Genomic DNA, 1,102,883 nt, shown 5'->3' on the forward strand with positions numbered 1-1,102,883 from the left:
AAGGCACCCGGCCTGCAAGGGAGGGCAGTTGTGAGGGACCAGGCTTGCAAGGGAGGGCAGTTGGAGGTGATCAACCCTGCAGGAGAGGGCAATTAGGGGTGACCAGGCTGGCAGAGGAGGGAAGTTGGGGGCAAACAGGCTGGCAGGGGAGCAGTTAAGCATCAACCAGGCTGGCAGGCAGAAGAGGTTAGGGGCAATCAGGAAGGCAGGCAGGCAAGCAGTTGGGAGCCAGCAGTCCTGGATTGTGAGAGGGATGTCCGACTGCCCGAGAGGGCAGTCGGACATCCCTCCAGGAATCCCAGATTGGAGAGGGTACAGGCTGGGCTGAGGGACAACCCCCCCGCCGTGCACGAATTTCGTGCACCGGGTTTCTAGTTTCTTATAAATTGCATATGTTTTAGACTCAAACTTAGAAATTCTGTCTTTAAACGGGTAAGTTTGATCAATGTCTATTATTGTGATTGCTGGTGTGTTTTGATTCATTTCTATCATCTTGCTTTGTGTTTGACAATTGTTTGGAGACAAACTGCTCGATGGCTTGTTTGTGCTTCTCCATGTCTTTCTGGGCATGCTGAGAATGCTAGGCTCTGACTGCTCATCGCCCGGGTCATTTCTCAGGGTTGTGTTTGCATGAAGAAATCCCTTGGAACACAGAACCTTCTCGCTGCCTGCTAAAAGGTGGATTTCCGCAAGGCAGTGTTCCTCAGCTGAGACCAACTCACTGCACAGGCAAGCTTCATCTAAGCTCCTCTGAGTCACCCTCCGTGGAACTCAGGGGCACAGAGGGAACGAAGCACACGTGGTGCTCACAGGGATCTGTGCATATTGAAGTCCTTTGTTTCTGACCTAGGAGTCTCATGTCTTCTGGCAGCATCCATGAAATAGTAACAAGTGAACTTATTAGCTTGTAAATAGGACTAGAGGCCCGGTGCACAAAATTCGTGCACGGGGGGTGGGGAGCGGTGTCCCTCAGCCCAACCTGCACCCTCTCCAATCTGGAACCCCACGAGGGATGTCCGACTGCCCGTTTAGGCCCTACTGGATCGGGCCTAAAAGGGCAAGGCAGTCGGACATCCCTCTCACAATCCAGGACTGCCAGCTCCCAACTGCTCGCCTGCCTGCCTTCCTGATTGCCCCTAATTGCTTCTGCCTGCCAGCCTGATCACCCCCTAACCACTCCCCTGCAAGCCTGATCGCCCCCAACTGCCCTCCCTTGCAGACCTGGTCCCTCCCAACTGCCCGCCCCTGATGACGATCTTGTGGCGGCCATCTTGTATCCATATGGGGGCATCCATCTTTGACCACATGGGGGCAGCCATCTTGTGTGTTGGAGTGACAGTCAATTTGCATATTACTCTTTTATTAGATAGGATAATTCAAATCTCAAACACTTCACAGGCCTGGAAATCATCACTGTGGTTATGTTCTCCTTATTTCCTCATGCCATGCCTCTTAGTGGAGTGATCCTGCTTTCTTTATTTCCTTTTTAGCCTCTATTGCTTTTTAGCCTCTATTGCTTTCTTTATTTCCTTTTTAGCCTCTATTGCTTTGTGTATTGTATTTCTCCCCTTTTAATGGTTATCCCTAAATAACTACTTTAAAAACAAACATAAGTGTAACAATGTTGAAAATCAATCAATATCTCATCCCCCTTTAGAACAATAAGTTACTTCCCCACCTCCACACCCATTCCCATCTTCCATACTACTTATTGCTATCCAACATTTTAATTTTGCCTTATTTTCAATCTACCTTTTTTTATTGTTGTTACAGTCACTACTTGTTGTTATTTTTCTCACCATTACTTCTGGCTTTCTGCTCCTTCCATATGGTTTAGTTTTCATCTCAGAGTTACATACTTTAGTTATTCTTTCAACTAGGGTCTGTGAGTAATAAATTCTCTTAGGCTTTGTTTGTATTAAAAATTCCTTTACCGTCATTTTTGAATGATGGCTTACTCAGAATTTGAATTTTAGGGTGCTAGTTATTGTCCTATAGCAAGTTAAAGACATATTTCCTTGTGTTATCTATTTTTGCTGGTAATAAGTCTGCTTTTAGGTGAATTATCATACCAATGTATAATCCGACTTTTATCTCTGGGAGCTTTTTAAGATTTTTCTCTTGATTTTTTATTGTCTGTGATGTAGCTACAAAGTGTCTACATGTGCATTTGTTTTTATTTATTGTTCATAGACCTGAAATTCTTCAATTTAGGAATTTAAATGTTTCTTAAATTTTCAGCCAATGTCTTTTCAAATATTATCTCCCTCGCATATTCTCTGTTCTCTCCTTCTGGTACTTGATGAGATGTATTTTATTACATTTCTGTGAACTCTCTTTCATATTTTCCATTTCAAATTCTAGATAATAGTCTCAAAGTATCTTCCAGGTCATTGATTTTCTCTTTGGCCATGTCTAATATACTACATTACACATCTAATCATTTTTATTGTAATGATATAGTTTATATATCTAGAAGCACTATTTGTCTACTTTTCAAATCTGCTTTTGTATTGCTCTTTCCTGTTATTATAATTTTTATTCCTCCTTTTATGTTTTTATTATTTTAAATACATTTAAACTATAGTCTAAGATTGTTCCATTACTTCTAGATTCTGAAATGTTAATTACCCTGCTTGCTGTTTTTGCTAGGTATCCTTCATCATAGCTGGTAGCTTTTTGCAGTTTCTAATTTTTCTTGCCATCTTCAGTGGGTTTTTTCCTTAGGGAATCACATGTCCTCTGTATATAAATGGTGGTGGCATTTCCCTATATAAGACTCTGTGCTTGCTTCTGCTAGCACGCCATTTGTTTTACCAGCTTTAGGCCAGTATTTATGTTAGTTTCTAGGCATTACTTCTGTGGTGCACATTTGTGTAAGTCGTGCAGACTTAAGTTTTCAGTTTCTGGTACGTGGCTCCCTTTTACCCAAGGCTTAAGTGGACCACAAACTTTCTTGAAACTTCCCCAAACAGCTCTGCTGAGTTTTTCTAATTCTCTCGGAAGCTCCTAACTTTATGCCAGAAGCCTCTATCCATGCCTCTCAACTTACCTAGATTTGAGGCCTTAACTTTTGTTTTTGATGGATGTTAGCTCCATTCTGAGGCTATTATCAATAAGCCAAGAAATAACAACTATTGGAAAGGATGTGGAGAAAAAAATAATCCTCATACACTGCTAGTGGGAATGTAAATTGGTACAACCACTGAGGAAAACAGTATGAACATTCCTCAAAAAGTTAAGAATAGAGCTACCACCTGATCCAGCAATCTCTCTTCTGGGTATCTACTTGAAAAGTTTGAAAGCATTTATTCGTAAGGATATACATGCTCATGTGTATTGAAGCGTAATACAAGGCAACTAAGCCATGAAAATAACCCAAGTGTCCTTGGATGAATGATTAGATAAAGAAGATGTGGTTCATATATGCAACAGAATACTAATCAGCCATTTAAAAAGATGAAATACTGCTGTTTGCCACAACATGGATGGATCTCAAGAGTATCATATTAAGCAAAATAAGTCAGAAGAAAAAGGACAAGAACCATATGATTTCACGCATATGTGAGATATAAAATGAAAAACAACAAACAAGCGAACTCGTAGACTAGGATAACAGAAGGGTGGTTACCACAGGGGAAGGAGGTTGGGGGAAGGATGAAGCGGGTAAAGGGGGTCAAATTTATGGTGACAGAGGGAGTCTAGACTTTGGGTAGTAAGCACACATGCAATATACTGATGATGTAGTACGAAATCATACACTTGAAACTTATTAACCAACGTCACCCCAATATATTTAATTAAAAAGAAAACATTCTGAATCCCTAAGGCCTATGTCTGGATCTTAATCCCCCTTGGACTACCATGGTCTCGGCTCCCACCAAGATTCTGGCTTTGAGTTCCTGCCTCATTGTGGACACTGGGAGGATCTCTCTCTTTCTTTGCAGCCCTGTGTGTATTTATATTTATTTGTGCTATCGTGTATGCAGATTTATGTATGTACTAGAGGCCTGGTGCATGAAATTCGTGCACTTGGTGGGGGTGGTCCTGCAGCCCAGCCTGCACCCTCTCACAGTCCAGGAGCCCTCAGGGGATGTCCAACTGCTGGCTGTGGAGGTGGGAGAGGCTCCCGCCACCACCACTGCGCTCTCCAGCCATGAGCCTGGCTTCTGGCTGAGCGATGCTCCCCTTGGATGACTACCAGGGGGCAACTCCTGTGTTGAGCATCTGCCCCCTGGTGGTCAGTGCATGTCATAGAAACTGGTTGTTCCGCTGTCAGGCCAAAACTGGCTCTCTGACATCCCCCGAGGGGTCCTGGATTATGAGAAGGCACAGGCCAGGTTGAGGGGCCCAATGGTGCACGATCGGTATTGGAGAGGGACACGGGAGGTTGGCCAGCCAGGGAGGGATCGCGGGAGGGCTCCAGAGTATGTCCGGCCCGTCTCGCTCAGTCCTGATCGGCCAGACCCCAGCAGCAAGCTAACCTTCTGGTTGGAGCGTCTGTCCCCTGGTGGTCAGTGCACATCATAGCAAGCAGTTGAGAGGCCTTAGCATACATTAACATATTACGCTTTAATTGGTTGCATGGCCAACCGGATGACTGGACACTTAGCATATTAAGCTTTTCTTATATGGAAGGAACACCTTTCCATATCCACTCTGTCTGCCACACTGACTGGAAGTCTTCAGTGAAACTGTAACTAACTAAGCAGGTACCATGTCTCATCCTGCTGTGTATGACTACCGGCCTCGAGTGTAGAGCCTGCCCTAGAATCATACACAAATCAGAGCGCAAAAAGGGTTTGTAACAATCTCAGGATCTAACAATAGGGGCTTTATTAACTGGGCCATGGTACAACAATGCAATGGAGTGTAGTGCAGCCACTTTAAAAGATACGGGAAATTTATAAGGGATAAAAAAAAATGTTGTCAACAACATTTTAAGTGAAAAAAAAACAGGTTAGAAAATAGTGTGCACTGTCCTGTTGTATAGAAAACAAACTGGAAGAAAACATACCAAAATGTTAGCACCATTCAATCCCTAGACAATTTTCATTTTCTCCTTTTGGTTTGTATTTCCCATAGTGAACATTAATTTCTTGTATAATAAGTATGACAAATATGAATTTAAGGTAAACCCCAAATGCCAACTAAGTAGGAAATCTGAGATGCTCTCTCCAGTTTCTCAAAGGAGAGTCCACTTGACATCCACACCCAGGTGGGGAGGTGGCTGCTTTCTGAGCAGTTCACCATGGCTCCACGTCTCCCTGCCACTGGAGGGTGCGCATGAGCTTTGGGCCTCCACAGTCTGGCAGCTACCTACTGGTCCTTAGTCATGATGCCTCTTGGGCCCATGTTCCCAAGGTTGTGGCCCCCAAGGGAGGAGGAGCCCGGGGTACTCCATGCCTAAAGTCCCTGGTCAGCCTGCTCCCTGGGGGCACAAGTGCTGTGCCAGGCTGCTGGGTCTGGCAGGGCTTCTGATAGCAGCCCATGCTATGCACATACCTGCTCTCCTCCAACACCCTGGGCTCAAGTTCTTTTCTGGACCCTCATTGCTTTTCCCTTCCACCAAGCCTTCATGGGAAGCTCTCTATTCTATCCTCAACAGGATTCCCTGACTCTGAGTTACAGAAGCAAGGATTGAGGGTCTGTCCTCCCTACCCAGAAGGCCCCTGTGCTCCTTTGGAAAACTAAGTCAACGCCTCCAGTGACAGCCTTTCCAATTCCAGTAGAAGCATCTTTGCTTGGGTCAAAGGAGGTATTTTCATACCCTGGCTGTGGAAAGATGGCTTCCTACCACCCATCCACACAATTGCTCATTAGAAGATAACTCAGGTACCCCTATTTAGATAAAGAAGGACAGCATGGTTCACACATATAATAAGTCCTTAAAATAAGAAAAGACTGTAACGTGGCTAACCAACATAAGGATTGCACAGTGGTCCTGGGGTTCTGCCACCTCGTATCTCACCCCACCCAGCCTTCAGCATCACCCTCCTGCTCAGTGGAGGCTAATGAGCTACGTGGAAATTGGTAGTTTAGATTTTCCCTGTGGCAACCAACTTTCTTTCTTAGCTCCAGTTTTGCCTGTTTTTGCTCCCCAAAGCATCCTCCAAGCAGAGATCAATTAGAAGCAGGGATGAGGACCAGGAAGGACTGGGGAAAGAGGTGCATGGGAGGCCCTGGAGGCCCTTTGTGGGAGGAATTATTTTTTACCTTATTTCACTACACTCTCCTCCCACTCCTAATTTCTGCCTCTGGAAGTCAGGGAGACACTGAGCAGGTGGCCCTGGCTGGTGCCTGGGCTGGTGGCAGGTTGGGCGGGAAGATGCTTGTCAGCATATGGGCCAAGGGAACACATGGCCCCGAGTTCCTGGGGACAGGAGGGGAACAGGCAGGAGCAGATGAACTGCTAAGCAACAGGGTTGGTAATTTCAGCCGGGGAACTTTCCAGCGATAAGAAATCAGGGAAGGCAGCCAGCGGGGGAGGATGGGAAGGGAGGCTGAGGGACTCAGTTGCCCATCTCTGCACAGTGACATCTCTTTATTTTCTTTTAAAGGTAAAACGCTACTCTCTGTAGGGAGCATTTGCTTTTCCCAACTTGGAGAGCTGGAAACCATGGAAATCTATCGACACACGTTTCCACCCTCCCTAGATGTTTTCAGAGTTCCTCACACTCACATTTAAATGATTTCTGAGCTACGGGAAGCACAATGGCTGAACTTAAACAGGGATCCACATACAGGGTATGCGAGCAGTTGAGAGTCTTAAAAATAGCACAGAAGGAAGTGCACCAGAGTGCTAACAGTGGCTGCCTCCGGGTGATGGGTGATTTATTTTTTCCTGTTTCAATGATTTATATGTGCTGTTTTACAATTTTAAAAAGCTATTTAAAAACATAGACAAAGGCAACAACAATGAATAAAGGAGAAATGCCTGTGGCCTAGTGTTTCCAGAATCTACCTTGTGGAAGAATCTAGGGCCAATCTTGATGTCTGTTATTGGATTTGACCATCACAAGCATTCTGCCATATTGATTGTATCCTTTGTACAGATGGAAAAACTGAGACTCGGGGAAGTTAATTAGCTTGTCCAAATGTCGGTGTTGGCGAGAATGGCACCACATCTTAGACCAGTGTGGGGTCAGATGGGACCTGGGTTCAGCAACTTCGTTACTTGAGCTCTGGCTAGGAAAGAATTCAGAGCCAAGACTCAAACTGTAAGAGAAAGTTTATTTAGAAAGTCACAGAGGTAGAAGAAACGAGCTTAGAAAACAAGTTACAGAGGCAAAAGACGGGCCCTTGGAGCTTGGGAGAAAGAAGGGTAAATAAGGCAATGTGCCTGGAGGAAGAGGTAGGGGACAGGGGACCTGAAAGGCGCGGGTGTGCTCTCTGGAGGGAGCGTGCACTGGGTCCTCAGTCCTATGGGCTTTTCAGGGTGGAGGTTTTAGGAGAGGTCCCAGGGGAGGGTCTCAAGAGAATATTCATCAGCTTTCCAGGTGTGTCCTTTCAGGGTTGTTGTCTCTACTGATTGGTCAGTGCCTGGCAGGGCGTCATTAGCTGCTCCTAAGGTCAGCTTTGAGGTTGCTTGTCTGGTTTTGCTGTCTTTTCTGAGCCTGGAGCTGAAACACAACTGAGGCCTAGATGTATTTGATGCAGGTCAGAACCTCATTGTCCTGGGTGCTTAATGCTTAAGGGCTACTCTCCTGTTCCCTTGTTTGTACCCCCTCTAAGGGGGTCTAACCCACATGACTAGCAACAAGCCTGGGGAGGAAAGGTCAGGGGAGGTTCTGAAACTCGTGATCAACGGTAGGAAAGGTCAGGGAGGAGCGGAGGAGGGGTCTAAACCACATGATTAGTGATAAGCTAGGGGAGGAAAGGTCATCCTGGGGGCGAGGTCCTTGTTTTTCCAGTTTTGATGGTCGCTAGGCACCCAGGACTCTCTGTCCTGGTAACCTTCTGTACCAGGCCCATCGTCCTTCCTCTGCTCCTGTCTAATTGCCTACCACACAAAGTCACACAAATTGTACCTGGCAAAGTGACCTTTCACCCCAGGCCAGTCTGTCTGACTGTGTGTGGGAGTGATGAGTAGTGTCCACATAGTTCTTATTGCTGGTGCTTCCTCATGGACAGCTAACTTCCCGCTGAAAAGGCCCTGGGGAGGGGAACGTGCCTGGTGCGTCTGAGGAAGAGCCAGCTGGACAGAGGGAGCAGCAGTGGACAGTGGAGAGAGAAAGCAGAGGCAGTGGGCTGGATCCTACGGAGACTTACGGACCTTGGGAAGAGTTTTGGAAAAACACGTAGTTTATGCTCCTACTGATATGCTTCTCTTAATAGTTCACGTTCTCAAGAGAGGGAGCCCAGGTGGCTGAGCCCAGTCCGTCCCAACAGGCTTCCTTAGGTCAGGTCCTTTTTCCCTCAGTCAGGGTTGGAGTGGGGCTCTGGCTGGTCAGGCAGCGAGGGGCATCCCTTGAGGGGAAACTTTGAATGGGACCTGGATCATTAATGGGATCCAGGTAGTCAATCGGAGACAGAATCAAGTCAGCAGGAGAAAGTATGCCCTTCTATTCTCCATGCCATTGTTTCTTGACATGACTTGGTAGGAGGGCTATTGGAAAGGGGCAGTAAGTCCTCTGGACATTATTTGTGGGCAGTTTGATCCTAGGGAGGGATGAGAATGGGCAGGGAGAAAATACCTGCATTTGTTATCTGCTTGAAATTTCGATAAGGATGAAAACACATCTGGATGGATGTAAAAGATTCAGAGTCTAGACTGGCTAAACCTCTCCCGCCAAAAAAAAAAAAAAAAAAATTTCTACTTCTTACTACCTGGTCTCTAGAAAACCTTTTCTCTGAGTTTCCTCATGTAGCACACAGTTATTTTCTAAGCATCATGAAAAAGCTTTTGGGAACCCTGGGACTGAGTTCTCACCCTAATTTTCTCAGCTGGGAGATGGCAGAGATTTCTGAGGCTCATACCATGCCATCTGACCCTCAGAGGCCTCTGCTTTCTGAAATCAAGAGATAATCTCCCAGCACAGAACAGGCACTTGTGAAGGTCATGTACCAGGGCAAGCCATCCCTGGGTGCAGGCCTAGATGGGGCATCCCTAGCCTGGGGCCCCACAGAGATGAGAGATAGAGACAGAGACAGAGATAGAGATAGAGATGATAGATAGATAGATAGATAGATAGATAGATAGATAGATGATAGATAGATAGAGGAGTGAGTTGGCAGAATGGCTATTACCTTGTCTGTAATAGCCCCCACGCCAACTCAGCCAGGCTGTCCTTGACTCCCTCCAGCAGTCTGTAAATGCATCACTTGCCATTCTGGTCTTTACCAGAGCTTAATTTCCTACTTTGAGGAAGTTTCTCTTTCTCTGTGATAAGTTCACATCTCCTTTTGTGGAGGGAGAAGAATTCAATTCTCAGAAACAGTATTTCTCATTCCTCTTTTTTTTTTATTTTATTTTTTTGTTGTTGTTAATCCTTACCCAATGATATTTTTTATTGATTTTTTTTTTTTTTTGAGGGAGAGAGTGGAAAAGAGGGAGGGAGAAGAGAAAGAGAGAGAAACATCTGAGATACCCATATCTGTTTTAGCCATATTTTACATATGGAAGGTCATTTGACTGGACTCACACTCCAAATTCTGTTTCTTCTGTTGTGGGCAGCATCTAAAGTCTGCTCAGCTCTTTAACCTTTCAGCTCTACTTTTTGCTGGGCTCCTTGGAGTTGCCCCATACATGCCCAATTCAGAGGTCCTCTGAGGATTCAATCAAAGTTTCTCTATAGATTTGGGGCCTCATCTTCTCTAGCCTCCTCCTTTCTGAGATTTCCACCCTCACTTTCTAGTAGCTCTGGCTACACTAAACTATGTCTCCTGACTCTGCCAGCCAGTAGCTCCCCAGCTCTCTGTTGAGTTCCAACTGACCCAGGTGGAGTGCTTGGGAGAGCCCCCAGGGCAAAAATATGAATGGGAATCTCACCCAAGTGCAGTTCCTTGCTTTCAAGGGTGAACTTCCCTCTAGACGTGCCTGCCTTTGGTCACTCTCAAGTGTCATCAAATTGCTGTGTTTTATACTTTGTACAGAATTTATAATAATCTATGGGAAGGTCTGTCTACTATAAGCTGCTTTATCCTTACAGGGAAATGGAAACATTACATAAATTGTTTTATAATTTGCTTATTCTACACTGTGCTTTTTAAAGTCTATATGATTCTATTATATTGACCACTCTATTAAACAAAACTTATGTAACAGCCATTGGTAGACATTTAAGATGTTTCCAACTTTTCATATCATAAAAGCAGTATCCTGCAGAGTCAGGCGTTCCCACCACAAAAGTTACACAAGATAATTCATTTCATTTGCAGGAAGAAATACATATTAGTATTTCCTTTTGTTTCAACTTAACTGACCTTTCACTGTATCTATTCCATATGTTTTATAATGTATAGAATATATTATTATGATACTACAAGTAAATAATTTTTAAAAGATGTATAGATATATTGGGGTGTGTGCTCAATTTTACTTAATTCTTTTTTTATAGAGCATATGATTTTAAAAGTTTAGAAGGTACTGTTATGAATAATGCTTTAAAGAATGCATATATATATACATAAATACATAATACATTCATATATATATACATAAATCAATATATAAATGTAAACATTTTATGTAAAATGAGACCTCTTACCCTTTGAGACAGCATTACCCTTTAATACCTAGAAAATATTATGTTAAGTGAAATAAGCCAGTCAGAGAATGACAAGTATCACATGATCTCACTCATATGTGGAATCTTATGAACAAAATAGATCCAGAGACACAGAAGCATGGAACACCCTGACAAATCTCAGAGGGAAGGTGGGGGTGGGTAGGGAAAGATTAACCAAAGAACTTATATGCATATATGCATAACCCATGACACAGACAGTAGTGAGGTGAAGGCCTTGGGAGCGGGGGCGGGTTGGTGCAGGGTGGAGGGGGTCAATGGGGGAAAAGAGGAACATCTGTAATACTTTAAACAATAAAGATACATTTTTTTAAAAAGAAAGAAATGATTAGGCATAATACTGATCATTTACATGAGATGATTACCCAGAAGTAGAATTGCTGGATCAAAGATATGCCCATAATTTTTAAGTTTTGTGACTCATTTTCTCAACACTATACAAAGGTCCTCCGGAGGATTGTATGAGTTCACCCTAAAGCAGCAGAATCCGAGGACACAGTGCTTTCCCCTGTAGCCTGCTGACACTGGTGATAGTTAGTGGAATGTTTTTCCCCGTCTTTAAAATGTTTTAGCGATGAATAACAACCCTTTGGCTTAATGAGAATATCTTCCTTTACTCATAGAGTTGAGCATTTTTTATAAATTTACTATAGTGAATCTCTTTTTAAATTGCCTGTTTATTTCTTTTGCTTTTTTCATTAAGGTGATTCATCTTTTATTTAAATATTAATTTTAAGATATCTTTTTATAGTATGTTTATCCTTGGTTTGATATGAATGTTATGAAAATGTTTTTCAGTTTATTATTTTCCTCTTTATTTGCTGATGGTATTTTCTCACACACAATACATTTATGTCATCACATTCATTAGTCATTTTCTTTATGGTTTCTGCCTTTGGAATTAGCCTTAGAAAGTCATTCCACACCCTAAGATTATATAATCATACCATTATTGCCTATTAGGACATTTACTTTACATTGAAATCTTTAATCCATCTGGAATTTATTGTGATAAATTATACAAGATAGAAATCTTATCATACACTAAAGTTTTATACATATATTTAGGACTGTTTCTGGGTTTTCATCGAAATCCACCGATCTGTTGAACTATGTCATAATTACAATCCCCTAATTTTTATGGTTGAATAATGCATTGGACATGGGCATTACATTTCAAGAACATTGACAACCCAGAAAGCACTTAAAAGTGCTATCATATAATAAATATTTCAAAAACTAAGAATGTTTAACTTTAACATCTGGCCTGCAGGCCGTATAAAGCCTGCGAAATCATTTGGTCGGGGCCTGCCAAGGCATCAGGGGTAAGTTAATTAAATATTTGACCAAATATAGCAGGCTAACGTTTAAGTTGATTATTTTGTATGGCCCACGAATGATGTTATAAATATCCAAATGGCCCTGGGCAGAAAGAAGGTTCTCCACCCCTGCTCTAGAGGATAGAGCTAGGACTAATGGGTAGAAATTACTAGAGAAAATTTTGGCTCAACGGTGGACTTTTCCTAACAACCATGTTGTTCAGCAAAACAGGCTGTCTCAACGGAGGGTGGGGTCAGAGGAGGTGGCTGCTCTTCACTGAACAAGTTAAAAACTAACATGTGAAGGATGAAATGGAAGGGACATTTACAACAAATAAGGGCTGGGCTAAGGAAGGGCATTCAAACTCTACAATTCTGGCATCTACGATCTTATTATCCTGAAAAACCAATGTCATAACTCTACAGCTCTCAAGCCTCAACCACTGAGGAATTGGCATTGAGTGATCCCTAAGGCAATACACCTGAGCCATCGGCTTTTGAAACCTTTTTCTTTATCTGTGAGGTGGTGGGAGCAGGGCTGGGGCTGGATGGCAGGATATAAAGCAAAGAGAAATATGACAGATCCCGTACAGCCCTATGTTTTGTTTAGGCAGACTCCAGGTGCCCTGGGGTCCAAAGGGGTATTTCCCCAGACAACAAGAACAAAGGTGGTCCCAGAGTCCCAGGGTCGTGTGTTCATCCTGCTCCTGCAGACACCAGAGCTCTGCACACAGGTGTGCTCTGGCCCCTCTCCACCTCCATTGGGGTGTGGAGAAGAGAACTTTCTTTTAATACTTCAGTAAAATATTCTGAGGTCCCAGAACTGTCCTATTCAAATGCAGGGATTTTATCTATTATTTATCCCCCGTTCTGGGAGAGGAGTGACTCAGCCTCTAAGCAGAGAGGCAGAGCTTTGAAGCAGCCCTCTGGGGACTGGCTTCCTCCGAAAGTCAGCAGCAGCCCAGACAGGAGAGCAGAGGCCGCGTCCCTCTGGGCCCCACAGGTCCCTGTGCAGCAGATCTGTCTCATGGCTGAAGACACCAGCTCAGCAAGTGGCCGGGCCCTAAGCACTCTGTCCGTGGTGGCTTTATTACAGACAGAGGTACGTCCAGTCACAGAGTCCATCAGCTCTCTAGCCTTCCAGGGTAAAAGTAAATACTCTGGGAGCTCAAGACATGAGGCAGAAGTGGGCCGGACAAGATGCCACAGACTACTAAAATGAATATAATTAAGCACTAAACTATAAAGAGAAAAGTCTATGGGCCTTGTAAACATAATGTCCAGTAAAAAAAAAAAAAAAAAAAAAAAAAGCCAGACACAGAAGAATTTTGTGTTAATCCATTTTTATAACATTTTAAAACAAGCCCAATTATGGTGTTGAAGTCAAGATAATGATTATCCTTCAGGGAGGGGAGACGGTAAGCATCCGAAGGTGGCACACAGGGCTTCTGGGGTGATGGTGAGGGTCTGTGTCTAAACCTAAATGCTGGTTACTTAGCTGCATTCAATTTGTGAAAATTCAGAGTTGTGCATTTATGCAAATAGTGCAAATACTCTTCTGTACTTGCTATACTTCAATAAACATTTCAAAAGGAAAGGAAGGCGGCAACTGGCCCTTCTTAGCCCTGCTCCCAGGTTCCCCACAGGTTTCTGCCATGTGCCTGGGAAGTAAGCTGCACTCACCGTGTTTCCAGTGAAAGAGGCGGAAGCACTGAGAGATGGTCTCAGGACCTGACTCCTTGGGCAACACTGGAAATCCATCTGGGGTCTCTGTCCTCTGCCCTCCAGCTAGAGCCACCATGATGCTGCACAGACTCCTCCCAAGGCCAGCGCAGGGGCGGGCGGGAGGGAGGAACGCAGGAGATGCAGGTGGCCTGTCCCAATTCAGACACTTAATCGGATCAGTTAAGCAGAAGCATGGCCTCAGACAAAATTAAATTAGGGTTTCTTCATGCCCTGGTGGAAAGTTCCTTGCCCCAGGCATCAAGAAACTGTTCCAGTTACTGGCTCTGCCATTAAGTATCGGGTCTAACCTCTCTGGGCTTCCTTCGTCATCTGTAAAATGAGAAATTTGAAAGAGATTTTCTCTCCAGCCCTTTCAGCCCAGATGTATGACCTAAAATCCTGGGGTTCAAATTTCTGCCTGGAAAAGGACACCACCCCAGATCTGAGCACAGGACAGAGTAGGGAGTTTGTCTTCACTCAAAATGTGGTTGCTTTGCCATTTCTTTGAGCCTCGGTTTCCTATTCTGCAATTTGGGAAGAAGATAACTTTCAGATCCTTGTCACCAAGATTCCGTGAACTAATGAGTCATTCTCAAATGTGACCTTCCTCAGAACCACATGGAGGGTTTATTAAAACGCAGGTTGCAGGGCCCTGCTGTGAGTCTATTGTACTTAGGAGGCCTGGACTGGAGGCCAAGAGTTTGCATTTCCATCCCATTCCCAGGTGGGGTGCTGATGCTGCTGGTCCCAGGACCACATTGGCGGAGCCCTGAGCTAATGCATGTGAAAGCTCGTAGTAGAATATGAATCTAAGGTGTTCTGACTCAACCGAAATGGGAATGATTCCTCGGTGCTGAAACAGCCATAACGATGATTCATGCCCTTATGTGACAAGCAGTTGGGATGTAAACCGAATGTCCCCAGGCTCCCCCAGCCTGTGGGTTCTGTTGCGGTAGTATTAACACTGATAACCAAATTGACCGTCTCATAGCTCCCAGCCTACAGATCTGGACCAGATACTCGGGGACTCTCCACAGGGCGCTGCTGGGCCTCATACTACAAGGTTTTCTCCTTGTTGATTTCCTCCTCCTCGCACCTCAGACAACTCGGTAACTACGAGCTATCCCTTATCACAGCTTTTGCTGATGGTACATTCTGGAAGACTTGCCCTCCTGGCCAGGGACCAGCTCCCTATGGTGTCCCCTGAGGGTACCGAACACGCTGCATCATTCCCCGCTGCCCTCACAGAAAAGCAAGTGTGACCCTCCCTTCAAGTCTGCTGCCCTTTGTCCCCTGAGCCCTGACGGGCCCTGCATGACTGGTGAGGACAAACACTGTGCGTTTGGCAGGTGCTTGATACATGCTAGCTAGTATCAGTATTCCTAGGAACGCAGGATCCTGCGGACAGCTCTGAGTCCACCATTTCTAAGGCTAATGTCTGCACCAGAGCTGCAGGACAGAGCCACCCAGCACGGTTGTATTCCAGAGTCAATAAAAACGGAGCTTCAGTTCACGGAAGTCCCACCAGGTCAGTGAGGCGGAGGAGAAAGCTACCATCTGTTTCCTCTGAGAGACCCGTCAGGGGAGAATCAAGCAATGCTGCCGTCCAGCCAGCCAGCCGTCACTCATTGCTGGAAGGGATGGGAACACGCACGCACAGATGCCAGGAATTCCTGGACGTGAAAACCATGCTCATCTCAAAGGACACGGACAGGAGATCAACAGGAAGAAACGCAGATGGCCTATTAAATTTAAAATTAATTTGGCCGTATTAGCAATTCGTTTGTAAATAAAAAGAATGCCATTTTCCCCACCTCGCAATGTGGCAGTGGATTGTAAAATGAGAATTCTCAGTGTTTTTCTAAGAGTGCTGGGAACGGTCACTCTCAAGCTCGGTGCTGGGAATCCAATGCCATGTAACCTTTTGGGGCGAGCAGGAAGAGAGGGTGGGAGGGGTGGAAGGAGGGTGCGGAACAGGTGTCACCTCCCCCACAAGCTTCTGGATCAGCTCCGCCTGGCTGCTGCCTGCTCCTGCCCCCAGACAAGTCTCCTAACTTCATATAAATGTGTGTTCGCTTTAACCTCGCTGCCTAGAAATTTATCCTTGAAAATAACGATGGCATGTGCAAAACATATAGTTCTAAAGATGTTCTTCACAGCTCTGTTAGTAATATTTAAAAGCCGGAAATCATCTAACTGCCAGCAATGGGCGCTTAGCTCCGGGGGCAGCGCGGCACGGGGGCTGGCGGTTGCAGGACCCAGAAAGACTGGAGTGGGGGTTCAAACTCCAGCTCCTTTGCTCACTGCCTGCGGCTTGGCAAAATGCTGCCTCCAAACCTGTCTTATTTATGAAAGGTGGGTAGGAATAGTATTTACCTTATAGATCTGTGGCGAGGAATAAATTAGATGATGTGTGCAAAGCATAGCCCATAGGAAGCATTTTATAAATATTTGCTGTTATTAAATAAATTGTGCTATAACCATATGATGAAATTCCTTGCAAACATAAAAAAAAGACACCGTAGGAAACTATCTACTGGTGCTGGGGAATGTTTATGGATATGGTTAAGTGCAGGAAGAGGTTATATTACTGTCTGATAATCTGTTTTTGCTAAAAATGTTTTGTTTCAAAGGGAAAAAGAGTGAAATAATTTACATCAAAATGCTAACTGCAGTTATTCCTAAGTGATGCAATGGCAAAAGAGGTTTGTTTTCTTATTTGGGCTTTTCTATACTTGCCAACTCTTCCTCAAAAGGAAGGTAAAGGGAGGTGTCATTGGTCATGTGAGCTCGCTTGCTACTCACTTTCCTAGGGTACAGATGGAATAACTCCTGTTCTCTGGAAAGACACTAAAAAACGGAGGTGGAGAATGTTGTCCTACAAAATTCCCAGCCAAGTGCCCCTGCCAATGCCCTTCAGGGGAGGAGAGAGCCTAAGAAACCCTTAACCCAGAGGACGGCAGGGTCCTCGCCTGTGGGCCTGTCCTGAGAGGCCTCCCCTGGGTCTGTGGGTACCACTGACTACCCCACCCAGGTTCACATTCAGCACAAATGTGAATGCAATTAGAGAGGAGCGGGGGGGGGGGGGGAGGAGGAGAGGGACAGTGGGGGTTGGAGGAGCTTCCTTCAGTTTCCACCATCCCACCCCGTTCGCCTGGACCCTCCACCCTGGCTGCTGCTGCTGTGTCTTACCCAACTTTCTCAGAAGCCACCGTTTCCCTCTGTGTGAAGCTCTCATGTGTTTTCTGGACCTTTGGGCCTCCCGGGCCAGCAAAGACCCCAGAATGTGCCCAAAGCCCACGTGGCCGTGTACACAGGTCCGGGCAGGAATGGCCGTTTCCTGGCCATGCCCCCTCCAGGTCAGGGTTAGGGAGAGGGGAGAAAAAAGGTCCAGAGAGAAATGGTGGGCACATCCTTTCTGTTGGACAAAGGAAGGAGAAGGTGTGTCTGAGCCCCTTGAAATTAAGTCAACTGGCCTCCACTCCTCCCCCCCAAATTCACATCCTACCTCCCAAGTAAACAATGTTTTCCAAGAGCGCACAGAGGTGAGCCCACGTGGATAAGGAAGCACAGAGAAGTGGGCTTAGGGTTTTGTTTTTAGGCCGGAAGCTGTGGGTAGGTGGAGAGGCCTGCCATTCCCATGGGCTCCATCATCATCCTTAGCATTTCTGTTGCATGGCTCCCCCACAAAGCGCCCCCCCTCCAATCACTCTCAGACGGTATCTGTGGAGCTAGCTGCAGTGGCGCTCCAGCTGCCTGTCAGCTCCAGCTCCCTCCTGGGTATTTGCACACTTGGGCTGGCTTCTGAGGAGGTTTCTCTGGTGGCTAACCCTTGACGGCATGTACTTCAGTGACTCTGATTTCAGAAGGTGCTGAGAGGCTGAGAGAAGCTTTTCTCCCCTATCTACATGACAAAGATGACTCAGCGATATTTGCTGACCTTGCAACACCACAGGCCTGCTGGGGGTGGGCGAGTGGAGGGACCCAGAGTGGCTTGAAACCTCTGGAAAAGAGATATCTTGGCAGAGAGAGGTTTGAGTCCAATTCTGAAGGGCTGCAGAGCTCTGCTCTTAACTACTAGGTTTTACCATTTTGGAAATAAATGCAGCTTGCAAATGGAGCCGGCTGGCACATCCCTGGGGACCCCAATTGGAATGGCTGCATTAGAGCCGAAGCCTTGACTTTCTCAGCTTTAAATACCGTGAAAGGCCAAGGGCCCCTTTCTGTAGCATCGCCACTCAGGACCTTCCACTCCACCTGCCCGCTCCTGGGTATTTCTGGGTTTCAGGGGGGAAGTGGTAAGGGATGCTGTTGGGGATAAAGGTGGAAAGAGGAAAGACATTCTGGGCAGGGTTATATGGGGGCTGGTAACAGCCTCCCGCCAACCTCTGCCCCCAGCCCTGCCCCCATTTGCCTTCAGCCCTGGCTGGAACTCAGCCGACCTTAGCACATCCCACCCTTGACTTACAGACTCTGGCTCTGGGTGGGAGCTGTGTCTTTTGTTCCTGAGGGCTTCAGGCATTTGGGAATGCCAAACGGTAATGACAGGACCCTGAATGGCCCTACCTGCACCTCAGGAGTGAGTCATAGCTGCGGTTGACTAATTGAGTTAGGGCCTGTCACTCACCAGTTACGCTATAAATACACTGAGAGCTGGAAGAAACTTTTCTGATGGGGGGGAAAGGTTGTGCAAAGGGGACCTGGGGTTTGAGGCAAAAGAGGAAAAGGGGGGTTGCAGGCAGAGTGGCAGGGGCCTGTGTGACCCCTAGAGAGGGCCATCCTCAGCACCAGGGTCTCTGTCCTTGCACCGGGATTTGCAGAAATCGGGCTACTATGAGGTAACAGTGTGCCTAACAGAGTCCCTGTTGCAGGAGAGGAATTTCCCATCATCCTCCCTTCCTCTTGTCAACTGCTGGCACTTCCGAGCTGGAAGGCAGGCTGACAAGGTTAAGGGGTAGAAGATCTGATATGCTATCATGCTTCTCAGGACCACGACAGGCTGGCTTGCATGGAGTGGGCCCATAGCTTCCCTCTGCTCCCCTCCCCAAACAACCCACCGACATGCCAATCAGAGACAAAGATAAGAAGCCCACGCTGAGTCCTCCTCCCAGAGCCTAAACCCCAAGTCAATTATTTATGAGAGCTTCCCAGTGACTATCAGCCTCAGGTCTGGCTCCTCCTTTCCACGTGGTGCTGACATGGCAGCGTGGGCTGCATTCTGCAGGGGACAGACGTAGCTCTCACACGTACCCTTCGCATCACGCTGGTCAGCATCACTTACGATGACAGCCGCTGAAAGGGCCATGCCCACCGCTGAAACTGCTGGCTGTGGGACAGACCTGCCATCTGTGAAGGGGACCCTGACACCCTCACACTGCGGGGTCCACACTCCCACCCCCGGTCACCTAGCCAGGGCTACTCAGAGTGTATATCGGGAATGAGTTGCAAATCCTCTATTACGGGTCCACAGTGAGCGAGTAGAAATTGAGAGCAGCATTATGAAACTTTGACATCGATCTGGCAAAGTAACTTAATGTGTTTATTCTAATAATTTAAAAGGTGACTGTGTTATATATTTTTTATTTCATTTTCCCAAAAATGCATTATAAGTAATAGATCATATATATAAAGAAAATATCATTCTGCAAGAAATTGTCCAAAAAAAACTATTTATTATTATCCCAGATAGTTGGATAAACACGGTTCTAATTGCGGTCCACGGCTCCACGAACATGGCATCGAAGCTTCCAGGCTACTGACCATTTGTCCTTCTCGTGGGAATTTTGAGAGAGAGTAAGAGTGAGAGCCGAGAGAGAAAAGATGACAGAGAAAGCGATCCTCCCAGCCTGCTCCACCTGAAACGGGACAGCCCGGATTTCCATCAAGTGACACAGGAAACCCAATCCTTTCTGGCACTCTCTCCTGAGATTACAGCTATGGCGCAAGTCTAACCAAGGACACACACCGTAGCTGTGGCCCCTCTGGGCAGCTTACCCACGAAGCCCAGAGTAAGACACCGCCCCAGCATTGCCTGGAGACACAGGTCCCCGCAGCCTCTGTCCCGGCGTGGCCTGGATGCCCAGCCCCCTCTCAGCTCCACCCTTCTCACCTCTCAAAGGACAAGGTGAGACCAGAACCCAGGCCCTTCCTATTGTTCAAATTAAACAAAACATCCTGAGGAAATTTTCAGTTTGGGCAGGGCACCCAGTGATTAACAACAAAAGCATAGTAGTCGAACATACTTGAGCTTGAGTTCTGTCCTCTCTGCTTCCTACCCATGTGACTTTGGCCACACCACTCAGTCAATCAAGGCCTCAGTGTCTGCATCTACAAAATGGACACCACAATACCTAATACTTACTAAATGTTACACTAGAGGTTAGATGTTGTAGATGTTGGCTGTTTGCTTTATCTGGAAAATCTCAAAGGAATCGCCTTATGAGATAGGTGCTTTTAATCCGAATTTTCCAGGTGAGGAAACTGAGGCTTAGCAAGGCTAGGAACTTGCCAAGTTCAAGCAGTGAGTAAAAGTCAATCTTCTGCATTCTTCTTCTCAGAGTCACTGTGCTTAGTCATTATGCGATGCCACCCTAACGTCATTACCTCACTCACAGGATGGCTGCGAAGATAAAACACGATAATGCACTTATCTTGGTGTCGTTCTAAGTGTCAATTGCTATTGCTTTCGGCACTATTTTCCCAGGGCTGTGTGGGGGCTCCGAATGTTCCCTGGCTTCAAGGCTACAACCTCGGGCAGCACAATCTTGGCGAGCTCCAGAAGGAAGCAAGCCAGGGCTTCCTTGGCAGGTGGCCCAGCCTGCACATCCTTTAATAGTCCAGGGTCTCCTATAAATATGCCAGCAGCAAATCAAAGGCTCTGAAGCAAATCTCAACAGTTACTCAATTTCAAGCTCTACAGCATTTTCAGTCTTGCACCTTTCACATCAGCTAAAATGTGCTTCCAAGCTCCCGGCTCCTGGACCCTCTATCTCATCTTTTCAAATGCCGAGCCCCTCTCTGCAGAATCCTGCAGGTATCAGCTATTAAGAGCAGGGAACAGGGCCAAGGGGTAGGGAAGAAATTTGGTGAGGCTGCCTGACTCTCCATAAATATTTGTACCCACTTGGCGACTCGGTGTTGGAGCCAGGACTCTCCCCGGGGCTTCCCATGGAGGAGTGAGTTTTAGTGCAGGATTAGGGCGAAGCTGAATGCCATCTTCTTTCCCGGCCATGCCCTCACAAACCTCAGACCTGAGCTAATGGCACCTGCTGTCGAGGGTCAGCTCTGTGCCAGACAAGGTGTCCTTGTTATCTCTAACCCATACAACAGTTACAGTGCAGTGCAGGTATTAGTTCTCTCACTTTATAGATAAGAAAACTGAGGCTAGGGAAGGTGCGTAGCTGGCCTAAGGCTGACACAGGCCGTAAGTGGATGAGCCAGGATGCGGCCAGCTGTGTTTAGCATTAGTGTCTGAGTGCTTCCCTCCGGAGGCACTGTGTCCTCTCTCTGGGACGGGACCCTGGATCTCCACCAAGACTTGGTTGACTCTCCTCCTCTCTCTCTCTGAGTTCCAGGAAGGGCTTCACTCTACTCCCTGCATCCTGAATGGTCCTCATGAATTCTAGCCTCCCTTCCACCCTGCCAGGAGGTGGCTGTGTGCTCTCTTTACCTGTCCCCCTCTGCCGTCTCATTTATTTGATTTCCAAGGTGGTGATGTGACAGGAAAAGGTCCTATCATTTACTGGGCTGATGCAGGGTGACCGGAGCCCTTGTCTAACAGGTGCTTAACCACCTCCCAAAGTATAGGAGGGACTCATGTCAAAGCCCCTATGGAGGTGCCCTCAACATATTGTTATATGTTCCAGGCTTATATGTTTCTAGAAACACAGAGCAGGAAAATGTTATACCATTTGTTCCCCAAAGGGCAGTGACATGTATGAGACACAGTCAGTCTAAGTCTATGAGTAACTGTGTCCTATGTCGATGAGGGCACAGTGCCCACAGTGCCACCTGCATCAGAATGCCATTGGGTGCTGACTTGTTAAAACATAGACTCTTGGGCCCCAGCCTGCCCTCTCCATCACAACACAGCCTGCAGTGGAGGCAGGAATAGTCCCAGGCTCCCACGTGATTCTGGTGTTTACAGAAATCATACAGTCTTTGACTTAGAGCCTGGGTTTTTAAATCAAAACCAACTGGATTCAAATCCTAACTTTGGGCAAGTTGCCTAATTTCCTTGAGCTGCAGTTCTCTCCTTTTGTAAGATAAGAGTAGTAATCATTCCTGCCCCCTGAGTCATAAGGAAGAGACAGAAAGTGCTTATTCTGTCTGTGATGGCGGAAGAGCACTATGCTCACCTGCTCCCGAGTCCTTCCATCCAAAATTTGAATGCAGTGCCTAGACCTGGTAAGAATTCAAGAAATTGCTTGGATTTGCTCTTGCAAACCAGGAAACTTGGAGAAAACTCACTACAAGCAAATGTCATTACAGGCAAAGGATCATGATTAGAGGGCCAAACTCTTCCTAATTCTAGGCAATCAAACAACAAATACTTGAGTGATCACCTGCTGTGAGTCCAGCATCTCAGAGCGACTGAAGTTGTCACTTATAGCAACTCAAACTTTAGTTGAGGAGATGAGGCAAAAACATACTAGTTTAAATAAAGTAAGAATTAACTAGAATAACAATACAACTATCAAAAGATGCTGCATATTCATTTATTCATTCTTACACCTTTCATATGAAATCATTAATTGCTTGTGGTGTGGGAGGAACTATGCTAGAAACCAAAAATAAAAGGTTAAATCATACAGTCTCTCCCTCAAGATATTTAAAGTCTAGAGGAGACAGATGAGCAGATCAATGTTCATGATTGATTCACTTTCTTTCGGCTATGAGTATTGGAAAAGGCTAAGATTCACAGTATTTGAAATACTTCATCTAGGACTCAGGAGATCAGCTCTCCTGGAAGGTATTCAAGGTCTGGTTTCCTAACTCAGAGCATTCAGAGCTTCCGTCTAGAGACAATATACTAAGACCATTATCAAAGTAGAAATGGCAGGCAGTTTTGAAACTCTTGTCAACAGGTAGTTGTGAAGTGTGAAAACATGAGTTAATCTGTTCTAAACGGGTTAACCACAATGCAAGGGAAGGGAAATATAGAGGACCCCTAACCCACCTTTAATAACCCCAATAGTGTGAGGGGGCGGAGGCAAATGAGAGATGAGGGAACCCAGTCACATCCACACTTTCTATAAAACTCACAGCTTGTTTCTTTGAGGGGAGAATAGCATCTGTCTGTTTACCACCACGTAGTTGGCACATAGCAGAGTACCTGCACAGTTACTGGTGTCTAAGAAACATTGTTGAATGAATGAATGAATGATGCAATTGCCCAGACCTAAGAATGCAAAGTGCCCAGTATACTGCCAACCATCAGACCAATGGATTGGTAACAGACAGCTCTTTTTAGAGAGTCCAAACTTCTCTGAGCTCTAGACCTGTGTATCCAAATGCCCATTTGTCAACTCCTCTGAGGTGTCTCAAAGTCCCTCCCAAATTCAGAAGGGAGGAACTTGTGACCGACCTTTCCTTGTACTTGCTTTCATGTGGCTTATCTCAGTGAATGCCACCACTCCCTGTTTAGTTAGCAACCCAGAATCTAAGGATATATCACTTCACAGTGCTCTCCTCACTCCTCATCACCAACCCCTCTCTCTGTGCTCTCCACTTCCTAAAATCGCCAATATGCATCCCCTACCATTATTCTGCTCCAAGAGAGCATCTCCCCCCTGGGCTAATACACTTGCTTCCTGGACCATCTATCCATGTCTTCCCTCCTTAGCATCTCTCCATGTAGTCCTCCTCCCTCTGCCCACAACATCCTTTCTTCCCATCTCCAGTGGTTAACTCCTTCTCATTCATCAGATCTCAGACACCTGCCCTTTCCTTCTTAACTAGGGCAAGCCTCTACTATGAGCTCTAATATACTTCACTCTCCTGATCTTTGTCTCCACTTGCAAATTACAATCTGCTGTGCAGAGGCTAGTGGGTGGCTTCCTAACCCAGAGCAGCCAACTATCTTCTTGGTCCTGGCATCAAGCAGGATGGTAGAAAGGACACAGTTCCCATAGCATGAATTCAGTTAAGCAAAAGTCTTTTGTGAAGAGAGCAAGACAGAAAACAGTCATTTTGTTCTTTGGAGTCAAGAAAGAAATGAGCCCCTGAACCCTTGTTCCTGGCTTATGGGAGGTGCCCTCTGGGACTCCGAAGTTGCAAGTTTAAATGCTCACAGCCCCAGGTCAGTCCCATCAGTGAGCAAAGAGGCTGGGAGAGACTAGCTGGGCTGGGCTGGGCTGGGCTGGTGCTCCTGGGTATCACACCCTGCCTGCAAGGCAGTTCCGCCCTATGCTCAGGCCTTGTCTTCTTTTTCAAGAGAAGTCTGAAATCCAGTCTCCTGGTTTTGAAATGCTGGCAACCTATTCAGAAATTGTAAAAACAATGAGAGAGCAAACAGAACGTATCTGTGTTTCAATTTCTGAGGCAGACTTGCTGACCAGCTCCCCTTTAGAGCATCCTCAGCCTCCACAGCCTCTGAATTTCTCTCCCACCCCACCTACCCGGACTCCACCTACACCTTCCTGCTCTGGCTGCTGGTTAGCACTGTGGTAAGCTCCTCAGCTTGGTCCTGGGGGGCGAGGGGGGGGATTGTTTGTCCCCCGTCCCCCTCCCCCCCCCCCCCACCGCCATCCTCAATAGGTGCACATACACATTTCAACCTAGCCTCCTTAGCAGGATACAAAGATCTCTTGGATCTAGGGCATCCATTTACCTACAATTATCTTTTCCTTCAAAACTTTTTAAAAGAGGTGCTCAGAGAGCCCGGAGCCCAGGGTGGATCTCCACTTGGCTTCCCCCTCTCTCCTCCATTCCCCACCCTCCATCTTCCACTTAGTGTCCTGCAGCCAAAAACCTAGGGTCTGACACCGTTTAAAACTACTGCTCCATTCATCCCCCAAGGATTAGCATCCTCTAATCCCACTAGAAGGGTGCTACCTCTTGGAAGAAGGGTGAGTAGAGCCCCAGAAGGAAGTCACTGGCAGGAACCAGATAGTGCCCGCCTCAGGAGGTGGGCGTTAACAGCAAAAGAGAGAGGGTTTAGGCTCCACACTGCCAATATCTGGATATCCTGCCTCAAACCTTGCAGGTCTCCATGGTCCCTCTGTGCATCCCAAGTCCTCTCCTCCCTTCTCGGGGGATGGCACCACCCAGTTCCCAGGTCTGGCTCTTTGACATGCTGCAATGAAAGTCATCCAGTCACCAAATCTACAGGTTCCAGCCCTTGACAACTCCCAAATCCATCTCCTTTTCTCCATCCTCACGTCCACAGTCCCATTATCTAGATGACCACCTGCTCTCATCTTCTCCAGTCTCACCCACAATTCACCCCCCTGACGCTGTCTGAGCAGTCTTCCAGAAACACACATCTGATCCTGTCATTCTCCTGCTTTCAGCCCTCCAGGGGCTCCCATCACCTCTCAAGATATAACCCAAATTCCTCAGCATAGCCCGGCCCATCCTGGCCCAGAGGGCTCACCCTGGGCACATCCCCAGGGGCACCCCATGCTGAGGCTTAGAGGACTGCTGGCATTTCCTCAGAGCAAGGCCAAGCTCCCTCTCGCCTCCAGATCATCACACCTGCTGTTCCATCTGCCTGGGAGTCCCTTCCTCCTCTCTTTGTCAGCCTGATAATGCCTGTTTGTCCTTCCAGGCTCAGTGAAGGTGACTGATTCTGCAGACAGTCTTTCCTAACTCCTGACCCCCATCCACCTTTCCCTGCTTCCTTCATTACAGGATGACACTGGATACAGTCATCAGGTGACTGATCCTGCAACACTCTTCTCTCTGCACAATAGACTGTGGGGGACTCGAAGGCAGGCCCAACCGTGGCAGCTCAGTGCCTCCCCTAGAGTAGGCTCTCGCAGTAGGTGTGTTGAATGAATGATGGAAACGTTCTAACCTCTGCCTTGTGCCTAGGGAGTGCCTCGGGCGGCTGGTTCAAACAGCCCCTATCTCAGCACACAGGCTTATTTTTAGCATCGGTAGTCTCTCTCCCAGTGGAACTTGGTGCCAGTGGTGGTCACCTGTTTGATTGCTCTCTGAGCTCTGCCTTTAACGAGAAATTAATTTGGATTATTTAAGCTTTCCCTGCCCAGTGCAGAGACTCTGACTGGGTAAATCCAAAGCTGCTGGTGATTTTCCTTTTCCTCTTTAATCTCTTCTCTCATGCGCCAACTCTCATTTTGTGCTTTCTGGCTTTCTCACCCCTCAGTGCCCATTTTTAATCTGCCATCTCTGACCCTTCACAGATGTTGACTCACCTGGGATCTTCACCCTCCCACCTGCTCATCTTGGGGACTCAGACCCATCCATCACTTGGGAATTCTGGAGCAGTTCTGACAACGGAAACTAGGAGTGAGACATCCTAAACCCCTAACCCTAACCCAGACCATGGTGCCATGGAAGGTCAGAGATGTAAAGGCTCACCATCAGCAATGAGAGCACAAAGCATGGTATGGAAGGGGCCCTGGGCCCTCACCAAGTCCTATTTTTGGTAAGACCATGTCTACCCCCACCTGGGGTCTTCCCATGGTCCATGCCCAAGGACGTGTCTCATCATTAACACCTCCTTCTCCCCAGCTCCCCCACTCCCATTAGCCTCCTGTCCCGCCCTCTTGGCCAGAATCCATTCACACCCACACCAGCTCCAACAGCAAAATGGGCAGGTCTCTGTTGAGTGAGCAAAACCCTGAAGGAGAGTTGGGAGTGCACCTACTGCTGCCAGTGGGACTGAGAACCTACCAGGATCTCTTGGGAAACCAGGGACAAAACGCATGGTGAGTTGTTCAGGTCACTGGGAAGTTGAGGAGTTGCCCAAAGGCACATGGGGACTAAGCAGAGGGGCCACCAACCCCAGGTTTTGTACAAACAGCCAATGGTTTTATAGGTCTGCCCCGTTACCCTGCGGCAAGGTCCTGTAAAATGTATGTTCTTATTTGGGAAGAGGGTTCTATGATGTCTGATCAGATCAGAACTCTTTGCTTTGAGCAACCACCAGCTGTAAGACTTCCAGAAGAAATCACGGGTGGCTTCACGTGGTGAGGACAAAGGTCTCCTCCGCACCCATCCGCGCAGGGCACCATGGGAGTCACACGGCAAGCCTGCTCTGAAGGAGCTCACGGTCCTGTTGAGAAGGTGGCAGAGGCATAAACAGAAATTTGAAATTAATGTAAAAGCTTGATCAGTTAAAACAAGTTTCTAGGTGTGAGGTTATATAATCCCACGGAGTTCATAAAAAGAAACCATCAGCCAAATCAGCCTCCTTGTCCTTTTAACTAAAGTGCCTAACCCAGTTTTAGGTCTGAAAATGAAATTCTAGCTTCATGCTCTTCTATAAGTATGCAAGGCAGTGTGCAATTACCTTCGGGAGAATTAGCAACAGTCAGGATTTGTAAATTCGCCTTCATTTATATTTAGAAGGGAGAAATCCAGTTTATTCCAAATTCATTATCCACAAGTACATAGTCTTCGACCCTTGCTCTAATCTAGTTGTAAAGGTTATAGGAAATTGCAGAGGAGATATGTAAACTATACTGACCATGAGCTCATAGGTAGCAGGAAACTGGAGAGAAAAGGGTCCCTCCTTGACTGACACAAAAGTCATCATCATTGTGCACAAACCCAACTATAAGGCAAGGTCCTAATTAGTGTACACCCCCACACCCAGGGCTTCAGGAGCATCAGATAAAGCCTTCCGGCAAACTGTGCCAGAAGGCGGAAACGCTAAGTGATAAAAATGCAAGCTTGAATTTGCACCTGGGATGTAGTCCCTTACAATGTTTTCCTAAGATGCTCCTCTATCCTGGGTCCCTCTGTTCCTGCTCCTCATCCATTTCCTCTCCAACATCTAACTCTGCCGGGAGAAAAGAGGTATTTCTTCTGATGTGCTAAGATCAGCAGATGCTAAGAGGGTGAAAACCCATGTCCTTGATTTGGCAATACCTATTAAATGATTAAAATGTTCACACCTCTTGACTTTAGAATAGCACTTCCAGCAATTTACCCAATGAAATAGTCAACAATTAGTATAAATATGTATCTGCAAGTATTGTTTAAAATAATAAAAAAATTGAAAACAACAAATCCCCATAAATGTTGGTTTTATATAAACTATGACACACTTATACATTGAACTGAAAGTAACGTAGAAGCTATATAAGAAAAGGTAAATAGATTTAACTATATAAAAATATGGATATTTTTATGGTAAAATAAACAATATCTATGTAAAAAAACAAATAGATAAATTATTTGCAACATATATAGCAGGTATGCTAATTTACCTTATACTGACAGTCCCCTATGGTTGCCATGATGCTCCTGCTTTGCATGTGCATACTACCCCCTTTATTGTTCTATCCCTTACCCCAGCGATCTTGGGGAACAGACAGGTGGTTCCCTGGGGAGTGTGAAGCTATAACTTCCTAGGGAAGCAAGCAAGCCCATGTTCTCTAGTTGATTGTGTTTAATAAGTGTCTGACTTCCTTTGCTCTCTTCTTTTATGAATATTTAGCTACCTATGTTAACAATGTACACTGTACTAGTGACTAGATTCAATTTTTCATCTATAACATTGGCAAAGTTCAATAATAACCAAGATTTTTTAAAAAATGTTCTTATTCATTTTTATTGAAAGTATAAATTTGAAGGACAATTTGATAATCTCTCAAAAATTTAAATTCTTAAATATTTCAACTACTGTATAGGAAATTATCCTTGTATATGTACTTGTACAGGTACATAAAAATATATACATAAGGGTGTATATAGCAGTATTACTTGTAATATCAAGAACCTGGGACAAAATAAATAAACTATGGTACATCTATAATGGAATACTATGCTGCTATTAGGCAGAATGAAGTAATTCTATACACACCGATATGGAAAACAACACTCAAAAGATATTGTGTATTGTTTAATAAGTGAGTGCAGAAAGTTGAGAAATATGAAATATAAATAATCTCATTTGTGATATATACATATTTTTTCACATAAACATAGATAATTTCTTGAAAAATATAAATTTAAAGTGACAACTTCTAAAGAACTTGAGATGAGAGATTTTATACTTCATTTCATCTCCTTCAGAACTGTTTGATTTTTTTCTTTCAATGACAATGTGTTACTTTTATACTTAAAAAAAACTAGATTAAACCATAATTGTAGCGTTATTAATCACCTCCTCTGCTACACAATTGTTTAGACACTGGGGACACAGTGGTGAGTTTAGAGAAAGGAAGACTATAGTCATGGGAAGAATGCTCTGACTTTAACATCTGTAAGATCTTAAGAGCTATACATCAAGCAGAAAAGGACTTTGCTTCTACAGGGAGATGGAAGCAAGAATTGGGTAGGCGGATGGGACGAGCAGGGGCATGATCAGACAGTGGATGGGGGACTGCTTTTTGTTGTAGTCAGCCTGCTTTCAGGAGGGGCTGGGAAAGAGGGGCTTTTCCACATTCCAAGGTTAGCTCAGGATGAGCACGGGTCCAAGTTCAGGGGTGGGGGTAGCCTAACTAAATTTAACCAAGACAAGTTAATAGGTATTTTATCTAGATTCATCAATGAAAACAAAGAGTTTAACTAATCATTTATGGGACAAAGAATGGGAATTTGGAGGGGCTGTGTCTGGCCATAAATCAAGGGAATTACCCTGAGTCTTATCTGAGTCATATTGGGTTGGGTGGTTCTTCGCAGTCAACTACTTTCAGAAACAGAGGCTGCTGGATTTCTGACCATTGCTGTTCCCACGAGAATTAGGGCTCAGGGAAGTTAACATTGTCACCAACAATCACAGTCCTCAAAGAGCTTTACTTCTTAGGGACTCAAAAAATAAACAAATAAGTAAATGAATCAAAGTTATATAATTGCTGTCAGATAGTTACAGAGAGAACGGGGCTCCTGGCCCCTGAGGAGGGCCTATCAAATCCACAGTCAGCTCTCCAGCTCTCAGTTTCAAACATTCATCTGGGTCTGCCCAGGCCCGGACTGAGAGATCACTGTAACAGAACAGATGGCACTGAAATGGACCTGATTATGTTCAAGGATGTAAGATTCATTACAGCTCAATGAGGGAAAGAAAGGATTACCCAATAAATGGTGTTGAGACAATTAACTAGCAATTTGGAGAAACAGTAATTTTAGAATCTCACTTTATGTTATCCACTAATATGAATTCAAATTGAGTGAAAGAGTTAATTGTGGGGGTTTTTTTCAACATCAAAATCTCACAAAAATATAATTATATATTTTTCAAACCTCTGGAAAAAAAGATAATTTTATAGGCTTAGAAACATACAAGATATTTTCTTTAAAAAAGAATAAAAGCTATACGTTTGACTACAAAAAAATGTAAAGTATTAAAGCAAATGACTATCAAAAACTATTGCAGAAAATGTAATAAAGAGGCACTATATTTTGTATTTAACACCTTATATACATATTGGTCAGAAAAAAAAATAAGACTCTAAAAGATGAAAGGTCAAAAGATACAAAAGAAATTATATAACTAGCAAACTCAGATCTGAAATATTCAGTTCCTAGAGAATAAAAAATGCAAATTAAAATACCAAGTAACCATTTTTTCTCTGTTACATTAGCATAAATTTAAAAATCATACCTCTTGGGCTTCTGTATTTGGTTATAACTTAGGAAGCTACAGTGACTGTTGAACCTACCCTAGTAATGAGAACTAGCTGAGTAAGCCCTGATTTTTTATCACAGTTTCTAAAATCATCAGCATGCTCAAGATGCAAAGCAGGCTGCAAAACTCAATTCCCTGGGTGGCAAGCTCTTCCTAGGATGGAAGAGATCCTGAGCTGCTTCTCTGTCTATGAAGAAGTGGCGGGGAGGGCAGGCAGGGAGGAATCAGCCATCAACTCAGGTAAAGAGATACCTGCCAAACTTGTAACAACATTTCATGGTTGTATGTGAGCCCATGTGACATATTAGAATCCCCAAAAGCTGCAGCCACCAAGTAAGTCTACACCCACCCACATGCCAGTGCTCTCCTGTAGGTCTTCATCAAGTGCCCAGAATGAGAACTGAGAGAATGCCCTTGAGGCATTCAGGATCTTCCCTAAGTGAAGACAGGGAACAGGACAGAGAGCTTTATGTTTCTATAAAGATACTAGTAGCCCGTTTGCACGAAGATTCGTGCAATAGACCTTCATTCACCTGGCTGCCTGCACCAGTTTTCTGCCGGCACCGGGAACCCAGGCCTTGGCTGTAGCCACCGCCTTCTGCCTTCTTTCAGGGTCGGGGCTTGGCCCCGGGCAGTGGCCTTGGGCTCGGCCGCACCCAACATCCCTGCTAGGGATCGCTGGAGCCGACCCCCAGTGGTTTCCTGCAATCTGTGCAGGCTCCCCGCTGGTGGAGGCTTTCCTGGCCTTGGGCTCCGCCATACCCCAATGTCCCTGCAACGGTTTCCTGGTGGGCGTGGTTGGTGGGCGTGGCGTGGTTGGTGGGCGTGGCTTGGGCGTAGCGAAGGTACGGTCAATTTGCATATTTGTCTATTATAAGGTAAGATGGGAACCACTAGAAGAAAATAAACCATAATCATAAATTATTCTCCCGTTGAACTTGAGGGAGTTCTTTTTTCTTTTTACCTTAGTTATCTGAATTTTTATATTTTTCCTTTTACTTAAAAATATCTTCATTTAAAATGTTTCTTTTGTCTTGATATTTTTTGCAATATTTTATTTTTCTATTCCAGACAAAGATTTCTTCTCCAGTTATTTATGTATCAATTATGCACTTCTGTCTTTTTCTTTATTTAAATTTTCTATTGCACAAGAAATCCATGGTTGCATTTTGTTATTTTTCCTATACCCAATAGTTTTTAATTCATGGAAAATAAATTTTTAAACTAGATTTTAATTCATGGATATAACAAATGGGTTAAGCCTTTCCCAAATACTCCTGCCTACCAGATAGAATCATAACAGACAGCTAAATATTGTTATTAATGTAAATATTAAATATGTTTCCTTTGAAAGCATATGAAAATATTCACAGTGGTTAGTCTCTGAGTAGTGAGGTAAGATTAAACTTCTTTTTCCTTGTCTGATTTTCCTATAGTCAACATGCATCATTTTGTGATAATAAGAAATGGTAAAATTAAATCCCAATTTCAGGCTCAAGCCCTCCTCTGAAAGCCCTGAGCCCAATCTGGATCCAAGTCAGGGTTGGGGAAATACAGGTTCCCCAGGCTAAAAACTCCCCATCATGCATTTCATCTTGCTGTTCATATTCCACAGCTGGTCACTTGACCTTGAACTTCCTCTTCCTGTACTATTCTCTTGACCTTAATAATTTGATGCTCTGGAGCTTCCTTTTCTGTCCCTCAACCTGCTCCTACCAGTCCCACTATTCACACACACACACCCCATGGGATCAGTAAACCTGTTGAGTAAGTGCAGGAAACAGGAACACTTGGTCCCGCTTGGTACCTGGGCTCCTTGGTGTCACAGACAGCTGGAGCAAGAGCTACACTTGTCTTCCCTCCCCAGTTCCCAACACCAGAGCCTGCTAAGCCATCCTTGCTCCTGTTCCTGCCAGACCTTTATTAACCATGACAAGGGTTTGGAACGTGGGCGAAACATCATAATCTCCCCGTCTCCCTGTAGAAGCAAATAGAGTTAAAGGAGGTTGTGGAGGGTGAAATGGTGGCAGGCGCATCCCAGGAGAGCCCAGCACCAGCCTTCCTGGCCTGTGTGTGTCTCCCCCTCTCGGCTCAGATCTCCTCTCGGGAGCCTGGCCAAGCCTGCCGAAGACCAGGTAAAGAGGGGGCTACAAATTGAAATGAACATCCTGCTGAAAAGAATTCAGAGTCGTGATAAATAGCTTTACGAGGCCCTGGCGTATTGCAGACAGCAGAGGACTCTCTTCCCCATCCACCCTGAATATAAATTAGAGAGAGATGTGAGTTCCTCGTCCCTCCTGCCTGCTAACCCTGACGGTTCTCAGAAAAAGGAAGGACAGCCACACCCAACCAGGAGCACCAAGGAACAGCTCAAATTAGAGGGACCCTCATTAAAATGTGTCTCCTTATAACTATTCAATCACTAATTAACTTTTCCTCCTCACTTTCATTTTGACACTGGTGTTTCAATTCATTAACTCTGTCATCAAAGCCCCAGGGTGTCTCAGAAGGACTCACCCAAAGTTTATTTCTCTATGTTCCAGTCAACTTGACAGGTAGGCTCTCCCTGGCCGGCTCCCTGGGTAATGGGGCCTGGCTTAGTCCCTTGAGGAAACAGACACGTCATCATTCTCTAAACACTGGTCACAGGGCCAGCCAGGAAGAGCAGCAGAAGGCCTAGATTGTTGCTGTCCTTCCCTGAGCATCATAAACTCACTGCCCTCTCCCTCTGCACCCTCACAGGTACAAGAAGTTCATCCCAGACACAGCGGCCATGGGAGAGATGGAGCTGAAGCGGTGCTTCTGAAGAAGCCTCCTGGGAAATCATTTATTCCTCGGCCGTTCACTCACAGAGGCATTTTACTTGTTTTTGACTGGCCTTTGCTAGACTAGGGTGGGGGTGGGGGTGTCAAAAGAAGCATAAATGTGGGCCCTGGCCATAAAGGTGTTTATAATTTTAGTTGAAGAGATGTGACTTTCTCTTATAAAAACAGAAGCCACGATTTGGTGTTCAAAGAAAGTCTTCAGGTGGGCTAAGGTGGTTGCCCTGAATATTTTGGCCATGTGTCCCCTCTTCACTTCTGGGACCCTCTGGAATATTTCAGACATGCAATGAAATCACAATAGAGCCACTACCAGGTGGGGCTTTGGTGGGAAAAGTTTAAAAGTTCTCTTCTTCTGTCTCCCTTTCTCTCCCGGAATGGAGGGATGAGGTAGAAGAAGAGGCACATAAGCAAAAGCAGGGTCCCTTTCCATCTCCTCCTCAACCCTCCCCTTGGAGAGGAAGATTGATCCGGACTCATCACTTTGATGCTTTGGACTGAGCTTCCTGTGAGTAGAGCCACTCTGTCCGGAAGGTGGCCTGGGGGTCTGCTCTCTGGTCTACACTGCACTAGGGACTGTCGGTCATCTTGCTTTTCTTTCTCTTTTCTCTACAGTTTAGTGGCCCATGTGCCACACCGCCTCAGGGACCCACTCTCCTTGATCATGCCAACCATCTTCTCTCTCTCTCTCTCTCTCTCTCTCTCTCTCTCTCTCTCTCTCTCTCTCCCTTCTATGGAGGAAAAAAGAGATCCATGACCAGGGATTGATTTTTTTCTTATGATAGTTGGTGTGAGGAGGAAGAGAAAATATAAGGCACAGTTGTTTCTGGTTCCTTCAGTCTGCTTTGGGGCTTGGGGTTCACCCTCACTAGCAATGAGGTGTGTTTTATTTTTAATCTACAATTTTCATTTTATACATATTTCTCTAGAAGACTCATAGAGAGGAATGATGTGATCTTGGTCAGGATCCTGGTATCTGTCTAAAAACCATCAAAGAGCACCTGATCGCTTTATAAAGGGAGAGCCCAGGAGGCCAGGCTAAGTGAAATCACACACACACACACACACACACACACACACACACACACACGCACATACACTCAGAGTGCCTCCTGCAAAGGGTGCTGTCCTGATAGCGCTTTCAGGGCTCCACCGTAAAGGAGCTCCCTTACCATGAGCTCAGCATCTGAGACTGATCTCTAGTTTACCCTATTTTTTGTATCTCCTATTGTCATTCTCGATCTATTCTTTAACCTGTCTTGGTAGGTTAAATACATCCTGCTGGCTTCCTATAGCCCTTAGTATAAAATGAAATATCCTCACCATAGCCTATGGAGCAGGTGCTATTGTTGGTCTCAACATCTGCTGCTCATCTCTCTGGGGGGATTTTACAGCCCACCCTCAATGATGACATCATATTTGGCCATATCATTTGCTTTGGCCAATGGAAGTGGCACATCCACTTTCACACAGAAGCTTGAAGGCTATTATGTGGTCTTTCACCTTCTCTTTTCCCTCTTCCCAGAGACCAGAAATGTCTCAGATAAGAGCTGCCCCATCTACCTGGAACCCAGAGTGGAGAAGATGTACAGTCAACCCACAATGGGAATGTAGTATGAGTGATAAGTAAAGACTGTATGCTACTGAGATTTGAGGATCATTTGTTACCATGCACTTTGGCCTAATCTGACTGATACATCCTATAATGTGACCTGACCCCTGACCACTTCTCCAATCTCATGCCATCCCTTCGGTCCACTATTCTGCTAACACCCTGAAATGTGCCAAGCTTATTCTTACCTCAAAGCCTTTGCCTATGCTGTTCCTTCTGCCAGAATTGCTTTTCCCTGAGGTTTTCACATGGCTGGCTCTTCTTCATTATTCAGATATCAGTTCAAATGCTTCCTTCTTAAGAAATACCTTCTCCAAAGCTCTGTCTAATGTAGCCACCCCCCAGTCACTCTCTCTCTCTTGTTATCCTGTCTTAGTCTGCACCTGGTCACTAGTTTATTTGTTTTTCCCCTTGGAATGAATGCTCCATGAGAGTAGATACCGTGTCCATCATAGTCACTGCTGTTTCTCCAGACACTAGAAGGTCATCTGACACATAGCAGACACTCAGTATTTGTGTCATGAATAAATGAATTTATCTCCTAAACTTTAAAACCATTTTCTTTTAAAAAAAAATTTATCTTTATTGTTGAAAGTATTACAGATACCTCCTTTCATTCCCCCACCTCCTCCCACTCTTGCTACCCCCCACCCCAGGTCTTCACCACACTATTGTCTGTGTTTATGGGTTATGCACATAACCAAGTTCTTTGGTTAATCTCTTCTCATTTTCTACTGCCAGCTGGACACCTCTTCCTAATCCTAATCTCAACAGATCCAAAGCAGAACTCGTAACTCTGTCCTCTCTTCACTCTCCCCAACCTCCTCCTCATCCTCTATTCCCTGGTCAATGACACGGTCATCAGCCCTGTCACCCAAACTGGACACCTCAGGTCACTTTCCACTCCTTCCTCTTGCTCACTCCCCACTCCCAATCAGCCACCAAGCTGATTCTCTTTCCTAAATCTCTCTCTAATCCACCTTGTCCCCATTCCCACACTGCTGCCCTCACTCAGGCCCTCATCATCCGTTGTCTGGATTATCACAATCCTTGCAGAACAGGGTCTCCTGTTTCTAATTTTCTCCTGCCCATCTGTGCTGCATACTGCCACCAGAATTATCTTTCTAAAATCTGATAATGTCACTCCCCTCTTTCGGAGGATTTCAAAGGAACTTCAGGATAAAGCTTAACTCCTTAGAGACCAGGAGATAGCTTTGCGTTCTGGTACCTGCCAAGTGCCCGGTGTCTCTCCTGCCTCTCACCCACTCCATCCGGCCACGCTGACCCAGGGCAACTGCTCCACCATGGGTATGTCTTACTGCTCTCTCTCCCTGCAGTATCCTCCCCAGTTCAACCCCTTGCCCTCCCCCAAACACACACACACACACACACACACACACACACACACAGACACACACACACAGAGACACACACAGACACACACACAGACACACACACAGACACACACATAGACACACACACACAGAGACACACACAGACACACACAGACACACACACACACACACACACACACACACTGCCCTCAGCATCCACCTACTGAGAGCTTTCTCTGCTGTTCTCCCTTCGTTATCTCCATTATCATCGCTCCCTCTCAGCAGCCTCTCCCAACTCCTCGCTTGCCTCCTCCTGAAACAGTGAAAATAGCTCTAATTATGAGCTCCATCCTTTTTCCTCCTTCAACACTCTGTACAAAACTCTATTATAAAACATCACGTGGCATGGTATGCTTTTGGGGTATAGGTTTGTCTTTATGTTCTTTAGGGGCTCCACAAGCAACCTTTCTTGTTTGAGTCCCCAGGAATTCACACAGCACCAAATAGACCCAGAGCATGTGCTCAAGAAATCTTGTTCCAGTGCATAGATGGCTGGAATAGATGGCATTAAATGTAAGGAGAGAGAATAATAGATGGGCTAAGTATGTTACAGGCTAGAGCACTGGCTTGCATGCTCTGACCAGGAAAAAAAAAATGCAAAGGAGAGTGGAATCAACCCTGTTTCACTTCTGTCCTCAAGAAAGCTACCCTACAAAGTGGAGACTTATAATAGGGGAGGATCCCAGGATATAAGTCCCTGTGCGTTCATTTTAGCTCCAGACCTTACCAGAACATTAGCCTCAGGCATGACTCTCCAATAACAGGGCCCAGGGGATCTCATTCACTACCTAGAGAGCTTTCGCCCATGTAGATAGCACAAGAAGGCTTTACTAATGTCGCTCCCATTTTACAGATTCTAAAAGAGAAATCAAATGATGTCCCAAAGTCATGCAATAGTCAGCAGCACAGTTAGACCTTGAACTCAAGCCCTCCTCGCCCAGCTGGGCTGTCTTCCCTCCAAGGAGAGCATTACTCAGTGGGTGGTCTCAGGTTCCCACCATCTCCAAGACTCTGCTCTTCCCACCTAACCTCTCACAGTCCCAAGTCCCTGCTAGGACTGTGGGCCAGGGGAGTGGGCCAGGACCCCGGGCTCCTCGCCCAGGAATAGAAGGCTCCCCTCCAAGAGGGAGCAGCAGGAGCCTCAGCACAGCCGGCCAGAAGCCGTCATCACTGTCATTTTAGGAGATTCAGGTTCCAACTTAATACTATTTGAGGCTCAAAATAACCCCTCCAGTCTTCCTGCTTATTTCTTAAATGTGATTCTTCACAGTAATGATGGCACCTGTGGGGGAGGCAACAGAAGGGATTTGGGCTAAGAGCTGGTTTCATGTCACCTAAAAGGATTATTTTATACCATCAGAAAGATAATTCCCCTCCTACCGGGGAGGATGGATTAGGTCTTTACTTCCCTTGGTACTTTATGAAAAGATTACTTAAAGATTATGGGACAAAATGGATACATTTGACAACATCTGCTAGGGCTGGGTGTTTTGGCTGCCTGGGAAATAACTGTTACTCGGGTAATTAGTAGATTGCTTGCCTTGGTGCTAATCTAGAGTCTCTCTGCATACAAATGTCCACACACTCCTGTTGTGGAGTGTTCTTTTCCTTCGCTCCCCTGATTTTGACTAGGAGTGACACAAAATGCCACCGTCTCCACGAAGTCTTCCCTGCTCTCTCTCCACCCAGACGTGATCACTCTTGCCTCCAGACTCCCTCCCCTCTTCAAAGGTCTTATCACACACCTGTGCCTTCTCGCCCTGGACCTGAGCATCTTGCACACATTAGTATTCAAGCCCCACCAGGCTGTGTACACAACAAGCAATGAAAAATGTAAAGTCCTCTATGTGCTCAAGAGGGTCTTGGAGAACTCAAGGGGTCAGGAGGAAACTGGTGTTGATCCGAGTGAGGTCTGCAGATCTGAATTTCACCATATTGTTATCCACTCAGGGGCTTTGGGGCTGAGGTGTGATTTGCCATCCTGTGGGACTTCTAAGAAGTGCTGGTGCCCAGAGCATCTTGGCCGGACACCCAGACCTCCCCCGCTCACTTACTTTATGGTGAGGCAGTTTTGAGAAAAGATCCTGGATTCGTTTCCTGACAGAAGCAAGTCTGGCTTTTCTCAGTTGAAGAAGCCTTTCTCCTGAATTCCCAGAAATCTGTGAACAGCCCCTATTATCCGTCAGAGCATCCCGCATGGCTGCAGACTCTTCCAGCCTCTCCCTGTCACTGCCCCAGGCCTGCACTAGCCAGCCCTCAGGCCTCAGACTGTTCCCTGCATCCAAGAAACACACAGTTTTCCACCAGAAATGCCCTCCCCTCAGGCCCTCTTCACTGCATGAATTCCTCCTCCAGCCCTTTAGACTCATCTTAGGGCCAGCACTTGGAAAAGCAATGCACTTGGAAAAGCAAGTTCTAGCAAGTAACAGAACAACGTGTCCATCCTTGTGGGACCCAGGTTCTAGCAAGGAACAGGGGGCAGGACATCAATACACAGCACACACAACAGTAAATAAGCGATATAGCATATTCGAGGTCGATAGGGAGTGTGCAAAAATAAAAAGGGAGGGAAAAGTGAAGAAGATAGAGAATGTTAAGGGCCACCCGAGAGAGGGTGGATTTAAGCGGAGAAGTCTGGACAGGCCTCATCCCGCAGGTGACATTCAACCAGAGACGGAAGAAGAAAGGGATGGTCAAGCAGATTTCTGTAGAAGAAACATTCCTGCAAACTGGTCCCCGGGTCAATCCTCCTGCCACTGGTTTTCAGAGGCCCGCCAGCTAACCATGTTTCTCGCAGTTTTCAGTGGTTAGAAAAAGTCAAAAGAAGAGTAATGTTACACAACATGAAAACTAGATGAAATTCTAATTTCAATGTTCCTAAAGAAAGTGGTGTGAGAACACAGCCACCCCATTCATTTTGTCTGTGACTGCTCGCACGCTGCAGCGGCAGAGTTTGGTAGCCTGACAGAGACCTTCAAAGTCTAAAATATTTACTCTCTCGCCCTTTGTAGAAACAGCATGAGGACCCCTGAGTTAGAGCAAAGGCCCGGGGGCAGGAGCAGGAATAGGAAGGAGACAGGCCTGGCTACAGGGAGAGGGGGTGGGCATGCACATCCTGTAAGCTCTGTGAGGCCACTTGGTTTTAACTTGAGCAATGGGGAGCCATGGCAGGATTCTGACTAGAGACGCCACACAGCCTGGTTTATGCTTTAAGAGGACGGCTTTGGAAGCTCTATTGGGAATAGACTGTTATTTTAGCAGATGACTGCCCTTATTAAGTGAGAAAGGACAATGGCTCAGCCCAGGGTGTGAGCACAGCCTGTAGGTGACAAAAGGTCATCCGATGCTGGTTAAGCTTTGGACATTGAGCCAACAGGACTTCCTGATGGATTGCATGGAGGATATGATAAAAGGAGAGATCACTGAGGACTCAAAGGTTTGGGCGTGAGCAATTGCAAGGAGGGACAGGTCTGCGGGGAAATATCAGATTCGCTCCAGCCGCCTGGGTTTGAAGTGTCTGCTAGACAAACCGCGGTGATGCCCAGTGTCAGTGGGTGTGAGTCTGGAGTTCAGAAGAGAACTCTGGAAGGAGATTCAACTTGGGGGTTGTTAGCAGAGACAAGTGGAATTTAAAATCATGGAACTAGATAAGATCTTCAAGGAAGTGCACAAGGAAAGAGGAAGAGAAGACTCAGACTGAGCCTTGGACAGGCCAGCTTCAAGAACTCAGAGAAGAAAGGCAGGACATAGCAGAGGGGACAAAGCAGGTGGACATGAGTCCAGAGGGAAGCCAGCCGGAGAGGTTGTGTCCAGGAGTAAGGACATCCCTGTCTAATGCAGCCAGGATGTGAGCTAGGTGTGGACTAAGAGTGGTCACTGATTTAGCAACGTGGAGGCCATAGGTGGGCTTTACAAGAACAGGTTTGGTGGAGAGGCTGGGGTGAGAGCTGATTGAAGTGAATTTGAGAGAGAGAGAGAGGCGGGGGAGAAACTGGAGGCAATGGGTACAGACAATACTTTTGAGGGGGGTTGTTGGAAAGGAAATTGGCTGGAGGGAAGGGCCTGTTGATAACAAGCAAATACAAAGCAAAACTCTGGTGGTGTAGGAGTGGGTGGGGGGTTTGGGCTAGAACAGGTGGACAGGATGGGACTATGTACATGTGGACAGACCACGGAAAGGCCTCATCCCCCCACCCCTGGAACTCTAGCACCACCCATACTCACCATGTTAGAGACTTTGTATTCTCTTCAAATTCATTCAGTCAGTCAGTTACTCAACATGTTTTCAGTGAATGCCTCTATCTGCCTGGTTTGGTTCCAGACACTGGGGATACCACACGGACAAGCCCAGTGATCTCTGCTCTCTTGTAGGTGACATGCTAGTGGTGGTGGGGTGCTTGTGGGAGTAACTGAAAATCCTGAGTTCAACTGACTCAGAAGACAAGGACATTTAATATCTCCTGTAATGAAAGTCTAGATAAGTGTCCACAGTCAGCCATTAGTACAGTCTTACTCAAATGTGTCCCCATGGTCTACTTATCTATCCCCACACTGACAGCAATTACCTCTAAAGGGATAATATTTCTAACCCCACCCAATGCAGCTAGGACACAGGGAAGGAACTTTGAAAATGTTTGCTAAGTGAATACATAAAGCCTGAGAGATGGGGAAAATCTTCTTTTGAAATTCCTTCATAATATTCACCCCTGTGAGTTAGTAAGCTACACTTTTTTAAAGGAAAACATTGCTATGACATCTAACACCTTTGAAGTGTTAACATGAAAAAAAAACATTCAAACCTGTAAAGAATTTTTGTGAGTTTATTTGAGCCAAACTGTCGACAATTGCCTGGAAGCAGAACCTCAACGAATTGAGATAATGCTCTGGAGAATGGCGGGTTTTCCTCTATTTTTATATATTGCAATCAAAGGAAAGAATGGGTTACATAAAATCCATTGGTGATAGACTAGAGAGGTGGGAGAAAGCAAAGCAGGGAGGGGGAAACCTCTGGGATTGGATAAAAAAATGATAGACACATTCTTAAGTGGGTGTAGGAACAATTAACCTGATAACAATGAAGGAATTTGTGGTCTCTGTCCTGGTGCCCAGGCACATTAGGTTGTGCCCCAAGGGGTCTAGAAAAGGGGAAGTTACAAGTTACCCAGACATTTCAAGGGTATGTTATCATAGATGCAAAAAGACAGATAGGCTCAGTTAAGGTAAAGATTGACCTTGTCAGTGAAGATACCGACCTAGGACGTAACTACCCACCATAACTGCTTTTAGTTCAAGTTTAATTTCAGACCATCCTTTGTAGGTCTCTGAGTTTGCAAGACCGCCATGCAGGCCTCCCCTGAGCGTGTCAGGTCAGCATGTGGCCCCTTCCGTCCACAGAAGTATGAATTAGTTTCCTTGGATACTTTTCTTTCAACCACCAGCTACGATTGACTCTTATCAATCTGGATTTTTCCGGAGTGGGATGAAGTGGAGACCTGGAGGGGTAATTCGGAAACTGAGGCACTACCAGGTCACATGAGATTAGATGTCCTGCACCCTGGCTTGCCTGGCTCCCACTCTCCACCCCATCCAAGGATGTGGGAGGTTACTGATGCCTCTACTCTTTTCTGGGAGTCACATTCTAGATAATTCTTACTACTTACTATGTGGTTACTGTGTCGGGGCACTATATGAGGTACCACGTGTATTACAACTTTTATAGTTAAAACACTGCCAAGGAGTGTGCTCATGCCATTTTTACCCAGGAGGAAACTGACACATGGAAAGGTTATAACTTGTCAAGGTCACAGCAAGTAACGGGCAGGACTGAGAAACCCAAGTCTGAATCCAAAGTTCTTGCTTTTACTGCTGTTATGTCGTCTCTTAGTTTCATGCTGAAGAGCAGAACAGGAAGACTTCAGTTTAAAAACTCCCTTTAATTACCATCTCCTCCCCTCACTGAAATTACCAGAGACAGTTTTCTCTAAAGTGATGTCTCAATCCAGCCTCACAGGAGAAAAATCTGCATGTGAATGGCAGGTCCAGGCTGGAGATAAGGGATTGAAATGCTAATGCCTGCCACTCTGGAGGAAGCCAGGGAAGAGAGGAGATGGAGGAGGGATGTTAGGGCCGCCACTGTGGTCCAGGTCCCTGTGGTCCAGATGCTGTGGCCTGGACCCAGGTGAAGGAGGTGGGAAACAGGAACTAGGATTTCTAAAAGGGAAGGGGTGCTCCCACCCTGTTCTTCCAATGAGCTCCCCATCACTGTATTTCCCCAAACAGCTACTGTTTGCTACACACCATAGTAATGTGTCTATTGCTTGCAATCCCAACTGGGATCTTGGTCAGGACCATTTGGATGAAGCATTCCACTTTCTCCGGCTGGTTTTGTCATGGCATGATGGCCACTCAGCCATAAGAAAATATGGAATTTGATCATTCTTCTCAGAACAGGCTATTATTCAAAACTGAACTGTCAAAGTCAAGGCCCTGATAAAAAGGATGAAGGAGACTAAGCCTAGAGGCATGACTGTGGGGAACCTGATGGGGGAGCCTAAAGGCAAGTCTTGGCTCTCCCAAGGGCCAAGACAGGGAGGAAAATTGCTATTGAAATCAAATATTGTTACTTTCTCCCAATACATTTCCATGAAAAAAATATATATCACACCATCTTTTAAGTAAACACATTTCATTCCTTTTCATGTTAAACTTGGGCCACATGACCTCAAATTACATTTTATTTTTCCACAATTTTCTATATTTCTGAAAAAATTTGCAATAAGAATATATGACATTTACAAGAGAGGTGGGGATGAACCAATCTTTCTTCCTTCCTACCTTCTTACCTTCCTTTTTTCTTCCTTCCTTCCTTCCTTTCTTCCTTCCTTCCTTCCTTCCTCCCCCCCCCCTCTCTCTCTCTCTCTCTTCCTTTCTTTCATTCATTCTTTCTTTTTCAGCGAGTGGCTGGAAGTCAGGTGCCTGCAACGGAGATGGAATGGCTGGTGTGCAGTAAGGACACTGGCTCCGGCGGGAAGGCCTCTCCCAGGTTGGAATCCCTCTGGCTGGTGAGTCTGAAAGTCCTAAGAACATTAACCAATGTCACCCCAATAAATTAATAAATACACTTTTTTTTTTTTAAGAGGAAGGAAGGTGGGACTATAAAGATTATGAAGGGGCAACAGAGAGGGTTCCTTTGTGGTGGTGGGACAGTTTGGCTCTAGATTGTGGTTTTGGTGGTTACACAAATCTGTATGTGATAAAATGCCACATAATCATATGCAAAGACATAAAAGCAGGTAAATGCAAAAACTGGTAAGGTCCAGGTCTGTGTACAGATTAATTGCATTCCATGTCTTGGTTTTGGCAATGAGCAGATGTCACTATTGGTGGAACCTGGGTGAAGGCTACGGGGGTATTGCTTTTGCAACTCTTTCTAAGTCCATAATTATTTAAAAATAAAAAAAAGTGTTTTTTTTAAAAAAGCCAACAAAAGTAATTAATACTCCAAACTCATTACTCCCTAATGATTTGCATTTTACTGTCACCTCTGCGCCTGAGGTCCCAGCCCTGCCCTTGTGCCCCCAGCCCTAGGGATGGCAGCTGTTTCCTACCCGTGTCCCTGTGCTACTTCAGTGTTCCCTTTTGGCTTTTTAGTTATCTAACACCGACTTAAGGAAAGTTTTATATTAAATTCCCGCTGTGAATTATGCTTCTGTTTCTTGACTGATGTAACCAGTCAACACAAATGTTTTCCAATGATTCAAATGCCTTGCACGATGATAGAAGAGAAAGCATTTTCATGTCCCAGACCTACATGCCTCTTCTGATTATCCCAGAATTTTATTTTGGAAAATTGGCATTCCCAAAGGATGCTGGGAAGCTGAGCTTGCTTTGGCTTTGTAGGCAGCCCAGGCAATAGCTGTCTAAGGAGCCCAGATCTGTGATGATAGAGCAATCTCAGGCAATTCACTTTGTTTTTAAATATCAATAACTAGAGGCCTAGTGCACAAAATTCATGCACTTGGGGGGGGTGGCGGGGGGGTCCCTCAGCCCAGCCTGCACCCGGGAGCCCTCAGGGGATGTCCAATTGATGGCAGTCAGGCATCCTTACCACTGCCGGGAGGTGGGAGAGGCTCTCACCACTGTGGGCACTGAGTTTGCAAGCTGTGAGCCCTGCTCAGGGCTTCTAGCTGAGTGGCACTCCCCCTGTGGGAGTGCACTGACCACCAGGGGGCAGCTCCTGCATTGAGTGTCTGCCCCCTGGTGGTCAGTGTTCATCATAGCGACTGGTTGTTCCACTGTTCGGTTGATTTGCATATTAGCATTTTATTATATAGGACTAGAGGCCCAATGCACAAAATTCATGCAAGAGTAGGCCTTCCTTCCCCCAGCTGCCGGCACCGGCTTCCCTCTGGCACCCAGGACCCAGGCTTCCCTCACAGCCCCAGCTTCATCTGGAAGGTCATCTGGAAGGACACCTAGACTAATTAGGATATTACACTTTTATTATTATAGATTATATTATATTTTTTATGTTATGTTATATTATTTTCAGGTGAACAACATAGTGATTAGACATTTATATAACTTACTAAAGGCCTGGTGCACAAAATTCGTGCACGGGGTGAGAGGGTGTCCCTCATCCCAGCCTGCACCCTCTCCAATCTGGGACATCCCTCTCACAATCCAGGACTACTGGCTTCCAACCACTCGCCTGCCTGCCTGATTGCCCCTAACCACTTCTGCCTGCCAGCCTGATCACTCCCTAACCACTCCTCTGTCAGCCTGATCGACGCCTAACTGCTCTCCTGCTGGACCAATTGTTCCTAACTGCCCTCCCTTGCCAGCCTTGTCGCCCCTAACTGTCCTTCCCTGCAGGCCTGGTCAACCCCAACTGCTCTTCCCTGCTGGCCCGGTAACCCCTAACTGCCTTCCCTTGCCAGCCTGGTCGCCCCTAACTGCCCTCCCCTGCTGTCCTGGTCCCCTCAGCTGCCCTCCTCTGCCGGCCTGGTCACCCCTAACTACTCTCCCCTGCAGGCCTGATCACCCACAACTTCCCTCCCCTGCTGGCCATCTTGTGTCCACATGGGGGCAGCCATCTTTGACCACATGGGGGCAGCCATCTTGTGTGTCAGAGTAACTGTCAATTTGCATATTACTCTTTTATTATATAGGATGATTTCCTTTCTGAATATAAAGGTAACTCATGCTTCTGTAATACAGTACAAAGAGTTTAAATACATGGATACATAATCCCAGAGAGAGAGAGAGAGAGAGAGAGAGAGAGATATCACTATTAATATTTTGATGTATTTTTTCCATAGTGTGTGATACATAAAATAAATAGTTCATATCTGTCTATATATGTGTGCTTTTAAATATGTAAAGTAAAACTGGGTTCATTTATAGATACTGCTACATTGTCAATCACTCTTCTTCCCTTTGATGAGGAAACATAGACTTTAGTAAAGCATCCTGTAGAGGGCCGCCTGGGAAGACACATGGGCATTTTCCTTAATTATCGTCAGCTGAACTCAGGGCGTAGGCCGAGTCACGCCCTGGGAACATGCTTCCCCAATAAGGCTGGACATGTTAATCAGTTCTGACTTCATAGCAGCCCAGGTGTCAGCAGGGGCGGGTCTAGATATGTAAATCCAGTAATGCTAGGGCCTAGTTAAGAATGCAAATAAGCTCCTTTGATCCTAAGTTTTGGTGATACTTCCTGAGTTTTTGGGATATAAAATAAACCTGTTGTGTGGCTCAGGGTCGTCATCGTCATGCAGCCTCTCCATCAGAGAGGAAAGATGGCATCCCACCCAGCCCCAGCTTTGTGAATCTATTTCTGCGTCTTGTTTTCTTTATTTCTAATATTTCTCAATCCCTGGCCGCCTCTATTTAGGACCGGTTCATTCATCTCTCTTTCCGCGCGGGATGTGGAAAAGGGAGATCCCCACCATGTTTGGCCCCCGCCGCATCAGGCCCCCGCACATCCTGGCAGAAAAAGCTCAGAGAACTCGGCTGGGGCTTGTGGCCAATTAGGCTTTCTAGTTTTCATTCCCATCCTACCCCAACTCCAGAATGGGATTCTCAAGGCAGACCCTTCACCAGTTAGCTGCAAGTGCAATGATTTGCTACTTCTTACACTTTGATGCCCAGATCAGAGGCAGAACAGTCCGCAGAAGGCAGGCCTGGCACCCCTGCTGGCAGGAGCTCAGCATGTCCCACCTGTGGGACGGGCCTCTCCCCAGCAGCCGGGTGTGTCCACTGGGGAGCAGCCACTGGGCACGTTACTCCACCCAAGGAGGGGAGGGGAGCTGTGGGAGTCCAAGCCCATTGTCTCATCAGCTGAAAAAATCATTCCCTCACTTTCATGCAAAAGCAAATGAGAAAAAACAATGAAAAGCTGAATGTGTTTTCTTGCCAAAGTTTTCTCTTGTAAACACAAGGTCCGAGGATAGGGCAACCTTCACAGACAGTTTGTATCACATCCTTTCCAGGAAATGCAGATCTGTGAGCATCTCTCTGTCATCAAAATGTCTTCAAAAGCATGGCTTTATCCTTTTTCGTTTTTTCTTATTATAAAACAACTAGAGGCCCAGTGCACAATATTTGTGCATGGCGGGGGGGCAGTGTCCCTCAGCTCAGCCTGCACCCTCTCCAATCTAGGACCCCTTGAGGGATGTCCAACTGCCCGTTTAGGCCCAATCCCAGTAGGATCGGGCCTAAACGGGCAGTCGGACATCCCTCTCACAATCCAGGACTGCTGGCTCCCAACTGCTCGCTGCCTGCCTTCCTTCCTGATTGCCCCTAACTGCTTCTGCCTGCCAGCCTGATCACCCCCTAACCACTCCCCTGCCAGCCTGATTGATGCCTAACTGCTCCCCTGCCAGCTAGTTTGCCCCTAACTGCCCGCCCCTGCAGGCCTGGTCACCCCTAACTGCCCTCTCCTGCAGGCCTGGTCCCCCCAACTGCTCTCCCCTGCTGGCCTGGGTTCCCCCAACTGCCCTTCCCTGCAGGCCTGGTCACCTCCAACTTCCCTCCTCTGCCGGCCTGGTCACCCCTAACTGCCCTCCCCTGCAGGCTTGATCACCCCCAACTGCCCTCCCTTGTAGGCCTGGTCCCTCCCAACTGCCCTCCCCTGCTGGCCATCTTGTGGTGGCCATCTTGTGTCCACATGGGGGCAGCCATCTTTGACCACATGGAGCAGCCATCTTGTGTGTTGGAGTGACAGTCAATTTGCACATTACTCTTTTATTAGATAGGATAGAGGCCTGCTGCACAGGTGGGGGCCAGCTGGTTTGCCCTGAAGGGTGTCCCAGATCAGGGTGGGGGTTCCCTTGGGGAATGGGGTGGCCACGCCCCCCGGCGACCCAAGCAGAGGCCCTGATATCTGGGATTTATTTATCTTCTATAATTGAAAATTTGTACCCTTGAGCAGAGCCAAGCCTCCTGCTCATTCTGTGGCCACAGCCATTTTTGTTGGGATTTATTTATCTTCTATAATTGAAACTTAGAAGCCTTGAGCGGAGGCCTGGGCCTGCCTGGGTGTGCAGAAAGCTTGGCTTCTTCCATTGCTGGGGAACATGGCTGCAGCCATCTTGGTTGGGTTGATTTGCATACTCGCTCCTGATTGGCTGGTGGGCATGGCTTGTGGTGTAGCGGAGTGATAGTTAATTTGCATATTAGTCTTTTATTAGATAGGATAGATAGTCATTGTGGAAATTTTAGAAATAAGACAAGCTAGGGGAAGAAAATTAGAAGCATAATAATCTCACCATCTAAAACAACATTTTGGCATAAAACCTTCTAAACTTGTTCCATGTGTACGTATACATTATTTTTAACTGAATTACATGGTACCTACTGTTTTGTCACGTTTTTCATTTAATGTATCTAAAACATCTTCAGATATTTCCCCACCTGTCTGTTGCTGTGTAACAAACTACATCAAAACTTAGTGGTTTAGCCCTGGCCAGGTGGTTCCTTTAATAATTAAAAGCAAATGATCCACAAATGGAGCATGGTTAGATGTCAGTTCTTTTTTTTTTTTTTAAATTATTAATCTAATCAGATCATCTATTTTTTCTTGAGTTAGTTTTATTCATTTCAGGTATATTTTTAAATAGATTAGCATAAAGGTGTTTTTTTTTGCTTAATTATCATTTGAAATTATTGTATTGGTTAACATATTTCTTTCTCATGTGTATTTTTAGCTCTACATTTTCTCTTGCTATGATAATATGAGCCCTAAATTATTTATTTTATTATTTACTTATAAAAATTCATTCTTATATTTATTTTTCTATACTCTTTTTGTTTTAAAATGAGTTAATTTTAAATAATTCCCTAAATACAGATTTTCTTATATTTGATTTATTATAATTTTTCTAGCCTCTTGAGATTATTTTTTTAAAATATATTTTATTGATTTTTTACAGAGAGGAAGGGAGAGGGAGAGAGAGTTAGAATCATCGATGAGAGAGAAACATTAATCAGCTGCCTCTTGCACACCTCCTACTGGGGATGTGCCTGCAACCAAGGTACATGCCCTTGACCGGAATCGAACCTGGGACCTTTCAGTCCACAGGCCGATGCTCTATCCACTAAGCCAAACCGGTTAGGGCGCCTCTTGAGATTATTAATTCATTTATTTTATTTTTCTTGTTTAATTTTTAAAAGCATTTTAAAGCTATTCATTTGCCTTCAATTAGCAGCTTTAACTATATCTCACAAATTAAGACAGTGTTTTTACTTTTGAGCTTTTGAATATTGGGAAATATCCTCTTTTACTTAGTGTTTTAACATTTCCAAGTGCTTGGAGGTTTTGTGTGACCTCTGAGATTATTTCATTATGGTTAGCAAATAGGGCTGACAATGTCTGCTTTATCCATTTATTGATGTTCATTTATGATCTAGTGCTATCTACATTTTTAAATGTTCTCAGCACACTCCCAGAGATCAGGATAAGGCTAGGCAGGCTCCCTTCCAACAAAGTGGGGTGATTTATGTTCCTATCCCTCCACTCCCATCCCCTCCTCAGTGCCCATTTTTGAAAGGAAAACAGAAGTACAGGAATAAATGTGACAGAGCAAGCATCCAGACATCTTGGGTTAAGTTATTAAGGCAGAATCACATTATTATTATGGAAAAAAAAAAAGCCTTATACTGTTATCTCCCTGTCCTACTTCCACACTTCTGGATGGCCGCAACTCTCTGAGAAAGTGGTAAGACTAGAGAGAGCAGTGGACTGCCTAGATCAATATGAGCCCTTCGACAGAGCCCCAGGGGAGTGAGCAGACGACTCTTTCTTGCCCTGGGTTCCTGGGTATCTGTGGTTTCCTTCCAAGCAGCACAACTCTGAGATACAACAGGGTTGTATACCTTATATGTGTTGAGAACAATAACTTCTACCAAATTTCAGAAGAAACTGGTTAGCACTATTCAAAACACTATCTGGACTATATGGAGTCTATGCAACATTTCCATACCTGAGACATATTGTTCCCCTTTAGGACAATTTGTTGTCGTTGTGTTGTTGTTGCTGTTGTCTCACACAGACGCTTCACTAGACTATTCTGCAAGATGGAGCTTAGGAGACCACACAGAATTCACTCCTCCTTAGTGTTTAGTTTATTTACCTGTGGTTTTCCTCATCATCACGTCCTTTCTTAAAGGCCAGGGCAACCATGCAAAGACATTGGGAGTATAGTCTGAAGGTGGCCCACAGACTTCTTTCTTGTAAGACAGCACATGTTCCCTCAGGATTTGCACCCAGTATCGCTTCTGGTCACCAGACCACTGTCTATAGGCCAGGCACACCTCACTGGGTTTCCCTCTTCTCTCAGAAGTTGGCCCAATAATTCTCCATTGACTTGTGATTTCCCTGATACTCTCAAACAGATTTGGGAAGATATATTTTATCTAGCTTTTCTAGTCATTCTCAGCAGGAGAATGGGTCCCAGTAAAGTGTTGGGTGGACTAAGGGAAGAAAGAAATTAGCTGTGGGACCTGAACGAAAGAGTCTGTTTAATGTTCAACCGAGGCCCAGCTTGGAGACTTGGCCCTGCAAGGATGGGGTGCCACCCCTTAGGACAGGGCCCTCAGTAGACCACCTAGTGGTCATTGATTTAAGGCCCTCGTTGATTTAATACTACAATCAAGGCCATTTATTGCGAGGTAGGCACTCACTAGGTGAAATACATGGCGGTTTTGCCAGCATGCTTACAGATTTTGTGGAGGAACAGATGGTTGGAGATTTTCACTCTGCCATTTGGAAGGCAACATTTTCTCCATCTTTCTTTGGTTCAGATAATTCAAGGCTCCTGATAATACATCTTCTTCAGAGAGAATTTACCTTTGCTTCTGGCAGGAGACCTGGGCACTACCTATCCCAGATCATAATAATTCAATCAGGGAATGAGGTGCTTAAAGCTGGCTTCAGTCCCTTCCAAGGACAGACTATTTCTGGCTCACCTTATTCCTGCAATGTGATCATTCATGGTCCTAACCCAAATCATGGGGCTTTATCATAGCCTTCCATCCTTGACAGCTCCTCTCTCCCTATGTCTGTTAAAGTTCTGCCCAGGTCTTAGCTCCCAAGCCACATCTTCTGGAGGAAATTGGTCAGAAAATCCAGGCCCACGTCACTGGGTTTCCCTCTTCTCTCAGAAGTTGGCCCAATAATTCTCCATTGACTTGTGATTTCCCTGATACTCTCAAACAGATTCGGGAAGATATATTTTGTCTAGCTTTTCTAGTCATTCTCAGCAGGAGAATGGGTCTCACCTGCCAATTCAGCTATAACTGGAAACAGCCTTGTGTCAGCTGTCACACCTACAGGAAGCAGGAAGCAGGAAGCAGGCTATACGACAAGAAGGGGTTCACCTCCCAGCAGAGTCAGATCCTTTTGGTGAATTTGTTCAGAGGGGGCCACAGTCCTGCTTCTGTCTCATTGGCCAGAAGTTAGTCACATGGCCACTCTGGCTTCAGGTGGGTGAAAAATGTAGGCCATTAGCACGACATATTGTCACCCTAAATAAAACTTGAGTCTTATTACTATGAAAAGAAAAGAATAGAAATTGGATAAGCAACAGTCTCCACCACATTCCTCTATAAAATAAGTTAATACCTAACTTATAAAATTGATGTAAGGATTAAAAGATATAAAGCAGGTAAACCTGTTAGTACAGTGCCTAGTATATGCTGAACAATCGATAAATGTTAACAGTACAATTCATCACATGGCATGGCAAAAGTAGGCTTAGAGTTGTGAGCACATGAAACAGTTTATTCTTATATGATTATTTATTAATTATTATATTATTTTCCATAGGAGCAACTTAAACCTATTTTTTCCCTCTCCCTGTAGTATAGTAATCCTAATATATAAAAACCCTGGGTCATAACGACCACTAACCACCGGAAGCTGACCAAACTGGAAGTCAGTGCTGGCCGCGCCCCAAGCAAGTGGTAAGGGGCAATCAGGCAGGCAGGCAGAGGGGTTAGGGGTGATCAGGTAGGCAGACCAGCAGTTAGGGGTGATCAGGTATGCAGACAGCCCCTTGCTGGGCTGGCCCTGCCCCCAAGCAAGCAGATAGGGGCAATCAGGCAGGCAGGCAGAGTGATCAGGGGTGATCAGGTAGACAGACCAGTGGTTAGGGGTGATCAGGTAGGCAGGCAAGCAGTTAGGGGAGATCATGTAGGCAGACAGCCCCTCACAGGGCTGGCCGCACCCCCTAGCAAAGAAAGAGGGAGGCCCAGGCCAGCCAATCCATTGCACCCCAGCCTGTCGCCTGCAGAGGGAGGCCACCAGTGGCAGGGGAGTGGGGGTGGTGCTGCACAGATGGCAAGCAGTGGCAGCGGTGGGGTGGGGCCAGCTGCCTGCAGCCTGGGGAAGGAAAGCCCCTATAGGCCCTGATCTCAGGCCAGGCCTAGGGACCCTACCCGAGGGGTCCTGGATTGTGAGAAGGTGCAGGCCAGGCTGAGGGAGCCCCACCCCCACCCCCCTAGGTGCACGAATTTTCGTGCACCAGGCCTCTAGTTTGAATATAATAGGTTATTATGTGATAAACAGAAAGCAACCCTTTGAACTTCCTTTCTCTGGTTTCCGAGGGTCACCTGAAACCTCTTCTAAATTCAGTCAGATAAACTTGGGGATCAATTTTCCACTATCATTCCTTTGTTTTCAATGGTGTTTGCTTGATTTATAATGGCTGATTATAAACCTAGCCCAAGGTAGGTATGAAAACATGTAAGTTTCCCTTATAATTACACTCAGGATTTTCTTGGACATATAGTTTTATTTTCTTCATTCTACCAAATGTATAAATAAATGTGATTTACGTTTTGTGCCTTTGTGAGACCCATCATATTAAACAATACAACCCAGAGAACAAATCCCTTTGTCAGGTAAAGGTCCTGATTTTTAGTTGTGCATGTATAGTGCTCACTGTGCTCAAAATAGCTTCTGTAAGGTATTTGGGGATATTTTGACAGTTCTCCGCCCTTTCTACTTCTTAAGACAACCACACCCAGACTGCCTTACACTTACAGTAATGGATAAATGATAGGGGGCACAGAACTTTTCATACCAACAGCCACAACAAAACAACAGACATGCTCACATCCGCCTCCCTGCAGGCTCGGATGTGAGTGAGAGTGTGTCTGTGTGTGCGCGGTGTGTTGGCACCCCAGCATGGCAACAGTGTCGCTGCTACTGATTATGAGAAGGAGAAAAATTACCGGAGTGACACAAATTACTAATTACTTTATTATGCTGCAAGAAGAATAAGAAGCTGGAAGTTGTTTCAGCAAATTCTATTTTTAAGCAAATAATTGTTGGGTTTCCAATGCTCTAAATTAAGTAATTCTCCTCGAGACCTTCCTTCAGTCTCCCTCTTTGAACTCCAGTAGCTGGCAAAGAATTGCAGCTGGCTCTGGGCTGGGCTGCAGGCTTCGTTTGTAATTATTTTTTTTTTTATGTGCTATCCTCAAAATGAGATATCGTCAGAGGTGTTTTTTCCCCTCCCTCCCCAGCACCCCAGTAATTAGGAGTGGTTTTACTGAGTCATGCACAGCTTTTCCTCCCGTTCTATAGGAGTTGGCATTGGGTAGTAAAAAGATATTTTAGAAACGAAAGAAAAGAAGAAGAAGGCCTTAGAACCAAGTTTCAGACTAGGTGCTACCCCCTCCCTGACTTTGTGACCTTGGGTATGACCTGCAGCCTTCACCTGTGTTGGAGGAGTACATGAAACAGTGTCTTAGTGATTTTTAAACTGAGAAGCACTGTGCATTCTTATGTGTTATTATTAAGATGGCCAAGAATGGCAATAGCAAGGAAACTGTATTAAAATAATTATAATAATAGGTCACCTTTTTTAGGAGGCTTTGAGGATATATCATGGGCCTGGCACTGGTCCAAGTCCTTGATATGCATTGACTCATTCAACATTCATAACAACCCTTCGAAGCAGGTGCTAGCATGGTAAACACAACTGGAGGCCCAGGGAATGCTCCACCCAGCAGGTACAGAGAGGGTGAATAAGTTGCCCAAGATCACAGAGCTGGAAAGTGGCAGAGCCAGGATTAAAGCCCAGACATTCTAATCCAGAGTCCACACTTGGACTGCTGCAAACCACCCATTGCCTAGAGCTGGAGGTGACAACTGGCCCACAGGCCTAAGCAATCGACTCCATTCTCTGCCTCTGCTTTTCCACTACAGGGGCAGGCATCCCTCTAGGGCAGTGGTCGGCAAACGGTGGCTCGCAAGCCACATGCGGCTCTCGAGCCACCGTTTGCCCCTCTGTTGACTAATGAGTTTGCTGACCACTGTTCTAGGGCATCACAAGGATATTATTATGTGGGACAGTTACAAAAATGGTCAATTTTTTGCCCAGCCGGCGTGGCTCAGTGGTTGAGTGTCAGCCCACGAATCAGGAGGTTCAAGGTGAGGGCACATGCCCGGGTTTCAGGCTTCATTCTCAGTAGGGGGTGTGCAAGAGGCAGCCAATCGATGTTTCTCTTTCATTGATGTTTCTATCTCTCTAACCCTCTCCCTTCCTCTCTCTAAAACAATAAAAAAATATATCTTTTAAAAATGGCCAATTTTAACTAGAAGTAACTGAGATGGAGAGAAGGTGGGGGGAGTTGTGTGAATAGATAGGTTGTTGAGGTATCAGGTAGAAATAGTCAGTCACTGGGCTGGCAAATGCAGCAGCCCAATCTGCCATCATCTCTTTCCCCCGCCTCCCACACCTCCCATCTCACCCTCCGCCCCAAGAGGGACTGTCATTCAGGATAATTTACCTCTGATTCCTACATCTGTTTATCTGGTCACCCGCAGGATCTAAGAGGATGGAGAAATAGGGTCGGTCAGATTTGTTAAGGGCGAGCAGGGAAGCATGGGCACCCGGCGGTCCGGTCAGGGCCCCGTGAGGCTCGGCTTGTCTGTCGGTGGGCAGCCCTGTGGTCTGGAGAAGGCCTGTGTGAAACGCGATGGGGTCAGGGGTGGCAGCGGGCAGAGCAAGAGCGCTGAGAACGCCTGTGTCCTCTCCAGAGTATTCTATCAGATCTTAGCAACACCATCTGTGGATTGTGCAGGGGCTACGTCCTGTGTGGACAGGGACTGTGGGACGCTCTATGGGAAGTACCAAGGAGAAAGTCCCTCTCTCTTCAAGCTAGGGGTAACAACTCCCCATCTGTCTCTCTGCACACGGGCATCACCAGCAACAACGGAGACAGACGTTGTAAAAAGCATCTGGAAGATCAGGGAAGCCCAGCTCTGGCCAGCGAATGCTCTGGACTGGGGGCATGGCGTTGCTGCCTCGCCAGGCCACACCTTGCCGGCTACTTTTAAGCCTGAAGGACGGGATAGAGGAGCAACCACACCAGCAATGCATGGCCCGCGTGGCAGATCACCTTGCTTGGATCCCAAAGTGAAGGGAGCAGAAACCAGGGTCTGGAGCCTCTGCAACTTCCAGCAACTTGATCTCACCCAAGAGCAGTGTTACCTAGAAGACATGATTCTGGGCCCCAGGCAGCTCACAGCCTGGGCCAGATTGGCAACTATTTCAGCAGGAGGTCAGCAAAGCGGATGCCAACATAAAGGAACCTCCGTTGTGGCTCTGTGGGACCCACGTTTGCTCTGCGGTAATTTCTGACGCTGTGTAGCAAGCACCTGACAGAGGGGGGGCATGTGGAAAGGGTGTGGAGGCCGTGATGAGGCAGGTGAGGCAGGCACATGCAGGGAGAGCCGGGAAACACTCCCAGGCCTTCAGGGCACCGTGAGGTTGCATGTCTGCAGCAGTTCGAGGACAGCAGCAGAGCAGCGACACTGCTAAGAATTCAAGCAGGGCTCACATCCCAGTGGCCAGGACCTGTGTGAAGGGGGGAAAGCAGCTCACCCTCAGAGCCGCCTGTGACTCATGCCTGAAATCAGCACAATAACCTAACCTGGACCCTAACCCGGACCCAGCCTTCCTTCAGACTGTGTGATGAACCGGTATCTGGATCATGTGGTGACTGAGCGGGGGATGTGTGTGCTACAGGCTAGTGTATAGTGAACGCTCAGTCATTCCCGGGACCTGAGCCTGTCCCTGCCCAGACCACCGAGCTCTGTGTGTTCTGTTAGAGATGATCTCTGGCCAGTAACCAACAGTCTGACTTTACCAGGGGAGAGACGCCACAGAGGGAGAGGGTGAACTTCAGCACCAGCTTCTTGGGAGAGCCTCAACCTGAGGGGAGGAAGCCTGGTGGACGGCGTGCAGGGAACTAAGCCCAGGAAGTTCTGAGCATCTTTCTCTGTGCCTTCGACTCTTCCTTAATCTCAGGAATGAACCTGAAGGAGAAACAGAGGACAAGGAAGGTAAGGTGGGCTCCGGGGGCCACCAGAGATTGGCATCAAGCATCTGGGGGCTGAGATCTGCAGAGGCTCAGTGGCCCTAGAGAGTCTCCGCCCTGAGTGTGCCCTGAGCGGACGCGTGAGCCGGGCCGGGGGAGGGGAGTCCTGGGCAAATGTAGGAAGGCCAGGGAGGGAGACCAAGGGAAGGAATGCCAGTGTCAGCATCTTAAGGACCCGCCCTCCTTGTCTCATAACACCTTCTCCTCCCACACAGCACAGCACAAAATGTTATAAATGTGCCCCTTCAAGGAAATTGGCAAATCGATGGGAATGGGGAGACGAGAGGGTGAAGACGGGGGCAGGACTAGAGCTTATGTACATAACAACATAATTCCTGTAAATGACAGAGCAAGATGAAAGAGGCTGCCAGGCAGCTGTGTGCATTGGTGTGGCCTCCATCCTCGGGGACTGAGGTCTTTGGGGTGGGGCTCTGGCCTTACTTCTCTCTGCAGCCCCAGCGCCCAGCCGAGGCCCTGGAACACACTAGGCATCAATGGTAAGCTGAGGTAGGTCTGCTTATGAACTATAATGCCTATGACTCCACCTAAAAATATATCTCCTGAAAGGAGAGAAAATGTATAGCACACCTGCAAAAGTTAAGGATTTCATGTAAATATGTTGTCTAATCCTTCTAAGAATCATGAAAGCGGTGATGACCCCCATTTTAACAGATGAGGAAACTGTTAAGTCACTACATCCAACCAGGTTCATTTAGGGGACAGGGGGAGAGTATACACTCTATGTCTATACTAGTGGCATTTTAGTTGCCCTCAGGTCGCATGCGAGAAGTCACCATCACTTCTGTCATTTCACTAACTGGTTGTAAGTTGTTAGACAAATGATCTCCCCTCTCTGTGGACCTCAGGGTTGTTTTTGTTGTTTGTTTGTTTGTGTGTGTGTGTGTGTGTGTGTGTGTGTGTAATCTGTAAAATGGTGGAGGCGAGGTACATCAGGATGAAGCTGGAGGCAATATCAGATAAATGGTCTCCCAATCAACACCCACCTCATACGATTCTCTACAAGATTTCACCTAATTTTTATACAAATCACATTTCTCATTTCCAGAATCAGGTTTTCGGAAGCCGTCATCCAAATCAAGCCCCCAGCTATATTCCCTGGCTTTGCATCCATGCCTTCATTTATAACCAAGGCTGCCCAACTCCAGCTGATAGTTAGCTGGTCAGGGCTCACTGCCTTCCCACCCTGAGGACAGTCATAAACATCAGGAAAGGAATGGAAAAAGGGAGCAGCGGGGCACATTAGAGCTGGGAGGCACCTCAGGGACCATCTACAATCCCCTCATTTTACAGGTGAGGAGTCAGGGTTCTGGGGTTGTTGAGAGACTTTCCACAGCTCCACCAGCAAGGACGCCATTCTAATACTTGCTTCGAGGCATTTACAGACTAACCGCGGATCCTGATTTCACGGAAATTAGATGGATCAACAGGCAGCGGGAGTTGAATGTAGAGGGCTACAGACTGGGGCTGTCGGGAAGAGAAATGCTCAGAGTGATTGAAGAATGCTTCCTGATATAAATGTGTTGTGAAACAGGCATTCAAGTGTGTGACGAACGTGGAGAACTTTGCTTCAAGACTTTGAAGCAGAAACATGTCTCAGAGTTTGTGGCTAGTTGTCTCTGCCAATATCTGAGCTCTCCTTCTTCCTGAGAAATAGATTTCCTGATTTTTCACTGGGTGCATGAACACCCACAATGGGAACTACATTTCCCAGCCTCCCTTGCAGATAAGTATGGCCAAGTGACTAAGTTTGGCCAATGAAATGTAAGGTAGGAGTGTTGTGTGCAGCTTCTTGGAAGTGTCAGTGAAGGAATGACCATGCCCTTCTCTCTTCCTTCCAACTCTAGTGCAGATATGATGGTTGGATCCTGAGCAGACATCCTGGACCAGGAGGTGGCACACTAGTGTTGCCAGAGCAGCCAGTTTTAGGTGGCCCACCCCCAACTTCCTTACATTAGAACTTCTATCTTGTTTAAGTCACTTAAATTTGTCCTTTTTTTTTTCCCTCCAAGTGAATCTAATACTAGTTAATGCAGAAGTGAAAGAGGAATAACTACAGAAGCCCCTAATGAAATCCAGAGACAGGGAAGCTGACTTGCAGAGTTCAAGTGAACCGAGAAGAGTTCTGACAATGACATTCTGGTGGACCTCGTAGATGTTCTGGATGGACCAGTGATTCTCATACTTTGTGCATCAGAATCATCGGGAGAGCTTCTCAAACCACATTGCTGGGCCCATCCCAGAGTTTCTGACTCAGTTAGCGTGGAAGCTGGGGCCTGACAACTTTCATGTCTAATGAGTTACCAGGATATGGAGGCTGCTGGTTCAGGGAACCACACATTGAGAATCGTTGTTCTAGACTTTTCAAAGATACTCACCCGAACTCAGTTGTCTTGGGTGAGTCTCAGCTTTGCTCCTCTAACAAGGAGATGCGATGATTTCAGCTGCTATCAAAGACCCCGGAATGTGGAGAGGCAGGAGAGGGTCTGAACAGCTTGGGCAAGCTGAGCATCCAGCAAAAAAAGATTTGTGATGCAAATGACTTACTGGTGTTCAGCTGGGAGCAGAAGGGATTTCAATATGGTGAGCCAAATCGAATTCATTACCTGACAATTAGCTCTGAATTAATGCAAGACTGTGCCTCCGAATGTGCTCTAAGGAAGAGGGTCCCTGACAGCTTGAGATGGGCCGGATTGGAAACCTCAATCTTAGCTGGATGCAGGGAGGGCTTTCCCCCAGTTTGCCAGTGTCCTGGTACTCTGAGCTCTGAGAATGGTCAGCGCCCCACTGAGGCCCTTTGCAATCTCCTTCTCTCCAGATTTAGCCTGGATTAACCCAATTCAACCCCACCCAGAATGGACTTGGTCTCCCAATGCCCTTGCACCTCCAGGCCTGCACACTCAGCTGCTGTTTCTACAGCAATGAGATGCTGCAGAGTGCAGCTCATTATGTTTTACAGGATCAAACTGTTAGCACTGTGTGAGTGTATTTTGACTATATTTGACCTCCTCGATAGAAGTCATAAATCTCTAGAGAAGAGAAATAATTTTCCCTTTTTTTTCTTTTAGTAAATCCTCTCCCTATCTTTTTTCTTCATTCCCTTCCCCTCCTCTTCTGCCTCTTCCTCTGCTACTTTCCCACGGACCCCCTGATACAGTGCACACAGGACTATGACCATAATAAATGATGACCAGTGAATTCAGCATCCTTGGGGCTTCATTTATTTATTCATTAAACATGTGCCAGGATACAGGTCATGATGGCCTCTGACCACATAAGACTCATAGCCTAAGTCTAAGAGACATGCAAGCAAGGAGTTAAAAAAGCAGAAAGGTATGCCCTGTGGTCCAAATGGCCCCCTCCATACATGGAGTGGAGCTCAGGGCACTTTGCGGACCAGTGTCTGCCAGTTGAGAAGTCCTGTTAGCATTCCAGCTCATAGTGACACCCTTCCCCTTCCCAGTGAGATCCTCCGCCAGGCCATCTGCCCACAGCTCCCACCCTCTGCTGAGGGCACAAACAGGCCACTGTCCAAGGGCATTGTCCTGAGCCCTGTGTGCCTCCAAATCCTCAGGATTATTGACTCTGAAGTTGAGGCAAGCAAGGGAAGGAGAGCAACAGGGGACAGGAGTGCCAGGGAGCTGGTTGGGCCCCTCCTCCCTTTCGCCGCCCCAGCCCAAATGCCTGTGCAAAGCCCCGTCCAGTGGGGGTTTACTCCCCAATGTGGCACGTTTCGGAGCCGCATGTTTGCAGCCCTGATAGACCTCACTTAAAATATTGATTTGGTTTTGACAAATGAGCCCTATTTTCTCTCCTCTTGTTTGAAAGATGCTAAGCTGTCAGACAAAGGAAGGAGAACCAAGCCTATTTCCACCCACAGGTCATGCTCTTTCCAAAAAAAAAATAATTGTCTTAGACAGTTTGTGATATGAATCTGGATTTAAAAACACTAAGATACCAAATTACACATGTATATTGCTTCACAAAATGCTTTAACTTCCATGCCATTTGTTCTTATTTTAAATTTTGTCTAATTCTTAACTTTATTGAGGAGTAACTGACACGTATAATTGTATATATTTAGTGTACAATGTAATCATTTGATATGCATACGCATTATGCAATGATTACCAAAAACAAATAATTAACGCATCCATAGACTCACATGGTTAACTATTTATTGTGTGTTTGTGGTGAGAATACTTCAGATCTGCTCTCAGCAACTTTCAATTAGACAATATGGGTCATCAGCTCTGGTCGCCATGCCCAACATTGGACCTCAGGGCTCCTTCTTCCAACGGAAAGTTTGTACCTTTGACCTACAGCACCCCACTTCCCCCACCCCTGCCCCTGGCTGCCACCATTTCATTCTCTGTGCCTATGAAACCAACTTTATTTATTTATTTTTTTAGAATCCACATATAAGTGACACCATGCAGGATCTGTCTTTCTCTGTGCATGACCTTACTAGACACCCTGATCATTCTCGGAGCTCTCCCCAGGTGACAGAAGGGCAGCAGAACCCAGGCTTCCTTACCGCCTGCAGCAGAGTACACGTGACATGGGCTTAGAAAACGTGTGTGCTGTCAAGGAGAATGAAGATATCAGGACAACATGACATACTCAGGATAGCACCCGTGCCAGGCAGTGTTCTCCCGAGGCACAGAACCAATACAGGCGGTGTGTGTGTGTGTGTGTGTGTGTGTGTGTGTGTGTGTGTGTAAAGAAATACATATTTTTTCTGAATGTATATATTTTATAAACAGATAAAGATTGTTAAGGAATTGGCTAATGTGTATGGGACCAGGAGGTATAAAAACTGTGACGAAGCCTGGAAACCCAGGCAGGATCTGGTGCTGCAGTCTTGAGAAGGAATTTCTTCTTCTCCCGGAAACCTGTTTTTACCCATAAGGTCTTCAACGGATTGGGCGAGGCCCACCCACATTACTGAGGGCAATCTCTTTCACTTAAATTCCTATTATTACCACATTTACAAGATACCTTCACAACAACACCCTAGGTCGTGTTTTTCTAATAACTGGGCATGTAGCCTTGCTGTCAAGACGAGACATAAACTATCACATTGTCTAAAATTCTCTGTCATCTTAGAGGTGTGAGTTCGAAGGGCTTTTGGGAGACAAAAGCACCTCTTCTTATCAGAAACACAGAGATGGAATAAAAAGAGGGGAAACCCCTTTCTGTCATTCAGAGGGAGGGTGACTGGTACTTACATTTATTGTGCCAGAAATTTGGCAAGCGGGTTCCTGCCAGGCAGGGTGGTCAGGGTAAAACTACCTCCCCTCCCCATAGCAGTGGTCCCTGCAGCCGCCCATGGGTGCCCTCATAGAGACATAGAGAAGATGGGGAAAAACACCTGCCACCAAATAGGCTCAAAGACCCCAAAATCTTCTCACCGTCCAGTCACCTTCACATCCTGGTGCACCAATGAGCAACGTACCCACACTTACACTTGCCCTCCCGTAAAGCAGTCACCCCAGGATTGATTTTCTTGATTAACTTCTCACATTTGATAAATAACACCTGCCTTGGTCTAGTGCTTTCCTCTGACTCTGTTTATTAACAACGTTCGAGATTTTTCTTCTCCCATGATGGGTACTAAAGGCACAAAATTCAAACTAATCATGCTGAGAGGAGGTCTCCAGCCATCCGTGGCTTTGAGCCAGGCAGTGACATTTTATTTGTCAAGAGCTGACCAGGGCAGCGCAGCTTTAATGGAAAGAGTTCTGGTTCTGGAGTCAGACCCAGGGGTCATCCTGGTGCTGCCCTGGCCTCTGAGTGGCCTTGAGCAGGTACAGAGCCCCATGAGCCTCAGCATGAGGATCACCTGAAAAGAGGGGTTTCCTACCTATAAAATGATGGCTGAGAAGTCAACAGTATGGAAAAGCACCTTTAAAGTGTCAAGTGCTACATGAATCCTTATTGAGCCACCTCTCATGCTCCCTGTCCTAAATCCCTTCTGAGCCTTGTCACCCACACTGCCTGCTGTGGGGCCTGCTGCTGGGCACAAACCACCCCAAATGGCAGTGCCATTACAAACAACCATTTCATTATGCTCAGGGAGTCTGTTGGTCAGGAATACAAAAGGGGCACAGCCAAAGTGGCTTTCTGTGCTACATGATGTCTGAAGCCTCCGCTGGAAAGAGGCAAAGACTGGAGTCATGGGGACTCAATGCCTGGCACTGGAGTCATCTGAGGGCCTGTTCACTCACACCTGGCTGTTGGCCAGAGCACCTACACATGGTCTCTCCTCAGGACTGCTTGGGCTTCCTCACAGCATGGTGGCTGGGTTCCAACAGCAAATGTCCCAAGGGAGCCAGGTGAAAACTGTGTTGCCTTTTATGACCTAGCCTCAGGGGACACATAGCATCACTCAGCTGTAATCACATGTCCACTCAGATTCATGGGGAAGGAACACATTAAATTATTTAATTTAATAATTTATTAATATTAAATAAGAAAGGATTAAAATATTTCAGACTATTTCAACTGAATGTGCAGGCACTGAGCAAATGCTAATTTCCAGATGGAAAGACCTGTTGTAAGAATAGTATGTGGGTGAGGGACACTGTTGTGGCCATTTTTTGAAAAGTCGATCTGCCAGAGGGTCTGAGTCACTAGGTGGATGCACGAGCTGGCCAGGTAGAATTCTGGGCCAGGATGGAACTTGGCAGGTGTCGTCCCCCTCTATTACTGGCTCCAGGGGTCCACTAAGTCCAGCACAAACTGTACCCATTTCAGGAAACCTGGCCAGCACAAGGCTCACCAAGAGTGTCCCGAGGAGAGGGAGAGGCAGACTGCACATCTGCCCTGTCCTCCCTCCCCTGACTCCTCCGCCTCCCCTGAGGCCTGAGCTAGTTTGGCATTTACACCTCCCCATTTTCCAGAGTGACCCTAGCCCCCAGTCCACGAGCAGTACACCCCGGGACCACCCCTTCGAGGTATTTGTGGTACACCTGCACTACTCAGAGGCCAGCATAGGCATTACCTGGGAACTTTCTAGAGATACAGACTCTCTGGCCCCACCCTAGACCTTAGTGATCAGAACCTGCATTCTAACGAGATCCCCAAGTGATTCTAAGGCTGATGACAGCAGGACCAGCACCAGAGAAGGGGAAAGAGGACTTGATCGGAAAACACAAGCAGTTGAGTTTCAATCCTGACTTTGTTCATTTGTCAGCTGGGCAAACTTGGACAAGTTATTTAACCTCTCTGAGCCCCAGTTTCCCTAATATGTAAAAGCTACCCCAGAAGGTGCGTGTGTGTATTGGCAGCCAGTAAAGTTTTTTTTTAACCTTTATTGTTGAAAGTACTATATATGTCCCCCTTTTATCCCCATTGACCCCTTCTAGCACCACCTCCGACCCTGCCACCATCCCCAGGCCTTTACTACCCTATCGTCTGTGTCCATAGGTTAAGCATATATGCATACAAGTTTTTTGGTTGATTTCTTCCCTCCCATCCATCCACCCCTGCCTTCCCTCTAAGATTTGACAGTCTATTCCTTGCTTCCATGTCTCTAGGTCTATTTTGTTCAACAGCTTATTTTGTTCAATAGATCTCACATGGGAATGAGATCATGTGATACTTGTCTTTCTCTGACTGGCTTATTTCACTTAGCACAATACTCTCCAGGTCTCTCCATGCTGTTTCAAAGGGTAAGAGACCCTTCGTTTTTACTGCTGCATAGTATTCCATGGTGAAAATGTACCACAGCTTTTTTACCCATTCCTCCACTGATGGGCACTTGGGCTGTTTCCAGATCTTAGCTATTGTAAATTGCGGGCAGTCAGTGAAGTTTAACTCCAGGGGCCCAGCACAGCCATGAATCCTGTGCCCACCTCAGACATCGCCTCTCCTGAAGGCTCCCCTTGCCTTGGGGTCCGTGAGGAGACAGTGGGCAGAGTGTCCTGGCCCCAAGGTGAGCGCTGCAAGAAAAGGGCAAGACCAACACGTAAGGGGGAGGGATTCGGGAAGCCTGCTCTCCATCAGAGATGGTATTAATTTTTCTAATGACACTATTAATCACCCACTTACAGGAGTGCTGACAGAGGCCTTTGTTGCCCTTTAGACTCTGGAAATTAGATCAGTTCCCTCCACAATTTACTTGTTTTAGGAAACCTGACTCCGCGGGCAGCGAGGGGCCCTGCCAGGCCATGGGGCTGAGTGAGGGCTCACAGACCACAGAATGGGGCGTAGTCCCTACACCAGGCAGGAGGCCGAGGGTTCTGGAAATGGGCGTGGGCCCAGCCTGCTGGCTCCAGGTGTGCGTGTCGGGGTGCAGGGACCCTTAACGTAAAAACCATGCATCAGTATGATCCTAGAAAGCAGGGGAGCTGGTAGAAAATGCTACCAGGATATTAAAATATTCAGAACCTCTAAGCCTCTATTTAAAATGTACACCAGAATGATCTCATCTTTCCCCCACGCTACATGCTTTCAAGGGAAGTAAAAAAATCTTAAGTAAAGATTAAGAGGAGAAAGCTCAGTTCTTACTGGATCAGCACCGAGGCTCCAAGTCCTTTCTTAGATCTAACTCCAAGCCTCACTGCTGTAAGCTCCCTGCCACTGACTGCCCAGCACCAGCAGCACAGAGCTAGCCCATGAGCACACGTTGGGCGGGGGGACCTCTGAAAGACTAGCCTCCCCCCCCCCCCAGGAGGCAGGAAAGCATCTCTCCACATCCTCCCCTTCCCAGGGAGGTCTGGGTCTGTAGGGTGAGATGGTCCAGGTGCTTGAAAGGTCTTGCTAAGCACCACCGGCCTCCTCCCCAGCTGAGAGTCCAGACAATCACCAGGCTCAAACTGCCCTCAGAGATGGACACAGCGCTGTGGGGACATTTGACTTCTTTCCCAAAGGAAATTGGCATTGAGGTTACTTGGTGAGGTAGAAATAAAACCCAGAGAAATACTGAACCATGGCGATCAGGGACGTTCTAGAAGGAATCTGTTATGGAAAACGCTGCTGCTGCTGCTGCTGCTGCTGACCACCGGGTGGACCAAGCTTCAGTCCCTCTCTGGACCTTGGCCTTGCTGTCAGCATCTCATCGGCCTGTCCGTCAGCTGCCTGCACAGTTTGGAGAATGAAATCTATGCCATTCTACAGACACAGTCTTGGATTAAAATATTTCAGAACGTTTCAACTGAAAGTGCAGGCACTGCACAAACGCTAATAGTAGTGATTCTCTCACAGCAGAGCCACCAGAACTGGGTGTCCGGGAAGCGGGGACACAGAGGTCCACGCGGGGTCTTCTGTGGCTCACCGTGGGGCTGAGGCCAAGTCCCTTCCCCGGAGCAGGCCCTGAGAGGAATCCATCATCCCCGCCTCTCACCTGATGGAGACATGCCAGAGACAAACTGATAAAGAGTGCTTGGAAGTGAGAAGATGCTGACAGCTGATCACACCTCGGTGGCAGATGCCCCACCGGGGAGCCAGGCCTCCTCCACTCCATCTGCCCAACCACAGCCTGGCCCGTGTAATCTGGTTGATACAGATGAGCTGTGCAAGCGCCAGATCTCCTGGCCAGCCTTAGGGAAGCCCATCCAGGGGAAAGGCTTTGCTCTTGGCCCTCATAGCGCTGGGCGTGGCTTTGAACTTAAAAGCCAAGGTCAAGGGATCTCTGGTAGTGGGACGGGGTCTCTGGGGTCCCAGCTACCTCTAGGAAGGATTTGGAAGGCCTGCTAAACTTTCACCCCAGACTGTGGGCTGATCATGGACTAAAATGTGAATGGGCCAAATGGACTGGCCAAGGGGTCAGTATCCGTGACCAGGTATGTCAGTAGGGCTGCCCGGGTCCCCCTACTGCCTCACCCAGAACTGCCTCCACCTTCCCACAATTGCTTCCTCACTTGCTGATTATAGCTTCCCTGCTCAGCATCTCAGTTCCTCTGGGGACTGCCATCCAACGTCCCAGCACCAGCAGTCATCAAACCCATCTATCCACACGGAAGTGCCCAGAGGAGAGCCTCCTCCTCCTTCTAGGAGCTTCCGTCAGGGGCAGAGCAGAGGAAGAGAGGACGGGGTGGGGAGCTTGCACCATAGGGACCCAGTGTTGAGGTGGTTGGGAGAAAAGAGGGAGGTGTTCACGTCCGAGCCGAGGAGGTGGTGCTGTGGACAGATGGGGCCTTGCAAGATGACGCCTGGTCCCCACAGATGCAGCTGGGTCCGGCCTGAGGCCCCAGCTCTTGGGGACCACATGAGAGGTGCCATTTCACATGATGCATGTCATTCACGATTGTACACACAGGGCTGTGCGTGGGGTGATGCGAGAGGAAGTTCACACTGCCCAGGACAAGAGTGCCCATCCTGGATGCGCCCACGGCCGTTCCCAGAGCCCTCGGCCTCCTGCCTGGCTGCCCACACTCCCGGGTCGGCACCAGCTCTGAGTTCTCCCCACCTCCCGATGAAACGCCCGTACCTTGTCCAGCTCGATGTTGGCGCCTCGGTTTTCCTCTGTAGCTGTCCTCGGGGACTTCCTTTCGGGGCCTGTTAGAGCAAGCGCGTGTGCAATAAACGGAATCACTTAGCAGCAGCTGGCGAGTGTTTCCAATGAGTTGGAAAATCAGGAGGAATGTATCATGAAATATGGTGCTCACACCGCAGCTCGGACGTGCGGGCTAAGTGCTTTGTGATTAGGTCTGCTTCTCCACATTCCCCCTCCGTCCCCTTCTCCGCCCTCCCTCTCTCCTTCCCCAGAGTTTTTAAAGTTGAAATCTGCCTAAGTATTTTATTAATATGTTGTAAGAGACGCTTCTTCAAATAAATGGTTGTTTGCCTTAGGGCTCAATGTGATCTTTTGCGGAGAGCAGGGTGTGTTGGCTTATACATGTGCATGAGTTTCTGAGTGCGTCCCTGTGTGTGTAGGTGTCGAATAAATATTTACTGATGATGCCTATCCATACAGGTGTCATTGCACTTGTGTGTGTGTATTTGTACTTATCTCACACACACACACACACACACACACACACACACACACACAACAGGCCTCCAGAGTTATATGGACGCTACTTTTAGTTTCTGAATGTCTTGAGCAGCTATACTGTCTAGATGCATGGACAGAGAAGGCACTCAAATTGCTGCCAAGATGTATTTTTCTAATTGACCACAACCCCCCTACACACACACACACACACACACACACACACACACACACACACTGAGTCTCGGGACTTGCAGCACAGGGGGACCAAGTCTCCAGAGTCAGCTGCCCCTCTCTGAGCAGGTGCAAAATAATCCAGTGCCTCCTTCCTTCGCTCCTTTCACTCCTTCCTCTCCTGTGCTCCTCCTAAACTATGTCTCTTGCTTCCCAGCCTCGCCTTCATTTCCCCTTCTCCAAAGAGCCAGATGTCAGACGTGCTTGACACGGATGCACAGAGCACAGACATCAGAGCCCAGACTCTCAATCATGGCTGAGCAAACTGAGGCTCAGATGCCAAGAGATTTCTCCCGCATGCCCAAGTTGGCCACGGGAGAGCCCAGCCCGGAGCCCAGACTTTCCCAGCCTGTTCCACACCCCTGCCCTCAGTGGAGGAAAAACAGTTCTTGAGTCTTTTCCTCCACCTCAAGCCCCACCCATGTCAGAGAGTCAGGATAACGTGAGTGCAGCCAGTTAATATCACCAGTGAGTGAAATTATTCTAACATCCCACCTTGGCTAACAGTCAACCAACCAACTGCTCTCTAGGATGTAAGGACTTCGCAAGGATGCTTTCTTCAAAGAGCAGAAGGCAGGGAGCTGAGACCCAGGAGCAATGATCCTCTGCTCTTGGACCTCCTGTGTGACTCAACAGGGGCAACCTTGGTCCCCACATGCCCTCAGCTCTGTCATGTGGCCATCAGCGTGCTGGTGCCAACCTGCATAACCCCCGGGGAGAAATGACAGGAAGGTGCTGGCAGAGAATCCCAGGTTTTAGTCCAGGAAGGGGTCAGAGAGATGATCCTCTAATTCAGTCCCTCGGGTTACGCAGGATCTCCGCACACACAGAGGCTCAATGGCCCGCCCTGGGTCACACAGCAGGTCCAGTGCTCTGCATTCCTGGGGCACCCTTCTGTTTCCAATCCTTCCATCCATTCTCCCACTTATAGTTGGTCCAGCGACACTTCTATGAGAACAGTGCTGGGGAGGTCATGGGTTTGACCTACTCTCAGATGAGGACACTAATCTTAGATGACTCACTCACCTGGCGAGTGGCATCCCCATCAGCCCAGCTCAGCCATCTCTCTTCTATCTGCCACACCCCATCATTCCTCTGCTTCCCTGGAGACAGAGCCACATGGCGGGATGCAGGAAGGAAGTGGGATCTTGGACACGAAGGTGTGCCCCAGCTCTTCAGTCTGCCTGAAACCCCCTCCAAAACACTGCTCGCCCTGCCTCCCTAGCCAGCATCCAGACAGGGATGACTAGGGAAGAGGCTGCTGCGGATAGTTCTTCTCCAAAGGCAGGCACGCCCTCTGCTGTTACAACGGCGAATTGCAGGGCCCCAGCCCAAGTTCAGAGATTGTCCTTTGACTCAGTCAGGCAGCTGACCTCTGTCCTATCAAGAGGAAGGATTTACAGAAAAGGGCCGATGGGAGTGGAACCAGAACCCTTCCTTTTACCGGGTGTCAGAGCTGAGTGTACCCTCTGGGGACTCCGGTGGGGAGGGTGTGGGACCCAGGAGGAGAAAGAGTAGGGGCTGACTTAATTCTTTGCTAGGGAAATCCTTTCTTTTTGGACTTAGGGTGAACGTCAAGTTCCCACCCTTTCTCCCCTTCATCCTCCCACCTCAAAGACCAGGCTGTGCTGATGGAGCGAATGGTCCAGAAGGAGCCTGGAGAGCCAGGGCATCTGTGGAGATCGTAGTCGCCCCTCCAGCCTAAACATTAAAAGTGTTCCTTTTGGCGACATTGAGCCTGTGTCAAAGCATAGAGTGGCAACAGGAAGAGCTCAGGATCCGTGGGATCTGGTTCCGTCTCCACCGCTTACTACTAACATTTGACTAAGCCCCGTCTCTCTGTGCCTCAGTGTCCTCACTGCAAAATGGGCCTTACCATGCGCTGCCTTACAACTCAGAGGGATGTCTGGCAAGTTCATTTAGGGGACAGATATGCTGCCGCACTAGCGAATGGTGGTGATGCTACCCTGCTCGGGTTTCTCTCCCACAACACGGGCCGTCATGGCAGGAAGGTGTGGACAGAGCCAAGGCCAACTTCCCTTGGCCTCTTCCCTGCCTGGATGCTGTCGCTGGACAATTCCGTCTTGGCTCTTGACAATGTCACCGGACTCCCCCGTTAAGGCAAGGCATTCCTAAGGTTGTAGAAATACAAACGCTTTGTGGGGCAGCACTGTCTGTGAAAACCAGGCGATCCCCTCTGCTGTCAGCCTCCTGGCAGGCAGGGCTGAGAGCCAGGGACATAGCCCAGAGCAGGCTGGAAAGGGTCTGGAAGGACTGGGGGAGGGCAGTGCTGCTCCAAGAAGGAGGGAAAGAGCAGTGTCACAGTCCCTGGGACAGTAGGAGGTCCCTAGGATAGGGGCATGGAGGGAGGTGGGGTGTGGGGGAGACAGCTTTCTCAGAGTTTAGAATTTTCTGGGGCCAGCTCTGAGCTGACTTTACCTGGCAGAGAGCTCAAGAGCACTGGCCTGGGGAGAACTGGTGGTGAGGCGGCATGTCCTCTGTCCCTGGTGTGGGGGACGTCTACTGAACCTCGCTGACCTGTCTGTACGTTGGAGTGGTTGCCCTAGCCCGGGGCAGGTAAACTGCTTCCCCAGGAAACGCACCAGAATTACTACTGTTATGATTATTGTTGTGATCATCATTGTCATATCGGTCCCAGCCCCCTTGTTTTCTTCATGATGTTCCCTTACTTGAATTTCAATTTCCTCATAAAAAAAAAAAAAAAATTGAGGAGGATCTCTGTCCCTCCTTAGAATAGGGTTGCAGCGGGAAGAGGGAGAGCGGTACCCCAGGTGCATCTGCGGGGGAAGGCTCCAGAGGGACCCCGAATGTTATTATTGAAGGCTAAATGTTCCGTGGCGAACAGCCGCTGTAGCCATCTTTGCATCCACTTGATGTGAGTGGGCACATTGCTGTCATGTCCCAATGCTGCCGTCAGCGCAGGGAAGGTTGAGCTATTTGTAACCACGAGACGCATGAGCAGCATCAAGATCAAATGGTGGAGGGAAGTGCTCAGGCTTACCTGAGAAAACAGGGCTATTTGCTTTGAACATGACTGGAATTGATCCAGGGCCGGCTGCCTCAGACACGCTGCCCAGGGCTGCCTCGGGGGACGAGGGGAGACAGGGCTGGGGGTGAGGACAGAGACAAAGGGAAGAGAGCACGCATTCCTGGTCGGACTCCACAGAGAGAGAGTGGAGTAGTGACTCCCAGGCCAGTGCCATTGTGGATGCTGAAAGTCCTGACTCCCGCCTGCTGCTCTGAGAATGCCACCTGCCCGCCGAGAAGCCCCTAGACACCCTCAGATCTGAACTGAGCGCTTTCTGCTTGGTCTCAAGCTGTTCTGGTGAGCATCCCAGGCTACTTCTCTCCCTGCTCTCACCCAGAGAGGCAGAGGACCCCAAGGCAGCAGGTCTTCAAGGTTCAACTTGGGGTGATGCCCTAGCCTGGACTTGGCAGGACAGAAACAGGTCGAGACCCTGGTCTGCACCGAGCACTCTCCTACTGAATGGTCCTCTCAACTTGCTCCTTCAACGCCTCCTTGATGTCCATTTGCAATGGTTCCCAACACTGGGAGAGGGGCTGAGAAGAATACCATCTGGCCCAAACCTCATTCCCCAAGGGATGACCAGAGACACCTATCCTCCTTGACATGTTGCTTCCAGGCCCTGGGAAAATCTCAGGCCCTCAATTGCGTCACCGGTAGAGTAAGAGTAGTTATGGATTGATGCTCTCAGAGGACCCAACTCCTAATGTTCTAACCTTCTCGATGACGCTCCCCCTCCCAACACCATTCACAGTACACCCCCACTCACACGCAGTGCGGTCAGCTTCATTCTTCAGCCTCTTTCTCAACTTAGCGTCCCTTTGCCCTCCTGGCTAGCAAGGCCTGTACCTTTTGGCAGAGATTCTGACGGTCACCTCCTTCTCCCCTCCCCCGACCCTACCACACTACAAACTTCCTCCCAACTCATCCTCACCATAGTTATAGCTTCACTTCACTCTTTTTTTTTTCATTGTGGCAAAATATACATAATATTTATAATTTTAACCATTGGTAAGTGTACAAGTCAGTGGCATTAAGGACATTCACCATGTTTATGTCATTTTCACTAGCTATATCCAAAAGTTGGTCATCATCCCCAAGGTAAACTCTATACCCATTAAACAGTAACACTCCATACCACCTGCCCAGTAACCACTATTCAACTTTATATTCAATGAAGTTGTCTATTTTAGGTGTCTCATACACAGAGAATCATATAGTATCTTTCCTCTGTGTCAGGCTTATTTCACTCAGCGTAATATTTTCAAGGTCCGTCTATGTTGCAGCATGAGTCGGAATTTCCTTTCTCTTATGGCAGAATGATATTTCATTGTATGTATAGACCACATTTTTTTATCCATTCATCTTACCATGAACACTGGCTTGTTTCTGCCTCTTGGCTATTGGGAATAATGCTCCTGGGAACATGGACACATACATGCCTATTCTCAATTCTCTTTGGTATATGGTGGGTCATAGGGTAATTCTCTGTGTAACTTTTTGAGGGGCCGACACACTGTTTTCCCCAGTAGCTTACGTATTTTACATTCTCACCAGCAATGCATGAGGGTTCCAATTTCTCTACATCCTCACCAACACTAATTCTCCGCTTGTTATTTTAGCTATCTTGGTAGATGTTAAGTGGTTTCATTTCACTCTTAACTTCCCTCAACACCCATGACACGTACTTTTGTCTGATAATAGCCCTGACCTCCTAGCACAGTAGGTGCAAGGAATGCAGTTGGAGACTGAAAGCAGGAACTGTGTCTGCTTCCCTCAAGGTCACCATTCTCATCTGCACACACCACTAGGTGGTGACCAAGAGTGACTTGCGGGAGGGGGGGGGGGGGGGGGGGGCGGGGACATGCTGTTTTGGTCACACCTATCCACCTTAGACTAAAGTCCCAGACTAAAGTCCCACCTTAGACTATGTCCCTCCTTCTGGTTGACAGAGCCTGGAATGCCAGAGGACTCGGGGACAGTTTTTAATGAACAGGAAGCAAAAGAAATAAAAAGGGATTAAACAAAGAGGAAGTTGGATGACCCTGAGACTAAAGGGCAGGACCCGAGTGCGAATGGGGAGCGGGAAGAGATTGGAGGAGGGAACTAGTCACACAACCAGTCCCCAGAGAGGCAGGGTCTGCAGGCCCCTCTCAGCACCTGATTCTACGCCTCACGGACCTGAACTGGACAATTACGGGTTCTGTCGCCCCTGCCACTTAGCCCCACGTGGGCTCCGGTGGGCTGAGGGGCTGCCGCTTTTCTGGGGCTCCTGCTGGGCCAGAGGTAGCCTGGGGCAGCTCCAAGAACTCAGCAGGACCCTGGCAAATGGGAGAATACATTTTTTCAGTACAGATGTTGCTCTGGGCATCGCCTAGGGAGCAAGTCATTGGGGCTCTTCGAGGGGTGCAGCTACTCCCCCAGAGAGAGGGCGTGGGAACAGGGCCACCGTGGAACCTGTGTGGTCCTGCTCTCTCCTCACTGGCTCCCTCTCTGCTTCTTCTTATCCAAACAGCCTGGGAAAGGCAGGAGAGGTGCTCAAAGCTCACGTACCCAAAGGGGGAGCGAGGGAAGAGCTGGACAAGAGAGTACAGTGGGTGGGGCGGGGGGAACAAGGGGTGGAACACGTGATCAAATATAGAATGGACAGTGCGGGTCTAAACCGAAATGCTCTCCCCTCTCCAGCTGCAGCTCTGCCTGTCTCCCCGTCTCTCTCCCACTTACTATCAAAGCAGAATTTATGAAGGGCTCGAGGCATTGGATATTCCTTTATTTCAATCTAACTTTCTGCAATCTCAAGTGAACAGCTTGGCTGCTTCTGCCTGTCAGGGAATTTAAATTGCAGATGGGCTGGGGAGCCAGTCGCCCAGCGCAGCCCCTCTGTGCGCACCTCATTGCCTAGCAACTCGTCTGCGAGAACTTTCAGAAACAGCCGAGAAAGTTCCACTCTGGAAAGTGCCCTTGACCCAGGGCATCTCATGAGGAAAGAGAGGAGTTTCCCAGGGAGGGGAGAGCGCCAGGTGAGAGTTCTGCTCCTGTCACGTGGGGCCAGCAACGCAGCCGGCCTGAGGTCAGCACTGCTCCCACCATCACCATTCGTGTGTCCTTCTTTGGCACACAGAATTCTCACGGGTTTTTGACATTTCGTTGTTTAGGAGGCTGTTTTCAAACCAAAAATGCCTCCTGTCTTTTCTGTGTGCCCCTCCCATCTCACACACCAACAGGGAGTGAAGAAAGACAGGAAGGAATAATGCCAACACACACACACACACACACACACACACACACACACACACACACACTCACTCATGCTAGCGGAAGCAAGTGTTTATGCTGCTAAAAAACAAACCACCCACAAACCCCTGCAGCAGTGACAAGGATAGCAGACCCACCCAGGCCACTCCCATTGGGACCACAGTTCTCCACGATGCCCTCCGCCTGGGTCAGAGTTGGTGTTAACTCAATAAAGCATTTGCTGCACTTCGCATCCTAGTCTGAAAGCAAAGAACGCCCCCACGTGCTTCAGGCTGTAATCCAGGCATACGCATTCATGTCCATGACTGGCTTTGAGAATAAAATGTACATAGTAGCCCAATGTGTCTGTTTGGCTAAGTCTGCACAAATGGGTGTTCCATCAACTCTGAGGCATTGCATGCCCTCGTGGGAAGATGTTTCCACATCAGACACACCCATCTCCACCTGTGTCTCTACGAAAATGCATAGCTAAGGTATTTTCTGGGATCATTATGGATTGAATCATGCCCCCCCACACACTCTGAAAAAGAAAAGGTATGTTCTGAGCCCCCCAGGACCTCCTAGGTGACCTTGCTTGGAAATAGGGTCATTGCAGATATAATTAGTTAAGATGAGGGTATATTAAAGTAGGGTGGCCAATATGGCTGATGTCCTCCAGAAGCTGGGACAGCCCTGCGAAGCCCAGGCCAGACCATGGGAAGATGGAGGCAGAGACTGGCGGCAGCGGGGAGCCACGGTCCCCAAAGATTGCTGGCTGAGCAGCAGAGGCCAGAAGAGGCGAGGACGCTCCCCCCTGCAGGCGTCCAGGGAACCCAGTCCTTGATTTTGGATTTCTAGCCTCCACAACTGCGAGAACACACTTTGTTGTTTTAATTCACCCAATTTGCAGCCCTAGATAATAATACAGTTCACCTTCGTTATTCTGTTGAAGGGGACGGAAAGGCCCACTTGCTGGCAGTGACAGCTGGGTGTGACATAGAAATGCGTCTGCACGGGACAGAGCGGGGCCGTCTGGAGGCAGATGCTGGCGTGGGATTTGGGGGGTTGAAAACCTTTTGACCTGCAGCACAGACATGGGTGTTGACTTCTTGGCTAAATTGTTATTTTTCATTAAAGTATACAGAATCTTAAAAAAAAATAACAATAAATGAGCAAGCAAAATAGAAACCGACTCATAGACACAGAGAACAGACTGACAGTTGCCAGAGGGGAGGGGGTTGAGGGGCCGAGTGAAAAGGTAAAGGGATTAAGGAGTACAAATTGGCAGTTACAAAACAGTCACGGGGATGTAAAGTACAGCATAGGGAATATAGTCAATAATACTGTAATAACTATGTGTGGGGCCTGGTGGGGACTGGAAATATCAGGGGGAGCACTTTGTAAAGTATATGATTATCTAAGCACTATGCTGTACACCTGAAACTAATACAAAATAAGATTGAATGTAAACTGTAATTGAAAAATAAAATTAAAAAGCAAACAAAAAAGAACAAAAGTTTGCTCAGTAGCTGATCTTGGCCCTAGAGTGTTCTGTGGGGATCAGTGTTTTTTAGAGGGTCAAGGCCGTGGAGGCTCCGGCACCCTTATTCTCGTCGTTCTCAACCCATCTGTCCCACCGCTGGCCACTTCTCAGAGGCTGCCTCCCAGGAGAGGAACATCTTCCAGGGTTGGCACCATGCCGTATCCTTCCCTGGATCCCAAAGAATGTTGTGAACTTAGTAGGTGCTCAATAAATGTGTGTTAAATCGATGCATGAGGCATCAAAATATAAAAACCATGATTTGCACAAAGACTCAGAGGAGTCACCAGTGGAGTTAGCCCTCAAACCCATTCATTTCTGAATTACTGCTGTATTATCAGTACCCCATTCATTGTGGGATTAATCAGTGTTTCTCTATAACTATGTTTGCGTCACAACGAGCACCTGACTTCACCTTCATGGAAATTCCACCAGGTAGGTCTAGAGCAGGGGTCCTCAAACTTTTTAAACAGGGGGCCAGTTCACTGTCCCTCAGACCGTTGGGGGGCTGGACTATAGTTTTAAAAAAAAACTATGAACAAATACCTATGCACACTGCACATATCTTATTTTGAAGTAAAAAAACAAAACGGCAAAAACACCTGCATGTGGCCCGCGGGCCGTAGTTTGAGGATGCCTGGTCTAGAGGGTGTGGTCACCTTTTAGGTAAGAGATGGAGACAGCGGAGATCAGAGCATGAGACCAGTGAGAAAGCTGGAAGGGAGTGGGCCAAGGTGGGCGAAGGTGGTTCAGACCCACTCCCTGGTTACTTCACCTCACCTGACAGGTTCAGGGCAGGTTACTTCACCTCACCTGACGACTATCAGTGTCACCAGCCTGTTCGATGAAGGTACTTTCTCCTGAAACATTCCACACAGGGACTCTTTGACCTCCAATTTCCCAACTGTGCTAGACACAGAGAGGAGTCACCCAGCCGCCTTTCTGTGGTCAGAGAGAAAGCCCCACCTGACAGCTCCTTCCAGATCAGCTTCATCTGAGGGGACTTGAGGAGGCACCGGTATGAAAGGGCAGGCCATTTTCTCCTGATGAGCAATTCTCACTCCAGAGCCACAGGGTTCTGGGGCCCATGTCACAGATTCAGTTCAACTTCTTCCTCTTCCCAGTCCTATTTCTCCCCCTTCCTTCAGAAGTGTTGATCCCTAAAATTCATCTTAGTCCAAACTGCACCTCAGCATCTCTGTCCAGAAGTCAAAGCCTGCAGCACCAACTCATTCCTCCGCAGACTCTCTTTAAAGCAGGAAAATACACATGACATAACACTTACCATTTTGACCATTTTTAAGTGTACCATTCAGTAGCATTAAGTACATTCACATGATTATGCAACCATCACCACCATCCATCCCTAGAACTTTTTCATCTTCCCTAACTGAAACTCTGTACTCATTAAACACTAACTTCCCATTTCCTCATCCACCAGGAACCACCATCTACTTTCTGTCTCTATGAGTTTGACAACTCTAGGGACCTCATATAAGTGGAATCGTACAGTATTTAACCTTGTGTATCTGGCTTATGTCACTTGGCATAATGTCTCCAAGGTTCGCCCACGTTGGAGCATGTGTCCGAATTTCCTTCCTTATGAGGCTGAATGATTTTGCATTGTATGTATCGACCACATTTCATCCATCCAGCTGTAGATGGGCACTTGGGCTGCTCCCACCTTTGGCTTTTATAAATAATGCTGTGCAGACATATTTTTATCTCACACCAACTTACCCCCATATACAAATGGGCCTTCCTAGCTCCCTTCAGGATGACCAAGAGCTGAGAGGAAAGGCAGGTGTAGTCAGCATCTCCCAATCCTGGGGGTAAAAGGGGCAATTGCTCCAGCCCCCACTGCCTCCAGGATGGTCGCCTTCCATACCTGGTGTCCTGGGCAGAGGCACGGATGTAGACAAACAGATGAGGCAATATTTGTTTTCCAAGGTGCCACAGGTACACAAGCTGTAGAGGTGAGGAATGACCGAAAAATACTAGGGCAGCCCAGAAAGGGTTTGGTTCCTCTGTCCTTTCTGGGCCATCTTCCCCTATAACACTACAATAGGGGAATGTGTGACATTCCTTGTGGAGGTGACAGGAGGTGAGCAAAGGATTCCCTCCTCTGCAGCTTGCCTTGCCCAACACCCCCTACCCACACAGCCAGGGGGAGCCCCCAGAAGACTGAGATATTAGAAATAATAATCCCAATAGAAATAATAATAACCCCTAAAGAAAAAATGATTGAATGCATTACAACAACCTTTGGAATATTTTGTGTGCCAGGCACAGTGCTAGGCATCGGCCACCTCGTCATTGAGACCACCTTTCCGAGACCTGGAGAACCCCCTAACGAGGTCTCTAAATATAATGGGGCAGAATAACCCAACCAAGCATAGCAAAGTACCCTACTGTCCTCTCCAGGGGGTAGATTCCGTCCCTACTATGTGCTGTGACCTTCAGGGCAGTCCCCAACCCCCCTGCCCCATCCATTCATCTATGCAGTCAGTCATCCCACAGCAGTCTTTTCCTCTGCCAGGCACCCCGCTGGGAAAGCAAAGGTGAAGAATGCCTGACCAAGTGGGCAAGAAGAACCCCTCACATACATTGTGAGAAATATTGCTCAATGATGAAGACATGCCCACATCTCAAAACCAAAATAGAGCCTCTGACCCAGGTCGAATAGGAGCAGGAGCACATGCTGTCCCCGCCACACAGGCCAGCAGTCAGAGGGTGGGATCGCTATCTCTGTCCAGGACTTTGGGCTGATAGCTTTATGTAACCACCAGCAGAGCCATGGGCCAGCCCCTAACTACAGAGAGCCCCCTACCGCGTCCTTAATACCCACCTCAGCACCAAGTGGCCCTGAGGAAGCCTGGGAACCCACATGCAAGTAGGGACTTGGCTGCCAGTTGTCACCTCAGGAAGGAAGGAGAAATCAAACTGAAGGCCTAGGAGCTTCCTTCTGTGCCAGAAATCTCGCTGCCTGTCATAAGCCAGATATGATGCATAGCAATAATAAGGCCTCTTGAACTTCCCATTAAGTGCTGTCAGCAAATCACGTGATTTCGTTTTTAATAATGCACATATCTGGCCCCTGCAAAATAATGATGATGCTATCTTCTCCACCGGCTGGCGATAAACAGAGCTCCCTCCCAAGCCAGGGAGACACAGCCTCTTCCAATCTCCACGAGGAGCCAGGAGAGGAGGAGGGAGGGACTCAGCCCACGGTGTGGTCTTGGACTTCACATCAGTCTCTCTTCATTGCAAATAAGGGAGGGTTCCCAAACTTCCCGACCTTGTACCCAACAGTCAACTTTCCGTGGCTTCCTTGAGAGGATGGCTGCTGCATAAACATCACCTGCTCACAGTAGCCTCCCCGGCTTCCCTAGCTAAACCAGGAGCCCTCCCTGGTTCCTGCTCCAAGACCTGTGCTGTGTTGTTATTTGTAGCTTTCTAACTGCTTGCTTTTTCAGCTCATCTCTCATGTCATACCATGCCCTGGGAGGGTAGGAAACATGGCTGTCTTTTTCATAATTCAACCCTCGGGGCCTAGCACATTGCCTGGCACACAGTAGGACCTCAGGAAGCATTTGCTGAGTAACTTAGTAGTAAATGCTCAGTAAACCCTGCTCAAATGAATTAAGCCATGTCTCCTATTAGCATGTCTTGAACTTGAGCGTGCACCGGAATCATCTGAAAGGCTTGTTAAACCACAAAACTCTGGGCACTACCCCCAGTTTCTGATGCAGTAGGTGAGGGGGGCCTGTGAATTTGCATTTCGAACCAGCTCCCAGGTGATGGCAATGCTACTGATCCAGGGACCCCACTTTGAGAATCACATCTGAGAATTGCAAACACCCATTTCCTGCCCTTCTTCTGCCTTCTAGTTAAATTCATCGGAGCTGGCCACATAAGTATGTGACAAAAGCAGAAAATGGTGCTCTTCAGATCCACTTTATCCCATCTGAATAAAACACTTCTTATTCCTAATAGGGGAGAGGTAAATTGAGGCCATTAGATGCAAAGGGAGGTGTGTTGTTCAGCAAGCCCTGGCAGAAACGCATAGAACCCTGTGTACCAGATACAGCTTCCTGTTCCGATCGCTGAGCTGCACTTTTCTGACACCCACTGTAGAAATGAGTTGGCTTCCAAGTGGCTTATTAGAGAACAAATTATTCCCTGTTTTGCTACTCCTTCCATTTGCGTTAATCTGCAAGTCTAAAGTCCAAGCAGGTGCCAGAGTTATTCCTGCAACTGGCACCAAATTGCATTGAGAAAGCACAATTAGCACTCAGTTAATGTGCCTCTGAATGGGATAATCTACATATTACCCAAAGGCGCCTCGGTCCCCACTGCACTTTACCTTAATTTGCCAACATACAGATTGCCCTCCTAACAGGCCTTTGCAAATCTCAGCACTTTCCAGGCAGCAGTCCTGGCCTCTTGGTTTGGACAGATAAGGAAGGACACCTTGGTGATATAGGTTAAGAATCCCAAAAGTATCCTGTCTTCTTCCTCCTTCCTATGCCTTCTCTTCCTGAACTATTGTGGGGCGGGAGAGAAAAGTAGACACCTGTGCCAGGGCAGGGGAGATACAACTGCTCTGAATAGAGCATTAGAGCCCAAGTGGGGAGGGGAGGGTCTCACCCCCCACCCAGGGAGAGCACCTGGGGCCTAGAGCCTGAGCACTGGGCGAGGTTTCTGTATGAGAAGGTGGCTGCAGGGGAACCTGGCATGGGGTGTTGGAGCTCCAGTGAGGTACAGAGGGGTCCCTGCAGAAGGCAGCATAGAGATGGGTGTGGGTACCCGAGAAGATACAGGTTGAGAGGACAAACTGGCACAGGCCAGAAGGTCAAGTTGGATAAGGAGGGTACCCATGCTAGAAAGAGGTACTGGTAGCAATGGAAGATTGATTACATGTTGGGGGACTGATCAAATGGGAAAATATGTTAGAGATAATAACAGCCAGATTTCCCAATCTTAGAGAAGGAAGCTACAAATATACAAAGAAAGAAAACTAAAGTGAATACTAAGATGTTAGATTGGAGTTTGGCATATCTATGTGAACTCGTGGTTTTTAATACATAGATGAATATATGAATACAAGTGCAATTGTGTGTACGCATACCTATATGTAAACATTCATGTAGACATTTCTCGACTCTGTCCACCAAGAGGGCCTGGGAGCCGCCCCAATACCAATGAGCACACTAGACATCCAGATCTTGGTTTCTAAATATCATTCTCCACTGAGAGGAGCCTGGCTCCTTGGAAGATGAGCTGGTTCCAGATAGGGGCAGGGAAAGTCCAAGATGAACCTGGGATAGCTTACTCTTCCAGAGAACGGTGGGGACATGTGAACAGGACCCAGAAATCAATTTGAAGGCAACTCTGAAATAATCTGAGCATTAAAATAAATAACAATAATAAGTTACAATCTATTGACTAAAATATGAAACCACAAGTTCAAACTGATATAGATAAATGAACAAATTGATCAAAAATGGGATATTGAGCCTGGCCGGTGTGCTCAGTGGTTGACTGTTGACCCAGGAACCAGGAGGTCCCCAGTTCAATTCCTAGTCAGGGCATATGCTGGAGTTGTGAGCTCTATCCCAAGTGGAGGACATGAGGGAGGCAGCAGATCAATGTCTCTCTCTCATTGATGTTTCTGTCTCTCTATCCCTCTCCCTTCCTTCCTCTCTCTCTAAAATCAATAAAAACTTTTTGTTAAAGTGGGATATTGAGCCCTGGCCAGTGTGGCTGTTGGTTGGGTGCCATCCCATGTACCAAAAGGTTGCCAGTTCGATTCCCAGTCAGGACACATACCCGGTTGCGGGCTCAATCCCCAGTGGGGGGCATGTAGGAGGCAGCCAGTCCATGTTTTGCTCACATCGATGTTTCTCTCTCTCCCTCTCCCTTCCTTTCTCTCTAAAAATCAATTTTAAAAAATCGTTTTTAAAAAATGGGACATTGACCTAATCTCAAAGTATCTCTACACACAGTTATTTACAAAGGGGAAGAGAGTAACTTTGTGGTGGAGAAGCTGGTAGACACCACCTTAAGCAAGTGATGAATGTTGATATCACTAGGACTGGGGTAAATCATAATCAGGTGCCTCATAATAAGATACAGTGAGAAGAACACAGCATCACTTCAGTGAAACTCTTGCCAAAGATCCATAGTCTAAATCTAATCATGAGAAAACGTTAGGCAAGCTCGATGGGAGAACATGGATCAAAATAGGTGGCCTTCAAAAGTGTCAAGGTCTTGAGAGTTTAGATTGGATTCTATGGAGACACAAGAGCAAAATGCAATGTGATCCTTTAGCTATAAAGATGATTACTGGGGTAGCCGGCCAAACTTGAACGGAGTCTGCAGATTAGATAGATATTAGTACTGGATTCGTTCATTTCCTGCCTTTCAAGATTATCCATGGTCCTGGAAGAGCATGTCCTTGTTTGTAGGATATACAAACAAAAGTATTTACAGGTGATGGACATCATGACAGCACGTACTCTGAAATGGTTCAGGAAAGAGAAAGGTGTGCAATTGATACCTACAGCTTTTCTCTGATTGAGATTGTTTCCAATAAACCATTCAAGAAGCTATAGCAATGATGACAGCAGAAGACTTGAGTGTCCTTCAGCCAGGTTTTTCTGGTCATGCTCTCAATGAGCTCAGCCTGCCTGGGGACACTGAGTGAGTCAGCCTCACACCACTGCGGTGAGGTCATCGGAGTCGTGCCCACCATTTCAAATATCCTGAGTGGAAGAGCAGAGCGAGGGGAGACAGATGGACTCTGTGCCCTCCTGGAGCCCTGCATTGATTTTGGAAAGGATTCAAGCCACTCAAATAGGGAAGACAGAAGTCTCTATTGCTATTGTGACCGCAGGGTCCTTGGGCAGAAGAGCAGTGTCCTGGCCTCCAGTCCCTGCTGTGGTCCTCATGGTGCACTACTCTCTAGGGCTCTACCTAAAGGCCTTACCCCCTCTTCCTCTTCATGAGGAAGGCTGGCAGGGCGGGAATGTACATATATGCTGAAGCATAACCTGGAAAGCCAAGATGCTCCTCTTAGGAGTCTAACCTCCTGCACGCCAGGGGTGAGAAGTCTCTTACAGGGTGGCCTGAGTTCACACCTGTGCGTCACAGAGTAAACACAGAAAAGACTAACTGATAAATACCCAAGACAGGGGTCCAGATGGCAAAAGGTCTGAAAAGCATGTCATGAGGAAAGAAGACTCTGGAGAGATGCAACATCTGCCTTTAAGTATTTGAGGGGCTGGCCCAAGGGAGAGACGGGATTCATCTCATACAACCCCAGATCAGGAACTAGAACCAATGGTGGAAGATGTAAGGAGGTGAAGTTCAGCTCCACATAGGAAGGAACTACCTAATACTGGATCTACCCAACACGGCCAGGTCCCCCCTGTACTCTGAGACCCTGTGAGTGTTAAGCACACACAAGACCATCCGTGAGGGAGCTGCAGATGGTCTTCATTACTCTTCAGTGCTATGATTCCGGGGAAGACCAGGTTACCTGGACGTGGCTCAGATCAGGGAAAGGAGCAGAGGCTCCATGAGCAGGGCCAAGGTGGACGTTCCTGGGCTTTGCTTAGGCCAGGAGCACAGTCCTACCAAGCCAGGGCACCTCTCTCCCCACCAGCACACCCTCTGAGCACCTCTCTCCCCAACAGCACACCCTCTACCACCCGCCCCAACTCTTCTGGACTTCACAGCACCTGGAGGAATTATGTGTGGGACTCGGTGGCCTCACAGAGATGTGTGGCTTCCCCCACCACCAACCTGAGGTGCCCCTAAATCCAGCTTGGACCATAGTCCCTCCTGTTCCCAAAGCCCTCTGGGCTCTCCAAAGGCAGGGTGGGTCACCTGCCTGATGAAGCCTTGGCCTCATCCTTCCCTCACCGGTGTCTCTTACTTTAGCCCTGGTCCACTGTCCCGTCCACACCACACAAATGAACAAGGCTCGGGCTTCAGGTTACAACTCCAAGTGGAACAGGAGAGCTGTGCTCTTCCTCCCTCCTCACCAAGAATCAGTGAAGAAGACAAGAGGACATCCGGGCACTGCAAGGTTTGTCATCGCCACCGTGCACTTGAAGACAAAGGCCAGGCCAGATGGAAAGTTTTTCATGTGAAAAGTTGTCATCCATTGACGAGACCAGCATACACGTGTATACTGTATGGTTTCACATTTGCATCCATTGCTTCAGTTGAATTGATTGAAAGAAGGAGACGCGGTGACTTTAAGGCGGAGGAAGGGCCTTTCACTAGCACAGGAAGACGATGGTAGGGCCTATTGGGTTGTCACACTGGAGGCATTATTCCCCAGGGGCCTGAAGAAGGAATTAGAGCAGTGAGATCTTATTTGACATTTGATGTTTCAATTTCCCAAGAAACACTGAGCCTGTTAAAAATTTGAGCTTGGATGCAGTACCAAGCAGAACCAGTGGCCAGCCCCTCCCTTCTCAACACCCCCACTGCAAGTTTTAAGGGAGACCAGGTCATTTTTATGACTCAACTTACACCCCACCCAGGCCCATTGGCACAACTCACTTTTACATAACCCATGTATTCATTCACATCACATACAGTTAGCAACTTTGTTAGTGTCTCAGCATTTACCTAGCAGCAAAGCCTGAAGTTGAGAACAACTGACAGCCAGACATTGTTTTATGTCTGGAAACTATGCTTAATTTACTTATGCGCTATTTCTGCCACACAGCATGCTCACTGATAAGCCCTCTCTGTGGCATTATCTGCCCAAGGTGGCAATGCCAATGAACGTGCCATAGGCCAGAGTGGACAGTGGGCTGGACTGGTGGACCTGAACCTTAGCCTCCGTATTGGCTCTGCTGCTAACTTACTGTAACCTTTGGGAAATCCCCTTGAATTCCCTGCCTCTGTGATTATATCTGTTCTATTCACTTCACAGAGTAACGAGGAAGAGATAATGAGATTGTGGGTTCGAAAGTGCTCAGAAAAATAGGAAGTGCCCTACATCTATAAAGTTAAGTGTCAGGTTTAGAGAATGGGGTCTAAACATGGGGCTGTAAAGCAGACAGAGGTCTGAGCCATGCTCTGGCACCCTGTTTTATTTCAGAGGTCAGAAAGTGGGCACTTTGGAGGGGATGTGGCTACTCACAGGACAGTGGAGGGGCCAGTCAGGTTTGGATGAGACAATAAAGACCCATTTCATACTTGAATGTCCACCCAATGGCCATCTAGCCTCGGCTTGATTACCTGCATTGCCGGGCAGCTCACTTCCTCAGAGACAGTGCCTTCTACCTTTGAAAGGCTTAGGGGACTTTTTAGAAGCATGAGGAAAGGGAAGAAGTTTCTGTGGCCTTTTCTCTCCCCACCATTGGTCCAAGTGTACTGCAGATGCCCATGGACACCGTCTGCTCCCTTTCTGTGCAGTATTGGTCCGTGAGGTTGTTCTTGACGCTTCCTTCTCCTGTCTGTATGTCCCCCGTTTCTTCACTCACCTCTCACATGAGGCTCTTTGTCATCCTCGTCACCCTGCAGTTCACATGCTCTAATTTGTCCAGAACTGGTTCTCAGCTCATCTCTGTGATGTGGCCACCTTGTCCTTGGATGACAGCCTGGACATTCAGGCCTATGCAGTCACTTTCAGTCTGAGCAGCTACTGTCAGCAGCTCTAGACTCAGCCGTGACCCAGGGGTCAGCCCGGAAAGGTAGAACTCCACGTGCTCCTGGTGCATTCTGGATTCCTGGCGAAACGGTAAGGCCTTGAAACAACCCAGAGAGGCAGACGAAGAACCTGAGGCCTGGCTGGGTGCTGGTCAGGGCCGCACTCAGGCAAGGAAGCGCCCTGCACTTGTACAAAATGGAAAGAGAGACCCGTTGCCATGGTGATTGTCAGGAAGCCTGGACTGTCTGCATCCTGTAAGGAAAAGGCACTGGGAAGGCTCATAGTGAGACACAGGAATCCACCCACAACCACTACCCAGCCTGCCAGGGGCGTTACCGAGTCAAGCAGCACCTGGGTGTTTCCACTGTGGTCCAGGAGGAAGAGGGGGCAGGGCTGACATTGTCCATCTTTCAGGAGGGTGAGAGGAGGTCTTCAGGTGTGTGCATGTGCATGTGTGCATGTGTGTGATATATGTGATATCTGTATGATGTATGTGTTTGTATCTATCTGCATGAGATGTTTGATGTGTGTGTGCTGTATGTCTATGTATGATGTGTGTATGTTGTGTATGTCTGTATGTAATGTGTGTCTGTCTATGTATGATGTGTGTCTGTGTGTGACTGTGAGTATGATGACATGTTGAACTGACACAGCATCAATGTCCCCTTGGGCCTCTTTCTTTTTTTTTTTTTTTAGGTTTATCTTATTTTTTATTTCATTTAATCAGAAGAGGTTTCTCTGTGTATGTCTCCCTTTGCCTTAAGTATATAGTTTAAAATCACATTTATTGTATGAATACTTGTCATTTCTGTTATTAATACATAACATAGTTTTAAATTTCCATTTGTTGTAAAGCATTATGTTTATGTAGAAACTGATTTGATGACAGATAACTTGGGGGCCTCTTTCTTTGTAGGCACAAGTGACTAACTCTCTCAGAACAGCTGGAAGGTGAGACCTGAGGCTGAGCAGTCCCTCCTCCTCGCCCCGCAGCACTTTGCAGCGCCACTACCAGCACTAATTACATCTGCTCTGATCATCTGCTTATGCGACTGACCCCCCACTGGGGCAGCTCGAGCCCAGGGGCTGCATCTTGCTTTCATAACCTGATTCCCAGCACCATCCCTAGCACATAGTAGGTGTCCAGGAAGAGCTGCCTGACTGAATAAATCTCTGCCAAGGACAAGATCAGGGGGGTTGGACTTAAAATAGCAGCGTGCGAGATCAAGGCTCAATTCAAGCAGCATCCATTTTGCTCTTGTTCCACTGGGGCTGGGCGCGTAATGCAGCCCTATCACCACGAAACTCCCACCTACTGAGGGGCACACGCAGGCTGTGGCCTCCTTCCCGTGACAGGGACATGGCTGCAGCGGCAGGCGTGACGTGCGCAGTCAGTGGCAGCGCTGGGCGAGGAGCCCAGGAGACCTCACCACCAGGCCATCCACTTGGCAGGTTACCCGGAAGGAGTGGTCTTATTTCACATTTTTTCCTTGTTTTTAAGTTGCAGACAGTTCAATCACTCTTTTTGGTAGGTGGATTTATGTTTTTGACAAACGCATAGACTTGTGTAATTACAAGAAAGAAACAGGCTGTTGCATCACTAGTCTGTTTCGTTCTGTTTTGTTTTGCTAAGTAACTGCCCATATTTTACCCGGCCCATTTTTATTTCATGTCCACTTTTAGTGGAGACGTGTACCTGAGACGTGTTCCTTCCAGCAGCTTAATCAGATATGTCCCTCCTTTAGGTCCTATTTGACATTTCAAAGCAGGAGAATACAACACAGGAAAAATAAAAAATGGGGGATTTGCACCCACTCCCCCTTAGAAAGAAGAGGTGCTTTTCTCTAGAATTCCCCCTTTCATGGAAGGACGCACTGGTCAGAGAAGGCGTCCTGTGAGGACTTTGCCGTACAGCGCAGGTGCACCCCTGAAGTTATACCTGATTCCAGCGTTATCAAGCAATCTCTCCATCTCTGTTTCCGCTGGTCACCAATCCTTGCCCCATTTCCCTCCTCTTCCCTCCTTGGGGTTTTGGGTGAACAGCAAATTGTTAAAATTTATTTGCAAATAAACTTAAATATAATAGAGAAATGGCCATTATTTAGAAAGAAGCTCTTAAAATATTTTATAGGAATAAATATTTTCTAGGAGAATGAGCTTATGGGAGCATTTTTTGAAATCATAAAAGGCTGGAGTTTGTACATTCCCATTACTCTGCTCTTCGAAGGAGTTCTGTGGGGTGTTGCTGACGTCTCCCAAGTGTCCTGCTACGCCCTGAACACCGTCGACTCGGCCTCTCAAACTGCCTTCAGAGCCAATGCATGAGCCATCCAAGAAAACCAGCCCCAGTTTTCAAGTCATAGAGGATTTTATCGAACAGATTTCCCCTCCACCCGCCTTTGAGGGCTGGCCTCTCTTGATTTTCGTTAACCTAATGTCCAACCTCAAGGTCAGGAATAGAGCAATCAGGCATCATTATTGGAATCTAGTGTCTGGGAATAAGAAATAATTCAGACAAGGAAACTTTAGACATACAATTGCTCTTGTGGAAGGGTTGGGTAAGCAAACTGATCACATGTGTAAGTCAGAAGGAAACGACTCTAAAGCTACATAAAAGAGCAAGCATCTCAAGCATTCATAGGTACACCTTAGATTAAAGCACCCTTTACATAACATGCTTGTCACTCCCTTATGTATTGTCTTTATCAACCCGAGACCTCCCTCCATGGACTCGCAGGAGACCTTCCTTTGTTGACCCATCTCCCTGGCAGCACCAGAATGTAATCAAGTTGCATCTCTTTAAAATGATCTCATACTTCAGACCTTTTTGCCACAGACCAGGAAATTCAGAGCAAGCTTCCTCAAATTAGTCTGAATTGATGAGGTTCCATGCACTAGATTGAACCGTATGAAATCAGTGATATTGAACCATTTTTGCCTTTTAAAATGGTGATTTTATGTGGTTCAATCTAATACATTTCTCCTCTAGTAGCACTCCTTCCCAAAGAACCAAAAGCATTCCAGTTTCCGTGTTTTCCTCACATTTCCAAGAAACAAGTGGGAGCAGGGATTGAACGCCCCTCAGTCCACAAGTACAGAAACTGGGTGATATAAAAGAAGAAAGTCATTCAAAACACCACTGTTGCGAGCCAGTGAAGAGAGTACAGTAACACACATGAACAGAACTTAAAAAGCATCTCTGCAGCTTTCCCAGCATCCAGACCCCTGCCCTCTCCTTCAGAGCAGTGCGCCTGAGCCGGTGGTTGGGCAATGGAGAAATCCCTCAGGGACGAAATCCATCCTGCCTGCCCGCGAGAGCCATGCCATGGAGCCCGAGAGACTCTGACTGTGCAGACGAACTCCACGGTAACGCTTCTCCAAGGCCCGGAACGAGCAAATTCACGCTTCATAGAACGGAACCTCAGGAAATGGACAAATGCAAATTAGGACCAAGACGGAAATGATTCTCATCTTTACAAGGCTCCGCATAAGCTGGCTTGATGGCCTTCTGCGGCTGGGTTTCGGGCATGCAGGGATGGAGGACTCCGGAGTGTGGGATGATGATGACGGGTCTCTGCTTCCAGACAAGGAAGTGGATTTGCGCTCTCGTGAGAAGGGTTTCTGATGAGAATGAAGAACTTCCTGGACTGGGAAGCTTAGGAGACACCCGGGAAGGGATGGCAGCAGACCGTGCAATGTCTCTGTCTGGAGGTGTTAGAGGAAAGGAGCCCTAGTTTGAGAAACCAAGGCTGATTTCCTCTCTTCTGCCAGAGTCCTTTCCGCCAAGGGCACCTGTTACAGAAGCTGTGACCACTGGGCGGCAGGCAGATGAGCCCCAGACTGGGCTTCCACGGCAGGCCTGGGGGTATGCTGCCAGCCCTCAGGAGGGCTCCCCCCAGCCCAGCCTCCCAGAAGACCTGAGTGCAGGAGCCCAGCGGCATCTGCCACCACCCACCCCCTCAGCGCTGTACATCCTGGAGCAGAGAGGGGGAAAGAGCTACCTGCGGGGTGTCTCCCCTGCACGCTGAGGTGGGGGCAGTCGGGAGAGTGATTTATGTGCAGTTTATTTTTAACCAAATGACACACAGACAATGAAAATGTGAGATGGGTTTGGAGCTGCTACCAGAGGCGCTCTCCGCAGGCCAGCGAGGTGTCATACGCCCCGTGTTACAGAAAAGGAGCGTGTCCCAGGCCTGTAAAGCCAGGCACACCTGCCACCGGCGTCCCACGTCCCAGTGACTTGGGCACAGAATGCTAGTTTATGGCAACAGAATTAATGTGGCTCTAAAGGTAATTTGAAAGCGACAAGAGTAGGGAATTATCACATGAAAATGCAAATTGTTCCTTATCTGGGCTGCTCCACAGATGCTGTGATTCATCACTGAGTGTTCAGCTGTATTTCCAAGTAAGATCTCAGCGAGAAGGGCGGGAAGGCAGGGCCCAGCCACATTCTGTCTGGAGAGATTTATGGCTCCTTTTATCCAGATGTAAAGCACACGCCGTTGGGAGGGAACATTAAACCTATGAAACTGCAATGTATCATGCAGTTCTTATTTGAGGAGGCCAAAGGACACGCCAGCATACACTTCCATCCTCCAAAATCTCCTCTCCCCAGACATGTACACACCTCTCATGCAATTCACCCTTTACTTCACCTTCTTACCTGAATCAAGGCAAACTCTTTTATCGGTCCGTCCATCCATCCATCCATCCATACTTCCAGAGTTTCCTTTATTTATTTATTCATTTTTGATGGGTGTACTGAGGAATCCATCAGTCTTTACTACCGGCCACATACACCGTTTCTGATGGAGAAAAAGGATCTGAATGGGTCTCCCCCTTTCTCTTTTGCTAGTGTTCATAGAGGGTGCTTGTTAAAGAGAAGACACCAAACTTGAGACCTGGACCAGGGCCCAGTGTGATCAGCAAATAATCGTCTAAAAGCTGGACTCAAGGGAAGCCATCCCGTAGACGGGTCAGGAGGCAACACTTAAAAAGTACTCTTGATGTGCCAGCCGCTTCTAAGTGCTTTATGAATATTAATCCATTTACCGAGCCCAGTAGATAAGCGTCACCCTGAGAGTCACTGATATGTCACACTCTGCTTCTGAAAACCATCATGGAGCAAAGTCACTTAGCTCAGAGTGCTCCCTGTGGTGGCCACACTGGGGGTCCTCCGTGGAGCTCCTGTCCATCCTAGGGTGAGACATACTGGGATCCAGGTGAGCGGGCTGCTGAGTGGGTGGCTTTCCTGGCCTCCCACATTCCCAGACAGACTTGTGATTCTCTGTGTGTCTCCCCCTTGCAACTGGAGAAGTTTGTCCCATAAGCAATCATGCAAAAGGCTACTCCACAAGGAGCTTCTTGAGCACCAACGTTGTGGGGCAAAAAAAGTCCCTTCAGGGGAGGGTGTGTGATAAGACAGGAAAGGGAAGCTGGGGCCAGAGCCACGCTGAGTTCTGGTATGACAGACTGGAACAGCAAGAATACGTTGTCTCCGGGTTCTGGGGCTAGAATCTGAAATCAAGGTGTGGGCAGGGCTGTGTTCCTTCTGCAGGTTCTAGGGAGGATTTGACCCAGGCCTCTCCTAGCTTCCAGTAGCGTCTTGCTTTGTGGCAGCATAACTCCAAGCATCATGCACACATCCCAGCGCACATCTGTGTCCAAATTTCTCCTTTGTGTAAGGGCACCAGTCATATTGGGTGAGGGGCTCGTTCCACTCCAGTATTAACTCACCTTAACTAATTACATCTGCAATGGCCCTGTTTCCAAATAAGGCCACGTTGTGCAGTCCAGGGGTTAGGACCTCAACATGAGATGGGAAGGCTCACAGTGCAACACACACCACAAGCTAAGGGGTGTGAACTTTACAAGAGACTGTCGTGGGACTGCAGGCTCCAGTTATGGTCCCTTGCATCTGAAATTTGGACACTGGCTCTCTAGCAGTCTAGAGACAGTGATGAGGGGCTGTTAGAGGCCACCTACTGGGCTCCCTGTGGCCATTCAACAGCAAGGACACCAGGAGTGGTGCTGCCAGGGCTCAGATGCAGCTGGCTGACCTGCTTCATGCGTCCACGTGCAGCTGGGGTAACAATACCCTTTCAGGTTTTGTGTCTAATCGTTCTTTACATTTCTGAAGAAAAAAACGATTGAAGTCTCCAACTGTAATTGTGGGTTTTCCAGTCCTTCTTTCATTTCTGTCAGTTTTGCTTCACGTATGTTGAAGCTGTATTTTCAGGTGCATTGAGGATTTTTATGTCTTCTTGGTGAATTGCTCTTCTTTTTTTTTTTTGAGTCTCATTATGTATTTTTGGATCCGTTTTATTCTTCAAGTTCACTAATTTTTGCTTCTGTAGCATCTGACTCAATATAATTCCATCTAGTATCTCTCTCACGTCAGACACTATGTTTTCATCTCTAGAGGCGTCCTATCATTTACTAGCTTCTTCTTTCCCATCAACAATTGGCCGCCATGTTCCACATCCCCACTAAGTCCAAACCTGACAAATCCGGTCTTCACTCCCCTCCCCAGTGCCACAGGGTGAAGGATCTTTCTTCCCCACTCCATCTCTTTCTACCATGATCACACCCACTGGTTGCTCCAAACATCACTGACTAACAGCTCAGGTCCCAGCACAGGGAGGAGAGGAACAGGGTAGACACCCACAGGGGGTTGCTAAGATCACTAGAAAATAACCACCCAAATATCAGATGCTCCCCAGGTCTGCAATCAAACCCTGAGAATACATTCCATTCCCAGTGGACATCAGGGGTAGGAACCCTTAGAAAGCAGTTGTCTCTTGGCTTTGACGACTCCATCCCTAAACGACCTTGGGCAAGCACCTTCCTCCCCTGACTGTGGCTCCCCCCTATCTAAATTGGGTGCACCATTTCTGGACCCTCCATGAACTCAGGGTTACTGATAAGACAAATAAGATCATAATTGAAAGGACAGAGTTTGCTGAATGCAAGGTGGTGGCAACAGTGCTGAGATAATTAGCTTTCCTGTGCTGACGAGCTACAAATACACACACAGAAACTTTCTTTTCAGGCTTCCAGGCTGTTAAAAGATACTGTGATTTCCCCGTTCACCCCTAGAGTTCCTTTGTGTTGTCCTCAAGAAAAAAAGAGAGGGGCCGATTTATTCCACAGTTGCTATTTTAGAATCCAGAGGAGCCAGGCTTGTTGATTGCAGAGAGATTGTTATCTCTCTGAGGGCTCAATGAAGGTCACCTTTTAATCTTTTGCTAAAGCAGATGCTCCTTTTCCCCTAGTGCTCAGTCCAGGCAGAACCTGGGACCGTGACCATCAGAGGTCAAGAAGGGGTGGGCTGGGGGCTGCTGTGCAGAAGATGCCCTGAGAACTGAGAGAAGAACCCAGTTCTCAGTGGGAGTGCGGGGGGGGGGGGGAGGAAAGAGAGGGATTTTGATATAACAGATGTCTGGGAGGAATCTAACTAAGAAGTCATTTTTAATAATACTCTCAGGTGCACTGGCTCTCCCCAGGGAGATAGAGGGAAGGTTTATAGATGGAGCCATAGGCCTTGCCCTGGACACAGCGGTTTCCTCAGAGGTGGGCGCTAAGGAAAGGAAAGGAAGAGAATTGTCAGAAGAATCCCCAGAAATGTGATGTTAGTTTCAGGAAGAGAGGAGAAGGAAGCAATTCCAAAACTGACCCCCCACAGCTTTAGGGGTGGTGGAGCCATGGATGCAGCCCCTGAGGGAATGGTGGACCACAGAAATGGGATTCTTCATCCCTGCTAGAGTCCAGACCCACACCGGTACTTCTGTGAAGGGCAGGACCAGGGCGGTATCATCCCTGAGGCACAAGCCAAGCCAGGATACTCCTCAATATCCAGCCTTGCCCCTGTCATTCTCCCCCTCCCCATATGCTCTGTCCTCTCAATGTCCCCTGGTGACCCCCACCCTCCACCAAAGTAAATCACAGAGGGTCCCACTGTGGGCCGCCTGGGTGCTCACATTTCCGCAGAGAGCCTTCCAGCAAGGAGGGAGTCCCTGAAGGGATGGCTTTGAAAGGGGCTCATTTTCTTACTAGAAGCAATGGGTGTTTTCTCATGAGCATATTGCTACCTTTAAGTATGAGGAATTTCATCTCTAAAGCTCCCAGTGGGCCCGGGATTGTGTGATCGGGTTGGAGTGGGGAGTGGGTATTAATAAGAGTCACATCTAGCACACTGGGCTTTCACTCACTCCACCCACCCAGTGTCTCTGGGCTTGGCCTCTGGGAGCTTAGGGAGACGTTTAGGTTTTATTTGTGGTGATGTGTGCATGCATATTTGTGTGCACGTCTTGGCAAGCAGCCATGTATGAGCTCAAATTTATGTCCTCACCTTACCCGTTGGGGTATCACTGGCCTTCAAGTGTGATGCCTTTGATGGCTGAGATGTCCCCAGCCTCTCAATCAAACTTGACCCTCGGTGCAGCAATCTGTCTAACAACTCTCACTGCAACTCAATAAAATGTGAACTTAGTTCTCCTTGCGCTAAACTTAAATCTGCATGATACCTCTCCTTTCCTTGACTTGTTGGATCAAACTCATTTTTACTTCCCTCTTCCTTTTCCTTTTCCCCACCTGAGTAGGGCCACCTGCCCTTGAGCGAAGGCACAGGTCCTTGGGGATTAGGAGACTAGAGCAGTGGGACCTCCAGGCACCTCCAATTTTCTCTACTCTTGGCAACCCTGAGCAAACCAGCTTTCTTTTGTCTCACTAACTTTCTTGATTTTTCCAAACTTGATTTTCAGCTGAGCACTAGTCAAGTGGACAGTGCTATAGAGCACTGGTGGTCCGTGAGGTCTGAAAGGTTGGCAACCGCTGCTCTATAGGCATTAAGAACTGGACTCTGATGCAAACCCCAGCTGCACCACTTACTAGACACTCTCAATTTCTACATAGGGTAGACAGACTGTAAGTCCCCCTTGAACATAGCAGATACCTCAGATATCTTAGAGCAAGCGTGGGAATGTAAAGCATAACCTAATTCTCTTTCCTATAGAGATTCTATTTTATTTAAAATCTATTTTTACACTAGTTGGAATCCTGCTTTTTTGGCCAAGTACTTGTCTTGCATGTCTGACCTTGCAGAAGCTGGGGTGGGTCATAGCATCTTAATGAAGAGAATTACAGGTAGTTTACAAAGCTTACATGCTCCTCATTTCCCTGTGATCACCTCCATCAAGCAGCTCTACTACTGGCTGATATAATTTCACTTCTCTGGGTCTCAGTTTCCTTATCTATCCAATGAGCATAATAACAATACCCTCATTACCTCTAAAGGAGGATTAAAGGAGTTAGTATATGTAATGCACTTAGGCCAGTGGCTAGCACATTCTAAACACCATGTCTATTTGCCATGATTTGTATTTTCTGCCTTCCTACTACTATCTGTTTTGTTTTCAGCTCAATTCCTAAGTTGGAATTAGCCCTTCTCCATTGGGTACAGCCTGGGGGCTAGGGAATTAGAAGCATCACCCTTTCCAGACAATAAAAGGGCACATGATGCAAACTATGCCTTGGGATGCCCCTCTCTGGGATCTGGACCTTGAGGATCAAAACAAAGAGACTGAAAACAACTGGTTGCACTTGCATCTTGACCATGTGGTGGCTGCTTCTGGGCCCCTGGGCACTGTCTTATTCTCACCCATCCCCAAGCCCAGCTCTTGGGCCTCCCTTCCAGGCTGACAGCTCCCTTTAGACTAATTAATTGGTTTGTTTCCTTTGCTTGCCATCAATGAATTTTGACCCAATACAGAGGAATTCAGGTTCCAAAGCCTCTTGACCACAAGGCTCTATTCTTCCACCTCCTGACTCCATCTACCACCTGACCCTTTCTCTTTTGCTCTGCAGCAAAGAGAGGTTAGAGGAGAAGAGATCATTCCAAGGGGTCTGGAGAGAGACTCCAGGTATATCAAACAGTATTTCTTTCCAGGGGGCTTGATCTTCCCTTCGGCAAACCCTTCCTCTCAGTCAGGCACCTCCTCGTGGTGATGGTGACAATAGTGGCTGAGACAGAAGCAGAAAAAGGAGTAGATGGCTCTCACATCAGCCACAAGCTGCAGGGTCAGCCTCCAACATAGAACACTGACAGCAAACTGCTTCCTCCTTCAGAGCCGAGGATTCACTAAACTTGCATTCAGATCAGCCCAGCTCACCTAGAGAGGTCCCCTGGGAGGCAGGCTCACTTGCCAAAAGTTATTTTCTGGAGACTCAATTGATGGGAGGCCAAATCACCATTTGGCAAAATGGAAGTGATGAACTGATTCTCCATGAATTGATTTTTTATGAATTATCTCAGGACCCCTGTGCCCAGAAACACACTCAGAGAACTACCCCCCTCCTCACCCCCAAAATTCAGGGAGTCCCAAGAGTCTATTCCAAGGGGAAGGCTGATGCGGTGGATAGGGAGTCACCTCACATTTAGAGACCACCTACTGTGTTCCAGGAGCCTTATGTACACTTTTGTGTCACCCTTCACAACCAGCCCATGGGTTAGAATCCTTCATTCTGTGTGTGGGAAAACTGAGACTTGAGAGGTAAGTAACTCACCCATGGTAAGTTACTGGCCCCAGAGCCCAGACCGCTCCTGTATGCCATGAACCTCTTTGTTTGCACACCTCTTGCCTGGCTCTGGCCAGGACAAGGAAGAGCTGGAGGGAAATGATCTAACGGGTCCCACCAGCATGCAGAGCCACATAGAACTCTAATCCTGCAGACTTTCTGTACTACTGGCAGGAGACCATGGCTCCCAGAAGTTCATAAGTTCCCCGGCGTCACACAACTCCCAAGTGGTGGTGACAGGCTGCCCAGCTGTGATGTTACTTGCTTTCTCCACAGCAGCATTTTTGCCCACGGCTTAAGACTCCTTTAGTTCTAAATTTCCATGTCACATTTTAGTAAAAGAAGACTCAGGAAAGGGCAGCAGGTGGTAGACTTGGTGGCCCAAACTAAGGCAAACCTGTGTTTTCCCTGAAGGAGCTTGTGACCTTCTAGCCCAAAATACTTCATGCCTTTGGCCTCCGGGCCCTCACCGATGGCCTTTGCCCCAGAATTCTAAGGATTGAGGACTTTTCCCTTACCACATTATCCTCTAGGACCATGGTCCCTCTAAGCCCACTCCATAATCCATCTGAAGCTCTTAATTAAAAGTCAGCCTGGAAAAGCATCCAAAGCAATTGATTGATGAGCTGCTGTCAGAGGAGGCAGAACAGACAGAGCTCGGGAGTCTGCGTGGCAGCTGTATCATGCGTCCCTAAAATGCAAGCCCCACCTCCAAGCCACATCAGCCTCCAGGATTCAGCAGCTGCCGTATCCATCAAGGATCCTCCCTCCAACATCTGAAGGCTGTCAGCAAGGAGGGTGCCACCAATTCGTCCATCAGTGAGTGAGAACCAGATATAATGTTGCAATTGCACTGGGACCCATATAAAAGTGTCAGCATTGTATGGGAGGGTCACAGCCCCAAGATTTTGGAGCAAATAAATATTTTTGTTCTGAGAGACATGGCGGTCGCTAGCAGAAAATACATAGTTCTTTACCTCCGAGGTGTTCTGCTGTTAAGGAAACTATGTCCTATAAATTCCTTTCCTTAAATACATCTTAAATTCCTTGCTTCCTTCCCTTTCCCAAAGCCACCCTAGCCCCTCTTTTCCACTCTGACTGGGAGTAAGTACATCAACAGCCTCCTAAGTGCTCTAGAGACCATTTGACTTCCACACGCCAACTGGTGGTTCATCTAAAATGAAAGGGGGTTTAAAATTCCATCTGCTTAGGGCAGAGGCATGTGTATACCCTGGGGAATACACAAGACTCATTGAGGGGTAGGAAGAAAAAAATTAAACTCCTATTTGTAATTATTTTTCTGAAAGCCAATTTAAAAGAAATTAAGCTTTACTAATATATAATATTCATCTTGTCACTGGTACCCCTGTTTTGCCCAACAAAGAGGTTGATGGTGGTGTTCTCAGTCAAGCCTTCATTTTTGTATAACCCATCAAAGCTGCACTAAATTGAATTAATTGTAATCCTTGATCAATATAACATTTCATCATTAGTCAGTAATTCATTTATGTATTAATATATTTTAACAGCACAATAAGCACCCATAAATCCACCACCCAAGAGGAAAGCTAGGACTTTGATAATAACTTCCACCCAGCTATGTGGCTGCTCCCATCCCATCCTCCTGCTGTTCTCCCTAAGGTGGCCACCATCCTGAATCAGAGGTCCATTGTTCCTTATTTCTGTTTATGATAGCAATAACGCATCCATATGTATTCCTTAAAAGCAAAGATTTTTATTTTTGCTTTACCATTATAAAAAGGGCCTTTTGCTGTATATAATCTTCTGAGTCTTTGCTTCCCCCTCCTAATATTACTTTGCAAAGATTAATCTAATTGTTTCACACCACAAAGGTTCATTCATTTTTACTGCTGTGGAATATGCCATTGTGTGACTTTTACCAGTTTATTCATCTACTCTCCTGTTCATGGGCATTTGGGTTGTTTTCATTAATAAATAAAATTAAATTTTATTGTAAAATTTAACCCTGGCTGGTATTGCTAAGTGGTTAGAGAATCAGTTTGTGCACCAAAGGGTCATGAGTTCGATTCCTGGTCAAGGGCGTGTGCACCAGGGCACATGCAGGAAGCAACCAATCTATGTGTCTCCTTCCATCTCTCTGCCCCTCCCTCCCACCTATCTACTCTCTCCAAAAAAATCAATGGAAAAAGTATCCTCAGGTGAGTATTAACCAAATAAAAAAGTTTAATCTAAAATTTAAATGGAAATTCAAAGATCCAATAACGGCCAGGACAAGTTTATATTTTTTCTCCAAAATTACTCATATAAAGACTATATAAAAAAACATAAAAATTTAATAACATAACATATTACCAAGTTAAAAAAATGGGCAAAAGACTCAAACACTTCATGAATAAAAATATCCAAGTAACCAATAAATATATGAAAAGATGCTCAACCTCATTAATATTTTCAAATAAATACAAAATAAAACCATAGTGAGATACAACCCCACACACAACACAATGATGAAAAATTGAATGACTGGCAGCACTAAATATTGGTGAGGATGTAGAGAAACCAGAATCTCCAGCCTGCTGGTGAGAGCACAGATTGGTGCAACCACTTTAGAACACTGGCTTTGTCCATCAAAGTGGAATATTCATCTATTCTATGATCCAGCAATCTCACTACTAGATACAGAGCTAAAGGAAATGTATACATATGTCCACCAAAAGACATGTACAAGAATGTTTCTATTCATCATAGTCCAGTGCTGGTTAGATTTGTAAATTCTGCCCCAATGGCATACATACTTTATACCTCCTTTAGCGCACCTGAAACAGGATGTAGGAGAGACTGGAACTCACCACTCCCCAAAAGTGTGTATGACAAGGATACTTTTGGGCAATATGGGTTATAGAGAGGAACCTCCCACCCCCTTAGAAAAAAAGTTATTGTCTTTATAGAATATCAACTTGGGAATCCAGTGCTAAATATAAATGCAATATCGGACTTCTCTTTAAATGAAAAAAAAAATGATTTTTGGACTCTGGATTCTCAACCTGGACTAATCACAGTCTTTGCTTATGACTCAATGCCAACATTGTTCCATGTATGCCTGCTTGTTTATTCAAGCATGCATGCATGCATGCATGCATTTTTCTTCACCAGACTACTCCTAGTCTAAATCAATGTGTATTACATATCCATGTGCTCCTCACCTACATCTGCCAGAAGTAACCATTATACTAAAGCATGTGTTTATCATTCCTTTCTTTATTTTCTAGTTGTATCACACACACACACACACACACACACACACACACACACACACACACACGCCTTATATATTTGTAGTTGTTATTCTGAAGTTCAGATAACAGGTATTGTATAGAGTCTTCAAGGACTTCCTTTTTTCTATTCATTGTGTTACTAAGATTCACCTGTGTTGTTAGGTGTGGTTCATTCATTTTCACTGCTATAAAGTAATTGCATTTTGTAAAGATATCACAATGTATTTATCCATTCTTCATTCTGTGGGCTTTTGCTTTGTTTCAAAACAGTGCTGCTATGAACACTCATTCCTGTGCTAACACTGGTAATTTCTCACAGCTATTGTGAAGACTCTGTTATGTTTCTGGACAGGTATTTCTGGAAAGGCAATAATGATAATACCAATAATGTGATGGTGATAGCTGACATTTGTTTAATGCATTGCCTCTTACAAACCACTTTTATCAACATGATCTAGTTCAACAACTCTAGGAACATGCTGGCCATCTCAGGGTTGGGAAGTGGCCAAATCCATGGCCTCTGGATCTTGTTCAGTGTATTATTCTGATCCTTCTGATCCATGTTAGGGCCTCAGGATTTAATGACTATTTCTGCTACTGTAAAGATTAGTTTCATGGCAATACACCATTAAAAATGGGTAGGAGATTTTATGTCGCTGGGCATTTGAGTAAACTGAAGCCTATACTGAGGCCATTGGAGAACTAGGCCCGGTACCACCCGAAGTTTCTTTTCTCTTCTGCAGCCAAAGTTGAGAGGCTCCAGGGCCTGTGGGAGGCCCCAGGCTGCCAGGAAGGTAGGATTTCTCCTAGTACCATCCATCAGGCACCCTTTCTCCCAGAATGAGAGTGAGTTGCCCTTGACCCTTTCCCGATATCTGCCTCTCTGTCTCCCCCATCACCGCCTCTCCTGGGAGGCCAGGCTTGGTGGCTAAATGCCCTTCTCTGTTCTCCATCCTCATCACTGAGTAATGAATACCAGCTAAGTGATGGGCTGGTGCCAGCGACCTCCTAGCAAATCTTCCCCCTGGAGCTGGGATCAATAACACTTAGCTACTCCTTTTCAGCATGGAAGCCAGGCAGCAGGAAGCCCAGCCTGAGCCTCTCCCCTCAGGGGATGCTGCCCACCCACGCAGGCTCTTGCTGATACGCAACCTTCCACAGTGTGTCCTCAAAGGACTGATCAGAGCCCCAGTCTCCCAATCTCCTGTTAGAGCGGGATTGTTCGGCTCCATCTCCAGGAAAAGACTTGTATTGGGAGCTCCGGCTTGGGCAGCCCACAGCAGCTAAGGGGGGACTGTGTTCTGGATCTTCTCGGAGTCATTGGCCACCTCATAACTTTGAGCTGCTTGATTTGGGATTAAAGAGGAAGAGAAGGAAAGAGGAGGCATTACACATAAACGTCAATTCACCTTTGCTGTACGTCCTGTCTAGTCTAAGCACTCAGGTCCAGCCTGGATCTGAGAATCACATCCTTTTGACCTTAAAAGGTCATGTTGCAGCCCAGCCTGTGTTGCTCAGTGGTTGAGCGTCGACCTATGAACCAGGAGGTCATGGCTCAATTCCCGGTCAGAGCACATGCCCAGGTTGCAGGCTCAACCCACAATTCTCTTTCATCATTGATGTTGCTATTTATCTCTCCCTCTCCCTTCCTCTCTGAAATCAATAAAAATATATTTGAAAAGAAAAGGTCATGTTGCAGAGTTGAAGGAATAAAAATGGCCAACAGTCCCAAAGCCCTTGGCTTATAGCTCAGTCCTCACAGTAACCCATGAGGAATGTACTAACATCTCCACTTCAGAGATGAAGAAATTGAAGCACAGACAGGTTAAGTGACTTGCCCAGGGTAACAAGGTGGTCTGCAGTGGAGCCAGGGATTAAGCCCAGGTGGTCCAATTCTAGAGTGTGCGGTCTGGACCACTACGTCAGGCCATCTTCCACTACACTCCACCCCTGGGCAAGAAGGGGGGCTCTGGTGGCAGCTGTTCCTGACTGAATCCAGCAGCTGTTTACCAATGTTGTGATGGGTTAGTTCCTCAGTATCCCTATTTCTCTGAGTCTCCCTTTCCTTATGTGGAAAATAGAGGTAATTCTTATCTCAGAGGGCTGCTGTAAAAATGAAAATGAAATTAAGTAAAGAATAGGCGGTCAATAGGTATTAGTTTCCTGATTGAGGGGCTGGAGTCCCTCAACTCTCTCTGCAGAGAATGCCTTCTGATCTAGGGCGGAAAATCCCTAGTCCCCATTTGGGGTCTTGATATTACCTCCCTGGCCTGGTATCACAGTCTCTCTTTCTCTAGTCACTGTTTCCAAATTCTTCTTTCTGATACCTTCCCAATACCCCAGCCCTCTTCCAGAGTAGGGAGCTTTAACCATTCCCCTCCTCTGGCCTTTCTGGCCCCTGCTATCTCCCCCTGCCCCCACCTGCAATCTCCCTGGCTACAGCCCACACCTGCCTGTGCAGACTTCTGAGACCACTCTCCGTAGCTTATGTCCTCTCAGTGAAAACTTGCCACATCATCTGCTCCATAAGATATGGAGCCTCAGTTGGAGAACTTGAAGGCTGGGAAGCTGAAATCATCTGAAGGCTTGACTGGGGCAGGAATATCAGCTCTCAAAGTGGTTCACTCACATGACTGACAAGTCGGTTTCTCTCCACATGGGCCTCTGCATAGGGCTGCTTGAATGTTATAGTTTGTTTGGGCTGCCATGACTAAGTAGCACAACTGGGAGCTTAAACCAAAAATAATTTTCTCACAATTTTGGAGGCTAGAAGTCTGAGATCAAGGTGTCAAGCAGAATTCATTTCTTCTAAGACCTCGCCCCTTGGCTGTGTAAGGTGTCGTCTCTCTGTGTCTTCACAGAGGATCTTCCCTCTGTGAGTATGTGTCCTATCTCCACTTTGTAAGCACATCAGCCATATCGGATTAGGGCCTACCCTAATAACCTAATTTTGCCTTAACTACATTTGTAAAGACCCTCCTTCCAAATACAGTCACATTGTGAGGTGCTGGGGGTTAAAACTTCAAAATATGTTCAACAAGTGAGCTTATAACAAGTGTCCTTGTGAAATGGCAGCTGGATCCCCCAGAATGAGTGACACCAGACAGAAGCTTCAATGTCTTCTATGACCAAGGCTTAGGAGGAACACATCGCTCCTACTGGTCACACAGGTCAGTCCTGATAGGTGTGGGAGGATGCTACATAGAGACAAATTCCAAAGGTGAGGCTCTAAGGGGGTTAGCTTGTAGGGTAGCCCCCACAATTGTGAAAATAGGGGTCCCGGCCCACAGCACAAAGAAGGGGAGAAGATTGCATGTATGAGAACAACTCCCTCTAAAGGAGAAAACCCAGAAGGCACAAAAACTCATTGCCTAAGGGCTCCTCACCTCAGCAGTCAGGAAAGTGTCTCCACAAAGGAGTATGGAAAAGGGGCTGGGAGCCTTCCTTTCAAACTATTACCTTTTGGGGAGTAAAAGTTTTGTTCCTTCTGGGGAATCCTGAAGCTAACATCCCAGTTGTGGCACCTTGATTATCCTTCCCACTATGATTTGTGTGTGGCCTGAGCAGCATCAGCCAAGTCTCAGGACAGAGTAGACCTGCCATGCGGACACAGATGAAGAAGATCCACACTGTTTGCAGAGCTTGTAATGTAGCATATGGCATAGAACAAGTGACAAAATCATAACGCACAAGTTAGACCATGAGTGTGCATTCCAGGGCACACTGGACTACATCATGGCCCAGGAGTGGGAGGTTCCACCCCTTTTCCTGGGTAGATGTGACTTAAAAGCAGAATCATTTTATTGCTTCCCCCTTATTGGCTTCACCTGCAGATAAACAGAATCACTACCATCTAACATCTGCTTCTGTTGATCATAGGGTCAAAGATCTTTGTCTGGGACCCTGGGTGCTTGGAAGTTCATTTACTGAGTTCTCATTGGGTGTGTGCCCATGGAGATATGGAATAAGCTTGAGATCTAGTGCCAACACAACCTTGACTTAGAAGGACCCACTCAGTGCTGATGTCTGTTGGCCTTCTCCAAGGGGACACAGATATGTTACTGACCTGAGGCTGGAGTCATAAAACATCCTTCTCAAGCCTGCCTTGGAGTCAGTGCTCCACGGGGCAACCAGTCTTCCCTGCTTCCCCAATCATGTATCCCGGGGCTTCACACCAACAGAGCCAGTCCTGACCATCTGGTTCCCCATCACCTTCCTTCAAAGCTACAACTCACCGGCCCAAGTTTCAGGGAAGAAGAGTTCACCCTGCAATGGTGGTTTCCCTTCTTCAGAATCTTTAGACCTAAATTAAAGTTCCCATACACACTCCCCACTCCTACTAGAGAAGGGGAGGATTCCTCCAGTCCCAGCTGGTGGCATCTCTCATTCACCTCATCCATCATCCTGACAGGTGGGCCCTAGAGAGAAGCCACAAGCAGGACAGGGGTAATTAGGATCCATTAAGGAGATGAGACTGAGCTGCAATGGGGGGGGGGGATCATTCACTCCCCAGCCCCCTTTTCTAAATGGGGCCATCAGCCATGCTGAGTTTGCTTCCTAACCTCCTCCCTCTGCTTCCCGCCTCTGAGTTCCTGGGAGGCTGAGGCAGGGGTGGGATAAATGAGCATATTGAGAACAGAGAGGCCTGGATTTGAGGCAAGGGACCACAGGCTACAGGGGAGGCAGGGAAGAGAGAAGGGAAAACAGGACCCCAAACAGGATCTAATGTAGGGGCTAGTTCTTGAGAACCTCAGCTTAAGAACCTAAACTTTGCAATGCAGACTGCCTTTGAGGGCCTCTGCATGTGGCCCACCCCAGGGCCAACCTTTGCAGCAGCAGGAACAGTGGCCCTCTGGGTGCCTGGGTAGTTTTTGTGGTGCTGCCTCCAGAAGGCTCCTGCCAAAAAGCAATGTGCTCCTTGGGAGAGGGTTACAAATTAACCTCACAGCAGTCTCATCAAGCACCTTCCTCCTGATTAATTTGTCAAACTGGCTAGCTCCCTGGGAGAACAGGAATGCTCAAAGCCAGACTTCAATTTCTTTTTCTATTTTGCTCAGATCAGAAAAATTAGGGGGACAATGGCAGATAGTGATGGGGTGGAGTATAGACAAAGGGATAAAGTGTGAGAAGCACCAACTTAAAGGAAACCAAAGTTCATGCTCCCCTTTCTCCTAAACCCGGGCCTAACTCAGCTAGAGAAAGAGCAGGTGCACTTAGTTTTCCCAGGATATTGGGCCAACCCTGGAGAGAACCTGTGGCCGCACATGCTCAGTCACACCCTCTGTGCACAAGGTCATAACTGAAGAGGGGTCTCCTGATCTTCAAATAGTGCCAGAGCCCTCAGGACCCCCAGTAGTAGCCTGATTGTCCTGTCCTGGCAGCCCCTCCTCCTGGCGCAGTGAAGCTGAACAGGGCATCACCCACAGTCTAGATGGAGATACATGGAGGAGTTGAGAGTAATGATTCCAGGGCCATCCTTGACTGGCTCTCACCTTGAGGGATGGTAGCTACACTTAGCTCTGTCTTTCCACCAGGGGACAGGTTCAGAGATGTTGAGTGATGTGCCCAAGGTCACACAGCTATCAAGTAGCAGAATCTGGACTAAACCAGCCCCCATTTTCAGCAGGAAGACCAGTACTTTAATACATGAGACCTGTTCATACCATCTGAACACCAGCAAGTCATCCATACCTCATAATCCTGTCCCTCCTTGTAAGTCTGAACTCTTCATTCATCTATTCAGAAAATATTTCAGAGCTGATAAGAAATTAATTGTATGATCTTGACACCTACATGCCATGCCCTTGGTGATGGTGCTCACCCAGGGGTGTGACAGCTCACTGGCTGGGCCCTGATTTAAGCTCACATGGAGAGATGTGAGCATGGAGTTGCTGAGGTGATGTCTGGTTGAGCAGGGCCTTGGGGAATTCAAGTCACAACATTTTGTGACTTGAATTCCCCAAGAAAAGGCCAGAGACAAAGCTTTCCCCTTTGGTCATTTAGTTGAACCCTGTATCCCTTATGCAACAACAAAACAAACAAAAAAACAGAAAGGCGTATTTTAAGTTCAATTGATTGTTTTTCATGTAGGCACAAATATTGTCTGAAATGTGTTTGTTGTGTGTTTAGCAGTTTGTTTATTTTTGATGGCAGGTTTCATAATGTCTGGCTAGGTCGAGTCTGAAAGGAGCAAGCAAACATTGTAGTTCAGGACCACAGACAGCAGCTCAGGCTGCCTCCACCTTCTATTACCTGAAGCCTGCTGCCCAGGACCCTCTGAAAAGCACTTATTAACTTTTTCCCACAGGCTCTTACAGAGCAAAACTGCCTTGAATCTTGGATGCTTTTGTTTGGCTGAGCCTCCCGCAGGATCCAAGCTACCTTTGCCTTTCTTTGTTGGTTTTAGTCAAGGTAGCTCTTAAGCCACAAGAGACCAGGAGATGGGAGAGGCCAATTACTTATGTGCTGAGAGAGAAAAATAAATTAAGATTAAATAATTGCACTGAGGCTTGATATTAAGTATAAGGGGTTCTAATAATTCAGACAGGCAGAGACTTCTGAATCTACCACAAGGCTCCCCAAGGCAGAACAGCAATGAATGGCCGTGCATTTGCATAATAGCTTTCTTGTTGTTCCTTTTGTGTTTTTGTTGCTTCCAGCACCCTGTTATTTCCCCCACTCCTCTGAAAGGACCAGCCCCAGCGATCTGTAAAACGGTAACTTTCACCAGCACAATGCTGTCATATATTAATAAATTTGGGAATTTGAAAGGAAACAAAGCTCTTGATTAAGATACACCAGGAACCTCTCCTTCTGCCCCTTTAGAAAATGGGTTGTGGGAACTTTTCTCCAGAGCTGGCTTCACACATGTGCCACTTGGGTAGGTGCCCACGTTTAAAAGGACCTTGCAGTTAGAAAGGCCCTATGCTTGGTTTAAAGCCATGTGGTCACTATCCAGCATTTCTCAATCGTCTTTTTTATTCATTTATTTTGATACTCTTCACCCAAGAATATATTTTCCATTGATTTTTAAAGAAAGTGGAAGGGAGGGAAAGAGGGAGGGATGGAGAGAGAGAGAGAGAGAGAGAGAGAGAGAGAGAGAGAGAGAGAAACATCAATGTGAGAGAGACACATCAATTGGTTGCTTCCCACACATGCCCAGACCGGCCGGGAATCAAACCTGCAACCCAAGTATGTGCCCTTGACTAGAAATTGAACCCACAACTCTTCAGCACACAGGCCAACGTTCTAATCACTTAGAAACATGGGCCTGCACTCTAACCATTTAACCACAGTGGCAAGGGCTCTCAATCATTTGTTTAACAAGGAGAGCTACATTTCCATTTAACCCATGGCCCTGTATGCTTCTCTCTCTGAGTCGGGCTTGACCAGGATATGGCCTGACTCCAGTGGCAAAGTGGACACCATGTGACAAAGCCTCCCAATCTATCGCAAGGGCAAATCCATCACACCATCTCTGCCTCCTCCTCCCCGCAGCACCCTCAATGGCCATGACTCATAGAATAGGGGACAAATCCTATTAGCCAGGACACAATCTGATGCCAAAATTCCTGAGCTCAGCTACAACCTAGTCTGGCTCATTCAAGAAGAGATGCAACAAAGACAAGCACAACGATTTTTGTCTGGATGAAGCTCTTAATAATTGAAGTCATTTCCTTTGTGCAGAAGCCCTGGGTAATTTTCCTGGCCTTTGGTTCTCTAACAGTCCTGTTAAAGAAGCATGGGACTGCCCTCCTATACTACTCATTTCTCCTCTTTCCCTCCTTCTCCATTGCTCCAGATAAACATAATTAATCTATTCCAACATGAAGCATGACTAGACCACTCAAGGCTGTCAAAGGCATTAAGGACCCAAGTGTAAATAGAAAGAATCAGTCTGTATCTTCATGGGTCTTATGGTCTTATCACAAATGAGACCCAAATGCCACACGTCCACATGCATACTCATACGGAAAGGACTCATTCCCACATTCCCGCTTTGGAGCCTGTTGTTATCCCACCCAGAATGCCTACTCCATTTTTCTGCCAACCGATGCCTAGCTGTGGATAAAAGGTTTAAACAAAGACTTGGGGTCCGTTGTCCCCTGTACCCTCATTACTGTGCCCAATGTAGCAAGTGTTGTTTGCCGCCCATGCAAATCCATTGCCCTCTTCTTCATGGCCAGCAGTTTACAATTTAGTTTCCATATTTACTCTTTTCTCTGGGGCCATCTGCTCAGGAAAGGTGGCCTTATCTCTATCCTCCTTCCTCAGGAGGGTGAGGCATGTATCTTGATTGGTCTATAGTGATCCCATTCTTCTTTCTCCATTGGGTTAAAAGAAGGGTCATGTGACTTAGTCTGGGTCAATGAGATGTGAGAATGATGGGGTGGCTCCCACAAAAAAGGTTTTTAGTTGATAAAAATGGACTCCGAGGAGTAAATACTCCCTTTTCTTGAGTTGGATCATGTCATGTCTGCATGGGATGCCTGGAACTACGACAGCTATCTTGTCATCATAGGGGACCAACAGTTGAGGATGACAGTGAGCAATGATGTAGAGAACCTAAGTCCTTGATGACATGGTTGAGTTATTAACTAACCTAGAACCACCCTGCCTACTTTCAGGATTCTTGCCATGTTATTTAAATTTTTTCTTTATCACTTAGTACATATTTATTTAGTTTTGTGTTCTTTGTAGCTGGAAGCATCCTGATTAATAAGCAGGGTTTCCCTATCCACAGGTGTGCCTTATGGATTTTCTCTGACTAAATGTTGGACATAGAGCAGGCATGCAGGCAGATGCCCTTGGAAGTGAGCTAATCAGACTGTTTGTAAGGAATGTGAGTAGCCTAAGAGGGGAAAAATGTGTAGGCACCTTGGTGTTTCAGAGGTCCAGTTACCTTGTCCCTGATTGTGACTTTGACAGGATGGAATCCAGGGAACCAAGGCATGAAGGAGGAAAGTCTTGACCTTGTTCGTATCACAAACGAAAGAAACTCAATATAGACCCCTCCTTGGAACCAACCCCAAATAAAATTGGCACAGAAGAAAAGTCTGTCTTTGGTGCACCAAGATCCTTCTGTATAAATCTGTTCAACTCTTTGATGACAAGTTGTTCTCATATCATTGTTCTCTGCCCCATTTTCTATACCCGAGTTTATGCAGAACGAAAGAATTTACTCATAAATAAGGATGTTTTCATTTTAATTATTTTTAAAGACCATATACCCAAGAGAATAAATGTCGAATGGTGGAGTTTCAGAACTTATCAACTCTAGGTGGTATACTTTTAGATAGTGATGTTCCTAAAACTCCACTGTATCAGTAGCCACAGATTCCTCTTGTTTGAAGGCAAGCCTCACTCCTGCCTTTCTCTGCTGTGTCAGCTAAGCTTCTCTTAGCTGTCTTTTCTTTGCCCACTCTCTGCCCTAAGGCAGATTTTAGCTGACACCAATCGTGTATGTTTTTTCGTTTGCCCCAGTTACAAAAGTCTGAGTTGGTAACGGGAAAGACAGGGATAAGAAGACCTGAAAGCATGGGTCGGGCAGTGACCCACCCCTTTTTACTTCCCAGAAGCAAGACAAAACTAAAACAAAAAATCACTTTGGCTAATGCAGTGGAGTGGCCAAAACACTCTGGGCTGCCCACAGGGTAGAGATGCTCCTGAATATGGCAGCCTTCTTTAGAATTCCCCTGACTTGGGAAGAGAGACCTTCTTCATTTCCATGGCTCATTCATGGTCCTGCTGAGAAAGTCCAGCCTCAAAAAGACCTGGAAAAGGGGTCCACTGAAGGGGTATGACTGTTGCCAAGGAGACAGAGGGGTGAGGGAGAGGCACAGGCTCCTCTGAGCACTGTTAAGCTTTCTTAATAGAAGGCAGGGAGGGAGGAAGAGAGGGAGGAAGGGAGAAAGGGAGGGAAGGAGGGAGGGAGGGTGAGAAATCCCAGGCAATAGGTATATCCTTTCACCCAGCACCTGACAGGCTGCATCCACCACTCAGACTGGCTGCAGACTTTTCTCCTGCCTTCTGCTGGGCCCAAGTCCCTATGTGTAGGCTTTTCCTGGAGAAATGTCTACCCAGTACATCTCAGTGGCCTTTCCCCAAAGTGGCGTTCTGCTCTTCAGCCTCTAGACTCAGTTCAGCTTGTGGAGCCCATTTGAAAGATGGGGAAACTGAAGCCTCAGGTAGTGATTCGCCTGGAGTGAGTCAGACCTTCAGGAGGACCTGGGCTGTCCACCAGGCTGGTAGGACCACCGGGACTGCTGTGCAGCTTGGCAGGCAGCAGCTTTGAGAGACTGTAGAGCAGACAGAGGGAGAGGGCAAGCAGGCGCCCATGCTAAGAGACCAGCACCATCAGCGGCCACGTTGTCAACACACAGCTGAGAGGAGGACAGTGTAAAATGGACCCTGCTTCATGAGCCCTGCAGGGCCCTCTCTGCAGTCGAAGGACTTCCCTCTGGAGAAAGTGCAGGGAGGTGAGGACAGGTGGATTGCTTTTTTCTGCGTAAGCTGGGCCTCACCATGACTAACCCACCATGGCTCTCCAACCCCTAAGGGCCTCTTGCCCTGGAGCTAACGATGCTGGGAGACTTCAAGGAGCCACGGTCCCTATTTTGGCTCCACTGAACTGAGTCCCTGTGGCTCCCTGCATGGTCCCTATAGTATCCATGAGTCCTCTGAGGGCAGTGGGCTTCCTGCCCTCCCTAACTTAAGGTGCCTGGCCATTCCCAGTCTCTGAGATCATCACTTAAGAGTGGGGAGATCCTGGCTCACATAATCTGGTCCTATGGCTTTCAAGAAACGTCTGTATGTTGGAATAAAACCTCACTGTCCCATAGAATTTCTGTGTAATGGAAATGTTCCACATCTGAACTGTTCAGTATGTAGCCACCAGCCACACGTGGCTATAGGTGGCTAGTGTGACTAAAGAACTGAATTTTTAACCTTGTTGAATTTTAAGGAATTAAATTTTCAATTCCAAGTGCCACATGTGGCCTGTGGCTACCCTCTGGGACAGAGCAGGAAAAGCGAAGGCTTCCCATAGCCAGTACCAGCGGATACCAAATAACAGGGGAATCATGTGCTCTCCTCTCCCAATGACCCCTCCCCAAGAGGCAAACACCCAGGGAAGACAGCTTCTCAGGGGAAATATCAGAAGTCCCTCTCCACAAAGCGCCCTTTTCCTGCTGAAAGTTGCAAGCATCCGTGGGCTACACAAACCCAGAAATGTGGAGAGAAAGAAATGCCTGTACATATATGTCAGCTCAACAAGCAGGAAGCATGGGCCCAGGGCTGGGGAGGCACACTCAGCAGGCTGGCAGAAGAGAGAACCCGAATTCTATCATTTTCCACATAAGTCCTGCAGGGTTTGGATGCTGTGGAAGGGATGAAGGTAATGTTTAAACACCAGTGTGTACAGACTTTAGGGTGTATGTGAATTGAAACCTTGTTTGCCCTCTGTTTTGTTTTGTTTGGGGGTGGGGTCTCTACTCTGGGCCATCTCACCAGTTGAAACTTCACTGTAATAAGATCCTTCTAGTTTTTCAAAGGCCTGGGCTGGGATCCTAGTCAGACGATTCTTCTATCACACCGGGTCAAGGTAGAGTGAGGTTCCAGCAGAGTCGTGTGTGGGCAGGCCTATGGTCATGTGAGTGCAAATACAGCGATCAGTTTCTCATTTGTACTTAGCTCAGGTCATCTAAATGATTTTGGGAGATTGTTCCAGGAAGAAAGGCTGGGTTTAGCATGAGGCACGTATTCCAGGCAAACTGAGCTGAAAGAAGATGCAATGGGTGCCACCATGGGGAAGGGTTGGTGGAGCCAGACAGCGTGACAGGACTCACATCTCCCCTCCCGACACCCGTTTGCCTGTGTCCCAACCTTAAGATGAGAACCTACCATCTACACCCACTCCCAGAGAGAAGTCTGGCAGGTATCATCTCAGACATCTCCTGACACTTCCTCTTCCCTAACTCCCGCATCAAATCTGTCACCATCCCTGTTGGTTCTGCCTCATCTGGGACTTTTCTCCCTCCATGGGGACCCTGACCACTTCTCACCCTGGACCCCACCTGTGTCTGATCACCATCTCCCCTGTCTTCCCATCCTCCATCACTTGCCAGAGGAACCAGCTTAATCAAACCATGTGGTGCCTATCACTCACTTGCTAAGCTGAGGTTCCATTTAGCCCGAAGGGCAATGCCAGTAGTCCTCTCCTATGGCAAGTAAGGCCTCTAAGGAGCTGGCCAGTGTTTCTCTCCAACCTCACTTCAAACAGGTCTGCTCTCACAGACTCACACGTACTCCAATCCACCACACTTCTCACTGTGCCCGTGCTGGCACATGCCATCTCCTCTGCATAGACGCTCTTCTCTTCCCAACAAACTCTTATTCATCCTATCCTCCAATAACCAGCTCTACCTTCCCCTCCTTTGTACCCCCACACACCTCTAGTGAAAATTGTGTTTATTTGTTCTAAAGTCTGTCTTCCTTAAAACAGGGATCTCTGAGCTCCTCAATGCCCAAGACTATGATTTCTTGGTCATTTCTACTTCCCTCTTGCCCTGATGTGCCTGGGATATAATGGGCACTTGGTGGGTGAATGAATGAATGAATGAATGAATGAGTGAAAAGTAGGTTTATCAGACTAAAACTACAGAACTGGACCTGCACTTCTCAAGCCTTCAGGTGCACATGAATGACCTGGGGATTGTATTTAAATGAACATCCTGACTCAGTGGGTCTGGAGGACCTGAGAGTCTATAATTTCTATCAAGCTCCCAGGTGATGCTGATGCTGCTGGGTGGTGGACTACACTTTCATCAGTGAGACATAGAGCTCCTATAGGTGGGAAGTGCCCATTTTTCAGCCATAAAACAGAACACATTTCAGCTATCTATATCTATAAAGGCCTAAGCGACCATTCCACCATGCAACCAGTAGCTATGATGCGCACTGACCACCAGGGAGCAGACGTTCAATGCACAGGCATGGAAACATGGAACAGACTGATGAATCTCAGAGGGAAGGGGGAAGGGGGGAGGGTGGGAAGAGATTAACCAAAGGTCTTATATGCATACTAGAGGCCCGGTGCACAGATTCATGCACCGGTGGGGTCCCTCAGGCTGGCCTGTGGGGATCGGGGCAAAACTGGCAGTCCAACATCCCCTGAGGGGTCCCAGATTGTGAGAGGGTGCAGGCCAGGCTAAGGGGCCCCACCAGAGCATGAATCCGTGCACTGAGCCTCTAGTTTAAAATGATATGCTCTTTAATGACATGGGAGTATGCTAAGCAAAAAGATGTAAAATAGAATCCCATATTGTTTAAACATAACTAGATTATAGAAAGATAGAATCTATCAGATAGATGAAAGAAAAAGAGGAAGAGAGGTAGAAGGGAGGGAGGAAGGGTTACATGGAGGGAGGGAGGGAGGGAGGGAGGGAGGGAGGGAGGGAGGGAGGGAGGGAAGGAAAGAAAGATGAAGGGAGGAAGGGAGTGAGGAAGAAAGGGAGGGAGGGAAGGAGGGAGGAAGGAAGGAAGGAAGGAAGGAAGGAAGGAAGGAAGGAAGGAAGGAAGGAAGGAAGGAAAAGAGAGAAAGAAGAAAAGAAAGTGGTTATCTCTGGTGGACACAATTGCAGGAATTGTTTTTCCTTTATAAGTATTTGAATTTTCACATTTTCTACAACAATCATGCATTATTTTATAATATAAGAGAGTTATTTTCATCTTTAAATTAACTCTCCCATTTGTCTAAGAGGAGAGTTCATTTACTGCACTCCCTAAAAGCAAGGTGGCACTCTAACCACCATCAGGTGCTGTGTCCCCCATCAGGTGCTGATCCTTAGCTCTTTGAGAAGGGACATGACAAGGTCAGGCAATGGCTGTGAGCAGCCCAGCCCAGGTGGCAGCTACTTCCCCCAAAAAGATACCCTGAGCATCCCAGACCGTGTGAATCATCCATCCTAGCCCCTGACTGTACAGCTTGTGGATACCAATAACCACACAAGAGGTGACCCTGGGCCCTGGGACAAGGCCAAACACAGCAGCTAAAGTAACTGTGGGTTTACAGCAGGCCTGTAGGTAGGTTTGCATTCCTGTCATGTCCTCCAGCTTCTCCTCGGGCTCTTTCTGCACCACAGTGCTTCACTCTCTCCCAATTAAATATTTTCTTTTAAGTCCCTAAGATGCTATCCTTAATAAGCCCTTCCTTCTTAAACCACAGGGACATAGATCACCCTGATTATTTTAGCTTTTCAACTGGTGTAACAGGCAGAGAGAGAGCCACTAGTGTCATGTTCTAACCCTAAACCTGGGAGATCTTTGTTCTGGACGAAAATGCTCTGACCTTATTTCTCTCTATGCCTTTCTCCTATTCCTTTGGGAACCAGGACCCAGCACTTGCTGTAAGGGTCTTGTACATAGAGGTCTAAAGGAGGGGAATGTGCATCCGAGAGAAGATGGGCTCTCCTGCCAACTCTAACTGTGAGCTCCATGGATACACAGCCCTCCTTTGTGAGCCTGGACCCAGGGTCATGGCAAGCCTCTGTATCCGGGGGAGAAGGAAGGCAAACCAAAGACAGGGTGGCTCTTTCCAAACCAGGCGCAGGGCCAAGGGAAGACCAGCCCCACCCAAGACCAGTGTGTGCACACGCGGAAGCTGTGTAAGGCTGTTCCCAGACTTCCCTGACGATAAAATCACTGGAGACACATATTCAAACAGTAAATTCTTTAAAATATATGTTGTTGTTTTTTGTGTTTGTTTGTTGTTGTGTTGTGTGTTTCTTTTTAAAAAAAAAAAAAAAAAGCAAAAAGTCAGCCAGAATCTGCAGGAGAGAGGCTGGAGAGGTGATAGCCTTCACGGGGGCCCTGGTGATCTCACCGTCACCGGAGTTGGGAGAGACTTGCCCCAGGGCAGTGTTTCTGGGACAGGACAGGGCGGTTGGTTACTCAGGCCTGACAGGACTCCAGCTCAGCACTTTTCCCTGCACAGTTGTCCTTGGGTGAGCAGAAGTTCCATCGTGACAGGGTTTCTCAACCTTGGTATTACTGACATTAGGGTGCAGGTCAGTCTTTGTTGGGGGGGCTGTCCTGTACATTGTTAAGATATTTAGCTCACTAGATGCTGGAGCACCCGCCACCCAGTTGTAACAACCAAATGTCTCCAGACATTGCCCAATGGCCTGGAGAACCACTGGTCCACTGGGAAGGGTGGAGGCCTGGGTGTGAGAGCCCAGTGGCCACAGGCAGTTCTGCTACTGACCTAATGAGCACTGAGGCCATACTTCACCTCCTGGAAGCCTCGATTCTTCCATCTATGAAATAGGGATGCTGTAAAGGTGGGTTATGATCCAAAATATAGGGTTCTGATTTATTAGTAAAGGGCATCCAAAGATGGAGGGAATTAGCTATGAGTCCCCCAAAACATCTAGGATTAGTCCAACAATAAATCCCATAAAGGCCTTATTATGGAATGAATTATGTCCCCCTCAGATTCACATGTTAAGTCCTAATCCCCAGTACCTAAGAATATGACCATATTTGGAGATAGGGCCTTTAAAGAGGTGATTAAGCTAAAATGAAGCCATTAGTGTTGGCCCTAATCCAATCTGATGGGTGTCCTTATAAGAAGAGGGCATGTGGATGCACAAAGAGACCGAGGGATGTGTGTGCACAGAGGAAAGACCATTTGAGGACACAGCAAGAAGCTAGCCATCTGCAAGCCAAGGAGAGAAGCCTCAGGAAAAACTAACCCTGCTGACACCTTGACCATGGACCCTCAGCCTCCAGATCTGTGAGATAATTAAAGCCACCTGGGCTGCGGCCTGTGGTTATGGCAGCCGGAGGAAACGAATACGGGCATCCTCCTTGATTCTGCACCAAAGCAGGCACTTTCTGAGTGACGGCTCTAGGTCCTGCTCTTACACTGACCATGTCCAATCCTTTGTGGCATCTCCACTGGACCTCTGTTTCCTCTGCTCTTCCCTGGAAGGGGTGGGGGTCGGCAGGGAGCCAGGCAGCCCCTCACAAGCAAATCCCTGGGGCTCTAGGTAATCTGCCGTGTCCAATGTGTTCACTCATCCCCTCTCCAAAGCCCTTCCAGGGGAGCTTAAGCACAGCACACAGGGCTTACTTCCCTCCTCACAAACTCTTTGCTAAACATGGGTTTTCAGCTCACGGTAATAATACCCTACCTGCCTGTACAACAGTGATAAACAATCATCTAGATGCAAGTGTGCTTTCCCAGTGTTTAATAATCGGCATTTCAGTAGAACCTGGTTATAAATTTGATTTTATGTAGAGGGTCCCTGGCGACCAGGCTTTTTTAAACAGGTTAAGAGCCATATTCCACACAGATGATCCTCAAATGACACAGACATGTAAAGATACAGAACATGTCCTAATAATAGCTTTAACCCACACCTATTGTGCTGTGGGCCGGGCACAGCTATAAGGGCTGCACCCAGTTGCAACCCTATGAAATTGGTACTATTGTCATCTTCATTGCAGATGAGGAAACTGAGGCACGGAGTGGTTATGCAAATTGCCCAAGGTCCATAGCTAGTGAATGAGGAGACCAGGAGTCAAAGCCATGGAGTGGACCTGAGGGGAGAAACTGAGTCCAGCCCCTTCCACCCCTGCAAGACCCAGCCCACAGATGACCTCACCCAGGCTACCTGGGCAACCCTGCGATGAGAAGAACCGGGGTGCAAAGAGCGTGAGCTTTGAAGTCAGATGGACTCATGGGAACTGTGCCCATCCACCAACCAGTTGTGTGATCTGGGAAGTTACTTACCTCTCCAAGCTTCAGTTCCTCCAGCTGGAACAGAAACTCACCTCCACGATTACTTAAGGAAAAATGGGAGAGGGGATCTGTCATGAAAGGCCTAGCACGGCGGTTCTCTCCCCTCTTCCTCGCTTCTTGTGGCAGGCCTTTGTCACCAGCTCCTGGGCAGGGGAAATCTTCACATGTCATGGCCAGCTGCTTAGTAAGACATGATTGGTGTGTCCAATTGCTCAAACGCAGGCTGACTGGCCTGCCTAACAAAGGGTTTATTGTTCTCTGCATTGAATTTGTCCCCACAACCTTCCATCAACCCATATTTGAGTGCCTACCACGTGTCAGATTATTCTAAGCAGTTGGTTGGACACATCAGTGAGCAAGACGAAGATGAGTTGCCACCCTGGCAGACAATACACTGTAACATACAACAACTATTGCACTGCTAGAAAGAGAATTTGAGTCCTGGCCGGTTACTCAGTGGTTAGAGCGTCAGCCCATGCACTGAAGGGTCAGGGGTTTGATGCCCATCAAGGGTACCTCTCTCTCTGTCTCTCTCCCTCCTCCCTCCTCTCCACTCTTTCTAAAACAATCAATGGGAAAATATCCTTGGGTGAAGATTCAAGAAGAAGAAGAAGAAGAAGAAGAAGAAGAAGAAGAAGAAGAAGAAGAAGAAGAAGAAGAAGGAGGAGGAGGAGGAGGAGGAGGAGGAGGAGGAGGAGGAGGAGGAGGAGGAGGAGAAGAAGAAGAAGAAGAAGAAGAAGAAGAAGAAGAAGAAGAAGAAGAAGAAGAAGAAGAAGAAGAAGAATCTGAAGGGACTGCTAACCACTCTCCAAATGTTTCACCTTTGAAGTCATTCTCTCGGTTTAGGGAATACATTCTACTGCATGGCCTGGAGCTTTGCCCTTAATCAGTCATTAACACCTGGGAGTGAAAGAATCTATCCACGAAACACAGCACCATCCCCCTCTCCCATCCCCCAGCCAAGTGCTACCATGTGGCTTCCAAGCATTTTTGCCATTTGTCACATGGGGGAAGAGGACAGGAGAGGGGGCAAAACCAGAGCCTTCTGGATCTCTTCTCTCCCCTCCCAGATGTGTGAGAGGCTGGGGAGCTAGCCCTCGTATTGCCGGGAAGCAGACATGTAAGTTTTAGAAACCAGCCTACATGTAAGTTTTAGAAACCCGCCTTCTTTGGAAAGCACAGCGCCTCGCCCTGCTGTCTCCGGATGTCATGGAGACAGAGGAGTCGTTCCTTGCCTTAGGGAGAGAGAGAAATTGAATCTAGAGACATCACATGGATCATCTTAGCAGCATCTCCTATATTAAAAAAGGAAAGAAAAAAAAAAAAACCACCAAAGAGGCAGCAGGCAAATTAATTGTTTTCCTGATTAACAAAACACAATTAAGCCCAAATGCTGCTGCTCGAGGGAAGGTTATTCATGTTTTTTCTGGGGACCATTCCGGCCACGAAGCAATGACAGCTTCATTCTGATCAAGAGGGGCCCAGAGAGAAATAACGCGGCAGACTCATCACAGCCACACTGTCGCACCCCTCTCCAGGGAAGCCAGGTCCAGTCTCAGCCAGAGGGACACAAAGGCAGGGGATGTTGACCCGGGGCAGCAGTGAGAACAGTCAGGGGGCAGCCAGCGATCTGCCAGGGGTGAGGGCACAGGAGGTGGGGGCGGGGTGGCTGGTGGCTTTTGGAGGACAAAAATCCTAAAAGTCAAATGGCCTAGAACTGCTTCTTTGGAAACTAGCCTCTCAATGAATATTTATTTAATTGGGAAGGTGGGAAGAGTAGAAAGAAGGAAGAGATTGATGTGCCTTTGTGAAACTGAAGCAAAATTCCCACTGTTGAAGGTAGTAGTAGTAATAATGACAATAGTAATACTTCTCATTTATTGAGCACCTACCATGTGCCAGGCCCTCGCTAAAAGCATCCACTGGCCCTGGCCGGTTTGGCTTAGTGGATAGAGCATCGGCCTGCAGACTAAAGGGTCCCGGGTTCGATTCCGGTCAAGGGCACATGCCCGGGTTGCAGGCTCAATCCCCGGTAGGAGGTGTGCAGGAGGCAGCCAATCAATGATTCTCTCTCATCATTGATGTTTCTATCTCTCTCTCATTCTCCTTTCCTCTCTGAAATCAATAAAAATATATATATATTTTTTAAAAAGCATCCACTGTCTCATTTCACCTTCCCACCAATCTTGCTCGTGTTAAATGTAAGCAAACCTAAGCTCACAGAAGTTGAGTAACTTGTCCAAGGTCACATCCAGTAAGTAGATTTGCACCCAATTTGCTTAGACACAAACTCCCATGTTGTTGGCCAAAGTCTCAGAGGCCATTTTCCCTTAAAGGCCACCAGCCTTGGGTAGCACTAACCCTCACCGAGTGTCATTAAGACACTCCCACCTTCATATTGGTCTCTAATGCTAAAATGCCTTTCTAGCCATCGCTATGGAGCTGGGGGGGGGGGGGGGGGGGGGGGCGGGGCGGGGAGGGTGAGAGACAGATTGAAAGACAGAGGGGCAGCCAAGCACAGCCAGAGGCAAAGAAACAGGTGAGCCAGGCAAACAGACAGAGGCTGGGTTTCTTAACCAGCGGGGACCCAGAACATGCCACCATCCTGTCACACCGCATCCTCTCCAGCCTGGGCTCGGATCCCTTTGGTGGGAGGACCCAGTGGACATTGCTGTCCCCCTGTGCTCTCCACCAACCCAGGGCTCACTTATCCAAAGTCCACAGCCACACAGAGAACCTCTAAGAGCCAGGGTTGATGCTGGCACAGCCTCTGAGGGAGGAAACTGTGGAGGTTTAAATAAATAGGCGACGACACAGAGCTAAGAACTCCAGACTCAGCTGGAGCTGCATCTCAACACTCCCAAAGCATCTTAAGCCACTTGACTTCATTGTAGCTCTTTAGATATTTTATGCATCAGATAACTGCTAGATCTTAATGAAAGCCAGTTACATAAATTCGTGGAAAACAGCAACAAAAGCACTTCTTAGAACACAAGACATCAGCTCCTTTATTGTTTCACTGCTCTTGGCATGAAAGCAAGTTACGGAGAGCAAGTACTTCAGAGGGCTACATAATTCTGGTATTTTTCACCTTAGCATCAGGGGTGCTGGCTCCAAAGATCATTTACCATCAACAAAGGGCAATCCATTTCTGATATCTTTTTCTCCCCCAGTCTCCTTTTTTAGAGATTCGACACCCATCAATGGGTGAGGAGCATTGTTCGCCTTTCCCCACAGCTCTGGAAAACACACGTGCTACAAAAATTACCTGGACCACTGGACTGTGGATTCATGAAAATACCACCTAGAAAGTCATACAAGGCTCTTACCAGTTCCATCATAATGCAGTCCAAGGAGATGCACTAGCACGTGGGGTTGTGGGGGCAGCAGTACAGAGTTGGGACTAAGACTCATGCTCCAGAGTTGGACTGCTTGGGCTCACACCCTGGCTCTACACTTACTGTTTGCATCAGAACAGCCAGACCTCAGTGCAACCTGTGAACCTGGGGCGAACATTTTAACCCAAGCCTCAGTCTACTCATCCACAAAATGGAGAGAGTGGTGGGATCTACCTCAATGAAGTGTCAGGGTGTTAAATGAGCCAACTAGTACAAAGCACTTGGCACCCAAACCACTCAATGAAAGTAAGTTATCATTATGAGATTTTTGTTATGATAAAAAATACTGAAAATAATTGGGCTCATCAGTCAGAATTGCACATGTTAATTGTTATAATGAAATCCATGGCCATGGTCAGTGAATGTTATAAAACTTGCTTCTGCACCTAAGCCTCTGTGACATCACTTGACAAGAGTTGCATTAGTCACTGCCCCACTCTGGGCCCTCTCTAAAGTGAGTTAGACTCAGGCTCTCTGAGGTCCCTTCCAGCTCTGACACTGTGTTGGGGGAAGAGGAGGATGCAGGAAGGATCTGCATGGTCTGCACTTTCTTGGGAGATAGGAAATCTCTGCTTGTCATTGATCACCTGACCTGGGCTGCCAATTTTTCTCTATTCACATTCTTCCCTCCTCCAAGAGGCTGTCCCAACTTTCCTTGGTGGGATGGGAGGGCTGGGATAAGGACCCCATTGCCCCCTCACTCACTCATGCACACATGTGCATGTATGCACACACCTCCTCTTGTGCCTCCCGCCTTGGTTGCAGAGGGCAGGATGATTGAAGTCTCCTCTGGGGGCAGAGTCTGTACCAGCTGGTGCCTCCAGTGGAAGAGGCTGTTAACCCTCCCACAAATAGTCTGCAAATGGAGAACAGCTGGATTCCTGGCAGGAAGAGGAGGAAGCAGGCCTGCTCCCCCCCACCCCCACCCCACTTGGACCAGTTCTCTTGCTCAGCTTTCTCTAACGCAGGCACTTTGGCCAAGTTCAGGCTGATGTCCGGGCCCAGTGGAATGGGGACAGGAAGTATGAGACACAAGGACCCCTGACCTGGGAAGCCCCTCTTTGGCATTGTCTCTCTGACACAGAAGAAAATGCAAGGATGCTCTCTCAGCCACAAGAAGACACAAAAGAAGGTGGCTGTCTGCAACTCAGGAAAAGAGCTCTTACCAAGAATCAGCTGGCGCCTGGACCTTGGACTTCCCACGGTCCAAGAACTATCCAAACTATGAGAAATAAATGTTTATTGTTTAAGACACACACACACACACACACACACACACACACACACACACACACACTCACACACACACACACACACACACACACACACACACACACACACAAATGAGCTGCTGGCTCAGGACAAAGGACAGTGTGTGCTGGTTGAGTCATGACCACAGGGTCACTGTCATGTCACCAGCCTCTCTGAGCCTCAGTTTCCCTAGTTGGACTTCACACCCACTACTCCCCCCGCCCCACCACTCTGCTGGGTGACCAGGATTGAGATAACATTAGTGAAGGGTAAAGGTGGTTTAGAGAACAATCCCAAGCATCAAGATGAAGTGATCAGAACCTGCCATTTCAAAGCAGTAATACTTTGGGCTCATCTGCCACATCAGGTTACCAGATTTGAAGAGAGATTCCTGCTCCCTTTCCCCAAGGGACCTCACATGTCCCATCACTCCTTGGGGCTCCCTCAGATGGGACCTCAGACCTGTTCCACGTGCATGCCAAGGAGCTCATTAGCCTCTCCTTCCATTACAAACCTCCCAGGCCTGTGTTTGCTGAATCTTATCTCCTCAGGGGCTCCACAGAGATGAGGCAGAGGACTCCCCTACACAAGGTGGTGGATCACCTGGCTCTGTTCCTTTGCTTGATGAACAAACATCATTTGTTTCCCTGTGTCCACTGCAGTCTCTGGGAACCAGGGCCCTCACAACCTCCCAACCAGCAAATAAGAAGAGTTGGCCCCTGGCGCCTGACTCTGGGGTCACCAGGTGATCGGGGCTAAATCAACTTATTCCTATCTGCTTCAGTAAAATATAGACAATAATCTCTGCCCGTCTGATTCCAAGGGATATTTTAAGAAGCAAAATGAAGGCACTTGGGGTGGAAATCTTTATTTATATGTGAGCTATTTATAAAAATTTTGCAACTCTTTTCTCTTGTATTACTTTGTGTGTAGTGATTTTGGAGTGAGGAGAAGACCTCTTTAGGGGGTCCACTATTCTAATGGAGTAAGTTAATGAACCAGAAAAAAAGTAATAGGAAGACCAAGGGGATATAAACAACACAAAACCTGCCTCTGGAATCTAGAGTCCTAGACTGGTTTCTAGGGTCTTCTGCCTCCTGTGGACAAAGTTCTTCCTGTCTTCAATGTTACCTTTAGAGGAGAGCTGCTGGTCCATAGGGGTCAGCATGATGCCCAAATAGTCCCTATGGTGTTTGACCTTCCTCCCTGTCATGGAACTCTGCCCCCAGGTCTGGAAGTTGATAAAAAGTAAGAAAATACAAATGTATAAAGTCAAGTCTATCTCCCTAGATGTGAGTGCCCACTAGGAAAGCATGGTCAGGTGATCACTAAACCTACACTTCTGCGTTGTGAATTGTCTGTCTCTCAAGCTAAAAGGAACTTTCAGAGAAGACGCGATGATGAGCCTCGGTCACGTCATCGCTCACTGAAGAGCTCACGTGAGCTACAAACTTCTCCTGTGTTCTGATGAGCTTCACGACACTCTCATAGGGCTGGTGGTATTAGAGCAATGCTTCCCAGACTTAAACATGTGCCAGAGACACTTGGGGGGGGGGCGGCACTTTTGAAACCCAGATTGCTGGGCTCCACCTCCAGAGTTTGTACTTCAGTCGGTCTGGGGTAGGGCCCAAGAATTAGTATTCCGAACCAATTGCCAGATGGTGTTGATGTTGTTGCTTGAGAAACCACTCTCAGAGAGCTACTGAGTTGGGTGTTCAGAAGAGATCCCATTCAAATTATACCCAGAGTCACCTATCCACAGTCATGCACTTTAAAAATAGCTGCGCTCAGATTCAAACCAAAGTTGGCTGATGCCAAATCTTGCCAGTTCTTTGCTGGCTTATTGTCTCTTGGGGCTGAACTTTGTGTGGGTGAGGTTATCTAGTGTCTAAAGCTTTCTGCAGAAGGTCAGATCAATGAAGGGAAGGGCCAGATGTGTGAAACTTAGAAGAGGCCTTGTGGCCACTTGGGCCAAATTCTGCAGGCAGGAAAGGCTTACAGAAGTATCCTGGATGCTTTATTTCCATGCCCAATTCCACCACTAGCCTTCTGTGGTCCTCATGGAGACCCTGTCTAAGATCCCAAGTCAAGTGGTCAATCATAAACTTGCTGTGAAGTCGACCTCTAAAACCCACACCAATATCATGGGACAGAATCCAAGCTCTAATGCAGGCCGTCCAAATGGTGGCTGTGACTCAGTTTCCTGTCTATAAAGTGGAGAATGATTCCTGTCATCTCAAGGTCCCAGAGCAACTGGGTAAACAGGAAACATTTCAAAATAAATACCCAACCCTCACAGCGCGTTCACGCTGGGTGCTGGGTGAAGACCAGCCACCATCGCCATGCTGTGCAAGTAGAGCGCTCTGTGCATGGGAAGGTTTGCAAAGCGCTTTCCAATGTGCTCCTCGTTGTTGCCATTGGCAGGAGCTTTAAAAGGCTCCTAGATGGAACCATTTCCTGTAGATTTTAACTCCATTCTCTCCCTTCAACACTTGATTAAAAGGAAATAAAACAATAATTTCGGTTAGTGATTCTCCCACTTCAATAGCTCCTGGTCCCAGCACTCCTCGGCCTGCCAGCACAAAATGTCACGTCAAGCATTCATTAAAAGCAACTTGGATTTTTAAAAATAGTGAGACATCTGCATATAATGTCGCTTTATCATGGTAATTAGGCGAATTGGCTCCTAAACAAAATGCAAAATCATTTCAGGAGGATTTATAGTCACCATAAGATGAACCATGCAGAGCAGGCCCTGGCCAGTTCAGCTGCACCTTGTGCATCATCCAGCAGGGCTACTGGGCAGGCACCAGGAGGGACAGTGTGACAGCAGCACCCTTGGTCTGTCCCCACTGCATTCACAGTCCCTGTGACTCTGTGTCAGGTGGTTCCCAGCTCTTAGAATCCAGCCCACGGACTTAGGACCCTGTCATCTTTGCCTTCTTGGAACCCTTCCAGTCTCGCCTAACAGCAGGGCATCTATTTGCTCTACCTGTGGGAGGTACCAGCCTGCTAGTACATCCTGGGGCACAGAGCTCTCTTCATCCTGCCCCAGATAAGCCTTCAAAACTCCAGAGACAGTTTTCAGAGCTAATCACATAGAGAGAAGGGGAAGGACCCTTATGCCCTCAGTGATGCTTATCTATAAGCACCTGGTAAATAAATGTCTTTTATCATATTATTCCCTTAAAGAGTTAATATTCCCTTACAATGAGGTGTGCCTTCTTAAATCAGACAATGAGATTTCTGTCATCCATCCTATTCCCCTTTTTTGCCATGGCTGCCAGACATCTCAAAACTAAATTTAATATTTCATTGCAGTCACATAAGTAGCCTAGATTTTTAGTATAATCATCTCTGCTCCTTCTTCTATATGGTTTTGGGCTTTTATTTTATGTCTTATTAAATGCATGCCAGGTTGGAACTAACATCAACCTCCATTTCAGCAGGATAGAAGGGATCTTACAATGTTTTAGGGAGTTGGAAGTGGCCCAAATCCATTAATGAGCTGAATCATAGACCAATATTCCTAATCAGAATTCTTGTGGTGTTAGAACAATCCCAAAAGGGAAGTGAGGAGAGAATTCTGATACTATTTATTGAGTGCCTTCTCTGCCCCAGTCACCTTAAATATCTTATTTCATTTAATCCTCACTACAACCCTATGAGATCAGTCCTTATAACCCTCAATTGCCACATCTATAATCTGGAAACAGGTTTCTTATTCAAGTTCTTACGCTTAATTAGTGGAGCTGAGAATAGATACAAGATATATCTGACTTCAGAGCACATATCAGACCACTGCTAGTCTATACCGTGCTTTTGTATACAAAGCAAGGCACCCCTCTGGGAGGACACAGTTTTACAGTGACAGGGACACTGACATCATGGGAATATGCATAAGCTACAGAAAGGGCAATTCTAGGAGCCCTGCCTCTTCATTCTCAGAAACAGCCCTGAGATAGGCAGGCACTGCCAGTTCTCACCAAGATCCTTGTTCTCCTCGTTCTGGGGGACACCAATGAACCATGTTCCCTAGTACTATACATATAGATGGGGGTATGTAACCACTCCTGCTGAATGAAATGAAGGCTGGGATTATATATGTCACTCCCCTCTTGGCCTGTAAACTCCTAAGGCTGGCTGAAGGGAGCCCTGGCTGAAGGGAACACTTTGAGGACCAGAGAAGGATGGAATCATGAATTAGGAGGGGTCTTGAGTCCCTGAATGACTTTGTGGAGCTGAGCCCGTTTCATCTTCTTCAAACCATGTTGAACTGCGATATGAATTAAAAATATATACTTTCATTGTGTTTAGGCTCCTGGAATTTGGGGTTTATTTGTTGTGGTGCTTGACTTACCCTAATGTAAGCCCAAACTATCTTGCTTCCTTTTAACGGGCTTGCCTGAAAAGATCCAGATGACCTATGGTTAAAAGCAGGAAGGTTCTGATTCAAGACGATGGAGTTGTGGGGAGATGATTCCCTTTCCTTGTTCCTCTAAGTAACATTCTCCCCAAGTCACCCCTACTTGATGTCCAACCTTCAAGAACATGTCAAGTGAATCTCACTTTCCATCCAGAGCTTCAGTCATAATTATGAATCATAGAACTGCAAGGTGTTTGAGCTTAAAGTTACCTGTGAGATCAAATTTTAAAAACTAAGGCCAAGATGTATAGCTTGCTTGAGGCCTCAGAGCCAAGGCTAACACCCAAGGCTAGTGACGGGTCCAGGGCCCTTTCCCTCCCTGATTGGATGGAAGCCATGTTCAAACAGCTGAGCAGATGAGGGCAGATGGACCTGCCTATAAACCCTTGCTAGGAAAACAACCAGTGTTCACATGGAGGCTGCTCTGCAGATGGAGGCCTCTGGCGCCCTCGACTGGTCAAACTTGCTATGTCCTCCTCTGCCAGTCATGTGCAAATTGAAGGACTCCGAATAATGATAGAGCTATGGCAACACTCTCTAGGTATTTGTGGCCACAATCAGTGCCTATGTTAAAACCCCTTTGAAACTATGAGCTATTTCCTGGCACATCCCAACATTTTCCAGTCAATGGATCCTGCCTCCCGTACAAATGTAATGTCACTTCAGGCAGGGACACTTGAGTTGACTTCTCTTTCACCAAGCTCAGCTCCCCAAATCGCACCCTCCCTCCTTCTTCTGGCTCACCCACGCTATGAAAAGACACAACATCTTCTCTATAAGGCCTCTACCTCCTTTTTAAAAATACTTAGTCTCCAGTTCACAGTGAAATTAGCATTTGTTCTCTCTAATTGTGTTTGCAGCAACATCAGAAGAGGAAAGAAAGAACTCCATGAGAAGAAGAGATAATAAAAGCTTCCATGTAAAAGACACCAGAGTGGAAAATGAAGAACGGACTGAGAAGCCAGGGAGCTTATTCCAGCCTCTCTCTGTACGCTGCTCTGAAGAAAAACTTGCTGGGAACAGAGTCTGGTCTGGCGGTGGCCAGTGCACTGAATGGGGAACCAGAGAGTAATTGTAAATCTGTTCTCCGTTCCAAAGGCAAATTTCTCTAAGATGGGGAGGACCCTCTGCCTGACACTAAGCCTCAATTTCCCCAGCTCTGTAAAGCTAATCCTATCTAATAAAAGAGTAATATGCAAATTAACCACCACTCCGATACACTCACAAGCCATGCCCACTAGCCAATCAGGAGCGAGTATGCAAATTAACCCAACCAAGATGGCTGCAAACAGGAGGCTTGGCTTGCCCTTGGCGATGGAGGAAGCCAAGCTTTCCGCACACCCTGGCCAGCCCAGGCCTCCACTCAAGGCTACAAAGTTTCAATTATAGGAGATAAATAAATCCCAGATACCAGGGCCTCCACTTGGGTCGCCGGGGGGCATGGCCCGCCTGCAAACTACCACAGGCCCCTCGCCCAGGCCGCCCCATGCCCCAAGGGAACCCTCACCCTGATCCGGGACACCTTTCAGGGCAAACCAGCCGGCCCCCACCCGTGCACCAGGCCTCTATCCTATCTAATAAAAAAGAGTAATATGCAAATTGGCCATCACTCTAACACACAAGATGGCTGCCCCCATGTGGTCAAAGATGGCTGCTCCCATATGGACACAAGATGGTCACCACAAGATGGCCAGCAGGGGAGGGCAGTTGGAAGGGACAAGGCCTGCAAGGGAGGGCAGTTGGGGGTGACCAGGTCTGCAGAGGAGGGAAGTTGGGGGTGACTGAGCCTGCAGGGAAGGGCAGTTGCGGGGGACCCAGGCCTGCAGGGGAGGGCAGTTAGGGGCAAACAGGCTGGCAGGGGAGCAGTTAGGCATCAATCAGGCTGGCAGGGGAGTGGTTAGGGGGTGATCAGGCTGGCAGACAGAAGCAGTTAGGAGCAATCAAGAAGGCAGGCAGGCGAGCAGTTGGGAGCCAGCAGTCCTGGATTGTGAGAGAGATGTCCCAGATTGGAGAGTGTGCAGGCTGGGCTGAGGGACACACACCCCCGTGCACGAATTTCGTGCACTGGGCCGCTAGTGACTAAATAATAATGAAAGTCAGAAATGACATTTCATCTCCAGTTCACTTTGCAGAGGAGCAAACCCAGATCCAGAGAGAGAGGACCCACCTAACTACTATCTTGAAGCTCAAAGCAGGTTCCCAGTCCTCAGGCCAGACCAGCCCTGCTTTCTTTTGTTTGCACAAGGAAGGTAGTTCTCCATCTACTTGGGTGCAGGCCTAGCCATCAGCAGAGTGACTGATCAAGCAACATTTTGGAGTACTTTAGCCACAAGATTCAGTACTCAGGAATTTCAGTGTGCACTGAACATAGAGTACGGATGATCCGGGATGTCTTGAATGAGCCTGGAGCTGTGGAGCAGGGGACCCCGGATCCCAGACAACTCTACTAATAATGTCCTGTGTGGGCGATAGGCCTGGCCTACCTGCTTTATAAGATTATCAGCAAGATAATAAATATAATCCACATTTTCATTTTAGTTTATTTCTAGAGAGGAGACTCTTAGAGCGACTCTCATCCAATTCCTTTATTTTTTTTTACAACCATTTTACAAAAGCAAAACTCAGAGAAGGTAAATGAAATGAACTTCAGAACTGCTCCCAGCCTGGCCCTTGTGTTCTTGCCCAGGTCTGGGGGTCTCTAAGAAAGGGGAGGACCTGCAGACTCCCCAGGACTTTCTGGGAGTGTGAAAGGAGCCTCGGTGCCGAGCCAAGACAGAGTTGGGGTCTCGGCTGCTGCAGGGCCACAATTCTTGCCTGCAGTTCCCCGAAAGCCTCCTCACATGTGGATTCCTCCTCTAAATGGCAGGCATTTGGGCTAAAGTCTTAAGCCTTGGTGGTGTCTCTGAGCTCAGCCACCAAGAACTGCTTCAGAACCACCTGGGGAGTGTTCTGCAGGTTCCTAGGCTTTACACAGACTCACCAAGCAGGTCTTCAGGAGGGAGCCCAAGAAGGTAGGCCCATTTATTCATCCTAAACTAATACCTTCCCATGCACATAAAACAAAATGAAATGAAATCCCAATGCCTGAGCACACCTGCAGGGCCCTGCAGGAGCCCCACCTCCCCTCTCACCACTGCCTCCAACCTCCTCAGCACATACACTGGCCTGCCTGTGTCCCTGCCTCAGAGCCTTTGTACTTATTTTTCCCTCTGTGTTGAGTAATTCTCTTCCCAGTCTTTTCATGGCTGCATCCTCATCATTATTTATAAAGTAATTGTTTATTGAAGCATCATTGTCTTTGTTATCCAGGTCCCAGGCTGCTCCTTCATGGAAGCCTGACTTGACATCCTACCTAATACTGCACCCTGCCCACCGAGTCCTTGAAGGCAGCATCTTTGCGTTGCTCCCTCTGTATCCCCAGCAATGAGAACAATGTCTAACATGTCATAGGTCTTTATAAATATTTGTGGAATGACTGAGTGAATGACATTACTCTGTTTTATTCTGAGATTCTCTTATTTGTTTATTACCTATCTCCCCGACTCGAATGAGAGTTCCCTGGGAACAGACACCTGTCGGTCTTGTTCCCACTGTATCCTCAGTGCCTGGAGGAGTATCTGACCCATAGTAGTTACTCAATAAAGAGTTATTGAATGAATGGATGCACAAACTAATGTTTGAGAATCCTTGAGCTGGAACGTTGAGCAGGGCATAAGGTAACTGTTTCCATCAACAAACATATTCCCTGTCATGTGCAAGTGGCTGGGAAAATTTTTTAAAGGCATGAAACATGTACCTTTCCCCCACAACTTGCCCACAGATTCACGGAGGTGTCATTCATTCAGTCTTTGACAAATATTTATGAAAACCTATGACATGCTAGGCATGAACAAATTAGTGCAAGTGCCTCAATAAGGGGTGAACAAGATGTTAAGTTACCCCTTATTGAAATACAAAGCAAGAAGCCACCTCTATTCCAGGCAACCAGGCAGTCTTCAGAGAGGATGTCATGTTTGACACTGGCCTTTAAGTAAAGATTGAAGTACTGCAGCCCGGCTGGTGTGGTTCAGTGGTTGAGCATCAACCTATGAACCAGGAGATCATGGTTCGATTCCTGGTCAGGGCACATGCTCGGGTTGCAAGCTAGATCCCCAGCAGGGAGCATGCGGGAGGCAGCCAATCAATTATTCTCTCATTTCCCTCTTCCTTTCTCTCTGAAAGCAATAAAAATAAAAAAATTAAAAAGATTGAAGTACTACAAAGACAAAGTAAAGCAGGAAGGTGGAGACACTGAAAAACACATTCAAAGAAAGAATGGTTTGAAAAGAGGGAGTAGGTGGAGGTGATGGGGTTAGATGAGGTGGTTGAGGCCAGGCCATAGTGAGTTTAATTTTGACCCATATGTCAAAAGTTCCCAAACTATTCAAGTGGGAACAGTCTCCCTATTTTAAAGGCTCTTTAAAAACATGCTGTATTAAGATCAAATATTCATTCATACAGAATAAATAAAACTTCAAAGTTCAAAAAAACCTAAAATCCATGTTTTCACTCCAGAAACATGAGACAAAGATCAGCAATCATAATTTGAAGGGCAAATAATGTCTTTCTGTTTCACTGGCCATCATTTGATAAGTATATTTTTAAGTTGACTGATTATAAAAAACATAAGAAACATGTAACTATATTACATACACAAAGCTTTTACACAAATCTGTTCGGTATTGCATTGATGGCGACAGCATTTACCTGTATTTTGAAATGACACTTGTGTCTACTGGATGTGTTCACAGTGCACGGAACACAGGTTGGGCACCGAGCCCCAGCTCTCCGGGGCCCTCTGCCAGCAGGGAATCACTGCTGAAGGTGAGAGCAGGCCATGGAAGAAAGGGGAGCAGAAGCTGATTTTGATGGGATTTGGGGGTTAGGAAGTTACCACGCACATTGGAGAAGGTAGAGTTTGGAGTAGAGGGATCAGTGAGGAAGAGACCATAGACCTCAGGCCCCTTCTCTCTCCACACCCTGCCCCAGCTCTGAATCTGCAGGCAAGTGATGCCCCAAAGACAAGGTGAACCAAACTGTTTTCCTGCTGATTTTCAACCCCGAGTGGTGGCCATCAGAATGGGAGAAATTCTTCAATGACTCGCACCCAGTCCTGCAGGCTGGGCCCCACGCTCTTCAACAACTAACATTTTGGTGACTTTCCTCCTAGACTTACTGCCACATATCCTTTTCCCCACTCTCTGTATGATGAACACTGCTGTGTCATAAAACACTTTTGTAACGGCATGATTTTTAGTTGTCACATAATATTCCCCGCCAAAAACGCCCCATAATTCACCATTCTCCTTTGTTGAACGCTCAGCGAGTCTCCAATATCTCACTGTTATAAATAGCGCTATGACACATATCCTCGCTCATTAATCTCTGTGCACACTCTGATTACTTCCTTGGGGCCGATCCCTAGCCCTGTGATTGCTGGAATGTTTGCCATTGTGATGGATTTTGCGTCGCACGGCTAGCCCCCTGCCTGGTGTCCTAGTGGCAAAAGATAAATACCCAGGAAGGGATACACGTCGGGGGAAAGGAGCTGTAAGTGAGCACTGGCTGGCACATCCCTATGGAGAGGAGACACCTCCCAAGGGCTCATCTGGGTGACAGGCAAGGCTACGTATTTATTCATGGATTTACCTGACCCCTGCTGCCCAAAGGGGCCTGACCTAGAACAAGAAGAACTAATATGTCATGTGAAAACGTCAGAGGGAGTGGGGAACAGTGCAGGGCCTCAGCTACAAGACCCCGGGAGAATGAAACAGGGAGGGCAAGGGGCGCCTCCTTGTCGGGCCCCTGCCGCCAGGACTGCCAGATAAAATACAAGACGCCTGCTTACATCTGAATTTCCAATACACAACAAATAGGTTTTTTTAGTGTAAATGTGCCACATGCAATATTTGCATGTGGCACATTTACACTATATTGGAGAGTGTGCAGGCTGGGCTGAGGGACACACACCCCCGTGCACGAATTTCGTGCACTGGGCCGCTAGTGACTAAATAATAATGAAAGTCAGAAATGACATTTCATCTTATACAAAATATCTTATACATTTTTTAAAAATCACGGTTGATCTTAAATTCTAACTTAACAGGCGTGCTGGGTTTTCTTCGCTAATTTGACAACTCTGCCTGCTGCCCCGTTATTGCAGACCAGCTGCAGTTTGGGGGTGAATGTGAATTGAGGCGGCATAAACTTGGTGCCCAGGAAATTGAGAGCACTCGGTGCAGGAAGAGAGGGCTGCAGCTTCTTCCCAACGAGGGGATTAATATTGGGGAGCTCAGCTCAAGGATTCCTGCCCGCAAAGAAGCCACAGGCCAGAAGAGGTGGGCCATGAAGTGGTTCTGATGGCAGCCTCTTTGGGGCACAGGGCTCAGGGGTGCTAGGATCACCAGGAGAAGAGACGGAGACAGCACATGGCCGTGGTGAGGGAGGCTGGTCCCCTTGCCGTTGGTGCAGGTGGACCGTGAGGGAGGCAGCTGAAAACACGCTGATGCCACAGCCCCTGAAACACAGTTCTCTCCCTGACCTCACTTCTGCCCTCCAACTGCTCTATTTAAAGCAAGCGAAGCGCCTCTCCCTCCACGCACAGCGCACCTTCCTCCGCCGTGCCTCCGCAGTCCCTCGCACAATATACTCTAAATTAATAGCTTTGGGAGATAATGGCTTATGAAGCAGAAGTTTGCATGCTGCCAGGGGAAATGCGCTGCTCCTTATTATGCAGCTATATGTTGTTTGCAGTCGGATTAACAGCAAACAAGGTTCAATGCACACACAGGCAAATAGTCTCAAATTACTGCTCAGCGACCTGCTGCCTCAATCTCCCTTCTCTGGCTCTGTTTTCGCTGTTTCTTTACTCCCATTTTTCTCCTTGTCCTATGTGCCTCCTTCCTTCCTTTCTCCCTCACTGAGCTTCTCCCTTGTTTGTTTTCTCTTCCCTTCTCTATTCCTGTGCTTTACTGGTTTTCTCATCATTCATTCTTTGTCTTTTCTTTGAGGCAGGAGAACAGCCCAACCAAAAACATATTTACAATTGTTAGAATAGGAAATTGCCTCCAAAATCATTTGCAAACAAGAAAACTGAGGCACTTAAAGGTGAAGCGACTTTGTGAAGATAGCACAGTTTCTAGCACTTAGGATTGGGGTCCAATCTCCCCTCTCCAAATTCAGTTTCCCTTCCACTGTACGCAACCGCTTCTCATAAAGTATGGCACCACGTGACACAGTGAATGGCTTTCTGTTGTGCATTGATTATGTCTCCCGAAAATGATTTGTCTACATCCTAACCACCAAACCTATAAATGTGACCTTATTAGTAGATGTAATCAAGTGAAGATGAGGTTATACTGAAGTAGGGGGGCCCTAAAGCCAATGACTGGTGTCCTTATAAAAAAGCCATGAAAACACGGCATCATAGAGACACAGAAGAAGAAAGCCATGTGACAATGGAGGCAGAGACTGGAGTGACGCAGCTATAATCCAAGGAATGTGGAGGGTTGCCCGTCACCCCAGAAGCTGGAAGCCAGGCAGCGACCAGATTCGCCCTCAAAGCCCCCAGAGGAACCAACCCTTGATTTTAAATGGCCTCCAGAACTATGAGAGAATGCATTTCTGTTGTCTTATTTCACCAGTTTGTGGTGCTTTGTTACAGCAGCTGCAGGAAACTAATACATCTTCTCGTGCTCACCCTGCTGCAGAGCCTGGAGCAGACCGGAGACCACAGTCTGCAGCTCGTCGGCCTGGCTCTGTCCCTGCCACCATGCTGCCTTGATCTTGTGGAGAAAAAGTGCCAAATGAATGTCTAGCGTGGGGAATAACCTGGGCTTGGGTTTTTTGAGATATTAAGCAGTGCAAGGCATGGTCCCTGCCTTCCAGATGCTTCTGTAAGAATAGGATAAAGAAGGCCCTACTAAGAGAGGGGTGTAGGGTTTCAGAAAGAGGCCAGCGGCTTCTGCCCCAATCAAAGGACTTCTCAATGGAAGCTCCATCCAGAGGAAAAGGAAAGCAGCCCCATGTCTCCAGAGCAGAAGTCCCTCAGACGCTGCCTCTGAGAAGAAGCCGACTCCAGGGGGGCAGTAGAGATCATGCCCAGGAGCCCACCCTTGGGACATTTCTATGAGCCAGCAGCCACCTGTGGCCCAGAAAGGCTGCCTCGGGCTGTGTCTAAAGGCCCACGGCTTGCCTTACCACCTGCCCCATATGCCCCTGAGGTACCCAACCACTCCCCAGAGCTGGTCTTTGCTTGACCCTGAGCAAGTGAGGAAGGGTGGGAGGGTCTGACAGACCCCTCCTTGAACTCTGACACACTCAGCCCTGCACTTTGGCCCAGCGTCTGCGCCCTTAGGAGGTTGCTATCAGCTCCCAGAACTACCACATGGGGGTCTGCACCAAAGTCGAGGCCAGTCTGTGATGCCCATGTTCCCCTCATTCAGTCCATTGCACTCTAATGTACACATAACATTTTCCAGATTTCTGGCCATCATGGTCAACTATAGCTTGTTTGTGTCGCTTTTAAAATATGGTCTTCATAACTTAACAAAAAATTGGTCTTTCTCTCTCCTTCCTTCCTCCCTCCAATCCGTCCACCACACTGCCATGTGAGCAATTGTTACAAAAGGCCCACCTTGTCAAGTAATTCTCCTACTGGTCAAAAGCCTTCAAAGGCTTCCCACCACCTACAAGAAAAATACTCCTTAGCATACCCCATAACCCCTGCCATATCTCTAATTACTCCAGTAGCCTCTAACTGGGTTCCTGGTCCCATTCTTGCCCCTCCCACTCCATGATCCATTCTCCATAGCTGGGACAATAATTACATATCCTCCATCAAATAATATCCCCTGTTTAGAACTCGTTAATCCCCATTGTACTTGAAATAAAATTCACATTCCTCCCCAGATCCTATGAGTCCTGCATGATAGGCCCCTGCTGCTTCTCAATCTCCTGCAGCCCTCCTCCCCCTCGACACTCCAGCCTCAGCCCCTCTTTAGGTCCTCACACAGGTCCATCTTTTCCTGCCACAAATTCCTCACACATACTGTTCCCCTGCCTGGAATGCTCCTCCCTCATGCACACATGGCCGGCTCCTTCTCATTGTCTTCTCATTGCTTAAGGGCAGTGTGGATGCCACCTCCTCAAAGAGGCCTTTCCTGACCACTGGATGGAAAGCAGTGCCTTCTCCCCAACACACACACGCACACACACACACACACACACACACACACACACACACTGTCCTCTTTCAACCCACTTCCATTTTTCACTGTAGCACTGTATCAACTTTGTAATTGGGGAGTTGTCTTACTCATTTATCTACTTATTGATTATTAGACCCTCCTACTAGAAGAATGTAACATCCACAAGAACAGAAACCATGATGGCTTTCTTATCACTGCATACTCAATATCTCGTTAGTACTTGTTCATAGAGGAAGCACAATAAACATTTATTGGATCAATGAAGGTCTCTAGTGCCCTTATCTCCTATCCTCCTCCTGCTCCTACTCATTCTCTAAGATTCAGTCAAGAACCCAATAGAAAGTCATCCCTCTCTTCAATGAGCAGAGGTTATCATCCCGTATGTATGGAGAAAGTAGTGATTGGATGCCCACTCTGTGCCAAGCATGATGACAGGCACTGGGAACACAAGGATAAATCCACAGACATCCCTTGACTTCCGGGGGTCCACAGCCGATTGGAAGAAATGTGGACATAAAGAGATTGTTAAAGTGAAATGTAGAATACGTAAATATGGAAGACAAAAATGTACGGGATACCCGTTAAAGCAAGACAAGGTGGGCACTAGCAAAGTTTGCATTAATGATAGCACAGGACAAGTGGCAGGCACTTTCCTGCCCCAGCTACACCTAGCAGTCATCACCCAGCATTACCATTGTCCATTTGCCTCTTGGTGTTCCTGGCGAGAAAGTGAGCCCCTGAGGATAGGGATGCTGTCAGATATAGCCTTGGGCCCCCCAGGGCCTTCCATCCATCCATTCCAAAGGGGGAATGCCATGGGAACAAACTCCCAGGACCTACACTTTGCCTTGGGCTGCTCTGGGCCCAGATGCTCTCTGATCTTTGTATCCACACAAAAGAATCCCCCTCACTCAAAACAAAGTCCTCCCCGGAGAGAGGCCGGCTATTTATTGAGCGCCACCTGCCACCTGGGTTAATCCGGCCCTAGATGTTTCTTTTATGGCCAACCCCATTTCAGCCGCAGCTGATGTCCCATCTGACCCTTCAGAACTGTTGAGAAATGAGGGACAATAAATTGCCATCCACTCACCCAGGCCTGGCTCACTGCCACCACCACCGCTTCTGCCTCCACACCTCAGAAGAAAGACTTAGACCCCAGATGAGGCTGAACCTCAATTAGGCCCTGCTGGCAAATTAGTCACACAGGGTGACATTTTCCAATCATGGAACATTAGCATCCTCCCTAATTATGAAATTGTGGCGCTAACATGTGTGGGAGCAAACAAGATCAGAGCTCTCAGCATCTCGAGTGTGTGTGTGTGTGTGTGTGTGTGTGTGTGTGTGTGTGTGTGTTTGCACTGGTGCAAACACACACTGGTGCAAACACACATGGGGCCATGAGACAATGGGATGTACCTCTCCTCTGACATTAAAAGTTGACTTTGCACTTTACTTAGAACGAGAGAGAAAAAACCCATGAAGGAAATCCATAAAAATCAGGAAGCATTTCTAAGAATTTCACAGATGAAGAGAACTCCAGAAAACATTGGCTGTAAAGCTGAGAGCATTAAACCATGCTGAGATAAAACCGTCTGCTCTTTGATTCAGGCCTGGTAGCCGTGGGCACTCCCTTGGGGATGAGCTACAACAGGTTCACTCTGGAACACATCGATCCTGAATGCCCCTCCCTCACCTGTAATATGGAAACACCTATTTCTCACTCATTCATTCAATAAAGATTTGTTGAGTGTCTTCTCTATGCCAGGCTCTGCTGGAAGCCATGAAGACAGAGGTGAATGAGGAAGTGTAAATGCACCTGTACTCATGGAACCAAGTCTGATGCTCTTACACCTTTAACACCAGGGATGTCAGGTGTTGCGTTATCCAATGACCAGCAGGTGGGGGCTGCCTGATGAGGCTGGCTTAGGGTTTTCCCTGGTTGAACAAGGGGCTCTTCCCAGGTCAAGGGTCTGTTCTTAGCAGCCCTCCCTGCTGGAACTTTCTAATAATTGAGTATTAGAAACATTTTGTGTCACCGGAAAGGGATGATGTTTTAGAAAGTGTAAAAAAATTATGTATACAAATGAATTGATATAGGCATTTCTGTATTAAAGGTAAGGGAACTAAAGAGAGGATAAATGATTTGCACATTATATTACATATAGTACAATGTGTATTCATTATGTATGTATGTTTGTATGTATATATGTGTGTCTCTCTGTGTTTATACTTATACATATGTGTGTGCCATGTATTCATATATCTACTTCCATATTCTGTTTATCTCAGGGTTCCTTGGAGGATGAATAAGTATGTCAATTCCCTAGCATAGGGTCTAGCCCACAGTGGGCATGCAATAAGTACTCTCTACCATTACTCTTGCTGCCTTTGCTTTATGGCAATGGGAGTTGAGGACAAGCCTGGCGCTCCATAGGGTTCCATCCAGTATTGCATTTCTGAAGAACACATCTGCACTCTCAGGTCTGCTGAAATAAAACCCCCCACCCCTTCATAACATCACTACCTGATCCAGCCTGGTGATGCCCCTGCCTCTTTTACAGCAGATTCACTGTGTCCTGTGCTGGGGGTGCCATGGCCACTGGCAGGGAAGAGACAGTGGATGACCTTGGGCTGACCATTTATTTAAATGGTCAGCAGTGCCTTGCATTGAGCATGTGAAATACAGGTACTCATTTGGATTTACCCTTCGTCTTATCCTCCTTCCTCCCATCTTATGCCACCTGTTAATGCACACTCCATCAGGGCAGGAGCTCTGCGTGCTATGGAGCTGGCCCAGGCTCTGGAGCTACGTGGCATTAATCTCTCCTCTACCCATTCTCCCGCTGCTCTGAGCACGCTGGCTCTGCTCATCAGCCAGGGGCAGGACTTTTAGGCCAGTGTTTGACTGATTGCTCTCTCCCCTTCTGAGCTGTATCAGAACAAACACCCGAGACAGAGCCCAGCCCCCTCCCCCTCCCCGGGGCGCACTGCCAGTCATGAAGACGTCATTGGAATGTCTACTTTTTTTCTAAAATGCTGCTCCTTGTCGCCATAGATTGATCTGCCAGTTAAATATTTAGACATCATCATCCGCCTTTGTCATAAAACACCGTTTGACTTTAAACGATGAGCAAGGAGGCACTGAGGGTGTAGCTAGTCCCTGCCTGGCGTATGGGGAGAGATGGAGGCAGTAACAATAGGAGAATGCCACCCCCTGGGTCAGCACATCTCTGCCAAAATGCAACCAACCCAACCAGCTTCAGCAAGTTCAGCATACCCAACCCCCAGAGCTTGGTAAGGGCTGGGAAGGGAGTACCAGTTTCTATCCTTAGATGGCCAAGTTCATGAGTTCAGCTCAATCAGACCCACTGGCCTCTCTCAGTCAGTCCTGTCCTGCCCCAGCCTTCCCAATTATCAATGGCTTTCATTTCAGTTAACTCATTTAATTTTCATAGTATCTCTATGAAAGCTAAAAGTGCCAGCAACATGGCACTGACACCCATTATCTCATTTGTCACAAAAACCTCCATAAGATGGAATTACTGTCCTAATTTACAAGCAAGAAAACCAAGGCTCACAGAGGTTAAATAAATGGTCAGCCCAAGGTCATCCATTGTCATAAAGCAAAGGAGGAAAAGAGGGGTCTGTGACCAGAACTCAGCTATCCCAACTCCCAAGGATGTGTTCTTTTCACCAGGTTTATATAAAAGGTCACACCAACATGGACCCCCTAAACTCATATTTGATCACCTCAGCCCACAGTCACCTTTATTCCCCTGTAACTTCTGCAAAGGCTTAAGATCTTTCCTGGGAATTGTGACTTGCTTCGTGATCACAAATGGAGGTCAAAGGCCAAAGAGACCAAACCACTCAGCTCCTGCTTGAACATTTAGACTATAAGGTACTTTTAGAGCAATGGCCATCAAAGCCCTGGGACCCTGCTCTGCATTGGCCATAATAAAGTGAACTTCAGAAGATGGGGGTCATTAGTAACTCTTCGAGGGCAACCTGGAAGGGCCTTGCGCAAGGTGAGGACAAGACAGACATGAGCCCCAAGGACAACGTGGTATGTGGACTACAGAAAGTGTTCGAGACCACAGCACCTCCAGTCCACTGTTTGCTCTGATGGCAAAAATAGTTTGCAAAGAAACCCTTGCCTTCATTCCCCTGTTGAGTCTTAGGAGAAGAAGGCTGAGACAGTACTGCATGGGACCAAAGACTCCAAGAAGAGAATCAACTACCGCTGAGAGCGTTCACAGGCTCTGCAGTGAACACCCAGAGGGCAGGGAATGGTTGCTTATTCCTACTCTCTCACACCCCAGATGGGAAAACTGAGGCTTCGAGAGAATTATAAATACCTTACAAAGGGTCACACACTTGTCAGTAGCAAGGACTCAGATTTTCTAGCTCTTAGTCCAGTCCTCACATTTTCTTCTGGAAAAGCCAGCCCAGTAGCCACCATCTTGGAGATACCCTTTAGAAGACCCCCAAAATACCACTTTGAAGACAAGAGTGCAGGTCATACAGAGTTCCCCCAAAATGCCACTATGAGGACATGAATGAATTCACACTCCTCAGTTATGAAAACATTTTATCAGGGGAAGAACTAGAGAACAGGAAAAAGGGAAGGTGAAGGATAATGGATGGATCCTAAAAGGACCTATTCTGTGGCCTTTCCAATGTGTATGCAGACATCCTCATCTCTACCTGGAAGAGAAACAGCAATATTTGTCTTTAAGGGCCTCCCAGGTAAAATGTTTGGCCAAAGTCATACATCCTTAAGCTGGGTTTTTATTAAAATGATGGAGCAATAAAGCCATAATATTTTATGATACGATCAGAATGACACACCTAAAAAAGCATAATTCAGTCATCCTAACACTAATATCAGTTCCACCAACCTCTTCCTAAACCAATCTAAGAGAAGCCGGATTGCTTTTCCCAGAATTGCCCCTTGTTCATGGGTAAAGGCTCTCTGACTCTCACCTACTTATCTATTCTTTTTTAAAAAATATATTTTTATTGATTTCAGAGAGGAAAGGAGAAGGAGAGAGAAATAGAAACATCAATGATGAGAGGGAATCATTGATTGGCTGCCTCCTGCACACCCCACACTGGGGATCAAGCCCACAACCTGAGCATGTACCCTGACTGGGAATTAAACTGTGACCTCCTGGTTCACAGGTCAATGCTCAACCACTGAGCCACACCAATCGGGCTGTTCTTATCTATCTATATTGCCTCTCAGAAGGATTATCCAGATTGTACCAATTTCAAAAATGGACTCAGAACAACACTTAAATGATCCAACCAGAATGGGCCCAATCTGGTTGGATCAAGCACCCCCCTTCTAGAACAGCTAAGTCCTAGGGACCCCTCAAGGAATGTAACAAATCCGTTTCCCATTGCATCCAATGATTCCCAAGAGCCAAAAAGGAGGTTCACCTACCATACTCTTGGAACAAAACAAGCTCCTTCTCCAGCTTCAATTCAGCTCATGGAGGAGTCATCCCTTCTGCCTACTGAGCTGCATCTCCACCCCATGACAGTTCCTCTCTGATTAGTCAAAGCCCAATATTCATTGAGCCATATTACACAATGGAGCAGGATATAAAGTGACATACATCAGACTGCTTTTTTATGCTGCTATTGGATGGATGAGTGTATTAGGTCAGAACAAAGAGGAATTATTGGCTTAAGTAACTACAAAGTTCAAGAATGGAACTTACCTCAGGCTTAGCTAGATCCAGAGTTCAAGATTATTATCAGGTGCGTGTTTGTGTGTGCATGTGTGTCTTCTCCTCCCATGTGTGTGCATGTGTGTCTCCTCCCCCCAATCCTGCCATCTCTCAGCTCTGCTGCTCTCCATGTGTTGACTTCAACTTCTCTCCTACTCAGATGATCTTCTTCCATGGGGCAGATAGGAGCCTCTGATGGCTCCACACTTACACAGCGTCCACTGGTGACAGGCAAGAAGGAGGAACGTTCCCCTCTCCCAGTCCATACATCACCACATTCCTTGGCCCAATTGATGCATCCATGGTGGGGATGCAGATACTGTAATTAGCAGCCTCCACCACAATCACAAAAAATAAAAGAGGCAGTTTCCCAAAAGAAATGGCAGTGCCATGCCAGAGAAAAAAAGAGATAAATGTGAATACAATAGATCTCCATATACAAAGACAGCCTAGCCATTATAACTTCATGAGATTGGTTTGGGGGCGGGGGGGGGGGAATAGGAGACTCAGAATTTTCTACACAATGTTTTACTTTTTAGGTTCAAGAAACAGGGAATAGGAAGCCAAATTTCAGCTTCTTGTCCTAACTCATATTTTCCAACAGATAATTTCAGAGAAGGCCTGCCTTTGGATTAATCAGAACTTGCCAAGCCACTGATAAAATGGTATGGTCTCCCATTTGACTATTGTCCCTTGTGATATCCTTCCTTGGTCAGGAACCCTGAAGGAGAGGGATGGTGAAGAATAGGATTCAGAGACTACATTCCATTCAAATCCCTGACATTCCTCAACCCACAGTAGTGCCCTGCCACCTAGGGGCAGCCCACTCACTTCCTCCTGAACCTGAACTGTAAAGGTCAAAGGGAAGAGATCAAGGAGGAATACTGGAGAACAGATAGAAACACAATATGCCATCAGAGTGCTTGGCACCTGCTCCCACCTGGGAGGCTGACTTCAAAAGGTGCTGAACAGAGCGGTAGAGCACTTGCCACCACACCCACCTCTACAGCTCCGTGGAAAGCTCTGTGTTGGGAGAGTCTCACAGGCCATAGCTGGTGAGGTTGGTGATCATGGACAACAGTGTTGGACTACTCAGGAACAAGTATCTGTTCTTTCACTTACCAGGTGAGTGACCTTGGGCAAGTTACTCAGTACCTGTGATCCTGTTTCCTCATCTATAAAATAGGAATGTTGGTGTTACCTATTTCACAAAGTTGTCCTGGGGAGAAAATGAGATAATGTCTTCAAATTCTTAGAATGAAATAGAACCAGAGGCATGGAAGTATGGAACAGATTGACAAATCTCAGAGGGAGGGGGCACTGGAGGCGGGAAGAGATTAACCAACGAATTTATATGCATCTATGCATTACCCATGGACACAGACAATAGGGTGGTGAAGCCCTGGAGCGGGGCGGGAACAACCGGGTAGAGGAGGGCCATAGGTGATAAAAGGGGGAAACATCTGTAATACTCTCAACAATAAAGATAAAAAGTGCAATATCCCTGAAGTACAATAAAGTAAAAGACAAGAAATAATGCTTAGAATGGTGCCTGAGATACAATAAGCACTTATAAAGTATTTAGTGTCATTAGCACCTGGGTATATGTTGAATCTATAAACTAAAGAAAAGGTGTCTCAATCGCATATGCACTGCTTTTCAAGTATGCTGTGCTATTTCAACTATAAACTTATTGAAAACTGTTACTGAAGACAGTGTACCTTCTAGTATAGCTACTCCCATGTTGAGTTCCCATGTTTTATCAAAGACTGCACTCTCAGGAAAGGTTGAGAGGCACTGGTACACATCACAGCGTTGTCTTTACAGTGACCTAGATCCCACAGAAGTTATAACTCAGACGCAAAGTTCAGTACTTGATCTCTGGCACTTTCAAAGAATGATATTCTTTCTCTATTGCCCTTTGCTGCTGTTGCTTACAAAGAAATTAAGTGGGATTCATGGCATCAGCAAGCATTAAATATCCCCATCTGTCCTGCTTACCCTAGGAGTTTTGCTCACCTGGACTTTTCTCTCCTGCCCATGATGGATGGCCAAGAGCCACACTGGCAGATTGACTTCCAATCCAGAAATAGCTCTGCCATTTAGATGCCATGGGGATAACATTAATACCAGACACAAAGGCTAAATAAAAAGCCTTTAGCAACTGAATGGCCCTTAGATTTCAGAGTTATTGATCCAGTGGAGCCTGCTAAGTTATTATGGCTACAGTTCTGCTCAGAGAAATCTGTGATGCTGAGAAAAGTTAGCAGAAGTCACAGTCACCTTTAACTACCAAGTACAGCCAAAGGGCTGTGGGGCAGCTAGTGCCCCCACCCCTACTGCTGTGTTCCAAGGCTGCATTTGCTCCTCCACATTCAGAGCTAGACTGGTAACCACTTAGTTTCCCCAGACCAATAAGAGCTCAAAATGTACAGCACGTCTAACCTTCCTTACTAATCTCACAAAAACGCTCCAAGATTGGGTAGATATCATTACACAGCTGCATAATAATAAAGAAATTCAGGTCAAATGATTCGCTCAAGATCAAGCACTAAGTGACTGACAGAGCTGGGACAAGAACAGCAGTCTCCTCCCAGATACGGAAGCCTCCCCCCCAGGTTGGCTCCTGGACCCTGCATCCATCCTTTTGTATCATCTCCAAAGCCCCTCACCTGACACGAAGAGTGGCCTTCACCTAGAATTGTTCATGCTTCTTTTCCTGAATAATCTCCCCACACTCCAGGTATGAGCTAAGTTCATCATGCCATCTCAGACAGGGCGGAGTAAAAGGCTTGGGGTGAACACCAGCAAGCTCTGCCTGGGGCAGAAGGGCTGAATCTGCATGGTCCTCCATTCCCTCTGCCTTTTGCACAGAGGCATGCTGGGACTGGTTGCCATTAACACAGGAGAGATTGGATATCAGCAGAGGGACCCCACATCCTGAGGCTCTCCTTTTAGGGGGCAAGCATGACAGTGATCTTCAAAGTAAGACAACTCTTTGCATTTGGGTGCCCAGTGCTCTCAGCTATTCACAGGAGTCACTGGGAGAGCTGGCTGCCCAGCCCCTGGAGGATATGGAGGCCGAGGAAGCTGAGTGGCCACCGCTCCTTCTGCCAGACGGGGGAAGAGAGAGCCTGGCCCTGCTAGCTTGTCACCAAGCTCCCTGGAGACACCTTGGGGACATTCAGTAGGCAGTACTGCTTGCTCTCCACACTTGGACTTTTGGGTGCTGCCTATTGTGGGCATAGCACAAGGGAGAAAGAGGATAGAAAGGGCTTACTCAGGCTCCAGAGATCACGTCTCTTCTCTCCAGGAGCTGTTCTCCAATCAGTTGTGTGTCCTAGACCAAGCAATTCACCATCAAGGCAATGTAAAGAAACGACAATGGGCAAACACAAAGGAGTGGTGACTCACAACAATTCTCCTTTCTCTGGGAGACGTCCTAAGACTTGGTGACTTGACCCTGCACCCTGGTCATGGCTAATGGACTCATAGGTAGATCCCTGTGTAAACCCAGGCCAATCACATTTCCTTCCAACTGGGAAATTATCTTATGGGGCAGTCAGGTCCTGAGCTGGGAAATGGGCACTAAATTGGGCAATGGCCATGACTGGGGAAGAGGTCCAGGCCCTCCTACTGTGGGGGTCTCCAGACAATCCCCAGTTTTTCCACTTTCTCAGTCTTGGTTTTTAACATGTTTCTTTGAGCCATGAGATTCCTGAAAAATTCCCCAAAAACAAATTCCCCTTTTGCTTAATTGGTTTCTGGTACTTGAAAACAAACAAATCTCTTAATTAGTGGCATGAAATAGCTCTTTTCAAACTCCTTTGTATTGTTCTCATATGTAAACTAGTCTCAAAAAAGAAAAATTGGTTCCTTTCATACATTTCTAGAACAAACATTTTAAAAGAAATGATCAAAGACCTTTTTACAATTAGCAAAGAGCCATGATTTTTCATCATTTCCATTAATGTGAAATATGTTGGAAAGAAAGAAAAGAGTCGTCTGGGAACGGTTTGTCATCAGCTCAAAAACTCCTCCTTTAAGGCATGGTTCCCTCTGTTTGCAGTAAGAGTGCTCTGGGTCTCAGGGACGGAGCACAGGACTGTCGCTGGGAGAGTCCTGATTCAAGTCCAAGCATCTCCCACCTCCCTTGACCTTTGGGAGGCCGTGTGGGGCATGCGCTCGGTTGCCACCTCTCAGCTCTAAGGTTCTGGGCTCCCCACTGGCTGGCTACAACACACTCTGTATTTGTGTCTGCATGCGTGCAAAGTGCCTGACATTGCCCCTGGTGGTTAGAAATTGGAGCTATCTGTTCACATTTGAATCCTGGCTCAGCAAGAACCTTGAATGAGCCACTTAAGCTCTCAGAGACTCAGTATCCTCATCTTTAAAAGGAGGAGGAGCCCGGCCAATGTGGCTCAGTGGTTGAGTGTCAACCTATGAACCAGAAGGTCACGGTTTAATTCCCAGTCAGGGCCCAGGCCCAGGTTTTGGGCTCGATCCCCAGTAGGAGGTGTGCAGGAGGCAATGATGATCTTTCTCATCATTGATGTTTCTATCTCTCTCTCTCCCTCTCCCTTCCTCTCTGAAATCAATAAAAATAGTTTTTAAAAATAAATAATAAATAAAAGGAGGGGTAATAGCTACCTACTTCCGGGGTTGTTGTGATAATTAAGTAAGATTAAAAATGTGAAGCACTTAGAAAGGAACCTGCCAATAAGTGAGTGCTCAAAAAGTTTGGCTGCTATTGCTATTCTTCAACTCTATTCTAGCACCACTCTAAATGAGATAGCTAGCTAGAGAGAAAGAGAGATAGGAAAGGCATTCTAGAAGCCAAACTTAGAGAAATTTTTTGGAAAGTGGTTTATTTTTGTGAAGGAGCTGCTATTACCCTCTAGAACTAATTAGAGAAGTGATGAAACACTTAACACTTTGCCTCCTCTGATACCTCCTAAGCAGAGTTATTAGATGGATCAGTAGGAGAAGAGTTGAAAGTGAAAAACTATCCACCAGGCTGAGGGCATTTTTGACACTTGAACCACCCGAAGAAAGTTAAGTGTTCTCCTCGTGGCTGAGTAGGGAGACCACGAGGAGGTGAAAGTGGTAATTAATGGCCTAAGAGGATGGGATGAAAAGGTACTTAATTTGAAGGCAGACATTTTTATTTCTCTTAAGACTTCTCTATATTGTTTCCCCCTTGTTTTAGCTCATAATTAAGAACTGGTAGTTATATTGACACAAACTATGTTTTCCTAGGAAAATGCACATTGCTGTTTCATTCTGTTCATTCACATGCTGGGTAATGCCAACTCTTTGGGGCAAGCCGCACCACCCACCTGGTGAAGGCTGATGCTTCGGATATTCTATTATTTATTTCATTTCATGCCCATTTCACTTCATTAGTTATTTAATGCAAACACCGCTTCACTTTGTACTAGTAGGACAGTAACTAGAAGAGCTAAGCTTTTATTGAGAGCATTCCATGTGCTAAGCATGGTGGAAAGCATTTTTTTCAAGCATAAATACTTTGATCTTTATAACAACCTATTGTTATTACTGTCATGTTTTTATAGGTGAGGAAACGAAGGCTTGGAGTGTGTCTGTAATGTATCAGCAGCGAGGTGGGGGCTGGCTTTGAACTGGACTCTTGCGTGACCTGATGCCCGTGCTGACACAGAACGAGACCCAAGCCCGGATCTGTGGGGACCCTATCCCCAGCACCTCTGTGCCTTTTCGGTCCCAGCGAGGACACTCTGCCTGCATACTCTGGGTATTCAAAATGCTATTCTCCAAGATGGCAAATAAAGCCGTTTCAAAACCGGAACATTTCCAGAGTGTTTTGTGCATTGCTCATTCTGTTGCTCAGAGGACCTTGCAGGACCCCGCGTGGAGTCTGGGCAGTGACTGTGCACAGTCAGGGGACTTAGCAAGAAGCCCAGCGCTTCCACAGCCATCGGCCCTGTGAACAGGCCCCAGGGGGTGTGCACACCATTTACTTCACCCATCCGGCGGCTGCAGCCGGAGCCCATCAGAGACCAGGAGCGACGTGGGCCCCAAGGAAAAGAGCCGAGACCTGTCTTCTCAGTTACCAGAAACCTTCCAAGGAGGACCGTGGAAGCGTGAGGTTTATTACGCTTTAAAGCTAAGACCATAACAATAACAATGCTAATAATGCCAATCTAACACTCAGGCCAAGCATTTAGCAGCATCTCCCACTTGCGACCTGCCCCTTCATTTGTATTTTCTCTTAAACTTGCCCGTTATTATGTCCCCTATTGCCTCTATGCCTGAACTAGTTTTATGTGGCCTTCAACCAAGGAAGCATGCTTTATTATCTTAACAGCAGACACATTTAAGTAGAAAATTGGGAAAGCAGGGGGAAGCATGCCTGTTGTACCCTGACAGCTGGCATGGGCGCTGTTGGTGGGCATCGGTGTGGACTCTGAGCCTCAGAGAGCCTCGGCAGAAGCTAACCTGTCAGTCTGGCTGCCTCATACTGAGCACAGACACGTCTGAGAGCTGGCTGCATGGAGGCAGAGGGAGCGACCGGGCACTGAGAGGCTCTAAGGAAAGGCTTCGTGTCAGAGACCTCAGTCCTTCACGGTGCTGAATGCTGAGTCCCTGACCAGAATTGTACCTCATGGGTGGGATCGAGAGGCAGCTTTTTAAAACTTCTCACCTGTCTGGCAAAAATTCTTTAGTCTAAAGGCCAAGGGCCAAATGTCAAGTGCAGCTGAGGCCATTAGCTCTGTGACCCACTAGAACTCTCAGAGCAAGGAATTGAAGCTGAACAAAACTTTCCAGCTCTTTCTCCATCCTTTATGCAAAGAGAAACAAGCTAAGTGGTGTACCTGACAATGTAACTGAGCCAGGAAGCAGGACTTCCTGGACCTGCACTCGCGTAGGTTCACAGGACACTGGGGTTCAGAGTTGGGATTTCTCCAGGGTCCTGAAAACACGGCCTGCCGCGAAGCAGAAGCAAAGCATCACACTGGTGGGGCGTGATGGCAGGTTAAAGGCAGAGGTCTCCCCAGCACCCCAACACATATGCCCTCTCACTCCCGTCCCCTCACCCCAGGCCTCTTGCTAATGAGAACAGACTTCTAAGGCTACTCCTGGGAGAGAGCTACTCAACTGTCAACCCAGCTTCCCCCCAGGTTCTCACGGGGGCCTCCAGTTACCAGGGCCACGAGGATTTGACTTACTTAATGTACAAGAAGTCCAATGATGGCCCAATTCTGTGCACGATTCCCGGGTACAAAGAAAGGCAAGTCTGACCCCTGAGAAGCTCACAGCCAGTGCTGCCAGCCAGTGGGGACTCACACACCTGCATGGATAACCTCCATACGGGCCACAGGTGACTTGCCCACCCCAAGCAGCTCGCACCTTCCCAGGAAGCTAAAGCTGTAGGTCCCGGTCCACAAAGAAGTAGACCTGGTGCCCTGTTCATTGTGGCTTAGATGGTTGGGTGCCCTTTGGTACACCAAAGGGTTGCTGGTTCAATTCCCAGTCAGGGCATATGCCTGAGTTGAGGCTCAATCTCCAGGGGCATGCAGGATGCAACTGGTGGATGTTTCTCACATCTATGTTCCTCTCTCTTCCTCTCCCTTCCTCCCCTTCCCTCTCCTTTCCTCTCTCTCTCTCTCTATAAATCAATAAATATATTTTTAAAACGTAGCTAGCTTGAGAGAAAGAGAGAGAGAGAGACCTGGTGCAAACATTTCAATCACTTTGAACTAATCCAGATGGATGGACCTCTATCAGCACTGAAAAATGACTGCATGAAATGATGCCTGGTCCCCACATGATTATCCTCGTTTCTCAGAAAGGAAACAAAGGGTCAGACCTGGACCATCTCCGTTTCCTTCCACCCCCATCACACAAACTACATCCCGAAAGGACCCTCCCTCTGCCAGCTCCTGAGTCATCCCCAGACGTTGAGCACATGAGATTGCCCTGAAGATGGAAGCTGTGGCTTTGCAAGAATGGAAAGAAAGGGATGGTGGATGTGCTCTGTGTATATTTCCCTGGCAGGGGCGGGTGCCTGGAGCCTCCCCAGAGCAGAGGTGGCAGGTAGAGCAGGGTGTCATGAAGGGCAGGGGATCCACAGATTGACAGATAGGGGGAGGGGCCTGGAGCAGGGCAGGTGGGGGAGGAGGGGGGGCGGGTCTGGAGCAGAACAGGCAGGTAGGAGGCAATCAGTCAGGGGTCCAAGGCAGGCCTTCTGGGCCTCCCCTTCTCTGGGGTGATTTCTGGAAATATTTGGCTTAGAGCCTCCTCTTTGGTTTTATCTTATTCTCCCAAAATCCTTAACTGGTCGAGCTTACCAAGTGAGTGGCTCCAGGAGAGAAGGGATGGATGTCATTGTGTGGGGACAGAGACAGTCACTTCCAGGGGCAAGGACAGGAGAGGGGGGTGGGAGACAGACCTCGTGGTGGCAATTGGCTGAGAGTTCATCCTGGAGCTGAGCTGGACCAGGGTGGACAGTCGTTTTACCTGACCCTTGGGGTCAGGGCCTGGGACAGGGTGTCTGTCTCCTCCCAGGAAGGAGGAGCCGGAGTCCAGGCAGGACCCCCAGCCTGGAGAACCAGGACATCCATCCAGAGACCAGGTGGAAACTCAGCCCCAGCAGAATGAGCCTAGTCAATGGTGGCGCAGGAGCTGGGTCACAGAGAACAGGAAAGTTCCTCCCAGGCCAGCAGGACAGGAAGTCCCATCAGGCTGCCAGGTTTAAATCGCTAACCCTCTGGCCCAGGCTCCTTTGGTTTTGGTGAGCAGCCCCAGCCAACGCCTTCCTGGCCCAAGTCCCTTTGACCTTCCCAGGGTCCCAGGAGCCGGTTCTCCTGGACAGCACGGCCTCCTGCCTCCCTCTGAGGTCCCCCTGGCTGCAGGAGCCTGCGCTGCTCCTTCTGAGGCAGGTGCAAGTGTCTCATTTTCTGAGTGACCATCTTCAGAGGGACAAACACCCCACTTCTGCCCTCAGGGATACAATCCCAAGGCATGTTCCCATGCCTCTCAAAAGGTTCCAGGTAATCACTGTGAACCCCGGTTGCCCAAGGTGGTTACCCACTTATGAACCCACTCTTTCCCCTCCCCTCCCCTCACTGTGCATCCTGGGACCTAAACAAATTACTTACATCGAAATACTTGTCTTGGAGTTGATTTGCGGGGCCGGGGGGGGGGGGGGGGCGGGGGAGGGGGCGGGATCCAAACTGACACCTGTTATGGACTGAATTGTGTTCACCCCAAAAGAAACATTGAAGCCCAACCATCAGAGCCCCCAAATGTGCCCGTGTAGATGTAATTAGTTAAGATTAGGCCATACAGGGTTGGGTGGCACTCGGTCCAATATGCCTGGTGTCCTTGTAAGAAGAGCAGAGAGACACAAGGGGCGGAAACAGTCACGTGAGGATGGAAGGGAGATTGGAGTGGTGCATCTACAAGCCAGCCAGTGCCAAGGATGCCAAAGAGTGCCAAGAAATGCCCACAGACACCAGAAGCTGGGAGAGGCCAGGAAAGATCGTCCCCCCAGGGTTTAGAGGGACATGGCCCTGCCCATACCTTGATTGTGGATGGCTGGTCTCCTGACTGTGAGATAACGAATACATTTCTGTTGTTGAAGCCACCCAGGTTGTGGTCCTTTGTTACAGCAGCTAATACAGCACCTGATGACAGTTTGTGGGGAGGCTAAACCTCAGTGGCTCTTCCTGCGAAGCTCAGTGGAGAACTCCAGAGAGGAGTCTGTGGTCCCCTGAGAGCCACCTCCAGGCCAGCAGCCTCCTCACTCAGCATGAGGACAGAGCTGCTGGGCCTGCACCGGCTCTGAGAAGCAGACCTGTGGGCGCGGGGGACTCTGAGCTCGGTCTGCACTCCTCCCTGCTCCCACCTCCATCCCCTTAAACCTAATACCGCAATCCCTTACTGATATTAAAAACTGACAAGGAATTGTGCCACCGGCACTAGCATTTTAATATTGAAAGGTTGTGAAATCTAATAAGAGCTACAAGGAGGTTGATGGGGGTGGCGTTATTTTTTTCCCCCCTTTTGAGCTTCAATAGAACTGGGATTCAATAAGCAAATGTGACAGAATGTGTAATTTCCCTTTGATCCTCGGCGGGCAGGCATTTCCTATTTAATAACCTTAAACCAGCGCCGCCCTCCCCGGAGCGCCCCATCCTCGGCATCTCTCCTCTCCATCTTATCAGAACAATCCTTCATTTGAGCACAGCTCAGACTGGCACTTTGGTGGCACCTTATCACCGCTTGAAGACACAAAGGGAACATGCTGAAATATTATTTTTCCCCTTTGTGGAAAGGTGTTAATGAGATCTTCCTGCCATCACCCTGCTGTGACTACAGGAGATCCCTGATCCCAGCCCTCTCTGGTCAAATCTCAGCTTTGAAACCTGTCCGTAAAAGAGGGTGTTTCTGGCCCACGCCCTGCCCAGATGAAGGAAGGCCGAGATAGAAAATTCCTAGCTAGACCGTGACAAGCCGTGGGAGGAGCCCACACCTGACCGGGGAGGCTGGGGTCCGAGTGTCCGTGTCAGATACGCATGTGACAATGCCAGCAAGTACTCGCACTCAAGCAGGAGAGGACAGTGGAGAACTCCGGAGAGGATTCTGGGCTGGCTGACAAGCACAGAGCGAGTGACACCCCAGGGAAGTAGCCTACAGCCGGCTGCAGCCACCACCCCAGCCTCTTGAGTGGGGTACCAACTCAGGAGAGCTGAGAAGGGAGCTTTCCAATGAGATCCTGAGTCCCTGTTTCAGTTTCTGGAGTACACCAGTGAGCGCTGTGCTAGTCCTCAAAACAGAAATTCCAGGTCATTAACCCTCTGTTATGGGCTGAACTGTGTCCCTCCAAATCCGTGTGCTGAAACCCACACCCCCAAGGTGACTGCATTTGGAGACAGGGCCTGTCAGGAGGTAACTAAGATGAAACTGTGGCTAATAACCCAATGTAACTGGTGTTCTTATAAGAAGAGGAAGGGACACCAGGGAGGCCCTCACAGAGCAAAGGTCATGTGAGGACACAGTGAGAAGGCAGCCACTTGCAAGCCAAGAAACGAGGCCTCAGGAAAAATCGAACTTTAACCTTGGACTTCTAGCTTCCAGAACTGCGAGAAAATAAAATTCTGTTGTTTAAGCCAACCAGTGTGTGGTACTTCATTACAGCAGCCCCAGCAAACTAAAACACCATCCTTCATTCTTACTCAGATCCTCTCACTGAAGCCCAGAGAGGGTAAGCTACTTGTCCAAGGTCACACAGCTTACTCGTGGTAGAACCAGAATTAAAATCCAGGCCCCGCCCTTAATTCCATGCTAATTCTGCTACACCAGCTTCCCCACAAAAGAACAAAGGACTTGCATCCAAACGTCAGCACTGCCCATTAAATATGAACACACTCACTCAAAAGCATCTTAATTTTTAGTAAAGGAGTAAGAATTCCCTGACCCCGCTGCTCTTAGGCAGGAATGACAGCGCTGCTTCATCTCCTGTTGTACAAACCACAGGCGTGAGGCCTTGGTATTTACTCACATAAACGATAATCTCCCCTGGAATGGCAGCCAGCCTCGGAGGGTCAGCTGACTGATAACAGTTGCTGTTGCTATGTTACTTCAGCTCCTCATGTGATGTCATTTGTGACTTGGGTTCCTACCCTCCCTGCAGAGCTAAAAGAGGCAGACAGGGAACCACACTGGCTTGGGGTGGGCACTACCGGATTCCCAGCCAATTACACCTTGGCCTCATGAGTGTCTGAGCAGGGTCCCCGGGTCTGATGGGCAGCATGCTGCCCCCTTCCTGCTCCCCCCTGCCCCACTTTCCTACTGGATTCTCTCTCCTGGGCCACAAGGAAAAGGGTGCCAACAGGATGGGGAGGCTGCCCCAGGTGGGTGTTACTGGGAGAGACAGACCAGAGGCACTCCTGAAGGACCATCTAATGTTTCACATCAGTAACCAGAACGCAGAGAACATGTGGTCATAGATAACAGCGCTAGATTTGGAGCCCAAAGACCTGGATTTGAATGCAGCCTCTACTAAGAATAGCTATTTGCCATGGGGAGCTGTTTAGACCTCTCGGATCTCAGGTTCTCTCACCTAGAATGAGGATACGGAATGAGATAATGCACAACTGAACTTTTAGCAGGGCCGGGTGCATGACGAGTTCAGTATAAATAGTATTTGGTCCTTATTAGTCCTGCCTTCCGGTGTGCCTTGGATACGGGGTCTGCCTTCAGCTCTCGGTGGCTAGGAATGGAAAGCTAGGAAGACCTATGACAGGCGAAGGCAAGGGAGAGAACCACAGGACAGAAGTCAAGCAGAGAGACAACACCAGGCCACATCCTGGAAGGCCCAGGGTAAGGGGCAGGCCCTGGGCACTCTGCTTTCCTCTTCCATCAAGTCACAGAGGGAGTTTTCAAGTAAGAGAACAATTGTTGGCAGATACAGTGATAAAGCCAAGTGTGGGAATTTATAAAAAGGGGCAAGGTCAGGGCTGGGAGGGGCAGGGGCATGCTGAGTGCTCTCTTGGCCTCTCTGACTCCACACCAGCTACAATCTCAGTAGAGCCCTCCTCTGGCCATGTTTCCTCCTCCACCTCTTCTGCAAGCAGACCTGAGAAGCAGGCGGGTGGGAGGATTGAGGACAGGGCTGGGGTTGGCATGGCAAACCTCCCAGATCCCCCATGCCACCTCTGATGAAACCAAATTTGTACCAATAACATGGACTTGCCCATGGACAGCAAACGGGCTCTGTGAAACCATGATAACATGGATTACACGGAGCTTTCCTGTGGGAATCTCATTTATCCGCATTCTCTGCAGAGCCTGCGGGGCGTCTGCCTGTACATGTGCCTGTCACAATATTTGGGAACAATTTCCAGGGAAAGACCCCCCCGTTTCAAGAAAAATGATTTGTTGTTTATGAAGTAATTTAAAATACTTCAGTATAAACAAGGTGGGATGTGTGCAAAACTGTCTCTGAGAACACCTCGGAGGTAGTTAGCATTAAAGGTGCTCTGAAGTTAACACTCCAGGGCAGTGGTCGCTAACCTTTCGGACCGCTGCTCCAGGGTATTCTACTAACCAGGACCCAGCCCCTCCAGAGCTGATCATTAGCATTTAAAATATCAGTATCAAAAACCTAGGTCAGCCGAAACCGGTTTGGCTCGGTGTCGGCCTGCAGACTCAAGGGTCCCAGGTTCGATACCGGTCAAGGGCATGTGCCTTGGTTGTGGGCACATCCCCGGTGGGGGGTATGCAGGGGCCAGCTGGTCGATGTTTCTCTCTCATCGATGTTTCTAGGTCTCTATCCCTCTCCCTTCCTCTCTGTAAAAAATCAATAAAATATATTTTTTTTAAAAACAAACCTAGGTCAGTTTGCCTCATGAAGACTGGCAGAAAGTGGACGAGCCTAACCATCAGCATCAGTGCCCATGCCTTGAACAATGTTTTGGGGACGAGGAAACAGCTGGTCTGGTCCAGGTGACCAGAGCAGGCCTCAGGATGGTCATGCAGCCATGAAGGCTGCCATCTAACCCATGGCCGGGCAGAATGCTGCATAACAAAGCCATGCTCCTTTGTCTAGATTTTCCATCAGGATCATATTTCTGTGCACACCTCCCTCCTTTAAGGCTTCTGCTAGCACTGACCACGGGAGAGGGGCTCTGACCACACCCAGATTTCCGGTCCACGTGGTGCGGAGACCTGGGGAGCTGGAGATGCTGTAGGGTCTGGTCATCAGGGACAAGCACAGGAATCAGACTGGCTGCTTTAAATCCCACCCCCACTGTTCCTGGGCCCTGAGCTTATTGCTTCACCTTGCTATGCCTCGGTTAATATAGGTAAAGGGCTTGGAATTGTGCTCAGCAAATAGTAGATGCATTATTATTATCACCCCACAGAGGAGAGCTGAGCACCAGCCCATCCAAACGCCAAGACATCAGGTTTTATGATGATAACAATAACTACCTTTTAATGAGAACCTTAATCACCACAAGCACTCTCTACTAGCTGCTTTGTCGCGCTCTAGCTCCTTGAATCCTCACAACAACGTTTTGGGGTAGCTATTCTCATCCCCACTTTACATTCCCACGGATGATGACGGTGAAGCTGGGAAAGGTTAAGTAACTCGCTCCCTGCCGCGTAGCCTAAAGCAGGTGACCCACAGCCCACCTTTCCCCAGGAATGCCACGCTGCTTTCTGGAAGCTGTCTGGGTCTCCATGCTGGCTTTTCTACCAGGGAGGGAACTCATACCACCTCAGCAATTCTGTATCTCGCTTTGCATTCATAAAGGAGCATTTGGATTTATGCATCGGTCTCTTAGGACTTGGGTAGGGATAGTGGTTCACAGCCTTGGCTGCAAATTAGATTCACCTTTAAAAATCTCAATGCCAAAACCACACTCTGGACCAATTAAATCCAAATCTTCGACCCAAGCATCTGTGTTTTCTACAGCTCCCCAGGCAATGACAAGGCTCCTCTAGGTCATGAACCACCGGATTAGGGTGAAGCAGCGAGTCTGCATCTAACAGGCCCCATAAAGTTAATCACCTGCTCCTCCAACATGCAGGCTCTGAGTCCAGTTGCCATGGACAGGCGCACAGGGTTGACAACTGTGTCACCCTCCTGATTCTCAGAGTGGAAAACTGGGGGTGAACACTAGGCTCAAAACCAAGCCTTTGCCTCCCGCCTTGCGGAGAATAGAATGATCCCTGGGAGCCCAGACTCCCCCTTCCCGGCCTCAGAGCCTCCACACCAAGTGCTACCCCTCTAGGCAGCTCAAATCAGACCCCTCCCTCAGTCTCCTCAACTCAGCCTCAGACAACACATTTGAATCTGGACATTTGCTTATTATTCTCAAAATGAAGGATCAGGCTTTGCCTGGGACATAATGAGTTGAATAAAATTTTATGGGTCTCTCTGGGAAGACTGGGTGGAAGGGCTGGGGGCAGAAGGGGAAGGGGAGGGGGAGGGCAGATGGGTAACAGCTCCTGGGTCTCTCTCCAGGGGCAGATAGAAAGGCTAAGGCAGAATCCTCGGGAGATGCAGGCAATCAGCAGCATTAGCATATAAACTGCCTCCTCCAGACATCAGTGCCTGGCAGCCAAGGGCCCATCAGGGGCAGCAGGCTCTTATCCCTGCAATAAATACTTATGAAAGCGTGCTGATGCCAAACCTCTTGGGAGGCCTGCTGGGAGAAGGGAGCTGCCTGGAGGGGGCAGCCCAAGATTCAAAAAAGGTAAGAGAGAGAGCAATGGGCTGAAGCCAGAGGGTGGATGGACGGCCATGGGGAAGCCAAGGCAGGTACAGGACCCGTGTTACACCCGTGGGGGACCTGGGCCAGGAGTGAAGCCACCAGGAGTGGAGGACTTGGGACGGAGCCTGGCACTGTCTCACTGCCCAAAAGAAGAGTCTTAGTAGTGCTCCATACAGGCCTCACCTCCAGCACAAGGCCCAGACGGCTGGCCTTCATGTTCCCTGGCTAGACTAAACTTGAACAAGTTTCTTCCTGCATGTAGCCCCCACTTCCCTTCTCTTAGGGCGTTTACTCTAAAAAACTTGCCATTGTAAATTCTTTCTCTACCTCTCTGAGATCTAAGTCTTCTCCCTTGTCCCACTTACAACCCAGGAATGTCTTTCTCAGGGCCTGGGAGGCATCCCTTTGAAATGTAATCATCTAAGGAGAGAGCAGCCCCTGTCTCCCTGTCTCTGTGGGAGCATAGGAGCCTACCTTCTGTAAGATAAGTGACAATGAGCAAGCACAGATGTCCTGATCACATTAGCCAACCTCCCCCCTAACATCCTCCAGTAATTTTCCACTAGTTCATCCCAGTGCTTAAAAACTCTCCTGCCTTTTGGTTCAGCAGAGTTGCATTCAATCTCTCTTCCCTATTGCAATAGTCATTTAAAAAAAAAAAAAGACTTCCTTGCCTGTTTAACTCTTCAATTTATTTATTTATTTATTTATTTATTTATTTATTTAGACACAAAGAAAGAACTTCAAAATATAGACGAGAGACCTGTGAGCCCTAGGAATCATGGACTGGTCAGTTAGTCTCTACAGACCACCTTTGGGAAAATGTGATTGGCTGTGGATGTTCCTCGGGTAAAGTGGGTGAATCCTGGAACAGGAGCCCTGGGGGATCATGCCATTCAAAGCCTACCTTCTTACAAAGGACAAAGCTGGGGTTCAGAGCCCCAGACCAGCTACCTAATTTGCAGGGCCTACTGCAAATTGAAAAATAGGGCCCCTTGTTCAAAAAGCAGGAATAATACCATTTTCCTTTCTTTTGCAGTCTTTTTCTCAGCCTCTCTTGATGTTTCATGTGCTATTTAATGTCATGCTCCCTAGGGCCGGAGGAACTCACCCGATAAACACAGATGCTCCCAGTGTGTCACTGCTCCTCGGGCCCCTACCAGGAGCAGAGGCCAGCAGCGGTCACTGGTCACCGGGCTGGAGCAGGCAGCTGAGAACCTGTCCAGGGAGGAAGGGAAGTGAGGATGCAGCCAGACATAAGACTTTGCATGAGCCACGGCTCCCTGCCCCCAGTATACTCTCCATGTCCCAGGGACTTCACTTACAAAACACAAATTCAAAGAAAAAAATTAAAGAATTTCAAGAGTGGCCACAGAGCATTAAACTCCCAGCACAGGGCCCTGTGCACTAGTCACACACCCATGAAATCGGCCGGCAGAGACCTTCAGTCACTTGTTCCTGCTCACAGAGCTGCTTGTCCGCAGAGCAGAGGTTAGAAGCAGGTTTCTGACGCCCAGGACCTCTCTGCCTCCTTCCCACTGCAGCAGGCAGTGCCTCACCCAGTCCCGGGCAAGCACCGGCCTTGCCCCGGTGCCAGGCCTGAGGAGCCCCCACTTTGACTTCCTCAAAAGTTTCCCAGTCACCACCTGGTACCAAGGACGAGCTGGGCCAGCCAGAACCAGGACCCACCCCCTCCACACTGGAGTTCTGGGACTCACACCTACGGTTGTCATGTGACTGGACCCGTTCCAAGAGCCCACTCAGAGGGAGGCCTGGCGAGCGGGCCCCTCCTGCTGACAGGTATGGCAATTCTTTTACACGATTAGGTGAGATCAGGAAGCAGAATGGCACTGACTCAGGGTGGACTCTCCCTCAAGATGAGGTCAGGACTCTGGGCTACTTGTAATCTGCCTGCACGCCTTGGGTGTGAGCTGCATGTGGGGCCTGTGCATCTCCATTCTGCCCCAGTGGGACAGGGTGGCAGCAGGTGACCTTTACACCATTTGCCCCCAGGATGAGGTCAATAGGGGACCCACAACGGTTCCTTCGCCTGTGCAGGCTCCACACCATGTGTCTGGAAGGTCTCTCCCGGCCATGTTTTTCCCCTCCCGGCTTTTTGAGAATCCTGCTTCACAACACCGACAGTCCGTATCTCATGTGCTGATGTCTTGCTCTACGGGGCAGTCTTAAGCCATGCCAAAGCCAGGATGGGCATTGCAAGAATGGGAATGTGGCTAGAGGCAAAATCGGGATGTCACCAGCAATAGGGTTGTCACCACATCAGAGCCTCAGCTTCAACCCCATTAAGTCCACCATGTAGATCTGTCAATGTGAGAACCATTCAACCTATAGAGAATTTTTGTGAGTTTATTTGAGCCAAACTATCGACAATTGCTGGGAAGCAGAATCTCAACGGATTGGGATAATGCTCCGGAGAATGGCAGTTTTGCACTTATTTTATACATTACAATCAAAAGAGCAGATGCCAGTGGGTTACATGAACTCCACTGGTGATAGATTAGGGAGGTGGGAGAAAGCAAATCCAGGAAACCTCTGGGATTGAATGAAAAGTAAAATGATAGACACATACTTCTTTTACATAGGTGGGTGCAGAATAGTTAACAGTCAACAATTAACTTAATAATAATGAGGGGATTTGTGGTCTCCGCAGAGCGGGTGCCTGTGCTTTGAGGGGTCTGGAAAAAGGAAAATGACTTTGACATTCCAACGATATGTTATAGTAGATGCAAAAAGAGGCAAACAGGGAACAATGTGGCTTGGGGTGGGCACTACCGGATTCCCAGCCAATTACACCTTGGCCTCGTGAGTGTCTGAGCAGGGTCCCCGGGTCTGATGGGCAGCATGCTGCCCCCTTCCTGCTCCCCCCTGCCCCACTTTCCTACTGGATTCTCTCAGACAGGCTCAGTTACGGTAAAGACTGACCTTTATCAGGGAAGATGCTGGCCTAGGACATGACTACCCACCATAAACTGCTTTTAGTTAAAAAGCTTTCATTTCAGACCATCCTTTGTGGTTACTTTAGGTCTCTGCGTTTGCAAGGCCGCCACGCAGCCTTCCCTGAACTTGTCAGGTTCCTCTGCTCTTTTTAACACTAATTTCATGAAGTTGATTTAAGGTGCAGCTCACAGATTTGCTCATCTGACTTCATTACCATCTACTTCTTGGTCACTTGTTATAGACCGTCTTTGTCCTTGTTGAGGTTGGAGTTTTATGCAGCCAAGAGTCCAGCTGGATAAAAAACAAATACCTGCTTTGTTAAGATATTTAATGAGAGGATGAGACACTAACAATGATTAAAACAGCACATTTTATATTACACATTCCATGTTCCAGCCACTGTGGAATACTTCTTATATGGATTATCTCATTTAATGTTTTCAACAACCCCATGAGGAAGGTGCTAATAAAATCTCTGCTATAGAAAAGAAAACTAAGAGAAGTTGAGTGATTCACCCAAGATCACACGATTAAGTGCTGAAGTCTAGATATGAACCCAGACAGCCTGAGCCAATAATCACTACACTCTAGCACTTCCTCATTACAATGCTGTATGCTCCTGGCCCCTACATTCAATTCATCTCTCCCACCATACTCAAAACCTACCTTCCTGGCATATGTTCTTAGGCTGCTTCTGCTAAGAGACTCAGCAACATCAAAAAGATCCATTGTTTAATTAAACTCACCAAACAGCAGACCATTGGACTTTGGCTGGCATTTTATTGAGATGTTATTACCACTCTATTCCAAAGCATCTTATAGCAACTGTTTTATAACACTGTAATACCCACATGGCCTGGATTTTCTACAGTAATCTTGATTTCAATATTGTGACCTAGTTTTCACACAAACCGCACAAAAGCGTTAGTGAAATTATAATATGTTTACATCCAAATAGATTCCCCACTCTGTTTCTTACATCCAAAAGGGTTCCAAATTCCTTTGTTGGATTTCCTTTGTCAAGGGAAAGATATTAACCAAAGGACATATATGCATATATGCACAGCCAATAAACACAGAAAATAGTGCGGGGGGTGGGGGTGGGGGGGAGGTAGGATGAGGCCTAGGATGGGGCAGGAGCTGGGTAGAGGGCAGCAAAGGGGAGGGAAATGAGAGGCCTCTGTAATACTGTCAGCAATAAATAAAATTTGTAAAAAAAATTCCCTGGGCTCTGAAAACATGGTGTAGAGGGAGGAGTTTTAGCTCACTTCCTACTCCAGGCTGAGCTCATTTACATCTCAGCAAAGCCACTGGGCCACGTGGTGCAGGCACCACAGCAGAGTCACTCCCAGTCACAGGCTCTGGCGTTTAATTAGCCTCCATATACCTACTGACCGCCACCATCATCACCCAGCTAATTCTTATTCATGTGAACTTCTGGGGGTGAGACTTCTATTTTCCAGTAGCTTGATTTCCTCCCCCAGAGAATGGACAGCAGATTGTCATCAAGCACCAAAGCAGGTCCTTGCCTCTCCCCGTGACATGCTGCTGTGCGTGGCACTGAGCCCTGCACACACCCGGTCAGGTCACACAATCTGGAGGTCTGATTGGTGCCAGGAACACATGTGTCCAGGCATTCTGTTGGTCCTGGAATGTATGGACTGCACATACTGTCACCCACCCAACTATCCCAAACACATGCGTTTACACAACCCTCTTCTGTGTCATGTCCGAAAAAACACAAAAAATATCCTTGGCCAAGGGCCAGAGAGACCAGTGGTTCCAAATGATTGATTCTCATTTGAAGGCAGATGGAAGGCAGAGATTGGTATTTTTTTTTTCTATCAATATCTGCCCTCCAGGTAACCCCTTGGGCATGGAGCCTTTAGTTGGACTTTGTCACCAGCTTCCTGAATGCTTAGACACAAGGGCCATTGGATGTGTGGCCTGGAGTACCAGGCTCCCTCACCCACTCTCCAATAACTCATTTGTATTTTGACATACAGTATATGAAATTACTTCGCTCTTTGCTTTTGAAGTAGCAGGGGGTTAAAATTAAAATATATCAGCATACGTCAAGATACTAAATAACAATGAAATGCTCTCTGTGCTGGAGTTAGAGGGAAAAGAGAAGACAGACAGGGTGCATGTCCACCAGACAAGAGCTCCAGGCTTGGGGAAGAGAGGGTGGAGGCAGACAAATGGTCTGGGAAGACAGCAGATTGAGGTGAGCGGGCTTTATTTGGCCACCACTGATCCATCGCACAAGTTCAAGCAGGTCCATCTTTACACCCCAGTTGACCTGTATGGTCGTGCAGTGGAGCAAAACCACGACAAGCTGTCAGCAGTGAGCCGGGAGTAATGAAGGCAAGACCAGAAGGTGAGCAGTGTGGTCAGAGACTCGGAGAGCATAGCAAGATGTCAAAGCCAAGTCTGTGTGGCAGAGAGGAGTTCAAGGCATGACTGCAGTTAGATCCCAAGAGAACCAAACAAGAGATGCCAAGTCCAGTAAGGATGTTAGAGTCAACGCTGGCACATCTAAGATCAGATTGGCAGGAGGAATGCAAGGTATTGAGGATGAATGGAAAGGCAGGCCAGGAAACTCCCCAGAGGAACTATTTTGGGGGGTACTCTCTCTCACCCTCTCCTAAGCAACCATTTTAACGTGTTAACATGCCGCCTTTAATTTGTATTTGTTCCCGGAAAATGTGTATCGTGGTTTTGTGTACTGCGCTTTTCACTTAGGTAAATGTTTTTGTACTGTAGATTTCACTCCCCTTTCCTTAACTCTTTTCAGTCAGCACTGTCTTTTAAGGATCTCCCGTGTGTCTATGTGTATATCCAGTCCTCTGTTTCTAACCAATGCATAGCAGCCCACAGGAGCACCCACCACACTGTGCTACCCACCCCCCACCCCCCGATGACGGTGACCCAGCTTGCCTCCAGCTCCCCATGGAACAATGGAGCTATGGGCATCATCACATGTGCCACTGTGGACCTGTGAACGAATGTCTTTGGGATGTGTACCCAGAAGTGAAATTGCTGAGTCATTTGGGGGGGGGTGTATTCTTAATTGAATTAGAGAGTGTGAGATGGCTATCCAGAATGGTTGCACAATCTATGCACCCACCAGCAGGGCAAGGCAGTTCCTGTACCTGAGGGTTCTCTTTTGAAGGCCTGGGGCTCTGCCTCTTTCAACTCATCTCTTTCAGGCACTTCATACCAGCCAGACAGAAGCCCCAAAAGAGAGTACTTCTCAACTTCTTCCCCATGAGTGTTCCAGGGGACAATGCATGCTTGCCCGCAGCCGTGAGATTCTTCTAGCTCCTACCTAAATGTTCCCTCTTTATTGTCAGGATTTCAAAGCACAAAATAACCAAGGCGTATTTGTAAGCACTGTATTTCGAGCCTGTCCCAAGCCCCTTAACCTACTGGCTCCAATTGCCAGCATCAACTGATGCCCATCATAAAGTGACTATACAAAAATCTATACTATAGCTTTGTTAGTCAAGTACAATTCTGTGCTAACACACTGTGCTTTATAAAGACATCTCACTTAGCATATTTTGTTGTCTGTCTTATAGTGAGTTATCTTCTCATGTCCCTCCTATTTTACCTTTGATATTTTCCTTTTATTATTCTACTCTCTTCTAGTTAAATATATGTATTTATAGGTGCTATATATATTTGACTGAACACCTTAAGACACAAAACTATGTCTTATGTCTCTAGTCCTGGGCCACATAGCTCTTTTCCTTACCTCTTTTTATTGTGCGTTTCTCTGATTGAAAGTGACCATCCTGCCCAACCCAGTCAGTGTTCTTCATTCCTTTTCGTGTCTCTATTACAAAGGAGCTTGCTGCAGGCGCTTCCCCAGCAGCCACTCTTCCCATCTTCACGGGCGGGCGTGGTTTAGCTCGCGCAGGATAGCTCACGTGAAGTCTGTTTCCCAGCTTTCTTGCAGGTGGATGTGGCCCGGTGAAAAAATTCTTACCAATGGAATGAGTATAATGTCTAGATTCCATGTTTGAAATGAAGATGGCTGTGTAACCCTCCCTTTCTGCCCCCTCATGCTGGCTGGAAGGGGGATCCTGAGATGGACGTGGCACATTAAGGATGACGGACAACCCGCAGGGAGGACCTGCGGTCTGTGATTACTGTTGAGCTACCCCAGAAGCCTTTCAAATGGGAAAAATGAACTTTTCTCATATGCAAGCCACTAATGTTTTACATTAGCCTCACCAGTACACATATGTACCAGGGGCCAGAAAACTTTTTATATTTTTCCTAATTTTATTTTTCAATTACAGTTTACTAGTACATTCAATATTATTTTGTATTAGTTTCAGGATTATAGCATAGTAGTTAAACAATCATATGCTTTACAAAGTGGCTCCCCCAATATTTTCAGTATTCACCAGGCCCCATACAGAGTTATTACAATATTATTGACTATACTAGAGGCACGTTGCATGAAGATTCATGCAATAGGGCTTCCTTCCCCTGGCTGCTGGCACTGGTTTTCCTCCAGCACCCAGGACCCAGCACTCTGGCCACTGCTTTCCATCTTCGCTCCAGCTGGAGCCTTCAGTCTTCGCTCCAGCCGGAGTGCTGCTCCTGTAGCTCCCTCTGTCCCCCACCCTCCTCCTCATAGCAGGCGTCCTGCCCCGCCCAGCCGCTCCATGCCTGCATGCGTGCTGCCCAGAGGCCCTGAGTGGCTGGGGGGCAGAGCCGCCACCATCTTTGTTGGGTTCATTTGCATACTCACTCCTGATTAGCTGGTGGGCGTCGTGAAGTGATGGTCAATTTGCATGTTTCTCTTTTATTAGTGTAGATTCCCTATGCCATACTTTACATACCAGTGACTATTCTGTGACTACCAATTTGTACTTCTTAATCCCTTCACCTTTCTGCTCAGTCCTCCAAGTCTGCTCCTCTCTGGTAACCATCAGTCTGATCTCTGTATCTATGAGTCTGTTTCTATTTTGTTTGTTCATTTATTTCAGCAAACTTTTTCTGTACAGGCCAGATAGCAAATATTTTGGACTTTGTAAGCTATGCACTTCTGCTTTGAAGTCCAAAAGCACCCAGAGATAAGAAATGATTGTGACATTCCAATAAAACTTTACAAAAATAGGCATTCTTTACATGGGATTTGGCTCCCAGGCTACAGTGTGCCACCCCTGGTATAAAGTACCATTGGCCTGTTTTTGGACTTTATGTAAATGGAATCACACTGTATGTATCCTTCTGCTACTTGCTTTCTTTGCTCAACATGTTTTTGAGATTTCTACATGTTATACAGTAGAATTAATTCAGTCTTTCTATCACTAGAAACTATAGCATTGAGTGAATGTTTTACAGTTTTTTTTCATTTATTTTTCTGTTGATGGTTATTCAGGTTGCTTCTAATTATGTCATTCTCACCAACAATGTTAGAGCGCACATTCATGTAAATGCCTCCTGCTTCATATGTGAGTTTCTCTAAAATTCACACCTAGGGATGAAATTACTATATCCACAGGGTATGTGCAATGTCAGCTTTATTACTTGTTTCCAAACTCTCTCTCCCTGATTGTTCCAACGAAACCCTCCATCAATAATGTAGGATGGTTCCCCTTGCTCCATATTCTTGTGGATACTTGCTATTATCAAACTTCCTACATTCTGTCAATTTGATGTGTTGGAAATGTATCTCACTGTAACATTAATTTGCATTTACCTGTTTACTAATAAGGTTGAGCATTATCTTATGTATTCAGTGGTGATTTAGATTTCCTTTCTGGAAAACTCCTAGTCATATCCTTTGCCTCTTTTTCTGTTATATTATTTGTATTTTTTGTATTAATTTGCAAGAAGTTTTCTCATATTCTGGCTACTATCCATTTAAATTAGCTTTTATAAGCTTTACAAACATCTTTCCTAAGTCTGTATCTTGAATCTTAACTTGTATTTTGATATATGATTTTTTGAAATTTTAATGTAGTCAAATCTATCGAAGTTCTCATTCTCATTTTGGATATGCTTTTGGCGTCTTGCCTTAAAAAATCTTACTTCCAAGGTCATGGAGATATTTCTTTACATTTTCCCCAATATTTTGAAGATTTCCTTTTCACATTTAGGTCTTGAGACATCTTGAAATTTATGTTAGTACAGGTTTGAAATAGAGATAGAATTTTCTTCCATTATGGATTACCAAGAATCTCAGTGCCATTTTTAAAATAACCTATGCATTTCTAACAGGCTTGCAATGCACCTTGTCACATATCAAATTCTCACGTATTTGTAATTGTATTTCTGGGATCTCTTTTCTGTTCCTGTTATCTCTTTTTCTGTGCCAATACAAGCTAGCTGCCCTAATCATTGTAGCTTTATAATAAGCCTTGACTTTTGATCAATCAATCTCGCTAATTCTTGTTCTTTTTTCAAAGTCATCTTGCATATTTCTGTCCCTTCCTTTGCTCTCCCAAATAAATTTTAGAATCAGCTTACTAGTTGCTATGAAAAAAGTTGGGATTTTGCCTTGAACTGCATTCAATTTCTGGATTCACCAGGAGATAACTTACATCTTTTCAATATTAAGGCTCCCTCACCACTCTATCTTTTGCATTCCCACAGTTATCAGATGATAAGAACTTGGGGCAGATTTATGGCCATTTGAAATGCCATAACCAAAGACTTCTTTTTTTTTTTAAATATATTTTATTGATTTTTCACAGAGAGGAAGGGAGAGGGACAGAGAGCTAGAAACATCGATGAGAGAGAGACATCGACCAGCTGCCTCCTCCACACCCCCCACCGGGGGATGTGCCTGCAACCAATGTACATGCCCTTGACCGGAATCGAACCTGGGACCCTCCAGTCCGCAGACCGACGCTCTATCCACTGAGCCAAACCGGTTTCGGCAACCAAAGACTTCTGATGTGCTTCTGTGTCAATCCAGAGAAAAGTGTTCGCCGTCCTGCTGCAGGATTCTGTCCTTGGCCCTGTCCTTTTGAAAATCTGTCAATCAGTTATTCAGATGACACTAACCTAGTGGGGAGAGCAGGTGCCATAGATAACCAAAACTCAGAATGATCTCAATTCTGGAATGTATGGTGGAAGCCAAGCAGATAAAATTTAACAAGTATAAATGCATAGCCCAGCAGCAATCTCTGAAATTCACTTGTGCAAATGCAGAATGGTTGCAAAAAATAGCGATTGACGGCAATTTACGTGGAAAGGCTTTGGAAGCACAAGAGAGGCAGTTAGGTAGTCATTGATCACAGACCTAATAGGAAACCATAATATGATGTGGCTATTTAAAGAGCTAATGCAAGCGTACTAAGGTAACATTTCCAGTTCATGTGAATTGCTGGTTCCCTGTGCTCTGATGTTATCTGATCAAGTTGGTGGCACTGTTTCATCTTTGGGTGCTGTGCCTCCTTATCTCAGAGCATCTGAAGAAGGATAAACAAGATAATTGAAAGATGTGAAAGCTTCTCGCCCAAGATCTGGACAAAGAGGCAAGCATGCTATTATTGCTCTCATGGTGAAGCGACAAAGTAAAAAGCCAGCCTGTGTAGGGAAAAGCTCTCTAACTGACCTTGAGGGTGTCCCCAACAATGGAGTGTCTGATGTGCAAAAGGCAGTGAATTTTCTGCTGCTAGCATCATATTAGCAGGTACTTAGTGGCCATCTCCCAGGCAGGCTGTAGCCAGGACGCCTGCACTGGTGACTTTTCACATCCCCTTCGTGGTCCGTGACCGTGGCTTTAAGATCACACTCTCGTTCCTGCCTAGTCCCACACAAGCCTCCTCCATCACAGATCTGGAGAAGAAACAATGCAAAGGGAAGCAGTGCAGGAACATAGAGTCGGTACAAAATGCAGTTGTACCCATAATAGGAATGGTTTCGTTATCTTTTTAATGAAAAGAATGCATTTATGAGCTATTTCAAATATACAAAAAAAATCCCTGAGAATAATAAAACAAATGCCCATGCGTCTACCATGGAAAATTAATAATTGTTAAGCTTCCCCATATTGCTTAAAATTTTTTAAGAGCAAGAAAGCATTCCAGGTATAAAGTCCTCCCTCCTGCCCTATCACACTTCCTGTGGACAATTCTCCTGAAGTCAGTGTGTTTCCTGACTGTATGTGAGTCTTCCTACATGTTTCCATAAAAATATATTGTACTGTTTATGTTTTTATAGAAATGCTTCATTCTATTTATAAAATTCTGCAATTTGCTTGCTTAGGAAATCTATAAACAAAGCTGCAACAATCATCTTTGTACACATCCTGCTGTCTACATGTCAGTCTTTAGCAGATACACACCTAGAAGTGGAATGCTGAACCACAGAGGCTGTATGTCTTAAATTTAACAAGATGCTTTCCAATAGGCTCCACCCACCTGCATTTTAAGAGACTTCCTATCATTCCACATTCTTGCTGATACTTGGTATTAGCAAACGTTTAAAATTTTTGCTAAACTGATAAATATAAAATGGCATCACATTGTGTCATTTTTTTTGGTTTGGGGATACTAATAAGATTGGCCATTTTTATATATATTCAGGATTCCTCATCTGTGAATTGTTCAACTTTATCCTCTGATGATTGTCTCCAGCTTGTTTATCTTTTTCCTATTGATTTCTGGAATTCTCCATATATTCTGGATGTTTCTCCTTGCTGGGTTATATATGGTGAGAAATAGAGTGAAGAAATAAAATGGAGTCACTATAGTCAAGCTGCTAGGTTACTAATACCAACTAGGTTGAGATATGAGGAAACGATTCTATTCTTGTTTTAACTAGCCTGGGAATTTAAACCTTTGAACTTTCCAGCCCTGTGTCAATGCTTGGATATGCACCAGACCTCCAGATAACCCTCTGATTACCCCGCAAACAACTCATAATCCAGACTACCTGATATCCTTTATCCAGGCCACTGGATGTGGCCATTTCCTGGCACCCATTCTCCAGACCACCTAACATCTGGCTGATAGCTGCCCTGGACCAATCCTAGGGTGAAGAACAAGCAGACTGATTATTCTCAAGAATGCACTTTTCACCACAAGGACCCTTAACTGTTCCTTCTTCTTTGGAACACTTCCGGAGTTGTGCCCAGTTGTGTTTCCAGCATGAAAACCCTAAGACCCTTAAATAAGTCCCTATCGTTTATTTCCAGCTAAAGTCTCCAGATTCTTTCTAAGTTCATTTGACAACAGGCAAATGACTCATTTCCTTTCTAGCTCAGCTCTGATTCTGTTCTCACTCCACACCAAGACACTCTTCCCAAGTCACCTATAATATTTGTGTCACTTACAAGGCATGGTTTGCCAAGCAAGTCCTGTGGTGGGTTGCTTATTTTTTATCTTTGGCATGAAGCTCATAGTTCTGGTAACTTCCATAGGGGGTACTTTGGTTTATGGTGTGAGAGTTTGAAAAACCGAGAGGGTTTTTCCCCCATACCAACCACTTCTAATTCTTTGACACCAAGTGGGTGTCCTACAATTCAATTCAATTCTGGCACTAACTACCTGGATTTAGCTTCAGACTCCAGAGATTTAAGGGCTCAATGCTATAAGACTGCCCTAACTCCAGACATCAGGCACAAATAAGGTGCCCACCAACTATAAATTTGGGGCTCCAATGACACCCACTTTGATAATTCACTACAATGACTCACCGAACTCAGGAAAACAATTTTACTTACTGTTACTGGCTTATAGAAGGATACAAACCAGAAAGAGACAAATGCCTAGGGCATGGTCTTGTGGGGAGGAGCACAGAGCTTCCATGCCTGCTCCGGGCTCCTCAGCCTCTCAGCACCTCAAAGTGTTCATCAACCTCGAAGCTCCCGAAACCCGTCCTGGAGGGGATTTTATGAAGGTTCCATTTTATAGGCATGTGCTGGAAACAAATCAGTTTCACTAAAAGAGAGATGTTGACAGGGAGCCAGGAAGGCTGGCCAACAACCTTAATTGCTCTAACCACTCACCCTTGAGTTGTTTACATTGTTAGCTGAAGCAGCCTCCACCTTTGTTTGTCCCATGTAAGTTTCTGTTATTTCCTGCCCAAGGGCTACATGTAAATTTCTGTTTATCTTGCCTAAGATGTTTTCCCCAAAGCCTCAAGAAAAGGGATGGCAGGGCCAGAGCAGGGAGTAGTTCTCCCGCTAGAGTTGGACTACCACCTGGCCCCCCATTTCGCCAAATTGAATTTCTTCAAGTCTCTTTTCATTTGTGTGTGGCCCTTCTCCAGAACTCGAACCCTGAACCGGAACCCTGGACCACGCGGGACGTGGAAAGGGATTCCTACAGGCATGGTGATTAAATCATGGGCAATTGGTGATTACAAACCTCCAGCTTTTCTCCCCTCCTGAAAATTCCAGCTCTCTCGTCACACGGTTGGTTCTCTAGTGACTAGTCCCCATCCTGAAGCTCTGTCTAGGGGCCACCAACAGTCACTTCATTATCATAAACTCAGATAGAGTGACATTCTGAACAACGAAAGACACCCCTATCACTCAGGAAAGGGTTTGGGGAGCTCTGTAATTCTCATTATACCACAGTCATTAATGGAGAAAGATGGATTCAAGTTTATAATCAGGTCAATTTTCACGTATTTAATTTTTATTAAAATATTACATCCTTTGTTTTATAGTTAATGAGTAGTTATCTAATAAACTAAGAGCAAAGTTTAAAGAAATATGGCACCAAGGTACAAGTCATAGATAATATTGAGGAGCTCAAGAAAAGCAATTTTTGTTTACTCAGTATCTCTAGTTCTCTTTCTTGTGTGTATTAACCTCGACAGCCTTCCCCATCTTCAGCTCCACAGACAGCACCTACCTGAGGCTGCTGTCAGCACTCACTACACTGAGACTTCAGGTCACAGAGGCTTGGGGGAGAAAGGGAGGGAAAGAGGCAAAGCGGAGAATTATTAGCTTGCCTCAGTTATCTAAGTTATGGCTCCTTTCCTCTATCACCTGGAGAGAACCGTCCCTTACCAAAATTCAGATAAAGCTGGGCAGGACTATGCTGGCTCGTGAGTTCCCTTCTTTGTCCATCAGAGAGGTTATTATTGGCAACCAGGTTGCAAGTTCATTCATTCAACCTAGTTCTACCAGCAGCCATCACTACTACAACCTGGCTCAGATTCAGACAGACCTCACTCTTGTCACACATTTTTCTTAAAGTGAATGTTTCTTAAGCCTTCACTCTCTGAATGTTTAAATTTATAATTTGAACGCAACAAAATATTAGTTTAATGCCCAAAAAGTATGATTTCCCTTCTGCAACCTGCCCTACTCCCAGACCAGACAGAGATGTCCACTAAGCAACCCAGCCTCCTGCAAAAGTCATCTAGTCTCAGTTCCCCATGGACCAATCCTCCCAAGTTCCTCTTCTATAACCCCCATCACTTAGCTTATTTAGCTTATTCCTGGAGACCCAGAGCAGGGAGGAATCAAAGCAATACTTCTTTTGTACATACGAATGAATAACAATGAGTTAGAGGCATTGCATGATAAATACCTAATAGATATCATAAACTGGGACCTTGCAATGACTCCCCTGATTTTGACTAAAACAAATATATAACCAAAACATTTAGATGCACCCCAGTTATGGGTGGATTCTAAATGCCACTCTCAAAGGTGTGCTGTTAACTTAAGGAAGAATGAGCAAAACCATGGGAGCAAATTTCTATCACTCACAGCACAACTCAGAGAATGAGCCTGTTGTTGCTGGTAGGAAATACGGTAGGCATTTACTAAATACTCAGAAGTAGGGTATGAGAGGCATTGTGCCCCTCTCTTCAGATTTTTGCACTGGCCCATAGGAGGGAGGCCTTCCACCTCTCCCCCACCGAAAGAGGGGTGCTATCGGCTGGGTCAGAGCCTGAAACCACCACAGAGCCCTGTTCCCTGGAAGCCGGTCACTGAGCTGAAAGGTGATGAGGATGTATGCCTGTGCTCTCTATTCCACCAGGAGGGGGTGAGAATGGGCAGGCCAATCCCCATGCATGCAGCGGGTTGGCTAAGCCCAAGTCTCTGAGTTTAGTGTTTGACAAGCATCACCTTGATCTGCAAAATGGAAATAAGCCATGTTTCTCAAATGCCAGACTGCGACAGGAATTATTTCTACCACCCTCTGCTCTCCAGCTCCTCAGCCAAGGCACCTGCTGCTCCCTTCTCTGTCCCCAACTCCACTGTCCCTCATTCCTGGAGACCCAGGAGCAAATTTAAATTGTTCACCACTCTTTGGCCCCATTTGTTTGGGGACCACTATCCTGAGCCACTGAGTTCTGATGAATATAACTATTTAGCCTGACCCAGATGCTGTCACTCAGGAATGTTCGGTCCTAAGACACAGAACATTCTAAGAACCAGGCCCAGGGAGGGCAGGGGCCTCTTGGAAACGGCAGGCTTGTCCCCTCCCGGCTGCTCTGTTGTGCACCAGGGACCATTTTTCATGGCTCTGCATATGTGCTGTTCTGTATGTTATCCAGACATCTTTAAAAGGTCCATGTCCTCGAAATATTCTTCACTCTTAAAAAAGGAAGGGAATTCTGACCTGCTTCAACATGGATGAACCTTGAAGACATACTGCTAAATAAAATAAGCCAGTCACAAAAAGACAGATACTGTAAGATTCCGCTTCTATGAGGAAAGTAGAGTAGTTGGATTCATAGAAACAGAAGGTAGAATGGTGATTGCAAGGGCTGGGGTGGGAGATGTGAGGAGTTACGGTTTAACAGGTAGAGAATTTCAGTTTTACAAGATGAAAAGTTCTGAAGATTGGTCGTAAAACAATGGGAATATACTTAACACTGCTGAACTGCACTATTAAAAATGGTTAAGATGGTAAATTTTATGTTTGTGTATTTTACTACAAAATTTTTAAAGGAATCTGTGTCTTTTTTTTTTCAGATTCCCCAATAATGCATCACACAAATGATAACCCAAGTCTTCAACAAAACATTTTCTATTCGTCATTGTAGACATTTGCACAACCATTATCTTATTTAATCCTTGTAGTAACCTTGCAAGGTAAGTATTTTAGCCAAATAAGTAGATAAGGTAAGGGAGGCTCATCAACATTACGTGACTGCACACAGCTGGAAACAAAACTAGGGGGAACCCAGGTCTGCAACTGGAAGTGAAAATTGTTTCCACAGTTGTTCCCCAGTTTCTTTATTAACCTGGAAATCCAGAATAGAAGTGCTCAGGCTCAGACCCCCAGAAAGTGTTCCAGAATCTTCTCCAACATCAACAGCTGAGGATACACATTCATATGTCAGCCAGGGCTTGGGAAATGACTTCGTGCACATGAGCGAGTTTGTGTGTGTGTGTGTGTGTGTGTGTGTGTGTGTGTGTGTGTGTGTAAATATTGCCAGAAAAGAAAATTGCCACTTCATGTGCAGACTCTCAGACCCCAAGAAAGTGCAATACTTTGCAAACATAGGCACCACCAAACCAGAGGAGAACCAACCTCAGAACTGGTTGCCATGGGCAACATAATACAGTTCAATCTCCGTGTCCTTGGCATATATGTGGATTGCTGTCCACGGGCCTCACAGGTGAAGTGAGCAAGGACCATGGATGGACAGTGAGAGAGGACATTTCTTCCTCAAGGAGCCCACTCATCCTCTCCCTTTTAGCTCCAGGGTGGGGTAACTCTCCAGGTAAACCCTAAGAAAGTAAGGCCGACTGCCTATGAAGAGCCTGTTTCTAGGTCTGCATTCTACTCATGTAAACATAACTCTTCCTCAGATTGAACTGGAAGCCAGCTTTTGGGGTTTCCATTGTTCTGTGCTCCTGGAGCTAAAGCAGCTGGCTGCTGTCTGTGGCAGAGCAGTGCATTGGACATCCAAGGAGGGTCATGCCAGCTCCTCACCTGCGGGCCTATGGGCTGACCAAAGGTTGCTGGGTCAGTGCGTGGTTGGTCAAGCCGGGCAGTCAACACAATCCAAAGGGGGAAGGGGAGTTGTATTTCTAGTGCCAGGGCCCAAGGACAGTGTCAGGGACCAGGGGATTGATAAGGCCCTGCTCCCTGCAGCCTGCGGACATATTAAGATGTGGTTCTCAGCTGGAGGTGTGTTGACAGCAGCCCAAGGGCTCCTGTTGCTGGTGTCTTTTGTTTTGTTGTTTTAAGTATAAGCACCAAAGGCCTGCTGTCCAGACCCTGCCTGGCTGGCCGGCCAGCCAGCCCTGTGGATTAAAAGGAACCAATGCCATCATGATCAGGCCCCTTGGGAATACAGACTCTCAAACTTACCAAGACGGGTTTTTTTTAATCACCCTGCTGTTTGTTTAAATGTGTACTGCCTGATCCCTCCGTGATTAGCATTCAGTAGGTCTGAAGCAGGGCCAAGGAATTTGCATGTTAATAAACACCCCAGGTAAATGTGTAGCACAGAGCCTGGGATGCTGGAGGCAGCTCCGTGGCTCCTCAAACATGATCAGTGCACCAGCAGCTTCGCATCACCAATTCAAAAGCTCTGGCCCCAGTCCAGACCAAATGAGTCTGTATCTACATCATGGCCTGATCGCTGGGTGATTCGCAGGCACACTGCCGTGTAAGAAGCCCAGCTCTGGAGCAGTGGTTCTCCAGCTAGCAGGAAGCAGTATCCGCTGGGAGGCCTGTGAAAATACAGAGTGCTGAGCCCATCCCCTTTTTCCCCTTCTGATTCAGAAGGTCTGGGGTAGAGCGTGATACTGTGCATTTTCCCCAATTTCCCAGGGGTTGCTGATGGTTTAGGGATTTCACTCTGAAAACCACTACGCTGATCTAGAGCAGTTTTTCTCAGCCTTGCTGCACACTGTCATCATTTGGGGGACTTTATAACCTACTGCTGCCTGGGTTCCACCCCAGAAGCTCTGGTTAATCAGCTGGGGCTCACTCAGCCTGGGCATCTAGATGTTAAGAAGCACCCAGGTGACTTTAGTGTACAGACAAGGTGGAGAGGAATCCTTGTTCCTGAGTCAGACGGCCCGGATGCAAATTCCAGCTTTACCATTCACCAGCTGGTGACCAAAAAGCTTACATAACCTCTTCTGCTGCCCACAGCCCCTGCCCCCACTCACTGGTTTACCTAGAGAAGAGCCTCATTACACTTCCATGAGGCTAGTGGATGGAGATGGCGTGGAGATTTAACTTGTATGCTTCAATGGGTATCAAACAAGTTGTCAGCTGGTGAGTCTTTCTCCATATCCATGGTTCACAATATCGGCTGCCCTGCCTTCTGCCTGTCTATCCATCTGTTTCTCTCACCGTATTTTAACTCTGCATCTCAAGATAAGAAACGTGACCTTTGATTGAGTGCCTGCCACGTGCCGATTGCCTAAGTATATCACCTCATTTCATCTCATCTTTACAGCAACACTATAGGATGGATGTTATTATGCCCATTTTTTCTGGTGAGGAAACTGAGGCTCAAGGTCAAGTGATTTGCCCAACTTCACACATCTAGATAGTGGGGAGTCAGAATTCAAATGTTGGAGAGTTGGATTCTAGAGGTGCCTCTGCTGAACATCTAACACATTGCCTCTCCTCCCAGTGGGTCTGGCCCTTCTCCACCTAGAAGCTTCTGCAAGGCGGTGTGTGAGAGGTAGAAGTCACCCCAAGAGCACATCCTCCCCTTTCAGGTGAACTTGATGTTTTGAGCACCACCAGCCTGCTTGAAACTTGAGTTGATTTATCATCATTACAGGCCCAAGGACACCACCCCAAAGGCAAATAAGGTTCTATTTCCCAACCGATACAAATGGGTTTTTTAAAGACATCAAAACAAAACTGCTCTCTTAAGCTCTCCATGAAGGTGCAATTGCTAATCCGATCTGAATGTGTCACTTGTTTGCTTGGGCTTCATTAAAGCTTTTGATACAAGAGTCAAATAATAATAAATAAAATTTTCTGATATGAGTTCTACTCATATGTGAGCTTGAAATGAATTCTTAGTTGTCTGATGTAAGAACCAATTTCTGTTTTAAAATGGGGTTGGCAAGCAAGACAAGGACAAGACAGAACTGAACCAATAAAATCAAGAGCAGGGATTAATTAAGGTCCTGGAGTTTGCTACAGAACAGGGACAAAAGAAAGATGGTTATAGTGCTTCTTCCAAGAAAAATGAGTTGGATTTTATATATATATAAGTTTCTGGAGAAATAATTTAATTTTGACACCACCACCACAAATCAACTGAGCTTATCTTTCTTCTACCAAGAGTAAAGATTGCCCTTTTCTGGCCAGAGGGGAACCTCATTTCCCCTCGCCTTATCAGTTATAAGAAATCAAAATATTGTTTCAAATGGATGTGTTTAATATTTCAGACTGCATAATGTGTCCAGCACAAAAGGGCAACATTGGCAGGCAGGGGACAGAGAGTAGAGAGAAGATGAATAGGGATCCTAAATCACATGACCAAAGATTTCTCTCCAATCTTCCCTTCTTGTTCTATGAGGCTGGGCTCTTTGTCCATCTCCTCATTCTTGAACTTCCTCAACTCTGAAAATGGATAAAATACCCTAATCTACAGCATATTGTGGTCCAACCACATTGATTTTTAACATCCTTTGTATACAGCAAATTAAAACAAATGATTTTGGTCATAGAGAACTAAGATGTTTCCCACGGAAACACCATCCCATTAAAATACGTTGAAAATTCTAACAATAAAAACGTATGCATGACCTTGGTCATATCTATTAGCAATATGATCCAAATTAGTGGCCTTTTTTTGTATCTCAAAGGTCTCCTTTACCATTGGGGCCACCTTCTTTCCCATCACCTAGAACTCAGCTCCCCCATCCCTTCGTTCTGGGCATATAAAACACCTGGTGGGAATGGCTCTGCTCTCTGGGAGAAATGACAAGTGCATGAAAGGACTAGAGTGCAGCTGAGAAACAAGAGCAGCCCAAGGGGATATGGTCTGCTGTTTACATCATTGACCAAGATAATTTAAAACATGACACTTAGGAATAAAACAGGTGCCCGGTGGAGATGACCTGCAGTATTGTGCTTCACAGGTCTCTCCACTGAACCCCAGCCCCCCAGTACCTGACATTCTAGACTCCGAGATAAGTAAATGTAATTCCTCCAGGTTAACAATTTGGCAAGTTTAAAACCCAGTGTGTCAGGTTTACCTATAATGAGGGACACCTCTACCAACCTGTATGACAGGAGCAGCATGAGGAACAGTGACAATGCAGCTAACTCAATTACCGAGTGTGCTTAGCGTGTGAAGTGCTATGTGAATGCTAAGTAATAATGCTATGGTTTCGTGTGAAAGATGTGCGTGTCACCCAGGAGCATCAGTAAGTTGGTAACATAATTTGCAATAAGCCATCATTAATTAACACTAAATTACTAGGCCCTTCCTGGGGAAGCAGCATATTAAACTGACATCAGTATGCAAAGAGTTCATTATGGCTAATGTTAGGAGAACACAAACTGAAGGACTTAATAGTGGATTAGAAGGTGTTTATGTCCAAACACCTCAATGTGGGTTCCACAGCTGCCACACACCAGCAAAGACACTAGCTTGTTGCTAAGGAGGATCATGGAAACTTGGAAACTTAAGAAGAGGCTCTCCCTGCATGGAATAATGAGGTACCTGGAAGCTCTGAAAAAAATAGGAGAGGGGAGCACTCACCCATCCCTTCCCCTTATTCCTCTCCTCCTTCACACCATTTCCACAGAGCCTGGGAGAATGAAATGGAAGCAATGAGCAGAGGTGAAGGTGAAAATTGTCACCTAGGGGAGAGAGAAGAATCAGATTCACCTGGGGAGCAACCTGGAATGGGTGTCAGGTGAAGGTGGGAGTGGGTTATTTGGAAACTCTTCAGGTGAGTCAGTTTTGCCACCTACATTCCCACGGCCCTCCTCTGCCCCCACCTACTGTCATACAGTGATTTTGCCATATCTCACTCTTATTGAAAATTTAAAAGCAAAATGACCCTAACTAACATGAATTTGTGAGGCATGTGATCATAAATCCACAGTGCCATTCCTAATAGAATCACTAATCTACACATACATTATCATAACATAAATTGGAAGGCTATACAAGGCACAAAATACTGATTTCCTGACATCTGCACTTCCTGATTGAGTGCAGGAAAGGGGCAAGAACTCCTGAGCCACAGACAGGGGACATTGCACCCTGTGGCTGCAGCCTCTGTGTGCCATCTTTAATCCCCCCAAGTGGAAGGACCAATAGGCAAGCTCACTTTATTCCCAAGTCTCTTTAGTTGGTCATGATAAGTGCTTGTTAAACAAGAGAATCATTTCTTCTGCTACTTACAAAACAACTTTAAAGACAAAAGAGTTCAGAGCCTTTGTTTCATGAGATCTATTGGTTTTCCCACATTCATTCACTCAACAGACACTTGCTAAGGATTATGCTAGCTTTCAAGATACAAAAGGAGACAAAAACCTTGCCCTCAAGTCACTCCCATTCTAGTAGGACACAGAGTCAAGGACACAAATAAACAAGTAGTGATAAGACAATAGAGAAGACGAGGGATTGACAGATTGTGCAGGACTGGTAGGGTTGGAGAGGCAGTAAGGTGGTTGGGGATGGCCTCTCAAAGAAAAATTGATGATTGAGTTGAGGATCCTCTGGGGAGTGAAGGTTAAGGCCATTCCTAGCAAAGGGAACAACCTAAGAAAAGATACAAAGCCAAAAATCCTTCTACACCCTGAAGGAGGAAGCCCTTCCCACTACTGGAAATGGCTGGACCAGATGGACACCAGTCTAAGCTAAGCCAATCTTGTTCCTCTTATAGGATAAGCCGACTAAATGAGTTGTCCCGCCTGAACCTGAAAATCCAAGTGTCAAGCTGCTGTTTGGGGGCATGGATCCAGTGAGGCAAGCAGAGAAAAGGGTCTAGAGAGAGAGGGAGGAGAAGGAAATAAGTACACAGAGAGGGCCAGCCCCGGGATACTGTGATCTCAAAACAAGGAGAGAGTGGGCCTAGCCGGTTTGGCTCAGTAGATAGAGCATCAGCCTATGGACTGAGGGCTCATGGGTTCAGTTCTAGCCAAGGCCACATACCTTGGTTGTAGGCTCGATCTCTGGCCCTGGTTGGGACACATGAGGGAGGCAACCAATCAATATGTTTCTCTCTCTTTGTCATTCCCCCTCCCTTCCACTCTCTCTGAAAATCAATGGAAAAATATCCTCAGGTGAGGACTAACAAAACAAAAAAGGAAAGAAAGAATGGTGGCTTGCCAGGACTTGTTCTGGACCTTCATGAGGTTCAGCCATTCTTATGGGTCTTAATTTCTTTGGAACACTCTCAATTCCTTTGAATAAAGTTCCCTTAATTTAAGGCTGCAGGAGTGGGATTCTGGACAGGGCACTGGTGAACAAGAGACACTGAAGGGTCCTGGGTGAAAGTGGGCCATCCTGCACCCTGTGTTATAGGGCCTGCCCACTCAGGTCAGTCCTCACCACCAGAAAGAAGTCCAGGACTGTAGGCAAGGTGTTTGGATGAGGGATAGAGGGGCTGAGTTCACTAGAAGGTCTTCACACCTACTCATCAGCTTTTTATAAAGATAAAATCTATAAAGTACTTGCAGTTTCTCTGGAGAAAGACGTGAGATAAATACAAGGTATTGTTAACAAAAGGGTCTTTCTTCTTTATTATAAAGCTATCGGAAAGGAATTGCTTTTCCAGGCCACAAGGGATCTACAGTCTTATCTCAACAGGTAACCTTGAGAATCAGACACAATAGCTGTCTCTTTTCTCAGTTCTCTTTCTTACTTTAACCACCATCCTTCCACAAGCACACTTCTCCATTACCCACCTTTTTCATGTAATGAGACAAATAACATACCCTCCTCTGCATACAGAGCAATCCCAGCTGCTGCCTGGGCTGGACCCTGCCCCACAGTCAGCTCTCGACCCATCCCTGCTTATCCCAGGCTGCTACTGAATTCTGGGTGGGAGCATGCCTAGCAGAGAAAGGGTGATTTCTCACCAGCTCTTTCACAGAGACCAGCCTCCCAAGCTAAAGGTTACATGTGGCAGCTTAAGGAATTCTGTTCTCAAGAGAATAGAGGAAAAGTCACTCCTGTGTTGTATAGTTTCTTGACAATTCTTTCTGAGGGGAGAGGGTGTGTATGTCAATAAAACTGTACTTAAATATTTCAATTATTGTCATTGGACTGCAAACTGAAGACCTACAGAAGGTCACAGATGAGGAACAGGGAGATGTCTAACATGAGGCAGAGAAGGGTGCCTAAGAGGAAGGAGTTAGATACATCGGGTCCATGGAAGCTGAGGTCAAGAAACCTAGGGGGTGGGAGTTGGAGACAAGAATTAAAGAACCCAGCAGGCATTTTCTTGGCACTGAAGGACACTTAGGGAAAACTGCCTTGGGGGCATCAGCAGTAAGGAACTATTCCTTCGGAACATAATCTCTAACTATGGGCTTACTGCCCAATAAAGAACATCATAGTAGATCTCTGGGATCTACTGGGGAACATAGCAGTCTAGCTCATGAAAACCTGCTGAAATGCCTTCCCTGTGAGATAGTTTAGGGGAGTGGCTGAACACTCTCCAGACCTCTTTACCTAATCATGGCTGCAGTGAGATTGAGATGTAACAGTTTCTCATGTCTCATCTTTCATCCCAGAGATGTTCCAGAAAACCAATGCTTCTCCGATGGTCCATACCAGCCATACAGGACCCCAGCTATAGGGGCCTGGCATCCACGGCCACATATTCAGATTCATTGTCATCTGAAGTTGAAAGGAACGCCAGAATTCACCACATGCAACCATCTACACATCTCAAATATTAGAGCACAGGCTGAAATGTTTGGCTATCATCTGGGATTCTCTAAAATGAAGTCCTTCATGTTTGTATTTTTTACATCTATGCTGTTGCTGTTAGAACCAACTTCTCCTGTCCAACTGGCCCCCTGGCAGGCGTGGAACTGCTGCGCTGGAACTTGCCCACCATGCTGGAGGAAACTGGTGCTTGGGCCTAACCTGTTCTCCAGAATAGCTCCTTGGGTCAAATCACCTTTTAAAATTTATTTTGAGGGGAACCTGGGTCTTATGCTTCACAACAGCATTATTTAGGGGACCATGTATTCCTTATCAATTGCTGTGTAACAAGTCACCCCAAAACTGAGTGGCTTAAAACAGTATGCCACCATTTCAGAGGCTCAGGAATCCAGGTGTGGCTTAGCTGGGTGTTCCTTCCTCAAGGTGTCACCAGGGCTGAAGTCATCTCAGGGGTCAGATGGGGGATATCCCCCACTTCCCAAGTTGACTAACATGGTTGTTGGTTCATTTCCTCAAGTCTGTTGGACCAGAGTACTCCCCCAGTTTCTTGCTACATGGGCCACCCCACAGGACAGCTCACAACAAGGCATATTTTCCATCAGAGGGAGCAAGTGAGAGGGTGAGAGCACTGAAGACAGGAGCCACAGATGGTAACGTAACTAGAAGTAGCATCTCAGTAAATCCTAACTCCAGTCCACACTTAAGGGGGTGAATTACCCAAGGACATGAATTCCAGAAGATGGGGATCGTTATGGGCCCACCTTAGAGGCTGCTTACCAGCAGACTCTATGTTTCTTCTTTTACTTGTCTCTATTATGACTATTGGCCAAAAAAACACAAAACTTCCAACTACAGCAAAAACCATATGTAGAAGGAAGACTTGAAAGAGATTATGTATAGAGAGATACAAGAACAAAAGAACATCAAGTGCAAGACAGAGAGACAGAGACAGAAATTGCCTCGAGCCTTGCCTCTTTTTATTTTTTCTGTTTATTCAGTCCTTAACAATGTGCCTTCCCACCTTCCATTTCAGCTAACTTAAGTGGGTATGATTTCTTTGCAATCAATCTCTAACTCAGCCAAGTCCTCCCCACTCTATTTCTTCTTGGGAAAGTGGTTAATATCAGTTCAATTTCCCCCCAGAAAGTGACCTTTGAGATGTGAAATAATGTGTGGATTCCAAGCAAAGCACATTTTTGTTCAAAGCACAGATATGATTCAATTCATTTCCATAGGCCTGCATTCAGATGGGGTTAGTGTCGTCTCCATGAATCAAGGGGAAATGTAATTAAAGGAATGGAAATTTGACTTCTCCTAAATCAAACTACACATTGGTCATTAAAATAGAACTAGAGGGTCAATCCACTTCGTCCTCTAAACCCACAGTGGCTTGAAATGTAAAAATATATGTTATCTACTCACACAAATGTGCATTCCACACTCACATGCATACACGGCCGCCAATACTTCACAATCTGGGAGAATGAGGTCCCAAGCAAACAGCTACCTCTCCTCACTTCTCTTGATGTGTCACAAAACAATGTGTGCCTCTTGCGTCAACTCCCACACAGATCTGCTTCCCAGAGCACATTTTCTCAACATTCAACAGCATATCAATATAGAAGCCAGCTCCTAAAGTAGTTTAGAGGACTCCCCCAGGCAGTTCACGTAAATATTGCAAACAGCAAGTTTACACTGCCAGCTCATTGCAGAGACCCAGAAGAACACGATTTCACAAGTTCTCTTCCCAAAGGAAATCAGACTGAAAACACAGAGTGACAGTCTCTGGGATGGTGCTGCCCCCCTCAATAGAGTGGTATAAAAATGCCCTTTCTTATACACAAATATTTTTTTTTAATTACAAAGTATGGAGACACTACTTTGGAGAATTTTGAAATTCCAAAAAGTACAAAAGAGAATATAAAGCTACCACTAAAGCTACAACAAAAAGTGTATATATATATATATATATATATATATATATATATATATATATATGATATTATTCCAAATATATATGCAGTGATATATATATATATACTTTTTGTTTTGCTTTCTTTTTTAACCTAACATTATATTTATATTGTACGGGAGTCATGGGGAGAGATGGCTAATGAATAAAAGATTTCTTTGGGTGTGAAATAAATATTCTAAAATTAGATTATGTTGATGGTTGCACAAATCTCTAAATATACTAAAAATCATCAAACTATATACTTTAAACAGGTGAACTTTATGGCATGTAAATTACATGTCAATAAAGCTGTTTTTAAAATATGTAATGAGATATCACCACATACTACTAGAATGACTAAAATTAAAAACAAACACAAAATATATGATTTTTAAAAATAATTTTAAAAACATAACAATTCTAGCTCAGCCTGTGTGTCTCAGTGGTTGAGCATCAACCCATGCAATAAGAGGTTACCAGTTCAATTCCCAGTCAGGGCACATGCCTGGGTTGCAGGCTCAATCCCCAGTAGAGGGCATGCAGGAGGCAACCAATCAATGTTGATGTTTCCCTCACTGCCTCTCCCTTCCTCTTTCTCTAAATCAACAAAAACATATTAAAAAAGAAAAACCTTAAAATTCTAAATACTAATAAGGATGTGAAAAAAAACAACTGGAATGCTGGTGGGAATATAAAATGGTGCAGCCACTTTGGAAAAAGAGTCCAGCAGTTTCCTACAAAGTTAAACAAACATCCAGCACACAGACCGACACGCCTGCTCCTAGGTATTGGCCCAGGAGAATTGAAAGCACATGTCCGCATAAACACCTGGAAATGAGCGTTCTTAGCAGCTGCATTTGTGTTAACTCAAAACAAGTAACAACACAAATGTCCATCAATGGGAGAAGGAATAAACAAATTGGGAATATTTATTCAGTGGCATGCTATGCAGCGATATAAAAGAGCTACCAATACGGGCAACAACATAGATGAATCTCAAAACCATTCTGCTGAGTAAAAGAAGCTATACAGAAGATACAAAATGCTGTATTGCTCCATTGATAAGAAATTCTAGAAAAAAGAATCTAATCTATTGGAGGTTGCCCAGCCTGACAGTGGGGAAAAGCCATGGAAAGCAAAGGAGCGGGCGGGCATCTGGGGAGTAACCGAAATCTTCTGTGTCATGGCTGTGGTGGTGGTTACGTGATTGTGCGTATTTTTCTAAACTCGTCAAATAGTATACTTAAAATTGGTCTTTTTTATTGTATATAAATTATGCTTCAATGAAATTTATTAAAATAAAATTCATCAGACTGTACACTAAAGTAGGTGCATTTCTGCATATAAATTGTACCTTCAAAAAGTAGAGTTTTTTAAATGGAAAAAATATAAAGTATCCTAGAGGCCCAGTGCACAAAATTCATGCATGGGGGGAGGGTGTCCCTCAGCCCAGCCTGCACCCTCTCCAATCTGGGACCCCTTGAGGGATGTCCGACCGCCTGGGTGGTCGGACAGCCCTCTCACAATCCAAGACTGCTAGCTCCCAACTGCCCACCCCTGCAGGCCTGGTCCCCCCCAACTGCCCTCCCCTGCTGGCCTGGTCCCCCCCAACTGTCCTCCCCTGCAGGCCTGGGTCCCCCCAAACTGTCCTCCCTTGCAGTCCTTGTCCCCTCCCCCAACTGCCCTCCCCTGCAGGCCTGGTCCTCCCCAAATGCCCTCCCCTGCAGGCCTGGGTCCTCCCCCAACTGCCCTCCCTTGCTGGCCTGGTCTCCCCCAACTGCCCTCCTCTGCTGACCTGGTCACCCCTAACTGCCCTCCTCTGCTTGCCTGGTCACCCCTAACTTCCCACAACTGCCCTCCCCTGCAGGTCATCTTGTGGCAGCCATCTTGTATCCACATGGGGACAGCCATCTTTGACCACATGGGGCAGCCATCTTGTGTCTTGGTGTGATGGTCAATTTGCATATTACTCTTTTATTAGATAGGATGATTGTCTAACCACTGTGTGTACACCTGAAACTAATACAAAATAATACTGACTCAACTAAGGTGCTTACTATGGTGCTGTTGATAGATGTATTCAGTCTTGTACCAATTGGCTGTAATTTAAAAATTCTTAAAATAAAATGGAAAAAATATATATCATATTGTGCTCATTTTCACATTTTAAATAATTGTCAGAAGTACCTTAATTTGAATATCATGCAGCTTTATTAGTCAATGTTATAGATGTGGCACAACTTAGCCAGTCTACAATAGCTGAGTATTTATGTTGTTTTTTCTTTTGCCATTGAAATAATATTGCAGTGAACATCTGTGTGCATAAAACTGTGTCTATGCTTTAGATTCCTAGAGAAGAACAATTGGGGAGGAAAATTTTTAAGGTGCTTAGTAACACCTTACAGTTAGTCAATTCCCTGTACCTGGTGTAGGAGGTCACAGGTGTGGAAAGAACATGGTGGCTTCTACAGCCCCTCTCTTAGTGGGCAGAGCGCTGCCTGGATTCCCAGTGAGAGGAGCCTGGGCTAAGGAGGTCACGGGTCCCTGTCCTGGTCCCAGCACTTGCTGTGTAACCTTCAGTCGTTTTCTTTCTTTGGAAACTATTTTTTTTAACCTCCAAAATGAGAGTAGTAACTTATGGTAGGCAAATATTTCCTAAACTGGTCAGGAAAAGCACCAACTATAAAGTAAACAATTGATCCTTGAAAATAAAAACTTGTGTTCATCAAAAGACATTATTAAAAGAAAAGACAAACCACACAAAGAAGAAGCTATTCACAAAACATATGTTCAACTAAGGACTTGTATCCAGAATTCCTAAAAACAATGAGAAAAAAGTAAAAACAAAAAAAGTGGGCAATAGCCTCAGTTTGGCTTAGTGGATTTACTCCTTAAACGCTATCCAAAAAGTGTCTTGGTGTCAAGCAATGCAAATTAGATAGATTGACTCTTAGCCGTTTGCCTTGTTATCAGTTAATCAATTTTATGGGTTGTTTTAGTTGTATTTTAGAGCTTTTAAAAATGTTCTTGTTTTGAATTCATGGTGTTGCTAATAGAATATTATATGTATTCAGTCTTGTACCAAAGATCTTTTATGGTGTGGTTTGTCCAGTTTATTGGATGTAGAAGGAACAAAAATTTGTATAAGAGTGTCTCGTTCTTGAGGAAAAATGTCTACATTTAGATACACACACACACACACACACACACACACACACACACAAGGTACCTTTTGATAGCTAGCAGAAGTCTGAACGTGGAACAAGAGTCATATATCACTATCTCACTAACCCAATTGCCTCCCCTCCATCATTGTTTTTGCATGGTAGGAGCAAGCAAAAATGGGATAGATTCCAAAGGAAATGACACTTAATTTTATAGTTTCCTATTTCTCATTCTTTTATCATTTCAGTTAATTCATTTTTAAATCTTTTGCCTTCTCTGTACATTTGCATTGAATTGAAAAACAAAGTCCTTCATATTTTACAGAGGACAATAAATGCTCTCTAGCACATTAAATTGCCATTGAACCAGAAACCAAAGGAGACGAAGCCACAGAGTGGCACCGCTGTTTTCATATTGAAATGAAGATAGAGCTTTATTTCCGTCTCCTCCATGCAGATACTTCTGTAAGTTAATAAATTAAATGGATGTGTCCTATTAAAAAGTGCTTTATTCATACTTTGTTATAATTATGCAACTCTTGACCTTGAGTGACAGGGATTTGCCTCTGTGTATGCCTGTCTCTTCTAGCAGCCTTGCCTCTTGTGAGCAGAGACCAGACCCTGCTTCCTGCTGCATCGCTCCTGCCCACCTCGGACTCTAAGATGGAGTTCGTGCTCAATAACTGGGTGTGGAGTTGAACTTTCTGAACCTGCCATGAGAAAAAAAACAATGAAAATGGCAGAGAAGGAATGTGGGCAGGGACGTAGGCAGACATGGCGACCTGAGTGAGGGAAAGAATAAGAGCAGAGCAAGAAAATCCGTGGGAAATGGCTCTCTCCTCTAGGACAACTGTCTTGCCCTAAAGGACAAGTGCTGCCCAACTTACCTGGCTCCACCCCGGCACTGGTACTCCTGGGAGACGAGACAGTGCAGGTGCCGCCGCTGAAAACAAGAACCCAGAAAGACAAAGGGGCCCTGCTTCCCTATGCCCAGCGCAGGAGCACCAGGGCCTGTGGCTGGAGGCTTCGCTGCAGCGGCTGCCCGTCCTGGGGGATTGGTTGGCTCTCCTAACCCAGGGCTATACCAACCAGCTCTTTTAAAAATGGGTAGAATAAAGTAGAAAGACAAATCCTTCCATGGTGTTGCCACCCCTGACAGAAATGATGGGGATTAAAGAAGAATGGGATGGTAAAGTCAATCTGAATCTTGATAAAATGCCCATGAGGCCTAAGACTTCCAGGTGATGGAGAGTCAGCAAACCCACACTAATCTCCCAGGGAAAGGGGGTTACAAAGTGAGAGTAAGGAGGGGAGGGCATTGAATGGCTTTTTATAGGCCCTAATATCTCTTCTGACAGCAGCCTGCACGGCCTCCATGGGCCAGGACAAGGGGAAGATGAATGGATTTGTCTTTCCATTAAATACCATTACCCGGAGCGCTGGGGAGAATAAACGATGGGTTGCTAACTCCCCTCCCAGCTTCCATCTCTTTTCTCCTAATTAAGAAAAAAGCTACAAAAACAACTCCCACTGGTCCTCCCCAACCCAGCCCTACCACCTATAACATATAGAACCTCAGGGGAAATAGGTGGCCCAGTCAGCTACAAAGTTCACCTCCTGGCAGCAATGCCAGCACACAGCCGGTCCTAAGGAGAAGTTCAAATCCAGTCCATCAGCATGGTCAGGTGCTCCCTGGTCAGTAACATACTTCAAGACCCATTAGCACCTTGTAGAGCTTGTCATCTGTAAAGCCCAGTGGCCTGAAGGGTCTCCTTACCACAGGTACAAATAAATGATTCTGCTTCTTTATGGGATCAGTTGCTTGAGTGATCTGAGACTTCACATGCATCACAACAAAGAGAGAAAACAAATACAATTAGTGTGCGACCTCCAGCAGGGTTCAAGATCAGAGTCTTCAGGCCAGTGGGTCCCAGGCTGGGCTACATCGTTGAATCAACTAAGGTGCTTAAAAAATACGGGTGCCCGAGCCAAAAATAATCCAAAGAGAAACTTACAGTAGTGTTCTCAAACAAAATATGCTTAAGGATATGTTTAAAATGTGTGCAAGATCTGTACATTGAAAACTAAAAACACTTCTATAGATATCTCATGTCAAGTAATAAAACCTATATGTAAATTTTGCAAGGTATTAAATGTAAGTTTAGAACACAAAAATCAATTACATTCTTTTGCATTGGCAGCAATCAATGGGAAAATAAAATTTTAAAATAATTCCGTGTACAGTAGCACCAAAAACAGAAAATGCTAGAAATCTAGTAAAAGTTAGCTAAGACTCCCCCACCCCCACCCCACACTGAAAATTATAAAGCATTGCTGAAATAAGACCCAAATAAGTGGAGATAACCCGTGTTTGGTTTGGAACACTCAATGCTGTTAAGATACCAGTTCTCCCCAATGTAATCTGTAACATCAATACAATCTGAATCACAATCCCAGCAGATTTATTTTGTGGAAATTAACAAGCCAATTCTAAAATTCATATAGAAATACAAAGGATCTAAAATAGCCAAAATGATTTTGGAGAAGAATAAAGAAGTTTCATGCTGACTGATTTCAAGATTCCCCATAAGACTACAATAATCAAGACAAGGTTTATTAATGGAAGAATAGATACATAGATCAATGAATAGCAAGTCCAGAAATAGACCCACATGTATATGCTCAACCGACTTTTTAAAAGGTAACAACATAATCCAATAGAGAAAAGATAGTCTTTCATTAATGGTTTAGGTCTCTCCTAGCCATCATTTTCCCCCTGTCTGCTGCCAGGTCAGGGAGGAGGGAGCCCCAATGTACATTTCTTAGCAGGCTCTCCTGATGTCTCCTGGTCGGTCTGTGTATTTGGGCCCCAGGGTTAATGTCTACATATACACCCTCAGCCAGGCACTGGAGTGACTCTTGCTTGGGTGCCTTGCTAGACAGATAAGGAATATTGAAGGAAATATCTGGCCTGGATCCATGCCATAGCATGCCCCAGTTCTGCAGAGTGTTGTGTTCACTAGCAATTAACCAAAGGGAGCCACAGGTACTCTGGTGGTGGCCAGTGACTGTGACAGGTAGTCTGTGACTTGCAGTAATGGCTTGTGTTCACATCAAGAGAGCCAGTAGCCCTCGGGTGGTGTCCCAGGACACTCGGTCATTCATTTTTAGTCCCTAGATTTGTGGTTCTCAACTTTGGTTGTGCATTAAAATCATTGGGGAGAGTTGCAGAAATCTTGATGTCAAGGACACTTCTCAGACCAATGAAATAATATCAGTATTTTTAAATCTAAGTCATTAGGGTATAATTTACATGTAACACACCCTTTTAAGTATATGATTTGATGAGTATTGATAAATATATACACCTGTGAAACCATCGCCACTACACTCAAGTTTGAACATTTCCATCACCTCAAAAGAGCTTCCATATTTCCTTGGCTAAGAGAGATTGTGGGCCCCAGCATCCCCCTCCCTGACTCCCCAGAACCACAGGAGATGAGGCACTGACGCTGTTGCTGGGATTGGTGCCCACCTGCCGCCACCAAGACCAGCCTTGCTTGTGACCATGCGCAGAATTCCTACCCTCACCCATGTCCCCAAGGATGAGCTGATACAAAGGCTTTGGTAAGCATTTGTTGATTTTAGTCACTTGAATTAATTACCCAATAAATAAAAGGACAAAAATAAGACTGAAATCCAGGTAATGAACAAAGTGGTTCTTTTACCCATGTATCAGTGAAAGGACCAAGAAGAGGAGTCACCTGACCACAGGCTCCCAGAGTGGGCAGGAGTTAGCCAGAGGAGCATGCAGGGCTTTCAGCTCCCAGGTCCCTACAGCCAAACAAGGGCAGCCCAGGTGAGGGTTGCAATGGACAGTGCAGAGAATGGGCAAAGCCCAGGACCAGGTGCAGCTTAAGGTCAGGTCCTCACACTGGTGACAGCAAAACTGAACAAGCCACTTGCTCTTTCCCAGTCTCTGTTCAAAGTCAGAATGAAGTTGAAGTTAAGGAACAGCATCAGCAATCACATTATCTGGGTACAACTCCACCTTTGCATCTGCAAGCTGTGTGATCCTAGGAAAGTCACTCACCGTCTCTGTTGCCCAGCTGTCCCATCTGTGAAAGGGGATAAAACGTTAGCTCATAGGATCACCATGAGGAATAAATAAGTCCATACATGCAAAGCACATAAGCCAGTGCTGGCATAAAGGAAGCGCTCAGTAAACCATTGGCCCCTCTTATCTGTGAGATGCTAATAAAATCTCTCCCCACATACCCAGCAGAGTCATTTCAAAAATACTTTTTAAATAATAATGATGCCATCGTGTATTTTGTTAACTGAAAATATTGCCATAGTAATATCTCATTTGAACTTCTCAGTAAACATATGAACTTGAGATAGCAGGTATCCCCAGGGAACACGGTGAAACATTATACACGGTGGGGCCAAAGTTGGTTGACAGCTGTGAGTGAGTACTCCAGTTTACTCTTGTATTATTAATCATTAATTATTGTGTTTTTTCCATACAAACAACTGAAAGTCTACATTCGCCTCACACTGTATGTGAAAGTGCTTTGGAATTGTAGGATACTTGTCTCTTCTAAGGAAAACTGGCTCAGACTTGCCTGGGGGCGCCCCTGAGTGAATTTTGTACCACCTGACCCCACTTCAATGTGCTTGAGTACAGTTGCCTAATTAAGTGACCTTGAGCTTCAATTTTCAGAGCTTCCCAGGGCAGGAGAGAATACAAGCCTGGGATATACTTCATTAAAAAAAAAAATTGCTCAAATACAAGACAGATTCTGAGTTCTCTATTTGATTCCATTGAACTGTATGTCTATATTTTCACTAAGTCTCAAAATCGGGCACTTAATTCATTCAGTTTTATTTTTTTTCAAAGTTTTTTGGCAAAGGTCTTTGCCTTTCCACATAAATTTTAGAGTCGGAAACAGGATAAAGTCAGATTATCAATGACCCAGGAAGATGGGAGCTGGGAATAAAAGGCTGAGTGGAAAAGGGGAGGGAAGTGAATGCTGGGGCTATCAACCTCGTTGGTCTTGGTGTCTGTGGCATGATGCACTGGCTCTCTGGCTCTGTCTATATGGCAGAAGATGGAGTGGAGAGCTGGCCTAGGACAGTGGTCGGCAAACCGCGGCTCTCGAGCCACACGCGGCTCTTTGGCCCCTTGAGTGTTCTAACGCCACTTCTTCAAAATAGACTCACCCAGGCCGAAAACCGACTTCTGCACATGGGCCATGAAGTTTCAATCGCACTGTACGTGCACGCCCGCACGTGGTATTTTGTGGAAGAGCCACACTCAAGGGCCAAAGAGCCGCATGTGGCTCGCGAGCTGCGGTTTGCCGAACACTGGCCTAGGAAATCTAAGTTATCTCTTGTATGGGAAGATGGCCCAGCCAGTGGCATGTGCTCAGGGCCATTCTCCCAGAGAGTTCCCACTGCCCTCCACCTGGATCTCCCTGAAGCTGTGATTCACATTCCAAATCCCAGAGCTCCAGAGGGGGCCTACCCTGAGAGACCACCCAGCCCAATTCCTCCATCGTGAAGACGGGAATCCGGAGGCTCAGAGCTGGCTGAAAGCAAAGCCTGGACTTGAAAACTAGGGCCCCAACTGCCTACTTTGAGTACAAGACCCTGGAGACTTCTTAAACACAGAAATGTTTCTCCTTCAATTCAGGATCAATAGTCACTTTTCTCCCCTGGGCCAAATGTGTGTGTTTTTATTAAAGAGGAAGAAAATTCTGAGAGTTATAATTCACCTAAGCACGAGCTCCAAGGCTTCAGAACCACGACCTGGAAATTACCACCTCACACAGCTCTAGACCTGATCGTGGGGCCTCCACGAGCCACTTCCTGAGATAACTGATGGCACCTGGTGGCCTCTGAAGTGTTATATGAATCAAAGTGCACTCCACCATCTGTGATTGTTGTCTCCTGAATCAGGGAGCAACCTGGTTAGAGTTTTTAGGAAGGGACACGCAGGCCACTTTTCAAATGAATGACACAGCTTCTCTCCTGAACAACTCAGTTAAGAAGGTCGGGAAAAGAAAATGGGAAGGACAGTGAGCATGAAACCCTCATTGGTCCTGACCCAGGTCCTGGAAGGTATTGAGAACCCCCCCTCCCTCACCCATGCACACATCACCAATGACTGGTCTGCCAGAAACACCAGAAGCTGACATGAGGCAAAAAGATGAGCTTCCAAAAAGAAAAAATAATCATCCTCACCTCACATTTTATGGATGTGGAGTTATGCTTTCAAGGAATAATGTATGGAGATGATTATTTTATTTTTAAAAATGCACATGGCAACTAGCTAGTCAGACCGGCATTGACATGCATATGATACACGCTTACATATAGTTGCAAAGCACAATGTAATGGAAATGGGCATCGTACTTTGCATTTATATAGCAACTATTTCTCTAAGGACCTCAAAGGATTCTTACAGCCATTACTGGATTCACCCTTGTTACATGCTTGTAAAATGAAGGAGAGGCAGGGATTACTCAGCCCATTTTATTAAAGAGAAAGCAGACACCCCAAGAGAATATATGGATTGGCCAAGGGCATATTGTGAGTCATTTATTTGCTCAAAACCATGTTGGACTGAAATTAGTCCAACATTGTCCTTATATTTGCTGGTTTTTACATACAGATTTCTGAAAAGAAAATGATTCTGTTTTGCAGCCTTGTGTCTGTGATTCAGACCAGATGGTCAGTGTCCAGGGCGGGATATGAACTGGTGATGTTGCCCATGTTCTCATGTACAGACACGGGGTTCTTGACAGCTAAAGGGGGGGAACCCTCCTGCCATTGGCACCAGAACCAAAAGACAGGCTCCTGCTAGTAACTGACATCTAATGACTGACTACAATGCACATTTTCAATGTGCACGTCAATACCCTTTGTCATTGATCTTACAACTGCTTCATGAGCTAGGCATTATTGTCTCATAAAGGTAAGAAACAGGCCCAAAGAGATTGGATCCTTGTCCCTGGTCATGTAACTAACAAGTTTCTGCTCGGGATTTGAATGCATTTTGCCGATTTGAATAGCTGTGCATTTCTACCATATTTTACCAACATGACTTCACTCCCTGTCTAGTTGGGGTTCCTAGAGTCATAGTCCAGCAAACTTTAGGAAAACTAGAGCCAATCTTCGGCTCCACGCATCCCCCATCCCCAAATATTCCAAATGACAGCTCAGGATAAGTGCTCATCCACTCCATTCACCCTGGACAGATCCATTGGCTATGACCCTGCCTCAGGCCATTCTGAGCCGCAGGCTAGTTTGAGCCTTCCAGGTCCCAGATGCACACCTTGTGTCTGAACCTGGCCCGCGCTCCTGGCAGAGCCGGCTGAGAACCATGAGCAGGGGAAGGGCGGGAAGACGATCCCTGGAAGCTGCCCCAGCGCACTCTTCAACCACCTACACTGCGCAGCTCTGGTTGGCATGATTTCTGACCACCACTGGGAAGCACGTGCAGAGTCTGTCTGATGGGCCTCACATTCCTCACAGAGAGAACGCAAGGCGCAGACATGGCCCAACTTAGAAGGAATCCGAAAGTGAAAGGGCAGCAGGGACTATTTTCCCTGCCATTTCCTCTACTTTAGATTTCGGTCACTGGAACGTGATCGTGCAAGAGGTAGGAAAGCCATCCTCTGAAAACCAGGCTGGAGCGGGGGACCAATGGCTTCAGTGGGACCTTCCTCTGCTTGAAGAGCTTTCTACGCGACATCTCCTTTATCCCTACAGCATAGCTATGTGGGCGTTATTATTCCCATTCTCCAGAGGAGGAAAGTGAAGCTGCGAGTTGAAATAGCAGAGCTGATATGTAATAAAGCCAGGACTGAAGCGTAGATCTGTGGGGTCACCCCCCGTCCATGAAGCCTCACTAGCCTCCAAAGAGTCTGTTGGTGTGCCCTTCTCCTGAGGACACCACCCCAGCGGTGGCAGGGAAGGTTGCTGGCTTGTCACCGGAGCAGGGATGTGTCGCAGACAAGGCCGAGTGCAGGTGCAGTGCCCTGCCTGTGAGGCACTGCAGTCCCTGGGCTGTGACTGACATGCCGCACTGGCACTCCCACGCTTCGCTTTCCAGCTGGCCACCAGTGGTAGGGAGCAGGGCTGTCCACAGATGCAAGTCACATGCATAATGTGAACTATAATGTCAATCGCATAGGTAATCTTAAAGTGCCAGGCAGTGGCACGAAATAAGTAAAAATAAGCAGGTCAAATTAATTATAATAATGTATTTTATTTAAACCAATACATCCGATGGATTATCGTTTCAACATGTAATTGATATAAAAAGATTAATGAGCCCTCTTGCATTCTTTTTTGCACTAGGTCTTTGAAACCCAAAGTGCTTTTTATACTTACAACACATCTCCTTTTAAACAGGCCCCATTTCAAGTGCTCAACATGGCTGGTGGCTACCATGTTCGATGGAGAGGTCTAGAAGAAGAATACATGAATGGGCTTGGAAAGCTGGGATTGTGGGCCTGACTCTGACCAACTCCCAAGGTGACAGCATAGTGGTTGAGAGGTGGGACCCTGGAGCCAGACTTGCCTGCCTCTGAATTGCAGTTCCACTGCATGCCTGCTTGGTTGCCTCAGTTTTCTCATCTTTAAAATGGGGATAATAACAACACCTGCCTTATAGGATGCTGCAAGAATGAAATGAGGCACTGCTTAGAACAGTAATGGGCACATAGTAAGCAGTAGAAAAACATTTGCTATTATTATTATTCCCACCGGGACTCAGTTTCCTTAATTGCACACTAAGGATGTTGACAATAGATAATTATCGAGATTCCTTCTTGCCCTGTTATTTACTGGAATCCAATGCTAATGCTAATTCCGCTCACTGAGCATTGGTTCCAAAGTGTGCCTGGGGCAGGGCCTCAGATCCAGCTGTGTCCAGAGGAGGCTGGCGAGGGGCTCCATGGCTGGGGTAGGTGGAGAGTGAGAAACCTGTCCCCTCCATCCTGGGCTCATGTTGACTTGCTCCCTGGACAGCCCCCACATTCTCACAGGTGTCCTCCACAGACACTCACAAAGTCCTCAGAGATTTGAAGCTCTGAGCTAGAAGAAATCCAAACTGGGCATTTCTACCATATTTTACCAACCCATCCTATTCAAGTGCCTCCAGCACCAGCGAACAGAAAGGAATCCCCACAGAGGAGACTGGCCCTGCAGCTTGTCCACCAGCTATCCTTGGGGCTGAGAAATGAATGGGAAGCTGGTGATCAAAAGGCCAAACTCCAAAAGCTATGAATGAAGGTGCCAGAATTGTAGCCGTAGCAATCCCAGGGGCAGCAGCTCAGGAATCCTAGCTGGCTGGCTTCTTTCCTGTAGAGACCAAACTGGCGAGTTACAGAAATTCAAGGTGGAAACAATGCATTGGGTCAGGCTCCTCATCTCCAAGGAGGCTGGGGAGGAGCGTGTGTCTCCAGCCTCATGCCTAGGGACTGCTCCCGTCTCTCTAGGAATGACTAAAGGCTGGAGCCCCTGCTGCCTCTCTCGCAGGACAGGAATCTAACATGCTAGCACCAGAGTCCTCCCCACGAAACCAAACAGAAGGACGACCAGGCTGCTCATCTCAGAAAAAGAAGCACAACAAAGCCATGGGACTTCCTACCAAGCAGCCGTTTCCTCCCACCTGCTCAAGTTCATTTGCCGAGAGCTCCATTTGCCCTCATCAGCAAGCCTTTACCCAGAGCCCACCCTGGAAAGAAACGTGCCAAAGAATTGGAAATAAGAGGCCCAACCATGAGAAGAGGGACTCAACCAATCACTAGGCAATGTGATCAGAGTGGAGCACCATCCTCTCCCCAGAGGTGACAGGAATAAACTCAGAGATCCTCCCACTCAGACCCTTTGGTATTGGGAGCAGATCCTGAGTCCTCTTCTCTCTCCAGGTTGAACTGATATTTCTGCTCCTCCCAGACACAGTGACGGAATCTGAAATATTTCAAGATTCTGGCCTGGTTGAGTGCCCTTAACGCCCATCGCTAAGGGGCCACATTCTCCCTTTATGACCTGCTGAGAGCATCTTAGCAGCTAGGCTGCACCCACAAAGAACTTCAGAATCCCACCATCAAAATCCAAGAGGCTGGCTCTGAGCTAGTGGAGTACAGTTGTCACCATGCCTGTATCAGTAATATCCCCATCCTACACCATCAACTTCACCCTGTTGCTGGTGGAAGTGGGCTCTCTCTTTTCCCACTGAGTGCTGGGGGTGGTATCCTTAAGATATCTTGAGAAAAATAATTTTCTTTTTTAAAAAAATATATTTTATTGATTTTTTACAGAGAGGAAGGGAGAGAGATAGAGAGTTAGAAACATCGATGAGAGAGAAACATCGATCAGCTGCCTCCTGCACACCCCCTACTGGGGATGTGCCCACAACCAAGGTACATGCCCTTGACCGGAATCGAACCTGAGACCTTTCAGTCCGCAGGCTGACGCTCTATCCACTGAGCCAAACGGTTTCGGCAAGAGAAAAATAATTTTCTGAGACCCACCCAGGAGGATGAGTGATTTTGATTTGTGTGGAATTATATCCCTGGGTTTCCAAAGTCCCATTTCCCTTAATCCAGTCCTGGAAAAAGTGTAGTTGGAGCTTCAGTAGAGTTAGAAACAAAACCAGTGTCCAAAGTTTGTGTTCCATATTGCAGCTCGGTCCAGTTCAGCATCAGGCTAGTTGCAGTCCATTGCTCCACTGTGTATGCCTTCCACATAGCCCTGGGTCATGTGGGCGAATGCAAGGGAGCCGAGAGATGGCACCACCTGCACCAAGAGTCCCAAGAACACAAGAGGGCCAAGAGCAACCAAGAGAGGGAACTTCCTTGATCAGGAGTTTAAATATCTCAAGTCTTCCTGTGCTTGCAGTGGTCACCCCATTCTGGCCAATGACCTGTTCCCAGGTGTGACTGACAGAAAGCATCTTCACTAGTCCCCCCAACTTTACTGGGCATGTGTCTATTCTCCTCCCTGTCTAGACCCTTCCCCCCCCCCCCCCCCGGGGTCTATGGGGAATGGACTGGTGGCTCCCTGGGGAGTGTACTAGTAAATAAAGCTTTAGCTTCCTGGTGAAGCTATTCAAATAACATGCCTATAGTATTTGGCCTTCCCTTTGCTTCTTTATATTATTAATAAATAGGTTAATTATAACAGTATCAACCCCACCCACATACTCCATAGCATCATGAGCTAGAGACACGGGTCTTCTTAACTATAGTAGCCAAACCATGTTCCCCAACCCAGACAAGTCCCAAGGGGGGGTTCCCTGTTTGCCCCATGAAGGGAAATGCAGGTCCTATGGGACCTGGACCAAGGAGAACTGGAACGGGGAGATAGAGAATGGAATTTTTCCATGATGCAAGAACACAGAGAGTTTTCCACTCCGAGGCCACCTGCGGTCCCCAGTTTCAGTGCCTCTCCAGGCCTGTTCCTTCTGCTCATTAGGTAAATGTGCCAACGCAAGGAAAGAAATCAAGGTCTGCTTAGCTGTCCCCACTGGCCCTGTCAGTCATTCTGAGGAAGACATTTCCTGCCACACAGCTCAGGAAATGGCCCCAGCGGGCCAAGGAACAGCTCCATCCCGTAAATGTATTTACACAGCACAGTGCTTGTTCTCCACGTTTCGCCAGCGGCCCACCCCTCCAGAGCACCCTGGGGAGGTTTTATCACCTGGGAGGGCTCCTGGCTGCTGCTCTCACCAAGTCCCTCCTTGATCATCAGAACAGACAGATTGTGTGGCTGTGCAGAGACGCAGCCGCCCCCAGTGAGCCGTCTTGGTGGCTGACAGAAGGTTCTCCAGCCGGCAGGAGCGGGCTGGGGCCGGCAGCCCTGCAGAACATCCTCTGGACACTGGCTGCACTCCCTGGCTGGGGCTGCTTCCTGGGACTGTAATGAGATGCTCTTCTCAAGACAAAGGGAGCTGGCAGATGCTCAGATTGCAGCTTCTTTGACAAAGGCACCACTTGGAAATATGGGGACAGGGTAGAGGTACAAGATCAAGCTCAGACAGGCAAGACTGAACAAAAAGGATGAGATATATTCCAAAGAGGTCCTGGGCTGAAAAGGGAGTGAACATCCTGTCCTACCACCCATTGAACAGATTAGAAAACTGAGGTCCAGAGAAAATAAGTAAGACTATTACATAGTACTTAAGAACAAGGGCTTTGGTTGTGACCCCAGCTCTGCCACGTGCTTGTTCTATAACCTTGCACTTAATCTCCATGAGTCTCTCATTTCTCATCTTGAAAATGCATATAATAAAACCTACCTCAAAAAATGGCTTGTGAATGGCTCACATGGGATAATGAAATAAATAAAGCACAGTAATTATATAATTAATGATAACTATGACCACTAGTATTAAAATCATCCAGCGAATCCATCTCAGACAAAGGACTCAAATCCAGTTATTTCAATTTCTACATCAGTGTTCATCTTCAGGTGACCCAACCAGCCTTCATAACTAAGTCACTTTCTGTGTCTGTTAAGAATTTCATTCACCTATTAATAACAGTGGCTTAAAGAAACTAGGGGTGTGTTCTCTCAGATAAGACCAAATGTAAGAAGCAGAGCACTGGTAAGGGGGTTCCATGAGCCAAACTCCCATTTTTCTGCCATCCTGAGATCTTAGTTTTCATCCACAAGGTCACAAGATAGCTGCTGCAGCTCCAGCCATCAGAGGAAACCGAGTGGGAAAGGACACTCCTGCCAGTAGAGGCAGCTCCCTTTCAAAAGATTTCCTGGAAGCTTCATTCTGTGGCTTTTGCAACACCCCTGGCTGCAAGGGAAGTTGCACAACACCTGATAAAGCCAGGGTTTTGTGCACAAGAAGGGAGAGTGGATATTGCCAGGGTAATGAGTAATCTCAGCCTTTTGGCCACAGTCTTTGAGATAAAAGATGAAGTCATCTCTCCCATCTGCTCTGCATCCAGGACGTCTGAGAGTGTCCCCAGGTGTTTCCCATCTATGCCTGCAGCTGCCCCCAGGGCTCAGCATGATCTAGGATGGGAATCTTGCCACCCCTCGGTGCCTGGCCTATGCCTTGATGCTAAGAGCTGACAAAGATTTTGTAGATGGAAAGAGTAAATACAGGAGGGACTGCTCTGAGTGGGCCCTGCATTGCCCACAGCTCCCCTCAGTACCTGTAGTTTTAGCGATTGCATTCCTTTTCCTCTCTCTGAAGAGAACAGATCTGAGCAAAACTGAGATGACACCTTAGTAAGTCAATACGAAGTCAAATTATGTCTCTTCTGCTCCAAAGCAGCCCAAGGTGCCCCATTTCTTTCATAGTAAAAGCCAAAGTCCTTCACACTGAACTGCCAGGCCCTAGACAACACACCCTACCCCCCCCCCCCCCCGCCGGGCACCGCTTTGCTTCATTTCCCCTCACCCTTCCCCCCTTACTCAACTCTACTCCCACCACCACAGCCACCTTGCTGTTCCTCCTGCATGTCAAGACCATTTCTACTCAGAGCCTTTGCACTTGTTGTTCTCGAGTATCCAAATGGCTCCTCCCTCACTCCTACAAGGCTTTGTTTAAATATCACCTTCTCTTCTTTTCCTCCCTGGCTTCTTGAAGACTGGCCACCACCATGAATGACACAGTGACTGTCCAGACCAGGAAGTTCATGACCAACAGACTACTTCATCAGAAACAAATGGTCATTGACGTCCTTCACCCTGGGAAGGCAACGGTACCTAAGACAGAAATTAGGGGAAAAGTCTTCAAAATGTATAAGATAAGGTGACCAGACGTCCCGCTTTTGGCGGGACAGTCCCGATTTTTAACAATTTGTCCCGCGTCCCACGGCGTTTTAAAAAAGTCCCGATTTTTGGAAAGAATGCATGACAAGTTAGGGAATGGCAGGAGAACGGGAAGGGAATATACGGTTTTCGGCGGCCATGTGGCTATTTAGCCAGGATATGAGTTTTATATTATTTTTGTTAATTTTATAATGTTAAACTTTAATAATAACAAATAATTGTTGAGAACTGATTATCGAGAACTGCTTATCAAAGTTCGCATTGTTGATCAGTTGTTAGAATTTGACCACCATTGTTTGGACTTAATGAACAATGGCATTTTTTGGGATTGGCAACGACAAAAACATTTTGTAACTATCTCTCAGACGATACACATCGTACTGCGTGCTAGTGAGCTAGTTAAACAAGTGATGTCATTACAAATCAGCTATTCAGATAATTTAGGTAAGTAATTTATTTATTTATTTCATAAATACATAAATTTTCTTGAATTTAGCAGACAGTACTCGTATTATTTATATTTTATAGTGGCAGCAAAAAGTCTAGCGCCGGCCTTGAAAGTGACACTTACGACTTACGTTACAGCAAATTCAGAGGAAAAATAATACAAGTTAGTATTGTTATTATTTAGAAAGAAATATAGGATTAAAATTAAAATAATGTTTAAAATATAGTTACTTTATAACAATCAAATTAATTTAATTTATAAACTAACAATAAAATATGTTCATGTAATTATGTACCTACTTACTGTGTTTTTAAAGCAATATGTATATAATAATTTATAATATAATTTTAAATTATTTTTTTAGATTTTTAACATAATGAGTAAGAAAAGAGGATGCAAATTCAACGATGATCTAAGAAGTGAATTTCCTTTTATTAAAAAACCAAAAGCGATTACAGTATAGACCAAATTTTCTTTTAATCAAGAAAACTCCCCGCCCCCGCCCCCCCCCCCCCCGGGCCGAAACCAGTTTGGCTCAGTGGATAGAGCGTCGGCCTGCAGACTCAAGGGTCCCAGGTTCGATTCCAGTCAAGGGCATCTACCTTGGTTGCGGGCACATCCCCAGAAGGGGGTGTGCAAGAGGCAGCTGATCGATGTTTCTCTCTCATCGATGTTTCTAACTCTCTATCCCTCTCTCCTCCTCTCTGTAAAAAATCAATAAAACATATATTTTTAAAAAAAGACCACCACCACCACCACCACCACCCCCCAGTCAATGGTGTCCCTCTTTACCAATGTTAAAATCTGGTCACCTTAGTATAAGACCACACCAGATGTCATCTGTGTTTGGATTCAGAACTCATTTTGGTGATGGCAAGACAGCTGGTTTTGGCATGAATTATGATTCCTGGGGTTATGCAAAGAAAAATGAACCCAAACATAGACTCACAAGACATCCTGGCCTGTATGAGAGGGAGACCTCAAGAGCTCAGAGAAAGGAAGCCAAGAGCAGGATGAAGAAAGTCAGGGGTCTGCAGAGGCCATCATTGGTGCTGCGGAAAGTGAGCTGGAGACTGGACAACAGAAGGAGTAAAGATTCTTCTGACTTTGTCTGTGGTGACTGTGCAGATTTTTCATGAGAGGGTTAATAAACTAAGAACTTATCTGTGGTGACTGTGCAGATTTTTCATGAGAGGGTTAATAGACTAAGAACTTCCCAGTGAGGTTCACACTGGTCACTCTATTTGAAATTGTAACCACCTTGGCATCCCCAATCCTGCCATCCTCCTCCACCTTCAGGTAGCACTCATCACCTAACTTACCGCTCACTTTATTTATTTATGATCATTCTGCCACGCTATTGAGTCACTTCTTTTGTTTACCTACATATTGTGAGGGCAGGGATTGGGGCCCATTTTGTTCCCAGTTGCACCCTTAGCCCCTAGGACAGAACCTGACACACACAGCAAAGACGCCATAAATATTTGTTGATTAAACATATTAATGTAGCTCTGTCTTGGAGTAAAGGAGAATTGCCAATTAGGAAAGGCAGTTGACAGGAGAGGAACAGGTAAGAGCCTGGAGGAACCACCAATTAAGACAGAGCATCCATTCAAAGTCAGATCCAGAAAACGGGCATTCTGAGAGAAGACAGGAAAGTAAAGATCTAGATTGGTGCTGTACCTTTCCCAGCCAGATGAGGAAGCCCCCTCTCTGTCTGTTCTGTAGACGAGTGTTGCCATACCCATTCACTGGGTGACAAAAATGATTCCAGCAACGGTGAGTCCAGTCTCTCACATAGTCCAACTAAATGACTCAAACCTTAATGATTCAAAACCTGAGCCCTGGCGCAAGTTCCCACCACCTAAAGCAGTGGTTCTCAACCTTTCTAATGCCGCGACCCTTTAATACAGTTCCTCATGTTGTGGTGACCCCCAACCATAAAATTATTTTCGTTGCTACTTCATAACTGTAATTTTGCTACTGTTAATGAATCGTAATGTAAATATCTGTGTTTTCCGATGGTCTTAGGCTCTACAGCAGCGGTTCTCAACCTGTGGGAACCGCTAGCAGGGTTGCCTAAGACCATCGGGAAACACAGATATTTACATTACGATTCATTAACAGTAGCAAAATTACAGTTATGAAGTAGCAACGAAAATAATTTTATGGTTGGGGGTCACCACAACATGAGGAACTGTATTAAAGGGTCGCGGCATTAGAAAGGTTGAGAACCACTGGCCTAAAGGAAAGGAAGCGTGTTCTCCAAACCAGCCGCCACTGGGGTCATTGCCCATTTTCTCCCACCTACAGCTTCCTGTTGACTATGTCTCTCCTGCCGAGGTGCTCTCAGCTCTGGCTTTCAAAGCCCCCTTTCACCTCAGGGTGGGTACTTTTCAAAGTCAGACCGCTGTGCTGGTGAAAGCAGGAGAAAGGACTTCCTAGGAAAGTGACCAGCCAGGTCCACACAATGTTGCCTTCCGTTTCTACGCCTCAACACCCACACTCAGGGGATGCCTCGGTGACAAGACGATCAATACTGTCCCTAAATTAGCTGGAGATTTTTTTTTCTTCTCCTACTAAATAATTTGGAAATGATTTTGAAAATGCAATGCAAAGAAACAGCCTTTTTTTCTGCCTTCTAGCCATGAAAACACACACGGCTTCCTAGAGCCTGATTAATGTTAAATGTGACCTTTTGCAAAGTTTCTTGGCAGGTTAATTTATGATGCTTCCAGAGTCTAATGTATCAGGCAGTGGCTGTTTATGTGCTTGATGAAGTATTCTTTGTCCGGACTTGATATGTCGTCCCAGATCTTCTGTAGTTCACTCCCCTTTTCAATCTCTCTTTTACTCTAACTTTGTGCTTGGGTATTTCATCAATCTTCCTGGGAAGAAAACATGAATATATTTATGAATTCTCAGTCCCTAAGTTGCCATGCACACTGTATTAGCTTATTACTGTATCTCCAAGATAATCCTCCCCTCTCATCTCATTACATCTGTGCTTTTGAGTTCAGGGAGATCTCAGCTCAACCAAAATGACTTTTAATGTTTGCTTTGCCATGAGAGCTGCTTTGAGGGCCTCTGTCTTGAACAGGTGTATCTTCTCCTTGCATCCTTATTGCCTTTGCCTTTGTTCTTCCCTTCCCCAGAAAGAGAAACCTAGTGAACTAGACTTGAGCCCCAAGAGGTTGTTTCAGCCTCAGAATATAACTAAGCTTAATGAGCATGCAGATATATTCATAGAGCAGAGGCCAACTAATGTGTATCAGGGATGTGGGGGACTTTGGAGGCCCTCTACCCTGAGAAAGTGCTATGCAGAAGTCAACTATTACTTACATGGAAGTTTCAGGCTATCAGAGATTTTAGCCTTGCTTCTCAGAGCCTAGCACAGTTTTTGGCCCACAGTAGGCGCCTGATTCTCATTGACAGAAAGAAGAAAGGTGAGCTAGCAAGGGAGGCAAGACTGTACTCTCTAAAACAATGGCCCTCAAATTCTTTATCAGAGGCATATGGACGAGAATCTGAGCCCATAGGGTGATTTTTAGATTTTATAGTAGAGGCCCAGGCAGCCGCCAGCACTCCCTTGACCACCACTACTTGAGAAGCTGTTACAGGTGCTAAGAACACCTTCCCCCAGACCTGCAGCTCCCTCCCTGCTGTCACATAGGTGTGTGCATTTGTACCTTGCTGACTGCGTCAAGGAAGGCTTCACAGCAACAGTGAGGACGGGAAGGAGCTGATGACCAGAGCAGAGCAAACTGGGTCACTGAGCTGCATTAAAGGCCCGGCAGAGGCAAGAGAACACAGGTTGTGTGGAGGCCGCTCAGGAGAGCTCTGTGGTTTCTCCAGAAATATTCTGTTGCCCAGAGAAAAGGCCAGAGAAAGGGGATAGTTGAGTTTGTCCAAGGTCAGCAATAAAGAAAGTGCAGCACGGGCTCGAGAGGACAAGGAGTGGGTGGGGCCCAATGTCATGGTGTCCAGGCAAGGAACAGAGACTCACAGTCTTGGTTTCCCCTTGGTCCATGAGTTTTATATTTGGGAATATGCAAATGATTGGTGGGCTTTTTAAACGCCATTTTGGCACCAGTTACATACATCTCAACTGTCTTTGTCCTCCCAAGGAGAAAATGGAATAAGCCAGGCAGAGCTCCCATTCATAGTACTCACCTCTGGAGGCTGCTTACGCTGTGAAACATTACATTCCAAGATGCTTGAGTGGGCGAGCCTCACTAGTGAGAAAAAGAGACAGATGTCATCTGTACAGTGTGATCTGAAGGACAAAGGGGAAGCTGCGTGGCCTCCCTACCCCATGCCTTCTGTCAGACTGCCAGAGAGCCTGAAATTTCCCTATTATTCACTGCTTGGGTTTACTGTACAGAAATACTAACACAGCACCAATTTTACCTGAAGTGAGTCATGCAGCTCAGGTGGTACAAAAAAAAAAAAAAAAAACACGTGAGAATTACACCAAGCTGGGTTCAGATCCCAGCTCTCATAAGCAATGTGACACCTGGCAAATTACTAGAATCCCGGAGACTCTGATTCTTTATTTATAAACATGTGAATTCTACCAGCCTTGTAGGGTTGTTATAAGGATGGACTGACTGACACGTAGCACAGAGTTTGACACACAGTAAAGACTCAAAAAATGTTCCTTCTTTTTATGTTTATTGCTATGAAGGTATAGTAGGAAAAGCACTGGACAAGTCAGGAGCCATGGGTTCTAGTCCCTGCCTTCCATTAATGAGCTATGTGACCTTTAAGGTCACTTTAACTCTCTGGCCTTCAGTTTCCAGAGAGACATGAACTGGATTCATTCATTCAACAGGTGCCATTGAGTTCTGATATGTGCCAGGTGCTATTCAGCCACTTGCATGATCAATAAATTAATAAGCATGTATGTGACATAGTGGCAAGTAATAAGCAGATAATTAAAATGCAGTCTTATGATGGAGAGATAGTGGATGGCCACTGTAGATTGAGTAGTCAGGGAAGACCTATGTGAGGAGGTGATCTTTGTGCCAAAGCCTCCAACAACAGGAGGTGCCAGCCATAGGACGAGCAAGGAGAGATGCCGTACAGGCAGAAGAAAAACTGAAAATGCAAAGGCTCAAAAAAATAAAAAATAAAATGCAAAAGCTCCCCCAAGGAAGCAAATGCAGATGGCTTCTAAAGTTCTTTCTCAGCTCAACAGTCTTTATCTTAGTTCTCCAGGACTTCTGTGTATGACACTGGGGAAAGTCAAATAACAGTTCTTGGATGGGACGGTTACTGTTATTAACTGGTGGAGAATGCTATAGTTGAACTAGTTCTGGTAGGGCCCAATTGAACAATGGGGAAAATAAGAATGAAAACTTGGAAGAGAAAGTATGGCTAAAAAGCTAAGAAATAATTGTGTGGTGGCCTTGTGAAGACTGGGACCAGCTTCCTTCCAAAGCAGCCAGCATGTCCTTACCATAAGACCTGAAAAAAAAATGACAGAAGCTGGTTGCTGGGACAGTTGGGTGTTTTTCTGAAGCCCCTTCACTAAAGCTGAAGAAAGGTAAAACTCAGTCAGGGAGAAACTCTTGAATGAACATAGAAGAAGGGTCTATACAAAAGGCCAACTGATATATGAAAATATGCTCAACATCACTAGCTATTAGGGAAAAGTAAACCAAAACTACAATGAGATACCACCTCACACCTGTTAGAATGGCTATTATGAGGAAGACAAGTAATAACAAGTGTTGGAAAGGTTGTGGAGAAAAAGGAACCCTCCATTCACTGCTGGTGGGAATGTAAACTGGTACAGCCACTATGGAGAACAGTATGGAGATTCCTCAGAAATATTCTTTTACACAAACCCTTGCATCTTCCATTGAGACAGTGCTTTTCAAAGTAGGGCTCCCACATTCTGGAACTTGATTAAAGTAAGACTATCCTTTTACTCTAGTTTCTCAGTAGCATATTGAAGATGAACCTTTTCAGTTTGGACTGGAAATTACTGAGAATTCATGCAGAGAGTATAGTTGCTTCTGTGTAAGTGCCATGGAAGTGTTTTTACAGTTGCATCTAACTGTAAATTTCCAAGTTGCATCTAACTCATTTTAACGCCAGCCACTCTCAATCTGCCTGGAGGAAACTGCCTCCGAGGGAGAAGAAGCTGCAACATGCAGACACCCTTGGGGCCCTGCATGGGCTGCCCTTCAAGTTCCCTCTGGCTTGGGGTTTATGCTGTTCCATCCAGGGCCTGGGGAAGCCACTTGCAGGTTTGTGGTCTTCAGACTGCCTCCTAGCCACCTGGCCGGGGGCAATAACCATGCAAGGTAAGGATGGAATGAATGCCTTGCCCCTTTCAGAGCTGAGCTGGTGGCTGGCATATCCCATTCCAGACATGTCAAGGGGGTGTTGCCATGGCAGACATTGCCAGTCAAGTACCATGTTCTTTGTAATGGAACTCAGACAATACCTGCCTCACTACACTCACCTCTGGGCTCCAGGAAACCCCTGATGTTTATTCAGAGTTGGCACATACATAGAACCTGTTTGGCATCCCTGGCCTAAGGACACCTCAGGGCGATGGGGCCAGGGCATAGCCCCAGCACAGATAGACATGGGTGCAGTCCAAGGGGAGGACCCAGGTTCCAGTGCCAGAGAGCCAGGGTCTTTGAGAGCCTACATGCCCCTAGTGCATGAGGATCAGACTACATATGGGACTGGGAGAAATGGTCCCTGTCAACATAAATCTGGAAAAAACAACAAATTCAGAAGAGAAAAATCTAAGTGTTGGGTTTGGGGCTGTCATATGTGAACTGCAGAATAAAGCAAATCCAGTAATTTTTTTTAAAAAAGCATTACAAGCCAGGAAAATGACAGGCAAATATTACTCATGAGCATAGATGTAAAAATATATAACAAGTATTAGAAAAGCAAATCTAACAATGTATAAAAAAAATAATACACCATGATCAAATAGGATTTATCCCAGATATGCAAGGCTGACTCAACATTCAAAAGTCAATTAATGTAATCAACTAATGTAAACATCAACAGACTAAAGAAGAAAAAGTATATGATCATATCAATAGATGCAAAATAAAGCATTTGACAAAATCCAACACTGATTCTGAATAGAGACCCTCAGCAAACTAAGAATAGAGGACAAACTTCCTTAGCTTCATAAAGATCATCTACAAACCCTACAGCTAATATTATACTTTATAGTGAGAACTAGATGCATTTCTCCTAAGATCCAGAACAAGGAAAGGATGTCTCCTTCCACCACTCTATTCAGAATCATAATGGACGGCCTAGCTAACTAAATGAGACAAGAAAGGGACATCAAATTTATATACTAGTATAAAAAAGGAAGAAATAAAACTGTTTTTGCTTGCAAATGACATGATTGTTTATGCAGAAAATCCCAAAGAATTTACAAAATAAAAAAAAATCTCTGAAACTAATAAGCAACTACAGTAAGGTTTCAGGGTAACAGGTTGATATATAAAACTTAATTGTTTTCTTATATATCAGTGAGGCACAATTGGAATTTGACATTTAAAACACAATATCATATACCAAAAGTTTTAAATACTTAGATATAAATCTAACAAAGTAAGTACAGAACATATATGGAGAAAACTATAAAATTCTGGTGAAATAAGTAAAAGATCTAAGTAGATGGAAAAGGTTCCATGTTTGTGGATAGAAAGATCCATTGTAGTTAAGATGTCAAATGTTCCTAATTTCCTAGACAGTTATTTGTGGATATCAACAAAATGATTCTAAAGTTTATATAGAAAGGCAAAGACACAATAACTAACACAATACTGAAGAAGAAGAACAAAGTCAAAAGACTGATGTTACCTGACTTCAAGACTACTCTAAAGGTACAGTACTCAAGGCAGCATGGTACTGGAAGAAAAACAGACAAATAGACCAATGGAATATAACAGACTCCAGATATAGACCCACACAAATATAGGCCTCTGATCGTTGACAAAGGAGCAAAGGAAATTCAATAAAGAAATGATAGTATTTTCAACAAATGGTACTGGAACAACCGGACATCCTTATGCAAAAATTTAATCTAAAAATTAAATCAAAATGGATCATAGGCCAAAATGTAACAGGAAAAGCTATAAAACTTCTAGAAAATAACATAGAAGAAAATCTAGGTGGCCTTGGGTTTGGAGATGAGTTTTCAGATACAACACTAAAAGTGCAATACATGAAAGAAAAAAAATTAAAATTAAGAAATCTGATCTGCAAAAGACACTGTTAGAAAAAAAAAGACAAGCCATAGTCAGGGATATTATATTTACAAAACACCATCTGATAAAGGCCTTGTACTAGTATACCAAATGGAAAGAAAGCTCTTAAAATTCAACAATTAGAAAACCGGCAAAAGATCTAAACAGACATCTCACCAAAGAAGATACACAGACGACAAACAAGCATCTGAATAGGTGCTCAACATCATATGCCATTAGGGAATTTCAAGTTAAAACAACAATGAGATTCCACTCCCTGCCTATTAGAATGGCTAGAATCTGAGGGAAGCTGACAACACCAAATGCTGGAGAGGATGCAGACGACAGGAGCTCTCATTCACTGCTGGTGGGATGTAAAATGGTACAGCCACTTTGACAGTTTGGCAGTTTCTTACAAAGCTAAACATAGTTTTATTATACCATCCAGCAATTGCACTCCCAGGTATTTACTAAATTGAATTGAAAACATATGCCCACACAAAACCTGCATAAGAATGTATATGGCAGCTTTATTTACAATTGCCAAGAACTGGAAGCAACCAAAATGTCCTTCCATTGGTGAATGAATAAGCAGACTGCACTCCATATAATGGAATATTATCCAGTGATAAAAATATGTGAGCTATAAAGTCATTAAGAGGCATGGAGGACACTTAGACGCATATTGTAAAGTGAAAAAAGCTAGTTTGAAAAGGCTGCATACTGTATCATTCCAACTATATGACATTCTGTAAAAGGAACAACCACAGAGACATTAAAAATACCATTGATTGCCATTGGTTTGGGCTAGGGGGCTAGGGATAAATACTTGAAGCACATGATTTATAGGGCAATAAAACTATTCCGTATCATGGGAGTAATGATGGATGCATAACATGCATTTGTCAAAACCCATAAAATGTACAAGGAAAAAAGTGAATCTTAATGTGAAATTTGGACTTCAGTTAATAATAAGATATCAATATTGGTTCATTAATTGTAACAAATATACTACACTAACACATGATGTTAATGATAGAGGAAACTGAGGGTGGGGGAAGGTATATGGAACTTTCTCAACTATCTTCTCAATTCTCTAAATCTAAAACTGTGCTAAAAAATTAAGTTGATTGATTTTTTAATATACCTTACTGGCTTAAAACAATGATGGTTTCTTTGTCACTCAGACTCATGTCCATGTCAGAATGGCTGCCTTTTTCTCATTGAGGACAGCCTGCTTGATGGAGCTTCCCCATCTGAAATATCACCAGGCTCCATGGCAGATATAATGTAGAAAATCATCCAATGTCTCCGAATGCATCGCTTCTGCTCACATTTCACTGTAAGCAAGTCATTTACCCACATCCACCTTCAAGGGGCGGGTAATGAACTGTTACATGTGCCGAGAAAAGAAAAAGCAAAATACCAGTCATTAGTCCTAATGACTACTGCTTCCTAGTTCATTCCCTGGCCCACCACCATCACAAGGACTCAGGGCAAAGCAGTTGTGCACAGGGAACTGCGGGGCCAGTGCATCAGGAAGCACTGCTGCTCAGAGACAGAGTCCCTATGAGCCCCCATGTCCCTCATGGCATTGCTCTACCTCAAGCAAGCTCCACCTGCTCGATTGCTTCATTCTAAAAATCTCTCCGGGAAAACCTAGCTCTTTTATTAAGATCTGCCTTGGCTTCCTACCCTCAGTATCAATTTACAAAGAGGAAAGAAGTCCGAAGAAAGACAAAAGAAAGGCTGAGAAAAGTATGTCTCCAAAAGCCTTTATAGGTGAGAAGATCAAGGTGCTTGGCACCAGATTTCACTCCACTGAGCATTGCTCAGCAAGCTGCTTGACCCGTCTCTTCACCTGCCGCCACCAAAGCAGATGGCAGGGTACAAAAGGACACATGAGTTGGAAAGAATTAAAAACTTTTGTTCTGCTCATGGCGGCCAAGAATGCCTTAAGCAGTCTAATGCTGAGATAAGTGGAAGGAAAGGCATCACTAAGGACTACTTGAAGTGTGTGTGACAAAAATTTGACTCCAATCAGTTTAAACAAAAACCAGAATGGGTTGGTCTGTATACCAGAAAGTCCAAAGGGCTGGTCTCATTTCAGAAATGTCTGGATTCAGAGATTTATTTAAACAATATCATCTTCTCTCTCTCTCTCTCTCTCTCTCTCTCTCTCTCTCTCTCTCTCTCTCTCCTCTCTCTTCTTTGCTTTTCTGTGTTGATCTCTTCTCAGGTGATTTTCCCTCATGTGCTACAAAATTGGCCACCTGTACCTCTAAAGTTAGTAGAAGTTCAATTTCTCTCAGACCATTGTTTCCTGCAAGAAGAGAGACAGAGACAGAGAATACTCTGCCACTGGTTCCAACAAAAGTACCAGAAGGAGGCAGCTTGATCCAGCCTCACTCCCATGGCCGTCCTTGAACCAATGGCCATGATCACTGTATTCTGATCTCACTGGTTCCACATGGGATAGGCTTCTTGTTGGAAAGCTTATTTGTTTCTGTAGGAGAAGAAAAAGGGAAGAGACTAACGCTTCAGCCTACCAGAGCCTATCACAATTGGGAGACAGGCTCAAGCAAATACACACACACACACACACACACACACACACACACACACACACCAGCCCTTCTATTCTCAAACTGCCCATCTTGAATATGGGCTACAACTCCAGAACTGTCTAAGGCTGAAGAAGATAGAATCCCTCCTCCAGAGCTACAATCCTCCTCCAGAGCTACAATCCTCCTCCCATCCTCCGTGAGGGCAGGACAGGCTGTGGACACTTGTTCAGCCTTTTCTGGGTTGAACACCTTTACCTTTGTAATAATATTATTATTATTATTAAGTGTGTATTTTTCTTTGCCTTCCATTATGAGATCCAGAAATAGTCATTCAGCCAGTGTTGGAGGGATGCCTGGATCTATGGATCCATGAATAGACAGATAGGAGTTTCCAAGAAAGTAAACATGATCCCTGAGTCCAGGATCTTTTTATTTTGTCAAGAATAAATAGAATGCCTTTTAACAGAACAGATTTACAAATAAAAGCAGCAACAAATATAAATTAATGCCATCTGATTGGAATCCAATAGTGATCAGAGGATGCCAAGTACCGAGTAAACAAAGTCAGGTTTCCACAGTTATGGAGTTCACTTAGCGACAGCTTTTGCTTCTTGTCATTTGTGCTCAGATCTTAATCACCCTCAGTAGCGTGATCCTCAAATGGGAGGGACACATGGTAGATGCAGAGAGCAGCTTGGATTGGAAGGGCCCATGGCACTTTGATTAGTGCAGAGAAACAAGCCCTAGGGCTCTAATTCCTGCCCGGGTCTAGAACAGTCTAAGGTTGCGTCCCTTCCAGGCCACCATGCTTCACTCATCTCAACCATCTTCCATCTGTGGGTAGGGGTTTTCTCCATTTGCATAGAGTAGAACTCCCTCCAATCCTTCCTCTCTGACATATGCAGACTGCACATTAGCATGGTAATGTCTCATGCCATTAGTGAGTAACGTGCTGAATAATTAGGCTATGAAAATCTAACGGCAGGGATTTTTGTTTTATTAGCAATTTTCCATCCTATTGTGTTAATTTCATCTTGTGTCAGCCGGCTTTCTAAGTAAACAATGATCACAGGCAGACATTATTTCCCAGCATATTGTGCTGCCGTGGGTGACTTAGCAGACCAGAAAATGGCTTAAGTTGCCTTTTGTCTTGCAGTCTCTGCCTTCTGTTGATGTCACAATATCTGTAGTCCTCAGTTTGCCTATGTCCCTGGAATATTCATTTCCTGACTGTTCTCAGTCTATCTCCACGTCCATCCTGCTTTTCTTCTTCCTCCTTCTGCCATCTCCTCTCCCATACCTCTGTATAACTGCCTGTGATGATAGTGTTGTTGTCCAGAACCTTAGTCTATTCAAAGAATTTTCACATCCATCTGAATTCTCTCCCCAACACCTTCATTTTCCCCACACACTTTCTTTCATTTCTTTCACGTTCCTCCCCAACTTATCTGCTTTTCTTTCCACTTGACTATCTTCTCATCATTCCTTCCTCCTCCCCCTCCTTACACTCCTCATTCCACCTAGCTCCTGAAATGCTATCTCACATCTCACCCCCCACAACTCATTTCTCCTTCCTGTTCACTGAGATTTCTGGCTGACAGATGATTAATATTTGGTCCAACCATGTTGGAAAGTTTAATGCTTTTTCTGTGATATCCCCACAGTCATCAAACATCTGCAAGTTTCTCCCAGAGCTGAGAAAAAGTTCTGTTACTTAGGATGTTGCTGCTGTCCAAGTTACAAAAGCAGCTGCCAAGTCCCTAAGATGGTGGGGACCGATATTGGCAGCATTTTCCTGGGTCATCATGTGGGACAGATCTGGTAGGGGAGGGGTCATGCTGACCACTGGCCCTTCTTCCATTCTGCTCCTTTCTTTCTGACTCCAGGAGTCTATAAATCTGTATTCCTTCACGACTGGGTAGGGCTTACTCAAATATTCAGGCCAAAGAACTGAAACAATGAGGTAATAGCTACTTTTTAAAAGATATGGCCAAATGCCAATAACTCAAGTGTCTTATCTAAGCATCCATAGAAGACCAATAGCCTGGCAGGCTGCCAGCTTGGGCAGCAGGTTGAGACAAGCCAAAGCAAGCCATCGTTTTCATAATTAACCCACAAAGCTACTCTTCCTGCTATTGAGCATAAATACTACCCCTTTTATTTTACCCACCCTTGACTTCTCATTATTCAGCCACATTTCTCCATTGCTCCTCTATAATGTCCAATAGGTACATGGCTATTTGACTTCTTGAAAAATCAACAGCCTTAACAGATGAGATTTTAGTCCTACAAAGCCTGGCATGACTCTTGTGCAAAAGAGATTCAGAAAAGGTACAAGGAATTTTGAAAAGCACCAAGACACAAAAGGGTTTGATATTTTTGTGAATCTATTATGTACCTAGAACTGCACAGTGGAAAGTGCAAAAGCATGAAGAATAACTTCTGTAGGGGAGAAACCAAGATGGTGGCATAGGTAAACACATAAACTGCTGCCTCGCACAACAATTTCAAAACTACAACTAAAAGACAAAATGTCTATCACCCAGAACCACGGGAAAGCTGGCTGAGTGGAAGTTCTACAACTAGAAGGAAAGAGAAAAGAGCATTGAGACATGCACAAGCACTGAAAAGCTGAGGTATGGAGGCGCACGCACGGGGCTGGTGGCGGGCATTGCTTTTTTCAACCCGAAGGGAGACAAGCTCCCAATTACTCTGAAATCCAGTTTCTGCGGAGACACTGGGGACCCAAACTCCTACGGGGAGAAACTGAACTGTCTGCCCTCAGGTCGGAAAGTGAGGGTGGATTGCTTGCAGAGCTGCGCGCAGGAATCATTGTTTACTGCTCTGGGGCACTAGACGCAGGGACGCGGAAACTCAGAGATGCAGAGATGGCTGACTGGCAGCCATCGCTGTTGGCCACGCCCTAGACTAGTGACTCCCTGAGACCCCGCCCCACACAATCTACAAACCCACCCAAGCTCCATGCAGCGGCTTTTGCATATGAATGGCCTCCCCTATCACAGCTTAACCTAACAAACTGCAGCTCTGGTAAGACAGCTCCAAAACCTCCAAACCCCAAGCAAAGAGGAGAAAACTGTAGTTCTCGCTATAGCTCCTGTTGGGTGGCCTCAGACAGTAGCTGACCTGCACCTCATTGGAGATCCAGAAGCCAGTGTACCTAGTGGTCAGTGTGAGATGACACCAGATTTCAACTCCTCACATCCATAAAGTGACACATTCAAGAGGCAGACTCAGTGAGCACCAAAGCCCCACTGAAGCAAGTCCTGCCCCATAAGCATGTCTCCAGCGCAGCAGTTCTTCCATTATAGACACAGCGGGTCCTCACAGCCAATTGGCCTGAGGTCAATTCCTCCCAGTATATGAACAGCAATCAAGGCTTAACTACACCAAGAATTTGCACTCAGCCCACAAAGGGGAGCACCAAGAGTGTCCACCTAAGGTGATTGGGGAGGCTGAGCCACTTGCCCCTATAGGTCACCTACCACACAAAGCCACTCCATCAACACAGGGAAGCAGCCAAAATGCGGAGACAAAGAAACATGTCACAAATGAAAGAAATGGAGGAAAGCAAACTACTGGACATAGAGTTCAAAACCACATTTATAAGGTTACTCAAGAATCTTCTAAAAACCGCCGAGAAACTTGATGAGACCTACGAGGAGCTTAATGAGACCTTCAAAGACCTTAATGAGAATGCCAAAAAATGGAAAAGGACCAGTCAGAAATTAAGCATACACTGTCTGAAATAAAGAATATACAGAAATTTAACTCTAGATCAAAGGACCACAAGAATCAAACCAAAGATCTGAAATATGAGGAAACAAAAAACACCCAACCAGAAAAACAAAAAGAAAAAAGAATCCAAAAATATGAAGATAGTGTAAGGAGCCTCTGGGACAACTTTAAGCATACCAACATCAGAATTTTTGGGGTGCCAGAAGAAGAGAGAGAGCAAAATATTGAAAACCTATTAGAAGAAATAATGACAGAAAACTTTCCCTACCTGGTGAAAGAAATAGACTTACAAGTCCAGGAAGCACACAGAACCCCAAACAAGAGGAATCCAAAGAGGACCACACCAAGACACATCATAATTAAAATGCCAAGGGCAAAAGACAAAGAGAGAATCTTGAAAGCAGCAAGAGAAAAACAGTTAGTTACCTACAAGAGAGCACCCATACGACTGTCAGCTGATTTCTCAACAGAAACTATGCAGGCCAGAAGGGAGTGGCAAGAAATATTCAAAATGATGAACAGCAAGAACCTACAACCAAGATTACTCTACCCAGCAAAGCTATCATTCAGAATTGAAGGTCAGATAAAGAGCTTCACAGATAAGAAAAAGCTAAAGGAGTTCATCAGCACCAAACCAGGATTGTATGAAATGCTGAAGGGTATTCTTTAAGAAGAGGAAGAAGAAGAAAAAGGTAAAGATAAAAATTATGAACAACAAAATGACAACAAATACATACCTTCCAACAAGTGAATATAAAAATCAAGTGAATAAATAATCTGATGAACAGAATGGACTGATGAATATAATAGAATCAGGGACATAGAAAGGGAGTGGACTGACAATTCTCAGGGGGAAGAGGGTGTGAGGGGTGCGGGAAGAGATTGGACAAAAATCTTACACCTATGGATGAAGACAGTGGCAGGAGGTAAGGGCATGGGGTGGGGTGGGGTGGGGAATCAGGTGGAGGGGAGCTATGGGGGGGGGAGAGGAACACCTGTAATAATCTGAACAATAAAGATTTATTTTTTTTAAAAAGAATAACTTCTGTAACCTCAAGAAAATGTTGATTAAACAATGGTATAAGAGTAGGTGACTGTTAGATTGCAGGAAATGAGCTACACAGATAATTGTATTTTAAAAGAGAAATAGTCAATGTAGTGTCAGGGAGTCAATGGTGATTTAAGTCAGATTTTTAAACATTCCTGAATGGAGAAACAAACCAATCAGCACAAAGGTGGTTTGTGATCACATGGTCTGGGTCATGGAAAAGGCAGCTTTTGTGATATGAACAGCAATCACTACTGGACAGTAGGAGGCTGCTGGGTGCTCACAACTGTCATGTGGCACAGCCACCTAGCAAGCATCATCCCAGGATTGGACCACTTGGGCCATTATGTTTAGTTCACCATGGACCAGTCTTAGATTCAGAAACGGGCTAGCCAACCCTCGCTCCTGCCACACCTTCTTTATTTCAGCTCTCACTACCTGTCCACATCAATATCCTGCATCAGACACACAAACACCCCCATCGCTGACTGCTGCACTAGCTAAAATCGCCAGCCACAGCCAACTTCTCCCAGCATTCCCCGCATCAGCATTCAGCACCACGGCCAGCGCCTGAGGCAGCGGAACAGAGAGAAACCTGGAAAGAACAGCCAGGAAAATATTCTCTCCGTATTCAGCCATGGGGTCCCTGGTTCTTTCTCTTGTTTCTGATGATTCTTTCCTAGGGTCCATTCAAGGCTACTGTGTCTGAGTGTCCATAAAGATAAACTGTGTTAAACTAACATATTCACCGATTAACCAGTAGCTGAAGAGAAAGGAAAGCACCCGATCCCTCTACTGCATATATGTGTAGCTCCCTCCCCTCTCTAAGAAGCTGATTGCATTGGACAACAACTGCAAACTCCTTCCCACCCTCTGCTATTTGGTGACTAAGAGAGCTTGGGTCTGAAAGACTTGATTTAGTCATTAATACGTGGTGATCTCCTGGCCTCTGTATCCAAATCTGAAAAATATAAGCGTTGTCAGTGAGGATAAGTAAAAATATGCCTTCTCTACCATCAGAACTCCCTAAAGAAAATATGATATGCATGCAAGGTTGTGTTAATTAATCACACACCCAGGTGCTTTCTATAGTTCGTACATAGTATTAAATGGTAATTGTTAACAGTTTCATCTCCTCAAGTCTACATCAAGCCTGGCATTAAAGGAGTGATCTGCTCTCGTTTCCATTTGGATTTTCACCATTTTCATTGGCTTCCTGATGGCAGGAGATATGTTAAGTCAGTTCGACCCAAGAATATAAATTTACTTCCCTGTTTAGTTATACTCACTTGCTCACTTCTCTCTTCTCCTCCTCCTCCTCCTTCTCCTCCTCCTCCTCCTCCTCCTCCTCCTCCCCTCCAACTCTTTGTTGAGTTGATACAGGCAGCACCTCAACAGCTGTTGCCCCAACAGCCTCAGCAGCAGAATCGAGCAGAGCATCAGAAGCTTTCCCTTCTCTTCATTTCAGGATGTGAGAGAAGCTATGCTGAGGGACGGGGAGGGGCTGGCTGCTCCAGAATCTCAGCTCTCCTCCAAGAGCCTGGCACTGGGCACAAAAGTTGCCATGAGCACACATACCGACATGGCAGCTTCCTGCTGGCATGAGGAGCTACACTCTCTGCACTGTTGGGAAGAGCTGGGAAGGAAGGGGCCAGAGCCAGGTCTAGATAGAGCTGAGATACAGCCTCTACCTAAGTGGGGGATCTCAAAGCCATAAGGTGGCACCATGGAGTTGGACACAGTCTCTAGCAAGAAAACCCATCTGTCCTTGAGACTCAGGGAGGGAGAATCCTTTCCTGAAGGTCACATGGTGATGGAAAGAAAAGGCTGAACTTTTCCAAAGGACTCAGGCTCCGCTTCAGAAAGCTAGAAACAGAGACAGTCAGTAAATAAACACAAGACCCCAAAGTAAACAGATTCTCTCAGCCCTCTGGCCACTGCAACCTTGAGCCATACTTCCAGACAAAGCACCCAAATAATAGTACATGTCCTCACAGTACATAATATTTGGATAATTATCAGATTTGGAAAAGCCTTCTAGAAAAGGCTTTGAGTGAGTGTTGGTACCTTTGCCTGAGATTGCAGACCCTGCTCCTCACTTAAGCACTTCCTATGGATGCAACTCCCACCACTCTTTGCATCAGGCTGCTCCTCCATACCTTTTCCCAGCATCACACCCCTGGACTTTGAGCTCTAGAAGAGGGATCCCAGCCCCTCCCCTAACCTAAATCTGGCCAAGATGTCCCCTTCACTCTCCCAGCAGACACCAGAGCAAGGTGCAGGAAGGTGAACATGAAAGCATCTCTGATAAACAAACAGGGGGCCAAGGAAGGCAGGGGTTAACAGTGAGCTCAGGACTGGGGTCCAAGAGCTGGCTCCATTCCTACCAGCTATGGGTTCTTGCACACATTATTTGACTTCTGTGCCTCAACTGCCCCATCCACAAAACAGAGATGTAACAGCAGCACCAATGCCCCAGTAATGTTGAAGGGCTCATGCGAGAGCAGTGCCCAGCAGATGCCCCAGCGATGATGCAGAAGCAAATCTTCTTACCTAATAATAGACAAACATGTAAAATGACCATACCTCCGCTACACCCACAGCCAATCAGGAGTGCTTATGCAAATTAACATGACAAAGATGGAAGGTTAATTTGCATATGCAGGAGTGGAGCAACTGGGTGGGGCAGGACACCTGCTATGAGAGGGAAGGAGGGGGGCGGAGGGAGCTACAGGAGCGTTGCTCTGGCCAGGAACGAGGACTTGGCGGCTCCCAGGAGGCCGGGAGTGAAGCCAGGGGATGGAAGGCCTATTCTTGCACAAATATCATGCAATGGGCCTCTAGTAGTACTATAATGGGGGGAGTGCATTTTCACGGGGCCTTTGGAGGCCTGCAGTCAAGGCTCTGGTTTTGAACTGTAGAAGTATAGAGGACAAGCCTTTTTATATCTCTGGGGAAATTTCCTAAAAGGAAACATGCCTGTGGACACACAACCCCATCTGATTCGGGACTCCCACTTTCTTACTCTGAATGCCCCTCTTCCTCTGGTCACCTTTTCAAAAGTCCTGGGCCTGAGGGGCCCATGGTGTTTCCATAAACTTTGCACTCATTGGTGAAATCGGACTCTAAGAAAGCAGGCTCTAGAGGCAGGTGTGTCTCTCCTTGCCTTTACTCGCCCACCCTGTGACTCTGTGCAGAGCTGGCATCTTCCTCCCCCAGGTCCACAACACCTGTTGGGTTGAGTGCCAAGTCTTCTCCCATGCCCAGCCCTCCCTCCAACCTGGGATCCCCCTCCCGAGCACATCCCTGCACCTGTATTTGTTAATCAAGCTGAGGAGGATGCAGTAATTGCCCAGCAGAAAACACCGGTGCAGATGTTAGGGAGCGCTGGGGCAAAAGCGCTAAATGAGATTCTTGTTTTCCAAACAGAGCCCGAGACTTAATTACAGCCTCTCCAAGTGCTTATTAAAAACCCTTATTTTTTCCTTATTGTTTTCCTGCATGGCGCATATTGAATCAGCCACTGCTGTTGTCTTGTTTTTGGAGCGTTCATAAAAAGAACCGATGTGGAAAATTGCAAACACCAATTGTACCCAAACAATATCTTCTCCCTTTGCTTTTCTTCCTGGTCCTTTTTCCTGCTGATAATAACATTGGAGATTGTATTCAGCGCACATCCGGGCTCTTTCCCAATAGCCAAAGGGGATCTTTTGCACAGGGAGGGACCTCCCCTGCACCTGCCCAAGAAAACAGTGTGGAGGTGATTGAGCTTCCCTCTGAGGCCAGGAGGAGCGGAAAAACACATCCAAAGGGAAGGGGAGTGGACAGGTGATCAGCAGACCTGGAATCACAGACCATTGGGCCAAGATGTCCCTCAGCAGACATGGCCATGACTTTCCCTGACAGGTGTGGAAACTGCTGGTCCAGGGAAGTGACGTGATGGAGCCCAGAAAAAGCCAGTTCTCCTGTCCAACCAGACTGGAGAACATTCCACTAAATACACAGCCCCCTTTTGATGCTGGGGAACTTATATCCAGAAAGAACCGTGGCTCTTCTTTTAGCCCATCAATTTCCTCATCAAAAAAGGGGACTCCCTGGCCAATGTGGCTCAGTTGGTTGGAGTGTTATCCCGCACATCAAATGGTGGTGGGTTTGATTCCCAGTCAAGGCAAATACCCAGGTTTCAGGTTCAGTCTCCAGTCAGTCGGGGTGGGTGCAGGAGGCAACTGATGGCTGTTTCTCTCTCACATCAATGTTTCCCTCTCTCTCTCTCTCTCTATTCCTCCATCCTCTATTTAAAACCAATTCTTTAAAGTGAGGGTGGTCTCTGGATGCCTTCTCAAGTGGAATGTCCCATTTTGATAACCAGCTTCACTCCCTGGGAGTCACATCCCTGCTCCAAGGGGACCAAGGGCCAGGGTCATGGCCAGATATGGTACCACCCAGGTGCTCAATATTTGAATTGTCCACTTACCTCTGAATGGTGCTACCTTTGGAAAAACTGGCCTGTTTTCCAGGCCTTTCTCAGACAGTTTCTATGGGACAAGGTCCTAAGGATAGACCACGGGAAAGAGATTAGACCCCTCCATGATTCCCCAGGTCTCCATCAGAGCCACCCCTGCCACCCTCTCCTGCTCTCCCCACTCACTGCCTGCACAGCTGCTGCTTGGTCTGGACCCAGCTTTTGAAGGAGACGCAGCTCCTCACTCCAGGGCTCCTTCCTCCCTTCTCTCGCCGCTGCTCTACTGCCAGGAGTGGGGAGGGGTCACAACTAGTGCCAGTTTAGAGGAGCGGTGCACACCTGGAGGAAGTTTCTCATTGACCAGTGTGTAAGATTCTATTCCTTCTTTCTGTCCCCTGCCCCTCATAATCACCCCCCATAGCCAGCCTCCAGCCTCCATTCCGCTCATGATCCCACGCTGCCTTGTCAGACAAGCAGGGGAGAGTAGGGAACAGAGCTGGTCTCCTCTGTCCTGCTCTAGATCAGAACCCCGCTGAACTCAGTCTCTGTCCCCCGGGTCCCTTCCAGCTGAGGAGGGACCCTCTGGGCTTAATTAATGGGGCCCAGGCCTTGGCCATGTGACTCCAGAGAATTCTTGATTCCCTCCTAAGTTTCCTCCTGAATTTCTCTGTATCCAAATCCTAGTTTTCAACCCCGCATGAGGATGGAGGGACCATGAGAGAAAAGGCAATGGCAGATTCCCAAGACCCTTCACCCGCACAGAGTGGGCGGCAGAAGTAGAAATCGAGGCGCAACCCAGCCCACTGCGCCGGCACTCAGGGCACCGCACCCCTTCGGGGCTCTGGCCACACAGGAGCCTGGTGAAGTGAGGCAAGACCAACAACTTTGAAAATGTGGTGTTGTCCCTGAAACTCCCCAGGGCTGATCTTCCAGGCAGAATCCTGGAACTTTGGAGAGAAAGACTGTGCCAGATCCTCAGATTGATTCTCCATTTCCATGTCACCCTCCATCTCCAGCGCTGCAGAGCTAAAAACCACACTTCCCAGACCACCTTGTGGCTCAGCTTGGGCTCTGCCAATCGGATGCGTTTCTGCCAGATGTGGAGAGTGGCACCCGGGGACACCAAGTCTCTGCAGAGGAACAGGGCCAGGCAGGTGCAAGTAGAGCTGGTGGCTGGGCTCTGGGGTCCATGGTCACATCACCAGCTTGAAGGGTGTGGGGCAGCCATGATGGTGACAGTAGAGGAAGCTGACAGTAGAGGATGGTGACATGGGGTTTCCTGACCCCGTGGCCTTGGCTTAGTTCTTTGGGCTCTGCCAATGATTTTGTAAAGTCCTAATTCTCTGTATAAAATCCCTTTCTGCTTGAAATGCCTGGCGTGGTTGCTGTTTCCTGCCTCAAATGCTGACTGATACAGGGACTCTAGAGGTCTTTATACCTATTTTGCAGATGAAGCTCAGAAAAGTTAAATGACTTCCTCAAGGTCCCACAGCCACTTAGAGCTGGGACCAGACTCAACCTCCCTCACTGCCAGAGCTCATGTCAGTGGCAGGTGACAAGGAAAGTCACTATCCCTTCAAATGCCCTTTCCTTTCTCCCCCAAGCCTGCCTTCCCAGTCCTGCCCAGTGGGGGAGGGGGTGCATGTGAGTGAGTGTGCAAATACATGGACATAGCCATGTGTGTGCCCTGGCACACATAAACACAGTATATGCCAACATTGAGGTCTCTTGTCCCTGGTGCCACCAAAAGTCCACGTGGCCCAGCTGCCACCTTTGTGCTGTGCCTGTTGAAGTTCTTTCAGGGAACAAGCTTTCATTTCATGGACAATTCAGCATCTCCATTCAGAGGAAATTGATGTTTTGCCAAGCATTTTCCCACTTGAGCGATGGTCAGAACTCACAGTAAGAGCAGATAAAGACAATGTAAGTCAGCAGCTTAGAACAGCAAGAAAAACAGCCGAACCAATGAGGAAAATCTCTGAAGGCTACACAGCTAAAAACGTGTCTTTCTAAGGAGGCTGTTAGCAGGCTGTCACCGGGGGCCCAGAGGAGAGAGACCCGCCAGCCAAAGACAAACCTAGAGACGAGGGGTCCAGAGACTGGCTCCCAGGAGCTCTGGACGTGGGTCTCTCAGCTGGCCTTGGCTTGCACAGAGCTTCCTTCCAAGAATGGAAAGCTTGGTCCACCTCAGGGGCGATGACAATGGCCATTGGGACAGCAGACAGTGGAAGGGAACATGGAGGAAGAGGGGGAAGGCAAATAGGTCCAACCTGGGAGCAGTGCATTTGAACTTCAGAGGGTGCATGATTGCTCTCCTCCTCCTCCAGTTCTCCTTTTCTGGGTCTATGTGTATTAAAGTCAACCTGGCCGCTTCAAGAAGATCTCCCAGTGCCACCAGCCTCTGAGGCTAGGTCAGCCCATCTCGCAGCCCAAGGGGTGCCTCCCAAGTCATCTGTCCCCAAAGCCAGTCTACAGTCCAGGCCTACCCCTGGGAACACTGTCATCAGAATGCATCAAAATGAAAAAAAAAAGGGTATAAAAGGATAATGCAGGACATGTGTAGGGGTGTGTGTGTGTGTGTGTGTGTGTGGTTGCCAACTGTCCTTTCTTGGAAAGAACTATCCTTTATGCTAAGCTTATTCCCTTCCTGGGAATAGTCCCTTTTTCATGTTAAAATATTGCTTCTTCTATGACTTGGTAATAATAGGAATGCTGACTTTACTCTTGTTGTCTTAAGGGGGTGTTTCTTTTCCTTTTCTTTTTTAACTTTCCTACTTGACTGAAGAAGTCCACTCCCTGTGTCAGTCCCAGTGGTTGGCTTATTTGGTTTTTCACTGGTCTGTGCAGTGTAGAGGCCAACAATTCACCTCCCTCCCTGCCCCTCACTTCTGCAAGGCTGATGCAGAGACCCAGGGTAGGTTCCACCCTCCTTCCCTCTCAGTGGCCCCTTCCAATCCCTTTTCCACAACGTAGCAGAGGTGCCAGAGCTCGGAGGCTACTGACCCTGCCACCTTCCTGAGAAAATGATGGGAACCTGAGACCCCTATCACACTTGGGGGGGCGGGAGGAGGATCCCACCTTTTTGCCTCCCTACACCATCTCCTTCCAGACATAAACCAACAGCTTTGGTACAGCCCAGTGAAAGTCAAGTTAGTCATTGCCCCAAGGAAGCTTCAGATTGCTACAGAGGGCTGCTGGGGAGTATGTGAGATCTGAGTTCATCTCAAAACCAAGCTTGTCCTCTCTCTTTCTCTCTCTCTCTCTCTGTCTCTCTCTCTCTCTCTCTCTCTCTCTCTCTCTTATTTATTTATTTATTTATTTATTTGGTTGCTGTAGTTTTTTTAATCCTCACCAGAGGATATTTTTTTTCTATTGAGAGAGGGTAGAAAAGAGGGAGGGAGAGAGAGAAAGGGAAACATCAATGTGAGAGAGATACATTGATTGGTTTACCTCCTGCATGCGCCCCGCCCCCAACTGGGCCAGGGAGCGAACCGCAACCCAGATACGTGTCCTTGACTGGGAATCAAACCCAAGACCTTTTGGTCCCCAGGCTGATGCTCTAACCACTGAGAAACACTGGCCAGAGCAAGCTTGTCCTCTCTTAAGAAGGTTCTGGTGCCGGACTCCCTAGATCAGCAGATCAGCAGATACAGAACACGTATGACAGGCCTCATCTTTGCCTCTGCCCAAGCTCCCCACCGCCTGCAGGGTTCCCCTGCTGCTCCCATCTGCCTCCAGCTTCCTCCCTGTTTGTAACTCAAATACCGAATCAGCCTAAGAGTGAGCCACGCTGTGAGCTGCTCCCTCCTGAAATCCCCGATGCCCAAGACAGGCCCAGTGAGGCGTGAGCTGCAGGCCCAGGCTCCTCCCAGACTGGGCTCCTCCATCACCGGGCAACTCAAGGCTACAGGAATAGGCTCTCATGATTCGTCCCTGCTAACTGAGTGAGTTTCCCCCCGCCCCCCTCACCTTCACTCAGCAACCAACCACACCAGCAGACTGCAGGGTCACCCAAGACATTCTTTTGTGCTTCCTCAGGGGGTAAATTAGGTCTTCTGGCCCCAAAGTTTTATGTCAGACACATATAAATTTATTTACTATCTATTATTATTCCTCCCATTTTATAGCTAGGACATAGGCACAGAGAGATTAGGTAACTTGTCCAACGTCACACAGCTGGTACATAGATAAGCCAGGATTTGAACCCTGTAGTCTGGCTTACAGTGCCACCTCTGTCCTTGGCACACAATGGGCCTTCTGGGGCTCAGAGGCTTGGACAAAGGTAGGACTTGCAAAGACAGAGATCAAGGACGTATTTCATGCCATACCCCATGCAGGTCCTGCCCGGCGACTTCTTAGACTCTCAGGTCTGTGGAAGTGACTATGAAACTCTAAGAAAGCTGTTAACCTGCTCCGGGAAGCAAGTGGGAGGCTCCTATTCATTTAGCAGAGACTAAATGAGGTCACCAAGGGATGAGCACAGGGAGAAGAGAACGCGCATTGGCTGGGTGTCGGGAAGATGAAGGAGAATCAACGAGAGTCTGAAAAGCAGCTTCCAGCAAAGAGGTCCCAAAGGAAAGTCAAGTGTTTCAATGAGGAGGGAGTGGTCTGCGGTGCCACAGGCTGCTGATCAATCAAAACGAATTAGTCCAGGCCCCGGGGCTCAGGCGATACTCTGCCACTGTCTCCTGGCTGCTCCTGGATGAGTTCACTTAACGCTCTAGGCGCCATTCTCTCCGTTTGTCCAATGGGGATAACAATACCTCTCGCATCAGGTGGCGTGATGAGCTACTGCACTGAGAACAGAAAATAATTTCAAGTGCCTGGTACTGTGCCTGGCAATAGCAAGCACAATGATGTGATGAATAAGCAGCGTTAGATATTCAGCTAGTTCCTCTCCTCTTTCATTCTTCACACATCCATAGGAGGGGAAGGAGGAAGGAGGCGGTTCCCTGAGGGTAGGGAGTGCGTAGAGATTTGGAGGCCTTTGGGGGGTTCTAGCCAGCCTCTGCTTCTTTTTCCCAGGCTGTGCAACATTAAAAGCCTTCTCAGCAGGATGCTACCAACCCCCTGGCGGGGCCTGATGGCCAGCAGGGGGCGAGGGGAGAATACCCCTGGGTAGGTGCCAGCAATGCCCTGGGCCGCATGAGCACTGGCTGTACTGGAGCAGATTGTGAGTGAGAGTAAAGGAGACCTGGCAGGTGTGCAAGGAGGGCCGGGGAGGAGAGGTGCTCCTGGACTCTGTCCCGGAAGGAAGTTCACCACTGAGGCAGCAGATGGCGTGAGGAGACCTCACAGAGCCCAGCTCAGGGTGGTACAATGACACTCTCAGTGGGCAGCACTGGGGTGTCCCTCTTAAACTCTCCTGCTCCTCCCAGAAAACTCTTTCCTGGTCTCTGGTGACAATGGTCATCTGTCTGTCACCTGCCTGCTGCCCGTCCCTCGGCACCTTCAGCACCCTCCTGGTCCTTCAGATCCCAGATCACAGGCCGCCATATATACCCCACAGGCCTCGCAGGACCCAGGCCCATTCCATGGTGTCACACACTTCCGGTTTCCACGGTTACCACAACCCCTACCCACGGCTCCCACCCTCTGGACTCAGACCTGCCTTCTCCGGGGCTGCCTGGCCTCACGGCCCTGCCTGGCGATGTTGCTAGGCTCACAGGAACAGCGCCCTCAGCTCAGGTTAGGGCAGGCTCAGAGCCAAAACACCTTTGCTCATCACGGCATTTCCCCCCATCACCTCAAATCTGCCAGGCCAACCCCAACTTGCTCTGGGTTGCCATGGCAACTCATTCCACAATCACATACTAGTATGCCTTGACCCTCAAGCTGAGAGACTAAGGTGTGCGCTTTTAAATCCTTAGTGCGGCCTCCAATGAGGCCGTAGATGTGCTGCACACGAAGGCAAGGGCATTTTTCACTATTTCTGCAATTTAAAAAATCAGTGTAATCAAACAAGAAACAAGAATTCTCTAGAATCTGCCCACTGTTCTCTGGTCCTGCTGGCACAAGCCCCATCCAGGCCACCAACCTCTCTCCCCTGGACTAGGCTAATGGCAGATAGGACCAGATTTGTCTACTAACCTCCATGACTGCAGGACCGGCTCCTACAATCCATTCTCCACCCACAGCCAGAGGTTGTGCTGTAACTGGAAACCGGGTTATATTAGCCCCTGCTGGACACTCTCTAGGAACTGCCTGTTGCCCTCAGGATAGAGTCCCCTCCTGAGGCCAGACCCTCATGATCGTGCTCTGGCCACTGCTCTAGCCTCAGCTATCCCTTCATCCCTGACCCCTCACACCCTGCCCTGCGCTCTACGATCCAGTCCCCCTGAACTTGCTGTAATTCCCAAATGTACCTTTCTCTGCTCTCTGGACCTTTGCACATGCTGTTCGCTTTGCCTAGACTGCTCATCCTTTCTGTCTAGCTCATCTCTATGCAGCCTCAGGGCTCAGCTTGGGTACCATTTATTCCAGAAAGCCTTCCTTGATAACCCCCACCAACTAAGTTGGGTGTCCTGCATGCTCTCCCACACTTTATCCTGCCCCTCTTTGAGGATGTATATTAGCTGGCCTTCCTCCCATCCGACTCTAAGCTCCTGGGAGGCAGGGATGACTGTCTTTATTCACATCTGTAATCCTAACACTAAGCCCCTTGCAGGACACAAGAGCCGGGGGATTCAGTGAATGAATGAATGCAAAGAAGATGGGAGGGAAAACTCCGCATGTGTGAAGGTGAGCATGTCACTTCAATTACAGAAAGTAATTGAGATTGCCGAATGATACTTCTCCACTTGCCTGGCTGGCAGAATCGCAGCTAAGGCCCCCAACCTAGAAACACTAGGCATGAAGCCCTCCCTTCATTCTTACATTCCAGGAACTCGTGAGAAGACCCTGCTATCACAGCCCCCTCCCCAAACCCAGCTATGTAAGCAGGAGACAGGAGAGAAGTCAAGATAATTTTCGGAAATGCAGAGTTGTAGGCCTGGGGGAGAGTACTGTGGATTTTCCCTCCTTTTCCCACGGAAAATGCATTCCCAAAGCAGAGTCAAGTGGAGGCAGCTCCAACAGAATCCACTGTAGAGACTGGAAGTGCCTGTGCGAAGGAGATGCTGGGCTCACTCAGCCGCAGCAGCAAGAGGAGGGCCCAGTCTGGCCCTGATCTGTTTGGAAATATCTTCCCTCCTATCTCCCCCCATCTCCCCTCCCCCCCTTCCCCCCTCCCCCCCCCCCCCCCCCCCCCAGGGTGCAGACAGCCTAGCGCACGCTCCCACTGCCCTGCTACTAAGTAAAAAGCCTCCAACAGTTACAAAACAGTGCTTGGCTCTGGGTGCAGAATGAATTGTAGGGCCCAGTGTTGGAATGGGGGAGACCAATTAGGAGACTGCTCCCATGTTTTTCTGGTCCTGCCTGCCATGACCTAGTCCAGGGAGAGAAGTTCGTGGCCTGACTGGGCTCGTGCTGGACAGGACCAGAGGAAAGTAGGCAGATTCCAGAGAAGTCTCGTTTCTTATCTGCTTACGTTGCTCCAGGCCCAGCACCACTGCAGCCACGCTGGGAAAGGAAGGCCCAGAGGAGTGCTGACGCGGATGGATGATGAGATATGAATTCCGAATCGGACTAGACCAGGCTGCCTTTAATTCCTTAAAGGGGCGGAAAGCCAGGGCTGCCGGAGGTGTAATGAGGGATGGGAGGGACACACCCTGGTTTCTTTGTATCCCTCTCAGTGCAGACTATTCAATAAACCAGACCCATCAGGAGGGAGGATACCTGAGCATCATTCGGGTCTGGAGAAACAAGGGCATTTGGGAGGATGACCAAGAAAAGTTCTTCCCGAGGTCTCCACCTCTTCCTCTCTCTGCCTCGTGTCTCCCCCTCCCCATGCTATTTCGATTATAACATATTCAGCATCTGGATGAAGGTTCAGTATGAAGGTCAGCCATGCAAATGCTGAATGCACACCACATGCTACCTGCAGATAAGCAGAGGAGAAGATAGAAAGGGTGCAACATCTGGCCAGGAGGTTTCCCTCCGTCATTTACTAAAATGGCATCCTGAACGCGCAGCACGCACGCAAACGCAAAACAAGCCTGGCTTAGCCAGCGCTCGGCACCCACAGCTCTCCCCGGCTTTGGACAACAACGCACGCAGCTCACAGCTCTGAATTCTGAAATCGTATTCCTGCCCAAGCAGCCTCCACCACCAGCCCTAATCCAAGAGGAAAATTCCATTCCCTTTTGCTTCCTAAAATGACCTGTTTTTCTCTCCCCTCTTTCCCTCTTCTCTGCTTCCAGCTCCTTGGGTCTATTTATGATGTCATGACTCATTAACATTCCTCCTAGGACATCTTTAATAAATATGCTGAGGGGGAAAGCCTCTGTTTGAATATTAAATATTAAATTTATAAGACATATAATCCTCCTAATTAAGTTGAATTTAGCCTTGTGTATTCGATTACCGTAAGAGAGAAAGAGTGGAAAAGGAAGCAGTGGCCACTTAAACAGCCCAAGGACCTGGCTGCAGAGCTCAGCCATTTTAAATTCTAGCAGTTTTATCCTCTGCTCCTTGGGATATCAGCCCCCCAGCTTCTCTGGGGCCAAAGCCAGGTAGGCAGGCAGGACTCAGAAAGGATTCCTTCTTCCTCTATCCCATTCTCTGCACACAGGCCAGACTCCAGTGACTGATGTCCAGCCTGAGAAATGGGACCTCAAGCATTTGGAGTATCTGGGGGCCTGGCCTTGGAACCCCCAGCCCAAAAGTGAGGGCCCCAGGACAAGCCATCCTATCCCGGAGCCACCCTCCAGGACATTCGTTCTCCAGGCTCCCTTCCCACAGGTACCAGGTGCCCTTGAGTTTCTGTAGTTCTGGGTTGCAGCATTCCACAATGGAATTTGCCCCAAGCATTTTCACTGTGGTTAAGGCCTGCTCCCCCTGGCCTGTTTAATACCTTCTAAAGAAATGTCCCTCCCCTGGTCCCTGGCCTTCCCATACCTCACACACATCTCCTGGAACAGTCTGTGCCACCTACCCTTCTTCCCAGGAGTCATATCCTGTGTCATCACTGTCTTATTTATCCAACTCGTATTTCCTGAGGCCCCACTACATGCCCAGTCACCCTTCAAATTCTACAAGTAACAACAGAATAAAATAGGTCCTGCCCGCTGAGAGCCAGCTATCCACAGGCTGCCTCCAGAGTGGAGAAGGGTGACCAGTAGACCAGGACTAAGGGCTACTGTGCCCTGTAGGAGCAGGAGGGTTGAGAGACTTCCGAAGCACAGGCCCAGAGCAGGGGCCCCGGATGTCTGGATGCAAGGGTGGTGCTGATGGAATTCAGAGCCCAGGGTCAGGAGGAGTTAGGAGAAGGCCCCAGGTGCAGGGAGAAGTTGAGCAGAGTGTATATGGGTGGGTGGGACCAGGAGAGACAAAGGGGACATTCCAGACTGGTCAGCCGGTGCGAAGGGAGAAACCTGAAGCAGCTCACTCAGGGGGAAGGTTCTGTTCCATGCTGGGACACGCATGGGGCCAAGGGGCAGGGTGGAGAGGACAGGAGCAGTCCTCCTTCCCCCATCTTCTCTGCTGGAGAAAGGATACCCTTCTTTGTAAAACAAAAATAAAATAAAAAAGTCCTTCCCACCCCAGCTAGTTTTGCTCAATGGATAGAGCATCAGCCTGCGGACTGAAGGGTCCTGGGTTTGATTCAGGTCAAGGGCACATAATTTCAGTTGCAGGCTCAATCCCCGGCCTTAGTCGGGGCAAGTGTGGGAGGCAGCCAATCAATGTGTCTCTCTCTCACGTAGATGTTTTTCTCTGTCTCTCCCCCGCCCTTCCACTCTCTCTGAAAATCAGTGGAAGAATATCCTCAGGTGAGAACTAACAAAACAAACAAACATGTCCTTGCCCACATGTGCCCCTGTGACATTGCTGGTCTGGCAGCTGCTTTCCTGGGAATCGATGGGAAGTGGCTGCTGCACACACAAGCTTCTACTGAGAACGGGAGAGTAAACAACCTCTGGCCCTTTCTGCAAAGGAGAAAAGCAGAAAAGTGCTCTGAATCCCAAATGCAAAAACAGATCAAGAGGAGGGTGGGGCATTCCTGAGACAGAGGAGGGGGTGGTCAGCCGCCTCTGCTCCCTGGGATCCAGGAGGGTCCTTGCTGCTAAAGGCAGGGGGGCGGGGGCAGGCAACGCCACTGCACCCAGAATCAACCAGGGGAACAGAGGAGCTCCTGCCGTCTCGGGGCAGGTGGGTGCAGGACAGCTCAGCTTGGATAAAGGCTCAAAGCTGATGAAACCCAAATAAAATACAGATTTCTCAGGGCAGCAGAGTAAGCAGGTCTGGACTGGGATCACCGGCCCCGGGGAGCTGGACCCAGGCTCCAGGAGTCGAAGCTCCTGTGCACAAGACTTGCAGAATGATGCTTCTTTCTCCTGCATCGGACGCAGGCTGGGTGTAAAGCGGGATCAACAGCAGTGCTTCATAAATATGCACATGGAAAACCTGGAGGAAAAGGCACCGAAGTGTTTACAGTGGCTATCTCTAGCCCATGGACATGTGGGTGATTTTGAGGTATCTTCCCCATCAACCCTCCCCCCTTAATTATTACTCGTAAGAGTCTGTATACTATAAATCCTTGAGCCTGCAGGCTCTTGCTGCATTTTAAATGACCATCTGAAAGCATGTTGTCAATATCGTCTGCGAGAGAGTCAGGAGCAGGCAGACACGGCCGCGACCACAGGAAGCAGCCCCAGACAGACCCAGGAGAGACAGAGGCTGCTGGCTGGACACAGGGTTGGCTGGTCAATACCCTTGGATCTGGGCCCAGAGCTCTCTGTCTGGAAGATTGAGGGGATGGGGGAAGAGGGAAATCAGGCCAAGAAAGGAAGACTTTGCAGCGAATGGGGAGGAACCGAGAAAGCAAAACACTGATCTCAAGAAATTCCACTCAGGCCCGGCTGGTGTAGCTCAATGGATGAATGTTGACCTATGAACCAGGAGGTCACAGTTTGATTCCTGGTCAGGGCACATGCCCGGGTTGAGGGTTCGATGCCCAGTAGGGGGTGTGCAGGAGGCAACCTTTCAATGATTCTCTTTCATCGTTGATGTTTTTATCTCTCTCTCCTTCTCCCTTCCCCTCTGAAATCAATAAAAATATTTTTTAAAGAAATTCCACTCTGTCTAGGAAGGGAATCTGACCTATGGGGGGACAAGCATAGGGTCCAGAATTAAAGGGGGACATTCAGAAGAATGGGGTACACCTGGACTTCAGGGGGTGGGGGACACAGCAATTAGCCCTGGGGAAGGAGAGCAGAATAGGGGGTAGGACAGCCTGAGGCAGAGCTGAGCAAGCCATTCTCGGGTTCATCTGCCAGGGACATGCTCATCTGAGCGGGGCTCCACGAGGAGCCGGCGAAGACACCCAGTCCTTCTGGCATTTCCCCCGACGTCTGCATCCATTATGTCTGCTGATGTTCTCTGGGAATTAGATTTTAGACTCCTGGGTAGGAAGGGACAGGATAACAGGATTACAGCACTTCCTGTGCCACACACACACACACACACACACACACACACACACACACAGAGTGACAGCAGGAAAGGAGAGCCTGAAGGAGCAGTCTCTGAGCTTCCCCCAGTGACACTCCACAGGATACACATTCCAAAGCTGTGGCCTCTGCAGTCACCCCACAGGGCTCCGGGCTCCTCTCAGCAGCCCTCCCTCATTTACAGCCCCCAAGAAGCAGCAGTGGCAGAGGGGAAATGGGGAGATGATGCCCGAGTTCTCCCTCACCACCCACACCCACCTATGAGCACAGGGCTAGGACTTGGCTGGATGAGTGGCACCCAAGTACACGAGCTTGCCAACTACCCCTTCGTCATCAGAGATGGCACGGGTGGTATAAAGCTTCGCATTCATTCATACTGCAGCTTTTTATTGAGTAGCTAGTGCTGGGCATGGACAAAAAGGTCACTGCTTTCACTGAGCTTACCTTCTAGAATCTAGTGGGAGACAGGAAAAAAAACACAAGGTAAGCACAGAGGTGAACAAAGCTTACCTCCCCACCTTCTTAAGGGTAGAGTGTCCCAGGGCTCAGTCCTCGGACCTCTTCTCTGTTCTCCTTTCCTCCCCGCTCCTGTCCTGTCCTCTCTTCTCCTCCATCTACACACTGACGACTCCCATACGTGCATCTCTAGCCTGGGTGTCCCCCTGAACTCAGACTTACAACCAATGTCTACCTACTATCTCAACCTGTGTGCATATGTCTGTGTATATATATACATATATATATGTAACACCTTAAACTTAACATATGCAAAACTGAACTCTAATCTTCCACTCCCCAACCTCAAATTTGCTCCCACATAAATCCCCCACCCAGTTCAGTACAACACAATCCTTCCAGTTGCCCAGGCTTATAACCCTGAAGTCATCCTTGACTACTCTCTTTTTCCAATCAGATTTGCCAAGAAGTCAAATTTGTCACAAAATCCCTACAGGACTTCTGTAGGCGCTACCTACAGAATACAATCAGAATCCAGCCTCTTCTCCCCACTTCACCAGGTGAGTCACCACCTTCTCTCACCTGGAACATTGCAATGACTCCCAAAAGGTCTTTCTGTTTCCAATCACTCTCCTACAGTCAGTTCTGAGCCCAGCAACCAGAGGGACCTAGATAGTGGGTGCCACCTCTCAGGAAATGCCCAGAATAAACAGTCACTTGTAAATGGCCAGGCAAACTGGGAGGGCCCAGGGTCTACCACTAAATTCATCTGATGGGGTAGAATCGGCCCTAGAACAAGTGCTCCTGCTTTAGGGATCAGCAGGAAGAGTTCTGTCCCCCCAACCCCTTTTCCCACACCCCACTCCCTAAGCAAATTAAACAGGAATCCGGGTTGGAGCCAAGAGAAAGGAGGCATGCAGGAAAAGGAAGCCTAGACCCACCTGTGGTCTGCCTTGAATCCTAGGACCTAGAGTTCTACACAGAGATTTAGGGCCAAACCCCATCATAGTAACCAACAGTGCGTATCTGTGGGTTATATAATCATCACATATCTCCCCACAGAACCAGCAGGGCAGGAGCACATCATTTGGCATCCGGCTGGCTCCTCTCGGAGTGATGACTAATGCCTGCAATATAAGGCATGCTGGATGTTTGGCCGGCCTGCCTATCTAATTAGGAAAGTAGACGATGGGGAACAATCTGTGGTCTCTTATGATCTGACAGTCGTGCCACATCCATTTGCATTGGTTTAAACTCCCCTCTGAAGCCCCAAATGCAAATATACAGACACTGTACACCACAGCTCCCAGGAGTCTGTCTATCTCGGAGTTAGAAGGATCCCCGCCCCCATGTCCACTCCCAACACCACCACAGAGAGGACTCTCTGTTGCTTTGCTCGTAGTCTCAGCTCTAAGGTCACCCCCACCTCCCCACCTCACACCCCCAATCTCTCCATCCTCCAGTTGTTGCCCAGAGCAACAGTGTGTGGTCACTACCATATCATCCAGAAGCAGCCTTAAAATCATCTCCTGAGCATCCTGAAGATGCATGTGGGTAGGGGATTGTGTCTGCTGGCTGCTCGCTCTGTTTTCTCTCACATATCCACTCTGGCTGCCTTGGAAGTCTCCCGCTCCCACATGGTTGGCAATTAGTCAGTGAGGCCTGGCAGAGCCTCAGTGCTAGAAGCGAGGCAGCCTCACTCTGTTTGGTGGGGGTGGGAACCCCTAGGAGGGGGCTGCAGGAGGGAAGGCACTTGAGTGCCACTCCCCAAGGCCTTTGGTGCCCAGCAATGCCTTCCTTTGGAGCAAACTCCTAAAGAAGCCCTCATGAGTTACCCGGAGTGCAGTGCACTGCTAACGTGGCCTGTGTATGTGTGTGTTTCTGCATGTTTGCACAGGTAGGAGATGGAGTGTTGTTTTCAATATTGTTTGATGTAATCATGCTGCATTGGGAGGTAATTAGTCCACAGATAATTGTGGAATAAAAATGTTCCCATGTAGCCCTAGCCGGTTTGGATCAGTGGATAAAGCATCGGCCTGCAGACCAAAGGGTCCCAGTTTGATTCCGGTCAAGGGCATGTACTTTGGTTGCAGGTTCCTTCCCGGCCTGGGCCCTGGTGGGGGCTTCTGCAGGAGGCAACTAATCGATGTGCTTCTCTCACATTGATATTTCTCTGTCTTTCCCTCTCTCTTCCACTTTCTCTAAAAATCAATGGGAAAATATCCTTGGATGAAGATTTAAAAAAACAAAAATGTTCCCATGTAGCCTGGCCAGTGTGGCTCAGTGATTGAGTGTCACCCTATGAACCAAGAGGTCACCGGTTTGATTCCCGGTCAAGGCACATGCCCCGGTTGCAGGCTTGATCTCTGGTGCGGGGGGGGGGGGAGGGAGGGTGCATGCAGGAGGCAGCCAATCGATGTTTCTCTCTTATTGATGTTTCTATCTCTCTATCCCTCTCCCTTCCTCTCTCTCTAAAATCAATAAAAATATTTTTTATAAATGTTCCCATGTAGACTTGGCCCAGACAGAAGTCAGACTTGCTAGCCACCAGGTTTTATCCTATAGGCCAACATCAGTTTGAATGCAGAGAGAGCCTTAATACTCACAAAGTCAGAAGAAACTTCTTCTGGACAAACAAAAGCACTCTAATCAGATGTCGGCTTGAGAACAGCTTTTAGATTGGCTGAGACATTTACTTATCATTGTTTAGAATTGAGTGAAGACTTGAGAATAGAAATGATGTGTTCTAGATAAACTCCCTATTTCCTCATTTTTTAAAAACAATTATTGGTGCTTTATATCTAGGTATGAGAAATATAAAGATAAATATGGTAAGGTCCTTGCCTTCACTACTTTCAGTCTTTAAAAACATCACTCAAAACTTTTTAAAAATACATCTTCAAATCAGATATTGCAGACATGTAGATGTCTCCCTTAAAAATGAATGAATTACCATCAATTTCCAGCAATGCAGTAGGGGAGATAGCTGAAAAACCACCTATTAGCCAAATGCTTAGAAATGCTAGATGAAATAAAGCAAACATCCTTTAAATAAATGCTTGGCTGTTCTCATAAGAAAGCAAGGGAAATATCTAGAGCAGTGATGGGCAACCTTTTGAGCTTGGTGTGTCAAACTTCGCCAAAAAACTGAGCATAACTCGGGTAGTGTGTCACTTTGAGGAAAAAACATTATTTCGCAAATGTTTCATCCTCGGCATGCGGCCGCCTCAGCGACTGCGTGTGATCAGAAATGGCTACACGTGTCAGTGCTGACACGCGTGTCATAGGTTCACCATCACTGATCTAGAGACTAAAAAGTAGAGGAAGTTGAAAACCAGCTGAAGCTGTGGCTTAACTTGGAGCACTTGCTGGCCTTGATTAAAAGAGAACTAAAGAAGCTTGGGGCCCGGCCGTTGTTGTTCAGTGGCTAAGTGTCCAACCATGAACCAAGAGGTCACAGGTTCGATTCTCAGTCAGGGCACATGCCCAGGTTTTGGGCTCAATCCCCAATATAGGGTGTGCAGGAGGCAGCCCATCAGTGATGTTTCTCTCTCATTGTAGCCAAAAAATGTCTTAGGAATTTATAACCACAGGTCTGCCCTACACTGTCTGCATAGTCTCATAGCCTCCTGACTGAGAAAGTAACATACAAGTGGCCCCTCTGTTAGTGTCCAGAACACATGACAGCAACCAGTGTAAACCATCTCTGAAAGAATACACTCTTAAGCACATTGAACAGAATACCACTGAGAAAGCTCCATTAAATAAAAGACAATCAGCTCAATTTACAACACACAAGACAAAGCAAGCAGGAGTAAACAGAAACAACAGTCAGCAGACTCTGACCCACAGGAGTTTTAGAACATAGAGGTATTTGATACAGACTATAAAAACAAAAATTCAAATTCATTTTGTAATATAAAGGAAAGAGTCAAAACAAGAAAGCAACAAGACACTGAAAATAATGGTGTGGAATTTCTATAAATAAATAACAGTAATTAGATTTTAAATTCTATGAAGTCTACTGTTTCTAGTAGAAGAACTTGAAAGATAATTAGATTTTTTTTCTTCTAAAAAAGAAAAAAAGTAAATGCTAAATAATTTTTTTCTTTTTTTTCTTTTTTTTATTTCAGAGAGGAAGGAAGAGGGAGAGAGAGATAGAAATATCAATGATGAGAGAAAATCGTTGATTGGCTGCCTCCTGCATGCCCCACACTGGGAATTGAGCCCATAATCTGGACATGTGCTCTTGACCGGAATCAAACCTGAGACCCTTTAGTCTGCAGGCCAACACTCTATGCACTGAGCCAAACCACCTAGGACTTTTTTATTTTCTTTAAAAATCTTGAAGAGCTGAACACTAAGGAATTATCAGGTCAAAATCTACTTGATGGAGAAAATTAAGAATCCTGAAGTTACATTTGCCCTGAAGGCATTTGCCAAAACAAGAGAACTTGAACCTTAAGTTTACTGAGCCTCATGAGGCTCAGGAGATAAAAGCCAAAGCCCAAGACCTGCCCAACTTGGGGAGTCCAATAGTGAAGCTCTTCCAATAAGGTTTAGAACCCAAAAGGCTGTACCCTCAAGATAAGTATTCACATAATACACTAAGCCCAGCCCATGCTCACACTCCCAGGGACCATGAAAAACGTTGCCTTGCCACAGAGGAGAACAGGAGGAGGAAAAACAACTCTACTACTGAAATATTGTAACCACAAGTCAGATATGCAGCTCATTTGGATGGTTCAAATAACCTCAAACAATCGATTCAGCTTAAAGAGGTTAGTACCTGTAGTGCCCTAAACATATGAAAGAAGAAAATAAAACCTGCTCCATTAAAAAAAAAAAAAATGTGGCTTGTAGTAAAAAATAACCAAGCACACAAGGGAGCAAAGCACCATGAATAAAAAGAAGCATAAACAACAAGTAGCAGGAACAGACCTGCAAACGTATAATATATCAAAATTATAGCCTTAGATTATACAAGAAATATGTATTATTTAAATAAATAAATAAATAAATAAATAAATAAATAAAAAATAATAAGTAAATAGCAAGCTTGCAAAAATCTGCAGGCTAACAGATAACTATTTTCCAAATGACTAAGCAGATCTAAAAAAGACCCTAATTAGAATTCTAGAATTAATGGCAAATTAATTTTAGAGCCTAACCGGTTTGGCTCAGTGGATAGAGCATTGGCCTGTGGACTGAAGATCCCCGGTTCGATTCCAGTCAAGGGCATGTACCTTGGTTGCGGGCACATCCCCAGTGGGGGGCATGCAGGAGGCAACTGAATCGATGTTTCTCTCTCATCGATGTTTCTAACTCTCTATCCCTCTCCCTTCCTCTCTGTAAAAAAAAAAATCAATAAAAATATATTTTTAAAAAAAAAAACCTCAGTGGATGGATATAATAGCAGTTTGGAGAATCTGAAGAGAGAATTAATAAAGTAGAAGATATATCAGAAGAAAGCAACTCCATGGAAAAATGGGAGAGAGATGGGAACAATTTACAGAAAAAGAAATGGAGAGACTTCAGGCTTCTGCTTAGTATATAGGAAGTTGGAAAGAGCATCGTTCTGCACTTACAATCGAAAGTCACCAAGGAACCTGAAAATTGACTATATTTGTTGAGCCCATCAGAGAGTTGACATCACAGCATCCTAGAGACTGGGGTTATGATGAGAGCCTGATAAAGGTACACACTTTCAGTTACAAGATGAATAAAGTCTAAAGATCTAATGCATAACAGGATGACTAAATTGATAATACTGTGTTGTATAACCAATATTTGCTAAGAGAATAGAGCTTAAGTGTTCTCACACAAAAAAGGTAATTATGTTAGGCGATGAATATTAATTAACTCAAATGTAGAAATCCTTTCATAATGTACATGTATATCAAATCGCCACATTATGCACTTTACATATATTATAATTTCATTTGTCAATTATATTTCAATAAAGATAAGAAGAAAATAGTTTTAAATAAAATAATCTTAAAGAAAAACATTTTGACAATGAGTATTCTACAAATCAAGTTTGTAGAAACTATGCCAGAAAAACATTTCTAGTCTTAAATGCATATATTATATAAGAAGAGGAAGTAGAAACTTTATAACCACAAAATTAAAATGAAGAACTTTTTTTTAATATGATTTTATTGATTTCAGAGTGAGGAAGGGAAATGGAGAGAGAGATAGGAATATCTATAGTAATAAAAGCATAATATGCTAATTAGACCAGACATCCTTCCAGACGTCCTTCCGGATGATCTTCCAGACAAAGCCAGGGCTGTGAGGGAAGCCCGGATCCTGGGTGCCAGAGGGAAGCTGGTGCCTGCAGCTGGGGGAAGGAAGGCCTACTCTTGCACGAATTTTGTGCATCTGGCCTCTAGTCAATGATAAGAGAGAATCATCAATCAACTGCCTCCTACACACCCTCTACTGGGGATCAAGCCCAAAACCTGGGCATGTGCCCTGACCAGGAATTGAACCATGACCTCCTGATTATAGGTCAACACTCAACTACTGAGTCACACAAGCCAGGCAAAAAAACATGAACAATCCTATATAATAAAAGCCTAATATGCTAAGTGTCCAGTCATCCGGTAGGCCATTCTCTCAGTCAAAGCATAATATGCTAATGATATGCTAAGGCCGCTCAACTGCTCGCTATGATGTGCACTGACCACCAGGAGGCAGACACTCCAATTGATAGGTTAGCTTGCTGCTGGGGTCTGGCTGATTGGGACTGAGTGAGATGGGCCAGACATGCCCTGGAGCTCTCCCACGGTCCCTCTCTGTCTGGCCAACCTCCCACTTCCCTCCCTGGCCCTGATAGTGCACCGTTGGGGTCCCTCGGCCTGGCCTGTGCAATCCGGGAATCCTCGGGGGATGTCAGAAAGCCAGTTTCGGCCCGATCCTGCAGTCCAAGGGACCCCACTGGTACATGAATTCATGCACCAGGCCTCTAGTCCTACCTAATAAAAGAGTAATATGCAAATTGACCCTAACCCCACTACACCCACAAGCCACGCCCACCAGCCATGCCCACCAGCCAATCAGGAGCAAATATGCAAATAAACCCAAGCAAGATGGCTACAGCCACAGTGAGTGGGAGGGAGGCTTGGGTTTCCCCGGCAACAGAAGAAGCCAAGCTTTCTGCCTGCCCTTCTAGGCCTAAGCCTCCACTCAAGGCTACAAAGTTTCAATTATAGAAGGTAAACAAATCCAAACAGAAATGGCGGCAGCTACGGAGCTGGAAAGGGCAGGAGGCAAGGATTTCCCCCGGCAATGGAAGAAGCAAAGCTTTCCATACACCCTGGCCAGCCCAGGCCTCCGCTTAAGGCTACAAAGTTTCAATTATAGAAGGTACACAAACCCCAAAAGAAATGGCTGCCGGCCATGGAGCAGAGCGAGCAGGAGGCTTGGCTCTGCTCCAGGCTACAAAGTTTCAATTGTAGAAGGTAAATAAATTCCAGATAGTAGGGCCTCCTCTTGGGTCACCAGGGGGCGTGACTGGCCTGCAAACCACCACAGGCCCCTCGCTCAGGCCGCCCCACGCCCCAAAGGAACCCCCACCCTGATCTAGGACATCCTTCAGGGCAAACCAGCTGGCCCCCACCCATGCACCAGGCCTCTATCCTATCTAATAAAAGAGTAATATGCAGATTGACCATCACTCCAACACACAATATGGCTTCCCCCATGTGGTCAAAGATTCTGCCCCCATGTGGACACAAGATGGCCACCACAAGATGGCCAGCAGGGAGGGCAGTTGGGAGGCACCAGGCCTGCAAGGGAGGGCAGTTGGAGGTGATCAACCCTGCAGGGGAGGGCAGTTAGGGGTGACCAGGCCGGCAGAGGAGCAAAGTTGGGGGCAAACAGGCTGGCAGGGGAGCAGTTAGGCATCAATCAGGCTGGCAGCGGAGTGGTTAGGGGGTGATCAGGCTGGCAGGCAGAAGAGGTTAGGGGCAATCAGGAAGGCAGGCAGGCAAGCAGTTGGGAGCCAGCAGTCCTGGATTGTGAGAGGGATGTCCCAGATTGGAGAGGGTGCAGGCTGGGCTGAGGGACACCCCTCCCCCCACCTCCGTGCACGAATTTCGTGCACCGGGCCTCTAGTCTATATAATAAAAGCCTAAGCGACCATTACAGTGGAATGACCAGAACAACTGGTCACTATGATGTGCAGTGACCACCAGGGGGCAGACGCTCAACACAGGAGCTGCCCCCTGGTTCTCAGTACGCTCCCACAGCGGAAGTGCCGCTCAGCTGACAAAAGGACACCAGATGCCGGGCCACTCCCAGATACTGCCCCTGCACGCCCCAGCGGCAGCAGGGGATGAGTGGGAGCAGCGCGGCACCCAGCTCAGGCTCCAGCTCCTCCCTGGCTGCCGGCCGCTTTGCAAACTACTTCATGCTGTGCAGGATCAACGCGGACAGCGGGCTGGAGCCCAATGAGCAGGCTGGAGCCTGATGAGCTGGTGGGAAAGGCCGGTCTGTGGTGTTGGGGAGGTCCACTGATCCCCGCAGGCCAGGCCGAGGGACCCCACCAGTGCGCGAATCCGTGCATCAGGCCTCTAGTTTTCTAATAAAACTTATAAAAACTGACCCAATAAAAATAGAATATACACTAATTGTTAAAGTAATTAAATCAGTGGTTATAACTCATTAGAGGGGGTGAGTGAATCCCTGGGTCAGATTTTTTTATAAGCATATTCTACCAAACCCTCAAGAAAGAAATAATTTCAATCTTATTCAAAGGAATAAAAGTCATCAACTTATGAGGCTTCCAAAACTTTGATTCTAAAATCAAATGGGAACAATGTAAGGAGACTTTTTAGGCTAAACTCATTCATGAACAACAGATATAAAAATGTTAAATAAAATTTTAACAAACTAAATCAAATACTGTTTAAAACCATGTAAGATTTACATCACAACCATGTAAGATTCATCTCACAAAGGCGAGGAAAGTTCAAACTAGAATATCTACCCTAACATCATAAAGTGTATTAAGAGGAAAAGATAGAAAACTACATAATCAACTCAATAGAGACAGAAAAATCTTTTGATTAAAAAAGCCTTAAGGACTTTAAAATCTTATCAAACTAGAACTAGAAGGGATCTCCTTAACAGCCCTCAAAAACTTTATCAAACATTATACTTACAGTGAAATAGAAGTATTTCTTTTTAAAACCAGGAACAAGGTAAGAATACCACTTTCATTATTTCTATTGAGCATTTTACTAGAAGTATAAATCTGTTACTATTCACAAATAATATGACTTCCATATAGAAGTCCCAAGACTATTTTAAAATAATAAAAATTAATAAGAGAACTCAGCAAAGTTGTGGGATATAAAGTATTATACAAAAATTAATCATAATCCTATATAGCAACATCAAAAAATTAGAATATTTAATTTTAAAAATACAATTTGAAATAGAAAATAAAACTATAAGGTATTTAAAAATAAATCTAACAATAGCTGTGTAAGATTTTTATAGATAATTTATAAAATACTACTTAATGCCATTAAAGATGACCTAAAAATTCAAAAACAATTCAGTGTTAAAGGATAGAAAGACTAAATATCATAAAGATATTGATTTCCACCTTGGCCAGTATGCTAAGTGGTTAGAGCATCAGCCCATGCACCAAAGGGTCTCGGGTTTGATTCCTAGTCAAGGGCATGAACCTGGGTTGCAGCTTTGATCCCAGCCCTGGTCATAGTGCCTGCATATGTCTTTCTAACATTGATGTTCCTCTCTCTCCCTCATCATCCCCTTTCCAATTTCTCTAAAAAGCAATGGGAAAAATATTTTTGGGTGAGGATTAGCAAAAAAAATAAAAAATAAAAAAGATATTGATTTTCTCCAAACAAAAGTATAATTTAGTGAAATTCCAATCAAAAGTCCATAAGGATATTTTTCATAGACATTAATAACTTCTATGGAACAGTTAATGGCCAGGAATAACCAAGACAATCTGAAAACAAGAAATCAGGTGGGTAGACTTGCCCTCCCTGGAATCAAGACTACTTACTAAGGTTATAGTAATCAAGACGATGTGGTAATAGCATAGGTATCGACATTAGATTAATTAGGCAGAATCAAGAGTCCAAAAGGGGATTTACACATATAAAAATAACTTGATGTGACAGATCAGGTGAAGTAAGGATGGAAGATTCAACAAATGGTGCTGGCACAATTATCCACACAAAAATATAATTGATCTAGCTGCTACCTCACACCATATACAAAAAATAATAATAATAATTGCAAGTGAATTAAGACCTATATGTGAAAAGCGAAACGTTGAAACTTTAGAATATATTTAAACTATAAGAAAACATCTTGTAACCCTTAGGGAGAAAAAAATTTCTTAGCAAGACACTAAAAACACAGACTGTAAAAGAAAAGACTGGTAAATTCAATCAGATTAAAATTGAAACTTTGGGGCCATCAAAAGTCACAATAAACATGGTGAACATACAAGTCATAGACTTAGAGAAATTACTTGAAATGCATAGCAACAATACAGAAGTTGTATCTATAATATGTAAAGAACTCCTACAAATAATAAGAAAAGACAAACTACTCAACATACAAATAGACAAAGAATATGAATAGAGATTCGTTGAAGAATATACCAAAATGCTCTGAAAGCATATTTTTTAAATGCTCAACACCAAAAGATAAAGAACACAAATTTAAACCACAATATAATTCCATTTTATACCCATTAAATTGGCAAAAATTATGAGACTACTGGATGCTGGCAATGATGGGGCACCAGGGGAATTCTCTTTGGTGTTCAGAAAAACATTTTGAAATACAATTGGACCATACCCAGTAGTCCTGGTGATGTATCTAACCCATGGCCCAGCAATTCCACTCTGACACAAATCCCATAAAACTCTTCTGCGAATGGTCAAAGAGTTTATGAAAATAACATTGCAGCATTGTTTAAAATAAGGAAAAATTGAGAATGCCCTAGATGTCCATCAAAGAAATTAATTGTTGTGGCACATCAATTCAAAGGAATACTACACTATTTAAGATGATTAAACTAAAGCCATTTGTATCATTTGACAAATCTTCAAATATAATTTTGAGTGAAAAAAAGCAAGTTTTAGAAGGGTAAGCACAATTTGTTAGCATGATACGGTTTATATAGCTTTAAAATATGCAATACATGATATAAGGATACATATGTTTATATTGGAGGTATAAATATAAGGGTGATAAACACCAAAATTAGGATAATGGTTACTTGAAAAAAGTGAATGAAGGAAGGGGAATGTGACCTGGGAGGTGGAGGTTATACACAGCAATCTTTGTAATGTTTCTTTTTCTTTTTTTCTCTCTTTTTTTAAGAGGTTTTTAAAAAATGATTTGTTAGAGGGAGAGAGAGAAACACTAATGCAAGAGCAAAACATCTATCAACTGCCTCCTAGACAGCCCCCACCAGGGATTGAGCCTGCAACCTGGGTATGTGCCCTGATTGGGAATAGCAACCTTTAGGTGCATGGGACTATGCCCAACCAACTAAGCCACACTAGGCAGGGTTGTAATATTTGTTTGTTTTTCTTATGCTGAGTGATGTTTTCTTGTACAGTATGTTTGTATTATTCTCTATATCTTTTGGTATGGCTAAAATATTTTTTAGTTTTGTTATTCTTCAACTTTTAATTTTGAAATAATTACAGATTCACAGGGAGTTGCAAACATGGTACAGAGTAGTCCTCTCTATTGGACACTCAATGCCCCAATGGCTACACATTACATAACTATAGTACAATATCAAGTTAAGGGTATTGACATTGGTACACATGTTACTGTTTTGTCAATTCTACATGTGTAAATTCACGTAACCACCACTGCAATAAAGATACAGACCTATTTCATAATCACAAAGATCACTCTCACACTATCCCTTTATAATCACACCATCCCTCCCCCACTAACCTCCACCATCCCTAACCCCTGGCAACCATTAATTTGTCCTCCAACTCTATCCTTTGTCACATTTAAATGTTATCCGATATAATAAAAAGGTAATATGCAAATTAACCCTCACACCCTCACAAGATGGCTGCCTACAACCAGGCTGGCAGGGGGGTTAGTGAGGAATGACCAAACAACTGAACAGCAGGATGCGTGGGGTGACCAGGCTGGCGGGGGGGAGGAGGGGGGGGGAGGGGCAACCAGGCTGGCAGGGGGGGCAGTAAGAGGCAACCAGGCCAGCAGGGGGGCAGTTGGGGGTGATTAGGCCGGCAGGGGGTGGGCAGTGAGGGGCAACTAGGCCAGTGTGGGGGGCAGTTGAGGGTGACCCAGCCAGTGCGGGGGGGGCAGTTAGGGGCGACTAGGCCAGCAGAGGGGGGCAGTTGGGGGCAACCAGGCTGGCAGAGGGGGGCAGTTGGGGGTGACCAGGCTTGCAGGGGGGGAGTTAGGAGCGACCAGGCCAGCAAGGAGGGGGCAGTTGGGGTCAACCTGGCTGGCAGCGGGGGCAGTTAGGGGCTACTAGGCTGGCAGGGGGCCAGTTAGGGGCAACCAGGCAGGCAGGCAGGTGAGCAATTAAGAGCCAGCCAGCAGTCCAGGATTGTGAGAGGGATGCCCCCCCCAAGGGGTCCCGGATTGGAGAGGGTGCAGGTTGGGATGAGGGGACCCTTCCCCCCATGCAGGAATTTTGTGCACCGGGCCTCTAGTATAAATATATGTGACCTTTTGAGATTGGCTTTTTTCAGTCAGAATAATACCCTTGAGATCCACCCAAGTTGTGTGCATGATGGTTCCTTTTCGTTTCTGAGTACTATTCTGTGGTATATCTTTACCACAGTCCATGTAACCACTAGGCTATTGTACTATATTTTGGTTGTTTCTAGTGGGAGACTGTCACAAAGCTTCTATGAGCAATCAAGTAGAGAGTTTATGTGAACAGAAGTTTTTAATTCCTTCGAGATAAATGTCTAGCAGTATAATTGCTGGGTTATGTGGTAAATGTATACTGTATATATATATTTTTAAGAAATTGCCAAGTTATATTCCAGAGCAGTTGTATTGTTTTTCCTTTTCCATCACCAATGTGTAAGAGACCCAGCTTCTCCACGTCCTCACCAGCATTTGGTATTGTCATTATTTTTTATTTTAGCTGTTCTGATGGGTGTGTAGTGATCTCTCATCATAATATTAATTGCATTTCCCTGACAACTAGGGATGTTGAACATTTTTTCATGTGCTCACTTGCCATCTCTATATCCTCATTGGTGACATGTCATTCCGTGTCTTGTGTCCATTTTCTAGTTAGATTGTTTGGTTTTCTTAGTGTTGAGTTTTGAGAGTTCTTTATACAGTCTAGATGTAATTTCTTTGTCAGATATGTGATTTACAAATATTTCCTACCAGTCTGTCACTTGTCCTTTCATTTCTCTTAACAGGGTCTCACACAGAGAATGATTTTAATTTTTTAAATATATATATATATTTTTTTTTATTGATTTTTTCCAGAGAGGAAGGGAGAGGGATAGAGAGTTAGAAACATCGATGAGAGAGAAACATCAATCAGCTGCCTCCTGCACACCCCCTCCTGGGGATGTGCCCACAACCAAGGTACATGCCCTTGACTAGAATTGAACCTGGGACCCTTCAGTTTGCAGGTTGACGCTCTATCCAATGAGCCAAACCAGTTAGGGCAAGATTTTAATTTTGATGAAGTCCAATTGATCAACTTTTTTCTCATGTATAATGCTTTTGATGTCATGTCTAAGAAGTCTTCGCAAAGTCCTATATTTTCTTATAAACATTTAAAGTTTTATCTTTTACAACTAAACCTATAATTTTAGTTCATTTGTATATAAGTTATAAGGTTAAGTCAAGGTTCTTTTTTGCCTATGGATATCCAATTACCATTTGTTGCAAAGACTATACTTTCTCCATTTAATTATTTTTACAACCTTGTCAAAAATCAGTTTGGCATACTTGTGTGGGGCTAGTTCTGGGTTCTCTATTCTATTCCATTGATCTATGAGTCTATCCCTCTACCAATACCACATTGTCTTGCTATATAGTAAATATATATTTAATTAAGTCTCTATATATGCAAGACTGCTTCAATATTTAAAAATCAATCAATGTAATCCATATATCAACAGACTAAAGAAGAATCACATTATCATAAAAGTTGACTCAGTAAAGACATTTGACAAATTCAACACTTTTTATGATTTAAAACTTTCAGAAAACTAGGAATAGAGGGGAATTTCCTCGAATTGATAAAAGACATTGACAAACATATATATATATATATATATATATATATATATATATATATATATACTGAGTGGCCAGATTATTATGACCACCTGACGTTGGTAGGCAAATTAGCCGTACACTGCATCGTATGGGATATGGAAACCGAAGGCCTGTTCGAACACTTTTGCTGTCTGCAGTTACCAAGATAAAACGTCTCCAATTCGCACAGGAACATAAGGATTGGACAGTCGAGCATTGGAAAAAAGTCATGTGGTCCGATAAATCACGTTTCCAGTTGCATCATGCAGATGGCAGAGTGAGAATTTCGCAGAAACAGCATGAAAGCATGCACCCCATATGCATGAGTACAACCCTTCAAGCTGGTGGGGGCAGTGTTATGGTTTGGGGCATGTTTTCCTGGCATGATATGGGCCCTTTAATTCGTGTGGAACAACGTCTGAATAGCACAACATACCTAAGTATCGTTGCTGATCAAGTTCATCCTATCATGTTGATGTCGTATCCCAATGGAGATGGCTTCTTCCAACAAGACAATGTGCCATGCCACGGTGCTCATATTGTGCAGGAGTGGTTTCAAGAACATGAGGGAGACTTTACCTTGCTTAGGTGGCCCCACAATCACCAGATCTCAATCCAGTTGAGCATTTGTGGGACGAAGTTAAAAGAGCCATCAGGTAGCTGGTTCCACAACCATAAAATCTCACAGAACTGGACGGTGCTATTCATCAGGCATGGTGTCAGATTCCTCACATCACCTTTCAATATCTCATGGAGTCAATGCCAAGAAGAATTGCTGCAATATTGAAGGCAAAAGGTGGCCTAACGAAGTACCGATGGGGTGGTCATAATAATCTGACCATCATACTTAATAGTGAAAGATTAAATGTTCCCTTCCAGATCAGGAACAAAGCAATTCTGTCCACTCTCACCACTGCCACGGCACTAAGGCAAGAAAAGGAAATTAAAGGCATACAGACCAGAAAGAAAGACATTAAACTGTGCCTATTTGTGATGACATGATTATCTGGGCAGAAAATTACAGAATTTATTTTTAAAAAAAATACAACTCCTAAAACTAATAGGTGAGTTCAGCAAGGTCAGAGAGAACAAGATCAACCTATGAAAATCAATAGTGTTTCTATACACTAGCAATGAACACATGGAAACCTAAATTACAAGGCCATTTCCAATCACTCAAACAGAAATGAGATACTTAGGTATAAATCTTTTTTTAATGCACAGAACTTAGAGCGGAAAACTACAAAGCACCAGTGAAAGAAACCAAAGAGATCTAATTAAGTGGAAAGACATATTGTGTTCACAGATTGAGAGACTCAACATAGCAAAGGTGTCATTTCTCCGCAACTGAGAGGCAGGTTGAATAGAATTCCTAGCAAAATCCCAGCAAGGCTTTTTGTCAATGCTTTAGAATTTTACAAAATTTCTTAGATCAACTAATTTTCATTGATTTCAACGGAAAGAATGACTGTCTGTGTGCATGTCATGTATGTGTATGTGTGTGTAAGATTAGGCCTTCATTTAATTACATGAAATACAACCCATTGTTGTGCTTGGCTAGTCGTGAGGGAGGGTGTGAAAATCTTCTCCCCAATTAAGTTCAGTTTATATGAAATACAAAATACATTCACATGTGAAACAAAGAAGGATGTAGATAGCGGTGTTGCATCTTGTGTTCAAAAATGCTTTTACTTGGCCTTTTCTCCCTTCACCCTCATCGGAGGGCAGCATGGGAGATATTTCTTCCCCTCCCAGCTGCTTCTCAGCACAAAACTGAGCACAGAGGAGGTTCACCATAAATTCCAGAATTAACTCTTCATCTAGTGACTTGCATCATTTTCCTCTTGGCCTCTGCCAAACTAAGAGAGATCCAATATCTACTCGGGTCATTGTAGAGCCACATAGCACTCTTCCTTGCATCCTGCCCAGCCAGGAAGGCCATTTATTCTTTTATCTTCTTCGAACAGTTGTTCGCTGCCTCTGCACTCCCACTGGCACACAGGTGTCCTGGTCTCATTATGGAACACTCATTAACATTCACCCTGGGCACCCTCGTGGGTGTCCTCTCTACCCGCAGAGGTGTCTAGACTTCCATGAATATCAGCACGAGGGAAGTAGATTAAAAATCTGTGCTGAGTCAACAGGGAGGGCACAGAGCTCTGAGGTGGGACCCAGAGCGAAGGGGCTGAGGAGGACATCTGGAATGCTTTGACTAATGCCACTCACAAGTCAGTTTGACAGAAGATCCTATGAGAAAGCCAATTAAACAACTTCTCCAGGTGGTGCTTGGGAATTTGGTTGGTTGATAACCCAAATACAACTCAGCTAACTTCACACTTCAATCCAAAGGTCTTGATACTGTGTATATAGAACCCTGGTTGGGTCCCACTGAGTTCAACTCTGCTAAGTTCAGGGCAACTCGAAATGCTCTGCAATTGTTCACATGGTACTCAGGACCAAACACGGGCTTCTGGCTTCCCTGCCAGCAGTGGGTAGGATGAACTGTAATTAGTGAATCAACGAGTCTTTACCACCTGAGTGCTCTCTGGGTGCCAGGTGTCACACTAAGCACACTGGTAGGTTAAAATGTCAACCAAGTTATGGGGTCTGCTCTCCAAGACCTTACAATCTAATGCAGAGGAGAAGTGCCCTCACATGAGAAACAATGGGGAACTCTTCAATCATGTACCGGTGTCTACATTTGCAGGTAAGGTAAAAGGAGGATGCTCAGAATAAATGTAAAAGTCAAGAAAAACTTCATGGTCAGGGCAAGATGGTTGCTGGGTCTTGCAGGATGGCTAGTGATCGGGTGGGTGAAGAGGAGGATAGACGTTGTTGGAAGCAGAAGGAATTCACAAGCTCCACAGTGGGGAACAGTCCAACCAGCTGCTGTTCCCACACCCACGATGGGTTAGCCTTCCACCGTGAAGGGAGAGCACAGGCAAATGACAGCCACCGCTGCTGATCCAGAGGGATCCCCATCTCACCAGTTCTTCCTGGAACTCAAGGGGACAAGCCACTGACACTTCAGAAAAGCACAACTTAGTGAGCGAAGCAGAATTGGCAGTAAGACTCACTCAAGTTCAATGTGTAGGTGACCTCGGGGAAGCTACTCTTACTCTCTAAGTCTCAGTTTCCTTGTGTTCCAAATGGAACTAATAATGGCACCAGATTCATAGGATTGTTGTGGAGAATAAACATATGAAGATTCAATTAAGATACACAGGAAAAGCCCTGAAAACAGCCTGACACAGTCTGCACACGGCCTGGAACATCATACACACTTCATGGAAAGTAACTCTTGTCCCTGTTTCATGCAGTCAGTGTTCATGGAGACTTGCTTATCCACGGTCACCATCAGGTGGCGCTCCTCCCGCATGCTTCTGCTTCCATCTGTGACCCTTGTGCTTCTCCCTAAAGAATTGGATGGATCTGCTAGTGAAGAATCGTGTCTCCATTTGTCTAAAAATGCTTAGGTTCACCTTCACCATTGAAGCGGGTAGTATTTTAGATCAGCAACTCCTTTCTTAGCACTTCGAAGATACTGTGTTCTGGCCGCCATCATTTCTGGTGAGAAGCCAGTAGTTGATCTTATTGCTGTTTGTTTGAAAATAGTGCATGTTTTCCCCTCTTTGGCTGCCTTCCAGGTTGTTTTCTTTGTATTTATCCTGCTTGAGGTTCATGGTTCTTCTTGAACCCATAGCTTGATGACGTTCATCACTTTTGTAAAATTCTTGGTTATTATTTCTCTTTTTAAATTTTCTTTATTGATTAAGGTATTACATATGTGTCCTTATCCCCCCCCCCTAGTACTTCCCCAACCGCCCCATTCATGCCCTCACCCCCCTGTTGTCTGTGTCCATTGGTTAGGCTTATATGCATGCATACAAGTCCTTTGGTTGATCTCTCCCCCTTATCCCCACCCTCCCCTACCTTCCCTCTGAGGTTTGACGGTCTGATCAATGCTTCTCTGTCTCTGGATCTGTTCTTGTTCATCAGTCGATGTTGTTCATTATAATCCACAAATGTGTGAGATCATGTGGTTATTATTTCTTCAAAGGTTGTTTCTCCCTATCTTCTCTCTCCTCTCTTTCCGGAATCCCTAATGCCTATATGTTAGACCTCTCACCACGTCCTCTCTGCCTCTGACACTCTTTTCTGAAATTTACATATTTAGTCTGGATGTTTTAGTCTCACGGTTTTCCAGATCACTATGCTCTTCAGTGTGTCAGATCTACTGTTGAACCCATATCATGTTGTATTTTTTCAGTCCTAGAAATTTCCTTTTTGTTTCTAGTCCAGTTCTCTGAAATCCCTGGTTTCTAGAAGCACCAACCTGCCTGGCTCCCTTCACTGGGGAACTTGGAAGATGCTGACCCTCAGGTGGGGTAAGGGTTCTGGGAAAGCCCCCGCTGTGTGTGGGGCGGGGCTGCTCTAGCCCCAGCGCACGTCTGCTCTCCTGGGAGGGGCCACCCCTATGCTGCAGCCACTGTGCCCCCTCCTCACTTGCAGAGGAATTCTATTAATCAGGCAGAGAAATCAAGTCAGGGAAACAGGGACTTCAGCTAGACCTCGGGAAACTGCTAAATAGAAAACGCTACGTAAAATGAATCTGGAAATGTAGTAAAATAAACCTAGGTCCCGAGTAAATCAGAGGCTCAGTGTGGGTCAAATGGCCTCCTGGTGCCAAAATGTAAATGTTAACCAAAAATGTCATGCTTTTGCACTCCGCGGACCCTTTCATGTCTGCTATTTCACATTATCTTCTAAGGAACGCTAAGAAACAAATCTCTCCCGTCTTAGAAGGTGAGGACTGGTGCTCCGGGGAAGAAAAGATGGGCACCTTCCAAGCCAGGCAGGTCTGTGAGGCTGGAAGACAGAGCCCATGACTCAGAGAGCAGCAGTTTGCTCACTGGGGTGTCGGAAGCCCGGGCGGGGAGGGGGGGGGGGGGGCTGTCCGTGTGTCCAAAGGATCTGAGGTCACAGCTGTGCATGGCATGTTTCCCCAGAGCATCGATTCTATCCCAAGGTTCACAGAAATTAAAGGCATTATTCTTATATTAAACAAATGTGGGTTTTATATTAAGCACAATGCAAATGTTTGCATGAATTATTAAAAAAAAATTTTAAATTAGACTTAAAAACAAGTTTCCATATTTACAGAAGTTAGCTTAGAGCTCTGTAGCATCCTCCCCTGACCTCTACCAGGCTCTTCCATGACTAGCTGTGTGACTTTGGACAAATTGCCTAACTTCTCTGAGCCTAATTTTTCTCACCTGAAAAAATAGGATAATTATGCCTTCCTCACAGGGTTATTGTCATGAAGATTAAATTAAGATACACAGGAAAAATCCTGAAAACAGCCTGACACAGAAAAAAAAAATGAAAACATTTATTTCTTATAATTATTATGTTGGAATTTTTCAAAACTTAACAGCAACCAAGAAACAATCACCCATTAAAATCCACAAATTCCTAATCTGTCCAACTTAAGGTTTCACTTGAAAAGCAAGCGCTGGAAAAGATTTAGAGTAGAAATTACAAACATGATTAGGGATTAAAGAGCAGATGCTTGCAGAAAGGTCAAAGGAGCCAGATTTTCCTGGAATTGAGAAAGTAAGAGACGGAAGACAGACTTAGAAACAACATTCACAAAATTTAAAAAAGGGCTCGGCTGGCCCAGCTGGTGTGGCTCAGTTGGTTGAGCATCATCCCAGGCACCAGGAAGTCGCAGGTTTGATTCCTTGTCAGGGCACATGTCTGGGTTGTGGACTTGATCCCCAGTAGGGAGCGTGCAGGAGGCAGCCAATTGATGTTTCCCTCTCACATCAATGTTTCTCTCTCTCTCTCCCTCTCCCTGGAGTCAATAAAAACAAATACTATTTTAAAAAGTGCTTGACTGGCCTGACCTGCATGGCTCAGTGGTTGAATGTTGACTGGGAGGTCATGGTTCTATTCCCCGGCCAGGGCACATGCCTGGTTTGTGGGCATGATCCCCAGTGTGGAGCATGCAAGAGGCAGCCAATCAATGATTCTCCCTCATTATTGATGTTTTTCTCTCTCTCCCCTCTCCCTTCCTCTCTGAAATCAACAAAAATATTTTTAAATAAATAAAATAAAATAAAATAAAAAGTGCTCGGCTGTTATCCACCTCCTTGGGGCTGGAAGGGAACACCACCCCTCAGCTGGGGAAGGGAGGGTTCAGGAGGCCTGGGGGCATGTGCAGGGCCATTGGGACTCAGACCTGAGAGAAGAGTAGACCCCATTGCCCAGGAGATTTCCTGAAAAGCAGGAGATAGGGGCACAGCTCGGGAGGAGCTGGCCTTCGAGGCAGAGAGCTTGGCCATCGACTTGGCGAGGTTGGATGCACCACAAGTCCAGATTTCCACGGTATCTTCCCCGGCCCTGCCTGGCTGTCCCCGCCTCTCACCAAGTGGTGCTAAGCTACTTACGCTTTCAGAGAACACCGCTACCTGGAAGGCCTTATCCCTGGAGTCATTAATAGTCTTTAACACTGTAACTCATTAAAGGAGTCCCTGTCAACCAGGGGCTACACAGAGAAGGGACACAGACAAGTATGTTTTCAAGCTTAGACAAGAGGAAGGTGCGGGACACTGCCCAGCTGAGGCCCACTAGGGAGGGGGCTGCTGGGAGCAGGAGTCTCCTTTGGGCGGCCTCTGTCCACTCAGGGGAGCTCTGGTGGCCTCTGTCCACTCAGGGGAGCTCTGGTGGCCTCTGTCCACTCAGGGAGCCCGGGCGGCCTCTGTCCACTCAGGGGAGCTCCAGGAAGACAGGGACTTTGCCCAAAAGAGCCCTTTATCACCGCCCCCCTCCCCCGGCACACACACCCACCCCTACACGGTCACACCCTAACACTTGCTGCCAGCCACTCTGACATTACCTGCCATAAGTCCCCTGTCCCCTCAAAACCTCCCTCTGGGCAAAACACAACAGAAACACGGGATTCGTGTTATTCCCTATTTCCTCAGGGGCTGTCAGCTTCATCCTGCAGCCTCACCCTGCATCTGCCCAGATGTTGGGCGAGCGGGATACCCGCTGGACAGGGAGCCTGGGTCTGCCTTCAGTCCCAGGAATCCAGAGAAGGGGAGATGACTGAGCGCAAGCAGCGGGGCTTCCAAGTGCCGGGCCAGGAGGGGGCCGGGTCCACATCAGGAGTGAAGGTTGAGGGCAGGGGTCTGTGCAAGGGTCAGGGGTCCAGGTTAGGGGACCTGACTTGAGGCGTGCTGAGGTGGGTGCATCCTTGCTGTTGTCACCACCTGGGCTCAGCAGGGTGCCCTGGAGGGCCTGGCCAGGTGAGACCCACCTGCCAGCTCCCCATTCCCATGGCAGTGCTCATTTGAGCTGAATGGTGGCCCCTCCCTTTGGGCAGGAGGCTCAATGGACATGAGCTACCCTGAGGGCGGCATTGGGGGCCTCACCATTAGTCAGCATCATCCAGGACATGGACCCCTCATCTTCTGCTCCCCAAAGTAAACCAGCCCTTGTTGCCAGGCCTGGCTGTCAAGGTGGCCCTGCCACATGGCCTGTGGCTAACCCACTGCACCCAGCACGGGCCATTAAAACCTTCTCCACCTACCTGGGACTGGTGTGGTGCAGAAGCACAGAGCAGGGGTCCAGGTGTGAGGTGCTACTGCCCCCTGCTGGCAACGTCCCGAATATTCCAGGCTGATGTCAAGGAGAAAGCAGAGCAGGCCAAAAGGGTTACCTCCCTCACCACTCACCCTCACAGCAGGGAGCATACCGGGCTGGTGGCTCCCACTGGGCCCAGCTTGCAAGGAGGGGACGGGCAGCACAGAAGGCGAGAGGGGGAAGGGGAGCAGAGGGAAGGGGCTCACCAGCCGTCCCCAGAAATAACCAGAACAGCCCTTCCATTTACCTGGTCGTCCCAGGACCAGAGAGTTCTCACATGCACTGAACGACCCCAAAAGACAGGGCAGGGCAGGGACAGGCTCCTTCTGTTTTGCAGATGAGAAAGCGGGAGGCCCAAGGGGTCTGTGTGCCTCACCCGCAGTCACACAGCACAAGGTCTGCCCTGCTCTGCCCTGCCCTGGCCAGGGCTCTGACCTTCAAGTAGTGTCTGTGGGCCCCTGGGATGGGTCACCCACAATCACAAGGTCTTGTCCTGACCAGAACACACACCTCCTCACCACAAGACCTGGCTTGTCATCTGACGACAGCCAGGCGTGGTCTGGGAGGGGTTGGATCTGTCTCTGTAAGAGGCTGAAATCCACACTAAACAGAGAGGAGCAAAGGCCTGAGAAAACAGAGCATCTCAGAGCAGGGAGACGCCGCTCCAGCGGGGCATGGAGACGCTCCTCGGTGCCTCCACACTGGGGTAGTGGCTGCAAGGCTGGAGTTCGGTGGCCTGCTTGCTTGACGACCTTGCATCTCCCACCTCTACCCACCTCCTTCCCCATCCTCCTGACTTTTGTCTGGTCTCCTACAGCCCCTCCCCAAGCCACTGCCCGTGCTGTCCTCCTCCTCCTCTTCCTGCCCTCCTTGGAGCAATGGCCAGGCCTGGGTCAAAGGCAGGGCTGGCCCTTCCAAGCAAGATTAAACTAATCGGAGAGAAGCAAGCCCATCCCTCATCCTTCTTCTTCAAGTCGGCACCAGCAATAGCAAAATGCATCCCCTGCCCTGGACCAGGGAGCAGGTGACAAATGGGCACCTTGTTCTTCCTCTGGTTTTCCTTTACCACTTAGAGAGGAGAGGAGGAATATTTATTAGTACGGAAATGGGACTTGTCAGAGCCTATGAACGCCCCCACACATGCCTGCTCTCAAGGAAGAAGAAAGACAAGTTAAGGAATTTAAGACCCTTGTGAGCTGTGGAACAGTCTCTCCGGAAATAAAATGTGCATCCAAGCAGGGGTTCCAATCAGACACTTCCGCCAGCTAGAGAGGGGAGCTGCTGGAGGAGAGATGAGCCCAGCTCCCACCACACCCTCAGCCCGGCCTCACTGGGGCTCCTTTCAAGCCCTGGCCTTGCACACCTGACCAAGTTCCACCAGCCCTGCCCTCCCCTGCCACCCAGGGCCAAGTGGGGTCACGTCAGCTGCAAATGAGCCAAATCAGCTCCTGGAAAGCGTCCTGCAGGAGGCGCTACCTCAATGGGGACACTGGGATCTTTACACCCCACCCCCACCCCCGCCCTCAGAGCACCTGCGGTCTCAGGACAGGTCAGGCCTGGGCAGCTGCAGCCCTGGTGGCCTCATCCACCGCCCTGCCCTGCTCTGTCCTTTGCAGGAGCTGGTGCCCATCTGGTCGGCACTCACAACCCTCTGACAGGGATCACCTCCCATCTGCCAGGACAGTCCTCGGCCCCATGGAGACAGAAGAAGATGAATAAGACCCTGCCCTGTCCTCACAGGACCTTTCATGCCTGAAGGGGAAGATCAATGACAAAAACTCACATTTCTGAATCAGTTAACTGGTCGGAAGCGTGCTTATGCAATAATCTCATTTCAGATTCCTAACAGCCGTGGGCAAGTTTTCAAATCTCCACTTCACGAAAGACGAGACTGAGTCTCAGAGAGATACAGGGGCCCCAGCCGGAGCCTGACCCCAAGGCCCCAAGAGCTCAAAGTTCTTGCACTCTACCCCCCACACTGGATGGCAAGACGGCGTCCCCCTGCCGTTTCCAGGATGGGGAAGGGCTTGGTGATCCCTGAGAGCCAGCCGTGACCACGGGGTGGGGTACTCGGATATGAGGAGGTGGGACTTCCTCAGAAGACCAGGGAGAGGAAGCAGCACTCTCTTGCCTCTGAAAGCTGGGCTAGAAGCAGCGTGGACAGGTGAGGAGGCCTGAACCAGAGTCCAGGGCCAACCAGGTCCTCACCAGTGCTGCCTGGAGTCGTCTGAATGCCCTCTGCAAGGGCAAACCCAGGCCACAGCCTCTGGCATGCTCTGTGTGCCCTCCCCCACCCGCCCCCGGGCTGGGAAATGCCCGTCTAGAGAGCCTTTCTTGGGAAGAAGAAGAGTACTCAGGCCTAGCTTTTCCTTCTCACCCTCTCTGCTCCTTCCTGACCACCCAGCCCCCCAGCCAAGCAGTGACCTTCCCCAAGCTCTGCAGCCAGTGCCCTGGGAGCCTCTTGTGTGGGTCTCTCCTGCCCTCTGGTGGACAGGATGCACCAGTGCAACCACATCCTGGTGCCACCCAAATGCAGAAATCACCCTTCCTCCCACCGCCTCTCCAACCTTTGTTCTCTTTCCCACGGGATGCTGCACCTGGGCCCCACCCCAGGGCCAGCCTGAAGGAGTAGGGGGCTTTTCACTCCCATTCCCCTTACCTCCTCCTATACAGGTGCAGACCCCCCCCTTTCCGACCCCAGCACCCAGAGGCTGCCTGGCTTAGTGTCCTCCTACTTCTGGGCATGGCTGGCACCCTGCCCCTGACACTGGTAGGCCTTCCCTGCACCACGACCCCTTCTCCCCATGTCTCCTTGCCTGGACCGCATCTCTGCCATCTGCCCGCCAATCTGGTCTCCTTGTCCACTGAAGACTCTTACCTCTCCCCCTTCCACAGCAGCGCTACCAAGTGGCCGCGGCAGGAGCAGCGGGGCCAGGAACAGTGCCCAGCCCCGAGCTCGGGCTCCTCCCCGGCCGCCTGCCGCTTCGTGCACTACTATATCCCTCGGGGGATGTCGGACTGCTGGTTTCAGCCTGATCCCCGCTGCGGGTCCCGGATTGTGAGAGGGTGCAGGCCAGGCTGAGGGACCCCACCAGTGCACGAATCTGTGCACCGGGCCTCTAATTTTTCATAGACGAATGCAAACAGCCCCTCCCCAGGAAGTTTCCCTGCTGCCCTGCTTTCACTGAACCCGGCCCTCCTTTCTGGGTCCCAGGATCTCCCGGGCTGCAAGCATTTGCTTCCTCATCCATTTCCCTCACTTAGCCAGGAGCTCTGTGGGGACAGAGACCATATTCATCTTTGCATTCTCACTGCCTGATATAGTGCCTGGCATGAGATGGGTCTCCAAGAAACGCCATTGTACAAGGTTTTCCTTTATCCTTGTTCCCCCAAACCACCCTCTGGCTCCCCACTACCATTCGCCCTCAGCAGGGACCACCATCGAGTTGCATCCCTTGGACGAAACCAAAGCAAACCAAGCCGGCCCAGGGGGCAGCTCCCTGCAACCCCCCTCACAGGCTCTGACTCAGAACTGCCATTATCAGAAGGTGTCTGCTTTCTCTCGCCTTCCTCCCCATCTGGGCAGAAAGCACCTGACGCCGGCTTTCTCAAAGATGTTTAACTTGAAATCTTCCAGACCTTAAATTTTAGGTCTCCATTTCAGAAATGACTCAGCCTTAGATGAAAGAAGACAAATGTTGCTATTTTATGGAGAGGACGTTATGAAACCCCATGGACGTCAAATCTCCATATACCTTTCCTCCTAATGCAGCAAAATGATACCTTTATCGCCGTTCAATCACAGGCTCACCAAGGGCTGCGGGGAGATGGGGCCGGTCGCGGGATGTTTCTGGCGGCCCCTCACGCCAATCCAGGCTCAGCATCGCTGTTGTAAACACGTAAAAGGTCCCTCAGTGTCACTCCCCACCATCATCAGCCACAAAAGGTATTTCCTGACTGCCTGTTGTATGCAGGATGCTTTGCGAGATCAGGAAAGAAAAACTTGAAATTCCCCAACGATTTTGAAAAGGGGCACAGCTATACTTTAGACGTAAGCTACCTACCTCTGAAATGAGTCTCAGAGTCATTTGTAAAAGGAGACAAATGCAGGAGCTTTTATGAAGAAAAATGGCTCAGACCAACCCGCACTGTCAGGTTGCTCTGCGTGCAATTTTTGCCGAATGCAGGAAAATGATGCCATCATAATTATTCAACTGCACGGCCACGGAGTCGGAAGAGAAAGCCTAAACCTCCGGCGGTGTGCCTCCCTCCCGCTCCTGCAGCCCTCCGCCCCTGCTTTCCCCCACGCCCGCCAACGCGATGGGCAAAACGTGTCCACAAGCCCGTCTGCGTTTGGGAATGAAACGTGAGACCGGATCTAGAAATGTTTGGAGTCAAGGTCTGCACTTCTGAAAAGGACTCCCTCGCTCCAAAATTAGTCACATGGAGAATTTAAACAAATGCAGCGGTTTTAGGGAGGAAAAAAGCAGAGCTTTAAGAACACAAAATCACCACATGCTTTTTTCAATGAGTTCCGGGAAATGATAGCAACGTCATTGTCCTACAAATGCTCACTGAGTGGCCGGGTGATGGGAAGCCTTTATCAGGCATTTCTGAGCATTTCTTAACATCTCTTTCCACATTCAAATCATTGAGCATCATTGTCAGCAAAATATTAACATTTACATGATGTTGCTCATTTGTGCAAAAGAGAACTTAAAGGCACGTTTCTCAACGTTCTGAATCTTGGAGTTTTGTATATTTGACATACACCATTTCTATAGCAAATGCCTACGTACTGTGTTGTTGTTTTTTAATGCAGAGAAAGGAGGCCTCTATTTCTGTCTAGAATGCAGGGCCTGAGACGGACCGATGGGAGCCACGCTGTGCAGCAAATGGCCCTGGCACACTTCGGGGGACAATGGGAGCAAGGGGGTCTGTACATTTTCTCTCTGCTGACTCGGCCTGGTAAGTTCCCTTTACTCTCCCCACCCCCAAGAGAAGTCTATTGCTTAATTAATACCATGTGACATTGTGGAACGGGTACTTCCCCTGTTGCATAACAGGTGGGCACCCAGATGGGACCTCCCTGTGGTGACTCTTATAGGACCACCGTGTGCCATGCAGAGCCAGTAGGCAGCAACCATTGGGAAGAAAACCCAGGTGCCCATCTCCCGATCTGCTACATTCTTATAACTTCACAATACTTGCACATAGAGGATAGTACACATGTAACCGTATTAGGGTTCTCCAGAGAAACAGAACCAACAGAGATATATACGTGCATATAGATACAGATACAGGTAGATGATATAGATAGAGATGATATAGAGATAGAGACAGAGACAGAGATAGAGATAGAGATAAGAGAAAGAGAGATAGGTAGAGATAGAGATAGAGATAGAGATAGAGATAGAGATAGAGATAGAGATAGAGATAGAGATAGAGATAGAGATAGAGGTAGAGGTAGAGAGAGAGAGAGAGAGAGAGAGAGAGAGAGAGGTATAGGTATAGGTATAGGTATAGGTATAGGTATAGGTATAGGTATAGGTTGAAAGATGAAACAGAGGGCCGGAGACCATGGGATACCAGGACACAGGCTTTATTGGCGATCACCCTGCCGGCCGCCTTCCAGAGGGGAAAAGGGAGGAGAGAGAGAGCAAGAGAGCTTGCCGGGGTGAGAGTGCCTTTTAAGGGGAGGAAGAGGGGACGGGGCTTAGGGCACTCAGCACACGCTGATTGGTGATTTCATGTAAGGCACATGACTAGGCACCTAGGGACTTAGGAATCAGGGGGCTTAGGGTATTTGGCAGGTGCTGATTGGTGGTTCAATGTACAGTCCATATAAGGTGTTCAAGAATGTCCGGCTGCAGGTGGAGTTTACGTCATACTCCATCCATCAGTTGGGGGAAGGGAGGATCTATCATAGGTATAGGTTAGTGATGGGCAACCTTTTGAGCTTGGTGTGTCAAACTTCGCCAAAAAACTGAGCATAACTCGGGTAGTGTGTCACTTTGAGGAAAAAACATTATTTCGCAAATGTTTCATCCTCAGGAGCAGCAAATGTTTCATCTTCGGCATGCGGCCGCTGAGGCGGCCACATGTCATCAGAAATGGCTATGCGTGTCAGTGCTGACACACGTGTCATAGGTTCGCCATCACTGGTATAGGTATAGGTGTGAGTGTGGGTGTGGGTGTGGGTGTGGGTGTGGGTGTAGGCATAGGCGTAGGCGTAGGCGTAGGTGTAGGTGTAGGTGTAGGTGTAGGTGTGGGTGTAGGTGTAGGTATAGAGATTTATTACAAAGATTGATCCATACGATCACGGACACTAAGAAGACCAAGATCTGCAGTCAGCACAGTGCAGACCCAGGAGCTCCAGTGGTGCATGTTCCAGTCCAAAAGCCAGCAGCTCTAGACCCAGTTCCAGTCTGAAGGCAGAAAAAGACCAATGTCCCAGCTCACAGGGCCGGGCAGAAGACGTTCCCTCTTACTCAGCCTTTCTGTTCCACTCAGATCTTCAACATATTGGGTGAGGCCCACCCACCCGAGGGAGGGCAGTCTGCTTTGCTCAGCCTACCCATTCAAATGTAATCTCACCCAGGAACACCTTCCAGTCAGACCCAGAGATAATGTTTAAGCAAATATCTGGGCACTCCACGGCCTAGTCGAGTTAACACCTAAAATTAACCATCATGATTACAAACATGGCGGCTATCCGTGGATAGCCTAGGGCTGGCTATTTCACACTGCAAGTTCCCTAAGGGGGCATACACACGCCAGGGGCTCGAAGTTAGCATTTAGAATACTCTCTTGAAAACCCCCCATTCAAGGGACAGCTACTTACAAGCATTCCAACCAACTTAAGTTCTGATCAACACTACCACTTTTGTTAATTAGTATAATGGATGTTAGAAAATATTTTTATTGCTGAGGTAAATGCTGTTCAAGATGTATGAATTGGCTGAACACAGACCACAGGCATTCTACCCATGTGTGAATGGAGTACAAGGTTCCATCTGGTCTACTGGCCTGTGCCCTGGGGAATACACCCCCGGCTTTATGATTCCTTCCTGCTTATAGAGGTTTGTCACCTGGTCCCAACTAGGAAGTTAGCTGAATCCTCTGCTCAAGCAGCCTCATCTACCCCAGTCAGTGTGCAAAGGGCTTAGAATGCCCACGGGACAGGGAGCAGGGTTATGGAGCTGCAGTAGTGAGTTTGATCATCCTTTTGTGCCTGTTTGCTAATAAACACATGTGCATGTAACGAAATTTGGTCTGAGACTTACTCTCTGATATATATGAACAGGTACGAGGTTTAGCAGGGAGGTGGGAGAAACATATCTCTAAGCAATAGAAGTGACTGATATCAACCAAAAAGAACCTAAAATAGTGATGACCTAAACTGTCTTGGGTATGTTTGCAACACCATTAATTCAGTGCTGTTTCTCTGAAGCCATCCTATCCACTTTATCCATCCTGTTGCACTCTCCTCCTAAAATGAAGAAAATCAGGATTCAAAATCACTTGGACTGCGGTCATCAAGATGAAATCTCACAGAGGTAGGTGTGATATCTCATATTCAAGTTTACAAACTGTCCACTGCAAAATTATTGGATGGGCTGGGTGATTAGGATTACTTCATAATCTGAGGATGGTGATTTAATAGAAGTTTACAGAGTCAACAGTGAGGATGCTGGGAAAACTACTACGTGCTTGTAGATGACATCAAGGGAAAGAGCAATTTCACCGTCTTCTGCCCTGGCCAAATCACATCTGGAATACAGGGATAAAATCTGCGTACCATATTTTAAAAGTCACTTTGACAAATGAGAATATATCCAGAGGGGAGTGACCAGGAGGATAAGGAGTATTAAAATTATAAATCCTGTTTTAAAAAGAACATATGAGATTTATCCTGGAGAAGAAACAACAAATAGCTGAAGGCTTGTTATGAAGAGTGTTTTGTAGACAAGAGGGTAGAAGACAGATTTTGCCTAGATAGAAGAGAGAGCTGAAAGGAGCTGGGAGTGTGCAGCAGTAGTACCGACTGTGAGATAGGCAGGAGGTATAGTCGCCATCATCATCATCACTATCACTGTCCCCTTCCCTATCCTACAGTTGAAGCTACTAGGACTGAGAAACAATAACTAACTCCACAGCATGTTGCTCATTTAGAAAGCCATTTCCAACACTACCATTCTGTTCTTTTTAATTATGCAAGAAGCAATCTCCTTTTTCCCTGACTGGAGTGGAGGGAAGGGGAGTCAGGGGTCTACCCTGAGGTCTCTCTTTGCTGCTTGTTTCTTTTAGCACTTTATACTATCACTAGAGGCCCAGTGCATGAAATTCGTGCATGGGTAGGGTTTCTAGGCCTAGCCAGCGATCAGGGCTGATCAGTTTCACTGCCTCCATGCCTCCTCCTTCCCTCGCTCCCTCAACACCCTGCCACTGCCACTGGTCGCCCGCCATGTTCCATGCTGCCCCCTGGTGGTCAGCGCACATCATAGTGAGTGATCTAACTCCTGTTCTCCTGGTTGAACTCCCAAGGGGACACTTTGCATATTAGCCTTTTATATATATACACTGAGTGGCCCAATTATTATGATCTCTGAACGCATAATAATCTGGCCACTCAGTGTATATATATATATATGTATTAGAGGCCTGGTGGATGAATTCGTGCATGGGTGGGGTCCAGCCAGCCTGGCCAGGGGGTGGGGACATGGGCGGTTGGCCGGCCTGCCTGCTGGTCGAACTCCTGGTCGAGGGGGCAATTTGCATATTAGCCTTTTATTATATAGGATATACACTGAGTGGCCAGATTATTATGCGTTCAGAGATCATAATAACCTGGCCACTCAGTGTAGATGAGCTTTGATATTAGACAGACACTTTGGGCCCAAGCCCCAGATCTACCACTCATACAACCTAGGGCCAGGTCTTTGGCCCCTCTAGTCCTTAGTGACCCGAATGTGAGACAGAGTTAATGAGCATAAACTTCTCGTGAAGTTTATTTATGGACTGACTGGGCTAAGGCACACACAGCACCACTAAGGTAAACACAACAAATGTTCGTTGATGTTTCCACCTTGAACTTGCTGAGCACCCCCCCCCTCTGGCCCTCACCAATGTAAGGACAGTGTAAGATATGGTCCTTACCCACAGAGCTCATGGCCTAGCTGCCAAGGCTTTTTCTTCCAGGAAGCCCACCTCAAACAAGTGACTGAAGGTCCAGAAAGGTTTCCGGGAAGTGCTGAGGACCGGCCGTCTCAAAGGAAATCCATTTCCATTCCAAATACTCAACGTCCAAATATACCCCACCCCTGAAACTGATCTCCCTGAAAACACCTGCCCTAGAGACTTCCCCCAAGCGATCTCCCTCCTCCCACTCTGCAGAAGGAAGGCACACTCCCACCCACCCAGAATCACACCGCGATGCTGTATTCCCAGGTGTGTAAACCTCTGGGGCACCAAACAAAAAGAGCAATTTTGAAACATTGGATTATGTGGTGAGAAAACAAGTGAATCCATTTACTTTTTGCAAGTCATGTAATTTTCCAATTCTTCACTTTCTACAAAATAGGACGAGAACCTCATCAAGTTGTTAATTGATATAGATTGCTAACAATATTTTTTGATGATAGCTCACGATGCAGTTTTTTGGCTTAAAAATCAGAAGAAAGTTGAAGAATTGAATAATAGGTGGGACAAAACTTCATTTCCATCCTCTCATTTATGTGACCAAAGTTGTTCAGTACTTTCCTCTATAAAATTAAAAAATAAGTCCAGCCGGTGTTGCTCAGTGGTTGAGCATCAACCTATGAGCCAAGAAGTCATGGTTCAATTTCCGGTCAGGTCACATGCCCGGGTTGCAGGCTCAATTCCCAGTGTGGGTTGTGCAGGAGGCAGTCAATCAATGATTCTATCTCACCATTGACTTTTTCTCTCTCCCTCTCCCTTCCTCTCTGAAATCAATATAAATATATTTAAAAAGAAAATAATAAGAGTGAAACATATTGAGTCCTGGCTCATTCAAGCAATAATGATACTGGCCCATGGATGCTTGACCTAATGCGTCAGTCCCATCCACCTCATAAAATATTTCCATTTTTAAGTACTTAATTATTTATTTATCAATTTTTATAATGTATGAATATATGTCATTTTGGTCAACAGCATACTAATAATAACTGCAAAATAACTCGATCCAGAAGAAAAGTGTTCAACATTAAGGAACTTAGGATCGTGAGAAATAAAATTTAACTTTATAAACATACTTGTGTTACTGAGAAATAGGAGAGGATGTCAACAAAATACTTTCAAAGGGAAAATATTACATCAGAATAAAATTGTTTAGGAGAATGTGGTACAGAAAAATGAGTTCAAAGAGAAAAATGATGTGAAGCTTTAAACTTGTAAAGGAGAAGTTGTATGTGCATTTTTTAAATGAATGATGGTAGATATCAAATCACTAACATTTTAAAAAGCAATCTAAGTTTTATTTTTAAATGAACATATTTCAAATAGGCTGAAAATTATTTCACCTCATTTGGAAGATGTTCCTAAGTGAACTTAAAAATGTGCTACAGGCCCTGGCCAGGTGGCTCCGTTGGTTGGAGCGTCCTCCTGTGCACCAAAAAGTTGCAGGTTCAATTCCCGGTCAGGGCACGTGCCTAGGTTGCATGTTTGATCCCAGGCGGAGGCACATGCAGGAAGCAACTTATAGATGTTTCTCTTTCACATCAATATCTCTCTCTCTCTCTCTCTCTCTCTCTCTCTCTCTCTCTCTCTCTCTCTCTCTCTCTCTTCATTCCTTGCTCTAATTCATTCAATAAACATATCCTCGGGTGAGGATTTTTTAAAATGTGCTACAAGGCACAACACTTTTCACAATTCTTTTAAGTAATAGAAGGTGAAGACCAGAGAGGTAAATGAAATGCACCTGTTCCAAAGAGACTATCACCAGTTAACACAACCCATTCTGGTCCTGGTCCCTTCTCCCTTCTTAAGCAGAGGCATCATCCCTAATCAGTTGAAAGGAGGGGCTGAGAGATTCAGATTCTAGCAAGATGGGAACTAAAAGAACCTAAAAGTTCATATACATTTTTGGAAAGTACAAAAAACTACACATTTTAGTGTAGCTGAGCTCACAAGAGAGTGAGGAGAAATTCCTCGGTGCAGGAAACCTGTGGGACTGAAGCCTGTGAGCCTGCCCAGGTAAGTGTGAACTGCTCAGCTCCGTAACCAGGGGCTGCCTACGTCCACGAACAGGAAAGGAGACTTCGTATAGGACAAAGTGACGAGTTGAAACCAAGATCCCAGCATAGAGCCAGACCTCAAAAAGGGATGAAATCTCAATAATGGGTGGATCAGAACAATGCCTTCCGGAGCAGGGAGACGGCAAGGAAACTATCTTGCCTTCCTCCTTTGTTTGAGAAGTCTCCCCTGAGAACCCCAGGCATCAGGGTATGACTCACAGGGTCTGGGAGTTGAAATTACATCACCTGGGGACCTGGGAAGCCCCAAGTAGAAAAATAAACAGGCAGTGGTTCTATGGCAAGCAATAACCCAGGAAGTCCAGAAAAAAGCAATTGCAAAACTGCTCTGAAGAAACAGGCACCTAACCCACAGATGAAGCTCCCGAAGATGAGCGCTCACAACGAAAATGACAATTCCCAATTAAATTCTCAGGAACGTCCCTCCTGAGCAGGAGCCAGCAGGCAAAACAAACACAAGTACTAGAAAACCAAATTTTCAGATCGAGGGGGAAATGCTAGAAACAATGAAACCAGAATATTTAAAATCATGAGACAGCCAAGAATTCATTAAAAGTATAAAGGCAACACGCACCATGAGAGAACAATGAGCTATTTTTGAAAAGACTTTTAAGGAAAGTCAGGCCCGAGTGGTGCCCGCTGCCTGGCCTCCACAGGATCCCCAGTCAGAGAGGACCCCAGAGGGTCTAGGCAATGTCTAGCCAGGTCAGGCCAGTCACTGCGAGCCACTCTGTGCCACGTGGGTGTCGAGGTGCATGGAGGCTGCCCCAGGAGCTCATCCCTCACCCTGCACCTTGGAGCGAAGCCCAGTTTCCTCAGATGACCTGCGAGCGTTTCCTCCCGGGTTACCTCTGCTGCTTGCAGTTAATAAGAAGAGCCCTGATTGTTGTTTCGTCTTGTTTTTAAGATCAATTGTTGGAGCACAAATTAGTTTTCAGCAGAGAGGGCCACAGTGCTGAGCCAGCAAAACACCGAGACTCGGAAACTTCTGCAGTGCAGAGTCTGGGAAGAAAAAGGGTGGACTCACCACACAGCCACACAGCAAGGGCTGTGGGGCTCATCGTCAACCTTTGCTTCCCACAAAAGGACACAGAGGCCCAGGGAAACGCACAGTTGGCCTTGAAGAATGCAGGTTTAAACAGCGCGGGTTCTCTTGTACAGAGATTTTTTTTTTTTTTCAGTAAACAGTCCGCCCTTCCCATCCCTGGGTTTCCTCCTGCACCTCACACAGCTCCTCAGCCAGTACCACAGCCAGGTGTTCTCTTATGGAACGCCCCACGCGGGTCCTCATGTATATATCAGTCAGGATGGAAAGGTTATGCTGACTTAACAGAATAACCTAAATCATCTCAAGGTTTAGTTCTTCCTCGTGCTGCATATCCATCCACCGTAGGGTCGCTGAGGGCTCAGTTCTTACCCCGAGAAGCTGGCCGGCAGAGGCCCGCCATCCAGAGCAATGCTGCTCCCTGAGGCAGCAGGAGAACGGGGCAAGTCACAGGCCAGCTCTCAAAAGCGCCGCCTGTAAACGACGCGCACCACTTCCATTTGTGTCTTGTTGGCCTAAGAAGTCCTAAGTCTGACTTCAAGGGACAGGGCGTGCAATTCCGTCCTGTGCCCGCCGGAGAAAATGGGAGCCCTGCTGAGGGAAACAGCACCGATGGTCACCACTCCATCCAGCCCAGGCCCGTGAGAGACGCCATCTGTGTGCGCAGGAGGGCTCAGCGACAAGCCTGCTGCTTCATGTATACTTTGTAAAAACCTCCCCCAGAAAAGAGATGGGGGCACAACCTAAGTGTCCATTATTGGGAGAATGGATACAAAAATTGTGGTATCCCATATAATAAAAGCTAATATGCTAAGTGCCTGGTCATCCGGTTGTCTGTTCAACCAATCAAAGCGCAATATGTTAATGATATGCTAAGGCTGCTCAATCGCTTGCTATGATGTGCACTGACCACCAGGGGGCAGATGCTCTGACCAGTAGATTTGCTTGCTGCTGGGGTCTTGCTGTTCAGGACTGAGCAAGACAGGCCGGACATGCCCTGGAGCTCTCCCGCAGTCCCTCCCAGGCTGGCCAACCTCCCGTGTCCCTCCCCGGCCCCAATCGTGCACCAGTGCGGTCCTTTGGCCTGGCCTGCAACCTCTCGCAATCGGGCTGAGGGACATCTCCCCCTCCCCCAGTGCAGGAATTTCATGCACTGGGCCTCTAGTACTCATATAATGAAATAGTTTTCAACAATTTGAATAAAAAACTCAAACTATAAGCATCAACCTAGATAAAGCTCAAAAACATAACATTGCCTTAGCTGGTTTGGCTCAGTGGAGAGCACTGAAGGGTCCTGGGTTCAATTCCAGTCAAGGGCACATGCCCGGGTTGCGGGCTTGATCCCCAATAGGGGTCGTGCAGGAGGTGGCCAATTGATGATTCTCTCTCATCATTGATGTCTCTATCTCTCTCTCCCTCTCCCTTCCTTTCTGAAATAAATAAAAATATATTTTTTTAAAAAACATAACATTGATTGAAAAGGGTAAATTGCAGAGTACGAAGTGATGCGATTTGTATAAATGTTTAATCATATACAGCATTATTATACACTGTTAGTGGGAGTATATGTAACTGGAGTCAAACAAGCAGGGCCCATGGGTGTAATCAGAAAGCAACTGCATTGTTGCCTATTAATGTTCCTTTGTTTTTATTTGTGTGACATGTTTTCCCCCCACCCCAGAATGAAATGTAGGCAGTTCTGATCACTAACTAATGTCCTCTACTCAATAAATAATGTCTATCTTAATGTAATCATCACAACTTTCCACTCTATTTGGTCACTCCTTTTATCACTCAGCGATTGCCATTGTTCTCATGACTAATGCCACATATAACACACCCAGAGCGCAGTGGCACATGGAAATACATAAGCACCTATTTCTAGCTCACGAGTCTGGCGGCTCTGCTGACCTCAGCCGGGCGTGCTGGTGAGCTCTGTTCAGGGCTGTTCCTTCTTTAGGAATCACACCCTCTGCCCGGGTCACGTTCTCCTGGTGATGATAAAAGTGGGAGAGGAAAGTCCTCAATGCGAGCATTTGGATGCTTTATTCACGTGACATCTGCTAACATCCCACTGGCAAGTCACATGGCCACACCCAACACCAGTGGGGTGGGGAGATAGACTCTACCACCATGGGAGGAGGCAGAGGGAATCTTTACAGAATCAAAAACCTCTCTCCTGCTATGTATCTCAGGCCAGCTGCAGTGCAGCCATCCAGTGGGGAATGAGGCCAGCCTCTTCCCTCTCTCCTTCCCTTCCTCCCTCCCTCCCCGTGCCCTCTCTGCTACCTTGTCAACCCTGGTCTCTGACCTCTCCAGCCTGAGGAGAGGGAGGAAGAGAAGAAGGGCAGGAGACGAATGCTGGCATCACAGCCTCTGAGCCAGGAGGTGCTTCAAGGCCACTCTCATGAGCACGCCACGGGTTCTCTTTGGGGACCTTCAGAGTTCCAGGTGGCGGCTTCAGGTTTGGGGGCGGGGGTGGTGCACGAGGCTCAGGCTCACTAACAGCGGCTGCTGCCCTCCATCCTCCTGGAAGCTCGAATCTCTGCCTCATGTAGACGCTCATGAGGATGAGGGTTAAAGGGTCTGCAGCTGGTTTTCCTTTGCAACTCCTCCCACATGGCTTCACACCTGGTCGTTGTCTGGGCACCTCGGCTGAAACTGCCACTTTACCTGCCATAGTGTTGCACAAACCTGTGTCGCCACCGGGTGAAAACATGGGTGAGAAGGAAACGCACCAACTTCAGGATGGTTGCTACACCCCTGGGGAGGGGAGGGGAAAGCAGGGGGCAGGGAGACAGAGGGGGGGGGGGGGGCTGGGATGGTGACATTTATATGTCGTCTTGGCTAGGCCATGATACCCAGACACTCTGTCAAACATTATTCTAGATGTTTCTGTAAAGCTCGTTTTAGATGAGATTCATGTTAAATCAATAGACGTCAAGGAAAAGCAGATTGCCCTCTGTACTGGGGTGGGCCTCAACCAACCAGTTGAGGACTTAATAGAAAAAGACTGACCCCGTCCCCCCCCCCCCCCCCCAAGGAAGAGGGAATCCTGCCAGCAAACTGCCTTTGGGTTGGAACGGCAGCCTTGGCCCCTCCTGGGTCCCCAGCCCGCTGGCTAAAGAGCTGGGGCTTGCTAAACCTCCACAATGGCCGAAGCCACTGTCTTAAAAGAAATAAATCAACACACACATGCCTCCTGTTGTCCCTGTCTCGCTGGAGAAGCCCGACTGCTGCGAGGCCTTCTCTGCGACGGGCAAGGTGGGACCGATGAACATCGGAGCCGAGGGCAAGTCTTCGCTTCTGCTTTCTTTCTCTTTGAGAACCTGCCTGGGCAGTTCCCGCCTTTGGCTACAGTGTATTTTACCTCTGGGTCAGGTTATGTTGCTTTTGGCCACAGGCTTCAAGACAAATGCATTCCTGGAAACGACAGTGCAAATCCAATTGTCACAGAGCACGCTGTGCTTTCCCAGGGAAAGAATGTCACGCGGAGTAGTAACAGGGGAGCGAGGCCCTGCACTCGTCTGGAGCCCTGAGAGAGGCTTTCAGGGGCACCGCTGCACTTGGTCCCGGCAGGTGGGCCATTTGTTCTCTTGATTGCACAGATGGAGAAACTGAGGCTCAGAGGACCACTCTGCTCAGGGTCACAGTGATAAACAGTGACTGAGCCGGGATTCGATCCCAGTTCAGTGGCCTTTCCAACGTCTCCTTAACCAAGTTAGGTCTCAGCTTCAACCGAGTCATACACACAATGAAAAGCTCATCTGATGCAGAGACGCCAGAGCTCAAGCCTCCACAATTGCTTAAAACTGTAAAATTTTGCTCTTAAGTCACATAAAACAGGCAAATGAGCACACTGATCACTCGAGAAACCCCTGAACTATAAATATAAAGGCAGACATACAGTATAAGTTATAACACATAAACAATCATCACTACCCACCCTCAAAGCTACTTACCTAAAACGACTGTGCTTCCGTCCACGGAGGTCCTTCATGAGCAATCATTCCCGCCACTGAAGGAGACGTGAATCTGCACAGGGGACCTCCTGCCTCTGTGTGTTTTCCAGTCCCCTTTTCATGCTTTGATCTTCCTGAAAACAAATTAAACTTCATTAATGGTTTGGCTTGTCTGTCCAGCTTGGCAGTGGGGACCAGCAAGGGCTGACTTGGTTAGATCAGGGCTGAGCTAGAAGCACCACATAGGAGAGGAAGAAAAGACTGGGGTGGGTGGAGCTGGGTACCGGGGAAGGTCAGACAGACGCCTCCCAGCTGGGCTGGGGGTGCCGAAGGAGCACCCCCCTCAGAGCCCTGTGCCTCCACCTCTGAGACTGCTTTCAGCGCTGCGAGGCCATCTCCCAGGCCTCAGTCTGCTCTGCCTTCCGTCTCAGCAGGGCTGCTCTGCCGACTGTGGGACCTGCCTGGCTTCCTTACTGGCACCTCCGGCGCCTCTGCTGCGGCCCTTTGCCATCTCTGCAGACTCAGCCAGGCCTCAAGCTCCAGGGTGACCTGTCCCTAAAGGGCTAGAGAGAAAGGAACCCTCGGGGCCACAGCATTGCTCAGCCTTGCCAGCGTCTTGCTGTTCCTTCTCCCGCTGCCCACACCCCATTGCTGGTTCCTGCTCTGTCTCCATGTGAAAGAAGCGGCTGTGGTAACCAGCTGGGCCCTCTGATCCCCCCACACTTGGGGTTTGGGACTCTCCCTGCCTACTCCAACTCATTCGTGTTCCTGCTCTTGGGGCTGACCAGGTTCTCTGCCCCCAGCTCTGGTGGCCCTCTTGAAGCTGACTGCCCGAGGGTGACAACCCATCAGCACCCACTCAGGCCACAGGGCTCACCTCCGTGTGCTCCCTCCAATCCCCACTGCTCTGTGACAGCAGAGGGTGGCAGAGTCCCAGGGTAAGGCCTGGAGCCTCTGCCCGCACATTGGACTCTCAGGGCACCTCCGACCCCAAATGCCTGAGAGTGACTCAGGAAAGCAGCAAGAAAAGAGGAAGAAGGGCCTCAGTGGCAGGAGCCACAAAAGACTAAAAAGCAAACTCCTAGAAATTAGATTTAAACCACAGCCCCCGACCCCAGGCCAATGGCAAAGGGAACAGAACAGCCTGGTCCCTCAAGCAGCCTCGGGTTTTAGTCCCGGAGGTCCATGTGACTCTCACACATGTGGCCACATGGAAGTGGGAACTCCGTTCCCGTGAAGAGGGCCACCTGTGTGACTTCCTCAGCCCCCGGGCTGGCAGGGTTAATTCCCGCGGGCCTGGGGTGTGCTGACCTGGGCCTGGGAAATCAGGACGGCACACAGGACTGGCTCCGTCAAGGCACGAAGCACACTGAGTGATAGAGCTGCTGTGTAACAATGCCCCGAGGAGTTTGGAGTGGTTCATGCCAACTTGTGCTCTGGTAGCAATGACGCTGATGGTTTGCATCTGGCCTCAGTGAGCCCCGGGGGATGCCCTGGGGATGGTTGTGCAGCGAGAGCCCTTTGGGGGCTCTGAAGGGCTCTGTGCAGGTATGGGTGGCTCCTGATTGGAGAGAGTGCATTCTGCCTCGGCCCCAAGCTGGGGAGTAAATAGCAGCTCAGACTTGGCCTTCCAGACCCTTTGTGCTGAGCGTCCTTGGGCTGTGATAAGGCCTCTACGCTAATGTTGTTGCTGTGCTGTAATAAATGGTAGATTTGCAAGCATCATCATTTCAGACCTCTGACCCTCCTTTAGTAACTAAACCTGATTAGCTGCATCCCCACTGTTATGGGTAAAAGTGTGTTCATTCAAAGTTCACGAGATGAAGTCCTAACCCCCAGCATCTCAGATGTGACTTTATTATATATAAGATCCATCAGTGCGGGTGTAATTAGTTAAGATGAGGTCATATCAGAGTAGCCTGGACCCTAATCCAGGACTGATCTATATATATAAAAGCCTAAGTGACCGAACAACCGAACAACGTGCACTGACCACCAGGGGGCAGATGCTCAATGCAGGGAGCTGCCCCCTGGTGGTCAATGCACTCCCACAGGGGGAGCGCCGCTCAGCCAAAAGCCGGCCTCACTGCTGGCGAGCGCAGCCGCAGTGACAGGAGCCTCTCCCGCCTCTGCTGCAGGTGGGCGGTAAGGAGCTTGGGGTCCCGGACTGCGAGAGCCCTAGACTGCAAGGGGGATGTCTGCCCTCTGGGAATCAGGCCTAAGCCGGCAGGCAGACATCCCCAGAGGCGTCCCGGACTGCAAGAGGGTGCAGGCCAGCCTGAGGGACCCCCTTCCCAGTGCACGAATCTCGTGCACCGGGCCTCTAGTATCATTATAAAAGAGGAAATGTGAAGACAGGCAGAACACCGTGTGGAGACTGAAGCTATGTTGCTCCCCAACCATGGAGCTACCAGAAGCTGGGAGAACAGCCAGGAACAGGTCCTTCCCGGAGCCTTCAGAGGGAGGCAGCCCCTCATCTTGACCTCGGACTTCTGGCCTCCAAATAACTGTCCCCTGTTTAAGCCACCAATGTGTGATATTGGTTATGGCAGCCACTGCAAACAGGTGCACCCACAGAAAGCTTTACTCTCTCCCTCTCCCATCTGATCTGCGACAAATGCTGGCGTCTACATGGGTACCCCTCCATCTTTGGTCTCCATATGGGACCCTATGACTTTACCTGTCTTCTCCCCAGGCAACTGTGATCTCTTTGGCCTAAGTGTCGCTACCTACTCTCAGGGCACAGGGAGTTTGCCTATAGCGTGGGGGAGTGTTTGCATGCAGCCACGCATACTCCACTCTCCCCACAAGACCTGCGGGCCAGGCTCAGAATCCGTCTCAGACGAGGCAGGGGCCTTAGCAGTCAGGAGTCCACGCCTTGCAATTTACGGGTAAGTAAGATGAGGACAAGAAAACGGGATAATTTTTCGAGGGCCGCACACCTAGCTCATTAGTATGCTGCTTATGATAACAGCCCAGGAATTCTGCTGCCCCACCCAGTGCTGCTCAACCTCAGCTTTCTCCTCCAGGGATGACTTTTGTCACCAGCTGCCCTAAAGTGTGTCTGCCTTGCTCATTAGAAGTTAATTGTGTTTAGAAGAGGGACTTTGATTGAGTCATCTCTGTAAACCCTGCAAGTCCTTCAGTGTGTGGGTGTTGAACAAATGTTTTGATTGGATCTACCGAAATGTCTCTTTCTGTTCAAAGCTAGCAGGTCCCTAAGGGAATAAGATGCCAGGCCAGTGTTTCTCAAAGTGTGCCCAGGGGACCCCTCACACAGGCGGCACTGCTGACTTGCTTTTAAGTGAAGCATCGCCAGCCTCCACTGCAGACCGTGCACAAGGATTTCTGGGGCTGAGGCCCAGAAAGCAGCCCCCAAATGACCTTACTCCATGTGAAAGCCGCAGTTCTCAGCTTTGGCTGCACCGAGGAGTCACCCACCTGGAGAGCTTGAAAAAATACAGAAGCCTGGGTCCCACCCAAGAGTCTTATTTTTTATCCTCACCTGGGGATATTTTTTTCATTGATTTTCAGAGAGAGTGGAATAGAGGGGGGAGGGAGAGAAAGAGAGGAGGAGAGAGCGAAACATCGATGTGGGAGAGGCACATTGATTGGTTGCCTCCCACACACACCCGGACCAGGGCCAGGATCGAACCTGCAGCCCAGGTACATGCCCTTGACGTAATCAAGCCTGCCACCCGTTGGTGAGCAGGCCAGCACTCTTAACACTCAGCCACGCCACCAGGCCCAGAGAGTCTAATTTAATCGGTCTGAGTGCAGCCCAGGCCTGGAGCTTTTCAATAATTCACAGCTGATGCTCTGTGCAGGCAGGATCGTACCCACGGCACTAAGCTTTGAGGGATTTGAGCATCCTGTTCAGAATCAGGTAACCACTTGTCCGTTTGCCTAGGATTTCCGCAGCTTTAAAACTCAAGTTCCTGCCTGGCTAGTGTGGCTCCGTTGGTTGAGCATCATCCCTTGCACCGAGAGGTCACCAGTTGGATTACCAGTCAGGGCACGTGCCCTGGTTGTGGGCTCAGTCCCCAGTAGGGGGCATGCAGGAGGCAGCCGATTGATGTCTCTCTCTGGATCTCACCCTGGCCCTCTCTCTCTCTGAAAAATCAATAAAAACATATTTTTTTAAAAAAAACACCTCAAATCTCATATCCACAGAATACTGGGAATACCGGGACTGTTGGTCACCCCAGTAAAGACCTGCATCTCTCTCTGTGCAGTTAAAGATCAAGGGGCACAAATATGCTGTGTTAGGAATGAAGCAAAGGACTGAGCCCAAGGCTTTCCCAGTGAGGACCCCCCAACCCTCTCCAGCTCCGGCTTCCTCCAGTTCCTCCGTGGAGAAGGCTCATGAGAATTGCCTTGTCCCTGTGGGGGGGTGGCCGCCCCCACAGCTCCAGCCCTGATTTCCTGCTAATTCAGAAAGCGTTTCCACAGCGGCCCCAAAGTTTCTGTTTCCTGTCCCCTCCCAGGCTATTTTTAGGTGCAGGGAACATTTCCTGCTCCGCCTGCCCCACCCACCTGGTGCCTATCGCAGCCTCTGACATTCGCAGGGTGGGCCGGCCCCATGAAGCATCTGATCCCTGGGGTTCGGCCCTGCTGTCCTGGGGAGCAGTGTCTGGCCCAGCAGCCCTCATGGCCAGCTCTGGCTTGGTGGGGTCCCTCTAGGCCAGTGATGGCGAACCTATGACACGCGTGTCAGCACTGACACGCGTAGCCATTTCTGATGACACGCGGCCGCCGAGGATGAAACATTTGCTGCTCCTGAGGATGAAACATTCGCGAAATAATGTTTTTTCCTCAAAGTGACACACTACCCGAGTTATGCTCAGTTTTTTGGCGAAGTTTGACACACCAAGCTCAAAAGGTTGCCCATCGCTGCCCTAGGCTAAAGTGCCTCTTTTTGTTTACCTTACAAGCTTGAGAATAGTATTTTCCCATTTCTATTGTGTTAGGCCTGGCTGTACCAAGACCCATATATCCTAAGTTAGAAAAGTCCCACGTGATGGTGTGCTGGCCAGCTCAGCTGCAGACACCTGGGTGGACAGCACAGTTCCAGGTCTAAAGGCCTGTCTTTTGCCTGTTTTACAAGCACCTCCTGTGTGTTAGGCACTGTGCTTGTCTCATCAGGACTCACAGCAATCTCATGAGGCGGTGAAAATCTATTTCCAAGGTGAGGCACCTGCAGCTCAGACAGGGACATCCTCTACCCCAAGGCCACACCGTGGCAGAGCTGTCGCCCAAACCCCACTGACTGGCTGGAAGTCTCTGTCAGCATTTCTCCACCTTTTGTTGTTGTTGTTATTATTATTATTGCCCTTCTAAGGAGCTGTATGGGACATTTTCCCCCTAATCGCTCCCTCCCCTGTGAAGTTTTAATACCACAGATATACTGGAAAGCTGTCTGTTACCATAGGGATATCTGTACATTGTACATAAAAAGAGTGAGATCTTTTTCACTCTTCAAGAGCAACTTCATCCCCTTGGGGTGAGACCACTCCTGTTAAGAATGTCAGCAGGGCCCTGGGCAGATGATTCAGTGGGTTGGGGCATTGTCCTGTGCACCAAAAGGTCACCAGTTCAATTCCTGGTCAGGACACATACCTAGGTTTTGGGTTCGATCCCCAGTTGGGGCATATATGGGTAGTAACCAATTGATATTTCTCCCTCACATCTCTCTCTCACTCTCTCGCTCTCTCCCCTCTCCCCACACTTAAATCAATAAAAACATATTTTAAAAATAAATAAAATAAAATGCCAACAGTGGCCCTGGCTCAGTTGGTTGGAGCATCGTCCCATGCACTGGAAGGTCTCAGGTTTGATTCCCAGTCAGGGTGTATATGGGATGCAACTGATGGATGTTTCTCTCTCGCCCTCTCTTTCTAAAAAATAAAATGAAATAAATGGTTTAGAAAGAATGCCAACAGGGTGTGAGGTGTGACTGATTTGTTCTTTGCTTTGCGTGCAGGTGGAGAGGAAGACTGGCTAAAGCCACACAGAAGTTTCTTCCAAACTAATGTTCCCAGGACTCGCGTGCAGAGGGGGCGGCTCACCAGGAGAGCTCTGTGGCCACACGCTTGGGAAATGGTGAGTGCCACACCGCTCCACCTCCTGGGACGTCATCTCAGCAAAACCTGAGTAGCTAGTTAAAACAAAAAACTTTATTTTTTCACCAATATATCTTCGTTTAAGTTGACCACGAATGAATGTCTCTTCTTCTCTCTTACACTGTCTTTCTCTCCCTGCATTTGAAACTCGCGTTTATGCATTCATGTTTGTACATCACTTTGAATTCCTGGTTACAGAACATACTTTTGGAAACGCGGCCACAGGTACGGAGTCGCTTTCTCTCAAGAAGTGAGTCTTTCTGGTGATGTTTGGCCAAGAAGGGGAGTGCACAGCTCTGCGGTTCAGTCAAGCCGGCCAGCCGGACTGCAGGGTCCTGACCAGCGGAGCCCACAGCGCAGACTCAGCCTCTGTGCTGTACCCCAGCTGGGCGCAGGCAGCAGAAAGACTGTAAGATCGTTCATTAGATCGTGTTTATTTAACACAAAGGTATGGCCCGCTTACCCATGTCAGAGAACAACCACCAGCACGTGACATGTGCAGACCGAGCCTCCTCGTCCGGGCCACGAGCAGAGGTTTCCTCTGAGAGGCAGGTGCCGGCTGCCCCCAGAGCCACCGTCCCCCGAGGCCACCAGCACACCCTGAAATCCCCTGCCTCCACACTGTCCAATCCCAGCCACACCCCAGATAAGGGGTTCCGAGCCTGGCTTTGCAGTAGCTTTATGGAAGTCTGACTCCTGGGTCCAACCCGACCCACTGAATTAAAATCTCAGAGCATCAGCATGTGAGTTGTTACGCAGATGAGTCTGATAAGACCATGTTTGTGTATCATTGAACTGGTAAATCTTGAATGTCCCCTCACCCCATGCCAGAACCCTTCCAGGACCACAGCTTTGGGACACACACACACACACACACACACACACACACACCACATGCACACACACCTGCTACAGTGGGAGCATTTATCCCGAAGTAGCCACTCGAGGGCAGGTGAGTGTTTTATGCAGCTTTCTGTGCCCCGTGTCTAGCTCAATGCCGGGCCTGTGCTGAGCAGTCGGTAAATGCTTGTGGCGTCAGTAACCAAACGCACAAGTGAGCGAAGGTCCCACCGTATGAGCAGGGCAGAAGCACCCACCCGCCCGCCGTGTGGCAAGGGCGAGGGGTCAGTGGTAAAGCCAGACAGCACCCACAGCACGCTGCCATAAGTCCCGTGCTGCCTCTAATTGCTCAGGAATCTGCACTATGTGGTTTGTTCGCCTCCTTGTTTGTTTTTAAAGCTTTATTAGGAACAATAAAGCAGTTGTGAATTGCATGGAGCAGAAATATCTAAACTCAGTGACACCCCCGCCCCCACCCGTCCCCCCACCGAAGTCCTGGCAGGGATGGGAATGTTCCACAGTCAGCCACCTGATTGGGGGCGGGCTGCGCACCGTGTCACACTGCCACTGCATTCATGAAGGCCCGCAATCTACCAAGTCCTTGTACAGCCCCTCTTAGCATCCAGTTCACCCTCACACTCCCTGGGTGGGCAGCTGTGGCGGTATCACCCATTTGTGCTTCAAAAGCTGGGGACCCCCAGGAGAAGCAGCCGGCCTTGGGTACAAGGTGGGAGAAGAGGGTGGCAGGAGGTGCAGCAATGAGGCTGAGGGCAATAGAGACAAGAAAAGAAGAGAGGGAGACAGGAACACACTCTCGAAGAGAATGTGCCCAAACCCAGCCTTGGTGAGGCGCCCGGTCACCTGCCACCCTCGGCCACCAGGTGGCAGGCCCTCACCACGGTGCCCAGGAGCAGCACCCAGAGGCGGCCTTGGGCAGAGATGGAGGGAAAAAGATGGGAAGAGAACACACACCCCATACATCACACACATACACAACACACATCGCACCACACACGTCATACACACACATCACAAACAGCACACCATCACAACATGCACCATACACAACACACACATCACACACAAAACACCACCTTCCACACACACAACACATACACACATATCACACACCACACACACATCATACACACATTACACAACCACACACATCACACCACAAACACATAACCATATACACACCACACACATGACATACACACATGACATACACACACCATGCCTCACACCATTGTGGTAGCTGCTAGCATTTCCTTTTTCAGCTTTTCTACCCTCTTCTCCTCCCATTGTCTCTTCAGTATCAACAAATTCCAAACTTCTCTTCACCATCCCTTCCCAAACACTCCCTTGCCATGCCTTTCTCTCCCACCATCCTCTCCACAAATATCAGCATTTTTCTTCTTTCCGCCATCCATTCCTCAGAAATGAAAATAGAGCCTCCCACCAGCATGCCGAAAACCAATTCCAGCATGTAATAATAACAAGAGTTTTACCAAAAGGTTGGTGAAGCTTGGGCGGCTCAACAAGGGTGAGCCACATATGTAGTTTACTGTTGGAAACGGCTAAATGGCACTCCCCCCCAAACCTGAATAGGATTGTCTGCTGCCAGACAGCTCGGGGTATTTTATTGCCTCCTATTGGCCAAACACCTGAACAGCTATAGGCTATTCCCTAAACTGACAATGCTTCTGTACCCTACCCTTTGATACCGTACCCTTTGAAGTGTATATCTCCACCTTGCCTTAGGACAAATTGTATGAATAAAAGCAGGGTCCTGAGACAAGGAGGGAGTCTTCAGCTGAGCCTGAGAGAGGTCTCCCCAAGGAGCAGCCCCCTACATCCGCGGGCCTGAGAGCCACCCTGCAAGGGGCTCTGGTTGGGTTAGAATTCGTGAGGTCCCTGGGGGCTGGGCTCCTAGTACCCCCAATGCCTTTCAAAATTATCTTTTGTCCTTGGACTCCTTCTTAATCATCTACGCACAGCCCCTTTCTCCAGAATGCTGAATGCTTTGTAAGGCTGGGAAAAGAACCCCAGCACCAGCAGGACATTTCTGCTGCGGGCGGGCCTCCTCGCCTGCTTTCTCTCTGAGGGCTCTGCAGCCCTGAGGGCAGAGGCCAGTGCTGCCCCTTCACAAAGGAAGCGAGACTCCAGAGGTTGCGTTCTTGCCCACTCACAGCACTGGAGGCCAGCTTTCACACACTTGGGGTGACTTGCCCTGGGCCCCGAGTCCCTCAGCACCTGTCTCTCCCACAGCTCACACCCACCTTAGTCTCAGCCATTACCCCCTCTCTATCCCCACATGTGATGTCTGCCACTCTGGTCTCATCCTTGGTGGAGGCAGCTCCCCTGAGAAGGGCAGAGAGGGGTCAGGCTGCTTCTCCAGAAGTTTCCGCCTTTGGGGAAAGGGGCTTGTGGCCAGAGCTAAATTCCCTAGGGGTGTCAGGGGCAGAGAAGGCTGAGAACACCACTTGAAACTTAGCAAATGGCTTCCTGTCTAGGTGTGTCCTGTGTGCTGTGACTCCGAACAGAGGCCGCGGAAGCAGGTTCCAGAGCACCTTGGCCACACAGCGGGGCAGCGGGAGGCCCTGGGCCGAGGCCTCTGCCAGCGGCAACCCCGGGGGTCCACTCCTCCGGCCCAGGCACCCACAGCACCTGCAGGGGCTCCTCTAGGGGACACTGAGGAGCAGTCACCCAAACTGAACATGCCCAGCCGGTGTTGCTCAGTGGTTGAGCGTCAACCTACGAACCAGGAGGTCATGGTTTGATTCCCGGTCAGGGCACATACCTGGGTTTCGGACTCGGTCCCCAGTAGGGGGTGTGCAAGAGGCAGCCAATCAATGATGAGAGTGAATCATTGATGTTTCTTTCTCTCCCTCTCCCTTTCTCTCTGAAATCAATAAAAATATATATATATTTTTTTTAACGATTGAGCAGTGGAGACAGGAACAGGCATAAAATGGGGATAACAGGTACCTCAGACAGTGCAGGTCTCGGGGCTCTGCCCCTCTTAAGCCAAACCCTGCTTTCCAGGAGCCCAGACCCCAGGGACCTCACGAATTCCAACCCCGAGCCCCTTGCAGGGTGAGCCCACTTCAGGGTGGCTCTCAGGCCCACGGATGTAAAAGGCTGCTCCTTGGGGAGACCTCTCTCAGGCTCAGCCCCCAGCCCAAGATGTCAGGATGCCCTTCTGGGTGGGCACTCACCCTGGGCACCGCTCATTTCACCCTGATCCCCTGAGCCCCAGCCCCTCAGCCCCCTTCACCTTCCCAACCTTTCTCCTCCCTTCACCCTCCTACTTCCCCAGAATCTTAGCGTGTTTATTTGCCCACCTGAAAAACAGGATCGCAAATCCCACACAGTTGCTGCAATGACCAAATGAGGTGAAGCCGATGTTTCCAAACAGTTTTTTAGCTACAAGAATCCATTGTTTGTTCTTTTCTAGTCTTTTTCATTTTTGAAATGCTTATCAAAGCAGCACAGGTTTGCAGCTGAATCCTTTGTGAGACAGCAGGGTTCCCGGGGTCAAGAAGGTGGGCGAGATCTACGACCCTACTGTGTCACCTGCAGTGGGCACTCCTGAGAGTGTGAGAACCTCCGTGGAACGAGCGTCTAAGACGCTCCAATGGTCCTCCACACCCACTGGGCAAGGGCCAGTTAGGTCGGAATCAGAATCCACCTGAGCTGAACACGACCCACAGATGATGGATAAGCAGGATGTGGTGTATGTGGCATAGCCATGCGATATGATTCAGCCTAGAAAAGATATCCTGTCATGTGCAACCACAAGGGTGAGCCTCGAGGACATTCCGCTTTGTGAAAGGAGCCAGCCACACAAAGGCAAATGCTGCATGCTTCCACGCAGAGGAGCGTTAGGTCTGATCACATAATTGAGTCAACACCCCTCCCCTGGGAACTGACCTTTAGATCACTTCACAACGGACATCCCCTTTCCTTTAGACCACATTCCACTTGCTACAACCACATTCCACTTGCTAAGACCATTATCCTTCCCCTTCCAGCCCCGCCCAGAGAATGCTCTGCCCAGCAAACGCCCGCCTAGAGCCCTTTAAAACCTCTGACTCCCCATCCCTGAGTGCTGGTGCCATTTGGGGGCTCAGCCCATCTGGTCTCCAGATGACCTAATACATATATCATCCCTCACCACTTTTGACCTTGAGTGCTCCTAACAAAGAGGTGCCTAGAGTAGTCAGGTTCATAGAGACAGAGGAGAATGGTGGTTGCCAGGGGCTGGGGGAGGCAGAAGAGGGAGTAACTGTTTAATGGGGACAGGGTTCTGCAAGATGAAAAAGTGCTGGCGATCTTTGCATGACAATGTGGATATACTTAAGTTAACACCACTAACTGGACCCTTCAAGATGGCTACGACGGTAAATTTGAGGTTGTGTGTTTCTTAAAAATTAAAGAATCTGGCCCAGCCAGTGTGGCTCAGCAGTTGAGTGTGGACCCAGGAACCAAGAAGTCATGGGTTCGATTCCCGGTTAGGGCTCAGTAGGGGCCGTGCTGGAGGCAGCTGATCGATGATGTTTCTCTCTCATCGATGTTTCTCTCTATCTCTCTCCCTTCCTCTCTCTCTAAAAAATCAATAAAAAACATTATTTTTAAAGTAAAGACTCTCTTGGGGGACCGCGAGAGGGATGGGTTTGTAATCTGAGATGCTGCAGCCAGGAGCATCCCTTCCCCTTCCCCAGTTTCACCCAGCTGGTTCCAGAAACTAGCTTTAAAAGGGAAAGGAAGTTGGGAAGAGCACCAGGGAGGAGGTGGGAAGGAGTTTGCTCAGTGAAGCTTGGGGAGGTTTATAGTTAATGGTGTATTATGTAAGTTGAAGGCCACTTTAAGCCTGAGCTGAGCTCCTTAGGCACCTCAAACAGCAGGCACCAGCTCAGTGCCAGATACACCCTCATCCCAACTCCCCATCCTGTGCAGGCCGGGGACACACAGCCAGGGCTCCCCAAAACGCAGTTCCAGAGTTCCCCCAGCAGCAGCATCTACTCCGGGAGATCCGGACTGTTGGCAGCCAGAGGCGACCTCCGGCCTGGCTCCTGCCTCTGCCCACCGGAAGCTGGTCTCCTGAGGATGAGCATCCTCACCTGTGCTTTGGGCTAGCAAGTGCCCTGGCAAGGTGGGAGCAGGGTGGACCTATGGCTAAGGCACGTGGCAAGGGCATCTCTGAGCCCTTGGGTGAAGGGCCTGTGCATGAACTTGAAGGGCAAGCCCGCGAAGGCAGCCAGGGCATTGCCAACGGCCCTGACTCCACCTCTTCCGAAGAAAATGCCTCTGAGCACGTGCTCTATGGCAGACATGTACACCCTTAGCGTCCGTATTCCTCATAACACCTCCCAGAGGGAGGTCCCAATGCTCCCTCTCGCAGAAACGGAGATCACGTCTCTAAGACGTTGACAGGCAGTCAAAGGAAGATGGAGAAGGGACCAAAGTCAAGTCTGCCTCTGAGGTCCCGAGCTGCCCCCCCTCCCTACTTCACACTTGGGCAACCAGCCATGGAGGCCCAAGGTCAACACAGTGACCTCGCCAACCTGGCTTTCCTGGCCAGTGCAGGCTCAGCCCATGAGGGCATCCTCCCACAAGAGGCCAATGTGCTCCTGTGAGAGGGCCACGCCCACACTCCCCAACACCTGCCCCAAGCACCTGCTCCCAACTCCCCAGCTGTTGTCCAGAGGCCTGCAAGTACAAACCTTTCCTCTGCCTCTTTAGCCTCAGCTCCCCCTGCACCCCCCCCCCCCCGCCCGCCGCCCAGGGAAAATGACCCCACGCCTGCGCCCCTGTTGGCCTGTCTCTTCTCTCCAGCTGATTCCCTGAACCTTCCCTCTTTCCTTCCTTCCCCAGCTTCTCCTTAGCAATCCAGAGATCCATCCTGTCGTCCTGCTCAGAATTTTACTGCTCGGAACACATTTATCCTCCTCCATCTCTCATTTTCACAGAAGAAAAATGCAAAACAAAACAGCACAACCGTGCCACCAACAGAAACAGATCGTTTCTGGACCTGGGAGCAACCCCCCAGGGGTGGGCAGGGGCAGGCGGACACATTCCTGGGCCGGGGCCGGGAGTCTCGGGTTATCTCTGAGCTGATTACATTTAGAAGAGGTTGCTTCACTTCAAAGGGGCTTTTAGGGCTCGCTGGGGGTTCTGGCTAGCAGAGCCTGTCTGTCCCCTGGGCTGACGTAAACCTGTGAGAAGGAACAGAGCCAGAGGCCCCGCACGCACACACGCACGCAGACCCCAGGCTTCCAGGACAGGTTTCGGAGCTGTTTACACTCACTCCTGTCCTCTCCCCTCTCCCCAGGGTGGCCTCTTGGGTGACAAAGGCAGAACCGCTGCAGAGGACAGGTGGTGGCTGGTGCTCAGGGAGCAGTGAGAACTCTGGGGCACCCGGCCTATGTCTGCTCTCCCCTCCACCCCACCAAGTGTCTTGCCTCATTTAGGGGCTCCCACACCTCCCCGAATGCAGGGCACAGAGCTGAGTATCCAACAGGGACACCCAGCATCCGCAGTCCTTCTCACAGCGCCCTCGGGACCTGGGCTGGGCCAATTATCTAGAATAAATTAGGCAATACAGTCATCGATGCCTCTACTGAGCACTTCCACAAGGATGTGACACACATTTTCCTCCTTGGAGCCTCCTAACCACTCTGAGATGGGTGACATGGGCGTGCTACACCCATTTAAAAATGAGGAAAGTGTCTCCACATCACTCATAAGAGAGAAATGCCAATCAAAGCCGTGAGGAGATACCACCTCACACCCATTAGCACGGCTACTATTAAAAACAAACAAACAAAACAAGTATTGGCAAGGATGTGGATGGAGACATTGGAACCCTTAGGCATCATTTGTGGGAATGTGAAAGGGTGCAACTGTTATGGGGGCTCCTCAAAAAACTAAAAGCAGAATTATCATATAGTCCAGCAATCCCACTTGCGTGTACACACCCGGAAGAATTGAAAGCAGGGTCCGGAAGAGATATCTGTACACCATGTTCGTAGCAGCATTGTTTGCAATAGCCAAAATGTAGAAGCACCCCAAGGGGCCACCAACTGATGAGTGGATAAACAAAATGTGGCCCATACAGATAATCTAATATTGTTCCGCCATAAAAGGAACCTCTGACACATGTTACAGCATGGATCAACTTAGGACATTAGGCCAGGTGACACAAGCCAGTCACAAAAAGGAATACTGATGATGCTGTGTGAGCCCATGTATACGAAGTACCTAGCTACAGTAGTCAAACTCACAGAAACAGAAAGTAGTTGTGGTTGCCAGAGGCGGGGAGTGGGGAGGAGGAAATGGGGAGTGATTGTTTAATAGGTGCAGAGTTTCAGTTTTGCAAGATGAAAAAGTTCTGGAAGTTGGCTGCACCACAACGTGCTCTGTACTTAGAAACGTGGATTTATTTAGCACAACTGAACTGTACACGTCGAACGGTTCAAGTGGTGAATGTTATGCTATGTGTATTGTATGGCAACATTTTTTAAATGAGGAAAGGGAAGAATTTAGAATTATGAAACTCTCCCAAAGTTCAGAACTGAGATCTGAGCTCACATCTACCTGGGGCCAAAGCTTGTGCTTTGAAGCATCCAACCTGTCTCCCTCCCTCCCTCTGCCCAAGGCTCTCTGTGGAGTTGGCCACACTCCCTTGGTAACCACAGCACCCTTGTCCCAGGTGACACCCCGGCTCATGGTACGGTCAGGGTCAGGGCCTGTGCACCACGTCTGGGCTGAGCACCCCTGCTCCAGGCCCCGTGCTAGGCACTAGGGCACAGTGATGAAAAGGACAGTTCCTGTCCCCATGCACTTACATTCTAGTGAGGTGAGCTAGATAATCTATAATAATACAAGGGTAATATGCTAATTAGACTGGATGTCTTCCAGATGTCCTTCCTGATGAAGCTGGGGCCCAAGGGAAGCCAGCCCAGGTCCCGGGTGCCGGCAGCGGGGGTCGGGGGGAGGGGGGGGAGGCCTACTGTTGCACGAATTTTCATGCATTGGGCCTCTAGTAGGTCCATAAATAAATATCTGGGAAAATTACAGATAGGGAGAAGAACTGGGAAGAAAATAAACCCTGAATGTGAAGGAAAATAATGAAGGGCAGGCGGAAAGTACAGGTGCTTTAGCTAGACTTGTCAGGGAAGGACCCTCAGAGGAGGGGACATCATAGTTGGGTCCCCCAGATTGACCTTGGGGGGTGTGGGGGGGTACTCCAACCAGAAGGTACAGTTCATACTTGAGTCAGGAATAAGCTTCTAAGTTGGATGGTCAGAGTGGCTGGCACAAGGTCAGAGAGGTCGAGAAAAGAGAAATGGGGTGGTGGAAGTGGGGGGACTGGGGCGGCTGCACAGCTTGGATTATCTAAGGGCAGAGGGAAGCCATGGAGGGCTGCAAGCAGGAGGTGGCATGATTCGATTTTTGCTTTAGGGTGTGCGGGGTTTTCTATGTGAACTTGACCTTTCCCTGATGTGTCATCAAACTGCTCTGGTCAGTGGCGTTCAGGGCTCCGACCAGGACCTTTCAGAGGGAGGCCTGTGACCCACACTCTGCACAGGGTCTTCTGCACATCGGCCCACAGGGACGGACGCCCTGACTTTCCACAGGGCCACCCTGGGGAAGAAGAAGGGTTGGGACACAGCACCACCACCAGAGTCGCTGAGACATGCTCGGAGCCAGCTTTTGGGGCTGGGGTCCTGGTCTGTCTGCTCTGAGCCCCGTCTTCCTCCAACCCTAACGTGGAGTCAGTGCTATGAGCTCCCCAGATGGCTCATCCCTCCTGGCTATGATTTAGGGAAGCACGCGGGCATTCATTTCCCTGAGTTACAAGCTGTTCTTTCTCTGTACTGGGCAGTATTTTTAGCACCGTCAGCTCAGCCTCAGGAGAGGCAAGAGCTGTTTACACACGAGACAGCGGAGGTGCAGAGATGAAGTCGCTCATGACTGACAGAACCACAACAAGAGCCCAGGTGTCACACTCCCCGGGGGTGTCAGCCTGGCCCCCTGTGCACCCAGGTGAAGACACGTGGTTATTACACCTGCTGTCACCCAAAGCCCACTGGGACCTCTGAACTCTATCCGCTTAGCCCTGACACAACACCTCTCTCCATCGGCCCCAAGTATCAGATCTCAATGGTAAGAATCGATGTTTTCCTTGACCACCATGATGGTTTATATAAAACTGACCTGATTTCAGTTTGGGAAAGGGCGTGGACCAAGCTCCCTTTGTTCTTAAACTCTGGGCTAATCAGTTGCTCTTCTCTGAGCTCAGTGACCCCATCTGGGCTTGTCTCTCTCTGAGCCCGAGTTGGGGTATTGAAGGCTCATTTTGCAGCCATTGGTCTTCTCACCTTATTGGGTTGTAACCCTCACTCCTCTGCTGATAGAGCCCAGAACCACACCCCTAGCCTTCGTCTCCTGCTCAGGGAAGGTCCCACCGACACCCCAAGCATAGTTTGACTGACATGAAGGAATTATTTCCTTCCCCAAACTGGCTCTTCCTCCTGTGTTCCCTATCTTTCTTGGAAGCCACACCAGATAGCAGCCAGGCATCCATCATCTTTGACTTCTCCCATGCTCACTTCCCATGAGAGGTCATAAGATGTTATCTGTTCAACTTTCAACATCTCTCACCTATATCCGCTCCTCACCATCCCTCACCCCCACCCCCACCCCCGCCCACAACCCTCACTCAGGTTTTCCTCATCTGGTGCCTAAATGCTCACAGCATTTCTCAAGTGGCAACCTGAACTTCCAAGCCCCCTCTCAATACATACCACCAGACGTATTTTTCCAGAACATAGATCTGATCATGTTCAAATCTCTCATGGTTGCCCATAGCCCTCAAGGCCTTCCTAACCTGACTTCTACCACCTTGCAGTGTCTGCTCTTATGACTCCAAAAGCACCCTGGTCTTCAAGCAAGTCCACAGTAGTCGTTCCCGAAACATGCCATGTGCTTTTCTGTAGGCTGTACCTCTGCCTAGAACATTCTTCCATCCTTTTCCCAAAAGGTAGAATCTAGGCTCGATTCAAGGGCCTCCTCCTCGGAGGTGCTTTCCCTGACCCTCCCATGCCCATTCCCAGGTGGTTCCTCTTTCCTCTGGACTCATCGCATTGTCGCTGCCTTTAAGCAGACTCAGTGTCGTCACTCTGTGGTGGCCTGCTCCACCTGCCTGGAGCTTCTTCTTTTTAAAAAATATATTTTTATTGATTTCAGAGAGGAAGGGAGAGTGAGAGAGAGATAGAAACATCAATGATGAGAGAGAATCTTTGATTGGCTGCCTCCTGCACGCCCCCAACCAAGGATCGAGCCCACAACCTGGGCATGTGCCCTTGACTGAATCCGGGACCCTTCAGTCCACAGGCCAATGCTCTATCCACTGAGCCAAACTGACCAAGGCCTTCTTAATAAGCAGGTCCCACCTCTGTCCCCTGCAGCTCTCACAGTGTTGAACATCCGATGTTCAAACATTGACAGAATTAGATTCATTCATTCATGAATGCAGTCAATAAATATTCCTTTAAACCTTGCTATATGAAAAGCATAGTTTCAGTTATTTGGTGTGGGGGGCGGGGCGGGCGCAAGGATGCTTGACGGGAATCTACTAGGGAGCTAAAATGTGTGCATTCATACCTGTGCTACCCAACCACATGTGAGAAGGGCCACGTGAATGTGTCACAGAACACAGGGGCTCCCTGGGGGGAAATGTCCCAGCACAGTTGCTGCCTTTACCCTAACAATCCAAGTGGCCCACCGGGACCCTGGCCGGGAAGGGGATGACTGCTATGGCTGAATTCCAAGCCTCATCTTCTGTTCAGTTCTTTGGGCACCGCGCTAGGATCCTCAGAGTCATCTCAGTTCCCACCATCCTTCAAGGTCCCAGATGCCATGACCTTCGTGGAGTCCTCCCTGCCTGCCCCAGGCCACAGGGACCTTCAGTCCCTCCCCCAAACTCCTACGCACTCACTCCTCTGCCTGTGGACAGTTCTGCTCCATTGGTTATTTTCTATCTACAGGTCCTGCTATTTGTATCCGTCAGTGTCCCAGCAGGAAACAAAGAGCACACTCTAACCAGGATCCCTGTAGGAGCGTTTTTTAGTGTAAAGAGTCTATTTACAAACGTGTGGCTAGGGTAGAGAGGAACCAGAAGAGGAAGGGCTATAGCTCAGGGCTGGTAACAGGACACCTGTCACACCCCTGGGACTGAGGGGTGAGAGGAAACACATCTCTGGACAGGTAGTGACTTTGCATCAACAGGCCCCCCAGGGAGGGACCTGCAGGGATAAATCCCCCATGAGTCACCTACTGATCTCCTACCCGAGCTTCCCCATAGCCAAACCCACTGGTAACCAGAGAGCAAGGGAGGCCTTGATGTTTCTCTCTGGAGGGCAGAGAGACTGAGTGGGTGGGTCTACAAGGCAAACAGCTGATACCAGCACACTCTCCAAACAGAACGCGTCTCCCTGGGCCTGGCACTCTGCCTGGCTCATGGTGTACCCATGGATCATGGCGTTCTCCTTTAATTGACTAAAGTAACGATGCTGCTTCTCACGTTTGCTCTAAGCCCCCATCGGGGACAGATCCATTCAAATCAAAGGAGACCTGCAGACAGGGGAGAAAGCCTGGGACTCCGGAGAGAGACAGCCTGAGCCAGGAGCCAGTTTGTGATGTTCGGCAAGTTACACAACATCTCTGCGCTCCAATTACTTCGCCAGAAAAAAAAAAAAAAGTATTTCAGAAGATTGTGCTGAGGACAAAGAGGCAATTTATACAAAGCATTTAAGACAGTGCCAGCCACGTGATGCTCAGTAAACATAGTAAATCGTTGGTGGTGCTTAATCAACCTCTCCTGAACCCTCTGGAGGAGTGGGGTGAGTAGGCCTGGCCCTCATGGGATCCCACAGGCAGAGCTGGCTTTCCCAGCCAGCACCCCGAGCTCTTTTCCCACCTTCCCCTCATCGTCCCACCTCCATAGCTCCTGCCGGTCCCTATCCTGCACCTTTAGGGCCTGAGAGCTGACCAGGAACTGGAGCTGCTTCCTGCAAATGCCAAGGCTGACTCAGACCCAGAGCTGATCTACAGGGGCCGTGCGCCCGATGCCAAGACCCAGTGCCGGCCGTGCTCATGCACAAGAATTGAGAGCCTTCGTCCCCCAACTCACACACACTCTGGGCCTTCCCCAGGCTGCCCATCGCCTGCTGGGGACCACGGGGCCTGGTGTTCCCTTCTAGGGGTGCGGTGCTACCCTTTCCAGGAGAAAGCACATCGCCTGCCCTGCATGCGTCTAGAGAGGAGGCTGGGGAAAGGGGCCCCCGGAATTCCAGGGCTCCCTCCCAACACCCTTTGACATCACTCCCCGAGTTGTACCAGGAACGGGGGAGCCCATCAGTCTGCTTGAATTTTCTTTAAACAGCCGAGTCTGGACAGGAGGCAGCTCCGGCACAGCCCCCACTTGAGAGCTCGAAAGGGGTGTGGGGCTTTGCCCTTCATCATCATGTCAGCCAGGCGAGAGCCCAACCTCATCAGCACCATAATTAGGGCCCTGCGAAGGAGGGGTGATGGACTGCTTTCTCTGCAGCAAGTCAATTAATAAGGAAGCTAAAAGGGCCATTGTGTTATTCCACTTATGAGAGGAATGTGACCTGGGGCCTTGGTTCCAGGTACCTGCTCTCAGCGCTCTGGTGTTGCTGCTGTGATAAGGGAGGCTCTGAGGGAGTAGGATCTGTCTGGTCTCCTGCAAGTGCTTATACAGAGTGGCCTGCAGGGCCCACCGCAAGGGAGCTGTGGTCAGCAGGTTCATCTGAGGCTCTTCCCAAACCCTCTGCTATTTGCCCACAACCCCAGGCTGCCCTACAGGGGTCAGGCCTCTGTGGCCCATCCCCCCCTTCTGTTCTGCATCCTATTCTCTGCCTCTAAGATGTGGCCAAGCTGATCTGATTCCCAGCCTGTGCAGATGTGGCCATGTCACGCATGAGGTTGGTATGGACAAGCTACCTTAAATTGGCATCAGGTCTGGTGCCAACATCGTTACAAAAGCCCAGGATTGGGCAGATGCTTGAGGGCACCTAAGAAAGAACGTTTTCACAACTGGCTGATGCCCAAAATGTCACCCTTAGACATTCACTCCTTTAACTTTATCTTCAGGAGTTCCCTGCACTAGGAGAGAGGAGTGACCTTCAGTTGGCCACATGTTCATCCCAATGACATGTTTCCAGAGACTATGGCCTTGGCCTTGCCTAGAGCTCTGGCACAGAGTAGCTCATGGCCCACTTGAGATGCCGCTGTAGGCTGGCCCCTTGGTTCAGACCAAATGGTTCAGTGGAAAGAGCATAGCCCGAGGATCAGCAGCTGTGGGTCATAGGCAGTGTGAGCTGGAAAAGGTCACTTTCTCTCTCTGAGTCTCCATTTCCCAACTCTAAGATGCGGCGGGTGAGTGGTCTCCAGGCTTCCTCCCAGCTCCAGTGCTCGGCTGTGCAGCGGCCTGATCCTCCAGGATAAGGAAGAGGCCTGACCTGCAAGGCCCTGTGGCTGGCAGGCTGAGGCAGCTCCTTTGAACATTCCCAGTTTAAAGAATCCCACACTTGCTTCCAGGCTTCTCCCCTACTTCTTCCCTCCAGTCCCTAGGCCCCCGCCGCCAGCCCAGCCCCCCGGGTTCCATTTCTCCTCTGCACCACGTGGGTTTAGCCCTCATCCACACCAAATGGTCTTCCAGCCTCTGGGTTCATAGAGAAGCAAGGTCTGTCCTTTGACTTGAGGTTGGAGCTGTCCTTTCCAGGAGCCACCTCTAACCCCCATGCAGAGCCGACCCTGAGCCTCGTCCCAGATCTGGACATCCGGAGCCACGGCTGGCCCTCCCCTCAGCTCTGCTCTCCTGCCTTTTCTCCAGCGTCTGCTCCTGGGCCCCCTGAAACCCTCCGCATGCTCTGTGTACCTCATCTCCAGCGCCTCAGAACCCCATTCCTGGGGGTGTAAGACCGTCGCCTATGCTGGGCGGGAGCCCCACACCCCGCATGCTCCTTGGTGATCACCAGCTTCCCTTCTGGTAGTTTAAGACCACATTAGTCAGGACAGGGGCCAAGTCCAAATGATATGAAGTTTATTTTTCGTTCCGTTCAACAACTGTGAGAGCATTGGGTCCCCATCCCAGACTCACATCAGCTCCTGCCTGACTCACAGGAGAGACCGATGCCAACTCAAAGCCATTCTAAACTCCCTACAGGAAATGTCTCCTCGAGAGTACTGGGCAGAAGATCATCAAAGCACCCCTCCAGAGGCCGCTGCCATCAACCTCACACCCCGGATACCCCGAGAGTAGCCACGACAGAGAAAACAAGTGAAAGCCAACACTGACCATTTCTCAAGCACATGTGGCCCTGGCCCTCAGCACGCTTTCATCTGTAATCACTTTGGCAAAGGAGAGGCCAGAGGGTGCTTTTTCTTAAATTACTAGAGGCCCTGTGCACAAATTCGTGCATGGGTGGGGTCCGGCTGGCCCACCCTGATCGGGGCGATTGGGCCGGGCCAGCTGGGGGGAGGGGATGGGGCAGTTGGCCAGCTGGCCCTGCCCCCTGGTCAAACTCCTGGTCGAGGGGACAATTAGCATATTAGCCTTTTATTATATAGGATGCTGAGTTATGAATCACTGGCAAAAACACAAAATCATAACCGTTTTCTGTTGGTGACATACCTGCACACACCTGCACACACCAGGTTGGGGGAAGCACACCTGCAAAACATGTCTGGGTTGATGTCCTATCCCTTTACCAAGTACTGAGTGGTCGGAGGAGGCCTGAGCAAGGCGGCTGATGTCTGAGTTCCTCTTCCAAGTTCAAGGGCTGGGGGCAGACAGTCAGATGACTGTGCAAGGGTGGTTGCTGGTGGGGGGAGGGAAAGGAGGAAGGGAATGAAAATTCCCATCCTATCCTCCACTCCCTCTTCCATGCAGTGGCTCACCCGAGTTATCAATACTCTGACGGGACAGTTCCAGAAAGCTACATAAACCGGTACCGAAAGTTTTAGATAAAATCATAGAGTCTGTCCACTGTCGGATATTAAGAGCAAAATGGAATTTGGAGGCAAAATCCCTGATTGTAAGAGTGATATCAGGGAGAGTGATCACCCACAAATCAGAGCGCACCTTGTCAGGGACACAGCCCTAGGCCACTGTGGCATTTCCTGTGTCCCCTTGGACACCAGAGACCTCCCACCCATGCAGCCAGAAATTCCCTCTTCCATCCATCTGCCAACAGCCCCTGCTCAGGCCCCATAGTCAGACACGGGAGGAGACATTTTTTAATTTTGCTGCTTTTCTGTCTCTTTGTTCTTCCCTGTGCCTCATTATCTTGAGATGTCTTTAATATCTGAGCAAGCTGGAACATTCCTCCTCCCCTTCTCCCACGCAGCTTCTGCCATCCCAGCGAGCAGGAGGCGGCCGGAGGAGGAGTGAGCTGGCCTGAGTGTCTCCTGCCAGGGCAGCTGGCGCGCAGCCCCGAGCAGGCACTAGGAAGAGGGTCCTGCAGCCTCCACAAAACCCATCAAACAGGAAATGGGACTTTTTAAAAATATGTTTCTATTGATTTTAGAGAGAGAGGAAGAGAGGGAGAGAGAGACAAACACCAATACAAGAGAGAGAATCATCGATCAGCTGTCTCCCACATGCACCCCGACCAGGGATCAAGCCTGCAACCTGGGCAAGAATCGAACCAGCAACTTCTCAGCGCACAGGACACCACCCAACCAACTGAGCCACTTTGGCCAGGGCAGGAAATGGGATTTTAGCAGAAATGAAAGTCATCTGTCCCACCCTGTGCGCGCGCTGTGTGTACACACGCACGCGCACACACACACACACACACACACACACACACACACTTGGACACCCCTGAGTTCAGCAGCCAGCAATGCCGGAGTCATCATGTCCCACAAGTTGTTAGGTGAGGGGAGGTTTGAGGGGGAGGGTGGCATTCTAGGTTGGAACATGCCAAATCAGGTGTTTTCCTACAACTCAGTATGATGCTAGGAACGCACCCCCACGGACAGGATATTACTTATACGAACAGTGAGTCCCCAGCTGGTCAACATTCAAGTGACAATTATAGAACATTCCAGATGTCCCAAATGATTCCCAAACCATTAGGTTTCCTGTCAGTCCAGGTGGGAGGAAGGGAAGTTGGCATCGTCAGATCCAGATGGAGCCCTGGGCTGGGATGGGGGCACCAGGCAGACGCCGGTCCCCAGCCCCAGGGGCTCCCACACTTTCAGCAGAGCCACCACCATGCACAGCAGCTGCCAGGGGGGCTTTGACAAACCAAACTCTGTGAGGGGATCAACTAGGGGCCGGGGGCATCCCAGAAGTGGTGGCACTGAGCCAAGCCCTAAGCTCTGAATGGTGTCTGGGCTACCTTCCACAGCCAGGCGCCTGGTGCAAGCCAGGGTATGGCAGATCTGTTTGGGAGCAGCTAGAGCATGGCTGCTTGGAAGCGGGTGGGGCTAGAGAAGCAAGCAGGACCAGGGCACGGAGCACGTGAATGCTGTGATGAGAGCTTGGATCTCATTTGCTGTAGGGAAAGAGTTTCCAGAAAAGGTTTCCTAGGAAGTCCCACACCCCAGAGGCTGGCTGCCTGGGTTCAAGTCCCAGCTCTGCCACTTTCTAGCTGCGTGGCCTTGAGACAGATGCCTTACCTCTCTGTGCCTCAGTTTTCTCATCTGTTGAATGGGACGATGTATTTCATTACTGATAAGAAGCACAATTTTCCCCACACATTTTAACATCTACAGTCATCTTAGAATCATCAGCGAGGTGGCAATACCAATGCAGTTGTCATCAGCTGTGCATGCGTCGGTCATTCAGAAGAAAACTCAAGCTTCTACGAAACACTACACCGCTTTTAATGGCACCGAAAATATAGTGTGGGGGGAAAAACATAGATAAGGCTGATAACTCTGAGCTTCCAAACAATTCAGAAGGGCGGCACTCTGAAAGGGAGGACACTGTAAGACTACCTAGACTGATTTACTTCATGTATAAAGTCCTTCAGTGTGCACCAGATAAATATACGATTTTGAAAATCCATGTCTAAACAAGTCTAAAAGAGCTCTTTCATTAAATATAAAATAAAACCTCTGTGTGATAAGGAAGCATTGGGTCATAATTTTTCTTCTTAGTGCTACAGAAATAAGGTGCAACTTACAATTGGTGACATCTTCAAGTCAATGAGATATGGCTATAATCCTACATAGCGCATGAGATTGTGAGGAGGATAAAATGAGTTAATATTTATAAAGCACTTACAGTGCCTGACACATAATGATTGCAATACACATGCTGTCCGATAATCTGCTTTGTGCTTTAGAAACGTTCCTAGCGGGGCTGTGCATTAAAAGAGGACACTGTGCCATGGTCTGGGATAGAGAAGGTGAGAGAGAGCCCATGTTAATCACGGCCACGTGACAGACAGGAGTAGCGGGCAGATGGGACAGAGTTTTGGAGGTGGGTCCTCACACGGCCGTCACTGGATATGTTTATACTAGTGGCCTGGTGCACGAAATTCGTGCACATTAAAAGGGGATTAATTATAGGAAATAATTTAATATTGCTATTTGCCCTTTCTATATAATAGAAGTGTCAGAGATGAAAGAAAATTAATAAAATGTATATGAAAACCTTCCTCCTGTCAGAGTCTGTGGTGCACCACGGGACCCAGAGTCAAGTCCCCGCCCACCCACATGTGCCTCAAAATCATGTGAGACCCAGACCCAGCTGCCCCCTCCCCCCGCATTTGGCTAGATCCAGACCCAGCCAGTCCCAACCTTGTCAAGCCCTGCCAGGCAGGGGGCACAGCCTCAGGTCCCCTGGCCTGGTGCTGGGGCGGGAGGCACAGCCTGAAGTCCCCTGTCAAGCCCCACCTGGTGGGGGGCATGGCCTCAGGTCCCCCGGCCTGGCGCCGGGGCGGGGGGCAAGGCTTGAGGTCCCCATCAAGCCCCTCCAGGTGGGGGGTGCAGTCTGAGATCCCCCGGCCTGATGCTGGGGTGGGGGTGTGGCCTGAAGTCCCTGTCAAGCCCCACCTGGTGGGAGCGTGGCCTGAGGTCCCCCGGCCTGGCACTGGGGCAGGGGGAGCAGCCTGAGGTCCCCTAGCCCAGCACTAGGATGGGAAGAGCACCTTGAGGTCCCCCATCAAGCTCCACCAGGTGGGGGGGCATAGTCTGAGGTTCCCTGTCAAGCCCTGCCCGGTGGGAGGCATGGCCTGAGGTCTCCTGGCCTGGCGCTGGGGCGGGGGGAGCAGCCTAAGGTGCCCTAGCCCAGCACCAGGACAGGAAGCGCACCTTGAGGTTCCCTGTCAAGCCCTGCCAGGTGTGGGGCACAGCCTGAGGTCCCCTGTCAAGCCCCACAGGGGTGGGGGAGGGCATAGCCTCAGGTCCCTGCTGATTGCTTGTTAAGGCTTATGGGAACTTGGCCTCAGCTGTGGGTGCAGCCATCTTTGTGATGGAGTGATGGTCAATTAGCATATTCCCTCTTTATTAGATAAGATGGGGAAAAGGGAGGAGCTGAAATCAACACCAACGTTTCTGGTGGGGCCACAGAGCAAAGCTTTCACCTGAGGTGGGGAATCCAGAGAACCAGGTGTGGGGAGGGAAAGAATGAGTTTAGCGTGGGACGTTCGTGGGATATCCAGGTGGAAGTATCTGGCAAGAAGCTTCCCGGAAATTAAGGTCCAGTGCTCAACAGACACATCCAAACCTGTGGGAAGAGTGAAGGCAGGAAGAGAGAGGAGAGGGAGGGAGAGAGGAAGGACAGAAGGAAGGAAGGTGGGAAGAAGGAAGGGAGATGGACCAGTTCCTGCCCACCACACATTGCTCACGTCGCTATTGGAACCCCCACCCCATTCTCTTTAACGCGTCAGCTGTTTGTGTGGTTGTTAGTCTCTCCCACTAAACAGCGGGCTGAGGGCGGGGACCAGGTTCCCTCATATGTGTAACTGGGTGCCGAGGCCAGAACCCAGCACATACTGAGCTACTCCATGAACGTTTGGGGGTCCCGAACTCTTCAAGGGTAGAAGCTTTGAAGCCCTGTCTTCCGGTTCATTTGCTCTTCACTCTGCTCCCTCAAGCTGTGGTTGGTGACTACAAAACAAAACGATTGGAACCAAATGGGTTAGGAGGAAAAATACAGGCCTCTGGCCAGCATCGATTCTCAACTGGATTGGAGGGTGGGGAAGGCCATAAGAGAGAGGACAACACAAGATGAGATCAATGAGCACAGAAGAGGAGAGGAGAGAGAAATGAGAGCATCCCAGGGTTCCATCAGGTCTGCCCCGAGGCCAATACCTGCCTGCTGTGACCTAGTGTTCCCCCACCAGGAAACCCCACCCCATCAGCTTTCCCAGTTCAAGTTCATCACAGCCCCAAGCGGTGTCTGAAGGGACGAGGGGGGAGGCACGACCTTGATCCCAGCAGCTTAGTTGCAGGGCCCTTGACCCTTCTATGGCTGGGCGATGGAGAGCCCAGCCCCTCACCTCAATGGGTGGGCCCGTTTCCTGATCTGCTCTCTGAGGAGTGGCTGGGGGTGAAGGCCGGCTCCTTCCTGACTGGCCTCTGACTCCCTCTGCCCTCTCCTCTGCCTCCCGCAGCCCAGGGAGAGCTGGCTGCCTAACAGGAATGTGCCTTCATGGTGCTCGGCCCCTGTTGTTAGGGACTTGCCGTCTCCCCCACCCACTGTGTCTCTATTTCCTTTGTAGCCACCACCCTCCTCCACGCTCTGCTCTGCTCTGTACCACACAGCAGCTCTCCATCATCCGGGTCACACCTCTGACCTTTCCTGATGCTCCTGTGGTCACGTCGTTGTTCTGGGTGAGTCACTGTCCAGCTGGAGGAGAAAGTCCGAAAGGGAAGTTTGGAATCACCCCCTGGGACACACCCTCTGCCAAAACGGCCTTTCTGAGGAGCCCTGTTCTCAGGGGCCAATCCAGTCCTGCCCTGCCTGCCCCCAGGCTCAGGTTGAGAAAATGGACAGAGAAGGGGCAGCCTCCAGCCAGCCAGGGGGGCGGGAGGGAGGAGGGTACGCAGCCCTGCACCCCGAGAGGCAAAGGAGCACACGCTGGATGAGATGGGGAAACGCCGACCCGCCCTGCTCCACGCCCCCACACTGCCCATGGCTACCCGGGAACCGGGCTCTGGCTTTGGTCATTACCACCCTCTCCTGCCCCAGGCCCATCACAGGAATGCTGGGTCTCCAGCCGGTGCCCTCGCCTGCCTGGCCTGGGTTTCAGGGGTGCTCCACCCAGCACAGAACTGGGAGACTTCCCCAGACCCCGTGGTGTGTTCCCCTGCCTTCCTCTGCTCTTGCTCTGGCGGCTGCTGGGAGGGCACAAAGTCACCTTTCGTCATTTCAAGCTGGAGCCGGGGAGCCCGGACGCTGAAAGCGGGGTGGATTCCGGCAGCCACTGGGAGTCCACAGAAAGTCGGTCTGAGAAGCACGGGGTGCTCCTGGAAGATGCTGGCCACCGGGGCCACGACCGTCCCCATAGCCTGAGGGGCTTTACAAGGAGACCCTGGAGCAGAATTTGAGCTGAGCCAGGCAGCGGGAGGGGTGTTCACAGGAGGAGGAGTAGAGAATCCCACAGTGTAACATGAGGGGATCTGAGGAATGGGAACCCCCAAACGCCCTGAGATGTGAGCAAGAAGGGGTCCTCAGGGGGCAAAGGCTGGCTGGCCGGCCCAGCGCCAGGTATTCAGAGTGAAAACCTGGGGAAGACCCAGCAGCAGCGAGAGAAACCCAGTACAGACTTTGGGGGTGGCTTTGCCTGGGTGAGAGGGGCAGAGGGTAGGCCGTGTGGTTTTAGCTCAGGGAGACAAATAGTGGGGAAAGTTGTTGTTTTATCTACTTTCTGCCTTGTGCTTGGTTTACCCACTTGTCAAAGCTCCCGCTTCGCCCAGCGCTCTGGACAGTCAACTGGGTGGGGTGTCAAGTGCACGCTCCTTGCAGGCAGAGAAGGCCTTCGTCCGCCCTTGTTCCAGCATGTGATGCCTTGAGAGGTGTAAAGCCCCATCGGAACAGCGGTGAGCCAGCAGCCACCCCCACAACTCCCAGCTGGGTTTGCACCCACACAGTTGCCCAGTCCCAGCAAATGCTCGTTGCTCTGAAATGACTTGAGTGAGCACCAAGTTACTGAAGGAAAAATATCAGTCACTTTTGTCAAACAATGAGTTTGACTTGGGGACTGAGGTGACCTCTTCTCCCCATATCGGGGTCCTAACGAGGGCTCCTGGCTGGGTGAAGGGCACTGCCTGGCTGCCTGCTGTGTTCTGGGCCCTGGCCAGCTGGCCCTAAACCAGGGCTGGCCCGAGGGGAGCAGCTGGGCCCTGCTGTGTTGTCAGAACTCCAGATTGCCTCTGGCATCAGCAAATAGCACCAGAGTGTCATCACAAGCCAGGGACAAAATAAATAAATAAGAGGAAACCAGTGACAGCTGCCAGCCATCACCCTCATTTAAAAAAACACACACAGTCCACCATGGTCAGCTTTCTGCTGCCCTGATGCCTCGTCTACACACACACGCACACACACGCACGCACGCACGCACGCACGCACTAACAGGCCACAGCCGGGAGAGAGCTCCTCCATCCCAGGGTGGCCCCTGCTCTGAGCTCCCATCACCTTCTCTCCCTTCACCCACCTGCGTGCCCTTCATGTCCCTTCTGGAACCTGCCAAGCTGGGTCTCTCTACCTCGAGGCTTCCAACAGGCTATTGTAATGGCTGGACAACTCTCCTGTCAAATCCTCAGCCCACCCTCAGTCACTCCATCAAGTACAGCTCAAAGATCTCCCCCTTCGAGCCCAGCTGGTGTGGCTCAGTGGTTGAATGTTGACCCAGGAACCAAGAGGTTTTTGGTTCGGTTCCCAGGTCAGGGCCTATGCTGGGGTTGCAAGCTCAATCCCCAGTGGGCATGCAGGAGGCAGCTGATCAATGATGTTTCTCTCTCATTGATATTGCTATCTCTCTATACCTCTTCCTTCCTCTCTCTCTCCCTCAAAATCAATAAAAACATATTTTTAAAAAAAGATCACCCCCTTCCAAAGGCCTTCCCCACACACCCTGACACATCTAACCCTTCAACCATTTCCAGTTCCTTCAAAGTGCTCGTCTCTTTGTGAAGTTAAGTTATATTCTTATGTTTTGCTGGTGTGTGATGGGTGCTTCCTCCATCCCTTTCCCACCCCCATCCCCACGCCCCACCTCCCCGCCCCAGCCATGCACATTCACACACCCCGAGCACAGGGACTGTCCTGCTCCCTGTGGTCTCCCAGGCGGCTTGAACAGTGCCTGGTACCTAGAAAGGCTTCAATATAGATGTTCACTGAATGAATGAGTGTTACTGCTTTCATGCCAAGATGACCCACCTAACTTCCCATCAGGACTTGAGTTGCTGTGTCCAGTAAAGGGCGAGGTGGGGACAGTTCCTATTCCCTCTTGTCACAAGGCCGCCTCCAGTTGGCAGCACAGGAATGGCCATTCCCCTTGATTCCTTGCGCCAGGCCCTCTGCTAGGCTCTCTGCATGAACTACATCACTTATCCCTCTGGGTAACATCCTTTCAGCTCTCTTATCCCCACTTAACAGGTAAGAAAGCCAGGGCTCGGAGAAGGAACTTTGTTCACCAACTCACTGAGTTCACCCATAACAGAGCCTGGACTTAGACCTGTTTGAGCTTTTCCCTGGGACTACACCAGAGTGACTGCCATATAATCCAGCAGCTCCACTCTGGGTGTTTATCCACATAAAACAAAAAGCCACCTGACCGGTTTGGCTCAGTGGATAGCGGTTGGCTCAGTGGATAGAGCGTTGGTCCCGGGTTCGATTCCGGTCAAGGGCATGTAGCTGGTTTTCGGGCACATCCCCAGTAGGGGGTGTGCAGGAGGCAGCTGATCGATGTTTCTAACTCTCTCTCCCTCTCCCTTCCTCTCTGAAATTTAAAAAAAATATATACTATATTAAAAAAGAAAAACAAGCTCACAGATACAACGACTAGATTAGGGGCTGCTGGGAGTGGAGGAAGGTCAGGGCTATGGAAATGCGTGAGGAAGATCAAAAGGTGCAATCTTCCCGTTATAAAATATCAGTCATGGGGCTGTAATAACATGCTGCATGGCAACTCTCGTTAGTAATACTGTACTGCATATTTGAAAGTTGCTAAGAGGGTAAGTCTTAAAAGTTCTCATCACAAGAAAATAGATTGGTAACTATGTATGGTGACAGATGTTAACTAGACTTATTGAGGTGATCATTTTGCAATATATACAAACTAGAAGCCCGGTGCATGAAATTCATGCACCAGTAGGGTCCCTAGGCCTGGCGGGCAATCAGGGCCGATCAGGGCCTTCTAGCTGCTGGCCAGGGCCTTCCTACGTTCTGCGCCACCCCCTGGTGGTAAGCGAACGACATAGCGAGCAGTTGAACTCCCGAGGGGACACTTTGCATATCAACCTTTTATATATATAGATATCAAATCGTTATGTTATGCACCTGAAACAAATATAATGCCCTACGTCTATTATACCCCAATTTAAAAGAAACAAAATCCTAGAGCAATTGCCTCATCCCTCCTAAAACCCCCCTTCCCCTCGTTCTGCATCAGGGGCCAGCCTGCCCGGGAAGGGCCCTTTCCACCTCCCCTACACACAGCACCGGGAGAGCTGAAGGCGTTAATGAGGCTGCCCAGCCTCACACCCAAGCTTCCCAGCTAATCATCCCAGCCTTTGAAGGGGATGGGAGGAGGACGGCAGAGCATCATAGGGCAGGCAGTGAGGTTAAGGGACCTCCTCTCTCAGTCCTGTGTGCCAGATATGGAGGGGCGGCCAGGGGCTCCCTCAGACCCTCCACCCTTCCCCGGCACCGATAGGCATCTGCCGCAGCTGGAGGCAGCTGGGCCCAGGCCGCCTGGGACAATGGGGCGGGGTTTCCTGCAGGGACTGCCGCAAGGTGGGAGGCAGGGCCAGGCTGGCCAGCGGAAGGCAGGAACCCCGCTCACCAGGCACCAGCGGAGACGACGGCAGGGACATGCAGGCCCAGGACCCCAGCTGCTGACTCACTGCCTGTCTCAGGGACAAGTCACTTCCGCGGGCACCTTTGTCTCGCAGGGACAGAGCCATGCCACACCCACACTCAAGGGCTCGGAGGTGATGCCCAGGGAAAGGGAGAAGGAAGGGCGGCTCAGAGCGAGGGATCCTTTCAGGAAAAACGTGGTTTCTCAGCCTTACGAAGCTTCCTGTGCACAGGGCTCTCGGGCCTTCGGAACATCTCAGCTCGACCTTCCCACACCCTGTGAAGTCGGTACTTTTCACATCCCCACTTCACAGATGAGGAAGCTAAAGCTGAAGGGGTCAAATAATTCGCCCAGTCACCTCTAGGCAGCATTTCTCATTGTAAAGCAGAATGAGTTCAGCCCTGCCATCTTCAGTCCTTCCCCTTCACCATCAGCACAACCAGGGGCCCAAAGCTCTCCGGGCCTCCCCAGGGGGAGTGAGGGTGTTTGTACTGCAGACCACGCTGGCCCAGCCAGGAACATGCAGCCTGACACAGCCAAACACACGACAACATGGGAGCTGGGCTGTCCAGCTTACACACGTCCTGCTTTCCCAATTCAGATCTCCGGGCACCGCCTCGGCACTGCCCACACCCACTGAGTGGGGAGGACGGGCGGGGCACCCAGAGATCTGGACTTCAGGCTCAGCGCTGCTGCGCACCAGCACGTGGCCTCCTTCCCCGCTGAGGGGGGCTCGGGTTCAAGAGACCCACAGTGAGCTGGAGACCCCCCTCCCGGCCGGTGCTGAGGAGGTCAGCGGCAGGTCATCCGGGATGTGAGGAAGGACACGGGCGATGTCAGCACTGGTTCAGTGCAGGCCTGCTGGGGACATCGAGGCAGGACAAGTTCAGCAGGATGAGCTCACACAGGACGCGGGCCCTGAGACAGGACCCAGGGGTGAATCGGGCCAGAGTCCATTCTGCCCAGCCATGACGAGTGCCATCCGGTTCCCTTCCCCTCGATACAATATCCTTGACCATGCGGGTCGTGTATCTGAATCTCATGAACCCCAAAGAGGCTCAGAAAGCACCCAGAACCTCCAGGACCGTTAACAGCAGAAGGAACAGGACCACCCCTCCAGACGACATCACCCGCAGGGCACCGCCTCTGCAGCGCCTGGGCACCGATGCCAGGGCAAGCGTTGGTGCTGAAACTTCAAGCTCGAACGGGGCACTTGGCATCCAGAGCAGAAATCCCGCTGACTTTGCCAGGTACAACCCGGTACCCCCGCGGCCCCTCTGAGGTTCCTGTCCGCTCTATTTTTGTCCCTGTGTCTGGGAAAACTGACTAAATTTCCTTTGATTTGGAACCAGGCCCGACTCTGAAGTTGGGTGGATGTAGCCACACTTCCGCACCCAAGTTTCCGTCGGTTTGAAAACAACGCTGGGTGTTGCAGAAACAGCTGTGCTAACAAGCACAGCCCTTATCTGTCCAGGCCGAGTCCTGCCGGGGTGTCCTGGAGGGAGGGCAGTGACTGAAGAGTGGCCAGCCACACCCAGCGGGGCCAGCGTCACCAAGAGGCTGATTCGTCAGATAAGGAGCCTCACGGGAAACCCTGAGAAAGGGGTGCGAGGGACTCTCCCCCCAAAACTGCCTCCAGAACATCTTCCAGAAAGACTGGCCTGATGAGCCTCAGGCCACCTGCATCACCACCTTCCCCGGCCCTTCCAACGCCCGTGTCTGAATTGGCACAGGTTGGACGTGGTGGGCACCACCTTGAGGGGTCCCGCCTCGTTGAGCACAGGTGCTCGCTTTCCCATCGACTTTGTGATCAAGCACAAGCCCGGACGGCGGCCCCCGTGTGCTGTCACCTGCGTGTCCTCTCCCACCGTGCAGGCCCCTCTGCCAATGCGGGGCCTCGGCCTCTATCCGCTGCCTCCTGGCCCTCCACCCGCGGCGCAGCAGCGGCACCAGGGGGCCTGGGAAACGACCCTGCTCACCCCGGAGGTCCTGACTCACCTGGTCTGGGATGTGACTCAGGCCCTGGCCTTTTTGCAATGTGCAGCCAGGACTGAGGATCTCCTCTCGAGTTTGGACATTAACTTGGAGCTAGAGAGATTGCTAACTCAAGGGCTGGGAGGCGGAAAGAGGGAACCCAGGAGAGAGGTGGTGAAACCACTCGTGCAGCAACATAGCACATCATCGGACTGGTGCTGCTGGCGGGGAAGGGGCTTGGCCCAGGCCCCCACCTTCCTCCCTTTCGAAGGAGAGAGTGTGAGTTCTGGGCAGGGGAGATATAAAATGTTTATCAGTGAGTGAGGCACGGACACCGGTCAGTCGAGATGGGTCGCTGACCCTCAGGACGGGTGCCTGCTGAATGCTGGCTCTGAGGCTTCTGTATTCATCCTTCAGAACTTACCTCCACACAATGCTCAATAAACATATGATTTTTAAAAGATTTTAAAACGTTTTGATTTTTAAATCTCTAGTGCAGGCGTCCTCAAACTACGGCCCGCGGGCCACATGCGGGTGTTTTTGCCGGTTTTTTTTTTTTTTTTACTTCAAAATAAGATATGTGCAGTGTGCATAGGAATTTGTTCGTAGTTTTTTTAAAACTATAGTCTGGCCCTCCAACGGTCTGAGGGACAGTGAACAGGCCCCCTGTTTAAAAAGTTTGAGGACCCCTGCTAGTTCCTCATTGTGTCCCCTTTTGAGAACACAATGCTTGCTGGTGGCAGGAAATGCAGAGAAGGAAATAAAGAAAGCCGAAGTCGTCATCCGTAATCCACCATCCCGAGACAACCACCACGCGCCCACCCACAGGGGCCTCTCGCCCCGCTGCTCAGAACGCCCACCTGCATCTTTCTCTGCTCGGCTGGCAGGCGCCGCCCTGATGAGCAGTCAGAGGAAAGGCCCCGGGGGTTCCGAAGCCTCCCCAGGTGACTGCCATCACTCCTTCATCCTGAGGGAAGCGGGAGGGGCAGGAAGTCGTAGCCCCATTTGAAGAGAAAGGGAAAGTGAGCAACCAGTTTGGGATGGGACTTTCCTCGGGCACACTGAGTCAATCAGCAAACATTCCTGGAATGCAAGGAATTTGGGGGGTACATACACCTGACACCCCAGGCTCTGCCCTTGAGGACCTCACTGTACAGTTAAAGAAACCAGACAGACACTCCACACACGTGCATGCACACGCACGCGCGCACGCACACACACACACACACATACACAAATACTGAGATTAAATGAGTTAATATCTATAAAGTGCTTACAATAGTACCTCGAACATACTAACTGTTCTCTAAATGTTTGCTGATAGTCTTATTTTTATTACCCAAGACATTTGGCATGTATGTTCCAAGACAGTGATAAAGCTCAAAGGGCTCTTTGTTTGGAGGGAGGAAAGATTGTAGGGACTTGCGGGAGGGGATGAATTCCCAGATTCTGAGAGGGGACAAAGACCCCAGTCCTGAGCTTTGCAAACACCCGGGGGCAAAGTCCAGGGTGCACACACACACACACACACACACACACAACTCACACACACAAACATGGACAGCAGTTGCAACCAGATCTCTCTGCTTCAAAGTCTTCTTCCCTGCGAGTGGTGGGATGAAGCAGGTGGATGCAGCCTGGGCAGGATTCAGGGGCCATGGACAGGCACAGCACAGCTGTTTCAGGGCCGCTGGTGGCTGGGCAGCCTCCGCCCTGTTTGCTGGGTGAGCCCTGCAGCTGAAGGGAAATCCTGAGGAGCCTGAGGGGCGGCCCTGGGAAAGGCCCCATTACCTTGGAGAGCAGAGGGGTTTTTAGTCTGAGTAAGGAACCGCCCGGGGTTGGCAGCCAGGCCAAGGAACAGGGATGCAGAGGGGGCCAGGATGTCTCCAGGGCAGGGAAGTCTGCTCCTGAGTGCTGCAGGGCAATTGGTGAGTGAAGTGCCCCCTTCCTGACCTCTACAAAACCTCCAGGAAAACCCACACTTCTCCCAGGGCTGGGGGCTGGTTAAGGGGCGGGAACAAAGTGCTGGCTGACCCCGAGCCCGGCCTGGGCTTGCAGCAGGGACCTTCCAGGGGCCTCACTGTTCACACCCAAGATGTTTATGCAAAGGACCTCACAAGGAAACACAACCCACCCCCCACCCCCACCCCTCCACCCCCGCATGTATGTACATTATCTTTCTTGTTGCTCCAGCCACTGGGTGGTGGATCCTGGAAATAGTGGGGTAGGAGGGGTGGGCCCACAAGCAATCCCCTGTGATCGGTCCTTATCTGCCCATGACGGGTGTGAGGCCCAGAGCTCCTGGCTCAGCGCCCGCCCCCCCCCCCCCCGCCCCCTACACACACACACCCAGCGGGGCCAGGCCTATAATTCATAGGCTTCAGAGGGGCTTTGGTGGTGAAACCACCGTACTAGCTGGTACCAGCCGCACCCTCCCCCAAGCCCCAGGGATTAGGATGTGGGGGGCTATTGCATTCCTCCTGACCACCTCTCCTCCACCCTCTGGGGGGGCCTGTCGGGCATCTGTGGGCCAGGCCTCAAGGAAGGTCCTGCAGCACTTCAGGCGGAGAAATGAGGAAGTGAGATTGTTTCTCCCCAGGAACCCCAGGCCTTCCTCTGAGACAAGCCCTTTCCCATGGCATCCGCCTCACTGCCCATGAGTCAACCCCGGAGCCTGGAGCCAGGAAGCACCCCCCTAGCCTGGCAGGCCTGGCTCCGCAGCTCCAGGAGAGAAACAGCCAGACAGCAGCCCTGGGCAGGGCCCCCACCCACTGCCCCGTCCCCCGCAAGCCCGGCCTTCTCTGCTCCCTGACGAGGCAGCGTCCTCGGCCCCGATAAGGGCATCTGCTCTACTCGCCCACCCCCCCCCCCCCCCCCCCGCTTCATTCAACCATCAGCTCTTGGAGGGCAGAGCTGTCTGTGCCTTTAGCCCCTACATCCCAGGGCTTGGCACAGGTCACAGCTGGGAAGGGACAGGGGCACTTCCTGAGGCTGCTCTGTGCTCAGGGCCTATCTCTTTCATTCGTCCTCGGCAGGACAAGAAGCTGTCCTGTCTGCTGTCTGCATCGGCAGCCCCGTGTGGGAACCCCTCGGGTGGAGGAAGAGGGGCTGGGCCCTCAGTTGGCCAGCGCTCCCCACACCTCCTGGAGGCTCCCTCCACCACTGCCAGGTCAGAAGCCCACGGAGACCCGGCCAACTCCACAGTCCAAGGGCTGTCTCCCTTGAAGTGCTTCCAGTTAACGTTTCCTCTCCGGACGAGATAAACAAGGCTAGTGACATCAGTGTGGCCACCCGGGGCTTCCAGCCAGGACGATGGATCACAGAATCCTCTGAATCTGGGTTCGTGTTTTGATGCTTTTGTCTCAGTATCATCAACTCCCCTCCACACCAACCTCAAGAGGCGGGGAGGACAGTTATGCCCGTCTCTATCAGACCCAAGAGAAGACGGAGACAGGAAAGTTACGTGACGTGCCCGAGGGTTCACAGCGACCTCGTGGCCGCCGAATTAACCCCAGCTCCTGGCTCTTCTCTGTGAACTGTGCACAGGGGAGGGGGCGTGCCCAGCAGGGTCCTCTTCCCCGGCTCCCTGGGATGCTGGAGGCAGGAGGGCGAGGACGCTGCTCAGTGGGAATCTCGAGGATGGGGATGCACCCCAACACTCCACATCTCCCTACAACAGCCAGCCATTCGCTCCCTCATCAACTCACCTCCGGACCAAGCATCTGCTTGGTACCCAGTACTGTGCTGGCAACAGAGATCCAGGACATGTGAAAGGATTTCAACCTAAAATGGAACCGGGAGTAGGAAACGGAAGCTCTCACACATGCGCCTGCCCAAGAACAGAACTTGAGAACAAACTGAGCCTGGCTGGTGTGTCTCCGCAGGAACCAAGAGGTCACTGGTTGAATCCCTGGTCAGGGGTCAGGGCACATGCCCAGGTTGCAGGAGGCAGCCGATGTGTGATGTTCCTCTCTCGTTGATGTTTCTATCTCTCTATCCCTCTCCCTTCCGCACTCTCTCTCTCTAAAAATCAATAAAAACATATTTTAAATAAATAAATAAAGAATGTGCTTTTAAAAAAAAAAAAAAAGAACAAGCTGAGAGGCTGATTTCCTGTAAATGCCTGATTTACAATAGACCAAGACTTACTTCCTGACCAAGGAACCTGCGCCAAGAATCTCTCCCCACCCACAAGCCAAGGAGCTTGCTGCCTGGACACTATTTCCAGGATCCACCAGCCATGGATGTGCCCTGCTTGGCGCTCCTTGCCCATACATACAGCCCGCCCCGAACCTCAACAGACTCACCGGTAGCCTGCTGCAGCATGCTCTGTCCAAGTTACAACTCCTCTGCTATTCTTGAACAAACTCAATTTCTGGTAATGAGAGCTTCCTCAGTTTACCCCTTTGTTTAGGTTGACAGCTGATGACACTGAAGCCTGGACTACGGGAGTCTAGTTGAGGAACCAGGGAAGGGTTCTGGGAAGAAGTCCGTCTCAGGTGAGATCTGAGGGTGAGAGCTGCCTGGCCATGAGGAAGAATATAGTCCCCCATCATCCAGGAGAGATCATTAGCAGGATGTGAGAGAGGTCTAGGGTGCATGTGGAGACTTAAAATTATCAGTCTAGAGATAGATGTCCCAAATCCAACCATATCCCCTAAGAAACAGACCAGACCCTAAGTAAGAGTAGCATGCAATTCCTAAACAACTTTCCTATTTTCAGTTACAATCAGCTGACCCTACTTAGCCCTTTTCATATAGAAACTAGAGGCTCAGTGCATAAAATTCGTGCACTGGGGGGGGGGGGTCCCTCAGCCTGGCCTGTGTCCTGTCACAGTGCAAGAGCCCCGCAATTGATCGCCCCAAAGAGGTAGGCTCCACCCACCCATCCAGGGCTCCTCTATGTATTGCCCCAAAGAGGTAGGCTGAAGCCAGGGGTCCCGCCTCCACGCTGGAGGAGGCGGGACTCCCAGGCAGGCTCCATACCACACACGCAGCATCAAGCCCAGCCCCGCCCACCTACGCACACCCGCTGTGCACACAGTCATCTTGTGATAGTGTGAGGGCATCACAGCATGATGATCACTTAGGCTTTTATTAGTAAGGATTATAGGCCCAGCGGCCCCTATCTAGAACATTCTGCCCGGAATCCACTTTCTCCCCAGTCGGCCCTTTTTCCCACCCAGACTGGGTTTGCCTCTGTCTCCTCCACGCTGCCTGCCTCCTTCACACCAGTGCAAGGTCCTCCCATCAATGAGCATCATTTCCTCCTCCCTGTGGCTCCTTTGAGCAGACATCTGGTTCTCTCCTTCCTTTTCTAAGCCAGGCACCTGCTGGTTGCTCTCACTTCCCTTCCCTGCTCTCCTCTGTATTGCAGGGGGACTGACTCCTGCAAGCCCTATCCCCCAGGGTCTGTGGAGACAGTGTTATCCTGTGAAATTGGAGAACAGGAGAAAAACAACAAAACCAGGGCATTTCTCCCCACTTCTCTATTCTGGGCAAGGTCTGCAGCAGGAGCTGTATCATTGAACTTTTTATCCTCCGTTACAATGAAACACATTAGTCTCTCTTGCATTTTGAATGAAGCTTTTATCTATGCCTGATTTTGCCATCTCATGCACTGGTCTTTTGAAAAATATTGGTTCATTAAATCATAGAAATCTTCCAAGTGTGGGCCCCTTTCATACAATATCAAAAGCGGCATTCATTACTATCAACACCAATCTCATCAGAAAAGTCTTTAAATATTGGGCAGCTGTCAAGCTCACAGAGGCAGATACAAGTTTTCCCAAATTCTGATTTCTGCCTTAAAGCTGAAATTTTGTAATTGGCAACAAATCAGTTGTTTTCATTGAGGTGACAGTCTCACTTTGTTCATTTTCAAGAATATCTGCAAAATATCCAAGTCTAATTAACACAGTTTGTCATTCTTTCTAGTAAAATAATAAAATAAGGTTCCACAAAGAGAGCCTCTAGTTCAGCTCACAGTGCAGAAAAAAAACCAAACACATCACATGCTTCTTCCTTAAGACAACCCTCATTTCAGTGCGTTCTGCATGCTTCCTATGTCGTCACACAGAAAAAATAAAAAGACTCATAGGTGAAGATTTAATAAAATTAATACTTATTACAGCTTCATCAAAAACATTATGTGAAACTGTCTTTTTTTTTTTTTTTTTGCCTTAATTGATGTTAAAGCACCAGCCTAACAGGCATATCCTCATTTTTTTATTTTTTAAGATTTTTTTTTATTGAAAATGTTTTTATTTTTTGAGAGAGAGGAAAGGGAGAGGGAGAGAAACATCAATGTGAGAACAAGACATCAATCAATCGGCTCCTCCCACATGTCCCTACTAGGCCTACTAGGGATTGGGCCTGCAACCCAGGCATGTGCCCTGACCCAGAACTTGCAACCTTTGGGTGCACTGAACAATGACCAACCCACTGAGCCACACCAGCCAGAGTGAATACCCACATTTGATTATTGCACTTTGCATATAATGTGGGTTATTTTTTTTCTCACAAATTAAAGGTTTATAGCAACTTTGTGTCGAGAAAATCTGTTGGCACCATTTTTCCAACAGTCTCAGATGATGGTTGGCATTTTTTAGCAATATGGTAGTTTTTAATTAAGGTATGTACATTGTTTTTTAGACATAATGTAATTATACACTTAATAGACTACACTATAGAGTGAACATAATTTTTATATGTACGTGCTGGAAAACCAAAAAAAATTGTGAGACTGTCTTTATTTCCATATTTGCTTTATTGCAGTAGTCTTGAATCAAACCCACCCTATTTCCCTATTTCTCCAAGCCATGATTGTATAGCATTCTGACATTGTTTAAAATGCATGTATTTATTTTTCTCCTTTTATTGAATTTATTGGGGTGACACTTATTAACAAAATTATACAGGTTTCCAGTGCCCAATTCTATAAGACATCATCTGCTCACCTTATTGTGTGTTCACCACCCCAAGTCAAGTCTCTATCCATCACCATTTATCCCCCCAAACCCTCCTCCACGCCCCTCCACCCTGCCCTCCCCTGGCAATCCCCACATTGTTGTCTATGCCCATTGTTTAAAATTTATTTATTAATTTTTTTTTAAAGAGAGAGAAACATCAATTTGTTGTTTCACTTATTTATGCATTCATTTGTTGATTCATACATGTGCCCTGATCAGGGATTGACCCCGAAACCTTGGCATTTCTGGACAATGCTCTAACCAACTGAGCTACCCGGCCAGGGAAGCATTATGACATTTTGTAAAATTATTTACAAAACTTTCTTCTTCACTGATGGACTAGGTATTTCCCATTTGTTCCTCCAGATCCACTCTCCACCCTAAACCCCGCCCAGGAGGCTGATATGTAGGGACTACATGAATATTTTCCCCCTGGCACCTGGGTGGGTTCAGCCACCGGGAAACACCAAGGGATGGGAACGTGGGAAGAGAGTGAGACTAGGATATTTGTTCCTTGGCCTCCCCTCCCTCAGGTCACCATGGTTTGCCTGTGTGCCTGCCAGGCAGCCCTCTCCATACACCGGTCGCCCAGGTTCTCTCTATGGCTCCCAGCTCTTACTAACTGGGTGGGGGGTACTGTACCATCTCTTGGTTTCTCTTGGGGGGTACTATACCATCTCTTGGTTTCTTTTAACCCTGCACATCTGTTTTAAACAGTCTTTTTATTAACCTCTCTGCAGTGATCTTTGTGCATGACATCATTTTCCTGCAGAGACCCTGACTGCCCATCAGCTCCCCAGCTTCGTGGTCCAGGCTGCACTGCCTCTGGCCAGTCCTTCCTCCATCAATGGCTGTTCTTTTCTCACCTACCTGCAGGGACCCTGGATTTATTTATGGTCCATTCCTCTTTTCTTCACACACTCCTTTCCTCAGACACTCCTCCTCCTTCACCATTTCATTGGGTCATATGTATATGAGGAAAGGAATAGATAGATAGATTAGATAGATAGATAGATAGATAGATAGATCAAATTATAGCATATAAAACACCATCCTGGTTTTTAACTTTTATTACATACTAGAGGCCTGGTGCACAAAATTCATGCATGGGGGGGGTGCTCAGTCCAGCCTGCACCCTCTCCAATCTGGGATTCCTCTCACAATCCAGGACTGCTGGCTCCCAACTGCTCGCCTGCCTGCCTGCCTGATTGCCCCTAACCGCTTCTGCCTGCCAGCCTGATCACCCCCTAACCACTCCCCTGCCAGGCTGATAGATGCCTAACTGCTCCCCTGCCGGCCCAATTGCCCCTAACTGTCCTCCCCTGCCAGCCGGGTCACCCCCAACTGCCCTCCCTTGCTGGCCTGGTCACCCCTAACTGCCCTCCCCTGCAGGCCTGGTTCCCCCCAACTGCCCTCCCCTGCAAGCCTGATCACCCACAACTGCCCTCCCCTGCCAACCATCTTGTGGTGGCCATCTTGTGTCCACATGGGGGCAGCCATCTTGCGTGTTGGAGTGATGGTCAATTTGCATATTGCCTTTTTATAATATAGGATTAGTTCTAGACCAATAACATAAAAATAACATCATAACTAACTACCACATGCGAATGACCCAGCTTAATAAAGAGAATGTTACCATGGCATTTGAAGCACCTTTGTGCCCTCTTAGTCACACCCTTTTGCACCCTCCACCTGCGGCAGAGTAGTCTTCTGAATTATTTTATTTATTTTAGTCTTGCTTTTCAGTGTACTTTCAATACTTATGTACACATCCCTCAAAAACTCTTTTTAGAGAGTATGTTTTTTAAGTTGGATACTTTTTTCTGTTTGCTAGTTTTTTTGTCCACATATGGAGGCTATTCCAAACCATTAATACCAATCACAGCCAGTGAGCATCAGGGGGTTCTACTTGGCACATCCAGGCGATCTCCAACTTGCAGGATGTCATCTTAAATATGTAATTGGAGGGAAAGGAGCATGGACAATACCACGTCACTTCTGCTCACATCGCAGTCTTCAGGACTCCTATCACCCAAAACTAGCTGCAAGGGTATCTGGGAAATGTAGTCTTGCTATGTGCTTAGGAAGAGAAAAATGAAGCTGGATTTGGTGAACACATTGCATTGTCTCTGCCTCTCCAACATAGAAGTGTCCCCTGTGACATAGGCTGTTTGCTCCTTAGAGGAATGGGTCCTGTTTAGTGTGACACTATTTCTCTCCTAGAAAGCTCTAATGGACTTTTGTAATGTTCTCTTCTGGACCCACACAAGAAATGACGATTCCCTGTTTCTTCATGCTCCTGGGTGACTAGAGTTTAGGGATCTTCTTTCTTTCCCTGGAGCCTACAGAACTAAAAGAAGTGATTTTAGAACTGCAGGGGGCTTTTCCCAGCCCCAGGTTCAAGGCTCTGTCCCAGAAAACTTCCAAACACAGAGCCTGCCCAGCAGTAAACTGCTATAGGCTAAGAGTGTATGGGACTGAATATTTGTCCTCATTCATCTACTCACTAATTACCATGTACCAGGCACTGTTCTAAGAGCTGGGGCGTAGTTAGGTGAATAAACGCGTCTCGGCCCTTATTCTAGCCAAGTCCAGGAGAGAAGCACAAAAGCAGGTGATGGAGTTCAGGGTGGCTGAGGAAGATTATTCTCCCACGTGACCCTCTCCTGGGCTAAGATGCAGACTGCAGCTGGGGAGGGGAGCGGTGGGGCTAGACAGGGGAGAGTGGGAGGCAAAAGGGGGAAGGGAGAAAATGGTTCAAAGAGTGTGTAGGGGAGGGAGGCCATTGGGGCCAGCCCTTGCCTGGGGCTCACTGGGGTTCATCTCCTCCACCTCTAGGCTTTTCTCCAGGGGGCCTCCTGCCCCAAGCTTATGAGTCTGCCGGCTGCCACGGAGGCCTGGGCTGGGCCCAAGGAGGCCTCTGAGGAAGACAGATGGCAGAACGTGAACCCACCAGTGGCCTAAGATGACCTGGGTGGGATCACTTGTTTCTTTCTGATAGAAAAGTGAAAACAGAACAGCATCTTCCCCGTATATCAAGTGGCCCCCTGAGGCAGCCGTCATTTTGACAGGGCTGGCCATGCAAGGCCTCAGGACTGCTCCCCAGGGCCTGCCTGTCAATGAGCTCAGGAGAAAAACAAGTCCCAGGGAGCAGTGAGTCACCACTGCCTGACAACGGCAGCCGCCCAGCCTGGGACTGAGAGCAGGCACCAGGAGGGCTGACAGAGGGCTGCTCCGCGGCAAGGGGCCCGGACAGCTGGGCAGGAGACACTCCGCCTTGACTCTTCCTGGTGTCACACAGCTCATCCCGGAGGCCACCACTCCATCTCTACCTTGCCACACCCAGCTCAACCTCTCAGGCCCCCTTGTCCATGATGTCTTCATTAATTCTCCTGCCTGAATGGGAAAAATTTGCTCATTCATTCACTTATCAGCAAACATAGATTGAACCTTCCATGTAGTAATGGATACAGAAAAATAAAACAATTCTTCCTTTATGGGGATCACATCCCACTGGAGCAGATAAGGAACTAAGTGTGAAGAGTGTTGGATGTATGTGTCCAAATGCAATTATGTACACATGTGTGTACGCGTGTGGGTACATGTCAATACACCTCACACATGAGGTGTGAGCACCTGGGAGGCCACTCACCGAGCCTGGGCTGTGTGGAGGGGTGGGAGGGACCTGCCAGGCAGAGTGAAAGAGCTCTCAAGAGTCCACAAGAGTGAAAATGAAGAAAGTAAGGCCACCATCTCATCTAATTATACTAAATAAAACATCAGCCATAACCTGCTTCTCCATTATATTGTAACCAAGGGCATATCCACATCCAATATCCCATTAACATGCTGACCAGGGGCAAACAGAGGCCTACTACCCATCTGTTTTGTTTTCACTATACATCTGATGATCAATTGTTCAGTGGGGAAGGCCTGGGAAATAAGTATAAGGAATTTCAAATGTAGTAAAAGGTATAAAAGTAGGGTCACCCATGGTCCCAGTTTTAGCTCCAAAAGTTCTGCATCCGGGTAAATCCTTTGTTCCCCAGTAAACCAGGATGACTGATCACCCTAGAAAATAAGACAGAGGGAGAAGAGAGAGGAAGGCAGGGATCTGGCTAAGTGATCAGTTAACCACCTTGGGAAGGTGAGGGTTGGCTGCAGGTGGGCAGAGAGAGGGGTCTATCTAGGCCCTAGATTCTAGGGGAAGGAGGCTCTTCCTTTGGAAGCATTAAACCCACCCTCCATTGTCACCCGCTCACCCCCCAACCCCTCCTGATTGCCCCCAGCCATTGTCATCTATCCCTGATTTGAAGCCCCGCCCAGCCCCCAGCAAGGCTGCTGCTCATCCTCACCGCTCAGTGACCTTGGGAAGGGCATGCTGGGATTCTATCCCCTTCACACAGAGAGAGCACCTGGCATCCTCCCTTGTCTCACAGCATAGGCCCCACTGGAGCTGGGCTTTGGCGATGTTCGATGTTGCCAAGCAGCTGTCTTTAACCCGTTCCTGCCCAGCCCTCCAGCTTACTCCCTGCACACATCAACCCCTTCATCCACTTTCTGTCCCCCAGCTCCGGCCTTGAACACTGACTAAGGGGGTCGGGGCAGCTTAAGCTATGGACAATATGACTCTGCAAGTCTCCCCCTCTGAGCGGGGCATCCAAGCCTCTCCCCCCTCTCCATCCAGCCCTGCTGGCCAACACAGGGTCAGGAGGAGTAGCAATGTTGTTCCACCAGGACCATGCGTCCGCCGGACCCCACGTCGGCCCGTGAGCCACCAGTCACACTCAATGCCGCCTCTGTGGCGAGGTGGCTTGTGAAAAGCCCCTGTGTTGTGGCTCCCGGCTCCAGTGAGGTCTTCGATACAAGGTCTCCATTCATGTCGGGCTGGCCCTCCTTGGCCGCACAGGCGCCCCTGCTCCCTGAGAAAGCTGCCTGGGGTTCGGGTGGATCTTCCCCTCAGCCTCCACCAAGTGCCTGCTGCCGAGTTCCCTCCTCCACCAGCAGGGCCTTCTGTCTGCCTCCTGGGAGGTGCTGACCAGGGCTCAGAGCGGCAGGCCCTGGCATGCACACTGGCCCGCGGGTCTTTGGGGAGCCTGTACCTCTCTGTCAACCGCCACCCAAGCTCCTGGCTGCCACGAAATGCCAATGAGAAGACAGGGACAATGAAGCATGCAGTAGATCAAAGATGAGACAGAGGGCCGAAAAACCAGGACTACAGGCTTTATTAGAGGAGAAGGACCCTGCCGGGCTGTCTCGCAAGGGGAGAACAGGCACACGTGCAGAGGTGAACACGCCTTTTGAGGGGAGGAATGGGAAGGGATGGGGCTTAGGGTACTCGGCACATGCTGATTGGTGGTTTCATATAAGGCACATGATTAGGTACTTAGGAATCAAGAGCTTAGGGTATTTGGCTGATTGGTGGCTCAATGTATAGTCCATATAAGTTGCCTGGTTAGGTGTTCAGGAATGTCCAGGCCGCAGGTGCAGGTTACGTCATACTCCGTCCATCATTTGGGGGAAGGGAGGATCTATCAGTAGACACTTTTTCCTCCTCCGATGAGCTGAGGGGAAGAAAAAGAGCTGTCTGAAAGGCACCCGCCTCGAGGGACCAAATGGACAGTCAGTTCTGAGGAATGGGCTGCCGGCAGGGACCATATTGGCTCAGAGTCAATTCGTTGGGTTGTGAAGCGCATGCATCTTGGCGAGTCCTAAACTATTCTGCAGAGTATGCATGCTCCCAGCAGCGGACAGAGCTGTGGGTCTCCAACTTGACCGTGTACTGGAATCATCTGTGGAGCACAGACTGCTGGGCCCAGCGCCAGAGTGAGTGGTTCATTGGGAGGGGGGTGGGACCCCAGGAGTTTGCATTCCTACTCAGTTCCCAGGTGATGCTGGTGCTGTGGTCAGAAGACCTCACTTTGAGAATCATCAAAATAGGGTCCCCCTGCCCTCAAGGGAGATTCCAAGTCACTTAACGCTACCAATACCCACTTGAGTTCCCTGAGACACTTTCAGAGCAAAAACTGCCCACAAATGCAATGAATGCAGACTGAATACATCAGAATTCAGGGGATTCGAGGAAACACATCAGAATTGAGGGAAGACCTTGGTTGAGTGCTTACTTTCGATGCTCTCATCACCTCACATGACTGTCATCAAGGCCTGTAAGGTGACTAATCACTTCCCTGCTTCACAGATGAGAAAAAAAGTGGCTCCACGGTCCGTCACTTCCCCAAGGGGAAGCGAACACAAGGCCTGCCTGACATCAAAGAGGAGGTGGGGTTTGTCAGAGAAGCTTCCTAGAGGAAAAGTAGCTTAAGCTAGATGGTGAACAAGATGAGCAGTGAAGAGGAGTAGGGAGCTTGCAAAATGAGATATTGAAATGGGGGAAGAGAAGGAGGGAAGGAAGGGAGGTGTCCTCTGATAGATCCTCCCTTCCCCCAACTGATGGACGGAGTATGACGTAAACTCCACCTGCAGCCGGACATTCCTGAACACCTTATATGGACTGTACATTGAACCACCATTCAGCACCAGCCATATACCCTAAACCCCCAATTCCTAAATCCCTAGGTGCCTAATCATGTACCTTACATGAAACCACCAATCAGCGTGGGCTGAGTACCCTAAACCCCGTCCCCTCCTTTCCTCCCCTTAAAAGGCACTCTCACCCTGGCGCTCTCTCTCTCTCTCTCTCTCTCTCTCTCTCTCTCTCTCTCTCTTCCCTTTTCCCCTCTGGAAGGCGGCCGGCAGGGTGATCTCCAATAAAGCCTGTATCCTGGTATCCCATGGTCTCCAGCCCTCTGTTTCATCTTTCATCCTCCATGGTGGGTGGGATAAGAGTCACGAAGGTGAGAACAGGGGAGGGGTGAGATAAGTGAGAAGTTGGCAGGTGAAGGGCAGTGGGGGGTGAGTCCTATGTAGAGGCTGGAAAGAGCAGATCCTGGACTGCTGCCCACACCAAGAGCCCAGGGGCTGATCCGGTGGCCAGAAGGTGCTGCCACAGGGTCTACAGTTGGCAATGGCCTGACTCTTCTGGCAGCCAGATGGGAACCAGGAGAGCCTGAGGCAGGACTACCGAGTGGTAGGTCAAGGCGGTCCATGAGCAATTTCCCTGATACTGTCCTGTGGTAACTGAATACTTCCACACAGATTGCGTAACCCAGCTGTTATCACTGCCAACCACTCCTCCAAAGATTACTATGGGTGGTCACCTTTTCTGTTTTTCCTCCCTTTCTGAGGAGTCACAGTGACCCCCAAAAACCCAGATGCTTCAAAGGAGGGGGCGAATGTCAAATAAACGTGACAGTGAGGGCTGGCAGGGGTGTGTCCAGACGGCCAAGGGCTCCTTAAAGGCGTCTTAAAATGAGCTCTCTCCCGGTCTCTACACTCCTATGCTGTCCTGGAAGCTTCGGCCCTTTTGTTCAGCCTCCAAAGCAGGAAAACTTAAGAATCCTGAGCCCAATGAGGGCTCTTCTTACAGGCCTCTGTCGGAAAGTGAAGATGGCCCCACTGCCCTGGAGAAGGTGGGTGCATCCCTGCTCCACCGCCACCAGGGCAGCTGCACTTGGAGAAGGTGGGGGGAGGGTGGGGAGGGCGAGGGAGGGCGAGCGTGGACTGCCCGGTGCAAACCGTCCCACCAAGTCCTGGGGCCCCCTCACCAGGCCCATCCGGGTTCACAGAAGTATCTTCTTACATGAGCACAAGAGCATGAGGCTGAGCAGGGAGATTCCTAATGTCATTGCTCCTTAGATACAAGCTTTTATCAAGTGGGCAGCAGGCCAGACCCGACCCAGAGAAGAAAGCGCCCTGCACATCCGCAGTGCCCTCGGAGTTGAGCCAGAGGGTGGGGGAGATGCCCTTTGAAGGAGTCTCCTTGGAAATTCCTCACATTTTTTGGCCTTTGTCTCTGGGCATTGAGATGCAGATCCAAGTTACACTCTGCAGAGACCTCCCAGTCTCTCCTTTGCATTCAAAAGGAAGACCCCAGCAGAGAGCTGAAAGAATTTGGTGCCTGCTTTCTCATCTCCATGACCTACGGAGTCACCTGGGGTGCAGGGTATAGGGGAAAGATTGGGTTTCTTTGGCTTCTTTACCGCATCTTCTTCTCTCACCTCTTGCCCCAGCCCCAGGCCTGTCACCAGTGATGTAACTGCCATGCCCATCTCTAAGACGAGCTAGGGGTTCCCAGGGACCATCCAAGGCACCTGTGTGCTGGTAGACATGACTGGGAGCCCTCAAGCAAACCTCAGTGGGCTTGGATGTCTCACTCCTACCACTTCCCAACATAGAGAAGAGTTTGGCCTTGTTCTCCTACTTCCCATCCCGGGGAAGGTGAGGGCACCACAGGTGAGAGTCAGAGCATGTTCAGTGTAAGAGCATTCATAAGGGACAGGGACACCGTGGCCGGGCTCCGTCAGTAGATTAGCCGGAGCCCCCTTTGGCCAGTAATTTCAGATTTCCACACACCTCTGTCCAGTAAGGCTTTGCAGTTGTTGTGACCGAGGGTCCCTCTGTCACCAATTTGAGATCCATGTCGTTTTGTTCCCCCTGAACTGGCACCCCTCCCACCAGATACCACTTTGCATCCAAATCAACATTCACTGGTAGCTGGGGGAGGAGAGGAAGCGGGCAGCCCCCCTGCTGAGACTCGTATCACAGCCTGCCCTGACCACCACCAGTTGAGTTTCTCTGCCCACTCCCTTCCTGATTCCTGATTCTGTCCAGATCAGCTATGCTCAGAAGGACTTGTGTCAGCGTATCCTTTTTGTGACCAAAATGAAGTCTTCATCAAGGTACAACTGGCCCAAAGGAGGGAAGACACTACAGACAAAACGAAGCAGAAACTTCTTTGACAGTTAGTCCCACAGTACTTTCCCAACCATCCCTCTCAGCAACCCTTGTACCTGTTGCCAGGTTTTGGCCCCACCAGCCCTGCCCCACAGGCCTGATCTCCCTCCAAGAGGTAAAAAAAAAAAAAAAAGAAAGAAAGAAAGAAAAGAAAAAAAAAACACACAAAAAAAACCCTGACCTAAGTTAAGGCAGCAGCCATTGATAATGCCAGAAGAACCATTAACTCCCTGCATGATCTCAGGTGAATTGCTTAACCTCTGAGCTTCCGTTTTCTCCTCTGAAAAATTAACGGGTTGTACGAGAAGGCCTCTAAGCCCCTCCTTCCAGACAGGACAGTTTAAGGCTGGGTGTGAGCTCTGCCTCTGACCACAGGAGTAACTCATCCCCTCCTCCCTTCAGCTGTTCAGGTGCAGGACCTGGCCCGTAGGACTGGCTGTGGCTGGAATCCAGTAGCCATTCCTTTGTGGTCCCAATCCCCATGTGGGTGGCTGGAGGTCAGAACCACAGGCAGACAGCCACCCTTCTGTGCCACGTGGGCTCCCAAACCCGACTGGCCACTTCTGCAGGCACTGAGGGGTGTCACTGTGTTCCCGGAGGTGGGGACCCATCTGAGTGCTGAAACCACTGACTAAAGAGACACTTAGAACTCATCTGGGTTCTAGCAACTTCTCCAAAAGCAAGTCTACTCCTGTTCTCCTTTCTTTTGCTTTTTAACCTCAAGGAGCACATTTCCCTATAAAAAGGGATTGTATTGAATGGGCTAGCCAGAGTATTTCCCCCTCTCCTCTCCTGCAGATGAGCACAGCAGCGACTTTACCAGGACAACCCAAACATCCAGAAAGATCCCCCTTTTCTTCTTCTCATGCCAAGCCCATCTCACCCTCCTGTAAGAAGGGGTGATGCAGTGTTCGTCCTCTTAAGCCGCCTGGTCTCTTCAGATCTATGCTCCTTTCCGTGCCTGTGTGTGCTGTGTCTTGCTCTGTATGCATTCGTCTGTGTCCCTCTGTGTCACTTGGAGCTCTCTCTTCTCTGTCTCTCACTGTGTCTGTCCAGGGGTGTGTGTGTGTGTGTGTGTGTGTGTGTTGTGTGTGTGTGTCAGTCTGTCTCCCTGATACCTCTGCAAGGGCTTCTTTGGGTTAATGTATAGATGATGTTGTTACTCCAGTAGAATTTTCTTATTTTTCTCCTTCCATTCAAGAACTTCTCAAGGTTTTTCTGCAGATGACTGGTTGTAGCTGGGCCTCAGCGGCAGCCTTGGTTCTACACCTGTGTCCTCCGGGAGTCAGCACAAGCCCATCTTCCAAAAACACAAGTCTAAGGCCAGAAGTGTTGTGAGCGATGCATATTTTATCACTGTCTCCAGGGGATAATGGGGGAGCCATTATATCACACACCACCTCACACCACAAAATTCAATCAATCTTCCTCGTTTTGCTCTCTCCTCAGAATTCTTCTGAAAGCGTCACATTTTCATGTACTCTGCACTGGACGGATGAACGGGCATCGGAAGACCTGCCATATCTGCAGCCCCCTTTAAAGACTCGGTGCTACAGCAGGTAATCTGCGGCTCACAGGCCATAGCCGATTGGGCCACAAGTGAGCACCTGACCTGGGGGCTGCCCCTCTATTGGTCAGCCAGCATCCTATGAAGTAGCCCAGCCTAGGAGCTAGTGAATCCGAACCAATAAAATTAATCTGCTTAGGGAGTCTGGACGCGGCATTGGATGACAACCACCCGGTTGTCAGTGAGAGAATCAGAACGATGTGGAAAGAAACGCCAGGGCAGCCCTGGCCTGGTAGCTCAGTGGTTAGAGCATCCTCCCCATACGCCAAGGTTGCGGGTTGGATCCCAGTCAGGGCACATGCAAGAATCAACCAATGAATGCATCAATAAGTGGAACAACACAGTGCTGTTTCTCTCTCCCCCTTAAGTCAATAAATTTTTTTAAAAAGCAAGGACAGGTGAAGTATGGTAGCAGTCATCTCAGGTAGAAACTACTGTTTGGGTTCTGTACTTATTTGTTTGCTAAAGCAATAGGAAGTTATTTTGGTTTTCTGAACTTACGTATGCTATCCCAATCCATTGATGGTGGTTTGAATATCCCATTGATTGTGATCTCACTGGTTACTGAAGCACATTCTTTTGGGAACCAGGACAGCTCAATTATCCCAAATTGTCTCAGTAGCTACAGATAACTGAGTTTCGGCTGACTCAGTGGTCCCGGAATCAGAACAGACCCTAAATTGCCTCAGTAGCTACAGATAGTGCATTCCTGTTGACTCAGTGGTCCCAGAATCTGGACAGCACAATTATTCTAAATTGCCCAGGTGGTCCCAGATAATGTGTTTCTGTTGATTCAGTGATCTGTAGACCCAAAAACTGTACTTTAGATAACTAACTTGCTCAATCTCGCTTCTGTAAAATGTAAAATGCTTTTCGCGAAACGGGTTCTTCATTCCAGACCCAAAGATGTAATCAATACCTTTGTGATATTCTGCCAATATAAGCCAGATGTGGCAAGCTGTTTGGGGCTGCGAGGTTTGGAGCGCTGAATGGCTCCCTCGTATGCCGCCGGCTTTTAATAAATGACTCCATAATTCGACTTCTTGAGGCATCCTTTGTAAGATGGGGGTACCATACAACACAGGGAAATATTGTCCCGTGACAACAGAGCAAAGGAGGGTGAGAAGCTGCAGATCCAGGGCAGTGTAAGCCCCAGAGGCCCCTATTAGCCTGCTTCCCAGACCATCCCCTCACGGCCTCAGTGGGTTCTTGTTAAAACTTGTTAAATGGGCCCGTCTGCATCCCTGAAACACCTCCTTGCTCTGAGCTATATCCCCCCGTGTTTTCATGGAGGTTAGGTATGCTGCTCCCTGGGGTCTCTGGTACCCTTCCTAGAGGTACTCTGACTCTGAGGCCCTGGGTAAAGTGTGGACCAATTCATCATTTCCTGACCTGAGGCTGGGGGAAGTGTCCCTGAGGGCTTTCCTCTCCAATCACGTCCTCAGAGCCGCAGTGAGGACAGTTATTGTCCAGTGCTCTGCAGAGAGAAACCCCAAATCTCTGTCTGTGGATGGTGAGGCCCATTCGCAAGCGCCCACTGTTTTGTTGGGTCCCATGAGCCCCCTCCACCCAACGTACTCCACTCTGGCTGGGCCACACAATGCCAGGGGAGTGAAACTGGAGAATGTGTGGAAGTTGGTGGCTTTCATCTCCTAAACAAATAGCAAATTCCTCAGGGCTGCCGCTGCTGGAATTAAACAATGATGTGTTCAGGGAGGCTCTAAGGCGTTACCTTAGCAACGCCCAGGCTGTTTTCAGGCAAGACCTAGTTAAAGAGGAAAAGAGAACAAAAATAATAAAGGGACGCGTCTGGAAGGGGTCCAGGGACGGGGGTCTTTTGGCTGAATGTGTGTGTTGTGTGTTCTGATGTGTTTGCAATCCGCCTTTCAGCTAAGCTTCCTCCCGCTCCCCTCGTGTGTTCCACTGCTGGCGAGTTCACCCCCTAGAATACTAATGGGCGGCTGAGAAAAGACAGCATGATGCATGGGGGACAGGTTAGACTGGGAGAGACGTCACAGCTGGGACCTCCTGAGTGGGAAGTGACAAACATGAAGCCTGCCAGGTGGCTCTTGAAGTCACAAAGGTCATGGGAGGAAGCAGGAGAGACTTTTAAATGTGGCCAGGGCTGGGGCCATAGGCCGGGCAGGGGCCGTAGGCCGGGCAGGGGCCGGTGTGGTGGACTCTGTCAGACCTTGCGTGGGGACAGAAAAGATAAGTTTCCTCCCACCTTTCTGAATTCTTCTGGCTGGACTAATAAACAAGTTGGCATGAGACATTCACAGGAGGAAACAACGTTTAATAACATGGGTACCTCCCGAATACAGTGAGGACGAACACTGGACAAGCCCAGCGGAGACCTGCGTGGCGGCCTTGCAAACTCAGAGACCTAAAGTAACCCCAAAGGAGGGTCTGAAATGAAAATGTTTTCACTAAAGGCAGTGTGTGGCAGGTAGTCACGTCCTAGGCTCGATTGACAAAAGTCAATCTTTACCTTAACTGAGCCCCTCCATTGTCTTTTGCATCTACGATAACATACCTTTGGAATGTCAGGCAGCTCCCCTTTGTTCCGGACCCCTCAGGGCCCAGCCAGTGCACCCGAGCTGAGACTACAATCCTCTCAGTACTTTTATCATGTTCATTGTTGACTGTTTAACTGTCCTGTACCCACCTATGTAAAAGATGTATCATTTTACTTTTTATCCAACCCCAGAGGTTCCTCCACTTTGCTCTCTCCCGCCTCCCTAACCTATCACCAACAAATTTCATGTAACCCACTTACACCTTCTCTTTTGATTGAAATGTATCAAACAAAGTGCAAAACTGCCATTCTCTGGAGTATTACCTCAATGCATTGAGATTTTGCTTGCTGGCAATTGTCAACAGCTCAGCTCATATAAACGCACAAAAATTCTTCAATGTTTCTTACATTGACATCAGGGAGAGGCCCAAGAAAGCAAAAGCCATTACCTTACATACCCCCTTCAGGTAAAGACCAGAGCTGTTTGGGGGTGGAGAATGGGTGGACGGAGGTCATCTGGAAAAGTAGAGTAAACGAGAGTAAGATTGTTATGGAGATTTAAGTCCTGCCTTCTCCACTGCTGAAAGTTTCTAGAGATTTACATATCCTCTTTGGGGTATGGTGAGACACCTCACAAGTTAAATGTCCTTTGACACAGGGTAACTTCTACTTGGTTTTCAAAGCTTCTTCCTTGTCTGCAATTTCTTAAAATTAACTAAAATAATCAATATCCCACCCTAGCCGGTTTGCTCAGTGGGTAGAGGGTTGGCCCACGGACTGAAGGGTCCCAGTTTGATTCCGGTCAAAGGCATATACCTTGGTTGCAGACTAGATCCCCGGCCCTGGTTGGGGTACATGTGGGAGGCAACCAATCGATGTGTCTCTCTTAGATGGATGTTTCTCTCTCTCTGTCTCTCCCCATCCCTTCCACTCTCCTTAAAAATCAATGGAAAAATATCCTCGGGTGAGGATTAACAAATAAATAAATAAGTAAGTAAATAAATAAATAAAATAATCAATATCCCAAAGAGGCATATTTGGGGGTGGCATACTCTGCTCTCCTTCACTTGGTACTTGGTGTGGCCACCTTTTTTTGTGTCAAAGTGGACTTAATGTAAGGTGGCGATCCCACACAAAAACAGACATGGCCAGTTTGCTGATGAAGCATTTTGGTGTGTTTGTTTATTTACTTAATTATTTTCCTATTTCCTGTCTCTTTTAGTTGAATGTAAATTTTGGTCCCCAGAACAGAGCCTTGCCCATGCCAGTTCTGTGGTAAATAATGGGCAGGGAGCCTGTTAAATGCACTATGGCGTGTGCAGAACTGAAATGTTCAGCAGCCAGTGGGAAGAATGAGTCGGGTCCCTATGCAGTCCCTGGAAAGATGGCCCTGGGAGCAATTTGCACAGTGATGCACATTTGCTCCTGGGCGTGAATATATTTCACAAATTCTTACAGCTAATTATTGGCGGTGCTACCTCTTGGAGGTGGGATTGGTGAGGAGTGTGGTGTGAGCCAGGACCAGGACCAGGCAAAAAGAAGCAGGACCAGAAGCTGCAGAGAGAGAATTTACCAAGGTCAGGGGAGGGACCCACAGGAGGAAGACCCCAGGACACATCCTAACAGATCCTACCTCTGTCCCCAAGGGCCAAGGGCTGACCGGGCCACAGGCCCAGGGACTCTTTTGTCCCTGCTCCCATTCCTGCCTCCACTGAATTGAGAGAGCCTGGGGGGCTGGGGACTGGAGGGCGTCCACAGGGAGAGCAGCCCTTTGCCTACTACGTGACCTCATGGACTCTTAGGCTCCTGCAGGAAACCAGTCACAGACATGATGCCAGTGGGTGGAGCAGCCCCCTAGGCTGGGGTGGAGGGCAGTCTGGTGGGTTGACATGGGAGGGAGACTGTAACCAGGGGGACGTGCTGGGCGCTGACCTTCAAGGTCAGAGATGCTTTCTGCTTGGAAGGATGGGCAGGGCCTTCCAAGGAGAGGAAACCGCGTCATCGGGCCCAGCCACAGGAAGACACCGGCCAGTCAGAAGAGACAGGAGGTGCCTGGGCGGGCAAGGTGGGCAAGGGGGCCACAAAGGCCTCCGCGATGACCTGGCATCTGGGCCATATTCTGAAGTACATGGGAGCCACAGCCACCGGGGACCACAGAGCAGTGACAGCTCAGCTGTTTTCAGGACAGTGGGGGTGGGAGCTGGGCCAGGAGACTGTCCTCCTGGTCATTCTGCTCCTTTCCTACTGTGACCACACACCCCACGCACACGCACTGCACACACACACCACACATGTACGCACAGCCCTCACATGCACACATACATACATACATGCACCACAAAAAAACACCCCCACACACCTCATATGCACACATACTGTGCCCACATACCACACACACATCCAAAACTACACTTCCACACACTGTACCCACACATTCACACAGACACGCATTTACACATGCTATACCCACACACTAACCCCACACAGCACCCATAGTGCACCCACACATCACACACATACACTCAACATCCACAATCTCCAGCCCCCACTGCACTGCACCCACACATACGCATGTCCAGCACCCCGAACACTGTACCACACGGGGGTTGTGCCTCCTGTAAATGTAGGCAGGTAACTGAGCATGAAACACCTGAGAGAATAAAAGGTAAAAATCCTTCAATCTCTGGGGCTGTTGTTGGGCATTCAGACCCCAACTAAGGTTTGGAGCTCCTGGATTTAGGGTGACTCCAGGGAACTCCCACCTCCATTTCCCATCAGAATCAGAGTGACTGGGTCAGGGCCACGAGATGTCCCCTCCTCAGCTGGAGCCATGGTGCCCTGGTCCTGCCCCCGTCCCTCCTTCTCTCCCTCTGACGCACTTTGGCACCTTCTTGTCTCCTAGGACCCTGTCCCCAGGCCCTCGCTGTGTCTGTGGCGTTCCTGGGATGAGGGCTAAGCACAGGTTATCTGTCCATCTGCTGGCCACTGGCCTGTTTATCTTCTTAGGGCTCTTTTCCCGAAATAGCTCGGGGTTATCTAAGCGGCTGGAGCCGCCTGACAGCTCCCCCTCCCAAGAAGAGCGGCGCTCATCACTGGCAGCTGTAAACTCCTTTAATCCAGGCCTGAATTCCACACATTATTAGGCCAACTGGAGACCTTCCTGGGGATGTGAGCACCTCCACCCCATCAGACCCCCAGCTGCCGCCCACGCCCACGAGAGCACCAGGTAGCTTCTGCCCCCTCCTCCCTCGGCAAGGTGGTCTGGTTAGTGAGCCGGTCATGCTGCTGCCTGGTTGTCTCACCCCAGCACCCGGCAGCCGGACACGTCTCCTCTAAGTCCAGTCATGCCCTCAAAATCAGCGAACCCAAAGCCAACCTCTTCTTCTGCCTTATTCAAACCTCCTACCTCCCCCACATTTCCACCGTTCAGCCATGCCAAACCTTTCCTAGGCTCCTGGACTGAAATCTCAGTCACATTCCCGTGCCTTCCCATCCCCCAGTGCCCCTCACCAGGACCACGGCCTGAGCCCAGCCCCTTTCCTTAGGCCAGAGCCCTCAGACAGCTGCCCGGGACTCTGGCATTCAAGCCTCGAGCCCAGTCTTCAACCAGCATCTCGCCTGGCACTCCCTGGTCAAGAACCTTCCGTGACTCCCTGTCAAGGGCTGTATCAAATCTAAGCAGGTCTGGCCCTCAAGGTACACCTGCACTTTAGGTGACAGCATACTCCACTGTTCCAACAAGCATTGCCTCTGCCCCGGCCCCTCCAAGCCCCCCGCGAGCAGGCTCTTTCGGGCCTCCATGCCTTTGTGCGAGCTGGCCTGCCCACCAGAAACGCCCTGCAGTATCTCCTCCCCCCCACCAAGACCTCCTCTCCCTGCAGGTCCCACTTTTGTTAAGTCCTCATCCATGCTCCTCGGTCATTCATTCATTCAGCGCATGTTAATTGAGCACTTGCTATGGGCCAGGCTCTCACTGGCCAGCCACCCCTCTGAGCTCTAATGCCCGAGTAACTTCTGCCCCACGCTATTGCACAGGATCCCTGAGGTCTTGTAATGTGTCACCATCACAGGTGTGTGGGCCTCCAGCCTGTCATAAGCTCCTGGAGGAGGACAGCCAGCCAGCCTCTGGGTGTCCCATGGGGTTCCTACACCTTCCAACGTCACCTTGGGTGGTAGCGGGTTAGTTTTTGTTTGGATTGCCAACTTTTCGTTCCATCAAATAAAGACATTTCTCCATGACCGCGAGGTCATAAGCCACAGCACGTTTTGATACTGTGAAAGTGACACCAGGAAAGCAGGAAGGATAGAATCTCAGGATGAAGGACAATCCTTGGAGAAAAGTTCACATTTTTCTGTTTCTTCATTTCAGAACATAACCTCAGGATCAAAGGACAGTCCTTTTCATGGAATACATTTAGCAGGTTGGAAAGTTCTTCGTTCCTTTTCTTTTTTTTTTCTTCGGTTCACAGAGGACCATCCACATCCTCCCCCCCACCCCCCCTGGTGTTTGGAGCCACTGCCTGTGAGTCCCTTGGCTCAGCTCTCAAGTGCCTGGACCACTGCTTGGCTATCTTTGGTTGTCACCTGAAGGAGCCACCGTGAGCCTCTTCCCACAAGATCCAGCCTGGGCGTGAGGGACGTGGCTGGCCGGGCAATGGTGACCCCACGCCCAGACTGTCATCCCTTCAGACCCTGGGACACATGGCCGAGTGCTGGCCCCTTTGCAGACACACAGATATTCTTGACACTGATTGCGCCCTACTTTGGGGGTGGTGAAGTCCTGGAGCCTCCGGGGAGGCAGGTGGGATGGGGGCAGAAGCAGAAAATGAATGGGTCCCAGAAGCTGATCCCAACCCCATGGCCTCACGGCTCTGAGCCAGGAAGGAGCCGAGCTGGGTGAGACCCCAGAACCTCTGTCTCCACCCCGGATTTTGCCGTCTCCCATCCTTGTCTGAGCTGGCGTCTTTGGGAGAGAAATACACACAAAACTTTCCAGTGCTCAGCCCAGGCCCCCTCCAGCCGCTGCCATAAAAAGCTATGCCATTGGACAGGAGAGAGAGCGAGAATTTTTCCAAAGGATGTATGTGTGTATTGTTGGGAGCAGCAAGCATCTCCGTGAACTCCGGGTCACGGCACAGCCTGACAAATGGCAGGAAGTTCAGGACTTGGGCCTGACATTTTTACACAAAGGCTGCACAGCCCAGCCAGGTGAGCTGGGCCTGGGGACTGACACGGCCACCGCCCGGCACTTCCTGCCCTTTGTTGGCCCGTGTGCGGCCTTCCCAGCGCTCCAGCCTTTCCTTCGTGCCTGACTCCCGCTCGTTATTTATGGAGAGGAGCTCCTCAATATAGAAATGGGTGGATCCGGAGTCCGCAGCAGGATGTGGGAAGGCAGACTGGCAGGGTGCCCACCACCCGGGGCAGGATTGACGAATTAAAATAATGTGGCCGTAGACTCCCAATAATAAGCCTGTCTGGTATTTATATACCTGAAGAGATGTTTCCCGTGCTTCCCTGGCACGGTTCAGGGGCTCACGGCCGCCCATCCATCAACCCTCGGCTCGTACCGCCCTCTAGTCCTCCTGGCCTGCTCTGCCCTCGCCTGACTGTGAGTGGCTGAGTGGACCAGCCTGGCTCGACCCTCAGTCAGGGTGGGCTCCTAGAAGAAAGGGGCCCTTTCTTTCCACCGTAGGAAAATCTTTGTTGTCATCTTCTTCAGGGTTCTTCTTAGCTTTCCAGAGAGCTGGCATTCGGGTTTGTGGTGCATGTAGAACCTCTTTAAGTCCCTAGTCTTTCTTCAGTGTATCGGTTACACTGGCATAATTCTGTCTAAAAGGTTCACGCCCATTCCTGATGTCTCCGATAGAAGATGTAGACAACATTTGAGGTGTTCCTGGTCACTCAGGGTCTTGGTTAGGAGTCCTGTGTGAGCAGTAGAAAGCCCTGAAGCCAGGTAGGACCAGGGGATCTGGGTGCCATTCCTCACTCTGCCTGGCTAGCTGTGCAACTTTGAGCAAGTTCCTTCACCTCTCTGCTTCTCAGAAGTCGGCTCAACTTAGTTCTCATGATCGGTGGTTCCATGATTTGTCTTGTACCGAGTGGTCATACAGCGATGGCAATACAGAAGTTATTGTGGGGCAGAAGGCCATTTGCCTCACACACGTAACCACAGCTGGCTCCGTTCTCATTTTTGTTTTTGTCATTTTCCTTCTCTCCTACCTTGTCTTTAGGCTGATTTTAGAAGGTAGTTAATGACTCATTCACAGTAGCAACTCTCTCTTTCAAGCATGTGACTTCTTAATCTGCGGGAACTATATGTGAATTAAGAGTTAATAGGCCCAGAGTAAATATATGAGTGCATGTCTTTATGCGTGTACTGGGTGCATATTTCTGACTAATCAATGACTTTTCTTTCCTTCCTACTGCTTGACTGTGTTCTAGCCAGAAGAGTTGTCAGAAAGATGAGATCTGGAACAGTGAGATACAACTGGACCTTTTCCATATATTCCTATGGTGCCTTTCAGAAGAATAGAAGAAATTTAATAAATTATTGTTGAACCAGATAGTCTTCCCTTCTACTTAAAATTCACCTTGACTGAAAGTCAGCCTCGTCCGAGTTTATTTCTGAGCTAAGGTGCAGAGTGCAAATCCCTGCTCTTCCTCCTGCTCCCTACAAACAGTGTCCCCTCCCTTCCTCCTGGCTTCCTTCCCCCTCACCTGGAGCTGCCCCATCACTTCCCCCAGCCAGAGGGACAGGAATGAGCATGATTAGATTGCCCCTCCTCAGAGATGTGGGAGCCCCAGACATTCTAGAGGCCATACCGAGGCACTCCAGGGAGGTGGAGCCCAAAAGAATAATTAACATTTGCGTAGACTTTAAGATATCCAGAGCACTTCCACATACTATCTCACTTAGTCAGCCCTCCAGTCCCGAGATAGCGCTGCCTGCACATGACAGATTAACTAAGACCAGGTCCCGCTGAGTTATTTGCCAGGGTTAATTTGGGAGCCCAGGACTTTGCCCCGTGTATCCAACCATCTCAGCCAGAGGGGCTGCAGGGATGGTGAGAGTTGGCCTTGGGGTCACCTTCTTCCATGGAGGTAAGACAGTTACCTTTGATAGGGAATGTGAGGAGGAGGTAAAGGGAGCAAGCACAGGGGCTGAAGTAAAACCAGAGCTTCCTGATGAGAACAAAGTCCTTTCCTGTAGATTCTGCTCACTTCAAGACTGCTGCGAGGAAGCTGGGATTTGGGGTTAGAAAACTTGGGCTGATGCCCTGGCCGGGTAGCTCAGTTGATTAGAGCATCGTCCCGATATGCTAAGGTTGTGGGTTCGATTCCCGGTCAGGGCACATACAAGAATCCACCAATGAATGCATGAATAAATGGAACAACAAATCAATGATCTCTCTTTCTCCCTCCTTTCCTCTCTCTCTCTCAAATCAATTTAAAAAAAAAAAAAGAAGAGATGGGCTGAACCTTGAGTTCTTCTGGTTCTGGGGAGAATTACACTCTGAGCTCCCTGTCGAATCTCTCGTCTGCAAAAGGAGAATGATAACACTAGTAACAGCAGTAATGATAACCCCACAATGGCAGCAACACGCCTGCTCTGGTCCCTCCTCAACAGGCAAAAGTGAGGACCAGTGAGTTGAGCAGATGCAGCTGCTCTTGTGACATAAACCAGAATACGCTGGTGGGTTGTCTTTGTTTTTATTCATTGCGAAGATATTTATTGAACACCTGTCCCTCCACCGTCCTCTGCTTTGGTTCTGCTGGGCTGTGGAGCAATGTGGGCCAATTCTTTTATGTGTTTATTTATTTTCCTTCTTGATATGAGAGAGGAGAGGATAGAGAGAGAAACATCAACTTTGTGGTTCCACCCAGTCATGCACTCATTGGTGGATTCTTGTATGTGCCCTGACCAGGGATCCAACCCACAACCTTGGTGTATCGGGACGATGCTCTAACCAACTGAGTACCAGGGCAGGCCAGACGAGCGGGGCCAGTTCTCCAGGCATCCGTGTCCTTATTTGGATAATTGTTTTTGCAGGAATAAGTGACGTCACTTGTATGGAGCATTTGCATCTAACATGACGCCTGTCACAGAGGGAGGAGGGCTTCCGCAATCCTTAGCTCTCTCTCCAAAAGCACCCTTTGATGTCACACCCTCTCTGAACAGGAAGATTTGGGTCTTTGTGCCCTGAGCTTAGTCACTGGCTGAAAGACTCCCTGCACCCCACCCCCAAGCCTGTCAATGCAGATGAATGCAGACCTTTGAACCTGATGCATTCCTTCAGTCTCGGAGGGTGTTGTGTGTGTGTGTGTTCTGGGTGCCTTATCTCTCCATTCACCACAGGCTCCTGGAAGGTAGGGGCCTACTCAGCTGGCCCAGTTCCTCTCCGAGGGAGGCCACCAGGAGGGACAGGCAAGCTGTCTGGTCTCCCCAGGCCCGGGGAGAAATCCCCGGCTCTAGTCCTATCGATTTCCTCTCTGGCTCAGCACTGAAGTGTGAAGTGTTCTGACCTCCCAGCAAGGAGGTGTCAGGAAGTGCCTTTGACACTTAAGGTGAAGGAAGAATAATTTAGTAATCTGAGGAACATTGCTACTCTGTTTTCCCAGACACAACCGGCCAGGGAATGAAAAGGGGCTACAAAGACTGTAGCCCGGCCAGTATTTCCCTGGCTCCGAGCTCCCCAGCTCCACCCTCCTGGAGCCCAGCCTTTCACTGGGGAGTGTGCCATGTAACACTGCTCTCCAGTCTGGCCACCAACATCCTGCCCTCCTGCTTGGTTCTGGCCCAGATGGTACCCATGTGCTGATTAGGACAGGGGCCCCGGATCTGGGCAGGCCACGCCCACCGCAGGGCTTCCCTCTCCATGGGCACAGCAGCCCTCCAGGTTCCTGCAGAGATGGCTGCTGCTGCCGCACTACCCACATCGCTGCTGCACCCTGGACAGAGCTCCTGCCCTGCCGCCTGGCCCGTTGCTCTACAACCTACGGATGGTGATGCTCTAGCTCTCTGACAGTGGGCTGCTGGACTCACCCACGCCCTACTGGAGACGCAGTCCAGCTTCATGTCGAGCCCTCAGAGTCCTAGGGGTTTCAGTCTAATTCCCTCCCAAGCCTGAGGGCCCCCCCTGTAGTGCCTCTCTTGAACCCCTTCAGTGATAGGCCACCCATTTTATTTTTTAAATTGCTTTCACTGCTAGAAAATTCTTGCTATGGTTATTCAACAAATATTTGTTGTTGTTGTTGTTGACTTCAGAGAAGAAGGGAGAGAGAAATAGACACATCAAGGATGAGAGAGAATCATCCATTGGCTGCCTCCTGCACGCCCCCCACTGGGGATCGAGCCCACAACCTGGGCATATGCCCTTGGCTGGAATTGAACCCAGGACCCTTCAGTCCGCAGGCCAATGCTCTATCTACTAAGCCAACCCAGCTAGGGCTCAACAAATCTTTATGGAAACCATTTCTAAGTCCCTGTCCCAGACCTCAATCCTGGGGACAAGACAGACCGAGTTGCCCTGCTCACATGAAGCTCAAGTTTAGGTGCGGGGACAGATAACAAAGAGTATCCCGTGGTAATGAGATGATTTCAAGTAATAAAAAGCACCAGGAAGAAAACAGTGTGGCAATAAGGAGGCCTCCCTGAGGACCAGAGGGGTCAGCCGTGGGATGGTGAGGCTCCAAGGGCAGAAGTGGGCCTAGGAAGGCTGGCAGGGCGGGGCAGCTGCTGGGGATGAATCTTTGCCTCAGCTATACCACGGAGGTAGGCGAGGAGGAAAGAAAGAAATGGGGACTCAATCCTCACCTTATAAGGAAACCTTTTTAAGGCAAAAACTGCCACCACCTCCCCCAGCAACACAACCTTTCTGTATCACCCCATCTCCCACATGTGCAGCCACTTCTCGCCTCCCACCTTCGGCCCAGCATGTTCCCCCACCCTCTCTGGCCTTGGCAAACTCCTACTGAGTCATTGAAATCCAGCTCAAAAGTTCCCTCCTCTGAGCAGCCTTCCCAGATTCCTACCAGTGGGCAGAGGTAGCCGCTCCACCTTGCCTCCCCTGCCACGGGGCTGCTCCCACTCCTCAAGGTGGCATGAAGAGCTTGGGTTTGGGAGGCAGACCCTCCTGGCTCCGCCCCACCAGCTGTGTGACGGGCTGCTCTAAGTATCACAAACTGGGTGGCTTAAAGGAACAGAAATGTATTGCCTCATGGATCTGGAGGCCAGAAGTCCGGGTGTTGACAATGTTGGGGTTCTAGAGAGAACTTGTTTCAGCCTCTCAATGGCTTCTGGTGACAGCTGCAGCCCTTGGCTACAGACACTACCCCCATCTCTGCCTCTGTCTTCACAGGGCTGTCTTCTCCCTGCCTGTCTGTCTGCACGTGGCATCCTCCTCCCTGTGCCTCTCTCCTCTTCTTGTGAGGACACAGTCATGAGGGATTAAGGGCCCACTTTACTCCAGTATGAACTCATCTTAATTTATCTAATTACATCTGCAACAACACTAGTTCTGAATAAGTTTGCATTGTCAGATCCTGGGGGTTAGGGCTGCAACATATCTTTTTGGGAATCAGAATTCGACCCATAACACCGGGGTAAGTTTAATGTGCTTACTCCTCTCTAAAACAACTACAAAAATATATCTTTCTTCCAACATGAAGATTAAATGAGCTAACGGGCATCCAATGCTTACTTATAGCACATAATAAACCTTCACAAAGGTAGCTGCTAATGTGAATAATAACTGGCCCATCCACAGTGAGTTCTGCCAGGTAGAGACCACATCTTACTCCTTTTTCTTTTTAACCCCTGGTGTCTAGCACAAAGTCTGTGCTCAAAAAGTTTTGCCTTCTGGCCCTGGCCAGTGTGGCTCAGTTGGAGTGTCGTCTTCAATTCCTCATCAGGGTACATACCCGGGTTGGGGCACATACCGGAGGCAACTGATCGATGTTTCCCTCTCTCTCTCCCTTCCTCTCTCTCTAAAAACATTTTTTAAAAATTTGCCATCTGAATGAGCAGCTGCCATTTTGAAGGCAATGTTAAGATCAAAAGAATCGATTTTGAACATCTCTGTTCCCATTAAAGAAAATTCATTGGGAGAAAAATCGGGCAATGGTTCAAACTTTCTTGGATAAGTTCTTTTTTTTAAATATATTTTTTATTGATTTCAGAGAGGAAGGGAGAGAGATAGAATCAATGATGAGAAAGAATCACTGCCTCCTGCACGTCCCACACTGGGGATCGAGCCTGCAACCTGGGCATGTGCCCTGACCAGGAATCAAACCAGGACCTCCTGGTTCATAGGTCAACACTCAACCACTGAGCCATGCCGGCCGGGCTTGGATAAGTTCTTAATATACTCTGGGTGCCTGAGAAGTATCTCAAAATTTATTAAATTATTAAATTAAAAAATGCCTCAAATTTTTTCTCAAAATATCTTCAAATTATTCTCAAAGATCCTTTCTAAATTCTGTGAACAGCAGGGAACTATTGTTAATTGATCTTTTAATTAATGCTTATCATAAGCAATATATCAGTCCTAGGGAAAATCTATGAGGTAGCAATACTGTATTTTTTATGTTCATTGGAGCCTTTCATGTAATCAATATGATTGGTCCCTTTATGTACATCTGAAAAATGCTTTGGAGCACAATTTCATTATTTTAAGTGTTTATAAAGGTTTATAGTTCTTTGTTTTTATGACATCTCCTGTAATATCTGTGTTTCTAGATGCCAAGACTTTACATCAAAATGTAACCACCAACTGCATTTTTTATAGAGAAAATATAATTTAGAATCACTTTATGCTTAGTTACCAGAGATGCAAAGTAGCAAAAGCCATTAATTCTCCTTTAAAACGTAATTCCACTTACCTCCTCTTTCTTACCTCCCTATTCTCCACTCCCTGTCCCAGCCCAGCCCTAATTATTTGAAATAGGATGCATATCAATCCATCCTAAGTGGGAACTCTTTTCGGACAGGTTCCCAGTTTTCTGTTATTTATTTTGTAACTGATTTTTAGAGAGAGAGGAATGGAGAAGAAGAGAAACATTGATGTGAGAGTGAAACACCCATTGGCTGCCTCCTGCACGCTCCTACAGGGGATTGAGCCTGAAAACCCAGCATATGCCCTGACTGGGAATCAAACTAGCAATCTTTCGGTGCACGGGATGATGCCCAACCAAGAGAGCCATACCAGCCAGGGCCCAGTTTCATGTTATATTCATACTAGAGGCCTGATGCACAAATTCGTGCACCAGTGGGGTCCCTCAGCCTGGCCTGTAGGATTGGGCCAAAACTGGCTCTCTGACATCCCCTGAAGGGTGCCAAATTGTGAGAGGGCGTAGGCCAGGCCGAGGGACCCCACCAGTGCACAATTGGGGCTGGGAGAGAGGCGGGAGGTTGGCCAGCTGGGAAGGGACCACAGGAGGGCTCCAGGGTGTGTCCAGCCTCTCTGGCTCAGTTCTGATCAGCTGGATCCCAGCAGCAAGCTAACCTACTGGTCAGAGCACATCGTAGTGAGTAGTTGAGCGGCCATAGCATATCATTAGCATTTTACGCTTTGATTGGTTGAACAGATGACCAGACACTTAGCATATTGGACTTTTATTATATAGGATTGGGATCCAGTTTCTAACAAATGTTGAAATTTTAATTGATGACTTGTTATATTATTGCATATTCTTGACAATGAATATGTAACATACATATATAAACTATACCATATATAGCTAATATATGTACTACATTTTAGCTAAAACATGTTAGTTTTTCTGGCACATGCATGAAGTATCTCTGGAAGAATAGCATTGGTTGTCTGAGTGAGGGGAATAAGTGCCTGGGGGACTGGGTGAGGAGAGCAGTCGTTGTATTCCATTTAGACTTTTGGAATCATGTGAATTTCTACCTATCCCAAAATTAAGTTGATCTATGTCCATAACCAATACCTAAGTGTGCATTTTTTTGCCCTTGTGATGTGCTGCTTCATAAAGCCGTAGGCTCTGGATTGCAAATGTTCACATAAAACATCCCAGTTAGATTGTAAACTTCAAAAAGGCCAAACCATCCCTTTCATGTAGTTTCTATCCTCCAGGATTCCAACTAAGCTTGATGCTTAGTCCCCAGAAATTCTTCGACAGAATCCACTACCTTCATATTCATCTTTTTTTTTTTTTTTTAACCCTCACCCGAAGATATTTTTCCACTGGTTTTTAAGAGAGAGTGGAAGGGAGAGGGAGAGACAGAGAAACACCAATGTGAGAGAGGCACATCGATTGGTTGCCTTTTGCACGTGGCCCTGGTGCAGGGAACCTGCAACTGAGGCACATGCCCTTGACTGGAATCGAACCTGGGACCCTTCAGTCTGCAGGCCGACGCTCTGTCCACTGAGCCAAACCAGCTAGGGTGCATTCATCATTTTTTAGATCAGCAAACATTGGTGGGGCTTCTTCTAGGAGCTGGAGAGCCTGCAATGGATGTAAGGTGAGACCCTGCCTCTAAAGCAAGGGCAGAGGTGGGGTGGAGGTGGGGGTGGGGGTGGGACAGACTCAGGTGCCACCATTTACCATAGAATGGCAAGAGCTCCAATGGCAATACAAATAAAATGTCACAGGGGAGAAAAACTCAGGATACAGGCCTCACAAAGGGGTGCTTTTGAGCTGATCTTTGAATAACGGAGGATTCACGTGGAAAATAGCTTTCACTTGAAGGGTGCATGTCTTCCAAACAGCTATGGCAGGCCGGTGAAGAGCATGCGCAGTTGACCGCCTGGGTTTTGAAGCCCAGGTCACCGCTTACTAGCTGTATGCCTGTAGGCAAGTTATTTAGGTTGTTGCCTTGTCTGTGAAATCGGAAGACAAATAGTTCCTTCCTCACAGGGTGGTGGTGAAAATGAAATAAGATGAAGCTTGCAAAGAACTTCAAAGGGCCTGGCACAAAGTAAGAGCTCAGCAAACCTCAGCAATGGTTATTAGAGGCACCTGATTCAGGAAGAAGACAACATCTTCAAGGACTGAGTCCCGGTTAGAAATCCGGACAGTTCCAGGCTCACTGACTGACTTTCCGTGGCCCAAGGAGTCCCCATGTGTCTACCACACTGCAGTCCCCAAGTAAAAACCCTCTGCCTCGGGTGGATTTTGGGTTTCTAATGTGGAGAGAAAAATGCTGAGTCACTGGAGGACAAGGAGGAGGCTGAGTTTGCAGGTGGTCCTCAGTGTTGAGACCGGGGTTTGAGGATGTGGGGGCATCAGTCAGAAGGAGGGACGCCTAGGAGTCCGTGTCAGTGTAAATGCAACACCCGGCAGCTGCAGAGATGTGTGGTCTCTGGATCCTGTAGGAGGTGGTTGCTGCTAGAAAGTTCCTTTCAGCCGTCAGAAGGTGAAGGGCAGATGCTCTTTGTGGGGGCTGGTCCCCAGGGAGATGTTCTGACCAACCTTGGGTCCAGGCTTCCTCTAAAGAGTCTGACCTGTTTTACCCAGTGAGCTCACAGTCTGGGTAGAACACCTGTTCACAGCAACCGTCAGATCCACCCGGAGAGGTGAAGGGAGCTATGGAATTCTCTCTCCTGGGTCTCCCTCTGCAAGGAGGGGTGAGAGCTGCCTGCTGAGGACAGAGGAACCAACCTCTGGGCCTGGGCCCTCATCCCTCCCATACCTGTCACTCTCTCGGGGTCTTGTGGGTGGTTACAGGGCTCCCCTAAAAACAGCACGAAGGGCCCTATCCAGTTTGGTTCAGTGGATAGAGCATCGGCCTGAGGACAAAAGGGTCCCAGGTTCGATTCCGGTCAAGGGCATGTGCCTTGGTTGCAGGCTCCTCCCCTGGTCAGAGCTCATGCAGGAGGCAATTAATCGATCTGTTTCTCTTACATCGATGTTTCTGTCTTTCCCTCTCTCTCTCACTCTCCCTAAAAATCAATGGAAAAATATCCTCGGCTGAGGATTCACAAAAAGAAACAAAAACAAAAATAAAAAAACAGCACAGAGGAAGCATCCATAAATTGTCCCCCAATTGTTTGAAGGTTTAAAAAAGCAATAACCTTGAGGTGCTCCAGGATATAATGTGGAGTGTTCATTCCTAGAGCTGAAATGATTTGCCATGACCAGTATTAGACACCAACCTGTGTGAAGTCCAGGAAAGTCTGATCAAATAATAAATAATAGTTACTGTAATGGCTACAAAGAGCAGGGTAGTTTTCAAAGCTCTTCAAAAAGTTTTGCTTCTAGATGTTCAAATCATCTTTGAAAAGGGCAGATATTGCCCTAGCCAGTTTGGCTCAGTAGGTAGAGTGTTGGCCTGCAGACTGAAGGGTCCCGGGTTTGATTCTGGTCAAGGTCACATGTGTGAGTTGCGGGCTCCTTCCCCAATGCAGGGCATGTGGGAGGCAGCCAATCAATGATTCTCTTCATTGATGTTTCTATCTCTCTATCTCTCTCCCTTCCTCTCTGAAATAAAAAATATATATATTTTAAAAAAGAAAAGAAAAGGGCAGATGTTTTCTTCCATTTGGAACTTAAAGAAACTAACACTTTGAGAGCGTCCTGATACCACGTGATGGTTGGTGGTAGAACAAAGAATAGAAATACAATGTTTTGCTTTTCAGATTTTCTCTGGAGATGGATTCATTTACTCAACCAGTATTTACTGAGCATCTACTATGGCCTTCCCTGCAAAGTGCTAGGCCCCAGGGATGTAAGAGTGAACACAGAGACATGGCCTGCGGCCTCATGGAGCTGTGAGTGAGGTGGGGAGGCCAGAACTGCGTGCACAGAGAGATAAGCCCAGGGACCAGCCCTGCTATGAAGGCAGAGGAGTCAGGGGAGAAGCCCTTACCCTCTCAGAGTCTCTGAACCTGGAATTTTATCTAAGCCCCTGAGCTACATGGTTGTCAGGATTCTTTCCAATTAGAGAATTCATGAATTCCCACGTGGCCTCTTGGAAAACCGCTCTGGTTGTGGGAGGTGAGAGGCTGGGTTTAGTCTCCAGCCCCGGCAGCCACCCTTGCACAGGCAGCCCTCCCGAGCTGTGGGCTCCGCTCTGTCTCTGCTGCACGGAGGCGGATCGCACACCCCGGCTGTGCACTGCGTGTAAATGTTATCGAAAGGCCCTGGTGACGGGGAAGAACAATGCTTCAGAGGTTAATGAAGTCATGGGAACCTCAGTGCCAGATCCCAGCCCCGTCCCGTGGCTGCTGTTTGTGCATATCTGGGCCAGCTTGTTTATCTTTGCAGGTCTGCAGCTCTGCCCCCGTGGTGGCTGCAGTAGTTTTACTCTCAGTAGCAAGGAAGAAGGACACCTGGGCTAGATACCTTTTCTGTAGACCTAAGCTCCCCGCTCCCCCCGAATGGAGTGTGTCCAACCCATAGAGTGAATAAAAACCCTTAAAAATGCCAACCAATCAAGGCAGTTGGTTAGACCCTTGGGAATGTGAACTGGAGAGTTGGGGGCAGTGGTGTAGAAGCACGGGGTTGATTCTCATTTCTGATTTTGCAGATGGAGCAAGTAGCCTTGAGATTTGAAGGATTCAGTGATGAAATGAATAGTTCTGTGTCTTTAACTTGAATGCAGGCCATAGTCTACAGCTCCTGTGTATTATTACGAAGTTTTAGCAACTGAAACAGTAAGGCTAAGCCCATGTCCATTTTTATTTTAATTGAGTGGGCTTTTGGGGGATACAGGGAAGTGTGGGTTTTGACAAGTGTAGGAGGTGTTGTGTGGGTGACGTAATCATTTCTTGAATTGAGAAAAACACTCGTAGTCTGCTTCATCCAGAATGTATGTTCTGGATTGCTCCGAGGGGCAGACATTTCATCTTAACCATGTTTATGAGACACTGCAGACAAAATTATCGTACAATGAATATCACTAGACATTCACGCACCTATTCGCCCTCTGAAGAGTGTGATTTTAGGAGTCAGGCTGCTGGGTTCGAATCCTTAATAGCTATGTGAACTTAGGCCAGTGGCCTAATTTCCATTAATGACTCAGTTTCCTTATTAATAAAATGGGATTAATGAACAGATCTCATGGAGTTGTTGAAAAGACTAAATATGGCTTTGCGTTGAAACACCTAACTCAGTGCTAGCCCATAGGGTACGGCAAGGATCAAGAAACGCAGACATTGCTCACCTTATTTTTATTATCAGGTGCCAACTCTTCAACCATGCTAAGGACGGGATGGACACACAGAAAGAACTCGAGGTCTGTTTGTGTATATAACTAACAACACACATTCAAAGTCAGACAATGAATTAAGGCACTACCCTAGGCAAGGGGACCCCAGCAGAGGATGTGGGGGCCAGGTCAGAATAGGCTGCATGATACCTGAGCCTTCAAACACTATGACAGGCGGAAAGTAGGTTAACTCCAGGCACGGGGAGAAGCTAAGGCAAAGACTCAGGGGGAACACGTGTCATAGTTGAATCTGAAGCGCTGTCTCTCTCTCTCAGTGGGACAAGAGATTTTCCATCTTCCTATTGGGTCAGAATTTGGAGACCTTGCCGTGTTTGAGCAAGTGAGGGATAGGATCACATCTGATTCCGAGGACAACACTCTGGTGGCAGGTGGAGGGAAGGCGGGAGAGGAGAGAGGTGAGGGTACAAGATGCAGAGTGGGGGTGGCTGTCAACGGTCCAAACCAGACACAGCCCTTTCCTCAAGGAGCTCGGAGCTCACTGGGGAAACTGGACACAGGCATGTCAGCATCCACGTAACAAAGCCACGTCTTCTACCCTCAGGTGGATGCCAGGGAAATTAAGTTTTCGTTTTCTCATCTGCAAAATGAGTTAATGGGAATATATAGTATATAGTATTTACCTCTCCGGATCGTATGAGGATCAAACCACGTTAGGAAAGGAAAGTGTTTAGCACGTGCCCACAATATAGGCACAGCTCCATGCACTACCACTCAAGCACACAGTCTGGCCCTGGGCAGCCTCCAGGGTGGAAGAAGCTAATTGCAAGCTGTGTTTATTGTCCCAGGCAGAGGAATGCGGGGGATGGTCAGGGGCTAAGTGGGAGATGAGATGGAAAGCAGGTTGGGGCGTAGGTATCAGGAAGACTGAGCCGAAGCTGATGCCTCAGGCTTGTTTTACTTCCACTTAATTAGGAATTGACTCATATCTCCTTCCCTCAGTTCCACCTCCCTGATCTCTTCCTTTGCTCCTGCCCTGGGACCTGTAGCTTTTGAGTTGGGAGATGGACAGCTGCATGAATGTAGATAATCCTGATGGGGAGGCAATGGGCTACGTTAGAACAGAGGCTGGAGTTCTAGATTAGTTCTGGAACCACCACTGCTTACAAGCTGGGTGAGCGAGGACAAGTCAGCTCAACTCTCCCGGCCTCCTATCCTTATCATGTGATGAGGCAGTGGGCCAACATTTCTAATATCCACTGAGCCCCAGGCTCTCTCTGAATCGGAGGTGTCTGGAAATTCCAAGAGTAAAGGTTAGGTGCTAGGTGGTGCCTTGAGGGCCCTGGTGTAAGCCGTTCCATTGCATCTGATAGTGAGGGACAAGCTGATGTTCCAGGATGGCTGCACACACCTCTTTACCTGCTGCCCTGGCACAGCTGCTCTTCTGACCCTCTGACCCAGGATGCAAGGCGATCAGAGAAGGAAAATGCCTGGTGAAGAGCAGCAATGGTTAAGAGCACAGAGTACCATCCCTGTTGCTTATGGCTCATCACAGGAGTGGAAGCACTAGGAGGATGTGGGCAGTTGCATTCTGCTGACACAAGAATATTACCTTCAGTTATTCAGCTGGTCAACTAGGTATCATGCACTCCCTCACATTCTCACAGTGATTCTGCAAACTTGATGTTGTGATTTAATTTCTAGGAGGCTGCAGCTCAGAGAGGTTAAGTAAGAACCTGAGGTCACACAGCTACTAAATCGAAGAGCAAGGATTCAAATGCTGACTGACTCACTCCAAGGCCATTATCTCATCTGCCATAACAGATAGTGTCAACCTCATATCTTTAGCGACGAAGTTGCTTTTGCCTGAGATCGGTCCTTCTCTCCTCTCTACTTCACATCCTATTTCCTGTAACGTCCTTCTTCCCCTTGGCCCGCAATCATGGATGCTTCTCCCACTTTGAAACAAACCAACACACGCAAACCCTTTCCTCGACCGGATGTTTTCTCTCCTTCCTTTCACACCCACGCCTGATGCTTCCACTGCCTCATCTTCATTCACTCCCCCAAGTTACTGCACATCGCTGAAGTCATGGTCAGGCTGTCATTAGAGTTCAGTCCTTGCAGCAGGTGACACTCTTGACCACCTCCTTCTGATGAAAACTTTCTTCTCCCTCCATTTCCAAGGCACCCTTCTCTCTTGGTTACCTCCTATGCCGCCCCCCGCCCCTTCCTCAGCTCATTCTGTGAAGTCGGAAGGGCTCTGCCTCCAGGCTCTTGTCCACTGCAGGGTGTTCCAGGCTGATCACCTCCGCTCATGGCTGCAACCCCGCCTGCACATTGATGGCTCTCCTGTTTCTATTTCCAGTCCTGACCTCAGGTCTGAGCTTCAGGGTCACAGATACAACTTCTAGACGTGGCTCCTGGGTGCCCCAGGGGTCTTTAGAGTCAACATGTTCACAACTGGGCTCATCATTTTCTTCTCCCCAACTTGCTTCTCTTCTTAGGTCCTCTATCTCAGTGACATTGAGCCACGGCACTCGGGGTAGTCCACCCAGGAACCCAGGTGGGAAACCTGGACTCCTAGACACTCTGCCATGCCTCCTGCCTGCAACACACCATACACCAAGTCCACACTGAATGGCCACTAAGTCCTATCAGCTCAGCCCTACAGTACCTCTTCTTTCCAGAGTGACTGCTGCTCAGGCCCCTCAGTGCTGTGCTCACCTCCACATCCTTCCATTCACTACGGCTAGAATGACCTTGCTCATATGGAAAGCCCATCTGAAGGGTCACAGAGATTCTCCATTGTCTAAGGGTCTCACCCCTATTGGTCTCTCCAGCCTCTTCTTTCACTCCTTACAAACCTTACACTCCTGTAGTTCCCAGGGCCCCATTCACTTCCACGTGTGGTTCCGCCTGCATGAATGCCTTTCCTTTTGCTCTTCCCCTGGTGGAGTCTTACTCCTCCTCCAAACTCTGTTCCCCCCTCAGGAGCCTCCCCAGCCCAGCTGAGCCTGTGTTGCTCTGCTTCCCACATGCCTGCTCACGGCACTTGTCCCAGCCCCTACGGCACTTCAGCTATGCTTGTGTTCAGGCGGTGCTTCTCCCGAGAGGGCAGGGGCTGTGCCGTCCCTGTCTGCGTTCTCAGCACGGTGCACAGATCCTGGCATACGACGCTAGAGTAGATGTTGTTGGATAATAATACGTAAGTGCATGACTTTGGGGAGAGGTTCCCAACCCGAACCCCAGCTGATATTCATAGAATCACACAACTTGGCAGTCAGAGATAAAGCCCAGCCATGGAGATAAAACCCAAATGCGTCTTTATCTATTCAGCCCATGTGCATTGACAACCTTTTTGGGGTTAGGCACCAATGTACTGGGCACTGAGATTCCAAGATGAAGGAAATGCCGCTCCAAGCTCCCAAGGAACTCCGAGGTCAGGGGTTAAAAAACCAAAGTGAAAGCATCCCTGGCACCTTACGAGCAGGTGCTGTGGCTTCAGGATGACTGCTCTGTGGCTTCAGGATGAATCGCTGTGTGCTTTTGTCCTCTGTCAGGGGTGTGGCGGCTGGAGGCTCTGTCCCAGCTCTCAGTGTAGATCCTGTGACTGGGGATTAAAGTTATTTAGGGTGAGGATAAAGAGGACTTTACCAAACCTGCATACATTTAAGGATGCGGGCAGCAATGTCACGTGGGGCCGAGAATCATGACCCTGACTTTGATAGGGACCAGGGGGAAAACCATTTTTAACCTCGTGCCGTAGGTTCCTGTGTATTATCTCCCAGTTGGAATTCATGTTTGCATTCAGTATCTCCATCTATAACTATGATGTGGCTTGCTGTTCTGGGTGGTCTGAGGAAGACCCCACATTAAGAAGGTTAAAATCCTCAAGGGCAGTGGTCGGCAAACTCATTAGTCAACAGAGCCAAATATCAACAGTACAACGATTGAAATTTCTTTTGAGAGCCAAATTTTTAAAACTTAAACTTCTTCTAACGCCACTTCTTCAAAATAGACTCGCCCAGGCCGTGGTATTTTGTGGAAGAGCCACACTCAAGGGGCCCAAGAGCCGCATGTGGCTCGCGAGCCGCAGCTTGCCGATCACGGCTCTAGGGGATCTAACTCATGCATTCATATAAACAAAATATAATAAATCTCTAAAGGATTGTGGGATAGCATCTATAAAATGCTTTGAGTTTTGACTAGAAGCTCAGGTGATCTGGGATATTGAGTTTGCTAGTGTGGGCAAGATGTTAAGTAGGGCCAAGGACATAGGCTGATTACCTGAGGACAGATCACAGGTGAGCCCTAAGCCCTGCCAGCCTCAGCATCCTTCCTGAAAGCCCATTGTGCATGAAGGGGGATGGGCTGTGGGATACTGGGCAGGGTCCAGAGCTAATTTTGAGTCTTTAGCTACAAAGACTAGCCTGGTTTCCTAAGCCTGGATGTCTACTCTCATTTTATTTGGCACAATCAGGACCAATTCCAAATCCTGTGAATTTAAAATGCTCTAAGTTTTTATTTTTTTATTTTTACTGGTTTCAGACAGGAAGGGCAAGGAAGAGAGAGGAAAAAACATCAATGATGAGAGACAATCATTGATCCGATGCTTCCTGCACACCCCACAATGGGGATCCAGCCTGCAACCTGGGCATGTGCTCTGATGGGGAGTGGAACCCTGACCTCGGGGTTCATAGGTCGACGATCGACCACTGAGCCATGTCAGTAGGGCAAAAATGCTCCAAGTTTTGAAATATATAGTCTCCCTTAATGAAGTTAACATGTTTTTCCAGAAATCGATTCGTTGAGTGCAAAAACTGTTTAAATCAGACAGCACACAATACAAAATTTTTAATGCTCAGTTTTTTAAGAGTACACTTGGTTTCTGAAAAACAAATCTTTTGTTGACATGGATATTAGGGGAACAGTACTAAAAAAATATCAAAGATAGTCACACATCCCACAGTTTTATAGGGAACACCCTCTGTCTTTCCCATATGCAGCGTGGAAAACAGGGCCAGCACGATCCTGCAGAAACTTCCTGACAAAAACAGCCAGGTCAGCCGTTCCCAAGCTGCAGCCCGGCTGTGGCGCAACCACAGCCAGGGCTGAGCGCTTCCTTGGCGACTCCGGAGATGCTGTGCCTCGGGGCAGCGCCTGCGTGCAGCCGCCCTGAGGGGCTCAAGGAGTATGGGGTCCTTGGCGCGGGGCGGGGTCCTGGGGCCATCCCAGACCTTGCTGGCTGAAAGACCCGATTATCTACCCAATAGTCACGTGGCCAAACCCGGGTTAATCACCCTCCCGCTCTAGGAACGCTTTCCGCCCCTGCGCGTCCCCCCTTTTTACCCCGCCCCCTCCCCCGCCCCCCGCACCTGCGCTGCCGCTGCGCTTGCTCTGCAGGGAGCCACAGAATCTGCAGACACCGCCGCCTGGGCCCCCCTCCCCCCCTCCCCAACGCATCGTCAGCTTTTGAAAAGAAAACAAGGAGGGGTGCTCTTTTGTTCTTTCACTGGGTTAACTCGGTTAATGGAATTCAACTCCCATCCCCATCCCAAATTTGCAAATTTCTCGTCAGGATGTCGAGCGCTGGCCACTTCATGGATGGGGATTTTCTGTGTTCCTGGCCCTGTGCTAAGTGCTCTTCCATATCATCTTAGTTACGCCTCAGAGCCACGCACCCTCTGAGGGCAGGTGTTGTTATCCCTGTAACGCAGATGGGAAGGAAGAACCCAGGCAGAATCGCTTGCCCCGGGCCTTTGATGGCGCGGCTGGGTTTGAAGCCCAAGCCCATCTTGACCTCAGAGCCCTAAATCTTTATTGCTGTTCTTTATTTAGCAAGATTAAGAATAATAGCTTTAAAAGAGAATAAAAGCTAATACTTATTGAGAAATGACTACTTGCCAAATGCTGTGCAAAGTATTTTTCCAAGCTACTACTCTCAGAGGCAGGTCTGCCACTCACCAGTTACGTAATCCCGAGCAAGTTTCTTAACCTCTTTTTGATTCGATTCCCTGTCCGCAAAATGAGGCTAAAAATACGGATGTTGTGAAGAGTAAACGAGTTAATATATGCAAAGCTCTTTGGCTGGCACATATTAATCCCTCAAAAAAACGTGCTTATTTACTTATTTTGACCATCACCTCCATTTCACAAGTGAGGAAGGTAGGCTTGGAGAAATTAAGCAACTACTTAGTCCAGATTGCCCAGGGCACGCACTCTGCAGCACAGACCTGCTCATTAGTCCTGCGAGGTGCGGGCCTGCCCGCAGGTGCGTTGCACCTGGCAGGTGGGAGACACGCTTCCTGGGCGTTGCAGAACGCGCTGCAGCCCGGAGGCCTCGAATGATCCTCAGTGGACACAGCTGGGGGCTCGCCTTGCCCCGGATATGGGCGTGCGAAGGCCGGGGCTGTGCGGAGGTCCCGTCGGAACCCCCCAAAGCTAGTCGGGCGACACCCTGAGCCGCCAGCCGGGAGCGGTCAGCGCGGAGTCCCTCCCTCCCCCCTCCCCCCACCGTACGCCGGTGGCCCACCCCCCACCAACCCGCTCCCGCCGCGCTCCCCCTCCCGCCGCTCTCCAGGGCGGAGTTTCCTCCTCTGCTCATTGTTCGCGGCCCAGCGCCCGCCCAGCCCTGCCCCGCCCGGCACTGCCGCCGCCGGCGCGCTCCGGGGGGAGGGGGGCGGCGCGGACTGGACGGAGTCGCAGCAGCCGCTACCCGGGCCGCAGCCGCGCAGACACCGCCCGCGACGCAGCCGCCCGCCGCTCCTCTGCCGCTTGGCTCCGAGCCCCAGCCCAGCTCTGCCGCAGCGGCCGCGAGGAGGGGCCGCCGGAGCGCCACTCGGGAGCACGGGTCACCGCCCGGCCGCCGCAGCCACCGCCAGGCCTCCGCGAGCGGCGCCCAAGCGCTCACGACCCGGGCGCTCGGACCCTCCGCCAACCGCGCAGCCACCTGCTCCGGGCCCGGGGCCAGGACACGATGCGTTCCGCGCTGGCCCTCTCGGCGCTGCTGCTGCTGCTGCCTCCGCTGCCGTCGCTCTCCCAGGATGGTAAGTGGTGGCCCCGGCCCGCCGGGACCCCGCCGTGCCCGTGCGCTCCGGCTGGGCGGGCCTGCGGTGGAGCCCGCCGCGCCTCCAGGCCGGTCCGTAGCAGCCTGCCCCTCCGCCGACCTCCCGCTCGGGCCCCACACCGAGTCCTGACCTTGCACCATCCACGCCCCTTCCAACCCGAGAACGCGGCAGGTGCCGGCCGGAGCGTGGACCGTCTCTGGTCCCGGGTCGGGGGGAGTGGGCGAGGAATTGTGCCGGAGCGGACGGGGGCGCGCGGGCTCTGGACGGGATTTCGGGCAAAGAGAGCTGGGACTTAGGGCTCCACGCGGCCCCAGGCTTTCGCGCGACCCTCAGGGTCTGATCACTCCTTTTCTCCGTGTTGGAAGGGACGAGGGGCGGTATTGTGTGGTCGTTGATTCCAGGCAGAGCGGCACTCCGGACGCTCAGAGAAAGTCCCCGAAGCAGGTGACAAGCCTCCACGCATGGCCCACGCGGGCGATGTGTGGCTGGTTCGCAAAGAGGTTTTGCCAAGCAGTGTGTGCAGGCTCAGCCCACCGAGCCGTGCTGGGGCAGGTGGAGGGGGAATAAATAGACCTTCCCCAGCCCCAGAATCACCTGAAGTCCCTGCCTCCTTGTCACCAAAGGATCCCTTCTTAGCGCGTGGCCAGGACCCCTGCTCCACGCCCTTTGCATGCACAAGAGGAACTTTGTTCATGCAACTTGGGCTGCACCGTAGGAACACACCCATTTTCCTTCTGAAGGTAAAATGTTACCCTTTTGGGGGGACAGGCGGTGGCTGCAAACCCTATCAGAACAGGTGTCCCACAGCCGCTGGGAACGGCTGGGATCTCAGCCCCAGACAGAGGTGCGTATCTTTCCTGCCCACCTGAGCACGAGTCTGTGGTGAGGAAGAATGATGTTCCCACCCAGGGCCAGGGGGCCAGGGGGAGAGCCCAGCCAGGGGAGGACGCTGCTGCTCGCAGGTGCTGGCATTTGGGACTCAACTCAGCGGGAGGGTGGGCTGGGACGGCGGTACTGTGTAGTCTCTCTGCATGGGCACCGCTGGGAAGCTTCGGTGGTGCGGAGGGCTGGCGCTCGGCACACAGGCTCCACCAGCCTGGCCGGAGAGGGAAGGGCACCACTCCCCGTGAACAAAGGGTGTGCCCTGGAGGAGGGGGCGCAGTGTGAGGAATGGTGGGAGCAACTCTGAGGATGGCAGTCCCTGAAGATTAGTACAACCGCCAGGGCTGAGAAGATGCTAGAGAAAGCGCTCTCAGTCCTGCTCGCAGGGCAGCCGATTTCACTGTGGGCCTGGCCAAGCACCCTCTCTCTGTGAGGCGCTCTCTCCGCGCCACCAGAGGGAAACGGTTTAGTTAGTTCCCAGGGCTTCTAGCTTACCGAGGCTGAGCTTTGAGGACAGGGTGAGGGTTTGGGGACGAGACATCCATCCTCCTGCCCTAAGAAGAGGTGCCCTAGAGCCTCCTATGGGAAAAGCAGCAAGCCCAGCTCTGCTGGCTTCAAGGCTGGACTGCCTTCCCTGGCGTCTGGGCACTGCCCTGAAGCCCCATCTCTCCTAGGATGCCATCCTCAAGCCTCGCACGGGGCATGGCACATGGCAGGAGCTTGATAAGTGGTAAACAAATGTAAACAAAAACCGACCAGAAGCTCCCTCCGGCCCCCATCAGCAAGTCACTTGGCTTCTCCGAGCTCCCCGGAATGCAGTTATTAGAATATGCAGTGATAAAGGGAAATGCTTTACAAAGTGTAAATCAGCGAGGGGTTATTATTACTTGCATACACAGAGGCCTGAAAAGGCTGAGGGGTACAGGCTGGGTGTTTCGTGGCTGTGGAGGGAGTCGGTAAGGACTGCTCCATCTCTGTCCTTCTGAAGGTGTGGCCACCTGGGGTTATCAGGGATGGTGTGACCCCCAAACTGCCGGAATCCTGTGATTCAGTGCTAAAAAAAACACCACACAGGCTTATAGTGAGTGAGTCTCCTTAGCAAAGGAATTATCCCTGGCCAAGGCCCCCTGGGAGCTTACCTCCTTAGACAGAGACAGGCGGATCACGCAGCTTATAGCGTAAGCACATTCAACCCAGCGTCCTGACAGTGCAGTAGACTCCTCCCCAGTGCGTTTTGGTTTGATAGCCAGGTCGTATCTCTGAGCCTCAGTTTCCTTATCTATGAAATGATAACAAATCTCTAACGTGCCAGTCGCTGTAAAGATAACTTAGGCGACGAGCTTGACATTGTGCCCAACTACTCCTGGTCAGAGCTCAATAAACTTCAGCTGTTAACGATTAATACAGCATATGGACTGAGCACGTGGCTGGCTTAAGGTGCCCCAGCATCAGGATTCTGCTCGTGTTTGTGGGTGTCCGTCCGTCTGTAGTGATGAAAGCTGAAACTTAAAGTGCTACATGGTGTGGGAAAGGTGGTGACTTGGGCAAAGCTTCCTGAAGGAGGTGGGGGTTTGTCTGGGGATTTTAACATAAAAAGACCAATGTGGGATGGGAGACCTTTTTCTAGAGTGGCTGATGCTAAATGAATTGCAGGGTGCAGGAGATGCAGACTAGAGGCTGGGGGTCATGATGGGGGTCCTTGATATGGACCCTCATCAATATGGACCCCCATCATGACAGGGCTCAGAGGTGGGGAGAGGGGGCAGCATGGAGATTGCACCCCAACTGCCTTTTCCTCGAGGATCCACATTTGAAGGCAGAGGAGGGCTCCTGCTGGGGTGGGGGTGTTGATATCTGCTCTTTGGAAGCTAAAAGAGGAAGGGGACGCCTCCTGGCTTGAATTCCCCTGAGCAGGCAGGGAGGGCTGGAGGGTTAACTCCTATCCGTCCTCAGGTATCATCCTGCTGAGAAGCCTTCCCTGCCTTCCTAGGTGGAACCAGTTATGTTCCATGGCCTGTTGGGAGCCTCCCCCACCACACGGTGACCCCTCAAGGGCGGGCATCTGCAGATCCTCTTCTCCCCCTCCAGGGCCCAGCGCAGCATCAGGCCCTGAGCAGCTGCTGGAGGTTTTATCTGGAGTGTGGAACTGAGGGGATGGCCCTAGCCCCCGGTTCTGGCTCTCTGGGAGGGAGCCACGCCAGCTCGCATCCTGGGCAGTGACGACGGCCAGTGGGCTCCTTCTGCAGCAGCCGGGGCTGGCGGGAGCAACTGCTGAGGGTCCAGGCTCTGGGCTTGGGATCCCGCCCAGACCCGTGGCTGCTGTGAGGACAGCTTAGTGGCTGCTGTGAGGACAGCTTAGCGCTGAACTGGAGGCCCTCCACTCCCGAGGCAAGTGGGCAGAGCCCTCGGGGAAGCTCACTGCACCTCGTGGGAAGGAGGCTGGGATTCGATGGCCCCTACCCTGGGAGAGGCCTGCTTGTTCACACCCCTCCCACACCGGGGGCCCTCTGCAGGGCTGCCGGTGCAAGCTCTGCCACGTAACTGGGAAGAGGAGAACCAGCTTCCTCTGCCCCCCCTGCTCCCCTGCCCGAGCCTGGGCACCCCTAGACCTCCTAACCCAGAGGCCTGGGAGCTCTGGGCTCCCTGCCTGTTTGTGCCCGTCGGGTGTGAAGCGGGGCCGGGAGCTCCGTGGGCGGGGGTGGAGGGTTCCTGTCACGTCCCATTCCCAGGAACGTGGGTGAAGTCACACGGGCCTCCCCTTGTCACGTGTCCTGTCCACTGTGTGGGGCTGTTGGAAGATCAGGTGAGGTGGCAGATCTGAAACTGTGACTCTGGGGTCACACAAGCCTCATAACTGGAGGTATTCTCTCAAGGAAATCCTTCCAGAGAACCTACACACAAGATCTTCATATTGGCAGTGGTGCTTACTGTAAGATTCCTTCAAGCAGGCTGCGCAAAGCAGAATTCAGTTGGCAATGGTAATTTCTACACCACTAAGTAAACTAGAGAATCGTAGAACACAGAATTCCAGAGCTGGGAGCCTTCTGGAAAACATTTACACCTGCTCTCTCTTTAATACATTTTTATTGATTTTAGAGAGGAAGGGAGAGGGACAGAGATAGAAACATCAATGATGAGAGATAATCATTGACCGGCTGCCTCCTGCACGCCCCACCCTGGGGATCGAGCCCACAACTCCTGGAAATCGAACCTGGGACCCTTCTGTCTGCAGGCCAATGCTCTATCCACTGAGCAAAACCAGCTAGGGCTCTTTTAAAAAAATGTTTTTATTGATTTCAGGGAGGGGGGGGGAGAGAGAACAGGGGAGGGGAGGGGAAGGGAAGGAAGGGGAGGGAGAGAAACATTAATGATGAGAGAGAATCATTGGTTGGCTGCCGCCTACATGCCCTCCACTGGGGATCGAGCCTACACCTGGGGCATGTGCCCTGACCAGGAATCGAACTGTGACCTCCCGGTTCATAGGTTGACACTCAACCACTGAGCCAAACTGCCTGGGCGTCACCTGCTCATCTTTCTGGTGAGGGCATGCAGACCAGGCTGTGAGGTCACTGTCCAGGTTCCCGGCGGCTCCCAGTGGCGGCTTCCGGGAGGTGTGTGGACGTGTGAGCAGCCACAGAAACTGGTCACTGGACCTTCCTCCTGGGCTTTGGAGAAGCTCATTGGAACGCTTTTCAGAAAGGAATGCATGATGTTGACAACTCCGTACTGTGCCCAGACTCTGCCCCACCCCTTCGCCACTAGGGCAAGCTGAGGCTTGGAGCCACTTTGTTACTCAAGAGTTAGGCTCTCGGAGGGCTCCCTGAGCACCATGCCCAGGGCTGGCCACCGTGTGTTATGACTGCATGTGCCTGTCTCCCACTGCTGGGAGCCGCTGCCGTGCCCACAACACCCTGCCAGGACCTGGAACAAATAGGTGGTTAGACGTGCTGGTTAGATGACCAGTGCGTGAATGCCAAAATCGACTGCAGATTCAGGAGCATCCCCTCCCCACATTCTCCCTCCTCAAGCTTTTGTATTAGCTCTGAGCCCTGCCACCTGCACCCCCTCACCCCCACCACTGTAGCAGTGGCCAACACAGACCCTCAGCTTAGCTTGGCCTCCTGGCCCATCCTCCGTCCCCACCCCTTTCCACCACCCTTTCTTCCTTTGTAGCCTTATTCCCCTCAGGTCAGCCACCTCCAACTTCCCTAGGGCCAGGGCGCAGGGTGGCACCCCGTCCGCCAATTGTCGTGGCCGGAAGGCTGTGTGCCTCAGCCCAAGGGGAAGAGAATTCTGAGGAGTGGTTGAGTCTGGCTTGCCATGCAGCTCCAGGTTGGGGGTGCAGGGGGCCCTCCTAGAGCCAGGTCCCTGAAGACCAGGGAGAGGGAGAGAGAGAGAGCAGGGGCGGGGAGAGGAGGGGAAGGAGAGAAACAAACATGGTCCCTGGTTATGGGAGGACCAGCCCATAGCTGTCTGATCTCCTAACCTTGCAACTCCCAGGTCAACATACAAGGGAGAGTGGGGAGGCAATTCTTAAACATATCAGCTAAGTTCAGGGAGAGGCCAGCGCCACTTCCCCTGAAATTCATGAATCTCTGTCCTAGGGTCCCTCCGCCCCCATCCAATCGGACTCCTTTGGGAACCTGCTCTGAACACACCGACTGGAGCTGGAGTCTCCAGCTGGGGTAGCACGAGGTTGGCTTTGGACAGCCGCTACCTCCCAGACCATTCCAGAGGTGGGCTACTGAGGCCCAGACACCAAGGACTCACAGGAGTTCACACAACCAGCTCTTTCCCAAATACCCACATGCCTCATGGCCTCCTTTCCGTCAGCACTCTGCTTGAATGCCACCTTCTCAGGGGCCTTCCGGGACACCTTGTATTACACACCCTCGTCCCCCTCCTCTGTTTATCTTCTCCATAGCACTTGTCACCTGAGTGCACTCACTTCTTTGTCTCTCCCCTGAGTAGACTGTAAGTTCCACGAGAGCAGCACCTAGACCAGTACCTGGCATGTAGTAGATGCTCAATAAATATTTGCTGAATGAGTGAGTAGCAAGCTGGTTTAGAACCCAGAGGCTTGCCTGCCAGATCTGAGCTTTCTAACTGCAGGACTTCTAACCTGTTTCCAGAAGAAAGAGGCAGGTGGCAGGTGGGCTGGCCATAGGCGTTGGGGGAACAGACAGATGGGGATGAGAGGGAGCAGGGACTCCTGGGAGGAGGAGAGCTGTGGGAGGTGCAGCAGCTAGGGCTTCTGTTTGTTAGAACTTGATTTGGCTGCTCAGAGCAACTAAAAAGAAATAGTGCATTATGCAAGGCAGAAGTTCTGTCTCTGTATATAATAGTTTCAGAGGGCTGGTGTGGTAGTTCTGCCACCATTAACACTGCTTCACGGTCCAAGGTGGCGACTTGGGCTCCAGATATCAGGAAAAAGGAACAAGAAGCCTGCAGCTCCTCTTTTGGGGATACCTGCCAGAAACCACACACAACACTTGCAATTACATTGCATGGAACTTAGTTCTGCAGCCACACCTAGCTGCAAGGGAAGCAGGAAAGAGTACTTTCCTTAGGGAAAGTAATTTTTATTCCAGGCACCTATATGCCTAACCGAAAATCAGTGGTTCAGTTACAAAGACGAAGCTCAGAATGGATATTGAAATAGATCTCCGGCAAATGCTACCATAGACCTGGTCCCCGAAAACCACGGGTTTATCACCAGCTGCCCTCAGTTAGTCCTCACCTTGCCAATTAGATCAACTTGGCACCTGCGTGAATAAAATGTAAGCAGTTGTCCTCGATGGCCTGAGGCTTTGCTACCTTCTGGCTGAGTCAGTTCTAGCTTAGCCCTTGTTTTTTGTGGCTCCAGCCTTTGGTACTGATGGAGCAGTTCTTTGTAATGCACCACAAAACCCAGCTTCCTCCCACTCAGGTCCCTCAGCCTTGAGCTACTCCAGTGAGCAACTGAGGACACATTGACAAGGGCCTCCACCAGGGCAGGCAGAGGGGGGAACCTGCTTTCCACCACTGGCCTCTGGATGGCAACGAAGTATTTCTGCACCCCCCTCAGTGGGGTGAGTACAGGGCGGAGGGGGATACTTTACTGTCTTAGGAGTTAGGTCTGGGAATGCAGTAGCTGGAGGCCAGTGGCTTTCACACCTGGTGGAGGTGTTCTGTGAGATGCCTTGGGGGCCACCCAGAGCTTAGGGTGCACACCTGGGGGGGGGGGAGGGACTAAGAGTAGGCCAATCTGGGGGGAGGAACTTCAATCCCACCCATTCTGTGCAGCTTTGCTTTATCTGTTCTATGTGGGGGTCTCCACATAAGAGTTTCTTGGAGAAAAAGTTCCGTCAAAGAGAAGAAAATGGAAATCTCTTATGATGAGATTTGCCCCAGGTTTTGAAGTTAGAGCTTGGATTTTAGTCTGAGCTTTGGAGCTTTGGCACTTACTAGCCTTGTTCCTTGGACTCTGTTTCCCCAGCCATAAAATGGGAATGATGCCTTCCTCCACAGTGAGGTCCCGTGCAATCTCAGGTGGTGTGCCTGGCACATTTTGGTTTTATTTCTTTTACGGGTCGCAGCTCTAGCCCAGTGTGAGGTGGATGAAAAAGACCCTGCTCCTGGACCCTGCTGGGCCAGGCTTTCCCTCTGTGACTCTTGCCCAGGAACCAGCCCTTCCCCATTTAGTCACAGCCCCACAGCCAGGCCAGTCAGGGTGTGTTGTAGACCACAATCCCGGGTGAGGTGGCCAGGGTGTGCTTAGCTAAGGAGTTCTGATGGCCAGCCCCTTCACCTTCCTGGTTCCCATGAGGTGCTTCTTACCCCAGCTCTAGGGGGCGCTGTCCGTCACTTTGGGCTTCAAGTGAAAACAGGCTTTCCTGAAGCCACCTGGACTCTTATCCTTGCAGGTTCTGCCCATCATACTGAAATGGAGTCTCACACCCACAGCTGTTTTCCACCTGGACAGATGTGCCACAGCCACCCCTGCTCCACTGCCCTGGTCCAGCCGCCAGATTGAGTCTCTCCCCCTCTCCTTCTACACAGCGTTGTTTCTCCTCAACCAACTCCACCCTCTCGCACCAAATTCCCAGTGACACCATCCAGCCCCAGCTGGCCATCTCTGTATTTCCCTTCTCCTAGAGGGAAGGGGGAGGGGCATGGGGACCAGGGAGCCGACTGTTTCCTCACAAAGATAAGAAGTGGGAGGAAGGCAGGAACTTTCTGCACAATAAACCCCGGTGGGGCAGTGTTCTGTGACTCAGTTTACCCAGATGGTAAGTCAGGGCTAGCATCATATACACTGAGTGGCCAGATTATTGTGATCTCTGAACGCATAATAATCTGGCCACTCAGTGTATTTGTATCTCAAATGGGTACCAAAAGTATTCTAGACTTCTGCTGGAGATCAACCACCTATTTGCCCTGAGCTTTCTATCAGCCAGTGCAAAGGGGAAAACTGATCAGGTGCATGATTTATAGTATCTTTGATATCAAATAAATGAGGTACTCAAGAGAAGTACACTGAGTGGCCAGATTATTATGCGTTCAGAGATCACAATAATCTGGCCACTCAGTGTAGTCTTTTAAGAAAAAGTCTACAACTGTGTTAGAACAAGCTGTGTCCCAGCCTGTGTCCACAGAGAACCCTAGTAGCCCTCAAGATATTGATAGTTATGCTCTCTATGAATGATAAATGAACAAAAATTGTCTTATGGGGAAAAGAGAACTATGGCCCACAATGTTTGGGAAATCTTCCCCTCCTCAGAAAATCGGGATTATGATCTTACCTGCACTGAGCTGTCCCTTATTACCTCCATTTCATCTCCTTTAATCCAGTGTTCCCCAAACATACGGTAACTGTGGAGCCTTCCCTTTACTGCATCCTCTTTACTGGATCATCTGTTAACATCGTGTGGGAAAATACTGATGTGAAGGTGGAGTTTGTTTGCCCGGGACAGTGTGTGTGTCGGGGGCTTTGCTAAGCAAAACCTTTGATGCAGTCAAAGGCTAGTCACAAGGCTAGTAAGTGCCAAAGCTCCAAACCTCTCTGCAGATGTGGCCTCAGCCGGCCCTCTTCCGTAGGGCATTCATAGGAAGCGCACAGACGGCTGGATGGGGCCAGCTGCTTGCACCAGAGCCTGTGTGGGAACGAGGTACATTCTAGGCCCCTCCTGGGTGTTGAAGGATGGTGCTGCCTCTCAGAAGTTGGAGGCGTTACTAAGAATGGTGGACGTGTTGATGTTTGTCCAGCCCAGATGGAGCAAACATCGTTGCTCCTGGCTTCTTCCTGTTGGGCCTCTGCCCCTGCTGCTCTGAGTCCCTGATCCCGACAGCATCGGTGCAAGTGCAGTGCGAGCCCCTCATCCTGTCATCCTATCATCCTGCCCCCGGGCTTGGAGAAGGGGGCTCCAGAGGACGCGCTGTCAGCCAGCACTGCCTCAGTGGCTCACCTAGTGCAGTGGTGAAGCAGGGCTTGCTGAGGTGCGCGGCTCTCACCCATCTTCAGGCTCTCGTTTTTCCTGGGAGCCGGGAGCCAAATGGCTGAAAGGGTGGGGAGAGCATCTTGTTTGCTGAGTCGCTTGCTTGCATGTGTTTTCCAAGATGCTGCCGACACCTAAGACATAAGGCACCCCTCACAGGAAGGTCACTGAGCTCAGCTCAGTTCCACAAGCACAGGGAACCCCAGCTCAGGCAGATGCAGCTCTGCACGCCAGCCCTAGGGGGCGCTGCCGAGTAGTGTTGGCTGGGTCTCAGCCTGCTGCTCCCTTCCCCAAGCCCTATGCTATCAGCCCACTCCCCAACATATCCCCGCCTCCAGCCAGGCTGCCTTCATCAGGACACCCCAGAGCACCACCCAGAGTTGCTTCTCAGCCTGAGGTCACCCTGCTTTCCACTCCTCGACAGCCACCGTTGGCCCAGTCACTAGGGAGCTTGTGCTATGGACACCTGGCTCTCCTCCCCTTGGTATCCTGGGAGCTTGCACTTGGGTGGAGACACTCTGGCTTTTACTCCCAGGCCCAGGGAGATCCTGGAAGTCCGGTCCTGACCACGCAGAATCACATCTCTGAATTCCACGGGCTTTTCCGGGCAATCCTGTCACCCCCAAATGTAACTGCCCCGGGGCCTCCTGTTAATTAGCTTTGTGTATTATGTGTGTATGGGCTGGTGGCAGACACTCAGGAGGGTTGGGTGTCGACTAGAGAGCAGAGGGGAAGGAAAACAGGTTTGCAAGAGGAAGATGCTGCACCCCTCGGGGCGAAGCACTCCCTGCGGACCTGTTTCCTCATCGGAGAGGGGCTGGTCCAGATCTCGGGGACCCTCCTGTTCCCTATTTCTTGGTGGTCTGGATGACTTCACCTGCCTGATGATTTTGGCCCCAGAACTGCTGGCATAATGGGACTGGGTTCAAGTGTGTGGATGCACCCCGGGGCGGGGGTTGGGGGAGGGGGGCTGGGGGAGCCTTGATGGGACAGCACTGAGGCTCTGAGTCTGTGGAGATGACTGGAGGCGAGGGAAGCTGTTCTCACTGCCTCTGGCTGCTGGGGACAGCCAGTGAGCGACACCTTGAATTCCTGGATAATGTGAGGGAGGGCGTGTGTGTATGTCCCCTGTTGTCCTGAGATGCCCTGTCTCCACTCAGCACCAGCCTCCCCATCCAGTGGCCAGGAGGGGGAGCCGGAGCTGGAGCAGGAGCATAAGGGCCTATGCGTCCTACTGCAGCGATGGATGTCACGGCTGTGCTGCAGGAATCTGTGTATATATATATAGATGTATATTTATTTATTTAGAATAAACACCTTTATTACATGAGCTAAGATAGGAGGGAAGAGGATGTAGAGGATGTAATTGCCTTTCCGGGCCTTGATTTCCTGCAATTAGAACTCCAGCCCCTGGCCCTCCAGCACACAGCCACCTGCTGGGCACGCTGGCCGGGTCTGGAGCGATGTAGGCAAGGAGCTCGCCTGCTGGAGCTGCCCCTCGAGAAGACTGCTGATTGTGGTGTTCCTTTTCTTTTCATCCCATTTCTTCTGAATTTCCTTTCATCGTTTTCTGTCACATCCTCTTCCTCATCAGGAGTAGCGTGGCCGAGGGGTGGTGCCTAGTGGGACTCGACCACTGTGGGTAGCGGGTGCCATCAGTGAGCAGGATGCAGGTCTTCTCTGGGCGCTTGCTGTGGACCAGTTCCTGAGGGATGCATACACACATCAGTCCCCGTGTACAACACTCGGAGCCCCAGGAGAAGTTGCCCACCTCCTGCACCTGGGTCGTGTGTACGCGGCGGCAGCCAGGCTCCGTGCTGGCAGCAGGACATCCCCGCTCATATTTTCACTTCTTGTGGGTAGGGCTTTCTCTTGCCCCCTGTCTTGCAAGCGCTTGTACCGCTTGTTCTGAGAGATGCCCATGGCTCGGTGCCGGCTGGAAAGAGCCCGCAAGAACTTTTAAAACATGCAGTGCCTGACTCTTTGGTCAGGGGCACTGACCTCTTTTTCCTTAGGTTGTCAAGTTTTAAAAAAGGACAATAGCCAACACAACAGTAGCCATCTGGTGTGGATGAATCAAAATTATACTTTTTTTTTTTTTGGTCAGATTGGCAAAATATATCTCTTGGTGTCCTGCAGAATTTAGTAATTCTGTGTGCTATGAGATGGGAAGGGTTGAAAATCGCTGCCCACGAGTTCTGGAAGCCAAGGAGGGTGTGACTAGGTGCCCTGTACTCTGACCCTCTGCCCATCTGCCCCTGGTCAGGGTGGGATTAAGTGATGCCCAGGGTCCCTTTAGTCCTGGTGTTAGGACCCTGATGCAGAGGGGGGTGATGTCTGCATGGCTCCCTGCCTCTCTGCCCTGCTTCCCCAGCCTGAGGGGTGAGCACCCGCCCCTCTCTGGCTGCATCTGCAGGTGGGATGCCATCGCTGTAAAAGCAAAGACCAGTCTGTGAGGGGAGATGAGAAGGGCAGTGCCCCGGGGCTCAGCATCGCTGAAATCGCGGGCCCTGGGTTGTGCCTCACTCCAGAGCACCCACTTTCCAGGTGGGGAATGTGAGGCAGGGGGACGGTGGTGATTGGCCCCGAGTCATGTCTTGAGGCTCCGTAGCCCCTTCCACGTTAGGTACGCCTTAGTGCTCTGTGCACAGAGGGGGCCAAAGGAACTTGGCCTGGACGCCTGGGCTCTGCACCCGCCCGGCGGGGGAGCAAGACCGGAAACGCAGTGAGGAGAGTGGAGAAAGGAGTTGGGGTGGGAGGCGCGGGGCAAGAGGCGGTGCCTCCCCTGCCACACCGCAGCCTAACTTCGGTAGCAGGCACGCGGGATCCAACACAGCCTGGCCCCTTGCCTGGCCCAGAACCTTCCCAGGGAAGCCTTTCACTCTGCTCCCAGTTTCTTCCGAAAAGAGCTGTGAGGTCGCCATGCGTGAGCGCGTGTGCATGTGTGTGTGTTCACCTTGCAGTCTCCCTCTCGGGTGTCGCTGAGCCTCGGTGACTTTTGGGGGAGACGTTTTCAGCTGTTTGCACACCCGGCTCCAAGCAGGGCTGGCTCTGGGACCCTCGGCTCCCTTCCTGAGGCGGAGCCATAGGAAACCGAGCTTCCTTGACTGGCTCCAGGGACGACTTGGCTTTGTTTAAAAGGAACGATGGTGGCTTTTAACTAATCTCCCCCACACACACACACCCGCCCCGCCCTTAGTGGGGGTCGGGGGAGGACTGCTCCTTTACGAAGTGTGTTCTTTTTAGGCAGTACCCCTACCAGACTCCCACTCACTCCCCCGAGGGAAGCCAAGCGCTCTCCCACCTTCAGGCACCGGAGAGAGCCGGAATCTGTGCCCCGTGGGGAGATGCTGTGCCTTTCCCTGCCTCCCGGGCCAAAAGCAGAGTCTTGCCTCTATTGAACCTGCTGTGCCCAGTCAGGGGGCGTCCGAGGAGCCTGCTCACTGAGCCTGAGCCCAGCACCCGCAGACCTACCCTGGCGCCCAGTACTAACGTGGATGATTGTGCAGAAAGGAGGATGCAGGTGTTATTCCTGGAAGGGGTGCACTCTCTCCGGGACAGAAAAGCGCTTGGGAATTTGGAAAGCTCGCCGCTGCCTTAACCTTCGGCTTCCACTGGGCGGAACCCCGTGGCTGCCTGGGAACTTCACAGGCCCCATTTCACAGAGCCTTCTCCCTGGCCCCAGAGGCCCCTGTCCCGGCTATGCTGGACTTCCCTCTGGCTCCCGGCCCTTGTTTGTTTTCAGCGGGGCTGGAGCCTGGTCCCTGGCGGAGGTTTCCAGGGGTGGCTCAGAAACCCCTCTACACATCTGCTTATTTTCATGGCTTCAGGAGGTGGCGTGGGAATGACAACGTGCTCTGCTCCCTCAGAAAAATAATTACCAAGGTTGTTTTTGAACTGACCGCTGAGGGAAGAGTCAGGTGCCAAGTGTGCGTGCACTTTGGCTGTGGAAGTACGTGTGCGCCCCAGGACACGCGCAGCAGGTGCGCCTGGGGCCGGACGGGGCCAGATGAGAAGTTGTGTTAGCCCTGCGCCGTGGGGGCCCAGCCCTGCGCCTCCCCACTCTTACAGCATCCCCCTGTCGCCCCAGTGTCCGCGTCCTCCCTCCCTCACAGGGCGTGGGAGATGCAGACGGCATCACATGTAAAGCTCTCGGCTCGGTGTCTGGCTGATAGGACAAGGCCTTCAGAAGTGCTAGTTGTAGAAGTTTAAAAGTAATGATGATTCACTGCTTTTGATGGGTTTGTAGAAAATTCCATCACGTGAAGAGAGGAGGCATAGGTGCACACCGGTGCCCCGCGGCGGCATCAGACCCAACAGGGGCTCTGCAGGACAGGCCGCGCCCTGCCCTCCGGCCCCAGCACGCCAGGCACCCACAGGAAAATGCTTCCATCCAGCCAGACCTGCTGCTCTGTGGATTTGGAGTATTTTGACATCTCCCCCCCCAAAGCTTATTCATGTTTTTAAAAGTTCATTTTGTTCCAAGACAGCTGTTTCTCTCTCTCTTGACCGGCAAGGACCAAGGCCCCCGCGGGCCCCGCTCACACAGGCCCGTCGCCCGCCCTCTGTGGAGGCTGCGCGTGCGGCACGTCTGTGATCCTTGGAATACCTTAAAGGCGAGCTGAGGGGCACTCTCCCTCCTCTGGGGTCCGGCCTGTGGTGCTGACCTTTGTGCTGGGGCCCTTCCTGGCAGGGAGGTCAGCTCAGTCAGCCGGACGGCACAGGCCGGTGGGTTGGCAGCTCCTGGGCACGCCGCCCGGTCAGACAAATCAGGGTTCACATGGCCTGCAGCCGGCCGAGGGATTAGGAGGCCTTGAAAGAGTATTGTTTGGAGGAGTTAGTCCTCTTTCCAGCTCCGAAGCAGCCTGGCCCCTCCCTGGGCGGGTGGCCGGCTCTACATGAAGCCCGACACCTGTCCCCAGCCTCCCGGGGTCAGCACCTGCACACCCTCCTGTGAGGACAGCGGTCCCTGTGGCAGAGGCAGGCCCAGGAGGGAGCTCCCCGTGGGTGGGAGAGGGACCAGAGGGTGGGGGGGGGGGGGGCTCCGCCACAGGCAGGGCAGGGCCGCGACCTTGGGGGTCACAGTTGATTGGATTCCAAGCTCTTTTCTTCCCTCTCTGCCTTCAACCACAGACTTAAAATAACGAGTAATCCCAAGAATGTGTTTCGAAGCTTCCTGCTCAGGAGCTCTTTCCTGTTCCGGCTTGGAGGTGGGGCTCTGCCCTCTGACCCTCACCTGGAGAGCTTCTGATGGGGTGCGGTGGGGGCGTGCAGCCAGCCCTGGCCTTTGATGGTCAATAGGTCATGGCAGCCACCCCTGTGAATCATGTGGAAAGAAGGCCTCTGAGCTGGCCTGCCAGGGAGGGAGTTGAGAGCAAAACCAGACCTCCCAGCTCCCTCGCTGCGCCCACCAACCAGCTCTCCAGGCCCCCGCACTAAAGCCCACATGTGATGATAACTAGCTGGCTGGGGGGAGGGAGGATGCGGGGGGGCGGGTGTCTGCAATGACAGAGCTGAGTGGAGTGGCCCTCACAGAGAGGGCCTGAGATTCTACGAGGGGGTGGCATCTGGGAGCGAGGGAGGAGCTCAGGCCTGGAGCCAGCCTACCCCCCTGGCTCAGCTCCTCCCCATGCCCTGGGGGACCAGCAGCTCAGCCTCTTGAAGTGCAGACATCTGTCCCCTTCCCGAGCCTCCCTGCGCCCCCCCCCCCCCCCCCCCCCCCGCCCCATGGGCGTGAGCTGCAGCGTTCGTGGCAGCCCTGCCCACATGGCCACGCATGGGAAGCCACGCAGTGGGATGAATAGTGCACAGCTCGGGAAGGATGCAGCGGCACTGCTGGAGGATGCGTCGCACAAATAAGATGCCCGACCCAAGAGTCAGTACTGGGTGATACCACTGATGTAAACTCAAAAGCAGGCAACGCTAACCTGAGGTGTTTCAGTCAGAAGAGAGGTCACCCTGGGGGTGGAGCGTGGCTTCAGGGGGCACAGGAAGGGCTTCTGAGATTCCGTGCCCCATTTTGGGATCTGGGTGCTGGTGACGTGTGTGTTCCATCCGCACCTGCGGCGTGTAATTCTCTGAATGGAATTCTTGGGTAGAAACACTGTGGCGCGAATGAGGAAGGGGCTGTTCTCTGAACACAGCGGCGCCCCTGGGAACCCGGCGCAGAGCCGCTGAGCAGGGGGGCGGCCCAGGCCTGGGTTTCCTTCTTGGTGAAACCGAGGAGGAGAGAGGCCCTGGGCCAGGGCTGCCAGCCCCAGAGGAGAACAGACAGGGAGCCCAGTTAGGTGCCCCAGCTGTCTGCCCCGGCCCTGCCCCGGCCAGGCCGTGTGTCTGGCCATTCCAGTGTCCCCTGGGGTGGGTGCTGGGCAGGCGCCGGGGGCCTTGGGCAGTGGCCGCAGATCCTTCTCCAGGAGTGCCATTGCTGTACGTGGTCACAGCCACACACGGAGAGAAGGCCATCAGTTCCGCTCACCTCTCTGAGGGGTGAGTGTGGGAATGTGGTGCTCTGAGGCTTTAAAATTCTTACTTTCGTGTGTGTGAAGAGTTGACAATGTAGGTGTTTCCCTTGGTCTGTGATAGGATTTGCAAATACTTCTTTCAGTTTCTAACAGGGGGCTAGTGCAGGTGGCTTTGGGTTCGTCAGGGACCCCAGAATTGGGTCCCAGCGGGGTAAAAACCTAGGCTCCCAGCCCCCGACAGGAGGGATCGTGTGCCTCAGGGGTGGGCACACTCCGGCTCAGCCACCTGTCGTTTGTAAATAAAACTCATGGGGACACAGCCGTGCTCATTTATGTACATGCTGCCTGAGGCTGCTTTGGGGATGCAGTGAAGTTGAGTAGTTGCAACAGAGACTGGATGGCCCACAAGGTCTGAAATATTTGCTCTCTGGCCCTTTAGAAGTTTGGTAAGCCCTGTTAGACGTTACTGTGTCCCAATGCCATTACTCTACAGACGGAGGCAAGGCCCAAGAAACGAAAGTGGCTTGCCTGAGTAGTCACCCCAGGCCGAAAACCAGCCCCCCACTCCCAGCTGGTCCTCCTCAGGTGCGCGGAGAGAAAGCTGCCCCTCAGGCCCACCGCACCCCGAGTTCCCACGTGCTGAGGGATCGACCCGGTCAGTTCACCTTTCTGCACTTCCGTGTTTTTGTTTTAGCTTTTATGTATTGATGGATTTGAGAGAGCGAGAAACATGGATTTGTTGCCCCACCCATCCATGTCTTTACCAGTTGATTCCCCTACGTGCCCTGACGGGGGGGTCAAACCAGCAACCCCGGCGTATCGGCCGGCACGGTGCTCCAACCAACTGAGCTGCCCGGCCAGGGCATGCACTCCGGTTTCTGAATAACTGAAGCTTTCGGAGGTTTTCACCATTGAGATGCCACAGAAAAGCCGGCCCTCAGTGGACGGCCAGTACGTTTTAACCCAGGAGTTCCCCGCCTTCTTCCGAGCCAGACTTACCAGACTTTCCTCTGCTTCCCCACCGCCCAGGGTGGGCTGGGAAGGAGGCCCAGGTGCTGCAGCTCAGCTTCTCGGGGGAGGAAACCCAGCCCTGAGCAGGCGATGGGCACGCCCAGCACACCCCTCCCCGCGTGGCCCCTAACACCAGGCGCAGGTCCTCAGATAGCACTCAGAAAGGAGGCCAGAGCGAGAGCCTTTCCCTGAGACTGAGGTCTGGGGTCCGTGTCAGGGCAAAACTCAGGCGGCTGGCAGGAAAGCCCGCCCTCCTCGCCCTGCTCGGACTCCCCAGGCCTCTCTGAGGAGGTGAGGAAGCTCTTCCTGGAGCCAGGCCCCTCCCTGCTTGCCCCCTTATCCGGGAATTCGCTTGGCCATAGCCACCTGGTGCTTCATCGCCCCTCACCTCTCCCCTAAGTGGCTGTGCCTCACTGTGGAGTCCGGGAAGAGCCCCGATGGGTGAGGAAGCCTGTGTCCACCCCGCGGGGGTCACGGCCTGGCAGGCGTGAGCACCCCGGGAGGAGGAGCAGGCAGGCCTGTAACAGGAGGTGCGGAGGGCCATGACTGGGTCTGGGGCAGCACCACCGCACTGTGTGCAGGCACTGCTGTCAGCACGTGAAGGTCTGTTCTTACCCTCCCCCCTTGTGACAGGGAAACAGGAACAGAGTTAACACACTGGCCTGGCACACAGCCTGTGTGTGGTAGAACAGGGACCTGAGCCCAGATGGTCTGGCTCGAAGTGTGCTCTTAGCCACTGTTTCTCGGGGGGCGGGGGGGGGGGTGCAGGTGGGGAGAGAGGAGGGGTCACACAGTGGGACTGGGCAGGGGTGTGTGCAGATTGGAGTGGATGCCCTCAGGCTCTGGGCCACACTGCCAGGTGTAGGGGACAGGAAAGCAGTATGACTTGCTGGCTTGGGGCAGAAGAGGTGGGGTGAGGTCCCCTGGCCTGGGGTCCCCAGGTGAAGGCTGCCTTTCCCCATTGCTGGGAGACCGCGTGCTGGACGGTGGCTGCCCTCTCCTGCCCAGGGAAACTGCCAGACGAGGACCCACCCTGGGAGTGAGTGTCGGGCGGTCCAGCTGAAACAAGCTGATAAGGGCTGAACAATTCCAGATTTGAAGAATGCCCGGAATTATCTCCCCTGATGGGGCAGCTCTGGGCCCGGCGGGGAGAGGCAGTGCTGAGGAGCCAGGCCTGCTACCCCCTAGGGTGCTGTCCTGCTGTCCAGAGGCCCCAAGAGAACAGGGGGAGGGACAGGGCTCTGGGGAGGGGACAGAACCTGTAGCCACACCTGTCTGCCTGACCACTCGGCCTGCCTGGCAGTGGTGAAGGCGGGTTGGGACCCTGCCCTTCCCAGACATTGGAGCCGTCCTTCCTGCTATTTTTATCCTCATCATTAACCTCCACCCCAGCCCCTGTCCGTAGTCGGCTTGGGCTGCTGCAAAACCCACAGCCTGGGGCGGGGGGGGGGGGCGCTAAACGATACAGTTCCAGGCGCTGGCAGTTCCAGCTCAGAGTGGCAGCGTGGCGGGCCCCGGAGACACCCCCCCCCCACCCCCCCCCGCGCTGGCTTGTCGACCGCCGCCCTCCCGCGTGTTCTGACACGGCAGAGAGAGGAAGCTCTGGGGGCCCTTCTCTAGTCTGAGACACTAACCTGGGCATGGGGGGGTCTGCTCCCATGATCCCATGTGACCCTCCCAAAGGCCCCACGTCCTAGTAGCATCACATTGCCGGGTAGGGCTTCAACCAAACATTCAGACCATAGCACCTCCTATGCCAGGAAGTGGACCAGGTGCATCTTCGGGGTCCTTGGCCCAAGCAAGGGGCTGTTTGGAGGGGTATAGAGAGGAGCCGCAGAGGTCATTACCCCTGTTTTTCAGATGGGGACCTGTGCCAGGATGAAAAATGTCCCCCTCTCCCAAAATATACATGTCAGCCCCGAAGCCTGTGGTTACCACCTGATGTGGACAAAGGGTCTTTGCAGATGCACTTACTAGTAAGCTAAGGGCCTTGGGATGAGGCCACCCTGGGTTAGCTGGGGGCTTGCTGACAAGCTGGCTTGGCAGGCCTACTTTTCTCTTGTTGACACGTTTCCTTATAAGAGGCAGGGAGGAAGGGGGCGGCAGTGTGATCACGGCGACAGAGGTTGGAATGATGCTGCTGCAAGCCAGGGCACGCCAACAGCTACCAGAGGCGGCAAGGAAGGTCCCCCCTGGAGGCTCCGAGGGAGGCAGACCTGTCACTCACTGATTTCAGACTTCTGGCCTCCAGAACTCTGAGAATGGATTTCTGTTGCTTTAAGCCACCCCGTTTGTGGGAATTCGAATGGCAGCCACAGGAAACTGATACGGGACCCCATCTGTACAGAGAGGGTCTGGGCAGAGCTGGGAGATCACCACAGCTGACTGACCACCACAGCTGGCTGACCACCACAGCCGGCTGACCACCACAGCTGGCTAAGAGAGGTGAGGCGAGGCCGCCTCCCTGCTCCCCTCCCCGGGCTCCTGGTCCAGAGCTCTGGCCTTTGCCCATAAGCTCCTTCCTGGTGCTGTCCACCCAGGCCAGGCTCCCTCCGCCCCCCCCCCCCCCCCCCCATATACACAAAGGTCCTAACCAGGTTGGTGGGATTAGCTTTCTTAATGCCACAGAGGAGGAGTATTTATAAAGGGCAGGTTCAGGCTAATGAGATACCCAGGGCAGAACCCCTGAGCAGACACCAAGGACAGGACCCGCCCAGGGCAGAGAAGGGATGGAGAAGGCGTCTTGGTGGGAGGCAGTGAGTGCTCAGCTCAGCTAGAGGGAGGTGGCGGGAAAGGATGACTGACTCTGCTGAGGCAGGGACTTGAAAGGCCTGGCTGGAATCGGGGGCGTTGACTTATTTCATAAAATCCGGAAGCACAGAGGTGGGGACATCACCTGGGAGGGGGGTTGGAGCACCTCTTTCAAAACAAGGGAAGGAGAGTGAAGGGGCCTGAATGCAGTGTACAGAGAGGACATCTGACATATGGCGCTGGTGGGGCGGGGGAGGGGGGGCTCCTGGCCAGGCCACCAGTGGGCTCCTGGGGCAGCCCAGGTTCCTTACTGACCCAGGAGTTTGGGGCCTGCATCCTTTCAAAGCCCCTGTCCCACCAACCCCACTGTAGTTTCCAGCTGCTACCTAGAAACCTGGCAATAAAGGAGTTGGGATCTGACCGGCGGGGGGGGGGGGGGGGGGGTGTCCTAGAGAGCTGGGAGGGGCTCAGGCTTCAAGCAGATTGAACTGAGGCAGCATCGCCACCCCTTCCCCTTCGCTGGCAGTGCCTGCGGGGGGGGAGGGGGAGAGGTTCACAAAGCAGATGTCACCTGTTGGAGAAGCAGGTCAGGCAGTTCTCGGAAAGGGACAGCAAGGCCTCGGAAGTGGCTGGTTAGGATGGCTCTTGGTCACAGCGAGAGTGCACCGCGTCCTGCTTGGGGAAGCGCCCTCGCGTCCCAGGGCCTGCGGAAAGCATCTGGCCCATTTCACAGATGTGCTTCTTTCTCAGAGGCCAAGACCTCGCCAAGGCCTCGGGCATCAGAGGCAGAACGGGGAGGAGAAGGTGCAGGTCTCTGATTTCCCAGCCTGAGCGCTTTCCGTTGTCACACGAGACATCAGCTTATCCTGCCTGGTCTCTGCCCTTTCACGGTGCCCCCTGGGTGCTTTCTGGTTTTATTTCCCTGGAGATAGCAGCAGCTGGGGGAGGTGAGCTGGGGTAACAAAGGAAGGAGAGGTGGACGCCGGTGTCCAGGCCAGAGCCTCCCAGCTCTGCCTTCCTGCCCTCCTTCCACACACCCTCTTCCTGGGGCATTCTTTTGAGTTTCCTTTCCCGCTATTAATAGTGGAGAGTCAGTCCCAGGTCTGTCAGTAGCCAGGAGCAGGAGGAAACGGCCCTCGCTGAAGGTTCAGGGCAGCATTCTCCTCACCCCAGGGGAGAAGACTAGGTCTGCGTCTCCTCCCACTCGCATCCACTCCCGACAGGAGATAGGCATGTGGACCAACAGTCACGTCCCTGGTGCTGCCCCCTGCACCACCCTCATTTCAACACAGCCTTCCAGACAGCTTCAGTGTCATCTCCTCCCTGCAGAAACCTCACCCACTGCCCGGCACCCCACCCTCTCTGAGGACTCCCTCCCCCCTCTCCATCTCAGTTTGTGAACAGGGACCTCAGCACTTGCATAAACAATGAAATACCCCGGCCTCCCGTTTTCTTGCGCTTTCCCCATCTCCACTTCATTCAGCCCTTCCGTTTCACACCCAAATGTTATCACCAACACAAGCTGCCCCCCTCTGAAATGTGAGCATTTCATTCTCATTGCCCATACACCCATCTATCTTTTTAATATATATATATATTTTTATTGATTTCAGAGAGGAAGGGAAAGGGAGAAAGATATACCAATGATGAGAGAGAATCATTGATTGGCTGCCTCCTGCAAGCCTTCTGCACCACCCCCCGAACACCCCCCCTTACTGGGGACCGAGCCCGCAACCTGGGCATGTGCCCTAACTGGGAATCAAACCCGGGACCCTTCAGTCCTCAGGCCAATGCTCTATCCACTGAGTCAAACCGGCTAAGGCCCATCTGTCTTTGTCATCCTGTATTTCACAATCCATCGTAATCCACCCCTACCTTACAAATACCCTCAAGTCCCTTGCACCCTCTTCCGCCATCATACCCACCTAGCAAACCCATTCCCACAGGAACCCTTCTTCCATTTTTCTGTGCCTGTGCCAAAGTAGCGGAACACTGCTAAGGTAAAGTCACACTCTAGCTAATTGGATTTATTTTATTTTAAATATATTTTTTATTTATTTCAGAGAGAGAAACATCAATGATGAGAAAAAATCACTGATTGGCTGCCCCCTGCACGCCCACCACTGGGGATTGAGCCAACAACCCAGGCACATGCCCTTGACTGGAATCGAACCCAGGACCCTTCAGTCCACAGGCCGACGCTCTATCCACTGAGCCAAACCAGCTAGGGCTGGATTCATTTTAAATTCATAATTTTGTGCCTCAATTTGGCACCAAATACTACGAGGCAGTCATACTTTTTTTCTCTAGCACAGTGATCCTCAAAGCGTGGTCCTCTGCCCATTAGCATCAGAACCACTTGGGAACTTGCTAGAAATGCAAGTTCTCATGCTCTATCCCAGACCTGCCGAATCGGGAACTCTGGGGTTGGGGTCCTTGGGGTTGGGGTCTCTGGGGCTGAGGTTGGCAGCTGGTGCTTTAACAAGGCCTGAGCTGACCGTTGCTACCAGTGGAGAACCACTCTCCTCATAGGCTTACTTTCCCATTTCCAACATGAGTGTTTCATACTTTTTCCTTCCACATAACTCCTCCTCCTCTCTGATTTCATTTATATTAGTATAGCAGATTTCATCTAGACTTGCTTGAGAAAACTGAAGCTGTCAAATGGAAATTCAGGTCTCACTACCCCAATTACAAATGTACTTCTATGTCTCAATGCATCCTCTTCCCTCGGGTTTCAAAGGCGGAAGTGTCCGACCCTGTGATGAAGTCCATTACTCCCTCCACCGTGGGCTCTGGATCAAACCCATGCATCCTCTTCTATATCTTAAAGGCCTGATGAGACAGTAGAGCAGGGACAAACCAAAAGGAGCATTTTTATCAGCTCTAGGGTCTCCTACCTTCAAAAAAAGCAAAACTTGCTTTAGACCAGCTCCCTCCAGTGACTGCCACATTTCTCTGCTGCTCTTCATGCCTAACATCTGATAAGTTATCTACACACACGAGCCCACTGGCCTACCATCCACTCACTGCCAGTCAGCTCCAGTCAGGCTCACCCTGCACTGATCCCATTGAAAATGGAAGTGATCCGATCACCAGGGACTTCTGTGTTGCTGATTTCATCAGTCAGCACAGACGTCTCCCTCTTTGCAAAAACAATCAAACCAATAAATCAGATACTTGTTGTATCTTCCTATTTTCCCCAGAAATAGCTGTTATCCTAAACTTAGTATTAAATTCTATAAACTTTTGGTAATATTTTCTGTTCCTATCTCAAAAATTGTAAGTAGTTTTGCCAATTTTTGAACCCTATAAATGTAACCATGTAAGTATTCTTGTTCTTGCTTTTACTGGTCAGTATTATTTTTAGACTTACTCTAAATAATATGTATTATATAATAAAAATACAATACACATTCACTGATTTTGTTCAGTGTTGTTTAGTATATTCCATTATATGAATATATCATAACCTTTTTATCCATGTTACTGTTAATAAACATTTGCTTGTTACCTATATGGAGCCAATACAAAACTCCTGTTAGGGGCATTCTTATGAACACATCTAATAAAGAGGGACTATGCTAATTGACCCTCACGCCATCGCAAAGATGGCGGTGCCCACAGCCAATAAGGAGGGAATATGCTAATTGACTGCCCCGCCCTCAAAGATGATGGCGCCCACAGCCACAAGATGGCGGCGCCCAGTCCCCTCAGCCCTGCTGGGGCGGCAGGCGTGTGCGGCAAGGCCGGGCCCACCCCGCACGCCTGCCTCTGGAGTCCCCCAGTCCCCTCAGCCCCCCAGCCGCCCAGGGCTGCCCGAGGCTCAGGTAACCAGGGACGGCGAGGCTTGCGCTGCGGGCAGTGGCAGCAGCAGAGGTGTGATGGGGCGTCGCCTTCCCCTGATCGCCAGGTCTCCTCCCACCCCTGAGGGCTCCCGGACTGTGAGAAGGGGCAGGCCGGGCTGAGGAACCCCCCTCCAGTGCATGAATTTTCATGCACTGGGCCTCTAGTCCTGATATATACATGTAGGCATCTTCCCAGGGTATGTGCCTAGTGGTACAAATGAAAACTGTAGATTGAAAGCTATGGGCGTGTTACACTTTACTGGGTGATGTCATACTATTTTCAGCATGCTTGTACCAATTTACACCACTCTGTATTTTTGCTGTCACTTGCCAATCTGGTGTGTATGAAGTGATAATTCTTATTTGATTTAGCATTTCCCGAATTACTAACACTTCCACATGTTTACAGGCTATTGGTGCTGCTTTTTTCTGTGAAATACCTGTTTGATTCTTTTGTCTATTATTCTATTGGGTTGTTTTCTTACATATAGAAGTTTTTTAAAAATATTTTTTAGATACTAATCTTTTATGACTACATATGTTGCAACTGTTTTCTCCCGATTTCTTTTTATTTCTCTTTTGGTCTCTCTCTCTCTTTTTTTTCCTGCCCTGTGTTTTTAAATAATTGTAGATTTACAGAAAAATTGAAGTGTTGATCCAGAGTTCATATACCTTTCCTTCAGCTTCCCCTGATGTTAACATCTTACATAACCACTGTACATTTATCAAAACTAAAAAGTTAACACTGGTACAATACTTTTAACTAAATAAACTATAGAGCATTCATGTTTTGCCAGTATTTTCACTAATGGTCTCTTTTGTTCCAGGATATGACATTGCATTTAATCATGTCTTTCTTTTAATCTGTGGCAGTTTCTTAGTCTTTCCTTAATTGTTCAAAACCGTAATAGTTTTTAAGAGTACTGACTGGATATTTTGTGGAATAACTTTTAATTTGGGTGTGTCTGATGTTCTTTTATGGTTAGATTGGGGTTATGTCTTTTCAGAAATAAGACCTTACCAGGGGACCTGATGACTTATGGCTAGTCATGACTTATCGTTGGTGATGTTAACCTTGATCATTTGGTTAAGATGATGTGTCTTCCAGGTTTCTTCACTAAAATGTTACTAGTTTTCCCTTTCTGTCCTTCTTTAGAAGAGCCTAAGACTTGCCACATTCAGATGGAGGTGGGGAAGAGCGTTTCTCTTGCAGGAGGGAAGGGCATCGAAGGTTTTTGGAATTTTTCTGTAATGATGATTTGTTTCTTCTGTCCCATTTCTTTTTTTCAATAATTTATCAGCATGGACCCATAGCTAATTATTTTATTCTTTTGGTTCCAATGCAATATATATATTTTTATTTTGTTACTTAAATTGTTCTGGGTTAGGCCATTGGGAGCTCTTTGTCTTTTGGACTTGCCCACTCCCTCCTCACCGCACCCCCTCCCCCAGCACTTCCTTACTTTTTGGCATTACAAGATGTTCCAGGCTCATCTGACATTTTCTCTCCATCAGCACTAGGATCAGGTCATTTCTCCAGGGAGCCCTGGTTCATTTTGTGGGAGAATGACTGGGTTACCCTTGATGCTACTGGATGCCACTACTTTGAGACCCTCTCAGTGGACAGAGCTAGGAAATATATGTTTGTGTACTGACCCCTGTATGCACACAAACCTTTATACATTTATCTACTTGTATGTATGTGTACTTACATAGGAACATGAGTTTGTACTGACTTCTCCATCTCTAACATCCTTTCTCCTCAGGGTTCATTCAGCTTCCTCCCCACCCGCCGGTTTATTTGTAACTTCTTCTCTGACAGTGAGGAATCTGGCTCATGTTATGTATCATTTATTGACCGATTTGACCAAGCCTGGTATGCACATAAACTAGATTTAAAGTTGATAATCCACACCCTCGTAAGAAACAAATTTACCGCTTAGAGTGCACTGTTTTTTATACAGTCCTTTTTGCCTTAGCTTTACAGCATCCATTCAAAATACCCTTTCCGGTTGCTTTGTTCAACTTTCCCATCTCTCCAGTGAGGTTATGTCACATGCATTTGTAACCTAACTAAAATTTATTTTCATAGCCTCCATTACACCCTTGATCATTTGGTTAAGATGATGTGTCTTTCAGGGATTACATCCTGGGATTTCCTGAACATCTCAGGGTTTCCCCCCTCTAAATTGGCACTAACTAAAGTTAATTCTTTAAGGTGTACTATTTTATGGGTTTCTGCAAATGCAGACTCTTGTGTCCCTCACCCCAAAACCATATGTAACAGTTCCATTGTTCTAAAATTAATTCCCCTCCCTCCCTCAACCCCTGGTAACCACTGATCTGTTTTCTATCCCTACAGTTTTGCCTTTTCCATAATATCATAAAAATGGAATAAAACATGTAGCCTGGACTTCTTTCATTTAAAATGTCTTTAAGATTCACCCATGTTACATTCATTCCTTTTTATTGCTAAGTAGGCATTGTATGGATGTATGACGATTTGTTTATTCATTCACTTGACGGACATCTTGGTTGTTTCCAGTTTTTGGTGTAAATAAGTAAGAAAGGAATTGCTGGGTCATGTGATAATTATATGCTTAACTTGAAAATAGGCTGCTATACTGTTTTCACAGAGTGGCAATACTGTTTTGCATTCCCACTGGCAGTGTCTGCGAGTTCCTGTTGAATATTTGGTATGGCCAGTTGGTTTTTAGCCATTCTAATAGGTGTGTAATGGTATCGCATCATAGCTTTAATTTGTATTTACCTAATGACTAATGATGTTGAACGGTCTTTTCATGTTTTTCATCTATATCTTTTTTCTTTTTTTTAACTGATTTTTAGAGAGAGAGAGAGAGAGGAAGGGAAAGGGAGAGAAACATCAGTGAAATAGATCCGCTGCCTCCCGCACACCCCCTACAGGACACAGGACAGAGCCCACAACCTGGCCATGTGCCCTGACTGGCAATCAAGCCAGTGACCTCTTGGTACATGGGACCATGTTCAACCAACTGAGCCACACCTGCCAGGGCTGTATATCTTTGGTGATTGTTTTTCCTTGTAGATTTTTTGCCCTCTTAAAAAAATTGGGTTATTGCCCTGGCTGGTGTGGCTCAGTGGTAGAGCATCGGCCCACCCACTGAAGGGTCCAGTGTTGATTCTGGTCAAGGGCACGTACCTGTATTGCAGGTTCATTCCCTGGCCCCTGCAATGGAAAACATCAATGGGAGAAATATCCTCAGGTGAGGATTAACAACAACAAACATTGGGTTATCTTTTTATTGTTGAGTGTTGTTGTTTTTTAACGTGTGGGTTTTTTTTGTTTTGTTTTGTTTTGTTTTAGAGGGAGAAAGGAAGGGACAGAGATAGATAGAAACATCAATGAGAGAGAAACACATTGATCAGCTGCCTCCTGCAGGCCCCCTACTGGGGGTTGAGCCTGCAACCCAGCATGTGCCCTGACTGGTAATCTAACCATGACCTCTTGGTTCCTAGTTGGATGTTCAACCACGGAGCCACACCGGCCAGGCTATTGTTGAGTTTTAAGAGGCGAGTTTTCTCTTATTGAGCTGGGTAGGACTTCTCTTACAATGCCCAAACGGAGTGATGAGAGAGTACAGACTTGCCTTGTTCCCAAATTTAAGGGCAAAGCATTCAGTCTCTCCCCATTAATTATGTTGGCTAAAGGGTTGCTTGGAGATATATTTATCAGGTTAGGAAAGTTTCCTTCTATTCCTGGTTTGCTGAGGGTTTTTTTTTTTATTATCATGAATGAATGATGAATTTTGTCAGGAATTTTGTGAATATAATGAGATGATATGATTTTTCTTATTTTATTGTCAATATGATGAATTGCACTGATTGGTTTTTAAATACTGAACTAGCCATGAGATGAGCCTCATTTGAGCATGATGTATTATCCTTTTTATATATTGCTGGATTTTAGTGAGTCATTAGGGAAGATCAAATTAAAACCACAATGGGCTATACATTATAGTCCATTAAAATGGCTATAACAAAAAGGACAGATGACAACAATTGTTGGTGAGGATGTGGAGAAATTGGACCCCTCATACATTGCCGGTGGGTATGAAATAAATATGGTGCGGCCACTTTGGAAAACAGCTTGGCAATTCCTCAAAATGCTAAATGTAGACTTACCTTAAGACCCAGAGATTCCACTGCTCGGTATATACCCAAGAGAAATGAAAACATATGTCCACACACAGACTTGTGCACAAATGGGTAGCAGCATTATTCATAATAGCCAAAAAGTTGAAACAACCCAGATGTTCATCAGCTGATGAATGGATGAACAAATGTGGTATATCCACACAATGGAATAACATTCAGCAATAAAAAGGAATACAGCACTGACATGCTCATGGATAAACCAAAAACAAACGTTATACCGAGGGAAAGAAGCTAGTCATTGAATGAGTCATACTCATTGTGTGATTCCATCTATGGGAAATGTCCAGAATAGGCAAATGCATCGAGACAGAGAGATTATTGGTTGCCTCGCACGTGGCTCTTCTTCGGCTAGGTCTTCAGTGTGCGAGTTTGCGTTCCTCTAGCTAAGAGGTTGGGCTGGCTTTAAGACTTGTTGCAGCAGAGGCTGCAAGTTCTGTGAATAGTACCAGTTTGTTTCCCTGCTTGGCTGTAGGTCTTCCCTTTCTCTTGCTCCCCAGAGTCTCTCTCCCAGCTCCCTCCAGGTGTGTTCCACTTTGCACTGCACACTTGCTAGCATTTGTGTTAATGGCGGGCAAGAAGGGCATTTTCTGATGCTCTGATTAACGTCAGTCTTACACAGGCCCTGGGACCCGGGGCTCGAGGGTGTGGCCTTCTTGCCTCTTTTCTAGAAGTGAAGCTGGGCTTAGCATGGATTCCTGCCCTCTCCAGGGGTAGAGAGCGCTGTTATTTTCCTGTTCCCTTTCCCAGCTGCAACGGGTTTCCACCCCTGCCTTCAGGCTATACTTCTCCGCAGTTCTCCTGCAGTTTAATTCTTTGATTTCCTAGCTGTCCACCAGTGCTCTCAGGCTGTAAATTTTGTTGACTCCCACTGAAAAGTAAGGCATTTCCCTCTCCGAGGGGTATCGGCCGATATGGAGTTCCAGCAGTGGCTACTGTTGACCTTCTCTAGCCAGCCCCGCAGGGGAACTTTCTCAAGGTTCTTCCCAGTCTTCCTGATGAGCCTGCGGGGTTCCTGGGTGGGGGGGGGGGGGGGGGACCTAAAAAGGGTTTGAACCTTTCAATGTCTGCAGGTCCCAGGGCTTCCCACTTTCACACTAGCTCACATGCAGCCTTGACCAAGTCATTAAAAAGGCTTAGTCTTCTTGCCTAACTTTGTCCTGGGTAGCGAATGCTCAGGTCCAGTTTCTCCCTGCAGTTGCCTGTCCCCAACTGTCAGCTTTCAGGGTAGCTGTTTGCTCATGACCTCAATTCTCCAACAGGTTCAAGAAGAGTTGTTAGTTGTCTGTTTCTTCAGCTTTTTTCTTGTCGTAAGGGTAAGAGTGATGTGTGGTTTTTTTGTTTGTTTTTTTCAACTATCATTATTAGCTGAAACTGGAAGTCCTGTGGTTTCTTTTGATGAACATAGGCCCTTAATTCTGGTGAAGCCAATTGTGTCTTTTTTCTTGGTTTGTACTTTTCATGTTTTGTTGATTGACAATTGCATATGAATGAGTTATTTTTACAGACACACATATTAAGGCAAAACAAAGTATGCTATAGAAATTTCATGTAAGGTTAGAATATTTGACCCTTGCATTGTGGCTTGGAGTTTCTTTGTGAGAGAATTTTAACTACCAATTTAATTTCTTTGTGAATATAGGACAAGTTATTATTTCTATTTCTTCTTGAGTCATTCTGGTAAGTTGTATTTTTCTTAGGAATTTGTCCATCTCATCTGCTTCAAATTTATCAGCATTTGCTCATAATGGCCAATACTATAAATAACTGTTATTATAGTTCATATTTTGTATTTATGCCTTCTGGGTTATTTTTCCTTTTGATCAATCCCACCAAAGTCTTTACTATTTTATTAGTTATTTAAAATACCAATTTTTGGCTTTGTTGATATTTGCTATTGTCTTTTGGTTTCTATTTCATTGTTTTCTGCTTTTCTCTTTATTATTTCATTCCTACTATTTTTCTTTGGGTTTATGTTGCAGCTTTCATGATCAAGTTGAAGAGTATATAAAGGACCAGACCTGAGCCAGTCCTAAAACAGATATGTGTAAATTACAAGGTGGCCACCCCCTCAGCCTGTCTGTTCCTGCCACATTGCCACCTTCCCTCAACTCATACCTCAAAGTCTCAAAGAAAGGTAGTTCCCGTGATCAGTTGTCTGAGAAGGGAAAAGTTTTGTTGATGTATATAAAAGGCTGGGACCTGGCAAGAGTGGACAGCTGTGGGATAAAGGCCCATTTTAGGAGAGACCCTGAAGGATAGTGTAAAAAGTTCTTCCAATGGGCAGGACTTTGAATAGTACATTTCATGATTTTTTTTTTTTAATTGGAGGTAAGCTACACTGAGGTGAGGATCTGACCAAATTCGTAAGTAATAACTAATGATTTTTGGATAGGTTTTAGGAACTTAGGATAGTGAATGGAGGATCAGTGCAAAGAGGTTTATGGAAGAGTCAGATGGGGGGACTTCTTGGGATAGAACTGGAGTGCGAGGATTTTTTTCTCACTCTCGATAATCAGGTGGACAAGATGACCCATTGTGCCCATCGGTTAGTGTCTTTCTGCATCCACCTAATAATGATTGCTCTGTGGGCTCATGAACAAGTGGCCGTGGTGTAGGGAGGCAGCTAAAACATACACGTCTCGATCTGAGTATGTCTTCCCAGCTGCCATGTTCTGTCAGCAACACTATGCATGGACATATAGAATGCCTTAGTCACCATCATGGTATTCCACAGAGCACACGGCATCACCCGGGAATTCATTCAGGGGAAAATAAGAGCATTAACCTTACATCTCACTATGAATCCTACATGTGGTGACAATAATGTAGCAGTGGGGAATGTGGATGAAACCCAGGGATCCCTGTGGTGCCTCCAGTGTCTCAACATACAGACATAACGGAAAATGGGGAAGCTCGTACTGATGGCATCCCTGAAGACTGAGCTCTCTCATCAGTATCTAGCACTAACGGTGTCAGGGGTACAAACTGAAGCCACCCATGCTCAGTGCTGGTGGAAGTGGTGTCCTCACCAGCCAGATTCAGGAGAAGAGTTCTGGGTGCTGTTTCTGTCTTAAGCCTCATTCTTTAGCCATCTCAAGTGATTTCATTAACTAACTCATTATCTTTTTAATAAATTTATTTTCTGTTTAAAGCAGAGTTGATTTCTAAGAACCCTGGTTTTTATAGTGGAATAAGTGGGGTTGGGGGAGCAGATTAGAAGGTTCAATTGTGTTCCCCCCAAAAGATGTGAGTCCTAACCTCCAATACCTGGTACCTGTGAATGTGACCTTATTTGGAAATAGTCTTTGCAGATGTAATCAAGTTAAGATGGGGTCATACCGGACCTTAAATCCAATGACTGGTATCCTTGTAAGAGCAGAGACCCAGACACACCGGGAAGAAGGCCATGTGATATGAAATCAGAGATTGGAGTGATATAAGCCAAGGAATACCCAAGATGACTTACCAGGAAGAAGCAAAGACTCTCTGCTTGCGCCTTCAGGGGGAGCATGGCCCTGCCGACTACAGATTTTTGGCCTCCAGAACCATGAGAGAACACATTTATGTTGTTTTAAGCCACCTAGTTTGTGGTTTGTGTTACCACAGCCTTGGGAAACTAATGCTTCATTCAAGGTACCCTAAGTCTGTGACAAAGATTCCGTTCTGGGAATCGGATGCATGGCTAGCTGTGTTCTCCATTGTGGTGACTAAACACAGGTCTCAGTTTGCTAGGTCGAGAGGTCGGACACACTGGGCTGCTCTTCCATTTTGGTCCTAAAGGATCCATGATTATTAGCCACTGCCCCTAATTCCCTTCATTAGACTATTCTGATTACCATGATGCTCCTGCTGCCGGTGGGTCTGATACCCACCTTTTTTGTCCTAGAGATGAAGTTCTGCTCTTGTCTCTACTCCCCAGGGAACCCGGTGTCCATTTCCCTGAAATCAACAGCACCTCCCAGTATAACAGCCACAACACTCCCTTAGAACATGCTGCTCTGGTCCCCACAACAATACCCCAAATTTAATAAAATCCAAGACACCATCCTACCTAATAAAATAGTAATATGCAAATTGACCGCACCTTCGCTATGCCCAAGCCACGCCCACCAGCCAATCAGGGCAAGTATGCAAATTACCCAACAAAGATGGCGGTTAGTTTGCATATGCTGAGGGAGGGAGGAGTGAAGACTGAAGACAACTTAGAAGGAAGAGGGAAGAAAAGCGGAAAGCAAGGTGGCTGCCAGAGGGAAAGCCCGGGCGGGGTGGAGCGGGGTGGAGCAGGGCTGAGTGGGGCAGGCGGCAGTGGTCGCAATGGTGGCGGCAGTGGCCGCAGCGGCTGCTTGCAGGATTCTTCCTGCAAATGGGCTACTAGTCTATAATAATAAAAGTATAATATGCTAATTAGACTGGAAGTCTTTCTGGACGTCCTTCTGGACGAAGCCATGGCAGCAGGGGCTGAAGCAGCAGCGGCGGGGGCAGGGGCCAAGCCCCTTGCACGAATTTCGTGCATTGGGCCTCTAGTCAATTATAAAATACACTATTGTTTCATGAGCCACTGGGGGAGGGGCACCGGCAAAGTGTAGTGACCTACAATAATTTATAACACACTCTTATCAGAGACATGAAAAAAATGTGCATCTTAGGACTCATGAAATACAATATTTCTCAAAGCCTTGAGAGGTAGAGGGAGTCATTTGAGCTCTTTCAAGGACCAAAGTTAGAATGAGAGTGACCAGATCATACATGATAATCCACTCTAACACTTCTATTAAGACCTTGGGTTCTTCCTATTCATTTTTTAAAAATTTATTGGGGTGACATTGATTAATAAATGTATACAGGTTTCAGGTACACAGTTCCACAGTACATCATCTGTATGTTGTGCTGTGTGCTTTCCACTCCAAGTCAAGTCTCCATCCGTCACCACCAGTTCCCCATGGTCCACTGCCTCCTCACTCACTGCTGGCTCAGAAGCAGCTGATCCGGGGCAGCACAGCCCACACTGTGCTCCGGCCACAAGGGAGCCGGACTAGCCAATATTGGGCCTGCTCAGCATCTACAATAGGAGACAAAGCCTGCTGCCGTCTGTCCGTCGCACTGTGTGGGGAATTCCCAGATATAGGAAAATGGTAGATTCTGGCTGGCTACAAAGAATGGTGAAGGTCCACTGTACCCTTCCCACCCTTCCTCCCGTCTGCTCAGGACATATTCCCCTTTTCACTTAGCACATCGGCAGGTAGTTGATCTGTCTCCAAAATATAGTCTTGTTCATCTCTTGTGTTAATAACCTAATGCTATTATCCGTTTCCTCTGGATCGCTGTCGTAGCCTGTCTTCCCACTTCCACACTTTCTCCCAATCCATGCAGATTCTCCAAAGCAGCAAGTATGTTTCTTTATAAATCATCCGATAAAACTCCTTTGCTTTAAAGCCTTCGGTGGCTTCTTTTTTAACTTAGAATAAATCTAAAATCCTTATTTGGTCTCTAAGGAGGGTGATCTTATGTCTCATTTTGCTTAGGATATGATTTCTAAGGGAGAGAGCCTCCTTGTATTCTCAGAGATACGCAGCTTGGACAGTAAGTTAGTGTCACTTCACCTAGAAGGCCCTGTGTTTTCTGAGCCCTGTCTCCGGCACCCCCCTCCCCACTAAATGCCACTCGCACTTGTCTTCTCTTCGCTCTTCTCTCTTCTTTTGGAGCCTTTGCAGGTTCTGTTCCTTCCACTGGGCATACTTTTCCTCCCATTTCCCCACACAGCCTTCTCCTTGTTATCCTTCGAGTCTTAGCTTAACACTCACCTCTGAGCTCCTTTCCTTAGAGCTCTAAACAGCTCTGCCGTGTTCTCTGTATCATTTCCTTGTTCATGTCACAAGAACCTGAGGTTCCGAAGTTCTGTCTACTTGTTTCATCGCTGCCTTACTCACTGGAAGGTAAGCTTCCTGAGGCCTGTGTTTTATTCATCGTTGTATCCCAGGGCCGAACAGAGAACCCCTCATTGAAGGGTTCAATAAATAATTTGTTAAACAAGTAGAGGACCTTCATTCCCTGACCCCCTGACAGGGTTAATCTGTGCTAACCAGTCCGAGCACGCTGCACTGTCCCCCGCTTCGCGGTCTCACTGTTACTCTTAAGTAGTAATTCGTTATGTGAGCTCGATTGTCAGCTTCTCCTTCCAGATTGCACCGCCCTGAGAACAGGCCTGTCTCTCTCCTGCTTAGAACAGGGCCGTTCAACAAGCAGGAGTCCTTACAGATGTAAAGGGGTCTCCTCAGGGTCATGTGCCTGGGAGCTGGGGAAGGAGGCCCAGTGACCCCGCAGCCTGGGTCTGTGGGATCGGATTGAAAACTTCGAGGGCCCGTGCATGGGGCCAATGGAGAGGGCAGGGAGTCCACGTCGGGCTCCACGCGCAGCAGGACTAGTAGCTGGCCTCGCCTTTCATTCGGCAGAGTTTCCTTGACTTGGCTTCATTTTCAGTCTCCCCGTGAGAGGCTTCTTGAACCCCAGAAAAATCTGGGCACGTCAAGGGCCAGGCCTTAAGGGAGGCAGATGGCAGAGACACAGCAAGGCCCCTGGATCCTGGGGAAGCTGGGGCAGGGGGCAGAGAACACTGCCAGCTAACACCCTAACTCGTTCTGTGTTGTCCTTGTGAACAGGCACCTCAGCCGCAACCGTACCTGCCGCAACCACAGGCAAGCCAAGCCCGGTTCCAACCACAGCCAGCCAAAGCACAGTTGTAGCACCCAGTGTCCCAGGGGTGACTTCAGCCCCAGCCCCGCAAAGCACAGCGACAGCACCCAGTGGCGGAGATAAAGCAGACTCAGGCGACACTACCACCATTGCGGGTGGCCCAAAGCAGGTGCAAGATTCAGGCCAGACTTCACCTACACCAACGGCTGCCTCGACGACAAAGCCCAAGCCGGAAACCACAAGCGTCCAGAACGAAATGAAAACTACAGCTCAAGCTGGGGCCCCAAGTGGTGTTACTACAAACATCGTGACCACTCAGCAAGGACATCAGGCGACTACTCAACCTCCACATGTGGTTAACACCCCAGACACCACTTCTGCTGCTCCTGCCTTGACCACCTCAAGCACTCAACAACCGACCCCGGGCCCTGGGACGCCGAGTCCCCCAGGGACCTCTCCTGAGGGGCCAACCAAAATGACCACGGCTTCCAAGAGCCCAGGGACCACGCCGACGGGGGATGCAGGCACATCTCAGGGGACACCTACCCCACCAGGTAAGTAATGCCTTTTATTTTCAAGCGAGAAGAAACTTTTATTTATTTTAATTCTCAGACAAGGATATTTTAATTGATTCTTAGAGAGAGAGGAAGGGGAGGGAGGGAGGCAGAGAAAGAGAGAGAGAGAGAGAGAGAGAGAGAGAGAGAGAAGGCCATTGACATGAGAGAGGAACATCAATCAGTTGTCTCCTGTATGCACCCCAATCGGGGATCGAACCTGCCGCCTTTTGGTGTATGCGATGATGCTCTAACCTGCTGAGCCATCTGGCCAGGGCAAGAAGAGACTTAAATACTTAGAATCTATACAGTTGCTCAGCTGGAAGACGGAGATCCATGCTCAGAGTTAAACATTGTTAAAGACACGCCACCTTCACTCAGCCTGGTGCGTCCTGAGCGGCAATGTTGTGCCCCGCCCGGCTGAGACAGACACAAGCCAACTGTCTGCTCGTGGGCGGGACTCGTGAGTGGCAGTGGCGAGGTATTACTAGAAATTCTCCAGAACAGTCTTTCTCCAATGTGTTCAATGGCAGTGTATAAGGAATACATTTTGGTTTTACACCATGATGCAGGACACATACATGTAAAATGCATGTAACACACACATAACTGATGCAAATTTCCACTAATCGGGGCTTATCCTTACCAGACGTGACACACCCTGATATTTCCTATTTCATTCCATTTCCTCTTTCTTTTTAAGTGCTGGTCTTAACCCAGTAAATTAATTTCGGAACTCACTGATGGGTCATGAGCCTCACGGTCATGACCTATGTCAGAGGTATTGCATCAGAACTTCTGAGTGCAGGCCTCAGGCTCTGCCTTTTCAAGCTTCCCCCCGGGGAGTCCAGGTGCATACCGAGGTTACGGACTGCCACGCCGGGAGAGGGTGGTCGAATCCCGCTGTAAGAGCAAGGGCTCTGAGTCGGATGCGCCTGGATTCAAATCCTGGCTCAGCCACTTGTTAGCATACGACATTAGGCAAACCTCCGAGCTGGTTTCCGTGTTTATACAGCAGGGATAATCATGATACCTGCCTCCCAGGGTTGTTGTGAGGGTTAAATAAGTCAGCACCTTTGAAGCCCTTAGGACAGTCCCTCCAGGAAGTCAGCGCCTCTAGTGCATGTGAGCCTTTGCTGCTAATGTCACTGTCATTGTTGTTACTTCTTTCATCTGTTCTCACGCTGGCTCCCCCAGTCCAACCCACCCTGCACCAGGTTGCAGGACGTGCCCTCTGCCTTTTCTTCCTCATGGTTTGCTTACTCCTGCTTGCAGTCCAGGTGGGCTAGAGGGTGGGGGGAGGGGGGATAAGACCAAAGGACCCGAGGAAACGAAGAACAAGAAAGGCTGGCCTTTTCTCTTAAAGGTACCACTCATCTTTCCTCACAAGCTTTGTTTTCCCAATGACAGCCCCACTGGTTACCTCACAAGGAAAACAACCCATCTCCAGCAATGTGCCAGCCATCACGGGGACCCTTTCCTCCGTCGCTGGGACCTCGCCTGGGGCCTCTACGTCTGAGCCCCCGCAGCCGGCAGCACCTTCATCGGGACCCGCGGCCACGTCTCCTGTGGGACCCCCAGGCTCCAGCCCTCCCCTGGCTCCAACTGCCCCCCAAGACTCCAACATCCCTTCTTCCCCCTCAGCTCCTGGGCATGGCAGGGTACGTCCAGCAGGGATGGGCCGCCGAGAGCCCAGACCCGGGTGGGGAGAAGGGGCTCTCTCCGAGAAGAGCATTTCTCTCCTTCCCTTCAGCCCCGGGCCCCGGGCGAGGGCAGCAGGAGCAGCCGTCCAGTGGCCCTGCTCCCGCCTGGCTTGGCTAGGCGCAGGCTTGGACGGGCGGGACACATCTGGCTCTGACTCTCTGGCCCATCCACACTCCTGGTGCCAGGAACCCCTTTGTCTCACCCACCCAGGGGGAGGAGGGGAGGAGTCAAATAAGGGTTTGAGAGAGGTCCTGTCCGTCTCAGCCTGAACCTTAATCCAGTGGCTTTTTACAGGTAACATGTGAGCCTCCGGAAAAGCTGAATGAGAAGATGCTCATCCTGAACCTCACGAAAACCAGCCTCTGTGTGAGTGCCTCGCTAACCCGAGCCCCGCCCCGATCCTCACCCCAAATGCAGCAGCAGCAGCAGGGTTAAGGAAGGTGGGAATGAGGAAGCATTCCTTCAGAAAGGGGGCTGAGATGTGTTCACTTTCCTGGCCTGGTTTTGTCCTATTAGGAAGTAGCCCCGTCCCGTCTTATAGAGGGAGGAAGTGGGGTTCAGGTGCCGCTATGTGAAGCCCCACCCCCAGGGCAGCGGCAGGGCCAGGAGCACCCGGCGTCCTGGGCTTTCACTGCGCAACTATTCACATGCTGTGAGCATCATCGGGAGAGCCCAGTCCTAGTTCTTGTTTGCCTCTAGCTCAGGGCGACGTTTAGCCCATCTCTGTGGGCCTCGGAGGCCTTGAGTCAAAATGAGAAGCTTAGTCTGCTAACCCGCCCTGTTCTTACCGTCTCGTTTTCTGTTTCCTGGGCCCTGGCCTCACAAAAACCAGAGAGAATCTTCCTTTAACCTGAGGAGTCAGAGCTCCTGAGCATCAGAGAGCCGTTGCCAAGTTGTTCTCCCAGGCGGAGGGGTGCGAGTGTGTGCACTGGGTGGGGTGGCCTGAAAGCCAGAGTGTAGCCTCGTGTGGGTGTTAGTTACTCAGTACATAAGTGGCTGAGCCCTGCGAGTGCTGGTGATGGGTGGCTCCCTGCTGCCCTCTCCTGGTCAGTGCTTGTTTTTGCAAACACCCCTAGGAACAAGACTAGAACAGGTTTCTCAAGAATGGAGAACTTGGGTTCGTAGCACTTCAGTGCCGCCTGTATTTTCTGCAGTTGTTTCCTTTTGGGTGCCCATTTTGCTGGCATTTTCCAAGCGAATTTTATTTACAAAACCACACGTTTAGACGAGAGTTTTGAAAGGGGAGCAGTGTTCCCCTGAGGTTGGGCTTCCTGGACCAGGCAGGAATCTCAGTGTTGTCAGGCTGTCACTGGGTGTGGGAAGCATTTCCCCCCGTTGCTATGAAAGGCAGGAGGGAAGCCCTGGATCCTCACCTGGTGTCAGGCCGGGAATTAGTAAGCCTAAGAAATGCCAGGTCAAAACCCAGCAGTTGGTTTGGGGGGGTCCTGAGGTAAGACAAACCAATAGTCCTTTCTTCATCTTGGTTCCTATTCCAAAATCAGGTCAGAGAAACACCAGCTCGGTGCCTCTGGATGGCATGGCAGGACTGGGCAAAAGCTGCCACACTTCGCTTTTTCACCCTCTGCCCTAAGGCCACGCCAGTCAGGCTCTGTCTGCCTAGAAATATAGAAAACCCCCTTCCAAGATGTCCCCTTCTGCATCTTCAAGATACTCCCCAGTCTCCTGTTCAGTGACGGCCCCGCCTTTCATGCTGTCAGCCTGCTTATGGTTTCAGAGGGTCTAGGGCAGTGATGGCGAACCTATGACACGTGTGTCAGCACTGACACGAGTAGCCATTTCTGATGACACGCAGCCGCTGAGGTTTATTAAATACAATTATATATAACAATTATACATTTATGTTATTTAAACTATAAATATCGCAAAATAATGTTTTTTCCTCAAAGTGACACACTACCCGAGTTATGCTCAGTTTTTTGGCGAAGTTTGACACACCAAGCTCAAAAGGTTGCCCATCACTGGTCTAGGGAATAGGCACATGTTTCAATTCTGGGATAGATAACCTTGAACCTCATGAGAGCTATGGCTTCCTCTGCTGAGGTCTCTGAACTGGGCTGCAAGGCTGGAGAGAGGCTCAGAGAGAACTGGTCTTTCCCACTGGGGGTGGAGTGGCTGTACCTCCTCCTGCCCCTTCTAAGGAGAGAGATGATGAAGGGCATTAGGGTGAAAGGCCTTGTTCCACATGGACAAGATAAACAGGGGGGCGGGGGGGCGGGGACTGGCGGCAGAGAGGTGCACGGGGCGTGGAGGGCAGGGTCAGTCCTGCAGAGCAGCACAGATCTCTTAGCTCCTGGCCGGCCTGGGAACGGCCCCAGTCGAGGCTGGAGAGGGAAACAGGTTGGTTTCCAGCAGCACTCTCTCAGCCGTGCTTCCGAAGGGCAGCCCCACAGCCTAGGCTGCGTAGACTCCCTGAGGAATCACCTGTGGTCTCCCACTCCAGGCGGGGGACCCCAAGAACCCTCTGGATGACAAGCTGGTCACCCTTCTGTGCCGAGCAGCAAAGGCCAACTTCAACCCAAGTCAAGACCAGTGCCATATACGCTTGGTGCCTGATCCAGAAACCCAGGCCGTGGCCATCAAAGAAATCTCTATCCTGAGTGAGTTGGGGGCAAAGAGGGGCTGAGCCCTTTGTGGGCTGGGGCTGGGGCGGGAGGGGTGACAGCTCAGGAGACCTAGAGTTGGGTCAGGGCCGGTGCTCCCTCAGTTCCCTAAGAATCGTCAAGCCGTCCCCCTCCCAGGCCGCGCCAGAGGCCCCCTCCCAGGCTGCTCAGGAGGTGGGGATACAGCATGTCCTCCTGTTGGGGCCCCGCCTGTCCCTCACCAGATCACTGAGCCAGACCCCTGAGGCAGTGTCTCTCCCTCCCCGCAGCTAACCTCCTGCCCGAGGACCTCTATGAGCCGCTGAAAGACAAATGGGATGACCTGAAGGAGGTAAGGGGCATCTCCCACGTGCTGGGACCCAGGGGTCAGGAGCCTATCCCTCGGAAGTCCCCAGGTACTTTGCTCCACAGCATCTCTCATTGTAGAGGCACCTCTAACTTGCAAGCATCTAGCAGACAGGAGGGTGAGAGAGGGGACAGCAGGGGGTGTCCTAGGCCCCACCACACCCTCAGCAGACCTCCTGCATGAGTGGGAATTCAGAGCGAGGGGGCCTGGCACGTGTTTTCTGCCATACATGCCTTCCCCTCTCCTGGCCAGGTGGGCGTCAGTAACATGCAGCTGGGGGGCCAAGGACCGCCGGAGGAGACCGAGGACCGGTTCAGCATGCCCCTCATCATCACCATCGTCTGCATGGCATCCTTCCTGCTCCTCGTGGCAGCCCTGTATGGCTGCTGCCACCAGCGCCTCTCTCAGAGGAAGGACCAGGTGAGCACTCGCCACCCTTAGCCAGGGACTCTCTCCCCACTGTTCCCGTGGAGGGGTCAGTGAGTGGGCCGGGGACCCTGGCAGACACCCCCCTTCTAGGAGATGGACTCGTTCACGGACAGTTAAAGCGGCAGCGTGGTGGGAGGGAAGAACGTGGGCTTTGGCGTCGGAAAGATTTGGTTTAAGCGCTCGCTCTGTCTCTTGTCTGTGTGACCTTGAGCAAGTCATACAGTCTGAGCACCAGGTTTCTCATCTGCATGATGGGGAGAAGATCCACCTTGCCGAGCTGCTCTGAGGAGTCCCTGAAGTCGGTGGGTGTAGGCACGCCTTTTGAGCCAGTTCTTCCACTCACCTCACTGGGGTTCCCATCATTCCGCTTCCACCCAGACCCTGGTTCGCAGCCCTGGCTGCGCACTGGGCGAGCTTTAAAACGATTCCCATGCCTACGCGGCATTTGAAACAGAATCTCTGGATCAGTGTATTTGCTAAAAGCTCCCCAGGTGACTCCACTGTGCACCCAGGGTGTGTCTCAGGTGAAACGGAGAAAGCTCTGGCTCCAGACGGCCACGGTCTACAGCAGAGGTGGCTGTACGCTCTGCTGGGCCCGTCTGGCTCCGCCTAGAGAGGCCCTCCGCACCCGTCTGAATAAGGTGTCCCCTTCCCAGTTCAGTACAGTGGGGTGAGGCAGGCGCCTGGAGAGTACGGTTCGTGGGGAGGGAACGGAGGAGAGAGCTTGGAGGACTTTGGAGAAGGAAGTCCATTTCCACTCACACAAGTCACCAGGGCGAAGGCGAGGTGAGCTGGGAACTTGAGGACGCCCTTGTCTCCAGCTAGCCCGGAGGCAGGCCAGTCGTCAGGGTGGACTCCAAGAGCACTTACTGCTCACACTGGCCAAATGGCGGTTCCTGGATTATAGGGGTACCTGTGTTACATTAAAGGTAGTAGCCCCCACAGATTACCTTTCTTCTCCACTCCTCTTCCCCACTCCAGCAACGACTCACAGAGGAGCTGCAGACAGTGGAGAATGGTTACCATGACAACCCAACACTGGAAGTGATGGAGACCTCATCAGAGATGCAGGAGAAAAAGGTGGTCAACCTTAATGGGGAGCTGGGGGACAGCTGGATCGTCCCCCTGGACAACCTGATCAAGGATGACCTGGACGAGGAGGAGGACACACACCTCTAATCAGGTCTGCCGGCGCCGCCGACAGGGCACAGAGCTCCAGACTGAACCACCTCAAGTGCCAACTGGACAGGGGAGGAAAGTCCTCCCCACGTGAGGGAAAGACGGGGGTGGGGGGGATGCGCAGACTCAGAGGGACCCGCCCTCCAGTCCCCACAGGGCCTTAATATTTCCCTTTTCAAGCTGAACAAATCACATTCTGTCTAGATTCCTCTTGTAAAATAACCCACTAGTGCCTGAGCTCAGTGCTGCTGGAAGACGAGGAAGAGAAATAAAAAGCAAGAGCCATATGAGGGACCTTAGGGATCATCTGGTAGAATCCCTTCGCTTCGCAGACGAGATGACGGAGGCCTACGGAGGGTAAGGTCAAGATCACACAGCCGCTTGGTGACAGAGTCAGGATGAAAACAGACTCCTTCAGATCAGTGCTCATCCCCACCTTGCCACCTGCTCGGATCACCGGCGCCCTCCCTCCGGAGCTGCCCTGGGCAGGGGTGAGGCGGCAGTCTATGGATGGATGGGGCAGAAGGGAGAGCGGGGCCAGGTCCCGTCTCAGTGGGATCTGATTACTTGAAAGTCTGGGCCCCAAGGTCAGCGTCCTACCCCAGCCTCGTCGGTCAGTGTTCCCATCCCCTTTGCTCTTCCCCTCCCTTCACTCAATTTTTATTCCCACTCCGCCTTGGTGCCCTGGGACTCACAGGTCACTCGTGACCTTGAACCCCTTTTCTGAATTCTGGTTTCTTGGCCTTTGCTTAGGAGGTTGGGACGTAACCCACGCAGGACTCCCAGTGTGAACGAGGTCAGCTAAGGGTCTGTCTGCAGTGAGCAGCAGGGGGCGCCCTTCCTCCCGGGTGGGTCCTGCCCATCACCACAGGCTCCTCTGTTCCTTTGGCCTCCCATTTCCACCGGGGACTTCAATCCACAGCAGCTACTGAAGGCAAAGTGTTCCTAGTTTGTTGTTTACTGCTCATCAGATGGGGTGAGACCCAAGCTAGGGACCCCCTTCCCCCGAGATCCAGTGTGAATGAGCAGCTTCAGGAAGGACCTCCCCGGTCCCCAGCCAGCAGAGAGGTGTCCTAAAGAGACAATCGGGTGAAACAGCCACGAAGGGTGGGCTTTCTCTCTCTGTCATAGGAAACTCAGGGACTTTTCAAGTTGCTGAGCGTTTTGTTGTTTTGATGTATCTGTTTGTTTGATTTTCAATCCAGCCCTCTACTGCCCAAGGCCAAAGCTCAATTTATAGGGAGACTCTCAGGCAGGTAATCTCACCGACTGCGAGTCTCCTGAGCCCCAGGGGATGAGCGGTGAGCGTTTTAAGGTGCGCACGGGGCAGCCTGGGAGACCGGGCGTCTGTCTCTTCCCAGCAGCCTTGCTGTTCTGCCTAGGAACCGTGTCCTCTTCTCGGGTCCTGGGGGGCTGCCCAGGTGTCCTGCAGTTGTTGGTGGCATCTCAGGGAAACCAAATATTTCTCACTGGAGGGATGTTGGGGGAGCTCAGCAGTTAGTGCCGTGGAGACGGCACCTGAGGACTGGGCAGAGTGAGGCTTAATCTGACTTTCCGAGAAGAGAACCCTGTGTGGAGTTTTGCACTTTGCCCAAGGTCTCTTGTTCCTGGGCCTCAATTCCCTGGAAGCAACCAGGAAGGTGGGCAGAACTGCTCAGGAGAACGAGAAAAAGCCAGAACTCCAGAACCTAGAGGCAGGCCCTGCCATGGCTCTGATGAAGTCGGCTCTCTGCGTTGGGATAGGTTCTTTGTTTTAAAGGGTAAGAGCTGAGGGGGAAGCTCTATGTCCTTCCCTGGCTGCCCGATTCCTTCTTCATAGCCTTTAGCCCTTTGGCCTTGGGGTTCAAGTTGGGGCCCCAATGGCTTTCCCAAGAGCTAGAGAGATGCGAGGCCAACAAGGATCCAAAACCATCTGCCCTGATCTCCTCTAGTGTGTGGAGTCGGCAGGAGGGAGAACGATGCCAGTTTGGGGAAATGAGGAAATCTTGTCACGCTGGGAAAAGACGTTTGCTTCCTTTCTGCCCCAGTGGGTTTGTCGTGGCCACTGGGGGAGGGGCCAGGGCTCTCCTCCTTTGCCATTCTGGGTCATGTTTCCCAGACAGAGCGAGCAAATATGTCTGAAAATTGGCCAAAGCCACTCCCCCCAGGCCTGGGCGGGGGTGGTGGGGGTTAAGGGGGGGAGCGATGAAGCTTAGCAAAGCTTGGTCAAGAGGAATGACTGGCTCTGCCCAAGGAGATACCTAAGAAGCTTTGGGCTGGGCTGGAGGCTCCTTCGTTTGGTGCATCCAAAGTGTGTTTCTCTAGCCTTTGGGGCAACTTCCGAGTCCAATCCCTTGCCTTGGCTTGCTCTTGCCACTAGACATCTATGTCAAGGCCACACGGCCGCGCACCTGTAAAGGCCTTCCCGCCTCTTCCTGGGTTCTAACTGCTGTCGGGGAGCCAGGTCCCGGGCTGAGGAGAGGGGCACGCCAGGAACACAGCCGACTGTAAACAGGTTGTGCCCACAGAGAGGTTACAGATGCTCTCCTGCAGTGACACACTGGGTCCCCTAAGCCAGTGGTCAGCAAACTGCGGCTCGTGAGCCGCAGTTTGCCGCTCTGTTGACTAATGAGTTTGCCGACCACTGCCCTAAGCCACGTAAAAGGCCAGAAGCTGTGAATCTGACGACTGAACAAATCCCGTGGGAAGTGTGCTTGCCACGAGAAAGAGAAGCCGCAAAGCTTTGGAAGGACGAACAGAATATTCTGGAATCGTGAGAGAGAATACGGGTTTAATCTAGACAGATTCCTTTCCCCCCTCTTGACAAGGAAAGCTAGCAGAAAGTTTATTTAAACTATTTCTGAGCTTTATCCTTTTGGACAATATGCTGGAGAAACTTTGAGAAACGAGTTCAAGCTGATACATCTATAGATATTTTGGTAATGTATATAAAATAGCCACGTTAATATTCACCCAGCACTGTTTTAAGTGAGTATTCTTTGGAAAAACATTTGTAAGAGAGATGGCTTTTTTCTCTGCACAGGAATGTAAACGTCTATTTTACTAGAAATGATGTTTCTTGAATGAAAAGTGTAAGACAGGCTGATGACACAGTGTTTGTCTGGCATTGGGCATTTTAATTTGGAAATCGATCCTCACTCTCCCCACAGTCCACCCTGTACGGCGAGGGCTGCCGTCAGCATGTACTGTCTGGAAAGTGACAGTCACAGGAAGGGGGTTGTAGAGACCTAGTCTAATCTTTTTTTAATCTTAAACAGAAAACCTGGAGCCCAGAAAGATAAAGTGACCTGGCCCAAGTCACATAGTTAGTGACAGAAACAGGATTAAAACCTGTGTTGGAAGCCTGCCCAGTGCTCTGTGCCCCAGAGAGAACCCCTAAATTCAGGACTGCTAATCGAGCACAGGCCACCCCCGTGACAAAGGGCAGAATTCCCTTCTCCATCCTGCCCTGCAGCAAGGCAGCAGCAATAGGAACTTACTGTTCTTCTACACTTTCTCCTAGTTATTCAGGTCTAAGACTTAAATGAACAATTCTTTTGTCAAGAAAACAGCTTTGAGTGAGCTGTTACGTATGCATCTGCTACTAGCGGACCACGGATCAAAGGGAACAAGATGAGGAAAGGCCGATTCACTCAGGCCTGGTGCAAACCCAACACTGAGGGAGAAGAGGGGGTCGCTATTGGATGTGGGTCTCTCTGTTGTTAGTGGATGTTAAACCGTTTGCCCAGGGGGCTGTCTTGGTGGACAGGGGTCTGAAGTACACTGGAATTTACTGAGAAACTTCTTTGTAAAGGCTATACTTAATTATTGCCATTTTCTTACAAAAATATATTTTTGAAAACTGTATACTGTCCATTAAAGTGCTTTTGTGTAAGCTGGTCTGGTCCCAGTGTTGTGCTCTGATTGGCTTGCGTTCTTCACTAGCGCACCTGCTGCGAGCCCAGAGAGAGGAGGGAGCTGACAGGAAGGAAGAGGGAAGCGGCGGGGTCCTGGAGGTGACGGGGCCTCCGGGTTACCTCAGGCTGCTCCAGTCTCAGAACGAAAGGCCACTGCCCCTCACAACACTGCTTTATCCCTTTCACCTCTTCCCCCTGCTTCTGCGTCACACAATTGTCAACCACCAGGCACCACACCCTGATCAGGTATGAAAACGCCGATGGAGGCAAATATTTTAAAAAAATAAATGCAGGTTCTGTCCTGGCCCCGTTCCTCCCACAAAAGGATCTGTTTACTCGTCACAAGAAGCCTCTGCCTGTCCTTCATCACTCGAAGATGCCTCGATTCTCTTCCTCTAGGTGGTGTGACCTACCTGTGTGTCCGCACGGAAGGGAAGAACCATCAGTGCCAGTGTCCAGAGGGGAACGTGGATCTGGTCCACGTTCATACTTGCTACACAATCTCTTCTATTTGCCTGACATCTTACAGTTTACAAACATTTTTACATATCTTACTTAGGAACTATCAGCGCTACCAAAAGGGATGTTAGGTACAGAGATGATGGATTCTCTCTGACATTTCACAGGCAGCTATTTAAATGGCAGGGCTAGGCCTTGGATCTACAACTTTTCTCTCAGTCCTACATTCTTTTTTCTTAATATCACATTAATGCTTGAGCTCCAACATCAGAGTGTATTTCTAGAATGCAGCCACTGTTACAATATGATTTTATGTGGGAGTTCTGAGAGGCAGTCATCACCCTTACCGGTGGACCAGAGTTGGGCCAGGGGTCTTCTGAGGTTAACTTCAAGAGTGTGCCAAGGATACAGAAAGGAATACAAGTACCAGGAACTCGGCAGGCCCCTGGGCCATGCTGGAGGCACACTGTTCTGAGAAGAGAATGACTCATAGTTTATTGTTGGCTACAAATTAGACCTCAGACTCCATTCTCTTCCTCTCTGCCCTGCCAACCCAGAGCCACTCTCAGTTATCATTTTTTATTTGTTATGCCTCTTGGTCACTCAGTCTCCCCCATCCTTTCTTCTGGACCACAAGGGAAAGAGCGAAGAATAGGACTGGCTATTATAGTTAACACTAGTGATGAATACTGAGATAGCTTGAATTTTTCAAGGACCTTGGCATGTTGTAGAGTAAGAAGTCAATGGGATCCTGGCAAACAAGATCTGCTGCCAACATTTACTTAAGAGATGAGAAAGTGAGGCAGAGACGTTGAGACTATGCCCGATCTGGAAATAAACCTCGTTGCTGACTCCTGCCCTGGGCTACCCCATTCCCATAGCCCATGTTCAGAGGGCAGCTGTACATTCTATGCAACAGACCTTGCCAGTGTCCCAATCTCCCCTCTTCGGGTCTGCCAACCATCAGAATTTAGCAGCACAGCAGTAGACAGGCCACCTCTACCTACAGCTTGTCTCTCTTCCCTGGAAAAATATTTCTAGATGGAACTGATGGCTTTGCTTTTTCCAAGTGGAAGCCGAGGAAGTCCCTGTGAACATGAGAAGCTTCAGAGTAACAACGACGGGCTAGTCCAAGCACCATGCTCCTGCCCACCTTCCCTATGCCACAGAAAGCCTGTCTCCCCTCTTCCTTCTCTCCTTCCAAGATGTGTAAGAGGAAAGGAGAATGTGTGGTGCTGAAGAAAAGCAGGAATGTAACCAACTAGTATTTAAGGCTATGCCAAGACTCACCTGGGCTTCAGGATAGCTATCAGTTAGCCTTTCACACTACACCCTCCAAATCAGAAGGGTTAGTGGTAAAAAAAAAATACTGCCTTCATCTACAGAAAAAAAAAATTCAAATTCCTATGAACTCTGGCTGTACGGGCACACACTGGCATTTCCCTAGTAGATGCTTGATCGGCTCCTCAGGTAACCAGAAGCTCCTGAGGTAGCCCAGGTAGGTCTCCACACTCAAGGTGGGAACAGCTGGTATCGCATGGAATTCAACACTAAGCCCTCTTTGCTTATTGCTGACTTCCCACCAAAAGACAAATGTATTGAGGGAGAGGAGACTGTATCCCACATTTCCATCCTTTTGAGTTAGTTCTCTGGATTAACCAAGGAAAGACCAATTCCTTGCCTGATCACTTCAGGTTTTCCTGTTTTGAAAACAAATATCACCTACAACCCATGCTCAAAGCACACTCAAGAAATGGAAGTGATAAAGCAAGATGGATTTGATTTGTAAATTGAGGAAATATAATTATTTTGAGTAAAATCAGTTGACCAACTAATTCATTGCAAAATGTAGGACGACTAAGCCAAGAAAATGTCAAACAGATCAGATGTAAAGGGCCAAGTGCAGGTCTTTGTTCTTGAGATCCATTTCTTTGGCATAACTCTGAGTTTATTTTTTTCAAGGCTCAAACGCTTTCACTGTGGACAGGGATCCAGAAGTTTTCCAAACTTTGCAACACTTTCAGCTCTGGGGTTCTCTTTTGTTACTACTATCTTTTCTACCATAAGTTTTCTATTTCAAATCAGTTTTTTCTTCCAGTTCCTAACCTATACTTGTGTTTCCCTTAAAGAAATATATAAAACAGATAAAACTGAACGGGTCATTAACAGATAAAAAAAACCTCACTTCATGAATTTACAGTTCTTTAAAAATGAAAACCTCCCCAGAAACTTCGTGCCAAAGGCCCTTCTACACTGTGTATCATTTTCCTCTTGGGAAGCCTGAATAAAACCTTTTTGAGGAAAAAAATGTAACAACTGCAAAGTACATAAACATTTTACAAGTTGACTTCAAAAGTAGTCTTAGCAAACAAGAGACAACTTGTAGTGTCCATATATAACTTTTTATTAAGAAAATGAACAAAATACATTCTTTTTCCATATGTACATTACATACAACAATTCTACAATTGCCATTGTTCAGCAGATCACTATGCACAAAGCAGTGTTGAGAACATTCATCAAACCTGGGTCAGAAGATTACTGAACCAAAGAACGAAGCCTACAATGTCCACACAGATGGAGCGACAGGATCACGACGGGAACGGGAGACTGCAGAACACTCACACGGCGCAACAGTGACAGAACAAGGCCGACGCTGGAAGAGCTCTGATGCCCCAAAGCACTTCTGGGTAACAGCCACAACTAGCTCGCCCTGCTGTTCCTCAGCTCCCTCGTGATTCCCATTTCTGGTTTAGGGACCTCAGGATACAGCCCTAAGCCCCCACGTGCCACCAAAGAGGGTGAACAAGAGTGGAGCCCTGACAGGCGGCAGTTATCGCCTTCACCCGCTAAGAAAAGGAGTCTCAAATGAAATACAAAACTTCCGAATCTTAGCTGTGAGCAAAGAAATACACTTTTTGAAGAGACACCTGCTTATGCATGATTAAGGGCACGCTTGTTTCAAGGACTCCTCATTTACACTTATGTTCCTTTTGCCTGTTTTCCTTTTGCTTTGCTTTTCCTTTGGCTTTTGAGAAGTACATCCTTTTTGGGTGCGAGTTTAACTATGGTCCTATTAAAAAATACATGGAAACAGAAAGCTCTTCGTGGGTGTGAAGATGCCCCAATGTCCATAATGGTGCACAAAGAGCTGAAGAATCGGAATGAATCTTAGAAGTTCCCAATGACCTGAACAAGGCAGCTCTCTACAGCTTCTGGGTAACACTTACACCCATAATTTAGGTTTAAAAGATACATATCAACAGAATTGTTTCCAGACTGTCTAGAAAAGGACAATGTTTAAAGGAATAGAAGAGTAGGCACAAATGCTTGCATCCCAGTCCTCCACACATGTGGTAAAAGACAATGAGAATGACTGTCAATTTAAAAAAAAAACTTTCTAACATGTTGGGTTATGGAAGTCAGGAAAAAGAAAATGAGTTAAGTCCCATCAGCTAATATATAGTGGTTTTCCTTCTTTACAATTATTTCCTAAATTTCTATAGTAAACACTTATATAATCACAAACATCAATAAATGCTATCATTTAAAAGTCTCATAAGGGATATTTAACTTTCCAACTTTCAGAGGAGAGGTTGCTGTGAGCCCGTGTTTCCGGAGCGGGAGACGCTGCGCCAGAGAAGGAGCTATCTACCACAGCATTACCGAGCAGGCCTGGAAAGAGCAGTTCTGCTGGCTGAGGAAGGAGCTGTACCTTCCTCCTCATTCTAACTTCCAGTCCAACTTTGGTTGTGCGCATCCATAAATGGAGGGATCTTAATTTCTGGCCATTGAGTACTTCTAATTTATAAAAGCAGTAAAAGAGTTGACTTAAAAACAACTTTAACACATGCTATTTTGAAAGATGGGATAATGTTTGTTACCAAGACGAAGACCAAGACAGGAAAAGGAGGGCCTCATCTTAGCTTTCCTGTACTCTTCTTCTGAGGCTGCAGACGCAACAGCACATAGATTTTGAAGTGGTAGCAGAGAAGAGATCTCTTTAAAGGAAAAATATATACAGCTGACCCTTGAACAAAATGGGGGAGGAGTGTAGGGACCCTCAACTCCTGCACTGTTGATATCCATTTTGAAAATCCACATATAACTTTCAACTCCCCCAAAATTTAATTACTTAATTACTAACAGCCTACTGTTGACCAGAAGCCTTACCAATAAACACGCAGCCAATTAACTAACACATATTTTGTATGTTATATGTATCAGACACTGTATTCTTACAATAAAGTAAGCTAAAGAAAATGTTATTAAGAAAATCATAAGAGAAAATATATATACAGTATTTATAGAAAATAATCCACATATAGGTAGACCCGCGCAGTTCAAACCTGTGTTGTTCAAGGGCCAACTATTTAATATCCATATATATATATATATATATATATATATATATATATATATATATATATGTATATGTATATATTCATATATATATATATCCATAACAGAATCTGCTCATAGAAAAACACCATATTATATTGTAATTTCTAAATTGAAGACTGTAATAAAGGAAATTAATACTATACCATCTAATTTATACATTTCAAAAGACATTTTACACAAGTCAAAAAAGCAAGCTGGCTTACAGAATAACACAATCACAGCACCTCTTGGCCAGACTAAATGTAATGTTTAAGAAAGAAAGTCCACTTTTATTTCTCTTATAAAAAAAAAATGGGTGGTATACAACTGAGGGAGAACACAGTTTACAACTGGTTAGTCACCAAAATAGTATTTCTGGGAAAGGAGAAAAAAAAAAGGAGACCAATACATGACTTTTAAATATATATATATATTCCCCATAGACTATTCATACTTAAACTTTTAAACTTTCATATCCTACTATCAAATTTAGGGTTGGATAGACAACTACTTTAGTATATCTTATAATGTTGTATTCAGTGCTTTTACACGTATAGCTAATGTGTATGTGTAAACTACGCCTTTAAAAGATGAAAGTAGCCTAGGACTTGTAAAGTAGGCAATTAAAAAAACGTCAAGCCCCCTTCTCTGCCTCATCCCAAGAAAGAAAAGACAGTAACTCCCAGGCAACATACCAGAACAGGCATCCGCAAACATCTGACAGCATGGCCCTGATGGCATAAGATCCTCTCGTTTTGTCGCAAAATAATCATAAGACTCTGCCAGCCGCAATAGCATTAGCCTTATTCTAGATACCTTCTCTAATTTAATTAATACTTTACAGACGTGGAGGCAACCTAAAGAATAATCAAAGTTATTTAATACTTCTAATGCCAAGCCCAGAATTCATGTATGTATTTCTTGGCCAAGTAGAATAAACAGACCTTTGGGATTATGTAGAATTAATTTATTTTAAAACATGGAAACTAAATTGATGTCAGTTCAATTTTGTATGGGTTATAAGTTAAGCATGAAATGACAATATTTTTCCTATTTTGAAGGGCTTGAAAAAAATACTAACCGAATGCCCTAAACTGAATAAAGGCTTCTTGAGGTTGGTTAACAAAGGAGAGAAATAAAGCTCAAAATTGTCTACTTGAGCAACTCTTTAATCATGCATACAGGCCTGTTTAGTATATCAACAGTGTTTTCCCTTCCTGCCAATTAATTTGGCATTCATTAAGCCCTGAAGGAAACTGAAGAGTGGTGATCTCCTTAGGCTGGTATTCATGTGCAGACAGTGCAGAGATCCAGCTAACTCCTGAATGCTAGCATCCCAGATGGTACAGAGCTGTCAGCAGCAAGAGCTTCACCTCCATGCAAAGCAAGTCCTGTGGGAGCCCCAAACTGCATGTTACAATGTTGTAGTGCTGGCTTTCCCTCTGGATCCTTATCAAGGAACAAGCTGTACATAATAAACTGCTCACCTAGTTTAAGATCTAGAGCCCATTACATTGTGTTTTTAAAAATATATTTTTATTGATTTCGGAGAGGAAGGGAGAGGGAGAGATAGATAGAAATATCAGTGATGAGAGAATCACTGATTGGCTGCCTCTTGTACCCTCCCCCCCCTCTCGCCACCGGGGATCGACCCTACAACCTTGGGCATGTGCCCTGACTGGGAATTGAACTATGACCTCCTGGTTCATGGCCAACGCTCAACTGCTGAGCCACGCTGGCCAGGTTACACTGTTGTTGTTTTTTTCTTGTTTGTTTCAAGATCACTAACAGCTATTTTGGAGAAGATGAGAAAAGAAACTAACCAAGAAATGCTGCTTTCCAACAACTATTCAGAATAACTGAGCTTTGATCCCTTTTGATAAGTCTTCTTTCCAGCACTGCATTAATAAAATTAATCTAGGGCTAGAAAGGAAGAGCTTTCTTTTTCATTTAGATTTGTGCACCTTCAAATCCATAAGGAAAAAAAGAAGTTCCACCTGACTGGTGTAGCTCAGTGGCTGAGCGGTATCCCATGAACCAGGAGGTCATGGTTGGATTCCTAGCTAGGGCACATGCCCGGATTGTGGGCTCAATCCCTAGTAGGAGGCATGCAGGAGGCAGCCTATTGATGATTTTGATGTTTCTCTCTCTCTCTCTCTTCCTTCCTCTATGAAATGAATAATTTTTTTGAAAAGTTCCTTTTTTCTTTTCTAACATATCCTCATTCTCCTCTCTAGCTCTGTTCCTGAGGCTCAAGTGAAAATGCCACAGACAGGCAAAATAGAACACTGCACACATAAGTTGTTCATTAAGATGGTGTGAACAACAGACAAAAAGAAAGACAAATTGTTTCACAATTATAAGTGATATCTTACAAATGGTCTACTTCCCTACTAAACATTTCTCCCATTTTTGTTGTTAACCCTATAGCTCTTGGATAACATCCTGTTTTAAATCAAGCCAGGCAGTGTTTGAGGACTTGAAAGCATATTTGCAAACTTTATTTCCAAACAATGACTCTGATGTGAAAGAGAAACTAGAACCACCCTTTGGTTCTGGTGTTTTCAAGCTCTGAACTGGGATTCCTAGTTCAGGTCTAGAACTTCAGGGCTCTACCCAACAGACAGACAGTGATGTGATTTCCCACAGGACACCGCTCTCTGCACCACTAGGAAATCTGTATTACTATAATCTCTCATGACTCCTTAAAGGCTATAGAATCTATTGTCAGAGGACTTTATCATTGGCTATGACTAGGAATAAGATTTAGTCATTTGGAATTTGAACTAAATTCACATTGTTGAGGGGAAGAGACATGTCTAAGCCCGCATTATTTTTATTTAAGAAAAAATGAATACCAATCATTTCATGGCAATCAAAGCTATTACCAATGCTCAATTATATTGAAATTAAAAGTCAATTCTTAACACAAATTCCAACTTCAGAAGAAAATCAGTGCTACTCAGAGGAGTTGGGAGTAGGGGAAAAAGGCTATAAAGTATAAAGAAAGGAAAAACAATAGGCAAATGGAAATGTTGGTGATGTGAATTCTATAAGCTCTGCTATGAAACTTGTACCTTATCAATAACTTTATGAATAAACTTCCTAGTGACAGGAAAAGAAGCCAACACTGGCACCTCCATTAAAGCTGCCATAACCATATTACTATCCCCCATATGAAAATGATGAGCATTTTTATAGCAATATCTGAACATTAATTCTTTAATAATGTGCAAGTTTTAATTTCACTATTCTCTTGTCATAAACAAAGATAATGATGTCTCAGAATGATTAGGACTTTTTTCTCTAAAGCAGCACAACACCCGTAAGCAATGCTATAGAAAACCTAGAAAGTCTAGGGCTAAAAGCGCCAAGAATAAAGTCAGAAAAATAATCACAACACAACTCACAGTATTTAGTGGGTAGAAGGAAATCAAGGTTAAAATTATGTATAAATAAAATCCCTAAGATAGTACTTTTTGAGAAGAATGAAAAGCATTTGATGAAGAAACCCATAAATTGCAATGAGTCCTTCCCGCCAAAACAAACAATGACAACATCATTCAGCTGATCTAGTAGGCTAATTACTTCAACAAACTTGGAAACTTCCACCTTCAACTGACATACCTGCAGACTAGAAGTTTAAGATAGCCAAGTCATTTCAGCATGAATACAAATCACAGGGAGATACAGCCCACAGTAAAACAAACAAACAAACAAACAAACAAAACACACACACACACACACACACAAAAAATTACAAAAGAATGATGCTATTTAACTAATTAGGACTATAAGAATTTTTGAGCCCTGGCCGGTTTGGCTCAGTGGATAGAGTGTCAGCCTGCGAACCGAATTGTCTCAGGTTCGATTCTAGTCAGGGGCATGTACCTTGGTTGCAGCGAGGGCTCGTGCAGGAGGCAACCAGTCAATGTGTTTCTCTCACATCAATATTTCTCTCTCTCTTCCACTCTCTCTAAAAATCAATGGAAAAATATCCTTGGGTGAGGATTAAAAAAAAAGAATCTTTGAGTGAAAGAGCCCCAAAAATCTAATCCTCAAGCATTGCTATGTGCAGACACTTTATGATATTTCTTCTATAAACCTCTTCTGAGGAAGCCTGCACATCCCAGATCAAGGCTATTTTAAGAATTTAAAACTTGGTGAAAATTCAGGTCAGAATCTACAAAAGGATGACATTGCAGATGAACATCGATTTCTAAGAAAAGAAGGGCTATGAAGGGTGTATTTTTTATGGCTAGATGACTCTGTTTAGAGTACACATTGGAAGGACACCCCAGCCCCCAGAGAAGTCACTTGAATCCATAATTCTCAACTGCTTTGCAACATCCAACCAACTAAAGAGTTAACACATTTACTCAGGAAATAATCAATGACCCACAATTAATCAATTTCATATGGTGATAGGAATAATTACAGGGTAACTTCTCATGTAATTCCCATGAGACAGTATAATTCAGAGAATAAAATCAGGAACATACTCCTGTCTAAGTGCCTTTTCATCCATTAAGCATCATTCTCCATTCCTCACTAAATGATTAAGTGCCTCAAACCAGCTTTTGTTTGCAGGTTAGATTTTAAAACTGTTTTATTACATAAAACTGATCATGTTTCCGTAAATAGCATTTATAAGGCAGATGTGAAAAGACCCACTGGAGGATAAGCTGGCAACCACTTATATTCAACATACATATTCCACCCAAGAATAGTTTTATAATCTTTTTTTAAAAAAATATATTTTATTGATTTTTTACAGCTGCCTCCTGCACACCTCCTACTGGGGATGTGCCCACAACCAAGGTACGTGCCCCCGACCTGAATTGAACCTGGGACCCTTCAGTCCGCAGGCTGACGCTCTATCCACTGAGCCAAACCGGTTTCGGCCGTTTTACAATCTTAAAATCACTGAGCTCTGAATCCAACAAGCCTGTCTATGATAAACCTAAGAGTTAACTTTCTAATGTTCTCTATCAGTTTTTACTTATTAGACATGCATAGGCCAACTTTAATGCAAATGAAAACCAGGTTTAAAAAAATGATCTTGCTGCCTGGCTGGTGTGGCTCAGTGGTTGAGTTGTCGACCTATGAACCAGGAGGTCACGGTTCGATTCCCGGTCAGGGCACATGCCCGGGTTGCGGGCTCGATCCCCAGTGGGGGGCGTACAGAAGGCAGACGACTGATGACTCTCTCATCATTGATGTTTCTCTCTCTCTCTCCCTTCCTCTCTGAAATCAATAAAAATATATTAAAAAATGATCTTGCTAAAGGTTAATACTGTCAGCTTTATCACAGAGTTAGGCATCCAAGTCTAAATTTTTTTGCTTGAATAAGAGATTGATACATTTGAATTAATCAAGCTGGCCACATGAGGTCTCTGTCATTCCACAAAATGCAGATGAATTTTAGAAGTGCCTTACAAGTCAGAGAATTTCTCATGAAGTATAAGCACTGAAAATGGTAAAGATCTAGTTTACTTCTAGTTTAAATAAACTATTTCTAGTTTATTATTCTGGAATAATATATTTGGCTGGAAGAAAAGAGAAATAGGAATGAAGTTGAAGCTAGGGATAATAAAATTGAACAAACTGTAGTCCACTAACTAGCATAAACCAGGTGTTTCAATCTGAGATTTACTAAACTAGAAAGATTTAAAAAATAGTAAAACAGCTACTTGGCTATCTAAACAATGCATCTAAATACCAAATTAGATTATTTAAATTACATACACTGCTGGAATTCTTGGAAATAAATGTAGTTACTCATTACATCTATAAATAAGTTTTAAAACAGTGATGTGAAATGTGACCAATGTGTCACTCTTGGGCATGGGTATAATGAAGCCCTACATTCTCCTACAATCATTACCAGCAGTGTAAAGCTCCATGATACAAATTCTGATTTACCTAATCAATAATCTCAACAGTTTCTCACTTAAGCAACATTAAAGTGTTTGCTATTATTCAACCCCATTTAAACATGTTCGAAAAAAAAAAAATCAGAAATAAAGAGGAAAAGTCCCACACCTAAATAAAGTAAAAGATAAAATGAAAATAAGTATATGTAACAAAACAAAACTACTAGTACTTTCAGGGAAAAACAAGAACAAAAAAGCCACTGAGTTTCCTCCAAATATGGAATCTAAATGAATGAAAAAAAAGGACAAAGCATTATAAAAATAAATCGTGGAGGGCAGAACTTCATTTGGTTAATGTTTTTAAAGTGCCAGAATTCACAGAGAGCAAAATTTGAGGTTTTAAATTTAGAAACTCTTATCAAGTTCTTCCCTAGCAACTCTTTGATTTGTACTTGTTTTCACAAAATGAGATTCAATTGGCTACCATATTAGTGATATTAATATTTTATATTCTAGACTGTCACTCAGAAAAATCATTTTATGAAACTGTACAAGTATATAAGTAAATTCTATTTGCTCATCTGTAAAGTCAATTGGTTATTCTGCAGCTACACAAATTTTGGTACTTACTAAATTATATATCTTTCACAAGGTAAGGTACAGATATAATTGTTTAATAAGTCACTATATTGATTGCTTTGGGAAGCTTGGAAAGCTAAGGAGGCCAAGATTCAAGCCTAGAACTAGGAAAAATAGATTTCTGTCCATCCCCAAAAGAAGTAAAACCATGCAATACAGAGTGAAGATGGCTCTCTAAGTCTTATTTCTATATATGAGACTTTTCAAAAGTGCAACTCAATTTCTTCTCTTTCTTTGGTGAGACCTAATCTTGCTACTCAAGTACATACTGAATTCCATAAAGTCATTCACTTTTAAGAGCCACTGGACTGATGAATATTCATTATACTTAGTCTGCTTTAAGCATGGTGGGTATCAGTTGCACACAGCACACTTTTTTTAAAAAAAATACAACTTGTTTTTAACACAGCATACTTTTGAGCAAATGTAATAAGTACTGGTCAGGTGTAGGTTTCCTATATTGCATTCCATAGCACCTCATGGAATAATAAATATCTCCACCCCCCACAAAAAATGGACAAACCTATCATCTGCCTTTTTCTTTTTTTAGTTTAATGAAAAAGTATTTGCACCATTGTTCTTTTTCTTCATTTAAAAAAGCCTAGTCTATGTGCTTTGCGAAATGCCTGTCAGTTGTATTCCATTGGACAACTACACGCCATCACTCTTTAAAATATCAGTATGCAAAAGCAGATGTGCAGAGCCAATGTGTCTGGATCAACAAAGCAGAGCTCTGGACACCCAGCCTCCCAAACGAAAATGCTACGGACTGATAGCACAGGAAGTAATGGAAGCCCTGGATCTGTGCAGCTCTATCAGAGGGAAAAACCATTTTCTTCCAAAACTGCCACACAGGTATCAATGAACATATTAATCACTTCTAGAATCCTCCTGCTGGTAACTTTTATAATGGCTCTTAAAGGTTCTGAACGATACTCTTCTGTTTAAGTTTCTGTGACTCAAAGCTTATAATATCCACCATAGAAACACTATAGGCCAATCTCAGATAAGTGCCTGGATCAATCTTGGGTTTCATTTTTCAGTTCTATGAAGAGGAACATAAATTTGAGCCCTCTGTTTCTCCTATTGCTTAATGTAATACAAGACTCTAGTCAACAGAGACACATATACATCACTTTAACATACATCAATTGCCCTACAGAACTATATACTGTTAAGAATGAAGAGGTAAACAAGTGACACCACCTACAAGCAGTTGTGTGAAGCAAGGTAAAGTGAAATGGGAAGGGAGGAGAAAGAAGAAAGGTCACACAACCCAACAACACAATCCCAATTCGTGTAGCACTGGGTCTGTTAATAGTGCTTACTTGCCCTAATTTTATAAAAATGAAATAAAAATCAGGAAAGGGTAAACTACCTGATTATTATTTTTTATACTCATTAATTTTTAAAAGTTAAAGTAAAAAATATATATATATTTAAATGGAAAGTATACCAATTTCACTTTATTATTAACTTAACTGAGGAATGGGATGAGGAGAATGGGGTTGAGGTCAGGTATGAAGAAAGAGGGTTAGAACTTGTGATGATAAAGATCCCTTCGGAATTCTGGTGCAGTCCTCAGTCACTGCGGCCTAATAGTCGGTCAGTAGAGTTGAAACCCAGAATACTGGAAGCAGACTCCTGGTCTCCATTTCTGTCCAGTGACTCTTTAGTTACAGTGTGATGAGGTCCACCAGGTTGCCTTTAGGAGGAGTCATGCTGTCAGGAAAGAAATTTACTAAGGTGTCAAAGAGCTGAGTTCTTTGAGCATAGGTATGATCCACATCCGAAAAGCCTGTGAAGGAGAGATACAAAGAAATTCATCCATTGTGTTTAAAACTCAACACGTAACAGAAAAGCCAATTGAGAAAAGCAGCAATGTATAATGGAAAAACCAAAACCAAAACAGGCTTTAAAACTAGAGCTATGGGTCCTGACCCCAGTTCTGACTAGCTGGTAGCATTTTCAAGGACTGATGTGAAAAGAACCTAGCCAAATAACCAGCACTTTAGTAACTAATAGTGATTTCTCTTCCTTTTCCTGCAAGCCTTTTCCTCCTCTAGTCCACTGAGGATTATTTCACTCCTTTTCTGACTTTTATTCATTTGTATTAATATGTTTTCATGGATCCTTTCCTTGTTCAATGTTATATTCATTGGTATCATTTTAATACTCATGTGGTCCCAGATTTGGCCAGTGAGAACTCTTTCAAGCTCCTGTCTTTTTGAAATATCCCTGTTAATTTCTGAGCACTTCCTTACTTTCTGGTAGATATCCAAGCTTATCTTTATACAGCTCTGGAGTCAGCTATTTTTTCCATGGAGCCTAAATCCTTTTAGTGGTGAAGGATATCTAGAAACCAGATCAGTTGTACTAATTACCAAGGGTGTTATTGTTTCCAGGCCTGTATATATATATATGTACACACATTACAGTATATACATAGTGTATTTTTTCTTTAACAGAATCATGAGTTCCTGTTTTTATTGCTAATTCCAATTTTTTAAGAACCTCCACAGGATTCTTCCTTTCTTTATCCCATTCTATATTTATACCTCCTTTCTCCCACTAAGAAAACCAACTCCAAGCAACATCATCATATTTACCCATTTGCTCAACCTAATACACGAAAAATGTTCCAGAATTCCTATACCCATACCACTACCAGCAAAAACTCAAGATTCTTTGCTTTTGTCTTTAGAGTATATCTGTGAGTGTATAGTCTAAACACTGTACTAAAAAGATTTAATGTCCTCCCCCTCGCCCCTACTGCATGGTAATGTTACTAATTTGAAAGACAGGTTTGTTTGTTTCTCTTTGTATTCAATGTTAGGGTTTTCCCCTTGTTTTCTTTATTTGTGAAAATGTTGTGGTCTTGATTCTGTGACAGTACTCTAATGAAGTAATATCATTTTCATGAGATCAAATGATTTAGGAGGTAAGAAACACTAAGTTCCTGCTGTGTGCTAGGTGCTTTCTGTATGACTGCATTGCACTGTCAGAAAAACAATGAAGCAGTTATCATAAACTCCACTTTCAGATGGGAAAACGTAGAGAAATTCAGTAATTTAGTAAGGTTCCACAGCTGGTAAGGGAAGAGAATGGAATGTGAATCCATGTCTATCTGACTCCAAAGCCCATTTATTTTTATTAACCAACTAGAGGCCCAATGCATGAAAATTCATGCAAGAGTAGGCATTTCTTCCCCCAGCTGCCTGCACCAGCTTCCCTCTGGCACCCAGGACCCAGGCTGCTTCCCTCCTCCAGCCGCCGGCAGGCACCCGGGAGCTGGGCTGGCTTCCCTTGGGCCCCGGCTTCGTCAGGAAGGACGTCAGGAAGACGTCCTAATTAGCATATTACCATTTTATTATTATAGAAGATTGAGTGCTTATTAAGTTGTAGGCAATGTGCTAAGTTCATTTAATCCTCCAGAGAACATTTTTTACTTTTTCACACTTTATCAAGAGGAAATTGAAATTATACTTCATTAGATCAATGGTTAAATTATGGTAGACCTCTATTATGGAATACTATGTGTCACTAATAAGAATATAATAGAGCTAGTGTAGTTTCATGCAAATATCTCCAAGTTACATCATTAAATTTTAAATTTACAATGCAAAATACATGTTTTTATATTATACAATAAATTAAACCAGAACACCAAAACTATACACCTATGTGTGTGTACATGAATATATACAGTCAATTGTCATTGCTCAGATTCATATTTGTGTGCCTGCCTACAACCCCACAATCAATACTGGTGGCACTTCGCAGAGATGCTCAGAGCAGCGAAAATTTGAGTCACCACATGCCCACATTCTCAGCTGAGGTCAAACTGGGTGATGCTCTGTCTTCTTGTTTCAGCTCTTTAATACATTTAAATAGTCTACTAGTGCCATGTTTTTTGCATTTTGTGCTTTGTTTTGGGTGACATCACTGCTTACAATGGCCCCCAAGTGTAGTGCTGAAGTGGTGTATTGTGTTACTAAATGCAAGTAGGCCATGATGTGCCCTTATGGGAAAAATTAGTTTGCTAAATAAATAAGCTTTGTTTAAAAATGAGTGATTAAAGCTGCTGGCTATGAGTTCAATGTTAATGAACAATATAAATATATAAATAAGGTATCTTTCAACAAAAACACACATAAAGCAAGGTTATGTACTGCTAGGTTGACAAAAATGTTGTGAACAGAGGCTTGCAGGAACCTGTGTATGTCCCATAGGAGGAATGGTTCAATATTCATTAACTCAGTGTTCCCGGGGACTTTACAGAATGTAACTTCTGCAAATAATGAGAATCAACTCTATCTTGATGTCTGTGTATATGGTTGTGTGTGTTTGTGTAAAGAGCTGTCCAGTATGAGTGGTTACACTTGAGAAGTGGGGACAAAGATTGAAGAAAGTTGTTCAAGGAGAATATTAAGCTTTTATCTGTATTCATTTTTTTAAATACATTTAAAAAGGATGGGACATTAAGAAACTCATCAACAGTGACATGACTACTTAAATGTCAGAGACAGGACAAAAAAAGGTTGTATTGATTCTAAATCTCATCTCTCATCCTAATCACTTTTTCTCACCACAGAATGAAATGAGAAACTGATCACTCAGAAGAGTGAAAACTAGTAAAGCTCAATGAAAGGTGGTATAGTTAGTGGTTTAGGGAATGAGCTATGAACCCATACTACTAAGGTTTGAATCCTGGTTTTTCCACTCTTAGCACTATTCCTGGACAAGTTACCTTTGCCTCTCTGTATCCTAGTTTCTTTGAATATTAAAAGGGATCATAAGAGTAGCTACTTCATAACGTTACAATGGAAATTAAATGAATTTTGTCAGATAAAGTGCTTAGAATAGTATGTGGCCCCATAGAAAGTGCTCAGTAATACTAGCTATCACTTTATCACTATTACCATGACTGAAGACAATGACTGCTCTAAAAAGAAAGTGACCTATTAAGAATACAGGCAGTCCTCGGGTTACATCGGACTCGACTTACTTTGTTTCGAGGTTATGTCACCATCTCCCATTTACAGTATTTATTTTAAAAAAAAGTTCTGTCATTTCGACATATGTACATATGTGCTTTATGTTTTTTATTATTTATTTACCACAAGTAAAGGTCAGGAATTATCTTTCCTTTAATTTTTTTTTTACTGTTCCACTTCATTACTGCTGTGTATGTGCTCCATGTGAGTGACATAGGTGGGTTCCGACTTAAAAATCGAGTTACGTCAAGCCGTAGGAACGGATCTCTGACGTAACCCAAGGACTGCCTGTATATTTTTAAGTTAACATCCTACACAGACTAGGTAGTTTTTCCTATTTATGGTGAAGAAGTAGTAATAGCAAAAATTCTCATTTTTTCCTGGATACAAGTTTCTTTATTTATACTTCCTAGTTCTAATAATAAATGTATCCTAATATATAAAAAGCCAGGGGCTGTCACAACCTAAATGACCGGATAGCAGGCTAGGGTCCTGGCTGGCACGGCATGAGTCAGTCCTGGGTCCCGGCCGGCACGGCGGGAGTGAGTCTGGGTCCCGGCCGGCATGGCGGGAGTGAGTCTGGGTCCCGGCCGGCATGGCGGGAGTGAGTCTGGGTCCTGGCCGGCGTGGCGGGAGTCAGTCTGGGTCCCGGCTGGCATGGTGGGAGTCAGTCTGGGCCCCAGCCACCTGCAGCTCGGCGGCGGAAGGGGACTGTGGGAATGGAGGCATGCTGCCATCTGACTGGCCTCTGGGTCCCTCCTCCCTGCCCGCAGGCTCTGGGGAACCAGAGCCATGCTGCGATTGGACTGGCCTCTGGGTCCCCCCCTCCTCCCCCGCCTGCAGGCTCTGGGGAACCGGAGCCATGCTGCAATCGGACTGGCCTCTGGGTCCCTCCCCCCGGCCCGCAGGCTCTGGAGAACTAATGAATGCATAAATAACTGGTACAGGAAATCGATATTTCACTTTCTTTCTTCTTTCCACTCTCTTTCTAAAAATCAATTTTAAAAAAGCTTTGCATATATTGAATGGTAATTATAGTTTTTTTAATGAATAAAGAATTAAAGTCATATTATAAAGAGCTGAGAAGGAGTGGATGGGCACTAAATATTAAGACTTAAATCCCTGGATATATATTTGATATAACATTGAATCATCATGAAAATTTTATGTGATTGGCATTTTACAAGTAGTGCAGAGGAAAAGGCACTGGGAAAAGAACAAAGTGGCAGCAGCCCCATGCCGGAACAAGAAGAAGGAGCGGAAGGAGTTTCCACAGCAGGAATCTGAGTGGCTGGAGCTCATGAATGTGGAGCTGAAAGCCCAGATGGAGGAGCTGAAGCAGGAGCGGCAGCAGCTCATCCTGATGCTCAGCCGGCATTGCCCCACCTGCATCATTAGGACCAACAGTGGTAAGACCCCCGACTCAGAAGGCAACCCACTGCTGGAGCAGCTGGAGAAGAAGTGACCATGGGCTGGGAGGAGGAGGAGAAGGAGATGAGGAGTTGGGGGAGGAGGAGGGTCCCATAGGACTCTTCCTTGCTGCATGAAAAACTCTTCAATAAGGCTCAACACAGTCAGCATCAGCCAGACTTTTTTGTGAAACTCAGATCAGCCACACCAGGGGAAGAAACCCAGGCTGATGAAACCTAGGACCAAGTGCTGAGACCAAAGTAGTCTTGAGGGTGGGCTGTTCTGCCTGGGGCCAGGCTTGCAGGAGGCAGAACAGAGGTTCTGGGCTGGAGAGATGCCCAATCAGGCAGCTGTGGGCACTTCTCCGGCTTTTCCACCAGGGCACCCACCCAAAGGACCTCCGAGCAGCGAGGAAAAGCCATGAGTTGCAACCAAAATTAGGCTGAGTATGGAACTCAGAGTGAAACTGCAATCTGCCTACCCCCACCCCTGACCCTGATCCTGATGCAAGGCTGGAGAAGGGCACAGTGCCAGGCCCTGCTGTACCCACCCACCATGGTCCAGCTCAGTCCTTCCCAGAGTGGCAGCCAGGGCGCACCCTCGCCGGCCCTGCTGGAGTTGCTGTGGGCATGAGGCATGGGCGCCATTCCAAAGCACATACTCACTGAACGTTTACAGACTGGCTGTCCTGGCAGGGCTTTCAACTGTATGTGTTTTTTATACTTTCTTTTTAAAAAAATATTTTTTACAAAAATAAGATTTTATACAAGTAATATATAAATGGATTTCTATAATCACTCAATGTGATACAGTATAAATATGCTATGGTTTGTTTGTTACAAACAGATATTCAACAGTTATGGCCATTGTGTGTAACTTCTAAGTACTGTAGTCTCTGGGTGTTGAGGGTGGCAGGGGCGGGGTGCAGTGCATTTCCATCCTGGTAAACTCTTCATAGTACTCAGTTCTGTATCGCTCAGTAAACATTACTCTTACTTAAAAAAAAAAAAAAAGAAAGAAAAGAAAAGAAAGAGGGAGGCCCAGGCTACCAGCCTGTGACGCTGTGGCAGGTGTGCGGCTGGCCAGCAATCACCCAACAGAGGGAGGCCCAGGCCAGCCAAGCCATCACACACCACACCTGTCATGGAGGGAGGTGACCGGTGGCAGGGGAGGGGGGGCAGCACTGCACAGATGGCAAGCAGTGGCAGCGGCAGGGGTGGGGCCAGCTGTCTGCAGCCGGGGGAAGGAAAGCCCCGATAGGCCCTGATCTCAGGCCAGGCCTAGGGACCCTACCCAAGGGGTCCTGGATTGTGAGAGGGTGCAGGCTGGGCTGAGAGACAACCCCACCGCCCCCGACTGCATGAATTTTCGTTCACTGGGCCTCTAGTCTATATAAGCCTAAGCAACCATTACGGCAGAACAAATGGTCACTATGATGCGCACTGACCACCAGGGAGCAGACGCTCAATGTAGGAGCTGTCCCCTGGTGGTCAGTGCGCTCCCACAGGGGGAGCGCCGCTCAGCCAGAAGCCAGGCTCATAGCTGGAGAGTACAGCGGTGGTGGCAGGAGGCTCTCCTGCTTCCGCGGCAGTGCGCTGAGTGATAAGGAACAAGCAGGCAGGCGGTAAGGAGAGAGGGGTCCCGGACTGTGAGAGAGATGTCCAACCCCCAAGGGGTTCCAGACTGTGAGAGGGCGCAGGCTGGGCTGAGGGACACACACACACACACACACACACACACACACACACACACACACCAGTGCACTAATTTAGTGCACAGGGCCTCTAGTTATTATATAAAAAGCACATGTAAACATGTGAGCTACAGACAAGAAGTTGAAGAAAGTATCTTGCTGAAATCTAAATTTTGTGGGCTAAAAGGACATAGCAAATTCTGTGAAACTGGTAAGGCACCTTACTGACAAATGTCAGTGCCAAAAAGCACTAACTACTTACTGTATAAAATGTTTTTAAATATTTATCTGAATTCATACTTGCACATCATATTTGGACTGTAAAAGTTATAAAAAGAGGTATGAAGACCAAAAAGGCAATACGTTCTATAGACTTCCCCTACATGCCACATACACTGTTGAAAATACACTTAACTGATCCAAAGCATACTTTCTGGAAAGAAGATATTGCTCTTATAATTAGCAAAATGTCTGAGTTAAAGCTTAAAAGTGCCCACAGCCACCAGAACCTCTAAACTAAAGATCCCTAGAGGTTATTCTTCCCTGAAGTAATTTTTTAAAACTAAGATAATGGCAGCTACTTACTTATAAATCTTTATCTTTCTAATTCTTTAAATTATATATAACATTAACAAATACTTTTATTTAATTCTAAGAAATTAAGATAAACTAGATTAATTCTAAAGGGAATCAGAAAGTTAGGCTGAGGCAAATTTTTTCTTAGAAGATTTAGAAAATGAAATATTTGGTTTATTTATCATTAAAGATATATATACATCTATACACGAAATAGCCCATTTGATTTCAATTCTATGTGGAGTAAAGGTAAAACAATCAGACCGAAAATGAATGAGGACAAGAACCAGGAACTCTAAGTCGGCATGAAACCTATAAAAGGTACTTCTGTTCATAAATTTTTATGCAAAGTATTTTTTGTTTTCAATATATCAGATTTCTCCTTATTAAAATTAGCATGCCATGTGAATTTGCTCCTCATCCAAATTCACAATGATACAAAGATTATATATATATTTTAAAAAATTTTTTAAATATATTTTTATTGATATCAGAGAGAAAGGGAGAGTGGGAGAGAGATAAAATCATCAATGATGAGAATCATTCATCAGCTGTCTCCTGTATGTCCCCTACTGGGGATCAAGCCCACAACCTGGGCATGTGCCCTTACCGGGAATCAAACTGTTAGACCTTCAACCACTGAGCCACACCGCCAGGGCCAAAGATTATATTTTTAAGGGAGTTAATAACAGTACCCTAAATTGAGCACTTACTAAGTGTTTTATTTTGCTGTATATAATTATTTCACTTAGTTCTCTCAACAACATAAGGTAAGTACTCTCATTACCTCCATTTTATAGATGAATAAATTAATTATTAAGAAGATGACTTGCTCAAGGTCACTTTTAAAATTAGCAAGTGACAGAGGTGATATCTAAACCTAGATTCTATCTCTGAACCACTATACTATGTTCTCATTTCTTAACTACTAAATATACTGCCTCCCTTTAGACAAAGTAGGAAACAAAACTCCACAGGAATTTTCTTTTTGTATTTTTTCCATTGTGTTTGTATTGTTCTCAGAGCATTTGAGGTTTGTTTGAAATCCAAGTAAAACAAACAGTTTCTGACAAAATATATTAGCTGGCAGTGAACAGGGCAGAGACAGAAGAAAGGAGTTAAGCTAAAGGTAAAATATTTGCTGACAGCAGCCTAACATCCTAATATATAAAAACCCTGGGTCCGTCACATCAACAACGACCGGGAGGCTTGACCATTCGCCAGGCTGCGCGCGCAGCAGGCGAGAGGGCTGAACTGCTGAGCTCTTGGAGAGAGAGAGAGGAGGGGCTGATCAGCAGTGGCAGCGGCTGCTGGCAAGGCGCAGATAGAGAAGTAGGGTGAACAGACCCTGCTTCTCTCTCCCTTGCCAGCAGCCAAGCCTTTCTCTCTCTCCCAGAGGTCAGCAGTTCAGCCGCTTGCCAGCAGCCTGGGGCAGCTGCTGATCAGCCCTGCCTCTATGATCAGGCCCAGAGATAGGCCCAGAGATGCTGACTGGCATAGAAACTGACCAATCAGAACCAAATCTGGGTGAATTGCAAGGAGCCAATGGCTGCCTAGGAGGCGGAGCTTTTGATACTGACTGGCATAGAAACCGACCAATCAGAACCAAATTGGCCAGCAGAGGAGGGCAGCTGGGGGTGAGATCAGGCCTGCAGGGGAGGGCAGTTGGGGGTGAGATCAGGCCGGCAGGGGAGGGCAGTTGGGGGCGATCGGGCAGGCAGGGGAGCAGTTAGGTGTTAATCAGGCCGGCTGGGGAGCGGTTAGGGGGTGATCAGGCTGGCAGGCAGAAGCAGTTAGGGGCAATCAGGCAGGCAGGCGAGCGGTTAGGAGCCAGCAGTCCTGGATTGGAAAGGGTGCAGGCTGGGCTCAAGGACACCTCCCCTTCCCCCAGTGCATGAATTTCGTGCACCGGGCAGTATTTAAATAACTGCCAAGAAATTCTTGTTCTATAAGTCAGCAAGAAACATTTTAGTGCTACCCACTAATAAAGTAAAAATAACAGCTCCGGACTGTGCTATCCACATATAACAAGGCAAATATCCATTCAAACTGAATATCGATGTGCAGGCTCCCAATTCACTTAGCTCTAAATCTGTTTCAAATGGTAAAATTCATAAGGGCATGGATTTCTAAAATAATGCTTATACCTAAATTTTCCATCACAAGGTTGAGATTTCTTAACATCCTGAAAACATCTTTTTTAAAAGCCCTTATGTATCCCACCCACTGTATGGAATAGTCGCAAACAACTATCAACATTTTTAGAACCTACTGGAGTCATATTTTACAGCAGCAGTCTCCCCAGTCTTGCCCTGTGGAACTTGACATATTTGGGAACCAGACCTCCATACTGCAGTTGCCTTGATCAGTAGAAAAGCCTTAATTAGCCATTGTGGAAAAAGAAAGGGCAACACCCCAAGGAACACTGCTATTTTTTCCCATCCCAGTGAAGAATACCAGAATTACATATGGTCTTTATTTTTTTCCTTTGAGGTATGGTTCACCTTTAAGAGACAAAAGGACAAACACTAAAGAAGTTAAACTGATATCCCAAAGTGTTATTTTATTCCAGAGATAAAGAGTAGAATTTATATTACATATACTAGAAAACTTCAATACTGTTGCTCAACTCTAAGGCACACAATAACAGCAGTGGCACCAATGAGATTAATATGCACTTACTGTGTGACTACATCTTATAATAACAAGAGTAAAGCTGGACATTTCCATATTTCAAAAGGCTACTACCTTGCTGAAAGTGAAGCTATAAAAATGACTTTCAAAAAGATCTTTGAAAATTCACCTGACTTAAAGCTCTGGGTTCTGGAACTGTTACAAATTTCCCACTTTACTACAGTCTACTTTACTTTAATAATTCATTAATATTAAGTGAGAGTACTCTTAAATGAAGATGGATGTTTAAGATTCATAGTCTTGGTTTCTTTAAGAAATACTGAGTTTTGCCCTGGCTGGGTAGCTAAGTTGGTTAGAGCATAGTCCCGATACACTAAGGTTGCAGGTTCGATCCCTAGTCAGGGCAAATACAAGAATCAACCAATGAATGTATAAATAAGTGGAACCACAAATCGCTGTTTCTCTCTCTTCTTTCCTCTCACTCTAAAATCAATTTTTAAAAAAGAAACACTTGAATTTCAAGTAGAATTTGTCTTGAACAATCAAGATGCCAGGCATACAAAAATTTCAATTTTCAGGAAAAAGATAATTTATTTTCTCTGCTCCCAAAAGATTTATTTCATTGCCTGCCCTATCACCATACCCCATCACCATTCTGTTGACACCACACAACACCACAAAGAACAAACTGAGAGGAAAAATCATTCAACTAACAAGTGTTATCTCATAGTAAGTACATCAATAATACAATCTGTATTCCAAAACAATGCTATACAAATTAATTTATTTTGATCATGCTTCAATTGTCATCTGTTTGCATAATAAGAAGCAATTGGTGGAACAGGAAAAGCAAACTGTTTTATGAACTGGTGACTGATAATAACTTTGTAGTAAGTTATCAGAAATTTTGCATTCTACCTTGAAACTTGTTCCATTGCTTAGATGAACATCTCCTCTGATATTTCATTTAAAAAAAAAAAAAAAACCAACTCCAACCTCCCAAATGCTAGGGCACCTGGGTGAATAAACTACATGGGAATACTTACCTAGAGCTGTAAAATCTGAACCAGATTTGAATAGAGCTGAAGCAAGGAGCTGAAACTATAAAAGAAAAATAGAAGCAAATTAGCTAAGCACATCAGAGAAAAATAACTTCTCTAATTATGACTATTCATTAGCCACTCTATGCCTCTGCATTTAAGTCTATTTACCAAAGAGTGGCAAGAAGAACACCACATTTAGATAAAAGAATATGCTGACTCTTCTACTGGATTGCTCATTATTTTCCAAAATACTGAACCAAGTTCTGGAATTATTTTATTTGAAAATTTTATTAAGATATGTATTTATTAACAAATAACTGGTCAACTGAAATAAAATAGAAAATTACTTTCTCCAGTGTGAGATAGTCTATTACATATGGATAGACTGGTGTCCTGGACACCAATTCTTAGTACATATACATTCTCATTTCAAAAATAAGTACATGCTAATTAAAACACTGCTGTGTAAATCAAACTCTGAGGAAAAAAAGCTTGCTTATTATGCTCAGGCCATTCCTAAAATTAGCCCATGTACAATTATATTGTTATGAATTACAGCTGCAATACAAATAAATAATATAAAATAAATAAGAATAAACTCTATGATTCACATACTCACAACTATAAAACTACTTTTGCTCACCCTATATATAGTTCTTTATATATGCTGGGTATCAATCCTCTGTCAGAGATATCTACTGTAAATATTTAATCTGTGGATTGCCCAGTTTTTAATAATGTCTTTGAGATTTTAATTTTGTTGAAGTCCAATTTATCCAATTTTCTCTTTTATGATTAGTGGCTTTATGTCATGTCCAAGAAATCTTTGATCTATCCCAAGGTTGTGAAGATAATCTATTTTCTTCTTGAAGTTTTATTTATATATATATATATATATATATATATATATATATATATATATATATATATATATATGTATTAATTTCAGAGAGGAAGAGAGAAAGAGAGAGGGAGAGAGATAGAAACATCAATCACCGACTGGCTGCCTCCTGCACGCCCCTCACTGGGCATCTAGCTCACAACCCAGGCATGTGCTCTTGATGGGAATCGAACCAAGGACCCTTCAGTCCACAGGCCGACTCTCTATCCACTGAGCCAAACCGGCGAGGGCTCTTGAAGTTTTTATTGTTTGGGGTTTTATATTTCATCTTAATTTAAATTTTTATATAAAATATGAGATAGGGGTTGAGATATCAGCACATCTGTTAAAAAGACTTTCCTTTCCCCAATGGATTTGGCACCCTGGTCAAAAATAAATAAAAATCGATTCCATTGATGTGGGTCTATTTCTGTACTCTAGTCTGTTCTACTGATCTGTCTACCAAAATATAGAGTTCTGAAATCAAGTAGTATGAGATCTCCAACTTCTTTTTTTTCCAACATTGTTTTGGCTAGTGCAGGACCTTTTTGAATTTCCAAATAAATTTTAGAATTAGTTTGTTGATTTTAACAACAATGACAAAACCCAAACTTGCTGGCTGCTGGCTTGTTTATAGGGTCCACATTAAATTAAAAACCAATATGGGGAGAATGAGCATCTTAACAATTTTTAGTCTTTCAATCCATAAATGCCTCTCCATTTTAGGTCTTATTTAACTTCTTACAACAGACTTATAACTACATATTTAATTATTTTTGATATTAATATAAACAGGTTTTAAAATTTCCTCTTCTAATTGTTCATTCCTAAGAAATATATAAATAATTGCTTTTCCCCCTATAGGCCTTGCATTCTGTAACCTTGCTAAATTCACTTAGTATATTGTTTTGCAGACTGCATGGGCTTTTCTATGTACACAAAATGTCATCTACAAGTGCAAACAATTTCACTTCTTCCTTTCCAATCTACATGCTGTTTATTTCTTTTTCTTACATGGTAAATAGAGGATGTCTATTGACATGTTTTTCATAGATGCCCTTTATGAGACTTAGAAAGCTTCTTTTTATTTCTAGTGTACTAAGAATTTTTGTCATGAATTGGTTTTTAATTTTGTCAAGTGCCCCTTTCTTGATTTATCGAGATGATCTATGGTTTTCTTCCTTTATTCTGTCAATGTGGTGAATGACTGATTTTCAAATGTGAAACCAATCTGTGTCCTAGGATAAGCCCTTACTTGGTCACTGTGCATTAAACTTTTTATATATACTGCTGGATTCAAATAGCTAAAATTTTATTAAGAATTTTGCATCTGTATTCACGAGAGGTATTGGTCTGTGATTTTCTTTGCTTGTAATATCTTCGTTTGTTTTTTAATCCTCACTCAATGGATACTTTTTCCATTGATTTTTTAGAGAGTGGAAGGGAGGGAAGGAAAGAGAGAGAATGTGAAAGAGGGAAACATCAATGTGAGAGAGATGCTCTAGCCATTGAACAACACTGGTCAGGGCTCTTTGTTGTGTTTTTATATGAGAGTTAAGCTGCTTCATAAAAGAATTTAGAAAGTATACTGTCTTCCTCTGGTTTCTGAGAGTCTATGTGTAGAAATGGTGTTTGTTTTTTTTTGTAATTTAAATTGTTGATAGAATTGAACAATACAGCCAATGAAGTGCAGAATTTTCATTATTAGTCAGTTTTCAATTACAAATTCAATCTATCTGCTTTGATAAGTTGTGTCCTTTAAGGAATCTGTCCATTTCATCAATTAGCAACTTGTTGACAAAGTTATTAATAATGTTCCCTTATTAACTTTTAATGTATGTAGGGTCTGTAATGAATTCCTCTTTTCATTTGTGATGTTGATAATTTGTTTTCACTTTTTTTTTTCCTGTCTTCCCAGGGGTTTACCTATTTTATTCACCTTTTCAAAGAGCCAACCTTTCACTTTTTAAATCTTTTCTATTATTTGTTCCTATTTCACTAATTTCCTATCTTCTACTTATTTTGAGGGTTAATTCCCTTTTCTAACATCTAAGGTTTATTGGCTCTACATACAGAAGGATGGGGGGGAAAAACCCCTGTCGTTTAAATAATGTTATTAAATTACGGGTCTAGGATTTTAACAGGTACCAAGTGATATACAATCTGAGTAAATCCAGACCTCTTCTCCAAATTCAGAATTGAATATCTAACTACCACTTCAACATCTCAAGTTGGCTGTTTCATAGACATTTCTTTTTTTAAAAAAATATATTTTATTGATTTATTACAGTGAGGAAGAGAGAGGGATAGAGAGTTAGAAATATCGATGAGAGAGAAACATCGACCAGCTGCCTCTTGCACACCCCCTACTGGGGATGTGCCCACAACCAAGGTACATGCCCTTGACCGGAATCGAACCTGGGACCTTTCAGTCCGCAGGCCGACGCTCTATCCACTGAGCCAAACCGGCTTCGGCTTCATAGACATTTCAAACTGAATATACCCAACATTAAATTCCCGATCCCAGTCAGAAGTCCCCACCCACCACCACAAACCAGATCTACCCAGTGCATTTTCATTTGGTTGATAATAACTCCATTCACTCAGATAAAAAACTTTGGAGTCATTTATTTCAAACCCTATGTCCAATCCATCATAAAATTCTGTTAGTTCTATCTTTAAATATATTGAGAATCTGATCTACTTCACTTCTATTTCTATGACTACTACTTGGGTCTGAGCTACAATAATCACTTGCTTAGATTTCTACAACCTCCCCCATGAGTCTCTCTGTCTGAATCCTCATTCTCCTTCCTTCATCTATCCTCAATACAATAAAGAGATCTAAAATATAGAGCAGATTATATCACTCCTCTGCACAATACTCTGAACTAGCTCTTTATTCATTCAGAGTAAAAGCCAAAGTTCCAGCAACGGCTTACTAAATCATTCACAATCTCCAATCCCTGCTCTTACCTCTCTGACCTCATCTCTAACCACTCTTACCCATCTCACCTCTACTCCAGCCACAATGGCCTCCTTGCTGTTCTCCTAAACAAAGCAAGAATGCACTCAGCCTTGGGTCTTTGTTCTAGCCCTCCCTTCACCAAATTATTGTCTTAGATCACTTCCTCATATCCTTCAAGTCTTTGTGAAAATCTCGTTTCTAAATGAGGTCCATTATAATCATCCTATTTAATACAGCAACTGCCCATTTCTCACCCCTTTGCATTCCGATCTCCCTTTACCTTTTTATTCCTCTTGTGCCTAGAAGAATGCCTGGCATACTGAAGGGACTCAACACACACCTGTTAAATTAATGACACCAGTACTCTGGAAGCTCAGCAGACATTTTTTAAATAAATAATGTGCAATACTAGTTAAAATTTGCTTTTCTTGTATTGTTTTGTTCTGTTTTTTCTTTCTCTATTATAGAATCCTCTGAATGATGGAATTGATTTACACATCCTCTTCTAGGTCTTTCCTTGGGGGCGGGGATGTCATTTTCATAATGTTTACTAGAAGCTCATCACTAATTTAGAACCCATATTCTGGAGACTGGACAAAAGCAAAGAACCATTATTTGGATATAATGGTAGTCCACCACTATTTCCCCAATAACATGATGATCACCCCCGCAAAAGAAAATTCTAAAAACCACTTTTAGTTGCTGTGTAACAACTTAATATATAAAAATTTTATAAAGTGTACATAGAGAACAAAAATAAACTCCTACATACAGAAAGTACTGGATAGCATTAAGGCCTTTCTTTTTTTAAAAAAAATATATTTTTATTGATTTTAGAGAGGAAGGGAGAGGGATAGAAAGATAGAAACATCAAAGATGAGAGAGAATCATTGATCAGCTGCCTCCTGCTTGCCCCCCACTGGGGATCGAGCCCGCAACCCGGGCATGTGCCCTTGACTGGAATCGAACCTGAGTCCCCTCAGTCCACAGGCCGATGCTCTATCCACTGAGCCAAACCAGCTAGGGCTTAAGGCCTTTCTTGATAAGTGGAATGATTTCTTAAAAGGAAAATGAAGATCTATATAGCTTACTAAAAATACTGTAAGTGTATATACTGGAACCATCATCAAGAGATTTCTTTCTCCAAAATAAAATCCATTCACACATTAAAAAAAAAATAATCGCCCTAGCCGGTTTGGCTCAGTGGATAGAACGTCAGCCTGTGGACTGAAGGGTCCCGGGTTCGATTCTGGTCAAGGGCACATGCCTGTGTTGGGGCTCTATCCCCAGTCGGGGCGGGGAGGGGCGTGCAGGAAGCAGCCGATCAATGGTTCTCTCTCATCATTTATGTTTCCTTCCATCTCTCCCTCTTCTTTCCTCTCTGAAATCAATAAAAAAAAAAAAATAATCTTACAAAAATCAATGTCAGGATGTTTTCAGTTTTCTGTTACATAGGATCAGACTGAGGAGTATCTTAGGGTGAGGGTATTGTTTTGAAAAAGTTTCTGAAATGATTCGGATGCTGAATAACACATGCACAACATCATTTTAACTAACTTCTACTAGGGCTAAACAACTCTTGATAGATAAAACTTTTTTTTTTTTTAATATATTTTATTGATTTTTCACAGAGAGGAAGAGAGAGGGATAGAGAGTTAGAAACATCGATGATAGAGAAACATCGATCAGCTGCCTCTTGCACAACCCCCACTGGGGATGTGCCCGCAACCAAGGTACATGCCCTTGACCGGAATCGAACCTGGGACCTTTCAGTCTGCAGGCCGACGCTCTATCCACTGAGCCAAACCGGTTTCGGCTAGATAAAACTTTTAAGAAATAGAATGGAAGTCTGTGGCATACAAAATCATAATTTGAGACTATTAAAGAAAGGAGACAAAGTGAAATCCACTACCAAAATTTTAAAAATTGCTCTATTTGAATCTGAGATAACTCCCTGTTCTGGTTTTCCCAAGAGCTTAGCATTAAGAACAAACTGTCTGTTTTCTTTGGCCTACTTGCAGCTGAAATTATTTGCTTGGCAATATTTTGTTTTGGTTTGCTTTTTAAAAAATTAGAGAAAAATTAATGTTTCCATGTTCTAGCCATTTTAGACTATGGAGAAAACATAGTATCATGAATTGACTGAAGACTCAAGGAAAGACAATTAACTGTCTTCCTTTGAGAAGAACCCCCTAAAGTATGTACTGATAATTCTCCATCTAGTGAAGAGTTGTAACCAATACTGAGTAAGGGAAATGGGAATTATTTTCACAGTAGGCAACTATGAAAGAGTATTTCTTTGTTTTGTTGCCAAGGACAGACAGGCTCTACTGCTTGAAAGTACAATGAACCTGGTGCCTGAAAGTGATTCGATATTAAATCTGAAACCTATGCTGAATAGAGAAAAGCACTGCTTGATGTTGCTATTACAAAGCCAAAGCAAAGCAACAGCTAACAGGGAAATAGTTGTAAGGGATAGAACTACATATAATTAGCACCGATTCTGTGAGTGGAAGATGAAATGGATTATGGTTCAGATGTTTCTAGATGAACTATGAATAAGGACAGTCATCAAAAGGAAAATATGACAAAAAGAATCTCAGAAGTTAGTAGAAAAACAGGCTATAAAACGATGAAACTTGTTGCAGGTATATTCATAAAAATAATATTAGATCTTTTGCTTCCATCCATGTTGGATTACAAAAAAACAACCCCCAAAAAACAAAAAACCCTGAAGAGCAATGATCTGCTACTCATTTTTCAAACTTAGGGACCACTGACAAGTGAAGTTAGTAGTTATAGTCAAACGATCCTGATACAACATTTGCATAACTAACTATCAAGGCAGGAAGGATTCTACTCCCATCAACCTCTTTTCACCTTCTCCCTACAGAAAAGGGGAGTTTTCTTTCTTCTTTAAGCGGGTTTCAGAGTATCAACAGAAAAATTTATAATGAACCATTATGTAATCCCTGAGTAAAAGAAGCATGGGGCAATGGGAGTAAAATTTCTACTTTCTTCCCAATGCATAAAATTAGTATCTAAATGAAAACTTTATACCTGATAATCCCGTTCTAAATGGATCAAGTTTTTTGTGTGTGACTTGAATGTTTTATCACATGAAAATAAGCCTATTTAATTTTTATTTCATCTGCTCAGTCATTTTTAATATTAGAACCATCATAGTTTCCTTTAAACATCTAAGAGCAAAATCAGCAAATATAAGTTGGAAAAACTTTTTTTTTAAAGCTCAATTTCTAAAGTTTATCACCACCTTTACCTCTTTTGTCTCTTCTGGGTCTGAATGATCCACAGTTATATAAAGATCGTTTTGTAAATATTTCAGAGCACTAAGAGGATCCATTTGGGCCTTTTCTTCAAACCTAGAAAACGTAAAAAAAGAATAGTAACTGTCTGGAGTTATAAGAAAACATCAGAAATGTCTTTCAGAGCTGGGACACTGTATATGAGGAGTTATGTGGATATCTAAAAACCCTGCATTTGAGAATCCAGAAATGAGAAGACTTTCACATAGATAGTGCAGATGTGGAGTCCCTGAGATGTAATGGTAATGCCAGGTGGGCACAGGCAGCTGTGCTCCTAGAGACTGTGTGAGAGCACTTCCACCCTCCTCTTAAAACTATAAGCTAAGATAAAATCAACTCTAAAACATAGTAAATATGTCAAATAGTTTACATAAACTGGGGGGGGGGGAAGCCAAGTAGGTTTCATAAAAAACAAGTAGAGATAAAATAAAAATACTTTATTAGATTTGTGTAATATCCTTCCAAACCCCACCCCCCGCCGCCCCAAATGGAGGTGCTTAACAGGTACTTTAGAAATAGAAATGCGTAGTTTCTTTTAATGAAATATCATTCACACTGATTAGATCATTTTAATGAAATTATTTCCATGCCTTAGTCAGTAATAACAATACCAACAAACTGCAGCAACTTATCAAGCCTTTGTCATGTGCTAAACACTGTATCAAGCATATATCACCTTGTTTATCCTCACAATAATCTATATATATAAAAGCCTAAGTGACCGGCCAACCAGCCAGTAGCTATGATGCGCACTGACCACCAGGGGGCAGACACTCAATGCAGGAGCTGCAAAGTTGCCGAGCAACTTTGCAGAGTGCCCTCTTGCACTCTGGGACCTAACTGGGGCTGCTGGACTGCTGGTTTCATCCCAATCCCCGCAGGCCAGGCTGGGGGACCCCACCCACCGGAGGGACTCCGCTCACTCTGCAGATGCCCTTCGAGCCCTGGCACTACCCTAGGTGTGGCCGGCAGGGGAGGGACGGCGGGAGGTTGACTCCAGGGCGTGTCTGGCCTGTCTCACCTAATCCCGCCCCGCCAACCACCTTCTAATTAATTTCCTTTCAATATGCACGAATCCATGCACCAGGCCTCTAGTAACTCTATGATGACAATAAGTATTATCATCATTAAAAAAACAAAAAAACAAAACACAAATAGATGAGAAACTGAGACCTGAGAATGAGTTTGGCCAAGATAAGAGGTAGTAAGTGGCAGAAGCAGAATCTAACACAGGACTATCTGATTCCAAGGCTGAAAAGGAGAGAATGAGATCTCTTAAAAAAAAGTCTGTTTGGGACTATCTATTTAAATAAGATAATGTCCTTTTGTTATAGCATAACTATATATGGATTTATTTATAATAAATTTGTATGCTTTTCAAATGTTCAGAGAAAAAGAAAAGAAGACATTTAATTTCATTTGGAAAGTGAAAATAATAAGCTATTCACAATGGTGTTCAGGCTGATGGCCTCAATAATTTCCTGTCTTTAGAGCTAACCTTAGTGATAGGGTTATCTGTATTTCAGGCAGGGGCAAAGACTATCAATATATTACAGTTCTCGTATACCAGACAATACCATGACTGTCAGCCAGCCTTACAAACCTCAGAGGAGAGTTCCTTAGGCAAAGATCATGTTATTCTACCATCTTGCCCACAAGTTAGACCAGAATTTTGGCACCTGAGCCAAAAGCAATCATCTCAAGCTTAATGAGCAGTTTAAAAAGTGGCCTGGCAGAATTATTCCCAATAGGGATACTCTCTCTAGGGAACCCTCTCTCTAAGAAGATACTCTCTCTCAGAGAATCAGAATGTGAGATACACAGGATACTTTATAAAAGGCAGGCAAAACACAGAAGGTAGTTAACAGAAGACATAATAGATTCCTTCCCTCCCTCTCTCCTTCCTTCCCTCCCTCCCTACCTATCTACCTACTTATCAACTGAAGCCAAAGAGGTGAATAGTTATCTATCTATCTATCTATCTATCTATCTATCTATCTATCTATCTATCTATCTATCTATCTATCTATCTATCCATCCATCCACCCATTGAAGCCAGGAGGTTGAGGGGAAGCAGAGTCAGCAGTAATCAGTAGAACAGGAGAAGCAGGGAGAAAGAAGCAGAAAGAGAGAGGCTCAGTTACAAGAAGCACTACTTTACTTAGCTCCTAGCTACTAGAATTGGTCCAGTATCCTAAACAATTCTCCATATGCCTCAGTGTTCAAATGCTGAGAAACTGCCTTAATTCTCATAATAAATTCTCTTTCAGTGAATTTATTTTAAGCATGTCTTTCTCCTTTGCAACCTGAAATAACCTAACCAAAACACACCTACCATCCTATTAAATCCAGTAAAGAGATCAATTTTCCTGGAAGTTATGTTTTCTCTCTTCCTTTTCTAAGCTTTTATTTGGCTTGCAAAAATTTATCACTGGATTTGTGTTTGCAGTCTAGAATTATATTTCAGCCAACAATTCTGCTCTGTAAAAGGAACAGGAATTAACCCTATTAAATTTCTTTTATTTTGCCCCTTTCTATGCCCCAATTCATAAACAATTTTGGAAACTTGAACATTATATATATATAAAGTGGCACTTTATTTGCTATATTACATGGTACCATTAAGAACCAGGAGACACTTTCTTGGCATACAATATACTTCTCTCCCTCCAAATTTATATTTTATTGAAAAAGAAGAAATAGTTATTTCCCAAAAGAACAACAAAAATAAATATGCCAGCACAGCAGTACAGGGTAAGCTTTTATATAATGAAAGACCTGGCATCTAATTTGAGATTGGAATTAGAAAGGTAATTTTCATGTTCAACTCAGAAATCAACTTCTATCTATTCTGTCCCCAATGTAATAAGCCCCTCAAAACTCTAAGTCATTTTAAAAGGTGGTAGAAAAAAAAAGAGTCTGTTTTTCTCAAATGTCTAAGTTGGGCCTTTTTATTGTCAGTTCAATTTAGTAGACAAGATTCTTAAGATGCCCTAGCAGTCATCCTTATTCTTTTACTCATACCCATATCAAATCCATCAAGAAATTCAGTTGTTGCAACCTTCAAAGTTTATCCGGAATCTTACTGTACTTTCTGGATCTCTTTTATGGAGTATCCCTTCCTCTGCCTTCCCTCAAACAGTGGAGATCCTCAGATAATGCCCTACATCCCTCTACTTTTCTCACTCTTCCAGAGCAAGCTCCTTTTCCTTACTCATGACTCACTAATGTAATACAGCCAACACCTTTCCCTCAAATGTGAACAGATGATCTCCAGAACTTGAAGTGCACCAAACTGAAATACATTAACTTGCTGTTTCTGAAGAATTCACCCCCGCCCCCTGCCGAGTGAAAATAGCCACGACCTTTTACCCAGTTCTTCTGGAAGAAAATCCAGAATTGTTTTAAATAAAAGCTAAATCTGAATGTGTCATTCCTCAGTGTAAAAATCTTTCAATGCTACTCAGAGTAAAAGCCAAAGGACCTTCACAATCTGACCCCCTTTTTGTTTTTTCTCTCTCTTACCTTGTCTCCTATCATAATCACTTCACTTATTCCACTTCTACCACACTGTCCTCCTCAATTTATTTCTCAAATAATCCAGGAATATTTTTAACCTCAGAGCCTTGTCAATTACCTATCTGGAACACTTTCCCTCTCAAATTATATGATCCATTCTCTCATGTTCTTTAGGTCTCTACTCAAACGCCTTCTTCGCAGTGAGGTCTATCCTAATATTCTTATTTAAAAATCACATCCCCAGCTCCCTCACCTGTACAAAAATAGTTCTTAACCTGATTGAGTTTTTTTCATTAAGACTTACTATCTAACATATAAATTCCTTATTAAGCTTATTGTTAGCCTCCCTTCATTAAGAAGGAAACTTGAGGATAGAAATTTTTGTATTCTTCACTGACATATCCATAGAACCTAAGACAATATCTAGCACAGTGAAGTTGCTCAATAAATATTTCTTATATGAATAGTTTTGTTGATGTTTATAAAAACCCTTAGGTGGTTGCTTTGGCCATTTTACACATGAGCAAAGTAATCTCCAGAAAGATTAAATTAGAAGGCTTGAATATCAATCCAAGGTTCAGGTATAATATTTTTCCAATATAGCTATTAGTTACAGAACTAGAGGCAAAGAGTAATCAAGATCAGAAAAGAAGAGTACTATGGTCCATATTTTTATGCTATTATTACTCTACTGAAAATAATATATATATATAAATGGATAATCTATATAAAACATTCTTATATTCCCCTTCAAGAACTTTTTTGAAGTTCTGAAATAAGCTGGCACACTTTCTTTCCCATAGTAGAAATTTCCAATGTTGATTATTTGCCCAACCACCCAAACTTACTGCCTTTCAATTTCAGTCATTTTATTTAATGACTTAGTCTCATACAACATTTGTAAGACGCTTTCATCATCTATTTAAGAGTCTAAGTGATTTGTTACTGATTATTCTTTTATTGTTCATCCACTTTCACTCCTCACTCTACACCTTTACTAGAATTGTTACTAGCAATGATGATTGTACTTAAAACTTAAAGCATGCCCTAATACATAATATTTCAGATTCCCAAACTGTCATTTCACCTGCCCACTGATATATTTCTAAAGGAGAAAACAACCTCCAAAGATAAAAAAAAAATAACACTTCTGAGGATGGCTGGGCTGTGGGAAGCAGGGCAAACGGTAATTTCCCAATTCTACCACTATCCTACAGAATTTTTAGATAGAGGTGCATATAGAAATATATAATATTAACAATATTATATATATATACACAGTAATATTAACTATAGCAAATAAATTGAGAATAAATATTCTATAAAAGGAGGTTAAGTGAATTACATAAAGTAGAATGCTATGCAGCCATTACAATTATGATTTGTACTTGTATTTAATAACATGGTAATGTTTATAATACATCATTCACTGAAAGAAATCAGATTCAAAACAATAGTGTGTACATATAGTTAGAAGGATATACACCAAAATATTACTCCTGAATGGAGGGATGATAAGTGATTCAATTTTTTGGTAGGGAGAGAAGACTCATTTTCTTCTTTATTATTACCCATGCAATACTTTTACAATTAAAAGCCAGAGGGAAGTATTTGTGAGTTCCAATTCTTTACATGCAGCATTAAACAATTTCCTTTAATCTCTAATGGACTTTTGGTCAGGAAATTTTTTTAAAAAGCTCACTCTAACATTCCAATGACCAGTTGTTATATTTAAGGTAGAAAAAGAGCTCTATAATTTCCCCATATCCTTATAAAAACAAAGTTTAATATTAAGTATCTAGGTACATTAAGTAAAGTACTAAAGAATAAAATTTAGCAATGTAAACATTAGCAAAGGTACCTCAAGCTTAAATCTTGTTAATAAAACAGAATTTATTCTTGCCATGCAGACAATGTGAAGATTCAGACCCTTTCTCCTGTAGATTCTATAGAAAATATACTAATTATTTACAGTAATGCCAAAGAAACAAAACTAGCTTCTGTTATTAATTTATCTCTCAAGTATAACTTGTGAAAAGCAACAATAAACATATGATAAAGGAATAGTCTAATTTGTATCTACACAGACTTTCATGTATTTATATTCTATATAAAACATATTATATAATAAACATATAAACATACGTGTGTATACACACTAGTATGTGCCTCTGTGTGTGGGTGGTGGTGGTGGTGGTGGTGGTGGTGGTAGTGGTGGTGGTGGTGGTAGTGGTGGTGATGAAATGGAATCAGAATACTCAGGATCAAATTCTATCTGTCACTTATGGTTGAGTGACCTTAGATCTGAGTTATATAACCCATTTAAAAGTTTCCCCATCATTTCTTCTTTTATAAAAAAGTGATAGTAACAGTTCTTCCTCCACTGGCTTATTGTGAGAATAACATACAAGATCTAGCACACAAAAATTGTTCAATAAATGGTAGCTATTATCGTCATTAAAGGTTAACTTCTTCTTCCAAACTATAAATATTTATCATCTAACACTATCAGTAACCAAAAGGACAGATATACTTTTCTACATTTTTTTAGTAGCTTAACACCTGCTAGGTCTTTTTAAAAAGCAAACATGACTCAAGAGACATACATGAAAATGTTTAATTACATGATTTTACAATTAATTAGCAAAGGTAATAACATAAAACTAATTCTATTTAAAGTTGTATTCTGAAACATCAAATTATAAACATATTATTAATAAACTATATCATCACATTCACAGTTAAAGTTATCAACAAGTCAGGCATATGTCAATAATCTAAAATTGATGTAATTTGTAGTGGTTAGGCCTTAAGTTACTTGATGTTAAGTTAATCACCTTCACAGAAACTTTTTCCATTATTTTAACAGTTGCAAAATTTCCTTGTTCTATATTTTAAAAATTTAGCATCAATATCTATTTTCACTTTGTGTCTTCCTTTGAAAGAAGAAACCAAAATTAGGAGAATAACAGGGCACCTACAAAAGTCATGACCTTCAGTGTTTACACTTTTATGTTACTAACTTTAACAAAGGCACGTCTCCAAAGCTTAGGTAATACTAACAATAGCTGACAAAGTTAAATAAAAGTTTTCCATGAATTATTTTTATACCTGTGTTTTCTTATGAGGTACTTGCAATGCCTCAGTAAGTAATCTTTTGAAGGCCTACACAACTTCAGTGACCAGAAGTCATCTAATCTCATTTTGGGGGAGCAAGATTTTCCTGGATTCCCACCAAATAAATAATGAACCTGTAATAAAAAAAACAAACCAGACTTTTAAAAAGACGTGCATACTTAAGAAACTATGTTAAGTGACAGTAAAATTTCTTCATTTTGCTAGTACTGTGTAACAGGTACCTTTCTTAGCCTTACTTATATTAAAAAAAAAATCAAAATATTATTGCTTCTCTTGATTTTTCTCAAGTTTCCACTTTACTTTTTAAATTACTGTGACTACTTCCTAAATTACATTTTATATTAAAATAAGTTCTATTACCACAATTACATTGACAATGGAAACATGAAACAAAAGCAATGATAGTGTAAAAATGAATAAAGAAAACCTCAACTAAAACTGAAGTTGGGATAGACTATAGAAGTCAATTACCTATCACTGGAAGTCAAATACCTCCATATTGGAAGACATCAACTACAGACCCCAACAGGAAGAGAGGCCCTTTCATTCCCAAATAGAAAGCGCAACTGCTTTACCACCTCAGCAGGAAGAAGGAAGATTTTTTTTGTCCAGCAAGAAGCCCAGCCAACTGAAACTCCACAGCTCACCTAGTGAGAAGCCCAGCCAACTGAAACTCCACAGCTCACCTAGTGAGAAGCCAGCGTCACCTGAACTCTTTACTTTCCTCCATGAACTTTCATTTCTCTCTTATTGATGACTTACTTGCCTCAGCCTCTTTTCTATAAAAGACTTCCAGCTTAAAAAGTTTTTTTTAGCCCTAACCGGTTTGGCTCAATGAATAGAGCATTGGCCTGCGGACTCAAGGGTCCCAGGTTCGATTCCGGTCAAGGGCATGTACCTTGTTTGCAGGCACATCCCCAGTAGACTCTCTCTCCCTCTCCCTTCCTCTCTGTAAAAAAATCAATAAAATATATATATTTTTTAAAAAGTTTTTTTTTAATTGATTTTAAAGACAGGAAGGGTGGGGGGAAGAGAGAGAGAGAGAGAGAAAGAGAGACACAGAGAGAGAGAAATATTGATGTGAGAAACATCAATCAGTTGCCTTCCTAACATGCCCTATGTCCTGACCAGGGATTGAACCCGCCACCTTTTGGTGAGCTAGACGATGCTCCAACCAACTGTGCCACACTGACCAGGGCAAGACTTAATCCCTCAGAGAATTTCTCTGCTTGCTAGATAAGATGCTGCTGAATTCATAAATGGCTTAATACCCAATGTGACCTTCAAATTTGCTCAGTTATATTTTGTTTATTAAAAATAGCAAGAAGCTAATCCAATTATAGTTTGAGGGCAATGAATAATGGGGGTTATCAAGTTAATCAAGTGTTGATTATAATAAATTATATCTTTAAAAAGGACAGATGACAACCTGGCCGGTGTGCTTTAGTTGGTTGAACATCATCCCAAGCATCAAGAGATCGCTGGTTGGATTCGAGGTTAGGGCACATGCCCTGGTTTCGGGCTCGATCCTCAGTAGGGGGTGTACAGGAGACAGTCAATCAATGTTACTCTCTCCCTCTCCCTCTTCTCTCTCTAAAATTAATAAAAAGACATATTTTAAAAAAACTATTAAAAAAAGATGTCAAATCACTGAAAGTCAACAGCAATTAGAAACTTTTATAAAATTTTAGCATCTTAATTTAGCTTTAGCCTTAAGGTCAAATATTAAATGGCACATATAATTTGTGAAATAACTTTTAAAATATTCCATTACTCAATTAAATGTAAAAGGAATGCAATAATGATTTCACTATTATATTATTTAGTTTTAGTGATATTCTGTACTTACACAAAGTGTTAAAGGCATTTTCTGAAATTTTAAAAACATTTATATTCAAGCCCTGGCCAGTGGTTCAGTGGTTAGTGTTGAACTTTGCACTGCAGGGTCTTGGGTTCAATTTCTGCTCAAGGGCACATACCTGGGTTGCAGGTTTGATCCCCAGCCCATTGGGGTGCATGCGGGAAGCAACCAATTGATGTGTCTCTCTCACAGTGATGTTTCTCTCTCTGTCTCCCTCCCTCCCTCCTTCCTCCCCTACACTCCCCTCCCTTCTCTTTCTAAAAATCCATGTAAAAAATATCCTCAGGTGAGGATTCATCAAAAAATAAATAAATTTATATTGAATAGTGTAATAGAATCACAATATTATTTCTATCCTAAGGATGGAAATTCATTTACCCTTTAATTTGGGAGACACTAAGAGAAAGGGCTTTTATCCACTCCCATGGTATCTTTAACATGAAGGTCTCAAATGATATAAAATTTAAATATTCATCTGTGACCTAAATGGAAAGAATATAGGTTATGTCAGTAGCTTACTATATAATCTGAGCCCAGTCACTAAACTACATGTAAAGCTTAAGGGAGAAATAGTTAAAGAAACCATTCTGAACACTAACTGACACTTAAACTTCAGAATGCCATACTATTTCACAAAGCAGATGGAAAAGATATGTCACTCATAGATAGGAAAAATAAAGATAAAAAGATTTCTTACACAATGAAATCTAAAATCAGGAAGTTATATATACCTTTTCATATCATGAGACATGGAACCCAAATGCTGAAAACTATACAATAGGCCATGCTATGTATCTGATCTATGAGTTAAGAAGTAGCCACTGACCATTTTCAAAAGAGGAAAGTTCAAGGAGTTACCATCTATGCAAAAATGTTTATTCTCTTAAGGAATTTTAGGGGAAAATAATATTGAATGCCTGCTACATACTCTATTAAATGTCTGGTATGTATTATAATTTTTTATTCAAATCCACTTAAAAATAATAAAAAACATATGTTTGGATTCTTTCAGATTGTAGGTCATGGAAAATTTACAGGTCAATGTAGTTAGGATACCTTGTGTAACTCATCATATACAAGCTGATGGGCAAATCTTGGACAGGGTTCTTCTTCTTGAAGACTTTTACTTGGATTATCCTTTGCAGCTTGATCATTTTTATAGACACAAGACCTGCAAGACATTGCTTTTAAGGCATGCTATCCTATAAAATTAGCAGTACACATAATCCTATATAATAAAGAGGTAATATGCAACCTCAAAATGGCTGCCTATGATCAGGCTGGCAGGGGGGTTAGTGAGGGACAAGCAAACGACTGAGCAAGCAGGCTGCCTGAGGCAACCAGGCTGGGAGGGAGGTTAGTAAGGGACGACCAAATGACTGAACAAGCAGGCTGCATTGGGCAACCAGGCCAGCAGGGGGGTTAGTGAGGGATGACCAAACAACTGAATAGCAGGCTGCGTGGGGGGAACAGGCCAGCAGAGAGGGGCAGTTGGGGGCGACCAGACCAGCAGGGAGGCCAGTAAGGGGTGACCAGGCTGGCGAGGGGGCAGTTAGGAACAACCAGGCCAGCAGGGGAGCAGGCAGTTGGGGGCGACCTGGCCGGCAGGGGGGGGGGGCAGTTAGGGGCAATCAGGCTGGCGGGGGGGCAGTTAGGGGCGACCAGGCAGGCAGGCAGGTGAGCGATTAGAAGCCAGCAATTCAGGATTGTGAGAGTGATGTCCCCAGGATCAGGCCTAAACTGGCAGTCGGACATCCCCCAAGGGGGTCCCGGATTGGAGAGGGTGCAGGCTGGGTTGAGGGGGACACCCCCCCCCATGCACGAATTTCATGCACCGGGCCTCTAGCCTTATATAATAAAAGGCTAATATGCAAATTGACCAAACTGCGGAACTGGTCGTTATGATGCACACTGACCACCAGGGGGCAGACGCTCAACACAGGAACTGCCCCCTGGTGGTCAGTGCGCTCCCACAGCGGGAGTGCCACTCAGCCAGAAGCCCTGAGCTGGGCTCACGGCTGGAGAGCGCAGCAGCGGTGGCGGAAGCCTCTCCCACCTCTGTGCAGTGCTAAGGATGTCTGACTGCCAGCTTAGCCCCACTCCCCGGCTTAGGGCTTAAGCCCTCAGTCGGACATCCCCCGAGGGCTCCCAGAGTGCGAGAGGGCACAGGCCGGGCTGAGGGACCCCTCCCACCGAGTGCACAAATTTCATGCACCAGGCCTCTAGTGTTAATACAATTGTAGACAGCAAATTAATTGCATGTCTAATTACCAACAAAACAATTATAAATTTGTTTACATCAAATCTTAAAGTTCTGGTCATTCCCATAAAATAATCTGATTTGTTAGAACGGAGTTCTTAAGTTCTTTTAATGTCCATCAAAACCTCACTTAAGAACAACCTACCTCATGTTATGAAACACAAACAGCACTTATGAAGGTTCAAAACAAAGGCTGAAAGAGCTAAAAACCTGTTTACCAATTCACAATAAAACTACAGTACATTTTCATTTTTACCGTAAATAAATGTCATATTTAGAAAATAATAAATTCTTTAGTTGTTGAGCACTACCCTCCATTACTGAATGGAAGAAGTTCTCTTAAGTGCCCTGTTTTGACATCACAAGTTAACACAAGTCCTCCAGTTCCCTCTTCTTTTGAATATACAACCTCAAGAAATGTTAAATTGGAATTGCAGTACAGACAAGAGCTCCTTACCAACTATTCCTCACTATGTCATAAATCCAGAATGAATTTCTGACATTCTCTTCCCTCTTTTCCTTGTCCTTGCTGAGTCCAGATAAGACATGTATTTCATTCAGTTCTGGATCAATGGTTGCTCTCTGTGTGAATCCTGTCATTGGAACTATAAAATGAAAGAAAACAGTAAGATGACAATGTTCACATAGACAGTGTTTCATTAGATAACAGATTAGTGCTATTATGTTAAAGATTAATACATCCTTACCATACTCTGTAGGGTAAGGCCACAACTTATTTTTTAACACACTACATAACTTTTATATTAAACAATAAACAGCCCTGGCCAGTGGCTCACTTGTTTGTAGCATAGTTTGGACCAAAAGGTTACATTTTGATTCCAGGTCAGGGCACATATCTAGGATGTGGGTTCTATCCCATGGGGCATGGTTAGAGTAGGTAAAAGAGGCAACCAATCGATATTTCTCTCTCACACTGATGTTTCTCTCTCTCTACCTTCCTCTCTCTTTAAAATAAAAAACACACATATTCTCAGGTAAAGAAAAAAAGGTAAAATAAATAAATATAAACAAACAAACAATGGTTTATTGTTTTCTCTCCACTCTAGAATATAGGCTGTACAAGGGCCAAGGTTATTTGGTTCATGATTTTTTCCTAATGGCTGGCATACAATAGTTATCAACTATTTGTTGACAGAATAAATAAATAATAACTACCAGAATGGAGCTAAGAGATAGAAGGAGGTATGCAATGTAATCATTTTGATTGAGAAAAAGGGCAATACTTGAACTGATTTATTATCTGGGTCAGCTCTAATCCCACCTAATAATAGACAAATATGCAAATTGACCGCACCTTCGCTACACATAAGCCACGCCCACCAGCCAAACCACGCCCACCAACCAATCAGGACGAATATGCAAATAACCCCAACAAATATGGCGGCTAATTTGCATATCAAGACAGCTTAGAAAGAAGCCAAGAGCTGCAGAAGGGAGCAAAGCTGTGGAGAAGCAAGCAAGCCGGGGGGGGGGGGGGGGAGAAGAAGGGAGGAGCGGAGGCGGGACCGGGGAAGAAGGGAGAAAAGCAGGCGGGCTGGCGGAGAAGGCGGGGCGGGGGAGAAGGGAGGAGCGCAGGCGGGGCCGGGGGAGAAGGGAAGAGCGGAGGCGGGGCCAGGAGAGAAGGGAAAAGCAGGAGGGCTGGAAGAGAAGGTGGGGCGGGGAAGAAGGGAGGAGCGGAGGCGGGGCTGGGGGAGAAGGGAAAAGCAGGCGGGCTGGCGGAGAAGGCGGGGCGGGGGACAAGGGAGGAGAGCAGGCAGGGCGGGGTAGAGTGCAGCAGGAAACCCTATTGCAGGATTTTTCCTGTAACGGGAACGCTAGTTTAATAATAGAGATTAAAATATTCAAATCTTGATCTGGAAAAACAAAATTTGACAAAACTGAAACAGATTTGTTTAATATGGTCAGAAGCATTTAAAATATTTGTCATGATGTAATATGAAATGACATAATTTCCAAGAAAAAAAATGTTGGTGTATAATATGCCCCAAATATATTTTCCAGAGAGATCTAACTCCCCAGAGTTAACGTTTGTTTTTTATTAAGAAATCCATTAAATGAATGATGGTCATTCTGCATTACCCAGAAATTTGTAAAACGTTGATATGGCAAATGTAAATTGTTCTCATCAATGTTATTTGGAAACTAGTAGCCCTGCGCACGAATCCATACACCAGTAGCTCACCAGTAGCTTGCTGCCACCCTCCAGTAGCTCTCTGCCCACTGCCCCGCCCTCCTGTAGCTCCCCCTCCCCCCTCATAGCTTGCTGCCCTGCCCCCTCCTATAGTTCTCCACTGCCCGCTTGTAGCCAGTAGCTCGCTGCTGCCCTCCTGTAGCTCTCCGCCTGCTGCCCTGTCCTCCTGTAGCTCCCTCTGCTCCCCCAGCGCCCCCTCATACTTTGCTGCCCTGCCCCCTCCTGTAGCTCTCTGCCGCCCGCTTGTACCTCGCTGCCCCACCCTCCTGCTAACCTGTGATCCGGTCGTTACGCATTCGGTTATTACACGGTCGGTCGTTATGCTTCACGGAGTAACGACCATTTGCATATTACATCTTTATTATAGAGGATATTAGTTGAAATATAATTTTATATTAAACATAACTGCCATGTATCTAAAACAATGTATTGTTTCAACACTACATTTCTTTCTTTTTTTGTTTTGTTAATCCTCACCAAAGGACATTTTCCCATTGATTTTCAGAGAGTGAAAGGAGAGGGCAGGGAGAGAGAGAGAGAAAGAGAGGAAGAGAGAGAGAAACATCAATGTGAGAGAGACACATATATTGGTTGGCTCCCTCACACGCCCCAAGAGGGACCCAGGATTGAACCTGCAACCCAGGTATATGCCCTTGACTGGAATAAAACCCATGACCCTCTGGTGCCCAGGTTGATGGTCTAACTACTGAGCCACGCCAGCCAGGGCAACACTACATTTCTTATAGATAAACAATTATCATATGCTCAGAAAGCTAAACAAACATCAAACTAAAGAAAAATATCTCAATCAATTCAGAATAGGAGATGCTAGCCATACTGTATTTATTTTTTCCTAGTTTACCTTAAATTCATGTGTCCTCTTACATTGCTATTCAATAAATTTGAGATATTTTAGACCATCCAAATGTATTCCACAGTAAGTGTATTTAAAGATTATACACACAAAACACAGTAATTTGTATACATCCATACACAAGTACATTTATGTATATTTATATTCATTCAAACACAGACCTAATCTTAACAAAAACCTAGACCCTCGTGCCATACTCCTTAGTGTTTATGTAAACTCTGATATTTTCTTAATAAGGCTTGGTAAACTTTCAAAAGTGCCAAAATTTTGACCTCTATTCCTAAAATAACCTTGGAAAAAAAGATAAAACTGTAAAAAAATGAAATCACTTTACAAAAATATACATATTTTTATTGATTTCAGAGAGGGAGAAGGAGAGAGAGAGACATCAAAGATGAGAGAGAATCACTGACTGTCTGCCTCCTGCACCCCCCTCCTACTGGGGATGAGCCTGCAACCGGTCATGTGCCCTCACCAAGAATAGTACTGCGACCTCCTGATTCAACCACTGAGACACACTGGCCAGGTGAAAATGAAATAACTTTTTATTAGTGGTGGAAGTGGAGGACATAACTGCCTAAATTTATTGCACTTAAATTTCTTTGTCCCATTTTGTCTTAATACTGAGCCTTAAAATTAAGAAATCTAGAATATGGATTGGCAATCTATGGCTTGATCTGATCAGGGTCAAATGAGGCCTCATCAATTCATTTACATTGTGTCTCTGGCTATTTTCACCCTATAGTAGCAAGGCTGAGTAGCTGCAACAGAACACTTACGGCTGGTAAAACTCAAAATATAGGTAGGGTGTCCCCAAAAATGTATACACACTTTAACAGCTGATAACTCACTTAATTTTCACTCCTTTTCAGGTTTAACTGATTTGAAATAATGGCTAAAGCCAGACTAAGCTCTGAACAAAGAAAATTTATCCTAAAAATCCACTAGACTTTTCTTTTATGGGGATACATAAAAGATAAAGTTTATAGTACAAAACTGAAAGAGTCAACGAACTGGGGGCACACAAATACCGAAGGAAATGATTCTTGATGTTTGTGATTCCATTGCTTTGTGTTATCAGCAGCGCCTGGACCAGGACGGTCATCAGTTCTAAAACAGGTATTGACAAAAAAAATTGACTCATTTCTATAGATTCTTTTAAAATTTGAAAATGAACTGTATGTTAGTAAGTACTGACTGTATAATCATTCAAAGTGTGTACACATTTTTGGGGGGACACGCCGTACTTACATCTGGTTTATTATAGAAATAGTTTGTTGACCCTTGTTCTATAATCTTTTAAAATGCAAATATCAGAGATTATGAGTTAGAAACTAATGCAACAAACTGCTTAATTAAATAAGGACCCACTGAGGAAATGGGAATTTTTGAGCAGAATGGAAATCAGTGGAGAAATATATTTTGAATTCCCTAAGTGGGGGTGGAGTCATCAAAGAGAGGGGGTTAAAATAGTATTGAGCTGGGGAAGAAATGTAAGAACGTAGAAGAATGTAAGACCAAGTTGTACATGCTTCCGTTTTTTTCCATATGGTCACATTTTGCCTAAAAGCACCTTAGTATCAGAAGAGAAAAACGACAAGGGTCGTTTAAGCAGTAGGCAGGTTTACAATACTCAGGGAGGTTAAGACTACCATGTTTATAGAGATATATTTCACATACCATAAAATTCACCCATTTAAAGTGTACAGCTTGGTATTTTTTAGTATACCCACTGGAAAACCATCATCACAATCTAATTTTAGAATATTTTAATTACTCCAAAAAGAAACCCTATACCCATTAACAGTCACTCCCCATTCCCCCTCCCCAACTCCTCATGGAGTAGGCTGCATCATTTGACATGTCCGACAATTTAAAAAGGTTCTAATTTCTCCACATCGTCAACATTTGCTATTGTCCACCTTTTTCACTACATCTTAGTGGATATATTTGAATGATTAATGATGTTAGATATCTCTTCATGTGATGACATGGCACCAGTGCATGTCATAGCGTGGTTATCAGCCATTTGTATATCTTCTTTGGAGAAATGTCTATTTAAATCCTTTGCCTATTTTAAAAGCGTGTTATTTGTTTCTTTATTATTGAACTAGGAGCCCGGTGCACGGATTCCTGCACCAGTGGGGTCCCTGCGGGGATTGGGCCCAAGCTGGCGGTCCAACACCGCCTGCCACTCTCGCTCATCCCAGCCCCAGCCTGGCTGTGCCTGCTACAGGGTCATCAGTACTGGTCGATCAGGAGAGGATCGTGCCACCGCAGCGGAGTTTGCCAGCCACTCGCCTTCCATGAGCCCTAGTCTGGTGCCTGTTGGTCAGCTGAGCGGCAGGGGGCCGCTCCTGCATTGAGTGTCTGCCCCCATGGTGGTCAGTGCACGTCATAGTGACCAGTCGACCAGTTGCTTAGGCTTTTATATATATACTAGAAGCCTGGTGCACGAAATTCGTGCACGGCAGGGGGTTGTCCCTCAGCCCAGCCTGTACCCTCTCTAATCTAGGACTCCTGGAGGGATGTCCGACTGCCTGTTTAGGCCCGAAGTTGGGGGCAAACAGGCTGGCAGGGGAGCAGTTAAGCATCAACCAGGCTGGCAGCGGAGTGGTTAGGGGGTGATCAGGCTGGCAGGCAGAAGCGGTTAGGGGCAATCAGGAAGGCAGGCAGGCAAGCAGTTGGGAGCCAGCAGTCCTGGATTGTGAGAGGGATGTCCGACTGCCCGTTTAGGCCCAGACCACCAGGACTGCTGGCTCCCAACTGCTTGCCTGCCTGCCTTCCTGATTGCCCCTAACCGCTTCTGCCTGCCAGCCTGATCACCTCCTAACCAATCCGCTGCCAGCATGGTTGATGCTTAACTGCTCCCCTGCCAGCCTGTTTGCCCCCAACTTCCCTCCTCTGCCAGCCTGGTCACCCCTAACTGCCCTCTCCTGCAGGGTTGATCACCTCCAACTGCCCTCCCTTGCAAGCCTGGTCCCTCTCAACTGCCCTCACAACTGCCCTCCCTTGCAGGCCGGGTGCCTCACAACTGCCCTCCCTTGCAGGCCGGGTGCCTCCCAACTGCCTTCTCCTGCTGGCCATCTTGTAGTGGCCATCTTGTGTCCACATGGGGGCAGGATCTTTGACCACATAGGGGCAGCTATATTGTGTGTTGCAGTGATGATCAATCTGTATATTACTCTTTTATTAGATAGGATAGAGGCCTGGTGCACGGGTGGGGGCCAGCTGGTTTGCCCTGAAGGGCGTCCCGGATCAGGTGAGGGTTCTCTTGGGGTGTGGGGCGGCCTGAGCGAGGAGCCTGTGGTGGTTTGCAGGCCGGCCACGGCCCCTGGCAACCCAAGCAGAGGCCCTGGTATCTGGAATTTATTTTCCTTCTACAATTGAAACTTTGTAGCCTGGGGCGGCAGCCATTTCTGTGGCAGTTAATTCACCTTCTACAATTGAAACTTTGTAGCCTTAAGCAGGTGAGCCTGGCCAGGGTGTGCTGAAAGCTTTGCTTCCCCTGTTGCCACCGGCAACCCTGACCTGCTCTCTCAAGCTCCGTTCTGCTGCCATTTGTTTGAATTTGTTTACCTTCTATAATTGAAACTTTGTAGCTTGAGTGGAGGCTTAGGCCTGCAACGGCTATGGAAAGCTTGGCTTGCTCTGTTACCTGGGAAACCTTGCTCTCTGTGGCTGTAGCCATCTTGGATTGGGGTTAATTTGCATACTCGCCCTGATTGGCTGGTGGGCGTGGCTTGGCTTGTGGGCATGGCTTATGTAGTGGAGTGATGGTTAATTTGCATATTACCATTTTATTAGAGAGGACTAGAGGCCCAGTGTACGAAATTCATGCGGGGGGGGGAGGGGTCTCCTCAGCCCAGCCTGCACTCTCTCCAATCCGGGACATCCCTCTCACAATCCTGGACCACTGGCTCCTAATCGCTCACCTGCCTGCCTACCTGGTCACCCCTAACTGCACCCCCTGCCAGCCTGATCGCCCCTCACTGCCCACCCCTACTGGCCAGGTCGCCCCCAACTGCCCCCTCCCTGCTGGCCTGGTCGCTCCTAACTGTCCCCCTGCCAGCCTGGTCACTCCTTACTGCCTCCCATGCCTGCCTGGTTGCCCCAAACTGCCCCCCCCTGCCAGCCTAATTGCCCCCAACTGCCCCTCTGCTGGCCTGGTCGTCCCCAACTGCACCCCTCTCACCGGCCTGGTCACCCATAACTGCCCCCCCGCCAGCTTGGTCGCCCCACGCAGCCTGCTTGTTCAGTCGTTCAGTCGTCCCTCACTAACCACCCTGGCGGCCTGGGTGTAGGCAGCCATCTTGTGAGGGTGTGATGGTCAATTTGCATATTACCTCTTTATTATATAGGAGGATAGATTTTAAGAGTTCTTTATATACTCTGGATGTAAGTCCCTTATCAGATTTATAATTAGCAGAATCACCCCTCCCCCATTCTAGGGATTGTCTTTACACTTTCTTGATGGTATCCTTTGAAGCACAAAAGTTTCTCATTTTTATAAAGTCCAATTTATCTCTTCTACTTTTGTCATTGTGCTGTAGTACTGATTTTGTGCTAGCCAGTGAGATGACATAATAACTCATCATAATATGTATGCTAAGCACCTAAATCAAGACACTGCTTTTCAAAGCAAAAAATGAAAAATTGCATTCAAATGAGGATATTAAACCACTGGGTTCAATACTGGTTTCATATTATCAAGTTACTTTACCTCAATAAATCTTTAATCTTTACAAATTCTTTGAGGAGCTATTTCAATAAAACAAACCAAAAAATGGAATCCAAGAAAAAGAATGACATGGGATATAAGAAACAGTGGTAGTGATATATGACACAGGAAAAGAAAGCATGAAAGAAAATAAAGATCCATTAGATCTTGAGCTTTGTATAATACATTTTGGAATGAAAAAGGTTTTAATAATAGAGAATATTTTCTTCCCTGTAAGTCCAATCACAATACCAGAATTTATATGGTGCCCAATTTCCCCTCCCTCACTGTTTTTATTGCTTAGAATTTTGGTTGTAGTGTTATTCTTCAGGCAACAAATTTTCTCAAGATAATTTCATCACCATTTATCACTTATTTCTAACTATAGGCCTGGTGCACAAAATTCTGCACGGGGGTGGAGTGGGGAGGGGTGTCCCTCAGCCCAACCTGTACCCTCTCACAATCTGGGACCCCTTGGGTAGAGTCCCTAGGCCCGGCTGGCGATCAGGGCCGATTGGAGCTTTCCTTCCCCTGGCTGCCGGCAGCCACGGCCCCCCGCCCCCCCCACCCCCCACCGATTGCCATCTGTGTGGCGCTGCCCCCCTTCCCCTGCCACCAGTCGTCTCCCTTTGCAGGCGACAGGCATGGGGTGCGATCACTTGGCTGGCCTGGGCCTCCCTCTGCAGGGCAATTGCTGGTTGGCCCCGCACACCCTCCACAGCGTTGCGGGCCGGTGGCCTGGGCCTCCCTCAGTGGGGAAATCAATCGCTGGGCTCCACGATCGATTGCCCAGCAGAGGAAGGTCCTGCCCACCTGGCCAGGGCTCCGCGATCAATAGCCGCACAGAGAGTGGCCTGGGCCTCCTTCTTTGTGGCAATTGATCGCGGAGCCCCCACATTGATCACCCCGCAGAGGGTGGCCTGGGCCTTCCTCTGCGGGGTGATTGTGGGGTGATGGCGGGGCCCCCCAACCAATCACATCGCACCTGCCTTGGCTGGCCTGGCACCAGTGCATGTCATAGCGTGGTTTTCCGGAAGGTCGTCTGGACAGTCATTCTGCTGTTCAGTCGTTTGGTCGATTTGCATATTATGCTTTTATTATTATAGATATCTCCTAGCTTTCTCAGAGTCTTGCTTCCATATGGGTTTCCAATGTGGCAAATTTCCCGAGACAAATGCTCCTTAAAGTATTTTATTTTACCCTTACATTTGAAAGTTAGGAGGATATTAATTTCTTGGTTCGGAGTCATTTCCCTTGAGTACCTTTTAACTTAACTGTTTTCTGCCATTCACTACTGCTGTTGAGATGATATCTTTCTTGTTCCCTTGAAAGTCATCTGCTCTTTCTGAACTCTTTAAAAATTTTCCCTTTGTTTTTGATATTCTAAATTTTCTTTTAATATGTCTAGAATGCATTTCCCCTTATTTTTCCTGTTTGGCACATTACAATTCCTTTCACCAATCTGAGGAGTTTCACCTTTCCTGAATTCTAGAAAATTTATCTCCATTATTTCTTCAATGATTCCACCTTCTTAAATTTCTATTTTTCTCTCCTTTTGGAACTGCTAAGATGTTGGTACTTGTGCAATTCTTCATACCCTTTGGCTTTTCTTTTATATTTCTATCTCTTTACATTTTCTGTTTCCTCCTAGAACAGTATTCATTCTAATCTTTCAACTAATTAATTATTAATTCATATCCATCATATTTATATTTGTCGCATTCATTTCAAATATATATATTTCCTATTTAGTATTTCCATTTGGTTCTGTTTTTATGATATTATATGTTACTGATATTACTAATGGGATCCCTTAAATCTTTAAATACATTGATCATGCTTGTTTTAAAATTCTTGGTTCATCTATCATAATAGATCATATATATTTTCTTACTGATTTCACAAATGTCTAGTTACATTGGCCTGTGAAGTAATGTTTTTCAGGGTACCAGCTATTTTTCTGTTAAAGAAAAATGTATTAGGAGGGACCAAAGGCCAGGCCTTAGGTAGTATCAGCTGCAGTGAGTTTAAGAAAAATGAAGGAAGAGCCATAGGGTAGCAAAGCCTAGGCACCAAGAACAAATTTATCACTTCCATTTGCTATGATCTCCTCCCCTCTCCCCCACCTACTCCATACAAGGGTTTCACACCATTTCATACCTTTAAACGCTTGGGGGAAGTAAAAGGCAGTCTCCCTTGACTAAAAGGGCATGGGAAGGGAGAAATGAATTACTGAGAATGGATGGTTATGAGGAAGGATAGTAAGAAGCTAGAAAAATTCCTCATCAAATGGAATGAGGAAACTCAGACAGATACTTAAAAGACTGAGCGATTTACAGCCTGTTAATAAATCACAAGGTCTTACCTTCCCTAACTAAGGACACTTAGGATCAAATGCCTTCTACATTCCAGATCAGTGCAGGGGCAGACCTGCCTTGGTCTGGTCCCACTTCAGTGACATTTTTTAAAGGGGAAACGGACCAGATAATGACCCTGTAACCTCTATAGGCTCATTTTGATGAATCAGCATTTTAAAGGACACACCTAGAGCTGATGAATATTCTATTGAGATCCTCTCCTGAGAACTCCCCTAAGATTCCCACCTCTAGAAAACAGATAAAAATACTTAAGACAAAGGACCCAGTACACACTCTTCCTGGAGCATGCCCACATCTTCACCCTTTTTTTCCTCAGGCATGTATCTTTGCTTTCTTTTTCCAAAGCTCTAATGGTTCTCAGGAAACTTGCAACCAGGGGAGCAGTGGGCAGCAGCAGCTAGGCCAGAGCTAACCCCCTGAACCTGTTTCGTCTTGGTAATTTATTTCCTGCGTCTACGCAACCCAACTGGCTCACTTCTTCTGCCTCTGTGACTTTCTTTCTTTTCTTTTTTTAAAATATATTTTATTGATTTTTTTTACAGAGAGGAAGGGAGAGGAGTTAGAAACATCGATGAGAGAGAAACATCAATCAGCTGCCTCCTGCACACCCCCTACTGGGGATGGGCCTGCAACCAAGGTACATGCCCTTGACGGGAATCAAACCTGGGACCCTTGAGTCCGCAGGCCGACACTCTATCCACTGAGCCAAAACGGTTAGGGCGTGTGACTTTCCTTCTAAAGGGTCAAAGCAGCCTTGCCTAGGCTCAACTCTTACGTTTCCAAAGGGCCAAGGCAGCTCCACGTAGGCTCACTCCTGTTGCTATGATCTTGCCTCTTCCATCTTAATTCCTTCCTTTGTTTCACTGTCCCCAGCTTTTGCTTTTTATTTTTGTTAACCTCACCAGATATTTTTTCCATTGATTTTTAGAGAGAATAGAAGGAAGAGAAGGAAGGAGGTGGGGGTGAGAGAGAGAAGGAGGGAGAGGGTGAGAAAGACATCAAAATGAGAGAGACACATTGGTTGCCTCCTGCACATGCCCCAACTGGGGCCAGGAATCCAACCTACAATCCAGGTACTTGCCCTTGACCAGGAATCGAACCCTCGACACTTCTGTGCACAGACCAGTGCCCTAACCACTGACGCATACCGGTCAGGGAGTACTGTCCCATTTTAATAAACATACTCTCAAAATCCCCTGGACTTACATTGTGAAATCTTTCCTGCACAAAGTCAAGAACCCACACATTCACCCAGGGCTAGGTGGCTCAGATGGAGCTTGTGCTATACACCAAAAAGGTTTTGGGTTCAATTCCCAGTCGGAGCACATTGCTAGGTCATGGGTTTGATCGCCATTGGGGGTGTGTATGGGAGGCAACCTATTGATGTTTCCACATTGATGTTCGCTTTTCGCCCTCTCTCTCTCTCTCAAAAAAAAAAAAAAAAAAAAATCAATAAAAATGTCCTTATGTAAGGATTAAAAAAAAAAAAAAAAAGAAGCCACACATTCCAGACCCGTGACAGGGCACACCCACCTCAGTCCCAGTCCCTTTCCGGTAACAGTCCGTCCACATCTATTTTCATCACTTCTTAGCTCCCATAGGGATTGTGCACTGTCATAATGTTCTCTGGATTCTGGGACTAGTGGGATGGGTTACTCCTGCTAGTTTCTACAGTGAAGGAACAAGAACTGATGCAAGTTAATTTAGGGGTGAGAAAGTCTTCTATCTCATTTAAAGAATTTCTGAAGGCCAGTTGCCTTTCCTTATTTTTCCAGAGCTGGTTTTAGGGAAGAGAATCAAGAGCCTGTGTTAGTTTGCTATTTTGGCAGAAATACTTTTTATTTTGTAGCTCTTTATGTTGTTTGAATTCTACTAAAAATAAATGTTTTATTGATTTTTAGAGAAAGAGAAAGGGAGAGGGATAGAGAGATAGAAACATGGATGAGAGAGAAACATCATCTATTGACTGCCTCCTGCACACTCCTAAGTGCCATCAGTAGATGAGTGAATAAAAAAGCTGTGGTACATTTACACAATAGAATACTACACAGCTGTAAAAAAGAAGGAACTGTTATCCTTTTCAACAAACAGCATGGATGGAACTGAAGAGCATTATGCTAAGTGAAATAATCCAGTCAGAGAGAGATACATACCATATGATCTCACTTGTATGTGGAATCTAATGAACAAAATAAACTGATGACCAAAATAGAACCAGAGGCATGGAAGCATGCAATAGACTGACAGAGGGGAGGGAGGAGGGGGGTGGCCTGGATAAAAGAAGGTGAGGAGAGTAGCCAAACAACATACACTAGTATACAGGAAAGATAAAAAACACAGAAAAAAAAAAAGGAAAAACACAGGAAAAAATCCTGTATAATAAAAGCTTAATATGCAAATCGACTGAATGGCAGAACAACCAGTGGAATGACTGCTCGCTATGATACGCACTGACCACCAGGGAGCAGACACTCAACACAGGAGTGCCCCCAGCCTGCAGGCCCCAGGACAGCCAAGGCGGGTGCCAGTAGGGCCCCCCACTCCCGATCGCCCCACAGAGGGAGGCAACCAATGGCAGTGGCAGGGGGTGGGACTGGCGAGTGGGCAGCACCAGGCCGGCCAAGGCGGGTGCCAGTGGGAGCCCCCCCATTGCCCCACAGATCGGCCCTGATTGCTGACCAGGCCTCAGGACCCTACCCGTGCATGAATTTCGTGCACTGTGCCTCTAGTAAATATCCTATATAATAAAAGGCTAATATGCAAATCGACTGGACGACGGAATGAACAGTCACTATGATGCGCACTGACCACAAGGGGGCAGATGCTCAAGGGCAGAAGCTGCGCCCTGGTGGTCAGTGCGCTCCCTCAGGGGGGAGAGCCACTCAGTCAGAAGCCGCTAAGGAAGTGGGCCTAAGCCGTCAGTCAGACATCCCTGGAGGGCTCCCGTACTGCGAAGAGGGCACAGGCCGGGCTGAGGGAACCCCCTGAGTGCATGAATCTCATGCACTGGGCCTCTAGTATAAAACTAAAATTAGTTGAAAATGGTATTATCAAAAACTAAAAAGACCTAAAGATTAAAAAAAGCTTTCATTCTAACATGTTATAAGTACTAATACATCTTCTGTATTAATTTTCTTCCCAACATGAAAATAAGGCTATCTTTTCAATTTAACAGTTTCTAATGGGTAGTAGCAGGGGGAGGGGGAATGGATAGGAGATTTGCAACAGATAATATTTTAATAGCTTTTAGATTCAAGAGCCAAAAAGCTTGACTAAATGCCAAGAAACTTAACTAGTCTTTTTAAAATAACTCACAAGGAAAGTTATTATAGAAGTAATGCAATGTGCATAATTTAAAAAGTAGAATTCAGCCCAGTCGTTGTGACTCAGCAATTCAACTAAATCATGACATTAGGTTAACATCCCTATAATTGTCTGGTCCTTCCTCTCATTTTTGGAAAGTTGCAAGTACCAGTTCTAAGCATCACTTCCTTGGGGAGGATATTTTTCCCTATTGTCTTCCAGGAGACTTTCCTTGTGTATCATTGGCCAGAAGAACCCTGTAACATGCGAAGCATGGAAAGGGAATCTGGCAAAGGAACAATGACTGCTTGAGACTAATCATGATTCATCCCCTGGGGCTGGGCAACTTGCCATTAAAGGAATCATGGTTTGGTTAAGAAAGGCCAATGGCAACAAACAGTATCTGCCACCTTCTTATCTTCTATATTAGGGATATTTTAAATACTAAATGAGACCTTATTAAGCTCTATCAGTAACTCTAATTTAAAACTTCCTGTTATTTTACTTGAACCTGGGTTTCTACCACTCATCATTTACTTATTGTAAAATCCCAACTAACTTTTGACACTGGGCAATATAGTATTTATTGATCTATCTCAGTTATATTAAGCTACAAAGAATTCAACTCACTAAATACATCAACCATAATTTATTAACTGATTACTGACTGATGGACAATTAGAGTTGTTTCCAGATATTTTACTCTCACAAACAATCATATATAATAAAGAGGTAATATGAAAATTGACCGTCACACCCTTGCACAAGATGGCTGCCCCCATGTGGTCACAAGATGGCCACCACAAGATGGCCAGCAGGGGAGGGCAGTTGGGGGTGACTGGGCCTGCAGGGGAGGGCAGTTGGGGGCGAGCAGGAGAGGGCAGTTGGGGGCGATCAGGCCTGCAGGGGAGGGCAGTTGGGGGCGACCAGGCCTGCAGGAGAGGGCAGTTGGGGGCGACCAGGAGAGCAGGAGAGGGCAGTTGGGGGCGATCAGGCCGGCAGGGGAGGGCAGTTGGGGGCAACCAGGCTGGCAGGGGAGGGCGGTTGGGGGCGATCGGGCAGGCAGGGGAGGGCAGTTGGGGGCGATTGGGCCGGCAGTTGGGAGCGACCGGGCCGGCAGGGGAGGGCAGTTGGGGGCGACCGGGCTGGCAAGGGAGGGAAGTTGGGGCTGATCGGGCCGGCAGGGGAGGGCAGTTGGGGGCGACCAGGCCTGCAGGGGAGGCAGTTGGGGGTGACCAGGCCGGCAGGGGAGGGCAGTTGTGGGCGATCGGGCCGGCAGGGGAGGGCAGTTGGGGGTGATCGGGCTGGCAGGGGAGCAGTTAGGCGTCGATCAGGCTGGTAGGGGAGTGGTTAGGGGGTGATCACACAGGCAGGCAGAAGCGGTTAGGGGCAATCACGCAGGCAGGCAGGCGAGCAGTTGAGAGCCAGCAGTCCTAGATTGTGAGAGGGATGTCCGACTGCCGGTATAGCCCTGATCCCTGTCGGGCCTAAACCGGCAGTCGGACATCCCCTGAGGGGTCCCAGATTGGACAGGGTGCAGGCTGGGCTGAGGGAAAACTGCCCCCCCCCACCCCAAGTGCATGAATTTCATGCACCAGGCCTCTAGTACTAATAAATATCTCTGTATAAGTTATTTTTATGCATCTGTACAAGTATATGTCTAAGAAAAATTCCTAGGGGAAATTTGCTTACCCAAAGAGTATACATATTTTATATTTTAATAAATACCAATATTCAGTGAGCAATCTTTTAATTAAATGTATTGGCTATTTGAATTATTTTTTATTCTTTGAACTATATATTCATGTCATTTGCCATGTTCTACTAGAAAATTATTCCTTTTTATTGGTTTGTAAGAGCTTTTTGTTTATAGTAGGACATAAACCTTTGTCTTAGTTGTTAGTTTATCATTCATTATTTGATATAAATATTTTCCATATACTTTTTAATATGTAAAAAAATAAATCTTTTTTTAATAATGTCTGGGTTTTGTATCATATTTAGAAAGGTCTTCTCCCAATCCTAAATTATTAAAAACAACCAGACTTATAATTTTATTTCTTAAGCATAAAACTTACAATAGCTAAGATTTGGAATTAGTCCAAGTGCCCATCAGTAGATGAGTGGATAAAAACGCTATGGTACATTTACACAATGGAATACTACGTAGGCCTAAAAAAAAAAAATAAAAAAACTCTTACCCTTTGAGACAACATGGAGGGACCTGAAGAGTATTATGCTAAGTGAAATAAGTCAGTCAGAGGAAGACAAATATCACATGATCTCACTTATATGTAAAATCTAATGAACAAAATAAACTGACAAACAAAATAGATCCAGAAACATGGAAGCACACAGCAGACTGGTAATTCTCAGGGTGGGTGGGGGGCGGGGCGGGAAGAGATTAACCAAAGAATGTATATGCATATATGCATAACCCATGCACACAGATAATAGTGCAGTGAAGGCTTGAGGAGGGGGTGGGGGTGTTGTGAAGAGGGTCAACAGGGGGGAAAAAGGGGAACATCTGTAATACTTTCAACAATAAAGATTCAAAAAATTTTTTTAAATCTCTCTAGCATTTTTGTGATACACAGACATCAGAGATGCAGATTTTATTTTATTTTTAACCAATTCTAAGTGGCATCTTAATGTCATTTATTGCATAATTCATTTTCCTTCTCTGAGTGGAAATATCACTTTATCATACACTAAATTCTCATATGTATCTGGAGATATTTTTATACGATCTGTTCTATTCCATTTAATTAATCTGTATAAAGTTGTAGCTTTATAAATATAAATTGTTGTGTTAATACTACTTTATTACCTTTCATTTTCAAAATTGTCTTCAGTGTTCTTGCATGTTTTATCTTTGTTTTAAGGTAAACTTTAATTAACATTATCAAATGACAAATTTTATATTAAAAATATGAATACTGTACTTTCATGATGAGCCTGTAACTAGGAAAAACACTCCTGGGGAGAATTAAAGGGGGGAAATTATGGAAAGTTATTATTTACAATAATGTTGAGAGGAAAATGTACATAATCCAGTTTTAGCAGAATGGCATACCAAATATAAAAGATGCTAAATCGAAAGCAATGAAACCAAGTTATGTTGAATATAAGCACTATCATTTTCTAGCTTGGTTAACTAATCTATATTAATGACAGCAAATCATTAGCCTCATAATCTCTGTACTGATGAAATTGGCCTTATTTAGTTAATTGATACAAGTCTAAAAGGGTCAAAAACATTAAAACTTTATATGTTTAAAAACACAATGTCAATTAGCACAATAAAAGCATATTCCTAGGGCTGAGATGACAGTCAGTAGATTTTGCTTTTAAGGTTCATGAAAATTTGTTTATAGATAAATAGGATCTTGCAGACATAACTAACATAGCACTTGTGTTAGTTTCACAGCCTGATAACAGAAGGGTAAGAAATTTAACTGTCAAAATTTTGGAGTTAGATGAGGCCTTAAGATCAACTGTCTCATCCTCTCATTTTCAGATGAATAATCAGGTCCAGAGAAGTTATATAATTTTGCCAAAGTTGCAGAGGGATGAGTGGCAGACGCAGATGAAGAGACCAAGTTTTCTGATTCTCAGTTCACTATTCTTTCTATTATAACAATCTGCCACTATGGTTAGAAAAAAGAGTGGCAGATGTGGGAAAATAAAGTCAACCAAATTTAAAGAACAAAACAAGTAAACACAAAGCTATTTTAGAATAGAAATTAGGTTGTAAGAGCTCTGTATCACCAATGCTTGACTTAGCATCTGGCAAATGATGAAGACTCAATATGTTTGTTACCTTGCATTTAATACAGCTATGAGAAAGTAATCTATATATATAAAAGCCAAGCGACCGGAACACGGGAATGCCTGGAACGACCAGAACGACCAGTCCCTATGACATGCAATGCTGCTGGCCAACTGGCCTGATCGGGGGCGGCCCCTCTCCCCGGCTGGCCCCCCACCCCAATTGGATCTATTTTGTTTGTCAGTTTATTTTGTTCATTAGATTTTACATATAAGTGAGATCATGTGATATTTGTCTTCCTCTGACTGACTTATTTCACTTAGCATAATACTCTTCAGGTCCCTCCATGTTGTCTCAAAGGGTAAGAGTTTTTTTATTTTTTTTTTAGGCCTACGTAGTGGCCAACCTACCATGTCCCCTCCCACCGCCGGCCCCGCCTGATGGGCCCGCATCAGGGCGGGCCAGCCGGACCCCACCATGCACGAATTCATGCACCAGGCCTCTAGTTCTATTATAACTAGTAGCCCATTTGCAGGAAGAATCCTGCAAGCGGCCGCTTCGGCCGCGTGCGCAGCCAGCTGCCACCGCCTTTGCGGCCGCCGCGCCTGCACCCGCGCACCGCTGCGGCCCGCCCCGCTCCGTCCCGCCCCACCCTGCCCGGGCTTTCCGCTTTTCCTCCCTCTTCCTTCTAAGTTGTCTTCAGTCTTCACTCCTCCCTCCCTCAGTGTATGCAAATTAACCGCCATCTTTGTTGGGTAATTTGCATACTTGCCCTGATTGGCTGGTGGGCGTGGCTTTTGCTGGTGGGTGTGGCTTGGGTGTAGCGAAGGTGTGGTCAATTTGCATATTACTGTTTTATTAGGTAGGATAGCATACCATAGAGCTCTGTTGGTATGACAGACTATCTTCTAAACATAATTTTCAATTAGTGTTAAATAGAGAGCTTACATATGGAAAGTCTGTTAAACCCATTGTGTCCATGGATTTATTGCCAAAAGTTATTCAGAAATAAACCTAAATTTTATATGTGCTGAATTTTGATGTTAATTATGTATGTGTTAGACACAATGCTAATAAATCCCTTCTTTCTAAGCAGCTGCCAATCCACTCATTTAAATTATAATTTTCTCCTGAGGGGAGCATACAATTATTATACTCTGGTGAAAAAAGAAGAGTTGAGGTTTCTTCAATCTTGAGATAATTCATTTAAGTAATTATAAAGAACAACAATGTAAGATTTTATAGTATCTGCAAAATAAAAAATTATAACAAGAAGTAACCATTTTAGAATTAGATATATCATCTCTAATTGGTGACCTCAAAAGTTCAAACAAATTTCTATGATTTCAAACAATCCAATTGGAACTCACATCATAAATGCAGTTTTAATCAAATAACTCACATTACTGAATCATATATAAACATAGTAATTATATGTAAAGTCCATCTCAAATTACAGTAATTAACTTTAGTAAAAAAAAAAAAGCTTCAGAACAGTTAATAAATAGAATATTTAAATAAGCTACAGAGCATCCATGTAATGGAATGAAATTAGTGTTTCTAAGAATATTAAATAATGTGGACATTTAAATAGTACCCTGCCTTGTCTTTAAAAGGACTTTTCATGGCTTACAAAATAAGTAAGATAAAATTAAATTTAAATGAACTTTAAATAAGGTAAAAGTAATTCTATGGGAGTTCAATACATTATACCAGTGATTTTTAACCAGTGTGGTGAAAGAATTTTTAAAACATGCAATACCTGACTATTTGGTCAGGGATACTAACCTCTTCTCCCTTAGATTGTCAAATAAAAAAAGTGACAACAGCCAACACAATAATAGCTTTCTGGTGTGAATGAATCAAAAGTATAATATATTTGTAGGTGTTCTGCAGAATTTTAGTAATTAGTTTATGTGTGCCATGAGATGAAAAAGATTGAAAATCGCTGCATTATGCCATAATTCTCTAAGTGAGGTTTTCCAAATGGTCTAACTAAATCCAGTGAAAGATTTTTTTGATCTAGAGTTCTAAAAAGACTAAATGCTCCTTAAGAAATCTTAAGTAAAGTCTATATATTTTAGCTGAGCTTTTCACAGGTTTTAAAAAGCACAGTCTACTAGTACAGTGGTCGGCAAACTCATTAGTCCACAGAGCTAAATATCAACAGTACAACAATTGAAACTTCTTTTGAGAGCCAAATTTTTTAAACTTAAACTTCTTCTAACGCCACTTTTTCAAAATAGACTCGCCCAGGCTGTGGTATTTTGTGGAAGAGCCACACTCAAGGGGCCAAAGAACCGAATGTGGCTCACGAGCCGCAGTTTGCCGATCACGGTACTAGTAGATTATGCTGCAAGGTGAATACCTAGAACTGTGTTAACAACTAAGGTTAGAACTATATACTTCAATTTCTAACCTGGGCTTGAGGAGTTAGAGAATTTCAGGAGATGATGGTCAATAGGCTAAAATCTGAAAGAGGAGCAGAAGTTAACTTTTGGAGGTAGGAGGGAAGGGTGATCAGGTAGGAAGAACAGCATGAGCAAAAAACCGAAGGCAAGAAAAAGTATTCTATCTATAAAGAATTAATATTCAGTGGTCATGAAACAAAGAACTGGTGGCAAGGTGTGGGTGGATAGCAAGAATGGGTCTGGAACTAAGTAAGCTGGAGCATATCATTAAGGAAGCTGTGAGTCAGGCTTAGTTTATACTTAATCCTGAGGACAAAAAGAACAAAGATTTTAAGCAGGGAAGGAAAACTATCAGGTTTATATTTTTAAAAGAGATTTTTTTACCTTATTAGCAGTAACCAAAACGTAAGGTTGTCAGTCTACTTTTTTCTCCCTATGAGCAACTATAAGCTCCATAAAAATAGAGTCCTTATTTACAGTTGTATCTCTAGTGCTTATCTAGCACCTAGTAGGTGACCAAAAAATATCCGCTGTATAAATGTTAAAGTGCATCTGGCCGGCATGGCTCAGTGGTTGAGTATTGACCTATGAACTAAGAGATCAGGGTTTAATTCCCGGTCAGGGCACATGCCCAGGTTGTGGGCTTGATCCCCAGTACGGGGAGTGCACGAGGCGGCTGATCAATGATTCTCTCTCATCATTGATGTTTCTAACTCTCTCCCTCTTATTCCTCTCTGAAATCAATAAAAAAATATTTTTAAACGTTAAAATGCATGGTTATGTACTTAACTGGTAACAAAGAACAGCTATGTTCTGCTTACAGTGTGAAGAATAGGTTGGGGAGAAGGATAGGGGTCACAGGAAGAGGAAGGCTAGAAACAGAGGCCAAATAGGTGATGATAGCCTAAACCAGTGAGTAGCAATGGGAATATAGAGAAGATGGAGGTAAAACCGACATGACTCGATTACTGGATAGTACTGACCTTAGGTAGTACTGACATACGCTTGTGAAAATGGAAGTACCCAAATTAACACCAGTTTAAACTAGAGGGTCAACCCATCTCTACCCTGCCATGAGCAGGGACACTATTTTCCTTGAAATGCAATTTTGGTCACTTACAGACATGCAAGCTAAGGCTGAGACATTAATTTACTCAAAGTTACTTTGACTAAGGACTGAGATAGGCTTGAAGACAGTGGTTTTCAATCCTGGCCACATATCAAAAGCTCCTCGGGTGGGAGACAAGGTAAACAGAGAGAGAAAGGGGGAATGGGGGCGGGGGGAAACTAAAAGAGAAGGGAAAAATGAGAAGGAAGAGAGGCAGAGGAGGAGAGAGAGGGACAGGAAGATGGAAAGGAGGAAGAAAGGGAAGTAAGGAAGGAGGAAAAGGAGAGAAGGGAGAAAGGAGGGATGGAGGAAAAGAGATGGAAAAAAATTGAAAAAAGAGAATTTCAGTTTCCTAATATGCCAACAGAACCACTAAGGTTCCACAATTCCAAGTATAACCGAAAAGTTTTAGTTGGGAAAATGTCCCAAGTACAGAAGTTCTAACTGATCAACCATGCCACCACAACTTCAGTTAAGGCATCCATCATACATACAACCTTTGGACAACGCAATTTATTAGCATACTGACAAAATTAAACATTCTGTATGTAGACAAAAGAGTGATATTTTCAAAACTTAAATTTGATCAAGACCCTGTAATTAAGCCTTTCAATAACCTATTTAAAAAAAAAAATCGAAAGTTCTTGCATTTGTAAAAGGCACTGAATAATCAGACAACTATTTCTTCAACGTCATTTCATACCAACTTTTCCCACTCTCAATTTGCACCAGCCCCAACTGTTCCTAGAACATGCTAAGTTCTTTCCGGCTTTGGGACCTTTGTACTTGCTTTTCTCTCAGTTCTTAACATAGTTCTTCCTAATTCTCTACTTTTTGTCTTAAATCTTAAAGATTACTTCCTCAGAGATGATTTTCCAACCCACTCTACCTAAATGGGACTTCCCATGTTACTCATTATCATAACATGCAATTTTTTTACTTCACAGTACGTAGAAGGCAACTGCATGTTTCTCTCCACTACAATGTGAGTTCTTTTTGAGAAGGGATCTTATAGCATACAAACCATAAAACACACCTGGCATATAAAGGCACTGAAATATGTTGGGAAGGAGGAATGGAGAGGGTCAAACTCAGATGCTAACAAAGGTTATTAAATTAATGAATTAATTTGCATGGTGGGATAATGCACCATAAATTAAAAATGCATAGCAAAATTGGTGATTCTGATTTCACAAAAGTTGATTATAGCAGTAACTTAGAAAATGAATCTTCTTGTCTTTTCTACTAATACCTCTAGTCCATAATAATAAAATTATATTGATGGGAAAAAATGTCAATTCAATGAAAATGTAAAAACAGAATAAAATTGTACTAAATTTTATACAATAAATAAGTTTAAAAAGAGAAGAAGGAACTACATAAAAATGTTAACAGATTACATCTGGATGGTTTGATACATTTTCTTTTTTGCATCTTTCTATATTTTCCAAATTATCTAAAATGAGAATGTTACTTTTATAATCAAAACAAAATTGAACTAAAAACAAAACAATTATACTTTGATGGCTCTAAGTCTAGTCATAACAATGAATGAAGCATTATATTAATTATTTTTTTAAACCTTCAAATAACAGTCATTAAAGCCTACTTATGACAGTGAAATTTTCTATTTATTCTTTTACTAATTCACTATCACTATTACTCTTTGCCACTTTTTTCTTTTAATCTTGGGAAGCAGCTTACTTAGAATTGGGGGGCGGGAGGGAGGGCACGGGGACGACTTTATTTGTACTCAAACTTCAAATCCCTGCTCTTTATAATTTTTAAAAAAATTTTTAATGGATTTTAGAGAGAGGAAGAGAGCAGAAGAGACAGAGAAACATCAACCAGTTGCCACCTGTATATACCCCAACCTGGGATCAAACCTCTAACCTAGGTATGTGCCCTGACCAGGTATCAAACTGGTGACCTTTCAGTGCACTGGATGATGCTCAACCAACTGAGCCACACCAGCCAGAGCAGATCTATCATATTTTATTCTTGTGTGGCAGACACTTTTGATTGCCTGATCTAATAGCCACTTCCAAACCCTTTCCCCAGTGTACTACATAAATATAGGCTGGAAAAGCTAAATACTTGCTTTCCCAGACTCTCTTGAAGCCAGGTTTCACAGGGAGCTTTCTGGGCAAGTTTTGCTTTCTTTCCTTTTCTCCTATTTAAAATGAGGACATCGTTTGAGGTGCATCAGCCAACTTACTACCATGAGACTATCACCATGTTAAGGATGGAAAACAGAACAATTTAAAAGAACTTGGGGGCCTTTAAGATATTGCTTGAGTCACTGCATCAGTCCAGATTATCTATCTTTGGATTTCTTATTCTGTGCGAGAAAAAAATTCCTTATATGTTTAAGCCATGGTTCCCTAGGCTTTCTATTACTTGAGGCAAACAGATTCTATTGATAAACCATACATATTTGAAAACAGTATTTCTTCCCTCTTGATTCATTGGTGTTTTGGCTCTAAGTAGAAATCTAGATCATGATAATTATCCCTCAGAATTTTAAGACCTTGTTTCCCCTTATCTTACAGTTTCCAATACGGTTGAGAATTTGTATATCCACTCTAAGTCCTATTCCTTTGAATGTGACCTCATTTTACCCTAGAAATTTTTAAGATATTCTCCTTACCCTGATATGTGAAATTCCACAGTGAACAATGATGGTTTTTATTTTGCTAAATTTGACGTACTGACTTCTGTAGGTGTCCATTTATAATCTGGAGCCAATGTTTAGAGCAATTTTCTGCTATTTCTTTATTTTATAACTAGAGACCTGGTGCATGAAAATTTATGCACTGGAGGGGGGTCCCTCAGCCCGGCCTGCACTTCTCACAGTCTGGGAGCCCTCAGGGGCAGGAGGCGACCTGGCAATCAGGGGAAGGCAACGCCCCATCACACCTCTGCTGCTGCCACTGCCGGCAGTGCAAGCCTCGGCTGGCCCTGGTTACCTGAGCCTCAGGCGATCCTGGGTGGCTGGGCAGCCACCATCTGAGGCTTGCCTGAGCCTCGGGCTGGCCCTGGGCAGCTGGGGGACTGAGGGGACTGGGGGACTCTGGAGGCAGGCGCGCAGAGCGGCCAGGCCTGCCTGGGGGCGGGCCTGGCCTTGCCGCCCTGGCAAGGCTGAGGGGACTGGGCGCTGACATCTTGTGGCTGTGGGTGCCACCATCTTTTGAGGGCATGGCAGTCAATTAGCACATTCCCTCCTTATTGGCTGTGGGCGCCGCCATCTTTGAGGGTGTGACAGTCAATTAGCATATTCCCTCCTTATTGACTGTGGGTGCCACCATATTTGAGGGCGGGACAGTCAATTAGCATATTCCCTTATTGGTGGTGGGTGCCACCATCTTTGTGGGCGGGGAAGTCAATTAGCATATTCCCTCCTTATTGGCTGTAGGCGCCGCCATATTTGCAATGACGTGAGGGTCAATAAGCCTATTCCTTCTTTATTAGATAGGCTCTAGTCTCCTCCATTTTCCCTGTTCTCTATAGCTTGAGAAACTCTTATTAGTTCAATATTGGAACTCCTGGATTGATTTTTTTTAATTTAATTTCTTTATTGATTAAGGTATCACATATTTGCTGGATTGATTTTCTAAGGTCCTTATTTTCAACTCTGTCTTTTTGTCTATTTTTCAGATTTCTTACAACTCTTCTACTTTTTTATTCTAACAAAATTTATTTTCCGAAAGCTCTTTCTTAGTCTCTGATTTTTCATTGCATCCTATTATAGTTTTATGGATGCAGATCCTTTCCTCTAAGAAAACTGGCCTTGATCATTATTATTTTCATTTACTTGTGTTCAGTGCATTACTCCAGATTTCTGTTTTCAAGTTTGTTTTGTTTTTGTCTCTCTCTTCCATGGTGAAGGTCCTAATACAGAAGATACTTAACTGACAGTTCAATAAGAGTGACGAAATAAAAAGTTAATTGAAAATGTTATGTATATTGTGGGCAACACTATAGGGGGACTGGGCTGTGAAAGTGGACCAGGCAGCGAGATTAGCCATTTTATGGGCGTGGAGGGTCCCCAAACAACAGTACCTGGAAATATTTTCTCTGAGGCTATACATTTCCTCCAGGAAAGGTGATTCCAGTCTTTTGTAAGAGACATATGTCTAGCATTCTGGGAACAGGGATGTGGTTAGAAGTTCTACTATTCAGTTTATAGGTTTAACTGTTCTATTTTCTGCCCTGTCCCCTTTGCCTCCACAGAGCTTTTATCATTTCATTTCTCCCCAGAAAAAAAAGTGCTAGTAGAAAGTATGGGAGAAGGGTCCTGAGGGCAAACTACTTCATGTGTGTGGTTGTTGTTTTTTTTACAATGGTGCAATCTTTTGTTAAAAGAAAACTTTCCCTCTTAAATATGAACAACTATTATAATTTTAAAAATCTGTTTTTATAAATAATAGCTAAAAGGAAAAGCAAGCTATTCTAATTTCTCACCCTATTGCTCAAATTAGGCATTTTAAACCCCTGGGCCTTAAACAAACATACCATTCTCCTGTGCATACTAATCACAGGCAAAGTGACTACTATGTAGGGTAACTGTGTATCATCTAAAATAGGATACTTTTGAGAGTGAATGGGGCAATTTTAATAACTATGTCAGGGCAATATACATAAAACTGGGATTATCTGAAGCAAACCATTTACCCTATTACGAGGAGAATACCTTCTTGGATGCTGAATTTGTAAACTTAAAAGGCATTACCGTTACATGTCCTCCTTCAGAACAAAGACAGACTCTACTATGCTAGTGCATAATATAAGTTACTATACTGAAAGCAGAAAGTGGAACTGATTAGCAAATATAGAATAATATAGTTTTTAGGATATCAATTCTTGCAAAGCCCCTCCTTCCCAATAAGCACACAAAAAATTCCCATAGAGATTCATATACTATCTTTCTGCTCTAAGGAAATAATAATTAATATATTTTAAACAGATAGAATTGAATAATTTAGCTGGAAGAAAGAGACAAAAACAAGTTTTCTGACCTCTTAGAATTACTTCAATTAAAGAAATGGGGCAAGGGTGAAGAATGGATAGAAAGAAAAGAAAATGGGCTATAGTCGTCCACCTTCTAAAGTATTTAAGACATGAGAGAAGAATCACTAAATGCCTTTACCCATTCCAGAGTCTTTCTTGGTGCCATCTGATATTATGTCTACATGATCAGAATCCACATCATAACTAAAGAAATCATTCAAATAGGTCTTCGATCGCTGGCCACCAAATACATATAAGCAACGATTTTTCTGGAAAATAAGAAAAAAATGGCAAAGAACAGAGAAAGTAGTCACTTCCATGAAAAATTCAGAATGATCTTTAAAATATTTAAACCTCTATAAAAGTAATTTTATGACAGATCCCATGCAGTGGAGTACTATGATGGTACAAAGAGAAATGAAGATGCTTTCTATATACTGCTAAGAGGTGATCTCCAGGATATCCTATTAAAGTAAAAAAGCGAAGTGCAGCCCAGCCGGTGTGATTTAGTTGTTTGAGCAGAGTTCCATGCACCAAGAGATCACTGGTTTGATTCCCAGTCAGGGCACATGCCCGAGTTGAGGAAGCCACAATTGATCTCATGGATGTATCTATCTCTCCTTTTCCCTTCCTTTCTTTCTAAAAAAAAAAAAAAAAAAAAAAATCAATAAAAACATTAAAAAAAAAAAAAGCAAGGTGCAGAATAATGTACACAAGGTGCTCTCTTGTGCAAGAAAGGGAAAAAAGAAATGTGTATGTGTTTGTTTCTTTCTCCAAAAAGAAACAAAGAAAGGAAACTAATAAAAGACAGTTACTTCTTGGAGAAGGGACAGAACAGGAAGACAACAGGGATAACACTAGATCTCTCTTAAAGTACCCAGACTTTTGGGTTTGCCTTTAGAACCAGGTGTATGTTTTTATTTAATTAGAAAACAAATTAACTCAAAAGAAAAAAAATCTCTGAAATTAGAAAATAAATAAACCTATCGGTACATAAAGATATGACCACATAGAGAATATTTCTAGTGATTTTAATTCATGTTTTTGAATACCCTTTCTTAGTGGGCTATATCCTAAGCAGAAAAATAATAAGAAAGCAATTTTAAACAGCATTTAGTGATTTTGCTGTTAGTTTTGCTATTCTGTAAACTATAAGACAGAATAATATAATACTAACATTAGGAAGGAGGATTTTAAACTTAAAAGATATATAAAATCAAAGATATTAAAAATTATAATCTTTCATTTGTATTAGATATAGCAGTATAAACTCATGATTTAATTTTTCTCTTACTTAAAAGGATATATATATATATATATATATATATATATATATATATTATACACACACACAAACATACATATATACACATATACATGCACATACAGAGAAAATTTTGGGGCATCAAAAAAATTAATGGCCCTGGCCAGTGTGGCACCAATGCGTCACCGTTTGATTCCAATTCCTGGCCCAAGTTGGGACACATGCAGGAGGCAGACAATGGATGTGTCTCTCTCACATTGATGTCCCTCCGCCCCCCTTTTCCACTCTCTCTGAAAATAAATGGGAAAACTATCCTTGGGTGAGGACTTAAAAAAAGAAAAAAAAAAAAAGAGTAATGACATCATTGGATTAAACACATCAAATATATAAAAATCGATGAGTTCATAATAACACTTAAAAAAATCTATCGGGCCGAAACCGGTTTGGCTCAGTGGATAGAGCGTCGACCTGCGGACTCAAGGGTCCCGGGTTCGATTCCGGTCAAGGGCATGTACCTTGGTTGTGGGCACATCCCCAGTGGGGGGTGTGCAGGAGGCAGCTGATCGATGTTTCTCTCTCATCGATGTTTCTAACTCTCTATCCCTCTCTCTTCCTCTCTGTAAAAAATCAATAAAATAAAAAATAAAAAATCTATCGGTTAACTTTGGAGCCTCAACTCATTAATATAAAAAAAGTGATAAAGGAAGAAAATCAATTTATATTACCTATCCTATGCAGTTTACATATCAGAGTAGCTACACAGTTAATGAGAATAAGTTTTTAATAATACAATCAGTTAATAAATGCAGAAGAAATGACACAATTAGAAAAATCACCATTTGACAATCTTATTGAAATCTAGGCAATGATTATCAATGGCTGCTAGAGCCATGAGGTAAAATATTGACAGGAAACTTTATAATTAATAATCAGGTTGATAGCACCTGAATTCACTGAACAATTTTAACACTACCAAAAGTATGACAACTACACATAAAATGCCTCTCGATATTTTGCAATCAGACCACCTATGAAGTATTCCTGCACCTTTCCTTTTGTGCTCCCCAAAAGGGGGAGTGAATCTAAAATCAAGTACTATATTTATGGAAGTGATCACTTTGTAAGTTATATACATGTCTAATCACTGGGTTGTACATATGAAACTAATATTATATGTCAACTGTAATTGAAAAATTATTTTTTTAAAGTGACTCTGGATTTAGACCAGGAAATATAGATAAAAGATCACAATAAATGACATTATGAGAAAATAAAATCAGCTAAATCAAGAATACAAGAAATTCTAAAGCTCACATAATTAAGTTTCTTTAACAAATAAGTGGTATGTGGGAGAATAAAATAAGAGGGGTCAGCACTATTATGGATTAAATAAAATTAAGAGATCTGACAACCAAATGTAATACTTAGACTTTTCTGAACCCTGACTTGAATAAACCAATTATGAAAAGGTACTTTTCAGTATTTCAGAAAAATTCTATGTATAAATGTTAAGAAATTGTTTTTACTTTGGTTAATATTATAATAGTATTGCAATTATTATTTTTTAATCCTTAACTGTTAGTGACACACTATAATATTTATAGGTGTCATGATCAGAGTGTCTGGGATTTGCTTTAAAATACCACAGCACTTAAAAAAATCAAAGAAACATTTAAAAAAAAAGAAATATAAGTGGGGTAGATATATGAAAAACAGTGAAATATTGATAACTGTTGAAACTAACGAGTACACAGGAATTTATCATACTCTTCTCCCCACTTTGGCATATGATTAAAATATTCCATAATATATTTTTAAAGTTATATTCACAGAAAGAGGCCCAAGTTTCCACTGTAGCATCAGAAAAGTTTAATGCAATGTCTGTGTGTTGATTTTGCTGATAAATTTTAATTTTAATTCTATAATGTCAATTCTTAATTATTTGCACTTAATGAAGAATAGCAAAGGGAAAAATAAGAACAGATAAGAAAATTGACCTTGCAGTTAAAAAATAAAGAGAAATAGATCTATATAAGCAATGAAGTTAGTAAAAAAAAAACCTACATTATTATTCAGGTGATAACTATTTAGGAATTACTAAGTTGATGGGAAAGAGCCTCAATTATAACAGTTCACTGTTAAAAAGTTTTATTTTTTGTCTATCATTGCTAACACTAATCATTTATATCTAATGAAAAGTTTTGATCACTTACTGAGGAATTAGATTTCACCACTTTTCTTACTGAGATACACATGACAAAATAACATAACACAAAGTACAGAATATTCTTACTGAGTGAAATAGCATGCAGTGTCCTATCCGAGACTGGATATCCTCAGGCCCAGCATTGCAGGAGTCCTCTCGAAGAAGTTTCCAGGTTTGACATTGACAGTTGAAAGCAAACAGCCCACTGAATTGAGGTTCACTGGCTCTGCTGTCGTCTACACTGCCATTACAAGTCAAAATTCTACCCCCAAAGGTGTAGATCATATGTTTTTCTGAGTCCATACACATCTATCAGAATAAAAAATAGATTGAATAGTTTTAGTTTGTTCCTGTCATATGTGTTAAAATGAAACCAATGTGTGTTGTTTTAGACTCTCAAAAAAACCTGAACTATGTCTTAATAAATCTAAGTACCGCCCCTGATTACCATACACATTTATTGCAATACTGCCAACCACCTGGCAGATGGATTTCTAAATACCTTTTCCAGTTTCAATTTTTCCCTCTGAGAATAAAATATGTTTGGGTTAAAGAGCTTTATGCATTCTTGAAACTGCATAATTTTTATACCACATCAACCAACAAATAATACATGAGGTGCTGATCTGTAAACCTAAGAGTGAATACAGGTCTATGGATAAAAAGTGATCACACACTCCTTGCAAGCATCCTATTAATTTTGCTACCATTAAATAAGAGAGCAGATATGTGAATGAGTGATGCAACTAAATTCACCTCTCTGCATTTATTTTACAAAACTCTTCAAATTATGTTAAAAAACAATAAAACAAACAGACATTTGCAACAGTCTTTAGACTGATTTCTACCGTGTGATGAATCTTGCCTTTTTTTAACACAATACTATAAATTTAATTTTCTTGGAGGTATGTTATGCAACTCAAGTTCAAAAGCCAAACTTAATTCTTTCAACTCAGATGACAGTTTTTCATAAAAATATCTGAGAAAAGTCATTTGTCGAAGACAAGAAATAAGAATTAAATTCTATTTCAAAGAATACGTAAGTATAAGTTGGAAATTAGATACTGAACACAAGTGGCATTTATAATTAAAGAAAAAAATTGTGTACACACATCATTTTGCTAAAGCACAAACACTAGCCATTGTATGTTCAATTCTCTCCTCCAATTACTTCTGCTATTCATTTTTTGCATTTTAATAAAAAGTTTAATAATTGTAAAATTTGGTTTTAAAATTAATGTTAAAAAGAAGATCCTAACCAATGTTACCCCAATAAATTTTAAAAAATTAAAATAAAAAAAACACTCTAGCTCTTCTAATCTTTACCTACCACTAAAAAGATCCACTCACTTGCCATTTCCTAGGTTTCTGGCTGATTTTCATAAATTAAGGTGAATATCTATACCTCAAAGGTGAAATCTTAATGAATATGGTTGCAAAACTGAGATAAAGTTTTCATGTCCCTGGCCTCCCAAAGAAAGTGTTCTCACTCTTTAATCTTTAATAATCCTATCATTAAAAGCAATACATACATTCCTGAAGACAACTCAGTGTGGCCCCATTCACCTACTATATATATGACTGTCTAGGGCTGCACTGAAGCTGGGTCACAGTACCCGGTCCTAAATACTTAAAGCTTAAGTCTCTCCAAACACCTGGGGATCATGCTGAAAATCCCGAGGGACACACATTACATAAGCCAATTATATTTTCATAAATTCAGAGTTATACTAATTTTGGCCAATCTCTGTTATCAGGTTTCCTATGGTTATCTAGCCCCTAAATTCTTCATATGGCTACAAAGGGATTTTCTCTTTCCTTTGGGGGATATTTAATTTTGATGTGCTTGTTCTCAGTTGTCTGCCTACAAAGGTAACCAGTTTTCTCTCTGAGGTTTTTAGGATTTTCTCTTAATCCTTGGTTATGAAATTTCATTAAGGAAGTATCTAGGCAGGGATATTCTTTTTCATTCATCCTGAACTGCACTTGGTGTTCCCTTCATTCTGAAAACTGTCTTTCTTCATCTTTAGGAGTTTTCTTCATTTTTACCTTGAGTTTGTTTTGGCTAGCATTCTCTTCTTCTAGAACTCCTATTAGATGGCATTGGAACTTCAGGACCTTCTCTCTGTTTCTTAACTTTTCTCTCATAATTTCAGCCATTAATTTAGTAACCATTTAGAGGTGTGTCCATTCTCCTTTTCAAATAACTTGCTGAGATTTAAAAAAACCTTTAATTTGTAAGTTTTCTAGATATGTCTTTTATGAATGCAATAGCTGTCTGAATTGCTCTAAAAATATCACTTAAACTTATCCTAAAGGCTTCTTCAGTTTATACAACTGTTTTTCTTTGTTAATTCTTTTTTTTTTTTTTAAATATATTTCTTTATTGATTTCAGAGGGGAAGGGAGAGGGAGAGAGAGATAGAAACATCCGTGATGAGAGAGAATCACTGATCAGCGGCCTCCTGCACGCCCCCCACTGGGAATTGAGCCCGCAACCCGGGCATGTGCCCTTGGCCAGAATCGAACCCGGGACCCTTCAGTCCGCAGGCCGACGCTCCATCCACTGAGCCAAGCCGGCCAGGGCTCTTTGTTAATTCTTAATTTGTTGACTTCAGCACCCATCTCATGGTATTAATTACATTAAAATATATGGATTTTTTGGTTGTTCTAGTCCTCTTTATATCTGAGAATCACTAGTCATTTGCCTGCTACATATACAATAGCCGGCCCAAAGGGACTGGGTGGGGAGAAATGATATGTGATGCTGTGAAGGGTTCCACTGCTGCTCTTCAGCTGCCCTTGGGAGTATTGCTCTAACTTTCCAGCTCCGATGCCCACACTCAACACCTGACCTATGGACAATATCACACTTAAGTGCTACTCAAACTGAAGAATGCTTTGCTGTTCAGTCTCCCACTGATCATCTAATGTTTGCCTCAGCTATATAAACTTTGTGGCTTCAATCTTACAGGCTCTAGTTTCTTCCGGTTGGATCTCGTCCTATCTGCTTTCTACCTTAAAGGAATTCTCCCCCCCTCCCATCCCCAATTAGTTTTAAGTTCCCAAAGGGCATTCTTTTTTGTTTTTAACACTATTACTAATGTGTTATTGTCATTTCATAGGATACGGGCAGGAGAGCAGTAAAAGTATGTGTTCAGCCTGCCAATGATCCACACTGACCCAAGGTGAATGAATGTCAACGAGCTGAGATCTCCAATCCTTGACTGAAGTTTCTCCTGCCAATTCTTGGCTAGCTTATATTCCTTTTTCTAGTAATTTCTTCAAAAGGTGGTCATACTTGATGGAGTTTCTCTAGATAAAAAATCCTTGAATCACATTGTCTTTTCCTACCTTCTAGATGTTTCTCTAATGTTTCCTGGTACTGAATGTAGCTGTAGAGAAATCTGATACCAGTCACATTTTATTCCTCTTATAGGTGACTTGATCATTTTGCCTAGTTTCCCCCTAAAATGGCTTCTTTATATTTGAAATCCACTGTTACTAACATTCATATGTCTTAGAATTGAATGCATAGGTCAACTTTTTTCCTTTCTGATTATAACACACCCTTTTGAAATGTGAAATAGTCTTCTTTCTTCAGAAAAGTCATCTTGAATTTTATTATAAATATTTGTTGTTCCATTATTTTGGTTTCTGTATTTAATGTCTCCAATTATATGTATGTTGGCTTATTTTTGCCTGTCTTCTCTATCTATAATTTTCTGACTAATCCTTTTATTAATCTTTATTTCTACAGTACCTGCTCTTCTTATATCTATGTATACGACCCTTACCTATTCTTCATTTTGTTCTATGTAGATTAGTTTTCATTTCTGAAAATGCTACTATGTTTTCTTCAATTTCTTTCCTGAATTTTACCAGGTCCCGTTTTACCTGCTCCTCTTATTTGGTCATCTCATCTGCACTATTGAATTTATGATTTGTAGTTTTCTTCAAAGTATCAAGCTTCATTAAATCATTTAATTCATGTTCGGATACTAATATATAATTTTCATCTGCTATTGTGTGAAGGAAAGTTTTGCTGGTCTTCTTCTTTTTATTAATTTTCCTTAGAGTACCTCTCTGAAAATTTCATGTTTTAAGCTTTTTAAATGTTCATATTTAAATTTGTTGAATTTCCCTGGACCAGATAACAGAAGGTTCCTATGAAAGGGTAATGTTCTTGCTCAAGGACTCCCTCCTCTGTTGCTACTGAATTAAATGGCTTCTTCAAAATGTAGTCCATCTGTGAAGCCCTGTCTTTTTTAAACTCTATCTACCCTCATCTGTATGTGTGTGTGTGTGTGGGGGAGGGGGGGGGGGCGGGGGTGTGTGTTTCTATCTCAAGACTTGATTTCCTCCAGTTCCTTCACTAGATATTGCAAAAGGAGCACTGTTCATACTTGTCACGGTGTTTCCCATATTTTAGAAGATGGTGCTTTCTGATATCTACCACTTCTGAGCCATTCTGGGTGCTTTGCACATTTTATCTCACTAACTCCCCCAGAGTCTGCCCTGCTAAGATGTAACTCTGCTAGGCTCCCTCTACATTCCCAGTTCTCCCCTGTTACATTACTGTCAGCTTTAATACAGGTTCTGAATATTTCAGTTATTTTTGGCTAAACTTACAAGAAATTGGGAGTTGTGAGTTTTCTTTGGCTCCTGGTTTTGCTGAATATGTGACTTGTGTTTTGTTTTGTTTTTTAATCTTTTTTTTTTTTTTGGTTTGGTTCTCATTGTTCCTGAAAATCACACAAAGCAACAACATCGAAAGCTTCAGAACTAAGCTGCCACTATGTTCTTAATAAATCCAAAGCTTTAAATTTATTAACTGTTAAATTCAAAATTGCAAAGTAACTTTTTAAAGCGTTTTTATGCCTCTAGCTTTCTCACGTTCTTGAGCGTTGTGTCAAATCTTAAAGTGTCATGAACAGCCCTAAGTAATTTTGAAGTTCCAACTTATAGCTTTATTTACATGAAACAAAACAGAAACTAGAGGCTTATACAGATTACACAAGGTCACAGAGCTAGTTATTAGCTGAATTAGCACTGAAATCCTGGTTTCTTCACATCTAATCATTTGAAAACCAAACATTTAACAGAACCTAGCTTCCAAGGAACATTCTATTTTATCAAAGTCAAGAGAAACAAAGACCATACATATACTTGTACTTAGACTACCCCTAAGCTATTCTTTTTTCAACTTGTAAAAATAAAGACATAAGCATCTTTTGTAAAAGAAATTTGTAACCAGTTGAAAGCAAGAAAATAAATTGTTTCCCTCAAAATGTTATGTTGACATTTTGTTTTTAAAAGATCAGAACCAGCCAAACTTTTTTTGGAGCTCTTATTTTCCACATGAAAACACTGAGGATGTCGTAGGGAAGTGCAAAGCTTTGCAGAGCTCAGTTACGTAGAGCCAGCAGAAGTTCCAAATTCGATCTGGGGAAGAATACTTGAGGACTAATGTTTTTGATTTTCCACCCACCACTTACTTGATAGGCATATAACCCACTCCTCTTTTCCTTACCATTCTACTATAACAACTAATTGTTAATATAAATATAGCGCAAGAATACTTTTAAAGTAAGTAATTAACAAAAATATGTAATAAACAATAAAGACTTGGTTTTAACTCATATATAAGATAGGAGATAAGCTAGGCCTAAACTAGATTCGATCATAATTAGCACCATCTACTATTTCTCAAGTACTAGACAATGCTATGTTCATCATTACAGTGTTAAAGATTTTTTGAAAGTTTCCTCTCCCCCACACTCCAAAAAAAACTTTGGACATGGTTTGAATCAAATAAAACTGACTACAGAATTCAAAGTGGTTACTGTTTTGTTTGAGGTATTGAACTATACTGAACTGATTGACATGGAGTACATATTCAAATATAGATAAAAATGATAATGACACTCATGAAGATGATGATGATACTTACATGCATATTAATATTAAAATGGCTTACAATATCGCTATGTGTAGTCTTGTCTACAACATCATTATATGATTTTTATTGGTGATTTTAAACTTCATCTAGTTTATGTCAAATTTCTATATGTTTTATAATGTTTGTGATTATATACAAAGGTAAATATATTTCACACAAATTGGAAGAAAAGCTCTAAATTTCAAATTCCTGAATTCATTATAAAGTAATTTAAAATTTCTTCCAGGAATGTAGAATAAGAAGTTTTAAAAGGGAAAATTGTTATTGTTATGATTCCTAGATTTTTTTATACAACTAAATTTGTTTTTCCTGATATGTACTGCTCCATTTACTATCTAAAGTTTTTATAAATTAACATTTGTGTTCTGAGATCTTAGTATTTTATCCTGCAATATATAAAAGAAAAAAATTTTAAAGGATAACTACTGTACAAGTTACTTTTATTATCTGTCACAGGTATTTGTAATAGAAATCTAAGAGATAACTTAGATTATTAAGCATAACATGTGACATAAACACTAAGAGAAAGTTACTAAGCACTAATTAATTCTACCATATATTTATCTGTGCACCAAACCTGATGATCAAACACCAATTTCGGCCCTCCATCAGCAGCAGTATCCTCACTGAGTAACATCCATGTGTTAGTGTCAATGTCATAACGATAAAAGTCACTTTTCAGAGATTTGCTGTTCCTCACAGAGGAATCCAAATAACGGCCCAATGTGTAGATTTGCCTTCGTTGAATGTCAATGCACATTTTATGACATGATCTGGCACTGGGACCATTCTATGGAGAGAAAAAAAAGAACAAGAAATTAAAAGAATAACAAAATAAAATTAAATGCCTCTTTTTGTTTACTTTCATTACAAGCTTTGTTCAGAAACTCATAGCAAGTCAACTAATACAAGTCCAACAAAAGAAGTAGTAGGAGATAAAAATCTTTCCATAGAAATGCTTAAAATCTACCAGGAAAGATGAGATGAACTATTTTGTACCCTATGGCATTCTGTTCATAACACTTATATGGCTTCTATTACATACTCCATTGCATTTTAGTCATTTGTGCACAGAGTTTAATTCTCTATTATATGTTGATCTACTTAAAGACACATTTAGTCCTTTAAAATATTTCTCATCAGAATTTCTTACCAGAATCTAGCACAGATAGGCATTCCAAGAATATCTAGAATCACTGAATTTCATAATAGGACCCTTTATAAAATCTCTAGTTCAATTAACCCCTTTTAAAGACAGGAACTAAAAGTCAAAAGATAAGAGGCATCCTCCTGAAAGCTAGTACACTAGTGAGAGAAGCAGAATGAGAATCCAAGTCTTTGGCTTTTTCATCTACCCTTTATATTATATAAAAGTGACTTTCCTGACTGAATCAATAACACAACTAGGGGAATATGGGAAGAACAGTATATTACCAAAAAAATCAATTAGTTGAGATCATTTGTATCACAGGACTGAATAAAAGGTAAAAATTATTATAGTATAAACTAAAAGTAGAGTTCATGAAGCGAAAAAAAAAAAAAAAACACCTTCAAATGGGCAAGACTGAATTAGTTGAAAGATGGAAACCAGGACTAATATTTATTAAATATCTCCTAAATTCTGTCTATATTATTACTATGTATGTGTGTATATATTTCATTTAATCTGTATAACAACTCTATAAGGAAATATCACCATTTCATAGAGTCTAAGTAATTTGTCCACAGTCACAAAACTAGAAAGTAAGATAGAGAATCTAAGGCAAAAACTATGTTCTTCCCACTACTCCAGATTGTTGTTTTTTTTCCAGAAGAGAAACAAAAGCAAAAATACATTTACTACAATGTGTATGGTTATGACCGAGATGAAGAATTGCTGCTGCAGAAACAAAAGAGTTGAAGTATAAGGCAGAAATAGGAAGCTTAGTGAATGTGACAGAGGAGACTAGATAAAATCTTATAAGCAATAAATAACTATTCCAAGTTTCTAGAGCAGGAAATAAAATAAAAAAGTGGTACTATATGAAGAGTAATCTAGCATTATTTAGATTACTTGAAGCAATAAAGGTATTCAGCATAAAGAACAGTTTGACATTGATGTTATTAACCCAGATATTAAGTTGATTTAAATCTGCGTGTTAGCCTGGCCGATGTTGCTCAGTGGTTGAATGTCGACCTATGAACCAGGAGGTCACGGTTCAATTCCAGGTCAGGGCACATGCCCGGGTTATGGGTTCGATCCCCAGTGTGGGGCATGTATCAATGATTCTCTCTCATCTACCTTTCTCTCCCTCTCCTTTCCTCTCTGAAATCAATAAAAATATACTTAAATAAATAAATCTGCATTTTAGTATTCATACTAATTATTATCCTAAAACTTATTTTTAAAGATTTTTATCAAGAAAAATCTTCAATAGATAAGGTGAAAAGTTTTGAGAATTTCTTGTATAATTAAATAATCTCAAAACCAAAGATGGGGTAATATATAATAAATAAATAAATGCCATACTTCCTAGAATGTGAAATTTGAAATTGTATTAGGAGAGTAACAACTTCTTGCTTCATTTTAATTAGCAAGAGTGCTATTAAAGCCCTAGCTGGTTTGGCTCAGTGGATAGAGCATCAGCCTGTAGAATGAAGGGTCCCAGGGTCAATTCCAGTCAAGGGCACATGCCAGGGATGCAGACTCAATTCCCAGTAGGGGGCATGCAGGAGGCAGTCAGTCAGTGATTCTCTCTCATCATTGATGTTTCTATCTCTCTCTCCCTTTCTCTCTGAAATAAATAAAAATATATATATTTTTTAAAAAGAGTGCTATTAAAATGTTGAGCAATTATAACCTAAGTTAAAAAAATAAAATAATAGGAATAAATAGAATAGGAAACAGACAAAACCAACAAACTTGGTTCTTTGAAAGATTAATAGAATTATAAACCATTCTAAGACAAATTTTTTAAAAAGGAAGAGAAAACACAAATTGCCAATATTATAAATGAAAGCAGAAATATCACTACAAGTTCACTACAAATTAAAAGGAAATAAGGGCCTAGTATAAAAAAACAAGTAAAGTCTGGCAATGTAGATAAAACAGACATAGTCCTTGAAAATTACTTACCAAAATTGACCCAAGATAAAAGAGAAAATCTGAAATCATTATATCTATTGAAAAATTGCATTTATAATTTAAAATCTTCCTACAAAGAGCACTAGTCCTATGTATCTACACTGGTAAATTTTACCAAACACTTAAAGAAAAAAATAATATCAAATTTATACAAAATTTTTCAGAAAAGGAAAAATAACTTCCATTTTAAATCTGCACTGTATTCCATTCCTAATTTACTTTATGAGGACAATATAACACTGAAACCAAGTAACAATATTACAAAGGAGGAGGAGGAGGAGAAATAATATACAGGCAGTTAGTACACAGAGACACAAAACTAATTTTTAACAAAATACTATCAAACAGAATGCAGCAAGATATAAAAAGGATATTTTATAACTAAAGGGTTTATCTCAGGAATGCAAAGTTGATTTTATATTTGAAAATCAATCAAATTAATTCATCACATTAACAGAATTAAAGGGAAAAACATGATTGTATCAGTACATATAGAAAAAGCATTTTTCCTCAGCATATATTCATGAGAAAAACTCATAGCAAACTAGGAATAGAAACTTCCTTAATCTAATAAGGAATGTATAAAAATCCAGAATCTAATTTTCACTTTAGTGAAATAGAGATCCTGCTAGGATCTGAAACAAGATAAGGATATCTAGTCTCACCTCTTCTATTTAACATTATACTGGAAGTCCAAGTCAGTGCAATAAGACATTAATTTAAAAAAATAAAATAGAAAGTTATGATAGAAAAAAAAGAATGGAAAAAAAAAGTAAAACGGTTCCTATTCATAGATGACATGACTATTTGATTAAAACAGCCAAAGAAATCAACAAAGAAACTAAGTGGATTTACAAAAGTAACATATACAAAGGCAATAGTTAAAACAAAAAAATTTACTTCTCTATATTAGCAGCTTGTTTGCTAATAAAAAAATTTTAAGTACCATTTAAAATAGCATGAAAAATCAAAATATACTGGGATCAATTGAATAAAAAATATCCAGGACCTCTAACATGAAAATTCTAAGAATGCTGAGAGATATTAAAGAAGATTGAAATAAATGGAGATTTAACTATGTTCATGGATTACAAGACTATTAATAAGACAGCAATTCTCTCCAAATTGCTTTATAGATTCATTACATTCCCAATAATCCCAACAGTTTTAAAAATGGACAATATTCTAAAATTTATATGAAATGTAAAGGACCTAGAAGAATCTGAATAATTAAAAAAAAAAGAATAAAGAGGTTCTACATTACCTGACCTTAAGGAGTACCATATTGATATATGAACAGACCAAAAGATAATGGAGCAAAAAAGAGTGTCCAAAAAGAGACATATTACTTATATGACCAACTGATTTTGACAAAGATCAATGGGGAAGAAGATAGGGAGCAACAACAACTCTCAAACATTTTTGGCAAGAATATAAAATGGTACAACCACTTTGGGAAAGCTTCAACAGTTTCATCCATGGATGCTAAAAGGATAAAAGTTTGATGAATAATAGGATATTTTCATAATCTCAAAATTTATTTATTAATTATAGAATGGGAAAATCTGAAGGGCACCTTCCTTGACCAACTGATCAAAGCTAATATCAGACAAACCTCTTGATAAAATACAATAAGGAAGACCCAATGTCATGTCAACTACATGGTATTCCTGCTAAAGATGCCTAACCTAAATGCAATCTTAAGGAAATAGACAAACCCAATTGAGGGACAGTCTACAAAATAACTTCTTTGTATTCCAAAAATGTCAAGGTCAAGAAAAGGTTAAGGAACTATTCCAGACTGAAGGTGACTAAAGAAATATGACGTTAAAATGCAATGCATGATCATGAACAGAGTCCTAGGTCAGGGATAGGGGTGAGGCTGACAGTGGGACACCTAAGAGGACATTACTAAGAAATTATTGGGATGATTACCTACCTCTGACTAGGGATTGTGGGTTACATTAAAGCAGCTGTTCTCAGTGCAGTCTGAAGTCTTCAAAACACTTCAGGGAATCCACAAAATCAATGTTATTTTCATAACTAGAGGCCCGGTGCACGAAATTCGTGCATGGAGGGGGGGTCCACTCAGCCCAGCCTGCACCCTCTCTAATCCGGGACCCCTCGGGGGATGTCCGACTACTGGTTTAGGACATCCCTCCCACAATCCTGGACCGCTGGCTCCTAATTGCTCACCTGCCTGCCTGCCTGGTCACCCCAAACTGCCCCGCCCCCACCGGCCTGATTGTCCTTCACTGCCTCTGCGTGCCGGCCTGATCGCCCCCAAGTATTAACTTTTCATTTAATTACTATCACCTAATTACTCACTAGAGAGTAAGTATATGATTTATGCCTTGAGGAATTCAGAGTCTGGGTAGGAACACAGGAATGCAAACCAATCATTACAATAACCCATTCAAAGAATATAAGGCATTAAATGGGCACATAAAAAAGAAAAAAAAAGCTACTAATTCTGCATGGAGAAGACACGGACACTACACAGAGGAAGGTAAAAGCAGGGTGCGTGGGAGGACAACCCTCTGTTAATTCCAAACAGGGAAAAAAACTATTGCCAAAGGACACAGATGAGAAAGTCGAATAATTCCAGCAACTATAGATATGGCTAGCACACAAAGTCAGGAGATGAGGCTAGAAATGGTGACCAAATCCTAAAGAGAAATGTGAAGTTTTTACTCTAAGCAAAAAAAAAAAAAACAAAAAAAAAACCCATAAACAAAAGCTAGGTAGATAAATTGCTTTATCATTCTGATTACTGTTGTTGTTATTCCAACTTCCTTGTATCTATACCCTTTGATAGTACCCCTCACCACACAGTGACACCAGACTTGGTCACATGACTTTCTTTGGCCAATGGGACAATAGTAAATTTGGTGGCATACTCATGTCCACCTCATTCCTCTTGCAGCCCTACCCCAGACATGAGAACAAGTCCCCAACTAGCCAACAGGAAGGTAAGCAACTACTTAGAACAAAGCCAAATTGTCCCAGCTGAAGCTATCCCGCACTAGCTGACAGCCAGCTGAGTCCCGACACATTAGTGAGCCCAGCCAAAATCAAAAGAATGACCCAGCCAATCTGTAAACTTTTGAGTAAAATAATACTTATTATTATTTGCCACTGAAGTTTTGTTAAGTTCAAAATGAAATAGAATACAATAGATAACTGAAATGGATTGAAGCTAACTAACCATGGGGTTTGAGCAGGTGTCACATGGCCCAATATGCTTTCTAAAAGCTGTGCTAATAAATGGAAAATAGATCTGGAGTCAACAACAGAGGTAAAAATTTTAAGAAAGAAACTATCAAGTTGGAATTAATGCCAAGAAGACAGGAAAAGACATGTGAAATGTCATACTGGGTGTTAGAACTGCTGGAACTTAGGCATTAATTAGATGCACTCTATGAATAAGAAGGATATTTTCTGGATAAATTCTAGATTTATTGCAAGAGTAATTATAAATGCAATCAACCTACATTTAAAATAGTTGAAGATAAAAATCTTAGAAGAAACCATAGGAAGGAAAATCCCAGACATCTCTCGTAGCAATATGCTTACCGATACATCTCCTAGGGCCATGGTCGGCAAACTGTGGCTCAAGAGCCACATGTGGCTCTTTGGTGCCTTAAGTGTGGCTCTTCCATAAAATACCACGGCCTGGGCGAGTCTATTTTGAAGAGGTGTTAGAAGAAGTTTAAGTTTAAAAATTTTGGTACTGTTAATATTTGGCTCTGTTGACTAATGAGTTTGCCGACCACTGTCCTAGGGCAAGGGAAACTAAGGAGAAAATAAACAAATGGGACTCTATCAAAAAAAAAAAAAAAAAAAAAAAGCTTCTGCAAAGCAAAAGAAGCTATCAACAAAATGAAAAGGGAGTCCACTGCATGGGAGAACATATTTGCCAATGATACATCTGATATGGGGTTTATTTCAAAAATATATAAGGAACTCATACAACTTAAGAAAAGGAAGACAAACAACCCAATTAAAAAATGGGTAAAGGACCTAAATAGACACTTCTCCAAAGTGGACATACAGCAGGCCAAGAGACATATGGAAAAATGCTCAAAGTCACTAATCATCTGAGAGATATAAATTAAAACAGCAATGAGGTATCCACCTAACAATTTTCAGAATGGCTATCATCAACAAACCAACAAATGACAAGCTGGCGAGGATGTGGAGAAAAGGGAACCCTAATATACTGCTTGTGGGAATGCAGATTGGTGCAACCACTGTGTAAGAGTATGGAGTTTCCTCAAAAAGTTAAAAATGGAACTCCCATTTGACCCAGTGATCTCACTTCTGGGAATATATCCTAAGAAACGCAAAACACCAATCAGAAAGAATATATGCACTCGTATGTTCATAGCAGCGCAATTTATAATACCTAAGATCTAGAAATAGCCCAAGTGCCCATCAGTAGACGAGTGGATAATAAAGCTGTGGTACATTTCACAATGGAATACTATGCAGCTGTAAAAAAGAAAGCTCTCTTACCCTTTAAGGCAGCATGGAGTGACCTGCAGAATATTATGCTAAGTGAAATAAGCCAGTCAGAGAAAGATAAGTATCACATGATCTCACTCATATGTGGAATCTAATGAACAAAATAAAGTGATGAACAAAATAGATCCAGAGACTTAGAAGCATAGAACAGACTGATGAATCTCAGAAGGAAGTGGGGCGGGAGGGGAGAGATTAACCAGAGAATTTATATGCATATACTAGAGGCCCGGTGCATGAAATTCATTCACGGGTAGGATCCCTAGGCCTGACTGGTGATCAGGGCCGATCTGCGGGGCGATGGGGGTGGGGGGGAGCCCCCGCTGGCACCTGCTTTGGTCGGCATGGCACTGCCTACTCACTGGCCCCGCCACCCACCGCTGCAGGTCACCTCCCTCTGCGGGGCAACCGGCGGGGCAATTGGGGGGCCCCCACTTGCACCTGCCTTGGCTGGCCTGGGGCCTGCAGGCTGGAGGCAACTCCTGGGTTGACCACCCTGGTGGTCAGTGCGTGTCATAGTGACCAGTTGTTCCGATGTTCGGTCAATTGGCATATTAGGTTTTATTATATAGGATATCATAGCCCATGGTCACAGACAATAGTGTGGTAAAGGCCTGGGAGGGGCAGTTGTGGAGTGGAGAGGGTTAGTGGGGGGGGGGGGGGGGATGGGGACATCTGTAATACTTTCAACAATAAAGATAAATTTAAAATAATAAAATAGTTGAAGAGAAGAAAGTTAGGTATTTTTTTAGGTGTCTTTATTTTTGTTGAGGATAGAAATCATTTCAGAAAATGGTACTTTAATATTAAAAAACAAAGGCCATTTTTACATACTTTTACAGCAATAATAAATAGAAATCAGAATTTTAAAATACCTTTGGAAAGATAAGAATGATTAATTAAGTTATTAACCCAGGGAACACATGAGTACGCAAGAATCCAGTGTCCTGGGATTAAAGACACAGCATCAGATCTTTTTTTGAAATGGCCTTCCTAGATGAAAATCAGTGGGTTTTAAATTAGGTCTTTTTCTCCCACTTTTCACTTGCAGCTCTTACAGTTTTGTTACAGTTTATTTTTAACCTTGTAATCTGAAACATTTTAGACATAGGGTACGATAAAACGTTCTATAAAGATTTGGGCCCAGCAAGGCTGGCTCAGTGGCTGAGTGTTGATCCATGATCCAAGTGGTCACCAGATAAGATTCCTGGTCAGGGCACATGCCTGGGTTGTGGGATCAATCCCCAGTAGGGGGCATGCAGAAGGTAGCAAATGCTTCTATCTCTCTATCCCTCTCTCTAAAATAAATAAAAACATTTAAAAAAAAAAGATTTGGGGGAAAAAACCTGAATTTTTACTTTATGCCAGTGTATAATTATGTACTTACTTAATTCAAAGCCATAAATCAAGCCATCTTATTCACTACTGAAATGCTTGATGGATACATGTATCAAGAGGCACAAATACATACATACAATTTTAGGTAAAAATAAAATGTTTCATTCGTAAAACTGATATGTTGTTAAATAGTAAGGGGCCAAAATAGTGAGATAGTGAAGACATCCAAAGCACAATTTTCCAGAAGAACTCAAAATAAGATGAATGCTTGAAATAAGAGTAGAGGTGACAGGAGCATAAAAGAACAAGATAGTTACATAGTTACATTCCCAGGAAAGTAGTAAAAACTAAATGATCTATATATATAAAAGCCTAATTGACCGAACGACTGGTCACTATGACGCGCAATGACCACCAGGGGGTAGATGCCCAACATAGGAGCTGCCCCCTGGTGGTCAGTGCACTCCCACTGCCAACCTCCAGTGGCTGGCCAACCTCCCATGGTCCCTCCCCCTGGCTGGCCAACCTCTTCCAGACTCTCCCCCCAGCCGGCCAACTCTGATCGGGGCCAGCCGGGCACTGTCCCGTGGTCCCTCCCCTCAGGCTGGGCGAGACGGCCCTGACTGTCCGCCAGGCCAAGGGACCCCACCCGTGCATGAACTCATGCACCGTGCCTCTAGTATCAGATAACCATTGCTATTTAATTTTGTAAAATAGATTTGTTCATGTACAAGTAATTGAAGAACCATGTATAGAAGCTGTAATGTGAAAGTACTTAAGCCAAACTTGTTCACCACCAATTCTTCTGCTATCACTGCTGATAGATATTAGAATAGAAATTATCCAGAAAAAAAGAAGTGTACACCCACACCCCTACTGCAATACCGATGGATGAAAAGTGTGAGAACTTGCCTCTTTCTCAGTGTCTCTAGAGATACATGTCCACTGGTTCTCCTTCACACTGTACGCCCAGAAGTCAGCAAGATCTTGTGTTCCATCCCAGCCACCAAACAAATAAACGGTCTCTATGAAAATTAGAAAAATATGTGTAAAAAGATAAACTTAAGGACAAAATGTAAGTCTAGGCATCCAGACCTAGCCAGTTGTCTCTAAAACCATTTCAAAAGGTACATCTAAATAAACTTAAAAATTTTAAACTGGTAGCATTCCAAAAATATTTCTAGACTAGTATTTCCTAAACATGAGTGGAAAGGCTGCTGCAGAACCACTATTTTGAGAGATTTATAAAAATACAATGAGGAGGAATTCCCGAAGATTCTGCTTCCATAGGTATTTAGTAGGTAAAAAAGAGTCTGTATTTTTAAAATATCCAGGGTGAATCTGATATTCAGCCAGTATAGGAGTTTCTGTGTTAGGCCACGAAAAATTTACATTTACCATCTTCTTAATAATGCAGCTTCAGACTGCAAAGAGAAAAAAAGAGAAAGAAAAAAAAATACCAAAGAAATATATAATGTAAAATATAACATAAAGACATCTAGCTATTTCTGGAAAAAAATCACATTATAACTGTTTTCTCTCTAATGCAACACCAAAAACAATAATTAGCTGCAAGTTAGAGTTAGATATCTTAAGAATAAAGTGATGCATATGGCCTCAGTATTCCCATGGGAAATTTTTCCATATATACTGTGGTAGCTTTAACTCCTTATAAGTCAACCTTTCAGTCATTTGTAGGTATCTTGAGAATTTGGTATCTTCTAATTCTGAAATATCTATTATATCCATAGACTTTATCCCTGTGAGAAAACTGATTTTTTGCTCAGTAAAAAGTGAAAATAAAGATTTACATAACAATGTGTATCATCCCATTCTTCTTTGTATAATAAAAGTGCCTTTTCTTCAAATACTTCCCCCCTTTGTAAATAAATGTCTTATGTCTACCGGTTATACAATTCCAACAATTATTTTTTTATAAATTTAATTAGACATCACAGGAAAACTATAAAGCCATCTACTCTAACTAACATGCCCTAGTCCTATATATGAAGAGACTGTCATCTAAGTTATGCCCCACCATAAAGGTTTATAATTCAAAGTACACTTGGAAATACTGTAATACCCTTTAAGAAGTGTCTTGCCATTCATAGAGTTGGGCTGTCTTCTAAGAGGTTTTTGCAATTTTGTCATATAATTTCAAACTCTAAGTGAACTTTCTAAGTGAAACATCCCATTCTATGCCCCAAGAATCTTGGGAAATCAAAACAATACTTCTGGATAAGAATAGACCACTGGAACAGGACTGAATTCTAGTGCTAACTCAGTGACAGGTCACTTAACCTCACTGGTTGTTAGTTTTCTTATTTACAAAACTCCCAGTTTTGTGAAATTCTTCAGATACAAGTTCATGAAAACATTCTGAAGACTGTCAAGTATGAACAGCATTTTTAGCTTTAAAACGCACAGAAATATAAAATACTTGTGTCTAATTCCATGTCTAACTCAGTACCTAGAACACTTTGGCTCTGTACAAATGTGAACTACTGTATCAGAACTACAAAACAATCCATTCTCATTAGTTAAGTAACATTCTGTTTCCAAAATGGCACACAGTACTGCCCAGATACATAGAATTTTACAGGAAAAAAAATTAAAGAATTTTCATCTGGCTTAAATATTATTTGCCAAGGCCTCACTGTAAAGGCAGTTAACCCTGTTAAACTTGGAAGCCTAGAGAGGGCGGGGGGATATAACTAAAATAGCAATAGCAATTGACCTTTTGTTTTATAGTGTTTCTGGGCACCCTCTGGATAAGGTTATCCTGGTTCATTAACTTTAATAACCCTTCCTCTTGGACTCTGGGTTCTCAATGTTCTTTCCGAAAGCAGGTCTCTTTGTACGCATAAATTCTCACAGCAAAGAAAACCCACATTTCCACAACAGCCTCATTGATAGCTGAGCAAAATAAAATCTGGCACAGAGCAAGCATCCCAATGGAATTAATCCAAGATGTCATTCTTGTCCATGAATACTTTGTGGTCTCAGTTGAAGTTTAATAGTAAAATTGAATAAATCAGAGAGAAACAGGACCTTTTGACATACCTGAATGAAATGCATAACAAAATTTTAATTAAATCATCTAATTATTTAATTCAAATCATTCAGAGATGAGATATTATCTAGAAACAAATGGCAGCAAAAGTATTACTTAATGGATAAATAATGTAAGGAACTTTTAAAGAGTATAGAAATAATTGGAGAGAACTGTAGTGAGAAATTAAGAAATAGAAAAAAACATTACTTGCAACAGGATAGTAGTTTGGTTTACTGAATGTCCATTCTCAAGCTTAAAGATTATATAACAATTCATGTACATCCCTGGGACAGTATAATCCTCCTCAAACAGCAGCCCTCTCTTTTTATTTTTTCTTAAAGGAGAACAGGCTATAGAAGTTATCCATTTCTCCCAGCACTCAGAGGCATGTATGGTCAATATTTTTTGAATACTAATCTGAATTGGCAAGGCACATTAGAGAATTAAAAAAAAAAAAAAAAGACAAGGGAAGGAACTAAGATGGCGGTTTAGGTAAACACCTGTACTCACCGCCTCCCACAACCACATCAAAATTATAACTAAAATACAGAACAACTATCATTCAGAACCACCTGAAATCTAGCTGAATTGAAGTCCTACAACTAGAGAAGCAAAGAAGAAAGCACACTGAGACTGGTAGGAGGAGCGGAGGCATGGACTGAGCTGGTCCAACACTCACATACTGCATTTTTTTAATCGGGAGGGATATCTCCAAGGAAGCGGGGGTCCCAGCCGCACACCAGGGTTCCAGAGCTGGGAAGCGAAGTCCCTATAACTTCAGGCTGTAAAAACCAGCAGGGATTGTGGCTGAGTGACATGGAGGCTGCTGGAGACCCAGGTTTTCCTCTTAAAGGGCCCATGCAAGAACTTACATGGTCTCACTTCCTCTGAGCTCCAGTACAGGGCAGCAGCTTTGGGGGAATCCAGGGACATATGGGGAGGAATTGGCATAGGAACAGGAACTCGGGTGCAGCTTTCTCCCACGGGGGTGCTCCTAGGGGTCATGTTCCTGTGGGACCTCCCTCCATTGCAGAACTGACTGGCAGTCATATCTGAGTTTCCATCAGCTTGGACCACACTGTTCTCTCCACTCTGGTGATTCCCTGAGACCCCACCCAATCCAATTTGCAGCCCCATCCAAGTTGTTTGCAATTGCTTTTCCATATATGGTCTGTCCTGGCTCAGGCTTAAGATATTGTTAAAAACTCTTAATCAAGGCATCACCATGCCCCAAACCAATTAATAAAAAGTCCAAGACCCAGCACTAACACCAGAATGCCTTGCTTCATAGCTGGGCCTCACCCAGGCACTTTTAAGCCCATACAAGTCATAGACATCTGCAGATGTCACTGTAGCTCCTGCCAGTGGCCCTAGGCAGTGTCTGACTTTGCACCTCCTGGGAGGTCTCAGAGCCAGTGCACCTGAAGGACAGCTTCAGACCATACCATACTACAACTCTATGCATCCACAAGCAACACACTCCAGGGGCAGACTCAGTGAGCACCAAAAACCCAATGAAGCAAGTCCTGCTCCATAGGCATGTCTCCTGCACAGCAGCTCTTTCACTGTAGACACAGCTGGTCCTCACAGCCAATTCCTCCCAGTGATGCCAATGGCAATCAAGGCTCAACTACAACAAGACTGTACACACAGCACACACAGGGGCACACCTAGAGTGCCCAGATCAGGTTACTGGGGAGACTGAGCCACTGGGCCCTACAGGACCCCTAATACAAAGGCCACTCTACCAATTCCAGGAGACATAAAAGCTCTACCTAATACACAGAAATAAGCACAGGGAAACAGCCAAAATGCAAAGACAAAGAAACATGTTAGAAATGAAAGAAATGAAAGCAAGCAAAATACTGGATATAGAGTTCAAAACAATTGTTATACGGTTACTCAAGGATCTTAATGAGAGCTTCAAGGATCTTAATGAGAGCTTCAAGGGACTTAATGAGAGCATCAAGGGACTTAGTGAGACTTTCGAGGATATTAGTGAGAATGTTAAAAACATGAAAAAGGACTAGTCAGAAATTAAGCATACACTCACTGAAATAAATAATAATTTACAAGGAATCAACAGTAGAATAGAGGATTCCAAGAATTAAATCAACGATTTGGAATATGAGGAAGAACAAAATGAAATAAAAAAATAACTCAAAAATAACCCAATCAGAAGAACAAAATGAAATAAAAAATAACTCAAAAATATGAAGATAGTAAGGAGCCTCTGGGACAACTTCAAGCATACCAACATTCACATTATGGGGATGCCAGAAGGAGAAGAGAGAAAACAAGATATTGAAAAGCTATTTAAAGAAATAATGACAGAAAACTTCCCCTACCTGGTGAAAGAAATAAACCAGGAAGCCCAGAGAGTCCCAAACAAGAGGAACCCAAAGAGGCCCACGCATCATAATTAAAATGCCAAGGAAAAGACAAAGAGAGAACCTTAAAAGCAGCAAGAGAAAAGCAGTTAGTTACCTACAAGGGAGCGCCCATACGACTGTCAGCTGATTTCTCAACAGAAACGTTGCAGGCCAGAAGGGAGTGGCAAGAAATATTCAAAAATAATGAAAAGCAAGGACCTACAACCAAGATTACTCTACCCAGCAGAGCTATCATTTAGAATTGAAGAATACAGGGAATAGGCAGTAGAATAGAGGATTCCAAGAATGAAATCAATGATAAAGTGCTTCCCAAACAAGAAAAAATAAAGAAGTTTATCACCACCAAATCAGTATTATATGAGATGTTAAAGGGTCTTCATTAAGAAGAAAAAAATAAATAAAATGTATTAATAAAATAGTAATAAATGCATATCTATCAACAGTTGAATCTAAAAAACAAAATAAACAAGCACTATAATAGACAAAACAAACTAATGAATAAAATAGAATCAGAGGCATGAAAACATGGAACAGACTAATGAATCTCAGAGGGAAGGAGGCAGGAGTGGGGGAGAGAGGCGAGAAGAGATTAGCCAAAGATCTTATATGCATATAAGCATTACCTATGGACGCAGACAATAGGGTGATGAAGGCCTGAGATGGGGTGAGAACCAGGTAGAGGGGAGCAATGGGGGAAAAAAGAGGGACATCTGTAATACTATCAACAATAAAGATTTTTTTTAAAAAGAGTCCCTATCCTCAAGGAGCTTACACTCAAATCAACAATATTAAACAAGTATATAGCCCTGCCTGGTGTGGTTCAATTGACTGAGCGTCATCCAATGCACTGAAAGGTTGCCAGTTCAATTCCTGGTCAGGGTGCATACCCAGGTTGCTCGTTCAATCCTCAGTTGGGGCAAGTACGGGAGGCAACCAATCAATGTTTCCCTCTCATATCAATGTTTATCTTGTTCCCTCTCCCTCTCCCTTTCTCTCACTCTAAAAAAATTAATAAAAACATATTTTAAAACAAGTACATAAATCAGCATGATTGCAGGGTAGATAAGTGTCATCAGAAAGGTTTCATGGTAACAGTGGTATTTGCATCACAAGGTGGCTTTGTTGACAGAATGAGGGACAAAAATGAGGACATTTCAGCAGAGTAAAAAATAAAGGTACAAAGACAGAAAAACACAAAAAGTGTTTTACAAGACAGGTCTTAAGTCAGACAGGTCTCGAACAGAATTGTAGCTCTACCACCACAGCTGTGTGATCCCCACCAAGTTCCTTAACCACTAGTTTCCTCATCTCTAAAATGGCACCCAGTCCCTATCTCATAAAGCAACTGTGAGATTTAATTAATGCATGCAAAGTGGTAAAAACTGTGTAATGAATAAATGCACTGTTCAATTTAAAAGAAGAACACAGAAGGTAATGAGGGTAAAAAGACAGGCAGTGGCCAGAACATGGAATGGAAGGGTTTAAATGAAAATATAGAAACTAAGAACTTGACGCCACAGACTTTGGAGTAGATACAGAAGATTTTAGGCAGACTTAGCATGGTCAGATCGCAATTTGCAGCATATGGGACTGACTGAAAATGAGGAGCCAATAAAAGAAAGGAATTGGAATTAAATTGACCAATAATAGCGTATGTTCAAAATTTTAAACCAATTTCATTCTAAGAGACTATAAATGAATCAATCATTAACCAATCAATAAATCTCTCATTACTTAGGCCATAAAACTAAAATTCAACCATTTTCTTTGGTACAGGTCTTTTTGGTAGCAGTACTGAATAAACCCTACAGCTACTTAGTGCCAGTAGTACCAATCTACATATCTTATGTACACTAAAAATAAGGTAGATATGTTAACACATCAGTGTCTTCCCAACATTTTTCACAAAGAAGCAGGCTTTTTATTTTAAGAGCCTGAATGCAACTATCTATCCTATTCTGATTTTTAAAGGTAAAACTGACTGTGCTGATTGCATTGTCCTCCACAAGATGGCACACTATTTTTGTAATTAAATTCATTTTTCCAGTTTGAAACAGTATAGAATACAAATGCTATCGCACTAACACAGCATAAGCCCAATCTTAGATAAAATTCTTGTGTCAAACAGAAGAAGTAGGAGAAGTGTTAACAGGCTAGTGAAGGAGGTTATCTTAATTCTTAGTTTAATATAGACACTGAGAGGGGAAAAAATGAAGTGGAAAATGCAATTTTAAGAAATACAAATTTATATTCAAGATAAAAATGAAACACTGTCAGAATATTTAGTTTAAAAGTTTAATCCTTCTAAAAATGCAATTAGGGAGACCTTAAATGGACATGAGAAAATTTGAAGAGAGCAATAAAAAAGAAGGGGAAAGATGTTTTATAAGCTTCAGCCATTTCCTTGAACTCACAGGATCCAGCAGATTATCAACTGGATTCATCCACCACCCTTTTTAAAACAGAAAGTTATGATTTAAAAACTATCTAGATGACACTGATCCTTTTAGTGAATTCAACAGTTATTTTCCCAGCTAAAAGGTTGTATTTTCTGCCTATGACAATATACATTGTATTCTTAATTAAGGCTATATTTCAGAACTCCTTTGTGATAACAGTATACACTGAGTGGCCAGATTATTATGATCTCTGAACGCATAATAATCTGGCCACTCAGTGTATTTGTATCTCAAATGGGTACCAAAAGTATTCTAGACTTTTGCTGGAGATCAACCACCTATTTGCCCAGAGTTTTCTATCAGCCAGTGCAAAGAGGAAAACTGATCAGGTGCACGATTGATTTCTAGTATCTTTGATATCAAATAAATGAGGTACTCAAGAGAAGTACACCGAGTGACCAGATTATTATGCATTCAGAGATCATAATAATCTGGCCACTCAGTGTACATATAGCTACAGATCTATAGCCATATGAATATATTTGTAATTCACAACAAAAACCCATGTTCACCTACTTCCTTCAAAGGTTTCTTTAAGGAACATTAGGAAAATCAATTATGTGGCACTATGTGTAAAAAAAAAAGGCACTTGCATAGAATTAATATAGAATAGTCAAAGGTACAGCTTTCCATAGAAAGGCTCTTCCAAGTGACAAGCATCACCCCCTCAAACTTCTTCTGTAGATATCAAATACTGGGGTTTTGCCTGGGTCTTACTATCTACTCTGATTTAGAGAGGGAAAAAGGCAGGCATTATAGGTTCTCAAAATTTAGTGCAAGTTATATAACCAAGAACTTCCTGGTCGAATGAACAGTTAAATTTTCATCTGAACAGACTTGAACCCTGAAACAAAATAGACATGCCTTTTCTCTCTTTTTATTCACCTAATTTCCTCAGAGTGGAAACCCAATTCAGAGTGGAAGCATCTAATAAGTAGAGAGGTACCAGGTACAGAGATTATAATAAATGAAACTGACATATACATCCAGTAGTACAAAATACTAGATTCCTTCTCTACCATGGTATAAATGATAGAATTCACTTAGGAAGGAAGGAAAGTTTGAAAATTAAATAGTAACATTTATGTCATCATGTACTTGTTTATTTTTTAATTTTTTTTCTTCATCATCATGTACCTTTAAAAATGGTAACTCTATTCTTAGAGCTGCAGCAAAATGGAAAAAAAACTATAGACTAAAAAAGAAATAAAATTTAGGTATTATTAAGTATTTAATATTTAAGAAAACAACATATATGAAACACTATGAAGCCACTTTAAAAAGATGTAGTGAACTTTACGAAGTTTTACTCTAGTGAAGGTGTCAAAAGTCCCTTTGATGATCAGAATTCATGGATTCTCTCCCCAGAAAAATGTATATACAAACAAAATTTTGTATATAACTTCAACAGATTAAGAGCCTTCATTCTGGAAATCTTCAGAATGCATACTTAAAATAACAACTGGGCTTCTCTACACTCTATTTTACTCCTTAGGTACCAACTTCATAAAGATGAAACTTCCAGGTTCTTCAAACTCTACTTGGGAAAATCATTCTTCATTACTAACCCTACCTACACATTATCAACAAAATTACTAAATGGGGTTTAATATTTTTTTCTAAAAATCTTAAAAGTATATGCCTTCCCTTACTTTCTAAAATTAGGACAACATATATAATAGAGGCCCGCTGCATGAAATTCGTGCACTGGAGGGGAGGGGGGAGTCCCCCAGCCTGGCCTGTGCCCTCTCCCGCGATCTATTGCCCCAAAGAGGTAGGCCCCGCCCACCCATCCAGGGCTCCTCGATGGATTGCCCCAAAGAGGTAGGCCAGAGCCGCGGGACCCCCCTACGTGCCGCGTGGAGCCACGACACCCGCCTCCGTGCCGTGCACGCAGTGTCAAGCCCCCGCCCACCCGCATGTGCCCACTGCACATGCAGCCTCCTGGTGATTGCTCATTATGGCGTGAGAGTGTCACGACCACATAGGCTTTTATTAATAGGACTAGAAGCCCGTTGCACGAAGTTTCGTGCAATAGACCTTCCTTCACCTGGCTGCCAGCACCAGTTTTCCGCCAGCAGCAGTTTTCCTCTGGCCACCTGCCGATCGAAGCGCCTCCTGCCAGCGCGATCGGCCACCCCGAGAGGAACTCCGATTGGGACGCGCTCCGATCGGCGGGTGGCCAGAGGAAACTGCTGCTGGCGGAAAACTGGTGCTGGCAGCCACGCAATCGGCCACCCCGAGTTCCGCCACCGGCGCCTTCCGCCGGCTCCATCAGTCCTCCCACAGTGCCGGCCTTTGGGGCCTGCGGGAGGAACGGGGGGTGGGGACTCAAGAGTCCCCGCTCCCTGCTCATCCTGTCAGCCCAATTGGCCACCCCAGTCCCGCCCCCAGCCTGCCACCAGCCCAATCGTGGGCGTAGCAGAGTGATGGTTATTTGCATACTTCCCTTTTATTAGGTAGGATGAGGCAAATATACCAAAATAATACTAGGTAAGTTATTCTCCCTCCCCCCAAACACTGCTTTTCAAGTTATTTTAAATTGTTTTTCAAATTTTTTAATTATTTAAAAATATTTCCACTGTGAGATTCTGTCAAAAACCACAGTATAAACTGCATATTAATATGCTGCATATAAATTACATAAACAATATATACTTTACATATAAAGTACATTATTTCTTATAATTCTCAGTATAGCTTAATTTATTATTCCTATTTTTATCAAAATTATTATAACTCATTCAAGATCAAACGAAAAGTCAGTGGTAAAGTCCTATGTCTCACACACACACACACACACACACACACACACACACACACACACACGCCTTTCCTACAAACTCAATCCCCAAACACTATATTTGGTTGTTATATAAGTAAGACTGGAATAGAAAAGGTTCTTTTAAATATTTACAAAAAAAATACAATCATTTTGAAGATGATTAAGATCAACCTGATTAAGCCTTGGCCAGTTTGGCTCAGTGGACAGAGAGTCAGCCTGTGGACCGAAGGGTGCCTGGTTCGAGTCAAGAACATGTACCTCGGTTGCAGGCTCGGTCCCTGGCCCTGGTGCGGGAGACAACCAATTGATGTCTCTCTTTCACATTGATATTTCTCTCTGTGTGTCATTCCCCCTCCCTTTCTCTCCCTAAAAATCAATGGAAAATATCCTCAGGTGAGGATTAACAAAAAAACAAAAAAGAAAACACTGAAATACTAATAGGATACAGAATGGTGACAGAAAGAAATATAAACAGTATGGTTAGTTGAAGGAATGCCAAGATATAAAAGTTACTAGATTTTTCAATAGTATTATTATTATTATTTTTTAGTTTTGTTTTTTCTTGATCATAACAGACTCCTGGATTATCCAGACTCAGAACCAGACACCTGTTTAAACTTAACCTAAACCATAATTGCAGTCTTGTGAAAGTTCAAAAATTTTGCTCTGACTTGTCCTAGGGCATCTTTCCTTACATTTCTCTCTGCTTCCAGACAAATGAATTCTCAGAAACTGCACTCCTGCCCCACCTCACGCTAGACCCCAAACCTAACTGCACCACCAGTTCTTCCACCCTAATCCACCAAACCCCCAACACACACACACACACACACACACACACACACACACACACACACACACTGCCAACTCAATTTTATTAGAGAAAACTTATAAGATTTTGGTGACAGAAGACTCATGTCACAAAGTGTGCATTCTTCCACTTGCTGACTCCACTACCATTTATCTCTCTGTTTTTCCTTGTCCCCTTTCTCTGGTCTTAAAAGTTATCATTGTACTGCAAAGAATAGTTCCTTCTATAATCAGTTCTCCTAGGCATTTTAGGTTGTACCCCACGTACCGTCCCAAATAATAATTCCTTTCTAAAAGGAATGCTGGTGAATAAAATTTTCTGCAACTGCATTTTAAAGTAGAAAATTTTAAACCACTAGGTAACTACCACCCAGACATAACAAAGGCATTATAAATTCCACTATATTTTCAAAAGAGTTTGAAAAAATATATACTGGAGACAATCTAAACACAAATTTTCATCAAGTATTTAATTGTTCTAGATTTAAAAACATTTGCACATAAATCTGACTCTTTAAGAAATAAGCATACATACATTTCCTAGACACTTGGGTAGAAAAAAAGATGCCTAGATGCCTAAGATTCTAAAACTGAGTCAAACCTATTTCTGTGGGAGGAAGAAGAGGTACCAAGATCAGGAAAACAAATCGCTAGGCCTTGAAATGAACCTTTTCCAAAGAGACCTAATAATACTGCTAAACAAGTTCACAGGTTACTATATGAATTTAGCAGTTAATTTTAAATAAAATATATTTCCTCTTGTTATTTACAAAATATTTGTGAATATACATTAATGCCTAGATTATTTGCATTGAAATAATTTTTACTCTTAATTATTTTATGTCAAAAAAATAACTTATTTATTCCTAAAGTACTATGAGTGAATGAATATTAGCACTCTATGTAGTAAAGAGTTTTAAAATCAGATAATAAAGTCAAATTAAACTAAAATTTTGGCATTATTTGCTTTTCAAGATGGTTATTTGAAACCTATTATAATTTTAGCATTAACCTCTAAATATAATGGTATTTAAGCTGTCCTCGCCTATAGTAACCTAAGAAAAATTTTCCATACCAAATTATAGAAAATTTAAAAGGCAGCAAAAAAGAATAAAGTAAATGATTCAGAGGCTTGTGAACAGTGTTTAGCAATTAATGGATCCAACAACACTTAATTAGTCCAACAAGACTAATTTGATAGTCTCTCCCTCTAAAATATATCTTGTGTCCCCTTCATTACTATAATTCCCATAGTATGACATTAAAATATAAATGCACTGAAAATCCAGAAATATATCAAAGTTTACTATGAAAATCAAATACAAATACACCCCTCCCCCCCCCCCCCCCACACACACACACACACACACAGAGCGATAAAGAGCTACACATTACAATTCTTTTAGGTTATTTAATTTCATTTGTTCAGCAGCCTCTCCTCTCATGGGTCACTACCTAGTTTAGATTATGCCTGTGGCTAATGCCTATTTTCTTTGCTACTTGGTTATGCGCATTAACATTTAACCTTTGGAATGAATGGAAAGTAAATTCATGTTTACTTGATACTTAAAAATGCATAAATTTATTTTAAAATTTGCTTTCCGTTGCAAGTATCCCTCACCTGTTTGAACATCAATAACCATCTGATGGCCCCCTCTCATTCCTGGTCGGTTATCTTCTCCATCACCTGAAGTAGAAATAATATTTTCTTTTAAAGGAAAAGCACAGAACAACTGCAAACCCAAAGTAACTTTATTCATAAGCTTGTAATGACTATGCAGTGGTCTGCAAACTCATTAGTCAACAGAGCCAAATATCAACAGTACAACGATTGAAATTTCCTTTGAGAGCCAAATTTTTTAAACTTAAACTTCTTCTAACGCCACTTCTTCAAAATAGACTTGCCCAGGCCGTGGTATTTTGTGGAAGAGCCACACTCAAGGGGCCAAAGAGCCGCATGTGGCTTGCGAGCCGCAGTTTGCCGACCATGGGACTAGTGAAAATAACACACACTTATTCTTTTAATAGTAAGTAAAAAGACTCAAAAGAAATAATATGACACATAGCTATCCTATATAATCCTATATAATAAAAGGCTAATTTGCAAATTGTCCCCTCTGCTGGGGGTTCGATCGGGAGTTTGACCAGGGGGCAGGACCGGCCAGCCAAACACCTGAGGCCCCTTCCTCTAGCCAGTTGCGACCCCTTTCCCTGGCCAGCCCTGCCCCCGATTGCCCCCTCACCCTTACCCCGATTGGGGGAAAGCCGACAAGCCAACTCTGATCGGGGGTGGGGCTGGCCAGCCAACCTCCCATGTCCCCTGCCCCCAGCTGGCCCGGCCTGATAGGGGCGGGCTGGCCGGACCCCACCCGTGCATGAATTCGTGCACCGGGCCTCTAGCATCCTATATAATAAAAGGCTAATATGCAAATAGACCGAATGGTGGAACAACCGAACAACCGGTCACTATGACGTGCGATGACCACTAGGGGGCACGTAGGGAACATGGTGGGTGTCGGCACGGCGGGATGGTGGAGCAGGTAAGTGGGAGCGCCAGACTAAGGCGGGGTGCTGATTGCTGTCATCAGGGCAAGCCTCTGGTGGTTACTGAAAATTCTTTGCACCTGCTGCTGGTGCCAGCCCTGCTTGCACCCATTTCCAGCACCAGAGCAGCCGCTCGCACCCATTGCCGGTGCCCGGCGCTGGTCCTGATTGCTCGGTGCCATCAGCGGGTGCAAGCAGCAGCTGCTGGCCTGATCGCCCCTGAGGGCTTCTCCACCTCCCCCTGCTCCTGAGGGGAGATTGGGGCACCAGCCGCCACTCACACCCACTGCTGGTGCCGGCCCCAATAGCTCCATGCTGTCAATGGGTGCGAGTGGGGCTGGTGCAGGGAGCGTGGCTGCTGGCAGACCGGGGTCCGGAGGCCATGGCAGGAGGGGCCGGGTGGGGGTGCGGAGGATGGGCCGAGACACACCCCTGTGCCCACTGCAGCCTTGTGGCCCACAGTTCCTTTCAAGATGCACAAATTTGTGCACTGGGCCCCTAGTGTTTATAATAATTATCTTGCTCTTTTTTCCAATTGCTTTCTGACTATTATTGCAATTAGAAGCTATTTTCAATGTATTTATGACCAATGTCATAAATCACCAATAATATATAGGATATTCCACAAAAACCTCAGACAAGAAAACTCTAAACTACTGACAAAGTGAAGTGGGAAACAATTACAGAATTAGATATCAGGTCTATAATCCAGGCACAGCTTATAAGTAGAATGTGCAGTTTTAAAGTTCCTATGTAAAATAGGAAACATGCAACTTTTTACTAATTTCACAGGGATACTATGAAAAAGACTAAAATGTCATTTGCAACAGCATGGATGGACCTGGAGAGCATTATATTAAGCGAAATAAGTCAGTCAGAGAAAGATATATATCACATGATCTCACTCTTTTGTGGAATATAATGAACAACATAAACTGACGAACAAAAACAGATCCAGAGACAGAGAAGCATCGATCAGACCGTCAAACCTCAGAGGGAAGGTAGGGGAGGGTCGGGGTAAGGGGAGAGATCAACCAAAGGACTTGTATGTATGCATATAAGCATAACCAATGGACACAGACACCAGGGGGGGTGAGGGCATGAGTGGGGGGATGGGAGGGCAAAGGGGGGGGGGCTAAAGATGTAATACCTTAATCAATAAAGAAAATTTTAAAAAAGAATGTTGCCAAACAAGGAGACATATGTAATACTTTAAACAATTTAAAAAAATAATAATAAAATTAAAGAATTAAGTAAATTTAAAAAATGCATTTACTACCTTTTGGGCATTTTTTTTTACATGAGACAGAACTAAAATTCTACCTTGTTTAATCTTTTATTTCTGTGTATGGAAAGACAAAATAAATTCTAACTTACACTGACCAAAAAAAAAAGTCAGTTCTTAAATAAAAAATAAAATGCAAAACTGAAGTTTTTCATTACTATGGTACTCAAGAGCTAATCATTCAAAAGGTCTCTGCAAATTCTTTCTCCTTTCTAATAGTTAGGTTTAGATTTTGCAGTTCATTATTATTGAAGCTTTGTCCTTTTCTTCTTTTTTTCACCCAGTCAGTAATGCCACTTGCAAGAAGAGATTAAGAAAACATTGAAATAAATTTATTGTATGTTTGTACTTTATATATTTAATCCATTAGTTTTCAAATACGCAATTATGTTTACTGTAAATCTGCTTTTTTGAATAAAATTACCTCATATATGACTGATAAAAATAGAATTGATATTCCTATAATGCAGAAATTATGGGTGCTCATAGCAATTTTCTCCAGTATATTAATGTTTAACACTTTCAGAAGAAAGTTTTCTCACAATTAAAGAGAAGACCTTAGCAATCAATATACGATGATCATAGGAAAAAGCTGAATATCTATAGAACTGCCTTCCTTCTTTTAAAAAAAAATATTTTTATTGATTTCAGAGAAGGGAGGAGAGATAGAAACATGAAAGATGAGAGAGAACCACTGATTGGCTGCCTCCTGCACACCCCCTAATGGGGATCGAGCCTCCAACCCAAGCATGTGCCCTGACCAGGAATCAAATAATGACCTCCTGGTTCATAGGTTGACACTCAGCCATTGAGCAACATCAACCGGACAGAACTGCCTTCCTTTAATGCAAGTAGTTGCATTAGAGAATTGCTGCACTTTCTACTATACTAGAGGCCCAGTGCATGATTGAATCATGCACGTGTAGGGTCCCCTACACGCTTTCGCTTTTCGCGGTGGAGCTGGGTGCTTGTCCGCTGGTGCACCAGGCCTTTCAGAAGCCTCCGGCGCGGCGGAGGCTTCTGAAAGGCCTGGTGCCGGAGCAGACAGGCACCCAGCTCCCCCACTTTTGATGGTCCGCGGCCGCTGAGGGGGGCTGCCGCGGACACCTGGCTACCCTGCCGTTGAGAGGCGCAGCTGGGTGTCCCCGGCAGGCCCCCTCAGCGGCCGCGGATCTGGCCGTTGAGAGGCACAGGGGGCGGGAGTCCCACCCCCTGCGCCTCTCAACAGCAGGGTAGCCCCCCTCAGTGGCAGCAGATCCCTGCCTCTCAATGGCCGGATAGGCCACCCAGAGTCCCGCCCCCCAGCCTCCTGCTGCCCAATTGTGGACGTAGCGGAGTGATGGTAATTTACATGTTACTCTATTATTAGATAGGAGGATTAACCATCTGGCAGAGTAATGAGTGCAGATGGGGTGACAAAAATTTCCTCCACCTGAAAAAATAGGTTAATGAAGAAGACTACACCCTGAATGAGATTTCAAGTTTGATTAAAAGTCTTTATTAGAAACAAATACTCTCTAGGTTCTACAGTTATAAGGAGAAAGCATGAGCACAGGATTTAAGGCTCCAAACTCATTTTGCTGCTCAATATAAGTGCCTGCAAAGATTTAACTATATTAATATTATTTATTTTTATTAGGATTACTACTCTCATTTTTATTAGTATCTGGTCATAAAGTTCCATAGATCTAGAATGGTATGCCCCATTTCTATTTTTCTCATAAGCCCTATTAGCTTTAGTGAGCAGTTTTGCAGAACTTAAGGTTTTTCAGAAACATGTTTGGCATTACAACACAATGGCCTATAATTTTAGTGTCTCTATAAAAGTAATTTATGATGGTATTCCATGTAAAAACTGCCTAATCTTCTGTTATAGCAGTAAAACAAAAAGGTTTAAAAGAAAAATTTAATATAATAAACTAAGTCTGCCACCTACTTAAGGAACCTATGTCTTGTTTTATGTTTTTTATTTATTATTTTTTTAAATTAATTTCTTTTTTTATTGTTTAAAGTATTACATATGTTTCCTTTTCCCCCCATCGACACCTCCCTGGCCACTCCCACCCCCCAGGACAAGCCCCCACTGTCTTGTTTTAAAACCTGCTTTTCATTAACAGAGCACTTTGAAATTTGAGCTACCTGGGGAAAAAATAAAATCAAGACATTACAGCAAAAGCACCCACACCTAGAAGATAGGGCTAACCTTTGGTGCTTTTGGGAATGATCTGACTCCATCGTGGCTTATATTCCTGTTGACTGATGTACTGATTGAACAATCCATCTGCAAATAGCAAAGAATGAGAATTACAACTTAACCAGCTTAAACTTTTTATTACAGCAAAAAAGACAAAAATGTAGAAGAAGCCTACATTAAGGGAAATTATTAATATATCATTAATACAATAGCACATGTTCATAAAATATATCACTGCAGTTTTCATGCTACCTCAAATATAAAAAGTATTGGTTGACAAAACCATGTAAAGCAATTGTCTTGATGGCAGTTCATATTAAACTCACTATGCCTTCCCATTTTGTCACTACTATACAAGAAAACTAGAGAAGAAAATGGAAGCTCCAACTACTTTGGTTTAGGCTCTTATATCTTCAGGAAAAAAACCAAAACAAAACACTAATCCACTAAAGTGAAAATTCCATTTTTATAGCTTTCTTTGAATATAAAACCACATAGAGATCAAAGTATCAGTAATAGTTATTAATATGTTTATTGAATACTTACTAAAATTAGAATCCATGCTAACTTAAATATGTGATTTAATTCTAAAAACAACCTTATGAACAAGGCATTATCATCTCCATTTTACAGATGGGGAAATGGAGAAATTAAGAAATTGAACCGAAAACACATCTTTTAACCTAGATCACACATCAATAAATTCTTAATTTACTTCTTAAGAGGAATTGTTACACTAGTTACTATAATGGTCATGGAGATTGAACTCCCCACATACATTTATCCTACCCCCAAATAATTATCCCTAATCCCATGCCTCTCAACAAAGATTAAGAAAGATATGGAACACAATACTGGCTACTGAACCATGAGGATTTTTTGAGGGGACTGCTAGGAAATGTTCCCTACTTCTAAACAGACATACAGAGAAGAAAAATCTTTTATTCTTTAAAAAAATTTCATATCTGTATGCAATGTACACAATTACTACAGCAATCTGTAAAGGTATGAAAATGAAGTCAGTTCTATGATGATAACAGAGCAGACAGATATAAAGAAACTGGATCACTGAATTGACCAACCATGAAACTACCTATGGACTTCTTGTTATGTGATACTAGAAGCATGGTGCACGAAATTCATCAACTCGGGTGGGGGAGGAAGAGGGGGGGGTTTTCCCCAGCCTGGCCTGTGCCCTCTCACAGTGCGGGAACCCCACGATCGATCTCCCCAAGGAGGTAGGCCACGCCCACCCATTTGGGGCTCCTCGATAGATTGCCCCAAAGAGGTAGTCTGGAGCCAGGGGTCCCGCCTCTGCACGGAGCCACCAGGACCCACCTCTAGGCTGTGCACTCAACGTCAAGTCCCCACCCACTTGCGCACACCTTGCCACACACGCAGCCTGCCACGCCCACCCACGTGCGCCTGCTGCACACGAAGCCTCCTGGTGATGGATTGTTACAGTGTGGGGGCATCACGGTGTGAGGGCGTGACAACCACATAGGCTTTTATTAGTATAGACTAGAGCAGTGATGGGCAACCTTTTGAGCTTGGTGTGTCAAACTTTGCCAAAAAACTGAGCATAACTCGGGTAGTGTGTCACTTTGAGGAAAAAACATTATTTCGCGATATTTATAGTTTAAATAACATAAATGTATAATTGTTATATATAATTGTATTTAATAAACATCAGCGGCCGCGTGTCATCAGAAATGGCTACGCGTGTCAGTGCTGACATGCGTGTCATAGGTTCGCCATCACTGGACTAGAGGTTAGTATAGATAATAACAGTTCCTTACTTTTTAAACTACGGTTTTCTTTTACAGGAGCCCAAATAGATTATAATTTATAAAGTTACCTATACGATAAATTCTTTCATTTGACTCTGATTTCAATCTGAATAAAGATTTTCCCTTTTGCTTAGTCACTGAAAGCAAATACTTTTCCAAAGAACTTACAAGTAAAACTGTTTGTTCTCCATGATTTGTATACTCGCCAGGGACTGTGTAATATACAGAAATCTCCCTAATCTCTTTTTCTGGCTAATCATGAAGCTGAATTGTAACCACACCACAACACTTCAAGTCTTTTCAGATGGCTTTAATAAAAACTTCCATATATACACTCAATTTTTTCTTTTTCTTTGCCTTCTGGGCTTTTCAAAATTCCTTAAAAAAGAAAGTTCTACTATTCTTTCCTCCTTTTAAAATTAGTACTAATAAATTAGCATTTATATTTTGGCAAAGTAAGAGGAACAAGTAGATTCACAACTTATTTCAGTGAGAAAGTTTCTATAATGTAATTTACTCCCCATGGGCTTTTCTGATAATTCTTGTCCAATTGAGCCTATTTTAACCAATACTCTTCCCTCATTACAAGAGCTGGTAATCCTTTTTTCAGATAAAATGTTGTGGAGCTCTTAATAATAGTAAAGGTAAGATTATAGTAAAAATGTAAATTATAAATTTACAACTATATGGAAAGAAAACATAATCAAATTTTTTTCAGTTTTGAGAAAAGCACATATGAGTTAAATACTATTTCATCCAGGAAGGGGGACTGGATGAAAGAAGGTGAAGGAATTAGCCAAAGAACATATATGCATAGCCCATGGACATAGACAATAGTACACAGACAATAGTGTGATGATGGCCAGAGGGAAGGGGGGAGTGAGGGGGGTTGAAGGGGGACAAAGTAGGGAAAAATGGGGACATCTGTAATAGTGTCAATAATAAAAAAAAATTAAATACTCCTTTTAAACAGAGAAGATGATAAAATTATTCAATAAAGACAATGATTTTAAAATATATACTAAGTCTACATAATAGCTACTGAAGAGGAGAGAGAAAAAGTAAAAGATGGGAATATATAGAAATGAGTAGAAAAACTGAAGGAGATAAGCAAATTGCACACATGAAAAATACAAAGCAAAATGTATAAAAGTAATAAATTTCACATTATTTAAAAGTAACCAATTACGCCCTAGCTGGTTTGGCTCAGTGGATAGAGAGTCTACCTGCGGACTGAAGGGTCCCAGGTTTGATTCCAGTCAAGGGCACATGCCTGGGTTGCAGACTTTATCCTCAGTGGGGGATGTGCAGGAGGCAGCCAATCAATGATTCTCTCTCATCATTAATGTTTCTATCTCTTTCCCTCTCCCTTCCTCTGTGAAATCAATAAAAATGTATTAAAAAAAAGTAACCAATTACCATTATTAATTGTCTCCCATATAGTTACACAACTTAAGTTCTTTGTCTGAAAAAAAAATGGTGTTTAAGAGTTGGATAGAGGAGGATTTAGATCCTTCCAAATGCAGGCATGTTAGAACTTTACCATTGTTAAAACCAATATATTTATTGAAACTATGTGTGTCTGACTGGTTCTACCTTATGTTCATCTTAGGAATGTCTCTATCTCCTTTTTTCCCCTTATGCGTTCTATGACCACTCTGAGAGAGAAATCACAATCCCACTGGGGAAAATTCTGCTAATACTCCAAAAGGAGTGATCACAGAAACAGCTCTCATCAGATGAAGGACCCCATCCCTGATCTTAAGTCATTCTGGACACTGCAGGTAAAATTCAATTCTCTAATTGCTTTTTCAACCAATCTTAGCCTCACTCTTTTTTTAAAAAAAAATATATTTTATTGATTTTTTACAGAGAGGAAGGTAGAGGAATAGAGAGCTAGAAACATCGATGAGAGAGAAACATCGATCAGCTGCCTCCTGCACATCCCCCACTGGGGACGTGCCCGCAACCAAGGTACATGCCCTTGACCAGAATCAAACCTGGGACCTTTCAGTCCGCAGGCCGACGCTCTATCCACTGAGCCAAACCAGCTTCAGCAGCCTCACTCTTAATAACCCGAAAAGCTTACAAATACTCTACCCATCAAGATCTTCATTCTATTTGTCTCCTATCAAAGACAAGTGTCCTAAGAAAATACTGTCAGTAATTTTCAAAGTAAAAAAAGCAAACTCTCAAACATTATATAATTTTTGTAAAGTAATTTCTTAAATATACACACAAACTCACAGATGGCAAAAATTCAACATTGACATACATCAAAAATTTAAAAGTGATTTCGTTTGACAAGATTAAGGTGATTTTTGATTTGGGGATTTCTTCTTTGTACTTTTATGTTACCCCAATTTTTTGTATCAAACACTATAATTACCAGAAGAAAAGCCACAAAACAACCAGATATATGGAACTATTTTCTGAACCTTAGGAAAACTTTGTAACATAGTTATTACCAATATAAGTCATTTCACATCTTTTGTTATCCCTGAAATGCCTATTCCTGCCAGCTCACTAGACACAGCTATGTTTCTACAAGCATTGCTTTGTATATTGACATTAGCTTTTCTGATTGTTTTAATCCTCACCAAAAGATATGTTTTTATTGCGTTTTTAGAGAGGAAGGGAGAGGGAGAGGGAGGGAAAGGGAGGGAGGGAGGGAGGGAGAGGGAGAGGGAGGGAAAAGGAGGAAGAGGGAGGGAGAGGAAGAGAGAGGGAAAGGGAGAAATATTAATTGGTTGCTTCTGGTATAGAGCCTGACAGGGGATTAAACTCACAACCTAGTTATGTGCCCTGACCAGAATGGAACCCCAAACCTTTTGGTACATGGGACGACACTCCAACCAAGCCACCCTGCCAGGGGACATTACCTTGTTTTAACAAGGATAAAGTATACACCCAAATATGCCCGAAGGATTTACAATCAGGAATGCAGAAGATATTACTTCTAAAATTTATAATATTAAGTATCCCAAACAGAAAATATTAGAAATTATGATCTTACTCTAGGTCAATAAAGTTATTCTTCTTCTAAATAATGACAGTTAATAGTGTATAATCAGAAATGCTCAGTATATTAAATGCTTAGAACAGAAAAAAAAAGGCAGGGGTTGGGAAACTTTCCTAGCCACTTGGTTGTCATTTCCTCTAAGTCATCTTAATGTTACTAAGTTCCTTACATTTAAGCAATCTACTCATAAAAATCCTCCTTTCAATAAAGCACATTCCTAGTACCTAATGGCACCCTGACAAGTCATACCAGTCCACACAAAACAGTCATGCAAACATTTTAAAAAATTGTTTTGAGAACTTTTTAATTTGCCTCCGTTTCCCTAACAAATCCCTTTTGTCTTCACTAGTCTAAAGTCACACAATTTTCTTTGCTACCTCTTACTCTTCTGTGCAGACGATTAGAAAACTTGAAGAAAATTATTTAGATACTAGAGGCCCGGTGCACGAAAATTCATGCACTCGGGGGAGGGAGGTCCCCTCAGCCAGGCCTGCACCCTCTCGCAGTCCGGGAGCCCTCAGGGGATGTCCGACTAATGGTTTAGGCCTGGTCCCGTGTTGGCCAGCCATGAGCCAACTTCTGGCTGAGCGGCGCTCCCCCTGTGGAAGCGCACTGACCACCAGGTGTCAGCTCCTACATTGAGCACCTGCCCCCTGGTGGTCAGTGCACATCACAGTGACCAGTCATTCCCGGTTGTTCCGCAGTTAGGGTCAATTTGCATATTACCCTTTTATTATATAGGATGGCACTATCAAATCTGGAAATAACTTTTAAAAAGACCTTAAAAGAAGAAATTACTTTTATTGAGTATCTACTGTGTCGAAGACACCACAAAGGTTTACTCATTTTCTACTTAAAATAAACCTATGCAATGGTCATTAATTACTGCAAAGATTAGAAAATCAAGGTTTAAAGAAGTTAAATAACATGCCCAACAACTCGAAAAAAAAAACAGTATAAAGCCCCATTCCAAAGTCCAAAACCTTTTCAACTCTTCATAGACAACATGTGAATATAGATACACACATATATAACAGACTAACACACATATAATAGACTAGTTTTTAAATTGAAATCTAACATGAAATGCTATTAATAATAGACATGGTAAAATGAAAAAAAAAAAAACACATACAAGACTTAGGGGGAAAAAACTCACCATATCAGACCATTCTACTATGAGATTAAACAAATTCAATATTATAAAAGAATAATAAAACTAAAGTTGAAATATATCACTTACGATTTAAAGGAAAAAATGCAATCTCTCTCTTAAGACACTGGCTACTGTGGCTAAAGTTTACTTTTTATGTTTTGATTCTTCTCTGGAACATTGGTTTGCCATTACTCCAGACTACTTACTAACTTAACAGAAGCATTCTTGTTAGTTGGAAGTGGTTCCATATCAATGGCCAGTTTGTGAAGCTAGCTGTTCTACCAAAACAACAACAACAACAACAAAACACAACAAAATGAAACAACTCTTCTTTTGGAGAAATCATGGCTTCACATAGGTCACAAAAGCAAGAAACAGCCCTGGCTTTGTGTGGCTCAGTTGATTGGAGCATTGTCCTGTGAACTGAGTGGTCGCAGGTTTGGTTCCCAGTCAGGGCACATAGCCAGGTTGCGGTTCAATCCCTGGCCAATCGGGAGGGGTGTGGGAGGCACAGATCAATGTTTCTCTCTCTCTCTTACCCTTCCCTTCCCCTTCCTCTCTCTCTAAAATCAATTGGGGAAAAAATAAACATAAATTACAGCCCTCTCACATCTCTTTACATTACAAATATCCCACTCATTATTACCTTTCTGACATTTTCATTTTATAATATTAAATCATCCAATCACTGCAAATAAAAAATAATATAGATAAAAAAAGAATGCTGCACTTTTCAGAGAAACATGATAAAGATGATTCTCATTTAAAGACATATTGTTGCCTTTTGCCAGGGAAACTGGGTTACCAATAAATAGCCCAAATCTGGAGCAGCTTACATTTAGTTGCTATTTCAATATAATAACATACTTAAGAATCTTCTTTTACATTTCAGAAATGACTAATACAAATGTTTATTAAGGCTTTGGTAAATAGTAAATTCTGTTTCAGTTTTAGAAATCAAAGTCATAAAGTTGAAATTCTTTGAGGCAATCAAAAATGCTTCAAACATTAAAGCAGGGTAAAGATTTTTTTCAAAATACATTGCTTTCAGTATCTTGTTTTAATGTTCAAAAACTTCCTTTCAGTATCTAAAAACAAATGAGAAGTTCACATGTCTATCCCAAATAATATTACCATGTTCTCTATATTTCTAATTCTTGAAAGCCCTTTGGTTTTGATATTCTATATAATTCAGCAAAGAATTTTAGGCTTTCTACTGAAACAATGAAATTCTCATCTATAAAAATATGGCAACACCCATTATACTGTTTTGAAAATCTCAAAAACAAATGAAACAGTGAGGTATTTAAACGTGCCTGTGAACAATCTACATTTTAAAAATGCTATTTTTAAAGAGGAAGCCAGGCAGTTGCTAATATTTCTATATATCTATTTTTGATAAAATCCAAAGTAGGAAATCAGAAAAATAAAATTATAAAAAAGAAATGGAAATATAACTTTGCAGAAAGCACACTAAGACCTAGTTGCTATTTTCAAACTATTTAACCCTTTGCACTCGCGTGCTTTTTTCTCGATTCCTTTATTCTAATGCTAACCGTGTCGAGTCACACTCGACATCCGAGTGCAAAAGGTTAAAGGCTCCAGTCCAAAACTATCTCAATTTCCCCTTATGGTTATTATAAACTAGAGGCCCTGTGAACAAATTCGTGCATCAGTGGGGTCCCTCGGCCTGGCCTGTGGGATCGGGTGGAAACCGGTTCTCTGACATCCCCCGAGGGGTCCCAGATTGCAAGAGGGCACGGGCCAGGCCGAGGGACCCCACTGGTGCACAATCAGGGCCGGGGAGGGACGCCAGAGGTTGACCAGCTGGGGAAGGACTGCAGGAGGGCTCCAGGGCATGTTCAGCCCCGATAGGTCAGACCCCGGCAGCAAGCTAACCTACTGGTCAGAGCATCTGCCCCCTGGTGGTCAGTGCACGTCATAGTGAGCGGTTGAGCGGTTTTAGCATATGATTAGCATATTATGCTTTGATTGGTTGAACAGATGACTGGACATTTAACATATTAGGCTTTTATTATATAGGATAAACACATTTCATATAGACCAAACTAAGCACAAGCTGTTCTTGTCTCCAATAGTGTATACTATCTTAAAAAGTACATGACAAAAAATGTAACTTAGGATGAAAGCTTTTACCAAAAGAAAAAAATAACCTCACCTAAGATCCCCCCCCAAAAAGAGCAGAGATTATAGTACTGCTGCCTGATTTCTCATCAAAACACAGATTACATTTTTAAAAATAATGTGCAGAGCATAAAAACCTTTTTGATAATTCAAGAGTAATAATGGCTAGGTAAAAGATTAAAAAAATAATGTATTTCAGCAGTTTGTTCAAATTCTGAAGAAAAATATGAATTAAGGCATTTATAGTACAATAATAATGGGGAAACTGAATCTGTAAATATTTATTAGGATAGTAAAGCATAGTAGTAAAAAGTATGGATTCAAATCTTAGCTCTGCCACTTGCTAGCTTACACTGTCTTAGGAAAATTACTTAATCATTCTCATTTATTAAATGGGGATAACAACAATACTTACCCTAGGAAGTAGGTATAAGAATTAAACAAATTTATTCTTATATAGGGTTTCATACATTTAAAAAAAAATTGTATTGACTGATTTTGAGAGAGGGAGGAAGAGGAAATAAGGTGAGAGAATGAGAGAAACACTGAGATGTTGTTCCATTTGTTTATGCATTCATTGGTTGTTTCTTGTATGTGCCCTGACCGGGACTCGAACCCTCAACCTTGGTGTATAGGGACGATGCTCTAACCAACTAAGCTACCCAGCCAGGACTTTATATAGAATTCAGAAGAGTAAATGGCACATTGTAACACCCTCAAATTCATGTTAGTTATTATAATTTTAATTATGTAATATTTGGAACTATACTGGGCAGAAAACTAACAATCTTTTATGCACAAAATGAGAACTTCAACACAAAGGCTAAAAGGAGTTAAGAGAAGGGGAAGTGCCTGGGGTACAGGAATAATAAAAGAAGCTATCCTGAAAGAGCTGGCCTTGAAGAGTGAGTTAAGAGTGAATAGTGACAGAAAGAGAAGCAATCAGGTAAGGGAGTACAGCCTAAACAAAGGACAAAGACAGAACGGGCAGGAACATGGAAAGAAGCCATGTTTCCAAAGGCAGTCTGGCAGTCAGGTGGGGGAAAGAGATTCTGCATTTTGAGTGCTGAGAAGAAACAGTATCCTAAGGTGAAAAGCAAAAATCTTGCTATCCTAGAACACAACCCTAGCTACTGATCAATAAGAAACTCATCTCATTTAAAGATTAATAATACTAAAATAAATAAATAAATAAATAAATAAATAAATAAATAAGCTCAAGAGCTATACAAAGATATAAAAAGGAAGAGGAAGAAAGAATTATTTTAAGTGGCAAATTAACCTGATTTAACAAAAAAATGAAGGCATGTAATAGATGAAAATGGTTAAATTTTTTACCATGAATATAAAAACGTTAAGCAACCCTCTCTATAAAATACAAGCACAAATTAAAGATATAAACAGTTGAAAAGTAGAAATATAAATACTTAGAAAAGATATGGTAAAGCAATAAGAGGAAATAAAATATGGATAGTTAGAGTTGAACGAAAAGAGAAAGAAAAAAATTAAAACATCACAGAAATGAAGGCCAAGATATAAGACCATACTAATAACATAGTAATGGAAATGAGATAAAGGATTTAGAGAAGCTTGAAGAATTCAGCATAAATGTGCTATTAAAAAGAACAAATGAGAAAATGAAAGAATAGACAAAGGCAACATAAATTTAATTAAAAGGAAACAAAATACACAAAGCTAGCAGTGCTGCAACATTGAAGTTGCCCTGTTAATATAACTTTAAAATAATCTAAAAATAAAATACTTAAACAGCCATAGAAAAAAAATTTAAATTCAAAGGAGCAAGAGTTGACAATTACAGTATACTCTTGATAGCAACAATAACTGGTTAATAGCAGAATAATATCCAAAAAGGTATTTGAAGAAGATAACTGTCAACATAAAATTCCATATTCAGCAAATATATTCTTCAAGAAAAGAGATAAAATTGTTGAGCAAACAAAAACTGAGAGAGTTAATCTGCATCAGGAGAAATTGTAAAGGAAGTGTTTAAGGCAGAAGGAAGATGATCCTACTTTTAAGATCAGCAATGCAAATAGTAATGAAGAAAAAAAAATTAGTAAATATCTGGTAAAATTAATGAACATTGGCTGTATAAAACAAGAACAGTACTATTTTATAGGGTCTTTGAATCAAATTTCAAAATAAAGGACAATAGCATGAGTTGGAAGGTGAGTAGATGAGAGTTGAAAGTCTATACTAATAATATAGTAATGGTTGAAAGGAAAGAGGGAAAAGGAACTGATGAATTTTGTTAAGTATGTATACTTGTCATAATTTCTAGACTAATCATAAATAAAATACACAGAGTGCATTACTTCCAAATGAATAAAAATGAAAAGATTAACAAGTAAAAACAAGAGACAACAACCAAAAAGAAGAACAGATATGACAAAGAATATAAAGAGGTAGGTTTAAATGTATATATTTATCTGTAATTCAAACATGTTAACAAATGGTTAAATCAAAAAAGGGCAGATTTGCCCTAGCCAGTTTGACTCTGTGGACAGAGCATCAACCTGTGGACCAAAGGGTCCCAGATTCAATTCCAGTCAAGGGCACAAACCTTGGTTGCAGGCTCCTCCCTGGCCCAGGCCCTGGTCAGAGATTGTGCAGGAGGCAACCAATCGATGTGTTTCTCTCACATTGATGTTTCTCTCTGTCTTTCCCTCTCTCTTCAACTCTCCCTAAAAAAAAATCAATGGAAAAATATCCTCGGGTGAGGATTAACAAACAAACAAACAAACAAAAAAGAAGGCAGATTATAAGAAATCCAACTAAATTTCCAGGACATACTTCTTTTAAAAAAGGATACAGAAGGGTTGAAAAGAAAAGATGGAAAAAGATAGGCTATGCAAACACTTAGCAAATGAAAGCAGATCTTAATGTAAGACAAGTTATACCTCAAGACAAAATATTACTAAAGATAAAAACACACTTCATAACAATAAAAGATTTAATTCAAAATAAAAGAATGTAAAATTTATGTGTATAGAAAAATGGCTTCAAAATATATAAAGCAAAAAAATTGACAGAACTATAAGAGGATAGACAATTCCATAATCATAGGGGGAAGTATTAAAATATTTTTCTTAGTAATTGTGAAAATAAAAAAAATCAATATTGGTAAAGATTTATGCAATGTGATTAGCAAACTGAACCAAACAGATATATAGAACTGTGCCCCAACAACTAAAGAACTCACATTCTGTCCAAGTATAAATATGTTTATAAAAATTGAACAATGTGGGCCATATAGTAAGTCTCATAAAATTTCAAAGGACTAAAATTGTACAGAACATGTACTCTGACCACTATTCACTCATGCTATAAGTCAGTAACAAATAAAATCTTTATGTATTTGAAAACTGAAAACTATTATTTCTATATAACTATGGCACACAAAACAACCATATTATTTCATAATGAAATTACTGAACTGGATAAAAATAAACTTCATAGCACAACTGAAAAATAAATAGAGGTGTTGGCAGCAAAACGGCACCAGGTGTTAGACCTGTGCTTGCGCTCTGGCTAAGAAAGAATTCAAAACCAAGACCCAAACTATAAGAGAAAGTTTATTTACAAAGTCACAGAAGTAAAAGAAGTGAGCCATAGGAAAAAAAAACGGGCACAGAAAACAAGTTACAGAGGCAAAAGAAGGGTCCTTGGAGCTTAGGAGAAAGCGAGAGGCAAGGGTAACCTGCCTGGAGGAAGGGACTGAAGGAAGGTAGAGGCACATTCCACAGAGAGCTGCACTGGGTCCTCCATCTTGAGGGAATTTATCTGGAGGTCTCAAGGGAGGATTCCAACAGAATCTTAATCAGCTTTCTAAGTGTGTCCTTTTAGGGTAATGGTTTCTACTGACTGATTGGGGCCAGGGCAGGGGTCAATGTAGCTGGTCCTGATGTCAGCCATGACATCCCTTATTTGGTTTGCTACTTTTCAGGGCCTGGAACTGAAACACAACTGAGGCCTAGATGTATCTGATGCAGGTCTGAACCTCATTGTCCCGGGGGCTTAATGCTTAAGGGCTATTCTACAGCCTCCTTGTTCATTCTCCTTCTAAGGGGGTCTAATGCAGATGCCTAGCAATACTTTAGGGAAGTAAGGTCAGAAAAGGTTGAACCACATGACCAGCAATATGCTAGGGGAGGAAAGGTCACTCTAGGGGTGAGGTCCCAGCCCAGTTTTGCTCATTGCTAGGTACTTGGTGACCTTCTGTACCTGGCCCATTGTCCTTGATTTGCTCATGTCTGTCTAACTGCCTACCTCAAAGGGAAATTAATATCCTAAAATGGGATAATAATGTTTGGAAATTAATATGCTAAGCATCCATCTCAATAAGACAACAAATTAATCCCAAAGAGAGAAAGAAGACATTTAACATATCTAGTAGAGCATAAGTCAAGGACATTAAAAATAACAGAAAGGATCAACAATACAGAAATTGGTTCCTTCAAAAAACAACAACCAAAAAAACCCAGTTTGATAAAATTCTGGTGAGAGTGAGTGATGGAAAGAAAAAAAAAAAGAACTATAAGGAATAAAAAAAGAAATCCCAAGAAATCCTGCAAACATTAAAGAAATAAAAAGTGGATATTAGGCATATTTTCATGTCTATAAGTTTGAAATTTTAAATGGCACTGACAAATTCCTAGAAAAATATAACTTTTTAAACCAACCAAACAACAATCCTGAATAGTCCTAAAACATTTAAAGAAATGAAATTCATACAAAAATTTCCAACAGAGCAAAATACAGCAAAAATTACATGACAAAGTTAAGAATATCTGGGGTTTAACATTAGAAAATCAATCACTATGATTTCCCATATTAATAGAATAAAGCTGGAAAAAAATCATATCACAAAGGATAAAGAAAAAAGTGATAAAATTCACTATCTATTTATAACATAAACTCTTAGCAATCTAGGAATCTGATACAGGATCTCCAATAATCACAGATCAAAAATCATTTTAATTATGGAATATTGAAAGCATTTATTTTGAGATGATGAACTAACCACACAAGTATCTCCACTATCATTATGTCACCTCACCCTTGCACTAAGTATCCTGTCCAAAAGACTAAACACAAGGGGGAAAAAGCATAAGGGTTGGAAAGAAAAAGGAGTCATTATACATAAGTATCTTAAACTGAACAAAAATAAAACATAGCATAATAAAATTTGTGACTTAGAACTAAGACAATGAATGCTTAAAGGGAAACTCTTGACATCAAATGCCTACATTAGAAAAGAAGGATCTCAAGTTAATGGCCTCTGCTTTCATTTTATGAAAACAGAAAAGAGCAAATGGAAAAAAAAGCATGTAGAAGAAAGGAAATAAATAAAGACAAAATAAATCAATGAAATAGAAAAATATATACAGAGAGGGAAAAAGACAAAGGAAAACCAAGAAATGTTTTCTTAATATAAAGTTAAGAGCTCTCTAGCCAGATTGCTAAGGAAAAAAAGACAAAAATTACCAATATCAAAAATAAGAGATGACATAAAGGTATGAAGAGGTTAACAAAATATTATGAACAACCTTATACCAATAAATTCACCAACTTAGATGAAATGAGCATATTCCTCAAATACACAAACTACCAATGCTCACTCAAGAAGAAATACAGAATATAAATAGTCCTAGAGCTATTGATAATACTAAATTTGCCGTTAAGAACCTGGCCACAAAGGTAACTCTAACAAGATTTGAGATCTCACTTAAAAAAAAATTTAAGGAGGGAAATGGGCCTACCATATAATTAATAACCAATGCATAAACCAAGGGGTGAGAAGGGACAGATTACAGAGAGAGAAAAAAGAAGAGGAGGGAAAGAGGGGAGTAAGAAGGGAGAAATAAAGGAGGTAAAAGGGGAGGGAGGAAAGGAGACCAAGACCTCAAGTTGAAACTTAAGGAAATTCAGACTAGTGAGCCTGTTGGAGTGCTATTTATACAACTTTAATCCACCCTTTTCTCACAAAGTAAACTTTCATTTCAAAATGAAATAAGATAAATACTGCAAAAAGAGGTTTTCTTTGATAATTTCCTGTTCCTAGGTGATTACTTTTGCCCATCATCACTGGATTATTCCTTTTGCCCCTGGCATTGTCAGAGAGGAAGTGGCAATGATTGGTTCAGGAATCACCTTTAATGTAAATATATTTCTAGGCAAATAAAAAGCTAATTAGAGACACTTTCCTAAAATATAGATCATACTTGAAGAGTGTAATAATATACTATATATATATAGTATTTTTCCCCCCATTATAAGATGCTTGATAAAAGATGCTTTTGATTCTCTAGACTTTCCTCTTTAGCAAGGAGGAACTTCTTGTCCTTTTCTGCTATGTTTTTAGTGGAACAGAAGCCAAAAACCTCTGCAATGTTTAGTTCCTTATTTGTCCAACAAATTATCATCAGTGAAGTCAGCAGCAAACTGAACAACCCTGGAAAGAATGTTTATTAACTAAACACTGTTGCAAGCCAGTTGAGGAGTACAAAAAATATGACTTGGCTCTAAGTCTCAAGAATAGTTACTACCAATTTAACTTGGTTCCTTCCTAGAGCAGGAAAGATAAGTCTACATAGTATCAGAGTTGGACATGATTTCAAGAAATTCTCTTAAATGTGTATATAACTAAACAGACAGTTTTAAAATGTAACTGCTTTTAGCTTAAGAATTACAGAAAGTTGTCAGAAATTTTTGTTGCTATTATTGTTGTTTACTTTACCTTAACAAAATATTACATGACAAAGATTTGAAATAAAACAAAAACCTCATAAAATTACTTGTATCTTTCTTATTATGTAAGTTTAAAAAATATATAGAATTCATTCTCTGAAATGGCATACATGCATACACATATACTTTCACTAGTGGCAGTTTAATGGTTTGGGAATGATTATCATATATATTCTATTTGTTTATATTCCAAAGTATATTCTATTTAATATATAATAATCATTTATTTATTTTTTAAAAATATATTTTATTGATATTTTACAGAGAGGAAGGGAGAGGGAGAGAGAGTTAGAAACATCGATGAGAGAGAAACATCAATGGCTCTATCCACTGAGCCAAACCGGTTAGGGCCATAATAATCATTTATTTGCAGGCATCATTACCAATTAAATAAGCAGTAACAATGTACAAGGCTGAGAGGCAGGTTTATTGTTGTAACTCAATGGAGCTAGAAGCACCTCATTTTAAGTTAACTTTAAATTTATAAAGAAGGCAGTACTGGTTCTGTATTCTTCTGTTGTAAAATGCTACCAATATCAGATAAGTGAGTACCTAATAATACTAGATAATAACAGTGATAAGATTAAAACATATAAAAACATTGAGAAAGTCTATGATTTTTTATTTCTTTCTATAAAAGATTCACCAAATTTTATTCCACAAGTTTTATATTGAGCATTAAGCAGCTTTTACTCACAATGGTTTTGACACCAAATGGATGGGGGTTTTTCTTACAGCAACCATTCCTCTGACACCAACCAGGTATCCAACAATTCAATTTAATGCTGACATTATCTATCTGGAGTTAAGCATCAGATTCCACAAGTTAAACGGCTCAGTCCCACAAGATGATCCCCACTTCAGATGCCAAGCACAAGTCCTAGAGGTCACAAATCAAGGCTTTCCACAACTCTCCTCAAAGTTCAGTAACTCAGTGTGATCACATAATTCAGGAAAGTGATTTACTTATTCTATATAATAAAAGCCTAATATGCTAAATGTCTGGTCATCTGGTCGGCCATTCAACCAATCAAAGCATAATATGCTAATGATATGCTAAGGCCGCTCAACTGCTCGCTATGACGTGCACTGACCACCAGGGGGCAGACGCTCTGACCGGTAGGTTAGCTTGCTCCTGGGGTCTGGCCAATCAGGACTGAGGGAGAGGGCCGGACATGCCCTGGAGCCCTCCTGTGATCCCTTCTCGGCTGGCCAACCTCCTGCATCCCTCCCTGGCCCCAACTGTGCACGGGGGGGGGGGGGGGGGGGGGGTGGGGGGGTGGGGGGGGGAGGGGACCTCGGCCTGGCCTGCGCTCTCTCGCAATCCGGGACCTCTCAGGAAATGTTGGAGAGCTGGTTTCGACCCAATCCCGCAGGCCAGGCTGAGGGACCCCACTGGTGCACGAATTCGTGCACCAGGCCTCTAGTTATTATTATAAAGGACTAGAGACCCAGTGCATGAAATTCATGCACTGGGGGGGGGGGGGGGGAGGGGGGTCCCTCAGTCCAGCCTGCACCCTCTCACAGTCTGGGAGGCCTCGTGGATATCTGAGTGATGGCTTAGGCCTGCTCCCCGTGGGACATCCTTAGTGCTGCTGCGGAGGTGGTAGAGGCTCCCGCCACCACCGCTGTGCTCGCCAGCCATGAGCCCGGCTTCTGGCCGAGCAGCACTCCCCCTGTGGAAGCGCACTGACCACCAGGGGGCATCTCCTGCATTGAGCATCTTCCCCCGGTGGTCAGTGCGTATCATCATGACTGGTCGTTCTGCCGTTCAGTCGATTTGCATATTAGCCTTTTATTATATAGGATACAACTCAGGATAGCCAAATGGAAGAAAGGCATAGGGCAAGTGTGTGTGTATAGCTTCGATGCTCTCCCTAGGCATACCTTTCTCCCAGCACTTTGATGTGTTCACCAAATTGAAAGCTCTTTGAACCAAGTTGTTTAGGGCCTTTTTTTGTTGAGGTTCCACTGGCTGTTGGTGACTAAACTCAATCTCTGACCCCTCTCCCCTCATCAGAGGTGGTGAGGTAGGTGCTACTGAAATTTCCAGCCTCTAATCACATGTTTTGGTCTTTCTGGAGATCTGAAGCTATCTAGGAACCCAGCCACTAGTCATCTCAGCAAGCAAGACACTCTTATCCCTCCACATATTCCAAGGGTTATAGAAGCTTGGGCCAGGAACTGTACAAAGACCAAATAAATATATAAATATATATAAATATATATGAATATATATACACACACACATACACACACATATATTTTATTATACCAGAAGCACCTATTCTGTTCTTTGTCACCATGGAAGTCACTGTGGGAAACTGTTTTAAAGGAGGCCATTGTATAAAGCAGAGATTTTCAACTGGTGTGCAATTTTTAAAACATACAATACCTGACTATTTTTTTAATTGGTTTCAGAGAGAAGGAAGAGGAAGAAATTAAAACATCTACGATGAGAGAGAATCACTGACTAGCTGCCTCCTGCATGCCCCATACTGGGGATCAAGCTCACAACCCTGGCATGTGCCCTGACCGGGAACTGAACTGTGACATAGTTCATAGGTCGACGCTTAACCACTGAGCAATGCCAGCCAGGCACAATACCTCACTATTTAGTCTAGGGCACTAACCTCTTTTCTCTTAGATTGTCAAATAAAAAAATGACAGCTATCAACACAGCAATGGCTATTCAATGTGAATAAATCAAAATTACATCTTTTCTTTTGTCAGACCTGCAAAACATATATTTTGGTGTGCTGCAGAATTTTAATAAATAGTTTATGTGTGCCATGAGATGAAAAAGATTGAAAACCGCTGCTATAAAACAACAACAGATCCTTTGTAAAATAACAAAACATATCAGACCTTAAATATTCAAATGGGTGTCATCCTACAACATAGTTACCTTGTGAGATTACATTATGTTCTAACATTCACATTCCTTTCAAAACCCAAGAATATCATCAATTATGTAGCATTCACACCACACAGAAGATGTTTCCATTATAAATTTCCTCATTCATTATAACCTTCTATTAATAACATTTTTGGCTTATCCAACCATGTCCTTCCTCAAATTACACTTTTAAAACAATGACAATTTGCTATCAACAAAAATGACATAAATAAATAAGCTACTAATACTGAGGATAACATTAGAAGTCTTTTCCACATGGTTTAGTGCTAGTCAATGTTATCATTCATTCATAAGTGCATGATTTCCCAAGAAGACAACTTAGATTTAGCTATGTGATTCAATGTGCTTCTTTTTTGTTTTTCAAGTCTCATTACATTGTATACCTATCTTAATAAAAGAGGTCCCTAAACAAGGACTTAACAATCTTTACAGAGTAAAAACCAAACAACAACAAAAACACAAGAAAAAATGGAAATAACTCACATAAGCGTACATTCTTTTTTAAAGTTTCTTGAATATATTTGAAATCACACTAATAACCAACTAAGTTTAATGTCTATAACATACCATTTACAGCTTTTTCAATCAGCTCTTCACAAGCATCAAAATCACCCTTCAACACCAGTTTATCATGCAGATCTGTTAACATAGGATGTTCCAGGGCAATCTTGGTTTTCTTTTGTAGTGATTCAAAGGCTTCTGTATAATTGTGTTGTCTAAAGTGTTTTAAGCAAAGACGAATGGCTTCCTGTTCACGGTACTACTGGAACACAAGAGAAAATATGAAAAGAAGAGATTTGCTTAGTTATTACTATAGGAATAGTAAGTGACAACTAACCAACCTAAAGTGAGCATTTATTATGTGCTAAACCTATTCCTTATATCGTTATTTTCACTTTTAAATGGCAAAACTGATGTATAGTCAATTATAATAACCTGTCAAAGGTCACAAAATATGTAACAGAAAGATATGAATGAGATAAAGATATATAGATATAGCTTTCATGAAGATGAAATATATAAAGAGATGAAACCAGACCTAATTCTAGAGCCTGAACTTTCAAGAAAAGCAGGAAAACTATTTATGAAAACCCACTTAAGATTGTAAAAATTATAACTTCATGGCTTTTACTAATCAGATTATAATGTTGGTTCTACCCCACTAGAAACCATTAAATAATATACATATGTTATATTATGCTTTTTATTCTTGGTTCTTGGTATTAAATTATTACTTGAATGACAAATATTTATGTATTTTAAATTCACAAACAGGTTTTATGACTCAAAATCATGAGAAAGAGACTAATTAAATTGTATAATTTTTTCTAACCCTCGACTACTTCATCTATTTAAACAGCAATAAGTAAAAATCTTAATAAACTAGAATCCCAAAACAGGAATGTTTAATTTACTAAATCTAATTTAATTTACTAAATAGGATGAATGCCAAAAATACAAGCTCATATAAAGAATTTTTAAAGATAAAAAGTAAGTTCAAGAATACGTTTTGAGATTTCCAAATTTTCTAAAATAAGAATGAACAAAACTAATGATACAGAAGCAATACATGATAATTAAATAAAAATATGATTTACTTGTAAGCAATATCCTTTAATAAAGTAGGAAAATAAGATGCTACCTTTTAGGAAGCTTCACAAGAAAAAAAAATCAGTTGCCTGATTTTTTTTATTAATAAAAGGTTATCGAAAATACTTCCTTAAGCACTATAGTTAACCAAGATTCTCCCTCATCAAATAATAAAAGAATGATTCTATACCCAAACTAATTTTACATTATTAGTTTCTTACCCTTGGCCTGTAAATAAAGATTTATCATAACTATCCAGAACCATATTAAACAGTAATACCTTCTTATTGTGTTGACCTTAGGAGTCTGAATCATCCCCATAAAATTTTCTATCAGGTGGCATATAGATACATAGTAGAAGATTTATGAAATAATAGAATTTTAATGCTTCAAAACAGAATTGAATCTCAGAGAGTAAAGACTTTAATTTTAATTTCTAGAGGTTCAGAGTAAATATAGAGAACTTGAAAAGTGAATGTGGTTGAACAATTTTAAGTTCTCAAATATAATCTTTCCATAGTGTTGGGGAAGAGGTGAAATTTGCAACTTCCTGAAATATCAAGAGTTCATGTGAATTTATTAAAGAAAACACATATTCATATCATAGGCTAAAGGGAAAATTCAACTATCAGAGAATCTAAATCTTTTTTACTTAAAGAAGCACCTTTCAAAGACTTACGATCTATTATGTGAATTACACTGTAAAGGTGTTTTTTAACATTTAAAAATATCGTCTTCACCTTGAAAGAATTTACAATATTGAGATCCAAAAATATACACAAAATACAGAAAAGTCAGCATCTATTTTAAATTGAATGTAATCAACTGCCCAAAATAAATTAGTTAAAAGTTTCTCAATTAAACTGACCAAAAAAAGCTGAAATTCCATACAAAAATATTATATTGTTTCCCAATCTCCTATGAGTAAATCAGTTTACTCACAAATAAGAATATTAGGAACTAGTGAGTAGATTGACAAGAAAGAGGCCTCCCCTCAAATTAGCCAAGAGTCAAATAAATATACATTAAAAACAAAAATGAAGCATGAAAGATATTTAAAACAAAAACAGAACGTCTAGTTCTCAATAATTTAAACTCACATTCCTCAGTCTGTATCCATATAAAATGACCTATGAATAAAATCGTTAAATATGCCCAGCCAGCGTGGCTCAGTGGTTGAGCATCGACCTATGAACCAAGATGTCACAACTCAATTCCCAGTGGGGGTATGCAAGAGGCAGTTGATCAATGATTCCCTCTCATCATTGGAGTTTCTAGCTCTCTCCCGTTCCCTTCCTCTCTAAAATCAATAAAAAAATATTTTTAAAAAAACTGTAAATTTAATTTTTCTTTTTCCTATAAATACAAGATCATAATATTTATAGAAACTGTCTCAACTTCTTTAAAAGGAAAAGCAAAAATTCTTATAAAGGAATTTTTCATAGGAATGAAGGCATATATGATAAAAGCAATTCAGAACCAAAACTACCCCACTAAAAACTGTGTTTAATAATTACAATCAACATAGGTTAAAAACAAAATTAATGGTCAGATTATAATAATAAAATGGCAGATTCTGGAGCCAGAATGCCCAAGTCTATATACTGGCTTAACCACTTTATAACTATGTGATCTTGGGCAAAATAAATGAACCTCTCAGTGTTCCATTTCATCATCTGTAAAATATAGATAATAACTATACTTATCTCATAGAGTGGTAATGATTTAATAAGTAATAAAGGCTGCTTAGAAGCTAAGAGACTATAAATGAGCAATACAGTTAGTTGATTAATCATAATAATTATCACTATTCTCAATATTTTAAATTATTCTCAATGAAGACAAGAGAGTAACATAATTCTCCTTTACAGGCATTAGAAACATGATATAAGGATTTTAAAATACAGTCCTACCTTGCTATACCAGTTGAGACAAGGTTGTACTACATCGGGATCATCAATGCCACTAAGTTCAACATACCAGATGCTAAAGTTAAAGCTGGGTCCCCAGGATAAGAGTGGAACTTTGAGGAGAAGAAAAAAAAAAAAAGGAATAAAGAAAAATAAAAAAATTAACATAGTTCAAATAAAACTTTAGCAAAGTAAAATCACTATTCAAGCCTATTAGGAGTCATGCAACAAATTTTCTCTCAACACTTTCTATGTACCTAGCACTGTACTATTAAGTGCTGTGGCTACAAGAGCAAAATGAAACATGATTGCCATCATGAGGTTTCTTTAATTATAAAAATACTAGAGGCCCTCTAGTATGCATATAAGATCTTTGGTTAATCTCTTCCCATCTCCCCCCGCACACTCTGAGATTCATCAGTCTGTTCCATGTTTCCATGCCTGTGGTTTCCGCTCCTGTGTTGAGCGTCTGCCCCTGGTGGTCAGTGCGTGTCATAGCTTCTGGTCAGCCAGTCGGCTGGCCGGTCACTTAGGCTTTTATATATATAGACTAAAGGCCCAGGTCCCTTGGCCTTGCCTGCGGGGATAGAGCCCAAACTGGCTCTCTGACATCGCCTGAGGGGCCCGGGGTTGCAAGAGGGTGGTTCTCAGGTGATGCACCCCAGAATCGGGCTCCCTCCTCTCTGGTTCCGGGTGCATCACTCAAGAACTGCAGCTCCTGCATTGAGCATCTGCCCCCTAGTGGTCAGTGTGCGTCATAGCTACTAGTCGGACGGTCAAACTGTCAGCTGGTCAGCCAGTCGATTAGGCTTTTATATATATATAGATAGTAAGATAAAGTCGAAGTGGCCATTTACACATCCCAAAAAAAACAGGGTCAGGGCTAGATGATTTAGGCAAATTCTACCAAACCCACAAGAAACAAATAATTATGATGTAATTTAAACTATATCAGAAAGAGACTGAAAGTTCAATTACTTATCAAAGTGGCACAATCCTGAAAACAAATCCAGAAGAAATAAAATTTAAGGCCAATCTCAACTATGAAGACACATTAAAAAAATTTTTTTAAGTTGCAAAAAATACTACCAGGTTTTAACTGTAACCATCGTAGTGTTCATTCTATGAATAAAAGGATGGTTAAATAATAGGAGCTATCTATATATATAAAAGCCTAAGCGACTGTTACAACCAAATGACCGGTCGACCAGTCGCTATGACGCACACTGACCACCAGGGGGCAGATGCTCAACACAGGAGCTGCCCCTGGTGGTCAGTGCACTCCCACAGCCAACCTCCCCCAGCCAGCAGGCCCCCATCAGCCCCTGGTGCTAAACCATTTGTAGAGACCTGCTTCTGGGTTGGGTTTTGTACATAGCAGAGCAGCTCCTTCACTGCGATATATTGAAAGTCAGCCTTCGATACAAGGGTTTGTCAGCGGTGAGGGAAGAAGGGGGGGTAAGGCAGGGAACCACACAGTGGTGGGGCGCCGTCGGACTGCCGCCTTCTCTCCCAACCCCATTGGGGCCTTCAGGCCCTGGGGTGGGATGGGGAACCAGGGTTGGGTGGTGGCGGATGCGGCCCCTTTCCCAGGGGGGCTGTGGGCTAGCTCCCTCCTCGGGGCCAGTGGCCAACCTCCTGCGGTCCCATCTCGCCCTGCTCCCTCAGAGGGAGCCCCAGGCTTGGCTCCGCTCCAGGCTACAAAGTTTCAATTGTAGAAGGTAAATAAATTCCAGATACCAGGGCCTCCACTTGCATTGCCAGGGGGCGTGGCCGGCCTGCAAACCACCACAGGCCCCTCGCTCAGGCCGCCCCATGCCCCAAGGGAACCCCACCCTGATCCGGGACACCCTTCAGGGCAAACCAGCTGGCCCCCACCCATGCATCAGGCCTCTATCCTATCTAATAAAAGAGTAATATGCAGATTGATCATCACTGCAACACACAATATAGCTGCCCCCATGTGGTCAAAGATCCTGCCCCCATGTGGACACAAGATGGCCACCACAAGATGGCCAGCAGGAGAGGGCAGTTGGGAGGCACCCGGCCTGCAAGGGAGGGCAGTTGAGAGGGACCAAGCCTGCAAGGGAGGGCAGTTGGAGGTGATCAACCCTGCAGGAGAGGGCAGTTAGGGGTAACCAGGCCGGCAGAGGAGGGAAGTTGGGGGCAAACAGGCTGGCAGCGGAGTGGTTAGGGGGTGATCAGGCTGGCAGGCAGAAGCAGTTAGGGGCAATCAGGAAGGCAGGCAGGCAAGCAGTTGGGAGCCAGCAGTCCTGGATTGTGAGAGGGATGTCAGACTGCCCGTTTAGGCCCGATCCCTCAAGGGGTTCCATATTAGAGAGGGTAGAGGCTGGGCTGAGGGACAACCCCCCTCCGTGCACAAATTTCGTGCACCAGGCCTCTAGTATATATATAATGTAGTAATAATATATATATAATCTGAGTGGCCAGATTATTATGCATTCAGAGATCATAATAATCTGGCCACTGAGTGTATATGCTTGCCCTGTCCAGGTGGCTCAGCTGGTTGGAGTATCATCCTGTTCACCAAAAGGTGGTGGGTTGGATTCCCACTTGGTCAGGGCACATGCCCAGGTTGTGGATTTGCTCCTGGTTAGGGCACATTTGTGGGGCAACCGATCAATATTTCTCTCTCACATCAATGTTTCTCTCTCTCTCTTTCCCTCTCCCTCTCTCCACTCTAAATTCAACTAAAAAAAAATTGTAAAGATATATATATGCTTTTTTACTGATACATTAGATAACAAGATCTAGAGGCCAGTCCAATAATTACAATTTCAAAGTTATTATATTTGCCATGCTATAAAGTGATGGGGAAAATCTGTAACTTCTATCTGTGACAAGTCACAATATTACTATGAATTATTGCTAATATTACTATGAATTATTGCCTATATTCATAATTGGAAGAAATGTTAAATATATTTAAGGTTAGAGAAGACAGAGATGCAACTTTTCTTCCATCAAATTCATAAAACCATTGATTAATCCTTCTAAACTCCTGTACAATAAACTCAAAAAGTGTATATACAATGTCTCTAATGAGGCAAGCAGTTTGCTTGGTGCTTTTGAAATTTGAGGAAACAGAATACAGGGTCACTATCCCCAAAGATTTCACAATCTACCTGAGGAAACAAAACTTACATATATCACACAGTAAGAGAATTCAACCTTTGGCTGTAGACTTAAGTTTGAATCCCACCTCTACTTTTTACTACCTGTATGGTTTTGGTCCAGCCATTTAACCTCTAAACTTCACTTTTCTCATCTGTAAAGTGAGTGTAATAATACCTATCTCACACAGTGTTAAGTGGATGCTTCATAAACAATACCTACTATTATTATTACTTTAAAACAATATAAGCACATATGTAAGCATATACTAGATGCTATGTCTTTGGTCCATTGTTAATATCCTCAATCAAAAAAGGAAAAATTTTATCTATCAGTATAATGTTCAAATGAGATACCACATTGAAAGCACTTACATACTATAAAAAAACATAAAACATACAAAGCTCTAAATAATAAATGCTGAAATGACATGATTCAAATTATATCTGTGCATATTCATTTTCTTTAGTACCCGAAATATTACATTTAAGAAATCATGTAAACCAGAACTATTTGAATATAAGTATAAAAATGCACAAAAAGATACATTCAAAATGAAACAATCTTTCATAAATATGAGCTTAAATTACTTTTTAAGACTTACTTAAATTTGGTTTAAGCCAAATGTAATGATGCTATATTCATTATCAAATCTGGAAATTATCTGCCATTGAGTTAGTCTTACTGTGACTAACTGAATGCTGATTATATTTAAAAAACTGTATTTGTTTAAGGATAAACTTTTTAAAAATAAAGAAAGATCTTTCAAACATATTATTGTAGACCATAAATATGAAGTACTCAAACGCATTTTTTCTTTTAAGGAAAAATTTAACAATTTATACCAACTAGGTAAAATAATTATCTGTGCTAAATCACCACCAAAAGAGAGCTAACCATTACTCAAGTGCTTTATTGACATAATTTTTAAAGGAATCATAGCAATAAACTAGAAATACTAACCTAACATACAGGCTTTTAGTTTCACATTTTCCTTTTTTTTTTTAAACTTAGCAAGAAAATGTTGGAAAAAGGTTGGAAAGCAAAGGTACTGCAGATCACCATTAACAGGTTTTTTTTAACAGAAAAGTGAGAAATATGAAGTTATCTAAATATTAATATCCTAAATATCAACTGAGCTAGTAAGTGTCTACAATTTTGGGGGAAGCTCCATTTAACATTTTGCCTGAATACCATAAAACTAACCCACCAGGGTAAAGAAAAAAAAAATCATTATATCCTATAATTAAAAGTTTGATAGAAAGAGCTGGAAATAAGGTCCAAATTCTTGTCTTTAGGCAGATGAATATCTAATTGGTCCCTAAGAAACCTCAGTTGTCTTCTTATAACATTTTAAGAAAAGAAACTATGCAACTATGAAAAACAGACTTTTACTGATACTTCTTCTAATGAATAATGATACTAGAGGATTAAGAACTATAGAAGCATCAGTATATATTTTCTAGAAACTAATGACCAAAAGAAAGGTACAAAAAGCACCAAGAAAAGAACTTAAAAAACAACACAAAAAAAACCACTTCATTTTGCCTGAATAAGCAAAAGAGAAGCTAAATAAGTACTTTAAAACTATAAATTCTAGTTTCATATTATGTGAAAATATGATATTTTCACTGCTTGTACATTTGAAATATATGATTATAGAAGTGTTAAATCTACGCAAGAGTCTGTAAAAACTAGGTGGTCTGCATGCTGAGAAAAGAATTATTCATTGACAAAAGAAGAGACAACCAAGAGTTAAACATACTTTTAAAAAAAACTTTGCTTGTTCATAAATTCTCACAGGAAAACAGGATACAGGTTCTTATTTATAATTATTTATTATAATTGAAACTATAATTACAAAAAACAACAACCCACAATACACTGGATAGCCCAACTATTTAAAAAAGTTTTCCCTCTATAGGCAATCTTTATTAAGACCTCAGATATTCTTTTTGCACAACAGTACTATTTGACTTAATGAAATAAACAGGCTAACTCCTGATAGAATAGTAAAGAATGAGTATGAAGTAAACTGCTTGTTCCAAAAGAGGTAATTATCTTCCAAATCAAAACATGGGATTCTGGCTTTCATTATTATTCTCTGAGGGGTCTGATTCACTTTAATCTCAATTTTACCATATTTCCAAAGGTATGCAATATAGATAGAAATTAAAATATTCCAGTCCTTAACTTTTCTACCTTCTAAATAATAAATCTTAAAGAAAAATAAAATAACCCTAAAAATATTAATTTTGAAGAGGCATTATAGTATTTTCTCAAGCTAAAACACTTGGTAAATAAATACATGCCTTTGGTAGTACTTTTCAAACAATACTCTGCAATTTATTACTTAAGGTCATGAAATTAGTTTTATGTGTTTGAGCAACATTTCACTAAGACAATAAAATACAAAAGAACAGAATAGAGAATATAATAAACTGCCTTAAGAAATTCATCAGTATTTGATTGTAAAATGTTACAGCTTTAGAACTGATAAATCTTCAATAAAACAATCAAATCACTGTATCTCATAAAATCTTCTAATAAACTTTCAAATGAGAAAATATTTGGGAACAGTTCCACTTCAAATAACTGTCAGTTATAGAGTTACAAAGGAGGAGTCAGAAAACTTTTCTTACAAAGTTTGAAACATTTGGGCTTTGTGGGCTATGTGGTCTCTTGCAACTACTGAACTTTACCTTGGTAGTGCAAAAGCAGACATAGACATTATGTGAACAACCTGTGTGGCAATGTTTAATTAAAAAAGAGGGGGCCCACAGGATTCAGCCAGGAGTAGTTTGCTGACCGATGCTATTATGAATTTATTTATACTTCAGAATGCTAAAACCCTTACCTATTTTGATGAATCGACAAGGAAACATCTGCTCATCAATTTTATGCTTCAAGGTGAATGTTTCTTTGTTATAATCATTCTTTAAGCCACTGTGGGGGGAAAAATTAGATTGTCAAATCTGATTTCATAATTTAGTAACTGCACTAAAACTCAGATTAGTACCACCCTCTGATTTTAAGGTTAAAATAATGCTAAAAATATATGACCAAAGTAGTTGAACATGAAAATATAGGTCAAAGCTTGTACATTCATACCATCTGCATTATTACTGTATTCTCTTAATTATGAGAGCTAGTGAAAAATGTTCAATATTAATTAAAAAAATGGAAATCTGTGATGACCTACCATCCTTAATGTATAACTGAATACAACAAAATATTCAAGCAGCAAGAAGAAAATAAAATAAAAAAACAATTCACCCTCATATCTTATAATTTAAACTGGGCCAAAATTTGTCAAAGAATTAAGTTATTTAATTAATGTAAAAGTAATTAGTATAAATGTAATCAGTACTAATGTAATATTTACTTATATACTCTATTGTGCTAATGGGACACACTATGTCACAAATATATTCTAAAACCTCATGGCTTTATTTGTCCATTCCACTGGCTATTTGATTTTTCATTATCTATGAGGTAAATTAACCCTTTCATTCCTAGTGGTCTATGTTGTTAAAACTCAATTTTTCTGAGCTCTTTCTAACTGGTAGGCACTGTGCTAGTCAGATACTTTTTCTCTTTTTAGTCTCCAATTTAGAGTAAATTCACAGAATATTACTTCTGGATAGGGCAACCAATTTTAATGTTTTGTATAAAACCTATATATTTTTATTTTTTACAGTATTACAGATGTCTCCCATTTTCTCCCCTTTTGCCCCCCTCCACCCAACCCCACCCCACCCCAGGTCTTCCCCATGCTATTGTCTATGTCCATGAGCTATGCATATATGCATGTATGTTCTTTGGTTAATCTCTTCCTGTCCCCTCCCACTCCCCTTTACACCATTGAGATCTGTTATTCTGTTCCATGCATCCATACATAGAATCTATATTTTTATAGCAAAGATTATAGCAAAGATTTGGTTAAAGTTGAAAGTATTTCTAAAGTCATTACAGTCCAAAAAAGAAGACTAAAAAATAAGTAGAAAAAGACAAAATTGTATTCTTTCTTGTTTGGTAACAATATTAACTGATACCATTATAATTAACCATTATAATTAATATTAACTTATACCATTATAATATAAGTTATTAGTTAATTAACAGAAAAGGAGCAAAGGGAAGGCTAAATTACACAGGCATGCCATTTGTACAGCTTTACCAGGAAACGGCAGTTGAACACTCTCCAGGTCTGTTCCCCACAGATCACTGGGGAAGGGACTGGACAACAGACACATGCCCAGTAAAATCTGGGTGACGTGGGAAGGTGCTTACCTGTCAGCCATATCTGGAAACAGACTATGGGCTAGAATAGGCATAGCCACTGCAAGCACTGGAATATTTACTATTTAAAATCCTGAACAAAGGGAGTTCCCAATTGCACTTTTGATTCTCTTGTTGCCAGGAGCGAGCTCCCCTGCATTAGCCCACACGACCCACAGTCATGTGGACCTCACACACAATGGACTGATGGACTAAAATTAGCCTGGTGCTGTGCCCGACTCACCTTTGCCATGGAACAGAAATTTTGGACACTGGCTTTGATTCTAGCTCTGCTGAAGCCCCAGCTGCAACTTTTCCAGGACTGGTTTAAGAGAAATGGGACTTTGGAAAATGAGGGAAGTAATTTCATGCAAATAAGCCTTTCTACCAAATCTCATTCTCCCTTAGGAGTCTTAAAAAACTCCTTTTCTCAAGATATCATAAGAATCCCACTCCCACTAACATTGGAGAAATCCACCCATGCAATTCTCCAATAACATTAACTAGAATCTGATGGGGGTTTTTTTGTTTGTTGTTTTTTTTTTTTTAAAAAAAAAAAGCTAACTCAAGCCATAACACTAAAATAAGTCACTAGAAATAGAATAGTGGAAATATTCTTTCTTCCCTTGAAAGAAAAATCAAACCATGCAGATTTAGATACAAAAAGACTAAACTAAGACTGCACCTTGTTTAGAAAACAACTCTTTCCACCCCATAATTATAACTCACCTGGACAATAGCTCTGTCATATTTTCTTCATTCATTCCACCAAAGACTTTAAATTTCTTCAAATTACAGACATGCGTTTTCTCATATTTTCCAAATGTGATATTCTGGACTATAGCAGGCCTTTCAAGCTTCAGAACCAAGTACTAAAAAAAGGAATGACCAAATTATATACTCCTCTTTTTAAAACAAAGAGACAACTTTAAAAGTTAAAATTTGGGACAGATAAGAGAAGTACATATAAGGTCTATTCTGTCCATCCTGCACAGGTAGATTTTTATTTTAATGCTAAAGAATTATATGCAACAGTCTTATATAGGCTACCATAACATACCACTTTTCCCCCAGAAAATACATCTGTAGATGAAGGAGGAAAAAAGAACTAGTAGACAACTTATAATCAAGAAATACCACTCAAGAAAAGACAACAGACTATGAATAACCAAATAAAACAATATTATAATGCAAAAATAACAATTATATTCTGATTGACTATAATAGCAAATTCAATGTTCAAAATCAGTGATAAAATTTAAACCTAGAAACAGATTTACTAATCACTGCTGCATATTTTATAAATTAAAACACCCAGACCTATTATAAATATGTCTAATGTACTCACATTTTCCTACTATACACAGGATAAGATGGGATTATTTTATCATTTAATTAGGAAACACATTTTACATTAGGAAGAATATTTTCAATTATCTATATACACTTAGTGGCCAGATTATTATGATCTCTGAACGCATAATAATCTGGCCACTCATTGTATATCCTATATAATAAAAGGCTTATATGCAAATTGTCCCCTCGACTAGGAGTTCAACCAGCAGGCAGGCCAGCCAACACCCATGTCCCCATATACATACTGAGTGGCCAGATTATTATGCGTTCAGAGATCATAATAATCTGGCCATTCAGTGTATATAAAAGCCTAAGCGACCATCCGACCGGTAGCTATGATGTGCAATGACCACCAGGGGGCAGATGCTCAACGCAGGAGCTGCCGAGCTACAGTGACTTGGCAGTTGCGGTTCTTGGGTGACGCACCCAGAACCAGAGATGAGAGAGCCCGATTCTGGGGTGCATCACCCAAGAACCGCCCTCTCGCAATCCAAGACCCCTCGGGGGATGTCGGAGAGACGTTTTTAGCCCGATCCCTGCAGGCCAGGCTGAGGGACCCCACCGGTACACGAATCTGTGCACCAGGCCTCTAGTAAAAATTAAAAAGGAAACTACCACTGACTGAATACAAGGGGAAAAAGCTATACAGAAAAACAACTCATCATGCTGTAGTGGCTTCATGATTCATATCAATGGGTAATACAGGTGATAAAGGTGATCAGAATGAAGTTGGTGGTCCTACTTCATTCCATATAGAAAAATTAACTCAAAATGAATCAAATTAATCCAAATGGATCCTCTAAGATCAAAGATCTAAATGTAAGAGCTAAAACCATAAAATCTTAGATGAAAATATGAGTAAATCTTTATGATTTGAAATTTGACAATGAATTATTAGATATTGACACCAAAAGTACAAGCAACAAAATATAAAATAAAGAAACTTCATCAGAATTAAAGTTTTCTGTATCAAAGGACACTATCAAATCAGAAAGACAACCTACAGAATAGAAATAATTGCAAATAATATATCTGATAAGGGTTTAATATCTAGAATATATAAAGAATTCTTATAGCCCAACAACAAAAAGATAGAAAACCGAATTTAAAAATGGGCAAAGGACCTCAATAGCCCTTTGACCCAAGAAAATAAACAAATGGCCAATGGACAAGTTAAAAAATGTTCATTAGTCCTCAGGAAAATGCAAATCAAAACCACAATGCAATAAAACTTCACACCCACTAGGATGGCTATACTAATAATCCTATATAATAAAAGCCTAATATGCTAAGTGTCCAGTCAGCAGTTCAACCAAAGAGTAATATGCTAATGATATGCTAAGGCCGCTCAACCACTTGCTATGATGTGCACTGACCACCAGGAGGCAGATTCTCTGACTGGTAGGTTAGCTTGCTGCTGGGATCCGCCCGATCGGGACTAAGTGAGACAGGCTGGGCATGCCCTGGAGCCCTCCCACAGTCCCTCCCCAGCTGGCCAACTTCCCGCGTCCCTCCCCAGCCCCGATCATGCACCGGTGGAGTCTCTCAGCCTGGCCTGTACCCTCTAACAATCCAGGCTTAGGGACCTCCCCCCTCCCCCCAAGTGTACAAATTTCGTGCACCCAGCCTCTATTATAAAAATAAAACAGTAAGTATCAGTGAAGTTGAAAAAAACTGTAACTCATACATTGCTGGTGGGAATGTAAAACAGTGCAGACAATGTAGAATATAGTATGGCAGCTCCTCAAAAAGTTAAATATATAATTACTATATGGCCCAGGAGTTCTAGTATATATAAAGTGAAAAAGGTATCCAAACAAACACTTGTACATAAATGCTAAGAGCAGCACTATTCACAATGGCCAAAAATTGTAAACAACCCAAATGTCCAACAACTGATAAGTGGATGAACAAAAGGGAATATTTATATTATTCAGCCATAAAAAGGAATAGAGTACTGATATGTGCTACAATGTGGCTGCACCTCAAAAACATGCTAAGTGAAACAAGTAAAACACAAAGGTCATATATTGAATGGTACCATTTCCATAAAATATTCAGGACAGTTAAATCCATTGAGGTAGTAAGCAGATTAATGGTTGCCAGGAGCTGGGTTAAGGGGAAAAGGAGAGTGCTTAATTGATACTAGATTTCCTTTGGGATGATGAAAATATTTTGGAACTAGATAGAAGTGATAGTTATACAACACTGTGAATATACTAAATACTACTGAATTGTACCCTTTAAAATTATTAATTTTAGGTTGTGTGAATTTCATCTCAACAAAATAAAAGAATGAAGGTGGTGATGACATGAAAGATAAGATCAGAGCTAATATTTTGTGAGCAGTAAGTCTCTTGTCTGTCACACTGTTCAGATTTTAACATGCATTATCTCATTTTACTAGGAGGAGGAACAGGAGTAGTATTTTAAGGACAACAATTATCCTCTTCATCCTCATTTCACAGATGAAGACATTGTGGCTTGAAAAGGCTAAATAACTTGACTATAGTTACACAGCTAATAAATGACAGTGCTGAGATTACAAATCAGTCAATCAGACTTTGGTTGACACTGTTGGTTGGCTGACCCAACCTCCATTCTCAAGCCAGTTCTTCCTAGCCACCCTGCAGCCAAGAATAAATGTATAACAAATTCTTGCTCATTTATTTTGACTTTTAGATTCAATTCTTGATGGATATGTATTTATTGCCTTTTTATTGTTCATGTTTTTTATCTTATTTTTCCTTCTTTTTAAAGAAGACACTTCAACAATATCATGTAATATTGGTTTGGTGGTGATGAACTCTCTAGCTTTTTCCTTGTATGGTAAATTCTTTATCTGACCTTCAATTCTAAATGATAGCTTTGCTGGGTAGAGTAATCTTGGTTGTAGGTCCTTACTTTTTATCACTTTGAATATTTCTTGCCACTCCCTTCTGGCATGCAAAGTTTCTGTTGTGAAATCAGCTGACAGTTGTATGGGTGTTTCTTTGAAGGTAACTAACTGCTTTTCTCTTGCTGCTTTTAAGATTCTTTGTCTTTAATCTTTGCCATTTTAATTATGATGTGTCTTGGTGTGCACCTCTTCCTCTTGTTTGGAACTCTCTGCACTTAAGTGTATTTCTTTCACCAGGTAGGGGAAGTTTTCTGTCATTATTTTTTCAAATAGGTTTTTAATATCTTGCTCCCTCTCCTCTCCTTCTGGCACTCCCATGATGGGAGTGTTGGTACACCTGAAGTTGTCCCAGAGGCTCCTTATACTCTCTTCATATTTTTGGATTCTTTTTTCTTTTTGCTCTTCTGATTAGGTTTTTTGGGTTTTGTTTGTTTTGCTTTTTGTTTTTGCTTCCTCATCTTCCAAATTGCTTGATTTGATTCTTGGCATCCTCTACTCTATAGTTGGTTCTCAGTAAATTATTCTTAATTTCAGGTAGTGTATCCTTCATTTCTGACTGGTCCTTTTTTACATTATTGATGTTCTCACTAAGTTCCTTGAAGTCCTCACTAAGGTTCTTGAAGTTCTCACTAAGATCCGTGAAAGTCTTGTGAAGATCCTTGAGTAACCTTATAATAATGGTTTTGAACTCTGTATCCAGTAGTTGGCTTGCTTCCATTTCTTTTTGCTCTTCTGATTGAGTGTTTTTTGCTTTCCTCATATTTCAAATTATTGATTTGATTCTCGGAATCCCTGTAAATTATTCTTTACTTCAGTTAGTGTATACTTAATTTCCGACTGGTCCTTTTTCATTGAAATTCTCACCAAGATTCTTGAAAGTCTCATTAAGTCCCTTGAAGCTCTCATTATGATCCTTGAGTAACCTTATAACCATTGTTTTTAACTCTATATCTAGTAGTGTGCTCGCTTCCATTTCATTTAGTTCCTTTTCTGGAGACTTCTTCTGTTCTTTGTGTATTAAGTAGAGCTGCTATGGCTCCTGCAATTGGTAGAGTGGCCTTATGTAGTAGGTGTCCTGTAGGGTCCAGGGGCTCAGCCTCCCCAGTCACCTGAGCTGGGCACTCTAGGTGCACCCCTTTGTGGGCTGTATACACAGTCTTGTTGTAGTCAAACCTTGATAGTTGTTGGCATCACTGGGAGGAATGGACCATCTGTGTCTACATTGGAAGAGCTGCTGTGCAGGAGACACTCCTATGGAGCAGGACTTGCTTCAGTGGGGCTTTGGTGCTCACTGAGTCTGTCCCTTGAGTGTGTTGCTTGTGGATGTGTAAAGGTGTAATACAGCATGGTCTGAAGCTGCCCACTGGGATACCTAGCTCTGGGGCCTCCAGGGAGGTGCAAAGTCAGCCATTGCCTGGGGCCATTCAGCATGAGCTACAGAGCCATCTACAGATGGCTGCTACTTGAGTTGGATTTGGAAGTACCCAGGCAAGGCCAAGTTGTCCTGAGCCTCTTATTGATAGGCCTGGGGCATGCTCAAACCAGCTGCTGCTTGTTTGAGAGATATTAGGAAAGCCTGAAGCCTGAGCCAAGATAGGCCATGCCTATGGAAAAGCCACTGCAAACAGTTTGGGTGGGTCTGCAAATTGGATGGGGTGGGGTCTCAGAGAATCACCAGGGTGGAGAGAACAGTGTGGGCCAAGGTGATAGAAACTCAGATATAGCTGCCAGTCAGTTCTGCAACGGGAGAGGTCTTAGCATAGGAACAATGACTCTTGAAAGCCACCTGCGAGTTGTTGCTTTGATGCCAGACAATCCAGTTGCTTCCTGTATGTCCCTGGGTCCACCCGCCCCCAGCCATTGACCCAGGGCTGGAGCTCAGAGGAAGCAAGTCCGTGTAATTTCATGTGCTGGCCCTTTAAGAGAAACTACCTGAGTTTCCAGCAGCCTCTGGGTTACTTGGCCACAATCCTTGCTGGTTTTTACAGGCCAAAGTTATGGGGACTTCTCTTCCCAGTTCTGGAACCCTGGGCTGGGGGGTCTGGTATGGGGCTGGGATCCCTTGCTCCTCATGGCAGGCCTCTGCAGCCACGGTATGTCTCCTGATTAAACAAATGCCACACATGGATATTGGACCAGCCTGTTCCAAGCCTCCGTCCCTCCTAGCAGTCTCTTAGGGCTTTCTTTCATACTTCTCTGGTTGTAGGACTTCCATTCAGCCAGCCTTCAGAAAGTTCTGAATTATGGTTGTTCTGTATTTTAATTGTAATTTTTTAAAAATATGTTTTACTGATTTTAGAGAGAGAGGAAGGGAGAAGGATAGAGAGACAGAAACATCATTGACCGGCTGCTTTCTGCACACCCCCTACTGGGGATCAAGCCTGCAATCTGGGCATGTGCCCTGACTGGGAATTGAACCAGCTGAGCTTAGTTGTCATTTTTAAAAAATCTATCTTTTATTGATTTTTTTTTACAGAGAGGAAGGGAGAGGGATAGAGTTAGAAAAATCAATGAGAGAGAAACATCAATCAGCTGCCTCCTGCACACCCTCTATTGGGGATGTGCCCACAACCAAGGTACATGCCCTTGACCAGAATCGAACCTGAGACCCTTCAGTCCATAGGCCGACACTTTATCCACTGTGCCAAACCGGTTAGGGCAGTGGTTCTCAACTTTCTAATGCCGCGACCCTTTAATACAGTTCCTCATGTTGTGGTGACCCCCAACCATAAAATTATTTTCGTTGCTACTTCATAACTGTAATTTTGCTACTGTTAATGAATCGTAATGTAAATATCTGTGTTTTCCGATGGTCTTAGGCGACCCACAGGTTGAGAACCGCTGCTGTAGAGCCTAAGACCATCGGAAAACACAGATATTTACATTACGATTCATTAACATATAATATATTAACATAAATTATATTAATTAAAGTGTATTATACAATACATACAATGATCTTTTCACAAACTTAGACAAAATACCATAAAAACAGGTAGAAATTATTTAAAGTGCATATATTTTCTATTTATTCCCTCATTTAGCAAGTAACTCTTATTCTTATTAATATTCTTCTTATGGTTCATCAAACAGAGAAAGAATAACATCAGTATCAGTGTATTACAAAAGCGAAAGCACCCCCCCATACACACACACCCTAAGTGTATTAAATAATCACTATAGCTTCTTTGACCTGTTTAGATTATACAAAAGCAGAATGTTTGATGTTTGTTAAACAACTTTAAATGCTCCCTCTAACCCCAGAAAGCAAAGTATATTACCTAATTTTCCTTAAACTACCTTGGAAGGAGCTTATAATTATAAAAGAGTTGTGATCTAATCTTTTTAAAGCAAATATCAAGACATCTGTAACTGCCCATGCAAACATTTTAACCAATTCTAAAGTATGCACCAGTCACCTTGAAATGCATGTTTTCTGTGGCAGTATCAGTCTCTCCTATGGAACGTATTTGATAATGGAGAATGATACAATTACTATCCTATCTTAAAGTATTTATGGGATTTTCATTCATGCTACATTTACTCCCTACTAGTAAAGATGATCCAGAATCAATAACAATGTTTCCTCATTAGATCTCAAGATATATGCTTCCTACTACAATGAACATGGCCGTAATTTTTTTTCTGTTGATAAAAATTACAAATAATTGAAAATGAAAATAAAAGATAAAAGTATGACTGAAATTTAAAATAAATTAAAAATCACCTAAATTCCATCATCCTGATATAACCACTACCACCATTTTGATAATTATTCAAATTCACTCTCTATGCACACACACATACTTTACAGATAGAATATCATAAATGTTTATTAATTGAAATAACTTTTTAGAATAATTTTTTCTCATTTTCCTCCCTCATCTCCTCCTCTCTTAAATAACCAATGCCAACAACCAGATGTGCATCCTTACATTTCTTTTTTCTTGGCTCTTTACATCAAATGCAAATATACATACATACATAGCTTTGCTTCCCCTGTTGCCGGCGGCAACCCTGGCCTGCTCTCTCAAGCTCCATTCTGCAGCCATTTGTTTGAATTTGTTTACCTTCCATAACTGAAACTTTGTAGCTTGAGTGGAGGCTTAGGCCTGGCCAGGGCAGGCGGAAAGCTTGGCTTCCTCTGTTACTCAGGAAACCTTGCTCTCTGTGGCTGTAGCCATCTTGGTTTGGGTTAATTTGCATGCTCGCTCTGATTGGATGGTGGACGTGGCTTGTGGGTGTGTCGGAGTTGTGGTCAATTTGCATATTTGTCTATTATTAGATAGGAATACGTATAACAGTACTGTAAGAAAGTGCTTAACAAAATATGAAATAATAGTTATTGGAATGGAATTAGAGGACGGACAATAGATGGGGCTCACAAGAGGCTTCAAAAGGTTGTGGTCAATTTTCATTTTAAAAAATGGTTGATGAGTAAATTGGTATGTGTTTTATTATTTTTTTATATTGTATACTAGAGGCCCAGTGCACGAAATCATGTGAGACCCAGACCCTCCGCGCTGGCAGTACCCCAGACCCGCCCTGCAAGAGCCGCGGGCCCCGCCTCAGCCGCACCAGCCCTGCCAGCCCCGTGAGTCCCGCAGCGCTGCGTGAGCGGCAAGCCCCGTCCCAATGCCACGAGCTGTGGGGGGGGGGGGGGGGGGGGGAGACCGAGAGGTGCTCCAGCACCTCCTGGTAACCAGTTGTTTGGTCGTTCTACGTTAGGGTGTGACAGCCACAGGTCTTTTATAGATAAAAGCTGTGTCTATTCTTTGGACACCAAGGAATGGTGTTTAATTGTGTCTTTGTAATGAAACATTTAAACACCAGGTGATTCAAAAGATATGCAAATAGTAAAAAAATAAAAGAAAAGAAAAAATAAGTATAGAGACTAGTTTCCAAGAATTACAGTAGAATAAAAAATTAAAGTAAGTTTTATTTATTCATCTGTTTTTCCTATGAGAACATTAATTCTTCCTCAAAGATAAGGACATAATGTGTTAATACTGAAAGTATATAACAGAAAGAATACTTACCTTGAAATCCAGATGTCTACAGACACCACTTTGTTGGGAGCTGCCCATTGCCTTCACTAGCAGAAAGAGGTGGACAAGGAACCCGGAAGGCTGGTCAACCTTGAAGGCTCTGGCAGGGGTCAGAGCCAAGCACCCACTGTCTAGTTGAGACAAAGGGAGCTGAAGCAACTTCCACCTTTTAGTCTAATGTAAATCCTTGCTGATGGGCTGTCATCGAGCTGTTATTGGAATTGCCTGCCTAAGGGCTATGGGTGTATCCCAAAACCTGAATAAAAGGGATAGCAAGGCCAGAGCAAAGAGGAGTCCTTCCTCTTGAGCTGGGCTCCCGCCTGGCCCAAAATATTTCCAAATTAATATTTTCTTGTCTAGTCTCTTTCATTTGCGTGCGGCCTCCTCCAGAGCCCAAACCCTGAACCTGAACCCTGAACCCTGAACCACGCAGGACATGGGGGGAATACTTGCAACTGGCAGCCCAACGTGGGGTACTCACAACTGACGTTCAACATGGGGCACCCACATCACTTGTCAAGGAAAAAATTTAGCTCATGTTCCTGCTGTCATCTAAATATGCTACTTCAGAAAAATAACAAACTATATTAAGTTTATTTTCCCCTAAAGGTAGTCATTGAGTCACTGAGTCAAAGTTCATCTTACTAACATTTCCCTAAACATACAGAGAATGACTTGAGTTTCATTGCAGACATCACAACTTCTGCTCAGATCAGTACTCCAATCAGTTTTACTGCTCAGAACAGTAACAGCACCTTAACCAGTTCTTTTTATTTATTTCATATATATACTAGAGGCCCAGTGCATGAAATTCGTGCACGGAGGGGGGTTGTCCCTCAGCCCAGCCTGTACCCTCTCCAATCTGGGACATCCCTCTCACAATCCAGGACTGCTGGCTCCCAACTGCTTGCCTGCCTGCCTTCCTGATTGCCCCTAACCGCTTCTGCCTGCCAGCCTGTTTGCCCCCAACTTCCCTCCTCTGCCGGCCTGGTTACCCCTAACTGCCCTCTCCTGCAGGGTTGATCACCTCCAACTGCCCTCCCTTGCAGGCTTGGTCCCTCTCAACTGCCCTCCCTTGCAGGCCGGGTGCCTCCCAACTGCCCTCTCCTGCTGGCCATCTTGTGGTGGCCATCTTGTGTCCACATGGGGGCAGGATCTTTGACCACATGGGGGCAGCTATATTGTGTGTTGCAGTGATGATCAATCTGCATATTACTCTTTTATTAGATAGGACTAGAGGCCCAGTGCACGAAAATCGTGCACTGGGGGGGGGGGGTGTCCCTCAGCCTGGCCTGTGCTCTCTTGCAGTCTGGGAGCCCTCGGGGGATGTCTGGCTGATGGCTTAACCCTTTGCACTTGCTTGCTTTTTTCTCGATTCCTTTATTCTACTCGGGATTTAATTTTTTAAATACCCCAGATTTTACAAAGCGCGGCAGTAGAATAAAATATTGGTTTCTTTTCATACAAACTTATTTGGATTTTTTTATATTTCAAATTATTGATACATTCAAAGAGTATAAAAATAGCTGCTACTGATGCTAACCATGTCGAGTCACACTCGACATCTGAGTGCAAAAGGTTAAGCCAGCAGTCAGACATCCTTAGCACTGCCGCAGAGGCGGGAGAGGCTCCCGCCACCACCACTGCACTCGCCAGCCATGAGCCACCATAAAATAGTCCACCAGGGGGAAGCTCCTGCATTGAGCGTCTGCCCCCTAGTGGTCAGTGCGTGTCATAGTGACTGGTCGTTCTGCTGTTCAGTCGATTTGCATATTAGCCTTTTATTATATAGGATAGAGGCTTGGTACAGGGGTGGGGGCCAGCTGGTTTGCCCTGAAGGGCGTCCCGGATCAGGTGGGGGTTCCCTTGGGGTGTGGGGCGGCCTGAGCGAGGGGCCTGTGGTGGTTTGCAGGCCGGCCACGCCCCCTGGCAACGCAAGCGGAGGCCCTGGTATCTGGAATTTATTTACCTTCTACAATTGAAACTTTGTAGCCTGGAGTGGAGCCAAGCCTGGGGCTCCCTCCGAGGCTGGTAGCCATTTGTCTTGGGGTTATAATTGAAACTTTGTTGCCATAAGCGGGTGGGCCCGGCCAGGGTGTGCGGAAAGCTTTGCTTCCCCTGTTGCCGGCGGCAACCCTGGCCTGCTCTCTCAAGCTCCATTCTGCCACCATTTGTTTGAATTTGTTTACCTTCTATAATTGAAACTTTGTCGCTTGAGTGGAGGCTTAGGCCTGGCAAAGGCAGGCGGAAAGCTTGGCTTCCTCTGTTACCTAGGAAACCTTGCTCTCTGTGGCTGTAGCCATCTTGGTTTGGGTTAATTTGCATACTCGCTCTGATTGGATGGTGGGCGTGGCTCGTGGGTGTCTCGGAGGTGTGGTCAATTTGCATATTTGTATATTATTAGATTGGATGAAATGAAGGGAAAGGGAGAGAGAGATAAAAACATCAATGATGAGAGAGAATCATTGATCAGCTGCCTCCTGCCTACTGGGGATCGAGCCTACAACCCGGGCATGTGCCCTGACAGGGAATGGAACTGTGACCTCCTGGTTCACAGGTCAATGCTCAACAACTGAGCCACATGGGCTGGGCTTAACCACTTCTTTTTAGTTAATATTTCTCTCAAAAGGATCAAGAAACTTGGTTTTGTATCATTAGTAATCCAGAAAAAATAGAAATTAGATTTTAAATGTTTCAGTAGACAGCAGTATAAAGTTTATGTTTCATCAAATCCCACACTGCATTTACCTATGAAATAAAAATCCTTCCAAAATTTAAACAAGCAAAAAAAGAGGAAATAAAAATTTACCTCATAATTACAAATACTGAATAAACTATTAATGAAATCCATATAAATGCCAATCAATTACCTATTTAAATTTTGATTTCTAAACAGTATCTGAAGCTACACATAATCTTACCTGGGGAGGATAATTGCTCTCTGAAGACCACCTTGAAGATTGGTCATTTGGTTTATCCACTAAAATATTCCTGAAATAAAGAAAAAAAATTATAGAAATTAATTAAAAGAATAAGTGAACATAAATATGCAAAGAGATGAATAATCTATCAGATGCTAAAATTATTATCAAGGTATATAATGTCTGGAACTTGAAAAAGAGGAGAAAATAAAACTTAAACAGAAAACATCTAGTATATATAATATTCTAAAATATGATAAAGATAGCATTTCAAAATATTGAGAAAACCAAGAAAAACATAGTTCTACTTCATATCAAGTGGCAAAATGACCTGAAGATGTATTTAGGAATTTTAGGTAAAAACAAAGAAGTAAAATACCTAATAATAAATAAAATAACACATATATATTATATTAGATACAATCATATTGTATTATTACATATTATATAATTGTTACATATTACATTTCATGTAATATTTATATAATCAATCTATGGACCAAGAAATTCTTTTAGCCCATCATCAAAAGAACTGTGGGTGAAAAAAGAAATTGATATAACTAACTTTGGAAAATGGTGCCTTCACTGGAAACTGTAAACTAAAGATAAATGGAACCATACATAAAAACTGTACTATATTTGGTAAACTTGTCTTTCACAGAAACATGGGTTAATTCTGAAACACTTTATATGTATATTCAGGTTGAACAAATAAATAAACGGATCGTAGCTGGTGGGAGCTAAGCTTCTCACATTGGAGTGGGGACAGAAAAGCAAGTGGTGGGAGGTTAGAAAGAACCACTGGTATTGGATTAGAATCAAAGATATCAGTGTGAACTCATGTTTAGTTTAATATAAATAGGTTCACAAGTAATAATAGATATGTGTGTGTACACACACTAATCCTACTTCTGTTCCTAAGAGAGACTAGAAGGAGTGACACTTCAGTGGCAATGAACACACTGAGATCTTGGTTTCTACATATCACAGTCCAATAAAATAAATAGGGATTGTTGGGGAAGTGGCTGACTCTAGGGTCAGGGCAGGGAATTGAGAAGATTAAAGCCCAGAACATCATGTAATATTACCAAAAACAAACAAACAAAAAACAAGAAAATAATTGGGGCATGCCAAAGGCACTGAGAAATCAACATGAAAGAAGAATAAATGGTCAAAGCTGAAATAAATAACAAAATAAATAATGTAGTATTAGATTATAACCCAAAGTATAAAATAAATATCCACGGGTCCATACGGATATTCCCCAGTCTAATGATCAGAAAAACAACCTCAAATTAACATCCTCATTCCACAAAATACATGACCAGTAGTCCTAAAAACTCTAAATAAAATGTAAAGCAAGGAAGACTGAAAAACTGTCACAGACCAGAGAAGAATAAGGAAACATGACAACTAAAAGTAGTTGACCCTTGATTGGGTCTACTTAGATGAGGATGTTTTTCAATAAATAAGGGCAGTACTGTGACAGTATTTTTCTCTTTCTTATGATTTTCTTAACATATTCTTTTCTCTAACTTACTTTATTGAAAGAACACATTACATAAAACAAAGAATATATAAAATATGTATTAATTGACTGTTTACGTTATTGGTAAGTTGGGGCAGGGTGTCAAAAGTTATATGCAGATTTTTTACAACGAGGGGTCAGCACCCTTAACCAGCATGTTGTTCAAGGGTCAATAATATCTTCAATGGGATCCTGAATCAGAAAGTGAACATTAGTGGGAAACTAGTGAAATGCAAATAAAATGTGGATTTTAGGTAATAGTAATGCATCAATCAATGTTGGTACCTTAGTTGTGACAAATGTACCATTCTATCTAATAAAAGAGTATTATGAAAATTGACCATCACTCCAACACACAAGATGGCTGCCCCCATGTGAACACAAAATGGCCACCACAAGATGGCCAGCAGGGGAGGGCAGTTGGGAGGGACCAGATCTTCAAGGGAGGGCAGTTGTGGGCGATCAACCCTGCAGGGGAGGGCAGTTAGGGGTGAATAGGCTGGCAGAGGAGGGAAGTTGGGGGTGACCGGGCCTGCAGGGAAGGGCAGTTGGGGGGGACCCATACCTGCAGGGGAGGGCAGTTAGGGATGACCAGGCCTGCAGGGGAGGACAGTTAGGGGCAATCAGGCTGGCAGGGGAGTGGTTAGGGGGTGATCAGGCTGTCAGGCAGAAGCAGTTAGGGGCAATCAGGAAGGCAGGCAGGCAAGAGGTTGGGAGCCAGCAGTCCTGGATTGTGATAGGGATGTCCGAGATTGGAGAGGGTGCAGGCTGGGCTGAGGGACAGCGGACCCCCCCATGCACGAATTTCGTGCACCAGGCCTCTAGTCTATATATATAAAAGCCTAAGCAACTGGCCAACCGTTCAACCACCCAACCGGTAGCTATGACATGCACTGACCACCAGGGGGCAGACGCTCAACAAAGGAGTGGAAACAACAGGCATGAAAACATGGAACAGACTGATGAATCTCAGAGGGAAGGGAGGAAGGGCAGGAAGAGATTAACCAAAGATCTTATATGCATACTAGAGGCCTGGTGCATGGATTCATGCACCCGTGGGGCCCCTCGGCCTGGCCTGCGCCCTCTCACAATCCAGGACCCCTCGAGGATGTCGGAGAGCCGGTTTCAGCCTGATATCCGCAGGCCAGGCCAAGGGACCACACTAGTGCACGAATCCATGCACTCGGCCTCTAGTCTTTCCTATATAATAAAAGGCTAATGTGCAAATTGACCAAAAGGCGGAACGACCAGTTGCTATGACATGCACTGACCACCAGGGGGAAGATGCTCAACGCAGGAGCTGTCCCCTGATCATCAGTGCGGAGCGCCGCTCAGCCAGAAGCCCTGAGCTGGGCTCACGGCTGGCGAGCACAGCGGCGGTGGCAGGAGCCTCTCCCACCTCCGTGGCAGCGCTAAGGATGTCTGACTGATGGCTCTGCAGAGAGCGGGCCTAAGCTGTCAGTCAAACATCCCCGAGGGCTCCCAGACTGCAAGAGGGCACAGGACGGGCTGAGAGAAACCCCTCCAAGTGCACAAATTTCGTGCACCAGGACTCTATTAGTAATATAAGATGTTAGCAAAGGGACAAACTAGGTGAGTGGCATATGGGAACTCTGTACTGCCTTTGTTACTCTTCTGTATAGTAAGTCCTCCCTTAACACTGTCAATAGGTTCTGTGACTTCAAGTGAAACAACATATAATGAACACAATTTTACCATAAGTTTAACTGATAAAACAAGTTTCCTCAGCATTTCATCAATCTAATAAGGAAACAAGGTTATTTGAGGACCTGCTATAAATGTAAAATCATTCTCAAATAAAAAGTATACTTTTAGAAAGTTAGATCTATACCTGGTATACAGAAGGCACTTAATAAATATCAAATAGATGAGTGAATAAAAATCTTTAAAGGCAGAACTATACAGAAAATTATTTTTACATACACATCTCACAAAGGTAAAAATAAATACATAAAATGATCTCAAACAAAATTAAAAGGCAAACAACCAACTACAAAAATATAAGCAATGTAAAAAATACAAAAAACTAACTTAAACATTCAGAATCAATAATAACCAAAAACTGGAGATTAAAACAAAGATAGATTATCCCTATAATATTGTGCTCACACCCTAAAAAAAAAAAAAAAAAAGCTTTAATTATAATCTCAGTTGTTGGCTAGAGCCAGTAAATAGTATTTCATATTTTGCTAGTAGGAATGCAAATTGATACAACTTTTTAGAAGAGAACTTTAATATAATACATATCTAAAACATTTTAAGTGTGCATATACTTTAAATAAAAATAATGATGCCAACCATCATGATGCTAGCATCTAACATTTGTGAGCTTTTACTATATCCCAGACACTGTTCTAAGTATTTTCCATAGATAAGCTATTAAGAAACTGAGACAGATAAATTAATTTGCCTAAATATACACACCTAAGAAGTAAGGATCGGAACCCAAGGCAATCTGATTCCAAAGTCAATGCTCTTACTCACCACACTATACAACCTCAGTATTATTCCACTTCTTGGAACTTAACCTAAACAATAATCTACGACATGTAAATCACCCACATTCATCACAGCACAATTTATAACAGCCAAACTGTAAACAACCTAGTTGTCTAACAATAAGGAATTCATTAAACAAATTATGACATACCTATGTTACAGAATACCATGTAATCATGATGTATTCTACAGCCTGACTTTAGTATAGTTGCAAATGTTCATTACATACTAAGTGAAGGGAAAAAGTAGTTTACAGTACATACATGATTAATCAAGTGCTGTATCTACACTAATAAAAAGAGTAAGATGCAAATTGACTGTACCTTCATGACGCCCACCAGCCAATTAGGAGTATGCAAATTAACCCAACAAAGATGGCCGCCCCGCCCCGCCCCAGCCGCTCAGGGCCTCTGGGCAGCATGGGAAGGCAGAAAGGCAGCTCCGGGCCGGAGCAAAGGCGGTGCCGGCAGCCATGGGAAGGAAGGCCCATTCTTGCACGAATCCTTGTGCATCGGGCCTCTAGTGTAATAATAACATTGATGGAGAAAAGACAGAGAACATATATTACAATAGTTCTCAATGTTGAGATGAGAAGAACCTTTTTGCCTTCTTTGTGCTTTTGTTGGGTGCCCTCTGCATCCCCACCTGTCACTGGTGGAAAAGGAGCTCTTGGGGTAACACAGGGAAAAGAATTTCCTGAGGCCCTCACAAAAGGAAGAGGTATGGTGGAACGCTTTATTGATTATGTAAAATTAAGGGGGTTCCCTTCCAAGGTTCCATCTCCCTCTGTCTTGCTATGGAAAAAGTCCAATCTTGTCTTCAGAAGGGCTAAGATTAAAGCCACTGACCAGTCTCTACTCTATAATAAAGCACAGTTAGCTTAGTTTGTGTTTCCATCTGCATTCCATTTGTGTATAGGGTCTGCATGCCCTTGGGTTACCGTCTGCAGTCCATTTGTGTATAAGGTCTGCTTAAAGCCACACGGTGATGCCCAGCCAGTGTGGCTCAATGGTTGAGTGTCACCCTATGAACCAAGAGGTCATGGTTCAATTCCCAGTCTGGGCACATGCCCAGGTTTCAGGCTGGATCCTGAGTGGGGGGTGGGCAAGAGGCAGAGATAAATGATTCTCTCTCATCATTGATGTTTCTATCTCTCCATCTCCTTTCCTCTCTGAAATAAATAAAATAAAAAGATACTCAGGAATAAACTGAACCAAGGAGGTAAAATACTTGCACTCAGAAAACTACAGGACATTGAAAAAAGAGACAGAGGAAGATATAAACAAGTGGAAGAATATACCATGTTCATGGACTGGTAGAATTAACATGGTTAAAATGTCCATACTACCCAAAGCAATCTATAGATTCAATGCAATCCCCATTAAAATACCAACGGCATATTTCACAATATGAACAAACACTTCAAAAACTTATATGGAACCAAAAAGACCCTGAATAACCACAGCAATCTTGAGAAAGAAGAACAAAGTTGGAGGGATCACAATACCAGATATCAAGTTATATTACAAAGCCACTGTAATCAAAACAGCCTGGTACTGGCACAAGACATATAGATCAATGGAACAGAACAGAGACTCCAGAAGTATACCCAAGCCATTATGCTCAATTAATATTTGACAAAGGAGGTAAGAGCATACCATGGAGTCAAGACAGTCTCTTCAATAAATGGTGTTGGGAAAATTGGAAATGAACTAAGGGCAGCATCTAGGCAACAACTTTCAAGAAACAATCCTGCCAACAATCACATGAGCTTAAATACAGATTCTTCCCCACTCAAGACTCAAGATAAAACCCCATCCCTTGCCAACACCTTGACTATAGCCCTTTAACAGATCTGAAGCAGAGGATACACCTACATAGTAAACTATGCCCAAAATCTTGACCCTCATAAACTGTACAATAATAAATGCGTATTGTTCGAGGCTGCTAAATTTGTGATAATTTGTTATAGAGCAATCAAAAACTAACACAATGTCCTCTTCTTGATGCATATGGAAATATTTAAGAATGAAATAATCTTATATTTATTTTATATTCATCTTAAAACATACCAGAAGAAAGAAAAAGAGGTGGGTGCAAATAGATTGTTTTATAAAAAGTCAGGCAAACTGCTGATAGTTGTTGAAGATGGAATTATTGGTATTCATTTTTCTCTATTGCTGAGTATGCTTGGAAAATGTTCATTAAAAGTTTTTGAATGAATGAATTAGTGAAGTAATGATGACAGCAAACACACAAGCTCTTGGGAGTTTAGCTGTGTAGGGAAGCAGATAAATGGGACATGTGAGATTAAGGCAAAGTTTTTTAAAGACTAATGAAAGTTGGTCCAATGGGCATTGAATGGGGGCAGAAGTAGAAACTGAGTGGTGGATAACATAGGAAAAAAAAGAGATAATTGAATGAACAAAATCGGAATAAGATCCAAAGTATAAGTGAAAGAACTAACCTAAAATGATCTCTCCCTTTTTAACAGACAAAAAAAGATGGAGAAAATTAAGCACAGGTACATTTCATAATGCTTAAGTGTACCCTGGACACACAATGATATCATTTTCATTGACAAAAAAGTTTATATAAATAAAATTTAAAATTTTTTCACACTGATAATAAATATATTCTAGTCATGTAGAAAATATGACTGAATTTACAGTATTAAGATGTGGACTCTAAACTCTGCTTCAATGCTCCCTTAATAAATGACCTTGGTTACACTCTTATTGGCCTAAGTTTCTCCATTTCAAAATTAATACCTACATTACACTCTGAAGAGTCACTGTTGAAAATTGCAGGATGTCAATGGCCTAACAAATAGTAGGCATCTGCTTATCAACACCCAGAGCAAAACTCAAGTCACCTTATTACCAAGCACTTGAAAATGTTTGAGCCTGTAGCAATTATCTCTAAGGATTCAAAGCACTTTGGGATCACATACTTATGTGTACACACTCCACATAAGTAAAATGCAGCAATCAATGGGGAAAAAAGAGTGAGTGGCAACAAAATAAACAAACATTCCCATACAGAATGATAAAATTGGAAACCCTCCCTAGCACAAAATCAGAAAACTAGCTAATGTGGTTTGGGGGTCTCCAAACAACAGAGAAATTTGCTGAGACAGCCATATAAAAATACTCAAAAGGCTTGAATCACAATCTTTTCTAAAATTAAACAACTGGCCCTTCAGAATATATTTCAAAAGTAAAAATTGCCCTTTTCTATCTAAAGCAAAGACCATTAAAGTTGGACATGATATGGAAAAGGTTTACTGCTTAATATGCACATCTCCAAACCTCAGACAAAATAACAATATATCTACAAAGAAATTAGAGATTTAAGATATCAAACTCTTTTCAAGCACCCTCAAAAGCTGCATTTACATGTAATTAATTACATGAAAATAATCATAATCACCTTCTTACTAAATCAAGTTCCCAAAATACCTTTGTTGGGCAAATAATTTAGCTTAATTTGAGTTACTACATGTGTAATGGGGGAGGTACATTTATTTAAAAAACTATTCTGTAATATCAACATCTTGCTATTATCCTGTGCCAAAAAGGCCTTAATCTAATCCTCTCACTTCATATGAAAATAAATAAAAGGCCAGAGAAATTAATGATTGATCCAAAATTACCAAATAATTGGTGGCAGAACTGGGATTAGAGCCCAAGTCTCCTGTCCTTGTTCAGTGTTCTCTCTATGCTACACTGTTTAGATTTTTTCATGTTTTCCTTTGTACCAGATCTAACTCCTACCCTCAGATTAATGCAATAATTCAAATTGTACTAATGAAAAGAGATCAAACCAATATTAACTAATCCAAATGCATTCATTTTGTGAGACTTCTCCCCCTACCCTCTTAAGCATGTCAAATTAGCAGCCCATGGGCCACATGTGGCCCACAATGAATATTTTTGCGGCCCAGCCTATATAACAGTATGTAAGAAACGTTCTAATAAAAATTTAGTAACTTAATTTTTACAATATCCTATTATACATAATTATTAATAATGAACTACAACATTCGCTAATGAATGATTACTATAATCATGTTGCATTCATTTCCCTTACAGGCGCACCATATCTCTCCACTAAAACTAGCAGAGAGTATTTTAGCAGCCGATTACCACATCATTAGTCTTGTACTGACTTGTTTGGTGTGCGCAACAGGAAATATTTCGCTTTCAGAGAACAAGAAAAATAGATTTGTGTTACACTTATTAATTTGTGCAGTTATCGGTGTCTGGTAATTTAATGTTCAAGAAAAAAAAATTAGATTAAGAAAGGGAGGATCCAAGATGGCGGCATAGATAAACATCTGGGCTGCTGCCGCCCACAACAATTTCCAAAACTACAACTAAAAGACAAAACATCTATCACCCAGAACCACGGGAAAGCTGGCTAAGCAGAACCTCTACAACTAGACTGAAAGAGACGGGAGCAATCAGGGTGCAAACGCTGAAAAACTGAGGTACAGGGGAGTGCGCGTGCGATACGAACTGGCAGCGGAGCCCAGCTGGAGGCAGGCGTTGCTTTCTTCAATCCTAAGAGAGACAAGCCCCCAAACTCTCTGAAATCCAGTTTCTGGGGAGAGAATGGGCTGTCTGCCAGCGGGTCGGAGAGTGAGGGTGGCTTACTAGCAGAGCTGCGTGGAGGTAGAATTGTTGGCTGCACCGGGGCGCGAGACTGCGGGGACGCAGTTGTGGGGATGTGGTTGGAGGCGGCTCACTGCCAGCCATTGCTGTTGGCCACGCCCTAGCCTAGTGACGCCCTGAGACTCTGCCCCGCACAATCTACAAACACACCCAAGCTCCTAGCAGCGGCTTTTGCATATGAATGGCCTTCTCTATTGCAGTTTAAACTAGTAAACTTGCAACCCAGTACAGACAGCTCCAAGGCCTCCAAACTCCAAGCAGGGAGGAGAGGACGGCAGTTCTCGCTGTAGCTCCTGCAGGGTAGCCTCAGACAGCAGCTGAACTGCACCCCATTGGAGATTCAGAAGCCAATGCACCTAGTGGTCAGCGTGAGACACCAGATTTCAACTCCTCACATCCATAAGTGACACATTCGGGAGGCGGACTCAGTGAGCACCAAAGCCCCACTCAAATAAGCCCTGTACCACAAGCGTGTCTCCAGTGCAGCAGCGCTTCCATTATAGACTCAGCAGGTCCTCACAGCCAATTGGCCTGGAGGTCAATTCCTTCCAGCGTACCAACAGCAATCAAGGCTTTTAACTACACCAAGACTTTCCACTCAGCCCACAAAGGGGTGTACCAAGAGCGACCACCTAGGGTGATTGGGGAAGCTGAGCTACCGGCCCCTATAGGTCACTGACCACACAAAGCCACTCCATCAACACAGGGAGGCAGCCAAAATGCGGAAACACCGAAGTATGTCACAAATAGGAGAGATGGAGGAAAGTAAACTACTGGACGACACAGTGTTCAGAACCACATTTATAAGGTTACTCAAGAATCTTCTAAAAACCGCTGAGAAACTTGAAGAGACCTTCAAGGACCTTAATGAGAATACCAAAAAAATGGAAAAGGACCAGTCAGAAATTATGCATGGACTGTCTGAAATAAAGAATATACAGAAACTCAACTGTAGACCACCGTACCCGAAGAGTCAAACCAAAGATCTGGAATATGAGGAAGCAAAAAACACCCAACCAGAGAGGCGGAAAGAAAGAAGAATCCAAAAGTGTGAGGATAGCGTAAGGAGCCTCTGGGATGGCTTGAAGTGTACCAACATCCGAATTTTTGGGGTGCCAGAAGAAGAGAGAGAGCAAGATACCGAAAACCTATTTGAAGAAATAATGACAGAAAACTTCCCCCACCTGGTGAAAGAAATAGACTTACAAGTTCAGGAAGCGCACAGTACCCCAAATAAGAGGAATCCAAAGAGGACCACACCAAGACACATCATAATTAAAATGCCAAGGGCAAAAGACAAAGAGAGAATCTGAAGAACAGAATGGACTGGTGAATACAATAGAATCAGGGACATAGAAAGGGAGGGGACAGACAATTATCAGGGGGAAGGGGGTCTGAGGGGTGCAGGAAGAGATTGGACAAAAATCTTACACCTATGGATGAAGACAGTGGCGGGCAGTAAGGGCATGGGGGGAGGGAATTAGGTGGAGGGGAGCTATGGGGGGGGGGGGGGGGAAAGAGGAACACCTGTAATAATCTGAACAATAAAGATTTATTTAAAAAAAAGAAAAAGAAAAAATATTAATTTTTATTAAAATGTTCTATTATTTTATGTTAACGATGAATCATTTATTTCAGCCCTTTGTATTCAGCATGTCTCTATCAAAATAAACCTATGTTTCTATGAAAATTGAAGCTTTTGTTTTTTTTTTTGCAGCCCACATAAACTTAAACCTTATTTGGCCTGTGTTAGCCTTTGAGTTTGACATGTTCTTAATAGATATCTTTCACCTCTTAAGTCCTATGGCACAGCATTTTAAAAACTCTGTTCCTCAGAAATACTACAAAGGATCTATAAGCATTTGAAAAACATATTTAACTATTCTTAAACCTATTTTAAAAATTCACTGGAAATACTCCCACTGTTCTGATTTGGTAATAATCAGGGCAGGCTAAGTGTTTGCTATATTAAGACCATGCATGTGTTGTCCCCAGACCTAGTTCTTTCCCTAGGTCTGATTTCATAAATGATGGTGATAAACTAAGAAAAAAAAAATTTCAAAAGTACTTTAGACCAAATATTACCACATGAATATCACTCTCCACAAAAAAAAACTTGTTTACTTTGCTTTTGTGTTAACTTTGGAGTAAAATTTCTCCTGAAATCTCTGTATAAACTTTTCAAAGCGTGTCACTGATTTATATGACTCTAATTATATGCTGGTCTTTTAAAATTTAAGTTCTACACATGTCTTTTCATGTAAAATTCACAATTCACAACTATAACATAATTACTAGTTGGATAAGGCTCAGGACTGTTTGGTTTTAATGCTCTCCACAAAGCTTAACCCTTTGCACTCGCTTGCTTTTTTCTCGATTCCTTTATTCTACTCGGGATTTAATTTTTTAAATACCCCAGATTTTACAAAGCGCGGCAGTAGAATAAAAAACTGGAGTTTCGCCTCAGAGGGAGGGTAGGGGAGAGTGGGGGTAAAGGGGAGAGATCAACCAAAGGACTTGTGTGCAAGCATATGAGCCTAACCAGCGGTTAAGGACAACAGGGGTGTGGGGGCATGTGTGGGGAGAGGTGTGGGATGGGGATGGGGGGATGAGGACAAATATGTGATACCTTAATCAATAAAGAAATTAAAATAAAATAAAATAAAATAAAATAAAATAAAATAAAATAAAATAAAATAAAATAAAAATAAAAAAACTGGAGTTTCTTTTCATACAAACTTATTTATTTGCATTTTTTTATATTTCAAATTATTGATACATTCAATACAATTCGACATACGAGCTGCTACCAATGCTAACCGTGTCGAGTCACACTCGACATCCGAGTGCAAAAGGTTAATAAGGTATGTCACATGGAAAGTCACATTATAGATCACTGTAGCCCAAATATAAATTTGAAGTGTTTTTCTGATTTTTAAAATTATTATATGGAATGTAAGCAGTTTGACGATAAAATTTTGAAAACAAGTTTATTACAGATGATAATCAATTCTCCTTATTCAGCTTTCAGACAACTTATATGTATCGTACATGCTTAAAGCTCTCAGCCTTTCCTTTATCAAATTTAGAATGTTCATCAGTTGATAAACCAATACTTTAAAATACTATGCCAGTCAAGATCCTACATGCTAACATGCCCAACATGCCAGCCAACATTTGTTTCCAAAGGACTCCCAGTGTCCATTTTTATAATTTTAAAAAATATTTTATTGCAGTTCTATTATTTTATAAGAATGAATGGAAAATGAAAATGTAAGAGCCTACTGGTAATATTAATTCAACTAAAACAATATTGGGCATCATCAAGTGATCCAAAAAGAAAACTTCAGACACTAAATAGACTTAACCAGCTTAAATATAAATGGAATGCTGAGAAAGTTTACTAGCAAAAGATCACATCAAAAGCTAAAGTATAGGTGTGGCAATTATGGACCTACTAGTGGCCTGGCGCACGAAATTCATGCATTGGGGGGGTGTCCCTCAGCTCGCCTGCACCCTCTCCAATTTGGGACATCCCTCTTGCAATCCGGGACCGCTGGCTCCTAACCGTTCACCTGCCTACCTGCCTGATTGTCCCCAACTGCCCCCCCCACTGGCCTTCTCGCCCCCGACTGGCCCCCACTGCCGGCCTGATCACCCCCAACTGCCCCCCCCCCCCCGCCGGCCTGCTTGCCCCAACTGCCCCCATGCCAGCCTGATCACCCCCAACTGCCCCCCTGCTGGCCTGATCGCCCCCAACTGCCCCCCCATTGGCCTGCTCGCCCCAACTGCCCCCCCTGCTGACCTGATCACCCCCAACTGCCCCCCACTGCCAGCCTGCTTGCCCCCAATTGCCCCCCCCCCCGCCGGCCTGCTCGCCCCCAAATGGCCCCCCATGCCAGCCTGCTCGTCCCCAACTGCCCACCACCCCCCCCCCCCCCGCCGGCCTGATCACCCCCAACTGCCCTCCCCGCCTGGCCTGATCACCCCTAACCACCTCTGTCTGGCCCCGCCACCATGGCTTTGTCCGGAAGGTCTCCCGGTCTAATTAGCATATTACCCTTTTATTAGTATAGATTCACTCTCACCTCCAAATTCACCCTTTTTGCCTACTCTTTGAAAATGAATTTGGGCCCTTTAAGTAATTTTCCTTTGCCAGCTGGCAAAAGTTAAGCTTTGTCAGCAGAGGGGGCAGGAGAGTCACCTCAAGAAATGAAGGAATGGTTTTGCTCCCTTGTTCAGGTATGCTTACCCAGAAGACTCCTGCACTACAGATGTTTCTTCAGCATCCTGCTCCTGCAGCATATGTGGCTTCCTCAAAGTGTTCATGTGAGCAGCTTTTCTAGCACCAGGCTCCTACATCAGAATGTATACTTCTTGAGGGTATTTTTTTTCAGTCTCTTGACATTTATCAGGCTTTTCAAACTAATGACTTCAATCTTTCTTCAGCTCAGAAAAATTTTCCTCTATTTTTAAAATTTCAAACTTCTCTCTCTCTCTCTCTCTTTTTTTTTTTTTTTTTCTGGTATCTTTCTAGACCTACTATCAGGTATAAAGTGCAGGGCTGCTATATACTGTTGCACAGGTTGTACTTTTTGCACAAGAAGAACCCACTAAGGAGTAAAAGCTGAAATCCAACCTGTGTCCCACTTAACCTAGACCTATATATGTCCTGGTCAAAAAGTATCATCTGTTCATTAAACCATGAAAATACAAAAGTGGACCTTCTGGATCAAGGCTAGCTACCATGTCTAAACTTTTCACTAACATTTTTCTTACCTTTTTCTTTTTGTTGTAGATTTCAGATCTTTTTCTATGTGTATGTATGTAACTATAAGAAAAATAGATGTATATGTCCATAACTATAGAACAATTATTATTTTTGTGACAACTAATTCATTCACTTATTAATTTAATAAACATTATGCTGGACTACAATGATATGAGGGGAGGGGGGAAATTTCCATAGTTCCTATGAAGCCTGTGGTTTAGTTGGAGGGATAGCTATTAATCAAGTAATCACACAAATAAATGCATAATTAAAATTGTATAAAGTGACTTATGAGGAAGGTATACATTTGTATGAAAGCATTTAACTGTTGGAGCAGAGGAAGGGATGCCAGACATATTGAGGGGACAGGGTAAGGTTTCCTGAGAAAGCAACATTTTAGCAACAGCTAAAGAATAAGTAGGAGTTAGGTTTTATAGCTCTTCTGCTAGAACTACTTAAATCAGAGGGAAAGGAAAAAAGGGGACAATGAAAGGAAGGGAAAGGGTACATATCGAAGGATGCTTAAAATAATTTACTGTTGCTATTTATACAAAACAACATGCCTTAACAACAAATACATAGGTGATAATTATAATAAATATCAGTCATACTAAAGGAATGTAAGGAAAAGTAAATTGTACTAAATACTGACAATATTTACAAACCAACAATTTTACATTAGACCCAAGTATCTTCCTTCTAAACACTGTCTTCACATAAATATAATATTCCCATAAAAATTCTAGTAAAAAGGTAGAAATATAAAAATTACATTACCAGGAAAGGAAAATAACTATATATTTCTGGCAAAGATTAAACTCTCAACTTCTGGACTTCATAAACAAGTAAGTCTCAAGAGATTTACAAATCAACATAACCAAGAATAAAAATCTCATTTTAACTCCAAGTCAATAAGTACTTAAAACAATTTTAAACAAATAATGTTATGTTTATTCCATAATTTTTCCCATCAGATATTAGTAATAAGCACTTAAAAGTGACAAAAGGAAAAATGAAGAAAAACACTGAGCAAAAAAATATGGGGCTCAAGTGTCAGGTTATTACATTAATATTATTATGAGGAATTCATAACCTACAAGGTATAAGTCTATTCCATAAGAACTAAACACAGTTTTCTGCTTCTGGATATGACAGAATAGCCTGTAGCAGAAAAACATTCCCTTTTAGAACTAGGAAGGCTGTATAACATATAGGATGAAAAAAAGCTCTTAAAATATCAGAGACTTTCTGAGGAACTAAGACTGGAATGCCAAAAAAAAAACTAATTGAAATGAGTCCCACATCTGTACAACTTTCCCTCTCTCAGTTCATTCCATCTATTTCTTTAATGGCACAGGGAAAGGGACTGAGAAACCAGGAAAGGACAGCCACTAAAGGGCAGAAAGTCAGCCGAGCTTTTAACAATTTCACAGGCCCAAAGGAACAAAACTTGGTAGTTGGATCTTGCCATAACACCCAGGACTTAAGAAGTCAAGATTCCATAATGAAGGGAGACACAGAAGAACAGAGCCAACAACACTATGTACTGATTTTCCTCTTGAGGCATTTGTTGATTCTTAAACTATACAGAGCAAGAAGCTAAAAACAAAAACAAACAAACAAAAAAAAACAGCAGAAAGCAATTGAAAAGCAAGGAAAAGCTTTTAGGACTCTCATGCTGCTGGAGAGACAAAAGCAGGAGAGGACCAATAAAAATCCAGTCTCTCAGCTAGGTTCCCTGCAGGGTTACCAAAGTTGGGCAAACTAGAGGTTTACAAAACCTAAAACCCAACTTTAAGTCAGCTTAGTTCTTGACTGTTGAGGTGATTTGCCTCTATTCTACCTGCCTACCAAAAGATGGGTGAATCCTCTCTAGAGAAATATATTTATTAGGTTTGCAACTGTAATTGCGTTTAAATCTGCATATAATGTCTGGCATTCAATTAAAAGTTATTAAAAATAATAAAAACTGCAATAACTACTAGACCAACCAAGATACTTAAAAGGAAAAAAATGAGAGAAATAGACCTATGAGTGATCCAGATAGTATTGAAGTTTTCAGACACAAGTTTTAAAGTAGTTTGATTGATATGTTCAAGAAATTATATGACAATATGGAGATTTTCACCAGAGAATTAGAATCTATTGTGAAGAGAGAAGGGGTAGGGGAGGGAATACCAACTGAAAATTCTAGCCCTAAAAAAACCCCACTATAGCTGAAATCAAGAAAAAAATAGATAGGGTTAAAATCAGACTGAGCATAGCTGAATAGAGAATTTGTGAGCTGGAACACAGGCAAGTCAAACATATCCAGAATGGAATAAAGAAACTAAAAACTTGCTAAAAGTCACAAAGTTCTAATTCCAGGAGCCAGTTCTGCAGATTCAATCTCGAGACCTCCATCCACCTCATGATACTTTTTCTTTATCATGGGAATCTTTATTTTTCTACAGTTGTAAGATTACCAGACTGAGAATATCAGAACTTTCAGTGGCCAGTAAGGTTCCCAAACAAGGCCAGTGTCTAATCTCAGTTTAGGGAAAGGAAAAGTATGACAGTCTCCAACTCAGTGGGTTGCAAGATAAATTTCTATGGATTTGTCCGATCAAAACCACATTCGTAATCCCAACTTACTAAGGATAATGTCAAACTAAAGCCAAGGTACATCAAACAGAAAGTTTCCTACACAGACAATAAGAAAATAAACTGATAGATAGCTTTAATCCAACAATTCAATATCTAGGAACTCATCATAAATAATTTCAAGATTTGTTTCTGTTAAGCACACTGTCTCATTACTCATAACTGTCAAAGAACAACAACAAACAAAAACAAAAGAAGCCCAAAGCCTATGTATATTGAATAGGGGACCAATTAAATAAAATGCCAATACAGAGGACTATTTAATAACATGAGGATATATTTACTATACATTAAAGAGAAAAAAGAATACAGAACAGCAAACAAAAGCTAAAACAAAATTGAAATATACATACAGACACAACAAAATATCTGGAATAATATATATCAAAGGGTGATGAGTTATCTTTGGGTGGTAGTATTAAGAGTAATTTATGTTGTTTCTGTGAGTCAATATTTTGCAAATATTCCACAAAAAAATTCTTAGAATGTTTTGCAATTAGAAAAAAATACAAATTCTTTTTTAAATGTGAAATTTTAAAATAGTTGAAATAGGTTCACTTCCTATCCTAGTCGTCAAATCATATATATCACTTTTACTATGAACCATATGTTAACATAAGAAACAATTCTGATCAATGTTTGATTTTAAGAAATAGACTTATAGAAAAAAGGTAAACACACTTAACGATTCATCAAATTTTACTATCTAAACTTATGTTGTCTTTAAATAATATGTAAGCACAAATCATTCCAAATCAATGAAATTACCTAATGTATAAAAAACACTTTCAACAGTCCTTCCAATTTTCATATTAATACATTAAAGCCATAAATGTAAAGATAAAATAGACCTAAATATCGTTCCCTCTCTGTTCTAATCTTATAGCATTTCTTATCTGTATTCCCAACCTGGCACATATTATAGTCCAGTAAAATAGTGAAGAAGCTTTGGTAATAGAAGTCATAGGCCCAAGATCAGAATCCTATCTCCTACCCTTTCAACTCTTAGACCTGAGCAAGTTAACTTACCTCTCAGTTTCCCTAGCTATAAAACAAAATGATAATACTTATCATAGAGTTTTTGTAAAAGACTAAATAAAAAACTACAAGTGGTAAGCCTCATGCCTGAAGACTACGAGTAGAAGGTACCCAGTAAGTGGTGGTTGTGAGTAGAGGCATGTGCCACAATTTTTAAGTCACAGAACTTGCCAAGCCTCTTGAAACCTGTATGACCTTACCAAGCCTCTGGAAAAGTTACTTAACTTTTACATACCTCAGTTTCCTCATCTGCAAAACAGATATAATACCCATCTTGCAGGTTTGTATGATTAGATAAAACTAGATATAAAAATCATATTGCATATAGTAGCTACTCAGTAAATTGTGGTATCACTATTAGCTATAGCAATAAAATATTTGAGTATAGGGATTAGCAGTTTTTAAAATATTCTTATATTTTAAAAGAGTACATGTAATTCTAATAATTATTCATCATTTAAATAAGTGTATTTCTCTTCATTCCCAAGTTAGGTGTAAATTTCAGGGGAAAAAAAGTAAAATACAGACCAAGTTTTCTTAAGCATACTAAAAAGATAAAGGGCCACTTCACTAGTTTCAAAGTAAAAATACATTATCTATAACTAGATTTGCTTAAAAAAAATTTAAGTCCAAATAAATCTAAAAGGGTCAGAAGGGGAAATGTTTGTTTCTTTCTGCAATTATAAATCCTTAGGAAGAAAAATTATAAGTCCTTAGGAAGAAAACAGAAATCTGAACTTTTCTATTTTTTTTCATAATTTCACATCTTTACACAACTAAAATGTAAGTGCCTTTAATACAACAACTCTTTCAAATCTCTGATTTCCTGTCTCCACGTTAGTGCAGAAGCAGAACAGTTAAGACCATGGACTGTGGAGCCAGACTGCCTGGGTTCAAATCTTGCCTCCATCTAACAGTGTGACCTTAGTTTTAGGCATGTTTTAACCTCCCCACGCCTATTTCCTCAAAAATGTAGATTCCTCATACAATTGTTTTAAGGATTAAACCTTTAAAGTGTTCATGAGAGAGGCTGGCATATTGAAGGCACGTTATGTTTCCCTTTGTTGTCATTACATTATTGCCCCTCAAAATGCCTAGATCTGTGACTTGTAATCAATAAATATTTGCTACTCTGTAGAAAATTTCAACAAATGGCTTTACTTAATATTAGACCTGCTTAGGAAATATCTTAACATGACTGTCAAGGTCAGCAAAGATAGAGCAGTTGCTATTAGGATTTTACGGCAAATGTAAGGAAAGTCTATCCCTTCTTACACTTCCTATCATACAAAGCTGTAGCATTGTTAACTTGCTAATAGAAGTTCAGTACCAAAAAGAGTTTTACAATTTAGGTATGGCATATACACCAATCCAGCAGACACAAAACTCTCAAATTCAAACTCCGTAATACGCAACTACATTCCTTCAAAGGAAAAAGTTCAGATCACTCTTCTATTATAATAGTTTAGTGCTTTAAAATAAAATCTATATTGCATAAGTCAACAGCCTATTATAGACATTAAATAAGACACTGTAATTGAAAGTGTTTGAAAGTTAAATATACATTAAATATGAGTTTGGAATATATTTGAGAAAATCACAACAGGTTTCTCCAATTTCAAACAGCTGCCTTCTAACCCCAAAACTAGTGCTCTGGGGCCAGGATAAAGAGACATAAGTCACAGTAAAGTTGCCATCCCATTAGATCATTCCCTGCTTGAAATGTACTCTTCCCTTATTACTGGTAACTCAGATGGGACTTGTGACACTTGAGGAGTGAAATCCTGGAAGTAGCTTAACTCAAGACCAGGCAAGTATCTCCACAGTTATTGGCTCAAACTATGACACCCAATCCCCAATAGTCTGAGATCCTAACCTGGGTATAGAAAAATGATGTTATCTTCAGGTTCAAGAACTTGTTAGCCCTGAAAATCAGAAGTCAAGTACCTAGGGCCACATTTCAACTCCAGCTGAGGGCTAAGAATGTTTACCTGGCTCACTCTCAAATTAGAAGTTTCAACCAGCACCAATCAGGTCACGGCCACACAGCAGCCATCAATAAGATACACAGGCCAGATCAGACCACAGGTCACTTGGCCCCCTTCATGGAACCAGATCCTACTGAAGGCCTGCCTGCCAACCCTTGACCTGGCCAACAGGACAATGGCCTGGCAATCAAGAGTTAGATTCTTCTAGCCACCACTCTGTTTCAAGACTCTTGACGGATTTGACTCGACAAATCAAATTTGATAAGATGTGAAGAATTTTTGGAACATAGGTGGAAAACTTCTTGGAAGGTGCTTCACAGATCTAGTCACTTCATTTGTTCAGTAACATAAAAGTGTATTATCTGTAACGTGTTTTGTTCATAAAACCATTCTGGTCTAATGAGATGATGGTCCAGGGGGACAACTGTCACTTTTCTTCAGGGTCTGCACGGGTCTTAAAAACTTTACTAAAATCAGTTTCTCTATCTGTGTTTTAAAACTGGAATTAGATCTGCTCCTTCTCTCAAAATAAGTTAAAGATAAGTAAATACTGCACTAAAGTACTCTCAGCATTTCAGAATGAATTTTCTACAGGAAAAACATATGCAGTATGTATCACATATGCAATGGCAGTAATGGAACTCTTTTTAACACCTAAATCGGAGATCCAGACCCAGACAGTGCTGGAAGTCAAGTTCATTAAAGTATGTCTTTTCTGTCTACATTTGAGTTTCTAGGTTGGGGAAATTGGTCTGTGTCTATGTAAATCCATGTTCTGGGCCATAATATAAATGGAACTCTTCTGTAAGGTCCCTCCTGCCCACTCCCTATCTTTTTTAGAACTACCAGCCGGGGGAAAATGCGCCCTGCAAATCTCCCCACTTGCAAGGACTCGGGTGAATTGCACAACTTTTCAGTCTTCGTAAGTTTCACCACTCTTTTGCTGTTGATCACTTTTAATGACACCCCCCCCAAAAAAAACAACAACAACAACAACAACAACAAAAACCCTCGTCTCAGCTTTACACTTTGCCCCGGCAGCACTCGACTGGACTATCGTCCCCCGCCTCCCGCCAGCTCGGACGAGCTTAGAAGCATCCCCACCCCCACCCCACCCCCGCGTTTGCCCGCCGCCCGGACCCCAAAAGCTGCGACTCCTGTCCCACCTCCCCGAGCCGCCCGCCCCCCAGGAGCCCTCAAGTCCCAAATCCCGGTGCAGCATCACCGGCTCCGGGTGGAAGCGTCCCCGGCCCGCCGTGAACCTCGCCCCTGCCCCGCAACCTCGCTCTCTAACTACCCTCCCGAGTCGGGGGCGGCCAACCTCTCGGCGGCTGGACTGACTCCGAGGCCGCGCGTCCCTTCACCAGGCCCCGCCTGGGCCTCACGGCTCGGCGCCCTCCGCTGCCCGCCCGGCCCAGCGGAGCTTACGCCGAAGAGAAGGGTAGCACCAGCCCAAGGCCCGGCACTTACTCAGGAAGGTACGTGGAGGAGAAGGAGCTCCACTTGTGCAGCGCGTAGGGCAGAAGCCGGCACTCGGGCGCCGCAGCTACAGCCCCGCCAGCCGCCATCTTGTCAGCACCAGAGCGGCCGCCACCGACCGCGGGCCGTACCAGAGGAGGGGGGCGTGGCCTGGTCTTAAAGGGGCCGCGGCCCGCCCGGCCGTCCGCAGCCTGGGTCTGCGCGTCGCGGGTACCGCTGCCCCGAGGGCCGAGGCGCGCGCGGGGCCGCGATTCCCTCCGAGTTTCCAACGCTGAACCCTCCTTAATGACTTACCGAAACTGGGACGGGAGTGTGAGCACCTGAGGGGCTCTCCGGTGGGGCTTGGAGGGAGTGGCGCAAGGGACTGTCTTACAAGCCAACGGAGGTAAGGAAAAAGCCAAGAATACCGGATGGAAAGAAATAGATGGGAACTGTGGGCCAGGGAGGGAGCGGGAGAAGACGAACTTGGAGACTTCGGAAACCACTGCCCGCTCCAGTTGATAAGCCCTTGAAGGACACAGCATGGAAGGGAACTGGAGTCAATAGCGAATGCCCTTCCCCTCTGGAGCTGTCGTGGGTTTAAACGTCCTGTGCCCGGTTCCGGAGGCGCACGGCGGCGGCGGGAGAAGGAGCCGCTCGCGGGTCCGCCCCGGGTTCCCTGCCCTTCGGTGTGAACATGGGTTGTGAGCCTCCCACACGAATCTGTGGGATTGGTTTACTCAGTCAGACATTCAGCCACCCCTTCACCCCCAAACCCTCCCCCCCCCCCCCCAAGACCAGACCCGAAAAAAATCTTTTAAGCGGTTGGGGAAGCTGTGTGGCATCAACTTTCTAGTTGGTACATCTGCCCACTTTTAACTCTGACAGACATTGGGCCCAAAAGTTCAGACAGAGCGAGAGACAGAGACATTTCAAGAAAAAGATCCCAGGGGGACGAGCAATCCTTGTGCCCCGAAGGCCACATGGGCATCATACCAGCTTCTTGATCTAAAAAGGAGCCCTTGGCTCTAAACGCCTGGCAGCTTCAGGCCGTGCTCCCGTCCGGCACCGGGTGGTCAGGGGCATGCCTGTTGGTCCCTTGGCGCAGCCATTGTGGTCACCAGAGTCCTTGTCACTCATTGTCTCAGAGGGCTTACCCTGGAAAGCCTGGACCGTGTCTCCATCTCCACCTGACCGATGGAAAAATCTCATGCAAAGTCAAAACGCCTCGGTAATTGTATTCTCTTTACGTTATAATCATTAGCCTGCCGAAACTCCCTCAGTCTTTTCCTGACTTTTTTATTTCCATCGGGGAAAACTTAATAGTGGCCTCCACTCGCTAAATAGGCCACAGTATGTCAGCCTTCAAGATCACGTGTGCTCTGCGTGTTGCAGCATGTTGGAAAAGTATGTGTTCCTTAGGCAATGCTCTAACCCCAGTGACCCCAGCTGGGAGTCCAGCGATAGTGGGTAGGACCAGAGGAGGTTAGCCCCAAGGATGATGAGTGGTTATCTTTGGGGGAAGGAGATACTTTTAAGGGGAGAAGGTTAAGATGGTGACTCAGTTCAATTCATTTGGGGCTCCTCCTTTGCTAAGTATACCTCTTACCCTAATGTCATAGAGTCCTTGTTCTTTTCCAGACAGAGTTATTGTTTACTAGAGGCCCAGTGCACGAAATTCGTGCATGGGGGAGGGGTGTGTCCCTCAGCCCAGCCTGCACCCTCTCCAATCTGGGAACCCTTGAGGGATGTCCGACTGCCCGTTTAGGCCCGATCCTACCGGCTGGGAGGGAAGTGGTTAAGGGGTGATCAGGCTGGCCAGCAGAAGCAGTTAGGGGCAATCAGGAAGGCAGGCAGGTGAGCAGTTGGGAGCCAGCAGTCCTGGATTGTGAGAGGGATGTCCGACTGCCCGTTTAGGCCCGATCCTACCGGTAGGCCCTTCTTTGCAGGCCCAGTTGCCCCCAACTTCCCTCCTCTGCCGACCTGCTCACCCCTAATTGCCCTCCCCTGCAGGCTTCATCGCCCCCCAACTGCCCTCCCTTGCAGGCCTGGTCCCTCCCAACGGCCCTCCCCTGCTGGCCATCTTGTGGTGGCCATCTTGTGGTAGCCATCTTGTGTCCACATGGGGGCAGCCATTTTTGACCACATGGGGGCAGCCATCTTGTTTGTTGGAGTGATGGTCAATTTGCATATTACTCTTTTATTAGATAGGATAGAGGCCTGGTACACAGGTGGGGGCCAGCTGGGTTGCCCTGAAGGGTGTCCCAGATCAGGGTAGGGGTTCCCTTGGGGTGTGGGGTGGCCTGGGCGAGGGGCCTGTGGTGGTTTGCAGGCTGGCCATGCCCCCTGGCGACCCAAGTGGAGGCCCTGATATCTGTGATTTATTTATCTTCTATAATTGAAACTTTGTAGGCTTGAGCGAAGCCAAGCCTCCTGCTTGCTCTGTGTCCGCAGCCATTTTTGTTGGGATTTATTTATCTTCTATAATTGAAACTTTGTAGCCTTGAGTGGAGACCAAGGCAGGCCAGGGCTGCGGAAGCTTGGCTTCCTCCACCATTGGTGGCAACTCAAGCCTCCTGCTCTCTCCAGCTCCTTGGCTGCCGCCATTTTTGTTGGGATTTATTTAGCTTCTATAATTGAAACTTTGTAGCCTTTCAAAGGAGGCCTGGGCCCACCAGGGTGTGCGGAAAGCCTGGCTTCCTCCATTGCTGGGGAAACCCAAGCCTCCTGCTCGCTCCGTGGCTGTAGCAGTCTTGGTTGTGTTAATTTGCATACTTGCTCCTGATTGGCTGGTGGGCGTGACTTGCTGGTGTAGTGGAGTGATGGTTAATTTGCATATTACTCTTTTATTAGGTAGCATGAGTGATTTTTTTTTTAATCCTCACCCAAGGATATGGTTTACTGATTTTAGAGAGAGGGGAAGGGAAAGAGAGAAACATCGATCGTTTACCTCCCTTACACGCCCAACCAGGGATCGAACCCACAACCTAGGTATGTGCCCTGCCTGGGAATCGAAGCGGCAACCTTTGGTGCATGGGATGGCATTCCAACCAACTGAGCCACACTGGCCAGGGCTATGAGTAATCTTTTTTAAGAGACACATATAAGCCAGTTCTTCCCAAGTGACATTCTATGACTTTCTGTGACTTTCTGTTCCCTTTGGGTAACATCAAAAGGCCTTTAGCAGATACCTTTTACATCCTGCCTTGCCTACCTCTCCAGTCTTCTCTCTCTCTCTCCCCCCTTTGCACTCTACTCCAGCCACACTGAACTAACATGGGATTGGCTCCTATAACTTGTGTTCTCTCTGGCCTCCCTCAAGGGCTTAGCCAAGCCAGGAATACCCTCCCCCATTCTTCACCTGTCTAACTCCTGCTCCTTTTTCGGCTTCTTTCATTCTTGAAAATCATTCCTCATCACTTATTTTGGGGTTATGTGCCATTTTCTACATTTTCCTTGGTACTCTGAGTTTCCCTCCTTATATTAGCAAGCATTACAATATATTTTAATCTCTTTATTTCTCATTTTCTCTCCCTAAACTGTAATTCTCATAAAGGTAGGGATCAAGCATATCTTGTTCACAGTTGTATCCTCAGTCCTGTCTGAGTGTCTAGCATATAATAGATGTTCAATAATATTTCTTGAAGAATGAGCGGATTGTGCTAAAGGAAAACTTGGGTTACAAAGGATTAATAAGAATGCAAGAACTTCTCAGACTGCTAACATGTATCCCTGCGGTATGATTGCCATGGGGAATGTGAAAAACTCAGGATAGCATGGCTTTCCTACAGATAGATTTTACACATGGTAAAATAATTTAAAGCACTGGATTTATGTCTACAGGTAAAGATCATACTGAACCCAACATTTGTGTAAATGTTAAGATAAAGTAGAAAACTAAAGAAATTACAAATTTTGCAGAAGTCTGCTAATGTCTCACTCATGTCTCCTAGGACAGTGATCGGCAAACTCATTAGTCAACAGAGCCAAATATCAACAGTACAACGATTGAAATTTCTTTTGAGAGCCAAATATTTTAAACTTAAACTTCTTCTAATGCCACTTCTTCAAAATAGACTCGCCCAGGCCGTGGTATTTTGTGGAAGAGCCACACTCAAGGGGCCAAAGAGCCGCATGTGGCTCTCGAGCCGCAGTTTGCCGACCACGGTCCTAGGGGTAAACCTTTATCTCCTGCCTTTGGGGCATTAGCTTAAGTCAGTGGTCGCAAGCCACATGCGGCTCTTTGGCCCCTTGAGTGTGGCTCTTCCACAAAATACCACGTGCGGGCGCGCACATACAGTGCGATTGAAACTTCATGGCCCATGCGCAGAAATCGGTTTTCAGCTCTCAAAAGAAATTTCAATCGTTGTACTGTTGATATTTGGCTCTGTTGACTAATGAGTTTGCCGACCACTGGCTTAAGTGATGAGGTTTATTGTAAGGATATATGGGGAAGTCCTGGAAACTGTCAGCAGCCATTTAGTCCCTCTAGTTCCCCCACACTTCAAAGATTGGAACATATTGATGGCCTCATGGAGACCTGGATAATAGATCATCATTTTTCAGGGATCAGCAGCTCTAGTGACCCAGTCATCGTGTCATCCCCTAAAAGTGATCATCTTTACTCATCTTGTAATCTCAGTATGGTTCTCACAGTGAATACTTCCTGGAGAGAGTAACTGATTGTATTTGGTTTGTCACCTGCACAAAAAAGATTTATTGAAAGGCTGTGATGTGCCAGGCTCTGTCCTAGATGCTAAGGAGTCAGGATGTACAGACAAGGACACTGCTTTCATGGAGCTTACATTCTGGTAGGGCAACATATAATAAACAAATAAGTCAACTAGGTCATTTTAGTTTGTATATTTAGATGCTAAGAAGAGACTGCACTGGAGTAATATTTAGATTGGATGGTAAAGGAAAGCTTCTCTAAGAAGGTAATATTTGAGCTAATACCTGTACAATGAGAAATGCCAGCCATGCAGAAGTGGATAAAAAACATTCTAGGCAGAGAGAATAAGCAAGTGCAGTGGGCCTACAGCAGGAAAGTGCTTGATGTGTTCAAAGAAAAGAAAGTATGGCTGGAGCAAAGTCATGGAGGGGAGAATGTAGTCAGAACAAATAAGGCCCTAACAGTCTTGGTAAGAAGTCATGACATGGAAATGCAAAGGGGAGTCCTGTGTAAGGATTCAAGCCAAGGAGTAGCAAAATTCACTTTACATTTTGTAAAGATCACTCTGGGGAAAAAAATATATATATATTTTTTTAGGTTGAAGAGGCAAGATAGTTTGAAGTAAAGAAGAATTGACAGGAGGTTATTATAGTAACCAGGCAAGAAATGAAGGTGGCTTGGACTAGCAGAGGAGATAGAAGTGGTTGACATTTGACATATTTTGGAAGTAAAGCCCATTAGACTTGCTAATGAGTAAGGCAGGAAGAAAAGGAAAGAATTAAGGATAACTCCTGGGTTTGGGGTTTGCACCACTATGTAGATATTGAAGCTTTTATTGAGAAGGGAAAATCTGGGGATGAAACAGTTTTAGGTTGAAGGAATCAAAAATTCTAACTTCAGTGGGATGCCTAATAGATAGCCAAGTGGAATTGCCAAGGATCCAATGTGGATCCAATGACCAATATTGGTCAGAGTCTTCTATCAAACCACCCCATAGGCATTTGACCTTCTTCATATCTAACCAATCAAGAGTTGCTTTTTTTCTTTTGGCTTTGGCACAAGGTCAGTAAATTTTTCTCTGAGTAGCATGGTCACCATAACTCCAGGTACAGCAGCTCTAGAGAGAAGAAACCATCCGTGGCAGCCTTCTGCAGAAGGGATGCAGGAGTACAAGAACAGTCTAGGGAAAGAAACCTGGAGTATATGTTGAAAATCTCAGTTTCAGTCCCAGTTCTGCTACTTTTCTAGCTATGAGACTATGGAAAAGTCACAGTTTCTCTGAGTCTCATTTTCCACCACTATAAAGTGAATTTAATAAAATGTATCTTTTCTATTTCACAAGGAGTTTTGAAGACCAAATGAAGGAAAAGTGCTTGTCTGCTATGATATAAGCTCTCATTTAATTCTCACAGAACCCTGAAAGATAAATATTATTATTCCCCCTTTCACAAATGAAAAAAAAAATGAGACTCAGAAATGTCAAATAATTATTTGTCTTCTGTTTCCCGCCGCACCAGATGTGCAGGAGGGAAGAGAGTGAGACTGGGTATTTGTTCCCCTGACTCCCTGCCTGCAAGACTCTGGGCTGACTGTCCTTTACAAGCAAAGGTCACAAGCCCTCCTCCCAAGTGGCCTCTCCACAGCTCTCTCTGGTTCTGGGTTCCAGTAACCACCTAGATCAAGGTGCCAGTATATTCAGTATCTGGTGAGAGCCTTCTTCGTGGTTTGCAGACAGCCACCTTCTTCTGCCCCTGGCCCCTAAAATGGATGTTCTTACATACAAAATTCCATCCCAACAACACCAATAGCATCAACTCTAAAGTCTATAATGTCCAAAGTCTTACCTATCATCCAATTTAGATATGGGTGAGACTCACCCTGAAGCAAAATTCCTTTCCAGCTATGAGCCTGTGAAGCCAAACCTACAAAGGATAGACATCCCCACTCCAACAGGTAGAAGGAAGGACAGAAGCATGTTTAGTCCCAAGCATGTCTGAAACCTATCAAGGCAAACTCCATGAGATCTCAAGGCTTGAGAATAAACCCCTTTCTCTTGATGCTCTGCCTTCTGGGCATCTTCTTTCCCCCATCCCTCCCCCACTTTCTGAAAACCTCCCCCAACCCCTGCCCTGCAGCTCTACTAGGCCAGGGCTCTCCCTGATGGTGGTCAAGGCTTTGGGTGAGGTCTGACTCTTGTGATGCCCTTTTGAAACCATGAAGGCAGCCCTGATCTTTGAATTGTCTTCAAGGTCATCCTTCCCTAGTCTTGAAGAATAATAGCCTTGCTCTAACCAGGTCCTGTACTAGTAAAATTCAAGAAGTCCAACAGTCTTGCTTCATTCCACCCCCTTCAGTTCAAACTAGGAGTTCCTGCTGGGGAGATGATTAGGTCTGTGGTTCACATCCACACTGATCTCCTTATCAAGTGATCAGTTAACCACACACACGGGGTTCTTTTGCAAACACTGCTTTCTCATTTTTTTGTAATATGGACAGGCTGAGGAATTTCCATATCTCTAAGTTCTGATTCCTTTCTCTTAACAGTTCCATCCTCAATTTATTTCTCTCTTTTTGCGTTTTACTATAAGCAGTCAAGTAGAACCAAGCCACTTCTTCAACACTTTGCATAGAAATTGCCTCTGCTTGATGTCCAGTTTCATCACTTGTAAGTTCTACCTTCCACAAAACACTAGAACACACACACAGTTCATCCAAGTTCTTTGCCACTTTATAACAAGGATCACCTTTCCTCCAGTTTCCAATACCATGCTCCTCATTTCTGTGTAAGATAAGAATGGTCTTTACTGTCCACATTTCTACCAACATTCTGTACATAATTATTTATGTATTCTCTAAGAGGATAGAAGCTTTCTCTCCAGCTCGCCTCTTCTCTTTCTGAGCTTTCACCAGAATCACCTTTAGGGATTCCTTCACAGCAATATTGACTTTTTCTAGCATGCACCCAGTGTAAGGTCTCTAATGCCATCATTCGGTTCCACCCCATGACCTCATCTAAACCTAATTACTTCCCAAAGGCTCCATTTCCAAATAACATCACATAGGGGATTGGGGCTTCAACATATGAAATTTAGGAAAACACAAACATTCAGTCCATAAGCACTAATTTATTATTATATTTTTTTTAATAAAAGGAATTTGCTTAGGGATCATCTATAGATTAGAAGACTAAAAGAATTAAAGGCATGGGAGCTGTCAATCTATTTTTTGGTCAGTAAATGAAGAATATCACCATGGGGATTAGAAGAGTGAATTTGCCCCAGTATAATTCCCATTGGACATTTCTTGCATGCCAGGAATTTACACGCATTATTTCAGTTAATCTTCACAACAGTCTTGCAAGTACTCAGTTTCTTGGAGGTTAAGATTCACCAAACTCATGTGTGCCCTCTTTATTATACAATTCTCAAATGTATGCATTCCTAACATCACCCCAGCATTCAGGATCCAGAAGACCAAGAGAATCAATCTGTTGTATTCCTAAAGCTAACTGTTCTGCCTCAATCTTCTGTTCTCTCAGGATTTCTATATTAACTCATTTCAACTTTGTTATTGTTGTTTGAAATCTTTTCTTTGAGCACAACACTACCAAAAGGAGCAGATGAAAAGCAAATGCCAAAGTTTTGTTTGCTGAGTAAGGGGATATCCCCTTTATTTTCTAAGACAAAGGAACTTCAACCCCCAATGGGGCCTTTGCACAGGTCATAGGTGAACATTGAGACTAGGTTCAAGTGTGAAGCTTGGGTCGGTTTCTCCCAGGAGGTGGCAGCAGCAGCAGCCACAGCCTGCTAGAGAAATCAGACAGAATTCCTTTTGCCTATTGGCATCCAAACCTAGAATCTTGGTTCCAGCAACCACTAAATCCCTCCTTTCCTTTGCTGAGGTTGATTGGAGTCAGGGCACAGGAACTGGCAACAATTCCTCTCCTAAATGCCTAGTTTTTATAAACACTTTGGTCTGAGGCGTGACCTTGAAGCATGTGTGAAGGAGGACCAGGAAGTCTTTGGCCAAGGAAAAGAGCTTCAGAAAGAACCTGTAACTTGAACACTTCCATCCACACAGGCATAAATCCAGAGGACTCCAGCTCCCACTTCGGTGCTGCACCAAGAATATAGATTCTAGACATAGTCGCCCAGCTACCAGACAGCTGACCTTGTCATTGAATCTGTCTCAGCTGCAATTTCCTCAACCACCTAGTGGTTGCTAATTCTTAAATTAAGAGTTAATGAACTTTGATTTTTCTGGATTAAGTAAGGTTGGGCCTTCACCCTTTCAGAATTTAAGAAATCCCACACGCAACAAAGAACTACTGGTTCCAAGTTAATCCCAAGTGAGCACATATCCTGGTTTGGTGAACCCTGCCAGCTGCCCAAGAGGTGGGCAGGAATCCCAGGAAATGTCTGAACACCACACGGCTATGGATGAACTGTCAACTGCTGGGAGTTACTTTGCAAATTACCACATCTAAATGAATCTGACAAAATAATATTCCAAAAAGCAATTAACACTGATTCCTAATGTATTTAGAATGAAAAGGTCTTTTGGGAAAAGTACAATTGGCTCAGAAAAATGTATCCAGCCCCCTGGGTAAAGAAATGTTTGAGATTAAGAGGATTCTTAAGTCAGGATCTGCCAGTGCTTTTGTCCCATCACCTGGTCTTTTGTGAAGGAGGAGACAGAACTAGCTCCTCTCATTCCCCCATCCCATCCACCCCACTTCATGTTGGCGCTATCACCTTCACTGGACTGCTTCAACTTTTATCTCTTCATTCAGTAATCACTTGTTGAGCACCTACTATGTGTCAGGTGCTGGGAACACCTAATTATTAAGGAGCTCACAATCAAGTAGTCAGATATTAAATGGGCTAAAATAAAGAACTCAGAAAGGATTAGCATATACAATATGAAGAAATAATAGTGCTCATAGTGGTGGTAGCATTATCTTCATAAAGACCACAGGCCAAATATATTTCCCAATTAAAGCTATCCCCAGAACATAATGGAATTATGTAAAGATAATTTCATTGTCCTATTGGCCCCTGTGGGTCTGTCAAGGCCACCCTCTTCCTATTTTCCATGAAAGTCATCATATTAGAATCCCATCCTGGGTTAGGAAGCTTTGGTCCCAGAAGGCTACTATAAATGGAAATATGTGTCTGTTACCAGGCATGGGCTGAGAGGGGACAGCTTCCTCCGCTGCCTTTTCCTCCTGAGAATATTAGCACAGGTTATGGGCGGGTTAAACAGGTTTCAGTGTTCCTGAAACAGGAGGAACTGAGGGATGACAGAAATAGGAGAGCATGGTGATGGCAAATTTTAGGCTGGCTCCACACTAGAAAAGAGAACCATATCCAATTTGGAGAGCAGGTCAGAGAATAAGGCAACACAGGGATGTCCAGTGGGACCACAAACAAGCAGAAAAGGAGCAAGCCATCTCCTGGTTCCCCCATATCTCAGATGAGTCTGAGGAGGTCAACTGACGTTTTTCTTCTAAGAGATGCAAGGTGCCCTCGTATGTTGGAATCAGGTCAAATCATTTCTCAAATGCAAATATTTATAGAGACCTTTCTTTTTATATTGATAATTTTTATTTCCTCCTGTTTATTTCCAAACTAGTAGCCCATTTGCAGGAAGAATCCTTTGCGGCTGCCGCGCCTGCACCCGCTCTGCCCCGCCCCACCCTGCCCTGCCCAGGCTTTCCCTCTGGCAGCCACCTTGCTTTCCACTTTTCCTCCCTCTTCCTTCTAAGTGTCTTCAGTCTTAACTCCTCCCTCCCACAGTGTATGCAAATTAACCACCATCTTTGTTGGGTAATTTGCATACTCGCCCTGATTGGCTGGTGGGCGTGGCTTTGGGTGGTGGGCATGGCTTGGGCGTAGCGAAGGTGTGGTCAATTTGCATATTGCTATTTTTATTAGGTAGGATAAGCTCAAAATGATCTCCTCCCCAAACCTTTACATCCGATTTTCAGCCATGCCATTTACTAAATATATAGCACAAGGGTTGAGAACCTCTGGCCTTTGACTTACTTTATCCAATTTAATGTAAGTCATTAAATTTGCTCTCATAGCCCCCAAACCCAGCATTGCAATGGGATTCTGGTGAGCACATTCAGAGAGAAGCGTCTAAGCAGTGGCTCTCTCTCTTGGCTGCATATTGGAAACACATGGGAAACTTGAAAGTCCGCATACCACATCCCAAATCAATTACATATTAGGTGTGGGACCTAGGCATCGATTTATTAATGTTAAGTTCATGAAAAGATGTGTATGTGCAGCCAAGGTTGAGAACTTTTCCCTTTATGTCTTAGGACAGTGAGAGGCAAAAAGCCTGGTAACTGACAGGCAGGAAGCCGGTCAGCTGGTGACTGACACCTGAGCTCTCCTGCTTCCTTTGGAATGTTTCCTGAAAATCTGCATGGAGAAACCAGATACTGCAATGGTGCTAGCTTGGACCTCCACTTTGTAAGGTTTCCATTTCAACTTTACCACCTTATTCACTAAGTCTACGTTTAATATTATTCCAGTACTTAAAGAGCTGTGAACAGTGGTTAATCAGTATGTCAAAGAGAATTGTAAACAAGTGATGGTGATAAAAATGCCACACTTTAGAAATCCCAAATTCATCTTTAAAACAAACATAAATGTATTTTTTTAAATCCCCGAACTACTCAGTCTTTTCCCTCTCCTCCTTCTTTACCCATTTTTCTCTTTCCCTTCCTCTCTCTGCCTGTCTCCTTCAGCTGCTCGGGGTCACAGGGTGTCACTGTTACCCCTTATTTATCTTACCCTCTGCCTCACCCCTATACCTTCTGCATCTGATCCATTTTTTACTCTATTCTCTTCCCCTTACCCACAACATACATTGTTTCCTTTATTTCATTATCTTTCACACTTACAGTTCCTCAATTAACTAACTATACTGTAGAACAAAATCATTGTCAGATATTTATCATATTAAATAAGTTATTTTGTTGTTAATTTTAAAAGCAGATGAGTTCTGAAAGTGCTATATTTCTCTCTCCAAGGAGAAAACGTGCTATATTTCTCCCTCCTTGTCATAGTTAGTACTTCTTAAATACTAACTAATAATTATTTTTATAACTTCCTGTATTGGCCCTAGATTACTCTTTTTCAAGTAGTTCAGTGACCCTCAATAGAAAAATGTTTCTCTGTTCTTCAATAATCCCGACCACAGCAGCTGATCGCAATATAAAAGAGAAACTAAAAAGAGTAGTTGAGTGTATGCACCATGAATTGCATATTCGTTTGCAAAGTCATCATCATGATTATTATTGTAATTGCAGAGGGGAGGCATTTAAATAATTGGTCGAAGTGTCTTCTTGAGGAAATAACTAAAACAGGGCCAGTTGTCAAAAACTAACCTACAATAATAATCTTGTATGTGCATCTTCAGTATTCATAGCAACTCTACAATAACAAATTTGTGCACTCACCTAATGTCCTTAAGCAACCTAGAAAATAATAAACAAACCTTGATCAGAGCCAGTGTCTCACTTGGTAGTTGACCTGTGTGTTTAAGCAGTGTCCCGGAACAACCTTAGAAACATAAACCACCAAACAAAGATTGCACCATCAATTCAATGACAAACTGGGGTGGGTGACCCAGTATCCACCTGCTTTGTTATGGCAATAAATCTAGGTACAAGTAGAGTAGAAACCAGGTAGATAGGTCAGCACACAAACTAAAACATTTAGGAGAATTAGCCACAAAGATAGACAGGTTTTATTGACTTGAAATTGGTAAACAAAGAGGAACTGTGGGAAAAGAGGGAAGGCCTTGTTTTGGGTTTACTTGTGAAAGCCGAAAGCATTTGAGATGTTCTCTTCCCAAGATACAGCTGTGAAATGACTAATAGGAATTAAGTGAGCCCGCATCAGGAACTGAATGTGCCACTTCACTGGGAACAGAAATTGTTCCCCTGATAGAGGCTGTCCTCTCAGATCAGTACCTTGGGTGTTTTAAAGAGGATCAGCCAGACACGAATATGGTGCATTTATAAAGAGCAAGAATCATCCAGGCACCTTGGCAAATTTTCTTTATATCTCAGTGCTTCGGAATCATGTTTATATCTTAACTTCGATGTTCCTGAAAAAACTCAGGAGAGAGGGAGAAGGAGGAAGAAAATTTCCTATCACATTGCTTTTTCCTTGCTGGGCTTTCCAATAGGAGTCTTACTGAAGGCTTGGTCTGAGCAATTTAAAAAGGGTGAATGATTCAAGAGTGCTTTAATCAAACTGCTCTGACTCAGTCTTCCTAAATTCTAAAAATCATACACCCAGTTGCAGTGGCTCAACATTATTTTCATATTTGCATCCCCAGCTAAAATCAATTTGCCTGCACACATCCTTGTCCTGTTTCAGTAATTAAAATATTTTCTACAAAAGTATTGGAAGGGTCACTGATTGACATTTTGAAAATTGTTTCAAGGCACAATCTAGGTCAGTGATGGGCAACCTTTTGAGCTTGGTGTGTCAAACTTCGCCAAAAAACTGAGCATAACTCGGGTAGTGTGTCACTTTGAGGAAAAAACATTATTTCGCAAATGTTTCATCCTCGGCAATGCGGCCGCCTCAGCGGCCGCGTGTCATCAAAAATGGCTACGCGTGTCAGTGCTGACACGCGTGTCATAGGTTCGCCATCACTGATCTAGGTACAGCATTTCTTGAATAACATTGTTTTGTTCAAAATCCTTTCATTATAAGGTTGATGAGATGCCTTAGGAATTTCACTTTCATTTATATCAGTTAGCCTGTGGTAAAATTAGTTTCATTATACATCATTTTGCTCAAAGTTTCAGAACCTATTGATGACATTAAGTGAGGACTTATTATATTTTTTTCATTGTGAAAGTAAGACACCAACATAAAAATAAATTCAAACATCAAAAATGTTTAAGCCCTGGCCAGTTTGGCTCAGTGTATAGAGCATTGGCCTGCAGACTGAATGGTCCCTGGTTCGATTCCGGTCAAGGGCACATGCCCGGGTTTTGGGGTCAATCCCCAGTGGGGGTCAAGCAGGAGGCAGCCGATCCATGATTCTCTCTCATCATTGATGTTGTCTCTCCCTCTCCCTTCCTCTATATCAATAAAAATATATTTTAAAAATGTATTGTTATTAAAAAAATGTTTAAAATGGAAAGGCAAATCTCCTTCCCACTTTTATCTGATGGTAAGCATCATTAACTATTTCCAGTGTATTCTTTCCACATAGCATATATAATATGTATACCATTTTTACACAAAGCAGATTACATCATATACAGTGTCCTCTTGTGAGATAATAGAAAATACATATATTGGTCTCTGCCTCCCGTTGGCACAGAGCTAAAACCCTTGTAAAAATTCCTAAGTGATAAGAGTACTAGGAGTATATGTTTGTCCTAACATTTAGTCTCCGCTTCCTAACACAGAGTTCCTAAACCCCTTTGAATTTCCGGGGTGATAGGAGTATCTTTTGTTCTAACGAGGTGGGCTCCTAAATGGCTCCTGGATGGGGGCTGGTCCCCAGACAGACCAAGCTATGATGAGACGCTTGGAATTTCCAGACCCACCCCTCATCCTCCAGAGAGAGGAGAAGGACTAGAAATGGAGTTAACAATTGATCACACCTATGTGGTGAAGCCTCCATAAAAATCCCAATAGTATGGGATTCAGAGAGCTTCCAGAGGGGTGAACATCCACCTAACTGGAGGGTGCGGCAGCCCAGCTTCCCAGTGACAGAAGCTCCTGCACTAGGGTCCCTCCTAGATCTCGCCCGATGTTTCTTTCCATCTGGCTGTTCATCTGTATCCTTTAAGTTGTTATTATGCAATAAACTGGTAAACATAACTTTGTTTCCCGGAGTTCTGTCAGCTGTTCTAGCAAATAATTGAATCCAAGGGGGCGGTGGTCACAAGAACCTCCGTTTGTAGCCAAGTCAGAAGTTGTGGGTAACCTGGGGACTTACTATTTGAGATTGGCATCTGAAGTAGGGAAGTTTCATAGGACTGAGCCCTTAACCTGTGAGATTGAACAATATCTCCAGGTAGATGGATTGTATCAAATTTTAATTAAATTATAGGACACCCAGATGGTATCACAGAGAATTGCTTGATGTCAGAAGTGTTGAAAGTGTGGTGGTAATGTGAGAGTGAAGGAGAGACACACAGGAGGAAGAGTGAGTTTTTCCTGAACCCCTATTCCCTGCTTTATTCATTTAATAATATATCAGAAATATTTCCATGTCAACACATACAGATCTTACAAGATCTTTTAATCACTGGATGTGTCATAATTTATTTAACCATTGCCCCACTGATGAACATTCCAATTATATCCATTATTATTATTGTAAACAATGTTTCCATGAATATCCTTACACATTTGTCATTGGGAACTTGTATTACTCTATCTGTAGGATAAATTCCTTGAAATGAAATTGCCAGGTCAAAATATGTGTACATTTGAGATTGGGTTAGATGTTCCCAAATTGTAACCCCTAAATGGTTCCAATACACTTTTTCATCAACAGTATAAGTTTATTTTTGTCCCTGTCAGACCTGAGTTTTATCAGACTTTCAACTTGTTGTCAATCTGATAGGTAATAATAGTATCACATTGTTGTGATTTGCACTTTTCTAAGCACTAATGAAGTTAAATGATTTTCAAGTAAATTTTTGCCATTCTTATTTTCTTTATGTACTATTTGTTCATATTCTTTGCCCATTTTTCTGTTCATTTTTTCCTTATAAAACTGTAAAATCTCTTTATATAATAAAGAAGTATGTACATTTTCTCTTGAGTTGCAAATAATTTTTTCCTCTGTGCTCTTTGTCTTTTGCTGTATTTACTGTATTTTCTTATTGTTGCTTATATTCACTTTTACCATATAAAATTTTTAAACGTTTTACATGAAAGCATTTATCAGCATTTTTCTTTTTGGTTTCTGAGTTTTGTCTATGTTTTAAATATTAGCTCTCGTGCAAGAGGAGTCTCTGCAGTTGCCACTTTAATGCACCAGTGTTTGATTTGAATTCTACTGCATGGTATGATACAGGTTAAAAAACTAGGCTTTACTGTGGAAAGAGGAAACTTACAATGTCAAGGCCATTGAGAGAAGGGAGGGCACAGAGACCCCATCCTCTTATTGTCCCTGGCTGACCTGCTGGCCTTGCAGAATGATTTGTATTCCAGGAAAGGGAACTTTGCCCCTCTTTTGGTCTCCTTGTATGGAACAAGTACGAGAGTAGCCTTATCAGTGAATGGAAAAATCAGACTGTCTTGGCACCAGGCAGCCCAGATTTCGGTGCCAGCTGTTTTCCAAAGTTGTCTGGGAAACACACACCAGCTACCCTGCACCTAGACTTTTGGTCCTGTCGGATGTTACCCAAGAAAGGAAGCCAGTGGTCCCATGGAAGCTGAGCTTGTATAGTTTCTCAGGCTGGGAGCAGCCCTTTTCCTCAGCACCAGGGCCCCATACCTTGTTTGAGCCACTTTATTGTCCAGGCAACAGAGAAGGAGCACCCAGATTCATTTAAAACAAGCCTGCTCCTTGTATTACATTAAATTAATAATGAATCAGGCATTGAAGATGAGATTAACTCTTTTTAAAGTTACCCCCAACTTTATATTTTAAAAAAGTTCAAACTCAAAAGGTTAAAATAATGATACAATGAATACTTCACCAATTGTTAACATTTTGTCACCTTTGCTTTATCTCTTTCTATAAATATACATTTTTTATCCATTGAAGCATCTGGAAGTAGGTTGAATACCTTATGGCAGTTCATTCAAAATAATTCTGCACACATCTCCCAAGAATAAAAGCATTCACTTATATAACACTGATACAATTTCTCAGACCTAGGAAAATTAACGCTTCAATATATTTAATTCCACATTCATATCCCCTAATTGTTCCAAATGTCTTTTATTACCATCTTTTTATGTTTGAACCAACATCTTAACAAAGTCCATTTGATTCTGTCTCTCTAATCCAGTGCCCCAGAAGGACATTTAGCATGCCTGTAGATACTTTTGATTGTCACAGCTGTGGGTGCTAATAGCCCCTAGTAGATAGAAACCAAGGAAGGATGTCTGCTAAATATCTTACAGTACACAGGACAACCCCCAACAAAGAATTACTTGGTCCAAAATGTCAATTATTGCTGAGATTGAAAAACCTTGTCTATCTGAAATAGTCTCCTTACTTTTTGTTGCTTTTCATGACATTGACTTGTAGTGTCCAGGCCAGTTGTAATGTAGAATGTTCCACATTCTAGATTTTTCTGATTGTTTTCTCATGATTAGTTTCCATTTAAACATATTTGGCAAGAATATTGTATAAGTCATGCAACAGTTAGCTATTACTGCCTAACAACCCACCCCAAAACTCAGTGACATAATATTAACAGCCATTGGCTAAGTCCGTGGTCTGCAAACTGCGGCTCGTGAGCCACATGCAGCTCTTTGGCCCCTTGAGTGTGGCTCTTCCACAAAATACCACAGCCTGGGTGAGTCTATTTTGAAGAAGTGGCGTTAGAAGAAGTTTTAAGTTTAAAAAATTTGGCTCTCAAAAGAAATTTCAATCGTTGTATTGTTGATATTTGGTTCTGTTGACTAATGAGTTTGCCGACCACTGGCCGCTAAGTCATTCTGTTGATCTGGGCTGGGCTCAGCTGATTTTGGCTAGACTCATTCATGAATCTGCAGTCATTTGATAGTCTGACTAGGTACTGGCTGGTCTAGGATGACCTCAGCTGGGATGACTTGGCTCAGCTCCATTCACCTATCACATTTAGCAGGCTATTCTCATGGACGAGACAGGGGTCTGAAAGACAGTGGAAGCGTGCAAGATCTTTTGAAGCCCAGGCTTGGAACTGGCATTCTGTCACTTCCACTGCATTGTGTTGGCTAAAGAAGGTAACAAAACCAGCATAGATTCAAGTAGTAGAGAAATAAACTGTACCTCTTAATGGGAATTGCTGCACAATCATTGCAAGGGGTGTAGATGAGGGAAGTGTGAATCTGGGCCTATTGCAATCAGTCTGTCAAAGTGATATTGCATATCTTTTATTGCATCAGATCCAGAGATAAATAATGTCCAATTGGCCCAGTATTAGTGATGTTAAGTTTGAGGCTTGATTAAATGGTAACGGACAAAGCTCACCTTTGGATCTATCTTCCATGTCTGTGCATTGATATTTTGATACAGGGTGTCTATCCTGTTCACCACTGTGTTACTTTCCTAGGGCTGATATACCCACAAATTGGGAGGCTTAAAGCAACAGAAATTTATTGTCTGGCAGTTCTGTAAACAGTGTGTCAGCAGGGCTCCTTCTGAAACCTTGCTTGCCTCTCCCAGTGTCTGGTAGTCCCAGACCTTCCATGGCTTGCTGCTGCAGCACTTCAATCCCCCCTCCATCTTTGTCTGACATTCTCCCTGTGTCTCTGTCTTCACATGAAATTTTTCTTATAAGAACACCAGTCATCACATATAATACCTTAATAAAAAAATTGGAAAAAAAAAAAAAAAAAAGAACACCAGTCATATTGGATTAGGATCCCATCCTACTGGATTATGACCTCATCTTTACTAATTATGTCTGATACAACCCTATTTCAAAATAAGATCACATTCCAGGGTCCTGGGGGTTAGAATTTCAACTTACCTCTTTTGGGAAACATAATTCAACCCATAACACCCATCATCTCTTCACTCCAAGGTTTTATCATCCATTGATAGTCCTTGATTGACTCAATTATTACATTGGGGGTTACACAACAGTGTTTTTCTTAGGCCTCACCATTTCTTCAACATTTATTAGCTGGTATTGTTCTGTAAAAAAGGTTTTGTTTTCCTGTTTCTTCCCCATCTCTTCCTCTTTCCTCCCTCACTTTTTAAATCACTTTGAATGTTCGGCTTTTTCTTTTTATTACTTTCATACAACCATCATGTGATGTTTTATTCAATATCATATCAACCATCATTTTTGTACAATACAGACAAATTTTTGGTGATCAAATTGTTTCACATTTGGCTAGATAGAGCCCATAAAGTCAACTCTTAATGAAGGAAAGTATAATAAATTTAAAATTTTTATTTTTAAAATGTGACCACTCCTAATCTATCCCATAGGACTTACTTATGAAGTCCAAATAAGTCAGGGCTCATAATTTTCTCCCTGGGGAGGCCATGTGATTATTCCCCATGGGAAAAAAAATATCATTCCTAAAGTATGGCCATAAGAAAAAGCTGTCATTTTTTGAGTATTCTCTGCTTTACATGTTATTTTAATTGTCATAATAACTGCCTACGTAATGTTACTACATATTACAAATGAGAAATCTGAGGCTTAAAAAGTGAGATACTGAAAGAACATGGATTTTGCAAACTGATGGTTTGAATCCTGGCTCTACCACCTCTTAGGCATGTGATTTGGGCCTTGGTTTGTTTATCTCTACTATGGCGATGATGACATTTGCCTCATAGGTTTGAGCCCCGAAGCTTACCTAACCTAGAGTAGGTGTTTATTAGTGTGTGTTTTTTTCCCATAGCCTGATGACTGAACATGACTTCTAGGTCATTTTGGATAAATGACAGTGCCACAGAATCCACTAGCAATTAATCAGGAGTTAATCTATTCAGAATATGCTCACTAGGAATTAAAGATAGCTTGACCTAAGTCTCAAGTAAAGTTTATCTTTAAATATCTTTTGGGGAAAAACCAGTTTGTCAATTTTTAAAACAATGTTGTGGGAAGGAGATCCTATCTATTCAAATTAAGAGGACAACTTTTGGGGAGATCTTTTTCATTTTACACACACATTAGGAAGTTCATTTACAAAACAGTCTTCAGAATAGGCCCAGCTTTGTTGCAAACAGTGCATTCATTCTTTCCATAAATTGTATTGAATACCTTCTATGTCATATACAGTGTTCTAGGCACTTGGGAAGATAGGTGAAAGACAAATACATTTGCAAATGACACAGAGGTTTAGAAGTAGGTAAGTACTAATGAGAAATATAAACTAAGCAGAGGTATAGAGGAGGGGATTGCAATTTTAAGTAGGGCTGTCATCATTTAAAAGGTGATATTTGAGCAAAGACTTGAAGAAGGTGAGGAAATTGGTCACGTGGCCATCTGGGAGAACAACAAATACAAGGCCCTTGGGCAGGAGTGCGCTTGGCCTGCTAGAGACACAGCAAGGAGGCTAGTGTGGCTGGAGTGCAGTGAATGAGGGGAAGTATTTTATTTACCCAACAAACACTTAAACAGCCCTCTCTAGTGGTCATGCAGTGCCCCCCTTCTCTGGAGCACACTCCCTCCACCTTTCCCCTCAAGGGGCATACCTTTGCGTTCTCTCTCTCTCTCTCTCTCTCTCTCTCTCTCTCTCTCTCTCTCTGTCTCCTAAGCTCCAACTGCCCTTTGTAACTGGTTTCCTGAGCCCACGCAGCCCCAGCCCCACTGGCTCACTTTTTCTGCCTCTGTGTCTTTCTAAATAAACTTTCACTTGTATTTGGGAAAAAACAAAATAGCCGTCACTAGTAGCACTTGAAAATGTTAACTCATCCTCCCAATAACTATGTAAAGTGGATGCTGTTTTTTCTCTTTTTTAGGTGAGGACACTGAGGCACAGGAAAATTAAATAACTTCCCCCAAGTCACATAACTACCAAGTTATAGAGCCAGGACTGCCTCAGATAGTCTGTCTCTAGAGACTTCGGGAGCTTTTAAGCAGCCAAGTTGTTGTGCTGCCTCCTAATAGTAAGAGATGAGGTCTGATAACTGGGGGCTAGATCCCATAAGTCCTTAAAGGCCATTGGTAAGGATTTGAGTTTTTATTCTGAGTGATATGAGTTTTAAACAGAAGGGTGATATGTGTTTGTTTTGTTGTTCCAGAAATTTCCAAAGCAGTTATGTACTTAAGGTATGTGTTGCTCTTGGCATTTAATATACTGGTATAAGTTCAAAAGGATATTTGTTTATGGGAACAAAGAAAATTTGATATGTATAATTTAGAGATGTTATCCTATCAAATACTATTTGTGTAAGGTTAATCTCTTCTATTTTTAAAGTCTTACAAGAACCTCTTTATTGTGAGGATCTAGAAATACTTATGTACTTGGCTATGCATTTTGGGAGGCACCAAGGCAAAGTTATGAGCAAAAAACTTCGTTTTCCTCCTTAGAAGGGGAAGGGGAATTATAAGAGCAAATGGACTAGCTAAGATATGTCCTAGCTAGTGCTGCCTTTTTGGGGCTTAATGTATCAGCACCTTATCGTAGGCCACACACCTTCACTGGGGCTCCATGACCTCCAGTGCAGAGTGATCCAGAGGCTCCTGCACTTGAGAGTATCTAAAGGACTCTGGCTCAAGCCATCCATCCTGCTCAAGGAGCATTTAGGAGCAGCACAGGCAGAGTCAGTCTGCAGAAGAGAAAGCGTTGAAAAGATCATAGTTATCCAAGAATGACATTAATGATCATAATAATTACCACAATATAGTCAGCATTTACTGTAGGCCTAGCATCATGCAAAATGCTTTACAAGCATGAGCTATATAGTAAACTAAGGCTTAAAGAGATTCACTAAATTGTCCAAGATCATATACAGCTGGGACATAAGCGCAGCTGTACTTGTCTCCAAAGCCCATATCCCTACTCATTTATTCTATACTGTCCAGGTCAGGAATAGAATTGTCTATGGCTCTTTCTTCTGTAACCTTCAAGAAGGTTAACAGTGACTCTCTGGAGGTGGTTCCAGGTCTGAGTTTCCAGTTGCCTGTTGCACACAAGTGCAAGTTTCAGCCTTCACCTTTTATGTACTGCTCAGTTTTTCAGACACATCTTATGTGCCTCATCAGATTTCTTATCATTTCTCAAATCCTCAGTTCCTTGTTCTGTCTCAGCCACCACGGCAGCTAACTTGCTTTGTTTGGGCCCACATAGTCCTGCTACTGTATCTGCCATTTTCCCAGCCTGCCCCTGCCCCCTTGACTGTCACTGAATAATCAGGCTCACCAGCCACATGCAATGAATTCTTTCTCTACTCCCAATCATGATTAAAGGCCATACCACAGAGCATTGGCTGTGGCTTGCTGAGAGACTAACAATGGGAAAATATGACATAACCTAGAAGTATGAGGATAATAACCGAAATAGGAGATGGGAGGGAACCACAAAGGGGGATTCATTTTCCTGTCTCCCTCCCAAGAACTTACCTGAGCATATTTTCACCATATAGCATGTCTGGAGATATTCTGCTTGGACATGAAGGCATACCTACTGTCTCTGCAGATTGTCCAACCATCATCTTGCATTACTTCTCATCTTTCTCTGTTTCTCTTCCCTTTTTGTCTCACTCTTACTGCCCTGGGATTGCATCTCCTAAATAAAACATTATTAATTCTTGGTTGGAGTTCTATTTTTCTAGAAAACATAGGCTAAGATATCTAGACTCAATTTCTCTCATTGGTACCACCACTTCCTAAATTCTCTTGGCTCTAAGTCAAGCTTTCAAGAGATAGTAATATCTGATACTCTTGTCCTTTTTATCAGTATACATAATAGAATTCATGTATTCCTCCAAAAATAAAAATAATTGAAAGGATCTCTGATGGTGAAAAGATTCTGAACCAGTAGCTCAAAACTAGCATCAATCCTAAATCCATTCATATCCTGAGTATCTCACAACCAGCTTTTCCTTTCCTTCCAGCCATGCCGTAGTTCGGGTCCCCAGTATTCTTACTTTGACTGCCGTAGTTTGGGTCCCCAGTATTTTTACTATTGAACACCTTTCCAATTTGTCTTTCTGTTCCCATATTCACCTACTTCTGATCGAATCTGAATATCACTGCCATCAGATAAATAGTCTAAAAGCTGATTTTATCTTGCTCCCCTACGTTGAAAAACTTTCAGTAATTTCTCACTACCCCTAGAATAATGTGTAAAGTTCCTTCTAAAACTAATCTTCACTCAAGGCCCTTTACAAACCGGTGACCAGTGATCTACATTTCCAGCTTTACTACCAACTATAGTGTTTCTCTATGTGAATTACACCACCAGCTATTCTGGGCAGCATGCTTTTTTCAAACATATGTTGTACTTTTCTAAGACCACCACGCCTCCGCGGTGGAACTGGTCAACAGAAGTATTTGTGGGTTTTGGTACCTCCCCATACCCCTCTGGGGAAGTATCAGAATGCCTCCCATAACTACCTCCAATAACTACTAAAGAATGCCTACCTTTAATAGGACACCAAATTATGTGTCCATTTATTCTGCCATCCCAAACAAAACTATTTAGTCCAGGAGCTAGAGCCTAGCCTAGGCCAATAAACCTATCTATGTGGATGTGATGCCTTATCAAAGAAGCTCCACCTAACAGCCTGCACTTGATGGTGAGCAGCCAACCTAGTCCGGCCCTTTGGGGAAGTTAATATGAAGTTCAGGGGCAGAGTCATCAGTTAGCAGTAGGGAGAAGCTAAAAGATACACATGTGGCAGCAGAAACCAGGAAGCAATAGAAGCTGTGAGATAGAGAAAGAACTAGAAAGTACTTAGTAGCAAGGGCAGCAGCAGCAGAGTCATAATAATAGCAGATAGAGAACAAAGCCACAGATATTACTGCTGAAGAACCCACGAGGTAACCAGCTGTATTGTGTGCTGACTCATCTTCCAGTTCCCACTGGACATTACTTAAACTTAGATTGTGGCAACCTGAGTCTCTCTCTGTTCTGGAAATTAAATTTTTGCCTCCGGTATCTCTATCAGTCAAGATCATGGCAGGAAACTAAAGGCAACTCAGCTGGGGTTTTGAAAATAATTGAAGACACTATTTACAAGGATGTAGGCAGGTTTGCGGGAAGGGAGGAGGAAAATGGAGGCGCCCAAGGACTAGCAAGAGTGGGAATCCAGGGCTGAAGAGACAAGGGAAGGAAACTGTGGTGGTGTGATGGGAGTCTAGAAAGAGCTAGAGCCTGAAGGGGCATAGCTGCTGCCAGAATCACGGTGTGAAAGCTGGGAGAAAGAGGCCTATCAGTCTCTTTTTCCTCGTACCCTCTGATACTTGCTGATGCCTCTCACTGCCCAAACCCTACAGTAAGAAAGAAGGCAGTAGAGCCCGCCGGCGGCATGGCTCAGTGGTGGAGCATTTACCTATGAACCAGGAGGTCACAGTTTGATTCCCAGTCAGGGTTGTGGGCTTGATCCCCAGTATGGGGCATGCAGGGGGCAGCCGATTGATGATTCTCTCTTATCATTGATGTTTCTATCTCTCTCTCCCTCTCCCTTTCTCTCTGAAATCCATAGAAATATATTTAAAAGAAAGAAAGAAGGCAGGAGAGCCCAGGTGATGTCATTTGTGGATAACAACCTCATGAGGTGCAGAACAGAGAGGGATGGGGGTGATGGAGAGCTATCATGGGCTGACTAGTGGCCTCTCCAAAGTGGGGGGAGGGAAATATGTCCATGCCCTAATACCCGGAACCCGAGAACACTACCTTATATAGCAAAAGATGTGCTTAAGTTTAGGATCCTGAGTAGAGGAATTTATCCTACTTTATTTTGGTGGGCCCTAAATGCAATCATATGTATCCTAATAAAAGAAAAACAGGGGTAGTTTTGAAAAAGGAAAAGGAGGAGGCAATGTGACCTCAGAATCAGAAATTGGAGTGAAGTGGCCACAAGCCAAGGAAAGCCTGGAGCCATCAGAAGAGGGAAGAGGCGAGGAACGGTCTCCCCTAGAGCCTTCTAAGGGAGCATGGCCCTGTCACAACCTTGATTTTGGGTTTCTGGCCTCCAGAACTGTAAAAAGACAAGATTCTGGGCTTTTCTGTTTGTTTGGTTTTTGTTTGTTTGTTTTTTGGCTTAAACAACAAAAATTTATTTTCTAGAAGGTAGAAGTCTGAGATCAAAGTGTTAGTAGGGTTGGTTTCTTCTGAGGCCTCTCTAAAATTCTGTGTGTTTTTTTTTAAAGCCACCCAGTTTGTGGTCATTTGTTACGGCAGTCACAGGAAAGTAATACAGGGACCAGCCAAATGGAGAATTCCAAGCATAAAATCTATTCAACTCTGAATGCCAAATTGACCACAATAATGCCCTGATCACCTTTGCTGGGAATTCTTTTGCCTACCTTCTTTATTCACGTTGGTACTTCTTTCTGGACAATTTATATGACTAAAGTTAAATGCTCCCAAGTTGTTGTTACTTTTGCATACAAATATCTTTTCATCCTAATCCAATGACCACATTCTTGTTGAGAACAAGAACCTTGCCTTGTACATCTTTGTAGGCCATGAAAACCCTAGCCCAGTACTTTGAACAGAGTGGATATTCTGTAATTGGTAAATGAGAAAGAAAGAAAGCTTCCATTTGTCCATCTATAAATGGAAAAGTAACAATTTCCACTGACTTGCCTTTCAGAGATAATAGTGGCGGTGTTTCCCGGAACCACTTTCCGTACCTGTAACAAAATGATAGATCTGAAACACCGGCTCCTGCTGGAGCAGGGCCTCAGAAAAAAATTACATTTTGTTGTAGCACGTCCTCCGTTTCATGTGGAGCTGAACCTGCTTGCAGTCACCCCCAGGAAAGGGCAGGGCGTCCTTAAGAAAATGTAAGAGCCGAATATTGGCGTTCTCTCAGGAATTTGATTCACCCCGTAAATATTCATCGAAGGGCTATTATGTTAAAGTAGAATCCATAAATGCTGGAAAAACACAAACACACAGAATAAGGCATGGTCCCAAGTAATTGTGACACAATATGATGAATGCTTTTTATAAGAACAAGATACTATGGAACCAGATTAAGTCTATGGATGGGAATTTCACACACACACACACACACACACACAGTCACGTTCAAGCTAGTTTTTTAGGACTTTATCAGGCACAGGCGAAGTCAGAAGCACTGGGAACCAAGAGAAATAACTTTGCCAAGCAAACCACACCCTTAGCTCAGCCCTATTGTATCTGACCTTATTTTTATTCATCGTCCTCGTAGCTAGATAGTAAGAAAGGAAGAGAATTCGGACTGCTTCCTACTTTGCATCTAGATTTGCATCAAAGAAAGGAGGGTATCAGGAGGAAAAGTAGAGGTTGACCTCTTACAAGCTCAATAATGACAAGTCCAAATAGCCATGCAATAATGAGTTAATAAACACTCTTACCTTTCCTGAGCTTCTACCTCAATTCTGAAAACTGAGGTGGGCTATTCTGTGAGCCGGTGGGGTAGCAGGGCATGAATAACTCAGAGGAAAGCAGGCAAGGAATGAGAGCACCCCTTTGTCTCATTACCCCAAACTAGGAGGCACATCTTTGTGGCAAAGCCCCCTTGAATGGGAATAATGGCTGAGGCCCTTTTTCCTGCCATACACTGACCTTCAGATCACTCCTTGGGGAACTGCTCTGTCAGGGGCACCGCCCAGCATCTCTCCCCAGTCAGCCCTTCTAGGCCTCTGAGACCAGAGCTGTGTTGCTTGTGAGTGGGAGGAGAAAACTCCTGGGAAAGCAGCCAGGAGAGAGGGAAAGACTGACCTAACCCACCCAGGGGCAGAGGGTTCCCCCATCCTCACCCTGTAGCTTCCATTGGAAAATGAGGAAGCTGAGAAACCAGATTCCAGCCTCAAAGTACAGATCACTTGTCCTTGTTTTCTTAAGAAGCCTCTACCTCCCAGACCTTGCCAGGAAGCCGGCGGCATTTTCATGAAGCAGTAATAACAAGGACAGAGCGTTCTAGCCTGCTGGAGCCTGCTGGCTGGTCACTCTTTCCACTGCCTTTTGTTTTCATGCATCATTCCCTCACTTGCTTCTCAGATTCCTCAGGGCTTTGAAAAAGCCACAAATGCTCCACACAGTGACACCACCCAGAGGGCTGGCAGACACCACTGTCACGCACCCTGCCCTAAGCGATGGCACGTATGCAAGCCCTGACAACTGACACCCAGCCTTACACCTAGGAAGAGTCAAGATAGTGCCCAGAAAGCCAGCCCCTTCCCCATCAGCTTAGCTGGTAAAGGTGGGACTTTAGATTAAGTACCACCCAGGGGACTAGTAAATCACAGACCCCTGTTTGATGCATAATGCATCTGCAAGGTATGTTGGACAGTGGTACTTCTCTATCCTTTCTTCAAGGATCTAAATGAAGCCAATACAGCCTGGCTGGCATGCCTCGGTGGTTGAGCTTTGAACTAGGAGGTCATGGTTTGATTCCCCATCAGGGTACATGTCCGGTTGTGGGCTTGATCCCCAGAGGGGCCCATGCAGGAGGCAGCTGATCAATGATTCTCTCTCATCGTTGATGTTTTTCTCTCTCTCCCTCTCCCTTCCTCTCTGAAATAAATAAAAATATATTTATAAATAAATAAATGCAGCTAACACAGATGTTACAACAAAGCAACAGAATGCTCTCACTGTGCCAATTCACATATCAATATATATTAGATTGTGTATATATACATAAAGGAAGAAGAAGCTCTCAATGATATTTGTGTTCCTATGTCACCTGTGGCCTGTTTTAAACCACACTCCAGAGCTACCTTACCAGAATCTGAAAACAGGGCCTAGATATGTACATTTTTTAAAAACTTGGCAGTATTGGTTAGAATGTGGGAAAGAGAAATTCTCAGATATCATTGGTGAGAGTAAAAAAGGGTTCAGCTACTGTGGAGAGCAATCTAAAGAGCAATCTTGTGAAGTTGAGAATGTGTCCCTAGAAAGTTCCTTTCCAGATATATTCTAGAAGAATTCTCACACCTGTGCCCAGTGAAGTATACATAAGGGCATTAATTACATCATGATTTGAAATAGCTAAAAACTATCATAAATATCCATCCACAGAATAATTATTCTAGAACATTTATAGTATGGGACTATACTGCAGTATGATTTAGTATAATATTACTATATTATAAAGAAAGAACTAGCTGTACAAGTATCACATGGATAAATCTCAAAAACATGATGTTGAAAAAACACAAGATCCAGAAAAATATGTACACAGTTTATATACATCTTTAAACACCCAAAACATATATATTGTATAGTAAAAACATAAAAACATGTGAGAAGGATTCCCACCATCTTTAAGAGATTAGTTACCTCTAGGTAGAGATGGGATAGAAGGCCCTCTTTTGTAACGAAAACATTTTATTTATTTATTTATTTATTTATTTATTTATTTTTAATCTTAAGCAAATATGGCAAGCTGTTAAAATTTGTAAAATCTCAGTACTGGATATATGTCCCACAAGTGCCTCTGAAGATCTTCCATAGCAGAAGGATCTTTCAAGATTTTTAGGATTCACAAATACTGAAAATAAAAGTTTGTTTACAGGGATAAGCCATTCCCATAAACACAGATGGCACTACTCATCCCTCTTAGTAATGTAGGTACTTTGAGATGTTTTCATTAATGGAGGAGTTATTACACAGATTCACACACACTCTCCTACTCAGGTGTGCTTCTGACCTCCTGGATTTGTGAGCATTCTTAATAGAGTCAGAGGTGCAATGGAATGAAGCTAGGGATCTGTCCACATTTGGAGACCATTATTATAAACATCAGAGATTCCCAAACCTAGCTGAAAGTCATAATCACCAGATAAAAATTTTAATGTCATTGTCTATGCCCCAGCCTCTGGAATATGATATAGTAGTTCTGAGGTGAAAACCAGGAATCTATATTTTTAACAGGCTTGTCAAGAGATTCTGATAATCAGCCAGGTTTGAGAAATGAGGATAAATAATCATGAGGCAGGATAGTAAGAAGTTAGGAAAATTCCTTGGCAAGTGGAATGGGGAAACTGAGACAAACAGCTGATTCAAACTGGCCCCATCCAGCACCCTGACTCACCTGCCTCCTTCTCCCTTGCACCATTCCCTCAAGCATTAAGTCCTCAGGACAAAGAGGTTCTGACCCACATCAAATAATTTTGGGAACAAAGCTTTGGATCTGTTGACCACAGAGATAGAGTTTTGGTCAAACTAGAGATAACATCTAGGCCTCAGTTATCTCTAGTTTGAGATAAATGAGGGTAGAAAAGCAGCAAAACCAGATGAAGCAACCTAATGACTGATATCAGGACCAGATGAAATGAATGATGACCCCCTACGCTAGCACCAACCAATCACTAGAGACCACAACCGTGAAAGAACACACGGTGGAAAGCTGATGAATATTATATTGAGATCCCGACCCTCTCTTCCCCCACAAATCCCCGCCTTTGGAAAACAGATAAAAACCCTTAAGATGAAGGAGCCTGTGCATGCTTTCTTTCTTGAGCAGGGGTGGGAAACATCATTTCTCAGGCTGTATAAGACCTGAGAAATCATTTGGTCTGGCCCTGGCAAGACATTAGGGATGAGTTAATTAAATGTTTGAGCAAATGTAGCAGGCTAATTTTTAAGTTGATAATTTTGTATGGCCCACGGATGATGCTATAAATATCCAAATGGCCCTTAGCAGAATAAAGGTTCCCCACCCCTGCTCTACAGCATGCCCATAACTCTCCACCCCATTTTCTTTAAGGTGAGTATATTTCTTTCTTTCCCCTAAGCTCCAAGGGCCCTCCTTTTGCCTCTGTAACTTGTTTCCTGAGTCCATGCAGCCCAGCTGGCTCACTTCTACCTTTGTGATTTTCTAAATAAACTTTCTCTTTGAGTAGATTTCTTGGCTTGAATTCTAGCCAAACTCAAAGATCGAGGTCTAACAGCACCACTAACAAACATGATTATGTTTTATTAATGTTTCCAAAGAAGTTGGGATGGGAGAAAAAGAAGCAAGAAAATTAAAGGGGGGAAGAAGGAAGAAAGGGAGGGACAGTAAGCTTTCAAATCCTTCCTAATCTATTTTCACCCACTCTCCAACCTTGAATGTCTCTCCATCCTCTGAACTTTGCTAGAGCTGTAATCATCTGTAAGTTCGTTGGGCAAGTCTGTACTTCCCTTTACATTGCTGTAATGGGCTATTAATTACTCAATAGATTTATGTCTTATATCTTGAATTAGGCTATAAACTTATTCAGGACAGGGACCATATCTTGTTGCTCCTTGCATTTTCTATAGTAGCTAACACAACACCTTGAGCAGAGTAAACAGTAAACATGATTAAAAATAGAAGATAGCCCTGGCCACCATTGCTTAGTGGTTAGAGCATTGGTCCATGCTTGAAAGGATGGCAGATTCAATTCCCAGTCAAGGGCACATACCTGGGTTGTAATTTGATCCCTGACTCTGGTTGGGGCACATGCGGGAGGTAACCAATCAACGTGTCTCTCTCACACAGATGTTTCTATCTCTCCTTCTCTCTCTTTCCTCTACCCTCCCTCCCTTCTACTCTCTCTAAAAAAATAAAAATAAAATAATAAATGGAAGAAATATCCTCGAGTGAGGATTGAAAAACAAGTAAAAAGGATAAAACAAGTTTAGAGATGTGGCAGGATACAAGATCAATATACAAAAAACAACTGTATTTCTATACACTAGCAATGAACAATCTGAAAATTAAGATGAAATTCAATACAATCAAGATCCAGATCCCAGGTGTGTGTGTGTGTGTGTGTGTGTGTGTGTGTGTGTGTTTCAGAAATTGGCAAGCTGATCTGTAATTCATATGGAAATGTAACCCAGAATAGCCAAAACACTCTTGAAGAGGAAAAACAAAGCTGGAAGATACACATTTCCTGATTTCTAAACCTACAACAAAACTACAATTATGAAGACATTGGTATAAGTATACACATAGAGATCAATGGAATAGAATTGAGTGTCCACAAATAAACCCTCACATTTAAGGTCAATTGTTTTTTGTTTTGACAAAGGTGCCAAGACAAGTCAATAGGGAAATAATAGTTTTTTCAATAAACGATGCTGGAACAACTGGATATCCACATGCAAAAGAATATGTTGGGCTATACCTCACACCATACAAATAAATTAATTCAAAATAAATCAGAGCCCTAAATGTAAGAATAAAACTATAAAACTCCTAAGAGAAAACACAGGAGTAAATCTTTATGACCTAAATTTGTCAATGGTTTCTTAGATATGTCATCAAAAGCAGAAGTGACAAAAGAAAATAATAGATGAATTGGACTTAAAAATTAAAAACACAGAACACTATCAAGAAAGTAAGAGACACATGTGCCCCTGGGTCAGGGCAAGGCCATGCGCCCCTGGGTCCGGGTGAGGCTGAATCCTGGGTCTGGGCGAGGCCGTGCACCCCTGGATCCGGGTGAGGCTGAATCCTGGGTCCGGGCGAGGCCGTGGGCCCCGGGATCCGGGTGAGCCTGGGTCCCGGGTCCGGGCGAGGCCGTGGGCCCCTGGATCCGGGTGAGCCTGGGTCCCGGGTCCGGGCGAGGCCCTGGGCCCCTGGATCCGGGTGAGCCTGGGTCCCGGGTCCGGGCGAGGCCCTGGGCCCCTGGATCCGGGTGAGCCTGGGTCCCGGGTCCGGGCGAGGCCCTGGGCCCCTGGATCCGGGTGAGCCTGGGTCCCGGGTCCGGGCGAGGCCCTGGGCCCCTGGATCCGGGTGAGCCTGGGTCCCGGGTCCGGGCGAGGCCCTGGGCCCCTGGATCCGGGTGAGCCTGGGTCCCGGGTCCGGGCGAGGCCCTGGGCCCCTGGATCCGGGTGAGCCTGGGTCCCGGGTCCGGGCGAGGCCCTGGGCCCCTGGATCCGGGTGAGCCTGGGTCCCGGGTCCGGGCGAGGCCCTGGGCCCCTGGATCCGGGTGAGCCTGGGTCCCGGGTCCGGGCGAGGCCCTGGGCCCCTGGATCCGGGTGAGCCTGGGTCCCGGGTCCGGGCGAGGCCCTGGGCCCCTGGATCCGGGTGAGCCTGGGTCCCGGGTCCGGGCGAGGCCCTGGGCCCCTGGATCCGGGTGAGCCTGGGTCCCGGGTCCGGGCGAGGCCCTGGGCCCCTGGATCCGGGTGAGCCTGGCCCCGGGTCCGGGCGAGGCCCTGGGCCCCTGGATCCGGGTGAGCCTGGCCCCCGGGTCCGGGGGAGGCCCTGGGCCCCTGGATCCGGGTGAGCCTGGCCCCCGGGTCCGGGGGAGGCCCTGGGCCCCTGGATCCGGGTGAGCCTGGCCCCGGGTCCGGGGGAGGCCCTGGGCCCCTGGATCCGGGTGAGCCTGGGTCCCGGGTCCGGGCGAGGCCCTGGGCCCCTGGATCCGGGTGAGCCTGGCCCCGGGTCCGGGCGAGGCCCTGGGCCCCTGGATCCGGGTGAGCCTGGGTCCCGGGTCCGGGCGAGGCCCTGGGCCCCTGGATCCGGGTGAGCCTGGGTCCCGGGTCCGGGTGAGGCCGTGGGCCCCTGGGCCCCGGGTCCGGGTGAGGCCGTGGGCCCCTGGATCCGGGTGAGCCTGGGCCCGGGTCCGGGTGAGGCCGTGGGCCCCTGGATCCGGGTGAGCCTGGGTCCCGGGTCCGGGTGAGGCCGTGGGCCCCTGGGCCCCGGGTCCGGGTGAGGCCGTGGGCCCCTGGATCCGGGTGAGCCTGGGTCCCGGGTCCGGGTGAGGCCGTGGGCCCCTGGATCCGGGTGAGGCCACGCGACCCTGGGTCTGGGAGAGGCCACGCGCCCCTGGGTCCGGGTGAGGCCATGCGCCCCTGGGTCCGGATGAAGCTGAATCCTGGGTCTGGGCGAGGCTGTGTGCCCCTAGATCCGAGTGAGACTGGATCCCGGGTCCGGGTGAGGCCGTGGGCCCCTGGATCCGGGTGAAGCCGTGCCCCTGGATCCGGCCGAGACCAAACCAGAGGGAGTCGGACCTGCATTACCACCATTTGTCCACCATCCAGAGCTGAGGGGTCAGTGCCGACATGTACTCATAAGGAACTGGTGGACATTGATATTGGGTCTCAAAAGAACTGTTGGACCAGAAAGAAACTCACTACAGACTGATTCATTTGCCTGTCAGCATAACTATTATTGCTCGTCGCACATTCAATTCTTATAAGTATATCTCTAGTGACACATGATTTCGCTCATCTAGGGGAAATGATGAACAACATAGACTGATGAACAAGAACAGAACCAGAAACAAGGAGGCATCGATCGGACTATCGGGCCTCAGAGGGAGGATAGGGGAGGGTGGGGGGAGGGGGGAGAGATCAACCAAAGGTCTTGTGTGCATGCATATGAGCCTAACCAATGCTTAAGTTCAACAGAGGGTTGGGGCATCCATGGGGAGGGGGGTGGGATGGGAATGGGGGGATGAGGACAAATATATGACACCTTAATCAATAAAGAAATTAAAAAAAAAAAAAAAAAAAAAAAAAAAAAGAAAGTAAGAGACAACCCACAGAATGAGAGAAAATCTTTGCTGAAAGTATATTTGACAAGAAACTTACATTCAGAATATATAAAAATCTATTACAACTCAATAGTGAAAAGCAAACCCAGTTAAAATATGGGCAAGCCCACAGCTACCAAGCTGTGGTATTTTGTTATGGCAGCTGTAGCAAACTAACACAGTGGTTCTTTTGAACATGTAACAATGACATCATGTATAAGAAAGGCCTATGTTTTGAATTATTGCATTTTGCAGGGTAGCATCTTTTGATCACCTATGTCATCAATTGTTAGAAATGTGAGAACTCTCCAGATTCCAGAAGATCAAGTACTGTACAGTAATTATCATGCACAGGCCCAAGAGCCCTGGCCTTTGAAAATGCCCTCTTCATCAACCCGAAAGAAGGTAAATCCTTGGATCTCTCCAGGCCTTTGGGATTTTCATAAATTGGTAGAGATTGATCCAAATGTGCTTGAAACCTGGGAAAATGTCATTTAAAATGATGTTTAATTACTGAGAACTTTTAATAACATGGGGAAATGATTCTAATACTCTAATATTAAGTAAAAAGTCAGCATGCAAATTTAATATGTATAGGTAGAATCATTTTATCTGTGTGATGCTATACATAGAAGAAAGACTGAATAGAAATATAGTCAAAGTTAACATTTTTTTCTCTATAGTGAGACTATGTGTTAGTTTGGGTTTTTTCTTTATACTTCTCTATATTTCTGAATTTTCCAAAGTGAGTATGTATGATTTTTATAAACACAAAATATGTTTATATTTTAAAGATTTAAAACGGGGCAGAGCAAGCCCAGCCAGCTTGGCTCAGTGGTTGAGCGTCGACCTATGAACCTAGAGGTCACAGTTTGATTCCTGGTCAGGGCATATGCCTGGGTTGCAGCTCAACCCAGTGAGGGGTGTGCAGGAGGCAGCCAATCAATGATTCTCTCTCATCATTGATGTTTCTATCTCTCTCTCCTCCTTTTCTCTCTGAAATCAAGAAAAATATATACTTTTAAAAATGGGGCAGAGCATATATAAGTAGTATTGAGAGTCATCTCCAGAAGACAAAGTTCTGGGACTCATAGGTCAGATGCAAGTGCTGCTGGAACCCTGCTGCCCACCTGTCCTCTTGGGATTGAGCCATTGGATGTTGCCCCAAGCCTGGAAATTCTGATTATGTTCCTGCAGTGCCCTCCTGTCTAGAACAGGTCTCTGAACACTGATCCTCCTTTAAGAACTCTAACCCCTAATTCTGAAGTTAGGAACAATTCAACCCAACCTCTCCCTCCCTGTCCCACACTTTTCTTCCAAACATTTTGTACTCAGGGCTATCTACAGTGGCACATGGTTACCTGTGTCCCTTATAAGCAGAGCGGCTGAGAAGTAACAGGCACAAGATTATAGTAGGAGGGCAAGAGAAGGGAAATATTGGGAGAAATGCTTCTGAGGTTTCCTTTCCTGTGGAGGTTTGACACATCTGTCCCTCTGTCTATCTTCTTGTCTCTCCTCCTTAGAGGAGGGGCTTAATCTGATTGGGGAATTGTGAAGCCTACATAGGGCATGCTCAGTTTAGTTCCTCCTTTCTTCCTCTTAGGTATCTGCCTGCTACAGTGAGAATGCTCTGCTTCTCTGGGGCAGGCTCCCCTTCCTACCCTAACCCTCATCCCCAGAATGAGAAGGCCTGTCCTGGTCAAGTGTTACTTGTGACTGGGTAAATAAGTCTACCTAAAGCTGAGACTCATTTAGTATTTAGTATCCCATTCTATCTCATAGTAAACAGCAATCAAGGCAATATTTTGGTCTCCATCTGCCTACTCTTTTGTCTCATTTCTCATCTTGATCTGAATCCTAAAATTCGGATTGAAGAAAAGAATGCTAATTATGGTAACTTCTCAGGGGCCTGAAAAGTGTTTGTTAAGAGCCAACCACTTGCCAGGATGAAGCCTTAGATATGTTCATTTATTTAATTCCACAACAACCTCCAGTAGTTTACAGTATTTTCCCATTTCCCATAAGAGGAAACTGGTGCTCAGAGAGGTTAGAAACTTGCCAGAGGTCTCACAATAAGTGAGTGACATATGTCGCTCTGACTTCAATGTCCAAGCACTATACACTGCATCAGATATTGTCTTTGGGTGCCACCAAGACACTCCTTAGGGACCGAGGTAGCAATCTCATCTGCATTTAATACTTCATCCTAGTCCACTGAGCTATCAATTGAGCAACATACAAGGGAGGCAGAGGTGATACAACCAAAGGACAAGGAATGGGTGATTATATAACTCTAGACCAAAAACATCAAGAAATATATTTTCCCCAGATTTCTTGGAAACACTGTTCCCCAACTAGTGCTCTGGCTTCCTGGCTGTAAAATAATTCATTAATATCCTGTCCTTCTTAAATCAGACCACATGCCATGCTTCTCTGAGACTGGCTTCAGCATAGTTGCCCTTTGCCCATTTTAAAAATGGATGTCATATGGCCTTGGGTAGCACAGGGAGTAAAATAACTATCCTATATAATAAAGAGATAATATGCAAATTGACCATCACTCCAACACACAAGATAGCCACCCCCATGTGGACACAAAATGGCCACCACAAGATGGCCAGCAGGGGAGAGCAGTTATGGGCGATCAGGACAGCAGGAGAGGGCATTTGGGAGGGACCAGGCCTGCAAGAGAGGGCAGTTGGGAGGATCAGGCCTGCAGGGGAGGGCAATTAGGGGTAATCGGGCTGGCAGAGGAGGGCAGTTGGGGGTGAACAGGCCTGCAGGGGAGGACAGTTGTGGGGGACCCAGGCCTGCAGGGGAGGGCAGTTGGGGGGACCAGGCCTGCAGGGGAGGGCAGTTGGGGGCAACCAGGGCTGCAGGGGAGGGCAGTTGGGGGGGACCGGGTCAGCAGGGGAGGGCAGTTGGGGGCGACCAGGCCTAAAGGGGAGGACAGTTAGGGTTGACCAGGCCAGCAGGGGAGGGCAGTTAGGGGCAATTGGGCCAGCAGGGGAGCAGTTAGGTGTCGATCAGGCTGGCAGGGGAGTGGTTAGGGGATGATCAGGCTGGCAGGCAAAAGCGGTTAGGGGCAATCAGGAAAGCAGGCAGGCGAGCAGTTGGGAGCCAGCAGTCCTGGATTGTGAGAGGGATGTCCGACTGCCCGTTTAGGCCCGATCCCACAGGACTGGGCCTAAACGGGCAGTCAGACATCCTTCGAGGGGTCCCAGATTGAAGAGGGTGCAGGCTCGGCTGAGGGACACACACCCCTCCCCCATGCATGAATTTCGTGCACCGGGCCTCTAGTAATGAATAATGAATCAGCTCAACAATGTATGAAAACAAGAAGTAGTGAAATGATGAGCAGAAAATGCCAACTATAGGGGCTGACCCTTTAAGTAGACAAGCTGAAGAAGATGTTTTGATCTCACCCCTGAAGGACAATCAGCTGGAGGGCTGAACCACAGTCGCTGAGAGAGCCAACAATGCTGCCAAGGTACCAAGCAGCATTTCCAGGAGCTCAAACCACTGCTACTTTCTTCTCATCTTCCCAACAAATGCTCAGAAAGTGCAAGGGCACCCCACAGGTCACTAAGCACATTCCCAATGGCCCTCCAGGGAAATCTGATGCTGAAAAATGGACCTATTCCAAAGTAGTGGTTCAAGCCAGATGAGGATTTACAGAGAAGACAGCCTTCCATGGAAAATACCCTGCCTCCAAATCCCCAATGTCTTCATTAGAGAACTGAAAGCACAGGCACACCAGCTGGTCTCCACTGCTCCAAAGCACTGCAGTACAGTGGAAAGAGCAATGCTATAGGGCTGGTAAACAAGAGACTAGCCTTCTATCCCCATCTCTGCCAGATTTTAGCTGGGTGACCTTGGCATAGGTACTTAGCTTCTCTGGGCCTCGCTTTCCTCATTTGTTAAATGAGGTTTGACTAGACTATGATGTGTTCTGATTCTGAAATCCTATATTTTGACTTTGAATTACCATTTTACACTTAAAGAAAATTTAAAGCAAGCTCCTGAGTGTTGTTTCTCAGACATCCTGTTATTCCGGGGATCATGCCTCAACCTTTTCAGCATTCTTCATTGGCTTCCCTCCTTCCACAAATCAAACCTAGATTCTTCAACATGGCATTCAAGGTTCTTTGTGGTCCACCATGCCTATCCAGCCACCCTCCCTTTATACTCACCAATCATGTATTTTATACTCTGGCAATACTGGACTATTTGTATTTTCCTAAAATACTCTTACTGCAGTATCAAATATTTATGAGTATGCACTCTGTGCTAGACACACCAGTAAGCCTTTGAACATACTGTTCACTTTGCTTGGACTTCCCTGTATTAACTAAACTAGAGCTTGCTGCTATAACAAATAAGCTATATAGATTAACACAATAGAAAGTTATTTCTTAGTCCTATAACAGTTCAGTGTGACAAGCAGCCTTCCATCCAGAATCCTTCTATTTTGCAGCTTGGCCATCCTCTAAGCTTCAGTGTTTTACTTCCAGAGCTAACAGCTGGGAAAAAAAAGAAAAGGCACACCTACTTCTTAACCCAGCCCAGAAATGATGCAATCACTTCTGCTCACGTACCATTAATGAGATCTTGTCACTTGTCACTTGTAGATGTATAGGGAACTGGAAATTAGTAGGGCCACTTCCCAGAACATTTTCATACTATGGAATGAGAAAGCACAACTCTTTGATGATCAACCAGCCATCACACACTCTTCCTTGACTTCTCTACTTAGCAAAGGCTTATTCACCCTTCAAATCCAAGTGCTACCTCCTTTGTGAAGTCTTCCCTGATCTACGCAGGCAGATTTAGGCCCTCCTTTCCTATCCCTTACTGCACATTTTACATTTTTCCATTAGGACTATTATCATAATACTAGAGGCCTGGTGCATGAAAATCGTGCACAGGTAGGGTCCCTAGGCCTGGCTGGTGATCAGGGTCAATCTATGGGGCGACCGGCGGGGCGATTGAGGGGCCCCTGCTGGCACCCACCTTGGCTGGCCTGGGGCCTGTGGGCTGTGAGCAGCTCCTGCATTGAGTGTCTGCCCCTGGTGGTCAGTGTGTATCATAGCGACCAGTCATTCCACCAGTCGTTCTGGTGTTCGGTAGATTTGCATATTGGGCTTTTATTATATAGGATACTGTGTGGTTTGCATGCCAGTCTACTTAACTGAACTATGACCCTTGAGGCAGGAATCTTTTTTTGTTTGTTTTTGTATTTGGAAACCTTAGCATAGTGCCTGGTAAATAGTAGTTTTACAATGATATTTAATGAATTAATGAATATTATTAGTAAATGAAAGAATGAATGAATGATTACCTTAAAGAAAAGAAGATGGTTTTTACAGAGCAACAAAGACCTCAGTGTAAAAAATAACAGAACTCTTGGTGATTTGAGGTCATCTAAAATGCTAAAAAGAAAATAAGCTTCCAATGTAAATGCTACAGTTGTAATTAATATTTTGCATTATTATTTATTTAGAATATGTCTCTCTCATAAACTCCACAAGGGTAGGGACCTTATATATATTGGTCTTTGCTCTGATTCTAGCATTTAGCATACTGTCTGGCACATAGTAGATACTCAATAAATATTTCAGAAGGAATGAATGGATAAAGAAATGAATAAATACATGAATGAAGACTGCATCCTTAATTGCATGAGCCATATAATAAATGCTTAGCTTGGCTTATCCAAGGAAAGTATGGATAGGGCAGTAAAAACCTACCACAACTAGAAAGACAGCCCAGAGTGCACATGAGGACTTTAACATCATTACCTTGCATAGCCCATGGCATCATCCCCTTTATGTAAGAGGATGAACAAACATTATTGGAGGAAGCTAAAATCTCAACGGGGATAGTAGCCGATGAGTAAATGAGGACAAATGGATGTCTCTAAAATGGTTGCACTATCAGATAGCCTTTGTAAATTGGTTAATGAAAGAAGCAGGAAGCAAGAGTGCAGACAATTACAGAATCATGACAACTGTGAAAAATACAGTGATTGAGAAAAGACAAAAATATGTTTTCATAGTTTTTGAAGAGGTATTGAGACAGTTCTTTAAATGTTTGTAACACATTTATTGTTCTCATAGGTCCCATGTGACAAAATTTGGTTTAGATATTACATATGACTTTGTCAGGCAACTTCTAATTGGAACCTCTTCACAGGCTCCGGTCCAGGTTATCTTGGACCTCTGGGAAGTCCTAAATATAATGCAGTAAATTTGCAGTGTGGACTCATTTGAGTGGTAATGAGGTTGATGTTGATGTTGACAGATGGGCTTTTGCCAGGAACTGACCAAGACATTCGTGGCAGGGCTAGGCATTAAGTGACCTGTAAATAGGAGAGTACATTTTTTGCACTCCTTTGGTAATATACAAGAACAGAAGAACGATTGGCCTGCCTCAAAGAGCTCTCTGTCTTGCCTGTGAGTTGGGCACATTGCTGGACTATACTTCCTAGCTCTCCTCATTGAAGTTAGGCAGAGCCACGTGACTGAGTTTTGGCCACAAGAATGTGGATGGAAGTAATGGGTGCCAATTCCAGGTCTGGCCCATGAAAAGCCTCCCGTGCAGTGCGCAGTATACTCTTTCTCTACCCATTGGCTGAATGGAGAAGATTCTGACCTAGAGGAACATAGAGTATAAGTTGGAAGGAGCCTAGGTCCCTGAATTACTGAATAGGAGATTGACCACCACATTCCACGCACTTCTACCCCTACCAATCCATTTTGGACTCTGACAAGAGAATGGACAAAAAGAAGAATACATTTTGTTGGGTCAAACCATTGAGATTGGAAAGTCGCTTGTTATAACAATTAGCCTATTTTGATGAATACAACCCTTAAATTTCTGGACTCTCAAAGGACTGAGATAAAAGAAGGTAACAGAGAACATACCCAATATCAGTGAATATTGCATTTAATGGGATTCTGGAGTTAATTTTAAAGCCGTAGAAATTCCTACATAGCCGAAGCCATGCCTGCTAGCCTCTGCTTATCTAATCACTGCCTTCTGGACATTTCCATTCTCTCAGGAGAAGAGTGAATAACCATCTCCCAACTAGGTATCATATGTATCCGATACCCCACATGGCCTATTTGATTTAATATACTTAGGGTCTAGTCAGATAGTACCACATTTAAAACATGTTTTGCTTTTGCTTCTGTTTTTTGTTAAACATGGTGATTAAGAAGAAGAAAATTAAATTAGTAAGTAACTTTGTGTTTAGTTTTTAAAGGATGGTACAAGGTTTGTTGAGCACAGTACTAATGAAGTATTATGGGGGAGCCAAGCAAATGCTGTGGCAAAAATGAGGTCTTTCAGTGCCTGCCTGAAGATGTTATTGGAAAACTTTTGTTTACTTACTGGACTTTGGAAATTAAATCCTTCTTCAAGTAGCCTCCGGGTGTTAAGGACAGTAAATAAAGATGTGCTGATTGGAAACATTTCAAAAACAACTTGTTACAGCCATTAAAATAACAAGGGATAAATTCAACCCAAAACAGAATATTCCAAATTCATTTGGCCTGTCCAACAGAAAAAAACAAACTCAAAAGTTGGATTCCATAAGTCATCTCTCTAAAGATTCTCCACCAAATGAAATTTAGCAGTGGCCTGGGACAGGCGCTCTCGAAAGTGCTAGCTTGCTTCTGGCTCTTAGTTGTAAACCTGAGCCCATTAATGGAAAGGGGGCAGTTGATCTCCCTACCTTGCGAGTGCCTAGAGAAAGGGATGAACTGGGAAACTGTCAGGGCCTACGAGGAGGAAGAGGTAAGAAATTTAGGAGGAATTTTCATTTTTTAGTAGAATCCCCATGGGGCTGAGATGGAAGAAATGGATTTGGAACAGTATTTATCTCTTCAAGAAATAAATTCTGTTGCCCCATTTTCAAGGGGTGCAAACTAAGTCATGATGGTCCTTTAACTTTCTTCATTTCTTCCACAAACTTCATCTTCTATCCCCTTTCCCATGGCACTCCATTCCTTTTATGTCCCACTTAAAATCCCAAGCTTCTATAAACAGGCAGCTAGGAGCAGACCTGGTACTTCTTGAAGCTCATCACCAGAGCTATGTCAGAATCACAGCACAAGAGCAGGTGGTTGTTAAGGATATGTTGTTACGATATGATTAGCGAACTGACTGTCCCCCCTCAAGTTAGGATTCATTCATCAACACAAAGGATGTGCAACCTCCTTATACATTCCCTAGTCAGAGCCCTCAGGACTTGGCAGGAATTCTTAAGGGAGTACTGGTGTTTCTATGTAGAGTTGTTATGTTAATGCTTCTCAATCTCTTCTCTCAATAATCAGATTCATTCTTTTCCCCAAGAGCTTTATTCCTTGAAAGATTTTAATCTAAAAATCATTATATTTAGTAATGTGTTACTAAATAAATCACATTTCTAAAGATAACATCCTATATAATAGAAGTGTAGTATGCAAATTGTCCCCTGGACCTGAGTTCTTCCAGGAGTTCGACCAGGGGGCAGGCCAGCCAGCAGAAGGGAGGGAGGCCCTGGTGGCAGCAGATGGCCAGAGGAAGGGAGGGAGGCCTTGGCACTGGCAGGCGGCTGGGGGAAGGGAGGGAGTACCTGGCTGGCAGCTGGCAACCGCTAGGGACCCTACCAGTGCACGAATTTCATACACTGGGCCTCTAGTATTAAATATTTATTAGGAATTGTGTTAATGAGTGCTTTACACACATTGCCTAAAAACCCTCAAGTATTCTGAAAAAAAAAAAAAAAAAAAGGAAATTATTAGTCCCATTTTACAGATGAGTAAACTGAGGTTTGGAGATGTTAAATAAATAGTCTAAGTCTTATTGCTAGAAACTAAATTCTGATTGGCCTCACCTCTATACCTGTATTCTTTCCAGTATACTCTCTCTACCTTATAGAAAACACACACAGCCAACGAGAAATCCTTCTTAGTAGGGACATACAGCCTTTGCAGGGAGTTAGTGTGGCTTAATCTCCTCATCTTCCAGTTGCCCACTCCTCCAAAAAGAAAAGAAGTTTTCCATTATTTAGTCAACCTGGTCCAATTTATTGTGACTACATATACAGTCTTCTAGGCTTTTTTGAAGTACTGGGCATGGTTCAAGTAATTCCATTATCCTATATAATAAAAGCCTAATATGCTAAGTGTCCAGTCGTCTGGTCGGCCGTTCAACCAATCAAAGCATAATATGCTAATGATATGCTAAGGCCGCTCAACTGCTCACTATGACGTGCACTGACCACCAGGGTAGGTTAGCTTGCTGCTGTGGTCCAGCCAATCGGGACTGAGTAAGACAGGCTGGACACGCCCTAGAGCCCTCCTGCAGTCCCTCCCCTGCTGGCCAACCTCCCACCTCTCTCCCAGGCCCCAATTGTGCACCGATGGGGTCCATCGGCCTGGCCTTCGCCCTCTTGCAATCCGGGACCCCTCGGGGGATGTCAGAGAGCCGGTTTTGGCCTGGTCTGGCATAGGTTATCCTTATAGAACACCAAGAGCCTAGAGAATCCAGTCAGGAAACTGGAGCTGGCAGTTCAAAACAAATGGAAGTTGGGCAGAGGGAGTTCAGAATACAGGTTTAGGCACAGACCTCCTCCGCTGGATTCATTCTTTCACTCCTTCAATTCTATTGAGTATTCAGTGACATACCATGGACTGATGCGAGGAAGGGAATCCTTAGGGAATACAAAATTTGATGGGAATAAGAGGAGTCATTGAAGAATGACAGCCTAGGATGAGTGACAATGAAGAGAAAAGACAGGACTGGCCAGAGTGAGAGACAGACATTTGATAATTTGGGAGGCTCTGAGAGCAGCCAAGCCAGCTTTGTTGTGATGTGATTAAAAAAACACACCACACACACAAAAAAACACTCTTGTAACAAAACAAGGAGGGAGAGGGACAAGAAAAGAAGAAGAAGAAAAGGAGGAAGAGGAGGAGGAGGAGAAGGAGGAGGAGAAGGAGGAGAAGGAGGAGAAGGAGAAGGAGGAGGAGGAGGAGGAGCAGAAAAGAGAAAAGAAGAGGAGGGCGGGGGGGGGGGGGGAAGAAAAGGGAAAGGATGGCTGACCCTTTCCACTGATTGGTTTTGTAATCTACTGGTGGGGTCTTCACCAAATGAAGTAATCCCCAGTGGGAGGTGATGGGAAAGTGTTGCTAGGCCTTCTGGTAGTACTTTTGTTGCAGAACTCATTTATCAAAGGGACCTGCACAACCTTCCCTACCCAACTGGTAACTCTGAAGCCAGAATCTTTAAAAATTACAGAAAAGTTAAGAAAAAGGATATTACTAATTCCAGCAGTAAAATGAAAATTGTTAGTCCAGTATCCTATGGTTAAATTCTGTACTGCTATGCAGAAAATTCACAACAACTCCCCTATCTTTGTGTTAGCTTAAAAACAAAATAATAAAAACAAACAAACAAACACACTCAAAGCAATAATAACCCAAAATCCCCTCTGGGTATCCAGAAATACTGGGCAACCTTGAGCAGAGTTTAACTGACTTGGATATTTAATTGCTGTAAAATAAAAGTGTTTATATGGAGATTGAAAATAACTTTAGAAACCCAAATTCTTAGTTTAAATAATGAGATCCTTTAACCTACTTGCTTATATTTTCAACGGATCAGTTATTTAGTTTATAGTAGCTAAAAGACAAAAGATAAACATCAAAGAGAGAGAGCAGATACATATTTTTCCTTACTCTAAAATTTAAACAGTACTCAAGAAACATCTAAATATCTGTCTATTCTGCATTCAAAAAAAATGCCCTTCCTAAATTTTTTATTCTAGAATCTAAAGTGTTGTTGTTGTTGTTTTTGGCAGGGGTGGGGGAGTTGAAGGTGGATAGGGAATTATTATAAAATGTCATAAAAAATTCTTCTGTATCTGAATTCCCAAAGTGATTTCACTGTCTTTAATAATTGTTAGCAAAGAGATCTACTTCTCCATGGTTAAATTCTGACTAAAAATGAATTTCAGAGTATTTTCTTTTGGGCCCAGAGAAAAAGTAGTCTCTGCTGGACTTCATATTCCAAAAATTTCTGCCTTGATTGACCACCCTTAGCAATAAATTTGAAGACTTGCGTATCCTATATAATAAAACCCTAATATGCAAATCAACCGAACGGGGGAATGACCGGCCGCTCTGACACACACTGACCACCAGGGGGTAGACGCTTAATGCAGGAGCTGCTCCCTGGTGGTCAGTGCGCTCCCACAGGGGGAGTGCTGCTCAGCCAGAAGCCAGGTTCATGGGTGGCGAGTGCAGTGGCGGTGACAGAAGCCTCTCCTGCCTCCGCTGCAGGAGGGTGGTAAGGAGTGAGGGGTCTCGGACTACGAGAGCCCCGGACTGCAAGAGGGATCTCTGACTGCCGGCTTACAGACATCCCCTGAGGGATCCTGGACTGCGAGAGGGAGCAGGCCGGGCAGAGGGACACCCCCCCTTCTGCCCCTCCAGTGCACAAATTTTATGCACCAGGCCTCTAGTACTCCATAAAGAGCATAAAGCCTTAGTCTTAATCCTCTTATCCTTTATATTGGATAAAGGCTGTCTCCTAGGTGCCAGGCAACATCTCAGAGTCCCTTTATCTGAACATTCAAAGTAGAGATAATCATTTGAAAACTATGTAAGTAGTTAAGAACCCATTTTTAAAAACCAATTTTTAACTCAGTGACCAATATTAGCCTCATCAATAGGGGAACAACCAGACATTATGTACAGCCTAATATGATGCAGTAGGAAGAATTCTTATCAAAAAGTTTAACCTGATTCTTATCAAGCCTTTCTCTGAGCTTATAAGAAATACAGAAGACAGAAGAACATGTTTAACAACACCATGAGAAAACAATCAGACAAATCCAGAAGGTGGGACATTCTACAGAATAATTGGCCAGAATTGTCAACAAGTCAATGTCATGAAAATAAAATATATGTGAGTGTGGCAAGAGGAGGCAGTTCTAGATTAGAAATCTTAAGAAATACAACAACCAAATGAAATATGTGGAGCTTATTGAATTAACCATCTTTAAAAGATTGTTTGGGCAACTGGGGAGTTATTCTTAAAGGGTATAGGGGTTTTTTTTGGATAATGAAAATGTTCTGGAAATAGTGGTGGTGGTTGTATAACATTGTAAAGGTATTTAGTGCCTCTGAATTGTACACTTTGTGGGCTCTATCCCCGGTAGTGGGCGTGCAGGAGGCAGCCCATCAATTTTTCGCTCTCATGTAAATGTTTCTCTCCTTCTCCCTTCCTCTCTCTCTAAAAAAATAAATAAATAAATTTTACAATAGGGAATATATGAATGTATTGAAAAATTATGTGAATCTTGTTAAATGTGACAACAGAATTATGTTTACCTAACAAAGATGTATTAATTATTTCTGGATGAATTTTGAAGTATTTAGGGGTGAAATATATATACTTAAACTTGCTTTAAATTACTGCAGCATAAAAATGAAGAAAAAGGAAAAATAAAAAAAATATGGCAAATTTTTGCAATTGTTTGATCTAGGTGATGGATATTGGATGATCATCATAATATTCTGATTCTTTTTCGGTATGTACTAGAATTTTGAAAAGGAGAGGGGAACCATGGGCAAATCACCTCTCTGTACAACACCACAAACTTGTGATTGGAGTTCTGAAATGGAAACATGAGCTACCCTGAGGGGATGCTCTCTGGAAGGCCACACTTCCCAGGGGCAAGAAGACTTAGTTAGTGGTCATAGTCATGTGCATATCAAAAAGCTGGTCCTGGCCAGTGGTTCAGTTGGTTGGAGCATCATCCCATTCAACAATAAGTGAGAGTTTTCATTCCTGGTCAGGGCACATGCCTAGGTTGCCAGTTCCATCCCCAATTGGGGCATGTACAGGAGGCAACCAATTGATGTTTCTCTCTCACATCAATGTTTCTTTCTTTTTTTTTTTTTTCCTCTCTCCTTTCCTCTCTCTCTCTCTAAAAAAAAAAACAAAACAAAACAAAAAAAAACCAATAGAACATATCTTTGGGTGAGAATTAAAATAATAAATAAATAAATAGCCCAAAAGAAAGTTCAAAAGGGTAAAGAAAAAGTGTCACTCCAAAGCCAGAGTGCAGGAAGTCTGCACAAAGAATCATTACTATCAACTATAACTGGCTCCCCAGCTGCCCCCACCTCCTCCCCCGGGGTTTAGTCTTTAATAGCACTGAAAGGTCAGACTGTTGGCAGTTCTGGAAGCTAAACAGAGAGAAAGAACTGTTTTCACCAAAGGCACCCTGTAGGCCATTTCTCTTTTACAAATCAATGCTCCAGAAAGCAAGTCACTAGGTTGTGTCTCCTCTAGATCATTATGAAGAGAAAAAGGATTCTTCTTCTTCATGAATAGAACTTTAGCATGCCCTACTAGAAGTGCACTCAGAAGAGAAGGGAAGAAGACTTTGAAAAAATAACCACTCAAGGCACTTAATAAAGCAAAGCTCTGGGAATGCAAATGGATAGCTTCCCCTGCCCACAATACCTTATAACATCTGCAAAGCACTTCATTTATACCAACAGTTGTGTCCTTGCTATAAAGCACAAATCACTTTAATAATTCTTCAATTTTCTTACGGGTTAAAATCTTACAAATCTCAAAATGAGCAGCTTTCGGTAAGGGTCTTTGATTTGCAAGGAACTGTTAGGTATTCTTTACTCACCAAGGCATTCTGCTCAGGTTTGGTTTGATCCTGTCTTCTCTGCTACTTGCATCTCTACATCTCTGTCAGGAATCTTCCTCCAATTAAAGAGCATCTAGGAGAGGGAAATCGACCTTCTCTGTCCTCTCCTTCCTATTCTGCAAGAGGAGACAGTACTCTGATTGCAGGTATAAGGCCACATTTACAGTGAGTAGGGTATCTCCCTTCCTCTCCCCAACCTTCTTCTCCCCTCCCATCCCCTTCCCCCCCCCCCCCACGCCCCTTCTACCCTTTTCCCTTCTCTAGCCTTTATTCTGTTTTTTTCCTTCTAGGTGGTCTCAGGAGGGCATTTCTCCCTCATGCAATGAAATTGGACCATTTGTTTCTCCTCTGTTCTTATAATGTTCTTTAAAAAAATTTTTTTTTTACTTTTCAATTACAGTTAACATACAGTATTATATTAGTTTTAGGTGCACAACTTAGTGATTAGACATTTATCTAACTTAAGACTTATCACCCCGATAAGTCTAGTACCCATTTGACACCATACACTATTATTGACTATATTCTCTATGCTGTATTTCACATCCCTGCAACTGTTTTTATAGCTGGTCATTTGTATGCCTTAATCCCTTCACCTTTTTCTATGACCCAAAACCCCTTCCCACCAGATAAGCATCAATTTGTTCTCTGTATCTAAGAGTTTGTTTCTGTTTTGTTTATTTTGTTTTTTTTTTTAGATTCCACATTAAATGAGACCATATGGTATTTGTCTTTCTGTGTCTGACTTATTTTACTTAGCATAGTACCCTATAGATCCATGCATGTTGTCGCAAATGGCAAGATTTCATTCTTTTGTTATGGCTAAGTAATATTCCAGTCATATATGTACCATATCTTCTTTATTCATTCGTCTATGGATGGGCACTTGGATTGTTGCTTTTATATTTTGGCTATTGTAAATAATATATGAACAGAACAGGTGTTGTTGTTTTTTCCAGCATCTGTTGAGATGTTCATGTGGTTTTTGACCTTTATTCTATTGATATGGTGTATTGCATTAATTGATTTTTGGCTGTAAAACCAACCTTGCCTTCCTGGGATAATTCCCACTTGGTCATTCTAGAGAGTCTCCCTCCCCCCAATTTTTAAAAACTTTTAAAATACACATAACATAAAATTTACCACCTTAAATATTTTGAAGTATACAGTTCAGTAGTGTTAAATACATTCATAATCTTGTGCAACATCACCATCCATCTTCATAACTCTTTTCATATTATAATATTGAAAGTTTATACTCATTAAACAATAAATTCCCATTTCTCCCTTCCCCATCCCCTGGAAACCACCATTCTGTCTCTATAATTTTGACTACTCTAGAGACTTCATATTAGTGGAATCATATTGTATTTGCCATTTTGTTACTGGTTTATTTCACTTAGCATAGTATCCTCAAGTTCCATGTTGTAGCATATAGCATATGTCAGAATTTCCTTACTTTTAAAGGCTGAATAATATTCCATTGTATGTATACACCACATTTTGCTTACCCATTCATCTGTCAATGGATATTTGGGTTGCTTCCGTATTTTAACTATTGTGAAAATGCTGTGAATACAGGCATACAAATATCTCTTAAAGACCCTGCTTTCAATTATTTTGGGTATATATCTAGAAGAGAATTTGCTGCATCTTATGGTAATTCTGTTTCTTTTTTAGAACTGCCTTACTGTTTTCTCAGCTTCTATACCATTTTACATTCTCACCGACAAGGCGCAAGAGTTCTAATTTCTCTATATCCTTGCCACACTTGTTTTCTGTTTTTAGTTTTTTTGTTGTTGTTTGTTTTAGTAACAATCTTACTAGGTATGAGGTAGTCTAATTATAGTTTGATTTGCAGCCCCCTAATGGTTAGGGATATTGAGCATCTTTTCTTGTCCTTATTAGTCATTTGCATATCTTGGAGAAATGTCTATTCAAGTCCTTTGCTCATTTTGAATTGGTTTGCTTGTGTTTTTGTTGAGTTTTAGAAGTTCTTTATATATTTTGGATATTAATCCTTTACCAAACATATGATTTGAAAATATTTTCTCCCATTCTGTGTGTTGCCTTTTTACTCTGTTGATAGTGTCTTGATATTCAAAAATGTTTAATTCTCATGAAGTTTAATGTTTATTTTTCCTTTTGTTACCTATGCCTTTGGTGTCATATCCAAGAAAGCATTGCTAAATTCAATGTTATGAAGTTTTTGTCCCATGTTTTTTTCCCTAAGAGTGTATAGTCATATTTATATGTTGCTATTTTCAAGTTCTAGCATAAATGTTTTGCATCTGCTTTCATAAAGCAATATTGTTCTGTACTTTTCTTGTGATGTCTGGTTTTGGTATAAGGATCATACTGACCTCAAAGAATGAGTTGGGAAGTGTTCCTTCCTCTTCTATTTTTTGGAAGAGTTTGTGAAGAATTTCTAGTAATTCTTTATATTGTGGTAAAATTAAACAGTGAAGTCATATTGGACCTGGGCTTTGATCCAACTTCATTTTAAGTAACCAAAAATGATAGTGCCTGGGTAAGATGAGACATAATTCTGGCTTAAAATTAGACTATGATCAGAAAATTCCAAGTGTCCCACTCCCTTTTCTTTCACAAATTAAAACATCTAGTGAGGGAAGAGAAAAGCCTTTGTGACTTTATTTCCTCATCCAACAAGTTCAAGGTATTTGGAAAATGGTGATTATAGACCAAGGCTCTGCCTGGAGTTCACAGATCCAAAACAGCAATAACTTTTAATGTACAGACAGATACTTCCCAGATGCATGATGTCAGTCACAAGAGTCAGCCGAGGGAAAAGGACCAGGGAAGATTTAGTGAAATCATTCCATCATAAACACAATCTACAGTACATTCCCTATTTTGGGCACCAGTAGTGAGACAAATACTTTTAACGCAATATACTATTCCTGGGAACTAGAGCTCAGAGTATGTTGCCTGGGTTACTTATGGTCACCCGGAAAACCAGAAAGAAAACTAAGAAGTAGTACCTTTGTCACCTAATTCCTGGCTTAGTGGTTTATTTTGATCAGTATCTTTTTAAAAAAAAATTTAATAAATCTTTATTGTTCAGATTATTACAATTGTTCCTCTTTTTTCCCCCCATAGCTCCCCTCCACCAGGTTCCTACCCCACCCTCTGCCCTTACCTCCCCCCCCCACTGTCCTCATCCATAGGTGTACGCTTTTTGTCCAGTCTCTTCCCGCACCCCCCACTCCCCTTTCCCCCTGAGAATTGCCAGTCCACTCCCTTTCTATGCCCCTGATTCTATTATATTCACCAGTTAATACTATTCATCAGATTTTTTATTCCCTTGGTTTTTAGATTCACTTGTTGATAGATAACGTATTTGTTGTTCATAATTTTTATCTTTATCTTTTTCTTCTTCTTCCTCTTCTTAAAGAATACCTTTCAGCATTACATATAATTCTGGTTTGGAGGTGATGAACTCCTTTAGCTTTTTCTTATCTGTGAAGCTCTTTATCTGACCTTCAATTCTGAATGATAGATTTGCTGGGTAGAGTAATCTTGGTTGTAGTTCCTTGCTATTCATCACTTTGAATATTTCTTGCCATTCCTGTCTGGCCTGCATAGTTTCTGTTGAGAAATCAGCTGACAATCGTATGGGTGCTCCCTTGTAGGTAACTAACTGTTTTTCTCTTGCTGCTTTTAATATTCTCTCTTTGTCTTTTGCCCTTGGCATTTTAATTATGATGTGTCTTGGTGTGGTCCTCTTTGGATTCCTTTTGTTTGGGGTTCTGTGCGCTTCCTGGACTTGTAAGTCTATTTCTTTCACAGGTAGGGGAAGTTTCCAGTCACTATTTCTTCAAATAGGTTTTCAATATCTTGCTCTCTCTCTTCTTCTGGGACCCCCATAATTCTGATGTTGGTATGCTTGAAGTTGTCCCAGAGGCTTCTTACACTATCTTCATATTTTTGGATTCTTTTTTCTTTTCCGGAGGAGTGTTTTTTGCTTCTTTGTATTCCAAATCTTTGACTTGATTCTTGCGATCCTCTAGTCTGCTTTTAGGTCTCTGTATAATATTTTTTATTTCAGTCAGTGTATGTTTAATTTCTAGTTGATCTTTTTCCATATCCTCGAGGGTCTCGTTAAATTTATCGGCCTTTTCTAGGAAATTCTTGACAAACCTTATAACCATGGTTTTGAACTCTATATCCAAATCGTTTGCTTTCCTCCATTTCCTTCATTTGTGACCTGCCTCTTTGTCTCCACATTTTAGCTGCTTCCCTGAGTTGATGGAGTGGCTTTGTGTGCTAGGTGTCCTAGCAGGGCCCAGTGGCTCAGCCTCCCCAATTACCTGAGGTGGACACTCTTGGTGTGCCCCTTTGTGGGCTGTGTGTGCAGTCTTGTTGTAGTTAAGCCTAGATTGTTGTTAGTATCACTGGGGGGAGTTGACCTCCAGGCCAATTGGCTGTGAGGATCAGATGTGTCTCTGCTGGGAGAGCTTCTGTGCTCAGCTTGGATGGGGCGGAGTCTCAGGGTGGAGCAGACAGCCTTGGTTTCCCGTCAGCCCTGCCCTAAGAGGCCCCTGTGTCTCAGTGTCCAGCAGCAATGGCTGCACGCACCTCTGAGAGAAGGCTGCTCTCGAGTTTCGCCCACTGCCAGACAGTCCAGTTTCTCCCCGAATGAGTCTGGGTACCGGAACTGGACTTCAGTGCAGTTGGGAGGTTTTGTTTCCCTCCCGTTAAGAAAGCTAGCTGCGCACTTGCTGCCGCCCTCTCTGCACCACGAGTAAGCCAGCCGCGTATTCAGCCATCTGCCCTTTCCGCGCGCGCGGGTCTCCGCACCTCTATCCTGCACAGCTCCTCTGAGCCTCAGTGTCCTTTTCTCTTTCCTTCTAGTTGTAGAATTTCCACTCAGCCAGCTTTCCGGTGGTTCTGGACGATGTCCGCTCTGTCTTCCAGTTGCAGTTTTGAAATTGTTGTGCGAGGCAGCAGTATAGGTGTTTACCTATGTTGCCATCTTGGTTTCTCCTTGATCAGTATCTTTTGGTATTCTGTGCTTGGAATGCACAAGGGAGATGGTTCTCAGAGCCTCTTCATAAAGCTTTAATTTGGTCTGGGGTAATCTATCAGTACCTTTATCTCAAATTCACCTCCAATGTAGTCTTCATATTGCACTTATTTTCAATCAGAAACCAAATTTTGGGTATAAGTCCATAAAATACTGTTAGCAGTTAAGAAAAGGTTTACTGTTATTAAGATGACATTAGGGGACAATTTCCAGAATGGTAGGTAAGGAGCTCCAAAGACCCACGCTTCAGCAAAATAACCATACTGGTGAAAATTACTTTTAAAACAACCATGTGAAGTTCTTGTTCCACAAAGGGAGATAAAAGCCAAGAAGACCAAAGGCTACTTGCTGCCACTCAGTGGCCTGCTTATAAAGCAGGGTTATCACTCCAAGAGAAGTGGTTGTTTTCCCTGTCCCCAGTTTGAGAGCAGAATCTCAAGAGATATTGCCCAGGGGAAGAGGCAGGTGATAAGAACAGAGAGTTCTGAAGCTCTCCACAAGAGAACAGACTTTATTTGGAACAGAGTTTGGGGAAGTGACACTGAAGAGAGTTCTGGAAAACAATGGATATTTTGGTGATATGCAATTAAGAGGAAGCTGGTTGCAACAAGCTAGACTGTAGGCTATTTAGTGTACCAGAGAGAACCAGAAAAAAAGGACATCTAAGAAAAGCCCTCCCAGGGTCAGAATAAATCTCAAAGTCTGGCCTCAAAAACTACCTCTGGATCAGATTGTGGAGCAATTTATGCTCCAGAGCATTGTTGAAAGCAATAGAGTGGTTAGTTAGCAACTAATGAAGCCTAACAGCTGGTGATCATACCAATAGAGACAGACAACTTAACAGAGAAATCAAGGATAGAGACAGTCCAAGAGAGCTGTGCTAAAGTCACTGTCATCTCAAGATGACTGTGCACATGACCAAGCATGCATATTCTAAGGAGCAACATCAGAGGTTTCACACTGCAGGGAAATTGACTTTATTAAAATAATCTAGCTAAGTCACTAAACAAGCAAACTATAACAGTAAGTTTATAAGCTTAAAAATAAGCAATAAGGTTGAGGGAATCAATATCCAGAGTTGCTACATTACATTATCTAAAATTAGAGGCCTGGTGCACAGATTCATGCACCAGTGGAGTCCCTCGGCCTGGCCTGTGGGGATCGGGCCAAAACCGGCTCTCTGACATCCCCCAAGGGGTCCCGGATTGGGAGAGGGCAGTTCTTGGGTGATGCACCCCGGAATCAGGCTCCCTTCTCTCTGGTTCCGGGTGCATCACCTGAGAATTGCAGCTGCCAAGTTACTGCAGCTCAGCAGCTCCTGCGTTGAGTGTTTGCCCCCTGGTGGTCAGTGCATGTCATAGCTACCAGTCGGATGGTCGAACGGTCGGCCAGTCGGCTGGTCACTTAGGCTTTTATATATATAGATGTGCAGTATATAACAAAAAAATTATTATACCTGCAAAGAAACAGGAAAGTGCTTTGTGACTTATACATGGGTGGAAAAAGCAATCAACAGAAATTCCCTGTGAGAGGACTCAGATCCTCAACTTAGCAAAAACTTCAAGGCAGCTATTATAAATATGTTCAATGAACTAAAGAAAACCATGTGTAAAGAAGCAAAAGAAGCTCTGGCTGGATGGCTCAATTTGTTGGAGCATCATCCCATACACCAAAAGGTTTCAGATTCAATTCCCAATCAGGGCACATACCTAGATTGTGGATTCGATCCCCAGTCAGGGTGTGTGCGGGAGGCATCTGATATTTCTCTCTCACATCAATGTTGCGTGCTCTCTCTCTCTCCTCCCTTCCTTTCTTTCTAGAATCAGTGGAAACATGTCTTCAGGTGAGGATTTAAAAGGCACACAAAAGAAACCCAAGATGGTTTGGCTCAGTGGATGGAGCATCAGCCAGTGGACTGAAGGGTTTCAGGTTCCATTCTGGTCAAGGGCACATACCTCAATTGCAGGCTCAATCCTCAATCCCCGGCCCTGGGCAGGGTGCATGTGGGAAGCAACCAATCGATGTGTCTCGCTTACATCGATGTTTCTCTCTCTTTGTCTCTCCCCCTCCCTTCCACTTTCTCTAAAAATCAATGGAAAAATGTCCTCAGGTGTGGATTAACAAGAAAAAAAAGAAGCAAAAGAAGGCATAATGACAATGTCTCATAAGGTAATTACTAAAGAGATATATACACTGAGTGGCCAGATTATTATGATCTCTGAATGCATAATAATCTGGCCACTCAGTGTATATCCTATATAATAAAAGGCTAATATGCAAATTGTCCCCTCGACCAGGAGTTCAACCAGCAGGCAGGCTGGCCAACTGCCCATGTCCCCTCCCCCTGGCCAGGCTGGCCAGACCCCACCCATGTACGAATTCATGCACTGGGCCTTCATGCACACACACACACACACACACACACAGAGAGAGAGAGAGTGGCCAGATTATTATGCATTCAGAGATCATAATAATCTGGCCACTCAGTGTATATTTTTAAAAGAACCCAATGAATACTGTGAAGTTGAAAAGTACAATAACAGGAAAAAAAATTCCCTGGAGGGGCTCAATAGTATATCTGACCTGGCAGAAGAAAGAATTGGCCAACTTGAAGACAGATAGATAGATGGATAGATAGTAGATAGATAGATAGATAGATAGATAGATAGATAGATAGATAGATGATTGATAGATAGATAGGTATTATTTGACCTTAAGAGCAGAGAGAAAGAAGAAGAATATGAACAGAACCTCAGAAAAATATGAGATACCATTAAACACATTAACATATGCATAATGGAGTACCAGAAAAAGAAGAGAGGAGCAAAATGTGTGTATATGTGTGTGTGTGTGTGTGTGTGTGTGTGTGTGTGTGTGTGTGTGTGTGTATCTGGCTGAAAACTTGGTGAAAAACATTAATCTACACATTAAAAAAGTTCAACTAACCTCAACAGATAAAATATAAAGTGATCCACATTTAGACACATCCTAGTAAAAATGTTGAAGGAGAAAGTTAAAGAGAAAAATCTTGAAAACAGCAAGAAAAAATAAAAAGCTAATTCCATACAACAGAACCCAAATAAGATTAACATCTGACTTATCACCAAAAACAATGAGGGTCAGAAGACATTGAAATAGTATATACAAAGTGCTGGGGGGGGGGTGGGACGGGGAACCCCTGTCAACTAAGAATCTTTTATCTAGTAAAACTGTCTCTCAAAAAATAAAAGTAAAATAAAGACAATCCCAGATCAACAAAATCTGAGAGAATTCATTGCTAGCTGACCAAAGTAACAAGAAAAAAGGAGGTTCTTCAGGCTGAACATAAGTGAGTCTAGTCAGTGATTGAAATCCACACACAAAGATCAAAGATCACTGGTAAATGTAATTATATATTATCAAAGACAGTATATCAATGTACCAGTATATTTCTTCTCATTTACTTTCTAAAATAATCTAAAAAGCAATTTTATACAAGAATATATTTGACAATGATAGCACAAAGGAGGTGTGTGAGAACAAAGCTGAATTTGAGTAAGAAATTAGTTATAAAATGATAACTCCATTCCACAGGAACAAATGAAGAGAACCAGAAATGGTAAATAAGAAGGTTGATATAACAAACTCTAAATGTAATTTACTTTTCTTTTCTTTTTCTCAACTTCTTTAGAAGGTATAAAATCATATTTTATAACAATGTATTAAATAGTTTGTAACAAAACTATAAACCAACTAGACCTAACAGGCATCTATCTATAAAATGCTCCAATCATCAACAGCAGAATACACATCTTCTCAGGTGAATATGGACTTATTTTCCAGGTTAGGCAATATCCTAGGTTATAAAACAAATCCTAATAAATTTAAAAGATCTGAAATTATGCAAAATATGACTTTTGACCACAATGGAAAGAAATTAGAATCAATAAGAGAAGGAAATTTGATAATTTCACGAATATGTGGATATTCATCTATAAACTTCTAAATAACCAATAGGTCAAAAAATTATAAGGGAAATTAGAAAATACTTTAAGATTAAAATGAAAGCAAAACATACTAAAACTTATGGAATGTATCAAAGCAGTTCTTAGAGGGGAAATTTATAGCTGTAGATAACTTAATTTAAAAAAAGAGAAAGATTTCAAATTAATAACCTATCATTTTACTTTAAGAAACTAGGAAAGAAGAGCGAACTAAACCTGAATAAAGGAAATAGTAGATTATAGTGGAAATTGATGAAACAAAGAGTAGAGAAAATGAAGAAACCCAAAAGTTGGTTCTTTAAAAAGATCAACAAAACTTATAGTAGGCCTTTAGTTAGACTGACCAAGAAAAGAAAGAGAGAAGTCTTAAAATACTAAAATCACACACACAAAAAGAAGGGGACCTTACTACTAACGATACAAAAATAAAAAAGGTTAGACTTAAAAAAGGGGAATACTTAAAAAAAGGAGGGGGGAATACTATGAATAACTCTATGCCAATAAATTACATAACTTAGATAATATGGACCAATTATTTGAAAGACAAAGCCACCCAAACTGACTTAAGAGGAATAAAAGATCATAATAAACCTATAACAAATGAAATTATTGCGTTATGAATTTAAAACTTCCTACAAAGAAAAGCCTAGTCTCAAGGTGACTTCACTGTTGAATTTTACCAAAAAGTTTAAATTTTGGAACAAAGCTCGCCTCCGGTAGGATTTTTATGAGGACATGTATCCCTCACTTAATTTTTACAGACTTCTTAATAAAGCACTGTCACAAGCCATTTGGATACCTTGGATATCAAGGTTAATAAGTCTCATCAGTCATTAAAATCCCTCCAGAAATTAGGTTTAACAAATCCACCCACAGCACAAGGATTCTTTGGCCAAAAACTCCAGGTTTGAATCAGAGCAACTGACCAAACTAAGATCAACACAGTTTGCTTATATGCAGGAGCCAAACCATCATCCTGCCTGGTAGGCAGAGTTATCACAGCATAATAAAGTTGTTTAAAACATTTTGGGCCCACCCTAATGGAAGTTATTGCCTAATGGTTATAGTTTTTGTTTTGAATGGTAAGTAAAGTTTTAGATATAGTTATAGTTGCATAAGATTACAAAGAGACTTTAATGCCTCTGAATTACACATTTAAAAATGGTCAAAACTGTAAACTTTATTATATATACTAGAGACCTGATGCACGAAATTCCTGCAAGGGGATCGGCCCTCGCAGCTGCGGCGGCTTGCCTCAGCCCTTGCAGCCCTGGCTTTGTCCAGAAAGTAGTCTGGAAGGACGCCCGGAAGGTCATTCAGCTGTCTAGTCTAATTAACATATTATACTTTTATTATTATAGACTAGAGGCCCAGTGCACGAAATTCGTGCATGGGGGGGCCCTCAGCTTAACCTGCACCCTATCCAATCTGGGACCCCTCAGGGGATGTCCAACTGCTGGTTTAGGCCCAATCCCGGGGATCAGGCCTAAACCGGCATTTGGACATCCCTCTCACAATCCAGGATTGCTGGCTCCTAACTGCTCACCTGCCTGCCTGCCTGATCACCCCTAACTGCCCCCCCCCTGCCAGCCTGATCACCACTAACTGCCTCTGCCTGCCAGCCTGATTGCCCCCAACTCCTCCCCTACCAGCCTGGTTGCCCCTAACTGCCCCCCTCTGCTGGCCTGGTCACCCCTAACTACCCCCCCACCGGCCTGGTCACTCCTTAATGCCCTCCTGCCAGCCTGGTTGCCCCTTACTGCGCCCTGCCAGCCTGGTCACCCCCAACTGACCCCCGGTGGCCTGGTAGACCCTTACTGCCCCCCATGCCAGCCTGGTCACCCCAACTCCCCCCCCTGCCAGCCTGGTCGCCCCATGCAGCCTGCTGTTCAGTTGTTTGGTCGTCCCTCACTAACCCCCCTGCAGGCCTTGTTGCCCCACGCAGCCTGCTGTTCAGTCGTTTGGTCGTCCCTCACTAACCCCCTGCCAGCCTTGTCGCCCCATGCAGCCTGTATTTGGTTGTTCGTCTGGTTGTTTCGGTCGTGATGGCTCCTGGCTTTTTATATATTAGGATTAGTGGCCCGGTGCACAAAATTCGTGCACGGGGGGGGGAGGGGTGTCCCTCAGCCTGGCCTACACCCTCTCCAATCTGGGACTCCTCGAAGGATGCCTTACTGCTGGTTTACAGGGATCGGGCCTAAACCAGCAGTCAGACATCCATCTTGCAATCCGGGACTGCTGGCTCTTAACCGCTCACCTGCCTGCCTGCCTGATTGCCCCTAACCACTCTGCCTGCCGGCCTGCTCACCCCCAAATGCCCCCCTGCCAGCCTGATCACCCCCAACTGCCCCCCGTGCCAGCGTGCTCGCCCCCAACTGCCCCCTCGCTGGCCTGCTCGCCCCCAACTGCCCCCCCCTGCTGGCCTGATCGCTCCCACCTGCCCTCCCCACTGGCCTGCTCACCCCCAACTGCCCCCCTGCTGACCTGCTCACCACAAACTGCCCCCCCCCGCTGTCCTGATCACCCCCAACTGACCCCTACTGATGGCCTGCTCACCCCCAATGGCCCCCCACACCGGCCTGATCACCCACAACTGTTGTCCCATCCTGGCCTGATCACCCACAACTGCCCTCCACTCTTGGCCTCTAACCTCCTCTACCTTGGCCCCGCCACCATGGCTCTGTCCAGAAGAACGTCCAAAAAGTCTCCTGGAAGGTCTCCCAGTCTAATTAGCATACTACCCTTTTATTAGTATAGATATTTGTTGTTTTCTTAATCCTTGCCAAGGATATTTTTCCTTTGATTTTTTTTTTTTTTTTTTTTTTTTTTTACAGAGAGTGGAAGGGATGGATGGAGGAATGGAGGGAGGGAAGCAGGGAGTAAGAGAGAGAGAAAGAGAGATCTGTGAAAGAGACACATCAATTGGTTGCCTCCCACAGGTATCCTAACCAGGGGCAGGGATCGAACCTGCAACCTAGGTACGTGCCCCAGGAATCGATCCCATGACCTTTTGGTGTGCTGGACGACACTCTAACTACTGAACACACTGGCCAGTGCTGTTATGTATATTTTAACACACACACACACACACACACACACACACACACACACACACGAGGCCACACTGCTGCTTGCTCTCTGTCCAGAATGTTCCTCAAAATGTTTAACAATACCATCTAATCTAGGACTTTGCCAGCACCTGAGTTTCTCAAAGAGCTCCCAAGGTTTCCTGAGTATTACTGCCATCAGCATGGCAAATAAAAAATATCTATAATAAGCCGAAACCGGTTTGGCTCAGTGGATAGAGCTTCAGCCTATGGACTGAAAGGTCCCAGGTTCAATTCTGGTCAAGGGCACATACCTTGGTTGTGGGCACATCCCCAGAAGGAGTTATGCAGGAGGCAGCTGATGGATGTTTCTCTCTCATCGATGTTTCTAACTCTCTATCCCTCTCCCTTCCTCTCTGTAAAAAATCAATAAAATATATTTTTTAAAATATCTATAATAATAAAAGGGTAATATGCTAATTAGACTGGACGTGCTTCCAGATGTCCTTCCTTCCGGACAAAGCTGCAGCGGGCAGGGGCCGAGGCAGAGGTGGCAGAGGCCCCTGCCCACCGCGGCAGGGGCCAAGGCCCTTGCACAAATTTCGTGCATCGGGTCTCAAGTATATATATAACTTCCTATGTCTCTGCCTGTTTCTCCAGAAACTTGACAATGATATGTAGCTACTTAGAGTCCAGGGATGCAGAAAGGCTTAAGATGGGTGTATAACATTTGGAGTTAGCCTGAGTTGGCATCCACTTCCCTATGCCCTCATTAAGTGGTACCTGAAATAACCAGCAAGATCATTAAGTGGCTTACTCTAATCCTTCTAGATTGTTAGACTTAATCTAGAATTAGGACGATATAACCCCAATTAACTTCTGCTAGTTTGGAATATCCTTTTCTGATTGACTATATCTTTTTCCTGTTTATCTGTTAGCCCGCCACAGCCTTCTGACCCCAGGCTCTGGAATGGATCAGCCCTCCTACTCACTCCCTCTTGCGTACACCACATCTCCATGGAAACTGCTTGTCAGACCCTGCTTGGCTGCAGGTTCTGAGGCCCTCTCATCTGCAGCCTCAGTCCTGCACAGATTCAGTCTTAATCAGCCAGGCTTCTTAGTAGGAGCCTGTGTTAGGAGCTCCATCCTCTCAGCTGGTGGGTCTAGAATTGTCTTTAGGGCTCCTTTGGAATACACCTGGAGAGTCCCCAATGCCACTGAGCTGCCCTGAGCTTCCACCACTGATATTCAAGCCAATGGCAGGATCACTGGCTCTGTTATAGTTCAGGCCCACGTTATTTCCTTCTTCAATGATTGCAAGGTCCTCTTACTTCAATGCTCACTTTCCTAGTATCCAATCTCCCCATTACAACCAGTGAGAAAATTTCCTTGAAAAGCAGATCTGACATGTCCTTCCCCCACAGAGAGTCAGTTAGTGGTTCCCGTGGCCCAGGATAGAGTTCAGACCCTCTTGCATGACACATAAGATTGTACCTTTATAATCTGATCCCTGCTCATCTCTTTAGGAGTATCTCTTGCCCCTTCTGCTGCATAGTCTGATCTCAGCCACACCAAACCTCATTCCTTCTCCAATGAGCCACCTGTTCTCTCTTCTCTCTGACTTTGCACTGCTTCCTCTTCTACCTGGAGTGTCCTGCCTCCTCCCCGTCTGTATAAATCTTTCACAAATTCTTGGGGAAACGTCCCTGCCTCTTGAATCTTAAGTCCCTCTTCTAAGTTCTCCTAGAGCTCCTTTGTTTACCCCTTTTCTGCTGAACTGTCAACTCCCAGAGGGCAGAGTGTGCCACCTCTAGCTCGGTGCCTAGCATATTCACTCAAATGTCTGCTAGACAAGTGAAAGAATGAAGAATAAGCTTCTGAAATAAAAATGTCACCGCATGCTGATTATAAGTATATCCTTTCTCAGAGTCTTTCATTGTTGGGCACCATTCATGCCCAGATTGGATCATCTCTGAGTTTGCTACACTGCCAGGACATTGCAACGTGGACTGCTGGCCACTGTCCTTGGGGACACCTTTGCAAATGGGACAGTTACTCCAGCTCAGCTCTGCTAGTCCTGGTTGCTTCCTTTTTGTTAGTTACTGGGGAGGTCCCTGCTGGCCTCATGGCTAAACCCATGGGGCTTCAGTCAGCAGCTGGAGAGCCATACCTAAGAGCTGAGATAGTGGGTCAGCCGTCCTCTCATTGTCCAGGGAAGATTCCTTTCTCACTGGTTATGCAACTTCACTCAGGCTGTTTTTCTTAGTGGAGTCCAAGATTTGGAACCATGGTAAGAGGAGACCATGGCAGATAATCTCAAGAGTAGATAAGGTCTATCATGTTCCTTCAGGAGGGTTTTGGGTTTTTTTGCAGGGGGAGGGAAGTAGTAAGGGACATATGTTCATAGATAAAGAACTAAATCAAAGGGAAGGTAGGATGTATAAGGATCCTTTCCCCAGAGATTTCAATGGAGTACCTGGGAAAGAAGCCAGGAGAAGAAAGACCTCTCACAGAGATAGGTGCTCACCCCTGTGGGTACTTAGAGTGATGTACCTTCAGCTTTAGACCTTCAGCCATGTTCCAGTCACTTTTTCCTAAACCAACACAGCTCTCATCTTCCAGAAATGAGAAACCAACCAACTTTTTGCATGGACCTGGATAAGATGAAAAAAGAATAAGTTTTGCCTCAAACTCAGTTCCCTTGCTACCAGAGTAAGACCTATACAGACATGGAAGAGCAAGGACTCTAGTAGAGAAGGCAGCAAAGCAAGGGCACAATCTCACTTTCTCCCCTGCAGTGAGAAAGCAATAGATCCATTAGATGAGAAAATGTATATGAAAGCACTTAGCGCTATGCTTGGCAAATGAATGGGATTCAATAGAATTGACTTCTTTTAATCTATGCTCAGTGTAGGAACCCATAGAGCAGTTTTGTGTATAGGAAGAATAGTGGAGGAATAGTATCTACCTGATTGACAGTTAAATTTTTGCTACTAGAGTTTCTTTCCTTTGACTCCTCTAAAAAACAATTAGAGGCAAAACACATTGTTTTCAGAACTTTCTATTTTACTATTATGGTTGAATATCCTATATTAAAAAAGGCTAATATGCAAATTGTCCCCTCTACTGGGAGTTCGACCAGGGGGCGGGGCCGGCTGACCAACTGCCTGTGGCCCCTCCCCCCGGCCAGCCTCAAACCCCCTCCCCCCCCATCGGCCTCTCCCTCACCCATATCAGGGCAGGCTGGCTGGACCCCATCCATGCACGAATTCGTGCACCAGGCCTCTAGTAATATATAATTTTTATCAGGCAGCAGTGGAGAGAACTTAAAGGCATTAAACATATAGCTGGGGAGGAAAGTATAAATTTTCTATTTCTCAAAACTAGACAAACCTATCAGTCTAAACTGGAATACTATTACTCATAATGTCTACCTTATAAATAAATAAGTTTAACAATTATAAAGTTCTAGTAGAGATGAGATAGCAAATATAGAAATAGCTCAGCCAGTGTGGCTCAGGAGGTGATAGTTCAATTCCCAGTCAGGGCACAAGGGTGTGGGCTTGAAACCCAGTAGGGAACATGTAGGAGGCAGCCAATCAATGTTTCTCATCATTGATGTTTCTACCTCTCTCTCCCTATCCCTTCATCTCTGAAATCAATAAAAATATATATATTTTTTAAATGTAGAAACCAAGGAACAACCAGGTCATTTGCATCAGTGTTGAGGAGGTTATTTATTTATGTATTTATTTATTTTGTTAATCCTCATCCAAAGATATTTTTTCCATTGACTTTTAGAGAGAGTGGAAATGAGAGAGAAAAGAGAGAGAGAGAGAGAGAGAGAGAGAGAGAGAGAGAGAGAGAGAGGAACATTGATGTGAGAGATACACATCAATTGGTTGCCACCCACATGGGCCCCATCTGGGGCTGGGGATCAAACCTACAACCCAGGTAGGTATTTGCCCTTGACTGGGAATCGAACCTGTGACCCTTTGGTGCACTGGCCGACGCTCTAACTACTGAGTTACATCGGCCAGGGCATGAGGAGGTTTTTTACCTGGACATGTTAGGAGTGATAGGAGATTCATCTGGTGAAAGGGTAGTTGAGGAGGCAAAAGGTATATAGAAATCATAAGCACTTTTATGAATATAACTCTACTTTATGTATGTTAATACTATCAAAACCTAGACCAGCACTCAAAGTTCTTAAAACAAAATGGGTACTTGTTAACACCAGTGAGCGGTGTCCCACTCTAGAGTCAATAACACTATCAGGTTAATATAAGCTCTGAAAACAAAGTACTCATGTCCTATATTTGCTGAGCACTGTCCCACATGTACTTTCTTTTTATGCTCAACAGTTCTCTGAGATATGTAGTCTTTACCGCCTCCATTTACCGAAAAGGAACCAATCACAACAAGTAAAGGGGCTTACTCAGATTAGCAAGAAAATTAATGTTAGACTAGAGTCTAAGGTTCCTAAGTCCAAAATTCACAGACAAAAGTAAAAGACTAAAATGAATCTTTATTGGGGAAAAATATTTCCCTTAGTATTTAATAAAGCATTATTATAACTCGGTAAATAAAATACAAAGACCCCCAACAGAAAAATTGGTGAAGGATATGAACTAACAACAAAAGGAGATCTCTGTAGCAATCAAAGAAAGGCTCTGTCTAAAATGTGATTTCAGCGCTCTCTGGTAAAATGGCCTAGATTGGACTTCACAGCCAGGTTGAAGATAAATGGGCCTTTTTCCTTGACCTAATCCCAAACCTGGATCTTGCAATTTTAACACCCTCCACAGGGAGTGAAGACTTGAGAAAGCCAAGAGCATTGGGAAGAATAGGTCAGCATTGTCTGAGCTTCGTGGATAAAATATCAGCAGCTGAGGCGGAGGAATGCATAGGGCAGTATCACAGAGCCTGTGGGTCCCCGGATGTTCCCCTGGGACAGAGTCAAGCTTTGTCTGGCTCAAAGGGTGGTTCGTGGCAGCACTGAGGACATCCCCAGGGAGCTTAGAAAAATGTAGAACCTCAAGCCCCCACTCCAGGCCTCTTGAACCAGAATCTGCGTTTGAGCAAGCGTCCAGGTGATACGCATGCACCGTGAAGCTTGGAGAACACTGCCCTAGGGGCCTGGCTCTGGGGTTGCGCATTGTAAGTGCTGGGTATATGGCTGCTGATTGAAAGACAGGATGATCTCTGAGGTCCCTTTCAAAGAAACTCATCTGACTTGCTGAAAACTAGTCACTATCCAGCCAAGATTAATGAATTAATAACAGTGCTTTGGTATTGATATTTTCCACAGTGAATTTAGTTTCTTATTAGCATCATTTCACCAGGCTTCTCTATATGCCCACGAGGCACCAACGAGGCATAAATCCATTTCTTTGATTGTCCTTTCTGGTCCACCTCTCACAAAAGGGCAAGCATTGGGAATGTAAAATAAAATGAGCAGAAATGAGAATAACAAATCTGAAAAGGCTGGAGAAAGGCGTGCTCACCAGTGGAAGGATATTGCCCTTCACTAGCCTTTCCACAGAGAGCGGGTCTGTGAGCTTCCACCTTGGACCATGCAGGTGTGTGGTGTGGAGGGGGGATGAAGGGGGCGGGGGAAGAAGAGACAAGGAAGAGAAAGAAGGGACCGAGAATTAAGGACTCCTTTGATGTCCTATAAGCTGACACAGGCAGACACACCAAATTGGGCCATTAAAATGCTTCTGAAGCAACTGTGTGCACCACCATCACCACTGTCATTATCGTCATCATCATTATTTTAATTCTATTCGCTGTCTGCCAACCTCTTTACTGACCAGAACATCTTAGTAAGGACCCAGCCCCAGCTTCAAGGTTGGCCTCAGACCTTAGGCTGCCAGGAAACTAGTTACAAGAAGGGAGACAAAAGGGACCCAGAGGACGGAGAGGCATTCCGAGTTCCGCTAATGAGTGAGGTGACTCACGGCTGACTCAGACAAAGGAAGAGAAGCCTGGGAGAGGGGAGGCGGTGGGGGGGCAGACCTCAAAGGAGCCCTGCCGAAATGTACCAATGCGAGCTAGGAGTCCAGGGACGCGGTGTTATTTAGAGAACTGCCTGCAGCTCTGGCGTTGGAGGGAGGAGGGGATCCTGAAAACACAGGGAGAAAATTGTATTTGAGGCCAGAAACTGAGCTGTGAATCTGTAACCTTCTGTGCTTTCACAAACGTGTAACATTCTCTGGTGACATTGCCGTGATCGTTGGCAAATCTCCGAATGCTAACTCAATGGGAATCCATTGTCATCAGGTCCCCGGAGAGGAGAGGTAGGCAAATCAGGCACCACCCTCTATTTTTTCTAACAACCTCGATTAGAAAAACGAGCCTCTTTTGACTTCAGTATTTTATATTTGGAGAACAGTGTGGTCCAACTTGTGCTTATAGATAGACTGTTAAAATGTTTGAATATATGACTGAGGCATCTTCTCTCGGACTAATGGCTAATTGAAGTTTTGAGTTTGAAGATTGCAGGGTCACACAATTGTTACGAAGGTTGGTAACGGCATTGTCCTACAAGGACTGGAGCGAAATGATATGACTGCTTCATCACACACTGTACCTAGGCCCCAGAAGAGCATGCATTTGTGAGATGGCTGGGTGTCCGTATAGACTGCCTGTGGGAAACAGCTTTACTCTGTGTACTAAATAACCTACACGGAGATCAAACCCAGGACCTCAGCCTCATTAAGACAATGAGAACCAACTGAGCTATCTAAAAATAATTTTGGTTGATTACATATTTATATGTGACTTGATGACTATCGTTACAAATTACTCACCAGAATGGCAGGCACCGGGGCGGTGGAAAGACAGGGGTTCTTTGGCAGCTTATCCACTTGTGAACTTTCATTGAGATGAAAAGTAAAAGTGTTTCAACTTTGCCTGCCTCCAACAGACAGCAATAGCAGTTGGACAGTTTTTTTTAGCCTTGGCCAATTGGTTTTATATTACTAGCAGGTTTGCTATATTTAATTTAGGGTGTTTTGCAGCATTATTAACCCCAGTATGTCTGATCATTGCAAAAGCAATGAGAATGTTGAATGTGCTATTGAGAAGAGGCTTATGATTCGGATGCAAATAAAAGAGATTCACAAGTTGAATGTGGTAAAAAAAAAAAAAAAAAAATCACCAGTGCTTCTTGTGGGTAAGAAATGGATGATTAGTCAAGAAGGGTGATCCTGAAAGACAAAGAGAGATTCAAAACACGTGAAAAAATGCTGGCTGAGTCTATGCAATGAACGGCAATCAGCAAGAAATAAGGAAAAGTAATCCAAGAAATGGAAATAATTTGGAGTGTGTGATTAGAAAAATGGCATCGACTTTGAACACCTATAAGTCTATAATCCAAAGATTAATTGAGGGAAGGGCTAAAAATATGTTCAAGCATTTAAAAGCCTGGTGTAGTAAAGGCTCTCATTCTGAAACCTTTGCTGAACCACACTGATAGTTCCATAGATTCAAAGTCTGTTGGATCTATGCAACATTAAATTCCCTATGGGAGCTGCTGAGGGTTCTTTATGGGACCTGGCAAAGCCCACCAAGGGCTGCCCTGACCAATTTTCTATTTTTGATCAAGCAGCCTAATAGAATAAATATCGGCAAGGAGGTGAGAATGCTATCTAGTTTTAAAGCTTTCAAGGACCATCAAACCCTTTTTTGGTGGAAATGTGTCTTTCTAAACTTAAGTCACTCTTAGCCAGCTTTGTCTAACTAAGTTTTCAGACTGTAAGATGTATAAGTGTATATATACATTTCTCTATATTTTCTTTGAATCATGCTTTTTTATTTAACACTAAAGGCCCGATGCACGAAGATTTGTGCAAGAATGGGCCTTCCTTCCCCTGGCTGCCAGCACCACCTTCACTCCAGCTGGAGACGCCTTTCCGCCTTCCCACTCTGCCCAAAGGCCCAGAGTGGCTGGGGTGGTGCGGGATGCCCGAGTAATTGACAGTACCTTTGCGACGCCCACCAGCCAATCAGGAGTGAGTATGCAAATTAACGCCATCTTTGTTGGGTTAATTTGCATACTCACTCCTGATTGGCTGGTGGGTGTCGCAAAGGTACTGTCAATTAGCACATTACTCTTTTATTAGGTAGATTGGGTAGTGGAATTTTCTTTTAGCTTTTAGCTAATTCTTTTGCATGGTATTTTAATGGCAGCTTGGTATTCCACTTCCTTACTATGTTGTGCGATCCACCTATTGCTGAATTCTTAAGAATGTTAATATTCATATTATTTAACATAAATTGTTATGTTTTTATAGATTTTCATTAGGATAAATTGGAATGAAGTTGCTAGAACATGTTTAAAGTTTTAATATATTTCCAAATTTTCCTTCAGAAAGGTATTGCCAACTGAAATCCCTTCCCTTCCAGAAAAATATCAATGTTCTTATTTTCATATACCTCTGTTAATACTAGATACTACGATTCTTTTACCTCTATTCATTTTTAGGAGAAATAATATTTTAAATGTTTATTTGGTTGTTATTAAGATCTTTTTCTGTGATTTTTTTTTTTTTTTTTTAGAGAGAGAGAGAAACAGCAATTTGTTGTTCCATTTATTTATGCATTTATTGGTTGATTCTTATATGTGCCCTGACAGGGGATAGAACCCTTGGCGTATCGGGATGATGCTCTTAACCAATTGAGCTACCCAGCCAGGGAAATTTCTATGATTTTTTAATCTATAACTTTTGCCAATTTTTGTGTTGGAATATTTGCCTTTTATTTATTTACTAGAGGCCTGGTGCACGAAATTCGTGCACGGGGGTGTGTGTCCTTCAGCCCAGCCTGTACCCTCTCCAATCTGGGAACCCTCTAGGGATGTCCGACTGCCCATTTAGGACCAATCATACCGGGATCGGGCCTAAACGAGCAGTTGGACATCCTTCTCACAATCCAGGACTGCTGGCTCCCAACTGCTCGCCTGCCTGTGTTCCTGATTGCCCCTAACCGCTTCTGCCTGCCAGCCTGATCACCCCCTTACCACTCCCCTGACAGCCTGATTGATGCCTAACTGCTCCCCTGCCAGCCTGTTTGCCCCTAACTGCCCTCCCTGCAGGCCTGGTCACCCCTAACTGCCCTCCCCTGCAGGTCTGGTCACCCCTAACTTCCCTCCCCTGCAGGCCTGGTACCCCCAAACTGCCCTCCCCTGCAGGCTTGATTGCCCCCAACTGCCCTCCCTTGCTGGCCTGGTCCCTCCCAACTGCCCTCCCCTGCTGGCCATCTTGTGGCGGCCATCTTGTGTCCACATGGGGGCAGCCATCTTTGACCACATGGGGACAGCCATCTTGTGTGTTGGAGTGATGGTCAATTTGCATATTACTCTTTTATTAGATTGGATTTGTAATGGCTCTTTATATATTAAGGACAGTCCTCCTTCCCCCAATTTTACATTAGCCTTTTAACTTTATTTATAGTGGCCACTATTGTTTTTCATCTATAAAGATAATACCAGTCCCAATTAATTCACATGGTTGATGAGAAAACTAAATAAAAATTTATGAAAATGCAATAAAACATAAAGGATTTTTATCACATACTTCCAATGTTGATACTACCCAGAAATGAAGAGGGTTGGTCCACAAGTCTAACATGAATTGTTGACAATTAAACTACTATTCTTGACTCTGACAGTATCTTACAAAACAAGAAATTAATTTAAACCTTTTGTATCATAGTTATTAAGACTATTATGAAAATAAACAAAAATGTAGGATATAAAAGCACTCTGAGATGTTCAGATGTTTCCACATAAAACCAAGCATTATTATTCTTTTACTTTCTTTTGAAAAATCTAATTAATTCAGTATAGGCACATTAGAACAAGAAAGGCATCATATTTATCACTACTGTTACCTCAGGCTCATAAGTTATGCCTTGCTCACCTTCCCAAATAGTCCTTTTCTCAAGCTTCCCATTACTTGAAAACAAAAAGAGATCAGTCTGTGAAAAAGTCTTCCTCAATAGAAATATTTTTAAAAACGACATAGTTTTATATAATTAATTACATAAACAATATTTAGAGGCATATATGGAGAAGTCTTGCTCCCAGTGATGTCTCCATCCTTCCTCTTACTCCCACCCTAGTCCCTACGGTTTCTTGTGCACTCTTTTAGTGTTTCTTTATACGTATGCAAGCAAATACAAATACATATTATCGTTATTATTACTCTTTTCATTCACAAAAGTGGCATATTATATACATTGTTCTCTATCTTGCTTTTTTATTTTTAACTTAACTATATATATTAACTAGGAGACCTTCAACAGAAAGACATTTAATGAAAACCTAAGACATGATGACATTGGCATTTATCAAGAAAAATTTTAAATTTCTATCTTAGTTTTGTCACCATCATTATAGAAGCTCAGAGTTGGACACTGTGGTAAAAGACTCACTAGTCAGTCACCGAACCCATTTCCTGGACACAGGACTGCATTTTAAAGCCTCTCTTGCAGTTAAATGTGGCCATGTGACTGAATTCCACTGGACAGAATATGAGCAGAGTTTATGTGCGTCACTTCTAAGTCCATCCCATAAAAGTCTCCCCATGCAATCTCCACATTCTTTCCCTGTCTGTCAGCAGGATGTCAGTGCCTAGAGCAACCTCACAAGCCACATGTTGAAGATGGCAGAATTACAAGATGGGAGAGCCTGGTTCCTTCAACTACCATGAGAGCCACCCACAACCAGGGACACCCATTTTAGATATTATCTGAGTGAGAAACAAATTTCCCATCATCTGAGCCACAACACAGTTTTAGGTTTGATATACAAATTTAACACAGCAGCTAGTATTGCCTTCATTAACACAGACAATAACCTTAAAGTCCCCCAAGACTGGTATATGGCAGGTATTTGGATAAATGAATCGATGTGTTTGGATAAATTAATACTTGAACACCTTTGAAGATAAATAATTAATTCACTACCCTATTGGTAGTTTAATCCATTTCAATCAGCTTGAATTATTGAAAAATTACTTATATGGAGCTAAAACCCATCACCCTTAACTTGTACCAATGTGGTTGCCCTTCTCAGTTACACAAAATAAGTCTGATCTTTCTTCAAGATCGACTTTCATTTATTTGACAATACCTCATCCCATTCCTCCATGGTCTCCAAGCTAAATAGTCTAATGTTTTTCATTGTTCTTTTTAGGTTATAATTACTAAAACTCTTACCATCATCTTTACCCTCCTGTGGGCCATTTGAGTTTGTCATTGTTCCCTGTTCAATGGATACTCAAGATAGAAGGTCATACTCTTGGTAACACTGGCCAGCCATGAGGGTACCATTGCCCCTCTTAGTCAGGATTCCATACTTCAATTAACACAGGTTAGTATTTTAACAGCCTCTGAGGTGGTCATGTCCCCTGGTAACTTGTTTCAAGCTTGTGGTCAACCTTCCTACCTCTTTCCTCTCCTCTGCCCGGTCCCCACCATACACACTAATTGGTTATACTCTGTGACCTTTACAAATGTCTTCTCTGAGACTCATTTCTCATATGAAAAATGAGGTGGTTGGACCAGGTAACCTCTGAGTTGTTTTTTCCCCCGTTCTAATATTCTTTGAGTCTAAAACAGGAAGTTCTGGGAGAGCTCACGTTGTACTTTTACGCAGAACCTTTCACCCATCGCCGTTGGAGGGTGTAATTCTGCCTGGAAACATTAAGCTCATCAGACAACTGGAAAGTACTGCGCAGGTAATTTTTCTCAGCTGTATTAAGCTTATATTCACAGATATCTGGATAGACTACAGCTGAACTATAGTGATCAGGAAGGGAAAAATAAGGCCCAGGCAGAAAAGCAAAACGAAACAGTGGGAGCATGAGAATCAGGGTGTGATTTTCTCGGAAGGAATGCTCCATCACTTTTTTAACCCAAGGGAGAGTGACCATGAAAAAGGAGTTTGAACATAAAGCCTGGTTTATGGTCAATTTTTTCATTTCACTTCATACGCTGAAAATCCCTCAGCCAATGGGCAAATAAATGCATTTGGTGTAGTGGCAAATTAAAACATGTCTCCATACCCTTTGTCCTTGGTAAATTTGTTAAAACAGACATCTTTCATGATATTAGCTGAATTTCTCCTGGTATTTCTGCCTGACAGTTCTCCATCCCTGCCTATGAGCCCGGATCTACTTCCCACTCTAGACTGAGATTCTACGCATTATTATTTGACCTCTTTTGAAAAACTCATTGCCAGCTTCATAACCTGATCTGGGCACACTCCCCATTGGGGCCTGCATTTCCTGTGGATGATGCATTGGTTTCCTAGGTGACAGAATAGACCTGTTAGCTTGTGGTTTCTGACTCATTCACTGCAATGGACGTCACAAAAATCACGGCTGAACAAGTGGATGCTGATAAAAAGCATGTGCTTAGTGGAGCAGCAGGGCACTAATGGTTAAAACCATCTCATTGTACCAGCTCTCCCTCCCACTAAGCAAGCCAACAGACTGACACAAATACCAGATGAGAAAAAACAAGCAACAGATTTGAAACCTCTCTGAATTACCAGTCATATAGAAGTGCACAGTGGAGTCCTATTTACAGCCCCAATATTTTGTTCCTTTCCCTGTTTAGAATTTTCTTTTCCCCCTGGAACGTGGAGGTACCAGGATTGTCTAATGAAATGTCAGATGGAGACTGAAAAGGGAGGTGGAGACAAACCATAACCTCACCACAAGCTTGTTTGCTAAGGTGACACCTCCTTTTGATCTTTCACATTTGTTCCCTGAGAGGGTACTGGCCAATGATCAGAGCCCAGGATGAAAAATACAGTCTTTCCGGCACTTAATCTTCAGAAAAGCTGGATTTCATGAAGCCTAGAGATAAAAACACTCCCCCCCCCCCCCCCCCGCACACACACACACGGGGAGGAGGGGGAGGGAGGAGAGAGAGAGAGAGAGAGAGAGAGAGAGAGACTGACTTGCTAACTACTTCTTTTGCTATAACTGATCCCAGCTATGTACTGAAATAAAAACCACGAAGAGTCCCTTTGTCCTTCACGTCTGAACAACTGAAGACTGAATGGATTCTTTAAATTCTTGAATTCTTTAAATGACCAGCAAACCTAAAGGTTCCCTCCTGGAGATAATGCATCTTGTTTTCTACGGAGCCTTGAGGGATGCTTTAAATAGCATGAGCAAGCATCCCAACAAATTAGACAGCAAATGTAGGTTAGCTTTATTTAGACAGATAAAGACAAGCAGAGAAAGTTGTCTGGTTCAAGGGCAGTGCAACCTGACACGAGAGCATTTCCCAGAGGAGGGGAAATTGTCTTGGGAGAGAGGGGTATTTCGGGCAAAAAAAAGTTCCTTGGATCACCAGGGGAAGTAATGCTAAGTTCTTCAGTACAGAGGAGCAGGAATTAAGAATGGCCTGCCACTTGTTGAAGGAAAGGTCTATAGATTTAATGTAAAGGAGGACTTACCCTTCCTAAGCGCTCTCTCTCTCTCTCTCTCTCTCTCTCACACACACACACACACACACACACACACACACACACACACACACACACACACACAACCACACGCATCCCTGCTTCCCATTCCTTGAGAACCATCAGAAAGGACAGGCTTCCCAGAACATACACCTGGGTAGGGAGTTCATGAGGCTCCTCTGGAGTGGGACTCGAGGTCCTCAGCAAGTTCGGAGTCAGGAAACATGTCCAGATGGAGAACCCCATGAAGATGTGGAAGCCCAGAAAGCAGGGAAACTAGCCAATTCGGGAGCATTCACTCTTTAAACAAAAATGTGGATCCTTGGGAAAAAGTTACAGTCAATTATTTTGGTTTATTTTTTTTTCTCTCTCTTCTTCCAACCCTTAGATTATTTTCTGAAAACAAATGCCTAAGGGAAAGCAGTTGGTCTAGAAAACATTTTAACTTTCTGGTTTTGTTTGTTTGTTTTAACTGTAATATTTATGGTTTCTTCCCTTTCTAATTTTTTGTTGGTTTCTCCTCAATTGGCAAAAGCCAAATATTTGATGTCAGTTCATAGCCCCATTAGTAATTAGTTTTCAAAAGAAAAAAACAATTTTAATTAGTAAATTTATAATATTTGAATAAATTATATTTAAAATATGTAATGGTTTTCCGATGGTCTTAGGTGACCCTGCTAGCAGTTCTCAATCTGTGGGTCGTGACCCACAGGTTGAGAACCGCTGCTGGTCTTAGGCTGATGGTCTTAGGCTCTACAGCAGCGGTTCTCAACATGTGGGTCACGACCCACAGATTGAGAACTGCTAGCAGGGTCACCTAAGACCATCGGAAAACACAGATATTTACATTACGATTCATAACAATAGCAAAATTACAGTTATGAAGTAGCAATGAAAATAATTTTATGGTTGGGGGTCACCACAACATGAGGAACTGTATTAAAGGGTCGCGGCATTAGAAAGGTTGAGAACCACTGATCTAATCAAAAGGAAAACTACTCTTTTACTTCTTTTTGGTAAAGAACTAACATTTCTACATAAATGGAAATGGAAAAACTTAATAACATCTTGGGATCTATATTTCTTGCTCTGACATTTCAATTGCTTCACTATTATTAGAGTATCTTTATTAAAAATTTCAATTTGTGCTAATAATAAGGAGACCTTTAAAATGTTCTTTAGTAAGTCCATCTCAGAACGTGTTTTTAATATTTTTAAGTGCTGGAGAAAAACACTTTTATTTGGAGTTGAAAGCAAGTTATAATTAATCACTGATCCAAATAAATAAGATATGATGTACATAACTTAAAAAAATTATAGCAATTTTTTTGTTTGTGTTTTTCTGTGTCCTCCATGTTTGCTGCACTAATATTATCTCAGTAATATTTACATGGTGCAAAGAAGAAAATACTGTAACAGTATTTGACTAGGTACAATAAGAGTCATACATTTTATTTTTATTTTGTGACATTGTGGCTCTTCAGCATGACCTTGGCATTCTTCCTCTTCTGATGCAACTTCCTTCTCTGCCTCATTCTGTTTTGGTTGAGGCTGTGTGAACGGCTCCCCCTTCTCTGAGCAGTCCTTCAGCTTGTCTGTGAGATCCTGGGCTGTCCCTTTGTTTTCTGAATATCCACTTCCATCTTCTGTGGCGACACCTGCAGATAAACATCTAGCCAGCCATCCAAATGGACACCCCCCCACAGCCCTCAGACTCACACCCATACACACAAAGGTGTGCATGCCCGCGCATGCTCAACTCCTCCCCTCCCCCAGGGAGCTCAAACTACGCCAGCTGTTTTCTGGCCTGGGCGACAAAAGCAGCCTCAGAGCTTCTTATGTCAGTTCCCTGATCGAAACCAGCACTAATAATGTTGCCGTTGCCAAGGAAGGATTTAAGTCGCCTGGACCGAGGAGAAGATGGCTGTACAGGGTAAAGATGACAGAGCCAGACACTTCAGGCTGTGCGTGGCAATCAGACGGGAAGAAACAAGAGTAGGGGTCCCTCTGCCTGAAGTGCTTTGCCCACCCCCCCTTGTCTGTTGACAGCCATATGCTGATATTTCAAGACTCAGCTCAAGCATCCCGTCTTTCTGAAGCTTTTCCTGACACATGGACTGTCCCCTTCTCTGTACCCGTACAAATACTTGCTTAATTAGATGCTTATATTTCCCCAAAAAACCCATGAGATTCAAACTTTGAAAGGCACAGACCTTGGTTGATTCATCTTGTATCTTAGCACCTGGACCATGGCAGGCATTCAATGTGTTAGATGGATGAGTGGAGTCCACTGCTTCCCTCCCATGGGTGAAAGTAGCAACTGAATTTTTGTGGAGGGGGAAAGAGAAGAGTGTCATCTTTAAAGTTGACGTTGGGCGTGAAGAGGTCAGCATGATGGTGTGAGGCTGACCCTCCACATGAGAGAATAACTCGGCAACAAACAGAGCAGCTGCCTGGTCATCATGCCCATCACTGGGATTTCTTCAGTGACCAATAGATAAGTCCACTTACAAGATAATAAGCCTTTGCAAAACTTGCAAGTGTGAATAAGAAGAGATTGTTGTTGCATCAAGGAAGGTTGCATTAGCCAACAGCAAATGTGGTACATCTCTATTAAATCAATACAATTCATGTTCCAGGGTAAAATGCTTCAACATTTGAAATGTTTTAACATCAAGGGAGGGTAGGGGTAAGGCAGAACTGTGATTTTTTTTTTTTTTTTACTTGCAAGATCTCATTTTAATTCTCACAAAAACCTATAAAAGACATGTTATTGCCTTCCTTGTACAAGTGAAGAAGGTGAGGCTAGGAAATGATAAGAATTAGGAAGCCATTTTAGTGCTAATACTCAGCAGAGCTTAGACCTGAACCCAAATCTGACTCCAAAATACCATCGTCACTCCTCTGATTCCTCACAGGAGCCATTTTTAAATACTGACATCGAGTTTTCAGGGAGGTTGAAAAATAAAGATAGAATCTTTATTGAGTGCTGACGATGGGCCGCACAGAGGCAGGGCAATGTGGGTGGATATAATGACCCATCTTCCACTCAGGGAGCTAAGTAGCTAGTGCAGAAAGCTGACAGAGAAGCATAGGCGATGAAATGAGGGCTGCCATGAAGGGGACCATCATGGGCTGCTTGAGAACGGAGGGAAGGAGGGGTGGTTCCGGCTGCACAGAGAGCAGGATAGTCTCACTGAGCACAGGAAGATGGCATTTTGAGAAGGCTCCGAGGTGGCCAGGGGAGGGGTCCGCAGGACAGGATCCTGCAGAGTAAAGAAGGGAACATGTTACAGGAGCTGGTGGAAAGTCTGCTGAGGTCAGTGTACGGTTGGAATAGTGGAAGGTGAGGGTGGGGTGGAGGCAGACCACAGAAGGCTGTGAATGGGAGTCTGAGCTTGAAATGGGGAATCATTGAAGGTTTTTGAGTAGGGAAGGCAAGGATCCGATCAAATCGACTAAAACATCCGAAATTATTGCTGAATCCATCCTGACACCAGATCACAAGTACATAAAGTACACAAAGCAGAAAAATATAGAAACCAATATTCTTAATCAAGACTCAAAAAAAAAAAAAAAGTGCTGCTTACTTCTGAGGAAACACAGCAAATGGAGGAATATATGCCTAATCAACAGCTCAAACCCCACATGTCCTCTTCCTCCTGCACGGACCAAGAAGGTCCCACCCTCGTGATCCTAAGACAGCCCCACCAACCAGTCAAACCAATAAAACTCCTCCCCCAAAGAAAAAATTCCAGCAGGGAAATGACAGCTCCTTTCACTTCCTTCCTCTCCAGAAGCCAGCCCACGAAGATTGCTTAACTGTTTTCTCACCTCAACACAGCAGACGAACATCCTAGAATAGGAACTGGATCCTGACAGCTTAATTGAGTTAAAAGGAGAAGTGTAGATCGTCTAAAAGCCTCTCAATGGTTTGCGAGCAGCTTTCACGGCTCTGAAAGCCCAGTGGCGTTCCCAGTTGCGTGGTCAGGGAGGAGCTGGATGGATTTCCTAGCTCACAATTCAAAAGCACTGGAAGTCAGCAGTTCTGAAAGACTGCAGAAATGGCTTGTTTACATTTTTCTCTTGGGCTGAAACCCATCTATTTAAACTTTAACCAGAGGCAATTATGCAACCATGGTGAGCCAGAGATGGCAGCCTGCGCAAGACGCCAACAGTCTGGCATTGGAGGAGGAAGGAGAGGGAATATTTTGAGAAAGGGGTCAAGGAAGAGCTACTAAGAAGGTTTTAGAAGCAAAAGGTGTCACCTACGCAGTTGGTCTTCAAGAGAATCGGGAGGGAAGTGGTGAGGGGGGGAGAGGAGGGGAGGCTGGTAGGGTGGGCAGGAAAGACAGCAGTCTCTGATGGAGTGGGTGGGGCTGGGGCTGTTATCATCCCACCGGTTCAAAAGTCCCACCCAGTAACAGCAAACTGTTCTGTACCTCTGCTGCGTGTACCTCCCCCCCCCACCCCGCCCCCCACTTGGATCAAAAGTACATTATCCCAGAGAATCAGTGGTTCTGGGTGGCCTGCCTGGAGCAGACACACCCAGCCAGGACTCAGGCCTCTTCCCCGAAAGCCAAGCCTCCTCTTTAATTCAGGTTTTCCTGGCAAAGACCCACCGTGGAGCTGATGAGCAGTCCAGTGACGTCAGAGGAAATACCCCACTTGACAAAGGACTCTGCTCCAGTTGCCAACAAACTGAACTCGTTAGCATGCCCTGATCCGGATCCCAGGATCTGGTGAGTCCTAACAGCAACTAAGAGAGAGAGAGAGAGAGAGAGAGAGAGAGAGAGCTGTTGCTCCCAAGTGAATGTTTTATTCTGGATTTGAGGGTGTTGTGGTCCTGACATTGACACTAGGGCCAGGTTTAGAGGCATATACACATCTACAGGAGACCAGACCCCCACATCTCTCTGTGTAAAGGCATAAAGGCACCTGACAGTCTATCCCTAGATATTCATTCCTTTGAGTTTTTTAACTTCGTGCTTTTGAGTATTCCTATTAAGATACACATGCAGTATATGGAGTATTGCCCTGCCTCGGATGTTATCGGCTAACTTCTTAGCAGGAATTCACTTTTTACCAGTTCCAGCCAGATCAGAACCAGGGCCCTGCGGGAGGAAGCATTTTGGTAATGGAGAACGGGCAGAGACCTTGAGAATTATGAGTGGGAAGCCAGCAGGAGCCGAGGAAGAGTCCTGCACAACAATGAAACTCAGTCCCTCGTGTAGGCAGCAGAAAGCCAAGCTCATCCTAACTTCCTGTGAAGCCTTCTTCTCTGCTAACCCAGCTCTGACCAGGGAAAGCCAACTGGGGCCCAGCCAGAAGGCATTGGGAAAGGTCAGAGGATTTGCATATATTCAGGGCCATGGCCATGGTCTTCCAGAGCAGAGGCCAAGGTCATGGGCTTCTCTCCAGACCAGTGTGCTGCTCTCACCGGAAGGTCTGTCTACAGCTCTGAACTGCACTCCCAAGTCCTGCCAGCCATCTAAAAAATTCATGATGCTGTTCACAAGGCCTGGGTGGAGAATGTGGGGTGGCTGCCTGCAAACTCACCCTGACTGGGGACAGATCCCGGCGTAATGCTGGGGATGGAGTGGGGCACACTGCGTACGAGCAATAGAACAGAGTGTGACACTTTATTTTTATTAAACACATGCTCCAATTCTATTTCTTAACGTTTGTATACGTATAAATTGCTTTCTTGTGCCCTGATCCTGGAGTGAGAGAAGGTCTGACTCTGATGGCTTCTGCAGGATAGAGCTGTGAAAACAAGGCTGCGGGCAGATATCCCAAGAGCGGCATAGACATTTCAGAGGGATACACACATTGCCCAGCACCCACCAGCTATTTCACAAATACCTTCTCGAAGATGAAAAGCATGGATTCAGGAGCCAGGCTGTCTGGGTTCAGATCCTGGTGCTATCACTTACCAGCTACGTGACCTTGAGCAAGTTGAACGTCTCTGGGCCTGAGTTTCCTCACCCAGATCATTGAATCAAGAGTAGTTCCCAGTTCACAGGGTTGTTTGTAAGGAATAAATGAGTTGGTATTTAAAGGGTTAAATGAGTTAATATTTAAAAGTGCTTAGAACAGCGTCTGTAACAGCGAGGACCATATTGAAAAAGTCACATAATCAAGGGAACTTGGGTTGGTTCTACGATCGACTCTGTCTCTGAGGAGGCTTTCTCTGGTTCTGCCCTGCACTTCACCTCCCACTTGCCCAGCATGAGAGGACAGGAGAGAGGCCCCCGACACTTTCTCCCCAGGCTGCCCTTGGAGCACCAGCAGGGCACTTCTGTTCCACTGTGAAGCCTAGCAACATGCAGGCCCAGGGCCAAGCCCAGGCCAGAACCAACAGCGGGAGCACTGGCTGGCTCCTGGGCCAGGAGCGGAATTCCTCAGCAGATCCCTCAGGCCCCGGGCAGCTCCACGCTTGCCCATTCACCGAATGCTCACTTACTTGTCCTGCGTGGATACTGGGTACCAACCCAGGCTTAGAGAACACAAGGAAAAGCCCTAATCGAGAAAGGCAGGAGAAGCAGAGAAACAACCAGGTGGCAGGAAAAGGGATCATGGCAAGAGGAAACCCAACACATAAGGAAAAAGCAGAAGAGCTCAAATAAGTACAAGGAAACTTTTTTTGTCTCTCTATTTTTGGCCACGTGAAAAACACAGACACAAGAGAGTAAACCAGGCAACTAGAATGAGATGGTGCCGGTGAAGGGACGGAACAGGCTGCAGAGGGCAAACACATGCCAGTTACCTCATCTTCCTCCTGTGCCCTGCAAGCCTGGCCCCGGAGTCGTTTGTACCCGGGCCGAACAATGATTTCATTTCAAACTTCCTTCCACATTTCTTTTTTTCTTAACAAAGCCCATCACAACGCTGTTTTGGGAAGTGGAAGCAGTATCTATCTTTAGGAAATCTAAATGCCAAAAAAGCCCAGAGAGGCATAATTGAGAAGTAAAGAATGGCTGGTGTGATCGGGACAAACATCAAATCGCAAATATTTGAAATTCTTCCCCTTCCGGGCCCTGAGGAGAGAAGTGCCTTTGTTTGCTGAATTGGCTCCCAGACGACTTGGCCTTGTTGTGTTGCGTAGGATGTTGGACGGGAAGGAGAAGCCAGAGGAAGGTCAAATATTTGCCAAGTACCTGCTATCTATCAGCCATTCTGCTAGATACTAGAAATGTAAGAGTGAGCAAGAAAGATAGGACCCTACTGTCATGAAACTAACACTTTCTAACTTACAAAAAACATTGTGGTAGATTACACATAATGTAAAATGTAGCATCTTAACCATTTTAAGTATACAGCTTAATAGTGTTGGTATGTTTACACCGTTGTACAACCAATTTCTAGAACTTTTTCATCTTGTTAAACTGAAAGCCTATGACCATTAAACAACTACCATTTCCTCCTCCCTTCCCCCAGGCCCTGACAGCCTCAGTTCTACTTTCTGTTTCAATACACTTGATTACTTTAGAGTCCTCCTGTAAGTAGCACTGGTCTTTTTGTGACTGATTTATTTCACTTGTATCCTTAGTAGTATTATCAGAATACCTTTTTTTTTTTTAAAAGTCAGAATAATATTCCATTGCACGTACATGACACATTTTGTTTATCCATTCATCTGATAGACACTAGGGTTGCTTCCATCTCTTTGTTATTACGAATAATGCTGCTATGAACATGAGTGTACAAATATATCTTTGAACTAACATTCTTTTAAGAAGCTTATCCCATCATGTTTCGATTATTTGCTTTCCCAATTAGATGGTTTGTTGCACAAGGACCTGTGTTACTTATCTTTGTATCCCCGTTTCCTATACACTGCTGCCACATAGTAGGAACTCAGTAAATACTTATTGAAAAAAATAATTTATTTTTATACTTCTTAGTCATTATTGCTGCAGCTGGCTGTTTTACATATTTTAATAAATAAGTTTTGCAATTTTAACGAATTCTATTTTTATTATATTTATATGCTAAGCTGTTTTATATAAGGGAATTAGTATAAAAAATTCTAAATCTCAATCAAAATTCACTTCCTTGATGAAATGCCATTGACAATTCCTTCCCACTCACTTTGCTTAAAATCAACTCTTGCAGCTCTTATCCCTCTCCTTCCTTTCCTTTCTTTTCCTCAAGTCATAGTCTTGCATAGATCTTGACGACCTCATTACGGGTCTCCTCAACTCACGGGGCATCCTGTTGAGTAAAGCTAGGCATGGGCTCAAACACTTTCACTGAGGGTCATTTGTACAAGGCACAGGATGAACAAGGCCACACAGCTCTGCCTCTGGAGGAACTCTCAATCTGGTGGTTCTGCCTGATGATTTTTGGCCACAACTAAACAAGTGGATTCAGTTTCCCTGGGTATAGAAAATAGTGTTTACCTCCATTCCCCATTACTCAGATGCCAAACACAGATGGGACAGCATTGACAAAGCACGAGGAGCTGAAAGGCATTGGGAAGATTTTGAGTAGCATTGTATTTGATGATAATTGCTACATGCAGTATCTGCAGTGGCAGAAGCTAGTTCTGTAACCGTTCACAAAACACACATTTGGAATTAGGATTTCGGGTCAATGTAACATTGTTGTACACAAAATTTTGAGGCACTAGCTCAGCTCTGAACACAAAGTAATGATTTTTCAAAAATATAAAAGAGAAATATTAAAAGGCAGAGTTGGCCCCCCAAATAAACTTTTTATGGAACAAATGGGCCTGTTGGGCTGCAGGTCTGAAAGGGGGCAGAAGATGCTGGATTGAGGCTCCTGCAGGGTGAGGGAGACTAAAAGTGATCTGCAGGGGGTGAGGGAAGTAGGTGGGAACCCGAGCAGGTTCAGGGCTTGACACCATGGGCTGGACTGGGAACTCCCATCCCCATGCACACGAACTGGCTTGTTAAAGAGGATAAGAAAGCTGACCACTGCTTGATGAAGAGCCTGGCATGAGGGAACGATGAGGAGGAAGATAGGGGCACATGAACTGGATGAAGCAACCACAGGCCTCCACAACTAACACTATGGCATCTCCATGGTCACAGCAGGAGACAAGAAAAGACAAACTCTTTTTATTCATATAATATGATTGTCCAGAAAGACAATTCAGTAACATTTCTGGGTATAAGATTAAACAAAATTCAATTGCAATTTAATATATTAGTGTTTATCACATATACGTTAATATTTAATAACAAAAGACACCACTCTTAATAACAAGTATGCCCTGATACATAATAAAGTACCTAGGAATAAATATAATATAAAATGTGGGCCTGGCCAGTGTGGTTCCGTTGTTGAGCGCCAACCTATGAACCCAATTCCCGATCAGGGTACATGCCGGTGTTTCAGGCTCAATCCCCAGTGTGGGGTATGCAGGAGGCAGTCAATCAGTGACCCTCTCTAATCATTGATGTTTCTATCTTTCTCTCCCTTCCTCTCTGAAATCAATAATATATATATATATATATATATATATATATATATATATGCACATATATATATATATATATATATATATATATATATATATATATATATATATTAGAGGCCCAGTGCATGATTGAATCATGCACATGTAGGGTCCCCTACACGCTTTCGCTTTTCGCGGTGGAGCTGGGTGCCTGTCCGCTGGTGCACCAGGCCTTTCAGAAGCCTCCGCCAAGGCTTCTGAAAGGCCTGGTGCCGGAGCAGACAGGCACCCAGCTCCCACGCTTTTGATGGTCCGCGGCCGCTGAGGGGGGCTGCCGCGGACACCTGGCTACCCTGCCGTTGAGAGGTGCAGCTGGGTGTCTGCGGCAGGCCCCCTCAGTGGCCACGGATCTGGCCGTTTAGAGGCACAGGGGGCGGGAGTCCGGCCCCCTGCGCCTCTCAACAGCAGGGTAGCCCCCCTCAGTGGCAGCGGATCTGTGCCTCTCAATGGCCGGATAGGCCACCCCGAGTCCCGCCCCCCAGCCTCCCGCCGCCCAATCGTGGGCGTAGCGGAGTGATGGTAATTTACATGTTACTCTATTATTAGATAGGATAATGTGGATTTTAAGTATAAAAGATTTTTTTTTATGGAAAAGTTAACTAAGATTTGAAAAAAATGGAGACATATACCATATTCATGAATTGGACTATTCATTATACTGAAGACTAGAGGCCTGGTGCATGAAAATTCATGCACTGGAGAGGGGGGTCCCTCAGCCCGGCCTGCCCCCTCTCACAGTCTGGGAGCCCTCAGAGGTGGGAGGCGACCGGGCGATCAGGGGAAGGTGACGCCCCATCACACCTCTGCTGCTGCCACTGCCGGCAGCACAAGCCTCGACCGGCCCTGGTTACCTGAGCCTCAGGCGGCCCTGGGCAGCTGGGCAGCCGCCATCCAAGGCTTGCCTGTGCCTCAGGTTGGCCCTGGGTGGCTAGGGGGCTGAGGGGACTGGGGAACTCCGGAGGCAGGCGCGCGGAGCGGCCAGACCCACCTGGGGGTGGGCCTGGCCGTGCTCCACGCCTGCTGCCCTGGTGTGGCTGAGGGGACTGGGTGCCGCCATCTTGTGGCTGTGGGTGCTGCCATCTTTGAGGGTGTGGCAGTCAATTAGCACATTCCCTTTTTATTAGATAGGATGTCAGTTCTCCTAAAGTTAATGTTTAATTTTGAGGCAAACCCAATTTTAATATTTTTTTATTTTTTTAAAAAATATTTTTATTGATTTCAGAGAGGAAGGGAGAGGAGGAGAAAGATAGAAACATCAGTGATAAGAGAGAATCATTGATCAGCTGCCTCCTGCATGCCCCATGATGGGGATTGAGCTCACAACCCAGGCATGTGCCCTGACAGGGAATTGAACCATGACCTCCTGGTTCATAAGTTGATGCTCAACCACTGAGCCACACTGGCCAGCCTTGAGGCAAACCCGATTTTTAAAATACCAACCTGATTATGTAACATGGAACAATGATCACAAAATTCATGTTGAAAAGTAAAGGGTCAAAACATCCTATATAATAAAAGGCTAACATGCATATTGTCCCCTCGACCGGGAGTTTGACTGGAAGTTTGACTGGGAGTTTGACTGGCCAGCCAACCTCCCATGGCCCCTCCCCACATCCAACCTGGCTGCCCTGATCCAGATGGGCCGTCTGGACCCCACCTGTGCACAAATTTGTGCACTGGGCCTCTAGTATAATAGTAATTGGGGTTGCCTTTGGTTGCAAATAAAAATATATAGTATATAATTAAATTGGCTTAAACAATAACAGGTGTATTATTTCACATCACAGGATGTCCAGTGGAAGGTGGTTTAGCGTTGGTTAGTTCCGCAGCATGATGACATCATGGGGACCTGGACCCTACTTATCTATCTGCTTAGCCATTCTCAGAGTGCTGGTCTCCAGCTTTTCTCCTCAGGGTGGCAAGATGGCTGCCACCATTTCAGGCATCACATTTTCTCCAACTCTACAATTACAGGGAAGGCAAATCTTTTTCTTATGTACCTTGTCAAGTGATAAGAAGACTTGCCTATCCTCTCCCACCTTCACTCTGGCATAATTCCACATAAGTCTCATTGGCAAGAGATGCAACACATGCCTATGGCCAAACCAATCCCAATGGAATAGGATGATTGTAGTGAGCTTAGACCAAGCACCATAGACTGGGCTTCATGGACACCTGAAAACAATTTAGATTCAGTTGAAAGGAAAAGGAGATAATATCCCTTGGTCAGATAACCAACCACAACCCAAGGCAATTTTGAAAAAGAATTAAGTCAGGGGGTTTGCTCTACCAAATAATAAATATTTAAAACCAGAGGTGACATAACAAACCAGGAGTGAAAGGATAAATTACTTAATAAATATGTGTTGGAATAATTACATATGTATTTCACATCACAAGCTTTGATAAAGACTAAAATGTAAGTAGTCAAACTTTATACTTCTAGGAAAAAACATGAAATTATCTTTACATCCTTGGGATAGGAAGAATTCAGTAAATAAAGCGCAAAAGAATAAAACACAAAGCAAAGACCGATACACTTTCCTGCTTTAAAATAAAAAGACATCATCAACAAAGTTCAAAGACAGGCTTAGACTGACAGAAGATGTTTTCCCAGACATAAAACCATCAAGGTGTAAATATTCAGAATTTATAAAGAACTACTACAGGACAATAAGAGAAAGAAACAACCTCAAAAAAATTGGTAAATGATCTGAATAGGCAATTTATAGCAGAGAAACTCAAATGCCAATAAACATACAAGAAGATGCTCAATCTCACTAGAAATTAAGGGAAAACAAAATAATAAAAACTTACCATTTTGTACTCATAGATAGGCAAACTTTTTAAATTTGGAAAATACCCAAAGTTGCAAGATATGGGGAAACAGGACTCTTAGAAAGCAAAATGACAATATATCCTATCTAATAAAAGAGTAATATGCAAATTGACTGTCACTCCAACACACAAGATGGCTGCCCCCATGTGGTCAAAGATGGCTGCCCCATGTGGACACAAATGGCCGCCACAAGATGGCCAGCAGAGAAGGGCAGTTGGGAGGGACCAGGCCTGCAGGGGAGAGCAGTTGGGGGGGACCAGGCCTACATGGGAGGGCAGTTGGGGGGACCAGACCTGCAGGGGAGGGCAGTTAGGGGTGACCAGGCCTGCAGAGGAGGGCAGTTAGGGGCAATCAGGCTGGCAGGGGAGCAGTTAGGCATCAATCAGGCTGTCAGGGGAGTGGTTAGGAGGTGATCAGGCTGGCAGGCAGAAGCGGTTAGGGGCAATCAGGAAGGCAGGCAGGCGAGCAGTTGGGAGCCAGCAGTCCTGGATTGTGAGAGGGATGTCCAACTGCCTGTTTAGGCCTGATCCAGGTAGGACATCCCTTGAGGGGTCCCAGATTGGAGATGGTGCAGGCTGGGCTGAGGGACACACCTCCTCATGCACGAATTTCATGCACTGGGCCTCTAGTATTAATATAAACCCTAAGACCCAACAGTTCCTCTCTTAGGTATATTGCCTAGATAGTGGATCTCAATCAGGGGTGATTTTGCTCCCCAGGGAACATTTGGAAACATTTGACGCCCTTTCTGGTTGTCATACCTGGGTGTGGGAGGGTGCTACTGGTTACTAGTAGAAATGAGGGATATAGCTAAAATCCTATCCCACAACAAAAAGTTATCCAGTCCAAAATTTCAATAATGTCAAGGTTGAGAAAGTCTGGCCTAGAAAAACTTTTATATGGTGTGCATCAGAATATGGGTTTTTTATGTAACTGCAGCACTGTTTCTTATAACAAACAAAAGCAAACTAAAAACAATCTACTTGCCATAATGCAGCTGAACGAATAAATAACTTGCATATATTCAAACAAGGGAATAACATACAACAGTTATAATTAATGAGTTAGTTCTTCAGGTTGCAACAGGAATGAGTCTAAAAAGTAATGGTTACCAAAAAAAGTATTGCAGAATGTTATGTACAGCATGATACAGTATTCTTTTACATGTTACAAATACAAAGGAATACTACATATTGTTTCTGACTATATACATAAAATAAAAAGTATAAAAACATGCATGGGGATGATTTATAGGCACTTCAAGATGGTGATTCCTTTTGGGAAAAGAGGAAAGGAGAAAAATAGAGAAATAAATGGGTCAGGGATAAGCAATGGGTTTCAACTGTACTTGTAAGGCATTTTACAACAAACACAAAATCCTAAAGCAAGTAAGTCAAATATTAAGCTTTTTAAAAGTGTTTTATACATAGACTTTTATTAAACTACTTTCTATATGTTTCAGTTTCATTGAAATATTTATTTATAATGAAAGTATTTCAAAATATTTTAAGAGCTGCATTTGTAAGATTTTTTTTTATTTTTTATGTGTTTTGGGAGCATAGAGTTGGTGGAGGAAGCCCTTACTTCCAGAAGAAACTGTTCTGTTCCAAAAGGAAATTAGAGAAGAGGAAAGTGACCCCTGAATAAAGAGAAGCCTATTCATTTAAAGACCCTCTCCCAGGGATTCTTGGCAGGAAGAGTTGGCTTTCCTGCAGCGCTAGCGATTGGTAGGCGATTCCTCTGTCCATGGTCCTATTCCTCTGCCTCAGACAACCTCACAAGAGCTCAGAGGGAGGTTCAAATTTTGCCTTGTAATGTTCCAGACGGAGCTGAGCAGCAGAGAGAAGAGGAAATATTGTGCACAGCAGGTCTTGAGTGTTTGAAAGAAGTTCTGACTGTCTGCAGTAGATGCCACCAGCAGAAGGGGGACCCTCTGGACCACCGTTCTTTATAATAACATGAGCAGCATCTCTTGGTCAAGTGAGCCCCAGTTGCACTGAGACCTGCGTGGTAAGAATGATACATCATCTCCCTAACATTTCATAGTTTTAATGAAAGGCTTTCTCATCCCTAATGCTTTTCATCATTTCTTTCCAACACTCCTATAACAGCAGTCGATATTCGCCTCCGCTTTTACAGAGATGAGAAGAGACTAACGAAGATTCTCCAAAGACTTAGGTTCTGTGAACCAATATTTTTACCCACTGGGGATAAATAAACAGTGAGAGTAACTCAACTGAGAAAGACATTTTATGGGCATCCCAGAGTAATCACCTATCTTTTTAAAAGAAAACAACATTTCTTGAGTTCCCAAGAGGAGTCTGGCACTACATAAAGTGATATGAGAATGAGAGTGCAGAACATAATGTTTGGGATCATAATGTTCCTCCAGGGACTTAAAAATTAATGTAGATTCAAAACTGTTTAAAAAATACAAGGGTTGTTGTAATAAATCATGGGAAAACAAAGTGAAAGGTGTAGGGGCAAAAAATCCCAAGCAGGGTGATAAACTATGGAACACAAAAGCAGAATCTGATGAGCCAATTAACCTCAGAGAACACAGACTCTTGGAATACAGTCAATTTTGCAGACTCAGTTACTTGCCTAGCCACATAAAATCAATAGCTGTTTCTGATGAGCTACTGGGAAAAATATTTACTGTTGTTTTCTATAGATGGAGTTGAAACCATTCAGCATACAATAAAGTAATTAGTGGGGAAATAAAATATGTGGGTTGGCAAACTTTTAGTCTACAAAACTGGAGATCTAGTCCTGGGTGATAGCTCTAATGGTGTAATTGGGTTTGTAGATGCTGATTTTTATCAGCAACCAGAAACTATGCTAAAAGCTCAATTTGGCTTACTTTAGGTTCTCTGGATAAGTTGGTGGGGAAATTTTCATCAGGCAATTTGTTATATGTCAGAAGAGGAAATAAAGCAGTACATGAACACTGTGATACACTATAAGTAAGAAAGTATCTTAATAGAAAAATGTACTCTAGTCTAGGACGACATTTTTCCATCAACATGATGAAAAGTGCTTAGAAAGCTGGGGACCTAACCGGTCCTCAGAATGAGCTTTGGCCAGTGCCCCAGATTTTGAGTTTTAACAACTTCAACCTTGCTAACACACCAATGCTAGGAAATGGGTTTTACATCTTGATGGTCAGCTTCTGTCTTGGGCTCCCTCATGGTCACTGCAACTTTGTTCACTTTTATATATACCTTTTCCTGTTTTCTAGTATTATAGTAATAAGGAAAGATAAAAGTGTTGAGAAATCTTGATTCCGTTGTGGAAGGGAATAAATGAGACAGTCAGTTCCATGTGGATATCCAATAGGCATGTCTAACTGAATGCTCTTCATTCTGATCTTTTCATGGCCAAAGAAGAACTCTCTATTCTCTCTCTTAACCTCTTGTATTAAATAACAAGAGGCTTAAACAAATAGCTTTACTTTTCTCATAAACAAGATGCCTGGCAGTAAGCAGCTGCTGATGTTGGTCCAGGCAATTTTTTTTCTACTTCACTATCTTTAACATGTTGGCCTTTAATCATCATGCCTTTAGTTTTGTAGTCATAGTCACAGGATGGCTGCCATGACTCCAGGCACTGTGATGGTATTCCAGATAGCCACATCTATGCCCAGAAGATTTTCGCTTAGGTCTCATTAGCCATAAATGAATCACCCTTAACTGCAAAGGAGATGGGAAAATTGGTTATCTAGCAGGAGAGAATGGGATTATTATGATTGAATAATACCAATCATGATTCATCATTTGGGGCTGGATATACTGTCATCCTCAAAAAGTCAGGACTCTGTTAACAAGGAGGAAGAGAGTAATGGCTTTTGGGGAGGAAATGAATACAGTCTGTCACAATTCTCATTCCCAGCCTACCTGTCTCATTAAATAGCACCACCATCCGCCCAGTGTCCCAGCCAATAATAGAGGACTGTGATTCCTTTCCTTCTCTAATGTCCTACATGCAAACCACCAGAAAGTTTTCCTGACTCCACCTCCCACATATACCCCAATCCACTCTATTCTCCCCATTTTCACTGCTACTATCCTTGTTCATGTCACTATTGTTCACCTGAATTGTTGCAATTGCCCCTAAAGATCCCTGTACTTTCATTCTTGCTCTCTATAATTCATTGCCCAAACAGAAAATCACTTCTTTGCTTAAAACTTCCCATTCTCACCTAAAATTCCTTCCTATGATCTTCCATGCCTACAAGATCTAGGCTTTGTCCTGTCCAACTTCATTTTGTACCACTTTTCCAATTGCCACTGAGTACCCGCCATCTAGGCCTTCTTTCTCTTCCTCACACTCAAATTCGTTACCATCACAGGGACCTCTGACCCATCTGTTCTCTCCATCCAGAATGCTCTTCATTCTGATCTTTTCATGACCAGCTCCTCCTTGTCATTTAGATCACTGTTCAAATGCCATCTCTTCAGAGAGGTATTACCTGGCCACCCAATCCAAAGTAGCCACCTGGTCATCCTTCCACTTCACTCTACTTCATTTCCCTGTAGTGCAGCTATCACTAAAATTACCTTGTTTGCCCCATTATGTATCATGTAATAAGTACAACTATTTCCATATTTTCCTCCACACTAGAATATAAGCCCCACCAGAGCAGAAACCTTGTCTGTTGTGTTCACTGCTCTATCCCTAGAACCTAGATCAAGGCACATGTCAGGTTCCCATCACATATTTCTGAGTGAATGAATAAAGGAGAGGAAAGATTTTTAAGTAGGAACTTGAGCAATAAAAATAACATCTGTAACATATTATCAGCATCCTTAGAGTTATCCTTTATAGAGCAAAATCACTTGGTTAGTTAAAGAATGTAAATGTGTGATGCTTTAAAGACTTCACAAGGAACAAGCAACACTAATTTCTCCCACCCAGCCTCTTTCCACCTGTATCTTCCTTTCCAAAGCTAAACATCCCACAGACTCTCTTAAACTTAGTTCTCTATCAGTGCAGTTATCGAATGCCTTCCCCACTGACTTCTTTCCTTTTGCCAAATAATATGATTACATGTTTGCACCATTTTCTAAAGGTCTGGGACAATTTAAAAGAAACATCTGGAAAACATCCTCTTTTTCATTCTTTTCAGCCAGGATTTCAAGAAGGGGAAAACCCAGATGCTCTTGGAAGAAGAGAGAAAGACTTCGCATCTGAAATTTTCTGCCTTTCTCTAAGGCTTTCACATATCTATATGTGTTCTTCCCAAGACTAAAACTATTTCCACTTTATTCACCAGAAATCCAGATTTTTCAACAGGCTGTCCTCCAAGTAAAATGTTAAAATCAGAGAGATCAATATGGAATCTTCCTTCACCTCTCTCTCTAGGATCCTCTCAGGCCTTCCTATACCTTCTCAATCCCAAGGTGACGTCCTACAGGCCCAGGCTCTGGGTCAGCGGCCAGCTGGGCCAATGGGCTCAGCCTGCACTCCAGCCTCCTGTGCATCTGGCAGGCCATGGCACCTTGAAATTGGTCAATAGGAACTTTGGGAAGTGCACATCCATGCTAGGGGCACAGCGTCCTGGTGATGCTGACCCAGCATAATCCAGAATGCCCTTATGTGTAGGAATGTCCTCAAATACTGCTCATAAATTGCATACAAAGAAGGCCTGCGGTTTTGAACTTTGGAACTTGCCAACAGAAAATAACAAGAGATCATATCAAAGGTCTTGAGGGATTATGTTTAAAACAGTAATGAACTATTTCTCTGTACTCACTACAATCTCAGCCCCTTCCCCTTCTTTATATGTCATCACCACCACCCCACCCCACCCACATACACAAACACATACATTCACGTCTAGCTTCATGCCTACACACTACTTCTTGGACATTCACAGGCCCCTGAAACACATGTCATAAAACAGCCTTGACAGTTTTTATAATGCATCAGTAAAACAGATGAAGTGTGCACCCCCAAAATATGCAGGTTTAATTTTTAAATTAAAAGGTAAAATGGACTTTCTGTAGAGAGCCTATTTCCAGAGCATATCATCATATCTCAGGTTAACTGGGTAATTCTATTCCCATATGGTTATCAGAATTCTAAAGATAGCTCCCCAAGATTCCCATCTCCAGGTCATTCGGCCAAACACTAATCTAGGTACTGCTGTGAAGGGATTTTGCAGATGTAATTAAAGTCCCAGCGTTAACGTTAAGATTTGGAGATTTTTCCAGGTGGGCCCAATCAGGTGAGCCCTTTATAAGAACAGTTTTCCTCAGTTGGTAGCAGAGAGGAAGTATAAGAGATTCTAAATGTGAGAAAGATTGGATGGTGATTGCTGGCCTTGAAGATAGAGAAGATCAGCCCTGGCTGGCATGGTTTAGTGGTTACAGCATTGGCCTGCCCACTGGAGAGTCTCTCAGGTTTGATTCCCTGTTAAGGGCACATACCTGAGTTGCAGGTCTGATCACTGCCTCCAGTCGGGGCTCATGTGGGAGGCAACCTATCGATGTGTCTGTGCCATATCGATGTCTCTCTGTCTCTCTCTTTCTCTACCCCCTTCCCCCCTCCATTCCACTCTCTCTAGAATCAATAGAGAAAATATCCTCACTCCTCAAGTGAGGATTAAAGAAAAAAAGGAAGAGAAGATCACGTGAGAAGGACTGTGTGTGGCTCTAGAAGCGATGGCTCTGGGCTGACAGCCAGAAAGAAAACGGGGACCTCAGTGCTGCAGACCCGGGAACTGGGTTCCACAGCGATGTGACTGAGCGTGGAAGCAGGTTCTTCCCCAGGTAAGAGCCTGACTGATCCGATACCTTGAGTTCTGCCTGTGGAGCACCAAGTAGAGAACCCAGCCCAACCCACCCAGACTGCTCACCCACAGGACTGTGAGCTAATTAGCGAGACGGTGTCCTAATCCCCTGCGTTTGTAGTAATTAGTTACACAGCAGCACAAAACTATTACATCCCTTTGATTTTTACATCTCTAAATAAAGGCAATAATGTCTGGCTATGTCTAAGAAGCATTCTGAAAAACAAATATTAACAAGATTTAATTAACTTGTTTTAAGTTCAACAGAGAAGAAATATATTAACTTATTTACAAGCTGCCATAGTTTTTTAATTATATTACCCACTGAAGTTCAATCCAGGGCCATGAGACTCTTTAATCTCAGTTAGATTTGTTTTCTCATATTTATGGCAGTTGCAGGTCAGGGCTAATGTTAGAAGCCACAACATATGGGTTTAGAGCAGTGGTCGGCAAACAGCGGCTCGCGAGCCACATGCGGCTCTTTGGCCCCTTGAGTTTTTAGCAAAGGCCAGCTTAGGAGTACCCTAATTAAGTTAATAACAATGGACCTACCTATATAGTTTAAGTTTTAAAAATTTGGCTCTCAAAAGAAATTTCAGTCGTTGTATTGTTGATATTTGGCTCTGTTGACTAATGAGTTTGTCGACCACTGGTTTAGAGCATGAAATTCTTGCTTCAGCAGGGACATGATTTAATCTGCAGCTTTTTCATTTCACAAAACAATCTTCTGCATTTTGTAGGTTCTCTACTGGATGCCACATCTGCATGTCAAATATAGGGATTTTTTTTCCCTTAGCTATATTTCCTTCTCTGAAAAACTTGACCTATTCCTTCAAAAATATGTTGAAATTCAGCAAGGTCTATTCTGATCTTAAGAAGATTATGAGAGAAGAGGCAAAAGATGATCACACCTGTTTAAATAAAATTGATCACTGAGACAAAAGAAAACACAAAAGTGGGGCAAGATCATTCTGACTACATAATCATTCCCTTAGTAAACAGACATAAATGGTGCTAAGCTGCTAACCCAGATTTCTCCTCTTGAGAATGCTAGGCAACCATGGAGTTCTCAGAGGAGCACAACCCCAAGACCAGATCTAGTTTAAACACTGACCTGGGGAAGAGGAAGAGGAAGGGAGTAGTTAAGTAAGCGAGAGGTTGTATGCAGGGTGAGCACATTCCAATTTAGGGAGTAGACTTTATACACAGGATGAGGAGATGGAAGAAGGATAGCTTGGTACTAAGAGCTACAGGACTCTAGGTAAGTTACTTAAATTCCCTGAGCTATGTGTAAGTCAGGATAATTTTTCAGCCATCTTTGCACAGGGCCTAGGACATGGAGTTCTCAATAAATGATGGCTGCATTAGGATCATGCAATCTCATCCTTCCGCCCTTTTCCAAGAATCCTGGATAATCATCTCTATTCTAATGGATGCTAATAGCCCTGCTGGCTAGTCTGAAGTATCATGTTCAAAGCAAAAGACTACAGGCCAGTGTCCGGGCCAGAAGTCTCACTCAAATACTCCCTTAGGGTAGGGAGGGACAGAGAGAGTAGGGCGGCAAGGGGAAGCTGATTCCCTGGGCAAGTACAGGATATTTATTAGATCTACAGAAGGAAGGACCTGTAGTCAAAAGTCCACAAATAAAAATCTCTTTCTAAAGCAATTCAATTTTCTGGCCCAATCAGTTGACAATGACATGGCCATTGAAGATCATATTTTCCCAACATGGTCCATTTTCTTGGCTTTCCTCAGTCATTAATTATGACCATGTTTTCCCAAATGTGGAAATTCCCCTCGCACAGATGCTGCTGCTGGCCAACCTTCCTTTCCTGAGAAGTCTCTACAGCACAAAAATATTTTTGTTTTCCCCAACTGCCCACAGGGAAAATTTCCTCATTCTTTTTTTCCCCTCCTCCCTTAAAGCCCTTTGACAATTTCCAGGAATCTAAGTAAAACAGAATCACTTAGATCACTGGAGAGCCTTTTAGATGTTCCATTTCTAACAGAGCAAAAAAGAACCCTGCACTTTAAATTTAACACTTTTAAATCAATATTAAGGGTTCCTTTTAATAACCAAAGTCAATGCCACTAATATCAGCCACATTCTGCCTGAGACTATGGCTCTGGAACTTGGGAGCTTCAATTATAAACAGAAGTGGCCAAAGTGATTCTCCCTGTGTCTGGAGCAAATGTCATTATGTGAAATGTGCTTCATCCACATTAAAGCCCTATACAAATGTAGGCATTTGGCACCAAAGTGGGTATATTGTCTCTAACTATGACATCTCACATCAAAGAAGTGAGGTGGCCACTTGATGAATTTAGGGTAGGAGGAAGAAGTGTTTTCAAGTGTGGCTTTACCTCCTTTCCATAGAATGTGGCTCCTGCTCTTTATATATGATAAAAGTAAAAACAAGTAGCAGAGACATAAACTTGGCACCTATTGCTTGATATGTATAAGTATAAATAGTAAAAGAATGGTTAAGTGCCACTCTCAATTAAGGATCAATTAAATTACAGCGTATCAGTGGAAAAATATTAATTTACTAACATTATTTATGCTTTTTCCCCCCAGAAAAATGATCAGGTGGTCTAATGTTCTAGTGTTTATGAGATAAACAGGGCTATTACTGCACGAAATATCAGTACTTGTGATTAAGCAATTACGATATGTGGGTTCCCAAGGAAATATTGGCTTTCTTCTCCCACCTATTTGACCTGCATTTCCTCACTGTAAGCTGGTGAGTAAGTCAGGAAATGGCATCTAATTTTGTATTAGCATTAGTCAAATGTAAGTAAATTCTATTTAAAAATTTTAAATGGAAATAACTGGGATAATCTGCCAGTTGACTAATTAGTATAAATCAATGCATCCTGAATTTAACACAGATAATGGAGACAATAATGTCCCTGATTTTTGCAACATAAGCGAGCAAAATTTCCTTTGAGTTTGAAAATTTACAGTTAAGTCTTTGTGCTACTGTGATTTTAATGAGGGATACTCAGGAGTGGGGGGAGGTGGACTTTATTCTTTTCTTTTCACAAAGAAAGAAATAAATAAAAATCATTTTACTTCTGCAAGAGAAATGAATGGGGTTAAAATGACATACTTTAAAAAAAATAAAAAATTACAAAATTAAGAGCATAAACCTTGCTCAAGGAAATATTTATATGCTTGGAGAAAGAGGACTAACCAGTAGAAATGGACCTTGATGAACCATGTAATAATTGGTAAAGAAATTTGCAGCCTGGAGGATCCAAGATGGCGGCATAGATAAAAATCTGGGCTGCTGCTGCCCACAACAATTTCCAAAACTACAACTAAAAGACAGAATGTCTATCACCTAGAACCACGGGAAAGATGGCTGAGCGGAACCTCTACAACTAGACCGAAAGAGATAGGAGCAATCAGGGCGCAAACGCTGAAAAACTGAGGTACAGGGGAGTGCACGCGCGATACGAACTGGCGGCGGAGCCCAGCTGGAAGCGGGCATTGCTTTCTTCAATCCGAAGAGAGACAAGCCCCCAATCTCTCTGAAATCCAGCTTCTGGGGAGAGACTGGGCTGTCTGCCAGTGGGTCGGAGAGTGAGGTGGCTTACTAGCAGAGCTGCGTGGAGGTAGAATTGTTGGCTGCGCCGGGGCGCAAGACTGCGGGGATGCAGTTGCGGGACGTGGTTGGAGGCGGCTCACTGCCAGCCATTGCTGTTGGCCATGCCCTAGCCTAGTGACGCCCTGAGACTCCGACCCGCACAATCTACAAACACACCCAAGCTCCTAGCAGTGGCTTTTGCTTATGAATGGCCTTCTCTATTGCAGTTTAAACTAGTAAACTTGCAACCCGGTACAGACAGCTCCAAGGCCTCCAAACTCCAAGCAGGAGGAGAGGACGGCAGTTCTCGCTGTAGCTCCTGCAGGGTAGCCTCAGACAGCAGCTGAACTAGCCAATGCACCTAGTGGTCAGCGTGAGACACCAGATTTCAACTCCTCACATCCATAAGTGACACATTCAGGAGGCGGACTCAGTGAGCACCAAAGCCCCACTCAAACAAGCCCTGTACCACAAGCGTGTCTCCAGCGCAGCAGCGCTTCCATTATAGACACAGCAGGTCCTCACAGCCAATTGGCCTGGAGGTCAATTCTTCCCAGTCTACCAACAGCAATCAAGGCTTTTAACTACACCAAGACTTTCCACTCAGCCCACAAAGGGGTGTACCAAGAGTGACCACCTAGGGTGATTGGGGAAGCTGAGCTACTGGCCCCTATAGGTCACTGACCACACAAAGCCACTCCATCAACACAGGGAGGCAGCCAAAATGCGGAAACACCGAAGTATGTCACGAATAGGAGAGATGGAGGAAAGTAAACTACTGGACGACACAGTGTTCAGAACCACATTTATAAGGTTACTCAAGAATCTTCTAAAAACCGCTGAGAAACTTGAAGAGACCTTCAAGGACCTTAATGAGAATACCAAAAAAATGGAAAAGGACCAGTCAGAAATTATGCATAGACTGTCTGAAATAAAGAATATACAGAAACTCAACTGTAGACCACCGTACCCGAAGAGTCAAACCAAAGATCTGAAATATGAGGAAGCAAAAAACACCCAACCAGAGAGGCGGAAAGAAAGAAGAATCCAAAAGTGTGAGGATAGCATAAGGAGCCTCTGGGATGGCTTGAAGCGTACCAACATCTGAATTTTTGGGGTGCCAGAAGAAGAGAGAGAGCAAGATACTGAAAACCTATTTGAAGAAATAATGACAGAAAACTTCCCCCACCTGGTGAAAGAAATAGACTTACAAGTTCAGGAAGCGCACAGAACCCCAAACAAGAGGAATCCAAAGAGGACCACACCAAGACACATCATAATTAAAATGCCAAGGGCAAAAGACAAAGAGAGAATCTTGAAAGCAGCAAGAGAAAAACAGTTAGTTACCTACAAGGGAGTACCTATACGACTGTCAGCTGATTTCTCAACAGAAACTATGCAGGCCAGACGGGAGTGGCAAGAAATATTCAAAGTGATGAACAGCAAGAACCTACAACCAAGATTACTCTACCCAGCAAAGCTATCATTCAGAATTGAAGGTCAGACGAAGAGCTTCACAGACAAGAAAAAGCTAAAGGAGTTCATCACCACCAAAGTAGGATTACATGAAATGCTGAAGGGTATTCTTTAAGAAGAGGAAGAAAAAAAAAAGGTAAATGTAAAAATTATGAACAACAAAAAGACATCAAATACATACCTACCAACAAGTGAATCTAAAAATCAAGTGAATAAAAAATCTGAAGAACAGAATGGACTGGTGAATACAATAGAATCAGAGACATAGAAAGGGAGGGGACGGACAATTATCAGAGGAAGGGGGTCTGAGGGGTGCAGGAAGAGACTGGACAAAAATCTTACACCTATGGATGAAGACAGTGGCGGGGGGTAAGGGCATGGGGGGTAGGTGGGGAATCAGGTGGAGGGGAGCTATGGGGGGGGAGGGGAAAGAGAAACACCTGTAATAATCTGAACAATAAAGATTTATTTAAAAAAAAATAAAATAAAATAAAATAAATTGGTAAAGCACTGGCACTGGCCAATCAAAATAAAGCAGATTGGACACTTGGACATAAGCAACTAGAATGGCCAAACAAATATGTACCAATTAGATATCAACTCTGATGATTTTATATGGTCCTGAGAATCAGTGTCAAGTTGATTTCTAAACCAAAAAGCATTATGAAAACATATTTTGTTGTAATATGGTTTAGATGCAATTGAATGGAGGGTACGATATGGATATGTAGACGAAAATAAAAATATCTGCTAATTTCTATTGAACTCCCATTCTTACAGTCGCTTATGAACTGAGAATTCTTTTTTTTACTTCCTCTTATCACTTTTCAGGTGAAATAGACATTTTAAAAAGTCGAGTTTTGGATCTCTTTAGACCAGAAGTGGGGAACCTTTATTCTGCCAAGGGCCATTTGGATATTCATAACATCATTTGTGGGCCATACAAAATTATCAACTTAAAAATTAGCCTGATATATTTATCAAGCATTTAATTAACTCACCCCTAATGCCGTGGTAGGGCCAAACCAAATGACTTCCTGGGCCTTATCGGACCCGTGGGCCAGATGTTCCACACTTCTAGACCAGGATCAAATAAGACCATGTTTAGATACCTGAATGCTAGTTGTTTTTTTAAAATTCTAAAATATCTCTTATTTCCATGTCTGGAATGATATTCCATAAAAATCTATGAAGGTTATTTTTAGATGGTGGGATATGGAGTATTTTTGTTTGTTTTCTTCCTTATATTCTTTTGTGCTGTTTGAATTTTTTCAATAGTTTTTTTTAACAATTCATTAAAATAATTAGTTTTTTTTTTTAAAAAAACCTCTCCCTTCTATTTACTTAGCTGTATTATAGTTCAGCCTTCTATCTTCTCTATTAGATCATTGATTTTCTGAATTTGCATCTCCCAAATTCAACACCACTTTCATTTTGAATTCATTTTAAAGAAGCTCCCATCGAAGCCAAAGTGGAAAGGCAGGATACTAACTGTTTCCACAGGGCACACCCTTTGAAGGATTTTCTTTTGTTATTTTTGTTCTTTGCGCTGTCATACCTCATTGTTTCAGAATATTGCTGAACTGTCCAATTTCCTTTGAAAAGAATACCATCAGATGTACAATTTAAGTAACTTGGGAACACATTGCTCAGCTTAGGTAGTATTTGTAAATGTTGGAAAGACCCCTGGATAAGATTCTCGCAGAGATTTCTGTTTGTTGTACAGATGTCACAGTGACAAAAGAGGATGAATTAGGAAGAGACTTAGGAAATACCGTGGTCTTGAGGCTTATACATTCTTGACACAATTTTCCTTTTCAGGATCTGTTTCTTGTGGTGTGATGAACACCACAAACCAATGCGAGTTCCAAAGTCTTTAAGCCAAATGGTTCAGCCTCTTTACATTCCCCATGGACCCTAAAGAGTTTTATTTATTTATTTATTTATTATTTATTTATTTTAATTTTATTTTTTTTAGGGAGAGTAGAATTGAGAGGGAAAGACAGAAACATCGATGATGTGAGAGAAACACATCGATTTGGTTGCCTTCTGCACAAGCCCAGACCAGGGCCGGGGCTACAGAGGAGCCTACAACCAAGGTACGTGCCCTTGACCGGAATCAAACCCTTTGGTCTGCAGGCTGATGCTCTATCCACCGAGACAAACTGGCCAGAGCAGGGTTATACTTATTTAATACTGAGTAACAGAAATTCAAAAATAGTTGATTTTGTGAAGGGTGGCAGGATTAAGAATAATTCGTTTTTTTCTCTTGGGTATCGTCCACTTGATTGTGGTTTTAATGCTGTCTGTGCTCTTTTTATCTACCCCTCTGTCAGTATAAATGTGAAAAAAAGTAGGACTGTTTCCATCACTGGAAAATGTCAAGGTCAGGATGGATGACTGTCAGGTATATTCTAGAAGAGAAACATACATTTAAAGAGAACTTGACTACAATGACCTTCCAAGTTTCTTTCATCTTTAGATTCTGTGCTCTGAAGTCTACCCTCTACCAATGGTGGTGATGCACCATATTGAAGTGACAGGAGTCTCTTCTGGCCACCCTCTTCACTTGTCTTGAACATGCATCTCTACAGGGGAGGCAGTTCTGAGAATTAAACAGATGGAGCGGGTGGGAAAGTATTCCTAGGTGACATGGAGCTGTCCAGCAATCAAGGGAACTGCACACACTGTATTTAAATCCCAAGTAATGAGAATATGGCAATTTGGAGCAGGGATTCAGCTATGTATACATGTATTCAGTATATGTACATGTATGTAGAAGTATATGCTTACCCAACCCCAACCCAAGGAGATTTTTCCTGTTTTCTTTATTGCTTTTCATTTAAAATGAGTCAATGGTCTTTTAAAGTTGTGTAGGAAAAAGGAAGGTAATAGTGTAAGGGCAAGATAGAAGAGTCACAGAGGAAGAAAGGCAAAAATAGTACAGGCTATTACCCTGTACAAGCAGCCTTTCAGCTTAATTCCAAGGTATTTAGCCAAACACACACACACACACACACACACACACACACACACGCGTAAACATGCTCTATAAGTAGATGAGCTCAAGTCTATAGCAGCTTCATTATTTATATTTTGCAATCAGTAATATAGTCATCAGAGCATACAATTAAAAATGCACGTTTCAAATATTAGCTTACAAAGTCTTCCCAGAATGTATAACTAAAAAATTAAAATTTAACTTAATTTGCCTTAAAAGGTTACTCAGGCTTTTTCCCTCTCAAGTGGCAGATGTATTCACTTTGATGAATACCCACTTGATTGAAGTGCTGACGAATGACATAAAAATCTCTAAGCATGTTTATAATATTTTTATAAGTGAATGGATACCTAGCCCTCTTTTTCTTATATTTTTTTCTGGAAGGAGGAATCAATGTTTCCACAGATATCCTAGATTTGAAAAGAAAGGATTTTGGGGAAACATCTCAGCCAGCTCCCAGGTGCTAGGCAATTATATAGTAACCAGTTTTTTTTTTTATAAATATATTTTATTGATTTTTTACAGAGAGGAAGGGAGAGGGACAGAGAGCCAGAAACATCGATGAGAGAGAAACATTGATCAGCTGCCCCCCGCACACCCCCCACCGGGGATGTGCCCGCAACCAATGCACATGCCCTTGACCGGAATTGAACCTGGGACCCCTCAGTCCGCAGACCGACGCTCCATCCACTGAGCTAAACCGGTTTTGGCTATATAGTAACCAGTTTTACAGGTAAAACAACTAAATGTGGAGAGGCTAATTGCTCCATAGTAATTTTTAATGATTGTAAAATGTACAGAGTAACATATTCATTGTAGAAAATCTGAGAAATACAAAAATATCCTCCAAAAAGAAAATCAAAATCATCCTGGCATAACTCTTCTTCTGATGTTTAGCTTCCCAAGTACATGTATGTGGTCCACATACAAATTTCACGCTCAATATTTCTTCAAGATGAGAAAAAGGGCCAAAATGAAACAGCTGTTGCTCTGCCTTATCCTAACCTGGAATCACTGCCCACAAACTTTAACCACCCTCTTTAACTGTTTCCTCTACCCTTAGGCCCAATCGGACAATAAATTGTAAATGAGGTGCCAGATCTCCTCTGTAGAAAACAGCACTAGTGTTGTAGGCAATTCCTTACCTTTCTCTTCCTAATAGAGACCCAATAATTTATAAAGGAGATATGACAGTGCAAAACGACTTTATTTTTGTGAGTTAACACTGGACGTCCCCATGCTGACAGCTGCAAAGGCAGTCACACGCTTACAGAGCAACAAGCCCTACAAAGGAAGAAGTTCACTTTCACTTTGAGAATCCTTTTATCCTCCATGATTTGGATGGCTTAAAGTTGTCACCTGAATTTGATATTAACATAATCGTCTACATTCCAGCTAATGGATGCACCTGCTTCTAAGACTTTATTTTAGCAGTTTTAATGAGCTCTTCAAAAGAGTTTTCCTGGACTTACTGCACTGCTAGAGAAACAGCAGCTAACAACGCATTCATTATTTGAATCGAGCTTTGTGAAGTCGTTAAACGTGAGCAGGAGCATCTGTCCATCTGTCTGGGGTAAGGGAAGTGAAGCTGAGGTGTGGCTGTGGCATTTGGAAAGAGCACTGGCCAAACAAGGTTATTGCCTGTTTGGTCGAAATGTATGGATCCCAGGCAGTTCACTTAAGCTCTCTAAATCCCAGTTTCTCATGTATATAATAATGGTACTGATAGGGAGAACTTACAATCTGAAAGACCACCTGAATTAATCTGAAAATAATCGTATTAGCTTACATCTTAGAACACATATACTTATGTGAATAGCGGGTTAAATTTCTTATATGTGAATAGGGGGTTAATTTTTTCTTAAGTTTCCTTTTCAAGGCCTGTGCAAAATGATTGAGGAGGTGACTCAGCTGTGAATCCAGCAAGCGGAACCAATAAGCAGGGTCAGGCTGACCCAGCAGGAGTCAAAACATCATCTCATCAACTTCATCTCATCACCTGATAACTGATGACAATAGCTGACATCTGTGGACCTCCAGGCCTGCACGTAGCTGCATTCCGTTTCCCAGCCCACTCCCCTTTATAATCCTGTCCCCTGGACCTTGCTGTTAGGACAGGGTTTGAATGCTTGTAAGCACCCTTGGTTGGCTAGCCTGCCAATAAACGCCTAACATGCTTCAACCCTGCCTTCCTTATTGTACACAGCCACAGGCAGCCGGAGCCCAAGCCGAGGCTTCCCGGTAACAGTACCCATCTTATAAACTTGTAAGGATTAAGCACCTCACCTGTTGTAAGTACCCTATAATGTTAAATCTTATAATTCTTATGTTTATTATTAAAAAGATGCGACTTTAGAGGAATCAAGCAAATTCTATTTCATTGGTTGTAGGTTGTAAGATGGTTCTTAAAATAATTGCTCATTGAGATCTTTAGTAAGAAAAAGATCAAATTGATGTTTTTTAGTTAAATAATCAGGAAGTCTATTTCAATGCTGAATCAGACTTGAACCCCACAGTGAAGATTTTTTGAAAAAGACATCAACCAATCTCCAGAAGTCCAAATCCTTAATCCTGTAAGCCATTGAGAATTGTTAAGTATTATGTACATGTTAGAATATTAAGATAGTTATTTACTTTTAATATATTTTAATACTTTTTATTATATTATCAAATTTACTTTATGCTGTTAACACTCTGATTTCAATATATTTTCATGCTGGTAATCTCTTTCCTCCTTTTTCCCCATATGCTCCTCTGTATACTTTAATTTGAAAAGTACGTTGTAATAACCCAAAAATCAAATGGAAAATGAAAAATAGGACAAATGTTGCTTTTAAGATACACACAGCAGATATATTACAGATCAATTGGAGGTAACACCATGGAATAAAGACACTGTAGATTATGATCTCTCTCTCTCTCTCTCTCTCTCTCTCTTTTAGTAAAATAGGTAGCACAAAGGTTAAGAAAATGGAAAATTATCCTATTCCTTTTTTATCTCAATGAAAGTGAGACAACTATCTTGGCTGAGATGGAAGAAATTTATTGTCCTTTTCTCCTTTACACTGTCCTGGCCAACAGTCTTTCCTCAATAATTGGAGCTATTTCATTGGTGTTTCACCCCACATGTCACAATCTAGACAATCGCTCAGATTGAGAGAGGCCCAGCTTGGTTATCTCCATCAACTTGTTATAGGGGTTTCTCTGCAAAGGCATTGTGTTCTGGAAACCAGCAATTTGACTCTGCTGCCGTAGGCAGGCGTCTGGAAACTGCCTCCCCACATTTCAAAGGTTCCACTTTATCCAGAAGTGCATGGAGCATCGTTCCAGAAGACATTCAGTTCTACTCCGAGACCTCAGCTTTGTAACCTGGAAAACAACCCCGAGGGAGCTCTCCTCCAGCTGCTCCTTCACTGTGTTTTACTATTGAAGGCAAGCTGGCCTCCCCATGAGGGGGACCTGTTGTTTATGGCCTGGCTACTCACAGTGCGGGCCTCAGCAGGGCAGCATCAGCATCAGCATCAGCATCAGCATCAGCATCAGCACCACCTGGGAGCCAGTTAGAAACACAGAGTCTCAGGCTCCGCCCCAGACCTACTGAATTAGAATCTACAGCTTAAGATTCCCAGGTGATTCGTGTGCACATTTAGGTTTAGGAAGCAGAGGTGGCCCTGGCCAGGTGGCTCAGTTGGTTGGAGCATCAATCATACACCAAAAGGTTGCAGATTTGATTCCCGGTCAGAGCACATATCCAGGTTGCGGGTTCCATCCCCAGTTGGGGCATGTATGGGAAGCAACTGGTTGATGTTTTTCTCTCAGATCGATGTTTTTCTCTCTGCTCCCTAAAAAATCAATAAAAAAAATCCTTGGGTGAGGATTTAAAAAATAAAAATAAAAGGGGGGCAGTGGTGTAAGGAATCTGCTGGAGATTGCGTTTCCCAGCAGCAGACATCACCATCTCCTGTTCCTAAGCTGGATCCATCCACTTTCCACTTCTCTCTACATAGGTTTCCCTGCAGTGCTCCTGGGCAAACTCTCTTTTGGATGAGTTCCCAGCCTGTGGGTCTTGTTGTGATCCGCATTTCTATGGTTCAGGTGGTCAAACATGGATATGGCATAGGCTCCCACTAGCTAAGCCATATTCATTCCCCTCCAAGTCATCTTGCCCTCCCTATTCCCACAGCTGTAGTGTTACCATCTTCATAAATTATTGTGAAAGAAGAAAATTACCAAAAGAAAAAAAATAGTCTCAATAAACCTGCATAGTTTAGAGCTAAAGAATATGTTAAAATTTTCCATTGTGGAAATTTCCCAGCTCCTGGGCTCTTCAGATTTTTTTTTTTTTTTTCAGAGCTGCAAGCAAAGAATGGAAATTTCCAATTGCAGCATCAAGGGCTGCTGTTCTGCTGACTGTCTTGCTCAGCTGGGGTCATCTGCTTCTCTAAAACATCAAGGAATGCCAAGGTAGATCTGAGGGAACACACACTTCCTCTGCAGGAAGGAGAGAATGTCTTTGTGCTGCCTCCACGCTGCGATGAGGAGAGGGGATGGAGAGGTGGCATGCCCTGCTCCACCCACCTGAGTGGGAATTTTGTTGACAGTTACCACCTCAGAAGCTTATCCTAGCTGACATCTTTCCAATGGCAGCTGGCTGGCAGGTCGTGTGTGTGCGTGTGTGTGTGTGTGTGTGTGTGTGTGTGTGTGTGTGTGTTTAAGAATTCCCTGCGGGGAGGGGGAGGTAGAAGGAGGTAAAGGGGAGATAAATGGTGATGGAAGGAGACTTGACTTGGGGTGGTAAACACACAATACAATATACAAATGATGTATTGTAGAACTGTATACCTGAAACCTGTATAATTTTATTAACCAATGTAATCCCAGTAAATTCAATTAAAAAAAATACACAAGATGTAAAAAATGAAAAGAAAAGAAATCCCTAAGGTGAGTGGGAGATGCAGAGAGAGGAGAGGAACCAACATTTGTTAAAGTCTATCCTTCCAAGTTCTCTGCCAGGAATTTGATATATATTATTTGACCTTTATGTGACCTGCTCAAAGGTCAACTCCTGATTTTCTGCACCCCAAATTTGGAAGCTTCATTTGTTCTTCCTGACACAGCACTATCTCCCCTGACCCTCCCAGAACCATGTCATCTGCACATCCTGAAGGTTTGTCTCCACCTCTTCAATGAAATCAACAGCTCAGTTCCTTTTTACTGTAAGTTGCAGTATGTTTTCATTCACAGCTGGTCCTGATGTCTGAGTCAACAGGCGTCTAATAGTTCCCTAAATCCTGTCCTGTTCATCTCCATGCACTACCGCTGTCTCTGCAGACGTCTGACGGTGGCACCCTGACTGGCTCTAGGCCAGAGGGAATGTTCTCAAACTGAAGTTGTGTGGCTTGTCTGAGTAGTTTCAGAGTTTTGTTTTCATTTTTCTTTTTTTTAATTTGGGGGATTCTGAATGACTCTAAGGCTCAAGGGTTACCTCTATTTATTCTCTTCCTACTGACAACCCACGGTACCAGGAAGACAATAGTTAAGGGAGACTTCTGAAATCACTGTTGCTATTTACTCTTAACATTATTTATTGAGGCAAGTTTGGTAATAAGGAAAATACTCCAGCAATAAATTTTAAAAATATCATCACATGGCAAGTGATTCTTAATTTTTTATTTATTGATTTTGTGAGAGGAAGTAGGGAGAAAGAGAGAAGAGGGATGGAGGGAGGGGAGGAGGGAGGGAGGGAGGAAGGGACAGAGAGAAACATTGATTTGTTGTTCTACTTATTTATGCATTTATTGATGGATTCTCGTATACCTGACCTGGGATCAAACCCATAACTTTGGCATATTGGGATGACACTCTAACCAATGAACTACCTAGCCAGGGCTGCAAGTGAATTTTAAAAAGAGTATTTATTCTTTGTCTTTTCAATCACATCCATATCCACAGATAGAGCAGTGTCATCTTTGAATACAGTGGACAATTTTAATGCCACCTGATAATGGAAGTAGAGAAAGTGGGAATGGTCAGCAAGAATGTTGTAGGCCCTGGCCGGTGTTTCAGTTGGTTAGAGCATTGTCCTGTACACCAAAGGGTTGTAGGTATGATTCCCTGTCAGGGCACATACCTGGGGTTTGACCCCTGGTCTGGGCGCCTATAGAGGGTAACTGATCGATGTTTCTCTCAAATGGATGTTTCTATCTCTCTCTCTTCGTCTCCCTCTCTCTCTTTCTCTCTCCCTTCCTGCCTTCCTGCCTCTCTCTCTAAAAATCAATAAACATATCCTTGGATGAGGATAAAATAATAAAGAATGTTGTAGGTCTGTTTAGGCTTTAGTCTCAAAGGCTAACATGTGTTTAGTCATTGGTAACTCCTGGGATAATTATTTTCCTTATCCCTTCAATCCATTAAAACTGAGTCTAGTTCCATGAGGAATTCATCAAGATGGCATTTTAATAGGGTCTGGATCTCATATGATAGGCACCACATTTCTGACAGGCCTCTTTCCATTCCTCTTCTGCATCTGTCATTAGCTAGAGGATATTGGTCCTCTTAGTTAAAGACAATGATGATTCATATCTGTGGATGGGGCTGAATAGACATATGATGACTGTTCCTTTGCACTTTAGACCACAGTGATGACTTTTAAAGAAAAATTTATGGTTGGAATACATGCTGTTTTAGATGCTGATTGATTTCAACCATGGCCCCACCTCTCTCCCTCCTGTTTCCCTGCCCCTTGCAACATGACTTTGCTGCTCCTCCCAGAGTTAGAGTCCATTTCCCCACCCAGGCCACTGAATGTAGGCTGGCCTTTTGACTTGTTCTGGCCACTAGACTGCAACAGAAGTAACTAGACTGGGCCAGTTCCAAGCCCTAGCCTCAAGTGTACACTTCTACTTGCTTTCTTGGAACCTGCTTTCTGAGGGGTAGGGAGTGGTGGTGAGAGATTGTGTGGAGTAGAGATCAGCTGAGGCCATCCCAGCTTAGCCAGCCCAGCGTTAACACACCAGCTGGCCACAAATGCATGAGCAAGCCCACCAAGATCATCTGGGCCCAGCCCATGAGAAATAGTAAATGTAAGCCACTAACTTTTAAGGTGGTTTGTTATAAAGCAATAGGTAACTAATACAGATGACCAATGCCCCCCCCCCCCCCCGGCCCTTTTTTTTTCTGACTGACAGGAAGCTCCGAGTCAAATCTGAGGGCCAATCACAGAATCTATGTTCATTCATTATTCATGTTTATTGCACCCTTTATGGCTAACATATTTGCAATCTTCTCTCTCCTTGGTAGGGAATTTTAAAAATTTAATAACCTACTGTTTCCACATTGGTTCTAAACCAAACTAATCCCTGACCTTAAATATTTTTACTTGTCAGTAGATTAGAAGAGATGGCTCTATAGCAGGATTGGCAAACGTTTTCTATAAAGAGCCAGCTAGTAAACATTATGCTTCGCAAGCCATACAGTCTCTGTCCCAACAGCTCAACTCCACCATCATTGTGAGAAAGCAGTGCTAGACCACATGTTAACAAATGGCCATGGCTGTGTTCTAAGAAAAATTAACTATAAAATAGGCGGTGGACAGGATTTTGCCCTCAGGCCATAGTTTGCTAACTCTTGATCTAGAGAAATCTATGTTACTATGTAAAACACCTTCATCGATTGTCTGAGCCCATCAACTTTACTGTAATTCACCTCAATTAATTTGAAAAAACAGGTAAGTTAAGTGAATTTACTTCCTCTATCAGAAGACCAGAAGGGGCTGACCTCAGAGCAATTAATAGCATTTGTACAGGGCAAGCAACATACCGCACAAGTTAAAATTCCCTAGTGACTTAGTCTGTGTTTGGTTATTTAGTTAATGCTCAAAGCCAGGGGGACAAAAGCGATGTCTCGTTTGTCTTGTTTCATTTCACAGCCTCTAATCTCAAACACGCTGTATGTCACAATGAGGACGGAGCTCCCGTCGTACTTGCCTACCCAGAGCTCCCTGAATGTATTGTGCTATTTCACGCCTCTCCAGCTCTGCACACAATGTTCCTTCTTCCTGGAACACACTTAGCCCTCTTCTCTTACTGGCTAACGCCCACTCGCTGATCAAAACTGAGCTGAATGATACTGCCTCTTGGAAGACTTTCCTGAGTGCACCTCCACCTCCTCACCCTGAACTTCCAGTCTGCACACTCAGTCTCCGCAATTATTCTACTAAATTAATAATTAAAATAGATAATGCTTATATGGTGCCAGGCACCTACTATGTGCCAGGCATTGTTAAATATATCATTATTAACTGAAATTATCAGTATATTTGTCTTTTTCCTTAGTGCAATCATGCATTCAAAAACACTTATTGAGTACGTCCCAACTTGTGCTAGGTAAAAAAGATAAATAAAACACAAGCCTATAATATAGAGTGTAAGCCTACTGAGGGCACATAGTATGTCTTACTTGTCTTTATTTCTCAATATCTAGCAGTCCAGACCAGAGCTTTTAAAATTAACGTCAGATGAATGAATGACTGAATGAAAATATCTAACACTTGTACAATACATATGTGCCAGGCAATGTCCTAAGCTCTTTACATGTGTTAAGAAGCAACAACAGGCCCTGGCTGAGTAGCTCAGTTGGTTGCAGTGATGTCCAAATATGCCAAGGTTGTGGGTTTGATACCCCCTCAGGGCACATGCAAGAATCAACCAATGAATCAATTCTCTCTCCTTTCCTCTCTCTCTGAAATCAATCAATCAATAAAAAGACAAACAAACAAAAAAACAACCAGATCCAAAATAGTCACTTGTAGTAAGCTCCACCAATACTTAATACCTAACCTAATTCAGTTGTGACCTCTCCCAGGAGTGGACTTTTACAACAATCAGTCCAGAATTTCTCGGTTAGCACTAGTGAAGTAATCTGCCTGATAAGACCCCCTGCCTTTCCCTAAAATAAATGTCCTTGTCCTGCTAGGTGGCTCAGTTAGTTGGACCATTGTTCTGTACTCCTGTACACCAAAAGGTTGCAGGTTCAGTCCGCAGACAGGGCCTGTATGGGAGGCAACTAATGTTTCTCTCACATGGATCTCTCTCTCTCTCTCTCTCTCTCTCTCTCTCTCTCTCTCTCTCTCTGCCTCCCTCCCTCCCTCCCCCCTCCCTCTCCCTCTCCCTCTTCCCCCCCCCCCCTCTCTCTCTCTCTCTCTCAAAACCAATAAATAAATAAACAAAACATATCCTTGGGTGAAGAATTTTAAAAAGTTTCCTTGCCCGAAATAATTCACTCTCTTAATTTTCTTGTCCTGCCCCATTTCAGCCTATAAAGGCCTTTCATTTTGTATAGCTCCTTGGAGCATCTTTCTGCTTACTAGATGGGATGCCACCTGATTCATAAATCACTCAATAAAGCCAATGAGATCTTTACATTTACTTGGTTGAATTTTTGTTCTTCAACACATGGCTACACTCATTTACTCCTAAGAATTTTATGGGGTAGCTGGTAGAATTGTCACCACTTCACATTTGGGGAATCAGATTTGGAGAATTTTTAAGTAATGAACATGCCCACAGCCACACAGATAGTACGTGACAGAGCTGGTTCCAGAGTCCATGCTCATAATCACTGGCTGAAATGAAAGCTGAGTGACTCAGCAGAAATCCATTGCCACTCCTGGAAAAGCAATTCAAAGGATATATCTACAAAGACATGGGTAGTGATTATGTGCTTGGGTTTAGGAGTCAGAATTATGCTTATATTTGCACTCAAGTGCTCAGGGTAAGTGATCAGTGGGGGTGGTGCTTCCAAAGGGCACCCTCACAGTTACTCACAGCACGGTGTGCACAGTATGGTTGCATTCTGAGCTCCACCCTGATTTCTCCCACGGCCCTCTCCTGCTCTCCGGTGGGCATGCACTGATGCTTGAGGAGCGACTCCAGCACAGCTGCCAGCATGGACTGCTGTTTTGACTCTTCCCTGGTAGCAAGCAGGATGATACAGTAGATCCATCCATGCTGGCCTATGCCAATGGACACTTCAGCAAGTTAGCATTCATTTATTTATTTATTTTTAATCCTCACGTTCCATTGATTTCCAAAGAGAGTGAAAGGGAAGGAGGGAGTGGGGGGAAGAGAGAGGGAGAAACACCAACATGACAGAGACAAATTGATTGGTTGCCTCTCCCACATGCCTGGACCAACCGGGGCTGGGGTCCCTGCAATCGAAGTACCTGCCTTTGACGGGGAATCAAACCCGCAACACCCTGGTCTGCAGGCCGATGCTCTAACCACTGAGAAAAACAGGCCAGGGCTTAAGAAGGCCACACGGGAATGTCCATAATGCTGGTGAACCTGGTCAGCCTTGTGCCTTTTTTTTTTTCTAAGGCTTTTTGCCAGTCACTCACTGATGGCTCTGCAAGTCCCTATGGGGCCTCTCAGCAATATGCCACTCAGTGGGGAAGACACAGACAGGCAGAGACAGTGACTGGCCTTCAGCGGTCTCTGAGGACAGGCCTGCTCTGCTGAAAAAGAAAGAACAGATATTTCCAACAGAATGTCACTTCTGAAACAAACAGGGGTTTGAAATATTTTAGGTTTGAGCATTAGGACATCAGAAAATAAAAGTGATCACAGAGTCCCTGCAGACCCTTGAAGTCACAGTCCCTCTGAGTGTAGAACAAATGTGCACATTGTCCTGCCTCCAGGCAGTTTTCTTTAAAAATTTGGGCTGACCCGGCTGGTGTTGCTCAGTGGTTGAGTGTTGACCTAATAACCAGGAGGTCATGGTTCGATTCCTGGTGAAGGCACATGCCCGGGTTGAGGGCTTGATCCCCAGTTGGGCGTGTGCAGGAGGCAGCCGATCAATGATTTTTCTCTCATCATTGATGTTTCTATTTCTCTCTCCCTCTCCCTTGCTCTCTGAAATCAATAAAAATATATTTACCAAAAAATTGGACCAAACTTTTCATGGGGATATAAAGTACAGCATAGGGGATATAGTCAATATATTATAATAACTACATATGATGTCAGATGGGTACAAGACTTCGTACATTTTATAAATGTCCCATCACTATGTTGTACACCTAAAACTAATATAATATTGTATGTCAACTGTAATTGAAAAATAAAAAACATTTTAATTGGAACTCTCCCCTTTACTCCTTTTGCAGTTAGGTGAATAGGAGAATACAAAGAGGCAATTTGCTTGGTGGCCTCCACTGATGACTCAGAGGACCTAACAAAGACAGGCCAGGGTTAGGACTAGCTCACACAAGCTTCTTGTTCCCAGTCTGAGGCACAACTGAGCCCAATTAGAATTCGACGATTCAAGACTCAGCTCTTGCAAGCAATCATGTGTCCCTGCAGAGCTATGCAAGATTATACCTGCAGGTACACGATAAGGTTTGAGAAGTTACTGCCTTTCCCTTTCTCCTCCGCAGGCTTTCCTCCGGTCAGTTATTAATCACGGAACTTCTCAGGAGCACACTGGTTGCCTGGCTGGAAGACTTGAGGAACATTCAGTTGACCAGTATTCTTGGGTACCTACAAACATTTCTCAGGACTTGGATAGAATGTATACTAGTAGCCCCTTATTTTCCAAGTAATCCAGACATTATTGTATTTATAGCCCATTTCATACAGTTTAACACTTAGTAATTCTCTGCTTGTTTCATTATGTAACATTTTTCTTAACTGGATCATAAACTCACTGGGCAGGGATCATGTCTTTACTTCGTTTGAATCCTCCACAGACTAAACAGAATGGAGGATCCCCATCTGGGTGGTCAAGGAAACGTGACCACAGGCCACTGTCTGGAGACCTGGGTGGTTTCTGAGCCCCCTGCCCGCTGCCGCTGGGAATAAGGTATTCAGGAAGGATGTAAGTGTCTCAGATGCAATTTCATCTTAAATTTGTCCCACGTACCTCACCCGTTTGTTGGGAGGATCAAGTAAGATAACATGTGCAAGTGTTTTGTAAACCAGTATTTGATAATTACCTGAATGTAAGAAGTCTTCGGAAGAGGCACGCCGCCAATATCTGATTGATTTTTACTTATAAGTTATTGTGTTCCCCTTTCCTTACAGTCATTTCCTTTAGGGGTTTTATTTCTCAGGATTTAATTTTATCTGAGTGGCACAGCCACTCCCCATCTTTCTAATACTGTGTGACATGTTCCCTGGTGCATTTTATTCCGAAGTACCTGAAAATTTGATTAAAATCAAAGCAAACCAACCAAAAAGTCACAAAGCATGCCATGGTCACATTATCATACAAGGACTCCTTGGGATCAATGCTTTTGTTGTCTACCAGAGTTTCAGAGCCTTTCTTGTGCTGCATCAACCCACTCGAATTGTACCCTAGGCAAGGAGTATGCATATTTCTAAATCCTAGCACCTGTTTAATATGTGAGAGTGATAGATCATTGCTCTACGTCCAGGCCAGCTGAGAAGAAAATGAAAAACGTGGCCCTTTATATGGGAAATTTTACAAAGAGATGCCACTATGAAACACTTTTAGAATGATTCATCTATTTATAGTCCTTATTTTCTATTTGTTCTTAGAAAAGAGACAGTCTCTCTGTAGTAACAGGATTCTATACTATCAATGGAAAAATCTTTCAAACATGGTTTTTCCTCAAAATGCTTCTGGAAGATATAGAGTTTAGTCTCAGGTGTTTTTTTGTTTTGTTTTGTTTTGTTTTCTCATTTAACTGGAGAGAAAACATGGAGACACTAAGAGATAAAATAAGTTGCATATTCTAGGGATTCCCCATCTAGTACTCTGAGTCCAAATAACATAGAAGTAAAAATAACTAGAGAACTGATAACTTGTTTCTGGTAAGCATTATAATCTCTTACTGAAAAATTTCAATTTTAGTATTTTCAATTAATTCATGAAAGCTATGTGAGTCTATTTTTTTCCAAGTTCAATCAGAGAATGTCAACTGTAGGGTTCAAACACTTTGTCAACATAGTGAATCCAGACCAGATCTGAACCCCATTGATAACTATTAACGATGCTGTTTTTATGAGACATAAAAAGAGGAACATCTTTTTTAGCATTAACCAATCCAGAACAGTCTTTGAAACCTCATTTATTTTCTTTTTCAAACTTTGCTTTCTGGTAAGTTTCAAACATATACCCTAACATAAAAAGAATAGTAAAAATGGACCCAACTTCCACCTTCATCATCTAGCTTCAGCATGTGGCCAGTCCTGTGAAGCCTCATTTTTCATAGGTATTAGTAGTAAGCAAAATTACCATACTTTCCGGCGTATAAGATGACTGGGCGTATAAGATTTTCCTGGGTTAAAAAGTTGTCTTATACACCGGAAAATATGGTATTTCCATCTGAGAGGTGAAGTGACTTGTGCTCAAAGCTGCATAGATATTTACCGTATTTTCCGGCATATAAGACGACTTTTTAACCCAGGAAAATCTTATACGCCCAGTCGTCTTATACTCTGAAAAATACGGTAACTCATACTAATGACAATCCTATATAATAAAGAGGTAATATGCAAATTGACCATCACTCCAACACACAAGATGGCCGCCCCCATGTGGTCAAAGATGGCCGCCTCCCTGTGGACACAAGATGGCCACCACAAGATGGCCGGCAGGGGAGGGCAGTTGGGAGGGACCAGGCCTGAAAGGGAGGGCAGTTGGGGGCGATCAGGCCTGCAGGGTAGGACAGTTAGGGGTGACCAGGCCTGCAAGGGAGGACAGTTAGGGGTGACCAGGCCAGCAGAGGAGGGCATTTAGGGGTGACCAGGCCGGCAGGGGAGGGCAGTTAGGGGAAATCGGGCTGGTAGGGGAGCAGTTAGGCATCCATCAGGCTGGCAAGGGGAGTGGTTAGGGGGTGATCAGGCTGGCAGGCAGAAGTGGTTAGGGGCAATCAGGCAGGCAGGCGAGCAGTTGGGAGCCAGCAGTCCTGGATTGTGAGAGGGATGTCCAACTACCCGTTTAGGCCTGTTGGGATCGGGCCTAAACGGGCAGTTGGACATCCCTTGAGGGGTCCCAGATTGGAGAGGGTGCAGGCTCAGCTGAGGGACACACACCGCTCCCTCCCATTCACGAATTTTGTGTACTGGGCCTCTAGTACATTATAATGTTCAAATCAGATAACATGCTTATTCATATATATTTTTAAAAAATAATTTATTTTCATCAGTTTTCTTTCTCACTCTCAAATCGCCCCCATTTCTCCTGGGACTAAGAAGGGGCCAGCCCCTTTAATAGTCAATGCCAGAGGAAAATACCTAAGAAGAGGAGGAAGCAGTAGATTTACATTGTATTCATTATTCTCTTTCTATGGCATCATGCCTTACTCTCTCTGCCTAAACATTGCAAGAAAATAGTGGTGATGGAAAGGGAGGCCCTGCCAATGGAAGAACTGATTCTTTGTCCCCGATGCCCCCATAATATATGACAAGTGGTAGATACTGTTAAGAGATCACTCCATGTTGATGCTAAAGGGAGAGAGAGCCCCAGGGACAAATAGTACAACCTAAATGTTTCAAGGTATAGAATTTCTTATATATAATAGGCTCTTTATTTGATTGATTTATATACATTAATAAAGAAGTTTGCAGAGTACAAATAGTTTGCACTATAGAATTACTCTAAGATTTATCAAAATACATATAAATTTGTAGCCAAAGCATACCCATAGGGAATCTAAAATAATAATATTTTTTTAAAAGAAGTAAATTAGAATGACAGAGTTGGTAGAAGTTATATGACTTTAACATAACTTTGGGTTTTTTTCTTTTATATTGTTCCCCAATGGAAAAAGCAGCAGAATTCCTACCTAGATGGTAACACTTGTACCATTCACTTAATTGTAGGAGTCTTGATTGCTCTTGGGAATGAGTATACTGCTGTGGCATGAAGTGCGAGGTATAATTTAAAGCCAGACAAGAGAGAAAAGGCTTCTCTCAGAAGCAATATAATCATGTAAATGTAAAAGTATCAAAAAAAAAAAAAAAGGCTTACTAATTTCACCAAGGAATCTAACGCTACATTTCATATGCAAGTTTTTTATCGAACTACACTGAGTGGCCAGATTATTATGATCTCTGAATGCATAATAATCTGGCCACTCAGTGTATATCCTATATAATAAAAGGCTAATATGCAAATTGTCCCCTCGACCAGGAGTTTGACCAGCAGGCAGGCCGGCCAACTACCCCATGTCCCCTCCCCCTGGCCAGGCTGGCCGGACCCCACCCATGCACAAATTCATGCACCGGGCCTCTAAATTATATACATACATACACTGAGTGGCCAGATTATTATGCGTTCAGAGATCATAATAATCTGGCCACTCAGTGTACATCGGACTTTGTAGAACTCAAGCCTCACGTGGAAAACAGGTTTGAAACCAAATGCAATGGGGATAGCAAGCCACAGGATGGGCTGCAGTGTTACCCAGGATTGTCATCTGCTTTACCGCCTGTGGTAACGTGCTTGGCACTCAGTAAAGACTTAGAGAAGGAACACTGCTCAGACTCCACTCCTGTGTGGACTTCTAGAATCCCGGGGAATGGCTCTCCTTTTTCTTCATTAGTTAGACTCAGAAGGGAACTGGAAGGTGCTGCACGGAGGAGTAGTGCTCAGCCAACACTGGCTCCTTTCCGGCTCTGCTCAGGAGTGTGCTGCTGCCTGTGGGTGATGCTGCAGGAAGTGAGGAACACAAGCTTCCTTCACTATTACGTGGTGCCAATGACCTTCACTCCTGAAGAAACAAATTGCACTTCTTCCTCAGTGCACTCACAATGAATCTCTGAGATACGGGTTACTCAGTCAGGAAGAAGAGCATTAATTTATTTAAGAGAAGTAAGAACTTCATAGGAAAACTTTCAACTTAACAGAGGGAAAATAACTTTTTAAAAAGGATCAAGCTGCCAGGCTGGCTTGGCTCAGTGGTTGAACATCGACCTATGAACCAGAAGGTCACAGTTGATTCCCGGTCAGGGCACATGCCAGGGTTGTGAGCTTGATCCCCAGTGTGGGGCATGCAGGAGGCAGCTGATCAATGATTCTCTCTCATCATTGATGCTTCTATCTCTCTCTCCCTCTCCCTTCCTCTCTGAAATAAAAAAAAAAGAAAAAGGATCAAGCTAGTAAACCTAAGGAAAGGAAGAAAAAAGCAAACAGCAACGAAGTCTAGTAAGTAGTAACAGTAAAAATAAAATGGAAAGAATAGCAATAAATATATCAGTTATCATTATAAATTTGAATGAATCTAATTTACCCTTCAAAAGATACACTTTCAGAATGGACTAAAAACGCAAAAAGCAAAATTAAGCTGTGTATAAGAAACTCACCTCAAATAAAGTGACAAAGAAAGTTTGAAAATAAATGGCTGGGCAGACATATGTCAGGTAAATACAAAAGCAGGAGTGGCAATGTTAATATCAAATTGAAGGCCAAAAGTAGTAAATAAGAATGAGTAAATGAAATGATTAAAGACACCGTGGCAGAAATTGCTAGATGCCTACACAATGCCCATTCCTCTTCATCCTTGCTAACAAAACCTACATATATTTGGCACAGAAATGTGTCCTGATAAAAATGTTTTCTATCCTCTTTTGCAATTAGGGATGGACAATAAGTTATAAGCTGAGTGTAGTGGCCAGGGCTTGCTGAAGTCTAATTCAGCTAGAAGCTACTTCTTTTTGCCTTTCTCTTTTGCTTCCTTTCTAACTGGAGTATGCATGTGACGGCTGGTGCTACAGAAGCCATGTTGCAACCATAACTTGGAGAATGGAACTACATAGTAAAGGTGGCAAAACAGAAAGACAAAGGGAGTTTGCATTTCAGGTGACCATGGAGCCATTCTACCAGCCCTGAACTTCTTACCATTAGACATCTTTTATGTCTGGAAAAAATACATTTCTATTTATGTAAGCCACTTTTATTTGTGTATCATTTTCTATACGGCCAGCTCAATTTCCTGTGGTACAGATATAAACATGAAAAAAATACAGTTGTCAGCTATTTTGCACTAAAAAAAATAGAACAAAATTTTAAAAATAAAACTACTAGAAAGACAAATAGAATTGGATGAAATGACCACCAGAGTAGTAAATCTTAATATATCTCTTTCAGAATTGATAGAATGTGAAGGCAAAACAAGCAAGAATACAGAAGAGTATAATAATATAACCTATTAGCCTAATATGAGTATACTAGCGTTCCCGTTGCAGGAAGTTTCCTGCAATAGGGCTTCCTGCTGCACTCTACCCTGCCCCGCCCGCTCTCTTTCCTTCTCCCCCAGCCCCGCCTCCGCTCCTCCCTTCTCCACCAGCCCCGCCTGTGCTCCTTCCTTCTCCCCCGGCCCCACCTGTGCTCCTCCCTTCTCCTCCGCCCCACTTGCTTGCTTCTCCGCAGCTTTGCTCCCTTCTGCAGCTCTTGGCATGCAAAATAACCGCCATCTTGGTTGGGTAATTTGCATACTCACCCTGATTGGCTGGTGGGCGTGACTTGGGCATAGCGAAGGTGCGGTCAATTTGCATATTTGTCTATTATTAGGTAGGATGTGCGTGATTAGTATACTGTGTAAAACCCACAATTTATACCTCAAAAAAGAGAATATATGATCTTTTTATGTGTATTGAATATTAAAAAAATAATATACTTGGCCATAAGAGATAGAAGCATATTGTAGTATAGGGCCCAGAAAAAAGGTGATGGAACCAGACAGTCTGCTCTCTCGCTTGCTGGCAGAGTGACTCTGGGCAGTACCTTAACCTTCCGGGGCTTTGTTTCATTATAGAGCATGGATCATAATAGCTAGAATTTTTATATTTTATAATAATAATGATTTTTATCCTCCTCCAAGGATATGTTTATTGATTTTTAGAGAGAGAGAGAGAAACATCAATGTGAGAGAGAAACATTGATTGGTTTCCTCTCGTATGCGCCCTGACCAGGGATCAAACCTGCAGCCTAGATATGGTCCCTGACTGGGATTCAAACCCACAGCCTTTTGGTGTACAGGACAATGCTCCAACCAACGACCAGGGCTATCTTTTACAATTATTATTATCCCTCTCAGCCTAGCATTTTCCAGCTTGATGTCCATTTACCTACATAAAGCTGCTGGTGCCACATGTAACCAACTCCATGTAGAGGTGCCAGGCCATTGGATGGCTGTCACTGTTTTACATTGGGCGGGTCAGCAGCAGGATAGATAGAAGGTGAACATTTCTCCAATTGGCCTCATCTAAACAGTCCACACAACACTGTCTAACACAGAATTCAAGTGCACCGAAAGAATGTTAAATGGATGAATTGTTACTTGCAGGAAAAGAAACAGGCACCATGTTTCCAATTATTCTTCATTTCAGACAACAACTAGCTGTTTCCGCTGGCTGGCACAGTGGCTGAATGGGGAACACTATTGAGTAAACTCCGCTGAAGAAGGATGAATGTGGGCCAGTGAATTTTTTGACACAGTCCCAGCTTTATTTTTGCCTATTGCTGGCAAGCTACTACAGGGACATGAGGAAACAACAGACAAAAACTTTGTAAATAAGGTTTAAAGGACAAGAAGTCCCAATAGCCCCCCAAATATAAACATTTTATACCAATAAGAGTCATCTGGCCCTAACCAGTTTAGCTCAGTGGATAGAGCATTGACCTGTGGACTGAAGGGTCCCAGGTTAGATTCCGGTCAAGTGCATATACCTTGGTTGTGGGCACATTACTAGGGGGAGTGTGCAGGAGGCAGCTGATCGATGTTTAACTCTCTATCCCTCTCCCTTCCTCTCTGTAAAAAATAAATAAAAAATATATATTTTTTAAAAAAAGTCATCTGTGACATAAGACAGAACATCTAAATTTAGCTGTTGATTAGAAAAAGAACACATAAATCTTTTTTTAAAAAACCCACAAAATAAATCATTTTTATTTATTCACTAAAGCAAAATATTAAAGTAATTAAACTATTTTAAAATAAAGAAAAGAGTATTCTCATGATCAAGTACTTTAATATATATAAATATGTGACTATTAAGAATACTATTAATTATATATTTTAATAAATTATTTCATATAAGTAGATTATAAATATATAGACTATGTTATAAATTATACATATTCTAATCCTATTTAATAAAAGAGTAATATACAGATTGATCATCACTGCAACACACAATATAGCTGCCCCCATGTGGTCAAAGATCCTGCCCACATGTGGACACAAGATGGCCACTACAAGATGGCCAGCAGGGGAAGGCAGTTGGGAGGCACCAGGCCTGCAAGGGAGGGCAGTTGTGAGGGACCAGGCCTGCAAGGGAGGGCAGTTGAGAGGGACCAGGCTTGCAAGGGAGGGCAGTTGGAGGTGATCAACCCTGCAGGAGAGGGCAGTTAGGGGTGACCAGGCTGGCAGAGGAGGGAATTTGGGGGCAAACAGGCTGGCAGGGGAGCAGTAAAGCATCAACCAGGCTGGCAGCGGAGTGGTTAGGGGGTGATCAGGCTGGCAGGCAGAAGCGGTTAGGGGCAATCAGGAAGGCAGGCAGGCAAGCACTTGGGAGCCAGCAGTCCTGGATTGTGAGAGGGATGTCCGACTGCCCGTTTAGGCCCGATCCCACCAGGATTGGGTCTAAACGGGCAGTTGGACATCTCTGCAGGAGTCCCAGATTGGAGAGGGTACAGGCTGGGTTGAGGGACAACCCCCTGCCGTGCACGAATTTCATGCACCGGGCTTCTAGTATGTTTATATTTAATAACATTAAATTTAAGATAAATGTTAGATATATAAAAAACTTAAAAGTTTTATTCCTGAAAATAATGCAGGGAATTTCTGAGGGAAAGCAGAAATGAACTGATGATACTAAGTTCCCCAACTCATTTTACATCACAAACAATTGATAAACTATCTGATGCCAACTGGGAATGAATGGGGTATTTGTTCCTTTGTTTTTGGGGATCTATAATAAGAGTAGAGTGATATTCGTGTGTTTCATCTCAAATACGTTGATGTATAAATAGATAAACTGAGGGTGGTTATTATTATTCTTTTTGTCCAAAATATTTCCTAACTCACTAGGTGTTCCTGCTTTCTCTTAGCATTATCTTACCATTCCAGTTCCTCACCAATCCCTACTCCTTCCTCTCTTTAAAAAGTTTTGTGCAATTGCAAAATCAACTCTCATCTTCCTGCTTAGAATGATTTTCTCATTAACTTCTGTTCTCATGATTATCCTTTCTCAGCCTTTGCTTATTAGTAAGTTGTTGGCATTCATAGAAGCTCTTTTCTCTATGGGCAGGAGAACATCAAACTCAAAAAGATTTCCCACCTATGAGGTTTCAGCCTTACTCAGATACAGTTAAATAATGTATTGCTTCCCATATGACGATACATAGAGGGTGCCCATTTATCAGAAAGGAAGGCAGGCTGGGGAGGAAAGACAGAGAGAATGAAAAGCGAGGGAAGAGGCAGAGAACAGACTTCCCCTGTTTGGCCTGTACTAAAAGCTGGCACTGTACTTTCGTAATCCTGTTGATCAGCACAAAGCTATCAGGACTACATGATTTTTAAAAATCCAACTTGGCAGACAGTCCATATTTACTGAATTCAATGGATAAAACCACTGTTAAGAACTACATTAAAATGATTACAAGATTCTTTTTTGTTCTGGTCTAGAAGATTTTTTTAAAGCTTCCTTGTTTATTTTTTAATTCCAAAATTGTCTTGTTGAAGTTTGTGAGTCTGTCTAATCACGTGAGGCACAGAATCATCTTGCATTCCTGCCTTTTCCCAACACACAGAGGTCAGACGCCTCGTGCTGTCCTTGTCTTGTGATGGGAGGAGGTGCCGTGGAGTAATTTTAAAGGGTAAAAAAGGATTAAGAAGAACAGAGAAGGCATCCTGAGGCAAATGCAACATATGGAATCAGGAATCTCTTTCTCTGTAAAGCTTTTTGGAGTCTTTCTTGTCCCTGTTATTTGTCTCCTTCATAGGCAGGGAAACCCAGTTCTGCCTGGGGAGAATTTCATCTGCCTCTCTGAAAAAGGGCAGAAAGAGTGGGGTGGGGATGGTGAGGGGAGAGAGGGGATTAAAGTCTTTAATGTTTGAAGAAGAAAGTTAAAAGTGAAAACTAAATTTAATTGTCAGTTTCTTCCTCAAACATCACTGCTGCTTACAAGATAATTTGCAGTAGAGGAAGATCATGTTTTTTATAAACCTAACTCACATCACCATCCTGGGACTCTGATGTATCCCTCTTCCACTTTTTGATCAATAAAGAAATTCATCTTACCCAGAATCCAATCATTTAAAATGAGTCACATGCATGACTCAAGATTCAACTAGCTACAGTTTTTTCCCTCAGATTAGAATGTTTCCTTCAAGATTGGCTTGTAGGAGCATTACTTTCCCACTCCCAGGTAGCTATAGATTTTTGCTACCCTGTGTTTATTGTATGAATATGTGTGTGGGTATAAATAAAATATAATTGTGCATAATCGATATTAAAGAAAATATTGATTCATCAGTTCATCCAAGAAAAGGACAAATTAACTAAAACAAATACCATATTATGAAATGCATCTGATTTTCGTTTTTTAAGTCAAGTAGTGTTTACTCAAATTTTACAAATTTGACTTAGTCATTTCTCTTAGGCTAGGGATCATAATCTCCCTCATACACGTGAATTATTTATCATAGATGTCCAACATTACATAAAGATTTATGGTGAAATTAATACCGTGGATCAAGTGTCAATGGCTGCTCTCCATTTGCATTTGACAGCATTTCTATCTTTCTGTGGTTCCTGAAAAGTCTAACAACAGGTTTGCGTTAGTCAGAGCCTTTCTTGCTGCAGTTACTATGGGAGACATTTCCATGGGTTTTCATTGTGGGCAAATTAGGCAGACTTCAATTCATAGTATCTAACTTGGCTGGGTCTTTATGTATGCTCACCAATAAATTAATCCTCGTGCAGCTACAGTAATCAACCCTGAACCCAATCCTTCAGAGGCTCTTCAATGCTTCTGGTCAAAGGAGAAAGGCCCACACCCCTAGGTCTTTCGTTCACAGCCTTTCTCCACCTGGCCCCAAGCTACATTCCTACGACATCCGTCCTGTGCTGGTCCCACGTGTCTGTCTGCTCACTCCCCGTACCTTTCCACCTTTGGGCATTGATTCAAGCTCTACTTCTCACCTGGAATATCTTCTTCATTTTGCTCTACAAACCCAAAGTACTCATTCTTTTTGCAAAGTTTGGATTTCTTAACTATACAAAATAATGCATAACTATACAATGTTTAGAAAAATGTTTGAACAATATAGAAGTATATGTATAGTAAAAACTGAGAGGCTCTCTGCATTCTAGCCCTTCCCTGCCCTCCTCCATCCCCCCACTGCACTCCCCTCCTCCCAATTTGCTAGGTATCCTTTCAACTCTTTCTCCCTGCATTTAATATACATATACATTTTTTATTTCAATTTTAGGTAAGTGGGGTTAACTATACACTCTGTTCTGTGACTAGCTTCCTCCTGTCCAAGACCTATATTAAATTTCCTCTCTTCCCAAAGCCCCCCTCATTGCTTTAGAATTTAATGCTTCCTCCTCCATTACTGGTTGTGCCTTGAACTTCTAACTTGTTATTCATGATACTCTATTGGCTTCAGAGCCATCTTTTTATGACATTGGGTTGTTTAACATTTGTATATGTTAGTGTCTTATCAGTGGGATGTGAAGTCTTTGAGGGAGGAAACTTATCTTTATCTTTTGTGATGGTTAGAACTGTATTATGAACAAAACAGGTATTAAAAAATGTTGTATTGAGTTAAGTGAACTTCAGGTTCCCCATTTCCCAATCTAAGGGTTTAAAGCACCACTTAAATGGAGAGAAAAATAAAAATGTATCATCCTGAAGTGCTTTAGAGTTTTCATGGCCTCTCCGAAGAATCCTCCCAATGTGTTCTACATGATGGGTGGGCGGATTCCTACACATCCACTGAGAAGCTCAGCAATTTTGTGAGAAGTCATAGGCCCCAGACAAAACTTTTCTCTTCTGAACTCTCAGACCAAGGACAGCTCCACCAGTTAAAGAACCTCAGAGATGAAAACATTCTTATATAGCGAAGGAAAATTTACAGTGCAGGGTGATGGGGGGAAAGGGCTGTGAGGAAATTACAGTCTATTCACTCTTCACACTTTTTAGACCTAAAATCTCAACTTTCACTGACCTACTTCTCCAGTGGAATTAATCACTGGCCTCACAGCCATAGCAATTCAAACAGCCTTTCACTTTTCCTTTTAACATAAAAGCTGTATAGTTGAACTGAACTTTACTTTTTAAAAAATATTATTTTCTCAGATCACAGAGGAGAAACAACCCATACAACAAGTCATATCAAACAAATTAATACTTCCTCACCTCAGTTTCTTTATCCATAAAATGGGTATAACAATAGTGCCTACTTTCTTGGATTCTGACAAATAAATGAGATAATCAAGTAAGTTCTCAAAAACGTTAGCTATGATGAGGATGACGGTGTTATGGCTTTTCATGTCTGTGTCAGGAGCTGAAAGTGTTTTCTACATGGGAGTTTAGTCAAAGAAGGCAGACAAAAAAGAACACTGTGAAGCTGTTTTAATGCTGAACATTATGAGTGATATTTCTTAGAAAATTCTATCTAATGCCTTCAATCTTATTACAACACGTTTGCTTAGAATTTTTCCTAAACTGACTATTACTTGAAATAGATGGGTTATTAAATGGAAAATCTCTTTTCATTAGAAATTTGCTTTGAAATAGTATTAGTCATAACTGGATTTTCTATTTCTTTTGATATCTTACATATCTTCTATTAATAGTCTCAATTCTTAAGTCCAAATAACCTATTAAAAGAATCTAATTTAATATTTAATAACTAAGGATTTTATTTTATCAAAAAAGTTGCTGTTGGTCCCAAAAGAGCTAAATCCTTCAACTGAGGCCATTAATCAAAACAAACAAAATTATTTTAGTTAAGGGCTAAATACTTAGAATGCTACAGATAACCAAAATAGTTAAAATACTTCAAATTGCTAATTTTAGGATCTCAAATAATTGTTAAGATGCTGTGGACGTACACAGAGAAAACCTGAAGCAACTAACTGGTTAATCCAGACACAAAGACACTCAGCATCACCTGGTTGAGAATTTCAGGTTGAGTTATTCAGTTGTTTACTTTGCCTGGGTGATGTCTATGGAATAAATTAACTTAGGCTACCTTGATAATTAATGTGTGTTCATTAATGTACAGGCCAAGGGCATAGTATTTGAGGTCAGAAAGATGAGAATTTAAATTCCAATTTGGTCATCTCTTAGGTCAGTCAGTGAACTTGAGCAAATTGTTTGACCTCTCTGAGCCTCAGTTTCCTCATCTCTAAAATGGGAGAATCATGCATTTTGCTGGCTTGTAAGGATACAATGAGGTAACATCCTATATAATAAAAGGGTAATATGCAAATTGACCCCAACGGCAGAATGACAGGGAACGACCGGTTGCTATGATGCGCACTGACCACCAGGGGGCAGACGCTCAACACAGGAGCTGCTCCCTGGTGGTCAGTGCACTCCCACAGGGGGAGCTCTGCTCAGCTAAAAGCCGGGCTGATGGCTGTGAGCACAGCGGGAGCCTCTCCCACCTCCTTGGCAGCGCTAAGAATGTCTGGGGTGCGGGCCTCAGCCGTCAGACATCCTCTGAGGGCTCCTGGGCTGCCTGAGGGATGTCTGACTGCCAGCTTAGGCCCGATCCCCTGGGGAGCAGGCCTAAACCAGCAGGTGGACATTCCCTGAGGGGTCCTGGACTGCGAAAGGGCACAGATTGGGCTGAGGGACTCTCCCAAGTGCGCTAATTTTCATGCACCAGGCCTCTAGTACATATATAAAGAGCTTAACTGACACGTAGTAGGTAGATGTTGGATTATTTCTGTTGTCTTTTTTTTAACCACTTCAATATTTAACCCTTGATAATAAACAATCAAATACAAAAATATATCAGATGACGATAAACACTATGAAGAAGAGCAAAGTGGGAACCCTAAATGTCTATCAGTGTGGGAGGGGTAGCTAAAGCAAGAAAAACCGGAAGGACAGACATGGATAAGGTGGCTTAGCCTCAGTTCAGACACAGACATTGTCGAGATGCACAGGGCCAGTTGTGCCCTTTCATGACTGTGACCCTCATGATCAGGCAGACACAGTCTAAGTTATGGCAGCAAGTGCAGAAGAAGTTGGGAATGAGGAGGTCGGGGAGCTGAGACTTGGGGAACTAATGACCTGTAGGGCCAGCCACTGGGATCAGTGGCCCTCAGTCCTAAATGCAGGTTCCATTGTCCTGGAAACTCATACTTCCCATAGATACCCGACATTGCAGTCCAGAGGGTGAGATGAGTTGTAGTAGCAGCTTCTGTTGATTATTTTAAAATATGTATTATTTAAAAAATAAAATGCCCTGGCCAGTGTGGCTCAGTTGGTTGGGTGGAACTAGGGGTTACCAGTTCCATTCCAGGTCAGGCACATGCCAGGGTTGACAACTCGATCCCTGGTACGGGACGTGCAGGAGGCAGCCGATCGATAATTCATTCTCACGTCGGTGTTTCTCTCTCTCCCTCTAAAATTCAATAAAAATATTTTCAAAAGTAAAATAAAATAACCACATTACAGCAAGGATATAACCTAAATATGGAAAATCTAAAAGATTTAGAAAAAATAAGCTACCTATGATCCCATTAGCCTAATGTATTTAATATGGGCGTTTGGGTTAATTTCCTCTAGTCTTTTTCATATGCATATTTAAAGATAACAAAAATTATACTGTAAAAATTGTGGATTCTGTGCTGTTACATGTAACATTGTCTCATAAGCGTTTTCCCTGTTGCTAACCAGCTTTAACAGAGGATAACATATCATTAAGTAAATAAACAGTAATTTACATAATTTAACTATCTCCTTATATTGTTAGATGTTTAGAGTCTTTCTTACTTGTTAATATTAAAAATGTTGTATCAGTATATATATTCCTGCAGTTTTCTTTTCCATATTTTAGATTATCTTCTCAGAATTGATTTTCAGAATTTTCAAAACATTAAATGTTCCAGGACATCAACATTTTATGACTCTTCGTATTTACTGCCAAATTGCTTTTCAAAGGCATTATATCAACGTACAGTCCCAGTAATGGCGTGCGAGAGTAACAAACCTCATTGCATCCTTTAAAACATTTGATTATTACATTATTAATTGGTTGGTTTTTTTTTACAGCTTCAGTTTCTGGGCCATGATAATAAACAAGTAAATACATAGCATGTCAGACAATGATAAGCACAACGGTGAACAGCAAGTGGGGAGGGGGAAGTGGCGGGCGGGGCTGGTGCTGCTGTTTTCTATAGGATGATCGGGAAAGGCCTTTTTAAAGAGGTAGTGTTTGAGTAAGAGCTGAAGGAAGTAAGGGAGTAAGTCGTGAGAATTATCTGAAAAAAAGAGGGCTTCAGGCAGAGAAAACACCAAGAAAGGCACTAAGCAGACTCCTGTTGGGCAGTCTGGAGGGACAGCAAGAGGGCCCGGGTGGCTCCTGTCCATTAAGAGGGGGATGAGATACAAGGGAAAGAGGCGGCCAGACGTGTCAGGCTTTATCGGCCACTGTAAGGCTTTTTCTTTTATTTTGAGTAGGATGGGAAGGCACTAAAGGGTTTTAGAAAGAGGGCAGTCAGGAGTTGACTTGTGTTTCAAATGATTAGCTGATGTGTTCAGAATAAGCTAATACGCCCCAAACCAAACTCAACATCTTTCCCAGCAAACCTATATTCCCAGCATCTCCTTTCTCTGACTCATCAATGCTCAAAACCCCCGTCATCTTTTGCATCTCAAAACCAGTCGTCACAAGCCTTGTCAATTCTCCCTCCAAAATGTCCCTGGTGTCTGCCTTTTCTATCCATTCCCATGGCCAGACCCCACCGTAACAGTTTTCTAAGTGATCTTCCAACCTCTGTGTTTCTGCTCACACCATGCCACTCAGCGCTATGGCAACCATCCTAGCAAAGTGGATCATTCTCTGTGGGTCTCAAAGTGGGTCTGCTCTTTAACTGTGCTGCCCTCCTTCTACCGGTGAGGTCCAAATTCCTCAGAATGAAATTCAAGCTCTACCACAGTCTGATTCTAATCTCGGGGTCAAAACTTATCTCCTGTTATTAATCAGAATTAACCGTGCCTTCCTGTCTAACAAGTTTCCTGAACCAGCTCTGCCCTTTCTTACCATACACCTTTGCTTACATTGTCTCCCCCTTCCCTTCCCTTTCCTTCTAGCTCCACCCAGAAAGCCTACCCATACTTCTGAGACCACCCCGAACATCACCTTCTTCACTAAGTCATCCCCAATCTCCATGGCTGAAATTAATCTTATTTCTTTCTGGGTTCCCTTGAGTTCCTTTCCACTACTCATACTTTCTGTGCCATGTTATGCCATAGTTTTGTGAATATGCTTTCTTTCCTTCTAAGTGATATGATCCTGGAGGATCCATAGCTTATTCTATAGCACTTATTACAATGCCTTAAACATAATAGGTGCCCAATAAATGTTTGTGGAACGTAAATTCCCCAAGGCCTTGTTGCTAATTCGTGGGTGAAACACAATTAGAGTTCAGGTTAGCTGAATCCCAACTCCATCTACCTGTCCCAATACCATTCTATCTTTCTGACTTCTTTCTATGGCTCATTGTCATCTCATGTGAAGTGCATTGGAAACCGCTAAGGAATTTTAAGGAAGGATGACTAAACAAAAAAGCAAATGCTGAAATTTATTTTCCACGTCGCTGTTTAAACCAAAGTGAAACTAATTTAGGGGGACTAAAATTTTGACTCTGAATTTAGAAATAAAAAAACATAGCACATGCACATTATAATCTTTTTCCCTTCCTAGAGTTTGACTTTTGAGCTGCACTTAAACTTTTCAAGGTCAGGTTGCCATGCTGCTTGGTAGTCTGTAAATTTGTAGTCTGGGGGGAAAATACAGAAAATAATTGTGTGTGTGTGTGTGTGTGTGTGTGTGTGTGTGATTTTGCTTAACAACTGTCAGCAACATTTCTAGCCTCCAAGAATATGAGAGGGTTTAAACATTTGGGATGAGAGCCTGTGGCAAAGCATAATTCCCAATTATCCCAATTCTCCCCATTTTGAAAAATAGCTCAAGGAACTAGTGTTCTAAACTGGGCCTCGGCTTTGGTATTTGAAATTAAATCATACTCATGATACATGTGATATGTAAGTATATGTAAAAGGATAGTAAAAATGTTATAGTATTTAAAATAAAGTAATAGCATTAATATGCACATATGAGAATTCTTGGTAATGACACTGATGCCTTAGGAAAAGGGAGATGTGACTGAATTAAACATGTATTTTAAAGAATGCTTTGAGGTAGCGAGGGAAGAAAGAAAATGGAAAGACTCTTTCTCTCCTATCCAGTTTTACCTTTTCTCCATTACAATTCAGATGAGGGTGGCATTGCTATGAAGAAGGTCCCATTGAGGTTTTCACAAATTCAAATGAAATGGGATGAAATTAAAGCCTTACATTTTGTTGTTGTTAATCCTCACCTGAGGTTATTTTTTCCATTGATTTTCAGAGAGAGTGGAAGGGAGAGAGAGAGAAAAAGAGAGAGAGAGAGAGAGAGAGAGAGAGAGAGAGGAAAGAGACAGAGAGAAACATTGATGTGAGAAAGACACATTGATTGGTTGTATCCTGCACATGCCCTGACCAGGGCCAGGGATTGAACCTGCAACCCGGGTACCGGCCCTTGACTGGGAATCGAATCTGAGACCATTCAGTGTGTGAGCCAATGCTCTGACCACTGAACCATGCCAGCCAGGGCAAAGCCTTACATTTTACATGGAAAAAAGGACAAAACTGTAGCACTAATTCATCTCACTCTACTCTGTCTCACTCTGAGTGTTACAGCAGCGACTGACCTGTGAATCTGACATGAATTGCAATACAGGATCATAGAAATGAAAGCAACCTTTGAAGTAGTTTCATCAGACTTCTATCCTTGGCAAGTAAGCCTCAAACCATTGCAAAGGATTCGTATTTAAGAAACTTTCCCACAGGCAATTTTCCCCAACTACAACCTAAAGTCTACCTTACAGAACATGACACTTTTTCTTGTTCTCTACAATGGAGATATGAAAATAGCTTTTAGCCATAGCTAATGATCATAACCATTACCCTATCACATGGGTTGTATTTCTGAGCTATGGGGAGACAGCATAGAGTAATGGGAAAGAATTTGGGTTTGGAGCAGACAGATTTGTTCTTAAGCCACAGGTGTATGATCACAGGCAATTTACTTAAGCTCTCTAAGCCCCAGTTTCCTCACCCATAATGTGAGAATGATAATATCGTCAAATGATAATACTGATCAAATTACTGTGAAGAATAGTCTAGAACAAGTGCTGTCCAATAGAAACACATAACGCAAGCTGTAAATGTGAGTCACATATGTAATTCAAAATTTTCTAGTAGCCCCACTAAAGGTAAAAAGAAACAGAGGAAATTAATCTTAGTAATATATTTTATGTAACTCAGCATATCCAAAATATCCTTGCAACATGTAAAAATGTCAGTGAGATAGTTTGCATTCCCTTTTTTGCAATAAGTCTTTGATTTCCAATGTGTATTTTACATGCATGGTTTATCTCACGGCACACTAACCACACTGCAAGCACAAGGCCAGTGGCTCCCGCATTGGCGAGTGCAGGTCTACATAAAGGCATTTACCCATCATACTAGGCATGCAGCGAATCCTGAAAAGCCAGGCATTCCATTGTTATCATTAATATTCTTCTTGAAGACTGCACAATCTTCTCAAAGCCTCCACTTCTCCGACTGGCCCTGCCTGTGGTGCTCTCAGGAGTACCCGGAGGAACTGGGTTGCTCAAGCCTGCGCCCTCCAATTCCTTCAGAGGCAACTTCTCCTGGTCACTCTCCATGTACCCTATGCAGGGGGCGACAAAAAGTGGGATCTGCATGGAGAAGGTATCCCCGGAGTACCAATGACCCGTTAAACCCCAAGAAGCAGGCACCACCACTCATCTGCCACCTTCTCCTACAAAGAGGACGGGAGAGGGCATTTTCTCCAGCAACTGCTTGCTCCTATGTCTTTCCCCTTACAAGCAGCACGACGCTATGCAATACATTGTGCTCGAAAATTGATTTGATAAGTTAAACATAGTTACCAATGACCCGGCAATTCCACTAAGTGTGCTCAAGAGAATTGTAAAACATATGTCCACTCGAAAACCTGTACACAAATGTACAGAACAGCATTACCCATAATAGCCACGAAACAGAAACAACCCACATGTCCATCAACTGGCGAATGGATAAACAAAATGTGGTACTTCCACTCAGTCACAGAAAGGAAGGGAGCTGGCACACAGTACAACTGTGGATAAACCCGGGAAACGTTATGCGAAGTAAAAGAAGCCAGTCACCAAAGGCCACATGTTGCATGATTCCACTTGTATACTTCAGACAGTGAGCAAGTGTCTACAGTGAGCAAACCCATAGGGACAGGGAGTAGATCGGTGTTTCCCGGGTCTGGGTGGAGGAGAGAGTTGAGAATAATTGCTAACAGGAACTGAGTTTCGTTCTGAGGTGATGGAAATGTTCTGGGGTTAGAGAATGGCAATGAGTCTACAATACTGTACATGTACCCCAAAACCACTGAGTTGTTTCTTAAGAAGTTGATTTGTTGTTCCAGGAAAGCATAGTCAGATACACAATTACTGCCAGAGCCCCCAGAATAGGGATTATTGGTAAGACTTTAAAAATAGATCACCCATGCCCAAAGTGTTATTTGATAGGATATCATCTTTAACTAAAGTATACGTAAATCACGTCTTTCCTTCCCATAAATTAAGGTTGTTTTACACTTTAACAGTAAACATATTAACTACTAAGAAGGCACAAACCTCAAGGACACACATGCATATAGATGTATCAATGCATGTAAATGTGCCAGAATTTCCTGAAAGAACGTACCTCTCATTCCTCGTGTCTCCCAACGTGCCCGTCTCACCTCTCCAGGGCCACCTGCCTTCTGTGTGGCAGTGGAGCGCAGCGTTAAGTAGTGAGGCCTGCGCTCAATCCGGGCCTCACTACTCGTTTTGTTTTTGTAAACAACTTTCTAACTCTTCTGTGCCTCGGTTTCCCTTTACAACAGGGATGATGAGAGTGCCTGGGCATATTGCAAGGATTAAGTTAACATATATGAAGTGCTCAGAGAATGCTTGGCCTGTAATAGATACTTTATAAGTGTTTTCTAAGTAAAAACAAAGCAGTCATTGAAACGCTGTCTCCCCAGCCTGCCAACCTTGCTTGAACATGCTTTCCTTCTTCCTGGCACATCCTTTCTCCATGTCAGCTCCTCTCCGCTCTTCCTTCAGCACTTTGTTCCGCTGCCACCTCAGCAGCCCTGCTTATTCTACCCCACGCCTTTGTTGCTCGTTTCTGTTTGTAGCATGTAACCCCTAGATCAGTGGTTCCCAATGTGGGGCACACGCCCCACTGGGGGCAATTTGATTTTGAAGTGGGGGGGCAATTTGAGAATGAATTATTAACAGTGAATTTTTTGCATTTCTTATGGTTCCAGGAGCCTCATATACAGTATATAAATATATATTGTGACATGTTTATGCATTTCAGTTCTCTATTATATGTTTGAAAACTTTATTTGCTATTTTTTTCATATCGCTTCATATTATTATTTTTTAACAACTTCTGGGTTATTTCTTCCTCAGTACTTCAACTGTCCTTTCGTTCTTTTATTTTTTTCTTTGAAAGCTTGTTTAGACCAAGTTAATGGCCTTTTAGGTGTCCTCCACGTGAATAGGAGTTCACTTTTTTGAATAATAAGAATTGTATGTCACAGGGGGAGCATCAGGATTTCAGAGATGCTTAGGTGGGGCATGGCCAAAAAAAGGTTGGGAACCACTGACCTAGATGATCATGTGCTTATGTATCTTGTTTGGGACCCATCAGCTCCAACCAGAAGGTAGGGGTCTTCCCTGTCTGTCTGCTACTCAACCCTAAGCACCTGGGACGTGGCTGTCCCAGAGAAGGCAGCCCACGGTGGTTTCTGAATGAACAGACAGTGGCAACTTCTGGGACCCAGTGGCACTGGGGGTCAGGATGGGAGTGAGGTGGACCTTTCACGAACTACCCTTCTGCACCATTTTCTATTTTACCATGCACTTTTCTATTCTATGTTTAAGTTCTTTGCACAGCAAGGTAAAGTGAGACATAACATAATGGAAATAGAAGTGGTCGTGGACCTGAGCGAGAAGCGGGGCGCATAAAACAGGAAGACTCAGGTACTCGTGACCAGAGAAGGGTTCTAGGAGAAAGGCCACCGTTAGACATTACCCCTGAGAAAAAGCGGAACGACCCCTCGGAGATGGCACACAGCCCTGGGCTTGGAGCACAACGTGTGCACAGGTCAGCGAGGAGTCTTCAGAAGACTCCTTTCGTGTTGTGCAATTTGTGTCCTGTGCCTCTGGGCACAATGAGAAATTTTTCCATGGCAAAAAGCCTATTTCCAGGCACAGTAAACAGAAGTGTTTGCGCAGGGCTGTTTGCCCACTTCCACCACTGCAGCGTGGACAGGCAGGTGGCCTCGGGGCCTGGGAGTCCTTGGGCAGACACAGATGATCTGTGCCCGCAGCCTCCTGGACACAGCAGCCTTCCTCATTCCCTAACGGACCCTCTGGAACCTGATAAAGATGACAGGACCCCATAGAAGAGCACCGGACTTCAAATGGATTGTTCTGTAAACTTATCCCAACTAGTTTGGAGTAAAACTCTGCTCTAAGTTGTCTTTGGGGGTCCCCTACCTCTCTTTTCAGTATCTCCCTTTCCTTCCTCATGCTTTACTACCTCTCTGCTCTCTCCTGTTAGAACAGCTGATGCGTCACTAGCCCCTAGGATAATGTATTACCCCTTCTACAAGTTTTTGCCTTTAAAAAATGGCTAACAGGAAAGAATTGATGATGGTGTTGATAACGATAATATAGATGTTGATGACCATCACGGCTGAGGATAGCAGTTACTGTTTATTGAATTTTCTGTGTGTCAGGTGTTCTACTAAACATGGATGCAATTTATCTTATTTGATCTGCCAATAATCGAATGAGATAGATATTATCATACCCATGTTATAGATGAGGAATGAAAAGTCACATAGCAAATGGCAGATGAGGGGTTTTGAAGAACTGTCTCTAAAATTTTTTGTTCTAAGAAATAGTATCAAATTATTTAAATAAATGAATTTCTAAAGTAGAAACTCTTTTTTTTTTTTTTTACTTTTTAAACTGTTACATTTATTTCCAAAAAAAGAAAGAAAAAGAAAGAAAATGTATTTTTCTCTAAAGACATGTTTTGTTTCAAATCTGTACTTATCTTTTCCTTCTACTAGGTTGTAAGTTTCCTTGAGTGCAAGTTATTTTGTCATAAGGTGGAAGTTTTGACCTTGTAGAGAGAGAGCGGGGGAGGGTCAGTCATAGCAACCCTCAGTAGCAACGATATTGACCATCGAGGCTTGAAACTTCAAAACAAACCACTGTGTCTACTGACTGTTTAGGTTCAATCCTGACCGACATGCATGAGATTACCTGGGGCAAGTCACATGACCTCTACTGCTTGAGATTATTGTTAAATGTAATGAGATAATGCCAAGAAAATGCTTGCAATGGTGTGTGTGGCATTCAGATGCTGTACACTTTGGTTGCTAAATCCCTATTATCAGAACAATTTATTTCTAGCTTCTAAATAACAGAAGCGCTCTTTTATAATGTAGCTGTTGACCCATTTTCTATAGGTTTTCATTGAAAAGGTAACATAACAATAAAATTTCCAAGGGAAACACCCCAAATCCAATTTCCCTAACAACATTTATTTTTATTTTTGTATATAGCCTTTAAGTTTTGTTAATAGCTCTGAGAAGTTACACGAAGAGGACACTGTATTGAGTAATTTGGGATTTTTATCTCAGTCATCACAAACCAGCTGTAAGGCCTCAGGGAAGTCACAGTTTGCCTTAAGTTTCCCAGAGGATAAAGTGAAGAGGAAGGAGCAGATGATCTCTAAGATCTCGCTAGTTTAAGATCTCTCTAGTTTTAACAGCCCATGATTTCTAGCTATAATCTACTTTCTTTTTTGCTTTCATGATATTTAAGATTCATATAAGAAATGTTTGCAAAACTAGTTACCATTTATGTCCAGGAAATAAAGTTTCATATAATGAGTTCTGCAACCGCAAGGTTATAATGAAAACCCCCAGGAGTTTCAAAAGTAGCTACCAAATTACTGAAAAGCTATAAAAGTGAATGTCTTAATACATTCATGATATATATGTTTGCAACTGAAGTATTGGCAATTCCATTAATTATAAGTAATGCATTTAGTTTGAGAGGCCATTCTAATCTTTGTTGATATGCAGTTATTTATTCTAAACACAAAAATGTTCCTTCAATGTAGTTTTTCCATGTGGTATTCTCCATTTTTAAAGTTTCTCTATAAGAATATCAGGAGGGGAAAACACAGAAAAGGAGAAAAAGGAGGGACTTTACCTGACGTAGTTCATATTGGCAGAAACATGTCAAGGTAAATGTCCAAAATGTCCGTAATGAAATGGGATGAAGCAGTCACTCTCCTACACTGCCGCTTGGCATGTAACCTGTCATTACCTTTCTAGAGGCGATCGGACGATACTAATCAAGAGCTTAAACATGTTCCTACCCTCTGACCAGGTAATCTCACTTATAGGAATGTGTACTAAAAAAAGTACTAAATGCACAAATGCTTTGTTGCAGTATTACATATAACTGTAAAAATTTGGAAATAATCTAAGTACCCAGAAATAGAAGAATGGCCAAGCAACTGATGTTGCACAGAATATATTAAATATGTGTATATATGAATATATACACATTTATGATAGATGTGTATATGTGTGTGGCATCTTTCCTGACTCAGATCATTGTATAGGGTGCTTATTGCTACTGGCTTAGTCACTGTTTCTAGGTCTTTTTAGTGAACAGAAGGGATAGGAAATATATCTATACATACACACATGCATCATCAGTTTATGTCACTAACTTCTAATTCAAATGCAGAACATCAGGGTTTTTAACCTCTTCTCTTTTTCATCTATATTTTCTTCCTCCCATGCTGAGGATCCCAATTCTCCAGGACACGGAGCATGATAGAATTAGAATATCCCATAATTAATATTTGCTTCTCCCATATTCCCCAGAATAGCAATAGCAACACTACCACCAACAATATGATGACCAAAAACTGTTAAAAAGTGTTTTGCAGTTCTTTTTGTTTTTAGGGTATATTCCACCACATGTGGGATGATCTTGAAATGATTTAAAATAATTCTTTGTATGCCACCATGTGGATACACAATTAGGCTTTTTAAAAATATTAGAAATTGCATTTTAAAATTAGTATTTTTAATAATTATGTAATCCTATCTAATAATAGAGTAACATGTAAATTACCATCACTCTGCTATGCCCACAATTGGGCGGCGGGAGGCTGGGGGGCGGGACTCGGGGTGGCCTATCCAGCCATTGAGAGGCACGGATCCGCTGCCACTGAGGGGGGCTACCCTGCTGTTGAGAGGTGCAGGGGGCGGGACTCCCGCCCCCTGTGCCTCTCAACGGCCAGATCCGCAGCTGCTGAGGGGGCCTGCCGCGGACACCCAGCTGCGCCTCTCAACGGCAGGGTAGCCAGGTGTCCGTGGCAGCCCCCCTCAGTGGCCGCGGACCATCAAAAGTGGGGGAGCTGGGTGCCTGTCTGCTACGGCACCAGGCCTTTCAGAAGCCTCCGCCGCCGGAGGCTTCTGAAAGGCCTGGTGTACCAGCGGACAGGCACCCAGCTCCACCGCGAAAAGTGAAAGCGTGTAGGGGATCCTACACGTGCATGATTCAATCATGCACTGGGCCTCTAGTGTATTTATATGATTCCAAAGTCAGATCTATAAAACAAGGTAAATTTAAATAAGTCTAATTTTTATCACTATTCCTTCCACTTCTTTTCTTTCTACCTCTTATAGGTAACTCTTATTTTGTGATGTATAGCCTTCTATTGTTTGTTATTTAACATACATATACTCCTATTTGGGTGGATATAAATGTATGTAAATATATATTTATATCCATTCTTACATAAATTATAGTATCCTGGACTACTTTTCTCCCCATTGCTTTTTTACTTGCAATATATCCTAGAGATCAACCCATATAAGTATATCTGAAGATTCGTAATTCATATGTAACTGCACAGAATTCCACTGTGTAGCTGTACCATACTTTGTTCAACCAGTCCTCTAATAGATATGTGGTTGTTTCCAGTCTGTGGCTGATATAGTTTATATCCTATGGTTTTGTATTATATTTATATATACTTAAGTCTTAAATATAAATAGATGTTTTACTGTGTGGAACTATATAAGATGAGCCTACCATCTTATCTTACCAAATAGCAGGGGAGCTATCAAAGCCTACTAGGGTCATGTCAAAAGAATTCAGGAGCCAATTTGAAGAGGCTACCACGGGCCAATTACAGATAATTTCAGCATTAATAAGAATAATAAATAAGACCTAGTGCATTAAAATGTTTCAATTAATGAGTTGAAAGGATAATTAAGAAAACAAAAGCAAAATAACAAAACACCTTTTGGCCACCTTTGGCACATGCCATAAAATCAACTCAAGGAATAATAGAATTAATATATCACTATTTTGCAATTGTTAATAGACTAATAAACCTAGGCAACATCATAAAAGAAGATATTATTACACATTATGCACCTCCCAATGACAAAACACACTGTGAAGCAGTCTTGCAAAAAAAGAGAAATCTGAGTCTGATAAAGCTAACAGATAGTTTTAAGAAACACAGAAGACAGAACATGTTAAACTATATATATATAGTTTATATATACACATGTAGCATATATATGTATATATATATGTAGAAACCCATATGTGTTTAAAAAGATTTAACAGATATATTAACAGATATATCTACCAATTGGTGTGTAACCTGTGATTACTATGACAGGTTACTGCTTGAGATTGTAGTGTATAATTATGTCATCATCAGAATTATTTCTACATTTTTTTGACTACACATATATTCCTTTTTTTTTATTTTAATAAACCTTTTCTGAACTAGAGAGTCCTTAACAGATACCAAGGTGGCCTGAAATTTCACATTTTTTTAAAATTTAAAAACGATTTTTATTCCCATTCCCTCACCCTTTGGCAACCATCAGCTTATTTTCTATATCTATGGGTCTGTTTCTATTTTGTTTTGTTTATTCATTTACTTTGAGTTTTTCTAGATCCCACATTTAAGTGGAATCATATTCTCTTTTTAAACATTTTTTTAAAAATGTATTTTTTTATTGAATTCATAGAGGAAGGGAGAGGGAGAGAGAGATAGAAACATCAATGATGAGAGAGAATCATTGATTGACTGTCTTCTACCCCACACTGGAGATCGAGCCCACAACCCGGGCATGTGCCTGACTCGTAATCGAACCGTGACCTTCAAGTTCGTAAGTTGATGCTCAACCACTGAGCCATGCCAGCTGGGCTGGAATCATATTCTTTATAATCAGGAAAAATTATTTAAAAAGAAAAATCTTTTAGCTGTTTAACAATACCATTTTCACAATTCAACTAGAATTCACTTCTGACACAGTGAACAAAATTACTTTGTATGCTTTAAATATAATTGGACAAGGCAAATTATTTAATATTTAATTATATTTAGTTTTGCTTAGGTACAGATACTAGTTCACGAAACTGCAACTCTAAAGCAAAGTTTGAGGCTTGGAAATGCTGTCATTCAGTGTAATAGAATAATCTTAAAATTATAGCTTAGGAGTAAACAGTTAATGTTTTTCTCCTCCTTACATAACACAAAAACAAACTTTCTCCTCCAAAGTCACCTTTGTGCTAAAATTCAGCACCTCAGGTTTCAGTCAAATAACTTGTAGAAGAGAAGGTTTCTTAACACAATTTTCTTGTAATTTTACTACAGTGTTAGTTCCTGGCAACTTGCGAGAGTCCTTTTTTCATAGTTAACTGGGTCAGGTGAATGCTTCTGTCTCCTACTTTCTAATATTCAGAGAGAACAGGGAGTTTAAATAACTCCCTTTGTATGGCTGAAATAAATGCAAGGCCATGACAGTAGATGCAATTAAAGAAAAAGATAGTTAATGGGTATTTTTAGCATATTAATAGTTAATGCTGGTACTGCAGGGTTTGTCATTCAATTATGAGAAAATTAGTCCTTTAAGGTCAGTAAAAATTTAAAACTAAGTTATAAAAACATGTCCTCCCCTCCCCCCCCCCACCCAAATGATTTTTAGAGAGAGTGGAAGAGATGCGGGGCGGGGGGAGAAAGACAGAGAAACATGAATGTGAGGGAGACACATTGATTGGTTGCCTCCTGAACACACCTGATGGGGCCAAGGAATCGAACCCACAACCCTCTGGTGTACAGGCTGATGCTCTAACCATTGAGCACCACCAGCCAGGCAAAAACAAGTATGTTTAATAATTACATATAGTATGTAATTATGTCAGCATTGGAATTATCTTTAATCAGATAACCATCCCTTCTTCATCTATTTTGAAATAAAGACATTTCATTTATCCAATTTTCCTTCTGTGATCACATGCAATTTTCTCCGAAAGAAACCATAGTCAGCTGTTGTTGTGAACAATATTAACAGATTATCATAAAGTAACATTTTGTTCTGAATGTAGACTTTAAAACAAAGTTATTGATAAATGTACTTATTCGTTTGGAAGTGACATTTTTTCTTTATACTTAAAAAATGGCTGAAGGCAGATAATGATTTGGGTCCATTTGTCCATTTGAGATTCCATGGATTGTTATCTGCTTCCCGTAGCTTCAATCCCCACTTGCAATGATATGCCAGGCTTTTGCTAAGTATTTTCATCTACAGTCTCAATTATTGATTACAAACAGTAATCCTGAGAAATAGTTATTTTGGAGAGAGGTTAAGGTGCTTGTTCAAAGTCACACAATAATCTAGTTGATTGCAAATCCTGTGTCCCCACTTTTGTTTATGAGCATTGATGATTGAGAGCATTTGTTGAGGTCCTTGGTGCCTAACAAGCTTTGTACCAGAAAGTATGTAAAGTCAGTTCAAAGGCAGATAGTCATCTGTCTAATTGTAAAGTCAGGGCTCTCTGCCTCCCCAGCAAACTGGATGTACTCGAGTGCAATGTCCTTCCTACCGCAGCCACAATGGCACCAGCTGGGAGGGGAGCTAGCTTTCTGCCTTGATCTTTTAAGGAAGTTGAGAAGGTTCCGACATCTTTAAGCCTAGGAATAAACAGTGTTTCGATTTGGTGACCCGCAAACAAAAAGCCAACCTGAGAAAGTTGATTCTTGACATATTTCCACCAAGGGTCACTTGTTTCATCCCGACGGACTCAAAGCTAAGAATTAAAAACCCCAACTTTAGTAAATTATATGTTTGAAATACAGAGAGTTCTAATTAGACGTACATCCCAAATGCCAGTAGAGCCCACTCTATTCATTTACTCACAACTTCATGAAAAACTGTTTGTTTGGGATGTGGTTTCTAAAAAGCAATTTACCTTCAGGCTGAGTTAAAGACTGGAACATGTGAGAAAAGAGTTTTCCAGCTTTTGTTGACTCAGTGATGGAAAGGAAAAATATGTTTATAAGAATTTGGCTGCTTGGTAACTCAAAAATAATTGATCTAAGAAACTTGAAACTTCACATGTTAAATGCTAAGTCCAGTTATAAATTCCAAACATAATTTTCCAATGCATACCCTTGTTCTAGCTTCTAATGCTACAGAGTCATTCTGATGGGCATCCACTAGGCATCAAATCATTAACTATTCCTATAAAGTTGTGCTAGAAGTGACTACTGGAATATTTTATTTGTGGAGACGTAAATGCAGTTACACAATACTTTGGAAGTAAACTTGAACTAAAGGATCTCAAAAATAAATAGGAACAACAAAAATAAAACATGACTAACGCTCCTGCCACCTTCAAAACAAATGTTCCCAAGGACCTGAAGCCAAGAAAACAGAAATCCAGAAACACAAAGGCCAGGATAATCAACCGGGTCTCTATACATGGACAAAACTCTAATAACCAAACAAAACCAAGAAACCCCACGTGCTGTGAGGGAAAGAAGGCCAAAGCGCATTGACCTTTTCTGCCTCTCCACCTACCACAGAAATCCCAGCTCGCGGTTGATTTTTAAATGGCCGAATCTCCGACCTCTATGGGAGGTGGATGTCTTAAAAAAGCAGCAGGTTCCATCGCATAGGTCATGTCCACATTAGCTGAAGTTGTAACTGCTGAGGGAAGGGTAATCTCGTTCATTCATTTTAATACCAATTCTTTCTGAGATCTGCCATAGAGCCAACACAACTTTATTATTATAAGACTAGAGGCCCGGCGCACGAAATTCGTGCACTGGTAGGGTCCCTAGTGGCTGCCAGCTGCCAGCCGGGGCCTCCCTCCCTTCCCCCAGCGGCCTGCCCCCTGGTCGAACTCCTGGAAGAACTCCCGGTCGAGGGGACAATTTGCATACTACGCTTTTATTATATAGGATACAGTAATATTAGATTGAGCGATTTTTCAATCCAAGAATTTTTATTATGGAGAGAAAGCTGGGACAATTTAAGCAATTAGGTGCCTCATTTCTCCTTTTCTGTATCTCTGTTCTTGCTTATATATAAGGTATTAAATTTAACTTGTTTCATTCTTAATGTTTTACATCTTGTTTTCTTCTTTTAGAAAAATTTAAACTAGATTTTAAAAGGCCTCCGGGCAAAGTGTTGTTGGCTTGTTCCCATGAGTAACAAATCATAGTCGCTCGAGCCCAGACTGCTGATCTGGAGAACAACAGGCCACGTTCTGGCTGCCCCGAGAAACCCTGCATACACAACTGATGTGTAATCCAGATTTTACCCGTGCCCCTCCCAAGCACTTCCAGGGATGCCCAACCTACGCAAACTCTCCTTGTATCCACGCACACCCCACTTCTTTTCATCTGGATGCAATATTGCTAACGAGCAAGGTCACTGGAAAGGAAGCTGAACTTGGAGTCAGAATCTAAGTGTGAGTTCCTCCTCCTCAGAGCACAAGTTTAAGGCAATTTAACACAGTGGGTAAATGTGTGCCTGTTAAAGCCACTTTCTAGCTATGGGACTCTGGGCAAGTTATTTAAATCTCGTGCCTCCGTCTTCTGATTTGTAAAATGGTGATGATATCAATAACAACCTCATAGAATTGTTGTGAAGATTACATGTCTTAACAGGGCTTAGCACAGAGCCCCGGGTATCCTAAGCACTCAATAAATGCCAGCAATTATTACTGCTAGCTGCATGACCTTGGGGAATTCACCTAACCTCTTCTTGTGTACAAAAAGGGGTCACAAATTCCCATGGTCATAAACTCATGCAACGCATGTGGCAGTCATTTAAAAAACATAATCAAGTATTAGACAACCCTTTCAACCAACTAGAATTAGTTTCTTTCTGCTCTATGCTTCTATAATACTTAGAACATACAAATCTCTCTCTCTCTCTCTCTCTCTCTCTCTCTCTCTCTCTCTCTCTCTCTCTCTCACACACACACACACACACACACACACACACAGACACACACACCTGCTGTAGCACTCGTCACATTGTATCATAAGCATTTGCTTACTTGTCCATCTCCCCCACTAACACAGCATCCTCTGATTCACCACTGCACCCTCAGCACATTGTACATACCTGATACAGGACAGGTACTCAATAAATATTTGTTTAAATAAATGTTGTCCAAATGACTGAGCAGGAATTCTCATGGCTTTTGCCAAGAATGATGGATTATCACTTTCTGCCAAGTGTCCTCAGTAGACTACCCCAAAATGTGCTTGTTTTTCCTCAGCCACAACATATTGAGATTCTGTCATTTCGAATGCAGCTTGTGTGGTTGCATCCACTCATTCTTACTACTTAATAAATAATCATTGAGCTCGTATTGTGTGCCAGGTCCTATGCTGGGCTCCATATAGTGTACCACAAGTGGCAAATGCCCAGGCTAATTTAATTCCCACATACTGTATTGGAGGGACCTACTTACTTATGGGATAATTTCCAACCAGAGATAATAAGCTCCTTGGTTTGATTACTTCAAACAGAGCCTCAGGGTGGGAACAAATGGTGTTTTAGAAGTGGGAGCCCCTTACAGAATAATAAAGGTCGGGGATCTGACTGCCTATATTCAAATTCTTGCTCTGTTTTTACAGTGTAAGAACTTGGACAAGTTACCTAACCTCTTTAAACCTCACTTTTCTCATACATAAGATGGAGCTAGTAGGATTGATGAGAGCATTAAAAATAGCAGCCCACATTAATTACTTTTTATAGTACCTGCCAAATAATAAGCACTCATGTGCTTGCTATTGTGATGAACACAATCCAAATACCACAGTGTTTGAACTTCCATCACAAGTGTGTTCAGTGAGTGGGGCGTGAGTGAACGCTCAGCTTCTGCTTGAATACCACCACGGTCAGGGAACTTACAACCTCTAGAAATTGTCCACTTGACTGCTGGGAAAATCTAATTGTTGAATATTATAGTGGGTTATAACATACATGCTTACACCTTTCACTCATGGGTCCTTGCTCTGTCATTTGGGATTACTCAGAAGAAATCTAATCTCTCCTCTGCAGGATGGTCCTAGCTATCACCCTCCTCCTCACACCCCCACACACAAACTTAGGTCTTTTAATCGTCCCTGATATGACACTTATTACCAGATCTCTTGTTATCCCTTTTTTATCTTCTTGAAAAACCTTTCACTTATCAATGTCTCCCTTAAAGGCTGAAGATCAGAATTCATAAAACAGAACAAATGTGGCCTGATCACCAGTGAGCACTAGAGAACCTTTCCTACTTGAACACTATATTTCTATTAATACAACAAAATATTGATTTTTTTTGTAAGTTCCATCACACTGTGTTGATTCATCCTTTACTCATAATCGATAGGAGATTAAACCTTCCTACATGAGCAATTGTAGGCCATCTCACCCTCTACCTGTACTTGTATAATTAAATTTTGGGATCTTTGAGTACTTTATATTTGTCCCCATTGACTTTATAGTGAAACTAGAGGCCCAGTGCATGAAATTCATGCACAGGTAGGGTCCCTAGGCCTGGCTGGCGATTAGGGCCGGTCAGGGCCTTCTGGCTGCTGGCCGGGGCCTTCCTTCATTCTGTGCCACCCCTGGTGGTCAGTGCATGTCATAGCAAGCAATTGAACTCTGGTCTCCCAGTTGAACTCCCGAGGGGACACTTTGCATATTAGTCTTTTATATATATAGATGGCTTCATTATGACACTTTGCAGGGGAGGGGAATCAGATTGTATCATCCAACTTATTTGTTATTCTTTCTAGTTGTGTGTCATCTCTAGACTTGTTCAGCATGCCATCAATGTTATCATCTTCATCATCAATAAAACATTAAGGGCTGCAAACCAGACTTGCACAGATCCCTGGAGATCTAGATGTGCATCAGCCCCATCAAAATTATAAAAAGACATTATTTATTTAATTGACAAATATTTATTGACTGCCTACTATGTACCACGTGCTAAGCATATAGTGGTAAACACACACACACTCACACACACACACACAATCCCTGCCCTCATGAAGCTTACATTCTAGTAGAGTAGATAAAGAATAAACAAATAAGCCCTAGCTGGTTTGGCTAAGTGGATAGTCGGCCTGTGGACCAGAAGGTCCAGGGTTCGATTCCGGTCACGGGCACATGCATGGGTTGTGGGCTTGATCCCAAGCAGGGGGCATGCAGGAGGCAGCCGACCAATGATTCTCTCTCATCATTGATGTTTCTATCTACCTCTCCCTCTCCCTTCCTCTCTGACGTCAATAAAAATATTTTTTAAAAAAATAAACAAATAAGAAGATCAATACATAATGCTAAGTTGTTGATTTTGTTTTTTTTTTAAATGAAAAACTAAAGCAGGTAAGGGGCTAGAGAAGATTAATTGTGGGGGTGGAATGTGGGGCTGTCCATAGACAGTATGGATAGCGCAGAGCTGTTTTGAAGTTCGATTGCCCTGCTCATGTCCTGCAATCTTAGTGTGCATCTGGCCCAGAAGGTGTCCCAGAGTGGGCAGCAAGTCTTTCTGATTCCTCAAAACTCACTTTTCTCTATGTGTAGTCATACTGGGGAAAAATCGAGATTAATGATGAAGAATTTAAATAGTCATGAAAAAACAAAATTCGAAAGGACATAATTTCTCAAGAGACTTCACAACATTTCTTTACATGCATATGATATTCAAACCTTGTGAGACCAGTGAGGCTAGGAGGGAAACAGTCATACCTCCCGATGAAGACTCCAGAGAGAGAAGTTTAGAATTATTGCTCCACAAATATAGTATATGGTTGGAGACTAAATAATAGAGGGAAAAACAGAAAATCTAACTCTACCTTATTCCAATCCCCATGTTCTCAAGCATGAAGTGCATATGAATCCAATGGTTTATGGATAGTCAAGAGGATGGAGTGCTAGGGTGGCCCCAGACATGACTTCCAGAGCCTGGATACGGACTTCTGGGAAAAAAAGCCCATAAGGGACCGATTTGAAATCTACCTCTATCAGCTACTCTCTGCTCATGATTCTAACATTAATAAATTCTTCTAAATAGCTTTAATCTTCTAGTCCTTTTCATGTTAGAGAGACTTGATAAATCTTTGTTTAGTAAAATCCTAATTGCACCCTATTATTGGACATTGATTTTGTATTCTCACAATAAGCCTTTTTCCAATTACAGTTGACATTCAATATTATTTTATATTAGTTTCAGGTGTACAGCATAGTGGTTAAACATTTATATAATTTACAAAGTGATCCCCCCAATAAGTCTAGTACCCACTGGGAATCATATAGTTATTACAATAATATTGACTATATTCCCTATGACTTTATGTCCCTGTGACTATTTTGAGACTACCAATTTTTACTTCTGAATCCTTCAGCTTTTTCATCCAGTTTACCCAACCCATCTCCCATCTGGCAACCATCAGTTTGTTCTTTGCACCTATGAGTCTGTTTCTGTTTTGTTTGTTCATTTATTTTGTTTTTTTAGATTCCACATATGGTATTTGTCTTTCTCTAACTTATTTCACTTAGCATAACACTCTCTAGGTCCATGTTGTCGCAAATGGTAAGATTTCATTCTTGTTTAGGGTTGAGTAATATTCCACTGTACCACATCTTCTTTATCCAGTCATCTATTGATGGGCACTTAGGTTGCTTCCATATAGTGACAGTTTTAACATTTATATTCATTCATATTCACTGACATTTATTTTGTACCAAATGCTTTGTTGGCGCTAGGAATGCAAAGATGAATGGGGAAAGTTTGGTCCCTACTTACAGGGACCTTACAGTAGCCAGAAAAGGCAGCTCTGAGAAAGCAGTGTGTTATGAAGAGAAAAGCACCCAGAGCTCTAAGAGGTCACCTCGCCCAAACTTTGGGAGAATTGGAAGTGAGTGCCTTCTACACGAAGATTTACAAGGTGTGAAGGAGTCTGTCCAGGAGAGAGGGGAGGCAGGTCTCTTTCCGTGCATGCAAGTTCCGAAGGTGACAGATGCATGCTGTGTGTGCTGTGCATCTGAGCACTGAAAATTGTCTGGCACAGCTGATGCAGAGTGGTCAGACAAGAGCCTGGAAAGTCCGTGGGACCAAATTATTCATGACCTTACCAGCCATGTCACACAGGAGGAAGATTCTACTGGAACTGTGATTACTAGAATGTTTGAGTTTTAAAGGGAAGGAAGAGAAGCCTGCTGCTCAGATTTTTGACTTGAACAGCTGTGTAGACAATGCTATCACTGAGACAGCGAAAATACAAATACAAAACAGAGGAGATTTGGGGGAGAATGGGACAAGTTCAGCCTTGGTCGTGTTTGGTTCCTGGGGAATATTTTCAGGGTAGCAGTAGGCAGTTGGATCTAAAAGTCTGAGGATACAGGTTTAGGAATCACCAGTACCTAGCAGGCAACAACAGAATCCAAAGGGATGAAAGAGATGCCATGGGTGAATGTTGGGGAAGAGAATGGGGCCCAAGAGAGAAGCCAGAGAAATGCCAAAGCTTAAAGGACAGGCAGAGAAGGATCCTGAAAGAGAGAGTGAGAGGTGCAGCCAGAGGGTTAGGAGGGAAACAAGGAATTTTTTTTCAAGTATCACAGAGGACAAGAGAAAGCACGGTTCAAGCAGATTGTGGTCAACAAAGGCAGGTGCTCTCACAAAAGCAGATAAGAAAAAGACTGAGAGGTGCCATGGGTGAGCACCTGCTGGCCAGAAGCAGGGTCAGTGGAAGCAGGAGCCAGGTCATAGTGAGTTGAACAAATGGAACCAATGAATGCAGACAACTGTCTTTAAAAGTATGCCTTAAAAGTGGGAGATACAATCCCTGGGTTTTCTTCTCAACGATGGGAAAATGGGGCCACCGTGAAGGCTCCCTCACTACCTTTCCATTAGCTTACCTGACCACATGGCAATGCTCTTGGTAGGCGTGGCCTGGGTGTTGGACAGGCATCTCACAACCAGTGCTGGATGTGGCTAAAACTGTGGAGTAAACCAGGTCTGCCTTTCGTGCTCTCTTCATAGGTCTTCTTCACACGCATCCCTTCCCTAGGTCTCTAAGGTCCATGCAGGCTTCCTGGACCTAAGGCCCATGTGGTGCATGAATGTGCACCCGAGCAGCCCACTGATGAAATGATCTTCACAGGTGAAAGCTGGTGAGAAGCAATTGTTGCGTTGTCACTATTGCTCACCTATTGCCATAGCTCATGCATCGGGCCAGTTACAGGGAGGGAGGAAGAGACTGGTCACCTTGGAGACTGGAGCAGGCAGCTGGCCCCACAGCTGGCCAGACAACTATCCAGTCAGGGGTCCTCTGTGAGCAAAACCCAGAAGCCAAAATAAATGAGTCAGGTGGAAAGCAGATGACCACAGGTGCAAGAAATGCTGAAGGTTAGTCCTAAGGAGTGAAGGTGAGCCAAGACGTAATGGATGAACACGGTAAGGGGTCTGGCTGAGGGGGAAGAGCAGGGACAGTCCAAGTGCAGGGACCAAGAACTAGAAACGGGCTGAAGCTGTTATGCACACACAGAGGCCAGGTGCAATTACGCTGGACAGGGGTGTATACGCCAGCAGCTCTGTTATCCTGAAGCCTTTCACTGTCCTGTTTTAGTTCTCATGCCTTCATCACACAAAGTAAAGTTTCTGGCATTCACAGCATTTCCCCAAACCTTATTTTCACAAGCCCTCTCCTGCCATCATAACAGAAGATAGCACAGAAGCATCAGCAGCAACTCCTTTGAAAGGGTTCCCAAGCTTAAGAACCAGGAGTTGAAGTAAAGGCCTGACAGTATTCATTTAGGGCCTAAATTTTAGGCCCTAAATCAATCACAAAACTAGCTGCATGGCTTGATTAGTTGAAACATTAGTTCTAACTTGTAATCATTCCAGGATATTTATGTTCTCTAAAATGAACACTATGACTGAACTGAAAGGCTTAACCGTCTTCAGTTTGTGATTAGAGCACAAAGAGGAGATAAAGGATAGTGGTAAACATCATAGATAAATACAATAATTTTGCCTTGTGCATGGACTAGCTAAGCTGCACAAACTCTGAGTTTACAGCTGAAATTTTTTATTTCATTTCACTCAAGTCAATAATCACTTACACACTGGATAGTGCTTGAAGGGGAGTTTCCATCTAATTCTCATTTAACGAGATAGAAAAGGAAAAACTAAATAATAATACCTCATCTGTGTATAGTGCTTATCTTTCAAAGAAGACATCATAACCCATTTTATACTATCTAATTTATAGTAACAACACTTTTATAATGTAAATACTAGTAAGGGCTATCATCATTTTACAAATTTGCATGAAAGAAACTGAGGCATGTGGGAATAAAATAACTGGTTCAATGTAACTTCCATTTTAGAAGTGTAATAGCTGTTTGCTTTCTTTTCTTTTCTTTCTTTTTTTTTTTTTTTTACAATGAAGCCACGCTTTAGATAAACATGTCTATTAAGGTGTATCTTACCCTTAAATTTTAAAATGAAAAAAACTTAGCTTAAGAGAAATAACTAAAACCAAAATGTTCATGTGCTCAACAAATCTAGATCAAAAGCAATTAATTCCTATCCTCGAACTCCGATTTTAATCAGTACCATTCTCATCACCTTGTGCCACACATATTATCAGCTGATGCGTGTATCACTCTCCTCTTCTTATGCATTATGTACGCTGCCATGATCTCATCATCTCAATAGGATTTGGAAAGTACCATTATATGCGTAAATTCTGTATATATGTAAAGTCATTGACACTTTTATGCTTGTATTAGCTTCCAATTGGGGGTTAACATTTTTCTGATCTTTTCATGTACCCATACATTCCACTCATTCATTCAGTCGCTCAGTCATTCAGTCATTTATTCACACTCTTAAGCATTCATGCATCTATTCAACAAACATTGCTTGTGTCCCCAAAATGCACAACACTACTCTCGATGCTAAATATAAAAATAGGGAGACGACAAAATCACTGACTTCAGGAAACTCACAGTTGTATGAGGGAGCCAGAAGAGTAAACAACTGTAGCTCAGTGTGGGTAGGTGTGGAGGTGGAGCCGCACAGGTAAATGGTTTGGGGAGCAAGGAGAGGGGATCGGTCTTTGTCGGAGAGTGTGAGGAAGACCTAGAGAAGGTGTTCCTAGATCTGAGTATGCTAGGAAGAAGGGGAGTTGTGTATTTCAGGCATCAAAGTGCCTTTTGAAACTGTGAGGAATGTCACATGGCAAACAGCACACAATCAAAGGCAGGGTCTGGTCTACCCAAGGTCTGTATTCTGTATATTTCATAACTGTTCTACTCTAGGGGATGGCAGGTAAGAGCAGCCTACCTATTTATCAAATAAAGGTGATCACTTAGCCCATCTCTGTTATTATTTTAGTGTATAAGTTTTATATAGAAAATCCTTCCAAATACAACATTTTCAAATGCAGTGTGTTGGATGGATCAGATTTTCCCTGTTCACCTCTTTCTAACCATTCTTACTTGGTGCTGCACAGACTCAAAATAATGAGAGCCAGACTTATAGGCTTCTTAGCACCCCCACAAACTAGCAAGAGATGTTTGGAAATAGGCTCTGAAAATTCTCCACCAAGTCCCTGATGGGACAGCTCTTCCCTGAAGCCTCTGAGAAGTTCTGCATGAAGACCTTTATGAACTGGGTCCCCGGATAAAATGCAACTGCTAGAGAACTCATATAGAACTTTCTCCCAGACTAACCCTATTGCCTCGAAATTCTTTTAATTCCCTTGTCTCTTAAGAAAAGCTTTGCACCCTGGCCAGGTAGCTCAGTTGGTCAGTGAGTCATCCAGATATGCCAAGGTTGCATGTTTGAGCCCTGGTCAGGGCACATGAAAGAAGTAACCAATGAATGCATAAATAGGTGGAACAACAAATTAATGTTTCTCTCTCACTTCCTCTCTCTCTTTCTAAAGTAAAAAAAAAAATAATAATAATAAAAAGGTTTGCACCACTAAATCTTAATTTCTATCTTGGAAAAATATCAGAGTTCAAAATTCTAAGAGTTCAAAATAGCTCATCTGTTTTGGTTCCTGACTAATTACAGAATACTAAGACATCATTTCTTTTCTTTTTTTTTTATGCTCTCATTTCATTAATTAATTTTAAAAATCTTCATTGTTTAAAGTATTACATAGGTCCTCCTTTTTCCCCCATTAACATCTTCCAGCCTGCTCCCATCCTCCCTGCCTCCCTCATCACCCCATTGTCTATGTCCACACGTTATGCATATATGCATACAAGTTCATTGGTTGATCTCTTCCCACCCACCCTCCCCTGTCTTCTCTCTGAGGCTAAGACATCATTTCTTCAATTTATCCAATACTTCACCCATTCAAGAAACATCAGCATTCTCATTGCTGACTCTCTTGAAGCCAACCCAATTAGCTTTGTGCCCCTGCCTTACTTCACTGAAAACACTCCTGTGAAGGTTGCAATGACCTCTATGCTGTCAAATCCAGTGGTCAATTGTCCATCCTCATCTTACTGCCCTCTCAGCAGCTTCTTGGCACCAATGGTCACTCCCTTCTTGTTGAAACGTTTTCCTCATTTGGCTACTTCATACCACACGGCTTCTCTCCTACCTCATTGTCTGTTCCTTTTAAGTCTCTTTTGCTGGGTCCTTCCTGATTTCTGAACATTGGGGGCCCCCTTGGGCATGGTCATCTACAATTGCCCACCCAGTCCATTGTTTTAAATATCATAGCTCTTGCCCCAAAGTCTGACTTGGAAGCTGAAGAAGATTCTTTTCCTAAAGTGCTGAAATTTGGATTGGGCACTAAAGGAGGAGATGAGTTGGCCAAGGGGAGAAGATTCTTAGGAGAATAAGATGAGAAAAAGCACAAAGGTATGAAAAGGCTAACTGTGTTCAAAGAAAAGAGGGGAAATCTGGTACAGGCTAAAAAATGATTGACAAGGTAAGTTATAACCATATTGAAGGTAACCTTGATTTACAGCTAAGGTAGCAAGTAACTATAAGATAGTAAGTAATTATAAGAGACTAGAGGCCCGGCAAAATTGATTCAGTGCACGGATTTGTCCAAGGCATGTCCAACCCATCTTGCCCAGTCCCAATTGGGGCCAATCAGGGCCGGGGAGGGACCACAAGGAGGGCTCCAGGGCATGTCCAGCCCAACTCACCCAGTCCTGATTAGCTAGACCCCAGCAGCAAGCTAACCTACCGGTCAGAGCGTCTGCCCCCTGGTGGTCAGTGTGCATCATAGCGACTGGTCAAATGGTCGAAACAAACTGTTGGACACTTAGCATATTAGGCTTTTATTATATAACATTCTTAAATAGGAGGTAGTTGTGATCATTCATATTTTAAGAAAAAAATAAAACTTTTGCCGCAGGCTGAACTGGACTAAGGGGATACTCCAGCCGGGAAAGCCACTTAGAAGGCCACTGTAACAGACTGAGGAAGAGATTAAGGTCTGAATCACCATAGCAGCAGTGGGATGAAAAGTAGTCCAACGGAGATTTAGAAGTAGCACTGACGACATCATATATATATATATATATATATATATATATATATATATATATATATATATAAAAGCCTAAGCAACCATTCGACCGTTTGACCGTTGGAACAGTAGCTATGATGCGCACTGACCACCAGGGGGAAGATGCTCAATGCACTTGCATGGAAACATGGAACAGACTGATGAATCTCAGAGGGAAGCGGGGGAGGGGAGAGTGTGGGAAGAGATTAACCAAAGATCTTATATGCATACTAGAGGTCCGGTGCAGGGATCGGGCCTGTGGGGATCGGGCTAAAACCAAGAGGTCCTGGATTGCAAGAGGGCACAGGCCAGGCCAAGGGACCCCACTGGTGCATGAATTCATGCACCAGGCCTCTAGTAGTTATTGATTAGACAGGGGTCTCGGAGGAAGGGAGAGAGATAAGGTTGAAGTGTAATGACATTAACTAAGATAAACAGGGAAGATGAGTAGCCAGCCTATTATGATTATAGGAGATCTAGGTGTGAATGAAAGACAGGGCTGCAGATCAGGAGAGACGTTTGGACTGAATATAGAGGTGCAGAAGTCAGTGCCCAGTGGTAGCTAAGTCCTCAGAATGGATGGAATATCCCGAGGAGGGCAAACAGTGAGAGGAATGCCAAGAACAAGACCCTGAAAAAAAGCATGCAGGTGGCTGCCAGAGGAGGAAGAGTGAGGGGAGGAGACTGGGCAAGAGCAGTCAGAGAGGCAGCAGGAGACAGGGGCAGAGTGAGGTCTGAAAGTAAAAGGAGACGAGACCTTCGAAGAAGACATGAGCAGCACTTCTCCCTGGAGTAGGATGAGGGATAAGATTGGGTTTGGTCATTAGGCCTGAGGAGCACTGTTTCTAGAGTTAGAAGCCAGGCAGGAATGGATTGAGTGAAGACTCCTCTGAAGTTTGGTTGAGGGAAATGCAGGTAATGGCTTGGAAGAAGGTGGGGTTGGGCAAAGTGTCAGCACCTAGCATTTGCTCAAACATCTCTTGGGAGCTTACTACCCCACAAGACAACGGTGTTGCATTTTTGAATAACAATTGAACATCTTATTCAGTTCAACATATATTTGTTGAGTACCTGCTATGTCTGAAGCATTGGGCTTGGCATTTCAGTGTCTAACATGATATTCAAGACACAATTATATTTTGGCTTTTCACTTATTGGCCAAAAATCTGCCTCCCTCTAACCACAGTTCTCTATCCTCTATCCCACAGTTCTTATACAATACTAGAGGCCTGCATGAAAATTCATGCACTGGAGTGGGGGATCCCTTAGCCTGGCCTGCCCCCTCTCATAGTCTGGGAGCCCTCAGGGGCAGGAGGCGACCCAGTGGTCAGGGGAAGGCAACACCCCATCACACCTTTGCTGCTGCCACTGCCGGCAGCGTAAGCCTTGGCTGGCCCTGGTTACCTGAGCCTTGGGTGGCCCTGGGTGGCTGGGCAGCTGCCATCCGAGGCTTGCCTGTGCCTCAGGCCGGCCCTGGGTTGCTGTTGGGTGAGGGGACTGGGGGACTCCGGAGGCAGGCACGCAGAGTGCTGCCTGCTGCCCCTGCAGGGCTGAGGGGACTGAGCGCCATCTTGTGGCTGTGGGCGCCATCATCTTTGAGGGCGTGACAGTCAATTAGTATATTCCCTCCTTATTGGCTGTGGGCGCCGCCATCTTTGCGATGGCGTGAGGGTCATTAGCATATTCACTCTTTATTAGATAGGAGAAGAATCTCTTCCATATAGCAGTCCTTCAGCTAACTGAAGATGTTTTTCAGCTACTTCTTGGGTTTTCTCACTTGTTTAACTTTTGTGAAATAATCCAATCTTTATGTACTAGTATGTACAGTATACTTGCATGTACGTATGTATATATTTTGTTATTAGCTGGCTGCTCTGCTCTCCTCTGGAGATCCATAGCCTAGTCTGTCCCTTTTACAAAGTGGCACTCAGAATTAATCGCAATTCTCATCTGGTACAAGCAGTGCACAAACCAGTAGGAGCATTCTCACCATTTTCCGGGACACAGTTCTTCTGTTTATGCCATCTGAGACTGTATGAGTGTTCTGACAGTAATACCACTGACTCATGGTGCTTCACAATCAACCCAGGTCCTCAGACCTTTTGCACTTGAAATGTTGACTAGATCTTCCACTTTTTATATTTATAACATTGACTTTTTAAAGCCAATTGCAGGATTTTGCATTTTCTCCCACTAAATACTATATGTTCACATTTGATTTTTATTGGTCAATAGTAAAGACAATAAGGTCTTAGGAGTCAGACAGATATAAATTAAACAATATTATTTGATTTTGTTATGTAGCCCAGTGACCTTGGACATGTCATGATCTCTTCCCAGCTCAACTTGCTTATCAGTGAAAATAGAGATAATCATATTTACATTACAAAGTGTAATGACATTAGAGGAGGCTTAAAGGAAGGCAGCACAGTACGTACTAGTAATATGTTAGGAGAGCTCACTCAATGTTGCTTTTCTTGCCTTCCTTTTCTTCTGTTCTCTCCACTTTGTATTAGCAGAAATATGGGTTTTACATCATTACTAAGGATTAATAAACCTTCCTTTTAGTACAAAGAAAAAAAACAAGTTGAGCAGAACAGGAGCTAAGGGCCACATTAGTATAATAGTTAAACATATGGGCTCTTAAACAGACTTTCTGTAACAAATCTCACCTTTCCTCCTACGAGCTGTCTAATTGGAAGCAAGTTCATTAGCCATCCTGAGCCTTGTTTTTCTCATCTATAAAATGGGGATGGTAACAGTGCCTGTTTCTTTTGGGGAAGATTAGTTAAAGTGATAGAAAGTACTTTTGCACAGAACTTTGCCTATCATGAGTACTCAATAGGTGAGAAGGTATTATCACCACTAGAAACCTCCAGGTAAGCAATGCTCTTGTAATCCACACTTTTGGATATAATCATTTCATTTACTAAAAGTTCTGTATAATATCCTATTCCATGTTCCATTGTATTACATACAAGGATCCCATGAAAACCTCTGTCCAATGTCAGGCTTGAGCAATATGTCTGTAATCTTTTAAACTAGCTACAGGATCTTGAGCAAGTTACTTTACATCTCTGGCCTCAGCTCAGCTTCAGTGTAAAGGGAATAATAATAATACTCAGAGGTCTGGGATGAGGACCACATGCTGTAAGGCATATGGAGGGGGGGGGGGGGGACCAGGAAGATGACTGTAGTTTGGAAGGATTTACATGAACCCATGCTGCCTCCTGTTGATACCAACTTGGTTTTCCTTGTCAGTGTGGGTTCTGGAACCCACCTTTTCCTTTTCCAATAATTGGTATATCTGTCTAATCCTAGCTATATGATACTTCTCCTCCTCATAGCATGTCTCTGATAATATCTGGAAACTCTTTTTGTGTCACAGGATGTAGTTTATATGGATCAGAAGGTTTGAAACTCGTTTAAAAATGAGAAGTTCTCTCTTCTCCCTCCTTATTCACCTTTGGGCTCCCTTTTTGGCTTAAATTTCTTTCTTATCCTGACTAAAAGAGCAATATTTGTTTATTGAGTGGATTTAAAATATTCAAAACTCACCAAGAAGAACATGAATTGTAATGCCACTACCAAGATATCATCATTATTAATGTTTATCTGTGTAACTGTCCAGTCTTCTTTCTGAGCAAATATATTTAATAATAAATGACCAACATTTTCTGATGTCAGGACACTTTCCCATAATCTGCTTTTTACTGGATGAATAAATTTCATCTTCGGTATTCATTATAATTTATGCAATACTTCACTTTGGACACTTAGGCTATCCAAGTGTTCAATATTGTAAAGAATAGTATACTAAGTATTCCTTTACATTACATTTTGTGAGTGATTCTGGTTTGTTTCCTTAAGATAAAGCCTTAAGATGAAGTTACCATGTTAAATAGTTTGCACATGTTAAGGTTTTTTTAATATACAATGCCAATTGCTCTCCAGAATACATGACCAATTTAAATGCCAAGATCATACGAGGGTGCTTGCTCCTAGCATCTTTACCCATGCAAGATATCATTTTAAATTTCTTGACATTTTGCTAGGCACAGAAACTTTTGGTTTTATTTTAATTTGCATTTATTTAATTACTAGTAAGACTGGACCTTTTTCATTTTAATCGAATCCCTTTTTCTCTTTATGCCTTTTCATGTTCTTTTACCCATTCTTATTTGGAGATGTTGTCTTTTTCTTATAAGCCTTTAAGTGCTCTTTATATATTAAGGACACTATTACATATATATTTTTATGATCTAGAACATCTCATTTAGCTTTTAATTTTGTTTGCGGTACTGATTCACTGATTGGCTTAGCCTGGACCACATGCTCTACCTCCTGAGATAAAGGAGGAGTCTGCTTTCCCAGAGCTACATGACTACTGGGAAAGGAGATGATATGAGAAGACAACTAAGGTAAGGGCTATATCTTTAAATATCAAGATAATTGTTTTTAATAGGAAATGACAAATACTCAGCCATTTGAAAACTCATTTATATTACCACTATTAACATGGTAGAAACTAGAGTCAAAATCATGGAAAGACATAGTTCCTCCCTCGGTACTCACCTCTTTATATTCAAGCTACATAGGGGCCACCTGGGTGCACCAGTTTCTGCAGGTCTAATCAGATGTGGTTGGAACATTTTTCTTATGGCCTACTGATCTTTACGTTCTCTAAATTTCTCTTTTTTCTTTTTAACCCTCCCCTGAGAATATGTTTTCATTGATTTTAGAGAGAGAGGAAGGGAGACAGAGAAACATTGATGTGGAGAGAGAAACATCCATCAGGTTGCCTCCCTTATGTGCTCTGACCAGGGATCAAACCGGCAACCATTTGGTATATGAAACGACACTCCAACCAACTGAGCCACTCGGCCAGGGCTAACTTCCTTCTCTAACGTAGGTTTCAGAGAGCCAGTAGGCTTAGACCACACTTCTACTCTCCCCTGAATTTATTCTGGTAAAGTCTCTATCTTTTGGCTACTTTGTTCTCTGGTTACTTATTTGGTCCACTGTCTTTTTTTTTAAACTCAGGATTTTACTTATCACTTTGTCACTTGACAATGTTTTTTCCTGGTTTGTGACCCCAGACCCATATCTTGATTTAAAGATATTCTCAGAGGAGCCCTCCCTAGGTCAACTGGAACTAACCAAGGTGGACCCTGGAGCACTGGGGCTTTAAGTCAATCACAGCAGCGATTCAGAAGAGGCAAGGCACAGTAATATCCACATACTACATGTTAGTCAAGTTCAAAATGTTCTGCCTCACCCACGCCATTATCCACCGACCCCCTCTTAAATATTGTTCCTGAGTATCTTCGTAGCAGTTATTTTATCCTTCCCTGCATCTTGACCATGCCTGGTTTTTACAACACATATCCCCTCTCTCTATCTGCTATTCATGGAGCATTTGTGCCCCCCCCCCCCCCCTTCATATGTTGAACTCTAATCCCAATACGATGATATTTGGAGGTGGGGCTTTGAAGAGTTAAGTAGGTGGAGCCCCCATGAATGGGATTAGTATCCTTATAAGAAGGCACGATCTCTGTCTTCATGTATGGATACAGCAAGAAGGTCCTTTTCTGCAAACCAGGAAGCGGGCTCTCAGCAGACACTGAATCTGCTGGCACCTTGGTGGTGAATTTCCCAGCCTCCAGAACTATGAGGAATAAATATTTTTGTTTAAGTCACCCAGTCTATGGTATTTGTTATGGCAACTCAAACTGACTAAGACACCTTCCCTATGCCTTCTGTGACAGTGACTTGTCTTCTGTAAGTCAGCAATGGTCTCTTTTTGACCGCTTCTTAGAGGTTTTGACCACAGTATTCCTTTCCTGTTTCAGTCCTCTCTCTAGCATTTGCAACTCTTCCATTCTTCAGTAGTGCTCATCCACCCTTTTCTGCTCCCTCCATGGGCATCACACTTCTGACTATGGCCTCCAAATTCCTTTCTGACTCTTTCTTACCTTTGGTGGCCCCTGGCAGCAATGCCACTTTTAGGACACAAAGTGGGATTAATACTAGAAGATCCAAATGAAAAGAATTCCATATATCCTCTATTCTAAGACCAATCCTACATAATGAAAGGGTAATATGCAAACTGTCCCCACGACCAGGTTCCACCAGAGTTTGACCAGGGGGCGGGGCTTGCCCACCAACCACTTGGGGCCCCTCCCCCCAGCCGGCCTGGGCCGGCAGGGCCCCACTCATGCACGAATTCGTGCACTGGGCCTCTAGTTATTATATAATGCACCACCATTTAATTACTATTTTTAGAGCCCTCCTCCCCACAAATACTACCATATAACTATCAAGCATATCTATTGAAGATATGTTCTGGCCTGGGCCAGTTTGGCTCAGTGGATAGAGTGTCGGCCTTCGGACTAAAGGGTCCCTGGTTCAATTCCAGTCAAGGGCACATGCCCAGGTTGTGGGCTCGATCCCCAGTAGGGCGAGTGCAGGAGGCAGCCCATCAATGATTCTCTCTCATCATTGATATTTCTATCTCTCTCTCTCCCTCCCTTCTGCTCTGAAATCAATAAAAATATATTTAAAAAATATATTTTCTGATTTTAAAACTATGAAAAATATGAGGGGAAAAGCTTGCTCCTTAGAATCTAGAAAATGCTATAATGGAATAGTTCTGGTTTTCAGTTAACGATTAATATTAACTATGCCCCATTCAATAGCATTACCCCATCCTACATAATAATAGACAAATATGCAAATTGACCGTACCTTCGCTATGCCCACGATTGGCCAGGAGGCGTGGGGGGGCGGGACTCGGGGTGGCCGGGGTGGCCGATTGGGCCGGCGGGACGCTGAGCTGGCGTCACCAGCGGCGGCGCGAGCTCAGCATCTGCGCCATGGCTGTGCTGCGGCACAGAAGGGGCCTCTGGGGCAGCGAGCTCACCTCTTGCCGCGGACAATCAAAAGCAGGGAGCTGGGTGCCTGTCCGCTCCGGCACCAGGCCTTTCAGAAGCCTCTGCCGCACTGGAGGCTTCTGAAAGGCCTGGTGCACCAGCGGACAGGCACCCAGCTCCCCCGCGATCGAAAGCAAAAGCGTGTGAGCTGGGTGCCTGTCCGCTCAGGCACCAGGCTTTTCAGAAGCCTTCCTGCGCCGGAGGCTTCTGAAAGGTCTGGTGCACCAGCGGAGAGGCACCCAGCTCCCCCGTGATTGAAAGCGAAAGCGTGTAGGGGACCCTACACGTGCATGATTTAATCATGCACTGGGCCTCTAGTCTTCATAATATTCTTACTATACTCATAAGCAAAAATAAACACACAAAACCCTTGAATTGTCTTCAGTACTTTCTATAGATCCTAGCTGTCCCTGGATGTTAGCCCTCTGGCATTATTTTCACAGATTTGAGCCCTTCTTTTGAGGTTTGTTTTATACCCTAACTGCTACCTTTTGTACATATCCTTTAAAAATTCAAGCTTGGCCCTGGCCATGTGACTCAGTTAGAGCATTGTCCCATACACCAAAAAGGTGACATGTCCAGTTCCCAGTCAGGGCACATACCTAGGCTGCCGATCCATCCCCAGTTGGGGCACTTATGGAGGCAACCGATACACGTTTCTCTCCCACATTGATGTTTCTCTCTCTCTCTCTCTCTCTCTCTCTCTCTCTCTCTCTCTCTCTCTCTCAAATAATTGTAAACATATTCTTGGGTGAGGAGAAAATAAATAAAAATACGAACTTATGAGAACACTTCTTGAGCAGCCACATTGATCTTTACCAGATGCTCCCTTTTCTTCACGGAAATTACTGGCTTTATAAGAATTTAAGTTTTAAGTCGTTTTACTCCTTTTGAGTTCGCTTTCCTAGTTTCTGGCCAGACAGAGTCTCATGTCCATGTTTTGTCTTAACTTATTCAAGTCTTCCTTGGGTCATATTAGAAAGTACAGAATTGCCTCTCTGGCCATTACAAATTCAAGGATGCCGTGGTCATTTATTTTAAGTTGTCACTTGTGCCTCACCAACACATTCTTCTTAGCTGGTTAGAATTAAGCACAGAAGAGTTGTACCTATTCAAAGAGCAATTACTTCTTATTTATTTATTTATTTTAAAAATATTTTTTATTGCTTTTTAGAGAGGGTTCCTAGGAAGGGAGTGTGAGAAAGAGAAAAACATCAATGTGAGAGTGAAACATCAATCAGCCGCCTCTTGCATATCCCCTACCGGGGATTGAGCCCGCAACCCAAGCATGCATCTCAACCAGGAACCCAACTGCCAACCCTGTGGTGTACAGGGCAAGGCCCAACCAACAGAGACACATCAGCTAAGCAATTAGTTTAAATTGAAGTCATGCTAACTTTATTTGATGCTCATTTTCCACAGAATGAGTTTGTCCGTAGATGTTAAAGTTCTCCATTACCTCTAAATTGTGGCCCTGTGCCAATAATTTTGTCATTTGAATTGGGAAAGCATTATTGGCGTTGCCATAACAGGATCACAAGTCTTGCTAGGACTAGTTGACAACACATGACCAGTGGGTTGAGAGCATGAGCCAGGACTGGTGTGGGGAGTACTCCCAGGGCAGGGGTCATGAATACAGAAGCTGGCTTGGATTAAGGCAGCTGAGTTGTTCAAGACTTGATATCTCACACCAAGATCAAGTTCAGGAAGTCTTTAATACTGAACAGTCCAGTATGAAGGGTAAGCCATATGTGTACCATAGTTTAAGGGGATTGCAACAGGGGTGTGGGCAGTAGCATACAACCCTCTGGGGAAGAGGACTGGTTAGAGATAAGCTAAATAAGATGTCAGAGTCATGGTGAAGTAGGCCAGGGTTCCAAATCTACAGGAAGGGACTGTCATACAAGGCAGAATGACCAGAGACTGAAGTGTGGAGGTCAAGGTGGAAACCCAGAATTGGATAAACATAGGAGCAGGAGGAATAGGAGGGAGCTACAGGTGTGTGAGGCTCACAGCTACCTGACTAGAAGGAAGCAAGATACTGCGGTTTGTACTGATGATACACTTTCTCCCCATTAGAACTGGCAGTTAAGTATTGGGGAGGTTGGAGAGCCAGACCTGTAAGTGGAAATCCTTAGACAATCCAGCAGGTGGTTACTAGGGAAGCAGAGGCAAGACAACTGTCTGGCTGCCTGATGTATGCTCCTGTGACCATGTCACTTCTGCTTTTACTTTCACCCCAACCTTCTCTGCCAGGCATCGATCCTCAGGGTTGTGTTCATAAGTTCTTGACTCACAAGGTCACCCTGCTTTGCCTTTGATCTTGTATGCTTCTTTTGAACAAATTATATACCTTCATGATGGTGTAATACGACAACAGCTCCCGTTGACTGATGACTTACATGTACTGGGTACCACACTAGTTGGTAGGCACAGTCTTATTTAATCCCTACAACCTCATTGAGAAATAGGTATTTTATCCCCATTCTAAAAAGCGAACACTGAAGCTTATGTGGTCACACATCTGGGACACAAGAGCTCAGATTTAAACTTAGTTTTGTCTAACGGCCTATCTGTTGCTCAAGTGACTACATTTATACTGTGCTACATCCAAACAATTCTCACTGGCATCTATCAGCCTCTAGATTTCTATCTATCTATCTATCTATCTATCTATCTATCTATCTATCTATCTATCATCTATTATCTATCTATCATTTATCTATCAATCTACCTATCATCATTTATCCTCTTTTATCTCTAACTCTGTAACACTCAGTACTGCACTATTAAAGAAGTAGCATTAATAAGTACTTATTGAAGGAATTTAATGCAGTTTTAAAATGTTATTAAAACTCTTTAGTCCTCTCTTGGTGTGGGTATTTATAAAGTCAAATAGTAAGAATTCTTCAGTTTGCTCTATAAAAAATACTACATTCCTACACATTCGTTCATCACAAGGAGAGAAGGGGCAAAGTGTTATATGAATACTGAACTGAGGAGATATACTTTATTTCCAGGTAAGTCAGATGTGGGAAAATGTGTTTATATGTTCAAATAAACTTGAGAAGTTAAAATAAAGAGGTTTACAGGGGTGGGCAAAAGTAGGCTTACAGTTGTTCGTATTGGAAAAAGACATGCAGGTTATGATTATTACAATGACTTTATTAACTCTGTGTTTCGCATGCTCACAACTGTAAACTTACTTTTGCCAATCCCTGTATCTGAACATATTATTTTATTCACAAGTCCGATTCTGAACATCTTTCTCATGGCATGATCTTTATGTTTGCTAAATCAGAAGTGGCCAAACTACCGTCCACTGGCCAAATCCAACCCACCCCATATTTTTGTATGGCCTAGGAGCTAAGAATGATTTTCAAATTTTTAAGTAGCTAAAAAAGATCATAAGAAGACTAATATTTCAGACATGTGAAAGATACATGAAATGCAAGTCTCAGTGCCCATAAATAAAGTTAAGTTGGAACACAGCCATGCTCATTCATTTACTCCTGGTCTGTGACTGCTTTCACACTACAGTGTCAGAGCTGAGTAGCTGGGGCAGCGACTGTATGGCCCACAATGCCCAAGAAATTTCCCATCTGGCCCTTTCCAGAAAACTTTTGCTAATCTTGCTCTAACTACATAATACAGGATGTCATAACATGTTCAATATTGTTTAAACGACATCTATTATTTTAGTTTCAAATTCAAGGATATTGCACCAAAAGGTCATGACATCTCTGTGGCTGTGCAGGTTTCCATGTTCCCAGGACAAAGGAAAAACCTTTTCTCCTTTGGTGTCCTGTCCATTCTCTCCTAATAGCCCCTCTCTGCAGAAACAGTAACAGATTGAGAAGCTGGTGGTTTCTCTAAGAGGTGAAACATCTCTTCCTGCCAAGAATCATCCTTTCCTTTGATGGGAAGCTAGGGCTGGGCATCCTGATGAGGGGTTACAGTTATTACAGAACTGTAGTGGCACCAAAATGGATTCCCCAGGCTCCATCAACTGATTCAAGGTGGTAGGATAGAGTCAGATAGATGAGAAAAAGCAAATTGCTCTTTTTGTCATCACTCAGAACCTAAATAAAGACAAAAATGACTCAGAATGACCAGACCCAGGTGAAAGCGACTTATCAAAATGCTTTTGGGAGGCATTTAACATCACAACAATAGGGCCTGTGAGAGCTCAGTCAATATGTTGGCACAGAATAAAATCAGGGAGCAGAACCTCCTTGCTTTTCTGAGATCAGGTTTGGTTTGCAGCAAAGTTCAAGGGAATATGTCTTATTTATTTTTTGAGGTTCAAAGGTACATTCTACCATCTTTCTGTATCTCTGTCTGTCTGTCTGTCTCTCGGTGTCATTGTCTCTCTTTCAAATTTAATGAAATTTTAGTGATTATTTATTATGTGTGAGACACAGGGCAAGTCCCAAAGATACAAAAATAAGTAAAATAATCCCAACTCTCAAGGAACTGGGGGTTTATGAGAGAAACAAGTTATAATGATCTTCTTGGACATTTTGGCAACATTTAACATGATCCTCTTTAAAGTATTCTTCTCTTGGTTTCTTTGGCCCTGTCATTTCCTGGTTTTATGTTTCTGGTTTCTGATTCTCAGTGCCCAATTGCCAGCTCTTTCCTTTTATTCAATCCCTAAGTGAGCAGAGCTTAGTCCCGAGCCTGCTATCCTTTTGATTCTATCTTCCCTCTTTAAGCAATCTTCTCCCAAATTTATGAACCCGGTTTTAGCAGCTCTTCTGACTTAAGGCCTGAATCACAAGTCTGCAGTAGACATCACCACTTTCTGCTTGCCAGGCTGGGAAGAGGGTGAGCATTGTCAATAAGAGTGAAAGTTGGTACAACCTCTGTGAAGGGCAATCTGGCAGCACGTATCACATTTTTAAACGTACAAAGCCTTTGACCTAGCAATTCTACTTTTTTAAAAAATATATATTTTATTGATTTTTTTACAGAGAGGAAGGGAGAGGGATAGAGAGTTAGAAACATCAATGAGAGAGAAACATCGATCAGCTGCCTCCTGTACACCCCCTACTGGGGATGTGCCCGCAACCAAGGTACATGCCCTTGACCGGAATCGAACCTGGGACCCTTCAGTCTGCAGGCCAACGCTCTATCCACTGAGCCAAACCAGTTAGGGCTCTACTTTTATATATTTATCCAATAGATATATTCACACATGTATTGAAGGATGACTCTTTTAGGCTCTTCACTGACAGACAGATCTTAGAAGAGTCATCCTGGGAATTCTGTTATTGTCTCAGGATTCTCCATCTTGGTGATTGACACCTGTACTCATGCATCTGATCTTGGAGGAATTCTCAAGTCAACAATTACACTACCTCCCTCTCCATTTAAATGGTCAAATTTTTAAAAATAACTCTTAACACGGATCAGTTCTCTTCCTGTACATGCCACCACCCTAGTCTGGGAAACCATCATCTCTGACTTGAGTTGCTGAAATACCTTCTCAGTTGGTCTCCCCCCATCTGCTCTTGCCCTGCTCTATTTTCTCTTCTCACAGATGTTTCTCAGACCAAAAAAAAAAAAAAAAAAAAAAAAAAGTTAATAGTCTTTAAAAGAAATACAATGCTAGCAAAATACATGTTGTTCTTCATCTTTTTTTTTTTTTAATGTAGCAATGTATCATGAAGATCTTTTCAGGTCAGTACACTAAAACGCTTCACAATTTTTAAACAGTTGCCTACCTTTCACTTACTAGGTGTACCGGTTAATAATGCGGATTTTTTGATAGATGGAGTTACACATAGGTTGATATAGATGTGATTTGGTATGTATGCTATTTTGTTGTATTGACAACAAGCTTTAAAACTTCATATGTCAAATTTTCTGAAGGTGTTAACATCATAGATATTTTTACACTTAAAAATGCCAAATTTTGTGCCAAAAAAAGAGCATTTGCGGGAAGTTTTGTTCATTTCTTTATTTTGAAGAAAAGTGCTGCTGAATACTTCGGGAAGCTTATGGTGAACATGCTCCATCTCAAGATACTTGTGAATGCTGGTTTAAATGCTTTGAAAGTGATGATTTTGATGTGAAAGACAAAGAACGTCCAGGTCAACCAAAAAAGTTTGAAGACCAATTACAAGCATTATTGGATGAAGATGCGCGTCAAACTCAAAAACAACTTGCAGAAAGATTAAACGTTGCTCAGCAAACAATTTCTGATCATTTACAAGCAATGGGAAAGATTTTAAAGGAAGGAAAATGGGTGCCACATCAACTGAACGAAAGACAAATGGAAAACCGAAAAGTCATCAGTAAAATGTTGCTTCAATGGATTGAAAGAAAGTCTTTTTTGCATTGAATTGTGACTGGCGATGAAAAGTGGATTTACTTTGAGAATCCCAAATGCACAAAATCATGGGTTGATCCAGGTCAACCATCAACATCGACTGTAAGGCCAAATTCCTTCGGAAAGAAGAAAATGCTTTTGGTGGGATCAGGAAGGTGTGGTGTATTATGAGCTTCTAAAACCAGGTGAAACAGTTAATACTGATCGCTACTGACAACAAATAATCAATTTGAACCACACTTTGATCATGAAATGACCAGAATGTGCTAGAAGACACGGCAAAGTAAGTTTGCTTCATGATGACGCACCATCACACACTTCAAAACCAGTTAAAGACACGTTAAAAGATCTTGCCTGGGAAGTATTAATCCACCCGCTGTATTCACCACACCTTACTCCTTCAGATTACCACTTGTTCCTATCGATGGCACACACACTTTCTGAGCAGCACTTCAAAAAGTACGAAGAAGTGGAAAATTGGGTCTCTGAATGGTTTGCCTCAAAACAAGAAAAGTTCTATTGGGACGGTATCCACAAATTACCTGAAAGATGGAGAAGTGTGTAGCTAGCGATGGACATTACTTTGAATAAAGCACTTTTAATGTTTCTCTTGAAATTATCGTGTTTTCTTTGATTACAAAATCTGCATTATTAACTGGTATACCTAGTATATATAACTGTACCATAATTTATTTAACCACATCTCTACTGATGGATATGTAGGTTGTTTTCCGTCTTTAGCATAAATAAAGCGTCAGTGAAGACCCTAGAAAAGTCATCCTTCAATAGATGTGTGAATGTATTTATTGGATAAATATATAAAAGTGGAGTTGCCAGGTCAAAGGCTTGTACATTTAAAATTTTGATAAATACTTCTAGGTTGCCCTCCACAGAGGTTTCACTCCTACTGACAATGTTCATCCTCTTCCCAGCCTGGCAAACAAAGTATGGTATTAAACTTTTTTTGTTGTTGTTAATTCTCACGTGAGAATATTTTTTTCTATTGCTTTTCAGAGAGAGTAGAAGGGAAGGAGGGAGGGAGGGAAACATCAATGTGAGAGAGACACATCAACTGGTTGCCTCCTGCACATGCCCAGAGCCCCTAACAGGGTCAAGAAGCAAACCTACAACTCAGGTATGTGCCCTTGACTGGGAATCGAACCCACGACTCTTCAGTGTGTAGGCCGACGGTCTAACCATTGAGTAACAATGGCCAGGGAGCTACTGAACTTTTTTATTTGTGCCAACCTGATATGTAAAATACACATCTCATTGCATTGTAATTTGTATATCTGTTGTTATGAGAAAGGGTGAGCTTTTTTACATATTTAAAAATCAATTTGTATTTAACTATAATCTGTCAAACTCTTTGCCCAATCTCCCAGGGTTTTCGCTGCTTTTCTTATAAATTTGTAGGAGTGTTTTGGTTTCTTCTTAAATAATCTAATATCCAGGTTCTTTCAGGCATCCTAATGTTTTTTTTTAAAGTCACAACTTAGCCATTTTTCCCTAATAAAAAATAATAATCAAATGTTAACTCCATTATAGGGGAGCTCACATGAAGTGTTCATGTGTAGAGGTTATAAATTGCTTTGCAGAAGTCCTGATTTCCTGATAATAGCATGACAAGACTGCCTTATACCTATAGCTATACTATTTAATTTTTCTAATAGCCCTGTGATGTGCATATTATTATTAATCACAATGTGAACCTCAGAGAATATGAATGCCCAATGTCACACAGCTAGTAACTCTCCCACTCCTGAATCTTCAAAGCCTAAGTAATCCATCATCACTGGCCATCCCTCAACCACACCAGGCTCTGATGCTTGGTGCCTCTAATTTCTAATAATCAATTCTCTTTTTTTCCTTCTATAAACATCCAATGAACATTTTTAAGTGCCTAATATGTGCCAGAAATCCTCTTAGGGTTTAAATAATAGAAACAAATAGTAATAAAGTTTTACTACTCTGAAAAAAAAGACATGGGATGGTTGGGAAGGTAGACAGAGAAGGATACTTTAGTAAGGGCAGTCAGGACAGGCCTCTTTGAGGAGGTGACATTTAAACAGAGATCGGAATGATCAAAAGACTATTCCAGGAAAAAGGAAATATCTGCGGTGAGTCCTTTAAAACAAGAGCAAATCCAATGTGATTGAGGATTATCAAAAAGGCCAGTGTGATTGGAGTGGGAGGACAGTGGTGGGAGAAGAGACTGAAGAGGTAGTCTGGGATGCCACATAGGGTTTTGTAGGCCAGCAAAGGAGTCTGGACTTTATTCCAAGTGCAATCAGAAGACATGGAGGGATTTTAAAAAGAGAAGAAATAAGATCTTATTTATGTTTTATGCTTTATACAACTCTGGCTGTGCTGGGGAGTGTAGGAGCAAGAGTGGAAGCAAGAAGACCAATTAAAACGCTATTACAGAAGCCCAGAAGATGGTTCTTATATTTGGGTGGTAGCAGTTGAGATAGAAATAGATAGATTGTGAAAGTGTTTTGGAGGTAGGGTTGCGCTGAATTCCTCATGGATTGGATGTGAGGACTGAGGAAAAGAGAAGAATCATGTACATGTGTTTTTCAACTTGAGCAATTGGTGGATGGTGATGTCATTTAATTTGAAGGAGAGGGCTTCACAGAATAAAAAGTTTGGTATTGATGTATTATTTCCTTCTTTTCCTATGCAGCCTTAACAGCCCATGATTTTACTCTCTTCCCAATACCTTTATTTCCCCCTTCTACTTGCCCTTCAGTCCTCCTTATCCAGAAGAACTTCCTCTATCTACCTCCTCTACTCCTCAATCCACTGCAATCTGGTTACTACCCCAATAAACTCCTTCTTGCCAAACACAACAATGACCTCCTTGTTACTAAGTCCGAGGACTTTCAGTCCTCATTTTTCTTGACCTTTCTCTAGCATTTAATACTGTTGCCAATTCCTCCCTTGGCTTCTCTGAAACTACTTGTTCCTGGTCCTGCTACCTCTCTGGATGTTCTTCCTTTGTATGCTTGTTTTCTCACCTTTTAAATGTTGGCATTTCCATAAGGTTCCAGAGTAGTTCCTCTTCTCTTCTCATGCTATACCTTTTCTGTTGGGTATGTCATCTACTTTCATAAACCATCACATTATCACATTCTGATGATTCCAGCATAGATCTCTCTCCTGAGTTCTGTTCTTCCCTGTTCAATTACGTAATAGAAAGCTTCACTTTGATATTCCACAGACACTTCAAACTCAACATGTTTCAAATTAAACTTATTACCTTCCCTCCTAAACCTATGTTTCCTCCTGAAGTCTCCATCTTGGCAAAGGGTACCACTATCCTCCCATTTACCTAAGTCATAAATCTCCTTCTATTCCTAATCCTACAGATAAAATCAATAATAAAATTCAGTTGATTCTATTTTCCTAAATATGTCTTGAATCCTTCTTCTCTCTCCATTCCCATTCTTGCTGCCTTAGTTTAGATGCCCATCATTTGCTGCCTATAATGTTAATGTCCTAACTAGTCTCTTTATTTACACTGTTACTCACACTAATAAATTCTCCAAACTGTAACGATCTTTCTAAAATGGACATACTCCTTAAAATTCATCAGTGGTTCTCCATCAGCCTTAGGATGAATTGAAACTTCTCAGGAAGACATACAAGACCTTACTGATCTTTCAAGGTGGATCCCTCAGAACTCCTGCCATGCATCCACACAATGTATTAACTGAGAATCTACTGCTTTCCTGGGCACTGTCCTTCCCTCCCAACTCTCTGGGTAACCTTTTCACCTCCAAGACTTCACACAGAGTACTTTTTTTAAAAAATACCTGGAATACATTTCTCTTTAACTTTCCCACTTGTCTGGATTACTTCTACTTATCTTTCAGAACTCCTCTTCATCTTCTATGGTTAGGGACCTGGACTATGGCCAGCCATGGTTGGGTCCCTCTCTCAGCTCTCTTGTCTCACTGTTGTGTGATCAATTGTGTCTCCTCAGTATACTGAAATTCCTTCGCAGCAGACTATCTTATTTGTCTTTGTATTCCCAGTGTCTAGCACAGTACCTGACACAGACCAGGCACTCAATAATGAATAAATCAAGTGGCAGAGTGGGGTTTCAAAGTCGGGTTTTTTCTCTGTGGCACAAGTCTCACATTTCTTCATGATGCTGCTTCTTAATATCTTGAATCTGAAAATTTCAAAAATCTGTGCTAGGTATATTTTTGCCTATCAGTAATTAAAATACAGGTAAATAGATATTAGCTCCATGAGGATTCAGTTGATTATTTCTTGTGTAGCCCTTCTTCATCATTCCACTGTTTTGCTCATCAAAGTATTTTGGGTTTTAACTAAATCTAACATGACTTAACGCCCTTTCCATACAATTTTATATCCTTTCTGTTGCTTCTACAACATCACTACACAAGCAGAGTAAGTACATTGAGAGTAAGACTGATTTCATTTTATTGTCTGAAAACGGACACTAAAAAATGATGTAGCAACAGCAACTCATTTCCCATTACACTTTCCTCCAAGGTCACTATGGCTACGTATTAAAGTTTCAGTGTCAAAATTTAACATTGCAAAATCCAGCTAAAATTGAAATTCAATATAATCACAGAATTTTGTAAATGGAAGGAAACTTAGACATCTTTGAGTCCAGCACTGTTGTTAAGCTTCCATGAGGAAACTGACAGAAGAAAGGCCTGGACTGGCTTGCCTAAGGTCATCTGGTCCATAGATGGGAGCAAATTTCCTAACTTTCAGTCATCTGACCTTCCCTCAATGCCAAATACATCTTACATTTTCCATCTAAACTAATTATCTACACCAGAACCCACCAAACTGTTTACATAGTGCTTATCTTTATGATATTGCCTTTGTGATACCCTTGTTATAGAGAGGAAGGAACTGGGGCAACAAGCAAGGGACCTAGGGGATTGGTAAAAGACAAATAGTCCACAAAGTGATGGGCTCCTATTTGTAGTGTAGCCTGGTGATCACACGGTGTTCTCTGAGCGCCCCAGTGCTAACCCTGTGCTCCTGGGGCCTGGATTCCACTCAATTCTGTGCCTTATTTGGCCTAAATGAGTTCTCCAGCTTCAATGTGTATTTTTTGGGCTTCATTTTAGAAATAGCATCCTTAAATCTACTCTCTACTTGAGTTTGTTTTACTTCTAAATGCTGAGGAATGAAGATTCTGGGTGAAAGGAAATAAAGGTGATGGGTTTTCCTAAGCTTTACATTTCAAGGATGGATTCCTCAAATGGCAACGGCAGTCTACTTTATTCCTCAAATGGTGACATGTTCCATGCAGATTAGTATTTAACTGGACTAATTTGTTTTCACGGAAAGCACGGGTTTCTTTCCAAGAGGCTCAGTTTGATAATGTTTTACCAGCTAGTGCTACGAGACCAAATATAAACCAGTTCTGAGAAACAGGAAGTGAACCTGACTGGTCTGGTCTGCTGTCCCTGGCAGTGACGCAAACACAGAAATCAAATTAGGAAAACAAGATACGTGGGTGTGGGGCCATCGATAATAAGGCAGGATGCTACGACACAGGCAGGAACACTTTTAACCAGACGCCATTCATTTTAATAACACCCTGAGAAATGTGACTTCCACAGAACGCGCTAGTGATTGGAAAGCAGGATGAGCCCGAGTTCCCTAGCAACAGCATGTGCTTGGGAGACAGTCATTAGCCTTTCTGTGAATCCCCACCAACCCCTTACTTTTCTAAACATATGACTGACATCAAAAATAAAGGACGTTTCAGAAAACACTTTAAAATTTCCAGGAGTGAAATGGAAAGGAATAATAATAATAATAATAATAATAAATAAAAATAAAAGGTTTCCCTGAGAACTGCACTCAGGTAAAAGAAATAATGTTCCTGTGTGCCCAGCCTGTCCCTGCATTCACTGCTCTCAGTTCTGTTTCTGAATCCCCTAGGGCAGTGGAGGTGAAACTGTTCAGAGGTGAAAGCGGTCCGGTCCCCTCATCCAACATGAATCAGGGTCAGATAGCGGGGTGGGCAGCTTGTGTTGGGCGGAGGCTGATGGGGATGGAGGGAGGGAACATAAACGCACAGTCTTCTTTTCCTTTCAGCAGGATAAATTACTCTCTTTGAAGGAGGGTGGTGAGGGGAACGAAGCTGTTCTTCCTATTGATTGTTTAATTGCTCCAGTGGCTGTTTGTCTGGGGCCACTGGCCAAGAGCATCATTATTTTCGTGGCTAAAGTGAGGCTGGGCAGGTGTCCATACCGTTCCCTACTTTTAAACAGGTCAGCTCACAAAGCTCAGCCAGGCTGCAGGGATATGGTGCGTGTTGACTTCTACTACTCAGCTCTCCCCTCAAGAACCAGTGCTGATGGGAGGAAGGGTCTCACACCCTGAATGATTGCCTCTAGCCCGGTCCTGGGTTTGGGGATGCACAACTCCTCTGTAGCCCGAGTCAACTGCGGGCCGTTACTCGAATGGTAATTATTGCTGCGTTTTTCTGGTCAGCCTTATCATGGCCTAGGTCCCTTTCAGCTGGACACTGGGCTCCTTCACTTTGGCCCGGGTGACTCCTCGTTTTCCCCACCTCCCCACCTAACGCCCCTACGCGCTCCCTTCCCAAGGCGACCACCTGCGCCGCCCCACTTACCATCTGCCCGCGGGGAGGGCCCCCGAGGTAGCGGAGCCCTCCCTGCTCCAGGGAGGCTCGGGGGAGCTCGGTGTTAGCCTCCAGCCCTTCGCTACCGGAGAGATCAGGTTCCTCCCCTCCTCCCCCTCCAGCGCCGGCCGCCCTCTTCTTGCATGACACAGCAGAACCGCAGCTGCTGCAGCAAGTCCCAACCATCCGCCCAGGAAGCGCCGCAACCCGGGCTCAGGAGGGGCGAAGGGGGGCGAGGCGGGGAGCCACCGCCGAGGGGGTTCTTGCCCCCACTTTGCACCACGCACTCTGTTCCCAGCCCAGGGGCACCGACACAAAATGTGGCTAAAGCCGACCAGGCCGAGCTGTTGAGGAATGCTGGGGTTTGGCGGCAGAAAGGATGGGACCAGAGAGACGGGGTGTGAAGGAGACCCCAGTAGGGGCAGGGCTTTGCAGGCAAAGAAGGGGAAGAAGAGGCCAAGAAGTCAAAGGCCGGGCTGTGAAGGAGAATAAAGGAGGTCAAAGAGAGGTAAGGAGGTAGAGTTGCTGAGAAAGGAGACCGAGCTGGAAGGCGGGGGGGGGGGGGGGGGGGGGGGGTGGTGGTTGGGAGAGGATGGGGGGGGGGGGCGCTGGGATGGGAGGGAGCTGCAGGGGAAGGAGGACTGGGAGGGAGTATTTGGGGAGGCCTGAGCTAAGTACCCTGGCAGCCTGGGGGCTGAGTTGGGAGGCAAGGGAAGAAAAGAGGAGAGGGATGGAAGAATTATGCATTGGATAAGAAGGTAAAAATTGGGGGACATGCTATGGAATTATTAGAAGGGATGTCTGGGAGCTCATTCATCATGGCTGATGAGGTGGAAAGAGATGGTTAATTGAGGCAAAGCCAAAAGAAAGGGTGATATTACACCCCACTCTTAGTTGTATGTGAAGTTTTTAATAATTCTGCCAATCCAAACAGGGAGTTTTCCTTATAAATGGAAAAGCATGAACTGGAACACAGAAATGCCTCTTTAGCTTAGATTTACGGGATGAAATCTCCATGGTCCACACAAACTTTAAGGCAGATATTTGGGATTTAAGTCATCAGTCCATAAAGGGGTTGTGATTCAATAATATCAAAGGCACTCAAAACTGATGTTACAGTATCCACGTATCACTGGACTTTAAGTCTTTCATAGTGGTTATTAAATGTTGGAAATGACAAAATTATTGGTTCAAAATATTAAAATGTTCATCTCTCTCTCTCTCTCTCTCTCTCTCTCTCTCACACACACACACACACACACACACACACCCCTATAATTTCTAGTGTCTAGCATGTAACGTATGATTAAGGGAAAAACGTGTTTCCCTGATGATTTTATTTCCCACCAGCACTCGATGCATTTGACAGCAGACCAGCTGCTTCTCGCCATTTCAAAGAATGTGGTCAGAAAGTAATACAGAAACCGCCACTTTGGTTTTGTCTGTACCTTCCAGGTCGTATCTTCGTGCCTCACTTCCTGACACAAACAAGTTTTCACTGTTGTCAGCAACAAAGCCCTAATATAGCTGCGGGAAGAAAGCTGCATCGCATTTTGTCTCCTGCAAGCATCATCCACAGTTACCGGAGGAATGTAATTCCAGAAAGCTTTAAAGCTGGTGGTGATGGTAATTATGTATCAAATGCCCGATTCTGTTTCTGTTATTATTGCCCTGTCGTTTCTGTTCTACCCAAGAGCTGGCTGAACTCGCAGAGGTACAGACCCGGTTTTTCTTTTTGACCTGGTAAAACCTAATCAGACCTGATGGAGAACTCATTACTCTTGGGGGGAAAATAAAGTGGGAGCCACGAAATGTCATTTTCACAAGAGCGTGGGTTTGGTGACTGTAGGGAAGGATTTAAGGACGCTCCTTCTGCTCGGTTTTCTGTGTAATGAGCCAAGGCTGCTCGCGCACGCAGACGCCACAGCTCCCGGAGGCCGCGGCTCCCTTCTCCGGGCTTCGGCAGCGCCGGCAGCCCCTCCAGGACGCGGCGAGGGGCTCGCGGTGGGTGGTGGTGCGAGTGCCGAGTCCGCGGCCGCCAGTCCTGCTGCTGCTGTTGTTGCCGCTGCTGCTGCAGTCACGTGGGAGCCCCTTTAAGTTTCCATAGAGAAGCCTCTCCGGTGTCACATGATGGACATGATATAATGAAACAACACCGTGGAGAGGAAAGCATTAGGGGAGCCCACGGCTACGAAAACAAGTGAGTGAGAAGAGGTGGGAGGAAGAGAAACTACGCCACCTCCCCTGCAGCCGAGCCGCCCGCAGCAGCAGCGGCGGCGGGCGCGGAGAAGGGGGCGACGCCGAGGGAAGGCGGGAGGCGGGGAGCCCGGGTCCTCGGCCCCGGCCCGCAGACCCCGCCGCCCACCGCAGCGAGAACAACTTTCAGCCGGCAGCCTGGGCCGGCCCTGCACCTGTCTCCGGAGCCGCCGTCGCTCCCCGTGACGATCACAGGGAAATTCTAGAGGAACACGCTCTGCAAATATTACGTGCGCATCGTTTTCCCCCCCGCGTCTCGCTCTGGAGGAAGGAAAGAGAAAGGGATTTAGGCAGCCGCCGGTGCTCGGCCCCAAGGTAAGTTCTGGAAGGCGGGGAGAGCCGGGCCGCCGGCCGGACTTCGGGGTGGGAATTGGGTTCTCGGTTTAGACCTCTCCTCGGGAGGGAGCGAGGCGTCCCCTCGCCGCTGGCGACGCGGATGGGGCCGCCGGTCCAGCAGAAACGTTCGCACCGGGGACTGTTATTTCCTCTCTCGCGCGTCCCCGGGCTCCCACCCCCGGACTCCCCGGGGGCCCCCTGCCTGCGCCCGGGAGTGGGCCGCGGGTCCCGGCCGGGGTGTGCGGGAGCCGGGTGCGGGAAGGTAGGGGTCCCGGCGTTGCTGGCAATGCGGGGCGATTTCGCCATGTTTGTGCGGCTACGATCACTTTTCCCCCCTTGGAGGAGCCTGATGCCACACGCTCCTCCGGAGCTGCTGCCGGGTGGAGAGGTTTTTTTTTTTTTTTCAATGTCCGCATTCCAACTAATGTTGCGCAGATAAAATTCAAACTTGAGGTAAACAGAGGAGGAGGGGGGGGAGGAGGAGGGGGAGGAGGAGGGGGGTAGGGGGGGGGGAAGGGAGGGAGGCTGTTTCCATTTCGAGATCCCACCTCTTCACTCTGCGTAGACCAGCATCCCGAACCCCCTGAGCACTCGCTCGTGCCCCCCCCCCTACCCCCCCCCCCCTTTGGTGTCTCCCAGAAACGAGGCGGCGCAGGAAAGGGGCGACGGTGTTGCTGACCGAGGACGCGGCGCCTGGGTTCTCAGAGGGAAACGCACCGCTGTCGCTCGGGCCTCTGGCGGCTCCCTCCTTTCGCCGGGAGGGACGTCGGCTGCCGGGGTTTGCTTCGGAGCTGGGGGGCCGGGGGTCCGCGCTCCCGGGCGGGGCGCGGGGGTGCCCGCCCCTCTGCCCCGCACTTTGGGGAAGGCGCAGGACTGCGCCCGCCCCGCCCAGGCGCGGGCCCGGGAGGCGGGCCGGGTGGGTCTCCGGAGTCCGCGGGCAGGTGGAGTGGCAGGTGTGCGGGGGGCACTTCTCTAAGTTGCCCTGCGGGGGGACGACGAGGGAAGTCTGAAGGCGAGTGGATGGGCAGAGCTGCGCCTTGTTTCCTGGCGAATTAAGGAGAAAATCCAGTGTGTTCCCACCCTACCCCTTGCCCCTACCCCGGTTTCAGTGTCGGATTCGGCTGGAAGCAAGGCTGAAGGGTGAGTGGGGATGTTTAAGGGCGAGAGCGAGCTTCGTCACGCGGGGAGCTAGGCTGCTGACAGCCTGCAGGCAGGCCCCCCACCCCGGGCTGGAGAGGTGGGCTGGGTGGTCCGAAGGGGGCGGCGTCCCTGGGGTGGGAGCTGGCTGGGGGGGGGGGGGGTCCCCGAGTGCTCGAGGGTCCGCAGCCCCGGCCGCGGGGAGCGCGGTGGAGGGAGGAGCGGCCACGTGAGGGTCTGCGGAAGCGCTGGCGCTGGGGAGGAGGGTGAGGAGGGTGAAGTGCGCAGCAGAGTCGTGACGGGGCCGGCACGGAGCCGCCGTGGGCGCGGGGCCGCCGAAGAAGGCAGGCTCGCGCGGGCCCGACCGCAGAGCCGTGGCGACGGTTTTATTCCGAGCGGTGGGCGCGCACTCCGGGGTTCGCTCCGGGAGGACCGTTTCCGGGCGGGGCCCCCGCCCCGAGCGCCGGCTGTAAACAGGGTGGCGCCCTCTGCCCTCCGGCCCCGGGGCTGCCGGGGCGCGCGGCCGGCGGCGCTCGGGGTGACGGAGGCGCGGCCGCGGCTCGGGGCAGTGGCGGCGGGGACGCGCCCGCTCCCCGCCGCCCCCGCGCGCCCCCGCCGCCGCCGCCGCCCGGCCGCCTCTGTTTTTGTTTTGATGGAGCCCGCGTGCAGCTGGCGCGTGTCAGGTCACGTGCCGTGGGCGGGAGGGGGCTGGGGCGCGGGGAGGGGAGGGCGCCGTGACGCAGCGGTCCCGGGGCCGGGCGGCCGTGGGGGGCTGCGGGGAAAGGGGCGAGGGGGCGTGTGCCCGGACCGGGCCGGATCGTGCCGGGCGTCAGGTCGTGGCGGTGGGTCCGCCGTGGGCCGTATGCGGACGTGGGTGTCAATTCCGAGTTCGTCGTCACAGCAACCATCCGGGTTGCGGGGCCAGCCTGCGCGCTGATGTGGTCAGGTCAGGAATCCACAGATTTTACCGGCGTGTGTATTTCTGGGCACGTCGATACCTACCTGTAATTTGTCCTTCATCCTGCTGCACAGCATCAGCAGCTAGAGAGGTTTAGGGAAAATGACGATGCTCTACCCAACTCAGGACCAATTGAACCCCAATTCAAGGAGGGCTTGGGGCTTGGACACCATGCATTAAAAAACCCTCCCGGAGTGCTTTGATGTAGAGTGAGGGCTGACAGTTTACGGAGAGAACCAGCTTGAGGGAATAGTAGTGAAACGATCCATCTTTAGCACTGAAAGGGTAAAAATAGCTAAAGTAGCGAACATTTTTTGATCGGTCACTATGTGGGGTCACTATGTGCTGGCGTTGTGCCTGCGCAGACATGGATATTCATGCTTGATGCCCATTTTACAGTTGGGGAAACTGGAGCTCCGGAGGTTAAAATTGGTCAGTGATGATCCTTGAATAGTTAGGACCCAGGGAGGCTGACTTCAGAACCCATACTCAACCATTACATATGCTGCATTGGAAAATAATACCTTCACTTATGGGCCACACGTTTGTGTGACGAGGACTGGTTATATGTTTGCCTACGGGCCAGCGAGTTTATTATATACATGTATTTACATGTTAGGTATTTTTATCTGGAAAGTTTTTGCTTGTTACTAAAGCGAGGAGAATCACTCGTGAATCAAGAAAGGCTTATGGGCTACCAATATTTCCAGGAGTTTCTTGTGAAGAGAAGAATGAGGGTATCCCAGTTAACTCGAAGAAAACACATTCCATGGGAGTTTTTTTTTGTGTGTGTTTTTTTGAGACTGGAACACACATGCAAAGTGAAGGGAAGAGTCCAGAAGATGTAGGTATTTTCCAAGGATTTACATGAAGCCACAGAAGCCCTGTAGTAGACTGCTGGGCATGATGTCGTTTTGGTGGTCACTTGCTGGCCGTAGCCGAAAGTACAAGGCAGTGTACAGAGTAGCGTAAGTTCTGCCATGAAAATTTTGGAGGAAAACGACTACTTTGGTCTGGAATACAGAAGCATAACTTCTATAGCCCCATTCTCCCTTGGATTTCTTTTCATTTGTCTCGCGGTCAGATAAACTCGGTGGGAATATTTAGCTCTGGGGGTAATCCACTTGTTTTGAAAATGTGTTCATTGCTATATTTTCCAAGGATATTCCAAATAAACCCACAAGAAACACAGGTTTCCTGAAAACAGGGTTACAGTTAAAATGTTTTTGTATTAAGTATGTATTACTATATGGTACTGTGTCACCAAAAAAAAAAAAAAAAAGTCTTGGTGTTCCTACTGATGATTGCCATCTAATATTGTTAGCTGTATGGTAGACATAGGCATAGTACTTGTCAAGTTTTAGGGATTGGTTTTCATGTTGCTTGCAAGTTTTGCTGAGGAGAGTTGACAGGCTGACCAAGGCAAGCTTGACATAATCCTAAGTAGTGTCATGTTGAGGTCTGGCATGGAAATAGCTCCCCAGCCCCACGTCCGTCTCTCATTCTCATCCCCTTCCCTGTTAACTGCCAAGGACACTTTTCTCCAGCATTGCCAAACCACTTGTGGTTCCTGTGCACAGCTCTGCCTAGGTTTCTCTTCTGCAGCGTACCTCCTTCAGGAAATTTCCTCTGGTTTCTTCTCAGAAAACGCTTTATTAATGCCCTCTCTGTGTCACCCCTATGTCTGGTACACACGTGCCTCACTGTGTGTATCACTATGTATCATATTGTTTTTGTTTACAAGCTTGGCACCCCTACTGAATTGAGCTCATGAAAGGTGGGAATGGTGATTATTTACCTAGTAAGCACTTAAGTTTGATTGCATGGCCGGGATTGACTTTGAGTTGCATTATTAGCGTCACCATCTTCATTCTTAACTGTCCTCACCAGCTCTGCTGCTATGTACTGGGCTAAAGCACATCCATGTACAGAGACTACAAAATACTACCAACACGTTCTTATAAAAGGAATAGGAAGGACGGGGCAAAATATAATCAATTTTTCACTTGTTTCTTAATTTCATTCTCAGTTGACCAATTGGCCAGCACGACTTTTCTTGGTTACTTGGGTACACTGGGAGAGATGCTCAACATGACCACCTTGCAGTTTATTTAGGAAGGAAGAAATGATACTCCATCGCCCAAGGACATACTTTTATGTGCCATAGCCGAGTACAGGTGCTTCATCACATTTTATTGCACTGTAACTTTCAGATTTAGTATTATCAGAGGTATTTGCAGAGCAGCACTGTCCCGTAGCACTTTCTGAGATGATAGAAGAATGATTATAATGATATATTTTTAATGACTTAGAAGTGATAGTCACTAGCCACTTGAGGCGATTGAGCACTTTTAAGTTTGGCTAGTGTTACACAGGAACTGTATTTCTAGTCGATTTAAATATAACTAGCCACAAGTGGCTAGTAGCTACTCTATTGAACATGCAATTATAGAGTATTTGACAGGTAAACATTTAGGCTAAGGTATTAAAATCTTGAATCATTTTTTAGGGCTTAACACTATGCTTCCCATTATAAGCTGTTACTGGATGATTTTTTTTTGAGGCCTTCATATTACAGAACATTTGTCTGTGTGTTCTGTGAGCCTTTAATGTAGTTGACTGGTCTCTCCCTCCCCCCCCCTTTTTTTTAGGAGCAGAGTAAAGTGATTATGAGTAGTTATCTATATGTATAAAAGTCTAAGTGACGGAACAACTGGTCCACTGGCTGGGGATCATTTAGGCATCGATCAGGCTGGCAGTGGAGTGGTTAGGGGGTGATCAGGCTGGCAGGCAGAAGTGGCTAGGGGCAATCAGGCAGAGGCAGGCAAGCAGTTGGGAGCCAGCAGTCCTGGATTGTGAGAAGGATGTCCGACCGCCCGTTTAGGCCCGATCCTACTAGGATCGGGCCTAAACGGGCGGTCGGACATCCCTCAAGGGGTCCCAGATTGGAAAGGGTGCAGGCTGGGCTGAGGGACACTCCCCCGGTGCACTAATTTCATGCACCCAGCCTCTAGTTTACAAATAAAATGTATTTGAGCCCTTGGTGTATAAAACTAAATGGAAGTCCCGTGAGCTAATCAGTATATTTCTCTAAGATGAATTGTTAAGAGCAGGCAGTTTATTTGTCCTGCTGGCCATTGTATCCCCCAGTGCCTTGTACAGTACCTGACACATTGTGAGTGCTCATAAATATTTGTTGAAGGGATGAATGTTCAGATAATTTAACCCCTTTAATTTAGCTTTCCAGGGGTATATTGTGGAGCTGAAGAGGAGGCCGAGGACCAGTAACTACACTGAATTTACAGTTCTTCCAAGGAATGCAATCTCTCCAGGGGAATTACTGTTAACTCAGTGACTGATTTCTATTTTGTATGATAAGTAGCAGGCATTGTTACCTTTATTTGATGATGGATTGAAAAATAAAGTCACAAGAAGATTTGGTGCTCAGGTCGTAGAGAGTTGGCAGTGTAAATCAAGTTGAGTAGCTAGTTGTTTCTGTTGCCTTGTTCATTCAACCATGATTATTCTTCAGAGAAATAAAACCAGGCACTGAACTACGTTAGTTAGAAAGTTTGGTTTGTAAAATCGAAGGTAGTAATACATGCTAATGGAGTCTGAGAAGAGGACTGAAATATCTCTCGTATGGCATGCCATTGGGTAAACAGCTTTATATGAGAAACAGGACTGGAAACACTTCTTAAACCTCTAAATCTCAGCCTGTGGTAATCCTAACACCCAAGTTTTAAACTTCTCAAAGAGAATATTTGAAACGTAAATGGAAACGGATGTTTAGTTGTGCAGATAACCAACACTAGACTTTGAAATATTTATATAAAAAGGTAGGAGATACATCAAACATCTGTTTAGAATGAGAACCTTAAGGCTGAAAGTTGTAGATTCCATTTCATGTGGTAGATGCAGTATGTGGTGTAGAGCATGTGGAAGGTGATGCGCACACAGCCTTCTGTCCGTGCTGTGCATCAGGCTTACATACTCGTGGTGCTCTGTGTGGCTGGCTCACAGGCCTGTTCTGGTTCCTAGTTCACAGGCTACCTTCTTATCATTCTGCCACTAGGTGCCACAAATGAAAACTAATTTTATACTAGAGTAAGTAAACATAAAATATAAATCTGTTGTTTAAAAAAATCATACTGTGTATTCCAAGGTAAAATGTGACGTTTTCTTTTTCGGGTGTGTGTGTGTTACTTTCTCTTTTAGCAATTTCTGGCCTCTTAGTCCTTTATGATTGATTACTCTTTTACTTTCTCTTTTAGCAATTTCTGGCCTCTTAGTTCATTCTGATTGCTCTTCTAACACCTTTGGTGTGAACTTTTTTGGTGGGGGGAGAAGTCCCCAAGCCAAAACAAACCATCAACCATATGTTCCATAAATGACTGCTGTTGCCTTCAGAACTGAACCAAAACACAACCATAAAAAGACAAAACCAACCACTGCTATCAGCAACACAGTTAACCCAGGCAACCAAACAAATAAGGCCTATGAGATTTGAGTTGTTGCTTTTGTGGCGAGGTCAGTGATATGAAGTCTCTTTTTAGGTATTAAGTGTAAATTACATATGACAAACATAATTTTGCCTAACTATATAGCAGTGATACAAGAATTCACACTGCGGTGTAGATGTCGATCTGTTTGGCTTAGAAGACCCTGTTGGGCAACTTGGATTCAGGTGTATAATTTAAGAATCATTTTGAAAGTTTATTGAGAACTGTCTCTCATGATTTGGTCACCAAAGGTATAAGAATTGAAGGAAGTAACTGGCTTCATATCTTTCTCTTCAGTGGAGTGGTTGGATTGGATCAGTGGTTCTCAAACGCTAGTGTGCATTCGAATCACTGAGGGCTTGTTAACACCCAGATTGCTGGACCCCACCCCAGAGTTTCTGACTCAGTCCGAGTAGGCTGGGCCTAGTAATCTGCATTGCTCACAAGGTCCCAGGGGGTGCTGCTGTTGTGGGACAGAGCACTGCATTTTGAGGACCAGTGGATTAAATAAAGTTTTGTGATTCTGTGCTTGTTTCCCCCCCCCCCCTTTTCAAGTTGCAGCATCTATTCTTCGATTTCTGCAACATTATGGCATTTAAAGATTGCTGTCTGGCAAACTGAATTTTAAACGTTTGAAATGGGTTAATTTTTATTTTTGAGAGAATTCTCAAAAACTTTGGGTCTCTCAGAGCTCGGATTGGGTATACTTTCCCAATAGTAAGTAGATTCTCTAGTTTAAAATATATTGAAATATTTCTGATGTTATTAAATGACAAAACTATTTGCTGCTCCTTAAACCTAAATGTAGTATCAAATCTAATCATGCACCTTTTAATGCACAGCTACAGGTTATGATGGGGGCACCTTGCGTAAGTGTGGGCTCACTAAATAAAGTGGCTTTTTTCGGGACATGGTTCTTGTCCTGGTTCTCTGGGTTTGGGTCCACAGTTGACTCTCCTAGTATTAACCTGGGTGTCTTCCGAAGATAACTGCCTCATAGAAGGGTCATGGTTGCAGGAAGGAGATGCCCGCCAGGGCACAGCCATCCCCTATTTTGAGGACTTTGGGGAACAGTGGAGGCTCCGCAGTTTCTAAATGAAGGGGAAGCAGAGATACCAGGAGGCATCTTAAAGCCACACTGTTCTGACCAGAGGGTGTGGGGGGAGGGCACTCAGGAGAGGTTCATGGAGAGTCCAAGACATTCTCACAGGTGGTGCCCTGGAGGTGGTCCAGATTACAGTTGCCTCCCAGGTGTCCGGAGTCAGGTGGACTTGAGGTTTGAGGTGAGTTGAAGTGAAGCTTGATATCTTATCTGAGAAAAGGAAAATAAAAAATAAGACATGGGTGGTGAGGACTAGGCAATGGGAAGGTAAAAATGAAAGCTTTTAAGTTTTTAAATGTCCTAAAACTTTCTCTGTGTGTGAAGACTAGGCTAGTTAATAGCACAGGCTTCTTGGTTAGAAAATAAATTAATGAGTTTTCCTTTTCATTTCTACTGAATACTTGAGAATATCACCAGATGCTGTTATTTGACTGAAATCAGATGCCTTTCAAAGTCATGAGTAGGATTCAACCAGTGCTTACTTTTTAAGATTGTTTTAGGATCGTTAACTTACAGTTTAAATCAAATTCTGGAAGGTACATTCGATCCCTATTATTGGGTGTGTTTTATGGATTAGGAAACAAATCATTTGTGTAGCACAAGCCACAAAGCTGGGCTGAGGCCAGGAGATCTCACTGCTTTTTTATATCTACTAGTTTTAATTTTATCTTAAAATTCTGTTTTCTAACTGCTTTTATAAAATGGTTGAGCCTTAAATCTTAGAGTTGATCTAGCATCCATATTACTGATTTTAAACTGTATTTCATGGATACAGCCTTGGACTTTGAGCTACTGTTTATTTCTTTGAGAAGAATGACACGTGATATGCAGTCATTTCTTGACTGAAATATCTGTGACATAATCTTCGTAACTAAATCTGTGAAACTGTTGTGACTTCTTTAGACTTCACAGTTTGAAGGTGGGGTTGGCAGTCTATATGACGAGTGCTGGGCATGGCCCATGGGCAGCAGAGGGAGGGAGGCTTTTGTGTGATTCCCTCCTCCCATCTTTTTAAAAAAATATTTTTTATTGATTTCAGAGAGGAAGGGAGAGGGAGAGAGATATCGAAATATCAGTGTGATGAGAGAGTGTCATTGATTGCTGCATTCTGCCCACCCCCTCCTGGGGATCAAGCCTGCAACCCAGGCATGTGCCCTGACTGGGAATCGAACCATGACGTCCTGGTTCATAGGTTGATACTCAACCACTGAGTCACATCAGCCGGGCTCCCCACTTCTTTCTTGAAGTTTCTCCCCTACCTCTTCCTCCCGTGGCTTAGAGAATTAAGACCCTTTTCTTCAATGTAAGCACACTAGCACTCGGCAACATCTGCCTTTGGTGTCCACATCTCCTGAGGGTCCTCTCTTGCAACTTCTGACATTTCTGTCTCTCTGGCACCAGCCTTCAGGCCTCTGGAGAGCCGGACCTCCTTGTGCATTTCCTTCACGGCCCTGCCTCAGCATCTTCTTCTTCCTTTCCCTGACAGAAGTTCTCTTTCTGTGCTGTGCCTGGTCTTCCTTCGGCTGGTGGAAAGAGTACTGAAGTAGAAGAGTGTTTGCACTGATGATTCGTGGGTACCTGCCGCTGGGTACTGTGCTAGTGCTTTACATTCCTTCCACTAATTCCAGCTCCCACCAGCTACTGGATCGTGGAAGAGTGTCCCAGTCTGTGCCAGAGGTTCCTCGTCTGTAAAATGAGTTAGGGGTTAGTGAGTTTCTGGCCCTAAAGGGTATGATTGAGTTTATTCACATCATGGTCTCATGGTAAATCCTTACTAAGAGTACTTTAGCTTTTTTGAAAGATACCTGTTAAACAAGACTGGGCTCCGTGTAGAGGGATGCTTGAACACGGGGCCAGGAGATCAGGATTCCTTCGTTAGACTGCCTGCAGTGTGCCCAGCTGCTTTTTCCTCCAGGAGTTAGGGCTGGGTCTCAGGGCGCTCTTCTCCATCCTTGTGCTGTCTGCATCGAAGACCTGAAAGTTGAGCCTGAGTGCTCCACTTGGGAAGGCTTGTTGACCTGATATTTGGGAGATTCTGCTGCTCCTCATCTCCATGATGAAAGAGCTGGGCTTCTGAAGCATCCTTCTGCTGATGGTATTTACACAACTGGGGGAGTTTCCGGGAACCTGCTGAATACTTCTATTTATTCTTAAACAACTCATAAAAAATGCTACCTTACAGCTTTCTCTCACAGAATTGTACATGGCCTGTGACCTTGAGTGCTTGTTTCCTATTTTTAGGGGAATTTTTGTTAGTACTGAGTCTTTTCTGTAATGCTCACATTGACACCAAGCTACTTATCTGTTCACTGCCAAGGTCACTGACAGTTGTTTTGTTTTCTGCGATTATATTGGTATAACGTGTTCATTGCACATACTGTCCATTTTCTAAAAACCTATAAATTACATCTTTTGTTTCTTTATGTTCCAGAGAGAGTAAATATTTCTTCATCTTTTCCTATTTTTTTTTAGCATTTCAAAATCATACAATACCTATACTTACATGCTCTATCCCAAAAGACTTTGTGATGACTCTTCAGTTTTTAGCGATTATTGTCTGAAATGCAAGTACTTGATAACAAGTGAAAAGTATTTTTAAATAAAATGCCATTTCTTTGGATTTTAACTTTGAAATCTGTTTTCCATTTTATGCCTTTTAGTTAGTAAGTGTAAGGTTACTGTGCTTGCTATGTTTGTAGGCTTCTATTTTCATGGCAAAAGACATAAAAATCCTCCTTTTCTTCCACTTTTAAAGGCTTTGGAATTAAAATTCCTTCTGCTACTAATCTAATTATTTTGAAAAGGCACATAGGAGTTTGCTCTTTGCCATATATACGTGTGTGTATATATATTTTTTTGTCATACAAGGACTTGGTATTATAGACTTAATGAATCAACACCTAATTTAGTCAGTTTATATTATCTGTAGAATGAAGATCATTTGAGATTCTGAGCAATAGAAATATTTGCTTTTTTTAAAAAAATGTGTTTTTATTTAATCCTTACATGAGGATATTTTTTTCCTTTGATATTTAGAGAGTGTGGAAGGGTGGGGGAGAGACACAGAGAGAAAAACATCAATGTGAGAGAGACACATCGATCAGTTGCCTCTTACACGTGCCCGACTAGGGCCGGGGATTGAGCCTGCAACCGAAGTTGACCGGAATCGAGCCTGGGACCTCAGTCCTCCAGCTGACACTCTATCCACTGAGCCAAACTGGCTAGGGCAGCAGGTTTGCTTTTAAAATATTAAAAAAAGTATTATCCATGTAATAGCTGAAGAGCCTTATAACAACTGGAGAGCATTAGCTCTCATGTGAATACTTGAGGGTGACAATGTCCTGGGCTTATTCTGGGCCAGTGGTCCCCGCCCCTTGATGGAGGAGGGGACCCTGTTGAAGCAGCAATGCCCTGGGAATCTGACTGGAAATGCCCCCTTCTGATTGTACTTGGTTGTTGGTTTTGGAGAGTAGCAGTTGTTTGAAAGCACTGAGTTGCAATTTTACAAGTATACATATTACTTGCTAAAACATCTTTTTGGATCATTGTGCTCTTCTGGAGTTCAGAGGTCCAAGTTCTGGGACGATGACTCATCAGGAACATGTCAGGTCCTGGACATGCCAGGTAAACAGCCCAGTGTGCTTGGATTGCAGCTCTTTCTGGGTTACTTTTCACACATTGGAATCCTCCTAATTCTCCACAGGGAGTCTAAGAACAGGAGCAAGTAAACATGTCCTATCTGGGCAGACTTTCTGTCCAAAACTAAACAAAAGAAAACAAACAAACAAAAGCACTTAAACAGCTGGTGGGATGCTGGTGCACCCTGGCCAGGGGTACTGACAAGCCATTTCTGTCCATTCCCCTCCTGTTTGTTTGTTCTCTTTTTTCTTTCCATGTTCTTTACTCTCTTGATATCCCTCCCCCGCAACTCCCCAACCCCCCGCTTTTTTTTTTTCTTTTCTTTCCTTTTTGGGTCTTTTCTGTTACCTTTGTTCTTCATCTTTACTATTTTGCTTTTGTCCCATTCCTGGTATGGACAGCCTCGTAACATCCCACGGTTATCACAGGCATCTTTTAGCCTGACTAATGGCAGACCAGAGCTTAAGAGAAGTTTTACTTTGACATTTAAGGTTACTGTAGTCTGTAAAATTCCATGCTGGTGCAGACTATTTCTAAAAAGTTTAATGCATTTATATAGCATTTTTCATGTTGAATGGAAAAGATAATGTGAAATGTAAAACTTTCCAAACTCTTCTGAATGTATAAATAGGCATTCAGTGGGTTTCAGACTGAAGTTTAAATTTTGTGCAAATATTAGGTAATAGTAATCACGTAGATGGTGTTTTTTTAGGATTCTTTTTATTTATGAAATTTTTGATAAACAGATATTTTTTTGGGTTAAAATAATGTGTTTAAATGGCCTAATTTATAACAAAGTTCTGTATAAAAAGTGTGACAGCATCAAATTTGTTTTAAATACCCTAATATTACTTATGCCACTATCAAGGATCGGAGTATATTAGAGCTTTAAGAGGCTTTGAAGCTAGTTTCATTCAATCTGAATTTATAGATGAGACAATTTACTGAATTTACACACTTGGTTAGTGGCATAGTTGACCACAATTAGGTCTTTTACTTCCCTATCCACTCTGCTTTTTTTTTTGGACAGAAAATTAAATTTATGAAATTTAGAGGCAAAAATAGGCAGGGAAGCCTGAGTTCTAAACCTAGCTTGACTTCATTAGTTCTGAGATGTTGGACTAGATGTTTAACCTCTCTAATTTCAGTCTTGGGAGGGTTGGACTTTAAGGCCCCTTGCAGGCCTGTGACTGTACTCAGGAGAGGAAATTGACATAGATATAGATTCTTCCTATTGTACATTTGTGTAGTTTCAATTTGAGTCTTATTTCAAGTAAATATTGTTCCTATTTTTTAGTAGGTGTCACTTGTGTGTTTTTTGTTTGTGAATCAACTTTTCCGAAGTGTAGTGTTGTGAGAGAGAGGTTTTTGTCAACATCATAGTTGCCTCTGTGTTGAGATGCCTCTAGCATTACCTTGATTCACTGAAGTAAACACATTCAGAGGCAGGTGTCCCCTAGCTTCAAACTGGTGAAAGGGTACCGCAAAGGAATGCCCATAGACAGGTAATTGAGAAGTGCTTTTTCCAAATGGCTTACTGTTTATTATAATGTTAGGAAGTCATGTCATATAAATAAAATATAAGAGCCGAAACCGGTTTGGCTCAGTGGATAGAGCGTCGGCCTTCGGACTCAAGGGTCCCAGGTTCGATTCCGGTCAAGGGCATGTACCTTGGTTGCAGGCACATCCCCAGTAGGGGGTGTGCAAGAGGCAGCTGATCGATGTTTCTCTCTCATCGATGTTTCTAACTCTCTATCCCTCTCTCTTCCTCTCTGTAAAAAATCAATAAAATATATTTAAATAAAATATAAGAGACTTCGGCTAGTTTAACTTCTAGAGTGGCTTTAATTGGGGTTGTGAAACAGGTTTTTCCGTTTTCAGTAGGACAATGTCATTGTTTGTGTCAGAAGACAGTTGTGACAATCTGGCAGGATGGGAAAGATGAGATGAGTGTAAGGTATAGAGAAAAAGCTTAGCAGACTGGAGATGCTTTTCTAATAAGACTAACTGAGCTTTGGGACTTTCCCCCATTGCTCAGGACTAGTTCCCATGCCTTTTTTGTTTAAGAAAGCTCATTCTTTCACACAAATTGTATACACCTATTATGTGCATCACATTTAACTGGGAATTACAAAAGAGTTACTCGTCTGGAGTTTCTCTCTGGCTGGGTGTCCCATGCATAGACCACGAAGTGGTGAGATACAGTAAATGTCTGAGGACCCCAAAGAATAGCCTACACAAGGAGAGGGACGGGAGAAGGCCTGAAGCAGTAGGAAGACCCCAAGGAGCCATGGCATTTGAGCAGTTTGAAGGACCAATAGTTAAGAATAGCTACAGAACCCTGGCCGGTGGCACAGTTGGTTGGAATATCATCCTGTACACCAAGAAGGTGGCAGGATCCATTCCCGTAAGGGCACAAACCTAGGTGGCGGGTTTGATCCCTGGTCGGGGTGTGTATGAGAGGCAACTGAATGATGTTTCTCACAGTATCTCTCCCTCTCTCCGTCTCTCTCTGTCTCTGTCTCTCTCACTAAAAATAAATTAAAAAAACATATCTTCAGATGAGGATTAAAAAAAAAATAGGTAAAGAACTGATGTGCCCGGCCAGCCCAGTCAAGGGTTCGGTGAGCCTGGGGTGGGGGTGGGGGGACATCGAAGGATTTAAAGAAAAGACAAAGAGAATAAGTTGGGGCTCGGTGGATCTCCTGTGCCTGGCTGAGGCCACAGAGAGAGATCCAGCCAGCAAGCTGAGGCTTTATTTTATAGTTGGAGAAAAAACAAGGTAGTGGACAACATAGTTACAATGTTCTTGTGAGTTTCACTTGTTTTGGCAGCACTTGCTGAAACTCCCACAGCCCATTAGCTACCCAGGAAGGATCTAGGGACCCTCATAAGGTCAAGCTTAATTATGCTAAGAGGGCTGTGCCCTCTAAACTGGGACTTGTTTGTGGCTTTGCCAACAGGTCAGTCCGAGGCTTAACCCTATAGCCGCTCCCTACAAACTGATTTTAATTTTCTTTTGGGAGAGTGCAAGGGATGTGGTTGGGCTGTGTTAGGACATAGGCTTGGGAGTTGGGAAATGACCATTGTATGTTTTAAGGTGGCAAATAAGGTACTACCCTATGGAAGTACCAGAGCCTTTCGATTTGGAAGATTTTAAATCTTTAGAAAAACAGTACTCTGGACACATATGCTGTTCTTCTGGATTAATCGTTAACTTTATAGCAGTACTTGCCCCCATGCTCCATGTATGTATGTTTTGAGTCAAATGTGGCATGTATGTTTGTATTACTTTCTTAACCATTTGAATATAAGTTGCAGAAACCATGACATTTCACTTTTAAGTACCTGCTAAAGAGGACTTTCTTTAGTATAAACACAATACATTATCATACCCAAGAAGTTTAGGATTGATATAATAACATGGTCAAATATATAGAAAACATTTAAATTTGGGGGTAGAAAGTGTATTTATTTATTTTTTTAAATGAGGTAGATTTGTCTGGCACAATATGTATTGAATGAATTGATGGGACAAGAGACTAGAGCACATATTTAACAAGTCAGATATAGCCATAAAAATAGAAAGAGAAAGCTTATTAATATTCTGATATGCTGTATTCTTAAAGCTATAATCTTAAGTAAAGACAAGGCATAGAAGAGTGTAAAAAATTTATAAACAGTTTGTGTGTGTGTGTGTGTCTGGAAGGATAAAAAATGAACTAACATTTTGTGCCTTTTAGAGAAGGAGGTAGGGAACTGGAGGACAGGGAGACTTTTCCCTTAATACCCTCTTTTACCTTTTGAATTTTGAACTATTTGAATATAGTATTACTTATTCAAAAATAAATAGTAAATAAGCAAGCATAGACTTATGTTGATACTATTATTAGCTTTGTAGCAAGTAGGATAATGCTTCTCTTTTTTGAAAAAAAAATACTTTACTGATTTTTTACAGAGAGGAAGGGAGAGGGATAGAGAGTTAGAAATATCGATCAGCTGCCTCCTGCACACCTGCTACTGGGGATGTGTCCACAACCAAGGTACATGCCCTTGACCGGAATCGAACCTGGGACCTTTCAGTCCACAGGCCGATGCGCTATCCACTGAGCCAAACTGGTCAGGGCAATATTTCTCTTTATGTTCTAATGAAATTTGGAGAATGGGACCTGAAACAGGAAAGGTGGAGGAAAATATTCCTCTTCACTTTTGAAGGAAGATTTGCTTTTTTGTGCCACTTATTGAAAAAGGATGTTCATGATGTAAGAAGATATTTTTTCAGGAGCTGCTGATGTGGAGAGGAGGGACTTGATGGGGGCCTGATAGTCAGGAAGGCTGGGAATTTCCCTGAGAAAAGCAGAAAGGAAGATTATATATTCTTCTTGGAGTAAAGCAGCGACTTTCAATCTTTTTCACCTCATGTCACACAAACTAATCATTAAAATTCTGTGGCACACCAAAATATTTGTTGCCAATCTGACAAAAAATTGGCAAAATTTTGATTGACTTAACAAAAAAATAGTAATTACTCTTTTTACTCCAAAGTGACTTAAAAAAAATCAGGTATCTATACTTGTATATAAGGATTACTGATACCAATAATTAACCAATCAGATGCAACCTTATTATGTGATGTGACCAATAAGATGCAACTCTGTCATGTGACCTATATATTTATGGTTCAAGGCAGGGCATTCGCACTGGATGGCTATTGTGTTGGCTGTTGTCATCTTTTTATTGACTAAATAGTCAGGTATTGCAAGTTTTAAAAATTGTTCAATACTAGTTGAAAATCACTGGAATAAAGGATATATTTTTTCTCCTCTAAGACAGAAACAAGAATAGAATTTTGTAGTTTGTTTCAGTAGAAAAGTCTAGAAGATGGCAAGTGGGACTCAGAATTTACATTTCATATATATTCATAAACCTTTGATGATAAAAGATAAGTATGTTTAAAAAGCTGCTAAAAGAAAATGAATATTTAGGAGTAATGTCTGGCTATTTTCTTTATATTTTAAAAAAGACTTCTGGGTTTTATATGAAAGATTATATGGAAGTTTAAAAGAAAACCTTCTCAGGTAAATATTAGTAAATTATTTTCATTTGATAGCTATTTGATTATTTTGTATGGTAGTTCTTATAAAATTACATGGTGAACTTACGATACTTATCCTTAAAAATTGATATTTTGCAGTGTTTTGAAATACGTTGCATTAATTTCGGAGTTAACTCAGACACAGTTTATTTTCTGTTTTCATAAGATTAACAAAACGTTGTTGATTGGTGCTTAGTGCTTTTTCTCTTGAAGGCCAATGTTTATTAATCAGTGAGTGTTGAATTGCTCCCAGTGTCTGCTGAGCATCCTGGGGTTAATGGAGACGGATGGTCTGCCCTTGACAGATGCTTCTGGAAACGAAACAGTTCAACAGTGGAAGTTAAATTCCTGTCAGGGAGGGAAGCCACTGACTTCTCAGGCAGGTAGGCAGGCCAAGCCTTCAGGAGCCAGAGGAACGCTGCCCTGTTTGATCAGGTGTTCAGGATGGGACTTTGCAGGTGGAGAAATTCGATTTTATCAGTTCATTCAGAGTTGATGGGGATTGTGAGACCGAATGAAGCTAACCAAGCTAAGCAAGCTCACAGTCAGAGAAAGACAAATATCACATGATCTCACTTATATGTGGAATCTAATGAACAAAACTGTTGAACAAAATAGATCTAGAGACATGAAGGCATGCAACAGACTGAAGATTCTTAAAGGGAAGGGGAGGGGGCGGGAAGAGATTAACCAAAGGACTTATATGCATATCTCCATAACCCAATGGCACAGACAATAGTGTGGTGAAGGCCTGGGGAGGAGATGGGGATGGGGGATAGGTGGTCAGTGGGGAAAGAAAAGGGGATATCTGTAATACTTACAACAATAAAGATAAATTTAAAAAAGTAAAAAGTTGCAAAAAACCCTGAGGCTAATGCAAAGAATAACTATTTTTACTTAGATTCACTTATTAACATTTTCCCCATTGACTTTATCATTTACACGTATTTTCTTCCTCTCTATATTTATGTATGTATATATGTATGTATTTTTTTCTGAATAATTGAAAATATTATCTATCTATCTATCTATCTATCTATCTATCTATCTCATGGCCCTTTAACCCCTAAATATTTCAGTGTGTATTTCCTAAGGATAAGAATATTTGCTTACATAATAGTTCAGATATTTATATTCTTAAAGTATTTTCATCTAATCTATCTGTGTTGCAGCTTTGTCAGTTGAGGTAATAAAGTCCTTTATTCTTGGTCTTTTATCAGATTGACATTTTGGAAGACTAGAGTCTTTTTTTTTTAATATTAGAAAGTTTCTCACTTTGTGTTTGTCTGATATTTCCTCATTGTTAGATTCACAGTATGCATTCTTGGCCAGAACTTACTCCTCCCTTAATTTATTAAGTTTATTCTTTTTCTAAATTAGGAAGTTAACATGGATGCAATAATATTATCTAAATATAGAGTCCATCTATTATTTTAAAATGTTTTTTTAAATACCTTTTTATTGATTTTAGAGAAGAAGGGAGAGGGAGAGAGAGATAGAAACATCAATGATGAGAGCGAATCACCAATCGGCTGCTTCCTGCACATCCTCCACTGGGGATTGAGCCCACAACCCGGGTATGTGCCCTTGACCCTTTGGTCTGCAGGCTGATGCTCTATCCAGTGAGCCAAACTGGCTAGGGCAAATTTATACTTTTTAACCTTTTGCACTCGGATGTCGAGTGTGACGGTTATTGAATGTATCAATAATCCTCTCTAATAAAATGGTAATATGCAAATTAACCATCACTCCGTTACATAAGCCACACCCACCAGCCAAGCCACGCCCACCAGCCAATCAGGGCGAGTATGCAAATTAACCCCCATCCAAGATGGCTACAGCCACAGAGAGCAAGGTTTCCCAGGTAACAGAGCAAGCCAAGCTTTCCCATAGCGTTGCAGGCCTAAGCCTCCACTCAAGCTACAAAGTTTCAATTATAGAAGGTAAACAAATTCAAACAAATGGCGGCAGAATGGAGCTTGAGAGAGCAGGCCAGGGTTGCCGGTGGCAACAGGGGAAGCAAAGCTTTCCGCACACCCTGGCCGGGCTCACCCGCTTAAGGCTACAAAGTTTCAATTGTAGAAGGTGAATTAACTGCCACAGAAATGGCTGCCGCCCCAGAGGGAGCAGCAGGCTTGGCTCCACTCCAGGCTACAAAGTTTCAATTGTAGAAGGAAAATAAATTCCAGATACCAGGCCTCCGCTTGGGTTGCCAGGGGGCATGGCCAGCCTGCAAACCACCACAGGCCCCTCGCTCAGGCCGCCCCATGCCCCAAGGGAACCCCACCCTGATCCGGGACACCCTTCAGGGCAAACCAGCTGGCCCCCACCCGTGCACCAGGCCTCTATCCTATCTAATAAAAGAGTAATATACAGATTGATCATCACTGCAACACACAATATAGCTGGCCCCATGTGGTCAAAGATCCTGCCCCCATGTGGACACAAGATGGCCACTACTTAATGGCCAGCAGGGAAGGGCAGTTGGGAGGCACCCGGCCTGCAAGGGAGGGCAGTTGTGAGGAGCCAGGCCTGCAAGGGAGGGCAGTTGAGAGGGACCAGGCTTGCAAGGGAGGGCAGTTGGAGGTGATCAACCCTGCAGGAGAGGGCAGTTAGGAGTGACCAGGCTGGCAGAGGAGGGAAGTTGGGGGCAAACAGGCTGGCAGGGGAGGAGTTAAGCATCAACCAGGCTGGCAGCGGAGTTGTTAGGGGGTGATCAGGCTGGCAGGCAGAAGCGGTTAGGGGCAATCAGGAAGGCAGGCAGGCAAGCAGTTGGGAGCCAGCAGTCCTGGATTGTGAGAGGGATGTCCGACTGCCCGTTTAGGCCCGATCCCACCAGGATCGGGCCTAAACGGGCAGTCGGACATCCCTCCAGGAGTCCCAGATTGGAGAGGGTACAGGCTGGGCTGAGGGACAACCCCCCGCCATGCACGAATTTTGTGCACCGGGCTTCTAGTTTGAAATATAAAAAAATCCAAATAAATAAGTTTGTATGAAAAGAAACTCCCGTTTTTTATTCTACTGCCGAGCTTTGTAAAATCTGGGTTATTTAAAAAATTAAATCCCGAGTAGAATAAAGGAATCGAGAAAAAAGCAAGCGAGTGCAAAGGGTTAAAATATATACACACACACACACACACACACACACACACACACATATATACATATGTGTGAGGAAGGGAGAGGGAGATAGAAACATCAATGATGAGAAAGAATCATTGATTGGCTGCCTCCTGCACATCCCACACTGGGGATCGAGCCCGCAACCGGGCATATGCTATACATTTTTTGATGTTTACTTATTCTATACCCAAATAAGAAATGTCTGTTTGTTAAAATCTTCATTTGTGCCTTTTTAGGAATGTTTTAGAAGTTTTTCTCAGATGGATTTTACATAGTTGTTGTTAAATATTTTATTTTCTTTGTGAAACTTGCTTTCACCATTAATTATATCATGGAGATCTGACGTGTACATGCAGGTCAGTACATGCAAACATATTCATTTTTAAAATGGATTCATGTCAACCAATGAACTTGTATGCATACATGCATAACCTGTGGACACAGACAATGGGGTGGTGAGGGCCTGAGTCGGGGAGGACAGGAGCGGGCTGTAAGGTTTATGGGGAGAAAGGAGGACCTATGTAATACTTTCAACAATAAAGATAAAAAATAAATAAAATGGATCCATGATAATCCATTGTGCCCTAATTTAATTTTTCTCTGCGGATGTATTTCATGTTGCTTCTAATGTATCCCTATTATGACCAGTACTGAGGAAAATACCCTTGTACCTATATTCTTGCTTACTTGTGTTACTGTATCTGTAAAATAGATTCCTGGAAATGGAATTGCTTAGTCATAGACCATGTATATATCTTTGGTAACATATTCTACCAAATCATCCTCTCAAAACTATTTGACGCTTTTAAAATCAAGTAAACTTCATTGTATATGTTTGTTCTTAAAAGACATTCAAATTTTTGTTTGAAAGAAGCCTCATGACAGTAATTCTAAACAAAAAGTGTATATCTATTTGTTCATTGATATGTGGAATATAAAGAGAGCAAAAGCATGATTTACACCTTCCCTAACTTAAATACAGTTTTGGAAATCAATATATATATTTATTTATATGCATTAGAAAACAACAATTTTATTGGTCAGTAGACTTTGAATTTAGACTAAAAGTATTGAATATAGTTTAGGGGAGAGAATCAAGGAGGACGTTTCCTGTGAGATTAGCATAGGCTGACGTCAAGGCAGAGTTTCGCCATGTCATGTGAGCCCAGTGGAGTAACTGTCCTGGACTGAAGCAGTGTGCTTGTACTCGGAGAGAAAGTATGGACTCCAGGAAGACCTGGAGTTCCTTAAAGGTGTGGATTTGGTCCACTCGGCAGCAGAGGGCTCTTCTGATTTAGTACTCTATTGCCCTGTAGCAGTTGACCCCCAAATTTAGTGCTCAGAACACCCATACACATTAATGATCTCTAGCAGTTTCTATGGGGCAGGGACTTGGGCGCAGGCAGCACTATTGCCACATTCTGTTCCTTAGAAGCAAGCCAGTGCGTTCAGCCCACATTCCAGGGGAGGGCACTAGGTTCCTCCTTTCAGGGAGAGGGGTGTCAGAGTCTGGGAACACATTTTAAAACTACCACACTACACTGTCTGTGTTCTGAAGGAGAGGATTGATGGTACGATTTTGAAAAGGAAAAAAACATGGTGTCTAGCAGAAGATTAATCTGGTAGCAGTGTCAAAGATGACCTGAAGAAAGGGAGAAGGGGAGGGAGGGCTGGCGAGGTAATCCAGCAGTGACGTAGTGATGGAGTTAGTCCAGGGAGATGCGAGGGGGACAGGTAGGGCACATGCGGAATGCAGCAGAATGAGAGAGAGGGAAATGAGAGGCAGAAATGGTCTCCAGGCTTCCAGGTCTGAAGAAGGATCAGGCATGTAATAACTGGAAAGAGAAACCAGTTTTGAGGGGATCAGGGTGCTCGTTTGGTTTTAGACATTTAAGGGGGAATTCCCAGGCAGTTGAAACTATAGAACCAGGGCTCGAGTTGAAATGTCGAGCCAAAGAGAGAAAGTTCACATTTGTCATCCCAAATTGTTTAAGGGATGAGTCCGCAGATAGGCCAGAGCTTGGAGGCCCCAGCCTTTTGAGGGGAGGGGAAGGTGTGGTTTGGGGCATGATGAGCAGGAGCTAGATCTGTGGCCTTGGAGAGAGAAGAGCCAGCTGTGTTCCTGGCAGGAAGGAGAAGGTAGACTGATGCCGAGCGTCACGTGTTACAGAATCTGAAGAGAATGATGTTTGAAATGCATGCATTTGCCTGTCAGAATATTAGAGGTGACAGCACTTTAAGTGGAGTAGAACAATTTTGGAAATTGGATTATAACATTTAAAGTGATGATTCACTTTCTAAAAAGTGCTCGAGGTGGGAGGATGAGTGGCTGGCACGCCTTTCGTCACAGCTTTTGAGATCTTACACCCATCTCGCTTCCTTTTAGCACCACCAAGCCTCCCTGGAATGGCACTGCTACTCAGTTCTCGGCTGGAGGGAAGAAGCAGGATTTTACCTCTTGTTTTCAGGGAATCATTTAACAGTAAGTGAAATGAACGTACTTGATAATTTTTTTAACTTCACCTGTTGCTTTTAATTACTCTTAATCTGTACTCTCCCCCCAACCCCGTCAGTATGACTGTTCCAGATCAGATATCAGATGAGGGATCGCCTATTTTTTTCTCTCCCTTACCTCCCAATTTCAAGCATACGTCTATTATTTATCTGCTTTGTTAATTGAACTTGTAGGGATGCAATTAGTATTTAGTAAATACTAAAGTTAGTAACTGAAAATGTCAAGTAGTAACTAACAGATGGATTTTATCTTTTGTATCTATACATGTAATCGGTTTTCGGTTAGTAAAATAATGGTAAGATGTAACAAAAACAAGAAAATAGTTAAAAATCACTTTATATGACATAGTATATTTCAAGGTTTCTATAAGAATTTGAGATTAAATGGGCCAAAGAATTATGTAGGAAAACACTGACAAAACCAGAAATTAAATCTTGAGTTTCCTCTGCTATATGGTTAGGGGGTGGTGTTTTTTTCTGACAGGTTATTTTCTTTTAAGAAAAAAACTTTAGGTCCACCAGAGACTTAAAGAAATGAAATCAGCGTAACAACAGTAACTGTGGTTTCAAATTAAAGGGTAAACTTTATGCTGGGGAAAAAGAACTGCTGTTATCAGTTCTTTTTAGCACAGAAAGATATGCTCGTTCTTGGCAACATCATCTTTGAATAAATAGGGGCCTTGCTTGATTTCGCTTAGTTCTGCAGTGTGCCTGGGGGAGCTCTGGCAGAGGTAAAGGGTCAGAGAGCGGAGGGAAGGAAGAAGGGGCGTGAGGAAAGGCGGAGAGATTTCGGCACGGATAGCCCAGAAGATAGGTGAAGGTGGCGTGAAACAGAGCGTCACCGACTCTACACGTGTCGGCACAGCCATGGAGGTTCTCACGTGCCGTTTTCATTACACGCGTTAAGCTTTTTCTTTCTGTCAGTAGGTGTGAGCGGGAGGAACAGAAAAAAAGAGAACGAGAAAGGGTGTCTCAGGAGATCACTGATTGTGTTGTTTGTTTTCACAATTCAGGAGCTGGATATATTTGCAAAAATTATGACTTTTTTTTACTTGTATGTGGGCATCTGACAAAAACTTAATGTGGTTAATTGGTGTATTTTCCTTTTCCTGTCTCCCACCCATCCTGTCCTGTCCTCCTTCCCTTACGTTCTCCGGAACGCACCTCGGGCGCCGCCGGCAGCCCCAGAAGCTCCCTCCAGTGGCCTCTTCTGTTCCCAGTGCCCGACACTGGCTGGATTAATTGCCCCCGTCCCCGCCTCTCTGTCTCCAGAATGGCCTGGAATAACTCCATCACTGGGCTTCCACAGCTTGTTATATGAGCGGGTTTATGAGCTGCTTTCCCCTACTACACTGTGAGCTCCTCAGTAGGTGGGGTCCAGTCTTACTCATCTGGGTATCCCACATCTAATAAATGTTGAATAAACAGATGAGTGCTTTTCCTGTGCCTTGTGGTAGACACACCACGGTCCATCAGTGTGGCAGTGAAATCACCGAGCTTTGATGGTTAGGAGATCTGTGACAAGAGAGAGATACCACACGGGCCTTAAAGAATCGGTGTGGGGTGGCGGGGGGGGTGGGGATGGGGAGGGGGGAACAGCAATGAGTAAGGCACAGACCCTGGTCTCGAGGTGCTCCACTGAGGAGGTCCGTGATGGCTTGGGAGCAAGAAACAAGTCAGCGGTGCAGTGTGGTGAGGGTTGCCACAGAGGCCTCTTGTACAAGCACCTGGGAAGCATGTGATGCATTTGGCCTGGGGAGGCCTGGGGAGGCCTGGGAAGACTGGCCTTTGAGTTGAGTCTTCAAAAGTATGTAGTTGCTCACCATTCGGAGGAGGAGGAGCATCTGCCAAGCTGTAGAGGTTTGAGGATCCCGCTTTGAAAAGGTGAGAAGGAACATTTGAAGTTCATGAGTGTTGATGAGTGGGGAAATGAGATTGGAAGGAGCCGTGTGTGTGTGTGTGTGTGTGTGTGTGTGTGTGTGTGTGTATAAAGCTGGTAGCTGGTCTTTGCCCCAGTGGCTTTGAGGAACCATTGGGGGTTTTAAAATCAGAGGAATGGCACAGATTCGCATTTTAGTAAAATGCCTTGGAACAGTGTAAAAATTGGACTGGAAGGGAATAAACTAAAGAGAATAGACTGGTTAGGAGACCAGTGCAACAACAGTCCAGATGAGTGAGATGAAGGGCCTGGATTGAGAGAATGGAGATGTGGAAGAGAAGAAAAAGCGTAGAGTATGATTTTGGTGGGTAGAATTTGTGAGACTCAGTGACTGGAGCTACGTAGAGCAGTTGTGAGAGAAACGGGAGGACAGAAAACGTTTGTAGATTCTTCAATCCTCTAACCACTGGATGGGAGAGTAGAAAGGAAGCATTGGGTTTGGTTTGGACATTAGAAAATGGGGCATCCAAATGGTGGTAACCATCAGACAGCTGGAAATGTGACTGAAGTTTAGGACTGAAGAGAGGAGTGTGGAGTCAAGCATGGGTGAGTGGGTGAGGTCACAAAAGGGGAGCTAGCTGAGCAATGAGGGAGGGCCAAGCAAAGGACTCCAGGCACTGCAGCGCTCAACGGCGCACGCTCAGGAACAGACTGGCTAAGAACACATTCCTAAAGGGAAGTAGTGAATATCAAAGGTCACCAAGAGGTCAATTTGGGATGAGAAGAAAATTGAGGCCATTGGATTTGACCAAGTCAGAGGCTTTCAGTGAGAACAATTGTAACATAGTAGCATTAGAAACTTCAAGACCAAGTGGGGACCTAAACGAGTAGAGACGATGAGTATAGACTGCATTTTCATGAAAATGAATTTAGAGACATTACAGATAAAGGGTAGAGGGAAGGTCCTTTATTTTAGTACTAGAGGCCCAGTGCATGAAATTTGTGCACGAGTAGGGTCCCTAGAGGCTGCCAGCTACTGGCCAGGGCCTCCCTTCCCCCGACTGCTTGCTGCTGCTGGCGGCCAGGGCCTTCCTTGGCACCCGCCTTGGCCTGGTGACGCCCGCTCACCTCCACCATCCGGCCGTGGTCCCGCTCTTGTCGGGGCCCATCGGGGCCAGCAGTGCCTCCACTGGCGCTGGCTGCCAGCGCTGCGTTGCCAACACCTGCCATGTTCCACGCCGCCCCCTGGTGGTCAGTGCACATCTAACTCCCGGTCGGTCAAACTGCCCGTAGGGACAATTTGCATATTACTCTTTCAGTATAGATAAGTATTGCTTGATGTATGCTATGATGGTCTGAATGTGTCTACATATGGTTGGAACAGCCATTGTAGGAACTTAGAAAGAGAGCCAAGTAGGGCAAATTGTGGGCGATTGCCCAGGAACAAGGGCCTGGTTGAAGTGGAAAGCAAGTTATTCCACCAAACGGTAGTTACCTGATCTTTTTCCCATAGTGAGCACTCTGTGTAGTCTGGGAGCTGGAACAAGTAAACTGTGACATGATTATTTTACTAAGTAATCATTTTTCAAAAGAATTTATAATACTTTTTTTAAAAGTAGTACTTTTAAGTATTCTTTTTTGTATGATAAAATACACATACCATAAAATGGACCATTTTAACTATTTTTAGTGTACCGTTCTGTGTCTTTAAGTACATTCACATTCTTGTGCAACCATCACCACCATTCATTTGTGGTGATAAACTTTTTCATCTTTCCCAACTGAAACCCTGTACCCATTAATACTAACTCTCCATGCCCCCCCCCTCCACCCCAGGCAACCATCATTATACTTAATTAATGTGTCTATGAATTTGACTATTCTGGGAACCTGATATAAGAGGAATCATACAATATTTGCCCTTTTGTGACTGGCTTATTTCACTTAGTGTAGTGTCTTTGAGCTTCATCCATGTTGTAGCATGTGTCACAATTTCCTTCAGTGTTCTTAGAGTGTGACTCAAAACACACTTCTTTTTATCAAGAATACAGCTATTCCACAACTATTGTTAAGTTCTCAAGTTCTGCCACATTAGTTCTACACAGGGAAAGGGGAGGTAGAAGACAGGAATTCACTTTTAGTACCTATATCCCATTGACCACTGGTCAGGTGCTGAGTTAGTTGCAAATGCTGCATTTGACTCAATTCAGTCTTCACAACAGCTCTGTGGGGTGGAGATTAGGGTTTTCCTCATTCTAGAACTGAAGAAACTGAATTTTAGAGAGTTAAGTAGCTTGTACAAGGTCACACCGCTTGCAAGTTAACTGAGCCAGGATTCCAGTCCTGATCACCCTGATACCAGGCTCCCCGCGCTTCTCATGACCCTTCGTTCTCTAATTCTGTTACTCTAAAGGAGTCAAATCTCTCTTTTCTAGTCATTTATAGAGCAGTTATTTCTAGAACTCAGGACCTGCATGGAAGTCAGCCAGAGGGCTTTGGAGGCGTTAGCAGGCTGTGCTTATCTCGGCATCTTTGTTCCGTGTTGTGCTTTGAAAGCTTTGAGAGCATGACTGAGTTTTTTAGTTTCATCTCCATTCTGTGACCAATTGTTGGAGAGACCCAAAGTCTGAAGTTTGTGTTGACTTTAGAAAGTCATCCTCTGAGGCTCATTTCTGGAATGAGTTTAAAGAAGAAGAGTACCAGAAGCCAGGTTCAGTCTTAGAGTGGGTGCTTGGAAAAGGATAAGTGGTTTTCTGGGGTCATTAGAGTGGATCAGATTACCTTCTAAAGTAATGATGAAAACAAAGAATAAATAAAAGAAACTGTAAAACACCCTGCATTCTTCCTTCAGGCTAGTAATACCATATCTTCGATGACAGATCATTATTTTCTCTCGAATATTGACAGAATTAGAAAATTTCCAGTGGTACATTTAAGTGGTTTAGTGTCCAGGTGATTAGGAAGTGTAGAATCTCTTCTGCTTTATTACAGGGCTCTTCTCTTGTTCTCACTGCATCTATTTAAAAGCAACTAATTAATGGCCAGTGAAAAATTCCTCATTGTAAAGGTCATGGACAAAGCACATGCCCGGTTGCATTTGCCTACTTAGAGTCAGGGACTTAAACTGTAATCAGATGTTCAGCTTTATTGTTTTCTTCAAGTGTAAAGGAAAGAACAATGTTCAAGACACAGCTAAGGTATTTTTAAAGCATGCAATTTGTGACTCTTGCTGAGTCAGGTGAGTGGGTGATGCTGGCAGAGTTGTAGAAAAAAACTGACTTCTAGCAAGGAATGAGAACCCACGCTAAACTGAACAGGAGTGAGGCTGAGAATATGCTGAAGGAGAAGGAAGACTGAGTGGTTAGATGGGTGTCGGGTGCCTGAAGAGTGACTCAAAAGGACTAGCTCTGGGTCTCAAAGGGAAATGGACGTGCTCTCTTTACCTCGGGCCTTGAGAGAAGAGCCCAGCCGCGTCTGGGAGTGGAGGTAGGGTGGCCTAACAGAACGACTGACTCCCAATAATTTCTAGTCAGGGGGGAAATAATAATGTGGACGACCTAGGAGAGTCCTCTTAATGTTCTAGACCTACCATGAAACTGTGTATGGTGAGATTATTGTGCTTAAAACATAGTCTAAACCAGGGGTCCTCAAACTTTTTAAACAGGGGGCCAGTTCACTGTCCCTCAGACCGTTGGAGGGCCGGACTCTAGTTTAAAAAAAACAAACTATGAACAAATTCCTATGCACACTGCTAAGTCGGCTGCTAAGCAGGACCGGCAGCAGCGGCAAAAACACCCGGCGGGCCGGATCAATGTCCTCGGCGGGCCGCATGTGGCCCGCGGGCCGCAGTTTGAGGACCCCTGGTCTAAACGAATAGTATTTCTCTTCCCAAGGTGCACAGTGGTAAATGTCTTGGTGTATTTGAACAAACTGTCAGTCTGTTATTCACTAGAAGTACCCAGTAGGGGATTCTTGCTAGCAGACCAGAGTCAGGATACGATGTCTTCTCGGGACAAAACTCTGATGCATTTAATTTGACAAAACCAAGTGCCAAATCTCAGGGTGGGACAGGGAGCGTTGGCAGAAAAGTACCCTTTTTTTTTTACATAACATTTGATCCTTAAAGTTATTCTCTAATTATTATCACTCAGAAAATGGCCTCTTTAACCACAATAGGTTCAGGCGGGGTAGAGACCTGGAGTTTGTTTATTCATTTGAGAAGAAAGCCCAGGGGAGGCAATAGAATATAGTGTCTGAAGGTACGATAATGTTATGTGATTGTCCTGTAATGTAGTTGGAATCCTAAAGATTAGGATAGATTTGAGGTATAGAGGTTACATGATTCTAGTTTAACTGTCCTCTGGTTTTTGTTTTTATTATCTGCACTGTTAAGCTGTATGAAACTTAGTACAGTGTTCTCTAGTTTAAAGTGAAGCTGGGATTATTCTTTGATATGAGGCAATATCTCAGCTAGCTTTCTCACTCAGAAAAATTTACTCAGCAGATAACTGTGGACACGTACTAAATGCAAGTGCATTGCATGCTTTAAGCAGATACTAAAATGAATCAGAGACAGACATTTATTTCTCAAGTTGTCTGTCTGTTGAATGATGCTTGGGAACTTGCGTTCTGCAGTCAGATCCAACCCAAGTTCAGATCCTGGTTTTGACATGTACTATATATAAAACCTTGGAAAAGCTACTCAGTCTCTCTAAACCTTATTAGGCTATATATCTAGTACATGTCAACACCTTGATCTCTATAATAGTACCTATCTCACAGGAGTGCAGGAGGCCTAAGGAGAGAGATAATGGTTGTAAAGGATTCAGAACAGGAATTCCTCTGTAAACATTAGCAACACACACACAGACGAAGAGAATGTTATCCTGTGGGCTCATGGCATTATGACTTTGCTGGAAGTTCAGTGTTAGAGATACGACTTGGGGTGTTATCTATATGGAAGCAATCACCCAGACTGTATGACACTGAATGACGTCCCCAAAGGCAAACACAAGAAATAACAGGACAGAACCAAGAAATACTATTTTTTTAATCCACAAAAGTGGTCTAGCAATTATATTTCTTATTTTCTTTGATGTTTTGTTTGTATTACTTTCTGGTAACTCGGATGTTAAATGAGTTGAATCAGACTGATACCCATATGAAGATAACACATCAATTCTTTTGATACATGATTAGGGAGCCTGTTATGTTCACCTCCCATGGGTTCTAGCACTAGATCTAGTTTATCAGTGCTGAAAACATAGGAGGTTAAGGAGCCATTCTGATGACTGGCTCTCAAACTCAGGCGTTTGGCTGACTATTAAAGATAGGTGGCTGTAAATGTTTGAGGGTTTTCAGGCAAAATGGGTGAAACTACTAAATAATCCTTTCTTATAAAGAGGAAATATGCTAATTGACCCTCACGCTATAGCAAAGATGGTGGCACCCACAGCCAATAAGGAGGGAATATGCTAATTGACTGCCCCACCCTCAAAGATGGTGGCACCCACAGCCAATAAGGAGGGAATATGCTAATTGACTGCCCCACCCTCAAAGATGGCGGCGCCCACAGCCACAAGATGGCGGTGCCCAGTCCTCTCAGCCCCACCGGGGCGGCAGGCACGTGGCAAGGCTGAGCCTGCCCCACATGCCTGCCTCTGGAGTCCCCCAGACCCGTCAGCTCCCAGCTGCCCAGGGCCGCCCGAGGCTCAGGTAACCAGGGCCGGCTGAGGCTTGCACTGCTGGCAGTGGCAGCAGCAGAGGTGTGATGGAGTGTCGCCTTCCCGATTGCCAGGTTGCCTCCCACCCCTGAGGGCTCCCGGACTGTGAGAAGGGGCAGGCCGGGCTGAGGGACCCCCCTCTCCAGTGCATGAATTTTCATGCACCGGGCCTCTAGTCCTATGTAATAAAAGGCTAATATGCAAATTGTCCCCTTGACCAGTTCGACCAGGAGTTTGACCAGGGGGTGGGGCCGGCCGGCCAACCTTTTGCATCCCCTCCCCCCCGCCTGGCTGGCCCTGATCACCCCTATCAGGGCTGACTGGCTGGACCCTACCTGTGCACAAATTTATGCACCGGGCCTCTAGTTTGGTAAATAATAAAGAAGTGGCAGAGTTGGATTTCTTAGCTCACTATTTCCTCAGATATCTCAAATTAAATTATAAATATTTAATATCACTGATTACCCTGTGAGGTGATTTATTCTTTAAAAAGTTATGTAATACTTGATATGTGCAAAAGGTTATATAATTCTATAAATTAATAGTACATTATCAAGACATTAAAGATACTGTGTGACAAGGAGCTTAAATCATTTACTGTGTTATTATAGCTTAGTATACATTGGTCAGTCATTAAATATTTCTTGAATGCCAAATGTCTGGTGATGGGCCTGGGGTCCTTGTGGGTCAGTAGGTCCAGTATTTGGGGGGAAAAGCTGAACAAAGGGGTGTGAGGATGAGCTGGAACCCAGCAGAGTCTGGGACTGTCACCATGTCTAACCTAGAAGCGAGGAATGACTTCAGAGGGCAACAACTGTTGCTGTAGTTCCTCCTTTCAAATCTCAAGTAAATTCCTCTTTTGGCCAACTCTGACCTAGAACCACTTATAGAAAGGGAATTCTGGGAAATAGTTCCACCTTACCCAAGTTACTACAGTTCAAACCACATGTGTTCTTATACTTACTTGTTGTATTGTAAACAAGAGAGACATTCAGAATTATTTCTTCTTCGAATATATCAGGATATTTGAAATATCAGCATAATTAAAAAATAAAATTAAACCTGATTATACAATTATTTTTTCCATTAAACCATATGTTTATTTTTTAAAGCCATGAAATAACTTAAAAAAGGAGTAATATAATCTTTCTTCTTCTGTTGCAAGAAGGCATTCTTTTAATTTGCTAAGTTGGATCTTGTGCTAAAATTTTTTTTTTAATTGTCTAATATAGTGCCATCTAGTGATAAATAACTTATTTTCTAGTTAATGGAAATAGTTCACTATCACATTTGACTTTCTCATAAATCAAGAACTTATTTTTAATCATTCCTAACTCATAAGACATAGGGAGCTATTTTTATTTTATTTTTAATATATTCTTATTGAGTCCAGAGAGGAAGGAAGAGGGAGAGAGAGTAAAACATCAGTGATGAGAGAGAGTCCTGTATGCCCCACACTGGGGATAGAGCCTGCAGCCCAGGCATGTGTCCTCACCGGGAATTGAGCGGCGACCTCCTGGTTGATAGGTCTACGCTCAACCACTGAGCCACACTGGCTGGGCGGGAGCTATTTTTAAAATAAATAAAATATTTATAAATAATTAATGAGAAAAGTAAAAAGCTGGAAAAGATTTTTTTTATCCTTACTAATAGGTTCTATTTACTTTCTCCTCTATATCCATAATGAATCACTATTTGTCCATTTACTGGATTCCATTTGGATCCAGGAGAAAAATAATTTTTTGTTTATGAAAAGAATAGGATTATTTTGGAAATGTGATGTAGTGGAATGAGTACGGGCTTTAAAATCAGGCAGGCATGGGTTTGTCCTTTGGCCTTACTTTTCTTTGGTTTTGCCAGCACTGTTGTAAGAACTGATATGAGCTGAATCATTAAATATTCACAAAAACCTAATGAGGCATGTTACAAACGACGAAACCAAGGCTCGCAGAACAGTTTTGTTAGGGTGCTTATCTCATTGCTTTTTGGTTACTTGTGTGTTACCTGTTTTTCTAATACAGAGTGACCCTCTTCAGGGAAGGTCTTGTTCGTGTTTTCCCAGCACCTAGTGCATATTCAAACGTCCCCAATCCAGTTGATGAATATTTGTGGGGTTTTTTTCTTCCATGAATAGCCACAAGAACAATAGAAAATTAGACTGTTAGGTAAAATATCAGTGTTTTCTCTATATTTTATTTGAGTGAAAAATACATAATTAAAAAAGGGTGTGTGTTATACAGTTAGAAATTCTAGGTTCCATTCTCTGATTGGCCACTTAATTTAATTTTAATCTCAGTTACACAAGCACAGAATGCCAGTAGTCCCGGAGTTGTACAAGGCTGGTTGTAAAACTCAGCAGTCTCCCAACTCTCACCCTCCCCCCCCCCTCCCCAGGCCCTACTCTTGGAAGTTCAACTCTAAGATCTGATTCTTATTATTTACTTCCAAATCTCTAGATAGCCTGCTGCTCTTTCCGATTTTTAATATTTCCGTCTTAGGCAATACCTTTGACTTTTCACGATAGATGAAGAGATTTATCTTTCTTATGTGCCCTTACCCTATGAAGGGCCCTCCTTCATGCTCATTATAATTAAATTTTGAATAATAATCAGTGGTTATATTAGTAAAACTATAAAAACTTTCACAGCTGAAGCATATAATACGTGGTTACTTATTCTTTCCAACACAATTATTTTTTGTTTTCCTTGGTATTAATTGCTTTTTTGGAAAAGAGTTTGCTTAGATTTTATGTATTTATCACTTATTCATTCCTAACCTATTCCCCAAATGTCTAAATATAGTTAGGATATGTGACCAGTTTGGCTCTTTTGATAAAATATTTTGTCATTTATAGAATGAAGGGTCCAGATGACATGAAGACTTAGGCTACTTGTATCTCTAAAACTTTATGGCTCCATGGAACAGACACCTGGATATTTTGTGCTGTCATGTCATTCATTGGTGGACAACACTGCCAGCTCATACACAGCCTTCCTCTCGGACCTGGTGGTCTTTTCTTAGCTTAGTTGGAGCATCTCTGCTGCCTCCCAGAGGGGCTGGGGGACTCAGGGTCTGGCTGGCTGGAAGTGGAGCCGCATTTGTGTGTGATCAAGACTGCTTGTCAGCAAGAGCTCTGCCAAGTACAAATAATGAGCTAGAAATACCCTAGGTCCAGCCGGAAGATCAGAGATTCTTTGGTTAGGGAGAGTTACTTGAGTCTTTTGAGAGGTAGAGAGTACTCACCTTTTATAGTGAATATTCATGGAGAAGCAGAGTGGATAAAGTTGCCAGGGGTGAAAGACTAAATGGCATATGAGATATGAGTACACAATAATGAAAATCTTGTTTAAAGCAATAAAAAACAAAACCGAAAGATCCCTAGCAGGAGCTTCTCACAGATTGTTGTAGGAAATAATACTGGAGGTGTAAGTGTGAATGACCTAGTGATGCTTAGCTTTGCAGGTGTTTTGTTTACCTTTATCATAGATTAGTAGGTTTGTGAATAATGTCTGAGATGTTATTTTGGGGGATGTCATTGTTACTTTATGTAAATATAGAGGAAAAACTAGAGGACAGAATGAATCTGTATAGACATACTGGTTCCAGACAACCAAAGAAAGTGAGTATTGTAATACAGTGAGTCACATGCATTTTTTGGTTCCCCAGTGCATATAAAAGTTATGTTGATACTATACTGTGGTCTATTCAGTCTGCAATAGCATTATGTCTAAAAACAATGTACATACCTTAATTAGAAAACCATTTATTGCTAAAAGGTACTAACCATTATCCTAGCCTAAATTTATAAAATTTTTTGCTGGTAGAGGGTCTTACCTTCAATTTGTAGAAAATATGGTCCCTGCAAAGCGCAGTTAAGTGAAATGTGATAAAATGAGGTATGCCTGCCTGTACAACTTAATATTTGCTACAGAAGCTGTCATTCTGGACGGCTAGCACTAGGAGGCCACAGAGACCACGGTTCTAATGGACTTGGGTTTAGTCGTGCATCTTTCCTGTGGGAGTTGAAAAGGAAACCTCGGGTAGAAAGCCTGATGAAATGCAGTAAAAACTTCTTCAAATGCAAGATCACTTAAAATAATCAAAGATTAGTCATCCTATTTTTCATAATACAGTAAAAAATGAATCTAAGATAGGCAACACTACTTCTTTCTATGTTTGTGACATTGTAAATAAGTGAAGTCTGTATAATCACCTCTTTTTAAAATTGTAATTCTGGTGTTTAGTTCTTGAATCCCTGGATCCAGGCCCTGATTGCTTCATGCTGGGAAGATTTCAGTAGATTCCCAATGGATTACACTTTTGTCTCGTTTTCCTCCAGTCGATTCTTGTTAAAAAACAATAGTTTTTCATCAGAAATAGTTTTGATCATATGTGTCCTCTGATTTTCCAGTCAAATAGTATTCACATCCAAACCTTTTCATTCACTCATTCATCACATAGGTATGAGTGCCTTTATGCAACAAGACAGACACTTGTAGGTGTTATATTTGCTCATGCATTTTCTCAGTATTCTCCACAGAGTCTCTATTACAGCTAGATAAATATATCTATTCATTCCTAAATTTGTACCTTTCTGCCTTCAAACATAAACCAGCCTCTTGGTCATTTCATAATTCTCTTCTTTCAGAGCTGCTGGTTATTCAAACCTGATCTCCCTCAATGACTGTGTAATCTCTCAGCCTTTGTGATACTTATACTCCGTTAGATTAATTTATTTTTAGCTTTTCTCTGTTAAAATTTAAAAGTTGAAATTTGTGTATATGGTTGCTTAAGAATAAGGTGGTCTTTTTTCTTTATATTTCCTCTTAGTGCCAAATACAATATTCTGTAAAAGGGTAACACACACTTCCGGTAGCTTTCCCTGCAGCCTTTGTCCACTCTCTTCTTTTCTAGCAGAAACTCAGTTTTGTTCAAGAATCCACTCTTCTCTGTATGTCCATGTACTTTGAGGAAGATGGGCTGGGGCCCCAGACTCCACATCATTAAGGTTTCATTCTTGCCATTCGTGGGGCAGGAAGTTGGCTGGGTCAGGGGTTGGGGCTTTGCTGGTACGATGGAGGGGAAAGTGCATGTCCAGAATCATGTGGGGGAGTTTTTTAAATTAAAAATATACTTTCCACCCCCATATTCTGACCTGATCCTCTATTACTCTCATATTCCTTAATGATTTGTGATTGATTTGTTTGTTTTGTGGCCCAGAAGGAGGTGAGCACCCTGGCAGCCTGCCCTGTTTGGCTCCCCTCTGTAGCCTTTCCTATTAAAGTTCGTGATGGAACCATTTGTCCTGACACCTGATCCAGGGCTGCTGTGTCAGTGTTTAGTTCCTTTCCAACTGATTCTTCTATTTTGTGTTTACTGACATGGATTTAGTGGGATTTGTTAAAGAATTGTTTTTTAAATTATTAATAACTTGTCTTTTTTTTTCAGAGAAGGTTTGAGGCAATTCTACAGCAAAGATATGTAAAATAAAATAACATATAAACAGAAAATCAGCACTAAGGGAAAGTTTACAAATATATTGATTGATTTTGATTCAGATTTGGTTCTGGTGGGTTTTTTTAATTAAAATATAATTTATATACAACATTGTAGTAGTTTCAGGTGTATAAGATAATGAAATGATCTCCACAATAAGCTTAGTTAACATCTGTCACCATATACACAGGTATTTTTTGTGAGGAGAATTTTTAAGATACACTCTCCTAGCTAATTTCTAGTATGTAATGCAGTATTATTAACTACTAGAGGCCTGGTGCATGAATTCGTGCACGGGTAGGGTCCCTCAGCCTGGCCGATCGGGGTGTCTCGCCCAGTCCTGATCAGGGCCCGGCCAGCAGGGAGGGGCCTCTGGAGGTTCTGATTGGGGCTGGCCAGCCGGGGGGATGGGCCACAGGAGGTTGGCTGGCTGCCCGGGGTCGGGGGGAAGGAGCTGTGAGAGGTTGGCTGTGGGAGCATTGAGTGTCTGCCCCCAGTGCACATCGTAGCGCCTGGTCAACTGGTCGTTCCAGTCATACAGTCTAAGGGTCACTTAGGCTTTTATATATATAAACTAGTGGCCCGGTACACAAAATTTGTGCATGGGCAGGTGTCCCTCAACCCGGCCTGCACCCTCTCCAATCTGGGACCCCTCGGGGGATGTCTGACTACCGGTCATCTCTCTTAGCAATCCAGGACTGCTGGCTCCTAACTGCTCACCTGCTACCTGCCTAATAATCACCCCTAACCACTCTGCCTGCCGGCCTGCTTGCCCCCAAATGCCACCCCCCGCCAGCCTGCTTGCCCCCAACTGCCCCCCCCCGCTGGTCTGATTGCCCCCAACTGCCCCCCCTGCCAGCCTGATCGCCCCTAACAGCTTCTGCCTTGGCCCCGCCACCCTGGCTTTGTCTGGAAGGACGTCCAGAAGGTCTCCCGGTCTAAGTAGCATATTACCCTTTTATTAGTATAGAAGATAATCACCACACTGTATATTATATCCCCATAACTTCCTCATTTTATAATTGGAAATTTGTACATTTTGACCTCATTTACCCATTTAGCCCACCCTCCCACTCTCCCCATTAGCTCTCAGAGTTCTTTTTTTTTAGTTTTTGTCTTGCTTTTTTAAATTGCTATTTTAAGTGGTAGCTTTTTCTATTAAAATTATTAAAAGTGTTTTTGGCTTTTAGGTATTATACTATTCTCTGGATGTTAACCTTATAAATATCAACATTGATGACCTTATTTTTATTAGTTTAATAGCTTTCCTTCATAATTCTCTTTAGAAATAAAGTGTTTTCTACAATTGTCACTTGGAGATAAGGACAATTTTGTCACTTCATTAAAATTTTTATATCTCAGTTCCTTTCTTTTAGTACATTACTAGGATCTCTACCTTATTGAATAAAAGTGATGATTGTAGTCACCTTGGTCTCATTTCCTGGTTTTTAAAGGAAATCCTTTTATTATTTAGTCATTAAGTATGATTTTATTTTAGGATTTTGTTAAAGAAGTTCTTTTCTATTCTTGATATGCTAGAATTACTTTTCAAAATCACGAGTGGTGGTTAAAGAATTAACGAAACCATTTCTCATTCTCTAAGGACAAATCTGACCTTGGATGAACTTCTTACTCATTTCCTCTAAATCCTAATAAAAGTGGAAAGTCAACCATGTTACTAGGCAACATTGCATATGGTAAAAGGGATCTTTATTTGGTAGATGTACCAGCACTGGGAGGAACTACACATGAACCCTACATTCTTGGTTAGAAGCAATAGCTTTGAGCACCCCTGGGAGCACATTTCAGAGATGGGTGTAAACTTTGTGGGGACCCTGGAAGCTGTGGCTTGGGCCAGTGAGGTGTATTGGGTTCTGTTTGGGACAAAAGGCTTCTAAGCTAGCTTGACTCTGCACCCTGTGATTCTCATTTCCTTGCACCTGAGCTCTCATTTAAATGCCAAAGAGAACTTTCTGGACTCCTGGAAAAGCTCTTCCCATGAAGAGAAACACTTGAGACTGCCCTGCTGGGATGCTGTGTTTTCTTATGCTTTCTGAGTAGATGGCTGCTGTGTGTGGCCCTTGGTAATTGACTAGCTTAGAATGTGTAGTGAGAAGTCCCATGTGGGCATTGCACCATGCATTCATTCAAAATGCAGAAATAAAGTGTTTACTGGGGCTGATCAAAGTTTATAACTCACTTATAACCTTTAATTTCTAATTTTTATTTATTGGAAAACTCATTTTCATTAACTATAATCCCATCTAATAAAAGAGTAATATGCAAATTGACCATCACTCCAAGACACAAGATGGCCACCCCCATGTGCTCAAAGATGGCTGCCCCCATGGGGACACAAGATGGCCGCCACAAATATGGCCTGCAGGGGAGGGCAGTTGTGGGCAGTTAGGGGTGACCAGGCCAGCAGAGGAGGGCAGTTGGGGGTGGCCAGGCCAACAGAGGAGGGCAGTTGTGGGGGGACCAGGACAGCAGGGAGGGCAGTTGGGGAGGACCAGGCCTACAGGGGAGCACAGTTCGGGGGGACCCAGGCCTGCAGCGGAGGGCAGTTGGGGAGGACCAGGCCTGCAGCAGAGGGCAGTTGGGGGGGACCAGGCCTGCAGGGGAGGGCAGTTGGGGAGGACCAGGTCTGCAGGGGAGGGCAGTTGGGGGGGACCGGCCTGCAAGGGATGGCAGTTGGGGGGGGGACCAGGCCTGCAGGGGAGGACAGTTGGGGGTGACCCAGGCCTGCAGGGGAGGACAGTTGGGGGCGACCAGGCCTGCAGGGGAGGACAGTTAGAGGCAATTGGGCCAGCCGGGGAGCAGTTAGGCATCGATCGGGCTGGCAGGGGAGTGGTTAGGGGGTGATCAGGCTGGTAGGCAGAAGCTGTTAGGGGCAATCAGGCAGAGGCAGGCAAGTGGTTGGGAGCCAGCAGTCCTGGATTGTGAAGGGATGTCCAACTGCCCGTTTAGGCAGGCCTAAATGGGCGATCGGACATCCCTCAAGGGGTCCCAGATTGGAGAGAGTGCAGGCTGGGCTGAGGGACACCCCCCCTCCATGCACGAATTTCGTGCACTGGGCCTCTAGTTAATAATATAAGTTAAAACTTATAAAAATAAATATATACAATATACCTTTCTTTTTTGTTAGAGTTTGTATATGTTTGCCAACCCAAAAATATGTTTGCTACTAAAAATTGTTTGACAGCTAATGTTTTAGACCTGTGTGGCCCAATGGGTAGATATTATCTCTCCTAATATAGCTATTAAAATTAAAATGAAATGTGGTTAAAAATTCAATTTCTTGGTTGTACTAGCCTCATTTCAAGTGCTCAATAGCCACAGGCGACTAGTGGCTACCATATTGGACAGGATAGATGTAGAACATTTTCATCATTGCAGAAAGTTCTGTTTGATACTTTCTAGGTTTTATTGTTTATTCATCTAGATTATCAGAGAGCTTTACATTTTTACTGTATATGTTACATACTATAAGAAACTGCTGGATGAACCAATTAGGATCTCTCTCAGGGACAGTATTGAAGACCCTAGTGTATTATTTACAAAATAATTTGCTAGGGAAATATTTCTCAGATTTGCATACTAGAACAAATTCTGTTTCTCCTGAGATATACTAATCCATCATGGCCTGTGTGAATTTTGTAATTGTTTTTCTCTTTTTGTTTTATCAAATAGATAGTGTAGGGCCACATTTATGGCCAAAGTTAAGAAACCTCTGGCTGCATGCTTATTTTTTCTTTCTCTGAATTTTTATATTTATAAAATAGGATTTTACTGTAATGTCTTAATTTTTATAGGCTGTCTCAAATGCTTTGTTGAAAGGAGGCAAAGTATCTATAATAATAAAAACATAATATGCTAATTAGACCGGACAGCCGAACGACCTTCCGGATGTCCTTCTGGACGAAGCCACGGCGACGGGGGCCAAGGCAGAGGTCATCACTTAGGGGCGATCAGGCAGGCAGGCAGAGTGGTTAGGGTTGAGTAGGCAGGCAGGTGATCAGTTAGGAGCCAGAGGTCCCAGATTGCGAGAGGGATGTCTGACTGCTGGTTTAGGCTCGGTGGGATTGGGCCTAAACCAGTAGTCAGACATCCCCTGAGGGGTCCCAGATTGTGAGAGGGTGCAGGCCAGGCTGAGGGACCCCCTCCCTCCCGTGCATGAATTTCGTGCATCAGGTGACTCACTGTTCACCTGTCATGTTCAGTTTTACTCAGTTTTCTAAAATGTTTCGGATTTTCAAAATAATGTTTGAAGAACTCTCTTACTTAAAGTAGTTTTTAAAGTTTTCAGGCATTTTTGTATTGGGAGGGAAATTCAACTAAGAGAATATTTGAGTATTTGAGCTGGTGAACCAGGTCTTTAAATAAATCAAATAAATCGGGGAGAATGCTGTTTTGTTTCTCTACGGAAACATATCTTTTGGGTAGCAGGAAATTTAATTCTGGGCATTTATATCTGTTCTCAGTATAAAAACCCACAGTGCTTTTCTCTTTTTCCCCCATTCTATTCTGGAACTTAGAAGCAGGTCAACATGATACATGTCTTTTACATTTTTATAGCTTTTCTTGGTTCTGAAAACAGTTAAAGCAACTTACATATATCAGGCCAAAAGGTAAAGTAATTTTATAAAAGAATAAAATCAACCTCATCTAAAAGAAGCTGAAAGATTAAGTACTCCCATTTGTCAGTGCTCAGTAGGTTTGGGTCATACTTTTTATTTGACTTTTTCTGCTTGCTCAAGTGAGTGAAAAAAAGCACAGAATTATATCGTTTTCATGTACTGACAACCGGAAGCATATAAACATCTGCAGAAACCAAACATTTCCTGGAACTAAACTTGAGCAGAAATTTATCACGTGAATCTTTGTTTAAAGAACCCAGTGAAAAATATCTTCAACCACAGTTATGTAAAAGACCCAGGAGTGCCGTTCACGTGGATTCGGTTCTCCAGAGGCAGAGTCGAGGAGTCTGCAGAACATGCTTGAGGTGCGTGTGCTGACTGCAGGGGGCCGGGCGCAGGGCCGGCGCGGAGGGCTCAGGGCCAAGCATGCGCAGCCTCTGCTGGTTTGAAGCCATACTCGGGAAAGGAGCTTAGAAAATCACGATTGTCCATAGTACCTATTGATTGTTTTTTCTCTAAAATAGTAGGTATTGAGATTTTATTTATTCATCTCACGGCAAACACCTGCAGTTGGAGATATTTTATTTTGGAGATTAATGTAAAGCTTTTAAGCTTCGAAGGAAGCAAGCCACCTTTTTCATGGAATTTTAAGGGTTGGGCTTCTAGTTTTGCCCATTCAAAAGTCTAGTTCACTTCAGAGTGAAGAAAATGGAATCTATTTTTTTAAGGAGCTTGTGCTTAATTCCATAACAGGAAGTAATGTAAGACTTCACAACTTCAGGTGACATGGAAGAAACAACTTTCGCCTAAAATATTTGAGGGACAGATACAACAAACTATCATCTTTTGAAAACCTCAACTGAAAAACTTGAGTTTGGTCATCATAGTGCAGTTTCTTTGAAGAATGTTTGTATCCCTTGAGCCTACGGGGCTGAGTTAACTGAAACACTTTAAAACACTAGCCTGTCTATAGGTTTAAGACAGATCTTTCCATGTTTACTATATACAACAGTTCTGTTATAGGTGTTAAGTATTAGTTCCTTATTCTGGTAAAAACTGACCAAGTTCTGCTTCTTAAGACTGAGTCACACCAAGCCAACATGTAAAAGGGTGCACTGGTGGGTTTTAGGAAGGTGTCTTAGGAGGTTTAGAAGTCTGGTGCTGTATATCTACCATACAAAGCTATTACAGGATTACATATGATAATGTGGATAAAATACCTGGCACATAATAGGTACTCAATGTTGCTTTTACATTCTCTCATGTTATTGATGATGGCCATAGACACAGTTCTAGAATTTTTATTCTAGGTCATACACATTTAGGCATGTTGGGATTGATCCTGATTCTAGTAGAGTTCTTTTATATTAACACTTAAGAGCACTAATAGCATGTGTTGAAAGTGTAGTTTCTATTCAGTAAATTATAGGCTGATAATAACTCAGGAAATAATGCAAATGGTTTGGAATTTCTTGGTGAAACGAGACAAGATTTAACAATGTTCAAGAGTTGAATAATTGTATCAGAATTCAACTTTTCTCCAGCTTTATCTGTTCAGCACATAAAGATATGTTGCACTGATAAAGTACTCCTATGTGGAATCCACTGAGAACCAGGTGGAGCCCTGGAGTCGGAGGATTAGAAGTGTGCAGACTGGTACAGCCAGTCAGAGTCAGGGAAGACAGGCTTACTCATGAAAAGGACCTTGAAATCATTGGCTATAGGCTGAGAAATGCCTTTGGGAGCATGAAGGCAATTATGATATACCTGAGAAGTTTAAAGAAGAACTTTGTGAAAAGAGAGCAGCCACAACTAGGCTCTCGGTCACTGTTCTTCCTACCACCCAGTTTAAGCCTGTGCATGGCTATAAGGTCTCCCTGCAGGCCGTGCAGCGAACAATATAATGCTGAGAGCTCAAGAGGGAATCTGTGAGGACAGCACTAATGAATAAACATACATCTCCCCAAAGGAGGAAGTGATCGAGTGGTTGCAGTGTAATTTGAGGGAGTTGGTATTGATAATTGAGACCCAGATGTCATATTTAAAAATATTCTACTTAACTCTTAAAGTTAGCAACATTTGTGTAATATAGGAAAACTAAAATGTCAATGGGAAATGTTATGAATGATAAAATTATATGAAGACTGCAAATTACTGTACAAAATTTGATTCTAACTGTATGGCCCATGCTCTTCAAGAGCGTGCTGTTAAGAACAGTGGTGCCTGGAGATTTAGTTAAATTACCTACACACTATATTTTCAACCATTTGTTCAATTCATTAAATATATATCGGAGACCTGTTACCCCCAGGCATTTTCTTGCCCTTGGAGGAATACGAAACAATAATTTCTTTCCTTATGAAGCTTATATAGAGGGAAGATAGGAAAAGGTGGTGGAGGTACCAAGTGGGGTGATACGAATGAATGAATGATTGAATGAATATAAACAAAAGTCAGGGGAAATGGATAGAAAGTGTAATGGTGGTGATGAGCTGTTACATGAAATAGCGTGGCCACACGACCCCTGACTGTTTGGCACTTGAGTAAAGGCCTGAAGTCAGTGGGGAGCATGCCATGCAGGTGAAGAGAGAACAGTAAGTGCAAAGCCCCTGGCAGGAGTGTGTTTACAGTCCTGGAGGAGCATCCGAGAGAGCAGTCGGGTAAGAGGGGGGGTCAGCAAGGGAAAGAATGGTAGCTGATGAAGGAGAGATGTTACCTGGGGCCAGATACGGACCTTGTAAAAGGCCTTTGTGATGCTCTTTACTCTGAATGAGAAGGAAACAATTGGTGGGTCTTGAGCAGAGGAGGGGCACTGTTGTCATTTTATTAATAGGACTCTGGCCTTTTGTTTTGAGAACAGTGTGCAGTGAGGCAAGGGAAGAAGCAGCTGGCAGGCTATTCAACCATCCATATGGAGTGATGGAGGCTCAGATGGCAGTATGGCGGAGTAGGGAGAAGAAGTTAGAATTTAGATATGTATGTATGTTAAGATAGAGCCAACAAGATTTACTGATGGATTGGAGCTGGGGTGTGAGGAAAAGAGAAAAGTCAGGGAGGACTTGGAGGATTGAATTATCATTTAAAGAGATGGGAATCCTAGAGGAGTATCAGTCTTAGAGGGAAAACATCTTAGAGAGGAGTTTGGCCTGGGGCACGTGAAGTGTGAAATGTCTATTACACATTTAAGGACTATGTCAAGTAAGCAGCTGAAAATATGAGTCTTGAGTTCAGGGGAGCTCTTATCATTGGTATTTTAAGTGATAAGACCCCTGAGATGGCCCCAGGGGAGGGAGTATAGATAAAAAATAAGTTTGAGAACTGAGACCTTGGGCCACTCTAGCATTAAGAGGGTGGGATAATGAGAAACCTAAGAAGAAATGGCCCGTGAAGTAGTGGCAGAGTCAGAAGAGTGTGATGTCCTGGAAACCAAAGAACGTTTTAAAAAAGGGTTGTAATCAGCTGTCAGATACCACTGACAAGTCTAGGATGATGAAAACTGATCATTACATGTAGTAAAAATGGTCTCTGATGCTTTTTACCCAGATGGCTTTGAATGAATTACCTGCCTCATAGGGTGGTTGTGGGGAACTGTTTAAAAAGCGTCTGCCTCACTCCATCGGTTGTATAGTTCAGGGTGGATGTCATTGGTGACTTTAACAAGAGTAGTTTTCAGGGGATCCATGGGCACAAAAGCCTGATGGGAATGGTGGGTTCGAGTGAGAAGGGGAAGAAAGAATGGGAGACGGCAGATAGAAAAACGGGATGTTTATCCATGGGAATGTGGGGTCAGGAGAAAGGTTTTTTTCTCTCTGTGGTTGGGAGAAAGTACACACTGTATATGCTGATGAGAACCATCCTGTATAGAGGATAAATTGATGATGTAGTTGGATAAGGATTGTGAGGTGTTTGGGTCGTAGACCCAAGTTGACTGAAATAACGAGATTTGTCCTTTGTTTCCCACCCTCTCCTTCTCAGTCTTTCACTCATTTGTTTACCAAATAGTTACGTATTAATGGTTCACAAGGTGCCAAGGACTGAAGTAAGTTCTGGGTAGAGGATGATGATTAAGGGATGAATTAAATAGAAATGATCTCTACACTCTCTTGAAGCTTTTAAATACATTTTTATTGATTTTGGAGAGTAAGTGAGAGGGCGAGAGAGATAGAAACATCAATGATGAGAGAGAATCATTGGTCGACTGCCTCCTGTGCACCCCACACTGGGGATCGAGCCCGCAACCTGGGCATGTGCCCTTGACCGGAATTGAACCGTGACCTCCTGGTTCAAAGGTTGATGCTCAACCACTGAGCCACACCAGCCAGGCTCTCACGAAGCTTTTATTGTCTGGTGGGGTTAGGCTTTCTAAAAATACCAATAAGTAAATATAGACTGTGATGAAAGCTTAGCAGGAAAAGTACAGAGTATTTTTGAGAGAAAGAATACCATCGTGTGATTTAGACTGGCAGCATTAGGAGACCTCCCAGCTATAAATGGTGGCCATGATTGAGAGGAGGAAGGGTGTTCCATGTAGAGGGAACAGAAGATGCAGAAGCTCTGGGGCAGGGGACAACTGGTGCTTTGAGGATTTTAGAAGGTGGCCAGTGTGGCCTAAGAGGTAGGCAGGAACCAGGTCTAGCAGAGCTTTCTTGGCCATGAAGATTTTAGATTATATCCTAGGAGCAATGGGAAACCATTGAAACGTTTTAATGTAGGAAATGACATGATTCAATTTGCATCGGGGAAAAAAAACAGCTGCTGTGTCATGGTCAATGGATCAGTGGGGGCAACAGTGGAGAAAAAAGAATACCAACTTAGGCAAAATGATAGTATCTGTGGAAATATGTAGACTGAAATAGTTTTTCTATGAAAACAATAGAATTGAGAATATCCTCCTTTTAGCATAATTTGCTTTGAGTTTACCAGGTTTCTCAGCAGCTGTGAAAAGAGTATTTTCTTGTTAAAAATAATACCAATACAGAAGAGTCAGATGAAGGTATCAGTGATTTCAGATTATTTAACAAAAAGATGAAAATATTATTTACCAAAAATTGTGATAACTGTGAAAAATAATAAGACCATATCAATCTTTTTGTCCAGAAAAACTACTAGTGACACAATATTAGAGATAGAATCTAATAAGAACAGAAGAGGACATGAATAAGTACCAAGAATAATCTGTTTATATTTTAAATGTTCATATAATATACAGAAACCTTAAAATTTTTGCATTGATGTAGTGAATGTACCTTATTTTCATTTTTTAAAATAAAGTAAATGTAATAACAGTTTATTGGTTAAATATTTCAAAAGTTCCCTTTTCCACTTTCAAAAGTATCTTAGTTTGCATGATAAATTATATGGTTAGAGATAGAGGATCTCTATCAGTTGAGGGTCAGACTGGTAAAAAAAGTGGTCAAGTTTTAGAACTGGATGCATAATTTATTGTGCTGATTTAGGCTTTTCCCCAATGAGATTTCTTAAAGCAGAAGGGCAGTTTTAATACCAAGTATTGCTATCGCAGGTCACCCACAACTTCAGGGCCATGAATTAACTTGTTGTGAGTCTTCACTTTAGAAAGAAAGAGAGAGAGAGAGAAAGAGAAAGAAAAGGAGAAACAGAAGTTATTCTCTGTCTAGACAATCTATTCGGGAGCATTCTGTCTTGGTTGTAATACCAGTTTTCTTTCTCACACAGGCATTTATTAATGTTTTTCAGAGTCGGAAGAGGCAGGCTATTTCACCGTCTGGAGTTTCTGGGCCTGGCTGACATAAGCCTAACCTGCCAGTTTACGGGAGATGATAGACAACACCCGGAACAGATGAGTAAGTAGATGCTGCTGTGCTTTGCTTTACAGTTTAAAAAAAAAAGTAAAATTTTTATAACTTTAAAAGTTTAAAATATTATGCATTTTAATTGGGTTCCTTAAATTTTGTTGTTGAATAATGATGGCAAGTATTATAATTCCAATAAGTAAATATTTCTATGTAATGGGATTCTGGAAGAAATCCCCTAATGATTAAAAAAATTAATGAAAACATTTCCATACATAATACTTCAGCTATCAAGAGACATAGTGAGAATTTAAATGAAAATTAAAAGCATTCTCCTTAGTGCTTTATTTTACTTTCCTATCTAATAAAAGGACAATATGCAAATTAACCATCACTCCATCACAAAAGATGGCGGCGCCCAGTCCTCTCAGCCCTGCCGGAGTCCCCCAGTCCCAGGGGGGCGGCTGTTGAGAGCAGGCAGCGTGAGCGGCCTGGCAGAATACTTGCTTCATTGCCGTGGCGGGAGGGCCTCCCGGCCAGGCCGGTGCGGACGGGAGGAGCAGCCCGGCAGGGCACCTGGCAGGCCTCACAGCCCTTGGAGGGTCAAGGATGGGATGAGTCATGGAGCCCCAAGTGCAGCTCCCAGTGCTGCCACACGATCGCCTTGCCAGTGCGTTCGGAGAGCGGGGTCTACGGCACAGCCCTCCTCTGAGTCTCATGCTGTTAAAGAGGCTGGAGGTCCAGGTGACGCAGTTCAGAAACCACGCATGCAGGGGAAAGCCCGTACTGCCCGCTGCCTCTCGGTCGCCTTTTGGGGAGGACCCTACCTTTTACAGCCGCCCAGCTTCTCTTCCCACCTGTGAGGGTCACATGCTCACCTGCCAGGAATGGGAGCTCTCGGGGAGCACCCAGCGTGTAGAGGGCCTCTCGCTCCTGCTTTCCCCTGCTGCTGTGTGCCCACGGGAGAGGCCAGCCTCTCGGGTGGCTCTGCCTGCCCATACTGAGTGATGAACAAGACATCAGCCCGGGGTCCTGCACAGCCTGTGGCTATGGCCCCCTGTGAACGACCAGCATGCCTAACATACTGGCCGAGGATGCTGGGAGATCAGGTGTCAAAAGGACCCACATGAAACGGTTTCGGTGAAGGAGCCAGCCTCCTGTCAGCAGGTGGCATGACAGAGCTTGGACGAGCCCTGGAAATGTACTGCGATAGGCTTGGGAAGTTACAGTCTAGAGCCAGTCTCCTGCCAGTCATTGCTCCTGAGGTGTAGCTGCCAACTCTCTTGATTTTGTTTGTCCTTTCCCTCGGCACATGCATGCATGCACAGCTGTGAGATAGATAGATATATATATGACACACACCCTACCTTTTCCCACATCCACAGCTTGGACACCTGCAGGGAATCACCAGGCGTTATTCCATAGGCTCTGGGTAGTTGGCATTTCCTACTGAATGGAGTTGAGGATGGAATTTATGATGTAACTAAGCCAATTACATGTGATGACAGTGGATGTTCTATCTGGCAGCCTGGCTGTCTTGGCAGTGGCATGGGCCAGGGGCAGAACGCTTGCATCATTGCCCTGGTGATGATGCAAGCGTTCTGTGCCCGGCCATAGAGGGCCTCTGGCCAGGGAGGGCAGTTGGGGGCCATGAGGCCAGCCGGGGAGGGCAGTTGGGGGGCCATGAGGCCAGCAGGGGAGGGCTGTTGGGGGCGATCAAGCCAGGGTGGGGGCAGTTGGGGGGCGAGCAGGCTGGCAGGCAGAGTGGTTAGGGGTGATCAGGCAGGCAGGCAGGTGAGTGGTTAGGAGCTAGCGGTCCCAGATTGCAAGAGGGATGTCCGACTGCCGGTTTAGGCCCGATCCCACAGGGATATCCCCCGGCAGTCGGATATCCCCTGAGGGGTTCCATATTGGAGAGGGTGCAGGCTGGGCTGAGGGACCCCACCCCCCATGCATGAATTTCGTGCACCAGGCCACTAGTTATATAATGAAATGCAAAATTATTGGTAAGGCAACTGTTCTGAATTCTTTAAATGCAGCTATCTCTCTATACAAAAATAATTTTTTAACACAGAATGTATTTTGGTTAACTTTAAATAAATACTGTGGTGGGTTTTTTTTAGTAGAAATGGAATTTTAATAGTTGTATTTGTAAATAATGATTCCCCCCCCCCCCCCCCCCCGCTAATGTAGATAAAATCACAGACTCTCTGATTTAGCTTTGTTTCTGAATCGGAGACACTAGGGAGGAAGAAGGGCATTCATTCTTCCTAATCAAAACATCTCTATGAAATCCAAAGAATTGAACCAGTTGTCTTGATATAAATTATTTCTCAGAATGGAAGTGATTATTACTCTTGTTATACCCATTGAAACTGTTTGGACAAAACTAGGAAACCATGAGGTTGTACCAGGGCCTTGTTTTGGAATGCTAAGTTTAAAAACAGTAAATACAGAAGATGTTTCCCCCATCAGGGCTATTTGATTTTGGCCTATATCTGTGCTGTCCAGTATGGCAGGCGCTGGCCACATGGAGCTGTTGACATTTGATATGTGGCTAGTCCCAAGTGAGGTGTGCTGTGCGTAAAATATGACATTTCAGAGACTTAGTCTATAGAGACTTAGTCCTTACTAATACTTTATTCATAATTTTTATATGAATCACATGTTAAAGTAATAATATTTTGGATATATGGGGTTAAGTAAAATATTAAAATTTTACTTTTTTATATGACTAGTAGAAAGTTTAAAATTACTTGAGGCTTAACATTATATTTCTAATGGACAGAACTGGTCTGTATCATCATGTATATAATCAACATTCTTAGTCCTTCATTACTCAGCATTCTGTAGGTCTTAAACCTTCTTGTCTGTGTATGGGTCAATTACTATAAATCTGTATTGTTTTAAGAATAAGATTCTTTGATTCATCATATATTTACTGAGTACCTACTATGTGCCAAACAGTATTTTATGCACTGGGATTCAGTAGTGAACAAAGTAAACAAAACTCTGCTTTTATGGAGTTGACATTCTATTGGAGAGACTAAAAAGTAAATAAGTGAAATATATAATCTATTAGAAGGCAATAAGTTCTTTGCAGAAAATATAAGAGAGAAGTTCAATTATAAATAGGGTACTCAGGGAAGGTCTCACTGAAAAGGTAATATTTGAGTAAAGACTTGAAGGTGAGAGAAAGAGCCGTATAGATATTTAGGGAAGAGTGTTCTAGGCAGAGGAAATAACAAATGCAAAGATCTTGAGGCAGGCTTGTGTCTGTCTTGTTGGAATTGTAGAAGGAGGCTTGTGATTGGTTGCAGTGAGTGATGGGTAGAGAAGAAGAAGAAGAAGAAAGGAAATGAGAGCTGTGGTTATTGTAAGGATTTTGGCTTTGTGTGAGATGAAAAGAAATTGGTGGGGTTTGAGAAGAGAAGTGAGATGGTTTTCTGTTGATGCTGCTGTGTTTCTAATACTCTGAGGTGAGGGTGGGAGATTGCAAGAATGCACTAGAGAGGCCCAGTTCAGGGCTGCTGCAGTGACCCAGTTGAGAGGTGGTGGTTCCTGAGACCATAACCAAAGGAAGTGATGGAATTCTAGTTATATGCTGTTGTGAAGTTACATATGGGATGAGAGAGAAAGAGTTGTGTCACTGTTGACTCAGCTTTTGGCCTGAACAACTGAAGAATAGAGTGCCTTTTATTGAATTGGGGAGGATTGTGGGAGCAATAGATTTGAAGTAGCACCAGGAGCTCAGTTTTGGGCACATTAAATTTGAGATGACTCTTCAGACATCTAAGTGGAAAGGTCAAGGAATTCAGTGAGGTAGGGGTCCAAGTCATTAGCATTTAAAACTCTGATGAGATTTGAGATCAACAATGGAGTGAGAGTAGATAGAAAAAAGGAGAGCCAGGGACCACTGCAACATTGGAGATTGGGAGATTCGACAAAGGTGACTGAGAAACGGACCAGAAGGTAAGAATTGGGATATTGTAGTCACTGAGGAGACCAAGTGTTTCAGGGAAGCAGGAATAATCAGCCTTGTCAAATGCTGCTGGTAGGTTAGGTAAGATGTGAGTTGAAAATTGATCATTGGATTTAGCAATGAGGAGGTTACTAGTGAGCTGGACAAGAGTGTTTCAGTGAATTGGTGGAGACAAAAGCCTGAGTAGAATAGATTCAAGGGAGAATTGAAGGAAATGAATAGAAGAGGGTGAATATACAGACTCTTTTCAGGAACTGTGGAGTCAAGAGGGGTCAAGGAAATTACTGGTTTTAGTTTTTTCAATGAGAGAAATTAACACATATTTTCTCAGTGGCATATATTAGAAAGATTTTAAGATCTTCTGAAATAACCCACCAGATTTGTGAGTTAAGACCTATGTGGGAAGGATTAGTGTTTCCCTCCTAAGAGGATTTTATAGAATTGTGTTTTGTAAAGTGTGTGTGTGTGTATGTCTGTGTGTGTAGGTTGGCATAGATTGTGTTAAAAGTTGCTTTTGTAATTGTTATGAAATTTGGCTTCATTTCTTCCTGCTCAGGGTCTGTATTCACATTCTAATAAAAACTTTAAGGAAGCAAATGTTAAATTAGTTCACCTCAACTGGAAGAGTTGAGAAGACTAGTGTTTGGGAGTAATTTATTTTCCTTACCTTAAAGGAGGTTGCCAGAAGCATTGGGAGAAATTGAGGCAGAGACATGCCCAAGGTCACAAGACAAAACATTGCCAGAATAACTGGGTCTTAGAGCTGCTTTACTAGCTATGTGGAACACTTAATCGCTGCATTTCAGTTCCCACCGGTATAAAATGAGGATAATATTTGTTTTACCTACTACATGAGGTTTTTATGAGGATCAAATGGGATAGTAGGTGAAAGAGCTTCATCAACTATAAAGCATTCTATACCTATTAAGTAATAGTGTTAAAAGCAAGTTAGGCTCAAGGTTTTTGTGACAGTTTTTGTAATAACTAGAGATAAATGGAATGTCACAAAATCGGGTTGAGAACAACTACAATACATAATACTAATAGAGTCTTCCAAGAATTTACCTTTTGTATATGTCAAGCTTTGTTAATAACGCCACGGAGTCAATCATATTTGGGTCATCATAGAGTTTTGTGGTTAAGAGCCATGGATGAGATCCAAACAATCAATCAGTTTATCCCCTAGGAGCCTCAAAATTACTGACCATCTGACTATTTTGGCACATTAATGTTAGTTTGCTGAAACTCTGTGGAATAGACGCTCTCTTAATGGAAAATATTCAAGTTATGATGATAAATTTTATGTCAAACTTGAGAGCATTTCTATATTTGATACTTGAAGTGAAATTATAGTCATACTTTATTTTCATAAGAGATTATGTTATGAGAAATTTGAGAAATTTAAAATGGGTAGCCAAGGTCACTCCCATTAAAGATGATGTGAAGACGATGAGTGATACAAAACGAGTATAAAACTGGACAAAATTGTCAAAAACAATCATTTCTGGGCACGGGGAAGGCAGAAAATAATTATGCTGGTGCTTGGGTAGAAGTGTGGCCTTCTCACCTGCGGCCTCTTCTGTTCCCCAAACCCTAACTCAGCTGGTAGGAACTGCAGTTTTGTCAGCTTATAGTTTTTACAGAAGTGAGGGACTTTGTAGTGGGGGCTGGGGTTGTGGGTGAAACCCCACAGCTTTGCTGGCTAAAACTGGCATACTCAGTTTACAATGGATCAGAAAAACCTCCAGCTTTGCTGTATCAGGTTTGCAGCCCTGTTTTGGGGCCACCAGGCAGAAATTGAAAGAGAGCCTGGAAATGAGAGAACTGCGGAAGCATTGTGATGAGCTCTCCACACATCTGTGGCAACTGCTCAGCGTTGAATATCCAGGGGGGACAATCACATAACAAGTGAAAGCCAAGGGAGGTCCCACAAAAGGTTGGGTGCACCCTAGCCAGTTTGGCTCAGTGGATAGAGCGTTGGCCTGTGGACTGAAGGGTCCTGGGTTCGATTCCAGTCAAGGGCGCGTACCTCTGTTGCAGGCTCCCGGCCCTGGTCATGGGCCTGGGTCCTGGGCAGGGGCATGCGGGAGGCAACCAATCGATGTGTCTCTCTCACATTGATGTTTCTCTCTGTCTTTCCCTCTCTCTCCCATTCTCTCTAAAAGTCAATGGAAAAAATATCCTTGGGTGAGGATAAAAAAAAAAAAAGCTTGGGTGCAACTTTCAAAAAACCCACAAACAACTCCATCAGTGAAGTGGGGAACCCTTACAATTACAAAGTTTTGGGCACAACCCCTGCTCGCATCTCTGGCTGACCATGAACCTAGGCAGACAGAGGTAACATCTAGGGAACTGGGTCAGAAACTATAAATCTGAATTTTAAGAACTCAGCAAAGTCATCAGGGACTACATGTCATGAAAGAGACAGATTCTATAAGTTCAAACAAATGACTAAAAGGAACATCAATCCTTAGAATATTGAGGTTTATCAACTGATGAGTGGATGAATGAAATGTGGTATATCCATGTAATGGAATACTATTTGGCAATAAAAAGGAATGAAGTGCTGATACGTGCTACCATGTGGATGGACTTTGAAAACATGCTCAGTAAAAGAAGACCATCACAAAAGTCTGATTATATGATTTCATTGATATGAAATGTCAAGAATAGATATTCATTCATATTAACATCAAAAAGACCAGTATAGTTAGGAATTAATTTAACAAGAGAACTATAAGTCCTCCACACTGAAAACTACAACATTTTTCTGAGAGAAATTAAAGTATATCTAAATAAGGGGGAATATGTACTGCGTTTATTGGTTGAAAGACTCAATATTGTTAATGCAGCAGCTTTCCCCAAATTGACCTATAGATTCAACAAAGTCATTGTCAAAATTTGAGAAAGAATTTTTGTGGAAGAATATTTATACAATTGGCAAACAGATTTTAAAAATTGGGTGGAAATGCAGAATATCTAGAATAGTTAAAATAACTTTGAAAAAGAAGAATGAAGTTAGAGGACTTAAACTACCTGATTTCAAAACTTACCATAAAGCTACAGTAATAAAAACAGCATGGGCCGAAACCGGTTTGGCTCAGTGGATAGAGCGTCGGTCTGCGGACTGAAAGGTCCCAGGTTCGATTCCGGTCAAGGGCATGTACATTGGTTGCGGGCACATCCCCGGTGGGGGGTGTGCAGGAGGCAGCTGGTCGATGTATCTCTCTCATCGATGTTTCTAGCTCTCTATCCCTCTCCCTTTCTCTCTGTGAAAAATCAATAAAATATATTTTTAAAAAACACACAAAAAACAGCATGGTATCTTGCATGTGGATAGACATCCAGATCCATGGAACAGAATATCCAGAAATAGGTATGTAAGGGGTCATTCACTAAAGTAATTCAATAGGGACAGCACTGTGTTTGCAACAAACAGGGCTGCCAACAGTGAAAATCCATGTGAAGTAAAATGGACCTCTGCTTTGACCTTATAGCACACACACAAATGAACTTAAAATGGGTCATAGACCAAAGTGTGAAGAAAACATAGCAGGAAGTTTTTGTCTCTGTGGCTAGGCAAAGATTTAGTAATAGGATGTAAAAAGTGTGAAGTATCAAAGAAAAAATATGATAAATTGGACTTAATCAAAATTAAAGGTTTGGTTTTCAAAAGACACGACCTGTTAAGAAAGTGAAAAGTCGCCCTGGCTGGTGTGGATCAGTTGAGTTTCGCCTGTGAACAGAAACAGGATCCCTAGTCAGGGTGCATACAGTAGGCAACTGGTCGATGCTTTTCTCTCTCTCCCTTTCCCTTCCTCCCTCTCAAAAATGAGTGTTTTTTTAAAAAGTGAAAAGTCAAGCCAGGTACTAGGAGATAATATTTATAAAATATATGTTTGATAAAGGATTTTTATCTAGAAAAACTCAATCATAAGAGAGCCAACCCCATTTAAATATGTGCAAAAGATTTGGATAGACATTTTGCTGAAGAAGGTACATGAATGGTAGATAAACACAGGAAGAGTTTCAACATGTCATTTGGGAAATGCAAAGTAAAGCCAATAATAAGATATTACTTTACTAGTACACTCACTCTAATGGATATAATTAAAAAGACTATAATCCATATGTTTGTTGGCAAGAATGTGGAAACACCAGAATCCTCACACATTGCTGGTAGGAATATAATTATGATGTAGCCATGTTGGAAAAACAGTTTTGCAGTTTATTTAAAAGTTCAACATATATTTAAGCAATTCCATTCCTAGATATGCTGTAAAAAAAGGTAACAGAATATGCCCAGAAAAAGAATTGTATACAGTGTTCATAGCTGCTTTTTTTGTGACTAGAGTCCCGGTGCATGAAATTCATGCACAGGTAGGGTCCCTAGGCCTGGCTGGCGATCAGGTCTTATCGGGGCCTTCTGGCTGCCGGCCAGGGCCTTCCTTCCTTGCTGCTGGCTGGGGCCTACCTTCCCCAGCTGCCGGCCACCTGCTGGGGCATTCCTTCATTTCACGCCACCCCCTGGTGGTCAGGATACATCATAGAGAGCGATCTCCTGATCTCCCGGTCAAACTCCCGAGGGGACACTTTGCATATTAGCCATATATATATATATATATATATATATATATATATATATATATATATATATGTCAGCAATGAAAAGGCGTGGACTATTGATAGACACACACGCACACGCACATGCACACACACAACAACATGGGTAAATCTCAAAATAATTATGCTGCATGAAAAACCCAGGACCTCCCCCGCCTCCCCCCGAAGGACCATGCTGTCTGATTCTATTTAGGTGAGATTCTAGAAAATGGAAATGCAAACTAATGAATAGTGTGACAGAGAGCAGATCAGTGGTTGATGGCTTGGGAGGTGAGGAAGAAGTATTCCAAGGAGGGCACATGAAACACTGGGGAATGTTGTATATATTCATTTTCTTGGTTATGCATGATAGTTTCATGGGTATATACACATGTCTAATTGTATATTTTAAATATGTGCAATTTATTGTAAAACAATTACACTTTATTGAGGTTATTTTAAAGATTGTGCCCATTCAAAAACCAGCAAACAAAAAAGTTCACAGCAGCATTATTCACACTTGATAAAAACTAGAAGCAATCCAACTCCATTAACCGGTGAATGAGTAAAACACACATTGGAATAATATTCAGCCATGAAAAAGAATGAAGTCCTAATTCATCCTACTCATACATATGACAACATGGGTGAACCTCAAAAACATTATACCATATAAAAGAAGCAGAAACAAAAGACTGTATATTGCATGATACTGTTTTATATGAAACTAGAGGCCCAGCGCACAAAATCGTGCGTGGGTAGGGTCCCTAGGCCTAGCCTGCAGTCAGGGCCGTCTTCTGCCTGTTCGCCAGTTCCTAGTCCCGCCCCCACCACCAATCGATCGGAGTCTGCGGGCCGGGGGGAGGGACCAAGAGGTCTGCCTTCCGCCCACTCACCAGTCCCCAGTCCCACCCCGCCGCACCACCCACCCCGGTTCCCCATTCGCCATCCAGAGATCAGAGCCTGCAGGCTGGGGGGGGGAGGGTCCGAGAGGTGGTCAGTGCACCTCATAGCTACTGGTCGAGTGGTCGTTATGGTTGTTATGGTCACTGGGCTTTTATTATATAGGATTTTAGAAAAGGCAAAACCACAGATCCCGTCAGTGGTGCCTGGGGCCAGAGGTGGGAGCAGAGATTGGCTGTAAATAGGTACCAGGAAATTGTTGAGGTGATAGAAGTGTTCTTGGTAATAGTTGTGCAGTTGTATAATTTTACTAAAAGTCACCTAAATAGTTGCCTTTCATGGCATATAAATTATATCTCAATAAAGCTGTTAAAAATGGGTGGCCACTAAAAAATTTAAATTATCTTTAACATACCATAACTTGCTGAACATAACTGCTTTGGAATACTTTGATGAGACCTGTTGAATTAATGTTCTATGTTAAATGCTCTTTGGATTTTTTTAAATGTTAAATTTATTGGGGTGACATTGGTTAATAAAATTATATAGGTTTCAAGTGTACAATTCTATAATATATCATCTGTATATTGTATTGTGTGATCACCACCCTAAGTCACATCTCCTTCTGTCACCGTATGTTTGACCCCCTTTACCCTTCACTACCTTCCCTCCACCCTACTTCCCTCTGGCAACCACCATACTGTTGTCTGTATCTATGAGATTTTGTTTGTCTTGTTTGCTCATTTGTTGCTTTCAGTTTTATACCCCATACTAGTAGTAAAGCGGAAATATTTATTAGTCATCTTTCCCAGAATTTTGTATCTCCCTGCACATGAATATTGGTTTAGAATGATGGTTTATGTTTAATAACTATTAACACTCCCTTCTGGAAGAAATGGTAGTTTCTTATATTAATATTCTGTCCGTGTAAAGTAGTTCAGATGCGTGGTGGTGTAGGTTGCCTTCACCTTTCAGTTCTTCAGGGAGGAAATTGATGAGAGCTTAACACCTTTGTATCTTTTAGGTACAAAAAAAGACACATCCTTCTAGGCCTGGGGCGTCCACTCACCTGTCCCCAACCCCATATATGTGAAGGCATCAGGGAATCTGGGCATAGAGTGCAACCAAGAGAAAGTAACCCTCCTGGGGCACTTTCCAACTGGCTCTGTCCGTGTTCCACACTCGGCTAGGAGTCCGGCTCCCTGGGGTGGGTGACTCGGTGCCTTTGCTCCTGTGTGCCCTCATATATAAAATAGGAGATTGAATTTTAACATCTATAGGTAAAAACAAGTATCTTCAGGTAGAAAATTACTTAATTTTAATGAAAAAACAACAACAACCTAGAACATTTTGCTCATGATTCTACCCAAGTTCATGCAAATACATACAAAAATTTATTTCAGTAACCAATTTCTTGACTGAAATTCATCAAGCCATTTTCCCAAATAAGGTACCAGCTATTTAACCAAATTCTACTTTTTCTTCTTCCCCCTTTCCCCAGTGCAAATTCTTTATTCAACAAAGACTTATGGAACACTCATATTTGTCAGTCATTCTGAAGAGAAGACATACATACCTGCAAGAATAAATGAAGCATGGGCTATGACACAGCATGACATATGCTTGGGGATAAATGAAGGCGACAATTTACTATTTTCGAAATTCTAATTATTTCTGCCTTGTATTTTTTGAAAGAAGTACTTCAGTAACAAGTGATCCATGGTGCACAAAATAATATCCTGTTTTTTTGTAATTTTTGAGAGTATTGAAAAATAATTTGGACAATAACTCCTCTTATGAAAAGTTTTGCCCACTATTCACTTTCCTGTTTTGTTTTTAATGATCATGAATATATAAACCAAAATTACTGCCTAAACTGTTGCTTTGAAACTGTATCAAAACAATAGGAGTTAAAATAGGTTCTGCCTACTGCTTCAGACTTATCCTTTAGTGATACGGGGTCAGATCCTGCTTTAAATGTGTTCTTGGTTGAGCTACCCTAAGGGAGTAAGTTGCTGAAGACAAGGAAGTACCTACCCGCTCCAGTGCTGTGAAACTCAGGAATAACTTGGGCTTGAGTGCCAGTGACAGGCAGTTTCCTTTTGTGCCACAAGAGGGAGTGCCTATGTTGTTGCTAACCTGAACTGAGGTCTGAATTTCCTTCTAAAATGCGCCTGAAAAGTTAGGATCTAGTGGGTTGCTGGGAAAATGTGAAAGAAAAAGGTTTTTTTTTTGACAGTATCAAGGGAAAGAGGCACTTGAAACATAAAAGAATGAAAAGGAAGAGCTTGTGACTAAGATTCCTTTAAGATAGGAAAGCTTTTGCTGAATATAGATCACTGCAGATTTTATTCCAGGTAAAACAACCTTGTTTTTGTTATTTGAGAATTTTCACTTTTTAATTTTGTTTTTCCCCTTCTTTACAACTGTCTATAAATCTTTTATATCAAACAATTACAGAACACAAAATTTAATTGTTGTTTTTTAATTCTCACCTAAGAATATGTTTATTGATTTGAGAAAGAGAGAAAGAGAGAGAGAAACATCAATTGGTTGTCTCTCATAGGTGCCTGACTAGGGTTCAAACCCACAACCCGAAACCTAGGTATGTCCCCTGACGGGGAATTGAACCCACAACCTTTGATGTACAGGATGGCACTCAAGTCAACTGAGCCACCTGGCCAGGGCCAAAGTTTAGTTTCTTAGTACTAGTCCTGAATGATTAATATTGGTTAAAGAAAAATTGGATTGTTTGTGCTCTTGATGCCTTGGATCTGTACAAAACCTTTTTACCTTAAATTAGTTAAGTTAGGAAACTTCCCTACACTTACTTTTCTTTGTTTCAGCTTCTGAATTCTTTTATCTGATGTTTTATTGTCATGCACTGCTCAGAAGGTTGGGTGGGAACATGGAAAGACATTGTTTCTGTCGAGTAGGGACATGGAAATAATTTTAATATACTTTGAAATTTGAGATGATGATCAGAGCTAAACAGAGTGAAGTTGGCACTTGTGGAATTATTCTAATTTAGGGAAATAGTTTTAAGTCAGCTTTGTGAATGATTCATGTCAATGTGTTGTTTTATTTAAGTTATCTAGGACATCATTTTATTTTGCTAGCATTTCTATACAAAAACACATTGTGTTTTACATAATTAAAATTACACTTTAGCATCTTTTTGTGTTGGAAAATGTTGGAATTTAAAAAGAACAATCCTAGGCATCTTTGTTTACTCAGAATCCTACTTTTAGAAATTTTCTTTGAGGCTTGTTACTGTTCACAATCAGATTGCCTTAATTCAAATTATGGCACCACTATGTTTGAAACTGGACAAAAGCAAAGTTATCTGTGTAGTATTACTTTTGTTGGTTTGAAATCTGATAATTTCTTAAGCAGAAGAAAGAGAACTGGAATTGCTATAGAAATTACACAGGATTGTATCTGTGTAGTAGCCAATTTAAAATTATTGTTGCTGGTACGCTGTAAGGAGTTACCAGCTTGTAAATACTTTTGAGATCACAACATTAAAAAAAAGAAAGAATATAAAAGAGAAAGGAACTCTGTAGGTCTATTTTCTTTTTTTTTACTTCTACCACGAAATTTATTCTTATATCAAAATGTGGAGACATCCACGATAATTCATCCACATGAATGCCGCCCATGCTGTTTTGTTTGTTTGTTTTTTTGGTGGTAAAAAGAAGGTAGAGAGTAGATGATATAGGGGCAAGCTGTTCCTTTTCTTTAAAGTTATTTTTTAAAATTATGTAATACTCCAGGCATGTGAAGAAAGCATAAGGAAGATTATGGAATTAAAATGTTACGTGGTTATTAAAACATCACGTGTATTCTTCCACAAGCCTGTCCCCCTTTCTACTGTACAGAGGTAACTATCCTGTGTTTGGTGTCTTTACACTTTTACTAAGTACATACAGATGTATTCCTAAACATAAATAGAACAGCAATACATTTTTTTTACCTTCTTAAATTTCTAAGTGTACAGTACATTACTGTTAATTATAAGCACAGGGTTGTACAGCAGATCTAGAACTCTTTCGTCTTGCATGATTGAAACTATACACTCATTCCCCCTGACAGCCATCATTCTACTTTGAGCTTCTATGAGTTTGACTACTGTAGCTACCTCATGTAAATAGAAATCATGCAGTATTTGTTCTTCTGTGATAGGCTTATTTCACTTAGCATAATGTCCTCAAGGTCTATTCAGATTGTCGAATATAACAGGATTCCCTTCTTTTTAAAGGCTGATTAATATTCATTGTATTCATATGCCACATTTTCTTTATCCATTCACTTGTGGATAGACATCTTAGGTTGTTTCCACTTCTTGGCTAATACGAATAATGCTGCAATGAACAGGGGGTGCAGATATCTCTGAGACACTGCTTTCAATTCTTTTGGATTGAATATACCCAAAAGTATAATTGCTGGATTATAATAGTTCTATTTTTAATATTTTAAGGAACATCCATATTGATTCCCCTAGTAGCTGAACTATTTTACATTTCCTTTAACAATGCATAAGGGTTCTGTTTTCTTCACATCCTTGCCAACACTTGTTATTTGTTTATTCATTTATTTTGGATAATAGCCATTCTAACAGGTGAGATGATATCTCATTGTGGTTTTGATTTGTATGTTCCTGATGATTCTGAGCATCTTTTTATATACTTTTGACCCTATGTATATTTTGGTCTATTCAAGTCCTTTGCCCATTTTTAAATTGGATTTTCTTTTCAGTCTGTGTTGGTTGTTTCCTTTGCCATGCAAATATTTTTAGTTTTATGTAGTCCCTCTTGTTTAGTTTTTTTTTAAATGTCTCATAATTAGTTTTTTAAAATTTATTGTCTAAAGTTTTGCATATGTCTCCTTTTTCTCAGCCATTCCCACCCGGGCAAGCCCTCACTGCCCCAATGTCTATATCCGTTGGTTATGCTAATATGCATGCATACAAATCCTGTGGTTGTTCCCTAACTCTCCCCCTCCCCTACCATTTGTCTCTGGATCTGTTCTTTTTCATCAAATTATGTTCATCATTATATCCCACATACGAGTGAGATCATGTGATATTTATCTTTCTCCGACTGGCTTATTTCGCTTAGCATAATGCTGTCCAGATCCATCCATGCTAATGCAAATGGTAAAAGTTCCTTCTTTTTTATAGTGGCGTAGTATTCCATCGTGTAGATGTACCACAGTTTTTTAATCCAGTCATCTGCTGATGGACACTTAGGTTGTTTCCATATCTGCTATGAACATAGGGGTGCATATATCCTTTCTGATTGTGTTTCAAGCTATATTACCAAGCCACAGTTCTCAAAACTGCCTGATACTGGCACAAGAACAGACATATAGACCAGTGGAACAGAACAGAGAACCCAGAAATTGACCCAAGCCATTATGCTCAATTAATACTTGACAAAGGAGGCAAGACCATACAATGGAGTCAAGACAGTCTCTTCAATAAATGGTGGTGGGAAATTTGGTCAGATACATGCAAAAAATGAAACTAGATCACCAACTTACACCATACACAAAAACAAACTCAAAATGGCTAAAGGACTTAAATGTAAAATGGGAAACCATAAAAATCCTACAAGACTCCATAGGCAGCAAAATAGCAGACATATGTTATAGCAAAATCTTTACAGACACAGCTCCTAGGGCAATGGAGAGTAAAGAGAAAATAAACAAATGGGACTACATCAAAATAAAAAGCTTCTACACATCAAAAGAAACCATTAACAAAACAACAAGAAAGCCCAATGCATGGGAGAACATATTTGCCAATGATATTTCAGATAAGGGTTTAATCTCCAAAGTTTACAGAGAACTCATACAACTTAACAAAAGGAAGATAAATGATCCAATCAAAAAAAATGGGCAAAGGACCTAAATACACTTTTCGAAAGAGGACATACAGAAGGCTGAGACATATGAAAACATGCTCAAAGTCACTAATCATCTGAGAGATGCAAATCAAAACAACAATGAGATACGATCTCACACTTGTCAGAATGGCTATCATCAACAAATCAACAAAGGACAAGTGCTGGCAAGGATGTGGAGAAAAGGAACCCTCGTGCACTGCTGGTGGGAATGCAGACTGGTGCAGCCACTGTGGAATACAGTATGGAGTTACCTCAAAAAATAGTTTCGTTTTTGTTGCAAAATCAATCCCATAAAACTTTCCCCCTATGTTTTATGCTTGGAGTCTTAGAGTTTCAATGTTAGAAGAAGAGCTTTAATAATACTTGAAGTATTTACTAGAATTCATCAGTGAAGTCATTGATTCTGGGCTTTTCTTTGTTGGGAAGTTTTACTGATTCATCCTACTTACTAGTTGTAGATATGTTCACATTTTCTGTTCATGATTCTGTCTTGGTTTGTTGTATGTTTGTAGGAATTTGTCTTTTTCTTCTAGGTTACCCAATTTGTTGGTATGTAGTTGTTTATTATCTTTTTTATTTCTGTGGCATTAGTTATATCTGCTCTTTCATTTCTGATTTTATTGAGTCCTCTCTTTTTTACATATTCATTGTCAAAGTTTGTCAATTTTGTTGATTTTTAAAAAAAAAACTCTTAGTTTTGTTGATTCTTTTCTATTCTTTCTACTCTCTTATTTCATTTATTTCTGCTCTGATGTTTATTATTCCCTTCCTTTTGCTAACTTTAGGCTTAGTTTATTCTCCCTTTTCTAGTTCTTTGCATAAAGTTAGCTTGTTTATTTGGGTTCTTTCTTTTTTTTAATTGTAGGTGTTTGCTACTATAAACTTCCCTCTCAGTATTGCTTTTGTTGCATCCCATAAATTTTGGTATGTTGTGTTTTGTTTTCATTTCTCCCAAACTATTTTCTGATTTCCCTTTTGATTGCATCTGTGACCTATTGGTAGTTCAAGAGTGTGTTGTTTATTTCCCAAATCAGTGTTTCTTCTGCTACTCATTTCCAGTTTCATTCCATTGTGGTTGGGAAAGATACTTGGTATGATTTTAATCTTAAATTTGTGCAGTATATGTTTTCAAACAAAATATAAATACTTGTTGAAAGTTTATAAGTTCTGGAACTTTTGAGTTAAATAAGATAAATCCCAAGATTTCTTTTTTTATTAAAATTCAAGGCAATTAAACATAGATATACTATACGTGTATTCTGTGAAGACAATGTTTTCTATATGGAGCAGCACTTCAAAGGCAACATGGCTTATGTGGTACCTGACTGAGCAGATTCTTTAAAATAGTCAATATCTGTACCCCTACTTTTTCTCTGATTTACCTTTTTTTATGGTAAATAATAATAATAATAATACACAAAGCCTGTCGGGTATGAAGGGAAGTCTGCATGGCTCTCTCACATCTGCTTGGATTCTGGCAGTGGTATTTGCTAAGTGAAGAATGAAGGCTGGCTTGTCATGTGCTTTCACAGAACACCCAGGGCCCCAGGCCAAACCATTCAGCCTTTGTCTTCTTTCTTGCATAAGACTGCCTATTTTTCACTTCAGATGGAAGTGTTAGGCACTTCAGAGATGTTTGTTTTGTCACATGCATGCCATCTGTGGTCTCTTGGCATCTTAGACAGGTTCCCAAATTGACCAAAGTGTCTGTTGGTCAGCGTCCAGAACGGTCAGGATCCTAGCCTGTGTTTGTGGTGTAACCAGCGCAGCAACACACACTTGAAGTCCCCTACGTGGTGCTGTGGGCTCGGTTTTTAAAAGTTTAAATAAACCCTTTATTTAAAATAGTTTTCGATTTGAAGAAAAGTTTCAAAGGTAGTAGAGAGTTCCCATATGTTCCTCACCCAGTTACTCCAATCGCTGACTTGCATTGTTACATTTGTCAAAATTAAGGAACAAACGTTGGTACATTACTGTGAACTAAAATCGACACTTTATGCAGATTTCACTAATTTTTTTCTTAATGTCCTTTTTCTGTTCCAGGGTCTACCTGGCATATCACATAACATTTTGTCATCATGTTGCCTTAATTTCCTCTGGCCTGTGACAGTTTCTCAGACTTGCCTTGTTTTTGATGACCTTGCCAGTGTTGAGGAATGCTGGTAGAATGCCCCTCAGTTTGGAGTTTTCTTACGTTTTTCTGATTATTAGACTGGGGTTTTTGAGAGGAAGGCCACAGAGGTGAAGTGACATTCTCATCCCACTGTGTGAAGGGAACTTGAAATTGACATGACTTACCTCTGATGATGTGACCTTGGATACCTGGCCAAGGGAGCGTTTGCCAGGTTTCTCCACTGTCAATTTATCCCTACACCCTTTCCATACTCTACTCTTTGGAAGTAAGTCAGTGAGCAGAGTGTAGACTCAATTTAAGAGTTTTTTAGAATATATTTTTAAAATTGATTTCAGAGAGGAAGGGAGAGAGAGATAGAAACATCAATGATGAGATAGAGTAATTGATGAAGGCTGCCTCCTGCATGCCCCACACTGGGGGGGTCTAACCCACAACCTGGGCATGTGCCCAGACTGGGAATCAAGCTGTGACCTCCTGGTTCATAGGTCGATGCTCAACCACTGAGCCACGCCTATCAGGCATCAATTAAAGAATTTTGTTCATTGTTTACTCTATCTGTACCCTGTTGTATTTGAACCATGGCTATAATTTATTTTTTACTCTATATAGATTTTGTGTTTAAAGCCTTAGGAATTGATAAAAATTGCCTAGGCCCCAAGAAGGATTTGACGTAGTTAGCTGTGTTGAATCTTTCCTCCAGTCCTTATATATTTGGTTTATTGGCTTTACTTTAGGGTCTCCATACCCTGCACATTGCATCCTTGTGCCTCTGGTCCACTCCGTCCTGCTCAGGTGGCTGCAGCTGATGCATTATTCTTCTAGCATAAGGGAGCCTCATCTTTCTTTTACTGTTGGGGAAGGAAGTTTAGCCTAAGAACATTCTATCCATACTGAAGCTTATCTAATCAATATACCAAAATAGGTTTATTCTAATGCATTTGACAGAAGTTTTTCTCTGTGTGTAATGGCCTTAAAGATTTATGAGTTCTTTAATGCTTTCTGACACATATTCTGACATCATAGCAGGTGGTTTAGCCCTCCACACACCTCTGCTACCTATAAAGTAGCCGAACCTTAGAAGTTCAGGTTACAGGTTGCTCGTTGTTTTTGTGTTTTTCATGAGGTGAAATTCTCAATGAATTTGATTATTTTTGGCTGATTACTCTTTTGTGCTCAACTCAAATGACTTAATTTGCATTTTCACTTCAGGTCCATTTCTAAATAAGAATGAAAGAATAAATTACTGTTTTAGCATATAATAGAATGTTCTTGAAATTATAAATATAATGTTGAATCATCATATTATGTGCTCTAAGGTAACTTACTGTTTCAAAAAAAACCTTGTAATAAAGTTTATGATGCCAAAAATGACCAATTTTGCAAATGCACATTTCCAGACATTTAATTTCATCCGTAGTTGCCAACATTTCGTTAAGGTGGACCAGTTAAGGTCTATTTCCAAAATATTAGAACATCATGTTTCTTCTCATTATTGTGAACTTACTTAAGAAATTATTTTGTGTGTGACAGAGTATTTTGTCTTTGTCAGTGTTAGTCTAGTACTGGGGGAAAGGTAAAAAAAAAATACATTCGGAGGGCTCACTTCATGGTATGACAACTCAAAAACAGAAGAGTGCTTTTAATCAGCCACAGGGGAAATCCTTCTCCTGGCCCCTCAATTCTGCTTTCAGTCACTCAACAGATTCTTAAGCTCAGGGGAGGGGGGATTCCCACATGTGCTAAAAGAAGCCTCCTTTAAAGTTTTCATGTATGTGAAGAATGTAGCGCAGTGTTCGTGCTGCACACGTCTGATAACTCAGTTGTGAGGGCTGTTCAGTGTCCTGTTAGTTTTGACATTACTCATTCTTTTTTCTAAGTGTGGGTGTGCAAGATTGGGAAAGGCCGAGCATGGTGAAACGAAATATAAAAAGTCAGTTTGTTCTCAGGTAGGCTAAAGGCCTATTAAGCATCAGCCCTGTGGCTATGTCCTGGCTCATTTTTCTGCAGTGAGCCAAGAAAACTACCCGGTTTCGGAGGCAGGAGGCCTGTACCTGCCCTTTCCGCATCAGGCTGCCCTCCCGGGACCTGCAGGCTCCCGTGCTGCGCGCAGTCAGGCATGTTTCCACTGCTCAGACCTGGCAGGGGTGCTTCCCCGCAGCCACTGTTCAGTCACTTTCTTGAAGTGATCTTTAAAAAGATGATAAATGCTGAGCCATGTGGGGAGAAATATACTGGGATGAAGAGCCATGGCCTATCGTGTGGAATTAGAATAATCCGAGAAAATCCGTCAAAAACCATCCGTGTGGACCACCTGTGCTGTGCCTGGACCTTCCTGAGCTTCTGGGAGAGGATCCATGGCTTCTGTGGGGACAAGGTTCCACGTACACGCCTGTTTGCTCAGTCTCCCTGCACCCCCAGAGAAACCCCAGCAGCAAACCCCTGCCACCCATTCACTGTACCACTCTGCAAGCACACTTGCAAAATTTAGCATCAAATGCAAGTCTTCTTAAGTGACAGGAAGGCTGGTAACCGGTAGAGAGAAAGCAAAGTCCCTGGGTGTCTGCCTGGTCTCCTCCCAGCATGGTGCCAGGCTTCAGTGGGGGTGTTCCTTAGGAGCATGCTCCAGAGATAGGACCGATGGCGGGAAATGGGCAGGAGCCGAGGCTGTGTTTCCCTTCAGGCATTGAGAAGTCCTCCAACCCCCATCCAAAGCCAACAAACAAACAGAAAATAGTCTCTCTTGAATTTGCCTGGTTCTCTCAGGCCTTTACATCTAAAAGAGGACTTAATGTATTTTCATGAAAAACTGAATTTTTATGTTCTTATGCCAGGAAGATTCAGCGTTGTAAGGATGCTTTAAAATTGTTATCCTGCTTTTATTTCCCCCCTTTGAATTTTGTTTCTTCTCTAAAACCCTCTGTACTTTTCCTCTGGTTGTAAAATTTCCAGAAATTTTACATTTAAACCACTGCCTGTTTGCCTGTCTGTGCTTTTCAGTGGACTCGAGCCAGTCCTCACGCCCCTGCTCTGTGCTGGTTTGCAGGAGAGGCCACGTGGGCTGCCTCATGGCTTCCAGTCCAGCCCTGTCCTGAGGGAGGCTGTCTGCAGAACCAGACTGCATCGCAGGGATGTCTTCTAGGCTGCATAGGGATGATCTGTTTTAGTACTTTTTTTTTTCCAGCTTTGTCTCTAACACTGTGATCCAGAAATCACAATCTTAATATCAAGCTATCTTATCTGTTTTTGACTTATTCCAAACTCAGAGCATCTAGAAGTGGGGTTGATTCCTGCCCTAACTTAACATTAATTCTTTAAACAAACATTTATTACATGCTCATTTTGAAAAAAATGTGTTTTTATGGACTTTAGAGAGAGAAGGGAGAAAGAGAGAGACATTGATGTGAGAAAGACATTGATTGGTTGCCTCCTGTATGCACCTCAATGAGGGTGGACTTCACAACCAGGGTATGTGCCCTGGCTGGGAATCAAACCCACAACCTTTTGTTGTAGGGGACAATGCTTCAGACAACTGAGCCACCCAGCCAGGACTATTACGTGCTCATTTTGAACCAGGTTCTGTGATGAGACGGGGGTACAGAAATAAGAAGGCCGGTGCTGTCTTCAGTAAGCTTCCAGTCTCCTGAGATGCAGGGCGTGCAGTGGGGGTGCAGCTTGGATCGGGAAGCCGCTGGGAGGGCCTGCAGCCCTGACACTCAAGGCCAATAGTTCCGGAGGAACTGACAACGGACCAACTTGAGGTTAGGGTTTGTTAAAGAAAATTTCTCAAACAGTTTAGTTATGAGTATGTGTCAACGTTTTATTACAGTTTTTGCAGTGCAAGGAAGAGGCCCCTGGTAGATTCACTCTTGGTAGGGACATACTGTAGGAGAAAAGAAGGACTAAATCATCATTAAAAGTCCTTAGACTCTTAACTTAGAGTTGACAGTCAGCTGGGTGGATGGTAATGAGTTCTCTAGAACAAGTCTTAATCTTCTTAAAGTTCATTAGAAAACTGCATTAGAAACACACACACAAAACATTTCATCCGGAATGCTGTTGTGTCTTCCCACTAGGGTATCATGGATTAGAGAGCAGGCAACTTGCTTCTCTGTTCTAGACCAGGATCGGGACAGTTTTTCTCTTACAGGTTCAAGGTCACTGTAGAGTGCAGTAAAGTTTCTAGGGGTCTGTGCGGGAAGGTCTTTGTAACCTCAGCCTAGAGAGTTTGGAGTTGTTATCCTGAGGGCACTGGGAGCCACCGAGGGGGAGTTTTAAAGCCCAGCCCTCAGCACGGGCAGTGCACTAGCTGCAGTGAGGCTGGAGCAACAGGGAAAGCGGGAAGCAGAACATCGTAACTGTCTAGGGAAAGAGCATGCGGGCTCTGAGTGCAGCCTGTGGCTTTCCCTGCCTCTAGTCTTCCCCACCCCTCCCTCGCCGGAGCTGGAGTGGAGTGTGATAATTTAGATGGTGGTGGTTCTTACCACAGTAAAAGAGAGATCAAGTTCTTAAGAGGATGATGAAGAGGAGGTAGAGGAAGCAGCCAGAGGGCAAGAACTCAGAGAAGGGAGTCAGGGCCCCTTGGTGGGGGGAGAGGGAGGCGGGCTTTTTCTCTGAAATCCTCTGTATTTCTCCTCTGGTTGTAATATTTCCAGAATTTCTGCCCCCTCCATCTCCCGCTGGTTCCATCTGTGTCCGAGGTCCCAGAAGCAGTTTCAGAAAGCAGATGCTGCAAAGTCCCTTCCTGCTGGCTCAGAACCTGCTCCAAGCCACCTTCTCCCCATTCTATTCGTCTACGCAGGCCCAGCACCAGTCCCGATTCAAAGGAGTGGAGAAATAGATTTCACCTTTTGATGGGAGGACAGGCCCTGTCTCATTGCAAAGGAGTGTGGACGAAGGGAGGCATTTAAAAAAAACCAAGCAGTTTTAGAACCAGGGTATCACCTGACCTCAGCCTTGGCCTTGAGGCTGTTGTCAGTTATTCCTGCTCTAATTTACTGCTAATTACAAATGATTCTGCCTTTGTTAGAAGTCCCCCTGGCTGGATCTACTGCAGCCTCCATCAGTGCATCTGCGGTGGTTAAAACGGCACCTGCAGAGGTGCCCTTGCCCCAGGTTGCACATCTGCTGGCATGTGGTGACCTATGCTGCTTTTCTTGTCCTGTTTACGGGTTCGGGGGCAGAGTGTAACCAGGTTGCAAGAAAAGTGAGGAAGCCTGACCTCAGGGTGAATCTGCAGAGATTTGGGAGGCCACATCCCTCAGTTTGCCTTTGGTGTCCCTGTGGTCTTAGTATTTCAATGTCTTCTCTGTTCTCTTTTATTGTAACGTTTAATCACTGTCACATCAACATATTGCCCCCAAAATAACACTCCACAATTATCTGATACAGATTATAAGGGCATATTTGAGAATATGCATTTCTCTTCTGCGCTCGATGTGAATAGATCATTGTCTTCAACTTTTATTCCTGTTAGAAATCTGCATTCAAAATGAATAATTATTCTCGTTTTGCTTTTCTAATATCATGTAGGTTGCAAAAATATCTGCCTCTAAGAATGCAGGAGGACTTACTTGTGGGAGCAAAGGTAGTGAGTCATACCTGCAGGCTTGGAAATGAGAGTTCATTTGAGCCTCTTCATCCAGTCAGGAGGTTTCCTAGGCAACCATTTATGCAGTATTAAAAGATGAGGAATTAAGAAGTAGGTACTTGGATATTTTAATCCTCAGATGCAATCCCCCTTGTCGGATTGAGATCTCGGTTTTCTTTATTTTTCATTTAAAATAAGTAAATAAAAAGCTTAACACTTAATTGTAGAAAAACACTATTAAGACGTGTGTGTTGTGCTCTATCCTTACCTTTTGAATGCTTCTTCTCTGATGGGAATGTTCATGTACATAATGCTGGCTCGTTTGGGAAAGCAGGAAAAAGTTACCGCTTCAAGTGATTTCGTTTGGCTGTGAAGTTATTTGGAAAAGCAGATCATCTTTTCAGGAGCTTGCATACGTTTGCCCTCATCAGTAGACATTCCAGGATGTGGAGAAGTTTATTAACCATTTGTTTCTTCTCTCAGTGCTCAAATTTATATTTATCTGTCCCAGTGCTTTAGTCATTTTATTCTCTCTTAGACCACTGCCACCTACTGCTCTGTAGGCCGCCGGCTGGCCATGAGTAGGAATGAGGGGCTCTTGCCGCCAAGCAGACACAGCCGGGATTGGCTGAAGGTTTTCCTAGAACTCTTCCCTCATCCTTTTCATATAGGCTTCGCTTGGATGTCAGCAAGGACATGACATACATTTCTATCCTGTGAAACACTAACACTCCCAGACTTTATTTCACATGGACCTGCCTGAAATTCTATTTTAATGAGTAAGGTGGCTTTTTTCCATGCACCAGGGAAAGAGGAAAGTCCTACTAGTTATCTGACAGACTCATTGTCAGTGGTGCTAGAAATAATCTGAAAAGAACCAGAATATTAAACTATTAGCAGTGCTACTTTTAAAGAGGGTTACGTAATGACCCTAGGTCAGGTGATGGGAAGAAATGTGAAACACAAGATGAAATATGGAAAATGGCCAGCTCCCTGCTCTGAGCCCCTGGGGGCTTTAGGAGCATTTGGGGCTTGTATCCCCCAAAATTTGAATTTTCTTTTGAACACCCCCGTTGATCCTTCTACCACGGACAGGTGGCAGATTATGTGGGAGACTTTGCTGTTCAGTTTTGTCCTCCCCCCTCGATCTGAGGAAGAAATGATGGGAGCAAATCGTGTTCTGGAGCCAAGGTTCTGCATGCTGTTTTCTGTAGCAAAAGTGAAAAATGTTTGATTCTTAGACTCGGTGTAAGTGCACTTAATTCTAAAGAAGGCCATTTTGACACCGACAGTTTAGTGATATTGATGGTGCAGTTCTACCCTTAATTCTAACTTGTTTCATTTAATTACATATCTGAAATGCCAGGCTATAATTTATGAACGGTCTTAAGTTATTTTTAAACAAGGTGGGTTATAAACAGGGCAATACTTTGGTTTATCATTTTATTTTTATTTTTGGTAATCCTCAACCCAGGATATCTCCCCCCCCCCCCCATTGATATTTAGAGAGAGTGGAAGGGAGGGGAAAGAGGAAGAGAGCGAGAACGAGAGAGAGAGCGAGAGCGAGAGAGAGAGAGAGAGAGAGAGAGAGAGAGAGAGAACATCAATGTGAGAGACATTGATTGGTTGCCTCCTGCACACGCCCCAATCAGGGCAGGGATCCATCCTGCAACCCAGGTACATTCCCTTGACCCAGGAATTGAACCTGAGACCGTTTGTGAGGGCCAATGCTCTAACCACTAAGATCAGTGGCCAGGATGGCTTATCACTTTTAATACCTACACTTTTGTGAGATAAAAAAATGATTTGTTAATGGACTTGTGATGCATTCATTCACTGAGTTTCTCCCATTTACCAATCACTGTACGAGGCATTGGGGATATGGAGATTAAGATCTTGTCTCCATTTTAAAGATGCTGACAAGTCCAAAAGGAGAGACAGTCAAATAAATATTGTCATAAGAATAGAAAAAACGTGTGTAATACTTACTATACATGCCAGGTGCTGTTCTAAGTGCCTTCTAGACATTAATTTTAACTTGTGAATTGATACAAATGCCCTATAGGTTGCTATTATTATTTCCTCTATTTTCCATATGAGTAACTTAAGGCCCAGGGAAGCTAAGGTGTGTCTAAGGTCATAAAGCTTGTTTTGGTTGACAAGCACAAATGCATTAAGTGTATTAACAGCTGTTCAGGGAGTACTCTTGCAGAACTGGGAGCATCCATCTGGGAAAATGGGGACTAGAAGGGTGGATATCAATGGCATTTTCCCAAAGGAGACAATACCTGAGCGAGTCTATTCAGAAGAGTAGAGGAGCCATAAAGTACTTATTTAGTAACACAAAATGCTGCGTCGTAAGGGGATTCATCAGTTGAATCGGTGACAAAATATTGGGAGATGAGGAGAGTAAAAAATATACCAAATCCCTGAGTCTTTAATATAAAAGACAAGGAAAATAGATTCCCCTTTAAAGTCAAACCTTTGGTTCCAGTTGGTGTAAAGTATGATAGAAACTTGGCACTTAAAAATTCTAACAGCAATGATTAATTTACTTATACTCTGGAAGCATGTGGGTAAATGCATGACCCCTTTTAAAGGTATTAAGGTGAGTTTCCCAATCACTGAAGATTTTATCTTTGGAAACCTGTAGCAATCTATAGAAATAGACTACTAGTATTTATTTTGTTTAAATGGAGGGGAAGTATTTATTTACATCTTTCAGATTAAAAATTACCTATCAGGTAGGTAGTTAGCTTTATCATTATAGAGATACAAAATCACTCAGAAGTTAGAATTGGTGGTGCCCAACTTTCACCATCCTGTAAAAAGGAAGGTGCTCTTTCCAGCATCAGCCATGCGTATAACCATCCTTTGCCCCTGTGCGACCATCACCTGCCGGCTTTCTCATTACTCCCACTGCCCACTGACACCTGTTCTCCACCTGACCCACTTCATTGGATGAGCCACTTATTTCCCTCACTGCATGAGTTTTGGGCTTCTCATCACCTATGACCTTCTCCCTAGCTTTCCCCAGCTCCCCACTCCCTAGACCTTGACTACTCATGGCTCAGATCAGGCAGGCAGAAATTGCCTGTTTGATCTCACCCACCTGTCCATCCACCTCATCCCTCACAGTTAAACCCCGCCTCTCCTTTGATTTCACCAAGACTGCTAGTGAATTTTGCTTCTTCTGGTGTGAGAATATTGCTGTACCTATCCATCAGTTCTTTCCTGTCTTCATATCCCTCCAACTTAGACTCCATGGGCCAGATTTTAAATCACTATTTTGCCAAAGTCGTACACATCCTGACCCTGTTGTCCTTTTGCTTGCACCTGGGCTGCTGAGCAGAGTGGGAGAAAATCATACAACTGAGCAGTTTGGTACCTGTTTGCATAAGTACGGGGATTGCAAGCACTGGGCAGTAGTTGCACCATGTTACTTGGATTGCTGTCATTCTGATTGTTCATAGTGACTGTTGCTAAGCTAATTCACTCTTCAGATGTGTGATGCTCTCCTCCCCCTTCCTCTGGTCAGGTGGATTCCTGCAGCAGGGCTCCGTCCCACCTGCCACCGAGCCTTCTCTGTCCCTTGGCAACCACCCGATGACCTCCTGGTTTTTCTTCCTTCGCACTGCCTGAGTCATCGTTACTGGTTTCACCTCTGTCAAACTGACTTCCGTCAAAAGGCAAGTACTGATGTCTGTTTTCTCTGTAAGTGCAGTAAAACGTTCTTTGTGCTTCTGCCCTTTGCCTTCTGCTGGAGGAAAGCTGGAATTTATTGCAGCGTGGCAGGGCTCCTGGCTCTCTCGTGCTGTGTGTGCGTGTGCATGGGCCTCACTCTGCATCTTAGCTAGGTGCTATGCCAACCCGTGCATAGCAACCATCTTCCTTGCTGCTGAGTCGTTTTGCACTCTGCAGAAATAGTCCCTAGGGGGAAAGGTTTGATTGGCATCTTTCAGATTAGAAGTGGGCAGGAATTTCCCAGATAGATCAGTTTTATTATTACTGTGTTCTAAAGTGCTGTCTTTGGTGTAGCTCACCGGTGCCTTTGTGGACTCTGGGCCCCCTCCTGCCAAGTAAGCCTCAGGTGTGCTCTGTCCTATGCCTCCGTGTGCTGACTCTGCGATGCTGGTGGCAGCTTGCTGCTCGCTGCCTACTTTCCTGTTGTCCTTGTAAATGCCGCCACCCCCACCTGCTGCTGTGCGAGGCTCTATATTCCTTTCAGGTTTTTCCCCCCTCTTCTCTCCTCCTGCCACCTCTCTTTGGTTGGCTTTCACATGAAAACGTGGATATTTAGTAGACATTATTCACTGATTTATTAACTCTTCTGATCCAGAGCTGGACACTTGGGGATGCAGATTGTGAGAATGACACTCTTCTGGTGATCATAAGAAACATCAAATGGTTATAGTAATTCCAACACATTATCATAAGTACTATTCAAGTCCATACCGAGCATTTCATATACGTAATCCTATATAATAAAAGGCCAATATGCAAATAGACTGAATGGTGGAACAACCGAACAACAGGTCGCTATGATGTGCACTGACCACCAGGGGGTGTGTGCGGAACATGGTGGGCTTTGGCTACAGTGGGATGGTGGAGCAGGTGAGTGGGGGCACCAGACCAAGGCAGGGCGCCGGTCACTGTCATCAGGGCGAGCCTGTGGTGGTTACTGAAAATTCTTTGCTCCCACATGCCGCAGTCCTGCCCGGCACTCGCACCTGCTGCCGGTGCTGACCCCGTTCGCACCAGCTGCCGGTGCCCAGCGCTGGTCCCAATCACTTAGCACCATCAGCGGGTGCGAGTGGTGGCTGCTGGCCCTGATTACCCCTGAGGGCTTCTCCACCTCCCCCAGCTCCTGAGGGGCGATCAGGGCAGCACCCACAGCTTGCACCCACTGACGGCACCGGCCCCAATCACTCCATGCCGTCAGCGGGTGTGAGTGGGGCCTGTGCCATCAGGTCAGTGCATGGGAGCAGCAGGAGTGGGGCTTTAGGAGTGGGCCTGTGGCAGACTGGGGACTGGGCCTGTGGCAGGAGGGGTGCAGAGGATGGGCCGAGACCCGCCCCTGTGCCTGCCACAGACTCATAGATCACAGTTCCTTTCAAGGTGCACGAATTCGTGCACTGGGCCCCTAGTTTTATATAATCTTTTAAAAATCCTGTGAGATTTTTGGTTATATCCAATACAACAGGGGAGGAAACTGAGGCTCTGGGATGGGAAGGCATTTGCTCAGTTTCTTAAACAGCAGGCACATAGTGGGACCGTAGTCTCAGTGTGGGCTGCAGAGCTCATGCTTTTCACTGCTGTGAACAGTTTTTCTACTCCCCACATCTTTCAGAGGGCGGGCCACAAATAACAGAATTCAAGACATATAATGGACTATACCATTGACTATTAGCCTCAGTGAGGAGTTGGAGAATTAACTGGCTAAAAGTTATGTGATGTCGTGTTTTTATTCCTCCATTGGTTTCAGTATGCTTGCTGGAAGGCAGTGTCTTTCTTCTGCCTGAAAATTACGCTGCCTTTATTCAGTTTATAGTGCATTTGTTAGCACTGTGAGTCTCCTGTGTGACATATTCTCACCAAATGATTGTATTTGCCCTTCTGTTACCTTCTTAAGAGCCAACTTCAAATTTACACCTTAAAGTACTTCACCTTGGGTTTGACATTTTAAGTACCTTGCATCTGAAAGGATTATGGGAACTGCTTTCTAGATCTGTCATTCTGATTGTTCATAGTGACCGGTGGTTTCTACTGGAAATAGTAGTTTAACTTTAATCGCCCGGTTACCTCCATCACAGTTAGCTGGGAGCCGCATCTCCGCTTTTCCCTGAGGAACAGGAGCTGCTCCGGCCCGCTGGCCTGGCCCTGAGTTGTGGCTCGGCTTCTGTTCCTTTCAGAGAGCTGTTTCCCGTGCTCTGTTCATAATGGTTCCTACCCTCTCCCACTTTGGCTCCTTTTGTTTTTATTGTTTTATTCTAGACAAAAAATTCACAGATTATTTTGAGAACTATTTATTTATTCAGTAAATATTTATTAAACTTTCCTCCCAGCCAGGCACCATTCTGCCTGCTGAGGATAGGGCAGTTCTGCCCATTTCGAGCGTTTGTTTGGAGTGGGAGGCACCCAGCAGACGTGACCCAATGCCAGATGATAGGAAACGCAGTGAAGAAAAGTGCAGCCGAGGAAAGGGATAGGGAGAAATGGGAAGGGAAGGGCTTGTGGCTATTTCGGCTAAGTCATCCGGTCTTTCTGAGCAGGTGACATTTAACAAAGACCCGAGTGTCTTAGTCAGCTTGTGCTGCCAGGACAGAAATACCATAGGCTGGGAGGCTTAACAGCAACAGACATTTGTTTCTCATAGTCCTGGAGGCTGGAGTTGAGATGGGGGTGCCAGCACAGGCGGGTCCTTGGTGAGCGCCTCTTCCAGGTTTCAGGTGGCTGCCCTCTTGTGTCCTCACATGGAGGAGAGAGAGAGACCGTCTGTCTCATGTCTCTTCATAAGGGCACTAATCCCAATAACGAGGGCTCCATGCTCATGACCTAATCGCCCCCAGAGGCTCCACCTCCAGATTCATCACCTTGGGTGTCAGGGCTTTCATACCTAAATCCTGGGAGAACACAAACATTCAGTCCACAGCACTGAGTGCAGTGAAGAGATTCCAGGCACAAGGAATTGCAATTCGGAGGCCCTGAGATGAGCCTGTAAAACAGATTCTGGGCTGCCAGTGTCCCAGCAATAACATAACCCACGGCCGAAGGTGGAATCACGAGGGCTCCCTCCTCTCTGGTTTCAGGGTGTGTCACCCAAGAACCACTGCTGCCAAGTCACTGCAGCTAGGCAGCCCCTGCATTGAGCGTCTGTCCCCTAGTGGTCAGTGCACGTCATAGCGACTGGTCGGATGGTCAGACACTTAGCATATTAGCCTTTTATATATATAGATATGTTTCGGAGACATGGTTCTAGAGCATGATCTGGACTGCTGGAGTAGATGTGACGGGATATGGGGAGAGGGTTAAAGAAAACCATTTTCCATCATCCCTCTATTTTTATCATCCGAACAGAAAACTCTGCATCCATTAAGCAGTCACTTTCAGTTTCACCCTCCTCCTAGCCTGGCAAGCACCTTAACCTTTTTATGGGGTACAAGAAAGCAGCTTAGAGTGTGGGTGAATTTTCACCTTAAGAGGTAAAAATACTATCAGTCTTCCCATCAAGGGCTTCTGTATGATGGTATAATACATTAGAAACATCAGCTAATTAATTTAGTCCAACCAGTTGTCAGTTTAGTCAATTGGTTTATCATTTCACTTGACCGCACTCATAATGATCGCACTGGTTGTTCAAATAGAATCAACCACAGTGGCTGGGTGAAGCCAGAGCCATCAAGGATGCATTCAGTTTCCTGAGGAATTTTCTCGCCACTGGGGACAAGGAACGTGGCAGTTCCCACAGTGCTGTAGTCCAGTAGCATGTCCAGGGAGAGCTCCTTAGGGACTAGGGTAGGAAACTGCAGATCAAGATGACAAAATATTGACAGAGAACAACTGAAGAGCAACAGGTTTTCCAGTGTCACTAAGCACGGGCAAAGATGACTTTGTTAGGGGAAGGGAGCTAGGTGGGTTGAAAAGAACAGGAAGATAGAATCCCACGGGGAGGGTGGTGCTGGGCCATTGTACTGTGTTTGAGTATAGGAATGTTTCCCCCGCTTCCTACCTTTTTTAAAAATATTTTTTTTGGGGGGATTGAAAAAAAATACATGTTTATTGATTTTAGGGAGAGGGATAGAGAGATAGAGAGAGATACTGATATGAGAGAGACATCATCGATCAGCTGCCTCCTGCACGCCTCCCACTTGGGATCAAGCCCACAACCCGAGTATGTGCTCTGATTGGGAATCGAATCGTGACCTCCTGGTTTATGGACCAATGCTCAACCACTTAGCCACATCGGCTGAGCTTGGGTGGTTTCTTTTTAGGTAAAATTCATATAACTCAGTGGTTCTCAACCTTTCTAATGCCACGGCCCTTTAATACAGTTCCTCATGTTGTGGTGACTCCCAACCATAAAATAATTTTCGTTGCTACTTCATAACTGTAATTTTGCTACTGTTAATGAATGGTAATGTAAATATCTGTGTTTTCCGATGGTCTTAGGCGACCCTGCTAGCGGTTCCCACAGGTTGAGAACCGCTAGCAGGGTCGCCTAAGACCATCGGAAAACACAGATAATTTGCATTACGATTCATTAACAGTAGCAAAATTACAGTTATGAAGTAGCAACGAAAATTATTTTATGGTTGGGGGTCACCACAACATGAGGAACTGTATTAAAGGGTCGTGGCATTAGAAAGGTTGAGAACCACTGATATAACTTAAAATTAGCCATTTTCAAGGGAACAATTCAATGGCATTTAATATGTTAATCATGTGCAACTACACCTCTATCTAGTTCCAAAACATTTTTATCATCCGAACAGAAAACTCTGCATCCATTAAGCAGTCACTCCCTATTCCCCCTCCTCCTGACCGTGGCAAGCCCCTTAACCTTTTTATGGGGTACAAGAAAGCAACTTTGATTTTGAGTGAATATGCAGGCTGCCTAGGACCAAGCTGTTTTGGGGATGCTAGCTTACAGGCATTGTGGAGCCTTTGAGAGATAATTAGGTTTAGATGAGGCCATGAGGGTGGGGTACTCATGATGGGATTAGTTCCTTGTAAGAAGAGAAAGAGAGATGGAACTTGCCCCCCTCCCCCATGTGAGAACACATTGAGAAGACAGCTGTCTGCAAGCCAGGAAGGGAGCCCTCACCAGAACTCGACATGCTGGCACCTTGATCTTGGATGTACAGCTCCAGAACTGTAAGAAAGGCATTTATGTTGTTTATGTCATCCCATCTATGTATATGGTAATTTGTTAAAGCAGTCTGGTTGACTATAACAGCTTTTTAAAAAAATATATATTTTTATTGATTTCAGAGAGGAAGGGAGAGGGAGAGAGAGAGAAACATCAATGATGAGAGAGAATCATTGATCAGCTGCTTCCTGCACGCCCCCTACTGGGAACTGAGCCCGCAATCCAGGCATGTGCCCTTGACTGGAATCAAACTCGGGACCCTTCAATCTGTAGGCCGACGCTCTATCCACTGAGCCAAACCAGCTAGGGCACAACTTTTTATTTATTTGTTTAATGAGTGATCCATGCCTATTATACAAAACTAAATGATTAAATCGAAGCAATATAGTGGTACATACAGTTTAAGTCAAAAATTATCTTCTTTCCTCTAATTGTAATCCCTCTGAAGTAGCTGTTTTAACAATTTGAGATTTGTTCTTCTAGATCTGTCCCATCTAATAAGATAGCCATTTGCTGCTTGTGGTGATTTAAATTTAAAGTAATTGAAATTACATTGGACATTATAATATTCAGTGCCACAGTCAGATGAGCCCTTTCAAGGCGCAGTAGCCGTATGTGACTAGTTGCTATCCTGATGGACAGTATAGGCCCAGAGCATGTCCATCACTGCAGCACGTGCTGCTGCACAGCACTGTTTCAGATGAATCCTCTTCATATCCAAACATACATGTGCATGTGCACACATGTATGCGCAGTTGCCATAATATTGTATATACTCTTCCACCATTTGTTTTTTTTTCATCTAATAGAGTAACTGCTAATTTAGTGTGTTCCACAGGCAACATCATGCCAGGAAAAATTTTAAACAGAGTGCCTAATCAAACAGAGTTTTAGTAAATTAAAACTATTTTAATTCCAGATTTTAGAGGTAATTGCAACATATCTTTAATGCTTGTTCCAACTTTAAGGAAATTACTTTTGGAAATAGTCCACTCAGCCTTGGGTATGTTAAGAAAGAAGATTCAGAGATCTTGAGCTTAATTTACTATGCTTACCATACATATTCAGACACACATATTTTTATTGTTTTTATGTTTTATAACAGGGCTTTCAGGTTTTTTTTCTATCTACCCATCATTCAGTAGACTAGCACTAGTAGCCACTAGGCACATGTGGTTATTTAAATTAAGATTAAGTTAAATTAAAAACTCAGTTCCTCAGTTGTACTGGCCAGTTTAAGTGCTCATTAGCCACATGTGGGGGGCCGGTGTGCTGTGGGGCAGCGTGGCTGTGAGGGTTGTCATTTGTAGAGGGTTCCCTCGAACAGCACTGCACTGAGAGCTGTCTTCAAACACATTTTCACTAAATGCAGGGCGTATTCCATAGGTGAGGTGAGGGGTGGGGGGCTCAGCGTAGGAGCAGGTGCCTGAATTCTTGGGAGTGGGTGGAGAGCTGCTCGTTCATGCCCTCCCCACTCCAGATTCTGATCCTTCCCTTGGAAGATGCATGTCGTATGTTGAGAATTAATGTTCCACAGCAAGTTAATCGTGGGAAGAAAAATGGCTCGATAGCTTTTGGAGGATAGAATGTTACTTGAAGTGATGATTGGTGATGCGCACTTATGTCAAACAGTACCTATCTGTAACAGCAGATGTTACTGCTCAGTGTGGAATAGGAAGTGTTCAGTAACGTAAGTTACAATGAGTGCTGACCAAAAATTAAAATGACAAAATAATAGAATATTGGAAATGCATCTTTTTGTGCAAAACGGCATGTATTTATGTTAGTACATAATCTGCACGAATTTATAAGAAACAGTAGGAGTCGTTCTGTGTGGAAGGGAATAGTGTGAGAGGGAGATAAGGGTAGAACAGAGAATGACTTTTTTCACTGAACAGCCTTTTCTTTATGTACCTTGTAACTATGTGCTTGTATTACTTAGTAAAAAAATCAGTCAATAAAATAACGAAGGGAAAAATAAAACACATCCTTAAAATGTGTGCAGGATGCAGAATAGCTTGTTTAGAAGGTAAAGGTCGCTTGGGACAGAAATAATTAATTATCCAGTTGAATAAGAGCCCAGGGCTGGCAGAGGTTTCATGTGACCAACAGATGAATCCTCAGCAGGCCTCCTGGTACGCCAGGACTGAGGTAAGCACACCATTTCTTACGGGCTTGTTATTTTGCAGCCATTAAAGCAATTTAAAACTGTTTTATATGTATAATTTAATACATTTAGAAGAAAAATATTCCTAGTACTGATTTATTTTTTTCCCATGCAAACTTAACACAGCTCAGGAAATGCCGATTAAAACTCTAGGACAGGGATGGGGAACGTCTGGCCCATGGTCCATATAAGGCCCACAAAATCATGTGGTCTGGCCCCGCCAAGGCATGAGAGGTGAGTTAATTATATGCTTGAGCAAATATAGCAGGTTAATTTTTAAGGTGACAATTTTGTATGGCCTGCAAATGATGTTATAAATAGCCCTTGGCAGAGAAAATGTTCCCCACCCCTGCTCTAAGAGATAATTAGCCCAGAAAGATGAGGTTGAAATAAATTGTTCTAGGTCTGGGGCACCCTGCTTCAGTTCGTCTTTCAAAAAAGATGATCACTCGTGTTAATTGAGCTTAATTTGAGTAGCGATGCACCACAGCCTATTTAGCACATAGTCACATGGGCACTGAGTATGGACGTCATAGTCCACACTGTCCCTTCTCCTCCCCATCCTTGCCTTACAGTGACTAAGAGGTGGCGAGGTACAGCAGTGTGGGCACTGAGCTGTGGGGACAGAGCTGCTTTCTTCCACCATCAAGTCTTTGTATTTCAGCTTCCAGGAGACCACAACCTCAAAAATGGAGTGCCTGTGCAGGAAAAGCGAAGTCTTTCTTAGTTTTTGAAAACAGAACCCGTGATTCCACAAAATTGTTTTTTTTTTCATATTAAAGCAAGTTGCTAGGATCTGTATTTTTTTAAGAAAGAAAATGAAGGGGAGAAACTATGTTAAAACCAGTTAGGAGAAAACCATGTCCTAAACTGTGTATATTATAAAGGAAATATTTTTTGTTGTAGAAGTTTAAGGCAGCACTTTGCAAAGGCAAGGATAATTATTTTAAAAAGTTTTTATTGATTTAAGAGAGAGGGGAAGGGAAGAATCATCGATTGGCTGCCTCCTGCATGCTCCCTACTGGGGATCGAACCCGCAACCCAGGCATGGCCCTGACCGGGAATCGAACCCTGACCTCCTGGTTCATAGGTCGATGCTCAACCACTGAGCCATACCGTCCAGGCAAGGGTAATTTTGAAAATATTTAACGTGTGCAACATAGGAGCCCAGATATTCGGAATGGATGACAGCCTTAAATACTGGTGTGGCTGCCCTTTTCCCATTTTGCTCTCTGGAATGTGGATGCCACCCTCTTGGACCGTGAAGTTGAGGTCACTCGTGGTAGAGCAACAAAATAGATGGAAGTGACACTCACCTTCCTGGACTTTTTCCTGAGAAAGAAAGAAACTTCTCTTGTTGAAGCCACTGATACTTGGGGGTTTCTGTCACTCTCAGCCAAACCTAGTTCTAATTAATGCAGGTCCCTAATCTGCTAGGCAAATTCAGTTTCATCTTATTTCAAATTCTCACCATCCTGTGAGCCAGGTATTCTTGTTCTAATTTAATGGATTAGGAGACTGAGGTTAAATACAAGTTAAGTGCTAACTCGCCCAAATACACCCAATAGAGCCAGCACTGGAACCCCATGTGTGACCTTTCTGACTGCACGTGGCCAAAAGCTCAGTTCTCGCTTTAGTCAGTTACACGAGACATAAAGAAGGGCATGTGCCACACGGTTTTGTAACATTCATGCTTTGGCAGAGTCCCAATTTTGTGGATTTTTAAAAAAGACGTTGGGTTTTTCAGAGAAATTCATTTGTGGCTTTTTGAAAGTGACAAACATGTTAACTGCTTTTCAGTCAATAATACTTATCAGAAAAACCTTTTTTTTTTTTTTAATTTCAAAGAAACCTGTGTTGTTCCTCTAATTTCCAGTATTTGCGTGTCATTTCCTAATGGGGACATTTCTGCGAAGAAAAGAATAGTTCAAGGAGAGGTTTTGTCGTTCATTTTCTTCAGTTACATCTACATTGGAGAAAATTTGGGATTTTTTTTTTTAGAATTCGTCTTACTATGCAACTAGTTTAGAACATTCCCCATATTCATTATGTGATAATGTAGAAATTAGGATGATAATGGAACGAGGGTCATCAATTACTTGGATTGTCACTGCAGGGCAGCCTCTGCAGCCAGCATTTCTGCAAAATTTAGACATGGAACCTGAGGTGGCTGCCTGCCTACTGCTCTGGGCCTGGGGGGCGGGCAGGCTGGCAGCTGCTGCCTGGGGGCAGGTGGGGCCCAGCAGGGCTGGGGAGGCTGGCAAACTGGGCCCAGTGCGAAACACTACTTGGCAGCAGAACCTGCAGTAGATAGAGGGATGTTGACCTGCGGCCGGGGTTCCTGTTGGTGCCCTGGGTGGTGCTTCCAGTTCATTCATTTTTGTCATCTTCATGTGGACACTTAATTGTTTGAGTGTATCCGTGGGAACACTGGGTCTGTAGGATTTTGCTGTATAAAAAGGATTCTACAGCAAATAAGTTTTGGAAAGTGCTGGGTTCTAATTTTTTCTGGAAACTTACAGTGCACACTTACTTAGCCTTTTAAGTCTCAGATATTAAGAAACTTGTTTAACTTTATTTAGCACAGGTCCTGAAACTTAACTTGAAGATGGAAATTCTATCTGTTAAAATTTAACCTTCTGTGGAACTACTTCATGATTCTTTGTATAAGCAGTTAATGATGAAATGGTCTTGGAAGTTACTCTCTGAGTAGGTTGAGTTCCTAAGAAAATTCAGGCTTTGAATCTCATTGTTAACGTGGGACTTTCTTGGTGTCCTGTTGGCTCTCTGAGATGTACGTCTTGCCTTACTATATAGGGTGGCACCTGCCTCGGGCCCATCCAGAAGTGCTCATTGGCTGTCAGAGGTAGCCTTTGTCTGTGTGTTGTTATTTTTTTTTTTAATGGAGTTAAGGATTCGGAAAGAATGATTCTGGGCATGTTATACAAGACCCAAGGTGTTGACACCATTAAAGTCCCAAATTATTTTAATTTTAGATTTTCTTTCTTTGGTGGTGAAGTAAGACCACCAGTGAACTTCCTTGTTCATTGATGCTGTATGAAGTTGGGTCCTTTTATTGTGAGAGGTTCTTTTTCTGTTTCATTTATTAAGTGGCAGAATATCACCTGTCATAAATGTTTGTGAAGTTAATATCTTGAGTATTTTTTCTTACGTTTTTATAAAACACCGTTTTTATAAAATAATATAGCCTTATAATAAAGCAACACTACTTATGTGTTATAACCAAGGCCTTCTCTTAGTGTCCCTGTTGGTGGTGCTACATTTAAGATAAAAGCTGTACATTTGACCTAAAAATGTCAGGATACTACGTTTTTTTCCTGACAGCCAGGAAGAAGGGCAAATACAAGCTTGTAGTATTGCCCTATTTCTATTGAACACATCAGGAAAATTTCTAGAATGCCAAACCATGGCAAATTTCCAAAGTCTCTAGTCTCTGTAGCAGCCTCATCTCCTATGTAAAGAGTTAAAAAAAAAAAGAAAAAGATTTGTATCAGGGAAATAGGGATAGCAGCAATCAATATCTATTGAAATTCTGAGAATAAGTTTAAATTAAACCGAACATGCAGCAGATGACAGAATAAGTCTTAATTTTAAGAGAAGGGAGTGTTTTCCCCTTCTTTTAATAAGTAGTAATGAACATTTATGATTATAAAATATATACATACTAGAGGCATGGTGCATGAAATTCTTGCACGGGGGTGTCCCGCAGCCCAGCCTGCACCCTCTCCAATCTGGGACCCCTCGGGGGTAGTTGGACATCCCTCTCACAATCCAGGACTGCTGGGTCCCAACTGCTCGCCTGCCTGCCTTCCTGATTGCCTCTAACCGCTTGTGCCTGCCAGCCTGATCACACCCTAACCACTCCCCTGCCAGCCTGGTTTATGTCTAACTGCTCCCCTGCAGGCCTGGTCACCCCTAACTGCCCTCCCTTGCCAGCCTGGTCCCCCCCAACTGCTCTCCCCTGCAGGCCTGGGTCCCCCTCAACTGCCCTAACCTGCAGGCCCAGTCACCCCCAACTGCCCTTCCCAGCTGGCCTGGTCATCCCTAATTGCCCTCCCCTGCAGGCCTGGTCACCCCTAACTGCCCTCCCTTGCCAGCCTGGGCCCCCCCCAACTGCTCTCCTCTGCAGGCCTGGTCCCCCCCAACTGCCCTCCCTTGCAGGCCTGGTCCCTCCCAACTGGCCTCCCCTGATGGCCTGATTGCCCACAACTGCCCTCCCTTGCAGGCCTGGTCCCTCTCAACTTCCCTCCCCTGCTGGCCATCTTGTGGTGGCCATCTTGTGTCCACATGGGGGCAGCCATCTTGTGTGTTGGAGTGATGGTCAATCTGCATATTACTCTTTTATTAGATAGGATAGAGGCCTAGTGCATGGGTGGAGTCCAGCTGGTTTGCCCTGAAGGGTGCCAGTTCCCTTGGGGCATGGGGTGGCCTGGGCGAGGGGCCTGTGGTGGTTTTCAGGCTGGCCATGCCCCCCGGCAACCCAAGCGGCGGAGACCCTGGTATCTGGGGTTTATTTATCTCCTATAATTGAAACTTTGTAGCCTGGAGCGGAGCCAAGCCTCCTGCTCGCTCTGTGGCTGCCACCATTTCTGTTGGAATTTATCTTCTATAATTGAAACTTTGTACCCTTGAGTGGAGGCCTGGGCCCGCCAGGGTGTGTGGAAAGCTTGGCTTCCTCTATCACCAGGGAAACCCAAGCCTCCCTCCTGCTCGCTCTGTGGCCACAGCCATCTTGGTTGGGGTTAATTTGTATACTCGCTCCTGATTGGCTGGTGGGTGTGGCTTGTGGGTGTAGCAGAGTGGTGGTTAATTTGCATATTACTCTTTTATTAGATAGGATGAATTTATTTTTTAGAGCAGTTAGGTGTGGGGAAGCACGAGACTTGGTTGGAAAGTCTATAAGGCGGAATCTCTGAAAGGTCGCAGGCCCCTGGGGGACCTTGCCGAGGGTGGCAGCCCCTGCCTTGACTTTTCCAAACAAGTCTGAGTCCCCGGGTGTTTTGCTGGAATCTTTATGTTTAGACTTCAAAACGTCCTTGCTTAAAGGATGCATATGTTTTCTCAAGGATGCCTACCCGGCTGATAGTATCTAATTGTTAATTTTAGTTTAAGCTGTTGTTACAATAACAGCCTAAGGAGGCAGGTGAACGGGGCTACTTGGTGGCTATAGTTTAGTAGTCCCTTAGCCCTCTCTTTCACAGAAATATTGTCAGAGTAATCATTCATCCGTTGTCCAGGGTCTGCCAGTCAGTCCCGGCACCTAAGCAACTTTAATCACAGGAGGAGGCAAAGCCGTGTGGTAAAAGCTGGGCTGAGTGTCAAGGGCAAAACTATAAGTGGATTAGAAACCAGCAGGAATTGGGATTAAGAGTAGATTCCAACTCAAGAAGCTGTTCTGGGCGAGTGATGTAGGAATGAGGTTGTATAGTAAGGTTTAATCTGAGCAAACCCTACATCCAACCTCTCCACTTCCAGGTATATGGTCTAGAGAAACTTGGGAACACGTGCATAAAGAGACAAGTTCAGGAAGACATCACCATTTAACTTTTATGGAAGCAGAAGTAAGTATAAAAATTTGGAGACATCACAGGATTGATGAACACTAAATTCAGAATAGTGGTTTGAGCTGAGACCATTTTCTTCTTTTTGAAGCCTATAATCCGAAATTGTCTTTAGAGATGACACTGTCTAAATTCTATTCTTGGTTAATAGATGGTGTGTGCGCACGTGTGTGTATTTAATGGCAAATGGGGTTGATAGAAAGTCAGGGCTGGAAGGACTTTGGGAGAACATCAGGCTTCTCCCTTTGTGGAGGACAAAGCTGAGAGGCAGGGGTGAAAATCCAGGTTGCCAGTGCGAGGACTGGGACTAAGAATCAGGTTTTTCTGATGGCTAGTTCAGTGCGCTATGTCACACTTGTGTCCACTCATAAAGAAGGATCTTTTCTGTAAATGTATGTGACTGGAACCGTGCCCTTCAACCTTTCAGACACCCTACATTAGAACAATTTAATGACTCGGGTGCATTAAGGCCTACTTTCTTGCAGCGTGGCAATTGCATAGATCACCAAGCCCTGAGTGTATTTTTCTTCTGTGAAAATATATTAGGTTCTATCCACATTTGAAAAAATTTCCAAGATATTTTATAAATGGGCCCCAGCATTATATGGATCATTTATTACTAAAAAACCTTTGTAGGATAAGTTCTTAAAAGTCATCAATTATTAAATAATTCCAATGGGAAAAATTTTAGTGATCCTGAGCCTTCAACCTGACATCCATTTGTACTAACACAGCACCACATTCACTTAGAAATGCGACCTAATTGCTTCAAGAAGTGGCATAGTCACGGTAGCGTGACCTAAGAAGGCATTATGTTCTCTAGAGTACAGCTCTTTGTCCACTTTTTTAAAGCTCCTTTGCAGCTATCCCATACCAAGAGTTTAAGACCAGAATTATAAACAAAACATCATAATTAGGTAACAAAATACAAACCTTAAATCTATTTAATGCAAGACAATCAAATAGTGTATAGACAAAATAAAGAAATGAGAACAATGTGTTTTTGTAGGTTAAATGCCTGAGAGTATCAGTGCGGTAAACTACCAAGCCTCAGGCAGTGTGAAGGAAGAACTGCCGGGCACCCTCTCCAGCTCTGAAACACGTGATGTGCTCTGGAGGGTGTGCCTTTAGGTGCTCCACATACACACAGTGTAAGCTCATAATAAGATTTCATGCCTCTTTTGTAATATAGAATGAGTGACGATAAAGCTTGGCTAGCACGTAACCAGTAGTGAGTAATGGCCAAAATCCTATTTGTGGATAATAAAGATCAAACTAATAAGGGGCACAGTTTTTTGTGGGGTTTTTTTTGTTTGTTTGTTTTTTTTAAAGAAAAATAAAGTAGCAAAATTTGGATTATAAAGGATCATCATCCTTTAAAGTATTCTGTAGTCTTCTCCTGTCCCAGGTTTGTTTCAAACCTTAGGTGACTGCTTCTAGCCAAAGAAATCATCCCTCAGTGGGCTCAGCCTGGCTCAGCTGAAAGGTATCACTGGGATATTTAGATTTCATTCGGTGTAATACTACTCTAATGCCTAAAATAGTCCGCACTTGGAGAATGGTGGTCTCTATTACTTGATTTAGTAGTAATAGTAATTTTCAGGACACGAAATATACAAAAGTTAAAACTTATTCCACATATTTTCATAGTAAAACTATTTCATGAGGATGAATGAAAAGCTGATTTATAGCATTTCTGCAAACACTTAGGAAGTGGTGTTCTCAGATTTCTTCCTTCTCCCTTTTGTCAGCAGGTGGCGTCTGCTTCTCTTTTCTGCTTTCGTTGCCTTTTTATTCCTTCTGCTCCCACCAGTGGCAAATATTTGTCACAAAAACGGATGCTGTTATTAAAAAAGTCTCACTGTGACAGGTTGTCTTTTCAAAAGAACAACCAGGAAAGGAGGAAATGGTTTCATCGCTCAAGGTTTCTACAGCTGGCTCATTTTGTCTGCTAACACATTTATCAGAGGAGCACTGTTTTCCTGTAGAAGTGGATCTGATGGCTTATTGTCACACAAAGCTATTTTCCAAAGAAAAATCACTTGATGTACAGATAAATAGATTAAAATACATTTGTACTTAGTTTTTGGAGGAAAACTGGTATGACAGTGATTTGAGCTGGTATGACAGTGGTTTGGGCTGGTATGACAGTGGTTTGGGCTGGTATGACAGTCATTTGGGCTGGTATGATAGTGATTTGGGCTGGTATGACAGTGGTTTGGGCTGATAGAGAGCACATACCACCTAATGAAAGATTGTTCATGACTGGAAGGGGGTTTAGTTATCACTTGTTATAAAACCAGGCTGGGGAACAGTATAGTGAAATGTTCTAAGGAATACTACAAACCCCACACCCCTTTTCCTGTTCTTTCTTCTTATACATTTTACTAATTTTCTTTTATCTCTGACACTTTTATTATAGAGAAAGGGCAAATAGCAATATTAAAATATTTCCTGTAATTAATTCCCTTTTAATGTGCACGAATTTTGTGCACAGGGCCACTAGTATTTAAGAATTAGCACACTATTAATGAATTGCTACAGAAGGAGAAAGGGATGGTAGGAGGTAAAAAGGAATTAAAAAAATTTTTTTTTCAGTTTAAGAGATTTTATAAACTCATAGGAGTTGCTATCATTTGAGGACAATTAGAAACAAAAATGAAAACAAAGCATCATCAAGAAAAACATGTGATGTGACACATGCCTGTGGCGTTAGGCTTTTAGAGATTGATGAATGTCAGGTCATTTTCAAGGAGCGTAATAGCCTTTTCTCTTGAAATATTTAAGGAACACTTTTAATTTATGAGAAAGATCTGATAGGTGATTACAGTTACAGAACCAAATGTTGTACTTAAGCATAGCCTTCTGATTGTACATAAGTAAGGTACTTAAGTGCAGTACTTCCCAAACTGTAATGTGCTTTTCAGGACTTTTTACTGTGATGAAAGCAGATCTTGGGGATCTTACTAACTTGCAGGTTCTGATTCAGTAGCTCTGGGATGGCGCCTAGGGCTCTTCATTTCTGACAAGCTCCAGTGATGGGATGATGCTGGTCTCCACCCAGGCTCTGGGAAACCTAACCCTTCCATAGTCTCCATCCCAGCTAAGCCACTGAGGTAAACGCTTAATTCCCACACACCTTGGTACATGGATTTTTACTTTTGTCGTTGACCATCAGCAGGACAAATAGAAATCCTTTTGGCATCTTTTCACATATGCTCAAGCCATGTGTTTCACAACTAGGAGATATGTTAATTTAAATGATTTCCTTTGGTATATGGCATAAAGTCATTTGTATAAATCTGGCCTTTGCTAGTGGTTCTGTAAGATAGGACAAGGGTCTCAAGGTCTGGGCCATTCTTATAAATGCTGTTCTTGATAAATGTTAAAATGTAGCAGAGTAGCACAATATTTTGGAGACCAGCTGCACACAGAATAAGATTGACAGGAACCCAGCCTGATAAGTGTAGCCAGCTGCAAAGAAGAAATCAGCATGTAATGAACCAAAGAGTATGTATCAGCAATGACTGAGCCTCCCTGGGGGGAGAAAGGGTTTAGAGATGAGTCCTTGTCTCCTTCACTTGCTGCAAGTAAGTAAGACTACCTCGCGACAACCATGTCTCATTTTTTAATAGAACATCTTGAATTCACTAACAGTATATTAGTAATTTGAAAACCAAATAGTTGTTTGGTTTACATCAAATTCATTACTCCAAGGTATACAGAGGGCCAGGCGCTCTGTTCTTCCAGCTGTTTGCCACGTTGGGAGCCGGGTGTCTCTACCAACGTAACTCACTGGCTGCCTGTGCCACCCCAGGACTTGATCGGAACCAGGGAAACTTTCTGACTTGACTGGTGCATTCGTTTCTCCAGGACTCTGTTTCTCATTCTGGGTTTAAACACATCTCGAGAAATCTGACTTGCATTGCTCTTTATGCAGGTTTTTCACAATATGTTCTTTCTTCCAGGCTTCCTGTTTGCAGAGGGAAGCATAGTAAACGCAGCCCCATAGATCTAGGCCATTCGGATAGCCCTACCAAAAAAATGGTTTTCAGGTAGACAATACTAGTATTTTTGATTGGAAAATTAGGTACCAATCTCCACCTAAGAAGATGGAGCCCGTGGGATGCAGGTTTTGAACAGGGGCAGTGTGGGTAACAGGAGTGAGGGTTTTGGGATCAGACCAACTTAGATTTGAATCCGAGCTGTGTAACCTGAGGCTGAACCTGATCTAAATCATTTTTCTAAATCAGATGAAATCTGGTGAGGATTCCTATTCCTCAGGGGGTGGGAAATTTACTCTCTGTCATTGTTGGCACTCCTTGCCTCCCGGAAGGAAAGAGGGACTCCCAGTCTCACCCCTCACGGTTGCTGCTGCTCAGGTCCCGTCCCTGCGGTGCGCCCGAGGGAGGCTCTGTCAGCGGCTCTGCCCCACGATGGCCAGCTCTCCCAGGGGTCTTAGCAGAATTCCCCGAGCCCATGTGTTCACCAGCATCCCCAGGAGAAGCCTGCCAGCCACCTTCATCGGAATCCCAACTCCAGCAGCCGTGTGATGGTCAGGGCTTTGCCCTTCATGGGACAGCAACCCTTTCCCCGCTCAGTGTTGGCGAAATCGGCCCCAGAGGTTGAGTAACTCCCATTTTCAAGGCCACAACCTTCACACCCATAGCTCTGAGGTCTTCCAGTACCTTCATTCCTTTGGTCTCCACCATTAACACTCAGAGGTCTGCAGGTTAGTCCACCCCAGACCCAATGAATTCTCTCTTGTTCTAAATCACCAGCAAAAAACAAAAACAAAGCTATTTGCAACTACTGCTAATATTGGTTGCATGCTTACTTGGAGTCAGATACTATTCTGGAAGACCATTAAGTATCTTCATTTTAATTCACATAACCATCCTGGATGGTATTAGTCCGTTTTTACATATAAGGAAATTGTGGTTCATGGGGTCTGGCCCAGAGCCTACAGCTAGTGAGTGGAGGAATCTGAATGTGAACTCAGATTCGCTGGCGCTTTGCAACTAACCCCTGGGAATGTGGTTGCTGAGCTCTCACATTGAGGATGTTTCTTCAGTGCGTTTCCCTTATCTGAAAAATCAGTGTCGAGTAGTTGCATTCCACCTTCCATGTCAAAAATCTGTGATTCTGCTCAACTGCTGTTTTACTTCCAGTCTTTTTAAGCAAGAAAAAAAAATTTTTTAATTGAAAAGGGTGCAGAGCTGCAGCCATCCCTCTGGAAGTGTAGCTCAGTGTGGGGAGATACCCAGTGATTACTGGTCTAAAAAAATGGTTCTCACACTCTCCAGTTTGCTGAAGGAGCTTGCAAACTACTCCTCCAAAGACTCTCAATGCCGACTCCCTTTGAAAAATCACATAGGACTTAAAAGGGGTTCAATACAGGAGAAAAACAACCTTTGTCCAAATTTTAAATAAAGCAAGAGATTCTGGAAGCCAAGTGGTTGCTCTCTGGAGTGAGATGTTCAGTTCAGTAGATTGTTTCTGAACTATTAGAAAAGTATATGGGATAGGTCCAACGAGAGTTCACTAGAGGACAAACAACGCAAAACTAGTGTTTCCTTTTGTGAAGAATTCACACACGAAGGGTATGTTGTTGGCAGGTTTTGTCTTGATTTTATCAAAGCATTTGACCAAGAATTCTCTGAAGATGGTGATCTGTTGATTAGATCAGTGGTTTCCTTTATTTATTTATTTTTTGTCTATTGGAAAGGAATAACGGAGAAAAGGGCCCAGGAATCCATGTTACTAAAGCTTGTCTGAGGCTAGTGCAGCTGGTCCATACACTGGTATTCGCAAACCAGAGACTGGTTTTCAGACTTTTGGGGGACAGGAAATCCTTTCATCAAGTGAAATCTTGGATGGAATCTACCATATAAAACAGATAAAGTAACATTTTATTTGAATAAAATGTTTGAAGTTTACATTTATAACGCTTACTGAAGAATAAGAACAATGAGACAGTTACAAAGACATAAAAATCTTAAATCAGGTGTTGATAGTAACTCTAATAGCAATATTCATATTATCAACTTCTGTGTTTAGTAAAATTACATACTTTGCCTTAAATGCATAATGTTTTAAAACCCAATAGAGATAATTACTTGGAAATGGTAACAAGAGTTTTAGTTTTGTTTTTACCAGTAAATAAGTTGCCTTAGAATCCCTGGATATTTCTCAGTGCAGCCAGTCTGAGGGAGGGAATATTTGTTTCAAAACGGTAACCCTGTAACTAACCTTATGGAAACAATTGCTCACATTCCTTTATCATAAATCTAGAGTCACACAGGAAATACCTAATTCTTAGAATAAATATTTACCCTCTCTCAGGTAGGATATTATCACAAAGGACTTTTTACTGTGATGAAAGCAAGGCCATCCAGATGCCCCCGAGCCTCGCCTGGCAGTCGGTGGAAGCCCACTCAGGTGTGGCCTTGTGTCCGTGTGCTTGCTCGACCGACTTCGTGAGAGCAGACGGTGCACGCCGGTGTTTTGCACCAGGCTGAGGCGCGGCTGCCACTTCCCTTCAGTATCGCACTTATAAGAAGCACAAGAGGTGCAGAGTGAGTCCACCGGGAGGACTGCCTAGATCTCCCAGACTGCGTCGTTGGCCCCGGGGACACAGTGTCTGCAGCAGGTGGGAGGTTTGCACATATGCCATTTTGGAGTCATTTATAAAATAATTACAGTTTCTAAAAATACCTAAAATGTACTTAAACATTAGAAACAGATGGTGGTGGTATCCCTGGAGCACTTCCATACGAGTCTTTCTAAAAACAGTAATCTCATATTGACTGGATGCTTGGTTTATGTTAGGAAAAAGGTTTGGTTTCCTGAGGAATACAGAGATACATTTGGGGACAACTAGGTAGTGTAAAGGAGGAAAAAACGGTAACTCAGAAAGTGAGTTCGTGTACACAAAGCAAGGACAGACTACCTTTGAGTACAGATGGAGGAGTGACCTCTTTTGGACAGAAAATCAGGGAGGACTTCCTGGAAGAGAAGACATGTGGGGCAGTCCTGCGGACATAGTAGGACTTGGATGTGAGACTCTTAGGGAGAAGAAGTGATGTTCTAGGCCACTTTACCTTTTGAGAGCGTATACCTTTAGGGAAAAATAATGTAGATAACACAACTCTCTTAAGCAGATTACCTTCTTCATTAATAAATGAGCTCTATATGCATTTTGAAATGTACTTCATTAATCATCTCTAAAAGGGACCATTCTCAAATATTTAACGCATGCCTGAGGTTTTTGTTTTTTAAATTTTATTATTATTATTTCCAAAGTTACTCCCAGCAGACAGCAATTTAACTTGCTCAGATTTAGGCCTTCCCAGCAATATTTTGCCTAACTTGACTGCCCCTTTAAGACCTACATGCATCGTAAGTTTACCCTAAGCCTGGCCTCTGTAAGAATTATAGCCACTCATCCCTCATGTGTTCACCCACGCTGGTATACTGAGCACCTAGTTACGAGCCAGGTCCTGGAGAGTTCTAGGCACCCAGCAGGGAACAAGTCAGAACTGGACAGGTGAATCGAGTACCTGGAAACCACCTACAGTTCTTATCATGAAACTGTATTTTAAAAAGATAACAGTGTAACTTTCCCTACAAACTGATAACTGCATTAAATGTATACCTCCCAGAGCTCTTACGTTTCAACAGGGATCAAAGCTTTTCCTACAACTGCCTCTCCAATCAGGCAGTGTGTGAGGGGAATTGTGGTTTGAGCCTTGGGAATTTTCCAGCTTCTATGGCTTTTTCAGCAGCAGGGCTGGTCCTGTCCTATCTGTACTTTGTGGTGGGGCCTGGCTCTGATAATACTCTCCCAGGAAAGTGGCTTAAAGAAAACTCCACGGGAAAAGTCAGTTAGATACACTGCGACAGAAAAGAGCTCTTGTTGCATTTTGCTTTTCTGAGCGCAGAGAAGGGGTGCAGCATAGTGCAGGTACGGGCTGCCAGGTGCTGTTGGTCAGTGGGCAAGTCACTTAACCTCTCTGTGCATCTGTAAATAGAGATGATTTCATGTAATAACACCTACCTCAGAGGATTACTGAGGGACAAACAAGTTAATATACTATAATATAGAGTATTTAGAATTGTGCCGGCCATAGAGGAAGCATTAGATTACAATTAGCTATTAGTGGTTTTCCAGTTTGTCCGTTTTTCTGAGAATATGTAGTAGATATAAAGTAAGCGCGGGTAAGAAGCTAGACTTAAAAAAAAGGATGCTTAATTCCTCTTCCCCCCCCCCCTCATACTCCCACCCTCCTGCCCCACCAACCCCTGAGTTATTTATTTTGTAAGGCTAGAACACCATATTTGAATGTCTGACCTTGAACATTTCTGATTAAGTAGTTCTGGGCAACGCTTTAATAGTTGGAAAATAAATCAGGCCTCCCACACATACCTGCTCAGCCAAGAATTTGTTTGCCCCAGGATCTGTGGGTGGGCGGGAGTGGAGGCAAGCACACACCCAGGCCGATGTGCACTCTTGGTTCTTGCAGGAGGCTGTGCTGGCCAGTGTTTCCCTGTTATTTCTTTCCTTTCTCCTTCTAGAGAAACAAATATTTTCATTTTTTAAAAATGTTTATTCCCTCTCCTTTCCCCGACCCCAGGGGGACACCCCCCCTCTTCCCATTTGTTCCTTTGTTTGCTGAAGTTTAGCCCTTTATTTGTCCTTGGCATTGCACTGGGCAGACTTCTCCCAAGCCCAGGATGGCAACACACGGTTGGTGTACACTGAAGAGCCGTAGGCTCCCTGCATGGACCACAAGTTTCAGTCTGTGGCAGGGCCTCTGGAATTGTCCTGAGTTTTTCTGTGGTTCTTGTAGTGGGGACTCGAGGAGACCCCTGCCCCCCGCCCCCCGCCTTTGCATGGGGTGTGCAACAGGTGTGCGTCCTGAGGGTGTGGGTGAGGGGGTTCAGTACACACTGGAGAGGTTTAGTGTCCTGTTCGTGTGGCACATGCCAGCCGCATCAGGACATGTGGTCTGTGTGGCCTTCAGTTCCTGGTTCCTGGCTTGTTTCGTGTTTTTCTTTTCAGCCTATTGAACATTTAATCCCATTGTCCTGGTTAAGTCCTCTCGGGAGAGCAGGTGTGTTCTGCGTGTGAGAACAGGCGTGTGTCGGGTCCTGTCCTGTGGGAAGCAGCCAGGGATGGGCTGGGGAGAGGGCTTCGCAGCCCACGGACATGTCCTCGGCCAGAGATAAGCTTAAAGGTCACTTGACCTTTGAGTCCAGGGAATTGCACTCCCCTGCAGTTTGCACCTGCCCCTCGGGGTGCTCTGCGGGCGAGCTCTCAGGGACACCCCGTTCCCTCTGCTTCCCTCTCCGATGAGGGAAGGACTGGGGACGCCAGGCTGGTAGGTTCTGGGTGCATTCTTTGTAGGAAGTGGCCTGGCTTCAAGGTGGGAGACTGGTATTTGGGGACCTTTGCTCTGGGGTTAGAATCTGGATGGGACTTCCCAAAGAGCCGGCCTTCCCCCTCGTGGCCGACGGGAATTTTGGAGGCAGCAAAACTCACTGCTCAAATACATGGAAGAACTGGCAAAATTAAAAGGAAAGATTTTGTTTTGAAAATTATACCCCATCTACAAACAGCCTCCGATCTAGGGTAACCACCAGACAGCCTGTTCTAAGCGTGTTCGCTGCTCGTCCCGAGCCGCTCAGGGTGGCTGTGTCAGGGTCCCCGTGAAGTGAAATCAAGACCTGCCTTAACTCCCAGCCTCTCCCCGTCCCGTCATGGAGGAGATCCCCTGTGCTTCCCTCTGTAACAGGGGAAGGGGCGGCAGTTTATATGCCAAAGGCCCTGCCTCCCTCTGCCCGGAGGCTGCAGCCTCTTTGTCAGGCCTCCCCCACAGCCGCCGGGTGGGCAGTGGCCCCTGCAGGACCCAGGAAGCACCTGGTTGCAGCTCAGGAGAGAAAGTGGGACCACAGGAAGCAGGCTGTGGGAGGTGTTTGTAGGGGGGGAATGTGTTCATAGCCATCCGTGAGGGTGGGGGAGGACGCTCAAACTTATTAGGGGAAATTACTTTTATTATTAAATAACATATGCATATGTGTGTGTTTATATACATAAAAACAAAATATTGGGGCTATTTTGAAGCAGTTAGCTGTTAACAATAGATTGTTACATAAAGTGATACTTAAAACATACATAAGATGATAAACTCGAACGAAGGCCCCAGTAATTCTTATCTTTTCTGTACATTCATTCAAACTAACTTCTTCCCAGTATTGGAATTCCTTCTACCGTATGCATAGGCGAAAATCCAGGCATCATCTCTCTCTTCACTTCCCTCCTCTCCTCTGCCTGCACTTACAAGTTCCCCCTGATCCTGCCCTCACAGGCCTCACAGTCAGAGTATGCACAGCAGAGGAAGGCAGCACGGGCAGAGGGGCGTGAAGTGACCCGGAAGAGGAGCAGGCTCGAACCTGCCCTGAAGGAGGGAGCAGGAGTCACAGGGGACCCTTCCAGGCCCAGTGCTCAGGATGCGGAGCGCCGTGGGCCCATCCCTGGGGAAGGGCACGCAGCCCAGTGGGTGCGATGTACAGAGGCTGGCGAGGGGCAGGGTAGGAGGAGGCAATCTCAGCAGTGATGGAGCTCAGAGCTTTGTTTAAAAAAATAGTTCTGTGGCTAAGAAGTATATTTTGTTAGAAAGTATTTCCTTAAATTATGGCAAATCCTTCTCCTTTTCTATTTGACCTCTGCGTTCAAGTCAAAAGAGCAGCACAGGATGTGCCTGTCTGCTCTCTGCCACGTGCCTTCATAGGTAGGTGGTCTGTCACTTCTTTACATCTCGCCCCAGGCTGTGTATACCTTTATCCTTCTTAGTAGATTTACTATCACCCAGTGATGATTCCGTGGTCTTTGCAGAGTCTGCAAACAGTGGAGTGTGGCCTCCTAGATTGAGCTCGTACATCTCATCTCCAAAGCAGTTATTGCTACTGCACCCTCGTCTCTTGCTTCTTGTCTGCTGGGTTCCTCCCTCTGGTTTTACAGGATCCCCGAGGGAAGCAGTCTGGGAGTTAGTCCAGCCGCCTTCCCACCATACCACCTCCTTCTGGTCATCTTAGGCTCCTCGAGAAAGGAAAAGTAGGCCTTTCTCACACATGCCCTGGAATCCTTGTCCTGGAGAAATAGTATATATATATATATTTTTTTTAACAATCTCACCACTTCGCTACTTACACTTTGGAAGCAAACTAAGAAAGAAATACTTACCTGTTATAAACAGGAATTGGGATGAACTAAAATCCCTCACGAATTAAGGGTCAAGAGGGGAATTTTATAACTCAAGTTCCATGTGAATTATCTGTAGTTAGAAAATGTTGGTTATATATTCTGTAGAAGCGATTGGCCGTATGTGTAATGTGAGACCCCTCTGCCTGAGAGTGGAGGGATTGGGCCCTGGAGAGGAATTCTCAGGGGCTGCTTGTTACAGAAGCCGGCATTGCGAGTAATCCCTCATAAAATTTCCGTGCTTTCCCAGCCAAGCCGGGGTTGCCTATGGATTAGCCTCTTTACAAAAAAAAGGTTGAGATGGAAAATGTTCAGTAATTTTGGAATTACTCACCTCGTGCAGAAGCCGGGAGCTTAGCTGTTAGCAGTGGTCCTTTGCAGGGACTTCTGCCTACGTGCGAGTGGATGAGCGAAGGAAAGGGAGGATAAAAGGAGGAGAACCTTACGCGGTTGCTCAAGTAGAAGTTTCCGATCTGATCAGCTAGCTAAGGACACCCCAGAAAAGACTCTGCTGATAGCTGGGATTTAATTATCTGACTATGCAGGGCAAAGTCTTGTTTTCCGTAAAGAGAGTGTCTTGGATTCAGTTGTTTCAGTCTCTGTCAGTGGGCCTTGCAAGGGAACCAGAGGGAGAGGGGAAGGAGAGAGAAGTGTTTTACACTGTGTGCTCAACCTGTGGTCCGTGGACAGCCACGCCAGCATCGCTGGTGAGCCTCCTAGAAACGCAGTCTCCGGCCCAGCCCAGAGCCCCTGGACCAGAACCTGCATTTGCACAGGACCTACGGGCAATTCCTGTGCACATTGAAGGTTCAAAAGCACCGCCCTAGCGGGTGATGACAGTGCCTGATTCACACGGGCGATCTACCTGTCTGGACACACTTTGAGAAAAGCTGAACAAATAAGGCATATCAGCCCTGAGTATGACATGTCAAGAACCAGTGTAACTTTGTTGACAGCGAGAGACCAGGCCATCTGTTGGTGTTTGATTCACCAGCAGAGTTCTGTTTAGGGAGGAGAGGGTTTGTTTACCACACGGCGGAGCTGAGTTGCTCCATGGCTTGATGTCCCAGGAGGAGCTGCCTCCCTGCTCCAGAGCTTTCCAGCGGTTGCTGTGATGACAGTTACAGGCAGACCCCCTATTAAAAACCTTTTCTTCCTTTCCACTTTAATTTGTGCTTACTTTGCTGTACTTTTAAAAAAAAATTATTTTTGTATTGATTTTTAGAAAGAGAGGAAGGGAGAGAGAGAAACATCAATCAGCTGCCTCCTGCACACCCCCTGGTGTGGATCAAGTCACAACCGGGGCATGTGCTCTGACCCGGATCGAACTGGTGACCTCTTGGTTCATAGGTCGACGCTCAACCACTGAGCCACACCGGCTGGGCTATTTTATTTCTAAATTACAGTTGACATTCAATATTTTGTTTTCATTTCAGGTGTACAGCATAGTGATTAGACAGTCATACACTTCCTCCCCCGGATATTTCCGGTACCCACCTGGCACCTCACATAGTTATTACAATATTGTTGTCTGTATATCCTATGCTGCACTTTACAGCCCTGCGACTGTTTTCATAGCTCATAGTGTGTACCCCTAAATCCCTTTACCTTTTTCTATCCTCTCAACCCCCTCCCGTCTGATAAGCATCAATTTGTTCTCTGTATCTATAAATTTATTTCTGTTTTGTTTGTTTGTTTAGATTCCACATATAAGTGAAGTCATATAGTATTTGTCTTTCTCTGTCTGACTTACTTCACTTAGCATAATACCTCCAGGTCCATCCATTTCCCCCCTATCAGCCATAGAGCAGAGAATAAAGAGGGTACTTTAATTTCTTCTTTAGACTTCCATCATGTCCCCTTTTCACTTGACATCGTGTTACCCTCGTGGGTTTTTTTCAAGGAAAAGGGTCTGTGCAGAAAAGTGTTGTTTCCTCAGTGATGTGCCAGAAGGAATCTTCTGGGCTCAGCCCAGACTGGCACTGCTGACAGAGGCGAGGACTAGGCCGGACTGACCGGGACCTGTTTGAATAGGAATACCTCTGGGTTTATCCTGTTGTACATCAGTAGACCTTCAAGTGGAAAACCTTTTGTTAAATAAGTCGTTAACTATCACGGTCACACGTATAGGATGATGTTTCTCCTTACCTAGGGAAGCCTTTTATTTTCAGAGTAAACGAAAAGTGCTAATATAATATATCATAACAAGTACTTAACCATTAGCACAAGTTCTTACATGTTTATTTCTTTTCTAATGTGATGCAAAGATTTTTGGGTCTGTTTGATCTTTTCCATTATCTGTGGTGATCAGCTATTACTCTATAGTAGATAAAAATTCACTAGGTTTTCTTCTTTAAAAGTAACAATTAAAAACAACAACACCACCTTTTACTAGTAGTGGTAAAAGGATTAAGACTATGAGGGCATTTCCTTCAAGTTCCATGAAGCCTCCATTAACTTTTTAGAGACTCTGCTACATTCTAGTTCGAGCCACTGCAGTCTCATGCCTGGATTGTTCAGTAGCTCAGTCTTGCTGTTTCTCTCTTGCCTTCTGTTTAGTCTTGTCTCAGCATAGCAGCCAGATCATATTTGCCTCTGCCCAAAACATCTCAGTTGTGTTTGATGGCTCTCGGAATAAAAGCCAAAGGCCTATAGTGCCTAGAATCCCACTGCCTGCCCCAGTCAGACAGGCCACACTTCTGCCTCAGGGCCTTGGCACTTCCTGATCTGTCAATCTGGAACCATCTGAAGATATCTACATGACTCACCCCCAAACTTCCTTCAGGTCTGTGCTCATGTGTCAGTTTCTCAGTGAGGCTTTCCTCGACCACCCTATTTAAAATTTAACACCCTCCTCCACACATATACCTGACATATCTTATATTTTACTTAATATATGTTCAGCCCTAACTGGTTTGGCTCAGTGGGTAGAGCGTCGGCCTGGGGACTGAAAGGTCCCAGGTTCGATTCCAGTCAAGGGCATGTACCTTGTTGTGAGCACATCCCCAGTAGGCGGTGTGCAGGAGGCAGCTGATCAATGTTTCTCTCTCATCGATGTTTCTAACTCTCTATCCCTCTCTGTAAAAAAATCAAAATATGTTAAAAAATATATATGTTCATTGTCTGTCTTCTCTACGAAGTTACCTCTTTGAGAAGAAGAGGTTTTGTCTTGTTGAGTGTGTGTCCCCCGCCCTTAGAACAATGGCCGGCTTATTCAAGGTGCATACTATTTGTTGAATGAATGAATGAATGAATGAATGAATGTAGCTGGCCCTCTTCAATCCCATGACTAGATATGAATTTAGAGCCAAAAGCACTGTGGGACTTCTTCCTACCAGTTTCATTCTCATCCTCGTTGCATAAAAGGACTGAAATGTCAGGAAAACATCTTTAAAATATTAACCGCAGCTGTGAGCCATTTAAAACAGTCTACATGGTAAGTTAGGGAATGCCAATTAATTGTTGATTTGTAAGGCAAATGGGAGGACACAGTTGGTACACGGCAGGTCTCCTGTGTGCCAAACATGCAGAGTCAGGCCTGGGGACGGGAGGAGGTGCCTCCTTCAGGGATCTTCACACTTTCTCGCTGTCAGCCCCTTCGTTGTGGCAGCATCCCACAGCAACTCAGCCCCCGTGCCCCCTCCTCCGAGGACTACTGCTTTGGGTGCGCCTGCGTGCATGTGTATTTGTTTGCCAGTGTTGTCTCATCAAGGACTTCCTTTGGCTGCAACTTATGTTTTCCTTTTTGTTTATAGTGTTTCTTAGTAACCCCTTGCCACAAGACTCTCTGCAGAGTTGCTATCCAAATGTATCTTGAACTTTGTGCTCTATTTCTCTTTTAGTATAGCAAGATTTATGTTGGCCATGGAAGTCTAGAAAACAAAGGTTACAGAAGTGAATGTAGATGGTGCTCATTTAATTTCTGGCACCCCAGACGCGGGAGGGCACATTGCGGAGGATGGAGCCCACTGAGGGGAGCCATCTGGTTTGCCTGGCGGAATTATCCCCGTCATGGTGATAGATGCAACAGATTCTAATAGCCCAGAGCCATCACTCATGCAATAAGCTGTCTCTTGAATCTCCACTCTTCTGCAGCTTGCTAACAGAATGAGCAGTGTCCACCCTCATGGAGCCTCTGATGGTCTAGTGAGAGAAAGAAATGTAGATTAAATAACCACAGAAATGTGGGATTATAAACTGTGGCAGGTGCTGTAAAGGAGAAGATTAAGGTACTGTCGGAGCTTTGTCCTAGTCGTGAGCCCATGTGGCATTTGAGCTTGGGCCTGCAGGTTACTAGGCACATGTGTGCTTTGGAGGGAAGGGCCAGAGTGTGTGCGTTCACTTCCGGGCAGAGGAAATGGAGGTGTGCACCATCTCTGAGGTGTTGAGGGATCTTGTGCATTCCAGGGAGTAGAAGGAGACCAGAGTGGCTGAAGTGTGAGATGATGGGAGAGGGGTGCATGGAGGGGCTGGAGAGGTGAGCAGGGCCAGAGCGAGGCCTGGCATCCACTGCTGGGTTTTTATCACAAAACTGATGTAGAGCATTACAGGGTTTTTGGTAGGGCAGGGCCATGGTCTCTTTTCTATTTTTGAATGTTTTCTCTGGGCATGTTGTGGAAGGGAGGGAGAGCGGAAGCTGGGAAAACCGCTAGAGTTGTTTTGTGTTTGTCCAGGGGGATGGTGGCAGCTGGTCTGGAGAGAATGTCAGGGGACGTTGGCATCCAGCTTGTGATCGCTCTGATGGGCTCACTGAACAATCTTCTGCTAATTTGGCTTGATCTTTGACCTGCCAATGAGGTGCCTACACCTGGGATTTTAGTATTTTTGTTGACTAGAGAAATGTGAATACGTTAGTCAAGCTGGGTGGGGCTAATGTCCAGGCTGTCTGACAATTATGTTTCCTTGTAAATGAGTACATAGGCATTATGGCTTTCTGTGTGGGTCAGTTTGTTGTGAGCTCTGTTGGCATGAGGCAGTATTAATAAACATGATCATTTCTGGAAACAGTGAGTTTTGGATCTGATCACTTTTGGAACCAGCCGAGTTGAGGCACAGAATGTAGACATCAAGAATTCTCCGATGTCACCTGGTAGAGACTTTCTGAACAGCTATCTTTCCTAGGCAACATTTTCCCTTTAATGATGCTTTTCCATGATCATTTACAAAAATTTTAAGTGACTCTATAATATCTACATCCACCAAATGTTTCTATCTTTAGAACAGCAATTAATTCACCCAGTGGGGAAAGGTGCTGCCCACCTAAAGATCTTCAGAGGGCGTGTAGTTTGAAAAGGCAAATTAAATGCAGAAGGATTCAGAGTCAGGGAGAATCTTATTATAAACTAGAGGCCTGATGCACAAAATTCGTGTAAGAGTAGGCCTTCCTTTCCCTGGCTGCCAGCACTGGCTTCCCTCTGGCACCCAGGACCTGGGCTTTCCTCTGGCTGCTGGCTTCGTCTGGAAGGTCGTCCAGTCTAACTAGCATATTACGCTTTTATTATTATAGACTAGAGGCCCAGTACATGAAATTCGTGCACTGGGGCGTGGGGGAGGGATGGGTCCCTCAGCCCAGCCTGTGCCTTCTCGCAGTCTGGGACCCCTCGGGAGATGTCCGCCTGCCAGCTTAGACCCACTCCCAGCAGTCAAAACATCCCTCACAGTCCGGGACCCCTTCTCCTTACCTCCTGCCAGCTCACTGCTCCTTAGCGCTGACGTGGAGGTGGGAGAGGCTCCTGCCACTGCTACTGCACTCGCCAGCTGTAAGCCTGGCTTCTAGCTGAGTGGCACTCCCCCCGCCCCCCCCCCCCCCCCCCCCCCGTGGGAGCTCACTGACCACCAGGGGGCAGCTCCTGCATTGAGCATCTGCCCCCTGGTGGTCAGTGCACATCATAGTGACCAGTTGTTCTGGTCATTCTGCTGTAATGGTTGCTTAGGCTTTTATTATATAGCTTGGTTCTCTGTGCATCTCATTTTTTATTATGTGTGTTGGTTTCTTTAGAGACTATGAGGTATTTGTTTTTCAAATATCCTGTTATCTCTACATATAATGATACTGGCTTAATGTTCTGTTTAGGAACTGAGTCAAGGTAGGCAGCTGAACTAATTGGCTGAAGTTTCATGAAGCCCTTTTGGTACTCTCAAGTTCAAAAGATATCAAACAGTGATATGAAATGCATTATGCATTTGTGAATACTCACTAACAGTGTTTTCCTCATCTTTTGCAGGAGAAAAATGGAAGAAATATACTTTCAATGGAATGGAATAAACTGAACAGGTAACCGAAGTTAGCAGGGGATGTGTATGCATTAGTCAAATTTTTGTGAGTTACTATTTGTGAAGTCCTCAGAGAGTACCTGGCACATAGTAAATACTGTGTAAGTGTTTGCTGTTACTAAGTTATTAAATGTACCTGAGCCCAAAAGAAACCAGTCAATGGTTCCTTTAAACTAAAAACTATCCAACAAAAATGAACCCTTTGCACCTAAAGAAGTTGTGAACATGGTTGGTAAGTTCAGGCCTGCCCTCTGTGTGACCCGTTACAGGGCCTGAGAAACGGAATGTCTTAATCTTGGAGCACCAGGAGCACATGAACTCCCATTTGTTTTGCTTTTAAGCACTCATTCAAAATGACCTTGCCGAAACCGGTTTGGCTCAGTGGATAGAGCGTCGGCCTGCGGACTCAAGGGTCCCAGGTTCGATTCCAGTCAAGGGCATGTACCTTGGTTGCGGGCACATCCCCAGTAGGGGGTGTGCAAGAGGCAGCTGATCGATGTTTCTTTCTCATCGATGTTTCTAACTCTCTATCCCTCCCTCTTCCTCTCTGTAAAAAATCAATAAAATATATTTTTTAAAAAACAGAAAAACAAAATGACCTTATAAGTGTTAGATCCATTTCCATTTTGAAACAAAACAAGTTTCTTTAAAATTCTTGAAGTGATAGTTCTTTATGATTTGGGGAAATGGCTCAGTTCGCAGACGGCCACTGAAATGGCTTCTGGAGAGTAAGCTAGAGAGGACGACATTCAGGACAACCTCACCTTCTCTGGTGAGAGCAGTGATAACTGGGAATGAGAAGTTTCAAACTCCTGACCCTGCCTGGCACTGATTTCATGTCATAAAACTGTTGGTGTTGCTGAGACCTACTAGCACGTTCACCAGACAGTTATAAGGGCCGTATTATGTGCCAAGTTCTGTGCTTGGTGTTGAGATTGCAGAGTTGAACCTGTCAGCTCTCTCCTCACTGTCTCCATCTGTCTGGATCTGTACCAGCACCAGCACCAGCACCAGCACCAGCTCCTGCCTTTTTTACCTCACTGCGGGGAGACTTGGGTCTTCAGGCCGGAGTGATGCTTGCCGTCCCACCTTCCCTCTCCTCTTTAACTCTTCCGTCTCTGGGCTCTTTCTCATCACATGAGCACGCTGTGCTCCGGGTTGGGAGAAGACGCCAGGTGGGGGATGGGACCCAGGATCTGATTTTATAGAGTTGGACATTTCCCTACTGGCATTTTGCCATGTTTTTCTTCTGGGATTTTGGAAGTCACTTTTCTTCCTGGTGGCATTACAGATGACATTATTAACTTGAGAGAGGTCGGCACTGGTGGTGCCCTCAGTGTGTGTCAGTGGCCTTCAAACCTGTTTATTGGCGCCCACAGGAAGAATCCGTGTTACATCAGGACCCAGTGCACATGTTGGTACATGTGGATGTATGGTTTCCCCTAATAATAGCTCTATTATATGTGAGTTGTGATAGAATTTTCTAGTCTATTGTGTTCTATCACATTTTTTTCTCTCTTTTAAAATATTTTTTTTTATTTTTCAATCACAGTTGATATACAACATTATATTAGTTTCAGGTGTACAACATAGTGATTAGACATTTATATAACTTATGAAGTGATCACCCCGAAAAGTCTAGTACCTATCTGACACCATACATAGTTGTTATATTATTGACTGTATTCCTTATGCTGTACTTTATACCCCCATGACTATCCTCTCTTCTTTTTAATGCAACTCAAAATAGGTTTCAGAACCTACTAGACAGTTGTACTTCGACAACCTTGCAATATTTTCATGCTATGGTAGGGGGGGGCACATGCTTTTTTGCCTTCCTCTCCATATTCAGTAGTAATGTGTGCAAGTCTTTCTTATGCCTAAAATCCCCTCAAACTTGCCTTAACTTAATTCTTATGCTCAGGCTTTCCCCTTTTCTAATTAAGCTTCTGTTCTATTTTATCACATACCATTCATTCCTCAACACTTTTTCTGTTTGACATTTGACATTTCTCTCCTGACTATTAGCCAGGAATCATTTTATTTACCATTTTGAATGAAATAGATTTCTCTGTACTATTATATCTTGCATGTTAAATAATATTCAAAAAAGTAACACACTTATTTTCACTAATTCCTTTATTTGTTTGGATTCTGCATATTCAGTTTCTCAGAAACATAACTAATCTTATAGTCTGATCTCACAACTCATGCCCTTACTGGTCCAGGGGTCACAGAATCTCAGTAATGAGAGGGTATCTTCTATACCTTGTGTTTTTAGTTGGTGTCATGAGCTTCAGAGAGACACCTGCTGGCCCAAATGTAGTGTTGCATTATTTTTCTATCTTGAAGTCAATCATATTATCCATTTTAGGACCTTAAACTTTCATAGTGTTCAGGTAAGCTTGGATATTGGAATGCATCGAAGTCACTCACCTCATCTCAAGCATTTTTAGCATTTCCAGCTCAACATTCAATGGACTGAAATGCAGTCATACTATATCACCCTTTAAGCAGCTGATGTCTAATGGGGGAAAGGGTTTCATAGTGAAACTGGATTTCTTATCTTTGTGTGTTCTTTCTTTGGTTAATCCTCATCCAAGGATACTTTTCCACTGATTTTTAGAGGGAGGTGAGAGGCGGGGTGAGAGAGAGAGACATCAGTTGGTTGCCTCACAAAGACTGGGTGGGGATGGAACCTGTAACCCAGGTGCGTGTGCAGGATGACACTAACCACTGAGCAATGTCAGTGCATGGGCTGACGTTCTATCCACTGAGCCAAACTGGCTAGGGCTAAATGGTTCTTTTAAATAAAAACTAAACTAATACCCATCTGTCCTTGAAGAATATTTCTAAGGTTTTATAGACAGTAAGTGAGACAACATATCACAGTTTTTTGTCCTGTTTACTCCTAGGCCATGGTATATGCCTGAAAGCCAGTAGAAAAACATTAGAATGTGTGTGATAGTTCCTCTGAGCACAGCTTTGGGAGTGAGTATACAGGAGAGAGAGCTAAATCCTAGCCCCTGCCATGGCCCACTCCATCAGCATTTGTCTCTTCCTCCCTTCATTTCAAAAGATGCACTAAGTATCATAGGACAAGACTACCAAATCAGAGGAGGGCAGAACTGAAAAGGACATTATTAATGGTTCAAGGGGGGACACATTAGGGCAGAAATCTAAACAGTATTTGGCAACATAAAATACTGTGTTTGAGTTTAATAACCCCAAATAAGAAGAACAACATGTTAAAAGTATTTCATACATGTCCAATTTTTTCTGGCCATTTTCCGAGAGGGGAAACTGAAGTGAAAATAGAAACTATTATTCCTTTCATCAAGGCACTTGGATTGATAATGAAAGGTGTGAGAAGTCACAGCAGGTAGCCAGGCACTTCTTTTAAAAGTGTGAGTAAAAGGGTACACAGTAAACAAGGTTTGAAATAGTAAGTGTGTTATGGGTTGCTAGTTCGGAGCTTCAGTGCTGACCAGTCCTAAAGTCTAAGTATTGTTGTCATGAAATAAGGTAAACAAATGCTCGGTTCATTGAAGCACTCAGTCCGTAACAAAAATACTCAACGTCACTCTCGGTGCATCCTTTTAGTTGTGTTTCTTATAGTTGGGGATGGATTTGTTTGGATCTGTCTCTATTTTTGTAATAATTTGAGTGGCAGAAAAAACAATGACGTGAATAGCATCTGTTGTGTCCCGAGTGCTGAGCATTGGGTGCAGAGTGTGAGGGAAGATAGGAGAAAGCTGAGCTCAGTTAGTGTGCAAGGAACTCAGTATCTAACTCCTGGTGGGAATCAGCGATTGCCGTAGTCTCAGCAGAACCACGCGCTAGTTGGTTCCGAATTATATTGTCTCAACATTTGAAGCTTAGAAAAAGTCTTTTGGTTTTACATTGTTGATTACCTATGATTGCCACACAAGGAAAATACTGCTTATTAAAAGAGAGCAGGTTGTAATAGAATATAAAAACAACTAAGATTTCCCTAGGTTTGGATCATTACTTTAATAATCTTGATGTTTAAGATTTTTAAGTAAATATTTTCAATTTACAGTCTACTGTTTAGTCCTCAGGGACAGAATAATGTAATACACATATTTTTAAAAACACATTGAAAGTAGCATTCTCTTTTAAAATCTGTGTACCTCAACATGACTATCTGAAGATATATCCTGAATATCTGGCATTTACAGTTGTACACAATATATCTTGCTATTGCAATAGGAAACAGACCATTTAGGCAGATAGATTTCAGTATTTTGGGTATGTCTACATCAATAATTGGAAGAAAATAAATCCAGCACTTCTGACTCAAGGGGCAAAGAAATATATTTGTATAATTGGTTTTCAGTTTGCCACCTCAGTGGGAAGGAACAGTAGCACGGGCAACTAAAGGTCTCTTTCACAGTGACTTATTTTCTTGTTTACTTTTGGCTTTGGGTTGTTCTCAGGAGTGCACAGCTGCTTGCAATGAATGGATTGGGAAGTCACCTGATACATATTTGTGAAAGAGGAATGTTTCTGTAATTTAAAATTTGTTGCCAATATTGCCAAAAGTTAGAATTAATACATAGGGAGTTTATTACATTTGCCCATTCTTAAAATGATGAATATCCAGGGCTAAGCAGACAGTTAATGCTTGTATCTGTCTTGACAAGCTCTCCTGTCTCCTCTACCCCCCACCCCCCACCCCCTATATGTGAAATTAGTGTAGGGTTCAGATCAAAGATATTTGAAGGGGAAAATAAGTCACAGAATAATTTAAATGTCAGCGTTTGGATTTGGAATTAAAGGAAGGTTAGCAGTTATTTACCTTAACCTTTTCAATTTACAGATAAGGAGACTGGGTTTCTGAGAGCGGATGGGACTTGCAGAAGGTCAGAGCCTTCGAGAGGCACAACCGATAGCAACAGGTAAAGAGTACTTACTCAACTGGAAGTTTTCATGACTTTTTCGGCGTCATTGAAGTATAATTGGCAGATAATGTTCCAAAATATTTAAAGTGTACAACATGACAATTTGATATACATATGCATTGTGAAAGGGTTCCCCTCACTTTTAGTAATTTTCAGAAATGAATATTAAACTTCAGGTTTTTAGTCTGTTTTTGTTTTTTATTGTTTTTTGTTTGTTTGTTTTTAACACACTACTTGGAAAGTGTGTGTCTTAGCAAAATGTAGTGGGAGGCGGGCCTTCTCATACCCGGGCATTGTTTTTTCCACCCCTATCTGGGGGGCAGCCTGCCACGTGCACAGGCAGGAAAAAAACCCATCTCGATGACAATGAAGGTTTTACAGGACACTCTTCAAATCTGAACCACTTACTTTTCTAACAGTAGTTGCTCAGCTGTGGGTACCCCTGTTCAACCCAGCAAAGAGCACCCCTAATTCCTGTATTTGAGAGGCCTTTGACAGATTGCCTCAATAAATAAAATTCTGTTTAGAAGGTTATTATATACATGTTGGTTTTGTTACTGGGAGAGAAGCAGTTTTAGTGTTGGCCATGAACTTGGACTATTAGTGCCCTGTGCCTGCTGAGGCTAGTTTCCCATTTGACGCCCCTATCCCTGCCCCATAAGTCATGCAGTGCCCAATTTTTAAAAATCATCTTCCCACAACCAGCTACAACTCTCATATGAACGTCTGTCTTGAAAATGAATGCTCTTGGTTGCAAATGTAGTTAATGAAACAGGGTAAATGGGGCAGGAAAATGAGCATCACCACCAAAAAAAGTCCCAGTATGTACCAGTAATACCACTAGTAAAGAGTGTCATATTTGTAAAGTGCAGGCATTACTGTTCTTTCATCCCAAAGCCGCATGTTTCTTAGAAACTGACCAGCTAGGTTGGTGCATATGTGAATCACCTTTTTTTTTTTAACTGCCAAAAATGTACGCCCTGGCCTATGTGAAAGGTATTGGGGCAGACATAATGAATACCTGGTTGAAATATAAATAAAGTTTCATCTGACCTGGAAAAGAAGTAACCTAAATATACCTAGGGGGGTGGGGGAAGAAATAAAAAACACTAAAAGTTACGATAGTGATAAATGGTAGAATTGTTTTTCTGGCTTCTGGTATGACATTGACACTGGCATGTACACAGTGAATATTCAGTTAGAAATGTTTTGACAGCACTCTACCTTATATGTATTTAAAAAAATTTTTTTTATTGATTTCAGAGAGTAAGGGAGAGGGAGAGATAGAAACATCAATGATGAGAGAGAATCATTGATCGGATGCCTCCTGCACACCCCCTACTGGGGATCCAGCCCACAACCCGGGCATGTGCCCTTGGCCAGAATCGAACCCTGGGACCCTTCAGTCTGCAGGCTGATGCTCTATCCACTGAGCCAAACCAGCTAGGGCTTATATGTATTTTTTAAAAGGTGTGTTGAACCATTCATTGCCTTGCTTTTAGCAGATGACTTGGAGAATGTATATACAAGCCAAGTATGGTCAAGTATTTGTCACAAATATACTTAAATCTCAGATTTTGTCTGTTATCTGAATATTTCATTGTACTTTAAAAGAATCCTGAAATAGTCTAATAATTTAATTTTCCAAAACAAAATGTACAATTCATCATTATACATTAATTTTTTAACATTAGAAAGATAGTATGTTTGTTGGGCCACAAGGTGATTTCATGGGAAAAGTTTCAAATTATGTGGCCAAGTTGTGGTGGTCAGATGAAGACATAAATATTATTTCCCTTTTGTTCCAGGATTCATTGCACTGGCTGTTTTAATTCAGATTGTATATGTAAGAGGAGCAATAGCACTTCCTTCTCCTTTCAATGTGTAGAAGCACACAGTGTTGACTCGGTGTTTAAATAGCGCCGTGCTAGGGTCTCACTCGGCCTGGGAGCTGGGAAAGGTGACCATGCTACCAACAATAGTGTTATTTTTGTTTATTATTTGAATAGGCCCTGTCTGTGGGGCTTACTACATAACCTGAGGACAAGGGTGGGCAGGTTATCTTTGGCATATAAATCTTTCAAGTTTTTCTAAAACATGACAGTACACTTGTCACAGTGTATATTTGACCTGTGATTTCTTTGGATCCTATTTATAACCAATGAGGAGAGTAACACAAGTGGGTGCAAAGAAAGAGGTCCCCCTACAAGCTCTGTGTCACCCAGGCTGGCAGGAATCCCTGTGGCTACCGGAGTCACTGGTTTGTGGAGATAAGACATGGGAGATGTGTCCGACATGATTGGCTAATAGGAAAGTTTAAGTACCAGCACCTGAGAATGAATTCTTCTTAATATTTGTTTGTTTGCTTGCTTATTTTTAAATTTCATCCATCGCCCTCCCCTTGGGCAACCATCAGCTCGTTCTCTATATTTATGGGTCTGTTTCTATTTATTTTATTTCACATATAAGTGAAATCATTTAGTATTTGTCTTTGTCTGACCTATTTCACTTAGCATATACTCTCCAGGTCCATCAAAGTTGTCACAAATGGCAGGGTTTCTTCCTTTTTTATTGCTGAGTAATATTCCATTGTGTTTATATTACCACATCTTCTTTATCCATTCATCTATCGATGGACAGAATAAGTAAATAATAAATGATATGATAAATAAACAACTAAGAGTTAGATTCATTACAGAAAATTAGGGGCCCACTCAACCACATTCTTACACATTTTCTAGGGAGAGAAGAAAGAGGTGGCATTTGGGCTGATTTGCTGGGAAGCTTGTTCAGAGTGCACCCAGGGCATCGAAGTGTCACAGGAGCTAGCTGTCTCTGGGCAGACTGCACTCCACCCCCAGGAGGAATTAGGGGAGACAGCAAGCCCGGTGGTGTTAATAGCATCAGTTTGCCTTGGGGGTTCCAGTCTCCCTTATGTGTCTGTTCCCCCCCTTCTCCTTCCCAGTGTCATGTCTTCCTCTCAGTGATGAGTGATTGTGGTACTAACCGACACATTGAGAGTGAAGGCTCTGGGTTCAGACTTAATACAGTCAGATACTGTCTCTGCCTCTTAGGCAACTGACTTAATTTCTTAGATTCTTCATCTGTAAAACAGGGATAATATTAGTATTTACCTTTCTGGGGTTATTGAGAGGATCAAATGACTTACTGACCTGTAAAGGGCTTGGAATTCCATCAGGCACACTCAGTATGTGTTAGCTATTATTATACCCTATGACCCTATTTAATTTAAAAAAATGTTAATCTCTCTGTAACTTCCATGTAGAGAGAATAGACACAGCACTGGTTGAATGAGTGAATAATGACGAATTGTTGATTAGTAATGTTAAATGCATCTTTGTGATTCGTTTCCAAGATAAGGCCAATGAAATTAAATCCACACAAGATCCTCCCACCTCATTTCAAACATGCTCTTGAATCTTCTTTCCTAATAAACCATTTTCTTTCCTGGGATTCAGGGAAAGGATTATGCTCTACAGCATGATAAAGTACATGCAACACACACACTTAAATGAAACAACAATTTTATGAAACAATAGTTACACTAAGTGTGATGAACTCTTGCTTTCTATCCTCTTCATATTTGTAAAAATGCTGCTTGCAATGCATGAAATTCATTTTACTGCTTGTTAATGGATCATCCTGAGGTTTGAAAAGCATTGCATTAGGTCACTTTGACTTGTCCAGAAGCAAAAGGTGGGTGGGAGGATACCTTTAATTATAACCAGTGTTCCTTCCCTTTCTTTTCAGTCTCTTTCTTAACTTCTCCTGATAGTGGATCTGGAATTCACTAGCTTTACACACACACACACACACACACACACACACTTTATTTCTACCAGTCTGTTTAGTGAAGCCAAAGTTTGTGTTGTCATTTTAAATGCCTTTACATGTCACTGTACTTCAGGTTCACTTTTAGCACATTGGGAACATTAAAAATGAAAAAAACACCTATCACTGTAAGATTGGGTCCAATAATCATTTTCAGTAAACATTTTCAGATTAGGCATGATAATAGTAACAGATTTTTCAGATTGTGATACCTAATTTCTACTGTACCCACCTCTCCCCAGTTACATACGGAGCTAAGTGTCAGGCAGCAAAAGGATGTATTGTTAGGACGGAGCTCTGGAGAAACAGGGCTTTGGCCTGAGCTGTCTGTGGGCTTTGGTCCGCCCCTTCTTTGGCCGCACCCTGTGTGGGGGAGCTGACTGCTCAGAGCTGTTCGTGCTCTGTGACTGACACTCACTGAACACACACCACTGTCTCCTCTTGACTGCTGACTGTTCTCACCGAGTCACCAGCCAGACCAATAACTACTCCTTTGAAAGATCACCAGCCAGATTCTTACCAAGTTGACCACACAAGGCCTTCCCAGGTTATAAACCCCTGCTTTGCACACATTCGTCACGCAGGTGACCAGCCACATCTCCTGGGTCAGCCGCCTATCCCCAGCTCCACACAGCGTGCAGGCTGCCCTGGCTCGCTGGACCTTTTCCCTCTTACTTGTAATACTGAATATTGCATTCTTTTCTTTTCCTGTTTTCTTTCCAGGTCATAGTCTGTCAATTCCATACATATGTTTAAGTCAAATTTCTTCTATATTTCATGTAAATCTCTTTCTTAGCTTTTTTCTTTCTTCTCTCTGTTCAATTTTGGAGAGCCCCCAATGATACTAGTCAGAGGTCATAAACTCATTATCCGGAGAAAAGAACACTATATATGGAGGTAAAATAAAGATTTTAACTAGTGTCATCAACTTTCAGATTTCTTAAGTGTCCTAGTCTGGTTCGTGCTCTTCTGTTTAAACCTTCTTACACATTTCATGCAGAAAAACAAAAATTCTTCTTAGTCTGTTTGTTTTCTTCCTGATGTAGTTACTATTGCAACACAGTGATAATAGACATTTGGTTTCAGATACAGAATTGCAGACACATTGTGAGTGAAATACGTTTTTGAGGAATGACCAGGCTTCTAGCTGTCATAACAGCACCATTTTTGAACAGAAGTAGTTCCGGTCCTCAATCGGCAACAGAGACACATTTGGGGAACATACCAGGCACCAGAGGACTAATCATCATTTCTCTTCACCATGTTTGGTGCCTGGAGAGAAGATGACGGTTCAAAATCATCTAAGTGCCACTCGTGCGCTTCCGTAGTTATATTCACTAATAAATTAAAATGGAAATTCGGAGAATTCAGAGGATTCTGAGAATAAGAATATGGTTGAGCATGGCTTTTGAAATGACAGCTCACTGTTTTCCTTGTATGTGTGAGGGTGTTAGGACACTCTCTCGGACATAAAGTTTGCTACTTTTTTCCCCCCGTTTTTTTGTTGTTGTTGTTTAAAGTTTTACGCTTTTGAGCACGTTGTTTATTCGGAGGGATAGTTGAGGAGAGAACATTGGAGCCTTTCCCTGACCCACGTGGTGCTTCTGGGTGACCCAGGACAGCCTTCCCTCGGCCGCTTTCTCACATGTGCACTTGAAATGCCAGGCCTTTGCCTGATGAGACATCCTCTTTTTTAAAACGGGTGGGAGGAAGTCATACAACTGCTTTAAAAGAAAGGCTATTACATTTTCTGTTGACAGAATTTTAAGCAGAATTTTATGTGTTCGCTCTTCAGGAGGGCATTTCAGTTTTTGTTCTCTGTGCTGACCTGGTATTAACCTGGTTTTGATGATGATTAATTAGTAACACTTAAAATTTGTTTAGCATTTTAAATCTCGGGGCATATCTTTTTTTGGCTCGAGTTGAGTATATAGTCTGAAACTTACTGTACCATATGTAGCAAGCTAATGGCCATGTGTCAAAGTGAAATCACAGCAAGAAGTCTTATGTATTGGGATGATTATAAATGCAGTCATTTATAACATACTAGAGGCCCGATGTACGAAGATTCGTGCAAGGGGCTCAGCCCTCACAGCCCTGGCTGCCTCTCGGCCCCGCCCCCCTGCCACCCACTGGTCGTTCCAGAAGGTTCTTCTGGAAGGTTGTTCCGCCATCCAGTCTAATTAGCATATTAGCTCTTTATTATATAGGATTATCTTGACAAAATTTTGTTTTTATAAAGTGAGCTTGACTTGCAAATATGCTAAGGGTTTTGTTATCAAAGAGATCCAAATAGAGATTATAATTTTTATGTTAGGATCCATTCTAGCCAAATATGTAACAGAATTCCTAAGCTTAATGTAGTAGGCAGCATTTGAAATATGACTTGATGTGACTTTAAAAAAATTAATAGAGGTCTAATTTTGAGACACAAAGACATACATATAATAAAATGATAAAGAACAAATTTTTAGAAATCATCGAGGTGTGTGACAAGGTAAAATAGGGCCTGTGGGTTTCAGCAGTGTTGCCTCAGTATCCCCCTGGGGATGAGGTGAGTAAGCCGCCCAAATGAGGAGCGACTTGGCGCCCGCGGGCCCACCGCACTAAGACTGCCCTGCCTTCATCTGGTGCGTTGTGTTGGGCTCTCACCTGAGATTTCATTTAGGGAAGAATAGAGCGTTTGAGAACTGTTGCCCTGACAGATTCAAGTTTTATCTGTAAGGCCAAATGCTTGGACCACCAAATCCACTAGGTCGACTCACGGAAAGGTGGAAGGTGTATGTCGGCTTCCTCATAGTCCTGTCGGCGTTAGGACGTCACAGAGCATCATTGTCCTGGTACACGGAGGGAGCAATTGGAAGAGCTTGTTCGTAAATCTGCTGTTTCCTAGTTTCCTTAGAAACTTCGTGCACATTGGAGGAAAAAATAAATCCCTTTTTATTAAAGTAAAACATAAACTTCATGCTTGGTGATATTCAAATAACTTCCTATTTATAATATACTGGGGTCACTCCACCTCCAGCACTTGGGACTGAAGTAAATTGGTTAAAATGAAGAAAGTCGGAATTTTCTGAAAGTTCACACAATCTCAGGTTGGAAAAAGAACAAGAAATATGGAAAGATGGTATTGTAAATACATTTCTGACGGTGTTTCTCAATTTCCCTTTCCTTAATCCCAGGTGTTTTAGGATAGTGGGTTGGAGGTGGGCACAGAGTAAGGAAGTAGAGAAGGCCCTGCTGGCGGCCCCTGCTGTTAGGTGTAGGCTCCTGAGTTTGCGCGGTCACACGCTCCTGAAGAAGCAATTTCTTGGTGAGACTTTTTTTGGCAAAGAAGAGTATCTGCAGTCCTTGCTGTGGCGCCTGGAACGTGGTGAGCAGTCAGCGAACAGTAGTGCCTCCCGCCCGCATTTCCTCCTCTTGCTTTTCAGCAGCGTAGTTTGGGTTTTCCAGTGGTAGCCTCTTTTAATGTAATGTTCATACTCAGCCTCTCACACTGCATTTTTCAGGTTTTGAAGCCTGAGCTTTTCTCTCTCAGTGGAGCGATAAGGTGGGGGGAGGGAGGTCGGGCAGACCCAGCCTGGCTCTTTTCCTGGAGGGAAAGCCGCTCCTGGTCCTGCGGAGGTGGCAGCTTCTTACTGCTCCTGACTTCAGCAGGAACCAGAGACAAGTGAATGATAAAGGAAGGTGGCAGTAGCTGTCAGCTGTTAACGTCCCATTGACAGGAAAAGTAGCCCTCAAACTTGACAAAGTGGACAGAATAGCCTGGAATGCCAGTTAGCGTGCCGATGCCTGGGTTCCTCCCCAGGGATTCCAAGTCCAGTCTTAGGTCGCTCTGATGCACTCGGTCCAAGGATTGCATGTTGAAAACCTCTAATTCTAGGAAGGTCAGTTACACCCTGGCACCAGTATTCTTGGTTTTAATTTCTTGGTTGATCATCACTGTAGCAACAAAGATTAAATTTTAAGAATTTTTACCAGTTGGTAATTCTGAGTCCCCAAACCATGGCTCAGAATTTTTGGCTTAAAACTGTGCGTACCATGCCTATACCAATGTGTAACTTTTAGGCAGTCATAACACACAAGAACTTTGGCAGTGGTGTGAGAGGCATTTATAAATTTCCAGTGTCGACATAATAATTCTTTTTTCATTGACATTGCCTGTGAAGGAGTCAGATCTCACTGTGGTTTGTTCTCGTGGTTTCCGTAGTGTTAGGGAGAATGCTACAGAAAAACTAATCCTGTTTTTAGTTTTGAGTCACTCGGGAGTGAGTATCATTCGTCTGTCGGAGGGATATAAGAGGCATGCCCGAAGGTGGCAAATCAGACTTCCACACGCATTGCCTTCACGTAGCCAATAGCTGGCTCAGGACGTGTATATCACGATGTGCGGTTTCATTCATCAGGGATTTCAGGCTCCACAGCAGAGAGCTTTGGGCTTTGCGCCGGCTCCTCCGTGGAGACGAGGAGGTGTGCTTGCCTTGAGAAGAATTAAGGGTAGCCAGGTAAGGATGTATTGAGGAAATCATGCCTTTTTTCCTTTGGGGTGGACTTGAGATTTTAGAAAAACTAGTCCTCTCTTTGAGAGGGACTCAGAACTACATATCTTGAGTTTTCCCCTCTGAATTGTTTTATGGGGTTACCCAGTACATCATCCTTTTGATGGGAAATTCACCTCCTTCAAAACATAGTTTCATTTTCAAATATTAAAAATACAGGAATCCATTTTTCTTTCTGTGCATGAAAAATTTTAAATGCAATGTCTATAGTTGCTAAGATACTAATTGTGCGTAGTTCCTGGTTTAGAACTGAAATCTTGTATTTTTAGGAAGTATGCTTTAAAAGTTGGGTAGAGGTGAACTTGATGTTTGAGCTTGGTTTCTGAAATGATGTTACGTATGTGCCAGACTTTTCTCTTTATTAAAGACCAAATTTTGAGAGGTGCTGCTTAATCATGGGCTCCCCCCCGCCCCCCGCCATTCCTCTCTCCATCTGTTGCCTCGTGGTGGGATCAGCTCCGCTTCTTCTCAGGCTTGTGGTCCAGTCTGTGTACATTCAGTGCGGTGGCATTTTTCTCGAAGAAGTGACTAAGGCTTCTTGGATGAATTCTCTCTTTGAAAGAGGAGGTAGAATTGCATCAGAAAGACATTAACAGTAAATGGCTCCCCCTCCTTCCTGTAATGACCACATGTGAAAGAATGCATTAATTCTTACTTTGAGGAAATGAGAGTTGTAGCGTTCTATAAAAAACTCTCTTCTTATCATTAATTAGCCAGACTTGAATGCCAAAAATCAGAATCACTTTTTGCGATCTAGACAAGTGTTACAAAGACACAGCTTTTCCCTCCATGTTCTATCAGGAGCAGCCAATTATCTTGAATTCAAAAAGAGGAAACAGTGCTGAATATGGCTACAGTTAATGGTGTTAGCCTAAACTAATTTCTTCATAGTAATTTCCATGTTAAATTAATATACTACTTAGATATGTTGCTGATTAATCCTTCAGGGTTTGATTCTTAGTGTGATAGACTATGAAGGCTGGAAGGAAAATCTCATAGGCCATCCAGCCAGGGTTCCCATGGGAACAGTACCACAGAATAGGACTTTGGGAGGCTATTTGTTTCGACAGTGAAGGACATTTAGTGTGCCAGAGTCAGAGGTTTTAGACGTCCCACAGTGGGAAGGACAGAAGGGGGACAGCCCTGTACCCCACATGACTTTCAGCTGCCCTGTTGGATATTCATGACGTGAAAATGTGTTTATCGGAGCCTACATCTAATTCCATTTATGTAAAAACCCACGGTAACTTTTGATACTTTTAATATATACAGATTATCCCACTCTTTATTCTGTTGTCCACCTATTAATGACCTCTTATAGTCCAAACTTACTCTTTATATGCAAGTTATAAGCATTTATTTTATAACATAGTTCACTGGACCTGAAACTTACATATTGAAATAGTAGTTTTATTATAGATTGCTTTTCTTTTAGTTTCTTTGTTATATTACACTTAGGATATTGATATTTTAAAAATTATATGTATACTTAGTTAATACTCATCCATGAATTTTCTTTCAGAGTAGTAAAGAGGGCGTTAGGCATTTTGGGTTATAAAAAGGGCTTTGGGAATAGTAAGGTTTTGAACCAATGAGGCAGCCGCTCTCTCTCCTTTCAGGAACGACAGCATGCCAATCACCCAGGGGGGAGGGATGTTTCTCTTCTCTGAAGTTCTCCAGGGATTTCACATGTACCTCGCTAATAGGTTGTAATATCTTGAAGTCTTCACATTAAGCTAGTTCTTTCTTATTAACCCTTTCCAGGAGTGTATGTTTTGCCACTGTAAAAACACGAGCCCTGGTTTCTCCCTTGCTGTCAGAGGGCAGGCAGGCAGGAGAGCGGCTTACGGGCCATCCCGAAAGCTAGCGGAGCAGTTAAGACCAGACTCGGACTGTGGTGAACAATGGGGCGTTGTGTCCTGGTCTCCATGTCATGAACATGGTCTCCATGTGCCATTCAGAGCTGCTGACTGTGCTGTCAACAGAGCACCTTTTAGGTGAGGTACTGTCTGTGTCAGAGAATTAAAGCACCAGCGTCGCAGCTGCGAGGGTAGGGGGCCCAGGCCCACGTGCCTGGCGCTCTAGAGGAATACTTGTGGTTTGCAGCTCCCATTTTTACGTTCATAAACCGTTGTCTCGGGTGGTTACTCTCGTGGAGGTTATTTGTTATGTGGATGTAATGATGGCTTCTTAGGTATTTGTAGGGACACTGTTAAAGGTTGTTTTTTGAATTCTTTGTAGAATATCTTTGCTCACTTGAATTTCCTGTTCCTTCTAGGATCCTTTGTTGTTTATCTTGGTTTTCCTCTTTCATGTTGCAGGTTTCCTTTAAAAGTATATTTCTCCTTGACTTGACTGGTCATTCACATGAAGATGAGGTGGCGTTAAGGTGACAGGGCTCTGTATGTGTGGGTGCGTCTGGCAGGTTCCGCCCGAGGCGCAGAGCCAGCCCTCGTGCTGGGGAGCCGCTGAGTGTCAGAGTCAGGAGGGCTTGGCTCTGGGGTGCTCAGAACCACACTAGCTGTTTAGTCCTCACCAGACATTTTGTTTAATTTCTTTAGAGAACCATCTTCCTTTTAATATTTTCAGTTTTTGCCTGAGGGCCTATAGCGTTTGTTGTTTCTTATAAAGACGGGAGTCAGGCCTGGAAGGAACCATTGTCGATACTTAGACTTTTCTATTGCTCTCCCTTCGGCCCTCCTAGTCACTTCTGCCCCGTGGTGTACTTGCGTCTTCTGAGTCTGGGGCCTCTCTGGGGTGTCCCTGGGTCAGGCGGTTGTCTCCTTCCTGAGCAGCAACCCTCTCAGAGAATCTCCTGGGCTGTGAGTGGCCCTGCTCAGCTTCATCAGTCAGTACTTCATCATTTTCTGGCTTCCAGACATTTGTTGAAACCTCTCAGGCCCTTGATAGTCTTTTTATTGTGGTGGGTGTACATACTTCTTTATAACTGTAATGGGAGTGTAAGTGCTCTGACCACCATTTTGAAATCGTGTCTTAGTCAATTTAGGCCACATAACAAAGTGCTGTAGACCGGAGGCTTCTGAACGACAGGAATTTACCCTCACTGTTCTGGAACCTGGCTCCTAGACGGCCATCTTCCTGCTGTGTCCTCACAGCGGGGGGCACAAGGGGTCCTCTGGAGCCCCTTTTCTCAGGGCGCTAATCTCATTCATCAGGGCTCCACCCTCACGACCTCATCACCCCAAAGGCCTCACCTCCTAAGGCCTTAGGGGGCCAGGATTTCAACATGCGCAGCTTGGGAGGACACACACTTTCAGTCCAACACAAGTAGAAGCCCTTCCTTTTCCTGATTTGTCAGAAGTGCGCCAGGAGAATTAAATCTGAAGTGCGTTTGGCCAGGGTAAAGATTAGGTCAGGTCACAGTGACTGCCGTGGGTGGTTGGGGTTTGGGGAAACTAACCCTCAGAATAGCTGGGCCGGACTGAAGCAATGAGCTGACACAGTTATACAAACGCACGCTTTCCAGCTGCAGAGGCTGTGGTCATCAATCTTCGAGCCCCACTACGACGCTCTAGTTCTAGCTTTGTTGCTAGAAGAAAAGACGCTTCTTGTAAAACATCCAGCTCGGTCATTAAAAAAATCAATGAAGCTGGTGGTAGTTGTTCCTGATCTTTAATACGAATATAAATGTGGATGCGCTTACTTTTTAATTTCTTCTCCGCCCTTGGGCGTAGGAGTCTGTGAAAGAACCAACTGTCCCTTCCTTTAAATAGCTTCAATTCCTTAGGAAATAAACCCGCATACTTCTCCCCTTTCTTTTAAGCAGCATCTCCTAGTCTCCCTTCCCATTTTGTTTAAAACACACACACACACACACACACACACACACACACACACACACACACACACACAATGCTCCAAATTCTTATTGATCATCCCTTTTCTCGAATTTGTTGTGTAGTTCCTGAAAATGTGTAGTAGATACTATGAAGATGGGAAAAATTGGATGTTAACAAATTAGTCCTTTAACTTCCCTGGCACAAAAGGCATCCATTTGTGTCTCAGAAGAAACTCTGAATTGATGTTTCCAATCTTGGTGTTCCCTCTTTTTACTTAGAAAAGATAGCTGTCTCCCTGAGGAAAAACATCACTGGCGACCTTTCCCAGAGGTCGGCCCAACGTGATCGAACCCAGGCAGAATCTCCCTGGGCCTGTCCTGATCTCTAGGGTAATGCTGGGAGCCCAAGTCTGTCTCTAGAATTTGCAGAGTAGTACTGTTAGATATTAATTATTCTTCCTGTGGTAGCTTAGAGGCAGCTGAAGAAAGAAGAGATCCTGTGGTGTCTGACCTCCGTACCCTGTAAGTTTTTCACCAGCTTAGAGCCATCAGGACACTTCTAGATCAAAGGCTCTTTGAGGCCATGCCCCCGGGAGCAGAGAGGGAGAGCAATGAAATGTCCTAAGCTCAGAGGATGTGAGCTTCCGGCAAGCAGGACATGTTAGAAATTTTATTTCTGGCCAGAACCAATATCAACAGCCTTCTTCCCCAATCCACTTTTCTCCCATAACCTGCTGGGGGTGAGGAATGTGTTGAGAGTAGGGTGTCCGTTGTCTGCTAAAACAAATGGGCCTGAAAAGGATACCCTAGCTGCCAGAATTTAGAATATCCTACACTGGTTCCAGCACCTGGAGTATTGCTTGACTATTACTGTTAGATGAGAAACCCAGCAAGTCCCTTTTTTTTCCTCTGGGAGAAATACCTTTAGGGATGATTACAAAGAAATGAGACAGCCGTGATAGTCATCAAACTGAAAGTAATTCAGGTAGAGTCCCCATTTGATGGGGTCGACCAGTGCTAATCCAGTCACATTCTTCAGGAGGACCTGAGGATGTCAAGACAGTTAGGAGCCTGTCTTGGTAACTGATGTTATATTTACTGCTAAGATGTTGTAGCATGTAGGACATTTCTATCACCCAGGTTTCCTCACACCCCCATCCAATCAATCTCCACCCCCAATGGCAAATTCTTTCTTTGCCCCTCCCTCCCTCCCTCCCTCCCTCCCTCCCTCCCTCCCTCCCTCCCTCCCTCCCTCCCTCCCTCCCTCCCTCCCTCCCTCCCTCCCTCCCTCCCTCCCTTCCTTCCTTCCTTCCTTCCTTCCTTCCTTCCTTCCTTCCTTCCTTCCTTCCATCTTTATTGTTGAAGCTATTACATATTGCCCCCTTTTCCCCCAGTGACCTCTTCTAGCTCACCCCCACCTCCCATCCCAGGCAAACACTTTCTGATTTCTATCGCTATAAAATGTTTTTTCCTGTTCTTGAACTTGGTCTAAATGAAATTATAGAGCAAGTACTCTTGCATATGTGGACTTCTTTCATGCACAGTTATATGTTGTGTGTACCACCTGTTCATTCTTCCTTGATTGCCGGGTAGTATTCTGTTATGCTGATCTATTTATTTTTTTATTGACAAACATTTGGATTGTTTTCACCTTTGTGGCTATTATTAATACTAAGCTGCTGTGAACAAGTCTTGTCTTACTCTCATTTCTTTTTTAGATTTAGGCCTAATCGCTGGGGCATACAATAGCTTTATGTTTATCTTTATAAGAAACATCCAAGCAGTTTTCCCAGGTGTTTGTACCATTTTAAGCTCCAGGCAGCAGTGGGTGAGTCCCAGGTGCTCCAGTCCTTCTCACATTGTATATTGCTGGTTTTTCTAATTTTAGCCATTCTAGCAGATACAAAGTGGTCTCTCAGTGTGGTTTTTAATTTGCATTTCCTTGATGACTAAGATGTTCCTATTGGCCATTTGTATATCTCCCTTTTTGAAGTATCTGTTCAATCTTTTGCCCATTTTTAATTTTCTTCAGACATTTTTAAATTGGATTGTTTGTCTTATTATTTTTGATTGGTAGACTATATGTATATATTCTCTGGATAAAATTCTTTTGTCAGAAATTTGTAATGCAAATATATTCTCCCAGCCTATGGCTTACCTTTCATTTTCTTAAAAATGGCTTTTCAAAAGCAGAAGGTTTTAATTCTGAAGTAAGTTTTAATGAATCAAAATTTCCACCTGTATTATCAGTACTTTTCATTTCCTAGGTAATCTGCCTCTCCAAGGCTGTGAAGATATTCTCCTGTGTTTGCTTTTAGAAGCCTATAGTTTTAGATTGTATGCCTTGGCCTGTGATCCACCTCAAATTACTTTTTGTGTAGAGGTCAAGGTTCATGTTTTGCCTGTGTTTTCCCCGTGGTCCCAGCATGGTTTGTTGAAAAGACTTGTCTTTCCTCATTGAGTTGCTTTGGTGCCTTTGTTGAAAACCAGTTGTCCACATATGTGTGGGTCTGTTTCACAGGAACCTGAAGAATGTGTGTTCGGGCCACGTGTGGCATGCTCTCGAGTCTAGGAAATGACCGTTCACATTGGTCAGTCTTCATAAGCCTCATGGGCCTGGCAGTCTTGAACTTCTGTATCGTGGAACATTTGTGCCAAAGATTACAACAGAGCTGTGTGGGGCCATTTTTTGCTTGTTTTATAAAGCTAGCGCAGCTGAGGCCGCCAGAAGTAGCAGCATTCCCACATTAAGTGTAATATTCTTATCTGCACCGAAATATACTATCAAAGCTGTGAGAGCCAGTTCAAGCCTGCAGGCAACTTCAAAGAACTAAGCATGTGAACTCAGTTTTCTTGTTTGAAAATGTGGATATGTGTGGATTCAAAGGAACTACTTTGGAACTTAATTAAGTGAAGGTCAGACCAAAAAAAAACATTCCTCTGAAGAAGGAAAATCTTCATAACGTAAAGAAGCTCGTGAATACACATGGTTTTAGTAACTTTTGCATAGTGTTTACAAAAACAGATCTGCTGGCTCTAAATCCCTCTATGAGGAGAATCTCTACTTGGAAGGTTTTTGTAAATAGTTTTACTTGACTTTAGTAAGAAACTGTTTTCTTTTAAAAGATGTTTTAAAAATTTGAAAAGTGAAGGATGAATAGAGTAGGAAACACACCAGAATTATTCTCGTAGAGGGGTAGGATGGACGGTAATTATCCTTGGCACCATTGATTTTGGAATTCGTGTTTTCGGGGCCGTCAGCGAAGTGTCCCGCGCAGCACTGAGGCTGGTCTGCCATCTTGGCTGGTCCGCAGGGTGAAGGACTGAGCCTCCCCCCGCCCCCCTTCAGTGCTTCTCTAAAACCAGGAGAATAAGCGTGCCTACCACAGGCTTAAAGGAGGCAAAAGATTAGAGCTGTGCCTGGGTCCCAGTGAATACTATGCAGCTGTTGGTCAGTGGTGATTATTATATTACTTTTATAATAAAAGCATACAAAAAGGGAAATTTTTCTTAAAAAAGAAGAAACTAAAAACCAAAAGTATATTACATTATCCTATGATTCAGCTAGTTCACTATTCACAGTAGACACCCCAGCTGGTTGACTTGGTCAGCTGTTACTATTCATTCCCATTCTCTCCCCCAAAGGATGTAGCATTAGAGGTTTTCCCTTTTGAGTTCCCTGGGAGACATGCGCCCTGAAAATACATATTATTCATATTATTTACTAGAACTGCATTGTCTCTGCCAAAAGGTTTTACCAGGAAAGAATTCTTTAAGCTCACGCCTTCCTCTCCTCCTGCTTTGCTCAGTGCTGTCTGTTCTAACTCCACGGTGGGAGAGCTGTGTGACCCTTCTGTGCCTCCGTTTTCTCATCTTTAAAACTTCCAAAGAAGACACAACAGCCACTCACTGGAAATGGCGCCTGTGTTTGGACTTGTACGGTTGTGCTCAGCTCCTGGCCCCCGTTTTGCTTTCTCTAGTTTCCTGGCCAGAGCAGGAACTAGAGCCGAGTCTGACCGGGACAGCCTCTTTCCCACTGGTGCCCCTGGACCACTTCGGAAGGAGGGGCGTGCCTGACCCTCCCTGTACTCCTGTGTGCACAGTTAGCAGGGTTAACGATAAGCCGAAAGCAGGAATCCAGCTCAGAGCAAACACGAAGGCTGGTACTGTGCTATTAGTGAAGTCATTCCAGGGGAAATGTGATGTTCTGGTTACACAGACAAACCAGGTTTCACTACAGACTGAAGTGTGAGCTTTTCTACCCATTGTCACAAGATGGTCATCTATTCCACCCGAAGCACTTGTCTTCGCTGTGCACATGTGGTTAAGTGTTCTTTGGTAAAGGCTGCAGATGCACAGAGTATTGGCACACGGCTCTCATGATTTGACATACGGGAGAAACACATTCGACAAGGTCACTTCTACTGTGTGGTGGCTGCTCCCTGCCATCCCAGTCCTCTCATCTCCCACAGCTCCCGCACACATTGCTCATTCTCACTTCTCCACCTCACTTCTTACTCTCTGTAGCTGGCCACCCCTCCCATCGTCACACACCTTATACTACTACACTGCCAGGGCCAGCCTCCTGGGAGGAATTGTGTGTATTTGCTGCCTCCATTTCCTCCCTCCTGCTCCCTCCTCAGGCTACTCCAGTCTGCCTTTGCCCCTGTGGCTCTGGCCACGCCTGGCACTTGCCTTCCTATCCTTCTGTTGCCACCTTCAGTAGGTATATTTGGATTCTTCTCTCCCATGACCTCTCAGCTGTGACAGGGCTTGCTCACCCTCCTCTAGGCCTCCAAGATCCCGCCCTGCCCTCTGGCTTTTTCTCTTTGTTGCCCTGTGCTGGTTCCTTCCATCCATCTCTAACTCCAGGCTTTGTGTTCAGATGCCAACTGGACATTTCCACTTGCATATCTTGCTGGAACCTCATATCCAACTGATTCCAAACTTACCAAATTACACAAGCTCGAAACCTGTTCTCACTGACCCTTCTATCTCCTCGTCTTCCAGATCCACAAAGAAACCAGATCTGGTCCAAATTCTGCATATCGGCTGTTCTCAAATCCATCTATGTTGTCTCCAGTATGTCCTTCTTTTATCTAAACCTCTGCATTAGCAACCCTCTCCCGCTCCTGGTATTCTCCCCAGTTTATCCTCCTGACTGCATTCAGGGTGATGCTTCACCTCATGCCACTTCTCCTCTTAAACTCCTTCCCGTCTCTGTGATCTCCTGTACCCTGACTGATGGCGGCCTCTTCAGAGCAGGTGTTCTCACCTGTGCATAAACAAGGTGGGAAAGCACCAGTGTTCATGGGGAGATGGAGAAGGGAGTTACTTCCCTCTCCGCACAGCAGGGCTTAATGAATATCCCACCTGCACACCAATCACTCCTGCCCTCCAGAGTTCCTGATCGTGGCTCATGTCCCTCCCATCTCTTCCATCCTTCCCCACTCACACCTGTTGACCTGTTCACGTGTCCCAGCCCCTGCCTCTCGCATCTGTGGAACTTCTATTTACCCACCCCCTTTCTTATTCAGAGTAACTCAACGCTTTGCTAAATGTTATAACCCCTAAATTTCGTACCTGTCTTATCTTAGTTTGGGTTCCCCTTGAAGCAGGTTCTGAACAAGGGTGCTCTCTGTTCTGACTCCACTGTGTGAGAGCTGTGTGACCCTTCTGTGCCTCCGTTTTCTCACCTTTAAAACTCCGTTTTATAAGATAGTAGTGAAAATTAAATTTTGTGCATGGGAAGTGCTTAAAACTCTGCCTGACCTATAGTAGAAGTCCGTCAAGCTTGCTATGGTGGCAGTAATAACTACTGTTATTAAAAATGTTACTTCTCACAGGTTTCCGTTCTCAGCCTGTCTTGACCAGGTTAGAGCCCCCTTATTACCGTGCACCAGCAGCACCCTGTGTCTCCTTTAAATGGTAATTGCTAGTTCGATGAGGGGAGGAGGAGGAGGACATCATCCTGCTCACCATTCAGTGTCTAGCCCAGTGCCGGGAACATGGTACCCAGTGTGTACTATGGACTCAGTAAATACTTCTTCAACAGAATTAGTCAGATAACTTGTAGAAAGAACATTTCAATTATGCCATGCTTCTTACCCATTTAAGAAACAAAACAGCAAACAAAGTGTAACTGTGTTCCAGGGGTTTGTCTTTAAGGTCCCACATCACTGAGGGAGCCGAGGCAGCTCTCTCCCTGGTCAAGGGCCTTTGTCCGCCCCCAGATCTTCATGATGTGATAATAGAGTGCAATAACGATAGAGTACAGTTTTAGGGCACTCAGGGTTCCCCTCCTCATTATGTGTTTTTCCTATTAGCTGATGAGAAAATGTCATCATTTGCTTGGGCTTGCAGGTTCTTTCCTAGTTATGGGGAATTTTTCAAGCTGACTGTAATGAGAAGGTCTCAAAAAACCACAGAGAGGTCTGGTATGTTCTCTCCAAGTTAAACATAATGTCCCTTCTTATTTTCACTTTTGATCGTCTGTGTTTGTGAGATGGCTTCTCTAATTATATTTAAAGAATCTAGTATCAAAAATAGGGCCTATTTTATTTTGATGCTTGCACACTTGACATTCTTTAAACTCTCGTGTCAAATCAGAAGCCTTCTTCACAACTTCTGATCTCCCTTTCCTTCCTTCCTTCCTTCCTTCCTTCCTTCCTTCCTTCCTTCCTTCCTTCCTTCCTTCCTTCCTTCCCTCCCTCCCTCCCTCCCTCCCTCCCTCCCTCCCTCCCTCCCTCCCTCCCTCCCTCCCTCCTTCTCTTCCCTCTTTCCTTTTTTCCTTCTTTCCCTCCTTCCTTCATTTATTTCAGTATATTCAATAGTATACACATAATCCTATATAATAAAAGCATAATATGCAAATCAACCGAATGGCCGAACAGTAGAATAACCACCCAGGACCATGCTATGACACGCACTGGCGTCAGGCCAGCCAAGGCGGGTGTGATGCAATTGGTTGGGGGCCCAGCCATTGCCCCATGATCACCCCACAGAGGGAGGCCCAGGCCACCGGCCAGGGGGGGCGATCAATTGGGGGGTTCCACAATCGCCCCAAAGAGGGAGGCCCAGGCCACGGACTGGCGGACCGCAGCGGGTGGGTGGGGCCTCCCTCTGTGAGGGAAGCCCAGGTCCCAGGTGCCGGCAGTCAGAGGGAAGGAAGGCCTACTCTTGCACTTATTTTGTGCATTGGGCCTCTAGTATATATATAATATATATAATCTATAATAATAAAAGCCTAAGCGACCATCACAACTGAATGGACAACCGAACAGGCTGCGTGGGGCAACCAGGCTGGCAGGGGGCTTAGTGAGGGGCTACCAAATGACTGAGCAGCAGGCTGCGTGGGGCAACCAGGCCGGCGGCGGGGGAGGTGTTGGGGGCGACCAGGCTGGTTGTGGGGGGCAGTGAGGGCAACCAGGCTGGCTGGGGGGGGGGGGGGTCAGTTGGGAGCGACCAAGCTGGCGGGGGAGGAGGGGCAGTATGGGCAGACCAGACCAGCGTGGGGGGGCAGTTAGGGGTGATCAGGCAGGCAGGCAGGTGAGCAGTTAGGAGCCAGTGGTCCCAGATTGTGAGAGGGACATCCCCCAAGGGGTTTCGGATTGGAGAGGGTGCAGGCTGGGCTGAGGGGATCCCCTGTGCATGAATTTCGTGCACCAGGTCTCTAGTCCTATATAATAAAAGGCTAATATGCAAATAGACTGAATGGCAAAACAACCAGTCGCTATGACATGCACTGACCACCAGGGGAAGACGCTCAATGCAGGAGCTGCCCCCTGGTGGTCAGTGCACTCCCACAGGGGGAGTGCTGCTCAGCCAGAAGACCTGAGCTGGGCTAGTGAGCACAGTGGTGGCGGCGGCGGGAGCCTCTCCCACCTCCGCAGCAGCGCTAAGGATGTCTGACTGCCAGCTTAGGCCCGCTCCCCACCGTCAGTAGGACATCCCCCGAGGGCTCCCAGACTGCGAGAGGGCACAGGCCAGGCTGAGGGACCTCCCTCCCCCGAGTGCACAGGGCCTCTAGTAATATATATATAAATAACATATGCATAATTATTAATTATGGTAAAATACATACAGTATAAAATGTACTATCGTAACCATTTTTCAGTGTATGGTTCGGTGGCAGTAAATACATCCACATTATTGAACAGCCAGCCATCACCACCATTCATCTCCAGAACTCTTTCGTCTTGCAAAACTGAAACTCCATACCCCTTGAACACTAATTCCCCATTCCCTGTCTCCCCAGCCTCTGGCAACCACAATTCTGCTTTCTGTCTCTATGAATCTGACTATTCTAGGGACCTCATATCAGTGGCAGACTCATACTATTTGTCTTTTTGTTTCTGTCTTATTTCACTTCGCATCATGTCCTCTAGGTTCATCCATGTTATAGCATGTGTCAGAATTTTCCTTTTTATGGCTGAATAGCATGGCATTGTATTTTTTTTCAGCATCTTTCCCTTTTAATAGTAACTTTCAACAGGTTACAGTCTTACAAGTTCATTAAAAAGGGTGGGGGGGGGGGATTCAAGCGTTCAACTACCCTTCCAATGAGGCATTGAAAAAATAGTGACCTTTGAACTAGGTATGCAGCAGTGCACATGAGAGGGAAACATTTCTGGGACATTCATTTCGAATTTCTTTTTATCCACCCAGTGCTCCAAATCCAATATTCAGAGTGGAAGCATCAAAATGTTTCGCCTTCCTTAGGTTGATCATGGCTTTGTATTCATCGATCACATTTGTTTATCCATCATCCATGGTGGTATTCTGTTTCTTCCAGTTTTTAGCTATCCTATATAATAAAAGGATATATGCAAATCGACCGAATAGTAGAACAATTGGTCACTATGACGCACACTGACCACCAGGGGGCAGATGCTCAATGCAAGAGCTGCCCCCTGGTGGTCGATGTGCTCCCACAGGGGGAGCACTGCTCAGCCAGAAACTGGGCAAGTGCAGTGGCGGTGGCAGGAGGTTCTCCTGCCTCCAAGGTAGCACTAAGGAGCAGCGAGCCTAGCAGTAAGGAGAGAGGGCGCAGGCCGGGCTGAGGGACCCTCTCCTCCCCAGCCCCCCACCCCAAGTGCACGAATTTTCGTGCATTGGGCCTCTAGTTATGAATAACGCTACTATGAACACAGGTACACAAATGTCTCTTTGATCCCCAGTAGGAAACGTGCAGGACGCAACCAATCAATGATTCTCATCATTGATGTTTCTATCTCTCCTTCTCCCTTCCTCTCTGAAGTCATTAAAAAATATATTTAAAAAAAATCAGGCAGATTTTTGTGGCTATAGATATTCTGTATTTTGAAATTTATTAATAATAGCATCTTCTTTTAAAATATATTTTTATTGATTTGCCCACTACTGGGGATCAAGCCCGTAATGTGGGCACGTGCCCTGATTGGGAATCATACCATGACCTCCTGGTTCATAGGTCAACCACTGAGCCATGTCAGCTGGGCAATAAATAGCATCTTCTTGATGTATGAGTCCTATTATTATGATACTAGTATTTATTCTTTCTCATGAAAACAACATATGACAATCATAGAAAACTTGTAAGGAATAGCAAAAATACTACAGATAATCATACTACCTAATGGAAACCATTATTAACATCTTGCTGCATATCCTTCTGGTGTTTATAATGTGAGCTTTTATATATTTAAGGTCATATTATTTTGTACTTCTTTCTTGTACTTAATAAAGTATAAGCATTCTCTTTTTCAAAAGGACTTTGTAAATATTTTAATTATTTGGTATGACCAAGAAATAGTTATAGGATATACATTAACTTCAATAACATTTTTTCAACTATAAATGTTTCTCATAGAGAAGGTCAAATAATATTATAAAGAATTAATGAAAAATCTAAATTATCTACCCCTTCTTAAGCTTTTTAAAAAACGTTTTTATTGATTTTTTTAGAGACAAAGGGGAAGGGGAGAGAGAGAGAGAGAGAGAGAGAGAGAGAGAGAGAGAGAGAGAGAGAAAGAAAGAAACAGAAACATCAATGAGAGAGAAACATCAATTGGCTACTTCCTGCACACTCCTACCTGGGCATGTGCCCTGACCTGGAATCAAACTGACGACCTCTAGGTTCATGGGATGACGCTCAACCAACTGGGCCACAATGGCAAGGGCAAACTTTTTAAATGTATTCTTTTCTGTTTTCCTTTTGAGATCAGCTTCTCTTACTCTCACCATTTGCTTGTACCACCCCCGCCTCCCTTCTCTCCTTTCTACTTCCTATATCTGGCAACATTTTCACCCAACATTATATTTCATGATTTGCAGTGTCATTAAGTATTCTCCAAAAACCATTATTTAAACATGAGTTTATTATAATTTATTTAGTCACATGCTCCCCTCCACTTTAGGATGTTTAAATTGTTCTCAACATTATGTTATTGTAAGGATGTCCTTGTGCAATTATCTTCCTGTGTACCTGTGATTGTTTCTTTTGGAGATATTTATAGATATGTTATGAGTCAAGACAGTTTGTTGGCTTATAGAAAGGTATTGCAGATTTCCTGAAATGATGGTCTCACCTCACTTCACTAGCTTTATTCTTTTTTAAAAAAAACCCTCACCCAAGAATATGTTTATTGATTTTAAGAGGAGCGGGGGGAGAAGGAGAAACATGTATCCGGTTGCCTTCCATATGCACCATGACAGGGCATTGAACCTACAGTCTAGCTTTCTTCTTGTTGTCCATCTTTGTGAATTTGATTGGTGAAAACTTGGTGTTTGCTAGTGAAATTCAACACTTTTTCATGTTAATTGGCCTTTTATATTTTGGGGTGAAGAGTCTATTAGTATCATTTACCTTTTCCAATTATTTATAATAATAAAAGCATAATATGCTAATTAGACCAGACGTCCTTCCAGATGACCTTCCAGACGAAGCCGGGGCTGCGAGGGAAGCCCAGGTCCCAGGTGCCAGAGGGAAGCCAGTGCCGGCAGCCAGGGGAAGGAAGGCCTACTCTTGCATGAAATTCATGCATCGGGCCTCTAGTAATCATATAAAGTATATTATCATGTTGGAAGTATCTTATTTTTTATTTACCTTTCAGTGTTGTCTGCTTTTGGACATACAGGGATTTACATTTTATTGTAGAGAAGATGGATTCAATTATCTTGCTTTTTGTTACTTTCCTCATTACTTTTATAAAGCTGAGACTTCTTTTCCTATCTCAAATTCGTAAATATTTTTCTAATTTTCTTTTTTCCCCCCCTCTTATATTTAACTTTTGACTCTCCACGCTATTAATTTTGGTGAAGATTATAAAGTAGAAGATACATTATTTTTCCCAGAATATTATCTGGTTCTCGTGTTTGTCCAAAATACCAGTAAAGCCGTGAACCAAAACAAGTGCTTTTTCTTATTTCAGTGCCTTGATTTTCCCACTGTGCAAAGTGAGGAGGCTGTGATAACCCTGTGGAGGGCAGGAGCCAGGAACAGGGACTGGAACCCCCTCAGAAGCTTTCCCCTTCAGCCCAGAACTTCCCTGGTATTTCCTGGCAACTGGTTCATCTTTCCTTAATTTAGTCAACCAGTGTGACACCAAGTTGAGTAAGATGATTGCAGTGCCATTTAATACTCTGTTCCTTGGAGAATCTGTGCTCCTTACCTTTGTTAACTATTCTTAACCTACCTCAAGCTTCCCTTCTGAAAGTCTTCTGCCTTTCCTAATAATTTCTCCTTTTGCCCAGCTACCGCTTGTGTTTCAGAATTAAAGAAGGATGAGCTAGTCATCAAGAAATACCCAGAAATGGTTGCTGTCCCTGACCTGGCCCTGCCACTTGCCCAGAGCTGTGGCATATTTTTTTTTTACAGGTTGAAATAAATAGAGGGAAAGCATTTTGAAAAATGTGAGACACTAAAGTGATAAAAGTAATAGCTTGAGATGTAAATACCTGCTCTCAACCTTGTTGTTTATTATCAGTATTAGTAAATTATTATTAACATATTAGTAACAGAAATGGCATTGAGAAACATAACAGCCACAGGCCAAAAACCTTTTGAGTTTCAAATACGTTCATGTTAACATCTTCCGCAGCACAGAGAATATGTCTTAAGGCATTTTTGTACAATTAGGTCACCTGTCAGTCGATCCATTATACTTATTAAAGTGTTTTAACATTCATCTTCCACTTTCTGATTTTGATTGAGGGAACGTGGTCTGTGGTGTTACTCACATAACACACAAGGAGGATTCAGATGCTATTTGATGGTGACCCTATTACAAGCTTTCGTTCCTCAGAGGAAAATTGTGTGGCTCTGGCATTTCCTTATTGAGAATGTATTTGCTGTAATAAAATACAGTGACTACTTGTAATCTGTAGAACTTGCGTGGAGTCTGGCTAAACCGAAACCATTTTCTTTTTTGCTCCGGGAACACGCAGCCCTACATGTCAAATAAAGCATAAGTATTTGTACATAGCTGCAGCCGGTGTTTTGTTTGATTACACTTATGGATGGCCTGATCTTTAAATAACATGGAAAAATTGCCTTTACATAATCTTTGAATGGGTATGATTGTCAGAGAAACAATTCCTTTATTAATTAAACTTTCATTTCTCACTGCACTGCTTGATCTCGTAACATTTTAAAAAATGCCCTGAAGGCTTATTTTCAAAGCTTCCAAATAAATTATTATTTCTCAAAAGCCACGATATGTTCATGGCTCGATGAGCCCCACAGACAGTATTTGTAAACCCCTGTTAAGTTTTTCTTCGTGTGCTCATCTGCTGCATAATTTCCTCTGCTGTGGGTCACATGATTCCCCCCTCCATAATACACGCACTTAAAATTTTTACTTCCTGATTGAGCCATCGAGATTATGTAAAATGTAAATCCATCTAAATACCTAACAACAGGAATTTTAAGAGAAAAAACGCTGTCTTCTTTTTCTGTTTCATTATTGACGCCTGAAAAATCCGAGTGCTTCCCTGTTTGTATTTGGAAACACGAGACTGTTAGGGATTTTTTTGTCCCTTCCCTTTCAGATTGAGTCAGAGTTTGCTTTCATTATAAAAATAATGTACCAAGGAGAGAGACCGTGGGAGTGGTATGGTTGCAGGACTGAAACCATCAAAATGGTTCCGATCACACAGAGCTGTTGTTTACCTGTTAGTCTTTCTGGTCGGCATGAGGAGTGCAGCATCTCTCAGAAGGTAACGATTTGATATTTCAGAATCGTAAATGGCCACTCAGCCTTCCTGCTGCCGCCTATAAATTACAGTAATTCCTAGCAGGCTGGGTGACACTTGTTTTATCATGGATCTTAAAATCCCTCACATTTTCTCAAAGCAGTTTGGAAGTTGTCATAGTAACAGTATGATGTTTGGAGGGGCTTTTTAGTAGTTCTTTAGCTAGAGTTAATTAATTTTATTAACTCTGGATGTGTTTCTTTTCACTCCTCTCTGACAAACAAGGGCCATCGTTGCTCAAATATGTATTTCATGTTCTTTATTTCTTGGTGACTACAGTTAAAGGACTTGGTGTGTGTGTGTTTTTAAGTTGTTTCAGGAAAGGAACAAGAATGTTATCAGTTGATTTCACATAGGTTAAACTTGGATTTTTAGTTACTTCTCTATAACATTGTACTACCATTGTAGGACCAGAATTTAGTTTTATTATGGGTTATGAGAGATGTTCCCCAAAATTTAATGATGACTTTATCTCCATGTGTTTCAATGATCCTTTGCTTTGATTCTGATCTATTTGGAATAAGAACTGAGGAACAAGGGAAGGAGATCTGTCAGACTTACAGGAGAAAATTGCTTCTTTAAAAATTCAACACTCATCCAGCACCACAAGTGTGTTCCACCAAAGGGGGGAGGGGGGAGGGTACCTCTGACTTTATCAAAATTAAAACCTCAATACTCCTTGCAACTAAAAAAAATATATATATATATATATATATACACTAAAATAAATTATCCTCTAGGAAAGTTTGCAGGAATGTTTTTTTAGGAGAAAGTAGGTCAGGATCTCCTCTTAGCAAGTCTCCGTGGCAGGAATTCTTGCCAATATGGCCATTGGTGAGCGAGGAAGCCTCTCTCGGGCAGGGACAGGGTCAGAAGAAAGAATGGTCTGTGCTCGGTCTGGACGCTGAGACTTTAAAAAGTGTCACATGTTTGATGCTTTTGTGTTCTTGTAAAAGTGACCAGAGAGATGGGACACTTAACAACAGCTATCATGTGAGTTCCCTGGGTTTATTGCTCACGCCAGTACCCTCTGGGCTCTGGGGCAACAGGAAGGTGCTAATGCTGGGCCGGGGATGTCAGGAGCGACCAGACGGCGCTTTCAAAACACGGCAGTAAACAAGGTGAAAGTGTCCCGTTTTGCTGGAAGGAGGTTGGTTTTTATGAGCTGGACAGTATCAAAACAAACATCCAATCTATATGTTTGTTTGTTTGTTTACTTTTTGGATTTTAAAAAATTAACCAGATGAGATTTAGTAAGGGCTGCATTTTTAAGCAGACTTAGTGTTCCTGTTCTTTTTTAAAATTGATTCTCTCAAAAATCTTGAGTTTTCACAGAGAAATGAAAATACTCCTGATCTTAAATGCAGTTTTAGGGAACAAGATGGGATCCAGTACAGGGCAAATGCCAATCACAATCACCAGTACAATATTCCTTCTACTTTTGTACCTTTTGCTCTTTTTTAAATATGCGTTGAGTGCGAGAAAGTGAGTGGTGCAGAATACTGCTGACTACGTGGTTCTCGTCTTAATACATTTTCCAACCTTGAACCTGAGAATGTCAGAGGCTCGCGTCTCTGGACACTCATCTGAGCAGTTTTATCTGCTGGTGGCCCGGTTCCTGAGGTAACGAGTGGGTGTCCCGGGCGTGTGTGGTAACAGCAGTGGTGCCACGTAGCGCCCAGAGGTCGCCTCGCTCTCTCCTGGGGATCCCTGGTCCTGGTTGCCTCTGATGAACTGTGAACTTGGGGCGTCCTGGGAAGTGTGCGGGCATTTGGGAGTCCACGGCAAACCTGGACGTAGCATAAGCCCGGCTTTTAAAGTGAAAGCAGGGCCTTGGGGAAGGACCGCCTTGCCTCGCTCCCGACTTGCTTACTGTGCTGGAAAACAAAGTAAGTGTTGTTTGTTTCTTTCTTAGTCACTCTTCTGCGTGTTTTCTCTTGCTCACATTATTAGACAGCCAGTATCTGACAGATGCCAAGTGTAACCCTTCATTGGGAAGGAGGATATAAAGTCTGTTCAATAGTTAATTGCTGCTTTGATCTTTTCTGTCCTCCTGTATCTAGCCTGCTGGCTTGCTTGTTAGAGATAGCCAGAGACTGAAAGGTTTTATCAATGAGAAAACAAGTTGTTGTTGTTTTTTAATGGTTCAAGGAATTTGCCATTAATTAAATGACAGGGACACAGACGAGGCTTTTTATGTGCCAGGAGCACATCTAGTGAAACAGCCCCCGTTCACTGTCCCTATTCTCCCTGGGAAGCAGGAAGAGTCGTGTGTACAAGACAAATACAGTGTCCCTGTGTGGGGACTGCAGGAATTAGGTGGGAATGGCTTCTGGACAAGAGGCTGTAATTTAAAAACCAGATTGGTAGTTACAAAACAGTCACTGGGCTGTAAAGTGCAGCACGGAGTATACGCAATACTATTGTAATAACTATGTATGGTGTCAGATAGGTACTAGAATTATCCGGGGGGCACTTTATAAAGTACATGATTGTGTAACCACTATGCTGTACACCTGAAATAATACAAAAATAACACTGAATGTAAATATAATGGAAAAATAGCAACAACAAAAAAGAAAAAGAAAGAAAGAAAGCTGGTCGGGGAATGGAAAGGAACTGAGAAATAGAAATTGTTTAATGATGTTTGGGAAAAAAAACAGATTTAGTATAAAAATGGGATAAAGTGTATAAAGAACCCAACCCTGACGACAGAAACTGAACTTTTCCTTCATGTTAGAAAGTTTCACGCCTTGTAGATTCATAGGAAATGGGTTTAATGCCTTTTAGAAAATAAGAGTCTTCATCACCTAGACCCCAGGGGTGGGGAACCCTTTTTCTGCCAATGGCCATTTGGATATTTATAACATCATTCGAGGTCCGTACAGAATTATCAACTTAAAAACCAGCCCACTATATTTGGTCAAACTTTTAATTAACTCACCCTTAATGCCAGACCAAAGGACTTCTCCGGCCTTAGACGGCCTGTGGGCCAGACGTTCCCCACCCCCTACCTGTACAGAAGATTCTGTGACTCCAGCCTAATTCTCACACTTGGCCCTGCCTTCCATTTGTGCTTGTTTCTTATGCTGATCCTGCCGCCACAGATTGGATACATTTTTAATACAAAGTTGTATGGTTTTGGAAGTACAAAACAAATATAATTACAGAGTGTTTTATGATCTGCAATGAAATTATCCTTCCTTATAAAATGGACTGTTTTTACTGTAGAATTTTCTTAAACAGTAACACTTTGAAAGTAGAAGGAGGCAGACCGCAGAGCGGCAATGGCAGCAGAATCGGGGTTTAGTAAGTACCGAGTCTAAACCTAGCTCCGAGTGCTGTGTGAATCTGGTGGGGCCTCGGTGCCAGGAGAATTCACATTTTGTCTCGAAGTGGTGATCATAGGACTCGGGGTGTCAGTATGTCATCTGAAACACTCTAAGCTCCTTATCTGGATGTCTGTGAATTAATTCAGCAAACATCTTTAAGTGCCTTTGTCCTATATAGCGTTTGGCTCGGAGCTGTAGTTTTTCACAGTTAAATTTACAGAGATTTGGTTTATAAATTAAAGGTCGAGAGCAGTGTGAAACAAGGGTGAATGAGCCGAGCGTTACCCCCGAAGTGACGGGGTACGGTTGGTGCCAAGTGAGCAGGGCTGTCCCCTTCTGAGCTGCCCTCCTAATTAAAGGGAAGGTGGCTGCCATCTGTCTTCTTTCACTCAAGGCTGCAGGGGACCTGGTTGGAGGGACGCACCCCCTTCTCTTTATTCCCCCCCCCCCACACTCTTTTTATATAGGCTGCTTTCTCCCTAGTCAGTGACCCAGAAGGTCATTGGTGATCTGTCTATCTCAGAATGAATAGTATCGTAAGCATGCAGGGCACTTACTTGCTAAGAAAGTTTATAATACCCACTGATCCGTTTAGAATGCTGCTTGAATTATGTCTGAGAGTATTGTAATCTCTGTTCTGGTGTCTTTGCCCCTTTGTTACTGAGGGCAATTCTGGCAGGAAAAGTGGGGAGTGTTACTTTTATTGATTTTGCTTTTACGTGAAAAAAATTTTGCACTCCACTGGGCATAATCAGAAGATGGCAGCACAAAGCTATCCAGTGGGGATGTAGGAATATATTCTTATCAAAGTCAAGGGCACGTGGACATGGTGGACGTATACGTGCCATCTCAAGGGAAATCGTGGACGAGGATGTTAACAGATGTCTAAGTTGGTCTGTGGCTGCTTCTTGGACTAATTATTGAAGTAATTAACACTGTTTATCTTCAGTTGAGTAATAATAAGCCTTTTGGGAGAATTAAGTTAGTTTGGGCTCATGGCTTAATTTGAAACGTGAAAGTACTCTTTAACAAAAGGACTGCACTTTCTTGCCTCAGTTTCCATCTCTTTAAGTGGAAGAAATGTGTGCTGGTTTTAGATGTATTTAAGAAAATAAGAAATAATGTTTTCTGTTTTCGATAAAAACTTTTATTATAAATGGAACATTCTGAAGTTGTTGGTTATTTTTGTTTTTAGTTTTTATATACTCAAACAGAGTGTCAGTGTCATCTAAAAAGATTGGGCCCCACACTATCTGCCTCCCCTCCCCCCCCCCCCCCCCCCCAGGAAGTAGATATGGACTTCCCAGAATATGCTGGTTTTTAGAATTCTTTATGACATGGAAATGTGGTGCTTCTTAAACCCACACAGTAGGTTTGGAAAGCCCAAATGTGAGAGTCATGTCTGTAATTTTATTTAGAGTTCTTTCAATTTTGTCATCAACTTGTGATGAGCTTTGTTGGAAACGCAGATGCGCTCTGTCGTTGAGTCTGGGGCGAGCAGTGTGCAGGTTCTGGAGACGCTGACGCCGGTTTCTGTGATTGGATAACACCAGGAAAATGGATCGCTTCCTAACCACTGAAGGGTACACAGTGACATTGTTGAGTTAATTCAGCAATTAATTAACAGGCAGGTGTTTTTGGCTTTTTCATGCACTAATTTTAGATAGTCAACTAGGTACTTTCATAACACCCCTTTTAAGGTGTGATTTAAACTAATTCGGTTTTACCCACCAGTATTTACTTCAGGGGGCGCTAAATAAGCGAATTAAATGAAGCACATCTCAAAAGTGTGACTCCAGTGTTGCCACAGCCAGGTGGCTTAGTTGGTTGGAGCATCGTCCCTGCACCAAAAGGTTGCGGGTTTGATTCCAGGGCAGGGCACATACCTCGGTTGCGGGTTCATTCCCCAGTTGTGGCACATGTGGGAGGCAACCAATTGATGTCTGTCTGTCTGTCTATCTGTCTGTCTCTCTCTCTCTAATCAACAAAAACATATCCTTGTTTGAGGATTTTTTTAAAAAGTGGGGCTCTGATGTCATATGATCAGTTTTAACTCACATAGCAGAAGACACACAGACATGCAAGCGAAGGTGGCCTCCTTGAAGTGCTGTGTTAGCTGGGAAGGTCTGAATTTTCCACTGCAGTGACGCCGTTGTTTGCCAAGGACACTTTAGAACTTCCAGTTTGCCGTCGTCTTCAGAGCCTCCCATCCTGTTTGTACTGTCTGCAGTAGCAGAAATTCCGCAATCTGTGAGGGTGGGGAGGAGCCAGTAGTTAGGTCTGATGAATAGGATTATGATCAAATAACTGATTTGAGTCATTGATTCCTGTAAACATTTACCGAGCCACGTGTTGCATCCTAGTAGTAAGTACTGCAGATTCAGAAAGGAGCTCATCACGGACCTGGCCCTTCAGGAAGACACAGTGGAGTGGGGTGGGATCAAGGACATATAGAGAGGTGGCGGTACAGGCTGACAAGCGCAATAACAGAGGTACACGGGGTGCTCCTAGAGCCCAGAGAGGCGTTAAAATAAAATGTGACGGAAAACGAGCATTGTTACACACATGATTTATAAAGTGGCTTACGTAATAGAATTTGGGAAATGAAAGCCCTGAAAAATCTCTTCTATTTTAAGAATGAGGAGATTGGAATTTATTTCCGAAATTCTTTAATTCTCAGCCAGTTTAAAGCCTTATGAGAAAAAGCATTCATTCTAATGGACATCTTTTTTTAATTTTTTTTTAATTTTTTTTAAACCAAAAGAAGTTGTGGCTATATAAAAGGTGAGGTCTAAGAAAGGTTTGGGACTTCATTAGAAAACAGTTTTCTCCAAAGGATATTTTTGAAGAGTGATTCTTATTTCTGTGTTAAAATTGAGTACTTTGCGCGTACTAACTACACCAAAGTGTGCTGTTTATTGCTGAGAATAGCTGTGTAGCTCATAGGAGACAGCAGACGTGAAGCCGGCCTGCATCTGTACGTGCTGCTTTATTTCACAGGGACAGGATTTCTGTCCGTAGCCATAGAGGACCTCCCTCGTGGATGAGTTCATTGAACAGTGATCCGTGACATGGCGCTCGATGCCAGGCACTGTTCTCGGAGCCGCTCAGAAGCCACGCTGCGTGGCTGCACAGCCTGGGCACTGCCTCCTCAGTAGCACCCTGTCGTTGTGTGCAGTCAGCACCGTTTCCTGGTGCTTTCCCGAGCACGGCAGTGAAGGCCTGGCCAGGAGGCTGCCCTCGGGGAGCGTGGAGCTAAGGGTCTGTGCCCAGATGAAAACAGGATAAATGTAGAGAGAGGGAATGTATTAACGCAGGGAGAGAAATACATGAAACACACCACATGTTTGTAGAAGAGGAAGGTTTCCCCGAGGCTGGGGCGATTAAGAGAGTTTTGTAGATTAAGGAGCATCTGAGCCTGACATTGCAAGAAAGGTCGTGTTGACCATGAGGACGTGGAGGGAGAGTGTCCCAGTCCAAGGAAAGTGAGCAGAGGCAGAGCTGAGGCAGGGATGGGAAATACTGGTGTACAAAGTGGGCAGTAACCAATTTGTTGTTGCTGGGCAACAGTGTGTGTCAACGTGACTACTGAGAAGATAAGGTAGCAGGGGTCTGTTGAGGCCAGATCCCGGAGGGCCTTGAATGTCATGTGACTAAACATTGAAACTCAACCCTGAGTCCCTGGAAGCAGTTGAGGAATTTGGTCGGGAGGGAGACAGTGAGTCTTCCCTGTAGAAGCCGGTTGACTTGGGCAGTGAGAAAGCCAGAGCCGGGAGCGTGTTAGGGAGATTTGAAGAGGGCCTAAATGAGGGGCGACAGAAAACTAGACAGATTCAAGAGGTGGGATTTAGGGACTGCCTGGATAATGGGGGCTGGCTCGGGGGGGGGGGAGGGGGGCAGGGAGTGGAGGGGAGATGGAAGCAAAAATAATTAATGGATTTTTGAACCCAGTACCATTTACTACTTCCATGCCATTTACCGGCATTTCACGTACATTATCTCACTCAGTCTTACCCTCATCCCGTAAGGTTGGTATGTTTGTCCTTATTTCAGAGATGAGGAGACGAAGGCCCAGAGAAAGATTTGCCTAAAGTTGTAGAGCTAACAGGCTGACAAGCGGGGCTTGCAGGCATCCGGTTTCCCCGCCTGTGCTCTTCCTGCTGAACTAGGTTTGGAAGAGAGAGATCGCTGTCCATTTTGTACATACTCCGTTTAGGTGCCGGAAGCTGTCCATCTGGGCTGGAGATGTGGAACCCAAATCTCAAGGGCAAACAGGAGGATCGGAGATAGGGGTTTAAGAATCAACTGCTTGTTCATTTATTCAGCAAATCCTTGCCGAGTGTCCTTTAGGCCCACACGGCTGTGGCAGTACCGGGCCGCAGTCTGGCATCACAGACCTACCCCTGGGGAGGGGGCTCCGTGCTGTTGGTGAGTGTAACGCAGGGGGAGGTGCCGGTTTGCTGTAGAAACACCTGCCCAGGGCACCTAACCAAGTCTGGGGACAGGGACCATCTCCGAAGGAGGTTGTGGGACCTCACATGGCACTCAAATGATGCGTGCCAAGATAAAAGGTGAGACGGGGCAGGTAGTAAGATGCAGAGGCAGGAGAGCAGCTGGGTGGATCTGGAGACCACTGGAAATCCTGTGGCGGGGATGGAGGGACAGTTGCAGGGAGATGAGGCTAAGCAGCGATTTTCAGCCGGTGTGCCGCAAGCACTTTTAGAACATGCAACACCTGACTATTTAGGCAGGGGCACTGACCTCTTCGCCCTCAGATTGCCAAATTGAAAATGACAACGGCCAACACAATAGCCATCCAATGTGAATGAATCGAAATCATACCTATTTTTTTTGTCAGATTGCCAAAAAACATAACATATTGTTTGGTGTGCCGCAGAATTTTGGTAATTTGTGTGCCATGAGATGGAAAAGGTCAAAGGTGACTGGGCCGGAGAGGTAGGCAGCAGCTACCCGGGGAAGGCCTCAGGAGCCGTGTTGGGGCATCTGGCCATTTCCTTCAGGACATGGGGAGGCATTAGTGAATTGTAACCGTCGGGCCGCATGATTAGACTTGCTTTTGGAAAGGACGTAGATGTGTTGGCATTTGGGGATTTGTTGGATGTGGAAGAAGAGGGAGAGAGAGGAATGTAAGCTTCTGACTGGGTTGTTGCTGGTCCTTCACTAGGGCACACAGTGGAAGTTGGAGTTTGGGGTTTGTTGGGGTTATTGATTTGGGCTGCCCTGAGTCGCTGGTATCCTAAGTACCTGGTAAAGGGAGCTGCGGGGTAGGGTTGCAGTCAGAGAGAGAAGGTGCCCAACTCGTGGCTGCGGAAGTGCTGTGGTCACACGGCCAAGCAAGGACCAGGCACTGGGAGTGGCGAGTGGGGAGGAGGGGACAGGCTGGCCGTGGGGCTTTCCAGCCCAGGACTCTGGTGGCCATCTCATTTGCCAAAAGTCATGTAACAACGTGATCAAGTAGTGTTGTGTGTCAGTTCCTTGTCCAGCAGTTTGGGGTGTGTTCTGGGGAAGAAGGTAGCGAGCCTCTTCGTGTATGTCCCTTTGTTCTCCGAGGGAATAACCTGCAAAGCGGCCGTTTCCCGGGCCTCACGTGTGCCAGGCACTTCGCTTTAAGTGCTTTACAAACATAATCTCATGGGGCCTTCTCAACGTTATCATCCCATTGCACACGTAAGGAAAGCAGTGATTAGAGAGTTAGGTAATGTTGCCAAGGTAAGTGGCAGAGCAGGGCTTAAACCTCCTCTTAATGATGCCCGCAGGTGCTCTCAGTCACTCTGCTGTGCCCACGCGGTGCCTCCCTGGGCCCTCCACTCTTCCCGGCCAGACTACAGGCTCCGGGAGGACAGGAACTTTTTTCCACTTCATCAGCATACTTCAGCACCTACTAAGTGCAGGACCTGACACGTAGTAGGTGCTTAATGCATATGTGTTGAGTGACTGACAGACTCACTGTGCTCTCTGTGATCACTATCAGGTAGCAGCGGGGGGCCAGCGAGAGAGGGCGCCAACCTGCGAGGGTACTTTGGACTCAGGTGGCTTAGCCCTCAGGCGCCTGCCTTTCTCTGCCGTGCTCCAGGATGAGCATATCAGCCAGGCTTCAGGCAGGTGCTTTGTGGCTCTGTCAGTAAATTTCCTTCCCCAGGGACCCCCAGGTGTGTGCATCCCTATGATTAGCACCCAAGGCTGGTCTGTTATAGCTTGGACTCCACACTGGTCTAGGACAGCATCTAACAATACTGGTGCTTTTTAAGGAAACATCCAATGATGTATTGTAAAAACATTCCTAAAGTTTTCTGTTTCTTCCATTATTCCATCTCCTCTCTGTTTCTCTCTGTGTGTCTTTCCAATTCTCTCTCCGTGTGCATGTGCACACACACACACCCCTTAGTTTGTCACCTGTCTTGTAAATATTATCTCATTTCTTTTTTAATGAAATACATGGTGGTACATGAAAAGCCAGTTTGTAAACTGAAAGTTTTATTTATATTTATACTAGAGGCCCTCAGCATGGCCTGCAGGGATTGGGCCGAAACCGGCAGTCCAATGCCATCTGCCACTCCTGCCTGCTGCTCCCGCTCATCCTGGCCCCGCTGCACCTGCTGTGGGCTCGCGCCAAGTCAGTCTCGCACCCAGTCAGTCTCGCACCCAGTCAGTCTCGTGCCTGTAGATCAGCTGAGCAGCACTCCTGCTGTGGGAGCGCACTGACCCCCAGGGGGCAGCTCCTGCATTGAGTGTCTGCCCCCTCGTGGTCAGTGTGCATCATAGCGACCGGCCGTCCAGTCATTCAGTCACTTAGGCTTTTAATATATAGATTTTGCCTCATTTTTGTCAAAGTTTAATTCATTTCATTTGATTCTCATAATTGGAAACTAGATATTGTATTCAGCACCATTATATAAGCTTATTTTTCCTGTTGGAAATAGTAAATTATGATGACTTGGACCAAAAAGTAGAAGTCAGAGCTTTTCGGTCTTCAGTGCCTAACCTTATAGTCTTGCCTTTAATTGTGAAGATATGTGATGATCTCTGAAGACCTAAAGTAAATAGCATGCACTTTCTTTTTTTTCTTTGTAAAAAAATGGTATGGTCTACAAGAGTCAGCTCTGAGCTCATAGTGTTTCATAAAATACACAGGTCTGTGTACATACTTATTCTGTGAGCCAAAGACTATGCCTTTTCTAATATTTTTCACCTAAGAAAATCTTGAATAGCTAGAAGCTCCATTATTGTTGGTGTGTAATAAGTCTTAGAATTTATATCCAAATCCAGGCCATGCAGGAGCGCAGAGCCACTCAGTAAAACGCACTAGCAACCTACTTTGTGGCAGACTGAGCATCCTCTTCATTTTGGAAAGCCTCAGAGCAGGGCAGTTTATGTTTGGGAACGACCAGTCAAAATAGCAAGACAGAGGAAAGAATGTCATTTTTCAAAATTTAAATGGGGAAGAGTGGTGTGTACGTCAAAACAGAGCACAGGTGGAGGTGGGCAAGGGCGGGGGGCATCTGTGATCATGTCAAAGACAAAACAAAACAAACAGCACAGGAGCTACAAAATTAATAAATACCTTTGAAAAATGTACTTCTCACCATTCTCAAAATCAGAATTTTTGCTCTTGCAGATGACACTGGAATGTGTCACGGGCACTCCTTTTTTCCGACTATTCTGAACTGTTTGTTCATTTTTCTAGTAAGAAGGAAGAAAAAATTCTCCTTGACGAGTTCATTGGAAATTAAGAATATTTATTTTTAGGATGTGGTGAAGACTGATCTGAAAGCGCAGTGGTTAATGTGATCGGCCACGGAGCGGCCAGGCGGCAGCCCCGGGCAGTAGTCCTGGCCAGCACATCTTCACCGTGATGGAGAAACGGTGTTGCGTTCATTGTAATTCTTTCATTCCCTTCCTTGCCAAGCCCCATGGCTTCTGTTGTAACATGTGGCGACTTCTCCCCTGGAGACTAACTCAGTCCAAGTTACCATAATATTTAGGACCAGCTACAAAGGCATTTCTTTACCTAAGCCCATGCCAAATCTCAGCCCAACTAGCTTCTCCTTCCTGGCCACTCCATTACAACCAGCTCTTATTTGAAAAGGACAAGAAGTGCACAGGCCTCTTTGTTTCATGCCTGTTCAAACAGATAAATACACAAGGCACCTCATGCCTACGGTTGCTTTGAGCTCTTCACTTGCTTCCAGAATAGTCTGTGAGAGTATGTTCATTTTAAGAATGGCATCTTAGATGTTCTAGAAAGAGGAAGGGAGGTTCTGAGTCTACCTACAGCAGACTGTCTGCTGTCAGTGCTGATGGAGAAAGAAAGAGTGACTGACTCTAAGACCACAGGCCTTCCCGCTGCGGCTCTGAGCTTCTGGGCAAGCCTGGGCTCCGGGGGTCCGAGGCCCGACGGGGCCAGGAGATGTTCTCGTCCCTGGCGGCCTTGGATCTTCTACCTGCTAAACACATCACATAAAACAAGTAACGTCAATCCTTAAGAAAGAAAGCCTAGCAAAATAGGAAAAAGGTTGCTAATAAATTTGTTCTGACCTGTTAATCTGGCCACTTTCCGCTTGGCATTTGATCCATGCACCACATACCTGTTTCATTCATCCTTGTTATATAATTACTTGTTAAAGTAATTATATCCCATAACCAGCTTTGTTAGTATACATTAATTTGTTCATATTTTTTAGCAAGATTTACTTCCCTTCACTGCTTAGTTTATTGGTTTGAAGTCTGACTTTCAACACAATTCATTTTTATGGGTTGCATTTCTGTCTTTTTAATTTGTTGATTATTTGATACATACGAAAGGGTATATCTAACATATATGTAAGCACTAAAGCACAATCAAAACAAAAGGTGCTCTAGTGAGCCACCACCCAATTGAACAGTTAGACCGTTACCATACTTTTGGATTTCTCTGTAGGACTTTGTTCCTGTCATTCTCCAACTTCCTCACAATTCTGAAATTGTGTTTACAATTCTCTAGACTTTTCAGACAAATATATTTTATCACATAAATGTGCATTGCTAAAGGTATTTTTATTTATTTTACTTTTAATACTCACTGGAGGATATTTTTTCCATTGATTTCTAGAGAGCGTGGAAGGGAGGGAGGAGGGGGAGAAAAAGAGAGAGACACATCAATGGGTTGCCTCCCTCACGTGCCCCTACCAGGGTTGGGGGACCTGCAACCGAGGTCAGTGCCCTTGACTGGGATTCGAACCTGAGACTCTCTGGTCTTCAGGCTGATGCTCCACCACTGAGCCAAACCGGCCAGGGTGCTAAAGGTATTTTTAGACACATAAAATGTGTGTCACACTTTGTGTGGCTTTCTGCAGCTTATGTTTTTCCTTCGTGTTATGTTTGTAAAACGCATCCACGTGGTTGGGGGTATAACTGCACTTCCTTTGCATATGTTGCTATAATACTCCAGTCGTGTGTGACTATTATCACAGTTACCCGTTGTCTTGTTTATGGGGGAGGGAGGAAGCAGTTCTGCCTTAGACATGGCGACACTGAGATGGCTGTTAGGGCTCAGTGCGGGCGTCGAGCAGACAGGTGGCCATGCAAGCCTGCCGTTCCGGAGAGAGGTCTGGGATGGAGATGGCGGCATGTGGACCGCATCTAAAGCATCGTTTCTCCAGCCGCTGCTAGCCTGCTGTTTAACCCAGCCACTGAGATACTTATTTTTAAAATATTTGTTATTTCTTAAAGTTCATTCTTTGTTTTTGTTTTTCTAACTCGGCTGGTCACTTGCTGAAGTATGACTTGTAAAAGAATAAGTGACAAGAATATGAGCTTCCCAGAAAATAAAGGAAAGTGGTTTGTAAACCCTCAAGGGCTCTAAAAAGGCTTAAGTATTATTATGTTAGTAACTCCAGGATTTTCATGAGGTCCAAATAAAACAGTATATATAAATTAAAAATGAAAACATGTACACTCAATTATTATATTTGGTTTTAATACCTGGTTAACTTTTAGCTAATAGCTAATGTTCACCGGGTGCTTACTTTACATGAATTAACGCACCCAATCTTCACAACAGCCTGTGACTGGTAGATACTACTTATTCATATTTTACAGACAAGAAAACTAAAATGCATAAGTGGTAGACCCAGGACTTGAATCCACCGAGTTGGCTCCTAAAAGCTGTGCTCTTAGCTGCTCTGTGGATCTTCCCCCTTTTAAATGGCAGGTCTCACCCAGTGTCTTCCACTTCAAGATTTAAAAAAGGTTAGGGCCACCTTGAACCCAGCCACAAAACAGCACTCCAGGCATTGGGCCCTGGCAAAGGGCCTGGTCTCTACTGACTTAGTTTCACACTGAACCGTCCTCAGACCTCACAGGGCACTGACCTCCCACCAAGTGCCCACTCTGTACTCATTGCAAATGTCGTCTACTTTATGTAAGTTATTTGCCTGAAGCCACCCAATGAGTCAGTAGCGGGCCAGGGACTGGAATCTGGGTCTTTTGCCTTTCAAACACCACATTTGTTTGGTGTTAATAAAACCATATTTCTCCAGGGGATCTGGCAGAAATTTGAAAGTGCTCAATTTTACTGCAGTAAATACTAAGAATCCCTTTTAAAGCAAAGAAGCCAAGCCCCAGCCTTGGAAAACACAATTTGTCCTGAGGGCCTTTGACAAGCTCACTTTGGCACCAGGATCAGATCCTAGATCGGTCGGCCTTGCTTGGTTCCATCTCCTGCTGGGGCTGCTGGGAGCCGCAGCTAGACCTGGAAATAGTCTTGGGGATGACACTGGAATGTGTCAGTCCTACCCACAGTCAGCAGGTCCCAGCCGATGGTCCTCACATTCCTGGGACACTGGTGACACAGGTCAGGACCCAGGTGAACGAGCCAGGCTGTCAGAATTGACACCTCTCGGCCTGCGTGCTGTGTGACGTGACGTGCAGTTAGCTTCTGGTGTGTGTGGATGTGCCTTATTTCCTAAGCCACACCAGTCGAGGAGAAGATCCAGGCGTGCAGGAGAAGGGAGAAGAAAGTGGAGTATGGACTGCTTGCGTGCAGGGAGTGGTTTATTACTTTGTCATCTGAATTATTCTGGGCATATTGTGGACCCTCGGCTAACAACGTGATTAAGAAACTTAACTGATCAAAATGTTATAGAAAGCCGAATTTCCGAGAATGATCTGATTGTGCTCAGGCTGGAACTGGGTTTGAAGGTATTTTACAGAAGGCAGGTTATCATGGGAGACCCGTATTAAGGTGCACAAGGGCACGCTTTGATCCTTTTAATACTCACAGTTCCCAGGGCAGCCACGGACAATGGACATTCACGTCCATCTCTGCCTTGACAGACGGGCTTGAGGCAAAAGCCAGTCGTGGCAAACACGGACCAGATTGGGGCTGCACTCAGCTCAGCAGGTTAAGCTTCATGTCAGTAACTGTTCCTAGACAAGATGCTTGGAAACCACAAGCATCTCTCTGGACTTTTCTTCCCCTTAGAAGAAGTCTGTGTTCCCACTTTCTCTGCGGTGCACGTGATAGTTGCAGCCCATGTCAGCTGCAGAGACGGAGGCCCACGCCCGGGGCCAGGCCAGGCGGCCACCAGCCTGTGAGCCCTGCTCTGCGGTGCAGCTCTGTCAGCCATGGGCTGCGTGAGCAGGGCAGGTCCTCCTCTGCCCTGTGTGGGTGACGATGCCCATCGTAGGATACGTTGCGTGAGGAAGAGCACCTTGACGCTCTCCCTACAGCTAGGCGATCGGGGGGGGGGACCCTCTTGGTGACACACCTGCCTTCCTGGTCGTCAGCTCTGAGGTCCTCTGCCGCCCCAGTGCCCTGCTTCGTAGATAAATGACTTCGTCATCAGGAAGCTGCATGCTGACGTGGGTGGTAACAATGAGAGGACTTGCCTGAGAACTAGTTCTTTTCCACGTGTATATCCACGGTTAAAATCGAGGCTTTGTGTCTCTAGGACACGAACAAATAGAAATACCAGACCTTTATCACAGTTCTTAAACGTAGAGAGACGTAGCCTGTTCTTACACACCGATAACATGGAAGGTCAGTAACAGGCGTGCCTGCTTGCGTGGCTGGCGTATGGATAAAACATGAAAGATCAAGGAGCAATTATCCTCATTGCTCTGCCTCCGTGTCATAAATAATCATTTTAATTTAATGTTAAAAGATTGCTGGGGGTTATCTTGAGATTCATGAGATAATGGTTACAAAGAATTTTCAGTTCTATGAATGAGTGTTGTGATGAAACTCTGAAAGTCTTTCCATTTCCTAAAACTAGTGCAGGTGTTGCTGCAACACTTTTTCCTTCCCTTCCTCCTCTTACTACTTGTCTCTTCCCTCCTCTCCCCTCTCCTGCCCTCCTGCCCTCCATCCACGGTGTTTATACAGGGATAACCCAGACATCAGTCCTTCCTCCATGGAAGCTGCAGACTAGTGGGAGAAAAGGGCAGCTTGCAAAGGTCATTGTAAGCTAGGATGTGCTATGAGGGAAACGAACATGTACAGTAAAGAATCTGAATTAAACCTGGTGTTAACTCTGTGTGTACATATTCAGAAACTAAGAGTAACGACAGAGCGTAGATTTATGAGCATACAGACTTCGGTTTTTATAAAGCTGTCTAGTACAGAATCACTCTTGGAGATTAGTGTCATGAGCTTGTTTTCACATAAGTAAAGGGTAGGTAGGTGGGAGGGAGGGAGGGAGGGATTTTCCTAACAAGCTGAAATGCCGATCTGTAAAAGCTAATTTCTCACAGTGTGTTTTAGGGTTGATGGTGACTGTTGGCTGAGTTGTGATAAACCAGAGGAGAAAACTTTTTATGTTATTTTTTTATAAATAAGGTTCGAACTAGGATATACATATTCTATTAGAAGAAGTTTGTGTTCCCATTTTCAGAAGAAGAACTAGAAAAGGGAGAGCTCATTTCTGTGTTTACAGTAGCTATCTGTTCCTAAAGAAAATGTATGGAAAAGTCCCATCATTGTCCTCACACCGAAAACAGGAATCAGGCCTGCTGTGTGTGCAACACTCAGCTCTCCGTTCCTCACCACCAGATCAAGCAAACGCAATGCCTTCTGTTCAGGGAACATGGCTGGTGTCTCAGGTCTCAGGATCCGGCTCGAGTCCCCGGGGAACAAATCTTGTCTCTGTTTTTTTGGCCCTTCTGACTAAAAGCAGCCAGGGCCTTTAAACAGAGGAGAAAATTCAAGCAGAAATCTGCCACAGCTGGAAATTATCTTTAAAATGACCTTTCCTTATTAGAACACTAGTTCATTGAAAGTTTGTTCACATTTGCGCTTGATCCAATGTTTAAATTATTTAAAAATAAAGAACTCATTTTAATGTTAACAGTTCACTCCACTGTCATATCCGTGAAGTTCTAGGTCTTTTTGTGAACAAATTAAGTATGGTGCCCTCTTTATGACATAATTAAATCTAGACCCCAGTGATATTGGGCACCTACTAAATACCCAGATGGGCACAGTGTTCGCCTTGAAGTGAAGACGTGCGTAGAGTTTTAATCACATCATGATTTATTTTTGCTCTTTTAAATACCACCTTTTCAATAGTTGCTTCTGAATGAATGACTGATTATTTACTGTGATTTATAACTAGGAATTTGAACATTAAAAAATTCTAATCAAGATCCAAATGGAAAAAAATTCTCTCTTTTCTCATCCCTTACATTAGGATAAAAACAAATTGTCTTCTTTTGAAAACTTAACAGTTTGAAAAGTCCCATCATTCTCATCTTGAAAAGTTTAAGAAATCAGTTCAGAGGAAACTTAATTATAGTTCTTAAACTATAAAAAAGCTCCCATAAAATAAAAAAACAAGGGTAGGGCTAGAATAAGTTTCACCTCTTGAGTATAACCACCCGTTTTTTTTTTGGGGGGGGGGGGTTGGAATGTAGTTACAAAGTAATTTTTGCTATATCTTCTCCATTGTATAATCAGGGTTCTTTTAAAAGCACGAACAAGACACAGTGCTTGCCCCCTACCCAGGGAAGGTCATTTGAGAGCAAAGGCCAGATTCCACAACAGGCCTCAGATGGAGCACAGCCCGAAGGCAGGAGGGCTGTGCTCCATTGTAGGGTCTTAAGTGAGAGTTCTGGATCCGAATTTTATCCTCTTTTATCTATGGAAGTGAGTACATCTTCATAGCTTGTGCTCTGGCCAGACACCGCGCACACACACACACCCACCCCACCCCTCAGAGATGACCCTCAGCCCCTGGTTTTCCAGCGTCAGCTGTCCCAACAGGCCATGAGGACTGTGGTTGAGGCTGGGGTTTGGGTTTGGTGAAAGCTGTTAGTGCTCCTGACAGAGGACTGAGCTCGGGGCAGACATGTGGCAACAGAAAGCTGTCCGGGGTCCACACAGGGGGTGGTCCCAGGCTGTCAGATCCGCTCCACAGACTGCTTGGTGTGTCTGTCGTGAGCACGGCATGTACGGTGGATATAAGTGATCTGACACTCACATAGCTAAGTGTAATCTATAATTTTGAAGTGAGGTTGAAATGTGAAAGATCATGCTTTTCCAACTGCTCTGTGACTTACAGTCTTTTTTGATGATGGTGACTGAAGCCTGCCGGCATTTGAACATTTCCACCCATTTGTTCAGACACCTGCAGTTGGGTGCCAGTGCCGATATTTAATTGTTTGAAGGTAAATTATAAAATCCTGCAGAGGCTGTTTTCACCCTGGAAAGGAAGATGGGTCTCTTACAAACACTGGCTGCCTGCTCCTTGCCTGTCCTAGGACTTAGGTGCCGGCCGCTCTTAGGGGAGGTCCGAGTGGCAATGCAGCCACCAGCTCCAGGCACTCCCTGGAGACTGTCTGTCAGGAGCTATAGTTCATCCTGGATTCTGAAGACAATGATTGGCTGAGTCAAAGGTCTGCTTTATCAGCCCGAAGACTTCCTTTATTTTTAAGTTTGGTCACTCACCTCTGCTCCTGCGGACACTCTGCAGCCACAGAAGATACCAGAACGAGATTAAAACGGCCCGCAGCAGAGCCAGGGCGCTCTTGGCTCGTGCCTTGCTATTTGTCCCTCCAGTGGTTCTTAGCAGTTGTGACGTCAAGGCTGCCATTCAAAGCTGAGAAAAATGGAAACCGTGGCCTCTCTTCGCATCAGTGACCCGGACAAGCTGTTGTTTCTCAGGCATCCAAAACGCCCTGTGTCTGGCAGAGCTGTGCATTCCATGCCTGGGTGACCTGGTTAAATGGAGGAAACCAAATGCCGTCCGTCCGCTGAATGCTCTCCAGAGCGAGCGTCCCGAGCTCCTGCAGCCGGCCCCGCTGCTGAGGCCTAGAAGTGGGGCGTGCTGCAGCACACACTCAGCTTCTGTTTCGAGTCTTAATGCCATTATCAGTGGCCCTCATTAATATGCAAAGCAGCCAATCATTATGCTGTCCTTGGGGTCAGTGCCACAAACTCCTCTTTGGAAACCAGTGCCGTGTTAAACATTTTCTGGATTCATAGCTCAAAACCACTGCACTGCCACCTCTTCCTGCCATCCCACCTCCGCTCACCTCATTCCCCGTCAGACTCTGGACCTCGAAAGGCTCCTGTGTGTACTTCCATGTTGGTTTTGCACTTTGCATCATTGAGTGTGGGTATCCTTTGCACATGTACGAAAAAACCTCGGCTCGAAGGTGTAGATCACAGGCTCTGAATGAAGAGCCCCTTTCATTTTCAGAGGCAGGGAGCTGTTCAGAGCGTCACAGAACTGTTGTCTCTTTAGAGCAGGCCAAGATCCCTACAGCAAACAACAATCTTGCAAGGCCAAAGCTCACTTAATGTTCTGATGGCGTACGCATTTCCCAGCTTAGACACAGTCCTCTGAGGGCATACGTTCTTGGGTTTCTTTCTGGCATGGGTGACATTATTTTCTCAGATACTGGGAGATGGGCATAATAGTAGGAAAAGTGCAACAACCACACTTTGTATTCCAGGGTCATGTTGGTCACTAGTAAGTCAATATGCATTTGAGGTTTTATGTTACAAATCCCATTAAATCTCTCTCAAAATAGCCCTTCTCCGAACTTTTGATTGAAGGATATGCAGACACCAAAACCGTTTACTTTTATACACAAGTGTATTTGCAGATTTTTTATCAGGAAGAATCTTGACACAGTTGGACCTTTTTAAAGTAAATTATTATAAGACAGGATTCTTCCAGAGTATAAATTCCTGTCTTTTGGAAAAGAAGTCGAAACCTTGAGGTAGCTGGGTAAAGATGGAATGGATGGAATGGATCTTGTAAAGTTAGGACTTACACTGAGAGTCGCCTAAACTGCAGTCGAGTTTTGCCTGGACAACAGACCTGCCCAGGGGCCAGCTCAGCACCATGTGGCTGAATGCCACGTCGCTGCCACCATAGATGCAGCAGTGGGCATGGACGTGGAGCGCATGAGCATGCGTGCTTTGGACTAGGTGAGAACCTTGAAGTGGGTGGAAAACCAGGACATTACTTTCTACTTGTGGATTGGAGGATTAGTCCTTTTTTGCTGACTGCTGTTTGCATTTCAGTAATCCTTTTATTCTTCCTTTTTCTGTCACGATCATTTCTAGAGTACTTATCTGAAGATAATGGTCTAGAAAACTGTGACTTTGAGAGAATCAACTTAAAACTGAGTCACACATTTAAAACACACAGTAACATTATTTTTAATCCTCACCCAAGGATATGTTTATTGATTTTAGAGAGAAGGAAAAGAGAGGGAAAGAGAAAGAGAGAGAAACATTTTTTAAAGTATTTTATTGGGATTAACTTTTATTGGGAAAAGTTTTAAAAATGGAATCTTAAGTTTGTTTTACATTATATAACAGAAATTTGGGATATGGCGCAACAATATTTTATTTCTTAGAGCAAAGATTGAATGTTGATTTCTGTGGTAGAATCATAACCTAAAGAGGGTGCCTACGCATTCAAATGTTCCCAAGGGCTGCTCTTAGTCGTTTGATAGACAAACCATTCTCTCAAGGAGTCTACCTCTCATGTAATCATTTCTGTTGACTTTTCCTTCCTCAGTTAGCAACTGTTCAAACTCTCTTTGACCCTTATTTGTCCATGACCATGTGTGACCAAAGCGTGGGCAGTTCTCTAGGGTCATCCTTGTCAACTTCATGTAAACATGCAGTTTCACCTTACAAGTGAACTGTATTGTGTTTGCATTTTTATTCTGTGATGCTAACCAGCCAAGAAAGTGAGCAGGAATAGATGCTCATGTTAATGCGATCTACACATTGAGTGATAACTTTGTCAATATTTTTCTATTCTGAGGACCTGTGCTTCCTCATGCAGCCTGGTAACCACAGGGAGTCGGCGAATGATTACTCAAGTTACTAAGGACCCTTCCCCCCTCCTGCACCTCATATCATGTTATAGGTAAAGCACTCTGTATGGCTTAGTGGGCTTTATAATCAACCACATAGATTTGCATGCCATCCCAGGCACTTAACTAGGTTATCATACTTTGGGTGAGTTATTCACAGAACCTCAAATTCTTGATCTGTAATGTAGAGTAATAAAACCCACTCATAGCGTGGTATAGGGACTAGAGCCCACATATATAAAACTGCTGGATAATACATAGTGCATGCAGCTCAAGAAATGATTCCTAGTCCAGCCAGTGTGGCTCAGTGGTTGAGCATCAACCTATGAACCAGGAGGTCACAGCTCAATTCCCGGTCAGGGCACATGCCCGGGTTGCGGGGTCGATCCCCCGTGTGGGGCGTGCAGGAGGCAGTCGACCAGTGGTTCTCTCTCATCATTGATGTTTTTATCTCTCTCTCCCTTCTTCTCTGAAATCAATAAAAATATATTTTAAAAATTATTCCTACTACAGTTGCTATTGTATTTCTGTGATGCCTTTCATTTCATATGAGACGTTCCCATTTAATTCAGCTGAAGAACTTAAATTTTAGCAAAGTCACTGAAACTTTTTTAAGGTGTGCAGTGACCCAAGGAAACTAAATTTCATAAGATTATGTTTGATGATTATGTACATCATGGATTAGATCACATAATTTGATAGCTGTTTTCTTCATGCTATAGATGAGAACACTGAGACCCAAGAAAATTACATAACTTTCTCTGGATCACGTGGTTTGTGTCTGGCAGAGCCGAGTCCCTGTGTTTTTCCACCACACAGTTGCTCACTGGCAAGTAGACCAATTAAAAAGGCCTTCATACTCGTCGGGGAACAGTGATAAAGGCCGGCGTGTTTATTGGAGGCGGGAATGGGAGGGAGAAGACAGAGGCAGCCGTCACTGAAAAAGGTGCTGGTCAGATTGGTGACGACTGACTCAGCTCTGTTCAGTGAGGAAGGGAGTCAGGGTCGCAACTCTCAGGGCTGGTCAGATGGCCATACAATTAGTTAAACTAAAGTAAGTAGACTGTGTTGATTTTGTTGTCTCCTAATGAGTTTAAATGACCTCACTGTCCAATTTGAAATACTAGCATGAAGGATTAACAGAAGATGGCAGTGCTGAATAAATAAACTTGGCATTCTAATGCAAAGGAGGGATGTTGAAGCCACTGTACTTATATATAAGAGTGTGTGTGTGTGTGTGTGTGTGTGTGTGTGTGTGTGTGAGAGAGAGAGAGAGAGAGAGAGAGAGAGAGAGAGAGAGAGAGAGACTGGACTTGGCAGCATACTCCCAATTCAAGACTGAGTCAGGTTTTTACATTGTACCTCTGCCCAGTTATCATCACAGCCCCTTATACCTTGTCAGAAAGAAGCGCCATTTCCATAGATTCTGTGTTTGCGTGTTTGTTTTGTTGGATGGGTCCTGCTGTGCACTGAGAGACAAACTTTGCTAGGCCCTGCTTTGCAAACAAATCTGTTCACGCACACTTTCTTCTCTCACTGTATGTTACCCTGGCTCAGCATTCCCAGCAGACACCCGGAAGCCTGGGAGTGTGGAGGCTTGTTTGCTTTCAGACGTGTGCAGGCACCAGAGGCAAACGTGCACGTGCATTTACAATGAGCCCCTCTATCTACCCTGCGTCAGTTTCTAAATCTTCACAATTTCAACCCTGGGCCGTGAACTCTGTAGATACACTGCAGCTCAGTACATACAGAGCACCCCTGGGAGGCACCCTGGAAGCTGCCACCAAACCATGGATTGAGCGCAGTAAACGCAGAAAGCTCTTATTGCCCTTCAGCGCATTCTGTAGGCCGTAAGTGGGGTTAGTCACCCGAAATGATAAAGCATAATACTGGTCTCTCCAAAAAGGGATGGTTTGTCCCTTTCTCAGATTGGAATTTGAACTTAAAATAATGCATATCCATACAGTCACTTCCTCCCTATAGGTTTTTGCAAGTTATCTTTAATATTCCAGCCAAGTTCAGGTTTTTATGACAGGAAGTATGAATGGTCATGACAAGAGTAAATAACTTTTGCTTTTATGATTATGGTACAGGAAGTAACTTTTTACGCCAAATAAATCTTTGGGGAGGAATAAAGAGCCCGCTTATAAATTTAACGTACATCAGTTTCCTAGAATCTTTGCTCTCTTAAGTGGAAATAAAACCAGAATGTGGTCTTACTTTTTTCTCCGCTTAACTTTTGTTGTCAACAAATGTCTTTGTTTTGGGAAGAGATATTTTCAGGTATGTTGGTGTGACCCAATGTGAAGTAGAATCATTAAAAAAAAAACGAAGTGAAACAAGTAAGGCCAGACTTTATAGAATGAATAGCATGAAAAGCTTGAAGATCCTACATAGGAAATTACGTCTTCCTTGAAGACTCAATGGCCAGCCCTGGCCAGTGTGGCTCAGTTGGTTGTAATGTCATCCTGTGCACCAAAAGGTTGCCTGTTCGATTCCTGACCCGGGCACATGCCTGGGTTGCAGGGTATACAGGAGGAAGCTGATTGATGTTTCTCTTTCGCTCGCGCTCTCTTTCTCTCTCTCTTTCTCTCTCTCAAAATGACTTTTCTTAAAAGTCAGTTGCCACATCATTATTCACCCTCAAAACTGAGAAGTGCCCAGCCAGCATGGCTCAGTGGTTGCGTCAACCTGTGAACCAGGAGGGCACAGGCCCAGGTTGCAGGCTCAATGCCCGATGTGGGGCATGCAGGAGGCAGCCAGTCAGTGATTCTCATCATTGATGTCTCTATCTCTCTCTCCCTCTCCCTTCCTCTCTGAAATCAATAAAAATATATATTTTTTAAAAACACAAAACCTGAGGAGTCCCCCAACTTCCAGTTACTCTGGTAGCCACATTCAATAAGCAAGTGGCATCAGCTACACCTTAATAGAAATAAAATGAATGAATGAATAATAAGCACACAGGAAAGACAGTTGTTTTTTTTTTTTAACATCACCGAGTTTGCATATAAGCAAGTTTAAAGAAAAAAGAGAGAATTGGGTAGAACTTGAGTTAGGTTTATCATAACCAGAACTTCAGTAGCTTTGTTTTTCCCTAATTAAAAAATATATATATATAAATGGGGAAAAAAGGTTTTCCCTTTATCTTTCTGTCTTCTTAAAGCCAGAGGAACTTGAAGTGAGAGGAGGGTGTGTAAGAGACCATCATTTTGAGGACTAATATTACACATGCATGCATCACATGAATGGATGGAGGCCTGACAGATTAAATTGCCTGAGAAATGTCCCACAGTTCCAGGTGCACTTGGAGCCCCTGTGAGGCTGTGGGCAGTGGGTCAGTGTTTCCCTGGGAGCTACAGGTTAAAGGTTCAAATTTAACTCTGACCTTGAGCCTCACTTAACCATACTGCCTGAAAACAAAGTCTCTAATCCCCTCTCCCTCTAAAACTCAATATCAAGTTTTGCAAAGAAGCAGTTTGCAAATTATGGGAAGCTGTTTTCAGAGAACAAACTAATATGTTAGCGTTACAAGTGCTTAGTTATCATTAACTTTCTCTAAATTCTTCAGAGTATATATTTGTGTCTGGCATGATTATAATCCTGCCTCGTGTGTGTGTGTGTGTGTTTTAAAATATGGTTTTATTCATTTCAGAGAGAGAGAGGGACATCAAAGATGAGAGGGAATGGTCGATCAGCTGCCTCCTACACGCCCCGAACTGGGAATTGAGTCTCTCAACCTGGGCATGTGCCCTGACTGGGAATCAAACTGTCACCTCCTGGTTCATAGGTTGACTCTCAGCCGCTGAGCCACACCAGCTGGGCTCATGTGTGGTTTTCAAGGCAGTTTCCTATGTGCTGTTTAACTTACTAGGCACCCCAGCTGGGTGAGACGGGCACACCTGCTCATGGAAGGCTGTGGGCAGGATGGTCAAGGTCAAGCTCCCTGGTTCTGTGTGCTGGCTCCGCTGCCTGCTGATTACGTGTCCCTAGTCAAGTCCTTAAACTCCCAGGGGCTCAGTTTCCTTATCTGCGGGATGGGGGGAAGAGTAGAATTCAGCAGGCAGGGTTGCTGAGAGGGTCAAATAGGTAGGTACGTGAATGTCCGTCTGTTTATCACAGATGGTTAGAGGGGCTCGGAGAGGCTTCCATGTGAGGCCACTCCCCTTCCTGCCTGTAAAAGTGCCACTGAGGAACGCACTCCTTTTCACTGTTTAAAAGAAACTGAGAAAACATTAAACACGGAGAACATTGGTCACAGGGTTTTATTTTGTTGGGGGCGCAAGGAGAACGTGTGGAGACGGTGGGATCACTGAGTCAATAAACTTGGCCTTGAGTGGTGTCCCCAGCACACCAGATGCCCGAAAGACCTGGGTAGTCTCCGTAGCCTAATCCCATTCTAAACACCCAGCCTCCAAAATTACCTCTCTTAGCCCCCAAATCAATAGGAATTCCTAGAGGGCAGCAGCTTCTAGCCGTGGCCAGATCTGTTGGTTCCCTCCCTCCTCCAGGCCTGTCTGCCATGATCTTTTTTTTAAAAATATATTTTATTGATTTTTCACAGAGAGAAAGGGAGAGGGATAGAGAGCTAGAAACATCAATGAGAGAGATACATTGACCAGCTGCCTCCTGCACACCCTCCACCGGGGATGTGCCCGCAACCAATGTACATGCCCTTGACCAGAATCGAACCTGGGACCTTTCAGCCTGCAGACCGACGCTCTACCCACTGAGCCAAACCGGTTTCGGCTGCCATGATCTTTATTATCTTGCTCCACTTTGCCTTTCTCTTGTTAAATCCTCTGCATTGGCCATCCAGGCCTTGAAGGGAACTTTCCTGTGAAGCAGCGTCTGAAATGGGAACCAATTGCATGGAAGCTTTGGACGCTCTGAGCATGTGTGTGAAGGTGACCTAGCCAAGACGTAGCCCTCCTGCTAGCAAGTGGGGAAAGCAGGTATTCTAACCGTGGGGTAGTTGTCAGGCCTCCAATCATTGCCCTTTTTTATTTCTTCTTACCAAGCTCAGTATCCGTAGATTGTGTAAAAGTGTAGATACTTCTCATCGATATCCCTGTAAAGGGCCCTGGTCTTGGCATTGGACAGGATGTTCCTCTTCCCGTTGAGGAGGGCCGTAGGTCTCGGGAGTGAGGGCGAGGGTGACGGTGTGCAGTGCAGCTGCTGTAGGTTAAATGCCTGCTGCCAGTTTTCGGTGCTATTTTACTGCTCAATGTGAGGATTATATTCACGCCACCCTCGTGGTTTCCATGCTCCTCTTTTTAAGATACCAGTTTGGTTAATATTACAAGAACAAAGCGCATTGGTGAAAGTTTCCTTCCAAGGATAAAGCACGGATGGCTTTATTACATTTTTCACGTACATTCTTCGTGTTTGTCCTGAGTACTCACAAGGACACGCTGAGGAGTCGGGGCACAGCTGGCAGCGTGCGTCCCGTGTCAGACCTGAGGGACCAGTGGTGGGTGTAAGTGGTGGGAGCTGGAGCGTCCCTCCTCCCTCTGTGAGGGGCGCCCTCCCACCATCCCACCCGGGGGGAGGCACAGCCCTAAGCCCAAATGAAGGACAGGCTTTTTTAAAGCTCCTCTGTTAGCAAAATGTCTCTTGGTCCCTTCAGAGAAGGAGCTCTGGCACCTTCCATACTCTTTTGGGTGGGATAAAGGCAATTTCTCTTACTCACTTTGCCCAGCTGTCAAGAAATTCTACTCTTCTCTGATGTAAATGATCAGGTGCGGCTAACGCCAAGAGAAATCCAAAAGGTCACCTTTTAGTTCTTCACGGCCAGTTTTCAAAGCGTGGTTTGGTGTGAAAGCCACATGGCCACTCTGTTAATGTGACAGGGCCTTAGCAATAGTGTTATTTTGCGCCCGCCCATCACAGAGAGACCTGGACCAGGTCTTCTCACACACCCCCACCCCACGCCCGCCCCGGGCGGTGCTCAGCACCTGTGTCTTCGTGTCTCGGTGCCCAGCAGGGAAGGCGATTTCCATCTTTGAAATTTGGAGATAAACACGAGTAACTCTTTTTCTCTCCTTGAAGGGTTAACACTCGAACCAGCTTCAGATTGGTTCACTTGAATCTTAAAATTACTTTTCTGGTCACGCACTCTGAAGGTCTAAGCATTTGTGAAATGTCTTTTTTCCCCCTTTCTCCTGATGCTGTCTCCTTTGCCTGTCTTAATTACACGGGGCTGAGAAACCAAATTAAAATTAGGCGTGGCTGGTGAGCAGTGAGCACGTTGCATGCTTTTAGCTTTGCTTGTTGGGGTTACTTTCCTCGCTGTGCTGCTTTCCCTCTCCACCCCCCCCCCCAAAAAAAATAAAAGGAAATATCATAAGCTCTTTTAGAAATACTCACAGGAAGTGAGTATCCACATGCTGGTTACTCGCCAGTAACCGAGCGTTGACAGGTGGAGAATGGGGCTGCAGCCCGCCCCGATTTATCTGAACATTCCCCCCAGAGGATTCAATCCAGGGCGGAGGGACCGAAGGGTGTTTGTGTACTGAGGGAGTCAGAGGAAATGGGTCATGGCGTGTAATCTCGAGACGGTGATTCAGGAGCCCTGATGGGGTCCGGAGGCACGTGGCTGCCATCTCTGAGGTTTCTGCTCACTTCTCAGAGGCCAGGCTGCCTTCTAAAAATTAATGCTCGCTCCACCGCCAACAACGATTCTTTTGCAATGAATCACTTCCAGAAATGAGTAGCCACAGTTTTTTGGAATGACTGTTGTGAAATCCCTCGTTTATAATGGCAGGTTTTCAGTTGGTGGTTTTATCAGAGAGAATTTCTCAAGATCAAAACGAAACCTCCTCTTTAAAAAGAAAGAAAGTACTGGCTATACAGAAAGCAAAAGTGTTTCCAGCCTCCTGCCGGGGAGCTGTCACAGAGGACCTCTGGACCTTTTTGAGAGACGTGCCCATATATTTGCCGGAATATATGTATATATATATATATTTGTGTGAGTTCTTGGAATTATGGATTCATTGCTGGTAGCTGGTGATTTCCTGTGCAGAAGGTCACTCGCTACAAGAAACGCTCCATGCGGTGAGTGGGAGGTAGAGTCTGAAGATTATTGCTAACCTGGCATTCATCGTCTTGAGTTGTGGGTTCCAAGGACTGCTGGCAAGCTCCTAAGTATTCTGCTTTGCATGATTTAATGATGGAACGGCAGGGCTCACAGAAGCCCGGGAAGGGATTTTCAGAATGCGGATTAATTGAATAGTCCTAGAATCTTTTGAATATACTAGTCCTTTTTCAGAAGGAAGCGATTGGGGGGCGGGGGGAACAGGGCTTGTACAAGTACAGTTACTTCTCGTCTATGTTTAAGTATCATTCTCTCCCCTTGTGTGAAAGAAAGAAATGACTACATGTTCCCAACAAAAAAAGTTATGCCAACTCTTTTTAGATGAAGAAACTTCCATCTGGATTACTCCCCCTTCTAAAACCTTCACAAGGAAGTCTTCCGTGAAGAAGACTGACCTGGTGGGACCTGCCGTGTGTCTCACGCAGACCCCGGGGGACTGGGCTGTGGGCAGCACGTCAGCCAGGGGGCCAGGGAAGGAACGGTTACTGGAAACAGTGAGTGCAGCTTCGGGATTGTTCTCTCCAGAGTGGAGAAGCTGTGTGACCTACTGACTCATTTCATAGGAATTGAGAAAACAACCTAGTGGTTTTCATTGTTAGTCCTGGAGGATTCCAAAATCTGTGTGTCTGCAAATAGGATGAGCTGGAGACCGGCGGTGTGGCCACTCGCTGTCTCTACTTGCCTGTTCTCCGAACGAACCCACTCCTTCCTCCCGGGGCCAGTCCGGCCTGCGCCTGGGCAGCCTTTGTGTGACTCGGTGGTGAGTATGGATGGCAGCAATTTCTGATTTTCACTGGTTCTTGCTTCTAAATTTCTGTAAACGGCATTTCATCAAAAGAAAGCTGTGAAGGACATTTTTTTATTTCACTGTGTAAAATAAAATACTCTGGGCGTGGTGATAATTATAAAAGACAACACAACACAGCAATGGAAGCGAAGGGTTAAGATATGTTTTGCTATTTTTTGGTGCCGTGTTGATGTGAAGGCAGCTTTGATTTTGACATTTATATTAACTGATTTTGTATAATGTTATTTAAAACACAAGTATGGAAGGTAACAGTATAGTCTAACAAAAATAATATGATTACTAATAGTTACATGAAAGGCATATGTGTGGGGCTCATAATATTTATGTGTGGAGGGACTTTTGATTCATAATGTTTTGGTTTTAAATCAATGTTATCAAATAAGCTAAAGGTATGGAAAGAGGTTAAAGAAAAATATATTGAATCTGGCTAAAAGCAGACACTAAGATATTTGAAGTGATTGATAGCTATTTGAAGTGTTACATTAATGTCCCCAGTATAATTTTATATTTGCTGGACCCCCCAGATCAATCACCCCTCAAGTTACATTCTTCATTAATGCAAAAGGTGTTTCGTGTATGATGATTACAGGGTTTCTCGTTCTCTTGGAGATGACTGAGTAGCAAGGGTCAGTCGTGCTGGTGCTGTTTATTCCATTTACTGCCTTAGGTCTGAGTGCCCCGGAGTCGGAGTTCTTAACCTTTTTGGGGTGTCAGGCCCCTGTGAGATTGTGCGGAAGCCACCCTCAGACACAGACATTTGCCTGCTTGTTAGGGCATTCTCAGCCCCAGGGAAGCTCATCTGCGGCCCCGGGTTAGGGACTCCAGCCTAAACCGAGACTGTACCCCGATTGTGCTTTCCTTTAGGGTCCCAGGAAACACTCTGATCTGCAAGGGGAGGCGTCCAAGTCAGAAGGAAGTGTTCTCTGTGGTTGCTAGGTGGGAGTACAGAGCCGGGGACAAGGAGGAAGGGTGGAGAAGACATGTGACTAATATGAAATAGAGATAGTAGCTAATATCACCAGACCCTCCAAACAGACCCCAGGATCCCTAAGCATTCCACCATGTGTGCTTGTGAAGTATACATTGTGAAGTCCCCGGAGGCCTAAGGACGCAGTGTTCAGCAGCTGGGAGTTCTCCTCGTGCATAATGAACTCGCTTTTCTTCCTTGTTTCTTTTCCATTGTGTACGTTACCAAATTAGGTAGGTCAGCAAGTCGTCTGAACTCCAGAAATATAATGTATAAAATTGCACCAAACTGTGGGAAGATTATTTCCATTAGCAAAAGAAATTTGGTGGGAATAGATGCATCTATTGAGTATAAAAAGAACACATACACACAAAAAAAAACCCACACCGTTTTTAAAAACGGTTGCTCTTACTGCCCTTCAACTAAATTTAAGTCAATACTGTAATGCTGTTGTGGAAAAATATATACATGATTTTGGGTGTATTGAAAGGAATATGACATAAAAGGGTAAGAAAATAAGACTTGCATTAGTCAGACTCATTATTGTGTCCGCTTTGAGTCACATTTGAAAACAGATTTTGGGCCCTTGGAAGCTGACACACAAGCACAGAAGCCACACGCCCTTCTAGCGCAAGAAGGTTGTAGGCTGCAAAAGGTGGACGGGTTTCCTCCTGCTGGTCTTTCGGCCGTCACAGTCTCATTTATCTTTATATTCCTGGGCCCACCACAGGGCCTGCTTTCATTCAGTGGGTTGTGATACTTTATTTTTTTTAATTTATTTTTTCCTTTTTATTGAATTTATTGGGGTGACACTGGTTAACAATATTATACAAGTTTCAGGGACACAATTCTACAACACATCTGTACACTGTATTGTGTGTTCACCACCCCAAGTCCAGTCTCTATCCATCACCATTTATCTCCCCTACACGCAACCCCCCAATGAGCACCACACTGTTGTCTGTTGCAATACTTAAATGACTGACATGTGTGGGGACCTTAGTGACACTGTGATAGGCTCAGCAGGAGTAAGTAGATTCAGGTAGAACTGGAGGACATAAGGTACATAATAAACTTATTTACTGGCTGATTAATAGATAAGAAAGACCATCTCAATTGCCAAGGTGATAAAATAGATGTGTGGCTAGCTGAGGGAAGTGACGAAATCTTTGGTTGGGATCTCTCTCAGGACAAGACCAGGTAGTTCTGTTTTGGATGGCAGAAACATTTATTGATTCGTTCAGCAGACACGGAGGGCCTGCTTTGCTAGGCGCTCACAATCTGGTAGAGGAGGCAGGATTCACAGCAGGTTCACACGTATGATCAGTGCCACGGGCACGTAGAAACAGCATTCCGGGGTGCCATCCAAGAGGCTTCCTGATGGAGGTGATGTCTGCACTGACTCCCAAAGGCCAGCGCTCGCACGAGGAGTCAGCGAGACAAGGGAGGCAAGCACTGTGCTGAGGGGCCAGCCAGAAGGAACAGCGTATGCAGAGGCTCTGAGCTGTGAGGGTGGAGGAGGGGGTGGGAAAGGGATGATGGGAGAAGAGGAAGTGGATGGGTCATTGATAACAGAGGTCTAACACCCCAGCTTGTTTGCCTGGAGATGTCTCCCTGGGAAGCCAATGTGGCAGGAAGTACACTTAGAAAGATCAGTGCAGTGAGGAGAATAAATTGGGGTGGGGGTGGATGAGGGGACAGGTCAGGCCAGGTAAGGAGACCAGATAAAGAAAGCTGCTCTCGTCACATACAGTGGGGAAGTGATGGGGACACCTTTGGAAGTAGATTCAAGAGAGATTAGCGGCCCTGGCCAGGTAGCTCAGTTGGTTAGAGCGTTGACCCAATTCACCAGCATTTCAGGTTTGATCCCAGGGCACATACAGCAAACAGTCAGTCAGTGAATGCATAGATGTGTGGAATAACAGGTGTGTCTCTCTCCCCTCCCTTCCCTCCCCTCTCCTCCCCTTCCCTCCCCTCCCCTCCCCTCCCCTCCCCTTCCCTTCTCCCTCCCTTCCCTTCCCTTCTCCCTCCTCCCTCCTCCCTCCTCCCTCCCTCCCTCCCTCCCTCCCTCTCTCTCCATGACCCTCTTTCTCTAAAACCAATAAATAAAAAACTAAAAAAATAATTTAAAATAAAGAGGTATTAGTGGGGTAAAAGGGGAAAGGTGAATTAAGGATAGTGGCTTAGGTTATTAAACAGTATCATTTGCCATGAAATGCAAGAGGAAAACCAGTTTTGAGGGGAAGATGAGGTGGCATCTGGACGCGTTAGCGAGCATATAGACGGAGTAAGCAGAGATTGAGAGACAGTGTGAGTGGGAAGGCGGGTTATGTGGATTTGGACTTTAATTTAGATTAGCAATAGCAATTCAAAGTCGTTACCTTATTGGTGGTATCTGCTTGAATGGAACCTGTTTCTAAAGCAGTCGATCACCCTTGCACATTTTTTATATGGTATTTTTAATTTTTTTTTCTAACTCATTTGTAGTAACACTTCTTTTAAAATATAGAATAACAGAAAGAAGAAATAAAAATTATATCTGATCCCATCACTCAAAGCCCTGCTAATATTTGTGTATATTTCCTTCCAATATTTTCCTGCCCACATGCACACACACACACACACACACACACACACACACACACACACGTGGTAGAGGAGGCAGGATTCATAACTTCCTGAGGATAGATTATTTGCAGTGAATTCATTAAGTCAGAAGAGCTTAACTTTTTAAAGATTCTTGATACTTTTTGCCACATTATTTTCTGCAAAATTTGTACCAAATTATCCACATTGAATAGCAATGTATGAAATGCCCATCTCACCATATCTTCATCAGTATTGAATATTATCTTTAAAAAAAAAAACTTCAGACAAAAACGTTACATTATTTTTGGTTTATTTATGTTACAGCTATTAATACCCACTCTGTGCGAGGCAGGTGGCTTTTTTTTTAAATCCTCACCTGAGAATATTTTTCCATTGATTTTTAGAGAGAGAGAGACAGACAGACAGAAATATTAACATGAGAGAAACACATCGATTGGTTGCCTCCTGCACAAGCCCTAATCAGGGCCAGGCCAGGGAAGAGCCTGCAACTAAGGTATGTGCCCTTGATCGGAATCGAACCCGGGATGCATTGGTCTGCAGGCTGATGCTCTATCCACTGAGCCATACTGGCTAGGACCAGGCATGTGGCATTTTTTAATTGCTAGCAAAGTTTAGCTTTCTCATATGTTTATTACACATTGTTTCCTTTTGTAAATGTTCAGTTCATGTCCATTATCGGCTCTTCTATTGGGGTGTGTCTGTTTCTGTAATTTATTTGAGGTGTGTGAGTGTGAGATGCGTGTGTGTGTGAGTGTGAGTACGCGTGTGTGTGTGTGAGAGTACGCGTGTGTGTGTGAGTGAGTATGCGTGTGTGTGTGAGTGAGTACGCGTGTGTGTGTGAGTGTGAGTACGCGTGTGTGTGTGAGTGAGTATGCGTGTGTGTGTGAGTGAGTACGCGTGTGTGTGTGAGTGTGAGTACGTGTGTGTGTGTGAGTATGCGTGTGTGTGTGAGTGTGAGTACGCGTGTGTGTGTGTGTGAGATATTTGGGGCAAATATTTTTTTCAATGGCTCTAATTTTTAATTTTGCTTATGGTTTTTTGAGATACAGAATCTTTACATTTTATTTCGTTGGATAAATGACTTTTGTCTTTTTTTCCTTTGGGACTTACTGTGTTACTTTGGGCTTAGGAATTCCTTCCCACCCAGAAGTTAGAAAATACTCTTCTAATTAAAAAAAAAAAATGTGTGTGTGTGTGTGTGTGTGTGTGTGTACACGTACGCATGCGTGCTCACCAAACTAAAAGTAAGGTGTGAGGGGAAAAAATCCAATGGGTTTTTTAGTAATTCCCCCAGCGTTGTGTATTGAGTCATGTCTTTCCCCATTTAATTTTGTTGCTTCCTTGATTTTGTATTTCAAGACCTCTTATTGCTATATCTAGCTGTAGGATTCCATGAATTTGGGGGAATATTAGTACCCAAGTGAAGGGTGTCAATAATACTTTTTCCCAACATTTTATTATGAAAAGTCTCAAGAAAACAGTAAAGTTGAAATATATTTTTTTTTAGTGAATCCCACGTATACAACCGGCTTGATTCTACAATTAATATCTCACCACTTTCTCTTATCTGTTTATGTGATAATTTTCAAACCTCCTGAATCATTATTTGAACTCAGAAGTAGAATATCGAAGACCTTTTTTCTAGTTCCTTTTTTCTCTAGTTTGCAGGTTTGATTTCCAGGAAACTTTTAACAATTTATATTCGTATAGTAAGATAGTGAACACCATCACAAATACCAAGAGAAACTGCTCCCAGAATGTGTTTTTATCTTTGAATTTTATGACTAGGGTTTGATTTTTAAGGGTTATGATGGTTATTCACATACGATGAGTTTATTTTTCAAACATAAATCCCTCTTAAGGTCCCTGTCCTCCAATACAGTACCGTTGCTTTTTGCCCTCTGGCCAAAACTTTGAAGAAAAGGATAGCAGGGCCGCACGGTAGGCACTGGATGCTGTGGAGTCGGGGATGGTGAGCCTTGTCTGAGCAGGGGCTGCCTGCAGGGCCACAGTGGGCCACCTGCCAGCGTCAGGCCACCTTCCCGGGTGGCCACCATCACGCTGCCACGGAGCCCTTAGCGTAAAGGCTGCTTTGCGTGGGGCAGCCTGTCACCCAGACCAGCCTGCCGACATTTGTCATTGAGGGGCCCTGGTTCACGGTGAGGGATTAGGTCGAATGAACCTGAGGTGTGGAGTTTAATTACCTTTTCCAGCCTAAGTGATGAGCACCTGGCAGTGCCATGGTTTTTGAGGCCCGATAGCCTCCCAGCTCAGAGATGGGTTTGCAGCTGTCTTAGCAGATGGGCTGCTGGGGCTCCCTGCGGCCACAGCCTGCCCAGGGGAACAGCACGAGGCACCTTCGACTCGCCTCGGGTCGCCACTAGGAATTAGCGGTGGTTCAGTGTCCTGCACTGCTTTCCCTCCGAGCCTCCGTTTCCTGTCTGTAAAGCCAGTGGGTTGTACCCGGTTATGTGGGAGGTTTTCTCTTTATCCCGTGTCTGTGATCGTGATCTAGAACACGGAGCGTAGGTCAGTGTCCACCCCTTCCTCGGAATCTGGGGAGGCAGGGTTTCCCGCTTCTCTGAGCTGACTTCCCAGGAAGTGACAACCACCGGAGTTCGCGGACTCTGGGCCTGGGGCTGGCGTTAAAGCCGTTAGCTCCCGGAGAGGAATGCGGGCATCCTGAGGCCTTTGGGGGGAGCCTTACTCACAGGACGCTGTTAGCTGACCGGCTGCTGACTGGGCACATTCCCGCCTCCGCCGACCTCCCTCGGGAGACTCCCTCTGTGGTCCCGTGTCACCTTTGCTCTAGGTCGGCTGCCCATAGTGAGGGGTGCTGTGGTATTTTAGAAGTCTGGCCAGCAAGCGCTTTGAAATGTGAGAATAGTTACGCTAAAGAAAGAATAATAACGCAACCTAAATGGATGTTCTAGTAACATCAATGATCAGAAGAGGCATCCTATTTGAATGAAGGATTTTCAGGTAAAAAAATTAAATAGCCAGAGTTTTCCTCTTGCCACTGTCCCCTCTCACTCTTATGCCCCAGCAGGAGGCAGCATGTTGCTCCCCAAACCCGCTGTGCTGTTTCCTGTTCCTCTGCCTCTGAAAACAGCGCCCCATCCTCACCCGCTGTCCGCCTCCCAACACCAGCAGGTGGGCAGGGAGCCCAGAGGTGCCCACGCTGACCTCTCCCAGTCCAGCGCTGCCTTTCTCTCTGCAGACGCAAAAGCACCGAAGGACGGAGTTTATTAGGCTTTCAGTAATTTACCAGGGGCGGGGGTGGGGGGGCGGTAGTTATAAAGCACTGCTCTAACCTGCTGACCTCCTATCTCCCCTGCTGTTAAAATGTAAAGAGGACCATGTAGGAGCCCACCCTTCCCACCAGTCATCGCCATGGTGTGCCTCGGGCTCATGAATCATCTTCTAAACCCACAGCTGTTTAAATAAGGAAAATAAGATTGCGAGGTCATAAATGCTATGCAGTGAGGGTGAGGTTCTTTTCCAAACCCCGTGATGTTAGCGCTGGGAATCCTGAGGAAGGTGTCATTAGGAAAGTGAGTCACACCTGCGTGGAACCTGGTCTCTCCAGGGGTGACTCAGGCCAAAAATAGAAATAGCTTTAAAGCGAGTTTAAATTCAAACATAATACAGCCTTTGGGTATAGCCACAGGCCGAGGGATTATGTAGCAGGTTGGTAAGGAAAGGAAGAGATCTTTGAGGTGCATCTTTAACTTGTAAGATCGGCATCTCGAAGAGAAAGCCCTAAGGAACTACTCAACGGTGTTCCTCTCGGGGATTAAAAACCAACAGAGGGCACTGAAAAACGGTGTTTAATATCGATCATGAAGATTTTCCAGTGTGGTGTTTCTAACACACCGATTCCACCACGGGCAAGCCCGTACGAGACCGAAATGAACCGCTGGGACGGCAGTGCCGCTGAGCTGTGACCCACGGTGTGCCGGTCGAGACGGACACCCGGAGCTCCAGCCCGCGGCGGCTGCGTTTCCCATGGCCCCCGTGCTCGGGGGTCTGGGTCAACAAGGATAATCCATTCTGTGTTCATTCACGCAGACAGGTGAGCATGGACCTGACCCAGCACAGGTGCAGGAGGGTAATGTAATAGTAACAACAGTAGCTGACGCCCTCGCCAAGCACCGTATGCCCGGCGCTGTGCCAAGTTCTTCACTTGGTTGTCTGTTTTAATAAACAATCCTGTGTGGCAGGTACTATTGTTCTACCCATTTTACAGAGAGAGAACTAAGGATCAGAGAGGTCAGTCATTTCCCCCAACATTAAACAGCTCAGGGAGGGGCCAGGGTTCCAATCACAGCAGCCTGGCTCCTAAGCCCAAGGCTTTAATTTGTATCCTGTTCTGTTTTCATAAATGACTCCTGTTTTGGAGGTATTTTTACCGTTTGGGGCCACTCAGTTTCTTTTGGTAAATTACTTTTTTTTTTTTAAATCGTTTATTGATTTTTGGAGAGGAGAGAAAAACATCAATGTGAGAATGCAACATCAATTGGCTGCCTCCTGCACGCCCCCTACTAGGGGTCCAGCCCGCCACCTGGGCATGTGCCCAACTGGGAATCGAACTGGCAACCTCCTGGTGCACATGATGCTGCCCAAGCAACTGAGCCACACCAGCCAGGGCTGGTAAATGACCTTTTTTTTTGCAGTGGTTTTCATGTCTTGGGGAAGAACGGATTTAGCCCCCAAAGCTGGGCATTTTTGTGCCATGCTTGATCACCTGGTTATAGCTTGTTACTAATGGTGCACATCATCATAAACCGCCCATGACCCCAGCCAATGCGCTGTTGGTTATAAGAGACGATGTCCAAAAAAAAAAAAAAAAAAGGTAATTAGCAAAGCAACTACAAAGCAACAAAAACACAACTTGGCCCGTGGCCCATGGCAGAATTTTCTTTTATTATTGGAAATGAATAGGAGCTCATTAATGGTGTGCCTTCCAGTAAGTGTGGGCCCATAACTGAGGTGTACTGTCAGGCTCCAGAACCCGTCCGACTGTGGTGGTGCTGCTGCTTGGTTGACCACATAAGGCCTCAGGGGAAGCTGGTTCCACCCGACACGGCATGAGGGGCTTCGTGCTCTGATCTCATTGGCATTCCCCCATCCTGACCGCTACCTGATGGTCTCTGTTCCAGCCAAACGAAGCTGGCCATGCTTCTCTCTGCATGGAAGCTCTTTCCTTTGCTCCTTTCCTAGCCAGCCACCACTGTCCCCCTCATCTGAAACCTCCTCCAGGCAGCCTTTCCTGACTGCTCAGGATCCCTCGTGCTCTGCTTACCCCTGTGTGCATGCGTTATATGAGGTTCTCGCTTCCTATTTCTTACATGTCTTCCCCTGACGCGCATTGGCCTGGGAAGAGCCAGGATTTTGGATGAACACCCTGACACATGTTTGAGAGAGAGCGAGCGGTAGAAACGACGTGGAAACTAGTAGCACAGTGTCTGGTGTTGACAGTTTAGGAGGCACTTTCGCATGCATCACCTTACTGAGTCCTCACAGCAGCTCTGGGAGATGGAGCCTGGATCCCACGGCACCGACGTGCCAACAGCAGCTCGCCCGGTGCAGGTACGGTTAAGAGGTAAAGCCAGGACTTGAGCGTAGGTCTTCTGACCCAGGTCCCGTGCTCTCGGACCCTGAGAATAGGCCAAGGCCAGTCTGTAAAAGGGGTAGTAGGATCCATCACAGAAGTGTGTCATTCTTGTCCTGACCACCTAGAGCCAGCGGAAGAATGGGCAGATCTTCGTTTCTCGCCCGTCCCCACGTTGCCAGTGAAAGCCTTACGCTGGCTTGCGGTGGGTCCTCTCCAAGTTCCAGGTTGTTGACAGAGGGAACCTTTTAGACTCAGCCAGGCTGCCTGCTGCCCTTCCTGTTTGGGGGGGAGAGCTTTTGGGAAAGGGGAGAACCGTGGCGGTTCAGGTAAAGTCCATGAGCAGATTGAATAAGTAAGATCTTGGTGCGTTAGGGGAGTTGGAGGTGTGTGCGCCGGGCATGAGGGTGTGAGTGGGGGGCCGGCTGGGTTGGCCAGTCAGAGGCTGTGGAGAGGTTGTTGGCCGGGAAGGCGGGAAGGGCTGTGTAATGAAGCAGTTGAACAGATGCCGATAGCAGAGTGGGGTGTTCTCCACAGCCCTGGGTGGGGGTGGGAGGAAGTGAGCCAGCAGCACACAGAGCTGTAGGTGAACAAGCCCCTGGACGGGGGATCCTTTCCACAAGCAGGTGGCCCAAGGAATACAGTGTCATCAGAGGACGGAGAGAGAGATTTGGGGCAGCATTTCCTAAACTTTAAAAATTCAGAGTTTAATATTCAGCCCTGCTCTGTTCTAGGTACTCCTGGCAATGTTGTCGAAGGGAGGAATTTTAGATAGATAGATAGATAGATAGATAGGTTGAAGGATTTCAGAGAGGAAAGGAGAAGGAGAGAGAGATAGAAACATCAATGATGAGAGAGAATCATTGATCGGCTGCCTCCTGCATGCCTCCTACTGGGGATCAAGCCCACAACCCGGGCATGTGGAGTCAAACCTAGGACCCTTCAGTCCGAAGGCTGACGCTCTATGAGCCAAACCGGCTAGGGCTCGAAGGGAGGAATTTTTAATTTCAGAGAGAAGTTAATTATGCTACCACAATAGAATCTTAGACTAGTTTCATAAATCCCTCCAGTGAGTCGAGTGTCAGTTATCTGCACCTGGTTGTTGGCAGTAAGACGATATACCAGCATTTATTATGTTTTTATTGGGTGGGGTCAAGGTCAGGAAGAGATGGAGATGCGATTAGAGGTGCCTTCCACAGGACATTCAGAGGTCAGAGCAACTCAGGGAGGTCCACCCAGGCTAATGTCATCGTTCATTCATTCACTCAGCATACATTTCTTGAGCACCTACTGTGTGCCACCCACTGGTTAGCACTGAGATGATGATAGTGATGAAAAAAACAGACATGACCTCTGTCATCACGGGACCTACGTGAATGCACAGAAAGCAGCTGGTGAGAAGTCGGGGTACGTGCTGCGAGGGAACAGGTGCTCTGGGGTAAGCTGCCTTCCTCCCGGGAGGTTCGATGAGGGGCGATTCCCAGGGTGAGAGCTGCAAGATGAGGAGGAACTGTGGGAGGAGGAGTTGGAGTGAGCGTTGCCCACATAGACAACAGCACATTAAAAGGCTCTGGGCCAGGCTAGCGTGGCTCAGTGGTTGAGCGTTCTCACCCATGAATCGGGAGATTCCCGGTCAGGGCACATGCCCGGATTGTGGGCTCAATCCCCAGCAGGGGGCGTGCAGGAGGCAAGCGATCGATTGGTGATTCTCGGTCATCATTGATGTTTCCATCTCTCTCCCTTAAATCAATAAGAACATTTTAAAGAATGGCTCTGGAGTGGGGAATGAAGTCAGCTCTGAGGATGGAGAAGGCAGGGGTGGCCCAGGATGTGGGAGCCGCAAGCAGGTGTGGCCCTCCCAGGCCGTCAGTTGGTCCTCCCCTGCTCTGGAAGGCGCCCTCCTCGGAAATCCAAGGAAGCTCTTGATAACCCTGTGGGTGTCCCCAGCCCAGGGCGTCCCAGAGGCTGCCTGCCACTGCCCTCTTCCTGTGTCACCTGCGGAGGGAGTAAACAAGGACATAAGATGAAAGCAGATCTCAGTGAGCCTGTAACCCGTCGTCATTTCAGGTACCAGAAAGCTTGCACGCGTCCCAGGGCTGTATAGTGACTCCAGGGCGATGGCTTTAAAGCAGATGCCCGACTCGCTCTGCTGTGGGCCACTCAGACACGCCCTGGAGCCAAAGGACGAGGTGAGCACAGGGAGTCGGATTGAAAAACAAACATCTCGGTTGACGCTGAAAAGTGAAACCTGCGTGGTTGGGCCCGGGAGGTTCTGGAAGGTCTCCCACTGCTCGAAGGGGACCTGCCCCCTCGGGGCCGTCCTCGGGCTCTTTCTGATGTCAGGACCCCTCAAGTTTGGGAAGGAAAAGGGGCCGGCTGGCAAGGTGGCCGCAGGCTGTGTCCTGCTGAGACCGGACACGGGAGGGGGGCGGGGGGGGGGCGGGGGAGCCACCACGTCCCCCCTCTTTCTCTGCACTCTCCATGCACCACCTCTCACCTCATTTTAGAAGAAATGAACTTCGAACTTAGAAGGAAGAGAGAGCTTGCTGTTGTGTACTCAGCGTGGTTAGAAGGATCACCTCCTCATCTTTTACTGCCTGCAGGGGCAGGCGGTGCGGGAAGCTGCTGGCGGGAGAGGCTGTTTTTTCGGGGCTGGTTATGCAATGAGGGTGTCTTTGAAGCTGCAGGAGGTCAGAGCGGCTTGCCCACAGGCATGTTACGAAGAAGTCTCCCTCCATGCGATCTTACGTGCTGGGTGTCATTAGGAATGCTGTGCCCACAGGTAGCTGGGGCTCTGGGTGCACAGTTGTGCCCATTATGTAGTTGAAGTAGTGCTTTTTCTAAAAAGGACTCTACTGCCCTGGCCGGGTGGCTCCCTGGTTAGAGCATCGTCCGTACACCAGAAAGGTTGTGGATTTGATTCCCACTCAGGGTGCCTTCGGAGACAACCAATCGATGTTTCTCTCTCACATTCATATCTCTCTCTCTCTCTCTCTCTCTCTCTCTCTCTCTCTCTCTCTCTCTCTCCCCCCTTTCTCTTCCTCTCTTCCTTCCTCTCTCTAAAATCAATTTTCAAAATATCCTCGGTGAGGATTAAAAATTTTTTTAAATAAAAAAAGGACTCTACTTTCAAAGTTCTCCTGAGATGCCAGTCTGAAGCAGCTCCCTTCAGCAGCTGTTTCAGAGTAGGTTGCTATTGTGCCCTAACCGTGGCTGTGTCTGTGCCCTGTCTCTATCCAGTGGCAAGTGGAGGTAGACAGAGCTGAACCGGTGCTGGGACCCGGCTGTGCTGAGCTTGCGTCTGGGGCCGTGACCAGACGTGACCAGACGGTGAAAGGAGAAGTGAGGGTATTTTTAGCCGTCAGGGCTGCTCAGAAATGTTGGTTTTCCCCGACCCAGTGGCTCCCAGGGAGAGTCAGCTGTATGCTCATTCGCTCCAAGTCAGTGTAGACACATTTTGCTTCTGCAGACTCGTGGGGACTGGTGAGTAGCTGATTTGATGGAGTAGCTTTGAAACCCACACGATTCAGCTCACATGCGTGGTGTTCCTGTGAGGGCCCCCGAGAGGCCCCTTGGCCTGGGGACCAGCTGGTTTTCCTGGAAAGGGGCGTGAGGACACACTTCACTGTGTCTCCTGTATTAGGGGATCCAAGCACGCATGGAAGTTCTGCTGTTGAGAACCATGTGACCTCTACGATTAGGGTCTTATCATTTGGGGTGCACCAGTTTAAACCACTGTCAATGTTAAATCACCTGCAAACGTGGGTACAATTTTAGAGACGTGGTAAATGGAAGGGAGTCGGCCTGGGATGATCAGCTCTCTCTAGACTCGCCTTTGCAGGCTGAGGGGACAGTGCTAAGCCACTTGGACACAGGGTTTACCCCCTCTGGACAACTTCAGGTCATGGTTGTGTTTGAAGTGCCTGCTGGCCGTCCAAGCCAGTGCTGCCAACCCCGGCGGGTGTGGACGAAGGCCGGGGGTGGGGTTGGGAAGCCAGCCTCTTGTCTCTTCCTCCACTCCCCCTCCCCCGGGACACCCCCCACCCGTGAGTCCCCGTGACCGGGGCCGTCCCCGGGCCCCTCTTCCTCCCATTGAGGTGAGGCACGTGTGCAGCTAAGGCTCTGAGTCCCAGCGGCCCCTCACTGGCTGTGAGCCGCTGGGCACATGGCAGCTACTTCCTGCCTTTGTGCTTCAGTCCCATCCACGGGATGGGAATGGTGACAGCACCCTCAGGGCTGCGCCACGACCGGAATGGGTTAATCCCCGTGAAGTGCCCGCCAAGGGATTGGCCTTTCCTGGGATGAATCACAGCCTGCATTCCCGGTGACAGTCTGTTACCCTGTCTCCTACCTCCTGGGCGGCTTTGCCTCCGAGTGGCAAAGTCAGAGCGCGTGGCTGGACCAGGGAAGCCGAGGGGTCGGGATGGGTTCTCGAGGCCCTTCCGACTGTGGCGCGGGGCTCCAGGGCACCTCCCGATGCTCGCACGGCAGTCCCGGCCTCCCCAGAGAAAGCGGCTGCTCTGGGCCCCACGTGGAACACATCTCCCCGGGATGGCTGCGCGGTGGACACGCCTCAGGTAGGCAGCTCGCTGGCCCGGAGTCGGCCTCCCAGGCAGCACCAGCCGGGTGTCCTGCACTTTCGGGGGCCCTGTCAGACTCGGGCAGCCGAGCTCCTGACCAGCTGGTTCTCCCTGACGAACACTCTTTCACCGAGACTTCCACTCTCAACCTGCACTGGTTCAGGCTCTCTGACTCATGTGGAAATAGCCCCGGAGAGGTAGGAACACCAGTGTCCACGCTGCCCCCCGCCCCTAGCCCCGGCCCCCCACTGGCTGGTATCTCATGCCTTCCCTGGAGAAACATGCGTTTGTGGGGGGGAGAGCTGTCTCCTCAGAATCTGCTCGGTGGTTCTGACCTGCTGGTGGAGAGCTCCCTTCTCGGAGGTCGGGGTGGTTCCCGCCACCTGGGGAGTGGGCAGGTAAGGGGCATCTAAGAATCGGGGGCTAAACAGGTGAGCAGTCTGGGAGTAGGAAGCCAGGGCTAGGGCAGATCAAGTGATGCTGATTATCTTGCAAGTCACAAACCTGAACTTGTGTGAGATTTCTGAGTTAAAAGGGGGAACCACCCTGAATAGGTAAAACGTCTTACATCAGTTTTACAGTGAACTGAACTGTGAGGATGGTAAATGTCCTTTACCACTCAACATTGTTAGCTCAAAAAACTAGAAAAGGCCGGCCACTTCTGTGGTCCAAACCAAGTGCTCCCAGTGTCTTTCAAACAAACCTGGAAATTCTCTCCCTCGCCTGGTGGGGCTGGGCCGCAGGAATGGCTGTATGAGGCTGCCACCTTGTGGCCAGTGCCAGGCAGTGCATGTGTGACCTGTTGCTGGATCCTCTCTGTGCACTATATAGATACTAGTACTAGAGGCCTGGTGCATGAATTCATGCACGGGTGGGGTCCGGCCGGGCCCACCCCTGATCCGAGGGAAGGGGGTCGATCAGGAATGGTGCCGGCCGGGAGGGAGGGGCCGCTGGCAGTTGGCTGGCCCCGCCCCCTGGTCGAACTCCAGGTTGAACTCTCAGTCAAGGGGACAATTTGCTTATTAGCCTTTTATTATATAGGATATGTTTTTAAACATATTTTTATTTATTTTACAGAGGAAGGGAGAGGGGGGGAGAGATGAAAACATCAATGATTAAGTCATTGATTGGCTGCCTCCTCCATGCCCCCTACGGGGGATCAAGCCCACAACCTGGGCATGTGCCCTGACTGGAACGAACCCAGGACCCTTCAGTCCGCAGGCCGACGCTCTATCCACTGAGCAAAACTGGCTAGGGCTGAACTATATTTTTAAAGGTCTTTTACAAAGACTTCTCAGTCACTCTCTCACTACACATGTAAGTCCATCTCCGGGGCTTTGGCATCTGTCTAATCTGTACTCTGCCCCCTTTAGGCTCAAGAGTGACTGTCTTCCAGCAAGCTTCCCCGCGGCCTCCAGACTGACTTTCTAACGTGTAGATCTGATTGTCTTTTCCAGGTTCCAGCGCTGCGCTGAGAAGACCCCGAGGCCAGTCCCCTGCCTGGATGGCATCTCTGCAGATGCGTCTCTCCTCCTTGTCTGCCCCCTGCCGACACCTGCTCGCTCTCTGCCTCATCTCAGGTATCACCCCCAGGAAGCCCTCTGCCTTAAATGAGATCATGTGATATGATAATACCATGTGACAGGAAAGGGAGGGAATGTGAAGGGACATGACACACCGCATCGTAACCGGCCTTTCCTTCCTCTCCCACAAGACCAGTGACTTGAGAGGGGACTTTTACCTCTGGGTCGCAGCGTCTGGCAGTCACTGCTGCTCACTGACAGAGGAGGAGGAGAGGGAGGGAGAATAAAGCCAGGCAGAGGCCCGCATCTCCAGGTTTCCTCTCTGGAAATGATAAGACTCAGAGCCTTTTTTGAGCTCTGATGGATGGCCCTCAGGCGTAGGGCTGTCACTCTCCTTTGTACTGTTGTCTCCGCTCAGCCCATCCGACTGGCAAGTGAATCTTCTTAAATGCGCTTCAGTGGTACCATCTCCTCACTCAGAACTCCGTTACAGGAGAGGCCAGGTCCTCAGCCTGCAGGCCGGGGCCTCCTCACCACCACCCAGCCACGGGGCTCATACCACTTTCCAGATGCCCTGAGTGCCATCCACGTTCTCGAACTCAGGAATTATTTTGCTGAGGCCGCGTGGCAAAAGTGCACCTAAAATTTCAACTAAGACGCGTGATACCTGTGGGTCCCTGTGAAGCCGTCCAAGAAGAAGGCATTGCCTTGTGCCTGCCGGGAGCTGGTGGTCCAGCTGGGTGCGACACGGGAGGTCACGAGAGAGCAGGGATGAGCCCGTCACCAGGCAGCGTGTGGTCAGGGGCCAAAAAAGGGCTCCAGAGCGGGGTGGCGATTAAACAGGAGGATGTGTGTGAGTGCCTCGCGCCTCCACGCCTCCTGACCCAGGCAGTCCTGCCGGCGGCTCTCACACGGGACCAAGTTCCACTTCCTGCTCCACAGGGACTCACCCCTCGAGATAAGGCCTGGCCACCCCCGGCCTCACGTGCCCACCCCGCCGGGAAGCCCTGCCTCTGGGTAGTGAGGAGGATGCGCCAGGAGGGTTAGTTAGCACCCAGGCTCCCTGAAACACTCCCCATCCCCGCCCGGGTCTCACTGTTCCTCCTTTAAACCGCTTCTCTTCCTTCAAAATTCAGCCCAGACTGAGCTGCCGCTCCCCCTTAAAGGGTTTGTGCCTGTGAAATGGCAGAGAGAGTCCCACGCGGAGCAGCTCGGAGCCGGTGACCGCTGGCGCCAGCAGAGCAGGGCAGTGGGGGGCTCCTGGCGGCTGGAGCCGCGGGCGTATGCAGGGGTGGAGAGGCGGCCCTGAAGGCTCGGCGTGCCCTGCGGGAGAGGCCTCCCAGGCACCCGTGTGTCTTGTGGGCAGTGGGCTCCTTTACTTTTGAAAACCATGGTGACGTGATCCAAGAGGTGTTGAAAGTGGGAGCTGCCCTTGGGCCCCGCCGTCACTGTATGTCACAGCCCTGGGGCTCATGGGGTGACCCCGGCGTGCGGGACCCCGTGCCCGACGCCCCCTCCTGCCTTGCCTGTGAGGGCTGGTCTTTCGTAAACAAGGCCTTTTCCTCGGGGCTGCCCTTGGCCTGGCCCGGAGCTGTGGGTCCTTCGGGCCCATTCAGTTCGGTGCCTCTGCCCTCGAGACTGGTGCTGACCCGGGAGGTGGCAGCGCCCACGCAGCAGGTGGCCGCCAGAGCTGAGTCACTGCCCTGGGAACCGTGCCCTGGTGAGGCCGGCTCGGGCGGCCCTCGGCGCCGCGGCGAGAGCAAAGGGATGGGGCTCTCCTGCAGCGCGGGGCCACCACGCTGGTGAGGAAGTGAAGCGAAGCCACTTGGAGAGCCAGAAGGAGGGCGCCCCAATGGCAGGCTCTGGCTGGCGGCTGTGGCCAAGACAGAGCCTCTCCTCTCGCCATCGCAGTGACGGCCGTGGCTGCTTTACTTACACACCCACTTAGGGGAGTCTTTAGAAACTGAGTGAGGAGCTCTCAGATGCTAAGGTTCTCTCTGGCCTGTGAATTAAGAGAGCGTAAGCAATAAAACGATACGGAGAGATAGCTAAGCTGTTGATACTCTAGGAAATGAGCCAATGAGGGGAGGGTTTTTTAAGTTTTTTTAATCCATAGGTGCTCTGATGGATGCTGTGTTTAAAAACAGTGCTGCTTGTATTTCATTTCCAGAGAGGACAAAATGTGGTGTGCTTTTGAAAGGAGGTTTTTAAAAGAAAAAAGAAAGCCTGGCTTGTTGACTACACCCGTGAATAGCGGTGACCTCAGTCTGGAAAACCAGCTGGCCACCACCTCTCCGTGCCCCGCAGAATAAGCCTTTTATCAAGTAGCAAAAGGCAGGCAAGTCTCAGCAGCAAGTCATCGCTTCAGCTGACCAGGATTCTCCAAGAAAACAAAACCAGAGGCGCTCTGCACTTCCACAGCTGAACAGAGCTCTTGGGAAACGCCGCAGCTCACGCAGCGCCCACGAGGCCGCTGGAGCGTCTGGTGACCGTTAGTCAGGGGCCTGAAGGCAGAGGCTGGAGGGGGCGTTAATCGTGTGTCACCCGGCCAGCTTGCAGAATTGGAGAGAGTAGAATCACGGTCTTGCTTTTTGAGCACGGAATTTTTTAACTTAAAAAAAGTTTAGCCCTAGCTGGTTTGGCTCAGTGGGTAGAGCATCGGCCCTCGGGCTGAAGGGTCCCGGGTTCGATTCCAGTCAAGGGCACGTACCTCGGTTGCAGGCTCGATGGGGCGCATGCAGGAGGCAAGGCAACCAATCTATGTGTGTCTCTCACATCATCGTCAGCCCCTCCCTGCCACTCCCTCTAAAAATCAGTGGAAAATGTTCTCCTGTGAGGATTAACCACAGCAAAAGGTCTTCCCACACATTGTGTGCCCAGTTAATTCTGTGGAGCTGAGGAATCCCTGCAGGCAGAGCCGTCATTTTCTCGGGGTAGCCGTCCCGCGCTCCGGGTGTGTGCCCTGTGGCCACCCGGGGCGGGGAGGTTGCCTGAAGTCCGGGGATCTCTGAGTTGTCAGATACGCTGCGACCTGCACCCTGGAGGTGGGCTTTCTCCTTCAGCTTCCTGTTTGCTTTTCCTGAGCTCTGTATGGATGGAAAGTCAGCCACACAAAAGTACTGACGGTCAAAATGTGCCCTAGTTTCTGAGGCATAAGAACGGAGGCAGATTCTACCAGAACCAGAGCCATTTCGGGGCCTGACATCTTTATGATTCCAGACCAGTGAGGCCTGAATCGAAACGCATTTGGCAGTCCGAGGTCAGTTGATTCTAGAAGCCACGCTAGCCCAGAGACTCACTGGAGTTTGGGAGGGCAGTTTGGGGAGAGAGGATCTTAGAAAGAGGGAAGCTTTATTCTTTATTTTTTGACTTGTGTGGGGTAGGAGAGCTAACCTGCTTTTGGATAGAATTTGCAAAAACAGTCAGTCCTGGTGACCCTCCCGAGGGATCAGCAGCCAGCTGGATACGCCCGGCCTTTAGGAAAGGGCGTGAACAGTACCGCGGTGCCGGCATCGAGCACGAAGCCCGCCCAGGCACCCGGCAGCACGCAGGCGCGGACGGGTTAACGGCAGGCGGCGGCAAGAGCTCCCGCCCGGGCCCGGTGTGTGCCCTCTGAAGTCGGAGCCAACATTCTTGCTGGTTTTGAATGATTGAGAATGTTTCCCTCTCGGCAGGTTGCTGTCCACACACGGGCTGGTGACTAGAACCCCTTAGGTGAGGTCCGGAGCTTAAACCAGCCTGACGCTCCACAGTGTGTTTCAGAATCGTCTTACTTTAGAGCAGAGGCAAGGCTGTGAAACACAGCTTGCTTGTTCCAGGGCTGAAGAGGCGACCCTGGGCCCGGGTCTGCCACACACCGGGGTGGGAGGGGAGGCCTGTCCGGGCCCCTCTGGCAGCACGGCCCCTTGTGCAAACCTCCAGGCTGCGAGAGGCCACGTGCCCTTTGAGGAAGTTAAAAAATGACGTGGGTCAGGGAGAGGCTCACTCACACAAAAGGAAACAAGCCAGTTAGTTATTTGCTGAGGTGGCTGCTTCCACATGCCCGTGGTCGGTGTGGTGACTGTGAGCTCCGGGCACAAACAGGAGGCATAGCATCTCTGTGTTTGCCCGATCACGGGGTTTGATGTCTCCCCCCCCCCCCCCCCCCCCCCGCCCCTTTCCAGATGGGAGCCACACTGGTTCTTAACAAACAAGCTGAACCCTTCCCACAGGAGGGAGAGTTGAGCAATGTTCTGAGAACACGCTGTTCCTCTGGGCCCTGAGGAGACGCAGCCTCTAGAAGATGCTCTGGACGAAAAGGGCAGCGACAGCCGGGACAGGGAAGCGGGCGGAGCCTTCGGGACAGCAGGAGCCAGCCCTCTTCCTGCCTGGCTGAGGCCCCCCCCACCCAGTCCTGATGGTTCTCCTCTGGACCCCACGCCACCTGCACTGTCCTCAGGGGCCAGACAAGGGGGCACGCAGGGCGCCTTACTGACCTAAGAACAGCCGCCTGCGCCCGGAGATGAAGTCCTTCACCTGCGCAGGAAAGGCCCGTCCCGGAAAGAGGCTTTGCCCAGGTCCTGCCGGGAGCCGGCCCGTGCCCTCCCCCCAGGTGCCCGGCCGCAGCTGGCCTGCCGCCTTGTCACGTTGGCGGCACAGTTACTACACAGCGTCTTTCCCCCGGGGACGTCGGTATCAAGGGAAGCATCTCCAGTGACTCCTGGGAGGACTGTCCCTCCAACCTGGTGTAAGCGGTGGCACGCCCCCTGGTCCCACCCCCGTGGAGGGAGAATCCCCTGTGTTTGCCTGCGACGTGGTTGTGGAGATAAGGAGCCGGGTTTCCGCCCGTCGGCCGCACCGCCTTCCCCACGGCAGGCCGTGGGTTGTAAGAACAGCCGAGGAGGAGGACTGTGGGCCGCTCCCAGGCCTCTCTTCCCGGGCGGAGGCCACAGTCCCGTGGCTCCCACACATCACAGGAACGAACACCCCTTGGCTCTGCCTGGTGAGAGGGGGCCTCGGGGGGGGGGGGGGGGGTCACTAAACCCGCCTCAGCTTAGAAAGATTGTGCTTTGTTATGTGTCTGTGTGCTTGCTTTTCTAATCTAGCAAATGTCTCACGTTTAAGTCACGGGTAAAATGTTCCTCACAGAAAATTACACAGAAAGCTGGACAGTGAAATAGAAAGCGTGTGTTGTTTTCTTCTTCAGCACGGCCTCCCCCGCCGCCGCGGCTCCTTTCCTCGGCGACGCTGTGTTAACTAACGCCTTCCCGTGGGGCGGGGGGGGGGGGGACAGCGTGGGAGCCCCACGTTCTGGTCAGGCTGGGCCTGCTGTGCACGTGACAGTCGTGCCTGTTTCACCGCCAGTGAGCGCGTGTCCGCCCCCGGGGACCTGGCCAGCCCCCTGTGGCCTCCACAGGCGTTGGGGTCTGGGAAGGGGGGGGGGCTCTTGCTGGGCGGAGGGCATTCCACAGGCTGTCACTGAATCACCTCTCTCCGTCTCAGTCAAACGGGTGCCTGTGCACGCTAGTCCCCAAGGCTCCCAGCCCCTCGGGACCAGAAGCAACTGCCCACCCCGTCGGTCTACTTGCCCACCCCCTGTGGGTGCGGGGAGCAGGCCCTTGCCCACCCCCTGTGGGTGCGGGGAGCAGGCCTTGCCCACCCCCTGTGGGTGCGGGGAGCAGGCCCTTGCCCACCCCCTGTGGTTGCGGGGAGCAGGCCCTTGCCCACCCCCTGTGGGTGCGGGGAGCAGGCCCTTGGGAAAGCTGCTCCTGACCCCAGAGTCTGGTGCCTCACCCGTGGGCCCCGTAGCCTCAGTTTCCCCTCCTAGGGTCTGTCCCGTTGTCATGATAACGTCTGTTTACTTGTCTTTCCCCTGCTGCCCTGCCCACTTCATGCGGACTGGTGCCCTATCTTGTTCACGTTAGTGACCCCAGCACATGGCTTCCCGCATAGTAGGTCTTAGCAGATGTTTCTTCTGCCCTTCATAAACTTCATGCTTCTCACCTCCTGCCGTCCTGGTCTCAGCTTGCCCCGTGTGTGTGTGTGTGGTGGGGTGTACATACGTGAGCTCTCACACCCCTTCTGCAGTCTTGTTATTCCAATCTCTCACCATCTAACCTCCCAAAGGTCCCATTTGCCAAATTCAGTGGCTTCCCCCCCCTTCTCACTGAGCTGCGCCTGCCTGCCACATTCCACACGACGTCCCTGCCCCTCCCTGTCCCCTCCCTTCTTGCCACCTGCCCAGGCCACCCCTGTGGAGCCCAGCTCAGGCCCGTCCTCTGCAAAGCTCGCCCCACCACCTAGTCAGCCTGCCCCAAGCTCATCTGGCCCTGAATGACCGTCGTCACTCGGTCAGAGTGAGGCACTCCATCACGGACCTGTTCCGTGTATTAGACGCCATCCCACGGTTAGATTGTAAGGCCGCAGGCAGGTGTACCCACGCCCCTCATGCACGCGTTTCCGGCAGCTCCCAGCTCCGCGCTGGCTCCAGGGGCAGCCGGTGAGTGTGAGTGTGAGTGAGTGTGAGTGTGAGCCGACTCACTGAGACGACGTTGTCAGTAGCTTGGAGACGTGGCTGTGCTGAGCAGCGTGGCTGCGATGGTCCCCGCGCCCCCTCCCTGTGCGGACACGCAGGCCGGGCTTCGTGCTGCTTTCCCGCGGAGCCTGGCTCCTCCGTGTGTGTATCACGCACACCGCACTCACCTGCCTTGTTTGCTCTGTGCCCTCCGAGCCCGTCCGCGCCCCGTCGTGAACTCTGCATCCATCAGGGGCGGGAGAGCAGAGGGAAAGGGTGGGGACGTCCTCACCGTTTCAGAGCCTGTTTGTCCTCTGCAGGCGCCTGACTCCCGGTTGCGACGCCTGTGGCTCAGGAGCCACGCGCTCCCCCCAGAGCAGCCCAGACCCAGCCTCTGGGCACCGACGCCCAGCACTCGTCTTTCACACCAGCTTTAACCTACTGGTGTCCGTACTCGACCTTTACCCCAGGTACTGGCGGCGCTGTTCCTGAAGTCACCTGTGCACCGTGTGTTGTGGGTGAGTGAGGTGCAGGTCCACGGCTCTGAGAATTGCTGTTCCCAGGTTGTCAACGAGGGAACTGCCCCAGGCTGCGTGACAAGTGACGGGGAGCGTTTGAACCCAGGTCCTTCTGATCCCAACGCGTCCTCATGCCGCTCTCTGTTCCGTCTGCTTGTGCCACTGACGATAGGTCACTGCGTCGCCCTTGGCGTTAAGAAGGCAGCACCCAGTAAGCACAGGAACCCAGACAAGCGGGTGCTCAGGGGGAAGGCGAGGGGGAGGGGGAGCCGTGATCGGTAGGTTTGAGCCCCAGCAGCGGTTGACAGGCAGCTCCCGAGGCCTTGGCGGTACTAAAGGAGGCTGGGGAGCCTCCTTCCGGGGGCGGGGCCCTGTGACGGGCTGTCCCGCTGAGGGTCGGCCCTGGACTCGTCCACAGCAGAGGCTCCCCAGGGAAGCGGCCCCCTGGCTGCTGCGCTCTGCCCTGAGACAGGTCCGGCAGAGGCCTCGGTCCTGCACCTGGACGGCAGAAGGCTCGGCTCCAGGGCGAGGCAGGGATGTCTGCGGGAAGCCGAACGTGCACCCTCCTAGTGGAGAAGCCTGACCGCGAACCCGCTGTTTTCTGGACCAGAGCTCCTCATGCCCTGGCTGACCACCGGGACGTCACGCCCACGAGTCTAGACGCCGGAGGCTGCGGGCGGTCGCAGAGACCACCGAGCTCCCGCGTCCCTGAGGAGGGACAGCAGGAGGAAGGGCGGGCACAGAGGCGGTTTATCGTCAGGAGGAGGTCCATCGAAGGACGACTTCGCAGCAGCCTGCGTGACCCGCCCCAGACACGTGTCCAGATGCTGCAAAGCTCCCAGGAGACGGCGCCCTCTCCGACCCCAGGCCCTCTCCTCCTCCTCGGGGTCCGACAGTCTTGGAAACGTGCTGTTGTTTTATAACAGCATGTAAGTATTCCAGAATGGTGATTCGGATGTTAAGTTTACCCTGATAGGTCTCCCTGCCCATTGGTACGTCGCAGCTAGACTATTTCAGATGTATTTTTCTGTCGTAAGACGCGATTGACTCTAACCATGGCTTTTCTCTTCCTGGTCAAGATCCTGTTGAATTTCAACCTCGACCCTCCAGACTCTTCCCAACAAGGTATGTATGTCCCTGTTCTGGGGGGACCTTGACGTGTGTGAGCGTCCTCACGGCAGCACACGCTGGGTCGCACTTGGCTGAAAGATCACACCCGTGAGCACGGTTTGTTCTGGGTCACAGATCTAGGCATTGCCAGCCCGCCTGCTGATAGCGTGGCCTTCAAGTTCCTCCGTGGCGCTGTAATCATTAACTGAGAAGTCGCAGTCGGCGGTAACTTGCCAGGACAGACTTTTCTTTATCGCACGGTTGAGTCACTAGGCCTCCTTGAGCTTTAAGGCCCTTGGCGCTGTTAGGCAGGAACTCCGTGGCCGCGGCAGGTCACCTGTGCGGAAGACTAAAGCATTCCCTGGAACCATCCGTTTGCAGGAACCAAGACCTCATGACAGGCCGCCTCAGGTGCTGTGGAAGGTGCCGCTTTACCGTGCAGGGAAGGGCGCCTGTGGTTGCAGCTCATGGTAAATTGCCCTCCACCTGATTCCCAGGGCCGAAGGGAAGCTGTGCTTGCGGGCTAGTGCTGCCCTCTGCTGGCCCTCTGGCATCAGTGCTGCGGCAGCAGGAGGCTGCAAAATCCATTTTGAAAACAGGAACCTCCTCCTACCTTCTGCGCTGGCTGCTTTCATGCCCCTCCTCTGCGGTTGGAGCTGTAGGTTATGCCATGTTTCATTTCACAGTCATCTTGCTGATCAAACCTTGGATGCCTGTGAAATGCGCAGCCTCGTCTTGGCCGGAATTTTCCTCAGCTACGGCCGCCCCAGCGCGGAGCACGCCAGCACCGGGAGGCATGAGCCATGCACGCACAGGGACTTCCCCCACCTGCGTGTCTTAAGCAGGAAAGAGAAGGTGCTTCTTGCTTGTCATTTTTTAATCCCCCTCTCTATGACACCGGTGCGGTAACCGGAGGAGAAGCTGACTTTTACTTCCTGTTGCTCAGGCGATTTCCTAGGGGCTCACCTGTCATTGCAGTTCCTGGTGCCGGTCTCCTAGCAAAGGCCGCCTGAGGGTCCTGTGCTGGAGGTGCTCCCAGCCGGCCGCCTGCCTTTACACCCCTGCCCGGTAGAGCTGTGCTCCTCAATCCACCTCAAGGGACTTGGGCTTTACTTTGTCCCAGGAAATGTTTTTTCAAATGGCCATTGTGTTTGGCCTCTATTCCTTTTCTCGTAAACACTCACCTCCCAACTTAACATCGGAAGAAGGCCACAGCACCGACTGCCGCCTGGCGCCTGGCGTGCTGAGGGAGACCCGGCAGGACTCCGGCCATCATAGCCACCACTTACCGAATGTTTGCATTCGAGCTGCTTCAGTTAATTTTCACACCAACTCTGTGTGATTGGTACTGTTATTACCCTGATTTTACACACGAGGAGACCGAGATGCCGAGAGTTAGAGGCACGTACCCAAGGTTGTACAAGGTTGACCAGGATTCTGCCCTGGACCGCCTCGCCACAGGGCGGCGTAGAAACGGGAAGCAGCAGGCTAGCCTGCTGGGCTGTCATGGAGACAGTGTTCAGCCTTGTCCTAGTCGCATGCGTGTTCTTGACGACTGGATATGCTCTTGTGATTAGAGCCCCCGTAAGAGTAGTAGGGAAACAAGGCCTTGGAGAAGGTGTGACTTGCTTACGGTCACTCTGCAGGTCAGAAGAGTGGCCGAGGGTCCTGGGCCCAGGTGTTCTGACCCCACAATGACCTCTGGCTGTCCTGCGCCCAGGTGTTCTGACCCCACAATGACCTCTGGCTGTCCTGCGCCCAGGTGTTCTGACCCCACAATGACCTCTGGCTGTCCTGCGCCCAGGTGTTCTGACCCCACAATGACCTCTGGCTGTCCTGCCCCCAGGTGTTCTGACCCCACAATGACCTCTGGCAGTCCTACCCCCAGGTGTTCTGACCCCAGCATGGCCTTTGGCAGTCCTGCCCCCAGGTGTTCTGACCCCACGATGACCTCTGGCAGTCCTACCCCCAGGTGTTCTGACCCAGCATGGCCTCTGGCGGTCCTACCCCCAGGTGTTCTGACCCCACGATGGCTCTGGCTGTCCTACCCCCAGGTGTTCTGACCCCACGATGACCTCTGGCGGTCCTGCATCCAGGTGTTCTGACCCCACGATGACCTCTGGCGGTCCTGCACCCAGGTGTTCTGACCCCACGATGACCTCTGGCGGTCCTGCGCCCAGGTGTTCTGACCCCAGCATGGCCTCTGGCTCCTTTACCAGCTGGAGGGTTTCCCTTGGCTCCCCAGGAGCGAAGAGGCTGGGGCAGGTGGTAACCTGGCCTTTGCTGGGCACGCCCCGCCCCCAGTTGGGTGATGTCAGCATCTGCGGGGATGAGATCTGCTGAAGCTCCGTTTAGAGCCCAAGGTAACAGCTCACAACCAGGCTTTAATGTTTTCCTTCCTAGGTTTTCTTACGTGCTCGCATTCCAAAGGCAAAAGATCACACAGCTTCCTCAGGAAGCTGGTTTCATATGGTGGTTTAGATTTAAATAGTGATTGTCTAGCACCATTTGAAATCAGTGTTCTTGGGGAAGACCACCCGCACGACCAGCAGCAGAGGAATGACGGGCAGCCCTGAGGCAGAGAGCCGCGTGAGAGCCCGCCCCACCGGTTCCATGTAACTAGTTAGTTACCCAGGACGTCTCATTGTTAGACCCTCAGACTCACGTGTGTGATAAGCCCCCCATGGTGCTTTTCCTGTAATACCAGCTCCGCGCACGCGGGTTGAAGGGCTGAATTACGGGAGATTCGTTCATCTTTGGGTCCTGCTGCCCCACGCGTCCTCCTGTGACCCCTTAGAGGATGACTGATTTCTTTTGGTGTTCAGAGTCAATACAATTTTCTAGCACCATCTGAAATCGGTTATAATGATGGGGGAAGAGCACCGAGCAGCTGACTCGCCAGAGAAGATATATGGGTGACCTCTGTGACCTCTGGGATCATGAATTAGAAGCAAGAAAGCGGACCTACCAGGGTGATCTTTCTTCTCTTTAGTTTTTAAGTTGTTTCATTGCCCCGAATCACATGTGTAATGATGCTAATAAATGGTTAACTATGAACAATTGTTACTGGTTCTATTCCACAGAATTTGTGGGGATGTTTGCTTTGACGGCAGATACCTAGAAAAAAATGGTAAACTCAATGACTGCCTCGGATCCTCAGAAAGGACCGTGGGGGGATGGTTCTCACTTACGTGGCCTCACCCTCGAACACCCCTCCGTGCCTGGCTGGGGCTCACCCCGTGCGGACCATCATTGTCGGTGAGGCGGTGCCGGCTCGGGGCCGGGATGCAGTCTGTCACGGCGCGTGAGGAAAGCTGACCCGGAACTAGGCTCTCTGTCCAGGACAGAACCACGTTAACACGTGTCAGTCCAGTTCAGAAAGCGAGGCGAGGAAAACGGGAGGTTACACTCCAGCTGCCATCCTGCGTTACTGCAGAGGGGCACCCTTCTGTTGAAAACAACCCCGAGTTTTCTAGGGCCAAGCGGGGGGGGTGGGTGGAAAGCTTCGGAGAGCGCTGTCTCGGCCCCCGCCCCCCCCACCCCCCAGGTCCCAGTGCTGTGTCTGCCCACAGCTACTGCCTTAGCCCGGGCCAGCCCGCTGCCGGCGCCCGCCGTCCCGTCTCCTTGCGACATCCTGGAGAACGGAAGGGCACGGGCGGAATCCAGGCTTGTCCTTCCCTTTCCTCTCTGACCCGGAGAAGTGACACGGCCGGAGGTCAGGGATGCCACCTGCTTGCCCACACTCGGGCCTCCCCCCTCCCCTGCCCCGCTCCTGCCCTCCGACCCTCCTGCTCAGTGCCCGGAAAAGCCCTTTGCACCTCACGGCTCTGACTCGGAATTTGTCGCCAACAATTCTGTCTCCCACGCCCACCGGGTGAGGGTTATTTCCCCCGACTGCCTTCTGCTGTCACAGCTGCTGCTCCCCGAGGAACCGTACCCCTGGTTCCGAGCACGCTGCCATGTGCTCACGCCCCCTCTCCACGCCCCCCAAACTAGAGCTCTGCCCGCAGCAGGTGCGGCAGGCCCTTTATTTCTGTGTTTGCAGCGGCTCCTCGGTGGTGTCCCCGGCTGTTGTACACCTGTCTCCATATAATAGGCCCAAACCATGCTGCTGCCTTCCCACAAAGCCAGGTCTCCCTTCTCTGCCCCTGGTTAAAGCTGAACCCCTTAAATGGTGACTTTTCCTCCTCCCGAGCCCTCTGCCCCGTCCCCACCCACCAGGCCTTGTCGCTGCTCTTGAACTGTCTCCCTCGGGTCCACCGGCCTGAGCCCTCATCGCCTCCTCCCTGGCTTTCCGGCCCCGCCCCTCACTTCCAGCCCAGCTTCTGTGTTGCCACCAATTCTTCCTAAAACACACGCACTTGGGGCTCTTCCTTCTCCATCCTCCCCGATTCTCCAGCCACACCCCTCGGGCCTGTTTTCTGAGCTCGCCCAGCTTCCTGACACTCCGGGAACCTGCCTGGAAACGGCTTCCTCGTGGCTCCCAGCGCTGGTAGTTGCTCTCTGCACTGCCCCCTTCAGGACCTCAGGACACACGTCCTGTGGGTGCTCACTTTCCGCCCTTCTCTGCGGGACTAAGATCCTTGGGCTCAGAGGGACGGGGTCACAGCACATGCTACCCACCTCCGGTTCCCGCCACGCCCACGGAGGGGTCCTCCTGCACTGCCGGTGGCAGGGTCCGTGCAGGCCGCTGCGTCCACGTCTCAGCCAATCCATTTCTCTCCGTTTTCACTGGGGAAAGGTAGCGACTTCCAGCGGTGACCTGAATGAACTACTAGAAAGGAAATCTGCTCAGAGCCCCTGCCCCGTCCTAAAGTTTGCATGTGCTTTTTATGGGTGTTCCCTGTGGAGAATCCCAGGTCTTCTCTTCTGTAGGCATAACTAGGAAGCCGTATGCCTGATGAGTTAGAAAGCTATAATCATCATCGAGGGATTGTTGTCCCCTTTTTGGAGAAGGGTAAACAGGCACAACAGATATGCTCTAATGCAAAAAGCAGCGAATCGTGCTCAGCAGAGTGAACCCATTAAAAATAGTAATTCACAGCCACTGAGGTGGGTGACATTTCCCCACGTTACCGTGAGGAGGTGGAAGCACAGAGAAATCGGTGAACTTGCCTGGGATCGCACAGCTCGTCAGCACTGGAGTCTGAGTTCCAATCAAATGAACAGACATGATGGTGATGACAACAGCTGGCACCGAGCTTCACTTCCATGCGTTACCTCCTTCAATCTGACTTTCAAAGTTGCCTTATGAAGTAGGTGTTTTTATTAGCATTCCCATTTTGCAGGTGAGAAAACACTGAGGAGAATGAAATAATTTGTAGCTGCCAGGTTTCCGTGCAGGAGCCTGAACCCAGACCTACTGACTGCAGGGCCGATGCGCTTGGGGCTGTTCTTTCTGTTGTGGTGGACGTACCGGGGCTCTGCTCGCCCGGCGGGCAGCCTCCGAGTGGCCCCTTTGACCCACCCACTGTGCTCGGGCCGCGTAAGCCTCTCCCTCTGAGTGTGGCTGGGCCTGGTGACCGACTTCTCACGGACAGAACTCGTCAAGGTGACAGGACGTCACCATGAGACTAGGTTACAGATTGGGGTTCTGTCCTGCTCTCACATGTGTGCACGTGTGCTCCTGTGCTGTCTGTCTGTCTGTCTGTCTGTCTGTCTCTCTCTCTGTATCTAGCCCTAGTTTTCCCACAATATCCTTTTTCTCTTCCAGGATTGGTGTCATATTTTTATAGCCTAATAGATAACACACCTCATAACGTGTGTGGGTGTGTGTGTACAGAAAGAGAAAAGAAAAAAGGAAAAAAATATATATATATATGTATGTGTGTGTGTGTGTGTGTGTGTATGTATGTATGTATATATACATATTTGCTAAAATTTGGGATATCTACCCATACATAATAAAGGAATATTAGCAAGGTGTTTAATTAAGGGTCTTGTTTATAATTATTTGGAAAAATAACAATTACATTAATTTAACTGAAAACTTCTATTATGTGAAATTAGGGAGGTAGGAGTGGCTCAAGATAAGAAATGATAAGACCTTAACAAGTCACAATAACTTATAAAAAGTCAAGTGACTTTTTAATGTTTTAATAAACTAAAACATTATTTTCATAACCTAAGGTGTTTGTTATTTTCACTTATTAATGAGTATCAAATATAGCCAGATTTGCAAATTGATATTTGACGTTATGATATTAATTTTATTTATATAATATGGAAATACTTAATTTTCTTTTTTTTAATTTTTATTGATTTTTTAAGAGAGGGGGAAAGAGAGAGAGAGAGAAGCATAGATTTGTCATCCCGCTTATTTATGTACTCATTGGTTGCTTCTTGTGTGTGCCCTGACTGGGGATTGGCATATCAGGACAATATTCTAACCAACTGAGTTACCCAGCCAGGGCTAATATTTAATTTTCTTGTGATTATTTAAATGGAAACTAAAAGTACTAATTTCCTTCTTTCATAATTCTTATGCAGTGTGATTCTGGCCAAGTCACTTACTAGTAGACTTTCTGGGTTTGCTTTCTTTAGTATGAATTTATGCTACTACATTTTACAGGGAATTAACCATTACTGCAATCACTACAAAAGTCAGTGTAAAGGCTGACATAACTTTCTATTCCCTAATTGCTTAAATATTCAGCTGTATGATTTTGCAGCGTTTCCAGGTGATCCTTAGAGAACAATCCCTATAAAAGTGAACATATCAGGTAAGAATGAGAAATGATGCTTCAAGGGGAAAAGACAGCCTACTTCCACAGACATCCTCCTGGTGGGGTTTTTTTAAACGGCGTATTAATGAGAAAATCTGGTGACTTAGGAGAACATGACTAGTAGCTAAGCTTTGGATAAATCTTAAAAAGCCATTATGAGCATGTATGGGAGTGGGGTGGGGGGCAATGGTAAGATATGTACACATATAATACCTTAATAAAAAAATAATAAAAATAACAAATTTTAAAAAATAATAAAAAGCCGTTATGTGAGACAAGACTTAAAAAATCTTGGTGACCTAACAAAATACAAACAAACAACACACACACACACACACACACACACACACACACACACACACACACACACAACACCAATAACAGAAACCAATTTGGACCCTAAAAACAATGTACCCATCAGAGCCTGCGCCTTGGTGACCCAGGTTTGCTTCTGGGCTTGACCGAGGGGTCTTCTTTGAAGCCAGCATGACTTGCCTCGTTTCCATAGTTGTCTGCTGAAAAACAAAGACAACAGGAGATGTTGAAGAAGGAGAGGCTGCCAAAGAGAGAGAAATGAAATATAATGAGGGGGGGAAGCAGAATACAGCATAACCTCATTCTCAGCACATTACTTCCAAGAACTCTGCATTCATTACATGTTCTGCACATCTCTACTTTGTAAATGAAAGTGTCAGATGACAAGGAAGCAAGCTGCTAAGTTTGCTGAAGAACTGCATGCATAAATATTTCTAATATTGTATTTTGCGGTTAGTACATAATTCATTTCTGTCTGGTGTGCCTAAAATATAACCTTATCTCTTCAGAGTGACAACTGATCCTCAGATACTATGGAAAACATAAATCATCAGAGGCTTTAATTTTATTCATCACTCTGTACTTATTAAAGCCAGGAGAATGTAGAAATGCATTGCAGAGACTTTGTAAACAACTCTCAGCCAAAAATAAAATGAAATCTGAACACTAAGTAGACAGAATCCATTATATAGGTAAATGCACGTAGCATAAAATTCACCATTTTAAAGTTTACAGTTCAGGGGCTTTTAGTACATTCACGATGTTGTGCCACCATCAACATTATCTAATTCCAGATAATGTGATCATCCCCAAAAGAAACTCCATCGCCATTAAATAGACCCGCCTTATCCCCTGCCCCCTAAGCTCCTGGCAACCACTAATCCACTTTGGATTTGCCAGTTCTGGACATTGCATATAAGTGGAATCACACAACATGTGGCCTTTTGTGTCTGTCTCTCATTTAGCATAATGTTTTCAAGGTTCTTCCATGTTGGAGCATGTGTCTGTACTTCGTGCTTTTTTATGGCTGAGTCATATTCCACTCTATGGGCTTAACCATCAGTTTGATGGGCATTTGGTGGTGGTTCTTTACATGTACATGTTTATTCCTGTCACTGTCATACCTGTCCATGGACCAGCAGGTCACACAGCACTGAGTCCTGCCACCACTTTCATCCCATTTATCTGTTTCTTCTGATTCTTTCCTTCCACTTAAAATGCTTGTTGCTATTTCTTCATTTTGACTTTTTTTTTTTTCCTCTGGGAAAAAGTAAACCACCACTCATACACATCCTGCTCCATTTGCCTTCACACTTTAGTTGTAGCACAGTTTCTGGTCAAATCAAGAATTAGTGTTGAAGGGGGTCAATGGGGAAAATGAGGGACATCCTATCTAATAAAAGAGTAATATGCAAATTGACCATACCTCTGCTACACCCACCAGCCAGTCAGGAGTGAGTATGCAAATTAACCCAACCAAGATGGCTGCAGCCGTGGAGCGAGCAGGAGGCTTGGTTTTCCCTGGTAATGGAGGAAGCCAAGCTTTCCGCACACCCTGGCCAGCCTAGGCCTCCACTCAAGGCTACAAAGTTTCAATTATAGAAGATAAATAAATCCCAGATACCAGGGCCTCCACTTGGGTCAACGGTGGGCGTGGCCGGCCTGCAAACCACCACAGGACCCTCGCCCAGGCTGTCCCATGCCCCAAGGGAACCCCCTCCCTGATCCAGGACACCCTTCAGGGCAAACCAGCCAGCCCCCACCCATGCAGCAGGCATCTATCCTATATAATAAAAGAGTAATATGCAAATTGACCATCACTCCAACACACAAGATGGCTGCCCCATGTGGACACAAGATGGCCACCACAAGATGGCCAGCAGAGGAGGGCAGTTGTGAGAGACCAGGCCTGCAAGGGAGGGCAGTTGTGGGTGATCAGGCCAGCAGGGGAGGGCAGTTGGAAGGGACCAGGCCTGCAAGGGAGGGCAGTTGGGGGTGATCAGGCCTGCAGGGGAGGGCAGTTAGGGGTGACCAGGCCAGCAAAGGAGGGAAGTTGGGGGTGACCGGGCCTGCAGGGGAGAGCAGTTAAGGGGGGTGGGGGGAACCAGGCCTGCAGGGGAGGGAAGTTAGGGATGACAAGGCCTGTAGGGGAGGGCAGTTAGGAGAAATCAGGCTGTCAGGGGAGTGGTTAGGGGGTGATCAGGCTGGTAGGCAGAAGTGGTTAGGGGCAATCAGGAAGGCAGGCAGGCAAGCAGTTGGGAGCCAGCAGTCCTGGATTGTGAGTGGGATGTCCGACTGCCCATTTAGGATCGGGCCTAAACGAGCAGTCGGACATCCCTCAAGGGGTCCCAGATTGGAGAGGGTGCAGGCTGGGCTGAGGGACACACACCCCCCCGCCCCCGTGCACGAATTTCGTGCACCTGGCCTCTAGTCTATAACACTTTCAATAACAATAAATTTTTAAAAAGGAATTAGTGGTAAGCACTGGCTGGTGTTGCTCAGTGGTTGGAGTGTCGGCCCACGCACATAAGGGTTGTGGATTCAATCCCCGCCCTGGTTGGGGTGCATGCGGGAGGCAGCTGACCAATGTGTCTCTCTCACATAGATGTTTGTCTCTCCTCTCTCTCTCCCCTGCCACTCTCTCTAAAAACCAATGGAAAAAATATCCTCAGGTGAGGATTAACAATAAAAAATGTTGATAATATAGAGAGACTGTTGACAGCATAGGCACATAGCTACATTAACTTACAAAGACTTTTAAATGCTAAAATTAATAATCTCATCATTTTTATTTGCTTACTTTTCCATGTACTTGATTCGCAGCCTTTACCCCAGAGCTGTACCGCCCGTCTCAGCACCAGGGGCATCTTTTCCTGAGCCAGCATCCAGCGGTGGCCTGGGCGGGGCTCTGGGTGGCTGCTCTCTGCACCTGGTTCCCAGGCATCCGGGGGCTTCACCTCACTGTGCTCCTGGAAGTTCCTTTACTCTCCCCCGTTGGCTTCCCCACCCTGGGTCCCAGGACCTTGCTTGCTTGGTGTTTACCTCTCATCCTGTCCCCTTATTTTTGTGTGCACATCCTTCGGTCGTTTCCTGAGGATGACGGGAGGTCATTGGGGCTTTTCATTTCAATCTTATCTTGTAATTGATGACCTGGCTGTTTGCGGCTCCTGCTTGGGAAAAAGTTCCCCTTGGACATTTATTTTCTGGCTCCCAGTGTTGCTGAGAAGTCTGATACGATGCTGGTTTCTGCCCCTTTTTCTCTGGAAGTTTTTAAGAGACTCTGTTTATTCCCGATGCTGCATAAACTTCATAATTAGGTGCCGAGGTAGAGGCCTTTTTACGTTTGTCTGGCCGGGCCTTGAATGTCCCTTTCATTCTGGAGGTCTGTCTGGCAACTACAGAAAATGCTCCTCTGCTATTTCTTAGGTAATTTCCTCTCCCCTTCACCATTCCTTCTTTCTAGAGCTATCATTTTTCATACGTGGGACCTCCTGGACTAACCCGTGATTTTTTTTTTCTTTCCAGTGCCCATATTTTTGGACTTGTTCTACCTTCTGTGAAAATTCCCACTTGTATTCCCAATACTTAATAATGAATTCTTTCTTAAATACGTTTTTACTGATTTTTTTAGAGAGGGGAAGGGAAAAGGAGGGAGGGAGGAAGCGGGAGAGAGAGAGAGAGAGAAAGAGATCTCAATAGGTTGCCTCTCATACCCACTAAACTAGGGACTGAACCTGCAACCTGGGCAGGTGCCCTGACCGGGAATCGAACTGGTGACCTTTTGGTGCACAGGATGATGCTCAACCAACTGAGCCACACCAGCCAGGGCTAGTACTGAATTCTTATTTCTGCTAACATATTTTTAATATCTGAGCGTTTTTGTCTTTATTTTTTGTGGGGATTCCGCCCCCCCCCCCCCCCCCCCCCCCGTTTTGTGGACTCACAAACCTTGCTGACGATTGGGTTTGTTTTTTTGGTGTGTTTTTTTTTTGTTTGTTTGTTTTCCTTTTTAAAATTCTCTACCCCTGAATTGTCTCTGTTTCTTCCAGGCTCGTTGGGTTTCCATTTTGGGTTTTATCTTTTGAGAGAAATGCTCAAATGTCTGGCATTTAGTGATTCTTAACCATCCATTTCTATTTAAGGACGGGGCCTTAAAACTGTTGAAGGTCTCACTTTGTTGGCAGGACTTACCCAGCTGGTGGGTCCCTCTTAGGGCATGTGGTAGGCAGAATAATGACACACACACACCCCCAAAGGTGACCATAGCCTAGCCCCCAGATCCTGTGAAAAGGTTACCTCAGTGGCAAAAGGGACTTGGCACATGTGATCCGGGTTAAGGCCCAAGATGGGGGGCGTGGCCTGAGGGAGCCAGGTGGGATCAGCCTCCACGTGCGTCCACATAGGCCAGAACCTTCCCCAGCTGTGTCCCAGGGAGACGTGCCTGCGGCAGAAAGGTCAGGGAGATGCAGCGTTGCTGGCTGTGAAGAGGGAGGAAGAGGCCGAGCCGAGGGATTCGGGCAGCTCCTAGAAGCTGGAAAAGGCAAGAAAACGGCCTCCAGAGGGAACGCAGCCCTGCGGACGCCGGTTGCCCCCCCGCGGGCCTGCAGCAGACTGCTGGCCTCCGGATGGTAAGAGGGTAAATGTGTGTGGGGAAACGCCGAGTCTGCAATGCTTGGTAACAGCAGCAGTAGGAAACAAATCCAGGTGATGGCAAAGGCCTCGGCTGCTTCACCCAGGGACCAGAGTCATTAACCGGGGGGTGGGGGCGTCTCTCTTGGTCTGGCCCAGTGGTCGGCAAACTCATTACTCAACAGAGCCAAATATCAACAGTACAACGACTGAAATTTCTTTGGAGAGCCAAATTTTTTAAACTTAAACTTCTTCTAACGCCACTTCTTCAAAATAGACTCGCCCAGGCCGTGGTATTTTGTGGAAGAGCCACACTCAAGGGGCCAAAGAGCCGCATGTGGCTCGCGAGCCGCAGTTTGCCGACCATGGGTCTGGCCGGTTTCCTCAGAGATGAACCTTTTGATCTCCTGCTGGGGGCTGTACCAGGAAGGCTCACTCAGAGTCCCTACGCGTTTCACCAGAATAAAACGTTCATGTCGGTCTTAGGGGCTCCACAAATGCGGGAGGAGGGAGTGAAGGTCTCAGAAGCTGCAGCTGGAGAACGCACTCAGTTGTCCCTAAAGATGACGTGCAGCCCTGGAGCCCAAGCCAGTGTCTGCCCCCCCGGAGGGGCCGGGGCCGTGAGCCCGCCCCGCTGAGCGCTGGGACAAGGGTGCTCACCTCACCAGGCACCCCACATCTTACACAGGCTCCTCTCTCTGCAAACTGGAACCTGGAGCCACACGGGGGGAGGGCCCAGTCTTAGCGGGGCACGGTGGCGGCGGCACTGACCACAGCCCGGCCCAGAGGGCAGCCCGGCTGCCAGGTTCCGAAAGCTGAACGGTGGAAGGGGCCAGAGTCTCCTCAGAATGTGGGTGAGATGTCACCCTCTTTAGCAAGTCCCTTAATCCTCCCTTGGCTGCACCGAATATCCCTAAGGCCAGAGCTCCTCGGTTCCGGCTCTCAGAGAGTGGACACCTGAAGGGACTCACGCGCTCCCCGTCTTCAGAGGTGCCGGCACCCCGACTCCTGGGCCTCCCCACCATGCCGCACAGGGTCCGGTTGCTGCCCGTGGGCCCTGTTCTCTGGGGTCTTGGATTCGGCCTTTTTTGCTGTGCTGAGTTTACCACATGCCTGTCCTCTAAGACGTTGCTGGCAGCTCTCGCCGGCTGCTGTCCCCTCGCATTCTGTGTCCTCACTGGTACTTTACTCCCGTGTCTCCTGTTAGTGGATTCAAGAGGACACCAGCAAGCCCATGTGTTCACCCTGTTCAACTGAACGTCTATAAGATTTTTTAAGCTCAGTCGGCCCTCCCTGGTTTGGCTCAGTGGATAGAGCGTCGGCTTGCAGACTGAAGAGTCCAGGGTTCGATTCCAGTCAAGGGCACATGCCCAGGTTTGCCAACTCGATCCCCAGTAGGGGGCGTGCAGGGGGCAGCTGATCAATGATTCTCTCTCAGCATTGATGTTTCTATCTCTCCCTCTCCCTTCCTCTCTGAAATCGATAAAAAGTATATTTTGTAAGATTTCTAAGCACAATCGTATGATATAGTGCAAAGAGCTCGAAGTCAGGTGACCTAGGTCTGGCTCCAGCATCCTACCATTTCCCTTGCAAGGAGCCCCGTGTTCTCATCTCACAGACAAGCTGGTCCCACCAAGGCCCTTTCCTAAGACTCTAATGAAAGCTGGGGCCCCTCCTTAAAAAAAGAAGCAATGCACACACACTCACAACCGAGGGTAACGTTTTCAGAAGGTCCACAGGCTCCCCAAGGCCTCCCACAAACGCCCCAGAAGCTTTCACCCCAAGTTCAGAAGCCCGGGCTTAGAGCAACTCTGAGGTCACGTTTAGACCTGACATTCTGTAAGGCTCTAATACAACAGAGTTCATGATGACGTTTTCAGCTGGCCTTCTGAAGAGTTAATGAAATGGTGTTCCATGTACTATTTATCAGGAAACCCAAGAGCTGGAGTGTAAGAACTAGTTTGACTTCAGTTCAGAGAGGCCAGGGGCCTGAGAGATGGCAGTGGCTTGGATGGCTAATGGACATGGCTAGTGAGGAATGATCAGAGATCAGAGAAACTCTCATTTGCTCACCATGAAAAATGCAGTGGAATCGTGGCCAAAATCTCAGCGGAGGCCTGGCCAACAGGCGCTGAGTATCGCCCAGGGGACATTAGAGCGGCCTCCACAGCAGTGCTCTCTCACGGCGGGCACTTTTCAATAACAACTTCAAGAAAACAGGCTGTACCGAACTACAAGCGAGGTGACAGCATCCCTGTGTACCCAAGGGCTCTGCATAGGTGACAGCATCCCTGGGTACCCAAGGGTCCTGCATAGGTGACAGCATCCCTGTGTACCCAAGGGTCCTGCATAGGTAACACATCCCTGTGTACCCAAGGGTCCTGCATAGGTGACAGCATCCCTGGGTACCCAAGGGTCCTGATTTTTGGTCTCTATTTCCGGCTTCAGGATCTGAGGGCGCACAGCGCCTGGGACCTGTGCGTGTCCTCGGTGTCTGCATAAGGAGCAAGAGGACTGGTTTGGGGCAGCAGGTGAGTGGCTGTGGGCTGAGGCAGGTGAGTGGAGCGAGGAGGACACGGTGTTTGCCTAGGTCAGGAGGAACTCAGCTATCCTAGGGGAAGGCTTGCCGCTAACCTGCCTCCAAGAAACTGGAGCAGCATTTTGGTTGCATTTGTTGTTTTTCTCTGGACCTGGAGTGTACGAAGGCCAGCCCTCTGGTGCTATTGTCTTCATCGGGCATCTGGCTGCGGCCCTGGGCCCCCAGGTGCCCTGCAGGATGGGATCCTTAGTGAGCGGATGGGCCCGCCGTGCAGCCTTGGCGCCATCTCCCTTTGCTTAGGAATTAGGTTCACTCCCTTCTTTCTTTTGAACTCTTTGTCTCTTTCGAGAGTTGAGTCTGCCGAGTGAAAGTCATGCTTGATTATTTGATTATTTCATATTGGATGTAGTGAGAGAAGCAGTTCCACCAGCCAATCATTCCTTTAAAAAAAAAAAAACACTTTGGGTTTTTATGTCCCCCCCCCCCCCCCCCCGCCCCCTGATTCTGCAGCCGGTAAAGTGGAGGTGTCAGAAGGGAGAACCGCGGTCTCACTGCCTACATCGCGGCTCATGAGGGTTGGGGAGAGGCTCCAGCGCCTTCTCGGTTCCCCCCATCCGGGCATCATGGCCACCCGCTGCCCTGGGTTTTGCTTTTTCCGAGAATGGAGTGTAAAACCCTATGGAAATGGTGCTTTGTTAGTAGGTTCACTGAAGGAATTTTTCACGTTGATTTTTAATTCCCACGACCTGCTTCTAGAGAAGTTCTGGGCGCCACACCCCTCCCTGACTCTGTGTCCCTGAGGGCCAGGGGACAACATTTAGCTGCCTGCTCGGAGCCACCCTGCTTTGAAAAGGCTTGTTCCACGCAGGTGGCCTCCGTGCCCAGTGGCCAATCCTGCCCGGTGCGTGGAAACAATAGAGAGCTGCCGGAGCTGGCACAGCCCTGGTATGTGGGTGCGGCCAGGGAGCTTTGGGCCAAACTATGCAGACTTGCTGCTTCAGGATTCGCCCTTTCTAGAAGCCAGAGAACTGGGGGCAGCAGGCACATCACTTCCTCCGGGGAGAGAAGAGGGGTCTGTGGGACAGGGTGCGTATCCATCAAAAGTCCAAGAGGAAGGGAGGATGCTCCTGCTGCTTCTGCAAACCCTGCCTCCATGGAAATGAGAAGTTTTCCACAAGATGATGGCCCAGGACCGACCTGCATGAGCCCCGAACATGTTGGCCACCACCCGCTGTGGGCCGGGCAGAAATGGGGCAAGCCTGGCAAAGGTTCAGTAGCCACACTGTGCCAAAGGCTTGATGTGGCAGGAGGCGACAGGACAAAGTATTGGCGTGTGCCAGTTGGGCGCCAGCCCTCTTAGCTGTCAGAACTGGTCTCGGAAAAAAGCACAGCCCTTGGGTACACTTTGGTAGGAGGCATTTTTACTGTGAAAACAGCTGCCTCTCCCTTCAGGCTTCCTTCCTATGACTGAACACGCCAGAGGGGAAGGTCAAGGGCAGGCAGGAGAATGACAAAGGAATAAGGTGTGGATGGTACACAGAGTCATGTTCTAATCCTAGCTCACTTACTAACTTCCTGCATAGACAAAACAAACAAATAACAAAAAAAGAGGAGAGGGAATAAAGCTGGGAGAAATGCAAATGAACAGAGCTTCAATAACAAAACAATGAACAGACAAGATTCTTGGGGGGACCTTACCTGTGAATGACTATATATATATATATATATATATATATATATATATATATATATATATTTAAATATTAAGATATATATTTAATCTTCACCCAAGGATATGTTTTTATGAATTTTCAGAGAGAGAGAGAGAGAGAGAGGAAGACAGACTTTGATCAGTTGCCTCCCACACACACCCCAATAGGGGACTGTACCCACAACCTAGGTATGTGCTCTGACCGGAAATCAAACCTGCAACTTTTGGGTGTATGGGTCGATGCTCCAACCAACTGAGCCACCAGGCCAGGGCCTGTGAATGACTTTGAAATGACCTTGGAAAGGATCCTGATTCACATTGTGTCTGAAAAAAACACTAGGCTCATTTTTCCTACCTAAAAGCTAGGATCAGCAGCAATACCACATCGAGATGTCCGGAAAGTGAGAGTGACAGTGTCCATAAAGAGAAAAAGAGGGTTGTGGACATGTATATTGGTGTTTTTTTAACTGAAGATGATGTGGCTGGCAGAGATGGGCTAGATGCTGGGTGACCTTTCCTAGCTCATGTCTCTCCTCCCAGAGTAGGAGTTCCTCCTGCTGCAGAGTGTGAGGACCATGGTCTGCTGAGGTGTAGAGGTCCCTCATGCTGCAGAGTGTGAGGCTCAAGATCTGCTGAGGTGTAGGGGTCCCTCATGTTGTAGAGTGTGAGGCTCGTGACCTACTGAGGTATAGAGGTCTCTCATGCTGTAGAGAGTGAGACTCGAGGTCTGCTGAGGTGTAGGGGTTCCTCATGCTGTAGAGTGTGGGGCTCAGGACCTGCTGAAGTGTAGGAGTGTCCACAGAACCAGAACACGTGGCCAGTTCCTCTTTGCCTTCTGAAGTACAACATAGGCCCTAGGCAGCTGTCCCCTATTCCTTTGATACCTTAGCAGTAATTTGGCTAAACAGAGATTTATTGAGCACCTACTACGTTCCAGGCACTATCTAGGTACTGAGAGGGGGGTTTTCCTGTAACATGCCCACAACTGTGCTCCTCAGGCCATTTCCACCTGAAGATATTGGTAAACTGATTGCAGGTGCCATCTTTTCATGCTATAAAACACCCATGTTCTCTTAGACCAGGGGTGGGGAATCTTCCTCCTGCCAAGGGTCATTTGGATATTTATACCCACGGGCCATACAAGGTTGCCAACTTAAAAATTAGCCTTCTATATTTGGTCAAACATTTCATTACCTCACCCATAATGCCTTGACAGGGCCAGACCAAGTGATTTTCCCGAGGGCCAGATGTTCCCCATCCCTATCCTCTCTAATAAAATGGTAATATGCAAATTAACCATCACTCTGCTACATAAGCCACGCCCACCAGCCAAGCCACGCCCACCAGCCAATCAGGGCGAGTATGCAAATTAACCCCCATCCAAGATGGCTACAGCCACAGAGAGCAAGGTTTCCCAGGTAACAGAGCAAGCCAAGCTTTCCATAGCCGTTGCAGGCCTAAGCCTCCACTCAAGCTACAAAGTTTCAATTATAGAAGGTAAACAAATTCAAACAAATGGCGGCAGAATGGAGCTTGAGAGAGCAGGCCAGGGTTGCCGGTGGCAACATGGGAAGCAAAGCTTTCTGCACACCCTGGCCGGGCTCACCCGCTTAAGGCTACAAAGTTTCAATTGTAGAAGGTGAATTAACTGCCACAGAAATGGCTGCCACCCCAGGCTACAAAGTTTCAATTGTAGAAGGAAAATAAATTCCAGATACCAGGGCCTCCCCTTGGGTTGCCAGGGGGCGTGGCTGGCCTGCAAACCACCACAGGCCCCTCGCTCAGGCCGCCCCACACCCCAAGGGAACCCCCACCTGATCCGGGATGCCCTTCAGGGCAAACCAGCTGCCCCCCACCCCTGTACCAGGCCTCTATCCTATCTAATAAAAGAGTAATATACAGATTGATCATCACTGCAACACACAATATCGCTGCCCCCATGTGGTAAAGATCCTGCCCCCATGTGGACACAAGATGGCCACTACAAGATGGCCAGCAGGAGAGAGCAGTTGGGAGGCACCCGGCCTGCAAGGGAGGGCAATTGAGAGGGACCAGGCTTGCAAGGGAGGGCAGTTGGAGGTGATCAACCCTGCAGGAGAGGGCAGTTAGGGGTGACCAGGCTGGCAGAGGAGGGAAGTTGGGGGCAAACAGGCTGGCAGGGGAGCAGTTAAGCATCAACCAGGCTGGCAGTGGAGTGGTTAGGGGGTGATCAGGCTGGCAGGCAGAAGCGGTTAGGGGCAATCAGGAAGGCAGGCAGGCAAGCAGTTGGGAGCCAGCAGTCCTGGATTGTGAGAGGGATGTCCGACTGCCCGTTTAGGCCCGATCCTGGTGGGATTGGGCCTAAACGGGCAGTCGGACATCCCTCTAGGAATCCCAGATTGGAGAGGGTACAGGCTGGGCTGAGGGACAACCCCCCGCCATGCACGAATTTCGTGCACCGGGCTTCTAGTCCTAGATAATGTTGACATCCCAACATACCACAGCTTTCTCTCTGAAGCACTTTTTAAGTTCCGAGAAAGGGAACCTAGGAGGGAAACCCTGATGTTTAGATAAAAGGCTCTCTGGCCAATCAATGTCCTTCCCAAACACATTCCTGTGGATCTTTTGTTTGCACCACCTCCGCGCACTAATCTCCGGATGCAGGAGCTGGTGGTGGAGGGAACATACAGTTTATGTCGAGGGAACAGATTAATACCATTTGCCCCAACCTGCCTGTGACTGCCTCCTCTGGTTGGCAGTACTCAGAGGAAAAAAACTCAATCTACCCAAGCTCCCAGCAAGCAGGAGTCCTGAGAATCATGCCAGGATCTCATACCAAAGTGGAATCTATATATTACAGCCCCCTGGACTTCCTCAATTCAGCCCCTGACTTGAAATGGAAGGTGAGTGGAATGTCAAGATGAGAGCTCAGGACTCTGGAGGACTCTCTCTGGCTAGGTTCCAGATCAGAATGGGTCACTGTCCTGTCACAGTTCTTCTAACACATGGCGTCTCCATTAAAGCACACAGTCCACTCATTCATTCTGCCTCGCACAGGAGTGTAGTAGACGGTGGGCTGTGTGATGTCCGGGTCCATGTCTCCAGCACACGCCTACCACTGTGTAGGCTCTCTGTGTTGAGTTGGCATGAAAAGTGCTATTTCCCATATACAGGTTTGTTCTGTCTTTAGAGGATTAACCCACAATAAAGCTTTATGTGAACACAACTTTGCTGGATGTCAGCAAGGCAGCAAGCACCACGCTGAAGTCAGGAACCCCCACTCTGAGATGGATAAGCCTCTTTGTGGTCATTGCCTTGGGAACTCTGGCATAGCTATTATAATTTCTTAGACATTGAGGGGGTAAAATATCGTGCTTGACCTGCATTTATTTACTTTGGTGCCAGTTGATTTTTCTGACTATCTAAAAACCTACTCATATTCAGATGGGATTTGGGAATTGGGAGCATCCTAATCTGTAAATTTTAGCAAAAAAAAAAATTCTCCCCAAATATTATTCCTCAAAAGGAGCTCAAGGAGCAGATAAACTCTGTAGCTTAAATACATGGTTAGTAGAATTTATAGAAGGAAAGGCAGGCAAACATTCTTCTCCGTGTCACTTTTAACACATCCCACAACTGTGAGAGTTTTATTTTTATTTTATTTTATCCTCACCCCAAGGATATATTTCATTGATGAGAGAGAGAGAGAGAGAGAGAGAGAGAGAGAGAGAGAGAGAGAGAGAAACATCAATTGGTTGCCTCCCGTATACATCCCGACTGGGGACCAAATCCGGAACCCAGGTATGTGCCCTGACCAGGAATTGAGCCCGCAGCCTTTTGGTGTACAGGACAACACTCCAACCAACTGAGCCACTCTGTCAGGGCCCCACAACTGTGAGTTTGAATCTATTGCCATTTTAAGCGTTGAATTTTCAAGATCAGAGGCTTCAGCACCATGGTCAGAGCCAGAGATAACAAATTTGAGCCTGAAGTAAATGCTCTCTATAGGAGCAAAATAAGGGGAATCTTTACCTGAAGAATTCTCCTTCTAAACAACAACAAGATACCACTATGCACCTATTAGAATGGCCAAAATTCAGGACACTGACAACACCAAATGCTGATGAAAATGTATAGCGACAGTATCTCTCCTTTATTGCTGGTGGAAATGCAAAATAGTACCAACACAGTTTGGCAGTTTCACTAAACATACCCCTACCATATGGCCCACCAATTACACTTCTTGGTATTTACACAAAGGAGTTGAAATGTTACATCCACACAAAAACCTGCACGTGATGCTTATAGCAGCTTTATTTATAACTAGAGGCCTGGTGCACAACAGTCATGCACTGGGTGGGAGGGGGAAGGGGACCTTCAGCCCAGCCTGCGCCCTCTCGCAATCCAGGACCCCTCAGGGGATTTCCACCCGAGGGGTCCTTAGCGCTGCCACAGAGGCGGGAGAGGCTCCCACCACCGCCACTGGGCTCACCAGCAGTGATCCTGGCTTCTGGCTGAGCGGAGCTCCCCCTGTGGGAGTGCACTGACCACCAGGGGGGAAAGCTCCTGTGTTGAGCGTCTGCCCCTGGTGGTCAGTGCATGTCATAGCGACTGGTCATTCCACCTTTCAGTCAATTTGCATATTAGCCTTTTATTATATAAGATTGCCAAAATTTGGAGGCAGCCAAGATGGCTTTCAGTAGATGAGGGAATAAATAAACTCTGGTATGTCCAGACAATGGAATATTATTCAGCACCAAAGACATGAGGTGCCAAGACATGAAAAGATATGGCGGAAACTTAAATACATATTAGTTAGTGAAAGAAACCAATCTGAAAAGCCTACATACTATGTGATTCCAACTATAGGACATTCTGGAAAAGGCAAAACTATGGAGACACTAAAAAGATGAGTGGTTGCCAAAGGCTAGTGGGGAGGGCGGGATGAATAAGCAGAGCACAAAGGATTTGTAGGGCAGTGAAATTACTCTGCATGATATTACAATGATGGAGACATGTCATTATAGACTTGTCCAAACTGATGGAATGTCCAACACCAAGAGTAAACACTAGTGTAAATGGTGGACTCTGTAGGTCCATTAATTGTAACAAATATACCACTCTGAGGGTGGCTATTGATAGCAAGAGAAGCTATGCATGTGTGAGGTCAGGGGGGTTATGGGACACCTCTGAACCCTCCTCTCACTTTTGCTGTAAACCTAAAACTGCTCTAAAGAAATAGTCTCAGGTCAGCCAAGAAAGGACCCTAGAATCCCAACTCCATTCTATGATGGGTACCCCTTTGTCTTCAGCGGATGCTTTACCCAGGACCCAGATCCACAACCCTGTGTCTCAATATGAACTTATGCCATCAAGTGTCTTTTTTACTTTGGAGATAAGTGCTTTCCCGCTATTGATTTTTGGTGTCTGCTACTCGGTGACATAAAAAGAGTCCTGGTGTCCCTTAGCTGTGTTAACCCAAATGTCTGAGAGCTCCTACAAGATGACGGTAGGGGACTGGCCTCCAGGCCCTGAAGGAAGATCTCCTGGTCCCAGAATCACTCCTGTGCCCCTCCCAGTGGCTCTTCTAAGGGAAAAGCTAACCCTATGCAAGCATGGACAAACAGGATGCAGGTGGTACTGGAGGGCCAGTGGGGAAAGGAACTAGCATCTCCTGAGCATCCCTTATGTGCCAGGCGTGAAATGGAAACTGCCTCGTGCCATCCTCACGGCAGCCTGATGCAGAAATGAATTGCTCGCTGGCTCCCTTTCACAAGAACATGTGCACAGACATGGACGCGCTGCTCAGGCGTGGCGAAGAAAACCTTTGTTGCTAATGCTCTGCATGCCTCACATCCCATAATCCATGCATTTCCAAAGAGGTGCATGCATTAAGCCTCACATACACACTGTGTTGTCTCAGATCAGAGAGCACATCATTCAAGGTTTTGTTTTTCTTATTTCAAAAAGTTTAGAATCCAGCAAAGTTAGAAGTAAATGGAACACTTGGTCATCGATGACTAACTGCTTCTCTGATGTATACTTGAAGCATGTATAAAATTGAAACTGCAATAAATATTACACATATGCACACCCACCCTCTTTATGCCCCAGTGGGGATACACGGCAGGTGCAGTCTCTGGAACAGGGTGTTCCTGGGGACAGATCGATTATTACATTCTATAGCTCAGGACTATTCGTTAGTTAGTTAGTTCCTGTTAGCTGAGTGCCTGGGTACTTTCTTCAAGATACCGTTCAAATCCCTCCTTTTAATTTTTCTTGAAAGTTCCAAAACCAGATGCTGCTTTTATGGAGCAGTCTAATTGCTATGGAATCCAATGCATGTGCTACTTTCAGGTCCAAATACCCTCCTTCCTGTTTAATTTGCAACATTCCCATGACTCATCTTTCGGTTAGGACACCACACCTTTTCGGTCCCACCCACACATAGTGCTAAGTGTCTTCAACTTTGGAAAAAAAGGATTCATGAGTTATATTAATAATATGAGGCACCAACAGAGATTTGTCCTACAAACACAAAGCAATAAATGAAACAGTTTGTTTAAGCCCCGAGTGCTTCTCTCCCATTCCTTGCAACCTGTACTTAAAATTTTTTCTGCACTTTATGGCATGAGGCATGCTAGAAAACTCATCATAAAATAGCATATTTCTTGGTTCTCACATTATCAATTCTTTTTGAATTAGTAAAAAGGGACAAAGAGAAGAGAAACCTAGATATTTAGTGAGTAATGTAAAATGAACAAAACAGCAACAAAGCAATGAAATAAGAAAACTCTGTTTTCATGTTTTTCTGCATGTCCTGTGTGTTTTTCAGGTTTTTTTTTGTCATTTATACTAATAAAAGGGTAATATGCTAATTAGACCAGGAGACCTTCCGGACGTCCTTCCAGACAAATCCATGGTGGCGAGGCCGAGGCAGAGGCAGTTAGGGGCAATCAGGCCAGGAGGGGAGGGAAGTTGGGGGTGATCAGGCCAGGGGGGGCAGTTGGGAGTGAGCAGGCCAGCAGGGGGGGGCAGTTAGGGGCAAGTAGGCCGGCAAGTGGGGGCAGTTGGGGGTGAGCAGGCTGGCAGGCAGGGGTGGTTAGGGGTGATCAGGCTGGCGGGGGGGGGGCAGTAAGAGGCAATCAGGCAGGCAGGCAGGCAGGTGAGCAGTTAGGAGCCAGCAGTCCCAGATTGTGAGAGGGATGTCTGGCAGTCGGACATCCCCCAAGGGGTCCTGGATTGGAGAGGGTGCAGGCTGGGCTGATGGGACCCCCTCCCTGCACGAATTTCTTGCACCGGGCCTCTAGTTTATCAATAATAATAATATGTAGTCTAGAAGAATAAATGCCAAATTTTTTATAATAGGTGTGGTAATGGGGGAAGGGGGCTTGAACTTTTTATCTGTTATGCTCTATTTTTATTTTAAAGTTTTGAAAGCCACAAAAGAAAAATGTTAATTTTTGTCAATTATGGGTAGTAAGTATAAAAATGTTTATTCTCTGTTGATTGCTATTGGATGACTAGAAACAAAAGATGAATACGAAGTGTTGGTGAGAATGTGGAGGACCCAGAACCCCGGCGAATTATTGGTGGGATGTAAATGGTACAGCCACTCTGGAAAATAGTTTGGTAGTTCCTCAAAAAGTTAAACATAAAGTGACCGTATGACCCAGAAATTCCACTTGGCAGTCTATAAACAAGAGAAATGAGAGCACATATCCTTAGAAAAGATTGTATGTGAATATTCATTGTGGGGCGTGGCTACAGTGTTTTGGACAGGTTCAAGCCTCAGATTGATGAGAGGGCACAGTCCTCTCGTGGCCATGTGCAAGTCCCAGCTTGGAGGGCAGGGCCCTCCCAGCACAATTATAGCCAACAGCTATAGTTGTGAGCTTGAACCTATGGTCCGAACACATGGCCCCACATGCCTAAGTGATGTGGGCTTGATAGAGTTCAGGTGCATGTAGTTGAGTAGGATCGAAACTCACCAGAATGTTGTAAACATCTTGACCACGCCCTTAGTTTGCCTCGTGGCATCTGCTATAAAATAAAGACACGGCTTGTGGGCGCTGTCACTCTCTCTCCATGAGGAAGCAGCGTCCCACCGAGACCCAGCTTTCATTCTCTTGTCTGTCTTTTCTAAGCCTTTCAGCCGCCCCCACTCAGGGTCACCCTTGGCCGTGCCGGCGCGGCACAATTCATAGCAGCATATTCATATGGCCAAAAAGTGATAATGAACCATGAACCATCTGATGAAAGGATTCAAAACTGTGGTATGTCCAAACAATGAGGTGTTATTCAGCTACGAAAAGAAATGAAGAAGTGTTGTATACTACAACATGGACAAACTTTGACAACATTGTACTAAGAAAATAAGGCAGACACAAAAGGCCACATGTTGTATGCTTCCATTTACATGAAGTGAATACTTGCTTCCAGATCCACCACCCCAGGTCACTTGCGAATGATGAAACTGAACTCAGCATTTCTCCACACAGTGCAGAGCCGCGCTCACCCCTGAGCCGTCTCATGTTTTCCACTGCTATAGGCTCAATTGTGCCCCCACCCAAACCCCTCACACACACAAATATGTTGGCGTCCCAAATCCCAATACCCCAGATTATGACTGTTTGGAGATAGAGCATTTAAAGAGGTAATTAAGATGAGGTCATTAGATTGGCCCGAATCTAATATGACTGGTGTCCTTATAAGGAGAGGAGATTAGGAGGACTCAGCCAGGCACAGAGGGAAGACAGTCATCTACAAGCGAGGAGCGTGGCCTCAGAAGAAACCAACCCAACTGACACCTGACCCCTTGATCTCAGACTTGTAGTCTCCAGAATCGTGGGAAGATAAATTTCTGTTGTTTACGCCCTCCAGTTTGTAGGACCTATGGTAGCCCTAGATGTTGGATGATTCTGTTTGTTAATTTTTTAAAAAATATGTTTTTATTGATTTTAGAGAGGAAGGGAGAGGGAGAGAGAGAGAAACATAGATGTGAGAAACATCGATTGGCTGCCTCCTGCATGCCCCCTACTGGGGATGAACCTGGCAACCTGGGCATGTGCCCTGACAGGGAGTCAAACCAGTGACCTTTTGGTGCATGAGATGATGCCCAACCAACTGAGCCACACCCACCAGAGCTCTGCTCATTCATTTTATGTGGTCACTGGGCTAGGCCAGTGGTCGGCAAACCGCGGCTCGCAAGCCACATGCAGCTCTTTGGCCCCTTGGGTGTGGCTCTTCCACAAAATACCACGTGCAGGCGCACACGTACAGTGCGATTGAAACTTCGTGGCCCATGCGCAGAAGTCGGTTTTCGGCTCTCAAAAGAAATTTCAGTGGTTGTACTGTTGATATTTGGCTCTGTTGACTAATGAGCTTGCCGGCCACTGGGCTAGGCTATGCCTAGTTGTTGGATCAAACATAAGGCTAGATGTGCTATGAAGGTATTTTTTAGATGTGATTGACATTTAAATCAATAGACTTTGAGTAAAGCAGATTAACCTCTCTTATGTGGCTGGGCCTCATCCTACCAGTTCACAGCCTTAAAAGATAAAGAAGAAAGTCTGACTTTAGACTGTCTTTGAACTCAAGACTGCACCATCAACTCTCGCCAGAATTCCAGCCTGCCTTCCCTGCAGACACCAGACTTGCCCACAACCACATGAGCCGATTCCTTAAACTAAATCCATACCCATACACTTGTACACATATGCACATCCTATTGGTGCTGATTTTCTGGAGAACTAACACCGTAACTAAGGACTGATATTCTTGTACTTAACTCCTTATTCTTACACTTGTTCTATGCAAATATATATTTACTTATTGCTAAATTTGTGAATGGGAGAATTAGTCAAATACTTGCAAATTAATCCATCAGTGTTCTGTTCATTCATGCTTTAATAATGACATTGAGCTTTGTTAGATGTCAGCAGAGAGCAGGGAGGAATGAAGAGACATCATTCATCCAGACGCCTCGCAATTTACACCCACGGTGCATTGACAGCCAGTAAATTCCAATAGAATGACCAATTACGGTTATAAGTTTAAAGTTCTCGTTATGAGCATCCTGCTTTTGCCTTTTGATCCTGCCTCATCTTGTTCTACCTTGTCATTTACTGCCTCACTGCTTTCTTCAGAAATGGCAAGTTTTCTTTCTGCTCTGTTAAGTATACACACTGAGCTGCTAATCCAGTGAGAGGTCAGCTACAGACGTGGAGGATTTGGCCAGGAGGAGACATGAAAGCGTCAGGGAAGTCTGGGGAATGCGGGGAGCAGGAGTGCCTGGAGGGTGGGCGGGTGGTAGGGAATGACCCCCTGCTCACCCATAACCAGAGCACTTATCTGTGAGACCAGCTGACAGAAGGTAGCTGGGTGACCTGACGGACCAAGAATTAAAGCCAACGGAGCTACATAGGATGCGCTTGTGACTGGCTTTCTTGTCACCTCGCTGGAAAAGCCGCTGCCCCCACGTTTTCCTTCCCTAAAACACCTGTAAATTTCTCCATTTGAAGAGGCCTCCTGTGGAGGGGGCCTGAATGCGGAGACACACAGGATGATGAAGAGTGCCCTGATGAAGAGTGTCCTGCGTGGTGGGGCAGAACCAATGAGGGGCCGGAGGCAGCCCACGGGTGGACACCATAGCACTGGTCCCATAGCACTGAGAAGCAGCACTGTCCAATAGGACCTCTGCTGTGGGGGAAATGGTTCACCCCTGCCCCATCCAACATGGTAGCAACTAGCCACATGTGGCCCCTCGGCACTTGAAATATTGCCAGTGAGATAAGCAACTGAATTTTAAATTTAATGGGATTAAAATGTCCATCGTCACATGTGGCTAGTGGCTCCCATCATGGACAACGCAGCCATGTGATCTTCCTGACACAATGCCTGATGGGTCTCCCAACATTCGGGAACTTACCAGTCCTCTTGCTACTGACTGCTCATATTTAAATTATTAGCAATCTGAAGCGTTGGCTGAGAATGATGGCACCTCCTAAAGACCGAGCGGGGGGAGCTCACCTGCTGAGCAGGAGCTAATCTGGTAAACGGTGGATTAGAGTGCGTTTTTCAGGAAACACTATTTTTTATCTTCGACAAATGTGCATATGATAAGCTTGTCTAGTAATAACTTACAACTCAAGAAACAGAGCTAAGACTTTCTTTAAAAAGAAATTTACTTCAATTTTTGGTAGATTTGGAAGAAAAACCCATGTCCCCCCTGCCTTCCCCCCCCCCCCCAAGCTGTTAGGGAGCTTTCTACATAGGAGAAAAATAACATTTGTCAAGCTTGTCTTGGAAGAATTTCTGTTCAAGTGATTAGAAATGAGATGAACTTGGAATGTAGAAATATCTCATATTTGACATGATGGCAGAAGAATTTTGAGCAAGTAAATCATTTGGCATTTGGTCCCAGCCTGAGTGTGTACATGCAACCCCATCAGCGCATATTAGGAGGGGAATGTACTTTGCTGGGAAATGTCCTGGGCCAAACCATAAACTCAAGTTCTGGGGCAGGAACTCTGCTGCCCTCCTGAATGACTAGGAGCCACTCAGCCTTGGTCAGTCTATTCTCTTTCATCTGTGTGGCTGGGGGGAGAGGGGGGCGGGGAATGCTTTCTTGGGGTTTCTTTGAGGAAAAAGACTATAACCATTATAAATTATTTTAACAAATGCAAAGTATCCCTTAATATAAATGAGAACAAAGATGTTGCTTATCGATTTCCACTTTGAGTGTGGAATTAAGCATTATTTGAGTATGGAGGTGGTTCAATAGTGCCATTATAACTGGGTTTTTAAAAGAGTAAAGGAGAGAGTTGATTTTCGTGGATGACCTGCTGCTCCCATACAAATAACCTCTCATATATTATTTTTTTAAAAGAGTAAGGGAATTCACAAAATGATCTCAAGGTAACAAAGTACTGTTCAGTTTCACGTACCAGCTTTTAAGAGAATTATTACAGATTGAGAGGGAAGTGAGTGGCTGCAGTATACACTGTGACCAACTTTCAGATAATGCTTGTGACTTGAGTCATTTCTGAGAAATAAGTAAACAAATTCTTTTACTTTGACTGTTGGATTCTATTGATCAAGTCCATCTGCTTTTACCCACTGGAAGAGATGGTCACCCTGAGTCAGCCTGAGTAATCAGAGTTAATGTGTTTGATGTCCTTCCCATTCGTTTTCACTTCATCCTCTGTATCTACCCCAATGTTTTCTCCTTCCCTCAGAGCTGCTTGAGCACATGAGTACCAACCTTAATCCTAAAAGCCAAGAAGGAAATTTCCATGTTAGGAGAGAAACTCCACTAAGTATAGGGGTCACATAATTTATTGCTCAAACTGAGATGTTAGAGAATGAAAGGGGATCCTTTTTTGTTGTTGTTAATCCTCACCCAAATATACATTTTCCATTGATTGTTTTTTCTAGAGAGAGTGGAAGGGATGGGGTGAGGGGAGAGACAGAGAGAAACATCAGTGTGAGAGAGACACATTGATTTGTTGCCTCCCACACCTGCCCCAACTGGGGCTGGGAATCTAACCTGTGACCCTTCGGTGTATGGGCTGATGTTCTAACCACTGAGCACCACCGGGTTGCTCAGGGCTAAGGGGCACCTTTTTAATAATGGTGCTGGGGCAACAAGTATGTGCTGACCACCCTAAGGAAATAAAAAATGTAAAGTCAGTCAACCTCATTAGTTATCAATGCAAAAACAATGAGACCATCATACATCCACCAGATAGGCAAAAACAAAAAAAGAACAATGATACCACATGTTGGTAGAGACATGGAACAACTGGGGCTCTTACTGTTGGGAGTACAATTTACAGCCACTTTGGAAAGCATTTGAGGGAGTAACCAAGATAGCAGCATTGGTAAACAACTAAAATAGAGAACAACCATCATTCAGACCACCTGAAACCTGGCTGAATGGAAGAGCTACTAATAGGAGTGGAGGAACAGGCTGGTTCAACACCCACATGTGGCATGCTTTTAATCAGGAGGGATATTTTGGCTGAGGAGGCCTCCCATGAGGAGCAAGGAGTCCCAGCCCCACACCAGAACTGTCAGCCCAGTGTCCCAGTGCTGGGAAGAGAAGTCCCTATAACTTTGGGCTATAAAAACCAGTGGAGATATTTGGCTAGGTGACACAGAGGCAGTCAGAGACGTAGGCAATTCCTCTTAAAGGGCCCATGCACAGACTTACTCAGACTCACTCCCTCTGAGCTCCCACACTGGGACAGCAGCTTGAAAGGATCCATGGACATACAGGGAGGAACTAAATTGCCTGGTATCAGGGCAAGGACTGGGAGGCAGCTTTCTCCCAGACAAATGTGCTGGCAGAGGTCATTATTTCTCTGCTGAGATCTCCTTCCACACACACAGCTCACAGAGCTGACTAGCAGGCACCATATCAGAGTCTCCATCAACCTGGCCCACACTGTTCGCCCTGTCCTGTTGATTCCCTGAGATCCTGCCCCACCCCTGCCTGCACCAATTTTCAGTCCCACCCAAGCTATTTGTAGTGGCTATTTCATATGAATGGCCTATCCTGATTCAGGCTTCCTAAAATCTCTCAAACAAGTAGCAGCTGGCCTCAACATACCCCATACTTGTTGATAAGTGGCCTCAGGCCCGGCACAAGCAGCAGCTTGCCAAGGTTCACAGCTTGGCCTCTCCTAGGCACCTTCAAGCTCAACACAAGTAGCAGCCATCTGCAGATTGCTCTGTAGCTTGTGCCAGGTGGCCCCTGGCAGTGGATGACTTGTACCTCCTGGGAGGCCTCAGAGCCTATGCACCTGGTGGACAGCTTCAGACCATGACAGATTACAACTCTACCACATCCACGAGTGACACACTCAAGGGGTGGACTCAGTGAGCCCAAAAGTCTCACTGAAGCAAATCTTGCTTCATAGCGATGTCTCCTGCATAGCAGCTCTTCTGCTGTAGTCATAACTGGTCCTCACAGCCAATTGATCAGGGGGTCAATTCCTCCCAGTGACGCCAGCAGCAATTAAGGCTCAACTACAACAGGACAGTGCACATAGCCCACACAGGGATGAACCTAGAGTGCCAAGCTCAAGTAACTGGGGAGGCTGAACCACTGGGCCCTACAGGACATTTACTATATATAAGGCCACTCCACCAATTCAGGAGAAATATCAGCTCTACCTAATACATAGGAACAAACATGGGGAAGCAGCCAAAATGCAGAGACAAAGAAACATGTCACAAAAGAAAGAACAGATGAAAACTCCAGAAAAGGAACTAAATGAAATGAAAGCAAGCAAACTACCAGATACAGAATTCAAAACAATGGTTATATGGATGCTCAAGGAGCTTAATGAAAGCTTCAAAAAACTTAGTGAGAATGTCAAGGAACTTAGTGAGAATTTCAAGGAACGTAGTGCAAATATCAAAGACATGAAAAAGAACCAGTCAGAAATGAAGGATACACTAACTGAAATGAATAATTTACAGGGAATCAACAGTAGAGTAGAGGATGCTGAGGATTGAATTGGCGATTTGGAATATGAGGAAGCAAAAAACACCCAATCAGAAAAGCAAAAAGAAAATCCAAAAATATGAAAATTGTGTAAGTAGTATCTGTGGCAACTTCAAGTGTATGAACATTCACATCATGCGGGTACCAGAAGGAGAGGAGCAAGAAATTGAAAACCTATTTGAAGAAATAATGACATAAAACTTCACCTACCTGGTGAAAGAAATAGACTTACAAGTCCAGGAAGTGCAGAGTGTTCCAAACCAGATGAACCCAAAGAGGCCCATTCCAAGACACATCATAATTAAAACGCCAAAGGTTAAAGACAGAGAATGATAAAAGCAGCAAGAGCAAAGCAGTTAATTATCTACAAGGGAGTGCTCATACAACTGTCAGCTGACTTCTCAAAGGAAACTTTGCAGGCCAGAAGGGAGTGGCAAGAAATATTCAAAGTGATGCAAGGACCTACAACCAAGATTACTCTACCTAGCAAAGCTATCATTTACAATTGAAGGTTACATAAAGAGCTTCACAGACAAGAAAAAGATAAAGGAGTTCATCACCACCAAACCAGTATTACATGAAATGTTGAAGGGTCTTCTTTAAAAAGAAGAAAATAAAAAAGATAAAAAATATGAACAGTAAAATGGCAATATGTACATATCTATCAATAATGGAATCTAAAAATCAAAATAAACAAACAAGGAATCTAATGAACAAAATAAACTGATCAATAAAATAGAACTAGAGGCATGGAAACGTGGAACAGATTGACAAATCTCAGAGCAATGGGAGAGGTTGGGGGGGGGGGGGGGTAGATTAACCAAAGATCTTGTATGCAATATGCATTACCTATGGACACAGACAATAGGATGGTGAAGGCCTGGGATGGGGAGGGATCTGGGTAAAAGAGGGCAGTTTGCTAGTTGCTTTCAGATGTGGTGTTCTATTTGATGGTGTTATCTGGGGTTTTATCTATCTTAGTATTGGAAAAGGGGGGACATCTACAATACTCTCAACAATAAAGATTTAAAAATAGAAACCATTTGACATTATCTAATAAAGGTGAACACACATGTATCCTATAATTCAGCAATTTCACACCCACAAGATATGTACTAGAAGATTCATAGGAAAATTGTTTATAAAAGCCTAAACCTGGAAACAACACAAATATACCTTCTTTATCCATTCATCCATTGATGGACACTTAGGTTGTCTCCATATCTTGGCTACTGTGAATAATGCTGCAATGAACATGGAGGTGCATATCTCTTTTCAGATTAGTGTTTTGGTTTTCCTTGACTAAGTACAGCCATGCATGACAGCGTTTTGGTCAACAATGAACCATGTACATCAAAGTGGTCTGGAGATGATAACTTCCTGCTCCCTTCTCTCTCTTCTCCTTCTGGAAACACAGTTATTCTAATATTAGAGGCCTGGTGCACGACATTTGTGCATGCAAGGGGTGGTGTCCCTCAGCCTGGCCTGCACCCTTTCATAGTCTGGGAGCCCTCGGGGGATGTATGACTGATGGCTTAGGCCTAAGCTGCAGTTGGACATCCTTAGTGCTGCCTTGGAGGCAGGCCACTGCACTCGCTAGCCATCAGCCCAGCTTGTGGCTGAGGTGTGCTCCTGTGTTGAGCATTGGCCTCCTGGTGGTCAGTGCTTGTCATAGTGACCGGTCATTCCACCATTTGGTCAATTTGTATATTAGCTTTTTATTATATAGGATGTGTCCTTTTGATGGAATCCCATAGATCATGTAGGCTTTCTTTGTTCTTTTTTCTTTATCTGCCTCTAACTGGGTTATTTCAAAATTCCTATCCTCTAACTCAGTCTATCTTCCATTTGCTCCACTCTTGCATTCTCTCTTGAATTTTTTGGTTCATTCTCTGGGTTCTTTAGCTCCAGAATCTCACTTTGGTTTTATATATATATTAGGAGCCCAGTGTGCAATTTAAAATCACGTGGCACCACCCACCCTCGAGTCGCTGGTCCAGCCCTGCCTTGCTCTCTGGCCCTTGAAGCAGCCACAGTCACTGCTGATCAGGCCCTCCCCCAGTGCAGGCATGCGGAGGCCCCTGCCGCCCCGCCCTTGATGCTGTGCACGCAACCTCCTCCTGTCCAGTCGACCTGTTATGGTGTCCCAGTTAATTAGCATATTCTCTATTATATATATAGATATACATACATACATACATACATACATACATACATACATACATACACACATACATACTAGGGGCCCAGTGCACGAATTCGTGCACCTTGAAAGGAACTGTAGGTCGTGAGGCTGCAGTGGGTACAGGGGTGGGTCTCGGCCCATCCTCTATGCCCCCACCTGGACTCTCCAGCTGCAGCCCCTGGTCTCCTGTCCACTCCCGCTGCCACCACTAACACCCACTGATGGCACAGAGCAATTGGGGCCAGTGCCGTCAGCGGGTGCAAGTAGCGGCTGCTCCCTCAGGAGCAGGGAGAGTTGGAGAAGCCCTGAGGGGCGATTGGGGCCAGTGCCAGGCGCTGGGAACAGGTGCAAGCACCAGGCGGGACTGCAGTATGTGGGAGCAAAGCATTTTCAGTAACCACCAGAGGCTCACCCCTATGACAGCGCCCTGCCTTGATCTGGCAACCCTGCTCACCTTCTCCACCATCCTGCCACAGCCGACACCCACCATGTTCCACGTGTGCACCCCCTGGTGGTCAGCACATGTCATAGCGACTGGTTGGTTGGTTGGTTGTTCTGCAGTTTGATCTATTTGCATATTAGCCTTTTATTATATAGGATATATATTTTTTTATTGGTTTCAGAAAGGAAAGGAGAGAGATAGAGAGAAACATCAATGATGAGAGAGTACCATCAATTGGCTACCTCCTGCATGTCCCCTACTGGGTATGTGCCTGCAACCTGGGCATGTGCCCCTGACCGGAACCAAACCTGGGACCCCTCAGTCTGCAGGCCGATGCTCTATCTACTGAGCCCAACCAGCTAGGGCTTTGGTTCTTTTTTTAATGATTTCTATCTTTTGGGGAAATTTTCATTTTGATCTTTTTTTTTTCTTTAAATTTTAACATCTTGGTTTTATGGGGTTTCTTGTGGCTTGTTGAGCTTCTTTAAAACTTTCATTTTGAATCCCACTAGATCACAAAACCCCCCATGCCTGTGAGCTTGGTTATTGAAGAATTGTTATTTCTTTTGTGAAGGCATATTTCCTTGTTGGTAGCGGTAGTTTTGCATTGTTGCTTTTGCCTTTGAAGTAGCAGATACCTCAAGTCTTTGCTGGATCCTTTCAGATGTGGTGTTCTATTTGATGGTGTTGTTATCTGGGTTTTATCTGCCTTAGTACTGGCACACCTGCTTCACTCTTCTTGCTTCCTCACGTGGCAGGATTCTTTAGCTTTTATGCCTCCTCTAGTTCTCACTGGCTACTAGAAACCTTTCCGGCAGGCGGTGCTGGCTCGAGTTTGTGGTTTCTCCCTTGCAGACACTGTGGCCTGCTTTCTGAGTGCCAGAGGCTTGCTTTCATCACTGCCTCTGGGGTGCACACAGGGGTCTCAGTAGAGTTGGGGAGGTGTGGGTTTAGCACCTGGGGCACTGTGGGAGCCCATGGATCTGGTGGGGAGGTCCCAGGGTGTGGTTCTGTCAGAGGCTCCTGGGGGGACTTGCTGTGAGTTCAGTCAGCAGGAAAGGTGTCCCTTATCTGCCTCTTTCCTGATTTCCCCCAGTCGTGGAGGTCCCTGTTCTCTGGATGCTGTTGGAGAGAAATGGGTTTGTCCCACACCTGGCGTAACCAGGTACTCCCTGCTATCCCTTTCCCCTGAAGAAAATGCTGCCATCACTGGGTAGATCCGCCTGGTGCAGTATTTCCTGGCAGGGAAGGTAGTGGAGCTGGGAAAGTTTCTCTTACTGCCTCCTTCTGTTGCTACCCAACATTTTTTTCTTTTTTTAATTTCCTAGAATGGCATGCTGCTACCGCCTCAGGAAGGCTGGACTTCTGCAAGGTCTCTCTCATGCATGGGTATCAGCACGGCCCAGTTTCTTCCCCTCCAACCCATGCAAGTTGGTTCACTGGATCCCCTGGTTCTACAGTCCAAACCGAGGTCTGCCTGCCTGTTACTGATGCACAGGTAGGTGCGATTCCTCCTGGGTCCTCTGGTGTGTAATGCTGCGTCCCACAGCTCCCGCAATGGCACTTTTGTTCATGGATGTATACCTATTGTGTTCTTACAAAGGGGATAAAAGCGCGGGATGTCTTATGCTGCCATGCTTGGGGCATCACTGCCCCATTCTTCACACTGTGTTTCATAACTAGGAGCACATGGTGGAAACAAAACAGTGCGAGGATAGCTGTTGGAGCTGCTCACCTCCTGCGCACATAGGAGGACTGTACTTCCTGGCTCTTTGCGGTTGGGTGGGGGTCAGAGCATGTCCAAGTTGTAGAACGAACGTGGCACAGAACTGAGAGTGTGTTAAGAAGCAGCCACGGGGGGGGGGGGGGGGTAGGACAATGACATGACATGGGTCACCTATTAAAGGGACAACTTTTGGTGCTGTGTGGAGGATGTATTGTTGAGGGCAAGCGTGGAACCTCAGAGTCCAATTAGAGAGCTAGTCATGGTGAGTGATGATGGTGACATGCATTTCAGTGGTAACAGGCAAAATAGATAGAAGTGGGAGTTTCTGGAGTGCGTTTTGTAGGTGCATCCGAAAGGACTTTCAGAAGGGTGGAACATGGGTTGTAGGAAAGAGGGATGGCAGATGACCCTTACGGTTTTGGTTGAACAACTGAATATATGGTATCGCTATTTACTGATACTGGACAAATGAAGCAGTAACAGGTTAGAAAAGAGGGGATGGAGCTAATTGTTTCTATATTAGCTTTAGGTATCCATGCACATGTTAAATAAGCCTCTGGATAGACAAGCCCACCAGGAATACCCAAAGCTGGAGATGTATATTTTGGGGAGTCACTAGCATCTAAATGATATTTAATTCAGAGGACTAGATTAGATCATCTAGAGAAAACACAGATAGAAAAAAGACGTGGAGATAGGAGATAAACCAGGCAAGTATGTGATCACTGAAGTCAAAAGCAGAAAGTGTGTTTTGAATGCTGTTGAGGGATTGAACGAAATATTGAAGCAATGATTGTATGTAACAAATGGAGGTGATTGGCAGCTTTGACAAGGGGAGTTTCAATGGAGTTGGTGGGGGCCAGATTTGAGAAGGAAGTGGAAGAAAATGAAGGAAGAGAATGAAGGGACCTTTCCTGATTAGTTTCACTTTGAAGGGGAACAAAAATGGGATAGAGCTCGGAGGGGACATGTGAGAAAAGCAGATTTTGTTTCTTTTGTGATGAGAGACACCAGAGTGAGGAAGAAGCTGCTGATGTAGGGTATGAAGAGGTTAACTCAAAGGGGCACAATGGGAGTGTCCCCTTCACCAGAAGAGAGCCCTCCATCCGAGGATGGCAGAGGCAGGGAGATGTTGGTTTTAATGATGCAACTATGGGAGAGTTGTGGCTGTTTTCATTGACTTGGGAACAAAATAAGTGGAATAATAGCTGGTGGAACCAAGTAAAAACTCCGCAGAGCGAAAGGATTCCCATGAAACAATAAATGAATGAAAAGCAATCAACCCCTATACAGTTCTTGGTTAACACTAAGACTTCAGGGTAACTAATGAATTGTATAAACCTGTAAGAGGACAATAAAGTTTACAAACAAGGGGGAAAGGCAGGCTGCACTTCTGGTCCAGCTACAATGGGATAGCTAATATCAGGTGAATTCTCCTCCTGAAAACAACTATAAAAGATGCACAGTGTGCCCTGGCTGGTGTTGCTCAGTGCTTAGAGCGTTATCCCGAACACCAAAGGGTCACTGGTTCCATTCAGGGTCAAGGGCACATACCTGGGTTGCAGGTTCAATCCCAAACCCAGTGGGGGAGCGTGTGGGGGGCAACCAATCAATGTATCTCTTTCACAACAACAACAAAAGGTATACTATGTACATTGAAAATCAGTTGAAAATATTTGGAGAGCATGTAACTCAGGCAGGATTTCTGGGGCTATGATACCTGAGACAAGGGAAACACAATGAGGGGGACTTCTTCACATTTACCCCAGATTTTCCTTTGAAGGCATTTTCTATTTCACAGTAAACCTGAGGACTAGAGTCTTGGTAGAGAGCAGCAGATAGAATTTATTATTATTTTTTAAATTCAGAGATGACACAATTATGTATGTAGAAAATTCAAAATAATAAATAAACTGTTATAATTAACTAGAGGCCCGGTGCAATGAAATTCATGCACTTGGGCAGGGGGGGGGGGGGGCGGCGGGGGGAAGGAAGTCCCTCAGCCTGGCCTGTGCCCTCTCGCATTCTGGCAGCCCTCGGGGGATGTCCGCCTGCAGGCTTCGGCCCGCTCCCCTAAGCTGGCAGTCGGACACCCTTAGCACTGCTGCAGAGGCAGGAGAGGCTCCTGCCACCGCTGCTGCACTCACCAGCCGTGAGCCCGGCTTCTGGCTGAGTGGCGCTCCCCCTGTGGGAGCATACTGACCACCAGGGGGCAGCTCCTGCGTTGAGCGGGATCAGGCCAAACCGGCGCTCTAATATCCTCGGCGGGGTCTCGGATTGCTAGAGAGTGCAGGCTAGACCGAGGGACTCCACAGGTGCACAATTGGGGAGAGACATGGGAGGTTGGCCAGCCAGGGAGGGACTGCGGGAGGGCTCCAGGGCATGTCCAGCCCATCTCGCTCAGTCCCAATTGGCCGGACCCCAGCAGCAAGTTAACCTACCAGTTGGAGCGTCTGCCCCCTGGTGGTCAGTGCATTTCATAGCAAGCAGTTGAGCAGCCTTAGCATATCATTAGCATATTACTCTTTGATTGATTGAAGGGATTACCAGCTGACCGGACATATTAGCCTAGCACCATGGTGGGCAAACTGCGGCTCCCGAGCCACATGCAGCTCTTTGGCCCCTTGAGTGTGGCTCTTCCACAAAATACCATGGCCTGGGCGAGTCTATTTTGAAGAAGTGGTGTTAGAAGTTTAAGTTTAAAAAATTTGGCTCTCAAAAGAAATTTCAGTTGTTGTACTGTTGATATTTGGCTCTATTGACTAATGAGTTTGCCAACCACTGGCCTAGCATATTAGGCTTTTATTATATAGGATAAGTCCATTATCAAGGTCACTCAATGCAAGATCAATATGAAAATGTCAATTGCACGTTTACACACCATCAACAAAAACTTAGACAATGGAATTTTTTTTTTGTTATTAAACCTCATCCAAGGATATTTTTTCCACTGATTTTTAGAGAGAGTGGAAGGGAGGGACAGAGACAGTGAGAACATTGATGTGAGAGAAACACATTGATTGGTTGCCTCCTGCATGCATGGGGCCGGAGATCAAGCCTGCAACCAAGGCTGGAATTGAACCCGGGACTCTTCAGTCCATGGGCTCTATCCACTGAGCCAAACTGGCTAGGGCTAGACAAAGGAATTTTAAAAAATCAGGCTGGCTTCCTATTCTGCCACAATATGAGATATCAGAAAATTAGGGAACATAACTAGTTTTGAGGGGTACATTCATGATCTGGCAAATTTTCTTCTTCTTTGAAGCAACAGAGAGACATTCTTAGGCATGCAAGGTTGTGCTAGTTTTAATGGTGAAACTAAGCAGAGTGCTCCTTCATTGTGGCTCTTTTCCACTAGAAATTATTTAGTGTTGGTCTTCAGCCACCTGCCAGATGAGTCAAGATGAAGGATTCATGAATGATAAAGGCATAGTTTGAAAAAATGGCAGTGAGCATCAAGTGATTTGAAAACAAGTAGCTGTAAGATACTATTAAGTGTATTTATAAAATATACTTTTTAGGCATATGTACAAAGTATAATTTTTGAGTAATAAATGGATAAAAATAGTAGGTAGGTCATTCTAAAATGTAACATCATTTCATTCTTGAGATTAGTCATTAGAGAATACTAGGCTTAAGTGTATTTTTAGGTTTTATTGAAGTAAAATATCCATAATAATAAAAGCCTAATATGCAAATCGACTGAACAGCGAAATGACCCTCCGGACGACCTTCCAGATAAAGCCCAGCCAGCTACAAGGGCCAAGGCAGCTGGGGCTGCGAGGGCCTACCCTTGCACGAATTTCGTGCATTGGGCCTCTAGTGCATATAAACACGCACATTTCCTAAGTGTACAGCTTACTGAACTGTCTCTAAGTCAACACACCTTTGAAACTATCACAGACATCAAGAAATAAGACATTATTAGCACCCCAGGAAGTTAAGCATATTTTTTTAAATTAAAAGTAATAATTAGTAGAATAAAATCAAAGATACTAACCTATCCCCCCACCAGTGTATTAAATAAACTACAGTTCTCTAAATCAACAGAAGAGGGCGCTCATGAACTGTGAAATATAGTAAGCTTTCTAAGTTCCTATTATTGCTAGTCCAAGAAAAAACAGGACATTTCCAAATGAATGGGAAATTGCAGATAGCATCCAAACAAAGCCAGTATATAAAAGGAACATAAAAATAAAAGCACTACAGCCGATAAAAATTTCCTCCCAAAAATGAAGCAGAAGGAAATGGATGCACAATAACCAATCTGAATTAGACATAAACTTTTGCAGATATGAAAAACACCTAATGTCACAAATTCAAAACTCAGAACATAAATATACCCTCCCCCCCCCCCAAAAAAAAAGAGAAAGAAAACCAAGGCGATCTGAAATGAGAGTCTTGCAGTAATGGAGGAAGAGCTTCTGTGGACCACCCCCTCTGCGTATAACCACCGTCAAATCTCACCCAAATATAAAAACAACAACAAAAGGAAGCAGAAATTGGAGGGGATGGGCCCTTACGAGAAGAGACCAGTACTGGGTACATTTCCATGCTGATGGTTTTTAGCCTGAGGGCAGCCACAGCCCTCCTCCCTGGGTGACAAAAATGTGGATAGAAACCCCACAATCTTACCATCTTGAAGAATCAAAGGGCAGAATTTGAGGCAGACATAAAGATGGGACTTGCTATGTGTTGAGTTGTGTCTCCCCAAGTCTTTATGTTGAAGTCCTAACCCCCAGGACCTCAAAATGTGCCCTTATTTGGAAATAGGGGTGTTCAGATAGACTGAGTGAAGACGAAGTCATAACTGGAGTAGGGGGGTCCCAATCCAACAGGACAGGCGTCCTTATTGAAGGGGAAACATGGACACAGGCATGCACACAAGGACAGCATCATGTGAAGATTGGAAGTTAGTTGCCAGAACAAATTTTCAAAAATTTCCAGGAAGAAAAGAACATTTTAAACGAGTGAGGAGCACACACTACCCAGAGAAAGGAATATGTTAGAAAACAAAATACACAGTAAAAATAACATTAAAATAGATATTAAACCAAGCCTGTCACTCATTTCAATACGTGCAAGTGGAAACTCGCTTATGAAAAGAGATTTTCAGGTTGATTCACAAAGCTGTGCTGTATCCAGGATAGACACCCACATCAAAGTGGTTGAGAATGAATAAAATCGAGAGATGAGAAAAGATAGCCGGTAAATAAAGCAATAGGGAAGCAGAGATTGTGATATGATTCAGAACACCGAGTTTGGACAAAAGGCATTCAGTGAGACAGCAGAATACTTGATAACGCCAGGAGCCACAATTCACAATGATAATACATCAGTTGTGAATATAGAGTGTGTGACACAAATAACAAAGAAACCACCTTTATAAATCAGAAACCCGAGGATAAACAAGAATGAGTAAACAAAACTAAACAAAAACCACAAGACATCACTTTTAGTCCAACACAGGACACATTCACAGGACAAAAAAAAAGCAGGAAACATTATAGAAAAGCTAACCAGCATAATCAACACATAGAAAGAATATACCTATATTCATACAGTACTAACAGAGTCTGCCTGAAAGGCAAGCTCCTGCTTTCCCTCTGAGGGTCAGAACGCCTCTGAAGCCTGCTGCCGGGAGCTAAACGTTGGTGTGTCGTCCCCACCGCCCCCAAATTCATAGGTTAAAGCCCAAACCTCCTTGTGATGGTATTCAGAGAGGAAGCCTTCAGAAGCGATTAGGTTGAGATGAGATGATGGAATTAGGGTCCTTAGAAGAAGAGAAACCAGATCTCTCTCTCTCTCTCTCTCTCTCTCTCTCTCTCTCTCCAGGAAGAGGAAGCTCATCAGAACCACAGCACCAACCCTGCCGGCACCCTGATCTCTGACTCCCAGCCTCAGGACCGTGAGAGAATAAAGGCGTTGTAGCCGCCAGCCTGTCCTGCTGTGTGGCGGCAGCCTAAGCGAACCAGTACAGAGTTTGGTACCAGAAGCAGGTGCTTCTGTAACAAATATCTGCCAACGTGGCCGTGGCTTTGGAACTGGGAGGTGGGTAGAGGCTGGAAGAGTGTTGAGGTGCCTGCTAGAAACATGGGTGTTAGGGACACTTCTGGCGAGGACTCGGGCGCACATGAGAAACATGTGATGGGAAAGTGGCAGGGAACTCGGCTGAAGCGTGTCCCAGCGTTTTGTGGAAGGCAGAGCGGTGAGCAGTGCAGGTGGCCATTTAGCTGAGAAAAGAACATTTTAAACGATCGAGTGTTGAAGGGGCGGCTTGGCCCCTCCTGACTGCTCGTAGCATCAGTGTTCACCTTTTCCATCTGATGGCACACACACCAGTTACTGAAATCCTGCGGCACACCAAACGTGTATTTTTTGCCCATCTGACAAAGCAAAAGGTATCATTCGATTCATTCACACCAGGCGGCTATTGTTGTGCTGGCTGTTGCCATTTTTTTTTAATTTAACCATTTTAAGGGTAAACAGGTCAGTGCCCCTGACTAACTGGTCAGGTAGTGCATGTTTTAAAAGTTCTCGCGGCACCCCGGTTGAAAATAGCTGGCTTACAGTAAAATGAGCGGAGAGACAAATTGAAGAAGAAATTGTTAAACATAAAGGAGCCAGATTGGAGATCTGGAGAATTCTCAGTCTGTCTATATTGCAAAAAAGAGAGAGAGAGAGAGAGAGAGAGAGAGAGAGAGAGAGAGAGAGAGAGAGAGAGAGAGAAAGCTTGTGTTGAGAAGAACACCAAGGGTGTGGCTGAACAGCCACTTGATAAAGAGACCTTGGGAGCAACCATCGGCGGTCTCCGTGGAGGTCAGAAACAGAGGCGGGCTGTACCCACAGAGGTGCCGTCAGGTTAAACTAAAGGGGAAGGGAAAGCCGGACAGGATGAAGGAAGGTGGTCGGATTTCTTAGATTCTGTAAGACGGGACCATAGACCCATGTGGCCGCAAACCTCCACGTTGGTGGACAATATAAGATACAACTTTAGAGGAAGCCACGTGAAGGCTTTCAGGAACTCTCCTGCCTCTGTAACTCCAAAAGTATTAAAAAATAAAAGGTTTTTAAGAAGGCAACAAAGACAGACCACAGACTGGGAGAAAATGTCACAGATGTAAAGGGCTTGCATTCAGCATTTCTGAAGAACTCCTACAATTCCATGATAAAAGGCCAAGACTCCAAATGAGAAGGGATACATTATTTGGAAGCACCTTCGCAAAGGAAGGTATGGGAATGGCCAGGAAACGCACGGAAAGGCACTCAGCATCATCACTCACCGGGAAATGAAGTGGAAGCCACAGCAGGACGCCGCTGACACCGTTAGAACACGGGTGAGCACGCGAAACAAGGGGTCCTCTCATTAGTCGCCCACGGGAATGTCAAACCATACAACCTCTCGGGGGCAAGTGTGGCAGTTTCTTATAAAGTTCAATGCCTGCCTCGTATAGGACCCCGCAATCCCACCCCTGAATCCATCCCCAACATAAATGACAATCTAGCTTCACAAAATGACGTAGACACAAACATCGACAGCAGCTTTCGTCACAATTCCCCAAATCCAAACAGGAGAATGGATTAACGGTGATGCGGCTGCACAGGGGACTACTACTCAGCAATAAAAAGGACGAGGTTACTGATGCCACCAGAGCGTGGGTGAGTCTCAGATATGTGCTAAATTTACACTGAGTGGCCAGATTATTATGATCTCTGAACTCATAATAATCTGCCCACTCAGTGTGTGTGTGTGTGTGTGTGTGTGTGTGTGTGTGTGTGTAGTAGAGACCCAGTGCATGAATTCGTGCAGGGGTGGGGTCCGGCCAGCCTGGCCAGGGGGAGGGGACATGGGCAGTTGGCCGGCCTGCCTGCTGGTCAAACTCCTGGTTGAGGGGACAATTTGCATATTAGCCTTTTATTATATAGGATATACACTGAGTGTCCAGATTGTTATGCGTTCAGAGATCATAATAATCTGGCCACTCAGTATATACTTACATGAAGTTCGAAAGCAGCCATCTAATCTCTGGTAAGAAAATCGTAACAGCAGCTGCCTCTGGCAGGGGAGGATGTGCTGGGAAGTGGCCCAGGGGAATTTGGGGGGGGGGTGATGAAAATGTTTCCCATCTTTATTTGGGTGTTTGTTTCCTGGGTTTGGACTGAGTAGGGAAGGGGCCAGCCTTGGGCTCCTGGCTTCCTCCTGTGTGTCTTTCTGCTCTCAGACTCTTCCCACATTCACACCAAACACTTCACTCCTGACACTTGTGGGAACAAAAGTGTGGGAGTTTTCCCCACACCGGGCCGTTCTCTGGGACACCAGCTGGGGGTTCACAGTTTTGCTCAATTCTGACACTATCAGATCCCACAGGTTGCAGGCTCAGTTCCACGAGGCTGTTCCCACCCCATTGCCCGTGACAGTCGCAAGGAGTAGATCCCCAGGTCGTCCACACTCTGTGGGGCGGGCGTGGCTACACACTGGAGGTTCCCCCAGCCCCTCCTCATGTTTGGTTAATTGGCTAGAGCGGCTCACAGCACTCTGGGAACACTTACTTGCATTTACCAGTGCATTAGGATAAGGTAAAGGATATGAGGCATAGTAACCTCCATCTTGTATAAAAAAACTGCTGTTTGAAACTCTCTGCTATTGTTAGATAGTCCCTAGTCCTGTAAACTCTGTCATTGTAAACTCTGTCACTTTAAGACAGTCTCTTATTCTATAAAATGACTTTGCTTTTAGTTCAAATAATAGAAAAAGATAAACTTAACTGTCTGACCTTGCAAGCTAGCCATGCAATGTAATAGACTAATATAGACTAATACTGATAATAATTCCCATATTCTTATCCCAAGTACTAACACATTATGTATCCAAGGTTATAACTGTCTATAACAATAATCCACACAGAGCTCTTTGTGAAATCTGCAGACAAAGAAGCTCGAAAAGTATAAATACGGGAAACTTCCTGTATGTGTTGCTCAGAGATTTGGAAGAGACACCTCCCTCTGGGCCGCGCGCAATAAACTGCTCCTAATTAATTGGCTCATTAAGGCGTCTTGTATCTCACTCGTTGATTTACGATACAACAGATACAGGTGGACAGGCAGGTAAGAGATGCATTGGGTGAGGTCTGGGAGAGTCCTGAGCACCGGAGTTCTGTCCCCGCGGAGCTGGGCTGTGTCACCCTTCCCGGTGTGGATGTGCTTACCAAGCTGGAATGTCTCGGAACCCCATGCAATTGGGAATTTTACGGAGGCCTCCTCATGCCGCACAATCAATTACGCCCTTCATTCCCAGGCCCTGCCCCTTCTCTGGAGGATGGGGTGGGCGGGGCTGAATATCCCAAGCTTCTAATCATGGCTTGGTCTCTCTGCTGACCAGCCCCCATCTACTGAGAGTCACCTCAACAGGGCAAAAGATGCTCCTAGTGCTCTTATCACTTAGGAAAGTACAAGGTTTTCAGGAGCCCTGTGTTAGGAACTGGGGGCAGAAACCAATATTGATATATGTATTTTATATATTCATTCTATTATCTCATATATACTTTTGGCAGAAGTCATTGAAATATATCATTAATATCTCTGCATATGACTCTATATAAACTATATCTCAGTAAAAATGAGTAAAAAGCCATGGCGGGTTTGGCTCAGTGGTTAGTTAGAGTGTCAGCCCATGGACTGAAGGGTCTTGGATTCGATTCCTGGTCAAGGGCATGTGCCTCGGTTGCAGGCTCGATCCCTGGCCCGGGACAGGGTGCATGTGGGAGTGAACCAATCGATGTCTCTCTCTCACATTGATGTTTCTCTCTCTTTTCTCTCGTTTTCCCTCCTTCCTTCCTCACTTCCACTCTCTCTAAAAATCAGTGGGAAAATATCCTCAGGTGAGAATTTTTAAACAATGAGTAAAAAAAGCAAATTCCTAGAACTGAAATTTAAATGCCAAAATCATTCCTCTGATTATTAAATAAGCCCAAGTTTTAAATGTGTTTTCTCTCGGCTGCCCTTCTGCTCTGGTTATCAGAGAGAGCATCTCCAATCAGCCACCTGTCCCGGTCCTTGGGGCCCAAAATGTATGTCAATTTGGAGTTCTATTGTGACCAAGAGAACACAAATTCACCAATGTAAAATTAGATGGGAGTGGGAATATTTATTTTAAATGTTAAATAGCCATAGCAAATTTTTAAAATTGTAAAAAGAATATATATATGTGTTCTATATAACGAAAAGAAAGAGCCCAAACTGGTTTGGCTCAGTGGATAGAGCATCGGCCTGCAGACTGAAAGGTCCCAGGTTCGATTCCGGTCAAGGGCCTTGGTTGTGTCTTACATATATATATTCTTTCATCATTGCTATATCTTCCTAATGTTTGGGCCTTTTTACCCTTATAAAATTTCTCTTTTGGTTTCTAGCAATATTTGGAGTCTTATCCATTTTCTGTGATGTTAATATGGCTATTCCAGTTTTCTTGTGATTACTATTTGCATACTACAGTGGTCCCCCCATACCTATAGGGGGTGCATTCCAAGACCCCCCAGTGAATGCCTGAAACTGTGGATAGCACCAAACCCTATATATACTATGTTTTTTCTTATACATACATACCTATGATAAAGTTTAATTTATAAATTAGGTGCAGTAAGAAATTAACAACAACTAATAATAAAATAGAACAATTATAACAGTATACTAGAATAAAAGGTGTGTGAATGTGGTCTCTCTCACTTGCTCTCATTCTCTCTCAAAATATCTTATTGTGCTGTGCTCACCCTTGTGTAATGATGTGAGGTGATAAAAATCCTATGTGATGAGTTGATGTGAGGGGAATGAGACATGGTGAAGTAAAATAAGGGTGACTTGAACACAGACACTGTGATACCGCGACAGTCCATCTGATAACCGAGCAGGCTATTAAGTGACTAACAGGAGGGAGCATCTACTGTGCAGAGACGCTGGACAAAGGGATGAGTCAAAGCAGGACAAAGCAGGATGCATGAGATTTCATCACGCTACTTAGAGTGGCACGCAATTTAAAACGCATTGTTCATTCTGAAACTCCATTTAATATTTTCAGACGACAGCTGATTGCAGGTAGTGGAAATTGTGGAAAGTAAAACTGTGGGTGAGGGGAGACCACTGTATATAGTTTTCCATTATTTTACTTTAAACACACATGTGTGTCTTTGAATCTTGAAATGTGGTTTTGTAGTCAGAGCACAATTGGATCTTTTTTTTTTTTATCCCGTCTGACAATATCTACCTTTTTAATTCATTAAAAAATTTTTTTTTCACCGGAGGGTATTTCTTTCCATTGATTTTTAGAGAGAATGGAAGGAAGGGGGAGAGAAAGAGAAACATCAACGTGCCATAGACACATTGATTGGTTGCCTCCCCAACGTGCCCCTGTGAACCTGCATCCCAAGTATGTGCTCTTGACCAGAATCAAACCCATGGTACCCTTGGGTACTCGGGCCGACACACTAACTGCTGAGCCAAACCGGCCAGGGCAATATCTGCCTTTTGATTGAAATGTTTAGTTCATTCACACTCAATGTAATTACTGATATGGTTGGATTCACACCTGATATTTTTATATCTGTTTTCTGTCTAAATCATTTTTGTTACTCTGTTCCTTATTGTCTTCTTAAATGTTAAACAAAAAGTTTAGTCACCATTTAAATTGCTCTGTTGATTGTTTTTGCTAATACATTTTGAATTGTCTTCTTAGTGTTTTTTCGAGGGTTGACACTATTCATCTGAATTGATCACTGCTTACGTCAGATTAATACTCATGAAATTCTGGAAAAACACAGAAACTTTATTACACTATAGCTCCACTTCCCATTCCCTCCTCCCAACTGTACATCCATAGTTGCCATTTATATATTTATATTTGATATGTTTATATAGCTTATATATAGATATAGCATATTAAATGTGCTATTACATCTATGTATGTTATAAACCCAACAATGCAGTATTAATTTTTGCTTTAACCAATGTTACATCTTTTAAATAAGGGAAGAAAGAAAAATTATTTATAGTCATCCACAGATTAATCACTTTTGTGGTCTTCATTCCCTTCTTTGGATTTGAACTTCTGCCTCATATCATTTCTTTTTAGCATGAAGGACTTCTTTTAATATTAGTGTAAGGTAGGTCTAAGATAAATTCTCTTAACCTCTGTTTATCTGGGAATCTCACTGTATTTCATTTTCTTTTCTTTTCTTTTCTTTGTTTTTGTTTGTTTGTTTGTTTGTTTGTTTGTTTGTTTTTGGACCGTGTGATGGTTAATTTTGTGTCAGCTTGACAGTGACATGGTGTGCCCAGAATAAATATTACTTCTGGGCCTGTCTGTGAGGGTGTTTCCAGATGAAATTAGCCCTTGAATCTACAGAACCAGTAAGATAGATTGCCCTCCCAGTGTGGGTGGGCCTCATCCAATCTGCTGAGAGCCGGAATGGAACGAAAGGCAGAGGAAGGAAGAGCTCACCCCTCTGTCTTCCTGTCTGCCTGCTGAGCTGGGACATTGGCCTTCTCCTGCCCGGGACAGGGGCTTACACCATCAGCTCCCCTGGTTCTGAGGCCTTTGGATTCAGACTGGAATTATCCCACTGGCTCTCCTGGGCCTCTGTCTTGCAGAGGGTAGGCTGTAGAACTTCTCAGCCTCTATAATTGAGTGAGCTAGTTTCTCATAATAAATCTCTTGCTAGATAGATAATCTCCCTTCTCTTTCCCCTACACACACACACACACACACACACACACACACCACTTACAATGTACCATTTCAATAAGTTTCTTTCATATCTAGTACCCAAATGGAATGAGCGTGCTTACCAGAAACTAACAGAAATATCAGAACCCACCAACACAACTTATACGTAAAACAAGCACATGAGTAGTATTTTTTTTAAAGGATCTTATAGTACAAATGGCTATCACAGTAGCTAAGTTCTTTGCACCAGACAGACCCATTTAGACCCTTTCAAAACAGCATCTCTTTATCTTGATATTGCCAGCTGAGATGTGTAGTGGAGAGAACTTCTTGACTAGAGAACTGGCTGGCCTGGCTCAGTGGTGAGAGCATCGGCCAGCGCACCAAAGGGTTGAGGGTTCAATTTCTGGTCAAGGACATGTACCTGGGTTTTGGATTCTAACCCCAGCCCCAGTCATCCAGTAAGGGTGCCTGCGGGAGGCAACCAATTGTTGTGTCTCTCACATCTCTCACATCAATGTTTCTCTCTCTCTCTCTCTCTCTCTCTCTCTCTCTCTCTCTCTCTCTCTCTCCCTCCCTCCCTCCCTCCCTCCCTCCCTCCCTCCCTCCCTCCCTCTCTCTCCCCCCCCCCCCCACTTACCCCTCTCTCTTAAAATATTGGCATATCCATGGACACAGACAATTGTGTGGTGAAGGCCTGGGGTGGGGCAGGAACCAGCTGGAGGGGGACAATGGGGGGAAAAGGAGGTCATCTGTTATACCCTCAACAATAAAGATAAATAATTTTTTTAAAAAAAATCAATGGGAAAATAGCCTCAGGTGAGGGAATTAACAGCATAAAAAATAATTGAGGAGTTGGGAGTTGGTCTGGTATTGATGTAACAGAAACTAGGTTGCCCTCAGATTTACAGATATATTATTAAAAATTTACTTAAAAGACCTGGGAAATACCTTTCTTTAGGGGAAAGATTCCAAATATGTGTTTCATGCATAATCCTATGTTTTCTGAATGTTGACATCAGTGTATTTAAGGTTCAAAACTTCATGTAAACATTTCCGGATAGCAAAGCTAGGTGATGTAGACTTGACTTTTAGACACCAGCAAAGTGTCTGCATTCAGATCATACCAATTCAAACTCAACCTTGAATCCATGTATTTCATAAACTTGCTTTGCCTGGTATAAATAGAATACCAGGCAGCAGTGAAATTTCCCTATTATTTTTCCTCTTTTTGTTCCATTTACAGCGAAAGGCTTTTTTTTTTTTTCTTTTTCTGTAGGCACATGTTTGTAAGTGTTTTGCTCAGCAAGGGAAGCTCACACTACCAGCGTGAGTGTATTTTAAACATGCAGGCAGATGCTTTTATATGTGTAGGAAGGAATTAGCTAATAATCACATCAAGGAAGAGAATCTGGGTAGATATGTCCGGACTGACTGTGAGCATTAAAAGCACCAGGGCTCTTCATAGGTAAGGAGAAAATCTCATTATCTCAAGTCAGATTGTAGGGGAAGCAATTTGGAGGAGTATTGCTTCCAGTAAAAAGTGACTTAGCTGCCTGGCTGGTGTGGCTCAGTAGTTGAGCATTGAACCAAGAAGTTGCTGGTTCGATTTCCTGTCAGGGCACATGCCTGGGTTACAGGCTGGATCCCCAGTAGGGGGCGTGCAGGAGGCAGTCAATTGATGTTTCTCTCTCATTGATGTTTCTATCCATCTCTTTCTCTCCCTTCCTCTAAAATTAATAAACATTTTTTGTAATTTTAGATAAGTTACCTGCTGGAGTATCAAAGGCCCATTGGTGTTGATGCTGCCCCTATACCTGGCACACCTGAGTGCCACTATTGTGCTTATACTACTTGGCTTCAACTTTAGGACTCCCTCTCCACTTGCCAATGGCCACCATGAGCTCTTAGGAGGGGATGGCGATTTAAAGCAATATTTTTTAAAAAATATATTTTTCTTGATGTCAGAGAGGAAGGGAGAGGGAGAAGAAGAGGGAGGGAGGGAGGGAGGGAGGGAGGGAGGGAGGGGGGAGAGAGAGAGAGAGAAAGAGAGAGAGAGAAAGAGAGAGAGAGAGAGAGAGAGAGAGAGAGAGAGAGAGAGAGAGGAGAGAGAGAGAGAGAAACATCAATGAGGAGAGAGAATCATTGATTGGCTGCCTCCTGCATGCCCCACACCAGGGATCAAGCCAGCAACCCAGGCATGTGCCCCCACCAGGAATTGAACCATGACCTCCTGGTTCCTAGGTCAATGCTCAACCACTGAGTCACACCGGCGGGCAAAAGCAATATTTTTTAAGTAGCTCAAATAAATCTAATTCCAAGCAGTCTGACTAGAACCCCTCTGAGACACATGTCCTAATTCAGTGGTGGGCAAACCGCGGCTCGGGAGCCACATGCGGCTCTTTGGCCCCTTGAGTGTGGCTCTTCCACAAAATACCACATGCGGGCGCGCACGAACAGTGCGATTGAAACTTCGTGGCCCATGCGCAGAAGTTGGTTTTTGGCTCTCAAAAGAAATTTCAATCGTTGTACTGTTGATATCCGGCTCTGTTGACTAATGAGTTTGCCGACCACTGTCCTAATTCACCTAGGTTGGTCCACGGGCTCAGCTGTGGAAACTGAACCCATTTCCAAGGCGGAATATCTGAGTCAGGCTGAGAGCCTGGTTCCCTTCCTAGTCTCCTCTGGCTGTGAGCTGACTTCGAATGTAAAGACCCCTGAAGGGTTTGTGATTTAGTTAAAATGTATGAGTTATTTCCTTGCTTCGTTTTTTTTTTCTTCTTAATTTTCTAGTATGTTCAAGAATAGCTACAATGTGGTGTTAAACCCAGTTATATTAGAATAGTAAATTATTTTCCCAGTAAAAATAAGTGAGGAGGTAGAAAAAGAGGGCTAGGCAGTCAGTCAGGAACTGGCCCACAGGGTGGGGCGAAGGGAGGGAAGTAGAGCTTTGCAGACATGGAGACAAACAACAGGACTTACTAGTAGAACTAGACTCTCAGCCAGGCAGGAACCGGCTGGGCGGGAACAGTGATGTCACCTGGACCTGAGACCTGAAGTGGCAGTTCTAAATCCGGTCTTCCTGCAGGCGGGAACTGGAACTTTGAAATAATTGGATATTGCCAGAATTCCTTGAAGGGACCAATCAGAAGCTAGCAAGGTATGTGAATACCCCGAGCTTCAGTGGTAAGCCATTTTGGACCCCCTTTCTGCTGCCCCCTTGTGGCAGGAAGTCTTCCCATCCCTCAATACACTTTGTTTCCACCAGCCATTTTTGTCCGTGAATCCATTTTTCAGTTTTGTGAGACAAAGAACTCGGACCCTATCATTGAATTTTGGTTTCAGAAGCCTCCAGATTTTTTTAATTTTCTGTTTTTGTGGGGGTTTTTTTTTTAAGCCTCTGGATTGATGGGTATCTTGCTTTGATATAAGTCCATCTAGTTGTAACAGCATAGCCAGTTTTATTTGAAATATGTCTTTTCTTAGTTCCTCCTGCACTTTGAGAGTGGTAAGGGAGTATAAAAGCTGTTAAACACTAAAATTTATTTATTTGGTTTACTGCCTAGCCCATTCTCTCTGACAATGGACATAGACCATCTCCAGTAGGGAATTGGATTGCTGAGATTTGTTTTTGTAGATACAAATCAATTAGCTCTTTATAAGAATTTGAACCTATATATCTGAAAAATATATGTAATCACTACTTTGGGAAATTGAATAAAACCCATTAGAAAGTTTAAGCAAGGGCCTAAGAGCCCCACAACCGGCTTCCCAGGATTCTTTACATTGTGAACACAAAATAAGGCATGCAGGATATAAGTCTTGAGAAAGGTGCTGAATATCGAGGGCAAACAAATGTTTTTAGCTGAATTATTATCTCTCCTTTTCTCACCAGCAGCAAAGAGCACCCGTATAAGATGTAAATAAGAGAAGGATAATCTGAGAGGCCACCAGACCTCCATCTGTCATATGACCAGATCATTTACTATTCTGGTTCTCCACGTGTGGTCCCTGGACCAGCAGCATCAGCATCACCTGGGAACTTGTTAGAAATGCAGACACCTCAGACCTACTTCTGGTGTGTTTCCCAACACCAACAAACAATTCTCCAATTCTCAGTGGACACTGACTGCGTGTCCCATAAATTTAACTCAATTCTGACACCATCTACTGAGAGGTTAAGAGTGAACTCCCATGCAACTGCCCCCATTTCAGATACCAACCACAAGACTAGGTGGTTACTGTGCTTCTGACCAATCAGGGTTCCCAGAACCCCCTCCTTAGGTTTGATAATTCACTAGAATGGCTCACGAAGCTGAGGGAAACATTTACTTACAGCTACTAAGTTATTAAGAAGGATGTTATAAAGGGTAGAGATGAAGAGCCAGATGAAGAGGTACAGAGGCAGAGCCATGTGGAAGCTTCTGTCCCCATAGAGTTGGGGTGCACCCCCACCCCTCAGCATGTGGATGAGTTCACCTACCCAGAAGCTCCTCAAATTTGTTAAACAGTTTCAAGCCTAGTCTCCAACTGCCCCATTTCCCATGGCTTGGTGGGTGGATATGAACATTCTAACCGTCTCATCTCTTGGTCTTCCTGATGACCAGCCCTATTCTGAGGTTATATAGAGGCCCCATCCTGTCACCTCATTATCAAACCTGTGGTGCGCTTAAAAGGCACTCCTTTTGAATAATAACAGATGCTACTATCACTCAGGAAATGCCAAGGTTTGGGGGAGCTCTGCACCAGGAACCAGGGGCATGGACAAAAGTATGTCTTATTATACCACATACAGAATCAGAAACTCTGGGGACAGGACCCAGCAGTGCCTGTCCTAACACGTTCTCCAGGGCAACCATGATACGCATTAAGGGTTAAGTACCACCGCTTTATCATGCTTTTTTGCTGATTCTGGGATCTGATTTTGTATATTTGCCACATCTCAAAGAGAGAGCAGTGGGAAAAGCAGGCTCAATAAGTAAACCACTTAAAGAGAGGAAATAACAAAAGAACTAAAGAATTGAAGGCCATTGCCTTGGCTACAGAATCAGCTAATGCGTTTTATTTTCAGATCTCATCAGTTATCTTTTTATTTATTTCTTTTCAATCCCAATATCATGGAATTAGATGTCATTGTGCGAAAAAGGGCGAATACCCATAATGCAATAGAACAACACACAAGTAGGCATCTGGGCTGACTGGCTGGTGCCCATGTTGTGCAAGCCTTTAAATCTATCTCCCCCAAGGGGTGTGGTAGAGAACACAACATACAGAGCAACTGCTGCCTTAGTTTCACAGTTAATGCAAAATACGAATGAAAGATACAATATGACTGTATCAGGGCAGGATCCCAGTAGAAAGGAGAATTTGCTCCAAATGGTTCCAATGAAGAGACCTGAGGGAGGGGACAGTTTCAGAAGTTTGGGTCGAGTTGAGGAAACAAAGGAAGCAGGGCCAGGGACTCAGAGTCTAGCAACTGCACAGAGCCACTGAAATCTCTGGGCTGGAAGAGACAAGGAGAGAAAATAGTGTCGCTGGGAAGAAGTTCACCAGTAAGGATTATTTCTGTGGGAGGATCCAGGTGTGCTGTTAAAGGACAAAATTCAACATAATAAATTTGAAGACCTAATGGCTTTATTTTATTTTTTAATATATATTTTTAATTGATTTCAGAGAGAGGAAGGGAGAGGGAGAGAGAGAGAGATAGAAACATCAATAATGAGAAAGAATCATTGAGCGGCTGCCTCCTGCACGCCCCCCACTGGGGATGGAGCCCACAACTCAGGCATGTGCCCTGACCAGGAATCAAACTGGGACTGTCTGGTTCGTGGGTCGACACTCAACCACTGTGCCACATCGGTCGGGCTCTAAAGGCTTTAGTAAATGATTCCTAAGTCCAGTAGCATCCCATCTGGCAACTAGAAGGGCCCCCAAAGGGTTGTACAAAATGGAAGAATTTTTATAGGCAGAAGGTTGTGGCAGGTAAGTTTTTAGCAAAAGAAAAGAAAGGATTATTTTTAGGCCAGGCCATATTTCAGGGGGAAAGGGATGGCAGAAGTTATATCATGCAGATTATGTCACTAGTATTGATCAGCAAATTCCAGGCTGAGTGGTTTAAAATTCCACTCCTGGAAGAGGCTGAAACTGTTACCATCATAATTAGCTAGTTATTAATATTAATAACTAGAGGCCCAGTGCACAGATTCGTGCACTGGTGGGGTCCCTTGGCCTGGCCTGCGCCCTCTCGCAATCCGGGACTCTTCAGGGGATGTCGAACTGCCGGTTTCAGTCTGATCCCCACAGGCCAGGTGAAGGAACCCCACTGGTGCATGAATCCGTGCACCAGGCTGGTTTCAGCCCGATCCCCACAGGCCAGGCTGAGGGATCCCACCAGTGTAGAATCTGTGCCCCAAGCCTCTAGTATGCATATAAGACCTGTGGTTAATCTCTTTCCACCCTCCCCCGCTTCCCTTTGAGATTCATCAGTCTGTTCCATGTTTCCATGCCTGTGCGTTGAGCATCTGCCCCCTGGTGGTCAGTGCACGTCATAGCTACCCGTCCAACAGTCAAACAGTCGATAGGTTGAACAGTCGCTTAGGCTTTTATATAGATAGATAGTAAAGGAGCAAAGAGGAAGCCAGACATTATAAGCATGGTCATCTGGGCAGCTTCACCAGGAAGCTGCAATTTCCCACTCCCCAGGGAATCACAGGTCCATTCCCTGCAGATCACTGGGGCCAGGGGTCCAACCAAGGGAGAAATGGATGTATGTACAGTGAAGTTGGGATGACATAGGGAAAGTGCTTGCCTGTCAGTCTAGCTTGGGGAGCCATGGATTGGCTAGAGGGGTGGAGTCACTGCAAGTGTGAGAAATCCTAAAGGATTCATTGATAAGCTCCTACTTAAAATCCCCCAAACAAAGAATTCTCTCTCTCTCTTGTTCCTCTTGCTTCACTCCTGCTTCCTACCACTCACCCATACTTCCTCCGTAGTCAAGAGGCCCTAGAAGCTGCATGGCCCACAGCCATGCAGACCCCACACACAATAGACTGCAACTGGGACCACAAGCTAAGCTAGCCAGATGCTGGGCAGGACTGTGCACATAGGGAACAGAGGCTCTGGGCAGTGGCTTTAATCCTAGCTCTGCTGAAGACAGAATGGGACTTTTTCCTTGGAGGGACGGAGAGAGATGGAACCTCGGAAACCCAGGGGTTTAATTCACAGAAAGAAAGTTTGGTCATCCTCCCATGGGGGCCTCAGGAAATTCTTTTCCCCATGCACCCTAAGAAGCCCACTTCCACCAGCAACAGGCGGGGACGTGGAGAGTACCCAATCGATAACAAAATGACAAATAGGTTAGTTAGTCAGTTCCAGTTTGGTGATGTGGCTTAGCAAAAGTGACTCTGTTTGGCCTCTTGTTTCTTTAATTCCAAAGCATGAAAGGATCTATCTCTCCTGATCGCCAGCCTCCTGCCTCTTATCTGCTAAACTCAACCAGAAGCCAACAGCAAGAGAGCTTGTTGATGTAAACCACAGGGTCCAGCTCAGGTCATGGCAAAACAGAGGACAGTGAGAATGAATGGGTGGGGGGAGGTAATAGAGAATAATGAGGGTAACAGACAAATTAGGACTTGGAAGCTTTGACTCTCATTTAACTCTATTTTTATTCTCTTTAAGAATGTTTTTTCAAATATATTTTTATTGATTTCAGAGAGCAAGGGAGAGGAAGAGAGAGATAGAAACATCAATGATGAGAGAGAATCATTGTTCAGCTGCCTTCTGCTCACCCCACACTAGGGATCGAGCCTGCAACCTGGGCATGTGCCCTGACTGAGAATCGAGCTATGCCCTCCTGGTTCACAGGTCAATGCTCAACCACTGAGCCATGCTGGCTGGGTCATTATTTCTCTTTTATGATAGGTAATGTCATTGTTGAGCTCCATTTTTATAAAGCCTTTACATAAATATTTATTGTCTCAATGTTGTATTAACTGTAAAGATATCAGGAACTATGACCAAATTAATAACAGTAAATTTCAGAGATTTTTATAATTTTGATCCAGTAATGTCATTGGAACAATTTATGTAGGTAAATAGTTTTAAAACATTGTTTATATTCTACAAGAACAGTCAAAAAAACATTAGCATATTTTAATTAACACATTTTAGTAGCATAATTATCTTTAAATTACATTTTGTTATCCTACTAATAGCTTTACAAGTAATTTTCAGACACATTTGAAATTCTGCCCAGAGGATTTGATTAGATACGCAAGAACCAAAGAATTTAGCAACATCTATAGAAAGTTTTGTATAAATATCCAAATTTCTAAAGCACATTAAGCTCCAGTTTTGGATTCTGTGGTGGATGCATAATCAGTGGAGAAGGAGGGACACAAAGTCACCTTATGATGGTTATCTGGGCTTTATGGATAAGAACTAGTGGTATGCTGTGGCTGGCTCGCAGTGACCTATGGCAGCCATTCTGTGCATCTCCCAATTCCACATGCAGTGATTTCACACTGAGAGTTGGAAATCTGCCATGATGGGAGTATTTTATAATGAGACACAATTTATCACTCTGATTCTGGTCTTGCCCTCCCTCTGTGGAATTGTCTCCATTTCTCACAGAAATCAACAGAGGTACAAATAAGGCAGGCCTTCCTTCCTTCCTTCCTTCCTTCCTTCCTTCCTTCCTTCCTTCCTTCCTTCCTTCCTTCCTTCCTTCCTGCCTGCCTGCCTGCCTGCCTGCCTCTCTTCCCCCATCCACCTCCTTCCCATGCTTCCCTCCTTTCTCTATTTACTTATTTATTTGAGAAGTCACTGAGGTCTACCAGGCATTCAACTTCTCTCTTGGACCTGGTTGAGGCCTATAATTTAGCTTTTGCTGTCTGTGATCTGCTGGCGATAGCACTTGCCCATATGAGTCTCAGGATGTAACTATTACAAATTAACTTTTTATTTAGGGCTTATAATACTGGAAGTTTCCATCTTGGCTATACAGTGAGCATCTGCACTGTGGTGGGGAGAGACCTCCTTCTGGGGCCATCAGCGTGCTCTACTCCAGGCCTTTACACTGCCCGTGTCAGGGACAAGGGGCCTCTTTGCGGACTCCTCCTCCTCTGGCTTTCAGCACAGTTGTTTCACCCGCCTTCTCCCTGTCTCTTTAAGTGTCCCTTACAGCTTGCCTTGGCCTCTCCAGGGTCCTGGTGCCCACTGTCCTGATTTTTCTCATTGTAATAATATGTCCTTTTTCTTTGATTATTGTGATACCTTTACCTTCTCCTTCTGTGTCTTACATGCCATTGAGTTGGCTCTGATTCCTATGAATGAGTGAGGTCCACAATGCCCTGTCCTCGACGGCCCTGCTCAGTTCCTGTAGGCTCAGGTCTAGGGTTCTTTTTAAAAAATATATATTTTATTGATTTTTTTACAGAGAGGAAAGGAGAGAGATAGAGAATTAGAAACATAGATGAGAGAGAAACATCGATTCAGCTGCCTCTTGCCCACTCCCTACTGGGAATGTGCTCACAACCAAGGTACATGCCATTGACTGGACTCGAACCTGGGACCCTTGAGTCCACAGGCCGACACTCTATCCACTGAGCCAAACCGGTTAGGGTGGTCTAGGGTTCTTTTACGAAGTCAGTCCATCTCATATTTGGTCCTCCTCTTTCCCTGCTGCCTCCTCTTTTCCCCAACATTTCTGTCTTTTCCAAAGACCGCTGCCTTCTCCTGATGTAAACCACAGGATCCAGCGGAGGTCATGTGCCCGAAGCAGGACAGCGTCAGTTTTGTCGTTTTGCTTCAGGTTTAATTTACTCTAGGACCCACTTGTTTGTCTTTCTGGCAGTTCAGGGTGTCCACAGAGGTCTCCTCCAAGACCATGTTTTAAATGAATCCATTTTTTTCTGTCAGTTGTCTTCACTCCTCAACTCTCACCTCTGTACATAGTAATTGGGACCATGAGGGCGGGGTGCTCTTAGCCTTGGTCTGCAGTGACACATCTTTGCTCTTCCCCTTACACAGTCCTTTCGTGAACAGAAGGAGGTGGAACAGAATCCCCTGCCCCCTCCTTCCCTCCCTCAGTTCAGAAGCTATATAAATGGGTGGCAACCAGCCAAGATCACAAGTTAACTTAAACCATAATTTTTTTCCTAATACTTGAAACCTTGGCAAGTTCTGGGCATCACGCCAGATGCTTTTTATCCCAGGCTATGAAGGCCATCTCCAAGTAAATAAAATTGTGCCTGAAATAGAAAAGTCTGCTCTTTAAATCTTTAATGACATTTTCTTTATGCCATTATAATTTACCATCCCTGGTAGCTATGGAGCACCTTGACAATGATGATGTTTGTATTCAACACTTTTTAATTCACATTTAACCCAAATATTATGCTGTTTTACCAGACTCAGCAGGCACACAGATGTTTAAAGAATAAATCACTCTCTGTACACCTAACCCAGAGAAGGCCTGCGTCCGTATGAGCAAGCCCCCACCTTCTCTGCAGGTTAGTTTCCCTGTTTGCAAAATGGGGAACAGTGGAGTGCACCCAGCATGGCTCAGATTAGACCCAAAATAAAGCTTTTACAGAACAAGCGTCCACACGTATCAATCATCAGCTTCATTACTATTGTTAGTGTGGAAGTCCATAGCCTCCTTCCATCTCAATTGTTTTTAATCCTCACCCGAGGATATGTTTTTATTAATTTTTAGAGAGAAAGATTGAGAGAGAGAGAGAGAGAGAGAGAGAGAGAGAGAGAGAGAGAGAGAAACATAGATGTGAGAAAGAAACATCTATCGATTTCCTCCTGTAGTGCCCCAACCAGGGATCAAATCCAAAACCTAGGTATGTGCCCTGATGAGGAATTAAACCTGAAACTTTTTGGTGTTCCGGATGATGCTCCAATCCATCGGCAAACTCATTAGTCAACAGAGCCAAATATCAACAGAACAACGATTGAAATTTCTTTTGAGAGCCGAAAACCGACTTCTGCGCATGGGCCACAGAGTTTCAATCGCACTGTACGTGCGCGCCCGCACGTGGTATTCTGTGGAAGAGCCACACTCAAGGGGCCAAAGAGCCGCCTATGGCTCACGAGCCGCAGTTTGCCGACTACTGCTCCAACCAACTGCACCACCGGGCCAGGGCTCCTCTCAATGTTAACTTACTTTGAGTAGTAGGATCTTTCTGAGTTCAAACTAGAACTCAATTATTAATCTCATTTTTAAAATGTTCTGCCTTTACTAGTTTAGATTTTTGTTTTGTTTCACCTTTGTAAAGAAAAAGAACATACAGGGACAACACAACTTATTAAAGATAACATTCTTTTCGTGTTACTGTTTGGTGCAGGGCTAGCATGAATGTGAAAAGTTGCTTTTGGGCACTGTCCATTCTGCTTTTTTCTAGGTAGGATTCCAAACATATTGAAGAAATTTCCATCTGAGAGAACAGGGGGAGACTCGTGGGACTACGGTGGGATTGAGAGAAACATGGCCACGGAAAGGGCTTCATAATGAGACACAATTCATCACTCTGACTCTGGTCTTGCCCTTCCTCTGTGGAATTGTCTCCATTCCTTACAGCAAAATAACGGAAGAGGTCTGGTGTGATCAGAGAGAACTTTCAAAGCAGGATGTGCAAGGACGGGGGAGGGAGGGGTGTTTCTCTAACCGGGGAATGCAGGTTATTAGTAATACTTCATCCCATATCCATTTTGTTATCCTGCAAAATGTAGCAGATTATGTCGTAAATATTTAAAATTCCTCTAAGGGTTTATTTACTTAACAACAAATAAAAAAAACAACAACAAATTAATATGAAAAGAAGAGTTTCCCCCAGACACTTAAGCATTGATTGCAACTTAAATTTTTCAGATCTAATAGATTGGATTCTTGTAAATGCTTTAAAAGCCTCGAGAGAATAGGCACAGAGCAACACAGTCATTTAAAACAGATGGGCACACGTACGCTGCCACTGGTTAGAAACGTGTTAATGCCCTGACTTAGAATTTCCTTGATCTTTTTATTCCAACAGGGAGATGTGTATCGTTAAGGCCTGAATGTTTCTCACCTAAACGCTCATCCTCTCAGATCTAAAACTTTGGCATTCCTCCAATTTCACTTGCCAGGTTAGGGTTCTTAATCACTTGAGGCCTTTTTCTGCTTTAACGCTGAGATGAGGATTACTAGTTCGTCTATATTTTTGTTGTAAGTAATGCATTCGGTTACAGAGTAATGGAAGGTCTGGGCTTCCTAAGCCTTTCAGATAGAAAGAGATTTGCCTGAATCTAATAATCCAGGTAAGGAGAATTATAATTTAGAGTGATCCCGGATAAAGAAATACCAATTAGCCAAGTCTAAATTGCAGCGTGATTGTGCCGGTGGCTCATACTGAGGGCCCTTATTCACCTGCTTTTTTCCTTAATCTTTCTTCCTCCCCAAATCAAACTCTATTAAGAATGTAATTCCTGACCCCGAGCATGATTAGAATATAAAGGTGTTGGAGTGTGCTATGGGAACAACTTCCTTGCAAAGTCACCGTGTTACCATTCTTGTTCCCGGAAAGGACTGGCACTCTTGGGAAATTTGGACATACATGTACCTGTCTTGAGCCTATAGAGATCAGCTTGCTGGACTCAAATGCAATGGCCTGTTTGAAGCAGAGGGGATTATCCAGAATACAAATGAGCCAGGTATGCCTTTCAGAAACTATCAGAACAACCAGAGACTAAAAATGACCGGGATTGCAGGGTCTGGGTGGACGCTGGTGCCAGACACGTCCCTCTGGCTGTCTGACCCAGATAGAGCCTTTAACTGCTGACCGTGAGTGTGTGGTGAACTCCTCACCCACACCGCCAGCTGCCGGAGCCCAGACTGCCCTCAGTCTGGGATTTTTACCAGAGCTGGAGAGGATTTGGTGAGAGGATTCCAAAGAGTTAAATACATCACCATCAGTCACGAAAGAACAGTGCACTTTAAGGATGAAGAACTCAAACATTTTTAGCTACCAATGCATTTTTACTTTTAGCACTGGCCAGGTGGCTCAGCTGGTTGGAGCATTGTCCCTGTACACCAAAAGGTATTGGATTCAATTCCAGATCAGGGCACATACCTAGGTTTCGGGTTCAATCCCTGGTCAGGGTGTGTACAGGAGGCAACTGATCTATGTTTCTCTCTCACATCTATGTCTCTCTCTCTCTCTCTCTCTCTCTCTCTCTCTCTCTCTCTCTCTCTCTCTCTCTCACACACACACACACACACACACACACACACACACATCAATAAAAACACATCCTTGTGTGAGGATTAAAAAAAAGAATTTTTACTGTTAGAGAGAGACGGAGAGGGAGAACCTACTAGCATGGAAATTTTCAGGACAAAATGGAAAACCAGATAAGGATTACCAACTTTGAGGAAAATACACAACATGAATGAGAAAGACCAGAATTAATAAGAGAAACAGCCCCCAGGGGAAATTAAAAAAAAACAAAACCAAGAGTGAACAGTCTAGAACTGGAAAAGAACATCAAGCACCTTCAGAGAAATTGAGGGGATATTTAATCCATAAAACAAAAACAGGATCCCATAACAAAGGGACATCAGGGAACAACCGAGAGCATTCAGTACAAACGTGATTGTGAAAATGGAAAAGAACCACCAGTATAAACCCAGAAAAATGCAGTCAAGGAATTCTAAATAAAAGTGAAACAAAAAGGCAGTGACTTGGGCCCTGGCCAGTGTGGCTAAATTGGTTGGGTGTCGACCAGTCCACAGAAAGGTTGCCGGTTTGATCCCAGTGGGGGGGCGGGGGGGAGCAGTTGATGGATGTATTGTTCTTACATGGAGGTTTCTCTCTCTCTGCCTCTTCCCTCCTCTCTAAAATCAATAACAAAATTTAAAAAAATAAAAAGTCAATGACTTGGAACATGCGAACAGAAAACCAGTAAAAGGCGTTGAATGTGTTAGAGAGGCCCAAAGTATCGGAACAGTATTCTAAAGAGAGAGACCAGGGAAGATGGAGGAAGGACATTCTTAAAAACCACCAAACAAACACAAAAGGAAACAACTTCCCGGGACAGAGGCTGTCAGGCTTCATATCGGAAGGGCTCACCCGGTGCCCACATGCTTACCACAAAAATAGGACCCACGCCGAGTCGGGACATTAATCTACACTGGCATCCCCTTAGGGAATATAGTAAATCATATTGAAATAACTATGTACGGTGCCAGGTGGGTACTAGACTTGCCAAGTATCACTTAATAAGTTATATAAATGTCTAACCCCTATGCTGTCTACTTGATACTAATATAATATTAAATGTCAAGTGTAATAAAAATAAATAAATTTACTCTGTCCTTCCTCTCCAAGACTCCCTGGCCTCCCTGGGTTTTCAAAACAATCTCCCAGCACACACAGGAAGTCGAACAATAAGACAGTATTTGCAAACCATACCCAAACTCCGCTGCTGCCCCATTGAAAGATGCCTTTGAAACACTGATAGACTAGTTCAGTTTCCTTTGAAAAACAGCAAATTCATAATGAAATGAGATGTTAGATAGATAGATGGATAGACAGACGGAAGCCTTGAAAAGATACGCAGAAGATGGTGGGCACAGAACTGAGGGCATATGTGGCTGAAATCCAGATACACGTTTGCTGACTTAGCCACACAGAGGGAAGCACCATAGAAAACCGATCACCAACATACCAACTACTGGAACAGAAGCTCCAGAACTGGGCATTTCTGAAATAAAGCCTGTGGCTACTTTAAACTTTTCCACCACAAGTATACTCTCATCACAGCTCCAAGATGTCCTCAGAAGTCGCTGTTACTGAAACCTATCAGGCTGGCTTAATATTTGCATAACTAGAAAATTCATGCACTGGAAGAGGGGTCCCTCAGCCCAGCCTGACCTCTCTCACAGTCTGGGAACCCTCAGGGTCAGGAGGCGACCCAGTGATCAGGGGAAGGCGATGCCCCCATCACACCTCTGCTGCTGCTACTGCCAGCAGCACGAGCCTTGGCCGGCCCTGGTTACCTGAGCCTCAGGTGGCCCTGGGCGCCTGGGCAGCTGCCATCCGAGGCTTGCCTGCACCTCGGGCCAGCCCTGGGCAGCTGGGCAGCCACCATCTGAGGCTTGCCTGTGCCTTGGGCCGGGCCTGGGAGGCTGAGGGGACTGGGGGACTCTGGAGGCAGGCACACGGGGTGGGCCTGGCCGTGCCGCGTGCCTGCTGCCTTGGTGGGGCTGAGGGGACTGGGTGCCGCCATCTTTGAGGGCATGGCAGTCAATTAGCATATTCCCTCCTTATTGGCTGTGGGTGCCGCCATCTTTGTGAGGGTGTGATGGTCAATTAGCATATTCTCTCTTTATTAGATAGGATAGTTATTACTGTCTGACATTTCCTGTTTATTGCTTGTTTCTTTGGGTGTTATGGGGTCCACACAAGCTGAGACTTTGTGTGTTTTGTCCATCTCTCAACCCTTATTGCCTAAAACTATGCCTGGCACATTGTAGGTGCACTGCTAATGTTGAATGAATGAAGCAAGGAATCAGTGAACAAATGGGTGAAACTTCCTTCAATGAAGTTTGTGCCTGTCACAGTCGGTGTTGATAATCAAGCCTCTCCAGATTCACGGTGATCTTCTAAAGAGAGCTTCTTTCAACAGAGTGCGGAACCTTAGGGGGAGAGGGGGTGGCGGGGGAGGGCGGGAAGTGATCAACCCAAGACCTTGCATGCATATATGTATAACCCATGGACACAGTCAATAGGGTGAGGAAGGTGGGGGGGCGGGGAGGGAGCACTTGGTGGGCTAGAAGGGGTCAATGGGGAAACAAAAGGGATATATGTAAAAATTAAAAAAAAAGAAACATAGACAATTTTATCAAAGAAAAATAAATAAAGAGGGCTTCTTTCAAACAAAGTTGTTCCTATTGTTGGCAACTGCGTTAGCACAGGTGTAAAAGTAAATGTGGCAGCCCCGCCAGAGTGGCTCAGTTGGTTGAGCATCGTCCTGTGCACTGAAAGGTTGCCAGTTCCCAATTAGGGGAGGTACCCGGGTTGCAGGTTTCACCCCCAGTTGGCCAATGTTTCTTTCTCTCTCACTCTCCCTTCCTCTCTCTAAGCATGTCCTTGGGTGAAGATTAAAAAAAGAAAAGAAAGAGGAAAAGTGGGCAGATTGTTTGCTGTGATAAAACAGAAATGTCCTTCAGTGGAGAATGGAGAAATGTGGGGACTTGAGGGGGCGAAAAATGATACTGTTCTCTTTCCCTCTTGAGAGGGAATTTTTTTTTCTTTTAAGGAAAAGTCACAATTTGAAGTCCACATTGAGCTTCACTAGAGAATGCGCCTGAAATGTGAGGCCACAGGTGGGCTCTCTCCTTCTGCCCTCTGCTCTCCAAGTGGCCCACCTGGGACTTCTGCCTCCCGCGGGCAGCAGCAGAGGGCCCTGGGGGGTTAGTGCTGGAAGCCGGCCAAATGCTGGCATCCCCAGGGCCAGCCACGCTGACCAGTGCCCAGAGGGGTGTGGCCACTTGTGTCCAGCTTCTTCTCCTCTCATCAGTCAGTTAAATCGCTCCTACCCAGGGGATGAGACCATTTATACTGCCACACCCTGGGAGTGGAAATTCCCTCCTGAAACGTGAGGGAGGGGAGTTAGATTTCTCACCAGATAAATCCTTTGCGGAACACCGGATGTTATAGCATGCATCCACTTACAAGAACAGCATCCGACCTACTCATACCGACACAAATGCTCAAAGGATTAAAAGTGGAGGGAAAATTGCAATGTTACCTTATTTTTGTAAAAATATATGATTAATTCTAGTACATGTTAGCACAAGAGTAAACAGGGCAAAAAAGAGGACTATGCCTCAAACTCATAGTTAGATGGTTATCGTTTGGGGAGAATTACAGGGGATGTTTATTTGTATATTATGGTTGTGATAATATCTGAGGTTTACATAATGGGAAGGCATTTCTTCTATAATCAAAATAGCAATAATGATGAATAGCAAAAGGGAATTAAATTAAAAAGATTTTTCTTTCTTTTCTCCCTAAAATTGCCTTAGAGACAAAGAGTAAGAGTCAAACCAAATAGGCACCAGCACACAGGGTGAGTGTGGGGGGTCCTGGCCATGCTGTGCCCTTGGTCAGCCTCCTGCTCCCCACTCCCACCCCTGCTGCACAGGGCCAGGAAAGCACAGCCCGGGACCTGGACACGATGGCCAATGAGGGTGCAGAGGAGCAGCCTGGTGGGGGGAGGGGCTGCAGGAGATTGGCTGGCCAGCCCCGCCATCTATTGGGGTGGGGGGATCAGAGGTGGGGCCGACTGGGGGGAGGGGCTGGGGGCTGATCAGGGTAGTGGGGGCCCATAGGGGGTGGGGCCAGCCATGGGGAGGGGCTGCGGGAAGTTGACTGGCCAGCCCCGCCCCCTATTGGGGTGGGGGTTGTGATCAGGGGTGGGGTGGCCAGGGGGAGGGGCTGCAGGAGGTTGGCCACCCAGCCCCATCCCCTATTGGGGTGGGGGAGTGTGATCAGGGGCAGGCTGGCCGGGGGGAGGGGCTGTGGGCCTTTTGTGGTGGGGCTGGCTGATCAGGGGTGGGGCTGGTGGGAGTTGGGGGGAGGGAAGGGGCGTTTGGCAGACTGCCCAGCTCTTGATCAGGGTGGGAGAGTCCGATCAGGGGCAGGCTGGCGGGGGGCAGGGGCTGCGAGGTTGGCCGGTTGGCCCCACCCCCTGATCAGGCTGGTTCGCTGGCCACAGTGGGCATTATAGCAACCAGTTGTTATGGTCGTTATGGCCGTTACGGTTGCTGGCTTTTTATATATATAGATAAATTCCATCTCTATAAAGTTGATTTTATTTAAAAAGCAAAACAAAGGAAGTCAAATCACATCACTCTTCCACTCAAAACCTTGCCATGATCTCCATTTCACTCAGCATAAAAGCCTGCAAGGCCCTTCACAGCCTGCACCTTCCTTGTTACTGTCTGACCTCATCTCCCACCAAAGCCATCAGCACTCCAACCCCTTGGCCTCCTCAGTGTGCCCCAAACAAGCCAGCATGCCACCTCAGAGGCTTTGCACTGGCTGTTCCTTCTCCCTGGAATGCTGTCCCCCAGGAGTCACATATACTCTCTTCTCCTTAGTTCTGTGAGCAAATTCCACCTTCTCAGTGAGATCCATCCTGACAATCCTATTTAAAATTGCACCCTTTCTCCATTCTGGACATCTTATATTCATTCTCATCAATGTTCTGATCATTCCCTAACTGCTGGTGGGGTTATAAATTGATTTAGTCACTTGGAGGGACAATTTGGCATTGTGTTTTGAAATATAAGATGGGCTTGTCCTACAACTCAGTAACTACACTCCTCTGTTTTGTCCTGGAGAAACAACTGCGCATGTGCATGAGGAGGTATGTATTAGGATGTTCATTGCAGTGGAGTCTAAAATAGTGAAAAGTGGAAATAATTTAAAAGTCCATCAGTGAGAAGCTGGATAAATACATCAAGATGTATTTGTACTATGACCATAGCCAGTTTTTCTCATTGGTTAAAGCATCAGCCCTCGGGTTCAATTCCCGTCAAGGGCACATGCCTCCGTTGCAGGCTCAGTCCCTGGTAGGGGTGCATGTGGGAGGCAACCATTCGATGTATTTCTCTCACATTGATGTTTCTCTCTCTGCTTCTCTCCCGCCTGCCCCCTTCTATTCTCTCTAAAAATCACTGGGAAAAGTATCCTTGGGTGAGGCTTAACAAAGATGTATTTGTACCATGAAGTACTATACTGTTCAGCATTTAAATAGAATTAAGTATATGTACTAACAGGGCTGGATCTCAAAGACATACTGTTGAGTGGAGAAAATTTACAATTTTATCTAAAAATCAAAGAAGAATGGGTATGACTATAAAGAGTAGCACCAGGGAACGTTGTGGTGATGGAACAGTTCTGTATCTGGATTGTAATGGTGATTAGAAGATTACACATGTGATACAATTACCTGAACTACACACGCATACGCACCTGAGTGCATGTAAAACTGGTGAAGTCTGAGTACGTTCTGTGGATTCTAGCAATGTCAGGGTGCTGGAGGTTTTTAAAAATATATATTTTTATTGATTTCAGAGGGGAAGGGAGAAGGAGGGAGAGATAAAAAAAACACATCAGTGATGAGAAAGAATCATCAATTGGCTGCCTCCCACACACTCCTTACTAGGGATCAAGCCCGCAACCTGGGAATCGAATTGTGATCTTCTAGTTCATAGGTCGACGCTCAACCCCTGAGCCACACTGGCCAGGCAGTGTCCTGGTTTTGATAGTGTACCAAAGTTATATGAGATACTACCTCTGAGGGATGCTGGGCAAAGGGTATTCAAGGTCTCTTGTATTATTTGTGCAACTTCCTGTGAATCTGTAATTATTTCAAAACAAAAAAAGTTATAAGATATAAAACATAAATGTTGATGTATTGGAAGACTCAATTTGATTATATCAATTGTTCCTAAATTGGCTAGTCAATGCAATCTCAAAACTTTTTTAAAAAGGAACTTGACAGCCCTAACCGGTTTGGCTCAGTGGATAGAGCGTCGGCCTGTGGACTAAAGGGTCCCAGGTTCGATTTCGGCCAAGGGCACATGCCCGGATTGCGGGCTCGATCCCCCCCCCCCAGTAGGGGGCGTGCCAGAGACAGCCAATCAATGATTCTCTCTCATCATTGATGTTTCTATCTATCTCTCCCTTCCTCTCTGAAATCAATAAAAATATATATATTTAAAAAACAAAAGTAACTTGACAAACTGGTTTCAAAATTTACATGGAAATGCATGAAAACAAGAATCACAAAAACATTCTTGAAGAAGAACAAAGGAGGAGAACTTGCTCTACCAGACATTAAGAGTTATTATGACTGTGGTAAAAAGAAAGTGTGGTATAGCCACAAGAATAAGAAAAGTGACCAATGGGACAGAAAAGAGCTTCCAGGGGTGGGGGCAGGGACCCACGAAGGGAAGAACACTTGACTAATGATTATGCTCTGTAAAATAGAGGGGGAAAGGTGGACTTTTCAATAAAAGGTGCTGGAAAAACTGGATCTTTACCACACACCTAACAAAAATCAACAGAACCATCAGAAAATGCTTCAGTGAGCAATTAGGAACACATTGAAAGCAAATGAAAAAACAGGCTCAGAAAAATATATCAAGAAGAATTAAATGCCAATTTTATGACAGAAAAAATATAATAACCTAAAATTTAAAAGGATGGACTTAATAACAGAAAGGCAAAAAATGGAGGGGAAAAAAATCAGTGAAATTGAAATAGAGAATTCTACCAAATGTTTAAAAAAGAATTAGCACTAATTCTACAAGTCTCCTCCAGGAAATAGAAGAGGAGGATATTTTTCTCAACTCAAATTATGAGGCCACTATTACCTGATATCAAACCCTCACAGACAGCATGCACACATAAACATACACAGAAAGCTACAAACTAATATCACCCATAAAAATAGGTGCAAAATTTTAAATAAAATATTAGCAAATAGAATTCATTACTATATAAAGAGAATTATATGCCATAACTAACTGGGGTTTATTCCAAGGGGCTGGTTTAATAATTGAAAATCAATCAATGTATCCCACCATTAATAGGCTAAAGGAGAAAATTCACATAATCATATCAATTGATACAGAAAAAATATTTGACAAAATTCAATACCCACCCATGGTAAAAAGTCTCAGAAAGCTAGAAAAAAGAGGAAAATGTCCTTGACTTGATAAAGGTTATATACAAAAAAAATACCTATAGATGACATTATACTTAATGGTAAAAGACTGAATGCTTTTCCACTAAGGTCGGGAACAAGCAAGGAAGACCACTCTCACTACTATCCCTCAGCATAGCACTGGAAGTCCTGGCCAGAGCAATGAAGCCAGACAAGGAAATAAAAGGGATATGTAGCTGGTTTAGCTCAATGGATAGAGCGTTGGCCTACAGACTGAAGGGTCCCAGGTTCGATTCTGGCCAAGGGCACATGCCTGGGTTTCGGGCTCAATCCCCAGTAGGGGGCGTGCAGGAGGCAGCCAATCAATGATTCTCATCCCTGATGTTTCTATCTCTCCCTCTCCCTTCCTCTCTAAAATCAATAAAATATATTTTAAAAAATAAAAGGGATATGGATTGGAAAGGAGAAAATAAAACTGTTCCTATTGCAGATGACATAATTATCTACATAGAAAATTCCAAGGACTCTACAGAAAAACCCTCCAAGAGCTAATAAATGAGTTCAGCAAGGTTGCAGGACACAAGATTGACATACAACAATCAATTGTATTTCTACATTCCAGCAATGACCACATAGAAACCAAAATTTAGGATACAATATGAAGATGTCAATTCTCCTCTGATTAATATACAGATCTAATGTAATTCCTATTAAAATCCCAGAAATATTTTTTGTAAGATAGACAAAATTATCCCAAAATTTAGATGGAAAGTCAAAGGAACTAGAATAGCTAAAACAATTTGGAAAAGAAGAATAAAGTGAGGAGAATTAATACACTCCATTTTAAGACATTGTTGGGAAAGGCAATCTTGTGATCCAGTCTTTCAGGCCCTACTAGGCCTCATAGGAATGGGCCCTGGGCTTGGAACACTTCCTTACCAAGGGGTGAAGAGCCACACAGCCTGTGCTTGGTCTCTTTCTATGTAAGTGAGGTGTTATTCCATTCAGTGCTGTATTCACCTTGGTGGCTCAGAGCTTCTACCAATGGGCAGAAGTGTTTGGACTCCTCTTCCTGGGGGCGGGCATTGTGATGAGCTTTGCTGTCCTCCATGTAGTTGGGATCCTCCCCTGGAAATAGTGAATGGTGCTTGGTGCTCTACTTCCTTGAGATTGATAATCAGTGCATGGTAATCTGCTCGACACAGAGCTACAGTAATCCAGACTGTGTGTGACTGGCAGAGAGATAGATACATAGACAAATGGAACAGAATAAAGAACCAGAGGAGTACATATAGCTGATTTTTTTGTGAAGCCTCACTCAAGGATATTTTTCCATTGATTTTCAGAGAGAGTGGAAGGGAGAGGGAAGAGGAAGAGGAAGAGAGAGAGAAACATCGATGTGAGAGAGACACATCAATTGGTTGTCTCCTGAACATGCTCCAACTGGGGCTGGAAATCGAACCTGCAACCCAGGTACGTACCCTTGACCGGGAATCAAACCTGAGACCCTTTGGTGCATAGGCTGATGCTGGCCAGGGCCAGACAGCTGACTTTTGACAAAAAGGTGCAGAAGCAATTTGGTAGAGAAAGAGTAGTCTTTTCAACAAATAATGTAAGAGCAATTGGATATTCTTAGGCAAAAAAAAACCACAAAAAACACCAAAAAAAACTTCAACCTAAATCTCACAACTTACACAAAAAATGAACTAAAAATAAACCACAAATTTAACTATAAAACTTTTAGGAAAAAAACATGGGAAGTAACAAAAGAAAAAATAGATGAATTAGAATTCATAGAAATGTTGAAAGTTTGTGCATCAAAAGACACTATTAACAGAGTAAAAACACAACCCACAGAATGGGAGAAAATATTTACAAATTATGTATCTAATAAGAAATTAATGAGACTGCCTGTCAAGATGGCAGCATAGATAAATGGGGCACTTGAATACTCTCACAACCATACCAAAATCACAACTAAACTATAGAACAGCCATCATTCAGAACCACCTAAAATCTAGCTGAATGGAAGACCTACAAATAGGGATTTAAAGAAGAATACACATGGAGATTGGTAGGAGGGGTGGCCTGACTGGGCTGGCCCCACATATGCCAGATAAAAATTGTGAGGGATATCTCAGCTGTGGAGACATCCCCTGAGGAGCAAAGGGGTCCCAGCCCCACACCAGCTCCCCCAGACCAGGGTTCCAGTGTCAGGAAGACAAGTTCCCATAACTTTTGGCTGTAAAAACCACTGGGGATTGTGGTTGAGTGAGAAGAAGGGCTTCTGGAGTCCCAGGCAGTTCCACTTAAAGGGCCCATGCATTAACTTACTTGGACTCGCTCCCTTTGAGCTCCAGTGCTGGGGCAGCAGATCAAATGTCACAATGGACATTTGGAAGGAACTGAATTGTCTGACATCAGGACAAGACCTGGAGGAGCAGTTTTCTACCAGACAAAAGTGCTGGCAGAGCAGATGACTGGATCAGAAAACTGTGGTACATCTACACAATGGAATACTATGCTGCCATAAAAAAGAAGGAATTCTCATCATTTGCAGCAACCTGGATGGAATTGGAGAACATCATGTTAAGTGAAATAAGTCAGTCAATGAAAGAAAAATACCACATGATCTCACTCATTTATGGATAATAAAGAACATTATAAAATTGAACAAAAAGATAGATACAGAGACAGTAAAGCATCAAACAGACTGTCAAATTACAGGGGGAAGGTTAGGGAGAGATGGGGGAGATAAGAGATCAATCAAAGGACTTGTATGCATGCATATAAGCATAACCAATGGACGCAAAACTCTGGGGGGTGAGGGCATATATGGGAGTGGGGTGGGGGGGCAATGGTAAGATATGTACACATATAATACCTAAATAAAAAAAATTGGAAAGAAAAAAAAAAAGTGCTGGCAGAGGCCATCGTTTATTTTTTGAGATACCCTCCCATAGAGGTGGTCACCATATCTGAGTCTCCATCAACCTGGCTCACTCTTCACCCCACCATGGTGATTCCCTGAGACCCCAGCCCACCCAAGCCATTCCCAGTGTTTTTTCCATACAAACTTCATTGGCTCCTACTTCAGACCTTCTTAAAATCTCTCAAAGGTTCACAAATTGCAAACAAGCATCATCTGGCCTTGGCGTGTCCCATACCTCTTGCTAAGTGGCCCCAGGCCCAGCATTAGCAGAAGCCAGCCTTGGCTCACAGCTTGGCATCTCCTGGGCACTCCAATCCCAGCACAAGTAGCAGCCATCTGCAAATTGCTCTGTAGCTTGTGCCAGGTGGTACCAGGCAGGGCACAGGGAGCTGCTGACCTTGCACCTCTCAGAAGGCCCCAGAGCCAGTGTATTTGGTGGGTAGCTTTAGAACATGCCAAATTGCAACCTTATCATCTCCATGAGCAACACTAAAGGGGTGAACTCAGTGAGCACCAAAGTCACACTGAAGTGGTAGACTCAGTGAGCACCAAAGTCTCACTGAAGCAAGTTCCTTCACAGTATTAGCAGCCATTCCTCACAGCCAGTCAGCCTGGGATCAATCCCTCCCAGTGAGGCCAACAGCAATTAAGGTTCAAATGCACACAGCTCACATAGGGGCACATCTGGAGTGCTCAGTGTGGGCGAATGGGCAGGCTGAGTCACTGGCCCTACAGGACACCAACTACACAAGGCCACTATACCAAGTACTGGAGATGTAGCAACTCTACCTAATACAAAGAAACAAACTTAGAAAGGCAGCCAAAATGTGTAGACAAAGAAACAAGTCCTAAATGAAAGAAGAGAAGAAGTCTCCAGAAAAATAATTAAATGAAATGGAGGCAAGCAAACTATCAGATACAAAGGTCAAAACAATGATTATAAGAATGCTCCAGGGCCCAGTCAGTGTGGCTCAGTTGGTTGAGTGTCATCCCATGCACCAAGAGGTCACTGGTTCAATTCCTCTCCTGGGCACATACCGAAATTGCAGGCTTGATCCCCAGTAGAGGACATGCCGGAGGCAGCCAATCAATGTTTCACTCTCATTGATGTTTCTATCTCCCTCTCTCTCTAAAATCAATTTAAAAAATTTTTTTAAAGAATACTCAAGGAACTTAGTGAGAACTTAAACAGCATGAAGAAGGACATAAAAACCATAATAAAGAACCAGTCAGAAATGAATGAAACTAATGGAAATGAATAATAATTTACAGGGAAACAACAGTAGAGTAGATGACACTGAGAATCAAATCAGCGATTTGGAAGATAAGGAAGCAAAAAACACCCAATCAGAACAGCAAAAAGAAAAAGGAATCCCAAAAAATGAAGATAATGTAAGGAGCATATGAGATAACTTCAAGTGTACCAACAGTTGCATTATGGGCGCCCCAGAAGGAGAAGAGAGAGAACAAGAAATTGAAAACCTATTTGAAAAGATGACAGAACTTCCCTAACCTGGTGAAGGAAATAGACATATAAGCCCAGGTAGCACAAAGAGTCCTAAACAAGATACACCCAACATGGCCCACACCAGGACACATCATAATTAAAATGCAAATGGTTAAAGACAAAGAGAGAATGTTAAAAGCATCAAGAGAAAAGCCATTAGTTACCTACATGGGAGTTTCCATAAGACTATCAGCTGATTTTTCAACAGAAACTTTGCAGGCCAGAAGGGAGTGGCATGAAATGTTCAAAGTGATGAAAAGCAAGGAACTAAAACCAAAATTACTCTACCCAGCAAAGAATAGAATGATAGATAAAGAGCTTCCCAGACAAGAAAAAGCTAAAGGAGTTCATCACCATCAAACTAGTATTACATAAAACATTGAAGTGTCTTCTTTAAGAAGAAGAAGAAGAAAACAAAACAAAACAAAACAAAACAAAATGAACAATAGCCCAGCCGGAGTGGCTCAGTGATTGAGCATCAACCTATGAACCAGGAGCTCATAGTTCAATTCCCAGTCAGAGCACATGCCTGGGTTGTGTGCTCGATCTCCAGTAGGGGGCATGCAGGAGGCAGCTGATCCATGGTTCTCTCTTATCATTGATGTTTCTATCTCTCTCTCCTTTTCCCTTCCTCTCTGAAATCAATAAAAATATATTTTTTAAAAATATGAACAATAATGGCAATAAATACATATCTATCAACAATTGAACTTAAAAAACAAAATAAATGAACAAGTCAAACAAAAACAGACTCATAGATACATTATGACAGTTACCAGTGGGAGGGGGTTTGGGATGATGGGTGAAAAAGGTGAAGGGATTAACAAATACAAATTGGGTGTTACAGAATAGTCATGGGGATGTAAAACTCAGCACAGGGAATATCTATACTAATAAAAGGTTAATATGCAAATTGGTCAGGATGCCCTCACAGTAACAACCAAACAGCAGGTTGCGTGGGGCAACCAGGCCAGCAGGGGGGTTAGTGAGGGATGACCAAATGACTGAACAGCAGGCTGCGTGGGTGACCAGGCTGGCAGGGGAGGCAGTGAGAGGTGACCAGGCCAGCCGGGGGGTGGGGGCAGTTGGAGGAGACCAGGCTGGCAGGGGGGGCAGTTGGGGGCAACCAGGCTGGCAGGGGGTGCAGTTAGAGGCAATCAGGCCAGCAGGCAGAGGCAGTTAGGGGTGATCAGGCAGGCAGGCAGGTGAGCAGTTAGGAGCCAGCAGTCCCGGATTGTGAGAGGGATGTCCGACTGCTGGTTTAGGCCTGATCACTGGGATTGGACCTAATCCAGCTTTCAGACATCCTCCGAAGGGTCCCAGATTGGAGAGGGTGCAGGCTGGGCTGCGGGGACCCCCTCCCCCTCGTAGTCAATTATATTCTAATAACTATGTATTGTGTCAGATGGGTATGAGATTTATTGGGATAATCAGTAAGTTATCTAACATCTAATCACTGGGGTGTATACCTGAAACTAATATAGTATTGTATATCAACTGTAATTGAAAAATAAAAAATAATTACATAGTAAACTGATGCATGGATGGACCTGGAGAGCATTATGCTAAGTGAAATAAGCCAGCCAGAGAAAGACAGGTACCATGTGATGTCACTCATATGTAGAATCTTATGAACAAAATGATCTAACAGGCAAAATAGTGACAGCCTCATAGATAGCAAGCATGCTGACAGCTGCTGGGGGTGAGGACTGGGGATGAGGGGGGTGGAGGGATTGAGCAAAAGAAGAAAAAAAATGATAAAAGAACTAAAATAAATACATTAATTAAATAAACTGATTGGCCCTGGCTGGGTAGCTCAGTTGGTTAGAGCATCATCCCAATACACCAAAGTTGTGGGCATACATAAGTGGAACAACAAATTGATGTTTCTCTCTCTCCCCTACCCCTTCCTCCTCTCTCAAATCAATAAATACAAATGTTTTAAAAAGTAAACTGATTGTGGACTTAAAAAGGAATTAATATCCAAAATATATAGAGAAATTCTAAAACTCAAAATCAAAAATAAAAATAGGCAAAGGACTTGAACAAATTTCCTCCAAGGAAGAAATACAAATGGCCAATAAATGCACAAAAATGCTCAACATCGTTAATCATTGGGGAAATGCAAATAAAGCTACAAGGAGATACCACCTCACACCCATAAGGATGATTATTATAAAAAGCACACACACAGCAGAAAAGAAGTGTTGGTGACAATGTGGAGAAATCAGGGCCCCTGTGCACTGTGGGTGGGAATGTAAAATGGTACAACTGCCGTGGAAAACACTATGGTGGGTCCTCAAAAAAATAAAATTAGAATTTCCATCTGACTCAGTCATTCTACTCCTGGGTGAATACCCCAAAAACCTGAAAGCAGGGTCTCAAAGAGATATTTGTACATCCATGTTCACTGCAGCATTATTCGGAATAGCTAAAATGTGGAAACAATGTGTCTATCAGCGAATGAAATGGACAAACAAAATGTGGTGTATACATACAATGAAATATTATTGTCTTAAAAAAGAAGGAAATTCTGCAATATGCTACAACATAGATGAACCTTGAGGATAATATGCTAAATAAGCCAGTCACAAAATGATAAGTGCTGTGTGATTCCACTTATAAGAAATACTTATACTTTTTTTTTCTCTTTAGAGTAGTCAAAATCATAGAGACAGAAAGTAAAATTGTGGTTCCTGGGGTCTGCAGGGAGGGGGAAATGGTCAGTTGTTGTTTAATGGGTATAGAGCTTCAGTTTTACAAGATGAACAAAGAGCTATGGAGATGGATAGTGGTGAAGGTTTTACATTATGAGTGTATTTGATACCACTGAAGTGTACACTAAAAAATAGTTAAGATGATAAGTTTTAGGTTATGGGCATTTTACCACAATGAAAAAAATTGAAAACAAAAACCAAATCATTCAATGAGCAAAAGGCCCACAGTTTAGAGTGGTCTAATTAAAGTGGTTCAAAGAAATAAAGTGTACCCTTAGACACTTTCAAAAACAGCAACAATGCTACACTTAAAGGTGAAACAAATAAAGAACAAGACAAGGATCCCGTTATTACTGGATATAGCTATGAATGTTCCTCCCAATGCAATCAGAAAATTAAAAGAGAATTATTTATTGGGAAGGTGGTAGTAAGATACCATGATTTCAGATGCGATTGCCCACATAAAAACCCAAAGGAATCAACTAAAATAAAATATTAAAATTCAGACATCAAGAAGATTGCAAAATATTTAAAAATCAGTTGCATTTCTATATCCTCACCCATAATAATTTGTTAGAAAAATAATGAGTTGAGAAAGATCCAATCGCTAATTCAATAAAACTATAAAATACCTAGAAATAAACCTTTAAATTGAAGTGCTGGACACAAAGGAAAATTATAACATTTGATTGAAGATTATAACATTTAAAAGAAGATCCAAACAAATGGAGAGACCTACAATATTTCTAGATGGATTTTTAATTTTATATTATAAATCTATCAACTCTCTCCAAATAAATCTCTATATTTCCCACAATTTAAATACCAATTAGTTTTTTAAACTGAACAAAATTATTCTAGAGTTCTTCTGGGAGAAAAAAGTAAGTGCGAAAATAGTCAATACTATTTTGAAAAAAGAGTAATGTTGCATTAGTAAAAATAATTTCAAAATACATTAACTTCTTTAGTGGCAAATTGCAAATGGCAATTACACTTGCAATGTGGCAGATTACAATCGCTGTTAAAAAACAAATTATGCATTAAAAGGGGCTTGGAGTAGCTCTAGTAAATATTGTTCCTGGCTGATGGAATAATGGGTAGTTCTTTTTGCTCATTTGCATCTTATAAATTTATTATAATAAACATATATTAATACTGTAAAGAGGGAAAAAAGCAATATTTATTTATGAAAGCTAAATCACATCTTTACTTTTAACCCCATCCTTCCTGATTGAAGCTAGATGACTGCACTTGGTTATTTCTATTATTGCAGATATAGCATATCATAATTTTTTATATTCTCTTACAGCCTTGTGAGCTTTTTGTAAATGAGGCTGTATCTTTTATCTCCACATTTCTAGTAAAAATCCTCAATAAACCTTTGTTGACAATGAATACTGTATATAAATAAGAAAGCTTGCAACTCTGTCTATCACCACCAGAGGGTACTACATCCCCACCAAGATAATGCTGGGATTCATGGATTTTTTAAATTTTTTTTTAAACAAGGCAGTTCAAAGCTGAGGAACCTTCCAAAAGGCATTATCAAATTTAAAGCATTACTAACAGCGAGGTGTTTATTCTGTAATATCCCAGCTTATCCAAACTCACTGTACTTAATATCTGCTCCATTCCGCCTGACACTGATCAAAAGCGGTTTAATTGCTTACCAGGTTTTATCCTGTGTCTGTGTCTTGCCTCCGCAACAGCGTAAGCTCACGTTTAAGCTAATTTCTCTCTCATTAGACAGCTCAGTTCTAATCAGGAAAGGTGTACAAAAGTACTTATTTAATTGAATTAAAAGCTTAACATTCTCCCACGAATCAGGTGCCGCTCGAAGAAAATCTAATAAGCACAATTTCAAACGTACAGAACACAAAAATCATGTGATGATTATAAGAACAGTCTCAGACTTGCAGGTTCCAACACCAAGTTACAACAGAAAGCCTCTCCTACTACACTGAAAATATGGTCTTGCTTTAGAATGAAGATGGTAGCCCCTTTTACAAGGGACAGTTATGATCTAAGTAGTGACAGGCTGTTGCCATCAGACTGGAGGGGTTTTCAGAGAGGGGTGTGACTGGAATGTGTTTGATGTTTAAAAAGGGGGGAGCGCGGGGGGCGGGGGGGATGATCTACTTAGTTGCTGAGCCGCCGTGTTATAGGGTCTGTCACATGGACGGGGAGTAGAAAGAAAGGCAGGAACGGGCAGGAGCTTCTCGGTGAGTCCCCAGCAGACTCCATGAGAGGCATGATGGCTGCTAGAGCTCAAACCCCAGCTCCCCACTTGCTAATCATGTGACCTTGTATATGTTACTCAGCCTCTCAGTGCCTCCGTTGCTCCATATGCAAAATGGGGATGATAATTAGAACCTATTGCATAGGAGTCTTATGAGGATTAAACGAGATACCATATGGCAAGTGCTTGGAATAGCACCTGGTACACAGTAAATGAGCAAAACATTCGCGATTACTCATAAGCTCATTCAACAAATTGTGGGTGGCATAGAGTAGTCACTCTATAAGTGCACGCTGTGACTATTATGTGAGAGAAGAGACCCAGACAGTCCATATGTGTGTGTGTGTGTGTGTGTGTGTGTGTGTATGTGTGTATATATATATATATATATATATATATATATATATATATATTAATCTCCATGGAAGGTATATTCCCATCCCATGCTGATGACCCTGGTTCCTGTATTCTGATTCAATATGTCACCTTTGAGAGTAAACGTTTTGCTAAAGAGAAAATGTTATGACTAAATGCCACACTTTATTAGTTTAAGATACAAAATAAGGTCACATTTCCTTTAGTGTTCAATTTGGAGAGACTTTAAGCCCCTTCCTGAGCAGATTAACAGAAATTAAGACTTTCCAGGGGTCTCTCCACATAAACATTCTTAAGGAAACAGGGTTCACCCAACTCAATCAACAGGTATTTATGAAGCCCCTGCTATGTGCTGGGCACTGTTCAGACGTTGTGGTTAAAGCAGCGAACAAATAGTCCCCCGAATCCTTGCTTTCCTAGGGCTTACATTCTAGCTGGGGAGAGAAATGACAATTAAGGAGTGAGTTCAACATTATCATAGCCGGACAGTATTAAGTACTAAAGAGAAAACTAAAGCAAGTGAGAGGGGTCTATGGGGAGATAGCGGGGGAGGGGATGTAATTTTACTGATATGTTATTGTTTTTTAATTCCCCTTTCCTCACCCCCTCCCCTTTGGCAATCATCAGTTTGTTCTCTATATCTATGGGTCTGTTTCTGTTTTGTATTATTTATTTATTTATTTATTTATTTATTTTGTTGTTGTTTTTTAGATCCTACATATGATGGTATATGATCAGACCTCACATATGAGTGAGATCATATATTTGTCTTCCTCTGTCTGGTGTATTTCACTTAGCATAATACCCTCTAGGTCCATCCATGTTGTCGCAAATGGCAAGAGTTTATTCTTTCTTTTTTTATTGCTAAACAATATTCCATTTTATATATATATATATAATCCTTGTTATCCATTCATCTGTTGATAGACATCTAGGTTGCTTCCATATCTTGGCTCTTATTAGTAATGTTGCAGTGAACATAGGGTGCATACATCTTTTTGAATTAGTGCTTTTGTTTTCTTCAGATAAATACCCAGAAGTGGAATTGCTGGATTATGTGGAAGCTCTAGTTTTAATTTTTTGATGAGTCCATACCATTTCCTAGAGTGCCTGGAGGTGATGTTAGTTTAAATAGAGACCAGGGAACTCCAGACCTTAAGGAGATGGGAGTGGCATCTGTTGCTCTAAGAGCCAATTAACCCCGTGACTCATCCGATGTGGCTTTTAGGGACTCAAATGTTCCCCAATCAGGTCAATCTCTACAACTGTTGACCCCAGGCCATCTCTCCTGATGAACTCACAGGCATCAGGAATACACCTCCGCTGCTCGGACCACCTCTTTCATGGGCAGGTGCATCCTCTTAACCTGGGACGCCCCCATCCCTGCTACTGTTGCCTCTGGCAAAGACCATGGAGGCAAGTGCCTCTCTGGCCTCCCCGAACCTCTGAGACTATCTCTCCCTCTCTTGTTTACAACCACAGAAGTAGCTGCTTCCTAAAATGACAGGCAGAAAGGTCTTCATGGCCCACATTGACAAGCTCCAGATAAAAGAGTCCAACACCGGTCCAGTTCCTAGGGTCTGCAGTGTTCCCTCCCAGCCACAGCACCTGCTCGCAAGGGCGTTCGATCCAGACGTTAGGCAGCTTTTTCTCTAAAGGGCCAGTTATTAAACATTTCAGGTTTGCCAGCCACAGGGGTTTTTGTCCCATAGTCTTCTTTTGTTTTACAACCAGTTAAAAAATCTTTTTTTTAAAGTTCCTTGCCTGTGGGCTGTACAAAACAGGCCACAGGTCATAGTTTGGTGACTCCCGTTCCATTCCATTTGTCAGTTACCGCATTAAAATGAATGTCTGTTGGCTCATTTAGCATTAATAGGATACAGTTAGCTACCGCATCAGATATTGTGTCATTTGTAAGACCTGATGCATAGTGGGCATTCGATTTGCTGCAGGGTGAAAAAAGAAATTATTATTTGAACAGCAGGCACCCAGTTCCTCTTCTGGAGGGAACTGTCCTCCCCGAGGAGACGGTGATAGACCCCCTGGGGCGTGGAGGTGACGCTGCAGGGGCATGGCTGGGAGGGAGACAGCGGTGCAGGGCGTGACAGTGCCCTGCAGGAGACGGTGATGAACAAATGAACGCTGGGAAAAGAGTCGATGGGAGGAAGAGCGGAGGGTGACACCATGCCGGTGACTGAAGCCATAGGAATTGTGGGCAGAGACACAGTCCTGTGGCAGAATGGCCAAAGACCTTTTACAAGAAATCATCACAGCTTTCTAATACTCCATTTCTAGTTATTTGTCTGGCTGTCATATAAACACCTTCTAAATCCCAAGCCTCCTGTTTGTGGCTTCTTTCTTCTTCACAAGGAAGAAGGTGGCTAGCTTCAAGCAGCAGGATGTACTGGGAGACAGGGACCAGATCAACGAAGTGAAGGAAAAGTCACCGCGCCAGGCTGGGAGACCGGCACTGCTGACTTAGCTAGACCGTCCCTCCCGCATTCAGAGCGGCCCCTCCACTCCGGAGGACCGGCTGGCTGGCTTGGCCAGGTGCCCACTGCATCTGCTTCCATAAGGGGAGGGGTAGCTCCCCAAAGCAGATCAGGGTGCTGTGACCGGGACAAGGGTCAGGTGGACAGGCAAAACAACAGATGTCTGCTACCTCAGCGGCACACAGCATTTCCTGTGAGCGGTATTTGGGGAATGGGGAGAGGGGGCAGGGACCCACATTCTGGTCTGTGCAGTAGAAAGAAGAAAACAGCTGCGGAAGGTGAGAGCTCAGCGGAGACAGGAGCTCAGAACCAAAGGCGCCCCTGAGAAGTGAGCCCCCAGAAATTCACATGTGTCTCAGGGAGGTCATTAGAATTTCCCCAGGATGTTGGAAGGGGCTTGAAGCAATTTTATGAAAAATCTAGATTATCCCTCACTCCATCCCATCATCGGTGGCTCTACTGAACTTGTATGACTTAAGGATCAGACCTGAAGTATGGGGCAGGGACAGGGACATCACCTCTGAGCAGAGCAGCCAGCCAACGTCTCCCATTTAAATACAAAAAGAGCCCCACTATCTAACAACCCTTGCATCAGAAAGCCCTTCAATATATGGAGCCTAGGGTTTCGGAATAAAGTGTCTTTTGAGAGTCACCTTTCTCTGACTCATCTCCCTGCCCGTAGGGGTTCTAAGCCAGAGGCTCTCGAGCTGTGGCCCCAGACCAGCAGCATCAGCATCAACCTGGGAACTTGTTCAAAATGCTCATTACTTAAGGCCACACCCCCAACCTACTGGGTCAGAAATTGGGGTGGCGGCGGGAGCTGTGAGTATTTTTAAGGAGCCCTCTAGGTCAGTGATGGCGAACCTATGACACGCGTGTCAGCACTGACACGCGTAGCCATTTCTGATGACACGCGGCCGCTGAGGTTTATTAAATACAATTATATATAACAATTATACATTTATGTTATTTAAACTATAAGTATCGCGAAATAATGTTTTTTCCTCAAAGTGACACACTACCCGAGTTATGCTCAGTTTTTTGGCGAAGTTTGACACACCAAGCTCAAAAGGTTGCCCATCACTGCTCTAGGTGATTCTAGTGCAAGTTCAACTTTGAGCTCTATGGGATTTGCCTAAAGTTACAGATAGTGGAAGAACAAAGAGGTTTCCAGCCCAGGTGTCTTCATGTCCCATTCGAATACCTCTGCTGGAACTTGGTCATTTCCTTCCTTTATGCACTAATTAACCCTGCACCTGTGCCCCAGAGGTGTCGATTCCTACCCTCTGGCCCTAGAATTATGCCACTGTTGCAAAGACTTCTTTTTCCTGTTTCCACAAAGTCAACCCTGACTCTAGTTCAGTCTTTCCCAGTTATTTCCTCTGAAGGTCTGAGGGCATCATCAGCCAGTGTCCAATTTCTTCCTCCACCATTCTCTTGCCAATAATTTCGATTCCCCTGTCCTCACTGGTACCAGTTCTAGGACATCCCTTAAATTCCAGTGCTTCCAGGTCATTCAGAGGAGGACCTAAGGACATTTTCTGGCCTCATGACGCTGTCCAGAATTGGGGAAGCAGCAAGGACCCACCTCAAGCTCAGTCCAAAAGAGCACATGTTGACCACAGCTTATATAAATTGAGCCACTTCTTCCACTGCAACACTTTCTCAATTTCCTCCTAGCTTATTCCCTTCCCAGCACCGTAACAACCCAACCCCCATGAGAATCTGTGAAGGTCTTATAGGAGAGACAGAAAGAGTAAGCCTTCCAATGGGACCTCCAAGACCAGAGGAATCCATGGTCTTATTCTTCTCATTGGACTTGGCCACCTTGTGACCTTCAGGACTTTCCCCTGATCACCTAAGTGCTTCTAGGTCAGGTGGGGGCCCTCCTACTATCTTGGAACTCCTCGTGGGATATCCCACAACATCAATAATGGGGGCAAATACTAAAATCACATAAACCATAAGGGAGGAGTGAGGGCTCGCTATGGTAGATGCCTGTCTCGGGGAAAATGATTAGGAGCTATCACCAAGCAGCCCTGCTGAAGGAATCAAGAAATCGAGGCTGTTAAAGGCTGAGGAACAACGGGGGAGAGATACCAGCCAGAGCTGGTTGAAAGGTAGAGCTGTCCAGCCCTCAGGCCGAGTGCCCAATGTCGAGTCCTTGCACGCGGTCAGTGTCCCGTTTAGGACGGCTTCGGCATGCTTGTCCTTCCTCCACCACACACCCAAAGGGACAGCCCTGATACTGTGATCCTTCCAGCCATTTTTATATATAAAAACTTAAAACAAAATTAAGATCATATCATATATGTAATATGTAATGTTTTCCTTTCAGAATTTATCTATTAACATATTTTCATGTCATTGAACGTTTTTCTAATTTAGCAATTTATTGCCCGACGTGGGGTTGCATAGGAAAGAAATAGGTATCATAATATAACCAACTAGTTCTCTATTTGGAGGCAGTTATGTTCTCGATTGTAGGGCCTTCGTTGTGCATTCTATCTTTTAGCAGTATAAAATAATTATATTTGGTCCATTTAATATTCTGGTCCTGAATTCTATTTGTATAATGTTAATATTAGCATATATGGATGGGGTCCCTTTGCTTGTATTTGTCTCTGAGATTTTTGCCCATCCCACTGCTTTTCAACCTTCTCTGTCATCTTCATTTCATGTTATACACACACACACACACTCATTTTATAAACAGCTTGTGGCTAATTTTTTTTTTACACTTAATCTGAGATTCTTTTGTCTTTTGATAGTGATGTTAAAGCCACTCACTTCTATCATTACAAAAATTATACCTACTTTTTGTTTTGTCAATTTATTGTTCTATTTTTAATGCTTCTACTTCTTTTTTCTTACTATAGTAATCAAGTTTACTCTTTCCTTTTCCCACTTATGATTTGGAAATTACATACCTTTTTTTCTACCTGGGTTTACTTAATCTAAAATGTATAGCTATATTTCAACTACACTTCTTATTTCTTTCTCTTTTTTTCAATTTGAAATGTGCTGGCTTTTTTATAATTAAACTGATTCTGTATCCTTCTCACTGGATACATTAGGAGATATAGGATGGCAATATGCCTTTTTTTAAATCCTCACCTGAGGAGGATATGTTTTATTAATTTTAGAAAGAGAGGAAAGGAGAGATAGAGATAGAGATAGAGATAGAGATAGAGAGAGAGAGAGAGAGAGAGAGAGAGAGAGAGAGAGAGAGAGAAGTGGGAATAGAATCGGCACCCTAAATATGTGCCCTGACTGGAATGGAACCTGCTACCATTTTTGTGTAGGGAAGGATGCTCAAGCAACCAACTGAGCCATCTGGTGGGCTGTATTATGTCTTATTACCTGTGATATTAACTTGGCTTACAGAAAAGGTGGTGTTATTTCTTTAATTTTTAAAAATTATATAAGTAAAACATAAATATGACTACATTTTAAAAGTTTATATAAGACCAAAGGATGCAAAATGAAAAGTGACAGTTTCCCCAATCTCATTGTTCACCCCATGGAGAACTACCGCCGTAACGTTGATGTGTATTTATCCAGACCTACGCATGTATGTGTGTTTGTGTGTGTAGATTTTCAGATTTTAAAAGGCACAAATAGGATCAATATGCATTACTACATGCTCTTTTCATTTAATAATATGTTTCTTTGTATAAATAGATGCAGTATTTGATCACTACTTACCCCTGTGTCATTTGTCATAATAGCCCATGATATGAATTTGCCTAATTTATTTAACCAACCCTCTGCTCACAGATGTTCAAATTGGTTCCCATTTTTTTTACAACTAGAAGCAATGCTCTAATAAAAAATTCTTTTATATATATATATATCTGTGCACCTGTGCAAGTATTGATATAGTATTAATTCCTAGGAGTGAAATTACTGAGTCAAAAAAGATACATATTTAAGTTTTTATAGCTATGGCCAAGTTATCCTTCAAACCTTGTGTCATCATACACTCCCAAAACTCAGTGGGAGTACCTATAGTCTCACCTTTTTTACTAATGCCGGGCTTTAACAATATTTAAAATTTTGCCTATCTGATGGCTGAAAATGATAGTACAGTATTAGTATTTCTTTAATTCATAGCTCACCAAATGATAGTGAGGCTGTGAATTTTTTCATGTTCATTGATCATTTGGGTCTTTCTGTGAATTCCCTGTGTTATACCCTATACTTCATATACTTTGCCCATTTGTCTGTTATATTATTTATCTATTTTCATATTAATTTGCAGGCACTTTGTATTATGGGTCTTGATCTTTGGTCTGTTATATATGCTGAAAATACATATTCACCAAGTCTGTGGCCTGATTTTTAAATTTGTTTAAGGTAATGTTTGTTCTACAAAAGTTTAATATTTTGTAATGATCACTTCTTTTCCTTCATAGTTCTGGGTGTCATGTCTTTCTTCCCTACTACACCATATGTTTACAGTTATTTTTAATTCACACTTTAATATTTATATGCAGTAAAATTCTCTTCTTGTAGTGAGCCACTCTGAGTTTTAGCAGATTCATGTGGCCATGTAACTACCATTGCAAACAAGATATAAAACAGTTCGATAAACTCTCACATCCATTCAGGCCCTTCTTCCCACACCAACCCATAGCAAAACTTGCAAAATGTTCTCACATAAATAGAATCATAAAGTGTGCAGCATTTTATCTGAGGCCTTTCACTTAGCATAATGCATATGGCACGCATCCATGCCGTGCATGTCAGCAGTTCTTTTTACTGCTGAATAGTATTCCAGTGCAGGGAAGTAACACAGTTTGTGGGTCTAGTCACCAGCCAAAGGGCATTTGGGTTGTCAATTTGGGGCTATTAGGAATAAAACCCTCATGAACATTCACATAAAAAGGAATATAAGTTCTTGTCTCTCTTGGCTAAATACCTAGGAGAGGGAATGCTGAACCATATAGTGTGTGTGTTTAACTTTATAAGCTATCAATCTGTCTTTCAAAGTGACTGCACTATTTTGCTTTCCTGCTCGCAATGTATTAGAGTTCCAGCTGTTCTGCACTTAATGTTGTCAGGTTTTTAAAAAACCTTCTAATCAGTGTATAGTGGTACCACATTGTAGTTTTCATTTGCATTTCCCTAGCAACGAGTGATGTGGGGCACCTTTGGGCGTACTTATTTGACATTGTTTGTCTTCTTTGGTGAAGTGTCTGTTCACATCTTTTGTCTGTTTTTTAAATTGAGTTATTTATTTTTTAGTATTGAATTTGTAAAGTCCTTTTGTTTCTTTGATAGAAATCCTTTGTCAGGTATGTAATATGCAAGTATATCTCCTAGTCTGTGGCTTAGTTACTCATTCTTGAGTTTTTTTATTTTTCAATTACATTTTACATTCAATATTACATTAGTTTCAGGTGTACAGCATAGTGGTTAGACACTTATATAACTTACGAAGTGATTCCTTGATAAGTCTAGTACCTGACACCACAATTTCTCATTTTTTAACAGTGTCATTTGCAGAGACATTTTCAATTTTGATGTTCAACTCACAACTTTTTCTGTTATAGATCATGCTGTTGATATCATATCTAAGAAATCTTTGCCTGACCCAACTTCACAAAGTTCTTTTTCTAGAAGTTTTACAGTTTTAGGCTTTACATTTAGGTTTATGGTTCACTTTGAGTTAATTTACACAAGATGAAAGGTATAAACTGAGGTTCAATTTTTTACATATGGGCATCCAATTGTTTGAGTACCATCCATTGAAAATGCTATCCTTTCTCCATTGAATTGTGCTTGCAACTTTGTCAAAAACTAGTTTGCTATTTTGATCTATTTCTTGACTCTCTCTTCTATTGCATTAATCCTGTGTCTATCTTTGATCAGTACCACACTGTTCTTATCACTAGTTTTTAACTCTTGAAATCAGATAGTATGACTCCCCCAACCTTGTTCTTCTTTTCCAAAATTGTTCCAGTGACTTTAGTTCCTTGGTCTTCTATCAACTTCAGATATGCTACCTATTGAAAAATAACAATCCTCCCGAGATTTTATTAAGATCGCATTGAATCTATGTATCAGTTTTGGGAGAATTGACACCTTCCCAATATTGAATCTCCCATTCCGTGGAGACCTTCTGTCTCTCCATTTATTTAGGTATTTGCTGCCTTTCATGAGGGATTTATAGTTCTAAGTACAAAGAAAATGCATATTTTGTTAAAATTATACTAAATATTTCATTTGGGGGGCTACTAAAATGGTACTGTTTTTGGTGGTAATGCTGTTCTTAAATTTTGATTCCTATTTGTTCATTGTTCGTATATAGAAATTCTATTGATTACTATATCCTGCAACCTTATTAAAATTACTCTTTTGTTCTGGTAGCATTTCGGTATTTGTTGGAATGTTCTAAATAGATAATCTTGTTTGAGAAGAATCTTGTTTCTTCCTTTCCAAGCTGTATGCCGTTTGTTGCCTTATTGCCCTAGCTAAAAACCTTCAGGACAGCATAATGCTGAATAGAAGTGGGAGCGTGAACATCCTTGGCTTGTTTCCAGTCTTAGGGAAATAATTTGGTCTTTCATCATTGAGTATAATGAAGGCTTTTTTTTTTTTAGATGCCCCTTCTCAAGTTAAGGACACTCCTTTCTATTGCTAGTTTACTAGGTGTTTTTAATCATGAATAATCTTGAATTTTGTCAAATATGTATTCTACATTTATTGAGGTGATTATCCCAGTACTTTAAATTTTACTTTTGTGCTAATGCACCTAAAATTTACTTTTTACATTGTATGTGGAAATGCTGGAATTTTATTCCCCCCAATGATTAATTGTTGAAACCCTTTAATAAATTGTCTACCATTTCCCCACTGGTTTGAGACGTCACTTGTGTAATATATTGAACTCCCACAAACATGTCTGTTTCTGGGCCATGTCTTTTTGTTCCATCACTTTATTGGTCTATTCTTATGCCAGAGTACACTGAATCAATTAGTAAAGCTTAATAATACGTTTTAATTTGCTAAAAATATTACTCCTGCTATTTTTCTCTTCCAGATGAATTTGAGTCAGCTTAACAAATTCTGTACAGAAACTTGTTGATATATTGTTTGGGATAGTGTTAAATTTATAAGTTTGGGGGAATAATTGTCATTTTAAAGCACTGAGCTTTTCTGTTAGAGAACAGTATATATTTCTCCATGTATTCAGGCCTTTATTTGTGAATTTCAATTCTATTGCATACTTTCCTTCATGACGATCTTTATACAGGGTGGACAAAAGTAGGTATACAGTTATAATACAAATAAATAATGTAATAATTAATAAATAATAATGCAAGAATAAACTGTTTCATGTACTCATGACTGTAAACATGCTTTTGCCCACCCCTGTATAGTCACCTTACCAATATCTTACTAGTTTCAAAGTTTCTCAGACACTTTTCCTGGATTTTTTCCAGGTAGATAGAAATACTATCTGCCCAAAGTGACAGTTTTGTATCTTTCTAATATTTATATATCTTATTTATTGCCACCCATTTTTTTCATTATTTGCATTGAATGGAATATCTATTTCAATGCTAAATGGTAGTGGTAGAGTGTACCACAGTATTGTTCCTCATTCTAATGGGAATGCTTCAAATCTTTCATGATTAAGTATTTGTGTTTGTTGTAGATTTTTAATGGGGACATCTTTTCAAATGTAGGACACTTTCTTCTATGACCTGTTTACTAAGATTTCCTTTCTAGATTTGTTCCTTGCATTTTATTGACTATTTGGGGGGCGGGGGGGGCATCTATTGAGATAACCATCATTTTTCTCTTCAGAGAACACAATGAATTTTATCAATGGTATTTTTCTGCTTTCCAACTACTCTTTCTTTCCTGGGATAACTCATTTGGGGCATGATGCAGTATTTTTTTTTAATACCCTGCTAGATTTGATAGGCTAACAATTTATTTGGAAATTTTGTATTTATATTCATAAGTGAGATTAATCCTTCTTTTGAGTCCTATGTTAATCTAATTTCAGAACTAGGGTAATAGTCACTGCTTAGACAACCTGGAAAGTTTTCAATCTGTTTTATAGACTAGAAACCATTTAAATAACACTAGAAGCCTGATGCACGAAGATTCATGCCAGAATGGGTCTTCCTTTCCCTGGCTGCCAGCACCACCTTCGCTCTGGCAGGAGCCGCTTTTCCACCATCCCATGCTGCCCAGAGGCCCTGAGTGGCGGGGAGTGGTGCAGAACGCCTGCGTCATCACCATGGCAATGACACAAGTGTCCAGCCCCACCCCCCCTCCGCCACTCAGCGCCTGCATATGCAAATTAACCTGCTGTCTTTGTTGGGTTAATTTACATACTAACTCCTGATTGGCTGGTGGGCATCACGAAGGTATGGTCAATTAGCATGTTACTCTTCTTATTAGGTAGATGGGAAATATCTACTCCTTAGTTTTGGTAGATCCAGATTGCAAAAGTACTTAGATCTGGTGCTTCTTTTTTTTTTTTAGATTTTAAATTATTTTTCTATTTATTTTTAGATGATGGTCCATAGTTTTTCTCCTTATTGAATCAACTTTGGTGATTTGTACTTTTATGGATCAAACATTTCATCCTAAATTTTAATTGCATTTATTTAAAGTTATACATAGCAATCATTCAGTTTTTCCAACTTTTCTTGTTCCTTATATATATATATATTATTGATTTGAGGGAGGGAGGGAAGGAAGAAGAGAGGGAAGGAGAAAGAGAGCAAGAGAGAGACAGACAGACAGACATCATTATGTTGTTCCACTTATATATGCATTCATTGGCTGATTCTTTTATGTGCCCTAACGGGATTGAACCCACAGCTTAGCATATTGGGACCATGCTCTAACCAACTGAGCTACCTGGTGAGGGCCATTCCTTACATATATCTCCTTTGTTTCTTAATCTGATTCACCAAGAATTCATCTGTTTTATTCTTCTTGACAAAGAAGTAGTAATTGGTTTTAGTAATGAAGCCCAATTTTTTTTATTTCATTGATTTCTACTTTTATTCTTATTCTCCTTTTATTTCCTTGGGTTTATTTTTCTGGTTCTTTTTCTAGTTCTAAGTCAAATGCTTGTTTATTTTCACAATTTCTGTTTTCTACAAGCACTTAAAGCTGTAAATCTTTCCATTTGTACCACTTTGGCAGCACTCACAGATCTTGAAATGTAGGGTGCTCATTTGTTCATTTCTAAGGAGTTTGTAATTTCTATTTTAATTCCTCTTGAATCCAAGTTAATTAGAAGTGTGCTTTCTCATTTTCAAGAGTATCAAGAGTTTTTTTGTCTGTAATTTTTCTATTTTTTGTTGTTAAATAATAATTTTATGTATGCGGTCAGGGAATGGAAGTTGTATAATTTCTACTTCATAGAATCTATTGAATTTTCCTTTGTAAATACCCCATGTAAATTTAAAAGATATAAATATATACGTATATATAATATCCATTATTTCTTGAGAATAAAGCTTACCTATGTTAATTAATTTTTCTATGTCCTTGTGATTTTGTACTTAAAATGTTAATTTGGTTTTCTTTGTTACAACTGTTTCTATCATTTAATTTTAAATTCCTGGGTCATTTTGTTTTAAATGTTTTAGATAAACAGCATAGAGCTTTTATGGTTTTGGGTCTTTCTTTTCCAAGGGGCTTGGGCTGTCATTTCACAGGGTTAGTAAATCCACTCCCATTGTGATTAGTGACACTTTGGACGAGTTCTTGCATCATATTTCGTGTATTCTGTTTACTTTGTTACTGTTTCTCCTTTCCCATTGTGTTGAATTAATGACATTTTCCTATTTAACTTTTTTTTCTTGTAATGGTTAGGTAGTTACACATCCTATTTCCATGTGTGCAGTGGTTCCTCTAACTTTAAGCGCATGCTTTAACCTTGTCTTACAGAATCAATACCTTCCATTACTGACCATCACCAGCTTCTCTCTGAACAAGTCAAGATCCTTCACATGCTTTTGCTTTTCTCCTTTGGCCCTGCTACCTCCCAAGTCATGATCGCTGGGGATTTTAATGCCAGCTCTCTCTCTCTCTCTCCTTCCTCTCTTTCCCCACTCTCCTCAGTCAATAGCAATTTTAAATTTCACCATGAGTTTTGCTGCTTTGTCACCAGATTTTGTGCCCCTCCTGCCTTCCTCTTTGATTCATTTTCCATTTTCCTGAAATACATTGTTTAGTTATTCGTCCTGAGAGGGTGCTTGAAATGGTATCTTTTCTGAAACCTCACATTTCTGAAAGCATTTTTATTTTGCTCTCACACTTGAATGATATGTTCGCCTGGGTACAGAATTCTAAGTTCAAAATAATTTTCGCTCAGAACCTTGAAAGCCTTTGTCTCCCCGATTCCACTGCTGCTGAAGAGGACCTTCCCCTCCTACAGTTCTGCACACCCCACTGCTCTCCTGGTCCGGCCCAGGAGCAGAACAAACGAGAAGTCCGCCTGGATATTCCTAGGGCTGTTTCCTCATTCCATGCCACTTCTTAATCACGCGTTCACTTAAGAAATACTTTTTGTGCATGTAATGTTCCAGGCTCTGTCCTGAGATTTTTTTTAAAAGAAAAACTTTCATACACAAAGAAAAGTGTAGAGAATAACAGCACACACAGGAGTGCAGTCACCACCCATATTGACAAACCTTATCTTGTGCCTTATTTGCTTCACGATTTTAAAAAAGAAGTAAAACACCAAAGAATCTGTTGAAATCCCATCCTTTTTCCTCCCACACCAGAGATAACGGCTGAACAAAATGTGGTGCTTATCATACTCCTTAAAGGAGTATACTTTCAATATATAGATATGTTAGACTATATGTGGATGAATACTCTCTGGACAAACGATATATAACAAGAAATACAGTGCTTACTACATGCCTCTATGCGGTCTAATCGCATCGCATATGTTAACTGGTTCTCACTGAACCCACTATTATTGTTCCCTTTTTATAAATGAGGAGACCGGACTTCATCAAGGTCGCATAGCCGGTGACCCACTAAGTGATGGCACCTGAACTGGGCAGCCTGGCTGCTGAGTTTGTGCTATTGACAACTATCATGTGCTAACCTAGTACTAATTCCCACGTATCTAAACTTCGTGTAAATGGTATCGTGTTTGACACATTTTTCTAAAATCTTGGACTTTATTTTTCTGCTCCATTTTACTCAGCGGAAAACATCCATGCCTCATCCTTCATTTTTACTACTGTATACTAAGGCCTTGTATTTTTATGAATATTTAGATTGCTTTAAAAATTTGCAGCCAATCTTGCACTGAACACATTTGTAGCTGTCTCCTCCTAGGGCCAAGGACAGGAGTTTCTCAAAGGCATATACTAAGGCGTGAACTTTCTGAATCACAGGGTATGTACATCATCATCTTTGCAAATTATTCAAATTGCTGCATCAATTCATATTCCCTTGACGTGAAATGTGAGGGGATTATGTCTCGTGCTGGGATTTGAATCTGGCTTGTTGGACTCCACGGATATTGCTGAACTATTGGGCCATTATACTGCAGAAGTTTCTGTCACCCACGCTTTTTGTCTTAATATAGACACTTCAGGCCTTTGCTCTCCATCTCATTATGTAAAAATATGTGTTTACTGATTATATACTATGTGCTCATTCTTCCTGTCAATGGTTATTTTTTAAAGCCACAACACTGCACGCACTGAAAGGTATTTTAAATTACTCAAGGAAAGGCTCACCTTGGAATTTAACATGAGACTGAGTGTAACATGGAAGAAGTTCAGCTGGATCTAAAAAAAACCTGACCACTAAGAACACAGGAGTTTTTTATCAAGAATTGAATCTAAAGCATTAGATTTAAATTATTAGATTAGTTTTAAAAATACTTAGATCCTACCTTATTATCATTATACTAAAAACTATTAGACAAATGATTATATATAACATTTTGAGGAACTCTACCGAGAGTTGGAATTCCTGTCCTCCAGGAACATACATATAAAGACATATAGTTCAGTCAGGGATGTAGGCCAACTTCAAACGGTAAAAGCTTCAGACTCATAGATCCCACGGCCTATACAGCATCTCCACCTAGGTGTCTGAAATACACCTAAAGTGTCCAAAACCAAACTCCCGCTTTCCACCACCTATATCCTGCTTCTTCTAAAGTCTTTCTCATCTTGCCCTAGCCAGTGTGTTCAGTGGGTAGAGCATTGGCCTGTAGACTGAAGGGTCATGGGTTCGATTCCGGTCAAGGGTACTTTCAGTGGTTGCAGACTCGATCCCCAGTCCAGGTAGGGGTGCGTGCGGGAGGCAACCAATTGATGTTTCTCTCTGTGTGTCTTTCCCTCTCCCTTCCACTCTCTCTAAAAATCAATGGAAAAGTATCCTCAGGTAAGGATTAACAGAAAACAAAACAAAACAAAATAATGAAGTCTTTCTTATCTCGAAGTAAAAAGTATATTCGTCCAGTGGTTGGGTTGGACTTCTTGGAGTAATTCATGAGTCCTCACCTTCTGCTTCACGTGCAACACATCAGCAAGCAGATACCTCACTCTAACTGCATAGGAAATCCAGACCTGACCACTTCACACCTCCTTCATTGCTACCACAATGGTCTATCATTGCACCATCACCTTTTGTTTGGACTCTGCAGTGGCTAACTAACGGGTCTGCTTCTACTCTTGCCCATGCTCTAGTCGATTTGCCACACAGCAATCAGGTGAACCTCTAAAGAGTAATTCAGATCATGCCACTGCTCAAATCCTCCCTAACACTTCCCATTTCACTCTGTACATTGGTTTACAAAACCCTACATGACCTGCCTCCCACTGGCTCAGATCCCCGAATCCATTCATCTATTTCCACTCATTTACTCTGTGTTAGCCTTGTGTTGGCAGGATAATGGCTCGCCAAAAATGTCCACATCATAATACCCAGAATTAATGAAGATGTTACATTATTACAGTAGTTTTGACCAAGAGATGATGGTGGTTTGGGTTAGGGCATTAGGAGGGAAAATGAGAAAAGTGACTGGTCAAGATATAGTTTAAAGGTAGAGTTAACCAACCAGGAAGATGAATTAAATGTGGGGGCTGATGGAGAGGGAGCTGTCAAGAATGACACCCAGTTTGCTGGCCTGAGCAGCAGGATGAATGAAAGTGTTATTTACTGAGACAGAAAGAATGTAGACTTGGGGTTAAAAACCAAGAATTCAGCTTTTGAATATATTAAGTTTGAGATATCTATGAGACATCCCAGGAAGCGTGGGGTGTTACCAAGTAGTCCGATGGATAAGACTACCTGGCCTCTCTGGAAAATAGATCTAGGGGAAAAATTATCATTTCATAAGCTGTTAGTATAGAGGTGTTCCGAAGCCATGGAAATGTTAAAAATTACCTAGAGAGACTGGGTAGAATTGAGAGAAGAGGCATTGTGTAGAATTCCATAGAACTTTAAATTTGAAAGGTTAAAGAAGGAAAAATGAGCAGTTAAAACTAAGAAGGAACAATGATAAAGATGAAAGAAAGCCCCAAAAGAATGCAGTATTACAGAAGCCAAATAAAGAGAATGTTTCAAGGATTACTCGACTGCCTTGAGAGTGCTAGTAATGGGAGGACTGGATTAGGCACTATGATCAATGTGATCTTCCTTTTCTTTGGAAGAAATGGTTTTATTTTGGTCAAAATACATAACATAAAACTTACCATTTTAACCATTTGTAGGTGTGTAGTTCAGTGGCATTAAGTACATTCACAGTGTTGTGCACCAATGTTGATCTTAACAAGAAGAATTTCTGTAGCAAAGTGAGAGCTAAATATTGGAACAATTTTACTAATGCACGGGGGTAAGGAAGTGGTCCCAGAGAATACAGAATATATTCAGCCTTTGGGAAATTTGGCTTGAAGGGGGAATATGGCTATATATCAGTAGCCAGACGAGAACGTACGATAGAGAGGTTTTTAAAAAAATATTGGAGATATTAGTCCATTATTTAATGTTGATTTAAATTATTCTATAAGGAAGGAGAGAAAGGAGATTCTGGAGAGAGAGGAGATAGGTTGTGGATTGTGTACCCTGAGAAAGCAAGAAGTAATGGGGCTAGAACTCATGAGAATGGACTGGTCTTTGCCAAAAGCTGGGAGGGAGATTGGCAGAGATGCAAACAGGTTTGCAGTATTTCTGGGAACGTTGAATGTCTATTTGAGATTAGTAACCATGAGTAAACACTGATACTAATCTGCCAGTTTGCATATTGCTATTCGTTTATTCTATATACATTAATGGAATGCCTACTACACGACTCATTCGAATCACTTTAGACCAAAGAAGATGGACAGGTCAGCCTCTCAAGGCCTCCAGGAACATCTCTTCGATGCCGCTCCATAAGCTTCCGAATGAGCTTGGGCGAAATATTATTTCTGAAACATTTACCTCAAGGCCACAGTGTACACTGCATGGAGAAACCACCCTTATTCTCCTTTCCATTATGCTTCCAGAGCTGATTCCTGAGCGATTATACAATGTGCACTGGTTACAGAATGGCTCAGGTGATGGAATACCAGCTGTACAGAGACCCCAAAGCCTTCTCACCAACTTGAACAACTGACGCCCGGTCCATTATCCAGTGAATTCCTTGATCCCCCCAAAACAATAAACAATAAGAAAACTCCCCTTCCTTTCCAGAGAAACTACCGATGTCTGAGGTATCTCCTCTGCAGTGTCCTCCAATTCTGCTTCTCAAACCGAGAACCTCTCAGGAGGTCCTCTCAGCAGTGAGATGGGGTGTCTTCCACTGGAACAGGAACAGCTCCTTCAACAACCTCCAAACCAGTATTTGTGCTCCAACCTCAAGCCCCTCCTTTGCATTGCTTTTCCAAAATTCAAGAGAACCTTCTAGACAATTTGCAATATCAGCACCACATCCACAAATTCAGAAAAAGGTAAGGAAATTCCTACGCTCTAATATAAACTCCACGAGAGCAGAAAGTTGATTTTTTTGTTGTTGTTCACTAATGTCATTCCTGCTGCCTGGAAGAATGCTTGGTATACTGAAGGCTATTGGTTGAATGAATGAAATATTTAGAACCATATGCCAACTCTATGGCAGAACATTAGCAAAATAAAGTTTCCAGATCCTAATAACATTGCTTGAAAATTGCTTGTGTTTCTTGGTATCATGCACCTTAAACCTCCTTTACTTCAGAAAGAGCTTCCCTTAGGTAATTATCTACACAAGGGTAAATATTATCTTTTCTGCACTGTTGATAGGAAGGATCCCGTCATCCAGAGAAAACACCCTTCTGAAAATTTAGTGTTTAAGAAATCACGGTGGAATTATGAAGTATTTAGAATTGAATGACAACAAAAGCACTATTTTGAAAACTTGTGTGATACAGACAAAGAAGGGAAATTTCTCTTCAAAATAAATGTATAGCCCTATATTATATTTTAGAAAATAAGAAAGATTGGAAAGTACTTAACTTGAAAAGCTTTTTTTAAAAAAAATGAATAAATGCTCAACTCAACGTAAGTGTAGGAGGTTAATAAAAATAACTACAGAAATTAAACATATATATTTAAAAGAAACAAATATGCTCTACAAAAGATGGCTATTTGAAAAGACTATAGACAAACCTCTGTGAAAACAAAAACGACAAAATAGAGAATTTACACATAAAATATAAAGAATGAGAAGTAGGATATAATTACAGATGCTGTCGAAAATTTCTAAATAATAAGAGAATGCTATGAACCATATACCAAAAATTTAAAGGCATAAATAATATTTAATTTGTAAAGAAAAATGTAAATTATCAAAATTTACCCCAAAAGAAATACAAAACCCAAATAAATGAATAACCATGAGAGAAACTGAATTGAATTTTCAAAATATGATCATTTCACAGATGAGATTTACCAACATCAAGAAACAAATCATAGAAACTTTTATAGAATATAGAAAAAGGGAACTTTCCAGATGTATTTTATGAGGGTAACATCTACAAAAAGCTGGGCTAGCCTCAGAGAAACAAGGAGTAAAAATTGGTGGAAGAAATATCAATAACTTAATATATGCAGATGACACGATCTTACGGGCAGAAAATAGCAACGATTTGAAACAATTTTTGATGAAAGTAAAAGAAGAAAGTGCCAAAGCAGAACTGCATTTGAATATCAAGAAGACAAGAATCGTGAAACAAAGACGTTGAAATTGTTAAAGATTTTGCTTACCCTGGTTCAGTCATCAATGCAAATGGTGACTGCAACCAAGAAATCAAAAGAAGGCTGAGGTCCAGAAGGGCAGCCACGCAACAATTAGGAAAGATCAAAGATGTGTCATTCGAGACCAAGGGCTAAGATCATCCACACCCTCAGATTTCCCATTACTATGCAAGGATGAGAAAGTTAGACAGTGAAGAAGGCTGGGAAGAAAAAAAGAAAATGGATTCAGTTCAAATGTGGTCTTGGAGGAGAGCTCTACAGACACTCTGGACTGCTAGAAAGAGGAACAAGTGGGCCCTAAACCTGGAACATCACTGGAAACAAAACGACAAAACTGAAGCTGTCCTACTTCGGGCACATCACGAGAAGGCAGGGTTCTTTGGAAAAGACACCAATGCTGGCAAAAATAAAAGGCAGCAGGAAAAGAGGAGGACCCAATATGAAATGGACCGACTCCATAAAAGAAGCCATGGGCATGAGTGTGCAGGAGCTGAGCAGGGCTGTTGAGGACAGGGCATTGTGGACACCACTTATTCATAGTGTCGAAGTCGACTCAATGGCACTTAACAACAACAATAACCTTGATACTAAACATGCACAAAAGCAGTGCAAGAAAAGAAAATTATAAGCCAATATCATTTATGAACATAGACGCTAAAAATAGGAAGCATTCAGCCTTGTATTAAAAATAAACATACATACAGCAAACAAGGTTGATCTCAGAATCTGAAGATATAGCCACATTAGAAAAAAATCTATCCAAGTGACCCATTACATTAACGTATCAAAGACAAAACCTATAATCATCTCAATAGTTTTAGAAAAAGCTCTTAATTAAATTCAGTATTCATTTCATGATTTTAAAATATTCCTACTTTAAACTCAACTGGGATAGAAGGGAATTCCTTAATCTGATAAAGGGTTTCTACCAAAAACTTTCAACAATATCACAAATAATAATACCACATTAGAAGCATTCTCAATGAGCTAGAAATAGGAAAACAATGCTTGGTCTCCACCCTTAATATTTGATGTTATATTGGAGGTCCCAGCCCATCCATTGAGATAAAAAAGGGGAAAGGTTTCAAGAGTGTTATTTACAGATAGTATGATTATCTACATGAAAATACAAATGAATCTGCAAATAAATTATTCAGCATGTTTGCTAAAGCAAGATTATTCCAAAATCAATTTCCAAAATTCCCAAACAGCAAAAATAACCATTTAAAAACTTTAAAAAGAATCCAACTTATAATAGCAACAAAAGCTGTAAGGTACCTAGGAATAAATCTAACAAAGAAGCACAAGAGTTTCATTAACAAATCATAAAATGTTACTGAAGGACATGAAGAAATCAGAATAATATTAATGTATTGGATGACTCTATTTTATAAAGATGTCACATCTCCCAAAATTTAACCTATAAGTTTAACTTAATAAAATACCAGAAAAGTTTTTCAATGGAAGTTGACAAACTGATGCTAAAGTTAGTATGGACGAGTAGAAGTCCAAATATAGCCAATATAATTTTTTAAATGAACGAAAGAGGGAAACGACCTTCCAGACATGAAGACTTGTTATAAAGCCATAATAATTAAAACAGTGTGGTATTGGCTCAGAATTGGTTTGATTGGTGGAGAAGGATAAAGTAGAAACATATCCACAAATACATAGAAATTTAATTTTCAGTCATGGTGGCATTACACATTAATGTGGGAGTGAAAGGCTGTCCAGTAAATTTGAGGCAGAACAATAGGGCTTCCATATGGGGGAGAGAAGGAGTAAAAGTAATTCCTATTTTACACCACTGAAAAAAAAATAAGTCCCAGGTGGACCAACTTTACAAGTATAGAAAGCAAAACTTTACAACATTAAGGAAAAAAAAAATAGGAGCCTCTCTCCATGGCATCAGGTATGGAAGAGAGTTCTTTAATGAGACACACAAGTGACACTAACTATAAAAAAAGAGATCAGCCAAAACCGGTTTGACTCAGTGGGTAGAGCGTCGGTCTGCGGACTCAAGGGTCCCAGGTTCGATTCCGGTCAAGGGCATGTACCTTGGTTGTGGGCACATCCCCAGTAGGGGGTGTGCAAGAGGCAGCTGATCGATGTTTCTCTCTCATGGATGTTTCTAACTCTCTATCCCTCGCTCTTCCTCTCTGTAAAAAATCAATAAAATATATTTTTTAAAAAAAAAGAGATCAGTGAATATGACTACATTTTAAATTTTCTGTAGTACAAAACACATCAAAAGCAGTTAAAAGAGGAGTCACAGACCGAGACAATATAATGTTTATATGCATGAGCCCCTACACATCAAGAGAAAAAAAGATGAAAATATTTACAGCCCATTGGAAAAATGGGTGGCTGTGAGAAAGCAAATCACAGACTCAGAAACCTTAATAGCCAATAAAATGCTCAACTCACTAGCAGTGAGGGAAATTCAAATAAAACAATGAAATACTGAGTCTTTAAAAAATCAAATTGTCAGATATAAGAAAACTTTGAATCTAGAAAGTATTGAAGGTCATGTGAGAGAAACAACTCACATACACTGCTGATGGGTGTATAAATTCAAAAAACATTTGGCAGTCTCTAATAAAACTGAAAATGTGTGAGCAGGCTAGCAATTCCCCATCTAGATTCCCCACAGAGAAATCCTCACATATGTGTATGGCACACATGTACACATATGTTCATACTAGCATTGCCCATGATACCAAAACATTGACAGCAGCTTAAATATTCATCAATAGGGGAATGAATGAACAGGACACATTCACATGCATGGACTTATAAATACAGTATAGCAATTAAAATGAATGAATTGGATGTGTATTTATCACCATGGAGAGAAAGAACAGAAACATACCATGAAGGGAAAAAAAGTCACAGAATAGGTACAGTCTAACACCACACATGTACATTTTAAAAAAATCAAACAAAGCAATGTTCTGTGTTTTTATGGGTTAATTTGTTGTAAAAGTGTAAAACCTAGATTGTAAAGTTATTTACCAAATTCACGATAGTGTTTACCTTTATAGTAAAGGGTGGAGAATGATTTTGGAGAGGAGTACTGAGAGATTTCAATTTTATCAGAAATGTTAAATAGTTCAATTTAAAAAATAGACCTGACACAGATATGGCAAAATATGAACATTTACCAATTTTATGAGATAGGTAAGTGGGTGCTTGTGATATTCTCTCTGCATTTTAAAATATCTTTACATTTTTCTAAATAATAAAATTAAAAGAAAAGCAGCTAGTAAAGAATTCTATCTATGATAGAATTTTTATATGTGTAGATTAAGAGTTAACTGTCTAAAATTTTAAGGCAAGCAACTTTACAATAATTATCTGTTTTAGAAGGGAATATCCACAAAAATAATAAAGCTGACAATAATATAAAACTACTAAAATGAATAGATTCTATAGGTATCAATATGGATAATTCTCAAAATCATACTGAGGGGAAAAAGTAAGTTGCAAAATAATATGTACACTACTGTAATATTTAAAATGCATAAGCATAGATATAGATTTATATATAAATATATATAGGTAATTAGGTAATAAAGTATAATAACAAATGCTGGAAGAATACACACATTATAATACTGATTACCTAGAGAAGGAGGGAGAATGGTGAATGGGACTAAGGAGGGAAATAAAGTGACATTTAACTCTGTCTTCTTTAATATAAATAAAAACCTGAAGCAAATATGACAAATATTTCACATTTGATTATTCTAGGAAGTAAATACATAAAGGTATGCTACTCTTGATGTATATGTATTTTAATTGTCAAAAGAAAAAGCACGGAAGAATTGCAAACAAAATGCACATAATTCAATGTATCAGTAAAGCTTGTGTACATCAAAATCCCTGCTATGCCCATTTTTAGAAATCATCCTGTTTGCTTTTCTATGTTTTTTCAATCTTTAAATATCAGAGAAGGAAAAATAAATGAAAGCAGTGAATAAATACAAGAATATATATAACCTGTGTCTGATTATATTAAAAAGAAAAACCTCCACAATCACAAAACACCATATGAGCAATTCTATATCATTTGCTGCATTTTCTTATTTTTAATTTTTTTTTGTCAAAAGAAAAATAAAAGATGTAGTCTAATTAGAAACGTGACTTTCTATTACTAAAATTGTGGGAGTCCATTTTAATGTGTTTATCTCGCTACTAGTCTATAATTTATATTTCAGCGTGGAAATCTGTTCCTATGCCTGTGACAGGTTAATGCAGTTTAAACATGCATTTTTTTTCTTTCGTTGGCTGAATAGTTAAATCGTTACTCAAAGGATTTTAAGTTTCAATTTCAACCCTGAGAGGATTCTTTGCTTTTTCAAGGTTAAAAATGTTTCTGATTCAAAACGCTGCTAATTAATGGCTACGTAGTGGATCTATTTAGGGGACTGGTACCGACCCGGGATTAACAGCGGGACTGTTAAATGAGAAAACTTTTTTGATGCAGACTTCGGGAGATTTTAAATTTGGTCTGACAGCGGTGGACGGAACTGAAATGTAATTCCAGCCCGCTTAACTAACGATCGTCATTATGAATCGAAAGACAGGTCAGGTATTAGCATTTTTTTCCTTAAAAAAAAAAAAAAAAAACTTTCTCGGACTCCGCCGGACACCCAGCTGGCGGAGGACCAGCGGGCGCGGGGGGGCGAAGCCGGCAGGCTGCCCAGAAGTTACGATCGGAGAGTTTTCTCTTTATTAAAATTACCTGGCTCGCCAGCAGAGGCAAGAACGCGAAGACAAGATAATTTCCTAGGCTGTTAAAAAGGACTTAGGCCGGCGGGCCGCGCGTTCCGAGGGGGTGTCCTGTGGACCAGGGCGGGTCCCGCCGCCCCCGCGGGCTCCGGTGCGTCAGGGGCGCGTCAAGCGGGGCGGGCTCCGCGCGGGCGGCAGCAGCAGCAGCGGCGGGCGGCGGGCGGCGGGCGGCGCGCACCGGGCCTCCTGCTTCTCGCTCCGAGGCTGCGGGACGGACGCTCCGGAGAACTCGCTCGCTCGCAGCCGGCTGCGCTCAGACCGCGCTCGCCGGCGGCCCGGCGGTGCCAGCATGTCAGCAGCCGTGGCGTGTCTGGACTACTTCGCTGCCGAATGCTTGGTGTCCATGTCCGCGGGCGCCGTGGTTCACCGCCGCCCGCAGGACCCCGAGGGCGCGGGAGAAGCCGCAGGCTCGGAGGTGGGTGCGGCGGCGCCGCCGGAGTCCTCTCTGCCGGGTGCGGGACCACCGGGACCCGCGTCGGTCCCCCTGCTTCCCCAGGTCCCCGCCCCCAGCCCCAGCGCGTGCGGCGCCGCGCCCCACCTGCTGGCTGCAAGCGTCTTGGCTGACTTGAGCGGCAGCGCTGGGGAGGGCTTCGGGGAGAACTCGGGGGAAGCTCTGCGCGCCTCGGCTGGCTCCTCCGGCCCCACCCCGTGCTCCGGGACGACCCCGTGCCTCGAGCCGGCCCTGGCCGCCAACCCAGCCGAAGTTCCGTGGCCCGAGCACTTGTCCGGCGCGCTCGAGGTCCCAGAAGCACCTGCCGTCTCCGGAGCGCCTGCCGTCCTGGATGCCGTCTCTGGCGCGACCCCTGGCGTGGGTCCGGCCCCTGCCACGGGTCCAGGTCCCCGTCGGAGGCCAGTCACGCCTGCTGCCAAGCGCCACCGCTGCCCCTTCCCGGGCTGCAACAAAGCCTATTACAAGTCGTCACATCTGAAGTCCCACCAGCGCACCCACACGGGGGAGCGCCCCTTCTCCTGCGACTGGCTCGACTGCGACAAGAAGTTCACGCGCTCCGATGAGCTTGCCCGCCACTACCGGACACACACGGGCGAGAAGCGCTTCTCCTGCCCCCTCTGCCCCAAGCAGTTCTCCCGGAGCGACCACTTGACCAAGCATGCCCGCCGCCACCCAGCCTATCATCCCGACATGATCGAGTACCGGGGGCGCCGCCGCACACCCCGCGTCCACGCGCAACCTGCCAGCCTGGTGGACAGCTCCGGCTCCGTTCCCGACCAGGCGTCCAGCCTTCCCGCAAGCCTGTCTGACAGTCATTGCTGCTAGTCGTCCCCCGCAAGGACGATCCCCCCAGCCATACTATCCCTGCCTTCTTTCTGCCCAACCTTCTTTCCCAGTGTCATTCTACCAAGGCACAGACTGGCTCCTCTGCTCTGAGGGTGGGTCCAGACTGGCATGTTGGACCCTGGGGAGGGGACTGGGGGCCTGAAAATAGCAGGAGTTCTGACGACACGTAGATCATCCTGAAAGGGGGAGGGTTGCCTCAAGACAACCCCTAGGAACTGGTGAGAAGGGATGAGCCCCCGTTACTCTCCGGAGTCCTGAAGATTCTCCCTTCCCTGGAAGCAGAGATGTGAAACTGGAATTCTCAGGTGCCTGAGGAGCTCCCCAGTCTCAAAGGACTCTGGTGTCTCATCCACCCACCAGGGCGGACCTTGAGGAGTGTGTGAGGGGTGGCAGTCTTGGAAATGTCCAGGACTGGGATGGTGAGAGGCCTTTGGAAACAGAAATGATTTCTATTTCTGTAAACAGCGATGTTTACTAATTTATTTTTAGTATCTTTTCAACAGGGATCCCAGGTTGAGGGGAGGTTGAAGTCCTCCACTCCCCAGTTGCCCCAGCTACCTCTGTTAGGAGAGACCATGTTAGAGTCCATGCGGATGTATGGCTGGGAGATAGATGCTTCTTGGTGTCTGGGGAATGGTGCGAGTCTGCTTTTGCAGGTCCTGTTGCTTGGTTTAGAACCCTGCACTTTTGTGGTAGCCTTGCTTCCCATTTGGATTCCTAGGTGGGGAGGGTAACTTCTTGGCTCGCTCCCGAGTGAGATTGGTTTAAAATTTTGGAAGCAACCATAAAAGCACCAGAAATAAAGGGGTGGCCCAGGCTAGTTCGCCCTTCTCCCAGAGGGTGAACCCAAATGACTTTGGGTGAGATAGATCCAAAACAACATTCAGGGAAATAGGGCATGTGGTTCTGGCTGCCCACTCCAAGTAATCTCAGGTGTGGTAGATTCTGTTCATTTCTTAATGGCTAACTAGGGGGTTCTTTCTTTTGGGATCTGTGCATTTTTGTTTCAGCAACAGGTGAGTTGGTAGTTTGAGGAGGGGAAGGTGAGAGTGGCTTCTTCCAAAGAGCTGGCTGCCCTGGACTTGGGGGAGGAAACGCCAGGTGAAAGCTATTATCAAATAAAAGGACCCTTTGCCCCGGCCCTTGAAATCCCTCCAAGTTATACCCTCAGGACCCCTCTTTCCTAGTGCAGACGTGAGCATCAACAGTATTTATTTTTTCTAAGTGTATCTCTGCTGCTATGATGAAATTGTCTGCCACTTTGCTTATGTATGTGTGAATGTGTATACGTGTGACCCTTTGGTTAGAGATGGGGCTGAAAGGCATTTTCTGCTCTGGTAAGGTTCTCCTTGGCCCCCTCCTGAAAGTCTTGTAATCGTCTGTGAGTCACGCTTGTGGAGGATGCCATAATCTCAAAGAACTATAACAGGCATCTAGTTAACAAACTGCTTTCTGCTAATTTGCCGATGAAGACACTGAAACCTAGATAAGCTCAAAGTCACGTGCTAAATTGCTGGCAAAAGCCATGGCTAGAAGTTAGGTACCTGCTTTCTAAGTGATTCCCTCACGCTTGGTTATCCTACCCGCTTTCTCTCTGGGCCCTTAGTCAAAGGACCCCCCTCTCTCCTTTCCTGCCACCAGATCCCCTCCCTCCCTGTTCTCTATCACTTCTATGTTCCTTCAAATGTTTGGTCCCTGCTGAATTCTTTGCTTGTTGTGTTTAACCTGAAAGCCCTTTTCTTAGCAGGTTGAGTTCATTCCCTCCTTCCACATCATGTGGACTTAAAGTGGGAATGACTCTGGCATCTTGGGGGAGATATTTTATCTGTTGACCTGGCAGGTTAATTTTCAATGCCAATTCTATTCTCTTTCTGGTTCTGGGTGTTCCAGCTTCCTCAAGAGAGTGAGCGAGATGAACCTGACATTGGGACTCTACTAAGTGCTCCTGTACTAAGTGAGGGAAAGGTCCTTAAGAAAGACCCAAAGGCTGTGGCCTGTGACTCTGAAGGTGTTTATTGTTTCCTGATGTGGACTGAGCAGGGAAGGTGGCTCTCTCCGTGGGTCACATATGGGAAAAGGAGGCTCCCAGTTGTGGAGGTGGGTTTGGTGGTGGGAAGAGTCCTTCCTTTGCTCTGTTTGTCTCCTCAGCTGGAACTGGGTAGGAAGGGCACCCCAGGCCCCCTTGAGGACTATGATTTTCCCTTTCAGTAGAAGATCTGCCATTGGGTAGGTGGACCAATGAAGCTAACAGGAGAGACTCCCACTGACTGTTCTGGAATCTGGCTCAAAAAGTTTGGCTTTTCCAACTACCCTTTGATAAATAACTTTTCATTCTCAAGTTCCCAAGCAGTGTCCTTTTTTGGGGGTTTCTATCTTGGGGGCTTTTGTCTGGGGACGGCTTCTCACAATCTAAACGCGGCATGTCTGTCTTTGGTCATACCATCCTGAACGCACCCAGTCTCATCTAAATGTGGCATGTCTTTCAGAGACTCCTCCTAGGACTTGCAGTGCTGGAGAAGAAAACACCCAGAACACTACAGTAGCCACATAATGGAGGCAAGATTTGTAGGCTGGTCTTTCTTAGTTTTCACTCCAGTGGCCAAACAGTTCTTGAGGAGCAGTTATTAGTGAAATGACCTGGAATGGGTTTCCTAGCTTTAGTGGTGTTCCTATTGCTTCTTTTTGTTAGCCAGATGGAGTTTAGCAAGTGAATGTATCTGGGGATTGGTTGGGGTCAGCCTGAACTTCTGGGCCCTTATTCTACCCCTGCCATCCTGAGTTCTAATGTAGGGATGACTTAGTAGCAGAATGTATTAATAACACTCTTCCTGATATCTGGGTTTGGGAACTGGGAATGAATTCCAGGTCATACCTAGGGTGTGAAAGAATTGGATCCCCTACCATTGTTGGGGGGAGGGGTGAAAAATACAGGCCTTTTCCCACCCATGGAGATAAGGATCTGTCATTTGCCCCTATTTCCTCTTTTTTCCTCCAAGGAGGGAACCATATTGGAATATCACTCATGGCCTCTGTCTCTACCTCTTATTCACTTCTCCCAAGGGAAGATTGTGTTCTCTGGCGGAGACATAGGAAAGAGAGTCATTGTACACACACACACACACACACACACACACACACACACACGGCTTTCTTCTCTCTTTTGCACCCTTTTGCCTGTAATGTGTATGCATTCCACTCAGATCCAGCTTTTATATGCACCTGCTGAGGCCCAGGCCTACCTTCCAGAGGCAGGTGTGAAGAGCACCTCTCTCTGTCTCCACTTTTGGAGCAGCCACACCCCTTTGCAGCTCTCCAGGTAAGTGTTTCCTTTGTTTATTCTCCTTTGGGTGGGTAATCCCAATGCCAGGAATTGGGAAGGGTGGGAGAGGCATTGGTGGGATGGTATTAGAAAGACCAATCTGGTTTATAGACACAGATTCATCCACAAAATACTGATATGTTAATACTTGTTTGTCTGATTCCTCTATTATTCAGTTGGTTGAGAACCTAGAGGGGAAAGGGATATGATTAATTTTATTTCATAAGCCCCAACACATGCAAATATGCCTTGGCTGTTAATTCTCGAGGAAATAGGCACCCTGGCTGGCTGGAATTAGAAGACCAAGATAAGGTGTATGAAGAGGGGATATAGTAGATGTCCCAGCTTTAGTGATCTTGAGCCTTTTAGTTCTTTGGCATTTCCAAGTTATAGCAGCTTACAGTAGCTAGTGTACACAGGCAAGTCACTATTTTTTAGAGGTACTGGGCATAGGACTTTGCAGAAGTAGGCTACATAGGCTACTCTGCCTGATCTCGGCTCAGATGATTTAGTTGGGACAGGCTTGCTACAGAAGGGAAAGGTGCTACTGAATGGAAAAATGTGTGCTGCCTTTATTCTCAGCCAGAATTGTAGACAAGGACCTTTTAAGGTGCAATGGCCCAAGTTTCACGTGTACTTTGCAAGTTTGTGAGACTCTAGCCCTTATTTTGTGCTGGAGGATGAGCAGGTGGCATTAGATCAGTCATACCCAATTGGTCCCCCTTTGTCTCCATTTGTATTGCATCCTTTTATAAGGCCAATGGGAGACCTATGGGAGGGGCTAAGCTCCTTCCTTCACATGGGTTATCAGAGTCACCTTCTGTTTATATGCCAAATTGGTGCCAGTTGACTATCTAGGACCTCCCAGTGGAATTTCAGGGACTCGGGCTGTGTGTTTAATTACAGAGGAGTGGTGGATTTTAATCCTAACTAGAGAAAGAGGGATGCAAATATTTGTTATGCTGGGGTTTGAGGTAGAGAGAAGCAACACTATTAAAATCCCCAAAGCTAAGAAGAGTATTAAAAAGGATTGTGTCTGCATTCTTCTTTCCCTACGAATCAGGTCTATTCAGGTAATCAATTAGCAGCCATATTTGTTCCAAATATACATTTAGATTTTGAAGTCAAAATGGAAGCAGTGGGCAGGTGAAAAATGAATCAAGAAAGACAGGCTGATTAAGCTGAAGAAAGAGAAGGATTTCTTTAGAAGGACGGTTGTGTTCTTAAATGACAGAAATAACAAATGGGAAAATAAGAAAGACCAGGAGCCAACCAATCTTAAAGATGGGATTATAATAGGGAGTGGTGGTTTAATCATTACAAAGCTAGAGGAGGTGATTGAAACCCGAAGCAATATAACAGGAGAATGGGAGCAAATTCTCATATAGAAAACAAATGCCCACCTTCACCAGGGACCTCAGATCCAAGGAAATATACAGAGGTACCTACCTGAATCTGCATAGAGCACAGCGGAAATCCCTTTATCATTCGTTGAGCTAGGTAAACTAGAAGGTTACAGAAAATGTAGATGCACTTCCAACATTTTAGCTTAGTATCAGTGATATAACCATTGTAAATGGGAATACCAATATGGCTTGGAGAATGTACAGTGTTAGGTCTCTAAGGGAAAGCATAGGTAGATGAGACACGTAAAATATATCAGAGTAATTACTCAAATTAATAGAAATTAGGAAGAAAGCATGGTCAACTCAACTGGTTCAAAAATACATACAGATGCTCCTCTACTTACAATGGGGTTACAGCCCAATAAACCCATTATAACTTGAAAATATTGTAAGTCGAAAATGCATTAATACACCCAAACTACCAAACATCATAGCTTAGCCCAGCCTAACTTAAATTTTCTAGGAACACTTAAATTAGCCTACAGTTGGGCAAAATCATCTAACACAAAGCCTATTTTATAATAAAGTGTTGAATATCTGATATTTATGTAATTGTGGCTTGCCATCTTCATGCTGGGTAATTATGCTGTTTCATTTCAAGAGTAATTGTCTTCCTCTTCTTTTTCTCACCAGAAGCAGGAGACACAGATGGTCATTTTATAGGCATGGATATAAAAACATAAAACAATATCCGAAAAATGCTGGCAACACAATATATGTAGAGTATTGGTTGTTTACCCTCATGATCAAGTGGCTGACAGGGAGCTGTGGCTTATTGCCACTGCCCAGCATCACGAGAAAGTATTGTACTGCATATCACTAGCCCTGAAAAAGATCAAAATTCCAAGTACAGTTTCTATTTAATGTGTGTCACTTTTGTACCAACATAAAGTCAAAAAATCAGAAGTAGAACCACTGTAAGTTGGGGACCATCTGTATTTGTTAAAACTCAGCGCCAATTTGTGATTTAATTTAAAAACACTTCAGCAAACTAATAACAGTCTCAACAAACTCCAGGCAGGAAGTTACCTAAAAATACAACGAAAACAGAACCCAAAATCCATGCATTGGGTAATGTAAAAGCAAATCTCTACATGATCCAATTAAAGGGACAATGACAAAAATTTAGAACTGAATGAAAACCAAAAGCACTACATAACAAAACTTTTGTGATGCAAGCAAATGGCACTGGGTAAGGAAGTGCAGTTTATAGCCTTAAAATTTTTATTTTTAAAAAAATGGAAGCGAATGAACTAAGTTTTCAACTCCAGAAGAAAAGGAAAATGCAAGAAAGCAGGAAGAAGTATTACCACAGACCATGCATTTTCTTAGGGAAGATCTTGCCAAGGGGGTAAAAATTGGTTCTTAATGATTTTTTTAAAAAATGTTAGATATCACAATGGCTGTGGCCCTCCAAAAGACCATACTACATAAACAGACACTTATATGTGTGGTTTAAGATTTTGGAGGGGGTGGGGGAGAGAGGGAGGTAGTGATTAGCTGGAAAAAAGTCTAAAAAGGCACCTAAAGGGGAAATAATGAAAAAAAGGTTAAAAAACATTGCCATGGATAAAAGGAGAAATTAGGGAAAGAGAGAAAAAAAGAATAGAGTTAGTCAAAAGAATAATACAAACAAATTTACATCCGTAGAGTTGAAAAAGATACGAATAATTTTATAGGAAAATATAAAATTTCAAAATGCTCTATGAAGATGTAGAAAATCTGAATGGACATTGTAGTCAAAGATCTATCCCCAAAAATGGCACTGGGTCTAGGCGGTTGTATAGGCAAGTTCTCTAAACCTTCAAGAAAGGGTAGCACTCATCTTTTATAAGTTGTATCAAATCATATAAAAGATAGAAAATTAACCAATTTATATTACATAGTTAAATTAACTTAATACCAAAACAAAAGGAAAAAAATATATAGCACTTTTATCTATAAAGATGGGTGTAAAAAATCGCAAGTAAAATACTAGAAATTTTAATTCAGCAGTGAATAAGAAGAAGAATTAATCATGATCATGTGAAGTTTATCTCAGGAATGCAAGATTAATTCAATAGTAGAGATCTGTCTATATAACTCATTGTATTAACCAAAGAAAGAAGAAAATCAATTACTTTCTTATATACCATCAATCAAAAGTTGTAATAGACTGATTCCATATAGAGTAGCAATAAAAAGTAAAGAAGCTTTCTAGATGAAACTATAAAACTTTTACTGAATGACATAAAAGAAAATATGACTAAGTGGAGATAAATAATATGTCTGTGGATGATAAAGCTCAGTACTATAAAGATGTCCATCCTTTTCTCAAATTTATGTATTTAATGAAATGAAAACTGAAAACCTCCACAATTTTCCAATGCAAACCCCCCCAAATATTTTTCATGAAACTTTAAGAAATATTACAGAAGGTCAAGGGCGGGGTGGGGGTGAGCAGGAGGAGAGGGAAGAAGGGAGGATGACTTTACCAGAGAGCAAATATTACAAAGCTATTGTCATTAAAACTGTGTGGCATAGTGCAGAGATAAACAAATAGATAAATGGAGTTGAATAAAGACCTGAGAAATAGACCTGTGAATACAGAAGAATTTGGCATATAAGAGAGATGGCACTTTACATCAGTGAGGGAAAAGACAGACTAGAAAAGAAATACTATTGAGACAATTGGCTTTCATGAGAAAACAAAGCAACAAAATAAAATAGCATTTCTATGTCAATTATTTCAGAAAAAAACAATAAGTTCCATATAGTAAAGACTAAAACATTTTTAAGCTATAAAAAGTATTAGTCAAAAATAAATCTGGAAAATCTATCATCATTGGATAAGGAAGACATTCTTGTTTAGGATACAAACATTTTTAAAATAAAACTTTAAAGATGGAAAAGATAGATTTGACTGCACCAAAATTATAAAATGTTTTACATCTAAAAACGTAAACAAAATTAAATATCAAGCTACACTCTGAAAAAAAAATATTTAACAGGCATAAAGTTAATATCCAGAATATATAGAGAATCAAAACTTTAAGAGGTAAGGATCAATAAAAGTGGTCGAATGATAGTAACAGGCAATTTAAAGTAAGGATTGAGAGATAATGGGTCTTTGTACATATATAATGCCTTCATGTATAGCTTCATGCATTGCTGGCATAAGTTTAAAAAGATTTAAAAAGATTTTAAAGGATGGGTAAATACTATTGGTTAAAAAACAAAAGCAGGTGGTAGGGTAGGACATGATATAACAGGCAAAAGTTAATTAAAGCAAGCAGGTGTGACAAGGTTAATATCAGAGTCAAAATAAAATTCAAAGCAAAACACATTAGTGGGACAAACATAGATTAATTTATATGGAGAAAATGTATAGTACATAAAGAATCTAAAATGATCAAGAACCCAATGTTTGCCCATATATAGGGGTGGGCAAAATTAGGTTTACAGTTGTGAGTACAAGGAATAGTTTATTTTTGCATTGTCATTTATTAGTTATCATATTATTTTCCATATGAACAACTGTAAGCCCACTTTTTCCCCCTCCTGTATTTGGGATGTGAGCTCAGGAGCTCTAGTGCCTATTTCTGGACTTGGGCTGAGGTTCCTTCCCTATCCCTTACTAGGAACTCAGAGACTGATTCCCATTTTCTAAGCTCATTGTAGGAGGTAGGGGTGGGTGTGCAAACAAACGTTAAACTGAGAAGGCTAAAAAGGGCTAATTCCAATGTAACCCTGATATTTGGGGGCTAGTGACCTGAATCCATGCCTGCAAGCTCAGTGTACATTCTTGATAACCTATAATTAAGTCACTACCTCCTTCCCAGATACTGGTCTTGCAGAACCTGTTACTGTGAACAGTGCACTACCCTGGAGGGAGGGTTATTAACGCTGGCGCCAGGCCAGACCATCAGATATGGCCTGGAGACCCCCAACACCTGGGGACCTTCTTGCAAGGCCCGTGAAAAGGACTGGAAGCATAATCAATATTTGCAGGACAAAGACCACAGGGAGATATAAAGGAAAGCCCCATGCATGTTTCTTCACTCAGATTTGGAAAGCTATTCCTTGAGTCCATTGGTGTATTAAACAGTGTCCCTCCTCTTCTTTAAAAGCGTTGCTTGGTTTTTCATTGGTCTTCTGCAACAACTGGTTCCCTAAACCGGCAAGCCAACCGCGCTTGGCCTTTTTGGCCTCCAGTGAGGGGACAGGGCTTGGGGCCCGGGGGCGTGAGATAGGCCTCTGGAAGGCACACCCTGCTGATTTTAGCAGAATTGAACCAGGGGACTCCTGGCGCTCCCGGACCTCAGCCTAGGACCCGGCCAGCATCTGGAGAAAGTGGACGGACACTTCTAGACCTGTTGACAGAATCGGTATTGTAGGGGCCCCAGTCAGTCAGGCCCCCTCCAGGTGAGTAGAAGGGGGAGCTTGATCACCACACAGGAACCTAGCTCATCAAAATTCCCTCAGGATAATCTCCCCACCACCAACCACCACCTCCCCAAGCCCTTCCTTTCTTTCTCCTCCTTCAACATACTTTCTTTTTCCCCACAGTAGCTCTTGATGATCAAGAGCTTGACCCAGAATGCTAGTTCCCTTTCAAAATAGTTTACTAAAGGAGAAGAAAAGAAAAACAGTAAAAAAAATATATGAACACTTACAGGATGGTAGCATCCTGTATCACCTGTTGCTAATTGCATCTTATTAACAAGCTCCCACTCCTATTAATGACAGAGGAAAAATTTAAATTTGTCAACTCTCTCCCAGGGCTTCCTTCTTTCAAGGGTCTCCCACTCCTTCCCACCTGGCTCCTGAATGCCAAGAGCTTACATGTCCTCGTGATGGCAGACAGGGAAGCCATCTCAGGGCTGTGTGCTGTGCTGTTCTCTGGATCTTCACTCATTTTCCACGCAGTGCCGCTGTTTTGGGGATCTCTGGGCACACAGTGTTCACACCCAGTGAGATGCAGCAGGTCCTGTCTGGTTCTTTTGCCTGCCTTTCTCATGCTCACTGCTGGAGCCTGTGGTCCTCCTGTAACCTCTCGTTATGAGTTCTCTGCTGAATGTGACTTTCTCACCCCAAACGCAGGCCTATTCTGGACCTTGGGTTCCCTCAGCACATCTATACCCTCTTATCAAGGTATGAAAAATATTCTGTTTCCCTCCATACTGGTTCCCTAGACACCAAGGCCACAGGGAGCTGGGTGCAGACACAGGTCCATCTACCTAGGCACCTCAACCGTTTCAGAATTACTTTTTGAATGGCACCATGCTGAACATGCCCTGGCACCATGCTGAGCATGGAGTGGAAGTGAAGGACCAGCCCAGAAGTCCCAGATTCTACCTCAGCTTATCTGGGGTTCCTGATGTCCTGTCCATCTTACCCTTCTGAGTCAGGCCCAACGAATGAGGGTCTTGACGTGTTCCTTCTCAGGGATCTAAGCACCAGGTAGGTCGTGTGTCTACCCTTCTGACCATACCCCTATCCTTGGCTTTTCCAACCGGAAGAACACTTCACTTCCTCCCTTAGTAGGTGGCAACTTCCACCATTGTCTCCAAGTTTGTTTTGCCTATGAATTATAGTAAAACTTTTTGTCCAGGCTACATGCCTTGCTCTTAATATTTTAGAGGATTTGGAAATGAGAGCTTCCTTTACTTTTCCCATGAAGCTTTCAAGACTGTTATTTAGTTCAAGGTTTCAAAGCTGCACTAGAGTCATTATTTACCTTTGCACTCCTGCTACAACAACCATGGTGTTCTCTGAGGCAAATGGGTGCCTCTGGTCAAAAAGGAAATAGTCACATGGAGGAAAATAGGGGAAAAATCATATTCATGTTTTCCAAAATCTCTCACACACCAGTTTTTGGTCTGGTTAAAAATTAAGTTGTTAGTTTGAAGGTAGAACTAAGAGCAGGTTCTCTCCCTGCCCCCACCCTCCCCCCCCCCCCCCCACCATTAATTGGGTCCTTACAAGAGAACACACTTATCAGATGAAACTAAAACAAAAGGGAACTTTTGCAGACCCCTAGAAATAGGAAAAGCCCAAGGAAAAGGAAAGATTACCGCTATTACTGCTCCAAGAAGATGGCAGAGAGGGTATCAGCAACACTGTCACCCTGCTAAGTCCCCAAGGATTCTAGGTCCACAAATTCAGTCAAGGGAGGGACAACAACGTGGTCAATGGGTTCCAGCAATAGATTGGACTGAAGTGCATCTAGCAGCCCAGAGGCGGTGCTAGAGGCTTTCCTTCCAGGGCCATGTGTCCTCATGGCTTTTACCTGTAAGAACCAGGTTTCATGGGCCAGGACATAGACTTCAACAAATATTTATTGAGCACTTACAGTGTGTCAGGCACTGTTACTGGCACTTGGGATGCATAAATGAATAAAACAAAGATCCCTGCCCTTATGATTTTATATATCAGTAGAAGGGTCATAGAAAATGATAAGTAAATTATATAGTATGTTAGGTAATAAAAGATGGAATTAATTGAAAGTAGAGAAGGTTATGTGGGATCAGGAGTGCTAGGTGGAAGTACGGGTTAGATTGAGGTAACAAATAGGGTGATCTGGATAGGCTTCATTGTGCAAATAAGGGATGAAGAAAGACTGGAAGGAGGTGAAGAAATTAGCCAGGAGATATCTGGGTGGAAAGTATTTAGGCAGAGGGAACAGCTAAAGAAACAACCCTAGCAGATGAGCTCAAGATACAAAAAGGAGACCAGCATGGCTGGAGCAGAATTATGAAGGAAGTGGGGATGCCAGATCAGATGGACCTTATATGCCATTGTAATGACGTTGGCTTTTTATCTGGGTAAAATGGAGAGTGACTTAGGATTTTGATCAGAAGTATGATATGATCTACCTTGTGTTTAAAAGTTCTGACTGCTATGTTTGAGGGGTTTAAACAAGGAGCTATGTTAGGAGGTAATTTTATTAATCTAAGTAAGAGATGATGGTGGCTTATACCAGATTGATGGTGACAGGGTTGGCTATGGTGAGTGAGAGAATAATAAGAGTCAGAGTGACTTAGAATTCTTTGGCCTGAGCAGCTGGGAGGAAGGAGTTGCCATTGACTGGGATGAGGAAGGCTATAAGTAGGGGCAGGTTTGTAGGGGAAGATCAAGTGTCCAATTTTGGATATGTTGAGTTTTAGGTATATGTTAGACATCCCACTGAAAAATTTGAATAGACAATGAGATAGGTCTGGAGTTTGGGAGAGAAGTCTGGGCTAGAGATAAAAATGTGGGAGTATATTTAAAGCTCTAAGTCTGATTCAGATCAACAAGAAAGTGAATGAAGAAGAAGAGAAGAAAAGCTGGTGATACTGGGGCACTCCTACATGAAGAACGGGGGATCTGAGGAGGAACCAGAAAAGGAGACTGAGAAGGTGTGACTAAGGAAGGAAGAAAGTGAAGAATGATGTCTTAGCCCTAGCTGGTTTGGTTCAGTGGATAGAGCATCAGCCTGTGGTCCAAGAGTCCCAAATTCTATTCTGGTCAAGGGCATGTACCTTGATTGCAGGCTCCTCCCCAGCCTGGGCCCTGGTCAGAGCTCATGCAGGAGGCAACCAATCGATGTGTTTCTCTCACATCAATGTTTCTCTCTGTCTTTCCCTCTCTCTCTTCCACTCTCTAAAAATCAATGGAAAAATATCCTCAGGTGAGGATTAACAACAAAAGAGCCTAAGGTCTTAGCATCCCAGTAAGGAAAGAATTCAAAAAGGGAATGAATGGTTCACTTTGTCAGATGCTCATGTTAAGTCAAATAAGGATGAAGGCTGGGAAGCTGGCATTGACTCTAGCCACTCAGCAATCATTGGTGACTTTGATAAGAGCAATCATAGTGGAGTGATAGGAGTAAATTGCAATGGATTTAGGAAAGTTAGAAAGAACCCAGAGACTATAAGTATAGGGCACGTTTTTATTTATTTATTTTTAGAAAGAGAGTGAGAGAGAGAAACATCAATTTGTAGTTCCACTTATTTTTGCATTTATTGGTTGATCTTGTATGTGCCCTGACTGGGGATTGAATAGGGTACATTTTAAGACATTCTTCTGCAAATGGGAGCCCCCCCCCAAAAAAAAAATGGAATGGGAATTGATAGGAAAAAATGGGGTCCAGGAAAGTGACTGCTTTTTATTTTAAGTAGGAAAAACCAGCCTGTTTGTATGCTAGTGAAAATTATGAGAGAGAGAGAGAGAGAGAGAGAGAGAGAGAGAGAGAGAGAGAGAGAGTAAAAAGTTGCTAATGCAAGACAGAGATGGGGGAGAATTGCAGGTGTGAGATCCTTGATGGGGCAAGGGCAGTAGGATCTGGTGCAGAAGTAGAGGGGTTGATTTTTAGCTAGGAGCATGGCTATTTCATCTGTGAAGCAGTTGGAAACTCAGATCTCTTCCTCTGTAAGGTCTACTCCACATTATAATGGCCCCTTAGTTACTAAATTACTAGTATAAAAATCTATGATGGGGCATTTGCTTCCCTGATGAATTCCTAGGTTGGAAAGTTGAAAGGAAACATTTACCAAGAGATTTGAGGTATTAAATTCTGAGTTTCAAATCATATCTATTTACCTTTTTCCTTGGATTGCTAATATCTCAGAATTTCCCAGCACCATTTTTAAGGCTGAATGGGGCATTTTTATCTCCTTTATAACTGGAATGACTTAGACAAACAGGGTCTTCTGGTCTATTTGGGCCACATGTACTATATACTAATGTCCTTTCAACAGGCAACCTTGCCTTATTGCCCAGGAGGCCCTGCCTATGAATTCAGTCCTAGTCAGAGTCTGTGATCAGTCTGGCCTATCCTGATGTAGTTCCTATGTTAGACAGGTAGTTTTGTCCTGGAGTCCTAGAAAATAGACCTCCTTCCCATCTCCTCAAGGGTTATACAGCTAACACAGGATACTTTTCTCAAACAGCCATCAGCTTAATGGGTTTGGGGTCATAGACAATGTCACAGTGATATTCCCTGGAATATTTATGCGATTCCTTCTTCTTCACTGTAGCTGTTTTAGGGATAGCATTAAAGGGTCTCAGCATCTACTCTTCGTTTTTTGATGAAAACATAAAGCACCTCATTGACTAAGGAATAGTAGGTCAGCCTTCCTGATATTGCCCAGAATACCAAATTTAGTTAAACAATTTAGTTAAAGTTGCTTTTCGCCAGGGCTGTAATTAGGCTGACGGTGGCAATATGCACATCCAGAGGTTCTGAGACCAATTAGCACACACCCCTCCACATTCTGGAGAGCTCTGGGAGGCACGTCACCCAACCAGGAAGCCTTCAGGGACGGAGGCCAGCCAGGGTAATGGAGACCTCAAGCCCAGAATGACAGTACCTTTCCTGTGTACTGACGTTAGTGCTTCTGCTTCTCGGATTTCCCACTTGAGAATGCCCCAAGGTAGAAGTCTGATGGGTGACTAAGTCGATAAACTGAAATGAGATGCTGGTAACTAGATAAAGCACTGATTCTGCTTCTTGGAAAAAAGGCACCTTCAGGGGAAAATCCATCTGACAAAAGACATTTAATGCTCAGAAGTCAGAAAGGGCACTGAGACCCTGGAGCTGGATATGCGCAAATACCTCTAAATGGGCTCCTGATAGAAAATTCATTGATACAATTCTGCAAGAAATTCTGAGGGCAAAGGAAACACCAAGAAAAAGGTCTTGCCACACCACAAAGTGTTACAAGTCAGGAGAATTCAAGCAACGGTAGTTAAGTATGCTGAGAGTGTGCTGCTTAGCATCAGGAGGGAAGAGGATGCTGCTGGTTGGTGGACAGCGATCTAAAGGAAAGCACTGGCCGTAGCAGTGGCAGCAAATAACGGTGGTGGATGTTATATCGGAGCCAAGTTAAAGACCCACACACCATCTCTGTGAGTCATCTGTGGCCAATCATTTTTTAAGAGAACATATGGGAGAATTAAAGTGATACGTGGTAAGAAAATGACCTCTACTGAAGGCTATGAGGCATAGTTGATGAATTTCCCTTTAGAGCCACACAGCAGCAGACATGGCCATGTCATTTAGGGTCCCAGCAAGAAACAGATGGCATTCAAATTGGGTAAACAGAGGAGGGTTTAATAAAGGCACTATCTTCCACGGTGTGAGTAGGGATTAAGCAAGGGATAGTTCACCATCCTGCAGCTAGTAACTTGGGGTGCCATTACCATTCCTAGACTTGAAGGGCAAGGAGAGGGGCTTAGCAACAGGTTACCAGAGCCTGAAGAGAGAGCCACGTGGAGAGGATGACAGGTGCAATGTTCTAGTTAAGAGATAAAGCCAGCTTGTAGAACACCTTCTTGAGGGAATCAAGAAAAAATTACCCACGTCTCATTCTCCTCCCTCCCACATTTTTTTCTTCTTTGCTCACCATTGGCCAAACCCAACTGGCCAGTGTACTCAATGGTTAGAGCATCAGCCCAGGAACCGAAGGGTTGAAGGTTTGATTCCCAGTCCAGGGCATGTACCTGGGTTGTGTTTTGCTCCCCGCCCTGGGTCAGGGTGCAAGCGGGAGGCAACCAGTCGATGTGTTTCTCTCACATTGATGTCTCTGTCTCTGTCTCTCTCTCCCCCTACTCCCTTCCACTCTTGCTGAAAAGCAATGGGAAAAATATCCTCATATGAAGGTTAACATCACAAAAAAGACTATCTTGACTGAGTCATACTTCTGAGGATGAAAAAGAGCAGAGAAAGGTAGAGAGTGGATATTGAGGGAAAGCAGAAGATATCCAGGAAAACACCAATAATTTTGGAGGGCTGGAGGAATGCCAATTGTCCTTTTTCATATAAAAATATAATTTCAAACTTTTTAAGATTATAGAACAAAATATCTGCTATTCACTCAAAACAAGAGACCACATATGATGTTTATATCTAAGTTACATCCCCTAAGAAGAGCAATAAGTGTTGTGGGGTTAGCATTGCCAACAGGATCAATTTAAGATTTTAATGCTCTTTTATCCTTATTACAGAGCAAGAGCAATAAACTTGCACTGTAGAACGTTTAGAAACAGATAAACCAAAAGGAGAGAATAAAACTGTGTTGTAATCCCACATTCTAGTGCTAATCACTGCTAATATTATGGGATGTATTTTGTTAAATTTCTTAATCATGTATTTCATACACATTTGTATATATTTAATTTTTTATTTTGTCATAATTTTAGACTATACACGAAATTGCCAATGCCCTTCACAGTGATCCTCCAAATGTTAACTTTTCACCACATTTTCTTTATTCATATCCCTCTGTATGTATGTGTGTGTGTATGTGTGTACACACACATAAATATATACATACGCAAATATAATTTATATCTTTTTTCTAAGTCATTTGATAGTACTCAACTTTAAAATTTTAGCAGAGACAAGCTATCTAAACCATTAGTATTCCCAAGTATAATAGGAAATCCTCAAAAGTTACGAATAAGAGCATAATAACGATAACAGGACCTTTATCAAGGAATTTCTATTAGAGCAGAACAGAGATAGCTAGCAATTGATCATCCTCAGACCTTTGTAAATACCTTGGGGGCTTATTGCAATCCTGAGACCCTCTGTGAAGGGTCCTGGGTGACAGATGCCCACCCATGATCCTGAGGCCCTTTAAACTGGACTAGCCTGGACTCTCGATTCCAATAATTACAGGCTGTTGTTGTTCCTTGTGATTAAGCCCCTATCCCAGTGGTTGGCAAACTCATTAGTCAACAGAGCGGCAAACCACGGCTCACGAGCCGCATGTGGCTTGCGAGCCGCAGTTTGCCGACCACTGGCCTCGGAGGTCAGGTGGCCATTAAAGAACTCAGAGAGGGATATCAGAAAGTCACCAATAAGGGGATGTCTGGAGACACTGAGCCAGATAATGGGCAGCCAGGCAACTAAGGCTCCATTCCAAAGACATTGTGGCTTGGCTTCCCGTCTCATTTAGAGTGCAGATTATTATTGTGGAGAAGTCAATTCCAAGTGTCCAGTTGTAGACGCTTAGTATACAAGGTATAGAATTAGTCATTCCAGCCAGGGTATAAACAATCTCTCCCACAGTGGAATCACTAGGGAGTGAAGAGAAATTAAGGCCTTCTGTTACCTGTCAGGTGTTGATTTTAGCAGAATAATGTGTTGGGCTGGATTTAATCATTTTTGCAGCATAACACATCACCTTAAGTCTGGGCATAAAATAGAGCCAGATGCTAAAATGCCTTCCTAGATTGTTTTCCAAGTTGAGTTGGTTCCCCTGAGGTGTACAGTTGAAAATATCATGCTTCTAAAAGCTAAACAGCAAGAGGCTTAGCAACAGGGCCAAGCACTACAGAGCGGCATTGAGCTGGATGTCAGTAGACAGGAGCCAGGAAAGTCCGGTGCAGGCTTATCAAGGAGCAGGGCACACCTCGCCAGACTTGGCCTTGTTTTAAAAGAGAAATGGCATTATTTTCCTTAGAAACTGAGACTTGTGGGTTTCAATTGATTTAGAGACTGTCTCCTGACCAAGAAGAGAAAGAGCCATTTTAACACAGTACTTCCTCGCAGAGTGATTTTCTTGAGGATTCCTACAATATCCTGTAAGGGAGGCTGGCCGTTGTCACTCCAGGTGTATGTCTTTGTAACCAACGCACCACCGAGGGATCTGCCCTGTGCTTTGAGATCCAGAAGGAAAAAATGGAGGAGAGATGGAATGGTGAGGGCTTCCAAGGAAGAGAGGAGGCCAGGACTCCTCCCTCACCCAGTCCCCAGTTCCTAAAAGGAACAGCATGCGGATCCTCCAAATGCCTTTGGGCCCAAGAATTAGCTGCAGAAGGTGGTAAGACTAGGGACTTCCGTCTTGCCAGGACACCATCTGCTCCCCACTGTGCCATGGACAGTGAGCCAAAGAGAGACATAGACAACCTCTTCGTGGGCAACCCCAAAAGTTTCTACCTTTTCTATCCCTCTTCCCTCTCCATCAGCAAGGAGAGAGACTGACTCCCTCCACTTTAAGCCACTATAAACTAGGGTGAACAAGGTGTTTAAGGAAGACTTTCAAACCCAATATAACATTTAAAATTTGGAATGCACATTAAGGACTTCGTAAGAACTGAAAATGACTGTTTAAGTAGATGAATCACTAGACATCTCTATGAAGGAAGTTTGAAAAGAGAACAGATAATAGCAGTCATTAAAGAAAAATTTTCATTTTATACCTAACAGTTAAGGTTCTTCTCTAAGATAATTACATTACACTCATCTCCTCCCTTTCCTAAGACCTCTGGGTTCTAGCCATACTGCTCTCTCTGTTTTTACCCCCTTAGTAGAGCAACAAACTTATCAAGGATTAAATGCACACCAGCCAATATCATAACCTTTTAAATCTACAGTGTGTCCCAAAAGATGTGTACACACTTTAACAGCTGATAGCTCAATTTTGAAAATGAAATGTATTTTAATTAATGCTGCCATTATAATTATTCCAAGTATGTATATACATTTTTGGGGGGACACCCTATATTTTCCCAGTGGCATGAGGAGCCCCAAATGGCCAGGAGGTGGTCTCAGATTCTAATTCAATGGGACTACTGTGGATCTTTTGGTGGAAACATTCCTCCCACAGCTTGGCCAGTGTGGCTCAGTGGTTGAGCATCAACCTATGAATCAGGAGGTTACGGTTCAATTCCTGGTCAGGGCACATGCCTGGGTTGCAAGCTCTATCCCCAGTGTATGGCGTGCAGAGGGCAGCCAATCAATGATTCTCTCTCATCATTGATGTTTCTGTCTCTCCCTCCCTCTCCCTTCCTCTCTGAAATCAATAAAAATATGTTTTTAAAAATAAGCAAAGCACAAAGCAGTAGAGAGGGACATAAAAACTTTGTGAGTGATAGAAGAATCCCACTTCAACATTTACTCTGACCCATGTATTCTGGCTTTGGAAGAAATGGACCATGTATAGTCCTGGTTGCCCTATTAAGCATCCCATCTTGCAAGTGTCTCTCAGCTGATACCAAAGTTGAGTCTTCAAAAGCCTTTCTATCAAGTGACTTCTGGATGATGCAGTATAAGGTAAAACCAGTGGGTCCCATGGACATAATCAACTTCTGCTCTATTTCTTTTATGAAAGAGTGAATTTCTTGGTCAAAAACAACATTTTACGATATATTGTGTTTGTGAAACAACATGAAATCCAAAAATGATGCTTATCATAGAGAAAGGACAGGGAGAAAAACAAACTTTTATCCGAGTGTTTATTCCAAGTGGGGAAAGAGCAGTCCCATCCATGATTGAAGGGACTTGGTATCACTCATCCACCATCATTTGCCCAACTCTGAGGGTTCAGGGGTCCTTGCTGCTCACAGGTTGATAGCCTGAGAAGGAAAAAAAAACAAACCCATGTTATTGAACCTGTGCATAAACTCCAAATCTTCCACTGTTTCACTTTGTTCATGGGCCAGTGGAACAAGCAGTGCTGGGAAAGAGACCAGTTCACATCTAGAGGAGAGATCATATTATCTAGCTGGTAACTCAGCCTTCCCAGCAATAGGAGCCTTTTGGTGAGCAGCCACAGGGGACACATTCTTACACTCTGGGTTTATTCTGAGCAGTTCATTCATTCATTCTCCATCACTCAGGGTCCCAGCGGAAAGAAATGGTACACACAAATTAAGATGGTTCGTGAAGGAAAAGAGGGTTGTTTACAAAGGTGTAGGCAGCATGTAGGGAAACCACAAGGGACAGTTCTAACACCCTGGTGCTATTACCACACCTAGACCCAAAACACAGGACCCTGAGAGGAAAGCTGTAACATTCATTTGAGATAACCCAATCAGGAGTCAGGGGAATACATAATTGTACTTCAATCTCCTTCTTCCTTCTCATCTCCTGCTGCGGTTCTTTGACCCAACCCAGCCAGAAGACAGAAGACAAAGGATGCAGACAAGCAGCTCAGGGCTGAGATCAGGAAATGGACAGACAGGTGGACACTAGTGAAGAATGGGCCCAGAGAGGCACACAACAGTTATCCAGCACACATTTCTTTAAAAATGGTGCTCCTACTATGTGACAAATGCTATTCCGGTTGTTGGGGACAGAGCAATACACACACACACACACACACACCCCAATGCTTAACTTCATAAAATACATACATAGTATACATAGTATATATTTCTAGTATAAATATGTAGTATATTACATATTTACAAGTAATAATGAGAAGTTAAAGCAGAGAAGGAATATAGAAAATATTGGCTGACAAGGACTAATCACATTTTTAAATAAGATGACAGAGGGAGCTTCAGAGAAGCCTGAAGGAGGTCAGGAAGTGACACTGTGGATATCTGGGAAAAGCAAACCATGCACAGGGAATCGCAAGTGGAAAGGCTCTGAGATATGAGTATGCAGCGTATTTGAGGAACAGAGAGAAGGCTATTGGGTGAAGTAGAATGAGCAAGAGGAACAGTATTAAGAGATAATATCAGAGAGGTGAAAGAGAGAGGGGGGCAGGGTGGAGGCCACACCACCCTATAAGACTTTGGAGAACATTTCTGAAATTTGGCTTTTACTCTGAGTGAGATGGGAACCCACTGGAGGATTTGAGCAGAGGAGCAGCATGACCTGACATGTTCTTGCCCCATTATTCTGGCTTTTGTGTTGAGGTAGACTGACATGGAAAGGAGGATCCAGGTTAAGAAAATGGGACCAGTCAGAAAGATATGGCAATAACCCAGTTAAGGGACAGTGATGCCTTAGACCCGTGGTCGGCAAACGGCGGCTCGCGAGCCACATGCGGCTCTTTGGCCCCTTGAATGTGGCTCTTCCACAAAATACCACGGCCTGGGCGAGTCTATTTTGAAGAAGTGGCGTTAGAAGAAGTTTAAGTTTAAAAAATTTGGCTCTCAAAAGAAATTTCAATCGTTGTACTGTTGATATTTGGCTCTGTTGAGTAATGAGTTTGCCGACCACTTCCCTAGACCATGATGGTAGCAGGAATAGTGGATGGTAACGGTGGCAGGGCTTGCTGAAGGATTGGATGTGGATGTGAAAGGGAGAAGGTTGATGCCACGGTTTTTTGGCTATTGGGAAGAAAGTAACTGCTATTTGCTGAGATGGGACAGACTGCAAGTCTACATTTGGTGTATATTGCACTGGATGGATATGAGGATCTCAGTTTTGGACATGTTGTTCGACATCCAATGCAGATGTGAAGGTAATAGGTAGATATATGAGTCAAGATTTGAGGAGAGAGGGGGATATTTAAATATGCATTGGACAGTGTAGTGCCATGGAAATCAAGGAGATGTGATCAGCCATGACAAGTACTACTGTTAGTGTAAATAAGATTTGACCTAACATTACCATTGGAGCCCTAGCCGGTTTGGCTCAGTGGATACAGCATTGGCCTGTGGACTGAAGGGTTCCGGGTTCAATTCTGGTCAAGGGCACATACCTCGGTTGCAGGCTCGATCCCCGGCCGTGGTTGGGGCACTTTGGGAGGCAACCAAATGATGTGTCCCTCTCACATCAGTGTTTCTCTCTGTCTCTCCCTCTCCCTTTCACTCTCTCTAAAAATCAATGGAAAAAATATCCTCGGGTGAAGATTAACAAAATAATAGTAATAAAATTACCATTGGAAGAAGCAATGCAGAAATTTTGGAGATGGTAAGTATAGACAAACCTTCCCAGGAATTTTGCTATAGAGATAAGGAGAGGGAAGTGGGGTCATAATAAGGTTTTAAAGACAGAAGATACTAAAAATCTTATTCCCAAACCTCATTGTCCCCAATACTTCAATCTTGAACAATTAAAATGTATCTCAGAAATTAAAGTCTGAGTCTATATAAGAAAATCTATCAACAAAATTCACAATTAAAATCAAGGAAAATCTAAATAAATAGAATTTTATCCTCTTATACTTATTTTGGGGAAAAAAAACTAGTAAAGGATATAAAGAGGATATAAATAGATAAAATTGTCATGCTTTGTATGGCACAACTTTATAGTGCAATAATGTTTCCCTAAATTCAACTATAATTTTAAGTAATCCAATTGAAAATTCCAGTTGGACATTTTGAGGAAGATGATAACCTAACTCTTAAATATGAATAAAAGTCACTTTAAAAACATTAAACCTTAAAAAAAAAAAAGAGTGTATAGAGGTAGACTCTGCCCTAAGTGATATTAACAGAACATTGGCTCTTTATACCTGATATTAACAAGTTTTTGCTCAAGAACAAACAAATAGGCTGTGGAATAGAGTAGAGAAATTAGAGACAACATTTATGTATCAGAATTAAAAAAAAAATTTTGTTGTTAATTCTCATTAGAGGATAATTTTTCCATTGCTTTTCAGAGAGAGTGGAAGGGAGGAAGAAGTGGGAGAGAAGGAGAGAGAAAGAGAGAGAGAGAGAGAGAGAGAGAGAGAGAGAGAGAGAGAGAGAGAGAGAGAGACATCGATGTGAGAGAGATACATCAACTGGTTGCCTCCCACATGACCAGGGCCAGGGATCAAACCTGCAACCCTTTGGTGCATGAACCAACACTAATCACTGAGCAACACTGGCCAGGCCAAGTATCAGAATTTAACATATACTAAAGCAGGCACCAAAAATTCATTGAGAAGTGAAGAATGATTGATTAGTAGATGATGTTGAGGAAACTGGCTCACTATGTGGATGACATAAACTGGATTATTATCTAATCCTATATAATAAAGAGGTAATATACAAATTGACCATCACTCCAACACACAAGGTGGCCACACCCATGTGGTCAAAGATGGCCGCCCCCATGTGGACACAAGATGGCCACCACAAGACGGCCAGCAGGGGAGGGCAAATGTGGGCGATGAGGCCAGCAGGGGAGGGGAGTTGGGAGGGACCAGGCCTGCAAGGGAGGGCAGTTGGGGGCAATCAAGCCTGCAGGGGAGGAAAGTTAGGGGTGACCAGGCCATCAAGGGAGGGCAGTTAGGGGCAATTGGGCTGGCAGGGGAGGGCAGTTAGGGGCGACCAGGCTGGCAGGGGAGGGAAGTTAGGAGTGACTGGGCCAGCAGGGGAGGGCAGTTGGGGCAACCAGGCTGGCAGGGGAGGGCAGTTAGGGGCGACCAGTCCTGCAAGGGAGGACAGTTAGGGGCGATCAGGCTGGCAGGGGAGGGCAGTTAGGGGCAATCGGGCTGGCAGGGGAGCAGTTAGGCATTGATCAGGCTGGCAGGGGAGTGGTTAGGGGTGATCAGGCTGGCAGGCAGAAGTGGTTAGGGGCAATCAGGCAGGCAGGCGAGTGTTTGGGAGCCAGTAGTCCTGGATTGTTAGAGGGATGTCCGATTGCCCTCAAGGGGTCCCAGATTGGAGAGGGTGCAGACTGGGCTGAGGGGCACCCTCCCATGCATGAATTTTGTGCACCAGGCCTCTAGTCCTATATAATAAAACCCTAATATGCAAATCTACTGAACAGTGGAACGACTGGTCACTATGATGTGCACTAACCACCAGGGGACAGACGCTCAATGCAGGAGTTGCCCCTTGGTGGTAGTGCGCTCCCACAGGGGGAGCGCCGCTCAGCCAGAAGACAGGCTTACGGCTGGCGAGCACAGAGGCTGTGGCGGGAGCCTCTCCCACCTGCGTAAGAAATGAGGGGTCCCAGACTGGGAGATCCCCCGACTGCAAGGGGGATGTCTGATCGGGCCTAAGCCATCAGGTGGACATCTCCCAAGGGGTCCTGGACTGTGAGAGGGCGCAGGCTGGGATGAGGGACCCCCATGCACGAATTTCATGTATCGGGCTTCTAGTAATACAATATAACATCATCACTATATTGAGAAATACAAACTGGATCCTTATCTAACATCAAATACAGAGGGAGATTCTAGATGGATTCAAGATTTAAATTTGGCGGGGGAAACTTACAGAAGAAAAATTAAGAGAATATCTTTGTCTGAGAAGTAGGAATGGCGTTTAAAAACAAACACCTTAGGAAACATACACCATAAGGCAAAATGTTGATTAATTTGCTTATATCAAAATGAAAGCTTTCGAAACCACAATGAGGTACTACTTCACACCCACTGGAATGGCTCCACTTTTTGAAAAAGGAAAAGAACAAGTTTTGGCAAGGATCTGGAGAACATTGAAACCCTTGTACATTGCTGGTGGTTCAGCTACTATGGAAAACATAGTTTGGTGGTTCTTTAAAAAGTTGAACATGCCTGGCCGGTGTTGAGTGTCAATCTATGAACCAGGAGGTCATGGTTTGATTCCTGGTCAGGGCACATATCCAGGTTGAGGGCTCAATCCCCAGTAGGGGGTGTGCAGGAGACAGCCTATCAATGATTCTCTCTCATCATCGATATTTCTATCTCTCTCTCCCTTTCCCTTCCTCTCTGAAATTAATAAAAATATATATATTTTTAAAAAGTTACACATAGAATTACCATATGACCCCACAATTCCACTCCTATATATACCCCAAATATTTAAAAAACAGTTTCTCAAACAAGTGCATGTACACATGTTTATAGCAACACTATTCATAATAGCCAAAGGTGAAAACAGCACAAATGTCCATCAATGGAAGAATGGATAAACCAATTGTGATATACCTATACAGTGGAATATTACTCAGCCGTAAAAATGAAATAGTGGTACATGCTGTAACAGGGATGGACCTCCAAAACATTATGCTAAGTGAAAGAAGCCAGATACATATTTTAGGATTCCATTTATATAAAATATTCAAAATAGAAAATTCCATAGAAGTGGAATAGACTGATGGTTGCCAAGGGCTGGAGGGTAGAGAGGTTGGGGAGAAACTGCTTAATGTGGAAGGGGGTTTATTTTGGAGTGATGGAAATGTTTTGGAACTAGACAGGGTGGTAGTAGTACAATACTGAGGATGAACTACATGTCACTGAATTGCTCACTTTTAAATGATTAATAAAAAAGTCTTGGTGTGGGGGGGGGGGTTGATGACAAATATGTGACACCTTAATCAATAAAGTAATTAAAAAAAAAAGTCTTGGTGGAAATACAAAAAAAAAAAAGCTTTCTATCCACGGGGAAAAAATGAATAGACAGATAATAGCATTAAAGGAAATTACTTGTACAATTTAAAACTGAGGATTGATATTTGGAATATACAAAAAATATTTGCAAATTTACAAGAAAAAAACAGCACCAAAGCAATACCCAATAAAACAATGGGCAAAAGATAATAAACCAGCATTTGCAGAAGAAACCAAAAGTTGATATAGATATGAAGAAATTCTCACCCTCATTAATAATCAGAGAAATTCAAATTAAAACAATAGCAAGATATTAATTTACATCCATTAGATAGGAAATAATTAAGAAGTTAAGTGATACTAAGTTGGTGGCGGAGTGTTGGGGGGGATGTGTCTTAGATCATGTATGTTCCCCTGAGATGTGGATTCATTTGCAAGTTGTTTATTAAGGAAGTTGTCCCAGGATAGAGTGGTAAGAGAGTGGGGGACATAGGACAGAAAACAAGAAGAAACCAAACAAGGAGGTATTTCAGGCAGAGTCCTAGCATCAACTGGCTCCTGAGGGGGAGGTGACAAGGAAATTACACTTCAGTCTGAACCACTTTAAGGTGTTGACATAAGAAACATCCAAACCTGTAGGGAAATTTTGAGTTATTTGAGCCAAACTGATAATTGCCAGGAAGCAAAATCTCAGTGGTTTGAGAAAATGCTCTAGAATGGCAGTTTTTGCAATTTATTTTATACATGACAATCAAAAGAGGAGGCATATAAGGAGAGTTACATGAAATTCACTGGTGTTAGATTAGGGAGGTGGGAGAAAGCAAAGGGGAGGGGATTGGATATAGGGGAAAATGGAGAGAAATATTTCTTTTACATTGGTGGGTACAGGATAATTAATGATGAACATTTACAGTACATAGAGATGGTATGCAGGGAACAAGATAACAATGAGGGGTTCTGTGGTCTCCTGTTCTGGTGGGAGACTGCCCCGAGGAGTCTAGAAAAGGAGATGACTGTCATTCCAAAGGTATGTTTCATCGATGCTCAAAGACAATAGATGGCTCAGTTAAGGTGAAGACTGACCTTCATCAGGGAAGATACTGGCTTAGGACATGACTACCTGCCATGACTGGCTTTTAGTTAGGAAGTTTTCATTTCAGACTATCCTATGCGGTTTACTTTAGGTCACCCATTGCCTACAGGATGCCCTGAAGGAGCCTAAACCCCAAGCAATTCCTATTCTCTGGGCTAAATTGTTCCAACAGCCCAAGGGCAATCCTCTAAAGAAGATTTTAGCGCTGGCCAGAAGCAAATCCTACAGAAACTGGGAGATGAATCCACAGGGGCAGAGAAAGAGATCTATGAAATGGGCAGAGCAAGAATAGTGTCTGCAACAAGGTGTGAGCGCACAGGAACCTCCGTGAACTACTGGTGGGAAGAGGGACTGAGGACGCCATTGTGGAGATAACGTTTCTTAGAGAGATGTTATTAGACAGACATATGCATATCATATGACTTAGTATTTTTATTTTTGGATATATTCACAAAGAAATTGTAACCTGGGTTCATAAGAAGAAGAGTTACTTGCATATGTCCACAAAGACATGGCTTTTTTTCAAAACCAGAGGCGTCACTAATGTGATCCTATTAACAAGATGTCACACAGGCTCCTTCCATCACCCTGACCTTTGAGCATCATTGTCTCTCCAGAATCATAAGAACCAAGGGACAGAACTGCTTGTTGGCAGCATAAAGAAACATTTTTGCTTTGGGATCCACTCACGTTGGGCAGTTTTTCAAGAGTTATCTGTTGAATTTGCCAAGGCACCACACTCATATGTGTCATTGGTCACCTCCAGGTATTGTGCCTTTTTCTTGGTCTAAGGCAGGTCAGTCCTTTACTTAGGAGATGTCCTCGTATACTCTCAAATTGGATCCCTTAGAACAGGCGTCCTCAAACTATGGCCCGCGGGCCACATGCGGGTGTTTTTGCCGTTTTGTTTTTTTTACTTCAAAATAAGATATGTGCAGTGTGCATAGGAATTTGTTCATAGTTTTTTTTTTAACTATAGTCCGGCCCTCCAACGGTCTGAGGGACAGTGAACTGGCCCCCTGTTTAAAAAGTTTGAGGACCCCTGCCTTAGAAGATATATTGATGTAAAATCCCTCAGATTTCCCACTTCCTGGCATCCATGTATTTTACCATGGCTTTTAGGATACTTCCTGGATAAGCATAATTTTCTTTGGCGAGAGGGTCAGGAACCTTTTAGCAGGCAGGGTTCCATCTGAAAAGTGGGAACCATGCTTGGTGTTTCAAATAAAGGGTATTTGATAAAGGTAGTTGGTTACTTAATTGTTGAAACACTGAATAAGCAAATAATGAGAGGTTGAGGTAACTCAGAGATTAATATTTTTAGGAAGAAGCTACCATCCCTAGAAGTAGGGGGACAAAATGGAAGAACATGATCTTACCAGAACCTAGAGAAGAGGACACTTGACCACGAGTGTGTAGAAAGCTGAGGGAGTGTATAAAGCCCAGGTCACTTAGAGTATTGTGGGCTTGCCTGCTACTTGATCTGGATGCAGCATGGTGAGGTTATGGCAGGGAATTCTTTCTTTCTTTTTTTTTTTTTTTGTTAATCCTCACCTGAGGAAATATTTTCCATTGATTTTTAGAGAGTGGAAGGTGGGGGGCGGGGCAGGGAGAGAGAAACAGAGAGAGAGAGAAAGAGAAATAGAGAGAGAGAAACATCCATGTGAGATACATTGCCTCCCACACGTGCCCCGACGGGGGCCTGGGATCAAACCTGCAACCCAGGCACATGCCCTTGACCGGGAATAAAACCCGTGACCCTTCGTTGCGCAGGCCTATGCTCTAACCACTGGAGAAACACTGGCCAGGGCACTGCTGGGAATTCTTGAAGAAGACAGGAGGCTGTAGCTGGAGGGTATGCAAACTCAAACTGGAAAGTGAGAGAGACTTCCCTTCTCCTCCTGAAAGTGCCTCTAATCGGCAGAGCCTAACCAGAAGCTAGCTAGCAAGGGAACCTGGAAAATTCAGTTTGTAGAGTCCAGTCCCAGCATCATAGGTAAATGCCCGACATACTTGCAGCAAGATGATGAGGGCGCGTGGCTGGCCCTGCCAGATGAAAGCAAACAGGTTCTAGTATTTTGTATCCTTGCCAAGGTAACCCAGTACCTGCCTACATCCACCTGGGTACCTCTAAGCTGCTGTTATTGGCTCTACTTTGTAGACAGACTCTTGGGCATCACCTATAACATAGAGATATGATGGCATAGGAGGCAAATAGATAGAGGTGGAGGAGATTTAAAAAGAGAAAAAAGAAAATGAGCACAATATTCTCTTCTTTCTCCTGCATCCCTGTGTTTACAGCCATTCTGTGTTTTTACATTTTAAGTCTGTGTAGATAAACAGTACATGGCTGGATTTTAAAAATTCAACCTGGGATTGTCTATCTCATAAGTGAGCTTTCTCTATTTATATTTATTCTGAATATTGTTTTATTTTTTACTTATTTCTACTATTTTATTTTGTATTTTCAATTTACCATGTTTTTGTTTTCACTGTTACTCTTCTTCCCGTATTGACTTATATTGCCTCAATTTTTCTCTATCCCCTTCTTTATATTTGAAAAATTTTAAATTTATTTTTGGTCATCTCCCACTTAAGTCAATAATCCTTTCCTGAAAACCAGATGTTCTGTAGAAAAAAAGTTAAGTAGGAGTATTTCCTATAATTTTAAATGGAAATATTATAATAGGTTATATGTCAACAAAATTCTCCCAATCAAGTTCTTAAAACATAACTAAAACACCTATCGTTAACAAATCATTATGTTAGAAAGAAAAACGCTTAGAAATTGCTTTCTGATCAGAAGTAATCAATATAATTGTTAACATTTGGTTTGATGCAATAATTTGGTCTCTGAGCACCAGCAACATCTGTAATGCATATTCTTTTGCCAAAACTTGTGCTTTATAAAACGGCTACATATGATTTCAGCATTCTGCTAATTGTATTTGGAATGTAAATCAAGCTATTACTTGCATACCTTTAAAATACATATTTTTAAGTTGCATTGGGTTTTGTGGACATGAATATAAATTTTTCTTAGATAAACAATGGGTAGAAAACATTTGTATTGCGACATATAATGCTATGAAACTGGTATTTAAAAGCAAGGAAACATTCACAATATTAATAAGCGAGATATTATGTAGGTAGATCTATATATTCTTCTAGAAATTACCCTTAAATTTTTAACATGCAATTTTTATAAAATTAAAAAATCTATTATACTCCTGAACAGATGGAGTTAAAAAGGAAGACAGTTTACCTCTAAATTCTCCCCTACCATTTTCCCTACTATTGGCCAGCATTTTGGTTCCATCTTGTTTTCTTGGTAACTATTCATTTTGATAGAATTTAAAGCTTAGAGAAAAGTTGCAAGAATAGTATTTACCCTTAACCCAGACTAAACAATTGTGTACATTTTGCCCCATTTGCTTTACCACTGGTTTTCAGAAATTTGAGCATAATATGTATGCCTCAGTGCTGGTTTTTTTGTTGTTGTTTGTTTATCCTACTTCGGGTTTGTTGAGCCTCTTGAATCTGTTGATTGATCTTTTTTTTTTTTTAATTTGGAAACTTTGGGGCCATTGTCTCTTCAACTGTCCACCCCTGCCCCCTTAACCACAGCCTCCAATTACACATAGGTTAGATCATTTGATCTTGTCCTACAAACCACTGAGGTTTTATTCATTTTTATAGCCATTTTTCTCTTTGTGCTTTAGCTTGGATAGTTTCTTTTAGTATGTCAAAATATTACTTATATTTTCTTCCTCAGTGTCTATTCTGCTACTAAGCCCTTCAGTGAAATTAGATATTGTATTTTTTTCGATAAAACATGTTAGACTCACTAAATGAGTTCATAAAAAGGCACGCAGGGTTTCTAAATATTAAAACAGAAATGTCACTGAATGTTTGAACTGTGTGAATTGAAGTATCTGACTAAACAGTTTTTAAAGAGGATGATGTATTTCTCTTCCATGTACGGATATTCCCCCATATTTATTGAGGTTTTGATTTGGTTAAGGTTTTAATCTGATATAGTGCACATTTATATTTTTTATTTTTATATATTGAGTTATGAAACTTCCTAGGAGAATTTCCAAAGTGTTTACAGACCAACATAAACTCTCTTATATCTCCTGAGGGGTATTTGTAGACCAAGTCTAGGAACTTGTCAAATGGACTCTCTCCCCAGAGGATAAAGTCTCAGGTGAAGATTGAAGTCTGTCTGTGTTGAGGAGCTGCCTCAGGCTATATAGTAAGAAAGAAGGAGGAAGACTACTCTCTACCCCAACCGCCAGCACATTAGTAACCACTCAAGAGATGTTTGGACATATGCGGGATAAAGAGGGCAAGTGTTGGAGAAATGACTGGACTCCTTGTAGATTCAATTATATAAAGCTCAAATGTTGATTGAGTCACTATTTAGAGGTTATTTTTTACATTCTAAATTATGAATTTGAACATCCAAAATATGTGCAATAATGTAATAACTATTAATTTGGTCAGCTTTCCAATACCTATTTAGCTATACTGCTTCCCTCAAATCCAAATCAATATACTTTTCCCTTAGCTCATGTTTAAACTGGCCTTAAAACTCAAAATGTTTCTGTATCTGCTTATGGATTCCTGAGTTACCCTTTCCCAAAGCTTTTACTCTTATAATCATGGAAGATGGTATTGTTTCATTCTTCTTATAAGCAGAGAAGTCCCTCAATTGTTCTTATTAAGGACTTTCTATCTGTTACCATCAGAGGGCGACTTTCAGTAATTTCCTGGGTCAAGGCTCCCTCTTGGGGTGTAATTACAAATTGCTCCCTAATGTTATTCCTTTCCTCTTCCATTAAATCTCTCTGGGACCCAGTCATTTCCCCAGACCTACTGTCATCAAAACATCTCCCCAACCCTTTCCTAGCCCAGTTCCCAAATGTAAAAGCAGTTAGGTCCAGATATAAAAGCAGAGGAACATTCTTCTTTTCTTTAATAGAAGACTAGTTTTGACATTTCGGATCTCGTATATTTCCCTGAGTATCAATCTCTCTTCATTCATCTGTGATACATCCCTAGTTTGCCTTGTCATTTTTAAAGCTAACATTCTCAAGTTCTACTTGTCTCTTCATTTGAAATACCCAATAGGTTGGCCTTACCTGCTGATCAGGGCCCTCCCACTGTTTCCGGGACAGACTGACTCCCTAAGTAAGGGCACACCAGATGCAGGTTCTCTGTAGTGAATTTTCACCTTTTGAGATGGTATTCATTCTTCTTATAAGCAGAGGCCTCTTTCTGTTGGCACAGTCATTGCTACAATGCTATGGTATTCACAAACGTGATTGGGTCCTAACTAATGGACATACTGGGGCCAAACTGAGAGTACAGAGCAGAAGGTGGGTAGGTAGGAAATTGCCTCAGAGAGGCTGTGGATACGCCATATAAATCCCTTTATATTGATTCCACACTGATTTTCCCTTGCACTTAGTATTTTTCCTTTAAGAATATGATTAAAAAGGAAGAAAATTTGGGATGGCTATCTAGCATCAGCATCAATGCCTAGCACTAATAAATCAAACCTAAAAATCTCACATAGTCTACATGGACCTCTTCAGTTATTCGTTCAGATCAACAAATTTTGCTGAGTGTCTACTGTGTACCAAGTACTGCTGATCCAGGCACTGGGGATGTGTAGTGGGGAACAAAGCATGAAAAATCCTTGCCACATTGGAACATATATTCTCATGAAGGAGATGGATAATAAATAAATAAATTCAGGTCAACCTAAGGGCTTTGAAGAATAATAGAGCATAAAAAGAGATAGCATGTGACTGGCAGAGAGTACTTATTTGAGGTGGCTCTGGAAGTTCTCTCTTATACGGTGACAGTTGCCCAGAGAAATGAAAGAAGTGAGGGAGTAAGCCATGGGAATTCTTGGTGAAGAATATTCTGGACAATGGAATTAGCAAAAGCCCTGTAAGGACTTTTTGCTATTCCCTGAACCTTAGCATGTTAAGGAATAGCAAGAGTCTCTAACAGGATGGAGAGACTGGCAGGCAATAAAGTTAGGGAGGGGCAGGGAGAACCACACGGGCCCTTGTATAATAGGATAAGAGTTTGAATTTTATTCTAAATGACATAGGAAGGTATTGACAGGCTTTGAGCCGGAAAATTCTGTGATTTCTTTTTTTTACACGAAAAATATTTATCTATAGAATACATTTGCTTCTTTCTCTCCCTTCCTGTGTGACTTTTGCACTGTCTCTGGGCCTAATTAGGTGTTCACGAGAAGCAGACCCAGCTTGCAAACTTGCGGACATGGCATACTTAGGCTATAATTCATAGACTTTTCTGAAGGACCTGAGAAAAATCATTTAGAATTTTTTCTGATAAAATGCCTATCATTTCTTAGGGGAAATAGAGCTGATAAGAACTGCCAACGTGCAGTCTAATCTCTGCCTGACATATTATTGTTCCTTCCTTAATATTACTTCCCTTTTTTCCCCTCACCCACAAAGATGATTCTGCTCAAAGAAAGCTACAGTTGTGTTTAGGCAGCCCCAAGTGGAAGCAAGTTTGGCTTGGGCCAGAGTGGTTAAAAACAGTCACATTTGAAATATATTTGGAAGATGGAATCAATAGGACTTGACGATGGACAAGTTGGATGTGTAGTTGAGGGGACAAGAGAAATCAAGAATAATGCCAAAGGTTTTTTTTGTCTGAACAACAATATTAACAGCAATGCCACTTACTGAGGTAGGAAAGACTGAAGGAAGAATGGGCTTGAAGGGGAGGGAGAATCAAGAATTATTTTGTACTTGTCAAGTCTGAGATGCCTGTTAGACATCTGGAAGCAGATACCACACAGTTGTATATCCTCCAACCCAAATGTAAACTGCAAGAGGACAGGGCTTTCTGTCTGTTTTATTTACATCTGTATCCTCAGAACCTGGAAGAAGCCCTGGCAGGTGTTTAGAAAATATTTGCTGAATGAACAAATACATGAATAAATATAAGCCCAAGGCTTTTGTTGTTTGAAGTCTTGGCTTGTAGCCCTTGTTGAGGAGAATAATAAAAAAACAAACTGTGGCAAAAAAAAAAAAAAAAAACCACCATTTGTAAATGCCTAAAATACTGAGAGAAGCAGGGTTCTAAGAGATCTTCTCTTTGTCAGGACTCAAACCCAAATTTCTAGATTGACCTGCCACAGGGAAGAAAGGAGAACAAAGTCACTAGAAGGCCAGAGCCTGAACAGGGGAGTGAGCCAAACCCATTTATGGGATCCTTTCATTTATAGGATCTCCCCAAAGAACAAAGAAACACAAAATGGGATATACATTTCCTTCCTGAGGGAAAGCAAAGTGGGAAGGAAGAAAGAAGAGGCTACCTTAAGAGCATCCTCCCCACCCTAAACCTACGAATATTGATGTTTGTAAAGCTTCGGCTGGTATTGAAATTCAATATGTGGTTTGGTATAAGCGCAGGCATCCTCAAACTACGGCCCATGGGCCACATGCGGGTGTTTTTGCCATTTTGTTTTTTTACTTCAAAATAAGATATGTGCAGTGTGCATAGGAATTTGTTCATAGTTGTTTTTTAAACTATAGTCCGGCCCTCCAACGGTCTGAGGGACAGTGAACTGGCCCCCTGTTTAAAAAGTCTGAGGACCCCTGATGTAAGGTATAAAAAGATATGTATACTTTGGTATGAGTGTGCATTATCCTATGTCACTGTTGCTGGCTTTCACAACAGGCAAAGACTGGTGATATTTAGAAGGAATGGGAAGACCAAGAAATTTAAAGTGAGAGAGTGAGGGGAAGCTTCTTGGTTCCAGCCTCTCTGAGATGCTAGTTGCCCATAGTCTACCTTTTGTGGGTGTACTAAATTGTGACATTCAATGTCTCAATTGCGACACTATGTCTCCCACAGCAGGGTGGAATTCTATAATATTACAAATCTTCTTTCTTGGAGAGAGGCTCCCAAAATTGATCACATCTATTTCCTAAACCATTTTTCTTACAGTAGGGTCTTTGATGCTTGGACTTAAAAGCTAAGAATCTGTGACCTTGTTCTCTGGTTTCATTAAGCTAGATCAGGGGCAAGGCTCTAGGGAGACAAGAGAAGGAAACCTGTCAGTGGGGCTGGGGAGGTGCCATGAACGGAAAGCACATCTTTTGCTTCTTCATATATCCTTCCAGCACATTTGATATATTTAGACATTTACCGTGATGGGCATCTCCAGTCCCGTGGTTTTTCCTGAGACTGCTTTCCATCCCTTACCGTCCATCTTGTACTTTTAAAAATCTTTTTTTTTTTCCTTTAGTCCCCATATTCCTGACTCTTCCGGTGCTAAGCCTGCTAAGTTCGGCATTGAGAGACAGCTCCCATTCTTTCTTGTGAACAGATATCCCCATATTTTTAACAGACAGATTTACAAACAAATTTTGTGGCCTTGAATTTCCCAGATTTCCAATCTCCTGCTCTTTCTTATATTTATCTATTTCTGGCAGTCTTTCTAAGCTCTCTATTTATGCCAGAGTGGCTATTACTTATGCTACATTCATTAGCTCTGAAAATCAATTTCCATTCATTCATCGCTGAATAATGCTAGTTCTGTTCAGATTTGGTGTTGTCAACAGATGAGATAAATGAATCTATAAATCCTGGTCCCACTCTGCCCGCGGATGGCAGGCAGGTTACTAGCAAAGCTCTCTTCTCAGTCTCCAGTTTCTAGCAAGCTTTCATTTTTGCTTTGCTAAGGAGATAACTTTCTTTCCTGGTCTCTGGTATCTGAACTAATATAGAACATTAGCTCTAGCTGCAGCTAGGACGTTGAAGGATTTGAGGTACCAAACATATCTCCTCCCCCTACAGGTTCTGAAGCAAATAATAAAAACATTCAAGAATCAGATAAGTTCAAAATATCAAGGGTTGGTTTTGTTTTTCTGTTGTTAGAAGTTGGTTTGGAGACTGTGGCTGGGGCCTGAATATAAACACGGCTTCCTAATACATCCCCCTAGTCACTGATAAACAATAGGTCGCCCCCTGACAAAGGAAGAGCCTCCCCAGATAACTTACTACCTGTTGCTGGCAGGTGGTTTGAGAAAGGAAGAGCCCAAATGGGATAAGTTACCTTGCCCAGCACTCCATGCACGACTTTTTCATTGCAGAAGGAAAGAAGGGAGCACACCAGTGCTGCCACTAGGGCAGAAGTTTCTATTTCATATAGAAGTTTCTATTTCCAAAGTCAAAGATAAAGGGAGAAAGTGATTCCACAAAGAGTTCTTCCTGTTTTGTGCCCTCACTTACTGCTCTTGCTTCTAAGGTCACATTTCCCAGAATGCACTGTGCCACCACTAGCACCGCATCCTTCCTACCCAGCTGTTATCTGGGGTATAAGGTCTCCATCTGGACATGGAAAGTTGTGGAAGTGAAGGGATGAGGGAAAAACCATAAGTCCTATCATAGATCAAAATCCAAAAGGGAGTAGAAAGTGATGATCAATCTAGTTTTGGCTGATGTACGGTCCACCCCCTCCCCACCCCCGTGTCAAAAAAGAAGACAATCAGTGAGTGAGTGATGCATTCATATTGCCTTTTATCAGACAGTCCATGTTCAAGCAAATCTTGGCTCTGCCATGAACTTAAGCCTAGTTGGTTTTTTCATTCTAGGTGTATTTGCCTTAGAGTTGGTTGCGCTGGATTGTTTATTAAGCTTTGGTAATTTCTGTGAGTTTATAAAAATCTTTTTCTATACTTTCAAAAGTTGCAGTTTAGATGCTTTAAGGTAGAAGCTCTCCCCCCCCCCTTTTTTTTTCATGCTATTGTCCTGTGATTTCTGTGGCTACTTTCTCCAGGTTCTGCTCTATCCCAAAATGGCCACTTCTTTTCAGTGTTCTTCATGCCATCCACTCATGATGCTCTTCCTTTGGTGTCTGCAACCTCTGGGGATCTCTGCTATGCCTTGGCCTCTGTTCAGCCCACTCTCTCTCCTGCTTGATCTCGTCCACACCAATGGCTTTACCTAGCATATATTCCTGAGGCGGACTTCCAATACATAATTCTATCCCGAACCTCTCTCTTGAGCATATTTTAAACCATTTACTAGACAGTGTCCCCATCTGCACCTCATGCTCAACCAACCAAAACAAAACTCATCTTTTATCCCCCAAACTTGGTCCATCTCCTTTATTCTCTCATTTGGTAAATTGCACCTCCATTCTCTCAGGTAACCACGCTTTAAAAAGGTGGTTATAATCATTAGTCCAGAGATCCAATTGATTACCAAGTCCTATTCATTCTGACAACTTTCAAATATCCCTTTTTAAATCTCTCTTTGCTGCCAACACCTTGCTTTGGAGCCTATATCAGTTTAAGATTTTTTGTTGTTGCAAACAATAGAAATGAACTCTGATTAATTTAAAGGGGGGGGGGGAAGGAGGGTGGATTTATTTGAAAGGGTATTGGGAAAGCTCACGGAATTGAAGGGAAAACTGAATGACCATGCTTCAGCGTAGTTGAGATCTGGGGCAACTCTGGGGACCTCAGTGAGTTCAGCTCAGTCTTTATGCCTGGGATACTGCATGTGGTAACCTGGCCACAATCATCTTTCATCTCTGTGTGTCTTTGTCAATCTCCCAAATTCTTAGTAGAGAGAATTTGGTTGACCATCTTTGAATAAGCCATCCAGGGCTAGATGGCAGGGATGTGTGGCACAGGTTTGTAAGCACTAAAGGTCCTTATAGTGTCTCATCCCTTTCTCAGTACTGCCATAGCCCTCTCAAAGGCCTCCTGCACCTTTCCAATCTATACTTATTGCATCTTTCCAATCTATATATTTCTAAAATATATAGTGTTCACTGTATCACCTTAGTTAAAATTCCTTGATAGCTTTTCATTCCTCATAGAATAACCTATAAGCTTCTATCAGTGATTTCACTCTTAGATCTGAACTCTAGCTCTCTCTCCAGCCTCATCTCTGCTACCTTTCTGTTAAATCTTATGTTCCAAGCAGACTGCAGTTATTTGCAATTCCCCTAAACAAGCCATGCTTCATTCTAGTCTCATGTTTTTGCTCCCTCTTTCTTAAATACCCACTTCCTCTTCTCTTTACCTGGTTAACTCACACTCATCTTCAAAGCTCAGTTTAGGCATTAGTTCCAAATCTCTTCTAGTCTCTTCTCATTCGGGCTAAATGCTCTTCCTCTGTGCTCTGACAGCATCCTGAATTTATCTGTAACACTAGAGGCTGGATGCACAAAATTCGTGCAAGGGGCTCAGCCCTTGCAGCCGCAGCTGCCTTGTCTGGCCCTCCCAGCCCTGGCTTCATCCGAAAGGTAGTCCAGATGGTTGTCCAGAAGGTCATCTGGATGGTCGTTCCGCTGTTCGGTCTAATTAGCGTATTAGCTCTTTATTATGTAGGATAAGCATTGCAATCTATTCCATTCAACTCTTTCCTTGTCCCTCTTCCTGGCTAAACTATGAGCTCTTGGAGGTCAGTGACTATATCCAATTTGTGTTTGGTTCCTATTAGCTAGGGTGGAGTTTAATGCATCATAAATGTTCAGTTCAATATATTGAAATAAACAAATAGTGATTTTTGAATGCCTAGTACACAAAGATATATATATATATATCTTCACATTTCTACTTTTAAGGAGCTTACTACCTAGGAGGTAAACAATACCTACACATAAGAAAAATATAGGTATTATTAAATTATTATTATTATTATTGTTTACCTAGGAGGTAAACAATACCTACACATTATAAAAGTATAGGTAGAACCACAAGATACTGTATCATTTCATGCACACACAAAAAATGACTGTAAGCTAGAATTTTGGATTTAATTGATCTGGAAAGTCTTCTCTAAAGAGGAAAGACCTGATTAGTAACATAAAGATAGAAAGAAGATTCAAATTCTTTGAAGAGGGTGGGAGAGTGTTTTAAGTATGGGGAGTAAGAGGAAAAAGGCTCACTATGTTTAAGGAGCAGGGTGAAAACATTGTCCAAGGTAGAGGTTGATTAAGATATGGTGAAAAGAGCCCTGGCCAGTTGAGGAATGGTTAGAGCGTCAGCCTGGGACTGAAGGGTCGAGGTTCAATTCCTAGTCAAGGGCATGTACCTTAGTTGCAGGTTATCCAGAGGGCTGGAGAGATGGGGGAGGCAACCCATTGAAGTGTCTCTCTCACATCGATGCTTCTGTCTCTCTCACATCGATGCTTCTCTCTCTCTCTCTCTCTCTCTCTCTCTCTCTCTCTCTCTCTCTCTCTCTCTCTCTCTCCTCCCCTCCTTCCCTTGCACGCTCTAGAAATCAATAGGAAAAAAAAATATCCTTAGGTGAGGATTAAAATAAAAAGAAGATATGGTGAAAAGGTGTGTGTGTGTGTGTGTGTGTGTGTGTGTGTGTGTGTGTGTGAGTGAAAGTCAGAGGTTAGGGGAAAAAATTTGGAGCAGATTTTGTTTGTGCTTTTCATTCTCTGATTCCAACATAGAACACCTCAGCATTCTAGATTGCCTGTTCATCACAAATTCCCAGTGTCTCCTCCAGAATCAAGAAAAGAATAATTCAGATATTTTCAAAGTAGAAAGTTTCTGTATCAAGGCTTTTCCCCCTCTTCCCTAAAGTAAGATTTCCTGGTGTCATTTGAGGTATTGTACACCACATCTATCCATTCTTATTTTTGACATAGTTTCTGTGATTTTTTTCCCTACCCTGAGTTACAGACAAGCAGCACAAGATTTGTGCCCTCCAATTTGATGGCTCCTATTTATTTTCGTTTTAATATAAAGATGAACTGGAAAAACTAAATGTGAGTAAAGGGTGAAAAGCTCATTAGCCTATTTCCCTCTAAGTTTCACAGTTTAGCTCAGCCTAGTCATAAACTTTAGACAATCATTTTTAGGGTTTCTGTCTAGATGATCAAACTAGATATAACCCCAAATAATCACCTTTGACCCTATCAACACTAACATAGATCTTTCCTCCAAACCCATAGACTTAGGAGCTTCAGTTGATAGGCCTTATCAAAGTTCTACTTAATTGTCAAGGCCCCAAAATTTGATCCCCTCCTACTAAAACAAGAAAAACAAGTAATTTCCCAGTTAGGCTACTTCACAAACCATCCTACAAGCCCAGCTCAATCTCCACATCCTTTCGGAAACATCTTCCCCCTCACCCCCACTCCCAGGCATCACTAACCCTCTCTTTTCTCTAAATGGTGGGTTCTAAATCATCACCTCTTTTCTTCCAGTTGTAATTATCAAAATGTGGCAACTCCCTGGACAAACATGGTTGTATTGAGAGAGGATGTCTGCTCCTCCAACTCTCCTCCATTACTGACACAGGAATTAATTTTATTTCAGGTCTTTATGTAGATAAATCTCACCAACATCTCACCAACATCATAGAATTGGAATGTCACCTTGATAGCATTTGGTTAACTCTCTCCATTTTTACAGATTAGAAAGTTGAAGCCCCAAGAGATGTTTCATGTCTGTTTCAGATTTAACAATCACTTCCTCCTCCCATCAGTCTTCTCTTGTTTCTCATACAGGATCAAGAATGGGGCTGGCACACAGTGTGTGCTAAGGAAACAGTGTTTGTATTGAATCGAACCCCTACAGAACGTGGACCATTCAGAAGCACTGAGTTTGGCGTCTGGGTGATTAATTGCTTTGGGTTGGCCCATTTAGCAGTGAACAGCAATGGACCAAAGACTTACCAAGTGTGTAGTCTTATTTGCCCAACTAAGTTATAAATATCATCTTATAGGGACTTATTTTGTAGCTGATAGCACTTCGAACAGTTCTAGCCACACAGTAAACCTTCATTAAAAATGCTTCAATTGACTCACTGTCCTCAGATAGAAAACCAGATCTGGGTCTGGATTTCCTGCAGCAACCGGAGTAGCTTTGCCAAAAGAAAAGCACCAGGCTGTCCAAGTTAGACACAGCTGAGCCGAGGAAGCATTTTTCACGCAGCTCTATGCCTTAAATTGTCCTTGAAGAAAAGTATCTGGAATCCAGTGCTACCTTTTAGATACCGAGGATTTATTTTTAAAGTGGTACAATAAAAATTGTAATATATTATTATTAGGTAACTTAAGGAAATAGGACACATCAAAAGGGCACAAACTTTAAGATGTTAAGTGGGGATGAATTTATTTTGGTCTGACCACAGTGTATCATCTGCTCCCCTTAAAACTATTTTTTAAAAATATTTATTTTTATTGATTTCAGAGATGAAGGGAGAGGGAGAGAGAAAGAGAGAAACATCAACGATAGGAAAGAATCAGTGACTGGGGGCTTCCTACACACCCTACACCGGGGATCCAGCCTGCAACTCAGGTATGTGCCCTGATCTGGAATCAAACTGTGACTTCCTGGTTCATGGATCATGCTCAGCCACTGAGCCACATTGGCCTGAGGTAGAAGCAGGCCACCCTCGAATGGGATTGATCCTGGATTTGGGTTCATTTGTACCATGCTATAGTCCGTTGACCCACCAACAACATAGCTTGACTATTTCTACTTTTCTTATTTTGGTCCTTACTCTGCTAACCTCATTTTTAAAGGAGAGAGGTCTAGTTGAAGTAGTTGTAGGATCCTACTTAATTTGAACTAGATAACCCCCCCAAAGGGAACTGTCTCTAAGAAGGGAACTGCCTACTTATTTTGGTTATAAACCCAATCTTACTGCTGAGCATTTTTTACTATGTTCAGGAAGAAATGGGTTTGATAAGAATCAGTCAAGGAATCCAAAATACTTTATTACTAAAGATTGCAACTTCTAAGAAAAAAGAAAACAAACAAACAAAAAATACAAAGATCACAACTTCTGCCCCTTGCCCTCTTTCCCACAAAGGCGGGTGGTATCTGTGTAAGAGAAAGAGCAGAGTATGAGAATGTTTACTATTGGTTATTATTTTCACTACCCCACTTCTAGGAAGAGAAACTTAGATATGGTTAGGAACACAAGGGAGCCCAGAATCCAAGCTTGAGCATTGAAAATTGGAATTTTATTTGTGAAGTTCCATAACTATATTCCTTCTTATGGAATCATTGGCTAATCATTGGTGCAGGCAGAACCATTTCCATGGGGAGAGGCAAGTAGGCCTTCAAAATTGAAGTAGGTCATCTTCAAGGGTATGCTGAGGGTCCAGCCACCTAAAAGAAGTTCCTTAACCAGTCTACTAGAGCACTTTCTTTAGCGGTCTGAAACCCCTATTTGAGAAGAAATTAACTTATCAGATGTCTCCAAGAGGTCCCACTTGCTTAACTCTTCAATCTGAGATTCTGTCTCTTTACCCCCTACCCCTCTACACCCCCTTCCTCCCCCTCCCATCCGCCCCCCCTCGCCCACTGCCCTGGGACACAGGCTGGATAATGAATCCTATTCTTTACTATCCATAGGTTTTTCAGTTAGTGATCACCTCCTAAATAGGGCTCTTCTAAGTCAGGCTCCCGACTTTGTTAAGGAGATTGAAAACATGCAGAAGACCAGGCCTCTGAGCAACTGGATGTTCTGCCTCTTTTTCAGCTCCTCATATGACAAATCAAAGACTCCAGGAACTAATGCAGTTAAACCTGAGAAAGGAAATGCGGATGGTGATGAGGTAAGGAAGAGAATTAGCAAATGTTCGTTTGTAATCTTTCTTTGGAGTAGCTTAGAATATTTTATAAGGTGTGTCTTATAAACTTTCTGTTGAAAAGCAAAAAAAAGGGTCAAGAGTCATATAGCAAGGTTAATTGATCCATTTTATTCGAGGTAAACAGAGACAGAGAAAAGAGAAAAGATAGGACACAACAGCAATAAATCAGGGTACAAAACCAGGGATCTTGGGGTGTGAGTGTTAAACTCTGACTTACCTAGAATTAGTGGCCACTTCCTTTAAAAAAAAAAAAAAAAATATATATATATATATATATATATATATATATATATATATATATAATTTTTATTGATTTCAGAGAAAAAAGGAGAGGGAGAAATAGAAACATCAGTGATGAGAGGGAATCATTGATCAGCTGTCCCCTGCATGCCCTACACTGGGGATTGAGTCTGACCAGCATGTGCCCTGACCAGAAATTGAAACGTGACCTCCTGGTTCATAGGTTGATGCTCAACCATTGAGCCATGCTGGCTGGGCACATGGCCACTTCTTGCAGCAAAAGTTTGGTTGCATCTTCAGGTTTATTCTATTTAAGTGATTTTTTCAGGCCAACTTTTATCTTATTGGCCAGAGATACTGTTATTCAACATAAAACTAAAACATATTCCAATTTGGACACTCTTGTGGGTTTTGTGAACTGCTGGAGACTAATTTGGAACAGAGATGCACTATCTCAGAAAAATTCAGGAGTGAAAACATATTTTTTAAAATTTATTTGAGAGAAAGAGAGGGAGGAAGGGAGAGAGAGAAACTTCAATTTGTTGTCCCAGTTATTAAAGCATTCATTGGTTGATTGTTGTATATGCCCTTTCTGGGGATTGAACCCACAACATCGGTGTATTGGGACAATACTCCACCAACTGAGATACCCAGCCAGGGCTAAACCATCTTGCCCAGAGACCTTCCCCACTATAATTATTTTTTCCCATTTATTTATTTATTTATTTATTTATTTAGAGAGAGAGAGAGAGTGGAAGAAAGGGAGGGAGGGGAAGAGAGAGAAACATTGATGTGAGGGAGACATTGATTGGTTGCCTGCAACCAGGTATGTGCCCTTGACTGGGAATCAAACCCATGACCCTTCAATGCGTGGGTTGATGCTCTAAACACTGAGCAACATCAGCCAGGACTATAATTCATTTTTTTAAACCTATAGAAGAAAAGCCTTTACATCTTTCCCCCAAATTTTTTTTCCTAGACTTCTATATGATTCTAAATATGTATTTTATATATCATATCTATGAAGCAGGTTTTTCACAATATGCTTTTATTTCGAACAAAGGGACTTCAGTTTTCCAAAAGGTGATAAAATTAAATTATTGCATCTTTGTATTTGTTCCATATTTCACCCCACGCTCCCAAAGCGATGTATGGAGTGACTCTGCTAGGCCTCCTCCCTGTCCTTCCTCAACTCCCTGGAATTGCCAGCTCCTGACATTTTCTTTCAGGAGCGTAATAATGGCCTGTCCTCATCCCACATCTGCCCCATTCTTACTACTTTCCACTTCTCCATTCACCTCGTTGCTTTATTAACCCGTTCAAGTGCATGTTCCCTTTCTTCTGTACCCCATCTTACCAGATCACCTTCCTGGGGACATGGCAATCTTTAGGGCCCAAGTACTAGGATTATGTTCCCTCCCTTCTGTTCTGACTTCTCATTTTGCTAAGCCTGAAGGAGGTACCTCAGCTTTTTTCACTTTGGAGTGTCATCCCTTTGATTTACTCATCCTTAGGTAACCTGGGGCTAAGCTTGAGGCTGGGCAATGGTGGGGGGGGGGGAAGGGGGGGTTAGCATGGGAGACACAGGTGGCTCAGCGCTTCTACCACCAGGCAGGACACTCAATCTGCCAATCACCAGCCAAAAAATGCACAGTGGTAGACAGGAGTCTTACCTAACCCTCAGTTACTTTTGCTAACATTTTGGGGAGAATTACATGCCACAGAAACATTCAGAAATGTAAAATGTTGTTTCTCCTTTCTTCTGTGAGCCTGTCGGCTCCCGGCTCCGTGGGCAGCAATTCCCAGGGCTCCCTTCATTCACAACCTTAAGCTATCGCCCTTTTGTGACTTCCTGTTCTCCTTAAAGAGGTGAGAAGCAAGTTACATGTTGATTTTGACCTGATTCCACTCCCACAGAAGTGAAAAGGCAGAAGAAGGAGGTGTGATCCCTTGGAGTGACTTGTCCCAGTCTGAACTTTAATGCTGCCTTTGTCTACTTCACCTCCTAACAGCTTGACCTGACATTTCATACAACTGGTCCCCAGTTCCATGCACAAGCTTCCCAGTCAGGATGTCTCAGAACCCAGCTCTCCATGCTGTGGCTCTCATTCCAGAAGCCCAGGGTGCAAAACACGAAGCACAGTGTTCCCTTTCGTTAATTTGGCGACCACATTTTAGTGAGAGTCAGGAATGGAATATTGCTTAGGATAGGGCAGCTAGAAACCACTAATTTTGTCTCTAGATTTCTTATGCAGCTGGGCAATCGAAATTTGTTCCAGAGAACCTTCAGTATTACACAGTCCATCCAAAACTGGTAGGTGGAAAAAGCTTTCCCTCCCCTCCTCCACCCACCCCCCCCCCCCCCCCCCCCCCCCCCCCCGCTGCCGTTCCCACCGAGATTCCTAAGAGCAAGTCTCAGCAGTGGGGTAGAAGCTGGAGACAGAGTGTCCATATGCCTCCAAATGCTGCCACCTCTGTGACTGCACAGGCTGCTGGGTCAGGGAGGCAGAGCTGCCCTAGGACACTGGCTAGAGGCAGTTGTAGAGAAAGGCTGCGGTGAGGGAGGGCGGAGGTACTGGGAAGAAGGTGGTCCCTGTAGCTGAAATAGTCTTTTTAAGTTGAGAAAACATATTAATAATCAGAAGGTGTTTCATTCTTTCCCTCTCCCTTCCTCCCTGTCCAATCCCCCGCTTCCCCCCTATTGACAGAAAAGCAAATTTAGTGGAACTGCCTCTGCCCCCACCCACATCTTAAGTGACATGCTGTCTTTTGTGACTGCTTTTCCTTTTAAAACGTTGTGCCTATTATGCATGGTAATGCGGTTGTGCCTGTGGGAAAGCGTTAGTGAGTGAGAACGTTGGTGTCACCCCCACCCTCCAAACTCCTTGACAAGAAGATTTGGGCCCTGGCAGTTTCTAGCCTCGGCCTCTCAGAGAGTTGTAGAGAAGACCAGCGAGATTTAACATAGAAATCTCTCTGCCCCGTTGTATTGAACAGATTCTGTTCAGAAGAATTAAGTCGTCTTTCTCCCTTTATTGTGGAAAGCTTTCTATGTCATTTCCCCAGCCCCTTAGGCAATGTGTGGGGAATACTCTGAGGGCAGAAAGGGCCAGTGAGCTCCAGACTTCTTCTGATAAACATATTTCAGAGCAGATTTGTCCAGCCCCTGTCCTGCCTCTGTCCCTACCCCACAGAGGCAGAAGATTAGCCAAAGGATTTATGAACCTTCTCTTGATATAATCTCTTTGTCTCTCTGAAAACCTTTCTGTCTGTCTGCTCAGAGCCGGTACTATGAGCCTTTGAAGCCCACCAAACTGCAGAAATTTGTGGCTCGAAACAGGAAAATGTTAAGCTTCATGCTCAAAGTCGCAGAGTACGATCAAGATAAGACCATACTTATAATGACCAATAACCCACTTCCCTCTCCTATGGAGCAACAAGGAAAGGACACCGAACCACATTTCTTTTCCAAGGAGTTACTGGTCAAGGTAATGGCACCTGGAGAAGTTTCCTGGCACCCTAAGTAAGGACCCTGGAGAATGAGGCATGAGCTTGAAGAAGGAAGCTAACTTAACATGGTATTCAGGAGCCAACCTCTTCCCTCTAATTCAGTGGTTCTCAACCTTTCTAATGCCGCGACCCTTTAATACAGTTCCTCATGTTGTGGTGACCCCCAACCATAAAATTATTTTCGTTGCTACTTCATAACTGTAATTTTGCTACTGTTATGAATCGTAATGTAAAAATCTGTGTTTTCCAATGATCTTAGGCGACCCTGCTAGCGGTTCTCAACCTGTGGGTCGCAACACACAGGTTGAGAACCACTGCTGTAGTGCCTAAGACCATCGGAAAACACAGATATTTACATTATGATTCATAACAGTAGCAAAATTACAGTTATGAAGTAGCAACGAAAATAATTTTATGGTTGGGGGTCACCACAACATGAGGAACTGTATTAAAGGGTCACGGCATTAGAAAGGTTGAGAACCACTGCTCTAATTCTTTGCCATATGCTTCACCAAACAGAATCTGTAGAGCCTGGAAATACTGAGAGAAAGAGTTGGACAAATTTGGGTCATGAAACTTCATTGCACAAGAAAGGAGAGTCTTAATTTGAAATTGTTTCTCCTTAGCCAAAGATATTTAGTTTGTAGTTAACAAGGTATAAATTAGCCATTGGCTTTCTAGTTGAATATAAAATAATAAAGGATAAACTGAAAAATGAAGACTAAGGATCAGGAATGAATACCTAAATGGGAAAGGAGTAAAGGGTTATACTTTATACCTGTTGCTTTTGGGTGTCAGGAGAAGGGAAGAGGAACAGAGCAGGGAATTGACTATCACAGTATCCAGACACTTGGGACTCTGTTATATACTAAAAAGTTCAAATCCAATTTAGTAACCAGTCAGTGAACATACACTAATCTAAGAATTAAAATATAAAGATGATTACTAGTATATGGCAGTTTCTATCTTGAAGGAACTTGGAGTCTAACAGGAGAGACAGATCAATAAATGAGTAATTATAATATACCAAGATATCCTATATAATAAAGAGGCAATATGCAAATTGACCATCACTCCAACACACAAGATGGCCACCCCCATGTGGTCAAAGATGGCTGCCCCATGTGGACATAAGATGGCCGCCACAAGATGGCCAGCAGGGGAGGGCAGTTGTGAGCGATCAGGCCAGCAGGGGAGGGCAGTTAACGGTGACCGGGCCAGCAGAGGAGGGCAGTTGGGGGAGACCAGGCCTGCAGGGGAGGACAGTTGGGGGGGACCAGGCCTGCAGGGGAGGGCAGTTAGGGGTGACCAGGTTGGCAGGGGCGGGCAGTTGGAAGGGACCAGGCCTTCAGGGGAGGGCAGTTGGGGGGGACCAGGCCTGCAGGGGAGGGAAATTGGGGGGGATCAGGCCTGCAGGGGAGGGCAGTTAGGGATGACTGGGATGGCAGGGGAGGGCAGTTGTGGGGGACCAGGCCAGCAGGGGAGGGCAGTTAGGGGTGACCAGATTGGCAGGGGAGGGCAGTTGGAAGGGACCAGGCCTTCAGGGGAGGGCAGTTTGGGGGGACCAGGCCTGCAGGGGAGGGTAGTTGGGGGACCAGGCCTGCAGGGGAGGACAGTTAGGGGTGACCAGGCCGGCAGGGGAGGGCAGTTATGGGCAATCGAGCGGGCAGGGGAGCAGTTAGGCGTCGATCAGGCTGGCAGGGGGAGTGGATAGGGGGTGATCAGGCTGGCAGGCAAAAGCGGTTAGGGGCAATCAGGCAGGCAAGCAGTTGGGAGCCAGCAGTCCTGGATTGTGAGAGGGATGTCCAACTGCCCGTTTAGGCCCGATTAGGCCTCTAGTATGAATCATAAAAGAATATACAAGCGCTAACTGGTTTGGCTCAGTGGATAGAGCATCGGCCTGCGGACTGAAGGATCCCAGGTTCGATTCCAGTCAAGGGCATGTACCTTGGTTACGGGCACATCCCCAGTAGGGAGTGTGCAGGAGGTGGTTGATCGATGTTTCTCTCTCATCGGTGTTTCTAACTCTCTATCTCTCTCCCTTCCTCTCTGTAAAAAATCAATAAAATATATTTTAAAAAAGAATATACAAGATACAGAACGCATAGTAGTTCTGTTGAGGGAAAAGGGGTAATCAGAGAGGCTTTACAGAAGAGATGACCCCTGACAACGAGTAGGAGAATATTCCAATCAGAGGGAAGGGCAAAGCCATGGAGACATGAGCAAATGAGGCACATTTAGAGAGTTGTAAGAGAGTAAATGGCAGGTGATAAAAGGATATAATCAAATATCCCCCCTTTTTTTGAGGTTGGGAGAAAGAGACAAAAATCAGAAAGATTAGTTATGATGTTACTACAATCATCAAGGTAAGAGATGCTGAGGAATTGGAACTAAATCAACAGCAGAGGAAGTGAAGAATATCTGTTTAAGGAATCAGGATATAAAAAAGATCTTGATAGCCCTGGCTAGGTAGCTCAGTTGGTTAGTGTCCCAATATACCAAGGTTGTGGGTTCAGTCCCATGTCAGGGTGCATGCAAGAAGCAACCAATGAATGCAACAAATCAATGTCTTTCTTTCTCTAAAATCCTATCTAATAAAAAGGGAATATGCTAATTGACCCTCACACCATTGCAAAGATGGCAGTGCCCACAGCCAATAAGGAGGGAATATGCTAATTGACTGCCCCACCCTCAAAGATGGTGGTGCCCACAGCCAATAAGGAGGGAATATGCTAATTGACTGCCATGCTCTCAAAGATGGTGGCACCCACAGCCACAAGATGGCGGCACCCAGTCCCCTCTGCCCTGTGGGTGGCAGGCATGCGGCAAGGCCGGGTCCGCCACCAGGCAGGCCCAGTCGCTTTGCGCACCTGCCTCCAGAGTCTCCCAGTCCCTTCCACTCCCCAGCCACACAGGGCCGGCCTGAGGCGCAGGCAAGCCTCGGATGGCAGTTGCCCAGCCACTCAGGGCCACCCGAGGCTCAGGTAACCAGGGCCGAATGAGGCTTGTGCTGCCAGCAGTGGCAGCAGCAGAGGTGTGATGGGGCATCGCCCTTCCCTGATCGCCGGGTTGCCTCCTACCCCTGAGGGCTCCCAGACTGTGAGAGGGGGCAGGCCCAGGCTGAGGAACCCCTCCTCCTGTGCATGAATTTTCATGCACCAGGCCTCTAGTCAATTAATAAAAACAAACCTTTATAGTCTTGAGAGAGGGCCTAATATAACAAGAAGAAATTAAATGAAATAAATGAAAGTACAAACAAAAGAATATTGTTATAACAGAAATTTGAAGCTGGGAGTGGAATTACCCAAAACAGATTCTTATAATAGAGTTTAGTGAATTTGGAATTAGTATTTCCTTAGTTGCTACATGAATGGCAGTGAGAGATTTCTTTTCAAATAGAAGATAAAATACTAGTATCCAAAGTTATATGTGGACAAAGGAGTTAATTAACTAACATCTTGCCTATGGTGTCTCTTCCTATTTTTAAAAATTTTATTTATTTATTTACTTATTTTTAAATTACCAGGAATCAAACCCACCACCTTTCAACCAAATGAGCCACACATGTCTATACTCATAGCCCCTTCTCAGCAAAATGAAACTACCACAGTTCATGAAGGAAAGGATGCCCTAAGAGGTCTTATTTTTAAAAAATATATATTTTATTGATTATTTTACAGAGAAGAAGGAAGAGGGATAGAGTTAGAAACATCGATGAGAAATCAACATCGATCAGCTGCCTCCTGCACACTCCCTACTGGGTATGTGCCCGCAACCAAGGTACATGCCCTTGACTGCAATCGAACCTGGGACCCTTGAGTCTGCAGGCTGACGCTCTATCCACAGAGCCAAACCGGTTAGGGCTTATTGTGTATAACTAGACTTGGTCCTCTACTCCTAGCTAGGAACAGAAAAGCACACCAGACCCAGGAAAGCAAAATAGGTTGGTTAGTGACCTGTGGTGGTCACCACCAAAACAAAATCAACCAAAAATGAAACCAACCAACTTACCAACAACCCAAATCCCTCAGTTAATCTGATTCGTGTTTACAGGCATCTGAACTAGAAAAAGAAAATATTGAGGTAGTGGGAATGAAAGCTGAAAGGACACAGAGAAGCCATAAAGCCCAGCCAGCATGGCTCAGTGGTTGAGTGTTGACCTATGAACCAGGAGGTCACAGTTTGATTCCATTCCCAGTCAGGGCACATGCCCGGGTTGCAGGTTCAATCCTCAGTGGGGAACATGCAGGAGGCAACCAGTCAATGATCCTCTCTCATCATTGATGTTTCTCTCTCTTTCTCTCCCTCTCCCTTTCTCTCTGAAATCAATTTTTAAAAAATTAAAGCCCTAGCTGTTTTGGCTCAGTGGATAGAGTGCCAGCCTGTGGACTGAAGGGTCCTGGGTTTGATTCTGGTCAAGGGCACGTGCCCAGGTTGCAGACTTGATCTCCAGTAGGGGTTGTGCAGGAGGCAGCCGATCAATGATTCTCTTTCATCATTGATGTTTCTCTTTCCCTCTCCCTTCCTCTCTGAAATCAATAAAAATATGTTTTAAACAGTTAAAAAATAAAGAAGATAGGATAGAGACAATAAGACTAGAATAGGGGCAGGTTGAAATCATAGGGTAATATAAATGAACTAGAGGCCTGGTGCACAAAATTCGTGCATGGGTAGGGTCCCTGGGCCTAGCCAGCTATCAGGGCTGATCAGGGCCTTCCAGCTGCTGGCTGGGGCCTTCCTTCCCTGGCTGCCAGTTGCCAGCTGGGGCCTTCCTTCATTCTGTGCCGCCCCTGGTGGTCAGCGCACATCATAGCGAGCGATTGAACTCTTGGTCTCCCGGTTGAACTCCCAAAGGGATAATTTGCATTACAAGGCTTTTATATAGACAGATAAGCAGGAGCTATAGATAGAAAAAAGGTATATAGGGTAAGGTAAGAAGTGAATAGAGAGGAGGAAGCAGTCAGGAAGAAGTAGGAGAGACATTAACGATATGATGTAGAATCAAGATACATAAACTCATGCAGTGGTGGTACTTAACTAGTGCTATCTTGGATTTGAAATAATTTTTTCATTCCTGTTTTTCTGCTATGAGATCTAACTCTGTTCAGGTTCTGCTCTTTTTGTGGCCAAATTGTTAGCTATGTCTTACTTCCTAGGCACATGTGCTCTTATAATAAAATTCCTATTAGGCAAGGTAACTTTGATGGATGGATGCCTGTTCCTCAAAACTGGAGATGCTTATTGAGAACTAGAGGCCTGGTGCACGAAATTTGTGCATAGATGTGGTCCCTAGACCTGGCTGGCAATCAACGCCCGAGTGTCTGGCATGGAAGGGCAGGTCCCAGCTGACCTCTGGGCCCTGGGCAGCACCTGGGCCCCTGGGTGTCCCCCTCTGCCTGAGTCATCAGGCCCCTGCCCAGCTCTCTCAGTGCCCTGCCCCCTGCCGCCGCCATTGATTGTTGTCTGCGGGGCAATTGGCAGGACAATCAGGCCCCTGCCCAGCTCCCTCAGTGCCTGGGAGCTGGGAAGTGGCCCAGCCCCCACCACCACTGCTGGTCACTATCTGCGGGATGATCGGCAGGGCGATCAGGCTCTGCTCGCACCCACCTTGGCCTGGCACCACCCGCTCACCTGCTCCACCATCCTGCCATGGTCCCGCTCTCATCGGGGCCCATCAGGGTGGCTGACACCTGCCATGCTCCGGGCTGGCCCCTGATGGTCAGCGCATGTCATAGAGAGTGATCGAACTCCCGGTTGAACTCCCGGTTAAGGGGACAATTTGTATATTAGGCTTTTCTTATATAGGATGAGTACAGAATTAAAGGGACATGTTCAGCAGCAAATATTTTTTAAAAAGGCTTTAAAATTCTGAAAGAAAAAGCTCAATATATATCAATTAAGTAGTTTGGTCATTCATTTATTTTTTCATTCATTCAACAAATATTTGTTGAGCACCTACTATGTGCCAAGCACTGTTATGGGTAATAGGGATATATCAGTGACTAAAGCAAAGTTCATCCAAATGAAATTTAATTCTAGTGAGGTAAACAGACAGATCATAAGCAATCATACAGTTAATATAAGCATGTGATAAATGCCAAGACAAAGGAATTGAGCATGATGGGTGTGAGTCGTGATTTTAGATAATGTAGTTTAGATAATAATTTGAATAGTAGGTTCTTAGAAGAGTTGATGACATCTGACACTTTATTGGGGTGATGGGATATGTCTTGCAATTGTGACATCTCACATATTGTTTTCATTTCAGATGGCTGCACATTGGGAAGGATATAAATTTTAACTTTCCCAAATGAGTTATAATGAGATAAATCAGGAGAATAGAAACCCCAAGCCATGTCATATAAAGAAAAATTCAAAATATTGGCAATGTTGAGCCTGGAAGAGACAGAGAGATAGCTTAGGAGAAACTTGATGGATTTCTCCAAATTCTTTAAGAACTCTGTGGAAGAGACACTGGATTTGTTCTATTTGAACTATAAGTTAGAAGTTATAGCTATCAGCTGATCAAAGAGGAAATAGGTTGTGTTTTTAAAAAATATATTTTTATTGATTTCAGAGAGGAAGGGAGAGGGGGAGAGAGATAGAAACATCAGTGATTAGAAAGAATTATTGAATGGCTGCCTCCTACTGGGGATCAAGCCCACAATCTAAATATGTGGGAATGTCCAACCAGGAATCAAACCATGACCTCCTGGTTCCTAGGTCGATGCTCAACCACTGAGCCACTCTGGTGGGCTAGGTTGGTGTTTTAGGTATAGGAAGATTGACCACTTGATAGAGATATTGTGTAGGTGAAATGAGTGTCAGATAAATGGTTAGACTAGATGACTTTTACTATCCTTTCTGAAAGTCTTTGACTCTGTAACCTTTACAAAGTGACATTATTACATCACAAAACATTTCATTCGGTGGCCTCTTCACTTCAGAGAATAGAATGTGAATGAGTTAGCCATCTCTGAGAAAGGAAGGTAGAGTCCTATGGATTCCCCCCCCCCCCCCCCCCCCACCTTATTATCAAATGTTTGGTTTACTAAGCAATTCACTAATTGAATCCTTCTCAAAACCGGGTAAATTCTTCCACCGCGCTCTTCAAAGGGCCAGGGGGCAAGTTCAATCAAGTACTAAGGAAGCTGGCAAAGCTTTGGACAAGTCATCTGGCAAGGAAACAAACATAGGTTAGCCCACTCGGAACTGCTTCCTCTTTTTTTGGTTTCTGAGTGCCTGCTTCCTTCTCTGACAGGTTTGGTCCAATCATGTTGGGGATTGCAACTTAGTCCAAGAACTTTAAGTCCCAAGGCCCATGGTTGACTCCCTTACTTACTCTTCTTTCCTCTGCAGCAGGAAAGTGATCAGCTCAAACCCACTGAGACCTACCTACCCCCATTGCCTCAGAAAAAAAGGTTAAGACCTAAGCTGAAACCAGTCTTCCCTGTGACAGGGTTGAAGGATGCCAAATCCAAGCAAGAACAACTGTTTAGGTGAAGTTCTGGCTGCTCTTGTTCTTTTTCTTTCCCATCATTACCTTATTCATGTTACCATCTCTTTTCAATACGATTTAATACTTTCTGCTTGTTAGGGTATAGAAAGGTACAACTGTAGATTAATAACACACAATCCCCAATATCTTTTACACCCTAAGGAAAGAGAAACTCCTTCAAAGCTAAGGTTTTTCACTAAGAAGGATTTTCAAGAGTGAAGAAAAAAATATTCAAAGATCTATGATTTGAGGAAACAGAAAAAAATCCCCCCCCCCCCCCCAGGGCATGATAAGGGCTATAGCATAGGAACAATGTGCTATGAGATTTTATTTGAAACTAGTTCTATGAGCAGCCTATATCCAGTTTGGAGAGGAGAGAGGAGATTCTGAATTTCCTTAACAGGTTTATAGGCTAGGTTCTAGAAGCATCCCTTTTACTGAACAATATTCCCGCTCTGTACTAATGAACACCTATCCTCGCCTTCTCTCCTCCCCTGGAATCTGAGAGTGTAGTGACTGGTTCCACTAATACCCAACCCTAGGATTTACTAAGTGAGCTTTCTTTGTTAAGGTTTTCCACCAAGAATGATTTCAAGAGTGAAGGGAAGTATTCAACAGTCTGTACTTTGAGGAAGCAGAAAAATATGTTCCCTCAGCTCACCTTTGCTCAAGTCTCTCAAGGAGATATGAAGAAAGATGGTAAGCTCCTCTCGTTCAAAGCAGTGGCTTACAGGACTGAGATGTGGGCAGGTGGGGCAACCTTAAGGGCAAGTCGACATCTCTCATGGAGGTTCTGGAGACTATTTTTCCTTGTAGCTCAGAAGCTAAGAACTGATAGAGGCTCAAGTGGTGCTAGGTTTTGAATTCTGCTTAAATCTTCAATTTTCAAGACTCCATAGCACAGTGCTTTCCAACCACTGCATCACCTACCACTTTAAAAGTTCTGGTATATAAGTTATTTGCCCTATTATTTATTTAATGATTTTGTTCTTGTCCTAATTAATACCATATCATTAACATGGGTTTGATATACTAATTACATGGTTTTTTTTGCCCTGACATTTAACCAAATTCATAATAATTAGAATTTGAAATGTTTATGTATCACCTAAAACTACCCAGTAGTATGCATATATCACACTTGAGAAAAACAGTTCTAGAAGGGCCAAAGGATGTCAGTCTGTCAGTCTCACAGTCTCAGAGGTCCAGGAGTGTCTTCCGGAATGAGGCAGGGCATGGGGTGGGAGGGGTTTGACAGAAGGTTGCATAGAATGGAGGAGGGTGTAAGGAGAATGCTCCTTACAAGTTATCATTCATTTAACCTTTTGCACTCGGATGTCGAGTGTGACTCGACATGGTTAGCATTAGAGTAAAGGAATCGAGAAAAAAGCAAGCGAATGCAAAGGGTTAAGAACGTTTATGGGGCAACTAGTACGTGTTAAACACTTAATTAAGCACCAATAATAGCACATTCGATGTATGAGATAGATGGGCCAAATCATGAAGGGCCTGGGTTATATGATTAAGGGCTTGGGTTTTCTCCACTAGGCAGTTGGGACCCATTGAAGAATTTCAGAGCACTCAATAGATATTTGAGACTCAAAGCCAACACACTTAGGGAAAAGGCTAAGAGGTATAAGAATATACAAGTGACTGTACCGTAACTTAGTAAGAGTTACATGGGTCACAATGTGGTTGTGGATGGAATCATTTGAGAGGGGCGAGGTTAAACAGGGAAGACTCTAAACTGGCAGTGTTTTAAACTGGGTTTTGAGGAAGGTAAGGGATCCAGAATTATAAACAAGGTTGGGAATGGTAGTCCGTGCTCTTACTAAGAGTCAAGACCACTTTACTGGTCCCTGCAAGTGCGTCAATTTCATGCCTCCTGTTGGACCCTCTGGAAATCGGCATTCACCAAGGCACCCTGTGTTTTGTTGCAGTCTCCAAGGAGTCCGAAAGTGACATGCTGCCTAGGAAGGTGGATTGGGAACCACTAACCCTTGCATCGCTCCTGGAACTGAAGCCCACTAAAACCGCGCCTGGGGAGAGTGCCTTCCGCAATGGAAGGGTCAAGCAGTGGTTTCTAAACAACACCATTGTCACTAAGTAAAAATAAACCCTTCAGGCCTCCCGCCGCGGTCTCCACGGACTGAGAGGCCAGCAGAAGACGCTTTCCAGGGCATGTCAACCAAATAAAACCACATTCTGCCCACTGCGAGCACGGGCTGCCAAGTCGCTGGCAAGGTGGGCCGCGCGGTTCCGACCCATCGCAGCAGCGACCACCACGCGGCCGGGGACCCGGCGCCTGGCCCCGCCCCCGAAGGCTGGGGGAACACAAGAGGGCGTGGCCGCGGCCCCAGGGGACCCGAGCGGTCGCGACAGCCGGGGAGGGCGGGCCTTCTCCCCGAGTGACGCGACGGCGGCCCAACCCGCGCCAGAGCGCGGGGCCCGCCTTCCTGCAGCCTCTTCCGCTCGGCTGCGGCGCCTGGGAAGGTTGCGGTGGGTCTGGGCGCTGGGAAGTCGTCCAAGATGCTTAAAAAATTCGACAAGAAGGACGAGGAGTCTGGTACGCGCTGGGCTTCTGACGCCCACCCTCCGCCGCGGGGGGTCCCTTCCCCCGCCCGCCGCACCTGCTCCGGGGGACTGCAGCCCGGGGGCGTGGGCGCCGGTGTGCCGGGGGCCGTTCCAGCGGGGCCGGCCCCTAGCCCCTCCCCCGGCGCCGGACCCTCCCCCAGCCCGGTCGCGCAGGCGCCCCCGCGCCGCTTCAGCCTGCTCGGCGGCCCCGCCCACGCCCCCTCCCCTCCGCCCCCGCCCCCGCCCCCTCCCCTCCTCTGGGCGCCGCTCCCCGCAGCCGGCTCCGCCCCGCTCGCCTAGGGTGGGCTGCTCGCTGAGGCGGCGGGCGCCGGGGAGGTGGCGGAGGGAGGGGATGCGTGTGCAAGAGTAAGAGGCAAGGGGTGCTCGTAGTGCGAGGCCCAGAGCGAGTCTCAGATCCACCGGACGTGTGTGTGTGTGTGTGTGTGTGAACTTGGAGGTGCCTGGTGCCTTACCGTCTTCCTGGGGATCTGTACACTGTCTGCTTCCCAGAGGTCATACCCGGCTCGTGGTACAGAGATCTTTTAATGCGCCCCAAAGTGAGTTGGCCCTGACACCGTGGCCCAGAGCAGAAGAGGAAGATGCTAAGCCACCTTGCAAACAAACAGACCAAAACTCGGTGTGTGATAGCTGCCCTCATAAAGAGTGGTAGAAGGTCGGGTTAGTAAAACCTCCATGGCCCCTTCCACCTTTAAGTTTCTGTGATGATCTGCGAACCTCTTCTGCCTCGCAGTAAAAGTTAGAAACACATAACACCGTGCTCGCCTTTGGGGAACTCCAAAGGGCCCTACCGTGCTCTCATTAATCTTGGTCCTGTGGACATGACAGATACTTGTAATATTCATATAAAAAAAGAGGACAGGGCAAAGAAGACACTCATTTGGGCAGGGTTCCTGCAGAAGTTCAAGATCTTACAAGAAAGCAATGACAGACGTAGTTTCAGAATAAAAATGATTATATTTAGTTTATATGCATATTAGTAATGATTATCTCTGTGATATCCAAGTGGTCGCTTCACTTAGGTTGACAGACCCCAAACATTCAGTATCCTGCAGAAAATATGTTTGTGTAGGACAGGTATTAAAGATATGTTTTGTTTTATACTATAGGTAGTGGCTCCAATCCTTTTCGGCATCTGGAGAAGAGTACTGTCTTACAGGAGGTATGGCTTGGAAGTATATTGTGTTTCTTCTTTTCCATTCCATTTCAGAATGGTGGTCAGAGAGCCCCTGGAATGCTGAGATCCGAAATAAGAATTAAGGAATATATCTGAGTTCAGAGAATATAGACTTAAGGGAAAAGGAAAAGGGTTTGCTTGTCAGAGGAGAGAGAAATGCAAAAACATTTAGACTGTGCTACATGTTGAGAGTTATTTATTTAATCCTCATGGAGGATGTGTGTAGTGATTTTTAGAGAGAGAAAGAAAGAGAGAGAGAAACATTGATGTGAGAAACATCGATCGGTTGCCTCCTGTACAGGCCCCACTAGGAATCGAAACCACAACTTTTTGGTGTACACACCAAAACTTAGCCACCTGGCCAGGGCCACATGTTGAGAATTTTAAATAAAATGCCAGAAGAGGTGTTTAGTGCAGGGTTATTGAAGGAAATTACAGATATTAAAATCATTATATCCAAGTGATATCAACAAATATTGTGATTCTTTACAGAGTTTACGAAGTTGAAGCAGAATATCTAAGGGAAAGACAGTATAAATGGAAAATCAAGGTTACATTTAATAAATTATATATTATAAATGGAAAACTATAGGTAGTTAACATTATTTGTATATTGTTATTAAAGTACATAATAGTCTTTATTTCATTAAGGTTGATTTTCTGTAATCTGAGATAGAAAAAATAGAATATATATATATATAACAGTGATTTTTTTGTTTCCAGGCTCGTCTATTCAATGAAACACCCATCAACCCAAGAAGATGTTTGCATATTCTTACAAAGATTATCTACTTACTGAACCAGGTAAATTATTTTAATTTTCTTCAGATTCGTGGCCTGGAATAGAAATACATAATATGTAGTAAAGTAGTTTTTGGTAAGTATAATTATTTTTTTTAATTCATTTATTTAAAAAATGAATAATATTTGATTAATAGAATAGTATGTAAAACTTCTTGAGACAAGGACTGTGACATATACTAGTACTTTTATACATGAAGTACTAAATTAGCAAACACATAGTAGATTCTCAACATTGATTTGAATTTAACAAGTATTAGTTAATGTTAAAACATGTTGTTTAGAATTGTTCAGAGGTTTTTATGTTCCTCAAAAAACATAGTGCAGAACCTTAGACATATTCTAAATTGATATTTTATCCTTTTTGGGGTCTGGCTGGGTATATAGTGATGTTTTAAAGCTTTGCTTTTAATATTCAAATTTTATATTTATTATCCCTACTCCACCATTACAACAATATGATTCTTCCTTAATGTCCTTTCCTATAAATGGGGATTATGATAATATCTGTTTTATGAAGTTGTAGTGATTAACTGAGATAATAAATATAAAGCATTGAGAATAGTCCTGAATACATAGTAAGCATTCAGGAATAGTTTTCATTCAGTCATTCAGCAAATGTTTATTACTAATCTGCTGTCCTATGCACTGTTTTAGACACTGGGATATAACGGACAAAATAAACAAAATATTTGCCCTAAATGAGTAGCGTCTATTTGCCATTATTATTACTAATTTAAATTTTTAAATGTATTTATTTTTTTGTTCTTGTTGACTTAAAACATTTCATAAAATTTCTAGGGCCTTAGAAAATGTGATTTTGTTTCACACACACACACACACACACACACACACACATATACACACATACACACACACCCTCACACTCTTGGATGGTTTACATATGGTGCTAAGAAGATTGTGGTTTCCAGTTTTAATTCCATGAGAATATTTCATCTTTACTATGCTTCATGACTGAAGACTTCATCTAGAGACATAACAAAGTTTTGTAGTATGCAAATGGAGGTTGAGCAATGAGTATATACTTTTTTTGTTGTTGTTAATCCCCACCTGAAGATATTTTTTCCACTGATTTTAGAGAGAGTGGAAGCGAAGATATTATTTTCCATTGATTTTTTTTCTTTTTTAGAGAGAGTGCAAGGGAAGGGAAAGAAAGGGGGTGTGGAGGGAGAGAGAGAGAGAGAGACAGAGACAGAGACAGAGAGAGAAACATTGATGTGAGAGAGACACATTGATTGGTTGCCCCCTGCACACACCCCAATCGGGGCCGGGAATGAAACCCACAACCCAGGTACCTGCTCTTGCCTGAGAATCAAACCCAGGACCCTTTGGTGTGTGGGCTGACGCTCTAACCACTGAGTCAAACCAGCCAGGGCCAAGTACATACTTTTAAATAAAGTTCACAAAGCCATATTCCTCTGTGGTATCATATTGGAAACATTTAAGGCACAGTTAGTTTGATTTAATTTTTCATAGCACATGTTGTGTCCAAGTTACCTAAATCCATTATATAAGCAGAGTGTTGAGTAGTTGGTGTTGGTTCAGAGTAGCATATACTTTTGTATTGGCCAATAGCTCTTTGATGGGCAACTCATGTTGAAACATTTAATTATCTTGATAAGGAACTTACCAAGCACAGGCTGATACATAAACAGGTTTGGGAATCGTAGTTTTTTCTTTTGCCTAGGTCTTGGGGGAGCTTAGTGGAAAAATACGTTTAAATTTCTACCAGAGTTAACATATTTATATGTTTTCTGAGTTTTAAGTCAAGTAGGCACTCAAGTTTTACCAATATGACTGAAAAGTACATGGCCTTCTAGGTTTCAGGAAGCAGTTAGGAAAGTAAGAGGGAAAATCTCTTGCTGATGAGCAAGTTGGATATTCTGATTAAAGCAATTGTAAACTATTATACTTTGTCTTTCATCCTAAGCTTTCAAAGTGTTTCATCTAAATTGGCTTACTCTTAGACTCATGACAAATAGAGTGAAGATTACTTATATTCTGTGTGAAATTTAAAGTTCTGAAAGTGATTGGGCCTGACATTTTATCGGATTGCTTTAATGAAGATATTACATTGAAATGGCAATGTTTCAGGTAGCCTGTGATCTGCAGTGTTTTGACTATAAGTGAAATAGGTTATTTAATACCTTGTTACACACACAAAATGTGGTTCTCAGATCAGCAGCATTCTCATTGCTGGAAGCTAGTTAGAAATGAAAAATTTTAGGCTTCAGCCCAGAGCCATTGAGTCAGAATCTGCATTTTGGCAAGATCCTCAACTGTTTTATTGAACACATTAAACTTCTGATCCAAAACATGTTTTAGGGGCTTGAGCAAGTATCTTGAGATCTATTAGCAGTCCCTTAAGCCTTTTATTTAACTCAACTGATTCCTGCCCTTTTAGTGGGTTCTTTTAAGTTATGTTTTCTGGATTCCTAATAGTTCTTTTTTTTTCTTTTAAATATATTTTTATTTATTTCAGAGAGGAAGGGAGAGGGAGAGAGAGGTAGAAACATCAATGATGGGAGAGAATCATTGATCGGCTGCCTCCTGCACGCCCCCCACTGGGGATTGAGCCCACAACCCAGGCATGTGCCCTTGACCAGAATCGAACCTAGGACCCTTCAGTCTGCAGGCCGACGCTCTATCCACTTAGCCAAACCAGCTAGGGCCCTAATATTTTTTTACAGTTCAATATTTATTATGTTCCAATGAGAATGCCAGGCTTGTGATGGGCATTGGATTGTAGAAAGGTATAGGGTATGATCTCTGCTTGTAGGAAGTGAAATAATAACATTGCAATCTGATTAGGAACTCAACTTGCCATCATCTCTACCTCCTTGTAAATCACAGTTCTTCAGGGAAATTAAAACAGTTCCTGCTGTAAAGTTAGAGACCACTATTCCAGAACTTTTATAGCATGTTCTGTGATACTGAACTATTTTAAATAAGGAGCAGATAAATAGCTATGTCAGAAAAAGCAAAAAGGCCATTGTTTACAAACAGATTTTTCCCCCTGCATTCTAAAAGAATTTTGCAGAAATAAAAAGAAAATCCTTAATTATTGTTTCCAATTTTACTTAGGGGGAACACTTTGGAACTATAGAAGCTACAGAAGCCTTCTTTGCCATGACTCGATTGTTTCAATCTAACGATGTAAGTCCTTTTATTTTATTCTTTTAGGCTGAGAAAGCTGCTTTTATTTGTTTTCCTTGGGGAACTCAGAGTGCTCCAAATTAGGGAAGGTTGCTTGAAATGTTTAAAATTACTTTAAAATGGTTTATTTTCCTAAAATGTTCACTAAAGGACCTATGAAAATAAAAGAATGAAGTCTATAGAATAAAGCTACTCACCCATGGATCTACCGTACAGTCATAAAGGCTGTTTCTACCCAGCTTCTGGCATGACACTGCCGAAGTGGACTGGCATGGGAGTCAGCAGACAGAGCTTCCACTTCTCCACGTTCTTAGTCAAGTTTCTGGTGGGCGTGGGGTTGCCATTGGTTAGCAAAGCTGCCAATTGAGAAGAGCTGGATGCAGAGTGGGAAAGAGGACATGGAGTGAGTGTAAAGAAGAGTGAGGACAAACTAGAGCTGCCAGAGCCTCCGCATCTGTCTCTCATTACCTTAGACCAGTGGTCGGCAAACTCATTCGTCAACAGAGCGGCAAACCGTGGCTCGCGAGCTGCATGTGGCTCGCGAGCCGCGGTTTGCCGACCACTGCCTTAGACCACCCTGACTTTCAGAGCACAGTGGCTGCTGCTTTTTTCCTGTCTTCTGTGGCACATATTTCTCTTTGCCCAGCTCTAGCTCAGAACAATACCAGGGAAGGGGATTCTGGAATATATATTTTCCACCTTTCTGTTGACGTAAATTGTCCAAATCTTGGCAGTCCATTTGGGAGGTATTGCATATCATCACTGGCCACATTTTTTGTCTGACCCCCAGGACCTTCTGGGATTTGAGGCTGGTTATATGTCTAGATAATGAGAAGTTTTAGGAGTGGGTCCTCAGGAACATCAGCAGTCCCTTGTAAGGCAACTATCTCAGGGGAGGCCATTACACATTCTTCAGGCAAAGGGAGATGATTTTCCTCGGACAGAGGATGGAGAACTACTTGCACTTGCAAAGGAGGCTTGGTGGAATTTAGGGGTTCAAGGTACTCAACTGCATCAGAGTCTGCCTATATGTCTCCATTCCAATTTTCAGGGCCCCAGCTCCTTCCCAGTCAAGGTCCTAACTTTAACATAAGATGCCCTACAAGGGTGTGAATTGAATTTGCATTGTAATTCAGCCTGCAGAGTATGCCTTTCAGCAATCTCAGCCCTGTGTCCATATGACCTAGGCTTCTTATTAAAGCAATATAGAACATTTCTAGTCACCCAGACCTTGAGCTGTGAATTTAAAACTCGGAGCTCATTTTCTTTTACCAAGTTCTCCAGTGAAGTACTTAGAAGCAACTAACCCATTATACAACTCATTTTTTAAAAAATGTTCTGTGGCAGCAACTACTGGGTCAAAGCCTTTTATAGGTTCTTCATTATGCTTGTCTGAGGTGATGATTTAAGTATTTTGCCACTGCATGCCATGGACTACTACTGTCCCCTTTACCACTAGAAACAGGGTCATTAATGGCTTTATCAACTCAGAGAAGCAATTTAAGGTTCATATCTTTAAGGTCCTATTTCCCTTTAATCATTCCCTGTATAAAAAAATTCAGTGTTTAATCAGGGAAGCAGAACCACCATGATGATTATAGAATTACTAGAGGCCTGGTGCATGAAATTTGTGCACGGGGGAAGGGGGGTGTCCTCAGCCCGGCCTGCACCCTCTCCAATCTGGGACATCCCTCTTGCAATCCAGGACCACTGGCTTCTAACCACTCACCTGCCTGCCTGCCTGATTGCCCCCAACTGCCCCCGCCCCCTGCTGGCCTGGTCACCTCCAACTGCCCTCCCCTGCCGGCCTGGTTGCCCCCAACTACCCTCCCCTGCAGGCCTGGTCACCCCCAACGGCCCTCCCCTGCTGGCCTGATCTCGCCCCCAACTGCCCTCCCCTGCCGGCCTGATCTCGCCCCCAACTGCCCTCCCCTGCCAGCCTGATCTCGCCCCTAACTGCTCTCCCCTGCCAGCCTGATCTGACCCCAAACTGCCTCTGCCTTGGCCCCCACCACCATGGCTTTGTCCAGAAGGAAGTCGGACATCCGGAAGATGGCCAGTTGACCCGGTCTAATTAGCATATTACCCTTTTATTAGCATAGATTATTAGAGGAATTAGATTAGAATGCTTGGCATTTCAAGCTATTCAAGTAGAGCCAAGGAAAAGGACTATTATAAAAGTTATGGAAAAAGAACCCATTGAATGGATGAATATATTTGCCAATGATACATCTGATAAGGGGTTAATATCCAAAATTTATAAAGAACTTATAAAGCTCAACACCAAAAACCCAAACAAACCAATTTAAAAATGGGCAAAAGACCTGAATAAACACTTCTCCAATGAGGACATACAGATGGCCAATAGACATATGAAAAGATGTTCAACATCACTAATCATCAGAGAGATGCAAATTAAAACTGCAATGAGATAACACCTCACACCTGTTAGAATGGCTATCCTATCTAATAAAGAGGGAATATGTTAATTTACCCTCACACCGTCGCAAAGATGGTGGCGCCCACAGCCAATAAGGAGGGAATATGCTAATTGACCGCCACACCCTCAAAGGTGGTGGTGCCCACAACCACAAGATGGCGGTGCCCAGTCCCCTCAGCCCCCGCAGCCGCCCAGGGCCGGCCCGAGGCGCAGGCAAGCCTCAGATGTCAGCTACCCAGCTGCCCAGGGCCGCCCGAGGCTCAGGTAACCAGGGCCGGCTGAGGCTTGCGCTGCTGGCAGTGGCAGTAGCAGAGGTGTGATGGGGTGTCGCCTTCCCCTGATTGCCGGGTCACCTCCCGCCCCTGAGTGCTCCTGGACTGTGAGAGGGGGCAGGCCGGGCTGAGGGACCCCCCTCCAGTGCATGAATTTTCATGCACTGGGTCTCTAGTCATTAACCTTTTGCACTCGGATGTCGAGTGTGACTCGACATGGTTAGCATCGGTAGCAGGAATCGAGAAAAAAGCAAGCGAGTGCAAAGGGTTAATAAATCAACAAACAACAAATGTTGGCAAGGATGTGGAGAAAAGGGAATCCTTGTGCACTGTTAGTGGGAATGCAGACTGGTGCTGTGAACAGTAGGAGTTTTCTTAAAAAATTAAAAATGGAACTGCCTTTTGACCCAGTGATCCCACTGCTGGGAATATATCCTAAGAATCCTGAAACACCAACCAGAAAAAATATATGCACCCCTATGTTCGTTGCAGCATTATTTACAATAGCCAAGATTTGAAAGCAGCCCAAGTGTCCTTCAGTAGATGAGTGGATAAAAAAGCTGTGGTACATTTACACGATGGAATAAATTTTCTGCCGTAAAAAGGAAGAAAATTTTAACCTTTGCAACAGCATGGATGGACCTGGACAACTTTATGCTAAGTGAAATAAGGCAGTCAGAGGAAGACAAGTACTGTATGATTTCACTCATATGTGGAATCCAGTGAACAAACTGGACTACCAAGCAAAATAGAGATAAACTCATAGATAGAGAGCAGGCAGACAGCTCTGGTGTGTGTGAGGAGGTGCTGGGGTGGGGGAGGTGGAGGGATTGAACAAAAAAGAAAAAGGGAGAGCTCATGGACATGGACTACAGGGGAGTGTTTGGGGGTGGAGGGAGTGGAGGTGGAAGAGGGCATAGAGGGGATAAAAGGTGATGAAAAAATAAAATAAAAATAAACAATTATAAATAAACCAAAAAAAGAAAAAAAGGTATGGAGGGCCGTTGTTTCTTTGTGGCTGTGAATTTGTAGGGCAAGTATCTGGTCGTGGGCCTGGGGTTGCTGTTGCTCAGAAGGTGGGCAGTTGGGAGGAGGAGCTGGATATGGAGCAGGGAAGCAGATGCAGAGCAGGGAAGAAACAGAGTGAGGAAAACTTGAAGCCTCTAGCACAGAGGTTGTATTAAAAAAGAAGGCATGACATAGTGTTCTAGGAAATGAATTGCAGCAATGTAGGATTGTTTGACAGGACAGATGGCCCTTGAAGTTAGTGGTCCTGAGTTTAAAGTATTACCAGGTAGCATGGTGAATTTTTTCTCCAGTTACAGGCTTCAGGTTCAGGCATGGAATGGTTAGGGTTGGGATTTTGCCAATTTAGTAAAGAGAGAGAGGTGCAAAAAAGTTGAGTAATTGAAGTATTGACTATGGAATCTGTGTTTGGTTAGGAGGCAAGTAAGAACAGGGGCTGATTGAAATAGTCAAACGTTGATAGGATCAGGATGTAGGTCTTGATGGATTGAAGAGTTGTTGGAGTCAGGAGTGGTGGTTGGAGAGTGAAATGCTTGGAAATGAAATTATGAAAGGGATACCCTTATTGATAAAGTCTATGACAATAGAAGTGAGTGATTGCAATAGGAAGAAGGACAGGATCATTGGAGAAGAGCCAAGGAGAAGGACTATTATAAAAGTTTTAATATTATCTGTATGGGTATTAAATTCACCAGTAATTATTAGTGGGGTAGTATTGGAGATAGTGATAATGAACAAGGTAATAATATTTTTTAAATGTTACTTTAAGGGAAGTAACCAGCATCTATATATGCAACCAGGAATGGTGGGAGGTGATAAAGTCTAATGGCATAAGTTTTGAAGCCAGAGCTTTTAAGGGAAGGATTTACAGTGAAAGAAGGCAATACAGTAATTTTGAAAAGACAGTGAGGATCGACTTGGACAGCTTCCCCACCACTAGGTGTGGTGGGTGAGAGTGATAGGAGAGAAAACTACTATTTGAGAGGTCTGCAGGGGAATCTCAGGGGAGAGCCAGGTTTTAATTAGAGAAAAGATGGGACGGTTCAGAGAAGAGGTAGAATAGAAGGAATTTTGCTGATGGAAGTGCTGGAGAACATGGTGGAGGGGTTTGGGATTTGTGGAAGAGTGGAAGCTGGGATTTGTGGAAGAGTGGAAGCTGCATGGTGATGAGTAATGACCAGGATATTTTAGTTTTTTTGGGGTAGTGACTGAGGTAAATAATCATGAATAGCACAATGTGATTCGTTCAGATGGCCCCTTAGGCAGAATATGGAATTGAGAGTGTGATTTATTGGGGGGAAGGAGAGTGAGGATTTTGCCAGGAGCATGTGGAGCGCCTTCCTTTCCCAGAGGCTAATTACTATCTTGAGAGTGGTATCCTCCGTCCATGTGTGTATATAGATGGATTACATATGGTTGCATCCATAATCTAAACAATATTTTTGTGTTTTTGAAAATGAAATATAAATATATCATCTCCATATTATTTTGCAATTTAAAACAGTATGTTTTTAAGATCTACTCACTTGCTACATGTACTTCTACTTTGTTCAGTGTCACTGCTGAATGGAATCCCAGTGTGAATGTACACTATTCCTATTTATTTATCCATCTCCCATAGATATTTGAGTTGTTTCCATTTTTTGCTATTACAAATGATATTACACATGATGTTTATGTACATGTCTTCTAGTGTACACAGTGAGAATTTTTTCTGGGTAGATAGCCTACAAGTAGAATTTCTAGATGTGTTAGCTATTTGATCTTGTCAAATTGATCTTTAAAGGGTTATACTAATGTACACAGACTGCTCCAAATCCTCACCTCCTCCTGATAATAACTTTTTATTGTAAGACCCAAAGTATTTGTCATTTAAAAGAGTGATTTTCAACCCTTTTCATCTTATGGCACGCATAAACTAATTACTAAAATTCTGCAGGACACCAAAAAATATATTTTTTGCCGATCTGACAAAAAATAAATAGGTATAATTTTGATTCATTCACACCAGACGGCTATTATTGTGTTGGCTGTTGTGCTTTTTCTATTGGACAATGTAAGGAAAAAGAGATCAGTGCCCCTGACTAGAGTCAGGTATTGCATGTTGGTTTTTATTCCTCACACCAGGGTATGTTTACTGATTTTAGAGAGGAAGGAAGATAGAGAGAGAGAGAGAGAGAGAGAGAGAGAGAGAGAGAGAGAGAGAAAGAAAGAAGGGAAGGGATAAGAAGGGAAGGGAAAGGAGGAAGGGAGGGAGGGGGGGAGGGAGGGAGGGAGGGAGGGAGGGAGGGAGGGAGGATCAGTTGCTTCCTGTACGAACCCCAACCAGGAATCGAACCTGCAATCTTTTTGGTATACAGGCCGATGCTCCAACCAACTGAGCACCCGGCCATAGGTATTGCATGTTTTAAAAATTCTTGTGGCAAACTAATTGAAAATCATTGATTTAGAAGAATGTGAGCCCTAGCCAATTTGACTAGGTGGTTAGAGCATCGGCCCATGGACTGAAGGGTCGCTATTTCCAGTCCATTCATGGTCACATACCTCAGTTGTAGGCTCCATCCCCACTTGGGAGAGGCAACCAGTCAAGACACACTGATGTTTCTCTCTTTCAATCTTTCTAAAAATCAATGGAAAAAAAATCCTCGGGTGAGGATTAAGAAAACAAAACAAAACCAAAAAAATAGAAAAGAAAAAAAAAAAGAAAAATAGAAGAATGTGAAATGGCATCTCCTTGTGGTTTTAATTTACATTTTCATGATGACTGTTAAATTTGAAACTCTTTTCATATGTTTAATGACTATTTTACTTTCCTTCTCTGTGAATTATCTGTTCATATTCTTTGCTTATTTATAATCCTATTGATTTGTAAGTTTAAAATTTACTTTTATCTTTTAAAAAATCAGTTTATTAAGTATAACATATACAATAAAATTCACCAATTTTAAGTGTACAATTCAGTGAGTTTGGACCACTGTATAGAGTCATGGAACCATCACCACAGTCATGATATAGAAACTTTTCATCGCCCCGGAATGTGCCCCCATATCCCTTAGTTGTCACTCTTCTCCCTCACTCAACCCCTAGCACCTGGCAATCACTGATTGTCTTTCTGACAACATAGTTTTGCATTTTCTAGACTTTTGTTTAAATTTAATCATATAGTATATAATGTTTTATGTCTTGGTTGTTTTTATTTAGCTTATGAATTTTGAGATTAATTCAAGTTTTTGTGTGTATCAGTAGTTCGTTCATTTTTATTGCTGAGTAGTATTCCATTGTATTGAGGTACTCTAATTTATCCATTCACAGGTTAATGGGTTGTGTCAGTTTATGGATATTACAAACAAAGCAGCTAAAACATTCAAGTACAAGTCTTTGTGTGGATGGACCTGTGTTTTTATTTTTTTTGGTTAATATCTAGAAGTGGCATTGTTGGGTTGGCATTAATTATGAAAGTAGTAAGCAAGTATATGTTTAGTGGCCATTTTACTTTCCTTCTCTGTGAATTGTGTTTATATTCTTTGCTTATTTATATTCCTTCTATTGATTTGTAAGTTTAAAGTTTATTAAGCAAATACATGTTTTTCGCCACCTTTATATCTTCTTGGGTGAAGTGTCTGTTCAAATCTTTTAATCAGATTGTTTGTTTTCTTATTGAGTTATACAGTTCTTTATATTCTCTGGATAAAAGATCTTTATCAGGTGTTTTATAAATATTTCCTTCCAGTATGTGGCTTGCCTTTTCACTCACTTATCACTGTAGTTTTATTTTTTTTAAAGTATAATTTGTATATAGTAAAATTCACCCTTTTTAGGATGAAGTTTTATGAGTTTTTACAAATGCATACAGTAGCATTACCACCACCATAATCAAGATTTAGAACATTTTCATCACTCTAACAAGTTCCCTCCTGCCTCTTTGTATATCTGTTATTCCTCCATCCTCAGCCCTGGGCAACCAGTAATATCACTTCTTTCCTTAAAGTTTTCCCCCCTTTCTAGGAAGTCATGAGAATGATGTCATACTGTGTGATGCCTTTTGAGTCTTCTTTTCAGTTACTTAGTATTAATGAATTTGAGATTGATCCATGTTATTATTTGTATCAGTAGTTTACTCCTTTTTATTTCATTGTAGTATTTTGTTGTATGGATGTACCTAAGTTTATCTGTTTACCAGTTGAAGGATCTTTGGTTTGTTACCAGTTTTTGTTACCAGGTTATGAATAAAGTTGCTATAAACATTCATATACAAATTTTTGAACCTAAGTTTTTATTTCTCTTGGGTAATACCTGGGAGTAGGATTGCTGGGTCAGATAATAGGTATAAGTATATTTAACTTTGTAAGAAAGTACTAACCCAGTGGTCAGCAAACTCATTAGTCAACAGAGCAGCAAACCGCGGCTCGCAAGCCACATGTGGCTCACAAGCTGCAGTTTGCTGACCACTGTACTAACCCATTTTCCAAAGTGATTGCCATTCCCACCATGACTGTATAGTAAATTCTATTTGCTCTGCATTCTGGCCAGCACTTGGTATTATCTTTTTTTGTTTTGTTTTTAATCTTAGCCATTATGAGAGTTGTGTAATGGTACCTTGTTGTAGTTTTATTTTGAATTTTCCTAATGACTAATGACCCTCAAGCATCTTTTCATGTGCTTTATTTGTCTTCACATATATTCCATCGTGAAAGATCTGTGCATATCTTTTGCCATTTTTAATAATTTGGTTGTATATTTTCTTATTGTTGACTTTTGAGAGGTCAGATTTCATTGTATGGATGCATCTAAGTTTATCTTTTTATCAGTTGAAGGATCTTTGGTTTGTTACCAGTTTTTCTTACTAGATTATGAATAAAACTAGAGGCTTCGTACTTGAAATTCATGTACGGGTAGGGTCCCTAGGCCTGGCTGGCGATCAGGGCTGATCGGGGCCTTCTGGCTGCCGGCCAGGGCCTTACTTTGCTCTGCACCACCTCCTGCTGGTCAGCGCATGTCATAGCGAGTGATCGCATTCCCAGTCTCCCAGTCAAACTCCCAAAGGGACACTGCATATTAGCCTTTTATATATATATAGACTAGAGGCCTGGTGCAGGAAATTCGTGCACGGGAGGGTGGAGGTCGCTCAGCCCAGCCTGCACCTTCTCTCAATCCGGGACTGCTGGCTCCTAACCGCTCGCCTGCCTGCCTGCCTGATCTCCCCAACCACTCTGCCTGCCTGCCTGATTGCCTCAAACTGCTCACCTGCCTGCCTGATTGCCCCTAACTGCTCACCTGCCTGCCTGATCGCCCCTAACCACTCTGCCTTCCAACTTGATCCCTCCTAACTACTCGCGTGCCTGCCTTATTGCCCCTAACTGCCTCTGCTTCAGCCCCTGCCGCCACAGCTTCGTCTGGAATGATGTCCAGAAGGTCGTTTGGCTGTCCGGTCTAATTAGCATATTATGCTTTTATTATTATAGATTGCTATAAACATTCATGTACAAGCTTTTTAATATAAGTTTTTATTTCTCTTGGGTCAGTGGTCGGCAAACCGCGAGCCACATGCGGCTCTTTGGCCCCTTGAGTGTGGCTCTTCCACAAAATACCACGTGCGGGCGCGCACATACAGTGTGATTAAAACTTCATGGCCCATGCGCAGAAGTCGGTTTTCGGCTCTCAAAAGAAATTTCAATCGTTGTACTGTTGATATTTGGCTCTGTTGACTAATGAGTTTGCCGACCACTGTCTTGGGTAATACCTAGGAGTGGATTGCTGGATCAGATGATAGGTATATGAAACCTGAAACCTATATAATCTTATTAACCAATGAATTTAATTTAAAAAAAGGGAAGAAAAGTCTGCTAAAACTGATGGGGATTGCATTTAATCTAACGATCAGTTTGAGAAGAATTGACAATGAAACATTAACCAGTGTATATCTTCCTTTATTTAGGTCTCTGATTTATGTCAACAGTATTGTAGCTTTCAGCATACAAGTCTTATACATATTTTGTGAAATTTATCCTAAAGTAGGTAATATTTTTATGCTATTGTATTTCTATTGTTTGTAGGTAGTCTATAGAAATTGATTTTTATATATTGCTCTGTGTCTTGTGATCTTGTTAAATTTAATTATTTGTTCTAGGAGTATTGTGGGGGAGATTCCTTAGGATTTACTTTTCTTTTTCAACCGTATGCCTTTTATTTGTTTATCTTACCTTTTTTTCTTGCACTGTTATACATACAGTGTGAATAGAAGTTATGGTCTCAGAGACATCCTTGCTTTGTTTCTGATTTTTAGGGGGTTGGTATTTAGTCTTTCACCATTAAGTGTGATGTTAGCTCTAAGTTTTTCAGAGGTGGCCTTTATCAGGTTGAGGAAGTTCCTTTCTATTCCTAGTTTGCTGAAAGATTTTTTTCATGAATGGATATTGAATTTTGTCAAATGCTTTTCCATTGGATTATCATGGCTCTTCTTTTTTAATATATTGATATGGTAAATGCCTTTATTTATTGTCCTGAAAAATATAAAATCTTTGGTTTCTGTTTGTTAAAATTTGTTAGGGATTTTTTTTGAGTCTCTGGTCATGAAATATAATGATCTGTAGTTTTTCTTGTGGTGTTTTTTGTCTGGGTTTTTTAATTGGAAAATGCTGGCCTCATAAAATGAATTAGGAAGTTTTTCTTTCTATTCTGCTTTCTGGAAAAGTTTTTGTAGACTTTTTATTAATTTCTCATGAATGTTTGATGGAGTTCACTATTGAAGCCATCTTTATTGTTGGAAGGATTCTATAGTTAACCCATTAAAAAGATATAGATATGGTGCTTTTCAGATTATTTGTCTTGCGTGAGCTCTGCTAGTTTGTGTCTTGGAATTTTTTCATTTCATCTAAATTGCTGAATGTTGTTGGCATAAAATTGTTCAAAATATGTATTCCCATAGTCTTTTGATGTTTGTAGGATTTATAGTGATATCTCTTCTTTCATTCTGATACTGGTAAATTGTATCTGCTCTCTTTTATTTTTTGGAAAATTTGTCTATAGGTTTATAAAATTATTAGTTTCTTAATAGAACCAGCTTTTGTTTTATTGATTTTTCTCTGTTGTTTTTCTCTTCCAAACTAACTTGCAAAAAACTAGAATGCTAAAAAATTAAACCAGAGGAAGGGAAAATAAAAGAAAAGAACAAATACAAATCATGTAATAGATGGTAGATAGACCATCATTATCTACATTAAATGTAAATGAACACAAAAATATTTTTAAAAATCTATATTGAGTCATAAAGGAAGACAACACATTTCAAAGAAATGAAATTATATAGACTGTGTTCTATAATTACAATGGATTAGTGTTGACATTATAAAGGAGTAACTAGGTAATTCACCATATTTGGTATGTTGTGTGTTTTTTTACCATATGTTTTGATATTAGGAACACATTTCTGTTCTGCTTCCAGCCATGATGAAGTAGAGGGTCTAGATTTACCCTGCTACCATTAATACCTAGAAAATAAAACAAAATATATTAACTGGTAGTTTTCAGGCATTCAATTAATAGGTATCCCAGAACTGCAATCTAAAGAAAAAGAAAAATAAGGTGATCCCTTGGAGTACAGTAGCTCATTGCCCAGAGGCAGATAACAGGCTCAAGTCAGGAAGAGCATACCCATTTGAGAAAACATGGAGTTGGAGAGGCTAAGAAAGCTCAAATTTGAAAGGCAAAGTAAGAAAGGAGAGGGAGGGAGAGGGAAGGGGAGGGAAGAAAGAAAGGCAGGAGATAGTTTTAGCAGTCTACTGAGGCCCCCTTAATTTTTTGGATAAGAACTGATCTGTGCATATGTAAAAGGAAGCTTCCCCAGGCCAAAGGAAGAATCACCAGAATACCAGGCTAAGAATAGTTCATATTCCCCCCAGTGAGAGTGGAAAGACCTTATCATCTGGTATAGTTCTCAGGAAGGTATCACCTCAGTAATCTATCTCTCTATATAAAATCTATATATATAGAAGGCTAATATGTAAAGTGTCCCCATGGGAGTTCGACCAGGAGACCAGGAGTTCGATCGCTCGCTATGATGTGTGCTGACAACTGGGGGCGGCATGGAACGAAGGAAGTCCCGGGCCAGCAGCCGGCAGCCAGGGAAGAGAGGCCCTGGCCAGCAGCCAGAAGGCCCTGATCAGCCCTGATCACTGGCCAGGCCTGGGGACCCTACCTGTGCATGGATTTCATGCACCAGGCCTCTAGTGGGAATATATTAGCCTTAGACTAAAGCTTTAAACCTCTTAAAAGCCTGAAACATGAAAAACTGATCCCAGGTAACTTAACTTCATGTTAGAGTAAACAATACATATAATGCTATGTAAAATATACAGCAAAATTCAGCGCCTAACAACATAAACTTCACAATGTATAGCATGCAATAAAAAATTATCCATAATCTGGAGAAAAGTGCATTAACACACATGAACCCAGAAATGATAAAGACAATGGATGTGCAGGTAATGACGTTAAAATAGCTATTCTAGATATGGTCTAGATCAGCGGTCACTAATTTTTTGGACCTCACGGACCACCAGTGGTCCATGGATCACTGGTTGGCGACTGCTAGTCTAGATGCTTAAGAATGTTTAGAAAGACATAACAAGAATGAGAAGCAAAATAAGACATCTAGAGACACTCAGAAATTTTTAAAAAGCTATCTATGTATCTATCATTGGGTTAAATACACTGCATTGGGTTAGTAGCAGATTAAAGACTGAAGGAGGAAAAATCAGTGAATTTGAAGATAGAAACTACCCAAAATGAAACAGAAAAGAGACTGAATAAAAATAAACAGAACAGCAGCAACAACATGTGGAATAATAGTTTTGAAGTTCTATTTAGTGTTTAGCCTAGAAATTGCAACATGGACTTTTGGCTTATCAAAAATCTAATATTCATCTTTACCTTTTACTTGTTCATGGACTTTTGAGAACCTCAGGATGCTTTATACTTAATATATGTGTGAGTATATAAACGGTGTATGTCATAACCTCGGTTTCTGTTCATGCAGATTTACTCATGTCTTTACCACTTTTCAATAAAGGATTTTATTATTTTTTTTGAGCAGTTTTAGGTTCACAGCAAAATTAAGAGGAAGGTACAGAGATCTTCCATATACTCCATGTCCCCTCACATGTACAGCCTCCCCATTATCAACTTTCCCCAAAGTGGTACATTTGTTACAATTCATAAACCTACATTGATACAGTAAAACCTAGATATGACAGACTAATTCGGGAGAGGGGGTGTCCATTAAAGCCGAAAGTCTATTATATAATATAGTAGGTTTTCTGAATGCATATGTTAAAAAATTAACAAATTAGTTTACCTCTTTTTTACTTATGTAGATATGTTCATGTAATTAAAATTATGAATGAAAAGTTTAATTTCACAGAAGTTTTCTATATGTATTACTGTAATACATATAGAAGTTTTCTATCTGTTTTACTGTTTAACTTTATACTGAATAGGTCTAGCAAATGAATGCATTCACCAGTCACCGAGAGTAAACAAGTGCACATGGCTTAGTGCACGTGGGAACGTCAGCCCACACGTGTTAATAAAACTGCTGCAGAAAGTCACGCCAGGGAACAACAAAACCAATTACTGAGTGCAGTGCGGTGTGATCACATGCTTATCATTCGCCTGAACATTGTTTACGAGCGATGACACTTGGATTTAAATATGTAGACTAGAGTTGTAAATACATAATATTTATTTATATTGGTGGAATTACTACAGTGTTTTTTCCGACATATGGCCTATTTACTAAAATTTGTTAAAAGTAACAGTGAATTAATAACAAAAAATAACCTGTTAATTTAGTTATAAGCAAATCTTGGTTAAAAGCATTTAGAAATTGACAGGGTGTTCATTTTCACATAGGACATATAGACTGGAAATTTTATCCATTAAATCTGAAGTCTGTTAAATTGAGGTCTGCAAAATCAAGGGTTTACTGTACTTCATAGTAACCCAAAGTCCATAGTTTATGTTGGCACTCAGTCTTGGTGTATGTATATTCTATGGGTTTTGACATCCATAGAATGTATAATGATACCCATTCATTATGAAAATATCACACAGTATTTTCACTACCCTAAAAATCCTTTGTACTCCACTTAACTCCCCCTAACTCCATTCCTTCCCCCCTAATATCTGGCAATTATGGATCTTTTTGCTGTCTCCGTAAGTTTGCCTTTTTTTAGAATGCCATATAGTTGGACTTATACAACATATAGCCTTTTCAGATTGCTTTCTTTCACTTGTTAATTAATATGCATTTAATTTTCCTCCATGTCTTTTCATGGCTTGATAGCTCATTTATTTTTAATGCCTAATCATATTCTATTGTCTGGATGTACCACAGTTTATCCATTCCTCTGCTAAAGGACATTGGTTCCTTCCAACTTTTGGCAGTTATGAATGTAAAGCTGCTGTAAACATCCTTGTTCAGGTTTTTACGTGAACATAAGTTTTCAACTCCTTTGGGTAAATACCCAGGGGCACTATTGCTGGATCATATGGTAACAGTATACTTAGTTTGTAAGAAACCATCAAAACATCTTCTAAAGTGACTGTACTATTTTTGTGTCCATCCTCAGTGAATGAGAGTTCTTATTGTCATTTGCTGTTGCCAGTGCTCTGGATTCTGGCCATTCTATTAGGAGTATTAGTGGTATCTCATTTTAATTTGCCTTTCCCTGATGACATATGTGGAGCATCTTTCTATATACTTACCATCTATATATCTTCCTAAGTGAGGTGTCTGTTAAGGTCTTTGGCCCATTTTTAAATCAGGTTGTTTTCTTATTTTTGACTTGTAATAAAAAAATCTATTTTTATTGATTTCAGAGAGGAAAAAAAGAGAAAGAGAGAGATAGAAACATCAATGATGAGAGAGAATTCATTGATCGGCTGCCTTTTGACGTCCCCCATTGGGGATCGAGCCCGCAACCCGGGCATGTGCCCTGACTGGGAATTGAACCATCGTGACCTCTGGTTCAAAGGTCGACACTCAAGCACTGAGCTATGCCGGGCAGGCTAAGATTTTTTTTAATATGTTTTGGATAACAGTCCCTTCTCAGATATGTGTTCTCAAAGTATTTTCTTTCAGTCTGTGGCTTGTTCGTACTCTTGAATACTGTCTTTTGCACAAAAGTTTTTAATTTTAATAAAGGCCAGCTTATCAATTATTTCTATTATGATCATTCCTTTGGTATTATACTGGTATGTAAAAAGTCATCTTCATACCCAGAGTTATCTAGGTTTTCTTCTAAGAGTTTTACAGTTTTGCATTTTATATTTACGTCTGTGATCCATTTGAAGTTAATTTTTGTGACTGGTGTAAGGTCAGTCTAGATTTAATTTTTTGCATGTGGATGTCTAGTTATTTCAGTACCATTTGTTGAAGAGTTTGTCTTTGTGCCATTGTGTGGCCTTTTCTCTTAAGTCAAAGATCTGTTGACTATATTTATGTGGGTGTATCTCAGGGTGGTCTATTCTATTCCATTGATCAATTTGTCTGTTCTTTTGCCAATACCACACTGTCTTGTTATTATTTACTACTTTTTCTTTCTACTCTTCATTTCTTGCTATATTTCTGAATTATTATCTAGACTAATTTTCTCTGTGCCTGAAGAATATACCTTCTTAGACTTTATTCGATGCCAGTAGGACCCTGGCCTTGTACTTCTGTAGCTAGGAGTTGTTTGTTTTTCCATTTTTGGCACCTATGAGTTGCCCTTAATTTTGTCCTTGGCTACGTATTTAAATTTTTTGTTCCTATTTTATTTAGCATCTCTGTGTATTTGTTTAGGCAATGTGTTTTAGTAGTTATGAGCCTAACTTTGTCAACACTTTGTATTGTCACTTAAAAATTTTTTAGTCATTTTGTTGGGTATTTAAAATGTGGTTTTAATTTTTTTGTATCTTTAGTTTTATTCTCCTTCAAGGTAGATTTTTATTTTTATCTTCAGCTCTGAAATTTTTATTCTTGTTTTCTGTTTTCTTCTCATAGTAGTTTCACATGGGGGTATCTGCCCTGTACTGGCTTTCTCTATTTAGGAGTTATTTTTTTGTGTATGTTTAATCACCGTGAGAATCCTCACTCCCTTGTTCCTTTTTCTTATTGGGCTCAGTAGTCTCCACTAGATTCTTTCTATAGCTTCGACGCTGGGGCTGGGGCTGATGTATTTGAGTTTCACTACTTATAGACATTTGAAGTTACTTGGTAGAGAATGAGGCTAGACAGGCCAGAGGAACCAATGCTCATAGTGTATGAATAAATCAGAGATGCAGGTGAGGAGAAAGGGTAGACAAACTTTATTATTGTTAGCTTAACACATATTTTAGATACAGGTATCTAGAAATGTTAATAGTTGAAAATGAGAGTTAGTTATACAACCACAGATACTTTAAGGAAAATATCTGTATATGATGAACTAAGGAAAATGCAGAGTTTGCCCATCTCTTTATATTTTTATTTTTCAAGAATTTAAAAAAATACACTTTCCAGGACAAGTCTTTAACAGGTGAGATAAGCCACTCAGAGAAAGACAAATATCATATAATCTCACTTATATGAGGAATCTACAGAACAGAATAAACTGATGAACAAAATAGGACCAGAGGCATGGATACATGGAACAGACTGACAGCTGTCAGAGGGAAGGAGGAAGAGGAGGATGGGAATTGGTCAACCAAAGAAATATCTGCATATATGTATAACCCGTGGACGCAGACAGTAGTGTGGTGAAGACCCAGGGGGGCGGGGCAGGATGGAGGAAGGCAAAGGGAGGGAGGATGGGGACATCTGCACTAGAATCAACAATAAAAAGAAAATCTTAAGTCTTTGGACTCACACCGCCCAAGTCCAACTTTGGATCTCTTTACATAAAAATCCATATAAGCAACTGAAATTTTGAGTTTTCATCTCGATGTTTTCCAGTGTCAGGGCAGCAATTACTTGTGTTTAGGAAATAGTTGTATTCTGAGTATTTTCTTATCCAGATATTTTTGAAAGGACTTTTTTGGGTGGATGAGAATCTTTTTAAGAAAAACTTTCTAAATATATCTACTTGGGGTTCTCATTTCAAACATTTTAGAAAACGATTTTCTTAGGAATAACCTGTTGCCTTTTGTAAATAATTTCAGCAAATATTGCGAAGAATGTGCTACCTTACCATCAAAGAAATGGCTAACATCTCTGAGGATGTCATCATTGTCACAAGCAGGTAAGTGAATGGTCAAAACCTAGGGTGGAATACTTATTTATTTAGTGGGAATGTTTGTTGTTCTCTTGATATTAATTTTACTTGTTTGGCTGTAAGAAAGTCAATAGGAATTGAAAAGAATATGATATCTTAAAGCATTCTTTTCTGAAACGTGTTGTCATTATGTAAAAACCACCCCTATCTGATAACATGATAGATATGATTAAATTTTAAATGTTTTAAAATATATGTAAAAAACTAAAGAGTTGTGTTACACTGAAATAAAATATTTACATCAGAATATTTACAATAGAAAGAACACCTCTACTTTAAAAAGTTCCAAGTGATAATTCATAAAATAACCAATATAAAGGATCAAAATATTTTTAGTCATTTTCACTAGTAACCAGAAAATGTAAATTAACTCGAGAATGAGTTATGATATTTTTACTCCTCAAATTGGCAAAAGAAAAAAGACAGTCAGTACTTGTAAGGGAGACTATTTTGTATATAGAAAGAAGGTAGAATAATAAATTGATTCAGTTTCTCTAGAAAGCAGTTTGGCAACTTTTGTTGAATGTTTGAAAGGGTTTATCCCTTTGACCCAGTAATGCCTCATCTATGCAACAATGTTCAGAAAATCATCAGAGAGAGCACCAAAAGACTTGTATACAGTGATGTTCACTGCAGCACTGTTTACCTTGGCAGAAAGGATAAAACAACTTAAATGCCTACCATTGTTAATAATTATTTGATCATATTTCATAACCTGATTTTTAATTTTTTGAAAATATTTTTGAAACATCCTTTTTAAAAAAAAATTATTTCAGAGAGGAAGGGAGAGGGAGAGAGAGATCGAAACATCAATGATGAGAAAGAATCATTGCTCGGCCTCCTCCTGCATGCCCCACACTGGGGATCGAGCCTATAACTCGGGCGTGTGTTCTTACCTGGAATCGAACCATGGCCCTCTGGTCCATTGGTCGATGCTCAACCACTGAGCCATGCCAGCTGGGCTGAAATATCTTTAGTGATGTGAAAAGTCCTCAATAAAGGGCTGGATGAGAGTTGGATTCAAGTCTACGTATTCCATATAGTCTCACTTTAAAAAAATATTTTATGTATGTACATAAAACATATGGATGGAAATACACTGATATATTATCAGGAGGTTATTTCTGGATATTTGGGGTTGTGGCTATTTATTTTCTTTAAACTTTTGATCATTTCCAAATGTCCTAGAATGAGTATGCAAAATTTAGAGTTCTAAAATATGTAACAGATGTTATTTAAAAAATAATAGCCTTCTTAGTTATAACTCATTTAAGTGAATAGGTTTTTGTAAAACAAAATAAATTTTGGAGGAGGGTGCTTATGTTTAACCAGCACTTGTGTTTAATGTAGTTTCAATTTCCAGAGCTTTCAGTTGAAAGCTGAAAGGCAGTGTAAATAGTCACTCAAACAAAATAGGCTAGAGTAGCTGGTGTTGGTTCAGTAGTTCGACAGTGGCAGGGCTGGTGTCTCTTGAATTCTTGTGGATATTCTCACATTATTGCAAAATAGATACCTGAATTACTGGAAGTGCACCATTCAAGGTGGGTGGGGTACTGGGAAGGGGGCCAGGGAGGGCAGCACCATCTGGCTGCCTCTTTTATCAGGTATGCAATAGCTTTTCCCAAGGCAATTTTTAGATTTCATTTGGCACAGCTGTATTATATGACCATCCTTAGGCGGTCAGGAAAGTTAGTATTTCATTTTTATAGCCCAAGTATTAGGGGCAGGCACGGAAGAAGGGGTTGGAAATAGGTATCGGATTAGCCAATGAACAGTGTCTGCCACAAGAAATAAATATAAAATCTTCACTAGATCAGCTAACTTCACTAAATATTGGAAAAAATAAAAATAAATTAGTCAACTATTGATGGAGAGTTTTTTGTTTGTTTAGTTGTTAATATTCCCTCTGAATCCTATTAGGCTGCCTTAAATTATGGTTGGTTTTTCCTTCATTTTAAGTGATTAGTAAATGTGGTAGGTAGAATCATGCCCCTCTCCCCCTCAAAGATATCCCGTCCTGATTCCCCAAACCTGTGAGTATGTTACATCACGTGGCAGAAGGGCGTGAAAGTTGCTGATCAGCAGATAGGGAGAGTATCCTGGATTATCCAGGTGGGCCCAATATAAGGCTAAGGGTCCTTAAAAGTGGAAGAGGGAGGCAGGAGAAAGGATCATAGGGAGATGAGTTGGTGGAAGCCAGGTCAGAGAGATGCAGTACTGCTGGATTTGGAAATGGAGGAAGCGGGCCGTGAGCTAAGGACTTTGGTTTTGGATGGAAAAGGGAAGGAAATGGACTCACCCCTACAGCCTCCAGAGAGGAATGCAGCCCTGCTGACACCTTGATTTGGGTCCAGTGAGACCTCTTTTGGACTTCTGACTGACAGAACTGAAAGGTAAAGCAATGAGTGTCTTAGGCCTTGAAGTGTGTGGTAATTTGTTACAGCAGCAATAGAAAACCAATAGGGTTTTGCAGTATAGAAGTGTATCAGTTAATATGTTGTGTACCTTAAACTTACATAATGTTATATGTCAGTTATATCTCAAAGCCAGAAAAATAAGAAAACTAATAGAGATTTTGGTACCTGGAAGTGGGGTGCTGCTTATTAGATAACAAATATCTAAAAATGTAAAGTGGCTTTGGAATTGAGCAGTGAGCGGCTGCTGGAAATATTTTGAAGAGCATGATAGAAAAAGCCTATAGTGACTTGAACAGACTATTAGTAGAAATGTGGATGTCAAAGACTCAGCTACAGAGCAGTGACATAGAGAAGTGTCTGTCCGTATAAATATGGGCCTTGCCCTGGCTGGTGCTCAGTGGTTAGAGCATTGGCCCGCATACCCAAGGGTTTTGGGTTTGGTTCTGTCAAGGGCATGTACCTGGTTTGCCAGTTCATTCCTTGCCCCAATGGGGTGCTTCTGGGAGGCAACCAATTGATGTGTCTTTCACATCAATGTTTTTTTCTCTTTCTCTCTCTCCCCCCTCCCCTTTCCCTCCCTTCCACTCTATCTAAAAGCAATGGAAAAATATCCTCAGGTGAGGATTAAAAAATAATAAATAAAATAAAATATGGCCTTAAAGGTGCTGCTAGTGAAAGCTCAGAAGAAAATGAGGAAGATGACAGAAACTGGTGGAAAGGGGATCCTTGTTATGTAGTGACAGAAAGTTAGTGGAATTGTGTCCTGCAGTTATGTGGCAAGCAGGACTTCTAATCAATGAATTTAACTGAGATTTCCAAACAGAGTGTTGATGTGCGGCCTGGTTTCTTTTGTGACAGTAAATTTGGGAGTAGAGAAATACATTTAAGAGAGACCTGTTAAACAAGAACCAGGAGTTCTTTACAAAAATAAAATAATTGTACAATAAACCCTCAATTTTGTGGACCTTGATTTAATGGACTTTGAATTTAATGGTCAAAATTTGTGGTCTGTGTGTCATATGTGAAAAGTAACACCCTTTTAATTTTGTTGTTGTTGTTGTTCATCCTCACCCAAGGATATTTTTTTCATTGATTTTTAGAGAGGGGAAGGGAGGGAAGGAGGAAGGAAACAGGGAGGGAGTAGGCCGGGATCAAACCTACAACCCAGGTACATGCCCTTGACCTGGAATCGAACCCGAGACCCTTTGTGTGTGGGCTGACACTGTAACCATGGAGCAACACCTGCCAGGGCCACCCTGTTAATTATAAAATGCTTTTAACGGAGAGTTGCTTATAATTAAGTTAATAGGTTAGTTATTAATTCACTGTTACATTTTTTAAAATTCACTGTTATTTTTAACAAATTTTAGCGAATAGGCCATATGCTGGAAAAAAACACTGTAGTAATTTCGCCTACAAAAATAAATATTACACATCTACAACTCTAATCTGCATATTGAAATCCCAGAGTCACTGCTCATAACAAATGTTTGGCAAGTGATTAGCACGTGATCACACTGCATTGGGGGAGGTAATTTGTTCTGTTGTTCCCTGGTGTGACTTTCTGCAGCAATTTTAACACGTGTGAGCTGATGTTCCACGTGTGCTGAGCCACGCCCCAGCCGTGTGCACTTGTTTACTCTCGGTGATGTGAATGCATGCATTTGCTAGACCTACTCAGTATAAAATTAAAATTACTGTAATACATACAGCAAACCTTTCTGTGAAATTAAACTTTTCATAATACTTAAATTTTAAATACACAATCATGTCTATATAAGTGAAAACAGGTAAAATAACTAATTTGTCAATTTTTTTAAACATATATACATATGGAAAACCTACTCTTTTATATAATGGACTTTCGGCTTTAACGGACACCTCCTTGCCTGAGTTAGTCTGTTAGAACGGGGTTTTATACACCTGAAACTAATAGTGTTATATGTCAATTATACCGTTAAAAAAAAGGAACCAGGAGTTCTTAATTTTGGAAATTCTTAGCCTACCAAAATGGCAAAGGATGCTAAAGTAAAGATCCAGTAGGAAAATATGCTGTAGAGAAAAAGTCAAAGGGGTTACTCTATAGCCTTTTGCTAAAACCTCAGAAAGATTCAAAGGTCAGAGTACTCACTTACACAAAACACTCTGAAGAGATCAAGGGTGGGACTCAGATTCCCTCAGCTTCTCAGGAGAAGCCAAAAATAGAGGCGGGAATATCTAGACAAGATCTCTGGAGGAGCCTCTTGTCTAATGGAGGGCACATATGGTAGTCCCACAGGCTCTTGAGAATTTTCGAGCAGCAGCACTGCCAGTTTGAACTAAAAGGAACAGAGAGAGGATAAAGTGAAAGAAGGCTGTCAGAGCCCCAAACTCTACAAGCAGGAAACATGCTGCCCGCTGTAAACAGCAAGGGTGGCTCTGAGGGCAGAAGTGCAGGCCCATTGGTGGAGCTGGGAAGTATAGAGAATTCTGCCTAGGGCTGGAGCCCTTTTCCAGTTTGCCTGTCTGGATTTCAAATTTGCGTGGGACCAGTGACTCTTCTTCCTCCGTTCCTCTCTTTTTGAACAGGAATGATTATATCTGTTAGCCTACGGCAGTCCCACTCTTGTATTGGGAGCCAAGAACATCTAGTTTTATAGGTCCGCAGGTGGAGAGGAATTTTGCCTCAGGATAGATTGATTATACCCAAAATCTCACCCATACCTCATTTGGTTGATTTTGATGATATGATTGCGACTTCTGAATGAAATTTAGGTGAGATTTGGACTTTGCATTGATGCTGTTGTCAACCTAAGAAACATCCAAACCTGTAAGAATTTTTATGAGTTTATTTGAGCCAAACTGATGACAATTGCCGGGAAGCAAAACCTCAACGGATTGAGAAAATGCTCTGGAAAATGGCAGTTTTGCACCTTATTTTATACATTACAGTAAAAAGAGGAGGTATAAGTGGGTTACATGAAATCCATTGGTATTAGATTAGGGAGGTGGGAGAAAGCACCAGGGGGGGTGGGGGTGGCGAACCTCAGGAATTGGATGAAAAGTAAAATGATAGACACGTATTTCTCTTATATAGGTGGGTACTGGGCAGTTAATAATCAACAACACGTTAACAATAACAATGAGGGGATGTGTGGTCCCTGCTCTGGTGTGGTAGTTGTGCTTTGGCATGGGGGCAGGGGAGCATTATTTTGTAATTCCAAAGGCATGGTATCAGATATGTTATCCTAGATGCAAAAAGACTACAGACAGGCTCAGTTAAGGTGAAGATTGACATTTGTTAGGGAAAAATACTGCTTTAGGACATGACTACCCACCTTGAACTGCTTTTAGTCAGAAAGTTTTAATTTCAGACCATCCTGTGTGGTACTTTAGGTCTCTGAGTTTGTAAGGCGGCCACGCAGGCCTCCTTTGAGTCTGTCAGGTTTAGTATGTGGCCCCTTTTGGTCCACATGTCCCTCTTTTGATGACAAATCCAAAGGATGCATTGATGACCAACCCTGTGTTTGGATAACGAGGTCCCATGGTGCTAGGAAGGCTTATTCCTAGGAAGTCTCAGAATCAGCATCTGTCTTGCTGAATGATGGACCATTGAGGATGGAGCAAGACAGGAACCTTGGAAGGAAGTCAAGGCCAAATTTTCTCAAAAGTGAAAAATAGATAGATGGGAAGCATTCAGGTCTTAAGGGCCTTTATTAAGAAAAATACTCTGGATCATTTCTAACCTATAAGCTATCATGACCCAAGTTTTGTTGCCTAATTTTCCTATATACTTTGCATATAGTATAGCATTCACTTATAGTTTGAGGACATACCATACATCTTTTCAGTTTTCATAATGACCATGAGATGGATTCCTATTTACCGTGACCCATCCACTTCCCATTGGAAGCACTTGTGTGCTCTTATGGATCTGATTTCCACTAGTTCTGCAATTGGAAGCTGTAACCTTAAGTTTTCATCAGAACCAAGGCTGTGAGAACACAGTGCTGTAAATTACAATTACAACCATTTAAACTTTCAGAGGCCAAGAGGACAGGTTCCCTGTGCCTCAGTAGTAGTTATAGAGGGCCATGTTTTTATGCTATTTCAGCTTCTACCTGAATTAATATAGTTAGTAGTCTTTGTTGGGTTAGGGCAGTGGTCGGCAAACTCATTAGTCAATAGAGCGAGCTCGCGAGCTGCGGTTTGCCAACCACTGGGTTAGGGGGTAAGCATATTCCCATAATTAGATTCTGGAATTTATATGTAAAATTCCTTTCTTAATATTTGTTTTCCACTAACTTTCTACAACTGCCCTGCTCTTGGTTTGTCTCTTTTTATTCCTTCAAAAATAACCAGCTTATTAAGACAAACTGTTTTCTTTTAACTTCTCTTAAAAATATACACACCCCTTTCCTTCTTTTTACAATAGCATTTCTTCTAAATTTCAAAAGAGAAGCTATTAAAAAAAAAGTATTATAACACCTTCAGCAATTATTAACAATTGGCCTATATACACAAGGTTTGAGAAAAGCCCAAAGAACAAATATAATAATAATTATTATTGATATTAGCAGACAGGTAAAGACATTCAAACAAAGTTGAACATCAATTTGTAGGTATACCTGCCTTGTCCATGTCTTGGGATAGCTGTCTGTTTTTGATGTTGTCAGTTTCTCATCCTGGAGAAATCTTTAAATCTCCACTGTAGGAAGAGCCAAGTGTCAGAGATGGGGGCAGATGTCCATTTGCAGTTAGGCACCTGGTAAGGTCCCTTCCAATAATGTTGGAGAGAGTTTTTGATTAACGTCTCTTCCAGTGGACAAAAATCTCCTGGTTGTAAGTCGTGGTCTTTGAAGTCTTCATCTTCCAGGAGTGCACTGTGGAATGAATGTCACTAATTTATCAGTTCCTATAAGCTGGTTAATGAGCCCTTGATAATACAGAATGTCTTCTTTTAGTAAAGTTGATTCATATGTCCCTTCATCTTGATTCATAGGGCAGCTGGTGGACTATTTCATAAGGATAACAACTATGTTTATCAAAAGAAGTAGATTTCAGGTTGAGGATCAGTATAAGGAGAGCTTTTGGCCACGGGAGATTAAAGTTTCTGAAAATTTATCTAGTTGAGTTTTAATTGTACCATTTGTATGTTCCACCAACCCAGAGAACCGAGGGTGATAGGCACAATGAAAATATTATAGAATAGGCCACATATTACAAATGGATTGCATTATCTGCCCAGTAAAATGAGTCCTTCAGTCACTGTAACTCAGACTGATTCTCTATGGGCTGCCCTGAGGAAATTAAGAAGCCTTGGTACTCCAATTGGGAATTAATTTTTTTTCTAATAATTTACCTACCATTAAGGCTGTGGCTCTCTTACCAGGGAATGCCTCAACCCATACAAATCATAGCTAACACATATTTCTGTTCTTGAGATGGTGGCATTTGGATAAAATTCAATTACCATACCTCAAATGGATCTGAAGAAAGTGGGAAATGTCCTTGGAACCTGTGGAATGATTTCCTAGGGTTATATTTGGACAGATAGAATATGTGCTGTACAGTTTTTGAGTTACAGGAGCAGTAATATTTTTTACTTCATGAAATTATTTTTTTTTAGGACCCAATGTTTTAGCTTATGTGCATGTTAAAGTATAGGTAACGAAACCACTCTATGTGAGATTGGTTTCTGACTGGGTCCAAGTTGTATCTGTTTGCCTGAGACAAAGGTTCTCCCTTTTTGTTGTCATATTCTCTTTTCTTCTGCAGCTGTCCATTGGAACTATAAGATTTTTCTTTTTTAAAAAATTTAATAGGAAGTAAGGAGCATTCTCAGGTCTGGATAATTTGGCTGTTTAATGCTGCCAATCTAGCTGCAACATTAGCTAGTCATTTTCTTTTGATTCCATAATGGCAGCTATTTAAAATGTTCTGGAATTTGGATAACTGCTAATTGTTTCAATTTCTGTATGACATCTAATAATTTTACAACCTGTTTTCCATTCTTTATGGGCTGCCCTGAGGAAATTAAGAAGCCTTGGTACTTCAACAATATTCTAAAGTTGTGAGCTACACCAAAGGCATAGCTTCTACCAGTGTAAATATTGGCTATTTGATCTTTGGCCAATTGACAAGTCCAAGTTGTAACAATTAATTCAGCTTGCTGGGCAGATTTTTTTTAAGGTAGCTATTTCATGTCTAGCTTGGTAACATACCAGTTTATCTTTCCAAGATCCATTTGTAAGCCAGATTAAGTCAGCACTATCAAGGAGTTTCCTATAAACCATTCC

The 1,102,883-nt window shown here is 44.4% G+C and overlaps 5 protein-coding genes and 1 long non-coding RNA gene across 11 annotated transcripts in view; 5 read left to right on the forward strand and 1 right to left on the reverse strand.

The window, feature by feature from the left end:
* The first annotated feature begins 344,999 nt into the window (after positions 1-344,999).
* Positions 345,000-390,515, forward strand: PODXL (podocalyxin like). The gene is made up of 8 exons (XM_079786814.1): positions 345,000-345,465; positions 379,770-380,357; positions 381,768-382,018; positions 382,356-382,427; positions 384,523-384,679; positions 384,952-385,013; positions 385,281-385,448; positions 386,439-390,515. Exons 1-8 carry the CDS (start codon positions 345,396-345,398, stop codon positions 386,634-386,636), a joined length of 1,566 nt encoding a protein of 521 aa, XP_079642940.1. The 5' UTR covers positions 345,000-345,395; the 3' UTR covers positions 386,637-390,515.
* A 5,123-nt stretch (positions 390,516-395,638) lies between these two features.
* Positions 395,639-726,291, reverse strand: MKLN1 (muskelin 1). Of its 4 annotated transcripts, XM_079785914.1 has the most exons (19): positions 726,153-726,291; positions 602,156-602,292; positions 534,869-534,938; positions 523,374-523,516; positions 521,221-521,309; positions 515,232-515,341; positions 512,296-512,488; positions 493,934-494,011; positions 489,523-489,588; positions 477,312-477,424; positions 467,991-468,203; positions 461,540-461,761; positions 458,122-458,251; positions 432,652-432,799; positions 430,991-431,105; positions 428,047-428,186; positions 421,371-421,473; positions 414,246-414,300; positions 395,639-403,687 (listed from the first exon to the last, which is right to left on the reverse strand). In XM_079785914.1, the coding sequence occupies exons 2-19, from the start codon at positions 602,161-602,163 to the stop codon at positions 403,566-403,568; spliced, it is 2,118 nt and encodes a 705-aa protein (XP_079642040.1). In that variant the 5' UTR covers positions 602,164-602,292; positions 726,153-726,291; the 3' UTR covers positions 395,639-403,565. The 4 variants fall into 4 exon arrangements, with proteins under 4 accessions (XP_079642040.1, XP_079642039.1, XP_079642042.1 ...); XM_079785913.1 differs by lacking the exons at positions 602,156-602,292; positions 726,153-726,291 and adding an exon at positions 555,503-555,640; XM_079785915.1 differs by lacking the exons at positions 395,639-403,687; positions 414,246-414,300; positions 421,371-421,473; ... (1 more) ...; positions 602,156-602,292; positions 726,153-726,291 and adding exons at positions 429,334-429,666; positions 555,503-555,640.
* Positions 726,292-726,298: 7 nt separating this feature from the next.
* LOC307108168 lies at positions 726,299-911,675 on the forward strand. 3 transcript variants are annotated; one of them, XR_013814285.1, is made up of 10 exons: positions 726,299-726,669; positions 727,617-728,732; positions 750,696-750,791; positions 774,277-774,383; positions 800,988-801,138; positions 831,555-831,604; positions 836,447-836,525; positions 905,773-905,895; positions 910,002-911,431; positions 911,567-911,675. It is a non-coding gene; the product is annotated as an uncharacterized lncRNA (long non-coding RNA). The 3 variants fall into 3 exon arrangements; XR_013814286.1 differs by lacking the exon at positions 911,567-911,675 and having other exon boundaries at positions 726,302-726,669; positions 774,256-774,383; positions 910,002-911,102; XR_013814287.1 differs by lacking the exon at positions 911,567-911,675 and having other exon boundaries at positions 726,303-726,669; positions 910,050-911,101.
* A 103,654-nt stretch (positions 911,676-1,015,329) lies between these two features.
* Positions 1,015,330-1,019,085, forward strand: KLF14 (KLF transcription factor 14). The gene has a single exon (XM_079786746.1). The coding sequence runs from the start codon at positions 1,015,740-1,015,742 to the stop codon at positions 1,016,724-1,016,726; it is 987 nt and encodes a 328-aa protein (XP_079642872.1). The 5' UTR covers positions 1,015,330-1,015,739; the 3' UTR covers positions 1,016,727-1,019,085.
* A 38,916-nt stretch (positions 1,019,086-1,058,001) lies between these two features.
* On the forward strand, positions 1,058,002-1,071,521 carry TSGA13 (testis specific 13; the record flags this gene model as incomplete). The annotated part of the gene is made up of 6 exons (XM_079785802.1): positions 1,058,002-1,058,127; positions 1,060,646-1,060,717; positions 1,061,685-1,061,891; positions 1,069,273-1,069,412; positions 1,069,983-1,070,110; positions 1,071,352-1,071,521. 6 exons carry the CDS (start codon positions 1,058,002-1,058,004, stop codon positions 1,071,519-1,071,521), a joined length of 843 nt encoding a protein of 280 aa, XP_079641928.1.
* A 362-nt stretch (positions 1,071,522-1,071,883) lies between these two features.
* Positions 1,071,884-1,102,883, forward strand: part of COPG2 (COPI coat complex subunit gamma 2) — a 183,902-nt gene continuing 152,902 nt past the window's right edge. The window contains exons 1-5 of the mRNA XM_079786091.1: positions 1,071,884-1,071,977; positions 1,073,113-1,073,165; positions 1,073,904-1,073,984; positions 1,077,087-1,077,158; positions 1,094,076-1,094,155. Coding sequence (XP_079642217.1) covers positions 1,071,941-1,071,977; positions 1,073,113-1,073,165; positions 1,073,904-1,073,984; positions 1,077,087-1,077,158; positions 1,094,076-1,094,155 — 323 coding nt within the window. The 5' untranslated portion in view covers positions 1,071,884-1,071,940. The remainder of the gene's footprint in view (positions 1,071,978-1,073,112; positions 1,073,166-1,073,903; positions 1,073,985-1,077,086; positions 1,077,159-1,094,075; positions 1,094,156-1,102,883) is intronic.

Source organism: Cnephaeus nilssonii (genome assembly GCF_951640355.1).
Source record: "Cnephaeus nilssonii genome assembly, chromosome: 12".
Classification (NCBI taxonomy): Eukaryota; Metazoa; Chordata; class Mammalia; order Chiroptera; family Vespertilionidae; genus Cnephaeus; species Cnephaeus nilssonii.

Coding starts and splice junctions, on each gene's coding strand:
- MKLN1 (XM_079785913.1), bottom strand. CDS start 555,600: ATGGCGGCTGGCGGGGCTGTAGCTGCGGCGCCCGAGTGCCGGCTTCTG. Junction 458,252..461,539: donor ACTGCATGCTATTTCACTCA/GTAAGAATATTC, acceptor CTTATTTTCCAG/AAAAATCGTTGCTTATATGT. Junction 403,688..414,245: donor TTCAGATTTTACAGCTCTAG/GTAAGTATTCCC, acceptor TCTCCTTCACAG/GCTTTTCGGATGTGGATCAT.
- PODXL (XM_079786814.1), top strand. CDS start 345,396: ATGCGTTCCGCGCTGGCCCTCTCGGCGCTGCTGCTGCTGCTGCCTCCG. Junction 380,358..381,767: donor GGGGACACCTACCCCACCAG/GTAAGTAATGCC, acceptor TCCCAATGACAG/CCCCACTGGTTACCTCACAA. Junction 385,014..385,280: donor AATGGGATGACCTGAAGGAG/GTAAGGGGCATC, acceptor TCTCCTGGCCAG/GTGGGCGTCAGTAACATGCA.
- KLF14 (XM_079786746.1), top strand. CDS start 1,015,740: ATGTCAGCAGCCGTGGCGTGTCTGGACTACTTCGCTGCCGAATGCTTG.